The following is a 1,153,433-nucleotide window of genomic DNA, read 5'->3' on the forward strand; positions in this document are numbered from 1 at the left end:
ATAGACATACTCTGGGAGTTTTACCATGAACTTCAATGGGAGCAGAGTTTGGTCAATGATGAGCACTTCAGAAAACCCAACACTTACTGTTTAAAAAAAATGCACATTTGTCACATCTACAAAGAGAACTAAGTGTTTTTTGTGGAAAGTTTACACTTAAGGTTGTTTCCTCTCTTTGCATTGTGACAAAGCTCTGTCCTTGCCTCCGTGGGTCCCGCATTTCCTGGCAGATTTCGCTAGCCTCAGAGGCTCACTGTGACCCTCCACGTAACCCTTCTTTCTCTAGAGACAAGGGTCACAGTCTACTGAGCAATTTTCATCATAAGCCAGCGAGGGAGGTGAGGAGAAGTTATCCTTCCTTCCACAGTCTCTGTTGTCTCTCAGTCTCAGTGATTAAACAGGGGGCAAAGGTGGGGGGGGGGGAACCCGGGCCCACCCTCTACTCCGGGCTCCAGCCCCCAGCCCAGGGACCCTAATAGTATCAGCTATGGTAGCTGACCTTCTAGAAACATGACATGTACAATTCCTTGGGCTACTTCCCCCACAGCAGCCCTCACTTCCTCAAGCTCCACTTCACCCTTACCTCAGCGCCTCCTTCCTTGTGCCTGATGTGGTGTGTACTACTCAACCTCTCCAACCGCGCAACTTCTTCCCACAGCTCCTGACACACACTCCCACCTGACTGACTGGAAGGCTTTTAACTAGTTTCAGCCAGCCCCTGATTGGCTTCAGGTGTCCCAATCAACCTAGCCTTCTCCCTGCCTTCTGGAAAGTTCTTAATTGGGCCCAGGTGTCTTAAACGACCTGGAGCAGCTTCCATTTCACTTAACCTGGTACCAGGGATTTGTTTAGCCTGGAGCTAATATAGCTATCTTCCACTACTTTTCTATAGCCATCTGGCCTTGCCTCGTCACATATCCCCCCCAGCTCAACACCATAGAGTTGGGCAACTTGGGATGCCAGGCAGTATGCTCGTGACAGACCATCAGCGTTGCTATGGTGGCATCCAGCCCTGTGCTGTATGCGGAACTGGAATGGTTGGAGGGATAAGAACCATCTGGTGACCCTTGCATTCTTTTCCTTATTCCTCTGCATCCACTGGAGGGGTGCATGGTCCGTCACAAGAGTAAATCGCCGGCCTAAGAGGTAATAACGCAGTGTCTCCATAGCCCATTTAACAGCAAGGCATTCTCTCTCGACTACTGCATATTTCTGTTCTCTTGGGAGAAGCTTTCTGCTTAGGTAGAGAATGGGGTGTTCCTCTTCTCCCACCTGTTGCGACAGAACCACTCCCAACCCCACCTCGGAAGCATCTGTTTGTAAAATAAATTCCCTGTTAAAGTCTGGGGCTATGAGTATGGGGTCATTACAGAGGGCCGTCTGAAGGTCTGTAAATGCCCCCTCTGCTGTGTCGGTCCACTTTACCATGTCTGGACCTGGGGCCTTCACCAGGTCTGTTACGGGACTTGCCCTAGTGGCGAAGTGGGGAATAAACCGTCGGTAGTAGCTTACCACACCTAGGAACGCACGGACCTGCTTCTTTCGGGTCGGCTGGGGCCAGTTTTGAATTGCCTCTAGCTTATTCGTTTGGGGCTTCACTATGCCCCTTCCCACAATATATCCCAGGTACCTAGCCTCTGCTAGCCCTATGGCGCATTTAGCGGTATTAGCAGTGAGGCCAGCCCGCCTTAAGGTGCGCAGTACTGCCTCAACTTTCTTCAAGTGGGTTCCCCAGTCTGGCATATGGATGATGACATCATCTAGGTATGCAGCTGCATAACTAGTACGGGGACACAGCAGCTTATCCATGAGGCACTGGAATGTGGCTGGGGCCATATGTAGCCCAAAAGGGAGGACGGTGTATTGGAATAGCCCATCCAGAGTGGAGAATGTTGTCTTTTCTTTAGCTTCTTTAGTCAGAGGAATCTGCCAGTACCCTTTTGTCAGATCCAGTGTAGTCAAGAATCGGGCACTACCCAGTCGGTCAACCAGTTTGTCGATGTGTGGTATGGGGTATGCATCAAACTGGGATATTTCATTCAATCAGCGAAAGTCATTACAGAATCTCATGGTACCATCAGGTTTAGGCACTAGAACAATTGGACTTGATCATTGACTGTAAGATTCTTCAGTAACCCCTAATTCTAACATTTTCTTTACTTTGGCCTTGATTTCCTCTCTTTTGGCTGCTGGGATTCAGTAGGGTCTCAGTGTTACGTTGGCACTGGGGATCGTGGGATATGGTGATAGGACTCAGTCGTCCGCCCTGGTTTTGTAGAGAACACATCTCTGTTGCGATTAATCATGTCGGCTGCCTCGATCTTTTGGATCGGCATCAAGTCAGATGATATCCTCACTTGCTCGTGTAAGTTATCCTCCTGGGGAAGGGTCTCCTGCATGACTAAGCATGTCTCTTGTCTCATGTCTCTTGCCAAGGTTTTAGAAGATTGATGTGGTAAATTTGCTCCGATTTCCGGCGGCCTGGTTGCCGCATCTTATAGTTCACCTCTCCCACGGCTTCGATTAGTTCGTAGGGTCCCTGCCACTGGGCCAACAGTTTATTTCTGCTGTGGGCACCAGTACCATCACCTGATCCCCTGGTTGGAATCATCAAAGCTTTTCTTGGTGGTTATAATGGGTTCATTGGGTCTCCTGTGCTCTCTCCAAGTGTTCCTGTACAATGGGCGTAACTCGGGCTATCCGAGCTCTCATCTGCAGTACATGCTCAACTATGTTCCTTCAGGGATTTGGCTCCTCTTCCCAGGCTTCTCTGGCTATATCCAATATGCCCCAAGGGTGGTGCCCATATAGTAGTTCAAATGGAGAGAAACCCGTGGAGTCTTGCGGAACCTCCTGGATGGTGAACATGAGGTAAGGCAATAGGATATCCCAATCTTTCCCATCCCGGCTCACCACTTTCCTGATCATGGCCTTGAGGGTCCTATTGAACCTTTCCACAAAGCCATTTGTTTGCGGGTGGTATACAGAGGTCCGTAGGGCTTGTACATGGAGCAATGAACATCAGCTTGGACATGAAGGGTGTCCCTTGATCAGTCAATATCTCCTTGGGTAGCCCAACCCGGGCAAATATCTGTACTAGCTCCTTAGCTATTGTCTTGGAAGCTGTGTTACGCAGAGGAACAGCTTCTGGGTACCGGGTTGCATAGTCCAGTACAACAAGCACATGTTGGTGGCCCTGAGCTGTCTTCTCTAGGGGCCCTACCAGATCCATGGCTATCCGTTCAAAAGGAACCTCTATTATTGGAAGAGGTATCAAAGGAGACCGCAAGTGCGGGCGAGGGCTATGTAACTGATACTCCAGACAAGAGGTGCAGTATCGCCGGACATCTTCATGTACTCCTGGCCAGAAGAACCTCCGCAGGATCCGTGCCTGGGTTTTCTCTACCCCTAGGTGTCCTCCAAACAGGTGACTGTGGGTGAGACTCAATATGGCTTTTTGATGTTTTTGTGGCACCAGAAGTTGTTGTATCTCTTGCTCCTGCATTTGCACCACGTGGTACAGGAGATCTTTCTTCACTATAAAGTAAGGTCCGGGACCCCGGACCTTCCCATCCACGGGTATCCCATCGATCTTGGCCACCTCTTTCCTGGTGTTATCATATCTGGAGTCCTCCGCCTGGTCCTGCCCAAAAGTCTCTCTCCCGGGACTAACCTGCCCAAGCTCCCAGGGGCCGGCTTCTGCTTCTTCCAATGGCTCGCTGCCATCATGGCTGGGGGCAGCTTCTGGCTCACATTCTGTGGTGGAAGTTTCTCTTTTGGCTGCTCACGTCCATCTGCCTACTAGGGAGGTCTTCTGGCCCTGGGTCAGGATCCGGGTCCCCAAGGCCTTCGCGGCCTTCCTCTCTTTTTTTGTCTTCCGGGTCTTTCAGGGGGCTGAGAACAGATCCTGAGAAATCTCAGCGAACATCGGGGGTTGACATTCCCCCGGTGACGAGTCGCTGTCCTCAGGGTCCTCACCTCCCTCCAGCCTCTCCGGGGGGAGTAAATTATCAAATCCTGGATAGTCCCTCCCAACGACTACAGGATATGGGAGTTTAGGAACTACGCCCACGGTCACCTCAATGGGGTTTCCCTGAACCTCTATCTCCACTGGGATGGTGGGGTAATGGCTCACGGCCCCATGCATGCACGTCACTGCTATGCATTTGGCTTGTAGCAGCTGACTATTTTTTACCAGCTTACCCGATATGAGGGTGATAGCACACCCAGAGTCCACAAGCGCTGTAGTCTCTGCTCCATTTATCCTCACTGGCCTGGTGTAATTATGTGGGGCTAATGCGACCCCCGCGAGGTAGATAAGGGAGCATGGACTTCCCAATCCCCCAAGTTACATTGCATAGGCTCCTCGGTGCTGGGACACTGTGCTGCTATGTGTCCCCACTCCCCACATGCATAAACATCTATAATTGCTTTTAATCACTCCCCTATCCCAGGGGTTAGGGGGTTTAGTCCCAGGGTTCCCCCCACTCAGACCAATCCCTTCATTCTGGGGTCCCCACTGGTTTTCAGCCCCCCTTCTTCCACCTAGGACTCCCCGGGGGTTCGGCTGCCCAACCTTCCAGGGTTGGGGTCGGGCGCTTGCTTCGAAAGGGGCCTTCCTTGGGTAGTCGGGTTAGTTCCCTGGCTGCCATCCCTCTTTCTACCAGTGTGATCATCTTGTCGTATGTGGACGGATCGTTCTGGCCTACCCATTTGCAGAGATCTGGCAGCAGTCCCCGCTTGTAATGGTCTATGACCAGGATCTCCAAAATCTCCTCTGGCCTGCATACCTCAGGCTGTAACCACTTCTGTGCGAGGTATATGAAGTTGAATAGCTGGGACCTCGGGGGTTTGTTCTCCTGGTATTTCCACTCAGAGAACCTCTGGGCCCTTACCGCTGCCATTATCCGGGCTCGTGCTAGGATCTCTGCCTTCAGACAGGTATAGTCAGTGGCATCCGTGGCAGGCAAGTCAAAGTAGGCCTTCTGGGCCTCTCCACACAAAAAAGGGATGAGAATGCTGGCCCACTGTTCCTGGGGCCATGCCTCACGCTGAGCAGTCCTTTCGAATGAGAGGAGATATGCCTCTACATCATCTCCTGACGTCATCTTTGGCAGACAACCAGTGGTACTCAAGGTTCGTGTCCCGTCGGACCCCCGGGCCTGGGTGGTGAGGATCTTCAGCTGGTCCACCACCTCTCTCAAGAGGGCACGATCTTGGATCGCCTGGCTCATCAATAATCGATTGGTGTCCTGCTGTAGCCGCATAGATCCTGTTGTGCCATTGCCTGAACCCGGTGGCCTCCTGCTGGGCTGCCGTGGCTTGTACCAGAGCTCTTACCACCTCCTCCATTGTGGTATAAAGCAAACAAACAAAAACAAAAACAAAAAAAAATCCAAAACCCCCAGTGCACTTTTTTTTTAAGCCTCTTTCTTCCGCCACGCTGTGAACGAAATCCCACTGCTGACACAAGTTCTGACAAAGCTCTGTCCTTGCCTCCGTGGGTCCCATGTTTCCTGGCGGATTTCACTAGCCTCAGAGGCTCACTGTGACCCTCCACGTAACCCTTCTTTCTCTAGAGACAAGGGTTACAGTCTACTGAGCCATTTTCATCATAAGCCAGCGAGGCAGGTGAGGAGAAGTTATCCTTCCTTTCACAGTCTCTGTTGTCTCCCAGTATCGGTGATTAAACAGGGGGCAAAGGTGTGGGGGGGAACCCGGGCCCACCCTCTACTCCGGGCTCCAGCCCCCAGCCCAGGGACCCTAATAGTATCAGCTATGGTAGCTGACCTTCTAGAAACATGACATGTATAATTCCCTGGGCTACTTCCCCCACAGCAGCCCTCACTTCCTCAAGCTCCACTTCACCCTTACCTCAGGGCCTCCTTCCTTGTGCCTTATATGGTGTGTACTACTCAGTCTCTCCAACAGCACAACTTCCTTCCACAGCTCCTGACATGCATTCCCACCTGACTGACTGGAAGGCTTTTAACTAGTTTCAGCCAGCCCCTGATTGGCTTCAGGTGTCCCAATCAACCTAGCCTTCTCCCTGCCTTCTGGAAAGTTTTTAGTTGGCCCCAGGTGTCTTAATTGACCTGGAGCAGCTTCCATTTCACTTAACCTGGTACCAGGGATTTGTTTAGCCTGGAGCTAATATATCTATCTTCCACTACTTTTCTATAGCCACCTGGCCTTGCCCCGTCACAGCATGTAGAACCAGCTACTTTTTTAGCTTTCAGAGAGCCAAATTGTGGCAAATACCAGCTGGTCCAAGTAGTAGGTGGTACTGAGTCTCAATACCATATGGTGAGTTGTATAAGGTCTGGTATAGTCTTTAGGATGGCGCCACTGTAGTTGGTCTATTCCATTGGCTGTTGTGCAGAAGGCCACTTCTCCACCTGCCTCTGCTCCCTTTGGGGTGCTCTTTGACCCCCATACATGCTAACAAAGTAGTCCCTGTCCTCCACAAACCATAGGGACTGCAGTTGTGACAGATCTTTGCATGGACCACACAAAAAGGTGGGAGCATTTGCAAGCTTGAGGGTGCTGCCAGTGATTAGAAAAGCCACATTAAAGGGACAAACCACAAAAAAATGAATTGCTTTCCTATTAAAATAAATCAATATTTAGGTTTTAACAGGACAGTTGTAACTGCTCGAGCCACTTTACTGAGATGATTTTGCAGCCTTAAGTACCCCCTCAATTCACAGCCAGAGGTAAGAATATGGCAGTAAAAGGTCACAGAGTTCTCACAACTTTTGTTATTTGACTGTCTCATAACTTAGTAACCTAAAAAGAGGTACCCAAAATAACTGATGGGCTACAGGAACTAGAGGCCCCACTGCCTCCTTACCAGCAGCCCTCACTCTCATGTCTCCTACTTTTCTAATGCAAGCAGATTTTCAACATTAAAAAATTGGGGGACCAGGGAGAGGTGTCCTGGGAAAGGATTTTGGTAAGGGATGAGAGAAGCTAATGGGGACAATGGAGGAAAAGAGCCCTCCTTCTTTCCACAGCTCCTCAACTCCCCACCCCTCTTTCCACACTGAAAAGTTGTGACATTTTACAGTAAGAACAGGAGTGGATGAAACAGTGTCCACTCTCCATGACTGTCAGTTTTCTTCCAATTCCAGCATCTAACTTCTCTCTCACCCACTCCAAGGTAGCTCCTATCCTACCAGCTTCCACTCACCCATGTCCCTTCAGCCATACATACCACCATTCACCCACACTCAACCCAATTGCCTCCTCCCAGCCACACAGCAACCTAATTCTTCTAGACTACCTCCCACACAACACTCACTGCTGAAAACACCTCAGCCAACCACACACCCAACGTTTAGCTCCTCCCTCATACCCTATCTTAGAATATCCACCTTTCCTTCCCAACTTTATCATAGTTCGGAACCTTCTCCCCAGCTCTTAACTTTCCCCACAGCACCATGCTTCAGGACACCTTCTCTTCCCACCCTCCCCAAGCTCACAACTCCTCACATCTCATGCTCAGAAACCCCTCTTCCCCACCCTCAGGTTCTTTATCCTTCCACTCCAACCTTCTGACTCAGAATCCTTCTTCCTCCTACTTGATACCCAGCTAATAAACCATTATAGAATCATTGAACCATAGAAGATTAGGGTTGGAAGAGACCTCAGAAGGTCATCTAGTCCAACCCCCTGCTCAAAGTAGGATCAACCCCAACTAAATCATCCCATCCAGGGCTTTGTCAAGCCAGGCCTTAAAAACCTCTACAGATGGGGATTGCACCACCTCCCTAGGTAACCCATTCCAGTGCTTCACCACCCTCCTAGGAGAAATAGTTTTTCATAATATCCAACCTAGACCTCCCCCAGTGCAACTTGAGATCATTGCTCCTTGTTCTGTCATCTGCCATCACCTTGAACAGCTTAGCTCCATCCTCTTTGGAACCCCCCTTCAGGTAGTTGAAGGCTGCTATCAAATCTCCCCTCACTCTTCTCTTCTGCAGACTAAATAAACCCAGTTCTCTCAGCCTCTCCTCGTAAGTCATGTTCCCCAGCCCCCTAATCATTTTCATTGCCCTCTCTCCATTTTGTCCACATCCTTTCTGTAGTGGGGGGCCCAAACTGGACACAATACTCCAAATGTGGCCTCACCAGTGCCAAATAGAGGGGAATAATCACTTCCCTCAATCTGCTGGCAATACTACTACTAATGCAGTCCAATATGCTGTTAGCCTTCCTGGCAACAAGGGGACGCTGCTGACTCATATCCAGCTTCTCATCCACTCTAATCCTCAGTTGCTTTTCTGCAGAACTGCCATTCTCCAGAGCAACCATTGCTGGGCTTGAAGAATCAGAGGTAGCATGTGGGGATTGTAGCTGCAGGAAGCATGTGTCCCTAGATACTGTGCAACTAATCTTAATTACCCCCACAAAGGCTTGCAATAGGGCTTTCTCTTTGCAGCCTGCAGTCAATGCACTGCAGGGACTCCAGGTAAGGTGAGACAGGTGACTGCGGCCACCAAAGCTTCCAGGGAGAGGGGAAGACCCAATTATACCAGGAATTGGGCATTGGCAGTGGATGGAACTTCAGTACTGCAGCCATACTACAAATGCTAAACAGCATGTATAATATTGCTAATAACTGGCGAGTTACTGGTATGTCTCAACCTCACCATATCCTAGCATCCAGTGGTCCTTGGTTTTGGTATTTTAAGTGGATTATAAACTGCAAATTATAAATGAAGAATAAATGTAACTATGCTTCATTTAGATTCAATGAATTTCAAAGGCACATGCCAACGGTGCTATGTACCATTTCAATAAACTTTGTTCAAATATAAAGCCAATGAAATCCAATTAAGTAATTTCTCCTGTACATCCTTTAAATTCTGAGGTATTCGTAAGCTGATTAAAATTCGTTCTTGAAAATGTTTCCATGTCCTTTGCTTAAAAACTCATGAAACCAGACAAAAACTGCATATTGGTAACTATATTTTAAACCAAAAAAATCTTCACATAATAAATACATCTTATGCACATTAACTTCAAATTTACTTCAGAAAGCTATTTACAATATAAATAATTATAAATGGGAACACTTTGCAAGATATTGTTAACATAGCTAAATTGTGTTTCCTACATTACATTCCAAAGGAAAACTTCAAATTACAGATGTTATGCTACAGTGTCACTAGAACCTATACATTGCAAGGCATGGCATTTGAAATGTTGGCAATCTTTGTCTTTTTTCATAAATATAATCCATTGGGTTTGGGGAGTTGGGGTTTGTTTGGGTTTTTTAAATATGCTGGTCAAAACAAATATGAACATGTCATTATTTCTGAAGTGCCTTTTTCTAGTTTTATGTGCTGAAATACTTACCATTGGGAAAAAATTACAGTGTTTTAAAAGAACTTTTCCCCATTGACTTTATTTATTTAGAAATGGAACTGCTGTACTGTTTTATAATGTGTTAATGAGATTATTTTGTGTGTTTCCAAACTTCCTACTTTTTTAGTGTCTAAGAGCAAAATCACATGCAGTCAAAATTTCAATAAATAAAAATGTTTAAAAATTGTATTTTAAACCCTAGAATCCTATGTTTACCATTTGAAAGGAGAGGTTAAGTAGTGGATACAACCAGCCAAAAAATCTTTGTTTCTTCCTATAATGACTATATGTTTGATCTTTCCTTTCAAGTATAGTCTCATGGCAGGAGCCATAAATTAACCTTCTTTCAGAAAGGGGTGCATTCTTACCAGTTGGAGCCAAGATTTATCCACACAACCATTGTGTGCATGCACTGAACACCATAGTTAAATTTCCTCGCATGTAATTTTTCACTGTCAGACACTCCAAGGATGCTTTTGGTAAAAGGGAGCTGCACTGTCACTCATCATTCTGCAGAAAATTCTACTTAATTTTCCTTGTCCAAAATAATAATTCCCTTTGGAGCATTGAGCAGTAAAAATATTTTGCTAACCCATGAGCTCCAGGTGCCTTATTCACAACAAACTGAACGATGTATATGGTACCAGAGTAATAGTACAGCACTGTTGGGTTTTTTTAAGTGCAGACACTCAGATTACTTAATAGCCATTTTTAATAAAACAATATATAAAATAGATGTTCTAGTTACCTGAATAGCACAGTCTGGATTACTTTGGGGCTAACCAGCATGCGGATTTGTGTGGAAATAAATTCCTCAACCCTGTTCTTACTAAAGTCAATAGCAAAACTTCCATTTCCTTCAATAGGAACAGGATACAACCCTATGCTGCTATTTGTACATTTAAGAGAATTCCATGGATAAACCTGAATTGAAATACTTTTGCTACCAGACAATAACCATAACTGCCTCCAAAATACCCATAACAGGGTCTGATCCTAGAATTGTTTTGTGAGCAGTAACCCCAATTGAAGCCAAAGAGAACTTTCATGTGGAAGGTCTGAAGACACATTCTGATAGCCATGAGTTAGTTGGACTTTGGTGCTACAATTAAAAGTTGGTGCTTCTGTAACAGACAGTCAGCTTTTCGAGTGCATTCATGTCTTTGGCAGAAATACCACACATGGCCATTTACTGAATACTTTGGGGGCTTATCAATACCTTTCAGATAAATGGTGGTTCAGGTAATCCTGAAAATTATTGAATAAGTGCTTCATGCCAGGAGAGAGATAACTGAAATTCAGATAAGAGGAGGGCTTTGTGGATTAAATAGTGTTGGATAAATAGGATTTTAAATGTACTACGCTGAGTGGTAGTACTCGTGGGAACATCATCAAAAAAGTAAGTTGGCTACTCCCCAGAAGGTGAAAGCACAGCAAAATGTCCTTGGGCTTTGGCACCCGCCAATGTTCACCGCTGCCCACATTTTTCTAAATGTATTCAAAGATGTATAGAAAAAACAAACAAACAATCTGATTAGTAGTACATGCCATTTGGGGGGCATTTCCCTTTACAGTTTTCATAGTTACATCTTCCAGGTGCACAAAAATACTAGTGTCAAATCACTAGGAGCCAGATTCCGCTAGACTAGCACCTTACTCCACAAATATATCCATTGAAATCAATAGGATTGCTTGAGGAGTAAGGTTTCTTACTCTAAGTTAAGAATTTGTATAAGCCTGTGGCCTTAAACTTGTACACTATGCCCACTGAGTGCAACTGTATAGAAATAAGAGACAGTTCCATTCTTTTGTTAACATCAAATAAAGACATAGAAGGCCTAATCCACAGCCCAATGAATTCAATGAAAAGACTCCCATTGGTTTCAACAAGCTTTTTTGATACGGGTCATAAGCAGTTTGCAGTTTTATTAGCATATTCACTTGGTGTTATGTTTGTTGACATAATGCTATTATGATATAAAATGCTAGCATACTACAGTGCAATCAGTATAGTATTAGTTGCACTTGTGGAACTGAAATATACCCTAAAATGTTTCAGATATAAAGTGATACCAATGACCTAATATGATACATTTGAAAAATATCAAAGCAAATACTGTATCTTGCATTTTCAAATTTTCCAAAATTGCTCATCTCTTTTTTTTAAACATACATTCCTTGAAGGATGTTGAGGATTTTTACATTTTATCACTGAGGTTAAATGGGGAGTTGAACTAAATATGAAGTTCATTAAAGTATGCCATACAATAAGCACTGATGTAATGAACAAGTGTAAGCTTTGTGCCCTGCAGGAAAGTACATGTTATACCACTTGTAGTAATGAATGCTACAGTTAAGGTTGCAAACTGACTTTCATTTAGTATCAAGCAGGATATAGTGTGTTGCAGGTCTCTGTGCTTACATAATAATTATACTTACAATTAATTTGTAATACTTTTTCAAAATCACATTAAAAGCTCCTTGCCAGCTTTGAAGTAAAGAGAAAATTGTTCCCTCCAAGCTGGCCCTTTAAGGGAGCAGGATGGCCAATCAGATAGCCCATAACAGGCAAGTGCCTCCAGTCAATGACAATGATGCACTAAGGAGGAGCAATAGTTGCTTCCATCTTGCATGGGGAATGTGCAAGTGTTCGTCTTGCTTGTCTTACAACATGGCTGCAGGTAAGGGCAACAGATCACTGTATTGATATTTTAAATATTATATTTATTACATTGCACCTTCCCGCATTTGCCATTTTAGTGAAATGAAACTATGGAAAATCTCAGCATAGGAGAAATTTAATTTAACAATAGTTGTTTGGAAACTTGTATTCTGTATGGGATCACAGTAAATAATAACAGAGAATCTTTATTGCATAGCTTACTTGCTTTTTTTAAAATGAAGAATATAAACAAACTGTTAGAAGTACAGTCATTTATGAAGGTGCCTTTTATACTGTAATCTAGTATAATATTCATATTTACTTAGAGTTACTTTTGTAATGTATTGGCAGTATGCCAAAGGACATATGATAGCATGTACTTCTATTCTGTTTTACTCAGCAAGTCACACTTTAATACTGTACAATGAGGCTCCAAATAAAAAGTTAATACTATTCATAGGTGTAAACTAAATAAAGATGTATCCAGAACTAGACTTATCAAAAATACCCTCTCATTCCTAACTTCTTAGGAATATATAAAATTGTTGGGCTGAAAGAAATCCATTTTGGTCCATCCACCCCTTTAAGTTAGCAGTTTTTAGCATTTTCCCCAACAGCATTAAATATTTGCCTTGTTTTTTATCTTTTTTAAAAGTTATTTATACTAGCTGCTTCTGTTTATGACCTTTATTGTTCATTCAACTTTTTAGGTTTCATTTAATATAATTCTTTCCAAATTTGTTTTGTTCTAATTTTTCCGTGGCTAATATTTAATGCCCTTTGGTTCTTATATCTGCTACTAATTCAAATAACCTTATACTGTTATCTGACCTCTCTTCCATGCAGAACTTTGTGCACATCAGTGACATTCCCTCTAAATCTTTCCTTTTCCAAAGATAACCCAGTTTATTTAAACACTTATTAGATCTTTCATTCTCTTTATCTTTCTGCTTTGTGTTCTGCTCTACCTTTTCTATTATGAGCTTTAGATAATAAAGGCCAGATTGTAACATCTTTCTCTTCTGGAAAAGTACAGTATATTTCATTATGAATGATCACACTGAAGTCAAATGGGATTGCTTGTGATGTAAGAGTATCACAATCTTCCTCAAAGTGATCAGAACCGTATACATCAGTATTCCAAATTGGCTGTGTGATTTTTTCGGTTTTCAAGTAAATCTCTACTTGGTGACCCAGATTATTATTATTTTGCTACTGATTAGCCCTGCTTTGGAGATTGATACTTTTGTAATCTATCCAAACTCTCCAAGCAACCTTCTACTTGGTGGACTGTGTTTTATGACCATTGAAAGTAAACTTCCATACATCTATCTTCTTTACATTACAAATCAAGCCATTCTGTAGTGCTCATCTCATTTTTACAACATCCTCCTCTCTTGCCCATACTCTAGGTTGGTATAATCAGGAGGGGCCTGGTCCAGCTCCCACAGAAATCATTTGAAGAAGGATTGTGCCAATGACTGTTACTATGATCTTCCCTAGCTGCTCTTTTAAGTTCAGGTGTTATATTAGCTCATCTCCAGTCCAACAGTATCTCCCTGATCATGAGGTTTTAAAATATATTTACTTACCTCATTTGACACATCTCTTAATCTAGGGCAGGTTCATGCAGGCCCAGATGCTGTAGTCAGGTGTCAGACACTGGGGTTTCTTATTCCCCATATTCTCTCAAGACCCTGATTTTTCCTGTAATATCTTTTTTCTCTTCCCCTGGTTACTATATGACTGTTCCTGACATCTCTTCCCTATTTTCCTTTGTGAACAAGACAAGAATATATGCTTTTTTTCAGTATCACACCCATCACTTCAGTCAACAGGTTACCTCTTCCAACTTTGAGTCCTTATAATCTCCTTCACTTTCTTAATGTGCCCAAAGATTTTCTCCGAATTTATCACAGTCACCCTGCAGTCTTCACTTTGTCTGTCTTTGTCTCTTATATGATTCCATTAATATAGTTGTGTTTTATAGTCCTAACAGCCAAATTTCCAGTAATTTTATGCAATTCATCCTATGGTTCTAACTCACTCTTGATTAGCTCAGCCACTTGGAACTCACAGCATATTTACTGTTACATGGTATACATCACTATGAGATTAAACTAATTCATCTTGGACCACTCTCTGTTTCAGCTCCTTTTCCCCCCTTTCCTTTCACTAATTTGCTTCCCTTTCACTTTACCAGACATCTCATGCACTCATCCAGAATGTGATTACAGTTCAAAGTATCTTCCTGTTACAATCATATATTCTCAAAACCAGGCTGAGAAATTCCCCCTTTCCGATTCCTTCTTTTAAATATTGCATGAGCAAGCAGTCCAGTAGCCAGTCATAACTATGTTGCTCAATTTATGCCTTTCAAGTCAAGCAAGGGTGTAACTATGCGTGTGGCTATTCAAGAAAGTAATAATTCTGAAGATCTCTCTTTTTTCCTTTTGGCTAGTCCTGGATACTTTACACCACTGAGCAACATAATATGGCTAGAATTTAGTGAATAAACAAATCAGTTAACATACCCATTTTATGTGTATTTTGAAAAGATATATGATCCACATTTTTGCATGTAAAGAATGCATAGCTGTTTTGGTGACTAAGACCTGTGGGGCACATGCAATTCAGAGAGTCGGCCCTTGGCAGTATTTTCATCAACTGACTCCAACACAATATGCATGAATTGCTCAGCTGGCCTGCCACAATGTGCTCCCAAGTAAGACCTCCTCTATCTTCTTTTCTATATAATGTGGCAGCAACTTTTACTTTAGCTCCATTCACTATAACCCTGAATGCCAATTCCTTTTTTTTTTTTTTTAAACAGTAACATGTCAACTCACTCATCCCCAGTACCTTAGGTTATTCTCTCTAGTGCAGCATGGTATATCAAATGCTGGTAACAACAAGGGCATTAAAATTTATATATCTTCCAATTATATTTCAAAGAATTTTTTAGAGCATAAAATATTTTACAAAAAACATCAGCTTCCATTGGTTATTATAACGGATGTCCCCTTGTGTCCTTGTGCTGGATCTTGCTGCATCCTTAAGTGAGAAGTCACATCAAAGTGTGATCCATTACAGCCCAAGGAATAGTTTCTAATGGTTTCACTGTCATATAGATGCTCCAGAGCATATCCAGTTAACGTATAAGCATGCTTGTCAAAGTACTGCCTGTGTGAAGTGTAATAGTTTGGAGAAGCTGCTGGATGGTCCCCTGTGGCTTGATGAGGGGACATGTCTGAATGCAGGTAGTCTTTAGCTAGTATCAAACTAGATTTAGAAATGCGGTCAGAATTTGGGCTGCTTATCCTAGACAATGTTGTGGGGCTGTTGTCGTAGTCATTTTCATGTGGGCTCATAAGCTTTCCATCTCGTTGCTGGATGTGTTCACAAGGAGAGGTGTTGGCAACTGTAGGAACACGGCAGACATCCCCTGTCAACTGTTGTGGCTGGTAGTTTGCAAAACAAATAGAGTGCTTTTTCCCTGCTCCGTTAATGGAGACCAGCTGATCAGGGGTTGTTTTCTGTAGCTGAAGCCTGTTTTCTTCCTCTTTAATCATTTGTTGGGTAGCCCTTATTAGCGTTTCAATTTTGCTGGGCTCATGTGGACTACTTTGATACTGCTCAGTACGGTATCGGTCTCCTGATTCACTAGCAGAACCAGGATCTGGGGAGCTAACAACACTTTCCTCATCCCAGTGTCCTCTCCCTGCAGAACAGATAAAGAAAGGGAACAAGTCATCAGTTTTGGTTTGTATGTGGATCTCAGAAAGAAGGCAAACAATCTAAAATCCTCTTTTTAATGCAATGGTGGATTGTGTTGGTCTTTCTGGTTATTGTTTGCTTTATTGTATCACCTGGAGACCCAAACTGAGCTGAGAGCCCCATTGTGCATAAAAGACAGTCAGTCCCTGACACAAAAAGTAGACAAGAGTCAATATAAGTACTATTATCTCCATTTTTCAGATGGGGAACAGAAACAGAGGTTAAGTGGCTTCCCCGAGGTCACAAAAGAAGGCCAGAGAAGAGCCAGGAATTCAAAACAGGTCCCTGAGACCCAGTCAAGTGCTTTAACCTCAAGACCATTCTTCCTACCACGTAAGTGTTGTTGTCAAGATAGGCCAATTGAGCTAATTGACCCAAATGTTTGTGCTTGAGCTCCTAATGCAATATTTTTTCTGCAAAGGATATAAAACATCAGTTGGACACAAAACTGCAATTCAGACTTTCTGAGTTCTAGTCCTGGGTCTAACGCCACTAGTCTTGATTTAACCAATGTACATTTACCACCCTCACCTGTAATATGCAAGTAATGCTACTTCTTCAGAGGGGTGATCTGAGGAGAAAATCTGCTTGATCAGATTTTGAACCTAAAAGCCTGAATTTCAATGATGGTCTGTAATTTCGGGGTGTAATTAGCACCTCCAGTGAATGACAAGTACAGCTGGCAGCACTTGGCGGTCTAAGTACCTCTATGCATCGAGAAAATCAGAAAGTGGATCGAGGCTCATCTAAAAATCAGGTCCACAAAAGGCTATATACATTTTTATTCTTATTATTATTATTAGACTTTGCCCTTTTAACCCCTTCTGTGCTTTAAGATGTCGGTAAAGTATATTATAAATCCAGACACTGGGTTTTTGTGAGGCCTTACATAGCACTTTATACATGCTGCCTGGCAATAAAAAAGAGAAACAACAAAACAGTTGCCTTTGTGTTCACAGATATAGCAAGTTAGCGCTGTACTTAGTTTTGTAATGCAAGAATATTTGTTCTCTCAAACCTTTAGAATAGGAAATTTAACCGTGCTTACCTGAAGTTTCCCTTTCTTCAAGTAATAAGGCCCACAGATCTGTTACAGGGAACATTCAAGTTGGCATGCAGTAGAGTGGGTGGAACCAGACTCATCCATCACTGGCAGGAGGGGAGTAACCCTACCCCTAAAGAACCTAACAACTGAAAGAATTTCCACAGCCAAGGAGGACAATACCCAACTACAGAGACAATATAATAATGAACTGGTAAAACACCTGCTAATATACATGTCCATTGCAGAGCACAAGAAGGACTTCTGCAAATTACTGAATGCTATGTTTTGCCTCAGCTTATATAAACAATACTGTCTGGTTGGGAGGGCAGGATCTGTGGACCTTATTACTCAAAGAAAGAAAATTTTCAGGTAAACAAAGATACATTTTTCTATTCTTCTTTGTATTAAGGTCTACATATCTGTGCAAGGGGGATGTTATCACCAGTGTGCCTCTAGTGTGGGTGATAAAGTTAATAGCTGTGGACAAATAATATATACACACTCCACTCTCAGCTGGGGTATTGTGGTGTGGAGCACTGCTGAAGGCAACATCTGTTAGCTGTATGCCCATCACTGTAGTATCCAAGCGCCTCACAAATCTTAATTTATCCTTAATATACACTTCTGACACAGGGAATTATTATTTATCTGTGATGCAGTAGCACCCAAAGGACCCAGTCAGGATTATGACTCCATTGTGCTGGTCACTGTACAAAGAATAAAGAGAAGATAGTAATGTTAAGAACTTTGAGAAAGGACTATCCCCATTTTACAGTTGGGAACTGAAATTTAGCAAAATTATTGACCAGATTCTGAGCAGCCCCTTATCTCCCAAATGGGCCCATTGGCTTCACGTGGATGCTTATGGAGAAAGCCTTCAATGTGAGTGAAGGTATCAGAATTTGTCCCAAATGGATTATTTGTGTAAGTATTCATCCTCAAGGGTAAGTGGCTCAAAATCTAGCCCTAAGTAAACTTGCCCAAGGTCACAAAAGAAGTCTGGGAGTTTTTCTCTACCCAAGACAACAGTAGCTTTGCCTTTTCTGGTTCTTACTTGTTTAGAAAAGACTTGGTGGATATACTGTCTGTCGTGGCCAATATACGCCCATTGTTCATAGAGACAACCAGTTGCCTGAGTCCATAACAAATAGTTCTGAGCTCTCATGCTGTACATCTTCTGCCAGGGCCATGTTCCCAGGATTGTCTGTGACCCCTCAAAGAAGTGCCCTATACTTCCAGGCTGGCAGCATTGTCATAACTGTGTCTGATTTATGAAGCACTTTTCCCACTTTGACTGATGGGTGGGATAATTTGGAATATGGAAGGGACTGAAGAAAATTCTGAAGAGTTCTCAGTTTGTCTGTAGTCCACTGTAGTGTATCTATGCACAATGCTATCATGCCCAGGAGGAACATGAATGACTGTACTAGAGGCACTGTAGTACCACCGACTTCCTGTATGAGTGTTTACAGTTTGTCTTGCCACTCCTCCAAGAATATCACCCTCTGCTTATTTGGAATCCAAATCTTACACTGAGCATCTAGTATCATTTTAGATCTGGATGGGACCCTGAGGAAGGGATAAATATGGTTCCCTTCTTGTTTGAGAGCTATTATTAGGACCATTAGTGTCTTTGCACACTATCCAAAAGGTAAGGACTTGTGTTGGAAGTGATGTTATCCTTTGGCATAGCATGATAACTTTCTGTGGGATGGTAATGGTAGAATATGGACTTATGTCTCATTTCGGCTACAAGCAACAGAAAATTATTGCTGATTATTGCTAGGATAAATTTCAGAGTCTCCATCTTGAATTTCCATTTTTTTAAAATGTGTTCAAATATTTAAAATCCAGCACTTCGCTGCTTCTGCCCAATCTCTTTATGACTCTTTTTGAACAGGATGGAGTATAGGTCTTTGCCCTCCTCGTTAGAGGAGACTGATTCTATAGCCCCTTATCTATAGGGAGAAGGTGTAAATAGCTTTTTCCTCTCCCATTTCTTTCCTGGAAAGGTTGAGTTAGAGTAGAAAATGAATCTGTGTCTGGGTCTCTTATGAAAATCTAATGAGTATCTCTTCTGGAGAGGTCCAGGACATGTTTATCCAATATGAACAGTGGCCATTGTTCTGCACACTGGAAAGGATATGATATTAAGGTGGCTGGATATTGTCTGGTAAACTACAACCTCCTCCAGTCTGTTCTTTCTCTCTCTACTGTAGTGGTTTTCCCTCTAGTTGTACAAAGAAAGGCTTTTTAATATTTGAAATGTGGCTTTTTCTCTCTTCTTTACTGCCTGCCAAAGGCTAATGTTCTTTTGTCTTCTCCAAATACTCTACCCCCCCCCCCCCCGGGAGTTTGTCAGTTCTCCAAAATGCATTCTGAGAGAGTATTTTGAAACCCATTAGAGATGTTCTCTTGCACTTGTGCTTTCTACAAGGGAAACCAGAAGCAGAACATTGTATTGTAACCTATTTTGTTCTTGCTGAGAAATGTAGTGCATCAAGGGATGCATCTAAAACCAATTCTGTCACCAAGAAGATTTTTCAGACAAAGGGCCCTAGACCACAAGTTTCGTTGGTCTTAAGGAGAATGAGATGCTAAAACATATCTGTCCATGAAAAGGTAGAGCAGGCAAAATATTTGGAGGCAGCTGAAGCCCTCAAGGTTGGCCAAACTGGCCTCATAATTTCTTCTAAGGCATGAATCAACTGTCCAGTCCATAGAACCCTTGGAAGAAAATCCCACTTTGTGGGGATCGCTATGTCCTTTACAAGAAAGAAAAGAGCTGAGTTCATTTGGGGGAGAAACACCATGTTTTATGTAGACAAAGGTACTTTTTAGAACCTTTTGTCTTGTTTGTTTAACCTTTCTTGGCTTTGGAAGAGACTCCCATTTCTCCTTAGTGACATCCTCCAGGGCTTCATGAAGAGGGATGTATGGTTCCATTTAGATCCAGATGAGAAATATTGTGTGGTCTTTTCTGAGGAGATACAAGAGATTGATTCCAGTAGTTTGGAAGTACCTTTCCTTGACTCCTTCAGTGCTCTGATCTTCTGATGCTGATTTTTGTGGGGAGTAGATGCGGAGTTCCACTTGCTATTTCTCCAGCATGGCCTGCCCTGGCACAAGAGGCCTAGGTGACTGCTGTCTGGAATGAACCATTATTGAGGGGCCTGCCCACAAAAAGAGGGGAGAAGTGTAGAAGGCACATTAATTTTGCTTTCCCCTTCTTGGCTTTGATCACCATTATTAGCCTGTTCATGGGTGACAATGCACTATCACCACTCAACTACACCTCAGAAAGAGAGAAGAGAAAAATCACATTCTTACCCAAAGCAGCAGCTCTGGAAGCAAAGTTCAAATGTTTTAAGTCCAGTCAGTTCAAAGGGGGGTTGTTTGGGGAAAGACTGATTCTCTGTAGTAGTGTGGTTTGGAACTGCCTGTCTGCAACTGTGGAGGCAGAATGAAACTGGTAGGTTCTTCAGAACATGGGGGGGCATTCCCTTCCTGATAGTGACAGAGAGGTCTGGTTCTGCCCCCAAAGCTACATGCAGACTGAAGATCCACTGTAATAGATCTGTGGAGCTTCATACAATGAGGAATTATCTGAAGCATCTGGAATAAAAGTTAAACTAACAAACAAATCAAAACCAAGTTCTATTTTCAGCTTTCTTTGATTGTCTGTGGTAAAAAAGTAATAAATATATTTTTATCATATCTGAAAGAACTACACTATATCCATAAATAATATGTTTACATTACACCATTAGCATGATCACCAACAATTATAACATGAGAAATATATATATCTCAAAGTGTATGTCTGTAGCTACTGTGAAATCAACTCATACGTCTCAGTTCTCATATTGGGAAGAAAAAGCTAGGTGAACTCATGAATATCAGCACTAGGGAGCAGAATACAAGAAAGTGCAATAGCTTATCACAAAGAGAAAGCCACAGAACAGTACTAACCAAAGCAAATTAGAGGCCTCTATTCTTCCTTCTCTTTCTTTCAGGCTGTATTTCCTTGAATCTGCTATTTCATTTTCTCTCTCAGCATAATTTTTTCTTATTGGAATGAAACAGTACCTATTCTTTCTGAACTTATAATGCCAGATGCTAAAAGTCAATGGAGCTAGGCCAATTTACAATAGTTGAGGATTTGGCCCTATATAAAGTGCTGTCATGGGTTCTTTTGGTAATACCTAGTGCTGCAATCCAGTTCTTTTTTCAATATGCACAATTACTGCTACAATGGACTGCCACAAATAGTCTATAATTATCTCTCTCATGGCTTTTTTTTTTTGCTAATTTGTATATGAAACATCTGCAGTACAAGATAGGTTGTGATGGATAACCCTCAAAAAGTTTGGAAGTACAATTTGGTTTGGATAAGCACCTGGTATTCTGAGTGTTTATGTGAATTTTATCTAAACCTCTTGACTCTATCAAATCAAGATCAGTGTTTCTTTTGAAGTTTCCAATACTCCTTGCCTTTGCTCTGGATGGAATTACTTGGAAGAAACTCTTCCTTGAATTTTTTATCCAGCATATTTACTTCTAGTCCAAGACAGGACCAGTGGAAGGGATCAAAACTTTAAAAAGTAAAAAAGAGGGGAAAAAAGACCTCCAATCTCCAATCTTTTTCAAACTACAAAATATATTAAATTTATGTTTGGTTCTGGATAAAAGTTTGGGTTAATTCTTATTCTATCCAAACTTGCACAGCCTTCACTCAAGGTAATAAAATATGTATGCTAAGTGCACCTCTTCACATGTTTGCTAAGATTTCACTTATTATGTGTTCGTAACTAAATTTCACAGTTAAAAAAATATGAAAAACGAATTGAATATTTTATTATTTAGGATAGATCATCAAAACCCAGACTTGCACCTTTACAACTCCCCGTTCATACACATGAACCCTGACTTGAGCACACACATCAGGAGTCACATGTATACAAGTTGGGCATGTTTAAGTCAGTCCTTTGAAATTCTGCCTCTATACTGCTATACCGTCATTTCAGCAATTATCTCTTACCATGTATCCTGTGAACTGAAGTGATGTGGGGCATGCTGTTTTCATATGCTTCTCTGCTTTCAGGGGAAGTTTTTGTCAGGGGCAATGCTGAACGAGAACCCCACCAAGTATCCCTTCCAGGCTGCGGTGTGCCCAGGAAATATCTACCAGCCTCACACCTGCCTCCTTCACAGGCCTGAGTATGGAAATGTCTATCATCAGTCAACCTGGAATGGTCAAGTGCAAAACCATAGCAGAGAGAGCTGCGGTCTGAGTACTGTCTATAGGCACAGGAGACATCATGGTGTTGAGAGCTTGGCCTTTCAGCAGGTTCCATTAATTGTGGAGAGGCAGTATCAGTTAGTGGACTTCCACCCCATTGGCTCTCATGGTCAGATTCAGATCTTTCTGTGTGAAATCCAGAATACTGTAACACAAAAGGAAAGGCAGAGGCATAACTAAACCAGAACAAGACAACATAAGCAACTAGACTGGGAGAAAGGTTGCTCTTCTTCTGATGGGGACACATCTCACAGTCTTTCCCTGTACAGCATTCTGTGATGAGCCCATACCCAACAAGGCAGACATTAGAAAAGTCTGAAAACATCCCCCTCTCCCCTTTAAAAGCCCTCTTATGACATGTAAAGTCTAGCTCACCAAATTCAAACACTGATGTTCAATAGTTCAATACTTCAGCTCCCTTCTTCCATTCAAAAGCAGTTTTAAAATGGATTGAAATAACCTTTCACCCTGGACACGCGCTCATCTCCAAACCAAAATTGAACCTGTTTTGAAATTCCTATTTCATGATCCCTGTCCCTTCCACATATCTCACTTTCTTACCTGTAGTGGCAGGTCTTCTCAGAGTTTCCTTTCTCACCCTCTGCTGATGGAAAGAAAGGTTCCGGGGCACTCAGGGATTTCAAAATACTGTGGAGAAAAGCTCCAGAGTGCTCCTAAATTTTAAAGCAGTGGATCAGCAGGACCCCAAAGGGTTACACTGCCCTCCTGCATAAAAGCAAGGAAACAAACTACTGGAGACTATTCACCAGAAGAGGAGACCATTTACCAGAGCAGGGGAAGAGGGTTATCTGGTCACCCCCACCTGACAATAGTACTGAATGGTGGGGGAGGAGAGCACAACAGGCAGACAGAATCAGGACCTATCAAGGAGGAGGAAGATATATAGGGCCAGTTGGAGCAAGGCTTGTGCTTAGAGGGAGTTAAAGGTAATGCTACATTTAGGATAAGCATATGAATTTCTGGATGATTTTCTGAATAAGTAATGCTTATTACAGCTTATGTATATTTCTATTAATTTGTGCCATCAAAATATATGGATCTTTTTCTTACATCAGCTATATCCAAGATCATGGAGTTGGATTGGACCAAACATGCAACTTGCATCTCTCTAGTTCTGCATATCAATGCCACAAATTGTAAGTTTAAAAAGCAAAAAAGAGGGAAAAAAAGATCTCCATTTTTTTTCAAACTACAAAACATATTAAATTTAGGTTTGGTTCTGGATAAAAGTTTGGGTTAGTTCTTATTCAATATGCTTAAAAGAACCTGTAATTCTCAACTCCTCTCACTCCCCCTGTAAATACTCAGTAACCTTTTCTTTTGGTACAAATCAAATCTCTTTCCTAAAAACATAAGCTACCATCTCTTTCATTAAACTGAGTTGCTATGAAACTCTTCATTATCAAACAGAATCAAGGTCAATGCACTTACCAATCAAAACTACTGACCATATGTTTGACTTCAGGAAAGTTAAACCATCTGTGTAACTCCAGCAGTGGAACTATTTGGGTAGGAAGGGGGGCAGGGTTGTGTGTATGTTTTGAATTGCTTATTTCTGCAGCATTTTGAGTTATGAACTCTGTTTGCTGACAAAAAGGCTAATAAGAGTCAAACCAAGAAATGGTAGCAGCTTTGCATAATCCAATCATTTTTTGTTATTTGTTCACAAAAGAAAATTCAATGCAAAATACCTACATACAGACTTATGGGCAGAAGATATGCAAGGTAGAGTAAAGACTAACAGTCCAGTACAACCCTATTTATCTCTCAGTTTTAGGGGACACCAGACCCTTTCAGATATATAGGGTTTTAGATGAAGGTGAGGGAACAAGAGGCAACAAATTAGTCTCTTTAAAACCAGTCTGGAAAACCATCCAACATTCTGAGCCTGGGATATAGGCTTCTCGGCCTTTGTTGGCTACCCTTAGCTAGGATATAATATCATGATATTATATCTTACACTAGCTTAGATCACATAAATGGACTTCAGTTAGCTGTGAATTTTTGTTAATTGGTATAGCATTGTTAATTGCCAAACTAGTAAATAAACTCTTCTCTGCTCTTCCAAGCACAAACATCTTCAAACTTTTCTGTGACAAGGATATAGAGTTTGTTTTGAAATTTTTTCATAAAAAATTAATTGGCAAAAATACGGGTTTTCAACTAAAACAAAATTTTTAAACACAAAAATTTATTTTGGTCACTTTTTTTAAAATTTTTTCCACACAAAAATGGAAACCAATAAAATGAAAATGCTCCAGTAAAAATTTTCACTAAAAATAAAAAATGCTTTTTGGTTCAGTTTTTAGATTGCAGTTTTCAAAAACTGAAATTTTTTACCAAAAATTGAATGGTTTCAGTGTTTTATTTTAAAAAAAGATACCTTTTTGAAAAAAAAACATGATTTCATGTGAAAAATAATTGGCATTAAACTGGTTGGGAATTTTTTGTCAAAATGAATTTCCAATGGAAAACTGAAATTTTCCATAGGAAGGGGCAGTGGGGGCATCAGGTTTCCAAACCACTACTCCCATGAGGCAATGCTCCACAATAGGAAAATGCAGTTTAATGATGTACTGACTAGAAATGAAGTGTTTTGACATTCCCAGATCAGAATGTTTCATTTCAATCAAAAATGTCAAAATGTTACATTTCAATATTTCCGAATAGCAATTTTTCAGAATTCCTGTTCTAAAAAAGTTTTTGAAATTTCAACTTTTCATTCCAATTTGGGATAACAACAAAATGTTGAAATGTTAGAATTTCTCACAGGAAAATTCCAAATTTTGCTGAGCTTTCATGGGCATTTTTTTCTCCTGGCTCTATTATGCAGCTATATTGCTACCAACATGGAAAGAGTTTTTGTCACTAATGATATATTTAGGTTGCAGTGACAATTTGTTTGACTTCTGTGGGGATCTTCTTCACATAGGTAAAAATAAGAGTGAATTCAACAGGTCTCACACACTTATCTCACAGAGCAGGGAACATTCCAAAGGGCACATATCCAATGTGTCAGAAATGCACCAGGTAATGGTGATATAACCATGTAACCAAAAACAGCAAGACTTTGTACTTGATGTAAAAGGTGGTTATCTGAGATCTGATCTGGTGCAGCTGCTAGGCCCTGGGCCAAATTAAATTAACACAATGAGTTGTTTGTGGCCCACATGGTCTAGAAAGCCTGCCTGTATATGACAGCATATCCTCGGTCCACAGCACAGGCAGACATAACCTAAAACATTTTCTTTTAAAGCTTCTCCACTAGGCGTTGTCAAGCTGTCTCTACTGCTGTCTTCCCACCCTTATGTCTTCTGGGAACATGATGTTCACAGGTGGGGATCACTTATGTGGGTAAATGTGACTTTCCTCAGTGGTAGTTGGAGTAGGGTTGAAAAGCAGCAGCTCCAAGCTCTGCTGAAACAGAAATGAAAATGGCACCTCTCAAATTAGAATTAGGCTCAATTAGCCCAAGTGATGAAAGGGCACAGAAAACTGAATTTGGTTTCAATAGCAATCTGGCCAATCAGAAGCAGTGAAACCATTGTTTTCTGTAAAGAAACTGCTCCTGCATAATTGAAAGTGTTCTGCTTTGTTCATTTTTCTCCGTGTCTGCTCTCAGGCAGTACTTTTTAGACATGTGGCTTGTCTAATCAAATTAGGAGATAAAGGTTGGGACAAGATGAAGGACTTCTTTGGCCTGAGGCAACACCTGAAATCAATCACACCTTCCAAAGCTAAAAATATAGTTGGCAGAAAAGGAACAACTATGAATTCAAATGATCTATTTCAGACCATTTCCAGTCCTCCAATGGCTTCCTGCTGGGCTGCCAACTCCTGACAGACTGACCTGGCACTTCCAGACACTGGAGCTGTCTTCCAAAGTAGTAGTTCAGTGTGCCAGCCTGATGAGAAGTGATCAGAGGATTAGCATCGACCCAGCAAGGGATCATTTGGACTCACTGGTGCTCCTTTTATCCCAGGAGAATTTTCGGGAGGGTTTTATTTTGGGGGGTAGAAAGAGGAAGAAATCAATCCTCCCATGGCTATCTAAAGCTTAGTTTAAGAGAGGCCATAAAAATGTATTAGGCTACAATATTTTTGTCACTTTCCCCCACCAGACACACACCTGACCTCTCATTCCATAATACTGAATACAAGTGTCTCGCTGGCCTCAGCCCCCATCCTTCCATAGATAGCAACAGCAGCCAGCTTCACACACAATGCCAGATGTTCATGTGATGGATGTTACAGTTACCTAATTTCCTGGCAGCCTGCTCAGGTTTTTATCATTATAAACTGTTAAATATATAGTGAAATCCTCTCAGAGTGGAGTCCTCTTTTCCATGAAAAACTTTCACTAGATGCGGTGTTAGCAGCTTTTCCTCTTGATTTGTGTCTTAGCCATGAGAAAAAACATCACAGATGCGGGCTGCATTGTACTAAGAACATATGCATGCTTTTAAATCACTTTTATCTTACTTTTTACTAATGTAACCCTGAAATGTAAAATATGTTCTTTTTGTATTCACTATTATAGGCAGAACAGATGGTGAAAGGCTTAGATTAAAGTAATACAGCATGTCCATTAAAATAACCCCCACTGCTGGTGATTCTTCACCAGATCAGGAGTTATGTTTACTATAAAAAAGGGTTTTGCTTTGCTGTTTGGAATACATTGGTAGTTGCCAAAGCTTTAGGCTACAGCAAGAAACAGTAAACAAATAAGAGATTGTCTAGCAGGGGCCCAATCCTAATGTCCTTACATAGCCCTTTAAAACAGTGGGTGATTTGGCTGAGTGAGAATGAGTAAGGGCTGCAGAACAAATCCTGACCATTCCTTTTAGTGTACGTAGAGCAAAATTGGCATCAACATCAATTGCATTGCAACTTAACTACTTATAGGGTAGTGTTATTGCTACAGTAAAAAAAGTATATGGTCCAATAATTACTAAAAACCCAACAGCTATTGAATATAGTCTTCGCCAAAGAGAACTAAGGAAGAGGTTTAGATGAAGCAATAAAGGCTGATCAAAATCTGACCATAAAATGTTTCCATCAGAGGCTGAGAACTTTCAACTTTTCCTTTAAATGATCATTACTAATGGAAGATTAAACTCCAAAGCAATTGTTCAGACGATCACAATTAAAATGTTTTGCCAATCTTGTTGCTATTTCCTGTGTACAGAATAAATGAGGCCCAGGGCTAGCTCTTTGGGATATAGAATAAATGAGGTCCAGAGCTAGATTTTGGGAGAACCCAAATAGATTTATAGTAATGGGGCAGAAGAGGAGGAAAGGGACATCCTTTAGCCAACTCAGTCATTCCTTTCTGTAACAACCCCATCAGTTTCTTATCCCTTCTCCTGTATTTAATCAGGCTTCACAAGCAGAGGACTGATCAATGCATTCAGACAGCAGCAACCCCACAATCACATAATGAATATTGGTCTGCCCTTCTCCCATCCTGAGGCAGGCTTTGCAGGTCCCTGTTCTGCTATAGTCAATTTGAATTAAACAAATTCTGACAAGAATTGCAATTTGACAAAGTCACTTTTAGTGAAAGAGATTCTAGTAGAAGGATTCTGCTCTGCAAATACCCTAGTCCACCTTATTCAGCAGTAATATGAGGTTTGAGAAAAAAGTTAACACTGTGTTAAGCGAGCTGAGCTCCTCTCCTCCTGCCCAAGTAATGACCATGCAACTGAGATTTATTAAAATCTGTTTTTCTTACAGTCCACTTCTCACGTAGCTGCCCTAGTGGTACACAGCTGACAAAGGAGTAGATTCTCAGGCATCGCTCAGTAAAGCATATTTTTCCCAGTTTTTCTTCTAAGAGCAAGGAAACAAGGCAAAAAAAAAGAAAAGTACACACATTTAAAAACCATCAGAATACCCACTGACAGCTGGGTAACCCCAAGGGATCTCCATGTCCAATGGCACTAATTTTAGTAAGAATCCCCCCCCCCAAAAAAAACAGGCTCTGTATGTGAGCCAAAACCCTTACTGTCATTTTATAACCATGCTTTTGAATCACTCTCCAATTCTCCATAACTGAGTGACAGATTATGTGGGCTGGAAACTGATGGGCACAGGCAATACCACCTGCTGCAAGCTCTTTACAACAGCTTAGGTTGGTCTTTCAACAGTTTATTCAGTGACTGGAAGTGATGAGGTACAGACAAGCTGCCACCATTGCTTGTGGTGGGGTGCTATAATATACAGTACGACTGTTTTTCAATAAATTGACAACAAGCACTGTTGCCGCTTTATGTATGACAAAACCTCTGGTTTTACTACCATTTTAACTGGTGATAAGGATGTAAATTGAATTGGAGACTAGCCATTCAGGCGATAACCACTACTAAATTAAGGCCCAAATGCATGAGGGTTGCTAAAGGTGCTAGCAAACGAAAAATTTTCAAAACTGGCTTCACAAAGTTAGGAGTCTGAGTTCATCCTGAGGTGCCCAAATAAGTATCCCCATTATCAAAAGTGCTTGATACCCAGCAGCTCTCACTGCAGTAAGTTAAAACTGCTGGGTCCTTTTGAACTTTTGAAAAACAGGCCACTTATTTAAGCACCATAGTATGAACTCGGGATCCTCACTTTAAGAACCCAGTTTTGCAAATATTGGTCTTACAGGGGAATCATATCAAGAGGTAACACTATGAGCCAAGTATCCAACTGGATTCCTTACAGGCATCCACAGCTATCTGACTGTGAACGCTTACTCATGCAAGTATCTCCACTTGGGGCACTTGAGTAAGGCCCACAGGACTGGGCTCAATGTTTGGTAGCCACAATAGTTTGTATGCTCAACAAACCATACATTCCTGATCAAATATGGGGTTCTGTGCAGCCAAAGAGTTGTATGGACAAATTTTTGCAAACCCGTCTTTGGAGAGCCATTGGAAAATTGACCCCACACAATAGTCAGGAGATTTTTTTAAAATGTAAGCCTGAATATGAAAAAAAGGGAATTAAAGTCTATTGAAACCTAACACCATGTGCCTGTGTTTTCTTTTTCCATTCACAACTTTGAGCCTGAAGGAACATTCTTCCTCCAGTTCACCAAGCCACATCATCCTAACCCTTCCCAGAAACTCATTTCTTTTAGCAAACATTTCACCACTAGTCTCCACTCATGTGCTTCCTACTGCCTTTCCTTCTCCTGATAATTATAGGGCTAGAAAAATAGTTTAAGAAAAAATAGGATCATACCATAACTGGATTATTCAAACGGGCACAACTCAAAGTCCCCAGATACCAAACAACAAAAATGCTACACCAAGAGCTTTTTCAACTCTCCAGTTGTCACTCCCCTATGAAATCCCCACCATATATTATAGATGATGATTTATTGATGCTGCACCATACTGTACATGGTATTTTACAGACATTTAACAACACATCCCTGCCCTCAAGATCTTATGGTCTAAGGACCCCATTCTGCCACCCTTTACTCATATTGAGGAGTACTTTCCTCAGCCCATTCTAATTTCTTGCTTGAAAGTCAGCTAAAATCAAGTTATGCAGTAAAGAAATACATAAAATATGTTGTTCAAAGACAGCTACCTGTGGATATGGTGATGTCCTTGATTTTGACTTTGTGCTTGAGAGCCGTGATTTGCTTCCCTTTCTATTGTCCGTTATGGTTGGAGTTGAATTTGCGTATGAGAATGATGGCTTGGTTGCTGTCACTTGATCCAGGGAGAGCTGTAGCCCTTTATATTCGGTATCCCTATTAAAGGCAGAAATAGAAGACATGAACTCACTCCATATCTTAATCAGACCCGTTTTCCTGTCTGATGGGGGATGGAAACAATTAGCATCTCGGGTGGGGACATCCAGGACAACTGTATAGCTTTAGTTTTTCTCTACAATCTGTACAATTAGAAAAGCCTAAAAATGAAACTAATGTCTCATTCTATTATACAGAGAAATAGTGGACTCAGAAGTAGAGCTGGTCAGAGAAACTTTGACAGAACCATATTCCATTGGAATATATGGTTCCTTTGAAATCAAAATGCTTAATAAGATTGGTTGGTTGGTTCCAGAATTTCATTTTGGAAGGAAAACAGGATAAAAGTTCTGCCAGTGTCAAAACAGACTGTTTTGACATTTTTGAAACAAAATATTTCAATCACCCCAAAATGAATTTTTTTTCTGGAATTTTCCTTCACAGAGCATTTCAAAAATTTCAGGTTTCACTCAGATTCAGAGCCAAAAAAATCTTCACAAAACGGAACTCCTGTCTTTCGCACACATTACTCAAAAGATGTGCAGATAAGTAACAAACGCTGTGCTATGCAGTTATCAGAGAACAAAATTGACAGAAGGGGCCAGATTCTCCAAAATTGAATGGTCACACATACACCCTGTCAAAGCTGTTCCTTTGCTCAAAGTGAATGTTAAAATACACTTGTTTAATGTTTCATGATAAAATCATTCAGAACACTATGTTATTGGGAAGGAGGGAAGGGGAATCCTCCACTCCAAAAAATATGCATATTTCTCTGTCTACCTAGAAGCTGGCAGTAGCTATGGTGGCACACATTTAAAAAACGACTTTCCTATGACTATTTCATGACTCTAAAAAAAATGTCTACACAAAAGTGTCCCTGTTTTTTTATTTTGAAAATATGGTTACCTTATACACCTCATTCTCCCCATCTTGGGGCTCCACTTTCTTCAGTAATACAAAGCAGTGATGATGGGGACTTTTGAAAATATTACAAGGCAGTGAGTTTGTAGCTATGCAGCTAAAGGGGTGTGGATGGTGGGTTTTTTTTTTAAACTGATACATATACAACTACCAGTGACAGAACAGTAAATCAAGGGATTTGTAAATATTATTTTGGCAATCTCTGAATTTAGACTTCTGTGATTTGTGAGATCATATCATTCATTATTCCCAAGTATTCAGGCAATTGATGAATATTTGTGAACATGTTTGCAAATCTTGAAACTTTCACAAAATATCCATCCAAAAATTTACTATTTATTATTCCCCTGTTTAAAGATCTTCAGTAATCCAATCAGGGAGAATTTAAAAAAAAATACCATAAAATTTAAATGACCAGTTCACAAAGTCAGAAGGTTATGCACTCAAACTTTTTAGCCAATAGTGTATACAAATACATTCTAAGAAAATCAGCAATAGTTCATACTGATTTGCTCACCAAAATGGGATAAATTCTTAGGATAGAATTATGTCCTTGATCTATGTGACTCTGTGAGGAGAATAGGAAGTGAGCAGCCCCCATCTCTCTGCATGATCGCATAGAACCTACTCTGATCATGTCTTGTGGAGAAGGAAGAAAGTAAGAAGCTGCATTCCTCATCCTGCCTCCCACAAACCAGCAGGGAAGTGGGAGGAGCCATGGCTCATCCTCTCCTTTGTGCCAGTCAACCGAGCAAGAGGACGACAGGGGAGGAATTGTGACTCACAATTCTTTTCTGGGGCAATGCCGTTGCACATTACTTCATACTCAGGACTGAATCTAAAGGTTCAGTCTAGCCCTTAATGAAAACTATTATTAACAAATCATTCAACAATCTCTACCTACCGTATCCTGAACCATAATCATACATACATTGATGTAAGCCATGCCAGTTAAAAATATACATGAACTATGCCCCAGCCTCTGCATCTCTCTGCTTAGTACAATGAAACTCTTTCAAATAAATACCATGGCTGCAGGGACAAACCTGATAAACGACTGAAAGCTTCCAGATATTCAAATGATTAAATATAATGAATCTCTGAATAGCTACACAAATAAACCTGTTGAACAGACAAATTAATTTATGGTCAATACATCTGTTTCCAAACTAAAACTTGTTTGTACCAGGTAATCAACAAACCTGTTAGTAGAACAGATTTCCTATTGAAGGCCTCGTCTCTCTGACAAGAAACATACCGTACAGTATAAATAAGCCACTGTAATTAGAGCAGTAGCTGGGTACAGTATCTCCCGTTTACAACAGACAAATGTTTCCACAGTGTATAATTAATGTTTTGTAATGCTTAGCTATTTCTTTGAGGAATTCATTTCTCCAAACATTGGCTGTAATAGAGATGGGCCTGTGCCATATTTGGATCTGTGTTTCAAATACCCCAAATATTGAGAATGGTTGGATCCAGGATTTTGGTTTGGCTTATTAGAGAAGTAAAGCCCAGCAACAAAATTTGGAGCTCTGTTTTTATCCTCATTAATTTTCGGAGTGTTTGGATTCAGGGTTGTGGTGCAAGCCTATCTCTACGCACAAGGCATCTGTTTCTGCACAGTTGAGTGCTACCAATTTTCTCTTCAATTGTATGAAAGGTCAAATGCAATATTAAAGTGAAGGATGCTAACATTCTGTAGCTAGTCTTTACGTTTAATTATTAAAACATCCCAATGTATTGTCAATGGTCTTCAAAAAATGTTCATAACTTCCAACTCTGACCCAACATCTTTCCAGTAGCAACAAGACAACAGGGAAAATTAATATTAGGACAAAACTAAGGAGACAAGATGTTCACAACTTTACTGATAAGCACCAGGGTTGTTTTCTTAGTGTCTCTGTCTCCTGCTCCCCCAGTATCTATATGATTTAAATGGCTAATACAACTTCTTTGGCTATCCACTCCTCCTACTACAACCTAGCCCTCTTAGCTCCATGTCCACTCTGGAACAGAAGCCTTCACAGGAATGCAATGTACCCCTTCATTATAACAAAGAAGAAGATAAAAGGAGATGGGACGAAATGGCCCCCCGCCACTACTTGCATCACAATCCACTACTCCAATACCATCCTTTGTCAGCTGCACCTGTTTAAGGACCAACATTTAAATCTTCTAAGCTACAGTGCAGGACAACATTGCCAGGCCCTCAGGATCTGGGGAATTGTAACACCAGCACCTTCAAATGACCTTGAATTGCAATACCCTACCCCTTCCCTAATCTCCACTATCACTGGGTTGAGAAGATGTCCCACAAGAACACCATACACTAGGATAAATCCTAAAGCTAACTGCTCAGTAAGTAACCTCAGTAAACAGAGGCGAAGAAGAAAATAAGAGCCTGAAGCTCCTGCAGCTGAATGCAAAGTCAGTGGTCACCATCTATCATCTCATTTTGGATGGAGCACATGGCCCTGCTTACATCATTAAGACGTGGTTCAATGCCACCTGCAACCCTACCCTGGCACCACTAATCCACACAGGATACTCTACATCACAACTCAAGACAGATTTCAGAATGCAACAGAAAAAAGACAAGACATTGAGTAGCAGTTCTGCTCCTCTCCAACCTCGGATGCAAAAGACATTTCATCTCAGACACAACAACATTTGATTGAATCCATATGATCTGTGAGGCAAACGATAAGAGGAACATCAGACTGCTAGTAAGGTACGTAACGGCAGCTGAAAACTCTGTCACCTTCATGGAGGAATGTACATAGCTGCTGTCCTCCATGGCATTGGAATCCCCCAGATGTCTTGTCTTCAATTACCTCAACCTTCAGATAGACTGTCTCAGTGATACAGTAGCACTTGATCTCATGGCCCACATGAAAACCATAGAATTCTCCCAGTCAGTCTCCAACCTACACATGCAGCCAGACATTCTGTTAGATCTTATCTCCAGTATCCAGTGCTAGGCTGAAGATATCACCAACATACCACTGTCCTGGTCTGGTCACCATCTATCCGGGCAGAGGTCAGAGCTTTCCCTCCCTCCCACTAGGCTAGTGAGCAACCAAAGCGGGTCTGCTCCTGAAAAACTCCAGAACTTCCTCAATTTCCAACTCACCCTATTTGAACAAGCCGCCCAAATACAAGGCCAATGCACCAATGAGTTAGTACAATATACAGTCACTGTTCTCCACTACTATTGATGCCTTGGCCACAAGCTAGCCACTCACCCACAGTGACCAAGAAGATCACAGTGATTCACAGATGAACTACAGCAGATTAAGCACACAGGCACAAAGTTAGAATGGTAGTGGTACAAAAATACATTCAGACTCCCTCCACCTGCAGCACAAACACCCACAGGACAACTCACTACCATAACAGAGGCACAACCAGCCTTCTACCCCTCCCCAATTAGCATTGCAGAATCATGGCCAGCCAAGTTATTTTGTATAGTGAACTGGCTAGTCAGCCCAGACTGCATAGCCCCGACACCAGACCAAGCATTGACTGTTGTGAAGAGCTGTCTCCACTGATAAGATCAACCAAATATATATTGAGCTAACTGGGAAAAACTCCATCCCTGACCAGGGTGTATTATTCATCCCATTACCCCAACTAATTTTGGTCCCATCACACATGCCAAAGCTCAGGAAGCTCTGATAAATACCAGAGCTACAGATGAAAATGCTCCATGCCCATGTGAAAAAGATACATGCTCTTCCTGGCTGGTAAAAGGCAGTGAAGAACTATACCTGCAATTAACAGAAGTAGTCAATGTCTTCTTTCAAGAAGCACAACTGCCAAACTCCTTGTAAAATGCAATAGTTATCCCAGTCCTCAAGAAGCCAACATCCTGAAGATCTCTCCAGGTTTGTCCTGTCTCCAACCTCCCATTTCTGGGCAAAATAAGTGAGAATGTAGTAATCACCAAACACTAACATGTGACATCAGCCAACATCCTGGATACCTCACAATCAGGGGCCAGACCAGGGCACAGCACAGAAATGGCTCTGGTAACAGGTAATGAGGGAACTGCAAAAAGTTCAGAGGTTCTTTTCAGTTCAGGTAAGCACTGTAAAGTTTGGATACTTATTCAAATTAAACAAACCCCTTGAGTATCCAAAACTAAAGTCCGCTTTTAATCTCATTGATTTTTGCCACTGGCGTAAATGGGTCCAGGACTGAGCCTTTAGCTTGGAAATCTTACAAGAGCTGAGCTTCTTGCAAAATGTTTGATACTTCCTGATTCTGGTTAGGTGAGAAATGCCAGAGAGCAGCCTTTCTCATTATATATTGGTACTTCTGCTTCTGGCACCAAAAGACAATCTCCTCCTGGCCCTGGACACAAGTTAGATCTTCATGGTCATGCTGTTGGACCTCTTTGCAGCCTTTAACAGAGTGGACCACAAGGTGCTTATAATCCCCTGTGATGGGGTTCACCGACCCCAAACTAAGGCTAAAGATGGTAGAACTATACTGGGCCACAAAGGCCCTGTCACTGAGCAGTTGTCAGGCATGCTCCCTATGGAGGACTTGCTTAAAAGGGAGCTCTAGCAGCCAAACAGGGGGAGAGTGAAGGAGAGACTGGCTGCAAGAAGGCAGACAGACGATAGCGGCTGAAGCAGAGTGATCTACAGGGGAAGGACCAAAGCTGTGAGTAAGACTAGGCTGGGTTTTGACCCTGCTCCTTTTCCCCCTTCTCCCTGGACCAGAGGGAGCAACTGGACTCTGAGAGTGAGACAGGAAGTCTCCTTACTCCCCAGCTGAGGCTCTGAATTACTGAGCCTGTGCAAGGAAAAAGGCTGGAGCTGGGGATTACACACACCACGGGGAAGTAAGAGACCAGGGCATGGTAGATAGGCAGTGCGCTACAACCTGCAGTGACATAAGAGAAGGGAGATTCATGCAGAAAAATTATTGCCTATGAAATAAAAGAGTTCAGTGGATCCCCCAAACCCAGCCTTTTGCTGGACTCTTTCATGATTGGCCCTCCTTTTGCCTCATTTGAATGTGCTTCACCATGGTGATGAAAGCATTTCTGGGGACCATCAGTGCTCTGTCAAAAACAGAATATAGCCTAATAATTTATGCAGAAGACATATGAAAGTATTGGGACAAACTCTTGCTCACAAAAGTTAAAAAGGTTCTAACTCATCAACTCTTAAACCCAGATACACATCTGTATCGATACATTATAATCCTATGCCATATAGCATGGGAGTCTAACTTAACAGCAGTAACACCACACTGATGATATGAGCAAATTGTCATATCAATACTTGCCAATCTGTGGCAATGGCTTTCCTCTCTATTGTGGTAGTGTGGCTGCTGGCTCAGTTTCCTTCACTGGGTAATTTATCCATCCTACTCAACCCATACTCCACCCATTCTGTAATACAACAGCAAATCTTCTCACCTTTGCCACAGAGAACTGGAGGAAGAACTTTCTTCATTTTCTGCTACAAGTTCTGGCATTGAGTCCCTGAAGGTGGGCACCAGGGTGACCAGGCCCAAATTCTATGCCCTCTACATCTCTTTACTACTTCCAGGGCCCTTACTAGAAAGGACCAGAACTTTTCTCCTTCTACAGCCTCTTCTTGCTCTTCCGGAAAGGTAGATGTGTATATCATCTAGCACTTCCTCCCAGCACTCCTTGCTGTAACAGCTTCTAATTCCCATTAGTCTTGGGAACTACAACTCCCAGAATTTCTCTATCCTAAGACGAAGCAAGAAAAGAGCCTGTAGTTTATCTTAAAGGGCCAGTATGCCCTTTTACACAATCATATTCTAAGAGCAATGCCTTGAATTAGCGTTAATCCACTAACACACATTGACTCAGTACAATGTGACTTTGGTATTATCTGAACATAAATGTGAGTGTAAGGGGCTATTTATACAATAGGGTTATGCACTGTAAATGTGATTATGTAATGTTACTGAGGAGACATAGCAAGCATCTGTCCCCACCGCAGAAAGCGTGTTGTAGTTTTAATTGTTCAAGCTATTGAGCTATGGGTTGGATCCACTAATTAAATATAGTCATCATTCCCTGTGCTTATACACAGGTATTGTATTGTTGTTTTAAAAACAACATATTTCTGCAATTGGCATTTATGTTGGTTAGTGGCACTAAAGAGCTATTTCTGCCAGTCTGACAGAAAATGGATTAGAAATGGGAACGTTAAACTGAAATAATAAAGGAAACCCATACTGCTGGAAGTTTACTGTAATCCATATTCAGTCTGTTTCACTGAGTTCCTGCCATTTAGTTTAATTACCCCAGGATCAAGAAAAAAAATCTGTAACTTTTCTTTGTCTCCAAGCACAGTTCTATAATAAATCATTTTTCTACTTTTGAAAAAATGTCCACTTGTATCACTGCTGCTTTCTACCCCGTCTCAGTGTTGACAAAGCCTCATTCAGCTGATGAATAAAAGAAAAACAGATTCTTGCTCTTTGTTGTCTCCATTACTTTCTGAAGCAGCAGGTGGCACAACAGACTGGACAATTTTCTCATCTGTTATGTCCTATGCTCTTTGTACAGAGTATATCAGCAATGCTGAAAAAAGCCACAGTCTGCTTACGAGATATGTAAGGAGGGGGATTCATGTAACCTTCCTTAATGCTGTTAGTAGTGATTGGTGAACCACTGGAGATAAAATAAACATTTCTCCACTCTCTACTCCCTTCATTTTAAATGTAAAGCAAACTCTTTTTGAAATTCAAAAAGATTTTGTGACGTTTCCTACCCACCTTCCCTTTAGTTTTCAGTTTAATACACCTCTGAACTTCCAAGTTCAAGTCAGGACCAGAAGCAGAAGTACCAATATACAATGAGAAAGGCTGCTCTCTGGCATTTCTCACCTAACCAGAATCAGGAAGTATCAAACATTTTGCAAGAAGCTCAGCTCTTGTAAGATTTCCAAGCTAAGGGTTCAGTCCTAAACCCATTTATGCCAATGGCAAAAATCAGTGAGATTAAGAGCGGACTTTAGTTTTGTATACTCAAGGGGTTTGTTTAATTTGAATAAGTATCCAAACTTTACAGTGCTTACCTGAACTGAAAAGAACCTCTGAACTTTTTGCAGTTCCCTCATCACCTGTTACCAGACTTCATTGGTGTTCTGTTGTGTGACCTTGGGCTAATCACTTCACCTCTCTGTGCCTCAGTTTCCCCATCTGTAAATTGGGATAATGATACTTACCCTCCTTTTTAAAACACTTTTAGATGAAAAGCACCACACAGGCCTGATCCAAAGTCCATTTAAATCAATGAAAAGGTTCCCGCTGACTGAGTGGGCTTTGGATCATTAGGCCCTTCAAGAGATTACTTATTATTATTGTTAATTAGAAGACTAGTTTGGCCAGCTATAGTTCTGAGTTCCAGACATTTCTTTCCTCACAAGTGGCATTCATAAGTTTGCATTGGTAGCATACAGCTTGTGGAGTCACAGACATATCTTTTCCCATCATGAGAGTCCCACACTGCAAATCACATCAAACCTTCAAACACTGAACAATCTGCAAACTAAGGGCTTGTCTACATGGTGCAGTAGCGTGCATTAGAAGGGTGTGAATTCTAGTGCACACCAATGTATCATACACTAGCTGGCCCATGTGGACCCTGCTATTGAACAATAAAAACTCTTTACTGTGCGTTGATGTAGTACTGTTTGAAACAGGTCAGCAGGGTCTACCTGGGCCAGCTAGTGTGCAACACATTGGTGTGCATTAGAATTCCTCCACACACACACCGATGCATACTGCCACACCCCATTAACAAGCCCAAAGGGGCTGAATCAAATAAATGGTATTTTCAGGAAAACTCAAGCATGATGTTTCATATAAAGGAACATTTAGATGCCTGCAGATGTTTTCAAAAAGCTACTGCTGGGCAAGTTTTGTATTTTCCAGCTTGGTGTCTTCTCCCAGATTGTTAGTCACTCCTGCTGTCAAATTGGTCTGACAGTTAAATAAAAGAGAGTTCTGGCCTCTAGATCATCATGTTACAGCTGTATTTCCAACAATTAGGAGATGCAGCTTGTCATTCCCAGCTACATGTATACACAGAAGCAGTATGATTGTCAGCCAAACAGCAACACTTTGTATGCTTGAATTCACAAGGTTTTGCCCAAATGAAAATATGTGTCAAAGATCTGTAATTGTTTTATAAATAAAATGCTTATAATAGTTTAGGATACAAAGATCATTTGCATCTGTACTCACATGTGACTTGGAAAAAATGTAGAATGCATAAAATAAATGTAACAAAATATGATGACACTAATTTCATTCTGTGATGGGAGTGTATAAAAAGTATATCTTTCAAATGTAAGGTGTCTCAAAACACAGTGGGCCAAAATCACATCTGGTATATATCCAGTGATTGTGTAAGTAAATGGAGCAATATGTATTTGTGTATAGCTCTCAAAGGCTTTTGGATGCTAGAACATACTTGATAATGATAAAGTTGGCTAAGGGAAAGGCTGTCTGCTATACTTTTTGAAAAGTGCCATGAGAACTCTAACATTTACTTGGACAGTCACCAAATACATAAAGAAAGGAGCTTAGTTCCACATTTCATTTGACAGCAACTCTAACAGTGAAGAACCTCACAGCACATGCCTACAAAGTCAGCACTGGATATGTTGTTGGATTGATTGACTTTTTTAACATTGTTTTCCATTACTTTAAATTCATAATTTTTTTTAAAGCACATTCTAGAATGAACTAAAACCCTGCTAAATGAGGGGTAAAATGGAATTTTTTTCTCTTTAAAAAATGCTTCCTTTGGAAATTGATCTTTGGCTATATTCTCACTTCAGTGTGTCAAGATTTATGCATGCTCAGTAATTCCTATTAGTATTAATGGCACACTGGCACACAGATATAAATTCTCACACATCAGTATGAGAATATTCCCATTACTACAGGCATTTTACTGTTGCACAGGCTACACTTCTCATCTCAATCATTATCAATGACATTTTTATATGCTGAAATTATTTTATTTTAGTACCACTGACACTTTTAAGACACTGGACTGGGACCCTTAAAATCTGGGTTCAAGCCCCAGCTCTCCCATAGAATCCCTGTGTGACCTTTACCAAGTCTCGAAGTATGAGATTTTTCAAAAGCACCCAGCATGGGCCTAACTCTTCCCCCATTGAAGTCAATGGGAGTTTTACCGATTAGTTCAATGGGAACAAAGTTAAGAGCATTGGGAGCTCTGGAACATCCCACCTGTAATCTTTTTGTCTCAGCTCCCCATCTGTGAAAATGGGGATAATATTTCCTCTCTCTAATCCTCTGTCTCTCTTGTCTATTTAAAATGTGAGCTCTGCAGGGCAGAGGTTGTCTCTTTCTATCAGCATGAATAACATATAGCAAAATAGAGCCCTGATCTCATTTGTGGCCTCTATTTGCTGCTGTAGCACAAATAATAAGTCTTATGGGGCAGGGACTATCTTTTTGTTCTGTCTTTGTACAGTCTTTAGCACAATGGGGTCCTGGTCCAGAACCCAGGGCTCCTTGGTGCTATAGTAATGCAAATTATTGTATTATTATTATTATACAGTGTATTTACAGAAAACAGTACCAAAGCCACTATTGATGCCAAGTGTTCCTTATTATTTGAGCATCTCCATATATTTAACCTAAATGTTTTTGACTCTGTCCTATACCGTTTATCCTTGATTAAACCTTTTCTAGATAGTTAATCATTAATGATTTCTTTACAATTGCTGTGCAAACAGTTCATTCACACCTATGACATATCAAATTTCAGAGACATGTTCTTTAATTGGATTCATTTATTTCTAATCTGCTTAAGCCCTCACTACTGTAATGCTTGACTAAATATACATTAAACTCTCCTATTTAAACTGCTAAAATAAATTTGAGATGTATTCTATGAATAAAAGTACTTGACTGAACACATGTATTACCACTGTTATTATGTACCTACCTGAGCAGAAATTATTAGAAATAATTCAATAGATAAGCACTTGCGATGCTTATGCAAAAAAAGGCTTCAGAGTGGTTGCTTTAGACTTTTTGGTAAAGATTCCCAGAAATAGGAAGCTAAATTTATGCTCTTAAGTCCACAGCTAGGAACTTAAATAAATTGGACTGATTTTCAAAAGTGCTGAGCAAACAGAAGCTTCTGTTTGCTTCAATAGGAGATGTTGCATGCTCAATGCTTTCTATTTTAAAATCAACCCAATTATTTAGAGGTGAGATACTCAACCCCAACTCTGGCTCCTTTACCCCTGCGCAGAAGCAGAGTAAAAAGTGCTAAAAGCCCCAGTTCTGGCTGCAGGAGGATTTACCTACCGCAGGTAGTGCCTTCCCAGAACGTCTTGGAAAGCCCTGGATAAGGATGAGGTTGGGGATGGGAGGGGCACGCCAGGGGCAGGGCCACATCGCTGCAGAAGATCCTCAGAGCACTGTAGCTCACATGGCAGCCTGAGGAGGCTGCTGTAATTTTAACAGTCCCCCAGAGCTATTTAAGTTACTCCAGGGGCTTCTTCAGCACCAGAAGCAGCCAAAGATTGGGAGGGCACCAGAATGGCTTAAAGCCATGCTAGCCCCCCACCATTGGGCTGTGAGTTTTGTGCTGCATTTCTTACAGGACAGCACAGACTCTCATCCTATGCACTTAAATATGGACTGAAGAGTCTAACTTCAGGCTCCTATTTTGAAACTCTTGACCTTTGGCCCATATCCAAGAGAGAAATGCTATAGTTTATAGTTTCTGCATTCACCACAGACCACTCTCCAGAAATTAAGAACCACCACATGGCATTGAGGTCACTGATAATAAATTCTGGGCCTGGTATAAGCGGATGCAGCTCCCACAGAAGTCTACTAATCAAATTCAGATGTGGCATAAACCATGTTGTAGGTTACACAGGATATGCAGATTGGTCAGGTGTAAGTGGTAAAATCATGTAACTTGCGCTGATTTTTTTTGGACCTTCAATGGTTGTGCAAAATGAGTGTAACATACATGCTGAGGGAACAGAAGAGAGATGTGGCAAAAAATGTAATATAGGCTGTGAAATAAAGCAGGGTCTCCTGTTTTATTTACATCCTCCTACTAATTGCTGTTCCTGCTATACACCTTTTCTGTCTCCTCAGAACTGGATACTTAGAGCTGGTTGGGAATCTTCTAACTAAATATGTTTTCATCTGAAAAGTTTCTCTGGGCCAGAATGCAATTTCTGGTCAATCCCTGAGAGAGATACCCTGATCCCAGAATAGTCAACAGCTCAGTAGTTAGGGCACTCATGCAGGATGTGAAAGACCGATGTCAAGTCCCCACTCTCTCTGATTCAGTCTCTCTCATTCAAGGTTTTGGTTTTGTTCTGCATTGGAACAGAAATAAATGTTGAAACCCCAGCAATTTTTGCTAAATGGAATTCTTGTTTTTAAACCAGCCATACTCGAACTATAAATTACATTATTTTTGCACACCCATTGAATGTCAAAATTGGTGCAAGATACTTGGCTTTATTATTTGCACCCACTCACTTTTATGACCCACAGTGTAACTTTCACCACTGAATATATCACCACTGAAGCGGGCTCTTTATGCCTACAGCCAAACACAGAAAAACACAATTTTTTGTCAACAATGGTTATTTTACAATTCACCTAATAAAATTAGTATTAAAAATAATAACAAGAATTTATATAGCTTCACCAACATACACAGCACTTAAAACTTATGTTGAGACACTGAAAGTAAGTCTTCTGGAAGCTGAACAGGTGAAAAGGTACAGATACTGGGTAATAAAAAGTTTACAAGATTATAGGTATAGGGGCTATCCAGTGCACTTTTCCAAGCAAATAAATACAATTTAAAAAATCATGATAATGTCAAGCTACATTTTGTCCTTTTCAGTTCAGTTCCAGTTTTCTAGTTAGCATGCTAAAGGCCCAATATTACAAGGGAGTCGAGAGTGCTAAACACCTGGCAGGGTCAAGTCCTTATTGAACACCACTTCATAGTTTGCAACTTTTTCTTTAACTCCTCTAACCTGATTTAATATCAACAGAATAATACTGAGAATATTATAACCCAAGTTGGATGAACAGTCTTTGAAGAGTCTGATTGACACATGCAATACAAATTGTAGCTCTAGGATTCAGAAGTGTATTTATCAGGCTGCACGGTGGAATGTTCTATTACTGCAACTCTATGATCTAGCCCTCTACGAGCATTATTTCAAACTTTATTAGTAGCTGGTATTATTTCAAATGCAGAGACTCAGTCCTGAGGTCTTACCCAGCTCCTGATCCTGCATGCTTTACTCAGGCAAAAGGTCTCACTGATTTTAATGGCACTTTTCCCTGAATAAGGAGAGCTGGATCAACTTATTAGTCCTTACTCGCTCAAAACATCTGAGAACTACCCAAGGAAGGACTGAATAAGGACTATATTATTTTGTTCTGTATATACAACAGTAATTGGAAATAGACTACAACACTGTTTGTGCAAAGCTTTTGGCTGGATTTTGGATAAACAGGGCTCTAGATCAGGGGTTCTCAAACTGGGGGTGTGATCCCTCAGGGAGTCACGAAGTTATTACATGGAGCATCTCAAGCTGTCAGCCTCCACCCCAAACCCCACTTCACCTCCAGCATTTATAATAGTGCTAACTGTAAAAAAAAGTGTTTTTAATTTATGGGAGGGGGGTCACACTCAGGCTTGTTGTGAAAAAGGGGTCACCAGTACAAAAGTTTGAGAACCACTGCTCTAGATGGAGGAAAGAACCAGCCTGAGAGTTTTGAAATAGAAGCACTGCAGGCGTCCAACCCCAGAGCACAGTAAAGAGAAGGTAGAAAGTCCCCTATCAGAAGCCAGTTGTGAAAGGGCTGCAACTCTGGGCACAGCACAGATACAAAAATGATGGGTGGCTTTAAAGAACTTCACTCTAGGTTAACTCAAAGTGTCCACATAAGGCTAAGGAATATAGCTGAACATTGATTAACTAGACACTTCAATTACCAGAGCTGTACTGAAACTTCAGCAATACAATGGCAGTTAATTTCAATATTGCTGATAAAGTTGCCCCAAAGATTTACACACAGTGGGCTGAAGATAAAAACTATGGCTGTTCTTTGTTAGGCTTGTAACAAAGCAATTGTAACAAAGCAATACCATTCTTAAATTCACCCCTATTCAGCAACACTCCTAAGAATGTGCTTAACTTTAAGTCTCATTGACTGCAAAATTGACATCATTGGAATTTAAGCACATGCTTAAATTAAAGTTAAGCTTAAATATGTTAAGAGCTGATTATATGCTCAAGTGCTTTGCCAGATTGAGGCCTGAACACTATATACTGTGTTATTTTATCCATGTTACTTAATTGTACTAAATGGCTGATATCAAAGGATACCAAGACCAATTAATTAGGCATTTAACCATTTTTAAAATCATGTGATTGACATCTGACTATAGTCACCACAAAAGTTTTCAGAAAAGCCAGACGCTGTATCCTTGTTCACACCGCTTCCACATAAGAACATAAGAATGGTCATACTGGGTCAGACCAAAGGTCCATCCAGCCCAGTATCCTGTCTACCAACAGTGGCCAATGCCAGGTACCCCAGAGGGAGTAAACCTAACAGGTAATGATCTAGTGATCTCTCTCCTGCCATCCATCTCCAACTTCTGACAAACAGAGGCTAGGGACACCATCCCTTACCCATCCTGGCTAATAGCCATTAATGGACTTAACCTCCATGAATGTATCCAGTTCTCTTTTAAACCCTGTTATAGTCCTAGCCTTCACAACCTCCTCAGGCAAGGAGTTCCACAGGTTGACTGTGTGCTGAGTGAAGAAGAACTTCCTTTTATTTCTTTTAAACCTGCTACCCATTAATTTCATTTGGTGGCCCCTAGTTCTCATATTATGGGAACAAGTAAATAACTTTTCCTTATTCACTTGTTCCACAGCACTCATGATTTTATATACCTCTATCATATCCCCACTTAGTCTCCTCTTTTCCAAACTGAAAAGTCCTAGCCTCTTTAATCTCTCCTCATATGGAACCCATTCCAAATCCTTAATAATTTTAGTTGCCCTTTTCTGAACCTTTTCTAATGCCAGTATATCTTTTTTGAGATGAGGGGACCACATCTGCACACAGTATTCAAGATGTGGGCGTACCATGGATTTATATAAGGGCAATAAGATATTTTCTGTCTTATTCTCTATCCCTTTTTTAATGATTCCTAACATCCCGTTTTCTTTTTTGACTGCTGCTGCACATTGCTTGGATGTCTTCAGAGAACTATCCACGATGACTTCAAGATCTTTCTCCTGATTAGCTGTAGCTAAATTAGCCCCCATCATATTGTATGTGTAGTTGGGGTTATTTTTTCCAATGTACATTACTTTACATTTATCCACATTAAATTTCATTTGCCATTTTATTGCCCAGTCACTTAGTTTTGTGAGATCTTTTTGAAGTTCTTCACAGTCTGCTTTGGTCTTAACTGTCTTAAGCAGTTTACTACCCTGAAGTGAATGAGACTACTTCTGGAGTAGTTTATTCAGTGTAAGTCCTGGTTCCAGAATCTGGTTCATGCTGAAAAGTTAAAACAGATCGTATTTGAAGCACGTACTTGCCATAGGTGAAAGGAGAAAAGAGATTAGTTACTTAGCACTTAATTTAGGGCATGTTTGTCAGGAAGCAGGGCCTGCAGCAGAGCCAATCTCCAAGCAATTTAATGTGTGCAGCTGGCCTGTAAGGGTACATCTGTACAGCAAAGAAAAACCCATGGCTGACCCATGCCAGCCGGCTCAGGCTCGTGGGGCTCGAGCTGTGGGGCTGTTTCATTGCTGTGTAGACTTCTGGGCTTGGCTGGAGCCCGGTTTCTAACCCTGTGAAGTGGAATTCTACATTGCAGTGAAACAGCCCTGTAACCAGAGCCCTGCAAGCCTGAGCTGGTTGGCACAGGCCAGAGTTTTCTTTGCTTTGTAAACATAGCCTAATAAGCTGCCTGATTTTGGGGAAGAGTTAGTAGACTGGCTCTTAAGCCCAGCAGCAGCAGTTTGATGGCTGCTTATACGATGATTTACCCATGGCTGTGTGAGTGCCTGCCTTGCCTTTCTCCATCTCAAGGTAACCCAATCCTGACCCTTGGTTTCAATACCTGACTTCTGACCCTTGGCTCTGGGCCTGGCTTCTGAATCTGACCCTGGGCTCCAATTCCTGACTACTGACTCCTGCTCCAACCACGAGGCACAACCGCCCATATCTCAGTCACTGACTAATGTTTTATATTATATATATTACACAGAGAGACAGTGCGTGCCCTGAGGGAGACAGAAGAGCTGAGGCCTGAAATCAGAAGCAGAATAATAGTTTGTCTTTGAAAAAAAATAAGCCACTAGTTTTGAGTACTCAAAAAGTGACCCATGGAAATGACAATGAAACTACATACAAAACAAAGAAGTGGGAAACCTACTGAACCAAGATACACAGCAGAGTGAAGCATGAAGGAGACTAAGGAAACGGGAGAACCCAAACTAGTAAAATTGCTTAAGGAATACAGTGTTGCAGGTATCCATGAAGGAGCTATGGGCCAATTGCCTTCCTCCTGCCACTTCCTCACAAACCCCAACAAACCTTGCACAAGAGATCAAGAAGGGGTTGTTCTGGAAGGAGTCTTCCAGCACTCAACTCAAATCAATTGGCATAAAGATGCTGCACAGCCACTAATGCAAGCCATAGAATGTAGCAGCAGTTGGAGCCCAGCATGTGGTGGGGAAGAGCTATGTATATGGATAGTGGCAAATCTACTGGCTGCTCCTCCACCTGGCCTGCTGCCACCGTCAAGCCCTTGCTGCACTGCCACAGAGAGAGGCTCCATTACACATAGCTCTGAGACATTCAGAGTTTGTACATTATGTCCTTTCCTGTTCCACCCAGGCAGCAGGACCACTGACATACTCTTTAGGGTTTTCTATTCCTACCTGCCTGCAGAGGCATGGGGGGATTATACCATTTGGCCCAGAAAGAGGAGTAATAAGGTGTAAGGATCTGAATGGAAGAGTAACAAGTAAGAAACCTTGCCTGACATGGCAGCACAATCCAAAGCAGTTGCAGCCTTCTCCAGATAAAATTTGAACCTTCCATCCAAGTTATCATCTGATGAAATACAAGCTAACAAACTGCACTCTGAGGACAAGGCTTATACTGTACATGGAAGCATGAAGGAGAAATTCCAAAAGAACACCACTCTGGTCCCTTATTATACAGCTGGTGGAAGTACTATCATGAAGCATGACTGAATCTTTTCTGAACCTCTTGGCAATCTGTGTTTCCGTGATGGTAGAATCGACAGTGAAGTGCATTAGGGGATATTATTATTAGCATCAAAAAAAGATTCCCTTGAGAAGGAAGCATGGGAGTGGATTTATTTTGCATATGACAATGATCAAAAGCTCACAAAAAAATGAAAGAAAGAGAAAAAATCCTCTGAAGTAAATGGCAGATTTGTATGAGTAAGAGTTTCAGGACTTAGCCCATAGTGTTTAGTGTCTTGACCATTAATGTCACCTGGTTAAAGCCCAAGAAGTAATTTGGAGAGAATTAAAGAAAACAGTAGCTAAGAAAACCTGCATGCACAAAGAACTGAAGTAGCATGTTGTGGACATCGGGAAGCTAATGGTGGACAAACAAAATACTGAAGAGAGAAGCTCAACAGTACTCTTATTAGATTTAATATTTTTATTTTTTTCTCCACAGTATGTACCTGTAAACTGCTGTGGTTGAGTAAAGACCAGTATCCAGTTACGTGATTTCTTTACACTTCTAATCAAATCATCAGTTGAATGATGATGGGGTCTTTTTACATCTATCAAATAATACGAGTAAATAAAATGGGCAGGGAATGTGAGAATAGCAAAACTTCCAATTACTTTATTGGAGAACAGGTTTTGGCCGTTCCTACTAAGGAATAGTAAGGTAAAGCAACAGTTTTTACGCTCAGCTTACTGTTTGTACATATTTGGGGGGGGAAATACAGTGGCCACAGTTAAATTTATGTAACTGTGAGCCTACTCTGCAAACACTTACTCACATCAGCAATTCCATAACTCAGTGGTATTATTAATAAATAAAGTAGTTCATATGTGTAAGTGAAGGAGTTAAGCCTGTTATCTTGAAAGTAATTAACATTACTATTGTGTTCCTAAGGCCCTCCATTTTAGCTTTTACTTATTTTTTTACCTGAAAATACTGAAGATATACATACATATGTATGTGTGTGCGTGAGTGTGTGTACATACAGTTAATACACAATTAATGAAATAAACTACAGCATTAAATTGATTTTACTTTCAATCTCTTACTTTTCATTATCTGTTTTTTTCCTGTCCTCCCATTCCCAAGTGTTAACTCCTCTATTTACCTAAACTGTGAATTTTTTGCACAGATTCTCATTGTTTTTTGTTTTTGTAATAAACACTGAAATTCCCAGAAAATTTTAAACAGTATTTTAAAAGTCATTGTATACTCCCTTTGCCATATACTCTTTCACATGGACACTTGATTGATATAGGGAGTACACCGTGTTATAGGGAGTATATGTGTATGGTGGGGACATTGCACCAGCTCCTAATACTCTAGTAGAGATAGGAACATTGAAGCAGGATGGTGAGCAACCACTGGGCCTGTGGTTAATGTAAATCCAACTGATGGGAAATCCCAAATAGGAAGAGGCTAAAGTAAAGGCCATGGGGAGCTGTCTGCCCCCAAAGTTGTAGAAATGGATTTGTCACCCACTAACACTTAAAGCCCACTTATTCTGGCTTTTTATGGATTTCATTAATTTCACTGATCACGCAAAGTGATAACATATTTGATTATGTAATTAATTTTTTAAAATCTGATAAGACACACGACTATAAAATGTACTAAGCACTAAAGTTAAAAGGCATATTTTACAGATGCAATTAACAGTTAATTTATCCTAAACTTCATTTAATCTATCATGTTATTTTTGAAATGATCTTTTATACAAATTGCATACTTCAATTTGTACTTCTAATCAGCCTGTTACATAATACAAGATAATTTGAAGATGGCAAGTGGGACTTTTATGTACTTTATTATCATAACAGAGATTATGTGCAATTAAGCGTCTAATCCAATTTATCTGTATATGTTAGTGTTACAGCTGCTTTTTTAAATGATAAAGAAAAAAATAAACATATACAGTAAAAGCTCTCCAACATTCTCTAGGGATAAATTATTATATTTGCTGCTCAAAAAGCTAAAAGATCTGCACTTTAAATTACCCATTTGTTTAAAAAGGGATTGTTTAAATTTAAATAGAAACTAAAACTTCAGCAGTTGCAGTCTATATTAATTGAAACATACTTGAATTGTCTTTAAGCTAAACATGCACAGCTGATAATAATAGGAAAACTACATACACAAAACAAATAAGAAAAGAAACAAGTATGTCTACATTAGATCTTACTATGTCAATTGAAATACAAAAGAACAGTAAATCTGTATATTTTAAAATAAATCTCAAGTGCCCTATTTTTATTTTTGATAGTCATTAAAAAAAATCTTGTTTAAATGGTCCTGATTGTAGTATCCTTTGTAAATAGTTCTGTATTTACACTTATTAAAAGTAATTGTTCTTAATCCTAGAATGTACTTTTTCAAAGCTAGACATTTATGGACCATAGCAATTTTGGATTTTTTTTAAATGGAGCAAACTGTTTTTTATCATCTCCATCAGTGGTTCTCAAACTGTGGGTCAGTACCCCAAAGTGGGTCGCAACCCCCTTTGAACGGGGTCGCCAGGGCTGGCTTACACTTGCTGGGGCCCAGGGCTGAAGCCCGAGCCCCATTGCCCAGGGATGAAGCCAAAGCCTGAGGGCTTCAGCTCTGGGCAGCAGGGCTCAGGTGGCAAGTTCCCTGCCCTGTGCTGAAGCCCTTGGAGCTTCAGCTTTGCCCACCCCCCATCCAGAGTAGTGGGGTTCAGGCTTTGCTCCCACCCCCACCTGGGGCAGTGGGGTTTGGGCAGAGTCAGGCTTCAGTCCCCTGTCCTGGGGTCGTGAAGTAATTTTTGTTGTCAAAAGGGGGTTGCAGTGCAATGAAGTTTGAGAACCCCTGATCTCCATGATCCCTACCTCTACCTTTCTTCTTCTCTCATTTTTACACCACTTTAGGTATTCAGCCACAGCAAATACTGGTTAGCGAAGCAAATTGTCTATATTTGTTGGGCCTTTTATTACACTGCTTGATTTTGACACTGCTTTGGTTTTCACAAGGATAACACTTGTGCAGGTCAATGACCCTTAGCCTAAAAACAGTAGGCCCAGACTGTGATACTCGTGCTCAATAGTAATATCTTACTCACTCAACATTCCAATTGAAACCAGTTGCTCCATTGCAGGCATAAAGTATTATTCGAAGTATAAGGACAAAATAGTCCAAATCAGCTTTCTATAAAGCTGTGATCCCTCTTTGGATTACTTTTTATCAAAATGTAGTGAGAAAGAGCAGCTAAAGTATTTCCAAAGTAACCTCTACACTTGAAATTAACAGATCACTCTGTAGTCCTAACCATACTGTGTTATTATTTCGAGCCACAAAATCAATTGGTTTGCATTTCTCATTATATTTTTGAGTTAAATGTACACCAATTTATTTGCAACGAACAAGTCAAGAAACATTCCTATTTCGCCTCTAAGCACATCTCTCCTAACTGATTTTATACCATTATTCAACTGTATCTTGTGTGCGGTATGTCTCTGCCAAGAACTGCATCTGTACAAGTGATTTTCCATATACCAAATGCTATATAACAAAAGCATGAAAGGAACCCACACCATACACACATACCTCACAGCTGTTCTTGGTTTAGTGGAATAATCCAGTGTCATCCTTAAGGAACTTTAGTAGCTACAGAATTTATATTAGAATAAATAATATGAAAAAATCCATACTTTGAGAGCAATGGAAGAACCTTTATTCTGATTTCCTGAAAACAAGATCTATAATATGGATCAGATCCAAAGTCCATTGAAGTCAACGGAAGTCTGGTTCTCTTTCCCCCTATATTTTCAGTCCCTGTGTTCCACATTTGAGTGATAAAAGGCTGACAGGCAGGAGTAACTATGAATAGCTAATAGAGACAATTAACTGAACCCTACATAAGGTGAGTTCAGCATACCCCCCCCTTCTAAATGTGAACTTTCTTCTACAATAGCTTTCATCCACTTCTGTCTGATAGTCACAGTGTTATCTACTGTTTCTGAGGTTGGCTACATCTCATTTCTAAAAAGCCATCCACTTATCTACCTGCAAAGTACTATGAAACAGAATATTGTCTGTTCTTATCACTTAGCTTCCAAACTGCAGGCTATCATAGACTAAAAAGGGCAATAAACGATGCCTGTGTCTTGGGAATCTGTTGTGGTTATTATTATTGTGGTAACTTAACTGCAGAAAAATATTACATGATCTCTTGTTCGACAGAGCACTAATGAAGAGGTGATCAGACTTGACTGAACCTCAGGGACCTAGACATACCAAAACAAGGTTTTAATGTAGTCAGAGTATCTTTGCATTGTGAATTTCAGCTTTCTACAGCACATGGCAGTTGTAGAAGCTAGTAATAGACATCACAGCATTTACCATCTGCCTTTGACATAAGCTGGTTTTTCTTTCTATTTCTGCACTTGAGACAATTAATTAAAGAGCATGGGGAGAGTCTTAAATAGCTCGATACATCGTAAAGTTGTTACATAATCCATTGTTTTAGGGGAAACATCTGAGGGATTTTTAATAAATAATTTTCCAATAAATGGCAGCCTGGCTAAAAATATATCAAAATAGAAATGTACTTAAAATGTATATTGAGTGAAAGGGAAGACACCGCCTCATTAAGAATACCGAAACATTAATTGAAGCTAAAGAAATGGTATCGCTATTTTCATAACACACACACACGCACGCACAGCGTACTCAGGGGGCCCGATCTACTTCTATTGAAGACAACTGAAGTTTTTCCATTGATTTCAAAAGGAGCAAGATCGGCCCCCTAGTGTTCTCCAACAGTCTGACAGTTTGGGAATATTTTAAGCCTCTGCTTCGAGGTCTGCTTGAACCACCGCTGGGTGTTCTCCCTTTGTGCCGCTGTATTTAAAGGTGTGTATTTGAACAGAACTCACTTATCACTCCATCACTTTAAAGAACGAAGGAGTCCACAGAACACATCTATGCTCAGATTCGCTGCTACCATGAAGAATCAATACAAATCTACTTAATTGGCTAAAGCAATGTAAATCAGCTCTTTGCAACCAGATGTAGGATGTCCACAGCAAACAAACTGCAACCTGTTCATTGTGAAAAACAGACCCTGAACCACTCTATGGTATATTACCCACCGCCTTAGGCACATTGTTAGCGATCGAAGCATTTGTATACGGCTAAAGATACTGGAATTGCATATGGATTTAACAGTAAGTCCAATCTTGCTGTTCTTACGCAGCGGGCAATTATGCCCATTAAATCACTGGGAATTTTGCCTGAGAAAGGACTGCAAGATCGGTCCCAATGTGATTTACACCATATTTGAACCCTCTTTTTCCCTATCTTCCCCGGTAAAGCAAGTAACTATTCTGGTGATTAAATGCTTTCCTGCACAATCGCTGTCCTGTTTCCATTACACACTGGAATAATTGTTACGCAGAGCGAACAAGTGACAATCAATAGGAAAAGGCTATCCAGTTATTCCCAAGCAAACAAAACAGACTTTTTCAAAATGACCAAAAGCAGAAATTAAATTATCCAGTGGGAGGTTTCATTTCAATGCAGGTCATTTAAGGTAGGGCTATGCTCTGGTTTTGGATAAAATATGACTGCTAACCATTGGCCCCCCCTCAGGAAAACAAGCCTAGTACTTGTGAAGCCTCTGACATACAAAGCACCTTATTATGGTATTTTCTTTTTCTTTGAAAAATGGTTACAATACACAGACACATTTCTTCGCTGCTCAACATTCATGTTTTACGAGTGTTTTAATCTGCGACATACATTTGGGCCTCTCACTTTGTGTTTAGTTGAAAAGTCTAAGATTTGCGAAATACAGGCATTGGTGGGACTTAGGCTTTGGGAGTGTAGAGATGGAAATGTATGGAAAGGCTATAATGCGTGTGATGAATCAACCTCCTCCTTCTCCAGTCTTGCCGCTGCTGGGTAAGAGTGTTTACCCCTACTTTGCTTTGTTGTTGTTGTTGTTGTTTTAAGGCGAATCAAGAAAATTTTCCTAACTACCAGCTGTGAGTGTAGTGTTTCCATCTACGAAGGAAAACAAGGGTTTTCCCTATACACAGGAAAGCTCACCCAAACCGAATTCATAATTATTCCTCCATGAGCACGGAACTCTCCATATTGAATCAAGCAGAGAATACATACTTTTATTGTCGAGTACAATTGCTAATGACCAGAGCTTCAACTCTGCAATACTGGCCCTCTTATTTATAAAGGAGCCTCCCCCATCCAATTAAGTGCACGCTCCTTAGAAAAGTACCATTTGGAAGACCATAGTCACTGTTTCCAAATAAACAACTTCATTTTTATATGTGCCTTAAAACGCTAACTGCCAAAACGGTAAGTTACCTGTGTGTACATTAAGCCCCCCAAAATAAGATAATTTTGCTTTAAGGCTGAAAATCTCTGCAGAATGTTCATCCATTTGGGGGGGAAGGAAGATTTAGCTTATCCATTTTCAATAGTTACATTTGAGAGAAGAATGAAAAAATCAGCGTTGGACTACAAGTATGTACATGTGCAGGTATACTGTACTTACAGTAACCATGAATGTTTTCTTCCCTACCAAAACAAACACAACAGGCCACGGATTCGAATGACATATCACTTCTGCCAGCAGCAATCACTATTTCAATGAAAATAGTATTAATATTATCATAATAAATAAGTCCAGCCAACCTGCCGGAGGTAATTATAACTCATTCATTGGACCTAGGTATTGCAGTTTATGCAGCAGGTACCATACAGGTCTGATACTCCTGTAATACCCAAGTACAATGGGATGAATTAAGAAGTACAGCCAAGGTTTTCCGCATTAACTCTGAACCTTTTTGCCTTGGGGGAGGGGTAATGGGGGTAGGTTAAACCGAGAAGCTTCTGGTCACTTTGTGGTTCAATGTAAGGCTCACTCTCTCAGAACAAAAAAGAAATCTCTGAGCTTTGATAGAGACTCTGGATGAGATTAAGAACTTCAAACCCCAGATTTTTGAAAAGAAAAACAGATGTCCTGTTTGTTAAGTATAAATAACTCCGTACATTGAACCCCCCCTCCCCTTTTTTTTCTGACGCTGCATTAAATTTGATGTAAAGCTGGGTACATTTAAACTGTAAAAAGAGAGCGAGAGGGAGCCGAATATGTGGGTGACAAACCTCTAAATCTTTTCCCTAGCGAAGGGGGGGGGGGGAGAGAGAAAAGTCAGACGGGAACCTTTCAGCGAGATGAAAGTGCTCCCTGGGTTTCCTAGCCAGCCCGGTGTGGCGCCCTGGTCAGTTGCAGCCCTGGGCGGATTTAGCAGACCCAGACCAGGAGGCAGGGGGAGACCGTGGAGCTTGGTCTGTTCCAAGCAACGAGCTTCCCCGTGGCTTTTATCCGCGCGTTTCCACAAGGCCTTTCCCCTCCGTGGCGCCTAGCTCTGCACACTTTAGAGCAGCCCCTGGGCTCACTTACGTGAGGACGTAGTTGACGCTGACTATGCAGTGCGGCCGCGAGGACCTGCTGTTGTGCACGATGGTGGCATAGCTCTGCACCCACACCCAGCCGCCGTGCTTGGCCAGGAAGCGGTAGTATTTGGTGGTCACCTGCCCTTTCACCAGCACTGCGGAAAATACAAAAGAAGGAAAGGGAGGGAAAGGACCTCAGTGGAGTACTGCTGCTCCTTGCAATCCGCCTCTCCCCCCTCCAGAAGGGTTACCCACTCACTGAAAAAGCCCCCGTTGCTTTTGTTAGCCAGAGCTTAGATAAAGGGCTACCGCTACTTCTCAAGGAGGCTGGCTCAGGGCAAACGGGTGCTTTAGTAAAGGCAAAAATAAAGATCTGAACTGTGTGTGTGTGTGTGTGTGTGTGTGCGTGTGAGAGAGAGAATGATCCTGCGCCCACTGAAGCTAAGGAGGCATCAAAGGTGCAGGCTTAGTGCAGATAAATTCATGTCAGGAAATTTCCAAATAAGTGATCCCATCACTTATGTGTCTTCGGCCTAATCAATTCATGTCAGCACAGTTACAAAAACACAACGTTCACGGAGTCTAAAGGAAACTACCTGCCACTCACTGTTTCACAATAATAAATAATAATGCACTGGGGGGGGGGTGGAATATTTTTTTTCTGATCTCTCTGTCATCAAGATTTTTAAAAAAATATTTAAAATGGGTTTTGCCTCTACCTGTGCCCGTTACATTTTCTGTAAATTGGAAAAAGAAAAGGAGGACTTGTGGCACCTTAGAGACTAACCAATTTATTTGAGCATAAGCTTTCGTGAGCTACAGCTCACTTCATCGGATGCATTTGGTGGAAAATACAGTGGGGAGATTTTCCACCGAATGCATCCGATGAAGTGAGCTGTAGCTCACGAAAGCTTAGGCTCAAATAAATTGGTTAGTCTCTAAGGTGCCACAAGTCCTCCTTTTCTTTTTGCGAATACAGACTAACACGGCTGCTACTCTGAAACCTGTAAATTGGAAGAAATCTTACAGGAATCTAATCTCTTTTCCATTCATTTCCCCCCGTGTATTCATGTCAGCGTGATATTGAAATAAAAATCGGATCTACGAATCGGAATACCACAGTTCCAAAGAAATGTGTACGTAGGAGTCGTGTGACAGTGTGGGGCCGGAGAAAGGGAGTCTGGATTTTACTGGCACGCCGTTTTGGAGCTGAAAAAAGATTCCCGACTGAAATATCTGAGATCTGATCGGTTTCAGAGCAGCAGCCGTTTTAGTCTGTATCCGCAAAAAGAAAAGAGTTGATCGTTTTAGTTCTTTCCTCATAATGGGTTGCTGGGGGGAAGCAACGGTGAGTTAGAGACCCCCTGAAACTGCTCCTTGTGTATTACACTCCCCGCCGCCTCCCAGCCCTCATTCAGCCCCGATTTCGTCCTAGGTGTAAATCAAGTAAGTCCCGGTCTGGAGGGAGGAGGCGGCTAACGTCGGGCCTCGGAGCACCTGTCGCGGCGGGGGGAGGAGGGTTACTCCCTTGTGCTTCAGCAACCGGGACTCCTTGCGCAAAGGGAAAGGAGTACTTGTGGCCCCGGCTACTCTGAAACCTGTCCTTACGCAAATGGTGAGCGCAGCGCAAGTGGAAGGTGTCGCAGCCGTGGACGTGGTGGTAAAGGGTCTTCTCTATCAGGTCCTGCGGCTCGTAACCTGTCAGCTCAGCCACCCTGTGGAAGAGAGAGCCAGAGGCAGGCGCCGGTAAGCGAGCGGGCCGGGAAGCGCGGGGCCGGAGCCTGAGTTTCAAAAGCAAACCGGCTACCTGGAGTCTAAGAAGATGAGCTTCATGTCCAGGCTGGCCCGGAACATGAACATGTTGCTGTGCAGCTTGATTTCCGTCACCGCGCTGGGAGGCAGCGAGTGGCCCACAGCGACCAAGCCGACGTTCTGGTAGCAGCCGTCGAAGGGGGACATGTCCAGGCTGTACTGGCGGATCTTCAGGTAGCCGCTGCAATGAATGACCTGCCAGACACAGGACAGGGGCACGTCACGCCCTGCGCGCACCAGGGCAATAGCTCGCGTTGGAAAACACCCATAGGACACAGGGGAGCGGGTGGGCACCTTAAAGGCAGCCGGCACCCGAAATATACCGCCCACCGGAGCGCCGCGCTGGCTCCCGGCAATTTGCCCGTTCCCCTGGCCCTGGTGGAGGAAGTGGACAGAGCCATTCTTTTCTCTACAGAACAATTCAGCGTTCAAGACCTGGTTCAAAGCCCCTCGAAGCCGGGGAGGGGGAGAGGGGTGTTCCAGGGATTTAAATGGGACGGGGATCAAGGCCTCGCTAGGCTTTTATTGTTCCTCTAAACATTGCAACAGTCAGAAAGAGGGAGAAGCGTCAGGTTGTTCACAACTGATGCTGGTAATTTTGCACACACAAGATGTATGTGAGTGTAGACTAGGTGCGTGTAGATAGGTGTATAAATATGTGTAAGGCGTTCATTACATAGATGTGTATTAGACGGCATATATGTCATGTATATGTAGGTGGATATAGATTTACACACATATTCATAGTACCTATATTTTGATGTTATAATCATACTTTTTTCTGCAGGAACTCAAAGCGATGTATGTGTATTAATGAATTTAGTCTCACAATCGTTATGCTTCCCCATTTTGCGGCCGAGAGGGCTGACGCAAAGAGAGACGCTGGGAGGCAAACATCACATAAGATGTCTGTGAGACACAGAACCCAGGAGTCCTGAGCAGAGGTATATAAAACTAAGACTAGGAGGAGCTATGTAACAGGGCCTTAGACTAGGAGAACTTCACCTAATTTGAAGAGTCTTTACAAACTTTTTTAAAAGTCCAGCCAAGTTCGCCCCAAGGTTTGCAATGGGTCATCTTACCGTTTCCACAGAAACTGCCGTGGTTTTTGCTTGGTTTCTACGACAAACTCTGGCAAAACTTGGGGGGACTCGGCTGAGTTTGGCTTTGTGGCCTGTGTTCATTTATCTGCAACCCGAAGAGAAATTTCTGGGCCTGAACACGAAACCCACACTTCAAAAACGTCTTGCCAGCGGAAACCGCTCAAATGGGCTGAGGTCTCATTTTGACTGCTGGTCCCCTGCTTTCACACCGCAAGACCCAGCAGCCTTGCCAAGCACAGACACATCCACAGAGTCAGGGATTCTCTAGCGTGCACTTCCCGTCCCTCTGAGCAGGAACCGCTGGTGACTCCTGTCCATGGCCACGCACCTTGTAGCCCCCGCAGGTCAGCCCCGCATTCCTTTTAGCCAAGACGCACTTCATCCTTAGGAAGAAGGAGCGCTCGATCTCGTATTCTAAGGGGAAAGGCAGAGGCACCGGTGAGAAAAGGGCAGCGGGGCCCGGTGGCACCCGATGGCTTCGCTTCCCCTGCAGAGCCCGCACCCGCACAAGCGCGGAGGCCGAGCCGGGAGAGGGAATGTACTTTACCCTGCACGAAGTGAGAGTGGTAGGGCTGGTGAGCTGTAAGCACCGCGGTCATCTCATCGTGGTCAGCAGGGTGGATGTATTCGTAAATGCTATTTCCGGTCAGCTCTACCTGTGAAGGAAGAGGAGGGTTTCAACTTCCTCGCCATGGACATAGCGTGCGTGTGTAGCTGGCGCTGGATGTGGGGCCATCTGCTGCCGTGGTGCGGCTCTATAAACACACAGACAATGACAGTGTCCTGGCTTTGTCTGGGTTCACACCAGCTCCGGTTTAGGCAAATAGCTTAGAGGCAGCTGTACATCTCCTAGGGAAAATACTGGGATATAGATAGGGGAATTATGGCCTGTCACACGCACGCATAAGCCGTTAGTGGGTAACCTGTCCACTTACCTGTGATAAACCCAGATGAACGGAGGCCGTCTCTGAAATGTACATGATCTTGCCGTCTGGAGCCACAACAAATATGAAACCATCCAAGGTCTATAGGGGAAAGAAGACACCAGATATCTGTGAACTACGTGTGCCTGGGATTGATTTAGCAGATCGGGGATTCCAGCCTGGCTTTCATTACTAAAAGAGTTGGAGGGTGGGAGGAAGCTGGAACATCCTTTCAATAGATCTGCTTAAAAGGGGCAGGATATGAACATAACGCACCTCAAAACAGGGAATCTGTTTGAAATGGCTCTGTAATGAAATGTGACAATGAATCAACCTAAGACTCCAAAGCAGCAAGAATAGAAGCTCCCAGCATCGAGGGCTCCCAGCCTCGGCTTTGCTGACCATTCCCACTGGAGAAATGCTGAACACTTCCATCCCCCCATCCCCCATCTACGATTTCAGTAGAGATTTTAACTCTTACATATTTGATTAAGAGACTTCAGCGAGCAAGGGGCGATCTAAAACTCTCCACAATGTAAATAACGTTTGAAACGGACAGAACTATTTAAAAGGCCTGTTAAGATTAGATAGATAGATAGATAGATAGATAGATAGATAGATAGATAGATAGATAGATAGATAGATGTTAATAGGTGTTATTTGTATGCACTGATAGAAGAACAGGCCTCTGTTTATTAGAGGCGGGTATAAAATGCTACAAGACCCCACAGTACCACATGCCTGAATAGCTAAGATTATAAACACTAATATTCCTTTGTTAATCCTTTAGGCAATAGCGAGTTTTCAATTGTGTCTTAGCTGAATTAAGGTTTTCCGTGTCTTTAATTAATCACTGTTTATTCTAACTACCATGGGATCAAGACTTTCTAAACGTTTGCTGCACCTTTTATATGTGCTCCTCAAAATAGCCCCCTGAATCCCCTCTACGGTTTCTCCCACTTTTCTTTTCACCTTGTACCACTTTAAAGACGCGACTTTGCGCTCACCAGATTGCTCAGAACAAGAAAACTACATTCACAAATCTTGTCAACCTGCTGACTGACAAGGCTGTTGAGATTAGGGACCAAATCAACCTACCACTTTCTACTTCGGACACGTAGAATGGCCACCAGCAAGTTGAGCTGCAACGCAACCCACTGTACCGTGTTAGAAGCAAAGGATCGTGACAGATAAATTCCGCCACAGTTCTGGACTCTCCTTTTGTGAAGCACGTGACCAGTTAAAGATTAGACAAGGGAATAATTAAAAGCTCAGAATATGGTACGATCTCTTTAATCATTAATACCAAATGGCTCGCGTTTCCAGGCCAGTACCTGCAAAAGATGGGATCCCAGTTCCCGTCCAACATTATCCAAAGGGCTGGTTCGACTAGTATGGCCCCAGGCTTCGCCAAGTCCTGTTTATTTAAGACACACAAAAATTAAGGTGAGACGACAAGATACAAATTCTCATTGGCCTGTCAGGGATGGTTTATTTGATTTTCTTTGTTTTAGTTTCAAACACTTTAAAACGTTTTCTAATAGCTGAATAAGCGGAAATAATTCCCTTGTTGATTGTTTTAAAATGTATTTCCTGTTTGGGGGGATATCTACGATGGAATTACCAGTAAAGTTCATTAATAAGAACTGAGTGATTTCAACTAAGCCAGGAACCTCTCCAGATAAAACGTTATTCGACCTGGACAATGGCTTCTAGAAAGTTGCTTCCTGGAAGAAAGGGTAGTACAATATCTTTGCTTCTGACCTCACTGAAAAATTACAGAACAACACTGTGAAGTATCAAAATGAGACCAAAAAAGAAATATTTAATTTCAACAGAATGATGCGATTAACAGGACGTGAATACAGTTCAGAATGATTTAAATGTTATAAAGCCAATGAAATACAACATTCATGTTATTCAGTATTATTCCATTAGACAAAAGGATAACTCAGGTCTGTGAATACTTTATTTAGTGTGTTTGCCGACTCTCCCAGAAACGAATGCTTTGTATTGTTTGTGCACAACCTCCCAAGAAATTAACAAACTAAATATGTAGACCAGGCAATATATTGAGATGGCTTTAAAATGTAACCCTGGCCATCAAGATCACTTTCTGATTTGATCAGCGATCTGGTGTAAATCCCGAAGAAGGCCCCGATCCTTCATTCCTCACCTATCTATCGACTTCAATAGGAGCTTTTGGGTGCGCCGGGAATGCAATATCGGACCCCTGCAGTGCATTTTATTAAAAAGTATTTCCACTTTAGCATATGCCAAGCCCACGAAAAGTAATCTACCTTTCCCGACGTCTTTCCGTAGCTGCAGTGTCACGACAGCACTAAGACGCCAGGCAGTGCATAAATGTACTTCCGAAGCGGTTGGAGTTACTCACTAACCAAGGTACCAACTCCTCTCTTCCCAATCAAACCCTCTTCCCCACAACATACAAGGCCCTCTCTCTCCCATTGAAGGAATGACCTCTCTTCAGCGTGAATGATCTGCTTCCAAATACTCTAGTTGGATTCGACAAGGAGTCTCCCCGGACGTGGCTAATGTTGCAATTTGTGCTGGTTTTCCTGTATGCAAAGGGCCGGATGGAACGGACTGTGCCGGAGTTAAAAGGCATTACCCCTACACGGCTTAACAATTCTGTTGCTGAAATAATTTCAACTTGGTGATTAAAACCTTTTATGCTTACACCATTAAACAAGGCTTAGCGTGACCCCCCCCCCCCAAAAAAACCGTGATTGATGGCAACGCAGAGCAAATCGCCACGAGGCAAACACGGGGTCCAAGCAGGGACAGCCTCCCGCAAAATTGGCCCTTTACAAACTCCTCGTGGCTTGTTTTTCGTTTATTCAGATGCAAACAAACAAACAAGCAATGAGAACGGAGATAACTCCCCCTCGGTATTGACCGGGCTCACATGGGTGTTTACACGTCTAAATAAAGCTAACGATTTCTCCACCGCTATTCAAACACTGAAGCGCCCACTCTAAGGCCCTGCATTCTCTCTCTCTCTCTCTCTCTCTCTCTCTCTCTCTCTCTCTCTCTCCAGCCATCCCTTCCTCCATTTCTCCTCTCCATCCCTCCTTCAACGGGCCAGAGCTATTAGCAGCCCCAGCCCCTCCTCGCTCACCATCTCTCTCCTACCCCCTTCTCAGTTCTCCACAAGAGTCTCTCTCCTTAAATTCCCCCTTCTTCCTCTTCTGTTTACATCCCTCCCCTCTTCAGCATGCCAGCATCTCTCTTCTCCTTCCTGCCTCTACGTTATTCTCTCCTCCTCTGAAAACGGGGTACTACCCCTCCTTTCCTCAATTCTCCCTCGGCCAGGGGCCTCAATAGACTGCCTTCCCCCCCGCCCCCCAATACGTATACCTCTGTCCCTATCCCTTGATCCTTCACCTCGCCAAATGCCGGCCGGCAGCAGAGTCCCTGGGATTAGTTCCTCCTGCTCAATAGCAGGTACCCAGTGACTTTCCAGAGCCCCGGGGCAAAGGGTTATGGGAGAAGTCCGCACCTTGAGCGCTTCTATAATAACTGACAATTGTGCTGCCCCCGAAAGCAAGCATCCCCTCTCCCCGTTAGACAGCAAGCGAGCCACAGACACACTGACTTCTAACCCTTGTTACTACCCAAGTGCCGTAGTAAACGATTTCATTCATGAGACGGTGGCGGGGAAGATACCGTTTGAGAGCATACAAACTGTGGAAAGCGTGTGATCAAATTAACAGGCACCACATTCCCTCTTGAAATTAGCAAACACTAACATCATCCTGCAAAGGCTGCATCGCTTCCAGAGAGAGACCGAAAATTCCTCTATGAAATTTTGATTAAGTACATGTTTAGGAGGTTTGGTTTGGTTGTGCTTAACAATAAAGCCCATTAAAGTGAGACAAAAGCACCACTCCGCATAAAATGTCCTACCCGGAGAACCAGGAAGACGGATTTCTGTATTTAATACAGCGGCTGAACTCCTTGCCTAAATTCTAAGTTGTTTATTAAGCCGAGTTAACGGATCTAATTATTCTGGTCCTAAAAGGGAAAATATCCCTACCGTTGCGGGTTAATGAATAGCCCATCTACATTACAGGTTAACTTTTTTTCAGGACACTTTTTTTTTTTTCCACGGAGCATTGCACTCCTTTTTTTATGTGTCAGGTGGAAACCTTTCGCTGTTCAGCTGTGTCTAAGTTAATGTTTTATAATTAAATGTTTTCACTTGTCTACCTGAACCGGCTTTTCGAAACCCTACCACATGAGACAGCTCTTTGTATTTTCCAGATGTTTCAGTACTTTCAAGTTAGAGACTATTTTTATTCATTGACAAATCCTTTCCGTCAGCCCTCCCCCCATCGCTATCCTGATGCCCTTTAAAATTCTGTTTCTAAAAGGGTTGCGCAGAAAAAATTCTTCATTGATGTAACTTTTTTTTAAAAATCTGTCTCTCTATTCGTTTTAACACCCAATTTCCTTTTAGCGAGGGGGGTAAACTGTGATTTCTTGCACTTGACCTACCGCAGAAAATTCTACAAATCCTTTGATTGTCTATTTAAAACAAAACAAGGAAATCAGTTTCCCTTTTGCTTCAGGATTACACTGGAAACAAGATCTAAAGATTCTCTTGTAATCTGGAGAGGCGAACAGAATAATAGGTTTGGAATAGAAACAAGCAGCTTTGTGAGGGGACGGATAACTAAAGCGTTTTTAGGCAAAGGATTTTCCCAGCTAAAGTGGCCGAAGACAAAGCAAAACATAATCTATTCTGGACGATTTCCAAGATATGCCACATTAACCTTAGTAGATAAAATTTGCTTTCCTACTCGAGCCTCCCACCTTTGTCAAAGTCTGGTTTATCATATTTACATAAGTAGCCTTAGAAGGGATGTATCTATTATGGATCTAAGGCGCTAGCTGGCTCACATTTCATTTGAAATATCTAGGCGAAGTTTTACTGTTGCTTTATACCTGATGCATTGTATTAAAATACCCCCTGACCCTTGGATTACCTCAATGGACTGGCTGCATGGGCTTTGTAATTTCCTGAAAATGAGATTTCGATTTATAAAACAAGAAACCAATTAGTAACCAAATGAGGCAAAGTAGATCCACTAAAATTGACCTAATCCCACAGGCACCATTTAAGCCAGTTCTTGGCGAATGAATGATGAGCCACAGTCTAGCGTGGGCTCAAGGCATCATCCAGCTGTGTTATTGCAAGCAGCAAAAATAAATTGATCGAGCTTTTCCTTCGGAATGAATTTTCTACTCTTGACAAAATATAGATTATAGCCCCTACATAACAGCCTCCTCCACTCGAGGTTATTTCTTATAAGAAGATAAACAATTTAGGCTACAAGGAAGTGCCCATCTTTAGGAGAGAGCAGAAGGCATTCTAGCCAACCTGGAATGTTGCTTCGGCTATTAAACCAGTGTCAGCGCTTTGCAGGAATATATCATAGGACGCTACCATGTTTGGGACTGAGCACGCTTACTCATTCTTTATTTTAATAACTTCTCTGTGGAAATGCATTTAACTTTCACACATTAAAGGCCACAGAAAACGTTTCTCTGCCTTTCCTGGTGTCAGTGTATTAGCCTCATCAGCTGAATCATAAGGGACCTTTCTGGGCTTTAAAAGGTTTCATTCCCATCCCCCAGGCCACTGGAGTTCACACGGACACCTCCTTCCTCAACGCTTTAAGAAACAACAGCTTTGATCTAACTATATTCATCCCCGCCATTCGATTGATTCAGTCCTTAATGCTAGCAACCAGGGGCAAAACTGGGCTGACACATAGTTTCTGCCCAATAGCATTTTGGCTGCCACACACGAGCGCTTATTTGCCATCCAAGGGCGAAGCCGCCAGGCAACGGTGGCAAAGGAATGGAAGAAGATATCCCTTCCAATTGTTTCTAATTTGATCTAGGAAAAAATAAAATCAACTAATTAAACGGGGAGAGGGGAAGGAAGAATGAGATTCCAAAAGGCACATCCATCTCTTTAGCACCGGATGATCTGCTAGGCCGGGAAGCTCTGTGAGCATCTGCAGCTCTGAAGCACCCACTACCTTATTCCCCTTCCTTTGTTTGGGAGTAGTGACGAGGGGGTGGCTGGAGATGCAAGCCCTTATCTGCTTTGTTTTCACTTGCTGGCGTTTGAAATGATTATTTCCCCAATAAACTCTGGGCCAGACAATCCGTATTCAGCGGAGAGAAAACAAACAACAACAAACTTCGCGCTCCAGTTCGGAAATCACTCTCAGAAGAGCAGTAAAAACAATGGTTAAGATAAAAAGAAAAGGAGGACTTGTGGCACCTTAGAGACTAACAAATTTATTTGAGCCTAAGCTTTCGTGAGCTACAGCTCACTTCATCGGATGCATTTTCTGAAGTGAGCTGTAGCTCACGAAAGCTTAGGCTCAAATAAATTGGTTAGTCTCTAAGGTGCCACAAGTCCTCCTTTTCTTTTTGTGAATACAGACTAACAAGGCTGCTACTCTGAAACCAATGGTTAAGATGTTAAGACTAGGGGTTGTGAATGCTTCAGTTTCGAAGGTTCCCATTCTCAGACACCTGAAAGGAGTTTTGTTTTCAGAGGAGTGGTGCTGGTCACTGCCGGAAAAATTAGGCACCTTTTTGCTATGCACTTTATCCTCATTTACACTAAACTTTGTAAGAGTGTTTGGCCTTTGGTGGGGAATGCATTTCTAGGCTGGCCTCTATAAGTCTATAAAGTTGAATACAAAATTAAGCAATGCCAGCACAACCGTCCTCATAAAAAAAAAAGTGTACTAAATATATGTTTAGTGAGGTGTGGGGGCCTACAGCCAGATAAATAAAGCAGCGATATGTTAAACCTATTTAAAATACGACCAAAATTACAATTCGAATAGAAATAACATGAGATTATTTTATAGCATTGGGCCCCGATTCTGCTATCTTTAGTTAGGCAAAACTTTTCTTGAAATCAGCAGGCGCTTTTGCCTCAGTCATGTCTTGATTCTGATGTTCTGCACCATCTACCCCTTCAACCCTGGACCAGATCTTGCACCAGATCTACTCGGCAAACGTCTCATGGAGTTAAATAGGGAGTTTTGCCTAAGTAAAGGCTACAGAATAGGACCCATCTATCCTGTGGTCCTTACTCCGGTAAAATACATAAAATCAATGGACTCGCCACTGACCTCAAAAGGATTGCTTTTTTCATAGAAGTATAGGACTGGAAGGGACCTCAATAGGTCATTTTTGCCTGGGGAAGGACTGCAAATCAGGCCCAACAAAGCGATATGATGTAATGAAATGAACATTTTAATAGGGAGGAGAGCATAGCACACCTGAATTCGATTTGTGCTGTTCTCTTTGGACACCTAATGTTCTCGCTTCGGATTTGTTTCCCTCTGCAAACCTGACGGGCACACGCACTCACATACCCAGAGGAATGAAATGATACAGGCAGCCATTACAAGTGAAGCTGTAGCTCGAGGGTATTCCCAGTTGTCTGCTGTTTGGCATCCGGAGTCTCAGCGTCTTTGCAGTGGAACCCTACAAATGGGTGCGAAAGCCTGTATGCGAAGAGGCACCAGGGAGGAGGAAGAAGGCTGCGCTAGGGGCTCAGAAGCCCAGGGACGGAGCAAAGTGCGTGGCCCATCCCTGTAAGCAGCAGCACCTGCCTTTCCCCATGTGTTGCCTCCATGCAGCCGGCCAGGTGAAGCCCCTCATAAAGCTGTATGAGTGCACAGGCATCTCACCCCATAGTCCGTATGCAGCTCGTAAAGCAGCACCTTTCCTCCTTCCTGATCGCCCCGCCCGCAGGAGGCTACTTTCTTCTCTCTCTCTTACTGCAGTTTCTTGGGGGGAAGACCAGCTAGCCAAAGGGCCATTTCTTCCCCTCTCAAAGATAAAACCCCACCCGCCCTAGTCACTGCGAAACAAAAAAGGCACAGGGTGTTGAAGGCGGGAATCAACCCGAGTCTATTAACCGTTTAATTGGTTTACTATCCGTGGCCTGTTTTGCTACCTCCTAGCACACCGCCCTGCCATGGATGATTTCTTAGTTAATCCTACAGGCACTAATCAACGGTAACTAAAATCCCAGACATTTGAGACTGCGAGGAAACATCAATTCCTCCTTGGAGGGTCCAGATTAAATGAAATAAAGTATTTTAAAAAAATTGCTGCTCATTTCAGAGTGTCTGCGGATGCTATTACCAAAGATTTCTAAAAATTTATTAGCCCGGTAAACCATATGCGTTCATTTGAAACAAAGATTTAGTTAAAAGAAAAGGAGGACTTGTGGCACCGTAGAAACTAACGAATTTATTTGAGCATAAGCTTTCGTGGGCTAAAACCCACTTCATCAGATGCATCCGATGAAGTGAGCTGTAGCTCACAAAAGCTTATGTTCAAATAAATTTGTTAGTCTCTAAGGTGCCACAAGTCCTCCTTTTCTTTTTGTGGATACAGACTAACACGGCTGCTACTCTGAAAGATTTAGTTAATATCTATGTTTATTCCCTAAAGAAATATTGCCTACATACGCATCACTGCTAGTGGAACTACAGGGAAATGCTGCCGGCGCTGCTTCACCATACAACAAAATACCAGCATTTTGCTTCTAACACACACAAGGCAACGTAATGACACTTTACAATGTAAGCCAGGCTCTGCAATGCCAAACTAAAACGGCAGCCACAATTTTCGAATTTCATGAAGATCGGCATTATAAAATAATCCAAATCAAAGTTATTTTTTCCACGGGTAACTATCCTGACCACGATTGTACCAAGTCACTATTTCACATATGAATACTGAAAAACATCCGCCAAGTTTTATTTCAAACCAATTTTTATTAGCAAAAGAGAGGGGCTGTTGCTGAAGAAAATATGATTTCACCATTGATCTTCTATGCGCTTTCTGGCACATAAATCTGCTTTTGCAACTGTTATGCAAGAAGTTTAGTTCTGCACCTCACATTTTAAGTCCACATCAAAACTAGAATTAAAACACAGAGAGGCAGCGTGGAGAGTAAACTGCAGCTTAAAGGCTTTTAAATGAGAAAAACTTCTGTAAGAAAATAAACATTGAAACCTAATGCTCAATCATTTGCCCTAGCAGCAAGAAAAACAGCATTAAATCACCTATCCACGTGGGAAACGGATTTTTTTTCGGTTAGTCTTTTAGCCCCTAAAATAAAACAAGAGTAAGGATTTCAGTATTGAAATATTAGCCATTATTATTCTGCAAAGCTTGATTTAAACAGTGCCCTTTGCTTGAGTCTGGGCATTTAAGCGCCTTTCCGTATAGACTACCTACAAATGTATAGCAATTTTCGTGATCGTTTTCCTAAACTATTTTCGCAACGAGACATTAGCATGGGCTTATCAAAATATATTAAACTACTAGTTCTCTTTCTATGCAATATTTATGTGGCTACATATACCTGAAAGAAAATTCAAGGACATTTTTGGAGTTATTTGCTATACGGGGGGTGTTTGCTCTTTACAGTTTTCTGAAGCTGTATTAGACTCGGCGTTTCACCTCTTTAATGGTAAATCGCGATTTCAGGGCCATATTTTGTCGTCGGTTTGTTTTTAAAAGCAGAACTCCCTACTGAATTCAACATGGAGTTATGCTCAAAAATTGATGGCACGGTACGGCCCCTTAGTGATTTACCAGAAGTGCAGGCCTTCCAAAAGTTAGCTGGCCACTGAAAGCTCCTGTTTGTCTTCTCCATGGAGGTTTAACTCCCTGGACCAAAAGGATGCAAGTTGACCAAGCCGATGTTTTCAACTATAATAGAGTTTTCCCTTGAGAGGTTTAATTTACAGCAGACTTGTGAAGGGGAAAACGGGAAATGTTAAGTAATTTAACCAAGCTTTTTTTCATTGGGTATTGAAGAATTCAATTGTATCTTAAACATGAACCAAGGAGGATAATTATACAATTCATCTAAAATCTTTGCTTACTGAGATTGAACGTTCGCCTTCTTTCTTACATTAGGGATGCATTCAATATACAATTATTTCTATTTTTTGAATATTTTAAATAAAATATTTATTTAATATTAAATTTAATATTTTTCAAAACAGCACCAGGATAACTCTATACTTATCCATCCACGCACTCCCTTTATTTTAGTAGTAAAGCAATTTCCTTCTTAAAATAATGAATCCAAAATGTCTCTGCATTCTGATTATATAAAAGCTGCTTAAAAGGAATTATACCCAGAAAGATGTTCACACATTATTTGTCTGTCTATGCACAGCTCTGTGCCTGCGCAGATAGTATCTATATCTTTTTCCATATAACCACTTTAATCCGTTCACATATTATCACGGCCCAGATAGATTTGAATTCATTATTTTAAGAGGGAAATTGTTTTAGTAGTTGCACAAGAGCTGTTAGTTAGATACAGGTAAAGTTATTCCAACCAGACATTTAAATAATAGGTTTGTGACGTAGAAACCCTTGAAATGACACGTTATTTCGCTATTTTCATGAGCCTCTTATTCGTAGGCTTTAGTCAGTAACCTGTCTCGCTCCCAAAGGTTTGTATGCTTTCCCTTCCCGGGGAAAATATAACGAGAAGGTTCCCACCTTTAAAATACCCTCTCTCTGTACCCTTCCACCTCCTTCAGTAACTCCTTTGCTTCTTTCAGAGTAGCAGCCGTGTTAGTCTGTATTCACAAAAAGAAAAGGAGTACTTGTGGCACCTTAGAGACTAACAAATTTATTAGAGCATAAGCTTTCGTGAGCTACAGCTCACTTCATCGGATGCATTTGGTGGAAATTCCACCAAATGCATCCGATGAAGTGAGCTGTAGCTCACGAAAGCTTATGCTCTAATAAATTTGTTAGTCTCTAAGGTGCCACAAGTACTCCTTTTCCTTTGCTTCTGATACATAATTTATTTGCCTCCCTCTACCCACATCCCATCGGTAATTTCACACTCTTGTCTTTGCTGGCGAGGCCGACCCCTAGATTTCCCCCTAAACATAGAAAATGTCCTAAAATAGTCCCTCAGCTCCGATCCGAATTTAGACGGATCCTTTCAGCCTGGGAAGGGTGGACCCAGCACTCCTCACTGATGGCCTGGCAGAACTCACCAGTGGCTTCGCTCTGCTCAAGGGCCGGTGAGTTTCGAGGTCATCAATACATTGGGAAACAAACGATGTACCCGGAGTCAGGGCCCCGCTTCTACACCTGCATGAACGCACGTAGAGACGCGTAGAGTTGGAGGTAGGAACAGACGCGATTCCGGATTCAGCTCGCCAGAAACCAGCAGCGTTCAGTGCCACCGTGCGTGGGTGCGACTGCTTGGCTGCCTTTCTCACTCACTCGCACAGAATCAGGAGAAAATACGCAGGAAGGACAATATATCCTGCGTGGCTCTGGCTGCAGAAACAAGCCCCGCTACTACAACGCGCGCGTTTGTGCTGCTGTTTCGGTGGCTTTGTGTCTGCCCCACGCAGACGGAGGGGAAAATAGAGAGGAGCGGCGGGGGGGGGGGGGGGGGGGGGGAGATATATGCCTTGTGGCTCTGTCTACAAAAATCGTGTGCTCGTTTCTGTCTCTCTCCCACACAATATCCGCGCTCTTCGAGAACTACACTGGAAAGAACTTCGGTCCCTGCTTCCTTATTATAATTTTAACTTGCAGTTTGCCTTTAATTAGGCTCTGAGGGGTTTGCTACCTTAAAAACCTCATTTAGCCTCCTCCCTGGTCTCTCTGCACAAATTGGCATATGTTTTGGACAGCAGCAGCTCTGGCTATGGTGCACTTTGCCACACAATTCCCTAGTGCATTCAAACATTCGGCTTTGGCACTGAGGGACTGGGATCAGCTATTCTTCTCTTCCCATGATTACTCACAGCCTACAAGAAACACCATATGCTTCTTCTGATCAAACAACCAGCTACAGAGGCACCAATAATTGACGAGACCTGCTCGAAATCACGCAGAAAGGTAGCCTACTGAGACTGCAGGAGTTGACAAATCATTGCTAATAATCCTTTTAGGAACATCACGACCAACAGAGTTTGCAATAGCTTTATTTTTATAAAGTACGCGTTGACAGTATAAAGGACAACTCGATCACTTTTTAAACGGAAGGCAGCCTGGTCTAATGATATTCAAGCCGGCAAATCACAGCCACAATAGGAATGTGCAGTTTCATTTATTTTGTTACCTTTCAGGTGCTACAGCTTTGATTCATCTCCTCGCTTGGTTTCAAGTTATTAGGAGATGGATTTTATTGTTTAAGGAAATTACTTCAAGATGCAATAGATTAGAAGTTACTGTCAAGGTTGTTTCCCCCCCTCCCCCGCCCCCTTCCCCTTTTAAAAAAAGCAGTTATAAACAATCTGACAGAAAGAAAAAAACTTTTAAAATCTTCCCGTATCCAAATATAAATATCACCCCTCACGTATTTATACTAAAAGTGTAATTTAATAACTCACTACTTCAATCAGACTTTTAAAAATGCAAAGACTAATCTATTGCCCTACCTTTCCTATCTCCTGACAGAAACATAGACTCGATCAAATAGCCAGTCTTCCTTTGTAAAACACAACATCCTGGGAGCTGTTCAAGCTGTATATGTGATTCATGTTATTTATTCAATTGGAAGAATTTCCCGTTTCATAGTTTTCTCTTCCACATACAGGATACTCCATTCAGGGGACTTCACTTAAATATTCTTACAGGCTTTTGCACTTATTTTTCTCTCATATTAAAAGAAATAGATTCAAGATACAAGGGAACTTTGTACAGTCCCTCTTTACCGATGAATAGTTCCTCTTAACTTTCCCTGGTGTTTGTTTTGCTTGGCAGCGGATCTTGACATTTTAAACATTAACTTTAAATCCTAGATTTGGTTAACGACAAGACTTTTAAAAGTATATAAGAATTCCGAACCCTGTTTTTACTAGACAGACTAGACCGATCCTTCTTCCATTGATATCAACGTAAAGTTTGCCATTGACTTCAATGGGAATAGGATCAGGCCCAAACTTGGACCCTATTTTCATAGTGTTACAGGGATTTTCAATTCTGCTGAGGGTAGAACTTCTATTAAATATTTCGGAGACCATTTAACCTCACGAAATCGTCCTAATGACTTTCAGACCAGGAGACACTACATTCATAATGCAATCAAGGTTTGTTTGGTTTTGTTATTTATTTGTATAGCGTTGTACCTGTAAACTGTGGTTCAGTTCTTGAACTAAGGCTTTAGGACTTAGCATAGACTTGTGTAAATATTTACCCATATATTAACTCCCCTTCATATAGCTATAAAATATGGGTGGATTGCCCTTTTTTGTTATACACGTGCTTCGCAAGGGATGCAGATCTTACACAGTAGAAAAGAAAAAGTCATGTTTGTTTTAGTAGAATACGCAGCTGAGCTCAGTATCTTGAAGTGTTGACAAAACCACTGTTGGTCCCCAACCAAACATGTCCCATATGTACTGAAGTGAAGTGAAAGTATTTACGGCAGAAAAAAGGAACAACACAGGACACTTTCCTTCAGGAATTATACACTACCAGATGCAATTAACATAAGAATAAACGATCATCTGGACTGGAATTAGAATGGAGGCAAATATTCATTTTCAGTAAAGTCACCTACCTTCAGGAAAAACCACCCTCATTTTTAAATAGCTGGTGGTGAGTCTGATTATTGAGGCTTTATCCAGCTGAGAGGTGATAGCTGAGGGCAAAGGCAGTAATTTAGCCAGTTCATAAAATTCACTGTTTTCTTTCTCCCGTCTAGTCCGGGCAGCATTTTTGGACTTCTCTTTCATTGTGTTTTTTCCCCCCTTCTTTCTTACAATTTAAGCTCCCCAGATTCATCCAAAGAGGAGGAAAACTTTCAATTACAATTCATCTTCCAGAAGCATCAAACATTGTTTTTGAATGCAGCGGGTTATTCTTCTAAATCTTAAAATGGTATAAAACAGATTCAAGACCAGGAGTGATAAATTTTAAAAAAATATTCACTTAAAAATGACATTAACAATGAAAATGGCTAGAAAAAGGTCCAGTGCAGCTCAGAGAATCCCAGTAACTGCGGAGAGAACTAAATGCCTGCACCACACAGCAACCAAATCAAGGTATTCTGTCCTTTTCTTCTACTCAATGCTGCAAACATAGCTTCTCGAAAAAGAGACATAATCCTCTCTTTTTTTCCCTGCTGTCAATCCGATGCCCGAAACGATTGGCCTTCGGCTCCTTCAGTGGGTAACAGGTACCGGTTACTTCCCTCGTGCCACTGTGAAGACAACAGCATTCCTGGGATGAGAGATCTGTTACACAATGCCACACGTAACCATGTTATTACACCTTAATAATCATCAAGAAACAGCCTCTTACGAGTTGCACCATTTTCTCAACTGGGCTCACAACGGAAAGTGTATTTTTGCATCTCTGGGTGAGTGGCGGCTGAGAATGAGTAGAAAAAATAAATGTTCGTATATTCTCCACCCATATTTCGGCTGCACAGACAAACATTTTATGACCAAAATTCAGGTACAGGTTTTTATTTAAAGAATAGGGAAATTCTGCTCTCTTTTCATTGCAAACTAAACTAGATTGTTTCCTTCTTCCTCTTTAAATGTTAGTGCCCGGACTGCGGAACAGAAGCCCTTAATACATTACTACGTCCATTGAAACGTGCAAACAGTTCAAATCCCAACGCATTTGTACTTTTCCCATGTGTTCTCTCAATTCATCCTTGTGTGAGCCGGAGTCTGATTTCTAAATCAACCCTGTAACCCGTGAATTAAAGTTACATTTTTAGATTTTCTGGACGCCTGCTATCTCCCTGTCCTGCCTAGGAATTGAGGTAACAACAGCATATTAAACAAAGAGCGACACAGTGTCCCACTAGACCCGGCGCACAGTCAGAACTAGCCAAAAAGCAATCACACAAGGGGGAAGCAAAGCAAAATTTGCTTTGCAGAGCCGAATGATTTCTCCCTTGCACAGGTAACATTGCCACCGGTCTGTGAGGCTGATCTTCTTTTACCTACCTTCAGTCCCTGCACCCGGCAGCCTGCGGAAAGCTCTCTCAGGGTGAGGAGCCCAACTCTTTAGTGGAAATCGTTAATGTCAGCAGAGGGAAAGTTGGCTTCTCTCACAGCTTCTCACGCCGATGGGTGGACAGATACTGCTTCCTTCCCATCCCCTTTATGTGGTTTCAGACTCCCCCTTTCCAGTCATGGCTATGAAGCTGATATTAATGAAGAAGCCCTAATTTGAGGCTGGGAAAATGCCTAATAACTTCTTTATAGCTAAAAGGCTTTTAGCACAACTTCATTTCTCTCCCTGCCTCAGCCTAGCCCTCCCTGGGTGCCACTCATAGGCCCACCTCGCCTCCTATTGGTCCCAGTCTCCCAAAGGTCGGTCTCCCACTGGCTGAGAGGCAGGGTGACGCCGCCGCGTTCCGGACACCCCCTGGTGCCGGGCTGGCTCTGCCGCGTCCGCCCTCTGACCTCCGGGCTCCTGGCGCCCCGAAGGAGGGGTGCTGGGGAAGGCGGGTTGCCGCGGCTGAGACACCGGCCGGCGGCGGGGACTGCGGCGGCGGGAGCAGCGCAGTGTCTGCCCTGGGGCCGGGCCTTGGGGACGGGAAAGGATGTTTCGCTGCGGCTCCCAGCCTGTGCGGTCCGGCCCCCCACCTGGGGCGAGGCGATGCTCCAGTGCTAGGGCTGGAGCAGTCACCGCCGACCACCTCGGCTGCAAGATGCAAGGTCTCCCCGCTGAGCTCTCTCAGCGACAGCCCGTAGGAAAGGAGCACTCCGGCTCCAGGGGCTTGGTTCCTATCGGGTACGATGCCGATCGGTGTTTCAAACCACTTTTCTTCTCGCGAGCAGCCGTGTTTGGTGGGAGAGGGAGATAAGTGCAGCGGGCATGTTACCTTTCCACCGCCCAAACTGGGACCCAGCAGAGCCCAGAGCTGTCAGGCTCGGTGGCACCATGAACTGAGGCTGGGGGGGGAAACACCGATGAGGGAGGGCTCCTCGATACACACCCTGCAGAATCCCTCATCACGAGGATGAGACACTGTAAAACTACCTTAGAGACTAACCAATTTATTAGAGCGTAAGCTTTCGTGAGCTACAGCCCACTTCATCGGATGCATTCGGTGGAAATCTCCCCACTGTATTTTCCACCGAATGCATCCGATGAAGTGAGCTGTAGCTCACGAAAGCTTATGCTCTAATAAATTGGTTAGTCTCCAAGGTGCCACAAGTCCTCCTTTTCTTTTTGCGAATACAGACTAACACGGCTGCTACTATGAACCCTGTAAAACTACCTGAAAGTGAATTCAAATCATGGGGGCTTCCCCTCCTAGTGAGATGAAACCTGGGAGATCTTGATAACTTCTTTGAAAAAGCCAGACAGCTCTCCCTCTTCATTACTGGGGGAAGGGAGAGTCATTGGGGATTTGGAAATAGTTGGTTCAAACCACACGCATGTGAAAACTCTTTAAAAAAAAATAAACGCTAAAGATCAGTCGAGGAATTTAATGAAGAAAATTATTTCTTTTAAATTAAATTACAGCGAACAATTTGCTGTCTACGCAAAACGTTGCCAAAAAGAAACGATTATGTTTTCGAACGAACGAAAGTGTTTGCAAAATATCCCCCACAATACATAAACCACTTCAAGTCTCCACAGTGCCTTTTCGTCTTCTAGGTGCTGACTACTGTTCGCTGCTTAACGCATTAAACCGCCCTTTGACGAAAAGCTTTCCCTCTATTCATTTTGGTAAATAAAGTGGACATAATAGTTGAAAGAAAAAGAACAGGCACTCATTTGAGTAGCTAGACGTTTTCTTCCATCAAACAAATGTACCCTTATAGTTTCCATTTTTCTTTTAAAAAAATGAGGGGGGGGGGCTATTGCAGCAACACATTGCTAAACGAGCACAAACTCAATACATCCAGTGCAGGTAGGGATTTGACAAACAGACGCACATTTTAAAGGGCTCGCTGCTGGGGGAACGGGGGGGAGGGAGAGAAAATGCCAGATTTTAAACATTTACCTCCCCTGTGGCTATGACCTAGCGTTCAAATGTTTGTTAAAAAACACTGACATCTGCCTCCAGGTTTCCATTTGAGGGCAATAAACTTGCAGAATGACAATGACATTTCTTGGAGGCTATTTAGACATCTGGGCAACAACTGGATTAGCATTGCCAGGTATCCGGTGCGTTATGGCAGCTTGAACCGCATAAAGCTCCTTTCATGCCACCTCTGGTTCTGAAAAAGATTCTGTTGGTCACAATTTTGCAGATTTAAAAGGGGAAATCATGGGCATCCATGCTAGATAATTGCATATAGCATCAGCGTTTACAGTAACGTACACATACATTAGTTTACCAAAGTACACGGGACCCAGTATCTTATTTACAATGGCTGTCGATGGGGAGGGGAAGGGGGGCAGGATTTCGATAAAAGCCCAAGTACTGAGAGCAGATGAGTCCTAAACATGCTCATTCTTTTTTCTTTTTAAATTTTTTTTTAAAAAATAAATGCTATGGTAGATAAAGTATAAGTTAGAAAAAGGAGCAGCATATAAAGGATATTTATTCAGCTGTCAGAGTACAGTAACAGGAACCGCAGTAGACAAGAACAACATTTCTAATCATTTTTGCTAACGGATTTCAGAGTCAGTTACCTAATTATTTGAAAATCAGGAAATTTGGGATATCTTTACATAAATATTTTGATTAAAAATGAGCTGTGCCCTAAGTGACTTTTTTCTGTTGACATCAGTGCCTGTAGGGTTGGTATACAGAGAAATCCAATACTTCTACAATTACAAAATTAGCATGTAGGTCTGCAAATCAATCGAAAGACCGATGTCATGGTGGGCTAAGCAAGGCTGTTCTAGTGTCCCAGTGCAGCTGATTTGTCCAAGAAGGGAGCGGGTTACTTTGTTTAATAAACAGCGTGAATGCATCACTGTACCATAGTAAATCCTCAGCATGCAACTCCTTGGGACACAGTTTGCAAAAGGGAGAGGGCATGAACACTTGAAGACACACCTGTGAGCCTCTGTTTCGAAGCCCGAGAAAAGGGAAAGAGACGGGTTATTAAACACATCCAGCTCTCTTTCCGGTTCACCGCCACGCGCCCTGTGTACTGCCCTGGGAGGACAGTCGCGCCGTGCATTGGCAGCAAGGGTGGGCATGGTCAGTGTAAAAGCGGGGCTCCAGTCCAGCGTGCTCTTGCCGCCAGTTCCTGCGCAGACACCAAGGGGTAAAAAGATTGCTGGCCAAACTCCACAGCGGAGCCTGCACTGGGAAATTAGCCAGCGAGGGGAAAGTTGAACGAGCAGGCTGTGGGTCCCAGTTTGCGGGTCAATGCGGCGGTCACTGGGAAAGGGAACATTTTAAGCAGGGCTTGCGGGAAACGAACAGGCTCGTTTCACAATCAGGCTTTTACGCGTGTGCAGGCAAAAACTTGTGCACCCAGGCATCACAACGCGCGGCGTAGCCTGCACCCCTGTAGATGCAATGCCACAGACATCAGAGCGGGACGCGACCCTGGAGGGCAGGACTGATCCATAACCAGCGGGTTCTCTAGTGCTAGGATTGGTTTGTGAATTAGGGAACCGTGTTGCAGCGCCAAAAGGACCAAGAGGGCACTTTTTGATGCAAAGAAAAAGTCTTTTAAACGTCCTGAAACGGCTGGTATGTTTTGCTTGATTCTGGCGACTCACAGGCATAAGGATTTTGAGGGAACCGCTCTGGCCAGTCCCAGGGTTGCGTAACGAAGTTCATGTGGCCGAATTTTGAGCTCCCAAAACACTGGCCAAGGAATGCGGAACCCGCCCTTGTCTGGTCCGAGAGCATTAAAGACATTGCCCTGAATCTACTCTGTTTTTAATGAGATAAGGACACGTTTCCTTTCTCTGAGCGGCATCACCTCAGGGACCCTTGTATAAGTGCGCTTGTGTGAAAACCTCGGCACATATGGCGATGGAAAGTCCAGTTTTATAAGAGCCATAATTTACAGACGCTGCATGCACCAGAACTAACAGCTACCCTTAGGAACGCCTTATATTATGTGTGTTTTCATACGTGTCTCATTCAAGACTGTACTGAAATAAATATACCTAGTGAATGCACTTTGATCCGCTCAGAAGCAATTAACGTATTTAACTGATCTGGGCTTTTTTCCCCTTGTGGTCTAGGTACTTATCCCTCCTTTTCAGCTGGTGGTAGCTTGTCCAGCCAAGTAGGAAAGTGAGAAAGCGGCTTCTCTTTAACAACACAGGTAACCGTTGATAGACACTAGAAAGCTAGCCTGTAGCTTTAGGTGATTCTGTAAGTATCACTTAAAATAATTACAGGACTATTGTGAAATTAGGTTAACTACTATAAAGATGCTCCGGCATTTTTGTCACCTTATTAATTAACATTTAGGCCATATACGCCCTTCAAAAAAGCAATCAACCAAACAAAAAATCCCACTACGCCGCTATGGGGTATTTCTCTTAACCGTGTATGCCCCTGGCTTTTGTTTCTTCTTTAGCATGAACGTAACAAGATTGTTTACATTCATGTTTCCCCCGAGTCAATTATTCTTAGCGCTAATCTGTTTAATCCACTATTGGTAACCAAATTCTATACATTTGATTGTTGTACTGAGTAAGGGCGGTAACAGAAAATCTATTTTATGTTAGTACAAATTACACACCCACGCACTTTCATCTCTCTGTGTTTACACTTACATCTCTGTCTGTTTGACTCTAAGACCAAGGCAGAAGCTGACACACTCCTAGTAGAGAGTACTTGAATAAAGTTACTGCTACAAACCTTCTAGACAGTATCCCCTTCCCCTCTCTGTCTCACACTCCAGACATTTTGTTGCATTACATGCACTTCTGCGTTTTGTATCAATCTGTGGACATTCTCTCTCTCTCTCTGTTGAACAGATGCCCAAACTAGAAGGCGACGACATTTAAAGCAATGTTTCACTGCCTAATATTGCAGTCACATTCTTGTATGTGCACTCAGAGAAAGTCTGTATCCGGAGGTGATTGTTTGGTCCCGAGAGTTCTTGTCTTCCTTACACAGAGTGAGATTCTTCAGTTAAATACTAGATAATTCTTGCTTGGGTGGATTTTAGGAATTAAACCAAGTTATATGTATAGAGACACACACGTGAGAAATCCACCTCTCTTCAGTGTACATTCCCTTTATTTAGATTACCAATGACCTCTCCCCCTTAGCCCTTCCTGGCGCTATGTAGCTCTCCTTGTAGAGGTGTTTATTTCCGGATGGCCAATGGCTTGTGTCCTTCTTTGCCATTTATGTCCCTCTTCCTAAAAATGAACTAGCCCGGGATGCTGAGCAACGGGTCTGATGACCATTTCGCTCTCTCTCCTTAAAAATTCAAACAAACAAACAAAAACTGCCTTGCGATTATTCTTCATGAACATTTCGAGATCCTGTTCCAGAGCCTTCCGATGAGCATGATTCCGAATTCCTGTATCATGTGCTGTCTGCACAGTGTACTCTACATGTAAACAAAACACGGTTCCCCAAAGCTTCTATAGAGAACAGTTGACGGATCCCCTGAAGTATTTAGAGGGAGTCGGTGGGAGAAGCGAAATTTAAAGACACGTGCAGAAATCCAGGGGCTGTATACTTTTTCTGAGCATGCAAAATTTCCCAAAGTTAGTATCGGCCGAGCCACGTGCATACCCTTATTTTTACATTGTAAACACATATATACGATGTATATGACAGGTTTCAGAGTAGCAGCCGTGTTAGTCTGTATTCGCAAAAAGGAAAGGAGGACTTGTGGCACCTTAGAGACTAACAAATTTATTAGAGCATAAGCTTTCGTGAGCTACAGCTCATCGGATGCATGAAGTGAGCTGTAGCCCACGAAAGCTTATGCTCTAATAAATTTGTTAGTCTCTAAGGTGCCACAAGTACTCCTTTTCTTTTTACGATGTATATGATTTCCCTGCACTGTGTTCCCTCCAAGGTTTGAACGTCTGAAGCGCAGAGCAGATAAAGGACACACAAGTGCCTTTTGTGCCGCGAGCTTCTCTCCAACCGTGACAGCGATCCCTCCCTGCACACATACAAACGCGTCACTTTCAGAAACTCCGGGTTGCGGTCCCAATTAATGCTCCTCTCACCTGGAGAACGGCTGGGAGGACGCTAATGCGGTGGGAAGAGTGGCCGGCACTGCTTTCACTTTTGGTAAAATGGGATTTTGGTGCTAATTAGCAGGCAGCCCAGGGAGGACCAGGAGAAATCAGATCTGCTGGGGGGAGCAGCGCTTGCCGGAAGACTGGACTCCACATTTCCACGAAGAGAGAGAGTCAATTAAATGGAGAAAGGGGAACAAAATTAACGCGGAGTAAATACGATAATTACTCCTCTGGCGGCGCCTGACTGATGTTAATAGCGTGTAATTTTGAGCTACGTGGAAGCAAAATATTTTAATCACATGCGAAAGGGTCAAAGCTCAGGGAAGCTGCCGCGTGACAAGTGCCCCCCTAAACCCAGCTGTGGCTGCTGTTTTCTTGGGGAGCAGATAGAATCAATTTGTGATCGGGGACAGGTACTGATAGGGCGCTTATAATGATACTACTGGCAAGGAGGGTGGGATTGGGTTTTTGGGGAGTTGAGGGGGATATATAGCCAGAAAAGGGATATCCCTGCGAATAACAGGACCTTTTCCCCTTCCTTGCCACGGGACTCTGTCTAGAGCAGAAGTGGCCAACCTGTGTCTCTTCAGAGGTTAATATGTGGCTCCTTGCATAGGTGATGACTCTGGGACTGGAGCTATAGACACCAACTTTCCAGTGTGCCAGGGGGTACTCACTGCTCAAGCCCTGGCTCTGCAACAGGCCCTGCCCCCACTCCACCCCATCCCCCAAAGCCCCCACCCCTTCCCTGAACGTCCTGTGCCCTCCCTCCTCCTCACACAAAACAGCTGATCATAGCAGGCTGGAGGCATGGGGGGGCAGAGAGGGGAGGTGCTCAGGGCTGGAGGGGGGGCAGCTGATGTATTACTGTGGCTCTTTGGCAATGTACATTGGTAAATTCTGGCTCCTTCTCAGGCTCAGGTTGGCCACCCCTGGGCTAGAGGCTCCATTTCCATATACAATCCCTGCCGCCAGTCTTTCCTTGTAGCTGTCTTCTCTCAGTTCTCTTGGGAAGGCCCCTACTTTCATCCCAAGCTGAATTCTACTGGAGGCCTCATTTGGCTGCCTGCAAGGTGGCCATTGGGCCATGCTGGTAGGAGAGAGGGTGCTGGCCTTTAGGTAGGGCAGTGCAGCTGTTTGTGGCTGTCCTCTCAAGAAGAGGAGGTGATCTGGAGCACATGACCACTTTGGGGCTTGGCCTTGTTGTTTGGCACATGCCCAAACTGAAGGAAAACAGCTGCTGGCTTCAGAGACCTGACACATCTCACTTATTGCCCATGAACATTACAGAGAGAAGTCACTTTGCTGGGAAAAGTATTTCCCTCCAGGCCTTGGTTCCTTACCAAGCTCTGATCCAGATCCAATTGCCCTCTAGAGCAAGCTCCTTTCATTCATATGTATCAGTACAACTGAGGCCATACATCAGCTTTGCTCCTGGGCCTGGCCTTTCCCTATCACTGAAATCTCCTTTCCCAGGGCCTGACTCTCATTAGCAAATAAATGATTACTTTAGCTGGGGACTCTGGGGGGAGGGAATCTGTCAGCAGAAGTGTGTGTAAATTTCAGCACCCCAAAGAGTAATGTGCAAAAGCAGGAACAGCTCCAGGGGCAGTTCTTGTGATCAAGCCGATAATTACAGTTCACCAGTAGTCACGTCATACTGGAGTATTTCCGTATTCCAATGAATAAGAGCAGCCTACATGGAATGAGGGCAAGTATAAACACATGCCATTTTAGATTGTCAGTAACACCAAGTACATCTTCTCCCCCACCCTGCCGCAGAAAATCCCTTCTTCCAAAATCACCACCTCAGAAAAACCCTGGGGAAATAAATAGCCCCTCTAGTAGACTCAATCTCCCTCAGACCAGGTGGGGCAGGAAGGAGTGAAATGTAGGTTATAGAACATCCTAGGAGATAGAACATATAACAATCCTAGGGCAAGGACATATTGTGGTTGGTATGTTTTATCACACATACAATTTTTTACAGTTTGCCATCATTCAGCTGTAAGGCAAGCAATGAAAGATTGCTTTACTATCTGCACAGGGTTTTGGGAGAAGTTTCAGACTTGCACCTCATATTAGATGGGAAGCTGGTAGCAACCCCTGTTGTTAGATTGCCTAACACTTTCCCATTATAAAAGATTCTTGGGACCTTTCATGAGAAGTTGAATCACCTACTGCTTGCAGCAGGCCTTTGAAATTGATCAAGGAGAAAGCCCCAGGGCCAGAGTCCCCCTCCCCTGAAATTTCATTGAGATTTGATGGTTGCATCAGCATTACCATTTCCCTGCTGTGATTTGCGGTGTGAATGTTAAATTTTGGCACCATGCCATAAACCTGGAACATTCTAGGGTGAGGGCCTCACCGCTGCAGCAGTGTACCTTGAATGCTAGAGTAGCTGCAATGTGGGGAGCGGCAAGGGGAAGGAGGAGGATGAAACAGACTGGCTTTCCCCCAACCCAGCACAGGGCCTCCGCGACCTCTCTCCTCAGCCCTACTCCAGGGCAAGCATTTTACCATCCCTCTGGGGATGGGGAGGAGAAGGATGTGTCATATTCCCCTCCAGCTGGAACCCAGCACATTGTCCCAACACCTGCCTCTCTGAGGGTACCACTTGGTACAGAACTCACCCCTCCCCCCATTCTAAAACCCACAGAGCAGACACAAATACTAATACTTGGGAATCAGGAAAGGCTCGGTTTGAGATTCAGCTCTGCTGCTGACTGATGTTAATCAGTCTTTATCCTTCACAACTCTGATTATGAAGCAGTGGCTCCCACCACTCTGAAGGCTTACCTAACCAGGGACTAGAATCCAGTTCTTGAATGTGAGAACCCCAAATTCCATTCACTTAGTGACACTGCCTCTTGGCAAGAATAAGCTGTATAATTTTAACATTTTTCCAATGATGGTGCCCACACGCCCAGTGACGGTATCTGATTAAAATATGACCATGTAGATCATTGTTTCAACTACTGTTGTATATATGCAACAAATCTTGTACAAAAGGTTGTCAAGGGAGGTGTCTATGAAAAGGTTATGATTTGCTGGTTATGATTATGCTATCTGTATGCAAGTATCATTTTTGTATTCGAAGTTATGAATATTGATGATTCTATTACTCTATACCTGGATTTCAAATGTTTGCTCCTGGGGTAACGCCCATGAAGTAGTTAGCCAGCATATCTTGGAGGGACTGTTCAAACTCAGTGGCCCATTAAAAGAGCATTAAACTCACAATGGACCATGGGAGATGCCCAGGTACACTTAATGGAATTTCCTTCTGTGACTGAGTGAAATTGACCATGAACATGTGACTTGCCTATGTGATTCCAAACACTATCTGGTCACCTGTGATTCTCCACTAGCTGTGTTGAGGTTTTTGTTTGAAACAGTCGGTTTCCCTCCACATGGCAGAGGATATAAAAGGTCCTGGAAACCCCTCCATTTTGCCTCTATCCTGTTCCAGCCTTTTTTTTGCCCAAGCCTCTAGACTATGAACTTATACTAATGGGAGCATTCTAACCAAGGAAGTAATAGAATCATAGAAGATTAGGGTTGGAAGAGACCTCAGGAGGTCATCTAGTCCAACGTCCTGCTCAAAGTAGGATCAACACCAACTAAATCATCCCAGCCAGGGCTTTGTCAAGGTGGGCCTTAAAAACCTCGAAGGATGGAGATTACACCACCTCCCTAGATAACCCATTCCAGTGCTTCCCCACCCTCCTAGTAAAATAGTATTTCCTATTGAGGATCTTCTAATGATTTAGAAGCAACCAGAGACTAATCAAGCCAGCAGTTTATTCCATCACTGCCTCAAACCTGAACCAAGAACTTTTCAATTACTGTATGTATTTTATTCCTTTACCATTTTTAACTCTCATCTCTTTCTTTCTTTCTTTCTATGAATAAACCTTTAGATTTTAGACACTAAAGGACTGGCATCAGTGTGATTTTTGGATAAGATCTAAGTTGTATATTGACCTGGGTGTGTGGTTAGTCCTTTGGGATCAGAAGAACCTTTTATTTGATGAGATTGGTTGTAAAAAAATACTCACTTAAATCCAGTGCTTTCAGAAAGGACTGGAATGCCCACGGAAACTGCTTTTATGACTTCTTCTTGTTAGGCAGTGTGGTAAAACAGACATTTACTTTTGTTGCTGGTTTGGTATATCTTAAGGAAGAATAACCACCAGTTTTGGGTTTTGTTTGCCTTCTTTCTCAGCAGTTTGTCCTGAGTTTGGCATTCTCAGTTGTGACCCACTGAGGCACAGTTACAAGCCCTAATTAGGATCAGAGTCCCATGTGCTAAGTACGATATAGAGCAGCCACTTTGTCTTTAGCTGTGCTGTTTGTGACTGAGTAGCCCCGTTTTATAGGTAGCCCACTGTTTCAATGCATCATGCCTTTGCTTCTAAAGTCTGGTTCACAGGGGCAACAGCTGACTCTACAAACAGCTAATGTAGTTAGTCCAGTAGCTCAAGTGATAGCACATGGTGCTGAGGGTTCAGGATTCAGACCCTGTTGATGATACATTATTAGGGTAGAGGGGTATGTTACGGTTGCACAGAATATAATTGATCTTTCCTTTAACCCCCCCCCCCACACACACACATTAAAATAATGTTATTTGGGTCGCACAGCCAAATAAGGAAATATCCAGTATTAAGTTTGTTCATGCAATTATGCAGTAGGCTACAGCGTGTAATTACTTGATAACATACTACTTTTTTTGCCCCCCACAGGACCGCTGCCTCATTCAGTGCCCAGAATGGCCAGTGCTCAGGCAATGAGGCAGCTGTTCAATACTTCCGTTCATCCGCATCATTCAGTGCATGGCTTTATGCCTTATTTAGTGGAGTGACTGCTGCTGAGAGCTGCACGAGGGCCAGTCACTTGTGGGAAGGTTACTGTAGGAGACCTGCTGCCGGGGGCTGAAGAGCACCAGAGCAACAAGGAGAGGAAATGTCTACCCAAGATGGCTGCAGCTTTCATAGGAACTTTGTGGTCCCTTCTCCTTGAATCTGAGGATTTTATAGGAAACTGGGTTCATGTGGGCAGACAAGGGAACTCTGCTCAAGTACAGATGTCTACCTACACAGATCCATTTACAGGAATGGTGCATTGGAGTTCTGTGAAAGATGTGTAATCACATTGTGTAATACACTGCTGGAAGGTGCTCAGATACTACAGTGTTCAGTGCAGTATAGAAAACAACACAGAATAGAATCTCATTGAGTCAGGGACTCTGTCTACCTCTATACAGTACTTGGCATGATGGGACTCTGGTCCTGATTAGGGCTTCTTGGCACTATCATAGTAAACATGTTAAATAATAAACAATAATGTAAACAAATAATGTTAGCACCCCAGACAACACTACAGTAAAATCAGCAATTACTTTCCGATATTTTCTCTTGTCTCATCATGATTAATTTTGTTGACATTATTTTCTCCAAGTAAACTGAAACCTAGCGATCATCATATTGGGAGTTTACAGAGGTGACCACACCTATTTCTAAAATCCACCAGTCAAAACACTGAATCTTAACTAACAACATGAGGGCCTTAGTCTAACCAATCATAGTTTGGCAAGAACATAAACATCCCACCCACCATGAGATCAAGAAAAGAGGACATATGGTAAGTAGGCTACTGTTGCACATAATTAGTTTTAAAATACTTTACTTCAGATGTCTTTTCGTCAGTGACAATAAATGTCATATCAGATACCTGCCTATTAGGTACCTTTCTCCTGTACATTTTTATTTTTGCTTAAGTAAGTATTTTAATACTAAGTTATTTATTACTTAAAATACTATAAGTAAATAAATTACTATAATACTAATTATGTGCAACAGTAGCCTAATACTTAAGTATTTTAATACTAAGTTAAGCAAAAATAAAAATGTACAGGAGAAAGGTACCTAATAGGCAGGCATCTGATATGACATTTATTGTCACTGATGAAAAGACATCTGAAAACACATTTGTGAAGATAAATGTTGTATCAGACCTAAGTCATCAGTTATTCTCTCTGTATTAGCAGGTGTTTCTGAAAAGACTCCTTGACCACAAGTTCATTCTTCTGATCACTCTAAACCAGAGCTGAAACATAGTTTTATATTTAGATTTTAATTTCCTGTCTGAGGAAACTGTCTGAGCATAGCAAGTTTCCCCCTAAGTAACATGTCTTGTGCAGACAGCTCCTTTTGTGCTACAGAAAGAAATAATAATGAGAAAGTATTCCAGCAGGAGGAGCTGGTTTAGAAACAAATGGATTCCATGGCAACTCCTGACTCTTCATGACACCTAATAACTAGCATTTATGTTAGAGATTGTCTGTGTTATCTTCAGTTCTTTATATGGGGTTTTCCTCATTTTAAATCACAGAAATTGAACTTTTATCTATAGTATAGATTCATGATTATGCACAAATGAAGGGGTGTGTGTGTGTACACTTTAAACATGTGCCCAGGCAAGCTATTTTCAGTTGGGTCTGGTTCATATTTTTGGATCCATCTCAAAGATGAAATATTTACCGAGAAATGTACTGACTTGTCTGGAGAAGTACTGCATAGGATCAAAACCCCGGTATTGTATATAGGCATGGTAGAAGACAGAAAAGAGGCAAAGGTTCCGACTGATTTACACAGTTACCTTCAGCTCTATTTGATGCATTTACAATACAGGAATAACCATATCAAATCAGACCAGTGTCATGACTCCAACAGTTGCAAATACATCAGAGATACCTTGGAATGATCAATAATAAACCAATTTGCCCATCGGGGAGTTGTATCCTAACCCCCATCAAGCATGACCTGCAGCATGAAGGTATATTCTTATATATTTTTATCCTACCTAGTGTGACTGTGGACTTCCTCCTTAGCCATCTAATTGTCTAATCCCTTTGTGATTCCATACAGATCAACCTGAGCTAGCCACCACTGTATTTCAAGGGGGGAATATGTGCTCTAGTTTATAAACAAGTAAAAAGGCAATCGTATCACCCTACGTTACATAGGTATGAGCTGAGCAATCTTTGCACTCAATTTCTGCAGTACTGTTTTAACTTTGGACAAAAAGATATCGTTGAAATTAAGCCTATACAACAGCAGAGGTTTCATGAAAAGACTTCCTGCAGTCATGTCATTGCACCCTTGCTATTTCCCCTCTGAAGCTGTTTGACATTATCCCATTTCTTCTTCCTCCCCTGAGAAATATTGACAGTGTTTATATTTCTATACCACATTATTCCCAACCATATAGGAATACACAGTCCTTGGCTTGGATAGTTCATATGCTATCAGAAGGCATGATGCAACACACAGGAGCCACAACCTTTTGTTGGGAAAACGGAAGCATGGACAGATGGGATTTACAAGCTAAAGGTCACATAATCTTGTTACAAAAACATTCTCCCTTATTTACAAAATCCTCCTCTAGTCCCACTAACACACTAAAATTCCCTTGCAGGGCTAAGTGCCCACTTATCCAGAAGATGGTAGGAAGGGGGCTCCTGCTTCATGTCATGCCAGTTGGGTCCACTTGGTCTTTCTGCTTTCTGGCTGCATGAGGAGGTCATTACAGGTGACCAGGAATAAAACTATAAGGTGCCAAGTTCTAGCAGTGTGATAGAACCTGGAGGCTGTAAAGGTCTGGTTCTCTCAAGATCAAACCTTTCTTCTTCTGCCTCTATCAGAGAGTCTCTAAGCTGAAGGTCAGTCCAGACTCCTGGGTTCAGCCTAGCGCTAAAGATCACACTTCCTTCCTCACATATGGGGCTCTGGTTTCTCAATGAGAAAAGTTCTTTTACATGCTATGCTAATGATATATGGCACTAACCTGATTTACTATCGCTCCTGTTGGAGCAAAATTCAGTTATATCCTCTAGGAATTGCCCAGTCTTCTCAGCATTTCCCAGCCCAAAAGGGCAGCGAAGGTAGTGCTGGTCAACATTACTGATTGCTGTCTTTAAATAGGCTGCACTAATTGCAGTGCAGAACCTTTGAACCCACTATTCACTGCAGAGTGGGGTTGTCTCCTCAACAGGTATGCGTGGGGCTGTGGTGATGTATTAATGTAGATGAAATAAATGGGCCCAAAGTGCTAAAGGTATTAACAAAACCAAGTCCTTGTTCAACATTAAACAGTATTAAACAGGATCCGGGGCTTGGTGTACAGAGACTTCAGCCTGCTTAGTTCCATGGTGAACCCCATTTAAAATCCTTATAACCTTTAATTAAAAGAAAGAAAAACAGTTACCGTATAATGTTTTCATTGCAACAACAACCCTTGTTCTCTTTCTCTTCAGCTGGAGAGAGTTTTTAAAAGTAATAAACTCCTTTACAGTCATGTAGAATGTATTAAAGATGGAAATAACTGTCCTTTTTGGGAAAAGATAAGTTAGTTAAGATGAACTGTACCTATTACTGATGCTGCTGCTAAGTCTGATGCCATTTTTTAGAAGACAAAAAAAACAAAAAAAAAAACCCCACACACATGAAAGGAAAGAGGAAAGAACAGCAAAGATAGGAAATGTAGCTGCTAATTCTGGTTTGACTCACTTGCAACCTCACTGTTTGAAAAAAAAAATCAGGCACTGAACATGGTCTTATAAGTCGCTCTGAGACCTGGCAAACTCATACCAGCACTGAGCTGTTTAGGGCCCTGCTTTTAACTGTCTCTCTAATCACAGGCTCACAGTGGTGTTGAAAAGTATACCATCTTGGCTGGCTAACCCAGATTCTTATCAGACAGAAGGAAAAAGGAGAGAGAGAGGAAAGAGAAGAAATAAGGTGGGAAGAAAAAGGACTCATGTGGGGTACAGAGACACAATATCTCACATCCCCAGTGGTATTCAGGATTCAGCTGGAGCCAGTGGTGTCATCTAGGTCCCTCTCTCTGGCCTGGTCTGGCCAGGGCATCTCTTAGGATTAAGACAAGGAAGGTCAGGGTGCCAGGAAATGGTGGATGTGGCAACAATTGGCGCAGCTCGCTCCTTCTCCTTTCAGTCAACCAGCATCTCGGAAACCAGCTTCCCCCCCCCCCCCCGCCAGCATCTCTTTCAGAGGATCCCAAGAGGGGAGTGATGGGCGGAGTAGCCAATCCTCATCATTTTGTCCACCAATTAGACCTAGTTTCCGACACACCGATTTTGGTTCTCTGATTTCCAGTTCCACAGTTGTCAAGCTTGATCTTAATAGAGTCTTTGAATTATATCAGTCAGACTTTTAGTTCAGACAAATTCAGACTGCCTCATTTTTGCACCTTTTCCCATCAACTTTTGTTGTGATAGGTTATTGCGACCCTTTATAAATATTCATTCACTTTTTATAGCTGAACTCCCAGTTAGGGTAAATTTGTAAATATCACAACAGTGGCTAGCTCTTCCTGGTGCAGGTGGAATGGGGACCCAGCCTTTTCAAAGCCTTCCAGCTGGCTGCCCTCTTTTAACTAAATCTTAGTAACCTTCAGTCACTCAGAATGATCCCCTATGTGTTTCAGTGACCCAGCAAGCAATGAGTCAGCATCTCTTGGGACTTTTTGCTCTATTCATTGAATCCAGTGCTCCAGGTAAAGAACCTCTCAGTCCATCTTCTGTGCCTAGACTTCTTTCTCAGCAGAAGCCAGAATTTTGATTTTCTCATCTTCCAGACCGGAGTACCGTGAATGCCCCCCAGATTAACATTACCTTAAAAAAAACACCACCAAAGTTGGCTGCCATCCATTTCTGTTATGCTGGTCCAAGCACAATATTTTCCTGAAGTTGTCACTCCCCCCAGGGTTGCAAGAAAGGAAGGATGGTCTGATGGTTAAGGCAGTGGACTGGCACTCAGGAGACCAGATTCAATGCTTGTCTCTGCTAGTGGCTTCCTGTGTGACCTTGGACAAGTCACTTGTTCTCCCTGTATGTTAGCACCTCAAGTGTAAAAAGGAGGTAATAATACTTCCTTTCTTCTACTCTCAGCCTGTTTTGTCTATGCATTGGTAAGAACTGTCCCCTGCTTTGTACAATAGGGCCCTAAGTTAATTGATGGCCTCTAGGTGTCTCCATTTACTAATCAATAATAAAATAATACAATAAATAATAATATTCAGGATTCCTAAGAATCAGGAGCAGCCACTTGTGATGATTAAAATGGGTCCAACCCCAAAACAACTGTTAAGATCATCATCCCTGCTGCAATGAAAGCAGCCAGCGCTCCTTTTAAAGGGGCCATTGTTTTATAGCATTCTTGGGGTGAATCCAAACTTCGACCCTTGTGGTGCTTGTTCTATTGTTAACAGAGGGGTTTTTTTTCATCCACTTGGTTTATAAACTTATTTTTGTAAAGCAGTTTTTTCTTGGCCTGACTTTCCTGGTGGCAATTTTCCTTTAATGGCAATGTCTGTCAGGTATGAAATAATTTTAAAACATTAGCAAGCTGTCTAATTTAAGAAAATCTTATTGATCATAAATAAGACATATTAGAAAATAAATCTGCAGTTTTTAATCTGAGTGGTTGGTCTGAGCGAGGAATGAGATGTTTAGATTAATGCTGTTGTCTATTAGCCAAATCCTTTGAAAGTGATATTAGAAACTGAATTTGATCTACCAACAACATATGTTGAGAATGCATTTCATCTTCTGGCCCCTCAAGTTTTAGCAAAGGGTAATGCATCAACAGAAAATGAGCTTTGCCATATTCTTTAAATCATTTTTCGGTAGGTGGTGATGGAGAGAAAATTTTAGAGCCAGATCCTGCAAACTGCTTTGTATACGTGGACCCATACTTCTAGATGGAGCCCCATTGACTCACTCACTAAGTTACTGCAGCTGTCCCTTAAGACTTTCCCATACATGGCTTGGTACTGTACTGTTTTTTTTTAATTAAAAAACAAAGTATTTGGATTGCCCCTTAGTGTCTGCTCGGCAAGTGAGCTCTCTTTTCATTTGTTCAACTGTACTGAACTGATTTCTGAAGTACCCCATTTGGACCCTTCCATTATTTCTTGGGAAGACTGAAACAAACTCCTTTTTCTTTAAAATTTAACATGGCAGGAAAATGGAAGAATTGCCACAAGAATTTTCCAAGTAGCTCATCCCCTTTGTTGGTGTGGAAACACTTCAATATGAAATATTTGGAGCAGCTCTATCCCATCCTGGGATGCTGAGGGTCTCCTCTGAGCCGCTGCGGCTTTTTACACCTCCCAGGATTTGGTGCATAGGACCTGATCCAAAGCCCAGTGATGCTAATGTGTGAATCTTTCCATTGACACCAATAGGCTTTGGCTCAGACCATTGGAGAGTAAATCTCCTGCTAAAGAACTTAACAAACATGTTAAAAAAGATTAGTCATAGGCAGAGCTGGGGGGGAGGGGGGGAGTTGGTCTGGTTTCTTATTTAATTAGTTATTTTGGAATGAAGGGCAAAAAAAAAAAAAAAGAAAACACCTTATACAAAGTGAAACTCCTCCCCCCCCCCTTTTTAGAATTAAACTGTTCAGGATTTGATGTAGAGGATTTTTGCCCAGATCTTCTAATATTGTACAGCCACTTTGCTGTCACACTGCCTGTGGTCTGTCATCTCAAACCCAGCAATACACAGTCAGAATGGTCAAGGCTTTCAACATCCATCCATCCTATTTGTGAGTCACAGGCATAGTTCCTCATTAAAGCTGGTCTTGGAGCTTTTTTCAGACAACCAGCAAAAGTTGCCTGGTGGCAACACCAGCTTGTTGTGAAGGAAACCAATAGGCAATGTACTTACAACAAGAACAGGATGCTCCTGAATACAAATACCTTCCCCCACACCCTTTAAAGTAAAATTTTGGAAATCGAAGACTAATGACTAAGGTCCTGCTCCTGCATACATTTATGCACATGCTTAACTTTACTAACGTGTGCGGTCCCACTGAAATCACTGGGACTGCTCACAATAGCAAAGTTAAACATGTGCACAAGTGTTCCCAGGATCAGGGCTTAAGTATCAATCCTTGGGAAATTTTGCTTCTCCATTAGCTTCACTGGGCTTTGGAGCAGGGCCTAGGAGTGGAATGCTGGTGTAAAAGAGCCATTTACATTGTTCAGTACTAATAATTAATAAAAGGATGAGCTATTCTTGGAAAGTTTGTGTGACAATTCTCCCATTTTTCAACCAGCTCTGTCTTAATGCCAAGGATATCATGGAAGGATCTGCTGTTTCCATCACAAACTGAATATATGTAAAGACAATTTTCTACACATAAGAATTAATTTGAGTTTGCTAATGATTTTCTAAAGTGATGTTACAGTCACATTGCATTCAGCTTGCATAACCACAAATATTTTCTCTTACTACTGTAAGCACTTTTGAATACAATTGTTTTATATCGCATTTCTTTATTGAATGGACAAACCTAATCCCAAGAAATCGTAACATTTCTTGCCTCTGTGGGGCTGGATTAAGGGAATTCTTGATTTATTGTAGTTCACTAATATTTCAGGTCCTTTCTCAAACAAAAATTCTTTCAATCACCATTTACTTTTTTAAAATGACTCACTAGAGCTTTCTTTCTCTTACCTGAACCATGGGTTTTAAATAAGGATAATAAATTCATATATTCATTTGGCATACCATGAGATGGATGGTTTATAGTGCAGATTGGTTAATTCTAGAGATGCTTAGAACAGGAAAGTCAAGGAATTTCATCCAGATGGCTGGAAGATGCCACTCTAACCCAGTCAACTTTCCCTAAAGTACATGCAATGTTCATCCTACACAAGCCTTTGTTCAATTTAAACATTTGTCTCAGCATACAACCTAGAATATATTTTTCTTCCTTTTCTTCAACTTTAAACTGCCAGCGTCATTCCCTCTCTCTTTTCCTCTGTGGGGTAGCTGCTGTAAAATGATACCCACTGGAAAATTAAGTGCTCTGCAAATTGGATCTCTAAGTCAAGTCTTCAGGGTTCCTCTGATATTTCTTCTTTTACCTCCTGCTTCCCCCTCACAGAGACAGTGTGACAGGACCAGAAAATGCATTGTAAAATCAAACTCTTATCAATTTTCAGAGGTCCTTGGATTATAGTATGAGAATGCAGTAATCAGCTAATGAATACAGCTGAGAGAGCCTAGAAAAACCCACCTGTTGAGCAAGCTCTCTCATTTTTCCTTCAAGTTTTAAGTTCATGACCAGTGTAGCAATAAGCCTCAATGGGGTGAATGTTAGAAAGCTATTACTGCATGTATCAGGTACATCAGGCAGTGTGATGCCAAAGCCAGAGCGCCTACAACCACCTCAGATGTGCAACAATCATGTGTGAATGCAGCCTCAGGTGTAAGTTATTGCTATTAGAGTGCGGCTCAATTTAAAGAAAAAAAACATTATGAAAGATGAGTGATTCATGAGCGAGCGGGAGGGTGTGCAGCGGAGTAGGGTTAAGCAAAGTATCATTCCATTCTGAAAAATAATCCTTAATAGAAGGCTAACACAGTAAGCAAACCATTCTGTACACCCTCACCCAAGTATAATTTATTTTTAAATATTGGATAACATTTCAGAATATAGCCCTCTATAGACTGTAATGTGCCTTGCAAAAATAATACATGAGGGCACTACAAACCCTCTGCTAATAAACTTTTGAGAAGAGGGGAGAGACTGACTTTTTTGGTACAAATTGTATAGTGTGCAGATTAATGAGGTTCTGCTTTGTGTAGGTGGTTGTGTTGTCTCCATTTCTGCAGGGAAGAGAGCTGTGTTCTGAAAGAGGAGGTTTATACATGAATCAGGTAGAAATGCATGAGCCACAATTACTGTGGGTGCGGCTTTGGTGAGACCGAATCTGTGCTCCATTTAACCCTGGTCTACACTACAGGGTTAGGTCGAATTTAGCCACATTAGGTCTATTTTAAAATGAATGCATCTACACAACCAACCCCGTTCTGTTGACTTAAAGGGCTCTTAAAATCAACTTCTGTACTCCTCCCCTGGAAAGAGAGCAGTGCTAAAATCGACCTTGCTAGGTCAAGTTTGGGGTAGTGCAGACGCAATTCAATGGTACTGGCCTCCGGAAACTATCCCAGAGTGTTCCATTGTGACCACTCTGGACAGCACTTTGAACTCCGATGCACTAGCCAGGTACACAGTAAAAGCCCCGGGAAATTTTGAATTTCATTTCCTGTTTGGTCAGCGTGGTGAGCTCAGCAGCACAGGTGACCATGCATTCCCCCCCTGAATCTCAACGAGCTCCAGCATGGAGCAAACGGGAGACACTGGATCTGATTGCTGAATGGGGAGAAGAATCTGTGCAGGCCGAACTCCAATCAAAAAGAAGAAATGCTTATATGTATGCCAAAATGGCACAGGGCATTGGGAGAGCAGCTACAACAGGGACACACAGCAGTGCCGGGTGAAAGTTAAGAAGCTGAGGCAAGCCTACCAAAAGACAAAGAAGGCAAACGGTTGCTCTGGGTCAGAGCCCCATACATGCCGCTTCTAAGTTCAGCTGCATGGCATTCTGGGGGGGACCCTACCTTTACCCCACCACTGTCCATTGACACCTGCAAGGGGGGAGTCTCATGCAACAGGGAGGAGGATTTTGTGGATGAGGAAGAGAAGGAGGAGAGTGCGTAGCAGGCAAGCGGCGCATCCGTTCTCCCCAGCAGCCAGGACCTTTTCTTCACCCTGGAGCCAATACTCTCCCAAGGCGGGATCCCTAACCCTGAAGCCGGAGAAGGCAGCTCTGGTGACTGCACATTTGTAACTACAGTACAGGGTTTAAAAGCAATAGTGTTTAATGTTTGATTTGCCCTGAAGAATTGGGATGCATTCACGGCCAGTACAGCTACTGGAAAAGTCTGTTAACGTGTCTGGGGATGGAGCAGGAATCCTCCAGGGACATCTCCATGAAGCTCTCCTGGAGGTACTCAAAGTCTTTGCAGAAGGTTTCTGGGAAGGGCTGCCTTATTTCATCCTCCACTGTAGGGCACTTTACCATGCCAAGCCAGTAGCAAGTAGTCTGGAATCATTGCAGCACAAAGCATGGCAGTGAATGGTCCTGGGTTTTGGTTGCATTCAAGCAACATTCAGTCTTTATCTTTCTGTGTTAGCCTCAGGAGAGTGATATCATTCATGGTCACCTGGTTGAAATAGGGGAATTTTTGTAAGGAAACAGTAAAAGGACCCTGTTCATGCTGCGTTGTTTGCGCTTAGCCTAAAGGGATCATCCCGGAGAGTAGCTGCGTGGTGTGGGGAGGGGCAAGGGGTCATCCCAGAGAATAGCCATGCAGTGGTGTGGGGGGAGGTGTGTGCTGCACATCCACCCAAAAACCGCAGCTCCTCCTTTTAAATGCGAAACCCAACTGGCATTGCTTGCTATGGGAAAGGATGGCGCTGCAGTTTGAAACTATTCTCACATGTTATGAAGGTGGAAGAAGCCAACCCTGCATACCAAAAGGCTTACCATGGCTGCCTGGAAACCAAATTCTGTTGCCCAGCCATGTGTTGTGTGTCACCATACTGGCAGGCACTCAATATAAAAGGCAAAATGCGACCTTGTACCTAAAGCACATGTGTTGTCTGCTGTGAATTGCTTGATTCACTGTGAAAGAAAGAGTCTCCCTTTTGTTCTCAGAAATGTATCATCTTAAATTTTACTCTCCCTTTTTATCTCCCCCCAGGTGCAAATGTTTCTATGCTCCCCCTATCATCTCCATCCCTGAGGTTATCGCAGATTAGAAGGCGAAAAAGGCACTGGTGATGACATGTTTTCCGAGCTCATGCAGTCCTCCTGCACTGATAGGGCACAGCTGAATGCATGGAGGCATTCAGTGTTAGAGGCTAGGAAAGCATTAAGTGAGGTTTTTAAGGTCAGGCTTGACAAAGCCCTAGCTGGGATGATTTAACTGGGACTTGGTCCTGCTTTGAGCAGGGGGTTGGACTAGATGACCTTCTGGGGTCCCTTCCAACCCTGATATTCTATGATTCTATGATTCTATGAGTGCAAAGAGCGGAGGCAGGACGTGATGCTGAGGCTAATGGGGGAGCAAACAGACATAATGAAGCATCTGTTGGAGCTGCAGGAAAGCCAACAATAGCACAGACCCCCGCTGCATCCATTGTATGACCACCTGCCCTCCTCCCCAAGTTCCAAGAATGCAGGCGTGGGGGGGGGAGGAGGTGAGGCAAGGTTCTGGGCAGCCAGCGACTCCACTCCAGAGGATGGCCAAGCAACAGAAGGCTGTCATTCAAACAGTTTTGATTTGTAGTGTGGCTTCAATAAGCAGTGTGGCCTTGTCCTTCCCTCCTCCCACACCCCACCCCACCCGGGCTACCTTGTCAGTTATCTCACTTTTATTTTTAATTAATACAGAAAGAATGCATGGTTTCAAAACAGTAGTCACTTTATTTCCTTTGCCAGCTGTGATAGAAGCGGGGAGGGTGGTTGGTTTACAGGGAATTAAAATCAACAAAGGGGGCGGGTTTGCATCAAGGAGAAATGCACACAACTGTCACAGCGTAGCCTGGTCAGTCATGAAACTGGTTTTCAAAGCCTCTCTGATGCACAGCATGCCTAGCTGTGCTCTTCTAATTGCCCTCGTATCTGGCTGCTCAAAATCGGATGCCAGGCGATTTGTCTCAACCTCCCACCCTGCCATAAACGTCTCCCCCTTACTCACAGCTATTATGGAGCACAGCAAGCAGCAATAACAATGTGAATGTTGGTTGCACTGAGGTCTAACCTAGTCAGCAAACAGCGCCAGCGAGCTTTTAAATGTCCAAAGGCACATTCTACCACCATTCTGCACTTTCTCAGCCTATAGTTAAACTGCTCCTTACTACTGTCCAGGCTGCCTGTGTATGGGTTCATGAGCCATGGGAGCAAGGGGTAGGCTGGGTCCCCAAGGATAACTATTGGCATTTCAACATCCCCAATGGTAATTTTCTGGTCTGGGAAGTAAGTCCCTTCTTGCAACTGCTTGAACAGCCCGGAGTTCCTAAAGATGCGAGCGTCATGCACCTTTCCCGGCCATTCCATGTTGATGTCGGTGAAACATCCTTGTGATCCACCAGTGCGTGCAGCACCATTGAGAAGTACCCCTTGAGGTTTATATACTGGTTGGCAAGGTGGTCCAGTGCCAAGACAGGGATATGTGGCCCGTCTATCACCCCACCACAGTTAGGAAACCCCATTGCAGCAAAGCCATCCACTGTGACCTGCACATTTCCCAGAGTCACTACCCTTGATAGCAGAATGTCAGTGATTGCATTAGCTACTTGGATCACAGCAATCCCCACAGTAGACTTGTCCACTCCAAATTGATTCCTGACGGACTGGTAGCTGTCTTGCGTTGCAAGCTTCCACAGGGCTATCACCACTCGCTTCTCAACTGTCAGGGCAGCTCTCATCTTGGTATTCCTGCACTTCAGGGTGGGGGAAAGCAACTCACAGAGTTCCAGGAAAGTGGCCTTATGCATGCAAAAGTTTCGCAGCCACTGTGAATCATTCCATACCTGTAACATTATGTGGTCACACCAGTTTGTGCTTGTTTGCCAGGCCCAGAATCGGTGTTCCACTGTATCAACCAGCACCATTGCCACCATGATGTCCCAATTGCCACAGCCCGTGCTTTCAGGAATGTCTGTGTCCATGTCCTCATTACAGTCATCATCATGCTGGCGTCTCTAAGCCCGGTTCTGCACATACTCCAGGATAATGTGCAAGGTGTTTACAATGCTCACAACAGCAGCAGCGAGCTGAGCAGGCTCCATGCTTGCCGTGGTACACGTCTGCATGGGTAACCCAGGAAAAATAGCATGAAACGATTGTCTGTCATTGCTTTCATGGAGGAGGGGCGACTGATGACATGTACCCAAAACTACCCTCGACAATGTTTTTGCCCCATCAGGCATTGGGAGTTTAACCCAGAATTCCAATGGGCAGTGGATACTGCAGAAACTGTGGGATAGCTACCCACAGTGCACCATTCCGTAAGTTGATGCTAGCCACGGTATTGAGGACACACTCCGCCAACTTAATGTGCTTAGTGAGCACATACACAATCGACTGTATAAAATCAATTTCTAAAAATTGACTTCCATAAAATTGACCTAATTTCATAGTATAGATATACCATTAGTGTTAATCCACCACTGGCTGCAGTTTTAATACATTGTTCAATTCTGAAGGTGTGTAACTAAATCATCCCAGCCAGGGTTTTGTCAAGCCTGACCTTAAAAACTTCTAAGGAAGGAGATTCCACCACCTCCCTAGGTAACGCATTCCAGTGTTTCACCACCCTCCTAGTGAAAAAGTTTTTCCTAATATCCAACCTAGACCTCCCCCACTGCAACTTGAGACCATTACTCCTCGTTCTGTCATCTGCTACCACTGAGAACAGTCTAGATCCATCCTCTTTGGAACCCTCTTTCAGGTAGTTGAAAGCAGCTATCAAATCCCCCCTCATTCTTCTCTTCCACAGATTAAACAATCCCAGTTCCCTCAGCCTCTCCTCACAAGTCATGTGTTCCAGTCCCCTAATCATTTTTGTTGCCCTCCGCTGAACTCTTTCCAATTTTTCCACATCCTTCTTGTAGTGTGGGGCCCAAAACTGGACAAAACTGGACTCGCCTCACCAATGTCTAATAGAGGGGAACGATCATGTCCTTCGATATGCTGGCAATGCCCCTACTTATACATCCCAAAATGCCATTCACCTTCTAGGCAACAAGGGCACACTGTTGACTCATATCCAGCTTCTCATCCACTGTAACCCCTAGGACCTTTTCTGCAGAACTGATGCCAAGCCATTCGGTCCCTAGTCTGTAGAGGTGCATGGGATTCTTCCATCCTAAGTGAAGAACTCTGCACTTGTCCTTGTTGAACCTCATCAGATTTCTTTTGGCCCAGTCCTCTAATTTGTCTAGGTCCCTCTGTATCCTATCCCTATCCTACAGCATATCTACCACTCCTCCCAGTTTAGTGTCATCTGCAAACTTGCTAAGGGTGCAGTCCACGCCATCCTCCAGATCATTAATGAAGGTACTGATCAAAACAGGCCCTTGGACTGACCCTTGAGGCACTCCACTTGATATTGGCTGCCAACTAGACATGGAGTCATTGATCACTACGCGTTGATCCCAACAATATAGCCAGCTTTCTATCCACCTTATAGTCCATTCATCCAGCCCATACTTCTTTAACTTGCTGGCAAGAATACTGTGGGAGACCGTATCAAAAGCTTTGCTAAAGTAAAGGAATAACACGTCCACTGCTTTCCCCTCATCTACAGAGGCAGTTATCTCGTCATAGAAGGCAATTAGATTAGTCAGGCATGACTTGCCCTTGGTGAATCCATGCTGACTATTCCTGATCACTTTCCTCTCCTCTAAGTGCTTCAGAATTGATTCCTTGAGGACCTGCTCCATGATTTTTCCAGGGACTGAGGTGAGGCTGACTGGTCTGTAGTTCCCAGGATCCTCCTCCTCCCCTTTTTTAAAGATGGGCACTACATTAGCCTTTTTCCAGTCGTCCGGGACTTCTCCCGATCACCATGAGTTTCAAAGATAATGGCCAATGGCTCTACAATCACATCCGCCAACTCCTTTAGCACTCTCGGGTGCAGCGCATCCAGTCCCATGGACTTGTGCTCGTTCAGCTTTTCTACATAGTCCCGAACCATTTCTTTCTCCACAGAGGGCTGGTCACCTCCTCCCCGTGCTGTGTTGCCCAGTGCAGCAGTCTGGTAGCTGACCTTGTTACTCTTAACATCTCTTGCTAGCTGCAACTCCAGGTATGACTTGGCCTTCCTGATTTCACTCCTGCAGGTCAAAAACAGCCCTGCCCCTAGTTGGTTCCTCCAGCATTTGCACCAGGAAATTGTCCCCTACACTTTCCAAAAACTTCTTGGATTGTCTGTGCACTGCTGTATTGCTCTCCCAGCAGATATGATGATTGAAGTCTCCCATGAGAACCAGGGCCTGTGATCTAGTAACTTCCATGAGTTGCCGGAAGAAAGTCTCATCCCCCTGGTCTGGTGGTCTATAGCAGACTCCCACCACGACATCACCCTTGTTACTCACACTTCTAAACTTAATCCAGAGACTCTCAGGTTTTTCTGCAGTTTCATACTTGAGCTCTGAGCAGTCATACTGCTCCCTTACATATAATGCAACTCCCCCACCTTTTCTGCCCTGCCTGTCCTTCCTGAACTGTTTATATCCATCCATGACAGTACTCCAGTCATGCGAGTTATCCCACCAAGTCTCTGTTATTCCAATCACATCATAATTCCTTGACTGTTCCAGGACTTCCAGTTCTCCCTGCTTGTTTCCTAGGCTCCTTGCATTTGTGTATAGGCACTTGAGATAACTCACTGATCATCCCTCTTTCTCAGTATGAGGCAGGAGCCCTGCCCTCTTGCATGCTCCTGCTCATGCTTCCTCCAGGTATCCCACTTACCTCAGGGTTTTGGTCTCCTTCCCCCGGTGAACCTAGTTTAAAGCCCTCCTCGTTAGGTTAGCCAGCCTGCTTGCGAAGATGCTCTTCCCTCTCTTTGTTAGGTGGAGCCCGTCTCTGCCTAGCACTCCTCCTTCTTGGAACACCATCCTATGGTGAAAGAATCCAAAGCCTTCTCTCTGACACCACCAGCATAGCCATTCGTTGACTTCCACGATTCGACGGTCTCTGCCCCGGCCTTTTCCTTCCACAGGGAGGATGGACGAGAACACAACATGCACCTCAAACTCCTTTATCCTTCTTCCCAGAGCCACGTAGTCTGCAGTGATCTGCTCAAGGTCATTCTTGGCAGTATCATTGGTGCCCAGATGAAGAAGCAGGAAGGGGTAGCGATCTGAGGGCTTGATGAGTCTCGGCAGTCTCTCCGTCACATTGTGAATCCTAGCTTCTGGCAAGCAGCAGACTTCTTGGTTTTCCCGGTCAGGGCGGCAGATAGATGACTCAGTCCCCCTGAGGAGAGAGTCCCCGACCACCACCACCCGCCTCCTTCTCTTGGGAGCAGTGGTTGTGGAACCCCCAACCCTAGGACAGTGCATCTCATGCCTTCCAATCGGCAGAGTCTCCTTCTGTTCCCTTGCCTCAGATGTGTCATCTAGTCCACTCTCTCGCATTAGTATCTGTGGAAAGAACATGAAAACGGTTACTTACCTGTATCTGCGTTGCTGGTACATGGACACTCCCCTTTCTTCTTCTGGAGGTCACATGCTGCCAAATTTCTTCACCGTCCTCCTGTCCCCGCAATGCAGCCTGCTCTGAATCTTCAGAACGTTGTGTCTGTAGAAGCATATCCTGATGCCTCTCCAGGAAATCTTCAGTTTCTCTTATGCAATGCAGGGTCGATACCTGTTGCTCCAGACCTTGAACCTTCTCTTCCAATATGGAGACCAGCTTGCACTTTGTACAGACAAAGACACTTCTGTCCTGTGGAAGAAAGACAAACATGGCACATCCAGTGCAGGTCACAACAGCTGAACACTCCCCATCCATATTACCTTCCTTCTATGAGCTTTCTCAGGAGTTCTAGTAACTACTCAGAGAAGCCGGCAAGATGTAAGCCTCAGTGGGCTCTCCCCGGGCAAACTCCCTCTGTTAGCCTCTCTGCTGTTCGCTGCTCATCTAATTCGCAGCTGACTGGGGATGTACAGTGTAGGATGTACAGTGTAGCTCGGCTAAGCAACGACTCAAGGCCTGATCCAAAGTCCATTGAACTAATGGGGGGTTATCCATTGAGTTCAGTGCGCTTTGGAGCAGGGCCTGTACAGTGTGCATGTTTGGGGGAATGATAAGCCTCTACAAACACTTGAAGAGGGTAAACATCAGGGTGAAAAGCAGTATTTCAGGTGGTGAAAGGGGTATATCTAGAAGTAATGGGATCAAATTACAATTACTATTTGGAAAAACTGCGTGATGGTAAGCTCTTTTAGACTGTCAAAGTCTCCAATGGTTGGGGTGGAAACCTATGGCACAGGGCACTTTACAATTGATAAGACAAAGCATTACAAAAGGTACATTAGGAAAATATCCTGCCTTTGGCTTGATGAATACAAAAGTCTTTTCTTTCTCTAGATGTCAGGGTCCTCTCACTGTTCTCCAAGCTCCTACTTCAAAATCATTTACGAAAATAAAATAAGGCTTAATTGCAGAATCCTCACAATGACAAAGATGAACATTTATCGGAGTTTGATGTTGCTGCAATATTACATATAGTTAGGCCCTAATGAGCTGGATTTGCTGTCAGATAAACTGAATTGTGTGAAGGGAACTTGCCATGTGTTATTGGCATCAGAAACAAGTTGAATCCATGAACTGAGGGAAAGCATCTCTGGGAACTAAATGAGAAAGCACACAATCTCCCCACATTAGCAAGATATGCCAGCTAACGAGTTATTTCTCCGGACTCTCTCCTCCGGGGGACTGAGTCATCTATCTGCCGCCCTGACCGGGAAAACCGAGAAGTCTGCTGCTTGCCAGGGGCTAAGATTCGTGATGTGACGGAGAGACTGCCGAGACTCATCAAGCCCTCGGATCGCTACCCCTTCCTGCTTCTCCACGTGGGCACCAATGATACTGCCAAGAATGACCTTGAGCGGATCACTGCGGACTACGTGGCTCTGGGAAGAAGGATAAAGGAGTTGGAGGCGCAAGTGGTGTTCTCGTCCATCCTCCCCGTGGAAGGAAAAGGCCTGGGTAGGGACCGTCGAATCGTGGAGGTCAACGAATGGCTACGCAGGTGGTGTCGGAGAGAAGGCTTTGGATTCTTTGACCATGGGATGGTGTTCCATGAAGGAGGAGTGCTGGGCAGAGACGGGCTCCATCTTACGAAGAGAGGGAAGAACATCTTTGCCAGCAGGCTGGCTAACCTAGTGAGGAGGGCTTTAAACTAGGTTCACCGGGGGAAGGAGACCAAAGCCCTGAGGTAAGTGGGAAAGCGGGATACCGGGAGGAAGCACAGGCAGGAATGTCTGTGAGGGGAGGGCTCCTGCCTCATACTGGGAATGAGGGGCGATCAACAGGTTATCTCAAGTGCTTATATACAAATGCACAAAGCCTTGGAAACAAGCAGGGAGAACTGGAGGTCCTGGTGATGTCAAGGAATTATGACGTGATTGGAATAACAGAGACTTGGTGGGATAACTCACATGACTGGAGTACAGTCATGGATGGTTATAAACTGTTCAGGAAGGACAGGCAGGGCAGAAAAGGTGGGGGAGTAGCACTGTATGTAAGGGAGCAGTATGACTGCTCAGAGCTCCGGTACGAAACTGTGGAAAAACCTGAGTGTCTCTGGATTAAGTTTAGAAGTGTGTGCAACAAGAGTGATGTCATGGTGGGAGTCTGCTATAGACCACCGGACCAGGGGGATGAGGTGGATGAGGCTTTCTTCCGGCAACTCACGGAAGCTACTAGATCGCATGCCCTGATTCTCATGGGTGACTTTAATTTTCCTGATATCTGCTGGGAGAGCAATACAGCGGTGCATAGACAATCCAGGAAGTTTTTGGAAAGCGTAGGGGACAATTTCCTGGTGCAAGTGCTAGGGGAGCCAACTAGGGGGAGCGCTTTTCTTGACCTGCTGCTCACAAACCGGGTAGAATTAGTGGGGGAAGCAAAAGTGGATGGGAATCTGGGAGGCAGTGACCATGAGTTGGTTGAGTTCAGGATCCTGACGCAGGGAAGAAAGGTAAGCAGCAGGATACGGACCCTGGACTTCAGGAAAGCAGACTTTGACTCCCTCAGGGAACAGATGGCCAGGATCCCCTGGGGGACTAACATGAAAGGGAAGGGAGTCCAGGAGAGCTGGCTGTATTTCAAGGAATCCCTGTTGAGGTTACAGGGACAAACCATCCCGATGAGTCGAAAGAATAGTAAATATGGCAGGCGACCAGCTTGGCTTAATGATGAAATATTAGCGGATCTTAAACATAAAAAAGAAGCTTACAAGAAGTGGAAGGTTGGACATATGACCAGGGAAGAGTATAAAAATATTGCTCGGGCATGTAGGAAAGATATCAGGAGGGCCAAATCGCACCTGGAGCTGCAGCTAGCAAGAGATGTCAAGAGTAACAAGAAGGGTTTCTTCAGGTATGTTGGCAACAAGAAGAAAGCCAAGGAAAGTGTGGGCCCCTTACTGAATGAGGGAGGCAAGCTAGTGACAGAGGATGTGGAAAAAGCTAATGTACTCAATGCTTTTTTTGCCTCTGATTTCACTAACAAGGTCAGCTCCCAGACTGCTGTGCTGGGCATCACAAAATGGGGAAGAGATGGCCAGCCCTCTGTAGAGATAGAGGTGGTTAGGGACTATTTAGAAAAGCTGGACGTGCACAAGTCCATGGGGCCGGACGAATTGCATCCGAGAGTGCTGAGGGAATTGGCGGCTGTGATTGCAGAGCCCTTGGCCATTATCTTTGAAAACTCGTGGCGAACGGGGGAAGTCCCGGATGACTGGAAAAAGGCTAATGTAGTGCCCATCTTTAAAAAAGGGAAGGAGGAGGATCCTGGGAACTACAGGCCGGTCAGCCTCACCTCAGTCCCTGGAAAAATCATGGAGCAGGTCCTCAAAGAATCAATCCTGAAGCACTTAGAGGAGAGGAAAGTGATCAGGAACAGTCAGCATGGATTCACCAAGGGAAGGTCATGCCTGACTAATCTAATCGCCTTTTATGATGAGATTACTGGCTCTGTGGATGAAGGGAAAGCAGTGGATGTACTGTTTCTTGACTTTAGCAAAGCTTTTGACACGGTCTCCCACAGCATTCTTGTCAGCAAGTTAAGGAAGTATGGGCTGGATGAATGCACTATAAGGTGGGTAGAAAGCTGGCTAGATTGTCGGGCTCAACGGGTAGTGATCAATGGCTCCATGTCTAGTTGGCAGCCGGTGTCAAGTGGAGTGCCCCAGGGGTCGGTCCTGGGGCCCGTTTTGTTCAATATCTTCATAAATGATCTGGAGGATGGTGTGGATTGCACTCTCAGCAAATTTGCGGATGATACTAAACTGGGAGGAGTGGTAGATACGCTGGAGGGGAGGGATAGGATACAGAAGGACCTAGACAAATTGGAAGATTGGGCCAAAAGAAATCTAATGAGGTTCAATAAGGATAAGTGCAGGGTCCTGCACTTAGGATGGAAGAATCCAATGCACCGCTACAGACTAGGGACCGAATGGCTCGGCAGCAGTTCTGCGGAAAAGGACCTAGGGGTGACAGTGGACGAGAAGCTGGATATGAGTCAGCAGTGTGCCCTTGTTGCCAAGAAGGCCAATGGCATTTTGGGATGTATAAGTAGGGGCATAGCGAGCAGATCGAGGGACGTGATCGTTCCCCTCTATTCGACACTGGTGAGGCCTCATCTGGAGTACTGTGTCCAGTTTTGGGCCCCACACTACAAGAAGGATGTGGATAAATTGGAAAGAGTACAGCGAAGGGCAACAAAAATGATTAGGGGTCTAGAGCACATGATTTATGAGGAGAGGCTGAGGGAGCTGGGATTGTTTAGTCTGCAGAAGAGAAGAATGAGGGGGGATTGATAGCTGCTTTCAACTACCTGAAAGGGGGTTTCAAAGAGGATGGCTCTAGACTGTTCTCAATGGTAGCAGATGACAGAACGAGGAGTAATGGTCTCAAGTTGCAATGGGGGAGGTTTAGATTGGATATTAGGAAAAACTTTTTCACTAAGAGGGTGGTGAAACACTGGAATGCGTTACCTAGGGAGGTGGTAGAATCTCCTTCCTTAGAGGTTTTTAAGGTCAGGCTTGACAAAGCCCTGGCTAGGATGATTTAACTGGGACTTGGTCCTGCTTTGAGCAGGGGGTTGGACTAGATGACCTTCTGGGGTCCCTTCCAACCCTGATATTCTATGATTCTATGATTCTATGATTTCAATTCCAAGGTGCTAAAATGCTAGTGGGTAAAGAATGTTGTTTAAAACTATGGCTTAAAATGTGGTTAGGAAAAAAAATTCAGTGCTTCATGTTACCCTGTTGAAAACCCACCTCTCTACTGTGCCACCTACAAGTAACTATAATGGCATGGCTGTAAGATAACTTAGGATCAGAGTCTCTCTCTCCATACATATATATATATATATATATATATATAGAGAGAGAGAGAGAGAGAGAGAGAGAGAGAGAGAGAGAGAGAGAGAGAGCGCGCGCGCATGGGATTTTCAAAAGAGCTCCGTATCAGCCTAACTGTGTTGCTATTACAGTCAATGGGAGTTTTGCCATTACTTCAGTGGAAGCAGCTAGGACATTGCTGAGTGCTTTTGAAAATCCCACCATAAAATGTACAAACAACAAACCCAAAACTTTGACCACATTCTGAGAAAACAGAGATAAGTCACTCCCTGACCAATGCACTTCTTTGCTGTTCCCCTCCCTCTTGCCCTTCAGCTCTCTTTTTGCAGAACATAAACTCTTCAGGGCAGGGACTGAATTTTCTTTAGTAGTTTCACAGTGCTGAGTATATCATGAGCACCATTAAAAACAAAGGGTAGGTACGTACACTGCTGATTTGTAGCAATAATATCAACCAGGTTTTCTGTATGAGGCCTCATTGGCTTTGGGCTTGTCTGCACACAGCTTTTCTACCAATATGGAGTTTCTGAAAAAATGACACTGATATAAGCACTTTATATTGGTATAACTATGTCCGCGCAGATGGTTATGCCCGTTTCTAATATATAAACCAATATAGTTACATTGACACAAAAACTGGGGGTTGCCCAGCACTTGGGGTTTATTGAAGAATCTGGCGGCTTTGGAGAGGGGCTATTTGGAAAAGTGGCTTCAATGGCAAAAAAAATGTCACTTGTGGGGATGCTCCCTTTGACAATGTTGTGCATACAGTGCACAATATACCTGTGCATCACGCAGATTCTTCAAAAAGAATCTTACAGGTTCAGACAGCTCTGTCCAGTTCCCATGTCAGGTTTTAGCCAGCAATTGGCAGAAAGCATCAGACCACCACTGAGTTTAAAAGGATTTGTTGTTATTGACACTTCCCAAATTACCAGAGTCAGTAGGAGAGGGCTTGGTGGGTCACCCGCCCAAAGGGGGGCAGCTGTGTAGGGGGACCTAGGTCCTTCCTGCTGTACCAGGTCTCAGTCCAAGGCTCTGGTAGTGGTGAATGGGTTCACCACTAAGTCGGTGGGGAATTTGCCCGAAACATGCTGACTGCTGCTGGGACTAGTCCCTCCCTGGGCTACTTTCTACTGTGACTCCTACAGCTGAAGTCTGGGCATCCTCCGAGTCTCCAGGCCCCTTGGGCAGCACTGCTTCCGGCAATTGCAATCTCCCTGGTGGGGGGGGGGGGGTCTGCAGGTACCTGGGTTTCAGCATCTTCCACTCCAGTTCCATCGCCTGGGATTCTGGCTGGTCCTCAGCTAGAGCTGGACAGGTGTGTCCTTCCTCCTTGGTGATCAGCCCAGACTGAGCTGTGCCACTCCCTTTTATACTGCAGTAGTTATACTGCCAGCAGGGGTGAAGGGACATGCTTTGGTTGCCAAGAGTGCTAGCTTAATCCCTTCCTCTTCAGTGCAGGGCACATACACCCATTCACAACTTGCTCTTCTTTTTTGTACTCCTTTCTCTCGGTTTGTCTTAGAGGGACTGATCCTCCGTGGGGCTGAGCACTTTCCTCCTTTCACTGGCTTCATCTCATAGAATCTGAGCCCTGACCTGAGCATTTATACTTGAAAGAAGTCTGGTAGGGCTGGCCTACAGTATTGCTTAAGTCAACGTAACTTACATTGCTCAGGGGTGTGAAAACGACAACCCCCTGAGCACTGTAAGTTACATCGACTTAAAGCACTGTCCACACGGTGCTATGTCAGTGAGAGATGCTCTCCCATCAGCATAGTGCGTCTTGACCAGACATGCTACAGCACTGCAGCTGCATTGGTACAGCAGCACCAATGTAGCACAGTAGTGTAGACGTGCCCATAGAAGTTCACATGCTTAAACATGCTGTTATAGAGTGGCCTTGACCCTTCCATCCATACCCATCTGCTTTCTCTCATAACTCCTAACCTGCCAAACACAAAATGTCTGAAGATGACCCCAAAGACTAACACACGTGGAAAGCACATACCCGGAACTCAAGCAAATTTCATTTCTTTAATACATTCCATCGTCTCACTTTCATGATTCAGCATTTCAATAATATAACAAATGAACAGCAAGAACAAGTCTGAGCTGGAAAGAAATCAACCTGAGTGTGAAAATGGAAGCTGTACATTGTAATCAACTACAATGAAGAGTTAGGCTTCTCCCCTTCCTGGCCTTATACGCCTTCCAGAGTCAGACAGCTTGAATATTTTAATGAAGCTGTGGTAGTGACTCAGCAAAATACCACCTGCACAGGTTTTTCAACTAAATGTGGCCATCCTTTGGCTGAAGTGGCCTATCAGGTGTTGGGGAGTAATAAGAGAATCCACACAGTGATGGCCCAGTTGAGACAGCGATGATTTCCATTCCCCACCAAAGCCCAGCTTCCTGTATCCAAAACCTTCACTTGCACACATTCTGCATTCCTCCCCATCCAGCTCTCCCACTGTGCAGTGGAACCTCACCAGTTCTGCAGCCTAAGGAGCTTCCATCACACTGAAAGCAGGGATGGATGTGGCCCTAACCGAGGGAAGAAGTGGGCCTTACATTTTATTCAGTATTTTATATTCCAAATCTTTCCATAGAACAAGCTTGGAGCTAAGGAGAGACAAGAAATTGTGAGGGTATAAAAATATCAGAGTAGTGAAGTCTGCTGCATACTCTCAATTAGGGTTTAAACGCCATCAATGTATTCTGGGTTTATTAAGAGAAATTTTATTTAGCTCTTCTTTCTGAGTGCATAACAGAGTAGAATCTTGATAAAATAATTTATTCAGACTTCTGGTCTATATTTAGTATGTGGGTGGGAGATAATTTTATTTCTTAAATAGAAAAATGATTAGACAACATATGATTGTAGGAAAAGGGTTGATCTCAGTTTTAAAACAGCTAGAGCAGGGAAGATTGTGGTTTTCCAGGTCTATAAAATCAGAAGGGAGGGTTTATTAGGAGAACTCATTAACTTTGAAAGTACTGGATTCAAATTACATTGAGGAACTATGGAACTCATTATGAGATTTGAGGGCAAGACTCTTGTAAACATATTTAATTGCTGTGAGATATAATCACTATGGAGAATCCTTCCTCTATAGAGATTGTTGCTCCTCTCTAGATTGAATCCTCTATAGGAAATATTTACACAGAGATTTAACTGATAGAAAACACTACAGTTTCTTCCAAAAGTTGTTCTTGGAATAAAAGTTCAAAGACACAGATTTTAACTTCACACTGCCACCAGTATGTGACATTAATAATAATAATGCATCTTTCATCCCCAAATGTCCCAAAGTACTTCACAAAACTGTGTGGCCAAAGTCTCTGTGCAACTTTACTGATGTCAAAGGAATTATTACAGCAGTAGAGAATTTGGTGCTATATCTGTGCAGCACCCATGCAATCCAGTAGTCTCTGGGCTAAGGACTATGAGTAAGATCAGATCTTTAAAAAAAGATATATTAACTTATTAAATCTGAATATTAGACAGACAGGAGCAGAGCCATAGGTAGCTGACAGACTGGACATTAGTGTGCAGGAGTGGAAGATGAATGTCATGAGGGTTATTCTCAGTAAAGGTGCTGCTTAGCCTACTACTGCAGCACAAAAAGCACTTCTGTGCAACCTATAGGCATTCAAACCAATTTATCTTTCCCCTCCATTACATTAGTTTATCATCTTGCTTTGTCATCCACCATTCAACAGGAGAGATATTTTGCCCAATCTACCACAAATTATCCAATCACTTACCTAGTCGTAAGCTTTCTTTCCTCCCCCCATCCCCTTGCAAATTCTTACTTAATAGCTATTGGCTGGAATAGTCAGCTGCTGCCCCTCTGCTGGGACTCTATTCTATCTAGATTATTATACCACACTCATCATTGTAATATCTGAATGGCCTTCCAGTAGTACGTAACACAATATGACTACTGAGCTGTCACATGTTGCTTGTTCTCTCCTCCTCTCACCAGAGGGAGAAGCATGTGTGGTGTCTTGTTTTGGTAGTAGCTTTGCTGTTATATAAATATACCTGTTGCTCTGTGTTTATCTTAGCGAAAGCAAGATCAAAGAAATGTGCTTTGCACTTGGAGCAGAAAGTGGAGAGGTTTATGGACATCCTTAGTTCTTGGAGGAGTTCATTCCATCCTCTTGGACTGCCCTGGAGAAGGTTCTGTCTCCCACGCAGACAAGTTGTGCTACTATTATTGGGAGTTCTATTGTGCCAGAGGAGCATAGTTGTCAATCATGGTCTTTGTCTTGGAGCTTTGGATGGTCTTTCAGATACCCTGTGTGACAGCTATGTCAATATCCTAGATAAACCTTGTTGAATTAAGTTTATGTATTTTAGGAGTTTTCATTGTAATAAAAATGCAAATGCTTATGTACAATTGAGGGATTGTTTATATTTCCATGGTGGAGGGGGACCGCAGCCTTCCAGGAACAAAGAACAGTAGGGTGTATTTAGGCAAATTCACTCAGGTTGTAACATCTTTAGAGAGCTACCACCACTCGGAGACAGGTTAAATATACACTGGTTCAAACTAGATTTTCCAGGCACCAATAGACAAAAAAGATTTTTGGTTAAATAGCTTGCATTGAAACTGATTCAGGGCCTTCTTTCTGATCCAGCAAACAGACAGGGCCTCTAGTCCAAAGGAGGTCCCAATACTTAGGGAAGGGCTGGAAGGTTTTTGGTCCACTGAGGCCCCGTAAGATTTGAGGACTAGTTCTGAACAACAGATGTTCTGAACTGCTGACACCAAGAAAAACCTTTGTGTGGGGTATGAAGGACTAATCACCCAACAGACCACTTGGAGTTAGGGGGTGATTTCTGGTAAGCTTATTAATATGCATAGGTACTTTTATTGTTTTTAATATGTATACTTCATAATGCTTTCACCCTAGGTATAAATGGGCTTGCTTAGAAAGAGCTGAATTGTTACTGTGACTGCTGGCAACTATAGCTGCTCATAACCTCCGGAGAAAAAGCAAAGTGCAGATGCTGGCTAGTCTGGCTGGCTGGGAATATCAGTATAGTCAGGGAACTGTAAAGTCTGGAAAAAACCCTGTCCGGAGGGAAAGAGATATGTAACTCCATTCAAGATAGGTGACAGCTGAGGAGTGTAGAGTGGGTGCCCTTGCTGGACCGTAAAGGGGAAATATAGGTGCATTATCCTGAATTGACACACCCTGGGCCCCTGCCATGAAGGATTTGAACATAAGGACTAAGGCTTTGACTTTGTTTCAAAATTCTATGGGAAACCAGTGCAGAGAGAAAAGGACAGACGTGTTGTGCTTGTGGTAGTCTGTGTTGCTGAAGGCTTCATGTCCAGATATATTGCATTGCTGTAATCCAGTTGAGAGATGACAAAAGCATGCATAAGATCTTTGTCTGATAGGCTGGGATGGAGACTCCTAGCCAAACAGAGATGGTATAAACTGTTACTAGCGGATGCTGCTATGTGAGAACTCAACATCAGCAAGAAATCCAAGCACAGTTGACTATGGACTGAACTGATCAATTGTGGGAGTGTATCTTCAACCAATGGAGACTGCATGGGGGCTGCAGGCTTTTCAGCATACTTTCCTCTGCCCACCAGCATAGCCTCTTTCTTGTTTGGGTTCATCCAAGAACTGATCTCATCCAAGCACTGGACTAATTTGGTGGTAGTGGTGCGGTTGTACATGGAGAAGGATAGGTAGAGCTGTGTATCAGCTGCACATTGCTGGCACCTGAGTCCATGTCATCTGACCAGTTCACCTCATGGCTGCATGGAGATGTTGAAAAGGACTGGAAAGAGAATTGATCCTTCTGGAACTACACAAGTGAAGGGTCTAGTGGTAGAGGTGCAGTTTCTCATCACTCCATATGGGAGTTTTAGCCCACTTGATTCACGTAGGTGCATATTCCCTGGCTCCATCTCCAAATCGCCCCTGCTCACTGGTATATTCAGAGCTGGCACAGGATTCCCTTCTACAGCAGGGAGGAGGTGCTGAAGCTCTTGTGAAGCCCCAGTGCAGGGTTTAAGTGATGCAGTGGGCCATATACCACCCATCCACCTCAGAGTGAATTTCTTCCAATCAGAGTTCATATTTTGAAGGCTTCCTCTCCACTGCAGAGTGCTGATAATTTTTTTGGAAAGCTTTATAATATACATCCTCTTCAATTTTGGTTTAATCTGGCAGTAAAATGCCAGTTATGTATAAAATGATGATTCCCCCAATGAAACCAAGTTTGAAGTTTTAGGTAAGCTTTTTATATAAGTTATCATTCCTAGGAATTTCTAAAGAATGGATGGAAATTAATTTGCCTTCTTTCTAAACTGCATTTAAATGACCGTACTTTAAAATAATGACACTTGGCAGTACCCTGGGATTTCCTGTTTAATAAAGAATGTATCATTTCTCTCTTTGCTTCTATCCTTGTGGAGTCTTGGCTCTATGTCATCCGCAATGGATAGGTTGTCATTTTTAGGAACTTCTGACCTTCCAACCTAATTACCATCCTTGGTGTCATTTGCATGTGCTCTTAATCCTCATCTTCTATCCCAAGACATCCAAGCTTTGTTTTAGACAAACTCTCCTTCCCCATCATTTTATAAAAATAGATACAATTATAACTGACATTATCTTCCCTTTGTCTCTATGTCCCTCACTTTTTTTCTTAGTGGGAATAAACCTTTTATCCCTTATCTACTCTGGCTGCACAGTTTGTGGATTATTACTATTACTGCAGCTCTTTGGGGTGTTCTCAGAGTCCCCCTTTCCTTTTTAGCTTGTCAATTATTTTATTAAAATGATGTAGTTTTTAAACTACCTGTCCAATTTTCTTACACAACCTCATTAAGTGCGATAGGTGGTTACCAATATGCATGAATGGGTAAGTTCTCTTCAGGTCAGTTAGGCAGCCAGGTTGGATGCAGGATTGTCATACCAAGTTCTTCCTCCTTGCAGCCTGCTTTCAAGTTTCCCCCCACCAAGACTTTCCAAAGCTGGAGACAAATTGTGTTTGCTTACACTACCCTGGATGCTTTGCCTGAGTCCAGTGACCCACTGGGCATCCTTGAACAGTGGCTGCACTGGTTTTGCCATATCATGGAAAACAATTAGTGAGGTAAAGATTTGTTTTATTTTTCTGTGATGTGGCTGTCACCAGTATGATGAATGTGTCTAACTAGCAGTGACAATACCCAGGCCGGGACAGAGTAACTGTGGGGAACCTAAGGGGAGCTCAGCTAAAGTGACAGTAGGGAAGAAACTGGGGAAAGGCGATGTCTGAGCCTGTAGCAGCAAGTGGATCTCTTCTCAAGCAGTAGCTTCCCATGAGTGAATTCAGCCAGCAGTTTTGTCATGGTAGAAACTGAGCACCAATTAGCAGTGTAGCACAGCTTGTCCACTAAGACTTTCCCACACTTGGGTATTGTGGTCACTGGTTGGGTAAAGTGTCTTTGAAATTTCTCTTGGTATGGGGAGGCCTATAAGGGTATGAGAGTGCAGGATTTAGCCACAGATGCAGCAGGAAGAGATGTACTTGGATACATTCTCCTTTTTGTGAGGCTGTAATAGGATCCTTGATGGGCTGCGAGGCCTAGCTCCACTCAGTTGTGGAGCAGCTGTAGGGGAGACCGGGCCTGCCGACTCCACCAGCTCGGACCCAGGGCCCTAGAAGGGTCGGCAACACTTGACCTCTGGGGAGGACCCTCTGAGTTACCGTCCTTAGGTCACTTTCTCCCATTGCTTCCGGTCCCAGATAAGGAAAAAGGAAAAGGAAACCCAAACCATCAGCCCCAATTGGGCTTAGCAAACAGTCCTGGTACTTCAAGAAGGTCTCTCTAGCCCCTTTTGGCAGGAGCCTTCAGGGTAGGTCTCTACTCTTCTCCAGCCTTCTGAGCTGAGTTGCTCCCTTTTAAATCCTGTCTCCAGTTGGAGCATGCTCTGCAGGGTTGGAGGGGCATGGCTAGCTGGGCTGAGTACTGTCCTTTAACCTCTTCCATCTCAGTGTGGGGTTTGTATACTCCATCACACAGGCCCTTCAGACAGTACAGAAACCTGGAATTGTAGAAAGATTCATTTCAGGGAAGGAAGACCCATGGCATCTGATGCACATCCAGGGACCTCAAGTCTGGCCTTGGGATTGGGACAGAAGTTATGGAGCAAGATCTCCTGATTAAGATGAAAGGGCAGAGACCATCTCTGTGAGAAAACTAAGGTACATTCAGAACTATTTTATGGAAAATGAGGTACAGGGGATTGCAAATCAGGGGTGCAAGTGTTTCAATTCTCTTGGCAGAGGTGGTGGCCCTGAAAAGACAACATTCAATGCAGGAAAAGACTGGAACAGCAAAGGTCATCTCAAAGCAGACTGCATTTATAACCAGGCACAGGTTCCAAGTTGGAACAAGAGATTTACTAAAGAACCTAAGCCCTGGTCTACACTAGGTGTTGAGGTCGAATTTAGCAGCGTTAAATTGATTTAACCCTGCACCTATCCACATGACAAAGCCCTTTTTTCCGACTTAAAGGGCTCTTAAAATTGATTTCCTTACTCCACCCCCGACAAGGGGATTGGCGCTGAAATCGGTTTTGCTGGGTCGAATTTGGGGTACTGTGGATGCAATTAGACAGAATTGGCCTCCGGGAGCTATCCGAGAGTGCTCCATTGTGACCGCTCTGGAAGCACTCTCAACTCAGATGCACTGACCAGGTAGACAGGAAAAGGCCCGTGAACTTTTGAATTTCAATTTCCTGTTTGGCCAGTGTGGCAAGTTGCAGGTGACCATGCAGAGCTCATCAGCAGAGGTGACTTTGCAGGAGTCCCAGAATCGCAAAAGAGCTCCTGCATGGACCGAACGGGAGGTACGGGATCTGATTGCAGTATGGGGAGAGGAATCCGTGCTATCAGAACTACGTTCGAGTTTTCGAAATGCCAAAACATTTGTGCAAATCTCCCAGGGCATGAAGGACGGAGGCCTTAACAGGGACCCGAAGCAGTGCCGCGTGAAACTTAAGGAGCTGAGGCAAGCCTACCAGAAAACCAGAGAGGCCAACGGCTGCTCTGGGTCAGAGCCCCAAACATGCCGCTTCTATGATGAGCTGCATGCCATTTTAGGGGGTTCAGCCACCACTACCCTAGCCGTGTTGTTTGACTCCTTCAATGGAGATGGGGGCAACATGGAAGCAGGTTTTGGGGATGAGGAAGACGATGAGGAGGTTGTAGATAGCTCACAGCAAACAAGCAGAGAAACCGGTTTTCCCGACAGCCAGGAACTGTTTCTCACCCTGGACCTGGAGCCAGTACCCCCCGAACCCACCCAAGGCTGCTTTCCGGACCCGCCAGAGGAAGAAGGGACCTCTGGTGAGTGTACCTTTTAAAATACTATACAAGATTTAAAAGCCAGCATGTTTAATGATTAATTTGCCCTGGCATTCGTGGCTTTCCTGGATATACTCCCAAAGCCTTTGCAAAAGGTTTCTGGGGAGAGCACCCTAATTACATCCACCATGGTAGGACACACTACCACTCCAGGCCAGTAGCACGTCCTCGGAAATCATTGTAGAACAAAGCATTGCAGTGTATGTTTGCTGGCATTCAAACAACATCCGTTCTTTCTCTCTCCGTGTTATCCTCAGGAGAGTGATATAATTCATGGTCACCTGGTTGAAATAGGGTGCTTTTCTTAAGGGGACATTCAGAAGTGCCCGTTTCTGCTGGGCTGTTTGCCTATGGCTGAACAGAAATGTTCCCCACTGTTAGCCACGCGGTGGGGGGAGGCAAAATGCGACCTTGTAACGAAAGCACATGTGCTATGTATGTAATGTTAACAGCAAGGTTTACCATGAAAGAGTGTACCCATTGTTCTATAAAATGTGTCTTTTTAAATACCACTGTCCCTTTTTTCTCTCCACCAGTTGCATGTGTCTCAAGGATCACAGGATCTTCTCCTTCCCAGAGGTTAGCGAAGATTAGAAGGCGAAAAAAAATGCACTTGTGATGAATTGTTCTCTGAGCTCATGCTGTCCTCCCACACTGACAGAGCACAGACGAATGCGTGGAGGCAGACAATGTCAGAGTGCAGGAAAGCACAAAATGACCGGGAGGAGAGGTTTCCGGCAGAAGAGAGTAAGTGGCAGGCTGAAGAGAGGGCTGAAGCTGAAAGGTGGCAGCAGCGTGATGAAAGGAGGCAGGACTCAATGCTGAGGCTGCTGGAGGATCAAACTAATAGGCTCCAGCATATGGTTGAGCTGCAGGAAATGCAGCAGGAGCACAGACCGCCGCTACAGCCCCTGTGTAACCAACCGCCCTCCTTCCCAAGTTCCATAGCCTCCTCACCCAGATACACAAGAACACGGTGGGGGGGCCTCCAGCCACCCAGCCACTCAACCCCAGAGGATTGCCCAAGTAACAAAGCTGGCATTCAAGAAGTTTTAAAGTTTTAAACTTTTAAAGTGCCGTGTGGCCTTATCCTTCCCTCCTCCACCACCCCTTCTGGGCTACCGTGGTAATTATCCCCCTATTTGTGTGATGAATTAATAAAGAATGCATGAATGTGAAGCAACAATGATTTTATTGCCTCTGCAAGCAGTGATCGAAGGGAGGTGGGGAGGGTGGTTAGCTTACAGGGAAGCAGAGTGAACCAAGGGGCGGGGGGTTTCATCAAGGAGAAACAAACAGAACTTTCACACCGTCGGCTGGCCAGTCATGAAACTGGTTTTCAAAGCTTCTCTGATGCGCACCGCACCCTCCTATGCTCTTCTAACTACCCTGGTGTCTGGCTGTGCGTAACCAGCAGCAGGGGATTTGCCTCAACCTCCCACCCCGCCATAAATGTCTCCCCCTTACTCTCACAGATATTGTGGAGAGCACAGCAAGCAATAACAACAGTGGGAATATTGGTTTTGCTGAGGTCTAACCGAGTCAGTAAACTGCACCAGTGCGCTTTTAAACGCCCACATGCACATTCTACCACCATTCTGCACTTGCTCAGCCTGTAGTTGAACAGCTCCTGACTACTCTCCAGGCTGCCTCTGTATGGCTTCATGAGCCATGGCATTAAGGGGTAGGCTGGGTCCCCAAGGATAACTATAGGCATTTCAACATTCAACACCCAATGGTTATTTTCTGGTCTGGGAAGAAAGTCACTTCCTGCAGCTTTTGAAACAGACCAGAGTTCCTGAAGATATGAGCGTCATATACATTTCCCGGCCGTCCCACGTTGATGTTGGTGAAACGTCCCTTGTGATCCACCAGTGCTTGCAGCACTATTGAAAAGTACCCCTTGTGGTTTATGTACTCACTGGCTTGGTGTTCTGGTGCCAAGATAGGGATATGGGTTCTGTCTATGGTCCCACCACAGTTAGGGAATCCCATTGCAGCAAAGCCATCCACTATGACCTGCACATTTCCCAGGGTCACTACCCTTGATATCAGAAGATCTTTGATTGCGTTGGCTACTTGCATCACAGCAGCCCCCACAGTAGATTTGCCCACTCCAAATTGATTCCCGACTGACTGGTAGCTGTCTGGCACTGCAAGCTTCCACCGGGCTATTGCCACTTGCTTCTCAACTGTGAGGGCTGCTCTCATCTTGGTATTCTTGCACCTCAGGGCAGGGGAAAGCAAGTCACAAAGTTCCATGAAAGTGCCCTTACGCATGTAAAAGTTTTGCAGCCACTGTGAATCATCCCAGACCTGCAACACTATGCGGTTCCACCTGTCGGTGCTTGTTTCCCGGGCCCAGAATTGGCGTTCCACCGCATGAGCCTGCCCCGTTAGCACCATGATGCCCACATTGCCAGGGCACGTGCTTTGAGAGAAGTCTGTGTCCATGTCCTCATCACTCTCGTAACCGCGCTGACATCACCTACTTGCCTGGTTTCGCTTTGCCAGGTTCTGGTGCTGCATATACTGCTGGATAATGTGTGTGGTGTTTAATATGCTCCTAATTGACAAAGTGATCTGAGCAGGCTCCATGCTTGCCGTGGTATGGCGTCTGCACAGAAAAAAGGCACGGAACGATTGTTTGCTGTTGCCCTGATGGAGGGAGGGGTGACTGATGACATGGCTTACAGGGTTGGCTTACAGGGAATTAAAATCAACAACGGGGGTGGCTTTGCGAGAAACTGAATGGCCACCTCAAGGATAGAACTCAAAACTGGGTTTAGCAGGCTGTTGATTTCACAGAGGGAGGAGAAAATGAATACATAACAAATCTGGTCTATTTCTTGCTTTTAGCCACTTCATCTATCTTTATCTACATCTTGCTGGCAGCAGACTGTGCAGTACGACTGCTAGCCATCGTCATCTCCTGGGTGCTCGGCAGAAGACGGTGCAGTATGATTGCTGGCCATCATCTTCTGCTGGCTGCAGATTAAAAGACAGTGCACTGCTGGTAGGACTCAATCGTCATGAGATGAAACAAGGGAAATGACCTGGCTGAGTCACTCCCATGTTTGCCCAGGTGCCCGGTTAAAAGAGCACCCAGGACTACGTCGATGACAGCTACCAGTCATACCTACTGCACTGTCTGCTGCCAAAAGGCAATAAACTGCTGCTGTGTAGCAATGCAGTACCACGTCTGCCAACACCCAGGAGACATATGGTGACGGTTAGCTGAGCGGGCTCCATGCTTGCCGTGGTATGGTGTCTGCACAGGTAACTCAAGAAAAAAGGCGCAAAACGATTGTCTGCCCTTGCTTTTACGGAGGGAGGGAGGGAACGGGGGCCAGACTATATGTACCCACGACAATGTTTTAGCCCCATCAGGCACTGGGATTTCTACCCAGAATTGAAATGGGCGATGGAGACTGTGGGAACTGTGGGATAGCTACCCACAGTGCAAAACTCTGGAAGTCGATGGTTGCCTCAGTACTGTGGACACACTCCGCCGACTACATGCACTTACAGCATTTGTGTGGGGACACACACACTCGACTGTATAAAAACGCTTTCTACAAAACTGACTTTTATAAATTTGACCTAATTTCGTAGTGTAGACATACCCGAAGATATGAGACTGCCTTAAGGAAACTGGTTAAGAAGAGATGGGACCTCCTGTAGGACCTCTGAAGGCACTCAGGGTACGTCTATACAGCAAAGAAAAACCTATGCTGGTCCGTGCCAGCCAACTTAAGCTCACAGGGCCTGAGCTATTTCATTGTTGTGTAGACTTCTGGGCTCAGGCTGGAGCCTGAGCTCTGGGACCCTCCCACCCCACTGGGTTCTAGAACCCAGGTTCCAGCCCAAACCTGAAAGTCTACACAGCAATGATACAACCATGCAGCCAGAGCCCTGCAAGCCCGAGTCAAAGGCCAGCAGTTGGCTTTTCTTCGCTGTGGAGACATACCCTCTGAGGCTGCTGAAGCAGAGTTGGTTCAGAGCCTCTCCTATCCCTACGCAGGCCTGGTTACAATGGTGCCACACAAGGCTACAGCAGAGCAAGATGGGAAGGACTGACCCAATTGGTGGTAATTTTTGGTGGTTGTTCCCTGGCTTTTTCTGGGAGGAAATTCTCTTTGTCCTTTTCCGTCCTATGTCATTCTGCGGCCTGGAAGAAAGATGGAACTATGCAGCTATTTTCAGAAGAGAACAACAACTGGGAAGCCTGCCTACAAATTGGAACAAGAAACTGGGCATTAAAATCTTGCATCTGGATTGGTGATCACCTGCCTGCCTAGGACAATTCACAGTAGTGGCAGCCACATCACAGAACAGTATAGGTAATCTGTATTTGTTTTCTGTTCCTTTTTGTCTGATTTTCACATTCTTGTTAAAACAAGTCACTGCTGCTCTCACTTTTCACTCTTAGATATCATTGGCTTGAATATATTGATTGTTCCTTCTGAGCAGCTGTTTTAAATACTGCATAATTTCCCCTACTAGATTTTTTAGATAAAAGCTGATTCCAATCAATTTGCTTCAGTTCAGATTGCATTACTTCAGACTCTTGTCCTTACAAATCCAATATTTTTCCAATGAATTCTCAAGAGTTTCAAATATAGTATTTAGAGACAGACTGAACTATCCATAAACAAACAGAGTAGGCAATCACAACTAAAGGATGAAACTGAAATCCAAATTGTACAACTGAATTCCAGCATGAAAAACTCCAATCAGTTCAGACAGAAGATTGAAGATCTTATGAAAAAGACGTATAACACCGGTGCAGAACACACTTTTGTGACATGCAGTTTACAAAGTTGGCAAGAGCCAAGATCATCACCATGGTACATTATGTGATTATGGCAGAGCTGTACTTCTAATTAACTAGAACTGTTGACGGAAAATGTTGTTTGTTGTAATCCAAGGATTTCGTTTAAGAACTGTGTCTCAGTTCCTCTGAAAGTCATGTGCAGAGTAATGTGGTTTTCATGGAAATACATTTTTCTAAAGTATTTGGTGAATGAGTGAAGCTTTGCCTAAGTATTTTATTTTCCCAAAATTACATGTGATGTAGTCTTACCTTAAAGGTGAAGCAGGCTAGAACTGATGCTAATAAACTCCTCATTGCATTACTGGATTTCCTGTCAAAGTGATGTCGCCATCACTCTGATTGAGGTCTTATGCAATAAAGTTGCATTGGATTAGTGAAACATATAATTACATTTCATTTAACATTATACCTAAAAATACTCAAACGGAAATAGTCATGCTTTCTTGAACAATTTAAATTTAATGTTTTGTTGTAACCTGAATATAGGAGAGGCCCATTTATCTGAAGGTCTTTGAACCACTGGATAAGAATCTTTTTTCCACCCCCACGCCGTTAGATTTTAGAGGATGCCATTTGGATTTGCAAGAACAGCTGGCTTTCTCTTTAGTGCACTGCAGGCACAGTCTCATGCCTAAAGCACAGCCTGCATCATTTTCTTCAGGAAGCTGGCAGGCAGCAGCTTTTCACTGCATTGCATTCCCTGCATTTTGGGCACATGAAATACAATGAAAGTGACAGCAAATCCACAGGGGATACCACTTACTTTTAGCTAAAAGTGAGGGCTGACATTTTCAAACTTGAGTGCCTAAAGTTAGGCTCCCCCATCTATATTCAGGCACCTAAACAGAAGTGGTGTGATGTTTTAAAGGTGTTGACTCCAAGTGTGGATAGCTCAATATCTTTGAAAATCAGGCTACTTCTAATAAATATGGGATTTAGAACCCTAACTTCAGGGACACAGGTTTGAAAATTTTGGCCACGAGGTTTAGTTAAACGGATTGTGCTAGAACACACACAAAACATTAGAAAAAGAAGAGGCACTACAGCTCCAAAATATTTATAAAACCAGTGCGGCAAAGTTCATAATGAAGAGTGAAACAGCAAAACTCTTCATTCAAGGTGACAAGCAAACCAAAAGAGAAACAAGGAAGGATTATATATCAGTTGTATTGCAGCACCCTCCAATATGCAAGGTGTAATACAAACACATAGGACAGTCTCTGGTCCAAAAAACTTACAATCTAAATACAAGACAAAGTACTATTCAGACAATGTCTAAGCAAAACATCAAAGGTAGGTATATTGTGTGAGTGTTCAGATATTCACGTGCACGTGTTTTTAAAGGGATACAATTTTTGTAACAAAAGACTAATATTGTCTTTTGTGTGTTAGCTAGGCTTTCTTGAGCCACTCTCAATCTTAACGCTTTTTAATAAGGTATTTTGTTTAGAAACCTATATGAGATTCTATTCACTTTTGGGGGTATTGTGTCCATAATTTATTTTTGTGAGCTGCATTGACTGCTTTACACTAGATTGGCAAAATAAAGTAACTAATGAGCAGCTCAGCGGCTCATTCTTCATTCAGAAAAACATTAACATTCAGGAAATTGGTATATTAATGTGAAAAGAGAAATTTGTATCTATAAGCACTGTATTTGTATATTTGTTCATTTTGAAATCAACAGCTTGATTATTTGGCATGATTTTACAACCAGATTTATTAAATGTACAATGAACATAAGTTTTTGAAAATGTTCATCACCTTCAAAACACAGGGTATGCTTAAGAGTTGAGTTTTATCACTATATATTCCAGGGGTCGACAATCTTTGACACATGGCCCATCAGGGTAATCCACTGACGGGCTGCAAGGCATTTTGTTTATGTTAACAATACACAGGTCTGGCCCCCTCAGCTCCCAGTGGCTGGGGTTCACCGTTCCTGGCCAATGGGTGCTAAGGGAAGTGGCGTGGGCTGCAGGGATGTGCTGGTCACTGCTTCCTGCAGCTCCCATTGGCCAGGAACAGCAAACCGCAGCCACTGGGAGCTGTGGCGGGCCATGCCTGTGGACAGTCAAAATAAACAAAATGTGTCACGGCCCACCAGTGGATTACCCTGATGTGCCATGTGCCAAAGATTGCTGACCCCCTGATATATCCTATACATTTTACATTGAAAAGTCTAGTGTAGCAAATTGCGTACAGATATGTCTTATTATACACTATTATATATCAGCAATGTTTTCTCTCTGTTCTGAGCTCATGTTTTGAATTCTCCTCATAAATTAAGAAAAAAAGGCCATTTAAACAATACCAAAAGAGTGGCTACAGATTAATCATTTTCAAATGAAGACTATAGCACTAAATGTATACAAATTAAAATAGCTATTACTTTCTTATTTTGATCTGCCAACATACAGTTATGGCATTTACATTAATAATACAACAGATCCATTTTACATTTCAAGAATCGTACAAAGCTGAAACAATAAAAGGTAGCACTTTGTAAAAGACTAAGGCCACTGTGGCTAACTCTGTGTTAGTAGAGTCAATACAGCAGTCACTTTCAATTTCCTACATGTCTTGAGGTTAGAAGTTGATTCGACTAAGGCAAACATAATTTCTCTCTTGTCCAGAATGACTGAACATCCAGGTTTCAAGACCACTTCCTTCAAATGGATTGCTCGGGTAACGTTACTTCAGAGTCAAGTGACTCACAGCTTCAGAGACCTCAGTGCTGATCTGTGCCGAGATGCTGGGTGGTTTGATATTCAGATAAATGTCATACTGTTGGTCCATGCCAAGATAACTGTCACTCATGAGATACAATGTGTAGATATACCTAAAACATAATAGCAGCAGCATCAGTTTCTTTTTCAAAGACATCAACATTTAATTTTAAACATCTGGATAATTTTAAGTCAAAGCTCATCTTACTTTCCAGGAGTTTCCGGAGTATAAAAAGCAACTGAGACAGCATTTCGATATCTGACATATCCAACTCTTTTCAGGGCAATGAGTTCTTTTTTATCCACTTCCCCCAATATCAAAAACCACCCTTCATCTTTGGCTTTGGGGAATCGAGGAGCAACTGCTTTACTATCTTGCCTTCCCTGTTAGGCAGAAAATACAAGTTAATGCAACTGGGAATCTCCCACCCAAACCATCATTTGTCTTTGTGGGGTAACCACATCATAAAGGACAGGATGATAAATTTTTATAGAAAACTAGAACTGGCACATTTTTATCATTTTTCTAGAGAAAGCCTTTTGAAAAAAATGTGAGCCAGAATAGAAAACAATATATTATTCCAAACATTGTTGCATAGGTAGCTCTCTATTTTCTAAGCAAATCAAATTATGAATGAAAAATCTGCTCCTTTTGATAATTTAATCTAAAACACAGTGAACGCTATTTTCTCAAAAATGGCTAATTGTATTCCTAGTATCTTTAAATAATATTAATGAACATTGTCCCAGATTAATATAAAGACAATGGCAATACTTGAAGTCTTTATTTTAGGTTGATGTAGCAAAATGGAAGATTATTGCAGTGATTCTTTAAAACAGTGACTTTATTGCTGAAAGTTGCATGTACTAATAAGGAGGCACACTCAATCAGAATTCATTTAGTGTACTGCAGATGGAAAGGTTTTACTAAAGATCCACAGGAAAAAAAAAGCACTAACAGAGCAATGAAGCTTCATGCAGAGTCTGATCATGTTGCCATTGCAGTCAGGATTATTGTTTGGAAAAGAAAAGTATTTTTCAGATGTCATTCTTGCATGAATGAAAGTTAACTTCTAATTCTATTATAAGCCCAAGCCTGATGTTAAAATATACGCCTTTGTTATTCTTGTTTTACACTTAAGGTTACAAGAATAAAGATGTCTCAAATTTTCCCAAAGGAGAAATTAAGGACTATTTTGCTCATGCACTGTGAACAATAATTTTGCTGATAATTTTAACTTACAATGGCATTATTTTCCCAAAAAAATAATTAGCAAAAGAAAACTAGAGTGAAATTCTGGCCCCATTTAAGTCAACGGGAATTTTGCCATCAACTTCAATGGTGCTAGGATTTTGCCCCTGGTGTCCAACTATTTGGCATTTACTTAAGAAATTCCTTGAGAGTCTGAAGGTTCAGGCTCTGCTAGATGTTGAACTCACTGATTGTACATGGATGAATGCAGATATTCTACAACTGAGAGTAAATCATGATGAAAGGGCTACAGCACCACTTAATCTGCTGCTGTGCTTTTAGGTATGAGATCTAAAGCCAAAAGAAAATGGCTTGTATTTTCAAAAGTGATGAATGATTTTGGTACCTCAATTTCTATGTGTTAAACTTTAGAGTAGTTAAAAGGACCTGATTTTCAAAGAGTGCAGAACACTTTAGTAAATGTAGAATGTATGAATAAGAGAGTAAAAACGAAGGGGAAAAGCCTAATGAAGTTTAATGACATCATTGTATGTTTGTTATGGACAGAGGAAGATCACAAGGAGAATCCAAGATAGGGACTAAAATGGAAAGAAAGTTAAATTTTTATTGAGCACATTACAGAAAAACAGTGAAGTATTTAGCAGAGGATCATAATGCTTTAAAAACAAAACTAAATACTGTTATTATGACCCTAGGAAATCAAGTTACTAATCCAAATGTCAGAAAAAAGTAGAAAATACTGATTCATTTAGGATTTTCAACCAATTAGCAAGGCAAAAACAAACAAATGAAATATTCAAGCTATTATCCTACAGTACTGGAAAAATTACAGCCTCACTACTAGCATTTCCTGTCTTTGAGCCAGGCTGCCAAAGAAACTACCACAGAACTAATGATTTATATGAAAGCATGAATAGTCCAACAGAAACTTACTGTATGGTACACTACACTTCCAGTAACTCAGTGACTGAGTATCAGAATCTGGTGTACTACTGAATGAAAATTATGAATACCCTACCTTGTGATGCCTCATCTGTACTCTCTGCAAATTTATCTGGAGGACATATTCGTGATCAGCATGTAACTTGATCCACTTTTTGTCATCCCGCATATCTGTTGCCAAAGTAGGGATAAGAAGTTCATTCTGCTCCTGAGATGAGTCATCCCATGATCCTTTAATGCTCAAACTAACATCTATAACTGGCAAATGGGACAAGAAATTCCAAGCCTGTGGAAGAAGAGATCATGTACAAAATGACAAAGTTCAGTTTCAGCTACAACACAAACCTCTAAAATGCATTCTGCTGTCATAAACGTAAAAATGTCGTGATTTATTCTACACATTCATGTACATTTTGAACTTACTATTATTATTATGTTATTAACAAGTCTGATGTATTTACATGATATAACTCAAGATCATTCCTAGAAAATGCTTTCGCCCTCAAGTGTACTATAAATGCTCCACCAAGATTATGGTATTCCTGAACAAAAGGAAAAATTGTTACTACTCCTGATTAAAGTATTTTTTTCTATAAGCCACCAAAAACTAGTATTAAGGACTGAATTAAACTTCAACATAATCCATAACGAGTGAGTCAGTGCAGTGCTAATTAGTGACAGGCAAACCTCGGAGAGTTCAGAGGATCAGTTCAGATAATTATTCAAAAGTTCAAATGCCTGTCCAAAGTTAGCCATACTTAAGGTTTTCTTGCATCCATCCCCATGAAGCTTCCTTGTCCTTACAATCATCCTAAAGACACTCAAGTCTTCCTCTTATCACTTCATGAATCTGCAACAGTCTCTCAGTTTTCTCTCCCCCAGCATCCCACTACCTTGAACTGATACTAGGGACATGCAAATTGTGTGGGTGAAGTGCTCCTTCAGCCCCACACGTGATGGCTTTCTGCTTTATTTTTTATTTGTAGAAACATTTTATACCTACTGAGCTAGATCCTCAGCTGGGGTAAATCAGCATAGCTCCATTGTCTTCAGTGAAGATATGCTGACATATACTAACTGAACATCTGACCATTTAATTACACATGAAGTCTCATTTACATGTTAAAACTACTGTGTCCAAGGACCTCATTACAATATAGTTAAAAAAAGGTTTCCAGCTCAATCCAAGTGATTCTGTAGAAACCTTGTTTTAACTGTGTTACTGCCTGAAACTTTGCAGAGCTGTATTATGGTTCAAGAACATAGGTTGATCCTGCATATATTGTGTGACCTGATCATGTTTTTGATTGTGTCAGAGGCTACTGTATGGTAATCTAGTTCCACAGTATGGTAGGTTTTTACTGTGCAGACAGGAGCATAGTGTAACAAAGCAGCACTGAGTGAAAAATTGAACTAACCCTACAATGCAGATTTAGTACAATCAATCCCCAGGCCTAAAGACCGATTTTGCTTTCTGAAGTTTTGACCTGCAGTATGGTTTTTAAAATTCTATCTTCTAGACAAAATTAGCAACTAGATCTTGAGATAACAACTGTGGCATGCCATCTGTTTCAGTCATGTGATGTGGAGAGATTCAAATAATGTTCTTCATTAAATAATGCTCAAGAAAAATATCAAGTGGTGGTTGCTAAAACGTGGGGACAGGGCCATAATGAAATAAATTCCAGAGTGAAAGTAGTTAATACTAGGTTGTGGAGCAAATACTTTTGATATGAATTGAGAAATCACTTGCTTTTCTCTCTCTTTCATATGGTGTTAATATGGTAACTCTTTTGTCTGGTGGAGTATCATTTTTCATTACAAAAATATTTTTGGCATTAGCTAACATTCAGACTTATTCTGTACAGCTAATAGGTCCCATTTTCAAAAGTGTCTAAGTGAAACATAAGTCCCATTTTCAAAAGAGATTTAGGCACTTAGGTCTTTCAGTGAGACTCAGGATCTTAAGGGCGTAAATCACTTTTCAAAATGGAACTTAGGCTCTTAAGTTACTCATATGCTTTTGAAAATTGTACTCTGTCTTTTGCTATACAAAATTACACACACTTTTACACATATATTATATATACATATGAAGAACTTGTATATTTGTGTGGGTATATATATATGTACAATACCTGCACCCACTAACACATGGACTTACCCCATATACGATAGTGATAACCACATAAAAAATTGAACAACAATTTTTCATGAATCTTTGATGTCTCATTGGCACTTTTACTAATTATCCTTATCTCCAGGATTTATTCTAGCATTTCAAATCCAGCTTCAAGAGCTGCCATTTAAAAACGATCAATCTTTTCCCCAGATGTAGGGTTTTCTTCCTCTTCCCTCCCCCCAAAATTTCACTAATCTAAGCTCAGGCTGGTCACTATCTGGTTCTGTATTAATGGCAGGTTTAAGTGCTATTATGAACTCACAATCCATCATGGCTAGAAGCAAGAGCTTTGTACCATTGGAAAGGGAATATTCTAGGCTTTCCCATGGGACACTTATCACTTGCTTTGAACCCTGGATGGTTCCAAGATATCAGCCTTTAAATTTGTCATATTTTTATGTACAGCAAACAATTTTTTGGTCTTTTTAAGAAGTGTTGTATATTTAATATTTTTTCTTTTCCTTTGACCCCGTGCATAACTAAGACACCTGACTTTACAGATGGAGTGCCAAAAATAATCCCAATAGAATTAAGAAACCCCCAAAATCTCTAAACCATTTCTGAAATAGTTGCTTTGTGAAAGATGTGTTGTATGTACAGAATATATAATGATATGATAGAAAGGTTTTATCAGCGAATATTTAAGATGGTCTGCATGATTCGTTCACACTTTTGTCATACATGAGTCATGTGGCCTCCCAAACTCAGGTGATTGAAACTTTTCCTTTACACTGTAACACATCATATATATCCTCTCTCTCTATATATCTACATTTACATCGCCTTCCCCACACACTCGGTGCGTATACATCACATACATACACGCTATTTTTGAAGAAACTGCTAAGACATTTCAATACCAGCCAAACATATTTATCTGAGGATTAATCTTCATCTATTGAATCAGATGAGAACACTGCCATGCATACAATTATTTAATTAGCAGCCAAATCCTCTGCCAGTCAGCAGCCGTTCCAGGCATACTGATGGGGCAGTAGATGCAAATCTCACAGTAGTACTGCTTTTTCTCATTACTACTGCAATTAGCACTTAAATTGATGCTTTAAACATACTAATTTCTGGAATAATTCAGGATTTGTATGTTACCTGGGATCGCCTCACTGCAGAGATGACACCAGATTGCTACACAAATTGAAGCACTTTTGAGCCAAATAACCATCATCATATCAGACAGAGCCAATTTGCATTTGCTTTTAAAGATAACAGAATGGCAATTTATGCAAATAAATTAAGTAAGTTTACTTCTGAGTTCTCCCTGAACTAATTATGACAATGTTCTAATTTTTCATCAAATCTAAAACTTGGATTGAAATCAATGTGTATTATGTTAGAAATCTGTTGTTGTTAAAAGAGGCCTTGTTTTGATTTAAATAACTTTCCTTTATTCAAAATTTTGATGGTAATTTAGTTAGAAATGCAGATGTCTGTTATGGATATTTAAATACTTTCCTTTTTGTTTGCATGCCAGTGTTAGATTTAACAAAATCTGAACAGTCAAGTTCAGTATTTCACTTTCAATTATGAAGAATTTTTTAAAAAATCCACAAAACACATTTTTGATGTTTTCTTCCTTTCTATGTGTATTTGCAATCATACACTCATGTGATGAATACTATGGTATACTGCTATGCTTTAGACTGGAAACAGCTTAAAAAGACTATAGTCAAATAAAAGGCAATAATATCTTAAATACTTTGAGACTATAGTTTTTTTTCTCTGAGAAGAGGGGAAAACTGATGTGCTTTTTCTCTTCCAAACAAACTGAATATTGGATCTTCTACCAACTATATTCCCAAAAAATATTCTGTTTGAAAGAATATTTCAGGAACCAGCTACAATGATATTTGTAATGCATGTATTCTTAGTGCATAGCTGACTACAAAAAGGTGGATAACTATCAGATTGAATATTCTAGGCAAATACCTCAAACAGGCTAAGGAGCAGCATTAACATCAGCTATGAACCTTATTGGTGTTGCTGGATAATAGGGAAGGGGGGAAAATAACTAGAAAAGAAAGGCGGGGGGGAAGAAACCCTTGTAAAAGTAGGTCTTTCTTTGAACTAGAGTAACAATGTGTTACAGTTTTTACATATTTTCTGCAGAAAATAACGTGATATTTGCTGAAAGGATATAGAAAGACTTTCTCCCTTCTACTTTTCCTTCCCAATCACATTTACAATGAACTCTGAAATCACTATAGAAAGCATTACCTGTGTAATGTGTACAGCTTGCCAGTCACGGTCTACAATGGAAGCAAAAATGTTTTCTTTTCCTTCAGAGACAGCAATCAATTCAGGAAGACACTCAATAGGGCCTTGGTAACCTCCACACAAGCTCTTCCTTTTTCCTGGGTTCCACTTCCTGATAAAGACAACAAAACATATTTCCAGTGAGGAGTTAAAAGATTATTATACAGAGAGAGGTTTGCAAAGGGTGGTAAGAAGAAGGAAAGAGAGAAAGAGAAGGTAGAAATTACATAAAAGTGCTTGACCCCCTTTGCTCAGATTATTGTCTTGAAAGTTTCCATGATGAGAATGAAGCATCTTTCTTCTTAATTAGTTATAAATACTAGAATCTGAAAGTCTGATTAAGACTGTTGGAGCTGCCGCTGGACACAGTATTTAAAAATAGCATGAATTGTGACACTAATTGTGTGGTAGTTTAGGTCAAAGATCACTAAACAGTTGCCATTCTTCTTTAAAACCAGTTTAATAATCAGAAAAGAGATATTCTCCATTCAATAAAATCTTTAACGTTAATAATTTCAGTTTACAATTTACACTTTACATATAGGAAATCCCCAATCTGAGTAAAACAGGAGCAGCAGTCTTATCAGTATGATAAGCAGCCTCAACTGATACAGAAGACTCAAATTCTCATTCTTATAGTTATTTAGAAATGATTTTCTACAAAGGATATTCTCTGGAGATACTGAATATTTGTTTTCCGTATTTTGATATTAAGACTCAACACTGACCTCTGATACTAAATACTAGTAATTTCTTTTTTCATTGTGTTAATTATTACATTACCTGTGCAGTACATCAGTTTGATATACAGTGCTGCCTGGCCACGTTGAGATAGGCCAATGTATGGGTATAATTTTATGGTGGACCAAAGTAAAGATGCAATATCTAAACAGATTTCAGAGACAGAGTTAGATTTGGTGGAATTAGGAATCTTTCCAGAAATTCATCCCTTCTTCCACTGTCTTAAATCACATCCCTTTAAAATACCATCCAGGGTTGCCTGAAATATTTAATGAACTCTGCAGAGGTGGGTGAACTTAGAAATAATTAAAACAAACAAACAAGTTGTTGGGAGAGAAATAGCAAAAGTGGGATGGGCTTAGTTTCTGCTATATTAACAACATTCCAGGACACAATGACAATCAATATGAGAAAATGAAGAGTGGGAAAGAACTATAAACATTTTGAATAATTACATACCTAAAAAGGTGAAGATGGTGTTGTTCTACATTGGGCAAAGTAAGCAGGGAAGAGTCGTGTTTCCACCGGCCTTGGATAACCATCTGCACCATACTGGTTATATTCAGAGCAGTCACTAACCAACCCTGGTTTGCTGCAACATCCAGCATTGCCTAAACAAACAAGACATTAAATACAGGAATACAGTTGCAACTACCTCTCCTTTTGTGGTCCAGATACAAACTAACAACATTTCTTTAATGTTAAATCTACAGGGACTTACTGCACATAAAATGGGAGTTTGACTGTGGGTCTAACTAAGCTCCTATTGAAGTCAATTGAAGTCTTTCTACTGACCTTAATGAGAGTTGGATTAGGTCCTAAATCATCACTAAAACGTATCCCAAAATGTAACAGCAGTGGTCCATTTCAGAATTTGCCTTTAAAAACAAATCACTGGTTTGGGGCACTACAGCACCATAGAATGTGACTTAGAGTACAGTCCAAGCACTGCCTGTAAGGTGCACATCTAAGGATTTGCTTTAAAGGGATTAAAAATTACAGCTAAATTCAAAATTGTTTTTGAAGGTTTCTGTATAAGAAAGAGTTTGCATACTTTCAGAATTATTGAAAACACTTCCAATTCAAATAAATTAAATGAATATTAAAAGTTTGTCCCCAAAATGAATATTTAATGATAGTTCATCGCATTAGCTACTAGTATTAGTTCCATTTTATGGATGACAAAACTGAAGGCCAGAGGTAAAATGACTTGCTAAGGCAAACAGAGCAAGACAGTATCAGAACTGGGATTTAAGCTCAGAAGGTTCCTGACTCCTAACCTCCTCTTCATTCAGACAACATTGACTCTCAATACTATAAATGGGCTATTACTAATTTTCAAGCTAATTTCTATTTTTTATTCAGTTAATTTTTTTTAATAGAAACTGGAAATCAAAATAGAATGTATGCTAAGTAGCATGACTGAGGACCAATTTGGCAAAGATGGGTACTTGTGCTTAACTTTATGCACAGTGAGCAGCCCCACTCACTTCAATGAAACTGCTCACAACATGTAAATTAAGTGTATGCGTAAGTCTTTGTAACAGTGTGCCTAAGTTTTTTCTTGTTGAACCAAAAGAGAATCTGAGAACTTTTCAAAAGGACACACAGTCAAAACAGGAATGTTTAGTTTCAATATAACACTTTTATAGTGAATACAAATATTTAAATATATAATGCAGGTTTCACATGTTGCAAAGTACATTACAACAATTATTAGAATTTACTGGGACATTTCAGTTGGTAAGGGATTCTGCTAAAATACATTTATTGGTTTGCAAACTGCAGAAACACTTAAAACAACAATAAAATCAGATTCTTTGTACTAATTTCATGTAAAGATGTATTTTCAAAAGCAATAATTAGGTAAGAAATTTGAAATTTCCTTAAAATTTTGGAAAATTGTTAAAAAAAAAAAAAAAAGAAGCAAGAGTAGGAATGTTCAGTATCATTTCAGTCTGGAATGTTTGGGAGTACTGGACAGTCTCCAGACATTTTTTTAATTTAGGTTCTTAGTTTTGATACTAGAATCCTGTAGTTTCCTTTTAAAGAACATGCTTAAGACGTATTTGTGTTTTTTCAAGACAAGAGACATTGTTTGATGCTTCCTCAAGAATGCACAAACTTACAATACTTCTAGCTCATTTTACAGCCCACTAGTGGAATAATGAGGAGCTGTGTATATTAGCCTGTACATTTAATCAAATGTTTTACAGACAAACAAAAGGCAGCATTTACTTAAGGCAAACTAAACAGTGAAATCTTCTTTAAACAAAGGAGTTGTTTACACATGCTGAGCTATTTCAATTAAATTACGCTGATTCCGGAGAAATGCTGACTTTAAAAACACACAAGTTGGTTTCAGTCATGGTCAGACACACATCTTACATTAGTAGATTACATTGCAATTTCAACAGGTTTTGTTCCAGACCAGCATGATAGAATCACCGACATAAAAAAAATATTTAAAATGTTGTCCTGAATTGCATAGGTTTTGCCCCATTTCTCATGAAAGATGTGGGAGAGTGTCCTGCAGTTAATAATATTCTGCATGCAAGGAATCCTTATGGGGAGTAAATCTGAAATGTTTCCATTTGCCCTATAAATATACCTGTAAAAGCAAAACTATCAATGTTGACACTGTTATGATCTTCTCATAAGAACCTCCTAGCTGCTTTGCATTTTTTTTTTTTTTTTTTTTTTTTTTTTTTTTTTTTTTTTTTTTTTTTTTGCTATAGAAGGTCTGATGATGCTGGAAACCAAATTTGAAAGGAGCAACCAGACAGCCTACAAGCTTGCGTGTTTGTTCACACACAGATTTCTAGACATATGAAAGGAGGAGATACCCTCAGTATTTATCAAGGAGAAGACTGCCATTTCAAAAATCAACTTACTGGTAAATTAATTATTTTTCTGCTTGTAGATTGTACAAGGTATGTCTTAGCCCGTAAATCTCACTTACCAAAGAGTAGCTACATCAAACGCTCTCCCTATACAGTCATACCTCTAATGGCCACTTCTCTTTTCCCACTCTTCTTCCTTCCTTCCCTTCTCTCCTTTCTTCTTGTTGCTACTTTTACTTAATCTTTACCTATGCACTTGCCACATCCCCCAATTTGTAATAACTAATATGCATGGGCAACAATGTGATACCTAATTACCTTGTCTATTGGGTCAACAGACCCCAACGGCGGAACAGGTGTATTCGAGGACCTGTCAATTCTCTGCAGCTGTGAAGGTGAATGAGGGCTGCAGCAGGACGGAGACCTCTGGTTTCACAGACTTCCTTTCTATCGGGTCCACACCTCCTTCCTGCTAAGTTTCATAAGGCAGCCGCGGGTGCACCAGCTCACTCACGTTAAAAGATTTCATATGCAGGCCTCTGCCAAGGGTGTTAACATCTTACATTAAAAGTCCTGTGGTGATGGGGACAGGAGTAGTAATCTCTGGGAGTCCCTAGTCACAAATCTGCATGGAGGTGGAGGCTATATGTTGGTCGTCTTGCACTTGGACTTGTGAGACAGATGCACAATTTGGCAGCTCTTTAGCACGCGGCGTATTCATTTTAAAAGTAGGATCATCAGGACTGTTATTACCAATCGAGTATGCTGATGACTGTGCCACCCTCACGCACATGGAGACTGACTTGCAATCCACCCTAGATCTTTTCTCAGGTGCCTATCATTCTCTTAACATTGGGAAGACTAAGGTGCTTCACCAGCCTGCCCCAGCACAAGCTGCACCCCTTTACCCCCAAATTGTCATTGGTGGTGAACCCCTGAAAAATGTTGAGTATTTCCCTTAACTTGGTAACCACCTCTCTCAGACAGCCAATCTTGCTGTGGAGATCGAACATAGGATCCATTGTGCCAGTGCATCCTTTGGAAAATTGCTTCATCATGACTTTATTGACAGAGATCTGCGGATGGAAACGAAGATGCTAGTCTTCAATGCAGTAATCATCCCCATTCTTCTTTATGGGTGCGAGACATGGGTGACATAGCAAAGTCATCTTAATTGTCTGGAGTGATACTAACAGCGCTGCCTTATGAAGATTCTCCATATCAGATGGGAAGATTGTCACACCAATGCCAGCGTTCTCTTTGTAGCTAACACCACCACTGTTCAGGCAAAGATTATGAAATATCAGCTTCGCTGGGCTAGCCATTGTGTGCAGATGGCTGATGCTCATTTTTTGAAGCAAGTTATCTTTTCTTAGTCATGGTAAGAGGACCTGTGGGGGACAGAGGAAACACTAAAAGGACACAATGACAATATATTTTAAGAAGGGAGGCATTGACCTCATGAATTGGGAGGAGCTGGCTGGCAATAGACTGCAGTGGCGTTGCATCATACATCAAGCCTTAGCCTGTTTTGAAGAGAATCGCCTTGCTCAAGATACTGAGAAATGGCAGAGAAAAAAGGAAAGAGTACAGCATCCTGGCCATCAGTTGTGCTCTCTCTAAGCAACCATCTGTCACACATGTGGAAAATCTTGTTGAGCAAAGATTGGACTCCTCAGCCATCTTAAGTCTCATCAATAACTTTTCCCCATGGCAGACATCATGCTTGTATCAAAGGATAGCCACCAACTGTGTGAATAGAAGTCATTCTTCTCTTATATGAGCATGACTTTCTTTATGCTTCCAGTATGTTGAGTTGGTTTTCTTTTTGTAATCTACTTTTGTTGACAATTGTAAACATTTGTTTTTACCTAAAATAAACTAGATTTTTGTTGAGGGTTGGGGGGGAGGGGAAGATGGGTAAAGAGAGAAAGTTCACAGAATGAATGGAAGGATCCTTTTTATAGAATATCTCATAGAAATGGACAGAGGCCAACTTACAGATATCCCTTATGGGGTACCAAAAACCTGTGTGTGGGGGACTGTGTGTTCCAGATTATTATTAGGAACCCACATAGCAAGTCCTCTTTTCCTCTTTAATATTTTGCTCCTTCACCCATATAATTTATTCACAGCATCTCGGTCTTGATGTGAAATACAAGACAGTGGACATTGTGAAGGAGTAGGGACAATGGTAAAGTTTGCTTGTTTCATTTGCTATCTTGGAAATCTACACACATTTTCATTTTTAGCTAAGTGCAAAACATACCCATGCTTGATACTCAATGGAAATTGTAATTCCTGTAAATACTCAAGATAACAAATTGAGTCATTCAGTTTCCTCCAAATTGGCCATATATAAAACCTAGTAGCTAAACATTAGAAAAAAATTCAACAGATTTATTTCCAAGTATAATAATTATTACTACTATTTATTATTTGTGTAATTGATCTCCTGTATTGTATGAATAAGGTTTATTCCTTCTCTTGTTTCCCACAATTTTCTCTTTCCCTTTCACCTAACTCAACACCAACTCATTACGAGTTATTAATATTTGGCAGTGTTAAATGGTTGTTTATGTGCTCCAGAAAACAATTCTTCTCATGGACCTGGTCTTTTGTCCCATAAGTCATTCAAAATATTGTAACAGCCTGCCGAAATACATGGTACATTATAATTTTAATTCTTGTTTGCCAAACCTTTAAATAAGTAACTTTATAAATATCTTACAGCTGATAACAGGTTAGGCTAGTTTAAGAATGTTGCTCCAGAGTGAAAAATTGCACATGGATAAATCTGTTTGCTGGAGCATCTCATTTGAACTTCACAAAGATTTCATGATGAAGCTGGATATGTTAATTAAATTTATGAGATTTAAAAAAAGATTAGCATGAGATGAAAGTGACACAGATCATGCAAGAAATTTTCTTGTAGTAGAGTAAAACAAAAGGTTTATAGTAAATTAATAAGTACATGAAAGCATCTTTTGTTTTTTGGTATTTTTTTTATATGGAAGAGAAGATGGGCTGAATGGAGGGACCTGGGAGCATAGAGAATATGTATTATTCTTGATTTTGTTATAAAAAATGACAGGGAAATAAAGGAAGAAAGTAGAAAATGTGCATAATCATATATTGGCCCCAATCCTACACTATTTCGGCCCCAATCCGACACTGATATAGGCACTCACATGGCTCTTAATGCAGGATTAAGGCCTTAGCTTGTAAGCCTTTTAAGTGATTCTTGTCTTAAAGTGCCATGTGCTTCAATGATGTTATATAAATAATCACAGTAACAATTAAGGAGGTGTACTAAAGCACTATTTTGGCCTTCATGTCAAACAGCTTGACTAAAAAACATCAAAGGGACTGAAAGTTCATTTGCTATAAAGGTCAACTGTAGGCGTTCAATAAATGGGAATTCTGGCTCACTCTGTAATGAAGCAGGTGCAGAGTAAGATAGTATCAGTCATTAGGGATGAGAAAATATTTGTATTAGGTTGATATTCAGATTTCACAGTCCAAATGTTTGAGTGATAATTTGATTCTGATATTGATTTTGACTATTTCGCTTTTCCCCAGGAACGCCTCCTGTCTGAGAGCCTCAGGGCCCACTTCAGGTGACTCTGCCCCCGCCAAGGAATTTTCAAGGGGCACTGGGTGGCTGCTTCTCAGTCAGTGGTTCGCGGGGGGGGGGAGGGGAGAGGAGCCATATATAGATTCTGTCTTCTAATCCCGATTTTTTTTTTGATAGGGTCCACTCTGTTGTCATCACTGGGGGTCTTCATTTTCCTTCCCTCCTCAAGTTCCTCTTTTTCTCTCTGACCAAGTGCGGCTTCCTCCCTTTGTCTCATATGTATCTTTATTTTGTGGTGCCTCCTATGTCCCAGAAGCCCCCTTCTCCAGCTTGTCCTACTGATGCTGAAGGCAGATGGTGCAAGGCAACAGGGAGTTGCCTCTTCTCTTCCTGTCTCTCTGCTAACCCTTTCAGCTGCTCCTCCTCACTATGCTACATCAGAGACCAGTGATGTCCTGTGTTTCCCACAGGGCTCCTCTGGCTCCTCTATGCTTAATGGTAGTAAAGATAGATAGAAATCTTTTGTAGAGTGTAGTCTATGTAGGTGACAGGGACTCTTGTCTCTCACATTGAAAGTTAAGCTAATTATCAGTCTCAAACATCAGAAGAATTTGACAAGCTAGCTGTCACTTCCAGCAAAATTTGAAGGGCAAGGAAGTGAGAATCTAAATAGAATCTTCCATCACAGAGGTTTAGGTCAATCATCAAGAGGACACAAAAAGCTGCCTGATTGTGCCTTCAAAGTCTGCTGGGTCCTGATGTGAATGGATATATTTGTTTCTCTCAGCCGCTCATACTAGGGATTCTGAACTCTAGGGCCAACTGGCTGATTCACAGTCAGTTCTAATCTGGGGGATGGGAACTGAAAGTGTCAGCTTCTCTTCTTACGACAGGTTTCAGAGTAGCAGCCGTGTTAGTCTGTATTCGCAAAAAGAAAAGGAGTACTTGTGGCACCTTAGAGACTAACAAATTTATTTGAGCATAAGCTTTCGTGAGCATCCGATGAAGTGAGCTGTAGCTCACGAAAGCTTATGCTCAAATAAATTTGCTTCTCTTCTTATGTGTCACTAATAGTGGTTTCCTCAAATTGACTGATGGCTTCCTGCTCAAATAGGAAACAGGAATTGTTCCACAGGGTCTGGCACCTTTTAGTGGTCAAAGTGGATGTTATTGTCGTCTACCCCTGGGAATTTGGTCTAAAATATATAGTCTTCTTTCCTTAGTAGCTTTTATAGAGAGAGATATAGAACTCCTCCTGGCACTATTTTAATACATATGTTCAAAAGAGGAAGTAACATGACATGGGAAGAAATGGAAGTGGCAGAAGCTTCTACCCATGCGCTTTCGAGACAGTTTTAGTACACATGTTCAAATAAAGTATATCGTTTACATACTGAAAAGATACACACACTTGTAAAACTGATCCAGTCATAGGAGCTATTACGATTACATTGAAATCTGTCATTTTAGAAATATTCTGGAGAGCTTCACATTTTTTTGTGGTACTAGCTTTCATATCTTGCCACTTCTAATTCAAGTCCAACTGTACAGGCTTAGGTGGAAGACAAACTGCATAATTAATACAAGCTTAGGAGCTCTAAAATGACTTAAATGTTTTTACATGTGCCATTGAAGTGTTAGACTCTTGGACCTTAGAGGGCAAGGCCTACTTCTCACATGAATTTTGGGAATCTCTTATTTTCACTATGGTTAAACTTTATAATACTGTGACTGTGAGGAACTGGTTGTGACTCCATAATTAAGGTTGAGTTCTGTTTTGCACTTAAAGCAGAGATTCAACCTCTTAGCTTAGTAGGAAGAATACAGTGTATCTGCTGAAAAAGTACAGCACTTACAAACAAGTAAATCAGTTAATTACTTTATGAGTGAACTGCAAAGGGCACAAGATTCGTCAAGGTACGAAGGCACCAGGCCAAGTTTATTGTCAGCGAAGCACGGTATTAGTATCCTGCAGATTTTTCCAGACCACTAATACATGTTTGCCCGTAACAATGGACCAGCTCAGTGAACGGTGGTTCCTCTCTGTTCCTTTTTAGGCTAGACAAAGACAATTCCTTTGAGATACATTTTTATATCCGGATACAAACAAGTTATGTACTACCCCCTGACATGGCTGGTTATCACCTATCACCTTGTACATTTTGAGTAAAACATTTTTATTACGTACTGTTATTCTGACCTTATCTTTTAGGAGGGGTCAGTATGTTTCTGTTATTCTTGGGGAATGTTTTTGTACTATTTTTGATATTGGGATGTTTTGGTACTACTTGATATTGGGATGTGTCTGTGTGAGTACTCTGTGCCTAGCACTTCTTAGGAATGTGTTTTTTTTGCAATATTAGCTCTGTTTTTGCCAGATTTTGTGAGCAGGTCCTGCCTTTTGCTCACAGCTAGTCTTTGCTTTATATTAGAAAAGCTCTGACTACCACTTTAGCCCAGGCCTCAGACCAGGCCTCTGATACAATGGCTTATGTTTCAGATTCTCTTCCAACTTATTCCCCCAATTTTTGTCTTTTTATGGGAAGGATGTTTACCCATTGTCCCGGAAAAGCATAATGCATAGACTGAAGATGGCCCAGTGGACTAAACACTGTTATGTAGCCACCTTACTTTTTTACTACACATTTATGCCCCATTTGGTTCCTTAGTTTACACATTCCCTCATATGACTGATGGACAGATTTTATTTTTTAATTGTTTTTAGTTTTTTATAGTGAACCTGGGAATGTTAGGCCTGGGACCATGACTGAGGTGTGAGGTGTAGAGTTGTGCTTTGATAACCTGTGGGTGACATACACAGGTCTTTATGCTTAGTTGGTGGTTGATGAGATGGGCTTTGGTTAGGATTATAAGTGTATTGTGCTTAAACCTTACAAAATATTATGGGTATATATACTAATATATATATGAGGGATTACATGATTTGTTTGAATAATTAAATACTAGCTATATTTTTATAGAACTTGTGATAAATGATAATATACGGGTAATATTGGTAGTTGGTATGCATAAATATACGTAAATGCTTATATAATAATATGCATATGTATATATGTTTGTACCTTAAACATTTTTTATCAGACACATTTGGTTTAACACACCTCACTAAGTATTTAAGAATACAGATGTTTAACAGCCCTTACAAACTGTATAAGTACAAACATTTGCTTTTAAAACATTAATAAGAATTTGATTATTTTTAATAATGATTATTTATTACTACATCAGTGTTAGAACATAAGAACAGCCATACTGGGTCAGACCAAAGGTCCATCTAGCCCTGTATCCTGTCTTCCAACAGTGGCCAATGCCAGGTACCCCAGAGGAATGAACAGAACGGGTATGCTCTGTGGCCCATTCCCAGCTTCTGGCAAACAGAGGCTAGGGACACTATCCGTACCAATCCTGGCTAATAGCCATTGATGGACCTATCCTCCAAGAATTTATCTACTTCTTTTTTGAACCCTGTTATAATCTTGGCCTTCACAACATCCTCTGGCAAAGAGTTCCATAGGTTGACTGTGGGTTGTGTGAAGAAATACTTTCTTTTCTTTGTTTTAAACCTGCTGCCTATTAATTTCATTTGGTGACCCCTTGTGTTATGAGAAGGAGTAAATAACACTTATTTACTTTCTCAGCACCAGTCATGATTTCATAGACCTTGATCACATGCCCCCTTAATAGTCTCTTTTCTGTGAATAAATTGAACAAATATTTTGTTAAGCTTGAACGGAATCAAAGTATTGCAAATGTTAGGCCTTAAACTTTCATATACTTCAAAATGCAAGACTTGCAAAAATAAAGCTTAAGCTTGTGATGAGGATGCACTGCAACCAAACAACATTTTATGCTGACTCCTATGTACCTATCAACCGCAAAATTAACGACATTCAAGATCCAATTGGCTACAAAAAAAAGGCCTAAATTATACAAACAACTAACAGCTGGACATAAAAATTAAATACGCATCAATTATACAAGTAGGGCAACCACATAAACAATGTGGCCCACCCTAATTGATTGGTCTGTTCTAAAACACGGCCGTCAAATCAGATAAAAAGGACGAAGGTATGTGTGTCTGTGTTTTGGTCATAAAAAAAAACCTAACCCACACCCCCTAAACCGAAGAAATGTGCACTTCTCAACAGTCTGTATCTGGACAGTGCGAAAAGTGGCCAACTAAAGGGTAATGTATTTTTGGACGAATGCAGGATAAGTCTACAAAGTAAAGAAGTCTGGTTGCTCAAGCCAAATTGATCATAGTTGTATCAATACTGTAGCATAAAATTAATAGTAGGTGGCTGATGCATAATAGCTTTGCATGTATTTATGTTTGTCTTTCAAGTAGGCCGAGAGAATGCATGTAATGCTGTCGTTCATTAGCTCCTTATACGTATAGTTGTGTTTGCCTTAAAATATTTTGTCACCAGAAATATAAAACTGGTAAATAAAAGCTTTACTTATGCTTGTCTTCAGGGCTTTTATTATGACCTGCCAGAACCAGCATATGTAAAATCACTGTTCAGAAACTCGCAAATGGTCCATAATATTACATGTACTTGCGCTTGTCTTCAATATAATCTGCCTTTTGTATTAATTCTTATTCAGTGCTGGTCTTTGGTCTTCCTTTTTTTGTTTTGTTTATGCTGTTGTTATAGTCAAAAATCAATAAAAGACTTTCTTAAAAATAATGTGTAGTTCTTACTTATTTTATACAAACACCACTTAACCTCATTACATCTGTGTTGGGTGGTGGGAAGTAGCAAACACCCCAGGGTAAATTAGGGCTCCGAGGCATGCCTCCTTCTTCCTTTATCTCTGCATTTCCAAGCTGAAAATTCCTAGTCTTATTACTCTTTCCTCATATGGAAGCTGTTGCATGCCCCTAATTTTTCTGAAAAGGCCCTTTTCTGAACCTTTTCTAATTCCAATATATCTTTTTTGAGATGAGGTGACCACATTCACATATTTGACTAAACTTTTATTGAAACAGCACTAAGGCATACAGCCACCGCCTCATCTGCTAACTCTGGGATATGGAGAGAGCACTGAGATGCGCTACTTTCCTGCATTCATCATCCCCAGTCTGGGAGATGGGCAATGATTCCCTGGCTTCTGGAGCTGGTAGGGAGGCAGAGTGGTGGGCTTTCTTTCTCTCCAGCAGCTGGGCTGGAAGGCTTTGAGCAAGAGCCTTCCTTGGAAACTAAAAAATTCTGTTTCCATTTTCCTGAAATGGAATTTTTCCTGTGAAAATTTTCATAGTTTTTGATGTTTTGCCCTGTTTCAGGACAAAACTTTCAAGCGTGAAAATTTTCACGGAAAGGGATTCTCTTTTTTCGGCCAGCTCTACTTCAGAGAACTGGGCCTAAGAAGATAACTTTTGAGAAAAAATGTAATTACTTTTGCTCTGCAAAAGTTAAATACATTTTTTTTTCAAATGCAGTTTTGGAATTGTATAGCTGTATAGCTATAGCCTCAGAGGAAAAGATGGCTTACCTTATTTGCAGTTAATAGGAATGCAGCCAGTAGGGCAGATGGCACTCCTCTTACATTATTCTCTGTAACCCATTACCTTCACACATTTTCGCCTCCCTCCTCTACCTGCTTTGTCACTCATTACTTCACACACTCTTTTCCACCTCCTTGAAAGTCTCTCTGATACATGCAAACTAAGACCTTCCCAGATGCTTTATAAGATCCTCTCTCTTGCTACTTCAGTCTCTAAAGTAATATTATCAATGTGATCTGAACTATGGAAAGCATTGATCATCTATTGCAGTGGTTCCCAAACTTGTTCCACTGCTTGTGCAGGGAAAGTTCCTCGGCCTGTACCGCTTCCAGCAGCTCCCATTGGCCTGGAGCAGCGAACTGCAGCCACTGGGAACCGTGATCGGCCGAACCTGCGGATGCGGCCGGTAAACAAACCGGCCTGGCCCACTAGGGGCTTCCCCTGCACAAGCAGCGGAACAAGTTTGGGAACCACGGATCTATTGTATATATTTGGTTGAGCACAACACTCAGTTTCCTACTGGTTTTGCTTTAAACAGTTTTACAGAGATAGATACAGCCATGGATTGTGATACTGGCAACATGAACATTACTGTATTTTATCCATCTGGTCAAAAATTTGTTAAGTTCCAGAAATCCAATTTATTCTTAAATTGTTATTAATTTATAAATTGATATACTGTACTATGCTGATCATCCCAACAGCACAATAGAGTACTTTTGAGAAATTTCCATGGCAATGAAAACCCACTCTCACCAATATAAACAAGCTCCAAGTTCTTAAAGATACCATTATATCCAATTTCAGAGCTTACACCAGCATTCTGAATGCAGCAAAAAGCTACAGTCATTTTCTCAAGATAAATATGCCCTTTTTAAAGGTTAAGGTCAATTTCCAAGTAATAGTACAATATTTTGTCAATAATTAAAATATTTTAAGTGCATTTATAAGAATTTTTTTTTCAACAGCAGCAGTTGTTCACAGTAACTTTCGCCTGAACTTTTGGCCCCATAAGGTTAGCATTCAGGAAGCTCAGCTGCTGTCTAACAAACTTAATTAATCAAAAAGTCATTTCCGAGCAGTAACTATGAGTAAAAGTGCTTCAAGTGTGCTAGCAAGCCTACAAGTTAATCAAAATGCTAATGCAGTACAAATTAAAGTTGTGATTAACATTTCACAGTAGCTGCTTAAGTGAATTGATCACACAAATGGGTTAAGCATTAGTCATTTCCTCCAGTCCCAACTGGGAAAAGGTTTGTCATGGGTGGGGGAGGGATTGTACATAAGCAGCACCATATCATCATTAAACTGTCACCAAGTGCTGCCATACAACAGTTTACAAGTTTATCTATGCTGTGCTCCCCTCCCTCCCCAAACCAAAAACAAAAAAAACAGAATATCATAGACCTACAAAAAAAAAATATCATAGACCTAGAAAATAAATTACCTCTCTAAAGAAAGCTGGCATGTAAGTTCCCCTGAACATCTAGTATCCAGAGATACTCCCTCTACAGCACTACACATGTGTGTTTATTATCCATAAATGAACACGATCAGTGCAGCACACATCCTAGGTGAAGGGTTTTGATTACTGTTGCTTCTGCCCTTCTGAGCTAATGTGGAAGCAGCTACTATCACAATGATGACTGAATTCGGCTACCACCATCGGTGTGCTACACACATTCATACACAGTATATGTACTGGCTAAATGAATGTGTTTCAGAAGTTTTGTCTATATTTTAAAGTTTATTTAATTTTTCTCCTCCCTTCCCTCCTTCAAAGGCCCTGTTTATTTTTACTAATACACACATCCATTAAAATGGAGCGACTATCCCTTGCTCCAGGCACTTCTCAACAATTCTTAAATACACAAACATAAAATAGACTGCTCCTGTAGCTGCCTCTCTTCATCCATTAATCACATTATCTACAGCAACCAGCAATAACACAGCAGCTATAAACATACTTAAGATCTTTAAGATCTCCCATCAGAGCCTTCCCACTTCTCCACAGCTAAGGAAAACAAATGGACTTTGGAACATGCTCTAAAATTAGGGCTCTTAACGACAAGGTGATGGGGGAAGCAAGCTCTAAAGTGGAGGGGCAAAGTCTCTGTCTTATATGTGCAGGACTATAGTTCAGGCACCTCTGCTGTTCACAAATATGCTGGTATGACAGCAACCTATCTTCCAGCTGAGGAGTGCTAGACATAGCTCCCTCTAAAGCACGTCACTGAATCCAGTGAGTCACAAGATACTTGTGTGTACAAATGTAGTGTATATGTTAAATTTAGTTAAATAGGGCAGAATACTTGTTTCTGTCATATTTTTAAGGTGCTTTCTGAGACAGCTAATGCAAAAGATCCAAGACAATTACCATAAGCTTATTATTATTCATTATTACTGCTCATACAGGCCATAGAATTAAGGTCCCTGCCCTGAAGATCTTACACTCTAAGTTTGGACACGAGATAGCAAAGGGATAACAAAACAGTGATAAACAGTTCGGGTTACGGTACTACAATCCCATGGTTACTCAGTTAAGGGATGTGCATATTTCTCACTGCAAACTGTACTTCTGTCTACAATTCCAAATCTGACTTCTCTTCTGTCTTCTCTCAATGTACAGGTATCCTACTGAGATGTGCTTAACACATCCATAGGCAAACACTCTTCAAAGGTTAAGGCTGAGCTCCATGGCAGTCCTACTCCCTGGAAATACTAAAATGTTTTATCAACGATTATACTACAAGTGGAGGCTTGTAGCCAATCCAAATGCAAAGCCAGCTGCTGTCATATTATTTCTCAGTGAAAGTGACTGCCCTCCTGAATATGAGATGGATTGTATTACTATCTCAATTATCCATTTCAATTAATACAAATATAGTAGGTAGTTCCAGAACAGGAGAGTAAGAGCTGATCACCGAATACACAGCCAGAAAGTATAGGGCTTGATAAGAGAATCAAAAAGGAGATTAGATTTATTCTATTTCACATATTATTAAATCAGGGATAGGAACAAAGATGGGGCATTGTTTTTAAAATAATAAGCAGTACTCCTACACTATCAAAATATTAGATGAATCATTTAGTTAGAATAAACACAAATTTTGTCTTCTACTATAATGGTCTTCATCACAAGACTGAAGAAATATCATCCTTTGTTGTAGGCTGAGTAGTTGCAGTCATGTTGGTGTCCCAGGATATTAGTGACAAGGTGGATGAGGTAATATAGTGGACCAACTTCTGTTGGTGAGAAAGACAAGCTTATGAGTTTACACAGAGCTCTTCTTCAGGACCTGGCAGGCACAGAACCTGAAGAAGAGCTTGGTGTAAGCTCGAAAGCTTGTCTCTCTCATCAAGAGAAGTTGGTCCAATAGAAGATATTACCCTCACCCTTGTCTTTCTGAAGAAATATCAAGTTGTCATGCAACAGTTGGCATGTTCAGCACTATTCCACAGAGCCATATGTCCTCTGTTAGTGAAGCAAGATGAGAGTGGAGTATGGGATATATGAAGACCATGCAGAGATAATTTTAAAAACAATTATGTGTGTTATGGTAATGTCCAGAGACTTAGCTGAAATTAATTACTATTGTACTAGGTGCTGTACATTACACTTAGCAAAAGACTGAGTTCTTTGGGTCAGGAGCAATCTAAATAGGAACAATGGAGTAATATCCTCTTTTTACAGCTGGGACACTGAGGCAGAGAGAGATGAAGTGATTTACTCAAGATCAAACAAGACATCTGTAGCAGTGCTGGAAACTGAACCCAGATCTCCCAGGCCGCAGTCCTATGCCTTAAGCCTAAATCCATCCTTCCTCTCACTGGAAGTGCCTTCATTAGTCCTCGTCTCTTACTTTTCAATGTGGGACACAGCCTTTCATACAGAAAATTCCTGAAGTCCCGTCAATGACCCCAAAGCCATTAACTGCCAAAGCTGTCATTCAGCTGCCAGGAAGACCACACAACAACATTCCCGGGATTTGTGCAGCAATAGGAAAGGAGACCACATGCCCCTCCCCCAGTCCCAGGTAAGTATATGACAAATTTCACTGTAACAAACACCTTGTTACAATGAACTAAACCCATGTCTAAAGGATATTAATCATAGCAAGGCTATAGTGAAACATGTTTGTCCCCCTTTCTATGGCAACAATTGTATTTCTTTATTGGGACAGCAGTGAGACTGCTGGAACCAGATTATTTTTGGTGGCAGAATAAGCTCTTTAACTGACATTTGAGTTTATGAATTTGTTTTCCATCTTGAGCATATTTCAACATAGAGCTGTAATATAAAAAACAAAACGTTTAAAGGGGCAGAAGAAATCTCTGTTTCAAGAAAAGCAATTTTATGATAAAGGCTGCAAGCACTTTGGATTGGGAGAGTGAAGGGTTTTAGACTGTACCCAAATGAAAATAAGCTTGTTTGAACATATTTACTGTTGCTTACTCTGAAAGAGGCTTTTGTAACTGAAATTAAACTTTAAAAGAGATCAGGGGACATTCAGCCTTAAAAGAAATTATTCCAAGATGGACGTGAACATTTGTTGGTCCCTGAAGGATACAGGAAAACAGCAGACTCATGGGAATTGCAATATATATTTTGGGGGAAGTTCCATTGCCTGTGGTATACAGAAGGTCAGACTAGGCGATCACAGTGGTTCCTTCTGGCTTTAGAATCTATGGATCTATATAATGACCACTAAAATAATTACCTTTGTTTAAAGACACCTGTCTTGAAAGAGGAGAAGGAAAACTTAGCCACGGTCTATACTAGCGGGGGGGTCAACCTCAGATACGCAACTTCAGCTATGCGAATAGCATAGCTGAAATCAGTGTATTTTAGGTCGATTTACCTGGCAATGAGTCGACTGCTGCCACTCTCCGTCGACTCTGCTTCCACCTCTTCCGAGCTGGAGCTCCGGAGTCGACGGGGAGCACGTTCGGGGATCGATTTATCGCATCTAGATGAGACGCGATAAATCGATCCCTGATAGATCGATCACTACCTGCCGATCCGGCGGGTAGTGAAGACCTGCCCTTAGGAGGATTTCAGCATTGGAAGCCGCAAGAAATAAACTTAGTGATTTAAATAGATTTATGTAATTAGCCTATGAACAGTTCCTGTTCATCAGATTATGCTGCATTTATGTTTACAAAAGTTTCAGGACTTCAGGTGTACACATAGGAAAGTAATATGAATTTTAGATGACAGTATTTGATGACTATTTTCCTTTTTACAAAGCATGGTATTTGTATAACAAGCATGCACAATGTGTGTGAGGGGCATTTGTGTGTGTACATGTGTGTATGGATGTGTGTTATGCTAGTAATTCACCAGTAAATGTGTTAAGATTTGAACTTCAGTCAGGATTAATTCTCCCCGCCCCCGTCCCCATTTTATGCTTTAATTAAGTGAAATTAATTTGGTGAAATTAGTCTCCAAATTTGGTTCAATAAATTTTCAGAGGACAACTTGATTTTTTAAGTAAAAGGTCAATTCATGATTACAGAAGGAACATTTAAAAACCTAATGGAATTTTGCAAAGATTAGCTGATAGAACTGCTCAGATCTGTCAACTATTGCTGTTATTTGACTCTGCTAGCATGCTTTCCTGATTCATCACTAGTTCTGCTCAGCAGAGAGACACTTGTCTTCAGTACCGAGCTAAATCGATTTAGTGCATTTGGTGAAGACACGCTACGTTGATGGAAGCATGCTCTCCAGTCGACGTAATTAATCCACCTCAATGAGAGATGGAAGCTATGCTGGCGAGATTGTCTCCCACTTCCAAAGTGCGGTATAGACACTGTGTTAAGTTGATGTAAGTTACGTCACTCGGGGGGTGGTTTTTTCACACCCCTGAGCAACGTAACTTACATCGACTTAAGCAGTAGTGTAGACAAGACCTAAGAACCAAGGGGCAGGCTCAGAGGCAGAAGGAATGGAGTGGGTGAGAAACATGTGGGAGACTTGAGGTTAAAGAGGCTTGTATGTGGGGGTGGAAAGTAGGGATCTTCCATTCTGCAGTGGCATGAGATGGGGTGGGAGTTCAGGGCCTCTCTGCTGAGACATAAGCATTTGAAATTCTCCTCCAGTGGTGCTTCCTTGGCTCCCTGGAGCACCAAGGCAGCACTGCTGTGGGGAGCCCACCATAGCCCAGTGGTTTGAGCACTGACCTGCTAAACCCAAGGTTGTGAGTTCAATCCTTGAGGAGGCCATTTAGTGATCTGGGGCAAAAAATGAGGATTGGTCCTGCTTTGAGCAGGGGGTTGGACTAGATGACCTCCTGAGGTCCCTTCCAACCGTGATAGACTATGATTCTATGATGTGCCCACTGGCAGGCTTCACTGCACCAGTTTACATTTTGTTCACATCTTTAAGGTTATCTGCACAAACTTAACAGCTGGAGACTTTTTAAAAATAAGTGAATAAATAAAAGCTTAGCATCTTGAACACAAGAAGAAAGACTCTAGAAAAAAATAATGGCTCACTGAGCTGTCACAATCTGACCAGCTTGACTCTTGATGTCGCCTCTGCCCCTCCCCACAATGTTTTACACACACACACACACACACACACACACACACACACACACACAGAGTGAGTGAGTGAGTGAGTGAGTGAGTGAGTGAGAAAGAAAGAAAGAAAGAACTATATACACACAAACACACAAATTATCAACTGATCCTTCTCCGATCAGTTCCTTTCTCACAACTAAGATCTTTTTTCTCCACCCCTGTTGACCCAGAGTTCATCAACAGGTCAGTGCTAGGGAAAAAGGTAACAACCAGTACAGAAAGTGTAACTCTGTCTATTGTTTAAGCTTTAGGAACTTTAACCTTCGTTTGGAAACCATGACTAATAAGATGAAGCAAATATTCTCCCAAGAGAGGTAAACCATGTGACAGTTTCAAAACACAAAAATGTTTCTCTTCCTTTTTTTCCCTCTTTCTTTCTTTCCTGCCTCATATGGCTGTGTATATATCAATATCTACTGGTAGAGGACAAAGGCACAAACAGGTTCTGTTATAGTAAGATATTGTTCAGGAACTTTTTTTTCTGCTGAATGTAACACCCAAATACTTCATTTTTAAAAAGTGACAACAGTTTTTAAAAATCCCTATCCTGTGATAGGGATTAGCACATTAGTACAAATATTTGTACTAAAATTATCTAAAAAGATCTTTAGTTCACTTTTTTTCCAAACTATTTCTATGTAGTAAAAACCCACGGATACGACAAAATATTATTTAAATTAATTATGTGCTTTATATGAAATTGAAGTGAAATTTCTGACCTAACTAATGATGTCTATCATGTGGACTCCATTCATAATCAAAGTTTTTAAAAAAAGAATTTCTCTTTAAAATAAATCTTCATCACCTTTGTTTTAGTAATTAGAAATATAGGGAGTGGGGTTCCTTTCAAAACCTGTTTGCCAAGTTTCTGGCTACAGAAATAAAAATATCTGTGATATGATTTGCTTATTACTCTTATCAGACAATGGAACACCTTCTTTGGGAGGAGCGTTGCCATGGGACCTCTCTCATGAACTGGTTTTACAGACTGGCAGCTTGGCACAGCTGATAAAATGACTCTTATTATTTATTTGTATTAGAACAGTGCCTAAAGGCACAATGAAGATCTGGACCTACTTATGCTAGATCAGTGGTGGGCAACCTGCAGCCCATCAGTATAATCTGATTATGGGCCGCGAGACATTTTGCTGACATTGACCATCCACAGGCATGGCCTCCCCGCAGCTCGCAGTGGCTGCGGTTCGCTGTTCCTGGCCAATGGGAGCATCGGTCAACGTTAGCAAAATGTCTCATGGCCTGCAATCAGATTACCCTGCTGGGGCGCATGCGGCCCGCAGGTTGCCCACCAATGTGCTATATGCTGTACATACAAATAGTAAGACCACCCTCAGGATCTTATAATCTAAGTAGACAAGACAAGAGAAATATTGTTTCACAGATGGGGAACTGAGGCAGAGACAGATTAAGAGGTTTGCCCAAGGTCACACAAGAACTGAATGCCAATCTCCTGAGTCCGAATCCTGTACTTTAATCACAATACTATTCTTCCTCTCTAGAAGTAGCAGGTAGAAGCTGGCCTATTTCTGCTTCAAACTACATCTGCACTTTACCTGCCCCACAGAACTGTATAAATATTCCTTTTAGCAGTTACAGTAATTCTATTCCAGATTTATACTGCTGCTCTAAAATGTCCTTGATGGGGACAGTTGTGCATGTGGTTGTGTGTTATGGGTTGTCTTTATGGTCAAATTAGAATGCCTGGGGGTATGGGCTTTTTGTAGAACTCCAAAAGTCACAAACCTGGAGACTGGTTTAAAATCAGTTTGGATAGTGGCAGCCTGCTCTTCTAGCCCTGTGGTAGTTGACAACTGGAGAATATAGCAACTGAAAATCTCATCTAAAATTAGATTGTTAACACCCACACTCAGCACCTATGTACTCGGCATCAACAGTACTGAAAGTTAGTGTTGATGGAAGTAGTGAAACCAGTGGCAGCAACTGTCTCTCAAACCAGTACCAATATCTATTGCCATTCAGTTTTATCCTTATTGACATTCAGTTCTGTGATGTTGTTGGCATTTGGTCACTTTCTAAATAAATTTGTGTCTGTCTGAGGTGGTTCCAGTCCTCAACAAAATCATATTGCAATACATCTCCAGAAAACAATGTGGATTTTTCCTGGATGAAAAAAATATTCTAACACATTAATGCCAAAGAGTAAAGCATCAGATAAAGTATGAAATGGATTACTGTACCTGACATATTCTTATAGATTGGTCCAGCACTGTCTTGGTATCAGTAGCATAGTCTGGGCAAGGCAGCATGGCACGACTAAAATGGGCTTGCAGCAGAAGATGTGTTTTTGTGTGGGAACTGTCAAATGAATGAGGATTGACTTCAATGGGGAGATGTTTTGCCAACTCACTGTTCATCTGATCTTCATTGTGTCTCACTGGAAGATCTGCATACTCTTCAGCATCCTTAAAAAAAATTAAAAAGGAGGAAAATAGGCTTTTTAGTACATAAAATGCAATAAAGCAATTGCAATTAAGTAGAATTTTTTTGTACTGTGCTTCTTTTAGGACATTTAAAACAAACTACATGGAAATCAAAGTATGTAATAAATAAAGTGGTGGGGTAGCTCCCTTTGATGGACATCCAGCCAGCCAGTTAGCTATAAAATCCTTCTTGATATCTTTTCTCTGCTTGCTTTACCTGTAAAGGGTTAAAAAAGTCCCCCAGGTAAAGAAAAGGAAGTGGGCACCTGACCAAAAGAGCCAAATGAGAAAGTAGAACTTTTTAAAATTGTGGAAGAAACTTTCCCTTTGTCTGTTGTTCTCTGGGCTGCAGGGACATGGAGCAGCAATGCTATAAGCAAAAATGCTGTGTAAGGTTTGAACCAGGTATGAAAAAGTATCTTCCATACCTAAAAGAAATAATTTGGATAGGGAATGTTTAGTTAGATGCTATCAGGTTTATTTCTTATTTTGGCTTGTGGATCTCCTCTGTGCTAACCCCAGATGCTTTTGTTTTGCTTGTAACCTTTAAGCTGAACCTCAAGAGAGCTGTCTTGATGCTTAATTTTTGTAATTGTTTCTTTTAAGATCTAGCAAAAAGCCTAAATTCAAAATGTATTTCCTTTCTTTTTGTTTTTAATAAATTTTCCTTTTTAAAGAACAGGATTGAATTTGTGTGTCCCTAAGAGGTTTGTGTATATGTTATTTGATTAGCTGGTAGCCACAGCTAATTTCTTTTGTTTTCTTTCTCAGTGGGGGTGCGGGGTGGGGTGAAAGGGCTCGAGGGTACCTGACAGGGAAAAATTCCCAAGTGCTCTTTTCTGGGTGGTGGCAGCATTTACCACGCCAACATCAGAGAGAAGCTGTAATCTTTGGAGTTTAATACAAGCCTGGAGTAGCAAGTTTAATTTTTAGAATCCTTGCGGGCCCCCACCTTCTGCACTCAAAGTGACAGAGTGGGGATTCAGCCTTGACAGAGTATGTAGCTGAGATTTTGCTAAAAACAACCATTTTGGCTAGTGATGTTTAAACATCCTTTTGCTTATTCCTTTATATATACAAAAAAAGACGCTAGTAAGAAAAGCAGTTTGTTAAAATATTCAGGAACCATTAAAATGTTTGAAATGCTCTTTATACATCTGACTTTTATGTTAGAGCAGAATAGTGCAGATTTCATAGTAAGTACTGAAATATGCTCATTAGTCAAATACAGTATTTGAGCTCTACTACATGAGCTAATAGAGGTCTTCTATCACCCTAAATGGCCCATAAAATGATGTAATGAAGCCCATCTTAGACTTAAAGCAAACAGTCAGTAATGTACATTTTCATTTTTCAGAGAATATCCAAATGTTTCTGCTTTTCTTTACACATTCAAGACACACAGTGGGTTTGAAATCAGCCTAACAACTCTAGTCTGTTTATTTTAAATATTACAAATATTTAATGTCCAAGCAATAGATGATCAACGTCTAAAAGATTCTTAAAACTGCAAACTAATTACTAGGGGTTAAACAGTACCTCTCTTCTGTGCCTTGTAGAAGGGCACACATGCTGGCTATACTTTGCAACTGATGTGCGTGCAAGGGCTTTCTGGAACTTGCACAGGGGGCCTGAGTAACAACCGGAGTTCCCTGTGTGTCTGCATGCAAGCTTTTGGAGATGAGCTAGGGACAGGCTGGGCTAGTAGCAAGGGCAGAGCTGGTGAATCTTGTAGTGTACTAATCAACTGCCCCAAGTGGACTGGGAATCCAGCAGCAGGAATACTGAATCCTCTAAATCGTAGCTTTGGCCACTGAGTGGCTCTGTTGTAGTTCTAGGACTTAGAATTGGGGAGGATTCCTTTTCTTCACTGTTCATATGCACCAAGCGTGTCTACTCTGGCTTGGTGTGGGAAGGATTTCATAATTTCCTAAAAGTATGAAATTTTGCAAATCAAATCAATATGTGATGTCTTTTGTGTCTGTAATTAAAGCAAACAGATTCCTTTTAGCAACTGGGTCAATGAACATTTTGGTAGCCTGAAAGACAATGCTGTAATAAAAGGAGAATGCCTTCATAACTGTGGATTCAGCAAAGAGACTGAAATTGAAGATAAAATATTCAGGGTTTTGCATCTATCTTGCACTACAGATTTGATACTATGGGCTTTAGTCTCCAATCAGACTTCCTGCAAATCCATATTAATTAAATGTTCACAACGATAAATAATTCAGAGAGAGATATAGGGAAAAATGCTCTTTTTAGTATACCTTGGTGAACTACCATAATTCACAGTAGCTTAACACCTGATTTATATCCCAGTTTATAGGACACCTTTGAAACTTCTTTGATAAACATTCTACTGTTAGTCTGTCTAATAATAAACACCACTAACATTATTTTCAAGTTACATTTATGGCGCACTGAAATTACACTTACATACTGTAACGTAAATGTGAAAGACTGACTGAGTCTAGAAAGTTTAAGAATAATTAGAAATAAAAGCAGTGTCATTAATTTATTTCATACTTTGAGAGCAGATTAAAAGTGAAGACTGACTAAAGACAACTGCTGCTTAATCCTTGATGTCTCTGCCAGATCTCTTGTGAAAACTGCGGTCATTTGTTCTCTAAACCTAAGGTCACAATCTTTTTAAGCCCTATAGAATGTTGCATGTTTGCTCGGCTCTTTTATTTAGCTCACATCCCCTTCAAAGATATTTTAAAGAATATTTACCAAGGAGATTTTTTACTTAGTTTTGCCTTGCAGTTTCAAGCAGCAGCAGGAGACAGGATCAGCTGGGCGATTCCAGACGGACTGGTATTCCTAAAAATACATTCTCACTGTTTTTTCCCCAGTACGATGTGTTTTATTTACTTCCAAAACAGTCATCTTATTTCAAACAACTTGCCCACTTAATTTCCTGTGTGTGATTGCTGACTGTAAGTAAGTGAGGTTCATTTTCTTATCTGCATCATGTAGGTAATTAAAGGAAATTGAGAATGGGTAGCGAAGCTGTTATGCAACTGGGAATAAAGCTGAATGGAGGGCACTAAGGTCAGCAGAGTCCATTATATTTTTATGTGAGAGGCCGGTATGTCTGCCCTGTCCTTGTTTGTTTAGTGTAGGCTGGACAGACTACTAACTGCAAATCTGTTTCTCTGATTTGCCCAGCTGTCCTTGAATAAAGACATCTTCCATTGCAAATGTTAAATGACAGTGATTGACAACCCTATGATGAACTCTGCTTGTAACCCTCTGCTACTGTTTTCAGATAGCACAAAAAAAGGACAGAATAAAGAAACATCCTTCATAATCACCTCAAATGTGTCCTGCTGTTCACTCAGTATTTTCCATTTTCGTTTCCCTTTTCATTACAAACCTCAATCTGTTCTGCAAATGCTATAGACTCAACTATGCCAAGCAATGTACAAAAATATATATATTTACTACATTTTATTTGAATACTGTACATAATTCAAGGTCTGATGAAATGGATTAAGTTGCATAACAATTTAATGTTATGACACTTCTTAGTACAAACTTTATAATTAGACCAAAAAGCATTGCCATACATTTTCTTCCTTTCCTTGTTTTTCTCTGATGTTGCGTTAAATCAGTACTATTGTAGTTTACAGCTCACATGCTATATAATCTCTATCTATATGAATACCTGTTGTAAAGCATAACCTGCTTGGATGATAACCAGCAGTTGACTACAGATTTTAATTGTGTACATTACAATCATGCATTTGTAGCTCTGTTGCATCTCCCACAGCCCTGATGGAATGTTATTGGATTCACCCACAATATCTTCCTCTGGCCCCGGAGACTACCATGGCAAAGAGTTTCAAGCAGCCAAGCTGCCTCCCTCTCTTCCTCTGCTCTTACTGGTCCCCTTGCGGAACCCACACAAGGTATCAGCCAGGAGGTTAAGGCGGCAGCTGCAGCCCACAATCAAAAGGAGGGGATATTGGGGAGATGGGAAGGTGGCAGGAACAGATGGGTTAGAGAGCAAGGGGTGGGAGGGGCTGAAGGGACAGCATGGGGAGGGCAGTTTAGATCAGGGCCCGAAAAGGCAACACAGAAGGCATGGAATAATTTCAAAGGGGCAAAGAAGAGGGAAGGCTGCTCCAAGATCCCTTACCCAGGATGGCCCAAGATCGTCTAACTGCTCCCTGAACCCATAAACCCCAGGCTCATATCAGAAACACCCCCAACATCATTACCAACTTCAGGCTACTTCAACCCTTCCTCTAGCTTCCCAACCCCTGCCTGGGACTCTCCTAAACCCCTCCTCCACATCACCTCTATGGACCAATGGTCCTGGTTCCTGCAACTCCATGCTTGCTTCTGAGGGATTACAAACAGTGGCTTGTTCTCACCAGTGGGAAATGTCACATCTGAAACTGCACAAAACTTTACAGCTATGTTATACCCATAGACTATAAGCCAAAAGGCACCATTGTGATAATCTAATTTGACCTCCTGCATAACATGGCCTATAGGACTTCCTTGAATTAATTCCTCTTTGAGCCAGAGCATGTCCTTTAGAAAAAACATCTAATCTTTATAAAAAAATTTCCAGTGATTAAGAATCCACCAAAGCCCTTAGTAAATTGTTCCAATGGTTAATTACCCTTACTGTTAAAAATGTGCCCCTTATTTCCAGTCTAAATGTGTCTAGCTTTAACTTTCAGCCATTCACTCGTTATACCTTTTTCTGCTACATGGAAGAGCCCTCTCAACAAATTTCTCTTCCCCATGTAGGGGCTTACAGACTATAATCAAATCGCTCCTTAACCTTCTCTTTGATTCAAGACTGAGCTCCTTGAATTTCCCACTCTAAGGCATGTTTTCCAAACCTTTAATCTTTCTTGTGGATCTTCTCTGAATCCTCTGCACAGCTTAGGAAGAATGTTGAAAAACTCAACACCAGAATTGAATACTCTTGAATATTCTATTCAGGAATATGGTATTCCTGTCATAGTTTAACCAGTGCCAAAATACAGAGATAATATAACCTCCCTACTTCAGATTCTCCTGTTTATACATCCAAACATCCCATTAGCCTTTTTGGCCACAGTATTACATTGGGAGCTCATGATCAGCTGATTAGCAACCAAGACTCCCCATTCTTTTTCACAGTCACTGCTTCTCAGGATGGAGTCACTAATCCTGTAAGTATTGTCTACATTTTGTTCCCCTAGTTGTATGACCTGACATTTGGCAATAGTGAAAGCATATTGCTTGCTTTCGCCCAGTTTACCTCGTGATCCGTATCACTCTGTACTAGTGATCTGTACTCTTCATTAATCATCACTCCCCCAATCTTTGTGCCATCTGCAAACTTGATTGGTAATGATTTTATGTTTTATTCCAAGTCATTGATAAACATGTTAAATAGCATATTGCCAAGAACTAAGCACTGGGGAACCCCATTAGAAACACATTCACTCAATGATGATTCCCAATTTTCAACGACTTTTTGAGACCCGTTAGCCAGATTTTAATCCACTTGATGTGTGCCATGTTGATTTTGTTTCAATCTAGTTTCTTAATCAAAATTTCACATGGTACCAAACAAATGCCTTACAAATCTCTAAGTATATTATGTCAACACAATTATCTTCATCAATGAAACTCATCAAAAAAGATATTAAAAAAAGATATTAAGTTAGTTTGATCAACTCTGTTTTCCATAAACCCATGTTGATTGGCATTAGTTATATCACCCTCTTTAATTCTTTATTAATCAAGTCCCCTATCAACCACTCTATTATTTTGCCCAAGATCAATATCAGGCTGACAGATCTATAATTACCTGGGTCATGCTGTTTACTCTTTTTAAATATTACAACATCATTAGTTTTCTTTCAGTCCTCTGAAACTTCCCCAGCATTCCAAGAAGTATTGAAAATCAACATTAACGGACCAGAGAGTTTCTCAGCCAGTTTATCCTTTTGATAGTTGAATAATTATTAAAGGCCAGACCTAAGGCCCATTTAAAGTCTCAGCCAATTCCCAACTTAGGGTCTGATCCTGCAAGCATTTACTACTGAGATAGACCCTGATCCTACAAACACACATCATCATCTATAGGCTCTTGAGTGGCCCCGTTAAGCTTTATGGTAGCTACTCAAGATAAGAAGTATCAAACTTAGTAGTGTTTGTAGGACTGGGCCCTTATTTATTTTTTCAGATTCTTCTTCAACCCACAAGAATTACTAACATATTTTGCTTAAATCATAGAATATCAGGGTTGGAAGGGACCTCAGGAGGTCATCTAGTCCAACGCCCTACTCAAAGCAGGATCAATCCCCAACTAAATCATCTCAGCCAGGGCTTTGTCAAGCCTGACCTTGAAAACCTCTAAGGAAGGAGATTCCACCACCTTCCTAGGTAACCCATTCCAGGGCTTCACCATCCTCCTAGTGAAAAAGGTTTTCCTAATATCCAACCTAAACCTCCTCCACTGCAACTTGAGACCATTACTCCTTGTTCTGTCATCTGGTACCACTGAGAACAGTCTAGATCCATCTTCTTTGGACCCCCTTTCACGTAGTTGAAAGCAGCTATCAAATCCCCCCTCATTCTTCTCTTCTGCAGACTAAACAATCCCAGTTCCCTCAGCCTCTCCTCATAGGTCATGTGTTCCAGACCCCTAATCATTTTTGTTGCCCTCTGTTGGACTCTCTCCAATTTTTCCACATCCTTCTTGTTGTGTGGGGCCCAAAACTGGACACAGTACTCCAGATGAGACCTCACCAATGTCGAATAGAGGGGAACGATCATGTCCCTCGATCTGCTGGCAATGCCCCTACTTATACAGTCCAAAATGCCGTTAGCCTTCTTGGCAAGAAGGGCACACTGTTGACTCATATCCAGCTTCTTGTCCACTGTAACCCCTAGGTCCCCTCTGCAGAACTGCTGCCTAGCCATTTGGTCCCTAGTCTGTAGCAGTGCATGGAATTCTTCCATCCTAAGTGCAGAACTCTGCACTTGTTCTTGTTGAAGCTCCTCAAATTTCTTTTGGCCCAGTCCTCTAATTTGTCTAGGTCCCTCTGTATCCTATCCCTATCCTACAGCATATCTACCACTCCTCCCAGTTTAGTGTCATCTGCAAACTTGCTAAGGGTGCAGTCCATGCCATCCTCCAGATCATTAATGAAGGTACTGATCAAAACAGGCCCTTGGACTGACCCTTGAGGCACTCCGCTTGATATTGGCTGCCAACTAGACATGGAGTCATTGATCACTACGCATTGAGCCCAACAATATAGCCAGCTTTTTATCCACCTTATAGTCCATTCATCCAGCCCATACTTCTTTAACTTGCTGGCAAGAATACTGTGGGAGACCGTATCAAAAGCTTTGCTAAAGTAAAGGAATAACACTTCCACTGCTTTCCCCTCATCCACAGAGCCAATTATCTTGTCATAGAAGGCAATTAGATTAGTCAGGCATGACTTGCCTTTGGTAAATCCATGCTGACTGGTCCTGATCACTTTCCTCTCCTCTAAGTGCTTCAGAATTGATTCCTTGAGGACCTGCTCCATGATTTTTCCAGGGACTGAGGTGAGGATGACTGGCCTGTAGTTCCCTGGATCCTCCTTCTACCCTTTTTTAAAGATTGGCACTACATTAGCCTTTCACCAGTCATCCGGTTCCTCCTCTGATCACCATGAGTTTTCAAAGATAATGGCCAGTGGCTCTGCAATCACATCTGTCAATTCCTTTAGCACTCTTGGATGCAGTGCATCCGGCCCCATGGACTTGTGCTCGTCCAGCTTTTCTACATAGTCCCAAACCACTTCTTTCTCCACAGAGGGCTGGTCACCTCCTCCCCATGCTGTGCTGCCCAGTGCAGTAATCTGGGAGCTGACCTTGTTTGTGAAGACAGAGGCAAAAAAAGCATCGAGTACATTAGCTTTTTCCACATCCTCTGTCACTAGGTTGCCTCCCTTTCTTGTTACTCTTAACATCTTTTGCTAGCTGCTACTCCAAGCATGATTTGGCCTTCCTGATTTCTCTCCTGCATGCCTGAGCAATATTTTTATACTCCTCTCTGGTCATTTGTCCAATCTTCCACTTCTTATAAGCTTCTTTTTTGTGTTTAAGATCAGCAAGGATTTCACTGTTAAGCCAAGTTGGTCGCCTGCCATATTTACTATTCTTTCTACACATCAGGATGGTTTGTTCCTGTAACCTCAATAAGGATTCTTTAAAATACAACCAGCTCTCCTGGACTCCTTTCCCCCTCATGTTATTCTCCCACAGGATCCTGCCCATCAGTTTCCTGAGGGAGTCAAAGTCTGCTTTTCTGAAGTCCAGGGTCCGTATTCTGCTGCTCTCCTTTCTTCCCTGTGTCAGGATTATGAACTTGACCATCTCATGGTCACTGCCTCCCAGGTTCCCAACCACTTTTGCTTTCCCTACTAATTCTTCCTGGTTTGTGAGCAGCAGGTCAAAAACAGCCCTGCCCTTAGTTGGTTCCTCCAGCACTTGCACCAGAAAATTGTCCCCTATGCTTTCCAAAAACTTCTTGGATTGTCTGTGCACTGCTGTATTGCTCTCCCAGCAGATATCAGGGTGATTGAAGTCTCCCATGAGAACCAGGGCTTGAGATCTAGTAACTTCCGTTCGCTGCCAGAAGAAAGCCTCGTCCACCTCATCCCCCTGGTCTGGTGGTCTATAGCAGACTCCCACCATGACATCACACTTGTTGTTCACACTTCTAAGATTAATCCAGAGACATTCAGGTTTTTCTGCAGTTTCATACTGGAGCTCTGAGCAGTCATACTGCTCTCTTGCATACAATGCAATTCCCCCACCTTTTCTGCCCTGCCTCTCCTTCCCGAATAGTTTATATCCATCCATGACAGTACTTCAGTCACGTGAGTTATCCCACCAAGTCTCTGTTATTTCAATCACATCATATAAAATGAATGATGAAATGTGGATTTACACTGCTAGTAAATCTTCCGTAAAATTCAAGTTTTTTATTTTTAAGCAGCTAGCACACGCTGCCAACTACATTTAACTACGACACAAGAGGATGCTTGTGCAGTGTAGACAATTACAGGATCAATAGGAACAAAAAAAGAAGCTTTATGTTTTAATTTAAATTTAGTCATGGGAACAATAAAACTTAAAAAGTTAATGAGTTCTAGACTTTAAGTAGCAGTTGATTAATTTGTAACAGTGAGGATCTAAAAGAAACCAAAATTAGTTTCTCACATTCCAGGACCGAAGTTGTAGATTTTATTTATTTATTTTTAAGCAATAGTATATTGGTAAACACCATGGAATTGACTAACTGAATTTGTGTTTATTTTCTTTGGGTTGATTAAGTGAACCCAAATATTACATATCTTTAATATTTTTTAAAAATATCCTGACACATTTGTTGTGTCTAAGCAAGCCAATGTTAAAGAAAAAAAATCTGCTACCTATACCTATTTATTAATTGCCATGAATTATCCAATATTAAAATTTTAAAGCAAACTAATAAAGGAGTAACTGTTATGACGAGAAAAAAGATGGGGAAAGTTTTTAATGTCACATGTCAATCAAGCTATCTTAATTAACTAATTAAGTGTTAAATAATACTGGGCCAGACAAATGGTCTATGTAGCTCAGTATTCTGTTTTCCGACAGCGGCCGGTGCCAGATGCTTCAGAGGGAATGAACAGAAGAGGGCAATTTTCAAGTGATTCATTCTCTGTCATCCAGTCCCAACTTCTGGAAGTCAGAAGTTTATGGACATCATGAGCACAGGGTTGCAACCCTGACCATTTTGGCTAATAGCCATTGATGGACCTATCCTCCATGAACTCATCTAATTCTTTTTAGAACCCAATTATAGTTTTTGCCTTCACAGCTTCCCCTGGCAATGAGTTCCACAAGTTGACTGAACATTGTGTGACACAGTACTTCCTTTTGCTTGTTTTAATCCTGCTGCCTATTAATTTCATTGGGTGACCCCTGGTTCTTGTGTTATGTGAAGGGGTGAATAACACTTCCTTATCTGCTTTCTCCACACCATTCATGATTTTTTAGACCTCTTATAATATCACCCCTTAGTCCCAGTCTTCTTAGTCTCTCCTCATATGCAAGCTGTTCTATACTCCTAATCACCTTTGTTGTCCTCATCTGTACTTTTCCAATTCTAATATATCTTTTTTGAGATGGTGTGACCAGAACTGCATGCAGTATTCAAGGTGTGGGAGCACCATGCATTTATATAATGGCATTGTGATATTTCCTGTCTTATTATCTACCCCTTTCCTAATGGTTCCTAATGTTCTGTTAGCTTTTCTGGCTGCTGCTGCACAGTGAGCAGGCGTTTTTCACTAACTATCCACAATGACTCCAAGATCTCTTTCTTGAATGGTAACAGCCAATTTAGACTCCATCACTTTGTATGTATAGTTGGGATTATGTGCAGTACTTTGAACTTATCAACAATGAATTTCATCTACCATTTTGTTGCCCAGTGACTCAATTTTGTAGCATCCCTTTGCAACTCAAGCTGTGAACTTAACTGTCTTGAATAATTTAATTGTCCTCAAACTTTGATACCTCACTGCTCAATCCCTTTTCCAGATCATTTATGAGTATGTTGAACACCCTTTGTTTCCTATCTTTTAACCAGTTACTGAGCGATGAGAGGACCTTCTCTCTTATCTCAGGAATGTTAGCTTTGCTTAAGAGCCTTTGGTGAGGGACCTTATCAAAGGCTTTCTGAAAGTCCAAGTACACTACATCACCCTTGTCCACATGCTTTTTCACACCCTCAAACAATTCTAATATATTGGTGAGGCATGATTTCCCTTAACAAAAAACAACATATTGTATTCATCTGTCTGTCTGATAATTCTGTACTTTACTATAGTTTCAACCAATTTGACTGTTACTGAAGCTAGGTTTACCAGCCTGTAATTGCCAGGATCTCCTCTGGAGCCTTTAAAAAAAAATCAGAGTTATATTAGCTATCGTCCAGTTATCTGGCACCAAGGCTGATTTAAGCGGTGGGTTACATACCCTAGTTAGTAGTTCTGTAGTTTCATATTGGAGCTCCAGCAGAACTCTCGGGTGGATAGCATCTGGTCCTGGTGACTTATTACTGTTCAACATATCAATTTGTTGCAAAGCCTCCTTTATTGAGACACCTCAATTTGGGACAGTTCCTCAGATTTGTCCCCTAAAAAGAGAGTCGTTCAGATGTGCCAATTTCCCTCAGATCATTTGCAGTGAAGACTGATGCAAAGGATTTAGTTTCTCCACAACTGCATTGTCTTCTTTGAGTGCTCTTCTAGCACCTTGATTGTCCAATGGCTCTGCTGATTGTTTGGCAGGCTTTCTGCTTCTGATGTACTTAGAATTTTTTTTTTTTGCTGATAGTTTTTTTAGTCTTTTGCTAGTTGCTCTTCAAATTCTTTTTTGGCCTGACTAATTAAACTTTTGCACTCAACTTGCCAGAGTTTATGCTCCTTTCTATTTTCATGGATAGAATGAGATTTCCATTTTTTAAAGGATGTCTCTTTGCCTCTAACTGCCTCTTTTATTCTGTTTAGTCATAATAGCATTTTTTTGATTCTCTTAATTTCCTTTTTGATTGGGGATATACATTTAATTCTTCTTCTTCAATGCTTAGCCAACAGTCAGCCATAGAGATAATTTGACATTTGGTCCATTCCTGTGGGGCTGCAAGGGCTTGACAGGCCCAGAGTACAATGTCCGAACAGACTTGATGCACCCATGTAATAGAGGGTCTGCCGTTGGGCTACCTACACCCTTCAGGTGGCGGAATTTTATCCCAGATGTTACAAGCCACCTGGAGAATGGTGTTTGCCAGAACATCTTGTGGCGTACTGGCGACATGTCCAAAAAGCGTAAGATGCTATTTGTGGACAATGGCCCCAGCAGTCTGTAGACTGGAGCGACTGTTCAAGTCTGCATTACGAATGAAGTTGTGACACTTTATGCCCAATATAGGACGTTGACATTTTGTGTAGAAAGCCTCCACCTTTGCCCAGTCTGAGCAGCATAGCATACAAGTTTTGCAGCCATACAGCAGTACGGAGAGGATATGGCTTGAATAGATTCTGAATTTTTAGTACGAGCCTCTATTATTATTTTTGAATAGTTTCCAGGTAGCTTGCAGGCATTTCACTCTTATGACTATTCCTTTAAATTTCCATTTAACTAACTTCTTCATTTTTGTGTAGTTTCCCTTTTTGAAGTTAAAGTATACTGTGATGGATTTCTTTGGTATTTCCCCGCCTAGAAGGACGTTACAGTTAAGTACATTATGTTCGCTATTATGTAAAATTAAAAAGATACAGGAGTTTTTACATTATTTTACATAATCCATTAGTTGGCCCAATAAAGGTATTCATTTCTAATTAATTGCACAAATTATACAAATCTGCATGGAATCAGAAAAATAAAACTTGCTACAACTTTAACCAATTTTTTCATAGGGATTGTCATGTATTGTACAATATTCTGAAATCATCACTTATATACACTACATTATACATTTGTTTCCATGTAACTTAAGGTTCAAAGATAAGCCAATATTGAATTTCAGGAATAATTTTCCAGGTGAAAATACCTAAGTGTTTTAGTTTCAATTTTTATCTACAAATCAATTCCTGTACATTTTAGAAATGGGGGTAACAAATTAACATTCATTGTGGTACTATTATTATTTATATTGTAACACCACCTGGAGGCCCCAGTCAAGACTGGGGTTCGATTATGCAAAGACTGCTCCTACCCCAAAGACTTTCAGTATAAGGCCCTGTCCTATCAGTGGGGCTCCATGTGGATGCTGCAGTCTGCCTGTGTAAGTAAATTGAGGATCGTGGTCTTCAAACACATAGGCTATGTCTGTTCTTACAGCAGCATATAGAGAACATACACCCCTCCCCACCCAGCACGGGTATAAATAGCAGTATAGATGGTGAGGCATTGCTTAGGCAAGTAAAGACACGCTTGAACCTTACGGTATGTACTCTACATGCCCAGGCAGTGCCTCCCTGGTCTATGCTGCTATTTTTAGCAGTGTAGCGTCCTGCTGACGGAGCATTTCCCCGCTGCAGAGAAAGGCTCCAGCAGTGGGGAAAGACTCCAGAAGCTCACTTGGCAGCGAGGACCAAGCCTGCTTTTCCTTGAGGCATGTAGTTACACGCACCCTATGTGCCATAGCCAGTGTAGACAAGGCCTTAAGCATTTGTGTGTAACTTATCTCATGTGAGTAGTCCCTAGGGCTCCACAAAGGCACAGAGCTCCACTCACACAGATTCAGCTGCAGGATCAGGGGCCCAATTTAAAACAAGATGGAACAAGAAGGTTTACCCAGCAACAGGGGAGGAAAGGGAAAAGAAAGAACAAAAGTAATAGCGATAATATGAAATTACATAGGAAGTTGGAGCACACACGTTGATTTCCTAATCAGTTACAAGAGATTATTATTATTGTTAAACCTATGTCTATTTCTGACAATTAGTTTTAATAAATTATACTAGTTTACAGCATGTTTTTGTTTGTTTTTAAACCTCTGCTTTTTTCTGTTTTATTTATTCTTCTGCTAATTTCCAATGTTTAGAATGTATTATTTCTCTGCACATTTCCTGTTTGTTTATACCTCTGTTTAGCTTACCAATGGGTATATACATAAGTTGATTTCAAAGCAGTTTTGGGGAGTTTAGACACATATTTCCCATTATTTTGCTTTAAAAATCTCAAACATATGTTTTTTAATCCTCTACCGTTGCCTAAATTATAATTAAAACAATACAAAATAATACAAAGTAACACAAACACCATAAGTTCCTTGGCCACGCTTTCTTTCACTGTCCAGGCTCTTCCCAAAGTCCAGGCCATTGTTACATGCAGACAGTTAAAACATTTCACACCTTGGGTCTAATTTATGAAAAATATATCCATATGACCAATACTAGTATATTTTATCTTCATATTTTTGTTTTGTTACAAGTGTAAAACAGATTTATAAGGGAAAACATCAAACTTACACAGATGTGCAAGCAGCTGGAATTCAGTCAAGCAGATTTATGTGCAGAAATCTAATATACGCATGAAAAAACGCCTCTTTTTTACCCGTGCCAAAACTGACCACATGGTTAACAGCTGGATTTCAGGAGTATCCTTAAAATTAGATTACATCAAAAAATTAGATTAGAGAAGTACCCGCTAGCATCGCTGTAGCTAAAATTATATCAGCATTAGTGATTCCATTATAAATTCCATTTTAAGGAGTTTATTGCTGGCCCATAAAAGTTTGTTCTTTGGTTTCAGTTTCACAAGATGTAATTTATGTTTTTAAAGTTTTAAAAAATCCATTTAGATGTTTCTTCATTCTTACAGATATAAAGGCTCTAGGACAGTATCCCAATTAAAAGGAGTAATAAATGGGCATTATTAATTCTGAGCTGTTTTCAGGGACAAATATCATGCACGTTTTCCAGCTTCCCATTCTAGGCAAAAGAAAAGAGATTTCTGTCAGACTGCTGAAGTCCCTGAACTACAGATTTGTATTTAGAATGGAAACTCTTAATTAGACTAACCCTTTGGGATAGAGACCTTCTTCACTCTGTTATAGTCATTCAACCTCAATATAACTGCATTGACTTCAACAGGTAATTTCTGAGGGGTAAAGCTCTAAATTTGTGGGGAAGTATTAAATAGTAGCTTGGTGCACACTTTTGTGGGGAAGTTATTAAATAGTAGCTTGGTGCAGACTTGGAATGTAAGATTAACTACCAAAGGAAATAGACTGGTAGGTAGGCAAGTTTAGGAAAGGTGCAAGATACATTTATCACATGGATATCACCTCCGTATATGTAGAATGTATGATTGTTCACACGCACAGCATACATGCTTTATTCACCTATTATAGCTTTGTGCTACTAAGGCCACAGGATCACTAGAGTCAGGAAGGTCATCCTTGAAATCACTGCAGAATTTCTTTTTGTGGAAGAAGGTGGAGAAGAGGTGTGTTTGGGGCAGGGATTTGGGGAAGGGGTTGGAATAGGGAAAGGGAGGGGGCCGAGTTGGGGGAGGGACTTTGGGGAAGGGGTTGGAATGGGGGCAGGGAGGGGATGTGAAGAGGCAGGACAAGGGCAAGGCCTCACGGAAGGGGCGAAGTGGGGGCGGGGCCGGGCCAGGGGCAGAGGGAGGGGCTTTTGTGTCAGTAATGCGGCCCTCAGGCCAATGTACTAGTCCTCATGTGGCCCTCGTGGTGATTTGAGTTTGAGATCCCTGCCTTAGATAATACATACAAAGGGAGTGATCAAGGAGGAAGGATTGGATGGAGCGAGACAGAGAAGGAAATGAGTGCAGACTCACTGACTGTAGGCATAAAAAGCATGAACTAGATCTGAAAAGTGAGGAGAAGTTAGTGAAGGGATTCCAGCAGAGGACTGACATGGTCTGACCAGTAGGTCAGGAAGATGGTTTTAGCTGCAGCATTTGAATGGAGATGAGGGATGGAAGCAGGGACGCTGCAAAGGAAGCAGTTGAAGGAATCAAGCTGAGAGATGACAAAAGAATGGACAACAGCTTTAGAGTTAGAGATGCAGAGGAAGGGATATATTTTAGTGGCGTTTTAAAGGGGAAAGAGTGAAGAGTTGCTTTGCTATAATTGAAAATATTTGGTTTGAAATAAAGTTAACTGATTGCTGTGTCTTACAGCGATGTGCAAACACACAGGGCCGTCCCTAGACATTTTCGTGCCCTAAGCAGCCCCCCCATGGGGGGGGGACGACTGGTCCCAAGCCTCCGTGCAGGAGCAAGCTTGGGGGGCAGTGGGAAAACCGCACCCCAGCACGAGCCGGCGGAGCGGGTTGCTCCACTTCCTGCTGCCTGGTAAGTGCAGGGCACGCCCGACTCCTGCTGCAGTCCTCCAGGATGTAGCTCAGGGGAACGGGTGGAGCGGGGAAGGGGAGGGGGGAGCAGAGGTGGGAAGAGGTGGGGCAGATCAGGGGCAGGGGCTTTGGGGAAGAGGCGGAGGCAGCTTTCCTGGCCAGCTCAGCTGACCGGGGGATCGGGCTGGCTGCTGGAACAGCATGCAGCTGTGTAGGGCACCAGGAAATTTGGGGCAATTTGGTGTCCCACATTTCTTGGTGCCCTACGCAGCTGCGTAGTATGCATATGGGTAAGAATGGCTCTGCATACACAGTACTGTAAAGGTTCTTTACAGCTTTAAACACGTATCTAAGTTTAATGCCCTCAGAGTAAGCACAATGGGTGTCTAATTTTTCTCAGGTGTTCTGGTGTCCCCAGGGATAGCAATGAGGGCTGAGGAGGGTCCTTCAGACATGCTACCGGCAACACAGCTAATTGTATTAATCTTCTCATGTGTTTGGACCTTTAACAGAGGAACAAGCACAGCTCAATGCCATTCCTGTGAAACAAATGTTCTCCTGTATCTTTTCTATTTGCCATCTGAGTAGTGGTTTATACATTTTTATAGCTAAAAAATAAAATGATAGAAACATATCCTGTGGGGGCTGCTTAGGGCACGAAAATGTCTAGGGACGGCCCTGTGTGTATGCACATCGCTGTAAGACACAGTGATCAGTTAACTTTATTTCAAACCAAATATTTTCAATTATAGCAAAATACATCACAATTTAAAAAGCAGTAGCAGAGTGTCTGAACAAAGGGGCCAGGGGACAGCTTTTGGAGGGGAATGTTCTGTGCCCCCTGCCACAGTCCAGGAGGAGCGCGCTGTCCCCGCTGTGGCAGTGGAGGAGCTGTCAGCTACCACTGCCATGGCCCCGGAGCCAGAGGAGCTCACTCTCCCTGCCGCAGTGCCAGGGCAGTTTTGTGTCCCCACCGATTATTAGTGGGGCTGTGCCCCCGCTTGCTTCCCCTTGTGCATGTCCCTGAGTGAGGCCATGCTGGTTTGAATATTTTTCATCTGACCTGATTTTAAAAACTGAACAGGGATAGGATGGGAGACCTCTAAGAAACACCTTGAAGCTATGGAACACACCTATCTTTTGTAAGTCATGCAAATCTTTGCCTTAATTTGTTTTCTAAAAAGAAATTTAAAGTTTAATTTGTAACTAAGTGTTGGGATCTAAAGCATCACAAATTTCAGCAGTGGGCTCTTTACTTTGTTGAGAACACAACAAATATCAATGGCCAGGAGAAATAGTCTATATTTGAATTCCAAGGCTTCTTACTTAAATGAATTACAGTGAAGAAAGAAGAGCACACAGCACAGTTTGATTTTTTTTTAAATGGCTGCATCTGATAAACACCATTCATTGTACAATTACAAATGCCATAAAAATAATAAGGGAAATCTCATGTGAAGCACAAGCTGGAACAGTGAAACAGTTCAGTGATTGCTTAAAACTGCATGAAGGGTTTAGATTTCACAAGTTCACCTCTTACTTAAATGTTCAAGCTACAAACTACTAATGGCATTTCTAACGACCAGAGGTCAGGAGTCTAAAAGACCTTTGCCACTGTGCACAGAGCAATAGAAGGTCAGCTATCTGAGCTACCAGTATTGGGGAATGACTCAACAGCTTGGAATACATCTAAAGTGTAAAGTTAAATTACAGACAATTGCTTCAGCATGGAGATGCTAGGAGAAAAAGTGCTAAGACAGTGGAAAGAAATTGACATCCAAAACAATGATCTGATATCTGAAAAAAAGATACGTGTGTCAGCACATACTAGTGACATCTGCAATAAGAAATTGAATTTATTTAGTGCATTTTTAAAGCCCTCAAAGCACATTACAAACACTAAGTTTCACAGCACCAGTGAAATACAGTAAGTATTGTAATTATTGTACTTGTTTTACAGCTGGGTAAATAGAATACTCATTAAAATTACTTGCATTTTAAAAAGATTTTCTTACTGTAAAATGCACACACTGATAAAACATATTAAAAAAGAAGAATGAACTATTGATAGCTTAATGACTTTTGGTTGTCACAGTCTATAATGTTTCTCATGGAAATTTGGGAATGATCACCATGAAAAGTGAGGGGAAAAAGACAGTTCAATGCTGCTTCTTTAGGAGATCCTGGTAAATTTTTAGGAATTTTTTTTCCTAAAATGTATTCTCTAATATCAGCTGAAAATTAGTAAAATAAATTTCTCACATAAGTAAACTGAATCTTTAAATAAAATAGATCCCAGAAGAGGCCTTTGGGTGCATAAGAGGAGGTTACTTAGGTGTATCTGGAGGTTATTCAAAATGTGGGGTTCATATTTATATTCCAAATGCAGGGGGTGTGCATGTGTGCTATGTGCTGCAGTGTTTCAGCAGCAGTGTCCATTGAGCTGCTTGTGTATCTTATGTTGCCATATGCTCCAGGCGAGGTTTCAAGAGGCTGTGAGGAACAACACGGTCACCCTCAAAGTCTGCAGCAGAAGGGATGGTAGATGGGTATTGGAATACAAATAGGGACCACACACCTCAAAGAACTTCCAGTTATAGGTAAGTAACTTCTCTTCTTCTTGAGTGATGGTCGCTATATGAATTCCAAACATGGGTGAGTATGGAGCAGTGATCAGCTTGGGTACGAGAATACGATAGAAAATGCCTGTTGCAGGATGGCATGCCCCACAGTCAAGTCTGCAGCCACCCACTGGTCAATAGCGTAGTGCACTGTGAAGGTGTGGATGGAGCACGAGATCGCCACGTGGCAGATCTCATACCAGGGGACATCCGTCAAGGAAGCAGAGGTGGTTGCATGCACTTTTGCGGAGTGGACCATGATCCTGCTGGGTGGTGCGGCGTGGAACCGGACAAGAGGCAGGAACATGTGGCAAGTCAGATAGACTGTGTGCAACTCCAAGATGTTGATGTGCATGTGCTTCTTGGGGTGTCCACATCCCTTGCGTGGCATGCCCATCTAGGTGTGTGCCCCTTCTTGCTAGGGAGGTGTCCATGGCAAGGGTGGCCATAGGGACAGGAATGGTGAACGGGATGCAGTGGTGCACTTTGGTGGGATTGATCCACCAGGTGAGGGAGGCACGGACCCAACTTGGAACACTCAAGGGCGAGTCCAGGTGCCTGATGTGAGGCCTGCAGACTGAGAGGAGCCACAACTGTAGACAGCGCATGTGGAAGTGAGCATGCAGTATCACATGGGTACAGGTTGCCCTGAGTTCTAGGAGGCAGAGACAGCAGCATATCGCTGTGCACAGATTGCAGCGCAGGGCTAACACAAGAGCCATGAGGGCGGCAAAGTGGTCTGTTCCAGGAAAGGCTTGCGCTGCTACAGAATCCAGCCATGATCCAATTAAATGGATCGTCTGCATCAGGAGAAGAATGAATTTCTCCTCATTGACATAGATACCCAGTGAGGTGAGGAGTGAGCAGAGAGCAGCGACAGAAGCCGCTGTCTCAGTGCGGGTTAATTGCACCCTTCGTTAGGAGGGTGTCCGCCTTGTGTTGGAGGAGGGTGTAATGGGTGAGACTCCCTGGAGGCATTGAGGGGGGCCCTCTGGTGGGAGGAGAAGGTGAGAAATTCAGAGTAGCGGTGTCATACAATCTCCAGGACCCAATGGTCCATGATGATCTTGCCTCAGTGGCGGGCGAACAGCGTAAGATGGCCCCCGAAGGTGGTAAGGGGGGGCTGAGGCGATGATGCAGGGAGTTTGTAGCTCTCAACTGATGTGCCCAAATTAGGTCTTCATGTGGTGCTGGGGCATGGCTGGAATCTGAGCGCCGTCGGGACCTGGGTGTAGGTGGGCAGGTATGGGGGGGTAGAGGCTCGGGCAGAATGGTAGATTAGGTTGTTGGTGATGGGGGGCCAGACTGTAGATCCACTGAGACTGGAGGGTCGCCCTTGAGTCCTTCAGTGTCCTGGCAGAGAACAGTTTGTCCTCTTCGAATGGGAGATCCTAGATGGTGGACTGGACCACCCTAGGAAAGCTTGAGGATTGTAGCCAGGCCTCTCAGCATATAACCATAACTATGCCCATGGCCAGGGAACGGGAGGGTGTCAACCACATCCACTGCTGCCTGTGGGCAGACTTTGGCCATCAGGCAGCCTTCCTCCACCAGGGCCTGGAACCCGTGCTGCTTGTCCTGGGGGAGGTCCTCCAAGAACACTGCCAGCTTGGCATAATTATTAAAATCGTACTTTTACCAGCAGAGCCTGGTAGTTTGAAATGTGGAATGGCAGGGCTGCGGAGGAGTAGAGTTTATGGCCGAGCAGGTCCAGGCATTTCACCACTTTATCCAGCAGAGTGGAGTTGGAGGAGTGCTGTCTTGCTCTTTCTGTTGCCACATGCACCACCAGTGAGGCTGGGGCAGGGTGGGAGAAAAGAAAGTCAGCTCCCTTCGATTGCACAAAATAATGGCATTCTGCCCTGTTAGGGATTGGGGCACAGGATGCCAGCATGTGCCAGACGTCCCATGGAGGGTGGAGATGGCCTCGTTAATGAGCAGAGACATGTGTGCTGGCCCCACAAGGCTGGAGAATGTCCAGTAGCTGATGGGGTTGGTCCTGGATTCCTCCAAGAGAATACTAAGATCAAGGGCCACCCCCTGCAGCAGATCCTGGTACTGGCGGCCACCATCAGGAGGCAAGAAGGTTCGGGGGTGGGAGGGGAAATCTGAGTTTTGCCTGGAGAGGAGGATGCTGCTGTTGGGACCAGGGCATGCTCTGGTCCTCCTCTTAACTGTTCTGGTGGAGGGGGATGGATGGAATGGTGTGAGGCTGGCGGAGACGGGTACAGACAGTGGTATGTATCCCACGTGGCCAATGTGGCCATGCGGTAGGGTCCAGTGGATACTGCAGACCACAGGAACAAGGGTACTACTGAGGCAGGACTGTGGGGTAGCCCGTCTGGTACAGCAGATGCACCTGGGTCCAAGCTGCTCCACTGAAAAGTCTTCTGAGTCTGAAGAGGCCCCCAGCAGCAGCGAGGCCACTGATGCAGGCAATCCAGTGATGGCTGGGTGAAGATCTTGGCCTAAGAGAAGTGGTGCATCTTCTGGTGTAGGTGGTCATGGAGTCAAGAGAAGTAGGAAGATGGGTAGGGCAGATAGAGGTGTGCCATCAATGGTTCAAGCCCATCTGGATGTCCAGGGTACATCACAGTACCTGCCAAAGCAGGAGGGAGAGTATACGGAGCAGAGCCTGGGGACTCCCACTGAGATGGAGAAGCATGCCTCAGAGGGCTGCCACATTGCACGGCTGGTGTGGGAGTCAATGGTGCTGGAGCCTCCTTCTTTCGCTTGGCCTTGCCCATGTGTGGCGTTCAGGGGAGTGGTGAGGTGAGTTCTGCACATGACATCTCACTCAACCGGGTACAACTCAGGGAGGAAATGCTGTACATTGCAGCAGTCCTTGACGGGGATCTGTGGCGATGTCCATGGAAGCGCTTGTGGCTCTCCTTCTTGCCTTCACTGTGTTTCGGCGGTGCCGCCGGATTTGGGCAGGAGGTAGAGAGTGGGGTGCTCACTGCTGGTGAAGGGCATTGTACTGCTGGTTCCGCCGGTCCAGGATTCGATGCAGCAGAGGATCAGAGCACTTCCTCCATGAGGAATTTGCAGAGGCACAAGAGATGAGCCTCACCGGTCCATAGTGGAAAAGACCTGCAGGTGTCACAACAGTCTGTTGGATGTGCTTCCCCCAGGAAGTAGAGGGAGTGGCTGTGCTCGTCGCTGAGAATAAGCGAGGGCATGAAGCACAGTTCTTAAATCCCGGGACATAGTCCCTGACAAAGTTGGGGTGAGCCCCAAAAGGGGCAACTCTCTATACTAACTACAGTGTATGATGAAGACGACAACTAACTATATAAAATGGATGGGTCTCTTGTAGAAGCTACGAGCGTGAGGAGAGAAGATTCTGACTCTGACCATGTAGTGGTAAGAGGGAACTGAGTGTGCGTCACCCCACACGGCCTCTTATAACTTTGCCTGGAGCACATGGCAACATAAGACGCCCATGCAGGTCATTGGACAGTGCTGCTGAAAACTTCCAGCTCTGGCATACAGTATGCATGGGCACCCCCCACATTTGGAATACATATAGGGACCATCACTCAAAGAAGAACTAGAATATTATGGTGGTGTTGTGACCTTAACATTCCCTTTCTGTTCCCTGTACATTGCCCCTTTCAGGAATGCCAGTCACAGGACTGAGATGGTATGCCTTTGTTAAAGATAAGCTGTAATTCAACTTAAAAACGTGAAGTTGCATTATTGTGAATCAGTAAGTTTATGAGCAAGTATCTGTAATGGTTTAAATTTAAAAAATTAAGACAAAATCATGAAAGCAAACATCAGAATGATACAGCATGTATGTATGCTCTTAATTAGTTACACTTATTCAAATTGTGGAAAATAAATATGATCACAGTTACTGTGGACAATACAACTTGATAGCCAACTTTGATAAAGTGACTCCTCTCCAAAATCAGCCAGGAAACATTTATATAGTTGTGAATGTATATATTTGTGGCACTTCAAAAATGCTGATGTAAGAAGAGAACTTTCTATTGCAAGGCATTACATTTGTCATTGCAAATTTAGGATGAAAATTGCAAAGTTGCTTAAGGGATCTGGCCACTAATTCCCATGACTTCAATGGAAAATGAACATCAAAATCTTTTCCATGGTTTCTCAACTTTGGTGTGGTAAATAAAACCAGGGATGTTGTACCCACCCTTCCCTTTTTATGGTCAGCTAGGATGGGGACCTGAAACTCTCTCCTCTTGTAACATGAGGTCTTGCAACATGAAAAAGACTGAGAAGTTCAAGTAGCTTTGAAATATCAGCCTTAATATTCAAAAGTATTTCAGTGCATGGCATTGACAATGTGATAATACACAATTAAGAAAATCTGTGAGTATGCATTGAAATATGATTGCCATGAGTAAATTTCTCTAGTTCCATTGAGATTTGTTCACATTTTGAAGATGAATTTGGCTGAATTGACTGTGTTGGCTCAGGTTTAGCTAAGCTGCTGACTGAGATGATGCAAGTCATAATAGCAGAACTGCAAAAGAGACCATTCCTAGCAGCTGTCTCCAAAAAAGAGATCAATCATTTTCTGTTTTAGGCTTTGATTCTGCACTGGGATCTTTCACCGCAGATCCCTGAGCCAGTGGAACTCTGCTTAGAGGTAGGGATCTGCATTAGATCTTGATGCAGGATTGGGGCCTTACACCCTCTATACACTAATGTTAATCAGTAAAAGCTCTATGTGTTGAAAAATAGATTTCAGAATTGCTGACCTGTGGCAGCTTCCAGATTAGGGAGCCACAGATTCACATTGGTGCATTTTTCTACAAGATTAAACTCTCTGGATCAAGACAACTACGTGATCAGAGAAGAAAGGGAATAAAAGCATGAATACCTGTCATCATGTGGTTGTTCAAAAGAGGCTCATGCCTGGAATAACAGAAGAACAATGTAAATTGGGAGAAATATATGGAAAACTTGGAAGGTACTTACTTGCACAATGTCTGATTAGCAAGTCAGTGTTACTGCTCTCACTTGCAGGCGCACAAAATTTACGCAAAAATAGTTAAAAAAAAAACACACAGTAAGAAGAAACACACCAAAAGCTGTAAGAGGAAGTGACAGCTGCTGCAACTAAATTTATTAGGCCAGAACCTTAGCTGGTTAAAACTGGCATATCTCTTCAATGGAACTATGTAAATTTGCACCAGCTGAGGATCTGGCCCAATGTTTTGAAGAACTCATGAGATGCAATGCTGAGGCAGGAGAGACTGAAGTTGGCAGTGGGGTAACTGTCAGGGGAAGACTGTTCTATCTTGTCTTTCTCTCAGCCTGTAAATATATGAAGAAACAGAGTTAAATTGTAAGGGTATCATCTGCCAAAACTGACAAGGAAAGATAACTAAGAATTAAAAGAGTTACAAATACATTGGCACTGGTGTAAAGTTTCAAGAACTTCTATTAAAAGAGAAAGAAAATAGAGATTTTCCATACCAGATGTCTGGGAAGATCCCATTTGGATTTGAGCTACTTAAATTTGCAATCATGTATTTATACATCTAACAGAGCTTCTGTTTCCCCTAGAATCTGAAAATTAACTAGCTTTGTAGCATCTTCCTTGATCTGCCACCCGTGCCCTGAGGATTAGAGACTCCACCTGAGCTTGTTTTACAAGCATAACAGAAAAAATTAATCTCTGCTGGCAGCAATCCCACTGGGATACTGATGAATAATGATATCCCTCTCTTGCTGCCCTCTCAGTCCACTAGAAAAGCCACTCTAACCCAGCAACGTGGAAACTGCTGAAACCATTCCAGCTGTGGATTAGTAGACAGTCAAGCATCCATCTGCTCTGTGTGAATCAAGAGAAAGCAAACATGCATTCTTACAGCTAAAGTAGCATTCACCATTAACATCTTATAGCACCATGAATAGTAAATATTAAGATAATCATATACAAGAGAATAAATTAATCCACTACCTACACCTAAATTTGTTTACATTTTCTGTAGTATTTTTAACAATGATAAGCATAGCTTGAATGTCATGTTAGTAACCTATATAGCGTATCATAAATTAAGAGATTTAAGACATAAAATGAAATGTCTCAAGACATTGTATTTCAGTTATACCTGCAAATGTATGTGTGCTCCCACTGCGTGTACTCACATACACACCCACAAACTAAATAAATACATGCAAGTACAAATGCCTCGCCTCAACAGGAAAAGGGCTGGGTAAGACCTGCTGTGGGAGGGAATTTAGCTATTCCTCCACCCTTCTGGTGGGGAGGGGAAGAGGGGCAGGAGAGGGGGGAGAGAGAGAGAGAGAGAGAGAGAGAAAGAGAGGGGCTTGATGGGATATTTTCTTCCCCCTGAAGGTTGGCAAATTTGAAGATTGTCTCTCTCCATTGGCTCCCCACCTTTTCCTACTGGGGCAAGAAGGCATTTTACTCCTAAGCTCTTGTTTATAACCCTTTGTGATGTTGCAAGCAGCAAATACAAGATGGAGTTGGCCAGAGCCATAGCAACTGGCTCAGGCGATTCCCTGGCACATCCCACGCTGGCGAACCTGGTAGGGCTCTGGCTCAGTCTAGTGGTGTCCTGCAGGCGGCCTTTTGAGGAGTGACTGGCCTCAGATGGTAGCAGGATTCATGCTGGTGCAGGCAGAGGTATCCACAGTGGTGGGAGGTAGAGAATCCTTCCAGATTCTTGCCTTGTTTCCAGTCCTGCTCCCCTGAGAGGAAGCAAGAGAAGGGCAGCCACAATGAATCCATATCCAGTAGGGCCTGTTGGATCTGCTTCTTTGACAGCTGGTGTCTCTCTGCCAGGTGGAGTGGGTGGTAATCTGCTCCCATTCCAAGAAATATGCTCAAAAATACCCATTTGCAGGCAAAATTATCTAGCTGTATGCACAAGTTACCTGGTTTCATATCAAAGAAATATTTAGACACTAAGAAGTGAAAATCAGGCCCACAGTTTGTTTTTTTTTTGGAAGGGGCCTAAGGCATCAAAGTCTTGTCTCTTCCAAGCCTGCGTAACTTTGTTGGGTACATGCCAAATGGTTTTCAATTCCTCAGCAAATGGACTTGTACTTAAATTGGGTCAATCTGAGCAATGACCTTGGTTTTTTTTCCATACTCCTTTCTACTAAGACACGATTTTTTCCAAATAGTAATTCCTCCTTCTTTGTGTTTACTGTACTCACAGAATACTCAGTCTATGGGATAACCAGTCTTTCTTCTCTGTATTTGTTCAAGTCACCACTGCTTCAAGAAGTGAGGTGGTTACAACCCAAACCAGGGTCCCTAATATGAGAATGCACTGCCAGCATTTATTTGCCTGTCTGTTAACAGATGATGGCACCTGTCTAATAAAGATTTTTCTAATTTATTTTCATAATCTGTTTGATCAGTAAGATGAAATGACTGCACAGGAGATTTGGGTACCCATATCTACTCATCCAAATCAATTCTTCTAGCTGGGAGTGCCAGATTTATCCACAGTACCAATGTCTGTTAGGGTCTTAAAGATGCATCAAATTATGAAATAATAATGCACTTCTTTTAAAAAATTACTTTGACAGACATAAAAGACAAACATTTCAGGTGGGTGGAAAGGCTGCTGAGGTGAAGCAAAATCTGGATCTGTTTGTTCATTAAAAGCACATTTACTATAATGTGCTTCTCACAGGTACATACACAAACTCTATATTATTTTTTTTACAACCTTAAGCACAATTTTTGCTTTTTGGTTGCAGGAAATGGTCTATATTTTATTTTAACATTATGCATGGTGAAAAGTGTTGTAATAATTAGGAATTCTGGGGAACTAAGGGAATTTCCCAGTACCAGGCCCGATGCGAATCAAAGACTGCTTTCTCAAAATTTTGTCTCTGATACTAAACAACCCAGCAGCCAGAAAGGCTGAATAAGAAAAGAACGAGAGTGAGAAGTATGAATGTTAAAAAAAGACAATATTAGCGTCATTTTCATTAAGGGCCAATCAACATTTCTTATAAAATCCTTCTTTTCTGGATACCTTTTAAACTATTGATCTACATCATGACATACAGGATATCAGTTTTGTATAAATGTTAGTTGTAATTATTTGAGCAAAATTAGTTTAGCTTCTTTGTCGCCAAAACTGAGGTTCTGCTCTGAAAAGTGACTGTAAAAATGGCACCTTCTTTCTTGTATGTATTCAGACTAATAGCTGCTTACTTCACAAGGAAAAAATATATTTTTCTTTTCACTCCTGTCAGCAATGCAGAGTTCCCACAACTAACACTAAGTGACCTGGATTCCATTTTTAATAATTAGATCAAAATGCTTTGACAAGAGACCGTTGTACCTTCACTGATACCTTAATTATGACTAACTGCCATGCCAAGTGCCAGACTGTAACCGAAGACATACACAATACAAACACAAACCTGCACAGGGTCAAATTGTCTCCAATTTTAAGTAGACAGTTGAATCAAATCAACCAAAACCAAACCAGTCCTTGCTGAACTTGCCTCAAGAACATTTGCGTTGATGATCTGTCCCTGCAATGATCTGTCATGGCTGGCAGCTACTGGTAAAGTCTAAAGTGAAGTAAATAAATGAAAGAAGGTTCACGTCTAAAGTAATACACTGGCTATCTGTGGCCAGGCAATGGCAGAGTTTGGTAAGCTGAGCCTTCATGAGTATTTGTACAGATATACTCTTCCAATCTGTTGCAAATGGTGTGGCCCCCTGCAAATGCTGGTACATACAAATCCACTGAGCATATGCTACTTGCGATGGTGAGTCATTTGATTCAGCGGCTCTTCTGGATCATGTTTCCTCAACAAGGACAATCTGCCTGGGCATAAAAGAGCTCATACACAACAGCATGAAAACAGTGATGCAAGTATAAAGGTACAGTGTGTCTCTGGAACTCCCTCAGGAAAATGAAAACTTGTTCATGAGGCAAACGATCCAAAATCTGCCAAATGAGGATAGCAGACAGTGAGAAATTCCTTCCTGACCTCAGAGATGGCTGGAAGCTAATACCAGGTATGGTTGAGGGAAACACAACACAAAGAAAATGAGCCAGGGAGGGAGAGCAAAGTTCCTTTTTTTAAAAACCACCAAAATTACCCACCTGTGAGCACACACAACCATGAAGGAAAACACAACAGATGTGAGAACAAGTGTAGGAAAAACTCCCAGGTGACGAGAGCAGGAAAGAAGTTTTTTTAATCCAGTAAAGTCCCTTTCAGTAGTTCTGCAAGGGAAATCCCTGCCCATTTAAACTAGCCCACCGGCTGGCTTCCAGACTGACAGCTGCCACTCACAAAGGACTAACTCTCATCTCAGCTTAATTCTCCCTCCATTTAAGAGCATTGCTACAGGCCTAGCCACTGAAATGGGAAGAAATACCTTCCCTGAAACCGAATAGATAGCTGCAAGACAAGTGTAGCATGCTCAGGATTATGGGATCACTTTCAGAAAGAGAGCCAGGAAAACAGCAATGGCTGCCCCATCAAGTCTGACCACTGCCTGATTTGTGCACACAGGTGCACAACATTAAAATACTTGATTTGAAAGAAAGACAGAAAGAAAATACTTCATTATCACAAGCTACTGAAATAAAATGATTGACCTGGGAACCTGGAAGATTAACCCTCAGAGCCATACAATAAAACATACTGTATGTTACGTCCACTAAGATTGTATGTATATTACTGTTTTACTGAACAAATTGAAATTTAACAGTGATTTGCACATATCAACAATAAGACTGTAGAGTAATTTAACAAAGTGATGTGATATTCTCTTTCATAAGATTTTTTCCCTTAAACATTAGAATACAATAAAAATAAAAAAAATTAATTAAATTATACTATAGTAATGGGGAGCATTTATCCATTTTACAGCCTTCTATCTAGGCATTAGGAAGCATATAGTACAAACCTTTCACTATAAACAAATAATTTAATTGATTCTGTAGATTTAATTTTAACTTTTAATAAAAACTTTCTAGTTTTTTTAAACTGACAAGGAGAAACAGATATGGAATTACATAATTGTAACAGAAGAAAAAAAGTTTGTTTGTCATAGGTGAAAGACTGAATGTCTATAGGAGTAATGGGGCTCACATTTTATTTCACAAATGTCAGATTTCTTCCTCTGCTTTTTAACTTATAGCACAAGGAGGGAAGAGCTAAGAAAAAATACAATATGCCACAGTCAGCCAGCCATGAGTGGTGGGCATTGTCATTTTGATTTACCTACTGATTGTGCTTTGCTGGGAAGGCAAGAAGCACCAGGTGTTTTTAGTTTAAAGTTAGCTCCAGAACTAAAAAATCAAACAATGATGGTATTACTTATGTCTGGGAGACACTCAGAATTGAGGTCATCAGACTAGAATGCCTGCAGTGAAAAATTCACTATGCCATCTTGTTTGGAAAAATGACTATGTTCAAGTACTACAGAATGAGCTGTGTTCCAAGCTGCTCCATCTACTGGGACTAGAAAAAAACAAGATAATTCTCATTTATGAATTAACTCCCTGTTTTCTGTTAAAAAGTATATGTTACTAGGGCTGAGCTAGAGATCGCCAATGAGAGATGAAAATCATGAAATATAGAAATTGTAGTATTTTGTTTTCCTTTCATGAGAATGATTAAATTTATTTCCACTTGAGAATAGGACATTTATTTTTTAGTGAAAATGGACTCATTAAGTAATTAATATAGATATAATTGGGGTAGTGACCTATAGACTCCAACCAGGGATCAGGTCTCCACTACACTAGGCACTGCACAATTGAGTAAAACAAAGACCAGCCTCAGAGAGCTCACTGTCTAGGACGATGACAATATGCAACAGATGGAAAGGCAGACAAACAATGGACAAGATAATAGTGAAGACAGGTACTTTTGCATAAGTAAGCAGTTCTAATGGTCAAAATAGTCACAGATGGCCAAACTACATTAAAAATGGTCCTATTTATGAATAAACACCTGGATTTTTAAAACAATTTTGTACTGCAAAATTTCATTTTGAAGAACATCACATTTTACACTGGAACATGCAATATAACATACTATATGATTCAATGCAAAAAGCAGTCATTTCTTTTCAATATTGCACAAGAAAATTTTTTTCTTGTTCAAATGGCCTCCATCAAAATTGTAAAGATTTTTGTGAATTTTTGTGGAAATATACAGCTTGTCTGCATATCATTGTCTGTTACTAATATTGAAAATTTATTATTTGCTAGTTCCAATGTTTAACATTTTTAACTTCTAGTCATCTGAATTCTATTATGTTTTATTATTATAGTACAGGAAATGAAAGAAGTGCATAAAGTTTGGCATAAAACAAGTCAATATTGTTGCAAAGATTCTTACATATAACAATTCCATGTCTATTTTAAGCTATCCCTTCCCATAAATCCCTTATTTGGATTATCTCCCCCATTTGCAACATATTATTATTAGGCCTTTGATTTTGTCACAGAAATTTTAAATAAATTTTACAGCAGAGGTGTGGGAAAACAACAAACTTGTAATGGAAAGGGGGAGCAGGGAGCCCATAGGTTTTGGTGGGAGAGGAGGTTTGGAAAGCAAGCCCACACCATGCTCACCCTACAATGGGGGTTTCTGTCCTGTGGAGCTGGGCCCAGTTTCCCAATCCAGGCATTGTGACCTAGGAAAGGGGTTTGCAGCGTCACTCAGGTTTGGTATTTCCTCCCCTCTGTAGGTGGAGATGGAAGGCCAGAGGGCCAGATTTGAGTGGCATTGCAACCCCATGCACTAGCTCACAACACCACGCAATTTGGGGCCATTTCATGGACTTTATTCAAATTCATGGTTTCTGTGACAGGGTATGCATACCTTGCTCTAGGCAGGAAAGAGTTAATCCCACACTTCGGGTGGAGGAAGTCCTGCCCCTCAGACTACACTGGGCATGCTCCAACTGCTGTGCTAGTATAAAAGAGAACAGCCCAGCTCAATCTGGACTGACCACCAAGGAGGAAGGAAGCTCAGTGAAGGCTCCAGCCCAGGAGCCATTACAGTCATGGGCGCTGGAGATACTGAGACACAGACTGGAGACCTCCTGCCTACAGCTGACTGCCAAGAGTCAGAGTCTAAGGGAATTACCTGCACCGAGGAGCCTGGAGACCCAGATGTTATATGGACTGCAGCTTCAGGAAACCCAAGAGGAAGTGACCCAGGGGAGTGAGTGGTATCTCCCACCCGTGTAAGGTCAGCATGTTGCGATTGGATTCTCAGCTGACCCAATGGCAGACCACTCCGCCACTGTTAGGGCCCTGGGTCAGGAACCGGTAGAGTTGGGTGGGCCTGGGTTCCCTTACCCCGGCTGCCATCCACTTTGGTGATGGCCCTCAGATGTGGCTATTAGGCCTGTGCTATCCTGCACTCAAGGACTGCTGTATTGATTCTGGCCACTAGGCCACACTGCCCTGTGCTCGTTGGTGGCCATATTGTCTCAGGCCAGGCCAGAACCCAAGGGCTGCTGCTTTGACTCTGGCCTTTGGGCTGTAATGTTGGGAGGCCCAAGACAGTCTGGTAGGCTGTAACCACGGTGTCAGCACATCCACAATCCACCCTGAAGAAGGATAGGGTGTGCATACACCACCACAGATGTCCATGACAAAACTGCAGCCTTAATTATTAATCATTTATTGTCATGCTCTTTGGAAAAAATTATGATTACAAATTAAAGCTCTGAGCCTACAAATGGATCTGCATATGTGAACATCTAATGAAAGTTTATGGAGAGAAATGATGTATACAAATTAAGGCCCTGATCCTGCAAAAGCTTATGCATGTGCTTAATTTTATGTGCTGTGAGTAGTTCATTGGAGTCATTAGAATTAACTCCCAGTATATGAAATCAAGCATATGCATAAACCTTTACAGGACTAGGGACTGATTGCTCTTTCATGTGAAATGAAGTGTGAGTGGTAAAATATATGTAATCAACAGTTCCCTACACCGAAATCCATTCCTAAAAAGAACAACATGCTGGAAACAGTCAGTTTTAGATGCATGTCCATAAGAAATTCACATTAGTACCTTTATCTCTTTTGAAAATGATCAATACATTAATAAGCATCTCTTAGAATCTGACTTGTTTTGTGGAAGTGATCTGATTTTTCATGAATAGATTCAGAGAACAAAAGCAAAAATGATTTAATAAAATTATGACTTATTGCCTTAAATCCTTAATGCTGCATGCATTTTTACTTGCTAACAACAGGGCAGGACCAGTAATGTTTCTATGGCATCTTGTGGAGAAAGTAAAAAGCAAAACTGTCCACTTTTTTGTAGAAAATTATTTCACAAATCATTAATTTCTTTCCTCCCAACTAAGTGAAACCAGCCTCAAAAGGTTCTTGCCTAAAAACAAGACATGGGCAGTAATAACTTACATATTGATTCACAGTAAGGTTCCAGTTTTACAGTGAAAACTTACTCTGTTCTAAACAGTCCTGCAAACACTCACAAATGCTTAATTATGACTAGAATAAGATTGCCAAGGACATGCACTAATGATGACATACAGAATATAAAGAATGGCGGTAAAAAACCAGTGAAATAAACCCTGAAAACAGAAAGTAATAGCAGTTGTTGAAACAGGGGGAGGTGATCATAGACCTTTCCTGTTTTAACTGACTTCCCACCTATTATTGGTACTTACATACCAGGAAGTACAATAGCTGTCTCACTAGCTCACCCAATCTAGTATCACAGCCAGTGCCAAGTTTTCTGCCTAATTCCAAGAGGTGTAATCCAGTACAAGATACTGCAACAGCATATTGCCAACTTCAGGCAGAGAGATAGTTGTTGGATATGTGGGCACTTGGAGGATGAATTGATGCTTAAATCACAGGAAGAAGGGCTATAACTCCACATTAACAGCAGAATTCCTACTCATTGCTGTGGTCTTTTAGGATTATAAACCTCCAGGTATAAAGTAGAAGAAAAAAAAGCCTTCCCTGCACAAAATTTGCATTTGTTTGGTAGAATTTTGATATTTTTTATAATTTTGACAAATATCAATATTTATTTTTAAGCTTTTTTATCTATTTAAATTTTCACAATTGCAGGAAATTATGGGGGAGGCAGACAGTTGGGGGAGGCTAGACAATTTAATGATAGTTGATGTCGAGATTCAAAAAGTTAAAATGTTGTAACTGTTAAAACAAAAATTGTCAACATCAGATGCCAAAATATACGAAGTAAATATCCTTAAATCAAACTCTAATAAGTTATCAATTGGCATTTTTCTTACTTTGCCTATCTATAAATTTTGATTACCACCAATGGATTTTTTTTTTCGGTTTGTGTGTGCATCCTGAAATTGACATTCACTAACACTTACCAATAAAAATCGAATCCTTCCATGCCTATATTTAAGGTATAGGAATAAGCACAGGTGAGCTCCCTCTTGTGGGGAAAACACAGAAAAACAGAAATGAAAGAGCAAAACGACAGGCAGCTAAGCAAAGGAGCTAGAAGATGGCAAGAAAAAAATAAAATGTAGTGTAAACTGATCTGACGTCTTTACAAAAAGGTGAAACCTGTGTCCATTTGCCTGGCCACATAATCACATTAAGTCAGATAACTAAGCACCATCCTGCAGCTGTTGGAACTATTACGTAAGTCAGAGATTCCCAAACTTTTTATTTTAGATGCGCCCTCTTTTGGAGATTCATGTCCCCGGAGCACCTTCCTCAGCACACGGGAAAGAGGGGAACCCTTCATGGTGCTGAGTTTGAAGTCCATGCTAGGGGCTGGGATGGGGGTGGGAAAGAAGAGAGAAATTCCCATGTGACAAGAGAGCTTCAGGGCTCCTCTCCTGCAGAGGAGGGGAGCTGCTAGAGCAGAGGGGCCTTTGGGAATATGTGCATGGATCCCATAGGTTCGGCTCTGGCCAAGGGGTCTTTAGGGCAGGGGCAGCTCCTCAGCCTCACAGCTCTGTGGAAGTCCAGGGTGACTGGATGAGGCAAATCCAGCATCTGGGCCCTTCAGTGGGCAGCCAGATCCAACCCCAGGGACCGCCCCCTGCCTTGCCCCCTCCCCCAGCACAACGTCCAGTCTGGATCCTCTTAGCAGCTGCACAACTTCCTTGCCTCCCCTTTGGCCTCCATCTCTCCCTGAGAGAACTACCACCTGCCACAGGCTCTGCTGTCCTATGGCAGCTCCCCAGGGATGGCCTGTTTCCACCCAGCACAGCCTCCATCTCCACTATGCCCAGATCCCTACCCTCCAAGAAGATTATAAGGTGGATAGAAAGCTGGCTAGATCGTCGGGATCACCAGGTAGTGATCAATGGCTTGATGCCTAGTTGGCAGCCGGTATCAGTGGACTGTCCCAGGGGTCAGTCCTGTGGCTTGTTTTGTTCAACATCTTCATTTGGATGATGGGATGGATTGCACCCTCAGCAAGTTTGCGGATGACACTAAGCTGGGTGGGGAGAGGTAGATACACTGAAGGGATAGGATCAGAGTTATCTAGACAAATTGGAGGATTGGGCTAAAAGAAATCTGGTTGAGGTTCAACAAGGACAAATGCAGAGTCCTGCATGTAGGACGGAAGAATCCCAGGCACTGCTACAGGCTGGGGACGACTGGCTAAGTGGCAGTTCTGCAGAAAAGGACCTGGGGATTGCAGTGGACAAGAAGCTAGATATGAGTCAACAGTGTGCCCCTGTTGCCAAGAAGGCTAACGGCATATTGGGCTGCATTAGTAGGAGCCAGGGGTGGCAAGTTTTATGGGTTCGTGGTGCCTGTGCTCCACCAATATGAAAGCACAGGGGCTCGGCTGCACCAAAGTTCGGAGCTGAGTCTTTCCCCTGGCCTCGCCAACTGCCCCTGCGCACCTCCCCCGGAGCGTCACCCTTGGCCCTCCCTGCTGCCCTGGGCAATTTAAAAGGGCCAGGGGTCCCCGCCGCCACCACCGGCGGCGCAACAGGGCTAAAGTGGCTACCTGCCCGCTTGCTTGCTTGCTCTGCTTCCTGAAGCGGCCAGCATGTTCCTGCAGCCCCTGGGGATGAGGCACATGTCCGCACACTGTCCCCGCCTTGAGCTTCAGCCAATGGGATCTGCGGGGGCAGCAGTGCATGGAGATCCCTCTGGCCCCCCACCGAGGAGCTGTTGCCAGAGGGAGGTGCGGGTCACTTTCGGGAGCCGCCTGAGGTAAGTGCTGCACCACTCATCCTCTCCCGCACCCCAACCACCTGCCCCAGCCCAGACCCCGCACCCAAACTCCCTCCCAGAGCTCATCCCCCGCACCCTATCTGCTTACCTCAGCAGAGAGCTCACACCCAAACTCCCTCCCAGCCTTAGACAGGGTTGGGGGGCAGGACTTGGACCCATTCTGGGCACCACCAAAAATTATACAAACCTGCCGTCCCTGGTAGGAGCATTGCCAGCAGATCGAGGAAAGTGATTATTCCCCTCTCTTCAGCATTGATGAGACCACATCTGGAATACTGCACCCAGTTTTGGGCCCTCCACTACAGAAAGGATGTGGACAAATTGGAGAGAGTCCAGCAGAGGGCAACAAAAATGATTAGGGGACTGGGGCACATGGCTTACGAGGAGAGGCTGAGGGAACTGGGCTTATTTAGTCCGCAGAAGAGAAGAATGAGGTGGCATTTGATAGCACCTGAAGGGGGGGGGGTCCAAAGAGGATGGAGCAAGGCTGTTCGCAGTGGTGGCATATGACAGAACAAGGAGCAATGGTCTCAAGTTGCAGTGCGGGAGGTCTAGGTTGGATATTAGGAAACACTATTTCACTAAAAGGGCGGTGAAGAACTGGAATGGGTTACCTAGGGAGGTGGTGGAATCTCCATCCTTAGCGGTGTTTAAGGCCCGGCTTGACAAAGCTGGGATGATTTAGTTGGGGTTGGACTAGATGACCTCCTGAGGCCTCTTCTATCCCTAATCTTCTATGATTCTAAGAGCCCTCCTTTTGCTGACCACCCCCCATTCCTGGCTCTGCAGTGCATGGCCTCAAAGCTGCGGGTGCCCAGTATGCCCTGGAAGATGGGGGGCACCAGCCCCACAGGAAGCACGGCAGTCAGATCTCAGCCAGGGAGATGTCTGGTGAGAGCACCTGGTGCAAGCAGTGCACAGCGAGCAGGAGGGGCGCAGCACGATGGCAGCGCAGCACAGCACTGGTTGTGCTGGGTAATGGTAACAGGTGCCCGGGCTGGGGGACAGACATGGGACCAGACTCTTCCCATCCATCCTGCCCCAGGTCACACAAACCCTCTGATAAGCTCATTGTGACTGGGGGGCATGCCCCATTGTTTGAAAACCTATGATGTAAGTAAAGGCTGCAGGATCAGGCCCATATTTAACTAATCTTAATAGTTACCATGCAGCACTCTTAAGTACCAGTGGTTAATCACTTATTTTACTAACGCTAGTGGCCACAAAGACTCTAATCACTGGGTCCTGATTTCTCTGTCATAAATCTGCCTCTGAAGCCAGGAATCAGCCAGACAGACATTTTCCCATGCGAAGAATCAGGCCCATATACAGAGAAGACACATATCCGCTCTTGAGCACTGGATCCAGCAAAAGCAACAAAAATGATTTAATAGAATTATAGCTCAATGCCTTAAATCCAAACTTAGATCTCTGTTACACCCTCTCCACCTTTGTTGGGGAATAAAAGGAGACAATCTTCAAACACCACTACAGAGGACTCCAGTCATTCAGTCATAATTCATTAATGTTTTCCCATCAATAAACAATGTAGCAAGCACCATAACACAGCAATGTTCACAACTGAGCTAACTTGGATTGACACCATCTAAAATGTGACCACAGGAAAGTGAGGGGAGGAACCCTGCAGGACAACTTCCTTCTCATTCCCAATCGTGGCCAGAAAAACTCTACATATGCCAATAAAGGTCAATTATGCAAGGACAAGAATCTGAGTTTCACCTCCCAGCCCAAGTTAGATTACAGGTCTCCTGGAAACAAAACCAACTCAATTTCAGCTGAAATCTATTAAATTCAATGTTGATAAATGCAAAGTAATCCACATTGGAAAACATAATCTCAACTATACTTACAAAATGATGGGAGTTTAAATCAGCTGCTACTACTGAAGAAAGATTTTCAGATCATTGTGGATAGTTCTCGGAAAACATCTGCTCAATGTGCAGCAGTAGTCAAAAAAGCTAACAGATTGTTAGGCACTATTAGGAAAGGGATAGATAATAAGACAGAAAATAGCATAATGCCACTATGTAAGTCCATGGTGCACCCACACCTTGAATACTGCATGCAGTTTTGGTTGCTCCATTTCAAAAAAAGTTACATTGGAATTGGAAAAGGTTCAGAGAAGGGGAAAAAAAGGATTAGGGATATGGAACAGCTTCCATAAAAGGAGAGATTAAAAAGACTGGGACTCCGCATCTTAGAAAAGAGACAATAAGGGGCAAATATGATAGAGGTCAAAATATTCATGAACGGTGTGGAGAAAGGAAATAGGGAAGCGGTACTCATCTCTTCACATAGTGCAAGAACGGGGGTCACCCAATGAAATTAATAGGTCGCAGGTTTAAAACAAACATAAGGAAATACTTCATAGAATCATAGAATATCAGGGTTGGAAGGGACCTCAGGAGGTCATCTAGTCCAACCTCCTGCTCAAAGCAGGGTCAATCCTCAACTAAATCATCCCAGCCAGGGCTTTGTCAAGCCTGACCTTAAAAACCTCTAAGGAAGGAGATTCCACCACCTCCCTAGGTAACCCATTCCAGTGCTTCATCATCCTCCTAGTGAAAATGTTTTCCCTAATATCCAACTGAAACCTCCTCCACTGCAACTTGAAACCATTACTCCTTGTTCTGTCATCTGCTACCACTGAGAACAGTCTAGATCCATCCTCTTTGGAACCCCACTTCAGGTAGTTGAAAGCAGTTATCAAATCCTTCTCTTCCGCAGACTAAACAATCCCACATCCCTCAGCCTCTCTTCATAAGTCATGTGCTCCAGCCCCCTAAGCATTTTTGTTGCCCTCTGCTGGACTCTCTTCAATTTTTCCACATCCTTCTTGTTGTGTGGGGCCCAAAACTGGACACAGTACTCCAGATGAGGCCTCACCAATGTCGAATAGAGGGAACGATCACGTCCCTCGATCTGCTGGTAATGCCCCTACTTATACAGCCCAAAGTGCCATTGGCCTTCTTGGCAACAAGGGCACACTGTTGACTCATATCCAGCTTCTCGTCCACTGTAAACCCTAGGTCCTTTTCTGCAGAACTGCTGCCTAGCCATTCGGTCCCTAGTCTGTAGCGGTGCATGGGATTCTTCCATCCTAAGTTCAGGACTCTTCACTTGTCCCTGTTGAACATCATCAGATTTCTTTTGGCCCAATCCTCTAATTTGTCTAGGTCCCTCTGTATCCTATCCCTACCCTCCAGCGTATCTACCACTCCTCTCAGTTTAGTGTCATCTGCATACTTGCTGAGGGTGCAGTCCACGCCATCCTCCAGATCATTAATGAAGATATTGAACAAAACAGGCCCCAGGACCGACCCTTGAGGCACTCCGCTTGATACCGGCTGCCAACTAGACTTGGAGCCATTGATCACTACGCGTTGAGCCCGACGATCTAGCCAGCTTTCTATTCACCTTATAGTCCATTCATCTAGCCCATACTTCTTTAACTTGCTGGGAAGAATACTGTGGGAGACCGTATCAAAAGCTTTGCTAAAGTAAAGGAATAACACGTCCACTGCTTTCCCCTCATCCACAGAGCCAGTTATCTCATCATAAATTATCTCATCACACAACACACAGTTAATCTGTGGAACTCACTGTCTTGGGATGTTGTGAAGGCCAAAAGCATAACTGGTTTAAAAAAAAAAGAATTAGAACAGTTCATGGAGGATAGGTCCATCAACAGCTATTAGCCAAGATGGTCAGTGCCACAACCTCATGCTCCGGATGTCCCTATATCTCTGGCAACCAGAAGCTGGGACTGGATGACAGGGAATGGATCGCTCAATAATTGCTATTCTGTTCATTCCCTCTGAAGCATGCCCAGTAGCCACTGTTGGATGACAGGATACTGGGACAGATGGATCACTGGTTTGACCCAATATGGCCATTCTTATGAAACCCAAGCAGATGACAAAAAACAGGTTATGAGAGTGGGATGCAGGGCTTACAGGAAAGCAACCGTCTTGGTCACTGGGAAGCAAGTTGAAGAAAATCTTGCTTTTTCCAATGACTTTTCATTTTGAGAGAAGGGACACTGTCAGTACTATGGATTGAGTGAATACGAACCAATTTACCACGAGATAAATTGCAGGTTCCCAGTGGTAGCTATCTGGTGCATAATTCGGAATTATCATTTGTATGCAATATTGGATTGAGGGAAAATATGCCCCTGGAACTCTTAAATACAATTGGTGGAATTCACAGATTTTAAGGCCAGAAGGGACCAATATGGTCACCGAGTTTGACCTCCTGAATAAAGCAGACCAAAGCACCTCACCCACTAATTTCTGTATTCAGGTGACAAGAGGCTGTGTAAATTACATGTTGGTAATTTGTCATGAATCCGTGTAACTTCCATTCGAAACCCTCATGTTGATTACTTTCCCTCTTACAATCTCACACTTCTGCTTTCACAGCCTGCAAATTACAGCAATGCTGCTTGATGTCTACATTGCACCACCACATATGTCACTGCTGAATTTCGCTCAATAGAATTAATTTTTGTAAAGTTTGTAGTTCTGAAAGACAATGAATAAAAAAAAAGACACCTATAATTCAATGCTACAGACTTTTGCAGACACATTTTAGAAGAGTTTAAGGAAGTTATTTTTAATTAATGTATTCAAAGGAAGTCAAAACTTTAAAAGTAAGTCACATCAGCAGAACGATTAAAATTATAATCATGTTTTGCAATGTTGACATGCCTTTTCTATTGTAGGCTACAGCTTTTAGTGCCAGCATCATTAAGAGATTTTTCAAATTACTTTTTAAATATCCTTTTCTCCTAGGATTTTCACTTACATCTAATTAGACTACTTACCCCATGCCATGCAATTCCCTGTTGCCAAAACTGCTAAATGTTTCAATAAATAGGAAGAGGGCATCAATGGAGCAAGACAGATGTGATGTTATTGGTTAACAATAGTGGTGTGAAGCAACTGCCTTAATTATAGAGCTCATTAATTCAGTGTTGAGAAAAAACTTGGCGATAATTCTGTTAAAATGCCTAATCTTTTCAAGACAGCATCCGATTGTGAAAAACTCATTTTACACCTTTAATAAAGAAAGATGGAATAATAATTTAAGTCGCAATTATGAAAACCAACATCTGCATAAAAATAAGAAACTGTAGGCTATAGAAGTTATTCACCATCAACATAATAAGGATTCCATACTTCCCTTGCTCTGTTTTACCTTTTCAAGTTTACATATCAAAGAATTTGGATCTTAATTGATTTTATTTTGTCTAATTAGTTTTAAGAATGTAAACAAACATTTTATAAGTTGCAGCAGTCTCTTGGATTTTTAGCAAAAATTTTATGTAGGAATGGGCCTCAGGCACAAAATTTGGGTCTGAAATTCCCCAGAGTTTGAAGGTGTTTGAAATTGGATCCGTCACTAACTACCTGGGGTTAGGAAGAAACTTCCCTTATTACCAGCACCTTGGCAAATAAGGATATGTAGTGGGACCAGCATTATTTAACATATTAAATGAAATTCAATATAGGTAAGTACTAGGTGATGCACAGAGAAGGAGAAATTTAAATACTCATTGATCTCTACATCCGTGGTTCCCAAACTAGGGGCACTGCTTGTTCAGGGAAAGCCCCTGGTGGGCCGGGCCGGATTGTTTACTTGCCGCGTCCGCAGGTTTGGCTGATCGCGGCTCCCACTGGCTGCGGTTCACCACTCGCTTTGCTTCCCACAGCCCCCATTGGCCGAGAATGGCGAACCATAGCCACTGGGAGCTGTGATTGGCTGAACCTGCGGACGCGGCAAGTAAACAAACCGGCCGTACCTGTCAAGGGCTTTCTCTGAGCAAGGGGCACCCCTAATTTGGAAACCACTGCTCTACATTAATTGTAATCACTCGGGAAAAACACATGGGAAACACTATAGACAGCTCTGTGCCCAACAGTGGAAAAAAACAAACAAAAGGTCAGCCTGCATTAATAAAGGGATAGAGACTAATAATAATAAATATTATAATGCTGTTAGGTAAATCTATGATATGCCCTCATCTGGAACACTTGTTCTCCTAATAAATACAGTCTATCTCTCAGAAATAAAAGGCCCACAGAAGGACAATTGAATGATTAGAGACATGAAAAGTCTTCCACATGAAGAGAGTCTTTAAAAGTTTATCTCGTTGAGAGAAGAGCTAACTAAAGGCACATATACTGCACACCTCACTAGCACAAGTATAAACAGCACTGTAGACAGTGAGGCACGGCTGAGGTGAGTAAAGACATGCCTGAACCCTACATGGTTCTCAACACGCTCAAGCAATGTCTTCCCTGTCTATACTGCTAAAAATAGCAGTATAATGTCCTGCTGCCTCCTTGCCGCCAGAGCTCTTCCTTGCTGCAGGGAAAGGAGAAGGAGAAATTTCTCCTTCTCTGGCTGGAGGGAAAGGGTCTGTCAAGGGAAGGCAGAAGAGAAAAGCTCCAGCAGCTCCCTGCTGCCTTCCCCCTGCCAGAGCCTTTCACTGAAGTGTGTAAATATATGCTGCAGTGTAGACATAGGCTGCTTTTCGCAGCAGTGTGTAGCTACACATACCCTACATGCCACTGCCAGTGGTGTGCAGTGTAAACATAGCCGCCGGGGGTAGACAGTAAAGGCATAGTAAATACTGAAGAGGAGGTCAGTCAGGCTTTTTTTTTTTTTTTAAACTCTCCCTCATTGCACAAGAACAAGGGAACATTCCAATAAAATTAAAAGATAATATACATAAAACTGATAAAAATACTCCCCCCCCACCCAAGTGGCAAAGAGCATAGCATCCCATAAAAGATTAGACGTTTACAATACATGGGCTATATCATCATCATCCTCGGTTACAATAGCCAAAATAATACTTATATACATATTTATATAATGACTATCAAACCACATTTTTCGTTAAACAAGAGATTCACTAACTTTCTCACATTATGGGGAAAATTCTCCCTTGGATTATTGTTCATTATGAGGATTTCACATCTTTTTCTAAAATAGAGACAACTGATCATATCTAATGTGACAATGTCTATGTTTCTGTATGGAAGAGTCATTCATGGATATTTTCCCCTTTCTGAGTAAGGAGGAGGGAGCACCTCTATTAATAAAGCTCATGTCTCACTTGGAGGAGCCCAGAAATCCTCAGACTGTTCAACCCTTGAATGACTGGATTTTGCTGTTCACAATCTACACCAGTAAAATCTTAGAGAGACAAAACGACAATTCAGAAGGCACCTACACATATGGGAATACATGATGTCTCCAATATACTCCTAGTCTGGGACCCTGTCTTTATCATCGATAAGATAGACATCCAGCTTGCCTTGCATATTTTTGTCTGACATTCAACTAACAAGGTAGGTGACAGAGTTCAACATGAGGTAATGGAAAACTACCAAACTTTGGAGACAATGTAGGTCATTAACTACTTCAAGGACAGGGTAGAAATGCTATTTAATCATGTTTGTGTATGTGCATGCACATGTACAGATTCACTAAGTTATTTGTGCCTTTTAAAATTAAGAGCTATATATATTAAGATGAAGAAAAAGTTATCACTTACTGATAGAACTGAGAGCAATTCTTCAATACTGCATTCAGGTTTCAACCGATCCTTGAACATCCTAACAGTTTGATGCTTCAAATAGTAGTAAGAAGCAATGCGGCCGTATGTTAGAGGTTCAACGCTACGATTATCCTGTTAGAAGGGAAGAAAATATACCATGAAATGTATAAACACACATGAAAAGCTTTTAAGATTGTAATTTAAAATAGACAGCGATGAAAATGAGATTGCAAAATGGTTCAACAGCCTCACACTAGTCCAGTTGCCGAACTGATTGGAAAAACCCAGTTTTCATCATTGATAATCTTGTGAGAGGCTCTATTTCTGAAGTCAGACATGAAATTTCAAGATCTAAGAGCAGGAATTGGGGATTCCCATTGTCTCCTTATTGCAGAAGTTTTGGGTTAATGCAGGGCAAATCTATTCAATTGTGTGATAATTAGAGCAACACAAGAACAAACAAAACTTTGCTGAAAAAAATAACAGATTGACATTAAAGATTACCTCTACTGTATTTTTACTCACTGATTCTTAAGCAAGCATAAATTATTCTTACCTCCCCGATTTCAATACAGTAGGAACATTCCAGGTCAATGAGGGATTTCTCAACAAGGTTTGAAAGGAACTTGTTCATGGTGTCATGGCTCACATCATCTAAATTATAGTAACTAGATAAATTACATAAGCACACTGTCAATATTTAACAACAAAGACATCTTCTCGAAAGACTATGAATGTAACTAGACTACCATTCTACAAACATGCACAAGCAGCATGGATGAAGCAAGAATCCACACCGGTTATGCAAATAAACATAGAATTTTTCCCCTTTTGAGTCTAAAGAGAAATCCATGTTTCTTTTTGCCGACTCTTAAATGGACTCTGGGACTACCCAAAACAGTACTAGCATCTATACATGAAAAGATAACATTTTAAGTATTAAACAGCTGAGGATAAATCAAACAATATAAAACATTTTATTCTGTAAACTGTAGTGTTTTCCAGCTTGCGTGGCTCCAAGCTTAAATAAGCAATATTATCTCAGGTAAGGCTATATTTCCTTTAACCAGCGAAGTGACGGAGAAAGAAATGTTTCGGTATTTTGGAAGTGACAATAATAAAGCTAGCTGTATTGATACATTCTGAAAACATATAGAACACCCAAGTTTTGATTTATTAAACACTAATATTTTTCAGCCTAACTTTTCACAAAACTGAAATTAATCAAAAAAGGCATTTTACATTAGGAGTATTTAGTACACACTGTAGTGTATAGTCTCCTGGTTCTTCTATTTATGTACATTTATCACACTGTACAGTAATAATATTTCTTTGCTATCTGAACTAAAGAAAGATATTTCTAAATGAGCGAGAACATTTGACTATAGCTATGCATAATAATAAAAGACTCACTGACGTTTTGGACCACTCCTGCACTCCTTATTAGCAGAACTGAAGCCAGTGGGCCAAAACCTCAGGTTCTTATTCAGACAAAATTAATATGATTTCAATGGGAATTTTGCCTGAATAAAACTGGAGTAAGGACATATGAGTTTGGCCTCATATGACCACTCAAGAAAAAAGTGAGGAATTGGCTCTACAATTGGTAAAGGAAATGAGTATATTCTTAAATTTTAGTTTCAAACCTTGAAAAATAAATTCTAAAATAAAGCAGTGCAATTAAAACACTATTTTAAAGTATAATTCAAACATTTTTAATATAGAAAAGGTCAACAATTCAAAAGCACAATTAAAAAAAAAGAGGACACTGAGCTGCTGTGAACTTATGCCTCTTAAATCTGTAAATAGTTGATTTTTTTATGTCATTCAAAAATAGCACATTGAAATGGATCCTACAGTTAAATATGAAATGCTTATACGAGATGCTCTTTCATTCACACTTTTGCTCCAGTTATATTAGAGCTCTTCCTAAAATATCCCAGCATTGCTGCCACCCATTCAGCTCCACCACTGGTAACAATGGAAAGTTCTAGAGTAGTCCAGCTGCTGCTGCTACCAGTGTTTTGAACATCTCTTCTGATAACACCTAGAATGCCAGTAGCAGACTAGAGCCCTGTTTCCACTACTGCTCTGACTATTGCTGATGCACTGGTGTTAGAATAGGTGGGAAAATTTACAAGGAAAAATAAGTCTCATTCCACACACTCTTTAGTTAATTGCTACAGGTTTTCTTTAATCTAGTATTAGCAACAGAGACTGTACAAGTTCAACTGATTTTTTAAAATATCATTTTCTGTAACACTGAATTTTTAGCAGCCTCTTTATCTGATTACATGTTTTTACTTCAAACAGCTTACCTGAGAGAAACAGCGTGTTAAATAACTACACAAGCATCTTCTAATTTCTTTTCTAGTAATCATACACAGACACAAAATAGGGGCATGATTCTCTGCTGCCTTGCATATTTAATTACTCCTGGGCAAAGTGGGTATAAAAGTGAGTGAAAAATTCTGATTTGGTAGCATATTACAACTAATTTTGCACAGTGTAAATGACTACAAGACCCTAATGTTTTCGGTATACTCATTTTACATTGTGTTCAAAGCAAGTATTCATCATATACATTTAAAGCAAGAGTGCTGCCCAAATAAAAAACAAACAAACCACCTTTAATGTGTTTAGATAAAAACTTGTGTGTCATAGGTGATAATGCATTCAGAGCAACTGACCTGTACAAAGAAAAGCTAATTTGCAAGAAAGTTATTCCTGTATTCCTTTCAGCAACACATCATTAACTTATCTCAGTGAATCTTCAGAATTTTCCAAACAACATTATATTGATAAAAATGGAAAGCAGCTTACTTATCTTTATCTTTTATTTTCATTGTCATGACTTTTTAAAAATTCCTCTTACAGATTGCACACAGCAATACTAAAATGATGTCAGTTTAGGGCCTCATCCTGCTAATGGTCATTTCTGGATGCAGAGTAGTATGTAGTGTTCGAAAGCTCAGACCAAAAACTAGAATATTTTTAGTACTGCTGTGTGCAGTCCTCTTGAAGTGACAATTTAGTAATGCTGTTATTTTAAAAATGAGATACGTAAGCTCTAAGTAGTGAATTTTTCAGGATCAGGACCTGTATTAGTAATTTAATCTTACCAAACTCTTGAAAATAGCTTTGTCACTATTGTTGTATTACATGTTCTTTGCCTAATTTACCATTCTTTACAGCTTAACAAGAAATCATGATAGGCAAATTTCTTCTTAGAACCCTACAAAACATAATATTTTTGCAGACCTTTTCAGGTGCTTTCTAAAATTGCTGATATCTACACTTTTGGCAATTTTGTAGGGAAAAATCTTCCAAGTTCCCAATGCAAATCTGACTATGAAAAGGAGAATTTTACAGTTATTTGTGATGTTGAGTGAAGTACTGTCAGCGTATATTAACTAGCATCTGTAATAGGGTAAATATAATATTAACCACACCCAAGGGAGCTTCTCAGTCATTCAGTGTACTTTTGTCCCAATAAATGGTGTAGCCATTCAACTGAAAAGACTATATTACTTTGTTTTCAATAATGATTTTATGAATGAGATTATATAGTATTTTGATAAATGCAGATCTGTTTGCATGCTAGTATGTTCAAAGTATACAAACTGTACTTTACATCAGTTCTGCTATGAAGCTATATTACCTAACTATTTAATTACAGATAAAGAATAAAAACAATGCGGTTTCATGCTCACTGCATTGAACCATCTAGTCATTATTTTCCCTTTGCTATAAACAGTCAGCCTATCTTTTTATCAGCACACCATTTCATTTATTTCACTGTGAAACCCAGTTTCACAATAATTGACTTGTCAGAAGCTCTAATTTATGAGGCTGGGCTCTGTAAGCCTTTTCCTATATTGGGCTCAACCTGCACACAAGCAGGGTTGAATATTTACAATGCTGTTAACAGGTGCTGAGTTGTTTAATGATTCTAATAGCCAGAAGCGTACTGAGAAAGCCAGCAGGATCACAATTACAGGCTGTTTGAACACAACAATTACTCGTCCCCTGAGAGGTCTGAAAGTCAAAGGCAGTTTTATACTAACACCATCTAGCACATGGACTAGACAGGCTAACTTCCATTAGTAGTCCACTGGGAAACAGCAATAACAAACCCCTTAGTAACATAAAAATGTACAAAGTACATAAAATTTAAACGATCAAAAACTGAAGGAACTAACTTTTTATTGTCCTTTAAAATAGTATATTTAACCCCCTTCCCCTCCCCGCAAACCTAGTAGAGTTTAGCAAGAATAATAAACCATGAAACATGAACTTATTTATCTAATCTAAGCAAGTGTGGAATTTCATCAGTTGAGAATGATAGAGAGATGTGTAGCAACATAAAATGTAGATGAAGTTACACAAAACATTTTGGATTTAATGTGGATAGTGGCAATTGTTTCCTGTTTAGTTTATGTAAACTTGACCTGAGATCTCTCTGGGAAATTTTTCATCAGGCTTGAAATGGTCCTGCTATAACTGTCAATGCTGTGAAGTCATTTGTTACAGCCCCATGTTTTTTGTGTTCGGGTTATACGGTAGTAATAATGACACACATAATGTAAGTGGGTTGCAAAGACAACTGAAAATATTACACAAATTATCTTGCTACTGTGAAGGTTTTCTTTTCTTTTCTTTTATTAAGCAAAATCAACTAAATTCAATACCAACCTCAACGTATGCTTCTTGAGACTTACAACTCTGAAAACACAATATCCTTTATGTACAAGCTTTAATATGGGATACACATTCAAAGTCCTCTTCATATGTTCTTTCCCTTGGCTTGTGGCCCTAGGCAGCCAGAGGAATTCATTGGAAGTGGCATCTTCTGATCACATCCCTGGCAGTGAGATGTCTGTGGTGAATCCATGTTATTGAGCACATCACTGTCAGGGGAAGCACAGTATGCAAGTCCCAGCAGTGTCTGTGGGTGTACATTGTGTTGGGGACATCCTCTTGAAGTGGCTGAGATTGAACATGTTTGATTGGGAAGGAAATTGCCCAGCCTGTTACCATAGAGCTGATGTGTTACCATTGCATGTGTAGGTTATAATCTTTATGAATGCATTTGTCTACTTATTACTGTCTCATATTTGCTTATTTGTTCTATGACTGAAAACTAATAAAAATTACTTTTGGCAGGTTATATATTTATTTTATTGTATTCCTTTATATAGCACCATGGTAGCAAGATCTCTGCTACGTCTCACTTTCTTGATTTGGATTATGTTCATCAGAGGACTCCAAGACATCAGATCCCACTTTCTTGGTGGTCAGAAAGGAATTTGCCAGTGGGTTTATTGCCTTAATTTAGATCTTAACAAGTAGTTTTGCTACAACAAGTGAGTTTTTAACTACAAACTCAGAAATATCGGGCACCTGTAAATTTGAGGCACAGCTTGCATGTTGCTTAGATTCTTACTTTTCCTGTTGTATGCCCAGATTCATAGTCTATTTGGACAAAGCATGATCCAAAAGAGCAGCTGGATGACATAATTTGGCTTCTCAATGTGCAAATTGTGGGGTCTAACAACATTCTCAGAAGAATATTTTTTTCCCGTACGGGTGGGGTGGGAAACGTTCTTGTAATGTCACAATCATCATTACAGGTTAGAGCAACCATCTCATGCGAATGGGATGCAACTTGTGCATGCTAAAGGACTGTAACTCAATTAGCTGACAATTAAATCCAAAACACAGTACTCTTTGTACATGTTTGGAATGGGATGGAATTGTAGCCGTCTGGAATTATTTATGGATACTGCATGTTTACCTTGCTGTTGGGATGTTTACTGTATGAATATATTGGTTTAGTTTAATAGCGGGCAGTAAGGAAACCCAAGCAGACATGGAAATAATGGCTCAAGATAAGCAATCCCTGAAGCAAACACTTGAGGATTGTTAAGAGACAATGCCCAAATGTTAAGGTTTGAAGATTTTACTTTCTCTGGAGCCAAACTGCAAAACTAGTTTTGGTTGGAAGGGGTAAAGTCCAGGAATGCAGCAGAAGAAAAGAATGTTGACAGTTTAAAAAGGATCTCTCCCTCTCTTAAGCAAGGGAGGAGTTGTTTGGGGTAGCCAGCCAGAAACACAGGCACCTGGTTCCGGGGCCTGAAGAACTCACCATTCACAATAGATTAGGGAAGAGAAGTAAGGTCATGCTTGTGCAAATGCCCAGCTCGCCAAGATTTATGAGCAACAGACAAGGCTGTACTGCAGAAATTCCTCATCATCTAGGTTTCTTACTAACCCTATCAACTCCATGACCCTTCACTACCCACTGAACTGAAACTAATGTTTTGTGAAACTGATATACAGTATAATTTTTATTTGGTAATGAAATGAACCAACTTCATAATCTCAAAACATGCTGTTAATCTGTCAATAAAAAGTACTACATTTACATACACAATCCAAGATAAGTATGAGTCGCATCATATTTCTGTGCTTCCCAAGGTAATTGGGAAGAAAAAATTCTTGTTATGCTACTTAAATAGTAACATAAGTGTGCTTCATATTTATGACGTAAAAACCAATATCCTGAACTAAAACTCAGAGGCCAAAAGCCCCAAGGAGATAAATAGGTGTTTATCAGCATGGTCTATTAGTCCTGGTTAGGGGTATTAATAAATTATCATGCTGCAATGTAGTCCCATCCTCTTACCCCTGGATTTTGATTAATATAAATCCCTCTATTCTGGTTGGTTACTGCCTCTAAACTTCCCCATTCATAACAAACTTTTGAGTCTTCTTCCCTTCTGTTCTTCTCATTTCACCTAACCTTCTGATACACACCTCTTTTTCCTTTGAAGAAGGCTTAGCTCCTCTTCAACTATGAAGAGCAATTCCTTTTTAAAGTAAAATGAGAAAGAAAGGTGGAAAAGTCTAGGGGCTTGTCTACTCTGGAAATTTTTGTACTACTGCAACCCTCTATAGATATAGATTCACTATATGGGTGTAAAAAAATGACTTTTGCCAGCATGGCTTAACCCCATATTGACACCAGCATAAATCATCCTGGTGAAAGTCACCTATCTTTTTGAAATACACCAATATTAGGGAGTTGCACTAGTGCAGCTACATCAGTGGAAAAATCCCAAGTGTAGACAAGCCCTAATACTACATGGTTTAGAGAAGAGATGAATAAGAGGAGCCATGAAAGAGCTGCATAAAGCAATGAATGGTATAGAGAAGGCTATTCTGGTCCTCCATTACCTTTTCTCTTAATACAAAGTAACATCCAATGAAATTAAAAGGCAACACATTTAAAAACATGGAAGGAAATGTTTAGTCACACAAATAAAAATTATCCAGTGGAACTCATGACCACAAGATATTATTGAGGGTAAGAGTTTAGCAGGATTTTAAAAATATCAGAAAGTTATGTGAATAGTAAGAAAATTCACAGTTACACTACATTTGTAAGGAAAACAAACCTTCCTATTTAAAAAAATACATGCCAATAATTAAATGGTGGTGAAGAAAATTTCTATGTATGGGTCATTTAATAATTGTCCATTATGAGATTTCTTACACCTTTCTCCAAGGAATCTGTTTTTGGCCAACGTCATAAATCACTGGACTACATGTATCATAAATGTGAGTATTATATTCCCATTGTATTTAATTTCTAGAGTTACCTGCAGCGCCAGGATTGATAGGAGTGTCAGAAATTTACGTGCCCTTGCAACTTGTGGGCAAATAGATAGGTAGCATGAAGGCATTAGTCATTGAAAGCTGAGGGTTTTGCATAATTGCTATTTGGTCATTGAGAAATAACTATGGATTGATTATGCAAATTATGCTACTTTGAATGGTTAATAATAGCCCTCAGTCTAGTAATAGAATCTGCACTTTGAAGGAGAAATAACCATAATATGCAAATTAGACGCACTTAGCCAATCAATGTGCAAGAAACTGCATATGTGAGATACAATGTAAAACTGTGTGATAATAACATCTAATTGACTGAGACAATTCCATTTTACTATAATTTATGCTATACTGTTCTTTCACTGTGGTAAATTCTCCAAGGTTGTCACAAAATGGAAAATCTTTTAAGGACAATCTTTGAATGAATCAACAATAAAATCTGTCATTACTGAACATTCAATTTACATTAAGAGAAGTGATTTAAATTCCTCACTTCAATTTGTAACTATACTGAGAGAAAGTTTATCATCATATTAATATTCCAACTGCAAAGTTGATTCTGTTTAAGTCCACATATGTATTAGGCTTCTATCCCTTTTTTTCTGATTAAGTGTATAGCATAAAATATTGGAGCTTGATTTTCAAAAATGTTTCAAATGGGTGTATTCCTTGTGAAGAAAAAATTGGACTAATGAAGTCTATCCTTTCACAAGGTTAATAGAATAGACAGAGTCCATTAATTTCACCCAAAGCCAAGGATCTCTTTTCCTTGCTGATGAGATGTGGTCTTTATCTAGGTCTCCTACCTGCCAGCTGTGATAGGCTAATCTCACATTATTATTTTTTCACAGAACAGAACTCTTGGCCAATCTCTCTGGCCACAGCCCTATAAATAAAGATTGACGTGGAAGCACCTCGTGGCATGGTACAGTACCTGCTTGCAATCAACACAAAAGCTTTAACTCAAAACACAAATTTCAAATCCCTAGAATATTTAGAAATGACTGGCTCTTACTAAAACAAACAATGGACTGGCATGTTGTGATATATTCATTTGGACTGCCCCCCTCATTTGTATGTCAAGGCCTATTCATGATCTATTTAACAAAGTGGCTACTATTCAGCATTCCCTGAACAATACCAGCTGCCAACATCCCCACCCTCCTAATCATGGGCTCAATTATGCTTTTTATCAATAAAGTTAGGAACGCATCTTACAGATAACAGGAGAGATAGATTCAACAATTCAACAGACCATGGAAAATAAAATAATTCAGCAAAAGTAAATAATGTAATATTTACATATTTTCAACGCTATAACAAACATATTACTATATCAAGTATGACAGATTATTTAAAATTTGTTGCAGAAACATTTTCTTAATATCTATTTTATGCATGCTAAAGTATTGAGATGTTAAAGTCTGATATGGTGCCCCAAAAAATTAGAAGAATGAGAAGTTCTTAGTTCATTTTTGGGGATTTATTTCAACATTTTGAATATTGTGACAAACTTTTTATTGCTATTCAGCAATGGAAAAAGAGAGGTTAAACTATATCAGATACCTGGATACTTAAAATGAAAATGTGTTTTGATCTTAATTTTTCTCTCTGAAAAGGTAAAAATCAAATTAATATGGTTTAAATAGTCATGAGTTTTCAATAAGACTAATGACGATTTATTATTGGACTTCGCAGGTGTAGTTTGATGGATTCTAAATTTGTTTACACAGCAGTAGCACATAATAGGCAATAAAATAAATGAGAATTTAAGTCTATTACATACGATCTAAGCCTGTTCATTTGGAAACATGACATCACTGTGCATTTATAGAATGCCTTTCATCCCAAAGAATCCCAAAGCACTCTACAAATCACGCATGCAGGAATTACTTCACTCATCACCATGCAAACACCTGTTGGATGAAAAGCATTAGCTGTTTCACAGTGGAGAGGAAGGCTACAAAACAGCTTAGGGCCAGAAATGAAGAAGAAGATCGCCAACTGAAACTGCAGGGGGAATTCAGATCCTCTGGACAAACTGTAAGCATCAAAACTGGAGTATAGCCAGAACATTTCTACTAGTGTGAAAAGTGACATGAGATCCTTAAAGACCACAAGTGCTTAGGACCTTGGTTTTATGTCATTCAAAAAATGAAGCTTCTCTCTGGCACAGTACTCTCCATTACTATACTGTGAATTAGCTTAGAAGGAAAAGCGTGGTTTTGAATGAATCTGGAGTCCTCCTCCTGAAGCACCTGAGTTTTCCTTAGGTGCTTCTCAAAGAAATACTGACCAGGCCTGACTAGGGCTGCTAACTTTCTAATTGCACAAAATCAAACACCCTAGCCCTGCCCTGCCACTGCTTTGAGGCCTCTCTGAATCTAGAAAGAACACTGTGTGCATAAATGCAGGTGGAGGAGGGAGGAAATAAGAGCAGGCTGTGGAGAGCTTCAACTTGCATCTGTAGTGTTCCATGTGTAGCACTATCACAAACTGATGCAGGACTCCTGTTTCATAATTGCCTTTCAGTCTAGTCTGCTGTTCCCTCATCCACATTAGTAATGCCTACCAGATTCCACTCTGAAGTGGCCCCCACCAGCTCAGTGAATCTACCCTGTTAAGACTCTGGACTATCTGCCTCACATCTCCACATCATTCTGTGTTCCCAATACAATCTGATCCTAATCTCCCACACAAAGCCATTCTGTAAGTATCCCTATCCCTTCCACTTCTGCATCCACTTGACTGTCCCCCACCCACACCACCACTATGCACAGAGAACTCCAAGTCAGATTTGGCCCTTCTCCCTCAGCACCTGTTGAGAATACTCTGCATTCCATTTATCACATGTGCTACTCTCCTGGCCAAGATTATTCAGGGATTCTGGCTCAAAGCAGCAATTTGTCCTTAAAAATTAAAGTTGAGTTATAACGTGAAATGTAAGTTTTCATATTATGTCCCATCATTAGAGAAATGCTTCAGAAGTAAGGCGTATCAGTAACTGTTGACCTCAGGTAAGGAATGTTTTGTATAATCTAGACAGTTTACACATTAGTCAAATAATAACTGTATTATATCTATATCTACCTATGTAATCTATTTTGTATCCAAGAAACCTCTCTATAAAGGAGACTTATGTTGGAGCTTGATACTGCTGGATAGAAAACTTGCCAAATTAGATCCACTAATTAAATCATTTAAACATCAAAATCCAGTATTAGAATTCATTTCTTTATAAAGTTCTCCTATGATTACTCACTACACCGAATTAGCATTTGTGAGTGCAAATCCACAACCTGGTTTATCTCAGTAACCTTAATAAGTACAAAAACAAACTCATACGAGAAAAGACTTTCTGTATTTTCCATTTTCAAAATTCACTTGCGAAGGTTGCTTAAGAAAGATTCAGGGTGAAGGCCTAGATGGAGAATATAGAACTAATAAAGAACTAAACTTGGAGGTAAGGCAACTTGTTATTTGACTATTTCTACTTTGAACATAGCAGTCCCAACTGCTTATAAGGAACTCAAATTAAAAATGCTGCCAAGTGCTATGGAGTTTGTTATGTGGTTCCACGAGTATTATGATCCCTCGTATGTCAGATGGTATTTATGAAATGGCAATAGTATAAGAACTAATCCTTTGTTCTCTACAATATTTTGGTTGGTGAACATATTATACTCAAAACAGTGTTGAAGCAAAGGTGGAGATACATGTTAGAACAACTCACAATAGATTGCATATCAGCTAGAGCAAGGAAAGATGACAATAATGGTCAATTACATCTTTCCCAATCTCCTCTAAAGAAGGTAAACATCACATAGAAACAGTGATAGCTATTCCATCAATGACTAAGAAAATCAGCTGGTGATAGATTGCCTATAGGAATCTGTGCATAACATGTCACTGAGATCACTAAAAAACAATATTAAAACACTAAAGAGAAATATATAAAGCAATTTGACCATCTGGGCTTTTAATTTAGGGACACTGAGTTAGCAATTTTGATTAGGCCCTCTTAATAATATGACTTTTTAATTGTTAATGAAACGTAAAGTCTAAGTTATCTACCAACAGATGTTTTCATATTTAGAGAAATGTTGTGAACCATTTGCATGTGCTTTTCCTTCCTAGGACTGAGTCTGTATTAGCCTGATTGTCAGACATGCCGAGTATTCTGGACTCTAATTATAAACAATGGGAACCCAGTTACATTACTTTTTCATTTTACACTCACCTAGGGTTCATGATAAGACGACGGAAGAAGTAAGTCCAGGTGATGTAATCCATCGCATCCTGCTTGGAAGTAATAGTTCCAGCAGCAATTTCAGCATTCAAGTGATCAGAGAGCACTTCCAACAAACTAAAAGACATAATGGAAAAAGTTAACTTTACAAAAATTCTATTTTGTGGAGTTGTACATAACCAACACACACAGCCCTTATCTATAAAAAGCAAAAATACCTTTTTAAAAAGAGTTTAACATTTTTAATCTAAAAATATTTTTTTCCCATGGGGTGGGTGGGAAATGTTCTTGTAATGTCACAATCATCATTACAGGTTAGAGCAACCATCTCATGTGAATGGGATGCAACTTGTTCATGCTTAAGGGTTGTAACTCAATTAGTTGACAATTAAATCCAAAACACAGTACTCTTTGGACATGTTTGGAATGGGATGGAATTGTAGCCATCTGGAATAATTTAGGGATACTGCATGTTTACCTTGTTGTTGGGATGTTTACTGTATGAATATATTGGTTTAGTTTAATAGTGGGCAGTAAGAAAACCCAAGCATGCATGGAAATAATGGCTCAAGATAAGCAATCCCTGAAGCAAACACTTGAGGATTGTTAAGAGACAATGCCCAAATTTTATGGTTTGAAGATTTTACTTTCTCTGGAGCCAAACTGCAAAACTAGTTTTGGCTGGAAGGGGTAAAGCCCAGGAATGCAGCAGAAGAAAAGAATGTTGACAGTTTAAAAAGGATCTCTCTCTCTCTTAAGCGAGGGAGGAGTTGTTTGGGGTAGCCAGCCAGAAACACAGGCACCTGGTTCCGGGGTCTGAAGAAGTTAGGCCTGCCTAGATTACCATCGGGGGATAATAAACCTCTAGGTGAGATAGATGTTTGTAATCTGTTTATTGCTTTAAAATTCTTTTCCTCTAAATATTTTGTTCCTACTCTTAAAATAAACAATACTTTGGTTTTATAAAGGCTGTTTTGTAACTGTACATCACTGACTATAGACTCCCAAAAGAAGAACCACAGATGTCTGAACTCAGTTGGACCTGCTGGATAAACATGGTTGAAACACTGGGTATGTTTACACTGCACACTAAGCCCGAGCTCTCACTCCGGTTGAGCCCAAGTCCCCCTTCTGTACACACACAAAGATCAGTCTGAATTAGGTCAGCAGGAACTCAGGACCAGATCCTAGAACTCTGCTAAGGAGATGGATCAGAGCCAGAGTCCTGCTGCCACTTGGGCTTAAGCCCTGTTATTTTGCATGTGGATGCAAGTCAAGCTGCAGCCCCAAGTCAGAAGGTCTGCATAGTGCTATATGGACATGTTAGCACAACTGTGAAACCCAGGTCCAGGCAACTGTAAATTCAAGTGTACAGTGCCGTACGGATACTCAATCATGGGCTTGGGAACACCAAGTCCACACTCTGGAATTCAACAGACCCAGGTTTACAATGCAGCGTAGACTCCTATGGAGTATTGAAGGAAAAGGCCCGATCTAAGATAGGGAAAGCTGGCTTGCAATTCCACCTTGGGAGAGGTAAAGACATGAGGCCTGACACCTGAGGAGGAGTGCTCAGAGAGACCAGACAGGGGACAGAAGTGCAGCTATTCCTGTAATCGTGACATGGAAATATCAATTTATTTTTAAAATGTTTATTGAAAATGAAACAGTAAATGCAACCAAAAGGGAACAACATATAAGGTTAATAAATCTGGTTTTTGGTATAGAGAAGGAGGGAAGGAGTTCCAAAGCTAAGGAAGCTTCAGGAAAAAAACAATACCATGCCAATGGCAACCTCTCTTTTAAACCAGAGAGCCTCCTACTCAAAAGCCTTTGATGATCATAACCAGTGACCAAGATGTGTCTCAACTAATCAGAGATTTATAAGATTAAGGTCAACATCTAAGTCTCTGTCTGGAAATTTATCAGCATATTATCTGTTTATATTAAATAGCATCACAAAGAACATTTATAATATTTCAATGAAAAAATTAGGATCATCATTTGTGTATTTGATTAAGAGAATGTTTCTATTTTTAGAGATACTACTTAGGAATCACACAGAAAGGCTTCCTCATTTATTGCCAAAATCATATGGTCTCGGTAAGAAATTTGCATTTTAATACCCTGTTTTTTGTCTAGAATTACATCATACTGAAGATTTTCTTCCATTTCTTTTTGTTTCTACTGATATACTTTTCTATGCATTTTTTCTAGGGTACCAAACACTGAGCATAAGTATTTGAAACAAAGCACATCTTAGGGTAATATTTGATTGATTAAAGGTTTATAAACCCTAGCTGTTCCTTAAGAAAAAAGGGTACATGATTGTCTATGATAGAGGGGATTATCATAGCTACCATTATATTTACTTACATTGAATTGAATAACAAATGATAGATCATGGATTAACTAGTGAGTTTTGGAGAGAATCCGAAATATTGCTGTGTTTTCCTATTTTTCAAAAATCTTGCAGCTCCCACTTTGAAATAAGTATTAGCAATTGTTTACAAGATACCTTTCCCTTTGACCTTGATGTCTCTATCTTTTAACAGGTCTAGAATGGTAAGAAAATGCCATGGTAAAAGTATTAAGCTTTATCTGATTTTTTTTCTTCCTACTAAACACTTTTGTGACCATATTTTCCATTGGAGTTGTCGAGAGCATAAATTATTATTCTATATTCTCTTTCAAACAGCCTCTCCCTCATCTGAGAAAGCACCCAGAAGCAGAGTAACGTTGATCGAGGGATGCACTAAACACTTTGAAGGATTACTGTCTTTAGAGGTCCCAACATTTTGATGCATCTATGTCTCATTTCACTTTCATCTACTTCACATTTGCTGTATGCACTTTTATCTGTTTTTTTTCCCTGTCAAACTTCACCTTGATTCTACTGGAAAAGGTTCATAAAGAAACTTTTTGTAGAAGTCTTTCTTAATATCATGGACTAAAATAACAGCTTTGCCTTGGTCATCAAACTGTGGTCTACCAGCACGTCCCATCATCTGAAGTACATCTACAAAACAGATAATAAATGCATTTATTTCAATATAATTTACAGTATAGGATATATTGTTTCTCTATAATCTCATTTACCCACCCTTGTTTGTTACTCCAACTGGCTAAATCTTGTTTAAATCATATTGAAAATTCTTTGTGGCAGGGACTATGTTCCTAAGTGTTAGCACTGCACCAACCACAATGGGGCCTCAAATACAAATAATAATTACACATGAAAATCTATGGTAAAGAATGTTATTTGGGTTGCAAAGACAAGCACTTCAAAGTTAGAAAATGCAAATTTACGGTGCCTGTGCAATAGTAATTTGGCCTGCTTGTGTATCCAACCTGTGCATTGACTGAGGTAGGGGTCCTGGGGGAAAAATATGCGTTTATGTAATTAAAGACCATAATGAATTTGCACAAGAGGGCTCAATTAAGGACTCACAGGCATCCATAGATTTAGCAGCTCCTAATTTTCCAGTGTTTGACTTTGCAAATGATCCCACAGTATTCTTGCCAGCAAGTTAAAAATGTATGGGCTGGATGAATGGACTATAAGATGGATAGAAACCTGGCTACATTGTTGGGCTCAACGCGCAGTGATCAATGGCACCATGTTTAGCTGGCAGCTGGTATCAAGCGGAGTGCCCAAGGGTCGGTCCTGGGGCCAGTTTTGTTCAATATCTTCATTAATGATCTGGAGGATGGCATGGATTGCACCCTCAGCAAGTTTGCAGAGGACACCAAACTGGGAGGAGTGGTATATATGCTGTAGGATAGGGATAGGATACAGAGGGACCTAGACAAATTAGAGGACTGGGCCAAAAGAAATCTGAGGAGGTTCAACAAGCACAAGTGCAGAGTCCTGCATTTAGGATGGAAGAATCCCATGCACCGCTGCAGACTAGGGACCGAGCGGGTAGGCAGCAGTTCTGCAGAAAAGGACCTAGGGTTTACAGTGGACGAGAAGTTGGATACGAGTCAACAGTGTGCCCTTGTTGCCAAGATGGCTAATGGCATTTTGGACTGTATAAGTAGGGGCATTGCCAGCAGATCGAGGGACGTGATCGTTCCCCTCTATTCGACATTGGTGAGGCCTCATCTGGAGTACTGTGTCCAGTTTTGGGTCCCACGTGACAAGAAGGATGTGGAAAAATTGGAAAGAGTCCAGTGGAGGGCAACAAAAATGATTAGGGGGTTGGAGCACATGACTTATGAGGAGAGGCTCAGGGAACTGGGATTAATTGGTCTGCAGAAGAGAAGAATGAGGGGGGGATTTGATAGCTGCTTTGCTTTCAACTACCTGAAGGGGGGTTCCAGAGAGGATGGATCTAGAATGTTCTCAGTGGTACCAGATGACAGAACAAGGAGTAATAGTCTCAAGTTGCAGTGGAGGAGGTTTAGATTGGGTATTAGGAAAAACTTTTTCACTAGGAGGATGGTGAAGCACTGGAATGGGTTACCTAGGGAGGTGGTGGATTCTCCTTCCTTAGAGGTTTTTAAGGTCAGGCTTGACAAAGCCCTGGCTGGGAGGATTTAGTTATGGGATTGACCCTACTTTGAGCAGGGGGTTGGACTAGATGACCTCCTGAGGTCCCTTCCAACCCTGATATTCTATGAAATCGATGTTAACATTTTTTAATGTAATTTCCCAGAGTTGTGGGAACAACTACAGACTTCTATCATTTGAGCTTCAGAACTAGCTACATTAGCATGCCAGAATAGGGGAATGGTGCCACATACTGGTCTAAAGGGTGCTCAGAGGAGCCTCCCACACATAGTGAAGAAGGATGGTCAGTGGCTAGGGTGCTAGCCTGGGCCTTGGGACATAGAATCATAGAATCATAGAATATCAGGGTTGGAAGGGACCCCAGAAGGTCATCTAGTCCAACCCCCTGCTCAAAGCAGGACCAAGTCCCAGTTAAATCATCCTAGCCAGGGCTTTGTCAAGCCTGACCTTAAAAACCTCTAAGGAAGGAGATTCTACCACCTCCCTAGGTAACGCATTCCAGTGTTTCACCACCCTCTTAGTGAAAAAGTTTTTCCTAATATCCAATCTAAACCTCCCCCATTGCAACTTGAGACCATTACTCCTCGTTCTGTCATCTGCTACCATTGAGAACAGTCTAGAGCCATCCTCTTTGAAACCCCCTTTCAGGTAGTTGAAAGCAGCTATCAAATCCCCCCTCATTCTTCTCTTCTGCAGACTAAACAATCCCAGCTCCCTCAGCCTCTCCTCATAAGTCATGTGCTCTAGACCCCTAATCATTTTTGTTGCCCTTCGCTGTACTCTTTCCAATTTATCCACATCCTTCGTGTAGTGTGGGGCCCAAAACTGGACACAGTACTCCAGATGAGGCCTCACCAGTGTCGAATAGAGGGGAACGATCACGTCCCTCGATCTGCTCGCTATGCCCCTACTTATACATCCCAAAATGCCATTGGCCTTCTTGGCAACAAGGGCACACTGCTGACTCATATCCAGCTTCTCGTCCACTGTCACCCCTAGGTCCTTTTCCGCAGAACTGCTGCCGAGCCATTCGGTCCCTAGTCTGTAGCGGTGCATTGGATTCTTCCATCCTAAGTGGACATCTAGGTTTAATTCCCTGCTCTGCTGCAGACTCTCTCTGATACCTGGGCCAAGTCACTTAGCTTCTCTGTGCCTCAGTTACCCATCTGTAAGACAGAGATAAAAGCACTTCACAACCTCACAGGGGTGTTGTGACAGATTTATGTTACCAATCTGCCTGGGGCGTCGGGTGATTTGGTTGAGGCTGCAGGATTTTTAGGGAGGAGATGATGGAGCACACCATGTAACTGAGTTTTAAAGCTTTATTGATAAAATAATAAAACAACAGAATGCTGGGTGGCGGAAGAGTGCTGGGCGGGTGGAAGGGTGTCAGTTAGAGGAAGGAAAAAAGCGTTAGTGGCCCAAATCCTAACCCACTTTCATACTCACACCCGCACTATCCAAGGCTGGTCAAGCCTGGGTGTAACATAATAAGAAGAGGGGGAGGGGTGGACAGGAGCTTTTGTCCTGTGCACACAGGATGTTTAGGGTCCGCTGTTGATTTACAACTTGTTGTGGTTCTCGGGAGGGTTTTTAAGTTCTGGGTTCTCTCAGGGGTGTTCTTGTTTGGTGGCTTCTGTTTTTGGTGCTCTTTGTACCAGTCCAAAACCGGCTCATTGTGGCCTCCTCGGCTTTCCCAAAACACACCAGCTCCAGAGACTTTGTTTTCCCTCCCATTGGCCTTTGTCGTTTTATTTATTTTTACTGTAATTTTTACAGTCCTGCTCCGCTTAGTTCTACTCTTTTTACGGCTGGCGGGGGGGTTGGGTAAGATGTGAATGTAGCTGCTGACTTCTTGTCAAGTCCATGACCTTGGACCGGGGCCAGCGTCTTATCTTCAGATGGCGCTAGCTGAGGTGTCGAGTTAACCTGTTCTTTGCTTTCTTTCCCTCCCTCTTCGGCCTTTTACAACCTGCAAAGGAACTTTTCACCCACACTCACACCTTTAACCCTTCCCAGAATACTTTGCAATGCCTACAACAGCGTTAGCAACATACAGGGCTGATTTGCCTTTCCAGGGAACCCCCTGAGGTGGGGCCATAGGGGTGTGACAGTGTTGTATGGATAAACACATTAAAGATTGTGAAGCTCTATGATAATATGATAACGTATAGAGTCAGATAAGTACTTGGGTAGAGCTGTGTCTTCCCTGCCAGGAGGTGGTAGCTCCTGCCTCTTGTGGGGTCCCAACAGAATAGATGGGGTGCTGGGGCAAAATCCTAGGCATGGTGGGGGACATTATGGAAGAGAGTCTGATTTTGTTCTCTCTGTTGCTTCCCCCATCTCCCCAGGAGTGGAGGGTGCTCTTGCTCCACGTCCAAAGGTGTGTGTGTGGGGGGGGCACTGTGACAGTGGATCCCTGGGTCTTACAGGGGAGCCCAGTTCAATGCTCACTCTCTCTGTGTCCTCATCCTGGAAGTTGGAGGAATATCTGACCCCATGCCGGGAAATAGAACACTGGGGGCATATGCTAGGTTGGGGCTAGGTAGTGAGAGAAGGGACATTGTGATTTTTAACACTTTAGAACTCAGCTAGATCTGAATGATGACAGGTTTCAGAGTAGCAGCCGTGTTAGTCTGTATTCGCAAAAAGAGAAGTGAGCTGTAGCTCACGAAAGCTTATGCTCTAATAAATTTGTTAGTCTCTAAGGTGCCACAATTACTCCTTTTCTTTTTTCTAGATCTGAATGGAATTTCACAAGAGAAGAAAAGGCATCTTCTATCATCTGAGGCGTTTCTCCCTGTGGACTATCAAAGAACTGAAAACAATAGGGATGTTGCTGTTTCTTAAAGAAAAGGTCACAAGAATCCTTCATACTGGAAAGTATTAGACAACCTAACTATAGGGGTCACAACTAGCTCCCCCTATGATAAGAATTCAAGCAGGTAAAGTAACATTCAAATGAAAAGACTCAAATCCGTCCTTAAAATCCACTTCTATTGCGATGTCTATAAAACACATTGATGGATACAGGTTGGGCTGGTGACCAGTTGTGACTGCTACGAGCACTAAGGTTACCAAATTATACAAACACACCTGTCTTTATTGTTACCTTGTCCCCTACCCCATCCCATTCTGTATGTTTGTTTATCCATTTGTTTGCGTCTCTGTACTAGCTAAGATTGTGAGTTCTCAAGAGCAAGCACTGATTTTATTTTATTGAGTTGTATTACATCACATCCAATAGAGCCCTGAGCTTTGTTTGGGGCCTCTAGCTTTTATCTCAATATGAGTAATATAAATGAAACCAGAAAATAATTTTGAAACATGAATTACTGTTTACCTTTTTTATATTTTCTGTTCTGTAGTCTTTATGAGCTATATAAACAACAACAACAATCTTTATGCAGTTTGTTCATTGTTAAATTAAGACTGATGTTCAACTATAAAAATAAATGGATCCCCAAATGGTATTTATGAATAGATGCCTACAAGGGAGAATGATGAAATATTTCCTGCTATTTGATAGTGCATTAAAATAGTGTACGATAATGCACATGAAATTTACCAAAAGGCGTCAGGAAATGATTTTTGCCAATATCCACTGGAGAGCTAGCCAAACCCAACATTTTCTTTACTGACTATACACTGCCTGGACTGTTCTTAACTACTGGATTAAACTATTGAAATGTCAAAAGCAATCCAACTGGCTGAGTGAACGTCTTGTATCAGAGATTGCCCACCTCAAAACCTCTGATTTGTACTCTTTCCAACCATGCTTAAATTCAGATGTGAATTTAGGCACTGCTATTATTTTCAAACTATGGGCCTATGAGTAAGTAAAACTGAGGGACCTCATTCTGAATTGTACACTAGGCAACAAATTAAGTCCTAGAACAGGCAGGTAACTTTAATGGAGATGAATCAGTTTATACCACATCTGAATTTGTGCCATGCTCCTATGAGATTTTAAACAGAAGTTAAACAGGCAATCCTAAGGGCAGAACTGAAAGTGAGACGGGGGTTGGTCTACATTACAAAGTTTTGCTGGCGTAACTATAGCAGCTGGCTAGGAGTGTGGACTCAGCTGACATAGCTGCTGGTGTAGATGCAACTATGCAGACATAAGAGTGCTTTTGTCAGCATAACTAATGTCACTGATGGACGTGGTGTTGCTATGCTGGTAGAAAAAACCTCCTTCTGATAGAATATGCTCCATCTCTTTAGGGGGCTCTGCTGGCAAAGCTATGCCAGCAAAGGCTCTGTGGATATGTCTACAATGAAAAGAAAAAACCCACTGCGCCAAGTCTCAAAGCAAAGAACAATCAACTTGGGCTCACAGGGCTAAAAATAGTAGTGCAGACGTTGAGGCTTGGGTGGGAGCCCATGCTCTGAAACCCAGCAAGGGAGGAGGTTCTTAGACTCCAGGCTCCAATCCGATCCCAAACATCTACACTGTTATTTTTAGCCCTGCAGCCCAAGTCCCGTGAGCCCGAGTCAATTAACCTGGGCTCTGAGACTTGGTGATGCAGGCTCTTCTTTGCAGTGTAGACAAACCCTCTATTGCAGACAAGACCAGGGACATATGATAATTTGTGTTAAGTGCAAAAAGAACACACTGCTCATCAAACTGCTCATCAATCCCTTTTCCCCACAACTCTCAAATATCCTGAACACTATTTTACAGAAAGTTAAAACAGCAACAAAAAATACCTTTTCAAACCAGACCATGTGAAAGCATTATTAGATCTTTTTAAAACTAGCCTTTTCCCATACCATAATTTTCTGTGAAATTACAGACAGGAAAATTAAATCTACAAAAAAAGGGGGAAAATGCTACTGGTACAGAATGTGGCATTTCCCTTGAAAGCTCATTCAAGAATCAAAATACCCAAAGCCTATTCGAGAATCCACTCACAATAAACTTAAGTGTGCAGCTATACTGTGAAAGGCAAGTCTATAAAAAAAAGCATAATGGGGCTCTGTGTTTATTGTGTCTCACTGATTCCATAATGATTTTGTTCAATTTATTTATTTACTGTAAAAAAAAAGGGTTTTCTAACTTCCAGTCCTTCAGACTCAGCTAGGGAGCTGAAAGACAAATTGGGTTCTTTCTTGCTCATTCTTCACAACTAGTATTAAAGAGAGGTATCACTATTCTTACAGCTGAGGAGGGTTAGATATGTCCTTATCCGGAGACTGTTAGTACTTTTGTTAGAGCAGCCAAAGAATGATACAAAGGACTCTCAAAAATGTTAAGCATGCTGCTATAGCTATACTCCCAGGTCATGCCAGAACTCAGAAGCAAGAGACTTGGCCTGGAAATTGATCCAAAGTTTCCTGCATAAGAGTGTAGAGCATTAACACTAAATTAAGCTCTACAATGGACTAGTTGGATGGGCATCCTCTATAATGTATTGAGTTCCAACTGTCTTCTATCAAAGGGGACACTGCTTGATTAAAAGAACTCAATCTCTACCTATTTCAGAGTAGCAGCCGTGTTAGTCTGTATTCGCAAAAAGAAAAGGAGTACTTGTGGCACCTTAGAGACTAACAAATTTATTAGAGCATAAGCTTTCGTGAGCTACAGCTCACTTCATCGGATGCATTTGGTGGAAAAAACAGAGGAGAGATTTATATACACACACACAGAGAACATGAAACAATGGGTTTATCATACACACTGTAAGGAGAGTGATCACTTAAGATAAGCCATCACCAACAGCAGGGGGGGGAAGGAGGAAAACCTTTCATGGTGACAAGCAGGTAGGCTAATTCCAGCAGTTAACAAGAATATCAGAGGAACAGTGGGGGGTGGGGTGGGAGGGAGAAATACCATGGGGAAATAGTTTTACTTTGTGTAATGACTCATCCATTCCCAGTCTCTATTCAAGCCTAAGTTAATTGTATCCAGTTTGCAAATTAATTCCAATTCAGCAGTCTCTCGTTGGAGTCTGTTTTTGAAGCTTTTTTGTTGAAGTATAGCCACTCTTAGGTCTGTGATCGAGTGACCAGAGAGATTGAAGTGTTCTCCAACTGGTTTTTGAATGTTATAATTCTTGACGTCTGATTTGTGTCCATTCATTCTTTTACGTAGAGACTGTCCAGTTTGGCCAATGTACATGGCAGAGGGGCATTGCTGGCACATGATGGCATATATCACATTGGTAGATGCGCAGGTGAAGGAGCCTCTGATAGTGTGGCTGATGTGATTAGGCCCTATGATGGTGTTCCCTGAATAGATATGTGGACACAGTTGGCAATGGGCTTTGTTGCAAGGTTCCTGGGTTAGTGGTTCTGTTGTGTGGTGTGTGGTTGCTGGTGAGTATTTGCTTCAGATTGGGGGGCTGTCTGTAAGCAAGGACTGGTCTGTCTCCCAAGATCTGAGAGAGCGATGGCTCGTCCTTCAGGATAGGTTGTAGATACCTGATGATGCATTGGAGGGGTTTTAGTTGGGGGCTGAAGGTGATGGCTAGTGGCGTTCTGTTGTTTTCTTTGTTGGGCCTGTCCTGTAGTAGGTGACTTCTGGGTACTCTTCTGGCTCTGTCAATCTGTTTCTTCACTTCAGCAGGTGGGTACTGTAGTTGTAGGAATGCATGATAGAGATCTTGTAGGTGTTTGTCTCTGTCTGAGGGGTTGGAGCAAATGCGGTTATATCGTAGCGCTTGGCTGTAGACAATGGATCGAGTGGTATGATCTGGATGAAAGCTAGAGGCATGTAGGTAGGAATAGCGGTCAGTAGGTTTCCGATATAGGGTGGTGTTTATGTGACCATCGCTTATTAGCACCGTAGTGTCCAGGAAGTGGATCTCTTGTGTGGACTGGTCCAGGCTGAGGTTGATGGTGGGATGGAAATTGTTGAAATCATGGTGGAATTCCTCAAGAGCTTCTTTTCCATGGGTCCAGATGATGAAGATGTCATCAATGTAGCGCAAGTAGAGTAGGGGCATTAGGGAACGAGAGCTGAGGAAGCGTTGTTCTAAGTCAGCCATAAAAATGTTGGCATACTGTGAGGCCATGCGGGTACCCATCGCAGTGCCGCTGATTTGAAGGTATACATTGTCACCAAATGTGAAATAGTTATGGGTCAGGACAAAGTCACAAAGTTCTGCCACCAGGTTAGCCGTGACAGTATCGGGGATACTGTTCCTGACGGCTTGTAGTCCATCTTTGTGTGGAATGTTGGTGTAGAGGGCTTCTACATCCATAGTGGCTAGGATGGTGTTTTTAGGAAGATCACCAATGGACTGTAGTTTCCTCAGGAAATCGGTGGTGTCTCGAAGATAGCTGGGAGTGCTGGTAACGAAGGGCCTGAGGAGGGAGTCTACATAGCCAGACAATCCTGCTGTCAGGGTGCCAATGCCTGAGATGATGGGGCGTCCAGGATTTCCAGGTTTATGGATCTTGGGTAGCAGATAGAATACCCCAGGTCCTGGCTCCAGGGGTGTGTCTGTGCGGATTTGTTCTTGTGCTTTTTCAGGGAGTTTCTTGAGCAAATGCTGTAGTTTCTTTTGGTAACTCTCAGTGGGATCAGAGGGTAATGGCTTGTAGAAAGTGGTGTTGGAGAGCTGCCTAGTAGCCTCTTGTTCATACTCTGACCTATTCATGATGACGACAGCACCTCCTTTGTCAGCCTTTTTGATTATGATGTCAGAGTTGTTTCTGAGGCTGTGGATGGCACTGTGTTCTGCATGGCTGAGGTTATGGGGTAAGCGATGCTGCTTTTCCACAATTTCAGCTCGTGCACGTCGGCGGAAGCAGTCTATGTAGAAATCCAGGCTGCTGTTTCGACCTTCAGGAGGAGTCCACCTAGAATCCTTCTTTTTGTAGTGTTGGCAGGAAGGTCTCTGTGGGTTAATATGTTGGTCAGAGGCTACTAGGCAGCTCTCCAACACCACTTTCTACAAGCCATTACCCTCTGATCCCACTGAGAGTTACCAAAAGAAACTACAGCATTTGCTCAAGAAACTCCCTGAAAAAGCACAAGAACAAATCCGCACAGATACACCCTTGGAGCCAGGACCTGGGGTATTCTATCTGCTACCCAAGATCCATAAACCTGGAAATCCTGGACGCCCCATCATCTCAGGCATTGGCACCCTGACAGCAGGATTGTCTGGCTATGTAGACTCCCTCCTCAGGCCCTTCGTTACCAGCACTCCCAGCTATCTTCGAGACACCACCGATTTCCTGAGGAAACTACAGTCCATTGGTGATCTTCCTAAAAACACCATCCTAGCCACTATGGATGTAGAAGCCCTCTACACCAACATTCCACACAAAGATGGACTACAAGCCGTCAGGAACAGTATCCCCGATACTGTCATGGCTAACCTGGTGGCAGAACTTTGTGACTTTGTCCTGACCCATAACTATTTCACATTTGGTGACAATGTATACCTTCAAATCAGCGGCACTGCGATGGGTACCCGCATGGCCCCACAGTATGCCAACATTTTTATGGCTGACTTAGAACAACGCTTCCTCAGCTCTCGTTCCCTAATGCCCCTACTCTACTTGCGCTACATTGATGACATCTTCATCATCTGGACCCATGGAAAAGAAGCTCTTGAGGAATTCCACCATGATTTCAACAATTTCCATCCCACCATCAACCTCAGCCTGGACCAGTCCACACAAGAGATCCACTTCCTGGACACTACGGTGCTAATAAGCGATGGTCACATAAACACCACCCTATATCGGAAACCTACTGACCGCTATTCCTACCTACATGCCTCTAGCTTTCATCCAGATCATACCACTCGATCCATTGTCTACAGCCAAGCGCTACGATATAACCGCATTTGCTCCAACCCCTCAGACAGAGACAAACACCTACAAGATCTCTATCATGCATTCCTACAACTACAGTACCCACCTGCTGAAGTGAAGAAACAGATTGACAGAGCCAGAAGAGTACCCAGAAGTCACCTACTACAGGACAGGCCCAACAAAGAAAACAACAGAACGCCACTAGCCATCACCTTCAGCCCCCAACTAAAACCCCTCCAACGCATCATCAAGTATCTACAACCTATCCTGAAGGACGAGCCATCGCTCTCTCAGATCTTGGGAGACAGACCAGTCCTTGCTTACAGACAGCCCCCCAATCTGAAGCAAATACTCACCAGCAACCACACACCACACAACAGAACCACTAACCCAGGAACCTATCCTTGCAACAAAGCCCGTTGCCAACTCTGTCCACATATCTATTCAGGGGATACCATCATAGGGCCTAATCACATCAGCCACACTATCAGAGGCTCGTTCACCTGCGCATCTACCAATGTGATATATGCCATCATGTGCCAGCAATGCCCCTCTGCCATGTACATTGGCCAAACTGGACAGTCTCTACGTAAAAGAATGAATGGACACAAATCAGACGTCAAGAATTATAACATTCAAAAACCAGTTGGAGAACACTTCAATCTCTCTGGTCACTCGATCACAGACCTAAGAGTGGCTATACTTCAACAAAAAAGCTTCAAAAACAGACTCCAACGAGAGACTGCTGAATTGGAATTAATTTGCAAACTGGATACAAATAACTTAGGCTTGAATAGAGACTGGGAATGGATGAGTCATTACACAAAGTAAAACTATTTCCCCATGGTATTTCTCCCTCCCACCCCACCCCCCACTGTTCCTCTGATATTCTTGTTAACTGCTGGAATTAGCCTACCTGCTTGTCACCATGAAAGGTTTTCCTCCTTCCCCCCCCTGCTGTTGGTGATGGCTTATCTTAAGTGATCACTCTCCTTACAGTGTGTATGATAAACCCATTGTTTCATGTTCTCTGTGTGTGTGTATATAAATCTCCCCTCTGTTTTTTCCACCAAATGCATCCGATGAAGTGAGCTGTAGCTCACGAAAGCTTATGCTCTAATAAATTTGTTAGTCTCTAAGGTGCCACAAGTACTCCTTTTCTTTTTGCGAATCTCTACCCATGTTACAAATAACATTTAGATTATTCCTAGGAATACATTTTTCAGGTCAAGCTTCAGATAGTTTAAAATCTTTTTTTAGTATAACAGATCAAAAGGACTAGGAAACCTGTAATAATTTTAGCTAGTCCTGGCTCTCCAAGCTTAGCACCATTCAAATTAATATTCTCCCTTGTCTGAACTTTTCAAAGTTGTTCCTGTCTTACTTCTCTGGAGTTTTCTAAAATGGTTGCAATACAGTTTATTTAGCTTTCACTTTTTATGCCTTTGTTTACTTTTTAGCTTCACTGAGTTTGGCCAATAAAATTATATTAGTTTGTTTATAGTCAAGATTAGTCAATTGGAATTTCAGATTCTCATGCATTAAGAGTGCTGCAATGTTTTGACTGCAAACACTGCAGAGGAATGCATAGTTGTTTAAAAACCTTTCCCAAGTGGATATTAACAAAATAAACTCATGGAAGCAATTTACTTTTCACACTTTTTTTTATAAAAACGTATTTTATATAATTTATTTGCAGGCCAAATTTGATTTTACAGTGTTCCTTTAAAATGTACTGTACGTGTTAAAACTGTCATTTGCTTTTAGGTTTTTTTTTTTGTTTTGTTTTGTTTTTTCAAATGGCCTTTTAGGATGATACCAACTCAGTAGTTTTGTAAGAGAAAGGTTTCCACAAAAGGAAAAATGAATAAAACCTTTAACAAGTTCTCTCATGAGTCACATTTATACAACAAAAACACAACGAATAATCTATCCCAACATGTGTCTATTATAGATTTTTAAAGGTTCAGTTCCTAAAACTATAAATTATTCAAGTTCACATTTGCATATGCTTGAAATGCATTTCAGCAACTAAGAATCTGTAAGATTAACGTGAATACCTGTAATGGGATAATCCACATAACGCCTTGTTTTTCCATCGTAAAATTCTGTTCCCTTAACAATTACTAAATGAGCTGGAAAATTTACACCCCAGGCTAATGTGCTTGTGGCAATAAGAACCTAAAACAGAAAGAAAGATTAATGTAACAAAGAGACAACTTTTAAAATTGCATATAAATCTCATTTTTGTATTATTAAAACACAAATTTACCTGGATTTTGCAATTCACAAATAGTTCTTCCACAGTTTTTCTGTCTCTTTCATGTAGGCCAGCATGGTGCATGCCTATTCCAAATGCAAGAGTCAGCTTCAGATTAGAATCTCTTACAGTCACTATAACATCATTCATCTGAAACACAGAGGATGGTTACATGATTTAGAATAGTACTAAATATTCTTCTGAGAAGTTTTTAACATTTTAGCTTTCTTGTTATTAATAAATTACCTGTTTTCTATCAGCAACCACAATTTGCTATGCATTGTCTATATTCACAGAGAGAATGCTGAAAGAATCCTGGTCTGTCTGGTATGTGCCCTGTCTGACTGGCACAGTTTTCAATTTTAAGTGCCAGTATCAGAAAGACAACTGTTCAAGCCCTATACTAAGGGGTGCTGCTTACTTCCTCTTTCAGAGCATTAATTATGATGAAAAAAAATTGGGTCTAACTCAGATCCTAAGTAACCCACTTAAACATGTTCTCTCAACTCAATAAATTGTTATTTACACAATTTATTTAGCTATATTAGCCATTTTCAATTGTCAGTTTCCAGTTCGTATGTTCCTATCCAATCCAATTCAACTAATACTTCAAATGAGATTTTGTAATTTATAGCATCAAATCCTACAGTAAATCCAAGCACACTGCAACTACTACTATTCTTTTATTCAACGATTTTGCAATTTTAGCCAAAAAAAAAAAAGCGATCAGGTTTCTCTGGACAGATTTATTGTATATAAATTCATACTGCTTACCTCTCATGATTCCATTAACCTCTAGGGCTAGATTGTGAACCCCTTACCTGATTAATTAAATACATGAATGATCCTACTTACTTCACTAGGATTACTCCTATGAGTAACAGCTCATCAATATAAGCAAAGGCTTCACATTCTGGTCCAAAATGCTTATTGATTTGTCCCTAATATTTGTTCCATTATTTTATTGCTAATGCTATTTATTGTTTCGTGTTGTTTTAATACAATTACAGCCAGTGGCTTTTAAACCTAGTCACGAATCAATGATTTCTTGATGCCACCGTGAGTACCATCAACAATATTATACTACAAATTATTGTAACATTGTTAATTGTAAACACTAAATGACACAGCCAGTTAGTGTCTATCTCTACAAATAAATAAAACAAAACAAAGGACCAGCAAAACAATACAATACAATACAAGATCTGGTGAATATATACATCATATTGAGAAAATTAATAAAAGAATCTACATCATTTAAAATACTGAGGTGAAGTTTTGACAATAGCAGCCGTCCATTAGTTATATTAATAATCACTGCTGCAAAGCCTTTCAAATGTTCTGTTTCTGATGCTCAGAACATTAATTTTTTTGAAAACTGTTTTCTGGGATTTAATCTTTATTATATTGTTAAGGCGAATAAAACGATGTGGATATCTAACAAACACATACAATGTAGTTCCACAGACTCCTCCTAATGTGATAGCAAATACATCACTTTTAAAAAATAAGTTCTACAAAGGTTTGAGAATAAAAATACACTTTATAGAATATTGATATAGTTGACCTATTTAGACAATCTAGTTTGGCCAGCAGAGCAATGCATTTCAAATAATTTTAAAGGAGTTTTAGTTGAACTGTTAGTTACTTTAAAAATGATGGAAGTAATAGAGATTCCAAAATTTCCTAAAATATCATTAAAGTTTTGGCTTCTAGTGCAATTATCTCATGACAACTATGTGCTTTGGACTGATTTATTTTCTTTTATTAATCGAATGACATTTATTTCTTAGTTAATATGAACATTATATTATGATACCAGGTTGATACAGAATCTGGGCATCTTTTTCTTCCATGAAGAACAGGGATTAAATTGGCTGATTATAATGTCTATACCAGGGGTCTCAAACACGTGGCCCGCAGGGTTCTTTCGTGCGGCCCACCAAGCTCCCCATGCCCCCCCACCCCGCGTGCCCCTCTGCCTACCCCGTGGTGGCTAGAACCTTGCCCCTGCATCCCCGGGGGCGGGGTGGGGGGTGGGGGAAGACGGCTCCATGCATTACTCTTGCTTCCAGGCACTGCCCCCAGCAGCTCCCATTGGCCGGAAACGGGGAACCGTGGCCAATGACAGCTTCGGGGGAGGTACCTGGAGGAGCAGCACAAGCTGCACCCGGAGCTGTGTGCTCCCCTTAACCCCCAGGGTTGTGGTTCCGGTTGCTTCCTGGAGCGGAGTAGAGCAGCGCGGGGCCAGGGAGTGAGTCTGCCCTGGCCCTGGCGCGTGCCACTGCCACCCCGGAGCAGCTCTAGGTAAGTGGTGCCGGGCCGGAGCCCGCACCCCGAACTCCTCCTGCATCCCATACCCCAACTCCCTACCCACCCCCTGCCACACCCCACACCCCTCCTACCCCAACTCCCTGCCCAGAGCCCCCGCCACACCCTGCACGCCTCACCCTTCCTGCACCCCACACCCCAATTCCGTGCCTTGAGCCCCCTGCTGCACTCTGCACACCTCCTGCATTCCCTGCCCTGAGCCCCCTGCCGCACCCTGACCCCCTCCTTCACCTCACACCCTCTGCCGTTCCCTGAACACCTCCTGCACCTCAATTCCCAGCCCTGAGCCCCCACCACACCTCACACCCCTCCTGCTCCCCCTGGGGGCAGGGAGGGGGCAGTGTTGGGTGGGGACTTTGGGGAAGGGGTGGGAAGAGGCGGGGCAGGGGCAGGACCTCATGGAAGGGGTGAGGGTGGGGCCGGGGGCAGCAAGGGTGGGGTGTCAGTGATGCAACCCTCAGGATCATTTGAGTTTGAGACCCCTGGTCTACATCCAATCAGAATATTTCTTCAGCAATAACAGTTTTACAATGTAGTTATTTTCAGCTGAGAACCTGTATTATTCCTTTTGGTCATGTACTTCCCAGCATAAAATATCCCGAATTCACACTGTCGGGAATTTATTCAGAGTTGTTCTTGCTTTTTGCAATCTGCGGTGGTTACTTTTTTCTTCTCCTGACTTGTATTACAGGAGCGTCCTGTGGTGGAGTTAGTCATACCTGCAAAGCAGTGTAATTTACCACAGAAAAACTAAAGAACCCTTATAGGAGAGCTGGCACATGCACTACTATCCTGTCATTCTAGCAGCAGAGAATCCTAGTCACTGCTAGCTGACCCCCTTACTTTTACATAAATCAATACAATAAACAAAACTATTTCTACCAATAGGCACAATTCAGGGCTTAAAATTCTGACAAGTTATTTTAAAGCAGAACTCCTTTCCCTATGCCTATTTATTGCATAAGTATTAAATACCTCTACATAATAAGATAATTACATTTAATATTTTTTATTCAGAAAAAATACACTAACACCAACATGACATACTGTAAGACGCATTGAAGTTTCTACATCATTCTACATTTTACTATATATTTTAATATATTTGAACATAAATGTAATCATCCTCCTTAAAGTTTAAAAAAGTAATACATATCTTCTTAAACTCCAATAAAGAAAAAGGAACATTCTAAATACAGAAACATGGCTATAAGGAAATGTAAATTTCATTGAAATTGGGGTATGTGTATATGTACACACATTAACATATGTTAATATTAAACTAATTTAGGGCTCAAACCTGCCCCAATTGAAGTCAAGGGGAATTTTTATCTGGATTCCAATGAGAGCAGAATTGGGCTCATGCTGGGTAACCTAGGCTAACTTGCATAGATTTTTGAAATATGAACAAAACCCCTCCCATTCTTCCCCATAATATCGCTTGATTAAGAAGCTAGCTGTTAACAAACACCTCTGAAATCTGAACTGGAGTCTGTAATCATTGCAAAATATTAATTACCAAAAAAAAAAAAGAATAAAAGGGAAGATTATAAATGGCAGAAATAAACTTTTCTTGAGACATGCTAGATTTTTTTGAAACTAGTAAGTAGTCATTTTCTGTTCCTGCACATATGTAAACTGTTGAACCATTTACTTTAAGTTAATAGAACTGTTTTTTATATTTTAAAATTTATTATACTTAAAAAGCTTTTGTAGAAAGATAGGATTCCATTTAAGTAGATACATTACTCTGTGCCTGAAATACGTTCCAGTCAGAGTATAATTCAGCAAGTTGATGACAATGCTGGCTCCAAAAGAAAGGAGGAGACCAGATTGGACAAGAATGAGCTAACAGATTGTGCAGTCCAATTCTGTCCCTTTGAGTGTGATATATTGTTTCAAGATGCTAAAACCCCATACTTTCTCAAAGCATATCTGTTGAGCTGGTTTTCCCATTTTCACAGAATCCTCATTATTAGTACTCTGTACACTTTTCAAAGCACGTCAGACTCAGACCATATGCCACTGAATAATGCTTATCAATTGTCTAAAATGCCCAATAAAAGAAAGATGTGCCAAACAAAAGAATCATGAAAGTTATAAAGTCTTTTACAAAAATAATTACATATTTCACATCTGCTACAGATGTTAAATGAAATAAAAAACATCTCCTTGTTATACCTAAACGTTAATTTTTTATGACACACTTTTGTGTCATAAAAACAACATCTTGTAGAAGGAAGTTAAACTTCAATAACGAAAGAAACATTAAGAGATCATTCTTGATAATTGCTAAAGACATATAATCAAGTTCCCTTATTATTATTTTGGACCAGGTATTCATATGTGATAGTATTCCAAAACAAAAATACCCCCCCCCCCCCAAAAAAATCAAAATTCCACCTCCCTCCCAAAAAAACCCCTCAGACAAGATTAACCAGGGAAAGTGCTTTCAAATGTATGCATTTACCACAATTGAGATACATTAATAAAGTTACACATTTAGCATTAAAATATTTAAAAGGCAGCAATATGCTTGTCTAAGATTTCTCTACCCCTGTTTTATAGCATAACATTACTTCAAAACAATAACTCAGGAGGTTTTTTGTCATCCTCTGCAGCATGAGGCATGGGTCACTTGCAGGTTTAAATTGGTGTAAATGGTGGATTCTCTGTAACTTGGGAGTCCTTAAATCATGATTTGAGGGCTTCAATAACTCAGCCAGAGTTTAGGGGTCTGTCACAGGAGTGGGTGGATGAAGTTCTGGGGCCTGCAATGTGCAGGAGGTCAGACTAGATAATTATGATGGTCCCTTCTGACCTTAAAATCTATGAGGAGGCAATGGTTTTTTTGATTTAAGGGTGAGAAGTAGAAAAGCCAAATGTCCTTTTAGGTCTCCTAATTCTTTTTTCATATATATGTATACATATTGCCGCCGCGCCGCCCTCCCCCAATATAATTTTCTCATACAGACGCCATATACATAACCATACAATTATCTCTCTCACACACAGTTTCTCTCTTTCTGAATTCAGAGGTCATTGTGGGTCTGATCAAATTCCCATTGAAATCAATAGGAGGAGTCTTTCTACTGACCTAAGTGGGAGTTGATGTGGCCCTGTATGAATATTATGAAAGATCATAATTTACAGAAGGTATGTGTGTGTTTGTGTTAGTTCAAATGGTGTACATTGGTAGTTGATTTGTTCCCCCGTTACGTTTAAATATGAGAAGAAATTCAAAAGTCTGGCAAGGGAGGGCAGGATTAAATTCTAAAAAATATTAAATTAACTTTCTTTTGCTAGGTAAACTATCTAATTATATTGTAGCTCAATAATAATATGTACCACTTTCTTAATTAGTTTTAATTTTCTATTTTGTCCTTAAGACAAAAAGCAAGACAAACATGACAGCAAAGGAAAAGAAAAGAAGAGCTAACAAAATTAAGGGATACAAATTGGTTCTAATAATTTTTGCAGTATGGAAACAGCAGCACTGCTCCACTCCACAGTAACACATCCACAGAGGTGAGTACAATTTGGAGGAGGGGGAAAGGGTTGGTTCCTTCCCCATGCCTTCCCTCCATCCCCCAAGCAGTTGCCTAAGCCCACCTCCTCCTTGGGTCACAATCCATGGTGCTACCTAGTCCAACAGCTGTATATGGTAAATTGGGACCTTGAGGTGGCAGCATCTCTTTCAAAATCTCAAAGGTGGGGTTGCCTCTTATGAAGTTAAAAGGAGTGAATGGGCCATCAGCTTGAATAATTCACTCCTGGCTGACAGGTACAAACCAGAGCTGTTAGCTAGGAAGTGTATCACCTCATGGCTATCCAAGGAGGGCAGAGTGAGAAAGAGGCTTTGATCTCCCAGTGGCCCATTCTGGACGCCCTCTCATCACCAGGAATTAACATACCTAGCTCTTACACAGCGTGTTGCAGCCATAAATCCAGAAAACAAATCTGTATTTTTCTCTGCCTCACAAAGATGATGAACCCCCACCCCTGCACCTTCTCCATTCAAAAGAAGCTATGCCAGAGTGAATGCAGCGAATTTCTGTGGACCCATTGTTAGGTAAACAGAGGGGCATCAGCTGGTAATGGAAGTGAGGCTCTCACTACTTCCTGTCTATGGAACAGGCACGGATTCTCACTGTCTCCCTTGCATTCCAGGCAAGAGAGCCCTGCAATTGGTCAGACTGGTGGGGAGCCCGTTTAAGCAGTCTTATGGGGTTTATTGACTGGCAAATGGAACCAGTATTTAGCTCTGATGTAGCAGCACCAATGACATCAGTAAACAAAACTAATCCAGGAGTTTTCTGAGAGTGCTCTTGTATTTTTTAAAGTAAATATTATACAAATAAGATTTTCTATCCAGCAGAATACAAAAGAAAACCACAAAAGTCTAGGGTAAAGCTTGAAGATGTCAATTGTTTACATAAATGGGTAGTTTATATTTCTCCCACTTAATACTCTCCTGTTAAATCTCATAAGATACTTCACTTGTACCAACTGCAAATTAATTGAAAATAAAGCTATTAGATGGCAAGCAGCTACTACAGAAACAACAGTTTGACAATGCATAAATAGGCTTGGCAGAATTCAATTAAAAAAAAATTGGCAGAGAATATCAAGGTTTATTTTAAAGCATTTTCTCTATTTCTATCAATTTAAATTTTCACAGTTGTGCAAAATGATGAATCTAAAGCATTATTTATTTTATCAGTTTAAGTTTTCACAGTTGTAAATTAGGGCAGATTATACAATAATTACTTAATGACAACAGACAGATTCAAAAAGTTAAAGCTTTACAGTCATGAAAAGACAAACTGTCAATATCACGTGTCAAAATATATAAAGTAAATATTCTTGAATCAAACTGTAATAAGTTTTCATGCAGCATTTTTCTTACTTTGCCTATCTATAAATTTTGATTATTATTGATGAAAACTTTTTTTGGCAGTTTGTGGGCGTGAAGTGAAATTGATATTTACCAACCATTACCAAAAACCCCTCTAATCCTTCCAAGTCTATGTATAAACACAAAAAATTGAGTCTTTCAGCCAGTGGACAACAATTTCTTTTTTTATGTAGTCTGTTCTTATAGATGGAATTATGAAAAACATCTGATGAAGGCTTAGTGTTTGCCAGTTCATTTGCCAGTTCTAGCTTTGTTTAATACTCAGAAAAAAGTTATGGCACTTTGGATAGCATTTTGCCTAATTCCACTAATCTGGGTTTGATTTCAGTCTAAATTTGAAGTTGTTAGAATTCTCAAGTAAAAAACCAAAATCCACAAAAATGCTACAAGATGGATTTGTTTTGCTCTAAGCATTAGTTTTAGACTAACCCAGCATGTCTTTATACCAGACCAAAACTACAGATTAATCTTGCTCAATTTCAAAAAAATCTGTTGATCCAAATTTATAAAAAAATAAATCATAACAGAGCTTGTTTGCATTTTTGCTCTCATTTAAGACCACCACCAATCTCAAGACACTTTGCAAAACCTTCTTTGTAACATATAACACACAACTCTTGCCTTCTGTGTTCTGGTGGTTAGATGTAAAAATATAGGGCAAGACCACAGTCACTGACAATATTTATTTACTTAACTTAAAAACAAAACATAGATAAATGACTATTCTGTGCTCCAAGCACCCACTGCATACACTAAAATGCAAATAAATGTCCAACAGTGAATAGGAGGATAATAAGCTAGACCCAAACTCTGTCAATCTTCCATCCACCTCTTATTTAAAAGCCAAGGAGATGGGTTCAGAGCATGCAGAGAAATTTTGGCCCTGATAGGCCAACGGGTCTGGAGCAAGTTTCAAAGTCAAAGATACTTAGATAATCTTCCAACTTCGTCCCTCTTGTTTATGAAAGATGTTTTAATTCAAGTGCCTTCAGTGACTCCAACTGCTCTCAGAGGGAGTATATCAAGGTAATCAAATACAAACCATTTAAGGCCAATAACACGTTCATTCTACTTGTGAGTGAATTTCTTCTTTGTTCTTCTTTCTCTTGTGTAAACTGCAGGTAATCTCACTGCTTCCTCAAAGAGCAGGAAGCTGGCACAAATAGTGCAGGACCACTGAGCTAAGCCTTTTGTGTTGCTGTCTTGCTTACTGTCTTCCAGTGAAATGGAATTGTTATGCTGGTCTAAACTAAAGTTAAGGTTGTAATACAAACCATACAAAAGTTGCAGTTCAGTAAGTTAGTCATCAGCTGCAGAAAAGCAGTATCAAATGTAGATGTGTTTTAGATATTACTTTATTAGGAGGCAGTTAAAATTCCCATTTCCCATTATAACCAAGGAGTGAAATGTAGATGGCACCCCCATCTCATAATTTCTGCTCAGTAGAGGCAGAACCAAATTATTCCCACATGCAGGAAATGACATTTTTCTATCCAAATTACATTTTGAGCAACTGGTCAAGATTGGCAGAACTTGATTCCAGGGATTATGGTGTGAACTTTTATCTGAAGGGGCGCTCTCATTAGTCATTTAAATTTACTGGATTAGCAAACCTGACCTTTTGGTAATTTTTGAAGTTGTTTTAGCCTAAACACAAAATAATAAGAAATAGATATTGTCTAAGTTATTAGTATTTGCCTGTGATTTATGTCTAGTTGGTTGCAAAGAATAGACGCAGATACAATAGGGATTTGTAGATAACTGTTTTGGATGGAAATTTCCCAGCATCCAGGACAAATGGTAATTCAGGTAATTACAATGGCCATATTGCTCCTTTCCAAAGGAAAAAAAAATACAGTAAGAGCAGCCAGAGAACTAGGAAATCTTCTCATTGTTGAGTCTCCTACTTAGTGCTCCTTTAAGGGCTAGAAGTTTGAGGTTGTCCAGAGCTTCTGGATGGTGTGATCTCCTAACCCCATGAATCTCCAAGAACCATGAGAGTACCACCCTATTGGTTTGTGGTGGCAGAAGCCATCCCACAAGAATGTCTGCCTCATTTATTCCCTCTATCCCTGTGCTGCCACAGGCTGAGTTCTGCTGTAGCTGATCAGTGGTAACCACGGAGGTCTCAGGGTGAGTTAAATACTGTTTTAAACAGCATGAATACCCATTTGGATGCCTGCTTGGATATTTATGAGATCAGGAGGGATGGTATTATGGAGAATGGTCAGTCGCCTGCTCTAACCTCTTCAGCTGTGCAGAGCTTCAACAACACAGATTTAGTACCACTGAAATGAGCAAGAAAGAGCAAATGAGCTCTTTATTCCTCCTGGACAACAGGTACTGTGTGGGAAGTGCCAGTCCACAAGGTTCCCTAGCAAATAGCTGAATTAAATGGGTTTCAGAGTGAATACAGAGGGATCACCTGCATTCACAATTCTTGGCCTCACTGCAAAGACTATTTTACATGGATGAAAATGCCAATTGTGGTAGCTTTTCTGACGTGGAGACAATTTTGTACAGAGCTGCTACCAGATACTAATAACTCTTTGTCACCATTAACATGGGCTGGATTTGAGTTGGTGACCTAGACGTATAATGCTTCAGGTTTTGTTATCAATCCCTTAAGGTAAGTCAATTTCTCAACTGTTAAATCAGTATTAAATTATGATGGGTGAGGCTGATAGAACATTCTATAAAGGTTGTCCAACACTTACCAATATAAGACCCCATGTTCAGTTGCTTATAACTTTGCCAAATATTAAAAATATGGACTAAAATTTTCCATGTCAGGTGTTTGCCACAGGCTGAAAATTTTTGGAATGTTTCAGCCAACAAAGTTCAGCCATCTCAAAGAATAATGTTATTAAAATATACATTTTTTCCCATGTTAAAAAATTCTGGAGCCATTTTCCTCGAGAAGCTCTAGCACTCCTGCAGTTTGGGCAGTGACTTGCAATTTGAAAGGGAGGGAGGGGCCTTTGTGTCAGGGTGGTGCCTTTCGCTGTTCCAGTGAAAATCTGCCCAGATGTGGATGTTATAAGCCTTTGAAAAAAAAAATCTCAGTTTACATGTGCTCAGTAGACTGTGAGTAAGTCTGCACCACAAAAGCTGCACATGGGCTACTCCAGCTAGCTTGAATCCAGCTAGGGCAACAGCAATGAAGACAGAGAAGTGCAGGCAGTACAAGACTGGCATAGACCCTAGGAACCTATTTGGCTTGCTAGCCCACTCTGAAGTCTGTGTTGCACTGTCTTCACTGCTGCTGCTATCCACGCTAGCTAGATTCAGACTAGCTTGGGTAGTCTAGCCCATGCACAGCTTTTGCTGAATAGACACATGCTTTCAGTTCAGCAGGTATAATCTCCAAAGATTTTGTCTTCACTGAGATTCCTCCGCCCCTTCACAGCTCCTCGTGCTAAACAGACTGTGCATCTGTCATCACCACAGAGAAACTAACCATGTTCCCAGCTACACCGGGCCAGGACGGACTCTGGCACTGGAACCGAGAGGAGGGAGCCCGTCCTGTGCTATTAGTGACCTCCGTGGTGGCACCCAAGCAGCGTGGAGGAAGAAGCCACCTGAGTCTGATACAAAGAGGACTAGAGGCAGACTGGGGAAAGGTAAAGTAGCAGCCTGGGACAAGAAGCCTTGATGGAAGGGAGTGGACCCATGGAAAAGAAGCCCTTGAGGAATTCCACCAAGATTTCAACAATTTCCATCCCACCATCAACCTCAGCCTGGACCAGTCCACACAAGAGATCCACTTCCTGGACACTACTGTGCTAATAAGCGATGGTCACATAAACACTACCCTATACCGGAAACCTACTGACTGCTATTCCTACCTACATGCCTCCAGCTTTAACCCAGATCAAACCACATAATCCATTGTCTATAGCCAAGCTCTACAATACAACCACATTTGCTCCATCCACTCAGACAGAGACAAACAACTACAAGATCTCTATCAAGCATTCTTACAACTACAATACTCAGCTGCTGAAGTGAAGAAACAGATTGACAGAGCCAGAAAAGTATCCAGAAGTCACCTATTACAGGACAAGCCCAAAAAAGAAAATAACAAAAAGAAAAGGAGTACTTGTGGCACCTTAGAGGCTAATAAATTTATTAGATGCATCCGATGAAGTGAGCTGTAGCTCACAAAAGCTTATGCTCTAATAAATTTGTTAGTCTCTAAGGTGCCACAAGTACTCCTTTTCTTTTTGCAAATACAGACTAACACGGCTGCTACTCTGAAAGAAAACAACAGAACGCCACTAGCCATCACCTTCAGCCCCCAACTAAAACCTCTCCAATGCATCACCAAGGATCTACAACCTATCCTGAAGGATGACCCATCACTCTCACAGATCTTGGGAGACAGGCCAGTCCTTGCTTACAGACAGCCCCCCAACCTGAAGCAAATACTCACCAGCAACCACACACCACACAACAGAAACACTAACCAAGGAGCCTATCCTTGCAACAAAGCCCATTGCCAACTCTATCCACATATCTATTCAGGGGACATCATCATAGGGCCTAATCACATCAGCCACACTATCAGAGGCTCATTCACCTGCGCATCTACCAATGTGATATATGCCTTCCTGTGCCAGCAATGCCCTTCTGCCATGTACATTGGTCAAACTGGACAGTTTCTGTGTAAAAGAATGAATGGACACAAATCAGACGTCAAGAATTATAACATTCAAAAACCAGTTGGAGAACACTTCAATCTCTCCTGTCACTCGATTACAGACCTGAGTGTGGCTATTCTTCAAGAAAAAAAACTTCAAAAACAGACTCCAACGAGAGACTGCTGAATTGGAATTAATTTGCAAACTGGATATAATTAATTTAGGCTTGAATAGAGACTGGGAATGGATGGGTCATTACACAAAGTAAAACTATTTCCCCATGTTATTCCTGTCTCCCCCCACTGTTCCTCAGACGTTCTTGTCAACTGCTGGAAATGGCCCACCTTGATTATCACCACAAAAGGTTTTCTTCCTCCCCCCCCCGCCCCTTCCTGCTGGTAATAGCTCATCTTAAGTAATCATTCTCCTTACAGTGTGTATGATAAAACTCATTGTTTCATGTTCTGTGTGTGTATATAAATCTCCCCACTGTATTTTCCACTGAATGCATCCGATAAAGTGAGCTGTAGCTCACGAAAGCTTATGCTCAAATAAATTTGTTAGTCTCTAAGGTGCCACAAGTACTCCTTTTCTTTTTGCGAATACAGACTAACACGGCTGCTACTCTGAAATATGTGATAATAGGTAAGTGACTTAAATAAAATTTTTCACAAGTGGCACAACTAATTGTATGTTCCTCATTTTCTGGGTGCCCACATTGAGACCCTGGGTCTGATTTGCAGAAATGCTGAGCACTCACAGATATAACTGAAGCCAATGGGCACTGTGCTTTGAATATAAAAAATACTATATAATGCTAAGTACTCTGAAAAATCAGGTCCTAGGCTCTCAAATTGGGCACTCAAAATCAATTTCTCTCTGCCTCAGTTCCTATTTGTAAAATGGGGATAATACCACTCCCTTGTTTCACACGTGTGTTGTGAAGATAAATTAAATTAAAGTTTGCTTGTGAAGCACTTGGATACTATAGTGAGAAAAGCCCACGAGGAAATTAATAATTCTGTTTTCAGAACTGGATTTGAATAATGTGTAGTAATTAAGGTGTGGGGCCATTCACTGAACAATGAGAATAAAACAAAATATTGAATGGCTACTCATTAACTGATCATCATCCATCCTGTGCACTGAATGAGGTAGAGGTCCGGTGGAACATGTAACTAAGGATAATTAAAATTAAAGATAATAATTAAGGCATTATGTAAATCATTATTTATTTTATTTATTTTAGAAAATTCACAACAGTGTAAATGGCAAAGTATTGAATTTCACAGAGTTTGCTTTGAATGAATTTCACGAGCAAACTCAATTTCAAGAATAGAATTAAATTCATTTTTATATACAATGCCTAGCACGATGTGGTCCTGATCTCAACTGTACTACTGCTACTACTAACATAAAATAAATAAAAATAAAAGAGCTTACAAGATAAGCCCCTGATCCTGCAAAGATTTATGCATGTGCTTAACGCTGAAGTCAGTGGGATGCTCACATGCTTAAAATTAAGCATATGTGTAACTGTTTTCAAGATTGGGCCCTACCAAAAAAAAAAAAAAAAAAAAAAAAAAAAAGTTAAGGAAAACTACTGTGTTTTAGGTTTACTTTCTTTTCAAATTGACATTGAAAAATGAAATAAAAACACACAACTAAAACACATTATATTTATGTACCTCTCTTTCATCCATTTTCAGCCATTGCTTTGGATCATCCTCAGTAGCCAGGAAAGCAATCAACTCTAGGGCAGTGAGTCTAGTCTGACGTCTGGATGAAACAAACACAAGAACAGGCTTGGCTGGAGAATGGCTCCTAATAGCTGTTAGGAAAGAAAAAATTCAGAGCGAATCCATCCCTGCCGGATACCAGAATTTCTCAATTCAGCATATAGTGCTAGCAATGGATGCATTGCAACTAAACATGTTGAGGATTTAAAGCCATCCTTCACTTACATTTCGTGCCTATGCATTGACAAGAATTCTAAATCAGGAAGTGACCTTTGCATAGTTGCTACAAAGCCTAGCCACATTGGGGTAAAAGAGCAGTAGTTCTGAACTTGAATAACTAGTTGGAATTACTTAAACCAACCATGTTTTTTTTCCCTTTTTTTTAAAAAGCATTATTTACACTTGAAAATTTTCAGATTACAGTAAATTTTTATGACCTCAGAAATGGGGATAATAATGGAAATGCCGATACACCCATGACACTACTCTGTTAAGTTGGAAAAGCAAATCCTCAATAAATCAAATTGTGATAGGTCTTCTAATAACATGAGCTGCTAGAAGTAAACTAACAGCTTATATATATATATATATATATATATATATATATATATATATATAACTTCAGATACTATCTCTATGTTGTTATACATATGTTTGAGATGTTTATGCTTCAGTCTACCAATTAGTACTACACATTCATCCCTAATATATGAAAAACAAATGCGCTATACTATCCACCATAACATATTGTCTCTCAGTTTGCTGGTAATACTCTGTGTGTGTGTATGTGTATGAATCGACAGAAATCTATGTATATCCTTGTAAAATTATATAAATACATAGTATAACTTGTATGTCTTACAATTATAGATGCCGATATACCTATCTTTTTTTTTTTTTTTTTTAAAAGCTTGACATCTAATGGATTTTTGTTGCTTCAGGAACAGGTGTGGCTGAAAAGCCCAAGACAGATTTATTGTTCATTAGTGTTTTTGTACAATACTCCTGTGGAGGTGTAAATAATACGAATGCCAAAATTGGTCTCTAGTCCACAATCAATACTTTGCTTTTGTCATAAGGCTAATTAGAGCAGTTAAAAAGTCACCTCACAACTGTCACCTCACAATCAACAGCAGTTCACATTACAAAATTTATTTTGCAGGTTATTTTTAATTGATAATAAATATTCTTTATGTAACCAAAACAAAACGTTTCAATAAAATATGAGAGTTTTTCTTAAATCTGTCCTGCCTGCCACCTTTGTTAAGAATAAAAAATTGAAAACAGAAGCAAATCTAGACGAATGGAAAGTTCTGAATTTTATGGTTATTGCCTTGAAATTACAAGTATGTGAGGTTAGCTTGACTTGTAACTTCTGTTCATAATTTTTTTAAAATAAAAACATAAGAACATAAGAATGGCCATACTGGGTCAGACCAAAGGTCCATCCAGCCCAGTATCCTGTCTACTGACAGTGGCCAATGCCAGGTGCCCCAGAGGGAGTGAACCTAACAGGTAATGATCAAGTGATCTCTCTCCTGCCATCCATCTCCACCCTCTGACAAACAGAGGCTAGGGATACTATTCCTTACCCATCCTGGCTAATAGCCATTAATGGACTTAACCTCCATGAATGTATCCAGTTCTCTTTTAAACCCTGTTGTAGTCCTAGCCTTCACAACCTCCTCAGGCAAGGAGTTCCACAGGTTGACTGTGCGCTGAGTGAAGAAGAACTTCCTTTTATTTCTTTTAAACCTACTACCCATCTATTTCATTTGGTAGCCCCTAGTTCTTATATTATGGGAACAAGTAAATAACTTTTCCTTATTCACTTGCTCCACACCACTCATGATTTATATACCTCTATCATATCCTCCCTTAGTCTCCTCTTTTCCAAGCTGAAAAGTCCTAGCCTCTAATCTCTCCTCATATGGGACCTGTTCCAAACCCCTAATCATTTTAGTTGCCCTTCTCTGAACCTTTTCTAATGCCAGTATATCTTTTTTGAGATGAGAAGACCACATCTGTATGCAGTATTCAAGATGTGGGCGTACCATGGATTTATATAAGGCAATAAAATATTCTCTGTCTTATTCTCTATCCCTTTTTAAATGATTCCTAACATCCTGTTTGCTTTTTTGACTGCTGCTGCACACTGCATGGATGTCTTCAGAGAACTATCCACGATGACTCCAAGATTTGTCTTCTGATTAGTTGTAGCTAAATTAGCCCCCATCATATTGTATGTATAGTTGGGCTTATTTTTTCCAATGTGCACTACTTTACATTTATCCACATTAAATTTCATATGCCATTTTGTTGCCAATAACTTAGTTTTGTGAGACCTTTTTGAAGTTCTTCACAGTCTGCTTTGGTTTTAACTATCTTGAGCAGTTTAGTATCATCTGCAAACTTTGCCACCTCACTGTTTACCCCTTTCTCCAGATCATTTATGAATCGGTTGAATAGGATTAGTCCTAGGACTGAACCTTGGGAAACCCCACTAGTTACCCCTCTCCATTCTGAAAATTTACCATTTATTGCTACCCTTTGTTCCCCATCTTTTAACCAGTTCTCAATCCATGAAAGGATCTTCCCTCTTATCCCATGACAACTTAATTTACATAAGAGCCTTTGGTAAGGGACCTTATCAAAGGCTTTCTGGAAATCTAAATACATTTTGTCCACTGGGTCCCCCTTGTCCACGTTTGTTGACCCCCTCAAAGAACTCTAATAGATTAGACATGAGCTCCCTTTACAGAAACTTTGTTGACTTTTGCGCAACAATTTATGTTCTTATATGGGTCTGACAATTTTATTCTTTACTATTGTTTCAATTAATTTGCCCGGTACTGATGTTAGACTTACTGGTCTGTAATTGCCAGGATCACCTTTAGAGCCCTTCTTAAATATTGGCGTTACATTAGCTATCTTCCAGTCATTGGGTACAGTAGCTGATTAAAGGACAAGTTACAAACCATAGTTAATAGTTCCGCAATTTCACACTTGAGTTCTTTCAGAACTCTTGGATGAATGCCATCTGGTCCCGGTGACTTGTTACTGTTATGTTTCTCAATTAATTCTAAAACCTCTTCTAGTGATGCTTCAATTTGTGACAATTCCTCAGATCTGTAACCTTGAAAAAGATGGCTCAGGTTTGGGAATTTCCCTAACATCCTCAGCTGTGAAGACTGAAGCAAAGACTTCATTTAGTTTCTCTGTGATGACTTTATCTTCAAGTGCTCCTTTTGTATCTCGATCATCCAGGGGCCCCACTGGTTGTTTAGCAGGCTTCCTGCTTCTGATGTACTTAAACATTTTGTTATTACCTTTTGAGTTTTTGGCTAGCTGTTCTTCAAATTCCTTTTTGGCTTTTCTTGTTACATTTTTACATTTAATTTGGCAGTCTTTATGCTCCTTTCTGTTTACCTCACTAGGATTTGACTTCCACTTTAATCTCTCACTGCTTCTTTTACATGATTGTTAAGCCATGGTGGCTCTTTTTTAGTTCTTTTACTGTGTTTTTTAATTTGGGGTATACATTTAAGTTGAGCCTCTATTATGGTGTCTTTAAAAAGTGTCCATGCAGCTTGCAGGGATTTCACTGTACCTTTTAATTTCTGTTTAACTAACCTCCTCATTTTTGCATAGTTCCCCTTTCTGAAATTAAATGCCACATACAGTAAATCTTATCTACAGTGACCTGTAAGAAAATACCTAATCAGATAAATACTGTGAATGGTTTTATTACTTTCTAAATCTCAAATACTTTTACAAAAAAGTGTTTTTACAGTGCTGAACCCTACGAAAATACATTTTCATTTTAAAACATCTCTCTTCATAATCACAACGTTTACTGATTCTGGTCCAAATATGTTTCAATTCCTCTGATGTATGCTACATTAACACCGTACCTGATGTTTGAAATAAATAATTTTTGGGTCATCAAGAGAAACAGATCTCCCCTAAACACCCCAAGAAAACATACAGTAGCACATGTTGTAAATGTGCCTCAATGGCCTATGCAAAATGGCTAAAATCCCCCCTCCGACCCCCACCCCCCCCCCTTTTTTTTTTTTTTTTAACTGAATGTATGAAATGTCCTGGTTTTGGCAGCTTACCCTGAAATGCAGGTTTATTCATACTAGCCATGCGAGGACAGTAATGCTGGCCAGGGAAGCCCTGAATGTGTACTTCCAATGGAACTGGACGCACAGATGGTCGGAAGTTGAACAGACCCATCTAAATTGAAAATATAAACAATTTCAGGTGAAGCTTAAATTATTTTGGAAATATTACTATGCACAGCACAGATATGTACAAATGTCTTCAGAAATTTTCCACATACCTGATTAATATTTAGCCAGTCAGCAAGATCTCTGGCATTCGCTAATGCTGTGGATAAACCAACTACTCTTACAGGCTTTTCTGTGTGAGATGAGATGAAGTTAGTTCGAGACACAATAACTTCCAGTACTGGGCCTCTCTCATCCCCTGGAAATTAGAGAAATGTGCATTAAAATTTAATAAATCCAAATGTTTAGAATTCCATACAAGTCTATTGTAAGAACACACTTTCAAATTCAGCAACAATTGTGATAAGACACGATGCTCACCTAGCAGATGGATCTCATCTATGATGAGAATGGCAACTTTCTGAACATAGCTCCTGTTTTGCCAACTTCTACTGACCCCATCCCACTTCTCTGGTGTAGTCACAATAAGGTCAGCTTGGGCAATAGCTCTCATATCAGGCGTCACATCCCCTGTCAATTCTACTATCCTGTAATGAGTGAAACGGTCATTGTGACTGGATAAAACTCTATTTTTAAACCAATGAAGCTTTCTAACCTCTTGGGTTAGGTGTGTCCAAATATTAACCCTTAAACAAAATAAAAAATAAAACTGGTGTTCCTGGCTGAATGGCCCTGGCAAACAAAAACAAAATTAAAAAATTCTAAGGAAATATGTCTTTAAACTTCTTCACTTTCAAATTATTTTACTTTTCTTAGCAATATCATAGAGAAAGAAAAGTTTATTTGGATGTCAAAACTATTCATAACTTTGTAAGGTAGAGACTGATGTAAAAAAGATAAATGAATATTACTATGGATATTAATTGCAAGTCAAAACAGCCTTTTATAACCTGTATATTAAGCCCTTCCTATATATCTTCTAGTGGCTGTATATTGCCCTGTACAACCTACCTCGCAGTGATGACTATCTGTGAGAGGTTAGGTAGTAGCACCTCTGCTCTCTAGGTTCTATGAAAACTCTGCAGCAGGGACAGTCAAGGTAGTCCCAACAGTCCTTGGCTCTTAAACTCATTCTTTTTTGATGGCTACCATTGAAAATGCCATTTATTTATTACTCTATTCCTAACCAAGTTTTCGTCCCCTCCTCTTCTTTCTGAAATCTGCCACTCCTTTTCTTTTTCTGCATTTTTGGCACTAGCTTGGAGTTAATTCTTGCTGTTGGGGGCTAGCTTGTCATTTCATTGGTTTGACACTTATCCCATTTCTTCTATGCCAGCTTACTGACTTAGGTCAGGCTAACTTTGAGATACTTGGTTCTTTTAGACTGAATGTTATCCTTTTATTTTGACATTTTATGGCAATTTCTTTGCCAGTTCTACTGCCTAATTTCACACTTCCTAAAAATTCCTTGTAGTAAAATTTATCTCCCCAAATCAATGTTTACATCACCAGCTATGGGGCTAATTTTACAAAGAAAATCATTCCTGGAGATTAAAAAAAAGCTTTCGAAATCATCAGGACAATTAATTTATTCACATACCCCATTAAAACAAACCATAGAAAATATAATGAAATAACTGCCTTTTAGTAAAGGCCAGATTCTGACATATTTACACACGGAGTGGTACCTTCTCCTAGGAGTAGTTCTATTTAAATCCATTAAACTACTTGAGGAGTAAATTATTAATCAGCATAAGTAAGGATTGCAAAATCTGGCCATAAATAATCCACACTTGGAAGTTGTTGATAATTATGGATAATTTTAGAAAGGACTAAAACTACTCTTATACCCTTTGTGTCAGATGGCAATCCTGCACTTCTTGAGTATACCAAACTCCTGATGAAGCCAATGGTAAAAATGCAAGAATGGAGGAATGCAAGAATGGAAGATCATACATGGACACTGCTGTAGACAGGTTACACAACTTACAAGAGATCTTGTAAATAAATCTTTGAAGGAAGGGTAATTCTGAACTGCAACTTCAAAAAAGAAAGATAATAGAAAGAGAAATTGAACTTGTGAGCTTGTCCAGCTAGAGAAAACAAGGAAAATTGGCAACGTATTCAACTACCTTCCATCTTTGTATCACTTATTTTTTTTTCTATGTAGTGTGTGTTTGCTCTGATACATTCAGACTTTTTATGGGGAGCTCTGGTAAAATTTGAAAGATAAAACATATTTGACTAAATAGAAAGATACTAAAAAATATTCAACAGAGTTTCTCCACTTTTGCAGGACTGTTCTGGGAGAAACATACTTTTTACCAAGTTTTTCTTCAATCCTGACTTTCCAATCTTCAATTCTCTCTCGTACCAGTGCTTTTAAGGGAGCAATGTATACTGCCTGTGAACACACACACAAAAGCAGAATTAAACAAGAAAAAGCTGTGTAAAATTTTAATTTACAAAGCATTATTTTCTTTTATGCCTCAAAGGACTTGAATTAACTTATTAAGTATAAATGTTTAAGGCATACTTCTTAAAATTACATTTAATAACTTACAACAGGATTCTAATTAAGATAGACTTAATACTTTCAAAAATTCTTTTGTTCCTTGAGCCAATAACATTCATATATATTAATAAAATAATAACTTATAAAACTGTAACATTATCATTACACCTTTAAAAAGCAAACAAATGTGTCATTATAAAATGACCTAGAGAAAGTATTACCATTTATTGATGAGTACATAAAACCTGAAAACTGAGATTCTGAAATTAATGCACCAAATCCAGACAAAAATAACCAGAATTCCTAGTATAATATCATCTTACATGATTTCCATCTCTTTAGTTTTATCGCTAAAATCATTTAAAATTAATTTTAAAATTTTCTACTTTTAAAGAAACCTCACAAGACTTCCCCAGAGAAGTACTTTCTGTGTGCTGAAGTACACTGGCATAGTTTTTACAAAAAGAAAAGGAGTACTTGTGGCACCTTAGAGACTAAAAAATTTATTAGAGCATAAGCTTTCATGAGCTACAGCTCACTTCATCGGATGCATTTGGTGGAAAAAACAGAGGAGAGATTTATATACACACACACAGAGAACATGAAACAATGGGTTTATCATACACACTGTAAGGAGAGTGATCACTTAAGATAAGCCATCACCAGCAGCAGGGGGGAGAAGGAGGAAAACCTTTCATGGTGACAAGCAAGGTAGGCTAATTCCAGCAGTTAACAAGAATATCAGAGGAACAGTGGGGGGTGGGGTGGGAGGGAGAAATACCATGGGGAAATAGTTTTACTTTGTGTAATGACTCATCCATTCCCAGTCTCTATTCAAGCCTAAGTTAATTGTATCCAGTTTGCAAATTAATTCCAATTCAGCAGTCTCTCGTTGGAGTCTGGTTTTGAAGCTTTTTTGTTGAAGTATAGCCACTCTTAGGTCTGTGATCGAGTGACCAGAGAGATTGAAGTGTTCTCCAACTGGTTTTTGAATGTTATAATTCTTGACGTCTGATTTGTGTCCATTCATTCTTTTACACAGAGACTGTCCAGTTTGACCAATGTACATGGCAGAGGGGCATTGCTGGCACATGATGGCATATATCACATTGGTAGATGCGCAGGTGAAGGAGCCTCTGATAGTGTGGCTGATGTGATTAGGCCCTATGATGGTATCCCCTGAATAGATATGTGGACAGAGTTGGCAACGGGCTTTGTTGCAAGGATAGGTTCCTGGGTTAGTGGTTCTGTTGTGTGGTGTGTGGTTGCTGGTGAGTATTTGCTTCAGATTGGGGGGCTGTCTGTAAGCAAGGACTGGTCTGTCTCCCAAGATCTGTGAGAGTGATGGCTCGTCCTTCAGGATAGGTTGTAGATCCTTGATGATGCGTTGGAGAGATTTTAGTTGGGGGCTGAAGGTGATGGCTAGTGGCGTTCTGTTGTTTTCTTTGTTGGGCCTGTCCTGTAGTAGGTGACTTCTGGGTACTCTTCTGGCTCTGTCAATCTGTTTCTTCACTTCAGCAGGTGGGTATTGTAGTTGTAGGAATGCATGATAGAGATCTTGTAGGTGTTTGTCTCTGTCTGAGGGGTTGGAGCAAATGCGGTTATATCGTAGCGCTTGGCTGTAGACACTGGATCGAGTGGTATGATCTGGATGAAAGCTAGAGGCATGTAGGTAGGAATAGCGGTCAGTAGGTTTCCGATATAGGGTGGTGTTTATGTGACCATCGCTCATTAGCACCGTAGTGTCCAGGAAGTGGATCTCTTGTGTGGACTGGTCCATTGTTTCATGTTCTCTGTGTGTGTGTGTATATAAATCTCTCCTCTGTTTTTTCCACCAAATGCATCCGATGAAGTGAGCTGTAGCTCACGAAAGCTTATGCTCTAATAAATTTGTTAGTCTCTAAGGTGCCACAAGTACTCCTTTTCTTTTTGCGAATACAGACTAACACGGCTGCTACTCTGAAACCTATAGTTTTTACAGTATTCATAGATATTAAGATTAGAAGGGACCATTATGGTCATCTACTCCGACCTCCTGCACAACACAGGCCACAGAATCTCACCCACCCACTCTGCGAAAAACCTCTCATCTATTCATTTAAAGGTTTAGGGTCAGGTTTTCTAAAGCATGAGTGTACGTTTGAACATGCGAAAACTGATACACATGTACTGAGTATGTGAAAAGTTCAGATGCACTTTTGATAATTCGGCCTATACATTTTGAAGACTGATTTATTAAGCAAGATTTCTTATTATTCCTTTAATAGCAGCTTATTGTGGTATAAAGGTCCAATATGAAAAACTATGGATGCACTCAAATCTTATCTTTTATCAGTATTTTACAATTCTCTCTTGGTCCACCTCAACTATTACTAACAAGTTTACACGTACAGATTGAGATTTCCAAAGCAAATTTCAGTGGGAGTTTTGTGGCTAATTATCTAATTGACTTTCATAGAATCAGAGGACTAGAAGGAACCTCAACAAGTCTTCTAGTCCAGTCCCCTGAACTCAAGGCAGCACTAAGTATTATCTAGTAGGCCATCCCTGACAGGTGTTTGTCTAACCTGCTCTTAAAAACCTCCAGTGATGGAGATTCCACAACCTCCCTAGGCAATTTATTCCAGTGTTTAACCACTCTGACAGGAAGTTTTTCCTAATATCCAACCTAAATCGCCCTTGCTGCAATTTAAGCCCATTGCTCCTATTCTCAGAGGTTAACAAAAACAATTTTTCTCCCTCCTCCTTGTAACAACCTTTTATGCACTTGAAAACTGTTACATCCCCCCTTGGTTGTCTCTTATCTAAACTAAACAAACCAATTTTTTTTTTCAATCTTTCCTCATAGGTCATGTTTTCTAGACCTTTAATTTTTGTTGCTCTTCTCTGGACTTTCTCCAATCTTTCCACCTCTTTCCTGAATGTGGCATCAAGAACTGGACACAACACTCCAGTTGAGGCCCAATCAGTGCAGAGTAGAGTGGAACAATTATTTCTCCTATCTTGCTTACAATACGCCTGCTAATACATCCCAGAAAGATGTTCGCTTTTTTTGCAACAGTGTTATGCTGTTCACTCATATTTAGCTTGTGATCCACTATGGCCCCCAGATCCCTTTTCTGCAGTACGCCTTACTATGCAGTCATTTCCCATTTTGTATGTGTGCAACTGATTGGTTCCATCTTAAGTGGAGTACTTTGCATTTCCTCTTATTGAATTTAATCCTATTTACTTCAGATCATTTCTCCAGTTTGTACAGATCATTTTAAATATTAATCTTATCCTCCAAAGCACTTGTAACCCCTCCCTACCTGGTATTGTCCACAAACTTTATAAGTGTACTCTCTATGCAATTATCTAAATCACTGATGCAGATATTGAACAAAACCATACAAAGAAATTCACCATGGATGCAGAGGACTCTCCGGAAAAAGAATCTCAAAATGCATTTAAAGCATGGTAGAATATACTTGTTTATATAGCATAGTAATACTCCTAATTTTTGTGAAGTTTTGGATTGCTGAAAGAAGTATACAGACATTGCATATTTCTAGTAAACATTTCACAAACCTTAGATGTGGGATACTTGTTGAAAATTCTGAAGATCGCTAACTCAGCTGCAACAGTCTTTCCAGAACCTGTGGGGGCTCCAAGAAGAACATTACAGTCTGTATGATAGAGCGTATGAAATATCTGCGTCTGGATAGGGTTGAAATGGGTGAATTTGTAGAGGGTTTCATACTCTCGACATCCCAAAGCTGTTGTAGGCAAAGGCTGAAGATCCAGTAATTCTAAAATTATGAAGTAATCATTAGTACATGTCAAACTATGCAGCCTTGTAAAATATTGAAAGACTAAAGTAATCAGATGTTGGTTAGGTATGAACTTGTGCTTTGATGGGAAACAACTTATTTTTGAACTCTTTATAGGTAATTTCTTATACTATATGATAGAGAGATAAATAAGGAGATACAAATACACATACAAAACCCAAACATCCCTTCATTATATGATTCTTGATGTATCTTGACAGGTTTCAGAGTAGCAGCCGTGTTAGTCTGTATTCGCAAAAAGAAAAGGAGTACTTGTGGCACCTTAGAGACTAACAAATTTATTAGAGTATAAGCTTTCGTGCATCCGATGAAGTGAGCTGTAGCTCACGAAAGCTTATGCTCTAATAAATTTGTTAGTCTCTAAGGTGCCACAAGTACTCCTTTTCTTTTTGATGTATCTTGGGAGATATCCGCTACCCAAACAATTAGAGACTGTGGAATTTGGAAGCTGATACATATAACCAGATTAGATTTAGATTCCTACCAAATTAAAGAGACTTGCAATGATTCTGTTATGCAGATGCTTTCTTTGAAGTTTTTTTTTGTGGTTGGAGATCTCATTGTCTTTTCAGGGTGCCCCACATTAAGGTATGCCACAGGAGTAATAAAATCTGCTGAGGTTGTGATGTCTAATATTCTTCACATGCTTTTCACTGATACCTTATGTCTGTTTTATCATTCCCACTAAATCTGTGATTTCTTGGGGTCTGTTGAGAGGAGAGAAGGTTCCCCCCCTCAACAGGGCCTCTAAGTACTTCACTGCTGAGTGGGAACCAGATGGGAATTGAAATCAATTACCATAAATCCTAAGGGCTCCATAACCGGTGATGTGTAAATATCTTACTATTTTTTCTGAATAGTAGTCAATGGTCAATTAGGTAAAAAGGTTACACATGCCTTTCCAGACAGTACAGGTACCGCATAACAATAGCTGAACACTTCACAAACACATGTGAGTTTATGTATGCCAAAAGAAAACACTATACTGGAAGTGAATATTTCTGAATGCTCCCACTTAACAGACTTCTAAATGAGCCAAATATGATTACAGTGGAAGGGCTTTACAATGACATCAGGCACACTGAATGTATAAAGCATTTTAAGTATCCAGAAAAAACAAACATATGCTTCTGTGCCAAAAAACATGACTCAATCACTAATGCTGAGGTTGAAATTGGATGCATGATGTTGTATGAGATCTCTCTGCTATAATATATGCACTTTTAGTAGAGCTGGTCAAAACGTTTCCAATTTTCAACAAGATATTTTTCAAAGAAAAAAAATCAATTTCATTTATTTGGTTTTTGGAGGTTTTTTGGTTAAAAAAATAGTTTTACAACTAGGTTAAATTTCCAGCTGTGAAAGACTAAATGCTAAAAATATTTTAAGTCCCAAAGGTATTCTCTGAAAAACACGATCAAGCCTACATGCCCTCAATTTGTTTACACCTATGTTTTGCTTATGGGAATTAGGTTTTGATGAAGCTGAGGACCGAAAACGTAGTTTCCAAGGCATATTCCCATGCTTTCTATGCTCAGGAATAAATGCCTCGAAACTGACTGGACCTCTGTTGTAAACAACTAAACTTCTTTGATCAAGGTAACAAGCAAATAAATCATTTCATTCATATGTAAATCTCCCCCTAAAGGTCTCCTCAGAAATAAAGAATCTCATAAGTCAGAGTTAGAAAAGACATAAAAGGTTGCCCTTTTCATAGCAACACAGGATTGCTGCTCATTTAGCGATATTTTGTCAAATCTAATTTTCATGTTCCGAGCAATGGGATTTCCACTGCTTCCCTAAGGTCACCATTTCACCACCTGACAACTCTTGTGAGTACATTTTTCCTGTTTGTCATCTTCAATTTTCTGTTTCTTAATTTCATTTAATTATTCATAGCTAAATCTTTTTGTATAGCATCTCTCTAAATAATCCTTTACTTCTTTGGTTTCTAAACTTCTCATCAGAAGGTAAAATATTATCTTGCCCCCCTGTAAGCACTTCCTTGCCATATTTAACTTTCTTAGAGCCACATTCTGACTCTTATTCACACCCAGTAGCACTTTACTTTGTGAATACTTCCATATCTCTAGACAACTCACAAGGAAGGTACTATTCAATATGTCAGTGCAATTTTGGAATGTATGAGGCAAGATTAAGAGATAGATTCTTATTCCTATCAAGTAATACCTTATTTGATGAGTATTCCCATCTTTTCCAATGGGAACTGATAAGGTATTACTGATGTAATGGAGAGACCTCAGTATTGATGCAAAATTGTATTAATAAAACTATTTTCTTTTGATACTAGGTAATTACAAACTTGTCTGTATCTCTACTGAATATAAGATATAACGAGAAGTATGTTATAGACAGAATGCTTGAAAACATAACAATACACATTATGTTTAGCTGATTATGTGACAAATATTCAAGTTAATCAAAGAAATTCTAGGAGGCTTCTATGACCCAAGGATAAGACAATGTAAAGAAGATAATCCCTCCTTAGCCATAAAACCATGTTTAGTACACCAAAGAGTTTTTTAAAAAGCTGCATTTTAAACTTTACTTTGCTTTAACTTTATATTATTTTCTTTTGTGACATGTTTAAAAGATGCACTGGTTATTGAAATTTGTGCTTTTGTAGAAAATATTTAATAGAAGTTTAACTGCTATAACACACAGATTGTAACTCTAAGGAGACTGGTCAACAGACAAACCCCTAAGAGTGTCTTATCTAGACTAGGACTTCTCCTTTTGTATAAGATACCATTTTGGTACAAATGTAATCCTATCTCAAGAAAACAAACCATGTAAAACATTCATGTTTTAGGATAACACCCAGTTGTGAAAAAGGAATGTAGGGTTGTGTTATCAAAGCAATAAATCTAGAGGTAAGCATGGGATTTTTCATCTTTCCAAGAAAATGTCTAAGTAAACCCAGATAAAGAAGTCTAGAAATATCCTTGTTAAAATGAAATTTATAATTCTCTTAAAAACTTAATTCAGAAAAGCCTGTAGGAAAAAAGTGCAGCTGGAAATATTTTAAACCTTTTGTTTATTTTGTAAGTGTTAAAATGGCAAACATCTTATGAAATGCATGCTTGCAAATATGTTAGCTAAACGCAAAGCTCCTAATATCATTGCTATATAAATGATAAAATGCTTTATGCAGCAATACGGAATTTAGTGTCTTTGCTAAAGTAATTACTAAAATAAGAAGTTATTTAAGTATAAAATATTTATATTTGTGGGAAACGAATTAATTACTGGCAGTGCTCCAGAAATTCCCACAACCCAACTCTGGAAAACAATCAGATTCATCTTTCCTAAAATTGTCATGTAGAACCAATAACTTCTTTAATAATTCTTTAAGCTAAAGAGTCTCTTTAAAAATGGCTTAATGTTAAAAGACTTAAAAAAGTGAAAGCTTGTATGTAAGGAATAGGAGTATTTAGACTTTTTTAAAACAGAATTTCATGTCCTGTTGAACTCTAATAAAATTGAAGGAATATTTCAGAAAAGGAATTGAATAAAAAGAAGAAGTTAAACTAACTTTTAAGAGCTTATTTGGGATTTTCACCATCAGTAACACAAAGGCAATTAGAAATGTTGTATATTCATAACAGACTGTATTCAGAAGCTGAATGTGTCATTTAAGCCAATCTTCAACAGCATGTAAAAAAAAAGAATGACAGCAAATAACTGTGTTCTGACATTTGTGTTGTGTTAATGTTTATTTTTTCCTTCTTTACTAATAAAATAGCCATGGTTAATAATTGTGATTTTGCTTTATTTCAATCATGGTGTCACCCCGAGTGTGCAACAGAATCCCTCTAGCTAAAACAGTAGGAATCACACTCCTTCGTTGGAAGTAAGAGAAACGATTAGTAAGAGTTGGCCTACCATTTGCTTCTCTAAATAAAATATTTTAAGTATTTTTTAACATAAAATTACTTGACACCCAATAATTTCTGATTATTCCTTTCTACCCCACACTGAGCTTGAGTAAGGTTGGCAGAATCTCGTTCTTCAAATTCTTCTAGTCTCCTGATCTTTTTTGTTATTTTTCTCTCTCCTCACTCCAAATTGAGGAGGCTAGAACTGAACATAAAATATGACCACAACAGAGACACACAGATGTGATGTCTTTGGTTATGCAGCCTAAAATTGCAGTGTCCTCCTTTGTTGCAATATCACAGTACAAGTTCATGTCTAATTTACTGCCCACTCTTGCTACTCAGGGTATTTCTACACAGCAATGTAAGCCTGAGCTCAAACCTACCCCCCCTCCCTTGCGTCCACATACCAACTGCGTTAATGCAAGGCTCGAATCTTGGGTCCCTGCTGGGCTGGAGGGTCCGAGTCTGTGTTAAAACAGGACCTAGGGACTGAACCCTATTATTTTCCTGTGCACACATGGTCCCAACATGACTAGAGTCCCAGAAGTCTTGTGGATGTATCCCAGAATTCCTTGGGGTAACTTTCTTAGTTCTCTCTATACTGACAATCTGTGGGGCAGTCAATTGCACTCTATTCCAAACGGAAGCCACATCTCCCTTTGCAGACAGCAGCAGCTGTGGTCAGCATTAACTCCTTGCCTACTGCACACTGGTCTGGCAAGCACATTATCAGAGAGCCTGGAGGGTTCTCAATAGAGACCAAATAGAAGCAGCTTTTAGCAAAGAGAACTGACTGGGGTGGCACACGCAGCCCTAGGGAGGGCGGGGTGGAGGGATCAGAAGCGATGGCTAAAGAGCGGAGTATGGACTAAGCAGCTACCCTGCAAGAAGGGGGAGTGGCAGAGCTCCTGGCTCAACATGGCTGGGAGAGGATAACCCTCAATACCCCAGCCGCTCCCCCTCCCTGCCGGGCAGCCGCTTGATACTGCTCTGCTCTCTGTCCCTTGCTCCCGGTTGCCCCCCCTCCTTGGGGCTGGTGGGTAGAAGTGCCCGCGCAACACGCATTATGTAGGCAGTGAGTGGGCACCAGTCCCAAAACTTCCCCACAGCCTCCTGGGGATTCCCGGGAGGTGCTAGAACCTGGGGATGCACTTCACCACTTCACAGATGGCAGCAGCCAGGTTGGGGTATGTGCGTTTTTCTATATTTTATGTCAAACTTCAAAATAGACAGACAAAAATAAACCAAAAAACCCAAACCACCTTTATTAAATAACCCATTTCAAAAATTAAGAAATGCAATGTTTCATTTTACTGGTTTGACAGCCCTAGAGACTGATGTCCTAATTAGCTCAGAACAGGTCCACCTGGGCATTTTCCTGCCAGGGTGACTCATCGGAGAGGTGGAGAGCCTGATTCACAGATAAGATGGTAGTTCAGTTTAAAGCCTTCTCAAACTGCTGTCATTCTACTGAGACAGCCATCAAAGAAGTCTCTACGTAAAAGAATAAATGGACACAAATTAGACGTCAAGAATTATAACATTCAAAAACGAGTCGGAGAACACTTCAATCTCTCTGGTCACTCGATTACAGACCTGAGAGTGGCTATCCTTCAACAAAAAAAACTTCAAAAACAGACTCCAGTGAGAGACTGCTGAATTGGAATTAATTTGCAAACTGGATACAATTAACTTAGGCTTGAACAGAGACTGGAAGTTGAGATGAGATGAGTCATTACACAAAGTAAAACTATTTCCCCGTGTTATTTCTCCCCTCCACCCCCCACTGTTCCTCAGACATTCTTGTTAACTGCTGGAAATGGCCGACCTTGCTTGTCACCATGAAAGGTTTTCCTCCTTTCCCACCCTCCTGCTGGTGATGGTTCATCTTAAGTGATCACTCTCCTTACAGTGTGTATGATAAAACCCATTCTTTCATGTTCTCTGTGTGTGTATATAAATTTCCCCACTGTATTTTCCACCAAATGCATCCGATGAAGTGAGCTGTAGCTCACGAAAGCTTATGCTCAAATAAATTTGTTAGTCTCTAAGTTGCCACAAGTACTCCTTTTCTTTCCATCAAAGAAGCTAATTATGCAGTTTATGTATCATGTGCTCCTTAGGGTACCCAAGTCCCACCAATTGCACTGTCACAGTTAGGAAACAAGGTGGCCAGTAGAGTTTTCCCACAGTGCAACACATTCAGAGGGCTACAATGTCAACATGGGAGTGGAGTGCTATGCACTCTGAGATAGGGTTACTTTGACTCAGGTCAGTGCACTGTAGTGTGGATGCCAGAGCCCTAGGTTCAATTATGGGTCAGAAAATCCTTAACCTAGGGTTAAAATGCAGCGTAGATGCTGAAGCCCAGAATTTCCTGACATGGGTCAGCTGACTCGAGTTGCACTAACCCGAAGCTTACATTGCTGTATAGACATATCCTAAGTTTCTTTCATTAATATTGTTTTTCATCTTACTCTTCCACATTGTGTTTTAAATTAATTTCCCTTGGAGATATTAACCTTTCATTTTTCCAAAATAAGTCATATTGTATATAGTACTTATGCTTATATTCAGGTCCCTGTCCTCTCTGGAGTTTGTAATTACATCCACTTTAGTATGAATCATTCACTAAGGCGCTATGTACTTCCTCTTCCAGATAATTGGTTATACGCTTTGTCTATGCTTGTGGCTGCGTGTAGGGTATGCGTAGCTACTTGCTGCAATGAAAAGTAGGCTGGCATCTACACTGCGGTGTGTAGCTACATGCAGTGTGAAAGGTTCTGGCAGTGGTGAGGCAGTAGGGAAAAGCTGCGGCAACTCCCTGCGGCAAGGAAAGATAGGCAGTGAGGACCTTCCTCCTGCTAGAGCCTTTTCCCACTGCTGAAGCCTTTCCCTGCAGTGGGAAAGACTCTGGCAGCAGGAAGGCAGTGGGACACTACACTGCTAAAAATAGTACAGTAGATGTGAAAAGTACTGCTTGGGCATGTAGACAGCCGTGTAGGATATATACCCTAAGGTTCAGGCATGTATTTTCTTTACTCACTAAAGCAGTGCCTCACTATGTACACTTCTATTTATACCCATGCTAGGGTGTGCAGTGTCTGTACTTCTATGTGTCGCCATAAATGTAGACGTAGCCATGGAGTGAACATAGAATATATGACGGACTGATTGGTGTGACTATATAATATGTCTGATGAAACCATGTTATCTGAAAATATGCATCAATATAATAATGATAATCTTTTGACAATGCTAAAATATTTCAGAGATCTACTGTACTAAATGAGCACAAGAAAAATTGAAAAATAAATAACCGAATACTTTACAAAATGTTTGTTAAGCCTTGTAAGAAAGTTTGAGCTACCATTTAAAACCATTATCTATGATGTGAAATAAAATGGAAAAGCTGACAAGCTAATATCTAAAGCAACAGATAGTTCAGCTCCACAGAGAGTCAAGGAAAAAAGGAACTGTTGGCTGAGTGGGCCTATAAATAAACCTTGAGACATACATAGTATGTCTAATGAAATTAATTTATAAAGAAGTTCAGTATAAACTGCTCTCCTCTGCCAAATGTTAGAGGAATGGGGGATCCATAATTTTAGAGAAACATTAAGACACAAGATTATGGTTTTGCAGTCACATATGGAAAATATTCTTAATTTAAGAAAAATGAGAAAGCATAATTTGGCTTATTTTATATGATACAATACTTCTCCTGCTCTTGATGTTGAGCATGGAGTCACTAAAAAGCAGGAATATGTTAAGAAGAATTAAGCTTTTTGGAAGTGAAGACAAGCATATTTAAAGTTAGTGATAGGGTGGTTGTTAGCCTCAAAAATACAAACAAATGCATGACAAAAAATGAACCCCTTCCTACACACACTTTTTTCAGTAAAACTAAAAGTTGGATTTCCACTATTGCATAGAAATAATGAAAATTTGTATTAGCAAGACTAGTTCAAACAAATCTTTAAGGAAACAAACTAATAAGGTTTCTAGTTATAACTTTACCTGTGTGAGGTGGATGTCTCTCTGGTAGAATCAGATGCTGAAAATTTATGATACAAACAGCCTCTGCTCCTAACCATCTATCAGATACAGCTCGTATGTAATATTGGGAAGGCAAAGGTTCAAAAATAGGGATTGTGAACACCAGCTGCTGAGCTTCTTTAGGAATGACCTGATGTAAACAAAGAATAGATGATAACTTTTTAACAGTGTGACAAAGTTCCTCCTCTACCTTGGTGGGTCTTGCGCTTATTGGCGGATTTGCTCGCCTTGGAGATTCATGGCAGCCCTCAGCTTGGCCATTTTTCTGAACCCACAGTCCAGGTCAACGACTCCTGTGTCTGACCAGAAGTTGGGATGATTTGGGGGGAACACGGGCCTGCCCTCTACTCCGGGTTCCAGCCCAAGGCCGTGTGGAATGCAGCTGTCTAGAGTGCCTCCTGGAACAGCTGTGCAACAGATACAACTCCCTGGGCTACTTCCCCATGGCCTCCTCCCAACACCTTCTTTATCATCACCATATGACCTTCCTCCTGGTGTCTGATAATGCTTTTACACCTCAGTCCTCTAACAGTCTGCGTTCTCACTCTCAGCTCCTAGTGTCTCTTGCTCCCAGCTCCTCACACACACACCACAAACTGAAGTGAGCTCCTTTTTAAAACCCAGGTGCCCTGATTAGCCTGCCTTAATTGATTCTAGCAGCTTCTTGATTGGCTACAGGTGTTCTAATCAGCCTGTCTGTCTTAATTGTCTCCAGAAGATTCCTGATTGTTCTGGAACCTTCTCTGTTACCTTACCCAGGGAAAAGGAACCTGCTTAGCCTGGGGCTAATATATCTGCCTTCTATTACTCTCCTGTAGCCATCTGGCCCGACCCTGTCACGACAGCTAAAACAGTTTGTCATACTTTCACAAGCACAAGCACCACAAGGAAATAAAGTACATGCACAACATGAAGTACACTATGTTCATGCATGTGTGTAGAAAGTATAGATAACAGGTAAATGATCCCTCCCTTTCAACTTCAGGAGAAGATTCTACTTCCATTGGCTTCAAAAGGGGCAGGCTCTTGGCCATTAAGTTATTTTATGTATTTGTTGGGATGGAACAGCAATGAGTAATGTGTATTTACAATCTTAATAAAAAAACATTACAGATTTGATTTTTCATCTGCAAATACTTGTCCATCTGAGAAGCCAGAGAAAGAGGCAAATCCTTTAATGGATTTTATTTTTGTAACAATATTAGTGAACACCCATGCCAAACACCAATTTTAGCAGATGCATCAAGAACTGAAAGGCAGACAACAGATTTTGAAAATTTGGCAATGTTATTGTATAAATGTCGGGTTTGGGACAACACAGAGGTTTATAATAATTATTCCCAAACTACCTGCAAACCTTTTTTTTCCTTACATGCTTTGAAATTCAGCATAAGGACACAGTTACCTGCTTTTTTTGAATGACAAAATACTCTGAATGATAAATGTGATCATTAGTGGGGTCTTCCACCCAGATCCACCAGGGCTCTCCAACTGTGCCATGAACCTAAAAGAAGAGAAAAGGTTCCCTGGTTACAAGTACCCCATTGACCTCTCAGAATACACTGGATATTTGGGGATATATTTCAGTAAGATGTGGGTTTATTTTTACATAGAAAATATGACAAAATCAGGGGAGCAATGTAAAACTTTTGATGAAACCCTTCCATCTGGAATTAGTCATCTATAATTGTACCAGTTTGATACATTATATAAGCAGGAGTGAATGTTCTGTCGCTGTGGGTTTTTCAAATACTGGGTAATAACATAAGAAAACTTCATGTTTCTGAAAACTAACTTGTCTTTTTATTAAGAGAACTATTTTCAGGTGCTGCTACTGCAGCTAGCATTCAAACCATGTGCACACAGACAGACTTTTCCAAAAACTCTTTCCTCCAGCAACTTGTGATCCTCCTTCCAAAGTTCCCTACAGGCTGCTACAGTGGAAATTGTTTTTATTGGACCCCTCTAATCTTTCAGGCAAGAACATCTATGACTACCATCCTCTTTGGGCCTTGCATTAGATGGTGTGTTGTCTTACACACTCTCATCCAGTGCAGAAAACGTACAGTTGATGGGTTCATAAGCCATCAGTGACTGGTTCTGAATTGGGTGGGAGGAAAGAGTATTAACAGGGCTTGGTACCTGGCCAGGGACAATTTCCATGTTTTGGCATTGGGGAGCAATTCCTCCCATCTGGCTTGTAGTATGCTTCCGGTCTTGTTACTTTATCGTGTTGAGAGTTATGGCTTTGGGAGTCTTCACAGCTATATATTAAGTCTATCCAACTGCCATATTTTGGGTCAGGAAGGAATTTTCCCTTCCCTAGGCAAGGTATTGCCATCTTACTTCTGTGCTACTTTCAGAACTGGGAGACCGGAGAGTGGCAGCTGTTGGCTGGGCACCCAGCTTTGAAGGCAGCACTTTGCCAGCAGCAGCGCAGAAGTAAGGGTGGCAATACCATATCATGCCATCCTTACTTCTGCACTGCTGCCTTCAGAGCTGGGCGGTCAGAGAGTGATGGCTGCTAACTGAGGGCTCAGATCTGCAGGCAGCAGGACAGAAGTATGGGTGGCAATACCCTACCATGCAATCCTTACTTCTGCACTGATGCCGACAGTGGCTCTGCCTTCAAGCTGGCATCCTGGCCAGCAGTCGCCATTCTCCAGCTGCCCAGCCATAGTGTAAGAGGGGCAGAGATGACTCAAGGGTGCTTTAACTAGTGCTGACAGTAACAACCCCTAGAGACCATTGGGGATTGCTAGAGTGTAACAGTGCTCTCGGCACACCCTACTCCACCACCATATCCTGTGGCACACTACTTAAGCCAGCGCTACAACACCAGGGATTCCCATACTCCTTATGTGGCTTTGCATCATCCTTCCATTCCTTCACAATGGAGGAATGCTTACCTGCCCTATTAGGACAGCTTTTCATGGTCCCTTGCTCCGCTGGAGTAGGGTAAAGGGAAAATTTCATAGCTAAGGATCTGGCTCATAGACTTTAGCTGAACTAAAGGGCTCTTAACTTTGGAAATTGCTGTAATTAAAGATAAGAATGAACTCATATCTCATAACTCATATCTTTTCTAGCACACAATGTAAAACACTTCCTTTGCACAGGCTTTCCCCCAATAAAGGAAAGTACAAAATAAACAGCAAGATTATTTCTTCACCTATCTCTAGAACAATCCCAGAAATACGATCAAACTAAGTCAATTCCAGTTTTGTATTACTTTGTTTTATTTGGCACCTAGATGCGTCATGGTGCATGCACTAGAAATGTTTAGCTAGGCTATGCATTTCAATTAAGTACTTGGATATTTACAATTCTGATTTTGCTGGTGCATTTTTAGTTTTATTACGGGTGGGCTTCCCTTGAAGTCAGTTTTTGTGCTGATGACAGCTGCCACTGTCGTCTTCTGGGCAGCTTACCAGCATAGTAGTAGTATGCTGATGGGAAAGCAATTCTTTAATAGTTTGTCAACTGTTAAATTTAAAATATTAATGATTAATTTTTAATGATAATTAATTTAAATCATTGTAGTTATTTACTATAATAAAGTTTCTTTCATAATTAATGATAAGCTCACTGGATACAGTCACAGCAAAGCAAAAAAGGCAGTAACATTTTCAGGATTTGATTAATAGAAATATATGTATTTACATTTTAAGAGCTCCATAGTACAAACTGACAATGTCTGTAATGTTTCCAAAGCAACCATTAAGAGATATTGTGTCAAAGGTCACAGCAATAAGCTTGGACAAAAATCTATTTTCCCTAATGCTTCCTCTTTCCAAATACAGACCTCTTTGGTATACTTTATGGTTTGCCTTGGGAAGAAACTGCTGTAAATGGATTCAAGTTAAAGAACAGGTTTCAGAGTAGCAGCCGTGTTAGTCTGTATTCGCAAAAAGAAAAGGAGTACGTGTGGCACCTAGGTGCCACACGTACTCCTTTTCTTTTTAAGTTAAAGAACAAGTGTTAAACTGTTTTGTCCTTAATGATATATTGGCTCATCGGTACTGAACTTTGTATTGGTAATACTGATGCAAGATAGAGACTCAACTAAACGTTTCAAATTGTCTCCTTTTGTAATATAAAACAGTACATGTACAAAATTAAGTCACCAAAATTAGTTGGTGCAAGATTAGGTTAGGAATTCATTCAAAGATATTTTTGTAATCATTCAAGGAAGTGAATAGAAAGAATCTGCATGTTATTTTGATCACCACTCCTTCTATTCACAATCTAAGACAGAAAAGCTTTCCAAAAGAAAAAGTAAAAGCCCTTATGACCAGGGAAAACAATTTTTAAAAAAGGGTGTAAATCTATTTTTAGAACAAAAAAGTCTACTATATTCACTTTGTGGTCAAGATCAATTTGATACATGCACTTTTTTGCTTAACAAAAGGGGTAGGCTTTGAAAATGGAGTTCTAGAACCTGAACCTTAATCCAAGAACAGGTATTTAGTTGCTAGTTTTCAGAAGTACAACCTCTCCAATTTCATAAAGGTGGAAGAGAACGAGATATATGTGCCTAACGGAGAATAAAAGCCTGTTTGTGCCCAAGGCCTTATCTTCATGGAAGACTTTTACCTTATGCCCATATAACAGTTCCATGTGGGCACTATTATTCCATTATAAAACAGTCTTTTCTGGTTTAGCTTAAACTCCTTCCCAAGTCACATAAACTAAACAGAATAAAAGTGTCCACTTGGGGGGCGATGGTGGTGAATGGGGGAATCATACAGGTATAACAATATTAGTTTAAATTCTCACCTTGTTATATTGCCTGTGAATATAAGCTCCAGCTTATATCCATATAATTTTCCTATGTAGACAAATCCTTACACATTGGAGCAGTTTACAAATGTAAACGTAAAATTTTCCCACTATTAACATCTGTTCTTTAAACAATTTTTTATGAAGTTACAAAAGAGTGTAGTATTATTTAAGTTAACTTGAATGAAAAAAAGGATACTTTCTTTAGATATATTCTTCCATAACCATCTCAAAATTAATTCATCTCTGTAGATCACGTTATCTTTATAAATAGTTAAAATGACTTTTTTACATTATCCAAATAGCTAAATTCTCACTATAAACTTCACCTTAATTACTGAAAGCTGGAAGAGTGCTTTTCCCCACTCCCTTCTTAATTTTTACCTGATCGTTCCACTTGAAGTCAGGAGTGATGTTCAGCCTAACACGGAGTACAGTACGTGTAATTGGCTGAATAGCTGCTTCCATTGTAATGGAGGGAATTTGATGGACACATTGTTTGACCTTTAACCCAATATGCACATGACGCAGCATGTGACCTGCAAAGAAAACACCAGGTGAAACAAATGTGGATTTACAGGAAAAATAATACAAATCAGACTTTTTAATAGGGTTTTAGAGAGGGATGTTATTGCTTGCTTGTTTTGTGTGTAAATGATTCTCTTGACCTGGTATGTTGGAATATTTTTTAATACTTAATTTGAATTAGCAATTTACAGCTCAGAAAAAGACATTATTAACTCCCCTGCTGGCTTTTACCAATGAGTCAAAATAACTATTAAGAATTCATGCTGAATAATCTGCTATTTCAAGATAGTTTCCTTTTTCTTCTATGACTTTTTGACCTGCTTGTTAGAAAAACATATAGTCTCTTCTATACACATAAATACTAACCCATGAGCGGATATGATTTTGTTTAAGTTGATTCTTGACTACTTAAGTTGCATCAATATGAGGCACTTAAACTGATAGCTATGCCTGGGGGTTGCACTGATGTAACTAAATCGATATGTAAATGGATTTAGTTAAAACTGTATAACGTTATCACGTAGACTAGGCCTTACTCAAATTAAAATTGATCTAGTTAAAGCAAGGCAAACTCCTCATGTAGACACAAGCAGGTTTAACCCTTGCTTATATCAGTTAGCTCACATCTGTAAATTAAGCGCATCTACATTAAGAGTGTGCACCATTTTAACTAGATTGATTTTAAATCAATTTCATTAAATGGGTGCAACTTTTCCAGTCCCAAAATGCCCTTATTCTACTTATGTCTTTTTTTTTTTTTTAAACAGGCAAAAGCAAAACTTCCGAAGGCATATAAAATATTGATGTTCCTACAGTTCAGTTAGCTCAATAAGACAATACAGGCAGATCAGTTCTACAATGTGATGCATGTCAGTGAACCCTTGAGTCTGTGTGACGACCCTTTGTGGGTCTATACAGTGATCTGCCTGCACACATCATTGCAGAATTAGGGCCCATCTGCTGTGGTAATGGTGGTGTTGTTATTTTAGAGTTACAGCAAGAGAATGACAGGTTTCAGAGTAGCAGCCCTGTTAGTCTGTATTCGCAAAAAGAAAAGGAGTGGTAGGGTAGGTTAATTGTATCCAAACTGGATACAATTAATTTAGGCTTGAATAGAGACTGGGAATGGATGAGTCATTACACAAAGTAAAACTATTTCCCCATGTTTCAGAGTAGCAGCCGTGTTAGTCTGTATTCGCAAAAAGAAAAGGAGTACTTGTGGCACCTTAGAGACTAACAAATTTATTAGAGCAAATGCATCCGATGAAGTGAGCTGTAGCTCACGAAAGCTTATGCTCTAATAAATTTGTTAGTCTCTAAGGTGCCACAAGTACTCCTTTTCTATTTCCCCATGGTACTTCTCCCTCCCACCCCACCCCCCACTGTTCCTCTGATATTCTTGTTAACTGCTGGAATTAGCCTACCTTGCTTGTCACCATGAAAGGTTTTCCTCCTTTCCCCCCCCTGCTGCTGGTGATGGCTTATCTTAAGTGATCACTCTCCTTACAGTGTGTATGATAAACCCATTGTTTCATGTTCTCTCTGTGTGTGTATATAAATCTCTCCTCTGTTTTTTCCACCAAATGCATCCGATGAAGTGAGCTGTAGCTCACGAAAGCTTATGCTCTAATAAATTTGTTAGTCTCTAAGGTGCCACAAGTACTCCTTTTCTTTTTGCGAATACAGACTAACACGGCTGCTACTCTGAAACCTGTCCTCTTTGTAATATTTCTTAACATATTTGAAGACTTATCAGGTCCCCAATTAATTTTCTTTTCTTTTCTTAAGACTAAATATGGGCAGTTTTTTTTAACCTTTCCTCATAGGTTAGGTTTTCTAATTTTTTTTTAAAATCATTTTTATTGCTCTTCTCTGGATTCTCTCCAAATTTACCACAGCTTTCCTGAAATGCGGCACCCAGAACTGGACATAGTACTCCAGCTGAGGCTTTACCAGGGTTAAACAGAGAATCATAGAATATCAGGGTTGGAAGGAACCTCAGTAGGTCATCTAGTCCAACCCACTGCTCAAAGCAGGACCAATCCCCAACTAAATCATCTCAGCCAGGGCTTTGTCAAGCCTGACCTTAAAAACTTCTAAGGAAGGAGATTCCACCACCTCCCTAGGTAATGCATTCCAGTGTTTCACAACCCTTCTAGTGAAAAAGATTTTCCTAAAATCCAACCTAAACCTCCTCCACTGCAACTTGAGACCATTACTCCTTGTTGTGTCATCTGCTACCACTGAGCAATCTAGATTCATCCTCTTTGGAACCCCCTTTCAGGTAGTTGAAAGCAGCTATCAAATCCCCCCTCATTCTTCTCTTCTGCAGACTAAACAATCCCAGTTCCCTCAGCCTCTCCTCATAAGTCGCGTTCCAGTCCCCTAATCATTTTTGTTGCCCTCCGCTGGACTCTTTCCAGTTTTTCCACATCTTTCTTGTCATGTGGGGCCCAAAACTGGACACAGTACTCCAGATGAGGCTTCACCAATGTTGAATAGAGGAGAACGATCACGTCCCTCGATCTGTTGGCAATGCCCCTACTTATACAGTCCAAAATGCCGTTGGCTTTCTTGGCAAAAAGGGCACACTGTTGACTCATATCCAGCTTCTCGTCCACTGTAAACCCTAGGTCCTTTTCTGCAGAACTGCTGCCTAGCCATTCGGTACCTAATCTGTAGCGGTGCATGGGATTCTTCCGTCCTAAATGCAGGACTCTGCACTTGTCCTTGCTGAACCTCATCAGATTTCTTTTGGCCCAATCCTCTAATTTGTCTAGGTCCCTCTGTATCCTATACCTACCCTCCAGCGTATCTACCTCTCCTCCCAGTTTAGTGTCATCTGCAAACTTGCTGAGGGTGCAGTCCATGCCATCCTCCAGATCATTAATCAAGATATTGAACAAAACAGGCCCCATGACCGACCCTTGAGGCACTCCGCTTGATACCGGCTGCCAACTAGACATGGAGCCATTGATCACTACCTGTTGAGCCTGACAATCTAGCCAGCTTTCTATCTACCTTATAGTCCATTCACCCAGCCCATACTTCTTTAACTTGCTGGCAAGAATACTATGGGAGACTGTGTCAAAAGCTTTACTCAAGTCAAGGAACAACACGTCCATTGCTTTCCCCTCATCCACAGAGCCAGTTATCTCATCATAGAAGGCAATTTGATTAGTCAGGCATGACTTGTTGAATCCATGCTGACTGTTCCTGATCACTTTCCTCTCCTCTAAGTGCTTCAGAATTGACTCGAGGACCTGCTCCATGATTTTTCCAGAGACTGAGGTGAGGCTGACTGGCCTGTAGTTCCCAGGATGTCCTCATTACTGATATATATCAAATCCTTTACTAAACTCTTGGCTGGAATGATAATCTTGTGGCAATGAACTCCTCAGGTTAAATGAAAATGAATGTGATCATTCAGAAGCAGGCATGAACCACTTATTGGTAGTGTCCTTTGTTATAATTCCCCACTTTCATTCTTTTTCACATAAACAGTATTCAAGTTGTAAGTAATGAAGGACCTGGTTTGTCAACTGTCAGAAATCAATTGGATTAATAGCAAGTTCTTACTCAATGTAAAGAGGAGAACATAGAGTCCAATGTTTAAACAGAACATTGCTTATTATGTTTTTTTACCTATTTCATCTTTCCTCATGTCCTTCATCTTATCTACAGAGAGATTCTTTTCCTCCAGCTTTGCGAGGACTGACGGTGGCAATACTGAGAACTGTCGCAAAGGGTTGGCCCAGCCCCACAGCCGCTTGTCGATGACTTTGCTGAGGTTCAGTAGCCGGTACGTCATTGCAGGCCATCGTTTCCTAAGAGCAACCTCAAAAAGGGCTCGAACAATCCGAGCTGCATTCTACAGAGTGAAACATCGAGATGAAGTATTAGATTCAGATCATACATTTCTCATTGGATACAGCATCTATACTATGTTTTTTTCCTATCAGACTCCCAAAATAACATTTTTATTGTTAAGTTTTAAAATAGTCTTGAAAAATTTATTTTTCAGTTTCTACCTAATGATTAATTACATCTCTTAAAACTGCTTCATCATTACTTAATGGGATGATGACAGTAAATACATACAATTAAACAATTAAAGTTATACTGTTATAGTAAACAGGAACAACTGTTGATAGTAATACTTTTTCTCGTTACAATAACCCTGACCGTGCTCAAAATTTAAAATTGGATATTCATGCTGAGGGGGAACATGGTCTTGTGGTTAAAGCCCAAGTCTGGTAATCAGAAGAAGTAGGTTCAATTGCTAGGTCTGCCGCAGGCTTCCTGTCCTTGGCTTTGATCATAGTTACACCAGCACTCAGGGGTTTTGCTCACTGTGTCTCAATGACTTCTCAATCATATTTACTTAGTTTATAAAAATGTTTGCTTTCTTCTTTTATTTGCATTCCCTGCAAATTTAACTTAGAATCTCAACATCAAGATTAATTCTTCATAGATTGTGTATAAAAATAATCTATCCATCCCATACTCATCTAATATGGCAATGACAAATATTCTGCTGGCCCATTTCTGCCCAATTACACACCCATGCAAGCCCATTGTTTTCAGTGGGATTGCCTAGGTGTAACTGGGGGAAGAATCTGACTTTATAGTGAGAAATGAGCTAGTAGTTCTGTGGATGACTCGCTGAGCAGAATAGCATTCACTCTGTGCTGGCTTTGCAGTGCTAACAGGAGTTAAAAAAAAAAAAAAGGTACTAAAATATTTTGTCACTAAAGCACGCAGTTACTACTCTTCTACTGAGGTAGAAGGAACAATTTTTTAAAATACAGTAACTCCCCACTTAATGTCCTCTTGCTTAACATTGTTTTGATCTTATTTCCCTGCTCCATTACAGAATTTGCTTGTTTAAAGTTGTGCAATGCTCCGCTATAATGTTGTTTGGCTGCCTGCTTTGTTCCACCAGCAGACCCCGCAGATCAGCGCCTTCCCCCTGCTCCCCACGCCTCCTGTCCATGGCAATCAGCTGGTTTGCGGCATTCAGGAGGCAGGAGGGAGGAGTGAAGACTCGGCGCACAGCCTCCCCCTCCCTCCCCACCTCCTGAATGCCACAAACCAGCTGATTGCCATGGGCAGGAGGCAGGGGAGGGAGGCGGGAGAAGCAAGGATGTGGCCTGCAGAGTAAAGGGGGAGGAGGTGGGGGGGAGAGGGTGGGGAGGTAAAGGGAGAAGAGGCAGGTTAAGGCTGGGGGTTTGGGGGAAGAGGTGGAGTGGGCGGGCTGAGAGTTGAGCCCCCCGCCCCTGGTGCTTGCACAATAGGGGAAACTGCTGCTGCTGCTGCACAACGTGCTTCTTCTAGCCTAGGGCACCTTCAGACTCCTCACCTGCCTCATTGTCTACAGTGCCAGCGGGCAGTGCCTGTGCCTGCACATCCCATTGCTTCATTCTCAGCAATGATGACTGTAGTATTAAATTGTTTCTTTAAAATTGTTTAAAACTTGTACCTGTATTCAAGTGCTTGTTTAAAATGTATATAATGTCTTTTGTCTGGCAAAAAAAATTTCCCTGGAAACTAACACCCCACTATTTACATTAATTCTTATAGGGAAATTGGATTCGCTGAACACCGTTTCGCTTAAAGTCACATTTTTCAGGAACATGACTACAACGTTAAGTGAGAGTTCCTGTCGTCACTGTTTGGCGTAGAACTGCAATTTAAAAATTGTGATTCTAAGCACTACCACTCATGTCTTCACGTAAATTATTACACACATTTATAAATTGAGCACCTGCGTACGGGACAACACCACCTGCTTTAAAATGCTACAGTTGAGTAGAGACAAATAAAAGCTATAAACTGAAATTGAGAGACCTCTCTTAAAATGATTTTGTTGTGCGTGTATCACAATCTTTATGATGTGTATAATGATCTCAGCAAGCCCACGTGTGCTATAAAACCTGAACACGAGGAAACGAGTGAAGATGGCATGATGATCTTAACTCAGAATATTTATGCTTTTAAATGTTTAACTCTCATCCTTAATATAATTTAAATACAATTTTTATTATTTCTTCTTAAAATGGTTTGGCAAGATCTGACAGCACAATGTCAGAACATACTACGCTGCTGCTGCTTAATGAAGAGACAGAAATACTCCTAATTGTCCCAAAAGCCACAACTTTATAATCCACTACATACATTTAATATTGGTTGACATATGGAATTGTTTACGAGCCATGTCATTTGCCTCTTTTAGGGTCCTCAAGCCAGTTAACCGATGCCCTTTTAAGAGGAATTTCAAGTGGCCCCCTCACTTCCTGGGATGGATCCTAGACTTGTGAAGAAGTAGCAATATTCCATAGATTTCTAGTGCTGTTGTATCCTTGTGATGACCAAACAACCCATCAATTTGATGACTACTTGGGGTGTTAAACAGAGCCATCAATCAAGAGCATGAACTGGTCTCCTATTACTGTGTGGGTGTCAACCTAGTGTAGTCCCCCAACTGTGGAGAGGTTTTCCATAATGTTTGGTATCCCCTTTCAGGTTTTTTAAATTTCAAGTCTAAACACTACCAGTCACAATGCACAATCAGCTTGAAGTTTTGTTTTCCACTCTGCAAGATCATTCAGGCTAGTCCCTTTCAAATAAGTGTATGTTCAAATTAAGCAAATGCCAATCTGTATATGACTGGTGAACTTCTAGGGTCAATCTAGCTGTTTAATGGTATGCGGAGTGAACTTAAAGCCAATTCTGATGAGTGTATATGTAACCTACTTAAGATTTGTAGACCAATATTAATAGAACATATTCTGGTGTAAACCAATTTTATAAACCTTCGCAAAACAAACGTATAAAATTAGAATGCAAGAAAGTTAAATGGATTTACACTTTTTCGTAAATTTAGGAAACACTGAGGTTTAAGGCTAACATCTTGTATGCAATTGCAATTTAAACTATGAAAGATAACAAACAACAGTTAATGGCTACTATACTGGAAAACTAATTCAAACTCAACTAAAAAAGTACAACCTGGCCTCCTAAATTAGGACTTAGCAATTATTTTCCACTAAATCAAAAATATTCTGTGTTGAAATCTCAAAAGCTAGTGCTCAGATTTTCAAATCACATGTGCATATATGTTTGAAAATCTGGGCCCACATAGCTATCCATATATCTGGGTAAATGAAAGATGTGAAGACAGACAAATGAATAGATTTTATTATTATTATTATTATTACTACTATTTTTTTTTTTTTTTACCTGTGCAACATATGCAGAGTCTGAAATAAGGGAGAAACTATCAATCTCTCCTCGGCTAATATATGTTTGAAGGAGGATATTTATCTTTCCATAACTGTTCTCTACACCTCCGGGAGCAGAAAGTTCACAGAAATTGTTCAGTAAGGCATCCAGTTCCTCTATTTCTTCTTCTCTTACCTAAAACACAATAAATACGTTTGAAGAGTTTGAAGTAACTTGGTAAAAACTTTCACACTAAATTAAATTTCCATTATCTCTTAGAAACATTATTTTAAACAGAGTCTAGTTTTACATACAACCCCCACCCAAAAAAACAAGTCTTCCAGACTGTAGCTAATAGAACTTAATTGAAACTATCTTAATAATGACACAATTACATTTTATTATTCATCACCATCAATTAAGGTTGCCATTGACACACAAAAATTTGATATGCCACAAAAATTGAATCTTCTGACCCTACCATCCTCCATCTGATGAGATTTCATTTTTTATTTGACCAGAGTAAAACCTCTGTCCATCTGGATTAGGGCAAATTTGAATTAACATTAAATGCATTCATTATAGTCATATAATGTGCATGTGGCATAATATGTTCTTAGCTCAAAACTGTAAAGTACAATGATTCATGATATTACAGTTTTCACTGTTAATAAGATTAAGTCTTAACACAAGTAAAGAAATATTCATATCTACAGTTTGAATAATGCATAGCATTTTACATTCTCACTGATGAGAATGCAAAACACACCATAAATCTACTGAGACTGACAGTCTCAGTCTAAAATTTATTTAAAGACGGCAAATGTTTGGCCCCTATAGGGAACCAGTTGGGGGCCATTTCCATCAGGCCCTGACTACCTGACATCCAGAGGACTCAGAGAGTAGGGTTAAAAGCCGCACTCATTCTCCAACCACTAGTCATGCATTTTATGGACCTGATACTATGGATTAGGGTCTACTTCCATTAAAAGTGTCCTTCTGGATGAAGTGATGCAATCTTACCTTGATCTGTTCAAATTCTTCTGCCTTAGATACTATAGCAAGAATATCACCTTCTGTTTTGTGAGCATCAAAATGTTCATTGAAAGTCTATCAAAAATAAAATAATTTCGTTTACTGTTAAAAATAAAAATGCAAAAACAATGATTTTGACCTACCGACTTAAAATTAAAGACAATTCTGCTCTCAGTAATAACTCAAAGAAGAGAGTCTCTAAGATTTTTAAAAGTAAGTAGGTGCCTCGGTTATTGGATACCCAGCTTCAGACTACTTAAAGAGGACCAAATGTTCAGAGGGCCTTCTCTGCACTTTCTAAAAAAACAGCTGCTTTTAAGTTGTCTCGAGTTGGAGACCCAAAAATGAGGCAACCAAAATCCATAGTCACTTTTGAAAATCTTGTCCACACTATGTTCGAATGTGTATGATAAATGCCTAATTAAAGAATGATGCAATAGATTTTCAACTCCCAGGCTCCAATGGAGCAGGAAGAGTTTTGGGCATATATGCACATCTACACACGCTTCAGTGCACTAACACTTGCCTGTATGGCACTGATAAATTCTATCACATGAATGACAAGGTGATAGCATTTTCACCCACAGAAACATTTCTGTTAGTGGCCTCTGTGCATGCAAATCCTATTTCCTGCAAATGGACATACAGGTGATAAGATATCTAAATCTTAGGAAGGGGCAAAGAATGTAGAAATCATCATCCAAAAGCAAATCTGACCAAATCAATGCTGCTGAGCTTTCACTATTGCCATATGCTTAGACAGTTTCTTTTGTAACCATGATTTGAAAAAGGTATCAGTGTTAAATTGGCTTCATGTCTGATAAAATCTTCTCATGACCATTTTATATAAAGGGTTAAAAAGAGAGAAGTATACCAGAAGTAGAACAAGTTGTTGTACCTCAATAGTATTATACTTAATATAATAGTGGCTGGCAATTCTGCCTAAATCTGTTGAAGAAAAAAATCCAGTTCTCTCTTCAAAACGAATCATGCGGGCTTTGTCTAGCTTTCTGCCAACTTCAATCACCAGTTGTTCTCTGTGCTTCTCTAGCCCTGGATCCATCTAGAGACCATGAACAAAATACAAAAGTGACAAATGAGACATTTCACTGAGATAATTCAGCTTTTCTAAAAGTAAGAAACAAAATACTGTTGCAAAACAAATAAAATAAGGCCATGATTATCACACCAAGAATTAGTTCAGTCCTTATTAATACCAGTTATACTGACACTAAGTTCACAAAAAGGTGCTACACATACCAAACATGAATAAAAATGAGAAAATGCAGCCGATGTACTGGTCCATCCTCAAAATTATACAATATTTCAACAAAAAAAAATAACAGGGAAGTTACTTGACCCTGGATAGTTATAGCACTGAAAGACTAATGATGGTGTTGCTGTATTTATTACTAAAATATAGTTCTGGATGACTTGCTAGCGCATAGCTGGGTGTCCAGCACTGGTTGCCCATTCCTGCTGTGTCTCTGTAGTTAGAGTCCTCATGGCTGCATCTCTATAATTAGGAATCCTGAAGGACTTCGACAATAGAGATCTTGCCTAGAATGGCCCTTACCAAATGAGACAATTTCAGCTCCCAGGCACCTGCAACTTCAACAGCAGCTCAGATGCCGCTAAAAACAGTATCCTCCTGGCCACTACAAGAGACTGAACAGGTCTGGACTATTCATGTGCATAAAGTTAAGCATGTTTCAGAGTAGCAGCTGTGTTAGTCTGTATTCGCAAAAAGAAAAGGAGTACTTGTGGCACCTTAGAGACTAACAAATTTATTAGAGCATAAGCTTTCGTGAGCTACAGCTCACTTCAAGCTGTAACTCACGAAAGCTTATGCTCTAATAAAAAAGTTAAGCATGTGTCTGCAGGATCAATGCCCTAATCAGAAGAAATCTCACTTTTTCTTATGTTGATATTTTTAATGAAATATTCAAAACTGAAATGAAAGAGAAAAAAATCACAAAGTCCAAATATGGGCTGTCGACAAACTGTTGAAAAGGACGTTATTTTAGAAACTCTTTAATCCGTTATATAATTCATCCTCTTCTTTATTTCCCCATATTCCTAAAAAGCAAGGCCTTTCCTTCAGAATAACTGATATACATTTTTATTTACAGTTGTCCTAAGCTGACTCGAAAGGAAAGAGACAGGGATTCTCCAAAATTTAGAAGAATCATAGACTTTAAGGTCAGAAGGGACCATTATGATCATCTAGTCTGACCTTCTGCACAACGCAGGCCAAGGAATCTCACCCACCCACTGCTGTAACAACCCCCTGACCTATGTCTGAGCTACTGAAGTCCTCAAATCGTGGTTTGAAGACTTCAAGATGCAGAGAATCCTCCAGCAAGTGACCCATGCCCCAACCTGCAGAGGAAGGTGAAAAATCCCCAGGGCCTCTGCCAATCTGCCCTGGAGGAAAATTCCTTCCCAACCCCAAATATGGCTATCATAAACCCCTGAGCATGTGGGCAAAACTCACCAGCCACACCCCCAGGCAAAAATTCTCTGTAGTAACTGAGATCCCACCCCATCTAGCATCCCATCACAGGCCACTGGGCATATTTACAGTGAATAGTCAAAGATCAATTCATTGCCAAAATTAGGCTATCCCATCATACCATCTCCTCCATAAACTTATCAAGCTTAGTCTTGAAGCAAGATACGTCTTTTGCCCTCACTGCTCCCCTTGGAAGGCTACTCCAGAACCTCACTCCTCTGATGGTTAGAAACCTTTGTCTAACTTCAAAGCTAAACTTCCTGATGGCCAGTTTATATCCATTTTTTCTTGTGTCCACATTTGTACTGAGCTTAAATAATTCCTCTCCCTCCCAGGTATTTATCCCTCTGATATATTTATAGAGAGCAATCATATTTCCCCTCAACCTTCTTTCGGTTAGGCTAAACAAGCCAAGCTCCTTGAGTCTCTTTTCATAAGACACGTTTTCCATTCCTCGGATCAGCCTAGTAGCCCTTCTCTGTACCTGTTCCAGTTTGAATTCATCCTTCCTGAACATGGGAGATCAGAACTGCACACAATATTCCAGGTGAGGTCTCACCAGTGCCTTGTATAACGGTACTAACACCTCATTATCTCTACTGGAAATACCTTGCCTGATGCATCCCAAGACCGCATTAGCTTTTTTCACGACCATATCACATTGGCGGCTCATAGTCTTCCTATGATCAACCAATACTCCAAGGTCCTAGAGCTGCTACACCCCTTTGGGGAGCAAAGCATGCTTCTTGGGGTGGTGGGGCGGTGTGCAGCCTGGCCTTGCCTTTCCTCGCCTCGCTTCACCCCCTTCCTGCAACTTTTGTGGTAATGAGAGACCTCATGGGAGCAGGGACTGCAATACTATGTAGCTCTTACACAGGACATAAAGGGCAGGGGAGAAGAGAGAAGGTTCATAACACACTCCCACTAAACATCTGGGGACAATGTGACCTAAAGTGATTATGCAAATCAATGCACTTTGAATAGCTAGACTGGCTAATAATGATGGGCCAATATGGATATATAAACTGGCAAATCACAAGATTATCAAGATTAAGAAATAACTTTATACCGATTATGAAAATTAAACAGCCACAACTGGATAGGGAGGAAAAGGAATTGCACAACTCGTAAAAATATAGTTATGCTGCACCTGAAACTGCACAACTGCCCTGAACTCTGTATAACATAACACGGCAATATAAAAACATTATTCAGATGCTTCCAAGAAAGAAGAGAATATCTAGGTCTGAAGGCCTACTTGCTCTCTGCTATTCAAATAAACACCACCTCTAATAGGTATATTCTGTTTCTATCTTAACACAAGATAGCAAAGGCCACGTCAGTACACGACGTGGCAGCGAAGGAGACAGCTGCAGGAATGGAAGAGCACTGGTGGACCTTCAGGATTGGAACTTGCTTGTTTGGCTGAAGAATGTCACAAACATATTTTTTGTCAGTTTTATTTTAAAAATTATTCCTCTTAATTGTGTTTTAATGTTATCATTTGGTGTTACCAAACAGATTTACGTTAATTATCCAATATGCTTAAATCAATTAATAATTTGTCACAGAACTCAGTACTGCTTGCCTGAGACATGAGTGTGAAGGAATTCTACAGAGCTAGGATATGTCAAAACTCCCACTGTTGAGCCCCAGCTAGATATAGTATTTGATAACACCTTAGATTATACTTTTCATTTTCCTGGCTATGTGAGTTTGGCTAACCATATACAAATACATTATAATGTAGTATAAGAGTTTTATTAATATGCATTTGGGATAACTGCTCTCAGAAAGCCATTCTAAATGAATGCCCATAAAATATTTAAATTACACCTCACTATAATGTATTGAGTACTATGGAATTCTTACCCACTTTCCCTATTGTTTAAATCCCACTTCCAGTCCCAAAGGACAAAGATATTGGACCTGAAACATGACACTGGCATACTGCTATGAATGTTGTACATACTCAAAACCAGAGTGTTGATAATCATTTGAAAAACTATGCAGCCATGCAACAAATTGTGGAGATGTGAAATAAATTACATTTATCATGAACCTTTGACCATCTCATCTGCACTCTCATCACTAAACTACATCCCACAGGACTACTCCTACCTGCAAAACCTCTAAGCAGCTTCAAACAGTTGCCATTAATAAATAAATAAATAAATAACTAAATCTTCCAGAGAGATAATTCCTTCGTTTTTTCCTCCTACCAGTTTATGTTCTTCTCCTACCTATCAAATTACTATTGTTAAAGGCTCTAGTACAGAATATACAGCAGTGTTAAAGAAACATAGTTCTTTAAAGAAACATTTCCTGTAAACTATGAAACACACCAAAAAGTAAAAATAAGGAATTCCACTATGAAAAAAAAAATCTGTGTTCTGATTTATTCCAATACACAAAATAATCTAAAAACAATATAAAACAAAGGAGTAAAAACTCTTTAAATTACTGGATCCCAAGAAGAAAAAGACTTCAAATATGATTGAATGATTGATTTTATTAACCTGTTAAATTAACAAATATTCTATCTAATAATTTATGATACTGCAAGTGGTGAGATCTTCTAAAACAAATACTTGACAGAGAAAAAACTGTGTGTAGAGCAGAGCTATGGCTTCAAGAAGACTTGACTGTATAATTCATACCTGACTTTCACTACTGAAATGCTGACAGTGACTAAAGCAGGATAGCTGTTTTGATAAGAATGAGTGCTACGTGTTGATGGCTAATTTGGCCATTGAAAACGTATTTTGTATGATAGTGGGGAAAAGTGTTTGACAGGACAACTCAGAAGGGACATTTTAACTTACTATTTTTTTAAAAAATAACTCTCTGCTATAGAAAATATCTTGTCCCTTTCAAACACTTAAAGAATTGCTGATGTCAGGTAAAGCAGAAATAGCAAATATTTATCCTCACATCAGGAAAGGATTACAGAACCAGAAAGCAGGTTAGATTTTTTTTAAATGCATTTTCTACCTGATAAGCCTTGTGACTGATGCCATATACTAATGGATTTGCTCTCATCCGTACATAAAGATAAGTGTAACTTATCCACTTTACTGCTTCCTCCACATTAGTTACTGTTCCAAGAGCAACCTGTAAGTAGGAAGAGAGACACAAATTGAACTTACATATTAGAGGAAAACACAAGCATTAAGTTCATAATATACTGAATTCAGACCATTAGCACTAGATTAGAGAAAGTGTCTGTAGCTTTCCATTTAAAATATATTAAAAATAATAATCATATAACAATCTCTTCTGAGCCACCTATATATCTGCATTTCTAAAGCATGAATCACCATGGTACCTTTTTCACAGTAGATTTCAGATATTTGAGCACCTAAATGATCTTTTAATGTAAAAATTATAAACAGTAGAAAAGATCACGCAATACAGGCTTCTACTACAAGGAATTTGTAATTCTTCTATGAACAAGACTCATGTGAAATTCATATTTTAAACTTTTTAAGCCATGTAAACTTACTTTCTTGTCTGAGTTTAAGTGAGATGTTTGCAACCTGACTAAAATTGATAATGTTTCAATTATATCCTTATATGTGTTTAAGAAGCCATATTATAAGGGAAAATGTCCTGAAATTGTGGAAATAAGATGAATATAAATATTTTTCAAATCAAACAACATTGGCACATCAGGCTTTTTACCATGTCTGCATATATTGTCATCACTTTAAAAATACGTTTCACCTGCCTTTTATCTTTGAAGATTCACATACACATGGCCGCTAGCCAGAGCAAGGCACTCACCATGGGGTGGCAACTTCCGGGGGTGCCATCCCGCCGGGTGTTTTGTTTTGCTTTGCTATGACCGGACAGCCTTTTTTTTTTTTTAATTATTGTTATTTTTTGCTCCGCTGATTGGCCATCTTATTTATTTATTTATTTGGCTCGGTCACCAGTGTGGAGGGAAGAGGGATTGCAAAAATGTTTTTCATCCCAGCCAGCAAAATGGCTAGGGCTGCTCCTGACTTTAGCACACAGCTGTGGTATCAGAATGTAACTGAAAGTTGAGTGGGTGATTTTATATACTTCTGTAGACTATTAACGCAACCATATTGAAACAATATTTCACTCAGGAATCTTTTTGTAAGTTAGCGGTATTTCATCATCAAATTGATTGACACATTACATATTCACATTTTTAAAAAGGCGACTTCAGTACTATTCTCTATCAGTTCTAGTCACAAAAGGCAACAATTATTTTTGTTTTTATTCTAACTTTGCTGTGAGAATTCAAGATTTCCATTATACTACTCAAACAAAATATACTCTTTTGCTTTGTTTCTCTCCATATTGTTTGGCAAACTCCTTATCAATGACTAATGTTAAAACATCAATTTGCTTTTACAGTCTGTCTCTCACATAAATCCATTCAATTACTTGAAAAAAAGCACACACTGGTAAGTAATGTCAAATTCTCAGATCTACAGATCTATATGTTAATAATAGGGAAATTCATTATTATGAAATTGGAAACAAACAAGAACCCCAACCTTACACTAAAAATATTACTGAAATCCCAATCTACTGTTAGTTAAACCAGTTTAAATCTCTTTTTGATTTCAATAATGAATCTTCATACTTAAATCTCAGCTAGGGCTATGCTTCATAAGATTGGATTGTTTCCCAATAGGCTAGAAATGGACACCAAATAAGTAATATTTTGATAAGTGCATATATTCATGGGACACTGAATAGGTTAAGAATGCACACTTATGTTTAAAGCTACTTTAACTCAATTGAAAGGGAGGGAAGACATTTATCTAGTGCATAAGTTTATTCTCAATTTGCTACCCAAACTTATTTGTGCATTTGATTTCTCCCCATGACTCAATAAACCCATTTCTGGTACATACCCTGAAGTAGCATAATGGACATCTTTCAATATTACAAAACCCCTCCTGAAAATATCTAATTTCGAATCAAGGTATAAAGCTCCTATCCTGAAAGACAGAAAAGTCTGACACGAGTCAAAAACAAACCACTGTTTCTGCCTCATTCATTTTAATTACTCATTTTGCATTTAGATTTGCTCAAAATTAAATATTTCCATAGTTAAAATCAAAGCTAAGGAGGAAGAGAGTAAGAATGTGTAGTGTAGATGGGTTGCAGATGAAATCTGTAAATGTTTGTAAGGCTTCAAAACCTATTAATGCTCATCGTTCTTTTAAGGACTGTACTCACTAAATGCCATATGGAGAAAACAATGAAAGCTACTTCTGAATATTTGCTGCCATCTAGTGACCATGTAAAGTTCTTGTGGATTGTTGGATAAGGTCAATAAAGGCTAACAACAAAGTATTTTCTACTGCAAACTTAAGAGTAATTATGAAACAAATGGTCTATAAAATGAGAAGGCAGCTTCTGATAGGTTTGGAAATTTAGGACTGGTAAGTGGAGTGAAAAGACTAATAAAGGTGTTTTCATCTTTAACAAAGTCAGAAACAAAATTCTAAAAATTGTTGTATTTAACACAATCTTAGTACAGCAGTTTTAATTTTTTAACTCCTTAAACAGTTACTTGGCTGTTATAAGAAGAAACACTGGGCCTTACAAAATACATATGTTGAAACTGAATTGCCTGATTGCACCTTTATATCTGATGGATAGACAACTATTAATTACATTGCTCACATAAATAACTGTGACTGCAAACTGTGCCTGAAAAATGAAAGGCTGAGTTTTAAAAATTCAGCTCACAATGTGTATTAGAGTGAAAATGGAGGTTATTTAAGTAGTCAGTGTAAGAATTTTTCAACTAATCAGTCAAGGGCTTATGCCAATACAACTGTGACTCTGAAAAAAAATTATAACAGCAATAATAAATAGTTTTAATTTTAAAAAGCCCTATGCAAAGAGCTTAGCGAGGTGAGCAGCAATTCAGAATACAGTTTAATTTTCCAGATTTAGTTTAAACTAGGCAATATTCTTAACAGTACATCGTCTGTAAAAATGTTTTTACATAATTATGTAAATTTTCATTTAATTATGTAAAAACATTTTTACAGAAGTGATCTTTCACAGGACTCAGCAGATTGGCCCTAAGGCTGATTTCTCTTTATAAATATGGCATAATCAGAAATACTCTGAGATTTGAAAGGAGAAACTGTCCTACCCAATAAAGAAAAGGAAGCTGTATCATTCTTCAATAAAGGTAAAGAACTTGAGTAAAAGGCAAAGACACACAGAAGAGGGCTAATTTGACTGAATAAATCTGAACTATAGAAGCATTATATTTAAGTTCAGGAATATAGTAGATTTTTATTTTGTAAATATGGTAAGAACTATTTTTCTTATCATTTCTTTGAATCCCCTGTACAAAGATCAAATAAAGTCAACCTATCAATTTGCTATCTTTTAAACAAACATAGTCTCTTTGCCAGAGCTAAAAAACGAAAGCTCAATAAATCCTATCAATCAAATTCTCTTTAATTCTTCACTTTTCCATGCTAAATAATCTTAGGCTTGGTCATTTCCCCTGAAATGTAAGATCCACTACTGCTGAACTTTTCTGGACCTATTCTATCTCAGTTAGATTCTTCCTAAATAGCTTGTGTATACTCATCTCATTGTCCCTAAAAAAAATTGTGAATCTTGCTAGCACTGGTGCAGCTTTATAGAGTTAGCAATCGGGCGGAGGGAGGGAGGGAGTGACTCTTGTATAGAAAAGGTGCTGGTGGCCATCAGCACTTCAAGCCACCATATCTTCTAGATTCGCTTTAAAAGGAATTAGACAACTGGTGGTAACATGTTGGTGACCGCTCTACAAAACCACTCCCATTGTTTCTGCCACAGTCAATAGCTGGGTGATTCTGGGGGAAAAAGCCAGTGTAGATACAGCCTATTTGAGGTGATCAAAACTGAACACACTACCTCAGATGATGGTGTGCCACCGTTCAGTGTAATGGTATCCCATTTGCATTTTATTTTATTTTTTCCTCCGAAGTGTTTTGGCCTATTGGAGACATCTTCTGCTACTTATGATGATTCCTACAACTCTGCAAGCTTATATCTAATCAGTATATATGCAAAGAGCTAATCAGTATAAGACTATTGCTGAACTCAAAGAGATAAATGATCAGGTTGCCATCTAGAAAAACAATAGATTAGTGTAACTGGTTGACTTATTATTGATTTTCTGTAATCAAGTGAACACCAACCTTACCTGCCTTGTCATTATAGTAGGATAAATCATGTCCTGCATATCAGAGGCCATAAAAAATATGGTTGTTTCATGATCTTGTCAATGCCTTACTTTGGCTTTTCAGCATTTTCAGTTAACCTACATTGTATTGCTACCTCCACTAAAATGTTCATAAACCATCATTAGCATACTTCTGAAGAGATTCCCAGCTGGTTTAGCAGCAATGAAGCCAGGAGAATTTCATTAACATGCACCAGCTGGGGATCTGGTCCTTAAAATACAATATTACAATTACATTACAATACACTTGGTCTTTTTTAAAAAAAATCAGACTTTAAAAATTTTAGAATTTGATTCTACTCCTTTGCTTATGTATGTGGTGGACCGATAATTAAGAGATTCTCTAATTTAGTGTTGCAGCATATCACAATTTCTTAGTTTTTTTTTTAACCGTTTAAGTCACATAATATTTATTATTCATTATTATTTTTATTATTGTAGCATCCAAAAACCTCCACCTTGGACCAGGATCCCATTGTACTGGGTGTTCTACAAACGCAGAACAAAAAGATAGTCATGCATGTTTATTATTTTGGGAATTTCGCATACAAAATATTCCTTTCTCCCCTCTCACTCCCAGTTTTTAAATTACTGCAATAAAAATTAGTATATTTCAGCATATTCTCTAAATTTTTTTTATGATATGGTCAGTCTTACTGACTACTAAAGTATATGTATTATGTGATTCAGATGTATTATGTGATCCTGCTCGTGTTGTTAACTTCTCTGACTTTATAATGCATTGCTTTACTTTTCATACTGAAGGTAACTTTGTGATCTACGATGTTGTCTTTGCAATGGATAAAAAAGCTGTAGCATTTTTACAGAATACCATTTGAGTATTCAGTTACTGTTAAGGATCATTTCAATTTCCATTGAGTCCACCTTTGGGCCAAGGATGCATTTCATTCATGTTTGATGACATTAAATTATGTTATTGAAGACTTGTGAAATACATGCCTATTTAGTAAAATATTATCATATTCCTCTGTGTTATAGATCTGCAGCCACAATATTATAGATTACTTACAATTCTTCATAAACAGATTAACTTTGTTATGGATGTTAGTTTTACTAGGAAAATGGAATATTTGCACTCCATTTTTTAAAATTTAAGTATTTTGGTGCCTAGCAGTTACTCCAGATGAGTACTATTCCAACATTACAGAGCACTTTCTCCCTCATCTGTCTTGCTTTTAAATACTCCTTTTCCTTATATTCTTCTACATGAGGATTAAGTGCCCATTTGGATACATACCAGCTCAGCTGGTACTATGGAATGATATTTACCTTTCCAAGTCTTCTGTAATTAGTTTTGTTTGATGGTGTCTAAGCTAATGAAGTGTAGACAATTTATTATTAAATGGAAGAAAAACAAATAATAATGCTACATTAAAGCATCACAGTTAAAATCACAAAGCCAGAAAATGCAAAAGTTAGGGTTCCAAAAATAATGCTAACGGCACATTTGTTTGATAACAGACAGCTGCAGCAAGTCTGGGTTAGCAGAAGCTTGGTACATTGATTTGTTATGTGTTTGTATAATGCCTAGCACAATGAAGTCCTGATTTAACTAGAGCCTGTGGGTGTTACACTAGAATATAATAAATCATAATAAATGATAGGTACTAGCTTCGTCTTTGCAATGAACGAAACAAACATTTAAAATGGAAACTGTGAATTTTCAGAATATTCTAGAATGCAGCAAAACAGCAAACAAAAATGAGAATGTCCCTAAAATGATGTTTACCTATCTTTGATATGAAGCTAGATGTTTACCTAGGTCTGATTTTAAAAGTGAAAATTAATTAAAAAAAATTGGACTTTTGCCCTTCTTTTCTTTATCCTATAAAGGAGGCCTGCAAAAATTAATCCTCCTCTCCCTCAAAAAGAGGTACGTTTTCTGCTTGTTCTGACAATGTCAGGTATGGTTTGTCTTTTTGCTGAAAAAGCAAAAGTATCTTGTGATATTATACCTTAATTGAAGAGGTAAAGTGTTGATTCTCTAATAAAACTCCCCTTCTCCAAAATATTAGTCAGTCACTGGAATTAAATAGACATTAAGAAAAAAACAAAACCCAGAATTTTAGACATTCTAACTAAAGACATTCCCGTTCCTCCTGAATTATTCTAAATGCTTGTGATGCTATCATTTCACTAGTTCACCACTTGTCCTAGGACAGAGAAAACCTGAATTTATAATGTAAAAATAAAGTGGAAAAATAAATACTTTTTGGGAAGGGGGAAAAAATAGTAAAAAAAAATACCACCACCCTTTCAGGCCTTCTTCTTACAACATAAGAATCAAATAAAAGGCATAAACCCAATATTTCCCGATGAAATCTTTCAGGATTTTGCTGTATGTTTTTCCAATGAAAATACATATACTATCCCTAACACAAATTGTCCTAGCTCAGTTGTGAGCATCATCTCCTATGTTAATCCAAGCTCTCTGAGCAGCCCAAGAACATGGAGAAGTCACAACAGGGCTAGGGCTCTTCTAAAAATCTTAGTAGATGGCAAACAGTGATGCTCAGAAGTGATTGTTTTCACAATTAAAAAAATTATAGTTAAAAAAAAGTTTTCCCATGCCAAGCAAAATCACTAATCCCCAGTGAACACTATGTTGAAGCAAAGTTTCAAACTTAGAGACAATTGGTGCCACTAAAGCTCTCTATACACCATTTGATGATCTGGCCCACACTGTTTCTTCATTAGCTTTATTTACTAGAGTACAGCTAGATTTTTTAAAATTAAACATGTATTATTTAACTCATCCATGGGTGAATTTAAAAGGAAAATCAATTGCAGCAAAAACTAAACATGTACAATTTTATCGAAAAAACCCCAATAGTTAGGAAGTTATGAATGTGAAAACAGCGTTATAAAAGAGATCATTTTGCAACTTCTACTGTTGTAGGCACTAGCAGGCACCAGTTAATATGTTATTGTTCTGATTTATTAAGCTCACCTTCCTGTGAATCAAGATCTTTCTTTATATAGTTTTACATAAATTCATCACATGTTTTCAGGATATTATGGATTTTCATTGGATCAGAACTGGGGTTCTCAAACTTCGTGACCCCCTTCTTACAGCAAAAATTACTACATAATCCCAGGTGGGGAGCTAAGCCCGAGCCCTGCTGCCCCAGGCTGAAGCCCTTCAGCTTCAGCCCTTGGCAGTGGGGGTCGGGCTTTGGCTTTGGCCTTGGCCCCAGCAAGTTTAACACCAGCCCTGGCAACCCAATTAAAATGGGGTCACGACCCACTTTGGGGTCCTGACCCACAGTTTGAGAACCGCTGGATCAGAACCATTGACCAGCCTAAGAATTATTTTAGTTACCATGTCTGGATATGTTTTTATTTCACATTGGAGGTGGCTGCATGCATTCCAAAATCTTTATTATCATCCAGAGCCCTAATTTGTATGTTTTGATAAATAAATATATAATGTGCGTGTGTGGAGTCCGGGTAGGAGGGCACTCATTCATTTTGCAACAGTCCCAATTGCCAGCATGTATCTAAGATTTTAAAGTTCAGCTGGACAAGTTCTGCCTGCTTTATATTTAAAAAAATAATAAATCATCATCATTTAATTTAATAGGGAAAAAAACTAACTATAATTAACATTGCTCTGTTCCATAAGTGGTAATTAAAAATAGTGTGTTATGTATTTAAATAAAAATTACTATATAATCTTATAAAATTATATCAACTAAAAATAGTATCTCTAGAAAATAAGATAGGGAGAGACTTACATGGTGTTATCATTTACCTTCATTAGATTCCATCAAAAGGGTCCTCCTACATCCATCACAGTTAAAGATTTATATCATAGCTGTACAATACATTAATTAGTGATTGTCCTGGAAGAATTGTGCATCTGTCATGTGATTTACAATCTTCTACCTTCTTCCTCACCTCCACCAGTAATTACTATCTCTACTAGAATATACGAGTCATGACATCAGTCACATTAACACTGGCATTAGCAGCTAACGGGCATATCCTATATGTTGTGCTACTCCAAGTAACAGTATTGTGAACTTCTTCAGGGGCAAAAGAACTCACAAATCACTTCTCATATAGGCTTTTGAAAACACCAATTCCACACCTAAGTTTTCCAGAGGTGCTCATTGCAACTGAAAGTCTTGTCTGGCAAGGAGGAAGAAAAAAGTTTGGGGCTTCTTTAAGCATCTCTTCTAAATTAGGGTTACATGGGACTTACCTGAGTGGAACCAAAGGCAGGACAGGAAGTTGCCGGATCAGGTGGAGGCACTGAGCCACCACGTGCACTGGTCAAGAGGAGAGCATTTATATCCTTGCACTCTGGAAGGAACCCTCTCTCTCATTAATCATAGATCAGCAACACCCACCCTCCAACCATGGGATCAGTGTAAGACTGCGTTTTTATGATCTGCTGTGGGCATTGCACTAGTCATCATTTTTCTTTCAGGGCTGGGAAAGAATTTTTCCCTCACTGCCAAATTGGCTGAAATGGGGTGAGCTTTTCGCCTTGCCCACAGGTCACGGATCCATTAACTTATTCCCAGATAAGTTAAATGAGGAGAGTTGAGGCCTAATTAAACTACATCCATTGCTGGTTGTGCAAAAAAGGCAAAGCTTCATTAATGAAGTCTTTGCATAATGCTTCAAGACAGGAAAAATACATTAACATAGCTCCCCATACATTAAAAAGGCAGATTCTAGAAAGACAGATGCACAACCAGCTACACTTTTATGGCAAGTTCATACCAGAAAACTTGCTCAAAAACACGCAATATAATTGTCTGTTTCTTTAAAATCACAAAGGTAGAAATCTATTACTATCTCTTACATTAGAAAACTTGATGTGGTTTTGGCAATAACTTGTGACAATAACCATTATGCCCCAATGTTGGTGTTAAAACAGCTCTATAAAGACGGACACTTCTCTGCTTTTAGGCCATTCAAGATTAAAAATTGCAGTAACTCTGATTTTGTAATTTACCACAATTTCTAGGAAAACAGAGCACTTAGGGGGAACCCATCACTCTTCTAGAAATCAGAAGACTCTTGGCCAAAAAGTTTTGTCAGAAATTTCTCCAAGTTCTCTTTCCAACCTCTCAATCATATATAATTTACATTTTGTTATTTTAATATTATCTCTACCCCAGAAAAGACCGTAGGTAGCCTAATTAATTATTAAAAATAATTTTTATAGTTAAATAGATGAATAAATGCTTAACAGATATAAAAATCTTGGCTAAAATCCTAGTTTTTCAGTCATAGGATTATCCATACCTATTCAATTGAACTTTTTATTGGCATGTAGTATTCAGATATTATAAGATAAGACAGCTAATTGATAGGATTTCTTCAACTCAAAAAGGAGTTACCTCCCCTTTTGTTCAAAGGACAGTAGTCAGACACAATAGCTGGTTATGAGAGTTGGAAACTTTCGAGCCCTTTATTAGTTGCATCAATCTTCTGTTACATACTACAGCTATTTAATTTTGCACTGTTTTCCTTCTGACAGAGACACAAAATAGTGTTGTCTCCTTTCATGGATTTTTTGCCTTTTCTGCCCAACTACCAATTAGCTTGATCACTGAAACCTTAGTGTGCTGTGGAATACTCAAATACCCTTAACTTATGGATATGAAGTGTTCCATATCTCTAAATTGTCTAAATTAAATCAAAGATTAAGGTATAGGTTTAGATTGTGGTTTTCAAAGCCAAGTGAGGATATATTTTAATGGAAATTGTGTATCAAAATGCACAGAGCTATAAGAATTACCATACTGGGTAAGACGTATGGTCCATTTAGTTCACTATCATGTCTCTGACACTGGATAGTACCAGATGCTTCACAGGAAGGCACAAGAAACTGTAGAAGAAGCAGATATGTGGTAACCTGCCATTGATGAAGATCTCATTCTGATCCAATTGTTAGAGATTGGTTTAAACCCTGAAACATGAGATTTTATCATCCTTTCATTGTTCTTTTCATTAGCATTAACAGCAAGTTTGTTATTCATACATATGTCCAATTCATCATTGAAGCTTTATAAGTTCTTGGCCTCAATGACATCATACAACAATGAATTCCACAGTCTAAATACAAGTTCTGTGTAAAAGTATTTCCTTTATAAGTTTTTAATTTGCCATCTTTTAATTTCATTGAATAACTCCTTTTTCTTGCATTATGAAACAGGAGAACATCTGATATATATTTTTATCATGTTTCCTCTTATTCATCTCCTTTCTAAGGTAAACAATCCCAATCTTTCCAGCCATCACATGAGAGTTTTTCCCCACTTAATCATATTCCTTCCCTTCTCTGAACCCCACTTTATTTCTGCAATATCCTTTTTGAGATGGGGTGATCAGTATTGTGCACAATATTCCATATGAGTCTGCATCTTTGATATATTTTTATAATGCTATACTACACTATACTTTTTTTCTATGTTGTTCTCCATTTTTTTCTGTATTGCATCCTGGATATTCTTTTTAACCAAACCTGCACACCGAGTTTAGGTATTAACTGAGTGGATCACAGTGATGCCCAGATGTCTTTCCTGTATTAGTACAGTTAATTTAGAACCCTGTAAGATTTATGATTACTACAAAATTTCCCCTCCACTTTGCAATACGTTGTATTTATCAACATTGGATTTCATCTGCCATCATATAGACCGTTCTGCTACCTTATTAAGTCCTTCTGAAGTTCCTCATAGTATTTTCTGGACTTGACTATCTTAATAACTTTGTTATGGCCTAGTTGACTTTGAAAATTTCAACATTAGCTAAATCACTTTATGGTATACACCCTATCACTCTAGTAACTGCAATTTTAAAGTGGAGCCTAGTAGCTTCACTTATGTGAAATTTTTACCCCAGAATACAAAAGAAAGAGAAAATCTATTCACTCAGAACTCAAATTGTTAGGTACTGTTTCCTCAACTCACGAACTGGTGTCAAGAAAAAACTCCACTTCAACTTGTGCTGAGGTGACAGATTTCCAGTAAATCCTGAATAGACAAGATCTCCATTCACATTAAGTTTTGGAATTTTTGCTTCACTGTGTACAGGTCCCTCCAGACATGCATACAGGATGTGTTCAAGACAACAAACCTAGTTATGCCAAATATATACAAATGTGGGAATAACACAATGTGACATATGTTAGAAATTATCAAGGGGCTATTTCTGGTTCAAAGTGCTTGACAAAATGGCTCAGTTTACTTCAAGTCTGCTATCTGCAGTTACAGTATTTCTTGAATTTTTTATTTTGGATATTATGTTGCCTGCCCAATTTATTGGAATGTATTTAGCTGAGGCACAAATTACTCTGTTAGACATATTGTTTAAATTCTTTTGCATGGACAGAGTATTGACCTACTCTTTAAGCCTGGGTTAGAAAGAATCAATAAAAATGCTTGATCTACCTATGCAGCAGAAAGACTTGATGGATTCTACAGTATGTTCTTTTCAGAGTTTCATTTCTATTTTACCACAGCTATTAGATTTATAGCTTCACTTCCACCTTTTCTTTCCCTGACCCTCAATTTTTATTAACGTATATTAATGACTAACCTTGGTCTTTCGAGTGAGAGAGCGAGAGAAAGCACTGGAATGGGTTACATAGGGAAGTGGTGGAATCTCCATCCTTAGAGGCTTTTAAGGCCCGACTTGACAAAGCCCTGCTGGGATGATTTAATTGGGATCGGTCCTGCCTTGAGCAGGGAGTTGGACTAGATGACCTCCTGAGGTCTCTTCTTACCCAAATCTTCTATGTTTGTATCAAATCTTGGTCGGGGGAAAATGGTGGGAGATTCACAGGCCCCATCTCCTCTTCTTCCCACAAGCAGATCAAAGGTATATTAGTAGAGGAGCACAGCAGGACTGCTGTCAGCTCTGTAGCAGCAGATGCATGGAACTCAGTACTCAGGACAGTAGCTGATCCACCAAGCTCCCTCCAGTGCTGTTCTCCCTTTGCACTACCTCATTTTGGGGAAAGAGGGATAGCAATTGGTCACAGGTGCTTCCTTTTCTAACCCTCATGTCTCTCTCTCCTATTCTGAGGTGTGTGGCAGGAGGGGGTTCTCTCTCCCTTTGCCCCCCAGCTTGCACCAGGTTCCTTGAGGGGCAGCCTTAAAAAGGTGCTCCTCTCCAGAACCCTTTCTACACTCCAAAACTTCCAGATATTTTTAACTGTATGGTGGTGTGGGAGAGGGATGGGAAGCACATGTGAACATTTCCACCCTTCCATAGTATTTTATGGCTAATGTTCTTTGAAGTAGCTGAAACCTTTTCAGGCAGGTGCTGCAGCCCCAACTATATCCTGGGCTGTACTGATGTATAAATCTACTTGGGCAGGGATTCTTCCTGCAAACAGGGATTGAAAAGAGTCTCAATCAAGAGATCCAAACCCATCAAGAACTGAGAGAGACCAAATCTGGCCATTTGTTCACACTGACCGTCACACTTCTGTGAAAAGTGATACCAAGGACTAGACCTGCACTTTTCAGAAACCATTACATCTGTTTTAGCTTTATGTTTGGTTTTTAAGTATTACTCATTTTTTTTTTCCTATTTAATATAACTTGGCCCTCCAATCACAAAACAACAATTACCCCCCCCCCCAAAAAAGACTAACGTAATGACAAACAATAAAGCAAAGAGATACATGGATAAAAGAGTGAAACGTATCTTAAATACCCAAACATCAAGATATAATGTGATCCATTAACAAAGTCATTAAGGGTTTCAGGGTTTCAATAAGTTACTGAAGGGCATTTAAGTTAAATATAACTGTGAATTTAGTTACTTTTATTGGGAAAAAAAGTCTAACAAGTGCTTTTGAAAAGTGATTTACTTTTCTTGATTTGGAATACATACTTAGATTTCTGAATGTCCCAGAAAAATTATTTTTTAATTGGTTACTACAATGACTAGCCTTGAAAAGTTATATTTTAATATGATTAAAGCAAAATGCAGTCTGCAAATAACTGACATTTTCAAAAGAAAATATATTTTCATTTGAGATTTTAATTTAAGCAAACTGATGACTTGCTATTTGTAATAAAACTGTTTCAATTACTACTGTAAAACTAATATCAAAGAGAAAGAACAGGTCAAACCAGAATGTGTGTTACACTTCCTAGTTCCGGTTCAATAAATTAAATATTAGAGTTTTCACAAATAAAGGATGACTTTTATAAAAAATTATTTTTTAGAAAATTTATTATTTTGTTTTCTGTGTGTGCATGTGTGTATTTGATTTTACTTTATTTTTCCTTAATTAATACACTTTATACAGAGCATTGGAACAACCCAGTTATGCTAATTAAATTCAGATTCTCCTAAAATAATTCTGTGTAAAAATATAAAAAAAGATTATAGATTCTTCTGTAGCTGGGGCTTATATCTGCTATGTTGACTCTCTATATTTTGACTTGTAATATCTATAATTACTTTCTTCTGTGCTTGTAGTGCCTCGTGATACTTACCACGCCTGTGCAAAGTGTTACTTATTGTTAATTTCTCTTAAATCAAAATATACACCTGTAAAATCCCTTTATTGGGTGCAGTTTCTATTACTTTATAGATATTTTGAATATATGAATATTGCATTTTTTGTGATTAAAATTTGTCATCTTAAGATAGTTTCTTTTAACAACTTATCAAATGTTACCTCTGCATTTAAGTTGTCAGCAAGGCTTTCAAGAAACTGGCTCTCAATTGGGTTCTGCTGAGTAAGCAGAGTCAGGTAATGGCTGAGTTTATCATGTGTTGTAATAATGATGCCTTCTCCAAATTTGTCAAACTGAGGCCGTCCAGCTCGACCAAATATCTGCATGACATCTAAAATTCCAAGGTCAACAAACGAGCCTCTTTTTGCAGCATATATTTGTGTTCCCTGGTTGAAGAACAGAGAATAAAAATTACCATAAACACACACGAATATAATCCTGATGAGTTGAATACTGAAATTAGGCAAATATAGCATGATCTCAGAAGTGTACCTTAACTAATCCTTTTATAATCTGTGATATATTTAAATCTGTACTATACAAACTGGATTCTGACTGGAGAGAATCAGTTTAATGAGATATAAATAACATTTCAAGTCAATCAGACCCCCCACAACCCACAACAAAGAACTTGCTATACATGCATGTTACAGGTTTGTTTTAAGACACATTCACTTGCAGAGCAGATAAGCTCTTACCTTAATAATAACAGCATGAGCAGGAAGATTGACACCCCAGGCTAATGTGGCTGTACAAATGAGGACTTTGATATGTCCATGAGAAAACAAGTTCTCAACCAAACTTCTGTCTTGCCGCAGCATTCCTGCATGATGAATACTAAATCCATCTGGAAACAATTCACGTAACTGCTTGTTTCTGGACCTTTGTACCTACAACGGGCAAAGGAAACACATTAATTCACTTAGAACTACAGTACAGGAAGCACCGTACTTAAAAAGGATTCGAATTATCACCATTTCAAGAAGAAGAAAAAAAAAAAGACTACTCAGTACTATTATGAACCATATAAAAACGAACCCTTTCCACTAATGGGGAAATTTAAGTACATACAAACACCTGTTTATATACTATAAGTGAATCAAATTGCTTCCCATAATTACTTTCAAAAGAATTTACTTACTTGGGACCCAAAGAAGCCAGATGAGCATTATATTACACTGGCTTCATTTAAGCAGATGGCTCAGATTTACCGATTCACAGTATGAAAAACTATTTGAAATCCTGAATTTCTCTTTCCTTTTTAACAAACTCTTTCTATTGGCAAGAATGATTGTTATTTTCCTGCTATTATAAGCATCTTATTACACTTCATTACCAACTGAGAATCTTTATATTTATGTGTGGATTTCTAGAGCATCCAACACTACAGTTTTTTCAGCACTATATACTGTATTATAACTAATTTATTTTATGTGCAGTTGTGGCAAATGTCAATTACTGCTTTATCATTAGATATATTAGTCCCAATTCTGCTGTCTTGCACACATCATATATCCACCAAGAGCTCATAGATTTGCACAGTGGGTAAAGCAGAGCAGAATTTGGATCATTACATTGGCATGTTGCCAAACACACACAATAACTCTCTGCATGCACAGAAATAAATAGGGAGATGGGAAGGAGTGCAATTATGAAGGGGGGAGAGGAAAACGAATACTTAAAGAAAGCAATTCAGATCATCTACTTTTTCAGAGTTAATAATTCTGGGTTCTGAGAACTTGTGGATAAAAATACATTGGGGCTAATGAGAGACTGAAGGGGTGACAAAGCTTCTCAATACCTGAGCTATACTGTCTCAATAGGTTTTTATTTATTCATTTGAAGGGAACCAAACTAAGCTTCAAAATGGTGAAGTGTTCATGAGGATTTTTATGCAAGTCAGTAGAAAAATCACATTATGTTATTTAACTTAACTGCTGCATTGCTTAAGAATGTATAAATATGAAACTGAGAATGAATAAATATGAAGCAATGCATTTCATGGGAACTATTCTTTGAAAGTTAGAAAAGGAAAGCAAAATATTTTATAAAATACACAAATGCTCAAAAGGCCATTGTATGTAGCAAATCAATCTTCCCAAAAGAAAATCTCTTCATCTGCCTGTTGTCTTAATGTAGGCAAACTGTGAATTTGCGTTACTGTCAAAGTTGAGAATACTAGAACCAAGGAACTTCCAGTCTCTAGTCAAAACTTGAGACACTGTTGTAACCATACAAGGTATAGTGAACAAGAGCAGCTGTTGATATTAAAACAGTTGCCCAACAAGTTTCAGAAAAATCATTGTCCAGCTATATCGAAAGAAGGACAGGAGTCTCTTGATATGGATTTAATCAGTCCGGAACTTTATTATTAGATGTTTGGGACTACCCAGCAGATAAAAATGTATAATGCAAGTAAATCCATGTACATTCAAATAACTATTCGGGGCTTCCACCCGCCCCCTCCCCCTTCATTTTCCATCCAGCTCCCACAGCCAGCCCATGGCTGGGACCTTACCATCCACCCCCTTCTTCCCCATAGGAGGGGTAAGATGGGCTATAAGTAACGGGGAGGGGGGGTGGCTCCCTACCATACCAATCATAGGACTCCCCCACTCGATTCCTTTAATGAGCACCTCCTTTTTAAGTCCTTTTTATCAGGCCATTTATCCAGTCATTGGATGCCTTCTCTATGCAGTACCTGCACTGAATATCCACCCAACACTTACAAAATGAGTTGCGACATAATAACTAACCCCTTTTCCTCCTCACCATAGTAAGCCCTCCCTAAAACCAGCTGTAGGGAAGGTGAAAACCCCCACTCCACCTAAATGAATATGGTGGTGAGGGAAAATACCTTCCTAACCGCTATAGAAAAGGAGTGACTAGAGCAAAGCCCACAGCAGGTCCTAGCCAATCCGATATTCGCCATCTTGAGGGGAGGGAGGATGGGTGCTGCCTGCTAACTGCATGGAGAAAGGGCTTTTAATGCCCAAACCTGCCCCTTTTAAAGTCTTTTGCACTTATGTTCCCAGTGGATGAGTCAGTGTTGCCCACACTGATCCCCAGCTTCTGACCTCCTGCCTCCCCTCACCCATAAAGCAGCAGCAGCTTCTGACCTCCTGCCTCCCCTCACCTGGAAAGCTACCCTTCCTCTGGCAAGCCTGGACATCTCCCCCACTCCAGGTGCGATGCAGTCAAACTAATATTGGGAAAACAATCTATTAATAAGACCGACCAGAGGCTGACATGCAGTTCTTTTAGATTAGATTAAGAGAAGAGGGAGGCTCTTCATGGAGACCAAAGGAGGAGCATGGGAAGTGTGTTTGTGAGGAAAAACAAAAATTAAGAGAAAAGGTTTAATCTTTCCAGTATTCCAAATAGCTGAGCATTCTTGAGTATTTTATAATATATTTAAATATTTATTTGCACCCAAAATATACCAAATGCCTTAAAATAAAGTTCTTGAAGAATTTAGTTGTTCTCAGTTTTATTTATCAGATTTACAATGCTGGCTATCTTAGTGCAACATTAAACAATATTTTTTTAACAGGTACTTAAGAGATTAAGTGTATTTTACTGCAAGATTATCAATAGTATGCTACAGAGTTCACAATACACATTTGATATTGTGAAAAACAATAATGATGACTAGACTCAGACTGTCTACGGCACTGAAAAAATTAAATGATATGTAAAGCACTGGGGGTTTGGAACTACCAATGCAAAGAGTTCTGTTGTACATAAAATAATCAACTCAAACAAGTGGTGTTAAAAACAACAATTGCGAATAGGCATCAAAGAGAAAAAACATGCAATATACAAAAATATTCAGCGGCTGTAACCTATGCAAAATCTCTGTTTGAGGGATTGCACATGGCTTTATCAAGGCCAAAGAGATTCTTAAATATAAACAGCTAAAAGAAAAAAGCAGAGCCAAACAGAAAGAAAATGTGCCAATCATTAAATGAGTGATACAACTGAATTATCACTTTTGTTTCTGGGACGTGAATGATTGATATTAGCTTTTACAAAATAAAACCACCATTAAAACAAACAACAAAATAAAACCAACCAAACAAGAAAACACGCTGGGGACACTGACTGATCTGAACTTCCAACTTGTTGAGGTCCTGATAATTAACACAGTCATAGTAAAAATAATATGAAATTCACCAGAATAAAGACAAATTTTCTGACCCTTAGCGATAGCCAGCTTTTATAAAAAAAATATGCAGAGAATTTTTTTTAAATGTTGGCAAGTATGGTTGAAGTTGAACATGCTCAGCACATCCCAAGACTCATTCAGAAGCTTAGAGGATTAATATTAGGCTTTGCAGAGTTCTACAGAAAGGTTCTAACATGATTTGAAAACTGTATCAATCGGAACATATTACTAATACATACACTGTAAATGAAATCACGCTCCAGTTCATGGGGGCCTTCTTTTGATTTTAGTTTGCAATCTGAATTTCACTTTTCCATAATATTCAAACTTCATTTAAAGGTAACTGCTCTAGTCACTTTAGCTTCTGGTTTTTGATTACTATTGAACTATTACACATAGAAGTTCAATATTTCCCCATTATAAGGTCATGATCACTTTTAATTTAAAAAAAATAATGGTTTCTGTAAAGAGAAATTATGTCTTACTAATCTATTAGAGTTCTTTGAAGGGGTCAGCAAACATATGGATAAGGGGGATCCAGTGGATATAGTGTACTTTGATTTCCAGAAAGCCTTTGACAACGTCCCTCACCAAAGGCTCTTACGTAAATTAAGTTGTCATGGGATAAGAGGGAAGATCCTTTCATGAATTGAGAACTAGTTAAAAAACAGGGAACAAAGTGTAGGAATAAATGGTAAATTTTCAGAATAGAGAAGGGTAACTAGTGGTGCTCCCCAAGGGTCTGTCCTAGGACCAATCCTATTCAATTTATTCATAAATGGTCTGGAGAAAGGGATAATCAGTGAGGTGGCAAAGTTTGTAGATGGTACCAAACTGCTCAAGATAGTTAAGACCAAAGCAGACTGTGAAGAACTTCAAAAAGGTCTCACAAAACTAAGTGACTGGGCAACAAAATGGCAAATTGAATTTAATATGGATAAATGTAAAGTAATGCACATTGGAAAAAACAACCCCAAATATACATACAATATGATGGGGGCTAATTTAGCTACAACTAATCAGGAGAAAGATTTGGAGTCATCACGGATAATTCTCTGAAGACAACCACGCAGTGTGCACCGGCAGTTAAAAAAAGCAGGATGTTAGGAATCATTAAAAAAGGGATAGGGAATAAGACAGAGAATATCTTATTGCCCTTATATAAATCCATAGTATGCCCACATCTTGAATACTGCGTACAGATGTGGTCCCCTCATCTCAAAAAAGATATACTGGCATTAGAAAAGGTTCAGAGAAGAGCAACTAAAATGATTAGGGGTTTGGAACGGGTCCCATATGAGGAGAGATTAAAGAGGCTAGCACTTTTCAGGTTGGAAAAGAGAAGACTAAGGGGGGATATGATAGAGGTATATAAAATCATGAGTGGTGTGGAGCAAGTGAATAAGGAAAAGTTATTTACTTGTTCCCATAATATAAGAACTAGGGGCCACCAAATGAAATTAATGGGCAGCAGGTTTAAAAAAAATAAAAGGAAGTAGTTCTTCACAGAGTGCATAGTCAACCTGTGGAACTGCTTGCCTGAGGAGGTTGTGAAGGCTAGGATATAACAGGGTTTAAAAAAAAACTGGATACATTCATGGAGGATAAGTCCATTAATGGCTATTAGCCAGGATGGGTAAGGAATGGTGTCCCTAGCTTCTGTCTGTTCTGTCAGAGGGTGGAGATGGATGGCAGGAAAGAGATCACTTGATCATTACCTGTTAGGTTCACTCCTTCTGGGGCACCTGGCATTCACCACTGTTGGTAGACAGGATACTGGGCTGGATGGACCTTTGGTCTGATCCAGTATGGCCATTCTTATGTTCTTATGTTAAAATACTACAGATCAAGTGAACAGCTGAATTCTACATTTAATCCTTATGAACTACACACTTTAGAGTAATATCATGCATTTCTCAAGTTGTCCTCATTTTCAAAGAGAAACAAAGTGGGTAAATTCCTAAATCATCCTATGGACGATTATTTTGTCAGAAGTTGGGAACATGTGATAGGGAATGGATCACTTGATGATTACCTATTCTGTTCATTCCCTCTAGGTACCTGACATGGGTCACTGCGGAAGAGGTGGGCTAGATAGACCTTTGGTCTGACTTGGTATGGCCATTCTTATGTTCTTAGCCAGGGTGTAGTCTTTAAAAACAGCACCTTTGCAGACAAACCTAAGCACCATCTCCATTAATTACAGCACTGTTCTATTAAACCCTGATTTACATTATTCCAGAAGCAACAAAACCAGTCATTAATATATAAGAAAAGTGAAGCTGTAAAACATGAAATGATGTGTTACCTTCATTATGTTTTTTATCACAGTTTTAAAGAGTTTATGTTACAATTTATCCGAAATGTTAAATGTTTCAAGGTGGATGGTGAAGTACCTTATCAAAAAGTATTTCCAGTGTCCTAATTACAATTGATTTTTCACCCCCATTGCTCAACTAGCTGCAAATTTATGACCTTTTGCTTCATGTGTGTCTGCATCAATAAGAGTATGTATTAAATAAATATTTGATAGAACATATTTAATAAACTTCACAGCTAAGATAGCCATGACAATGTCTATTTTTCTCCTTTCAGAGTCCTGAATTTCACGATGCTCTCTATAAGGGTGCATTAAAAATGGCAGTGTTACAAACACTACAGTGAGTTGTCTACAGTGACTCAGAGAAAAATGTGCCACTTAATTTTTAATGAGAAGTGAGGCATACAAAATGAAAAAAGATTTAATTATGCATTGGTGTCTTTCAACTACAGAGATAAAAAAACATAACATGACACTCTTCCCTACCTTCTCCTTTCATCTCATAGTACAGAGATATCATCATTCATGAAAGAATACAAACTACCTGCTTTTTGTTTCAACAAAACAGGCTTATGGTTATATTTGTCTTACTTTAGCACCTTTTTCACTTGGATGTTCAGATAGAGAAATGTCAATTTCACAATAAACACACAAACTGATGACAAATATTTCCACTGACAATAAACAATTTACATATAGGCAAAGAAAGAAAAAAAATCCTTGAATTTGATTTAATGTTGCTTGAAAACTTATTAGTGTTTGACTTAAGGCTATTAACGTTGTATATTTAGATATAGGATATTGACAATTTTGTTTTAATGGTTCTAAAGCTAACTTTTTAAATCTCAATGTCTACTGTCATTAAATAATTATTATCTGACCCCCTTAATTTCCCACAACTGTAAAAACTGAAGCTTAAACCCCATGATTTTGTGCAACTGTTAAAATTTAAATTGATAGAAATAGAAAAAAAAACCCAAACATCGGTATTACCCATCAAAATTATAAAACACAAATCAATTTCTGCCAAGACTATTTATATTCAATTTACAGTTGCTGTTTTAAAGGGGCAGCTAGAGAGCATTGAGTTAATTGAAACCTCTGTTCCACTGAAGTATTGGAGAACAAGTAGAACAAAGACACTAAAATCACAGCAATTGGTACGTGCAGTTTCTACTCAATGTATTATGATGTTTCATGTAAAAAATATTTACTCAACATGCATAGTCATTTTTATCTAACAAAAATTTAAGAAACCTCATGATGTCGAAAAAGTTGTCTAATAGTGTCCTCAGCTATGACACTATACATCACTTATGAATGCTAGTGAAAACACAGAAAAATAGGGTAATATTAAGAGATAAAGGGATAAAACCAAGAAAGCAACGTTTCTGAGCTGGCTATACGCTAGAACCCTTCCTACATGGATTAATGCCAATCCCTGTATTCCTCCTTACTTGCACAATGAGTAAATTTCCCAAGCAATTGTTCCTAGGACAAGGATGAACTGGGAGTGTCATATGATGGAAACAAAATGAAGAGAACAGTGAACTAGGAAAAGGAACATTTAGGATGGGAGGAAAAGGTTTTATTAGATTTCCTGGAAGCTGTCCTAAAGATTACTTTAAGACACCAAACCACTACTAACCCTTTTGTGGAATAGCATGAAGAAGTGAAGAAAAGTACTTACTTTTAACTTTGTAAACCTCTAATATGTGAGACTGTTTATTTCAGTAAGGTATGTTTTGTAATGGATACCATTACATCTAATATGCTGGAGAGACAAACATGTGTAAGAGTTTGTCTAGCCAAAAACAAAGCAGTGCCATCTACCAGATGATGCAGTTTCTCTCTTTCAGGATGCTTGTTTAGTGAAACTTATAAAGGCCCCATTTATCATTAGAAATTACAGCTCTCCCACTTTACTGAGGTTATAACCAGTAGGAAGGTTATTTTCCAAAATAGATATTAAGTCCATAGATTTCAAAAACTCAGAAGAAAGGTTCCTCTGTTAGTGACCTCAGTACAAGCCAAACCGTAAGATGAAGTACTATATTCAATTTACAGCCTGATTTAAATTTCTTAATTCCTTTTAAGACAGCTTGTGCAGTACGATTGCATGGTAAGCTAGGACTTGAAGCAGAAAATGATAAATGAAGATCAGTCTAAAGGTACTGCTTTCTCAGGAGTTGCTTTAAAGAGTATAAAATTGGAGAGAGTGTTCATTCAACTAGACATAGAAAATTCTGATCTTTGACTAATTTGGAATAACAGATAAATATAGAAATACAATGATGGAAAACCTCAATGAAAATGTGTTTGCAAAAAGAAAAGGAGTACTTGTGGCACTTTAGAGACTAACAAATTTATTTGGAATAGCTCGTAGGTAAAAGAGGCTAAGTCACATTTTATAGCTTGGATATTTCTCCTTAGTATTGCTAGTGTCTTTGTAATATGTAATGTTTTAACTTAATTATCATCTACAATCTTTGGGGTGCCTGTGCGCATGTGTGAGCTGAGGGCCTTTCACCTTGACTCTCCTAGTCCTTGGGGGGGAGGCTAGCAGTGTTCCTAGCATGGAGTGGGGACTCTGCTCTCTACTTACATTGCGGCTGGACCCTGTGGTGAGTTAAAAGATGAAGAACTATTTTTAACAGAGATGACCTAGCAGGTCATTTTTAATGGAGGTAGGCTTGCCAATGTGCTCTTTTTGAAAGAGTCTGCATGGTCATTATCTAAATCTTCATCACTACTTCTATAGTGTCGGTAGCCATTCTATATTAACTTTTTAACTGCAGTAAAATCCAACACAAGTTCTTTTACTTGGTTATCATTAAAAGATGTATTTGTAGTATTTCTAGCACACAAATATGAGTCAATTTGCATTTCTTCTACAAGAGCATCAATAATCCCAATGTCTCTCACAGCTGGCATAAGGTTCTCTACACTAGAGTTAGAATGTCTTGAAACTGATGAACCATCATCCCTATCAATTTACTGAAATCATGTCAGTAAATTTCACAGAGTGGTCTAAAAAATTCTCTAAAGGAGGAAAGCAAATGTATTATTTTGAATTAAAAGTGTTCCTCAATTTAAAAAGATATTTTCCGCACATTGTATAAACAATGAAATGGGTCTTTCCAGTGTTTCATAGAAGATCTAACAGCAATATAATTTTTAAAAATTTTTTTTGCATTGTTTCAGTAAGATGGAAATCCAGACATGCACACCAAACAGAAAAGTATGGATCAAGCCTTAATAAAGGCCTCAAGCCTTAACGAAAACAGTCATTATATTCATTTTAGTTAAGCCATGAAAATGTACATTACTCAAGACCGAGGAATTACCATCATAACATTGTGTTTTTATAAAGGATTTGCATAAATTTATATGTAAAAATCACATAGAACCTACATATTCTCTTCTCAAGTTGGAATGAAAAGATTCCTACATTAGGAAGATATATAGAAGGCTAATTATCCATGTTCATCCCCTTCTGTGAAAAGAAATTTGGTCATTAGCTTTGTTAAAACAATTTACAACATATGGAGTCTCTGCTTTCGAGGAAAAGTCAAGAATCCTTTCTCATTCACCCTGCTCACTGTGGCTATTAGTGATGTTTTAAGTATGAATGTGAAAGTAGGGCAACTACTCCATGAAAAGGAAGAAATAGCCACATAGATGATGTGGCTCAATGATACATGAGGGCAGTATGAACCAATAGAAGCAGCACTGGACTAAGAGCAAGGGACAGCTGTATTCTGATCTCAGTTCTGCAGGTTGTTTCTGACAATAAAATGTACATTTAAATTCACCAAAATACTTTTGGGGTTCAGAAACTTTTCTAATTGTTGGCAACTATGCACAGACTTCAGCACTAGAGCTAGGAAACCATTTCTGTTGCAACTGAAGACTGGTGTTTGCATGAATATACCCTTTTTCATTTGCATAAATACGTAAGTTATATGTGAGAATCATTTCCTTCACTTCCAAAATATCCTAAAACTATCACTTTGCTTAGTTGTGTGAATATGGTTGATAGCTGTGGTTTAAGTTTGGAGTGAGGAAGGCAAACATTGTTTTGCAGTTCTGCCCAATAATGTTAAAGCTGGCTCTTGGTGTGCCATAGTGTTTTTTTAGTGCAAAGGCAAAGCAGATATGTTCTACTCCAGGGGGAATTCTACACCACTGTTCAACACAGAATTTTGCAGAAATTAATGTTGTGCGTACAGAATTCCTTCCCCCCCCAGAATTGGGCTGCAGTCTCCTGGCCACCAGTAGGGGCCGCTAGACCCAACAGAGCCCAGCTTGCACATGGAAGACACTGATGGGGAGAGGCGAAGTGAGCTAGAGGGTTCCCAGCAACTGCAGTTCCCCACATCCTCTGAAGGAAGGAGAGGGCAGTGTGCACACAGGAAACTCCATGCAAGCCTGGGACTTTGAGCCTCAGGCTGTTTCTCCCTCTGGATTCCTGGGCTCTGAGGGGCAGAAGGGTGGTTGTCTGGGCTGCAGGGAAACCTGCAGCTGGGCTCTGGGGGGGGGGAGGGGGAGGAAGGAGATGGGTGTCTGCTAGGGGTGGCCCATGGATGAGGTCTGGAGAAGAGGGGCTGCAGTATCTGGCTGGGGCGGAGGGGGAGGGGGAAGCATGGCTATGCTCTGAAGGGGGGAGGGGGTTTGGGTGTATTGATTGAGGGGGTGGGCTGTGGCTGGGCTCTGTGGGTGTCAGGCCCTAAAGGCTGGACTCTGGAGGTGGGGAGGGGGCAGAGAAACAGGAACTAGATTGTCATAGGAGTTTCTTTAACACTCTACTCCTGGGAGATTTTTGTGCATGTCTGTATTGTTACAGGTATACTTGCTGACAGGTATTTTGAAATAAATTATCAAAATAATTGAAACTGGATTATGTAATGTTAGTTTGACAAATAAAATTTGGAATTTTAAAATACTGTGTGCAGAATTTTTATTTTTTTGGTGCATACTTTTAATTTTTTTGGCACAGAATTCCCCCAGGATTACTGACTGACACACAAACATCATTCATCCTGCATGAGAAAAACAGCCATGCATGGTTACTTTATCACTGAAGATAATTGCATGGTATATAAATCAACAGGCTTTAGGCCTTGTATAGTTTTAGATTGGCATAACTATGTATGATCAGGAAAAGACAGGTTTCAGAGTAGCAGCCGTGTTAGTCTGTATTCGCAAAAAGAAAAGGAGTACTTGTGGCACCTTAGAGACTAACCAATTTATTAGAGCATAAGCTTTCGTGAGCTACAGCTCACTTCATCGGATGCATTTGGTGGAAAATACAGAGGGGAGATTGATATACACACACACAGAATACGAAACAATGGGTTTTATCATACACACTGTAAGGAGAGTGATCGCTTAAGATAAGCCATCACCAGCAGCGGGGGGGGGGGGGGGGGGAGGAGGAAAACCTTTCATGGTGACAAGCAAGGTAGGCTATTTCCAGCAGTTAACAAGAATATCTGAGGAACAGTGGGGGGTGGGTTGGGGGGGAGAAATAACATGGGGAAATAGTTTTACTTTGTGTAATGACTCATCCATTCCCAGTCTCTATTCAAGCCTAAGTTAATTGTATCCAGTTTGCAAATTAATTCCAATTCAGCAGTCTCTCTTTGGAGTCTGTTTTTGAAGCTTTTTTGTTGAAGTATAGCCACTCTTAGGTCTGTGATCGAGTGACTAGAGAGATTGAAGTGTTCTCCAACTGGTTTTTGAATGTTATAATTCTTGACGTCTGATTTGTGTCCGTTCATTCTTTTACGTAGAGACTGTCCAGTTTGGCCAATGTACATGGCAGAGGGGCATTGCTGGCACATGATGGCATATATCACATTGGTAGATGCGCAGGTGAATGAGCCTCTGATAGTGTGGCTGATGTGATTAGGCCCTATGATGGTGTCCCCTGAATATATATGTGGACAGAGTTGGCAATGGGCTTTGTTGCAAGGATAGGTTCCTGGGTTAGTGGTTCTGTTGTGTGGTGACTATTTGCTTCAGACTGGGGGACTGTCTGTAAGCAAGGACTGGCCTGTCTCCCAAGATCTGTGAGAGTGATGGGTTGTCCTTCAGGATAGGTTGTAGATCCTTGATGATGCGTTGGAGAGGTTTTAGTTGGGGGATGAAGGTGATGGCTAGTGGCGTTCTGTTATTTTCTTTGTTGGGCCTGTCCTGTAGTAGGTGACTTCTGGGTACTCTTCTGGCTTTGTCAATCTGTTTCAGAGTCAGAAGAGTATGAAAGTAACAGCTGTAGCTCACGAAAGCTTATGCTCAAATACATTTGTTAGTCTCTAAGGTGCCACAAGTCCTCCTTTTCTTTTTGTGAATACAGACTAACACGGCTGCTACTCTGAAACCTGTCATTATTTATAGGAACAGACTCCTGAAACTCTTACCAGTCCACAAAAGTGGTCCAGAGTCCCACAAATAGTCCCATAGTCTTCAATGGAATTGATCAAATGATTAAGGGTTTACAGGATTAGGTTCCAACTTTGTAAATTGTTCTGGATGAAACTGACAATGCCTGAGCTGTCAGATCAGAAGGAGCTTCATTCAAATAAAGGTGGGCAGATGTGTGATAAATCTTAGCTCCATTGCTAAGATGAGTAACATATTTTCAGCAAAGTTCTTGGCAGATTCCTGAGGCAGCTGGTTTAAGACCATCAGTGTCTGGCATTATAATCTTCACTTATAGTTCTCTCACCCACGACACTGGAAAACGAGGCATTTGTTTTCTTAGTTTTGCTGCTCCAGTTCCAGTTAACAAAATGCATGTTAGACTAGTTTGGCTGCAAAGAAGAATTCTATGTACACTGGTGACAACACCTGATTCCTGTCAGGATGAAGAACTGGGCTGACATCAGAATCCAAACATCCTCTGGTCAGTGCAAGCAGAGATATTCCTCTAGTGATTTGGACTTGATGTGATGCAGTATGAATGTAATGGATAATTCAGACCAATGGAGAGAAACAATCAAAAACACTGTTTAAACATCTTCCGTCGCCCCCCATCCTCCCCTCTTGAGGATTCCCGACCAAGGTAACAGCACAATACATATGTTAACGAACTTAAACGAAACCTTTGTTTAAGTTTAACAGCACAATACATACGCTAACAAAGCCATATAAAGAATGAATCCCCTCCATAGCCGCATTCTGTTCCTTTAAGGAGCAGAGCACAGCCCCACCCCACCCCCCTCTGGAAGGGGGCGGGGCTAGCCCCAAGTCATTCTGGTACCCCATACCTGCTAAAAATCTCTTGCTGGTGCTGTGTACTAGTGTGTATCCGCCACTTGCACTCCTGTCTAAAACCAGAATCTGGGCTTCTATAATATCGTGTCTGTTCAAAGGATTGTTGGGGGCACAGGGTGGCAAAAACTAAACACTTAAAGTAATCAAAATTTCCCTTAAAATGACTAAAACAGTATAATAGAAGGCTTAGGGTCAATCATTTTAAGTTTTTGAAACCTCAGCTGATGTTTTGAATTTTTTTTGGATTGCTTCAATTTAAATTCTATAAAAAAATGGAAATAATTAACCAAACAGAACTTTAAAAAAAATACACAGAAATCACAAATTAAAAAAAAAAAGATTTTTTTTTTCAATTTTAGGGGCAGAAAATCCATATCTTCTTTACTTGAGTTGCATAAAAAAGTCTATTATTATTATTATTATTATGGCTGTCAATTAATCGCAGTTAACTCGCGTGATTAACTCTAAAAAAAATTAATCACGATTAGTCACACTGTTAAACAATAGAATACCAACTGAAATTTATTAATTTGGATGTTTTTCTACATTTTCAAATATATTGATTTCAATTACAACACAGAATACCAAGTGTGTAGTACTCACTTTATATCATTTTTATTACAAATATTTGCACTGTACAAATGATAAATGAAAGAAATAGTATTTTTCAATTCACCTCATACAAGTACTCTAGTGCAATCTCTTTATTGTGACAGTGCAACTTACAAATGTAGATTTTTTTTTTTGTTACATAACCACTCAAAAACAAAACAACCTAAAACTTTAGAGCCTACAAAACCACGCAGTCCTACTTCTTGTCCAGCCAATCACTGAGACGAACAAGTTAATTTACATTTACAGGAGATAATGCTGTCAGTTTCTTATTTACAATGTCACCAGAAAGTGAGAACAGACGTTCCCACGCCACTATTGGATAACAGCATGATTAATCACGATTAATTTTTTTAATTACTTGACAGCCCTAATTATTATGTAGCAGCATCAAACAAAATGTATTCAATATCTTTCAAACACAAGAGAATACTTGACCCAAAGGCTTAGATAGGTACCACAATTCAATTTCTAATACTAATATCATGGCCAGAAGCACAATGGTTGGCCATCAAGATAACAGAACTAAGTACTACCATCATGAACAAATTTGACCGTAATACATGGTATTACCAGGATGCCAGCAGTCAATTCCACTACAGTGGTAATTCTAGGGTTATAAACCACTGTCAGAATGAAAAAGGGGACTGGTAACATTTCAGGTTCTTTCAGGTCTAATGTGAGATTCACTGTAATACGACTCTTCAGATATCTTATGGAATGAGTGTTCATAAACACTGTCACAGATCATATGCCATACATCAGGGGTTCTCAAACTGGGGGTCGTGATCCCTCAGGGGGTCGCAAGCTGTCAGCCTCCACCCCAAACTCCGCTTCACCACCATCATTTATAATAGTGTTAAATATAAAAAAGTTTTTAATTTATATGGGGGGGGTAACAATCGGAGGCTTGCTGTGTGAAAGGGGTCACCAGTACAAAAGTTTGAGAACCACTGCCATACATTATGTATTAAATCCGTAATTCTACTCAGATTTCTTAGGCACACATGTAGGAAGCAATCAAATACTGAAAGATCTAGTAAAGAAAAGCCTGTTAATAAAGAAAATGCTGTATGTAGTAAAAAAGTGGGTACCCTTATAACTTGGCTAAATCAGAAAATGTATTTTCACTAAAGTACATCTGCAATCCAAACAAAGACTGATAGATTGCATCACTGCCCAATTTCAAATTTTCTCACCCAAACCACTGAATTCACTCACACAAGTTATTAAACATTTTTTCTAATAGCAAAACTCCTTTTTCTTGCCATTATTTGCATATTCAAAAATGACTCCATATTTTTACTCAAACTTATTTAAAAACTACTTTAGAGCTGAGAATAAGTATGAAACACTCAAGCATATCCATGCAAAAGTTAAAAGTTTGACAAAGCTTTAATCATGTTAAGAATATCCTTTTAGACTGGAAAAAACACAGGTATCTTTAGCTTCAGCATGTGTGTTCCTTCATGTTTTGTCTGTAGAGACCACAGATAATTTATTATAGGAACAGCCATGGAAGGCAATCAAGTCCACTGAGCTCACTTTGGCTTTTCTATGATTAAAGCACAAAAACCAGGGAAATACATTTATTCCCTCATAGTTCGCAATTAATACTTTGATTAATGGAAGTAGACTGTTGGTTTCTTTTATATACCCTTGCCCAGGTCTTTCAGTTGCACGGCAGCAATCATGAAAAATCTCCTAGTCCTCTGTATGAAACCGTCTCAACCTTTTTCTAAAGAGAGACACCAGAGGTGAGTGGGTAGTTCTGTCACTATTGCTAATTTAACCCTTGGCGTGGTTTGCAAAAACTGAAAACAAGGGTGCCAGCTATGCCAGTTTGATTCATAAATTCTAAGGCCAGAAAGGACCACTGTGATGATCTAGTCTGACCTCCTATATAACACAGGCCATAGAACTACTCAAAAATAATTCCTAGAGCATGTATTCTAGAAAAACATCCAATCCTGATTTAAAAATTGTCAGTGATGGGAGCATCCACCATAACCCTTGGTAAATTATTCCAATGGTTAATAATTTACACCTTAAACCGTTTAATGTTTACACCATTACACCGTTTACACTTTATTTCCAGTCTGAATTTGTCTAGCTTCAACTTCTAGCCAAAGGATCTTGTTATATCTTTCTCTGATGGACTGAAGAGTCCATTACTAAATATTTGTTTGCTGTTTAGGTACTTATAAGACTGTAATCAAGTCACCCTTTAACCTTCTAGCTACATAGATCAAGCGTGTTGACTCTCTCACTAGAAGGTATGTTTTCTAATCCTTTAATAATTACTGTGGCTTTTCTCCGAACCCTCTCCAATTTCTCAACATCCTTCTTGGATTGTGGACACCAGAAATGGACACAGTATTCCAGCAGTGGTCACACCAGTGCCAATTACAGAGGTAAAATAATTTCTCTGCTCCTCCTTGAGATTGCTCTGATTTTACTTCCGAGGATTGCATTAGCTCTTTTGGTCACAAAGTCTCACTGAGAGCTCATGCTCAGCTGATTATCCACCATGACTCCTAAATCTCTCTCAGAGTCACTGCTTCCTAGGATAGAGTTCCCCATCCTGTAAATCTGGCCTACCCAGTCTTTATTCCTAGAAGTATAAATTTACATTTAGCTGCCTTAAAACCCATATTGTTTGCTTGCACTCTGTTTACCAACCAGTAACCTGATCTCTTCATTATTTACCAGTCCTCCAATTTTTTTTGTTATCTGCAAATTTTATCAGTAAAGCTTTTATGTTTTCTTCCAGGTCATTGATAAAAAATAGAAACTAGCATAAGGCCAAAAGTAATCCCTGCAGGACACCAATTGAAACACAATTGCTTGATGATGATTCTCCATTTACAGCTACATTTTGAGACCTATCAGTTAGCCATTTTTTAATCTATTTAATGTGTGCCTTGTTAATTTTATATCATTCTAGTTTTTTCATCAAAATGTCATGTGGTACCAAGAGAAACACCTTATAGACGTTTAGATATACTACATCAACACTATTACTTTTATCAATCAAACTTGTAATCTCTTTAAAAAAAAGATATCAAGTTAGTTTCATAAGTTCTATTTTCCATAAATCCATGTTGATTTGCATTAATTACATAACCCTCCTTTTGTTCTTTATTAATTGAATCCCATATCAGCTGCTTTGTTCTCTTTCCTGTGATTGATGTCAGGTTGTTCGGGTCAACCTATCTATCCTTTTTAAAAATTGACACAAAAGACAGTTATCTTTTCCATAACCGGTGTTCTTCAAGATGTGTTGCTCATGTCTATTCCACAATAGGTGTGAGTGCTCGCTATGTGCACAGGTGCCGGAAGTTTTTCCTCTAGTACCCGTAGGGGGGAGCACCCCCCACAATCCCTGGAGTGGCACCTGCCTGGCGCGGTATAAGGGGAGCTGCACATTCCCCCCACCCTCAGCTCCTTCTTGCCAGACAACTCTGAGAGAGGGAAAGGAGGTCAGGATGTGGAATACACAAGAGCAACACATCTCAAAGAACACCAGTTACAGAAAAGATGACTGTCTTTTCTTCGAGTGATTGCTCATGTGTATTCCACAATAGGTAATTCCGAGCTATATCTGTTGGAGGTGGGTAGGAGTTCACAAATTCCCAGAATGGAGGATAGCCCTGCCAAACCCTGGTTTGGGGGATGATCACATAGTGCGAGGTGAACGTGTGAACTGAAGACCACGTGACGGCCCTACAAATGTCCTAAATGGGGACGTGGGCCACGAAGGCAGCTGACTAGGCCTGTGCCCAAGTCGAGTGTGCCCTCACAATGTGTGGCAGGGGAACACCCACCAGCTCATAACAGGAACGGATGCATGAAATGATCCAATTGGAAAGCCACTGAGTGGAAATCGGCTGGCCCCTGGCACGCTCAGCCGAGGAGATGAACAGTTGCGAGGACTTTCTGAATGGCTTGGTCCACTCAAGGTAGAAAACCAGAGCCCGCCGCACATTAAGCGTGTGGAGACAGCGCTCCTCACTGGATGCGTGAGGCTTGGGGCAGAGGAGTGGTAGAAAAGTGTCCTGACTCATGTGGTAGGTGGAGACCACCTTCGAGAGGAACGTGGAGTGTGGGCAGAGCTGGAGCTTGTCCTTATAGAAGACCGTGTATGGTGGCTAGGAGGTCAGGGCTCTGAGCTCCAAAACTTGCCTGGCCAACGTGATTGCAACCAGGAAGGCCACCTTCCGTGAGATGTGAGACCAGGAGCACATGGCCAGTGGTTCAAATGGGGGCCTCGTGAGACGAGCCAACATCAGGTTTAGGTCCCACTGCGGGACCGGGGGTCTAGAGTACGAAAAAAGATGGTCCAAACCCTTAAGGAACCGGCCAGTCATAGCATGGGAAAATACCATGTGCCCTTGCACTGGCGGATGGAAGGCTGATATGGCTGCCAGGTGCACCTTGACTGATGAGGGGACCAGGCCCTGGGCTCTCAGATGGAGGAGGGAGACACCCTGGTCCGCCGCCCACCTAGAAAACTGGAACTACTTCGCCAAATAAGCAGGGCGAGTGGAGGGCCGTCTACTTTTGAGGAGGACACACTGAACCTGTTCTGAGCACGTCCTTTCCTCTCCACCTTACCGCTGAGCAGCCACACTGTGAGGTGAAGAGCCGCTAGGTTGGGATGGAGGTGGCGGCCCTGGTCCCGAGACAGCGGGTCTGGGCAGAACGGCAACGGCGGAGCTCCAGGCCCATGAGGGTCCCGTACCAATGCTGTCTGGGCCACACCAGGGCAATCAGGAGGACCTGGGCCTTGTCCGTCTTTATCTTCTCCAGGACCCTGCTGATTAGAGGGAATGGGGGAAAGGTGTAGAGAAGCCAATCTGATCAGGACAGGATAAAGGCATCAAAGATAGCACTCCTCCCCAGGTTTGACCTGGAGCAGAACCGGGGACATCACCGGTTCTGCCAAGTCACAAATAGGTCCAGCTGGGGAGTTCCCCATCTTCAGAAGAGCCGGTGTGCCACTTCCGGGTGGAGGGACCACTCGTGTTGCAAGGAAAAGTCCCTGCTCAAGCAATCCGCCCTCTCGTTCCAGGCGCCCGGTATGTGGAAGACCTTCAGGTGGATGTTGTGGGCTATATAGAAGTCCCACAGCCTGAGGGCTCTGTGGCAGAGGGAAGAGGATCAGGCCCTGCCTTGCCTGTTGATATAGAACGTTGAGGCCATGTTGTTCGTGAGGACCCTGACTACCTTGCCCTCCAGGTGTGAGCGGAAGGCCATACGTGCCAGCTGCACAGCCCTGAGCTCCTGGACGTAGGGTCAGGTCTTGAGCCAACCACAGGCATTGGGGCTGAAAGTTCCCCACATGGACTCTCCAACCCATGTCCGACGCATCAGAAACTAGCTTCAACGACGGGGCCCTGTCCCTGAACGGGACCCCTTGGAGCATGTTGTTTGGGTCAGACCATCATTGTAGGGGGGTGATCACAGAGTTCGGCATGGTGAGGACCTTGTCCACCCTGTCCATGGCCTGAGAAAACTTCAAGGCCAACCAGAGCTGTAGGGGCCTCATCCTGAGTCTGGCATGACGGACCACGTACATGTACACCGACATGTGACCCAAGAGCTGTAGGCAAACCCTGACTGTTGTCACCGGGAATCTTGTGACAGAGTTGATGAGACCTTTCAGGGTCTCGAATCTGTTTGGTGGGAGAGAGGCCCTGGCCGACGCTGCATCCAGGAGCGCCCCGATAAACTCTATGCATTGGACTGGGACTAACATGGACTTGGTGTTGTTTACCAACAAGCCCAAGGCAGTGCACGTGGACAAGAGTGCAACGTGATCCCTCACCTGCGACCGGGAGGTGCCCTAAGACAAGCCAATTGTCCAGATAGGGAAAATATCTGGACTCCCCACCATCTGAGGTAGGCTGCTACTACCGACATGCATTTTGTAAACACCCTGGGGGGCAGTGGATAGACCAAATGGGAGGACCGTGAATTGGTAGTGAATCTGTCCCACCACGAAATGGAGGAAGCGCCTGTGCCCCTTGAATATGTGGATGTGGACATACGCGTCCTGTACATTGAGGGCAGCGTACCAGTACCCGGGATCCAGGGAGGGGATGATGGAGGCCAGGGAAACCATGTGGAACTTGAGTTTCATCATGTACTGGTTCAGACCTCGCAGGTCCAGGATGGGCCTGAGCTCCCCTTTGGCCTTTGGGATAAGGAAATAATGGGAGTAATACCCCTTCCCCATGAACTCCTCGGGCACCGCCTCTATCGCTCCTAGTCCTAGGAGCCGCCCCACCTCCTGCTTGAGCAGAGCTTCGTGCGAGGGGTCCCCCAAGAGGGAAGGAGAAGGGAGTGGTTGGGCGGGGAGGAAGTAACCCCGGGAGATGGTGCTGAGGACCCATCGGTCCAAGGTTAGCCACAACCATTCCAGGAGGAAGACACACAACCGGTTGGAGAAGGGGAGCTTTACTGGGGGTGTATTCCCGATGAGGACTGGCGGGGTACCCCCGAGCATCCCATCAAAAGTGCCTTTTCCTCGCCTCCTTGGCCTTGGAGGACCCAGGCTGGGGGGCAGGCTAAGATTGCCTCTGAGGGCATCTCTTCTAGTCCCACTGCTTCTTATTGGTGGCCTCATACTTCGGGAGGGTGGCTTGGGAGGGAGTCTGCTGGGGCTTGAACTTAGGTTTTGCCAGAGCTGGGACATAGAGGCCCAGAGTCTGTAGGGTTGTGGGGGAGTCCTTCATGCCATGCAGCCTTGTATCTGTTTCTGCCGCAAACAGAGCTTTCCTGTCAAAGGGGAGATCCTGCGTGGAAGACTGCGTCCCCCTAGACAGCCCAGAGAGCAGGAGCCATGACGCCAGTCTCATGGATACCACGGAGGCCATGGATCATGCGGCCTTGTCCGCAGCATCTGAGGCTGCCTGCAGGGACACCCTAGTGGCTGCTGCCCCTTCCTTCACTAGCTCCTTGAACTCTTACCTATCGTGCTCCTGGAGGGAGTCCTCAAACTTGGGCAGGGAGCCCCACAGATTGAATTCGTACCGGCCCAGGAGAGCCTGATTGTTTGCCACACATAACTGGAAGATCAAAGACGAATAAATTTTCCTTCCAAAATAGTCCATTCTCCGAAAGTCTTTGTTCTTTGGGGTTGGGGCTGGCTGATCTTGCTGTTTCCTATGGTAGACCGACTTGACCATCGGGGAGTTGGGTGCCGGGTGGGTATACAAGTACTCATGCCCCTTAGTGGTACAAAGTACTTGCATTCCACCTTCTTAGAAATGGGGGCCAACAAGGCTGGTGTTTGCCACAGGGCATTTGAAACCTTAGTCACCCCTTCATGGAGAGACAAGGCCACCCTACCCAGTGCCGACAGGGACAGCACGTTGAACAGGGAGTCTGAGGGCTCCTCCATCTCTTCTACCTGGAGGTGGAGGCTTACTGCCACCCTCTTTAAGAGTTCTTGATGGGCCCTGAAGTCCCCCCTGCGGGGTGGAGACGGGCAGGGCTGCAATCTCCTCCTCCGGGTGGGGCGAGGAAGCCGGTGGGGTGCTCTGGGTATCAGCCTGCACCGGGGGGGTCCACCACCTGGTCAGACTCTGGGCATGGTGCCCAGGACGTATGTCCCACCGACTCCTTTCTTGGGGGTCTGGAGAGGGAGGCCGACGGTGCTTCCGAAGCTCCGGCCACCGAGTGAGCTCCCACCAGGGCAGGGCCGACTGTTCGGGTTGGCTGGCCTGGCCCATCGAATGACGGCTATGAATGGAGGCCGGGATGGCGTAAGATCTGCTGCTGTCTCTGGACCAGGAGGAGTGGCGGTACCAGGATCTACGTTGGCCACGGAACTGTGATCTCGACGTGGAGGACCGGTACCGACGATAACAGCTCCTCTGCAAATGGCCCCGATGTCTTGGTGGAGACTTGGAGTGGGAATGGCATCGACTGACTGTGGTACCCCCTTCGAGATGAGGACCGTTGGCGACGCCTGCCATGATCCCATCAATATTCGCTCCTTGAGGATGAGCAGTGCCGAGAGTCCCAGCCGGACAGAACCCAGCCAGACAGTCTGGTCAGCATTGAGGGCAATCCACGTGGATTCTGCCCCGAACAGTCACTGGGCAGTGAACGGTATCGGAACTTTCCCTCGACTGAGACCAGTGCCGGGCTGGAGGCGACTGCGGAGATCTCAGTGGCAGCTTGCCTCTGGAGCGTGGGGCCGACATCGGCGGTGCTCTGGGCACTGGCATGGACATGATATCCTGGGCCGCCTGAAGGGCTTCAGGTGTGGACAGCATCCGGACAGGCTTGTTCCGAAGGGGCCGGGCTACTCCGCTCAACATGAGTCTGAGGCCTGGGGCCCGGTGGGGATCAAGGACTGCCCGACATGGGCCGAACCTCTGTCCCAGACTTCCCTTGGTGCCACTGTGAAGAGGGAATCTTCCTGGCCCTCTTGGCATACCCCGTGGATGGGGAGCAGTGCCGACCGGTCAATGGCACCGGAGGGTCGATGTGTACCGATACCATGGTGCTGGCTACCGATTTGGAATGGTGTGCCGGAGTTGGGGTCAGTGCTGACTCCATCAGGATGGCTTGGAGACTAACGTCCCTTTCTCTTTTGGTCCGAGGCTTAAACGACATGCAAATCTTGCACCTTTCGCTGATATGGGTTTCTCCCAAACTGCGCAAACAGTCTGCGTGCGGGTCACTTCTTGGTACAGAACGCCTACAAGATCCGCATGACAAACCCTGGAGCGCGGGGCAAGCCCCGGCCTGGGCTCACTGACTGACTAAATTAACTCAACAGCTAACTGTCATAAATATAAAGGGAAGGCTAACCACCTTTAAATCTCTCCTGGCCAGAGGGAAAAAAAACCCTTTCACCTGTAAAGGGTTAAGAAGCTAAAGATAACCTCGCTGGCACCTGACCAAAATGACCAATGAGGAGAAAAGATACTTTCAAAGCGGGGGGGAGGGGAGGGAGACAAAGGATTCTCTCTGTCTGTGTGTTGCTTTTGCCAGGACCATGGCAGGAATGCAGGTCCGAACTCCTGTAAAGAGTTAATAAGTAATCTAGTTAGATATGCATTAGATTCTGTTTTTTTTTAAATGGCTGATAAAATAAGCTGTGCTGAATGGAATGTATATTCCTGTTTTTGTGTCTTTTTTGTAACTTAAGGTTTTGCCTAGAGGGATTCTTTATGTTCTCAATCTGATTACCCTGTAAGGTATTTACCATCCTGATTTTACAGAGTTGATTCTTTTACTTTTTCTTCAATTAAAGTTCTTCTTTTAAGAACCTGATTGCTTTTCCTTGTTCTTAAGATCCAAGGGTTTGGGTCTGTGTTCACTTATGCAAATTGGTGAGGATTTTCATCAAGCCTTCCCCAGGAAAGGGGGTGTAGGGGTTGGGGGGATTTTGGGGGGGGAAAGACATTTCCAAATGGGCTCTTTCCCAGTTATATTTTGTTAGGCGTTTGGTGGTGGCAGCAATAAAGTCCAGGGACAAAAATTAAAATAGTTTGTATCTTGGGGAAGTTTTAACCTAAGCTGGTAAAAATAAGCTAAGGGGGTTTTTCATGCATGTCCCCTCATCTGTACCCTAGAGTTCAGAGTGGAAAAGGAACCTTTACACTAACTAACTACAGTTACTAACACTGAACGAATGAACAGTTCTGGGGACGAGCTACAGCAAAGCTGGAGCAGAGTAGTTCTGACACACCTTCACTGGCAGCAATAAGGAACTGGGGGGAGAGCGCACAGCTCCTCTTATACCACACCAGGCAGGCGCCATTCCCCGGGTCACGGGGGGCGCTACCCCCCTACGGGTACTGCTAGGGGAAAAACTTCTGGCACCTGTGCACGTGGCGAGCACGCACACCTATTGTGGAATAGACATGAGCAATCACTCGAAGAATATTAACTTTCTTCCTGTCTTCTGGAACCTCCCAGTAGTCTAAGACTTATTAAAAATCAACATTAACACTCCAAGGAGCTCCTTGGCCAGCTCTTAAAATTCTTGGATGCAAGTTATCTGGACTGGCCAATTTAAAAAAGTCTAATTTAGCAGCTTCTTTTTAACATCCTCCAGAGATATTAGAGAAATTGAAAGTGTGTTATAACCATATGAGGAAACTATATCATCTGTTTTTGCCCCTTCCCAAATACAGAGCAGAAATATTTATTGAAAGCTGCTGCCTTTTCTGTATTATTGATAATTCTACCATTTCTATCTAATAGTGGACAAATACCAGTAAGAATCCTTTTTCCCCCCTAATATAGTTTAAAAAAAAACCTGCTGGAGTGCTTTCTGTGATGTCAACACATGTCAACTTGGATCTAAGATAATCAACTCACAATTTCAGATAGGTCAAACAGCTATCAGATAGCAATAAACTGGTCAGGGCTAACATGCTCCTGATTCAGACCAGTGACCTAGAGGTGAAAGGTTCCATTACCTTAGTAGTAATACTGACCTGCATGAAGCATTTAAAAAAAAAGTTAGTTTTGACTCTAGAAATTGTTAGTGCTCTACAAGTTTCCATTATGGCTCGCTCAGATGGCTTGGTTTCAGTACAGCCAACCTATTATTACTTTATCATCACTCATTTTTCAGGTCATCAGTTTGAACACATATGGATTTACAGTATACTATTCTATACTGCTCTATGTTCATCAACAGTTATTTCCATATCTTCAATCTTTCTCTCTGCAATTATTAATCTTGACAGTAAGTCTTCCAATTTCTTAACCACAAAGGTGAAGAGAGCTCTGCTTTCATAGTTTATTAACAATATCAATTGGTAGCTCGGTTCTCTTATAGTCATAAAAACCAACTGTGGGTAAGTTCAATTCATTCAAGTAGGAGATAATAAAGATCCCCAGTGAAAAAATTCTCCTCCCCCCATGGCCCTGTGTGAGCAATCTCCTTCTGAGGAGGGTTTGATGGTTGTTCCTTTGAAGATATAAATACCACCTCAGTGATGTAAACAGCACTTCCAAAACAATGTGCAGATTGGGGATGAGAAGAGCAGCTGGATAACAACACTGATATTTTGCACTAGAATGCAGGTTTAAAACTAACATAAGGAAGCACTTCTTCACAAAATTCACAGTCAATCTGTGGAACTTGTTGCCAGGGGACATTGTGATGGCCAAAAATAAACTGGGTTCAAAAAAGAATTAGATAAGTTAATGGAGGATAGGTTCATCAATGACTATTAGCCAAGATGGTCAGGGATGCAACCCCATATTCTGAGTGTCCGTAAAACTTTGACAGCCAGAAGTTGGGAGTGGACAACAGGGGATCGATCATTTGATAATTGCCCTGTTCTGTTCATTCCCTCTGAAACATCTGGCACTGGCCACTGTCAGATAACAGGATGTTGGGCTAGATGGATCATTGGTATGACCCAGTATGCCATTCTTATGTTCTTAACATTAGCCTTCATACTGATCCCTACTTATTTTGATGCTTCTGGAGCATTTAATACCTCCCATCATGCAGAAACTGAACAAACAAATGAAAAGCTAAACATACTGTACGTTTTACTCCGAACACATTTTAAAAATCTGGAAGGGCTTTTTGTAGTCAAATCCAACACTGAGATACTCTCTCATCTTGAGTCAATTGCAGAGAGCCAGTGAAGAGACAGTGATTTTATTTATTGAATATTGAGGATTTTCTGAATTCTCCCACCATTGCTTTACCTCCAGAATAGTTCCAAGAAGAAAAGTGTAAATTCTCCATCTTTATTTTTACCAGCATGTTATCTAGATCTGCTTTGTGCAGGGTTAGAACTCTGGCAGACAGCCTACAATGCTAGTGCCTGTGGAGCTAAAGTGGTAAAAGCTGCTCAAAAAAATCAGAAAAACAGACTGTACCAACAGCAAAGAGATGTAAACAGTTTCCCATTTACTTGAGTAGAATGTTAATTTTGAAGCCAAATTATGAATTTTAAGTGCCAGCACTAACAATTTTACTAATGATGCTTTTACTTTAAATATCTAGCTGAGAGATTCCTCTAATGAGGAAGGACATACCTGTTGATTCAAACACCGCAGAACACAAGAACTGAATTTGCTCAGTGCAGTGGTCCATCTAGGCTAGTATCCTGTCTTCCGAAAGTGGCCAATGACAGGTGCTTTAGAGGGAATGGACAGAACAGGCAATCACCGAGTGATCCCATCCCCTGATGTCCACTCCCAGCTTCTGGCAGACAGAGACATGGGTCACTCGGAGCATGGGGTTGCATCCCTGACCATCTTGGCTAATAGACATTGATTGATCTATCCTCTATGAAAGAGCTCCATGAAGACAGAATCAAATAACACCCATGAATTAGAGAAAAGTGGCAGAAGTCCTAACCTTGATTAATTAGCAAAATGGTTTAATCCACATAATATTCAGAACGTTAATACCTGCAGTTTTCACTTTACACCTTTAAACCTCATTCATACTCACACAACAGGTTCTCAGGCTAAAATAATACGAAGTCTTCTCACATGAACTGTATCTTGTCACCGGTAAGTAGCTTTTGCCAGCTAGCTGACAAACTCTAATGTGTGAAACCCTTAGTTATTTCCAGTGGTTGAAGTCCAAACATAACCTTCAAGGAACCGAATGTTTAATCCTAAATGCTATCATCTAGGGGTATGTCTACACTTCAGTTAGAAACCCGTGGCTGATCCGTGCCAGCTGACTCAGGCTCATGGGGCTCGAGCTAAGGGGCTGTTTAACTGTGATGTAGATGTTCCGGCTTGGGCTGGAGCTTGGGGTCTAGGACCTTGAAAATGGGAGGATCCCAGAGCTCCGGACGAAGCCTAACCCCGAATGTCTACACTGCCATTAAACAGCTTCTTAGCCTGAGTCAGCTGGCAATGGGCAATTAAATTGCAGTGCAGACACACCCTGTGTGTTTTAGGTATTACATGACACCGCTACTGTAGCATCTTCGTACCTCACAATCATTAATATATTTATTCCCACAACACCTACTGTGATGTAGGGAAATACTATCATCACTATTTTACAGATGGAGAGCTGAAGCACTGAGAGACTAAGTGTATGTGTACAGAGCAAATAGGATCCTGGACAGTGTGTGTAAGAGCCCCAGTTTTCAGACTCAGGCTTGAGGGGCTCATTCTATGGCAGAAAAACAGCTGTCAGGCCTGAGATGAAGCTCAAACTCCGAAGCCTAGAGAGGGGACTGAGCTCTGGCTCAAGACCAAACATCTACAAAGCTATTTTTAGTGCTGTAGAGCAAGCCTGATTTTGTAGACCCTGGCTTGGAGACTTGCTGCCATGGGATCCTGCTTCCTGTGTAGACCCAAGACCACACAGGAAGTCTGTCACAGAGCAGCAGACATGACACAATTGTTTATAGTAGGGGAGCACAAATTAAAGGTTCAGGTGGGGGGGGCGGGGGATGTGACTGCCCTCCGCATTGCCTCTGGGTGCAGGAACCCCACCTCCCTGGGCCTAGGGCAACCAATCCCACTAGCTCCTGGGGATCCGGGGCCATAGGAATGGGCAATACATGCTGCTGGGTCAGCCCTGGCCCCATGTGGAGAACTCACAGCAACCAAGTTTTCCCTCAGAGTTCCTACACCCTCATGGACACTTTAGCAGGGGAGGTGTGAGGGCAATGCCCCTAACTCAGGCTGGGCACATGGAACCTGTGCCTGGCGCTTTCCCCGGTGACCTCCTGCCCTGTACCTGGCTCACTGCCACCGTACTCTGCCCATCCTGCCAGGGTTACTCGCCGCTTGGGCTACCGCCTCCAGCGGGGTTCTAGCAGGCAGCTACTGTGCTGCACAGAGGCAGCGACCTGAAGTGGCTCACCTCAGCTGGTAAGAGAATCAGCTCCGCCCTGTCCCCTCCACCCGGGCCCAGCTGCTGGGAAGAGGGGTTAAGCGAATCAGAAATGTGACAGGGAGGAAAGCAGCATGAGGATAGCTCCTCCCCCCCGCCCCCGCCCACGGCAGGCCAACCGGAGCAAGCCCAGGAGCACCCGCTGAGTTGTGGTGAAGGGCCAGAAGCTGGCAAGGAGTGCCTGGCCATTGTAGGGCCCTGGAATCAGTTTGCTCTGAGCCCTGCAAGGGCAGCTTGGCGCTTCCAGAAATCTGGGGACAGGCATGTGAGCTGATGTGCTCCTGCCACATCAGCTCTGCAAAGCAGGGTATTTAACCCAAGTATCAAGTTATAGACTATTGGCCTTACCACTGGCTTATGTTTCTTACTCAAGGTCTGTTTTTGGGTCACATTTAAACCTTGATAGGTATTTTTCCCAGACAAGTAGCTACTACACAAGGCCAGGTGGTATTCCCATCCCTCCAACTTCCTCTGGTCGGATGGCTGAAGCTCATTTAATTCAGAGCAAAAAAACTGAGTTTGAAATATGAAATCAGTCAACTATTCTAAGTAAAGTTCTCTTTTATTCAGATAATCAGAACATTTTTTCCTGGGATTATGTTAAAACCGATTATTTAAACTGTTAGCTAAAAACTGATACGCTCTCGTGCTGTACTTTGTTAGACACTGAGAAGCTGCATATAACTTGTTTCAGTAGCCCATTTTAATATACAAAACATATATATAATCCTTGTATTTTACAGTTCTATTTGCTATTCACACGTAAGAGCAGGTGACAAATATTGTGAAACTTCTGTTATGAGTCTTCTTTTTCTCTTCTATCTCAGAGAACCCTGTCCCCATTTCCCAGCAGATTTTCATAGACTTCAGGAATAAAATCCCTGCAGATATTGCTAAAATCCTGCAAGGATTTCCATTTTCCCTGTCTCTTTTCATTATATTTCAATATAGTACCATATGAGTACACCAAAAACAGTACTGTAACTTGCTGAACAGTGAGAACAACTTCTGAAAACACAAGTACTTATGCTCTAATTGCAAAACATCTCAAGACCACCTTGAGGTTACCCACACTTTTGTGAACATTTAAGCTACAAACATAAGATCACAGTATCTGTGCAATAATGAGAGATCCACAAGGTGGCTCTCAATGCTCAACATTGAAAAATACAGTTTATCAGTTTGAAGCTGAATAAAAAATAATATTCTAATCTGAATTTTATTTTCAGTATTTAAAATTTCTATTAACAACTGAACTTTAAAAAATGTTGTAATAAGTTGAGACACCTTAAAAGCATTTCTCAATTATTTTTGGAAGCTTCCCCTCTCATTCCCATGAAAAATGTTAGAAAAAAATTTCTAACATTCCTTATGTTAGAAAAATGCTTTACAAAATCATGTAACAAAATAAATTAAAAATATTATCAAACCTTTTTGTAAAAGATGTAGATGGAGCCTTTGCAGATTGCATCTTAGCTGTATCACCATCTTCATAAAAGAAAACTGCACAAAAGAATGCTAACACTCTTACTGTTAGTTGGACATTATATGTACAAAATAGGAGAAAAGTCAATTATTCTGTTGAATTTACAACTACTTACGAGAGTTAGTTCTATATCATAATTCAACATCGTGAAACATTCACATCAAACCATATACTTTGAAGAAAAGAAGGGGCAGCTTGGAACTCTTCCTAACTCACACATCCTGCCTTTTTCCATTATGCTCAAACTATATTCCTTACCTTTGTCATCTGTTTTTCTTGTGTGTGTGTGTGTGTGTGTGTCTGTCTTTTGATGGGTCACTAGGCCCCTTTCTAATACCCCAAATTTTTATGAGGCACTGGCTAGCCACCTTCTTATCTTCCTTATTAGATGGGTATAAAAGCAAGTGTCTGCCACTAGTGTCCTCCCAAATTTTCTTGTGTGACACTTCTGAAGCTAAATGTGTCTAATTTCAAGTTTTCCATAGTGTTACTAAATATTGTAGGGTTTTTTTTTTCCTAGAGTCTTGTGGTATTTGATGATTTCCTTCAGACCCCAGTTTCTAGAGTCATTTATATGAGGATCTCTGCTTTCATTTAAAGTATCTAACTCTCAAATAAGCTTGAACACATCAATCTTACAGGCTCAAAAACTAGACAGCAAATATAAAAAACCCCGTAAACTATTATTTTTAAAATCTAATGATTTTTAAGCCAATCTCATTATTTTTCTGAGCATGACTCATGACTTTTGAATGATTGGAGTTGGGAATGTTGTTTGGCTCACTCCAGTGCTGCCTTTCAAGTAGATTCTGATCTTGGGGAAAGAAAATATGGTGGTGGGCAAAAATGGGAGTAAGTCTGGCTGAGTCCTCTAAAAAATGGAGGGTGGAGGAAACTAGCAGTATGTCCCCTGAATATATCCTAATGATATAGACAAGAGGACAGACAATTAAAAGTAAGGAGGAGTCTGGGTCTACTGAGGGATCTATTTCATGAGTGACAAACTACTGAATTTTGTTAGTTATAACTTCTAAATAGAAATACAAATAGCACCTGTTTAACTCATTAGACAGAGAATATTTCAAGCAACAAAAAGAACGTTCTCTTTGTTAACTATGTGATATAGCAAATGACCCTTAGTGAGATTTTCAACTTCCACCTAATTAAAAAAAAGGAAGAATCCCTAACAGGTACAAAGCTACTCTGTTATTATACTAATATATAAAGCAAAACAGTGTGTTCAATAGGCAGGAGATGAGTTTTCCCTACTAATGACAGTAAGATCCACCTCACACAAACAATGAAGACTACATACACTAGCCACCACTTTGGCATTATGCCATTAACCTGATCACTAAAAATAACAAAAATCCATATTTTGAGAGAGAGACAGACTGTAAACAGCATCCATGAAAAGTTCTAAAAAAACCTCTGTGAGACCAAAGAAACCTACCACAACCCCATCTTGTATTTGTTCCTCAGATGAGTAATCCTGTGGCCACTTTTTAAAGAACTCAATCAATCTGAGAACCAACTCCAATAACTGTGTGCGACTCCTTAGAAACTGCACCTGATAGAACCAGAAATCCTCACAGTTTTAGATTTCACTGCAGAAATGTAATTTGTATTTTCATAGATTCATAGATACTAGATATTTTGCACCATAACCTTTTTTCCCTCAACTGTCTCTTTCCCTGATTACTCCTGACCCAGGCCACACCTACTCTACAGACGTTGGTCGATGCAAGTTATGTTGTTGTACAGCCCAGTGCATACTTGGCTGCTTGCGTTGGCACTGTGTGTACTCACCAGGGTGCTTGCATCTCTGAAGCTTCAAATTTCAAAGAGTTTAACAAGATTTAAACCATGAAGAAAATCCTAATCCATGCACTTTTACATGGCGATGATCTCATCCCCAAATTTTTAAAAGTGATTAAAGATATAATGGAAAATATTATTCCATTTATACAGAAATTCTTGACTCCCAAAGGTTGGAACAGCCTCCAAATCAACATTTTCCAATTGCCCTTCCTTCACCTTCTACAAAAATCCCTTGAAAATCCACCTATTCTGGGAACTATTCAAACTCCACACTGTGTTTTCTCTACCATACGCTAATTTGTACTGCACCAAGCTGTAACGTTAGGGCCAGAGCCAAAGCCTACCAAGGTCAATGGAAGTCTTTCCCATGGATTTCAATGTGTTTTTCAATTAGATCCTTCAGCTGTAAGCTCTGGCAGAGGCTCACTCATTTATACAAAATCTTTACACTTCAAACAAAGCCATGTACATTTATGGAACTATATTAGTAATAATAATGGCTCCACCCCAGTCAGACTTCAGTTTTTGATCACTCCCCATGGTAAAACTGTGTAAAATAATAAATGTATTAAAGTTAAAAAGTTGGAAGTTTTACCATCTATGGAGGAATTTGGGGTTCAATATACATTAATAAATTTAGTAATCACACATGTAATGCTACTGGAAATCTCCTGCAGATTCCAGAGCTAATTACTTTTCAAGTATGATTATAAAGGACAAAGAAAGCAAGCCTTTTTTTCAAACTATTGACATTCTAAAACCTAGGGTCTTATGGGTTTCCCATCCACTAACAGGTTTTTAGAATTATGTCAGCAGTTCTCTAATATTTTAGAAATCCCAAATTAATCATCTATAGCCTAGCTGTCTTCCTACATTTTTTTTTTGCCTATATTGCATCTTTCTCTGATCACACTTTAACACCTTCAGAAGGGTAATGAACCTAGCTGTCCTTGTGGTTGTAGAATACATCCAGCAACATGTTCTTTAGGACCTTGTCCAATGTGTCTCCTCTACGTCACCATTCAAATAACTTCTAAGATGGCTAATATTTCTCTCTTTTTTTTTTGGAAAAAATCTGTTTAAAAATCCATCTTTAGGCAGAAGTGTTCTATCACTCTATAAAAATATGTACACAACAGTTAGTATAAAAATTTAGAGATTTTCTATTTATCGACAAAGATACTAGAGAAGTCTGCTGTACTATAACTTCTATATCATCTTACTGATGGTCAGCTACTCCAGAAATTATCAGTTCAGTTTTAGGCCAAACCATAATACACACACTGCTTTTATCAGGATTTGTAATGATTTACTCCTGCATGGAATAAATTTCAGTTCACTGCCTTGATCCTATTAGATATATTGGCCTCAAAAAATTCCATAATCACAGAATGCCATTTGACTACTTTGAGCATTTTGCAAGACTTTCATATTCTGTGTTGATTTGGTTCATCTCTCTCTTTTTCCTAAGATTTACAGGAGAATATGTAACGATACTCCTGGACTTGATATGACTCACAGCCATCTTGTGTATGGACTTAGCATAACCCACAGCTATCTTGTATGCACAGCCACCACAAGTTGGAAACAAAACTATAGAGTCAGAAGAATTAGGCCTTGAAGTAGGCATACAGATAGAAAAGTATCAGTGGCAGCATTACTAACAGGGATAGATATATATTCACAAAGTCATGAGAATGGTGAGCAAATGGACAAGCTAATCATGAGTTTCTGCAGCTTCTTCCTGACAATAAGTAGTATGAGATTTTGCTGTTGCAAGTATATCCCCCCTAACGAAGCATAAAGGTAAGTAGACCTTGAGAAGTTTTACTAACTTTGAAAAATGCAAAAGCTAATGAGTAGGCAGCCGTAGGCATGTGAACCCCTGTATAGTAAAAATGATTGGTTAGTGTTTTTAGCATAGCTAGATTTTAAGTAAAATAATTGGCTAAGGCACAGATAAGAGAAATCCTCATTTTGACTATATAATGAGGGTCAGAAAATAAGCTCATTAGAACTTAACTCTGGGGTACAGATCAAACCAAAGCTGCTAGGATTTTTAACCCCTGAATGACTAGACTGTGTAGAAGCCGGAGCCCTGGACAAGATCAGATCCTGACTGGCCATCGGGAGAAGTCTTTCTGCTTTATCGGGAGTGGTAAGCATTAGATGCTTGGAGTGTGTATTCTATTGATTAATTATTATTTGCTAATAAATACACACATATGTTTAAGGATATTCACTATGTGAAGACTTTTTCACTGGGAAAAGGCCTCACAGACCCGTAAATCCCCGAGTCCACCGGGAATGGGTGTTTGCCCTGAGCCCATGGAGGGGTAGAGTCCTGAGCCCATGAGGGGTACAATTGGGTTTCTTACACCCTGAGTATCCACAAGGACAGGTAGGGGTGAGAGCCCTATATTACACCCTGAGTACCCAGGAGAGAGGATAAGGGTGCAGCATGTGGGTAACAGATACATTACAGATAGATAGCCTTTTCTAACTCTGGAGGTCCTTACTTGGTCAACTAGCTGTGGTTCCTTCATGAGGCCCTTCAGGGGATTGAGAGGGTTAGACATCACCTGCACAGTTGGGAGTGGTTAGGACAACACGGGTCCTTTGATCTCTGTTGCAGTGAGTAGTACAAGGCTAACGAGGGAAACTATGCTTTCTGAGGCTTGTGCCAGATTGGTGGCATGGAGTAAATGCCACAATTCTAATCTGTTTCAGAGTAGCAGCCGTGTTAGTCTGTATTCACAAAAAGAAAAGAAGTACTTTGGCACCTTAGAGACTAACACTTATTTGAGCATAAGCTTTCGTGAGCTACAGCTCACTTCATCGGATGCATACTGAATCTCTACTCTACTGTTCTTCAATACATACTTCTTGAGTTCAAAATCAGTAACATATGTTTTCATAGAATCATAGAATATCAGGGTTGGAAGGGACCCCAGAAGGTCATCTAGTCCAACCCCCTGCTCAAAGCAGGACCAAGTCCCAGTTAAATCATCCCAGCCAGGGCTTTGTCAAGCCTGACCTTAAAAACCTCTAAGGAAGGAGATTCTACCACCTCCCTAGGTAACGCATTCCAGTGTTTCACCACCCTCTTAGTGAAAAAGTTTTTCCTAATATCCAATCTAAACCTCCCCCATTGCAACTTGAGACCATTACTCCTCGTTCTGTCATCTGCTACCATTGAGAACAGTCTAGAGCCATCCTCTTTGAAACCCCCTTTCAGGTAGTTGAAAGCAGCTATCAAATCCCCCCTCATTCTTCTCTTCTGCAGACTAAACAATCCCAGCTCCCTCAGCCTCTCCTCATAAGTCATGTGCTCTAGACCCCTAATCATTTTTGTTGCCCTTCGTTGTACTCTTTCCAATTTATTCACATCCTTCCTGTAGTGTGGGGCCCAAAACTGGACACAGTACTCCAGATGAGGCCTCACCAGTGTCGAATAGAGGGGAACGATCACGTCCCTCGATCTGCTCGCTATGCCCCTACTTATACATCCCAAAATGCCATTGGCCTTCTTGGCAACAAGGGCACACTGCTGACTCATATCCAGCTTCTCGTCCACTGTCACCCCTAGGTCCTTTTCCGCAGAACTGCTGCCGAGCCATTCGGTCCCTAGTCTGTAGCGGTGCATTGGATTCTTCCATCCTAAGTGCAGGACCCTGCACTTATCCTTATTGAACCTCATTAGATTTCTTTTGGCCCAATCCTCCAATTTGTCTAGGTCCTTCTGTATCCTATCCCTCCCCTCCAGCGTATCTACCACTCCTCCCAGTTTAGTATCATCCGCAAATTTGCTGAGAGTGCAATCCACACCATCCTCCAGATCATTTATGAAGATATTGAACAAAACGGGCCCCAGGACCGACCCCTGGGGCACTCCACTTGACACCGGCTGCCAACTAGACATGGAGCCATTGATCACTACCCGTTGAGCCCGACAATCTAGCCAGCTTTCTACCCACCTTATAGTGCATTCATCCAGCCCATACTTCCTTAACTTGCCGACAAGAATGCTGTGGGAGACCGTGTCAAAAGCTTTGCTAAAGTCAAGAAACAATACATCCACTGCTTTCCCTTCATCCACAGAACCAGTAATCTCATCATAAAAGGCGATTAGATTAGTCAGGCATGACCTTCCCTTGGTGAATCCATGCTGACTGTTCCTGATCACTTTCCTCTCCTCTAAGTGCTTCAGGATTGATTCTTTGAGGACCTGCTCCATGATTTTTCCAGGGACTGAGGTGAGGCTGACCGGCCTGTAGTTCCCAGGATCCTCCTTCTTCCCTTTTTTAAAGATGGGCACTACATTAGCCTTTTTCCAGTCATCCGGGACTTCCCCCGTTCGCCACGAGTTTTCAAAGATAATGGCCAAGGGCTCTGCAATCACAGCCGCCAATTCCTTCAGCACTCTCGGATGCAATTCATCCGGCCCCATGGACTTGTGCACGTCCAGCTTTTCTAAATAGTCCCTAACCACCTCTATCTCTACAGAGGGCTGGCCATCTCTTCCCCATTTTGTGTTGCCCAGCACAGCAGTCTGGGAGCTGACCTTGTTAGTGAAAACAGAGGCAAAAAAAGCATTGAGTACATTAGCTTTTTCCACATCCTCTGTCACTAGCTTGCCTCCCTCATTCAGTAAGGGGCCCACACTTTCCTTGGCTTTCTTCTTGTTGCCAACATACCTGAAGAAACCCTTCTTGTTACTCTTGACATCTCTTGCTAATGATTAAGTTTTATTAAATGATTAATCAACAGACCAATGGATTGTTTATAGCAGTGGTTTATAAACACCTATAACACCTTTAATGCTTATAACCATCTATAATAGATGGTACTCATGTCTATAATTTCACATCTATAAACCATTTATAAATAGAACCTTTTATACAAAAAAATGGCTATAATATATATTTTTAAACCCACTGAGTTCTGAGGACAATGTGCTTAAAACAAGGGAGTACTTTAAAATTGAAGTTTCTACAATCAGATTAAAAATGTCACTTTCAAACATGGCAGATTTATATGCAAAAAATTCTTCACTGAGGTTTTCTAACTCTTGTAAAGTAGCAAAGGACTTAAGTACTTTTTGATAATATTAGTATGAGGCCAAAAGGTCATCTTATAGGCATAATCTTCTGTTAGAATGGTATTCTAAAATGAATCATAGCGTGACATGTGCATTTTGAGATTAAAGTACTTTCACATTAAGTGTTGCATAAAATTCTTGGAAAAAACTTCCAAGCCATTTGCAGATCATCTTCTATTACTATGTCAAAAATAAATAATTTTTGCTTTCATAATATTGTTTTTCTAATTTAGTTTACAGGTTGACAGAGATATTAGCTGACAAAAGACTGAAAACTTCTGTATTTGAGAACCTCTGTTGGGACTTGAGGATTCCAATTGCTTCCTTTGTCTCCAAATGTTCTTCTAGGCTTATCACCTTTGTTCTTAGCATCTACCTCATGTTCTGAGTGCATTAGAACTCTCCTTTACATCCAAACTGAATGGTTTCCCCATCAACAATTAGGCTTAGTAGAACTGGATTTTTTAAAATATAATCTTGATAGATAATATCAATGTTTTGTTTAATTTTTGTTGTAGATTATCTATTTCAATTTTTACAGTTGTGCAACATTATGGTTTTAAAGCATTTTAAAATAATTATCTATTTAAATTTTCACAATTGTAGGAAATTATGTGTTGGGGGTGTCGGACAATTATTTGACGACAGCAGATATTGAGAGTCAAAAAGTTAAAGTTTTATAACCCTTAAAATACAAATTGTCAAAATCACAAGTCAAAATATACGAAACAAATATCCTTAAATAAAACTCTAATAAGTTCTCAAACAGCATTTTCCATACTTTGCCACCTGCGAATTTCAGTTATCAATGGAAATATTTTTTCCTCAGTCTATGTGCAAGTGAAATTGATGTTTACTTACATTTACCAATAAAAATCTAATGCTTCCACGTCTATCTATAGTACATGGCACAGTCTTAGGAACTGTGTTAAAGAACTTAGGCTCTCTCTTTCATTTCCTGGAACTATGCAGTGTTCCTGCTGACATGTATCAATACAGCTTGGAAGACTAACAAATAGTTTCTTACAAGGGTTGGTGTAAGGACAGACATATCAGCATCCCAGGAAAGACAATACACAGACATCACTATTTCTGTACAAGCATACATAGTCTCAGTTAATGCAGGTATTACATACATGATTGCAGAAATCAAACCAGACTTCAGGATAAGGAAAACCAAAAATGAATAACAAATGCACATCCTGAGTGATACTGAGCATGTGCTGATTCATCAGAAACTAAGCTGGATATCATGTTAATTCACCAGCACTCAGTAATCTTGTTTCCAAATGCTTATATTGTTTACATTTACATATTCTGAGGGGTAGCATCATCTAATGGCCTAAGTACAGGTCCAGGAGCCAGGAATTGCTGATTTCTAATCTGGACTCTCACTGATTTCTACATCTTTGCAAAATGGGTATAATACTTACTTCACAGAAGAATTGTGAAAATTAATATACATATAGCACTTTTGAAAAGTAAAGTGTTAAATAAATATTTTAAATTATTTTCCTGATTACCCTCTCTTTGATAACTTTCTGGCTGATTAACTGGATTTTTTTTTTAAACTTTTGTTCCCTGCAGTTATCCACAAAGAAAGTAAATGCCCTGCAAAAAACAATGTATGTATGAACTGAATGATATAATTTCCAGTGATCTCAGCAAGATCGTATATCTCATGTTGGGGCTATATTTCAGATGTTCATCATCTTCCTTTTGTATGCGTTCTTGAATCCAAAACTGCAAAACTTCTTAATCTTCCATTTTCTCATTGCCTTTACCATTATCTGTCATGTTATACCCCATATTTTTTATAAAAATATGTTTATGACATGACTATGGCATAAGATATATTTTATGGAAGATGGGTCTTGTAAGGTATCATAGGAAAGGTTATAATTTACTGAATGTGATTATCCAATTTGTATGCATGTATAACTTCCATATCTAAAGTTAGGAATATTGATTATATAACAATTATAACTGTGTGTGTATTTGGGAGATACCCAACCAGACAACAGACCATCAGCTTTGATGGGCCATTAGGAAGAAACAATAAGACTTTAAAAGATATGAATCTCTTTTCTTCCTGAGAGGTGTACTGGGACATATCTGTGACACTACTAGTTGAGGTGGTTCGATCACCTGGTACTAAATACTATCTTGGACTTCTAGTAATTTTCTTCTAAAAGGAGGGGGAGATCAAGACTGGGAAACAAAAGATTCCCGCCTTATGTAAATCTTATTTAAGGCTGGGGAATAAGGCAAACAGGACTCTTCTCCATTGCCTTCCTGCTCAAGACGAAAGACTGCTGAAATTCCCCTAAAGAAAAAGGAACAGAGGGGAGGAAAGGCAAGAGCTGAGTCCAGACTGAGACTGAGAAGTCTAGTCTAGTAAAAGAGAAATAACGAACTCTGAGCTACAGAAACTCTGCATCCTGCCTAATTCAACATTTAGGGTAAGAAATTACATTTTGTAACTTATCTCTTTAGTGAATCAAGCTTAGTTTGTGTGTTTTATTTCCTTAGTAATCTGGTTTGTTCTGCTTGCTATCACTTAAAATTTACCTTTTATAGCTAATAAGCTTATTTCTTGTTTATAACATAACCCAGTTTGTGCAATTTATAACTAGGGAAGGGGCAAGAAGTTGTGCACGTCTCTCTTCACTTTGTGGGAGACGGCAAATTTTTATAAGCTTCCGCTGTGCAGTTCTTTCTATACAGCACAAGACATTATCATCTAGTGTTGGGCAACTTCCTAGCTGAATCTTCCCATAGAGAGCTGTTTACAGCCTCTGTGTGATTCTACAGCTGGTGTTCCCTACCTGTATGTGTGTGCTGCCAGAGGCCGGAAAATCTGATTCAACAAAACAGGGAAAGGGAGCCCAGGCTAGCGGAACAGGCTGCCTTAGTGAAATCCCAGGACATACACATGGCATCCCAGAAAAGAGAGGGTGTGGGGGGGTGTCACCTGCCACACTATCAATTTGAGATTTTTTTTTTTTTTTTTTTTTTAACAAATCTGACGTTCTTTGAACATAATTGTTCATTGGCTTATGTTTGTGACCAATATGTGACTTCTGAAATATTCAAATTGTTAAAATTAAGTGTTGAAGCACTCAATGCACTTACTTGATCACACAGATCACAGATGTCACTAGGTAGTCCAGTGGAACAATCTCAACAGTCCACTAAATTTTCTGATCCACTTCTTTTATCCCATTAAGACTAAACAATATGATATATACAATTTTGTTAAGATCTCTATCAACTACAAAAGATATTGTGATTCTATTTCATGTTTATTAAGTAAAATGGTCCATGTAAAACTCTCTTCCCTCCCCCACGTAGTTCAGATCTGTTTTATGTATTTGTAAGTCAATAAATTTGGTCTGGCTTTCTAAAATGTATTTAATATTATTGTTTGAAAAGTTTTGAAGTGCCAAAAGTTTGAGCAGGTAAATAAAAAGGAATAAAAATAACATTTGCTTGTGCTTAAGCTACAAGAGGAAACTTTTTTCAAAGCACTTTGATGCCCAAGAAGCAGAGATTCTACTCAAGTTGAGCTCCTCTTCTATCTTTGTGCAGTTTGGCCTATATGGATAGTAAGATGAATTAAGCACAAACAGAAAAGAACACCGAAAGTCGCAAACACCAAAACACCTTCCAAAGCTTATGCATCACCACCATAGGAAAAAAGTTTTCTTTTCCCACCTTACTTATGGCAAAAATATAAAATCCCTGTTAAATACCAAAATTACAGTCCTACCTATCCTTCACCCCCCAAATTGCTAAAATCAGTTTAAAAATCCAGGAAATTATTGGTAATTAATTGGTAAAAATCAGTAAATTGTTTTTTAAAGGGATGATATAGTAAGAGCACATCATCTCTCTTCCCTCCCCCTCTTTTTTGATGGGGTTTAGCCTCATTTTTTTCCCCCAAAAGACAATACTGGCACTCAGCACACACTATTTATAGAATATGGGGCAAATCCAGCTCCCCCACTTTCGTAAGTAAGCTGAGCAGGACTCGGTTCTTTATGTAAAACATTCATTTTACCCATATTTGCAGTATATTCATTTTAACCAGATGCCAAGATCCATACCAATAAGCATTGAATGGATGGTATGATTTACTCTGAATATTGTGCAGATAAACTAAACAAAGTAACAATAAAAAAAATAAATTAAAAAACCACTCAGCTTTGCTTAAATCACTGCTTTTCTGGGAGGTAAGGAGGAGATGGAAAGACAATTAAAATTGAAGTCACTGAATACAAACAGTTAAACAATTCTGTCAAACCATTAAGAGCAGGTTAGATAAGTACCTGTCAGGGATGGTCTAGATCAGTGCTACTCAAAGTGCTGGTCCGCGGACCAGTGCTGGTCTGCATGCACATTGGGAAAAAAAACTGCCGGTCCCCTGCATCAGATAGCTTGAGAAGCACTGGTCTAGATAATACTTAGTCCTGCCATGAATGCAGGGGACTAGACTAGATGACCTCTCGAGGTCCCTTCCAGTCCTACGATTCTGTGATTCTATGATTATCCAATTACATTATATTTTGAGAAGATTTTTGATCTTAAGAACAAAAGGTATCTGAAATTTAGTGTTTTTATTTCAACTGTTATGGAAACTATATATTCTAAACAAAAAATGAATCAGAGTATTCTGGAAAAAAATCAAATGTATTACACAGTCTGTGCTAAGCAGGGGGATAAAATACTTTGTTCTGTTATCGGCCTAATATATATTTCATGTCACAGTGTGCATTCGTTTATTGTATTTACTTTAATAATGCCTTTAAATAGAAAAGAACATTAAATACAACAAAGGAAGCTCACCATCAAGTTGGATATCTATGAAAATGCACCATTTGAATTAATCAGTGGTAGAATATTTCACTTCCACAGGAGCTAACAGCCTATAAGAATATGTCAGGTTTCAGAGTAGCAGCCGTGTTAGTCTGTATTCGCAAAAAGAAAAGGAGTACTTGTGGCACCTTAGAGACTAACAAATTTATTAGAGCATAAGCTTTCGTGAGCTACAGCTCACTTCAAGCTGTAACTCACGAAAGCTTATGCTCTAATAAATTTGTTAGTCTCTAAGGTGCCACAAGTACTCCTTTTCTTTTTATAAGAATATGTGTATTCCTTTTACTTAAGCACACACAGTGAAACCTGTCTCAAGTGACGCATGCAAGGGACTAAGGAAAAATAGTCACTGAATGTAGGTGGTCTCCTGAGAAAAAGATTAAACAGAACCGTACTCACTACATTTGGGTGTACAAGGGTGCCTAAACAGTGTGGTACAGGTTTCATTATGAATTTAATTTTTAACATAATTGAAGACAGTCTTGTGATTCTGATGTCCAGGTAATTTGAAATTACCAATATACAGTAAATTTCATCTGTGGAACAAAATTATGAAGAAATTGCATTGCATATCATGGCACCTGCTTAAGGAATGCGCAATGAGGCTTGGTGAAATGTGCTGAGAAAATAAGATGACTAAAAATAGAATAAAATGAAAGCACCTACAAAGTGTCAGTGTTTAGTAAAATTTCAGCTTTCAGATTCTTCCCTAGGATGTTTCTAGCACTCTAGTTCTCACCAGTACCATTTAAAAAACAGATGATGAAAATAAAAGATAAAAAGAATTGAAATGACGAGTAGTGGATTATCCAATGGGCTGATGGTGCCTGTGCCAAGACCAACTGGGGGCCCCTGGAAAAATGGGCACCCCAACTCCAGCAGAAAGCCACTGTGGGCAGCAGAAGCCCTGGCAGAAGCGCCAGGCGGGTGGGGTGGGGGAATCCCCTGCACCCCAATCCCCAGCTGAAGCAAGTATTATTCTGTGGTAACTTGCATCACTGAATTGATGGCCTGCACCCCCCAATCAATCTTAAAATGTATAATCTACTTAATTATACAGCCCAACTCAGTAATCTTACCAGACTTGACACTTCTGCACTGCTTCCTCATCAATCAAACAGTAAGCTGAATAAAACTCAAATCTTGTGTGACTCAGCAGGTCCCAAAAGAGTATTACCTGCAGCTGGTCACCAAGAACAAACTTGAGAAAGGTAACTGAATTGCTAATAGATTATGCCAAACAATCAGTGTGCAGTAGCAAGTCTGGATGTGAGCAATATAATCATCCATGAGATTCGAAATCCAGCTGATCATTAACAGATCAGTGAATCAATTATACACTAAGGGCTGTCATATGCACAAAGTAAGCAAACCGGAAAAACAGAAGAAAAAAAACATTTTTCCTGATAGATTATAACTGAACGAACTTATTACTTTAAATTATGGTAGCTACATTTTCAGACAAATGTGAATTTCAAGTAGATGGTGCCCCTTTAAATTATGAATTTCAACTTTAAACTCAGTTTGCAGACAACAAGAGGCATTTGTCACAAAAAGAAAGGTCTGAGTATTTGGTTACAATCTGATTGTGAAACATATAACACCACAATCTCTGCAGCAGCCAAGATGTCCTTGGCACAGCATGGGGCATGTGTGTATTTATAAGACCCGGAGGCCATAAATGAGCCAATTATGATTCTCTGAACCTGTCTGTCTCTGCCCCAGATCTGACTCTGGTTAGAGGTCCCTCAGGGCTGCTGTAAACCTACAACAGCTGTCAACAGTTCCAAAGGGACAGTCAGCACCAGTTGATAACAGCCAGAGAACAGCTGAGCTTGAGCCTGCTCCCAAAACAACCTCTTTGCTGGGGCTTGGAAGGGGCAAGTGCAGGAAATGGCTACACTGCCTTTATATCAGCCAAGAACTCCACCACCCGAGTGGATTCTCAACTGCCAGATATCGCTAGATTTTGAAGCCCTGTCACCTCCAGATAGTGCAAAGGGGAAAGAATCTTGTCCATTTTTCTCTGAAGATTTTCTTATGCATTGTGATGAACTGGCTAGTATACATACACACATCACTACCATTAACTGGATTGCATAAGAACGGATAAACTAATTAGTGCTAACAACTAATGGAGGCTAACAGTCTATACTTTTTCAGTAGGAGGATTATACTATACACCTGCATTGAGAATGTCCAGGTGGCTATATCACAGAATAAACTCATCAGCTATGAAGTTATTAGACAGTCAAGGATTAAAGCTTTTTTGTTTTTCCAAACAATGTTTAAGAATGTATTCACTGCTAAATGAACTTAGTTTTACTAATAATATATTTAACAAGCAATTATCAGGAAAACAGTATTTTTGGTTTCAAATGAAGATTTTTATAAGAAAATGTCAACAGGATGTTGCACTATTATACAGTACGACTCATTAGCAATTCTTGAAAGCAGCAACACACTTTTTTTCACTGCTTGGTTTAAATGCTCTAACAGACCATATGTTCTGAAGGATAACTGCAGGGAAGTTTCACAGTGAAGGGTCAAAAAGACAAGATGTTCTGGCTTGCATAAAAATGAGGTTAACCTAGACAAAACCAAGTAACTTACCAATTCAGATTGTCAGGCATGTCTGAGAATGCACACACAAAAAAGTACTGGTTAAATACACAAGGTATTAAAATAAGTTAAAGGGTCTTCAATAAGTAATACAGCTTTAGAATTAATGTAAAATTTTTAATGGAGCCAATGTAAATTAAAATTGCAAATACGCAGAGACAGCCATCTGCATCTGTATATGCAAGCCTTTGCATCCTAGAAACGATGCATCTAGGAACTCATGAAAATAGTTTCAGTAACTAATAAAAATCTCACCAACACTTAATTCCTCTTGATTAGAATTGCAATACTTTGTAGATTTTACAGTAATAAGTAATTTGATTTTAACACAAATATGTCTCATCACAGAAAACCCCTCTTTTTTTGCAGCTGACTAGCATGGTACAGACATGGTAATACATCAGTCATTGACCAGTCCAGACCAGAGAGAAATTGCATGAATGTGAGGGAGGGAGAAAGTGAAGTTTAGTATAGTTTTAAAAGAGATTTACTGTTTATAAATTTGGAGGCTAATCACATTCTATTAAAAACAACATATCGTTGGATTTCAACATCTGTACTTCCAATCACACTAAATAAAGTACATAATTTAGTAACATGTTTACTACAAAATGTGCAATCACAGAAAGACTGGTCAACACAATATCATTTAGATATCCTGAGGGGGTTGTGTTAGGTACAATTTAAGGAAAGAAGCTTAATCAAATCATAAAGATGACAACTGATTCTAACAATTTTACAAAGCTCCATAGCCTATTCTGTGTTTAGGATTTAATGAGAATTTTTGTGAATAATGAAAGGGGATGCTATAAGCAACAAATTATCGTATACTTGAACAGAATATTTCTGTTGAGGATTTATAAGAAAAGACTGTAAAATCATCCTGATGTCCAATCGTAGTGTAGAGAATTGATACTGATTTTAGCCTGAACAACATCTTGCTGAAAAATTGCACACAAAAGCATAAACCAGTTTTCTGGTTTGTTCCCTGAACTCAAACATCAGTACCAGTATCAAACAGATGTAGTTGTAGTCTGGAAAAGCATTCTAAAAACAGATTTGCAATCCCACAGTTTTTAGAATTAGAACAGATATTCATGGGACAGGTTCCCACCAATGAATGTGTGCATGGCAATCTACAGTAGCTTGTGATAAGTAAAATTGAATATATGATCAGGCCCATGGATTATAAACAGGGATCCTAGTTTTCCATAATTAAAAAGAAATCAGATTTAAAAAAGCCACGATTAAAATGAAATGCTGAACTTTAGTTTCCCTAGCCACAATATATATATAGGTATCAGTTGAACACCATGTATTATGAATATATTTACAATTTTTAAGCTTACCAAGCTTAGCAATTATTATAATAAAATAAAATGAATAGAATTTCAATTTGTAATCTATAGCCTTGTTGCATACAATACAGTACGTTACCATCAACATGAAATTTGTCCTCGCCAAACTCAATGACACAGTCTTTAGGGGGTGATTTTTTACAGTTTTTGGCATCTTTTCATAACTTTAATTACTCATGTCTGGCGGCTGAAGTGAAATTTGAGATGCATTAACACACAAACCTCTGTACGCCAGAAGCAGTTTATTGTAGTATGTTTAGCTACGTACATTTAAAGAACATTCAAAAATCAACCACAAGAGAGGGAGGTTGCACACACTGAGTAAGTGACACTGGTGCTTTCCGTAAATCTATATTAACTAATGTTTTTCTTTTTTCATAAAATGTAAAAACTAAAGATTCTCTGTAAAAATGCAAATTTTGTGTTTTTCCATGGCAAATAGATTTCTAGGATACCTGACTATGACAAAACAATTCCTCCATTCTAACTTTCAAACCATATTGTAGAAAAGATATCCACTATGCCATAGTGCTGTGGAAGTCAGAGCTCCCAGACATCCCTGTGGCCCAGACACACTTGGGCAACAATTTTTAATTTTTATTTAATTAAGAATTAAATAAATGGCCTGATTTTCAGAGATGCTAAGCATCTGCAGTTGACAACAGAGTTCAGTATGTATACTATCCGCTCTTATCCTTGTCAACTCATTACCAAAACATTGGGGGGAGGAGAGATTTTTATAAAGAAACAACATATTTTAAAAAAATATTTATGTCTTCATGTCTGTTAAAAGGATGCTGACAGTAAGAACTATTTGGAATCACCCTCTTTACTACATATATCGTATCATTTTGATGCACTGAGTAGACAGAAGATTTTTAGGAACTGTTATACAATCTGCCCCTTTTGTCTCTGAATCTGGGGGTTTTCTAATCCCCATATTCAAGAATTCAAATTTTGAAATACGATTTCTACAAGATTTAAGAAGCAACTTAATTAATTGAACATATCTCCTAGGAGTAGATTATTGACTAGCAGTTGCAGTAGTATATACTCTGTCCATTTAAAAAGGATGGTGAATAATTAGGAAGGGTTCAGCCAAGAGCCGCAAGAACTATTTGAGTTCTGGAAAATGTGCCTTACATGAGAGACTTAAGCATCTCAATTAATATAGCAAAGAGAAGGTTAAAAAAGAGATCACATATCTGGGGACAAGATTTCTGAAAATAGAATGCTCTTTAAAGTATCAGAAAAAGGCATAAAAAGAGCCAATGGCTGAAAATTAAAGCAGTTAAATTCAAACTGGATGTTAGATACAATTTTTTTTTTTAAAAACAGTGATGTTAATTACTCATTGAAACAATTCACCAAGGGAAGCGGTGGATTCTCCATTACTTGAAGTCTTTAAATCAAGTCAGGATGTCTTCCTAACAAATGTGGTCTAGTTCAACCAGTAATTTTTGAGCTTGATACAGAATTACTGGATGGAATTCTATACTCAGTAGTATGTCGGCACGTAGATGATCATAACAGAATCCATATTTGTTTGACTTCTGTAGACTATTAAAACTGGATACAATAACATCTTAATATTAATGAATGAAGAAAACAAGACAGACTAGCATAAGATATACATCTATTATTTTATCTACATTTTTAATTACCCAATTAGTCAATTGTATATATTTAAGAAATTTTTATTTCCCTAATTGCAAAATCCTGAGCATAGGAAAAAGATTCAGGGAAAAACATATATGTGTTTCCCTGAATATATATACACACACACATATATTTATGTGCCATATGTTGTGAGCTAAGACTACTAAGGTCTAACTTTGGTGCTTAAATTAGGCACCTAAATCATCATGCACACAACTAAATGGGTAGCCTGATTAGCAAAGACGTTGAGCATCATAATTCTCACTGTAATCAATCAGTTGTGGATGCTCGGAAACTCTAAAAACCAAGCTACTTATTTGGGCAGCTCCTTGCTGTCTCTTAATTTATAGAGCAATAATATAATATGTTAAAAAGAACAATGGATTTGTTCTGAATTTTCCAAACTGTTTGTATGTGATTCTTAGAACATACATGTTTTGGATGATTTCCCTGAAAATGTATATAGTATTTATATACTAAAATATTACACAAAATATAAATTTAGGACATTAAAACTCAGGGCAATTTACATTTAAAACACTGTATTTTCGCTTTATAAATTGATTTGAATGTAGCTGGAAAAGCAGTTCCCCAAAAAGCCACTTTGAAATTGGCATACTTGAGTTTTGAATGAGATTTTTAAAACAGGCATGCTTTGTTATTTTAATGTGATGAAGAAACACATTGCTTAGCAGGATAGGACAGCTTATAAGATCACACATGCAGATGTAAAGGATAAGGAGCTTTTGTGTACCTCTCTCTTCGGAAAAGGAAAACCATGGTGTGGAAAACATACCCTTAGTTTCAACTAAAAAACAAATAAATGGTAGCTGTAATGTTTTGTCTATACAGAATTGTTTAATTCCTATATGTAACAGACTGCATTTAAGATGACAAATGTTTCTCATAAATATGTGATTATTCCTTTATTAAAAAGCTAAGCATATCCTTTATTTATTTTAAACGTATATGGTTTTATGCTCAAAGGACTTTAATAAGCACACATTACATGCCCTAAAAAGTGCAAATGTGCACCCTAATTATTCATAGTCACTGAGGACCTTGGACAAGCAGAGAAAATACTAGTTCATAAGAGGCACAACTATAAAAAAAAGTTGGTTATACTGCAGGGTGACCACAACACATCCCCAGTCCCAGATTTCCCCTGAGAAGTGTGTGTCCTGTGCTGCTTTTGCTCTCTCCTGTATAATACAAGCTTATATAAAGTCCATCATTTAATTAATAGAAATGATATTCACATAACTTGCCACCCCAAATGGAGCATCTCAAACGCTTCATTTCAAACACACTGGATCAGATAAAACAAGTTTATATTAGATTAGAAAAGAATAGATTTTAAGTGAATAGAAGTCATGAGGCATAAATATCAGAAATGATTACAAGAAAAATAAAGATAAAATGCAACTAATGCCTAGCTCAAATAGAAAGGAGCATAAACACTGGCAAACAAAGTGTAAAATATAATCAGGAAGGCCAAAAATGAATTTGAAGAACAGGTATCCAAAGACTCAAAAAGTAAATCGCAATTTTTTTTTTTTAAAGTACATCAGAAGCAGGAAGCCTGCTAAACAACCAGTGGGGCCACTGGACGATTGAGATGCTAAAGGAGCACTCAAGGACAATAAGGCCATTGCGGAAAAACTAAATTAATTCTTTGCATCGGTCTTCTCGGCTGAGGATGTGAGGAAGATTCCCAAACCTGAATTATTCTTTTTAGGTGACAAATATGAGAAACTGTCCCAGATTGAGGTGCCATTTGAGGAGGTTTTGGAACAAATTGATAAATTAAACAGTAATAACTCACCGAAACCAAGATGGTATTCACCCAAGAGTTCTGAAAGAACTCAAATGTGAAATTGCAGAACTACTAACTGTGTGGTTTGTAACCTATCATTTAAATCAGCTTCTGTACCAAATGACTGGAGGATAGCTAATTTGATGCTTTTTTTTTTAATTAAAAAAAGACGTTGGGAATGTGTGACAGGGAATGGATCACTTGATGATTACCTGTTCTGTTCATTCGCTCTGGGACACCTGGCATTGGCCATTGTTGGAAGACAGGATGCTAGGCTAGATGGACCATTGGTCTGACCCAGTATGGCTGTTCTTATCTTCTTTTACACTGCATGCCTCTTCCAGCAGCATGTAGATATACACAGAGGTAGCTCTCCTAGCATGGGTTTAAATAGCAGCATACATTCACGTGGTATAACTTAGGATGGCAAAGACATGCCTGAAGTATGTGGTTATGTACCAGAATACATGCCCTACATGGCTCTTAACTCAGCCATGCAGTGAGTCCCTGTCTATACTGCTATTTTTAGCAGTGTAGTATCCCGCTGCCTCCCTGTGGCTGGAGCCCTTCCTGCTGCAGGGAAAAACTTCAGCAATGAGGAAAGGCTCCACCAACTCCCTGTTGCTGGAAACTTTCCTTGCATCAGGGAAAACTTGATAGTGGGGAGCTGCTGAAGCATTTCACTGACATGTAGCTACACACCACAGTATGGACGCAGCTTGTTTTTCATCGTGGTGTGTTGCTACACATACCCTACATGCTGACACCAGTGGTTTATACTGTATTCTATGGCTACGCCTACATCCAAGTTATATTTACTGAAAAACAAATATGACAAGGAAGTAAAACGTGTTGTCTGGGTTCTATACCTAAAAACACCTATACCTAAAAAATTGCATAAGATTTACATTTTAGTTTCTAAAATTAGATTAAAAATGTATACTATTCTTGTTTGTCTACTAATAAAAACTAATATCCATTAGCAGAGAAAAGAGCTATTACGGAAGTGGACTTGAATATAGGACAGCATAAAACGTGTTCACTAATTTCATTATTAGCTACAGACATTATAAAGTTTGTGAATATTTTATTAAACTATTTATCTACTTACAGTATGCTTTCTTAAGTAAATAAATGAACAAGTTTTTCTTTATGTTTTACAGTAAATGCCAACCACAAAAATATGGCAAAAGTGATGCATTGCATTTTTCAGATATTGTTTACAATATTCATAATCTGGAAACATACCAACCCCAGCCCACATCCACATTAAGTACCTGGTCTTATTCACATTAATTCAATGGAAACTCATATGTGAGAAAGGATTACTTACATGAGTAATGGTTGCAGAATGGGCCTTGATATATTCATACAGTTGAAAGAGCAACTGTATATTTGTATGAATTCACAAATTAATTCCTTCATGTATTTTAAATTTAACAGTGCTGTTTATCATACAATAATAAACCTAATAGTAAAACCTAGATATTTCAAATATGCTACTCATCTTTTATAGTAGGTAATACTATCTAAAATAAAGAATCACCTGATATTGTTAGACCATTTATATTATTCTACATGTTTAGACACTTCCTGTCTCAATCTGTATTCATCACACAGCTTTAAAATGAAATACTGTATGCAAATATTCAAACACATTTCCAAGAATGATTAATAATATTTTTCATATGATTGTCGCTGTGTGACAGATTTTTACAGACTTCCAAGAATTTCCAGCCCTGTCCATTGAAATGTATTGAGCACCAGAATAAAATAGTTGAATTTTGATAAAATTCAACTTTCTTATTTTGGTATTTGTTTTATTAATTTACCTTCTCAAAAAGCTGACGTAGTAAAATGAAACCCAGAGAGTCTTGTTAAACTACAGTATGTAAAATTAATCTTCATATGACTCATTTTCCCAATTACTTTTCATATTGTACAGTTCCTATAAGCCTTCAGAGAAAAGACAAGAGTAAGAAATATTTTCCCTACTACAATAATGCTACCTTAGAGTCTATTAAATAAGAGGGTCATATGAAACATCACAGAAGGACTTCCCAGATTTTTAATCACTATGAAGAACATTTTTTTTTGCTTTATTACAAAAATTAACAAAGGTATATACAAGGACTTTCACATAAATCTTTTAAAACAAAATCAGCTTATCTACAATCTTTTTGCACAGATAAACATTTGGGGCTGCAATCCTCAAACAATTCAAATTTTGATTTAAAACAGATGTTTGGATTCAGTCCAAACAAATGGATATTGAACATCTAAACGGTGAAACAGCAGGAGGACTTGCTATCACAAATTATTTCAGTGTCTTCTGTATTTAAGTATGATGGATAAATACACTAAGAGAACTGTTTCAGACACTACATCAACCACCTAACCCTAATCAGCATTCACAAATGTTTTGATCTAAATCTACCACTGTTAATTTATATCAGAGGGGTCACCTTAACAGTCTGCACAAACTCAACTGACTCCCTCTGCATTACTATATATTCCAAATAATAATAAAAAAACTGTATAGTCTCTAACTTTCCTATACTAATCACTGAAAAAAGAAGCAGGTTATACAATGAAGAGTTAGAGGGAGGTTTAATATAGCACAATGATTTTCACTGAAAAAATTGTGACAGAATTGGGTACACAAGTGAGCAGTTTCAGCCAAATGAATCACATAGAGCATGCCTCAACCTGGCAAATCATCTTCCAACTTCCATTCACTATAAAGTTGCATGTCTTGAACTATACAAGCTATACTCTATTGTACAAGGGGAAAATATGTTTTGTATATATTAAAAAAAATTCTGGTGACCTTTTGTCTGAACAACTTTAGCACCTCCATGCTTTGGAGCAGGGACCAGAAATTTGGCAGAGTGTAATTTGGCTTTTGTGTAAGGCATGTGCCTGTTGTTGTCCCTGTGAAAACCTGCCAAAATTTGGCCCAGTTATAAGCCTTTGAAATAATCACAGTTTGCATATTCTCAGTAGAGACTTCAATATTAGCTAAGATTTCTGATGATTCTGTCCTCACTGAGCATGCTCGTACCTCTTGTAATTCCTAGTGCTGCTCAGACTGTGCATACACCATCCCCAGAGACCAAATGAGTGTGTAACCACTGGTGTGCATGTGCTGATCCACCCAGGATACGAGTTGTTACAGCCCCAAGCTACAAAATCTTGTCTCGTTAGCTCAAGTTGTAGCAACTCATCCGTTTGGCTCTGGAAGTCCCTCGTTCAAACCTTAGTGTGTTGGCCAAGAGGATCGGCATCACACAGGCTTCAGCTCCTCTAAGTCCCTAGTGCAGACCAAATTGCATACGTGCCATCCCAACAGAGCAACCGAAAGTGATCCCTCTGGCGAAGGCCTACAGGGGAGAAAAGCTGGACTTTGGAGGTTGCTCCAAACTGGGCTGGGACTGGAACTGAGAGAAGGGACCTGTCTCTCCAGTGCTTTCAGTGACCCTCCTGCTCATGTCCCAGGCAGTGTGGAGGAGGGGGAAGAAGCCATCTGATCCGAATGCAGAGGGGGCAAAAGCCAGACTGGATGGGGGTGGGGAGAAGTAAATTGGGATAAGGAATCTGGTGAGTAGAGTTCCCAACCTTTTTAATTGCAGAAAATCGAACACCCTTGCCCTACCCTTCCCTGAGACCTCCGCTTCTGCGAGGCCCTCACCCCTCGCTCACTCCATCCCCCCTCCCTTCGTCACTCACTCGCTCATTTTCACCAGGTTGGGACAGGGGATTGGGGTGAGAGAGAGAATAAGGGCTCTGGCTCGTGGTGCAAGCTCTGGGATGGGGCAAGAAATGAGGGGTTCGGGGTGTAGGAGGGGACTCTGGGCTGGGGCAAGGGTTTGGGGTGTGGGAGTGGGTGAGGGCCCTGGGAAGGAGTTTGAGTGCGGGGGGGGTTCTGAGCTGGGGCAGGGGATTGGGGCGCAGGAGTGGGTTTGGGGTATTGGCTCTTGGTGGTGCTGCTGACCTCAGGCAGCTCCCGGAAAGTGATTGCCATGTCCCTCTGGCTCCTAGGTGGAGGGGCAACCAGGTGCCTCTGTGCACTGCCCCTGCCTGCAGGAGCCACTCCCACAGCTCCCATTGGCTGCAGTTCCTGGCCAATGGGAGATGCAGAGCTGGTGCTCAGGGTGGCAGGGACAGCACGCAAAGCCACCCTGGCCATGCATCTGCCTAGGAGCCAGATGGACATGCTGCCACTTTTGGGAGCCCTGCAGAGCCGGTCATAGGACCCTGCCTGCCTCGCTGAGGCCAATCAGAGTTTTAGGGACACAGTCAGCTGTGCTGACCGGAGCCACCAGGGTCCCTTTTCGACCAGGCATTCCAGTTGAAAACCAAACGCCTGACAATCCTACTAGTGGTGACCAAGGGCTGTGGGAAGCCTGGACGGGGAGAGAAACTGGAGAACAGTGGGTTGAAGAGACTGGAACTGAGACCTAAAGTGGGAAGGGGAGGCTGGAACTGTTTGGGCAAGGAGAATGGGACTAGGGCTTAGTCTGGGGAGAGGGAAGAGAGATCTGACAAGGAGATAAGACGTGATGAGGAAAAGCAGGGAGTCCTGTGGAAACAATAGAATGTGATTATGTAATTAAAGACACTATCAAAATACAGATGCACAAGGGGGAAAACCAAGGTTGCACAGGCAAGCTTATGCCTTAATTTTGGAATTTCCTAACTTCTAAGTGCATGCTTGACTTTGCAACCTTAATAATGTTCTTTTAATGTATTGTTTGCAATATATCTATATAGATATAGATAACACTATACATTATAATTTTAATCTGTTGCCTGTCCAGTTTGATAAACTCCATTTTCAAATGCTGTCAATCTTTCATGACCAAATAATCTATTAAATGTATTTTAAAAATTTATCATAAAAAAACCCATTCTAGTTATCCCCTCATATTTCCTAAAAGACTTTTGCTGTATAAATCTAACCACAGAAAGCACAAGATTAGTTTTGGATGTTACAGAGAAAACCTGTCACAGATAGGAAATTATGAAAGTATAAATCTGTCTATTAATATAAATTTCTAGCAATATGTACATTATAAATATATTTTTGGCTTAAGGAATTTCAAGTGAACAATTTTCTAGTTTAAATAGTTCAGGAAACAAATTAGCTGTTCAAAGTTGGGACTAATTTCTAAACTTCTGTTAGCAAACCATTAGGAATAGAAATTTAATTTTGCAGTGTGTTACCAAGTGAAATATGTTCAGCATGTTCAGCGATAAGCATGTCTGTTTATAATGCTGTCAACTTTTATGGATAGAATAGTTCTCGCTTACAAATCTGGATGTAAAAAACATACTAAAAAATATCCAGTACATATTCTCTGTAAAGATATTCTTGGCAGTTCAGAAATATGAATTGAACACCCACAAAACCTTAGTACCATTAAAAATTTCTGGGTTGGTATAAAACTCTCCATATATCCTTCAACACAATATAAAGTAATTTTCAAAGGACACTTCAAAGACAACATATTTATTTAAATGGAGCTATGGCATAGAGCCTAAAACACAAAATTCCTACTCCACAGGTGGGCTATGAATATCCTCAATGGCAGAAGTTAACTTGTATGTATAACAAACATGTAAAATGATAATTAATGAACATGTCCCTCATTTTCAGATATTTAACTTTGGGTGGCAGAGGGAAGTTAATCCTAAGGGAAAACTCACACAACTTAAATATTATTCTAACTAGATTAAAAATATATCACCAAAATATAAGTGTCATATACATAATACAATAAATTAACAATCATTTAGGATAACACTGTCTTGACATACATACAAGGACATTATCTAAATGCATGAGAAAGTTTACAAAAACTTTTAAAGTCTTTTACCTAAGTTTTATTTCTTATATTTTAGGAAACGTTTTGCCTTTTTTCAAAAACTACTTTGGGATTGAGATACAAGCACCAATCACTAGTATAGAGATATTGAGTTACTGTCAGTTTTTAACATACTGTATATAGTTAGTCAATGTTCAACTACTGTTGAAAGTACTATTGTCCTGTAAGCCACATGCATACTTCTGAAACCTGAACAGTGTTCATCTATAGTCTTATGGTACAGCTAAAATCAAGCATGGTTGGGAGACAGACTGCTTTTGTAGGATTCAAATTGTTTTCCCATCCCAGACTCTCAAGTCAGTCATTGTTTGGCGGCTCACCAACAGGTGACCTAGAGGGAAAGTCATGCAGGCTGAATGGGTGCAGATGTGCAGGCTGGAGAAGTTTTACATTTTGAGTGGCTGTGAGGAACCTTCACAGTTTTGGAAGTTAAGATGAATGAATAAGATGCACATCTAAATCTTTGATGTCTAGACAAGATGAACCAAACTCCCGGCCATTTCAAATTTATTAATTGTTACTATGAATTCATTTCTCCTCCAAAAGTTTTGCTGTAATAGTCGTGTCCACTGCCTGTTATCTACGAATGTAATGGTCACAAAGAAAGTGTGATGGACAAGTTTCAACTCATACAAACAGAATGGGCTTGTCTATACTAAGGGGGCTACAGGGGCATAGCTGTGACAACCTTAGTGTAGATGTGTCACATAGTGCTGGAATAAATTTTTCCATTACTATAGGAACCACACCTCCCTGAGTAGCAGTCGCTACAGCTATGTCTACACTACCAAGGCCATTGCGGCACAATGTAGATGTGTAGTATAGATGCTATGTTGCTGGAAAGAGTTTTTCTGTCAACATAGTTTATCCAGTTCTCTCAGAGGTGGTAGCAAGATGGATGGAAAAATTCTTTCATTGACCTACCTGCATCTACACTGGAGGGTAGATAATTAACTAAGGCGCTCAGAGCACAATTTTTTCCTCAGCCCTGTGTGACATAGGTTGATCTAATTTTTAAGTGTAGCCCAGACCTAAGCAAGCAGAAGCATTCTTCCATCGACCAAGCCAGGGGTTGGGTTGGCATAGCCAATGTTCTCAGAGGTGTGAATTTTTCACACCCCTGAGTGACATAGCTATGTCTATCTAAATGTTTAAAGTAGACTTGGCCAATACCTTTTGAGTGTATTATGGTCTGGACAATGCCCTACAAGTACTTAGTGAATAGCCATATTCTAGGTTTAAAGATTGCCAGATCTGTGCAATGTTTTTAATTAATGGGTAAAAAGAAAAGGAGTACTTGTGGCACCTTAGAGACTAAAATTTATTTGAGCATTTGTACAAGTACTCCTTTTCTTTTTGCGAATACAGACTAACACGGCTGCTACTCTGAAACCTGTAATTAAAGGGTGAAGAATATTGCATACATCTTTCCCTGGCCTTGCCTGCTTCTTGGTTCTTTAATCCATTCACTGGTCTCCTTTTAACTGCATTGGTCAACAATAGTGGTGTTGGTGAAGTTTGAAGTTAACTGGTGTTTGTAATATATATCAAATTCCAAAAGGATATGCCTTCATTAGGAAACAGTTCAATATAAAAATAGGCCACAAGGGTTTCAATATCACTCTACTGATGCCAGATTGTATGAGACATTTATACTAAATAAACGTTTATTGTGGAAGTATTACCTAGCATTGTCGTCCTAATTTTTATTAAAAGTAAACCTTAAATGGCAGCCTATCTGAAGCCAAAAAATATTAATGAGCTAATCATTTCAACTTCACATATTCAAAAAGATAAGCATTCAGGAAATGTAAAAACGATCTCTTTAAAAACAATCTGAAATACTGTTTTAACAACAACCTGGATTAAACTGAGGTTATGCCAGCACTGACAAAAGTGATTATGCATTTGCCATATTTAGAGAAGTGCAATTAACACAGAATAAATAACCGCAGAATAATATAACACATATGCCACTGTTGAACTCTTCAAATGCAACTTTACTTAAGAAAAACATGTCAAATGATGACAATATAAATCTGTAAAATGGGCTTTCTTGAAAATCTCACCTATGCTACAGAAAACAAGCATCTGTTAGCTCAAGCTGTCTCAAACTTGAAACTGAAAATTTTATAATTATGTACATTCTTATATTAAAATCACATACTATCATGAGAAAATATATTCCACATATATGGTATATGAACACACAGACCTCAATAGACCTGGCATCCAAACAAACAAAATGTAAAAAGGATGCAAATACAACAGTACTCAAAATAGAGAGCACTGAAGTCACAGCTAACTCTGTAAACCATTATGTCAGGAAACACCAAAATAGCATTCTATGATAAATTATTACACCTTACATTTCACTCTGATGGCAGACATAGTTGGGCTCTGGCGAACTGCAAATGGAGCAATATCCTTCGATACTGAAAGCCTGCTGTGCTAGACTACTGAAACTAAATCTATCTAAGTTTATAGATAGAAAAATCCAAGTCTGTCTGAACTGTTGGGTTAGAGAAACAGTCTCTCAGGTTGCTGAGTCCCAAGGCATGTCTACATTATGCGCTGGATTGACGGGCAGCGATCGATCCAGTGGGGGTGTGTGTGTCAATTTATCACATCAAGTTTAGACGTGATAAATTGACTGCCAAGCGCTCTCCTGTTGACTCTGGTACTCCACTGGAGCAAGAAGCATAGGCAGAGTTGATGGGGGAGCGTCAGCCATCAACTTACCACAGTGAAGACACCACGGTAAGTAGATCTAAGTACATCGACTTCAGCTACATTATTCACATAGCTGAAGTTGTGTAACTTAGATAGATCCACCCCCACTCTCCTCCCCCACAGCGTAGACCAGGCCCCAGACAATCAGGGTTTTAAAGATTATCAACCATAAATTAAGGCATCACTTACTTGTTTTTCAGCTTGTCCATAATCAGGTCCTTGGGTTGGCAAAAAGTAGCAAATATGACCATTGTTTTTTGCTTTCTCTCGAAGAGCCATGGCAGTTCGTACAGTGGCATTTCTAGCATGAACAAACACCATCACCTTAAGATACAAGGAAAGAGTTGTTGATAAATAAAACGCTTAAAATAACGAAACTCTCCATGTGGTAACGGAGTTATTTCTGCTGAAATAACTGCATCTCTTTTTTATTGAGTAATACAAAAAGATTAGAAATGCTTACCCCATACTTCTGCAAAAGCATTTAAATTTATACTAACACTTCTTTATTAGGCTGCAAAAATACCAAAACAATTTCAAACAGCAACAAAGTGCAATGTTTACCTATTTTAAGCAGCATACCTAAAAACAGAGAGGAAGCGTTTCTCTAAAAGTTTAAGAGGGAGATGAGAGTTTAGATCTCAACTCCCATTGACTTCCAGTGTCAATTGGGTGCTTAACCGTCCTTTATACTTTTGAAAACCTCCTCCGCAACTGTTACATGTAGCAAAAAATAAAATACAATAAAATAAAATAAAAAAAATCCTCATTTCTGGAGCAAATCCTGATCTCTACAAAAGGCTGCTTTGCATTGCACAAAACAGCCTTACATGTAGCCTTAACTCACTAACTGAGAATAGCTTTGGAGTAGAGGAATCCCAAGTGAGAAGAGAAGCTTTAAACATCCCTCAACGTAGGAAGAGCTCTTGTGAGGACATCAGGTAGCCAAAATTCTGCCTGCACTCTGGGTCAACTGCTGCCAAAACAGTCCTTTAGAAGCTGTTGCTGCAGTGCCATCACAATTTAGAATATCTTTCAGACTCTAGATCTGTGAAATGCACTATCTGCATATTTTGTATTAAATTACTAAATAAACTGGTAAATTAATGGCAATTTCTTTACCATAATTTCAGGAGACAGATACACAAACATCTACATTCACATAATAGCAAATCTGAAATTTTAAGCATGCTATCAGGAAATTCTAAATTAAGAGGACTATAGAAACATAATTGGTGTACACATTTCACCATCATGCACTAAGGAAAATGACTTCAATAGGCAGGGAAGAACATATACAGCATTATTACAAAAGAACTTCATTATCTTCTATAACCTTAAATATAGGCATGTAGGATTTTGTACTACCATACGTATGTTGTGTGTTCATGTACTGAAAGATTACATTGCTAAAAGGGTGAAGACATCAACATATATATCTTTACAAAAACAACTCAGGTAATATATACAAAAGAGACATTAGGTAGAAAGGGGGCATTTTAAAATGAAGCAAAATTAGTGAGAGAATATATAATGGTACAATACAGTTGAGTAACCTTACTTATCGGTATGCAAATTCCAAACTTGCAACAACAACTAGAAAGACGTATGTTTCATAGTTTCACAGAGTTTAAGGTGAGAAGGGACTATTCGTTCATCTAGTCTGATCTCCTGTATATCAGAGACCACTGAACTCTATACTGAGTTTATACCTTTGAAATCCTCCCCCTCAACTCAGCCCCTAATGCCCCTACTCTACTTGTGCTACATTGATGACATCTTAATCATCTGGACCCATGAAAAAGAAGCCCTTGAGGAATTCCACCATGATTTCAACAATTTCCATCCCACCATCAACCTCAGCCTGGACCAGTCCACACAAGAGATCCACTTCCTGGACACTACGGTGCTAATACGCGATGGTCACATAAACACCACCCTATATCTGAAACCTACTGACTGCTATTCCTACCTACATGCCTCTAGCTTTCATCCAGATCATACCACACGATCCATTGTCTACAGCCAAGCTCTATGATATAACCGCATTTGCTCCAACCCCTCAGACAGAGAAACACCTACAAGATCTCTATCATGCATTCTTACAACTACAATACCCACCTGCTGAAGTGAAGAAACAGATTGACAGAGCCAGAAGAGTACCCAGAAGTCACCTACTACAGGACAGGCCCAACAAAGAAAATAACAGAACACCACTAGCCATCACCTTCAGCCCCCAACTAAAACCTCTCCAACGCATCATCAAGGATCTACAACCTATCCTGAAGGATGACCCATCACTCTCACAGATCTTAGGAGACAGGCTAGTCCTTGCTTACAGACAGCCCCCCAACCTGAAGCAAATACTTACCAGCAACCACACACCATACAACAGAACCACTAACCCAGGAACCTATCCTTGCAACAAAGCCCGTTGCCAACTCTGTCCACATATCTATTCAGGGGACATCATCATAGGGCTTAATCACATCAGCCACACTATCAGAGGCTTGTTCACCCACGCATCTACCAATGTGATATATGCCATCATGTGCCAGCAATGCCCCTCTGCCATGTACATTGGTCAAACTGGACAGTCTCTACGTAAAAGAATAAATGGACACAAATCAGACGTCAAGAATTATAACATTCAAAAACCAGTCGGAGAACACTTCAATCTCTCCGGACACTCGATTACAGACCTGAGGGTGGCTATATTTCAACAAAAAAGCTTCAAAAACAGACGCCAACGAGAGACTGCTGAATTGGAATTAATTTGCAAACTGGATACAATTAACTTAGGCTTGAATAGAGACTGGGAATGGATGAGTCATTACACAAAGTAAAACTATTTCCCCATGGTATTTCTCCCTCCCACCCCACCCCCCACTGTTCCTCTGATATTCTTGTTAACTGCTGGAATTAGCCTACCTTGCTTGTCACCATGAAAGGTTTTCCTCCTTTCCCCCCCCCGCTGCTGGTGATGGCTTATCTTAAGTGATCACTCTCCTTACAGTGTGTATGATAAACCCATTGTTTCATGTTCTCTGTGTGTGTGTGTGTATATAAATCTCTCCTCTGTTTTTTCCACCAAATGCATCCGATGAAGTGAGCTGTAGCTCACGAAAGCTTATCCTCTTTCCATTATTTTATTAGTCAGTTTATATTCATGATTAAATAAAATAAAGAGGTAAGACTTTGAAGACTGGTATAATCTTTCCTGTAGCACATCTGTTTAAAGAAAATACTTTGAAAAATTATACTCTCTAGCCTCAAGTGAAAGTACAATTATTGATTAGGTCAGAGTAGATTGCCCAGTTATAAGCAGGCTTAGTTTTATAAGGAAACCTAAGCATAAAAATTAACCTGACGCCGAAAAGAGTTAAAATAGGAATGAAAGTCACATGACCTCAGTATGTGTTTTAGCTCCATCTACTCTAATTGTACTAAAGTGGAAGTCCCATCCACCCTTAAACGTAAGCGGTGGGTGTAGTGTAAGACGATAGATGATAAAGTAAGAGTAGACAAAAGCTGATCATACAGCCTAATTGATCGAAAATTGTAAATTAGCAAGTGTCAAATTATCACTCATCAGCACCCCCAACATGTGCGAGATCATTTGTAATAAAACATAGCAGCTGACAGCATTCACATTAAAAAAAACCAAAACATTGCACCATGACCTGAGGTGCAAACAGTTGTCTATTACTAATCTATGCATAAGGTATGAGAGGAAGCTGGAAAAAACACAGCAATATATATGCCACAAGGAGAAAACTCTTTTATCCACAAACATTACAATTGGCTTACTCCTTTGTGTGAAAACTGGGACCATCAGTCCAAAACACTGAACATATCTTGACCTGGTTTATACCTGGGTAGCCTGAGACTTGAGGATGAAGAGTCCAGATGTGGACCCCACACCTCAATTACTTTGATAAAGGGAAGAGGGTAGAGGAAAACAGGCTGTTAAGTAAGGATTCCTATTTACTGTTTGTCAAGATTCCTTCTCCACTCTGAACTCTAGGGTACAGATGCGGGGACCTGCATGAAAAACCCCCTGAGCTTATTTTTACCAGCTTAGGTTAAAACTTCCCTAAGGTACAAACTATTTTACCTTTTGTCCCTGGACTTTATTGCTGCCACCACCAAGCAAATATAACTGGGAAAGAACCCACTTGGAAACATCTTTCCTCCCAAAAAATCCCCCCAAGCCCTACAGCCCCTTTCCTCGAGAAGGCTTGATAAAAATCCTCACCAATTTGCATAGGTGAACAAAGACCCAAACCCTTGGATCTTAAGAAGAATGAAAAATCAGGTTCTTAAAAGAAGAATTTTAATTGAAGAAAAAGTAAAAGAATCAGCTCTGTAAAATCAGGATGGTAAATACCTTACAGGGTAATCAGATTGAGAATATAAAGAATCCCTCTAGGCAAAACCTTAAATTACAAAAAGACACAAAAACAGGAATATACATTCCATTCAGCACAACTTATTTTATCAGCCATTTAAACAATCTAATGCATATCTAATTAGATTGTTTACTGACTTTTTACAGGAGTTCTGATCTGCATTCTTGCTTTGATCCCAGCAAAAACAACACACAGACTGAGAGAACTCTTTGTTTCCCCCCCTCCAGCTTTGAAAGTATCTTGACTCCTCATTGGTCATTTTGGTTAGATGCCAGTGAGGTTCTCTTAGCTTCTTAACCCTTTACAGGTGAAAGGGTTTTTCCTCTGGCCAGGAGGGATTTAAAGGTGTTTACCCTTCCCTTTATATCTATGACACTGTTATTTATATAGAACAATAAATGCAGATGGCACTTAACAGGCACTTAAATATACACACCTCAATTCATAGAATACACGCAAATTAAAACCACCCTTTTTTTTTTTTATGGACACTAGAACCATTGACTGTTATACAGTTTGTTGGGTACCAAGGTAAGAGGAACTTTAAAAATACCATAAATAAATCAAATAGAGTACACAAAATTAGAAGTGACAGATTAAAAAAAGTTCTGACTCAAAGACCTTTTAAACCAAGGCCCTGATTCCCCACTATATGATTCTAATTTTAAAGCAGCATGACTCCATTTACTTCAAAAGATTTATGATCAAATCTAGACTCTAATCCTCTCCCAGTGATTACTACCTTAATTTTCTGTGCATACAGAAATAATACCGAAGCCAATCCTGGATTCCCACCAGGTTTAAAGTCTTCCAATTCCTGCCAATGACATTCAGTCTCCAGCACTTCTGGCATCAGGGCACTCACCAGACTGGCCCAGATGTCATTATTCCCATGAAGTGAGGGGAGGAATTACCCTTGTCTGCCCAACTGTTTTCCTGGCACCATTCTGCCATGCACAAAATGCATAGTCCCAATGCAAGGAAGGAAGCTCCACTTCTCTTAACAAGCATTTTAAACAATTTCTTTGTGGTTTTCAATTTTATAACAATTATACTACTGCTTTATCAGTATATCCTTTTGGATACTAAGTACAGTCATTGTGCAATTCATATTTCATTGGGCATCAATTCCCTGCCCAACACATCAGACTATATATCTTTATTTCACCAATTAGACTCTTTTGCAAGGACCTTTGGCAACCCTATCAAAGTTTATGTCTAACTAGGAAATTTCAATTTAACTTCTTTAGTGGTCTTATTTGCTGTACTGCTCTAGTTATTTCTGGCTCTCTTTATGGACAATACAGTACTTTAATACCTATGCTTCATGGGCTCAGGTGTATGTAATCCAGAATCTCAGATGGGTTATTATGGAAATTCACAATTCGGCAAAACAATCCCATAAAAGTAAAAAACTTGTATATTGTGACATTGGCTTTTGTTCTTCACTTTTCCCTGATATTAATTCCTCTTCCACATTTCAAACAAATTCTAAGCAGCTTGCAATCAAGAAATGACTCTGAACATTTCTTGCTTATGTTTTCATTTTAAGGTTAACTCAAATGATAAAGAGTTTAACAGTATGTAAATTGGAAGGAAAATACTGACTACTAACAAGGAAATATTACAAATGTACACCCCATGGTCATATTGGGAAGATGCAGAAGCCAGGATCCATGTGTTCCTTACTCTTGTAGTAGCATACAATATTCTCATGGCCTTTTATTTATTTATTTTTACTTTTTCCATATAGCAATTCTGATTATTAAAGTTGCAAATGTTTTAATCTTTACACTAAAATACATTCATGGTATTTCATAGCTATGGTTAGTAAAATTAATTTACGCTTTTGGAGTTTAACCCTTATTACAGGTGGAATTGATAGTACAGTATATTTTTAAAGGTACCTGCTACTTCCATTATATGATCCTGTTTTCAGTCGCTTATAACCTCACCAAACTTTAATCACTTGGGCTGAAATTTTCCATGCTGGGTGTCTGCCACAGGCTTAATTTTTTTCAGAACTACAGCCAAAACTGTTTAGCCATTTCCAAAAATGAAGCTAGGGAAAAATCTGTTGCTTTGCCTATGCTAAAAAAAAACCCCCACATTTTGGGTGGCATTTTCTCTGTGAAGCTCTCGTGCTACCATTCTTTGGAGCAGTGAACTGAAATTTGGCAGGGTGTGGGCTTTTGCCATCACCATGAAAATCTATCCAGATTTGGCCAAGTAATAAAACTAGAAAAAGTGTGGTGTACACCACAGTAGAGACTTGCTAGAGCAGTGGTTTTCTACTTTCTTCATTTGTGGACCTCTAACCAATTTCAAATGGAGGTGCGGACCCCTTTGGAAATCTTAGACATAGTCTGCGGATCTCCAGGGGTCCACAGACCACAGATTGAGAACCACTGTGCTAGAGCTTCACAGCTAAACACCGGAAGATTCCATCTGTACTTGGCATGATCCAGTCTGGAGCTTAGCAGGATCTCTAGCATGCTACAGGATGGGCACTGGAACCGACTGCAGCAATCCCATCTCTCCTCGACTCTCGGATGATATCCCACCTTCCCCCATTCGCTGGGCCCAGGCAGCATGGAAGAAGAGGCTGCTTGATTTGAACATAGGGAAGAAAAGCTGGACTGAGGTGAAATGGAGGGGAAGAGGCGTGGAGTAAGATTGGGAAAAGGAACTTGTGGGGGGAGACTGGAACTTGAGGCTGACAGGGTGGAGAAAAGGAAACTGGGTTGGGAGCTGAAGTGCATGACTGAGACTGTCTGAGCAATTAGAGAGGCAGACTAAGGATGACAAGAAGGTAGTAGGAGGGAATGGGAGACATCTGATGAGAAGCCAAGCTGTGGAGGGAGAATTAGGACTGGCTGGACAAAAACTAAGACAAGAAGCGGAAGGCATACCTCCTGAGATGGGACAAAGGGCTGGGGAGAGGAGGGTGGGCGAGAATAAGGAGACTGGGGACAAGAAACCGGATGTATGCAGGACTGGGACTATGAGTAAATGGGATAGGCTTGGATAGAGGGACCAGAGAGGCGACAGTAGGATTTACTGGGCAAGGAGACTGGGATGAGGAACCAAGGTTGGAAAAGAGACAGGACTGGGACAAAAACAGGTTAGAGGGGATGGGGCAGTAGGGGTCAAGGTTGGGGTCTGACAACTAGAGTACACGTCTCTCCAGAACCTGGAATGGAAGACCAGATGAATCAGGGTTATGAAGTTAAGTATTTTCCATAGGAATTCCACCTCATTTGTTGAGGAACAAGGCAGGGGATTGCAAAGAGAGAAAGTTAAGGCAGTTAAATGGGGCCCTGGAGAACTGGATTCCCACTGGATTAAACCAAACTTTTCACAAGTAATCACTAATTGTGAGTTCCTCATTTTGTGGGTGCCTGACCTGAGACTCTGGTGTCTGATTTGCAGAAGTGCTGAGTATTCAAAGCTGCAACTGAAGTCAATGGGAGCTGTACTTTAACCAGTTATATAATGTTGGGAATTCTCCAACTAGGGTATACAAAATTTGTGGAAACTTTTGACCCTAATCTCTCTGTTTCAGGTTCCCCATCTATAAAATGCTGCCAGTAATGCTCTATCATTTCACAGGATGTTGTGAAAATAAATTAATGTATATTTGTGAAGCACTGAGGTAGTCTCCTGATGAGCATCCTAGAAAAGCCCATGAGGAAATTAGTAATTCTGTCTTCAGATCAAGGTTTGAATAGCGTGGAGTAAATAATGTAGTGGGCCATACATTGAATGAGGCAAAAACAAAAGATTCAATAGCTAACATAAGAATGGCTCTACTGGGTCAGACCAAAGGTTCATCTAGCCCAGTATCCTGTCTTTCGACAGTGGCCAGTGCCAGGTGCCCCAGAGGGAATGAACAGAAAAGGTAATCATGAAGTGATCCATCCGCTGTCGCTCATTCTCAGCTTCTGACAAACAGAGGCTAGGGACACCATTCCTGCCCATCCTGGCTACTAGTCATTGATGGACCAATCCTCCATGAATTTATCTAGTTCTTTTTTGATTCCTGTTATGGTCTTGGCCTTCACAACATCCTCTAGCAAGGAGTGCCACAGGTTGTCTGTGTGTTGTGTGAAGAAATACTTCCTTTAATTTGTTTCATTATGTGAGCACTGTCCATCTTATGCACTGAATGAGGCAGTGGCCCTGTGGAAAACATACTACATTCATTATTTTGGAAACACATTTGAAACTATTTTTATATAGCTGTTGTACAGTTTCTATTAGAAGCAACATTATATGAGATATCATATTATAGCAAATGTTCACTCAAGAGACCTTGCTGGGTCAAACTATAATAAAAGGAAAGTATGTGCAGAATTACCCTTTGTTTGGAAATCTTTCTACAATACTTATGTATTTAACTTTTAAGAATCACCTTTTCTATATGAAATTGACCTCCCATGCAAGCTCACCAAATAATTCATATTTGAATTTTATGATAGCCTAGTCTACGACCAGACTCTTAAGCAATTTAAAATGCTGGTGCAATTGAAGTGAACATAAGATCTCCACATTATTTTTCTGTAGAATGGGCATCAAATTTGAGCAATAAAAATAGGACAGCTTTATTAGCTAACTACAGGCTCACAGTACTATGATTAATGCTAGAACTGACAACTGATTACTTTTAATCCTTGTACATTATCAAATGTGATTGTAAAAATCAGCTTTGATTAACAGTCACTATACAAAGTCCTCACAAAATATGTTTATTTCTTCAACAAACAGGGTAAGCATTTGCCAGCTATTTTGTAGAAATAGCAACATAGTCCTAGCTATGTCAGAGAATGTTATATTTCATTGGCTAACCTCTGTGCATTAAATTATGCAGATAAGTTAGGGAAAGTAATTTAGAATAGAGAAGTGGTTCCACAGCTGCAAGCTGTGTAATTAGATCTGTACTCTGCAGTACAAAGCTAGCTCTGGTGTCTAGTGCTGAGAGTCCATGTAGCTCTTCACATGAAAGCTAGGCTTTTAATGACAAAATACGCCAAGTAAGCACAAAGCTAATGTCCCTAGGTTATACTGCAAAATTTTATACTGAGTATGTGAAAAAAAAACACTTTTATTGAAGATTGTTTAAGCTTCACAATTGTGCATGTTTAAGCCTCAAAAACCTTATATTGTACATGTTGTAGTTTCCCTATAACAAGTAGCAGTACTTTACCAAAGTACTGAAAAGTGTATTTGTCAGGGTTCCCTCCCCACTCTGAACCCTAGGATACAGATGTGGGGACCCGCATGAGAGACCCCCTAAGCTTATTTCTACCATCTTAGGTTAAAAACTCCTCAAGACACAAATTCTCCCTTGTACCTTGGATTAGGTAACGCTGCCACCACCAAGTGATTTAGACAAACTCAGGGAAAGGACCACTTGGAGTTCCTACTGCCCCCTAATATCCCCCTAAGCTCCTGCACTCCCTTTCCTGGGGAGGCTTGAAAATAAACAAGATGAGCACAGATCAACCTTGGGTTTTTTTAGGACACACACACACACACAAACCCCAATCAGGTTAAAAAAGAAACAGAACTTTATTAGAAAGAAAAAGGGTAAAAGAAGCACCTCTGTAAAATTAGAATGGAACATAATCTTATAGGGCAATCAGATTCAAAAACACAGAGGATTTCCCTCTGGGCCAAAATTTAAAGTTACATAAAGAAAAACCAGGAATACACCTTCCTCTCAGCACAGAGAAAATCACAAGTCAAAACAAAAATAAGCTAAGTCATTCCCTTGCTAGTACTTACTAATTCTAATGGAGTTGGATTGCTTGCTTCCTTGATCTGTGTCCAGCAAGCACACAGAACAGACAGACCAAAACCTTTCCACCCACCCCAGATTTGAAAGTATCTTGTCCCCTTATTGGTCCTTTTGGTCAGGTGCCAGGCAGGTTACCTGAACTTCTTAACTCTTTACAGGTAAAAGGATTTTGTGCCTCTGGCCAGGAGGGATTTTATAGTACTGTATACAGGAAGGTTGTTACCCTTCCCTTTATATTTATGACAGTATTATTCACAGTATGTGAGAAATAACACAGTGAACATCATTACCACTAAGCGTGGAACTACTCACACAAGCAAGTTTTCACGACTGGTTACTATATTTCAGTCATTAAACTAAAAATTATAAGAATAATAAATGCATTTTATAAATCTTTCAAACTATATAGTTTAACTGATGCCTGTTAATAGTAATGACAGAAACAAAGATGATTGGAGAGAGTTTCCATAAAATGCTAAAATCTTATATTATATATATTCACATACTTTATCCAATAAGAAACTTTATTTTCAGCCTTCTATTGTTGGGCATAACTAGCTGAGCTGAAAAAGATGGGACAGAGCTGCAAGTACAGTATACATTCCCACTTCCCTAACCCACAAGTTGATCATGTTTTCAAAGTGAAAAACTGGGAAATGTGCGTGGGGCTGTAACAGGGTAGGTTTTGATGAAGGATAAGGAAAGTTGGTGGGAAAGTGGAAAGAAAATGGGGCTTCCTCTTTCCTCTCTTACCCTTACTAAAATTTAGTAACTTATGAAGATCTGATTAAAACTGAAAGATTTATTAAAGGAATAGAAACAAATCACACTCTCATTCCGTCTGTAATGTGTGCTGCAGCTTTCTCCTTTTGAATTTATTTCTTAATCCTCATTTTCTATTTGACTCTCAGTGTTTTACTTATAGAACTCAATGTCAAGTCTTAACCCTTTAAACACAGAAGAATATGGAGGTAGGGGGAAGCGAAGTAGACTCTATAAGTTACCTAAGCAACAAGAAAATTCCAAAATCCAAATGTATTTTCCAACCATTTTATTAACAATTAAACTACCTCAGATTTCAGGGAATATTTCTTGTAAACTAAATTTGAATTAAGCTCCTATTTTAAAAAGACATCTAGAAAATTGATGAATTGCTAAACGAGCATACAAGCTAGAGCTAATGGCATATATTCTATACAACTTTTTTGGTCTTTAGAGCATAAAATCTTGGCAAGTTAAAAAGCAGGCTACACTTACTCTTCCTGTCCAATTAAAAGATGGAAATCTTCCTTCAAATGGTCTTACTGACTTAAGTTTTTTAGTTTGCTGATCACTCAACAGCTTTCTTTACATACATATGTAAATTAAATAAAAAACTGTCTCCAAGATTTGCTGAAATAGAACAGAGGTACGCAACAGCAGTCATATTTTAAAGGAAAAGATTAGTCATCAATAATAGTGAAGTAATCTACAATGCCCCAACAGAAACGTTATAATCCATTTTTAATTCTTATATATCACCATTCACTAGCGTCTCCTGCAAATGTTGACTCAATAGTTTTAAAAAAAAATCCACTGCTGATCATTCCTACTTAAACAAAATGAACTGAGATTTCTGTGTGCGCGCCCATCCACGGGGGAACCTACTGAACACACTTCATCGTTAGCATAATGCATATTTATTTAATCCTATTTCTGTTGATATTTGATACATTTTAAATTTTTCTTTCATTTATAATTCCTCATCAGTTAAAACAGCCTTTAGAAAGAGTAGCAACATATCCATTGGGTAGGACATTTCTAGTTAATATATACGTACGATTAGGGAAGAGGTAAAGTTATTGTGCATTACAGCATATAGAATTTTAATCATCCAAAGGAAAAATAAATTAAAAAATCTGTTAACATCAGCAACTGAAGTATTAACAAAAAGTTTGAGATACAGTAAGTAGTGGTTTCAGAGTAGCAGCTGTGTTAGTCTGTATTCGCAAAAAGAAAAGGAGTACTTGTGGCACCGGAATTCATTTATTTTTATAGTTACTAATCCAAAGAGAGCTTTTACATTGTCCTGATGTAATTTATTTGTACACCCTTGAGTTTGAAAACAGCATGCATTATGATTAACTATTTGTATTACTGTAATTCATAAAGACCTCTTTCAGGAGTAGAATTTCATTGTGTTAAGCACTGTACAAAAAACACTTATGAAAAGCCTGCCCCTGCTCCCAAAGAACTTATGATCCATTTAACTACAGAACACAAACCCTGAACAAAAAAAAAGGAGGAAGGATGAGGAAACAGTAGAAAAAGCATGTATTAATATATTAGCATTAGTCATGACTTGCTATTTGACTAATACACAGGTTAGCTTTGCCCCAGTGAACAGACTGGAAAATTTATTTCTTAAATACAATAAAATAATGTGGACTCAAATCCAATATCCAAAAAAACATACTAGAATTGCTACCACCCTAGGCAGCCCTGTATTCACATTCTACACACTACTGCAATCATTTTTATACAAAATATGCCTCACGAGGTATCATTTGAAGACTATTAACACAGTGATCAATAATTTAAAATACATGTATCAATGCTGCATGCCAAATTATGGATACTAACTAATTTCATGCTTTAAAATCTGTGACTAAAAGACATTTAAACCAGGTGTCTCAGGGGAGTTGATAAACAGGGTTTCTCCAGACAAAAAAGGGAGGTTGACACCTCAAACCAGGCATGGCCCAAATTCAATGGACTATTAATTTGTATAGGAGATTACAGCAGGGAGAGAGAATTTGCACAGTAGAAACCACCAGTAAGGAGGGAACAACAAGGGACCCTTATCTTCCAGACTTCATGGCTCCTTTTACTCATCATGAACTAATGAACTTTATCTGGGGGTACCCTTTAAAAGAATACATTTCAAATGTTCACTGGACTATAAAAGAGAAGGGGCAAAGAACCCCAAGTTATCTTTCACTTAAGATGACAGAGGAACCAAACACTTTGGACTTTGCGGGAGGTCAGCCACCTTGCTGCAAGGAGATGTGGTAAGAAACTTACCTTGAACCAAGACTGTAGTTTTGTTAAGTGTTAGTCACTAGAAAGCGCTGTTCACTTTTTTTTTGCTTGTAACCATTTCTGACTTTACACCTTACACTTGAACTCATTTAAAATCCTCTCCCTTTTTGTTAATAAGCTTGTTTTACCTTTAATCTAAACCAACCCAGTGCTCTATTTGAAGTCATTGTTAACTCCAGTTAAAGCAACAAAACTGCTGTGTTTTTATCCCTTTAAAAGAGCAACCAACCTTATGTTCCAGGATACGGCTGGACATTTCAGGACAGATGGTTTTGGGGAAATTTAGGACTGGAGGTGCATTGTGGCCACCTGGCTAGTAGTAACCAAGGCTGATGGAAACCAAAGTGGCCATGGTGTACCGAGCAGCATGCTGGAGTAAAAAGTTGCTGAATTAGGTCTGTTTATCCATACAGACACTCAGTGCATGCTTGGATGCTGGCTGGCAGAATCCATTCAGGGATCTACACTACAGAGCATTTTAAGGCATACAGGGTGACAGAACAAGTGGTGTCAATCTCTCACTGGTCTGGGTTGCACCGCAAAACATGCCAATTGTCTAGTTCATTTTTTAATCTGGAAAAGTGTTAATATAAATGCAGACTTAGAAGACCTTATTAGAGAGGAACCATATTGTACAGTGATGCTGAATCATGGTCTTTCAAAAACTTAGAAGAAAATTGTAACTTACCCTGTGCTCAGGAATCTAAATGTAAACAGATACCTAACTCTCTTACCCTCATGCTCCATTTACCAACTCAAAGCTTCAAGGTGGTAAATTTCATAATGAATTCTGAAACAATCAAATCTAGTTTCAAAACTATACACAGATCTACCAAAAAGTAAATTACTCTTTGGAAGCAATTCTAAAGCTTAAGAGGAAAAAAGGAAACACTCGGAGTACAAATTTAATCTATAACATTGGTCAAGATTTAAAACTGCCCAAATGCTTTTAGTCAAATGAGATAAAAATATAATACAGTTTAAATATTTCGTAAGATGTGCTGGACTCTTCTGCAATGTAATAGGCCCAGAATATGATGGTCCAGTACTGATTAGAGGAGTATGAGAACAGTGGGGTTTGTATCATGTATATTCTTTGATCATGCCACATGCACCAAAGCTAACTGATGCTATTGACAAGAAGTAAGACTCCCTGTCAATGACAAGCATCTCAATATTATATGATTTATATCCTTGACACCTCCTCCTGCCGTACATTTTGAAATGGCTGTTGGTTAGAAAATATGGCTGAAATTGCCTGTAACAAACAATTTACATGTCAAATAGAAGCTTGCCCCAATTCACAACTATATGATATGCTATAACCAATATTTTTTAAAAAAATCTATAACAGTTTCTCAACCAGGGGTGTGAGTATCCAGGGGGTACATAGGGGTTTTCCAGGGTGGTACATCAATTCATTTAGATATTTGCCTAGTTTTATAACAGCTACATAAAAAACACTTACGAAGTCAGTACACACTAAAATTTCATACACACAATCACTTGTTTATACTGCTCTATATACTATACACAGATATGCAAGTACAATATTTATATTCCAATTTATTTTTTGTGGTTATATGGTAAAAATGATGAAGTAAGCAATTCAGTAACCGTGTGCTATGATACTTTTTTAATGTTTGATTTTGTAAGCAAGTAATTTTTAAGTGAGGTGTAACTTGGGGATATGCAAGACAAATCAGACTCCTGAAAGTGGTAGAATAGTCCGGAAAGGTTCAGTGCCACTTATCTAGAACACTTCACTTTCCTCTCCCAGATGTGCAGATGAGAGATATCAGACTGTCCCCACTTCAATAATGCAAATACATCTTTGCGAAAAGATCTTATTTGGCTTGGCAACTGAGGTGCTGCAACTGTTGCTTATCAAGCTCTCCTTGATTGTCTCATTGTTACCTTGTGTTCCCCCCATCTGTTTCTTGTATCCAGCTGTTGTGTTTCACTTTATACATAGATTGTAAATTCTTTGGAACAGGGACTGTCTTTTGTTAAGCATCTGTACAGTGCTTTGCACACTACTGGAGCCTTTATCATGGCTCCTAGGTGCAACTGTAATACAAAGAATTTATTGGGAAGAATTAGCCAATGGGTTCTTAGAGAGACAAGGTGGGTGAGGTAATTTCTTTCATTAGACCAATTTCTGTTGGTGAAAGAGAGAAACTTTTAAGCTATACAGAGCTCTTCTTCCGGGTTCTGCAAGAGCTGGTTTACTATGCTGAGTTACCTAGGGAGCTGAGGTTATTCTCGGAGTCCTACACTTTGGGGAAACTCGGCAGCAGCAATTCCAAGTCCAGGAACAAGCTAAGCAGAACTTTGTGACCTGGGCTACCCATGGAGAGACCCCTGGTTGAACAGCTGTATTGCAGAGCTCCTGCTTCCACTAGCCCCTTCTTAGGGGTAGAAAGTAATGTGATCCCTTTTCTTCTCAAGGCCAGATGGTCTCTTGGTCAGAGCTGATGTCCATTCCTTGCCCTGGGGATTGAAGTGACTTAAGAGTTTCCTGAAGTGGTGGGTCTGACATTTCCAGGGTAGCAGTCACAGGCCTGGGTATCTCACCTGAATGCAGCTATTTTTGGCTCTTTCCCCTTTGGCTGCCACATCCTCAAGGCAACCTGGCCAGATAGCAGGCTTCCTCTTTCAGAGCCTGCTCTCCCAGTCTTCTAAGGCAGTGGTTCTCAGACTTTTTTTTTTTTACTGGTGATCCCTTTCACATAGCAAGCCTCTGAGTATGACCCCCCCTTATAAATTAAATACAAGTTTTAATATATTTAATGCCATTATAAATGCTGGAGGCAAAGTGGAGTTTGGGGTGGAGGCTGACAGCTCACCACCCCCTATGTAATAGCCTCATGACTCCCTGAGGGGTCCTGACCCGCAGTTTGAGAGCCCCTGTGCCTTTTACCTCCTGAGCTTCCTTCTTTGGAAAATGAGATTTGGCTTTCCCTAGCACATCCTCCAAGGACACTCTAGGGGTATGAGAGGCATAGAGGACGGATGCTAGCATAGCAAAATCTTTGGTCGAATACCTGATAAACAGCAGGAAGGGGGGTGAGGGGAAGCAAAAACAAAAAGAGAAAACAAACTTTAATAATGTGTGTGGGGAAATTACTCCACCCAACTGTGGTGGAAACTTTTGAATTTAATTCCTTTGTGCCTCAGTTCCCCATCTGTGAAACAGGGTAATACTTCCTCACATCACAGGGGTGTTGTGAAGGTAAATTCAATAATATCTGCAAAGTCACTCAGATACTACAGTGATGAGTACCACAAAAAAGCCCCTGAGAAAATTAGTAAGTTGTCTTCAGAGCTGAATAGTGTATAATAAAGGCATTTCAGCACTTCTGATAATTAGGTTCTTATATAAAAAGTACAATAGCTGAAATGTATGTTTTATTTACCACAGTTTCATGCTTTGGACAATAATCTCTCCACAAACAAAGCTTTTTTATTTTGACAAGTTTTAAATTCCTCTTTCTTCTTTGCTCATGTCATGTGATTTCATCTGACATTTTACTTCTTTTAGAGACAAACAGCTCTTACACATTTTGCAAGCAAAGCCAGTCAAAGCAACAGTTCTATTGTACCAAGCAACTAACCCAATTTCTGCTCATTTAAATTCTCATATTCTCTGTCAAGAGAAAATCAAATATTTAACAGTAATAACGCATATTTAAACATACTGGGCTTGATTCGGTCTCATGGAAGCAGTTGCACTCCCGATTCCTAGTGAGGACTCACCCATAGCAGGCTGAGTAGATGGCAGTTCTGCCACCATCTTCTGACAGAGGAGGGCAGCTTTCAACTCAGATCTGCAGGCTGCCCAGGTTGGGTTGTAAATCAGTACATTAACTGACAGCCCAGTCCCTGTCCCTTCCCTGCCCTCTTTGCAGTCTGGGCTGGCTGGCGCATGGTCGCTACCTAGAGCAAGGTTAGTGATCAACTTATGCCCTATTCCAGTCAGACCATCTACCACAAGGCACTCGCCGTCTGTGCTTCACTGGTGAAAGCCAGACTGAAACCTGCCTTCTACATCAAAGGCAATTAAAATAACTATTATTATTATACAGCAACAAAACAAGCCACAGCCCTTGATGGAACGAACAGAAAGACAAGCCTTGGGCAAGATTTTAAAAAGCGGCTAGTAATTTTGAGTGCCTCAATTTCAGAGTGCTCAACTTGACACAACTTAAAGATGTCCGATTTCCAGAATGTGCTGAGCATGCACTCTCTGAAAACTAGGCCCCATTAAATTGTGTCAAGTAAAACACCAATACAAATGAAGCACTGAAAAAACAGTAGTCACTTTTGAAAATATTTGCCAAACCCCTTGCCCTAAAAATCTTGTCTTGTTTTAGACATTACATGCTGAGCAGGGGTAAAACATTAAAGAGGAGACGAAGTAAAGAACATCAAATAAGAATTCACAATTTGGTTTGGTATATGAATTACTAGAAGATACCATCAAGATTTTTAAAAATAATTATTTGTGATATTTATTATGAATTGTTACAAAGAAAGTGAATGTACCCTGTAGATCAACCAATTTGAACTATTTCAGACTAAACTGGTGATGGGAAAAACAGAGAGGAAATGAATTTCAAAGAAATTCAGGGAATTCCTTCCCTGAAAATACTCTCATCAGCCTTCCCCAAACCAAAATGGTTCCCATTCAGATTCCTTCACTGATTACAAGTGCAGAAGTATGGCAAGTATGGCATGGAGCGGCAGCGAACCAGCGGAGCAGCGGGGACAGCAGAGCAGCTCACAGCAGGAGTTTGCCTGGGACTGGTAAGTATCCGAGTGTGTGTGTTTGCTTGCTGAGGAAGTATCCGAGCGTGTGTTTGCTGGGAGGGCAGGGAGAGAGCCTGAGTGAGTGTCTGATTGGCTGCTAGCCTGCAGGGGGCGGGCATTAGGGTGTCTGTGTGTTTGCGTCAGGGAAGCCTGGCTGTTTAAAAATAGCCAGAGCCTCGCGAACCAGCTGAGCGGCAGCGGAGCAGCGGGGACAGCAGAGCAGCTCACAGCAGGAGTTTGCCTGGGAGTTCGCCTGGAGTGAGCCCAGTGAGGCTTACATCTTGCCAACGTCTCTGAGGAAGCTCATAGTAGGTAGGTGATATGGAAGGGGGGGGTTCAGCTGTTGTGACCTGCACTGGATGTGCCATGTTTGTCTTTCTTCCACAGGACAGAAGCGACTTTGTCTGTACAAAGTGCAAGCTGGTCTCCATATTGGAAGAGAAGATTGAAGGTCTGGAGCAACAGGTAACGACCCTGCGTTGTATACGAGAGACTGAGGATTTTCTGGACCAAACTCAGGATAGCCTTCTAGGGGCACAAAGCTCTAAAGATATAGAGCAGGTTGCACAGAGGAGCCAAGAGGCCAGTGAAGAAGCTTGGCAACATGTGACCTCCAGAAGAGGTAAGCGGAATGTCCGGGTTCCAGTAACACAGACAAAGGTAACTAACCGCTTTCATGTTCTCTCCACAGGTACCAATGCGGAGAGTGGACCAGATGATATGTCTGGGGGGAGAAAGCAGAAGGAGACTCCGCTGGTTGGGAGGCATGAGATGCGATGTCCTGAGGTTGGGGGTTCCACGACCACCACTCCCAAGAGGAGAAGGCGGGTGGTGGTGGTCGGGGACTCTCTCCTCCGGGGGACTGAGTCATCTATCTGCCGCCCTGACCGGGAAAACCGAGAAGTCTGCTGCTTGCCAGGGGCTAAGATTCGTGATGTGACGGAGAGACTGCCGAGACTCATCAAGCCCTCGGATCGCTACCCCTTCCTGCTTCTCCACGTGGGCACCAATGATACTGCCAAGAATGACCTTGAGCGGATCACTGCGGACTACGTGGCTCTGGGAAGAAGGATAAAGGAGTTGGAGGCGCAAGTGGTGTTCTCGTCCATCCTCCCCGTGGAAGGAAAAGGCCTGGGTAGGGACCGTCGAATCGTGGAGGTCAACGAATGGCTACGCAGGTGGTGTCGGAGAGAAGGCTTTGGATTCTTTGACCATGGGATGGTGTTCCATGAAGGAGGAGTGCTGGGCAGAGACGGGCTCCATCTTACGAAGAGAGGGAAGAACATCTTTGCCAGCAGGCTGGCTAACCTAGTGAGAAGGGCTTTAAACTAGGTTCACCGGGGGAAGGAGACCAAAGCCCTGAGGTAAGTGGGAAAGCGGGATACCGGGAGGAAGCACAGGCAGGAATGTCTGTGAGGGGAGGGCTCCTGCCTCATACTGGGAATGAGGGGCGATCAACAGGTTATCTCAAGTGCTTATATACAAATGCACAAAGCCTTGGAAACAAGCAGGGAGAACTGGAGGTCCTGGTGATGTCAAGGAATTATGACGTGATTGGAATAACAGAGACTTGGTGGGATAACTCACATGACTGGAGTACAGTCATGGATGGTTATAAACTGTTCAGGAAGGACAGGCAGGGCAGAAAAGGTGGGGGAGTAGCACTGTATGTAAGGGAGCAGTATGACTGCTCAGAGCTCCGGTACGAAACTGTGGAAAAACCTGAGTGTCTCTGGATTAAGTTTAGAAGTGTGTGCAACAAGAGTGATGTCATGGTGGGAGTCTGCTATAGACCACCGGACCAGGGGGATGAGGTGGATGAGGCTTTCTTCCGGCAACTCACGGAAGCTACTAGATCGCATGCCCTGATTCTCATGGGTGACTAATTTTCCTGAAATCTGCTGGGAGAGCAATACAGCGGTGCATAGACAATCCAGGAAGTTTTTGGAAAGCGTAGGGGACAATTTCCTGGTGCAAGTGCTAGGGGAGCCAACTAGGGGGAGCGCTTTTCTTGACCTGCTGCTCACAAACCGGGTAGAATTAGTGGGGGAAGCAAAAGTGGATGGGAATCTGGGAGGCAGTGACCATGAGTTGGTTGAGTTCAGGATCCTGACGCAGGGAAGAAAGGTAAGCAGCAGGATACGGACCCTGGACTTCAGGAAAGCAGACTTTGACTCCCTCAGGGAACAGATGGCCAGGATCCCCTGGGGGACTAACATGAAAGGGAAGGGAGTCCAGGAGAGCTGGCTGTATTTCAAGGAATCCCTGTTGAGGTTACAGGGACAAACCATCCCGATGAGTCGAAAGAATAGTAAATATGGCAGGCGACCAGCTTGGCTTAATGGTGAAATCCTAGCGGATCTTAAACATAAAAAAGAAGCTTACAAGAAGTGGAAGGTTGGACATATGACCAGGGAAGAGTATAAAAATATTGCTCGGGCATGTAGGAAAGATATCAGGAGGGCCAAATCGCACCTGGAGCTGCAGCTAGCAAGAGATGTCAAGAGTAACAAGAAGGGTTTCTTCAGGTATGTTGGCAACAAGAAGAAAGCCAAGGAAAGTGTGGGCCCCTTACTGAATGAGGGAGGCAAGCTAGTGACAGAGGATGTGGAAAAAGCTAATGTACTCAATGCTTTTTTTGCCTCTGTTTTCACTAACAAGGTCAGCTCCCAGACTGCTGTGCTGGGCATCACAAAATGGGGAAGAGATGGCCAGCCCTCTGTAGAGATAGAGGTGGTTAGGGACTATTTAGAAAAGCTGGACGTGCACAAGTCCATGGGGCCGGACGAATTGCATCCGAGAGTGCTGAGGGAATTGGCGGCTGTGATTGCAGAGCCCTTGGCCATTATCTTTGAAAACTCGTGGCGAACGGGGGAAGTCCCAGATGACTGGAAAAAGGCTAATGTAGTGCCCATCTTTAAAAAAGGGAAGAAGGAGGATCCTGGGAACTACAGGCCGGTCAGCCTCACCTCAGTCCCTGGAAAAATCATGGAGCAGGTCCTCAAAGAATCAATCCTGAAGCACTTAGAGGAGAGGAAAGTGATCAGGAACAGTCAGCATGGATTCACCAAGGGAAGGTCATGCCTGACTAATCTAATCGCCTTTTATGATGAGATTACTGGCTCTGTGGATGAAGGGAAAGCAGTGGATGTACTGTTTCTTGACTTTAGCAAAGCTTTTGACACGGTCTCCCACAGCATTCTTGTCAGCAAGTTAAGGAAGTATGGGCTGGATGAATGCACTATAAGGTGGGTAGAAAGCTGGCTAGATTGTCGGGCTCAACGGGTAGTGATCAATGGCTCCATGTCTAGTTGGCAGCCGGTGTCAAGTGGAGTGCCCCAGGGGTCGGTCCTGGGGCCCGTTTTGTTCAATATCTTCATAAATGATCTGGAGGATGGTGTGGATTGCACTCTCAGCAAATTTGCGGATGATACTAAACTGGGAGGAGTGGTAGACACGCTGGAGGGGAGGGATAGGATACAGAAGGACCTAGACAAATTGGAAGATTGGGCCAAAAGAAATCTAATGAGGTTCAATAAGGATAAGTGCAGGGTCCTGCACTTAGGATGGAAGAATCCAATGCACCGCTACAGACTAGGGACCGAATGGCTCAGCAGCAGTTCTGCGGAAAAGGACCTAGGGGTGACAGTGGACGAGAAGCTGGATATGAGTCAGCAGTGTGCCCTTGTTGCCAAGAAGGCCAATGGCATTTTGGGATGTATAAGTAGGGGCATAGCGAGCAGATCGAGGGACGTGATCGTTCCCCTCTATTCGACACTGGTGAGGCCTCATCTGGAGTACTGTGTCCAGTTTTGGGCCCCACACTACAAGAAGGATGTGGATAAATTGGAAAGAGTACAGCGAAGGGCAACAAAAATGATTAGGGGTCTAGAGCACATGACTTATGAGGAGAGGCTGAGGGAGCTGGGATTGTTTAGTCTGCAGAAGAGAAGAATGAGGGGGGATTTGATAGCTGCTTTCAACTACCTGAAAGGGGGTTTCAAAGAGGATGGCTCTAGACTGTTCTCAATGGTAGCAGATGACAGAACGAGGAGTAATGGTCTCAAGTTGCAATGGGGGAGGTTTAGATTGGATATTAGGAAAAACTTTTTCACTAAGAGGGTGGTGAAACACTGGAATGCGTTACCTAGGGAGGTGGTAGAATCTCCTTCCTTAGAGGTTTTTAAGGTCAGGCTTGACAAAGCCCTGGCTAGGATGATTTAACTGGGACTTGGTCCTGCTTTGAGCAGGGGGTTGGACTAGATGACCTTCTGGGGTCCCTTCCAACCCTGATATTCTATGATTCTATGATTCTATATGAAGAGGTGATATTCACAAAGACAGGTTTCACATAATTTATGTCGTCACAGGTTAAAACCAACACCACAAATTCCATGAGAAAACCAAAAGGAAGCTAATGCAGACTATTTAACTCTGGTATAATATTCTCTTGACATACATAACATGGTCAATATTCAGGTTTCAGAGTAGCAGCCGTGTTAGTCTGTATCTGCAAAAAGAAAAAGTACTTGTGGCACCTTAGAGACTAACACATTCATTTAAATTTATATAAATTTATACAAATGTGTTAGTCTCTACAGTGCCACAAGTACTCCTTTTCTTTTTATGGTAAATATGTGAAAGAAAAAGCTTCACTCAGTCTTCCAACCAGACACAAAGGGAAAATGTCCTGGTCACCACTGTTAACTAATCGTCTATAAGCAATTGTGCATCTAATAAAACAGATTATGGATTTCAGTGAAAAATGAGAGTCACATTCCCAGACTCAAGTAGTGGATATAATTTGTGCCATATCTTCATGCTCTTTCCTCTAACCTAACAGCACCACCTTGTCAGTCCTATCTGTAGGGCCCTACCAAAATCACAGTCCATCCTGGTCAATTTCACAGAGGTTTTTAAAATTGGTCATTTCAGGATGTTGTAACTGTTGGGGTCCTGAACCAAAATGGGATGGGGGGGGGTTGCAAACGTGTTGCAGGGGGGATCCCAAGATATCCACCTCCACCAACCTCCTCTAACTGCAAGAAGCTCGGAGTGAGGGTGGCAAAGATCTCCTCCATGCTGCTGCTGGGGGCTCTTAGCTGCTATTCCAGGCCAGTGACAGATTAAGGAAAGGCCCCTCAGCCAAACTTGGGGCCCCAGCCCCAGAAGCCACCCCAGGATGGAAGCCCCGAATGGGTCAACCGAGCTCCGACAGGAGCCTTGGGGGAAGAAGCCCCGAGCCTGGACTTCCCCAAGGCCCAGCTTGGGGGCAAGCCCTAAGCCCAGGCTGTCCCGGCTGGGTAGACGGAAGCCCCAAACCAGGACTGCCCTGAACCCAGCTGAAGCAGCGGGGGTCTGAAGCCGTGATCCTGGGCTGCCCCAAGTCCCAGCTGGAGTGGAGGGAGGGGCGGAAGCCCCGAGCCCCAGCAGGAGCCACCGTGGGAGGATGCCTCGAGCTTGGTGCCTGGAGCTGTGGCAGGAGCCACAAAGTCGGGGGTTGAAGCCCAGAGCCTGGGAAAGATCAGATTTCACGGGGAAAGATATTTTTCATGGACTGTGAAATTGGTAGGGCTCTACCTATCTGTATTGAGCCTCAGCTAACTGATTCACACCCATCACTCTGTCTCTACTATACATCAGGTCAACCTGTACACCAAAACTAATTCTGTTTTAACCCCTCCACCTCCCACATACAAGATGTACAAACTCAGATTTTGTTTGGGATCAGGAAGTATCTTACGCTTGAAATGAGGTGCAAAGAGCATAGCTTTGCTGTAAGTTTATTTTCTTACTTCTCTTTTCTTACAGTACTTCCTGTGGAGGAAGTGAGCCATAAGGAAGGATCTGCATACAATGTCATATTCTGGTAAACTTTAAAATGTGACCAGAACAGGCTTTTACTCTCTGTCATTTTTGTCAGTGTCTTATTTATCTTAATGTCCATTCTCAAAAAAAGAAAAGAAAAGAAAAAAAAGCATGTTTTAAGAACTACAGAAATATTACTTTTGCAGCTACTGTCTTCATAAATAAACAAAACAGTATTACAGGCATATTGCATTCACTGTATGTGAAAAATTACATAAGTACATGGAATAAAGAAAAATACATTTTTAGAACTCAGGGAGCTTGTGGTTAAATCCTGGCCCATTAAAGTCAGTAACAAAAGTCCCTTTGAGTTCAATGGAACCAAGATTTCTCCCACAATCGCTATGAAGTGGTGACCACCTTCAACTGTGAGGGTATACCACAGCTTCCAAAAAGTGCCCAGTCCCTCTCAGGACTGGGCCCCAAGAGAGCATTTGAGGATGTATCTACACTGTAATTAGACACTCACAGCTGGCCTGCATCAGGCTAAGGGGCTCAGGCTAAGGAGCTGTTTAATTGTGGTGTAGACATTTGGGCTTGGGCTGGAGCCCTCATAGGGTCCCAGAGTTCAGGCTCCAGCCCGAGCATCTACACCACAATTAAACAGCCCCTTAGCCCCAGTGAGCTGACACAGGCCAGCTGTGGGTGTCTAATTACAGTGTAGACATACTCTAAATTTCTACAGATAAAACAATTTTTGCCTGTAAGAATGCAGAACTACTATTATACAACTTAGCCTACAAACCCTTACTCACGCGTGTAGCCCATACCCACACAGGTAGCTGCAATAAAATCAATGGGAGATCTCAAACAACTAATTATTATTTATGTATGTAAAATCTGGAATGATTAGCCCCATGACTTCTCCTTTTTATTGTCTAATAGAAATACTTAACATACTGTTTATTAATCATTTGTTGACTGGCTTACGTGATAATATTTATGCCATCTAATTCTAATTGGTATTAAAATAATTCATGTTTACAATCATTTATGCCTATTTTCTTGTTTTATTATAATTTAAATAACCCCAACAGGGAAGCTGGATGAATTGTAAAATAAACTAATGCATGAGTGTGGGCTATGGTTATTGTAAGTATCTATGGCCTAGAATCTGGGTCTGCAGAGCCTTATGTTCCTACAGTGCCACCAGGAGGCCATGAGAGCCACAACCAGGGAACACTGTGGAGAGTAGGTGCTGCAGGAAGTACCACCCAAGGGGGCCAGAGTGACAGGACCCTGCAGCCCTCTGATTGACCAAGCATCCTATTTTACCCTGGAGGTTGCCCTGGGCAGGTTGTCTGGGCAACCACATAGACTTTGGCCTGCTGCCACTCAAGACTTTGCCTTGTCTCCTGATCACCAGTCTCCAATCCCAGCCTGATTCTGACCCTGACTCTTGCCTCCAGACTCCACCCTGGTACTATTCTCCAATCTCCGACCCTGGCCTGACTGACTTTGGCTCTTTGCGATACCTCCAACTCCGATTCAGTGGCTACTATCCCTAACGTACAGACCCCAGCCCAGCTGTGACTGGTAGGCCAGACTGCCTACCCCCCAAGTCCCTAATAGTTATTCCTCTGTGCACCTGTAACTATAATGGAGTTATTTCTTAAGTAAAGCGTAAGCAGATATGTGCTAGCTATTTTCAATTTGAAGCATTAGTAAGCCGCATTTAAATTGTAAACAAATAAATATAAAATTCAAATACTATTTCCATGCTGAGTTATAGTTTTTGACTTCTTGTTGTAACTTTATTAGATGTACATGATCATTAATTTTACGCCCTAAAAAAAGACATAAGCAGAACATGAGATGATATATATATTCCTGATGAAACTCGGTAAGAGGGAAAGGTCAGAGCATTCATTGTAGATTAAGAAAACTACACAAGGAAAAAAAAAACTCAAAAGAACCCACCAAAGGTGGTTATTACAAGGTACTAATCTAAAATAATAAGAAGCACTGTCCTTATTGAACTGAAAGGTAGTATAAACAGAATGAAGATCAACAAGGAAGAGAGCTTCCTTACTAGAATGAACACAAATACTTAATACTTGACTGACTCCTAGAGGTAGTAGAAATTACTCTGAATTGTTATTGACAGCACAGAAATAATGGTGTCTGTTCTTGTACAGAAAATTACACAAGAGCAGATACCCTATTACTATGCAAATATAAGTCATTAAACAACTAACAATTGCATCTCTGCAGATGCCAATGGACTTGAAGGACAGTTATTATTCAACATTATATGAAGCTGTGGACTGAATCTAATTGCTGAAAAACAAGAACATGCAAGAATTTTTTTCAAGTTTCTTTTCTTCTGACATTAGCCGTTCTGACTAAATACAGTAAAATCACCATGCATTTCTATGTTTTCATAAATTATGTATTTGACAATCTTCATTCTAGAGTGAGGATTCTAAAAATGGGATCTGCAGCCCCATGCTGTGGTCCCCAAAGTTCCCTTGCTCAGCTCTAGGGAACCTGTAAACATAGGTACTGGTTTACTGTGCCATATAGGGAGAGAGGCTGGCCCCAAATACACTACCACCTTCACCTAATTGGAAAGGGAAAGGAAAGAGGTAGGACTGGGAGCCATCCTGATACCATTTTCCTCCTCTGCCCTTTACCTTACAATAAGCAAAAAAAGGCATCACAGCTGTGGGGCCAGCCCCTCTTCACTGAGCACAGAGAGTCAGTCTTTTAAGTTACTCTACAGCTAATTAGTAAAAGATCAGTTTTTGGTGTATTTCTTGTCTCATCTTTACTACATTTTCCATTAAAAAATACCCTGACAAACTTGAGACTCCACCAGGTATACAAGACTCTGTTCCTTTAACTCCGGTCTATCTTCCCAAGCTGGAAAGTTGCAAACATGTATGCATTCTATGGAAGTCATAACACCACACTGGACTATACAAAATGATTATATAGTGAGGCACATGGCCACTGAAAGTGATGAACATTAGGAAGATTTCAGCAGCTGATAATCAGCAATCAATAGCTTGTCCTAGTTACTGAGAGGACTGTTAGAAATTGTGAGAAATTTGTGGGAGGGAGGTTTTCTCAACTAGAAGTGGAGGAAGTCTGAATTTTATAGGATGAAAGCATGCCCCATATCCCATCTGAGCAGTGAACAACTCACCCTGTAATCACAGAAAAGGGGATAAATAGGGGATGACTGCCTCCTACAATACCCACTCCAGGAAAGAAGCTGTCTTCCTATCCTACATGCATGTTCATGGTAAAATGCACATATCCTAATACACACACAAAGCTGGACCTGCCTCTAATGGACACAGAGTATGGTCTGCTTCTAAACAAATAGATGCTTAGACTGCCTGCACATACATAGGCACAGTTCAGTTCAGTGTTCTCTAGCCATGCAAAAGAATGTGCTAAGGCACTCTTGACACATTCTTGCATCCCAAAAAGAAACCCTTCTTCCCCAGCCTCACTGGCTTCTCCAGACAGACTCTGCTGTTTTCACAAAAGTCTGTCAAGTTGTATAGTTTTCAATTCAAAACCATCATCGTATCTGGATCATTTGATTATACTTATTTGAGAATAGGATTTTGGAAGACACCACCATCTGTTCCTTCAAAATGGAAGATTGACTATTTTTAAAAGTTTGCATGAGGTTTGATAATGGCCCTACACACTTACCTGCTGATACACATTCACCAATATCTAAATGAACAATTTCAATTTTTTCCCTGGCTACAGGAGCTTTGGAACATGGTCTAGAGCATAGGTTCTTAATCTGGAGGTTGCAAAATCTCAAAGGTCAGGAAGGAAGACTGGGGCCATGCTATCCTTCCCCTACCCTCTGGCTAAATGTGAGGAAGTCCTGGAAAAATGGGAGGGCTGTTTTGGGGGGAGATGTAAAGGTACCCCCTTATGGAAAAGGTTGAGAACCACAGGTCTAGAGCCATAAATTTGAAAATTTAAACATGTCTAGAGGTGGCCTATCAGCCCGCCACAGAGCAAATATTTCTGATATTTCACAAATGTGCACATAGAGGAAGATGACAGTGACTGTTAATTCTGAACCTAATTAAATTAATGAGGAGGATTTAAAAAGATTTCTGTATGGCATGCATAACAGCAGAACAGTTCCTACTGTGTGAAACTACTCTTTCAAGCACTAACATTTCCAACGAAGAATAAAGAAATTATTGCATACCTAAATAAGACCATAGGAATACCATCCCAATAAATTATTTTAATGTTTAAAATGGATAGTCCTGGTATTTATTAAGTTAAGAATGAATTTTTCCACCAACATGCTACAACTTTGTATTAAGAAAACAAAACCACATCTCAGATCGTAATAACTCTCAGCAGAGACAATATGCTGGGTCACATGCCCCCACAGCCCCAGATTTGCTGCTTGACTTGTACTGAGCATACTCAATAACACTGCTGAAGCAGGCTGCCCTCATTCTGCCTGCCCGCGATGAGCAGGCATGAATCATCCCTGACTCAAGCAGCATGAACGTATACTAGATTTGAACAAGAGAGTTAGTGAAAAATAGTATTTGTATATCATTACCCCTCCCCTGTAGCTTCTTTGAATTATTAATACATATTAAATATAGTTTCTGAATGATATTGACTACACAGTTGATATATTGCTATGGATTTTTTTAAAAATTACAATAAATATTTCTTCTAAGGCAGATATAAACCTTGGGTTATTTTAGACAGAAAATTCTGTTACCTACCATAACTATATTTAAAATTGTATCAAGGATCTATTATGGATAATTAGGAGCCCTATATCATAATTAGATAATATTATCTAGAGTATGGTGAGAATACCATGCTTAAAAATTGAAATAAAAATGTGTCTGAAACTGACTATTTAATTTCTCTAAAAATTATTGAAAATAGCAAAACTTATCAATAGCAGTTCATAGTAAGAACAGCTGTAATTAGCCAGCAGGCACTGCAATGCTATTCTGGGGGAGCGGCCTACCCTCCACTATAACCTAGTGCTGGCTACAAGCTGCTTTTACTCAGTTTTGTATTTTTACTTCTAAACTGCAAAAATACTATGATCCTAAGAGCACCCCAAGGCCAGGTGGACCACTGATGTCATTATATTTACCCAAAAGGTGGCATGTAATCTATCACTGGAAAACAGTAACTCACTGATTATTAATATTCTTGTGCAACGTACGTACAGTTAACCCACAAAGAATTTTACATATGTGCTGGAAATATGTGACAAATGTGTTTAAAGCAGGCATGGAAGGGGGAGTTGATCTACTGGTTTTCTCCAGACAAAGAAAAGAAGCCGACACCTCAAACCAGGTGGGGTGAAATTTAATGGGCTATTCATTTGTATCAGAGGTTACAGGAAGAGATAATTTACATTGAAAAGAATCACCAGCTGAGAGGAACCAGCATGGAGTCTATACCAGACAGCATGGTGTCCCACCCAGCAGGGGAAAGGAACTTTATCTGGGGATACACTTTCAAAGGATCACTGGACTATAAAGAGAGGGAGAGCAAACCCCCAAGTCAGGGATTGGCAACCCTTGGCCCACGGCCCCTCCCATAGTCGTCTCTTTTCTAAGCTGAACAGTCCCAGCCTTTTTAACCTCTCCTTGTATGGAAACCCTTAATCATTTTGGTTACCCTTCTTCGTACCTTTTCCAATTCTAATACTTTTTTTTTTAGGTGGGGAGACCAGAATTGCACCGAGTATACAATGTGCTGGAGTACCATGGATTTATGTCTGGCATTCTGATATTTTCTGTCTTTTTAATCTAGCCTTTTCCTAATGGTTCCTAGCATTGTTAACCTTTTTGACTGACACTACACATTGAAGAGATGTTTTCAGAGAACTATCCAGAATGACTTAAAGATCTCTGTCTTGAGTGGTAACAGCTAATTTAGACCCCTTCATTTTGTATATATAGCTGGGGTTATTTTTTCCAACATGAACTGCTTTGTACTTAATGAATTTCATCTGTCATTTTGTTGCCCAGTTATCCAGTTTTGCGAAATACCCTTGTAACTCTTCGCAGTCAGCTTTGGACTTAACTATCCTGAGTAATTTAGTCTTGTCTTCAAATTTTACCACCCCTTTTTCAAACTCTTTTTGAATATGTTGAACAGCATAGGTCTCAGTACAGATCCTTAGGTTGTTACAAGAAAACTGGACTTGACATAACCTCAGTGATTTGTGTACTCAGCCACCATTAGCTGAAAGCGAGAACACCACGTCTTTACTTTGCAAAACAGCTACATATTGCTACTAAAAAGAAACAACATAGCATATTAATAAAAATCAAAGAAAATGTGGAAATCTGGGTGTCTATGACCATGAGCTTTTTGGTTGGGAGTTGTTTTGCTAATAAGTAAAATTATTTCCTATCTTTTAACCAGTTACTTATCCATTAAAGGACCTTCCCACTTATCCCATGACTGTGTACTTTCCTTTAGACCCTTTGATGTGGGACAATGTCAAAGGATTCCTGAAAGCCCAAGTAAACTATATCAACTGGATCACCCTTGTCCACATGCTTGTTGACACTCTCCGAGAATTCTAATAGATTGGTGAGGCATGATATCCCTTTACAAAAGCCAGGTTGACTGTTCCCCAACATATCGTGTTCATCTGATCTCATAATTCTGTTATTTACTTCAGTTTCAAACAATTTGCCTAGTACTGAAGTTAGGCTTACCAGGATCACCTCTGAAGCCATTTTTTTTTAAATCACCGTTACATTAGCTACCCTTCAGAATCTGATACAAAGGCTGATATAAGCAATGGGTTACATACCATGATTAGTAGTTCTGCAATTTCATTTTTGAGTTCCTTCAAAACTCTTGGGTGAATACTATCTGGTCCTGGTGACTCACTGCTGTTTAGTTTATCGATTTGTTCCAAACTCCTCTTCTATTAACACTTCTATCTAGGACAGTTCCTCAGTTCCTCCTTTTGTCACCAAAAAATAATGGCTCATGTATGGGAATCTCACTCACATCATTTGCAGTGAAGACTGATGCAAAGAATTCATTTACCAGCTCTGCAACTGCCTTATCTTCCTTGAGTGCTCCTTAAGTGCCTCAATCATCCTGTGGCCCCACTCTAGTTTGTTAAGTTAGATTGAAGCATATTCTTACTTGTTTGTTTATAACTCTTTCTATCTTTATTTCCTTATAGTTGATATAATTTAAACCTATGTCCTTTTATTAATAAAATTATTTTACTTTTACTAGAAGCCAGTTCAGTGCTTTGATTGAAATAGAGTGTTTGTTAACTCCAGTTAAGGTAATAAGCTGCTGTGTGCTGTCTCTAGGAGCAAAGGGATTTCAACTGATTGTATCTGTTAGGCAAGGTGGAACTAGTAGAGTCCTGAAGAGATTGCTGGCAAGGCAGACAAGCTGGTGTGTCAGGGAGCTAACACATAGCTTAGCAGCACTTCTCACTTATTGATGCTGACAGGGATAATACAGTAACCCAATTCTGGTAACCCCAGCAGAGTGTCACAAATTATTTGCAAAATAACCTGAAGCTGAAGCAATGTAGAAGTAATTAAGAGGACAAGAAAGCAAAAAGAGGGACAGATTGATACGAGCCCTCTAGCTATGGTTATAGAATTAGAGACTTGATAAAAACTCCTGAACAGAAAATATAAATTTGAATACTCAGATAAACTTTCAGTATTATTAAGTAGTCACAAGTGTGAGTATAATGTAGAGTAGTCTTCCCTGAAAGAAGTCTTAAATAAGTTTAATCCTCAAGGCACCAAATTCTAGAGAGACCTCCAAGGAAAATATTGTTTATTAAATCTTATCTAATAACACAGCTACGTAAATGTTGTCAACAGTTGCTTGTGGTAACTAAGCTTATTAAACTTCTATCTTCCCATGGCTTCTGTGCCCAAATAACAGCTGGAAACCAAATAAAGAAATTCAATCCATCATTCTTACAGATGAAATTAATAGCTGTAAAATTCACTTCTGACAATTTAATATAATGGGTTTAAAATAGCTGCTTAGATTTCTTTTTCTGGTCTAAGGTAGCTGTTGTAAGAAAAACAAGACGTAATTTCTAAGTACTGCCAAATTCAAGTTAATTATCGTAAACAAGAAACTATTATAGATACTAAGTTAATCCAAGATGTACAGTATATGTAACACAAACAGCAGCTCTGTATATTTGAATTAAAAATATAACCTTTTATGATAAGTAGGCCTGGTCCATGACACTGATAACCTGAGGATTGAGGACAGAATAAAGGACTAAAATCAGTGCCAGGTGATAATTTAAATAAATCCTCAGCCTCATCTAATGCATTATGCCTCATCTAATGCAGCATGTAGCTATCCAGACCCTACACACTAACCTCAGTCATGTGCAGTGTAGATGTTGCCAAAGGCTAAGCCCATTGGAGACCACAAAGTATTACTTTTCTTTTGTTCCTGTTCAAATAAATTAGTACTTTAAAATATTTGACAATTTTTATTATTATTTGATAATATTTGACTGGTCAACTGACCAATTATTTTTGGACCGGTCAAATACCCCACAATCTAGCAATATTGATTGGCGAGTCCTCTTCTCAATGGATATCACTCTTGAAAGAAAAGAGCCCTACACAAAGTGCACTAAGGGGTAGAAAATATGGTCTTGATACTGTAATGATGAAGCTTAAAGTTGTATTTGCTGCCATTTGCACCAGGCACACTAATACGCACAAATTAAAAACGATTAGATAAATACAGGAATGTGCCTTTTTGTCTGGGCATCTTTTTAAAGCTCTTCTACATCAAACTTTAGAACAAATCTTAACTCTACAATTAACTCTTGTTTATACATTTGAAACTTTCAAAGTGCACCTTCATGCATTTATTTACTGTTTCCTTTTATGTTAACTCTGCTTACATTTTTTTTTGTTTATTATAGTTGTGTTCGTGCAGCAATATATGTATTTTTAGCAGCATCTCTGCTGTTACTTTAGGGGGTCACTGGTGTCAATTTGTTTTAAATGATTTAAAATAATGCCTCATTTCTTCCAGCTAATCTCATTTCAAGATCTTGCACAGTTTTGCTTGAGATTCAGTGATGACTGCAGATACCACAGTGACCCATCAGGTCACAACACCATGAGCCAATATAGTAATTGGAATAATTGGCTCTGCAGTTAAAAGTGTTCATAATGCTACACTCACTCTGATAGGGAAAGGTTTGTCCTGCATGGATTCCCAAGATATTTAGACCCAAGAATGTTGAGTTTCATATTGTATGTGAAAGATTGACACAAAACATTATTAACTAGCTACCAACGGCAGAAAAGAGGATATTCCATTGCTGTTAGATATGTACGGAAAGATTTTAAAAGGTATTTAGACACATTAAAACATAGATAAGTGTGTAGTGGGATTTACATAAGAACCAAAGTCCCATTGACATCTACTTTCCCAAGAGATCTAACCTCTGAAATCTGTAAAGTTAGGTTTCAATGCTCTAGCCTACAGCTCTGCTATAAAAATCTCAACGTTTTTTTTTATTAAGTAACCCAAATATGGATTACTTTTATAAAAGCAATAATGTAGAAACAATGTCAGATTCAAATTGCAATGCCTACATATTAAATAAAAATAAGTTTGTAAGCATCTCCTAGTATTGTGAAATGCAGGGTGAGCTATACATACATTTTTATCACTAGAAGAGAAAAATCGTGAAAAATGAAGTAATTTATTTCTGATTAACTCTTCAGTGGTTGCAGCTCTTTACTGTTGATAAGAGTTTTCAGACTCCTTATTCTGCAGACACTCACAGTAAAAATGGGATACAAGAAGGTGCCTAAAACAATCTACTGCAAAAGGAGATTCTTAATCCATTTACTGATCCCCTCTCTTGTGCCCTATCTCACTTTTAGATCATTCTCATCTCTTTGAATGATGACTAATCAGCAATATGAAATAGAAGGTAGAAATATTACCCCATAAATTGTTACTAATAAAGACGAAAGACAATCATGGAAGTTCTGTTTTTGCTAAGTGTCATTATTTCTGTACCCTTCAAAATTAATGTCAATGTAATGTTTAACAAGCAGGAGACCACATGCATAGCAGTGAAAAAGAAGTTAAAGCTAAACTGTAAATGAAAAGCTTTGTTAGATATTTAATTGTACACTCAGTTTCACGCCCAACCCACAAATATACTTATTTTCTAATATTAGTGTTCTCATGATACCTGCATCCAAACAAAAACGTGAGTAACATGTATAGATAACCAATCTCTCCTTCAATTCCATGTGCAAGAACCCAACTATTCATCCTTATCTTCTGCACTTGAAATTCCAAATAAATAATTTTAAAAGGCTATGCTTGCCAGTCTTCAGTCATTTCAAAACCTGTTTCCTCTATCCCCTTCCAGTTATTCAATTGCACTTGACCCTGCCCACAGTATTATCAGTCACAAATAAATAAAAACTTTGCCAAAATCTTTTCCAACTATCAACCTGCTCAGTTCAATCTTCATCCTCAGCAGATATATAATCTTACAATGATCCCCATGTTCAAGTCACTATAATCACCAAAGTTCACAGATTCCCAGAAGGAAGGGAAGAAATGCAGGTGCCAAATCCAGCTGGACCTGCTGAGTAAGCCCTGTAGATACACGAGGAGCTATAGACGAGGATCCAATCAAAAAGTGGGATAAGTGTGGAATTCCATCGCAGGAGAGGTTAAGGCAGGATCATGATCTCAGATTTCTTGGGTGAAGAGGGTGAATTCTGGTACTGAAGGTAAGGAATTATTTTAATAATTTACTGGAAATGTTTGAAAGACTCTGTACAGAACCAGTGGGAGGGGAAGAAAATGCTGAAAAAGTACAGTGGAACAGGAAAAAGATAGTGAAGATTACTACACCAACAGTTGATAATTAGAGAAACAGCCTATGAACGGCCCTAAGAAAGCAAAATGGAAGGCTCAAACAACAGTACAGAGGACATGATTGCAACTGCCAGGATGAGAGAATTTACGAAGCACCAGAGGGCACTATAGATAGCATATTTCCCAGTAGACACACATGTTGAGGTGGGCACTTGCTAACACACAGAAGGCTATTAAAAACATGCAAACAAGTCATCTGGTTTATTTCAATTGAAAAGCATACTTAAGCCTTCAGATGTGCTGAGCAGGAAATGCTTTGAGGCTCCTTCTCATATCATCACAAGTTTTTCAGCCTGCACAGATGAGTCATAAAAGCAATAGGACCACTGGGTGAAGGTGAAAGAGGAGGGGGTGTGAAAGTCCACGCTCTTGCTAATTTTAGCTGGGTTGCTCCGAATATGCAGTGCTAGCATCAGGTGGCTGTTTAGTGGTGTATTAAAGTGGTGCATAAAAATATTCTTTTGGGGTTTTCTTTGGAAAAATCTAAAGCCTGAAGATTGCACGCACTGGATCTTAGAAATGCACATATATGAAATTACCTAAACTGTAGCAGCAGAAAAGTAAAAAGTTATCAGTAGTAGAGGAGACGTTGCACAGAACTGCAATGCCATCTATTTTTGTCTGCAGTAAACTCAGTGTGCAGAGTGATCCCTTGCTGGATGTGGCAATGGTGAGCTTTCTCCTGAACATGTACAATTGCTTGAGCACTACTGCAAGCCCTGTAGGATGTACAACCTATCCTGGAAAACGATCCCTCACTCTCACAGACCTTGGGAGGCAGGCCAGTCCTCGCTTACAGACAGCCCCCCAAACTGAAGCAAATACTCACCAGCAACTACACTCCGCAGAAACACTAACCCAGGACCAATCTTTGTAACAAACCCCATTGCCTACTCTGTCCCCATATCTACTCTAGCGAGACCATCAAAGGAGCCAACGACATCAGCCACACCATTGGGGCTCATGCATCTGCACATCTGCTAATGTGACATGTGCCAGCAATGCCCCTCTGCCATGTACATTGGCCAAACTGGACAGTCTCTATGTAAAAGAATAAATGGACACAAATCAGACATCAAGAATGGTAACCTACAAAAGCCAGTAAGAGAACGCTTCAATCTCCCTGGACATTCAACAACAGATTTAAAAGTAGCCACCTTCAACAAAAAACCCTTCAAAAACAGACTTCAAAGAGAAACTGCAGAACTACAATTCATTAGCAAATTTAACAGCATTAATTTGGGCTTGAATAGGGACTGGGAATGGCTGCTAACTAGAAAAAGCAATTTTCCCTCTGTTGGTATTGACACCTCCTCATCAATTATTGGGAGTGGACCAAATCCAGCCTGATTGAACTGGCCTTGTCAACACTGGTTCTCCACTTGCAAGGTAACTCCCTTCTCTTCATGTGCCAGTATATTTATGCCTGCATCTGTAATTTTCACTCCATACATCTGAAGAAGTGGGGTTTTTTACCCACAAAAGCTTATGCCCAAATAGATCTGTTAGTCTTTATGGTGCCATCGGACTCCTCGTAATTTATGCAGTTCACATTTAAAACAAATGTTGTTACAGCACCTCTCCAACTAGGAATTGACACTCCTTTTTGCGGGCCTATCCTGTGACCTGTGGGATGGGTACCCATAATATACCAGTATTGTAACCTTGACAATGGGTGCTATGTGTAGATATCCTGTGTAATTTTATAGTAGCCAAAGTTAGCGAGGAGAAACTGCACTATCAGAAATTATAGCACTTCAGTAGAATCGTAAGTGCAATTCTATATTGTAGGAAAGGCCAATGGTGCCCATGGGTAGCAGAGCTTGGGGGAGAAAAGCTGTAATACAAAACAGCAGCAGACGCAGCAGCTTCAGAGCTGCATGAAAAACATTCTCAAGGTCGTGGGCAGGAATTGGGACAGGATGTTGCTTAAAAGTTTATCAAAAGAGGGGAAGAACTTGAGAAGAGAACACCTAAGGCAGAATTACCCAGGTTAGGAGCTAAGAAACAGTCAAAATGGCAATGGATTAAACAGTGGTGGGTAAGGAACAGAGAAGTCAGCAACAGAATCCCTATGGTTGGGAAGCAATAGAAAACATTACAAAGTTCAGTAAGAGTCAGAAAACAATAGAGGGGGTATAAAAGTACAATGCAGAGAAGTAGATATCAGAGGCCTGTTGAAACAGCATAGGAGGCCTGGAGAACAGAGGACTTGTTTTGAAGGCTTAAGTAACATAAGAAAAAGTCACCTGGGCAACAAAAAAGAGGGGGCCTTCAAGCTGTCAGGGGAACTTCAGAAAAAAGCCAGAAATGGTTACAGGTGCAGCTTGGGGAAAGCATTATTTTCTCAAAAGGCCTTGATAAAAACCATTAATGATGCCATTATTTCATATTTTACAAACTATTTATAGCTAATGTTTTGATGCAGGAAACTTAAATGTCTGTTAGTTTTTTGTATACTATCTTTACAAAGGAAGCCCTGTCAGCCACAAAACAACTATGTATTTAAGTGACAATAAGACTCAAATTCTCAGCAGCAAGCCTTTTCAGAACTGATGGGGATAATCTGAGAGAAGCTCAAGACCTGAATGAGATCAGATCTTTCTCAGTACAGAGACAAGGAAATAAAATAGCAAGAGGCCAACAATGGCATGAGACAGAAAAGAAGACCACACAAAAAATAAATGGGATCTGAGTGGAAAGGAGTTTGGGACTAAGTTACTTAGACATCTGAACCTGATCATAGTGCAAGAACACATTTTTCCAGGCAAAAGAACTTAAATTGGTGTTATGGTTGCAAATATGTACTAATTGCCTAAAGGAAAGAGTCTTTAATAAACCATGTTATCTTTAAAAACCAAATCAATAAAACCCTGCAAGCTAAGCAATTCATTACGTTTACAAAAATAAATAAAAATACAGAAATGTAAAGTTAATCAGCATCATTTATGCCATGGTATCTTCACACTACCCTGGAAATCGACAACTCCTAATGCATGGGCAAATGTTTTCACAGTGTAGTCCACAATTTAATCCAGAGATTGTTTCATGTCCCACCTGCCCTCCCATTCGTCATTCACTTCCCTCCCCCTGCTTACAGTTGCTTACAAAGAAAAAATAATAATAGATAAGTATTTAGTGGACATTACTTTATCTTTAAATGCAATTTGGCCAATATAGGTTTCAGAGTAGCAGCCGTGTTAGTCTGTATTCGCAAAAAGAAAAGGAGTACTTGTGGCACCTTAGAGACTAAAATTTATTAGAGCATAAGCTTTCGTGAGCTGCATCCGATGAAGTGAGCTGTAGCTCACGAAAGTTTATGCTCAAATAAATTTGTTAGTCTCTAAGGTGCCACAAGTACTCCTTTTCTTTTGGCCAATATAGTAAGACCAGCCAGCGCTCCACAGACCGTAAGTGTCCACATATTCCATACCCAGTTATGCCACACATTCTCACATTGTCATCCAGTGCAACACAGAGACAGAACTGATCAGAAAGTGTTGGTTTTTTTGGCAAAAACTTTCAAGTTTTCATTGAAAAGCTGAAAACTGTTCCCCCCCGTTTTGACAAATGAAAAATGACAACAGGAAAAAAAAATCAAAGATTCTTTAGGAAAGCAAACACTTTTCACAAAAGGTTTTGTTTAGTTGAATACCCAATCTTCTGTCTAAAAGAAATTTTTTGACCTACTTTAATAGATAGGCTTAAGAGAACTGCACTTTGTTGTGCCACCTACAGGAGAGAGGATAGCAAAAAGCAGAAAGTAAAGCATCTGGCAGAAGACCAAGTTACCCTTGAAGCAGGAGAATCAGGCCAGAGATGGGGAGCATATGTAACTGGGATTATTGCAGGCAAATTATGTACAACTACTTGTACATTGCCTTTTCTGCAACTTAGTTTAATTCTTTACTGAAACAGAGACACGAAAGAAAGCATTATACAGAATCAAACCAAAGGCTACTGTATTTAAAACCCTGAATTTAGCTCTTAAGACCTCTCAGTCATATTCAGAGGGGGGAAAAAATCACACAATTGCTTAGTATGAAAATATGTATATTTAATACAAACAACAGTATTTGAAATATTCTGAAAGATCTTTAAGACGGGTCAGTAACTAGCAGCACTCGCTCCGCTGTTGTTAATTTACTTTCTCTCCTTAGTTTGGGTCAGAAACTATCTTTGCATCCAAAATGTTAACGGTTTTAAGACATTAGCATACAAAATAATCCATCCCTCCAATTCTTATAAGGCTCTCACTTAACATACTGCCCTTCCCAATAAACTCAACAATGTCAGATAAAGGATTTACAACCCCTCATCTCATTCAGCTCTGCCTCTTCTTTACCTTACTAATCAGGACAGCATTCCTATTTAAAGTAGCAAGCCAATAGGCAAATATGGCTTCCACAACCTCATGAAGTGACAAAAATTTCCCTTACAGTGCTCCTTCTACATCTACATCTACTTCTACTAAAGTGCTCCTTAAAGCACAGTGCAGACCATGCATTATTTTAATTAAGCACTTTGTTGCAAATAAAGACTGGAATAACATTCACCTCTAGACAATATGTTACAGATTTTGAGAACCATCGCTGACAGCAACAATATATTCTGGCCTTGTATTGTCATTCTTCAGCTGAGTTCACTGGGAGCTTCCAGTATCTTTTATATATGCACATATGCACACCTATAAACATTTTTAATACCATTTCTTTAACTCATGACAAAACTGAGTTGTTCCAAAAGTTGATTTAAACCTAATTTTTCTTTTTCTAATCTTTCACAAATGGTTTACCTTGTTTAATTCGAATTTGACCAAGAAGTCTCCTCTGATCCGCATGTATAACATTTGAAGCAGAAATGACCATTTCCTGAGTATTTAGAGGGAGGAAAATATCAGGACTATAAAGGAGAACTGGTTATAGCCTTATCTATAGATTGACTACAAACTCTCTATAATACGTTTTTGAGCGTGTTACATATTTTTTTTGTACGTATGTCAGTATGTGAGAGAAAGAACACTTATACCTGTAGTAAAATGTGTGTGTAAGATTCAAATTGACAAAAATTAGATAAGCAAAGAATTGAAGAGTTAAGGTGCCCCAAACAACTTTAATTCTGCAACTGTGTTGCATTATTAACCTGAAAAAAGAAAAGGAGTACTTGTGGCACCTTAGAGACTAACAAATTTATTAGAGCATAAGCTTTCGTGAGCTACAGCTCACTTCATCGGATGCATTTCGCTGTAGCTCACGAAAGCTTATGCTCTAATAAATTTGTTAGTCTCTAAGGTGCCACAAGTACTCCTTTTCTTTTTGCGAATACAGACTAACACGGCTGCTACTCGGAAACCTGTCATTATTAACCTGTGCATTGTCCATGCTCTATGACAGTGGCTCATGAGCAGCACATAGCTCTTTTACAATTAAAGTGTGGGTCGCAGAGCCTTTCCCTGTCTCCGCCCCCACTCTCCACCTAGCAGATTCGGGGTAGAGGGGAAGCTTGGGGCTTCCACCGTGTGGCGGGGTGGTGGGGCTAAGGCCTTTTGCCAGAGACAACTGGTACCTACTGAGACAGGGAGCACAATTTAAAGGTTTGCTGTCCCCCAACAGCTTGAGTCACACTCCCTTGGCAAAAAGAAAAGGAGTACTTGTAGCACCTTAGAGACTAACAAATTTATTAGAGCATAAGCTTTCGTGAAAGCTTATGCTCAAATAAATTTGTTAGTCTCTAAGGTGCCACAAGTACTCCTTTTCTTTTTGTGAATACAGACTAACACGGCGGCTACTCTGAAACTCCCTTGGCATGCCCCCTTTACCCCACAGCTCATAGGTGTTAGCTCCCTGGGGAGAGGCAGCAGCAAAAGCAGCAGCTCTCCCTGCAGCTCCCAGATGTTTGCCACTGCTTCTCCCCATGCGCTGGCTCCAGCAGCTGCCATGCAGAGAGGGGGACCTGCGGCACCATGCAACTGAGCAGAGCCAGAAAACCTTGGAAAAAATCTGAGGCAGAGGCACGCGAGTCCCGAACCCTAGGAGGTGCCTCCCAGTTCCCGAACCTCTGAACATTGTTGTATGTGGCTTGGCTACCTCTGCTCTATGAGGATTCTTTATGTGAAAGGAGAGAGAGAGAATAAAATCCTTATTAAACAATCTAATGAAGCGTGTTAGACTGAGCATGTCTACAGATGTGTTTCTTTCTACAGATGTGTTTGTCACAGTTTCAGGGTGACTGCACCTGTATATCCCCTCTGTGGTCCACTCCGAGAATGCCCAGTCAGGTCTCCAACATTATCTGTCTCTGGACAGTGATCCTTGTCCCATTCCTTTCTGACCAGGGGTTTTAAGATTTCACAACTCCCTGCCTTACACTGAGATACCCGCTAAACACTGAGGATGGAGTGGAGGTTAAAGATAATCTAGGCATGGCCCAATATCTAAACAAATACTTTGCCTCAGTCTTTAATAAGGCTAAAGAGGATCTTAGGGCTAATGGTAGCATGACAAATGGGAACGAAGATATGGAGGTAGATATTACCATATCTGAGGTAGAAGCGAAACTCAAACAGCTTAATGGGACTAAAATCGGGGGGCCCAGATAATCTTCATCCAAGAATATTAAAGGAATTGGCACCTGAAATTGCAAGCCCATTAGCAAGAATTTTTAATGAATCTGTAAACTCAGGAGTAGTACCGAATGATTGGAGAATTGCTAATATAGTTCCTATTTTTAAGAAAGGAAAAAAAAGTGATCCAAGTAACTACAGGCCAGTTAGTTTGACATCTATAGTATGCAAGGTCCTGGAAAAATTTTTGAAGGAGTAATTAGTTAAGGACATTGAAATCAATGGTAAATGGGATAAAACACAACATGGTTTTACAAAAGGTAGATCGTGCCAAACCAACCTGATCTCCTTCTTTGAGAAAGTAACAGATTTTTTAGACAAAGGAAACGCAGTGGATCTAATTTACCTAGATTTCAGTAAGGCGTTTGATACCGTGCCACATGCGGAATTAGTTAAATTGGAGAAGATCGGGATCAATATGAACATCAAAAGGTGGATAAGGAATTGGTTAAAGGGGAGACTACAACGGGTCCTACTGAAAGGCGAACTGTCAGGCTGGAGGGAGATTACCAGTGGAGTTCCTCAGGGATCAGTTTTGGGACCAATCTTATTTAATCTTTTTATTATTGACCTTGGCACAAAAAGTGGGCGTGTGCTAATAAAGTTTGCAGATGATACAAAGCTGAGAGGTATTGCCAATTCAGAGAAGGATCGGGATATTATACAGGAGGATCTGGATGACCTTGTAAACTGGAGTAATAGTAATAGGATGAAATTTAATAGTGGGAAGTGTAAGGTTATACATTTAGGGATTAATAACAAGAATTTTAGTTATAAGATGGGGACGCATCAATTAGAAGTAACGGAAGAGGAGAAGGACCTTGGAGTATTGGTTGATCATAGGATGACTATGAGTTGCCAATGTGATATGGCTGTGAAAAAAGCTAATGCGGTTTTGGGATGCATCAGGAGAGGTATTTCCAGTAGGGATAAGGAGGTTTTAGTACCGTTATACAAGGCACTAGTGAGACCTCACCTGGAATACTGTGTGCAGTTCTGGTCTCCCATGTTTAAAAAGGATGAATTCAAACTGGAGCAGGTACGGAGAAGGGCTACTAGGACAATCCGAGGAATGGAAAACTTGTCTTATGAAAGGAGAATTAAGGAGCTTGGCTTGTTTAGCCTAACTAAAAGAAGGTTGAGGGGAGATATGATTGCTCTCTATAAATATATCAGAGGGATAAATACAGGAGAGGGAGAGGAATTATTTCAGCTCAGCACCAATGTGGACACAAGAACAAATGGGTATAAACTGACCACCAGGAAGTTTAGACTTGAAATTAGACGAAAGTTTCTAACCATCAGAGGAGTGAAGTTTTGGAATAGCCTTCCAAGGGAAGCAATGGGGGCAAAAGATCTATCTGGCTTTAAGATTCTACTTGATAAGTTTACGGAGAAGATGGTATGATGGGATAATGTGATTTTGGTAATTAATTGATCTTTAAATATTCAGGGTAAATAGGCCTAATCCCCCGAGATGGGATATTAGATGGATGGGATCTGAGTTACCCAGGAAAGAATTTTCTGTAGTATCTGGCTGGTGAATCTTGCCCATACGCTCAGGGTTTAGCTCATCGCCATATTTGGGGTCGGGAAGGAATTTTCCTCCAGGGCAGATTGGAAGACGCCCTGGAGGTTTTTCGCCTTCCTCTGTAGCATGGGGCACGGGTCACTTGAGGGAGGATTCTCTGCTCCTTGAAGTCTTTAAACTACGATTTTAGGACTTCAGTAGCTCAGACATAGGTTAGGCTTTTCGTAAGAGTGGGTGAGTGAGATTCTGTGGCCTGCGTTGTGCAGGAGGTCGGACTAGATGATCAGAATGGTCCCTTCTGACGTTAGTATCTATGACTCTAATCTATGAATACTCCCAGCAAGCCAGTCTACCTGAAGGCCAGCACCTGCAGTTTTCTTTCTCTCCAAGAGCTATGAACAGTATATTGCATTGCCACCAATTACAAGTTACCATTCAGCTCTTTCTAAGCAAGCACTTTTATTCTTAGGGTAAAAGCATTATAGAAAACATATATCAAAAAAATAAGCATTCCTACATACATGTTAAAAGCTTACCAGAGGTCTCCCATCAACCTTATGGGGCCCTAGTAGACCAAAGTCTTTCTGACCCATTCAGAAGGATTGGTGCCTCCCTTGGACATACAGTCCTGTCCATTGGCTTTATCAGAAAGAAGGCTCTCACTCTGTTTAAATCCAGCCATTTTATGCGAAAAGCCTTTCTTTTTCAATCGTCTCTGGAAAACTCACTTTGAACCAGTATATTCAAGCCTTCCAAGAGGTGCTCTCTCTCTGGAGGTAGCTACAACCTGAGTGATCCACCTTAATCACCCCCTAGTCTCATTGTTTTTAGTTTCTAGAGGAGCTGTGGCAACCCTCCCCCCTGGAGTTGCATATTAATAAAAATTAATACAGTATGTTCTCCCAAAGATACTGCAGAGAGTTGCAACATCTGTCACAGTCTTAAGGATGTCATGCAGCCTGATATGACACTCAGCCTGTTTTCATATCTCCAGTGTAACTTCACAAAATCTGTCCTGTTCATTACATCTTGTAAATATACCATGGTAGAAACAAACTTCAAATTTGTCTTCCACCCAAATGTTGAATTGTCACTGCATAAAACTGTTAAACTTTTTGAAAACCGCAATTCAAAGACTTCTTAAAAATGCCAGTATTTCCAAAAAAACAGACTATCCCTCATCCCCAGCCACCCCCCAAATCTTTTCACAGACATATGCAGATGAAGAAATTGATTCAGAAAGATCATTTGTAGGAGAATGGAGATGTAGCAGAATACCTTCATTACAACAAAATCCATGTAATAATGACAGAGACTGACATCTGTCCAAAATATGTACAAAATTTAAGGATATGGTGCAACAAGTCCTCCTAGTTAGTTATTTGGTTCTGTTTAGTATGCAACCATGCACTGCTTCTGGAGTTATGAAACAGAAAATGTAGTTCATGGTGAAAAATTGTGACTACAAAGAGAATAAAGAAAAAAGAAATGTGAAAGCAACCTTCTTGTCCATTCAACTGGTAATACATTACAAAGTCTAACAGCAGCATTGAAATGGCTTCCTATGCCATCAAGCGGGGACTTCAGAAATGATCAGCACTTGGGCACAGGAAGGGCAAAGGGAAGGAGGGAAGGTATGGTAAAACACCAGTTTGATTGCTCAAGCAGCTGAGAGATTTCTGCAAAGGCAGATGATTGATAGTGTGTGGGACTGATAGTGTGTACAGCAGACATAAGTAATGGCATGTGTAAAGTAACTAGAAGCTTCCGGATGAAACACTGAGAAACATAAAACTTGTTTTTCAAAAAGAAAGATTTGCTAAGTTGCAAAGATAAGAAAAGCAGAGTTTGTGTTTAGAAGTAAACTAGAAAAAACAAATGTACGTGGTTTCTCACTTCAGTTACAACACATATTGAGACTGTAACATCCCTGTACTTTTATTCAATTACTTCATCCAATTTTAGGATTGTTTGTGCCTGGTTTACATTTTGGGAACAAAGCAACTGCATGCCATTCTATGAAATGCCACCAACAGTCGCTGAGAAGGTAATCCTGTTAGTAGGACTGCCGTTTCCCTCTCTGCTGCTACAGCCTCTTCTCTATCACTGTGTAACTATCAAATGTTTTTCTTAAAAGAATAAACCATTTATTAAAAACAAAGAAAATCAGTCAGGAAGATCTAACCAACAGGTGGGTATGGGAAAAACAATACAAAAATGAGAACACAGTAAGTTTGGTGTGTGAATGGGGATCAAAGATACAACAGCTGATGCTAAGCACATATCAAAGTTTTCAGAAAATCTTTATCATCTTTCAATTTTAATGGCTTCAAGAGTTGTCACTTGAAGTCTTACGGGAGTATTTTGATAAAAAAAACTTGTGATGGAAATCTACATCTTTAGTCTACAGTACAGAAAGAGCAATTTAAATTAAAAAGCACATGGAAACCTTTGAGCCATTTTCTAATCTCTGTTTTCTTAGTACTGTAGCTGTAAGAAAGTTTACACAACAGAAACAAAAACACAGTAGGGCTAAGTCATCCATTATTATCCTTTTCCACAAGTTACATGGGTGGTGAGGGGGAGGGGATTCACTCAGAGGAATTATATAGCTCCACTTGCATTTGGTAATTCAAAGTGAAACACACAAATGAGACGTCTCATTAGTTTGAGCAGATGGATCAAAATTAAAGGCTGAATCACCAACTTTTAATTTCCCAGTAGCCAGGAAGAGTTTGAAGTCTTGCAGTGTATGACTTAAAAAAATCAACATGAAAAGGTTTTCTCCATCTGTCATAACACATGCCTATGTAGAATACAACTACCTCCTACTGTCCTTACTCTTTAAAAATGAAAATGCACATTACATCCATTAAACACAGGAACATACAACTTCAGCTGAATATCTCACTGCAATCTGTAGTATAATAATGTGATACGGACAAACCAACGTGACTTCAGTCTGAGTAAATTAGGTCTCCTGTCAACACAGCACAGTGTAGACACCACAGTAAGTGGATCTAACTACATCGACTTCAGTTACGTTATTCACGTAACTGAAGCTGCATAAGTTAGATCAATTTACCCCAGTAGAGTGTATCAGCCCTAAGACTTTCCAACTAGCAACATTTCTGGTAACAACCAATACACTAACCCAGGAACCTATCCTTGCAACAAAGCCTGTTGCCAACTGTGTCCACATATCTATTCAGGGGACACCATCATAGGGCCTAATCACATCAGCCACACTATCAGAGGCTCTTTCACCTGCGCATCTACCAATGCAATATAAGCCATCATGTGCCAGCAACGCCCCTCTGCCATATACATTGGCCAAACTGACAGTCTCTACGTAAAAGAATAAATGGACACAAATCAGACGTCAAGAATTATAACATTCAAAAACCAGTCGGAGAACACTTCAATTTCTCCGGTCACTCAATTACAGACCTAAAAGTGGCAATTCTTCAACAAAAAAACCCTTCAGAAACAGACTCCAATGAGAGACTGCTGAATTGGTATTAATTTGCAAACTGGAAACAATTAACTTAGGCTTGAATAAAGACTGGGAGTGGGTTGGTCATTACACAAAGTAAAATTATTTCCCCTTATTTATTTCCCCTCCTACTGTTCTTGTAAAGTGCTAGAAATGGCCCACCGTGATCACTACAAAAGGTGAAAAGAAGCAGATTTACAAGTAAAGGAGAGGAAACGATTTGCAGATACCATGTACACACAATTCATACTCTCAGGAAGTAAGTAGCTTGAGGAATATATAAAAATATAGAATGGCAAAACATAATAGGGAATATTAAAGAAACACGCTCATGCCCAACCTGGATGAAAAAAAGTTTATTTGTAAAACAAGGACTAAGTGTCACACAATGATAGTTCTAGAAAAACAAATGCTACTCTCAAAGGATTCAAAAATTCCTTCCAGGGATGATATCTGTCCTCCCACCTGGGGAGAGGATAGAGGATCCAGAGACACATTAGTATCTACATTTTTACTACACATTTTGATATAATGTTTGATAGCAAGAGTGACTATAGAAGCTATCTTGGTAGCAGGAAAAAAAGCAACCCATTTGCCCAACATGGTTCATATTAATCTACAACACTCACTGCTGCATAGTAGTATGACGGCAAATGGATTAGTGGGAATTAAAAAAAGACCACATATTCAGAGAATAAACTCTGCAGTTAAAATAGCTAGGATAAAAAGAAAGAAACACCAATCACCAGCTAGAGTTATTAAAAAAATTCCTTCATCTTCAAGCTATAATACTCTATTGCAACGTCATGTGGATTATGGGCAGATTTTATGCTTCTTTTGACGCATTCTGCATTGTCAGGGGCAGGATGCCAGACTACACAGACAATCAGCCCGTTCCAGGATGGTAAATCCTATGTTTCTTTAGTACTTAACATAGAAACACGCATATTTTAAAACTTCAAATTAAAAAGAAAAATGTTGGTAATTTCAATATGCATTTTACCATTTTCTGTAAGATTGTTTTCTCAATTACATTTTTTTTTAAAGATATCCCTCAAGCTACTTACATCTGATACACTGTGGGCATCATTGAATTAAAATACAATAAACAGACTTGTTGTAATTTTACGTGCATGCAGTATTTAAATTTCTCTTCCGGATATTCAACGTACTGACAAGAAAACACATCTGCAAATGTTTTGAGGTAGAAAATGTCAAGCAACCATATTTATCCTGAAATTTTAAGGTCAATAAGCTAAACAACCCTGTGCACTAAACAGCATTTTTGTCACTCACTAGTTAAAACCATTATATAACATCCATACATTAAACTTTTAAACAAGGAAGTGCTCAAACGTATAGTGTCTTTAAAAAGTTACTAACAGCAGCAATCTGGATCTCTCAACGTGGAACCAAATTGAGATTTAAATAGCAAAGAAAACAATAATTCTACTGAGAATGAAAATGTACTGTTTATTGAGCTGTTAGTTTGAAATATAAATATTCAAAAATTGAGTTCAGTGATTGTGTCAGCTATTGAAATTGTTACATTAAGACAACTAACTTAATTTGACCTGTCAGCCATAGTATAGACCTCAAAGTAAAATGCAAATCCACAGTCATATTGTTATTCGTACTGAACCTCAAAATGATTTTCAAGTAAAGCTATACAAACAAAAAAATTTCTCCCAAGGAGATTACACTGCTTACAAAGTTTTATTTTTAATTTCCTGTATAATAATAAGGTTATTGTAGTTTGTAGCGCAATGAAATCAAGAAAGCAATTTGTCCTTTAGCCAAGAAGACTGTTCCACTCAAATCTCCTAATGGTTGGAGGTATTACTGAGATGAAATGCTGAGTGGACACTATCACAAATTTTATTCATGTGAAACCACACTGTTTCTGAAGAGGCACTAAATGGGATCCCCAGACTCCAGATTATCAAAGAGCTTAATTTATAACCATCTATAAGTGATCTTGAAAATGTGATCACCTCCCTAGCATTAGAAAGCCCAAAGGAAAAGACGGAATTCCAGCTAAAGTACTGAAAGAAGGAGGACAGATTGTGCTTGCTTGTTGGAGGGAAGGAGCGATATCATAAGACATAAAGGATAACAACATAATGTTGTATAAAAATAAAGGATATCAGAGTGATTACAACAACTACAGAGGAATCACTCTATAGTGTTGCTGGAAGAGCATTTTCCTGGGTCAATTTCAACACATTGAAAGTTCTTGCTGACCATCAAGAGCATCAATCTGGCTTCTGTGTCAGTAGATCAGTCTACAAGTTACAGTTCCATATGACGGTGATCAGTATGAGAGCTTTGAAATTAGTAGTGGTCTGAAACAAAGATGTGATCTGGTAGCAACATTCATCAATGTATTTTTCTCTTTAGAGGTTCATCATGCTTTCCCATCTCGCACCAAGGGTATACAACTTTATACAATATCAGTTGGAAAATTCTTCAACATTGCACACATGAGAACAAAACAAAATTAAAGATACGTTGATGAAAGAACTTCTTTTCACCAATGATGCAGTGTTCATCAGAGACAGTGAATAGGAACTCAAGAAATTTTACAATTGCTTTGTGTTAGCTTGTGATTAGTTTGGACTAATCATCAGTCTAAAGAAGATAATGATTATGGCACAAGATGTATTGATAGCACAAGAAGTTTTAATAGTGAACATTATGCTAGAAGTTATGCACAAGCCATGTCTGGATCAACTACCTTGGATAGTCTATTTTTGGATTATAGACTTAATTCTCATATCTGAAAGGCAACCATCACATTCAGCCAACTGACTGAATGCATGTGGGGTAACAGGAAGCTGACATTAAGCCAGACACGTGTTTTGAGTATTCAGACATGAGAGAAAGCTAAACACCTTGCACACCCATTGACTTAAATATTAAGTCAGAAACCAAAGTTCCCAATACTGAAATACTTGAAAATAGAAAATTACCAAACAATCACTATTCTTAAACACAAATGTCTTTGTTGGCTCAGTCATCAGCTGGCTGATGGACACATTCCAAATGACCACTTTATGAACAACTTGTGGATTCTCCATGGCCACTAGGCTGACCTATGCTCAGGGTCAAGAATGATCGCAAGCAGGATTTGAAAATTTTCAATACTGAAAGCTGGGAAAAGGCAGCTAGTGATAGGCTACATTGGAGGGCTGTGCAGCACTAGGGAGTCAAAGAAGCCTAAGAGAGGTTGTTGAGAACAAGAGAGCAAAGAGGAAAACACAGCAGGCCTCAAGTGCCAATAGTGTGCCATTTCATCTTCTGGCCCTGTGCCTTACACTTGCACTATCTGTGGCAAGGACTGCCACTTGAGAAGTGGACTTCTTAACCACTTGTGATGCTGTATGACTGAACTGAACTGCTTTGGCGCTTACTCCATTGTCTTTGGAGATGGATTATTGCCATCTATTATAGTCTATTATAATCACAAAATAGAGATTTTTTTTTAAAATTATGTTGTAAATATATATATTTTTCTGTGGCAATACCAGAAATTGTACATATTTAAATCTTACGGATTTAAAGAGACTGCTACCATTAGGTCTATGCATAGCCAGAGACAATACTAGCAAACCCAGGAGAGAAGCGAAAGATGATAAATAAAACTCACCTAATTGCTAGGGTACTTAGTGAACATGCTTGTTCTTTTATTTACGAATGGTACTGTAAGAAGAATCAGCTAAATCCACCTTGCATGTAACAACAAAATGGGCTACCCCTCCTTTACTTTAACTTTGATGAGATCAGAGATTCTGTGTCCATTATTTGTGACAAAGTCATTTCTCTAGTGCTTAGGCCCGATGGACTGTGGTGCCATTTCTTAACACATCATCAGAAGGAGGAGAATAAGAGGTTGACACTGACTAAGGGGACCTTGAAGACTGAGGACCTTTGAAGTAATTTCTCTCAATTTCAACATCCACTTCCTCTAGTCCTGACCAAATATTTCTTCTGAGAAAGAGAACATATTTTGAAATCCCACCCGAAGTGTTTATTCTTAGATGTTTTTGGGAAGGGAACTGAAATCTCTTTTACCTCTAGATCTTTTACTGGAGTTACTATGCATGGATTGAGCACGTGTTAGCATTTGTTGCTGCACTGGCCATGCACCATAAGGACCATGCCCATTTGTCTTAGCTGGTGATCCAGAAGCAGGAAATAAAAGAGTGAAAAGCTATTCAGACATGTGGATAATAACCACCCCACCCCCCGCCAAACTGCTTCTTGATTGGACATCAGTCTGAAACCTAAAAACGCACTTTAGAAACCTCCATTGCAGACTGAAGTGGAGGACTAACTGTGATTTTTATTTGGGACACTTCAAAGAGCAAGAGATAGGAGATGCTCTGCTAAGCATTTAAAAAACAATGGAATTCTTTGCCTGTGATGTACATATTAATCTTGGATAGTACACCTTTTAAAACATAGGTGAGATTAGGAAGTAGGCCAGAGGCTGAAAGAAATTCTGATCACTAAAGTTACATTTAGCTACATTTAAAACTATACTTTAGAATTGTCATTCAGGAAAGAGAGAAACTATTTACAGCAAACTTTGAACAGAATCAAACAAGAGATGAATGGTTTAATGACCTCTTATGTAAGTGGAAAGGAAGAAATGAAATCTGTTAAAGAGATGGACTTCTCAGTAATGAACTGTATTACCATCATTATAAGAGGAAATATATTTACACATCCCCCAATTGTCTATAGTTGATTTATTGATGCATCAAACCCTAATAAAAGCAGGTTGTTCAGCTGGTATGGGGAATCTCTTCAGAAGCACTTTCAGTGGAGAGGAGGGATAGCTCAGTGGTTTGAGCATCGGCCTGTTAAACCCAGGGTTGTGAGTTCAATCCTTGAGGGGGCTGTTTGGGATGTAGGGCAAAAATTGGGAATTCGTCTTGCTTTGAGCAGGGGGTTGGACTAGATGACCTCCTGAGGTCCCCTCTAACCCTGATATTCTATGAATTCTTTTTAAACTAAAAAGGGACATTATGCAAGCACTGAAGCAATTCTAACTGAAGGAAAATAGGGTGGTAAAGGTTTTTTGAGGTTTTTTTTTGGCAAGCAAATAGTGTTTCAATTAGCTATCATTACATCAAAATACAAAATGGGAAATTTACCATGCATCCTCTTAGATAATGTGTTAGAATGTATTTGTTCATCAATGCAACTTAAGTTGATGATAGTTTTACCTCTGCCAGACATACATTTAGATTAAGATTTTCAAAAGGGAGCCTCAAGTAAAGCTCCTAAATCAACACTTGCGCCCCACATTTAGTGGCTTGATTTTCAAAGATACTGGGGCTATGTCTACACTACCATGGTAAGTCGACCTATACGATGCAATTCCAGCTACATGAATAACGTAGCTGGAGTCAATGTACCTTAAAAGAAAAGGAGTATTTGTGGCACATTAGAGACTAACAAATTTATTTGAGCATAAGCTTTTGTGAGCTATAGCTCACTTCATCAGATGCATTCAATGGAAAATACAGTGGGGACTTGTGGCACCTTAGGTCGAGTTACTGTGGGGTCCACACCATGGGGGGTTGACGGGAGAAAATCTCCCGTCAACTTAGCTTACTCTTCTCATTGGGGGTAGAGTACAGGGGTCGACTGTAGAGCAATCTGCTGTCGATCTGGTGGGTCTTCACTAGACCCGCTAAATCAACTGCCAGTGGATCGATTTCAGAGTGTCGATCCCGGCTGTAGTATAGACCCGCCCTAAGACCCAGCAGCTTCCACTGGAGTCAATAGCAAAATGCCCATCAACTTCAGTGGCAGCAATATTAGGACTTCATATTGCAAAACAGGAGGAAATTGCAGACTGGGCGAAGTTCCTCCTATTCTCCAATCATCTCTTGCCATTTTTGATTTCCAACCACACCTTTGTACAGCATCTGTGGAAGTTCCGTCTTGTATGGTATTTCACATAGTGGCAGAAAGTAAAAAAGAGAAATAATTGAAGTAGTTCACTTATTTATGCAATTGGGAAACCCCCAGATATGTGCCCATATGATGGATAGAGTTTTCCAAAGACATAAAGGGCAGTTAGGCACCCAGTTCCCAGGGAAAGAAAACAGGAGTACAAACACCATTCCTCTTTCTCAAGGATGTATCCCATATTACAAACTTTCAAGGGTTAAGAATTTGTTACAATGTAAAAAGTACCCTAACCATGTAACACTGACTTAGAAAAGCTTCAGCCTATTGCCCTATTTTTTTTTCTGAGCATAGAATGTATGGGGGACAGATAGCTCCACGATTTAGGGGGGAGGGATAGCTCAGTGGTCTGAGCATTGGCCGGCTAAACCCAAGGTTGTGAGTTTAATCCTTGAGGGGATCTGGGGCAAAAAATGGGGATTGGTCCTGCTTTGAGCAGGGGGTTGGACTAGATGACCTCCTGAAGTCCCTTCCAATCCTGGGATTCTATGATGTAGTTCTATATATAACATATATTTTATTTTTATTATAAAATGTAATAAGTCTAAAATCCAGACCTACCATGCATTATGATTCAAAACTAATTATAATCACTTGATAGAGTAATATAAGTTGTTTTAAAGCACTATACGAAAATACTAGGTATTTTCAGCCTTATGCTTCTAAGTTAAAAGTTAACATTTAGTCTAAGTTTTCGTACATGAAAATATTTCTTATTAAAATACTTTTACTGCTCAGAAGAACTCAGAAATTAAGTCTCCGAGTTAATTGTCTTAGAACATAGAAGAGGAAAATAAAGCATTTATTTAAAATACAGACTAGAAATTCTTGTTCAGATTTTTTTCAAGAAACAGATTCCAAGTTAAAAAAACAATAAAAAATAAATATACCTGGTGTCCAGCTGTTATTTGCTTCAAAACATTTTCATAACATACTTCGTCCATATTATTCATCTGCTGCACCTGGATAGTAAGTGACACATTACCAAATGAAAGTAAAAGGCAATCTTTCATTCTAGTTGAAAGATACTTTATATTAAATCAATTAAAAGGAATCCACCCAAATACTTATTAGAAACAAACATTAACGTCTAATAAAAAATACAATATAAAAACACTTTTTTCCCTGTCATACTAAAGTCCTACTAGCATATGCACATAGCATAGTAGGTTTATCAAAATCAAACACAAGTGTTTGAATATCAACCACATCTAAGAATTGATTAATAAAGCAAAATGTATTTGCTATCCATATAGTAACATCCACAGATATAAGATCAGCTTTCCAAGTCATTGTTCATTTCCCCCACATAAATTCAGATAATTTCAGCTAATATTAAAAGGATTCTCTATACATGTATGTAGTGTCATGGGAAGTGGAAACAATTTTTGCAGAGTAGCAGACCCTTTTTACACAGAGTTCTATGAATCCATCACATTATTAATCAGTAATTCTGTACCAAGAACTTACTATCAACATTTTTGACATGATGCAAGTGAGGAAGAGTGCTGTGCAAGGATGTAAAGAGTAACATTAAAATAAGATTATCTAGTGACTCACAAATAATCACTAAATGTGGCTTTAGTTAAAAACATTTAAGGTATTATGCCAATAACTTTGTCCATATCTTATTAAGCTCTCGTAGGAAGGTATTACAATCTATTGGGGATGAGTAGTTCATTTGAATATAACCACTGAAAACTTAAGAACTATGCAGATAAACATTCACATATTTGTGTGACTCTTTCAATATCGCTGCTCAGATTCAAACAAAGTTTATATAACATTAAGGTTGGGACAAAATGAAACAAGGAAATTCAAAGTCAGAGCTGACACTCAGTCTATAGCTCATTTTGTTCATTTAATGGGGGGAAAAAAGACATTTGATAAATGAGTTGAATATTCCAGTAGAAAAACATGCAATATTCAGAAAATAGAAATGTAACCTCTCTCTGGTATATTCAGAATGGTTGAAAGAATTGTTAAACTGGATTTAATGTAAAAAGATAACTTTACATGGGTGAAATAAATATATCCAGATATGGTGTCACATGAATGCCATGAGAATAAGAATGCAACGTGTGTCTTTCAAACATGGCATTACCACCTAGAGTAACATTTTATAGATTACATTTCATATCCTATAGACTAATTTCAGGATACATTGTTAGGTCTTTCCTGTCTGAAAGAAAACTTTCTAAAAGATAAAGTAAGTTAAAAGCATAAAGCACAGTATGGCATTCAAATCCTCTATAAGCAGAACATCACACATTTACCTGGCCCACCCTCCTCTTTTCCATTCAAATTGTCATAGCTAATGAGAAGTTCCACTGTACTATCCCAATTTAGACACACGACTTAATAAAAAGGAAAAGAAAAAACTTTTTGAGGAGGCTGATACTAAGATGATACTAAGAAAGGAAAGGAAAGAAAAGTGAAATGAACAAATTGTGAGAAGTAGATCAAAAAGATAAAATAAGAAAGGATAAGTGAATGCTAATAGCAATGCTGAGCTTAAATAATGATGACCTATTTAGGATTAGAAGAAATTATTTACTTTTCTTATAGTTTCATCAACATACATGGACGCTTTATAAAACATACATGAAAATATGGTCACTCTGGTAGGTAGTAGCTGAATTTCGGTGAAATGAAAAGGAAGAACCCCATTTGTCTGTCTGAGCTGAAGGATAGTGCATGTAAAAGGTTCCATTCTCATCATCGACAGAACAGACTCTGTTTAAGTTATACACTCCTGGGGATAAGGACCACCCCTTGGTTCATGTTTTAAGCACACTGTTGCTGTTTAGCATCACTACTTAGAAAGGGAAGTGCTTACTATCAGAAAAACAAGAACAGAAATACAAATAAAAGAAAAAACTTTTTTGTCTGGCAATGCTGGAAGAAAGGCAGGAGGCCATGGATGTGCTTTAATTAGGCCACAACTTTATTCACTTAAAATATCTGGAAGTACCCAGCAACAAATTATACAGTACAGAGTCAGCATCGTTTCATTATTTATGTCCACATAATCCCCAGCCTGGTCCCAGCCATCCCAGACCTGGGATCCTGCCACCCTCCCCTCATATGAGGTGAAAGGGGATCATAAAAGTGTGTGTGTGGGGGTGGGGGGGGAGATCAGCTCCCCACTGTTACAGAAATAGGAATCCCCAACCCCCTTCCTCAGATCCCTTAAGGGAATTGCCTCTCTCCTTGTGGGTTCCAGGACTAGCTGTTCCAAGAAGCAGTCATTTATGGTGACAAGAAACTCTCTGCATCCTGTCCTGAGGTGACATGTTCCCAGTCAATATGGGGACAGATGAAATCCCCCATTATTGTTGAGTTTTCTATTTTTATAGCCTCCCTAATCTCCCAGAACGTTTCACCATCACCATCCTGCTCAGGTGGTTGATAGTATATTACTACTGCTATATTTTTATTATTCAAGTACGGAATTTCTATCTATAGAGATTCTATGGTATTCTTTGATTCATTTATGATTTTTCCTTTCTTTGACTCTATGCTTTCTTTCACATATGGTGCCACTCTCCCACTAGCACAGCCTACTCTGTCATTCCTATATACAGTAGAACCTCACAGTTATGAATACCAGAGTTACAAACTGACTGGTCAAGCACACACCACATTTGGAACCAGAAGTACGCTATCAGGCAGCAGCAGGGACAAAAAAAAAGCAAATAGAGTAGAGTAATGTGTTAAACTACAAAAAAAAAAGGGAAGTTTAAAAAAGATTTGACATGGTAAGGAAACGGTTTCTGTGCTTGTCTCATTTAAATTAAGATGGAAAATAGCAGCATTTTTCATTTGCATAGTAAAGTTTAAAAGATGCATTAAGTCAAGGTTCAGTTGTAAACTTTTGAAAAAATAATATTTTATTCAGTTACGAACAGCCGCCATTCCTGAGGTGTTCTTAAGTCTGGGGGTCTACTCTATTTTGTACTCTAGTATTACCATGTCCCATTAATTATTGTTTTTTCCACCAAGTTTCTGTGGTGCCTATTATATCAATATACTCATTTAATACCAAGCATTCAAGTTCACCCATCTTAGTATTTAGATTTCTAGCGTTTGTATACAAGCATTAATAAAGTTTGTCACTTTTTAGCTGTTTGCCATCATGTGATATAACTGAACAGGACTCTTTAGCTAGTGAGCTCAAACCATACGGTAAATTCACAGCATTCAATCGATCTTATTATTTTTACCTCAGAAATTTGTTGAAAAGTCATTTGTTCATATAAACTGATTTTATTATGGGGGTCTCAATCCTTCTTTAACCATATACTACATTTAAAGTCCTATCAAGCAAAATTGTGCTTCAGAACATGTTAGGAGATCGAAAGAATCTCTGACTGGAATTTTTGCCTAATTAATGTTTAACGCTGGTATGGAATCAAACTTTTGTACAAACAACAGTAAGTTTTGAAACTCTGTGTTCTGTTTTCACTTAAAACAGAAGAGCATCATTTGGAGAGAGAATTATTTTGTACTTTCTTTGGTCAGTTTTAATTTTGTGCAGGCCAGGTTGTACTGTACAAAAACTGTAGCCAATTGTTTTTTAACCATATCAAATAAAATAGAGGGAAAAAAGCACTGTCATTGTCTAGTGTCTGGACTTAACAACAACAAAGAAACAAATATGCATTAACTTATGTACCTAAGAGTTTTATCCACCTTCTACACTAGGGACCCAAAACCAGTTTGTTTTTCAATCCAACTGTTAGGTATTTTTCCAATCTGGGCTGAGATGTATCTGCCCTTTTGACCAGAACAATAGCCAGAAAGGGACAAATGCAAAGGTCTTTTCTGTTTAAGTTTTGGCATTTGTTACTCACTGAGGTAGGAAAGGTGTTTGGAAAACATCAGACTAATGCCTTAGACCAGAGGTGGCCAACCTGTGGCTCCGGAGCCACATGCGGCTCCTTGTATAGGCACTGGCTCCTGGGCTGGAGCTACAGGCGCCAACTTTCCAATGTGCCAGCGGGTATTCACTGCTCAACCCCGGCTCTGCCACAGGCCCTGCCCCGACTACACCCCCTCCCCTGAGCCTGCCATGCCCTCGCTCCTCCCCGCCCCCCCCCCCGAGCCTCTTGCATGCCACAACACAGCTGATCAGGAAGTGCAGGCAGGGATGGGGAGGCGCTGATCGGCGGGGCAGGGAGCTGATGTGGTGCTGCTGATGTATTACTGTGGCTCTTTAGTAATGTACATTGATAAATTCTGGCTCCTCCTCAGGCTCAGGTTGGCCACCACTGCCTTAGACCCATGTGCCTCCTAGCTGCTGAAAGTATGTGGGGAAAATGAGAGGGTTCGTTATTATGGCTGCTTCTACTAAAGTGAGGAGGATGCTGTCTGTTTTGAAGGGGCCTTGTGAGCAGTCTATACACACAATCTGGAAACAGATTGCTAATTGGCCAATCTTCACTTTTTCAGATAAGGTTACTAAGAAGGTTGTGGAAGGCAACTCTCATAGTATCTAGCTGCCTCATAGCTCCTTGATATTTGCCAGACCAGTTACAAACACTGCATCTATTGTGTTGGCTGATGATCTCCTCCTAACAAGGGATAACTATTAAGAGTCCATGCTAATATTATTAGACCGAACAGCTGCTTTAGTGGATTGTGTCAAGAGTTGCTTGTTGGCCCCTCAAATATGTTTGTGCTGTCTCCTTGGTAATGGGAGGGTTGGGAGAGTGTAGACAGAGACCTGGTTCTGCAAGGTCTCACACTCTGTTTGGGTAGGTTCAGTTCCTATATTGTCCTGGGAGAAATCTTCTGACATGGAGATTCAATACTCTGCATTCCTCATTGAAGATGCCAGCTCCTGTAAGGCACATTCAGTTGACTCCACAATGTTTTTTCTACCTCAAATGTCTGATGACATTCTTCTGAGCAATACAAGGACTTTTTCTTGGCCTGTGATATTAATGGAAACATCATATCTGTCTACCTTTTTTTGTCCACCTGAGGAGGGGTCATTCATTGATAATTTCACTCCCTTGTTACCTTTTTTTTGCAGGGAAAGGGGAACTAGTTATTTCATGGTAATTTCAACAATACTTTGTGAAGTACTTGACATAGTTGTCTCCTTTCATTTTAAAGCTATAAAGCTTATTCCAAAGTTGCTATTAGGACACTATATCTTTGCCTTTTTCTAATGATACAGTATGAATAAACTAAACATTCAAATGAAGTATTAAAAAATGATTAAAGAAAGGCAACAGCAAATATTATTGAAAGTGCTTGAAACAATTAATGAAGGTTAAAATATGCACATCATAATAAGTACCATATGGTAAACTTATCCTTGTGTGCACATACGTGAAATGGCTCCCCTATGGTTTTAAGGCACCTTTCTTTTTGGCATTGCGGATGGAGTGAATTATTTAAAGAACCTAACGAGACAGTCATTTTTCACACTTTTAAAAACCTACCATATTATCAATGGACCTCTGACACTAACTTTTGGTTGAAAACGTAATTTAAAAAAAATAGGCAACCTACAGTCTAGTAGGATATTCTAAGGTTGGCCTACAAAATAATATGATTTATCATCTTACTTTGCTTTAGCAATCAGAGAGTAAAACATAGGGAAATTATTTCCCAGCCAAATCACGAAAAGATGAATATTTAACTTGTATTTAACTGCAGAATTAGTATTTTTGTTTTAAGCGTCAAGTACATTTATCTCAGATTGATTTAATATGCAGTAATGAATTCTAATACAAATATAGTTATCTTTACACGATCTGTATACCTTGGTTATATTTTCTCTCCATTTCTCATTTTGGAAAAGAATATAAAAGACTGGGTTAAAGACTACTTTCATGAGTCTCTCACTATCAAAACTGCATGCATCAAAGCAGATAGCTTTTCCTATGACCGGTTTTGATCATAAATTACTCATATGGCATTTAGTACATCAAATCATATTTTTAACGTTTATGTCCAAACTACTTGAGTACTTTCCACTGAGTTGAGTGCTGTCACTTCTTATGTATCCTAACAGCAAAACAAACCAAATTCCATAATTTCCACCAAAGACACGGACTGAAATGAGAGAACTGGACAGAACAATCTGCTTTGAAAACACACTTCACATCAAGACTTTGGTAAGGAAACTCACCAATTGATGATAACTGCTGTTTAATCAGGATAGAGCTTTGTTATCAAACACTCTGCTTAATAGGGAGAGTACAAAGGAAATAAATGGTGCTTAACCACAGTGAAAATTCTAAGTTCCAGTCTAAGTTATGCAAGATGGTACTATTTTGAAAATTTGGAAGCAACTTCTGAGCCCGGGTGTTTGTGAAGCGATCTACTTACAATGCATGAGGCTCCTGCACTAAAGAATAATATAATCTGTAGTATTCAACCACTACCCAGATAGATAGGAAGGCATTTATAAGCACACATGCTGGAATCCATAATTCTGTATAAATGTCCAAAAACCAATTTTCCAGATTTTCCATAGTCATTTACCTTATTTGTTGTCTTAATTCCTATAAAGGTCTGCCCAAGTGGTACAGGTCGAAAACGGCCATCAAAATAGAATAGTCCGATGTAGGGATTAACATGTAGAAATGTGGCAACATCGAGGTAATTGGGTAATGTAGCTGAAAGGCCCAAAATCCTGATCATGCTTTGTGTAGATTCAACCTATCAAAAAATTAAACAAACGACTTAGATATGAGTAAATAATCTGAGTTTTATAAATCAGATACAGAAAAGGATTAAAACATACCTTATAAAATAAGTGAGTCACACTATTTTTCTTGCAAACAGCTAATAGTTTAAACAAAGGAGGAAAACAGAACACAGGCTGGTGGTTCCTGTCTATTCTATACACCTCATCTCCATTAAAACATTCTAATACTTCTTCTCATTAAAACATTTTACTTCATCCAATAAAATTAATAGTTTTGTACTGCCATAAAAAAGTTGTATCTGTAATAACAGCCACATTTAAAAGGTCAATTACAAGGTCTAGTTAAGGAAAAGATAATTAGACTCCCCCACTCTAATTCAAACCACAAATGTGAGGTTTATGAACCTGAAGACAATACCAAGATAGCTGTTTAAATGGTATACTTAGGTTAATTCATTCTAACATTGCTGTCTGCCCTCTGTACTGATATACAGTCTCTATTGGAAAAAAATGTCTACTTCTAACTATATAACAACTTTTTTAATTTAATGACATTATGTATGAAATGTCTTGATCGGATACACTCACATAAGCTTTTGTTGCATGAGATATTTCTTTTCACATAAGAGTTTATATGTTACCTGTACTTGTAGAGAGAAACCATTTTCAAATATAATTTTTCTTACTATTCTAGTTTAGTTTAGTTTGCATAAACCTCAAAGCAATCTTTAAAGTAACAACCATCGTAAAATAATCACTTTTTAATTGTGCAATTTATATCATCTCCTTTGCATTATGATTTCTTTTTGATACATAAATTTATTTTCTTCCCTGTAAACAGTGCAGATTTTATGATTTTTGTAAGAATAGTAAAATTGATGCAGAAAAATACAATTACATGCATTATTCTGTTGAGGAAATCCAAGCTAAGGAGAAATCTCTGATTCTACCTTCCATGGCAAATTGAGACAAATTTGCTGGAGATTCAATGCAGCAGACACATGACGACTTCCATTTTTCAAAGACAAGGCATGATAAAGTTCCTCTTATGACCGAGTGCATTTAAGAAAACAAAGCCTCTGAGAAACCACAGTGGGAGAAAATTTTCAGCATTCTCCATCATCTTCCTCTCCTCATCCCTCCTACCTCCTCACCTTTCCTCTTCATCTGTTCACATTCATGCTGTCACATTCCAGCTATTCTCCTTTATACTCCAGTTTCTCCATAATAAAAAAAGATATTTAAGGAATTAATCTGAATTTTTAAAAATAGTATACTAATAAACAGAAAGAAGATATCTAAGACTGGAACATGATAAAAGTGTATAAAATAAAGAATGGAGATAGAAAAGGTTGACAGGCAGAATGGAAGTTCCCAGTTTTTTAAACATAAGAATAAAGGAACATTACTCTGAAATTAAAAGCTGGGAAATTCAAAACCAATAAAAAGAAATATTTTTTCATACAACACGTGATTAAAATGCAGACCTTGTTGCCATAGGAAGGCATTGAAGACGAGAACTTAACAGAATTCAAATAGGAATTGGATATTTATATGGATATCAAGAATATCCAGGAGTTATAATTCATGACAAAAATTCTGTGTTTCAGGGCATAGGTCAATCTCTAACTACTAGAGTCTAGAATGAGAACTATGTAGGCGGCAGGTTATCCCATGTCTCCCTACTGCTAGGTTTTTACACCTTCCTCTGAAGTATCTGGTTCTGGAACTATCAGAAACAGAATATATTGGTACAAATGGACATTACGTCTGTTTAAGTATGGTAATTCCTGTGTTCCTAAATATAGATATGCACTTGGCAAACGTAATGCTAATATCATTGGCATCTTCCCATTCCAACTTGTTTGCTATCAATCATGTTGTAATTAAACATAACACAAACTCTTCAAAACATGTCACTTGTCATTTGCATGTCTCTAAAGCACATAGCACACTTCTGGAGAGTTAAATACCTCTCCACATCCAATCTTTCATCTGAACGTACCCCCCGTCATCTATTTTTGGATGTCCAGTCTCCATTTGAAACTCTCACTCCTCAAAACTGAACTTCACACCATTCCTTTTCTATCTCTTTTGTCAACTCTGCTATTCATTCTGACAGAATCTGATCCTTTCCACACTATCGGACGTCACTTAGGACATGAAAAAGGCTTTGTCATACCGGTCTATCTTGGGACACTCTTTGCATGTCCTCGGTGTTGTAAGTCTCAAAACCTTTCCCCGTCTTTGGACTGGTCTACACCTAAAAATTAGATTGACCGAGCTACATGGATCAGGGTGGGGAAAAATTTCACACCCTGTGCAACCTAGTTAGGTTGACCTAACACCACTTTAGACCAAGGTCAACAGAATAATTCTTCCATTGACCTAGCTACTGCTTCTTGGAGATGTGGACTAAATACATTGATGGAAAAAAACCCTTCAATCGATATAGGACACACCAACATTATGGCACGACAGTGGCACAGCGGCAGCCATAGCCGTGCTGCTGTATCCACTATAGTGTACACATACCCCAAGTATCACTCCATGGAAAGATTCTTTCAGTCGGTATCTTTTAGGTCTTCTTCCAGCTGCCCAATGGCACATTTGCCATGGCAGACGTTAGGTAAGTCTATGCAGCAAAAGAAGACCTGCAGGGTTAAAAATAACAGTGTAGATGTTCAGGCTTGGGCTGGAAGCCAGGCTCTGAAACCTGGTGAGGAGGGAGGGTCTCAGAGCCCAGACTCCAGGCCGAGCATATGCAGTGCTACTTTTAGCCCTGGACTGTGAGCCCAAATCACTTAACCTGGCCTCTGAGACTTGCCGCCATAGTTATTTGGTTTCTTGTACTTTTATTTTCATTCTAAACTTAGCCTGCTCTTCCCTTAGCTTTGCTACAACTGCTTCCTTTATTCTACAAAAGATGATACTGCAGAAGACTGTCTATCACTGAAAGGAATGCAATACCTTTCCATTTAATATAATTACTTAGATCACCTTTCTCTTGGTATTTTAATCACAGTGCCATTTTTCTGGAGGCTTTTCTTGCTCCCATACTTTATTGAAAAGTTCAATACTTTTAATCAGTGGTCTCATCATCACAAGCTTTCAACTTGTGACTGTCTTCATCTGCACCCATCCAAGGTTTTAACTTAAACTCTGCTCCGACTCTCAGAACCACAATTTGTTAAACTAGCAGATGCTCTATCCAGCGCTTTGCCAAGTTTTCATTTTGTCCTTTACCATTTTTACTACCTACAACGTAGCTCAGGCTGCACTCAGAGTTTTGCATTATAGTATGCAGGAGATTAATTTGTTGGATGTAGCATGTTTCCCTATTTGTTGGAGGAAAAAGAAAGTACTTTGTGAAAATGTGTGGAGTCTGTCACTGACAGTGAAAATATACGTCAGCATTAAGAGTCAATGAAGAGATGTCCCATAACTTGGTATTTCCTTGCTTTTTAGAGTTTGCATGGGTGAGATGTCACACACACAACCTTAAATCCTTTTGAATAAAGTTGTTTATGGAAAATCTATACACACAAATACACACATATACACACACACGTGCATAAAGTGTGTACAGACACAGATTGCGTATATATATGTGTGCGCGCACACACAAATTTCCCATAAACAACATTAGACATGTGTATATACACATGTGCATCTATACACACACAATATGCATGTATATGTACACACACACACATACATAAAATGATTGTTTATGGAAAATTCCACACACACAGGACCTGTCCCCTAAGGAATCTAGATCCCTTATACTTCAGGGCATAATCCAATCACTAAAATGGGGTTAAGAAGAAAATTTCTTATATCCAGATTGTTCATTCATTGTCCTTAATAGGATTTCCTTCACACACCCCTCCCCCCAAAGCTCCTGGACATTAGCCATTGTCAAGGACATCACACTGTAAGTGATGGACCCCTGGGGCTTATCTCAAATTCCCATGTTCCAAACTACTTGGGGCACCTTATATGAAAACTAGACTTTTGTCTCTAACGAGCTAACTTGGTCCTGTTGCTTACGCCTTAAATGGGATCACACCTGTTCATTAAATCAAATGCATTGATGTAGAGATGATGACAGTGTCAGAAAACAGGATTGTACATCCAGGCAGGAATTAATTAGTAGAAACAGATGAAATGACAAGAACCACAGTCTGGTTTCTAGTAAAAAAAAACAAGAGTACTAAACAAGAAATAATATACAGGCCAGACTGCCTTTAAGCAAGACATTTTTTCCAGTTTCCCAGGAAATGAGTCCTTTTTTATTAACCCAATCACCATGCAAATGTATGGAAGCACAATTTGTTAAAAATAATATGAAAAGTATGATAAAAGCAAATAACGAACAAAACATATTAAAAACAATTATTTTTGTACAATAAGATGCTTTCATTGCACTTTAATTTATTTCTCCAAAACGGCCTCTATTGCCCATATGGTCCAGTTTAAGTGGCTTATTTTGTATGTTTACAGAATGTATACAGTATATTTGGATAATTCATTTTGTGTGCATTTAAGTCAAAGAAAAAACAACATTACTCTTGCAGTATATTGTTTTCACTCATTAGTCATTTTTATTTCTCAAACAAATTTGTTTCTTGAAGTCTGTACTATGCCAAATGTGATATCTTAAACAAACTGTTTTTTTAAGTTATCTGACCACCTTATAACCTGCAGAAGAAGTTTTGTTTTGGTCCTACCTGCCCACCAACTGAAAAACACTCTCTACTGCATAATAACTCACTAGGTTTCCTTCAAATTTCCAGAACACACACACACACACCCCAGTACTTGGGACCTGGAAATATGAGAGAGATTTCATCACAAAAATCTGAGATTTCACATCCCATTTTAAAAAGTTGTAAACCACTGATAAAAGAATTATTGTGGTCTGAACCATAACTGCTTTGCTAGTGTGGCTTCAATTCCAAATAACTGACATAGATTTAATCTAAAGATATTGGTGCAGTAGAGTGGAAGTTTCACACTAGATACCTAATTAGTCTCTCTGAAATGCATGAAGGATGAACAAAGCGCCTGATTTTCTGCCTGATTATGTCCTATTCAAAGAAGCATCAAATATGTCTTGAATATCAGGACAGCAAAGGACTCAATAGTAGGGTGTTTTACATAAAGACAAAGCAAAGAAAGTGTGATGTCTTGATTAATGTGGAAGGATTAAATATTCTTGAGAAAAAAAAGAGGACAAGCTTCTCAGGGGACATGAAGAAGAAAGATTCCTGATGCACAGAGAACCCAAGCTTGAAAACCTGTGTACAGAGACCATTACAACAAGCACAAGCACAGTAATTGATCATCAAAAATACAAACATGCATAAGGAGAAATAGCTGTCAAGTGGTCAAAGCGTACTTATAAAGTGGTGTGGTAATGTGAGTGCAGTGATCACAACTTGGATGATTAGGCAGTGGATGTGATCCACTCAATAGCATAGAATACAGTAAAATTAGCTAACTGATTGGTTCTCATAGAACACAATAAAGCACGAAGAACAGATGTGCACAGGGAGAACTCACACTTAGTCCTTTATTAGAGGTCACACAAAAAAACTCCAGAATAAGCAGTGGTTCAGACCTATAGCAGCATCACCCACCCACTGCCTCAGGTTCACGTTCTTAGGCACCTCAATAACTTTGACATAGACTTTCATGTGTTGAGTAACACCTCTCCTTGGGGGGGTCTAGGTCTATTAAAGTTTAAAAGACAACACAAGAACTCCCACCCAGCCTTTCAAGCTGATTCACAACCCTGTATGCAGGGTTCTTAGTCCCATCCCCGCTGCTTTCCTCTAGCAGATTTACTCTTCACGCTACAGTCTTCCTAGCTGGCTCCTGCTCTGTGCAGACTTGCATCCCCAGCCCTCTGTTTAAGAGCCAGGAAGAATCACTCTGTAGAATTATTTCATTCAGTCCTCCTGCTCCCTGGAATCTCTCAACTTCCAGGACTTTGTACCCAGAGATTCCCTCTCTCCCCTTTGACTGTATGGGCATCTCTCTTATCTACACTCCATACCTCATTTAGACACACACCTGCCTGTCATGTGACACTGTTTATTTTCTGCACCTGGGGAGTAGAGCTAATTGTGTCACACCTGAGGCTGGACCCATTTCCTCCTCAAGGGCCAGTCGCCTTGTGAAAAGGGAGATTTTACATTCAAAAGTCTTGCACCAAGAGAGGCCTGGGAGAAGAGACCCTGAACAAGCAGGATAAAGACTGCATAGGAGGAGATGTTATCCTCAATAGAGCCCTCGTCCCATCCTTTCTGCAGGAAGAGGTATGTGAAAGGGTGAACCAGACCCTTTAAGGCCCCATGCTAGAGGCCCCATGACTCTACTGCAGCGAATGTGGGTCTTCCATGCCTTTCTAGAAAGGCTTCATATGAAGTAGACAATAAAAGCCAGCAGTCTCAATTAAAAGAGCTGCAGGGGCATAAGTAGTTCAATTCCTGGCTGGGACTGGAGCAGTAAGGAAGGATGCTCCACTCTGGCCACAGAAGCTCAAGAGAACCAGAAATTGAGTTCTGGTTACATTTTGCTTTCTGCAAGGATAGAGTGGATCCGAGAACTGTAACTCCAAGGGAATGGGTGACAGGGCAGAGATCTGGTGGGAGGAAGACCAGGAAAAATAGTACCAGCTAATGGAGGGAGTTAAAGGGAACTGTATATGACCACTGTTCATGGAGTCCCTGAGTAGGGACCTCAAGTAGTGAACAGGTCCAGTTTCACCCACTGGCAACTGGGAAGTGGCCTCAGCCCTGAGAAGAGGACAAGAAAGGGCTGGAATTTAAAGGACTCAGGGAGAGACTGAAGACCCTGGTAACAGCAGCTAGACAGTCTGGTGAACTCTTGGTGACTCCTCTCTCCTGGAAGGGGACTGAGCTTGAGAGAGGACCTAGCTGGACAGCTGGGCAGTGAGAACCAGTGAAGACAAGAGTCTCCAGGGAGAAAGCCCTAGGGGCAGTGCTCTATAGCAGGGCAGTGAAGGACCTAAAGTTAGCCCAGAAGAGGCTGAGAACTAAGCCCAGAGACAGGAATGAAGACACTAACAAGGGCACAATGATAGTCCTTGTTGGATCTTTTTTACCCAGGAAGGGGTTCATTCATGCATATTAACTGTGCGTAACTTGGCTGGACAGCTGAGCCACTGAAAACCTGCCTAGTGAGATCAGCAGCCTACAGGAGATGTCAGACCCAAGAAAGATTGCAGCATTGCACCTAGCCGACAGAAGGCGCTCAGGAGAGGTGAGTGACCCATCACAGGGAACAAATTATAGTTTAAAAACTTGCGCTTGATATGCCTGATACTAAACTCTTCAGAAGCATAAAATGTGAACTGATTTCAAATCAATTCCATTTTTCTCTATTTAAACAACTCTTTTGGTCTTGAAACTGTAAGACCAGGAGGCATTTGCTGATATACTAGTTCTGCTGCTTGTTCACAGGCACCAGCAAGATGACATGTTAATCTGGAAGTCTACTTGCATTCTTCACTTCTAATCCATAAAGAAACTGAGATCTAGACAAGTTAATACTATCTATTAATTTTCCTAAGGCCCTTAAAGTAAGAAAATATTAGCTTCAAAATGCACTGTGGGTTCCTTTAATTCAACACACAGTAAAACTACATCAAGCATTTAACAAAAACACTTCATGTTAACTCTGGAACAATGTACTGTCTTGCACATCAAATATAACTCTGTGCTATATAGACCATGGTTTCTGAGCAAACCAATAAACCCATGTCTTGAAACTACGCCATTTTAGCTTGAAAATACCAGTTGTAATTTGCAAGGCTTCACTGGTTACACCATTGTAAATTTAATATTTCAGTTAAAATTTATTCATCTGGCAAATGAGTTAGTTTGATCTCTAATTAGAAGATAGGAAAAAATCTGTCCTGCATTCTAACTCCATATGAAACTCAAATGGGAGGGTTAACATCGATGCAAGCATAACTCAAAGTATCAAACATCATTAATGAAATTTCCTTTTCTACATAAAAGAATGCTTAAAATATCTGAAAGTTAAAGTTTTTAGCGTGATGATTTTTCTGTTTCATGTACATTAACCCATAAAAATATTGGAAAGTTCTGAAATAAATCCACAGGTAAATTTTGGGGGTTTATTTTGTTTAAATATGAAGATATAAACAAAATATTCATTGAAATACTGTTAATCTAGTTTAAAGCCACAAGTGACAGAATATTCAACATTAAATCTAATGCTTTTTAAAATCATCCCTCCGTATGTCAGTGTTCTCCAATACATGCATCACAGTATGTTCAATCAGATTTCTCTGATTTTTCTGTATTGTCAACAGTATTTAAAGTAGACACATTAGAGTAGGAGTCTCGACTAGGAATTTCATTGGCTTCATGAAGTTTGTTAGGTTATCAAGATTATTTTTCAGGGCTGGGGTGGGTCAGTTCACATCTTTGTTATTGACAATGATGTGGTGCATTGTATGGACTGTTACATTAAAGTTAATCACTATTGGGCATCCCCAAGAGCAAGTAACCTAAATCCGGATCTAAAAGAAGGAAAACAGATAAGAGAGAACCATTTAAGCACTGAATAAAAAACAAAACAAAACAAAAAACACACACCACACCAGACTTCTCCCCCAAAAGTGTTCTCAGTACTCAAAGTTAGGACCAGAACTAGAACTGCTTTTAAAAATAAAAGGGAAGCAGGAGGTTGGGGTGGGGTACAAAACACATCTCAAAACAAAAAACTTGGCAGATCATCAAATTTACACAAAACATTCCCATGTGCAAAGAGGTCTTCATGTGAGCTCTTCAACAGAAACGAATCCTTCCTCTACCGAAATAAATGTAGAGTTTATCAACATAAGGCTTATTAATTAAAAATACCTTAATTATGGAACCAGTTGCTCTACAGTATAGTAAAAGTAATTAGAAAAGTCAATATTTGTCAGCCTTAGGAATCTCAGAAAATGTGTGGCAACTGATGGAAAATTTTGACTTTTTAACAGCCACTGTTCCAAAACTTTCATATAAAAATCAGCAATACAATAAAATATGACTCATTGTTTCCTTTCATTGTGCCTTTCCCTGTGCCTTGGAATCCCTCTTTGATCATGTACCGAGATTCTTTGCTCACCTCCAACTCTTTCCTAAAAACTCACTTTGATCCACTTGCCTTCCACCATTAGCTCTCCACCACTCTGCCCTTCTATTCGTACAAAATACTACAAACTTTTTTTAAAAATAAGTAAAGAACCAGGGAGCAACAAGAAATTGCTCAACCTAAACAAGCCAAATTGCTTGACAGTTATCACTCTCCTTGCTCAACTACTCTGTGCTTGTATATGTAATCTGAATTGAAGGCTATTTGCGTCATAAGCTATCGGTAAAGTATCATGCATACTTATAGTTCTTTATAAATACAATACACTACTATTACCCAGGAGATACAGCGTGGCCAAGCTAATGCTGTAGCGGTAATTGTAAAAGGCCAGAGAAAAAAAGTTAACTGTATGTTCTTTTCTCCTCCTCCTCTTTCTGCTGTAATTATAGCTTTATCCTTTCAGTGATTTTTATCCAGACGTGAACTTTATTTTTTTCTAATGATTTAAAGATTTTTTTTTAGAATGTGGGAATCAAAACTGATCGTATATTTTGTGTACTGTGTCTTCATTTGTAATCTCTGAACGTGTTTATATTTGCCCGTGTATGTTTTTAAAAGTCTGTCTTAATGTCCATTTGCATAATTTATATAAATACACTGCATAAAAATTCATATTTTGGTGTTTCTGTGTCATTCATCATTTTTATTACGATGTGCCTAGAAAGTCTGACCCCATTGTACTAAGCACCGTGCACACCTGTACTACTGAAATTGCTTGAGTGTCCCAAATCTAACATTTCTAAAATAACAAAACAGTTATTTTTAGAAATGTAATTTAGAATCTAAACCAGTTGACTTTGGTATTCACTTTAAGTGTGTTCTTCATTCTACTGAAACATGTCCTTGAAGAATTTAGTCTTAGGGTTTAGATGGAGGATGTCTTCAATAATCTTGAGCTAAAGATCTCACATAAGAAAAATCTGCAATAAAACCTCAACAGTTACAAGATTTCCTTTTGAGGAATAAATAGCAATCTTGTTTGTGTGTCCAGTTCTTTAAAGGATTCACTGTGCCTTATTAGTTTGATAAACAGGCTGTTATAACACTTCAGAAACAGGATTAGATCAAGGAATAAAGCTGTTTTATATATGTATCTAATTCAAAGGAAACTACAATTCTGTTGGGGAAAGTGACAGCACATCTTCTCTTTGTTAGTCAATACTGTCATAGAATCATAGAATTGCAGAAATGGAAGGTACCTCAAGAGGTCATCTATTCCAGTCCCCTGCACTCATGGCAGGACTAAGTATTATTTAGACCATCCTTGACAGGTGTTTGTTTAACCTGCCCTTAAAAATCTCCAGTGATGGAGATTCCACAACCTCCCTATGCAATTTATTCCAGTGCTTAACTAACCTGACACTTGAGAATTTTTTCCAAATGTGCAACCTAAACCATCCTGTGACACTCTGCACTTTGAGGGAACACTCGGCACCCCCATGTTCATCCTTATAATATGATTATGTGGTATCCAATGCAAAGTTTGTCGTATCGGTTGTCTTTGAAGGCTCATGATGCAAGAAGCATTGTTGTTATAGTAATGTTATAGGTTGCAATTTCATGTATGTAGTTATGAGGCTGAAAATGTGTCCTCATGGCTTAAAATAAGCCCAGGCAAAACCCTCTAGGAGCAGAGGTGCAGTTCACACCTCATCAGGGCATGTATGGGACAATCCTAGCCCAACCTCACAGGAACAAAGGACACTGGCCTAGGCAGCAACTAAGGATCTGTTGGACTCTTGAGTGAGTCACCCCCCGTTCCCTTGGTCAGTTTAGGACTACGATAAGGCAATGCTCACCTGACTCTGAAAGGAGGGGCAAAGCCAAGATGGAAGAACATGATAAAAGGGAGAGATATTTGCCATGCTCTTGCTCTTCCACCTCCAACTACAGACACCACCACCAAGCGACTGAAGAGCTGATCAAAGGGGAGAGCCTGGCTAAATGGCAACCAGCCAGCCTGTGGTGAGAAGCATCTAAGTTTGTAAGGGCACTGAAAATGTTAAAATCAGCTTAGACTGCGTTTTGCTTTTATTTCATTTGACCAAATCTGACTTCTTGTGCTTTGACTTATAATCACTTAAAATCTATCTTTCTAGTTAATAAATTTGTTTGTTTATTCTACCTGAAGCAGTATGTTTGGTTTGAAGCATGTCAGAGACTCCCCTTGGGATAACAAGCCTGGTACATATAAATGTCTTTGTTAAACTGATGAACTAATATAAGCTGGCAGCGTCCAGTAGGCATAACTGGATACTGCAAGATGGAGATTCCTATGGTTGTGTCTGGGACCAGATATATTGGCTAGAGTCATTCAGATGCACAATCCAAGCAGCAGCTGGCCAAAAGTGCTCACTCATGTAGCTGGGAGCAACTTGCATGCTAGAGGCTGTGTGTGAATAGCCCAGGAGTGGGGGTTCTCACAGCAGAGCAGGATAAGACTGGCTCCCAGAGTCAAGGATTGCAGTGACCTAGCAGATCACCAGTCAAGATAACACCAGGGGAACATCACACACCGTTTGCTGCAATTTAAGCAAACTGCTTCTTGTCCTATCCTCAGAGATTAAGGAGAACAATTTTTCTCCCTCCTCCTTGTAAAAACCATTTATGCACTTGAAAACTGTTATCAGGTCCCCTCTGAGTCTTCTCTTCTCCAGACTAAACAAAAAGATTTTTTTTTTCGATTTTCCCTCACAGGTAATGTTTTATAGACTTAATTTTTTTTGTTGCTCGTCTCTGGACTTTCTCCAATTTGTCCATATCTTTTCTGAAATATGGCTCCCAGAATAGGACACAATACTCCAGTTGCGGCCCGATCAGTGCGGAGTAGAACAGAAGAATTACTTCTCGTTTCTTGCTTAAAACACTCCTTTTAATATATCTCAGAATGTTTGCTTTTGTTGCAAGTATTACACTGTTTACTCACTGTAAACCCCAGATCCCCTTCTGCAGTACTCCTTTCTATTTCCCATTTTGTATGTGTGCAACTGATTGTTTCTTCTTAAGTGGAGTACTTTGCATTTGTCTTTATTGAATTTCATCTTATTTTCTTCAGACCATTTCTCCAGTTTGTCCAGATAATTTTGAATTTTAATCCTAACCTGCAAAAAGCACTTGCAACCCCTCCCAACTTGGTATTGTCCTCAAAGTTTATAAGTGTATGCTGTATGCCATTATCTAAATCATTGAAGAAGATGTTAAACAGAACTGGACCCAGAACTGATCCCTGCAGGATCCCATTCTGTGTGCCCTTCCAGCTTGACTGTTAACCACTAATAACTACTCTCTGGGCATGGTTTTCCAACCAGTTATGCACACACTTTATAGTAACTCCATCTAGGTTATATTTCCTTTGTTTGTTTACGAGAAGGTCATGCGAGACAGTTTCAAAAGCTAAAATATGCCAAATGTACTGCTTCCCGACTATCCACAAAATTTATTATCCTGTCAAAGAAAGCTATTATGTTGATTTGACATATTTTGTTCTTGACAAAGCCATGCCGTTACTTATCACCTTATTATCTTCTAGGTATTTGCAAACTGATTGCTTGATTATTTGTTCCATTATCTTTCCTGGTACTGAAGTTAAGCTGACTGGTCTGTAATTCCCTGGGTTGTCCTTATTCCCCTTTTCATAGATCGGCACTATATTTTCCTTATTCCAGTCCTCTGAAATCTCTTCCATGAGCTTTCGAAGATAGTAATAACTCAGATACCTCCTCAGTCAGCTCCTTGAGTATTCTAGAATGTATTTCATCAGGCCCTGCTGACGTGAAAACATCTAACTTGCCTAAGTAATTTTTAACTTGTTCCATCCCTATTTTCATTTTCACTGGCATTCTCTGAGTTAGATATCCAATTGCTACTAACATTTTTGGTGAAAAAAAAAAAGCCATTTAACACTTTTGCCATTTCCACATTTTCTATTATTGTTTCCCCCACCTCATAGAGTAAGGGCCTACTGTGTCCTTGGTCTTACTCTTGCTTCTAATATATTTACAGATGTTTTCTTGTTACCGTTTATATCTCTAGCTAGTTTAATCTCATTTTGTGCCTTGGCCTTTTTTAATTTTGTCCTTATATATTTGTGGGGGTCTTTTTATATTCATCCTTTGTAATTTGATTGAGTTTCCACTTCCTGTAAGACTCTTTTTTGAGTTTCAGATCATTGAAGATCTCCTGGTTAAGTCAGAGTGGTCTCTTGCCATACTTCATATATTTCTTATGCAGTGGGATATCTTGCTCTTATGCCCTTAATTATGTCTCTGAAAAACTGTCAACTCTCTCAAACTGTTTTATTCCCCTTAGACTTGCTTCCCATTGGATCTTATCTACCAACTCCTTGAGTTTGCTAAAGTCTGCCTTCTTGAAATCCATGATTTTTATTGTGCTATTTTCCCTTCTACCATTCCTTAGAATAATGAACTCTACCATTTCTTGATCACTTTCACCCAAATTGCCTTCCACTTTCAAATTCTCAACCAGTTCCTTCCTATTTGTCAAAATCAAGTCTAGAACAGCATCTCCCCTAGTATCTTTTTCCACCTACTGAACTAAAAAAAATGTCTCCAATACATTTCAAGAACTTTTTAGATAATCTGTGCCCTGCTGTATTATTTTCCCAACAGATGTCTGAGTAGTTGGAGTCCCCCCGCATCACCACCAAGTCCTGTGCTTTGGATGATATTATTAGTTGTTTAAAAAAAAGCCTCATCCACCTATTCTTCCTGGTTGGTGGTCTGTAGTAGACCCCTACTGTGACATCACCCTTGGGTTTTTTTTACCCCTTTTGTCCTTACCCAGACACTTTCAACAAGTCTGTCTCTTATTTCCATCTTAATCTTGTTCCAAGTACATACATTTTTAATACAAGGCAACACCTCCTCCATTTTTTCCCTACCTGTCCTTTCTGACCAAGCTGTACCTGTCTATACACATATTCCAATTCCATGTTTATGTCCCACCAAGTTCTGTTTGCCAACTATGTCATAGTTATGTTTTTTAATTGGCATTTCAAGTTCCTCCTGTTTATTCCCTACACTTCTTGCATTGATATACAGACATCTAAGATACTGATTTGATTCCCCACCCCCCCGCTCTCTATTCGCTCTTGTCCCTCCTTTATCCCAGTTATAATGGTCAATGCTCCCCCCAGATTCCGACACCATATCTTTTTATAAGTGTATGACACACAATACTTATATAAAAAGAGATGTAAATATTAGCCACCCATTGCTGAGCACCCTTCTCCAGCACTATCTGCTCTTATGCTCACATTTGATCCTTTATAACTGATATGTACTTTATATTGTAGATTGCTCAGAGTAGATGTGTCTTTCTTATTGTGTTGTTAAATCAACATCACATTATATTATTATTTGTATTCCTATAGTGCTTAAGAGTTCTATTCATGGACCAGAACTCCACTGTGCTAGGCACTATACAAACACAGAATAAAAAGAAGGTCCCTGAACATAAGAACGGCCAGACTGGGTCTGACAAAAGGTCCATCTAGCCCAGTATCCTGTCTTCTGACAGTGGCCAATGCCACGTGCCCCAGAGGGAATGAAGAAGAACAGGTAATCATCAAGTGATTCATCCCCTGTCACCCATTCCCAGCTTCTGGCAAACAGAGGCTGGGGACACCATTCCTGCCCATCCTGGCTAATAGCCATTGATAGACCTATCCTCCATGAACTTATCTAGTTCTTTTTTGAACCCTTAAGCAGCTTACAATTTAAGCTTGCCCCAAGAAGCTTACAATTTAAGTAGACAAACAACATCCTGTGAGACTATGAAAAGGCTAAGGGAAGACTCATTTTATCTGCCTTCCAAACTTCTCACTAGATTTCATATTCTTAGCAAGTTTCCAGTTTTCACCTATTAAGACACTGTATTCCTAGAATCAAAATTGATAAAAACAGAATGCACCTCTCATGGATCATTTAATTTTGTCATTGAATTAAAGACAGACATCGCTACACTTTCTACAAATTAATCTTTGAAGTATGGTTAGGATGTTAGCCTGGGATTTAGGAGAGCTGGGTTCATCTCCCTTTGCTACCACTTCCTTAGTTCCTCTGTACCTCAGTTCCGTCTGTAAAATGGGAATGGTACTTTCCTACCAGGGGAGCTGTGAGAATTAAAATGTATGAGCTGCTCAGACACTACAGTAATTGAGACTTGCTAGACACACCTAATCTGGATTTAAATGCCTCTGACTTTGTCATTCCTCATACAGGTTTCTGTCCTGGGCAGCTCAGTTATGCATCTATAAAGCATTACCTTACCATGCAAATTGAAGATATTAATGAAGACCCAAGATACAAAGTGCACAGGGGGAAAATCTTTAGTTTGACTGATACCTGAAAGGAGTCCCAGAGGTATTAATGCTGTAACCAAAACACACTCTTGTTTGTTCCAGCTCGTGTTTATGGCACTCTGACAATGCAGTAATATGGTCCATAGAAATGCCTAAATTAGATATAGGGCTTGTCTACATGGGACAGTTTTACCAGTTATATTGATATCGTTATACAGGTATAATTCCCCCTATCTTATTCAAGTATAAGTGTGTCTTTTTTTGGTGTAGTTTAAACCTCTTCCCAAGCAGCATAAAAAGGAAAAGGAAAAAGGAAAAAAACAACAACCTGTCACTGTCTGCTGCTGTGGAGACAAAGAATCTGCTGGCAAACAGGAGCAGAGGGGACCATGGATGCCAAAACACTGTTCCACATCCATGAGCTGCAGAGAGGAGAGCAGCCCAGATATCCAGAACCATAGGAGACGCCGGACTACAGAAAGCCAAGAGGCGGCAGATCCTAAGCCTACCCTAAACCATGTTAGCAAGAAGTGCAGGTGGAGGTGGAGGATGGGGCTTGCTTGCTCACTCTGGCCCAGTGTTGAGCGGTTGCACTGTGGATAAATAATAAAAGAATCATTAGGCCAGAAGGCAAACATTAGAATTACTCTGTTGCCTGATGGTTAGAGCACTCAACAGGAAGGTGGAAGGCCCAGAATCAAGCCCCGCTATTCCAGTTACTTTTAAAAGTAATTTATCCACCATGGAATAGCTTCAACAGGAGAGACTGAAGGAGCCCTACATCAGAATATCCTATTGCCAAGTGGTTAGGGCACTCACCCGAGGGGTGGCAGATCCCAGTTCAAATCCCTTCCCTCCCTCAGGTAGAGGTAGGGATTTGAACTGGGGGTCTCCCACATCCCAGGTGAGTACCCTAACTATTTGGCTAAAAGTTATGGAGGAAGTTCTGGTACCCCCCATTATATTTCTAGCATTTCACGTAAGCTTCTGTATATGGGCTCGATCCAGCAGGTGAGGTCTGAACATCCTTACTGGATCAGGCCTCACAGGCAAGTTAAGCGAAGGATTGCCTATCTTCCTTTTGTTTGTGCATTGAACTGAGGCTTAGGAGTCTAGCTGCCTGACATGGGGCTGCAGTGCACAGGTTTAGAGGTAGAAAGAGGCACTTAGGGAACTTTTGCTGCAAAAATTTAGGCATTGGGCAGGTTTAGGCACCTCCGGGTTTGGGGGTCAATGAACAGCAGTTTTCTGAATCCCAGTGTGGGATTCTGAATCCCAGTGGGATGTAGGCAGCTAAGTCCTTTTGTGAATCTAGCCCATCTAATCATCACTGGTTTAATGATTCCTTGATTATCTTTCTGATTTAAATTCTTTTGGGCAGGATTTTGATTTAAAGTTTATTTCTCTAGCATAAAAATTACCTTTGCAGATATGATTTTACTCATGAGTTGTTTTCTCCAGACATGTTTTAAGTTATAGATATTCTGACACTGTGCTTCAGTTTTACCATAGTGCACATTGCAACAGTACTTTTAACCATTATAGGCCAAATGCAAATTTTTATTAGAAGCAAATTTAAAACTAAAATTTTGCAGAGTTCAGTTTTTGATTCTACAGGTTAAAGAAAAGGGCAGAAAATGTAGGTTTAATACATGTGACACCAGTTGGCTTGACCTACTACACTACAGTATATTGAGCAGTGATCATCTTTATCAATGTCTGAATAAATGAATCCCCATCTCGTGAGAGGCTCGTTGGCATATCAGTAAATTCCAAATGTAGCAGAAGTATGGAGAAATTACTGACCTGTTATCATTCTGATGGGACTCACAGTCCCAGATGTCAGCTTCCTAGCATGAAAACAGTGAGAACACCACATGCTTTTGAAAACGTATACCCCAAAACGTGGCAGCAGCAGAATGGAATGCAAGCCTGACCCTCCCCCTATTACCAATCATATGCGATCTGCTCAAATTAACTGCTGGACTTCCAGTTAAATATGGATTGCACAAAAGGCAATGATTCCAAAAGTAGTAAGTAATTTAAATTATTTAAAATATGCCAAAAAAATTCATGTGCCAAAAATCAAACATCACAAAAAGTAACATCCAGACACTGAAAGGAGGTGTGGATGAGTGTCTTAAGTTCTTCAGAGCAACAGAATTTCAAACCATTCAGTCATGTGCACTGTCACCTTAAAGCCAGTGGCTGATGTGAAAGTCCACTTAAGAAGAGGACTGCCTCCCTTTGTGGAAAGGGTCCAATTGATGACACACTGGCCCAGGAGAACTCAGCATGGACTTAGCCTTTCGCAATGGAGCCTTCACCTGCTTCCCAAACAAGATGTTCTTGTGTAAGGAAGCTCTTTAAGCTCTCTCTGGATCAGACAGCAGAATAAGGAAAGCTGAAACCAAGCAGACCTATGGGAGCCTAATCCCAAGGCACTAGCTTTTGCTGCTGTATCATCTGCATCAAAACCTATCTACATCTGATACCAGACTAGACCTACACCTTTGTCCACCAAGTTTCTAAGTTCCTGGCATTTTTTGTTGGGTGGAGATTTGACCAAGTTAGGTCTTCTTTAAAATCATTTAATCCATTTGGCCATGAAAGCCTAATTATCTATTATTAAAGGTGGCTGTTGCAGATTGGTAACACAATGCACAAAAGAAACCTAACACTACAGATCATTACCATGTGATGAACAGCAACTGTTCCTTCGAGCCATTGTTGCCTTTACCACCACTATCTAGATGTGAGCGCTAGTTTCTGTGCAAAAAAACCCTCCAACCACACCTCATTCAGAGTTAGATGAATGCTTCAAATTTAGCACTGACAACTTAATGCAGGGGTGAGCAAACTACAGCATGGGAGCTGCATCTGGCCCTCCAGACATTTTAATCCTACCTTCGAGCTCCATGCAATTCCTGAAAGCAGAAGCATGTCCCCCCTCCAACTCCTACATGTAGGGGCAGCCAGGGGGCTCTGCACACTGCTCCCACCCCAAGCGATGGGGCAGCATGCACTGCCTGGCCGTGCCTCCGCGTAGGAGCCAGAGGGGGAACATGCTGCTGGTTCTGGGAGCTGCTTGAGGTAAGCGCTGCTTGGAGCCTGCATCCCGACCCCCTGCCCCAGGCCTGATCCCCCTCCTGCCCTCCAAACCCCTCGGTACCAGCCCAGAGCAACCTCCTGCACCCCCAACCCCTTATCCCTAGCCCTAGCCCACAGCCCACACCCACAGGCAGAACCCTCACCCACTCCTGTACCCCAACCGCCAATTTTGTGAGCATTCATTACCCGCCACACAATTTCCATACCCAGATATGGTCCTCGGGCCAAAAAGTTTTCCCACCCCAGCTTAATGGAAGCCTCAGAGAGGACACACTGTGATGAGCAGGTCACCCAGTATAGACTCAAATCACTGTCTTTATCTCTGCCACAAAAACATGAACACAGAAGGGATAAATGCTGGCTGGGAACTGTGACAATGAGTTGCTGGCTCTCTTTCAATGGCTCAACACCTTCTGCAGAGATTCTGTTTCATCAGATAAGCCAGCATTCAGTACAACAGATTTGAAGCACTGGGATCCCAAGTGTGTCAAGGAGTAGACACTTGACACAGCCCTTCATTGTAAAGGTAGCAGAGTAGGAGATGAGTTTGTGCCAACAGAAGTGGAAACAACACTGCCTCAGAGTTCATTCTCCTCAGCTCACACATGCTTCTGCTTCAAGGGTTTATCCTTACAAACACTACAGGCCACCCTCACATCTGAGCAGAAGAGTCTCTCTGGGATGCCTGAAGGATGACTTGAGAGCCATTCCCAATGTTTTCTTAGAGTCCTGAGTGACATCTGCAAGTAACTTTAGCCTCCCTTGAGTTTTCAGCCAACTCCAAGGCAAATGATGCAACAGAGATGGTTGTCTGCCACCAACATAAACCAGCCACAAGGACATGGTTTGTAAGCTACAGAACAGTTCTCCATCCTTCTTAGGTGTTGATCAGTTTGGCATCCTATAAACACACAGTGCTGAGGTGAATCATCAGAACTGCTGCAGACACAGACCTCAAGATTCAAGCAGGGGTCCCAGATGCCAAAAAAAGGGGGAGGGGGGGAGAATAATCCAGCTGGTTTTGGGAGTACCAGAAACACTGACAGGCCCAATGAAACCCTAACTGAATGCAAAGAAACACAGGAACCAAACCAGGCGATAAAGTACTAACATCAGCGTTCTCTCTGCAGCCATCAGCAGCAATGCAGAAGCACAGGTCATGAAAAACCAGCTCCGCTGAGTTGGTCACTGTGATGGGCAGTATTTCTGTACTTCATTATACAGTGACTGCATTAAATATGTTTCTCCTTTCCCATGCCTTACTGCTTATTGGCTATTTACACTGGTTTATACCGTTCACATGGTAATAGACATGAACAGAAAAGAGAGTAACAACATTAGTGCTCTCTCGGTCAGTCCTTATCGTTTTATCTTGATCACCAGGTAACAGCATCAATCCCAATTCATGAACTCTCACACTTACTTTTTACTGGAGGGGATTAAAAAAAAAAAGGAAAATTTCTAAGGAGTTTAGAAACTTCACAGATCAAGTTTGTAATTCTACAAGGCCTACCTAGATGTATTTCTACTCCTCAAAGACTTATCAATAGTTATTCACTATGAAATTCAAAACTCACAAATTAATCACCGTAACTTGAAAAAAATATTTTTAATTATTTCTCACTGAAAAACATTTTTGGAGTTTTTAAGACTAAACTGCTCCCTGCCCTCCTCCCCCGAGATATTACAGAAAAGGGTGGGAATTTCTCAAAAAATAAATTTAACTTTTTCTCCTAATTCTTGTCTCAAAGCATATCATCTAATTAACATCAAATCTCGTATAAAAAACAATTCCCTTGAAACCTAGCTAAGAATAGTTATTAATTTTTGTTGTTGTTGCTTTGGTTTTGTTTGTTTTTAAAGATGGGTTGGGAGGAGATCAACAGTAGGTTTATAATGGAAACTTTTTAAAAAACCTTATCTGTTGAGTCATGAAAATCTTTTAGGAATGATTTTTAACAAAACACCCCAAGCCATACATTAAAGGAGTTAAGAGTTTCAGTACAAAGCTTCCATTTTGTTAGCAACAGTTTCCTTTTCACTATTACTAAACAATAGGAAATACTACGGTTCCATTAAAGGTTAGTAACATTACAATGAATGAATATAATTTCTTGTCTTTAATAAAAAAATGGTAAATGGGAGAGCAAAAAGAAAACGTTACAACTGCAAAATCAAAAAGCATACTACTACAAAAACCTTAAAAAAAAAGATAAGTCTTATATAGGATTCAGTTTAAAAATCTATGCCCCTTAAGTATTCAGAACAGAATGCATTTGTTACTAGGCAACCACCTGGTTGAGTAATTTTATAAATGAGTTGAATTCTGCCACTACTAACTCCAAGGGCTTAAAATACTCTGATCTCACCATTCTCCACTTACAGCACTTCTACAAAAATCAAGAAGTATGCTGAAAAAAAAAAAATGAAGAACAATGTTTTCATACTATCCTGCCATGGCTTAGGAGCCATAATAATTTTCCCTCAGCCAGCATGCTAAGTATGTGTTATGTTACCTCTCAAAGGCTTAAATCTTGAAAGTTAATTAGAGAAGTATCACAGTCCTGTGCAACCCCAGGTTAATACTCGTGAATGACAAAGTTGCAAAACATATGGTAAGTCTATTGTTGTTCCTTAATATTTAACATGTTTGTTATGGACATGCCTATAGGCCGACCAAACGTGAGGGCCCCATTATGCTAGGCATTGTTCACATACCTACCCCAAAGATATTACAATCTAAATAGACATGACAAACACAAGATGGGGAAGAGGTACCACACACACACACACACACACACACACACACACAGAGTGAACAATATGATGGGGCAGCAAATGTCACGTTAGTTCCACATTGTTTTGGTTTTTGGATGGGTTTACTTAGGAGGGATCAGTTAATGGAAAGAAAAGGGAAGGGTATTGGGGGGAGGGAGTGGAAGAGAGAGTCAGGTGTGGAGTGAAGTTAAGCTGAAGAGACTGTGGGCTTGTCTACACAAACACTTAGTTCGTGGCAAGCTAGGGTGTAAATCTACCCAGCACTAACCTACCATGCATTTGGACCATGCTGACTACACTAACAGTTTCCTAGTACAGCGGTTCTCAAACTGTGGGACGAGCCTCCCAAGGGAGGCACGGGAAAGTATCAAGGAAGACATGAGCTGTGTGTTTTCTTAAAAAAAGCTCAGGTGGCTGGGGCTCATGCAGAAGGGCCATGCACATCCAAGAGGCAGGGAAAAAAAGGAGAAAACTGGAGCCTCACCGAACTGGAAGTGACAGCTGGAGCAGCGCCATCTGGGTTCTCCTCCTCCTACCCCAATCCCTCACCAGAAGGCAGCCCAGACTCAGACTCTTCTCCCACATCCAATCCCTCACCAGAAGGCAGCCTGGCCTTGGACTCTCCTTCCCCCACCCCCGTCCTGCATCTGGAGGCGGCAGGGCTCCAGCAGTTAGCCATAGAGTGGCAGCAGCAGCAGCCGAGAAGGAAGGGTGGCAATGAGGTGCTAAATCTCACTTTTCATACTGCCACCCTTACTTCTGTGCTACTGGTGGCACAGTGTTGCCTTCAGAGCTGGGTGGTGGTATATGCACTTGGGAAGGCGGGATTAAATGACCACAGGCACAAAGGGGGGGGCAGATTAAATACATTTGAGAACTCCCATCCTAGTGCATTTAGATTAACTCCGGTTTTCGAAGTGGGGTAGATCAAAGCACATTACGGAACTGTTGAGGTGCGCATCAGCAGGATCCATACGGACACTCAATGTGCAACAGGCTAGTGAGGGGTAGATTTAAACCCCAGCTTGCCACAAACTAAATGTTCATGTAAAGAAGCCCGGTCAGGGAGAGGGAGCAGGAGGTTTGGACCCCTCAGCAGGAGCAGAGGACAGAGAATGTCTAGTCAAACCGGAAAATTCTCTAACTTTCCAAAAATAATTTCCTTTGCTGCTTTTGCCCCTACTGGCTGCAGTTTCTGGGCTTGTCTTCACAGTGAGGTAATATGCTCTTAGGGGTGTGATTTCTGAAGTGCACTTACAGGCTGTACATGAATTAATCTGTGTAGACCTTGCTGGTGCACATTAAAGGGTTCCCTAGCATGCTTTAACATAGCTCAGACCAATTAATGTGCAGCATATTAATGCTCTTAGAAATCACAACCCCATAGAGAGCATTAGACCACCATGTAGGTAAGAACTCTGTCTGATTGCTCTATGGCTACCAACTGATCTTAGTACCCCGAGCGTTGACGGTATCTCTTCTGCAAAATTCTGGGTCTGAGTGGTGCTGGAAAGTAGTGGGGGGGTGGTTGGCCTGGCTGGATCCTGCCCACTACAGCAGTTCCTGTTTTAGTTGCTTCTTCCCCTACCAGAAGGAGTATGTTCCTTAACTTGTGAACAAAAAGGAAAGATGGACTTTGTGATGCAATGCAACCCCTGGATGTCTCTGACTCATTTTTGTAAGTAGCAAAATACTGTCTAATGTATTGGTCTTCTCAAAAAGCACATAACCTAATCAGGATCTGGATTTTAATTTTTAATTCATCTTAGATTCAGAGGAATGAAGGGCTGAAAGAGACCTTGAAAGGTCAAAGTCCAGCCCCCTGCACTGAGCAGAACCGAGTACACCTAGACAATCTTTGACAGGTGTTTTTCTAACCTGTTCTTAAAAGCTTCCAAGAACAGGGATTCCACAACCTCCCCTGGAAGCCTGTTCCAGTGTTTAACTTTCCTTACAGTTGGAAAGATTTTCCTGGTCACCTGCCTTGCTGCAGATTAAACCCATTACTTTTTGTCCCACTGTCAGTGGACTTGGAGAAGAGTTGATCACTTTATAACATCCTTTAACATATCTGAAGACTATAAACAGGTCCCCACTCAGTCTTCTTTTCTCAAGACTACACATGTTGTGGGTTTTTTTAACTACATCTTTCTTAAAACGTGGCATCCAGAACTGGACACAGTACTCCAGCTGAAGCCCCCCAATACCAACTAGAGTGGGACAATTACTTCCAGTGACTTACTAAGAGTAAGTGACTTACTTACTTAAAAGTGATATTAGCCTTTTTTTTGCAAGTGCATCATATTGTTGGGAAATATTCAATTTGTGATCCACTAAGTATAGTACTTCTCACTTGTCTTTATTGAATTTCATCTTATTTCAGACCAATTTCTCCAATTCTCAAGGTCATTTTGAATTCTAATCCTGTCCTTCAAATCCAGCCAGCAATCCCACCCACCTTGGTAGTCATCCACATATTTTATAAGCATGCTTTCCTACACCATTATTCAAGTCATTAATGAAAATATTGACTACTAACAGACCCAGGACAGACTCCCACAGGACCCCATTAGATACATCTTTCCAGTTTGACAGCAAACTAGTTATAATTATTCTGAGTATGTTTTTTCATCCAGTAGTGGACCCACATTACAGTAATTTCATCTAGGCCACATTTCCCTTGTTTGCTTTATGAGAATGTCACATGGGACTTTGTCAACAGCCTTACTAAAATAAATATATATCACATCTATAGATTGTCGCCTTCCACTAAGTTTGTACCTTGTGAAAGAAAGAAATTAGGTTGGTTTTGCATGATTTGTTCTTGACAAATCCATGTTAGCTATTCCTTAATACCATATTATCCTCTGGGTGCTTACAAACTGACTGTTTAATCTTTTGTTCCAGTATTTTTCCTGGTATCTAAGTTGGACTGGTCCATAATTCCCCGAGTCCTCTTTGTTCCCCTTTTTAAAGGCAGGTGTCATGCTTGCCCTTCTTCATTCCTCTACAACTTCACTTGTCCTCCATGAGTTCTCAAAGATAATTGCTAATGGTTTCATGATTGCTTCAGCTAGCTCCTTAAGTACCCTATGGTGAATGTCATTATGCCCTGCTGACTTGAATACCTCTAATTTATCTAAACATTTTTAAATCTGTTCTTTCCCTATTCTAGCTTGTGTTTCTTCTTTCCTTAGAATAGCAGGAATATTCCAGAAGACTGGAAGATTGCTAATGGGCCAATATTCAAAAAGGGAAAGGAGGATTACCCATGCTGGGTGGCCTTATATTAATTGTAGGCAAAGCAACTGGGTTTGGGATAAAATAATGCCATGGGGAGAAGGGGTAACTGGGATAAGGTGAGCTAGTGGTGGAGGAGAGAGACTGGGGCAAGGACAGGTTGGAGAGGATGGGACAGAATGGGTTAAACCTTTGGGATACAGACAGAAAGGTCTGTGACCACTACAACACACTCCCCTCCAGAACCAGAGATTGCTATGTATCACTGTTCTTCTACTCTCAGCAAATATTTATGAAACCCATAGGCAATGTGTCTCATCCCACTCGAACGATGGTCCACACAAACATAACTTACTACTGCTATCAGAAAAGGAGTACATGTGGCAGCTTAGAGACTAACACATTTATTTGAGCACAAGCTTTCGTAAACTGTTCTTTTTGCAGATACAGACCAACATGGCTGCTGCTCTGAATACTGCTATCAGTTACTTCATTAACTCAAACAGCAGTGTTCTGAGTGGTGAATATCAAGGTTCCAGCCGTGCTAATAGCCCATGTGGGTGTAAATATGATGCCACATAATGGAATTTTGGTGGGAGGGTTCAGTTGGCTTTATTAGAAACCTAGGGAATTTATGTTTTAAGGATATGCGCATTCTGGAGGATTTGAGAATGCTTATTTCCCTTTTTTTTCTGTGGGGAAAAAACATAGCAAGTACTGCCTAACATCTAAAAATCACAGGTGCTCCTGAGAGTCAAGGGAGTCAAATAGGGAGCCTGCCTGCCTGTTATAAGTGAACTCCTAATAAATGTTAGAAAATAATTTTTCTAAATGTTATGAATACAATACAGACATGACATCAGGGGTAGAATGTTCACCCAAAAGCATCATCTTTGACATTTTCCTTTACTCCAACTAAAATCATAAACACTGTCTATTCCAGTTGTCTCAACCAATGATTATGACCTAATTTAACTGTTCCAAGTGTAGATAACAAGAAGTTGATCTAGCATAATTATGCTGAGGATATGTTTGGATGAAAGAAATATCAAAAGAAGTGCTTAATGTTGCAGGAACACAGACGGATTTATTAATTTTAATTTATTAATTATTATTATTATTATTATTAAAGAGATATACATTAGAGATTTTTAGTACAAACCAGTTTTTTAAAACTCACACTCAAAGGATTTAGGAGGCACTAAACAGAAAATTATTCTGAGCAATTGATATTATGAATGACTACCTAAACATCTTGAATCATATTACAGGTCTCAAGTCTCAGGTTTCACCAACAACTATGTTCTCCCTCATTTTTAAACTTACCTCAAAGCTCATTTTATTGATTTTGCTCCTTTGGTCAAAAGACATGTATTAAGAGGAGGATGTACATATTAGGATTTTTACATACAAGGTACATATTAGGATTATTTTTTGCAAGCCTTGCAATATTGTGTATTATATTAACTAGGATTATAATTAATTCTACAATTTCAATGTGATAGAGTAAACTGCCTAAAGAGATTTGTATTTGTCTTTAGTTGTATAGAAGCTGGCTGAAAAAATTCTAAACTTTTTTTTTTTTTGGGTCAAAAATGAGGACAAGTTTGTTTCACCAAAATGTTTTGACCAATTCTAGGTACTCTGTGTTCAGTTTTATTCAATTATTGACAAAATTTTATAATTTATTTTAATTTTAGTTGTTTAATCTGTGATTCATTTGGGAAGGAGGGAGAATCACAAAAACTCGAATGCTATTCCCACTGTTCAGCTCAGAATTTGTGTAATATCCAGTTTGTCTTTTGTGAGGGAGCTACCTCCTTAAGTAGCAAAAGTGTCAAGAAGCCATCAACATCTCTGGATAATGACTACCAGATTCTTCAAAATATGCATCACCAATTCAGAAAACAGTTCAACTGGTCTTTTAAACCAATACGCTAAATAGATATTACAGAGCTATAGAAATTTTGATTAAAAAGGTTTAAACATTTTGATTTTACATCTGTGTTATGCTCAAGACTACATAACTTTAAACATCAAAGCTACAAAATAGTTTCAAAGAAATCTTTTGATGTTATATCCACAGTATATCAGCAGAGCTCAAAGCAATTTTTTCCACTAAAAAAAAGTTTAGTAAAGTCAATTTAAATCACTTGCAAAAACATTCTTCAAAAATTGAAAAGTGCAAATGAAAAATGCATTAATGACCTGTTCATTCTACTAGAGCTAAGATTATGTCAGCAATTCTATTATACATATCTTTTTTCAGGTGTTTCAATGTCACAGGTTTGGTACCCAGAACAACTGGTAAGGAGGGGCCCCGAAACATAGCCACAAGCCTCTTCTACACCTTCTCTAGCCTTAGGTGCAACTTGGGGCACAGCTCCTACTCTCCAGTGTACCCCACCTGGGGATTCCCCCACACCAACACCATCATTGGGTAGCCTGCCAAGTCAGCTTTGCAGATGTTCTACGCTGGTAGACTGGCACAAAGTAGCTGTAGCAGAGAAAGGGATTTGGCCAAATGCATACCACTTCAAAAGAAAAATCCATTATCTATTTCTAAATTACAATTAACATCCTTCCCGTCCTCTTTCTCCATCTACACACATTAGAGTCTAAATTTTCAAGTGCCCTCTAATTTTGTCCACACTTCAGTTCTCAATTCCTGGGTACCCAACTTCAGACAATAAGTACTTAATCACTTACATTTCCAAGTTAAGTCAATGGAAGCTGTCTCTGAACCTTAGATCCAAGTTATCTCGTTTGGCAACAAAATCAGTGAACACTTTTGACAACTTCTTCCTTGATGCCTACGTACTGAGAATGTCTTGCTGTCTCCCGTGCACTCCTCCCCCAAAGTTTCCTTTGAAACTTGGTTAAAGATACAAAAGTAGTATGTAAAATAGGTAATATGTATGACAGTATGACTAGGCAGGAAATTCTGGAATACACATTTTCTCCCTTCAGACCTCAGTGTAAAATCACTAACAAGAAAAATATATATAACAATATTATTAAATATTTTAAAACAGGAATTGGTAAATAGTAAGCAGTAATTGAATTGGTAAATAGTAATTCTGGGCTATTTATCTGCAAGAGTTTCCTTATTTTCTAGGAAGCAATATGTGATTTGTTCCATGGGTAGTTATTGTTCAACAATATGGATAGCAGATTTTTTTATCTTCATGTGTAAAATGAATGTATTTTAATAACAGTGTTGAACTTTCCATTCTTATCTTGTGTGTAGCACTGCTATTAATCCCTCAAAACACTGGTGCATGATTAGATACGATTATGAATGATATGTTTTGTAGAGATTACATTGTTTGAACAGTCTAAGATGAAACGAAATATCCATTCCACAATTAGTTTGAGAAGGGTTGGAATGGAACTCGATCTTTATACGTTGGGGGATCCCTAAATACATTACTCCAATTAAAACATTTTAAGGTATCTTTCAATTCCTTGGAGTTAGCCGATGAAGAGATGGTCTGTCTGCCCATTTAGTTAATAATTAAACTCACCAGCAGCCATCATATTGCTATGCTTCATAGTGCTTTTGATACACATTAAGGGCTTAAATGTTAGCTATTATTAAGTAATACACCCTAGTTTTTATTTTATCACAAGCCATCTAACCAATATGTTTTATCAAATATGCAGTCTAAAAATTTATGTATCCTATATATTCATTTTAGTCTACCATCTTTATTCATGTTGAGCAGCATCTTACTCAATGAGACAACATGACATAAAGGGCCAGATTCTGCCACCTTTAAATTAGTATATGATAATGGACAAACGCATTCCATCCAGTTATTTTATAATGTAGCTTCTTTATAAAGATAATTGCCAAAATGTCTTTTTTTTAAAGAAGCATAATCTTAAAAAAAAAAAAAAAAAAAAAAAAAAAAAAAAAAAACCAAAAAAACCCACTTCGATATATCAAGTGAACAACCTTAAGTCCCAAAAAGAGGTTTTTGTCGGTAACTTTTGTAGAAGAAACGTTGGTCCTTCCCACATATGGTCTATCCTAGAATCTCAAGTAGTCAATTTATGATAGGCATAATTAAGTTTGACATCAGCAACTGCAGGTAGACAAGCAGACATTTATTTTTGCACAAGGGAGGTGCTTTCCTTGATCCAGGCTTCAGGGTTTTAGTTCATGTGTTACTGTAAGACTGGTCATGTTCAAAAGGCCTTACAGTAGATTCCAGAATACCAGTCACTATTCAAATTTGTAGTAGTGGCAGCAAAGCAGTTCTGCTTAAGGCAGAACTGCTGGTGATCTACTGCCCCTTATAGCCTCAGTTTGGAGCACAAGGCAAGCAACTGCGTAGGCATGGAACAACAGACACTACTTGATAGAAATATCCAATCTTAGGCGCATGGTGCCCATGCATACCCACATGTGGAACACACATGGGAACCAGCACTCAAAGAAGAATCAGTCACTATTTAGATTTGTAGGAGTGACAGCAAGGCTCTCTTCTTTAAAGGCATTATTCCCAGTTGTCTTCTGGGGAGATTTTAGGGTAGGGCCTCTTGTTCTTAATTAAAGAACAACGAGTCAGACAGGGTACTAGCAAGGAGAGATTTTCATTTGAAGCAAGGAAGAAGTCAGCTCAACTTCACATCACTCAAAACCAGGTCAGCTTGGTTGAGATATCAAGATTGTGCTGAATGAGAGTAGCGAAGTAGATGTTTGCCCTGTGCAGACATTAAAAGCATTCATCACAATTCAGCCTTTGGGTCCAGGACCTCTCTTCATACACGAAGATGAGATTTTTTTTTAAAACATGTTTCAGTTCACAGCAGTGTTGAAGAAAAGTCAAGTTTCTAAGTTTGCATTCAAAAAGACTGACTCCTGTTCATTTAGAACTCGGTCAGCTACATTCTCTGCAATGTTATGACAGGCAGCAGATGAGATACATAATATTGGACACTTGCAATCACAAGTCTTTAGGTCTTACATTCAGCCTCCTCAAAGTAATAATATTTGAACTGGAACTTTCACAGCTGAACATGCTATTGTTTGTTCTTCTTCAGGATCCAGCAGTAAAGCCTGACCTATAGCTATCTGTATATGTGGACTAATTATTATTCATTGGGTTCACAAAAAAGGGCATTTCACCTCCAGCTAGGTTTCCTCAATTTGGCTTTCTGAGAGGACAGAGAAGGAGGGACACTGTGGGAAAAGTAAGTGAACCTTCATTAACTCTATGGCAGGCTGTTCTCACCTCACAGAATATCAGAGTTGGAAAGGACCTCAGGAGGTCATCTAGTACAACCCACTGCTCAAAGCAGGACCAATCCCCAACTAAATCATCCCAGCCAGGGCTTTGTCAAGCCTGACCTTAAAAACCTCTAAGGAAGGAGATTCTACCACCTCCCAAGGTAACACATTCCAGTGCTTCACCACCCTCCGAGTGAAAACGTTTTTCCTAATATCCAACCTAACCTCCCCCACTGCAACTTGAGATCATTACTCCTTGTTCTGTCATCTGCTACCAGGGAGAACAGTCTAGATCCATCCTCTTTGGAACCCTCTTTCAGGTAGCTGAAAGCAGCTATCAAATCCCCCCTCATTCTTCGCTTCTGCAGACTAAATAATTCCAGTTCCCTCAGCCTCTCCTCATAAGTCATGTGTTTCAGCCCCCTAATCATTTTTGTTGCCCTCCGCTGGACTCTTTCCAATTTTTCCACATCCCTCTTGTTGTGTGGGGCCCAAAACTGGACACAGTACTCCAGATGAGGCCTTACCAATGCCGAATAGAGGGGAACGATCATGTCCCTCGATCTTCTGGCAATGCCCTTACTTACATGGCCCAAAATGCCGTTAGCCTTCTTGGCAACAAGGGCACACTATTGACTCATATCCAGCTTCTCATCCACTGTAAACCCTCAGTCCTTTTCTGCAGAACTGCTGCCTAGCCATTCGGTCCCTAGTCTGTAGTGGTGCATGGGATTTTTCTGTCCTAAGTGCAGGACTCTGCACTTGTCTTTGTTGAACCTCCTCAGATTTCTTTTGGCCCAATCCTCTAATTTGTCTAGGTCCCTTTGTTTCCTATTCCTACCATCCAGCATATCTATCACTCCTCTCAGTTTAGTGTCATCTGCAAATTTGCTGAGGGTGCAGTTCGCGCCATACTCCAGATCATTAATGAAGTTATTGAACAAAACAGGCCCCAGGACCATCCCTTGGGGCACTCTGCTTGATACCAGCTGCCAACTAGACATGGAGCCATTGATCACTACCTGTTGAGCCTGACAATCTAGCCAGCTTTCTATCTACCTTATAGTCCATTCACCCAGCCCATACTACTTTAACTTGCTGGCAAGAATACTGTGGGAGACCGTATCAAAAGCTTTGCTAAAGTCAAGGAATAACACGTTCGCTGCTTTCCCCTCATCCACAGAGCCAGTTATCTCATCATAGAAGACAATTAGATTAGTCAGGCATGACTTGCCTTTGGTGAATCCATGCCAACTGCTCCTAATCACTTTCCTCTCCTCTAAGTGCTTCAGAATTGATTCCTTGAGGACCTGCTCCATGATTTTTCCAGGGACTGAGGTGAGGTTGACTGGCCTGTAGTTCCCCAAATCCTCCTCCTTCCCTTTTTAAAGATGGGCACAACATTAGCCTTTTTCCAGTCGTCCAGGACCTCCCCCAATCGCCATGAGTTTTCAAAGATAATAGCCAATGGCTCTGCAATCACATCCGCCAACACCTTTAGCACTCTCGAATGCAGTGCATCTGGCCCCATGGACTTGTGCTTGTCCAGCTTTTCTACATAGTCCCGAACCACTTTTTTCTCCACAGAGGGCTGGTCATCTCCTCCCCATGCTGGGCTGCCCAGTGCAGTAGTCTGGGAGCTAACCATGTTCGTGAAGACAGAGGCAAAGAAAGTATTGAGTACATTAGCTTTTTCCACATCCTCTGTCACTAGGTTGCCTCCCTCATTCAGTAAGTGGCCCACAAATCAAAAGATAAGAGCTTTCAATTACAGAAGAAAGATGACCATATGATACATTAGGACAAAAACTGACAGTATTTTAAAGACCCTGAAAGGTAAGAATGAGAGACAGTGAGACAACATCAAAGAACTATATGGTGGTGATAGCCCTGAAAAATCCTCTACCAGAGATTAATAAAGTAAGCCTTCCAATAATGGATGAAGTCATGGCAGCAATAAAAAAAGACTTCTGAATGAAAAAGCACTAGGTTGCATTGGAATACCAGCTGAACTGTTAAAAACCATAGGGGATGAAGGTTTGAAAGGCCCATCAGAGGTAACAAAGATTACGTCTGAGACAAGCAAATCACCAGACAACTTTACAACTTCACTGGGTATCTACATTCTTCCAAAAAAACCAATGCTATGGATTGTAACAACTACAGAACACTCAGCCTAGTGTCATATGCCTCTAAGGTACTTTTGCGAGTTGTTCAAGACCAAATACAAGGAAAGTTTGATAAGGAAATATGCGAACAATATGGTTTCAAATGTGGAAAGTCAAGATAAACGCTATTATAAACTCCCAATAATAACACAGTTATACTGGAATCAGAAGGCAATTATAAAAGAGATGGAAATGAAAATCTAACAGAGATCAAGAGAAGAGTGAGACAAGGTTGTATATTGCCACCAACTTTATTCAACTTTTATAGTTTGATTAAATTATTTGAAGAAACAGAAGAAGATATTAAGATAAATGGAAAACAGGTTAACATTCACTATGCAGATGACAGTGTGGTTGGCTGATTCAGAAGATGATCTAATGAAGTTAGTGGAAAATTATACATGAATGTGACAAAGCATATGGTCTAGAGTTGAATGTGGACAAGACAAATTATGATGGTATGCAAGATTCCAGTGAGTGACACAGCCATACATCAAGTGACAAACTACTGCTTCTCAGGAAGCATCATTAGAAGATGGAAGATCAGATACTGAAGTCTGCACCAGAATAGAAAGAGCTGAAGAGACACTCCGAAAAAAATAAATATCTGATGAGAAGAGATGTAAATCTGAAGAATAAAGTCCAGCTCTTAAAAACTTACATTTGGTCTGTGTTAAACGATGGCTGTGAAACAAGGACATTCAAACAATCAATAAATTACAATCCTTCAAATTATGGTGATAAAGAGGAGTTCTGAAAGTATCATGGATAGGTCATACTCCTAATGAAAAAGTATTAGAAATGACTGGAACTCTTCAAACACTAGTCAAAGATTTTATTAAATGAAAGATTCTATTTATAGGATACAATTTAAGAGGTTCAGCAGGCAACCCCTAAACACAAGCACTAGAAGGGAAAACTGACGGAAGAACATGAGGCAGAAAAAGAAAATCATGGATGGATGATGTGGTATCCTAGGTGGATCAAAAGGACAAATCACTCTCAGAGATTAGCAGAGGCTAGTATAGAATGGTTTGCCATGCTTGCAAACCTTGAGTGATGAAGATGAACTGTTTTGACAGGATGGAGTACAGCTATCCAACATGGAGTGAGGTTTTTTTTTTTAAAAAAAGGACCTCAGGCAGCAGGTGGATGCCTTTCTAGCTGCTGGGCAGGATTCAGGTAGATGTGTAAACTGATTACTGTCTCCTCTGTGGCAGGTTTCAGTGCAGTTGCGAGGTCAAAAAGGAACCAATTGGAGGGCCCTGTAACCATACAAATGTAGGACTGGAAGGAACCTCAGTAGGTTATCTAGCCCAGTTCCCTGCTCTGAGGTGAGACTAAATATTATCTAGGAGATCCTGACTGGTGTTTGTCTAACCTGTTCTTTTAAACCTCCACTGATGGAGATTCCACAACCTCCCTAGGTAATTTGTTCCTGTGTTTAATTACCCTTACATTTAGGATTTTTTTCTAACCTAAATCTCCCTTGCTGCAATTAAATTCCATTACTTCTTGTCCTGTCCCCATTGGTTAAAGAGAACAATTTATCACCCTTTTCTTTATAACAAACTTTTATGTATTTGAAGACTTATGTCCCACCTTAGTTTTCTCTTCTCCAGATTAAACAAACCCAGTTTTTTTCAATCTTTCCTCTTAGGTCATGTTTGCTAGATCTTTAATCATTTTTTATTACTCTCTTCTGAACTTTCTCCAATTTGTCCATATCTTTCCCAAAGTGTACTACCCGGAACTGGACCCAATACTCCAGTGGTGAGTAGAGTGGAGGAATTACTTCTTGTGTATTGCTAATACCTCCCAGAATGATGTTTGCGTTCTTCCCCCAAACAGTATTATACTGTTGACCTATATTTAGTTTGTAATCCATTATAACCCCGAGGTCCTTTTCTGCAGTACTCCTTCCTAGGCAGTCATTTCCCATTTTGTATTTGTTCAACTGATTATTTCTTCCTAAGTGTAGTGCTTAGGATTTGTCAGACCATTTGTCTGTTTTGTCAAGATCATTTTAAATTTTAATCCTGTAAACACTTGAAATCCCTCTCATCTTGGTATCATCTGCAAACTTCATAAGCGTATTCTCTATCTCATAATCCATGAGATATCAAATAGAACTGGACCCAAGACAGATCTCGGAAGGACCCCACTTGATGTGCCCTTCCCACTCAATTGTGAGCCACAAGTTCAATAACAAAAGAAGATAGGATTTTAAGCGAATTCAAGTATCAGAATTAAAGTCAGAACTGATTACATGAGAAAAAAAGATAAAATGCTTTCTAGTAGCTAAAACTTAAGATAGATTTGGTTCAAGGTAAAATCCTTATCACATGTACCCAGCAACATGGCTGACCAAATTCTCAGGTCAGGATCTCCCGCTGAAGTCAAAGGGCTGGTTCCTTTGTCTTCTTACATCAAAGAGAGAGCATGAGTTTGGGATTTTCTGCCTTTTTCTTTTATAGTCCAGTTAATTTGGAAGTGGATTCTTCAGAGAATTACAACTCAAAGCAAAGTTTATTCCAACAGTAAAGAAGGTGAAATGGAGTCTGGTAGAGAAAGAGGCTCCATGTTCATTTTCTTTGTCTCCTGCCATCTCCACTCCCTGCTGTCTCGAGGACCCTGTTTACCGCTTACAGTTTGTCTAGACTATATTTCTCCAATATGCTGTGTGGGCATGGGTCCAGAGCATGACATCACATGGTGAGGAGGCATGTATCCATATGTCACACAGCACATGGCTCCTGTCATCTCATCTCTCTTACTTCCTGAGTGAAGGAAAGTAGGGTTGGTACTCTGGGTCCCAGGTCTGAAGGTGTAGAGAAGGCAGTGCCTTCATATCATCCTCAAGTTTGTAGAGCCCTGCACTGGAATGGCCCTGCTGGTAATTTGAGAGAGACAGCGACAGAGTGCGTGTGTTTGTCCATGTGTTGTGGGGAGGAGAAAAGTCCCTGTTAGTTAATAAAGTTGCACGTTCCATATTGGCATTCTTGTCTCATTGGTTTTCAAGTCCACATCAGTCTCTCTGTCTTAAAAGGCCAGACTTTTTATGTTTGTTTGAAATAAAACAGAGTTTTGGCATAAGATATAAGATTGTATTGAGAGAACTATTCTACATTTTTTAGGGTGAAATCCTGTCCAAAAGGAAGTCAATGGCAGTAACCTGCTTTAATCTGTCTAAAGCAAAATATAAATGAAAACAAGAGGCATTTCTTCCTTTCTAACGCCTCATGCAGCAATGAATTCTTTAATTTTATAAAAAGCAGATTGCAAACTCCCAAATTTTTGCTTCCATTTTAACAATATTAGGCAGCTGTTGTTCAAAATAGATGCAGCTTGTTTGTCCTTCACCTCTAGAGGGCTCATTATTCTAAAACGTTTTGATCTTTTTTTGTTTCTACCACTTACCTTCCAATCTTTTACAAAAAGTTCTGTTTACACAGTTTTGTTTTCTCTGTTTATTAGCCTTCTCTTCTAGAATGTGTGTCTATCATAGTGAAGTTTTCTTCTATCTCAATATTTTTATATTCGTTTCTCTTCCCTTCCCCCCAATTTTGCAAATTCTGTTATGAAGATATGTAGTACTCTCCATTTCTTCTTCTTCTTGCCATTATGAAAGCAACTGGTGATTCATGAGGGCTCAATTTCTGATGCTACAATTTCTGATTAACTATGATTGTTGGTGGTGTGTTTTTCTGTTTGTTTTTGGTTTAAGATTTTTCCTGTTTGTTTTCTGAGCGAGGGAGGCGTTATTTAATTACATATTTACTGGACACAAAATTAGCTGAAGTCCAACAGCGATTCAAGAGTTCAGTTTTGATTGTCTTAAAATTCCAGTGATATCAATTTGAAACAAAATATATTTGTGCTATGAAAAAATGATGCTGCAAGTCTCATAGGAACAAAAGAGTATATAGATGCTGCTCCTCTACATTAAAAATAGAGAAAACAACACTAGAATACCAGGCCTTTTTTATAAGACATCTGGGATAACAAACAATACCTCCCACAAAAGAAAAAAAAACACTACACAAAATTGCACAGAACTCATCAAAAATCCACTGATCTGGAAGGTTTAAAGCTGTATTCTAAGACAAAGGGTCTTAGCACTAAGTAGCGTTTTCCAACATTTTGTAGCAACAGTAGCAATGGTAATAATTATCACCTATATTGCACTTACACAGAGACATCAGTATTACCATAGTAGATCTAACCAGTGTTTTTGTTCAGTATTCTGTCATGCAAGCAACCTTCAGTTGGCTCTTATGGAATAGCCTGCCTATAAGGAAGTTTATTTTTAGCCCCTGTTTGTTAATGGTTGGCTTCATCCACAAAGCATGAGAGTTTATAAGTCCTTCTAAAACAGTTGTCCTATACAGTGTACTTGTGGGTGCACTAATTGTTCAAAGAAATGTCTAACCCTTTTTTGACCCCACAGATCAATGTGTTGAGCACAACAATATTTCCTTTTATCTATTTCACTTCTTTTGCCAGTTAATTTCATTGTAGGTACCCTTGTTCTTATATTATAAAAAAGATAAATAGGAACTCCATTTTATCTTCTTTATATCATTCATTACTTTATCATATTCCTTCGTATTCACTTCCTCTCTAAATTGAACAGTCCTAAATTTCAAATCTCTCTTCATATGAAAGCCTGCACCATGGCTCTAATCATATTCATTGTCAATCTCTGAACTACTTCTATTTGTACTGGATCACGAGAATCTGGTATTTTTTTATGCTCTCTATTCCCTCTTTCCCGCCTCTGCTACACACCCCTCTGGTATTTAGAAAATACCAGTCAGATATCACGTAACAAGATTATGCTTCTACTCCTTTACATAATACTTTTCCAGCAGCCCTATAAATCTTCCTTAGTTTCAATCTACTACTCTGCATTCATGCTTTGTCAAACAGTATCATATCAGCAGATTTCACTTCGTATTGAAAAATCCTAGTAAAATATAAGTTCCCATTCATAGTTCTGGCTAAACTAAGACACTAATAATTCATTAATGAAGCATTAATCCTAAAAAATTTATTCACATATAATATTCATTTAACGATGAAAAACACTTTGATTTTCCCCTTAGGCTGGTAGCCAAAAGTAGCACAAACAAAATTTACATGACATAATTTTTGACATCCCTTCCCAGTCATTTAATATGATACGATAAGGGAAGTCCGATTGCTAGACAAAAATGAAATATACACCTCCTTCCTTTTTATTGTAGCATTTATTACAACTAAAAGAATTACATGCTGCCAAAGTACCATGAGGTAATATTTTAAAATACTTGATTTCTTACCTCTAAATTCTGTTTATTCTTGAATTATTTCTGAAAGACAATGTGAAGATTTTTACTCTTACCTGACGTAAGGTGCGTGCCACTAAACTCTCTAGCACTGGTCCTCTGTCTTCATGCAACAGATGCACTTCATCAAGAATCAGGAGTTTTACAAGTTGAGAGAGTGCTACATCCCCAACACTCTTTCTTGTCACTACATCCCATTTCTCTGGAGTGGTCACGAGCATCTATCAAACAGGAAAAAGAATCCTAAGCATCCAAAAAGGAAAATTCATGCCAACTACATCAAAAAACAACAATTCTATCAATCTAACACTACGGGTGAAATTTTCAAAAGCATTTAACTGACTTAGGAGACTAAGAGTACGTGTACACTGCAATTAAGAACCCGGGGCTGGCCTGTGCCAGCTGACTTAGGTTTGTGGGGCTTGGGCAAATGGGCTGTTTAATTGGGGTGCAAATGTTCAGGCTTGGGCTGAAGCCCGAGCTCTAAGACCCTCCCCTTTCACAGGGTCCCAGAGCCCAGGCTCCAGTCCCAGCCCAAATACGTATACTGCAATTAACCAGCCCTTTCGCCTGAGCCACACAAGCCCAAGTCAGCTGGCACGGGCATCTAACTGCACTGTAAACATACACTAAGTCTCACTGAATGATACCAGTGATAAATAAAATAGCATGCTTCCAATTTTCACCACCTGTCAGTTACAGGGCACTTCAGACCCCTTTGCAGCCCCTCTTGAGGGTACTCCTCAGGTGACAGTATTTTCTTCCTTTACTTCTCTCCAAAGTAGAACCCCACTGTTCAACCACTCAGACTGGATCTCTGGGTTGCAGCTCCCCTATTCACCAACTGTGGCTTCTCTAGCAGATCCAGTTGATCTTGGCCCCTGCAGGAGATTTTCCTTCAGGAGCTGTGATCAGTGGCTAAAGACAGTTTTTTTCCAAAACCAGCTTATTGTTTATTCATACAAAGGCATATAACAAGAAAAAAAAACCCCGAGTTAAAATAATGAAAGTGTAGTATGTGTGCATCTCTCTCTCCACACATATCCTCCCCCCTCTCCTCCATCTTACCTAAACCTCATCCTTTCCTTCCAAGTTTTGGTGATTTCTACTTAGCCTAGAGACCTCAATCTTTGGGATGGGAGAGAGACAACCCTGCAGCATTCTCAGCCTCTTGCTGTGTGTCTGCCAATGTCCTGTTTCTCTTTCCATCCCCACCTCCTGAAGAGCTGCTGACTCACCCACCCTATCTTTTGCCAAGGGTATACTTTTAATTGTTTATGGCTCTTTTGATCTCTAAGCTCTGGCCAAGGATGAGTAACTTTGCTGGTGCCTGGAAACAGCATCTTCCCAATTAATGGCCCAGCTATTGTTATCTTCACCGTCTTGAAGTTTTTTACCCCGGGTGTCTTACATCTACCATTGATTCTTTTACTGCTTGCTCTTCCTAACTGCCCCTTTTAATTCACTCTGTGTAGCCAGACAGAATATCATCAAGGAGATAAGCTGATGTATATATAACATGCATAAAAAGCAGTATGGATATCTTCCCCCGCTCTGTATACCATCTGAGAACCCTGTCAGACACCACGGGTTACAGCTTTATGCTATAAGAAGCAACATCTTTAATTTGCAATTGCAGATACAGTGGCCACCATTAAAGATATTTTCCAACAATATTATAGCTATACTCTGCAAATGGATGTCTCATATACCCCTCAACACTTAACACTGGCAAACAATGGTAACTTTTTGGGTGTTTACTGCCAGGCATTTATGGCTGAGAGTTAGGATTGCTGCTTTCTAACCACACAAAATTCAACACCCTAGCCCCGCCCTTTGTCTGAGTCCCTGTTCCTGCTCAGTACATTCCCCCTCGCTCAGTGCCTCACTCTCCCCCACCCTCACTCACTTTCACTGGGCTGTGGTAGGGGTGAGGACTCTGGGGTGGGGCTGGAGAGGAGGGGTTTAGGGTGCAGGAGAGGGCTCCAGGCTGGAGCTGTCGGATTCGGAATGTGGGAGGGGGCTGTGGGTTGAGGTAGGGGTGCACAGAGGGGTAAGGACTCTGGGGTGGGACTGGGGATGAGGGGGGTTCAAGGTGTGGGAGGCGGCTCTGGGTTGGGGATGCAGGAGGAGGCTCCAGGTTGGGGGGGGGGGTCAGGACAGGGGGTTGGGGCATGGGCTTACCTTGGGCGGTTCATGCTCAGCGGCACAGCAGGGGGGCTAACGCAGGCTCCCTGCCTGTCCTGGGGCACCGCGCACTTCAGCTGGTCTGAGTCCTAGGCGGGTGGACCGGGAAGTGCCGTGAGGTGTTCTTGCCCGCAAGCACTGCCCCCCTAGCTCCCATTGGCCAGTTCCCTGCCAATGGGAGTGCGGAGCTGGTACACGGGGCAGGGGCAGCACGTGGAGCTTTCAGGCTCCCGCACCTAGTACCCGGATCTGCTGGTCACTTCTGCGGCACAGCACGGTGCCTCAAGACAGGTAGGCACTAGCCTGCCTTAGCTGAGCAGCACCGCCAACCAGACTTTTAACGGCCTGGTAAGCAGTGCTGACTGGATCCACCAGGGTCCCTTTTCAACCAGGTGTTGCGGTTGAAAACCAGACACCTGGTCACCCTACTGTGAGTTAAGGACAGTCATTTGTTGTTTATTTACGTCCTTATAAATGATGTGATAAATCAGTGCCTGAATACTCAAATCTCAGACTTCGAGGACATGTAGAAACCTTACCTGCCTCTCTTTCTTTAGGTTCAGTAAAAAAGCAACTTTTAACTATTGAAATAAAGCTTACAGTAATACCATTATATCTGAAAAGCAACTTGTAAACTAAAGAGAATAATTACAGTTCAGGCCTGGATATTTCATTGAGACTGTATTACAAGAGTTAAGAAACCAGAATATTCTTATGATTTATAGAGCAAAATTAACACTGTTCTTCTTGTATTAATGAACAATGGGGCATAAGGATTCTTTGATTAACTTGATAGTGTTAACACAGGCTAAAGATTTTTTTTTATTAGTGAATGTATTGCTATTTCATAATAGAAAATGGATAGAAATGACCATTTTTCCATATTGCCCTTGACCAGGAAGGATTCTCTCAAACAGAGGATAATTCATTCTGCAGTACATTTGAAAATTTGTTCCCTTTGCTATGACTGTTCGTAAGATTGTCAATTTGTGATGAGGTTTTAGTAATGTATACACTTGCCATCTAAGAATTGGACTGACGCCACTAATTCATTTTATATATGCCATTGAGTAGTCGGGGATTACTTTCGCTTACTACTGATGTGGTCCAGATTTCAGCCAGTGATCTAGAAGTTAAGATTCATACCCCTTTGCTATTCTCAAACTACCCAGAATTTGCAAAATAGTTTGCCATAAAAATGGGTATCCTATATTATGAATACATCATATGTTTGTGAAACATTTATCTGCAAGTTATGAAAATCAATCTATGATTCAAGCTGAATCCTCTTTGAATACATGGTTTTCTCAAAGGTATGTTTGGAGAATGGATACCGAGTCATTCTAGTTTGAGTGTTGATATTAAATGTAGCTATATTAAAAACAGAAGATGAACTTTTAAGGAGACTTTCATTTATTTATATTTAAATGAAAAAAAATATGAATTTTTTTTTCGGTACATATAGCAAAACAATCCTTCTCAACTTTGCACTGGGGAAAAAAAGCCACATTCACTTTAATATTTCATGTTTAAACAATCAGTGCTTCACAACAAAAATCAGAATTAACCTTAAGGTCTTGCAAGAAAAAACATTCTGCAATTTCCTTACAGGTTCTTGTAAACTTTAAAAAAAAAAAATCTACTTTCAAAATTGGATGCAGTTTTGAACCTCAACTTTTCAGAAGCTCAGAACTGAAACATCATGAAGAGTAAACTGACAATCATCTCTGCAGATGCCAGTGTCTGCAGAGTGAATGTACGAATAGCAAGTCTCTAGAAAAGCTCACACAGCAGGTACTTGCATCCTATACACTTTTGCTGTAATCTAAGAAAAGTTTTTACAGTAAGACTCCAAGTAATCCATTTCTGCAAGATATTTCCTAAATTCTGTCACAGAATGCTAGGTTGAGTCTTATCCACACTTTTATAATCATTGAAATACTCTACAGTAATGGAAGAAATAGCCTGCTTGCTATTATTAAAAATTAGTACTCCACTTCCTAGATACAAACAAGGAAGATGTACCAAATATTCTCATTACTCGCTAATGTTTTTTCAGCAAGCCCAGTAAGGATAGATTAAGATTAAATTGGGCTGGGATCCACAATAATTTTGCTCCCTCTTCCCAAAATGTTGGGGTCTGCTTCAGAGATTGTTCCTCCCTATTTCCCCTCACCTCTTTCTTCCACAGCTTCTTGAATATCTTTCCCCAGCTCCCATAATAAGTTCTTCCTTTCAGCCGCTCTACTCAGCTGGGAAAGCTACAAAAAATATTGATTTTTCACCAATTCACTCTTCTCAGATCACTAGACTCAGATTCCAAAGATCCTGCCTTAAAACATCTTCACAAACCACAAAACATCTTCAGAATAATTGGCACAGGAACTTTAGTTAGATCAATAATATTGCTGGAAGAACATGCAATTACAGGAAATGGGGTTAGCTTTGTTAAAGAGACTGGTCTTTGTTTAAATGAGTTCTAATAAAAAGTCAGCTTCCAACAGTTAACAGGCAATGGTAACTGGGATACTGTGTTATTTCCCTAAATTTAGAATGTGAAAAGTCAATCCTCTTGAAAAGTCATTCCTCTCATTTACTCGTCTGGGTTTTAAGTGATCATCCCCTGAATTCTAAAGCATATACAGTATTCTTATTTGGTGTGTATTGTATTTTCCTTCACAATAACACAATAAAAACTCAACTTTTATCAACAGTATCAAATCACAGTATCTGGGACACTATTTCTGCAGAGCCAGTCAACCTGAAAGTTCACTTCTCTCTGAATGTGAGCCATGATGCTGGGCAAATGTACCTTGCAAACGATGTGGAGCTTCTCCCTGAAGTAGAGAGCTCTCAGTGATAACCTAAAAGTATATGCAGCTTCAGTTCCCTTGACATATTCTGTCTGAATTGGTGTAACAGATATGACAGATTCATAGCTTTTAAGACTAGAAGGGAGCATTATAATCATCTAGCTTGACCTCCAGTATAATCACAGGCCATTCTCAACCGTTGCACATCCTACCTGAGGCGCTGACAGCTAGCCAGCTCAGATCACAACCTCAAGGAAATGTTAAATGTACTAATTCATTTGTGCCAGGTAATCACATTTGCTTTAAATGCGTGAAAGCTAGTGACATACGGTTATTGTCTTCACCTGTTTCCTGTGATTACTCTCTTTCTACTTTGACCCTAGGTCAAAGGATGTTTAGGGTTTAGATGTGAATTTATTTGATGTATAAACTGCATATTAGCTAATGAAGTATTGTTCCTGGCTGTCACATTGTTCTTGAAAACTAATTGTCTTGATGCCTATAACTAAATGTATTATGTACATCTCTAATTGGATGGCCCATCAGGACTGAAGCCTTAGAACTTCAGATGAGAAGGTTAACTTCAAAGCATGGGTTATTGTGTAGGACTATGGGAGATCCATAAACTGCGTAAACAAAGCAAGAACCCATGGTGTCCTAGGAATGCATTTATATTATTAATTTCATCCCACTTCTATTTTTCCAGTCCTCAAGGTCATCCAGTTCTTCCTGGTTATACTCCAAATCTTCTTTGTATTGATGATGCCTCCCAACTTTAAGTCATTAGTATATTTCATTAGCACACACCTTTTTTGTGCCAAGATTGTTAATGAAAATATTAAATAATATCAGTCCCAAGGTTGATCACTAAGGAAGACCATTAGTACCTCCCTCCAACCCAATAGTTTTCCTTTCAGCACAGCCCATTGATTTCACATTATTCAGTTCCTTATCCACTTTACAATTCCTGTACTAATCCCCATCTTCTCCAGTTTACCTAATAATTTCCTACACAGTACTATATCAAATGCTTTATTAAAGTTCAGATACAATAGATCTACTCCATGTCCTTTGGATAAAAAAAAACCTCACAGAAAGACATCAAGTTAGTTTTGCACAATCTGTTTTTGGGAAACCTATGTTGTATTTTATCCCATTTTCCAATTACCTCCATGCCCTTAATTATTCTTTCCTTCAGAATTGTTCTAAAGTTTTGCATACTATTGAGGTCATACTAATGGGTCTGTAGTTGCCTGGATCCTTTCCCCTCACCTTTATTAAATATAAGTATTAGGTTTGCTATTCCCCAATCATACAGTACCATCCACAATTTGATAAAATATATTAAAAATCCCTTCTACCATATTTGCAATTTTATGTACCAGTTCTTTCAATATTCTGGGATGGAGATTATCGGGTACCCCCAATTTGAGCACATTAAACTCTGAGTTGTATTTCCACTTCATTTCCATTTTTATACACTCATTCTCATATGCTCTCCTATTTTTACCCCCTATGTTTGACACTAGCTGTCAAACATAGGGGGGTAAAAAACTGACAAAAACTTAGGGAAATTTTTACTTTCTCAACCATACTCAGATTATCCTAAATCTCTACCCCATCCTTGCTGCTTAGCATCCTCACTTCTGTTCATTTTTTTTTTTTAAATATCCTTTGTAAGATGCAACTTAGCTTGACTTTTGGCAATTCTCACTTTATCCCAAGAATTTCTGGTCTCCAAGATATAGCTTTCCTTTGCAGATAAATACCTTCTTCCATTTTTTGTAGGCCCTCTGCTTACTCCTAATATCCTTTTTGAAGTGGTTATTCTTCTAGTTTGAAGGCGCCCTTCCCTAAATGTTTTTCCCCCACTTCCTTGGGATGCAAAATATGGATAGTCCTTGCATCTCTAACTTAAAAGAAATTCCAAGCCTCCTTTACATTTAAGTCAATCCAATTGATCTCACTGCCCAGTTCCCTAAAATTTTCACTCTGCTCTTCTGAAAACCTTGGTTACTGACCTGTTTTTGATTATCCCTCCATTAAATTTAATTTGAATCAACAAAACATCTAGAAGATAATAAGGTGGTAAGTAATAGTCAGCATGGGTTTGTCAAAAACAAATCATGGCAAACCAATTTGATAGCTTTCTTTAACAGAGTAACAAGCCTTGTGGATGGGAGGAAGTGGTAGACGTGGTATATCTTGACTTTAATAAAGCTTTTAATACTGTCTCGTATGACCTTCTCATAAACGAACTAGGAAAATACAACCTAGATGGAGCTACTTCAAGCTGGGTGCATAACTGGTTGGAAAACCATTCCCAGAGAGTACTTATCAGTGGTTCACTATCATACTAGAAGGGCATAAGGAGTGGGGTCCTGCAAGGATCAGTTCTGGGTCTGGTTCTGTTCCATATCTTCATCAATTATTTAGATAATGGCATAGAGAGTACAGTTATAAAGTTTGCAGACGATACCAAGCAGGGAGGGATTGCAAATGCTTTGGAGGATAGGATTAAAATTCGTAATGTTCTGGACAAGCTGGAGAAATGGTCTAAAGTAAATAGGATGAAATTTAATAAGGACAAATGCAAAAGTTCTCCACTTAGGAAGAAATAATCAGCTGCACATACACAAAATGGAAAATGACTGCCAAGGCAGGAGTACTGCAGAAAGGGATCTGGGGGTCGTAGCAGACCACAAGCTAAATATGAGTTAACAGTATAACGCTGCTGCAAAAAAATCAAACATCCTTCTGGGATGTATTAGCAGGAGTGTTGTAAGAAAGACACGAGAAGTAATTCTTCCACACTGATTAGGCCTCAGTTGGACTATTGTGTCCTATTCTGGGAGCCAGATTTTAGGAAGGATGTGGACAAATTGGAGAGAGTCCAGAGAAGAGAAACAAAAATGATTAAAGGTCTAGAAAACATGAGCTCCGAGGCAAGATTGAAAAAAATTGGGTTTGTTTAATCTGTAGAAGAGAAGACTGAGAGGGACATGACAACAGTTTTCAAATACATGAAAGGTTGTTACAAGGAGGAGGGAGAACAATTGTTGTTCTTAATCTCTGAGAATAGGAAGAGAAGCAATGGGCTTAAATTGAAGCAACAGTGGTTTAGGTTGGACTTTAGGAAAAACTTCCTAACTGTCAGAGTGGTTAAGCACTGGAATAAATTGCCTAGGGAGGTTGTGGAATCTCCATCATTGGGGATTTTTAAGAGCAGGTTTGACAAACACCTGTCAGGGATGGTCTAGATGATACTTAGTCCTGCCTTCAGTGCAGGGGACTGGACTAGATGACCTTTCAAGGTCCCTTCCAGTTCTATGATTCTATGATAAACTGAGGCACCAAAAATCATTAGTTTTTGCAAATTGATAGCTTAATTATTTGTTCCATTATCTTTCCAGATACAGAAGTTAAGCCGACTGGTCTGTGATTCCCCGGGTTGTCTTTATTTCCCTTTTTATAGATGGGCACTGTATTTGCCCTTTTCCAGTCTTCTGGAATGTCTCCCATCTTCCATGACTTTTCAAAGATAATTGCTAATGGCTCAGATATCTCCTCAGTCAGCTCCTTGAGTATCCTAGGATGCATTTCATCAGGCCCTGGTGATTTGAAGACATCTAACTTTTCCACTGAATGCATCCGATGAAGTGAGCTTCACAAAAGCTTATGCTCAAATAAATTTGTTAGTCTCTAAGGTGCCACAAGTATTCCTTTTCTTTTAACTTTTCTAAGTAATTTTTGACTTGTTCTTTCCCTATTTTAGACTCTGCTCCTACCTCATTTTCACTGGCATTCACTAAATTAGACGTCCAATCGCCACCAACCTTCTTGGTGAAAACCGAAACAAAGAAGTCATTAACCACCTCTGCCATGACTGCTTAACCTGATCCATTTTAAAGTTGCTTGGGTTTCAACAGGGCAAGGACTCAACATCTCTGAAAATCAGGCCCCTTTAAGATTTCTCAAATTAGACACCCCAAAATTGAGGCACCCAAAATCACTAGCCGCTTTTGAAAATCTTCACTCCTCCCCTCCCTCTTTCCTGATACTACTTAGTCATGTTTTCCAGAGACAGTTATCCCTAGAGCACCTCCAGATATTGTTCCAGTGCAGTGTTATTTGCCTTTGGAATACACTAGGTTTTATCAATTGCCAGTAATTCTAAAACTGCTTCTGAAGAGTCATGACACAAGAAAGTCTGTGCTATCCCAACATTTACCATGCAATAATATCTAAACAGATATTATGTTAGAATTATTTATTTATTATTCAGATACTACTTTGTGCTAGCAGTTGGTAAATGTGGACTTTAAGGACCTCCACGGTAATTCAAGGTGGAGAAACGTACCACTATAATTTATTAATTAAATTGTGACACTACTACAGATGCAGCTGTTATCACTTTGAAATAAGCCATGTCAACCACAAAAATTAGCAGCTCTATTTACACAGAACAATTAGCAAACTGTGATGAAATATTTAGCAATGCATATTAAGAATTTAAAGGTGTGAAATACTACAAATGCAAGCTACTTTAACTAATTTGCTAAAGCTAAATTGGTACTGTTGAGATCACACTAATTTTTAAGCCATAGTCTTGCTATCAGAAATTTTAATTATAAACAGATGTATATTCTTTCTTTTCCTGTTTTTGAAATATGTCTAAACATTCACCATGCACTACAATGCTCTTTTATGTCTTTGAATCTTATTTTAAAATAATGGCTCAAGATGCTCTAAATAATGACCCAAATAAAAAACTACATAAGATATAGTCATACTTAAGGAAGCTGGAGACCTCTGGCAAATATCTTGATTATTTCTTAATCAAGAAAGTAGCAAGCAGAGTTATGAAAAAAATTCCTCTGGAAAAACAAACTTTCTGTGGCCTGTTTCTGAAACAATAAGTCTACTAAACTTTAAATTAAATTCAAAAATATTAAACGCTAATTAAAAATACAAGTGGAAATAAAAACGTCAACTAGCAAATGTTAAACTACAGATTACTCTTTTCAATTAAAATAATAAACAAGCTAAACTATTCACCTCATAATTAGTTTTAAATGCTGCACCGGCATTTCTCTCATAATTAGCTTTCAGGGACAATGACATGTTTCATCCATTAAACTATAAACTCTAAATTTTGAGTCATCAGAAAGTTGCGCTGCTTATCCTTTGCAAAAAATTACAACTGAAGCTTAAAATGTCTTTCTTGAGCATACTCTGATATCCTTTGACTTCAGTTATCAGCACGGTGAGAAGTGCATTCATTTATATCACTATTTCACCACTTCATTTCTCTCAGCACTGAAATGGCGAGAAAATAAAGTGTCACATTTGCTCAATGAATTGGAACTCATGCAAGAAATTTCAATCTGGCTTTCGTATTAGGGCATGGCTGAATAGAAATGGGTTAACTGTCAATATTTTTACTGTCAACTTACATTTCTCTTTGCCCATGTAATTTTTTTTCCCCAACAGCATTCCAATTATTATTAGGAACTGTTCCAGATTTAACTTGCCCATTGGGAAACTTACAGAGCAAATACACATGGATATCAGAATTATTCAAAAGGTCTTGCTGATCAAGTTTAGGAGTGTGTGGCAATTTCATTTTAATACCAATGATCATAAAATGGAAATGTTTTAAAACTTTCAGTTAAATTTAGTTCAGGAGCAAAGCTGAAATATGAAATACTCAGAGCCCAAATAAGCCTTTTGTCTCTGGATAAACATGATGATGGAGCTCAGCGTTCATAGATATAACATGCTCATGCTCCAAGACAGCAACAACTGCTCAGAACAGTCATATCCTGATAGTCAATCCACAAACTGTAGCCTCTTGGCAGGCATCTATCTTTCATCTGCTGTCCTAACCAAAGAAACCACCTCAGAATTTTGGCAGACTTGGTCTAATAAAACTCATGGATGAAAAAATAGTTGCAGACTTCAAGGTGTGAAAATACTTAGGACCCCAGTGGTCCTAGATTCTAGTTGTGCCAAAGATTATAAGAAAAAGCACCACACAGACAACTGTCATTTTGGACAAAATCATCTTTTGTGCCAGGGCTGCCTATCTGTTCCAAACACCTGGGTTTGAAACTTGATCAGGACATGCAAAACAATGAAACACAGACAAGGGGATAGATATCTAAGTGGAAGACCACAACTTAATGATCTTTTAAATTTAACGGGGGTGAAGGACTAACACCCCACTTCCCTCCATCTCCCTGCCAAAAATCAGGCATTTATTTTTATTTTGGTTCAGTCTAGTGTTAGATGGCCTCCATACCAAATAGTCTGACCCTCTTCAGACTAATCCCTAACATTCTGCCCACCTCTGAATCCTCTCACCCTTCCCTTATGACAGAGAATGAGAAATATGAAAGGTACTTCAGTTTGCAAAAACGTAGGGACTCTCCTTCCTCCTCCAGGCTACTAGGATCAATCAGTTATCCTTCTGAGTTTCATGTCTGCCTATGGGAGCTGGCCCCTTTGACACCAGTCAAACAGGGTGTTGGTAAACAGGTTGGTCACAACCTCCACCTCAGGAGCTAATTTCCGCCTCCCATCAATCCCATCTCTAAGGTCTCCCAACCACATATCAGTTCCCATGTCTGACAAATGTGCCCATCTTTCATGTAAATCTCAGGATCAACCTCCCAGATTTTCCAGTATGTGATCACCACACTGCCAGTGTCTAAGATGACTCTGGTGACATTTTAGTTCACAACCTTCCAGGCCTGATCCACACAATCAAGACCTTATAATCATTTTAGACCAAAGCACATTTGGTACCCAGCCATAACTGTAATCTAACATACATTCCTGCTAAATTCCGACTCTCAAATTCACTCCAGCACAAATTCTAAAATTGCTCTCCCCTAAAAGAATAACATACAGGTATCAGAGTAGCAGCTGTGTTAGTCTATATCCGCAAAAAGAAAAGGAGTACTTGTGGCACCTTAGAGACTAACAAATTTATTTGAGCATAAGCTTTCGCACGAAAGCTTATGCTCAAATAAATTTGTTGGTCTCTAAGGTGCCACAAGTACTCCTTTTCTTTTTACATACAGGTATGTGATTCACCCATCAGGTGGCACAGAAATAGCCTGAACTGGTCCCACAAGATGCTCTCCTCCCAAACCACTGAGGATGGACAACTTCAGAACCGAAGCAGAGTGGCGACCTACTTGCTGTTCTCCCACCCTTTTGAGGGATTGGTAGACTCTAATGCCTATAAACCCAGATATCCACATTGTTTCTGAGATTTCTGGAAAACTGTAAGCACAAAAGATTTAGCTCATATTCTTCCCCTGCCCTGCTCATCCACATTACAGGGTAGGCATAAACAACAACATTTCTATAGCCAGAGCCCCGAAGCTTGAACCCCTCTGAGAATCAAATGTCTCCAAAGCTGCAATGTAACCACACCAACACACCTGAATTGATTTAGTTGGTGTTGGCCCTGCTTTGAGCAGGGGTTTGGACTAGATGACCTCGTGAGGTCTCTTCCAACCCTAATATTCTATGATACTGTGTAACACCACTTGCTGGACTGCACTCCAGGCAGGATGACATGTTCCTCAATACTGCAGGAAATGTATACCTGCTCAGGTAACTACCATCCCAAAAGTATAATAAAAAGCCTGGCTCTTGAAAGTACTGATAAATACAACAGTGCATTTTTATATACAAAATTATTCACCACACAGCGATGTATTTCCTTGTTGGGGGCAGGAGGCAAAGCTTCCAGTTTTAAGCTTGCATGGAAAATGCACACAGAAAGATTGTTCAATACTGTTGACTATAAGTTTATAGTCTCAGGTTTGCCACCACGTAAACACACCTCTAAAATCCAAACAAAGGGAGCCATTTTGGTTTAAAATAAAATACCGTCTTTCCAGCAACAACAACAAAAAAAGAAGCAAGTATTCCTTTTTGTAGGTTGTGAATCATTAGGACAGTAGGAAAACAATGATCATCCTGAAAAATGAAATTTCAAACTATAATCTACTTGAATTTAGAAGGTGGACTAATCACTCTCCTCACATTCAGCTAAGGCTTTTCTGGAACAATGGGTATGTAAGCTAATTAGCCAAAACATATAACTAATTCACATGACGTGGGGGACAAAGCACGACAAGGATGTACTCAGTTTACAAGCAAAAAATGTTTTCACCCTTTTTTCTGACAGCCCTGAAAACAGCCTGGGTTCTGGGAGTTCAGCTGGGTTCTTTCCATCATCCCCAGTTTAGAAGTTCTGCAGGCCAAATTATGCTCTCAGTGACAGCTGTGTAACCTATTGGGATTGCACCGGCATCACTGATTGGAACTTAGTAACAGTGTTGTTGATGATGTATAAAATAGAATAAAATTCACTCCATTTCTTGTTAGAGATATTCCAAATGTTTTATTTAAATGTAATAGAATTCAATTAAAACTGGCATGACTGAAAAGTAAATGCTTATTTATTAAATTTGCTAAGAGGGTAAGACTTCAGCTATTGCCTTGTGGAGGCAAATACCACCTTCTTTACCCCATAATAGCCACAGCGTAGAATTTCAAAACATTTCTATGCCACAATCAGTCCAATTCAGAGAGCAATTCCTGCCACCATTGCTCTAACCTCCATCATAGGCATTCAATCTGAAAATTAAAATTACCTGAGCACTACTATGAGCAGAGGATATTAGAGAGCCACTGATTCAATGTCAAAGCAGCTATGAGATCATAAGTCCACCCAGAAGAGCTACAATTCCCACATGCAGACTGAAGATGCCCAAGAAAATAAGTCTAGATGATTACACTGAGGGCCTGGATAAAAGCTCTGGCTAGAAGAGGAACAGTTTAGCAAGGCAGTATGTACACCACAAGTATTGAAAATTCCAAAGGATTGAAACAAGATGAAAATTCAGAGGAACCCATTTGGGAGAGCCTTCTCCACCTGAACATAAACAAATCGCATAGCTACTTATCGTCTGTTCATGTTGATGCCAATGCTCATCTCCAATGTTTTTTCTGCAACTGTGAACTCTCAATACAAGATATAAAAGTAGTTATTTACATTACATTTTTCCCAGCCTCTTGGTAACCTGCGAATATTTGGCAACAAGTCTTCTTAATGAATCAGTTGCAAAATTCATAGTTTGCATCTTTTATTTATTGGGGTCAAAGGCATTGCATTCCTTCTGTTCTTTTTTCAAGGAAATTATAGTGTAAGTGGCTCAGATATGGTCACTCTAAAGTGAATTATAAGAGCCTTGAGAGTTGTATATTAACTTAATAAAGGAATATGAACAGTATTCCCCAAGACATTTTTGATTGATTCTGCAGAAAATAAAATTACCAACTTGCACTCTTCAGTACAAGTCAAGGTTCTGAAGTTCTATCTCTTCAGGCAAATATAGATTTTAGCCCTGCCAATGCATTATTCTTCTAAGGATATTGGTAAATTTGGGCAGCATTTTGCTACTAAAACAATGTCATTGCTGACTTACTCCTCAGAGTGTGAGGAACACATTGGTGATACATCAGCCCCAAACATCTTTCCTAGTAGCTTCATATAGATGTTGAATAGAATTTGAGACAGATGGAAGCTTGTGTGATTATGTACAATCCCTCATGAAGGGTAAGCCAAAACACTGCTGTCTGGGATCTCTCACAAAGGAAGAAAAAAAACCCAAACAGAAGGATCACTGTATCAGCCTCTAGCGTTGGGTTGGTAATCTTTTATAAATCAAAAGGTATAAAAAAATAAAAAAATAATTAATAAAATCAACATCAACATCTTATCCTGCTCCACTACCTGAAGGAAATCACTATTAATAGTAACTGACTTAGTCCATACCCGGGTATCAAACCAGATGAAGGAGGACTCTAGAAATATATAGCCTCCAAGTTTTGATAGAACAACCTTACCACACCTTTCCTGACAAACTCCCCTAAAAAGGGTAAATTTAAAACAAATCAGTAACCTGAAAGACTGTTAACATCCTGTTTTATTGTCCTGAGCTGCATATAGGTTTTACATCACACTCATCATTATAGTATCTGAGCACCTTCCAACAGTGCATTAAGCAACATAACTAATACTGGTCATGTGTTTGGTTTTCTCATTCTTTTCCCAAGGGCAGGTATGTGTGCAGTAGAATGTTTTGGGGTTTTTTGGTTATAAAATAATACTAATACATACTTTTCCATATGTTTATATTAGAAAACGCAAGGTTGAAGAAATGTGCCTTAAACTTGGAATGGAAAGTGTTTTTTTCCCCGAGTATCAAGTCCAACTACCACCTGTTGATGGCAGCTGGCATTTTGTGAGGGAGAAATTTAACAATCCCTATCAAAGGGCAGCCCAAATGTCTCTGTTAACCTTAACTAATTGTAGAACATATTGTTCCATCTCCAAGCTCTTAAAGAGTGTGTGCACCTGACTTGCATATTTGGGTGCATTTACACAACTGATGTGAATGTACAAACATATCTTAAATTTGGGGTGCATGCAAGAACACGTATGAACTTTTGAACATTAAGGCCTAATTATTGTATTTACACCACCAAAAGACTTCAGTTATTTGCGGTAGAGCTAGTGGGGAAACTAGAATAAGGGTGGATTAACTTCAATGGGGGCAGAATTAGGCCAACAATGAGCATTTATGAAAATCCTACTACAGTAGTCCAGCACAACTTTAGTGTCTACAACATAAAAATATGCATCTTGTAGTTCCACTACTTTATTCTGCTTTTACAATGATAAGGCAAACTGTACCTATTTAAGCAGACAGAACCAGAATAAATAAAATGTCAGGGAAAATAGGGCCATGTCTTATTTAGGCAACTAGTTTCACACTGCACTATTTCAACAGTAGCCCTCCACCAAATGGACCAAGCAATCTAATGAAGTCTACTAATAAGCAAGAGGTAAACAGGCTGGCCATGACTCTGACCATTACATGCCACACCAGGCACTGCTAAAAAGATATTGTCCTTGTGGGATCTCTCTAGATGCAATTTTCACTCCAGAACTAGAGGTTCTGACCCATGACTGACCGCCATGAACACCCTCCGGGTCATAAGTCTTATCTACAATGTGGGCTGGGATCCTGAATATAATATCTATACATAAGGTATATGAAAAATCTTGTATCCTACTCATTATGGAATAATTTGAATACCTGATAACAAAACATTTATAATTTTTATACATAAAGCTCACATTATTACTAATAATTTTGCAAAACCACATGTACTAAATCAACAGATATTTTCCACAGCATGTTATTCCTTTTCTTTCCCTTTGTTTCCTTCAACTATCTTAATTACTATTGTTTTTTCCATTCTGTATCACTACTTGTTTGTTCCTTTCTCTTTTCCATTATTTAACCGCCTTCACTGTCTCGTCTTCCTTGAGAATGCAGAGAATTTGTGTTTTAAACAATTTTAGAGGCACCTCATGTTTAATACTGTATATGTGCTCACGTGCTCTCCTGCTGCCTGTGCCCTTTAAAAATGCTAACCCAGTGTGCTCCTCCTGTGCAATGATTGATGATGCTGGGGCTGTTCATATTGCTGATGAAGGAAAAAAGTTGTGACTGAACATACTGAAGCTGGAACTAAATATGTATTCGTTTTGGGAATAATGCCAACAGCTGAAACATAGGCCAGAAACAAATAAAATCCAGTTGGCCTAGTGCAAAATACACAACATATTTTAGAAAGTAGACATTTAAACATAAAATCTTGGTCAGATAAGATAATTGGAAACTATTTCATCAGTTGGTGAAAATGAATATTAAATAAGTTTTACTTTAATGAAACTATCCGGAATACTGTAAAATAACCTATAGATATCAAAATTACAGGGCAAAATGTTTGAGTGCCAAAGGGATTAAGGAGCTTATCTCCCTTTGACTTTCAGCGAGACTTAGGGCTGGTGTACACTACACAGTTAGGTCAATGCAAGGCAGCTTACTTCAATCTAGTTTTGCACATGTTTACACCTCAACTGGTCTCCCACCTTTCTAAGCACTTCCTTACGCCAACACAAAGTAACCACCAACTCCCTGAGTGGCATAGAGAAACAGTCAATGTACTTAGGTTAACGCAGTGCAAGTGTAGATACTGCATCAGTTATGCTTAAAGATAGGATTTAGTCAATGATATCATAGAAGTCACAGAATCTGTGACTTTACTGTGACTTCTTCAGCTTTAGCTGACAGCAGCTGCGGCCGGGATTGTGTCTCCCCCAATCCCCTTGTGACTGTGGTGCTCCAGCTGTCAGTCTCTCTCCCCGCCCCCCCCCCCCCCACACACCACTCAGCCCTCCCTCCGATTATTTTTACTCACAGACAGGTCATGGGCTCCCATGAGTTTTTTTTATTATTGTCTGTGACCTGTCCACGGCTTTTATTAAAAATAACCATGACGGAATCTTAATCTTAGTTATGTTGACCTTACCTATCCTCCAGCAGTTGTTCCCTAATGCCCCATACTCATCGCTATTGTGAACTCCACTGCCCAGCGGTCATGGAGACTGGAAGCCACCATGGTCCTTTAAAGCCCCACAAATTTTTAAAATCTCTTTTCCTGATTACCCAGCTTGAGAGCACACCAAGTTGCTCTCCATTGTTGAGTGCACCTGCCCATGCTCACAAACACGCTCCAGACGCACATCTGCCAGGATTGGACATCAGATATTGGATCTCCTGGGCTGGTAGTAAGAAGAAGCTGTGCAGGCACAGCTCCAAACCAACCATAAAAACATCGACATACGAGCAGATTGCTCAGGGGAAAAGGTATTACAGGGACCAGCAGCAGAACCATATGAAAGCAAACAAGCGGCAGCAGGCATACCAGAAGAATAGAGAAGCCCACAAGTGATCCTGTGCAAACCAGCAGAACTGTTGCTTTTACAAAAAGCTGCATGCCATCCTCAACAGAGACCCCACAACCACCCCCAAGAGCATCCTGGATACCACCGAGGAGCCCAAGTAACAAGCGTCGAAAATGAACAGCAAGGATGGTAGATGAGGAAGGAGGAGGAGAAGTACAGCGGACAGGTGACTGAGGGATCCGGTTGCGCAGAGAGGCAGGACCTGTTTTTGACTCCACCACAGTCCAGCTAGTTGAGCACGGATGCAGGGGAAGCAACCGGGGTAAATGTTGCTTAGATAAATGTAGATAAATTTTGAATTACGGAGATGCCCCCTCCCACAAAGTAGCAGGACACAATCTTTTGACTTCTCATTCATTTACTTGTATTAGAAGAGGTAGTGGTGCAAGCATAAGAGGTATAGTATCTATCTGCTTTTCATTGCCCTTTAAAGTTGGCACATGAATATCTTGACTTTAGTGAGGCTTTTGATACTGTCTCGCATGACCTTCTCATAATCAAACTAGGGAAATGCAACCTAGATGGAGCTACTGCAAGGTGGGTGCATAACTGGTTGGAAAATCATTCCCAGAGAGTAATCTTCAGTGGTTCAATCATGCTGGGAAGGCATAATGAATGGGGGATTGGTTCTGGGTCCTGTTCTGTTCATCATCTTCATCAATGATTTAGATAATGGCATACAGAGTACACTTAAAGTTTGCAGATGATACCAAGCTGGGAGGGGTTGCAAGTGCTTTGGAGGATAGGATTAAAATTCAAAATGATCTGGACAAACTGGAGAAATGGTCTAAAGTAAATAGGAGGAAATTCAATAAGGACAAATGCAAAGAACTCCACTTAGGAAGGATCAATCACTTGCACACATATAAAATGGGAAATGACTGCCTAGAAAGGAGTACTGCGAAAAGGGATCTGGTGGTCATAGTGGATCACAAGCTAAATATGAGTCATTGTTGCAAAAAAAGCAAACATCATTCTGGGATGCATTAGCAGGAGTATTGTAAGGAAGACATGAGAAGTTTCAGAGTAGCAGCCATGTTAGTCTGTATCCACAAAAAGAAAAGGAGTACTTGTGGCACCTTAGAGAACAACAAATTTATTTCAACATAAGCTTTTGTGAGCTACAGCTCACTTCATCAGATGCATGCAGTGGAAAATTCAATAGGGAATTTTATATACACACTGAGAACATGAAACAATGGGTGTTACCATACACACTGTAACGAGAGTGATCAGGTAAGGTGAGCTATTACCAGCAGGGGGGTGGGAACCAAACAAAAAAAAACCTTTTGTAGTGATAATCAAGGTGGGCCATTTCCAGCAGTTGACAAGAACGTGTGAGGAACAGTGGGGAGGGGGGGGGGGGAAATAGCTTTACTTTGTGTAATGACACATCCACTCCCAGTCTTTATTCAAACCTAATTTAATGGTCTCCAGTTTGCAAATTAGGCTTGAATAAAGACTAGGAGTGGATGTGTCATTGCACAAAGTGAAGCTATTTCCCCATGTTTATTCCCACCCCGCCTCCCCGCCCCACACACACTGTTCCTCACACGTTCTTGTCAACTGCTGGAAATGGCCCACCTTGATTATCACTACAAAAGGTTTTTTGTTATTGTTTTTTTTCTTCCCCCCACCCACCGCTGGTAAGTTAAGCTCACCTTACCTGATCACTCTCCTTATAGTGTGTATGGTAACACCCATTGTTTCATGTTCTCGGAGTGTACATAAAATCTCCCCACTGTATTTTCCACTGCATACATCCGATGAAGCAAGCTGTAGCTCACGAAAGCTTATGTTCAAATAATTTTCTTAGTCTCTAAGGTGCCACAAGTACTCCTTTTCTTTTTGAAGACACAAGTAGTAATTCTTCCACTACTCCATGCTGATTAGGCCTTGACTGGATTATTGTATCTTATTCTGGGTGCCACATTTCAGGAAAGATGTGGACAAACTGGAGAAAGTCCAGAAAAAGCAACTAAAATGATTAAAGATCTAGAAAACATGACCTATGAGGGAAGATTGAAAACATTGGGTTTGTTTAGTATGGAGAAGAGAAGACTGACAGGGACATGATAACAGTTTTCAAGTAAATAAAAGGTTGTTACAAGGAGGAGGGAGAAAAATTATTGTTCTTAACCTCTGAGGATAGGACAAGAAGAAATGGTCTTAAATTGTAGCAAGGGCAGCTTAGGTTGGACATTAGGAAAAACTTCTTAAATGTCAGAGTGGTTAAACACTGGAATAAATTGCCTAGGGTGATTGTGGAATCTCCATCCTTCGAAATTTTTAAGAGCAGGTTAGACAAACAGCTATCAGGATAGTCTAGATAATACTTAGTCCTGCCTAAATGGAACTACAAGATGCCACATATCATCTCTGTGAGATTATCTCCCATTCTAATTTCACAGAGGCGCTTCCTTTATCTTTTTCCTTTCTAATAAAGTTCAGGGTTTTTTTTTAGAATCCGATTGGTTTTTTTTTTTTAGTGTTCTAAAAAAAACCAAGGCTGGTCTGTGCTCATCTTGTTTATTCTCAAGCCTCCCGAGGAATGGGGGGGGGGGGTGTGTAGGGCTTGGGGGATATTTTGAGGGAACAGGACTCCAAGTGGTCCTTTCCCTGATTCTTTGTTAAATCACGTGGTGGCAGCATTTACCTAATCCAAGGTACAAGGGAGAACTTGTGCCTTGGGGAAGTTTTAACCTAAACTGGTAGAAATAAGCTTAGGGGGTCTTTCATGCAGGTCCCCCACATCTGTACCCTAAAGTTCGAGGGGGGAGGGAACCTTAACAAACAGAGATGGATATTACTATACCATGGGAATCTACTAATAACCCATTCAATCTGCCAGCCATAATCAGTAGCAGAGCTAATGATGAACCGCATTATCCAGGAAGTTAGTCCAGCAAACTAGTGACAGTCACCAGACACTTAGAAGCAGCATTTGTTGAGGTGGTAAACAAATGTTTTGCTTAATTGGCTTCAGCTTTATATTTATTTGGTCTACACCATTTATTCAGAGAAACCAACTGGTAGTAGAGACAAAGCAAGGAAGATAAACTCTCTCTTCTAAGTAACGAATGAAAATCAAAAAACAAGTGAAGTTTTCTTGTTCTTGAAAACCTCATGCTCTCATTGGCTATGCTGCCTCCTCCACTACAGTTGAAAAGTTGCCAAATTATAAAAATGGTGTTGCTCCATTACACAAGGAGACATAACTTGGGAATCCTGGACTGTTGATCTACAGCCCAATAGATATAGGGATCTCATGTACCCAGTTCCAGATGGATTAGACACGTGACTGTAGATCTATTAACATGCAGATGCACCAATCAGTCCACTCTGTGTAGAGGAAAACACATGTACTAAACACATGAAGCTGTAATAGCAGCTGTAGAGCAGTTCCGCTAGTGCTGCAGAGTTGGGAGTGGAAGAACCAAACCTCTCCACTAAACCTTGCTAGTGCAGTTTGGCACAGAGCGTAGAATTTCCTAGTAACATGAATGTATAGAGAAGTTGTTTGATACCAGAAAAAACTCTATAGCCCTGGCTATAAAATTATTCTCTCTTTTTGACTGAAATAGATTGCAGTTCTGTACAGGCCATGTGTAAAGAATTCCATGATGTCTAGATGACAGATTATAACATGATCAATTCAAAACTCTGAATCAACAGATTTTTTTAATGTAGATAATTTATGTTTTATGTCAATTGTATGTTTAACATTTCAGATAGTCATACATTAAAAACAACCAAGGTATGACTTACAAAGTACAGCACAATCCTACACAGGAGGATTCACAATTTCATACTGATAAGAGACAGATAAAATGGATTACAAAATTCCCCTAGAAATTCTAGGTATTCCATTTAAAACTTGATATAGTGGACTGTAACAATCATAATAAACTGGAATTAAATCAAATGCAGACAATCAGGTGGATAATTCCTTTTCTCACATGCAGTGAAAGCATTAAAGCTGTGCTTCTTAACAGAAGAACATAATATTGTATATACAACCTAGTTACATGAACTCTAAGGAGAAACTATGCAGAACAATAGGCACTAGAGTCATATTTACTGTTGTGAAAAGTAATATCATAAGCACACCTGCTCCATATATTTTTCTGGGGTAAAAACAGTCTGTTTGGAGTCAGTACAAATCACATGTTAACAGCCAGGGCACAGATGAAAGAACAGCTTGCATGCTTCATTAAGTTCAGCTCTTATATTGTAAAATATATAATTAGTTACACAACCTGTAAATTTAAATAAAGATTTAAATGTTTTAAACAGGAGCTTGAATTCCAAATGTTACCTTACTTTTTTTTTCTTTTTGCTGTCAATTGCTTCACTAATTATGGTTATACTAAGCTCAGATATACCACTGTCAGCTCTGATTGATGCCAATACCCCTTTAATCAGATCTGACAACTTTCAGCTAGTGTCCGTCTCTTGGGGCACAACCAACCAACCTGTTCACTTTAATGTCTTCCCTATGCTCCTTTTTTCTCCCTTTTGCTGCCCCCTCTTCTACAGAATAAATGTATATTACAATAGCAATAACATTCAAATATATAAATTATTAATGTACATAATTATGCACTTTGAAGGATGTTCATGATTGTATTTGGGTCAAGAATGACAACTTCCATTTACTGGATAAGAATTTACTATTAACAGTAAAGATTTCAAATACAAGGATATTTGCTGGGAAATCTACCGGCATTTGTGCAAAACTTCCAATATGATCATTTGCCCTTTATCTCAGACCATGTTAAAAACAAGTTGTTTCAGACGTGACAAAGTTCCTCCTCTACCTTGGTGGGTCTTACGCTTATTGGTGGATTTGCTCCCCTTGGAGATTCACAGAAGCCCTAAGTATTTTCATGAACCCACAGTCAGGTCAACTTCTCCTGTGTCTGACCATGAATTGGGAGGTTTGGGGGAACCCGGGCCTGCCCTCTACTCCGGGTTCCAGCCCAGGGCCCTGTGGAATCCAGCTGTCTAGAGTACCTCCTGGAAGAGCTACAACTCCCTGGCCACCATGGCCATCTCCCAACACCTTCTTTATCCTCACCATAGGACCTTCCTCCTGGTGTCTGATAATGCTTCTACTCCTCAGTCCTCCAATAGTATGCGTTCTCACTCTCAGCTCCTAGCTCCTCACATGTGCACCACAAACTGAAGTGAGCTCCTTTTTAAACCCAGCTGCCCTGATTAGCCTGCCTTAATTGATTTAGCAGCTTCTTGATTGGCTGCAGGTGTTCTAATTAGCTTGTCTGTCTTAATTGTTTCCAGAAGGTTCCTGATTGTTCTGGAACCTTCCCTGTTACCTTACCCAAGGAAAAGGGACCTACTTAACCTGGGGCTAATATATCTGCCTTCTATCACTCTCCTGTAGCCATCTGGCCCAACCCTGGTGTCACAGAGTAATTTTTCCTTTCCTATAATTATCTTTCCTATACATTCAATAATAAGGGACTTTTAATTAGCAATAATGCAAAAGAGAAAAAGCACTATGAAAATGCTTTTTCCCTTAATCAAATATAAGTGGAATGACAATTTTTGTACCTTTAGAGACAATAGGGATGTCTCAAAAGATACAAAATGGCCAACAATGACTTCTAATAGTTATTCAACTGTTTAATTTAAAATACAAACAAAAGTCCCACTAGAAGATTATGTAGTTTGCTACGTAATTTTAAATATTTGTTTACGGGCATCTCTCCAGGACTCTCACAATAGCATCTGGGAGTATGTCTACACTGCATCTGGGAGCGACCCTCTCATCCCAGGTATACAGAGTCAGGCTAGCAGGGCTTGAGCTAGCGCATTAAGAGTACTAGTGTGGATGCTGCAGAGACCGGGGCTAGCCACCTGATCTGAGACCCAGGAGGCTGCGTGGGCTTGAGAGTTTGAGCTTCAACGTCCACACTGCTATTTTTAGTATGTTAGCTCGAGTCCAGCTAGTGTGAGTCTGTCTACTTAGGCTGGGAGACTCATTCCCAGCTGAAGTATAGATACGCTGTGTTCCTGAGTATCTATAATTAGCCATTAATGTTAAGTCCATGCATCTTTAATTAGTTACCATTTTTTTTAATTTATGCCAGAAAAATGTGGGTTCAGTCAGAGCAAGTTGGTACTAAAACAAGCTTAAAATCTCTCTCAAATTCCTTCAGGACATCACTACACTGCAATGCCACCCCAAAATATAGTGGGATCCCATTCTCTGGAATACAAGTATCCAACTTTTTCCTCAGTTATCCAGGAACTCCTCTTAGAACACAGGGCTGTTGTTGGCTAGCTGTTCCTCGTGTCCTGCCCTGCAAACCGTACTCCTGGGATAGAGTCCTGCAACATTGTTTTTTCTAAGTTAGTTTCACAATACGATTACTTTGGAATGTCACATTGTAATTATAACTAAGGAGGGCTGCTGTTATCCCATAGGTTGAACAGGGGTGGAGTGAAGGGGAAGAACAAACATTACATTAAGAGCCCTAATCATTCTACTTATTCACAAAACCACAATACAAGCTATATATTAATCTGCACTCTAGAGAAAGTTATATATTCAAGTCATCTTGCTAATGGGAAAATAGTGAACCTACAGTACAGTACAACTCATAACTGGGAGACTATAAGCCTAAATGTTACTAAAAAATCTTGAGACCAACATGGCTATACCACCACTGCATACAAGAAAATTAGTAATTTGCATTCCTGCAGGATTTGCTACCTGACCATAGCAAACATTTATTATGCAACCTTAAATTGCAATTTAATTGCCGTATTCACAATTAAGACCACCAATTAATTAAACATTTACTCGATGAGTGCTCACAAATTATTGTTTGGTTGGGTTAAAATCTCTCTGAAAATAAGGTACTATTTCTAATAACCTCTCAAATGTAAATTCTAAGCACGCTTATTTCAGTCAAACATGAAATAAATTAACATTAATGCATGATTATATTTTTACATAGATATAATTACTGAACTAGCCTGTAAATATTGTGATTTCTATAAATGATTCTTAAGGACTTTCACTGTGATGCAGCTGTGGAATCAGAATACACTTTATATCTATCATCTACAAAATAAATTGGAATTATGTACAGACATTTATCTGTAGTCTTATTTAAGGTAAAGTTATTCTTTTTCCATAAATAATCATATTAAATGCTAAAGAAAAAAATACACTAATTGTGGAAAAAAGCAAACTAACTTAGAGAATGTAACCTATAAACTACTTTAATATTATTTCTTAATTTAAGTCTATGAGAGATGACCACACACAACAGGTCAGAAAATGTTAAATAAATCTGGTGAAGAGCCAGAAAAAGCAAATACTAACAGAACATGTTTCCTCTCCACTCCCTCTCCACTCCATTCAAGTAAGCCATCTTTCTTCAGAGGAATATTCACTCAGCAGGCACAGATGTTATTCTGCAATTTTTACAGCTAAATCAAGGGTAATTGGACTTGTGAGTACCTTTAAATTGTACTCTGGGAAAAGGGTCTAGCTTAATGCATAATTTGCATTAACTATAAAGACTGCTTTTTTTATCCTTTAAAATTTATAGTGCTTTTTTTGTATGTGAGGAAGTACAAAACAGTTATACAGTAGTTTTATAGACATATGTGGACTTCTTTGCACAGAACATTTTAAGTTATTTTATGAGAGACCATTAAATCTTGCAAAAGTAAAAAAATAATCAGTAACCCACACCAGGGAATCTACAGTGCTACAACTATTTTTTAACTAAGCTATCAATAAAAGAAATGAGACATTCTTCAAAAGGGGACTCTCATTAGTTTTCTTAATAGTATGCCTTCTATGCAGACAAACAGCTTTCTTTGGCATCAAAATATTTGTGTTATATTTGGTGCTTTAAATAAGTTGCTTGATCTCATTAACTATATGCCTATGAGCAACATCATTTCATAAGACTAGTTATTCAAGCCTCAGTCTATTACCATTTTATACAAGAATTCTAAATCTTTTTAGATCATCTTCTTTTGAGAAATTCAGGAACTACTTATTAACTTCTCCTACTGTAGCTTTGTATTTAATATTTAAAAAAGCTAACATTTCCAGCCTTGATCTTAAATTAGAAAATATAAAAATCACAGCTGTATTTTCCCCCACACCCTCTCCACTATCACTGGTGTTGGCTAGAATTTTTAATATATTTCATAAAGTTTCTTCTGCAAACACAAAACAGACCCAAAATTAAGGAACTTCTCCACATGCAGGATGGTGTCTAAATTAATTTGTATTGTTCATCATTTATTGCTACACAGTAGTCAACACCATATGCAATTTAACTAGAGAAGACAAAAATCTAAAACTGGAAAGACAAGTATAAATACCAATGTTGAACAACATGATTAACAATAGTTGACAGAATTGTTGAGTTTTCTTGAAACCCAAAAGCTTTAGTGTTTTCCATCTAGATTTAAAATAAATATAATACTGAAGCGACTTATTAAACTGTAATTGAATTGATTAGCATTACATCATCCTTCACTGATTTATGAAGCAATATGGACAGCACTGTAGTGAGGTGCATAACTTTATTTTATTCTAGTTGCCCTAAGTAATGCATGCCTGAATCACAAATCTGACCGCGCAGATTTTCACAAAATGCAGAAATGTAAAATATATCCTTCCATATGCATATATTTCTTGTGTCATTCTTTAGAATACAATTGGTTTAAAATAATGTGCAACTTGTTTAATTTCCAATGACAGAGAGAACTACTGGCCACTAAATTGCAGATTATTTCACATGAAAGCTATAGACATACATTTATAAAGCATAAATGTCATTTCCTGAAACAAAGCAAGTGGCAAGTAAGGCATTCCCAATGTCTGAGCAAAATAGTTTAGTATGGGCTATTCTTTTAACAATCACTCTATATACATAAAAGGAATATATTAAGGAAGCTACCAGCAGAAACTTTTAAATATATACTGTAGTATTACAGGTGTAATATTGGGATGATGGTATTTATGTTTAGGTATATGGTTAAGGGTAATTTTTCTATTATTTCCTAGTAAACAAAGTAATGAAAGTCGCTGAGACAGACCTAATGCTAAAAACTCAACAGCCATTTACTGAAAATACTAAAAAGCAATAAGGTTATAAAAATTTTAATATTATACTAGAAACCATAACATGATAAAGATTTCTTTTTTAAATGTTCTTCCCTTGAGACAGTTCAACCCATTTTTTTGGTGTGGATGTTTTTTTATATATGTATGTTTGTTTGCATTTCCCAATTATATTCACCTTGGGCAACATAGCTAGGAAATATATGTAAAGAAGTGTAAAGAAAACAACAACAATAGATTGCCCAGGGCATGTTTCACATAGGAATACTTGATCAAGAAAGTAGCAAGAGCAGCAAAGCAGTGATGCATTTATCATCAGTACAGCTTCAATATAAAGCAGGGGTGGCCAGACTCAGAAGGAACCAGAATTTACCAATGTACATTACCAAAGAGCCACAGTAATAAGTCAGCAGCCCCTCATCAATCCCCCACCCGCTACTCCCACCCACCAGCAGCCCTGCCCGATCAGCGCCTCCCTCTCCCTCCCCCACCTCCTGGTCAGCTGTTTTGCAGTTTTTGTGACATAAGTAAAATCTGAAAATAGGGAAGGAAAGTCCTTTCAGGATTGAGAGAATCTCCAAAGATAACCAAAAATATAATTCTAACCCTAGCATTAAGGATTTGAAGTATAAGCCATTATGCAATCATAGAACACCATGTCATATTCAAATTGCAGATTTACTAAGCTAATACCAATATATTTTTACTTTCTTAGAATTAAAAAAGTCCTTCATTACATACTATAATTTTTTCAAACGAAATGCACCCCACTGTAGTTTGGTCAAACTAGGTTTCTTCCTAAAAATCATACAATGAATATTAGTTTTCATTCAAATGCAAGCTGTCCCAGTTTTTATTGAAAGAAATCTTTTCTAAGTATTTTTTTTCCTTAAGTAAAGTTGATTCTCCAAGATATTTCTACAGTTGGCAGAATACTAAAAAAAAAGTTGTGTGAATATTAATTTGAATTTCAACACAAATTCAACACTCTTTCATGGTGTGCATTCCATTTTTATTTGCTTTCTGCAAATATCCTAACATGAATTTATTAACAGGAGTATTCACTAAAAATGAATTTTAAAGAAATATTGCAGAATATGAATAGAAAAATGCCTATATTCTCACCAGACACTGGATTCTAACAGTTAAGTTCATTAAATATTCAAAATAAACTCTTTGCAAGCAAGTTAAATATAATAAATTGTTTCAAGAAATTTTGCAGGTTTTTTTTTTTATAGAAAATGAATTTGAGAAAATTACAATCTGTTTACATTTGTCACTAAGAATAGAAGGCAAGAATCATTAAAACATGCATTATAAAATTATTCACTGATTTTCAATAAATACCTTATCTTGTACATCTTGGATTTCCCATTTGAAGGATTAAGAAAGCTCTTTGTTTCACCTGCAGGTGACACTGTTGGGCTTATCCACACAACCAAAAAGCCACAAGCAGTAAATATTTCCTCTCAATATATTCAACTGCAGTCTGGATCGATCATGTATCCCAAACACAATTATTTTCTTTATATTTGTACATTAGTTCTTTAAAGTTCTACGGTAATATCCAGCCTCCGCAGAGACAGTGACTAATATAAAGGCTTCAAGTTTAGATGTATTAAAAACTGAATTTATTCAGATAAATTTTAAAATAAATGAAAAAAGGTGCCCACTGTAGAAAAATATATATTTCAGAGCAACAGTTATTCACCCAAACTGAACTTATGCATAGTTTGATTTTAGTGTTGAAATAAAATACATGACAGAGATTATAGACATTTATTAATAAAAATTAGATTGAGAATTCATTTTCAGAAAGGTTTAGAAAAACTTTCAGGAAACTAGAATAGTCAGGTGTGAACAAATTTACTTCCAATAAACAAGAATGCACAACAAAGTATGCAATTAAAAATAATCCTATATAATTTAACTATAGAAATTGAATGGAAGAAGTTTGTTGCTGTACAAAATTACTATAATTTTACTTGGCATCATTTCAACTGAATTTTTCTTCAGAAATGAAGCAATAAATTAACTCTCTAGTCCCCTTCCTGGGCAAATTGAGAAAATCCAGACAAAGATTTGAATAGCTCAAACACAGAATGTTAAATACCAATTTTAATAGTGTATTTTCTCAGACTATGGATATCTATTATTAAAGCAAAGTAGATAACTTGTGTACTGTATATGAATGTTCCATGAAGTCTTAGGCAAAACAGCACATACTGTAATATTAATAAACCATGACCTCACTGTTTGAAAGAGAAATCAATTCACATATGAAATTCAAACATATGTTTAGTAGCAGTTATCATACAAGGGAGCTACTTGTACTGGATTTGATTCATGCTTTTATAAGATTAGAGATTAATACAGGCCACAAAAAGTATCCCCAATTCCTAGTGTGGGGACTAATGCTTCTGATTCAAATTATTGCCTTTTGACCTCGCATCAGTACAGTAAAAGCTGTTTTATTCAGCACTTCACCAACCGGAAAGCTCTATAAACTGGCATTTCTGATCTTCACTGAAATTCTGGTTTAGAGTCTGGTTGGCGTAGAGCCAGCAGGGGGTTGGGGCGTGGAAGGGGGTGCAGGGCTGGGGCTCAAGCTCAGGGAAGGAGTTTGGTTGTGGGAGGGGACTCAGGGAAGCAGGCTGGGGCATGGCAGGGGGGCCGGATCTGGGGGGTGCTCACCTCGCTTGGCTCCCTCTAGGCAGCAACCTGTCCCAGCTGCTCCTAGGCGGAGGTGCAGCAGGCTCCTAATATCTGATCTCAAGAGCGACCAAGCGGTTGTCTTATCTTTTTATAGAAAAGATGCTTTAATAAGTAAGGTGGCAAAGGAATTTGATACAGAGTCTGTAGATTTTTAAGTCTTACCTGTCTCAAAAGATAGTCTAGATGGGGTGCTTTTCTAATGCATAGTTCTGCCCTAAAGGCAGAATGAAGAATGAACAGGGAAATAAGTTTTTGTTCTGTGGAGTGTAAATCCACCTGATACAAAGCAAAATCCATAAGAAAATGACACAGCATGAGATGGGGAAGACTTAAGGCAACAGAAACGATATGGTATAAAGAGATTTTGATCTTCCTAAAGACAGCTATACATTTTAGAAAGTATCTCACAGCTGTGACCACCACATCAATCTTTTGAAACATTGTGTCTCATATGAAAGAAAAGTTTTTAGTACTTCATTTAAAGGGAGGAAAAAAATCTGGTTTTAAATAGATCATATCTTTTAACATTCAGAATAAAGGAAGTTTTCTTTCAGCATGATTATGCCACGAAGAAATGTTGTGGGAGAAGAAAAAATTTCTTACTACTTTTATTAGCATTAGACTGTGATACCCTTTGGTAAAGTCACATCTCCCAGTCCAAATGTTGATCAAAAGAGGATATTCTGCTTATGGAACTCTGTGGCTGTGCAGTGCATTCACGTTAGTCACGATGGAAGAAATATTAGAAGTGTTACCTGGCTTTAACTCTTCTTTTCAAATGCAAAGCTGTGGAAGGGTAGCCATTGTGTGGTTCTCATCTGTGCCCCAAGAACCATTTTCTGGTAGTCTGCAGAGACCTGGTGCAACAGCTCATGATTGTCTTCCTAGCTTCAGCTGCTTCTACAGATGCCTAAAGTTTTCCTTGTAGAGAGCCCAGTAATTGTAAAGCATGGGAAATAAGGAAGAGGAGCCTGTCTAAATGTCTCCTTTAGAGGATGCTGTAACATAAGGAGGAAACAAGGGGAAAAGGGAGTCACTCTGAGGGTATGTCTACACTGTAATTAAATGCCCATGGCTAACCTGTGTCAGCTGACTCAAGCTCATGGGGTTTGGGCTGTGGCACTGTAAAAATGTGTCAGACGCTAGGGAGTGAGGATGGGACTTCTACACCGTAATTTTACAGCCCCGCTGCCCAAGCTTGAGTCAATTCACAAAGGCCAGAAGCAGCTGTTGAATTGAAGGATAGACATACCCTTAGAGTCTGGTGTCAGCAGCAAGTCTAGTGCTTTCAACAAACTCAGACTTACCAGCTGAAAGATAAAGGAGTCACCATCAAGAAATGAATGTCCACTGGAGAAGGGGAACACCAGACTCAGACACTACAGAGATGAGGGCTAAATAAATACCTATCAGGCAGCAAAAGTAGGGAAGAAATGGATTAGTCAGCAATGGAGCATACAGAGAACGGAAGTGTACAACCCAACGTATTAAAGAGCCAACAGAACAACAAAAGACATCTTACCTAATATATTTTCAATGTATACAACTGCTGTAGTTGCCAAAAGGATAGGGTACAAAGCTTCCACCAACCATGATAGTCAGTGAGAGAACCTGGACAACACAGATCCTGAATACAATTTGATAAATACATTATTTTGATTCTCTCCTTTCTATTCCTAACAAAGAAACCCTGAGAAAAGAATTGTGTATCAAGTATTCTCATACATAGAATCATATCAGAAATGGAAATTCATTAGCAAGGAAATGACTGATCTAAAGTTTTTTTAAAAATCTGAGTTCTATAATATGGATGTTTCCCTACTGGCCAACAGGAAGCGGAATTTCAGACTCACTGACCTCACCTAGGACACCAACTAAACGGGGCTACTTAATACTGTGGTAATACAGCAACTCTGAAAACCTGTGCACTCCTCCTCATTGTTGCTGCTTGATTCCTGCAAAGGAAACCTCCGCATGCTTCATGCTATTACCAAAGCTCTGAGATGATCTACAAAAGGATGGAGCTGATCTACAAAAGGCAAGCAAACCTTTTCTCAGAATAAAAGCATCTTTCTCCAAACTATTATTTTTGTACTGTATCTAAATTAGTATATATTGGAAGCAGTGCACTATACAAGCCCTCCACCCTGCCCCCAAATAATCCACATCACTTGCATAATTCTTCTAGAATAATCATACATTTTGAGTACCGTAGCTTAGTACATCTTTCTGACATTAAGGAAAATAATGTATTACTAATGCACACTATTGTTTTCAAACCTCTAGAAGTTACTTAAAAACAAGTTAGTCAAGCAAGCAGAGACACTAGTCCTCAATCCAAACTGTTTAAGTAGTTACAGAGTTGAGCAGGTCCAGAAGTAGATCAATAATGGGTATCCATGTGTTGAATAGCTTAGTAACAATTCTGTCATTAATTTTTGCCACCTCGGAAGTTTAATAATTTTTTTTAAAAGCTATACTTCAAATTCAAATAATTCCTGAAGTCTGGATATTTTTTTAAATTTATTTATTTATTTTTTAAAAGAAACCCATTATTTGTGGGTTGAAACTAAGCATGAAGAATCTGAATGCAATGGTTAATGTTTTTAGAAATTTATATGAAAAAAATAATCAAAGTGCAATTTCCATTTCAACTACTATAGAGTCACTACCTCATCAATATACCACACACACACAAACTTTTAGTAGTAAGTCCATTCATGTAGTTAGTAGCATGGGTGTTCAACACAGTACACTGCCATCATAACTCATTGCAGAAACAAATGTGCTGTCTCCATTTTCCATCTCCTACACAGAGAAAAATACAATAGGTTTCAAATTTACACTAAACCTGTTTTATTAAGATCATGAGAATTGTACGTAATATGTAAAACACTGCAGATCTCAGACAAAAGAGACTGACACTACAGACTTATAGCTCTCTCTGTTACTTCAAGTAGTTTTGGAGCTGATTAATTTTATGTAGCAGGTGAGAAATTAAGAAAAAGGCATTATTCCATTGTATTAGAATCAGATTTCAAAGGGGAATAAAGCCTTCATGACTCAATATTAGAGTCCATCAGCTGACAAAACCCATCAGGGTAATCATCCATATTTCTCAAAGATCCTGATGCCATTTGCCATCCTCAATACCACTCACCCTATCAGCTCTGACGCTCTTATAGTCTCTGCTTCACTTCTCACTTCTGCTTTGTCATCACAAGTACAATTAATCAACTAATCTTTAAGATGTCACTCTATTCAGTCCTCTAAGCTATTTTCTCTCCTCAAGAAAAATCATCTCTGCACCAATAACCAGACAATTACCTTTGCCCCTAAAAACCAAAACTTGCATAAATTCTGTTTTGATTTTTCAAAAGTGGCATTTTGAAAAACAAATTGTTTATTTCAGTATTGTATTACCTATGCTCTTCCGAGGAGGCGATCAATGTTCTTCTCTTTTCTAATTTTCAAGAAGAATCTCCCTTCCATTTCAAACTACACAATATTGACCTTTGTGGCATACATTGACAGTCACAATTGTTCTCATATATAGTTTTAAATGGCAATTATCCAAGTCATTTGTGTGTGTTTTGGCTATTTTACAGTTGCACAACAAAAAATATTTCTTTCCATAAAAACTTTAAAATAAAAGTGCTAGACCAAAAATGTCTTAAAAACTAACCTCAACATAAACCTAATATTTACCTACTCATCATTTCTACTATTTTGAGAAAAATAAAGCGGTATACACTGTACGTAAGCATTGCAATGACACAGCTGCATCTGTTCTGAGGATAGTACATTTCAGTTTACACCAGTCAGAGGAAAAAAAAGAAAACGCTTTTCTTTAAAATGATATGTATTGAGATTTTCAAGCTCCACACTGCTCAAAGTTAAACAAATTTTGTTTACAAAAATTCATATAGCCAAGATGGCAAACTGTATGCTGCAGTTTCAAACTACCGAAGTCAAAGTTTCAGTGAAAGTGATAACTTTAACTAACCAGTGCTGTTATAGCATCCATATTATAATTGCTCTGGAGCACAGCACATAAAAAAAAGATTCTTGAATGACGTAATGTAAGTCCTTGACACTTTACCTTACTGTTTCAGAGTAGCAACCGTGTTAGTCTGTATTCGCAAAAAGAAAAGGAGTACCGGTGGCACCTTAGAGACTAACACATTTATTAGAGCATAAGCTTTCGTGAGCTACAGCTCACTTCATCGGATGCATTTGGTGGAAAAAACAGAGGAGAGATTTATATACACACACACAGAGAACATGAAACAATTACAGTGTGTATGATAAACCCATTGTTTCATGTTCTCTGTGTGTGTGTATATATAAATCTCTCCTCTGTTTTTTCCACCAAATGCATCCGATGAAGTGAGCTGTAGCTCACGAAAGCTTATGCTCTAATAAATTTGTTAGTCTCTAAGGTGCCACCGGTACTCCTTTTCTTTTTACCTTACTGTGTTAGTCACAAGGAAAGCTTCTTACACACAGGGCTACAAAAAATGGTTTGGCAGAGTATGCTCAGAAACTACATGACTTTTATATTGTAGAATGCTTGGGGGGTTGGTTTGTTTGTTTTATTTTATAACAGCCAGTTGCAAAGCAGAAAAAGTTTTAAAATCCTTTAATGTGTCCTACCCTTGCATTTCCTGATGATCAGCTCTGTTCAAGCAATAAAACCACTGAGGATAATATCCCCACAAAGGAAAATTTACAATATAACTCTAGGAAATTTAAGAAATCAGCTCAAAGTATCATCATCATTTAGTTTTGGCAAGCAAGCAGAGAACAAACATGATAGTCAGTTGTCTGTGTGCTAGTCAACAATGAAAATGATTAAAATTACATCTTTTTCAGCAGGCTGCACTGAAACAAAATATGCAGGAGCATAAAACCAAAGAATTTCCCTATAACACAGGCTGCTGCAAAACAAAAAAACATTTAAGTTGATTGTATTGAAATTTCTTGGGGGAATTTTTCAGAGTAAGGGATCCTTAAAATGATTTGTATATCAAGCATGAAAATATTTATGACATTCAATGTTGCCCTGTTAAATTTGCCAATACACTCCATAAAAAAAGGCATTTTTATATTGGGGGGGAGGGAAGAGAGGGAATGATGTCGTTGCTGTTCTACTCCTGGGATGGGACAGCACAAGGAAAGAACTGACTCCCAGGCAAGAATTAATCTGCTATTGGATCCATGCCAATAGTGAATTATTGCCACCTCTATGCCAGCAAGGCTCTGATGGTTAGCACATTGGGAGGTTTACCCACTCACCACTCTGTCCCTTCACTGTCTACCCATGCAAGAAGAGCCTATCAGTCACTATGGAGGCTGTGATCTGCAGCCCCCCCCCCCCCCATCGGGTATGTGACAATTCTCTCCTTAAGCAATTAGTCCTACAATGAAACACATAAAGCTGTTAGTTTTTAAGTACTGAGACGTTACAAGTGTTGGACACTAAAGAGAACTGTAAAACAGATCATTTAAAATAAAAAAATCTTGTCTTTTGATCAACAAAAGAAGCTTATAAGAGGCAATAAAAACATCATACATTAAAAACATTAAAAAAATTAAGGTTGCAAAGTCAAGCACTCAAAGTTAGAAAATGGAAGAATTATGCAACATAAATTTGTCCCCCTTGTGTATATGCGTTATGATATTCATAAATTCCAAGGCCAGAAGGAACCCTTGTGATCATTTAGTCAGATCTCCTGTATATAACATAGGCCACCAACTCGTACCCCACATTGTGCTTTATCTGCTAGGATGCTGATCCATAAATATTCAAGATCATTTTCTTCTGAATTATAATTGACTTGGAAATTGGTAATACCTTTTTCTTTTGACAGAGTGCCACTTCCCCTTCCTAAATAGGTTATAACCATTGATTTTAATATTCCAAATATGATAATCAACCCACCAGGTTTCAATAATACCAACTAAATTGAATTTATGTGAGCAATTTAAGTGAGCAATTCCAATTCTTCTTGTTGGTTACCCACTCTCCTAGCATTGGTGTACAGGAAATAAAAGAATTTCTTGTGCTCATGTCCTTTGGTTCCTTGATTAATTTTGTCTCAGCATCTTGATTTTGTGCTGAGTGCTCATATCTTCCCTCTTTTTACCCTCCCTTTCTGCTATTAGTTTAACACCTTCCTAATAATATGTGATCATGGAATTAAAGAATCCCTCCCCCCCACCACAGGAACACAGCATGTGCAAACTGACATTTTATAAAGGTACAGCAAAAGGCTCATTCCTGACAAAAGGGCAACCCACACTGACAAACTGAGTCCCTGCTTCAAAGTATGCTCAATGAAACAGAGGTCAGATTTTTTTTTTTAATCAACAAAAATATATTTTTCCATAATTAGTCCTAGAAAATGGCTGAACTACTTTTGCTGAAACTAAACTAAAACTAAACTAGATTAAGACAAGCCTTCTGTATTGCATAAAAAACGTTACCCCTAACTGTTAACGTTTGCAAAAAGAAAAGTAGGACTTGTGGCACCTTAGAGACTAACAAATTTATTTGAGCATAAGCTTTCGTGAGCTACAGCTCACTTCATCGGATGCATTCAGTGGAAAATACAGTGGGGAGATTTATCTCCACAGAGAACACGAAACAATGGGTTTACCATACACACTGTAAGGGGAGTGATCAGGTAAGGTGACATTCTGGTCAACTGCTGGAAATGGCCCACCTTGATCATCACTACAAAAGGTCCTCCCCCCCTCCCCTGCTGGTAATAGCTTACCTTACCTGATCACTCTCCTTACAGAGTGTATGGTAACACCCATTGTTTCATGTTCTCTGTATATATAAATCTCCCCATTGTATTTTCCACTGAATGCATCCGATGAAGTGAGCTGTAGCTCAGGAAAGCTTATGCTCAAATAAATTTGTTAGTCTCTAAGATGCCACAAGTCCTCCTTTTCTTTTTTGCCGATACAGACTAACAAGGCTGCTACTCTGAAACCTGTTACTGTTTGGTACACTTATAAGCAACTGAAACACTGCTTGCTCAGTGACATCAAGGTATTTAAATTCCCTCTTTTCTGACCATTTTCACATCACTTGCACACTTTTAAAGGAAAGATTACTGACATTTATAGATGTAGAAGGGTGAAGTGGAAGGTCAAGGTAAATATCATTCCAAATTCCCACACCACAGAACAGGGGATCGGCAACTTTTGGCACACGGCCCGTCAGGGAAAGCAGCTGGCAGGCCAGGATGGTTTGTTTACCTGCCATGTCCGCAGGTTCAGCCGATCACAGCTCCCACTGGCCGTGGTTCACCGCTCCAGGCCAATGAGGGCTGTGGGAAGTGGTAGCCAGCACACTCCTCGGCCCGCGCCACTTCCTGTATCCCTCATTGGCCAGGGACAGCGAACCGCAGCCAGTGGGAGCTGCGATCAGCAGAACCTGTGGACACAGCAGGTAAACAAACCATCCTGGCCCACCAACAGCTTTCCCTGACAGGCTGCATGCCAAAGGATGATGATCCCTGCCATAGAATTAAAAAAAACACCACAAAGAAACATTGGTGATTTAGGTCCTTGGAAAATATGAAATCTCCAGGAGCCATGATTTCCCACCAGTAGCAACAACACAAATCCAACTGCACCAGTATCTTATCCTTTTGAGGAGGTGAAACCCCATTTCTTGGGATTAAAATGAAATTGGGAAACATGGGTATGAGAACTCTATGATTTAAAGCACAGAAGTCCATATGCGGAGCTAACACACACTTTTTACAGGTCTTAATGAAATTTAAGAGTGTTCTAATTTCTCAGATTAAATGTGAATAAAAAGTAATGGCATACAAGAGGCTAAGTAGCCAAACAGCTCCTTAGTTTTGAGAGACCTTGCTATCTTATCTCATCTAAGACAATATTTTGGGGAAACTCTCCTATAAATCCAGGCCACAGATGGACATTGGTCAATCACCATCAGATTGGTTAAATCCTAAACTAGGATGCAAGGTTTAAGATTTCTGCTGTCACTTTATCCCCGCTTTCTCTCCTTCCTATCCTTATCGTCTTCTGTCTAAACGATTTCAAGCTTGGCCAGATTCTGTATTAGTTGAACTGCATGATCTTACCAACATAAACACAGGCAACCTTCCCCCAGCATGAAGCAGTACCTGTGCTGGAAGGACACTAGACAATACCCACCAGATTTCAACCTAGAAAGTGCAAGCACCATGGGTTCAAGCAGCTGAATTGAATCTGTGCTAGTCTGAACTATGTGTCTCATATCATGCCTACAGCACTTGAATGAAGCAAGAATGAGCCATGCAGAAGCTTTCCTCTCCTTTTATTATTTCATTCTCCCTCTTGTATATGTTTCAGAGTAGCAGCCGTGTTAGTCTGTATTCGCACAAAAGAAAAGGAGGACTTGTGGCACCTTAGAGACTAAAATTTATTTGAGCATAAGCTTTCGTGAGCTACAGCTAACTTCACTGGATGCATTCAGTGGAAAATACAGTGGGGAGATTTATATACATAGAGAACATGAAACAATGGATGTTACCATACACATTGTAACCAGAGTGATCACTTAAGGTGAGCTATTACCAGCAGGAGAGCGGGGGGAGGAAGGGGACCTTTTGTAGTGATAATCGAGGTGGGCCATTTCCAGCAGTTAACAAGAATATCAGAGGAACAGTGGGGGGTGGGGTGGGAGGGAGAAATACCATGGGGAAATAGTTTTACTTTGTGTAATGACCCATCCACTCCCAGTCTCTATTCAAGCTTAAGTTAATTGTATCCAGTTTGCAAATTAATTCCAGTTCAGCAGTCTCTCATTGGAGTCCGTTTTTGAAGTTTTTTTGTTGAAGTATTGCCACTTTTAGGTAATCGAGTGACCAGAGAGATTGAAGTGTTCAGACTCCAATGAGAGACTGCTGAACTGGAATTAATTTGCGTGTCTAAGGAGGAAGAAATGTCTTAACAATAACGAAGTTGAAATCCAATAGCAAAATGACTTCTTCCAAGGGAAACTTTTGCTACTAGTAAAAGACATTCTAAACAAAAAGTGGAAATTTCTCAAAATTATTTCATTCTACTTTTGAGCCCCAAATGTTTTACTTTTCTGTTTTGTTTTTGTTGTGTTTAAAATAAATTCTATTAAGTATAGCTGTGATAACCAAGCAAAAGTTCCTTTCCTCACAACTCTCAAACTACAATTAACACTTTAATTCAGCGCCATAAAAAGATGACACCAACAACTCAGACTGATAAACCATTCTCTAACAAGCCTTTTTCTGCAACCACCACCACCACCACCACCACCACCACCACATCTATCAGCATACATAAATACAAGGCAAAGACAGCAGAGGCATGTGCATTTTTGTGAATACACTAGTTGCACCTACCTTGGCAAATGTGGCCTTCACTCTCAAAATAGCAAAATGACTTGTTGGTTCTTGAAAAGTAAAGAAATTCCATGTTTCTAGTGTGTGAACATGAAGTCATCTTAAATGTGTTTTCCTGTTATTACAATGTCATAGATCTCCCTACTTATCTTTAAACAGTCAGCTCCTTTGCATATACAGCAATAAAACATCCGTAATAAAAGCACAATTCAGCATAAATGCAATTAAAGTGGAACCCACACATGTATCAAATCATATTATTCAATGCTATCTCCCTCTAGGCATGAATATGCTTGGGGGCCAGAAAGCTATTTCTGTGGTTCTCTAAAGGTTACAGCTGTCTACCACAGGCTAAGACATCATGCTAACAGAGCCATCTGTTTATAATACAAAATGCCAGCATACGCCAGCGTCACAAAAACATGTTATATCTCCTAGCCTAGTGATTTACAAACAAATCTGTACTAGTTCAAACCCATTTGTGTTCTCCATGGTCCAGGGGCTTTCAAAGATATTTGTAATTGTTTACTGTAAGACATTGGGCAGAACTATAAAAGGACAGTTCTCTTTGGGGGTTTTTCATAAACCGTGTTCAAAGCTGTAGCATACCTTCTTGTCGATTACATAAAACAAAAGCATTTTGAGGCTACTGTAAAGCCCAAATGAACAGCACCCCATGATAGCTTATATCCCAATACCATCATTACGTATATATTCTGTAATATAAACATTAAGCAGCATGTACACGTTAAAAAAATCCTACTACACTGCCATTTCCCCCTGGAGAGAGGATGAGGAAATAACAAATCACATGTAGCAGATGTTAGTTATGTCACTTAATGCACTACTGGTAAGCACTCAGATACTATGTGATAAAGAAACCTGTAAAGAATAGAATAGACTCAAAGCCACACTCAGTCAACTGTACACAAGAAAGGAACTTGTACTCCATAGCAATCTGGACTTACATTCTGTAGCAAGGTCCCTAAATTCTGCACTCTGGAGAAGCAAAATGGAAAAACTGCAAAGCTCTATTTCAACTAAAACCCCTGATTTTTAAAATTGAAATAATTACAAAAATGAGGAATAGAAACAGCACAGTAGTTTGTTATTATTTATTTTTCAGTCATCATAGTCAGTTTCCAATGTGGCAAAGATTTCTGCATTGACAATACACAACTGCATTGTAGAAGTTATACTGGGGAGCAGGAAGACCAGAAGTTTTGCAGGTGGATTGGAGCCAGCTGAAGTTTTGGGGGAATAAGGATAAAGTCCCTGAATGCAAAGACTTTGTACCAAGTTCCTTTAGGAATCTTTACATTAAGTGTAAGGAAAGGGCATCTGTAGAAACTTTAGGATGTTCAGACTCCCAGAATTCTTGAACTTGATACTTTCTTTGTAACCTTTCCATTGTTTGGAGAACACTAGTGAGGTGGATCTTTTGCTAGAAGCAAACAGAATTTGGATCATCCCTGAAAATAGACTGCTTCAATTATTAACTCCCTTACAAGATCCAAGCAGCATAGTTGTAGCCGTGTTAGTCCCAAGATCCGAGAGTGAGAAGGTGGGGGAGGCAATATCCTTTATTGAACCAACTTCTGTTTGTGAGAGAGACAAGCTTTCAAGCCACACAGAGCTCTTCTTCAGGTCAGGGAAAGAAACTCCCAGTGTCACAGCAAAATGCAAGGTGGAACAGATGGTTTAGCAGAAGTACTTAGCACATATTATAAAGGACTACTCAAGGAAGAGTGGCCTGTTAACACCTCTGCAGTCATAGGACAAAAAAGGAGAATTAGTGGGTTATAGTTTGTAGTAAAACTATAAATCCTGGTTTCACCCACATTTATTGGGTCAGACAATCACTCTGTTCTCAAATGAGTTCACACAGGGAAACGATAAAAGACAAAGACACCCTATCACCTGTGTGTGAATTGCCCCAACCGTTATGGAGGAGATGGTATGATGGGATAATGTGATTTTGGCAATTAATCCATCTTTAAATATTCATGGTAAATAGGCTTAATCCCCTGAGATGGGATATTAGATGGGTGGGATCTGATTTACCCAGGAAAGAATTTTCTGTAGTATCTGGCCGGTGAATCTTGCCCATATGCTCAGGGTTTAGCTCATCGCCATATTTGGGGTCGGAAAGGAATTTTCCTCCAGGGCAGATTGGAAGAGGCCCTGGAAGTTTTTCGCCTTCCTCTGTAGCATGGGGCACAGATCACTTGAGGGAGGATTCTCTGCTCCTTGAAGTCTTTAAACCATGATTTGAGGACTTCAATAGCTCAGACATAGATGAGGTTTTTCATAGGAGTAGGTGGGTGAGATTCTGTGGCCTGCATTGTGGAGGAGGTCAGACTAGATGACCTTCCTAGAATGGTTCCTTCTGACCTTAGTATCTATGAATCTAACACCTATGTGGGTAGCGAAACCAGGATTTATGTCTTATTACAACAGACTAACTCACTAACCCCCTCTTTTTTTCCTGTGACTGCAAGGTGTTAGCAGACCATTCTACCTTGAATGGTCCCTTATAATACATGCTAACTACTTATGCTAAACAATCTGTTCCACTTTGCATTTTGCTGTGACACTGGCAGTTCCATTCCCAGATGGGAAAAAGAGCTCTGTGTGGCTTGAAAGCTTCTCTCTTCCACCAATAGAAGTTCATCTAATAAGAGATATTACCTCACCCACCTTGTCTGTCTAAGGGCATGTCTTCACTGGCAACATTAAAGCGCTGCCACGGTAGCACTTTAATGTGGCTTGTGTAGCCACGGCACAGCACAGGGAGAGAGCTGTTCCAGAGCTCTAAAAAAACCCCACCTCCACAAGGGGCGCGGCTCCCAGCTCTAGTGCACTGTCTATACTGGCATGTTACAGCGCTGAAACTTGCAGCACTTGGGGGGGGGGGAAATCACACCCCCGAGCAAGAAAGTTGCAGCACTGTAAAGTGCCAGTGTAAACAAGCAATTAGATCCAAGCAGTCAGATTCAGATGTGTGTGACTGGTTTGGTCACAGAGACCTGCTTGGGACTGACACCTGATGTGCTGAAATTACCTCTGAGCCTGTTTTCCCTGCCAGCTTGGGACTCCAGATCCCTGTCTTGTTGAGCCAGACACGCTAGCCTGCTGCAACACAGGCCCAGGGTCTGGTCCACGCCCCCAAAACTGCAGACTTAACTGAAAACAGCTCAACAGGTTGCCTGGCTCCAGCACCCAGACACCCAGTTTTCAACGGGATCCAAACCCCCCAAAAAATCTGTTTTACTCAGTATAAAGCTTATACAGGGTAAACTCAAATTGTCCACCCTCTATAACACTGACAGAAAGATATGCACAGCTGTTTGCTCCCTCAGGTATTAATCACATACTCTGGTGTGTGAGCATATTAATAAACAAAAGTGATTTTATTACGTATAAAAAGTAGTATTTAAGTGGTTTCAACTAACAACAGACAGACCAAAGCAAGTCACCAAGCAAAATAAAACAAACACACACAAGTCGAAGCCTAATAAATTAAGAAACTGATTACAGGTAATCTCTCACCCTCAGAGATGTTCCAATAAACTTCTTTCACAGATTAGACTCCTTCCTAGTCTGGGCCCAATCCTTTCCCCGGTTCAGTCCTTGTTAGTTCCAGCAGACATCTTAGGTGGTAAGCAGGGGTTTTCTCATGACTGGAACCCCTTTGTCCTACTCAACTCCCTTTTATAGCTTTGGTACAAGGCGGGAATCTTTTGTCTCTCTGGGTCACCACCCCTCCTTCTGAACGGAAAAGTACCAGATTTAAAATGAATTTCATCAGGTGACATGGTCACATGTCCCTGTGAGACCTCATTCTTCATTCCCAATGGGCTGGCCCACACATAAATAAGAAGGCTTGCAGGTAAACAGATCATTTACAACCAACTGTCCGAGTCAATGGGAGCCATCAAGATTCTAAACCATCATTAATGGCCCACACTTTGCATAGTTATAATAGGACCTCAGAGTTATACTTCATATTTCTAGCTTCAGATACAAGGATGATACATGCATACAAATAGGATGAATACACTCAGTAGATTATAAGCTTTGTAATGATACTTTACAAGTGACCTTTTGCATAAAGCATATTCCAGTTACATCATATTCATAAGCATACTTTCATAAAGCATATGGAGTGCACAATATGCTGATTTTGCATATAGAACTAGACCATGAAATAGGGCATCTGGCCTGTGAAGTAGAGGCAGGTTTGGACTGCAGACATCTCTAATTGCTCTGAACAACATGGTTTTATTAGTAAATTTAGGATATTTAGGATTACTTTGTGCTTTCTGATTTTATCCTTCAGAGTACTTTGGAGACTGAGGATTCAGATGGAATGTATACAGAGAGGATTGTGGCTAGTGGTGAGAAAAGGCATCCTTTTTCACCATTTTTTCTCCTCGGAAAAATAGCTGAATGCTTTTGTATGGTTTGGGTTTGTATGGTTTTTGTATGGTTGTACGATTGGGCAACCAAGCCTCGTGTTGAATTCTAAATGTTTATATTGTATATTACTTGGAAATTGGATGCTTTAGACAATAGCTCGATTGGACCATTCTCTACCTATCTAACCAGTCTTCATTTTCATTGTTCTTTTAATGAAGAGATTAAATGGATCCTAAGCCAATCTCTGCACAAAAAGAACAAATATGTCTCAAGTGAAGTTTGTTCCTCTTTGCCCATTTATATACATCACTAGCAGATTTTTGTTATCTCTTGATCTCTTCCACAAAAACTGAATAGCAAACTTTGTATGAGAAAGGATGTTATTGGAGCAACAAGGGACCAAGAAGAATCAAAGTTTTATTGCATATATTTTATGTTAATAAATTGCTCTAAATGAGCACTTTGAACATTACTTCTCAGTTGTTCACTACTATTAAAAAGACACTTGACTTTCAGTTCTGTAAACCCTTTAAATGAAGCTGAATTAGATGTCTTTCACTGACCATTTTTCCCCCTTTCCATCTGGTAAGCATTGATTCCCCCCACCTCCATTTTTAATGAAGCTTAAAATTAATAAGACTTTTTGTTTACTTCCTTGCTTGATATTCACACTGCTCTAGAAATAAGATGAGTTTGTAAATTGATGCTTCACAGCCAACAGCGGGAGACCACCGCTTTTTAAAATTCAAGTTCTTCAGAACTGTCCCTATACTTTGGGCATGCACGTGTTTTATTTTGCCACAGTGACTTTAGTTTTTCAGGTTTCAGAGTAGCAGCCATGTTAGTCTGTATTCGCAAAAAGAAAAGGAGTACTTGTGGCACCTTAGAGACTAACAAATTTATTAGAGCATAAGCTTTCGTGAGCTACAGCTCACTTCATCGGATGCATGCAGTGGAAAATACAGTGGGGAGATTTATATACACAGAGAACATGAAACAATGGGTGTTACCATACACATTGTAACGAGAGTGATCAGTAAGGTGAGCTATTCCCAGCAGGAGAGAAAAAACCCTTTTGTAGTGATAATCAAGGTGGGCCATTTCTAGCAGTTGACAAGAATGTGTGAGGAACAGTGTGGGGAGGGGAAAACAAACATGGGGAAATGGTTTTACTTTGTGTAAGGATACATCCACTCCCAGTCTTTATTCAAACCTAATGTAATGGTGTCCAGTTTGCAAATTAAATCCAATTCAGCAGTCTCTCGTTGGAGTCTGTTTTTGAAGGTTTTTTTTGTTGAAGAATTGCAACTTTTAGGTCTGTAATCGAGTGACCAGAGAGACTGAAGTGTTCTCCGACTGGTTTTTGAATGTTATAATTCTTGACGTCTGATTTGTGTCCATTTATTCTTTTACATAGAGACTGTCCGGTTTGGCCAATGTACACATCCATATCATCCAAATCAGAGGAGTCAGAGACCTCCCCAAATGGTGGTGCTGCTGGAGCCACGAGAATGGGAGGTGGTAGGAACATAGTGGGAGGAAGGATCCCTGTGACCAGATCAGGGCTTATGATGACAGCAGCCCTTCAAATGCAAACAACTCATGGAGACCCAGAGCACTTCAGAGTCTCCTAGCGGTCAATGGTAGTTGCTCCACTGGAGGGACCAGTACCGGTAACTGCATCTGTCTGGTGACCTGTGGTTCCCAGGGGCTGGTGGAGTCACAGGATCCATGGTCGGTACCAACGGATCCAGTGATTGGTGCAGGCTTTGTTGCTCTGAGTCTTGGAAAGCGTGGTTCCTCCATGGCCAGATCTCGTGAATGGTGCCAAATCCTTCTCAGGTGTGGAGAGAAACTTATTGCCATGCTTATGTGCATGCTCCCTTGCCTCATGGCTAGGCCCCGGAGCAGGGTCCTTAGTGCTGGTACCAGCGGAACCCAATGGAGGCTCTTCAGTAGGGGGAGCGCTCTTCGCCTACTCAGGCTGATATAAGGGGAGGTTCCCTGGCCAGGATCCGATGCTGGTCCCATGGCAGCCTCCATGAGGTGCTTCTTGAGGCAGAGAACCTGGTTTTCTAATGCATGGGCAGGGAAGAAGAGGCAGATACTGCACCTTATCACAATATGGGATTCCCCCAAGCAGTACAAACCGTGCTGGTGCTCGTCACTGATGGAAAACAAGCGGGGGCAGGAAGCACAGATTTTCAACTTCAGCATAATCCAGTACCTAAATCTGGGTACTGGGCAGGAATATGCACCAGTGAGAAAGAACTGGAGACACCAGCAGCCCGCTGCACTCTATCGCCTTGGGCAAAACCATGAGGCAATATAATTAATGCCAGTCAACATGGGTTTATGGAAAACAGATCTTGTCGTACGAACTTGATTTTTTTTTAAACAATACAGGTTTGGTTGATAAAGGTAATAGCATTTATGTAATATACTTAGACACTTCTATACAACACTTCATTTGGTACCACAAAATATTTTGATTAAGAAACTAGAATGACAAAATCAACATGGTCCATATTAAATGGATTAAATGCTGGCTAACCAATAGCTCTCAAAATGTAATTGTAAATAAGGAATCATCATCAAGCTGGTGTATTTGTAAAGGGATCTGGTGGGGATTGGCCTATGCTATTTAACATTTTTGTCAATAACTTGGAAGAAAACAAAAATTACTTATCAAGCTTGCAGATGACAAAGATTGAGCTGTAGTAAATAATTAATAGGACAGTATATTGATATAGAGCTAGCTGGATCACTTAGTAAGCTGGACGCAAGCAAACATATTTCAATACAGTCAATGTAAAGTCATATCTAAGAATCACATATGTGGTCCATACATACAGCATGGTGGGGCTCTAAGCTGAGAAGCAATGATTCTGAAAAGACTTTGTGACCATTGTTGATAACCAGCTGAACATGAGCTCCCAATGTGATGTTATGGCCAAAAAGGTTAATGCAATCTCTGGATGTATAAAACAGGGAATACCTAGGGGGTCCAGATAAGTTATATTATCTCTGTACATGGCAATAGTGTGACCGCTACTGGAATATTGTGTCAAGTTCTGGTGTCCACAATTCAAGAAGGATGCTGAAAATTTGAAGAGGGTTCAGAAAAAAAGAGCCACAAGAATGAACAAAGGATTGGAATACATGCCATATAGTTAGGGCTACGATTTAGTCATGGGTATTTTTTAGTAAAAAAATGGACAGGTCATGGCCAAACAAACAAAAATTCACGGCCCATGACCTGTCCATGTTTTATACTATAAATACCCCTGAACTTATACTATAAATACCCCCCCTCTTGGGGGGGGGCGGGTGTGCCATGAAGGACCGCTGCTGCAGGAGAAAGCCAGGGGTCCACTGCAGGGGGGCATGGCGGGCCAGCAGCAGCAGCTGCTCCAGCTACCCCAGGACCGCTGCCCGGGGCCGCCTGAGCAGCAGCTGGTATAGTTGGCCCAGGGGCCACTTCAGCAGCAGCCAGTGCAGCTGGCTGTGGGTCCGCCCAAGAAGCCAGATGCAGGGCCACTCCAGCAGCGGCCAGAGTGGCTGTCCCCAGGGCCACCTGAGCAGCTGGCCCTAGAGCCAGCTGCTTGGGAGCCGTGGATTCAGCCACACTGACTGCTGCAGAAGTCACGGAGGTTGTAGAAAGTCACGGAATCCGTGACTTTCCGTGACCTACGTAACGGACACCGAGCCCTACATACAGTGAAAGACTCTAAGAGCTCAATCTGTTTAGAATAACAAAGAAAAGATTAAGGGGTGACTTAATCACAGTCTGCACTGAAAATGGGGAATAAAAGTTTGATGAGAAGGCTCTTCAGTCCAGCAAAGGTATAACAAGAGCTTATTGCTGGAGCTTGAAGCTTGACAAACTAAGTAAGGTAGTTTGGTATATATTTTTAACAGTGACAGTAATTAATCATTGGAAGACATACCTGGGCCGCGGTGGAACCTCCATCATGAGAAATTTTCAAATCAAGACTGGATTTTTTTTAAAAAAAACATCTCGTTCAAACAGGAATTAATTCAGGGAAATCCCGTGGTCTGTATTGTATAGGAGGTCAGGCTAGATTATCACAATCATCGCCTCTGGATTTATAATCCATAAATCTATATTTTCTTTTTAACATAGGAAAAGAACTTCAATCTAATAATGGAGATTTAAAGCATATCAAAGCTAAAAAGAAAAAAGTATATCTCAATTGAATCAATGTTAATTACTACAGGATTAATGACACAAGTGTTCATAATACATAATCAATACAGCCAAAGCTTATTCGGATTCATGAAATTGGGAGTCAAAAGGGCAACAACAAGGAGTTTAAGCATAAAAATACAAATGCTTGTTTGTATTGCAGAAAAAAGTATTACATGACTGGCTGAAAGACTGCTTGCCCAAAACGTACACCTGATAAAAGCCTCTTTTCTAAACAAATAAGGCAATATGGGAATAGTCGTATCTGCTAACGAAAAATTTGCATGCTGCACAACCCTGCACATGAAGTCATGTATGCAAATTCAGTTATTAAAATGTCTAGAATTTCTCAAGAGGCAAGAAGAACTTCATTAATGATGCCTGATATTTTTCATCACTTAAACGCTCTTTATCCGAGGAAATATACTGCGATTACTCATCAGCAGAATCTTCAACTTTATTAACCCTTTAAAAAGATGATTAACAAAGTGGGTGAGGTAATATCTTTTATTGAACCAACTTCAAATAAGAGACATGACCTCTCCAACTTGACATGACTTCCCCAACTTGTCTTTCTAATATCCTGTGGCCAACACAGTTACAGCACCACTGTATACTTTAAAAAGACATCTGACAAAATATTCAATTACACAACAATATTGTAGTAATATTTCAAACTTGTTTTCCATTTTCCATCTAAGGACCTGATCCTACTTGACTTTTGGGTGTATGTGGGGGGGAGGGTTGTTTTTTCTTGTTTTTCTAAATGGAATACCTAGTACCACAATCCCTGACAATCATTCAAAGGTAGGAATAATCCATTAAGAGGCTGGAATCCAGAAGTAAGGCACCTGGTTCTACTAATGGTTATAAGCAATGAAGAGACCATGGATCTATCCAGGGACCTAATAAAACCGGGAAGGTTGTGGGTGTATTATAGGGTTGTAGATGGAACCTCAAATTTCAGTGAAAAAATAGATCATTTTAGGTTTGTGTTTCAGATCTATTTGAAAGTTTTCTCCATTGTGAATGTGTTCCAAACTCTGGTCACATTTTAAACATACGCAGTATAATTAATAGCATGTTACATTCCAACTACTACAACATTTGACAACCAAGTTTTTTAACAAATGAAAGTGTGCACACATGCGTGTACACAAGCACTATTCATCTGAACCAAAACATACCTGTGTTCGCAGAATTTCACTTTTCGACAACTGCATATCACCGGTCAACTCTTTCACAGTGATGCTTAGTGGCTCCAGACGCTTGCTGAAGTAATTTGTCATTTCAGCTGCCAAAGCCTTCATAGGAGCAACATACACAATCTGCACCAAAAGAACACTAGCTTGATAAATGAGCAAACTGCACAATGTCATTTGTTTCATGGCAACCAACACATCACGATTTATTGTGAAATATGATTGTAGGCACTTACAGTGAAAAATCTTAATAGCGATATATGAAAAGTAGTTATCTTTGTTAAATAAGTGTGCCACTGTTTAGAGGACAATTGATTTTGTTTATACAGCCTCATTACTTTGAGAATTGGTTCTGCATCATAGTTAAATGTATTTTCATAGCTTTTCAGAACACAAATAGGAATTGGTTTAATAGTAATGAAGTAAATCACCAGCATTTTCTATGAGAGTTGGAGATGTATAATACCCTTGAAAATTTCTTGATTTCATATAATGGGTAGAACTGTATAATGGGTTTTATGAGTTAAAAAGTTGGTTTTGGTTCATTGAATTCCTACCTTAAACTCATCCTTTTTGATAACTCCTTGCTGAACATGCTGGCGAATTTCATGCAGGACAGTTAGCATGGCAATATTAGTTTTCCCAGCTCCGGTGGGTGCACAGATCAGCATGTTCTCATTTGTACTGTAGGCAGTCTCAAAAACTATTGATTGGATTCGGTTTAGTCTTTTCATGCCTTTAAAAACAAGTTGCCCAATCTGAAAGAAAACAAAGTATTGCAATGAAAATACAAGGACAGCAAAATTAAAGGAATAATTTTTGGATCCTCTTAGAAATTAGTCACAAGCCTTTAATCCCAAAAGGTTAAATCTACCATGCTGGAAAACTTCAAATTTCTTTTCTTATGTATTCCAAGTAGGATAACTTTTAAAACATTAACATAATAAATTAATCTCAACTACACCACTGTTACGTTTTTCACTTTTACCAAAAACACACTGACCAAACTTCATTAAGAGTTGATGAATATTAGCATAAAAACAGTATTAATAGAATATATGATTGTTCTGTATTTTAAATATAATTACATAATTATTATTAGTGGAAAAAATGTAGACCTTTATAGCACTTTATAAATTAGGAAAGATGTAGTAAGTTGACATCCTAAAGCCATTTTAAGGCATAACGAGGAAACAATATCCTCCTCCTCTCTGATTGGGAGGGACACCTTTAGAGCATTGTCAGGCCACCACCCATATAGATTGCAGAGCTAAACGAAAAGTCTACAATATAAACTAGCCTATTACATAAAAAAAACAATATTAAGAGAATATTAAAATTACAGTCAATCACACAAAAATTAGGAAATGCCAGAACTAAGGTTGCTTTTCTGCCTTATGTTGGCCTCCTTTAGCATATGCAATATGATTAGGGCCCTTCATTTTCTGTTTTTATTGTATTTAATTTTTCCCAGGAATGTAAAGGTGTTTATTACTACAACAACAAAAGCAGGTGAAAATCGGTGGAAATTTACTTTTTCTGGGTAAATAATCAGGGTTTATTTTGTTGGACGGAAGGACAAAGGAAAAAAGTATTCATAAATTAATGCTTTGATGAATGGAATTCTGTGTGGTTTGCTGCAGAACTAAAAACAAAATGCCACTCTGAGTTTAAGAAAACAATACATCTCTAGTCCCCAAATAAAACTTTTAATTTGAATAAAAACAGTTTACTGTTTTGACTTAGAACTATTAGCCTATAAATATTTACATTTAATAACTGGGCCACACCATTTGCAGCGCATAGATTCAACTTCATCCTTTTATCCCGTTTCGTTTTTTAAAAAACTTTCGAATATATCCTTGCGTTCTGAAAAGTATTCTGATAGATGTTTGTTTTTTTCCATTGTGTCAGACATTTAAACCATTCTCTGCTAACAGCTTGAAATATGTACGTGGTGGGAGTGAGATTCATCAGTACATTAAGATTCGCATGGACTTCAGAGCTTGAGTGGGACCCTGTTTATTGTGTGCATCTTCTAGACCAGTGCTTCTCAAGCTAACTGATGTGGGGGACCGGCAATCTTTTTTTTTCCAATGTGCATGCAGACCAGCAGCCGATGGCTCGCGGACCGGCAGCAGTCCACAGACCACCACTTTGAGTAGCACTGTTCTAGACTAATACATAGCCTACTTCAACAGACAACTTTGCTTATACACCCACACTAATGTATTATCACAGTACATATCTCATGAAATATCTCCTACTTTCCGAATAAAACAAATTATTTTCATATATTTGAATGATACAAAAGTAGGGTGAAAATTGGAAAAAAAACAAATACAAGCTTTTTATAAAACCTGGGTGTTTGGGTTTTGTTTTTTTTTTGTAAAAATCAGACAGTACTACTACTTTTCCCACAGGACCTTTGTGTTATTCAGTGCACAGCAGTCAGGGTTATGCAGTGGAGACGGTTATTTGTGGTTATATATACACTGCACACTAAACCCAGACTCTGACTCAGGTTCAAGCCCAAGACCCCTTTCTGTTGACATACAAATCAGTTTGACTTGAGCAAGTTCAGGTCCTAGGACCCTGCTGTGACTCTGGTCCAAGCCCTGTCATTTTGCAGCGCGGTTGCAGCTCAAGCCACAGATCTGAGTCAAAAAGTCTGTGTAGTGCACTATGGACATGTAAGCACGGCTATGAGAGACAGATCCAGCAACTGCAAGCCCAGGTTTATGATGCAGTGTGGATGGTTAAGCACTGATTTGGAAATACCAAGTCCACAAGCCCAGATCCCTACAAATGCAGGTTTAAAGTGCAATGTAGATATACTCTGTAGGACCCCTGCTTCGTATATGGCAGAAGTTGGAGGGTGCCTCGTCAATGAGGCAGAGGAGTGCAGGAAGAGAAAGGATGATCTCCTAAGAATGGTCATACTGGGTCAAACCAATGATCCATTTAGCCCAGTATCCTGTCTTCTAACAGTAGGCAATGCCAGGTGCTTAAGAGGAAATGAACAGAACAAGTAATCGACTGATCCATCCCCCGTTGCCCATTGCCAGCTTCTGGCAAACAGAGGCTAGGGACACTTCTGAGAATGGTTTTGCATCTCTGTCCATCCTGGCTAATAGCCATTAAGGGACCTATCCTCCATGAATTTATCTGGTTCTTTTTTGAACCCTGTTATAGTCTTGGACTTCACAACATCCTCTGGCAAGAGTTCCACAGATTGACTGTGTGTTGCGTGAAGAAATACTTCCTTTTGTTTGTTTTAAACCTGCTGCCTATTAATTTCATTTGGTGACCGCTAGTTCTTGTGTTATGAGACGGAGCAAACAACACTTCCTTATTTACTTTCCCCACACCAGTCATGATTTTTAAGACTTCTAACTTGTCCCCCTTTAGCTGTCTTTTCCAAGCTGAAAAGTCCCAACCTTATTAATCTCTCCTCATAGTGAAGCTGTTCAATACCGCTAATCATTTTTGTTGTCCTTTTCTGTACCTTTTCCAATTGCTGTACATCTTTTTTGAGATGGGACAACCAGATCTGAATTCAGTATTCAAGATGTGGGCATCCTGGATTTATATAGAGGCAATATGATATTTTCCCTCTTATTATCTATCCCTTTCTTAATGATACCGAACATTCTGTTAACTGACTGCCGCTGCACATTAAGTGGATGTTTTCAGAGAACTATCTACAATAACTCAAATATCTCTTTCTTGAGCAACAATAGCTAATTTTATATGTATAGTTATATACCATCATTTTATACGTATAGCTGTGATTATGTTTTCTAATGTGCATTAATTTGCTTTTATCAAAATTTAATTTCATCTGCCATTTTGTTGTCCAAGTCATCCAGTTTTGTGATATCCCTTTGTAACTCTTCGCAGCCTGCTTTGGATTTACTGGTCCTAGTACAGACCTAAGTTCCCTCTAAGATGCATGGTATCAAGGGCCACGCAATCAAGGAGAGGCGCCTCTCCCCTGGTCCCAGCCTCAGAGCTGTTGCAGCAGGAGAGGGCTGGAGGGAGTCCTCTATCCCCACCACAGCCCAGGGGCAGCCTGCACCCCAAACTCCTCATCTCCAGCCAGAGCTCTCACCTCCGCATACCCCAACCCTTTGACCCAGCCCTGAGCCCCGTCCTGCACTCCAAACCCCTCATCCCTGGCCTCACCCCAGAGCCCTCACCCCCCAACCCCCCGCAGTGCAACCCTCTGCCCCAGCCCTAAGCTCCCTCCCACACTCTGAATCCCTCACTCTCCCCTGCCCCAGACACACATCACTTCCATATTGGTGCACATATCAAAATTAATTCCATACCTGGGTGTAAAAAATTAGCGGGAACATTGGTACAGACCCCTTGGCGACACCATTATTTACATTTCTCCATTCTAAAAACTGACCATTTATTCTTACCCTTTGTTTCCTATCTTTTAACCAGTTATCAATCCATGAGAGGACTTTCCCTCTTATCCCATGACAGCTTACTTTACTTAAGAGCCTTTGGTGAGAGACTTCATCAAAGGCTTTCTGAAAATCTAAGTACAGTCTATCCACTGGATCACCCTTGTCCATATGCTTGTCAACCTCCTCAAAGAATTCTAGATTTGTGAGGCATGATTGCCCTTTACAAAAGCCATGCTGACTCTTCCCCAACAAATCATGTTCATCTGCGTGTCTGATAATTCTGTTCTTTACAGTAGTTTCAACCAGTTTGCCTGGCACTGAAGTAAGGTTTACAGACCAGTAATTGCTGGGATCCCCTCTGGAACCTTTTTCTAAAAATTGGTGTCACGTTCGGTATCCTCCAGTCATCTGGTACAGAAGCTGATTTAAATTATATGTTTCATACCACAGTTGTTAGTTCTGCAATTTCACATTTGAGTTCCTTCAAAATTCTTGGGTGAATACCATCTTTTTCTGGTGACTTATTACTGTTTAGATTATCAATTTGTTCTAAAACCACCAGATTGTCACCTCAAAAGAATGGCTCAAGTTTGGAAATCTTCCTCAGATCCTCAGCCATAAACACGGATGCAAAGAATTAATTTACTTTCATGAGTATTCCTCTGGCATCTCAATCGTCCAGTGTTCCCCCTGATTGTTTAGCAAATTTCCTGCTTCTAATATACTTAAAAAAAAATTGCCATTACTTTTTGAGTCTTCAGCCAGTTGTTCTTCAAATTCTTTTTTGGCCTTCCTAATTATATTTTTACACTTCATTTGCCAGAGTTTATGTTCCTTTCTATTTTCCTCACTAGGATTTATCTTCCACTTTTTAAAAAGATGCCTTTTTGTGTCTCACTGCTTCTTCTACTTTGTTGTTTAGCCACAGTAACACTTTTTTGGTTCTCTATGTTTTTTTAATTTGGGGTATACATTTAAGTTCAGCCTCTATTACGGTGTTTTTAAAAAGCTTGCAGGGATTTCACTTTTGGGATTGAACTTTTTCATTTCTGTTTAACTAACTTCCTTTTTTTTGTGTGTAGTACCCCTTTCTGAAATTAAATGCTACCATAGTGGGCTACCATGGTGTCTCCCCTCCCCATCCCAGGGATGTTAAATTTAATTATATTATGGACACTATCACTAAGTGGTTCAGCTATATTCACCTCTTGGACCAGATCCTGGGCTCCACTTAGAACTAAATAAAGAATTGCCTCTCCTCTGGTGGGTTCCGGGACGAGCTGCTCCAAGAAGCAGTCATTTAAGGTGTCAAGAAACTTTGGGCATGGCTACACTTGCAGATGTAGAGCGCTGTAAGTTAAACCAGCCCTCGGAGAGTGCAGTAGGGAAAGCACTGCAGTGCGTCCACACTGTCAAATTCAAGCACACTGGTGTGACCACATTAGCAGCTCTTGCAACGGCCACAGAGACCACTGCATTGTGGCTGCAACATGCTTTTCAAATGGAGTGGGGTGGGATAGTGTGTGACAGGGAATGTGTTGTGTATATGTGGGGGTAGAGAGGGTTGGGGGGTGCTGAGAGCACTTCAGCATGCTGTCTTGTAAGTTCAGACAACAGCAGACCCCTCCTCCCCCGCCTCTCAAGCAATCAATGTTCAACACTAATGGTTTCTTCATCCCAGAGCAGATAAGCATGCCAGCTGTCAGAAACGGAGCTTTCAAAGGGCATATCCACATTTCTGCAGCCGATTCCAAACAAGACAAGAGTGGCCACTTGACTTAAGGGGATTATGGGATGTTTCCAGAGGCCAATCAGAGCACAGTAATTCAACACCTTGTTCACACTGACCCTGGGGCGTTTCAGTTGAGACACACCAAGCATTATGCATCTCGCGGAGGTGGATTACCAGGAGCACTCCAGTTGCAGAGACCAGGCACTCTAAGGGTGGGGCTGCTTTAATGCACTCTAACTTGCAAGCATAGCCATGCCCTTTATCTCTGCATCCCATCCTGAGGTAAAATGTACCCAGTCAATATAGGGATAATTGAAATCCCCCATTATTACTGAGCTTTTTATTTTTGTAGCCTCTCTAATCTCCCTGAGCATTTCAGAGTCACTATCATCATCCTGGTCAATTGGTAGGTAATATATCCCTACTCCGATATTCCTATCAATCAAGCATGGAATTACTAACCATAGAGATTCTGTGGTACAGTTTGGTTCATTTAAGATTTTTACTTCATTTGACTCTATGCTTCCTTTCACATATAGTGCCACGCCATCTGTTCTGTCCTTCCAACATATTTTGTACCCAGGTATTACTGTATCCCATGGAATATCCTCAATCCACCAATTTTTTGTAATGATTATTATATCAATATCCTCATTTAATACGAGGCACTCAAGTTTCACCCATTATTTAGACTTCTAACATTTGTACATAAGTACTTTAAGAAATTGTCACTTTTTAACTGTCTTCCATTATGTGATGTAATTGAATGGGACTCTTTTTCATTTGACTGTTTCTCATCAGAGCCTACCCATATTTTATCATCATCTTCCAGCCTCTCCTCCTTATTAGGACATAGAGAATCTCCATTAATAGATCCTCTCTTAAAGGATGTCTCTGTCCAAACCATGTGCTCCTCCACACCTGTCGGCCTTCCCTCAACCCTTTTGTAAAAAAAAATGTGTTTGTCAACGGGAATTTGTCTTTTTTTTTTTTTTTTTTTTTGAGTGTGTGTTCATTTGAGAAGGTAGTGATTATCTGGTTTCACCTACATAGTTATTGGGGCATTTGATGAATTGGACAAGGTACACCAATGCTGCATGTGTAAGATCCAGGAATCTCGAAAGGCGTGTTGTGGGGGGTATAGGTCATTGTAGTTGTGTGGATATATCTGCAGGTTTTCCATCTGTTATCATAGGGTACAGCGCTATTTTGAGTTGGTGTGTCCTGGTCTGTGGGCAGCTTGCATCTGATGATGAGCGTGGAGAAGTTGGGGGCGAAGGCAGGAGTTTGAAAGGCAGACACAAGGGGGTTTGGGAAAGATTTCTTTCAGGATGTGAAATATAGGTTATAATTGTTTGATGATACCCCACTGGGTTCCCGTGTGGGGCGGTAGATGACTCGTAGGGGTGTAAAGTCAGTGGATTCCCCCCCATATTGAAGCTGGTTCTCTCAGGGTATTTAGGTTGCCCATTCCATGATGCAATCTACTTCTTTGGTGAAGTGTCCTTGTTTGGTGAAGGCAGTTTAAATGTTTTAAGATGTATACCCCGGATTTTCTCCTTAGAATATATTCTTTGTTATCGGAGTGCCTGATTAATCAAAAGGGCAAACTGGCCTTTTCATCACAATAAACCCTAAATATTTAAGCAATGATACTATTGTAAATGAAAATCATATGGTACAAAAACTTAATATAAAATATGTTTTTATAAATGTACTGATATGGGACAAGAACACAAATTAAATAGCAAAGAATTTGTGTATGAAAATTCTTAGTTTTCCCTTGTGCACAATAGTAGCAGTGCTACTCAAACTCAGTCTGTACTTTTGTTTACAGCATTTGAATTCATGCTTCTATACATATCCCAAGTGTTATAGTTCACTGAATCTTGTGATTCAGAAAAATGTTTATTTCTGCCTTGATCTATTTTAAAGTATTTCCAGAATTTTTCAGGAAGTCTCCTTATATCTTTAAGTTGTGTTTCAACACTGCAGCAATCTTCACTAGTAATATCCTTTTATAGGTTATTCCATTTGCAAAACTGTAGCTGGAATTTGTTGCCATTTGTTTCCCATCTACTGCCATATGTACGTTGACTTGATGTCTCTTCATTTTCATCAATGGGGCTAGAATAAAGTGTTAATGAGCTTCCTACAGAGGCAATGATTGAACAGCCATATCAGGGTTCGATCAATGTATTTTATAGTCTTTTTATATGTCTTGAGTTTCCCGTTTATGCATTGTTTAATTTTAGGAATTCTTAAAACACCTTTGAAAATGGTTGCATTTTTTCTTTGTTTCTTAAAGTTCCATTTAATTAGTTTTTTTTATACTGTGCAAACTGTTTGCAAGTCATATTGAAGGAATTACTGGAGAACAACATATACATAGGTAATGAATAAATAATAAAGCTGAATAAAATATTCAAGTAACTTACGGGATTTTACCAGAATGTCTTTTTAAAAAGGTATAAGTAATGTAACAGTTCAGCTGGAGATAGCCTTTAGTATGGTGAAAAAAGGTATATGGCCTCGATTAAGCAAAGAAATTAAATATGTATTTAAGTGCATTAGTACACCTGTTATTAGTAGGACTATTCACATGCTTACGTTAAGTATGTGCTTACTATTTTGCTGAATCAGGGCCTGTAAGAGTATATTAAGTCTGAATCTGTTAACCATTCAGGACACAACGAAAGGTTCATCTTTTTCCCCCTGGCATTCAGGAAGGGATTTTTATATCTTCTATGGAAGGTGTATACTCATTTGCCTTTACTTAACAGGGTAAGCACGCCAGTTCTTTGTATTCATGTATTTTATTGTGAAATATATAAGGGTTCCCCAATGGCATGCAGTTGGTGCTTATTTACGTGTTTATAAATCCAAATAAACAAAAATAATATATATTAATATATCATGTGTGGTTCATTTAAATAGGTATATGACCATCGTCACTGCTGTATGGAAATACAAAAACACCTTTAATAGGAATTTGCTAGCACACACAAGTGAAAGTAACTTTAGACACCTATATGAAAAATTAGGTTTATATTTAACAACCTTGAAAGGTATATGGGAAAAAAATAGACTGGTTTTAAATAGGTTGGACATGAGGATGTTTAGAAGGTAAACTATTGACAAATGAGTCTAACAGAACGCTAGTCATTTGGGCGCATGTGTGACCCAGCATATCTATTAGGGGTTTTATAAATGTGTCATAAATATAAAGGGAAGGGTACCAACCTTCCTGTATACAGTACTATAAAATCCTTCCTGGACAGACACACAATATCCTTTTACCTGTAAAGGGTTAAGAAGCTCAGGTAACTTGGCTGGAACCTGACCAAAAGGACCAATAGGGGGACAAGATACTTTAAAATCTGGGGGGAGAAGGCTTTTCTCTGTCTGTTCTGTGTGCTTGCTGGAGAGAGATCAAGAAAGCAAGCAATCCAACTCCATTAGAATTAGTAAGTACTAGCAAGGAAATGCATTAGCTTATTTTTGATTTGGCTTGTGATTTTTTCTGTGCTTAGAGGAAGGTGTATTCCTGGTATTCTTTTTGTAACTTTAAAGTTTTTGCCCAGAGGGAAATCCTGTGTTTTAATTTAGATAGCCCTGTGAGATTAGCTTCCCTCCTAATTTTACAGAGGTGCTTCTTTTACCTTCTTTGTTTCTAATAAAGTTCTGTTTCTTTTAAGAGCCTGACTGATTTTTCTATTGTCCGAAGACCCAGGGGTTTGGGTCTGTGATCACTTTGTAACCAATTGGTTAGGATATTATTCTCAAGCCTCCCCAGGAAAGGGAGTGTAAGGACTTGGGGGGATATTTTGGGGGAATAGGAACTCCAAGTGGTCCTTGCCCTAATTCTTTGTTAAATCACTTCATGGTGGCAGCGTACACTCCAAGGGCAAAAAGTTTCTGCCTTGGGGAAGTTTTATCCTAAGCTGGTAGAAATAAGCTTAGGGGGTCTTTCGTGTGGGTCCCCACATATGTACCTAGAGTTCAGAGTGGGACGGGAACCCTGGCACCTTGTAAGACTGGCAGCTGTAGACCCAGGGCACATGACTCGAAGCAGGCATGTGACAGGAAACAAGATGCAAAGCTTCCTGTTTCAGACGCTGGGACCAGCAGAAAAAGAGATCTTGGACTAGGAGCGAGCTTTTGCGCATCTCTCCACAGATAACTGCAGAAGGATGACTCTCTCTGAAAGAACAGAAGCTAAGGGTTCAGAACGCAACCAGTGGAGCAAGCACAGAGGGAGCTGGGGCACAAGCCCAGAAGCAAGATTAGCAGAAGTCCTTGTTAAACAGAGCAGTCAAAGTCTTACACCAGGATGACTGGGGAAGATCAAATAGGAGCCAGATATAGAGGAAAAAGGAGGCATACTTTTTATTTAATGATATTAATAAACCAGATACTAGACTTTAGTTTGAAACACTATTTGTGTTGTGAGAGAGAACTGGAAGAGTACAGTAGGAAGGAGTGGAGGGGGAAACTGAGGGAGTAGAGTAGCTGATGAAGGTCTGGGAAGGCAACTCGGTTACAGCATCCACTAAGGAATACTTAATCACAAAATTATACTGAACACCCAGGATACAATAGTACTTTTTACTGTAGATCACAGTGTCTTCAAATTGACTAAATTTAAAAAATTACGCTTGAACAAAATGTAGGAGAATTGCATAGAAATAAACTTGATTTTTTTTAAACTACAAGAATGAGCATGAATATTGGAAAAATGTTAATGTGGTTTGGCTCTGATAAGTGACTAAAATAGTATTATGGAGTTCCAAGCTTACTGTCAATGATTTCTATATAAAATTGGCCCAGTTTATTAGATTTTAATTGCCAGCTGTCATAAATATAAAGGGAAGGGTAAACACCTTTAAATCCCTCCTGGCCAGAGGAAAAACCCTTTCACCTGTAAAGGGTTAAGAAGCTAAGACAACCTCGCTGGCACCTGACCAAAATGACCAATGAGGAGACAAGATAGATACTTTCAAAGCTGAAGGGGGGGGAGGGAGAACAAAGGGTTCTCTCTTTCTGTGTGTGTCTTTTGCCGGGACCAAAGCAGGAATGCAGGTCAGAACTCCTGTAAAGGGTTAATAAGCAATCTAGTTAGATATGCATTAGATTCTGTTTTGTTTAAATGGCTGATAAAATAAGTTGTGCTGAATGGAATGTAGATTCCTGTTTTTGTGTCTTTTTTGTAACTTAAGGTTTTGCCTACAGGGATTCTCTATGTTTTGAATCCGATTACCCTGTAAGGTATTTACCATGCTGATTTTACAGAGGTGATTCTTTTACTTTTTCCTTAATTAAAATTCTTCTTTTAAGGACCTGATTGCTTTTTTATTGTTCTTAAGAGCCAAGGGTTTGAGTCTGTGTTCACCTATGCAAATTGCTGAGGATTTTTTAATCAAGCCTTCCCCAGGAAAGGGGGTGTAGGGCTTGGGGGGATTTGGGGCAGGAAGAAGTTTTCAAGTGGGCTCTTTCCCCGTTATATTTGTTAGACGCTTGGTGGTGGCAGCAATAAAGTCCAGGGACAAAAGGTAAAATAGTTTGTTCCTTGGGGAAGTTTTAACCTAAGCTGGTAAAAATAAGCTTAGAGGGTTTTTCATGCAGTATCCTAGAGTTCAGAGTGGGGAAGAAACCTTGACACCAGCCCTGCAAACCTACACTGGTTTAAAAATCAAACAGGGTGCTTCTCTTATGGCAAATCATCCGCAGAAAAAAATCTGCAAGTCAAAAATTCTGTTATCAGCTACACCTAGGCAACCCATTTGTGCTCAATGGGATTGCAAAGACATATGCGGACAAAATTTGGCTTTTGACTGAAGGTGCATGAGAAGTAACTGGGTCCAATTGTGTTGTCTCTGCAATAGATACAGGGTGGTAAAAAAAAGTATTGTTGCCACTGTATCCAACAATTTACTCTCAATGCATACAGGGAGCAGAGCTTTGCTGTAAGAAGGGACCATTTTTACATAGTCATTATCCATAGTATTAAAGACCACTGTGACTTCTACTTTCTCTCCACAGCCAAGAGACAGCCATCTTCAAGACGGGCTTGAAATCAGTTAGCTAGAGGGTCCCACTCTCTATTTCCCACTTCAATTTTGAATCCAGTGTGTCCCAAATGCTGTAGGACATTTAGGAATTTTGTGTGTCCAGTCAATAGATCTGACCGGACATTGTCAGGCACACTCTACTTTAGGCATAAAGCAGGAGCTCCTCATAACATGAGGTCTGAGGTTCTAGTATTCAGAGTTTAAGGCCAGAAGGGTTCATTAGATCATCTAGTCTAACCTCCTGTATATCCAAGGCCCTGAACTTTTACCCCGTTATCCCTGTATTCAGCCCAATAATTTGTGTTTAACTAAAGCACAACTGTCTGGCTAAAGCATCTGGTCTTGACTTGAAGATGCCAAGAAATGGGAAATACATCACTTCCCTTGACAGTCTATCATCTTCATTTTTTTTTTTTTTTTTAAAAAAGGTTCCTAATTTCTAATTTGAGTTTGTCTGGCTTCCACTTCCAGCCATTGGTCTTTGTTACGCCTTTTTCTCTGTTACATTAGAGTCCTTTAATACCCAATATTCTCTCCCCACGAAGGTACTCGTACACTGTAATAAAAATCACCTCTCAATCTTCTTTCTGATAAGCTAAACAGACGGAGATCCTTAAGCCTATCACTGTAAGGCATTTTCTCCAGACTTGAAATCATTTTTATGGCTTTTTTCTGCATCCTCTTGAATTTTTCAGTATCTGTTTTAAAATGGGGGCACCAGAACTTGATGAAGTATTCCAAGATCATTCTCATTAATGCCATATAAAAGGTAAAAACACCTTCCTGTTTATACATCCAAGGAACACATTTTTGCCACAATGTCGTACTGGAAGTTTAAATTGAGTTGCTTGTCCACTATGACCCCTACATCCTTTTATGAATCACTGCTTTCCAGGTTACAGATTAGGTAAAGATAGTCAGGATAGTCAATTCACTACAAAAGATGTTCACTTTGGTGCTTTGATGCTAATTTATAAACAACAAACCAGAAATGCTAAGTGTGAAAATCTTATTCAAGTCAATAATCTAAGGTGAAATTCATAGACATGCACAACCACCTGAACAACAACTGGGCTCCATAGGGGAAAAGTCTACAGTGATTTGGAGAAATTCACCCTCCAGTGAATGGTCAAGTTACAGGGTGGAAAAATATCTATACCACTAGTCAGTATTTACTGCCTATGGATTGCAATAAAAGCCACAGCTCCTCAGCACCTGCCACGCAGGTGATTTCAAGGCACTGGATCCATAAGCTTCCTGTGCCTGCCTTCTCCCAGGGCTACTGGATCCACAATATAGTTCCAATAGGCCCGCACAGCTTCTTTTATGCGGGCCTCTTAGGTCTGTGCATAGACCCCTTCCTGCCCAGAGCAGAACACCATTGCTACAATCATTAGCAGCAGAGGGCCTTGTGTGCATTCTCCATGTTTGTTAAATTCCACATGTAGTGCATAAATACCACAGTTAGCAGAAACCATTTGTCAGAGACAGTCAACTCTAATATCACAAAATTTCACTAGATGGTTCAGTATGCTTCTAAGTCTGCTTAAAGCTATTATGCTAGGACTTTAGCAGCAGCTCACAGTTTTAATGCTTCCATGCACAGAGTTAAGATAGCACTTCTTCACACAGCCATCTGAAGCAACAATGGCAAATCAAATTTCTTCACTTTCTCCCTTGCTTTACTACTCTCCCCTAGAGCCAATGATTTGAGTATTACTTTTCTGAAATGTGTGAGTACTTTGATTTATTCGTAGCACATGCTCAACAGCTCTAATTTAAAAATAGGTATTTGACATTCAATTTCATTTCTCTGGACAGATTTCACCCAATACTAGACTCAGATTATTTCTTATTTTAAATGAAAAATTTAGTCCTTGTGTCTTAATTGTACAGCATACAATAATCTAATTAAGATAAATGTCCTACAGTGCTAACATCTGTTATTTTAATATAACAAATTAAAGAGTTTATTACTCATTCATCATAATAGAGTTGCCAACCTGGTAATATTTAAAAACCGTACACTTTAGCAGGAGTGCCGAAACCTCCCCTGCCTTGCCTCTATCCCCCAAAGCCCCAACCCTGCCCCACCTCTTCCCCCAAGGCCCACCTCCATCCACTCCTCTGCCCCTCTCCCACCCTTTGTTCACTGCTTCTGCCCTCCCTCCCACCCCCCGCCCGGGTCCAGAGGGACTGGCCTGCAGAGCCGGGGCTGGGAGCTGCAGCTGCCTGATGAAGGAAGGATGCAGCGCTGGCTGAGTAGGGGCTGGCACATATGATGACCCAGTGCCTCCCCCGCTTGCAGTAACCAGACTTTAGGTGTCCACTCAGTAGATCTGACTGGACATTGTCAGGTCCCCTTTTTAAGCAGACTTTCCTGTCAAAAAACAGGCACCTAGCCACCTGACTTAGAACAACGCTTCCTCAGCTCTCGTCCCCTAATGCTCCTACTCTACTTGCGCTACATTGATGACATCTTCATCATCTGGACCCATGGAAAAGAAGCTCTTGAGGAATTCCACCATGATTTCAACAATTTCCATCCCACCATCAACCTCAGCCTGGACCAGTCCACAAAAGAGATCCACTACCTGGACACTACGGTGCTAATAAGCGATGATCACATAAACACCACCCCATATCGGAAACCTACTGACCGCTATTCCTACCTACATGCCTCTAGCTTTCATCCAGATCATACCACTCGATCCATTGTCTACAGCCAAGCGCTACGATATAACCGCATTTGCTCCAATCCCTCAGACAGAGACAAACACCTACAAGATCTCTATCATGCATTCCTACAACTACAATACCCACCTGCTGAAGTGAAGAAACAGATTGACAGAGCCAGAAGAGTACCCAGAAGTCACCTACTACAGGACAGGCCCAACAAAGAAAACAGAACGCCACTAGCCATCACCTTCAGCCCCCAACTAAAACCTCTCCAACGCATCATCAAGGATCTACAACCTATCCTGAAGGACGACCCATCACTCTCACAGATCTTGGGAGACAGACCAGTCCTTGCTTACAGACAGCCCCCCAATCTGAAGCAAATACTCACCAGCAACCACACACCACACAACAGAACCACTAACCCAGGAACCTATCCTTGCAACAAAGCCCGTTGCCAACTCTGTCCACATATCTATTCAGGGGATACCATCATAGGGCCTAATCACATCAGCCACACTATCAGAGGCTCCTTCACCTGCGCATCTACCAATGTGATATATGCCATCATGTGCCAGCAATGCCCCTCTGCCATGTACATTGGCCAAACTGGACAGTCTCTACGTAAAAGAATGAATGGACACAAATCAGACGTCAAGAATTATAACATTCAAAAACCAGTTGGAGAACACTTCAATCTCTCTGGTCACTCGATCACAGACCTAAGAGTGGCTATCCTTCAACAAAAAAGCTTCAAAAACAGACTCCAACGAGAGACTGCTGAATTGGAATTAATTTGCAAACTGGATACAATTGACTTAGGCTTGAATAGAGACTGGGAATGGATGAGTCATTACACAAAGTAAAACTATTTCCCCATGGTATTTCTCCCTCCCACCCCACCCCCCACTGTTCCTCTGATATTCTTGTTAACTGCTGGAATTAGCCTACCTTGCTTGTCACCATGAAAGGTTTTCCTCCTTTCCCCCCCCTGCTGCTGGTGATGGCTTATCTTAAGTGATCACTCTCCTTACAGTGTGTATGATAAACCCATTGTTTCATGTTCTGTGTGTGTGTGTGTGTGTGTGTGTGTGTGTGTGTGTGTGTGTGTATAAATCTCTCCTGTTTTTTCCACCAAATGCATCCAATGAAGTGAGCTGTAGCTCACGAAAGCTTATGCTCTAATAAATTTGTTAGTCTCTAAGGTGCCACAAGTACTCCTTTTCTTTTTACATCTTAAATGTTATACATGTAGCTCAGATCACAAATTTAAATATGCAGCTTTTGCTAATTGGTTTGATTTGAATAAATGCCATAATCAATGGACCTTTTACATGTTACAAGCCCCATCCTGTATTCACTTGTCTTACCGTACTTTGAGGTAGGAGATAATTAATCTCACCAATATAGCATGACTTAGCTATGAACCTCAGCAAGATCTAGATACTCCTCAGCCATGTAATTAAGTAATCTCTATGCTATGATGTCCTCCTCCCCCATGTTAGTTTATCCACAAAAGTAAACTAGGTTAATAGGAATTTTCAGTCAGTGCTCTACCTGGACTCCACTTTTGCACATACAAAATTGGCATGTACCTGAGACTCATACATGCTCTGCGCAAGTGCTCGTACTTGCTAAAAAAAAATCTAATACTTGAACAGTCACAGGTTTTAGATTACTCTAAGAGTGCAAACAAGCATTAACGCAGAGGTGTTACACCTACCTAGGGCACAGGCATGAAGGGGCTCACACATTATTCAGCATACGCAAGTAGACATGAGTGTTGAAAAAAAATCTATCCTGTGATGTTTTATCAGAAATGGTAATACACACACATATGTCTGATAAAGCATTGTGTGTGAATGTGCGCATGTGTTAAGAGTTGCCAGCCCTTCCGGAATCAGGATCTATCTCCTGGGGACTACTGAGGCCAAACAGATTTTAGGTCGATAAGAGTCCAACGGTGCAGCTTTCAGAGTAGCAGCCGTGTTAGTCTGTATTCGCAAAAAAGAAAAGGAGTACTTGTGGCACCTTAGAGACTAAGGCTACAGCTCACGAAAGCTTATGCTCAAATAAATTTGTTAGTCTCTAAGGTGCCACAACGGCGCAGCGGGGCTAAGGGATTTTCCCTACCTGCCCTGGCTCTGCACTGCTCCCAGGAGCAGCCGATATGTCCCTGCAACCCCCTGGGGAGTGAAAGGGGGGTCTCCGCGCACTGCCTCCCCCCCAGCTCCAAATCTGCAGCTCCCATTGGCCGGGAACTGCAGCCAAAGGGAGCTGCAGGGGCAGTGCCTGCAGGCACAGGCAGAGCACAGAACCCCTTATCCCCTCCCTCCAGAGACCGCATGGACATGCCAGTCACCCAAGGTAAGTGTCTCCTGGCCAGAGCCTGCACCTCTCACCCCCTCCACATGCCCCAGCCCTGAACGTTTTCCCGCACCCATACTCCTTCCCAGAGCCTGCACTCCACACCCCCTCCTGCACCCCAACCCCCTATCTCAGCCCGGATCCCCCTTCAGCACCCAAACTCCTTCCCAGAGCTTGCACCATGCATCCACTGCTACATCCCAACCCTCTGCCCCAGGCTCAGCCCAAAGCCCCCTCCAACACTGCGAACCCCTCAGTCCCAGCCCAGAGCCCACAGCCCCCCCCTCTGCCCCAGCCTAGTGAGTGATGGGGGGGAGAGCAAGCAACAGAGGTAGGAAGGATGGAGTGAGCAGGGTGGGGCCTCAGAGAAGGGGCACAGCCGGGGCAGAGACTTGGGGTTAAGGGGCAGGATAGGGCAAGGGTTTTGAGGTTTGTGTGATTAGACAGTTGGCAATACTAGTGAGTGTGAGTGTGAGTGAAAGAAAATCCCAGATCACAATGATTTCCAGGGGAAATACCCACACTCCTTCAGAATTGGGATATTTTTAAAGCCACTTGCGTCAGTTCCTAGACCAAACAGCAATTATACACTAATTAGTTCTGAACACAAGCATTAGGTTATGCAATATATGTTGTACACAGTTTATTTTTGTTATTTGATTTTTTTACCATTATGAATCCTTAGCAACTTTAGCATACTGGGAAGAGTTCAAATAAAAAGTGTAAGAAAAAAGCCAGGCTGCACAGAAGATTCACTAAAGTCAATCATTTCTCAATACAAACTGCCAATCAAATCAGGTTGCTGGTTATTCCTGCCTCTCCATCTTCCTATCTGATGTCCTAGCCATCTCCAAAGTTTCTCATCCTGTTAGAGTCTTGATTGAACAAAGCTCTGGACCAGCTCGGTATGCACTCAGGATAACCTGACCTGGAAGTGGCATGTCTGGGGCTCTGACCCTGAGCAGCTGTTTTCCTCTGTTTTTTTAGTAGGCTTGCCTGAGCTCCTTAAGTTTCATGTGGCACTGCTACAGGTCCCTGTTATAGCCTCTGTCCTTCATGTCATTGGAGATTTTTTCAAATGTTTGGGCATTTTGTCTTTTGGAACAGAGTTGTGATAGCACAGATTCGTCTCCCCATACAGCGATCAGACCCCGTACCTCCCGTTCGGTCCACGCTGGAGCTCTTTTGGGATTCTGGGACTCCATCTTGGTCACCTCTGCTGATGAGATCTGCGCTCACCTGCAGCTTGCCACGCTGGCCAAACAGGAAATGAAATTCAAAAGTTTGCGGGCCTTTTCCTGTCTACCTGGCCAGTGCATCTGAATTGAGAGTGCTGTCCAGATCGGTCACAAAGGAGCACTCTGAGATAGTTCCCGGAGGCCAATACCGTCTAATTGCGACCACATTACCCCAAATTCGACCCAGCAAGGTCGATTTCAGTACTAATTCTCTCTCGGGGGAGGAGTACAGAAATTGATTTTTAAGAGCCCTTTAAGTCGAAGTAAATGGCTTCGTCATGTGGACAGGTGCAGGGTTAAATCAATCTAATGCTGCTAAATTCGACCTAAATTTGTAGTGTAGACCAGGGCTCAGACTCTCCAGTCTATCTTGCCATCCAAGCATACTGGATTTTGTGCTAATAGTCATTTAAACCAAAAATCACACCATATCAGGTTACTCCCAGTAGCAAAAGACTGGTCACTTCCTCCAGATCAATTGTTATTCCAGATCTTATACCAAAGACAATGCTGGCAGCCGATTCTACAGTAAACTAACAAAAGGTTTACTAACTAAGAAAAGGAAATGAGAGTTATTGAGAGATTAAAGCAGGTAAAATATGTACAGGTGAATCACAGTTTGTAACTTCAAATGATGGCAGTGATGTAGTAAACTGCCAGTTTCCCGAAAGTATTTTCAGAGTGCCCAAATTGTCTGTCTGTTTGGGGATTTCTGCTTTTCATCTGGTACACTTCCCTATAAGAATCCAAACAGTCCAGATATGAAGGATCTTTCTTTGAATCCTTTTTTATAGCTTCTTCTCACAGAAAACAAGCTGACAGTCTCTACCAATGTGGGCTTTTGCTTTGAAGACTATGAGTGAGGAAGCACTTTGAGTCTTTGACCTCTAGTCATCACACACATGGCCATGTTCTTTGGAATTAACACTTTCTGATAAAGTCCTTCATTAGCATTTCACAAGGCTTCTTTGATGTCTGTTGAGTTATTTAGTTATAGGGATATTTACAATGTTACTGTTTGCTACTGCTCAAAACAGGATATACATAAGAGAAAACAATGCACATGACATCCCATTAGTTTTATGAAGTTTTAACACCCACTACACTTAAACATTTAACAACCGGTTTGATCTATAGTAAAACACAAGTGAATTGATCTGAATACACTCTAGCATGACCTCGTCTGCCAGTGTCATGTCATTCTTAAATTTTAATTAACATCCATTGTTATAAATTCTATATTGGTATGTATCCAGACAGTCCTCACAAACCTAGTCCCTTAAAGTCTATCAGAAACTCACTGATGGGACTGTAATACCAGAAGTAACAGATCCAGCCATCCATCAGTTCAGTTATTTTGGATATTGTAATCTATTGCTTAAAATGCCTATAAAAGTTTTAAAATCAAATTTTTTAAGGTGAAGTTTGCGGTATATACATCTGTAGAAAATGCAATTCAAATAATATATTCACTCAACCAAAACAAGATAAATGTATTGTGCAGTAATTTTACCTTTGTTTGTACAGTTGTAATTTTTGTCCCCACTATGCTGGTGGTTTTCCTTAAAACAGTATAATCAGGCAAGTAGTTGTCATTTAAGTGCTTTATTCTTTTCCATATTTTGGTTGTAATTTTAGGATTCATGTTGGGTTACTCTTGTTCAGAGGATCAACTGAAATGATACAATTCTTGAGAGAATGATCTGTTGTGGGACTCTGAAGGAATTAGATTTGCATGATTATAGACAAATATAAGATGGAGTAATGGACTTCAGTATGGCTAAAGATTATAAAGGTTATCCAAGATTATAGCTTGGATAATATAAAGAAACTTTTTTAAATGGTACAGGGGACTCTTTGCCTCAGGATCCCTTGCTTCTTTGAAAATTGAAATTTTAATGCCAGCTTTATTATGGAAATAATATTTAATCATGAACAGAAATTTTTTAAGACCTCATTGCAGTTGCAAAACTTCTATCTCTCATGCAAGTTCTGACAGATGGCTCTCGCTCTCTCTCTCTCTCTCATACATACACACCTCCTTTCCAACGATTTCACTTTACTTCTCAACTCCTTTTCCTGTTTACACTGGGTTAGAGGTGGCCACATTTCTTTGTCACTCCTTCCAGCTCATAGGTCCGAGTTCCAGTCCTTTGCAAACTTCTGACAGACTTTTTCCATTGTATCTTCAGTCTTCCACATGACTTCTTGCTGTCTTCTTCCTTCCACATTTTCTTTGCTGGCTGTTCTTCCATTCTTATCACATGTCCAATTCACAACAAATGTGAATTCTCCAGCCTGTCTACCGCTGAGTCCTAAGTTCATTTTCCCTTTACTTTCTTCCATGCACGCTCCGTCTGCCATTCTCCTCAGTATATTATTTTCTACTACTAGTATCTTCTTTTCTTTTTTCTCTCGTAAGACCCACCATTTCTAAGCTTTAGAGCAGTTGGGAAAACACACGGAGTATACACTGTTCCTTCCTAAGGATTTCTTTATAAATATACCATTGTTTCCTACTGTTACTTCTATAACATTTTCATTTGAATATCACGTATATAATATTCTCTATCTTTGTTTTATACTGTTAGCTTTAAAATTGTATCCTAATAATTTGACTTAGTGTGGTAGTATCCAAAATGTGCTAGTATCATAAAAATAAAGGGAAGGGTACCCACCTTTCTGTATACAGTGCTATAAAATCCCTCCTGGCCAGAGGCAAAACCCTTTCACCTGTAAAGGGTTAAGAAGCTAAGATAACCTCGCTGGCATTTGACCAAAATGACCAATGAGGAGAGAAGATACTTTCAAAGCTGGAGGTGGGGGGGAGGGGGTACAACCACCACTAACCCACCCCTGTGCTTTGACTCAGTCAATGGATTATCGTACAACAGGGATGCACATTTTGGGGACGAGGAGGAGGAGGAGGTTGAAGATAGTGCACATTAAGCAAGCGGAGAAATAGTTTTCCCCAAGAGCCAGGAACTGTTTCTCACCCTGGACCTGGAGCCAGTACCCCCCGAACCCACCCAAGGTGGGCTCCTGGACCCGCCAGGCGGAGAAGGGACCTCTGATGAGTGTACCTTTGTAAATATAATACATGGTTTAAAAGCAAGTATGATTAATGATTAATTTGCAGCCAGTACAGCTACTGGAAAAGTCTGTTAACATGTCTGGTGATGGAGCGGAAATCCTCCAGGGCCATCTCCATAAAGCTCTCCTGGATGTACTCCCAAAGCCTTTGCAAAAGGTTTTTGGGGAGGGCAGCCTTATTCCATCTTCAATGGTAGGACACTTTACCACGCCAGGCCAGCAGCACGTAGTCTGGAGTCATTGCATAACAAGGCATGGCAGCATATGGTCCCGGTGTTTGCTGGCATTCAAGCAACATCTGTTCTTTATCTCTCTGTGTTATCCTCAGGAGAGTGATATCATTCATGGTTGAAGTTGGGGAATTTTATTAAGGGGACATTTAGAGTGGCTGTTCCTGCTGGGCTGTTTGCCTGTGGCTGAACAGAAATCTTCCCCGCTGTTAGCCACATGGTGGGGGGGGAGGGGTGAAGCGATCATCCCAGAGAATTGTGTGTGGCGGGGGGCAGAGGGGGTTAGTTGGGTTTGTGCAGCATGTTAACCTGAAAACTGCAGCCCCTCCTTTTAAATTGCCAACCCATTTTAAATGGCCAACGCCACGGCTGTTTGGTATGGGAAATGAGGGCGCTGCTGTTTGAAACCATTCCCACATGTTATGAAGGTTAAAAATCCAAAAGACAGTGGCTTACCATGTCTGCCTGCAAGCCGAATTCTGTTGCCTGCCAGCCCTGTGTGTGTGTGATCTCTCACACCAAACCGGCAGACCCTCAATATAAGAGGCAAAATACAACCTTGTACCGAACGCACATGTGCTATGTAATGTTAATAGCAAGGTTCACCCTGAAAGAGTCTACCCACTGTTCTTTAAAAGGTGTCTACTACTCTCTTTTTTTTTCCTCCCACAGCCGCAAATGTTTCAACATTCACACTATCATCTCCTTCCCAGAGGCTAGCGAAGATTAGAAGGTAAAAAAAATGCACTCGCGATTAAACGTTCTCTGAGCTCATGCAGTCCTCCCAAACTGAAAGAGCCCAGCAGAATGCATAGAGGCAGACAATGTTAGAGTCCAGGAAAGCACAACATGAACGCGAGGACAGGTGGCAGGTTGAAGATGATAGGTGGCGTCACCTTACTGACAGAAGGCAGGAGTCAATGCTGAGGCTACTGGAGAATCAAAGTGATATGCTCCGGCATATGGTTGAGATGCAGGAAAGGCAGCATGAGCACAGACCCCTGCTACAGCCCCTGTGTAACCAACCGCCCTCCTCTCCAAGTTCCTTAGCCTCCGCACCCAGGCACCCAGAACACAGCCTCCGAGAACCCAACCACTCCACCCCAGAGAACTGCCCAAGCAACAGAAAGCTGGCATTCAATAAGTTTTAAAGTGCAGTGTGGCCTTGTCCTTCCCTCCTCCCCTACCCCTCCCGGGCTACCTTGACAGTTTATCCCCCTATTTGTTTGATGAATTAATAAAGAATGCATGAGTTTGAAGCAACAATGACTTTATTGCCTCTGCAAGTGGTGATTGAAGTGGGGAGGGGAGGGTAGTTAGCTTACAGGGAAGTGGTGTGAACCAAGGTGCAGGGGTTTTCATCAAGGAAAAACAAACAGAACTTTCATACCATAGCCTGGCCAGTCATGAAACTGGTTTTCAAAGATTCTCTGATACGCACCATGCCCTCCTGTACTCTAACCGCCCTGGTGTCTGGCTGCACGTAATCAGCGGCCAGGCAATTTGCCTCAAACTCTCATCCCTCCATAAAAGTCTCCCCCTTACTCTCAAAGATATCATGGAGCGCACAGTAAGCAGCAATAACAATGGGAATATTGGTTTTGCTGAGCTCTAACCGAGTCAGTAAACTGCACCAGCACGCTTTTAAACGCCCACATGCACATTCTACCACCATTCTGCACTTGCTCAGCCTATAGTTGAACAGCTCCTGACTACTGCCCAGGCTGCCTCTGTATGGCTTCATGAGCCATGGCATTAAGGGGAAGGCTGGGTCCCCAAGGATAACTATAGGCATTTCAACATCCCCAACAGTTATTTTCAGGTCTGGGAAGTAAGTCCCTTGCTGCAGCCGTTTCCACAGACCAGAGTTCCTAAAGATGCGAGCGTCATCTACCTTTCCCGGCCATCCCATGTTGATGTTGGTGAAATGTCCCTTGTGATCCACCAGTGCTTGCAGCACCATTGAAAAGTAACCCTTGTGGTTTATGTACTCGCTGCCTTGGTGCTCTGGTGCCAAGATAGGATATGGGTTCCGTCTATCACCCTACCACAGTTAGGGAGTCCCATTGCAGCAAAGCCATCCACTATGACCTGCACATTTCCCAGAGTCACTATCCTTGGTAGCAGCATCTCAGTGATTCCGTTGGCTACTTAGATCACAGCAGCCCCCACACTAGATTTGCCCACTCCAAATTGATTCCCGACTGACTGGTAGCTGTCTGGCGTTGCAAGCTTCCAGAGGGCTATCGCCACTTGCTTTTGAACTGTGAGGGCTGCTTTGACCTTGGTATTCTGGCATTTCAGGGCAGGGGAAAGCAAGTCAAAAAGTTCCATGAAAGTGCCCTTACGCATGCATTGGGAATCATCTCAGACCTGCAACACTATGCGGTCCCACTAGTCTGTGCTTGGTTCCCAGGCCCAGAATCGGCGTTCCACAGCATGAACCTGCCCCATTACCACCATGAAGTCCAGGTTGCCGGGGCCTGTACTTGGAGAGAAATCTGTATCCATGTCCTCATCACTCTCCTCACCGCGCTGCCATGGCCCACTCGCCTGCTTTTGCAGGTTCTGTTTCTGGTTCTTTATATATTGCTGGATAATGTGCATGATGTTTAGAACGGTCATAACTGCTGCGGTGATCTGAGCGGGCTCCATGCTTGCCGTGGTATGGCATCTGCAGGAGAGCAGAGTGGTAGTGGAAGCGGTGGGTGGATGACGATGCTGACAGAAATATGGCACCAGGACAGAAAAAGGCACGAAACAATTGTCAGCCGTTGCTTTCACCGAGGGAGGGAGGGGGGAGCAAGGGGTAGGCTGGCAGCAGATGGTGCAGTATGACTGCTAGCTGTCATTGTCTCCTGGGTGCTCGCGGTGCTCCTCAAGGATGAACCTCCTCAAGGATTGAACTCACAACCCTGGGTTTAGCAGGCCAATGCTCAAACCACTGCCAATATTCCAGGCAGGACTGAATCTCCATTAGACAAAACTTAAAGAAGAGAATGACGTGAGTCACTCCCATTTATGTCCAGGCACCCCTGACAGACCTCACCGAGGTCTGCCAGGAGCACCCATGTCTGCCCAGGCCTCACTGAGGCTGGCCAAGAGCACCCAGGAAACGTGAGCTGAGCGGGCACCATGCTTGACATGGTATGGCGTCTGCACTGGTAACCCAGGAAAAAGGCATGAAACAATTGTCTGCCATTGCTTTTACCGGGGGGGGGCGCCTGATGACATGTACCCAGAACCACCTGCGACAATGTTTTTTGCCCCATCTGGCATTGGGATCTCAACCCAAAATTCCAATGGGCAGTGGCTATTGCCGGAACTGTGGGATAGCTACCCACAGTGCAACGCTCCGGAAGTAGATGCTAGCCTCGGTACTGTCGACGCACTCCACTGACTTAATGGTCTTAAGTGGGGAAACACAATCGACTATATAAAATCGATTTCTAAAAAATCGACTTCTATAATTCGATCTAATTTCGTAGTACAGACATAACTGAGGGAACTGTCTGTAAATCTATGGTAAGACTGGCATAGTGATTCAGGAGTTCCCATTTGTTACTGGCTTGGTGAAATCTAATTATAGAACACATCACCAGTTTGCTGTGTCTGCCCTGTTTTCTGACAGTCTGCTGAGGTAGGCAATCACAGTTGTGAGCTACTCCAGACAGAATGACAACTGTTTTGTGAGGACTGGCAGGATACGTACAGATATAGAAATTATAAGGATGGATATTAATTAAAATTTAGACTCAGCATTGCAGTTGCTCCACAAATTATGTCCCACCCTGGTTGGCGGGGTTGGAGGGGGCGCATCTGGAAGAATTACTGGCTGCAAAGTGACTCTTCAATATAAAAAGGCAGCTAAGTAACAATAACAGGAAGGAACAAAAGTCCAAAAACTTGCTTTGAGAGCAAAATTAGCTGCCTGGGCTGAGGCCAGAATAGTTGACTTTGCAAATGAGCACCATTTAAGCTGATCCTGGAATAGGATACTAATTGTAGTGTACCCATTACAAACTCAGGAATATTCCTTACTTCCAGGTAATATTTTACAGCCATTAACATCAAAACATGCACTGTATACTTCATTTAGAGTTTGATGGGATAGTTACAAGAAAAAAGTCTACAAAGAGCATTTTACCAGAAATTGTGGTCTTTACAGATGAAAAGATGAGTGTCCTTACAGTAGATTGGCATATTGAAGAATAGTCTATGTTCCCATCAGAAAACAAAAAAAAAGTTAACAGAAATCACTATAATCAACCTGCCCTTCAAGAAGGAGCCAAGGTTTTACTTCATTTTGGACCACTGCTTTTACATACTGATTAACAATGTCCTCACCAGTTTCTCACTACTCATGATTGTCAAAATTCTAAAGTACTCAGTTTGCTAAGCAATTAAGCAGTTCTCAGAGCAGTGAAAAATCCTGAGTAGCTCATATAATGTGTGTTTTTCCACAAAGAGGAACTTTATACTACAATAGAGCCATTCATAGATACTAAGGTCAGAAAGGACCATTCTGATCATCTAGTCTGACCTCCTGCACAACGCAGGCCACAGAATCTCACCCACCCACTCCTGTGAAAAACCTCACCTATGTCTGAGCTATTGAAGTTCTCAAATAGTGGTTTAATGACTTCAAGGAGCAGAGAATCCTTCATCAAGTGACCCGTACCACATGCTACAGAGGAAGGCGAAAAACCTCCAGGGCCTCTTCTAATCTGCCCTGGAGGAAAATTCCTTCCCAACCCCATATATGAGGGAATGCAAAGAAGTCTAATTAAAGAATAAATTACAACAAAATGTACTTGTATATTGCACCTCTTTTCCCTACCCTTTGTCTGTTTTTTTTTTCCACACAACAAGCTTTTCCAGACAGGGACCATGCCTTCTTTTGGGTTTGTATAGAGTATAGCACTTTGTTTCTAATAGTCCCCACAGAGGAAGAGGATCAAAAGTAATAAATCAAAATAAGAGACAAAAGAATGTTAGGGCTGATGTTTTCTCCCCAAAAAGGGGTAGGAAGAAAGTTCATTGGGCAGCAAGGGCTGTTAGCAAGTATTCAGGAGAGTTCTCAGAGTAGCAGCCGTGTTAGTCTGTATCCGCAAAAAGAAAAGGAGGACTTGTGGCACCTTAGAGACCAACAAATTTATTTGAGCGTAAGCTTTCGTGAGCTACAGCTCACTTCAACAGGAGAGTTCTGTCATCCAGTGAGATGCATATTGGCACATGATCTGCAAATGATATTGGACAAAAACTTGGCCCTATTGAAGTCAGTGAAAGTTTTAATATTGACTTCAATGAGCCCAAGATTTCATCCCTCATATTTAAATGTTTATTTAAAGCTAAATATATTTATATGTATATATTTCAGTTTCTTGCTTTTGTTATGATTTAGACATTCTAACAGTAACACATCTACTACTGTTAACTTCTATAATTCTCTTTCTGAACTGTTCTACCTTTTATCTGCTTTTTATAATATTGAAGAATTAAACAATGTTCTCTAGTTTAATATATAATATCCAAAAAGTGATGCATGGCCATAATTTTGATGGGAAATATGTGATGGGAGCTGAGAGACTCTCATCCCCTGAATGAATAAAAGGGCATATTGTTAATTCAAGGACAGTGGGCTCGGCACTCCTGATACTAGCTACACTGAGGCAGCAGATTTCAGACAGAATGAAATGGTGGATTTGTCACTGTCTCCCAGTAATTTGATTTGTAGTAATAGGATAACAAAGCATTTCAAAAGAGTATTTTAAAATAAATCAATTGTTTCTACAATGTGCCACTGCATCACATAGGCTTAGGCATATAATTTGACATACTAGGCAAGGTTCTGATCTCAGTGGCATCAATGTGGATCTAGAATAACTCCACTGATGTCAGTGGAATTACTTCAGGTGCACATCAGTGCAATTGAGATCAGCATATTGCCTGTTATTATGGCTCCTTGTACACTATGGCATAGCCCCCTAATTTATGCAACAAAATTACACTGAATTACATACCTATCAAGTTTGTGAGGAGGAAAAGCATGGCAGTTGAAGCAGCTCCTAACAGTTAACTTCAAAAGTCAGAATTTAATCAAGATGCATAGGGCTTAAATAAAGAAGTTTACATTTCATTCAAGTCACACCATTGGGAGGAGAAAGTACAGACTTTGTGAATTCCTATTTGTAAATAATTTTATGCACAGCTAGGAAAGTGGCGGAGAGAGGTGACTGCTTCTGGGAAGGAAAAATAAAGCAGAAGGTTGAGATACGGGTTTTGCACTTCCCAGGCAAGGCAGCAAAACAACAAAAGACTAGGTAGGAAGGGAAAATGCTGGCCCTTATGTAATTACTTGTTTGCTAAGAAGTGGAAAAATATCACACTACTTGATCCACTGAAAAACAACGGAAGAGGACAGACAAAAATCTGTGGTGGTGGAATTTGAAAATGTAACTTGAAAGATACTGTATAGAAATGTCAAGTACTTTATGTTCTGTGGTATCTATTTTATAGAATAGACTATACATAAAAGTTGCTTTATTTTTGCTTTGGTGGGTTGGGGAAAGGTTTATAGATTTTCCATTCTAGTTTAATTCAAAATATGTTTTGGATGAAAGGATAGATAAATCCTGTAATACTCATGAAACTCACTGATCAATCATTTTAATCATCAAATGAATATAGACAGATCATTTTTGATTATTAGTTTAGCAAGGTTTCAGAATATAGAAGAATCAAAATTACTGATATCAACATGCCATTCTCTTTCAGCCTATGTACTACATGCTTTTCTGTGACTTTGTAAAATCTATAGCTATTCATCTTCTAGAATTTAGACCTTCTACTGTTCACAGTTACCATGTGATTTGGGGGTGAATGAAAACCATAAATCTCATGTGGATAGCAATTCCTTTTTGCCAGTCAAATCTCTTTAGTTTCTTTATCTCAAATAATTTTTAAAAAATTTAAAACAGCCTGACTACTTCTAAATTAATCCCTTGGCTCTGGCAACGAAAACAAGCCCCATTTCTATCACTGGAATGAACAAGAAATCTCAGCGTCACAAAAGGAAAGTTCAGTTTCCAAAATAATGCACTTAAACTGTATTAGTTAAGGACAATCCCTTAAGTTATGATTAATGTTAAATAAGGTTTGCTAATAAGATTTAGGCTTTTAAAGGCAGTAGTGTGCAAGACTTAATGTATGCTCTGCCCTCATCTAAAATCTCTCACCTGCATGGACATTAAACTCAACAAAAATAAAAATTGTACTTGGTCAAACTATTTTATATCCTTGAGTAGAATTTTATTTATAATTTAAAATATCAATCTACATTTCTAGTTAAATTGAAGACCAACACTCCGATGGACGAAATTCTCCTTTCAAATGATTGTGCAGGGTTGTCATTGAAGTCAACCTGGCATGCCCTGCAGCATTTGGAGGTTTTCTTCATTCCACAATTGGTACTAGCAGCTACGGAACCTCACATTTTCACTGTGAAACCTTGACTGGCTGCACTTCTGGATCATGACAGGACGAAACAGAAGTGATTTAGCAACTCTCCATCTATTCTGTTGCCCAAAGCTAAGATGTCAGTTTCTGTTATTCTGGCTGACAGCAGTTAAGATTTATGTTACAAATCAATCTTGGTCTCTAATGCCACTAGTTTTACTTCATTGATTTTTAGGAATCAGGATGTGTAGAGAGCATGCACAGGTTCTCTTCACACTGTTCATATCACTGCCATATTAATGATCAAAACGGGGACACTGTTTTAAGTTTTATAATGATGTCCTGATTAAAGCATCATGAAACTTACTAGTTTCAGAGTAGCAGCCATGTTAGTCTATATTCGCAAAAAGAAAAGGAGTACTTGTGGCACCTTAGAGACTAACAAATTTATTTGAGCATAAGCTTTCGTGAGCTACAGCTCACTTCATCGGATGCATTTGGTGGAAAATACAGAGGGGAGATTGATATACACACACAGAGAACATGAAACAATGGGTTTATCAGATACATTGTAAGGAGAGTGATCACTTAAGGTAAGCCATCACCACCAGCAGGGGGGGGAAGGAGGAAAACCTTTCATGGTGACAAGCAAGATAGGCTATTTCCAGCAGTTAACAAGAATATCTGAGGAACAGTGGGGGGTGAGGTGGGGTGGAGTGGGGTGGGGGAGAGAAATAACATGGGGAAATAGTTTTACTTTGTGTAATGACTCATCCATTCCCAGTCTTCATGCATCCGATGAAGTGAGCTGTAACTCACGAAAGCTTATGCTCTAATAAATTTGTTAGTCTCTAAGGTGCCACAAGTACTCCTTTTCTTTTTTCAGATATTCTTGTTAACTACTGGAAATAGCCTACCTTGCTTGTCACCATGAAAGGTTTTCCTCCTTTCCCCCCCCTGCTGCTGGTGATGGCTTATCTTAAGTGATCACTCTCCTTACAGTGTGTATGATAAACCCATTGTTTCATGTTCTGTGTGTGTGTGTGTGTGTGTGTGTGTATATCAATCTCCCCTCTGTATTTTCCACCAAATGCATCCGATGAAGTGAGCTGTAGCTCACGAAAGCTTATGCTCAAATAAATTTGTTAGTCTCTAAGGTGCCACAAGTACTCCTTTTCTTTTTATGAAACTTACTAGTTTCCAGGATGCCTAAAATTATGGTAGCTGTTTCCTCCACACACACAAGGCATTACAGACCCTTATATGTGGCATATGCTAGAAGAGCAACTCTGCGTTTAGGTAACATGAAACAAACTTTCTAAAAGCATACAAAATAAGGCTTCCAGAAGAGCATCTCATCTTCAAAAATATTTTACTTACAATTTTCCTTTTATCAATACCAACAACCAACAGCTTCAAACAAAGTCACCTAGTTATTAGTTATTGCTAGATTCATTTAGGATGCCTGTTAAAATATCAGAATGAATAAGGCTGTGTAAAAAAAAAAAAACCACAGGGTGCTGTAAACTGGAGGCTGGAGCCCCCTAGGCCAGAAATGTGTACATTTCAGTGGCAGAATACACATATCTGAAGCTCTTTGGGATCTTTCTTGGTGAAAAGTTTTGTTACACATTTATGTGAAATATAATTAACTGTTACTATCAAGCCAACATAGATTTCCCCTGATATGTTCATATAGCGACAATTGCAGCAGTGCTCTTTTTCTAAATTTACATTGAATCACTATGGTGACTCTCAGTACTGCCGGCCTGAAACATTTTCATTTTTTTTCTTTAAAAGACAACTTTGAATTAAACTGGTGCTCTTTTTTTTAAGTTGTAATAGGGCTAAACTTTCGGTTAATTCTGTGAGTTGTTTTAATGCTATATTTAAATATCCACAACCTTTTAACTTCTATTTGTTTCAAAAAACTTTGAGAATCCAATCCTGTCTTATGGACACCAGCTAATGGCATGAATTCTAACTGCTCATGTACAAGTCATGGTTAAAGCGATCTTCAACAATCTTATCTATCTCTAAAGAATGATAATTTTCAATATATGTATTTAAATTTTATCCCATGATATGATATAAACCACCTCTTCAAGCTTGGTGTTACATATCTATTTAACAAAAAGGGGGAAGAACAAACAGACTACTTTAAAGTTAATAGCTGACAGTAGTAATAACGTTAACCCATCAAGTAAAAATGAGACATCTGCAAATGGAAAGAAAATTGCTAAAGGAATAAACACTGATGTCGTGATCTTCTGAAATTTGACTCAATTTACTTTCTTCTCTTTTATTTCATTTCACGTTGCTGCTAACCAGAATGAAAGTGATTTTTGAAGGTAGATATAAAATGCATTTAACCATATTTTACTTAAAAAAAAAGAGCAAGCATGATCAATCCATATGTCTAAGAGAAAATGCATAATTTTATGTTCAACTAGATAAACCTAAATCCCCAGACCACAACTACATTGCTTCTTCTTTTAATCAGCTTTACAGTATGGACACTAATCAAGACTTCTAAAATATCTTCTACTATTCACAAGTATTTTTCCCTCAAGACTTTAAATAGTATTCTTTCCCTCCTAAGCATATTCCTCAGTTATAATTTATACATGAGGTATGGAGTGCTTTCAAGGTCAAATGTGCAATGACATTGGAACTGTTACATACTGGTAAATGAAGCTTTTTACTGGCTGTCTCCAGCTTACCAGTACAAAATATAGACCACAAAATCCACAGGTTTTTTTTTTAAAAAGCAACAAGACACTGCTAAATCTTATCTATGCCTGTGTAAGTGTGGAAAGAGCAAAATGGGGCGTTAACAGCTACAAGACTGCTGCAGAAGCAGTGTATGCTTTAGGATTACCCACAAAATACCTGTCACAGTGCACAGTAAGGCATTAAAACTAGAAGATTACTCCTGGGGGAATTCTGCACCACTGCACACATGCAGAATTCATGTTCATGTATCCAACAGGTTTTTTTTCCTCCACAGAAAACATTCTGCTGGAGAGGCTCTGCAGTTATGCCTTTTGCTCACTATGGGCAGCTGTGGTGCCAGAACAGAGGCAATTGGCTTACCAGCCATAGCAGTCAGCAGACACTGCATTCTTCACAGCATCCGGCCTGTGGGGCCAGGTGAGGAGGCACAGGATGGGCGGGGGGGGCAGTCAAAGACTGGAGTTCAGAAGGGCTAGTGGGGGGCAGACTGAAGTAGAGGCACAGAGACACATGGGAACAGAGATGGCTGAGTGGAGGTACAGGGACACATGGGGACAGGGAGTTGAAGAGACATGGGGATGAGGCTGGGAGTGGCTGAGTGGGGGTGCAGGAACACATGGGGATAAGAGAAGGGACTGAGTGGGACTGCAGGGACACATGGGGACAGGGCGCTGTGTGGGGATGCAAAGACACATGGGGACGTGGGTAGGGAGTGGCTGCATGGGGATGCAGGGACACATTGGGTCAGGGCAGATGTGCATGACTAAATTGAAGAGGCTAGGGGTCAGCCTGGGTCTGCATGGGGGAGGCTCCTCAACTCCCTAATAATCCCTCTCCCCACCCCTGAAAAAAAAAGTTCCATACTTGTCCCACCCAACAATCCTACAGGTTCACTCCCACGCTCCTTCCAAGCAAATATTTCTCTCTCCCTCAGCTCCTCCGTTACCTCTGACTCCCCCAAGCCTTTGCATTGCTTCTGAGGGGTGCAAGAAATGTTTCTGTATTGAAGTTTAAATGAATTACTCAAATTTATACATTAATATGCCTAGGAAGGAATCTATTTGTCAAAAAAGATTTCCTGAATCTTTTTTGTTGTGTCTATTGTTACAGACATATTGTTCACAGGCATTTTGAAATAAACGACCAAAATAAGTGAAACTGGCATTATTATGCAGTGTTATTTTAACAAATAAAATATGCGGAATTCTAAAATATTGTGAGCTGAATTTTTAATTTTTGGCACAAGATTCCCCCAGGAGCGCCGTGACTTCTGCAGTGGTTGGCTATGGAGGCAGGGGGTTAGAGTGGGGGCTGGTGCTTACCCCAGAGAGAGGCTCCCTGCTCCTGACACTGACATGTCCCTGCAGCTCCTAGGCAGAAGTGCCAAGGGGCTCTGCACACTGCCGTACCCGGAGGCACCGGCCCCACAGCGCCCATTGGCTGTGATTTCTGGCACTTGTGTCAGGAGCAGGGCGAGAGCCCCCCAGCTGCCTCTCCCCCTAGGAGCTGCAGGGACATGCCGGTCAGAGCCGGGAGGGAGTCTGCCAGCCCCACCAACACTCCCCCGCACCCAAGAGCCAGCAGAGTCCTGAGCTGCATGCCACCGCCCCTCTCCCCCGGACCTACGAGAGTCCCAGGTCATGCGGCACCACCACCACCCAGTACAGGTCCTGGGTTGCATGCCGCCCGCCCTCCCTCCTGCACAAGTGCAGGGCCCAGGCTGCCCGCTGCCACCCGCCTCCTCCCAACACCAGCAGCAGGCCCAAGCCACCACCCCTCCAGCACCCGCAGGGCCCCCAGATCACCCTGCCAGAACACCCGCTGGCCCCCGGCCCAAGTTTTAGTTAGTGGTATATAAATATAAAAGTCATGGACAGGTCACTGGCTGTGAAATTTTGTTTACTGCCTGTGACCTGTCCATGACTTTTACTAAAAATACCCGTGACTAAAAAATAGCCTTAATCATGAGTTAAATCAGTTTAAAACTAACCAGAAGGATAAACAAATAGATCTGCAACAATGGTTCTTGATTTCCAAAGAGCTAACTTTAATAAATTAAGGGAATTAGTTACAGTGGACTGGACTGAAGACCTCAAGGATCTGAATGTGGAGGAGGCTTGGAATGTCTAAGTCAAAGTTGCAGAAGCTATCTAAAGCCTACATCCCAAGCAAGGGGAAAAATTTCATAGGGAAGGGTTGCAGACTAAGCTGGAGGAGCAAGCATCTCAAATAGGTGATTAAGAGAAAACAAAGGCCATGAATGCAAGATGGTAGGGATCAGCAAGGAAAGCTACCACTTAGAGGTCAGAAAGGGTAGGAGATAAAGTGAGACCTGCCAAACGCCAAGCAGAGTTGGACCTTCCAAAAGGGAATTAAAACCAAGAGTAAAAGGTTCTATAGCCCTATAAATAAGAAAAAAAAAAAAAAAAGGAAAGAAGTGGGACCATTAAGCACCAAGGAGGGAAATTAAAGATTATCTAAGCATGGTCCAACACCTAAATAAATACTTTGCCTCAGTTTTTAATCGAGTCTAATGAAGAGCTAAGTGGTAGTGGAAAGGTGGCTAATGGCAATGAGGATATGGAGGTAGAAATTTCCACATCCGAGGTGGAAGTCAAACTCAAACAATGAGACTAAATCAGGGGGCCCGGATAATCTCCATCCAAGAATAATAAAGGAACTGGCACATGAAATTGCAAGCCCAGAACCAATGATTTTTAATGAATCTGTAAACTCAGGGATTGTACCCTATGACTGTTGAATTGCTAATATAGTTCCTATTTTTCAGAAAAGGAAAAAAGGTGATCCAGGAACAAGAAGTCTGTTAGTTTGACCTCAATTGCATGCAAGGCATTGGATCAAATTTTGAAAGAGCAAGTAGCTAAGGACAGAGTGAATGGTAATTGGGAAATACACAACATGGTTTCAAAAAAGGTAGATTGTGCCAGACCAACATGATCTCTGAGAAGATAACTGATTTTTTAGACAAAGGAATGCAGTAGATCTAATCTACCTGAATTTCAGTAAAGCATTTGATATAGTTCCACATAGAAAATTAGTTAAATTGGAGAAGATGGGGATTAGTATGAGAATTACAAGATAGACAAGGAACTGATTAAAGGGGTGACTACAACGGGTCAGACCGAAAAGCGAATTGTCACGCTGGATGCAGGTTACTAGTGGAGTTCCTCAGGGATCGGTCTTGGGACCGATTTTATTTATTATTTTTAGTACTGACCTTGGCACAAAAAGTGAGAGTGTATTAATAAAATTTGCAGATGACACAAAGTTGGGAGGTATAGCCAATACGGAGGAGGATTGGACTATCACACAAGATTATCTGAATGACCTTGTAAACTGGAATAATAGAAATGCTCAAATAAATTTGTTAGTCTCTAGGTGCTACAAGTACTCTTTTTTTGTGAATACAGACTAACATGGCTGTTACTCTGAAACCTGTCAGAAATGGGATGGAATTTAATAGTGAAAAGTGCAAGGTCATGCATTTAGGAACTAGCAACAAGAATTTTTGTTATAAGCTGGGGATTTATCAGTTGAAAGTGACAAGGGAGGAGAAAAACCTGAGTGTATTGGTTGATCATAGGATGAACCATCATCCTGATGTATCCATGAAAAAGGCTAATGCAGTCCTAGGATGCATCCGGTGAGGTATTTCCAGTAGAGGCAGAGAAGTGTTAGTACCATTATACAAGGCACTGGTGAGACCTCATGAAGAATACTGAATATTGTGTGCAATTCTGGTCTCCGTGTTTAACAAAGATTAATTCAAATTGGAACAGGTTCAGAGAAGGGCTACTTGGATGATCAGAGGAATGGAAAACGTACCTTATAAGAAGAGACTCAATGAGCTTGGTTTGTTTATCCAAAACAAATGAAGGCTGAGAGGAGATACGATTGCTTTCTATAAATACATCAGATGGGAGGAGACAAGTTAAGTTAAGGGCCAATGTGGACACAAGAACAAATAGCTATAAACTGTCCATCAACGAGTTTAGGATTGAAATTAGATGACAGTTTCTAACTATCAGAGGAGTGAAGTTCTGGAACAGCCTTCAAAGGGGAGCACTGGGGGCAAAAACCTAACTGGTTTCAAGACCAGAGTGGTCTGAAGGGACTGGAACGATGGCATGTGGCCCATTGGCAACTGCCAGTAGCAAAAATCCCGAACTGCTGGGATGGGACACTAGATGAGGAGGGCTCTTAATTTTTTCCCAGGTATCTGCCTGGTCTTACCCACATGATGAGGATCTAACTGGATTGTCATATTTGGAGTCTGGAAGAAGTTTTTCCCCCAGGTCAAACTGGCAAAACCCTAGGGGTTTTTCGCCTTCCTCTGCAGCATGGGGCTACTTGCAGGTTTAAACTAGTGTAAATGGTGAATTCTCTGTAACTTGAAGTCTTTAAACCATGATTTGAGGACTTCAGTAACTCAGCCAGAGGTCACGGGTCTATTTCAGGAGTGGATGAAGTTCTGTGGCCTTCAATGTACAGAAGGTCAGACTACACTATCATGATGGTCCTTTCTGACCTTGAAGTCTATGAGCAAATGGAAACCAGCTCCACTAGCAATGAGCACATTACTCCTGCAGAAAGAAACAGTAAGAAACATCTCTCAACAAACAGAACCAACCAGTTATGGGATATCCTGCCATTAGAACAGCAGGATTTATTGCATACTTGCTGTGTCTTGCAGTTTCTCAGTATAGGTCTTCCCATAATGCACTTGAGGCTTTTGAGCGCCCTCTCTAGATTTATCTAGTCCTAAACATTGTTGTTTTTATTACAGGATTAATATTCAGTTTGTTGTGGTCACCAAGGCTTTTGCCATCACAACTTCTTAAGGCTTATAAAAATACTCCAAAGGTATGCTGAGCTATTTTGAATCTTATCACTTGAATATATTGCCATTTTGCACAAAATATTTTTTTATTCAGTATTTAATACCCCTTATTCTGTTTTACAAGCATGTGAGCCGTCAAGGAACCAAAATCCTTTTGGCAGGTAAAAATAGGTACTTGGTTAAATTATTTCTAGCTACAGGCAGATGCATCTCCTCCCACAGTGGCTCAGCAGGTTTATTTCAGCAGCTGGTGCCCTTTGCTGGTTTGCTGTTTGTAAGTGTTCCCATCAGACTGTCAACCATTTCACAAGCATAGCACAACACAGCAGACAGACACACTTAGTAGCTGTTCAGAAAAAGAGAAGCACAGCTAATATTTTCCATCAAGTGAGATGTATGTAATTTTAATGTTAAAGCTAGGTAAAAGTTTTGTTCTTTCATTTTCATAATTAACTTTTTGCATTACAAGGCCAGTAGTTACCAACAAGCTCCCAAACAGTAAAAACATGTGAATCTCATGTTGCGACTTGCACTGAAAAAGGTTTTCTAGAAATCTGTGAAACATGTAATTCTCAGCCACACAATACACATACTTTCAATGAGTCTAAATATATATATATATAAATATATATATATATATATATATATATATATATATATATATATATATATATAGAATATAGAATATAGAATATATAGAATGCAAGATGCATATTTGTTACTGTTTTTACATGAATTATTCAATGGTCATCTCTCTAGAGCATATAGTTTTCTAATGGCATGACGAAATGTTGGCAATGTATTAAAATATTTCCCCAGTACTACAATAGTTATTCTTTTCTCTACATGTTCACTATCTGTGCCATAAGTAAGGGATAAAAACAGTCCCACAAACCTGAATTAATAATAATGTTCGGTAACTTTCAATTAATAGCAAAGCTGTAGCAAATGTTATTTAAAAATATATTTAAGTATAATACATCCTTTTCTTTGAATTTGGAGTTTTTTCTATTACTATAACTACACTGCTCAGCACTACACAACAAATGTTTTGATTAATATGAACACTTGTTTTAATATACTTGAGGAAACATACAGTGCTGATACAACAAAGAACATAGCTATTAATTTTGCAGAGACACTCCACCTCCCAAGATCTCCAGGGTCTTAAATCCAGCTCATGCATACATTATATCCCTCAGACAGCTGTATAGGGAGCTCAGAGTATGCAAACATATTAGCCTATGCTGAAAACCCACGTGGTTACCCTATACAACCAAATATGCTCTTCTCAGAATGTTCAAAGGCTGGTGCCTGTAAAAAAGTCAAAGGGCTTAGATGTGTTCATGCATCCATAGAATTCTTGTTAGCATTTTAATTAACTCACTTATGGAGCACTTCAATGCCATACTATACAGAACACAAACTCAAAAGCACAGCCAAAGAGAACCACAGAAAACCCAAGGAACCACAAAGCAAAACATCTCAGAAACAAAGAGACTCAAATTCTACACTTATACAAACAGGTAATATTTGAGTAGGAGTTGGGTTTAAAAGAAGGAAAAGTGATTTCAAACCACAAAACGAAACAGATGAAATCTGTAGTATTTCCATAAGAAGAGCTAGCAAAGAACTGTGGCACAATTCTCTCAGAATATCCACAACAAATGGATCTTTACCAAAAGAATGTACCCTCCAGCTGTTTCTAAGAGAACCTAACAAAACAGCGCAATTCCCTCTATGTCTAGTTTCAAAGCAAACATACAATCCTGTTCTTAAACCCCTTAAAAGATGGATCTATGATGGTGGTTTTGACAAAATCCTTAATAGCAGGGGGAATAAGAGTAATTGTTAAAGTCATTTAGAAAGTCCTTTGACAGGGACTATGACATGTCCATTTGTGACCTTAGAATATGGACACTACTGGGCTGCTTGCACGCTTCATCAGTATTCCCTGTAACCCTAAATTAACTCCAAAATGGCAATTTTGTGTTGTATCCTACCCTTCACCCAAAAAAGGATATGTTCTTCAGCCAGCCTTCTCAAGTAGGAGTTTGAGATTTACCAGTATTTGGCTTCCTGTCGGAGCAGTTTATTTTCAAGCAAGTCTGCATCATAACTCAGTTTTCAAAATCATTCTGACAATAAAGGCTGTATCTTTGCAGTATACACACACACACAGGTATGTTTGATCAAACAACTGACAACATCTAAGCTGTTAAAATCTTTGGATTTAACAGGCTGCCAGGATATAATCAATTTGTATACATCTTTTAAGGAATGGAGTAAGTAGTACAAATTCTGCAACCTGTTTATAACTTGCACTAAACCTTTTCCAGATCCATATCTATCACTGATTGTTCTACTCTTGCAGTTGGACTTACCTTGCTGCTTGAACAGCCAACTGGTGAAAGGAGTTTTACTTTACTATTAGGAGCAGTTAACAATCCTTGTCATCCATTTCCACTTTAACTACAAAAATTTCTCCAAAAGAAATTAATTTTCTTTAATAATGGTTTGAAACAATTCTCCCTCACCATTGCTAGGAGAATATAAGGGACCTTCAACTTAGAAATCATACTCCGAGTGACATGGCTTACTTTACCACTTTAGTTGTAAATCTAATAAGAACCATATTTCTGCTGTTTGAGTAGATCTTTCGTACAGCAACACTAGAGAAAAAAAACTATTTCAAAAGTTGGGAAAATGCAACTCTAAAACCTCAAAAAAAGGACAGCGACTTCAAGGACAAGGAGTACCTGAATCTACTTTTAAATTCCTTTTTATTTTAAAATGGACTTTGCTTCAAATTGATAGTGCCCCTTTTAAATGAGATATAGAGGCCTCATGAATGTTAGGAACCCCCCAAAGGGATGGATAGATAAGCCAGAAAATACCATAATGCCACTATATAAGTCCATAGTATGCCCACACCTTGAATACTACATGCAGTTCTGGTTGCCCTAGCTCAAAAAAAAGATGTATTAGAATTGGAAAAGGTACAGAGAAAGGTAACAAAACTTATTAGGGGTATTGAACAGCTTCCATCTGAGTAAAGTTTAAGAAGACTGGGACTTTTCAGCTTGGAAAAGAGGATCAAGGGGCAGATATCAAAGTTCTATAAAATCATGAATGGTGAGGAGAAAATGAATAAGGAAGTATTATTGTCTCCTTCACATAACACAAGGACTAGGCATCACCCAATAAAATTAACAGGCAATAGGTTTAAAACAAAAGGAAATACTACTTCACACAAATGTAGTCAACCTGTGGACTCATTGCCCGGGATGTTGTGAAGGCCTAAACTATAACTTGGCTCAAAAAGGCATTAGAAAACTTCCTTTAGGATAGGTCCATCAATGTCTATTAGCCAGAATGGACAAGGATGCAACACCATGTTTTGGGTGTCCCTAGCTTCTGACTACCAGAAGCTAGAAGTAGAAGGGGCTGCATCACTCAACAATTGCCTGTTCCGTTTATTTCCTCTAAAGCACCTGGAATTGGCTGCTGTCAGAGGACAGGATACTGGGTTGGATGGATTATTGGTCTGACCCAGTATGGCCGTTCTTATGTTTCCTGTAATTAAATTAGCATTAGCCCCATCTTCTCACTCCATGACAAAGACAGTAGTCTTCAAAGTCCATGTTTGTGCCACAGTCCTTACTACTGGCTGCCCCAGCATTACAAAGCTATTTAAAAATGGACTGAACAAAGCACTCACACTGGAGGAAATAATCGTGCATTGGCAAAGGGATGAACAGTATGAAAAAGACACTGTCATATCCAGTTTCTATGATCCTGCACATACATGGAATCTGAACGCAGAAAAAAAAATACAGTTTTACCTAAAAGACTAAAACAAAATGTGGGTACCAGTAAATTTGGTATATTGGGTAAGAGGTTAAACGAGAATAGATATCTCAAAACACTAAAAAAAAATCACATTTTTTGAACAGAAAGCAGCAGCTACAAGCCACATCTCAACTTAAATAAATGTCTGATACTTGTTCAGCAAAGAAAACCCTACCTCCACTGTGTACAATCTGTTCAGTCCCATTTTTTCCCCTCACATTTTTTGTCCGTCTCCTTAAATATATCAAGGCTTTTCCAAGCCAAAAAAGCTAGAAAGTTTGGAATAATCTCCATTGCCAATTTTACCTTTTCCTCTTCATTTCTTTGCCTATATCAACATCTCTAGGATGCATAACACTTTCCTTCCCTAGGAGTCACTCAACTACCCCTTTTGAATCTCACATGAAAATCTTCATTGCTTCATCTCTTGATTAATTCCCACAAATACTTTCCTTACCCCATTCACAAAATCTTTCCTTCTCTCTTTAATGTATTTTGTATTTAATTTACAAGCTTTCTGCTCCAGTCTACACTGTACTGCTTTTGCTGTATTTTTAATGAGTCCTTGTATCTACCTTTTTTCCTTATTCTAAATTATTTAAATATATTTTCTATTAAAAACACTACAGAGATAACTTGAATTAATATCTGTTTCTCAGTTTGGGGAAACTACAAAATGAATAGCCATAGAACAGTGTTGCACAAAAGGCCTCTAACTTCCCCAAAATGGAGAACATTTATAGGAGAAAATTCTTATATGCAAAAAAGCACACTGGCATTTCATCTAGAAAAAGGTTGTTGTGAATTGTAAATATACTGTATGATATTTAAATTATAGGCTCCATTGTTTCTTTCAATGATGAAAAATACTTTCAGTTTGTGAGAAAAAATTAAGGTTTTTTTTTAGTGGTTTGGTTCATAAGTGAAAGTAGCACAAAATTATTGCTACTCAATGATAAGTATTTTTTACTTGATTGTTTGAGAAGAACATTTACTCATATTGAGGATACCATTATTAGTGGTGTGCTGAGAATTTAGAAGGAACACAGATAGGTGAAGTGCATGTTTATAAAAATAGGTCACTGCTCAATGAACGGGTAACTATAATATCTTATCTGCAAAAGGAAACAACTGCAAACACAATGAGAGAACAAATGTAACTTGTGTTGTATTATGCACTGGTAATGAAGTGATGTAAACCCCGGAGACTCTGATGTAGTATTTCCTAAGGAAACAGTTATGGACCATGTGCCCGGGGTTAAGGGCCTTGGGATGACCAGTCTTCTAACATGACAGTGAACAGAAGATTACCAGCCACCCCCTAAAATAAAATAATAATTAGCTGAGATTATATTGTACCATAATATCTTTGTTTAACAATAAGCCACAACCTGTATTTGAATTTACCTTCTCTAATGCTGTGTGAAGGTCGTAACTTTACCATGACCAAAGCACTGAAGGAGTCTTTTTTGCATATATCACGACAAACCCAGGATTTTAACAATTAGTTTAGCAGCTGGCACAAAAGTTATAGTTCATGAAAATAGTACGTAAAATAGGCTGAAGGTAGTAAGATTATCAAAATTGTCCTCAGACAATTTAAAAAAAAAAAAAAACTTGACAGGAATACCCAGAAATCTCTAGCATACTTCCAGTCTCTGACAGAAAATTTTTTCTGTCCTCTAAAAATTAAAGAGCAATAAGCCTACTCCAATTATGAATTGGCAGCTGGTGCCTTCTGTAATATTGCTGACTGTATGAATTCGGCAATCATGATCCAGTAATACACATTCCCATTTCTCCCACTTCGAAGTATAGATAGTTTAATGACCTGCATTCTGCATTCACAGGTTTTATAGAACAGCAACAGATCTATTTGGTATGACATTTGTAGAGGCATTTTCATGAAAATTTTGTAGCTAATGCAGAAAACACTAACAATTTTACACTAAAAATCCTGTTTTGAGATAAAATACATCACTTTATATCTACAGTATGTGTTTGCATGCAAATCCTCATCAGTACAGACTCTTATCCTGTGTGCAAAATCCAAATGCACAAAATTGAACGACAATATTTGCATAGGATTTGATCTTTCAGAAAAAAGAAGTTTTAAATATTGCATTAGTATTAAATGAGTAAAAACAAAATACTCTTCCGATCACATATATTACAAAGCAATTGAAGTAAACAGAAATGGCCTGGTTATATGAAAGTAGTAGTTGATAATACAAACAAGCAATTACTCAATCCTAAATTTAGTGGTTACTAACAACTAATGGGATGGCCACAGAGGTTGAATTAGCAGATATGCCTACTAAAACAAACATGATTGCAAAGGTACATAAAAAATTTAATGTTTCAGCTATATGGCCTAAGTGTGTCTATTCACCCAATTATATTGCGGTTTTAAAACAAAGACAAATTACAATATTTCATCAGAATACATCAGTGAAAAGAAAGTCTATTAAATCTACATTTCATAAAACATAGATACAAAAAACATTCTATATAAATCACAATTTTAATATTCCCACAGTGGACATCAATAAACATGAAAAATACATATGCATAAATGCATTCTATTTTCAGAAAGAAAAAAAGATTAGAATGTTGTTGCTATCACACATTTTTCAAAGTCCAGAAATTAGAAGGATGCCTTGTAGATCAAAAACACAAATGCTAGAAAACATACAGTTAGGGTTCTCACTCCATTTTAAATTTTGCTGTCTCACCCTGATTGTCCTCGAGTTATTGGTAGAATGCAACTACCAACCTCTCTCATAGGAATTTTAATATTGCTTATTGAGTTATAGTAGAAAAGTATGGTTATGCAGAGTCTAACTCATCAGGAAACAGCCATGTGCTTTTGTGTTTGTACAATTTCTAGTACATGCTAGGTGCTATCAGAAACATGAAATTAATATTTATTAACTATAATGAACTCAGTATGGTATTATACTGTATGCTAATATAATCTATGTGAAGTACAGGAAGGAAGCACATTCCATATTGCAAAACGGGGGATATCTGTGACCTACATGGTCAGGATCTACACAGGAAAAGTTCATAACTAACTTGCATATGGAGTCTCCAGAAAGTATCAGGAGGGGAAATGGATAGCGAGATAGATCTGAATATCCAGTCCATAGTGATGTGGTACAGGATAATGTGTGTTTGTATGGAGGGGGGGAAGGGGATGGGGAGCACTATGGTATGAATAACAAACCTCTCTCACTGGAAAGGTGGAGGGTTTGGACATGAGCCTCTAATTAGTGAGTAGCTCTATAGTTTGCATGCCACGATGTAGGTGTGTGCCTGGAATAGCAGATTTCAGAGTAGCAGCCGTGTTAGTCTGTATTCGCAGAAAGAAAAGGAGTACTTGTGGCACCTTAGAGATTAACAAATTTATTTGAGCATAAGCTTTCGTGAGCTACAGCTCACTTCATCGGATGCAGAGGTACTGTTACTTATGAAATTTAGGCTATGATCCTGCAAACTTGTAGGTACATGTTTAGGACTACACAAGTATTTACTGGAGTTACGCATGTGTAGGTTTAGTTAGAAATAATCGTAGGGAGTAAAATGTACTTTTAAGCTGGAAACCAGACAGAGTATTTCCACATTTGTTGATGTTTTGGGTTTCTGAGCTTCAATTTTCAAGGTTTCCTAACTGTCAAAGGTATTTCCATTATGAATTTCTTGACTTTCAAATTGCTTTTGTTATAACTACAATATTCCATAATGCTCTTAACTTTGATATCCATTTACCAACTTAACTTTTGTTTATTTTGTAATATGGCATTGCATTGATGTAATAGACCAGTGGTCCATCTAGCCTAGTATCCCGTCTTCCAACAGGCTGGTATCAGATGCTTCAGAGGGAGTGAACAGAACAGGGAAATTATTGAGTGATAAATCATCTGTCCCCCAGTCCCAGTTTCTAGCAATCAGAAACATGTTTAAGGACACCTGAAGCATGGGGTTGCATTCCTCACCATCCTGGCTAATAGCCATTGATGGACCTATCCTCCATGATTGGCACATAAAATGTAAGAGTGAATTGCAATTACTGGTAGAAGAGTCTAAGCTGCTGGTAATGCATCTCAAGTCCAACATATTTTTCCAATTTTAGACTGTTTTAATAATTTTGTACTTGGTAAACTTTTTAAAGAAGTTTGTACTATATTTTTTACTGACTAGATGATGGTAAGATCTCCAAACATAAAAATAATTAAAAAACTAATCAATGCAGCCCAACTGTCAAATATTAGTTGAAAAAGTACAAATGAAATATACCACCATATCAACAGTGGAATAAATAGCTAAACATTTTTAAGGATAATGTGAGAAGTATAAATTATACTCTACCTTCAACCACCTTGCTTACTTGGTAAAATTATAAAAACAATAGAGCATTACAGCAAGAAAAGGGGAGTACTGATTTTGTAATAATTCCTAAGCATTATGCAACAACTACAAAAAACTATTTTTTATTTGGACCAGTAAGTACTGTAAGTAAAAGGAAATGGAAATAGCATGAAACAAATAAATAAATCCTATCCCGAGCATCTACTTTAGGTGAAAAGCTAGAGCCATTTATCAGCAATAGTGATTTGTTAGATAGAACCACTTTTTCCTCCATCTTGACAGAGACCTTCTTTTTACATAATTTTCATTACCTTAAAGATACATTTGTTAAAGAGTTGCCAAAAAAGGGGGGGAAGGGGAAGCAACATTTTTACTATAAATATACAACTATATTTAAGTAATGTTCAGGATGTATATCAAGCAAACAAATCCAAACTCATGCCTCATTTTAACCTATCCTCTTAGAAGGGTGTTCTACACCTAGCTAATGTGCCATATATGCTAAGTTTGCAGTGTTGCTGTATCCGTATGGGTTCCAGGATATTAGAGAGACAAGCGGGTGACGCAATACCTTTTACGGAAGCAAATTCTGTTAGTGAAAGAGGAAAAAAAAAAAAAACCTCTTTCACCAACAGAAGTTGGTCTAATGAAAGATACTACCTGACCTACCTTGTCTCTGATATATGGAAAGTAACATTATCTAACCTCAGTCTAAGGAATGCAGTTTACAATGAGAGAACTTAGGGAGGCTACTGGCAGCCAGTAAAGGACAGAGTTCTTCTTGGGCTCTCAGTTAGTATCGCCCCAACCAGGCCGCAGGTTACGCGACACTGGAAAGTCTCCCTAAAGCACGTGAGGTTAACCATAGGGTTATGCTTCCCAGGGAAAGACTGGCTGAATAGGCAAAGGTTAGGCCAAAAGGGGAAAGAAAAAAAAGGGGGTTCCATGGTCGGTATTAGTCCTACTTAAAGCACAACACAACACAAAATGGTGCCAAAACTAGCTGAATCCTACTTCCAAAAAGAAGAGAAAACAGAGGGAGCAGGGAGAGTAATGTAAGCAATGTGCTTGTGTAAAGAGAGGAGGGTCTGTCCTCAACCCAAACAGGCTGCACATTGCCAACACAAAACTGGGAGAAGAAAGAGGTATGGGTCTAAGAATGTCTGTGGGGCCAAAGAAAAGCTACAGTTTAGTGACAAGCAGGCGGGACGGAGAAAAGTAAACTCCATTAAAAGACAGCCGAGATCCCAGGGCAACAGAAACGGAAGAAGGGGCCAACACAACCAGAGCCGCGAGATTAAAAAAGTACAAGCTGCCTTAAGTGTACAGACACAACAGGAATAAAATTATTTTTAAGAACAAGTAATTTTTCAATAAAAATGGACTTAATATTTCCTGTGTTCCCTGCTAGAAGCTTTATCTTTTCATAAATCAGCAGAGCCAAAATGGATAGGCTACTTCAAGCAGTTTCCTATTTTGGGGGGGGGGGGGTGGAGTACAGTCACCTTTGAAGCAGCCCCTAGTGTCCAGGCATAATGTCGACAGGACCCTTGGCTCCAGTGCCTACTGCTGGCAATCTCCTATGGCTCAGCCCTCCAGTCAAGTCACAAAGTTCAAACCTCTTCTGGACTATCATGAACCAGTCCAAATGAATCTGCATAATTTTCCTAAAAAGAAAAGGAGTACTTGTGGCACCTTAGAGACTAACAAATTTATTAGAGCATAAGCTTTCGTGAGCTACAGCTCACTTCGTCGGATGCATTTGGTGGAAAAAACAGAGGGGAGATTGATATACACACACAGAGAACATGAAACAATGGGTTTATCATATACACTGTAAGGAGAGTGATCACTTAAGATAAGCCATCACCAGCAGCGGGGGGGCAAAGGAGGAAAACCTTTCATGGTACCTGCACATCTACCAATGTGATATATGCCATCATGTGCCAGCAATGCCCCTCTGCCATGTACATTGGTCAAACTGGACAGTCTCTACGTAAAAGAATGAATGGACACAAATCAGACGTCAAGAATTATAACATTCAAAAACCAGTCGGAGAACACTTCAATCTCTCTGGTCACTCGATTACAGACCTAAGAGTGGCTACCCTTCAACAGAAAAGCTTCAAAAACAGACTCCAACGAGAGACTGCTGAATTGGAATTAATTTGCAAACTGGATACAATTAACTTAGGCTTGAATAGAGACTGGGAATGGATGAGTCATTACACAAAGTAAAACTATTTCCCCGTGTTATTTCTCCCCCCCACCCCACCCCCACTGTTCCTCAGACATTCTTGTTAACTGCTGGAAATAGCCTACCTTGCTTGTCACATGAAAGGTTTTCCTCCTTTGCCCCCCTGCTGCTGGTGATGGCTTATCTTAAGTGATCACTCTCCTTACAGTTTATATGATAAACCCATTGTTTCATGTTCTCTGTTTGTGTATATCAATCTCCCCTCCGTTTTTTCCACCAAATGCATCCAATGAAGTGAGCTGTAGCTCACGAAAGCTTATGCTCTAATAAATTCGTTAGTCTCTAAGGTGCCACAAGTACTCCTTTTCTTTTTGCGAATACAGACTAACACAGCTGCTACTCTGAAACCCGTCATAATTTTCCTGTTTCCTTGGGCTCCTGAAGTCTTCTCCTTGTAAAATCTTGTCTCGGGGCTTCCCTGGCAGGAATCTGTTATAACTGTCTGTTATTCTAACTCTGGGCTTCTCTCAGCCAAAGAGACCTGTCTCCTCTGCAGTCTCTCCAACAACTTAGCACCTCCAGTCTACATATTATGGCTTAGATCTGCCCCTCTCCCCAGGAGCCAATTAGCTACTCACCTCCCAGGTGCAGAGCATTCACTAGCCTTGCAGATTGGGTTAAACCTGTTCATAAGGTTGCATCATGGATAGTCAGTAAGAATGAGTATCACAAATGTGTGTATCATGGGAGATGGCCTTCCTGTGTGACCTTAGTCACCCAATGTCTTTGTGCCTCAATTCCTTACCTGTAAAATGGGAATGATAGCACTTCACAACACCTCTGTGAGGCAGGGAAGATAAATACATTGAAGATTGTAAGGTGTTCAGAGAACAGAATAATGGGGAACCTAACAGACAGATGAGGCAGGTGACATATTGATGACATCTGGTTACATTTCATATCAAAAGAATGCATATGAAACAGTGACGTAACTACACTACAGAACCTGAGCAACCCCCCAAAATATGACAGGGAGCAATGCAAATTTCAATGCAATGAAGCTGAACCTTCTGCTATGTGGCCTTGAATCAGAGATCAGTGGTTAGTGAAGTGAGCTGTAGCTATGAAAGGCTTATGCTCAAATAAATTTTGTTAGTCTCTAAGGTTCCACAAGTACTATCCTTTTCTTTTTTGAATCAGAGAGGAGCCAGACAGAAAAAACAGTCTGTAGGGCAGAAGCAGCCAGAGCAAGGACCTTCAATCATTCAGAGAACTTTCTACAGTTTTGGCTGGACTTCTCTGCTCTGTGCCGATTAGCCATTTGCTCTAACCCTCTCCCTCCCTCTCCTCAGCCCAGTTTCACTCCACTCCTCCCCTTTTTCTTTTTGTTTAGTTTTATCCTATAGTCAAAATGAACAATCAAATAAAACTGTGGAACTAACAATGTTTGCCTGCCAGCACACTGTACTTCTGCTGTTGTCTGTCTTATCTATTTGTAAGACAGACACAGCCTCTTTGTAACCTCTTCGGGCCCTAAACCAAAAATCCTATCAACAGATTTCTTCTTTAGCATGCCATACCAGGTCACCAAATTCAGGCAATTCCAGTCTAAGGGTTCAGAAAGCACATTCCAGAGTCCCAGAGAACTCTCAGAGAACACTCTGCCTGCCTGCAGCCACCCATTATTTTACAAGGAGATCCAGCTCCAGCTCAGCTCTAGTAGTGCAGCATAGGGACGTGGTGATGCCTCGGGCAGACCAGTCCCAGCCCATTTATACTTTATAGGTTATCCCCAACATCTTAAACTCCATCCAGCAAGCCACCATGTCTGGTTGCAGCAGTGCTGGATCATCAAGTTCCACTCCTCTGTCGCTGCCATTGTAGGAAGGAGTCGCTTACAGAAAATTATAAACTGAAGCTCAGTAGTAAATCAACTACAAATTTCCCACATCAGCACATAAATTTCAGTCTTTTCACACCAGGCAAGCACACCAAATCAATAACTCAAAGATCATGGAACTTGGGACAAACAAGGTTTGTTCATTGACTGGATTGGAATTGGCGTCTCCCAGCCAAGATATGGGTAACATTCTGGGTTTTGTAGATCTTTGTAGATCACTGGTAATTAAGTCCGGAAAAAATTACCTTTATTCCCACAGACCTAGGGCCCTAGCTAGTAGATTTAAAAGGTGGTTAGAGACAGATACGTGGTGCCCAGAGGTAACTGTCCCGAAAGGAGGGTAAAAGCTCTAACTTCCCCGGCCCTGAGCCAAAAAACAGAGATTTTGTCAGGACCTTTCCTGACTGGCCATGCAACTGCCAAAGCTCAATTTTCTTACATGCTGGATTTCAGGGAAAATTGAGAAATATAAAGGCTGTAAAAACCATACTTAACTGAATGATCTCTTTGGCATTTGGGCATAATGTTTCTAGTATTACAGTATGATACTGCCTATGTCTGTGTGTTCTTCTAGCCAACTTCTTCCTGTCTTGTCCCTTTAACCAGAGATAATCTCCCCTTAAAACTATAGCTAATTCAGAGGTAAAAAATAACAGAAGTAAATTTGAATATTCTGATGGTTGCTAGGAGAATATGGAAAAAAGTGAAAACATTTTTCCCCCCCTGCAGAAAGGTGTTTTAGTTTGGTTTTGTTATTTAAAATTTGATTTTTATTTATTTAAGGAAAAACTCTATTAAGATCACTACCATTTGTCACAGTAGTAAAGAAGAGTTCTGGATTTAGTTTATTACTACTGTGACAAATGGTAGTGAGCTTAATAGAGAGTTTTTCCGTAAATAAAAATCAAATTTTAAACAAAATCAAACCACACACACACACACACAGACACTAATCCTGTACTACTGAGATAAATGGAGTTTTGCTATTCGCTTCAATAGGAGCAGTACTCATTCACCATAATGAGTGAGAAGCACACATACACTTGAAGATAGCAAGTTTTGGATTATTTTTGGTTTTCCTCCAATGTATACCATGGAAAGATTGTACAGTTATCTTCTAAAGCAGAGTGGGCAAACGTTTTGGCCCAAGGGCCACATTGGGATGCGAAACTGTATGGAGGGCCAAGTAGGGAAGGCTGTGCCTCCCCGAACAGCCTGGCCCCGGCCCCTATCTGAACACCTCCCACTTCCCGCCCCCAACTGCCCCCACTCGGAATCCCCCACCCCATACAACCCCCCCTGCTCCTTGTCCCCTGACTGCCCCCTCCAGGACCCCCACCCCTACTGCCCCCCAGGACCCCATCCCCTATGTACCCCGCCATTCCCTGTCCCCTGCCCCCCCACCAGAACCTCTGCCCTATCCAACCATCCCGTTCCCCATCCCTGACCGCCCCACCCCAAACCTCACCCCCATCCAACCACCCCCGCTCCCTGTCCCTTGACTGCCCCCCCTAAACCCCGACCCATATCCAACCCCTCGGCCCCCGCCCCCTTACCATGCCAGTTAGAGCCTCATGTCTGGCAGCTGCGCCGCCCGGCTGGAGCCAGACATGCTGCCCGCTCTGCCCTGCATAGCGCACAGCCCCGTTGTCACCCAGAGCACTGGCGGTGTGGCTGCGGGGGAGGAGGGAGAGACAGCTGGGGATGGGGCTGGGGACTAGCCTCCCTGCCCAGGAGCTGGGGCAGGATGGTCCCGTGGGCCAAATGTGACCCATGAGCTGCAGTTTGCTCACCTCTGTTCTGAGGGTTAAGAGGAGAAGAGAATTAATCTAGTGCTCTTACTCAGAAGATTTCAGGAATATCAAACTCTCGCATGCATACACACTACCTCTTTAAAAGAGAAGCCAGCTAAAATTAGAATCTCACCATATTATTTGTAAATCTTGGCTGATAATACCTACTGCCGTATTTTTCAAGTGTCTGACAGCATAAATGGGAGAGAAAAACTGAGGCTAACTGCAGCCATAAAATGTGACATTTTTAATATCAGTATTCAGCATAAAACTTTCTCCAGTGAAAAATCTTATCCAAGCACAAAGCTAAACCCTTTCTGCAAATCTATAATCCTCCAATACAAGCTCTAAAATTCTGAGAGAAGTTCATATATTTCAGATAATGAGCTCAATCTAATGAAAACTGTTTTCCGGATTTCAAAACATATAAACACATTTAAAATAAATGAGCCCTGAAATTATTCAATTATGCAAATATTTCAGAGCATTTAATTTTTCCTTTTAATAGGTGCGTATCTTTAGGGAACTTGTATTTTCAAGTATACATTAAAATTCTACCTTATATATATAAAAAAGGAACTAATTTAAGTTTTCACGTACATGCTCTCTCATTTATTCCAAAATATATCAAACAAAGCTTTTTAACTACAACCAGTTTTATAATAGGTTTTAAAAAAAAAAGTCCTCTAAGGTCCAACTTCAAAAGCATTCAAATAATTTGTGAACAGTCATCCCCATTTATCAAACTTTCATTGCATTGCTTGCCAACTTTCAGCAGATTTTTCATGACCCTTCATCTAGTTAAATAGCACCTTACTCTGTGAGAAGCCCCATATTCTACTCAGTAAGGGTGTGAGTATTTGCCCCTTTATACCATTTTGAACATACACTTTTAGTCCTAAAGTAAGATTGGTTAAAGAATTTTTTCTCAAGCTAAAGGGCTTGTGCCTCAAAAATACCAGTCAAGAATTCCTCATCTAGGTTATCATCTATTATTGTAATACCTAGCAGGCTTACTAGGACAGGGATCTACCCACTGTACACATATATATTAAGCGATTACAGTCTAAAAAGACAAGCTATAACAGTGGAGTGAGAGGAGGGAAGATGGAGTTAACAATAACTGGATGTTTTAGCAGAGATAGGTGCATGCACAATACATAAAGAGCAAACTAATAGCTCACCACCTCTCCATCCATTATCAGATGGCAGTGTTCTGTATGCATTGTGGCAGATTTAAATGCTACATATTTAACGAATTTGATTTGAAATATCCTTTAAGATAGATCATGGAATAGGTAAGCGTATTTACAAAACATTAAAAGTACAACCTAGAACAACAAAAAAAACAGAAAAAACAAAAGGCCACAATATCCCACTTTTCCAATATATACTTTGACGTGTTTGTCCATTGAGAGGGATGATGCACTCTCTTTTTGGGGGGGGGGGGAGGAAGGGGGTTCCCACATCTATTACACTGGGGTGTGCCCTGAAACAATTTCTTTTCTGCCAAGAGACAAATCGGACTGTTTCTAAACTTGCACTCAAGATCATTTTCTCTCCCTTTGCCTCAGGTTTATGAGATTTATCAGTACTAGGATTCAGAGAAGTAGATATACTTGGTTTACTTATGCGTTTCTCCTTGTTACCTTTCTTTTTACAGCCAGAAATTACCCACAATGACTCCAAGATATTTTTCTTGAATGGTAACAGTGAATTTAGAATCCATCATTTTTTATGTATAGTTGGGAATTACATTTTACAATGTGCATTACTTTGCACTCAACCACTGTGAATTTCATCTGCCATTTTGTTGGCCAGTCACCCAGTTTTGAGAGATCTCTTGGTGACTCTTCACAATCCGCCTTGGACTTAACTATCTTGAGTAGTTTTGTATCATCTGCTAATTTTGCCACCTCACTGTTCACCCCTTTTTCCAGATCATTTATGAATATGTTGAACAGCACTGGTCCCAGTACAGACCCTTGGGGAACATCACTATTTACCTCTCTCCATTCTGAAAACTGACCATTTAATTCCGACCCCTTTGTTTCCTGTCTTTTAACTTGTTCCTGATCCATCAGAGGACCTTCCCTCTTATTGCATGACTGCTTACATTGCTTAGGAGCCTTTGGTGAGGGATCTTGTCAAAAGCTTTCTGAAAGTACAAGTACACTATAGCCACTGGATCACTCTTGTCCACATACTTGTTGACCCGCTCAAAGAATTCTAATAGGCTGGTGAGGCAAGATTTTCCTTTACAAAAGCCATGCGACTCTTCCTCAATAAATCATGTTCATCTCGGTTTCTGAGAATTCTGTTCTTTACTATAGTTTCAACCAATTTGCCTGGTTCTGAAGTTATGCTTACCAACCTGTAATTGCCCTGATCACCTCTGGAGCCTTCTTAAAAGTTGGGGACACATTAGCTATCATCCAGTCACGTGGTATAGAAGCTGATTTAAGTGACAATTTACATATCACACTCAGTAGTTCGGCAATTTCATAACTGAGTTCCTTCCAAATTCTTATATGAATACCATCTGGTATAGCCTCTACAGTTAAGACTGATGCAGAGAATTCATTTAGCTTCTCTGCAATGGCCTTATCTTCCTTGAGTGCTCCTTCAGCACCTCAATCATTCAGTGGCCCAACTGATTGTTTGGCAGGCTTCCTGCTTCTGATGTACTTAAAAAAAAACTGTGGTTATTTTGAGTCTTTAGCTAGTTTCTCTTCAAATTCTTTTTTGGCCTGTCTAATTATACTTTTACACTTGACTTTCTAGAGTTTATGATTCTTTCTATTTTCCTCGATAGGATTTAAGGATGCCTTTTTGCCTCTAATCACCTCTTTTACTTTGTTGTTTAGCCATGGTGGCATTTTTTTGGTTCTCTTACTATGTTTAACATAATTCACCATTCCCTCAGCTAGCAGTGGTCATAATGCTGCATGTTCCATTAACTCAATTTTGTTATCCTTTTCACAACTGTAGTACTTTATTTCCAAAGGATATACATAATATGCCACTTCAGTAACTTTTCCCAATAATATTTCCAATAGTGTATATACTCTACCAATTGATAATACAGAAAGGTCAACTTTCTGGCATCCTCTTAACAAAGAAGATTTTTTAGTTATATTTTCACATCATCAACGATCTACAACTTATCCCAGAAAATGATCTTCCACTCTAACAGACCTTGGGAGGCAGACTAGTCCTCGCTTACAGACAGCCCCCGAACCTGAAGCAAATACTCACCAGCAACTACACACCACAACACTGAAACACTAACCCAGGAACCATTCCCTGTAGCAAACCTCGTTGCCTATTCTGTCCCCATATCTACTCTAGCACCACCACCAGAGGACCCAACCACATCAACCACACCATCAGGGGCTCATTCACCTGCATGTCTACTAATGTTATATATGCCATTATGTGCCAGCAATGCCCCTCTGCCATGTACATTGGACAAACTGGACAGTCCCTACGTAAAAGAATAAATGGACAGAAATTGGACATACAAAAGCCAGAAGGAGAACACTTCAATCTTCCTGGACATTCTATAACAGATTTAACAGTAGCTATACTTGAACAAAAAAACTTCAGAAACAGACCAAGAAACAGCAGAACTAAAATTCATTCATTTCAAATTTAACACCATTAATTTGGGCTTGAATAGGGACTGAAAGTGGCTGACTCACTACAAAAGCAGCTTTGCCTCTCCTGGAATTGACACCACCTCCTCAATTATTGGGAATGGACTACATCCACGCTGAACAAATTGGCCCTGTCAACACTGGTTCTCCACTTATGAGGCAACTCCCTTCTCTTCCTGTGTCGGTATACAACGCCTGCATCTGTAATTTTCACTCCATGCATCTGAAGAAGTGGTTTTTTACCTACGAAAGCTTATGCCCAAATAAATCTGTTGGTCATTAAAGTGCCACCGGAATTCTTGTTGTTTTCATAGTTATTTTGAATTCTGAAGGTACTGTCACTGAGATTTCAGAGCAGTCTTCCACTGTTTATGAGTAACATCTCAACACCCTTGTGATTCAACTAAATATTTTTTTAAACTAACATGGATCTTCATGCAAAGAGAAGCTAAGTGATTTGCTCACAGTCACATAGAACTGTGAGTAGACATTTCAATAGGACTTTAATCCAATCAGGAGCATTGTTAATGTTACCATTGACACTACAAGAGACAGCTACATTTTAATTGAGTCAGTAAGCAACTATATTGTACTCCTGACTCAGTAGTTTTGTTGCTTTTTTTTTAGCATGGAATGACAGTTCTAAATTACTGACTGAGTCCTGTGCTTTCACCAGTAGTACTTACAAGTAATTATAAAAAATAAGAAAACTATCATTTAGTTACCTTTTCAAGTGGTTTACTCACCTCATCTAAATCTTTGATATAAACTATTTTTTCCTCAATGCCAACAGGCATTGGTTCACTATGGGGGATCTTTACTTCTTCATACATTTTGTTGTTTTCTCTCTGGATCGCCTCCGGTAGAAGCATCTGTAACAATTTGAAAAAGAAGTTACTGGAAGAAAGAAAAAATGGCATTAAAATATGCTAGAAATAATGAATTGAGTGACCAATGATTTATCTCTTGTCCCCACATATACATAGTTAACAACTAATGTGACTGAACTTGAAGTAAAATAAATCCCTATATGTTTATTAATTGTACAGGTGGCAATAGAATCAAAAAATGGGGGGGGGGGGGAGAAAAACACAGGCATTTTACTATCCAGAGGTTGGTTCATAAAACTGAGATGAATTAGACAATACCTGTTTCCTATTAAAAATGATAGGTCTAATTAAATTTGAGAGAAAATTATTAAAAGCCTGGATTTTCAGGAAGTGTACATTTTGTTATAATCAATTCAACAGCTTCTGAAAAACAACTGAGGAAGAAAAAAAAATATGTAAAGACAGTCTCCATGGAAGTGAAAACCAACCCATCAGGAGAAAGATTGTCTAAGTAAAAATAAAGTATTTGAAAATACTCAACCATTTGCAGAAGCAAAATTTGGTACAGTGCTTCAATTAGCAGTAAAACCTCTGAGGGAACAAAAGAAACCCAGCTGCATATTATTTACTAGGATAAATGCATTGTTGAGAAAAGCTCATATAGCAAAGGTGTACCTTTGCACCCCCAATGAATGCTGATGTTCTCATAGCTTCAGCCTGGGAATCATAAACATGTGGATAATGAATTTTTTCAAAGTCCATCTCTCTCTGCCTACTTAGGACCGGCACACTTCGAGCATTCAGAAGTGATTGTTCTCTGTAAAGAGAAAAATAACTGAAGTAATTCTTCCAATCACAGGCCTACATTGCCAAAAACAAAACAAATAAATACAGTATGTTAATATCATAGTAACAGAATGTTCTTATTGATGTTTTTGTTTTTCTTACTCCCAGGTACATAATGTATATCAAATTTATGGTTTTCCATATTTAAAATTCCAACTGCTGTTTTCTCAATACCAAAGGCAATGCCTTATTTGCTTGCCTTCCCTCCCTCCGACTCCACTTTTACATAACATGGGAAAACAATACCCATTAATCTGGGGAGTGGGGAAGAAGGAGTTTTGATACATTTGGTACAGACTTCATAAATCTTAAACTAGTAGTGTGTGCACAGCACTCAAGGAAGATGGTTTATCTCCCTAATCTACATCTCTAACCCATGTGGATGAGACCAAGAAGATTCTAATTAAGCAGATGACTGCTTTCTTATCCCAGAAAATTAGGTTTTCATACAAAAAAAATTCTAGACTTGTAATAAAACGTGACTTGAAGTGAGAATCATCTAATCGCCAAAGGTGAACTAAAAGAAAATAAATGATTATGATACTTTAAAGTTGCAATTACAGCACAAGCATTTTTCAACTTTTGGCGTTTATCACCTTTGCATCCGCAGCTCCTTGGGATCAAAGCACATTAGTCCTTCTCCAAAACTTTCTCCATCTTCCCCAGCTCGTTTTTCTCGTCTGGCAATTCGTTTTTCTTCCCGACGATATTGTTTCATTAACAGCTTTTCTTGTTCAGACTGAATTGTGACTTGACAACCATAATTGGGTTTAGTGTTGTCACCTACAAGCTTTTTACACTGTTCTGCAACATGGAAACAGATATGGCTCTCTGTGAACATTAGAGACTGACTTATTTTTCTAAATGATTTTAAAAATTTGTTTATTTTTTCAAAATAGAAAACAAGTTGTGACATATTACTAATGCTTAAAATTGTTCAACGTTGTTTAGATTGCAAATGTGCTAGGTTCTTTCAAAACACAATAAAAAAAAGACAGCCCATGCCCCAGAGAGAAAACAATTTAAATGTTATCATTAGGAAAATATTATGCTTCACTTCATGTCTTCAACTACATAATTCTTCATTCAACATCACCTAGGGCCATATTGTGAAACACCTAGCACGATGGTGAACGGGTGTACAGGGTTGAAAATTACTCTCGTTACCTTAAGACATATATCCATGCCATCAGAGTAAGCAAGATCCACAAAATTTCTACTAAGAAAAGGAGTACTTGTGGCACCTTAGAGACTAACAAATTTATTAGAGAATAAGCTTTCGTGAGCTACAGCTCACTTCATCGGATGCATTTGGTGGAAAAAACAGAGGGGAGATTGATATACACACACAGAGAACATGAAACAATGGGTTTATCATATACACTGTAAGGAGAGTGATCACTTAAGATAAGCCATCACCAGCAGCAGGGGGGGAAAGGAGGAAAACCTTTCATGGTGACAAGCAAGGTAGGCTAATTCCAGCAGTTAACAAGAATATCAGAGGAACAGTGGGGGGGGGGGGGAGGGAGAAATACCAGGGGAAATAGTTTTACTTTGTGTAATGACTCATCCATTCCCAGTCTCTATTCAAGCCTAAGTTAATTGTATCCAGTTTGCAAATTAATTCCAATTCAGCAGTCTCTCGTTGGAGTCTGGTTTTGAAGCTTTTTTGTTGAAGTATAGCCACTCTTAGGTCTGTGATCGAGTGACCAGAGAGATTGAAGTGTTCTCCAACTGGTTTTTGAATGTTATAATTCTTGACGTCTGATTTGTGTCCATTCATTCTTTTACGTAGAGACTGTCCAGTTTGGCCAATGTACATGGCAGAGGGGCATTGCTGGCACATGATGGCATATATCACATTGGTAGATGCGCAGGTGAACGAGCCTCTGATAGTGTGGCTGATGTGATTAGGCCCTATGATGGTATCCCCTGAATAGATATGTGGACAGAGTTGGCAACGGGCTTTGTTGCAAGGATAGGTTCCTGGGTTAGTGGTTCTGTTGTGTGGTGTGTGGTTGCTGGTGAGTATTTGCTTCAGATTGGGGGGCTGTCTGTAAGCAAGGACTGGTCTGTCTCCCAAGATCTGTGAGAGTGATGGGTCATCCTTCAGGATAGGTTGTAGATCCTTGATGATGCGTTGGAGAGGTTTTAGTTGGGGGCTGAAGGTGATGGCTAGTGGCGTTCTGTTTTTTTCTTTGTTGGGCCTGTCCTGTAGTAGGTGACTTCCGGGTACTCTTCTGGCTCTGTCAATCTGTTTCTTCACTTCAGCAGGTCGGTATTGTAGTTGTAGGAATGCATGATAGAGATCTTGTAGGTGTTTGTCTCTGTCTGAGGGGTTGGAGCAAATGCGGTTATATCGTAGCGCTTGGCTGTAGACAATGGATCGAGTGGTATGATCTGGATGAAAGCTAGAGGCATGTAGGTAGGAATAGCGGTCAGTAGGTTTCCGATATAGGGTGGTGTTTATGTGACCATCGCTTATTATAATATATATATATACACATATACATATATATACACACACACACATATACATATACATACACATATACATATACATATATATATACTTCAACAAAAAAGCTTCAAAAACAGACTCCAACGAGAGACTGCTGAATTGGAATTAATTTGCAAACTGGATACCATTAACTTAGGCTTGAATAGAGACTGGGAATGGATGAGTCATTACACAAAGTAAAACTATTTCCCCCTGGTATTTCTCCCTCCCACCCCACCCCCCACTGTTCCTCTGATATTCTTGTTAACTGCTGGAATTAGCCTACCTTGCTTGTCACCATGAAAGGTTTTCCTCCTTCTCCCCCCCCCCCCCCCCCGCTGCTGGTGATGGCTTATCTTAAGTGATCACTCTCCTTACAGTGTGTATGATAAACCCATTGTTTCATGTTCTCTGTGTGTGTGTGTATATAAATCTCTCCTCTGTTTTTTCCACCAAATGCATCCGATGAAGTGAGCTGTAGCTCACGAAAGCTTATGCTCAAATAAATTTGTTAGTCTCTAAGGTGCCACAAGTACTCCTTTTCTTTTTGCGAATACAGACTAACACGGCTGCTACTCTGAAACCTGTCAAAAATTTTTACTAACTCCTCCCCCACAACCCAATGCCTGAAGTGGGCAGATCAGAGTGGAAACTGGTTGGCGCCTTTGTCTGCCCCTTCCCAATGTACCAGTCAATGTAGCTGCACTGGATAATGCATGTTCTACTGGTTACAGACCCAACACAATGTATTACTTCCCTAAGCAGTCTGTGTCTGCGAGCATGGGGGTTGGGTAATTCTGGCTCTGCAGAAGATTATTCAGTTTCAACAACTAAACCCAGGAGTTAAATTCTGATGTGGTAAAAGTTTTGCAGCACATACCTTCCACCTACACTGACATCCAAAAGACTAAGCCCCCACTTCTCTCAATATCTATATTAGATAAGGTCTGATGTTATGATTCATTAAAGAGAAACTGTCAAGATGCACACATTATATTAATCACTTCTCAAACTCTTACTGTTGTAATCCTCATCCTTCCTGTATCTATTGCCATCCCTAACTGTATTAAGTTTAATTCAGACTGAGCTCCTCAGGGCAGAGCCTGTTACTTGACTTATCTATAAAGCACCATGTACATGGTGGTGGTGTGCAAATAAATTATATCAGATATTTTACTCTAAAACATGCTCAAATACTCCACTTACATCACATTAGAAAGGAGGCAGCTAGCTGTGTACAGTCAAAGGGAGGGATACTTAAAATAGTCTTACATAGTTCACATACATACACTAAGGAAAATGGTGATTCTTCCAACATAGCTATTAGGTTACATAGATCAGCGATAGGTAGAAAACTAGTGATGTTCCTAGCATAGAAGTCTGGAACTTATTTTATGATACAAGCAGGCCAGAGTTTTCAAATCTAGGTGCCTACAGTTAGACTTCTGAATAAATACTTAGGCATGTGGGCTATTATTTTCAAAGTGAGAGCCTACAATTCAGGTTCCCAGCTCTACATTTAAGCCCCTAAATAAATGATCTGATTTCAAAGACTGAAGAATAAATAGATTAATAGCTCTCTTTCAAGAGAACAGAGGCTGTTAAGCAGTCATTGACTTTTGAAAAATCAACCTACCTATTTAAACTCCTAGATATGGCCTTGGGTTCCTAATTGTAGGCCCTCACTTTTGAAAATGTTGGCCATGCTGTCAATGGAAGCTGCCAAAACACCTGCAGTTTACATTGACTTCAGTAAGATTTGCAAGTGCTCTCCACTTCTGAAAAACATTCAGACCATTTTATTTAGATGCGTAAATATCAGTTTAAGAGCTTAACTTAGGCACCCAGGTTTGAAAATGTTGGCCACAATCTATAAAAACCACCTCACTCTCAACGTACTTTATAAATTAAGTCAGTATTATTATCCCCATTTAACAAATAGGGAAACTGATGCACAGAAAGGTACCGTGACGTGCCCAAAGTCAAGCAGCTGGTCAGTGGCAGAGCCAGGAATAGAACCCAGGTCTCCTAGTTCAGTGTTTCCCAACCAGTGTGCCATCAGACCTGAACAGGCGTGTTGCAGAATATTTTGAAAAACTACATGTGAGAATGAGAACAAAAAAACCTTTGCCTTGTATTTGAATTAGTTTCGGCGCCAGATTGCATTCTGTACTTTTGCTATTCCGGGACAAGGCCTCTTTCAAATATTATGCATGAGGCCCTGGAGCCACCACTCTCACACAGCCTGGAAGGGAAGTGGGTATCCCGCTGCAGCCCCCCAGGGTTGGGAGAGGGGAAGAACCCCAGGGAGGAGTAGTAGAGGTTGGGGGTGGGGCTGAACTAGGAAGGTGAGGGCTGGATGTCACTTTCTCCACTGAGTATAAGAACTCTGGACAAAAACAGGCTTAGTTTTAATGTTTGTTAGTTTCCACTGTTGAAAAAGTTAATTCTGGCACAAAAGACAGATTGTGATCTAACATTAGCCACTATGGTTGTTTTGATTTTAAATCTGCTAGCCTTGTTCTGGATTGGCTTGTGAATATTCATGAGTTCATTTGGAGACAATATGGTGTTGTGCCTCAAAAACCACTGTTCTAGGTCATACTCTCTCCATCAACTATGCCACTCTGACAGAAAAATCAGATACGTACAGTTAAAATATAGACTCATCTTGATTTAACAGTTATTCTTCTATAAAGAAATGTTTTGGCAGCAACAGACTTAAACAGTAAGTATTAGGTATGCCTGGACTGGAAAAATCTATCCATGTTAGGTGTTTAGTGATCTACAGATTGGATTTTGTTTTTCTTTGATGGTTGCTTTTTTTAATACAGCGGTATACATTTTTTTGTCAACGTTCTGCTAGAGTTGTTTTCATTTAAAATGCAACTTTCAAAAGGAAAATGATTTTAGGTAAATTAGGTCTGAAATTATTGAATACAATTACAATTCCTCATATCTCATATTTGCTTTCAACAATTTTTCCAACTTACAACCGACTCCTCACATTTTAAATTCTGCAAATATAAAACTATGGCCAACCTTTGAAAAACGCATTTTGGTAAAGTGAGGGCGGGACTAGGAATTCATCTGAGACAAATTCCCAGGATGCATTTGCAAAACCAAGAACAGCCCACTCTTGACTGTCACGTTCCATTGCCATACACTGTATTCATACTACACCTAGCTGTGTTTCAGTAGCCGATAAAGGAATTCTAACGTATACTACAGACAGAAAAAAATTTGTTTCCAAACATGTTTGTGATGCCATATTTATCCAGAGTGGCTCTCTACACCAAACAATGTTTAAAATTTTGTTATTTAATATTAACATTGAAAACTGTAGACCACCCTTATGGGCCCTTCTCACATGATCCACCTATTGCCATTCTTTTTTCTGGGAAGATCTAGACAGTCCAGTCTGCAGATGCCTTCTCCCAGCTCAGGTTGACAGAGACTCAGGCTCCCAGGGCTTGCGCCACCATGCTAAAAATAGCAGTGTAGACAGCATATTGAAGTTAATGTTCAGGCTGGATCTTGGGCTCAGAACCCACTCACCTCCCTAAGCTTCAGAGCCTGCTCTCCAGCCTGAGCTGCAAAATCTACACAGCTATTTTTAGTGCAACAGGGCAAGTCCCGCAAGCCCGAGTCACTCAACCCAGACTGAGAGGCTTGCTGCCGCAGGCTGTGCATACGTACCCTATGTGCTGCCCACCCTATTGCCAAAAAATTCCTTCATATTTGCAATTAGTGTATTGGGAGACAGTTAAATTAATTGGCACAGAAATATTTTCTACACACTCAGACTCTAATCTAACTCGCAACCTAAAGATTGAACACTGAAGAAAAATACAGTATCCCCTGAACATTTGAGAGTCCACATGGATTACCAACTCCACAAGGCTGGCATACATTGTGACATAAATCCACTCTTCTCTAACTACTACCGCTCTGCAGTCTACTATTGTCAGCCATAAGTTTTACAGGCTAGCAAAACTTTATTTAGGATTTGTAAAACAAACCACAAGCAATTTACTGCTGGATAAGTTAATTGTAATGATCCTATTCATGGGTTTCCCATTCCAAAAAGAGGAGTGAAAACACCTTCTCCAACTGGTCATCTTGCCAAATCCTTCAATTTAAATTTCTTGGCAACTCCTGCATACCTCGATCTCTGGATGGACACTTTGGGCACATATTTGTTAATATAATATGCAGTACAGTCAAACAAGTACTGCTTCCTACTGTTGTAACCGACTCAGTAACAAGTGAACTGATATAGGTAGTGTGCAAGAAGCCCAGGCATGAGCAGCTTCTCTCTCACCAATCTAACCATCAGCTTCTCCTGATGGCCTGACTGAGCTGCTTCATGTAGCTTCTACAGGACAGTTAGTAGTGTCTCCACTGTTTGTGCAGTTTATAATGCCTACAGGGAATTGGAAAAACCACTGATGTCTTGGCAGATCGCTCTACTTTTTTTTCAGCTGAGATATCTTTTCCTGCTCCCAAGTCTTTAACCAGCAGATCACTAGGTGGGTTCTCAACTGAGCAGCAGAGTCATTAACTTTATATTGCCGTGGGACCTGAAGGCCTCAAGCAGGTTAGGCCTCCATTCTGCTATATACCGTGTGGGCATATACAAAATGAATGTTTCCATTCCATATAGTTTCCAATTTAAAAAAAGATGACATGAGGAGGAGAAACAAGTGGGAAGATGGGGGAAAACAGGGTAACAAAAACAATAGGATGTTTTAGGACAGCATAGCACTGTGCACAGTTCTTAGCCAATTAGTAGCCGCAATCAAAGCATGTCACCTGCTTAGCCTTTACCAGATAGCAATTTTCTGTACTCCTTGCAACAGAGATTAAAGGTGAGGAAGGATCTGAAGGAAGATAAATAAGGTGGCAGCTTGGAACCTCCATACAGTTGGGGAACTTCTACAGGAGCCGGCGGGCTCAGTCTCTTGCTTTTCTGTCATTTCTACCATAATTGTCCCATGAAAGTTTGGGTGGAGTCAGCGTCATAGCCTGGATTATTGCCTTTCCTGAGTGCTCAGACATTTTTTTTTCCTTTTTTTTTTTAAGTTTATAACACTGATTTAAAAAATTAATTTATAAATGCAAGGCAATGTACTTTATAAAAACAAATCCCTGTATGCCACCTTGACCTTTCTTCATACCTCATTCTTCTGAAAGGTGGCTATAATGCAAAGGTGCTACTCTTCTGTGACTTGTATTTGAGCAATAGGAGCATGTGGTGAAAGCAACACAAAGAATAACCAAACATCGACTCAGCTGCATGACAATCTGGTGAAGAAGGCGCAACACAATGTCTATGGTAAAAAAAATGAGGATTGGAGAGTAGAACGAAAAAGAAAATTACTATTTTTTAATTCAGTCTTAGAGGCAAGCAAAGCATGCTCCCTTCTTCAATATATGCATATAGTGAAAACTTTTTAGTGGGACAAAGAAAACTTGTTTGATTTATCAAATCAGGCAGTTTAAAACTCAAAATCTCTAACTTCTATCGATTTTGAAAAAATTTCAACAGTTGCTTACCTTGTAGAGACTGAAGCTTGTAATCATTTGGCCAGGACAGAGATCTCTCCACAATCATAGACCTATTCTGTAGGAGTTTCTCTATGAGTTCAAAGCCCTCAGGGCCTAACAGCTCAAATAACTAAGGAAAAATAGAAAACAAAAAGATCATGCTCCTAAAACATTTTTCCACAAATTAGAAAAAGTTTATAAACTAAGAGTCTATAATAATTTTGCCCTGGGTAACACTGTATTTGCTGGAGATTTAAACAAAAGTACTTCTGTCCAAAATAGATCACACCTCGTATTCATCCAGTGCCTTCACTACTTCTATCAATTTTACAACAGAAAGCACCCACATTTTATGATGAGTGGCAATATAAATCCAAGGAGGGGGAAGAGAGGATTAGGAATTGTCCTGGACACAAAATTGCCCTACATCTCCAGGGGAAAAATAGAGCTAATTTAAATTCACAGGGGAAAGAGGACACCTGATCCAAGAAACACTAAGGGCTAGACCCTGCCACACTTGCATCAAGAAGTATTTTACACCACAGTTTGTCCAATTTTCTTCAATGGGACAATGTGGAGTACTGTATTACTCTATGTGAGATAGGGTGGCAGATCTCGCCCTAATAGTAAGTCATGAATTATGTATTCTCTTTTCTGCACAGCAAGTTCTACCTGGTGTTGACTTTTCTAATGTAACAAAAGCCCTATGTTTCTCCTCAATATCTCTGTTTTGGTCACTGTGTCTTATATGCAATGTCTTAGATTTTTTGCCGTCTGCCGTATTGCCTTATGAGTCTGATCCAAATGCCACTGAAGTAAATGAAAAGAATCTAACTTCAGTGGGCTTTCGATCAGACCCAAGGAAAGTATCCAAGTTTTTCCATATTGCATTAAAAGATATCACTGAGATCAACATGCCCAATAGCAGATTAAGAATTATTAAAAATCACTTCCTTTCTTGGTCCGACTACCCCTTTCTTTCAGTGGAGACTGGATACTCCCTGTTTCCAGATAGGAGCAACCTGCCATCATGATCTTTTTGGGAGTGTAAAGAGGAAAACGAGTCATAAGTCCAGTCAGCAGTATCTCCCGTAAACGTAAACAAACTTGTTTGTCTTAGCAATTGGTTGAACAAGAAGTAGGACTGAGTGGAATTGTAGAAGCTAAATTTTACATTTTTTTGTTTTTGAGTGCACTTATGTAACAAAAAAAATCTGCATTTGTAAGGGAACCTGAGAGACAGTGACCGTGAGATGGTTGAGTTCAGGATCCTGACACAAGGAAGGAAGGAGAGCAGTAGAATATGGACCCTGGACTTAGAAAAGCAGACTTTGACTCCCTCAGGGAACTGATGCGCAGAATCCCCTGGGAGAACAACATGAGGGGGAAAAGGAGTCCAGGAGAGCTGTCTGTATTTTAAAGAACCCTTATTGAGGTTACAGGGACAAACCATCCTGATGTGTCGAAAGAATAGTAAATATGGCAGGCGACCAGCTTGGCTTAACAGTGAAATCCTTGCTCATCTTAAACACAAAAAAGAAGCTTATAAGAAGTGGAAGATTAGACAAATGACCAGGGAAGAGTAGAAAAATATTTCTCAAGTATGCAGGAGTGAAATCAGGAAGGTCAAATCACATTTCAAGTTGCAGCTAGCAAGAGAGGTTATAAGAAACAAGAAGGGTTTCTTCAGGTATGTTAGCAACAAGAAGAAAGTCGAGGAAAGTGTGGGCCCCTTACTGAATGAGGGAGGCAACCTAGTGACAGAGGATGTGGATAAAGCTAATGTACTCAATACTTTTTTGCTTCACGAACAAGGTCAGCTCCTAGACTAATGCACTGGCCAGCACAGCATGGGGAGGAGGTGACCAGCCATCTGTGGAGAAAGAAGTAGTTCGAGACTATTTAGAAAAGTCCTGCATTTAGGACGGAAGAATCCCATGCACCTCTACAGACTAGGGACAGAATGGCTCAGCAGCAGTTCTGCAGAAAAGGACCTAGGGGTTACAGTGGATGAGAAGCTGGTCAAGTCAACAGTGTGCCCTTCTTGCCAAGAAGGCCAATGGCATTTCGGGATGTATAAATAGGGGCACTGCCAGCAGATCGAGGGACATCATCATTCCCCTCTATTCGACATTGGTGAGGCCTCATCTGGAGTACTGTGTCCAGTTTTGGGCCCCACACTACAAGAAGGATGTGGAAAAATTGGAAAACGTCCAGTGGAGGGCAACAAAAATTATTAGGGGACTGGAACACGACTTATGAGGAGTGGCTGAGGGAACTGGGATTGTTTAGTCTGCAGAAGAGAAGAATGAGGGCGGATTTGATAGCTGCTTTCAATTACCTGAAAGGGGTTCCAAAGAGGATGTATCTAGACTGTTCTCCCAGGTAGCAGATGACAGAACAAGGAGCGATTGTCTCAAATTGCAGTGGGGGAGGTTTAGTTTGGATATTAGGAAAAGCTTTTTCACTAGGAAGATGGTGAAGCACTGGAATGCGTTACCTAAAGAGGTGGTGGAATCTCCTTCCTTAGAAGTTTTTAAGGTCAGGCTTGACAAAGCTCTGGCTGCGATGGTTTCGTTGGGCATTGGTCCTGCTTTGAGCTGGGGGTTAGACTAGATGACCTCCTGAGGTCCCTTCCAACTCTGATTTTTTTTATGATTTTATAATTCTAAGTTACAGTTTCATGATAAAGAGATTGCACTACAGTACTTGTATGAGGTGAATTGAAAAATACTATTTCTTTTGTTTATTATTTTTACGGTGCAAATATTTGTGATAAAAGTGATATTAAGTGAACATTGTACACTTTTTATTCTGTGTTGTAATAGAAATCAACATATTTGAAAATGTAGAAAAACATCCAAAAATTTAATAAATTTCAATTGGTATTCTATTGTTTAAAAGTGCAATTAATCGCGATTAATTTTTTAAATCAAAGTTAATTTTTTTTGAGTTAATCGTGTGAGTTAACTGCCATTAATCGAAAGCCCTACTTACTCCTATGTCTGGAAAGTGACTATAACCTGGAACTAGTCTAAATTTGGGTTTGATGAGGTGTAAAAGAACACTACCTGGTTAAAAAACAAATATCAGAATAAAGAAATGAACAAAAAAATATGTTGGTATCTCTACCAGAGCTTGATTATGAAAATTTTAACAACTGACTGCAATGTCTTTTACCCAGCCTATTAAGAACCCCTTTCTCTTTTTTAATATTACCCCTTCAGCCCACGGGCTTTTGCCCCTAGGTTGGTCTGTATTTCCATATCCATAGGTAATTATGTAATTTATAAAGCACTAAATGCCTTCCCCCCAAAAAATACAAGTTATTTAAAGGTTTCAGAGTAGCAGCCATGTTAGTCTGTATCCACAAAAAGAAAAGGAGTACTTGTGGCACCTTAGAGACTAGGAAATTTATTTGAGCATAAGCTTTCATGAGCTACAGCTCACTCACGAAAGCTTATGCTCAAATAAATTTGTTAGTCTCTAAGGTGCCACAAGTACTCCTTTTCTTTTTGAAGTTATTTAAAGTAGAGGGAAGGGTATACTCCTGTAACAAATAACTTACTCCTATCACACGTAGTACTGTATCTCAAATACAGAATTTAAATAAAAAAACTTAAGGAACATTTTGCAATTTAATGGATGATAAACTTGATAAAAGTATAGTGATAACATTTCTTAGATGATTTAGATAAAGCTGCATTCTGTAGACTTCCTTGCATAGGAAACTTTCCCTACATTGATGTAAGTTTAACTGAAACCACCATAAATTAATCAGTTACAGAAAAACTGGATACGACTGTTTTGACTTACAAGACTTTTATATGAGAGACTATCCAATATAAATAGAAAGAAGTAATAAATTCTATTTCCCAATACCTTTTGCTCTTGATAAATACCCTTTTTTCAGTGTCCTTCTGACAGTCATCCAATGGAATAATGTGTCTCAGAACAATTTAAAAAGATTTGTTTCAAAGGTGTCTCCAGCTTCTTCAACAAATCCACATGAAAATATCTTGCTGTATTTGACAATAAGATGCTAACAGATCCATGAAAGTCTACAGAAAGTTCTAATACTTAGAATTCCTGTTGAAGATAAGCAAAGGGAGGCGTTCTTCTAACATTATCTACTAACCAATAAAACAAATTAGAAATCTGAATCACTCCTGGAGGAATTCTGCATCACTGTGCGTACGCAGAGTTCATGTTGTCCGCAGATTTCTTTGCTTCCCTGCAGAAAAATTATTTCTGAAAGAAAAGCAAAGGGAAGCTGTAAGAGTGATCATGTGACCCTCACCGGAAGCACAGGCAGGGTGGCTTGGGTGCCCGGAGCAGCTGGTAGAGAGGTAAGTCACCACGGGGGGGGGGGGGGAAGGGGGGGGAATGATGGGCAGTCATGCAAGTGAGAGAGACAGACAGACACTGTCCTCCTTGCTTGCTATTGCAACATGCTCAACATAGAGGGGCAGGGCTTCAGGATGTTTCTGAGGAGGTAAAAAGAAAAGGAGTACTTGTGGCACCTTAGAGACTAACAAATTTGAGCATAAGCTTTCGTGAGCTCACGAAAGCTTATGCTCAAATAAATGTGTTAGTCTCTAAGGTGCCACAAGTACTCCTTTTCTTTTTGTGAATACAGACTAACAAGGCTGCTACTCTGAAATCTGAGGAGGTAGGCATGGAATAGGCTCTATCCCCTCAGGCAGAGTAGAATGTAGCAACCTGCCTGCTTAGTGAATTGTTCCCATTGTTTCTGTGAATTCCTCCAGGAGTATAAAACAGGTGCTAAAGTTTTCAAGCTCCTTCACATTGCCAGAGGGGTGTAAAGGGCAGTATGGCCTTACAAATGCTTATGGTGCTTTTGTGATTAGATCTGGTCTAAATTTTTTGTCCGGAAAATTTTACGTCAAAATGTGCTCCATGAACTGTTTGCTACTGACCTTTCTGGAGATGGTCAGTAGCCAATATAAACTGTGAGTTTGATTCCCCAGCCATCACTTGCTCTTTAGTTGCCTGTGATGTAACGCTGAGCATATGGCTGCATATATTTGTTTACTAATAACTAGAAATAAAGGATCAAACCTAGCTACATTACTATAAGACAAGGGGGTTTGGGGATTTCCTTCAATGCTCCCCACTCCCATTCTCCATCCATTGTACTGTAGTTTAAATAAATTACCGAAATAATTGAAACCAGAGTGATTATATTGTGTTATTTTGACAAATAAAATATGCAGAATTTTAAAATATTGTGCGCAGAATTTTTAAATTTTTGGTAAAGAATTCCCCCAGGAGTACTAAATATATGTGTACTAGAAATAATATAGGCACAAGATTAACCCAACAGCATGTTGAGCCTATAGACCATCGGAATTAGAAATCTCTCTAACTCAGATGAAAAAGCAGAGTGCCAAAGTTTAAATGACCTTTTTAAAAAGAAAGCCCTAAAGACCTACTTAAACTAGAGGAAAAGTTGTTCTGTTATCAGTAATGTGACTCGTTCTACAAGGAAGTATCCCCAGCACTATCCAAGGGATCAGCGGATTATAAACATTGAAAAACCTCTAAAGTTAGCGTGCCATTGCACTTGCCATTTTTCCCAGCATTGAGAGCAGGTTCCTACATAAGCTGCCGGCTATTTTGGCACTACTGAGTGATTATTTGTAAAGGTACTGCACAGATGCCTGAATAAGTACTATGCAATACAAATTCCAGATCTCCACAAAGAAAAAAAAAAATGGAGATACCAAAAAACTCTGTTACTAGGAGACGAATGCCAATTTCATTTTGTGGCAGGGACAAATATTTAGTTAGATATAAAAGCAAGCAAGCGACTGTTCTTGTAAAACATCCATTAAAAGGTGAAAGTAATTTTTTGACTGTGGTCAGAATCAAATCATCCATAATAACTGTTAGTATCCTGGGATAAATAAATTTATAAACAGCTACAGTAGGCATAGCAACAATTTTTCCAGAAAGACACAAATGCAGATGTTCACCTTGACAAGAAAAAGCATTACAAAACTAACAGCACTGGAAACTATGGAATGATACAAAACTATTCAAGATAGTTAAGTCCCAGGCAGACTGCGAAGACCTCCAAAAGGATCTCACAAAACTGGGTGACTGGGCAACAAAATGGCAGATGAAATTTAATGTTGATAAATGCAAAGTAATGCACATTGGAAAACATAATCCTAACTATACATACATGATAGGGTCTAAATTAGCTGTTACCACTCAAGAAAAATATCTTGGAATCATTGTGGATAGTTCTCTGAAATCATCCACTCAAGGTGCAGCGGCAGTCAAAAAAGCGAACAGAATGTTGGGAATCATCAAGAAAGGGATAGATAATAAGACAGAAAAATCTTATTGCCTCTATATAAATCCATGGTACGTCCTCACCTTGAATACTGCATGCAGATGTGGTTGCCCCATCTCAAAAAAATATACTGGAATTGGAAAAGGTTCAGAAAAGAGCAACAAAAATTATTAGGGGTATAGAACGGTTTCCATATGAGGAGAGATTAATAAGATTGGGACTTTTCAGGTTGAGAAAAAGGCGACTAATGGGAGATATGATAGAGGTCTATAAAATCATGAGTGGTATAGAGAAAGTAAATAAGGAAGTGTTATTTACTCCTCATAATACAAGAACAAAGGGCCACCAAATGAAATTAGTAGCAGGTTTAAAACAAACAAGGAAGTATTTTATCACGCAACGCACTGTCAACCTGTGGAACTCCTTGCCAGACGGTGTTGTGAAGGCCAGTACTATAACGGGGTTCAAAAGGGAGCTAGATAGATTCATGGAAGATAGGTCCATCAATGGCTATTAGCCAGGATGGGCAGGAATGGTGTCCCTAGCCTCTGTTTGCCAGAAGCTGGGATTGGGTGACAGGGCATGGATCACTTGATAACCATCTCTTCATTCCCTTTGGGGCATCTGCCATTGGCCACTGTCAGAGGACAGGATACTGGGCTTGATGGACCTTTGGTCTGACCCAGTATGACCGTTCTTATGTACTAAATACAACTTTAACGGACAGATTTAGCTGACTAGAGCTGAACACTTATTTTAGTTGTTCCATGGTGAAATGAAAGTGCCTAGAAAAACCATTTAAATAGGTGATTCACATGGCTTATTAGAGCTGACTGAGGAAAGGTCATTGCATTTTGCTGCAATATTTTGACGTTTGGTTTTGTTCTGATTAGGAACACAAATTTCATAAAAGAAGGAGTACTTGTGGCACCTCAGAGACTAAAGTTTATTTGAGCATAAGCTTTCGTGAGCTACAGCTCACTTCATCGGATGCATTCAGTTTTTCCACTGAATGCATCCGATGAAGTGAGCTGTAGCTCACGAAAGCTTATGCTCAAATAAATGTGTTAGTCTCTGAGGTGCCACAAGTACTCCTTTTCTTTTTGCAAATACAGACTAACATGGCTGCTACTCAAACAAATTTCAAAATTCTCTCTTCAAGGGAATTGAATCTCATCAATGGGGTAATCTGCATGGTGGGTTGTTCCCGAGCTACAACCCCTGGAAGCCCTGGGTTCCCCAACTCCAAGGCTGCTCCAGAGATGCAGACCTCTAGAAGCCCTGGAGTCCCTTGGCCTCAGGGTAGTCCATAGACCTAGGAAAGATGAGCTGGCAGGAAATCAAGCAGAGTTCCACTGGAAACCTGCCTGGATTCCACTGGAGCTTTGGTAAAATCAAACAGTCTCTGCAAAACATCTTGATTTTGCCAAATCAGCACATTACAATTAAAACTATATTTTGTTAGCGTTTTTCAAATCAGCTCTCTTGTGGACATTAAACTAGCTGGAGAATCAAATTCTGGTATAGTTAAATTGTCTCTGCATAAATCAAATTTACTTTAATCAGATCCTCTCCTTCCCTCCCCTTCCTCCCAATCTTACACAACTTTCAGTTTTAAAACTAACTCGTTTCACCTTCCTCTGCAGCACAGTGCACTTGCAGGTTTAAACAAGTGTAAATGGTGAATTCTCTTAACTTAGTCTTTAACCATGATTTGAAGACTTCAGTAACTCAGCCAGAAGTTCGGGAGCAGATTACAGGAGCGGGTGAGGTTCTGTGGCCTGCAACGTGCAGGAGGTCGGACTAGATCAGTGGCTCTCAAACTTTTGTACAGGTGACCCATTTCAAAGAGCGAGCCTCCAAGTGAGAGTCCCCTTTTTACTTAAAAACACTTTTTCATATATTTAACACCATTATAAATGCTGGCTGCAAAGAGGGGTTTGGGATGGAGGCTGACAGCTCGCGACCCCCCATGTAATAACCTTGCGACCCCCGATGGGTCCTGACTCCCAGTTTGAGAACCACTGGACTAGATGATCATGATGGTCCCTTCTGACCTTGAAGTCTGAGTCGAGCAAAAGCAATGCAGTTTATACACCTCTACCCTGATATAATGTGACCCCAATATAACACTGGTTCGCATACAACACAGTAAAGCAGGCCCTCCCTCCCCTGGGTCTGGGAGGCAGGAGCTGTGGAGGGCTACTTTTGGGGCAGGCCACAGGCCCAGAGTGGCCCAGGTGATTGGCGGGGGACTGGGAGCAGCCCACTCCGCTTCCCTCACCCCAGCCATGTCGCTCGGTGGAGCGGGCTTGGGGGAAAAGGGATTCCCCGCTCACCCCACACTCACCAGCAGCAGCAGAAGTGGAGCAGCCCGGCCCCAGCCCACTCCACTCCGCCAGCTCCCAGCCACGGCGCTCCGCTTCCCGTCACCGGTGAGTGTGCAGGGCGTCCTTTCCCCAACCTCCCTGCACTCACCAGCGGCAGGAAGTGGAGCACTGCTGCTGGGAGCTGGTGGATTGGAGCAGGCCGGGGCCGGGCTGCTCCGCTTCCGCCGCTGCCGGTGAGTGCCTGTCAGAGGGCAGTCAGGGGACGGGGTTGGGGTCTCTGGAGAGGGCGGTCAGAGGACAAGGAGCAAGGGGGCCAAAGCAAGTTCGTTATAACGTGGTTTCACATATAACATGATAAGATTTTTTTTGGCTCCTGCGGACCGTGTTATATCGGGGTAGAGGTGTATAGTAAAAAAAAAAAAAAAAACATCGGTCTCTCTAAACCAGGAGAGTTTATTTAACAGCTTAAAAATTTTTAATTGCTTTATTTGCTATAGCAAATATAAACACGGTTAAGACAAAAAAATAGGACATAAGACACTTCATAAAAGACACTTATCATTAGAAAAATATTCTGTAAATTATATTTTAAAAGAAGACATCAGTAACAGCAAACTGAGCCATGGCTCCTCTGTAGAATTTTATTGTCAATACAGTGATTAGGCCTTTGCTGAACTACGCCTCACAATATGGCACATATATTCCTTTGGCATTAATTTTGAACTGTGAATTTGGCACAGGGATCCATTGCATGGAATAAGTTGTAGGATTGTGGTCTTAATTTTTAAGACAGACAGTTCTGTTAGTTACATTATAAACATTTGGAATGTCTGACAAGTTATAAGCTGCAATTATAGCAAGTTCTAATCTTGATTCTGCAAAGAAAGCTCTAAAAAACACCACATTTACATGGCCCTAATTCTACTTTTGGAAATTCCTGAGTTGTGTATTTAAACGTTCAACCTTACTGTTACTTTAGCAAACTTTGGAGGCTTCCCCTCCCCCCTCATTTAATTGCTTTTGTTTTTCCAGGTTTTTCGATTGAACCAACAATGTTCCTTTTCCTCTCTGCAAAAAACAAGGAGTTATGGATTGTGCATACACAAATATTTGTTTTACTTAAGTTTAGCATGGGAAATAGTATTCACAGAGGCTTGGTCATATTCCACATCTGAAGTTTTCACTTCTCTTTCAGTTACTTAGGCACAAAGGTAATTTTCTTTAAAAAAAGATTTTCTCCACTCAACTCAAAAACAACTTTTGTTTTTCTCAAACAGTTACACATATAAAAATCGCCACTGATATAAGAATATCTATATTGTTAGGATTTCAGCCAAAAAGCTTAAATTCTCAGAAGGCTACAAACTATATTTAAAGGTTTTGAATGGAAAACCCTTCCCTACTGAAAACAGAGATGACTTGATAACAGCGTACAAATACCTTCACAGGGAGAAAACAACAGGTACTAAAGGGCTTTTTAATCTAGCAGAAAAAAGGCATAACAAGAATCAATGGCTGGAAACTAAAACTAGACAAATTCAAATCAGAAGTTAGGCACATATTAACAGTGAGGGCAGGGGTGAAAGTGGGCCCGTAGCTGCCGCAGCGCTTTAACATCATTGCCCCTTTTGCCCTTCCCACCCCCAGGCCTCCGACTGGGAGCAGGTGGGCAAAAAGGGCAGCTGCCTCAGAGCCAGCGATTTAAAAGGGCCTGGGGCTCCAGTCACTGCCATGGTAGCTGCAGCCTGGAGCCCCGGGCCCTTTTAAATCACCATCGTAAACCCAGGAAGCCAGCATGACTGGGCCGGCTCGGGGAGGCTGACCCCCCCCAGCCCAGCCCCGCCCCTTCCTCCTGAGGCCCTGCCCCTTCCAGGGGCCCGCTCTGCATCCCCGTACTAGTAAGAATTTTATATTACTTTCATTTCTGAGTGAGGGTGATAGCCCATTGGAACAAATTACTAAGAGAAGTGGTGGTTTCTCCATCTCCTCAAGTCTTCAGATCAAGACTGGATGCCTTTCTGGGAGATATGCTTTTGTCAAAACACAAATTACACTTTCGTCAAACAAGCTATTGGGCTCAATAGAAGGGTAACTGGGTGAAATATAATGGACTGCAATATACAGACAGATTATGATCTAATTGTTCCTTTTTGCCTTAAATGCTACAAAATTATTCACTATGTAGCATTTGCTATTTTGAACATTTCAAGTACCAATGAAATGTTATTCTAAAACGAAGAAAAAAAAGAGAGTCCCTGTATTTTACAGTAATATGTTACTAGCTAACCAAGAATAAGTGTTCCTGACTTACAATAAACTATGTGGCACCTTGAAAAGAGCCCAATGTGTACCACTCTGAACACTACTCGGAAATGAAAATTACATTGCCTCCAATTTTTTCTATTCAGTTCTAGTCACTCTTTTTGCCATTATTGTAGCTTCTTGATATTAGGTTACACTTTGATATCTATCTGCAGAGAAAAGGACTACAGATTTCCATTTTGGATTTTTTTTTTATTTGAGGGTTTTATTTGTTTTGTTTACCTGGAAACTCTGCACTCAAGGAGTTCCCTAATAAGCACACCTAAAATAGACAGAGAAGATATTCTCTTGCTTTTTCTCAAAAAAGCAAATGTAATAACTTTTCATAAACTAGGTTTCAGAGTAGCAGCCGTGTTAGTCTGTATTTGCAAAAAGAAAAGGAGTACTTGTGGCACCTTAGAGACTAACAAATTTATTTGAGCATAAGCTTTTGTGAGCTACAGTTCACTAGGATCCAAGGCAGTAAGCTGAAAACTTGGCACCTAGTGAAGTCAATGGAAAAACTTCCATTATATACCTCGCTTTCAGGCTAAATTTAATAAATACGAAGTGCTAAATAAGGATTAATCATCAAATTGTATTCACCCAATATATTTGGGAAGTTCCTAGTTCAACAACCTCTTGCCCAAATCACTTCAAATTTTGTAGACATGTTCTACACCTCCACCTGCAGCCTGACAATTTTGAGACTGATTTTATGTAACTTTATGGATTTTAGCAGAAGGGGACAAATCAGGGTTAAAATGGGACTTCAGTTATGGATAGACTGCATTTTTAAATCATGGAATAAGATGGAGTAGAGTTTTTTTAGTCCAATTAGTTGTTTTTACAGCAATTTACTTGAATCTTGCTGCTAGAAGGTATCACAAGATTGAAGTATGTGTAGGAGCAGGATTTTATATTTGTACTATAAGAATTAATGTATGTCTTAATTTCATTTTATCAGCCACTCCATTGGAATAGCAGAAAGGAATAACCCTCTGGGACATTGGTAGAAATGCAACTGACAGACTGCCAGTGTCCATAGTGATATTAAGGCAGGGACAGACCAGAACAATCCTTATGACTGATTATGGCCACTCTTTTGTTTTAGGATAAATTATAAAGAAGTAACCATAATGAAAGAAGGGCAGATCGACAACCCTGAGGTGAAGGCTGGCATCCCTAAAGACAGGACAATTGATTAAATGGGAACTAGGACAGGATGACCCTCTTGGAGGTGTATTGGAATGTTTACATCAAAAGACACACCAATTAAGAAGTAACCGGTCACAAATCAACAGAGGGAAAAAAAAAAGACTACAAGAACAGGGTGCTTGTCCATGGGACTTTGGGTTCCTCTTGCCACACTCCAGAAACATCAGATAGCCACCGACAGACTCCCTCCTCAGGACCTACGCTACTAGCACTCCCAGCTATCTTCAAGACACCACTGATTTCCTGAGGAAACTACAATCCATCGGTGATCTTCCTGAAAACACCATCCTGGCCACTATGGATGTAGAAGTCCTCTACACCAACATTCCACACAAAGATGGACTACAAGCCATCAGGAACAGTATCCCCGATACTGTCATGGCTAACCTGGTGGCTGAACTTTGTGACTTTGTCCTCACCCATAACTATTTCACATTTGGGAACAATGTATACCTTCAAATTAGCTGCATTGCGATGGGTATCCACATGGCCCCAAAGTATGCCAACATTTTCATGGCTGACTTAGAACAACGCTTCCTCAACTCTCGTCCCCTAATGCCCCTACTCTACTTGCGCTACATTGATGACATCATCATCATCTGGACCCATGGAAAAGAAGCCCTTGAGGAATTCCACCATGATTTCAACAATTTCCATCCCACCATCAACCTCAGCCTGGACCAGTCCACACAAGAGATCCACTTCCTGGACACTATGGTGCTAATAAGCGATGGTCACATAAACACCACCCTATATCGGAAACCTACTGACCGCTATTCCTACCTACGTGCCTCCAGCTTTCACCCAGATCACACCACATGATAATTGTCTATGGCCAAGCTCTACGATACAATCACATTTGCTCCAACCCCTCAGACAGAGACAAACACCTACAAGATCTCTATCAAGCATTCTTACAACTACAATGCTCACCTGCTGAAGTGAAGAAACAGATGGACAGAGCCAGAAGAGTACCCAGAAATCACCTACTACAGGACAGGCCCAACAAAGAAAACAACAGAACGCCACTTCAGCCCCCAACTAAAACCTCTCCAACGCATCATCAAGGATCTACAACCTATCCTGAAGGACGACCCATCACTCTCACTGATCTTGGGAGACAGGCCAGTCTTTGCTTACAGACAGCCCCCCAATTTGAAGCAAATACTCACCAGCAACCACACACCACACAACAGAACCACTAACCCAGGAACCTATCCTTGCAACAATGCCCGTTGCCAACTCTGTCCACATATCTATTCAGGGCCTAATCACATCAGCCACACTATCAGAGGCTTGTTCACCTGCGCATCTACCAATGTGATATATGCCATCATGTGCCAGCAATGCCCCTCTGCCATGTACATTGGTCAAACTGGACAGTCTCTACGTAAAAGAATAAATGGACACAAATAGATCAAGAATTATAACATTCAAAAACCAGTTGGAAAACACTTCAATCTCTTTGGTCGCTCGATTACAGACCTGAGAGTGGCTATCCTTCAACAAAAAAACTTCAGAAACAGACTCCAACGAGAGACTGCTGAATTGGAATTAATTTGCAAACTGGATACAATTAACTTAGGCTTGAATAGAGACTGGGAGTGGATGGGTCATTACACAAAGTAAAACTATTTCCCGCCCCCAACCCACCACTGTTCCTCAGACATTCTTTTCAACTGCTGGAAATGGCCCACCTTGATTATCACTACAAAAGGTTTTCTTCCTCTTCCTCTCCCCCGCCCCACTGCTGGTAATAGCTCATCTTAAGTGATCACTCTCCGTACAGTGTGTATAATAACACCCATTGTATGATGTTCTGTGTATATAAAGTCATCTCCCCACTGTATTTTCCACTGAATGCATCCGATGAAGTGAGCTGTAGCTCACGAAAGCTTATGCTCAAATTTGTTAGTCTCTAAGGTGCCACAAGTACTCCTTTTCTTTTTGCGGATACAGACTAACACGGCTGCTACTCTGAAAATCTTATTGGAGAGATTTTATAAAAAGCTTTTTGAAAGTCTAACTAAGCAATACCAACAAGCTTAACTACCATTTTGAAGTATGGGTCTCACTTTTTGGCTCTAGAATGCATATTTATATTATCAGACATCTGTAAATAGTAAACCTGAATTTTTTTTTAAAAGAAAATTAACTTGTTTAATTTTATGTAATTTTTTCTCTTTTCCTGCTTCTGTCTTCATATTTGAAGACATGGGCTGCGTGTGTTGTTTTGAAGATTTACGAGGAAGGGCTAATGCTAGGCAACTGACTGGCAGAATCATGCCATTAAGCAGATAGTTTGCTTTGCAAGTGCCAAGAGGGTCCTTCCATCCCTCCTCCTAAGAAACCAAATTAAGTAGCGTTTGAGTGCAAAGTATTGAGGGCAGAACTCGAGGAGTGAGGAAGCCACAGTGAGAGCAGAGAAAATCTGTTAACCTAAGAGCTCTTGGGCTGGTGGTGAGAGCAGGTTCCTTTTATTTCCAGTAGCTTTCTCTTCTTCCCACATGACAGAATCATTTTAATATTGTATTTCAGAAAGGAGAGAGCTTATTTTCAGTTACAACCGTTGTAACAGTTTGACCCCTTCAGGATATACTTAACAAAATTTTGTACTAGTTTGTATTTACTCTCAATCAGTTTTTCCTAGAATGAGTTGAGACACGCTAGACAGTAATTGATATTTCGCTGGGCTTTTTTTTCCCTGGACTCCTTTTTTGAGCATGAACAATTGTTTCCAAACCTGACTGGGGACAAAACAAACAAACAGATACATATAAGAAGCACACAGGATCTTCATAGGGGAGAGGGCAGCATGCCGTATTTATTGAGAATACAACAGTTAGCATATGCTTTTCAATCTCTCTCTCTCACACACTCGCACCCCATGCACACAGTCCTGCCAGTTGATGTTTATAGGTTTCAGCGTAGTAGCCGTGTTAGTCTGTATTCTCAAAAAGAAAAGGAGTACTTGTGGCACCTTAGAAACTAACAAATTTATTTGAGCATAAGCTTTTGTGAGCTACAGCTTACTTCATCAGATGCATTCAGTGTATTAAGAGTATTGAAGAAAACAGCCATGACGAGATGCAAAGGTCTGGCATGAATTAAAAATAGGGTAAGCAACAGGAAATAGTCTCAAAATGAAAGGAAAAGTACAAGGGATGTCAATCCTGGACACAATATTTAAAATATTAACTAGTCATTAGACTGCTTCACAAATGTACCAGTGATGTAGAGAAATGTTCCAAGTACTGTTGTATATGGTATAGCAAATAGGTAACTTTGAAGTACTAATATTCCACTGGGAATCAGCGCTTGAAAACATTTGTTGTGAGAAGATTAATGAGTTAACACAGGAAGTGGGTTGTGAGCTGACAAAATTGTGAAAGACAGGAATTTGAGAAACACAAATGAAATTAAAATATTAGGGTTGCAGACAAAATTTAACTTGAACCAACACAGTAAGAGACATGCAAAATAATCTAAATTTTTCAAGCCCTAAAGTGGCTCCGTTTATCAAGATCCTTTAAGAGAAAAGATTTGTGCATTATGTGAATACGAATGTCAACTCAGTGCCCAGAAGTAATTTTTAAAAAGTATAAATGAGCATTAAAACAATAGAAAAAACAGAAAACATTAGGACTCTGTTGAATAATGATGTAACTGTCTCTGGAATTCTTTGCCAATTTTATTCACTAGAAAGGTCTCTGAAGATTAGTAATGGTGGGATTTTTGGAAGAGATTACAAAGAAAGATAGTTTATCCTGAAAAGAAGGCATTGGAAGGAATTTAAGGAATTTAATTTTAATGTTTTAAAATGATGAATATGAGCAATCCCTCCTCCTTACCATGTCTCAGCTACAAGAACAAGTGAACTCTTAAAAATATTAAAAATACATTTTCATGTATTTTTTTTTAAAAGAAACACTGTGTAGAGCTGAAGCATGGAATTCACTGACATAGTTGGTCATTGAGACAAATACTGAATGTAGACTTCATAAAGGGCTGGATAATTTTACATCCACTAAAATTTGTAGCTATGAAAGCTGAGATTAAAAGTGTGATCAAATGTTCTGTTTCAGCAAAAGAGTTTGTCATCTTCAGGGGGTCAGAAATGTATTGTTCTTTCCTCTCCCCCAACCATATACAACTCTAAGTGCAGTTTTTAATATCTTTTTTCCTGATTCATCAGGCATTAGACACTACTAGAAGAAAGATGTTAAATTAAATGACCCAATGGCAAATCTCGCTCCCTTCAGCCAGAACCAGAACATCTCAAAAGAAAATCCTTGGCAGTATATTAATATATTGCACAGAGATGCAGAAGCCATACTAATACAAAATGTGTCAATTTCCACTTCTGGAGAACACTGGAAACCTCTTCAAACATGCATTGTATAAAAGTAGTTTGACTTGACTGGCTCCAGTAGTGATACTCCACCTATGATTCCCAATGTCTCTTTTGAGCTCTGTGAGTTCACATGTCTGAGAATAGCCATTAGGCAAGTAGAATATCATTCTGAAATTGTTTTGCAATATGTTCATAATGATGTTGTATGACTATAATGCTTCTCAGGCATGTTTACAATCAATGTTAGCACTAATGCAATAAGCTTTCCAGCTCTTCAAGGCTGAAGACCACTTGTTTAGGTCATAACAAGCACATTTCCACATAGTGAAGATCTTTCAGACCAATTGAACTATGTATTAGGGTTCTGGGAAGTGAAGTTTCACATATTACCATTAACTTTAGTAATTAATAACTCAGTTATTGCAAGGCTATGATATAACTGGAAAACCATTGCCTAGAATCTGAAAGATGTTCACAATGTTTTCTTGGCTAACAAAAATTGCCAATATTTACAAAACGTTTATATTACACTGTATTTTTATTTTCCCCTCTATTAGTGTGCCTTTTTTTCAAAGTTGTATTCTGTTGGTGTGTCACTCCCACATTAAGTATGCCACACACTGCTTATTATTTTGTACTACAGATACTCTACATCTGGACAGACTAGCACTTTGATGCATTATTTCAATTTTTCTGCCCTTCATTTCACATTCTATCCCTATTACATTCTATTCCCTATACAGCAAAGCCCTAGCAAACCTTTTAGCAATTTTTAAAGCTCACTCTACCATTATGAATGGCTAAGGTGGAGTTAAAATATTCCTTTTATTAATGGCTTGGCTATACTAGACAGCCTGTGTCAAAAGGTTCTTCACATCTGATGGAACACCAACGTAATTTTGTAAGCATAATCATTGCTAAAAGTATTCATTGGCATATGGTTTTAATAATCTAATTACTCGTCACTACTTTATGCCACTATTTATAGATGGATATGTTGATATAAAGAGTGTTGATTTAACTTTGGATTGCTTCCAGCCTAGATGAAGTTGCTGAATTTTTAAGAAAAAACTATCTGAATGACTGTGTACATGTCCATTTTTAAATGCTTTCCAGCAACATTTCGTCAACCTTTAAAGTACAATATTTTGTCTAGCATCCCGGAATATTATGTTTTCATTTTGAAAATGGTTATGTGTTAGCACATCATATAGCATGTTTATGTGCTGCAGCTTCTTAAGGTTCACCCTTAGAAAATGGCAGGACAGTAAGTGAGCTTCCTTTTATCTCAAACTCAACTTTTAAATTCCCTGGGGAATACCACTTGACTCGGGTACCTTCAATTCTTATCTTTAAAAAAGTCTCTTAATATTAAGAAAAAAAAAATAGGATATTTATGCAACACAAGTGTATCTCATATTCTTTTTATCATTCTTACTTTGAGGTTCCACATAGCTAATCCCAATAACCAACTAAGGGCCTCTCTCATTAAATATATATCTGTGACACTCCCAGATACAATCTAGACTAATGAACAGCTGTGCTACCCTTGCCCTGCAATCTTGGTGCTTTACGATGCCTTGCTGAAGGAGTTCCCACCTGTGCTGTCAAAAACAGTTTTCCAGCATGTAAGCCACACCCTTAATGTTTGTGCAACATGCCAGCCACACCTTCATTACACTCTGGATCTCACCAGCCTTGGTTATACTCCAACACACTCCAGTCTTAAATTTCCCCCCAGAAATGTATGTCCTGCACTGCCAAGCCCTCTTCTTGACAATACAAGTTTATATAAAGTCCGTTATTTCTTTAATGGAAATAAGCGCACAACTTGCCACCCTGAATGGCATTTCCCAAACACTTCCATTTAAATACACTGATTAGATGAAATAATAAAACAAGTTTATTAACTATAAAGAGATTTTAACAGGTTTCAGAGTAGCAGCCGTGTTAGTCTGTATTCGCAAAAAGAAAAGGAGGACTTGTGGCACCTTAGAGAGAGAAATTTGTTAGTCTCTAAGGTGCCACAAGTACTCCTTTTCTTTTTTTTAAAGAGATTTTAAGTGAGTTCAACAGGGTCAGAAATGGTTAAAAGAAAATTACAGCTAAAACACAACTGGTGCCCAAGGCTATGTCTACACTGACAGTTTTGTTGGTGACAGAAAAGCGCTAAAAGAAAAGTGCTCGTTTGTGTTCACATTGTTTTCCACATGCATCAGTGTGTATTTACATATGCAGCACTTGCATCGCAGTTGAGAGGAGCGCACTGTGATAGCTATCCCACTATGCACTGCTCCGGGACACAAAGCAAATCATTACTGTGGCAGGGGTGGATGTGTGTGTATGACAGCCACCAGAAGCAACCAATCCTGAGATGGGGGGGGGAGACCCCACCTCAACCTCCCTCCCTGACTCTGCTCAGCACATTCTGTCGCATTGTTGGAGGCAGCAGGAGCATTCCACAATAATGATTTGTTGTGTGTCCCGGAGCAGTGACAGCACCAGCTGTCAGAACAGAGCTAAGGGGAAGGGTGCACACCTGTAGGCAGGACTGCTGAGTTTCAAAGAGCGGCCACTCCTGCTATGCATTGGGGACGGCTCTGGAGGACAATTAGACTGGTAAAAGCAATCAAGAGTCTTCACTGGCACATCAGTGCAAAAGCATCAGCGCAAAAAGCAAAAATACTCTCGTTGTGGTGGTTTTATTTTTGCACTGAAACTGCTGAGTTTCAGCGCAAAATGGGGATTCCCAGTGAAGACGCTAGCACGGTTTTTGGTTCGGCAAGTGTAGACAAAGTCTAATTTAAATTATGTTACAATCAAGGCAGTTTTCTCACCACAAGCTTTTAGCTGTCTCACTGACTAAACTTCTTAGGTCGGGACCTCTTCCCCCACAATCCAAGAAATGCTCCCTTTGTTACTTCAGGTGCCATGAATGTGATAGGCCATCTGATGGGGTCAACTTTGAAAGAGGGCTTCCTTTGGGTGTTGGTCCCTCCTTTTTATAGAGTCAGTCCTCCTCCTGAAAAATATTCCCAGCTGGGTATCAGGAGACAAAAAGTCTATGGGGAAAGATGTTTCTTGCTGCTTTTTCGTCACCTATTTGAGCTTCCTTTGTTTCCCTACTTGCTTAATGACTCCATTTACTGTTTCAATGCAAATTGAGTAGAACACACATTCCTTTGTTTGAGAAAGATCTGTTTGTCAACCTCAGTTTGGAATACGTGTTAAACAACACCATACAGTGGAATCTTATAATGTCTATTATAATGGTGCCACACACACTGTATCAGGACAATAATGATAAGCAAATTATGAATTTTCAAATGATACCTCAAGGCATACTTTGTATAAAGATTATTACAATAGTGTGCAAAGGGTGAATACAAGGGTACAGTCTGTCATAGTATTATATCCAGATAATAAAGTAAAATTGTCGAGATAAGGATTGGTCTTTATTTGTTCTGTAAATCAGCCTGCACATCTATGGCACTATATTAAGATATTATTAAAAATAAGTGTATAGGCCTACATATACATATGCAGAATACCTGTCAGTAAGTTTTGAATCAAATAAGAAGCCTTTTCTTTTTTGCACTGAGCTTAGCTTCATTCAAATCAGAAAGTTGCTTCATAGTCCCCTCACTCTCATTCGATCAATAATTGTGGTACTGAATATTAGTACCTGTTAACAACTCAGGGCAGGAACACAACTTTCCCACCTGGAGAAAGCTTTTTAAGTATTCATAGCTTTTATCAAGGAAACAAGCAGAACGCAACCTAACTCAGTTTTCCACCTTAAAAACAAAGTTAGGAAAATAGCCAAAACATGATTCCCCTGCACTAGTCAAAACTAACATTTAATTTGTCTGTTAAATATTTAATGCATCAGTTACTAGAGCTGTTTACATCAGCTATTTGAAGTCTACCTTATTAACACTGTAAATTTGGCTGGATTAAATAAAGGCTGATTAGCTAATGAGACTTCTGATCCAGGTGGTATATAGGTATTTCCATGGCTGAGATTTCATAAAAATATAGGAATAATGCAACTTTCTTTAAAAACTATTTTATAATAAGAATCACCTTGCACATTGATCTTGTATTAGTGTTAGTTATTTGGGTGGATCTTCAGAGTTTGAGTTCATCCAACTGGACAGCTAATCCTTATTTGCTGAACCGGTTACATGGTCACTGTCAAATTACTCATTTTATTTTATACATAAAGGAATGAAAAACCAGGCCCCATTGAAATCACTGGCAAAACTCCCATTGATATCAACGGGGCCAGGATTTCACCCAAGTCGTCTTTACCTATTGTACTTAATTTTAAAATCCAACTTAGACAAATTCAAAAAGTAATCTGAATACAAAGCAAAAATTTTCTCTAGACAATAAGACTAGTCAGTTTTACTACGGTTTATGTTTTCTAGTCAATTTGCTAATTCTCATACATTAATATTATGCTTTAAAGTTTCAGGTGGTTTTATTTCTTAAACTTTTCTACAAACTTTTTCAAAAAATTATGGAAACAGTATTTATTGGCCTCAAATTCTGCAAAACATGATATTGGTCATCAAGTATGTAACAAATTGTTGTCCTTAACCACTGAAGACAGGACAAGAAGTAGTGGGCTTAAAATGCAGCAAGGGAGATTTAGCTTAGACATTAGGAAAAGATTTCTAACTGCAAAGGTAATTAAACACTGTTACAAATTACCTAGGGAGGCTGTGGAATCTCTCTCACTGAAAGTTTTTAAAAACAGGTTAGACAAACTGGTTTAACCAGGAGACCTTCAGTGACCTGAAACGCAAAAAAAGTCCTACAAAAAAATGGAAACTAAATGAATGACAAAGGATGAATATAAAACACCACAAGAACATAGGTACAAAATTAGAAAAGTCAAGGCACAAAATGAGATTAAACTAGCTAGAGTTATAAAGAGTAACAAGAATAGAATACATTCTACAAATATATTAGAAGCAAGAGGAAGACCAAGGACAGGGTAAGCCCATTACTCAATGAGGGAGGAAAAGACAACAGAAAATGTGGAAATGGCAGATGTGCTAAATGACTTTGTTTCAGTTGACACCAGAAAGGTTAGTAATATTGGATGTCTAACATAGCGACCACTTGTGAAAATGAGGTAGTATCTGAAGCTAAAATAGGGAAAGAACAAGTTAAAAATTACTTAGACAAGTTGTGTGTCTTCAAGTTGCCAGAGCCTTATGAAATATATCCTCAAATACTCAGGAAGCTAACTGGGGATATGTGAGCCATTAGCAATTATCTTCGAAAACCCATGGAAGACTGGAGAGATTCCAGAGCACTGGAAGAGGGCAAATACAGTATCAATCTATAAAACAGGAGATGATAACCTGGAGATTTACAGACCAGTCAGCTTAATTTCAGTACCCAGAAACCAAATGGAGCCAATAATCCCTTTGCAAAGACCTAGAAGATAATAAGGTGATAAGTAACAGTCAGCATGGATTTGTCAAGAACAAATAGTATCAAATCAACCGAATTGCTTTCTTTGAAAAGGTAACAAGCCTTGTGGAAAGAGGAAGCAGTAGATGTGGTATAGCTTGACATTACTAAGGCTTTGATAATGTCTCGTATGACCTTCTCATAAACGAGTTAGGGAAATACAAACTAGATGGAGCTACCATAAGGCAGGTGCATAAGTGGCTGGAAAACCATTCCCAGAGCATAATCATCAGTGGTTCACAGTCAAGCTAGAAGGGCACATTGAGTGGGGTTCTTCAGGAATCGCTTCTGAGTCCTGTTCTGTTCAATAATCTTCATGAATTATTTAGATAATGGCATAGAGAGTACACTTACAAAGTCTGCAAACAATATCAAGCAGGGAGGGGTTGCAAATGCTTTGGAGGATAGAATTAAAATTCAAAATGATCTGGACAAACCGGAGAATGGTCTGAAATAAATAGGATGAAATTCAATAAGAATAAATTAAAGCACTCCACTTAGGAAGGAACAAATCAGTTGCACACACACAAAATGGGAAAGGACTGCCTAGGAAGGAGTACTGCAGAAAGGAATCTGTGGGTCATAGGGGATCACAAGCTAAATATGAGTGAATTGTGTAACACTGTTGGAAAAAAGCAAATATTCTGGGATGTACTCGGTGGAGTATTGTACACAAGACAGAGAAGTAAATCTTCCGCTCTACTCTGTGCTGTTAAGGCCTCAACTGCAGTATTGTGTCCAGTTCTGGGTGCCACATTTCAGGAAAGATGTGGACAAATTGGAGAAAGTGCAGAGTAGAGCAACAAAAATGATTAAAGTCAAGTACATAAAAAGTTGCTACAAGAAGGAGGGAAGTAAATTGTTCTCAACCTCTGAGGATAGGATAAAAAGCAGTGGACATAAACTACAGCAGGGGAGGTTTAGTTTGGACATTAGGATAAACTTTCTGTCAGGGTAGTTAAGCCCTGGAATAAGTTGCATAGGGAGGTTGTGGAATCTCCATCATTTGAGGTTTTTAAGTCAACGTTAGACTTGTCAGGAATGATCTAGTTATTACTTAGTCTTGCGTTGAGTGGATGGGACTGGACTAGATGACCTATCAAGGTCCCTTCCAGTTCTACATTTCTATGACACTATGATAAAAATCTAGGGCTTACAAAGCCTACTTTTGGGGCAAATTTTAATCTGACATTTCTTTCACTTAATGGCTTGATTGATTAGAATGGATGAGCAGCTTTATGCAGGACAGGGAGGAAAGCAGCTGTGAACACGGACCTCTGAGAGCACCTTTGGTTCTGTTTCAAACAGGGAAAAAGCAGCAGCTGGAAAGCATCTAGGCATCTTGGATGTGGATTCTACTATGGAAAGAGCAGCAGCTTATATTGAGAAACTAAGCCCTGGATTCAGCTAGAGAGCAGCATGCCAGCTGAGAGGATGAAGGCGTGAGGGACTCTGACGCATCTGGTTAGTGATGAGTAAAACTGATTTTCTAGCTAGTGTAAATGACAGCACATGCTATTTTCCACAACTCTCATTTGGGAAACTTATTTTGTCCATTATATTACTGCCGCCAGCATCCAGTACTAGTGGAACAGATTGCACTAATAAAAGCTATCAAAAACAAAAAACATTACAAAATACCATATTCTTAAATCCTCAATCTTCAAAATTCAAACTAAATATCCCACAAAGCAGTGAAGTGTTGGTGTCTTGTATGATGTTTTATCTAAAGTAAAAGAAAAAAAAAACACCACTCATTTCTGCACATGGCATTTCTCCTATGGAAAAGGCCAGACTATAACTTAGGTGAGCCTTTGCTTAAGTCACACTTCAGTCAGCATGACACACAAATTATATTGCAGATTTTTATTTATTCTTAGCACCACCCATGTTCTTCTCAAATTCAGGTTAGTTCCCCCTGTACTAATCTTATAGCACAGTAGCTCCAAAGCATGGTCTATAATCACTTGTGATCTGCAGAAAGCTAGTTAATCATATGGTTCTTCCTTGTTTCATTCTGCTAAATCACATAAGACATCAGAAAAGACATTAAATATTTTCCCAACATTAAATTTGCCACATTAGCAGTTGCTACAGTTGCCACACAGATGTCATACTGTCACAAATGCACAGTCCGCTTTTCCTCACATTCATCAATGGAAGGAGAGATAATCTGCAATACAGTCTCTCTATAAGGTCCATATTATGAAAAAGTCTCAGAGACGAATAGCATTTGGAGTACCCAAACAGATTTACAAGCTAGAAGCTGAGACACACCTAGTTAGAAACCTAAAGGAATCTCACATAACTTCAAAGTGTATCTTATCCATCAAGTACAAACTCTAGCAAAGACTTCCCTAAATAGATACAAAATTCAGAATCAGGATATCAGAAACAGAGTTTTCATCATTTAACTAGTGTTAAAAACACAATAGTGAGGGCAAAGTATTACACTGACTTTGTCCTGTATGTAAATACTATTTAACAGGAAAGAATTGTTTTGTCTGTATGCGCAAAATCAATCTTCAGTTAGATGAGATCTCTCTATAAATTATGGGACATTACATTCAAGAAGAGAGACTAGAAGTAACAAGAAGCATTGCAAGTATAAAAGTCTGCTTTATAAAGCCCAGCAGAGCAGCGAACAAGGGAAAAACATAAGGTAGCTTTGAAGATCTATTCTGTTCAAAATGTATTCCCTTCATAGAACAGACCTGGATTCCTTTGTGACATGACAGACTCTGAACATTACATACTTCAGAGATACACAACCTGACCACTTAGATAACACACACAGTTTCAATGCAGGTTTCAGAGTAGCAGCCGTGTTAGTCTGTATTCGCAAAAAAAAAAAAAGGAGTACTTGTGGCACCTTAGAGACTAACAAATTTATTAGAGCATAAGCTTTCATGAGCTACAGCTCACTTCATCGGATGCATCCGATGAAGTGAGCTGTAGCTCACGAAAGCTTATGCTCTAATAAATTTGTTAGTCTCTAAGGTGCCACAAGTACTCCTTTTCTAGTTTCAATGCAGTTTCTTCCCATACTTGGATCTGTAAAATATTAATACAATAGATGATTCTCAGGAATTCAACTCTGCCTCTTTAAAAGAAGAGCTTCATGGCCCTGAGAGCTATCGAACAGAAATGTATCTCAGCCTATATGGAGGGAGAAAGAGTCTGATTCAGATATAAACTTATAGGGAACTTGAGAACTAAGGATGTTCAATATCGTTCATACGAAAAACTAAAACATATTAGGCTTCCATACCAGCACAAAGAAAAAAGTGCACTAAGAATGAATTTTTAAAGAAAACAGGTAACCTAAATCAAACCTCCAAAAACAAGGAAGACCTAAGTGAAATTACAAACAGAATAATAATAATACATTTTTAATAGTTTGAGCCACTTCTTTAAAAGTAATTTTGACAAAAACTGTACTGAATATAAGGCATCAGTCTTTCTAAAGTAACCTTATCAGAAAAAGTATGGCTAGATTTTTAAAAATATATATATTAAAACATAGGGAAAATGTTTTACCCTGTCTTTGCCTAATTCAAAAGCAGCTAGAAGGATTTTGCTCAAGCTTTTAAAAAAAAAAATCCACCCTTGGATAGAGATAAAGCATGACAAATGTCATTTGAAAAACAATGTTCCATGAATGTACTAGTGTTGAAAATTAATAGCTATAGCTATTCTTTGGTGGCAAACACTAATACTATGGCCCAGAAGAGCTTTATATATTATAATGCAATGGCACAGGAGAGACTTAACACAAATGGAACATTCAGACTGTCCATGATAATCCTTAGTTAAGGCCAACAAAGTGCTAAACTGAACACTTAAATCAGTGAAAATTAAGAACACTGAGAACTTCTCAGGAAGTGCTCATCAACTTCTAAAAATCAGATCCTAAATGCAAGGGCAGGATAATTAAATATATTACCTGTGAATCTACATAGTTGCATACAGTGTAGTTATAGCCATGTCCGTCCCAGGGTATTAGAGAGAAAAGGTGGGTGAGGTAATATCTTTTATTGGACCAACTTCTGTTGGTGAGAGAGACAAACTCTCGAGCCACACAGAGCTCTTCTTCAAGTCTGGGAAAAGCACTTGCAGCTTCACAGACAAATGCAAGATGGAATAGATAGCTTATACTGTAAGGGACCACGTGATGGGATGGACTAGGCCCAGAGGCCCACACCTGTCCCAAGAAAGGAGCTGTGACGCTAAGTTCTCCAAGAAGCCTAGAAAGGCTTCAAAGGTCTAGCCAATCAGAGCCTAGGAGCCATATAAAATAGAATGGCATAGCCAAAGACTGGCTTCAGGAAGGAACTGCCTGAGGAGTGCAGGTGGTACTCCTGACTGGCCAAAGGAACCTGCAGCACCACGGACAGCTTAGTGCTGGCAGGGACACAGGGAGTGAAAAAGAGCTCCTGACTGGCTGCTGGGCCTGACCACAGAAGAGCCCTGAGCTAAAGGTGAAGCATCGGTGAAGGCCATGGGGAAGTAGCACAGGGAATTGAGGACAGTTTCATTAAAGGGATGCAGCAGCACATGTCTGCTATTCTTAGGGTCTCTGGGTTGGGACCCAGAGTAGTGGGCGGGCCCAGGTTCCCCAACCCCCCATATAGGTCACTGGAGAAGTGGCTTACAATTGGACAGCAATAAAACCTTCAGAAGAGGATCTGAACTACTCAGTGGTCCAGCTGGAGAGCTCGGGCCAGAAGGGCAGAGAGGAAAAAAAAACCTCTGCCTCCAGGGAAAAAAGCTCTGGGGGTACAGCTCGATACCAGGGCCAGGCGCGTTTAAAGACTGTAGACACACCTGGTCAGAAAGGGGTGCTCATGGGAGATGGGTGCCATGTCATTACAGACCATTCAAGAGTGGTCACTCTACCACAATAATATTGTGGCTACTACATGAATCAAATAGTTTAATTGGCAGAAAAGCTACATGTTAGGGTGAGAAGAGAGAGTCTGCAGATTACAGTAATGACAAGAAATTAGTAAAAATCTACATATACTTTCTCCCACTTTATTTTGAAGGAAAAATGCTGCTTTATGCAATAAATTTGCATTTGTGCAGCATTATCTGAAACAGACAAGATGCGCATAGAGTGTACAGAGTGTTCAAATATTAAAATTGGTTTTAACCATTGACTTGCGAATATAAATTCAAAACCCTCTCTCATAGAATAGGATTTTATTGTAATTTCATAAACTAGAGTGTCACTCAGACAGCACTTCTCATATTAGCCTTAATTTTGCTTGCCAGACTGAATAATTTTGAATATTCACACTTATAAAATTAATTTCTTAAATAGCTTTAACAATTTGGCCATGTAAAATAAGACTGCACTTATTTTCTCTTAAAAAATGTGTCCAAGCCAGATTCCTGTTTATTGCAGCAAACTAAATTAATGACTTCTCTGAATAATGAATGCCCATTATTTACACATACTTAATTTAGGTGGACCAATTTACAAAACTGAAAGCAAGGTCACTTTACAACTTAATTAAGATGACTTGAAATGTGAGGACTATTTATTTTCTGCATACTATAATTAATTAGATGTGTTGTAAGTAAGGTTAAATCTAGGTACTTCAGTGTATTTAAAACCCAACTCTACATTTTCTTTACTGTGTGACCTTACTAACTGAAACGTTTCCTGTTCTTAAAGAACATAAGCTGATTTTGATTTTGTGTCAATCAGAGGGACATTTAATTTGTATGCAGTGTTGCTATAGAGATATTGGTCTCAAGATATTAAGAGACAAGGCAGGTGAGGTAATATCCTTTAATTTGTAATCATTTTAATGCAGCATATGTATCTACAAAACAAACTTGTTTTTATACAGAATGTCTTGCACTAAGTGAAGGAAAGTCGAGATTACTGAACCTTTTTTCAAGTTATTTTCATTTTTTTTAATCTAAACTTTCCCATACTTGTCTCATTTCCCTAGATTGATTTTGTATATCACCTAAAACTGGAGGGAGGAGAGCGCGGGGGGAGAATCAATAAGCTGGAAATTTACTTTCAACTATCCTCATCCTCAATAGTTCTAGATCTTTGTCTTCAATACGCTTTTTATAGCTTTTAAGATTAGCACCCGATCGATCACTTACTTCATGAAATCCTAAAAAACTAATAATATTTATTTTTGGCAGGATTACCTTTTCATCTTTTTCTATGGTAACCTACCAAAAAGCTTAGCTGGCCAACTTTGGATAAGTTCTGGGTCATGTCCATTATGACAAAGCAACAAAGTGTGTTCTTAATGTCATTAACAATACTTTCTGTAATGTGTCCTGAAAGCAACTGTATGACATCATTTTCAATTACTGGACTTGGTTGTCGAGTCTTTTGGCTTCCGTACAAGTTCAAGAACAAGATCATATTCGGCCAATAGTGCAATAGAAAAAAAATGACCACTGTTTCCTTCACCAATAATCTCTATGACCTCTAAATACAAGATCAGATATAGCCCAAGTGAATATGCTGTTAACACCACAATGAGGATCTGCCTGTAGTAACTGTCCTCTTTTCCTTATTTTCAATTTGAGATTTTTAATACTATGCAAATGCCACTGATCACATATTAAGCAAGCTCCAAGATGAATCAGCTGTTTCGTGTATTGCTATATTTTGAGAAAAACAATCAAGTTAGTTTAAATTTGAGCCTGACTTTCGACACTGTTTCATAATAAGATGCCAAAGAGCATTGATTTGTCTTCAAGTACTGTGGGACTAGTCCCTCAGTTTGACCAGGGCCGTGTTTTACTTAAAATAAAATATTTCTGTTCTGAACTTAAAACTTCAATATTAAATTTTTACTTTTTACTGTGATTTTCTCTAACCAACTCAGTTTGAACGTCACTGGAATCAGTCAGTAAGGTATTACTGGTTCTTGCAGAGGTATTCATATTTCCATTCTGAACAGAGTCTGCTCTTTGAACATTGTCTCGTTTGAATATTTTCGGGTTACCAGGATTGAAACATTTTCAACATACACTGCCAATTTTCTGAGATTTTGTCAGTGGTTGCTGAAGAGATTCTGGGTGTATCTGATGTAGTGAGAGTGTTAAGAAAAAAATCATTTTTTGGAAACTTCACAATTTGCTCACTAGTCTCCTTTTGTTTCTTGTGCTTAGCAGGTCCATTCAATTGTTTTGATATTTTTAAAACAACTCAGCATTTATATTCCAAACTTTAAACTAAATAGTAACACACATCCAAAGCACACATGTAATAAGTCAAAAAGCCCAATGGACGGAATCACCAGTTTCAACCTGGGGTCCGCAGACTACGTTTAAGAGGTCCACGAAAGGTTGTCATTACCACAGAATGATGGTTTTCAACCTGTGGTCCACGGACCCCTGGGAACCCCTCTGCAGACTGTGTCTAAGATTTCCAAAGGGGTCTGCAAATGAGAAAAGGTTGAAAATCACTGCTCTACTGGAACTGAATTAAATGAGTTAGTGCCATAAAAGGGGAGTACTGTAACAGGGAAATCAAACCACAAATCTTTATTTCTCAACCCACAATTTTGCTCATAGAAAAGCTTGCAATTGATCACAAATAGTATTTGCTTTGGATTCACCAATCATGTGGCTGAATACCAAATGCAAACAAGTATTGACAGTCACAAATATATCACAGAAACCAAATACAGGGATACATACTGCCATGCAATTAAACTATTAAAACAATTACATCCTCAGCACTTTTCAAAGATCACGATACTTAGTCCATTTCACATTACTATTTAAGTCAGGCACTTATGGTAGGTCTGCTTCCATATAATAGAAATGTTACCCGACTAGATAAAATGCCATCCTGCACCAAGATCTGTAATATTTAATTATCTTTAACATACACACTATTCAGATAGGATTAGATCCTACCACACATTGGGCAAGAGTCTCCAGCTATTTGGGCCACTCCATAAACCCAATTTAACTGCCTGATTAGACCAGCTTTATAATGGTTTTCCATTGTCAAAATGTTAAATAGGAGCTACACTGCCCCACTGAAACTAGCCTAGTTACGAGAGAAACACTAACAGAGCAAAAAGGGATTAATTTTGATCAGGGGCCATTCCCCATCTGGCCCCTGCAATCCTCACCTGGTCTCCTCCTCCACTCTCCCAGGGCCAGAGACCCACTCCCCATGTGCCCCCTCATCCCCAGCCTCCTTATATCAGCAGACACTGGATGAACCTTTGGACCAATACATTAGATTATAACACTATATCATGCTTCCAGTCATCTCTTGCAACGTCCAACCAGTGGTAAGGGGCGTGGGCCGAATGAGCGAGGGATGTACTGCTAGGTAGCTTAACTTTTTGTGTTCTTGCTTGTGTGTCAGGTATACTGGCTGCTTCACAGCTTGTGTGCTTCACTCCAAAGTTTTGGGTTTTTTTTGTATATTAGTTTCCTAGGTTGATTTAAATTTTTTTAAAAAAATATTTAAAAAAGCATGAGATATTGCACCAACATGAAAAGCCTCACAATCTCTGCTTCACTTCATCGTTCTGTTCCCCCATTCTCAAAATGGCTGACAGCAGACTCTGAGCTTCCCCTGTGATAAACCTTAGAACGTTTGTCAGACCCAGCTCAATAATGGAGCCTGGAATTCCACTTGTCTAGAGTTTCTGCTCATCAGTTTCCCTCTGCTCCTACCTCTGTAGAGTTTAGGGGCTAGGATACAAAAAAAAAAAAAAGAAAGAAAATCGGGATTGTGGTAAGAGGAATACAGGAATCCAACAGAAGCACTACTGCCAAATTGAAGCATTCAAAAATCATCAACTGACTTAAAAATCATAAGCTTTTTTTTAGGAATAAAAAAACCAGACTTTAATCAGATTTTCAACCACATGCGGGTTGTGTCTGAATGCTATGTGGCAAGAGGGCTGTCAGGAAGCCAGTTGCTACACAGAAAATTCAAAAGGACATTAAAACTAATACTATTTGAAATATACACAAAGACCAACTACAGGAAGAGAAAATGGTAATTTAGACCCCTTTTTATGCCTATTTGAGAATACAACTTTAAACTACCAAGTTGCAACCAGTAGCTCCTAGAATTAATACTTAAAGCTATTCAGAAAGCGCAGCTGGTGCTGAATTCTGCAGCCTGCTTCTTAAGTTGTGTTTCTTTTTGTGAGCATAATTAACCTTCACGTTGAAGTTAATGGATGATAGGTCCATTCTAAACCTGTGCTCTACAACAGACACTGGCTGCCTGGTGGTTTCCATTTTGATTTTGAGCAGTTTTGACTTCAAGCCCTAACTGACTTGGGACCTACCTGCCTCTCCCCATGACACACCTCAGTATAAATTGTCAGTGAAAGTATCTTACCTGAAGCCCCAGTCAGTATAAGATGGGGGGAAACAGAAAGGGAGGCGGCCATTCTTCATCAGGACCATGGGCTTTTGAAATTCATTTCCTCCACAGGCCCACAGTAGTCCAAGTTTGAATATACTACAAGACTCCCCCAGGGATGGGGAAGAGGTTTTGTGGGACTTTATTGGGGATTGAATGGGGAACGGATTAAGTTTTGGTTATAAAATGTTTTGTCAGTGGTTTATTTCATTTGAACTGGGGTAACTGCTGGGTCTGTTTGTTTATCAGAGTACTGTTTTTGTTTGTTTTTTTTAAAAATAAACACTGTCCAGAGCCTTGTTGACAGTCAGGGACCAAAAAACAGTGTGTGGAAGAATGGGAAACAAGGGTAATGTAGGCTGGGGTGGAGCTCAGGTGGGGGGGAAGAAATAAAACAAAGAGGAGCTCACATTTCCCCCTACACCAGACCCAGGTAAACTTGCTCCATGAAAGTCTTCTGTACTCTATGAGAAAATACACTTAATATAAATGTTAAAGGGAAAGGAAAAAACACAAGTTACTTTAAAAAGCATTTGCTAATAGCTCATAAATCAGTCCTCAGTCTTCTGTGGCAAACAAAGTAGTGCAATCTTGAAAAGTTATTTTTAAAAAACAAAACAAAAACACGTCTTGTGTATATCCTCTAACCTTCTTTTGATCTTGTTAGAAAACCATAAACTTCAAAGGCAATATATCAAGGTACCTTGGGTTTGTTTATCTACTGATTAATGATATATAACATCAGAATAAGTTTCTCTTATAAGTCTTTCATTCTTCTGACATTTCATTTTTTTCAATTTATCTTTTCAATTGTCTAATTCTGAAAAACTGGCCCAATCAGTCTATTCATGACAGATATGCCTGTTGCAAATTAGATAAATATAGTTTTTGGATTCTAAGTCTCTGTGCTTGTAAATATGTATCTACCTTTTTATACATACACATACAATCAAAAATTAGTAGACTGGCAAAAGTGTAAGAATTTCATATGTTTATCTAGATACAAACGAACATCATGCATTGTGAATGAGTGGTGATAATATACTTTTGTATTATAGATATTTTCATATAATCAATGAATTCCCTTCTACTCATATTTTATAACAACGTTTAACATTTTGTCTAGATATACACATGACGTGCTGAATAGTCTGCTGTCATACTGAATGACACTCCAGCTTCTTAGTTTTAGTTGTTCAGACGTTTCCTTTTTCATGCTACAACGTGGAAAACAGAATTCAATAAACGTTTACAATGAACGTTCATGTAAGCTACTGCTTCACATTTTTCTCCTGAAATTCAGGGTCCACTTTAATTTCTCTCTGTACCTGTATTTAACATGTAAGCAGTTGCAGGAAGTGTAATGGTTGTCTTTTTATTTTAAGATTATTTTGTAATGGTCCCTGAGCTATTGATGTTACAATAGAAGTGACTATTTACAAAAAAAAAAATCTCAAAAGCATCAGTATTTTACTTATAACTTCTAAGTATTAATTGGAGAAAGATTCTCTCTGAGGGAATAACATTCAGTAAGTCATGAGCGGATGCAGTAATTTTGCAAGATTTCTGTTTTAAAATCTAACTGGAGCAAAGCATTCTCCAGTTATCCTAAGAAAATTAGGTTTGTTAAAACACTCCTATTATTTAATTAATTGTTTTGAAAGAGCCATTATGGTAGCTGCTGTGTGTGTGAATGGGATATTAAGAATAATATACCATACACTAAATCTTGAGAAAAATCATTGACACAGCTATCATGGCTCAACTCCATATGTACCATGTCAACAACAATGGCTCTATTCTCATATATAGGTAATTGGCTTCTTACATGTCACTAGCAGTTATGTCATTATCAAATTTATCAATCTGAAATATTTTAAAACCATTTATCTGCAATGTAATGTATAATCTAATTTGACTACACTTGTTCATAGTGGAAAATAACTGCAGCATGTATTCGAAGAGTAAGAGTGAGGCAATACCTAATGAAAGCAGATTTCTTACAGTTATGATCTGAGAGAAACCTTGTTATGGGTTTCAGAGTAGCAGCCGTGTAGTCTGTATTCGCAAAAAGAAAAGGAGTACCCGTGGCACCTTAGAGACTAACAAATTTATTAGAGCATAAGCTTTCGTGAGCTACAGCTCACTTCATCGGATGCATGAAGTGAGCTGTAGCTCACGAAAGCTTATGCTCTAATAAATTTGTTAGTCTCTAAGGTGCCACGGGTACTCCTTTTCTTTTTGTTATGGGTTGAAACCGATATGTAAACATGCCCTTCGTTTGATATATTGTAAGTGACTGTTAAGGGACTACACCTAAAACAGGACATATTAGAATTTAGCCAGAAAGTAGCACCATTTTATTTCACAGAATTATAGAAATGTAGGGCTGGAAGGGATCTCAGAAGGCCACCTTGTCCAGCCCCGTGCATTGAGGCAGGATTAAGTACACTTAGGCCATCCCTGACAGATGTTTGTCTAACCTGTTCTTAGGTGGGGGATTCCAGACTATTCATACAAATACTCCTTGTTTCCCAGCATATAAACGATGAGAGAATTTTACAAAGCACAGCAACTTCAGCAGACAAATATCAACCCACTCAATGCAAGATCCTCAGAGCATGCACATGGAAACAGCCACTTGTCACACCATCTCAATAATGCTAGTTACAAGTCTATTGCACACTTTGTTCTAGAAAAGGACTATTTTAAGTTAGAGACTCATTTGCATGAAGGCACTAGATTATGCCAGTAGCAAACAAACATCAAAACACAACCAACTACAATGAAAAAACTGCATGGAAGTACAACCCAAAACTAGCAATGAATTTCAAAGCATTATTGCCCTAATGGAGGATATAACACCAAAGCCAGCCAGCTTTTCGCAAAATCTGCTGAATTACAAAGTGTCTCAATGGCCCCACATAAACACAACAAAATGGGCAATGAATTAATGGGACTGTTGTGATGAAAGGTGACATGCCAACGACCTAATATTTGCATTAAGCAGGGAAGGGTTTTGTGGGAGTGAATGGGGAGGAAATGAACAGAACAAGGAGAGAAGTTAAAAATAGTTAAGAAATACATTAAGGCAGGTGATTAAACATTTTAAAAGCTTCCTTGAGATTACTGCTTGCAATCCATGAAAGGAAATGCCATGTTTTTTCCCCTGAGGACAGTCCCAAAATGCTACTCTAAAGGAAGATACTCTTTCCTGCTCAACCACCTTCATGAAGGAAACAGGGGGTGGAGGGGCAGTCTTTTTTCTTATCAAAATTCAAGTTTAACCACAATGACAAAGAACATTTCCAGAAAAAGAAATTTAACATTTTTTCCTGCAAAACAAGTTAGAGGATGGCATTTTCATACAGATCAGCAGCATGCTTTTGGTTTGTATACTTGATTTACAAGACTTCTTTATTATCATTAAGATTTATTATGGAAGATGGTTATTCTTCTCAATCCCCTTTCACTGTAACTAGTTTTAAGGGAATTTTTAAACCTGTTACTTAAATAACCTAAGCATTAAACATGGATAAATTAGGTAACATTCTGTGGCACCACTTCAGTATTTCTACCCTTTCAGAAAAGCTACAGGGGGATCTTTAAGTAGTTTGAAATGTTGATTTTCTAAAAAAAGTTAAAAAGTTCAGTTGAACGAAGTACTGAAGAATTATGCTGGAAAAGGGAAGGAAGAGGTAGTTTTCAAAATTCACTCTGTACTCCACACCAGTGTTCTCTGATGGGTAAGCCACGTTCACCAGTTGAATGCGTCTGCTCTCTCTTGCTCAGCAGACTCCTCCTCAGGTCCAGGACTCCCCAACCCAACATTGTCCTATTACAGGACACATTTCCACTCTCCATCTCTACTCATCTTTCTTCTGACATTACTAGTCCCCTGTCCCACTCCTTCCTCTTCCAGGTTAGTAGCCACTACTCACATTCAAAGAGTAATAATTGGGAGGACGGTCAGCTCAGTGGTTTGAGCACTGGCCTGCTAAACCCAGGGTTGTGAGTTCAATCCTTGAGGGGGCCATTTAGGGATCTAGGGCAAAAATTGGGGGAATTGATCTTGCTTTGAGCAGATGACCTCCCGAGGTCCCTTCCAACCTTGATATTCTATGATTCTATGAAAGAAGTCTGCTGTTGGTCAGGAGCTGAGTATCGTAAATGAAAGGCCAAGAAGGAAAAGGACCAAGCAAAACAGCAGGGATCCTTGCTGAAATCTCCTCTTTAATCCAAATAAAGATGGAAGCAGTTCACAGCATTCAGATGAAGGAATTTTACTTGGAGAGGAGGTTAGCTTACATCCACATGGAAGTGGTTTGGAACATCAAGATGAAGGTATATTACTTCGACATGGGTAGTTCACATCCACAGAAAAGCAGTTTGGAAACTCAAGATGTTGGAAACTTCCTTTTAGATGAAGGCAGCTCTCAGCATCAGACTGATATGGAAGCGGAGAAAAATTATTCACCTTTAGAGACACGTGAAGAAATTGAAGTAAATGAAGTAGAAGGAAGAAAGGATGAGGACGTTACAAACAAGTTACAGTATGGGGACCCAGCTTTATGGCCCAGATGTGATGACAGTGTGCGGCAAATTCTCGTGGAACATGGACCCGAACAAGTTCATAATTTCCCTTCCCTAAGGATGGAAATAAAAGAAACATTCTCTGCTCAATAATATTGGACTGTACACTAGATGTGAATCATGTTGAACAAATGACGATGATAATTCGTTTTGTGGATATGGAAAAGTCTGCATATGAAGATAATATTGAAGTGCTCATAAAGGAACATTTTTGGGGTTTCATACTACTGAAGGAGACGACTGGAGCATTTATGACTGAAACTATTCTACAGGAGCTTGAAACAATGTCATCATCTGTTGAAAACTTACGTGGTCAAGGCTATGATAATGGGAGTAATACGAAGGGTAAAGACAATGGTGTGCAAAGGAGAATAATGGAAATCAACCCTAGGGCCTCTTTCGTTCCTTGTAGTGCACATTCTCTGAATTTGGTTGTCCATGATGCCGCTAGATGCTGTTTGGAGGCAAGCAGCTTCTTTGACCTGGTGCAACATTTTTCTCAGGCTCAACACGTCATTGGGAGATTCTGACTTGCCACGTGAATTCTCTGTGAAACCACTTAGACAAGATGGGAGAATCGCACTGATGCTTTGAAGCCTCTTCGCTATGAATGGAAACATTTATGATGCCCTAATTGAAGTTTCTGATACGATACTACCTTTACTGGATCATCTGGCAATATGGCACGTTCAGATGCAGAAGCTCTTGCAAATGGCCTCTCCAAGTTCAAATTGTGACTTCACTCATTTTGTGGTAGAATATCCTTTCAAGATTAACCTCACTAGTAAGCAGCTTCAGGAAAGAACTTGGACATACATTCTGCTATTCAAAAAATTCAGCAAACTAAAAATATTCTGGAGGAATTCAGAAGTGATGAAGGGTTCGAAAGAACACTGGTAGATTTTCTCAAGCTTGCTGAAGAAATAGACTTTCCAACAGAATTTGAACCAGGGCCAGTTTGTATTCAGCAAAAGAAACAGCACTTTTCATATAAAGGACAGACACAACCATTCAGAACCCAAAACAAAGGTTCAATGTGAATTTCTACTTTGCAGTCGTTGATACTGCTATTCACTCAATTGACGAAAGAATTCAACAAATGCAGCAGCTAGAGTCAGTATTTGGCTTTCTATAGGATATCCACAGCTTGCAAAGAAAACAGCAAAACAGATAAGAGAATTTTGTATAAAACTGGAGTCGGCATTGACTCATGAAAAGTCATGAAAAGACTCAATCAAAAGACATTGATGCTACAGATTTGTGTAGTGAGCTTCAGGCTTTTTCGAGACTACTTAAACATTCCACTCCTGAAGAAGTACTCAAGTTTGTTCGTGAAAATAAATTGACAGTTTTCCAAATATTTTTATAGCTCTACACATTCTTTTAACTTTGTCAGTTTCCATAGCTAGTGGGAAACGTAGCTTCTTAAAGTTAAATAGAAAAACATATCTACGTTCAACAGTGGTGCAAGAGAGACTTGTTGGACTTGCCACAGTGTCAACAGAGCATGAAATAGCTGGAAAACTGGAGCTAAAAGAACTAGTGACTGAATTTTCAAAACTTCAAGCAAGAAAAGTTATGTTTTAAGAGCACAGAATGTTTTTTATTCTGAATTTTTATAAATACAGGTTAAATTTCACTGAAGAGTTTTCTTATTTCTTTCTATATATGGGATGTGGTGGTAATGGCAGTTAAAGCAGGCTAGTGTAATGGAAGATTTGGGATTTGTAATAATAAAAATTAAACATTTTTAATGCATTTTTATTTGAAATCTGATGATACATCATCTAGCTCTTGTGTACAAATCTATTCTGAAAATTTCATGTCAGCCTAGATCTGCTCTTGGAGTTTGGGGGTGGGGCCACCAATTGCATGGTTCGCCTAGGGCGCCAGTTGCTGGTAGTTCGCCTAGTGCCGCCCCTGGTCCCCTGTCCTTCTTCTGAAGGAGTCACTCCTTCAGCCTACTAGCTTCCACCAGTTCCTGGACTACTTTCTAAAGGCGGAAATAGGAAGTGTGACCACTAATGTAGAAAAATAATTAAAAAGGTAATTTTTTCCACATTTAAAAATGCCAAATTTTTTTAAGTGTAGCTAGAAAGTACAACTGCACCTTAAAATTAAAGAAAATTTGGAAGTTAAACAAGATCTTTAAAGATAATAAAAATTCAACCTCTCATCTAAAACAGTTGCTTCCTAACAAGACTGTGTAAGTAGACACGTCAGCCATGGGAAACAGTATGGCATCCGCCATAAAAAAAAATAGGGTGAGTGATATAACAGGGCCTACAGATTTGCCCTAATCATAAGTTCAACTGTAAAAAGTAAGTGCAAGTTCATAAAATGTCACAATAACCTACAACAAATGTAAAGAGAATAGGTGCAAAAAAGCCAGACAAAAACTTTACATTAATCCAAACAAAAAAAAAAAAAGCCTGTTAATATAACTCAAAGTTAAAATCATGCTTTGTAAACAAAAAATGTGGGTCCAAAAATTAATGAACCAAAATTGGTTTGTTGAATATTAGGTCTAATTGCTGGATATGACAAAATGGGCTATTCCACCCATCACTCCTCTTTGGGTCCTTAAAGAAAGATGGTTGGGAAAAATAAAAACAAACAGACATAGGCTAGTGAAGAAAGCTTCACCATTACATCCCCACTGTCTCTTGGGACTCCAGGCCTACATCATCCTAATCCTGAGATGTCCTGACCAGGACTGGGCCAAAAAGAGGGCCCTGGTAACATTGCTACCAGCTCCAGCTAAATCTCAGCCACCACATGGGATCTGACTTTAACACAGCTACAAGAAACAGCTCCAGCCCATTCTTAACGAGGTTCTTTTTTTCTTCCCAAAAATGGACAGTTATTGCCATATTTTAGTACCATTTAAGAGACTGAGACAAGGGGGTTTTCCTTCTAAAAATTTTCTCCAGCTAAAGGGAAAGGAACAAGGGATGTTTATAAGAATTAATAACGCTTTTATTTTAAACATTTGAAATGTTTTACGTTTTTTTTCCTTTTTTTTAATCTTTAATAAAAGTTAAAAGGATGTTTTAGTGATGTGTGTGCCATGATACTAAGCAGTCTGAGGTCTCTGTACACCAAATCACAGGACCTGAATACGGTTTTAACATGGGACATTGTGTTATGTAATGCCATTTGCCCATTATTTTCATCTAAGTCAATACAACAGTGACCAAAAAAACCTGTCTCCCTATATAAACAGAAAAAACATTTATACAGTGCTTTCCTCTGCCCCAGTGCACTGCATATCTTAAACCATTATACAGACTCATGTATAGTGATTTATGATATTGTGATTTCATTTTATTAACACAAAGACAAAAACATTGATATCCACTCAACTCAGCTTTTTCGCCATGACAGCTGCAACTATAGCTTTAGCAATATGCCAAATCTTAAAAGCTACCAGAATAGTCACTGCCTTTTACCTTCAAGAAGAAACTTGTCTCTAGCCTGTTAATGCCAAGTGGACATCTTTTTTTGTATGTGGAAAACTTGAAATAACGAGTAAAAAAGGAAAGTTTGATATCTGTCACATTTAAATAATTCTATTACAGTATTATGAATATATCTACTGTACCTCATTCTGAAGTTCGTCACCACTTTTACTAGATGCAAGCAGCTCATACAAGTGCAGCAGAGATCATCTGTTGTTGGTTCTCCAGGGGTTCCTTTTAGTGATTCATTTAAAAACTTCCCAACCTCACACCACAGAAAGAATCATCCACTTTTCCAATGGACTTGAGATCAGAGTTAGCGCCGTAGCAATTCTGGAAGTGTTCCAAATGGTTATTCAGAAATTTGTTGTAATCTAAGCTTATAGTTTTCTGTTCAAGCAGCCTCACCATTTATTGGCAGTTCTTCAGAGTGATCCAGGTCATGCATGTCAAATGAAAATACTATATTTTTACCAAAGAATACTTTGTTATCACCATTTTGCTCTTCGGCAATCTGTATACGTGCAGTAAGCTGCTCTTCAGTGAAGAAAGAAGCAATCGGCATGTGGCACTACAAGCGGCAGTAGCAGACGACGATGGAAAGGGCCCAAACATCTGCTTGATTGCCTTTGTTTCTTCATGACCAACGCATTCCTTCATGTGAAACGTCTTAAAGAGAAAAGCAGCTCCACTTTCAATTGCCTCTTGTCCATTTTCAGTTCCTACTGTGCACAAAACAAAAGAAACTTCACTACCTACATTCTAACAACTACAATAATTCTCTTTTACTGTCTATCACATAACTATATTCAATTGTTGCTCCAAATAATGCCACATGAGCAATCAGAGTGACATGAATCTTTAATCTAAGAATAAAACAATAAGAATAAGTTGTTGCAGGATTTTACAGGTACAAAGGTGTTGTAATAATAAAGCATCTAGCTTTTACTCTTTTAGTTGTACTTTTATTTATTAAGGATTTCTATCACTTTGTTACCCTATATCAGTGGTTCTCAAACTAGGGCCGTTGCTTGTTCAGGAAAAGCCCTCATTGGCCTGCGGCAGCAAACAGTGGCCAGTGGGAGCCGCTATCGGCCGAACTTGTGGACGCGGCAGGTAAACTAAACCGATCCAGCCCACCATGGGCTTTCCCTTAAAAAGCGGCGGCCCTAATTTGAGAACCACTGTCTTATATGAACTTAAAAAAATAAACTTATTTCACACCATCAATATTTTGTACAAACCAACATTTTTTAAAAATTGGAGAAAGTGTTGAAAATGTAAATCAAGTAACCTGACTGAATGTTCTAATTTACTTTACAACACAAGACAAAGACAAGCTCTTCTCTGCTACCCTAGCTCGATTCAACCATTAGGAATATAGTGCATACTGTACAATACATACATACATACATACATTCTAATTTTAGAACTAATGCAACAACATGTTTATCTGCATCAGTTAATGCTGGATACAGATATTTTTTCTATGGACAGAAACAGAAATGTACAGTGTGCTCAAATCAACAAAAGCATAAAGAATATTAATTTTACTATTATATTTATAAATCAGAGTCAAGAAGAGCTTCTTGGGAACCAAATACCAAGAGAACCTTTAACTTAGTTGTTGCTGGTTCTGATGATGATGATTTCATTTGTCTGTTCTTGATTTGTCTCTTTTTACAAGTACTACATAAATATACTCATTTATAGTGAAATTATGAATTTGTAATTTTGACAGACACTGTATACCCCTAAGTTTTGTTTATTTGCTTACAGCTGTTCTGGGATAAAAACAAAAATAAAGAGAAACCCAAAAAATCTTTTTTGTACTAAATTAGCTTTAATATCAGGCGCTTTGGGAAGCAAAAGGGCAAACAATGAATTTAATGACATAGTTTCTAATGTAGCTGCTCCCTGGTTACTTTATCCTTTTTAAAGTATTTCATTACTAGACACAGATATCCTAGGAATCCAATGACAAAAAAAATCCATCCACAAACACCACCTCAAATATTCATGCTTAAGTACAAATCATATTCCTTAAAGTCACCAAGAATATGATGCTACTCTACATCTTTGAAAAGTTTCAGGTGTTTTTAGTTCATAGGCTATAGAGCAATTACTTCTTTGTATCCCAATAGAAACAAATAATGCTTTCAGTCACAGTGCGAGTTAGTTCTGACTAAATATTTCTAAGACAACTCTGAATTGCTGATATTGGCTAACTAAAAGTGATAGCACCTGTGCCTGACTGAAGACACTGGTGTTGAGTTTAAAGCACAGTCGCAGGCCAGCCTGAACTTCTCTCTATATCTAGGATAGAATAAGCTAGATCTCTCCTTGCTCTCTAAGCCATGGAAGCTGAGCTAATTTAGTCAGCACCAAAATATTGAAAAAATATCCTTAGGAATTCCAACAGATTTCAATCATATACTTCTGAGATCTGAGTATATCAATTTTAACTTCACTTCCTCCTCAGAAAAGCACTGGACATGAAGACAAAAAACCTCAAGAACTGGGATGATGAAGACTAGGTAACTAGTTCCGTGATGTCACCACCTGTTCACACAAAGAAATTGTTATAGTGTACATAGAGCTGAATAGCCAGGATTTAAAATATTCTTCATCATATATAAACGAAGAAAGTAATTACAAATAAATTTATTTTCTGCACAAGGATTTAATGGAGTAGTTTTAGAAGATGCTAAGAAACCTTGAAGTCAATGCTACTCAGCGCCTTTGGAAAATCAGGCCACAACTGAGTAATGAATATTCAAAACAAGCAAGATGACTAATGTTCAAAGTAATTTCAAAGTAATTTAAAAAGTTATTTAAATCATTCTTGTTGTTTAATAAGGTAAATTTAATTCAGTAAGATGGCTAGATTAACAAGTTCCAGTACTCATTATTTATGTTGAAAAAATTGGGGAACATGTTTCTGATTTATTTAATCTAAGGCCTGGTCTACACTGTGGGGTTAGGTCAAATTTAGCTGCGTTAGGTCGATTTAAAAAATGACAGCGTCCACACAACCAACCCATTCCAATCGACCAAAATGGCTCTTAAAATCGACTTCTGTACTCCTCCCCAAATAGGGGAGTAGTGCTAAAATCGACCTTGTGGGTCAAATTTGGGGTAGTATAAATCAACAGTATTGGCCTCCAGGAGCTATCCCAGAGTGCTCCATTGTGACCACTCTGGACAGTACTTAGAACTCTGATGCACTAGCCGGGTACACAGGAAAAGCCCCAGGAACTTTTGAATTTCTTTTCCTGTTTGGTCAGCGTGGTGAACTCAGCAGCACAGGTGACCATGCAGTCCCCCAGAATTGTAGAGCAGAGAATGTTTTTACGCTCCCCCATCATCTCCGTCCCTGAGGTTATCACAGATTAGAAGGCAAAAAAAAAATTGCATTCACGATGACATGTTTTCCGAGCTCATGCAGTCCCTCCCGCACTGACAGGGCACAGCTTAATGCATTTAGACATTAACTGGCAGAGGCTAGGAAAGAATTAAGTGAGCGTGAAGAGTGGAGGCAGGCCACGATGCTGAGGCTAATGGGAGCAAGTGGACATGATGAAGCGTCTGTTAGGGGAGCAACTGGACATGATGAGCATCTGTTGGAGCTGCAGGGAAAGCCAGGAAGAGCACAGAACCCCACTGCATCCACAGAAACGTGGGGGGGAGGAAGTGGGGGAGGTGAGGAGGCTCCAGGCACCCAGCCACTCCATGCCAGAGGATGGCCCAAGCAACAGAAGGCTGTCATTCAGAAAGTTTGATTTTTTAATGTGGCTACAATAAGCAATGTGGCTTTGTCCTTCCCTCCTCCCCCATCCCACCCGGACTACCTTGTCATTATATATATATTTTTTTAATTAATACAGAAAAATGCATGGTTTCAAAACAATAGTTACTTTATTTCGAAGCGGGGAGGGTGGTGGCTTACAGGGAATTAAAATCAACAAAGAGGGTGGGTTTGCATCAAGGAGAGACACACACAACTGTCACACCGAAGCCTTGCCAGTCATGAAACTGGTTTTCAAAGCCTCTCTGATGCACAGCGCACCTTGCTGTGCTCGTCAAACCGCCCTGGTGTCTGGCTGCTCAAAATTGGATGCCAGGCGATTTGCCTCAACCTCCCACCCTGCCATAAACATCTCCCCCTACTCTCACAGATGTTATGGAGCACACAGCAAACAGCAATAACAATGGGAATGTTGGTTGCGCTGAGGTCTGACCTAGTCAGCAAACAGCGCCAGCAAGCTTTTAAATATCCAAAGGCACATTCTACACCATTCTGCACTTGCTCAGCTTATAGTTGAAATGCTCCTTACTACTGTCCAGGCTTCATGAGCCATGGGAGCAAGGGGTAGTCGCGACCACACGGTGCTCCCAGCTGGAGAGCAGCCTGAGGCAGAAGCCTCCAGCTCGCATGATATTCCCGGCAGGACTGAATCTCAGTGAGACGAAACTTAGAGAAGAGAATGACCTCTGGCTCCCATTCGGTGCTCTAAGAGGAAGATAGCCATGTCTGTCCAGGCGCTCCGATCGACCTCACCGAGGTCTGCCAGGAGCACCCAGGAGAAGTACGACAGCTATCAGTCCTATTGCACCGTCTGCCGTGAAAGCAAGGAGCTGCTGCTGTGTAGCAATGCAGTGCCGCGTCTGCCAGCAGCACCCAGGAGACATATGGTGACTGTGAGCTGAGCAGGCTCCATGCTTGCCCTGGTATGGCATCCGCACGGGTAACCCAGGAAAAAAGGCGCGAAACGATTGTCCCTCGTCGCTTTCATGGACCAGGGAGGGGTCCGATGACATGTACCCAAAACCACCCGCAACAATATTTTTTGCCCCATCAGGCATTGGGAGCTTAACCCGAATTTCAATGGGCAGCAGAGCCTGCAGGAACCGTGGGATAGCTACCTACCCGTGCATCGCTCCGTAAGTCAATGCTAGCACGGGAACAAGGACGCACTCTGCTGACTTAATGCACTTAGCGTGGACATATACAATTGACTGTATAAAATCGGTTTCTAAAAATCTACTTCTATAAAATCAACCTAATTCGTAGCGTAGACAAGGCCTAACTTAGTGTTGCTAAGCCACTGATTCCTCGTTTGTCTAGAGCAGGGATTGGCAACCTTTGGCACGCAGCCCATCAGGGAAATCTGCTGGCAGGCTGGGATGATTTGTTTACCTGCAGCGTCTGCAGGTTTGCCTGATTGCAGCTCCCACTGGCCGCGGTCACCATTACAGGCCAATGGGAGCTGTGGGAAGCAGCGGCCAGCACATCCCTTGACCCGCGCCACTTTCCACAGCCCCCACTGGCCTGGAACAGCGAACCACAGCCAATGGGAGCTGAGATCAGATGAACCTGCAGACCCTGCAGAATAAATAAGCCGTCCCAGCCCACCAGCGGATTTCCCTGATGGGCCGCGTACCAAAGGTTGCCGATCCCTGGTAGAGAACAAACCTTGTGGGGCCTGGCTAAAAGATAAATGGTGAAGGGGTATCATTTTGCTCTGCTATGTTAGGCTTCCTTGACCCATATAAGAACGTAATGAAGGGTTTTGCAAGGACATTATGGATGAGCACTAGGCCATCTCTCTAGTCATTCTACCTATGCTAATGAGAGCACATCAGGGGAAACAAAATTCTAGGCTCAGCTCACTTACAGGTCATCTCACTCCCTTCTCCTAAATGAAATTTGGATTCAGAAGGATGTTTAGCCAACATTTTCTCATCAAGAGCAGCCAGTTAATGGTTATTAGAGGACGCGGGAGGCACCGTTCTGAGCCTAGTCTAATCAAGAAAAGGGAGCTATTTCAACCAACTGATCCACCATAACTGATTTTATTGCATGAGAATGGGAAACAAAAGCTATGAGTTTTCATTGGTGCTTAAAAAGGCTATTGCCTTTACAGGTTTGAGTCTGTAGTTTGCATTTCTTCAGTCTGGGAGGCTGTCCACAGAAGCAGGTGAGATGGACAGAGTTCAGATGAAATCAGTCCACTGGAAATGGGAATCCGACTGTTTCAAGTCACACATCAGGGCATTTAAGTATCCAAGTTTCTAAGAAAAGCTTTTTTTGGTTATAAAGCTGCTTAGCCACAAAGCTAAAATGAAAACAGACTAAGGACCAATTGTCTATGTTAAATCCCCTCTCCCACTGTGATGCCGAAGCAAAGTGTGTGTGTGTGGTGGGGGGGGAGAGGGGATTATAACTGGACCTACAAATTTACTCTAATTGTGAGTTTAACTGAAAAAGTAAGTAAGTTTATAAATTATTGTACCATTTTACAACAAACAGTAATTTGATAAAAGATAAGAAACAAAGAGTAGGAATAAATAGTCAATATTTACAATGAAAAGTGGTAAATAGTGGGATCCCCCATGGATCAGTACTGGGATCAGTGCTGATGAACATATTCATAAATTATCTGGAAAAGGGGTAAACAATTAGATAGAAAAGTTTGCAGATGATACCAAATTACTCGAGATAGTTAAGTCTAAAGCGGACCATGAAGAGTTAGAAAGGGATCTCACAAAACTAGGCTGACTGGGCAACAAAATGACAGATGAAATTCAATGTTAATAAGTGCAAAGGAATGCACAGTGGACAACAAATCTCAACTGTTTATACAAACTGATGGGGTCTAAATGAGCTGTTACCTTACAATAAGAGATCCTGGAGTCGTCATGAACAATTCTCTGAAAATTAGGCCTAACTGGTAGACAAAATAATGCAAGAATGCACTATTCCACCCACCATTTCCTTTTGGGTCCTTAAAGAAAGATTTTTGGTGGCAAAATATGGAAAAACAGATGGAGGCCAGTGGAGCAAGCTTCATCATCATAGCTGCCAACCCAGTCCCTCATTGTCCTGATCCTGAAAGGTGTCCTGACCAGAGTGCCAGAGAAACTGACTCAATTGATATAGTCACCTCTTTTGGCTACTGATGAATCCCAACCACCACCTGGGACAAAATGGAATCAGACTAACAGTTCAAACCCTATCTCAACTGTCTTCTCTTTTCCCCTCCAATGGGACAGGTATTACCATCTTTGATACCATCTAAAACCTGTCAAACAAGGGACTTTTTCCCCTCAAAAAAAAAAAAAAAAAAAAAAAAAAAAAAAAAAAAAAAACACCCTCTCCTCAACTAGAGGTTAAGGGAACAAGGGATGTTGTTAAAATGAACACCTTACTTCATACTATACATTTCAAATGCTTTACCTTTTCTTTCTTTATCTTTAACAAAAGATTAAAATGACTTTTAATGATGTGTTTGCAATAGTACTAAGCAAACCCCACACGTTGTTTAATTTTGTTTAATGTTGAACGGTGACTGGGGCCACATCTATACATACAGCAGCACAGTTGTACTGGTACAGCTGCATCATTGCAAAGCATCTGGTGAAGACACTATGCTGACAGGAGAAAGCTCTCCTTTCGGCATTAAAAAAACATTTCCACCAGCAGCATAAGCTAGGTCAGCAGGAGAAACTCTCCCGCCAACATAGGTCTGGGCACATGAGCACTTATGTCACTCAGGAAGGTGAAATATTAGTACTAGGGGAAAAAGTCTACATGGACCCCCAAAACCAGTGAAGAAACTGCAAGTATTTTACGAAGCGGAGAGCAAAGTGCCATTTAGCTCTCCAATTCATTTTCGGTTGGGAACAAAACAGGGAATAGAACAATTTGGCCTAATGAACCTAGAGAGAGATGGGGTGTGCGTACAGGCGTGTGTGCGTAAAAGACAGAATGGCCCAACTGGCCAAAAGAAATATTAGAGATTACACAAAAGCATAAGGAAATTTGGGCTACTAACAAAACAAATATTGAAAAATTGAGGCAGACGGTCTGATTACTGGACCTAATCCCCTATTCCAAAAAGGGATAGATACCCCCCAAAAAAGCTAAGCTGACAAAAACTATTTGGGGAGTTAGAATAGAGCAGCAAAGTAACCACTAGAACACCACCAGGTTTTATAATACCCCAGCTATTTCCCACGTGCATGTAATCCAAATGAAAAATGCTGAGAAAAGAGGGGATGTTGTGGAACCACCTTTGTGATTGCAGTAGCAAAATTAGAAGGGGAAATGGTTGAACAAAAGGGATTAGTATCCCTATTAAAAAAAAAAAAAAAGTAAGGGATCTCGGAATAAAAGGACTTGTAACAAAAGGGGAATATCAAGAATAAGAGCTGTAGATGCATTATACCCCAGTTCTAAAAGAAATATGGGGAGTAAATGGTCTCAAAAGTACCATTCCCATAAGTTTGCCCATAACCATAAAAATAGGAGTAAAGAAATTGAAGCAGATATAGTTTAAAAAATGAATATGCAAAAAAGCGGTTATGCGATTATTGGAACAAACACAATAATTCTATTGACATAGCAGATAAATCCTGTGAAACATGCCTTAAACAATAATTTTTAGCAAGTGTATATAAGTTGATTAGTGTTCATATATTAAAAGAAAAGGAAAATACTATTGTTCCTATTAAGTCTTAATAAAAAGTTGTTATAAAAATACTCCCTAGGAAGGAAAAGGTTTCTTCTGTATTTGTTTATGGAAAGAGCCAAGATCAACGCTTTTGGCTTTAGCGCTTGCTGGATCCTGGTATGGTGGAGTGAATCCAAAGCTCCAGCATCAATAAGGAGTATCCAAGTGAAGGAAGTGAAAAACATCATCACAATGTCATGCAAGTGGTCCACAGGGATGATGAGTGGAGTGTAGTCAATCAGTCTGAACTGCCAAATATCAGGGGTAACAAAAAACATTAAATACCCAATGGGTAATCTTTCCCAACCCATGGGATGAAGGGGAGAGCATCAAAATCTCTAATCTTAAATGGATAAAAATGTCAACGGTCTGGACAAGAAACAGAAATGTGGGCACAACTAGCCAACATAACAAAGCAGCAGAACATAACGATTATAAATAGCTGCCCAGGAAAAGATAAACTTACGTTATGGTCTGAAGGAGGAAGGGCCTATATCTGGAAGTAAAGACAGTTAAGTAATTGTATGCACGTTTTGAGGGAGAATCCCTCATGTGCTGTTATAGCATGGTATGCCCCCAAGTGGACAAAAGAAGAAAGAGACCATATTGTTAAAATGGGCCCATATTTGTCAATATAAGCAATGCCTTATTGAATATTATTGATCCACGAGGCGGATACAATAGGGTAGCAGTTCATTGTGTGCCTCAACAAAAGAGTATACCAAGGATTCAGTTAAATGTGCAACAACCTCAGTAGACAGCTGGTAGAGCAAAACAATGGTGTACGGGAAATAATATAAGCCACGTTTTGTTTTCCGATTGGTCAGAAAGTAGCAGAAATACAACAGAAAACATGGAAATGTGATATGGAGGATTGTTGGACTCAACAATTTTAGTAAAATCTTTGCCATATTATGGGTATCCAAGCTTTAGCAAGTTAAAATTGGTCATTATATATAGTACCCTACCAAATTCACAGTCCATTTTAATAAATTTCAGTTATAGCATTTTAAAAATCTTGAACTTCATGGTTTCAGATAGTTAAATCTTAAACTTCATGGTGTTGTAACAAAACATGAATATGTATTTAAAATGGCAAAATATAAACAAATGAAGCCCTTAAGACACAGCATTTTGCAAATTGGGGGTCCCATCCCAAAAAGGCATTGCAAGGCTATTGTAGGAGGGTCATGTATTAACGCCATAGGCGCCGACTCCGTGAGTGCTCTGGGGTTGGAGCACCATGGGGAAAAATTGGTGGGTGTTCTGCACCAACCGGCAGCCAAGCTCCCCGCCTCTGCTCACCTCACCTCTGCCTCCTCCCCCGAGCGCACCATGTTCCCACTTCTCCTCCCAGCACTAGCCACCATGAAACAGCTGTTTCGAAGCATAACAAGCTCTGGGAGGGAGGGGGGAGGAGCAGGAACGTGGCATGCTCAGGGGAGGAGGCGGGGCCAGGGTAGGGATTTGGGGAAGGAGTCCAATAGAGGCAGGAAGCAGGTGACTCAGGGGTGGAGTCAGGGAGGGCTGAGCACCCACCAGCACCAGGAGAAGTTGGCATTTATGATTGCCGCCCTTACTTCTGTGCTGCCTTTAGAGTTGGGCAGCCGGAAAGCAGCTGCTGCTGGCCAGGTGCTCAGCTCTGAAGGCAGTGCTGCCACCAGCAGCACCACAGAAGGATAATCCTAGATAAAACGACAATGTTGTCACAACATCCAAGATGTGAAGTCTCATTGTACACAGGATGGAATGCAGTTTAGAGAATAATACCAGGAGATAAATCAACTAACCGATGTGGAAGTCAGAAACCATCTTTGGCAGAAACTTCAGGTTGAGGCCCAACAGTGACTCTGCCCATGTGAAAGGCCATGTAAGGAGGGCATAAGATGAGAACCTGGATGAGGGCCTAGCGGATGAGATTGCCTCTCTCGTGGCTGTCTTCATTGATAGATAGTAAATACAACAAGTAGTCAGTGGCTCAAAAGGGAGAGACCCATCAGTCCAAATGACACTAAGTTAAGGTCCCAGAAAGGGAAGTTCCTGGGTCAGGAGGAAAACCATGTGAGAGCCCTTTGAAGAATCTCACCATCATGCTGGGGCAAGGAAACAGCGTAGGCTTTGTACAGGAGCATGATTCTCTGAAGCAATCAAGTCTGTCCCTTAGCTTAATACAAGTATACCTGCAGCCCACTCACTTAGCTTTCAGACCCACCCCGCAGCCCCAGCTCTGCTCCGGCCCCGCTCCTCTGACCCAGTGCTCCAGTTGGGGAGCGGGGTCGTGGCGGGGGGCTTGCCCCGCTCCAGTGCTCCAGCCACGGAGCGGGGCATGGGGGCTTGCTTTGCTCCCACTGCCTGCCAAGCGCTCCTATCAGAGAGCAGGGGCTTGCAAGGCCCCACCCCCCACTCTCCCACTGGTGCACCAGGCAGGCGGAGCAGGGCAAGCCCCATTACCCAGCGGGAGCACCAGGCAAGTGAAGCAGAGCAAGCCCTAAGCACCAGGCTGGGGGGCAGAGTGGGTGGAGGCACAGGGAGCACATTTTTACAGGTCCCCCCAGTTTCCTGGGGGCCCTGCCCAGAGTGTCATTCCTCCCCCCACAGGGCCGGCTGGAGGAGGGAAAGGTGGCCCTGATCAGTCCTATCCCCACCATAGCCTGACCACCCCAAGTCGGGGCCGACCCGTGTGTCCCATCCTCGCTATGCCACTGACACCTGGCATCAATTTCTGATAAAGTAAATAGCCCAGTATAGTTGGACTCAGAGAGGATACTGGCAAAAACCGACACTGCTTCCCAGACAGAAAAGTCACTTTGTATGTCAGCCTGGCCAAGAGTTTTTTTCTTTGGAGCAAAATGTCTCAAACCACAGAAAAGCAGTTTCTTTCTGCAGATGTCATACAGGCAGTGACGTGCAAGGATGTATGTCTTGGACCCCATAGGACTACCAAGGTGATGGGCTGCCATATTTACACATAACAGATTTACGTAGCTTAATCCTCACCAGTCATATTTACCCTGTGGCTGCTGTTTGAGATTTCTGAAACAGTAACCAGGAAAGAATACACGAAAATTTAAGCTTACCCCCATCAAACGCAGGGAGATAATCCTTAGCCATGCATCAACTATGAATGAAGACACCCCCTACCTACAAAACATCTCCTTGACCCTTGTGCTGACAAGTTGTGACTAGGAGCTAAGGGGGCTCAACCCCACTAATAATGCTAATTGAAATTTGTCAACAAAAAGATTTTTTTAAAAAAATAGGTTTTGTTGAAAACAAATTTTCCCCACATATTTTGTTTCACAAAGTTTTGTTTATTGAAAAATATTCAAAATTTTTGAAACATTTTCATTTTGACAGACTGGGAAATTCCTCTCCCACCCCAAACCCTTTTTAAAAAAACAACAAAAACAACAGTAACTCCATTCCGTCCCCTATACCGGTAAAAGGGTTGGAGAGGCTAGAGGCTTCTTCTCTGCCTCTTGTTTCCTAAGTGCCTAGTTTCAGAATGAAAGTTTTTAAAAAATCCATTCTCTAATATTACAGCTATTTCTGCACTGAAGTAGATACCAGACTTGTTCTCTTCTCCACTTGTTGATATGCCAAAAGTAACTGTAGCAACTTTTAATTATTGGAGGTTGATTAAAGAGAAGTAAGAGATAGCACTCTAACAATATGAGAAGCAACGATTCCAGAAAACAGAAAATTAAATCAAATTTAAAAGACATCCTGAGGCCCAAATTCCAACCTTAGATAAGCATGTGTAACTGAGATTGGCTTTAGTTTCCAGGGTTTATCTGAGGGAAGAACTAAAGAGTACAATACATGTATCAATTTAAAATTTGGTTTTCAGGCTGATATTAGATTACTAACAAATTAAGACTTACCTATTTGTTTTGCAGCCTGTAATATAGTTCTTAAATCTCCAGATACAGACAGCTGTTCTTTCTTGTCCAAACTGTCTTCAACAAATTTTACTATCTTCTTCCATGTAAGCTCAGAGCTCATTAACTGTTTATGTAATTTTGACCTTTTATTCTGAAAGAATAGATTAATCAGAGAAAATAAATGTTAGAAATGTGCATTTTGTTTAGAATTAACATGCAGTTCATAAAAACAAAAGCTAATTGGAGCTGCGGAGCCCGTCCATTTTTTAAACTGTTTCCCTACAAGAATTATACTTTTATTTTTGAAGATGTACTTACTGGAGTATGGGATGCTTCACATATTAAGCAGTCACACTGATGCACCATATTTTTTTAAAAAGAACAGACAAAAGGGGAATAGTAAGATGTTCCCAAAAAGCCCCAAGCTTTTTAAGAGGATGATAGGCATAAGAACACGCACACCTAACCAGACCGCTGTTCATCTATTGTATTTCTAACATAACCAAAGCCGAATGCTTCAGGAGGGCATGAAATAATTCCCATGACCCCATGCAATTTCATACCGTAAAGGGAAATTCCTTACTGACCCCAGCAATTTATACCTTGAAGCAGAAGGATCAACGGCCATATTGTTACCGCAGTTTTTAGACTTCTTCATACCAGTAGAGTGTTCTAAGCTTTAAAATCTTAACATTATTTGTCTCAAATATCCAAGTTCAGTCAATTCCAAAGATTAATTATATGTTGTATACAAAGGTTTTATCTGACATTTTAAGAGATGAGATGGGATTCTGAATATAAATACTAGCTGTTCTTCCTATATTCTTATAACTATTTTTCCAGTTAGTGCGGATGCAATTCTTTACTGCATATATGAAGCAACCTAATGTATCCACTTTCCCCGTGGTACATATTCCCATTGAAATGGCCCAAAGCTGTAAATATTAGTGATCAGTTCAGTCCTTTCCCTTCCTGTGATACTTACCTGTTCTAAACCCAAACAGCCTCATGTCAGAAACTGGCTGTGTTGTTCCTACTATCCAGCCACCAACACTGGGTCTGAACCCGCTCCCTCACACACACACAATGAGAAAATGAAGAGCAACACCATATTAGCCTCTCTACATCATTCACTAATATTTTGTATTAAAAAGCTATGTTAAGAGAACATTACGGTTGCAAAGTCAAGCATTCATAAAGTTTGGAAGTCCCAAACTAAGATTGCTTGTGCAACCTTAATTTGGCCTCCTTGTGCACATATATTGTGATAGTATGTGATCATGTAATTAAAGACTATTTATTTCCCACAGGAACTTTCCTCATTCAGTGCCCAGGATGGATGGTGCTCACCTAATGAGCTGCCTTTTTTTTTTTTTTGCTTTTTATTTTTAATTCTCTTTATTCAATATGTGGTGCCAAAACCTTATTTAATGCACATTATTCAAACTCTGCTCAGAAGACAGATAAGCTCTTCTATAGTGCTCATCACTATAGTATGTGAGTTCTTCACAGTATTATTGAATTTATTTTCTCAGTATCCTTGTGATGAGAAGGACTATTACTATCCCCATTTTACAGATGGGTGACTGAGGCACAGTCAGATTAAGGTCTAAAGTTTCTACTAGTTTTGTGTCTCCAATTTGAGATGCCTGGAACCTGATTTTTCTGAGTACTTAGCATAATAAAGCATTTTATATAATCAAATCACAGCTGCTTTTGACTTCAGTTGCACCTGTAAGTGCTCTACACTTCCACAAATCAGATCCTTGGAATCTCACATTTGGCAACCAGAAAGTGAAGAAAACACACAGTGACCACTTGTGAAAAGTTTGACTTAAGTGACTTGCCTAGCTTCATATAAGAATTCAGTAAGAGGTAGGGATGGATTCTAATTTTCCAGGGAAGCATTCAATTGTCTTAACCATGAGACCATCCCTTCTCTTCCTGCAATTCCCTGCCTCATTTGCTACACATCTTCCAACTTCTGCAACCAATGACGCAGGGTCCTACAACTGCCTCTTTCATTACAACCCTGATTCACCCCCAGAGCAGACCCATCCTGTGCATTAAATGAGGCAAGGGTCTTGGGAGGGCAGGGGGAGGATTATGTGACCATAGAAGTAAAGACTAGATCATAATACACAAATGGGCTTGTTACAAGATTCACTGCCTGGAACACCCTCTCGCAGCGAGACCTGGTGTTGCAGTGCTCTGCCTCAGTTTTCCCCCTCTTCTGAATCTTGAATAGGGACTTCACAAAGTCTGTTTCAGTAACACCTTTGTTTGAGCTCATTAACACACAAAATATTCCAAGTCCAAAGATAAACTCCTCAGAGTTCAAGCTGTCAATGTCCAGCAGACTCAGAAATGTACGCTCTCTGCCAACACCAAGGCTCCTCTACCATGCTGACCTTCAATAATGTTCAGAGCAAGTTCTTACTAAACACAGAAAACAAATTTGCCCCCCTTTCTGGGCACCTCTTCTGCACATTCTTTGCCAATACTCCCAGGCTCTGCAGAGTCCTTACTTGATGTTTTAACCAAGCACGACCTTCCAGGGCTTTCTCCCTAGAGCCTCTTTTGGCCAGCAGGTTCCCATTGCCTCCCCTCCTAGGGGACTCTGGAAGCCTCTCCCAAAAACCATTCCATTGCCCCTGCTTCCTGTTCACCTCTCCTTAATGAGGACAGGTTCTTTATAAAAGGAACACTTATTCACTTCTTATAGCATTCAATTAAGGGCCAGAGGCTTGGGGCCAGCCAGCCCTGTTCATAAAGGGGCAAGCTACCCTGTTACAGGACCAAAATAAGGCTTCTTGTCTGATCATCTTCCCACTGCACCCTCATCCATCTTCCAGACATCAGCCTCTACCCCTGTCCCCACACATATATACACCACAAGCTCTCCTCCCAGTCCCATTCTCCACACTAAGTTCATTGTCACATCTCCACAACAAGCTCCTTATCCAGTCAGTCAAGTCCACTCCACAAGCTGGTTCCTCTCCCAGTCCGTCTTCTCCTTACCCCATCCAGTCCCAGTCCCCCAACCCCAGGCTCCTCAGCTGACCTCATTCCTTCGCCAACCACTTGCTCCTTGCACCCAGTCCCCTACTTCTCTCACACACCCAGCTTCTCATCCAAACTGTCTTGCCTCTACCCTCTAGTCCCTTTGATTAGCCCCACAACAGCCCAGAGAAGCAATTCCAAGGAAAGCCTTGCTCAGCTCCCACAGCCCCACCCTAGAACATGCTCAGTGCAGATGTAATCTTTGAGAATATAGTTGCTGAACTCTACAGCATGTGCAAATCAAGATTTTTTTGAAGGCCCATAACTTGGACAAATGTGGACAAATTTCACAAGAACAGTAGAAAGGCAAATCCCTGACACCATAACCATCCCTTCCAAACATCAAGTGCCTGCTCCAAAGCCTGGAGGTGTTAGAGGCTTTTCAAAATAATTTCGAACCAGGTCATTATTATGAGCAAATCAATGTCTTTCTTTAGTCCCAATTTTCCCAACAACACTTCCTTACTTACTTTCTCACACACCAGTCATGATTTTATAGAGCTCTATCATATCCGTGCTTAGTCATCTCTTTCCAAGCTGAAAAGTTTATTAATCTCCCTTATACGGTAGCTTGTTCCATACTCATCATTTTCTTATCCTTTTCTGAAACTTTTCAAATTTCAATACATCTTTTTTGAGATGTGGCGACCACATCTGCACATAGTATTCAAGATGTGGGCGTATCATGGATTTATGTAGAGGGAAAATGATATTTCTGGCTTATTATCTACCCCTTCTTAATGATTTCCAACATTGTTAACTTTGACTGCTACTGCACATTGAGTGTATGTTTCCACGAGAAACTATCCACAATGACTCCAAGATCTCTCTCGAGTGGTACAGCTAATTTAGGACTCCCCATTATATATGTATAGTTGGGATTATGTTTTCCAATGTGCATTACTTTGCATTTGTCAACATTGAATTTCATCTGCCCATTTGTTGCCTAGTCACCCAGTTTTGTGAGATCCCTTTGTAGCTCTTTGCCGTCTGCTTGTGGACTAACTATCTTGAGTAGTTCTGTATCTGCAAATTTTGCCACCATCCCTGTTTACCCCTTTTTCCAGATCATTTATGATATGGGAATAGGACTGAGCTCCCCAGTTCAGACCACTGGGAGAAACCACTATTTAACTTCTCTCCATTCTGAAAACTGATCCTTTATTCCTATGCTTGGTTTCCTATCTTTAAACCAGTTATCAATCCATGACAGACCTTCCCTCGTATCCCTTGACACTTACTTTGTTTAAGAGCCTTTGGTGAGGGAACTTGTTAAAGGCTTTCCTAAAATCTAAGTACACCATATCCCCTGTATCCCTCTTGTCGACCTCCTCAAAGAATTCTAGTAGACTGGTGAGGCATGATTTCCCTTTACAAAAACCATGTTCACTCTTCCCCAACAAATTATGTTCATCTAAGTGTCTGACAATTCTGTTCTTTACTATAGTTTTCAACCAGTTTGTCCGGTACCAGAAGTCAGGTTTACCGGCCTGTAATTGACAGGATCACCTCTGGAGCAAAAATGGGTGTCACGTTAGCTATCCTCCAGTCATTTGGTACAGAAGCAGATTTAAATGATAGGTTACAAACTACAGTTAGTAGTTCTGCAATTTCACATTTGAGTTCCTTCAGAACTCTTAGGTCAATACTACTATGGCCCTGGGACTTATTACTGTTTAATTTATCAATTTGTTCCAAAACCTCCTCTAATGACACCTCAATCTGGGACAGTCCCTCAGATTTGTCACCTAAGAAAAATGGCTCAGTTTTGGGAATCTCCCTCATCCTCAGTCCTGAAGACCAATGCAAAGAGTGCATTTAGTTTCTCCAAAAGAAAAGGAGTACCCGTGGCACCTTAGAGGACTAACAAATTTATTAGAGCATAAGCTTTCGTGAGCTACAGCTCACTTCATCGGATGCATTTGGTGGAAAAGCAGAGGAGAGATTTATATATATACACACACACACACACACACACACACACAGAGAACATGAAAACAATGGGTTTATCATACACACTGTAAGGAGACGTGATCACTTAAGATAAGCCATCACCAGCAGCAGGGGGGGAAAGGAGGAAAACCTTTCATGTGACAAGCAAGGTAGGCTAACTCCAGCAAGTTAACAAGAATATCAGTAGGAACAGTGGGGGGGGGGGGGGGCGGGAGAAATACCATGGGGAAACAACAGGTTTTAGAGTAGCAGCCGTGTTAGTCTGTATTCGCAAAAAGAAAAGGAGTATTTGTGGCACCTTAGAGACTAACAAATTTATTAGAGCATAAGCTTTCGTGAGCTACAGCTCACTTCATCGGATGCAAGTTTATGCTCTAATAAATTGTTAGTCTCTAAGGTGCCACAAGTACTCCTTTTCTTCATGGGGAAATAGTTTTACTGTGTGTAATGACTCATCCATTCCCAGTCTCTATTCAAGCCTAAGTTAATTGTATCCCGTTTGCAAATTAATTCCAATTCAGCAGTCTCTCGTTGGAGTCTGTTTTGAAGCTTTTTTGTTGTAGTATAGCCACTCTTAGGTCTGTGATCGAGTGACCAGAGAGATTGAAGTGTTCTCCAACTGGTTTTGAATGTTATAATTCTTGACGTCTGATTTGTGTCCATTCATTCTTTTACGTAGAGACTGTCCAGTTTGGCCAATGTACATGGCAGAGGGGCATTGCTGGCACATGATGGCATACATCACATTGGTAGATGCGCAGGTGAACGAGCCTCTGATAGTGTGGCTGACATGATTAGGCCCTATGATGGTATCCCCTGAATAGATATGTGGACAGAGTTGGCAACGGGCTTTGTGCAAGGATAGGTTCCTGGGGTAGTGGTTCTGTTGTGTGGTGTGTGGTTGCTGGTGAGTATTTGCTTCAGATTGGGGGGCTGTCTGTAAGCAAGGACTGGTCTGTCGCCCAAGATCTGTGAGAGTGATGGCTCGTCCTTCAGGATAGGTTGTAGATCCTTGATGATGCGTTGGAGAGGTCATCAGCCACACTATCAGAGGCTCATTCACCTGCGCATCTACCAATGTGATATATGCCCATCATGTGCCAGCAATGCCCCTCTGCCATGTACATTGGCCAAAACTGGACAGTCTCTACGTAAAAGATGAATGGACACAAATCAGACGTCAAGAATTATAACATTCAAAAACCAGTTGGAGAAACACTTCAATCTCTCTCGTCACTTGATCACAGACCTAAGAGTGGCTATACTTCAACAAAAAAGCTTCAAAAACAGACTCCAACGAGAGACTGCTGAATTGGAATTAATTTGCAAACTGGATACAATTAACTTAGGCTTGAATAGAGACTGGGAATGGATGAGTCATTACACAAAGTAAAACTATTTCCCCATGGTATTTCTCCCTCCCACCCACCCCCCACTGTTCCTCTGATATTCTTGTTAACTGCTGGAATTAGCCTACCTTGCTTGTCACCATGAAAGGTTTTCCTCCTTTCCCCCCCTGCTGCTGGTGATGGCTTATCTTAAGTGATCACTCTCCTTACAGTGTGTATGATAAACCCATGGTTTCATGTTCTCTCTCTTCTCTGTGTGTGTATATAAATCTCTCCTCTGCTTTTTCCACCAAATGCATCCGATGAAGTGAGCTGTAGCTCACGAAAGCTTATGCTCTAATAAATTTGTTAGTCTCTAAGGTGCCACGGGTACTCCTTTTCTTTTGCGAATACAGACTAACACGGCTGCTACTCTGAAACCTTTAGTTTCTCCGCAACTGGTAGTTGAACAGGCTTCCTGCTTCTGCTGTACTAAGCAAATTTGCTATTACTTTTGAGTCTTCGGCTAGCTTTTCTTCAAATTCTTTTTTGGCCTTCCTAATTAGATTTTTACACTTCATTTGCCAGAGTTTGTGCTCCTTTCTATTTTCCTCGCTAGGATTTAATTTCTACTTTTTCAAGGATGCCTTTTTGCCTCTCACTGCGTCTCTTACTTGGTTGTTTAACCACAGTGGCACTTGTTTGGTTCTCTTACCATTTTTTTAATTTGGGGTATACATTTCAGTTGAGCCTCTGTCACAGTGTCTTTAAAAAGTTTCCATGTAGCTTGCAGGGATTTCACTTTTGACACCGTACCTTTTAATTTCTGTTTATCTAACTTCCTCATTTTTGTGAAGTGCCCCTTTCTGAAATTAAATGCTACAGCATTGGGCTGCTGTGGTGTTTTCCCACCACAGGGATATGAAATTTAATTATACTATGGTCACCTTTACCAAGCGGTCCAGCTATAGTCACCTCTTGGACCAGATCCTGTGCTCCACTTAGGACTAAATTAACAATGGCCTCGCCTCTGGTGGGTTCCAGGACTAGCTGCACCAAGAAGTAGTCATTTAAGATGCCAAGAAACTTTATCTCTGCAGCCATCCTGAGGTGGGAATGGGAATGGACACGTACCCATGAGGTGACATGTACCCATTCAATATAGGGATAACTGAAATCCCCCCATTATTAATTAGTTTTTTTTTTATAGCCTCTCTAATCTCCCTGAGCATTTCACAGTCACTATCACCATCCTGGTCAGGTGGTCAGTAGTATATCCCTATAGCTATATTTTTATTACTCGAGCATGGAATTACTATCCATAGAGATTCTATGGTACAGTTTGGTTCATTTAAGATTTTTACTTCGATTCTATGCTTTCTTTCACATATAGTGTCACTCCCCCACCAGCACGACCTGTTCTGTCGTTCAGATATATGTTGTATCCTGCTATTACTGTGTCCCATTGCTTATCCTCATTCCAACCAAGTTTCTGTGATGCCTATTATATAAATATCCTCATTTAATATGAGGCACTCTAGTTCACCCATCTTAGTATTTAGACTCCTAGCATTTGTATATAAGCACTTCAAAAACTTCTCATTTTTTAGCTGTCTGCCATTACAGGATATAACTGAATGGGACTCTTTTTCATCAGATCCCACCCATATTTTATCATCTTCTATCCTCTCCTCCTTACTGGGAGATAGACAATTTCCCTTAATAGATCCTCTCCTAAGGGATGTCACTGTCCAAACCATGTAGTTTTTCCCCCAACCTCCTCTGCACCTGCCAGCTTTCCCCCAGTCCTTTGTTTAAAAACTTCTCTACAACCTTCTTGATTTTAAGTGCCAGCAATCTGGTTCTATTTTGGTTTAGGTGGAGCCCATCCTTCCTGTACAGGCTCCCCCTTTCCCAAAGGTTTCCCCAGTTCCTAATAAATCTAAATCCCTCCTCCCTACACTATCGCCACACTTTGAGACTCTGCAGTTCTGCATGTCTAATTGACTGTCAGATCAGGGATGAGACGTTTTACTATGTCCCAGAAAGTCTCCTCTATGTACCTCTCTGTCTCCCTTAGCTCCTCCAGTTCAGTCACCCTCGTCTCCAAAGGGTGTACACTGTCTCTGAGGGCCAGGAGTTCCTTGCACCAAATACACACATCTGCCACCTGCCCATAGCCCTCACTCTGTTGGACTTCTGCCTGCAGAACAGTTGCCAGCTTTCAAGCAGTAAATAAGTACCCAACTTTCACAATAAGCCAAAAATCAAGCTAATCCCATTTCAGAACAAGGCCAAAACAAGCCAGTCCCTATGAACCCCAACATGCTATGTGACTAGATCCCCCGGCTAAAGTCTGGACTGTGGTGGACCCGCTGTGCACCCAACTCTCTCCCCCCTCTTGCCCCTGCTTGCCAGGAGCCGATCAAAAAAAGAAGCAACAAGCTACAACAAGCTACAAGCCAAACAAGCAACAAGCAACTCAAGTCAAAAACAAGCTCAATTTCTGTGTTTTTTCCATGGATTTGGCATGTCTGGCTTGCAGTCTCTTATTACTCCTGCATGAAGTTGCAAAGCCCTTCTATGCAGCCAAGCTGCCCCACACGGGTAACCATTAGTGCAAAGCAGAAGATAGGGCCTTGCACAAACCCTCTAAGCCAAGGTAAATTCAGTCTTGTATGAACATAATGGGATAAGCAGGAAATGCACAAGGAATCTATACTTAAATAGTCTTCCTGATCTTGCCATTAATAAAATAGCAATTTACCTTAAGGAAACAGAATAAATAGATTCTTACAATATACATTAGAATTTAAAACAAAAAAAAACCTAAAAAGATAAAAACTTAGTATCTTTACCATTAAGTCACCCAATTCTTCACTATAATCATCTTGTTAGTGACATTTGAAAAGGAGCGTAAAGCTCCCGTAAGACGAGGTAAGGCCATCTGTTACTCATTCAGTGATTCATACGATGAGAAATCAAGTCACATTCCACTTGTAAGAAACCTAAAAGAGAACAAAAGAACAAATGAAACTTTGCTAACACTTTAAAACATAGAATCATAGAATCATAGAATATCAGGGTGGAAGGGACCCCAGAAGGTCATCTAGTCCACCCCCTGCTCAAGCAGGGACCAAGTCCCAGTTTAAATCATCCTAGCCAGGGCTTTGTCAAGCCTGACCTTAAAAACCTCTAAGGAAGGAGATTCTACCACCTCCCTAGGTAACGTCATTCCAGTGTTTCACCACCCTCTTAGTGAAAAAGTTTTCCTAATATCCAATCTAAACCTCCCCATTGCAACTTGAGACCATTACTCCTCGTCTGTCATCTGCTACCATTGAGAACAGTCATAGCATATTAACATAAGCCTACCTTCATACAGGTAGATACAGACATTCATTATTTTTGAGCAGGGGTTTCTCAAACTTCATTGTACCATGACCCCCCCATCTGATAACAAAATTACTACACAGCCCCACGAGAGGAGACTGAAGACAAGCCTGAGCCCCGCCATCCCGGGCAGGGGGAGCCAAAGCCCAAGGGCGTCAGTCCCAGGTGGGGCCTGTAACCTGAGCCCTGCCACCAAAGATTGAAGCCCTTGGGCTTCGGCACCAGGTAGTGGGGCTCTGACTTTGGCCCCGGGCCCCAGCAAGTTTAACGCCAGCCCTGGCGACTGTGGATCTGACCCACAGTTTGAGAACCGCTGTTTTTGAGTATGAGAACTATGCTAGGGACTTCATGCAAGCAAGCAAAACAGGGTCCTTTCCTTGACATACACAAACAGGCAAAAATAAGTAGTATGGAGAAGGAAAATAGTAAAGGGATGGGAACTACAAGGGCCATAATAAAATAAGATGATGGGGTTACTCTGGATGGCTTCCCCCCCACCGGCCATACATAAACTAAAGTTACCAGTAATGGATAAGAGCATAAATTATTTCTTTATCACTAACAACACAAAAGGTATTACAGCAAATCTATGTGAGTAACATAGTGACAAACAATTACTATCTATTTGGGAATTCATTTTCAATCAGGAAGTTTTGGGCAGATTTCAGTTCATTCAACTGTTTCCAGCAATGTAAAAGAGCTTCACCATTGCACTGTTGCTCTCTTCTATCTTCTCCCTTGGAAATGACTCCACAATTTTTAAACAGACAATCAAGGGATCGCACAAAGTAATTAAAAAAAAATGGTCATTTTTACTCAAACTGAGGTTTACAATATTCACCCTTCCCAAACTCTCACGAAAGAAAAAGGAAAAGCAAATGTTACTGCACAACTAGAAAGACAATGCCTCAGGTTACATTCACTTACACACATGAAAACACACTTCTGTTTTTCTGCAGCGAATACAGACTAACACGGCTGCTACCCCTGAAACCTGTCACTGTCTCCACAGTAAGAAAAGGAGTACTTGTGGCACCTTAGAGACTAAACAAATTTATTAGAGCATAAGCTTTCGTGAGCTACAGCTCACTTCATCGGATACATTCATCGGATGCAAGTGAGCTGTAGCTCACGAAAGCTTATGCTCTAATAAATTTGTTAGTCTCTAAGGTGCACAAGTACTCCTTTTCTTTTTGCGAATACAGACTAACACGGCTGCTCTACTCTGAAACCTGTCTCCACAGTGTCTCGGTAACACCATTTTTTATATTGTGTATATTCTTATTTACAATGTGATGTGTGGACTCATATCTATACATTTAAATTCCCCCATTTTATAATCCTAACTTCAAGATCCTTCAATCCAATGCCTGAAACCATAATTACTCGTCATAAGAGATGGATATTGGTTTAGATTTGCTTTTAAAACTCTATTAATGTTACCACTGATCTAATAGTCTGCACACAACAATCCTTCCCAACATGTTTAAAGAGCCATTCAGATTTTTTTTAAACATTATTTAGTGGGATCTAGTCTAGAAACAGAGCAGCAAGAGTGATAAAGTGAATTGCATTATTTTTATTAGTTGGTATTATCTTGAAAAATAAATAGTACTTTTCTTTTGCTACTGGTAGTTTTCCAAGTCTCCTTAACATTCATCAATGTTTTATAGCTATATCTACATTTTTGTCATCAGTCTTACAGTTCAGTCTGAAAGTAAATCCAAGTGTAATGTTCAAAAATTATCACATTACAGACAAAAGGAGAAATGCCATCAATTGACTATAGGTCTCTCCTCCCTCGGCCAACTAGTATTTCAGGCAACAAATAAGTTTGATGAAAAACACTATTTTGGGATGTGCCCTAATTCATCAACTTTGCACAAATGCCAAGTATGAAATTAGTTAAGAGCAATGAAAGCATAAGATACTGGAAATGAGGAAGAGCCTTTCACCTCTAATTCAAACCCTGGCCGAGGCCACCAAAAGATACAATCTTTTAGATGTTTAGTGACGTACATAAATTAGTCATCTCAGCATAGCTCCAAGTGAAAGGTATTCTCATCACTAAACCCATCATTACAAATACCATACATTAGCTAACAACCAGTGTTTCCCAAACTTTTGAAAAAAAAACTGAGTGCCCACTTCAGGGAAATAAACCCATTGTATCCCTCGGCCTCCCACGCCACCCCATCTTCACTATGTGTTAGTGTGATACTGGCAGACCAGGTGCCAAACTCATGCCAAGATCCCCATGTCTCCACTGAACACTGACAAATACCTAGCTGGTCAGCCAGTCTGACTCACCTTGTATTAGTATTATTAAAATAGGTATTAGAGGAATAAAAATGTGCTTAGTGTTTAGACTTTATTGAATGCTTTTAAGTTCTTGCATGCATTAATCTCACATATAACTCTGTGTCCATACTGTACTGTAATATTAAACCATTTGTATTGTAAGCCTTATAACTGTGTAAGCCACCAGAAGGAGAGAATGAGCAATGTGAAATATTAGTCTCCAACAGAAGTTGTTACAATAGTGTCTGACAAGGAAGGCCCAACCATGCCAGATGGGACTAGGGTGAAACATTAAAAGGGACACAATACTTTGTTGTTTACTCTCCCCATCTCCAGGAGATGAGATGAGACTTACCCATCAAAAGAGTTTGCAACTTGAAGTGGAAGGGGAAAAGGAAACAACAGAAGGAACTGGATCTTTATGTTGTGTGGACTTTATGGGACAAGGATCACTAGGCATAAGCAAAAGATGTCCAGTGCTTAGCCCAGGTTAGCCCTAAAGGACACAGAGAGCTTGCTTATTATAAAAGTTTCTATTACTTTTCGAAATTTAAGACTAGAACTCATTTGTGTATGTGTACCTCTGTGAACTTTGTAAATGACTCTTTCCTTTTCATATATAATCACTCTCTAAATAGTTTATTAAAGGATTGGCTATAGGATTGGCTTTGGTGAAGATCTAAAGTGCTACTTACCTGTGGAAGTGACTGTTCCTTTGGGACTGGGAGTAACCTGAATATTACTATGATACTTGGTATAAGGGACCACCTACCACAAACATAAGCTTACCTTGGTGGCAAGACAGATTACCCAAGGGTACTCCTTATTTAGGCTGTTACAGTGCCTGAGGTGTTTACACTTGATAATTGGTTAATGAAATCTAAGTATAGAGCTCTCAGCCAATTTGGGGTTTGTGCCATGGTTCTTGAAAGTCTGCCCTTTGGGTGGTACTCCTGCTCTGAGCCACTGCAGGACAGCTTGACAGTGGGTGATCCCATCTTAACGATTTTCACGTTCCACACACAAACCCTAACTAGTCCTTCACACTACTTCCGCAGTTTGGAAAATGGAGTTGTCCATCTTTGCAATATGATGCTTTCTCTCCTTTCTGATTCTTACATTTATAATGAACAGTTAAAGGTCAACATTAACAATTTTAAATATCACAAACCTCTGCATCTGAGGTAGCACCCATTGAAATAAATGTGGCAGCTCACACCTTAGAGCTATCTTTTCAGGTTCGCTGAAAACTCAGGCAAGCTTTGATGCATTGGTTACACTACCCTCACATTTTGAAGATTTATACAACCTGCCATAAATATAAAGGGAAGGGTAACAACCTTTACATATGCAATAGTAGAAAATCCCTCCTGGCCAGATGTACTGAGGCTCAAATTACTGGTTGGCACATGACCAAAAGGACTGATAAGGAAAGAAGATACTTTCAAATCTGGGGGTTGGGAGGGAGGTTTTGTTTGTGCTCTCTTTGTTTGTTCGCTCTCTGGATGGAGAGAGAGACCAGGCAGGTAAAACATCTCCTGAAAACATACCTGAAATGATACATCTAAAATTACAGAAATTGTAAGTAAGGGCACGGAAATGCGTTAGCTTATCTTTTGTTTTAGCTTATGAATTTTCCCTATGCTAAGAGGGAGTTTATTCCTGTTTTTTATAATTTTGAAGCTGAGCCTAGAGGCTGAGCCTCTGTGTTTAAATCTTTTTATTACCCTGTAAAGTTACCTTCCATCCTGATTTTGCAGATGTGATTCTTTTACTTTTTCTTTAAATAAGTTCTTCCTTAAGAACCTGTTTGATTTTTCAGTGTCCTAGAGACAAAGGGTCTGGTCGGTACTAGCATTATTCTCAAGCCTCCCCAGGAAAGGGGGTGAAGGGACTTGGGGGAATATTTTGGGGAACAGGGACTCCAAGTGACCCTTTTCCTGAATTTTGTGTGTAAATCACTTGGTGGTGGCAACAATACTGTCCAAGGACAAGGAAAGGAATTGTACCTTAGGGAAGTTTTAACCTAAGCTGGTAGAATATAAGCTTAGGGGGTCTTTCATGAGGGTCCCCACATCTGTACCCAGAGTGGTACAGTTATGGTACCATAATAGCTTTCTTAAAAAAAAAAAAAATAAGTACAAGCTGAGATTCTGCAGAACAACTGATAGATGCATCAGCAGTCATTCCCCTCCCAAGGACATTGGGAAACACTGTCTTAATTTTATGGTCTCTCTGACACCATCTAACATATAGACTTATAAGGATAGTAAGTGTTCCCTCCTGACAGCCTCGAAAACAAGTCAAAGCTTATTGACAAGTAGTCACCGGTCAGGTGTTGTGCAGGTATCAGTAATTCAACTTATTCTAGAGGACTCACTTATAAGATGCAAGAGTAAAATTCGCATTTTTTAAATTTAAGCTCTTCAGACGTTACGGTCTTATTTTATGTTTGTACAGTGACAAGCACGGAGGGCCCAATCCTGAATGAGGCTTCTGGGTGCTACTGTAACAAATAATATTAAGTGAAGAAACAACTGGTTTCAATTACTTTGTTTTAAAAGTCATCATTTGACATGAAGTTGATACATATTATGTTAAACATTTTAAATCTTAATGTTGCTGGAGGCAGCATGCTTTATGACAAGGAACTGAACTTGTTCCTTGATTTGTTATGTTATCATAAAAAGCACCTACCTACTCGACACTTGATTTCTATATCTGTAAAAAAAGGGATTCAGAGAGCTTTGGTAAAGCTCTGTGAAATCTACAGATGAAGTCTGAGTACTTTAAATTTTATTATACTTATTTTAAAATACATGTGATTTTCCTTTGAAAATTTTTGAGATGGGGGGAAGCCACAACAGAAGATTACAATCTTAACTACGATCAGCACCAGGCAGGAGACTTTTCAGGCTTTGCTGGTTTAAAGATAAGCCTTAATGGTAAGCCTGGACCATAATTTTAGCAGGCTATTATCCTTAAAGAATAATGAATTCAGGTAGATTTCATTATAGTGGATGAAATTTTCATCTTTATATTCCAGCTGGCTATTTAATTTCTCCCCCACGTCTGCCTTTCCTCAAATAGCTCACCTACTTTCCTCCTTTGCCCCTACTCATGTGTCTCAGTCTATGGACAACTGTATTTTTGACTCGTGTATTTCTGAACCATAGAAGGCAAACTATTTGACCAGTATAGACAATTAATACAGTGTAAATTGAAACAATTTCCTTAAACATTAAAAAATGCATATTTACGTTTCAGTGTGAGGAAAACTTGCAGGTAAATTATGGTAAATTCAAGTCTTTCTTTACTCGCTAATGATGAGCCACTCCTAAATGTTAAGATTACAACACAAATAGATGAAATTAAGTGTAAAGTAAGGCAATTCACAGGTACAGTTTAGACTACTTCAACTCAGTCCCATTGTCCTAGCTATTGCAAAACATGGCATGACGCACCCTAAAGTGATTTTGAGTTAAGAACAGAAAATTAAGGATTATGCTACAAATCAAGCCTTTTGTTTATATTATTTGTGATAATTCTAAACATATTTAATTTCAAATTTTACAGTATAGGTCTGTAGTGTAGACCTAGCCTAATGGTGAAAACCTGGCTCCAGTGAAGTTAAGGAAGGGGAGCTTTAACACAGATTTCAATGGGGCCAGGATTTAACCCTAAATAAGCTTCTATTTCCATGTTTTCTGTTGTCTTCCCCCCCCCCCCCATTGAGTAACGAGCCTACCTGCCTTGGTCTTCCTCTTGCATCTAATGTATTTGTAGAATATTTTCTTGTTACCCTTTATGTCTCTAGCTAATCTAATTTTGTGCCTGGCCTTTCTAATTTTGTCCCTACATACTTGGTCAAATTACAGAGGATGAATATAACAAATAACATGAGTTTCCACTTTTGTAGGACTCTTTTTTGATTTTAGATCATAGAAGATCTCCTGGTAAGCCAGGGTGGTCTCTTGCCATACTTCCTATCTTTCCTACACAGTAGGATAGTTTGCTCTTCTGCCCTTAATAATGTCTCTTTGAAAAACTGCCAGCTGTCTTCAATTGTTTTTCCCCTTAGACTTGCTTCCCATGGAATCTTACCCAACAACTCCCTGAGTTTGCTAAAGTCTGCATTCTTGAAATCCATTGTCTTTATTTTGCTGTTCTCTTTCCTACCATTCCTTAGAATCACGATCATTTCATGATCACTTTCACCCAAACTGCCTTCCACTTTCAAATTCTCAACCAGTTCCTCCCTATTAGTCAAAATCAAATCTAGTACAGCCTTTCCCCACCTTCTGAAATAAAACAACTGTCTCCAATACATTTCAAGAACTTGTTGGATATTCTGTGCCCTGCCATGTTATTTTCCCAATCAATGTCTGAATAGTTGAAGTCCCTCATCACCATCAAGTCCTGTGCTCTGGATGCTTTTGTTAGTTGTTTTTAAAAAGTCTCAGCCACCTCTTCTTCCTGGTTAGGTGATCCGTAGTAGACCCCTGTCATGACATCACCCTTGTTTTTCACCCTTTTATCCTTACCCAGAGACTTTCAACAAGTCAGTCTCCTATTTCCATCTCAACCTCAGTCCAAGTGTATACATTTTTAATATATAAGGCAACACCTCCTCTGTTTTTCCCTGCCTGTCCTTCCTGAGCAAGCTGTACCCTTCTGTACCAATATTCCAGTCATGCATATTATCCCAAGTAACCAAGTTCTGTGATGACAACTATGTCATAGTTGTGTTATTTACTGGCATTTCAAATTCTTCCTGCTTATTCCCCATACTTCTTGCATTAGTATACAGACATCTAAGATACTGATTTGATTCCCCCCATTAGTTCTGTCTTGTCTCTTCCTTATCCCTGCTGTAACAGCCCATGTTCCCTCAAATTCTGACCCTTCTCCCAGGTCTCCATGTTTTGACTTATCTGTGGGCTTTGGTCACCTGCCCCCTTCGAACCTAGTTTTAAAGCCCTCCTCACTAGATTAGCCAGTCCGTACCCAAATACTTTCTTCTCCTTCCTTGATAAGTGGACCCCATCTCTGCTTAGCAGTCCTTCTTCTTGGAACAGCAATCCGTGGTCAAGGAAGCCAAACCTCTCCTGGCAACGCCATCCACGCAGCCAGGCATTCACCTCCAGGATACATCTGTCTCTGCCTGGACCCCTACCCTGGACTGGAAGGATTGAAGAGACCGCCACCTGGACTCCCATCTCCTTCACCCTTACTCCCAGAGCCCTGTAGTCACTTCTGATCTGCTGAGGACCAGACCTTGCAGTATCATTAGTGCTCAAATGGATGAGTATTATTGGGTAGTACTCAGAGGGCCAGATGATCCTCAACAACCTCTCCGTAATGTTTCGGATACAGACCCCTGGCAGGAAACGTACCTCCCGGATACCATATCAGCCAACAGATGGGTACCTCCGTCCCACTCAGAAGAGAGTCACCAAACACCACTACCCTACATTTCCTCCTGGGAGTGGTGGCTGCGATCCTCCCAGCCGTGCGGGTACATGGCTTCTCCTCCTCACTTTTCTGGGTGATTCCTCATCGCTCACTGCCAGGGCAGCACATCTGTTTTCCATCACCATGGTAGGTGGGATGGGAGTAGGGGTGGAGCTCTGCTTGCTGCAAGAAGTAACCAGAAGCCAGTGTCCCCTTTGAGACAGAGCCATATCCTCCTCCCCTGGTGGTGTGACAACAGTCCTCTGTAGCTGGATAGCTTCCTCGGCCTTGAATGTTTCCACGTGACTGCTCTTGGGGAATTCCTTATGGGCACAGATGCTCCTCAGCCTAGCCACCTCCTCCTGTAGCTCTCCCACCTGCTTTCTGAGAGATTCCACCAGAAGGCATCTTTCACACTGGATGGTCCCCCGCAGCCTGGCTTTCTGAGAGTGGGAAACACATCCTAACTACCATGGGGTTTTTTAGATTAGGCCAGTCATAAGCTTGTTTAAATGATAGGCACTCAAAACATTTCACATAAACTAGCAAACACCTGCTTTATGGGGCAATGTCTGGTCATTTCCCATAAGTCAGACTAAAACCTGTAACCATGAAGTGAAAAATTACTTTGCATCTCCCCTCCCCCCCCCGTACCCTGAGCTATTCAATCCTCTTGCTGTCCTTTATATTTCTTAAAATTATACTTCTCACACTATTAAAAGGTTATGCAAATATGTATATTCTGAAACAGAACTTGACACACTGTCCAAAACTATGCATTACAGCCAGTGACTACTATTGGACTACTATACATGGAACGAAGGCAGTTCAGAAAACAACCTGAAATAATTGTGATAGGCTGAACAAAGCAACCAGATGAAATGGCAAAAACAGTTTACCACTTGAGTTCAGTCTTGGGTCCACTTCTTCTGAGTGATGATCTTCAGGGGTGCCCATGGCATGGAATAGGCACAATTTTATTTGTGGATATATATCAAAACAGGTTATTCTAAAGTCTCAAGCACTTTTTAAAGAGAACACTGGTTTTCTCAGTCTACTTCAGTAAACAGTTCATATAATGAAAAAAACCACCACCAAAAACACACCTTTCTGACAGTGCCATGGGAATAGCCAAGAATTAATTAAAACTTTTGGAGAGCATCACAGATTTTAAAAACGCAATCACAGCTCTGAATATCACAAACATATTACTATAATAAGCTACAGCAATATTTCCAGCTCTGCACTGAAAAGGAGGGGGGAAAGTACATGCTCATTACCTAGCCTGTATCTATTCTATGACCGACAATACTCCCACTATTTGTGCGCTCCTTTTCAAAACGAGCACAACACGAACACAAAACTCACTACTCCTTTCCATTTTTTTTTCATTTTTTAAACAGTCTTATCCTCATGCAGGCCTGTAAACCATACATAAAGAGATAATCGCTTAAATTTAAAAGAAAGCTTTTTTCCAGAATATGAATTTTTAAGTAGCGCTGAATAACTTAAAGTGACTCAAATATGTGTCCTTTGAGCACTGTGACAGGATTCCAAGGAAGAACTGATAAATTTGTGAGGTCCCAGAACAGAACTACATTTCTAAGAAATCTCTCACTAAGTCTTGCCACTTTGCAGGGGGAAAACCCATGGCTGAATTCAAGATAAAGGAGTTATAGCCTTTTCTTAGGATTCTCTTTACACATGGAAGACAAATTGATGCGCCACACTGATAGTCATAAGCCTTCAGGACTAAAAAGAGAAAGATCTGAAAATATATAGGATCTTTGTTTTCATAATCCAATATTCCAAAACAATCCCATCTAAAAACATTAAACTCCCGTGACAAACACACACAACCCCGTTTATTTTCAAGTGAAATAGTTAAGCTTTTTTATTAATTATATTATTATTATATTATTAAAGGAAGAATAAATTACTTCCTCTTTTCATGGAATTCTAGTGCTGCAACATCAAAGTGGGTGAATGAGAAGTAACTACACTGATCTGAGTTCCAGGACTTGCTCTAGCCAATTCTGGAGCAGTGTCAAAAGCACTTAGAGTATGTCTACACTGCAGCTGGGAGCACAGCTCCCAAGCCTGGGTAGACAGACTCACCACTAGCATACAAAAAACAGTTTGTGTGGATGCTGTGGCTCCAACAGAGATTCAGGCTTACTACCTGAGCTCAAGCCCACTCAACACCTTATGCTTGAGGTTGGGTAGCTCAGCTAAATAAACTTTATTTAGCTTCCAAAGCTGCACTTCTTTTAAATTTTATTATCAAACTGAATTTTTATTCACTCCTTTAATTTTAACGACTATGTTCACATTGTACCTATCTTGGGTACTTTTATAGCCTTTGGCATTGTAGTATCTAAGCACCTCACATTATATATCCTCACAACACCCTGTGCAGTAGGGAAGTACTATTAACCCAATTCTTACAGATGAGGAAATGGGCATGCAAAAGGATAAGGCCTGTTCTACGCCTAAAATTTAGGTCGACCTAGCTACTTCACTCAGGGGTACGAAAAAATGCAACCCTCTGAAAGATGTAGTTAAGCCAACCTAAGCCCCAGAGGACACTGCCAGGTCGACAAAAGAATTCTTCCGTTGACTTAGCTACCACTGTCACGGAGATGGATTTACTAAGCAATGAAAAAACCCCTTCTTTCACTGCAGAAAGTGTCTACACTGCAGTGGCATCGCTGCAGCAGGCCACTGTAGTGCTTAGTGCAGACACAGCCCAAGTGTTTTGCTCAAAATCACACACGGAGTTTGAGGTAGAACAGAGATCTCCAAAGTCTTAGGCTAATACCATATCCACTGGCCATCCTTCCTCTCTAGGCATTTGTGTCTTCAAGGGCACTTTTTCTCCAGTGCTGTGGTTGGTCTTTGCAATCAGATCTGTAATCCTCTCCAAAAGCAACAAGGAGTCCTTGTGGCATCTTGAGACCAACAAATTTAGTCTCATATGCTCAAATAAATCTGTTAGTCTCTAAAGTGCCACAAGGACTCACTGTTTTTCCTGATACAGATTAACATGGCTACCCCTCTGAAACCTCTCCAAAAGGAAACTGCATGGTTTTGGGGGGGGGGGGAAAGAGGGTCTACTGCTCCGCCCCAAACCTTTTGAAAGACAGGAAACAAAAGTCTTGAGCTAGCCAGATCTTATTCTGGCATCTTAAAAATCAATCACCAGATTCACAAGTATCCCCACTGAAGTATGGTAAAGACTAAAGTCCAAGGCCAGATCTGGAGCTCTGTTCACAGCAGCCCTCTCAGTCCACTGGGTATAAAATCTCTGCTTCTCAGTACAGTAGTTTATAGAAATTGTTTCTGTACCAGCAAGTTGCCTGGCCTTAAAAGCACATCCTGATTGCTCTCTTACTTTCTCCTGACCCAGACCCAGCAATTCCAAAATGATTTTTCAAAGGCTCTCATAACAAGAGCAGCTAGAGCTAAAACAACAATGATGTAACTGTCGCTTGTTAAGCATTTCATACACTTAAGTTTTTGAATAGCATATGACAGTAATCTCACAGTAATCTCAGTTCATGATATGCCAGCTGCTACAGTAATGTAAGAATTGAAATAGGGAAAGCAGCAAAGCATGTTAGGAAAGGAGTATTTTTTTAAAAGGTGTGATGTTTTATAAACTGCTATGACCAGAAATACCTCAATAGCATATTACAAATGCTTTCAGGACCAGGAAACGTTTTTGAGCATTAACCCATGACCAGTGAGAAGACAAAATGTCAACAATGAAAAACATACATCCCTCCTCTTAATGATTTATTTAATAGGAGTATAAACAAAATCACTATTCTTCTGAGTATTTCAACTAGTCGTCTTAAATTAGCAAAAAAAAAAAACAACATTTGTGTTTTACTAAAATAGTTGTAATGCTTAAAAGTGAGAAAATGGAAATGGGAAGTAATCATCCAACATTAAAAGCAGAATAGCAGCACAGGTGCATCTTTGAAAACTAAGCTGATCAGTTTCTATACCAGACGCTTTTTTCTGTGACTTTGCATGGAGTTGCTTTTCTCAGAAAGAACGAAATCTCATTTTAGCTTTCTTACTAACTGTATTTGCAATGCTAGATAGAGACGATTCCAATACCCTAAATATCAAGACAAATGCTGAACTAAGCGTAACTCCTCCCATTGATTTCACTGAAAGTTAAATCAAACCCTCAAAGAACACATCAAGACATCAAGGTCACATGGTATTCAAGAGAATTTGTTGCAAATCTAGGGGAATTTACCTTCCCAGTTAAATATAGCATGATTTTCAGCTCCCTTTAGCTGAAGTTGTTAAGCCATTCAGAATTAGCACACTGTAACAAACCTTCATACAATTTTCAAGATGTTAAAAAACACCATTTCATCTGGTGTGGGAGGTGAAATCGTAGTCCACACAGTAATACATTTTTCCAGTTTCCGTTTCGGGGCTCTAACAGATTCAAATAAATGCAACTGAACACAGTCTTGCCAACCCACAGGGACTCGTTTTCACTCTTATATCCAGGACTGCATCATCCCTAGAGCCTTTATTCCAGAGCTTCATAGCCTTCCCCAGGCTGCTCCAGGAAGGTATACCTATCAGGCAAAAGGCCTGAGAACGTTAAAGAGATCCATTCACTGACCTGCGTCTCTCCTGTATCACCCACTGTTCAGGAAACAGGAAGCCTTATATCTAGGGCCCTACCAATTTCACAGCCGTGAAAAACGTATCACGGAACGTAAAATAAGCTCTTGAAATCTTATCTCCCGCAAGTTCCTGGGAGTTACATGTCCTTCCCCTGCATGGCCACTCTGAGTGGCGGAAGGGGTGGGAGGATCAGACCCACCTCCGGGTTCCTCCCCCTGCTGCAGGAATATCCGGTGCTTGGCAGCAGCCCCAGAAGTTCCTGCAGCCGGAGGAGGCTTGTGATCCAATCTTTCCCTTGCTGCTGGGAGTGCCCCAGACGGGGGCTCCTAGCTGCTAGTCCCAGCTAGGCTAGGGAGGGACAGGACTTGTTCTTCTCTTGCATGGCTGCTCTCGGGGAGGAGATCAGTCTCTGAGCTTCCCGCAGCACGAATAAGTACATGGAGGTGGGTCTGATCTCCCACCCGAGAGCAGCCATACAGGGGAAAGACAAGTCCGGTCTCTTGCCAGCCCAGCATCTAGGATTCCCTGACTGGGGCACTCCCAGCAGCAAAGGGGAGATCAGACCCATCTCCACCTCCGGGAACCTCCTGCAGCTACAGGAAACTTTGAAGGCAGCACAGAAGTATGGGAGGCAATCCCATGACCCCCCCCACAATAGGTTTGCAACCCCATCTCCCCCCAACAACCCCCTTTTGGGTCAGGACCACCAGAGTTACAACACACTGAAATTTCAGATTTAAACATCTGAAACGTGAAATTTTCAAATTTTATGGCCATGAAATTGATCAGAATGGACCCTGAATTTGGTAGGGCCCTACTTATATGCAACTGCCTGCAGACACGACATCTCCCAGTGTTAGAGAGCCCAAGGGCTGTAACAAGTGCATGTTCCCTAAGACCCAGAGATTCTAATATCTCTCAACATTGTTATTTTACTGTTACATACTACCAAGAAATCCATTCTGACAGTTTATGACAAAGGAACCACTAGCAATGCTGCTTAACAGATGGACATGCAACAGGCTGAAAACCAAAAGCGATTTTTTACCAGAAGCAATTGTTAATCTGAAATAGGTTTAAACAATATTTGCAAGCATGCTGTATAGATGCTGATTTCCAAAATTATAAACAGACTAAGTTAGAGTCCCCTTGTCTCCTCGTTTTATGGCACTGACAGGCTGAGCACCTTCATCACATAACATGCCAGCTGACTGGCAAAATGGCAACTTCCTATTTCATTATTTGTATTATTTAAGACAACTTAAAATTAGCACTGATTTACTGTTCTTTGTATTGAAAGGAAGTGCAGATTTCTTTTAAACATTGCAATGTGTGCTAACTGGAAACAAATCCACCAGCTGTTGCCCACTCCTCCTGGGCAGTTTGTCTGCATCACTGGCAATATGCTCATGAGAACACTTTAAAGATACCTGTATAATTTCTCATATAAAAAGGTTTCACTATATTTTAATCACAGTTGCTAAATGTAGGAAATAAAGTCATTCCAGGAAAAGGGTAATGTCTAGATTTACTATGAATGACTGAGACACTTACGGAGAAATGGCCCCTTGGGATCTCACAGTCAGATCAATAATTTTCAGTTGTAAAATGTTTGAAGCCCATGTTAGACATTTATTGATGCCCCTTTGGAATGCATGTACAACTTTCAAGGACGATGGCTATTTCTATATGTGTCAAAGTGTATTTTGCATTGACTGATGTATGCTCATTCCTTAACACTTACCTATTTCAAAATTAGAAAGCTTCCAACAAGAATTTAATACTACTCTCCATACAAGATATAATAATTTTCAGAAAGGTAAGGGAATATTTTTATGAGTGCACCACAGTACAAGGAAATATCTATCTTCTGTACTTATTCAGCCCCCATTACTGTAGTATGAGACCACCACAAAATCTTGTGTGTATTTATCTTCACAACACCCCAGTGAGGCAGGGAAGTAATATCCCCACGTTACAGTTGCAGAACTGACGCACAGAAAGACTAAAGGCTTGTCTACACCAGTGATTCTCAACCAGGGGTGTGTGCGCCCCTTGGGGTACTCAGAGGTCTTCCGGGGATACTCAAAATCAGTGTTTCTCAACCTGGGGGTTGCAGCTCCAAGGGGGGGGGCATAGGACAGGTTTAGGAGAGTCGCCACTCCTAATGTCAGCCCTGCACTTGCAAGCAGGACAGCTGCTCAGGGTGCCCTGCAAAGCTAAGTTACATGTTTCAGCCCAGCGGCCTGGAACTCAGGCTTCAGACAAAGCTCACAGTAAAAAAAAAAAAAAAAGACTCAAGTATCACATTGAAATGCAAGTATAATATTTATATAATTATATGGTAAAATTGAGAATAATCAATTTTTCAGCTATATAGTGTGTTGTGACACTTTTGTATTTTTATGCCTGATTTTGTGAGGTGAAACTTGGGGTACTCAAGACAAAGCAGACTCCTGAAAGGGGTACAGTAGTCTGGAAAGGATGAGAACTATTAGTCTACACTATAGAGCCTTGGCCAACATAACTATGCTGGCAGAGCCCCCTAGTGTTGACAACATAAGCCAGCAGAAGTTCCTCTGCCTGCATAGCTACATCATCTCCCTTAACATCATTAGCAATGCCAATAGAAACCTCTTTGTTGGCATGTGTGTATCTACAATAGGGGTTCTGCCAGCTGAGCTACATCATCTAAGGGGGCAATTTTCTTCACACTCCTAGCCAACAGCGTATGCCAGCTAAACTTCATAGCTTAGACCAGGCCCAAGTCACTTGCCCAAGGTCACATCGGAAGTCTGTGGAAGAGCAGGAAACCGAACCTCCCACATCTCCAACTAACACCCAACCACCACCCATCCTTCCTCTACTCTGTACACCTAAGGGGCATTATACCTCTGAAAACCAAGCAGGAATATCAACTCTAAAAGACAGAATTGCAGGTTTCACATACTGCACCACAGAACATGAAAGACTATGCCAGGGGCTAGCAGAAAGGCAACCAGACTGGATGGCTCCAGTGGCAGTTGCTACAAGGAGGTTTGGCCTGCAAGACTGTAATAAATGACTGAATCAAACTGACACGTATCTGTTCAAAGAGGACTGATCAGACTACACAAATAGCTCATTTCAAACCAGCTTGTACTGTACGTTAATAGGTGTTATCTTAAATTGCTTTGTAATAGGATACACATCTCTGAAGTGGAGTGTTGTTTTTTTTCCTTTGCCTGACTTAAAAGGCCATTTTGGTGTTCAATGAAAACATGCTGGTTAAAAAGTGTTTACCAGAAAGCTCAAATATTGCTACCAAAAGCAATTTACCAGGAGAATGTCTTTGCTATTATTTGGCGTAATGAAGTTTTCCAGCAATTTAAAAAAAATGTCCATTTTCTACTCAAATTATATTAGGAAGTACAATTAATCAAGTAATTAACTGTACTCAAAAGAACAGCAGTCCCTCAATATTACAAATGCAATTTAAGATTTTCTTAAATTTGAGTACTGTGTATTTTTGTTGCGTTACATGAAACGGATTGTATGCATTCCAAAATCTAAAATGCATTTTGATGCATGTCATGTAAACTTTAGTTCTATGGAGCTTACTAGCCAAAAAAGCTTATTAAGAAGTACATTTATCAGTTAATACTTTGGTATTCAGTGATATTAATTCCAATTTCCAGTTACAACATTCTTTCTGGTATTATTTCTGGCAATCTGCCAAACAAGAAGTGGTTATAATATTTTTAGGATTTTCCATGTGTTAGTCCAAACCATTTTTTTCATATTGTATAGCTACACAGGAATTTGTTAGTCTCTAAGTTGCCATAAGGACTCCTCATTGTTTTTACATTAAATTGTGTTCAATACTTCTCTAACAATATGTCACTACTACTTCAGAAACTTTCTACACATCCATACATTTGGGGCACATTGCTTGGTAAATGTAGTCCCAATTGGTGAAATAAAATAAGCTGTTCTCAGCAATTTGGTATGGTAATCAACCAATGTATTCTTTAAATAAGAACACATGTACTGAAGTCAAAATGTAATGCTACTCAGCCCTTCTCTCTGCAGAGTGCATTAGCATCAACAATGAAGTTAATATTTCTCTGAAATAATGTGCATTATCTTATGCAAGTTTACACTGCAACTATTCAGCAGACAATATCGTATGAAGAACAAAAGAAGTGGTTCTTATTTTAACATTCAAGAGTACAAATGTGTAGGAAAAACAGTAGACAAGTTTAACCTCAGAAGGTTAAAAAAAATGTTAAATGAAAACTTAAAATCTGCATTTGTTGGTACTCATCCAGGAAAAATCTCCAATTTGTTCTGTGCAAGTGGATTTTTTTAGCTGTTTATAAGTGCTCTTTATTCTTTGTCATTCCTTTTAGCTAATTCAGATATTTTACTAATTACATAGAATTTAATTAAATATCAATAAATGTACTATTTCAAATGTTCACCTGCTCGTAAAAAGCACTTCTCTGGCAGCAATTTATGATGTAACAATGGGCCTTAAGGAGTTAGAGCACTTAAAGCAAATTAGAAAGGGGTTCAATGTACAATGGAATCTGGCATCTACATTCCAAGAACTCCTTAGAATTTATAAGAGGCTGACGTAAATGGTGATTGTTCTGAAACCACTGATGAGATCTTCAGAATTGCCCTGCACGTTGTTTCCCGTTACCTCTACAATGTTGGTTGTGAAAAAGTCCATTCCCCTTTTCTGCACTTAAGTCAGAGATATTTTAAAACACAAATAGGCAGCATCATTTGTTGTTTGCCTTGAAAGAAAATTCCATGATATTTATTATTACTAGAACATGATGTGCAGTTGACAATATTCAATTGATTCAGACAGAAGGCAGTAACCCATATATTCTTTCCAAAAAAATGCAAGTACAGTAAAACCTCAGAGTTATAGACACTTCGGGAATGGAGACTGTTCATAACTCTGAAATGTTCTTTAACTTGGAACAAGATATTACGGACTTCAGCCACGTAGGGAGTTGGGGCTGCAGCCACAAAGTGTGTGGGTGTCAAGGCTCCGAGTGGGTGGGTGGGGTTTCAGGGTGCCACAGCTCCAGGTGGGGGCCTCTGGGTGTCTTCCCCGGGGGGGAGCACCAGGGCTCTGGGGTTTAGACCTGGGGGGGAGCACTGGAGCTTGAGGCTTCAGCCTCATGGCTCCACTCCCAGTTTCAGCCTCGCGCAGAGGCTCAGGGCTTCAGCCCCACAGCTCTGTTGCTAGCTTCTGCTCCACAGCTTGGGCCAGGACTCAGGGCTTTCCAGGGCTCCGCTCCCGGTTTCAGCCAGGGGAGGGCACCAGAGATCAAGCAGGGAACAGAGCCGGGGGGCTGAAGCCCCGAGTCCTGGCACTTGTCCTGGTCTAAAGCCCTGATCCCCCACTGCTCCTAAGGGTCAGAAATCCCAATCCCTCCCTCCAACCCCATGGCTGCAGCCCCAACCCCCAATGGCTGAAGCCCTGAACCCCAGGACTAAAGCCCCAATGCAGCACAGTATTTGCTGTTTTGTTTTGCTTTTTTCGGTCTCCCCAGCTGCTTGATTACTTCCAGTTCCACAGGGTGTCCAGTTGACTGGTAAGTCCATAACTCTGGTGTTCATATCTTTGAGGGTCTCCTGTACCCTGCTTTAATGTCTTCAAGAGGTCCCTCCATCTCCTCCTGAAAACTGTTTGGCTTGGTCTCCTAACATGTTTAGTTGTCTTATATTCTCTACAGTTGAAGTCCCATGTTACAGACTCACTCCTGCTATCGATTGAGAACTGGATGAGGTTCCTCCAGAATGTCATCACAGCTTCTTTAATCAAAGAACATAGATAGGAAGAGAGCATCTAATATTGCTTTAAGAGAAGTGATATTTCCATTACAATTTAATCTGCTAGTGACTACAAACTCACCTCTATACCATACAAAGCAATTAGGAACACGTGCTAAGAGCCCTAATATTAAACTTAATGTTTTGTTTTACCTTCTTAAGCAATGGTAACAAGTATAGGGTCCCTCATATTCAAAAGGTAATAAACATGTATACATTAATAGCTTAACTTAAATGGCCCAACTCCAGAAGTTTTAACTTCCGCCACATGTTGTGATAGTCACATGTAGAATCAATGAGTCTTGAAAGATTATAGGATACACCAGTTCAAAGCAGCACAAGACCCAGCCATGCAAAAGCTGCACACTTATCTCCACTGGTGCAATAATCAACACCTTCCCCCACCATCTTTCAAGGGTCCTACAACATGCCTATCACAACACATGGAATACCTCATCCAGTGCAGCAAGTGCCCCAACAACAACTATGTGGGTGAACCAAACAATAGATTCTTAAATTAATTCACACAGAACAATGACACAAGGCAAAATACACCATATCACCTGTAGATGAACACTTTTAATAGAATGATCACTCCATATTTGACCTCTCAGTCCTCAGCCTCAAAAGAAATGTGCACAGCACCTTCCAAAAGCTTTGCTGGATACTAAACATCACAGACTCAATAGACACTGGTTTTATGTGTCATTACAACTTGGTCTTGAACAGTCTCTTACAACATGTGTTAACTTTTTATGCTTAAAAATCTGTTCCACCTTGTGCTCAGTGTCACAACCAAATACCTTTCCCATACCTGAAGAAGAGCTCTGAGTAAATTTGTCCCTTCCATAAACATCAAACTCACTTTCTCTTTTTCATATCCTGGGACAATCAGGACTTCAGCACCATTACACACAAATTTTATTTATAATTTTTTGTAAAACCTGACCAAGTTTTAAAGTTTTTAAATCTTTATTTTGTTTTAAATTCCACCCGCATACTCCCCAGCAGCGTTTGAAATCCAAGCGTGAGAACACTAAGAACTCCAAAGCGTGACAGTTTCGAAAGTGAAACTGACTTAATTGATTTATCATGGCCAAGAGAAAGGAAACTCGAACAGTAAGAGCCGTAGCGTAAACTGGATTTGTAAAATGTTTAATGGCTCATAGTCCATACTTGTTAACAATTTTAATAAGGACATGGACATCAAATGACTGTCCGTGGACAATGTCCCTATAATACCCCCTATCCCCACAAATGTGCCGGCTGGGGAAGCAAACAAGCACGCAAGGAATCTAGAAGCCAGGTGCACTGAAAGCGCGCAGAAAACAGCCAGTCGAGACATCCGTGGCTACACACAGAGCAAAGGCCCCAGCACAGGCTACATGAAACTGACAGCCCGGTGCCGGCGGCTGGGCACGCAGCAGCCGGGAGGGGCCCAGCACACCAGACACAGGGGGACAACTGCGGCCGGGCTCCGCGGAGCGACAGAGCCGATGCCCCCAAGCTCCGGGGCGCGTCACCAAAGAGCGCCCCGGACCCTGCCTGCGCACCGGCCGGGCAAACTCATCCCCGCTGCCCCCGCGGTGGGGGGAGGGGAGGAAGACAGCGCCGTTAAGGAAACTGAGGCACGGGGAAGGGCGATGACGCCGAATATATTCAGCCCTGCGGAGTGGGCGCGCCCCACCAGCCAGCCAGCCAGCCAGGCGGCCACGGGGCAGGGCGAGCTCCGGGAAAGGCTGCGTCCCCCGCGCCGCCCCGTGGGCAGGAGAATAAAGCCCCCACCCGCGGGGAGAACAGGGCACCCGGCCCCGGAGCGTCCCCGCCTCCGAGCTGAGGAGACCATGCGGGGGGGCCCCCTCCCACGAGATCCCGACCACTCACCTGCCTTCCGGCTGCCGCGAAGCGCTCAGCGCCAGCGTGACACGGCCGTAAAGCGAGGGCGAGCGGGAGGGGCCCGCTGAGGGAGAGCGGTGGGTTATCCGAACGGACGCCCCGCCCCCCGCGGCCTGGCTCATCCCTTCGCACTGTTACGTTAATCCCGTATTGACCCCGCCCCACGCGCAGCGCCTGCTTGCTGATCCCGACTCGCCCACACAGGCCTGCCTGCTCCGTGCCGCGTCCTGCAACGCGCTCTGCCCCGCTGGCCCCTGGCGTCCCCTCCCCCGCTGCCACGCCTGGCCCCGTCCCCGTCCTCACCCACTGCCACATGATCCCCTCCCCCGCTATCCTCTGTTCCCACTGCCACACCTAGCCCCTCCCCCTGCTATCCCCTGTCCCCACTGCACACCTGTCCCCTGCCCCCGGCTATAGCCCATCCCCTCTGCCACACCTGCCTCGACCGCCCCCTAGCCCCTGTCCCCCACTGCCAACACCTGTCCCTGCCCCCGGCTAGCCCTGTCCCCACTGCCACCCTGCCCCTACCCCCGCTAGCCCCTGTCCCCACTGCCACACCTGCCCCCTACCCGCTAGCCCTGTCCCACTGCACACTGTCCCTTCCCCACCACGCCATCTACCGCCGCACCTGTCTCCTGCCCCTCGCTATCCTCTGTTCCCACTGCCACACCTAGCCCTCCGCTATCCCCTGTCCCCACTGCTACACCTGTCCCTGCCCCGGCTAGCCCATCCCCTCTGCCACACCTGCTCCCCTACCCCCCCTAGCCCCTGTCCCCACTGCCACACCTGTCCCCTACCCCGCTAGCCCTGTCCCCACTGCCACACCTGCCCCCTACCCCCACTAGCCATCCCTACCACCGCACCTGTCTCTGCCCCTCGCTATCCTCTGTTCCCACGCCCCACCTGTCCCTTTCCCCCGCTAGCCCGTCCCCACTGCCACACCTGCCCCTACCCCGCTAGCCCTGTCCCCACTGCCACACCTGTCCCCTTCCCCACTAGCCCATCCCTATACCGCCGCACCTGTCTCCTGCCCCTCGCTATCTCTGTTCCCACTGCCACACCTAGCCCCTCCCCCTGCTATCCCTGTCCCCACTGCTACACCTGTCCCCTGCACGGTAGCCCATACTCTGCCACACCTGCCTCTACCCCCCCCTAGCCCCTGTCCCCACTGCCACACCTGCCCCTACCCCCGCTAGCCCCTGTCCCCACTGCCACACTGCCCCCTACCCCCACTAGCCCATCCTACCACCCCTGTCTGCCCTCGTATCCTCTGTTCCACTGCCACCTGTCCCTTTCCCCGCTAGCCCCTGTCCCCACTGCCACACCTGTCCCCTACCCCCGCTAGCCCCTGTCCCCACTGCCACACCTGTCCCTTCCCCCACTAGCCCATCCCTACCACGCACCTGTCTCCTGCCCTCGCTATCCTCTGTTCCCACTGCCCCACCTGTCCCTTTCCCCGCTAGCCCCTGTCCCCACTGCCACACCTGCCCCCCTACCCCCCGCTAGCCCCTGTCCCCCACTGCCACACCTGTCCCCTTCCCCCACTAGCCCATCCCTACCGCCGTACCTGTCTCCTGCCCCTCGCTATCCTCTGTTCCCACTGCCCCACCTGTCCCTTTCCCCCGCTAGCCCTGTCCCCACTGCCACACCTGTCCCCTACCCTGCTGCCCTCACCCCTACTGCCATGTGTGTACCCTACCACCAGGCATCTGCTACTACCCACTGCCACTCTGTGCTAATCTAGACCCTCTGTACCTCTACCCTACCTCCTGCTATGCCCTACCTCTACTGCCACACATGTACCCTTTCCGTCATGCTATCCCCCACTGTCACACATGTGTATCTCACCCGATGCTATTCCTCTACCCCGCATAGACAGACCTCACCATGCATATTGCTCCTATGGACTGCTCTCTGCATCCCACCCACATGTATACTACCCCACATACTGCTATGATATACCATTCTCTGTTTCCAGCCACATACGTCCCACCCCTCAGGCTGCTCCCTCCCGAGCTCCATTCCCACTCCTATACAGTTCTCATCCACATATTTTACATAGCATTTATTGCCTCTTATTCCTACCCTAGTCCCCACTACACCCTGTTCTTCCTAGCCCCACCCATATTGTCCCTTTCTTCCATATACTGCTCCCTACTCTGACTTCCCCTACATACTGCTCCCCCTACTCCACTTAAATCTACATACATCCAAGCCAACCTCAGGCCTCAGTTATTCACTCATACACCCAGTACAACTTCCCTGCCCCTTTTTATACCCCTTCACATGCTTGTGAAAATTGGAATGTGGGTGGACTCAGAAACTATTTCAAGTCATATATGGAATTGTTAGGAGGATGTGGGGAACTGTAGAGAAGAAAATATATAAGGATGTTGAGCACAGGAGACATCTGATTTAGAAGCGGCAAAGAGTCCTGTGGCATCTTATTGACTAACAGACGTATTGGAGCATAAGCTTTCGTGGGTGAATACTCACTTCGTCAGATGCATGTAGTGGAAATTTCCAGAGGCAGGTATAAATGTGCAAGCAAGAATCAGGCTAGGGATAACGAGGTTAGTTCAATCAGGGAGGATGAGGCCTTCTTCTAGCAGTTGAGGTGTGAATACCAAGGGAGGAGAAACTGCTTTTGTAGTTGGCTAGCCATTCACAGTCTTTGTTTAATCCTGAGCGATGGTGTCAAATTTGCAAATGAACTGAAGCTCAGCAGTTTCTCTTTGAAGTCTGGTCCTGAAGTTTTTTTGCTGCAGGATGGCTACCTTTAAATCTGCTATTGTGTGTCCAGGGAGGTTGAAGTGTTCTCTTACAGGTTTTTGTATATTGCCATTCCTAATATCTGATTTGTGTCCATTTATCCTTTTTCGTAGGGACTGTCCAGTTTGGCTGATGTACATAGCAGAGGGGCATTGCTGGCACATGATGGTGTATATTACATTGGTGGACGTGCAGGTGAATGAACCGGTGATGGCGTGGCTGATCTGGTTAGATCCTGTGATGGTGTCGCTGGTGTAGATATGTAGGCAGAATTGACATTCAGGTTTGCTGCACGGATTGGTTCCTGAGTTAGAGTTACTATGGTGCGGTGTGTAGTTGCTGGGGAGAATATGATGATGCCACAGCACAACTGTTGCTGAGCTCTGTGACTTCATACTCACACACACAATTATTTCAAATATGGTGACAATATATACCTCCAGAACAATGGCACCCTTATGGGCACCCACATGGCCCCTCAATATGCCAACGTTTTTATGGCTGACCTGGAACAACGCTTCCTCAGTTCTCGTCCACTCACATCCCTTCTCTACCTACGCTACTTTGATGACTTCTTAATCATCTGGACCCATGAGAAGGAAACCCTGGAAGAATTCCACCATGATTTCAATAGCTTCACCTCACCATCAACCTCTGCCTGGACCAATCTACACAGGAGGTCCACTTCCTAGACACCACGGTGCAAATAAGTGATGGTCACGTTAACACCACCCTATACTGAAAACCCATTGACCGCTATGCCTACCTTCATGCCTCCAGCTTCCATCCCGGACACACCACACGATCCATTCTCCACAGCCAAATGCTGTGGTACAACTGCATTTGCTCCAACCCCTCAGACAGAGACCAACACCTACAAGATCTTCACCAAGCATTCTCAAAACTATAATACCCACATGAGGAAATAAGGAAACAGATCAACAGAGCCAGACGTGTACCCAGAAGTCTCCTGCTGCAAGACAAGCCCAAGAAAGAAACCACCAGAACTCCACTGGCCATAACATACAGTCCTCAGCTAAAACCTTTCCAACGCATCATCAGTGATCTACAACCCATCCTGAACAACGATCCCCCACTTTCACAGGCTTTGGGAGGCAGGCCAGTCCTCGTCCACAGACAACCTGCCAACCGGAAGCATATTCTCCCCAGCAACTACACACTGCACCATAGTAACTCTAACTCAGGAACCAGTCCATGCAACAAATCTCAATGTCAACTCTGCCTACATATCTACACCAGCAACACCATCACAGGACCTAACCAGATCAGCCACGCCATCACTTGTTCATTCACCTGCACGTCCACCAATGTAATATACTCCATCATGTGCCAGCAATGCCCCTCTGCTATGTACATCAGCCAAACTGGACAGTCCCTACATAAAAGGATAAATGGACACAAATCAGATATTAGGAATGGCAATATACAAAAACCTGTAAGAGAACACTTCAACCTCCCTGGACACACAATAGCAGATTTAAAGGTAGCCATCCTGCAGCAAAAAAACTTCAGGACCAGACTTCAAAGAGAAACTGCTGAGCTTCAGTTCATTAGCAAATTTAACACCATCAGCTCAGGATTAAACAAAGACTGTGAATGGCTAGCCAACTACAAAAGCAGTTTCTCCTCCCTTGGTGTTCACATCTCAACTGCTAGAAGAGGACCTCCCCGATTGAACTAACCTCATTATCCCTAGCCTGATTCTTGCTTGCATATTTATACCTGCCTCTGGAAATTTCCACTACATGCATCCGACGAAATCGGTATTCACCCACGAAAGCTTATGCTCCAATATGTCTTAGTCTATAAGGTGCCACAGGACTCTTTGCTGCTTTTACAGATCCAGACTAACACAACTACCTCTCTGATACTGATTTAGAAGTTAGGATGGAGGTATTTGGTAGGTCAGGGTTATAGAGATTACATGGGGAGGAAAAGAAAGGCTGAGAATATGAAGAAAAGTCCAGATACATTTACAAGGATGGTCAGTCATCATTCTTTAGGGAAAAACCTAGCTAGGGTAAAGAAGAAATATCTTCCCTGCCCCCCCATAATAATGTTCTATTAGATGGATTATGGTGGAGGAAGTGAACCCTGGATACACACATGAAAACTCGTATTACTATAAGAAGCACCTAGCTGTATAAATATTAACACTCAGAGTTAGACTAGTTACTTCTGTCTTCAGTTTTACCATCCTCTGAAGCATTTAGCATTGCCCTTGTCAGATAGAGGATAGTGGACAAGATGCATCTTCTGTTTGTTTTGTTATGACAGTTACTGTGTTCTTGAAATGCAGATGTATTATATGTATATGCTTGTATAGACATGAGAGATATAGAAAGACCATCCAAGCACACAGCTAAAGGACTAGACTCTTCTACAAACCATCAGCACAAGGGGCTTGTGACGGGCTATGCAAAGTAGACAAGAGGGATTCTTCTTGAAAAGCAGCATTAAAGGACTATGTCCAAGTTTGTCATCGACTCTGTGGCTTCCACTGATATAAAATGAACCAAGACCATCTCTCCAAAGAAAGAACTTAGAAGGCAGTGGTTCACTAGACGTTTCATGAATTGGATGCTTTCTCCACATTCACATATTGGGCTGTCTTTCATTTTCCATTTGTATAGTCAGATAATTGTAATACCTGTGTGAGGTTTTTATGCAGTTCACCATCATCCATATCTTAAGTGGCATGCTGTGGCCTGGTGGCTGGTCTTCAGGATCTGTGTTCCGGTGTTGATTCTTGATCCCACTATGTTCTCACAGCCTCCACCACTTTTGTCTTTTGGTGACAGGCCTGAGGTTTTGAGAGCTTTGGCCACTAAGCAGAAGGAGTTCCTGGATTTAAGGAGGCGTCTTTGGGTTTGGTGGGGCCGGGAGGCTCGGGTTGGAGATCTTCATAGATGGGCAAGTTTGGGTTCACTATCATGCAGTTATATTTTTGTATTATTGCTGCATCTCTTTGAAGGAATGGTGATAAAATATGTGTGAGGACAGGCAGACAGACTGTCAGAGTTAACTTCAGCACTCGTGTGACAAATCTCATAGCAGTGTTCAATTGCATGAAAACAAGTTTCATATGTATGCTACTTGCCCATACTAACACACAGTATTCAATTGCTGAGAAGACAAGGGCCAAGGTGGCTGTCTTCAAGTTGTGAGCATCTACTCCCCAACTGGCCCCAGCTAATTTTGTGGATTGTATTGTTCCTCTTCTTTTTATTTTGGGAAAGGAAGATGGCAATCTTCATGTGGTTCTCCCTGGTAAGTGCTTGAGCAAGACCAGTGCCATCAACATGGTCACTGAACCCTGATCAACAGTCTTGAAGTCTAAAAAGCAGTGCCAGCAATCAAAAGGTTAAAGAACAGCTCTGGGGTCAGGTGGCCTCAACCCCACCACACTGGGGGTTGGAGGAGGAGCTTTAAAGGGAGCCCCAACTCAGAGGGTCCTAGGGAGGTGGACAGACTTATCATTCTCAGTTCCCAGAGAGGAGCACAGCAGACAGCCTAGGTGTTTGTGAACACAGAGCAGTAGGACAGATAACTCAAGGATCCTGATAGGACAGAAGGACGGGTGCTGCTTTTCATTTCTATTATTTTTGTTTTCCATTGCTATGTGGGAACTGGGACCAGGGCCTTAACCTCAGAGCCGACCTCTTCTGAGGAGATGAGCCCCTGGGAAAGAATCAAGAGGTCTGGGAAGATAGACCTTAACTGCTTGCTATGAGGGTCCCTGGGCTGGAACCCAGGGCAGAGGGAGTGATGGACTAGGTTCTTCTCCAGCTCCACTGTTCAGACCAGCTTGAACACCCCAGACAAAAATGGTTGGGAGGCCTACTGGGTGTGGACCTAGGCTGCTGACCTGATGTAAGGTCCTAGGACTATTGAGTTAAAACCCTGGCTTACTCCAAAAGGAATGAGACTAAATGTGACTGGCTGGAGGGCGGAGTCACAAGGTGACTTGGCCACCAGTGGACCTGACCAGAGTTCAGAGAGAAAAAACCCTGTGACACCACTGAGACCCAGTGTGCCTCACTGAAAATGCCAAGGTCAGGGCAGGCTGCTAAAAGGGGAGCAGATATTCCCAAAACTGGTGGTTACCACTGAAGTTAAACTCACCAAGCAGTCACAAACTGTGCTTCTGATCCTCCACACTGGTTATCAAGAAACTAAAAAAAGAAATCACACAGCCCCCTTTATTGCATTCCAGTTCTCCAGTCAACACCTAAATCCAGCATAGTGAGAAGTTATTTAAAAACTCTGCTCACTATACACAATGCTCTTCTGACCCCAAAGGGTCAGCCACGTTACCAGGTCAATATTAGTTTGGATCTTACCCAACATACCAAGCTGCCAAACAATCCTTTAGTGTCTAAAACTAAAGGTTTATTATAAAGAAAAAAGAACAAGAAGAGAGTGGAGTGGTTAAATGGTAAAGCAATCAGATACATACGGAAGTCCATATATCAGGTTCTTAGCAGAGTTGGTGAGTTGCTGGCTTGAAAGTCCCTCTAGAACATCTCCAAAGCTTGGATGGGTCATTCAGTCCTTTGTTCAGAGCTTCGTTTGTAGAAAAGTTACTCCAGAGGTAAGAAGCAGGAATGAAGACAAAATGGAGATGATGCAGCTGCCCTTCACATTTCTTTTGCCATGTGACTTGTACTTCCTGTGTCCCAAACGCAAGCTTCACAGTGTTGCTGGTACAAAAGCCCGAGGCAGGCAACAGCTGGATTCGTTGCCCGGTGTGCGTCTCCCAATAATCACAACGGGGTGGAGAAGTAGAAAAGTTTATTTGAAGCTTCAAGCAGTACAGGGAGACAACAATCTCGAATCCTGCACACCAGTGCAAGCAGTTACACATATTTTATACATCCATTCTTTAGCATACTTGTCCAATAGCAAGCTGCCCTGAGTATCCATATAGCCAATCCGTATACCAGCCAGTTCCCCCTTCTTCCTCTTATCATCTATTCCCCCATATATGGAGTTGTTTGTTCAGCATTATCTAACATTCCTGTCCTGCTTGATCTAATCTTGCTCCAGCCAGTCTGCGCCTGCAATACACTGTTGCAAACTTCTCAGAGTGACCGCTGTGAGTGTCTCTGAGCAGAAAAGGGAAGGGGGGCCATCTGGGCCTAGAGCGAGGGGGCTTCATCGACACTCATGTTCTTCCATTCCCTTGAGTTCTTCCATTCCATGCCCGGTGTCCCCAACAACTCCCTCCTTTGAGAATAGTCAACAGCCTTGTCTCTGAGTTTTCTCACTTGGGCTCTTATCTTTTTATAAGGGGACTTTGCATAAGCACTTTGTGGTAGCCTTGAAGGGAATGCATTACCATGTTTTTTACAAGGGCTCTGACACATGATATTGCACAACATAACACCATCAGTATGATTAAGACAGGAAGAAAACTTTTCAACAACAGACTAAATAAACCACCAAGCCAAGACGACAAACCCCAGCCTGAAAACAAGGTTTGCCCCCCAATCACTCTTGGGGGCAGTGTAGGCAGCCTGTGCTCCGGCTCAGGCTTGGTCCTCAGCCTCTACTACCCTATCACAAATCTCATAACTGCTGTCATTTACATATACACAACATCGGGACCTGACAAGGGCACATACACCCCCTTGGGATGCCAAAAGGTAATCCAAGGCCAGCCTGTTTTAGAGGGAATATGTTCTGAGCTGCTGTACCTCCTTATTTAATGTTACTACTGCTGATCCTAGATCACGAATCGAGTCCTCTAATTCTAAGGCGACTTTTTCAAGCACCATTTGAAGCCTTACAATATAGCGGCCTATGCATGCTATGGCTGGCCCGGTAATCAGTGGCACAATTCCCAGTATGGAGCACCCTGTAAGCTTTTCAGTTGTGAGGGGGTTCTTAGCATTGCTCTCCAAGGCCGCATTGAGTCGCCGCAGGGTCTCTTCTCGTGACTCAACAGAGGTATCTCGGGTATTCCTAATCTTTCCTTTGGGCAGTGGTGGTTATTGAAAAATGAGGAACTCCATAAGCTATATAACAGCTACCTGTCCAATTGGCTGGCAATACCTTGTAAGCCTTTCGGCCACATACAAAATAGTGACCCTGTAGGGCCCAGTAAGGATTGTTTCTTAGAGGGATTCCTGGGATATTTAAGGCCGCTTTTCCAAACAATTCATATGCCCCCAGGGGGGCTTCCCATCCTCCCGAGTGGGTACAAGGGGAGGTATTCCTAATTGTGCCATTCAAATTGCACTCACCATAAGGACCGCTGCAAACCCACCATTGGCCTGCTATAGTGGAAATATTAACTGAATGGCAATTTATATTTCCTGACCCTCCTGTTGTGGAAGGATCATTCGTAAGAGTTTCCCTAAAAGGGGAGGAACCATTACATCCACACTGTTGATCTCCCCTCTCGGTTTTTATCCAATATCCATCGGACTACTGTGTAATAACACAGGAGCTCCTTCCCACAGGATGCCTACAGTGATCAGATTGGTTTCGGGTAAAACAAAACACTCCCTCAGTGAGCACTGCAACTGAATATTCCTGATCCTGGTAGGTAGCTTGCTGCAAAGAGATCTTATCCCAGAACGGTGAGTCCATTCGATTTCTACTTTCCTGCTCTTTGGTGGCAGCTAATTCTGCTAGGGTTAAGGGCAGCATGACAAGGGGCACTCCTGTTCTGGGGAAAAGTGGAGTCGGAGCACACACCCAGCAATCAATTTGGTTTGTTAAAGTAGCAACATGGTGCGCAAGTAAAACAAAGGAATTATGTTCCCGATATGCACAGTTTAGAAATAACAGCATAGAAAATAACAGGGTTATCCGATTAATTATTACCAGGGTCCTCCCGGTCCAGGGTTTCCAGTTTTTGAGTGGGCCCATTTTGGCGCTAAGGTGCCTGCTGTTTGTGTCTCTTAAACAGTAACTTTAGCCTGAGATCGTCGTTAGATGAGGAGTCAACGGGGTGGATGGTCCACTGCTCTGCTGATGAAGAGGTGGTACTGCCTTCAGACGCGAGTGATGGATCCAGTTCTTGTGTCCCTCGACCTTCACCGCCATATGGGAGATCAGCAGGACAATGTAGGGTCCTTTCCACTTTTCCTGGAGAGGCTCGCCTTTCCAGGTGCGAACAAGCACAGAGTCGCCAGGCTGTAAGGAGTGCACGGGAGAGTCCAAGGGAAGAGGCTGGGAGTCTTTAGTATACCTGTGAAGAGACAAGAGAACAGCAGACAGGGAACACATATACTGAGACAAAAAAACATTACCCAGATCCCACTCCCCTGACACAACCGGTGTGCCATTCATAGGCCATACCCTCCCAAACATAATTTCAAAGGGACTAAGCCCTAATCTACCCTTTGGGAGAGCGTGGATGTGGAGCAGGACGAGGGGTAAGGCATCAGGCCATCGCAGGGAGGTTTCTTGGCACACTTTTGAAAGATGTCGTTTAAGGGTCTGATTGGTATGCTCTACTACGCCGCTGGCTTGTGGTCTCCAGGGCGTATGGAGTTTCCAGGGGATCTGCAAGGCATTCGAGATGCCTTGGACGATCTTTGATGTGAAGTGTGTCCCGTTGTCAGATTCCATCCACTGGGGAAGTCCAAAGCGAGGAATGACCTCCTTAACAAACTTATGGGCCACCGTCCTGGCAGTGCAATTGCAGCATGGGAAGGTTTCTGGCCATCCACTGAATCGATCCACTAAGACAAGGAGATATTTGTACCCTTGGGTCCGAGGAAACTCAGTAAAATCTATTTGCCACACCCGTCCGGGGCCCGGAGTGGGTTCCAGAGCAGCGGGTGGCCCTGGATGTCCTGGTCAGGGGTTATTCTTTTGGCAGACTAAGCAGTCCGCCTGTACCTGGGTAGCCAGGGGTCGGAGTCCAGAAGTTATAAAGTATTTTCCCATCAGTTAGATAAGTGCTTCCCTGCCAGCATGAGTGGTTTGATGTAATTTCTGTAACACTGGCTGGATCAGGCCCTTCGGTAGAAGGACCTTTCCTTCTGGGGAATGGAGCCATCCCTCCTTTTCCTGGAGACCGAGTTTGTCAGTTAGCTGTCTCTCCTCTCCAGAGTACTGGGGGGTTGGAAGCTCTCCCACGGATGGGATAAGGGCATGCATATGGGCATTCTCAGTCTGAGGGGATATCAGGGTGACAGCATGCTTAGCCTCTCTATCTACCCGGGCATTACCCCTGGCCACATCTTGATCTTACCTTTGATGGGCTTTACAGTGTACCACCGCCACTTCCGAGGGGAGTTGTACGGCTTCTAGGAGCCGGAGGATTTGGGGCCCGTACTTGACTGGGGAGTCTTGAGCTGTCAGCATTCCCCTTTGCTTCCATAAGCCAGCATGAGCATGTAGCACTCCAAAGGCATATTTTGAATCGGTAAAAACATTGATCTGCTTTCCTTTTGACAGTTCAAGCGCACGGGTGAGGGCGACTAGTTCAGCCAGCTGGGCAGAGGTCCCAGTGGGCAAACCCTTGGCTTCCACAGTGTCATGGAGGGTTACGACAGCATAGCCCGCCCTCCTTTGCCCATTTATCACAGTGCTGCTACCATCAGTATGCCACTCATGATCTGCATTTAGGAGGGGTATATCTTTTAAGTCTGGACGGCTAGAGTATTGGGCATCTATGATCTCTAAACAATCATGTTCCTGTTCCTCAGTCTCTGGTAAGAGGGTGACGGGGTTAAGGGAGGGGCAAGACTGTAAGGTGACTTCAGAGTTCTCTAGAAGTTTAGCCTGGTACTTAGCCATCCGAGCCTGGGTGAGCCAAAGGCCTCCCTTTGCATCCAATAAGGCTCGGACCATATGAGGGGTATATATCTGTATTGTCCCTCCCAAAGTTAGTTTCTTAGCTTCAGCCAGTGTCAGGGCTGTGGCTGCAACTGCCCGCAGGCACGCTGGCCAACCCTTTGCCACTTGGTCCAGCTGCTTAGAGAAATAGGCCATGGGATGTTTCCATGCTCCCAACAACTGTGTGAGCACTCCTAGGGACACCCCCTTTTGTTCATGTACATACAACTGAAACGGCTTAGTGAGATCCAGGAGGCCCAGAGCCGGAGCTTCCATCAGCTTCCTTTTCAAGATTGTAAATGCCCTGTTGCCTCTGGGGTCCAATAGAAGGGGTCATGACCTGCTCCTTTTACACAATCATACAGAGGTCTAGCCCACAGTCCAAATTCCGGGATCCATATCCGACAGAACCCCGCCATGCCCAGGAAGGCTCTGAGGCATTTACAATTAATGGGAACGGGAACCTGGCAGACAGCCTCCTTCCTCTCATTGGAAAGCTGACGCTCCCCCTGCCTTATGTGGAACCCCAGGAATTGTACCATTGGGAGGGCAATTTGAGCCTTGCTTCTCGATACCCGATATCCTCGGAGGCCAATAAAATTCCGGAGACCCACAGTGGCTTTGAGGCATGGGGTTAGGCCCACTGTAGCAATTAACAAATCATCTACATATTGAAGAAGAAGTTATCCTCGTTGTTCCACTCTTCCAGATCCCTGGCCAAAGCCTGGCCAAAAAGGGTGGGGGGATTTTTAAATCCCTGGGCCAATACTATCCAGCATAGTTGCTTTTTAACCCTTTTTGTGTCCTCCCACTCGAAAGAAAAGATTTCTTGGGACGAGGTATCTACGGGAATAGCGAAGAACGCATCTTTCAAATCAAGGACCGAAAAATGGGTATACTGGCCTCCTACAGAAGCCAGTAAGGTATATGGATTCGGAACCAGGGGGTGCAGTTTTAACCCGTTCATTAACCGCCCTCAGATCCTATACCAAGTGATACGTGCCATCAGGTTTTCATATGGGCAGGATGGGAGTGTTCCAGGCTGACTGGCATTCCCGGAGGAGTCCATATGTTAGGAACTGATATATAGTGTCCTGTAAACCTTCTCTGGCTTCCCTCACAACTGGATACTGTTTAACTCACACCGGGCCTTTTCCTGGCAGGAGCTGAACCTTAACAGGGGCTTGATGGGTAGCTTTTCCTGGGACCCCCGCCGCCCACACTAGAGGGTACACCCTGTCTTCCCACAGGCTCCATTCTGGGGCTTGCATAGCTGAGGGCTCAACTGTAAGGGTCATGATCCATGCATTCTCGGGGGATAGGGTAAGGGTTATTTCATCTTGAGTAAACTGCAAGGTGGCGCCTAGGCGACAAAGCAGATCCCGTCCCAGCAGAGGCGTCGGGCACTCGGGGAGATAGACCAGCTTGTGAGATATAGTCCTGTTTCCCAAAGTGCATTCCGCTGGGGCATACACTGGGCACTTGGTGCCTCTGCCTGTGGTGCCCACCACGGTAAGGGAGTCTGCTACCGGCAACTGAAGGGGTCGATTCACGGCAGTTCGTGCTGCTCCAGAGTCCACTAAAAAGTCTATTTCCGAACTTCCCACCTGCATCTTTACTCGGGGTTCCGGGGGCAGGGCGGTCCATCCCCCTGACACCCCTATTCCTGTTCCTCCATTGCCATCATAGGGGTGCCCCCTTTCCATTCCTCTCTGGGCACTCATTTTTCCAGTGTCCCTCTTGTTTACACAAGGCACACTGGTTGCGACCCAGTCGTCTCTCCTGCGGGCCTGGACGTCCGCATCCACGGCCCCTTCCTCCCCGGCCACTTCCCGTAGTGCCGGCCTGTACCGCCGCTACCATCATTCTAACTTGCTTTTTCTCCTTTTCTTCCTCCCTTAGACTATAAGCTCGATTTGCAGTCTCTAAGATTTGTGCCATGGTCATGCCCATTAGATCCTCCTTTTTCTGTAGCTTTCTCTTAATATCAGGGGCTGCTCTGCTCATGAAAATTTCCTTAATGATTGCCTCGGTTTCCTGATCATCGGGGTCTGCATTGGTGTTCTGTCGAATAGCGTCCCGAATACGCTGTAGGAAGGCCCCTAGGCTTTCCTTTAGATCCTGCATTACCTCATACTGTTTTGCCCAATTATTATGTCAGACAGCCGAGTGACGGAGTCCATGCAAAAGCAACTGCTTATAGGTGGTAAGCCAGGTCATACCCGCAGGATCATTTGGGTTCCACCTGGGATCTACTCGGGGGACCTGCTCATCTGGGTCAGGGACATTATTACGATCCTGGTCGTACTGTCTCTGTGCCTCCTCCCTTGCCTTGGACACAACCTGTTGTCGTTCGACCTCAGACAATAAGATGCGCAGGAGGATGTTGCAATCATCCCAATTCGGCTCTTAGCTGCTAAGGCAGCCCTCAAAAACTGAAATAAACCTATTCGGGTTGGTGGAAAACTCCCCTGCCTGTACTTTGAAAGCAGCCAAATCCAGAGGGTTAAAGGATACATGGGTATAGACCTGCATAGTCATGGCTGGACACTCACCCGTGCCAGTACGAGAGATCTTAGTTTCAGTAAGTAAAGGATATAAGCCTACTGTAGGGGCCCTATCAGGTGGGGGCACGGGGGCCGATGGGGACACCGGCCCTGCCATCACAGTTGGGGTGGGGGTCTGGGGACTAACATTAGCCACTACCGAACCAGCCGGAGTCAAATTACATCGCTGTAAGACATCTGATCGATTACACAAAGCCAAAAACCAGTGCGCATACAGATGTTCATTCCATTTCCCCGTTCGCTGACAGAACAAAAGTAACTGGAGGATCGTATTGTAATTAATTGACCCTCCTGGTGGCCACCGCTCCTGGTCCTCTAGTTGATATTGAGGCCAGTCAACTGTACAGTATCGTTTTAATTTATTCTTAGTCATCGGATCCGATCCAAATACCTTCCAATTTGCTAGGATACACTCTAGGGGCATACAATGTGCCCTCCCTCCCGAGCTCTGTCCCTGTCCCATGCCTACAGGGTAACTCTGGGCGTCCCCAGGTTCAAAACAGAGCAGAGAATCCGGATTTCAAAAGGTTCCTACCTTATCCGAAGGACCGGTTCCCCACTGTCGCCCGCGGCACTTCTCCACTTATCAGGCATGTTGCACCGTTGTGCCCTATGGGGCCGGTTGGGCTATGCCCCTCCAAGGCCCCCGGGAATCACACTGGTGCGCACTGGGCGTCGGTTGGAGTCCTCACCCACTGGTCCCCACAAGGGATCCGGGCAAGGCTTGTGTTGTAGCCTCTAGCTCCACGTTGGGCGCCAAAAACTGTTGCTGGCACAAAAGCCTGAGGCAGGCAACAGCTGGATTCGTTGCCCGGTGTGCGTCACCCGATAATCACAACGGGATGGAGAAGTAGAAAAGTTTATTTGATGCTTCAAGCGGTACAGGGAGACAACAATCTCAAATCCTGCACACCAGTGCAAGCAGTTACACATATTTTATACATTCATTCTTTAGCATACTTGTCCAATAGCAAGCTGCCCTGAGTATCCATATAGCCAATCCGGTATACCAGCCAGTTCCCCCTTCTTCCTCTTATCATCTATTCCCCCATATATGGAGTTGTTTGTTCAGCATTATCTAACATTCCTGTCCTGCTTGACCTAATCTTGCTCCAGCCAGTCTGCGCCTGCAATACACTGTTGCAAACTTCTCAGCGTGACCGCTGTGAGTGTCTCTGAGCAGAAAAGGGAAGGGGGGGCCATCTGGGCCTAGAGCGAGGGGGCTTCATCGGCACTCGTGGTCTTCCATCCCCTTGAGTTACCTAGTGGCCATGCCCAGTGTCCCCAACAACTGCACATGGCATGGAAAAGTCTTGGAGTTCCCTGTCCACAGGGATGCCCCTACAAGCCCTGCTGACTCCTAAGATATAGCCCCTGGCTTCTTTCAATGGGTTCTTTGTACAGCTGAGGACTCTTGATGGGCCATTGAACAAGTTAGGTAGTGCTGATGCCAATCTGTCTGGGGGCATCATGCAGATGCACAGCACAAGTTTTGAAATACAGATACATCATACATATCTATAACTCACAATACAAAGGTGATACAAACATATAAACAAGATTATCATACATGGCAAATCATAACATTTTCACAGATATTTTACATGGCATAACTGGTCAGATTCTTTGCAATTTTATAATATTGGTATTAACAATATCATAAAGTGTCTCCCATATTTCATACAGCATTACAACCACACCTAGTCAAAGCGCCAAAGCATCCAAATCTCTAACTGGAGATTCCCTAGTATCATAGATAGGGCCCTACCAAATTCAGGGTCCATTTTGGTTAATTTCACAGTCATAGGATTTAAAAAATCTTAAATTTCATGATTTCAGCTATTTAAATCTGAAATTTCACAGTATTGTAATTGTAGGGGTCTTGACCCAAAAAGGATTTGCTGTGGGGTCACAAGATTATTGTGTGTGGGGGGGGGGGGGCTTGCAGTACTGCTACCCTTACTTCTGAGCTGCTTCTATTGGCAGTGCTGCTTCAGAACTGAGCAGCTGGAGAATGGTGGCTGCTAGCCAGGAGCCCAGCTCTGAAGACAGAGCCACTGCCAGCAGCAGTGCAGTATAAGGATGGCATGGAATGGTATTGCCACCCTTACTTCTGCACTGTTGCTGGCAGAGTTAGGCCCTCAGTCAGCAGCTGCCACTCTCTGGATGACCAGTAAGGGAGGCATGGTATGATATTGCTGTCCTGACTTCTGCACTGCTGCAAGTGGGGCGCTGCCTTCAAAGCTGGGCAAGGGTGGCAATACCATGATCCCACTAAAATAACCTGTGACACCCTCCCCCTGCAACTCCCTTTTGGGTCAGAACCCCCAATTTGAGAAACATTGGTCTCTCCCATGAAATCTGTAAAATGTAGGGTAAAAGCATACAAAGACCAGATTTCATTGATGGATACCAGATTTCACGGTCCACAACGCATTTTTCATGGCCGTGAATTTGGTAGGGCCCTAATCATAGAGCTTGCTATACTGATTCTGGTCTACACATCCTGTAGCCCTGGCTACCAATCACTAGAAATCCGCAATTTGTGTATGGTCCCTTGGAGCCTATATCCAACCATCATACTGTAAAATTTTTAGGTTTAAAGTATGCCAAGTATGCACAGAATGAGCCTCAAAATCAGTGATCCATAACAATTTGATGGACATAGCTGGCTCTTCACTTTTTATCATGTAACTTCATAACAAGCAAATGATCAAGACAGAAAAGTATGTTCTAAAAATGGAATAATTTTTATATCAATAGTATGGTGTGAATAAACCACAAATAAAATGTCATCCCTAACAGCTGGAAAATAAGGCATATTCACTGTCCTCCTATGAGCTATTCTGTTTCTACAGCACAGTGGATGCTATAAATATTGACATGATCACTTTTTAATTTATACGACAGGATATGATTTTTTGATTGAATGTAAAATGAGTTTAATCTGTCAAATAATAGATTTTCCTTTCATTGTGACTTCTGATGCATGTTTTACTGGGGATTGCACTAGCCCTAAAAAAGGCAAAGAAATGATACAGTTGTAAAAATAATAAAACTGTACAAGAAAAAGAATGAGCATCTAGGGATAGGTAGGTAAATATTAAAATACAATCACAGTTTATACAATCTCTTAAAAATGTACTTATGAAGAAAATTATATTGCTTATTCCAAAACCAATTTTAACTCTGTCCCTGTATTTCCCACCCAGCCTCATCCTATAGACCTGAAATTCTTACCCCTCATTCATCCTAAATCATATTTTCAATATGGGCTACAAACTATTATACACAATCCATACACCCAACCACAGTCCATCCTTTAGTTTACTCACTCATTTTTAGAAACACCAACATCTTGCTTATTTCCATCTTTATATTTATCATAGACTTGATTACATTGTATTCTCCATGCAAAGCCCAGAGGCAAGCTCTTATATCCCCTGTATCCACTATGGTTAATTTTTTTCTTCATTTATATTGTGATAGCATCCAAGGACCTAATCAGGACTGAGGCCTTATGGTAGCCTTTTGTACAAACTCACAAGAAACATGGTTCCTGTCATGAATAGCTTATAAATCAGAAAAACCAAACCACCTCATTTATCCTTCTTAACTAGATTGGAAATTCCATTACACATTCGCATGTCATCCTTCCCTTATGAATCAGAGACCTCCCTACAGATACCATATGTCTACTTTCATCCAATCTATTCTGCGCATACAAGTCACTGGCCTCAGTAAGTCACTCATCAAACCTTATTATGGCCAGTATTGCCATAAATGAGGCTTATTTATCATAGAGAAAAGAATGAAGTACATACGTCTACAGAACGTATTCTACTTTTGTAGTCAATAATACAAAAATGTTCTAAAGTTGTGGTTATGTTATCATATAATGCTCTTCTTGTTAGAGGGATAGTAAACAGCTATACAGGGACAGAGTTAAGGTTATTTTTGGAATATTCAATAATAAATGACTCATTACATGTGTATATATGTATATGTAAAAGATTTAGGAGCCGTGCAAAGTTCCTTGTTCCCCTTGAGCTCACACTGCTTTCTGGATGTCATGAGTTCACAGAGACACTATTTCATCCTGCTTCTTATCCTGCTGTGCTTTGAAGCTCTGTATTTTCTCTGTCTTCAGTTTCCCCTGCCTTGCATTGCTTAGCAGAACTTAGAAGCGTGCCACTGATCTCTCATTTCTCCCTGTCATTCAAAGATCTAAAGTGAACTGTAGGTCACACATACTTTATGAAGCATTGACTCTACCAAATTGTAAGCCCATTTTTGTAACTGATTTTTTATTAATTAGCCCACACCCTAAATTGTATTATTATCACTCATATGTATGTATAATTTCTAGTTTTACAATAAAGCTGTTTTTCAGCTGGACTCCAGGTAGAACCAAAAACACTAGACACTGAGTAAAATTTCAAGAATGTCATATTTATGTATCCCTAATTTAGGAATGGTTTGATCAATTACCTTCTTGCTTTCCAAAAAAAAATTGTAGTGTACCCTGAAACATGTACCCTGAAAATACTTTTGCTGAAGCTGCTTCTCAGTGACTCTGTATTATAGGTAAATTTTATGATCTGTACTTCAGAAATAGCAATAATTTTCTTCATATGTTCTTGAATAAGCAGATGAGAGCCATGTTATACTGAATTTGTTGCTTCAAACAGCATGATTGTTAAATTAAGTACAGAAACGTGCAAATTGAAAACTAAAGATTCCTAAAAGAACACTGGGTCATTTAAGAAGTGGTTAATTTATTTATAAAACCTTTTCAGTTTTTATTTTTTAAAGTTTGAATGTGTTTGGGTAAAGTAGTTATGGACAAGTAGCAGCAGGAGAAAGGGGACTCTGTATTAAAGGAAACTGCAGTGATAAGCTAAAACAGCCAAATAATGTACATTCAGAGATAAGCCTATGAGGATCTTGTTCCTCAGGAAAATTTCCTTCATTTTTTTCTGATGAAGTTGATCCTTAATCCCATTCCCTCTTTATTGCCTTTTGTGTGATCTCATTAGCTGTAGATCAGTAATCTTCCTTATCTAAAACTACTGATCTCATTAGCTGTATATCAATAATCTTCCTTATCTAAAACATCATGTCTTGTCCTGTGTGTGTTTGTTGTGTTTTATTTAGAGCCTGTTCCGGAGAGGTGCTGAGGACAAAATCAAAAGGAATTGTAAGTTCTCATCTCATCTCTGGATGCTCTTACAGCCTGAGCCTACAAGACTACTGGTGCCAGGCATAACCATACTAAGCAATTGCTTAGGGCCCAGAGCAACTCAAGGAATCCCCTTTTTTGCTTTTTTAGTATGTGTTGTGTGTGGGGAGACCACCCCCTCAAATACTCCTGCTTACGGTCCCCAATGGGCTGGTACTGCCTCTGGTCTACAAACCCTTAGTCAGGTGAGAAGTCCTCACTTATGCATATGAGTAAGGGAAAAGAAAAACAGGTCCTTAGATTGGAAACTCATTGGGGCAAGAAACATGTTTGCAATATGCCATGTAGATTTATCCAAGTAATAATCACATTAAGGAAAAGTATACAAGTGAGTTGATTTTTACAGTTCTCATGTGAAAAGCATCATGAAAGTTAGGGAACAATAGGTCCCTAATAGTGCTGCTGTCTAGTTCCAGCCACTGTGACCAGTGCTAGCTGGTGACAGTTGTACCATGACAGTAAAACAGGGTAATAAATGGACTCTTTGGTTTCTCTTTCAAAACTATAAACAAAAAAAGTAAGTTTAACACACGAATCATACATTTTACAGTTAACTAAAGTGTACTTCAGATCCAGAAAAGTGAAAGACTACTAATTAGAATATTTCTCTTTATTTTGATAGCAGCAAACTTATTAAATCACAGCAAACTTATTTATTAAATCACTATAGTCAAGAAGACTCAATTTCATCCTCAGCTGCAGTTATAGGCTAAACATGACAGACGTACTTGACTCATTGTTGATCTCTGTTGTGAGAGTATCAAGCGACGGAAACAAAACTCCTCTCTGCAGATGCCACTGTTACAGAAATTGTGAGAAGAATCCCAAATCAATGTTATTATGTGGAGATAATACGACTTCCTCAGAAAACATCCAACATCTATTGCCCATGATTATGAAGCAATCATGCTGATCATGGCAACAACTGCAATGCTTGCAAAAGCTCCTGTGTCTAACTGAGTTGCTGTCATTCAGATCAGCTGTAATTCTTTAGTGTTCTTGTTCCCATGGCTTTTAATACTTTATTTAAAAGTCACAGAGAGATTGTAAGAGGCTGTCAGGCCTTGAAACTTAATATCTTCTTGTGAGATATAGTATATTGTGTATCCACCACTGCATAACAAGTCACAATTCTAATTTTTTATTAGGGACTTGATTCTTTTTCATCCTTATACTGGATACAATAAACATAATATATCATCTCAATTATTAATTCTCTAGATTGATCTCTAGTTTCAATCTATTAATATTGTCTTCCACTGAATATAACTATATTTAGATTTACCTTTAACTGTTCTTCACTCACTCTCTTTAACTCTTAGAATACACCTTCATAGCAATTATATATCTTGTCAAAGGATCTAAAAATTAATCATCACAGTACTCCTGTGAAGTGGGTAAATATCATTGTTACTAGAGTAGAGTGAATAACTCATAACAAATAATATATCTGATTATTTTATTGTCCATTTATGATTGTGCAATATCCTTGACTTTCCTTAAATTTTTTCAAAAGTGCCAGTGTGCTAGGTGCCTACGACAGAAATAATATAAACAATGTTAGACAAATCTTTGTCATTTTCTTTAATTCAGGACTAAAACTGAAGTTTTCTGTGATTATTTGCTATACTGTTATTTTTATGGAAAAAAAAATCTCATTTGAGTATTTTTCCTTATGTAATGATCACATCAATAGTTACCCTATTCTCTTTCCTCTTCTCTGTCACAGAACCATGACATTTTAACTGGTCCCCTAAAAACAAAAACAACCCACCCAACACCCTCTGATGGGAACTTAGACGTTATATCCAACAGGAGACCAGGCTAAGTGAATACTAGAAAATGTTTTAAGGCATTTCTCCAATGTTGGCTTCCACTCTGAATTCTTAACAGCTTTCCTTGATCCGTAGTGCTTATGTATCTCAGTCATGTTTCTCGCTTGAACTATGCTTGCATATTTTCAAGATGAGTGCACTGTCATGTTTCTTGACTTTGCAATGACATGTTTTGCCAGTTTCTGTATCAGAGGGGAATGAAAAAGGAAAGCAAAACAAATGGGACATCATCTCATTTTGAAAACAAAAAATAATTTTCTTTTAAGAAAATCACTATTTGCAACTTGTATGGTTAATAATGGATAGTAAACAACTTTGTAATAAGCTGTCAGTATTTGCCTGAAATGCTGCCCCTTGTTAGCAGAAGTGAATCTTTCTGGGGAATGTTAAGAGGGGTCTGGTGATCCACTGAGGTAGGTGTCTCTTTACCCTATCTGAATATACAGTTGCTGTACAAGGAGCACTCTATGGCAAGAGGATCTAAGATATAGGCTGAAGAGTTCTTGAGCAGGAACTGAACCAGGGAAGAAGATTTGAACTAGAGTGTTGTGCTGTTAATTTCTGTGGTTGAACTATGCATAGTGCATGGACTGTGTTTAAGAATAGGTTGAGAATGGCATCAGCTCACAAACATAAATTGGAAAGTAGTGATCATGACCAACATATACTTTTCTGTGGACATCTCATTTTTTCTATCACTCTCTCTAATTTTGGAACAATTGGCAGGACTGCTCAATGAATAACAATCTGGCCTTACTTATATTCAACACTGTGTTTGAGGAGGATTGAGTTGAGATACATAAAAAAATCTTGGACCCAGAAATCTAGCCATTTGATTCATTGTTGTCACTATGGTGAAGTTAGTATCCTTGTGGAGTGAACAATATAGATTGCTGATGTTGTACTTCCAGATTTGCAACCTGCAGGGTAGACCTCACCTATCACTTCATGTTCTTTCTGTTTCTTTCCTCTCTTTTTGTATGTCTTCTAGAATTACGTTTTTAATCTCTGGTCTGTTATTGCCAAAATTCATACAGTACAGTTAGTAATTTTCCTTTAAGTTTATCAAAGTAATGCAAACTGTACAGAAACAGTGTGACAGGTAGCTTGGATGGCCAGGCCACCTAGTGGTTAGAGCTTCTGGCTCTCAGTCCACTGCTTGGTCGAGGAGCCTCAGTCTTTAAGGTCAGGTGGGCTCGGGGGACCCAGGCTCTCCTTCTCACTGAGTCCCAGCCGAGGGCTCTGTGTACATCAATCCCTGAATGGGGGAAGCCCTCCTAGCAGTGAGTAAAAATCCACTGCCCTGGACTTCTTCCTGCCACTCTGTTTAGTTTGGGGCATGGCCCCTCTAGTCCAATTTGCTGGGTTGCTTGCTTCCCGTAGAGTCCTCCCTTGGGTAGCACCTTGCCACAGTCCCCAGCTCCTTTGAGCAAGGCAGCCACAAGTTGGTGAGGGCAAGCCCCACAATGTCTCTGGGATTCACACTCTGTTACCTCCAGTGCTGGAAACTCCTAGGTCCACTTCACAGTCTCCCTTGGTTGGGGAGCCAGTGCTTGCTTCCTGTTGACTGCCTTGGCTGGCAGGCTAATGCTCTTTTCCCTTCAGGCATGGAGACAGCTAGCTCCTGCCTCATTGCAGTCAAACAAAGCCAGGCTCTCTTCTTTTCTCCCCCTTCCAGGCCTGGCACTGGGTACAGGTATAGCGGGCTGGTGCTAGCTGGTCCCCAAGGCTGTTTAATCCCTGTGGTGCTGGCTGGCAATTTTTCTGCTTTATCACAAACAGGTATCACTATCTCATCTTCAGAGACCAGGCATGATGTTGCCAGAAAAAATTCAGTTTTGACTTACACATCATAACTTTTTTTTGAAAAGCAAGGTGGTCTGCCATATTAGGTCAGTGTCAATGCAGTTACTCATAGTACAGTACTATACAAAGTTCAGTGCTGCAGTGAGCTATAGGTGGGTGATCCCCTCTCATATCCCCAGTAACTTCAGGGGGCTGAAAACAAGCACAGGTGTCCACCACTGGGAGCTCACTGGAGAAACAGGGCCATAGTCCTTAGCACTGCCCATCTCAGTGTATTGGTGTTATACGTTCCCTGTGTGATGCCTTCCTGGGTGGCTGTATTTTGTATTTACTTAAGGGGTCTTCATGTAGAGCACATAAGGTTAGCCTACCTTAGTCCTATAGTGGCAAAAACACAGATGATGGTAGCAAGGTATGTACCACAAAGAAAAGGTCATACTCTTCTAGTCAGACGCAGATGGCAAAATTTCTTTTTTGCCTACAGCTGCTGTTGGGTCTTTCTAAAGCAGCCCTTGATTGAGCTAAAAAATTCTCCAAGATTTTGAGGGCTTGTCTTCACATACAGTAGTACAGTGGTGCAGCTGCACCAGTGCAGCTGTGCCACTGGAGTGCTTTAGTGAAAACGCTGCTACGCTGACAGGAGAGCTTCTCTCATTGGCATAGTTAATCCACCTCCCAGGAGCTGTTGATGGGGGAAGCTCTCCCTTCAGTGTAGTACTATCTACACAGGGGGTTAGGTCAGTATAACTACCTTACTCAGAGGTGTGGATTTTTCACATCCCTAAGCGATGCAGTTATACTGAAATATGTCTGTAGTGGAAACGGCCTGAATGTGAGTCCCAAATATGAATGTGGGTCCCAAATATGCCCTTCCTCAAACACTGTTGCAGATATCAGCTTGAAAACAATAATTGTGTAGTTTTAGAAACTAACACCAGCCAAACATTTTTTATAAGAATATTTTAGTGCAAAAATATAAATCTTGTCCGTTTCTAAGACTGTTTCTTGGTGTCCCATAAAGGACTCAACAATTGTTCAGATGTTTCTTACTACACAAAATAAGCATGTTTATAATTTTAGTATGATCATCATGATTCTTCCATCATTTGAAGCCTGTGTAGTGAACCAGTTAGTAGCCTAAAGAAAAGGACTATTACCATGTGAACTGAATAATAAAGATGCTTTGGTAAAATGTTCCTATTTAAGATTGTGCATATTACTATCTTATTTTTATTTGATTGGTGAACATAAAATTAAAGTATACTCTTGTACCATGTGGTTTTCTTATGTTTCTTGCTACATTTCTCTTGAAAATAGCAATGAACTTAATAACATCAAGTGTTTTCAAATCTGATGAAGTGAGCTGTAGCTCACGAAAGCTTATGCTCAAATAAATTTGTTAGTCTCTAAGGTACCACAAGTACTCCTTTTCTTTTTTTGAAATCATTATCAGATACTCAGGAAGTTAACTACAAAGAATATGTCTCTGGAGGAATGGAACACAAAGCTACAGTGGACATATCTGGTGGTGGTTCTTGTGGTGTTAAGCAAGCAGTTAGCAAGAGAGGTTCTTCAACCATCTTCAGAAGGCAAGCAGTCATCATCAGCAACTCCATATTAAGGAGAATGGACAGAGAATTCAGCAAAGGATTCAGGACGGGGGTGCTGTCCGCCTGGTGTGAACATACTGCTCTGCTCTGATTACTAGGCTGGGTTGTCCACATCCTGGTTCATAGCACACCATTACCTGTTTTAGAATTATGAATATGTCCTAACCACTGGATGCATGTGGACCAATATGCTAACTAACAAAGTCTAGGAGACTGGTGGGGGGTCTATTATAAACCACTTAATTAAACCAGAAGCATGGTGAGTTCCTCCTTAAGTGCCTGACTTATATGTGGAAAGAAGAATTGTGGTGTTATAAGGGATTTCAGTTTGGGAGACACATGCTGGAGGTGTCATGCAGCCAGTAGTAAAACATCATCAGAGTTTCTAAAAATGATCTATAATTTTAATATAAAAGGTATTGTACCCGGATGAGGTAACTCTATTTTGGACCTCATTAATTCATCTTGATCTATTATAATCACTGGACTGGAAGTTGGTGGTTCCCTAATCATGACCTGATTACAGGCAAACAGAGAACAGTCTCAAGCAGTAGTATACATTTGGTGCTCCAGAATGGCTCATTTCCCAAAGCTGAGGAAAATTATGAGCAAAACTGGGAAGACAAATTTAGATAGAAAAATATGAATGAAAATTGGGAAGTCTTTAAGAAGAGTTTTATTAGATATCCAAAAAGCCACAATTCCACAATCAAGAATGTGGAAAACTTTGGCTAACAGCCTATCCTGGTTTGCTAGTGTAGTGAAGGCAGCAGTATGTAACAAATGGAAAAATGGGGGAAATAAATAGCCATCAAGATAAACTAGAAGTTATGAAAGGCAGAAAATTGAGAAGAGAAGCTATAAACATCAGGGGAAAAGCTATGGCTGACAGGACTAAGCATATTTAGGAACAAAAGAGAACCTAGCAATGAAAGAAGCTTATTACTAGATGGACGTGGAAAAATTGTTTATAATGATACAGAAAATATAAGTATTCAATAAATATTCCTTTTTGGTATTTGGAAAAAGCAAGATGGTGTCCTGGTATCATATGAAGATGCTGAAGTACTTTCCATTCCATTAATAATGAAGGAAGAGATAAATCAACATCTACTAGGTATAAACATTTTTATATCAGTAGTTCAAGATAGCTTCCACTCAAGAGTCCTAAAAGAGCTGTCTGAGGAGTTCTCTGATCTGCTAATTTTTAATTTTTAATAAATATTGGTATACCAGAGAAGTTCCAGAAGACTAGAAGTATGCTAATGTTGTGCCAATATTTAGAAAGGGCAAACAGAAAGACCTGGGTAACTGTAGGATGGTAAAATAATGAAAATGCTGTTTGGGGATTCAACCGATAAAGAATGAAAGGATAGGAATATAATTAATGCCAGCCAACAAGGCTTAATACCATACAATATTCTAATTTAAAAATTAGCACTATGAAATATCAAAGCAATGTCAAAAAGTAGTAATCAATGAAAGGGGATGTTTCTAGTGGGTTCTGCAAGGATGGGCACTAGGCCTGGTGCTATTCAACATTTTCATCAATGATCTGGACATAAACATATTGCTAATAAAATCTGTGGCTGACACAGACTGGCAAAATGGTGAATGATGATGAAGACAGGGCAGCATGATCTAGGTCACTTGGTAAGCTGGGCTCATTCAAACAAAACGCATTTTGATACAGTCAAATGCAAAGTTGTACACATAGGATCAAGGAACTCAGACCATACCAACAGAATGTGGACTCTATACTGGAAAGCCGTGAATCTAAAAAGGATTTAAGGGTCATAGTGGACAAGAAACCCAGCATGAGTTCCCAATGCAATACTGTAGCAAATGCAATCTTTAGATATATTTACAGTGCTATCTTTAGATATATATAGAGAGCTAATGCAATGCTTAGATATATATACAAGGGAGTAGCATGAAAAAGTAGGGAGCTGCGTTTTACCTCTGTATACAGCATTGGTGAGACTGACAATACCATTCTGAGTCCAGTTCTAATGTCAACACTTTAAAAGGATGTTGAAAAATTGGAGAAGGGGCAGGAAAGAGCCATAAAAAGGATTTGAGGGCTGGAGAAAATGCCTTGCAGTGCCATAAAGTGTACAATAATTTTATTTAATCAAAAATAAGATTGAGAAATTACTTGATTAGTGTATAAGCAGCTTCATGGGGAGACTGGATACCAAAAATATCTTTAAAAGGCATAATAAAAACCAATGGCTGGAAACTGAAGCCAGACAAATTCAAATGAGAAATTATGCACAACTTTTTAACAGTGAAGGGGATTATCTATTGAAACAAACTACCAAAAAAATTATGAAAATATGAAAAGAAGGAGAATGCAGATCAAGACTGGGTGCCTTTCTGGAAGTAATGTTTTCTTCACTGGGTTCAATACAGGTGTAGCTGGGTGAAATTTAATGGCCTGTGAGATTCAGAAGATCTGGCAAGATGAGCAAATTGTTCTTTCTAGCCTTAAATAATCCTGAAACTATAGTTTAATAGAGTTTTCTTCATCAGAGAGAAATATTTTTTTCTTAAATGCAGAGAATTTGGGGAAGGTAAAGATAATTAAGTTTTGAAACTAGCGATCTATTTAAAAATGAGCAATCTGATATTTTTTTCTCATAAAAACAGCATAGCCACAGTTTTCTATATACTGTCTTTTCAAAATGTGGTAGTAACTTTATTCACTAAGTTATACAGTCTTTTTCATTAAAATTGGAGGAATTTATTTTACAACAGAAAAATACAATATTTGAAATTTCAAGGAGGCAAATTAATTTCAATTCAATATTAGGGCTGATGTTCAAATAATTTCCTTAAGTTCTATCCAGATCTATGTGAATAAGTCTAATTACGTATTATTCCAGTGAATTAAGTAACAATCCAATGAATATAGAAGTACTTTCATAAACTAGTCACTTCACATTAGCCAGAAAAATTTATTTTTTGTATCCATTGTATTGGACTGATTGGTTTTGCAAATAAGTAAGTATGCAAATAAATAAGCAATCAACAAAACACAACAAAAAAACCAAAGCCCAAAACAACAACAAAACCCCATAAAATGACTGGAATTCAGTGGCTGGTATTGCCAAAGCCACACCGCAAATTCCCCATCAGAATTAGACTTTATTGGGACTTTTCAGCTTGGAAAAGAGACTACTAAGGGAGGATATGATAGAGGTCTATAAAATCATGACTGGTGTGGAGAAAGTAAATAAGGAGAAAATAAATACACTCTCTCATAACACAAAAACTAAGGGTCACCAAATGAAATTAATACGCAGCAGGTTTAAAACAAACAAAAGGAAGTATTTCTCCACACAACGCACAGTCGCCCTGTGGAACTCTTTCCCAGAGGATGTTGTGAAGGCCAAGACTATAACAGGGTTAAAAACAAAACCAGATAAATTCATGGAGGATCGGTCCACCAATAGCTATTAGCCAGGATGGACAGGGATGGTGTCTCTTGCCTCTCTTTGCCGGAAGCTAGGAACGGATGACGGGATAGATCACTTGATGATGACCTTTTCTGTTCATTCCCTCTGAAGCACCTTTCATTGGCTACTATATGAAGACAGGATACTGGGCTGGATGGACCATTGGTCTGACCCATTATGGCCATTCTTATGTTCTTATGATTTATAGTGGTAGAAACAATAGTGCTGTATTCTAATAACTTGTCTCAAATTATCATCAGGATTTTTAATCACCTAAACAGACTATTTCTGTGAACTGTCTTTGAGTCAGCGAGCTACAATTATTTGGATATTCCAGAAGTAACATAGACCCAGACATCAACTGATTGTAACAAAATATGTCTCTGTGATCACTGAGTTTGATTTTAGTTGTAACTTGAGGTGTTTTTGACCTTTTAAAGCTCCAATTTGTTTGGGACCTTAACCTCAGCAATCACCGCCTTTCTTTTGTGCAGTAGTGTTGCTCTAGGGTAGGAAACAGCACCCCAGATTTAAACACGAGAGACTGATGGCAGAACATCTTTAGTGAAGGGTCCTTGACTCTGGAATAATTTCCCCGTTTGTCTGAGGGATCCTGAATTTGTTGAATATTAAGATATGTCTTTGTCAAGTGGGGTATGCTGGGTTGCGTTTGGTGGCTCTCAAATCCTAGACTATATGCCTAGGACAAATCCCCCTTGTCCTTGACTAAGAACCAGCCTCCCCTCTCCCCATGGAAAGGCAGAAGTTGGCCCCAGTAATGGACTCTGCTCTCCCCAGTAAAGCAATATTTATCTGAATAGTAAGCTCTCAGTGAGTATCAGGGATGACTGCAATAATACAACATGCCCAGTCCTCAGAGCCTAAATATACAAATTGATGCTCTCTCAACTGATTGAGCCCCAACATCCACTGCCCAGCCTGTTCTGTCCCATACATAGTACAAACCAACCCTTTGCTGTTGTCACTGTATGCTAGAGTGCAATAAGAACTCAGAGTCCTGAGTTCTGATTTCTGCTGCCAGGACTGTCTCCATCATTGCTGGGCTGGACTTCCCAGGTAGCTCTAGCTGCTCCCTGGGTTAAATTACTCTGCCACATATTCTGTTTTCATTCTCTGCTCTAGTACAGTGGTTCCCGAACTGGGCTTCGTGAACCCATGGGGGTTCACAAAATGTTACAGGGGGTTCTTGGGGAAATATTCCCTAATGGCAGACAGAGCTGTCCCTAGGGACGCCGGGCAGCATGGGGCCAGCAGTCCGAAGCCCCTAGACTTCCAAGAGCTAAGCAGATCAAAGCAAGCATATCTATCACACTGAGGAGATTTAAACTTATAAGACTCCTTATAAGAAATGGAAAGGGAGGTGGATATTTTTTGCTGTTTTTAAAATTAAATAGGCCGTTAGTATTGTTTTTAAAATTATTATGAAGAACAAGTTTAAGCTTTGTTGTAATGTGCATTGTTTGCCTGGACTACTCAAGACCTGAATGCTCGTGTAGGAGGAATGATTTGAGTTGGCTTCTTAAATACCTTCATGCTGTTTCACATCTGATACTCCTTGATGAAACATAGGAGTCTTGTCTTATAACAAGCTTATTCAAAGTGATACAAGCTATGAAAGTGAGATCTTGGAAGAGTGTAGCCATTTTCATAATGTAATAAAAATACTGTAATGATAAATAATAATTAATAATAAATAGTGTGTAATAAGCTTGTCATAAAACATATTTTATATTTCCACGATCACTGCTTTTATAATTTATACTCAGGTAAAGGAGAAAATCCCTGGAAATATTCATTTTTAGGAAGGGGTTTGCGAGACTTGACATTTTGGTGAAAGGGGTTCATAGGTTGTGAAAGTTTGGGAACCAGGGTCTAGTACAAACCAAAACTACAGCAAGTCGCAGGAGCATTCTTGCCAGTTCCACTTCTGTGTCTGGTGATTGGCCCAGAGCCAACCAGGTGGCCTACTGCCAATTCCCTGTCCTTGTCCTGGAGTGACATTCCTCCTCTCTCATGGGAATTAGGCAGTTTGTAGCCAATCTCCTGCTGCTACTCTACCCTCACAATGAGAGGTGAGCCAGCATCAGGAAACTAGGAGATGAATGACTACCTCATCTTTAACCAATCAGAGTTTTTCTGTGGAGGAAAGGCTCTACACAGCTCTCCAATTGCAAAGCCTGTCCACCTTCCTAAGCTTTTAGTGGGTGGGTAGAAGGTCTCAGTTTTAAAGGGTGGGGAGGATTGTAATTAAAATCAGTTTAATTTGAATCTCTATGTATTTTTTTTTAAAAAACCCTAATTTGTTCATGTACCTAAAGCATGAGATAGTCATATTTTATCAAATGTGTCTATGACTGTGATAAATAAATATTATCAGGAGTTCTAGTCAGGAAACGGTCATTGATATACATCATTTTTGGCAAGTTCACTAATATAGCTATTTGGTAATGAAGAAATAAAGCTTGCCTCTCCTTGTTATTAGGTATGTATCCAGATTCTATTCACTGTGAGTTTTTATTACTACTGCTGTAAGTAATTCCTTCCTTTTTTACCACAGATGTGATAGGTATGGCCAATGAGAACTGAACTGGCTCAAATGCATGTTTCCCTTACTTACTTATTCAGACTCATTTACTGTGCAGGAAAATACTTAAGTTCAGGACAAATGCTGAGAACTACCATTCTTTTAAAGTCTGAATATTTTTCCACTAAGCCGGCCCTGACTAGTGAATTTAAACAAATCCCCTTTAATTTGATAAATTGGACACTGTTTTCCCCGAATCAGAAATATTTCCCCAGTGTCTGTGTTAAGCAGTGTTGTTGCTGCTTTATTTTTACTTGTGAGATGCTCTTGTTTACTCATAATTGCCTCATTAACAGTGTCTGAGAGACACCAGTATCCAGTCATCTGTACCTCTTGCAGTAATCATCCAAGACATGATTAATCGCCTCTGTGTGCTTTTGTTTATAAGGTCATTCATGTGTCATAGGCATTATCAGATTCCCAGACCTAAGTTAGAACATCTTGATTTTTGGGGAGGAGGGTTAAGCTTTGGCTACTTCTACCATTGCAGCTGTTGTTGTTGATTTCTCTCTCTCTCTTCATTCCTACAAGCAGTTTTTATTTTTTTTTTTTGGTAAAAGAACTAAAGTCAACTGAAATCTTTAAAATGCTACAACTCAGTGACTCCCTCTGCAATGGTAACATCCAATCAATATACTTCACTCCTGTGGGCTACTGCATTTCCCTCATAGGCACTGGAGATGGTGCCATTTCCTTTACCTCACATGCATCACTTGTTGCTGACTCCACAGACCAAACAATCTCAAATGCTTTTGTAAAATCCTGTGTAGACTCTGAAACCAGCTTGCTTTGATTGTTGTTCTCATCAGTACCTCATACTATACCAGAAAATCTCGCAGCAATTCATTTAGTGAAATAAAATAACTACAATGTTTAGCCAAGCTGCCAAGTTTGGCCATGAACCTAGAAACAGCAGGCATATTCACTATTGACATAAGCAGGCACAACTCCATTAATTTAACTTGGATGAAGTTATCCCTATTTGTGCCAGCAATGCATTTGACCTCATTTTCCCAGTGTTCTGAATACAAACTGCATAACTTCATGTACTCCACTATGGCTCTGGATTGTATTTGTAATGAACTTTGGTGATTTAATCAACTTATCAGAAGTTTTATTTCAAGTTTTTCAAGAGCCCCAAAATTAATAAGTGGAACCTACCATCCTTCACAGGATGGAATGCCTCTTTCCAACACATCCATTTTCCAAAACACTGTCACGGATGTTTTCTCTATAGCAGTGTTTCCCAAACTTGGGACGCCGCTTGTTCAGGGAAAGCCCCTGGCGGGCCGGGCTGGTTTGTTTACCGGCCATGTCTGCAGGTTTGGCCAATCGCAGCTCCCTCTGTCTGGAAATCATAATGAGTAAATATCTACCCTAAGATACACCTTATGCAATTTGCAGTCCAAGATCCACAAACATAGCTATTAAGTGTCAGTGGAACAGCTTTAACAAGAGAGATTGAGGGAGTCCCTACATTACAGTATCCCAGAGATCAATGGTTAGAACACTTGCTGAGGCAGTTGGAGATCTCTTCAGATCATTTTGCTTCCTCAGGTGGAGGAAGGAATTGAACCCAGGCCTTTCACACCCTGAGGGAGTGATCTAACCACTGGACTAAAAGTTACAAGGAAAAGTATATCACCACCACCACTTCCTCTAGCTGGATTTTGAATTGGCCCTAGTACCATAGGCAAGAGAGACTTTCCCTTGGTTTGAGGATTATGTTGGTGCTTAGGCATCCAGATGTGTAGAGTGAAGCAACAGTGCGCATGCCCAGAAACAGAAACTTAGGCACACAGGGAACTTATACAGTGAAAATTTTGGTGCCAAGTAACTTTAGGTACCTACAGGGCTAGGCAGCAACCAAGCAGGGATTTTGTGGATCTCAGTGGTGCCTAAAACAGGGACTTATGTGCCCAAATCTAGGGTTTAGAGTACCTTTGTGGATTTAGGCCTAAAATGCTCAGAATTCTTTTGTTCACTCTTTATTGCAATCTGATCTCCTGACATGACCTGCCTACCAGCTTACTGTTTTCCAATCTCTGAGATATATCATGACCTGGGAGCAGCGGGAAGAAGGTCACACTGAGAAAACTGGTTTGGTGAGGAAGGCTTTACTGGTAGCAGAAGGTAGTGTGGGTGCACTACCTGGTCCATCCTCCCAGAAGCCTGGATCTGTTTCTCTTCCCAGACATAAGGCTGCCTCTTAACTCAAATATCCCAGGTGACACACATTTGGAATTGGCATGTTTTCTGCTGGTTAGCTATCCAGCACACTATTTACCCTATTTAAGTCATTAAACTCTATTGTGAATAAATTTTTATCAGATGCTTCAAACAAACAAAAAACAACTAAATGTATTGAGGGCACTGAACACTTCTTATCTCTCAAAGCAGTAATACTTCAACAAGCTCCAGGTGTTAGGTAAGTACTGCTTGAACCCATCCATGCCAGCTACTATGAGGAAATTAAATGATACAATATATATACAAGAATATATACCTTCTGACTTAACACCATTTTGAGAGAAAACAGGCAACATTAACAAGAAATCTGGTATCTACAGCCAGGCACTCAGATACCACAGAATAAGCTCTGAGGAGAAAATCTGGCATACACATCTCAACACATTAAAACTGCCTTCACAAAACAAAGACACTCAACCAGAGGAGCAGATCACATCATGGAACAGGCCACCCAAATATCCTGCTTCAATATAGAAAAACAAAAACCCTGTGAGCTCACGTCCCTCGTTGTCTCCTACCACTCCACTCTGGAATCCCTATGGGTTATCATTACACAATTACAACCTGTACTCATCCTGAAGTAAATCTTTCCCAAACCCCCTCTTCTGGCCAGCAATCACCCTCCGAACCTGCCAATGTCATTGTTAGAAGCTGGTCCCCACAGACCAGGACCCACAAACTTTTGTAAATGATTGAGTGTTTAATGGAAACAAAATCCAGCCTATGTGTTGCCTTCAAATTGTGTTCATCATATAAAGTCACTATTCATTATAAGCGCTGTGTGAGTCATCATCTTAATTATATAGTGCATTCTCAAAAAGAAAAGGAGTACTTGTGGCACCTTAGAGACTAACAAATTTATTTGAGCAAAAGCTTTCGTGAGCTACAGCTCACTTCATCGGATGCATTTGCTGGAAAATACAGTGGGGAGATTTATATACACACACAGAGAACATGAAACAATGGGTTTTATCATACACACTGTAAGGAGAGTGATCACTTAAGATGATTTAAACTACTACATGCCACAAGGGGCCACAACAGTGGTTCCCGTAACCCACCCAGCAATATTGTTAATCTATCCAACTATACTCTTAACCCAGCAGAAGAATCTGTCCTATCTCGGGGCCTCTCCTTTTGCTCCTCCACCCCCACGAACATGATACAGTTCTGTGGTGACCTAGAATCCTATTTTCGACGTCTCCGACTCAAGGAATATTTCCAACACACCTCTGACCAACATATTAACCCACAGAGACCTTCCTACCAACACTACAAAAAGAAGGATTCTGGGTGGACTCCTCCTGAAGGTCGAAACAGCAGACTGGACTTCTACATAGAGTGCTTCCGCTGACGTGCACGGGCTGAAATTGTGGAAAAGCAGCATCATTTGCCCCATAACCTCAGCCGTGCAGAACACAATGCCATCCACAGCCTCAGAAACAACTCTGACATCATAATCAAAAAGGCTGACAAAGGAGGTGCTGTCGTCATCATGAATAGGTTGGAATATGAACAAGAGGCTACTAGGCAGCTTTCCAACACCACTTTCTACAAGCCATTACCCTCTGATCCCACTGAGAGTTACCAAAAAAAACTACAGCATTTGCTCAAGAAACTCCCTGAAAAAGCACAAGAACAAATCCGCACAGACACACCCCTAGAACCCCGACCTGGGGTATTCTATCTGCTATCCAAGATCTATAAACCTGGAAATCCTGGACACCGCATCATCTCAGGCATTGGCACCCTGACAGCAGGATTGTCTGGCTATGTAGACTCCCTCCTCAGGCCCTACATTACCAGCACTCCCAGCTATCTTCGAGACACCACTGACTTCCTGAGGAAACTACAATCCATTGGTGATCTTCCTAAAAACACCATCCTAGCCACTATGGATGCAGAAGCCCTCTACACCAACATTCCACACAAAGATGGACTACAAGCCGTCAGGAACAGTATCCCCGATAATGTCACGGCTAACCTGGTGGCTGAACTTTGTGACTTTGTCCTCACCCATAACTATTTCACATTTGGGGACAATGTATACCTTCAAATCAGCGGCACTGAGATGGGTACCCGCATGGCCCCACAGTATGCCAACATTTTTATGGCTGACTTAGAACAACGCTTCCTCAGCTCTCGTCCCCTAATGCCCCTACTCTACTTGCGCTACATTGATGACATCTTCATCATCTGGACCCATGGAAAAGAAGCCCTTGAGGAATTCCACCATGATTTCAACAATTTCCATTCCACCATCAACCTCAGCCTGGACCAGTCCACACAAGAGATCCACTTCCTGGACACTACGGTGATAATAAGCGATGGTCACATAAACACCACCCTATATCGGAAACCTACTGATCGCTATTCCTACCTACATGCCTCTAGCTTTCATCCAGAACATACCACTCGATCCATTGTCTACAGCCAAGCTCTACGATATAACCGCATTTGCTCCAACCCCTCAGACAGAGACAAACACCTACAAGATCTCTATCATGCATTCCTACAACTACAATACCCACTTGCTGAAGTGAAGAAACAGATGGACAGAGCCAGAAGAGTACCCAGAAGTCACCTACTACAGGACAGGCCCAACAAAGAAAATAACAGAACGCCACTAGCCATCACCTTCAGCCCCCAACTAAAACCTCTCCAACTTATCATCAAGGATCTACAACCTATCCTGAAGGACGACCCCTCACTCTCACAGATCTTGGGAGACAGGCCAGTCCTTGCTTACAGACAGCCCCCCAATCTGAAGCAAATACTCACCAGCAACCACACACCACACAACAGAACCACTAACCCAGGAACCAACTCTATCCACATATCTATTCAGGGGACACCATCATAAGGCCTAATCACATCAGCCACACTATCAGAGGCTTGTTCACCTGCACATCTACCAATGTGATATATGCCATCATGTGCCAGCAATGCCCCTCTGCCATGTACATTGGTCCAACTGGACAGTCTCTACGTAAAAGAATAAATGGACACAAATCAGACGTCAAGAATTATAACATTCAAAAACCAGTCGGAGAACACTTCAATCTCTCCGGTCACTCGATTACAGACCTGAGGGTGGCTATCCTTTGACAAAAAAACTTCAAAAACAGACTCCAACGAGAGACTGCTGAATTGGAATTAATTTGCAAACTGGATACAATTAACTTAGGCTTGAATAGAGACTGGGAATGGATGAGTCATTACACAAAGTAAAACTATTTCCCCATGTTATTTCTCCCCGCTACCCCACCCCCCCACTGTTCCTCAGATGTTCTTGTTAACTGCTGGAAATGGCCTACCTTGCTTGTCACCATGAAAGGTTTTCCTCCTTCTCCCCCCCCCCCCCCGCCCGCTGCTGGTGATGGCTCATCTTAAGTGATCACTCTCCTTACAGTGTGTATGATAAAACCCATTGTTTCATGTTCTCTGTGTGTGTATACAAATCTCCCCACTGTATTTTCCAGCAAATGCATCTGATGAAGTGAGCGTGTAGCTCACGAAACTTATGCTCAAATAAATTTGTTAGTCTCTAAGGTGCCACAAGTACTCCTTTTCTTTTTGCAAATACAGACTAACACGGCTGCTACTCTGAAACCTGTTATAGTGCATTCTGTGGCTAGATTATGTAACTGTACTAAAGTAGCAGAGTTTGCAATATGGATGAGGCTTTGTGCTGTGTCTCTTGGAGAAAACTGAAATGTCACCCAGCTGCTTAAGTTACTGCAGCCCAAATTAATTTGCTTCTGTGTTACAGTACCACCCAAAATCACCATAGCAGTGTTCACTATAACCCTGCCCTCAGCACACCCCTGTGCCAGGCCTTGCAGAGGAGGCCCCATAGGCCTTCTGTGGCTGTCTTACTCAATTCCTCTGCCAGATAAGTTGTTCCCTGGGTGGATACAGGGCTTTCATAGCCCCTTAGGCTACCACAGCAGTATAAAGAGGATAGACATTGAGGGAGAACCTCTCTGGACTACAAAACCATTTAAGTATTTATATTCAGTGGAACAGTCTTTAGAGAGAGACTTAGAACTGCACTGGTTATAGCATCCATCTGGAAGACCCTGGGTCCAATCCCCTTGCTCCCATTAGTCTTTATTTATCCACAGTGGAGGTACTTCAATGGGACACCCCATATCAGAATATTTTATATAGTTTAGTGGTTTGTGCATGCTCCTGTGAGGGGAAAAAAACCCTCTACAAATTATTTTTCCCTCTACAGCAGAGAGGGGGATTGAATCTGGGTCTTCCACATCCTGAATAAGTGCTCAAATCACAGGGCTACAAATTATAGGGTATACAGTGCCATCACTACTGCCTCCTCCATGTGGAGTGAAGCAAGTGTCAAACATGCCCATAACAAGCATTTTAGGTGCTTAAGCCACTCTCTATTCATTGTATAGGGAACCAGGTTCAATTACCCCCTTTGTGTGCTAAAGTGGAGTGTATAACCCCATCTGAACTAACAAGCTGTTGTATGGACTGGATCTTTGGAGGCAAGAAACTTTGTGTTACCTGTGTGTGCCCAATAAGAAGGACTGGACACTGCAGGGGCGATGGTTTTGGGGAGACTTGGGACCAAAAGGGTTGTTGGTGTCACCCTGTAAGGAATAACTGGGCTGAAGCCAGGGTGAAATCATTGTGCTGTGAGCATGCTGCTGGTATCTGGGAGCACAGAGATTCCCAGTATTGCAAGGCAGGTGGTAACAGAACCAGTCTGGGTCATTTTACCAGTCTGGGTCAATCCCCAAAGTGTCACAGCCTGTTTCTGCAGTCCTTGTTAAAGTAAATTGCCCTCTGTTTTAGACAGTTTTTGCTGAGTGTGAAGGGAGGGATAAGGCCTAGACATGTAGAGTGATATCTTTTTCACAATCAGTAACAGATTATAGACACAAAGAAAGCTCCTTGCATTCCATGGCAATTATGACCTACATTCTTCGGCAAGAACATGGCATTCCATGACACTTCTGATGCTGTGGCAACTTCCGGAAAAAAATTAAAATGAAGGTTTTTATTGAATTAAATATAAATAATAAGTCATTACATTATGCTTTCGACTATTTAATTTCATAATAAATTTAGTTTACCTTAGGTACCATCCAGCCTGCTGCTGGCATCCAACTGCTTGCATTTTTAATACTAGCAATTTGTTTACTTTGGTTTATATCATTTTACAATTTTTCTTTGCAAGGAACAGGACTAGAAATGTGTTAGAGAGCTATGATTCTCTTTACATTTGTAGCTTCCCTAAAACAGAGTTGCGGGACTGTGGTCACAGGCTTCATGAATTTAAAGGCCAGTTCTGTAAATGGCACTGAATTTCTTATCCCTCCACCAGTCTCCCTTTGTTGCTGTGCATCTAACCAGGCAGTCTTGTGAGGGAGTGAAGAATTATTGGCAATATGTTTTAAAATTATAGAAAATATCTTTAAAAATATTCTAAAACAGTTAACTAATAATATCACAATTTTAAGGTCTAATCTTATGGAATCCTCAAAAACGAGAGCGAAGTGGTTAGTGTGTCAATAGAATATGGGAGATCATACTTTTCCAATGGGATAAAACTTGTAGGCCCTATGAGATATAAGCTTGTAAGGCTTCAAGCCTGTCATTAGGATACAGTTAAATATTGCCCAGCCTTGGCCGTGGGACATTGTAATTTAGGGAGAAGAATTTTACATGTAGGAAAAAGGCAGGATATATGTCTATGGCATTTAAAATATGGTGGTTTGAAGGTGCTTAATAATATGATTTATTATTTGTATTACCATAGTGCCTTATAAGCTTGTAATGTTAGAAGTAGTTCGGCTATAGATGAATTGGTGGGTAGAGTGCAAATGAGAAATTCATATAGCTTGATATATGCAATTTATCTTATAGGGGTCACCAACACATCTGTGGTTTAAATATTTAGCACTTGCCTGCATTAGTAAATATCCATTTTCCTGCAAAATTTGATAATCAGTGTTCACTTTGGATTATGATGCTCAGAAATTCTTTCCACACTGCTGATGCATACCACATGTGCCATAGTCCAATGTCACAATAAGGAAAAAGTGCAGAATGTACTCTCTTTCCTCATAGAGTTATCTACTCATTTCAAGAATTTTCTCTTATTTAATCCTGATTCAAATTTCTATTTGCAATTCATTCAGTAGATGGTCCTGATGTTTACAGTTTCTGTTTTCACTGCATAAGTACTAAGTATTTATAATTAAGTTTCTGTTGAATTCTTTTGTTTGCAAACTTTTGAGTAGGAAGTTTCTGTTTGTTGGTCCTTTTCTCAGACATATAGCCAAGTGGTCTCTCACAACCTATAAACTAAAAAGAATGTCTTTTCTTATGTTTCCTCATAACAGTTTCATGGTGGAAGCCCCATCCCATGAAATATTTTAAAGTTTAACTGGAAAAAAACTAAAGTAGTATGTTGATTTTAGTAAGTGTCAAATCAAGATTGACAGATCAGATAAGCTATGCTTGTTCTCATGATGTCAGTCCCATAAATCTATTCCCTTCTGACACCTGGCCTACCTTTGGCATTGCCATTCTGTCCCTGGATTTCAATCACCACACTTGAGCCCACTTCTTTTGATCCCATGAACAGTTATGCCACCTTTGGCTTCTTCCTAATCACCATAACTTTTAATACCAGTCCAAGCCCCAACTTTCTCCCATCTTGGGCCTTGCCATACCATGTCTGGCCTCTGCTTACACGCCCATGACCAGCTGAAAAGCTCTTCCTACCTAGGAGGAAAACCTGTTGCATTTGGTGTATGGTCAGGAAACCCTAAATCAATGGCTGATAATTAGTACCACCCTTAGAAACTATAAAGGACCACAAGAAATGATAAAATGTAAAAAGAGAGAGGTGTTTAAAATATTTGCAATGTTTATCTTTTAAGTAAATAGGTAAATAAAGTTAGGTCTGAGAGGAAGGATCCACACCATTTCAAGGAATCTGCATTCTGCCTTCTTGGAAGTGGGATCAGGATTACTTCAAGATCAATGGCATTGGATGCTGTTGAGAGTCCCAGGGATTCAAGCTCTGCAACAAGCCCATGCCAACAGGCGACCCCTACGACACTTGTTTAAAGTGTCTGGGGGAAGCACGCCAAGTGGACAAATGCAGGATTTGTAAAGGGTTTTGCCCCAGAAAAAAAAAGGAGCACGACTTTCACCTCAAGCAGCTCCTTATGGAGGCGGCACTTAGACCGCAACCTACATTGGCACGGCAGGACACGACACTGAGCTCATCAGTGTGCAGCATCCCGGCAACAGTGGTAGAAGTGGCACTGAGTAAGAACTCTGGGAGAAACCTGCGATACTGCAGCTCCCTGGCGCCGAAACCAGCTGGATCAACCCAGCACCAGTCCCATTCCCTGACACAGAAGCGGCACCAGAAGCAAGGCAGGAGTGGATCTCTGACTCAGAGACCCACCCTTTTGGAGCCGGCCAACGGGGCACGTCCCAGAGAGGAGCACCCAGGGCCTAAGACTTTGGAGCTAGTATCATTGACTTCAGCCCCGCAAGGGGGATTGTTGAGTCTGGTGCTGTTGGACTCCCCGAGCCAAGTCACTGGGGAGGTGGAATTGCCATCCGCCCCAGACACCTTTGAAGCTGTAAGGGACCTCATTGCCATGACAGCACCACGGTCCCCAGTCCTTTGAGCCAAGCCTCCAGTACCACAACGTGTGGCACAATCTCGCGGCAAACTGGTTATGCGCCGTCCCTCAGCACTGCCTGTGGAATCACGGCGCCGCTTGCAGTCCCGGTGCCACTCGGAGTCCAGGTGCTGCTCGTAATCGCAGCACCAGTCGGACTTGAGCCAGTGCTCCTGATTGCGATGCTGATCCTCATGCCGATCCCAGTCATGCAGCAAGTCCCGCTCTCAACACCAGTCATCTCGGCACTGGTCAGTGTCCCCGCACAGATCCCGATCTCGGTACTGCTTCAGATCGTGGCACCTCTCCCAGCCTTACAGCACCACTCCCCAGCATCGTGACACCATTCCTCACAGTGCCACTCCCCAGTCCAGCTGCATTTAGCTCCACCCTAGCCATCACGGTCCCTGTCTTCAGTGGCTTGGACCAGTGCAGTGGCTATTTTGGACTCCATGGGTGTATCACCAGGCCCAGGGAACCCAATTCAAAGGTTCCCATTTGGCGACCTCTGAACCATGGGTGCCAGAGGCATCAGCCAGTCACCCCACCCCTAGGGTTGCTCTACATCCCCTGGAATCAGTTCCTGATCCAGGTGTGGTTGGCTTCAACAGAGAGGGAGGACAGGAGGCCCCTCCAGACCAACAGGGTCAGGAGGACCCTGTTCCCCCGTTAGCCTCCTCATCATCCTCCCCAGACAAGGTGGTTGCAGGTACCTCCGTCTCTGGACTCCATAGACAGCCATGCCCACTAGGACCTCCTTTGCAGTGTGGCGCGAAATATGGGCCTGCAGGCCGAGAAGGTGGTGGAGTCGGGAGGACCCATTGGTCGACATCCTGACCCTGGAAGGCCTGTCGAGGGTGGCTCTACCCCTCATTAAGACTATACAGGCCAATGCTAAGACGATTTCACAGACCCCCTCCTCCTTCCCTCCCACTACAAAGGGTGCAGAGAGGAAGTAGTTCATCCCATCTAAGGGGTACGAATACCTCTTCACACACCCGCAGCCTTGCTCATTGGTGGTGGCTGCAGTAAATGAAAGGAGAGGCAGGGACAACAAGCCCCAACGCTTAAGTCCAAGGATGCCAAGGGCCTAGATTTATTTGGGGACAAAGTATATTCTACGGGGTATGTGTGGGGAGGTTGCAACGCAGGATTGCCAACCAGCAGGAAATTCTGAGTAGATACAGCTTCAACCCCTGGAACTTGATGCTCAAGGTTAAGGAGTTGGTGCCAACAGAGTTCAGGGAGGAGTTTGGAACGATAGTGGAGGAGGACAAGGCAGTGGCATGGACCTCTTTACAGGTCTCACTGGATGCTGCGGACTCAGTGGTGTGCACCTTGTCCTCTGGTATTACCATGAGGCATAGCTCATGGCTGCAGGTCTCAGGACTCCCACCCAAGATTCAACAGACCCAGCAGGACTTGCCTTTTGATGGGGCAGGTCTGTTTGCAGAACAGACTGACTTTAGGCTGCATAGCCTAAAGGACTCCAGGGCTACCATGAAATCCTTGGGTATGCCCACCCCAGCAACCCAATGTAAACATTCAAGCCCTAGCAGCAGCAGCAGTGTTCCTATCCTCCTCAGCCAAGGCAGGACTTTTATAGGAGAAGGGGCAGGAATGGCAGTCGAAAGCCTTCAACCCCCCCCCGCCCAAAACCATCATTGGGTTCAAAGCAGGCCTTTTGAAGGTGCACCCGAGGATGGCACACCAGTCTCAATTCCAGCTCCTTTCCCATCTTTCTTGAATCGTCTGTCCCACTTCTACCACTGGGTTCTCCATATGGTGGAAGTTAGATATTCTCTCCAATTCTGCTTGTACTCTCCCTCAAACCCCCCCTTCCCTATCCCTCTCATGAGAAACTCCTCATCCAGGAGGTGTGAGCGCTTCTCGCTATGGGAGCAGTGGAGGAAGTTCCTCAGGAGCTCAGGGGCAAGGGATTCTATTCCCAATACTTCCCAATCCCCAAAGCCAAGGGGTGTCTCAGACCTATTCTGGATCTGTAAGGTCTCAACAAATTCACAGTAAAGTTGAGCTTATGCATGGTCTCCCTGGGCACCGTTATTCCCTCTCTGGATCCGGGAGACTGGTGTGCCGTGCTTGACATGAAGGATGCGTACTTCCATATAGCTATTTGGCCTGTACAAAGGCGATTCTTAAGCTTCATGGTTGACCACAAACATTATCAATTCATGGCCCTTTCATTCAGCCTCTCAACAGCCCCGAATGTCACCAAATGCATGTCGGTCGTGGAGGCTTTTCTCTGTTGGAGGCAGGTGCAGGTATACCTTAACCTCGACGACTGGCTGCTCAGGGGCTGCACCAGGGGGCAGTTGGAGTCTCAAGTACGATTGGTTAGATCCACATTCAAGAGACTGGGTCTCCTCCTCATCTTGAACAAGTCAACCTTGGCACTGACCTAAAGAATAGAATTCATTGGGGCAGTGTTAGACTTGGTTCAAGCAAGAGCACTTTTGCCAGAGTCCCGATTCCAAGCCATGATGGACATCATTCAAGGCCTCAGGCAGTACCTGACCACTACGACAAGGGGATGCCTGAGTCTCCTCAGCCACATGGCAGCCTGCACTTACGTGACCCAGCTTGCCAGACTGAGGCTCAGGCCTCTACAGACGTGGCTCGCTTCAGCCTATCACCCGGGATGCAACAGCCTGAATTCAGTGGTCATGGTGCCAGGGCAGGTGCCTGAGTCCCTTCAATGGTGGCTCGACTCTCGCACAATGTGCGAAGGAGTCCCCTTCAACAGCCCTCAGCCCTCCTTGTCCCTTGTAATGGACATGTCAGCTCTGGGGTGAAGTGCGCATTTGGGAGACCCCCAAATGCAGGGCCTCTGGTCGCAGGACGAGCTCTACCTCCATATCAATATCAAGGAGCGGAGGGCAATATGACTAGCATGCCAGAACTTTCAGGCCCGACTATAAGGTCAGTGCATAGCAGTTCAGATGGACAACACCACTGCCACAGTTTAACAAGCAGGGTGGAGCCTGGTTTTTTCCCCTATGTCGGGAAGCCATCCGGCTGTGGGAGTTCTGCATAGCCCACTCCATTCACCTGGAATCATCCGATCTACCAGGAGTTCAGAACACGCTGGCGGGTGTTTGGGTATGCAGGTCCTTTTGCAATCATGAGTGGTCTATCTGGCCAGATGTCATACATTCCATCTTCCAGAGGTGTGGGTTTCCCCGATCTCTTCACCACCCGGAGCAACAGAAAATGCCCAATGTTCTGCTCCTTCCAGAGATACAGTCCAGGCTTGATCACAGATGCATTCCTGCTTCCCAGGGGAGGCCACCTGCTCTGTGCCTTTTCCCCGTTCCTTCCCATGCACCAGGCCCTACTCAAGGTCCGTAGGGATGGGACAGAGACAATTCTGGTAGCACCAGCATGGCCTTGACAACATTGGTACACCACAATCTTGGAACTGTCAGTGGATGTCCTGGTCACGTTGCCTCTTCTCCCTGACCTGATCACTCAGGACCATGGTCGTCTTCATCACTCTGACCTGCAATCCCTTCACATCACATCTTGGAAACTTCATGGCTGAACCTCATGGAGCTTCTGTGCTCAGAACAAGTAAGGGAGGTCCTACTCGGCAGCAGGAAGCCCTCCACTAGAGCCACATATATGGCAAAGTGGAGAAGATTTATTTGTTGGTGTGACAAGCGCCATACACCCCTTCTCCAGGCACCTGTACCTCTCATCTTAGAGTACCTTCTGCACCTGAAACAGGAAGGCCTGGCAACATCCTCCATAAAGGTAGACCTCACTGCTATCTTGGCTTTCCACCCAGGAGCATCTGGATGCTCCATCTTCACCAACCCTATGATTGGTTGGTTACTCAAGGGTCTGGAATGCGTACATTCCCAGCTCAGACTGCCTGTCTCTACGTGGAACCTTAATGGGTCCTCTCCAGGCTAATGGGGCCCCCATTTGAACTGCTGGCGACTCGCTCCCTTCTCTATCTGTTGTGAAAGGTAGCCTTTCTGGTCGCCATTACATCAGCAAGGAGGGTGTCTGAGTTAAAGGCCCTCACCTCTGACCCACTTTACATGGTTTTCCACAGGAATAAGGAGCAACTCATACCTCACCTGGCCTTTCTTCCTAAAGTCATGTCACACTTCCACACTAGTCAGGACATTTTGCTGCCCGTTTTTTATCCTAAGCCTCATGCCCGTAGCCAAGAGCAGAGGCTGCACTCCCTGGATGTTCGGCGAGCACTAGCCTTTTACTTAGAGTGCACTAAGTCATTCTGGAAGTTGAACCAGTTATTCATAGCAGTGGCAGACCAAATGAAAGGACTCCCAGTCTCATCTCAAAGACTATCTTCCTGGATCACTTCATGCATCTGCACATGCTATGAGCTGGCCAAAATACCAGCCCTGGCTCTTACGGCACACTCCACGAGGGCTCAGGCTTCATCAGAGGCTTTCCTGGTCCAGGTCCCGATACAAGAAATCTGCAGGGTAGCAACTTGGTCCTCGGTACATACCTTCACTTCTAATTACACCATCATCCAGCATGCCAGAGATGATGCAGCTTTCGGCAGAGCGGTTCTCCAATCAGCAATTCCATAACTCTGACTCCACTGCCTGGGTAAGCCTTGGGAGTCACCTAACTGGAATCAATATGAGTAATCACTTGAAGAAGAAAAAACGGTTACTCACCTTCTCGTAAGTGTTGTTCTTTGAGATATTTTGCTCATATCCATTCCAAACCTACCCACCTTCCCCTCTGTCAGAGTAACCGGCAAGAAGGAACTGAGGAGGCATTGGGTCAGCTGAGTCATACATTGAGTGCCATGAATGCACCACTCCAGGGGGCTCCACAGCCGACCCTACAGGTGCTCCTAGGGGAAAAACTTTCTGACGACTGTGCATGTGGCACGCACACATCTAATTGAATGGATATGAACAACACCTCTCAAAGAACAATAGTTACAAGAAGGCGAGTAACCGTTTTTTCCCCTTGTTTCTGGACAGAAGTAGGGCATCTACCAGAGCAAAAAGTGCTGCTTCTGTATTGTGACCTGGTCTGAAGTCTGGCTAATAGTGATCCAGAATCCTGGCAGTTGACAAGTGGCACTGACTGCTTTCTAGTAGTTTCTTGATTAGCTTGCTTTCAGAAGATTAGACACTGGCAGTGGCTCATGAAATCTCTAGTGTCAAGAGAAAATGTATTTAGTACTAATCAGACAATTGCACGTTTTAGAATACATGATCAATTTCGTTAGTCAAAGGAGGTGTGGCAGGGCGGGACTCATCCCTGTGGCACCTCCTGCTGGTCGTCCAGGGAATTAGCATTTCCAGCCTTCGGAGCTCCCTCTGCATGCCGGTGTCCCACTTGCTGGTGGGCCCCAAGTCCCTCCCGGACCCCGGTGCCCCTTTCATGATGGGGTGCTGCCACCTGGCAGTACCCCCACAGATCTGGGTCTCCCCCCTCCCCCGGGGGACCCCCACCCTCTATCCCCACCTCGCCTCAGTCTTTGACTACTGCCATTCGCTATCTAGCCTCTGCTCCCTGGGGTGGACTGCAGTATAATTGCCACTCATCATCGGCAAGGAGGGTCTGGACCTGCTGCTTCTGCCTACCATTGGGCTGCCCTCTGCAACCCCAGTACCCTTTTCCAGACCTTTATCAAGGCCTGCAGCATGGGGGTTTCTCAGGCTGGAGCTCCCCAGCTCGTCTGGCCTTCCCCCAGCCCTGCTCCATTGATAGGTACCCTGTTCAGCTCCCAGCAGTCAGGCCCTTCCCTCTCAACATCGAGAGATAGATCGAGATAGAGAGAGAGAGAGAGAGACTGTGTCCTCCTGGCCCACTGCCCTTTTATAAAGGCCAGCTGGGCCCTGACTGGGGTGTGGCTGCAGCTGTGGCTGTTTCTCCAATAAGCTGAGGCTTGCTGCTTTCCCTAGCAGCAGCCCTCTCACAACCTCAGCCCTCTCCAAGGGCTGATTTCGAGCCCTTAAGGGCAGGAGCAGGTGACCACCCCGCTACAGGAGGTATTGATAATTCAGTTTTTTAGGAGTCTTAGATGTTCTCTATTCTCATTCTGGAAGTGCAGGGATAATCAGAGACACAAAAGAATCCTTCTTACTGTTGGTGTTTTCATGACTCTTAATGTGAATGGGCTGAATTACTGGAAGGAAGGTACAGTTTCTCATCATGTGCTCAGCTTGCTGTTCCTGCTGGTTCATGTGGTCACTCTAGATGTGGGATGCACTATTAATTTGGATCTTTTAATCTATGAGTGAGATTTATCAGTGATGTGACCATTCATAATTTAAAAATGCCTATATTTTCCCTCAGTTCTGTTCACATTTGCAGTCTTTATTGGTTTTAGATATAGAGAATAGCTAGCCATATTTTTGACATTTTTAGAAAGGGATAAAATAAATAATCCCCATAACTGGTGTAATAACATAGTGAAAATATGTTGATAACATGTTACCATTAAAGTGTCCAGTGAGGGTGCAGTTTTGCTGTTTTTCCATTAGTACAACCCCTCTATTGCTTAAGGCTTAGCTGAACCCTTGTTACTCCTGGGGGAATTCTGACTACTGTGCATGCGCAGAATTTATGTTCCCTGCAGATTTCCTTGCATCCCCACAGAAAAATGACTTTCTGACGGGGGAGCAAAGGGAAGCCACAAAAGCGGTCATGTAACTCTCCCCAGCAGTATGTTTCAGGTGCCGAGGGCAGCCAGCAGAGAGGCAAATCACTGCAGGGCAGGGGGCGGGACAGGGGAAGACCTGGCTGGTGGCTCCTACCCTGTGCCAGGCTCAGTTGTTAGTTCCGGCTGGGGAGGATGGGTTTTCCTCTTCTCCTGCACGGCATCCAGGGCTAGGTCAGATCCACCCCTAGGTTTCTCCCCTAGCTACAGGAAGCTCTGCAAACTCCCCCACCTGCGCTTCCTGCACCAATCGCTCCTCAGCTGCAATGGGAGGGATCCCTGTACATTACATGCTCCCCCAACCCTCATGCATCCAGACTCCCTCATATCCAGACCCTCCCACCAAGCCTCACCTCCCTGCACTTAGAACCTCCCCCCCGAAAAGCCTCACTCTCCCTGCACCTGGACCACCCGGACAAGCCACCTGCACCTGGATCCCCACCCTACTGAGCCCCAACTAGCTCTACCTGGATCCCCACCCAACTGCACACCACTCCTCCAGCATCTGGACCCCCCACTGAGCCCCCCCACACTCAGACCCCTTCCCAATCACCTTCACCTGGACCTCCCTGCAGAATCCCATTACTGTTGCAGCCAGAACACCCCCTCCTCCCCCGCCCAACAAACCCCTGTACATGCAGATCCCCCAGCACCTGGATCCTCTACTGAGCTGCCCGCACCCAGATTGCCCCACACAGAACCCTCTCAATCCACACCTGGATCCCCCCACACAAAGCCCCTCCACACTTGGATCCTGCCTTGCTGAGCTTGCCTGCTCACATCTTGTGCACCTGGCACAGAGGAGCAGAGCCCTGGGGTGTTTCTGGGGCAGGCCCAGTCTGCTGTGTCAGGGTTGGGTGCAGCTTCACTGCTGAGTCCATGTTTGTGTCCTGGGGTGGAGGAACATCACAGTGATCTCCCACCTCTCTGCAGCCAGTGGCTTGTGCTCCCCATTGCCGTGTGGAGACTCCGCATTGATTTGACAAATAAAATTTGCAGAATCTTAAAATATTGTGTGCAGAATTTTTTTTTTTTGGTGCAGAATACCCTCAGCCTTTTTCTGAATGTCATATGCCAGTGTTTTGCTGGAAAGCTGATTTGTATCATGGTAATATTATACAGCTTGACTGGTAATGGTTACTGATCCCAAATTATGACTGGTACTAACAAGGAATTTATCTACACAATTTGTAGTTACTATGTAACTTCCATAAGCAGTACAAATAATTGCTTTACCAATTTGTTGTTTCCTTGCCTTCTTACTGTTTGCTCCAATTAGTTGGTTAATTTTTACTTGTGTTTGGTTAAACAGTTTAGCAATGTCATGCACATTATAAATGGTGTACTGTTACTTCAGTAGCTGGCCCTTAACACCATGAATTACAGGTTCAGAGATAGTTTCGGCTGCCTGGTGGTCAAAATAGTTAATGTTTTGTTTATATATATAATTTTTCATATTACTCTCATTCCAAATAGGTCTGTGGGAAGCGGCGGCCAGCACATCCCTCAGCCTGTGCTGCTTCCCACAGCCCCCATTGGCCTGGAGTGGCAAACCGTGGCCAGTGGGAGCAGCAATCAGCTGAACCTGCAGATGCAGCAGGTAAACAAACCAGCTTGGCCCGCCAGGGGGCTTACCCTGGTGGGTCGCGTGCTAAAGTTGCTGATCCCTGCTCTATAGAGTTAATTAATTTTAAAGTACAGGCAGCAGCAGCAAGTTTAGCAAACTGAGAGAGGATGTAAAGGAAAACTTAACTAGTATATAAAAATATTTGACAAAGGTTATATTATTAGCTCGGATCAAGGAGTGGGGCTCCGTGGGTTAAAACGGTTGGGAACCCATACTCCTGGTTTTTATCCTGGCTCTGAAAGGAGAGTGGGGGTTGTTACCTGCTCTTGCTAAACCTGAATTTGTTCCCCCAGTGTCTGTTGCTTTTCTCTGCATGCCAAATGGATTGCAGGAGTACCCTTGCCCGCTGCAGTTAACTGGTTCTGGGCAACTCCATATGTTATTGCATCAATTCCAGGTGTTAACCCACTCACTCTAAATTTTTAACTTTGAAATTCTTTTTATCCACTCCCCTGCAATCAAGTCACAGCTCCTTTTTCTTAATGTAGTCTGTGAACTGTTCCATTTTTAACTTCATTTGATTTACCAATCCAGTGAAAGTATTGTTTGCTACTTCTCCATCCTTTGCACTGATTTCTCCTGAACTGACAATCCAGGTCTCGGTTTAGGTTTTACCAGAACCTGATTCTTATCATACACTGGTGGTTGCAAGACAGTCGCCCTTGCCCCTGGATGTTAGATAGCTCGTCTGAGTCATTCCACGTGTCCGCATTGCAACACCCATTCCAATCATCCAAAGTTCTATTTTTTAATTTTGTTAGGGCCACATTTTTCCATTTCTGTCCCCATTCTTCAGGCACTATATAAGTACTTGAAGTCTGTTGTTGCCCAACTAGATTTATAATGGAGGACAGCACTTCTCTTGTTTGCAGATTCTCTACCACTGTTTCCAATTTTCTATTCTGTTCCTGTGCTTTCTAGTACTTTGTTGCTTCCGTTGTTTCTTCTGACATTTTCTTTGTTTCTGTTACTTGCCCCACCAATTTTGTGACGTGTTGTCTTAACCATTTAACAGTCATAGCCAAAGTTTGTAATATTGTACATTTATTACCCTTATTATTTTTCAAGGCTACAGGCTCTACTCTAGCCACACAAATTCCATTCCATATTTCTTCCCCACTTTGTTTTTAAAACTCATATAGACTGCTTTTTTTCATTACTCAGTGCATCCAAATGTTATTAAACTCTGGGGATTTGAAGGGAGGGGATAAGGGGGTTCCCTAGCTTGGAGTTTTCTGCCATGTTAGATCATGATTCCTACAGTGGATAGTTCACCACTTACCAAATCAGTGGTTGGGATCACCAGCGTTGTCCGTTGGTGTGCATGTGGGACATCTCCATGTGCCGTCCCAGCTCTGTGCAGATAGCTGGCTCATCAGATCTCGATATTATTACTTAGAAAGACTATAGACTCAGTTTGGTGGGGAAGGCACTCCAAAAGGTTTATAGTCTTCAAGACATAGTCTAGCTTTTCAGATCAATGTTCTACAGGTACACTAATACATAAGTGTCCAGTGGCAAGCACTCAGTTCAGTCAGCAGCAGGACATTCTGCTGCCCCTTAGGCTGAACAGAGACCCCTATATCCTATACCAGCTCTTTTATACAGTGATATAAATAAGTTACATATTACATCCTGGCATTGATAGTAACCAATCCTACACCTTGTACCTGCTTACTCGAACAAAACATCTCCATCCTTCAGCCTTGTTCCAGGCCCCATGCTTCAATTTTTTGCTTCTTGCTACAGTGACCATTAGCAGAAACATCTCTCTGGCATACATTGCCAGATCTCCTCCTCGGAACTAGAAAGCCATCTCTCTTTTCCCTCTCTGGTACCTTGAAAACCATTATGATCTCAAATGATGGATAGCCTTTAAAGAAGAAATTGAAAACTGGTAGCATAGCCCCCAGAAAGAACTAACCCCCCAAGACACTATGAACACAATTTTTTTAAAAACATTACTACATGTATCTTACTGTAGTGAGGGGGAGTGGCCTCCACCCAGACTTGAGAGCAAGGGACTACTACTTTTCTACTAAACCTGCTCCACCCCCTTCGCTCGAAAGTACCGGGGTGGGGCAGGAAGTATAAAGGGAGGGCCCTGGAGCTCATTTGAAACTGCACCAAAGAGTCAAGCCTGTTGAAGGACTGTGGACCACCAACCGAGCAGACCTACAGAGCAAAGAGACAGAAGACTCTGAGTAGTGGCTGAAGTGGCCAATGTCTGACTGCGAGGCAGTGAGACAGACCCCAGCTTGATGGCAACACCAACTAAATGGGGTGGGAAATAGCCCAGGGGAACCAGACTTTGGTCTGGCTGTGGTGCTGGGAAGCAAGGCAGTGTATAATAGGGCCCTGGGCTGGGACCCAGTGGAGTATGGTGGGCCTGGTTCCCTCGACCCTCTTTGCTGCTACCCTGCACCTGGGGATTGGCGGTACACTCACCCTCAGCCTGAAGGCCTGTCCCTTGATTGTTGGTTGCCCCAGCCAGGAGGCTGTGGGCTTTAAACTGTTGATTGAGGTCTGCTCCAGCCAGGAGGCTGCAAGCTATAGATTGCTTGTTGTTTGGCCCCAGCCAGTGATGTCCAAGCCCAACTACTGCAGCAGTGAGGAAGAGTGACCTCCCTCCTCACTTGAGACTGAGGGACCACTACACTTACCATTATTAGCCTGGACTCCTTTTCTGGGGGCTGCAAAAGCTGTCTAAGAAGCAAGGATAATCTAACAGTCACATTCCTGAAATCATAGAATCATAGAATATCAGGGTTGGAAGGGAACTCAGGAGGTCATCTAGTCCAACCCCCTGCTCAAAGCAGGACCAATCCCCAACTAAATCATCCCAGCCAGGGCTTTGTCAAGCCTGACCTTAAAAACCTCTAAGGAAGGAGATTCCACTACCATCCTAGGTAACCAATTCCGGTGCTTCACTACCCTCCGAGTGAAAAAGTTTTTCCTAATATCCAACCTAAACCTCCCCCACTGCAACTTGAGATCATTACTCCTTGTTCGGTCATCTGGTACCACTGAGAACAGTCTAGATCCATCCTCTTTGGAACTCCCTTTCAGATAGTTGAAAGCAACTATCAAATCCCCCCTCATTCTTCTCTTCTGCAGACTAAATAATTCCGGTTCCCTCAGCCTCTCCCCATAAATCATGTGCTCCAGCTCCCTAATCATTTTTGTTGCCCTCCGTTGGATGTTTTCCAATTTTTCCACATTCTTCTTGTAGTGTGGGGCCCAAAATTGGACACAGTACTCCAGATGAGGCCTCACCAATGTTGAATAGAGGGGAACGATCATGTCCCTTGATCTTCTGGTAATGCTCCTGCTTATACAGCCCAAAATGCCATTAACCTTCTTGGCAAGAAGGGCACACTATTGACTCATATCCAGCTTCTCATCCACTGTAACCCCTAGGTCTTTTTCTGTAGAACTGCTGCCTAGCCACTCAGTCCCTAGTCTGTAGCGGTAGAGTCCTGCATGGGATTATTCCATCCTAAATGCAGGACTCTGCACTTGTCCTTGTTGAACCTCATCAGATTTCTTTTGGCCCAATCCTCTAATTTGTCTAGGGCCCTCTGTATCTTATCCCTACCCTCCAGCATATGTACCACTCCTTCCAGTTTAGTGTCATCTGCAAACTTGCTGAGGGTGCAATCCATGCCATCCTCCAGATCATTAATGAAGATATTGAACAAAACCAGCCCCAGGACTGACCCTTGGGGCACTCCGCTTGATACCGGCTGCCACCTAGACATGGATCATTGATCACTACGCATTGAGCACGACGATCTAGCCAGCTTTTTATCCACCTTATAGTTCATTCATCCAGCTCATACTTCTTTAACTTGCTGTCAAGAATACGATGGGAGACCATATCAAAAGCTTTTCTATGGCAGGGAATAACATGTCCACTGCTTTCCCCGCATCCACAGAGCCAGTTATCTTGTCATAGAAGGCAATTAGGTTAGTCAGGCATGACTTGCCCTTGGTGAATCCATGCTGACTGTTCCTGATCACTTTCCTCTCCTCTAAGTGCTTCAGAATTGATTCCTTGAAGACCTGCTCCATGATTTTTCCAGGGACTGAGATGAGGCTGACTGGCCTGTAGTTCCCCAAATCCTCCTTCTTTCCTAAAAAGTATCAATATTGTTGCCTTCTACAGCAAATTATGTTTTGTGTGGGGATTTCTTAGTTTCTTCCAAAGGAAAAAAAAATAATGCTACCCTTGTCTTTGAATTGGCAGGACCGTCAGCTCCTGAGAGGTGAACCATTCTGTTGGGAGGGCAGGAGCATCACCACAGCAGAGGTAGATGGAGAGAGACTCTGGAAGACCTGCTCATTGGCATGGATAGGAGGAACCAGAAACGATTGCAGTTCCTCAAGCATGAGAGGATTGGGCTCTTCAACAGGAAGAAGCACTGATGAATCAGTTTCTAGAGCAGGATACATGCCACAAGGAATGGGAGCTTGCCCAAAGGCCATGGGAGCGTGACCGAATAGAGTGATTCAATTGGTGGCTGAATGAGTTCAGGGCCTGCCTGCTACTGTGGCCACTGTTCCTCTCCCGAAGTGGCACCACCTCCTCCTCTGGCTGCCACCCAGGATGTTGCTGAGGCTGAGGACCCAATCCCTCTGCTCCACTAAGTGACTGGGAGGAGCTGGCAGGACTCCTGGGATAATACTCTCCAGTGGGACCCCCTGAGCATATAGGAGGGGAACAATGAACCTAGGGCAGTCTCTGAAGCCCAACAAATGTGTGGCCTCTAAACCCCATTCAGGACAAGTCTCGGGTTGTCCCCAAACAATTTTCTGCCGTCGTTCCTGCCCCCACTTTTTCAGGCAGAATGGAAGGGCAATGTGATGAGTTCAGAGATGTTAGCATTTGGGTGTTCTTTGTGGACATAGATCTGTTGTCTTTCATTTACAGTTCCTTATAAAAAAAGGTTCAAGTTTATGTTCCATGTACCACTTTTAATAAATGTTATTGGTTCCTTGACTTGTGTGTGGATTCTTCTTGAGTATGATGAACATGAAATATTTTCCAGTTTGGGATTGGGCCCAATGATTCAAAGCACATGTCTTTGAATAGTATAACACTCTGGTGCCAGCATATTGCAAATATTTTTCCTCCTACATCCATTTCTCCCCCTGCCTCCCTTAGGTCCATAAATATCCATATTCCAAAAAATACACCAGAGGGATGGTGAAAGTATATTGTTATGTGCTTAGAAAGAACTGGTAGCTTTAAAAGCAGCAGAAGTCTCAATACAGAAAATGGGTACATAAACATCTTTATGGCTTGGTTCATGTACGGAACAAGGCAACACAATTAAAGTAACATCAGAAACATCTGCCACTGAAAAATGATTAAATGGTCCCTCCTCCCCCACCTCCAGCCAACCTTGACCATTTTCAGCCTTGGGTGTCTGATGCATAACATCTGCAAAGTCCACTTATGACCCCGATAGTGAGTGGTGAAAAGAAAGAATATATGAACCTGATCTCTTCAGCACTCAGTTATGAACCTTTCTAGTATTTCCAACATTGGTATTTATGAATCTGATTCTGTGCTTCATTGAATCTTACAGAACAAGGAAGTAATCTTTTCAGTTCACAGACTCACTTTCCCCTTTTGGTGAGCAAAGTATTGGGATGTGGGTGCCATCAATGACCTCTGCACAGTTCAGAAACCCCGTCCTCTCACATCCAGCTATTATTTCTGGAACTTTGCTTATGGTAACCATCCATGGGTAGATCACCGTATTAATTGCCTTGCAAACCTGAGCCCAGCAGTGGACTTTCCAACCCCAAAAAGGCTTGCAACTGGTAAACAGCTCCAGTGTTGCCAGTTTTCACAGGGTAATAGCTACTTGCTTCTGCACTGTTATGAATTGAGTGTTGTGATGCTGGATGGTTGGTGTGAGCTGCTCTCACAACTCCATGAAGGTCTATTTCCTCATTCAGAAGTTCTGAAGCCACTGCTTGTCATCCCAGGTTTCCAAAATGATATGATCCTACAACACCATCTGCTAGAGCAGAAGTGATGGTCCACCCATGGACATACCATGGCAATACTGGCAGTCACTGTATCTGTTCCATGGGATCAAAATGGCTTGTCATCACTCTCATGGTCAGCCATCTTCCATGTCAGTAAGTTCTGCCTCAGTTCCATCCAGTGTCTTGCCAATCACCTACTGCACCCCATAAACATTTGTCCCTCAATAAGGAGCATGAGCAGAATCACATCATCATTCACTTGCTCCATGTCTTCCACACAGTTTGACAGGAGGGAGATGTGAGCAGGAACTACCTTCAGCAAATGTGGACAATACCAACACCTCCCAGCAAAGTAGTTCCTAAGAGCGTGTCCTGTGATACCACTCCTGAAATGGTAGTGCTGACAATGTGTAACAAATGCAGCAGTGTGGACATGAGCATTCAAGTGTACACAGCACAACACTGTATGGGGAACATGCGCGAATATATATATTATCAATTAGCTGAATATATATGCAAGTGTAGACATAGCCTTAAAAGCACTTTCCACTACATTGGAAAAATGTATTAACCTTCTGTCAAATTACCACAGAAATGACACATACCTGAGTCTGACCTTGAGGTGCTGAATGTCTCTTGTGGGAGATATTTATGGAGTGGGAAATAAGGGTGCTCAGCACCTTATAGGATCTGACCCCTATTACCTTAATTTTCAGATACTGTTAGTAGTGGAGGTGCAGAGGATGAATGTGTTTCCTTTTATCTCACATGCACTGAGAAACCTAATAGGAGCATACAAACATATTGTAGAAACGTATCACACCTCACGGATTCCACCCCTCCCCCCCTCACCAACATGCTAGGAGCTTGGCCTTGCTTCAAAGTGAAGTCTGGAGGAGAATGATTTTACCTTTTTTTTTTAAACTGGTGGGAGAATATGCTTGAGTAGCTATTCAACCTACCCAAACTCTGTGCATTAATGATTAACTCATGGGACTGAATTTTTTTCACAAATGTATATACCTTCTTTAAAACCAAAGTTTACATATAAACAAATTCTAGTAAATACATGGCCTATATGAGGTAGGGGTGGAGGGGAAATCTGTCTCTTTAGTTGAGGGATAGGGTATGGAACACTTGTGCAGCCCCTATGTGTTTGCTATTGCAATTATGGAATTGTAGCAACGACTGTGGCCCATTCTGTGGCTGTTTTTCAAGTGTTTGGGTCTTTGGATCCATGCAGTCAGACAGTATCTGACTTCTGAAAGTACATTCAGCATCAGGAACAATAATTTTTGGAGGAAAAAGTGACACTGTTATATTCTCAGCTGAAGAGTTAGTTAGGTCACCAGTAATAAGTCACTTTTCCATGTCTCTATGTAATTTTCATTTTTATATACTAAAAACACACACTCATGCGCGCGCACACAAACACAGTCAGGAGCATGACATACCTCATAATTTAGCTATGTGAGTGAATATAATTTGGTAGCATTGTAGCCACCCTTCCTTGAATCTATTGAAGTTTTTAGCACGCTGTCTGTTCTTCTTGTCTAAGGCTCCTGTTTTACTTTGGGTTCCCTACCTGGAGTTTCTGTGCCTCTTTGTGGAATGAATCTGTAGGGCTAGTCCAGCAGCAGCTGGGCCAAGCTTACTTTGTAATGAGGCCCAACTGAATCAGAGCCAGATCAGAGTTCAGCCTTCACAGTTGCCTGGCACACGTGGCCAAAGGACCAGGTAACTGAACACTGGAGCAGGACCTGGCAGAGCAGTTCATTCTGGACTGGAGGAGACTGATACCACTTAATTACTATTGAGTTGATCTGGTTCTGCGATGGGGTCTTATATGGGGTCTGTGGTGGGGCTAAGAATTCTGGATCTCAATAAGCCAGACAATTATCTGAAACTATGGAGTTGACCAAACGCCTGAATACACTGATTTGGGTTGCTCATTTTCCTGTATGTAAATATATACTAGGTTTTCATGTCTTTTGATAGTTTTTCCATTTCCCCAAATAAAAAGATACTTGTGATTCCATATTCCCAAAGCTGAGTGCTTGTGAGTGGGGAAGAACCTCCTGCAAAAATAGCGAGGGAGGTTTTAATTTAATTTCTCACAACCAAAAATAAGAGTTCAGCTCTAGGAAGGTCATAGTTTTATTTATTTCAGAAAATACAAATTGAACCTAGCCCTTGTTATTGCCATTGGCTCTTGGGTTAGGCTAAATGTCAATGGAAACTAGTTCACTTGCTAATGTCCGTTTAGATAAAAGAGAATTCTTAACCCGTGCAATTCCTCTGATATAGTTGCTCTAGCCAGCTTTCACTATGTCCTTTGGACTAGACCCTTTATACTGAACCCTATTTAGTGGAGTGTTTCATGTTGTATATCGGCAATGATTATTCACAGCATACAATTCATTAACAGCTTTGTATATGGGAGTCACTACAGGCTTGGTTGCTGGGAATTGGAGATATCCACTAGTTTCCGAAGAGCCTAGGTCAAAATTATTACTCAAATCCTACATCTGGATCTCTAATGCCTATAGGTGACTTGATTGATTTTTCTCTAAGATGGAATGAAATATACAACTTTGTTCCTCCTGCTCTTTCTGCAGTGAGCTGATACTGAGCTAAAGCATTAAGATTTGCAAGGCTTGCACAGCAGGAGGCTCTGATTTGAAAGCAAATGTGGGCTCTACTAACTTTATTCCTGTGTGGCATATGCCTACAGTAGTATTACCGCCCTGAGGCAATTCTAGTATAAGATAAATGCAGAGGCTGGAGGTACTGATAACACTGGACTTCAAACCAGAGAAATCTTGCAAATGCAAACTTCAGTCTCTCCCCAGCTAATCAGTGGGAATTATTCTGAGTTTGTATTTCTCATGTTCAAGAGTGAGGAGTAGACATAGCAGGAATAAAAGTCACACCCCAAGTCACCTTTGGAATCAGTCAATGTTATTTTGATCCATTTGAATACTTCAATGATTTTTAAATAACATTTGGTTGTTTTAAATTTGTTGTATATATATTATACTTTTTAATATTAATTTTATTTTAGATCAAAGGATCTCAAGACGATTTGCTTTATGGCTACTTTAAGTATTCCAACTGTGATGGGACACACCCTCATTCTGCCAGAGAGGAGACTAACTAGCTCTTCTGGGCCTCTTGAACACCAAAGAGGTGCACCTACAAGGCTTGTTTTATCTGGAGGATGGGGGAGCTTAAAAGGGAAAACCTGCCAAAAGAAGAAGGCTGCCTTGCCTCAGACAATAGAGACTGGCCTACTGAGAGGGAGACAGCAACAGGTCCTCACGACTCCCCAAGCTGCAAGACCCAGCCTCAGAGCAGTATGCCCCAAGAGGAGGGGCTGGAGGTAGACCCCATTTCAGATTAAGTCTAAAGGGCTGATCTATGAAGACTGCCTGAGATTCAGGTCACCCTTGCCTCTCTTTGTTTTCCTGTAGACTCCCCTCTGGGAAGGAAGAAAATCATTGTTTGCTTGAAGACCCCTCCCCTCCCCTGCTCTGTGTGAGGTGGTGCAGGGAGGAAGATATTCTACAGGAGTGGAAGCAGAGTCTAGAGGGGACTTGAGGGATCCCCTGCCCCGCTCATAGCTACCAAACATATTTTAACTAAACACATACAGAGATACAAAGACACAAACACTATTTATCTGAATATGATTGGGTCAGTTGAACCTGTACTTGTATACAGAGAAAGCCTTGGCTTCTTCCTTCTGGTCATTTAAGTGATGTTTAAATTTCTCCCCCAACCCCTTTTTTGGTGGTGATTAGAGCTGGCTAGGAAAGGGGTTTCCTGTACCAGGATAACTTTCAAGTGTTTGAAACATGTTCTGTTCTGAATTGGTCTAAACCAGAGAGAGGCACTACCCCTGGTGTTTTGGAAACTCACCTGGGATATGGAAGACTCATGTTCATGTCCCTGCTCCAAATCAGGCAGGCTAGGCTATATAGTCTGTCTCTCTTATTGTTGCTGTTTCACTTCATAGAATTAAATATTGCTTGAAGCCATGAGAGACAGTGACTATACAGTGCCATGGTTCGGGCATTCAGGACGTGGGAGACTCAGAGCAGGAACTTGACCCTTGGTCTTGCATAACACAGGGGAGTGTACCAAACACCAGGTTATCTGTTGTTCTGGGGTGGGTCTCTGTCTCTCTCTGGTATTGACCAGAAATTTCATCCTGGACCATAGAAATCTTCCTGAGTAACTGGAACAAGGCAGGGCTTTTCTCCAGCTTGCTAAGGGCTCACTGCCATACCCACAGTTGCCTTTATGCAATTTTATTATCCAAAGTTAAGTCAAATCAACAAAAACACAGTTCCTCAACTTGCCCTGGACTACAGCTCCCCAAAATTCCTCACTTTAGATTCCTTCTACCTCCCCTCTGAGGGTACACTAGCAGTCCTGCTTTCCTGCCTCCTTTTCCAGGGGACTTGGCTTAGCTCTAGTGCTTAATTTGTAATGAAAGAGGTTCTGGGACTCAAAATTTTTTTATACTTTCATAACTGAGGTGACAAGCCCAGAGGTGCCAGGGCTAGAAACTGTTAAGCCTAGAAGTTCCAGGGATCAGCCTTAAGCAATGCCTAGCTCTCCAAGCACCCTATTATCAGACAGCAAACTGACAGCCCCATGCCCACTCTCTCCATCCCTTTCCTGACTGGCATATAGCCTGACTCCCCCTCAGCTGGTCATTCATTCTCTCTCTTTCTTTCTAAATCAAGCTGTCTCTGTTAAAGCTCAATTGGAATCAGCTGCCTAGTCACAGGCGCACTGGGTCTGCTCCCTCTTAAAGGGCCAGTGACACTCTGTGACACCAATGTTCATAGAAAACGACCCATTCATGTGAAAAGTTTTGGTTTTGACAAATCAACATTTTCCATTTAAAAAATACTTTGAAAAATTTCAGACCAGCTTTAATTGTGATGTGTGTGAATGTCTATCATTGGGGAAATCTTAGCACTATTTCACTAGCAAAGATGCTCCACCTTGATAATGGAGCCTCCTCAATTAATTTCCTGAAAGACTTCAATACCCATGTGGCTTATGGACTCAGGGTGGTCTTGCCTAGCTTGTGATTCTTCCAAGTTGTCTCTAGACTTGCACACAATGCTGACCCACTGCATCTAATCTTTGGCCTCAATGTGTGTCTCTGTATGGTATGGGAGAGTGGAGTAAGTCTTTACCCTGAACCAACTATTTCCTTTCCCTGATGGGTACATAACATAAGAACAGGGGGTCAGACCAAAGGTCCACCTTGCCCAGTATCCTGTTTTCCAACAGTGGCCAATGTCAGGTGCCCCAGAGGAAATGAACAGAACAGGTAATCATCAAGTGATCCATCCCCTGTCGCCCATTCCCAGCTTCTGGCAAACAGAGGCTAGGGACACCATCCCTGCCCATCCTGGCTAATAGCCATTGATGGACCTATCCTCCATGAATTCATCTACTTCTTTTTTGAACCCTGTTATACTCTTGGTCTTCTCAACATCCTCTGGCAAAGAGTTCCACATGTTGACTGTGCATTGTGTGGGAAAAAATACTTCCTTTTGTTTGTTTTAAACCTGCTGCCTATTAATTTCATTTGGTAACCCCTAGTTCTTGTGTTATGAGAAGGAATAAATAACACTTCCTTATGATTTTATAGACGTCTATCATATCTCCCTTAGTCGTCTCTTTTCCAAGCTGAAAAGTCCCAGTCTTATTAATCCCTCCTCAGATGGAAGCTGTTTCATACCCCTAATCATTTTTGTTGCCCTTTTCTGAATCTTTTCCAATTCCAATATATCTTTTTTGAGATGGGGTGACCACATGTGCATGTAGTATTCAAGATGTGGGTGTACCATGGATTTATATAGAGACAATATGATATTTTCTGGCTTGTTATCTATCCCTTTCTTAAGGATGCCCAACATTCTGCTAGCTTTTTTGACTGCTGTTGCACATTGAGTGGATGTTTTCAGAGAACTATTGACAATGACTCCAAGATCTTCTTGAGTGGTAACAGCTAATTTAGACCCCATCATTTTATATGTGTAGTATTTATGGGTAGTGAAACAGAATGTGTTGGTCTATCCATGAAGATTCATGGATTCAGTGAGTCTACAGCACAAAGCTGTCTCACCATGGGATCAGTATATTCATATACCTGTTAGGTACTATAATCACTTGTAATATACAGCTGCTGGTATGGTAGCCCTGAAGTATCCCCACCTTCTGCATGGACCCTACAGATTTCCTTGGGTTACTGTTGATGAACATTAGATAATGTACAAATGCAGGGGATTAGAGTGGTGGTGTATTTAATGTGTTCTGAAACCAATCAGCTACAGCCAAACTAATTAATGCAATCCAGTTCAATGGCTGTGAGAGAGTCTATGATAGCCTTTTCTGCTATAGCTTATGTGTCTTGATCCATAGAACTGCTCTGAATAGTGATCTGTCTAATCAACTCTGACTGCCTTCACCTAACCTTCACACACAAGTTATGAGGAATTCCCAATCTAGTGTGTGGAAAAGCTCAATTGTATCTGAACTTGTGTTCTCTCTTGGGTCCAATAAATTTGAGTCAGAGGAATGCATAGCAAACTAAAAATTTCCCTGAATTTGGTACATTTGGGTAACAGAAATTTAAAAAGCACAGAGCAATGTCTATGCTATTGTATGAGAACACCATACGCTATTGTATGAGAAGTCCCTCATGGGTGCTGAAAATCACAGAATGGAATCTGGATTATTGGTTAACAAAGATAATTAATATCTCCTTCAGAGAGGGTAGCTGACCAGCTACAATGAAATGACAAATGATCTCCCTAACTGCTGTTCTATTTCTATCCTCCATTTCTTGGGTAAGATAATAGACAATCTGGTGGCAAAATAACTCCAGCAGTACCTAATCTCTGCTAATATCCTTGGCTGATCACAGTCAGGCTTCAGAAGAGGAAACTTTACTAAAACAGTACTAGGGAATGATGTCCTCTTAGCCATGGACAGATGCAATGTATTTATGTAAAGTTATCACATTACAGAGTAGTCAAGGAGCAGGGTGGATTTGTATATGGCACCTGGAATATTGTGTTCAGTTCCAGGCACCACATTACTAGAAAGTTATTGACAAACTTGAGGAAGGAATTCAAACATAGAGCAATAAAAATGATGCGGAAGCTAGAGGAATTGACATAAGAAAATATTACAAAGAGTTAAATTTTTATCACTTGTCTAAGCAATCGCTCTAGAGTATAAGTTATCTGAGGCAGAGTCTATCATTTACTGTGTTTGAATGGTGCCTAACAATGGATCCCCAAACTAGCTGGCCTCTAGGTGCTATCACTAGACAAATGTCAAATAAATTATGCCCATACTATTAATAATATTTCAAACAAATACAGAATCTAATATCCTCTCCCTCTTGAGTATTTAGTGTGGTATATGGGGAATAACTAGGAGTAATGAGATGCAATAAAGGGAAGGAAATTTCTGGTTGAATAATATAAATTTCTTCCGACCAATGCAAAGCTTTCCATTATGGAATAGTCTCCCAAAGCAATTGTGGGAAGTCCCATCATCTGAGACAATTCCAAGTGGATCAGAATAAAACGTGCTGCAGAGACAGTCTCACATTTGGTGAGGAGATGACCTCGGTGATGGATCATCTCTCACTCCTATGAACTAATAATTGAAGTGCTAGTCTAACGTAGCATACCGTCCGTCTCTAACCACGTTACAGACACATTATTCTCTGCCACTATTTCCAGTTCTCAAATAAATATGGTAGATTTTCCTCTTAAATTGTAATCTTATTACTTCCTACTTCCCATGAAAGCCCTTAGAACCTATTGTGATAATGACCTGGACTCACTGTAGGCTAAAATTTTAAAAGCAGAGTAATGAATATGGATACCTCAGTTTTTGGATCCCCAACTTGTGACGCTTTAGAGGGACTTGATTTTAAGAGAGTGGCTGCTCAATGCTCTGAAATTCCTTTGAAGTGCTTCAAATTTGGCACCCGAAATCACCACTCTCTTGAAAATCTGGGTTTGTAGTGTCTGATCCTGGAAGCTGTCTGTGTACAGAACTGCCCTTGAACTTAATGGAAGTTACATGTACAGAGAGTTTCCAGATCTAGGCCCAAAATTTAGCCACTTATTTGTGTTGTATTTATTGTAGTATACCTGTCATATGGAAACAAATCTGTTCAGATGCTGAGCAGATAGGATAAAAAAGTGCCCTGTAGTTTCACTACAACCGATGTATTCTGCCTGTACCGGCATCAGATACAAAACAGAGATATTACAGCACTTGAATCATGTGTATTTCATATGCTTTCAGTGCTTGTTTTATGCTTGAAATGAGAGCTGTTTCAATAAGGAGAGAATATTTTTCTTTGCACTAAATGAGAGCTGTGTGTTTGGAATACAGTCTGAGACTAAGATAAACACTGATGCTATTTGTTTCAGTGAACAAGAAAAAAGCTCAGTTTCTATTTCTTACACACACACACACACACACGTTTCTATAGGCAGAATGTCTGACCACTGTAGTGAAGATTTCATGAATTTTCATTCTAAAGTGCTTTTTTGTTTGCTTATTTCTTGCTAAGTTTAATGTTTTGGTCAGAAATTTTGCAGGCCAGGTCTCTGCCCAAGATAACATTTTTTTTTTTTTTTTTAGGAAAAGTCTGAGCAAAAATGAAGACTATAAATAAATATACTTTTGTCATTTTAAAATTATGTATTTCACTATTTCTGAACAGTTCTAATGCCTCAAAAGTATGTGCCTTTTTGTATTCCAGTGAAAATCTGCTTTGATTTGACTAGGTCAGAAGGTTTAAAGAACAGACTTTGCACAAGCGCATTCATGTTTTACTAACTACATGCGTTTTGTTTTCATTAATGATTTCCCAGTATTCTGATAACACTGCGCATGGGTGCATGTGTAACTGGAATGGGATTTTCAGTCACTGAGGTGAATATGGCATTTTGTTTCTACAGCGTTTAATGGTGCATTCGTAGGTGTGTACAGACTGGGGGATCATTCCAAAGGACTCATTCCATCTGATGCTTGAAGGTCCAGTTGTCTCCCTGAGTGATCATCTTCTGTAGGGCACAGCACTTCATGTGATAGAATTTCTTGGGTTTATCATTTTTCTTTTAAAAGGAAATGCCATATAAACAACTATCAATAAACATACAGATTAGGGCCGTCAAGCGATTAAAAAAATTAATCATGATTAATCACACAATTAAAAAATTAATTGCGATAACATCGCTCTGCTAATAAAATACCATTTATTTAAATATTTTTGGATGTTTTCTACTTTTTCAAATATATTGATTTCAATTATATCTCAGAATACAAAGTATACAATGCTCACTTTATATTTATTTTTATTACAAATATTAGCACTGTAAAAAAGAAACAAAAGAAATAGTATTTTTCAATTCACCTAAAACAAATACTGTAGTGCGATCTCTTTATCATGAAAGTTGAACTTACAAATGTAAAGTTATATATATAAAAAAACCCTGCATTCAAAAATAAAATAACATAAAACTTTAGAGCCTACAAGTCCACTCAGTCCTACTTCTTGTTCAGCCAATCACTCAAACAAACAAGTTTATTTACATTTGCAAAGATAATGCTACCCGCTTCTTATTTACCATCTCACCTGAAAGTGAGAAGAGCTGTTTGCATGGCACTGTTGTAGCTGGCGTCACAAGATATTTGTGCCAGATGTGCTAAAGATTCATATGTTCCTTCATGCTTCGCCTGCCATTCCAGAGGACGTTTGTCTGTGCTGATGATGGGTTCTGCTCGATAACTATTCAAAGCAGTGCAGACTGACACATGTTCATTTTCATCATCTGAGTCAGATGCCACCAACAAAAGGTTGATTTTTTGGGGGGGGGGTGGTTCAGGTTCTGTAGTTTCTGCATCAGTGTGTTCCTCTTTTAAGACTTCTGAAAACATGCTGCACACCTTGAACCTCTCAGATTTTGGAAGGCACTTCAGATTCTTAAAGCTTGGGTCCAGTGCTGTAGCTATCTTTAGAAATCTCACATTGGTACCTTCTTTGCATTTTGTCAAATCTGCAGTGAAAGTGTTCTTAAAATGAACAACATGTGCTGGGTAATCATCTGAGACTGCTATAACATGAAATACATGGCAAAATGCAGGTAAAACAGAGCAGGAGACATACAATTCTCCCCCAAGGAGTTCAGTCACAAATGTAATTAATGCATTATTTTTTAAATGAGAGTATCAGCATGGAAGCGTGTCCTCTGGAATGGTGGCTGAAGCATGAAGGGGCATACAAACATTTAGCATACCTGGCATGTTAATACCTAGCAATGTCGGCTACAACAGTGCCATGTGAACACCTGTTCTCATTTTCAAGTGACATTGTAAATAAGAATTGGGCAGCATTATCTCCTGCAAATGTAAACAAACTTGTTTGTCTTAGCAATTGCCTGAACTGAGTGAACTTGTAGGCTGTAAAGGTTTACATTGTTTCGGTTTTTGAGTGCAGTTATGTAACAAAAAAAATCTACATTTGTAAGTTGCACTTTCATGATAAAGAGATTGCACTACAGTACTTGTATGTAATGAACTGAAAAATACGATTTCTTTTATCATTTTTACAGTGCAAATATTTGTAATAAAAATATAAAGTGAGCACTGTACACTTTGTATTCTGTGTTGTAAATTGAAATAAAATATTTGAAACTATAGCAAAACATTAAACGTATTTAATAAATTTATATTGATATTCTATTGTTTAATAGTGTGATTAAAACTGCAATGAATCATGATTAGTTTTTTAATCAAGATTAATTTTTTGAGTTAAGTGTGAGTTAACTGCGATTAATCAATAGCCCTAATACAGATGCAAAATGAGGAACTTCAAAGTTAGAAAACACCAAAGTTAGCTCTGCCTTCTTGTGTATATGCCTGACAGCAATGTTTCATAAAATGATTTTATGCTATTTTTTTCTCCTCAAGACTCCTGTCTCATTCATTTCATAGATTGAATGAGGCAGGGTTACAGAGTGAATGACACAGTGATCCTGCAGAATTGGGATGAAATTCTGTTTGCAATACCATAATGTAAATGTACAGAAAATACTGATTTGCACCAGTGTTTTCGATTGCATATTTATGTCCTGTCTGGACTGGATGGATAGTGTATAGCGATTGAGCCAAAGATTCATGGCATAATGAGGATAAAAATATTGAATATTGCCTCATTCTCTACATGCTGCCCAATTTATGCTGCCTTTGAGGCAAAGGATCCATGGGACAAAACTTATAGGGTCATGCACTTAAAGATTGCACCGTAATGCAAATACACAAAAGACATAATTATGAATTCACAGGCAACCTTAACTTTGACCTTTTTTTCCTTTGCACCTTTAAAGTTCTGTTCATATGATTTGTTTTTCCATCTTATGAAAGAATTTACATAGGCTAGAATAAAAATACTAGAATTCTAGTATCATAAAAATATTGTGCTCTGCACTTTTAGAATAAGTTCTTCATTCTTCTGTATAACCTTACTTGCTGTTTGCCTGTACCACTATATTATCTTCTACTCTTACTATTGAGGAAAACTAATTCAGGAGCAGCAAAATTTTACCATCTATATAGTATCTATGTAAAAATTTGGATTTAGGGTATGTTTTATCACTCATATTGGGCTAAGTCCTGCTTACCTTACTCATGAGGAAATCCATTAGCTATGTAATTGGGTGTATGTATACTTCATGACAGGTGCTCCACGTTTTTCAAATGTGGCCACTGTGGCAGCATGTGGTAACCAGGGGTGTTTTTTGTGGCCACAGCCTCCTGGCAGTGATTGGGGTGGGGAGTTAAAGAAGCGGTCCGTCTCTGGGGACTGCCAGCACAGGGTGGTCCCTGCCCCATTCTGGAGCCACAAACACTGTAGGAGCAGGTGGCCAGTGTGAGTTCTCCACGTTCCCAGGGGCAGTGGGGCTTGGCTTCGGACTTCAGTCCTGGGGGGGTGGGCCGTAGGCTCTGGCTATGAGACGGCAGGTTCCATCCCCCAGCCACAGGGCTTCAGGCTCTGGCCCTGGGCTCACCCGCAACTCCCCCTCTCTCCGAACACCGCTACCTCCTTCAGCCCCTCATTTATCACCCCTAACCCCCCCGACCTCCTTATCCACTTCCCCATCCAGGGCTTAATTTGTCCCCCATCTTGCCAGGGCTGAGTAAGTCTGCTGTGATATTTGTATGTTTGTTAATATCACTTTTCACATCCTCCAGATAGTTAGTAAGTCTGCTGTGAAAAGTGATTAACAAATACGCAAATATCACTTTTCACAGTAGCAGACTTACTAGCTATCAAGTCTATCCTCCTCCACCCCCCCCGAAAAAGCAACTGAAAAAGCAAAACATGCAAAGCACCTTATTTGTGTTTCTGTTCTGTTTAAGTCCTGTAAAGAATAGAGACAACTGTACATTATTTTTATTGAGACTACAAAAACAAAACAAAACCCTACATAAATAAATTACAATATTTTGCACATGTCTATGTGCATATTTATTTCTTTTTCCTAAAGTTAATTAAGTATTTTAGGAAAAATTGTCAGAGCAGCCACCAGCAAGAGTTGGTGGCCACACTCTGAGGCCACCAAAAATTTTGTTGTGAGAACCCACAACTGTTATAGGAAGATACAAATTCAACCCCAGGAAGGATTCCTCTGGTATCCCTGCTGTCTCTCCCTTGTGTTTCTCTCACTGATGTACTTAATCATAACATTTCATGATTGCTTACTCCACACCAGGTAGCACCATTCAGAATGGGTTCTGTACTGGCTGGTTGTGAGTCCCCCAGCAGAGGGGAGTTTGTGATTACCATACTCCACTCTAGCCCTCTGAACCACTAGCGCAAACCCAGGAGTGAATTGGCGTTGGACTTTAGCCTATCAGTCCTATACGTAATATACATTACGTTTAAAAGAAATACTAATTAATTGAATACTTACCTTGTACGTTAGAATATCTTAATGCTATTTCATTGCTAAATATCATATATGATTTAAGACAATATCTATGATTTTATATAATACATACACACACGTATATAAAAGTGTATATGTCATAGGGACATCTTCCCTTTGTGGACCAAAAATAGCTTTGAGTGATCTCTTTCATTTGAGTAGCAGCTGCTTTTAAAAATTGCTGAAGTATATATTTACAGGTTCCAGAGGAGCCATTCTGGTGTATTGGGTAAGTGACTGAGGAGCATTTTACAGCCTTCCACAAGAAATGTGTTTTTTAAATAAGCTACAAAAAGAAATGCACCCAAAAAAATCAAAAAGAAAAGGAGTACTTGTGGCACCTTAGAGACTAACAAATTTATTAGAGCATAAGCTTTCATGAGCTACAGCTCACTTCATCGGATGCATTTGGTGGAAAAAAACAGAGGAGAGATTTATATACACACACACAGAGAACATGAAACAATGGGTTTATCATACACACTGTAAGGAGAGTGATCACTTAAGATAAGCCATCACCAACAGCAGGGGGGGGGGGAAGGAGGAAAACCTTTCATGGTGACAAGCAGGTAGGCTAATTCCAGCAGTTAACAAGAATATCAGAGGAACAGTGGGGGGTGGGGTGGGAGGGAGAAATACCATGGGGAAATAGTTTTACTTTGTGTAATGACTCATCCATTCCCAGTCTCTATTCAAGCCTAAGTTAATTGTATCCAGTTTGCAAATTAATTCCAATTCAGCAGTCTCTCATTGGAGTCTGTTTTTGAAGCTTTTTTGTTGAAGTATAGCCACTCTTAGGTCTGTGATCGAGTGACCAGAGAGATTGAAGTGTTCTCCAACTGGTTTTTGAATGTTATAATTCTTGACGTCTGATTTGTGTCCATTCATTCTTTTACGTAGAGACTGTCCAGTTTGGCCAATGTACATGGCAGAGGGGCATTGCTGGCACATGATGGCATATATCACATTGGTAGATGCGCAGGTGAACGAGCCTCTGATGGTGTGGCTGATGTGATTAGGCCCTATGATGGTATCCCCTGAATAGATATGTGGACAGAGTTGGCAACGGGCTTTGTTGCAAGGATAGGTTCCTGGGTTAGTGGTTCTGTTGTGTGGTGTGTGGTTGCTGGTGAGTATTTGCTTCAGATTGGGGGGCTGTCTGTAAGCAAGGACTGGTCTGTCTCCCAAGATCAGAGAGAGCGATGGCTCGTCCTTCAGGATAGGTTGTAGATCCTTGATGATGCGTTGGAGGGGTTTTAGTTGGGGGCTGAAGGTGATGGCTAGTGGCGTTCTGTTGTTTTCTTTGTTGGGCCTGTCCTGTAGTAGGTGACTTCTGGGTACTCTTCTGGCTCTGTCAATCTGTTTCTTCACTTCAGCAGGTGGGTACTGTAGTTGTAGGAATGCATGATAGAGATCTTGTAGGTGTTTGTCTCTGTCTGAGGGGTTGGAGCAAATGCGGTTATATCGTAGCGCTTGGCTGTAGACAATGGATCAAGTGGTATGATCTGGATGAAAGCTAGAGGCATGTAGGTAGGAATAGCGGTCAGTAGGTTTCCGATATAGGGTGGTGTTTATGTGACCATCGCTTATTAGCACCGTAGTGTCCAGGAAGTGGATCTCTTGTGTGGACTGGTCCAGGCTGAGGTTGATGGTGGGATGGAAATTGTTGAAATCATGGTGGAATTCCTCAAGAGCTTCTTTTCCATGGGTCCAGATGATGAAGATGTCATCAATGTAGCGCAAGTAGAGTAGGGGCATTAGGGAACGAGAGCTGAGGAAGCATTGTTCTAAGTCAGCCATAAAAATGTTGGCATACACAGTGCCATCCACAGCCTCAGAAACAACTCTGACATCATAATCAAAAAGGCTGACAAAGGAGGTGCTGTCGTCATCATGAATAGGTCAGAGTATGAACAAGAGGCTACTAGGCAGCTCTCCAACACCACTTTCTACAAGCCATTACCCTCTGATCCCACTGAGAGTTTCCAAAAGAAACTACAGCATTTGCTCAAGAAACTCCCTGAAAAAGCACAAGAACAAATCCGCACAGACACACCCCTGGAGCCAGGACCTGGGGTATTCTATCTGCTACCCAAGATCCATAAACCTGGAAATCCTGGACGCCCCATCATCTCAGGCATTGGCACCCTGACAGCAGGATTGTCTGGCTATGTAGACTCCCTCCTCAGGCCCTTCGTTACCAGCACTCCCAGCTATCTTCGAGACACCACCGATTTCCTGAGGAAACTACAGTCCATTGGTGATCTTCCTAAAAACACCATCCTAGCCACTATGGATGTAGAAGCCCTCTACACCAACATTCCACACAAAGATGGACTACAAGCCGTCAGGAACAGTATCCCCGATACTGTCACGGCTAACCTGGTGGCAGAACTTTGTGACTTTGTCCTGACCCATAACTATTTCACATTTGGTGACAATGTATACCTTCAAATCAGCGGCACTGCGATGGGTACCCGCATGGCCCCACAGTATGCCAACATTTTTATGGCTGACTTAGAACAACGCTTCCTCAGCTCTCGTTCCCTAATGCCCCTACTCTACTTGCGCTACATTGATGACATCTTCATCATCTGGACCCATGGAAAAGAAGCTCTTGAGGAATTCCACCATGATTTCAACAATTTCCATCCCACCATCAACCTCAGCCTGGACCAGTCCACACAAGAGATCCACTTCCTGGACACTACGGTGCTAATAAGCGATGGTCACATAAACACCACCCTATATCGGAAACCTACTGACCGCTATTCCTACCTACATGCCTCTAGCTTTCATCCAGATCATACCACTCGATCCATTGTCTACAGCCAAGCGCTACGATATAACCGCATTTGCTCCTACCCCTCAGACAGAGACAAACACCTACAAGATCTCTATCATGCATTCCTACAACTACAGTACCCACCTGCTGAAGTGAAGAAACAGATTGACAGAGCCAGAAGAGTACCCAGAAGTCACCTACTACAGGACAGGCCCAACAAAGAAAACAACAGAACGCCACTAGCCATCACCTTCAGCCCCCAACTAAAACCCCTCCAATGCATCATCAAGGATCTACAACCTATCCTGAAGGACGAGCCATCGCTCTCTCAGATCTTGGGAGACAGACCAGTCCTTGCTTACAGACAGCCCCCCAATCTGAAGCAAATACTCACCAGCAACCACACACCACACAACAGAACCACTAACCCAGGAACCTATCCTTGCAACAAAGCCCGTTGCCAACTCTGTCCACATATCTATTCAGGGGATACCATCATAGGGCCTAATCACATCAGCCACACCATCAGAGGCTCGTTCACCTGCGCATCTACCAATGTGATATATGCCATCATGTGCCAGCAATGCCCCTCTGCCATGTACATTGGCCAAACTGGACAGTCTCTACGTAAAAGAATGAATGGACACAAATCAGACGTCAAGAATTATAACATTCAAAAACCAGTTGGAGAACACTTCAATCTCTCTGGTCACTCGATCACAGACCTAAGAGTGGCTATACTTCAACAAAAAAGCTTCAAAAACAGACTCCAACGAGAGACTGCTGAATTGGAATTAATTTGCAAACTGGATACAATTAACTTAGGCTTGAATAGAGACTGGGAATGGATGAGTCATTACACAAAGTAAAACTATTTCCCCATGGTATTTCTCCCTCCCACCCCACCCCCCACTGTTCCTCTGATATTCTTGTTAACTGCTGGAATTAGCCTACCTGCTTGTCACCATGAAAGGTTTTCCTCCTTCCCCCCCCTGCTGTTGGTGATGGCTTATCTTAAGTGATCACTCTCCTTACAGTGTGTATGATAAACCCATTGTTTCATGTTCTCTGTGTGTGTGTATATAAATCTCTCCTCTGTTTTTTCCACCAAATGCATCCGATGAAGTGAGCTGTAGCTCACGAAAGCTTATGCTCTAATAAATTTGTTAGTCTCTAAGGTGCCACAAGTACTCCTTTTCTTTTTGCGAATACAGACTAACACGGCTGCTACTCTGAAACCAAAAAAATCAAGTTTGTGATATAACCTGACAATCTAATCCCCTTGCATTTATGGCTGGCAGATTTTTATTCTGGACTGCTTATGTGAGAACACAAGAAATGTCAGCTTTATCTTTTAATAGTCTGCCATGTGATAGTTTTGTGTTATGAATTTACCGTATCTAGTAAGCTTATTAGAGGTAATTATCATTTGAGTATAGGAAAAGAGTGCTTTGATTTTCTTCCAGTTAGAGCTATTTGTACCATGTAAATCTGAGCATTCCTTTCTATCTTTGCATTTTACTTTGGGGAGATTTTTTTTAAAAAAAGCAATAAGAGTATTTTCATAAGCTAGTCGTATCCTGAATATGGGAAGCAGACAACAGAATTAAGACTGTACTACTATTTTCAACAAATACAATTATATTTTTTTCATTAATTCATAGTAAAATGAAGCTCACTGTTGATAGAGGGGAAAGATCCATCATGCAATGGAAAGAACCAAGAGAGATGAACTTGTGCTCTCTGTTTCTGGAGAGCGTGTTGGGAGTTCAGGTAGGGGCAGTGTAAAGGGAGTCTCAGTAAAATGGAGTAGAGTATCTTAGGGGAGTTGTCTGTGCCTCCATGAGACAGTCAGAAATTTACTTGGCACAAGGATATTCTTGTAGGGAATATCTAAAATGAGAAGTGGGAACAATGCACAGGATCTTTGCTGGAGAGAATGCAACAAGGTGACAGGTCAGCTCATGGAGGACTATGTTATAGGAGCACGACACAGGGAACTTTAGAGGTTCTGGGGGAATGTGATGGGGCATAAGAATATTTCAGTGATGTGGCAGTTCCATCTCCACATGACCATCAGTGCCATTCAGACTGCATCCCTACTATGCTGTAGAGAAAGTTAAATGAAAGGATCTCCAAGTGTTGTTCATTTGTCCACCCCCATCTCTCCGAAGCCCACAAGAGGGAGAGCAGGTGGGCAAAGTGGTAGGAAATGTCAACAGAGATGATGACAAAGGGAGCAGTGGGGAATAAAGAAACTTCTACACTCTTGCCTCTACTGTTGTTAACTATTGGAACAGCAGAGTAAGGGATGTAGGGATCCTCTAAGACAAAGATCTTAAATCAAGAATGCATACTCCAATTCAACCACAAGTTATTGGTTCAATGCTGGAATTATTGGGTGAAGTTCTAGGTCATGCACAGAATGTCAGACAAGATGACTAATGTTCCCTTCTGGCTTAAAAGCTGTGAATCTATGGATAGTGTTTGCTAGGTGGGGATGAAGCTGGGAAGCGAGCAGATAATAGTTCCAGCTTTTCTTCATGATCCCATGGTGTTTGGTCAGACAAGTTGGGAGACTGCCTGGAGTGCCTCTTTCCTGCTTCTGCAGGAGCATACCGACAGGAGCAGGTTCTCCCAGCTTGCATTGCTCTGGTGTGTGAGCAGAGTGTCTGTCAGTGAAGGAGAAAGAGAAAAACATAAAAGCAAAACCAGGAGAGAAAGTGAAAGACAACGTCACATCTAGATGAAGTAAATATTTATTTATTTGGATTTGGACAATAGGTAACCACTGGGCCAAATGCGATCTGATTCTGGGCTTGTTTCTCCACTCCATAACACTGGCTTCACATCCACTTCAAGTCCACTTGAAATCAATGCATTTACACCAGCATAAAGCTGAAGTGAAGAATTTGAGGCTGGGATCGCTAACTGGCACTGGTTCTGTTGCTGTGGCACAGAATAACACTCTGGGCTAGTGTGTGCAATTTACATACTGCCTTGCATCGGGAACAGTATGGCGCGTCAATGCTCTGGTGCGTCTATGCTCTGAGGGAGTGTTGGGAGGGATGGTGTGTTAGGGAGGCATAATCCCTTCAGAACTCCAGGGAATTCAAGGAGAAGGTACACTGTGATGGAAACTGATTCCATCACCAGATTCTATCTCCTCCTGGCAATGATGGTGCTCAGATTCTCTTGGCTGCACTTTGTCAATAGATTTTGGTTTGAGATTGTTCTGGGCCAAAAGATACAGAGGATTTTTCTGAGGCAGATTGTATGGAGATGGTTTGGACATGTCATACTTTCTCATTCCCCAGCATTCTGCACTATAAAGTAATGTTGAAAGTACACAGCTCTGATAAATCTTGTTTGGTTTTGGTGTTGTATTTTGATGATTTCCAGACTGTATTTAAGCTCCTGAAAGTGTTCCTGGCTTTATTGATTTTGTTCTGGATGTCCTGGCTTGTTCCACCATCCTGGCTGATGGTGCTGCCCAAGTAAGTGAATGTTTCTACATTGGTGAGAACATAATCCTAACCCTACTGGTGATGGTGAGGCAATATTAAAGGTCACGATATCCATCTTATTGCGATTGATTTTTCAATCCAATTTGCTGGCTGAATGCATTGAGTTGAGTTATTTTTTCTTGTATATGGTGTTGGGTATGTGATAGGAGAGCGACATCGTCTGCAAAGTCCAGGTCTTCAAAGGATGAGAAGAGTGTCCATTTAATGCCTTGTGGCATATCTTCTGTTGTACACTGTATTACCCAGTTGATGGCAATGTTGAAGAGGATTGCTGACATGACACACCTCTGACGTACTCCTGTTTTGACTTGAAAACTGAGCTCACTGTGATCAGCACTGCATGTAAAGTTGAAATAGAATCTTTTGATGACGTTGATTTATATGGAAAGGAATTCCATATGCCCGCAGAATGCTCCATGGGCTGGTCCTGTGAATGCTATCAAAAGCTTCAAAGTCTGAAATTTATGTAGAGTTGCCATTGCCATTCTAAGCACTGTTCTATTATGTTTCGTAGAATGAAGATCTGGTCTGTGCATCCACGCCCTTTCCAAAACCCAGCTTGCTCTTTTCTGAGAACACTATCAACTGCCTCTGATATATGCTGGACTATGATCTTACACAATACTTCGCTTGGCACAGATAAAAGTGTGATACCACACCAGTTATTACAATCACGGAGAGTTCCTTTCTTTGGTATCTTCACTATAACCCCATAGGTCTGCTCAGCTGGCACATTTTCCCTTTCCCAGACTGATGTAAATAGAGGGCCAGGATAGATGCTGCTAGTTTAGGATTTATCTTGAACAATTCTACATTCAAGTTATCCTTGCCAGGAGCTTTCCCATTTTTTAAGGATTTGATGGCTTGAATGATCTCTTCCTTTGTTGGGGTGTCTGTATTGATATCAAGATCTTCTTCTGCCTCCTGGATGTTTGCTTCCTCTATAGGTGGCTCCCTGTTCAGCAATTCTTTGAAACGCTCTGTCCAGTGCATTTCTTGTTCTTTTTCAGTTGTTAGTAGGTGTCTTTGCTTGTTGCTGATGAGAGTATTTATTGGTGTCTGCCATTTACCACTGATAAACTGCGTCATTTTGTAGAGGAGGGTATTTGCCTTTAAAAGCTGAATTTCCCAGACAGTCTGGGCAGGGCACTGTGCACTTGTTATGCACAGTCACTTGGGACCAGACACAAGAATAAAGCAACATGAAACAATTTTTTTCCGACTTTTTGATTCACCTAAAGTTCTGAAAAAATTTGTTTGGGTTTTTTAAAAATTTTATTTTCCAGCACTGCCAGTGAACCAAAAAAATCAGTTATGTGCACAGTTCTACAGGATAATCCTTATTGTTTGGAAAAAGAAACATCTATGGCATTTTAAAAGAAACTTTTTATTTTGTTACAGCATGTCTTTTCATAAAGGGCCAACATTTCTTTCTAGTGTTGTCTGGTAGCTGGATGTATCCAATTATAAACACAACTTCTTGGGAAAACAGTCTGGGTCTTTATCAGCCCCTAATAATGGAATAGAATTGGGCATAGTAATTTAATTCATTTAGAAGAATAAAATTACTATAGTATCAGCAGTACATAACGGGAGAGCCCCAAAAGAATTACTTAACTTCTGCAACTTTTGGACTCTCATGAAGTTTGTACGATTTACTGATTTCATTTGCAGGTCTACTCTTAAAAAGTCATTGATGGAAAAAGTGTAATGTTAATGCAATAACAAAGGTCTGTCATTTTTCTGGCAGAGGCTCTCTGACAATAGCAATTTGTATCATCTAGTTGCAACTGTAAGTCTAGTCAATACAATGTCCTCATAAAATCTCATCAACATGAATGCAGCTTGTATTTTTTTTTTTTTTTGCAGACACCATTTAAAAAATTTTAGCTCCTGCTGAGGTTTGTGTGAGTTGATATCCACTCTTCCATGTAGGGGGGCTCAGCATCTTCCACACTACCATCTCCACCAACCACTGTGGATCTAGCAATTTGTATTTGAGAGGGACCAGGAAGACAGTCAGCTCATGGTCACCAGTAGTATATCATAGAGATCCCTCCACTCTGGGGAAGCCCTAAACCCTTGAGGCAGTTTTTCTAGGGGCATCCACTAGTGGGGAAGGCCTGAAAACATTGGTTCTGTTGTAAAAGGTACAGAAGACCACAGAGCTGGCATAGAGACACCAGGATATTTTTATAGAGAACGGGCCTCCAGTGGATCTCTGGTTCTGAGTAAATAATGACCTGGTCACTCCATGGGTGGTGTCACACCCCAATGGCCCCCTCCCTCAGGGAGTCTCCGGGGAAGGCAGATCAGCACTGTATGTGGCTAACACTGTTGCAAGCATCGCAAAGCATTTTGGGAAGGGTCAAAGGTGTGTGAGTGGAGAATGGAAGTTTCCGTTGCAGAACACGAGAGGCTGCGGGGGGCGGGGGGGGGGGGGGAGAAGGGAGAGAAAGAAGAAGAACAGAGAACGGGTTAACTCAACATTTCAGCTAGCTCTGTGTGAAGATAAGACGCTGGCCCCGGCCCAAGGTCATGGGTTTGACGAGAGATCAGCAGTTGCCCAGCCATGAGAAGAGGAGAACAAAGTTGAGCAGAGCTGCAGAGATAACGGAGAACAAATGAGATGGCAACAGCAAAGACCAGTAGAAGGGAAAACAAAGTCTCCGGAGCCGGGATGTTTTGGGAAACTGAGACGGCCTCAGCAAGCCAGTTTGGACTGGCACAAAGAGCACCGGAAGCAGAGGTCCCGAGTGGAATCCCCCCCCAAAAAGCTCAGGACTTAAAACCCTCCTGAGAGCTGGAGCAACTGGGAGATCAACAGATCCTTAGATGACCTGGGCCCAGGACACCACTCCCCCCCCACCTCTTCTTCTGACATTACATCGAGGCCTGGCCAGTCTTGGGTAGTGCATGTGTGAGTATGAAAGTGGGTTAGGGTTTGGGACGTTAACTCACTTCCCCTGAGTGATGTGGGAGCGATCCCAGCACACTCTGCTGTTATTTTATCAATAAAGCTTTAAAACTTAGACACTTGGTGTGTTACATCATCTCCCCGCAAAAGATCCTGCGGCATCAGCCTGATCAACTGACGCCCCAGACAGATTGGTAACAAAAATCTGTCAGAGTGGGGTGTACCATAGTGTACAACCAATTGCTCATAGAATGAGAAATAAGATTTATATCTAGTCAATTTGTTGAGGGAGGTACATGCATGTCTATTATATGCATACATTCAACAGTCCAACTCATATTTATGGCTATTACTTAGGGCAGTATGGACAGCTTAAGGTTACTCTGAGAACATTCATTTCTCATTCCCTGCTTGCTTTGAAATTTGTAACCCTCATTGCATTAGCAATTTTTTTTGGTAACATTTAATTTCTAAATCTGTGCTGAATGGCCAGAAGACTGTGACTTTAAAAAATAAATATTAGGTGTAAAATAGGTGCCTGAATAAAAAAAGAAACAGCTTTAGGGTCAGGCAATTGTTTCCTGCAAAATGAACTTGGACCTAACATAATTACTTTTTAGTCAGTTTTTCCTAGAAAATTATAAAATGATTTGAAATAATTATAGCAACATGAATGGTAAACCAGTGGCATTTTAAGGTTATGAAATTGCTTTTAAGGTGTACACACAGTGTAGTACCTTTATTTCTGCAGGCTATAAGCAGTGAGCTGAAACTAATAACAATAAATTACTCAGTGCTTTATCTGACAAACCATGATTTATTTAACAACTTACTGAAACTGAAATATTTACAGAGAAACTAGCTAGTTTAATCCTTCCAATATTTTACATGTTAAGTCTTGGGTATTCAGAGACACTTTCAATGCAATCACCAATGATCTTCTCAGACTGGGAGGCAGCGTGACCCAAGGACAAGATACTGGTAGGCAGGAGATCTGGATTGTATGCCTGGCTCTGCTACTGTTTTGGGTAAGTCACTTCAACTCCCTGTGCCTCAGTTTCTCCATCTGTAAAAAGTGAATGTTGACCTTTGGAAAGCACTTTGAGATCAATGACTGGTATATAACAGATAAGTATTGACTTTTTTATTAATTATTTTAAAATACTCATCCATTTTGTGACCATGTACAACATATAAAAACTCCATACACCCTGACAAATTGAATAATTTCAGTTAAGCCAGAAATAGCATAGGGGTCACCCCAGTAAAGGATCAGTGACATTGTGCTGGGTACTGAACAAACACATAACAGAAAAATGGCCCCTGTATTTGATCCTTATCACATGAGGTATTAATCTATCCAATTATTTTATCTATTAGATTTAGATTAGATCAGATTAGATTCTTGTAAATCAGCATTTCTTACAGAAGATTTTAAATGTGTATCTATACAGTGGATGCCCTTAAAACTTGCACTTATGGATTTTCACAAGCCTTAGTAGAGCCACCAAAGAAATTAGGGGAAAGTAAGGCTACCAAACCCCTTGCATCGCTGCATTTGGGCTCCCCTAGATCATAGCTCTGGGTCCCCATGAAACGCAGCCGTTTAGAAACAGGTGTGGGCCGTGGGTCTTTACAGCATATCCTGCCCTTGAATAATCAGCATATAAATAACCTGGTTTCCTTTAAGTGACTAAAAATTTACCTTTAAATATCAGCTGACCCAAAACTAAAATCACAAAATAGCATGTCTCTTCAAAAGGGACAGCTGATGACACTACCATCCCTGCTGGCTGTGATTTCAATAGAGATGGCTGCTGATGTTCAGGAGGTGAGTTTCCTGGAGAGCTTCCTGAAGATCTTTTCCTAACTTCCCATTACAGCGATCCCTGGGGGTGTGTGACTCTGGGTGTCAGTCTATCACATTCTGGGGTGCAATCCAGACCAGTGCAGGGTTGTGTCACCACTTGCCCTGTAACTCTGGGTTCCTTAACGGCTCTGCTGCTGAGGCTCACAGCCCAGATGCCAGCAGATAAGCATGCAATATCCTGAGTGTCTGTGTGCTGTGCAACCCTGGTTCAATGCTCTGACCTGAGCAGCCTGCCTACAACACCACAGCCCCAGTCTGGTTTCCACTAGCTTTGGATGCACCTGGCAAGATGACACCAACACCCTCCAGTCACTAATTTTCCAAAATAGTGTGCTCTGCAATGTCCAGTCCTTTCATGGTCCCTTCAAAGGAATAAGGTTTGTTTGCTCCTTTAAAGAGATAATACCCAGCAGCTTGCCACAGTAATTGGAGTTAACAATCACTTCCATTCAAACACAGGACGCCGTTGGTTTAGTCTAAAAGTAAAACAAGTTTATTAACAAAAGGATATAGGTTAAGGGATGCCAAGTAAAAGAAAGGATTACAAACAAATAAAAGTAAAAATACACTTTCTAATGTTGTGTTAGGGAATATTGAAGGTGAACCCAATTCTTCTAGAGAAGTCCTTTCAGAGACTCTACTAGGTAGGATCTGAGAGTTTCTGCTAAGTTCCCAATATCTGTGAGCCAAATGTTTTGAGCCAAAGATAGGTCTCTGGTAACACTTCTTTTCTGTGCTGAACATTGAAGTTTTGTTGCTGCAAAATTTTTATTTCAGCGTCCCATTTTTGAAATTCCTTCAAGGTGGGCCACTTTGATTTAAGCAGTATCTGCAGGCGTAACAGGTAGAGGCATCCTTAGTCGTGTTTTCATCAGAAGTTCTTCTGGCAACAGTCCAGATGGAAGCTGTGTTGACCAATATGACAGAGTGCTTTATACAGGTCCTCTGATTTTTTGCAGACATACTTTTAAAGTCTGCAGTACCCTCTCCATCTCTCTATTGTTCTGTGGGTAATGTGGACTACTAGTACATCCTGTGCAAATGCTAGGAATGTTTTGGAGGTAAATTGAGGCCTATTATCTAATATGAAGTCTTCAGTAATTCCATGCCTTGGAAATATTGACTTTAGTTTCTGGATGACCAGTGCCAATGAGGTCTGTGTAAGTATAGCCAAGTCAATATAACAGAAGTAAATAACTACAATAATATTTGGATCCTTTCCAGAAACAGCAAATCTGTTGCTACCCACTTTCAAGCTCTGCCAGGCAGCTTTGCAGAGAGTAATGGCTCTGGTAATTGATTTTTTTTTTTTTGTTACATACCTTGCAGCCCTCTGCTAAGGTTTGAATTTGTGGTACTTCCTACTTTTATTGGACATAGAATCATAGAGAATCACAGAATATCAGGGTTGGAAGGGACCTCAGGAGGTCATCTAGTCCAACTCCCTGCTCAAAGCAGGACCAATCCCCAACTAAATCATCCCAGCCAGGGTTTTGTCAAGCCTGACCTTAAAAACTTCTAAGGAAGAAGATTCCACCACCTCCCTAGGTAACGCATTCCAGTGTTTTACCACCCTCCTAGTGAAAAAGTTTTTCCTAATATCCAACCTAAACCTCCCCCACAGCAACTTGAGACCATTACTCCTTGTTCTGTCACCTGCTACCACTGAGAACAGTCTAGATCCATCTTCTTTGGAATTCCTTTTCAGGTATTCAGTTTTCAGTTGAAAGCAGCTATCAAATCCCCCCTCATTCTTCTTTTCCACAGACTAAACAATCCCAGTTCCCTCAGCCTCTCCTCATAAGTCATGTGTTCCAGTCCCCTAATCATTTTTGTTGCCCTCTGCTGGACTCTTTCCAATTTTTCCACATCCTTCTTGTAGGGGCCCAAAACTGTACACAGTACTCCAGATGAAGCCTCGTCAATGTCGAATAGAGGGGAACGATCACGTCCTTCGATATGCTGGCAATGCCCCTACTTATACATCCCAAAATGCCATTCACCTTCTAGGCAACAAGGGCACACTGTTGACTCATATCCAGCTTCTCATCCACTGTAACCCCTAGGACCTTTTCTGCAGAACTGATGCCAAGCCATTCGGTCCCTAGTCTGTAGAGGTGCATGGGATTCTTCCGTCCTAAGTTCAGGACTCTGCACTTGTCTTTGTTGAATCTCATCAGATTTCTTTTGGCCCAATCCTCTAATTTGTCTAGGGCCCTCTGTATCCTATCCCTACCCTCCAGCGTATCTACCTCTCCTTCCAGTTTAGTGTCATCTGCAAACTTGCTGAGGGTGCAATCCACACCATCCTCCAGATCATTTATGAAGATATTATTATCTTCATATTATTATTAATAATTGTTGCTAGCTGTGGCTTGGTGTCTTTCCACATCTTCTACAGCCTTGTCTGCACTACAGGCACTACAGTGGTAAAGCTACTATGTCATATAGAACTGTAGTATAAACGTTTCCTACAGCGATAGATGAGAATTTTCTGTTACTGCATGTAACCCACATCCACAAGTGACGGTAGCTAGTTTGATGGAAACATACTTTAATCAACCTACTGAATTTCATACACCACTGAGTGCCCGTAGCTATGGCAAGCTAAGTGTAGACCTGGTATACAGCTTTTCCAATCTTTCCCCCCTATTAAGGTGATTTGGTCTCATTGTGTTCCTTTTGTTTCTTCCATTCTCACTTTTGCTACCGCTTTTGCTAATGTGAGATCTGGGTGTAACTGAAGCTGTGATAAGTTGCATCCGATAAAGTGAGCTGTAGCTCACGAAAGCTTATGCTCTGATAAATTTGTTAGTCTCTAAGGTGCCACAAGTACTGCTTTTCTTTTTGTGATAAGTTGGTGTCTTTTCTGCCACCAAACATCAGTGGCGGGTATAATAGGCCAGGGGAGGCTCTGCCTCCCCTAGCCCAGCTGTTGCTGCAGGCCCCCAGTTGCGGATTTGGTGGGAGAAATGTTTGCTTTTTATTATGCCCCATGCAGCTTCTGGGGCGGCTGAGGAGGCAGTATGTGCTATTCAGCTTCCTAGGTTCATCAGTGATGGCTGTGGACTCCAGGGAGATTCCTGATGAACCCAGGATGCTGAGTAATACATACCTCCTCCTCAGCCGCCCCAGAACCTGCATGGGTCATAGGAAAAGCTCAGGTTCTACTTCCGGAAGAGAGAACAAGAGAAGAGCTTTTGAATTTTGGTGGGGTGGCTTGGGGTCTAGAGAGGAAAAGCACAGCTGCAGGGCCTTCTGCCAGCCCAGGGCTCTTCCAAGCAGGTTGAGGTGGGGCTCAGGGCTCCAGCTGGCCTGGGGCTGCTTGGGGGAGGGGGACGGGGTCTCGGGGCTCCGGCCACAGAGGTGGGAGGGGGGCTCAGGCTATGGAGGGGGGAAGAGGGTCTTAGGGCTCTGGCTGTGGAGGGGTCTCAGGGCTCTGGCTGCAGAGTGGGGCCGGGGTCTTGGGGTTTGGGCCATGGGGGGGGCAGGGTGGCTCAGGGATTGGGCCACAGGGTTGGGGGGGTAGGGTAGCTCAGGCTGCGGGGTGGGGGGGGACACGGGATAGAAGGGGTGAAGCCGGGGGCTAGCCTCCCCGAAGTGGGGCTCCAGCCACTGCCCATGCCACCAAATATCCTGTCTCTTATTAATTCTTCTTCTAGCATTCCATATTTGCAATGTTCAACAAGACTATAAACTGCAGTGATGAAAGCCTCAGCTGTTTCCCCTTGTTCCTGGCATCTCCTATTAAATTTGACCCTCTTGTATAAGATATTCTGTCTGTCTGTGAAATGGGCATAAAAGCCTCTTTCACTCTGTATTTTTTCTTTTCCTCATCAGGGTAAGGTACAGAGGATATCGTCATCATCATCACCCATGGCAAATATCAAACCATTTACCTGGTTGGTGTTCTTGTGTTTCTCTATTAACCAGAAGCCTTCTGGACTCACCCCAAATTCCAGATTCAGAAAGGCCAGCTGCCTAAGTGTCCACAATCAAATTTCTCTAGCTCAACCATTTGCACTATGGATTCTGTTGCTGTACGGAGACAGGGCACTGCATCCATCCTTCTACAGCTTTCATAGGTCTCTTCCCTGATTTCCCACTTTCCCCACTCTCCACACTAGCAGTCTGTGAGTTTCCCTTCTTTCCTGTACTCCTTCTTTAAAGAAAGGGGTCACTCACTTATCACACAATGTAGTGTGAGGACACACAAAACGAGCTATGTCTTAAGCAGGACACATAAAGAGCTATGTCTTAGAAACCTCCCTGAGTGTGAAGTCCCTCTGTTTATTAAGCTCCCCTGGCAACACGTCCAGGTCCTCTCTGGTAAACGTAGAGGACCTGGAACTATATAATCACTCCATAGTGGGTAAATGAACTGGAGGGTTCTAATGGTAAGGACCAATGTGCAGTTTAGGAAAAGGGAGCTGGAGAGGCAAAGGAGCTCCTGCTGGTAAAAGCTGATGCCTTCTCTTAAAGTGTCATAGAACTTTAGGCTAGAAGGGACCAGGAGATCATCCAGTCTGACTTCCTGTATAACACTGGCCATTCATTTTTACTCAAATACTTTAGTGAGACTAAAACATTTCCATAATCAGGAAAGTAAACTGTGCCACAGGGAGAGAATAGGAGAAACCAAGGCACCACCAAAGCCTGAGGTCCCTACTGTGGCAGGGAATTGATTTAGGTGAGATATACCCAGTTGATCACAGCAGGCAAACCATGCCCTATCCTGTGGAGGAAGCCAACCCCACTTGCCCCACACTTGCTCCCCCAAGGTCCCAGCCAATCTAACCTTGGGGAAAATTCTTTCTTGATGCCAACTCTGACAATCAGTTTGACCCAGGGTATGTGAACAAGACATCTCAGGCAGGTATCTAGAAAGAAGTTTCTCTGTACCACCTCAGAACACCTGTCCACCTTGTCCCGTGTCTTGTCCCCACTGTGGTCAATCTGACGCTTCAGAGGAATGTGAACTTCCCCATCCTTCGCTCCGCACCTGACTACATCTAGCCACTTGTACATTGGAGGAAAAAAATCTTTCTGACCTCTGTAGATGACTGGTTGAAGCCATGAAGCATGAGATTTGATTATAATCACTATCTTACTGCAGAGCTTTAAGTGTTCTGAGAATGATGAGAATCCTTCTGTTTGCACTCCATCTGATAGACCCCGGAACTCCCACTGCAGACTCTACCTCTTACTTCCAATGCCTTCAGGATTCTCAAATGCATCTCCCTGCCTTCAGGAATACTTGCTCACCCATGCCTGTGCCTCCTTCCCATTGCTCCTCTCAGTTACATCTCTCTCCTGTTGGAGAACCTCTCCCTCTCTCCAAAGCCTCTGCAGATGATTTTGCTTCCTTCTTACTGTCCTGCTAAACTGCTTATTCAAGAAGGGGCAGAATAAGTGGGGTAGCAAGGTAGAAGAAATCTTCCAGGTCACTTCTGGCCTCTTTTGTGCCACATGTATCAGCAGAGTGGAAAAAGTTTGGGATTATGGTACCAGCCTCCTGTTTTGTTCCCAGGGAATGAGAGTGCTAGAGTGAGGAGTAACGTTTTAGACCACCAGCAGAAAGAGAACTATGAAGGCAATTGTCTGCAGCTGCTCATCTGCTGCTCTGCCACCTAGCCTCTTTGTGGATGGAGTAGGAGCTACTTGCTCAATGCGAGAGAAGGATATGCAGAGCTGGTGAGCTGTTCCCTAGCTGCTTCTGCTTTTGAAAGTGTTGCAAAGGGACAAACATTTTGTTTACATTAGGACACAAAGGGCCCCTTGCTGATTGTCCAATCTCTTGGGTATGTCTACGCAGCATTTTGGAGTGAGCCTCCCAGCCTGGGTGGACTGACTTGGGTTAGTGGGATTCATGCCAGGGCTCTAAACCTAGCTGTGTAGACAGCACTTTGAAATTTGAAAGCTGGAGCTCTTCAGAACCCCAGTCGCAATTTCACAGTGCTGTCTACATAGTGGTAGTGTGAGCACCACTAGCCCAAGTCTGTCCACCCAGGTTGGGAGACTCGCTCCAAAATGCTGCGTAGGGTTCCCCTTCACCTCAAACCAGTCTCATTAAAGGTGGAGACCCTCTGGCTCTCCAGGGGGCTCAAATTATCAGCACGGAGATCTGACTCAGCTTGTACCCTACTTCTTGGCACACCAACATTTCAGTGTCTTTGAATTGGTGGGGGCCCCCATATGTCTGCAGCATGCTCTGAACATATGCTTTGGCAGCAAGCTTTGAACAGGACCTGAGGAGAACCAAACACAAAGGGTGTATTTACACAGCAGTCAGAGGTGTGAATGCAGCATGTTTAGGCATACCTTTGCTAGCTTTAATCTAGTTAGTGCAGCTAAAAATAGCAGTGAAAACATGGCAGTGCAGGCTTCAGCTCTGGCTGTACGAGCCTACCCAGAACCCACTGTGCTGTCACTACTACACTATTTTTAGCTGTGCAGGCTAAGTTAAAGCTAGCATATATATGCCTACATGAGCTGCAATCTCATTTCTGATTGCACCCTAGATACAGTCTCACAACCAACAGTGGGGAGAAAGAGAGAGATGAGAAGGCTCCCTGTGCTCTCTTTACATCCCTTTATTAATAGAGTTGCCAACTCTCATTATTTGTGCAAGTGTCTTAATATTTGGTGCTTTTCTTAGATCTCCAGTTCCTGAATTTGTGTGACTACATGAGGCGCTAGCCCTCATGTCTAGCCCTGATGGTACGGAAAAAAGCATGAAAATATGAACTCTAAAGGCTCTGACACCATATATAAATAAAAAGAACCCCAAAGATGTTTTAAGTAAATGTTATGAGGAGGGTAGTCAGACTCATGATTTTTTGAATGTTTGAGGTTGGCAATACTGCATTAAATGTAAGACCCCAGAAGTTGTCCCTATATATGCAGATCCACTAATGTGTGTGCTGTGACCAAGATAAACTGACCAAGTGTCTGCTGCTAAAGTCCTGCTGATCCTTTCAAATGTAGGGATGATGGATTAAGACTTCAAAGTGATGCACAGCTGGTAGCATGGTGGTAGTAGGAGTTGTACAATTCTTTGTAATCTGACCAATAATAAAAGGTGAAAAGGATGAAGAGGAGGTTGCCAGGAACTAATGAAATGTCCTTTGATCCACAGGATAGAATGAATTGCATTTGAAGGTACTACCCCTTTGTTAGTCTCTAAGGTGCCACAAGTACTCCTTTTCTTTTTGCGGATACAGACTAACACGGCTGCTGTTCTGAAACCTACCCTTGCTATGGATAGCTGTGAAATTCCACATTACTAAGGTGAAAAGATAAGACTAAACCAGGGGTTTTAAAGTAAAAAAAAAATCACATATGTTCTAGACTTGAACTCTTGCAGGTTTTAACCTTTTATTATTAAATCTTAAAAATATTTTGCAGTAAATTCAAAATTTCATCAGTGTTTGAACATACTTGCTTTGACAAAAGAACTCACAGTCCTTTAGATGATTAGCAAAAGATGCCTCACAAGTCACATAAGGAGGTACTAAGCTACAGGATTGTTATGTTATTGTCACCTCTGACAAGAATGCAGTGTTTCTGGGGAAAATAATATTAATGCCCCTCCCCCATGGCAGAACTGACTAAAGTTCTGCTGGAAAATGTTAATGAATGGCTGCCATCCTGCAGGTTCTTGATTTATAGGCTATTAAAGACCTGGTAAAGCTGGTGGGTGTGCTAAGCGTCGCTCTTTCAGGCTAAATGGAAGGCAAAATTAAGCTTCTTTATTAAGTGAGATAGCTGGAACAGTAGAAGCCACTGTCCAAAGCACTGGGCTGCATGGCTAGGCCTGATCAGAACCTAAGCTGTGGGGTTCTGAGTGGGCTAGGGAATTGTTTGGCAATCTCAATGTGTGTGTTGGGTGGAGAAAGTGAGCAGACAGCAAGATAAGTAGCTACAAATGTGTCCCTGAGATGGAACAGCTAAGACGGGGGCGGGGGGGGGGCTGCAGACTTGGAAACTGTGAGCAAAGAAACTTCCTCCGTTTGTTTTTAATGTGCTCAGGGAAACAGGACTTTGTTTACATTCTTTTTAAACAAACAAGATTGCACCAAATATACCTGCCTTGTATAATCAATTTCTCCTCCTAACGGAAACAAGCCAGCAGGGTCCCCTCATAAATCTCATTGTCCCAGAATGCCGCTTCATGACATAGTGGGGCATTACAGCCGCTCTGCCTCAGCTTACCCTCAGTGACTTGGCCCTCCAGCCAAGCCATTAATAAAAGCCAACCCCTTCTGATGTATCCACATTCAAAACAAACAAAACTCAAAGTCTTTGTCCCGGTCTCAAACTGGGCCGAGCCCCTCCGTCCCAAGGAGGTCTGTCTCCTTTCCTCTGATCCAAGCACTCTTCTGACCACCCTCCAGCCTCAGCTTTCACCCTTCCCAGGCTTCTTTTTGTCTCTCCCTTCAGACCATTCTGGGCTTCTTCCGGCAGCTAATGCCAGGCTTTTCTGCCTGGTGTCTTCCACAGACCCACCTACCTTGGGCTTTCCTCTGCTTTCTCAGAACCTTCTCTTCTCCTCTCCAACCAGCCTTCACTGTTGTGCTTCCTTCCTCTTAAGTCCAACCTTGCACAACTGTAACAGGACAGGGCTTAATTGAACAGGGCTGACTGGCTTATCACCTCTTGACCCTTAAAGGAGCAGACCACCCAGTTACAGCCCCAAATGTTGGCTAACCGCTCCGGTCAAATACAGACTAACACGGCTGCTACTCTGAAACGTTAATATGAGCAGCAAAGTATACCTCAGATATCTCGTGTCCCCAAATAACTCTATTAGAGCATAAGCTTTCGTGAGCTACAGCTCACTTCATCAGATGCAACTCACTTATGCTCTAATAAATTTGTTAGTCTCTAAGGTGCCACAAGTACTCCTTTTCTTTTTGCGAATACAGACTAACCCGGCTGCTACTCTGAAACCAAATAACTCTGTGCTTGAAGATAGAAACCAGGTCAGGGAAATTTGGGTATCAACAGCCATGGCAACACCATATATTAGAGAGAATTACACTCTACAGAAAACAATGATATGGGCTCACTATCTATCCTGCTTAGCTTGACATGCCAAGACACTTAAAAACTGTCAACAGAGAGAGAGAGAGAGAGCAGTGAAAATAACTAATAAAGCTGATAGCCATTCTTTGTGGTGGACGTGTTGACTAAAGACAATCATCTTGGATTAGCACACATCAGTGAAGCATGTGCTATTGAACTGCCTGTCACAATTATAGGCACTGATATGTGTGAAATTACTCAAAATGGTTCAACGCCCTGTGAATGAATATGATGTGGCAGAGGATATTGGAAGTTGTGCGCCTGTTATGTGCAGCTTCATGCAAAAGCCAAAAATATGAAAGACAATTGGAGAGGTTGCTAGCAGGCATCATCCTGTTTAGCACTAATGCAGATTGACTCATCCTTACGTTACGGATATTAGGGCTAAGCCAAGTATTTCCTATTCTTTTTAAACACACACTATTTTATTTATCTTGGGGGAATAAATGGAAGACAGTGACTGAACTAATGCCAGATAGAGATGTTAACATGCAAAAAGTGAATTTCTTGGGTATTCATTGGCCAATAGAGATTCAGACCATATTTCATTGCATTGTATAATTTTTCTTTGTAATTTTAGTCAGATATTCTCTTATTTTTTAAAAAAAGGACCAGCAGAAATGCCTTGGTCCAGTTCAAAGAAAATGCTATCATTGCTAAGTGTCCTCTAAAGAAATCATATTGACTGGATTTCCACTGTTTTTTATCAGCTGTGTAGTTGCGAGATGGAAGTTGTCTAGTTCTCAGATTTTTGGCCAAATGAGGCATCATTCATTCAGCACTATCCTGAGATCAACTGCCAGTGTATCAGAGCTTCCCCCATTCTGACTGAGCTCTCTGAGGATAACAACATGGAGTTGTGGCTGTCACATCTGCTTCCAGTCATTGCTTGCCTCCTTGGATTTTTATGTAGGTTTAGATGCCATTTCTAAATCCTCTTGATTTTTCCTGCTGTTCTTTATTTTCCTGGGGCTCTGGAGTGGCTCTTCACAATTCTGATTGTCTGTCTTTTTTTTATTTTTATATATATATATATATATATATATAACTTTTAACTGAGTAGCTGAAGTTGTTGTGTTGTCAGTGCCTCTCCTAAGAAAGGGAGGACTTTTCAGCTGCTACGGTTGATATGCTTCGATATGCTTGGCACATTGTGGGTCACTGGCCTTTTTTTCCTTCGTTGTTGATATTCCTTCTTTGCACAGCATTTCAGTAGCCTCAGTGCTCTGCTGATGATCAGTGGTCTGGCCACATCCCTTGACATACTGAATTCCCTAGCTAAGTAATTACTTCTGACTCATTTTCTTACTGTCTGGAGATGTATTGGGTGAGATGAAGAGCCCTTAGGGATTACTTTGGGGTATCACTCTGTCATGGAGGCATCACTTCAAGCTCCCTGGGCAGAGAGGTGCATGCCCTGAGGTCTCCAAAAGAGAGACTAATAAGTCTGAGCCATTCTGGGTCTGGAGTGCTTGGAAGGTATCTGCCTCAGAGCAGGTTGTGGACCCAGTATCCAAATGACAGCCTTTCATCTCTCTACAGTAGGGAAGATTTGATGGTGGAAGGCCTAATGATATGGATTAGTGGCATAGAACTGCTCTTCAAAACTGCTCTCTAAAGCCTGTCACAAAGGCAGCCCTTCACCTCAGCTCTTGGAGTTTAAGGTAAGTAGTTTCAGTGCAGAGCCACACTATGAAGCCCGAGCACTTCTGAGCTTCAGTTTTCATGTTATAGTCTTGATGCAGTTAAAGGTATGATTGAGAGTAGATTGACTGCTTCTGAGGTTGAGACAGGTAGCATCAGAGCAAAGTGGTACCGCATTGCTGAAATGCACGAATCAGTGCAGCACTATTCTGGTGAAGATATTAATACTATTGGAAGTGCAAGGTCACTATGGGCTGGTCAACCCAGCTGTCAACCACTCTGTAGAAGACACCACATAGTGCGTAGTGGGAGTGCTAAACTCTAGGGTTCAGTACAATCTGAAGCCACTGGGGGACTCTTTTGGGATTGAAGCTAGTCCAGTTCCATCATCAGTCCCTGGATAATAACCAGAGCTGATTATGTGCTAATGTAAGGGAATAGGGGTAAAATTCTGATGCCATTAAATCAATGGGAATTTTGCTATAGACTTCAAAAAGCCCAGGAGTTCCATGTCTGCCTTGCGGTACAGATCTTATGTTGTCCACATCTTGAGGAACATATGACCGGCCCTATGGCTATTTGCCACCTGCTCAATGTTTCACTTAACTCTCTCTCACCTCTTACTGTAGACATAGGGAATGGGACCTTTCCATAATTCTCCTCATGCAATTTCTTTGTGCATTCATGACTGGAGAATTTATGGGTTTGTGGAAAATCCCCACAAGCCATTGAGTTTCCTGTGAGGAGAACAGCATATATGGAAATACAGACCTTATATAACAATTACATTTTATATTTCAAATGGGTTTAATCTTGAGCTGTAATATCATTTTTCTCTATCACAATTTAGATTGCAGAAGAAAAGCTGTCTGACCTATAATCCAGTTCCAAAATAGAAAGATTACTGTAATTCTTGTTTGCAACAAGAATAAGAATGTTGATTGGAGATGACTAAATGTATCTTAAGTATGAATTTATTTTAATTTTGCTGATGGATGAATGTTGAGTGAGTGCTTTTGTTGTGCTCGGTTTTTCCTAATAGCTATTTTTAGAAAGATTTTTATGCTGAATTTTCCATAAATTGCTGACCTAATGTCATTTTAAGACATTTCACCCAGATAAGACCATGCCAGCTTCCTCAAAAGTGGTCTCATGTAGATTTTTGATAATTTTTGGGGGAGGTAGAGAAGTGTCCAGACAGTCCTACAGACTTACCAAACTTTGTGGTATGCACAACACTGGATATTTTTCACATTTCTGGGTTAAATGGGACTTTTCCAAATTGACCTGCCAATGAGGATTGTTCAAACCTGACTGGACTAAGTTGCATAATTCCAAGAAAGACTTCATACCTGATTTGTCCAAAGACCTTGGAGGGAGGTGCTGTAAGGCAGAGCAAGTGAAATTCCTAAACCATGAGGATCAAGGATAAGGCTGAGAAGTCTCGGCTTTCAGGTCAACAAGCCATCTGAGGGAAGACTCATTTTCCAGAATATACAAGACTGATCACCATAGGGAGAGAAAGTCATGACATCAACCATCAGGGTCAAGCTCCTCAAAGGTATTTTGGCACCCAACACCCATTGATTTCAATGAAAGTTAGAAGTCTAAATACGTTTGAGGATTTGGATCCAGGCCACTCCAGTCTTTGACCAGTCTTTTCCAGCAGCACCTGAAGGAGGTCCCCCAGCAAGAAGCTGTGTGGCAGCAGAACATCACTAAGTGGCTCTTTGACTGAAGTTCCAGCTCTGATTCTGAGAGTTCAGAAAACTACAAGAGGTGAGGAGTTTGCCACACTTTGGGTATCGTAAGTATCTTATTTCCCCCTAGTTTATTTTTTGTCTTTTTGTTTTTTATTAACTGGGAGATATCCCAGATACTTTTCAGATGTGAAAGTGCAGCTTTGTGCATGCATATATATGTGAGCACACTCAAACTCCATGTTAGGAAGGCACCTGAAGAAGTTCCCCAGCTTTGAACAGTTTTAAATATTGTCTCATAAAGATACTCATGTTCTATGTCAAAAGGTCCTAAGAAGCTTGTAATTATCTGCAATTTCTGGTAAATAAGAGGTGTTAAACTTATCAGAAGATTTCTGAAAAACTCTGTATTATAGTATCTCTGTGCAGGGTTGGATGTGGAGTGGGAGGGAAGGATTAGCTACCATACAAGAATCTAATAGGGAAGTTTTATAATTGGCTCTGAGGTTATGGTCCAGACATTAGATAATAATTTGGTTTCAATATTAAGATATTTAACCATTCAAACTATAGATCTGATTGACTGGTAAAATTTTGGGATTTAAAGATCAGTCAGCCATTTCTAGAATGCATAAGGATTCATTATTTGTGGGTATAAATTTGGTGATTTAACTAATTTGATTTAATTTCAATTCAATATTGAGACTAATTTGTTTTTATTTTGATTGGCTATTTGAATGTTGTATTGCTTTGTTCTTTGTTTAGTTAATTAATAATAACTAAGATAGGAGATAGGTTTTCTTGTTTTTTTTGTAAGTATTTTAATAAAATTTATAAATTTGATATTAAGTCACATTTCTTTCAATAAGAAACACGGGTCCAGAATCTTTGGTGTAGTTGAGACTCAAGGGAGGAACTTCTTTGTGTTGAATTTGAAACTGAAATGTATATAACAAGATGTTTTACTGCACACATATTTAATTGTTTCTTTGTTATAGTTGAAGCTAATTAAGTTACTTTGTTAATGGGATTGCATTTGTGTATCAAACTTGGAAGATGTGTACATCAGAAAACAAGGCAATAAGAATAGAAATGAAGTTCATTTTCCCCCAGTCTCCTTCCTTTAATCTAATTTAAAAAGTCTAGCTTTGTTCTGCCTTTCTTTATTATAGTCATGGAGATAATGAGACTTTGCTGAGAATAATAGACACTTGTAGGTGATGACACTTGTAGGTGATGTGGTATGGTATCTGATTGGAATGTATTAATGTCTAAGGAACTGAGCAAGGACTTGGGTGATTTTCAAAAGTCACTGGACAGATAAGCCCTGGCTACACCAAAGAATTGCTATATTTCAACTGGCACTGCTATGATGAACACAGCCAAGATTCCAATGTAATGGCCCAAGCTATCCATCTTGTGTGGGGTGCATCCAATGCACTGTATTCACACACTCTTTCCTGAAAGCTTTGCAGACTCTGTAGGTTGTTGCATATATCCCAAAATTTTCAGTAGAGTTTCCTGCAGCAGTATATGACATCTACAATATACAATATTTGTTATATCGGCAGACCGTCTTAGTCTAGGCTAGGACACTGGACTGGGAATTAATAGGTCTGGATTCTGTTCTTGGCTCTGATACTAGCCTCTCTATGATCTTGAGTGTGTTTCTTTACCTCTCTGTTCCTACAGTTTTTTCCATTGGTAGGAAAGGAATAGTGACACCTCCCTCCCTTTGTATAGGGCTTTGAGATCTAAGGATGAAAAGATTGCATAAGAACTAATTATTTTTTGCATTAGTTCACACTTCTGCTTTGTTCTGATGGATGCTGTGAATGTCTCTGTCCTGTACAAGGAACAGAGAGGTAATTTCAAGTTAAAATTGCAAGTGCTATGGTGGAGCGTCACCCACTTCACCCCAAGCTTCTGCCACACGGAATCTGTGCCTGGAAGCCCAGAGTCTATTGCAATGAGGAAAGCTATCTTTGGGTGGCAGTGCCTGAAGAGGTCAGGAGATTGAGGGTTTGTTACTATTACTCTATTTTCTTTAAAATTTAATATTTTATTGGGTTCCTGTTTTTCTTTTTTGAGTTCGCCTGTCATTTTTATGGTGGTTTTGTAGACTTCATAGGTTTAATTTTGTCTCCCTTTTAATGCTGAGAAAGAAGGGGACCAGATCCTGTTCCAGAGGGAGGAGATCTAGCTAGGCCTCACTATGAAGCCCATCTAGCTCCCATTTCCTCTGCCCCATCTCATGCAGTGGGGACCTAGGTACCTGTGTGCTCATGAGTATTAGAATTGCCACCCAAAACACATTGGGGTCTGTGACAGGATGTCAGGTTTTAGAACCTTCCACAGAGGTGCAGGTCTTTTCTGTTTGTTTGGCAGCCAGATCAGGTGAGTCTCATTAGCTCTAACTCAGGATGATAAAAGCTGGAGAGTACAAGACAAGAGAGAGGGTAAGAGGTGAGAGAGCAGGGTTTGTAAAGAATAACCCTAGAAGTATCCAGCTTATGAGGAAGCTCAGGCTAAAATGTGTTACTTGCTCAAGTAAGAGTAAAGGAAAAACCCAGGTGGAGACCAAGCTTGTGTGTGTGCTTTGGACATTAATACAGCATGTGTGGTACTGGGGGTAGGGTAGAGACTCAGGGTTGGGTTGGGTAGGGTTGACCATTCACAACCTATGCAGATGTTAGGACATCCCTGGGCCATGAAGATATTAACTATTTAAAATTCTTGATGAGGTGATACATACCCAGGTGATATCTGGGTGTTTGTATCTGTAAAGTGAGGGTGCAGGTACACAGAGCATAGTGTAAATATAATATATGGAGCTATTTTAAAAAATGGAAATTAAAAAAACAAATACCTCATACAATTTTTCCTGGGGTGGGGACAGGTATAGAAGGTAAGAAAGAATGAACCACACTTCTCAGATGGTAGTCATGTTGTTCAATACGCTCCTGGGAGGTGCTCAGATACTACGGTGGTGACAGTGGTATAAGAATCTGAACAGAAGAGTCTATACTGTTTTCTGCTGGTAAAGCACTATCAAAATAAATGATTAAATGCTGAGCTTCACAGAAATAGGCTGAGGGGCATGCTGATATCTTAATTTTTATAATGCATACTTCCATAATTCTACACAGTTCAGGAAGGGTTTGAGACTTGTTTGATTTTCTTTGTCATAAGGTTTTAATAGGTCTTGGTTCATAATCCATGAGTCTAACTCATCCACAAAAAATAGAGCATTTAATCTTCATTTTTCCAAGCTTGATGAGTTCACTGATATCTTTGATTCTCCTAATAGAAAACCTGCTAAAATTGTGCAAGAGTATTTCATCAAATGTTGCATTTTAAGGACTTTATAACTAATGAAAAATGTGTGTATCCTACCACAAGAATTACAAATAAGAAAAACAACCCCAAATTACTGAAATCCAATACATGCTGTATTGTGTATGCAATTAGTGGAATGTTTTATTTTTTCTTTGCAATATAGTCAATCACCTAAATGTTGTTAGTTGTCTGTGATTATTTCTGTTAATGATCATGTAAATTCATGAGATATAATCAGTTATCAAGTAATTTTGATAACACCACTCTTAATGTATTTGTTTTATTTTTTTAAAGGACACATAATTTCAAAAACAAGTATTTTAAACATTCTGGACAAAATCCATCCCAGGTGTAGCTCCTGTGACATCAGAGGAGTTATCTAGTGGTGAGTGAATTTATCCCTCTGTGACGTGCAATCTAGTTAGTCTTTCCTGAGTATGCTACTCATGGAAATCACTACATGTGTGATCCTATGAGCAACATGGGATATACTTGTTTAATTATTTCCCATTCTGGTTATGATACAGTGTAGATCATTAATCTCAAGAACAAAATAGTGATTTTTTTTTGGTGGGAGAAATGGGGGGAAAGATAAGCCTTATGTTGTACATATTGACTATCATCACATGTCTAAGTCCCCAGAGGCTGTGCATCTGTTATGCATGTTTGTTCTGCAGTGCTTATTACAGTACATTTATTTCAGAGTTCATGGATCTGTTATTAATAGGTATATTGCTAGTACCTTCAGGATAAGGTTGAGGCAGATGTTGTTGGCTTCACAGAGACCTTGGTAAATGAATGATTTGATATATGATAGGTTATTCCATCGGTCAGAGAAAATGGAATGTGGCTGATGAAATAATTAACACATTTCTCTTCTTCCAAGAGAAGATTGGCATATGTATTTGGCTGATACTGGAGGACCAAAACCAGAGCTTTGTGGTGGCTTTGGTGACACGATTTGTTTCCTTTCTCCATTACAGTTTACTTGGTGGCATTTCACCCTCTTGTATAAATGCTTCAGGGCAGGGAACATGTCTTACTCTGTAAAACACCATGTCAGTCTAATTCATAAATAAATAACAATTACTGTTCACTTACTGTATTTTCCACTGAATACATCTGATGAAGTGAGCTGTAGCTCACGAAAGCTTATGCTCAAATAAATTTGTTAGTCTCTATGGTGCCACAAATACTCCTGTTCTTTTTGCGAATACAGATTAACACGGCTGCTATTCTGAAACCTGTCTTATCCAGTGAGAAGCTTTGTTACTCACTGAATGGAAGAAGGCAGGCATGAGGAGTAATTCTGGACTACAGGTAACGCCTAGCTTCAAGTGAGTTCTGTTCCATTTTACCTTTTAGTGTGACTTTCTCTTGTTTTGGTGGGGAGTATGGGGTGGAGAGCAGAACATGACAATTTCAGGTAAGAGTTTGGGCAGATTTAAGAAATGCATCAGATTTTTGTGTGTGGAGAACCACTTTATATGCTTTTAAAACTAACCCCAGGGAAAAGCAGTAAAATCACTGATCTGCCAGGTCTGAGCACTCAGGGGCTACTTAACTGTTTGACCAAGTGCCAGGACAGGGATGTTTTGGCACATCAATGATATGTCCACTCATTCAGTAGCAGTTTCAGTTTTCTGGAAAGAATTGTTTTTTCTATAGCTACCATCTGACCAGTCTGGGGTTTGGGCCTCATGTCCAAAATGTATTCATGATTTTGGGCTTGGGTTATCCTGAAATTAGAGAGGTGATGTTCAGTATTTTTCTGGTTATAGGTAAGGATGCCTGGAGCTAGTCCTACCTGCTGAAAGATGTTAATTTGTTTTGTTTGCTCACTCACTAACATCTCACAGTCCCTCTTTCCGCAGTTAGTGACAACTACTAATCCAGATTGGTTGTCATAACATTTTACGTTGAGAGTGGATGTAGCCAGCTAGGAGAGAACAACTGGCTTTCTTGCTGAATACAAGTCCCACCTTTTGGAAAGGTGAGATGAGGGGCCAACTCATTGTCTCACCAATAGACTGATAGCACCCGAGTTGTGTAGCAACACTGTTTTCCATTTTACAATGAAGGAACCCAGAAATATATCCACATTAATTATTGTTAATGTAACCTTTCTGTCAGATGGTGTTGGCAGCAGTAAGGGCTGGGTTCAATGTCGAGGGGTTTCTCTTAAAATTACAAAAGATACCCTGCTCTAGCCCCAACCCTGCAAAAACTAAATACATCCCCCTGAGCACCTCTAATAGGCAGTATGTCCCTGCTAGTAGGCACTGAGTCTGTGCATAACAAAAAGAAAACTTTTATTAAGGAGAAAGGGAGCACAACATTAATTTGGGAAAACAGAAACAATAATGCAAAAGTATGCAAACAATAAATAGCCCCACCTCGTTCTCTCCCCCACAGTGTCCTTTGCCTCGGTTTTCCATCTGGCAGTATGAAAGTCCAACAGACAGATGTCTCTTCAGTACATCTTGCCCCCTTTCTCTCTGCTGATTATCACTAATGGTTTGTTGTTGGAGGTCAGACAAGTCCCAGAGTCCAGGGGAACATCAGATGGGTTCATCTTCAGCTTCTGAGGGAAGTGAAACCTGTGCCACTATTACCTCTGCTGCTTTGCCAGCCGCTACCATCCAACCCTACCCACCAGATATAAACATTTGTCTCCCACCTCCTTTGGCTTTCACTTGGATTTGGATCACTGCCCCATGCTTAGCAAGTTAGACTAATGTTATGGTGACCACTCAATTAAGACATAAGTACAGTTCTGTTGCCCTTTAGTCATACAGTAAGGATAACAACATTTTATGACGCCTGTATCCAAGACTTAAGTGAATTTTAACCCAAAACAGTCAGAATTGGTCTCCTTGGCAAAGCATATATGTCAAGACAAATATGTTCTGTTCATGAGGTCTTTTCTTTCAGTTCCTCAATAGATGGCAGCAAAGTGTTCGTACTCCTTTTCTTTTTGCGAATACAGACTAACACGGCTGCTACTCTGAAACCTGTCTTCATTCAGACCATATGCTTACTTCAATTATTTTTATTACATTACTGCCCAGAAGTCCTGCCTGAAATCAGAACCCCATTGTATTAGATATTGTACATACACACAATAAAAGAGAGTCCTCACACCAGAGTTCATAATAAATCAACAAGATTGCTGAATAGATTTTTCTCGCCCACCCAGTGGTTTGCTAGTTGAGGTCACTGCGCAAAACCAGCCATGGGAAGAAGAGGCATAAACTGCAAGTGAAAAGTCTCTTTTTTTAAAAAAAAATCTACTTCCTTTGCAAGCCTGCCCTATGGAACATCTCTACTGTGACTCCCCACTACACTCAATCCTATTGTAATACTTTTACTGTACTATGTGGACTGTTTGGTTATGGCAAATTGAGAATGAGTGAAACTGAGGAAAACCTTTTCTTGGGGCTTGAGTGGGATAATATGATCATTTGCCAAGATGAGTACAGGGACATCTATCCATTCTTTTGCAGTCAAAAGATGTAAGAAATTAGTACTGTATGTAGAATAAAGTAAATTGTCATTGGGAGGATTTTTTTTTTATTTATTGGGTTCTAATCTGTGGCCTGTGGAGCATGTGCTCAATGTTAAGGTTGCAATTTAGTCACGGAGGTCACTGAATCCATGACTTCAGCCAGCACTGGCTGGGAGCTACAGGGTCCTCTGCTGCCTGCAGAGGCAGGGCATTGTGGGGTACCCCCGCAGCTCCAGGCCAGCTGTGGGCAGCAGGTGGATTGCCCACAGCTCCTGGCCACCACAGGTGGCTTGGTGACCCGCGCTGAGCAGAGTCGCCAGTGGAGGGAGACCCTGGAGCTTCTAGTCCCCACGGGCGATGGGGGGCCCCTGGAACTCCCAGCCCACTGGCAGATGCCCAGGCTCCCCACTTTGTGATGATATTTTTAATAAAAGTCAGGGATAGTCATGGACTTCCATGAATTTTTCATTATTGGCCATGACCTGTCTGACTTTTTTATTAAAAAATATCCAGGACAAAATCTTAGCCTTACTCATTGTCAACAAAGAGTTGGCAAGGCACGTGGTTCTGGCTCTACTTGCTTTTTGCTGTAAGATTACACCATGCGAGGAGGTGGGGGTAGGGCAGGACAGAACAACAAATTAACTCCCTGCCATCCTCCGTATACATATTACATCAATTTAAAAATTTATTTACACTGATTAATTGATGTGTATCTTACATTACCTCTGAACTTGGCCCAGTGATATTCCAGGATATAGCAATATTTCATAACATTGTAACCTAAGATAGCCTCTATTTTATATTGTGTTTGCATAGGGTTGTGAATGGGTACTGAGTATATACTGAGGCTATGCTAGATCTTTTCATATACTTCATGTGGTTATAATATCAGCAATCCCTTATTAAAATTTACTGTTTCATTTTCTAGATTAAACTTTTAATAATATAATTCAGGCAATTTTGTAAATTTTGTATATTTGACATTTATTACTTTGTAATAATAGATAATCTATTACTTTAAAAATACCATCTGACATACTGTAATTAAATTTACTTTATAATTTAAATATGAATGCATAAATGTTTACATAATCATCTCAGCTGAACATTGTGAGTAGAAGGTGCCATATACTGTCATATATTTTTGCAACAGGTCTAGTTAATGATTAGAACATTCCAAAAATAACACTTTAAAGCAGTACTTGTGGCACCTTAGAGACTAACAAATTTGTTAGAGCATAAGCTTTCGTGAGCTACAGCTCACTTCATCCGATGAAGTGAGCTGTAGCTCACGAAAGCTTATGCTCTAACAAATTTGTTAGTCTCTAAGGTGCCACAAGTCCTCCTTTTCTTTTTGCGAATACAGACTAACATGGCTGCTACTCTGAAACTTTAAAGCAGTGTAATTCTTGTTGAAGTCCAGTTTAAAAGAAGGCTGAGCAATGTGAATATTATAATACACTGCAAACACACTATGAATGAATGAGTTCCATGAAAAATGGTTTTGAACTACATAGTGATAGTGGGGTATGACAGAATGTAGTTAAATTGAAGTCAATATGTTTTCCATCTAAGGACTACATTTATATTTGTATTTAGTGAATAGCTAGGAAAAATGAAGTACTAACAACTTAAAATAATTACTTTTCATATGTAATACTACTTGTATTCACCTTGCTACATTGAATAATACAAATTCTAAGCTGTGTTGTATGTTGACTGTTATGTTTGATTTCCAGTACTGATATCAACACATACTGGAACTCAATACATGCTAATTCATCTTCCAAAACTTTACCTTGTGTTCAGGAAAAGCTCCTGTACCCTGAGAATATTTCATAGTAAATGAATGGTGGCAGTAAGTGCAGGTCATTGGCAACATATTACCTCAACATGCTACTTCTGCTATTAACAAAATGGTATAACATCTACTGGTTGGTACAAAATGGTTGGCTGTGCAACTACTACATAACTAATTATATTCTCTATAATAATTAGCACTTTTACAGTGTCACATCTTCAAAGTGCTGCACAAACAACTGATTGATCAGTAGTCACTACTCCTCTTTCATTCTCCAGTCTCTTTGATATTTTCAATTAAGAAGTTTTCTGTTTTAATTTTTTAGTAAACTATTATCAGTTTATTACTGAACAAGATAGGTAGTAAGGAATGAATGACATGACTGTTCATTAAAACAAGAAAGTATGTTATAGTTTCCTCATTTATTTTTACAAATAAGTAATCGATTAGTAGCAGTTTTCCCTCTTGCTCTATATTTCATATTAAATAATATTGCTGAACTATTCCAAGGCCTTGTCTGCACAAGCTCTAAGATGCACCAGTACAAACTGCATTGCACTGGTGTAAACTACATCTGTGCTAGGGGTTTGCACCAGGACAACTAAACTAGTAGTTTAAAAAAATCCAGATCTTGACTCTCACTGACACCAAGGCCTCTTTACATCACACTGGCATGTAATTTATATCCACTTCAATGTCCCTTTATGTTGCCAGATGGTGTGATGAGGCCTTAGTGTAAATGAGAATCAGTCCATAAGTGTAGGTTAGGCCTAAACTGCATCAGTTTCAATGAGCTTTATATACTTGTTATTGTGGTTTCAGGAAGTCTAATTATTTCAGACTGACTAAACCATCCCTATATGATACATACAGACTTGAGGGATTCAGACAAAAGCAACAAATATATATCTAGGAATATCTGTCTGAGCTGTCTGAGAAACAACATTACCTTGCCTGCCTTCTGATGCCTAACTCTTGGTTTGCCCTCTGGCCTGCCTCGGACTCTGACCTCCAGGGCATCTGACCCTTCCTGACTCCCAACTCCTGTTCCGACTGCTAGGTCAGACCACCAACATCCTGGTTGTGACACAGTGGAAATGTTAGGCACTTGCAACACAAGCAGTCCCAAGGGGCAGTGAGAGGGACTCCTGAAATGCAGATTTGACCTGTGAAGGACTTCTGTTTGGCCTGCTCCCTGCTAGGAGCTCCACTGTAAGGACGCCTGTGTTATCCAGCTCCACCCTGAGTTCTCGGCAGCTCTGGAAACTTCCCTGACCAGACCCAGCTGCAGTATTTCCAGCCTGACCTGCCTCTGAGTGCCTCTCTCCGCCCTCGCTGGCTCAGATGATGCTCTGTGGCTGGGAGGGAAAGGGGATGCCTGACAACTAGGGAGCTCAAAGACCTGAGCTGCTAGGTGCCAGCTCGAGTTGGGTAGTGGGGCTGCATTTACAGCAGACCTGTTGCGGGGCCAGTAACTCCTCCCCCATCACCCTGGGGGAGGGGTAAGGGTGATGTACCACTGCGGTTAAGTAAATATGGTTGCACTTAGCCACAGGGCTGTGTAGTCCAATGGCCAGAATCAATAGAATTCCCCTTGTCTGCAGGGAAGCACAGTCCAATGGCCAGGGTCAATAGAAGGTGGATTTGGTGGGTCACCCCCCAAAAAAGGGGGGGCCACTAGGTGGGGTTCACCACGAAGCCAGCGGGGAATTCACCCGCAACATGCTGACTGCTGCCAGGACACTGGCTAGTCCCTCTCTGGGTTGCTTCCTACTGTGCCTTGGGGGTGCCTCAGGTGGCAACTGTAATCTCTCTAGGGCATCTGTGGGTGCCTGTCAGGGCCCCATCATCTCCTACTCCCTCGGTTCAGATACCTGGCTGCTCCTCAGCTAGCAAGTTGCATCCTTCCCTCCTTGGCAGTCAGCCCAGACTGAGCTAGGCTGCTCCATGCCCAACAGGGTTGAGGAGGCATGGCTTCTGCTGCTAAGAGCGCTGACTTAACCCTTCTGCTCAAGTGCGGGGCCAGCACACCCTGTCACAGGACCCCTCAGCAGGGAGCAGGAAGGAACAGCTGAAGCCCCAGAGGGCAAAATGGAAGGTCCTTGCAGTAGCTTCATAGCCTCTGGCTCATGTGCTCTCCTGCCAAGTGGGCCCATTTTCTCTCCTGCAGAGCAAACTCCAAGCTGACAGGTGCTGGGCCTGGGTTGGGGGGTGGGTGGGAAGGTGATCAGAGGCAGGTCATCTCCAGGACACTGCAGCCTTGGACTGGTCTGGAGATGGAGCTGGAGTTGAGTAGTGGGGTCATCTGTATAGTGGAGCCCTTGGCTGGGAGCAGGAGCTGGGCACAGCCGGGGACAGGATGGGCTCTTTGGTGAGCAATCCCCTGCTTCCCTGGGACTTGCCACTCAGAAGTGTTTCAAATACAGTGGCAACACTGGTAAGGTCTCTGGAATTGTGGAGCGGGGGGGGGCGGGGCCTGCACAGGACGAACACTGCCACTGACTGGGTGTCTGGTATTGGGTCATAGATGTTAATGAAATTGATGATCAGCCCCTCCACCTGGACCAAACAGTTCAGCTGGCAATTTGTCATGACCTTGGCAACCTCCAGCACCTCGGTCCATAGGTTTAGGGGGAACACTGAGTCATTGGATAGGGTGATGATCATGATGTGGCTGAAATACACCTTAGCCCCACCCTACTCAAGCCACCACCTGCCTTCTGCAGCCAGATCAGAGTTAGTCTCCTGCAGGAAGATTATGGAGTATTATCCTGCCCAAAGGTAGTAGTGTACCTGCCGCCTGTAGAGGTTCATTTTATAGCCCTTGATGTTAATAATTAAAATGGTGGGAGGCTTCATTGGGAGGCTTAGGATTGTCTGTTTTTGAAGCTTTTTTGTTGAACGCATCATCAAGGATCTACAACCTATCCTGAAGGACGAGCCATCGCTCTCTCAGATCTTGGGAGACAGACCAGTCCTTGCTTACAGACAGCCCCCCAATCTGAAGCAAATACTCACCAGCAACCACACACCACACAACAGAACCACTAACCCAGGAACCTATCCTTGCAACAAAGCCCGTTGCCAACTCTGTCCACATATCTATTCAGGGGATACCATCATAGGGCCTAATCACATCAGCCACACTATCAGAGGCTCCTTCACCTGCACATCTACCAATGTGATATATGCCATCATGTGCCAGCAATGCCCCTCTGCCATGTACATTGGCCAAACTGGACAGTCTCTACGTAAAAGAATGAATGGACACAAATCAGACGTCAAGAATTATAACATTCAAAAACCAGTTGGAGAACACTTCAATCTCTCTGGTCACTCGATCACAGACCTTTTTTTTTCAACAAAAAAGCTTCAAAACAGACTCCAAGGAGAGACTGCTGAATTGGAATTAATTTGCAAACTGGATACAATTAACTTAGGCTTGAATAGAGACTGGGAATGGATGAGTCATTACACAAAGTAAAACTATTTCCCCATGAAGAAAAGGAGTACTTGTGGCACCTTAGAGACTAACAAATTTATTTGAGCATAAGCTTTCGTGAGCTACAGCTCACTTCATCGGATGCATTTGGTGGAAAAAACAGAGGAGAGATTTATATACACACACACAGAGAACATGAAACAATGGGTTTATTATACACACTGTAAGGAGAGTGATCACTTAAGATAAGCCATCACCAACAGCAGGGGGGGAAGGAGGAAAACCTTTCATGGTGACAAGCAGGTAGGCTAATTCCAGCAGTTAACAAGAATATCAGAGGAACAGTGGGGGGTGGGGTGGGAGGGAGAAATACCATGGGGAAATAGTTTTACTTTGTGTAATGACTCATCCATTCCCAGTCTCTATTCAAGCCTAAGTTAATTGTATCCAGTTTGCAAATTAATTCCAATTCAGCAGTCTCTCGTTGGAGTCTGTTTTTGAAGCTTTTTTGTTGAAGTATAGCCACTCTTAGGTCTGTGATCGAGTGACCAGAGAGATTGAAGTGTTCTCCAACTGGTTTTTGAATGTTATAATTCTTGACGTCTGATTTGTGTCCATTCATTCTTTTACGTAGAGACTGTCCAGTTTGGCCAATGTACATGGCAGAGGGGCATTGCTGGCACATGATGGCATATATCACATTGGTAGATGTGCAGGTGAAGGAGCCTCTGATAGTGTGGCTGATGTGATTAGGCCCTATGATGGTATCCCCTGAATAGATATGTGGACAGAGTTGGCAACGGGCTTTGTTGCAAGGATAGGTTCCTGGGTTAGTGGTTCTGTTGTGTGGTGTGTGGTTGCTGGTGAGTATTTGCTTCAGATTGGGGGGCTGTCTGTAAGCAAGGACTGGTCTGTCTCCCAAGATCTGAGAGAGCGATGGCTCGTCCTTCAGGATAGGTTGTAGATCCTTGATGATGCGTTGGAGAGGTTTTAGTTGGGGGCTGAAGGTGATGGCTAGTGGCGTTCTGTTGTTTTCTTTGTTGGGCCTGTCCTGTAGTAGGTGACTTCTGGGTACTCTTCTGGCTCTGTCAATCTGTTTCTTCACTTCAGCAGGTGGGTATTGTAGTTGTAGGAATGCATGATAGAGATCTTGTAGGTGTTTGTCTCTGTCTGAGGGGTTGGAGCAAATGCGGTTATATCGTAGCGCTTGGCTGTAGACAATGGATCGAGTGGTATGATCTGGATGAAAGCTAGAGGCATGTAGGTAGGAATAGCGGTCAGTAGGTTTCCGATATAGGGTGGTGTTTATGTGACGTCAAGAATTATAACATTCAAAAACCAGTTGGAGAACACTTCAATCTCTCTGGTCACTCGATCACAGACCTAAGAGTGGCTATACTTCAACAAAAAAGCTTCAAAAACAGACTCCAACGAGAGACTGCTGAATTGGAATTAATTTGCAAACTGGATACAATTAACTTAGGCTTGAATAGAGACTGGGAATGGATGAGTCATTACACAAAGTAAAACTATTTCCCCATGGTATTTCTCCCTCCCACCCCACCCCCCACTGTTCCTCTGATATTCTTGTTAACTGCTGGAATTAGCCTACCTGCTTGTCACCATGAAAGGTTTTCCTCCTTCCCCCCCCTGCTGTTGGTGATGGCTTATCTTAAGTGATCACTCTCCTTACAGTGTGTATGATAAACCCATTGTTTCATGTTCTCTGTGTGTGTGTATATAAATCTCTCCTCTGTTTTTTCCACCAAATGCATCCGATGAAGTGAGCTGTAGCTCACGAAAGCTTATGCTCTAATAAATTTGTTAGTCTCTAAGGTGCCACAAGTACTCCTTTTCTTTTTGCGAATACAGACTAACACGGCTGCTACTCTGAAACCTGTGATTATGCAAGGCACTGAATTAAGCCGTATAGAGTGGAAATCTGTCAACTTCATGAAAAAGTCGCACAGATACAGACAGACATCATCTTCCTCTCCAAATGCAAACAGATGGACATCATACCGAAAGGACTGAAGGTAAAAAATCCATTACAATCTACATACCCCACAGACTATGCTGACAGCTTGTGCCACACACCCTCAAGGAAACTGCGGAACCACCTGATCAACATCCTCTACAGCAAACAGGGAAAGATTAAGAATGAGCTCTCAAAACTGGATACTCTCATAAAGAACCAACCTTCCACACAAACTTCCTCGTGGCTGGACTTTACAAAAACTAGACAAGCCATTTACAAAACACACTTTGATTCTCTACAAAAGAAAAAGGACACTAAGCTATCTAAACTACTATATGCCACAAGGGGCCACAACAATGGTTCCCGTAACCCACCCAGCAATATTGTTAATCTATCCAACTATACTCTTAGCCCAGCGGAAGAATCTGTCCAATCTCGGGGCCTCTCCTTTTGCCCCTCCACCCCCACGAACATGATACAGTTCTGTGGTGACCTAGAATCCTATTTTCGACGTCTCAGACTCAAGGAATATTTCCAACACACCTCTGACCAACATATTAACCCACAGAGACCTTCCTGCCAACACTACAAAAAGAAGGATTCTGGGTCGACTCCTCCTGAAGGTCGAAACAGCAGCCTGGATTTCTACATAGACTGCTTCCGCCGACGTGCACGAGCTGAAATTGTGGAAAAGCAGCATCGCTTACCCCATAACCTCAGCCATGCAGAACACAGTGCCATCCACAGCCTCAGAAACAACTCTGACATCATAATCAAAAAGGCTGACAAAGGAGGTGCTGTCGTCATCATGAATAGGTCGGAGTATGAACAAGAGGCTACTAGGCAGCTCTCCAACACCACTTTCTACAAGCCATTACCCTCTGATCCCACTGAGAGTTACCAAAAGAAACTACAGCATTTGCTCAAGAAACTCCCTGAAAAAGCACAAGAACAAATCTGCACAGACACACCCCTGGAGCCCCGACCTGGGGTATTCTATCTGCTACCCAAGATCCATAAACCTGGAAATCCTGGACGCCCCATCATCTCAGGCATTGGCACCCTGACAGCAGGATTGTCTGGCTATGTAGACTCCCTCCTCAGGCCCTTCGTTACCAGCACTCCCAGCTATCTTCGAGACACCACCGATTTCCTGAGGAAACTACAGTCCATTGGTGATCTTCCTAAAAACACCATCCTAGCCACTATGGATGTAGAAGCCCTCTACACCAACATTCCACACAAAGATGGACTACAAGCCGTCAGGAACAGTATCCCCGATACTGTCACGGCTAACCTGGTGGCAGAACTTTGTGACTTTGTCCTGACCCATAACTATTTCACATTTGGTGACAATGTATACCTACAAATCAGCGGCACTGCGATGGGTACCCGCATGGCCCCACAGTATGCCAACATTTTTATGGCTGACTTAGAACAACGCTTCCTCAGCTCTCGTTCCCTAATGCCCCTACTCTACTTGCGCTACATTGATGACATCTTCATCATCTGGACCCATGGAAAAGAAGCTCTTGAGGAATTCCACCATGATTTCAACAATTTCCATCCCACCATCAACCTCAGCCTGGACCAGTCCACACAAGAGATCCACTTCCTGGACACTACGGTGCTAATAAGCGATGGTCACATAAACACCACCCTTTATCGGAAACCTACTGACCGCTATTCCTACCTACATGCCTCTAGCTTTCATCCAGATCATACCACTTGATCCATTGTCTACAGCCAAGCGCTACGATATAACCGCATTTGCTCCTACCCCTCAGACAGAGACAAACACCTACAAGATCTCTATCATGCATTCCTACAACTACAATACCCACCTGCTGAAGTGAAGAAACAGATGGACAGAGCCAGAAGAGTACCCAGAAGTCACCTACTACAGGACAGGCCCAACAAAGAAAACAACAGAACGCCACTAGCCATCACCTTCAGCCCCCAACTAAAACCCCTCCAATGCATCATCAAGGATCTACAACCTATCCTGAAGGACGAGCCATCGCTCTCTCAGATCTTGGGAGACAGACCAGTCCTTGCTTACAGACAGCCCCCCAATCTGAAGCAAATACTCACCAGCAACCACACACCACACAACAGAACCACTAACCCAGGAACCTATCCTTGCAACAAAGCCCGTTGCCAACTCTGTCCACATATCTATTCAGGGGATACCATCATAGGGCCTAATCACATCAGCCACACCATCAGAGGCTCGTTCACCTGCGCATCTACCAATGTGATATATGCCATCATGTGCCAGCAATGCCCCTCTGCCATGTACATTGGCCAAACTGGACAGTCTCTACGTAAAAGAATGAATGGACACAAATCAGACGTCAAGAATTATAACATTCAAAAACCAGTTGGAGAACACTTCAATCTCTCTGGTCACTCGATCACAGACCTAAGAGTGGCTATACTTCAACAAAAAAGCTTCAAAAACAGACTCCAACGAGAGACTGCTGAATTGGAATTAATTTGCAAACTGGATACAATTAACTTAGGCTTGAATAGAGACTGGGAATGGATGAGTCATTACACAAAGTAAAACTATTTCCCCATGGTATTTCTCCCTCCCACCCCACCCCCCACTGTTCCTCTGATATTCTTGTTAACTGCTGGAATTAGCCTACCTGCTTGTCACCATGAAAGGTTTTCCTCCTTCCCCCCCTGCTGTTGGTGATGGCTTATCTTAAGTGATCACTCTCCTTACAGTGTGTATGATAAACCCATTGTTTCATGTTCTCTGTGTGTGTGTATATAAATCTCTCCTCTGTTTTTTCCACCAAATGCATCCGATGAAGTGAGCTGTAGCTCACGAAAGCTTATGCTCAAATAAATTTGTTAGTCTCTAAGGTGCCACAAGTACTCCTTTTCTTTTTTCTATTTTAAAATACAATTGACAGTGCTATTGGACTTCTGTAAATAATTAGGTAAAAGTCCAACCATTCTGTATTGAATTTTGTACTTATCATGATGGACAGAATTCTGATAGACCCTCATCATCTAAGTTACCCTATATTAAAAATCTAGGTTTCTATTGATATGGTTCATGTCTAAATGGTACTTCCTGAATAATTACTGCATGACTTAAAGTGACATTTCAGGGAACATATAAAACCAATTAGTTTTAGTCATGTATTGAATATGCCAGAAGGTTTTTATTCAACAGGCTATGGAGCACTTTGGGCCTGCTATTTCAGGTACTATTTACAGGGTGGAATAAAATCTTGAGATTACTGCTGCTGCATTGTTTGATGATTTAGTTGGGGATTGGTCCTGCTTTGAGCAGGGGTTTGGACTAGATGACCCCTTGAGGTCCCTTCCAACCCTTATATTCTATGATTGTATGATTGTGAAGGTTGTCAATGACAACAATCTCCACTATCAAACATAATTTTGTGAGGGAATCTAGCGAGCTTGAAGTCTTGACAGTGAATCAAATTGAAAAAGCAGATTGGTTTACACATACCTAACTGCACAAGACTTCCTTCAAGGAGATCAAGGATCTAATTCTGTGAGGAACTGAGCACTAGTTTCATGGACTTTGAGTTTTGTAGTTGTTTGGGCAATAGTTTTACTATCTAAGTATTAGTATAGTGGACACTAATAACAGCATAAGTATCCAGTGTCTCAGTCATTAAAAAAAAAAAGGGGGAAAACCCTTAAACAGTACAAAGGCCTAGGTTAGTTTAGAATTTCTGGAAATGATTACCATGGTTTATATAATTAAGATGTTGGGTTCTGTTTTTAATAAATCCTCATTTGAATCTGCTGTCTCTCCAGTACACTCTCCCTCCTCTGTTTTCTTTTCCATTGCTTCCCCCTGATCAATTGTATTTTTCTCACTTTTCGCTCTCCCACTTTAGTGTAATCTGTCCCTTTTCTTATGACTGTTGTTTCCTTGGTTCGCCCATTTGTTTTCTCCTTGGGTTTCTCCGGGTTTTATCTTCCTTATATTTGCCCCCATTTGTTTCCTTCTCCTCATTTTCACCCTTCTGTTTTTTTTTCGCTTTCCCATTTGTTCTTTTCCTCCTTCCTGTTCTATTAGTTTTCTTTCATCTTTTCACACACTTGTTTCTTCTCTCTGTCTCTCTCTCTTTCTCTGACCCACAAACTTCTTCTTTTCCCCAACATTCTTTGGTCTCTCCTCCTGCTCAGATGGTTCTCCACCTGTTCGTTTGATTTGCATAATCCTCAATCAGCATTTCTTCAGCTTGGTGACATATCCTTATGGCAGTGGGTCTGATTGGTCTACTGTTTATCTTGGTGATCTTTTGGCTGAAGATGCTAGCTCAATACCTCTACTTCTACTGACTTTGTTCTAAATTGGACTCTTCAAACACTTACAAGATAGGATCAAATTTGGTTGCCAGAGGGCAGGTAATACTAATTGTCATTTTTTTTTAAACAGGAGGAGCAACTGCCCAACTTCTTTATTTATTGTTGTTTGCAGTGTTGTAGTCCTTTTGGTCCCAGGATATGAGAGAGACAAGGTGAATGAGATAATCTTTTATTGGACCAACATTTACTGGTGAAAGAGACAAGCTTTCAAGATCCACAGAGTTCATCTTCAGGACCTGGATAAGGAATCTAGTGAGTTTGGAGGAGCTCAAAAGCTTGTCTCTTTCACGAACAGAAATTAGTCCAATAAAAGTTATTACCTCACCCAGCTAGTTTTTAATTTATTCGTGTTTGGCATGATGCATATCAATTTAGTATTGTTTATGGAAATAGGAATTTTGTGCATAAAGTCCCTATGTAACCTCAGAATTTACCCCTATAAACAAAGAAAGCCTTCCACAATTCTTGCTTCAATGCACAGATAATCATAGCCATTTTTTTGTAATTTTTCCCCCAGGCATTTGGCTCTAAGTACAACTATGGATCAGTGAGAGAGCCTGCTGCATATGAGGATGCAAATGTTCTACCAACAGTTCCATTTACTTCTACAATACCTCATATCCAGTACCCTGCTAGCAAACAGCTTTTTCCATTGACAGAACTACGTTTGCCTATTCTTACCTTTTTATTTCATTTATCTCTGATCAGCTTACTGAGAGCAGTTGTCATATATTTCCTTAAACTGAACCATCATAAAACTTTTATGCATTCCCACCTGCAATGCTTTAATTTTTCATGGGCTCAGTGTAATCAGTTTCCATGTTTTTCTTTATTGAACCTATTCAAAAGCCAACATGGTTTCACTCTGGAATGTTAAATTTTTATTTTTTATTTTTTTATTTATTTGCATTTTATTGTTCTGTTTTAGCAGTGGGTCAAGACCATATATAAATATATTTGTATGTATTTATGTTCAAGTAACCCTACCATCGTGAAATATCCTGCATAAATATTCTTAGTCCTGTAAAAGTGATATAAAATTTGTGGGGTAGAATTTTAATGGAAATGTTTTAAATATATGGGTTTCATTTCTCTTGAAAAGTGAATAGATTGGAAAGAATTCAAAAAGTGACTTTTTTGCAAAGTTTTATTTTCCTTAAATACATTTTTATATTATTCCAGCTAATGAGGAGGTGAAAGCAAAAACTGGGCTTTTAAAGGAGAGTAAAAAGGTATCATTCAAAATACAAACAAATAAAATCAATAGTGGAATATGGTACAGAAACCACAACAGCACAAAGCAGTACAGAAACTACAACAGATATTCACACACACACCTGCTTAGACCAGTCAACCATTAATTTTGCCTTAGTAGAGCTAGCATGGTGACTTCATATAGTAAGAGTTGATTCACAAACCATTTAGACACCATTTACACTCAGAATCCACCCATTGTATGTGATATTTGAATACACTTACATTCCCTAAGGAGCCCTTCACTCTTTATGTGCAACTGTTTCAATCTCATTTCTGTGGTTTGGAAGAATGATATGTTTAGAAGGGGTGGCATTAGCTAAAAACGAGGCTGGCTTTGCTGAAAGAAGGGAATTATTATGCAACTATTACATTAAAAGTACATTTAAAGAAAATTAGGTTAATGTTATGGGGCATGCTAAGCTTTGGATCTGTAATAAAAAAGCTTTTCAGTGGTAAGAGAAAGGAAATAATATGTTACTGAAAATACAATTGCATATTAACGTTATCTTTGACAGACTTCTCAAGGGTGACCATGTTGGCCGTTCAAATTCCTTCACCCAGGCATGATTGATTACTATTTTGTCTGACTAACGCTATTGACTCATGGAATATTTCATCCGAAGCACACCCACAAATTTACATTCAACACAATGACATTCTTGAACTGAACAGCTCCAAAGATCTAATGCATACAATGGGTCAAATTCAACCCAGGTGTAAAAGGATCCAAACTGCCATCCATTTCAGTTTGCCTATTTACACCAGGTCTGAATTTGGTTCAGTGTCTAGCAAACAATTAAAGAATTGAGCCCAGTTACACAGTCTTATTTCACATGCCTTGTACAGCTGCCTGTACTGTGAATATAGCTGTTTTCCTCTTTCCCTCCCTCTAACCCCAGCAATTGATGGAATGTGTCTGGAAAAACAATTTTAAAAATACATTTGCTAAATAACACTTTGTATGTCATTCAAGACACATTTTTGAAACTCTTTAGAACCTCTTTGTTTAGATTCAGAAGACTATATAATTCAGTCCAGTGGAAAACCACTACTATTTCACTCTATTACAGCTGCTTGGGGCTGGAGAAGAGTGTCTTGTCCTCTCCTTCTGGAGATGGGGAGGATATCTCTCTGATGGATGGCTTTAGAGAAACAAAAAGAAAGGATAGATGGATACTTTGGAAGTCATTCAGCCCCACTTTGAAAATTACTATAGAACTCTTTGTATGGCCACACAGAGTAGAATTGTTTAAGCTCCATTACATCATGCTGTGTTGCATTGTGAAACGAAGTGACTGTGATGTGATTGGAGCAGCTGATGTATATCAAATCATTTGACAAAAGGGGAAGTGTAGTGGAAAATCAAATGGATGTGTATGGACAGTAGAAGTGAACAGAACAAATAGTGAACATGACTGTGTTTGCTCAGTATCATTTTTTTTTTATTTTAAATTGCCTTATAGTAGCCCCAACCATGATGAAGATATGGGGCTTGGTCTTGTCCTTTCAACCCTGTCAGACATCTGCTAATGAATAATAGTTTGACACTCAGATGCCATGGTGATGGGTGTGGTGTCAGAACCTGAATAGAATGATTCTTCTCATGGGAAAGTGAGGTTCTCTTTACTATTCCTGCTCATTCAACCTGTTGTTCCTGTTTCTAACCAACTGGGACAGATGCAGCAGGGTTCAATATCAGACTCCACATATAGGGTCCTAGAATCTTCCACCCTGATTCCTTTGGGCCAGCTTCAGAAGCACTTTATACCCTACAACATCTTGGATCACTTCCAGTCTGACTTTATGCCTGGAAGTGGCATGGAAAGTATGGCTGTCATTCTGATGGACGATCTTCTCATTGGTATGGATGGAGGTCAAATGCCCATGCTAGCATTGTTGGATGTACCAACAGTCTTTGAAACCATTCAGTGTGAGGTACTGCTGGCCTGCCTGTATGATTTAGCATGAGTGTCCAGGTGTGATGCTGTATACAAGCCCTGCACTGCAGTGGAAGGGATTAAAGAAGAGTACTGGGCCCACGTAGCCCCACCTCTCCAATGCTGCAGAGCATGTACTAAGTGGAGACAGGGTTGAAAAGGGAAAAACCTAGCTCAGAAGGCAGAGGCTGGGGAGGAGGACAGACCTACCCTGAAGGCTGCTGACAAAATGGGCTGGGGAAGCCTCCCTGAGGGAACAGGACTGTCTGTTGATTCTGACTGGGGCTGACACTTTGGTTTCTTTTTCATTTTCATTTTTTTACTTATCTGGGACTGGATGCTGAGAGAGGAAGGCAGTGGTAGGAGGTGTCCCCAGGAGGGTAGGTCAGAGGGCCCCCTTGGAGACCAAACACTGCTGAGCTTCCTAGGGCCCTGGTTTGGAGCCTGGTGGAGTGGGTGGTCCTTGGCTCCCCTACCACTTCCCCCACAACTGGATGGGTGTTAACCCCAAGGATATCCAGTCCGCCATAGACCCTATTACATCAGGATTGTATTAGATGGGTCCACTTATTCTTATCCAGCAGGGGTATAATTTCAGAAAAATTTGGGGGGAGGAAAGGGAAAATTGTCTGAGCATATCAAATATTATATGTGATTATATTATATCCTGCTCTAATATAAGCACATATAATGTTTGAAATGCTCACACAACCTGGCTTACATGGAATACCCCAGAAGTCTGTAAATATGGCGGATATTGCATGTCTTGAATGCTCATGCGGGTGTTCAACATCATCTGGGAGCAGGAGATGGATGCCATCAGTTATCCATATATACAATTGCAAAGGTGACCAAATAGTCTCCAGCAACCATTGTGGTATCTCTCTTTCCATTACCGAGAAGATTTTGGCATGTCTTGCTTAATAGATTCTCCAACATCACTGATAGCAACATCTCAGAGAGCCAGTGTGGCTTTCACATGGGACACAGAACAGTGGATATGATTATTGCTGCTCGCCAAATATAGGAAAAGTGTTAGGAACAAAACCATGACCTCTACATAGTGTTTGCAGACCTGACTTCAACGCTAGTAGTTATGAGGGTCTCCGGCAGATCTTGTACAAAGTTGGGTGACCACACAAATTCATCATTGTGTGCTCATTTCATGATGTCATGCTGGCTAGAGAAAATTGTGCTGCTTCATTCTCTGTCACAAATAGTGTTAAGCAGGGCAGTGTGCTTGCACTGACACTATTTACCATTCTCTTTGGTGCTATGGTGTTAGATTCCTTCGAAGACTGTAACTGGGGTATTTACATGCAATTCTGCACAGATGGCAGCATCTTCAGTCTCCAGCATCTTCATATTTGCACTCAAGTAATCAACTTGCTCATCAGGCAATTCTTCTTTTTTGATGTGCACTTGGGGCACATACTGTCTAAGATATGCAGCATCTAATTGACTGCTTTTCTAGATTTGCAAAGTAATTTGAACTATCAACCTCAAGAAAACCAAGATGGTTTACCACCTTCTCCAGGAAAAGTGAATTCTGCCCCTGAAATCACAGTTGATGACATACTGCTTAATGCAGTAGAAAAATTTTGCTATCTTGAGAGCACTTTATCTAATAATACCATGTTTGATGATGAAATCATGCAGTACATTTCTAAAGCTAGATCTGCCCATTGTCTACTCCGTCACCGCTTGTGGAATGTGAGAGTCATTTTGCTTCCTACCAAGATTAGTGTCTATTGTTCAGTTGTGTTAAGCACTCTTGATTACAGCTGTGAAACATGGACACTGTATAGCAGGCACTTAGAGCAACTGGAGCATTTTCACATGCACTATCTGCATCTCATCTGAAACATCAAATGGTCAGACAGGATATCCCACACTGAAGTCCTGAACCAGTGCTGTATGACTAGCATTGAATCCCTAATCATACAGATGCAACTTTGCTGGGCAGGTCACCTTGTATGTATGGATATGTGACTCCCAAAGCTATATTTTATGGACAGTTGAAAACGGGAGCACATATGCAGGGAGGCCAATGAAAATGATATAAACACTCTTAAAGTTCACCTAAATGCTTGCCGAGTTGACCTGAACACAAGGGAAGCTGCTGCTGCTGACAGATCAGGTTTTTGCAGACCTGTTTGTCTGCAGTTAAAATCACCAACAATAGCAGAACAGAAATAGCCAACAAGAAGCATGAGCGAAGAAACCAGGCTGTGGCAAAAACATGCAGCCACATCTGCTGACATGTGGATGCATCTGCAGATCCCTCATCAGTTTACATTCACACAAGAAGATGCATTGAAACAAACTGACTCTCATACATCGACCACAATGGGAGATTCCAACAATTATATCCTGCTAAGTCTGGGGTAAGGAACAAAAAAGTGGAAGACATAATGGAGCATATGGACCGATGAAAAGTTGGCCATGGTGAACTGCCCCCTAGCAAATGACACCCGTTATACAGCGAAGCTTTAAGTGTTAAGATAAGCAGCTACTCATTCTCATCACTAAGGCTAAACCCATGTCACCTTTCCTAGACAGCATGTATGTGAGACCACTGGGGGAGCTTGTGTCATCTTGAATAATCAGAGACTAAAGAAGAACTGTATGAGATTAAAATAAACAGAAAAATTTATGATGGGAGACTGCATTTGGTAGATCATAGTTACAAAAAGTTCAATTTTTCTCATCTGTTCTTTTAACCACTGACACTAAGTACTGTGGGATGAATGATCTGAACAAGAAGAAACAGATGCAAAATGGCACATCACTTGGAATGGTGTAATAATCACTTCCTCCTCCTTATTAATCAGATTTTAATACAGCAAAATGCTTTATTGACACTGATCCCCAGCTGGCCTACGGTCATCAAAGAGAGAATAGAGCTGAGCCAAATTTCAGATGATGATGATGATGATTTTGGGTTCTGATTAAACAAGCATTTGTAAACTTGAAATAAATATTCTCTAATCTAGCTGTACAACAAATATTGGTGTGTCCATTAGACAGACAGTTCAGATAGCATCTAACCAATAATCATGAAATACATCTGTGGTCGTGCTGAAGTCATTGGGCCTGGGACTTCCCAGAGGATATGCTATACTCGTGCAGTATAAACCTAGGGTATCATGACAGGCCCAGGGTTCTTGGAAAGTGATCAAACATTAGTGCATGAGAGCTTAGTCACAAGTAAGCTACTTATGCAACAGAACTTGTGCGTTGTGTGCCTGAGGATTCGCAAATATATTTCAGCTTTAATCTTCATTGCAAATAAGGGGTCAGATGGAACAGTTGTGGCAGGGGGTATTTTCTTCTGACCCCTGGCCTCGTGTCTTGGGCTGCAGTTGGCAACATTTTCAATATATTCAACATTTGGATACGTAATAAAATTCATATATGAAAACACTGATGAAATGAAAAATTGTAAAACTCTTTCTTAGAATCAAATATTTGTCCCTGGTGATATGCAGATAGTAAGTATGGGAAATGTCATCAGGTAAATTTTTCGGTACATTGCCACATAGCATATAGTTAAAAGGGAAACAAGCGCTTCTGGAATATTTTTGGTGAGGTATTGTCCTGTAGATATTTATTTCTTTCCTGTGGTATCAGTATCTTCAGTCATACAGATGACCTCTCTTTCTGGAAGCAAATGGTTGCTGATTGTTCTGACTGTAGCAGAAGCAGTCACCTTTAAGCACTGTCCAGATGAGTCCCCATGTAGTCTTTGGACCAGCTGCAAGAGCTGTGCATTTAACATACATTTAGCAAGTTAGAGAGATACAGCACTCGATAAATGCTTATTTATATTCTTCATTCTTGTCTTTACAACATAGCTCTTACCAGCTTCTGTGTTCTGACAGCTTTCTACTTCCTCTCACTTGCTTTGTTTCACTCAAGCCAACTATCTCTTTGTTTCCTTCTCCCATTTCCAGCCCTGTGCCTTCTTGTAGCTGACCTGTTGTGCTTAAAACCCTCTGCCTGACCCAGTCCCTCCCTGTCTTCACTTTCTTCCTGCTTTAATCTCTCATTAAAACACATGTTTTCCATGAAACCTGTAAGTCCTAGTCTTACCTCAGTAAAAAAGCATTAACCCATTACGGAATTCCCAAGATGCCTGCATTACTAATAGAAGCAGCCTCATGATCCTATTGCTGTATCCCTCATACACTCTTCCTCGAACCTGAAATCTAGTGTGTGGAACCTTATTTCCATGTGGACTTGTACTGAAGTTAATGGGTTTCCACAGAGAGGCAGGGTTCATTTACATTCATCGGGTTATGGGCCTGGGGTCATTGGTTGTAAACTATTCAGGATGGAGACTGTGTCTTATATTTGACAGTAAAGGGGCATATACCTTTATGACACTGTATAAGTAATGATTATAGGGCACTATTATACTATCATTATATAGACAAGGTAAGTTTTATAGATCTGGAGTTCGATGGATTTGCTCTAGGAACACAGCTAAATATGCAAGTCTGCACTGGTACTATCAGAAAATACAAAATAACTGTGCAGGAGCATCCACTTTCTCTTTTCAGGCAGTCACTAGTGTTTTCCCTTTCTTTGTCTGTCTCTCTTATATGCCATATATTCATCAGTCCTCTTTTCTTTAGGTACTCTGCTCTGCATACCAACAATGAGATTGTATAAATATTCTGTCCTGTAAATCATACACGCTACATTATACACAATGGTAACAAGTACAGTGGCACAGGATCCTTAAAAATACAAATGGAATTTGTAAAAGGGTCATATCATCAATAGCAGTAAATTGAACACAGTTAACAAAAAATATAATCCTGATTCCAGTTGTGCCCTGAATATTATATCTTATTGCAGGAAAATTTCTATTGTTAGTGCTATCAGTTTCAGTCTTATCAAGGATTCAAAATGACTGTGGTGGCTTTGCATATCCATATCATGATTTTACCTTGCTTCAGGGTGACATCTTGGCATGATTATTCCAGTGCATTATGCTGATAGAGCAGGATTTGGGAAGCAGTAGGTAGAGAGATCCTTCTAGTCTATAATGAATGTATGGTATTATTCCTGCACATAGATTGATGAGATGACACCTAAAAATCAAAAGAAAATGTTTATTTGTGGAAGACAATAAAAGTAAAGAAAGGAAAATAGTAACTGTGATAACAACATATAACTTTATTTAAAATGCATATCTTAAAAATTTTTTCAGTTGAATTAAATTGTAGCAATATAACAATTTTGCTGCAATATTCTCTGAAAGCACATATAGCTTTCTGGAAATCCATGCCCTTTGACTATTACTATTTTACATCAAACAACTGCTGTGCAAACGTTAAAGGAACTTTATTTATGCAAATTACAGAACCTCAGCACCAACAATCAAAACCTCAAGTACCATAGCAAGCAAATATAAAATAATGCCAGCTTTCAAACCAAAGGCACTCTTTCCCTTGCTTAATAACTCTCCTACATCAGGAGTGACACATTTTAGGCATGCATGGATGCATGCTGTGCTGTCTCTGCCACAAGTATGCTTTTCTCCAGGTTTGTGTGGAGAAAAGGGTGGTGGTTGGTCCAGCCCAGCTTAAGTAATAAAGAGGAAGAGGAGAGAAAGAATGGTCCTGGGATTAGAACATTAATCTTGGAATCAGTAGATGTAGGTTCAGTTGTCTGTTCTGCCACAGACTTCCTGGGTCACCTCTTGCAAGTCACTTATATGCCTAAACCCTGGCCGGAATTACTGAAATCCACAATGCTCTCCCCCTCCCCCCCACACACTCAGCTGGTGCCCAACTTTTTACTGAAGAAGGTCCCTTGGCACCTAAATTTCTGCCTCTGGGCATGTACATTGCTGTCTCAGGCAGACATCCAGATGCTTATCTCACACCTAAGCCCCAGCGTGATCCTCAAACCAGCTGGAAATAGGTGTTGCCATACCTATCTAGCCTACAGGTCTGATCCAATAGGTGTGGTCAGAGCATGCCGAGCCACACCAAACAGCCAAGGGAGGGAGTGGCGGCAACCTCCCCCTTATAACTTTTAGTTCAGGGGTTAGGGTACTTACCTAGGATGTGGGAGACCCCAGCTCAATTCCTCCCTCTGTCTGATGAGGAGATGAGATTTGAACAGGGATCTCCCAACTCTCAGGAGAGTTCTCTAACCTGTGGGTTGAAGAATCAGTTTCACTCTGTCTCTGGTCCAATAAATATTTAATTATTTAATACAAAGTAGAATGACTTCAACAGGAGAGATTGAGGGAGGCCCCATCAGAATATCCTGTAGTCCAGTGATTAGGGCACTCACCCGGGAGATGATCCTAGGAGGGATGTTGTGAGGAAAAATACTCAAAAAGATTATGTGCTCTGATAGGTGCTCTATAGGAATCTTAGCTAGTAGGGATAGATTGGTATCCTTGGAGGGGGCAGCATCCATGTACAAGCAGGAGTGAGGAGCCAGAGATGGAAGTGATAACCAGTGTGGGAGGATGGGAGCCAGGGAGGAAAAAGCAGGATGGAAAGATTGTGTGGAGAAGATAATTGAGGATGAGTGGACAGATTACATGTGACGGAGTGAATGCAGAAGGAGGGGTTCAATACAAAGTAAATGTGAGATCCTGTAAATGTGCAGAGTCCTTTGCACGAGGGAGATCAAAGGGCCTACATTTCAGCCATAGAACTGAAAAAGACTTTCTCTATACTGGAGAGTTTGGATTTGGCTTTCTACTTTGCCTCCCACTCCCAGTCCTGCCCAGATCTCCCTTTCCTCACCCTGACAATGCTATGGGAGAGCCATTTACTGCCTTCCCTTTCCTTCCCCAGTCCCTTTCCTCATAAGCATTTACCACTCCGTCTGGAACAGATGGTCGGAACTGAGAGCTAAATAGCTGTGTGTGTGTGTGTTAGGCAGAGCTCTTCCTTGCTGAGGGCTTGGCTCCTTGCTCTGGCCATATGTTTCAGGCAAAGCAGAGTACTGAGGGTAGAAGTGAATGAACATAAGAACATAAGCATGGTTATGCTGGGTCAGACCAAAGGTCCATCTAGCTCAGTATCCTATCTTCCAATAGTGGCCAATGCCAGGTGCCCCAGAGGGAATGAACAGAACAGGGAATCATCAAGTGATCCATCCCCTGTCGTCCATTCCCAGCTTCTGGCAAACAGAGGCTAGGGACACCATCTCTGCCCATCCTGGCTAATAGCCATTGATGGATTTATCCTCCATGAACTGATCTAGTTCTTTTTTGAGCTCTGTTATAGTCTTGGTCTTCACAATATCCTCTGGCAAGGAGTTCCACAGGTTGACTGTGCGTTGTGTGAAAAAATACTTCCTTTTGTTTGTTTTAAACCTGCTGCCTATTAATTTCATTTGGTGAGTCTTAGCTTTTGTGTTATGAGAAGGAGTAAATAACACTTCCTTATTTAAAAAGAAAAGGAGTACTTGGGGCACCTTAGAGATTAACAAATTTATTTGAGCATAAGCTTTTGTGAGCTACAGCTCACTTCATCGGATGCATGCAGTGGAAAATCCAGTGGGGAGATTTTATATACACAGAGAACATGAAACAATGGTTGTTACCATATACACTGTAACAAGAGTGATCAAGTAAGGTGAGCTATTACCAGCAGGAGAGAAAAAAAACCTTTTGTAGTGATAATCAAGGTGGGCCATTTCTAGCAGTTTACAATCATGATTTTATAACACCAGTCATGGTTTTATCATGAAGAACTAGGGCATTCCTGAAGTGCTGGAAAGATGAGAGAAGGTTGAAGGTAACTAGCCCCTCCATTGCCTCTCCTTTTTGACTTCTTTCCCACTTTGAATCTGCCTGTGTTCCTCACTGCTGTACTCTTTACACAACAGATTTTCAAAATGAAACTAATCACTAATATCTCACTATCCCTTGGAGCCAGAGTTCAGGGAAAACCAGCTACTCTTTGCTCTTCTCCAGAGCTACAGCACAAGGGGAGAGTGAAATTATGAAGTTTTATTGTGCAGAGGTATCAGCAGGCCGGAGAGGGGAGAGGAGTAGTGGGGAGCTGAGAGAAGGTCCTAAATCCAAGGCCACTTCAACTTCAGGTGATTGGCTTGAAAGGTATGGGAATAACTCATATCTGAATGCCGAGATTGCCTTGGTGGATTTAGATCATGGTGACAAGGGGCTGTGCGGGAGAGGGTATAAATATGGGACTGGGTGATGGGCAAATCTTGTAATAAAAACAAACAAAAGAAAGAAGACTGGGTGGCCCTCAAGGTTCATCCTGGCATCTTAACAGCAAATATATAAAACAAGGAGCAAAGATCAAATCATTTACAGGAAAATAAAGATTAGTCTTTCTGCAAAGTATCTACCCCTTTATGACCAATTGTGACACATTTTCGTCACCACATTTGACAAAACACTAGCTGTAACTCTGGACGTAATTCTAATAGGAAATTATTTGAAAAGTCTTTTCTGTAGCTTCATATGTAGCAAAAGTGGGTGTAGGTGGAGAAGAGGACGGGGGTTAAGCTTAGCTGCCAGATCAAAATAGTGCCTAGGAAAAAAGAGACTTGCACAATTGAACTGGACCTGACCTATATTGTGAGACACTCATATACAGTAAACACTTTAGGCAGGAAGTGAGACGACTTGTTTTAGCTATTGAATGATGTGTCTATCTGTGTGGGGCACAATGTGATAAACTATTATCTGCACATATTTTAATCCAGTGAAAACAACCTCATTTCACTATAAGTTGTCATCCAAATATTCAAAATTTAAAATGACCCTTTTCTCATGGCTTCATCTAGGTGGTATGGCTTCATCTAGGCTCCATTCTTGTGCTTATTAAAGTCAACAGCCAAAGTCTCAATAACTTTAATGGGAGCAGAACTGGACTCATATTGAACATTGTTGCCCGTGCGGTCAGTGAGATTCTGAGTTCTACCATCATTCCTCCCTGTGTCATGTGCTTCAAGGTATAAATGAGCTTGCACACAACACATGCTTCAGGAAATTTATACATCTGGTTTTATTGGCAGCCAAAAGAAATGTTACGAAATACTGGAAATTTGACAAACTGATCAGCTTTCAAAACTTGGATTACTTCATGTTCTCAATGTAGTCTCATTAGAAAAAGAATATCATTAAGGAGAAGGCCTGGCACAAGATTTTTTCATGACCCTTTATCTGTATAAGAAACCATAACAATACAATAGATTCTGGTTAATAGCAATCCTGATTATAACAACTTAGAAACATTTTGCTGGGAACCAATCCTGTCTATTGATTTAAATGTTAATGGGATAACAGCATGCCACTGTAAGGATCCACAGGTTTAGAATGCAGGGTTGTGGCATCTTGGGTGATTGATGCCTTCATAACACCAGTGAACCTGGCAAAGCAACATCCAACAATTGCTGGAGAGTTAGGCACTGTAGGAAGTACTGTCTGAACAGATCAGAACGACAGAACCCTCCACACCAAATATTTAAACCAGGGAGTTACCTCACAAAGCTGTCTGAGCAACAATGTAGACTCTGGCTTGCTACTACTTGACCTCATCTTTTGCCCTATCTTGCATCTGATTCCTGCTTTCGACCCCAGCCTGGTTTGACCTTGGTACCTGTCTCCTGACTCACCTTAGTAACTAGTCATAGATTCATAAATACTAAGGTCAGAAGGGACCATTCTGATCATCTAGTCTGACCTCCTGCACAGTGCAGGCCACAGAATCTCACCCACCCACTCCTATGAAAAACCTCACCCATGTCTGAGCTATCGAAGTCCTTAAACCATGGTTTAAAGACTTCAAGGAGCAGAGAAGCCTCCCTCAAGTCAACCATGCCCCATGCTACAGAGGAAGGCGAAAAACCTCCAGGGCCTCTCCAATCTGCCCTGGAGGAAAATTCCTTCCCAACCCCAAAAATGGCAATCAGCTAAACCCTGAGCATATGGGCAAGATTCACCAGCCAGATACTACAGAAAATTCTTTCCTGGGTAACTCAGATCCCATCCATCTAATATCCCATCTCAGGGGATTTGGCCTATTTACCCTGAATATTTAAAGATGGATTAATTACCAAAATCACATTATCCCATCATACCATCTCCTCCATAAACTTATCTAGTAGAATCTTAAAACCAGATAGATCTTTTGCCGCCACTGCTTCCCTTAGAAGGCTATTCCAAAACTTCACTCCTCTGATGGTTAAAAATCTTCGTCTGATTTCAAGTCTAAACTTCCTGGTGGCCAGTTTATACCCATTTGTTCTTGTGTCCACATTGGTGCTGAGCTGAAATAATTCCTCTCCCTCTCCTGTATTTATCCCTCTGATATATTTATAGAGAGCAATCATATCTCCCCATAACCTTCTTTTAGTTAGGCTAAACAAGCCAAGCTCCTTAAGTCTCCTTTCATAAGACAAGTTTTCCATTCCTCGGATCATCCTAGTAGCCCTTCTCTGTAACTGCTCCAGCTTGAATTCATCCTTTTTAAAAATGGGAGACCAGAACTGCACACAGTATTCTCGGTGAGGTCTCACCAGTGCCTTGTATAATGGTACTAAAACCTCCTTATCCCTACTGGAAATGCCTCTCCTGATGCATCCCAAAACCGCATTAGCTTTTTTCACAGCCATATCACATTGGCAGCTCATAGTCATCCTCTGATCAACCAATACTCCAAGGTCCTTCTCCTCTTCCATTACTTCTAATTGATGCGTCACCAATTTATAACTAAAATTCTTGTTATTAATCCCTAAATGCATAACCTTACACTTCTCACTATTAAATTTCATCCTATTACTATTACTCCAGTTTACAAGGTCATCCAGATCCTCCTGTATAATATCCCGATCCTTCTCCGAATTGGCAATACCTCCCAGCTTTGTATCGTCTGCAAACTTTATTAGCACACTCCCACTTTTTGTGCCAAGGTCAGTAATAAAAAGATTAAATAAGATTGGTCCCAAAACCGATCCCTGAGGAACTCCACTGGTAACCTCCCTCCAACCTGACAGTTCGCCTTTCAGTAGGACCTGTTGCAGTCTCCCCTTTAACCAATTCTTTATCCACCTTTTGATGTTCATATTGATCCCCATCTTCTCCAATTTAACTAGTAATTCCCCATGTGGCACGGTATCAAATGCCTTACTGAAATCTAGGTAAATTAGATCCACTGCATTTCCTTTATCTAAAAAATCTGTTACCTTTTCAAAAAAGGAGATTAGGTTGGTTTGGCCCGATCTACCTTTTGTAAAACCATGTTGTATTTTGTCCCATTTACCATTGACTTCAATGTCCTTAACTAATTTCTCCTTCAACATTTTTTCCAGGACCTTGCATACTACAGATGTCAAACTAACTGGCCTGTAGTTACCCGGATCACTTTTTTTTCCTTTCTTAAAAATACTTGACTCCTGCCTTTAACCCCAGCCCAGTGGACACTATTGGCCTGGCTGCCTACACCCCAGCCATTACAGTTGCTAATTGAGAACACTTGAAAGTTTCTCTTCCACTTTATGATCACTCCCTAATGAAACTGATATATGTCACCATTATGTTGTCTTTGCTACTCTTTTGAACCTGTACTTTTTTACTTGATTCCTGTGTTTTGTATGCAGACATCATCATGCTGTGTCCTTTATTCTTTGCATAATGTGCAGTAGATGTCTGTTCTATTTTCACTGCTGAACAAATCAATATTTTCTTTAAATGAGAGGGAGCACAAAAGGTCATCCTAGCTGTTGTAGACAAACTGGATTTGTCTAGCCTTGAAATCAAAACCAGCCCTTTTTGAGTTACGAGTGATCAGAAAAGGTTAACTTTTTGCAGAAAGACAGAAATGTTACATTTTCATTACTTTATGCCTCACAAATGGCTGAGCCAATTTTCTTCAAACAGTCCAGAGTAATTCTCTTCTGTACCTTGACCAAGAATATGAAGTTTTCAGATTAAAGTAATTTCATTATGCAGTATGATTAATATTAATGGAGGTGCTATAAACTTACTGTATATGGTGCTTTACAAAGTGTCATGCATGATCCTTGGCCATAAACACTTCACAATCTTATAGTCCAATTCTACAAGATGCTGAATGGCTTCCTGTAAGGTGCTGAATTCTTTTAGCTTCCTTTGCAGTAAATGATTTTTAGTTATATGCACTTGAGAACACTCAGCAGCTCACAGGATACCTTTCAGTTTATGGTATGAAACTTTTCCAGCACTTTTAGTATTTCAGAGAGCACAGTTGGCTGAAATAAAAATAGAGACAACCTAGCATTTGTCCTCATATATCATTGTTTTGCTTTCCTGGTAGCAGACAGTTTGAGTCAAATCCACGTGATTTTTCCCCTCTGAAAATGATCAATTTCCTCACAATAGGAGGAGCTAATCAGCCACAGAATGGATACAGCCATTAATTATTATTTAGTATTTGTACTATTGTAGCACCAACAGTTCCCAATGGGACATCTGGCTTCATTGTGCTATCTATTGTACAAAATTTTAGTAAGAGATGGTTCCTGCCCCAAAGAGCTTATAATCATGATAGACAAGGCATATGAAATGCACAAGGGGAAACGGAGGCCTGAAAGGAGAAGTGACTTGCCCAAGATCTCACAGCAGACCAGTGTCAGGGCCAAATACAGAACCCCGGTCTCCTATCCTGAGTCCTGATCCAGTGCATTATCAACTGAACAACACTGCTCACAGTATGAACAAAGCTAGCCATGACACAAAACAAATCTTTTGTTCAAGATTTTGTTGATGCTATGATAGAATCAAAGATTGGTATTTTTTGTGTCTCCCACATGGGTATATCATAAGAATTACACACTTATTTTAGAGTATAGTTGATCAGCTTCACCCCAAAATTTCCACTACCTGAGCTCTAGTCTGTTTCCCTGTTTCAGTGTAATTCACATGTATCATAATGTGTGTGGATATCACACAATGTACATATATTCAATATTTTAATAATTAAACACCCTCCCCCCAAAAAAAATTTCCCCTGGAGAGGGAAATAGAGAAAAAAAACCCACACATGATAGGTACTAGGCATCTTGCTTTGATTCACTTCTGGTACAGTGCTGAGATATATCAGTGGTACGGCTGCGAAGAACCTGAATACTATAGTTAGAGATCCCATTCCCTCAAAGCAATTTATGTTATTTTCAAGAAAGAAGGGGGAATCAGAGTCCTATAACTGTATATATACAACAGTACTTTTCCTTAAGCATTCATTGAAGAATATTTGTTAATACATATTCTATTCCACCATAGCATTTTAAAATGTATTTGTAGACTGTACCTGTAAAAGCAGGAAGCTTAAAAAGAAAATTATGGATTGGTGTCATAAAATAGCATATCTGAATACTGGTGATATGAGCACTCAGGAATGAAGTAGAAAAATCTAAGAAATGGTTTTACAGCCAACTAATGGTATTAAAGAAAGTAGGTATTCATTTTTGTTTTCATGGTTGTTGTGTGTGTCCTCCTGGTATATTGCATTTCTGATTGGCATCTCATAGAAGCTCATAATCAAGTTTTAAATAAAGCATTCAACTTAGCAACAAAAACAGTGTGAAATTTTACAGCCACAGCCAATTGCATTTAACTTTGGGGAAATGGGCTGAAGCACTTGAGTGATACTAATAAGGAATCAGAGTAGCAGCCATGTTAGTCTGTATTCGCAAAAAGAAAAGGAATACTTGTGGCACCTTAGAGACTAACAAATTTATTTGAGCATAAGCTTTCGTGAGCTACAGCTCACTTCATCGCTCACGAAAGCTTATGCTCAAATAAATTTGTTAGTATCTAAGGTGCCACAAGTACTCCTTTTCTTTTTACTAATCAGGAATTTACTCTAAATGTGCTTAAGTGCAACATCATGTGTTGGGGGTGCTACAGCTGGCAGTGCTCCAAAAGGGTGTATGGGTGACTCCCAATATGAGGCTGGTTTGTTCAAAAAGCTGGTGCAGAATGGGGTAGCCTACTTGGTAAGCAGTATATCTCTCCAGGAGTACATAGAATCATAGAATCATAGAATATCAGGGTTGGAAGGGACCCCAGAAGGTCATCTAGTCCAACCCCCTGCTCAAAGCAGGACCAAGTCCCAGTTAAATCATCCTAGCCAGGGCTTTGTCAAGCCTGACCTTAAAAACCTCTAAGGAAGGAGATTCTACCACCTCCCTAGGTAACGCATTCCAGTGTTTCACCACCCTCTTAGTGAAAAAGTTTTTCCTAATATCCAATCTAAACCTCCCCCATTGCAACTTGAGACCATTACTCCTCGTTCTGTCATCTGCTACCATTGAGAACAGTCTAGAGCCATCCTCTTTGAAACCCCCTTTCAGGTAGTTGAAAGCAGCTATCAAATCCCCCCTCATTCTTCTCTTCTGCAGACTAAACAATCCCAGCTCCCGCAGCCTCTCCTCATAAGTCATGTGCTCTAGACCCCTAATCATTTTTGTTGCCCTTCGCTGTACTCTTTCCAATTTATCCACATCCTTCTTGTAGTGTGGGGCCCAAAACTGGACACAGTACTCCAGATGAGGCCTCACCAGTGTCGAATAGAGGGGAACGATCACGTCCCTCGATCTGCTCGCTATGCCCCTACTTATACATCCCAAAATGCCATTGGCCTTCTTGGCAACAAGGGCACACTGCTGACTCATATCCAGCTTCTCGTCCACTGTCACCCCTAGGTCCTTTTCCGCAGAACTGCTGCCGAGCCATTCGGTCCCTAGTCTGTAGCGGTGCATTGGATTCTTCCATCCTAAGTGCAGGACCCTGCACTTATCCTTATTGAACCTCATTAGATTTCTTTTGGCCCAATCTTCCAATTTGTCTAGGTCCTTCTGTATCCTATCCCTCCCCTCCAGCGTATCTACCACTCCTCCCAGTTTAGTATCATCCGCAAATTTGCTGAGAGTGCAATCCACACCATCCTCCAGATCATTTATGAAGATATTGAACAAAACGGGCCCCAGGACCGACCCCTGGGGCACTCCACTTGACACCGGCTGCCAACTAGACATGGAGCCATTGATCACTACCCGTTGAGCCCGACAATCTAGCCAGCTTTCTACCCACCTTATAGTGCATTCATCCAGCCCATACTTCCTTAACTTGCTGACAAGAATGCTGTGGGAGACCGTGTCAAAAGCTTTGCTAAAGTCAAGGAACAATACATCCACTGCTTTCCCTTCATCCACAGAACCAGTAATCTCATCATAAAAGGCGATTAGATTAGTCAGGCATGACCTTCCCTTGGTGAATCCATGCTGACTGTTCCTGATCACTTTCCTCTCCTCTAAGTGCTTCAGGATTGATTCTTTGAGGACCTGCTCCATGATTTTTCCAGGGACTGAGGTGAGGCTGACCGGCCTGTAGTTCCCAGGATCCTCCTTCTTCCCTTTTTTAAAGATGGGCACTACATTAGCCTTTTTCCAGTCATCCGGGACTTCCCCCGTTCGCCACGAGTTTTCAAAGATAATGGCCAAGGGCTCTGCAATCACAGCCGCCAATTCCCTCAGCACTCTCAGATGCAATTCGTCCGGCCCCATGGACTTGTGCACGTCCAGCTTTTCTAAATAGTCCCTAACCACCTCTATCTCTACAGAGGGCTGGCCATCTCTTCCCCATTTTGTGATGCCCAGCACAGCAGTCTGGGAGCTGACCTTGTTAGTGAAAACAGAGGCAAAAAAAGCATTGAGTACATTAGCTTTTTCCACATCCTCTGTCACTAGCTTGCCTCCCTCATTCAGTAAGGGGCCCACACTTTCCTTGGCTTTCTTCTTGTTGCCAACATACCTGAAGAAACCCTTCTTGTTACTCTTGACATCTCTTGCTAGCTGCAGCTCCAGGTGCGATTTGGCCCTCCTGATATCTTTCCTACATGCCCGAGCAATATTTTTATACTCTTCCCTGGTCATATGTCCAACCTTCCACTTCTTGTAAGCTTCTTTTTTATGTTTAAGATCCGCTAAGATTTCACCATTAAGCCAAGCTGGTCGCCTGCCATATTTACTATTCTTTCGACTCATCGGGATGGTTTGTCCCTGTAACCTCAACAGGGATTCCTTGAAATACAGCCAGCTTTCCTGGACTCCCTTCCCTTTCATGTTAGTCCCCCAGTCATGTCACCAGTGCTCTGATCTTGGGCCATATTTATAAAGTCGAAGACAGTGGAGTCACTTGAATTGGACCCTCCTTGATGTAAGATAGTGTGATCCTCTTGGACCTTCAACTTCTCAAATTCACTCCCCTTTCTTGTTCCAAAATAACCAAGATCTGTTGAGCTTCAGGGTACACCATAAGACCTTTTTTTTATGCAAGCTTTTGGGGAAGAAGAGGCATACTAACTGGGTAGGGTATTGTTGGAATATTGCTTGATTTGAGATCTGTTTGGTATATGTCTGGTTTTAAGGAAGCAGCTGGTGTTCTGTATTTATTTTTTATGATCTTGCATTTTTCAAAATGAGCTCAAAGGCACCTAGCATCCAGCATAGGTGCTTTCCCCTCTTTGTTATAAATTTAATTAAATAATAAAATGTTGCTCCTTTTCTATTAGTCCAACATAGTGATATACATGACAGAGCAGGACAAGTTTATAACCATATCAAAACATTCTTGTAATTTGAAAAAAAACAACCCCAACCCTGCATTAAATATGAATGTGTGTGTGGCCAACTTTTTCAAACTCTGGCCTCTAAATCCACTCTTAGGTACTTGGATAAAAGTGGATTGATTTTTTTCCCCTCTGACTTCAGTGGGAGTTCTGGGGGCTCAGCACTTCTGAAAATCAGGCCACTTGGATTTAGGCATTTAAATGTGGATGTAGGTACACAAATTTAAAAATGTAGACTGAATCTTTCATTTTGAGAATCCCCCTTCATTGAGAAGCCATGCACAATAATAAAATAACTATGTAACCCATTCTATGACAAAATATCCTTAATTTTGGCCACAGATATTGTTTGCATTCTGCCAATGTGCAGAAGGTTGTAGTTCTTCAAGATCTACCCACAGTCCAACCCAGATATTGGAAATATGTGCTGGTTATACAAATAATTTAGTAAAAGATAAACAGCTCTGAAAAACTTGTGGGCATGTCTACACTGGAGCTGGGAATGAGCCTTCGAGTCTGAGTAAATAGTTGGAGCTAGCGTGCTAAAAATAGCAGTGTGTTGAGCCCCTCCAGTCCTTGATGCCTGGCTCAGGGATATGGCTGAACTTGCAGTTAACAAAAAACTGGCATTCCACAGAAGGGGAACATCCAAAAACTTTAGAGCAATTTGGGTTGACTTTTTAGACAGCTGTGATTAATGTAGATCCTGAAAATAACTATGTTGCTTCCTCTCCCTTCCCTTTATCCTAATTCAGTTTTCTTTACTTTGTGTATTATGATGAATCTCGTATTTTGCTATATATGTTGTATTTTGAAAAATTAATAAAAAAATATAAATATATATAAAATAGCACTGTGGACATTGTAGATCAGGTGGCTGCACTGGTTTCAACTCCACCCAATCTTTTGGATCTGAGCTTGGGTGGGTAGCCTGCGCCTTCACCAGAGCCTTAACATTCACACTGCTATTTTTAGCGTGCTAGCTCAACCTAGCACAAGTCTGTTTACTTGTGCAGGATGCACGGTCCCAGCTGCAGTGCAGACATATCCTGGGAGATCATGGAGACATGATTTATCTACAAGGAACTGTGACTGTAAGTTTTCATGAGTTTATTAAAATTTACACTAATATTTGTATTGTATGGTATCCTGGGAGGTATGCTGTCTGACAGGGGCCCGTATTTGAGACCTTACATAGGGATCATCGAGGATCATCTGGCCCTCTGACTACTACTCCATGCTACTCATCCATGTGGGCACCAATGGGTGTGACCCTGAGCAGATCAGAAGTGACTACAGGGCTCTGGGAGTAAGGGTGAAGGAGTTGTGGGTGAAAGTGGTGTTCTCTTGGATCCTTCCGGTCAAGGGTAGGGGCCTAGGTAGAGACAGATGCAACCTGGAGATGAATGTCTGGCTGCAAGGATGGTGTTGCCAGGACAGCTTCGGTTTCCTTGATCATGGGATGCTGTTCTGAGAAGAAGGACAGCTAAGCAGAGATGGGGTTCACCTACTGAGGAAAGGGAAGAGTTGGATACAGATTGGCTAACCTAGTGAGGATGGTTTTAAACTAGGTTCGACAGGGCAGATGACAAAAGCCCACAGGTAAGTCCAAAACATGGAGACCTGGGAGAAGGATTGAACTCTGTGGGGGACATAAGGGAAAATCAAATCAGAATCTTAGATGTCTGTAAACTAATGCGAGACGTATGGGGAATAAGCAAGAAGAACTTGAAATGCTAGTTAATAAACACAACTATGACATTGTTGGCATCACAGACTTGGTGGGATAATATGCATGAGTGGAATATTGATATAGAAGGGTACAGCTTACTCAGGAAGGACAGGCAGGGGAAAAAAGGGAGGTGGTGTTGTCTTGTATATTAGAAATGTATGCATTTGGACCAAGGTTAAGATGGAAATAGGAGACCGACTTGTTTAAAGTCTCTGGGTAAGGAAAAAAGGGGTAAAAAACAAGGGCGATGTCATGGTAGAGGTCTACTACAAACTACCTAGCCAGGAAGAAGAGGTGGATGAGGCTTTTTTTAAAACAACTAACAAAACCATCCAAAGCACAGGACTTGGTGGTGATGGGGGACTTCAACTACCCAGACATCTGTTGGGAAAATAATACAGAAGGACGCAGATTAACCAAAAAGTTTTCGGAATGTATTGGAGACAATTTTTTATTTCTTCAGAAGGTGGAGAAACTCAATGGAAACTTCTGCTGACAGTTTCAGATTGCACAGTGCATCACTTCATTAGCTGCTGGTGCTGTTCTGTCTTCAAGTCCTCTGAGCATTCTAAGGCAGCATGGAATAGCTATCCGGACTTCCCCAGCCATGGTTAGGCAGCATGGTAGTATTCACAGCATGACTGTGTTGTGAAAAAGCTGGCATATGCACACAAGTCATCTATGTTTGTTGTAACTGGGTCAGAAAAGAGTATCATAATCTGGCTGGAGAAATATGGGTATACTTGTAGTGTAGATGAAAACTTAATGGCAACCTAAGAATCTCTCCAAGCTCTTTACAGACATTAATATATAATGAACCACCAAAATCTCACAAACAACCAAAGAATAGAACTGAAGAGTTATCCCCTGTGGACAACTTCAGGCCTGGAGTGAACTTCCTTATTTCAATACTTAAATCCTTAAGTACTGTGTCAAGGGATATGATGTATGTTACATTCTGATGTTCCCCAAAACAGCAATCCCAAAACACAAGGAAATTGAAGCAAGATATGCAGATATGTGGTCAAACAAAACAGGTAATAATCATGAACCAGTTAAGTCAGCAACAAAACATAATAGCAATCCAAATGGCAGATATGTTGCAGCAGGCCCTGAGTAACTGCATACTCCGAATGCCATTTGTGGACCTGGAACACTGAGTTCAGGGATCAGAAACTAGGAGACAAATAGGCATAAGAATAGGGAACAATAAGCAGGAAGCATGTATGCGCGTGCACGCACACTTTTTAAAGAAGCCATTTCAAGTCTTTGGTTGAGGAAGAGGATCAAAGGCTTCAGTATCTGTTGTTATCAGCCCATCACCTTTAAAAATTTCTTTTGTCCTTGCCAATTATTCCAACTCCATGCCAAGTTAGATTCATCTATAGTGTTTATTAACTCCATTTATGGGCTATGGTTTTATCTAAAACACAAGTGATAGCAATAAATCTGTGTTTCATTTGGTATTTTTACCACTTTTATTACTCTTTAATTTTTGCTAATTATTTTATTGTTCTGATTTATGCATCTCACCCAAATTTGTTCTGAGCTGCCTTTTTTAAGATCTCTTTCCATCATGCAGCCTGTGACATTCCTTGAAGATGAATTAAATACCAACTCAAGTATTGTTGGCTTTCATTTTTGTGCAAAATGATCATAATACTTTTTTCTCTTAACTTGAAACAGACCCCACCTGCTGCATAAGAGATGTCAGGACACTATGAAGTGATTGGCTAATATTCTGCCTTTGCCATCAGGACTGATGCGGGAGATCAGAAAATAAGGAACAGAACTTTCCATTTAAAAAAAGTGAATATCATTTTGCTGAAATTAAAAAGAAAAGAAATTTAGATAGATACCCTACCAAAAAAAGCCAACAAGGGTGGTGTCCTTAAACAGCCACTTCCATAACCACTGCCTGCAATATTAATTTTATTGCACCTGAACCGATACACTTTTAACATTACTTCAAAAAGACTGCTACTGAAAACTGACCATATTTCCAGAGAAAATCAGTTCCTAAATGTTCTCCCTATTGGTACTGAATAAATCTAACAATTTTTGACCAGGGAGAGAAACCTCCATAGAATTTACTTGATAGGATTGTTTTTCCGGGAGATCAAAACAAATGTTGAATAGTTTCTGAGCAGCTAAAGGACTCTGCAACAAAAAACCTCTCCGTCAGTTTAAGTGAAATCTAGCAGGTTTCTTCAATCAGGAGGGAAGTTGTCCATAATTGAAGGGAATGGTGTGTGTGTATCTCTATCTTCCCAAAAGAAAAATGATTTTTCGTTTTCATTAACAAAAACGATCAGTCTTATCCCTTAAAGAAGAGGTTATCTGGGGGACCACCTGCAGCCAGTTATTTGATGTTCCTCAAAAACCATTCTGCCAAGATGAAACATTCCTTGAGTGGGCGCAGGCAGAATTGAAATGCAGCAGGCAAGTTTCATAAGTGTTGGTTTTTTTCCCCATGTAGGGGCTTGATAGCTTTTAAAGCTTCACTGTTTGAGCACTAATGATAATGTCTCTGTTGGTAAATGCAGAAAGCATAACTGTGTGCACAAAGTGAAAAATCTTTTCTGAAATCTTTTCTGTAAAGGGCTGTAAAGGGCTGGGAGCAGAATAGTACATATAACAGGCCAAAAGGGGGCGGGGGGAGAGAAAGGCCATTAAAATGAAATCAAGACATAGCTCTAGCCTCTCTGAAAAATGTCAGAAAATAATTTTGCTGTTTAAAAAGCAAAGCAGATTAAACACCTACATGAACACAAAGCTGGAAACTGGGAAATCCAAAATGTGAGGTTTCCACTTAAAACCAAAATCCCCACCAAACACTGGAGAGTTTGGAGATGCACATTTAAGCTTACCCCCAAACCCTTAACATTTCTCCAGTACCACCACTGACCTGAAAACATACCTAGCACTTTTTCAGATATCATATTTTTTGTTGAAAGATTTTGTCTGACCATTTTTATTAAAGATGTTTTCTTTTTTCATAAAGGCTCCAAGAATTCTGCAGCAATAACTTGTGGGTCTCTTACATCTGAAAGAGCCATTGTATTTGTACTGTTTTCATATGGAGTATAGTAAATGTTATACAGTATACTGAGTTTATATATGTCTGTCTTTGATACTCAGGCCTTTATCATCTTGAGACTTAAAGTATTTGAGTAGTCCAAATTAAAGTCAAAATTATGTGTGACACATAAGTCTTTTCAGGCTGGGGCCTAAATGTGTTCCTGGCCCACCTCACTCTCTTTACTCTTACCATGCAAATGTCATTATTTGCTCAAGTTTTAGGAAGTTTAAATTAGATGTGGAATTGACCCCTGACAGACTGTCCAGGACCAGGGCAGAGAGCAGTGAGATAAGGGTGGCAAGGTGAGAAGCTGCAATACAAAACCAACTGAAAAAGAGAGACAGAAGTCTCCTTTCTGAGCAAATCACTTGTATGAACTGTGGCCTTGTAAAGGTAAGATAAGGGAGTTCAGTAAAATGTTTGTTTGTTTTGGAGTCTGGATTAAGTGAACCTATGTGTCCCACCTGGGCCAGATTGTCTAATTTTTTGGTTGCTCTCACGTGAGATGGGTGCCAAATTACAGATTTTTGCTGATAACTATACATTCCAATGACAGGTTTCAGAGTAGCAGCCGTGTTAGTCTGTATCCGCAAAAAGAAAAGGAGGACTTGTGGCACCTTAGAGACTAACAAATTTATTTGAGCATAAGCTTTTGTGAGCTACAGCTCGCTTCATCGGATGCATTCAGTGGAAAATACAGTAGGGAGATTTATATCCACAGAGAACATGAAATAATGGGTGTTACCATACACACTGCAATGAGAGCGAGCAGGTAAGGTGAGCTATTACCAGCAGGAGAGAGGGGGTGGGGGGAACCTTTTGTAGTGATAATCAATGTGGGCCATTTCCAGCAGTTGACAAGAACGTCTGAGGAACAGTGGGCGGGGGGAGAATAAACATGGGGAAATTGTTTTACTTTGTGTAATGAACCATCCACTCCCAGTCTTTATTCAAGCCTAAGTTAATTGTATCCAGTTTGCAAATTAATTCCAATTCAGCAGTCTCTCATTGGAGTCTGTTTTTGAAGTTTTTTTGTTGAAGAATTGCCACTTTTAGGTCTGTAATCGAGCGACCAAAGAGATTGAAGTGTTTTCTAACTGATTTTTGAATGTTATAATTCTTGACGTCTGATTTGTGTCCATTCATTCTTTTACGTAGAGACTGTCCAGTTAGACCAATGTACATGGCAGAGGGGCATTGCTGGCACATGATGGCATATATCACATTGGTAGATGTGCAGGTGAACGAGCCTCTGATAGTGTGGCTGATGTGATTAGGCCCTATGATGGTGTCCTCTGAATAGATATGTGGACAGAGTTGGCAACGGGCTTTGTTGCAAGGATAGGTTCCTGGGTTAGTGGTTCTGTTGTGTGGTGTGTGGTTGCTGGTGAGTATTTGCTTCAGGTTGGGGGGCTGTCTGTAAGCAAGGACTGGCCTGTCTCCCAAGATCTGTGAGAGTGATGGGTCATCCTTCAGGATAGGTTGTAGATCCTTGATGATGCGTTGGAGAGGTTTTAGTTGGGGGTTTAAGGTGATGGCTAGTGGCGTTCTGTTATTTTCTTTGTTGGGCCTGTCCTGTAGTAGGTAACTTCTGGGTACTCTTCTGGCTCTGTCAATCTGTTTCTTCACTTCAGCAGGTGGGTATTGTAGTTGTAAGAATGCTTGATAGAGATCTTGTAGGTGTTTGTCTCTGTCTGAGGGGTTGGAGCAAATGCGGTTGTATCATAGAGCTTGGCTGTAGACAATGGATCGTGTTCTGTGGTCTGGTTGAAAGCTGGAAGCATGTAGGTAGGCATAGCAATCAGTAGGTTTCCAGTATAGACATTCCAATGTCTTCCACTTTCACATTTTTAAGTGGAGACTGAGCTTTGGATTTCCAGGATTTTTAAAGTAACTTTTTTAAAAATTATAATATTCTTTTAAGGCATTTTATTAAAAGATTAGTATTATCTTTGTTCAATTTCATCTCTGCTATAACGTTTTTTTTCATGGAGAATTTTCTTAGGTTTTTTAAAGGAATGTTTAAGAACTATTCCCTATAGAGGATGCCAGCTGCATGGGGACAGGCTGTCCCCACATGTAGCCCTTCTCTCTGTCTCCACATGTAGCTCTCTTCTTACTGTTACACAGTCTGGTCTCTCTACCTTCTGCTCCCACAAAAGTGGACCCATTCATATCTCTTAGGGATTGAAAGCACTCAGCAACCTGGAGAATAAGTGTCAGGGACGGTGGGTCTTGAATGCTGGTCCACAGGGCTCTTAGGAGCTAAGCAGTTCCAACCTGTCACCCAGTGGATAGAAACTGAACTCTGATAGAGAACTCTAACCTGGGATCTGATAGGTGGAATGCTGGCAATCCTGATTGGTTACCAGCTCTTATTTAATCCAAGCACAGAAACAGGAAGTGTTCATGCAACTGAATTCCTCCTGCTTGGGACTGCCTCCCCTGCACTATTTGCTCCTTCTGCCTGAGTCTGATCTCCTGGTAACCAGACCCAGGCCAACTCCTACTCTGATCGCTAGGTCAGAACACCCATATACTGTTGTGAAAATAAGACTCTTTTCTTTGTTCAGAGCTGCTGTCAAGGTTTCTTCCCCACTCTGAACTCTAGAGTACAGATGTGGGGACCTGCATGAAAGACCCTCTAAGCTTATTCTTACCAGCTTAGGTTAAAAATTCCTCAAGGTACAAACTTTGACTTATCCTTGAACCCTATGCTGCCACCACCAAGCGTGTTAAACAAAGAACAGGCAAAGAGCCCATTTGGAGACGTCTTCCCCCCCAAAATATCCCCCCAAGCCCTATACCCCCTTTCGTGGGGAAGGCTTGATAAAAATCCTCACTAGTTTGTACAGGTGAACACAGACCCAAACCCTTGGATCTTAAGAACAATGAAAAAGCAATCAGGATCTTAAAAGAAGAATTTTAATTAAAGAAAAAATAAAAGAATCACCTCTGTAAAATCAGGATGGTAAATACCTTACAGGGTAATCAGATTCAAAACATAGAGAATCCCTCTAGGCAAAACCTTAAGTTACAAAAAAAAACGCAAAAACAGGAATATACATTCCACTCAGCACAGCCTATTTTACCAGCCATTTAAACAAAAGGAAATCTAACTCATTTCTAGCTAGATTACTTACTAACAAGCTCTAATACTCCATTCCTGTTCTGTTCCTGGCAAAAGCATCATACAGACAGACAGACCCTTTATTTTCCCCCCTCCAGCTTTGAAAGGATCTTGTCTCCTCATTGGTCATTTTGGTCAGGTGCCAGAGAGATGATCTTAGCTTCTTAAGGCTTTACAGGTGAACGGGTTTTGCTGCTGGCCAGGAGGGATTTTATAGTTCTGAATACAGAAAGGTGGTTACCTTTCCCTTTATATTTATGACAGCTGCATATAAAGAGTTGCAACAAGAAGCCAGTTACAGTGAAAATCAAGAATTTTTCTGTTTCTATGAAGCCAATGAAAAGTGCTACGTGTTCTTGCACACCATAGAGAGTACACTTATAAAGTTTGCAGACAATACCAAGCTGGGAGGGGTTGCAAGTGCTTTGGAGGATAGGATTAAAATTCAAAATGCTCTGGACAATCTGGAGAAATGGTCTAAAGTAAATAGGATGAAATTCAATAAGGACAAATGCAAAAGTTCTCCACTTAGGAAGGAACAATCAGTTGCACCTACACAAAATGGGAAATTACTGCCAAGGCAGGAGTACTGTGGAAAGGGATCTGGGGGGTCATAGAGGACCACAAGCTAAATATGAGTTAACAGTATAACGCTGCTGCAAAAAAACCAAACATCCTTCTGGGATATATTAGCAGGAATGTTGTAAGAAAGACACGAGAAGTAATTCTTCCGCTCTACTCCTCGCTGATTAGGCCTCAACTGGACTATTGTGTCCTATTTTGGGAGACACATTTCAGAAAGATGTGGACAAATTGGAGACAGTCCACAGAAGAGCAACAAAAATGATTAAAGGTCTAGAAACCATGACCTATGAGGGAAGATTGAAAAAACTGGGTTTGTTTAGTCTGGAGAAGACTTAGAGAGGACATGATAACAATTTTCAAGTACATAAAAGGTTGTTACAAGGAGGAGGGAGAAAAATTGTTTTTCTTAACCTCTGAGGATAGGACAAGAAGCAATGGGCTTAAAGTGCAGCAAGGGTGGTTTAGGTTGGACATGGGATGCCTTACAGATCCAAATTTAGTCAAAATGTAATTATTTAAAATATGCAACCATCAAATGGAAGAAGAAAAGAAAAAAGTGTATTCATGAAAAAAGCCAATGATATAAAAAGACTTTTTAGGTCCCATCTGGGCCATTGTCCCAGGGATCAATGCAGGATTGTTTCTATTATATTTTCTAGTGTTTTCCCCAGTGTAGTTTTGAAGATATAAGTGCAGGAACTCCAGTCTGTACTTTCCCAATTATTCAAATATGGTCAGGCAGTCACCAGTACTCTTCAACCCCTATTCCACCAATTGTGAGTGTGCCCTTGACAAGGGGATGGGAAGCTGGATTAGTGGAAATGGTGTGTTCAGGTTTCAGGTGCATAGGTTTCAGTAACACATAGATTAGTTTAGCTGGAGAAGAAAGGACTGTGTGCCTGGGTGGAAGAGCAGCAGGACCACGGCAGCTAAGACTGCTGGCAGGGACTGGGGGAGTGAGAGGTTCCTGGCTGCTTTCTAGGAATGAGCCAAAGACAGTCGGCTTGCAAGGAACAGGGGGAGCAATGAAGAAGCACCTGGTTGGCTGCAGGGATTGAGCAGGGGCTGAGTCCTGGGAGGGCCATAGGAAGATCGCTTCTCCAGGGAGGAAGTCCTGGGGATACAACCCCATACCAGGGTTGGACTGGTTTAAAGACACGCCCAACCAAAGGGGACACTTGTGAGAGGTGGGTGCTAACCACATTACAGTTAGTATTTCTGAAACACTTTTTCTTTAGGATTTCCAATTTATGGGAAATTTTGGGAAAAAAGTGGATTTTTTCTGATCCATAACAATCCCAAACTTCAAAAAAGGCAACATATCCCATCAACCACAAATCTTGTGTTTCAGCCAGCTCTACTGGCATCTTATCAAAGTGACAAACTATGGGCAGACATACTGAGATCTGTCTTTTACAGAGCACAGCCTACCCCATTTGTTTTCTTCTTCTGAAGCATTGTATATTGATCACTGATGTTTGCAGGATTCCAGATTTTTGACAGCACAATTATCTAATCTAGTATTCTAAATTCTCTGTTAATGTTAAAATAAAATGTGTATTTCATCAATTTCTACTGGAGATATAATACTGAACTATAGCTATGATTAGAAAAGTGACCATGTATAAAGATGACTCCCCTTTACTCAGCAATTTGGCCACAGTGGCCTGAAAAGGCATGTTTGTTCACATTAGTTAACAGACCTATAGATGAATGAGCTGGATTCTATTGTGCCTCACATATATATCATCAGCTAAATGCTAATTGGAACATCATTATTGCTGGAAATGATGTTGTAACTGGCAGAAAGAACAGGGTGACTTTTTTCAGATGCTAGGTTATTTCTATACTGTCAATTTAAAAGACAAAAACCTTTCACATGTTAACTAAACAAATTTGATATAGAAATCATTGTGAGAAATAAATAAGTAGTCCTAAAATGTCATTTACATGAAGTCACTTTTCTGAGCACTTTATGACATAGAGTTTACTTTGACTTAAAATTTGTGTTTTGGACTATAAACCGTTTCTATACAAATAGCAGCTGAATGCACTGTGTAGAATGCCATAACATTTATTTCTACAATTTGGGGTGTAAACCAATATTTATATTAGTTATAGAAGCAAAGTATGAGCTGAATGAATTTCATACCTACCAAGTCAGAGACATACAATGAATTTATGATATAAGTAAAGATAGCAAATGATGATTTTGTATGTGTTGTGTGGCTAAATTCTATTTTTGCTTACACTTCTTGGCTAATAAAATACTACTACGACCATATTTGCAATACTTCTGGACCATTCTGATCATTGAAAGGATACAGGAGAAACTGAAAAAGTACAATAGGTGGAAGCCAAAATGATTCTTGATTTTACAATTACAATGCAAGTTTTGTGTGCAAAGGAAAATTTGAAGAGATTTGCCAGCATTCCCTTCCATTTACAGCCTAACTTTTGCAAAATTATTTCAGGTTTTCTGCAGCAGTTAGCACTTTGGTATTAGTATGTCCCATTACAAGTAAAGGTATTTGTGCCAGGAACTTGTGTCTCCTGGAATCAAAGAACTCAAACAATGCTTCTTTACACAACTTGTAGCTGAAACAGGGAAATGGCTGGCAAATGCAGAAGGGAAAAAAAGGAGAAGCAGAAGCAGTGGAATACAAGAAATATAAGAACAGCTACAAGCCAACTGACCCAACTTGTGGTGTGTGTGTGTTTATCTTGTCTACAATTGGGTTTTCAGACACTTTGGAGGAAGCTTCACCAGTAAATCATAGTTTACTCTGGCATACTGCATGCACACTATGCATATGGACGGGGAGACGTTGGCAAACCAGTAAAGTGCCTGAAACCACTATGACTTATTGCTAAAAGCAGCCAAGTCAGCTGTAAATTGGCCATTCAACAGTCTCAGTTTAACCAAGGAAGGAGGGGAGGGGTTTTTTTGGGTGCCACAGAGAGGGCAGCTTGACCTCGTGTCCTTCCTGATAAGAATTGTGTTGAAGTTGCTGATACATGCATCTTAGAAGAACAGGATGTGCCCTCAGGAATGTCTATTGGGGCCTCAAGGCTGCAAACTCTGGAAAAACCCACACCTGGTTAATCGATAATCAGAAGGAGCCTCTTACTTGCCCAGGGGAACTGCTTGCTTAAAAAGTTTTCTTTAAGGGACATGTCATTCTATTACTAATGTATAAATAAGGGGGAAAAGTTTGAGGTGGTGGGACTCTTCAGGCCTGGACTCTCCCTCTGGATGCATCTTGTGTTCCCCACTGGCAGACGGGCTGCTGCTGTGCCACTCGAGAGCCACACTCAGCTTTGGTAATTATCAAGGGGTATTTTACTAACCTGTTGCAGACATGTGTATAAGTGCTTCAGACCAAGTAAAGTTTAGCTTTAAGTGAAAGCACTCTTGTGTTGTCCTGTATGTGCCAGCCATCTATCGGTCAGACTGCCGTTTCTCCCCTGATTTATTTCCTGACACCACCTCTCACAGAGTAAAAGTTACCAAGAGCTTTGGGTTGAAAAAACCCTGGGTAACAGAATTTGGAGGCCCCAGCAAGGATTGGTAGAGAGGAAGGAGACAAATGGTACAAACAGTTTGTAGTTTGTCCATTGCAATAGGAGGTAAAAGATGGCGGGGTGGGGTTGCTCCCTACAAGTTCCTGTGTCACAGTTCGCGAGTTCATTTATGGATACATTCCATTACTGGGACTTAGAACTCAGGCTGATTGCCTGCTCGAATGGAGAAATTATGTCCAGAGACAGAGAATCAACTCCAGGACACAGCCCCAAAGATCAGAGCTGCCAGACCTTAACACTCTGCTAATGACACCCTGGAGAAACTGGAGTCCCCCAGATGGACCTGATTCTGTCTGGCCATCAGGAAAAGTCCATCTGTCTTATTGGGAGTGGTGAGCGCTGTATGTGTGTGCATTCCATTTAGGGATTGTTAAGAAATAGAGGTTATATAGTATATTATTGTGTAAACCTCTTTCACTGGTAAAAGACGCCATAAACCCACAGAAGATTAAGCCCTGAGTCCACAGGGAAAGGGAGTTTGCTCAGAGACCACAGGGAATGGATACTTGCCCTTAGCCCATGGAGGATTAGAACCCAGAGCCCATGGAGGGGTAAAGTTAGGTGCTTTTTGCCTGGAGCTCTAGGTACTGGGGAAAAGGTAGGTCCCCTTGAATGTGTGAGTAACAGAGAATTTCGTGCAGCTAATTAATTTGGTAGAGAGAATGCAGGTAGTCTAAGGACTGAACTGATAGAGTCTAACTCTGTAAACAATAGCAAAGTACCTGTGCCTTCTGTCAGACAGGGTCACTATCTATCTGGCAGAATGGCCACCCCAGAGCAACAAGAGAAAAAGGGAACAAAGAAAAGGGACCAGGAGGCGTGGGGGCTAGTTGAGGAGCCCATCCTCCTTGCTAAATGGTTAATGGGACAAAGCCTGGGCCAAGGGAAGGGGTGGTTCAGGGAGGAAAGGCGGTTCAGGATCCAGGCAGTTCAGGATCCGGCCCAGACAAGCAGGCAGGAAACAGATAAAGAGAATGAGAAATTAACTCTACAGAGGCTGGAGGGAATTAAGCAGTTGAACCTTATACAAATGTTAACAGAAAAAGTGTTATAGAAAAAGAATTCTTGGTTTCTTTGCAGCCATTGTGAAGGAAAAATGGACCCTTTTCCAAAGGAATGTTTGTAAATAAGCCAGGCAAAAAGACAATCTGCTTTGAATCATTTGACTGAACAATTTAGTCAAATTTGCCGAAAGAACATAAAGGGGTTTCTATTGGAACTTACCTGACCCCAAATATATACCAATGTAATCTACGTACAGCTGTGTAAAAATTAAAGCAGTGTAAGGGATGTGAAGCAGAAGAGCATGCTTGTATCTCTCTCTGTGTGTGTATAGATATATTGTGTAAGTGTGTGGAGTGTTTGGGACCAAGGCCGGCGCTCCTAGCTTGTGAAACTCTGTTTTGTGTGTTTAAGATAAATTGTTTTTTGGTTTGGTTTGGTTTGGGTTTAAATAACACCACTAAAAAGCCATCGGAATCTTTCATTCAAAGTTGCAAAACTGAGAAACTCTTGTTTGCAGACAAAGGTGACTAGTGTTGTTTGGCTTTGGTATTTAGCATTTAACCCTTAAGATGCCTCAATGCTTTATACAGTTCAATATTTCTTTTAAAGACCAAAGTCCTGGCTGCAGCAGGGCAGTCAAACCCAGAAGAATGGGGAGAAATTCTGGATCCTTTTTTTTTTTGCTAACAAAATAGCAGATAAGACAGATAAGAAGTTAAAAAAAAGACACTGGCCCTCTGGAGCAACAGCAGGGGTGAGGTGCAGAAAAAAGAAGAAGCAACAATAGAAACACTGAGCCTTAAGGTGGCTCTGAGTAATCAAACTGTCACTTTGATACAGGTACATGAAAATCCTGTGTGAGCACAAAAAAACATGTTACACCTTATGTAAAAATTGATATGGCTAATATAATGTTATAGAAGTTAAACTATGAAAGGAATGTGCATTTTACCCTAGACATATGCAGTGTATATTGTAGAAGGGGTAAAAGAAATGCAAAAAAACCATGCTACTTAACTAAAATCCTATTAGGGCTCTAAAGGGAGCTAGAGTAGGTTGTATTTTCTTTTTCAGATCACTGTGTCTTTTGGAAGCAGAAGTTGAAAATGAGAAGAAATCAAAACTCAGGTAGAAGTTGATTGTGTCCCCTTTTAAGAGAGGGTCTCTGACCTGCTGATGGCTTTGGATCCAAAAGCAAGCCAGAAAGCATCTTTGAAAATTCAAATTACCTTACTGATCGAGGATGGTGGAAAAAGAAGTCAAACCTAAAAATAAGAGAGGGACAGGTTAACCCTAAGTAGGAAAAATATTCTTTTTGTGTGTGTATGCAGTGCAGAAATCTGAAGTTTTCAATAGATTTGATGTTAATATTAAACATTAGGATAAATTTAATGTTAATAAATACCCCTGTAACAATGGATAGTGTGTATGATTCTTGAAAAAACCTTAAAGGTCATATGGTAATGATACTTCTCAGCTACTACCTGTGAATACACTTAAAGCTTAGCACAGCTTCTTTAACACTTAAAGAATATTACAAACCTGGTCTGCTGTATAAGAAGAAAAACTGAGGTACACCAACTCATGAATTTAATAACTGAGCAGTGGGATAATTTCCCCTAAACCCTTAAAAGATAGGAGCCATTGAAACCTAGCCTGCCTATAGAACAAAAACACAGGAAAGTATGAGGTAATTCCTCTATTTTGCCTGCAATACGGTCTTGGGATGCATCAGGCTTGGGATGCATCAGGCGAGGTATTTCCAGTAGGGATAAGGAGGTGTTAGTACCATTACACAAGGCACTGGTGAAACCTCATCTGGAATATTGTGTGCAGTTCTGGTCTCCCATGTTTAAGAAGGATGAATTCAAACTGGAACAGGTACAGAGAAGGGATACTAGGATGATCCGAGGAATGGAAAACCTGTCTTATGAAAGGATACTCAAATAGCTTTGGGTTGAAAGAACCCCGGGTAACATATACAGTGGCAAAAATCCACAGTGTATACAAGGCCTTAATATCACCATTCTCCTCTATCATTATACCCCTTCAATCCCTTTCTTCTCCAGAAACTAGGTGTTTCTTAAAGTCTCGTTTTTTTTTCTTCAATGACTTTCCCCTGGGACTAATTCTTTACATGTAGTACCTTTTAACATCAACTTGTTCTGTCTACTTTTTCCTATGTGCTTTCAGGTTCCTAGTTTTTAGATTGTTCTGTAATAATGGGTTCAGGTAAGATTATTAATAATCAATGAGACATCAGCTACCCGAGCTCTATTGGGTTTATTAAATCAGATTGCTCTAACTAAAAATAGAACTGCAGGATGCAGAAAGTTGATAGTCACCAATCTAGGGTCCAGGCCCGTCAGCTCATATTGGTCTGGAGTGGTTTACAAGTATGCAGTTTTTATAGACTGCTTGTCTACCTCTTTCTACAGCTTGCAGTTATTTGCATAATTGGCACCACCCAATCACCATCAAATGTTACCCTTGTGTTTAATGATCTGGACAACATAGGATTCAAGCTTCTAACTTAACATACTTACAAGAGCTCATAACATTTTGGCCTGCTAAACAATAAAGACAATATGATGGTTAGCTGTGTAACACTTTTTTTGTTTTTAAACCAATGATTTTGTTTTGCTCTTTGCAGTCAGAATAGCCTATGCATCTGCAAAACATATTCATTTCTTGTGGTTTCAGTTATCTCTTAATTTGTAATTGGCTCCGATGACTGAAATAACAAGCACAAAAACAACCTTAAGCAGCTATTTTTTATATTTTTATAGGTCATGCCCTAGACATATTTCCATTTCTTTTAGGGCACCTCCTACATAAGTTTAATATGCTCAAAGCCAAATATACTGCTTGGCTCCCTGACATAATTGTGAGGGATCCTGGAAGCTCATAGGCCTATAGGGCTCAAAGGCCCTAGTTTATTAATTTCTTTGGTGGTGTAAAAATGTACTTCTCACCTCCCCATCTCTGTCAATCCTTTATTGAATTTTGAAAACAAGTATTAGCCTCAAAGTCCTTATTTCTTCACTAAGAACAAAAACAATTCCCTTCCTGCATATTTTTCCTGACCTGATGTAATTGTTGTTGTCTTAAGCATGAACTCCTACAAGGTACTGATATCCTTCTTCTACTACAATGACAATGTACAGAACTCCAGAAGGACACTGGCAAGTACCTTATACAGCAACAACATAAGAACTGTAATGTTGTATTCTATTCCACTGGTAATAAAATCTGCAGTGGTGGTAGCATTATCTTGTTTGCTTTTCTCCACCTCACCCACATCTATTTATATTTTAAATTACTTTTGCCTTGTTAACTTTTCCCAATGAGTGTGCTGCATGATTTAGAATATTCTCATGTTGCTTTCTGATTCCTTTTTAAATTATTGAGCTTTTTTCTCAATTGAACTTCATTTGCTTATCTGCTACTCTGGTCCAACTCTTTCAAAGCTTGGTGAATTTTTTCTTATTATTTGTTTTGTTTCTGCCTTTAATATCCTCTAGAACCTTGGCAGTTAGGGTACTGTAAACCACATGAAAATTGTGTAGTTCTAAATTTACGCACACACTCCTAAAACTGACTCATCGCAAATCCCTTTCCAACTTGAAAAAATTTCCATCTATAGCTCTACTTTAAACTTTAGTCTAAAACCAGTTTTTTTATCCAGTATCCCATTTTACCCCTTATTCCATGGCTCTTTACCTTACCCATTAATCCCTGGTGTGCAACCTTGTCAAATACTTTTAAAAATCTGCATATATTATGTCCACTAAATTCCCCTTATCTCTTAGCAGTAACATGGTCAAAGAATCCAACAGGCTAGAAAAGCATGACAATCACCGCAGAATCCATTTTTGCAATCCATAATCTGTAGTTCTCCAGGTGTTCTCCTGCAAAGTTCCTTATGAAATAGTTTTGAAGATTTTTCTCATGTTAAATTAATATCTAGAGTTTCCTGTTTTAGTTACTTCTGATCACATAAATATATTTCTGAAAGTTTCTAATTTGAGAATTTCTTTTCACTATAAGAAATGTTTTAAAATGTCAGAATTTCACTGATTCCCCCCCCCCAACCCCACTCACATTTTTATCATTCCTTGGAGCAGGTTATTACAGTCTGGTGTGTGTTGCCTAAGCAGACCCTGTACTGAGAGTTGTGGTAGTGATTTAAGCCAAATTTGCAAAGTAAATCTGTTGTCTGTTATCTATGTTTGATCAAACTTGATAGGAAGTTCTGGAATTACCAGGCATTAAAACTTGGTTCTTTTTAGTACAGCTTTTTTATGCCAAAGTCGCATACAAAAATCAATTTAATAGGTGCTCTTTTTTGGGAAACATTTATAATTAAAATGTCAGCTAATTCTTCTTTATCTTCTCACACTGTTGCAGAAGATGCAGAGTGCAAAGGGCCAAACCCCAATTCTGTTACATGTTATCCCATTATTTCCACACATGCCTTATACAAGATTATCAATAAATTCTATGAGTCTGTCCCAGCCAATCATGAAGAATTCATTTCCTTCCCCCTTGGCCTCCTCTCTTCCCACCCCCTTTCTTAAATAATTATTGTAGACACTTATGCACATGCATTTCCCATGAGACATATTTATAAGATGCAAGATTCTAGAAGTAGTGATTCTGAATAAGATATGGGGTCACAGAGGATAAACAGCTGAACCTTAGTTTTCAGTGTTAGGCTGTAACCAAAAGGGCTAATGCAAGCCTTGGATGAATAAAGAGGGAAATCTCAAGTAAGAATGGAGCAATTGCTTTCCCTTGGTATTTGCCACTGGTGTGACTGCTGCTGGAATATGTGTCCAGTTTTGGTGTTGACAATTCAAGAAGCTTATTGATAATTGGAGAGGAGTCAGAGAAGAGCCATGAGGATGATTAAAGGACGAGAAAACATGGTGATTGAACTCCTTGAGCCTATCTATTTAGCTTTACAAAGGGAAAGTTAAAGGGTGACTTGATTACAATCTATATTTGGGGAACAAATATTTAATAATGGGCTATTCAATCTAGCAGACAAAGGTATAACAGTGCAATGGCTGGAAGCTGAAACTTGATAAATTCAGACTGGAAATAAAATGTAAATGTTTAGCAGTGAGGGTAATTAACTATTGCAACAATTTACCAAAGTTTGTGGTGGATTGTCCATCACTGGCTATTTTTAAATTGAGGTTGGATACCTATGGTCCCTTTTAGCCTTGCAATCTATGTATGTATGACATATTTCTAATGGCAGGGACAGTTTTGTGTTTGGGATCATTTTATCTTCTGTATATATGAGGATGCAACAAAACACACAAAAATAATCTTTTTTGTGTATGTGTGTGTGTCTCTTCTACAGTGGGTACTTTGTCTTATTTGTGGGGTGGGTATGGTACCTCAAAAGTTGTGATCTTTGTCTTCCTATGCCTGGGTATTAGAGTCAACTCCCTACCACCCAAGCAGAGGATAATCACATATCAAGTCTATGTTGTTTATACAACAGATCAGAAATCTCACAAGCTCTTCTAGGCAAAGCATGTCCAGATAGTTGAGCTGTGTACAGAATGCCTTAGGAAGCACAAATCCTTCCCCAAGCAGCCCAGGGAAGTTTTCTCAATGTTGAGGGAAAATCCCAGGCTGTGATAGGCAACTGAGAAAAGCTCTAGGGTGGATTGCAAGTCAGCCTCGGTGTGCATGAGGGTGGCACAGTCATCAGCATAATTGACCTTAGTTTTAGAATGAAGACACCGCAGGTTGAAGAGCTAGCCATCCGCATGATACTCAATCTCAATTCCAAAAAAAAGACTGTCATGAATAATAATCAAGATCACAGCAAGATAGATGGCAAAAAGGGTTGGGCAGTAACAAAGCCTGCTTAACACCAGTATGGATGGTGATCAGGTCCATCTCCAACTCATTACAGAGGACAGTTGTGGCCATCCCATCATGAAGTAGACTGAGAAAGCGAACGGATTTCAATGGATGACTGAACCTAGACAGAACATTTCATAATGCTTCAGAATTGATGGAACCAAAGGCCTCAGTTAGGTCAATATATGCCATAAACAAGGCTGGTGTTCTTTTCTATACTTCTCTTGGATATGTTGTGCAACAAAAATCATGTCAGTGGTGCCTCGAGATGGTCTGAAACCACATAGGGATTCCAGAAGGAGGTCTTCAGCAAGAGAAGATGGATGGATGGCCATGTCCAGCAGGATCACTTTACCCATGGTCAGAACATATGAAGCAAAGTGCAAACATTCCAAGTGGCAGACTTCATTAATCTGTCCTGAAAGAAGAAGTGCAGTAATAGCTAGAGAACTTGCAAGATATGACATTGATATTGCTGCCCTAAATGAGATCCATCAGGCAGATGAAGGCCAACTGAGAGAAGATGGAGGTGACTATACCTTCTTCTGGAAAGGAAAGTAATCTGAAAAGAGGTGTATTCATGGGATTGGTTTTGCCATTAAGAACAAGATAGCTAGCCATCTTTTAGAATTCCCTATGGGTATTAACGAACATCTCATGATTCTGTGTCTTAAGCTTAGTAACAACCAGTAAGCCATCAGTGCGTATGCTCCCACACTTGACGATGATGAAGATAACAAGGAACAGTTTTACTGTGCTCTTGGTCCAGTCCTAACTGCTACAGCCAAGGAAGACAAGCTTAACCTCATGGATGACTTCAATGCAAGAATTGGGTGACTCATAGAACTCTGCAGAGGCACTATTGGGAAAGAAGGGGTGGGGAAAGTCAACTCTAATGGCATTCTCCTTCTCAGCAAATGTGTGGAGCATGATTTGCTTATCACAAATATCATCTTTAGACAGAGGGACAAACATAAGACCACTTTGAAACACCCACATTCTGGACACTGACTTCTTCTTTTATTATGTTCCTGCCTCATTCCACTCATATAGCACATGTTTTAAAAGGCATATCACAAATACTCTTGGGGTTGGAAATTGGTGGGGGGCACAATTTATACTTGCACTTCTTGATGGGCATGCAAGGTGTCAAGGTTCCTTCCCCACTCTGAACTCTAGGGTGCAGATGTGGGGACCTGCATGAAAGATCCCCTAAGCTTATTCTTACCAGCTTAGGTTAAAACTTCCTGAAGGTACAAACTTTGCCTTGTCCTTGAACCCTATGCTGCCACCACCAAGCATGTTAAACAAAGAACAGGCAAAGAGCCCACTTGGAAACGTCTTCCCCCCAAAATATCCCCCCAAGCCCTACATCCCCTTTCCTGGGGAAGGCTTGATAAAAATTCACACCAATTTGTACAGGTGAACACAGACCCAAATCCTTGCATCTTAAGAACAATGAAAAAGCAATCAGGTTCTTAAAAGAAGAATTTTAATTAAAGAAAAAGTAAAAGAATTACCACTGTAAAATCACGATGATAAATACCTTAGAGGGTAATCAGATTCAAAACATAGAGAATCCCTCTAGGCAAAACCTTAAGTTACAAAAAAAACGCAAAAACAGGAATATACATTCCACTCAGCACAGCCTATTTTACCAGCCATTAAACAAAAGGAAATCTAATGCATTTCTAGCTAGATTACTTACTAACTTTTTACAGGAGTTCTGAGCTGCATTCCTGATCTGTTCCCAACAAAAGCATCACACAGACAGACAGACCCTTTGCTCTCCCCCCGCCTCCAGCTTTGAAAGTATCTTGTCTCCTCATTGGTCATTTTGGTCAGGTACCAGTAAGGTTATCTTAGCTTCTTAACCCTTTACAGGTAAAAGGGTTTTGCCTCTGGCCAGGAGGGATTTAAAGGTGGTTACACTTCCCTTTGTATTTATGACACAAGGCCCTGACGTAGTGACAATATTGCTCTGAAAATGTAACCTTTGAATCCTATGACAAAGTTATGGCAAATATTCAAGAAAAATGTTCAATCCATATTTTGATGAGGCTTTAGGGATTGGATATTCTCTTTAAATGCCATGGCCAGATGATAGTTTGGGTAAAATGATCAGAAAAGGGCAGTGATAGTTTGGAGAATATGTCTGTGTCAAATTATGAATTCCATTTTGTCTTGTGAATGCCATTTATAATTGTAACCTTCATTGTGGATAGTGCATCCATTTTTATAGTAGTGGCTTGACACCTTGTGCACAGACTATGTCTGAGATGCTGTGACAAAGAAATTAAGGGCCATCAACATTGTTCCAGTATAGAAGAGTGATTCAACGTTCCATCAGCAGAGCTCTAGATTTTGAATGTCTTTCTGTTCAGAAGGCTGGCTGGGGAAAGGGTCTGCAGTTCCTCAGCAACAGCACATAGGCAGAAATGGGACAGAGATGGGCTTAAAAGGCGGCTGCTTCTCTAAGCAGGAGGCTAGTCCAACACCATTTGCAGAAGACCAGGTCAAGCAGGCAGGAAGAGCTGCCCAGTCTGAGGACTTGAACCAAACCCAGGACTCCCAGGGATGGTGAGGACACACTGAAGGAGATTGCGCTGAGTACAGGAATTTTTTGTTTTCCATAGACCTGTAAATCGACTGCTTGTTTAAGAGTAAAATTGTTTGTGGTTAAGACATTTCTTTGCTAGGCCTGTGTTTTCCTTGTTTTACTGTCACATTGTCCCTGAAAGCAGTAACTAGGAAACCAGACCTCCTTCAGCCAAATGGACTTTGGGGGAGAACATGTCCAAGTAACTTGGGGTTGGGAGGTGGGAGCAGATATGGCACTGGTGGCTGGACAACAGGATTCCACTGACCAAGGATGGCGTCAGACATAATGTCGACACCTTGGGAGAGATCCAAAGTTAGGAAGAGTGACCAAACTCAGAGGGCTTAGAGGAACATGGGATTTGGTGAATGTATCAAAGCACAGCACACTGATGTCTGTTCAGAGAGGGGGACTGGGCCAGGTTGTGATGAGCTATATATGTAAACCAGCTATACAGGAGAAAATACTCTTACGTTCCTCTAAAATGAGAACAACATTTAACTGAGGTAAGATGAGCCATTGGTGATGCATGCCATCAAAATATTTTTAGAGTAGTTCCAGTGAAGAAAAATGATTCTATAGAAAATGGCTTCTTGGGGTTAAAATTATTAATCAGACCAAAAATTGAGCCTCAGCCATTTTCAAATACTTCCTAGTATCAAGAGCGCAAAGCAGGTAAACTAATAGTTCTCTGGAACAGAGGGTTGCACCCAGAAGTTTAATCATTAAAATCTGCAATTATATATGCAAATATATATATAAAATCTGGATCCAAAATCCAGGGCTTTCAGATCTTGGAATTTAGTTCACCCCATTGCAGAACAGGGCAGCCAACTGTAAAGTTTAGGTTTAACAGCTTTTCTCTTTCCTTATTTTTCCTCTACAGTGCCATGGTCTCATAAGTGGCCCGGTGATTTCTTTAATCCTTTGATGTGAAAGTCAAGTCAGTCCAAAAGGGAGTTGGAAAAGATTGTGGGATTAGAATATTTTCCTGAAGCTAAAGTTAATAGCAATTGTATGAGGATAGGAAAACTATATTATTTAAGTTGTAAAGAAATTCTCTCCCTAGTGTCGAGCCCAAGTAGCTGGGCTGGACACTAGAGATCAATGGCAGGGGAGGGCATGTATTTGTGTCTAAGGAGTATGACTCCTCCTTCCAACCCCTGAGATCAGCTGTTTTGCATTCTTAGTGTCCCTCCCCTAGGGAGTGGTGGGTCCTGTGGCCCGTCCCCTTTCAGAGTCCTTCATACTGCCACACCAGGAGCTCACATGGAGGTGGGATCTGTGCCTTATTAGGATTTTTAAATATATGGAATTCATAAAGCTGAATACTTGCATGGATTATATTACAATTACACTTGTAAAAGTACATGGAAAATATGGTCACCTTCTAATTTGGAAATGCTGTAGAATAGGAGTGATTTTTTTCACCCTACATCCAAACATATATGGTTGAATTCGGTGGTCATTTCTGACCATCTTGTATTTGTTTCTGATGTCCATGTCACACTGGGTCCTCAATATCTCTTACCCTTTGTAATGCTGATTGGAGTTGTGCTCTTTGATCACCTGGTAGAGTCATAATGCATCCTTATGTATCAGGAGAATAAGTTAAACCTTTTTTCAGGGAGCCATCCAGATACACTGTGCACATATCTAGGATTGGTGCAATTTTTCTTTCTTTCATGTAGCACTTGTCATCAATCTTTTGCAAGCAGAAAGTGAAAATGGAACCTGTCATCCATACCTTAGCATTTGCTGTAGCACCTACAGACAGCAAATTTCAGCTCATTTCTCTTAAGCACTAGGGCTTTTTACTTCACTTTTTGATAACCAAAAGCTTTGCTTTATCTCTACCTGTCATACAGTCCAGCATACAGATTTGTTCATTAGATTTTCCTTCCATCACTTTAAGGAACCAAACTTATTATTAAGAGTTAGTTTTAAAGAATACCTTTATCTAATCCCAGCTGTGTACGGAATCTTCTAGGCATAGTGATTGTCAGAAAACAGTAGCTGTACAGCAATCTGAAAAAATTGCAGTCAGGAAACAGAAAGGATCTGCCCTAATGCAAATCACAAAACAAAGAAACATAGGCAAGGCTAAAAATGCAGGCCAATTCTCTAGGCTTGATTCCACAATCCTACAGTCGATGGGAGTTTTGCCTAAGTAAGAAATGCAAGATCAGGCTTTCTCGCCTTATTGCCTGAGATGAGTGCATGATTCAGTATCTGGGGACAATGAGGTGCATTAAGGTCAGTGTCACCCTTGACTCTTGCTGCCTTAGCTCCAAATTTCCTTATTTCCTCCAAGTTTCCACCAAACCACTAGCATTATATTTATGTACCTGACTGTCTATTTGAGCTAGAGAGACAAGATGGGTGAGGTAATATCATTTTTGGAACCAACTTCTGTTGGTGAGCTTTTTCAAAAACTTGTCTCTCTCACCAACAGAAGTTGGTCCCGTAAAATATATTACCTTACCCCCCTTGTCTCTCTAATATTCTGAGACCATCTCTGCTTTAACAACATTGCATACAACAATATTTGAGCTAGAATAATATTCAAAAAAGAATACTTTATATGACTTTATTTTTGAAAACTATGCCTGGTTATATTTACTTCACATACTGATTCCTCCAAATTACCAAGTGAATACACGATTACCTTCATGGGTAACAACGGCAATTTCAGGGTTTTTTTTAAATGTTACATGTGTGTTAGAAAAAAACCTCAGATTCTTCTCATAGGTTATAACAACTCCAGTGGAGTCAAGATCTGATTAAATCATAACAGCTCTCTTTAGCCAGCACAGTCTCTTGTGTCATGACCTACTTAGAAACTTTAAGTTCATATAGTGACTTGATAAACAGCAATGGCTTCTCTGGGGCTGTTAAAGCATATTCGGTCAGTATAGGTCTCTCAAATGTATAGCTCTTGCTAAATATTTATTAGTTTAAAAATATAAATTAAATATATTTGTAATAATAAGAGAAATAGAAGGTTAGGAAGAGAAATGAAGTAAGTTCCTAGTACAGGCGTAATAAGAATATTTATATTATACAAAATTTATAATATTGAAGAACATAGAAATTATCATTTGGGATCACACCAGCAACTTATCTAGTCCAATGTTCCATCTCTGATAGTGTCCAATGACAGATGCTTCAGAGGTAGGTGCAAGGAAACCTGAAGTGGATAATAATCAAAAAGTTGTCCATAGGGTAATGAAATGTATATAATATTCCACATAAGGCTGTGCCATTGATAACTGAGTCCATTTGATTGTGGGAGCTCTGGTTTGCTATTTACACACTTCAGGGACAATGTGGCAGTAAAGTAAGAATAACACTAGCATAATGTTTTTAGAATTTTCAATTGCTTCTGCTGCCTAATATTGTGTTTGGTTTTCAGAGTGCTTTTGTTCACTATCCTGAGGTTTTAACTGAGCTGTCAAAGTTGACACTTTCAAAAGCACATAAAGGCCAGATTTTCAAAGGTATTCAGGAACTTAAAGATGGAGATAGAAGCTTTGTACAGGCACCTAACCTTCTTAACCATACTTGAAAATCCTACTAGGTCCCTACCTGCATATTTAGATAGCTAAATACCTTTGAAAACCTGGACCTAAGTGATTTAGGAGCCTAAATTATGTAGACTTTCAGTGACACAGGACCAGACTTTTAAAGGTATTCATGTGCTTAAAAATGCAGATGGGCACCTACTGAGATTTTCAAATGAAATAAATGGGCATTATCAAATATGGTAAAATAGTTTATAAACTATCTGGTTAGATCATAGATAATATCCCAGTGTTTAAGGTTGTCTGTTTACAGACTCATGAGAACTGTATTATGGAGATAAATAATATTAATTTTATGTATTTGCATTGTAGTATTACCTGGAAACTATAATCTTGATTGGGGCTGCCATTATGCTTGGTTTTGAAAAACAAAATCTCAACTAACAATTTTTTGCAAAATGTTTTGACTACAAGGGATAAACCCAGAACTAATTATCTGAAACCCCAGTCTACATGGGTCAATGCAGCTTTGCAAAACCAAATCCCACATCATCACCATTTTTGCTTATCTCTACAGCCCATCCATATAAACATTTATCCATTACCAAAGTTAAATGTAATTTGTCCTCTTGCTGCTCAATCCTCATGGTGTTGAAAGTCATCAGGATTTTCTCAGATTTTCTTCATATGTTCACTAAAATAAGTTTGTCACCTGCAAATCTTCCTATCCACTTCCTTCTTTTAGACATTAATAAATAACAGAGGTCCTGTTGATCACCGTTCTTCATATAATACACACTATTGTTTAGTCATGTTCCTAAACACTATAGTAACACTCTAGTAAGCAATAATGAACTTACCCATTCATCTCAGTACTGTGCTAACTCTGAAACTTGATATCAATTTAGATATTGTCAGTACAAAAATCTGTGGCATATTGAAAACTGAGAATGTGCCACAGCTGACAATAAATTGAATTTAATATTTAAATAACACAGGAGCTACTTTATTGACTGTAGTTTCTGTTTTCATGTTTAATTAAAAGAAGCCTTAGTTTTGAAAATTTATTTGCAACTGAGGCAGAATTTTTGCTAGAGCAATGCAGAATCCTGGGACCTTGCTGTGAATTTATGTCTAGCTTGCCAGAGAGTACATGGGGGTCATGGTAACAATGTTTTCAACTATGAATGTAGCATTTTTGTAAGTGATGAGACTAAAGCTGATTGAAAAATGTTAATGACATTATTTTGGTCAGAAATGGCCTCTTTTTGAAAATAGAAAAAAAAATTCAGAAATCTTAATTTTTAAGATATTTTGCACTTTTGATGAAACTCAAAATTTTCAGTTTTTCCTTTTACCCCTTTGGTTTTTTTCTCATTTTTTCACAGACAAAATGGGGAAAAAATGATGAAAAGTAAGATAAATTAGGAGAAAAAGAACAGTGTGCCTTCTCAAAAACCTATGGAATTAAAGCTATTTCAAAATTGTTGATATTTTTGTCAAAATGATTTTCTCTTTGTTGACCACCTCTACATGAAATATGTCACTATTTACTACTTTTCACCATGAGGAGCTATTGTGATTGTCTTTCTTACTGCTAAAACCTTATTAAATACTTATGGCTGCCTACTGGAAATACTCCTAATTACATTTATAATGCTATATTATTTGTACGGATCAAAACTAAGTGCATAAGATAGGGTGGGATTTGGTTAGTAAATCACAATAAATTCTTTTCAAGTTAGGAGTGTATATTAGATCTTACTGTACCTTTCAGAGGTCCATGAAACAGCTGTATGTAGAAAATTGCCAAATTATCTGAGCCCACAGAAGGAAACTATGGGGTTTCTCCCCACAGGGATCCAAAATAAAGGTCCTTGCTAGGAATTCCTGTTCAGAATGGCCAGCAAGTACTGCTACTCACAATTCAAGCTTAATTTTTACAAAGGTAAATTTCAAGGCACATCTTAGCAAATATTTTAGCTTGTTCACTAATACTGAACTTTCTCCTTTTTCTGTTTCACAATGAAATACAAGCAGAAGGGCTTCTTTTTCCCCTCACACTTCTAACCTCTTCTCTTCCTCTTCTCTTCCTCCCTCCCTCCCAACACACTCTTCTCTTCCTCCCTCCCTCCCAACACACTCTCATAACAGCATCCTTACTGACACTCATGTAGAATTTTGGCCTTGGCCTTCGCAATTGTACAGATGTTTCAAGTAGCAGCTACATAATATTGCTTTGTGGCATAATTATTCAAGCTTTTAAAGATCTTCAGTTTCTGTGATAGTATCATTATAGTTCTGTTCATCTTTCAGGCTGTTATTTCAATTGAGTTCCAAAGCAACAATACAGTGGTTGCAACTGTGTACACAATAAATATCTGAAGTGAACTGATCAGAGCTTGAAATTCCTGCCTTTCATTCATTTATATATATATATAATATGTATATATATATATATAACTATTGCTTCTAAAACCACAATAACAGTCAATGCTGATGAATGGTTAGTAAATAGCTTTGATGATGTACGTGATAACTGCCCACATTACTTTACAAAATGGACAATAGCCTCATTAACAAGTGATTTACTTAAGCTGGCAGTGTTTAATCATATTTACAACACAATAGCACTCTGCTTCTCTTTAAATGACAATGTTCACTTCAATGCAATGAATTGGTATTTTTTCATGCTTTAAATTTATATTTTTGTAGTGGCCCACTCATGTCTTGTTTGTGAAATCCTTAACAAACATCACATCCACCACAATCCCTCCACTGCTGAGAAGACAGCTGTACAGTCTCTGAAATCCAACCACCAGGTAGTGATCAAACCAGCAGACAAACAGGGAACCACTGTAGTCCTCAACTGTGACGACAACATTAGTGAGTCCAACCAACAATTCTCCAACACCACTTACCATAAAGAGCTCAAAGACAATCCCATATCACAATGCACCCAGGAATTTAAGGATATCATCAAATCCTTCTCCGAACAACCCCAAGGGAAACTCAACAACTTTGTACCTCACAAACCCACCCCAGGGACCTTCTACATGCTTCCCAAAATACACAAATGAGGGAACCCAGACAGACCCATCATATCTGGCCATAGCACTCTTACTGAAGGAAAACTAGTGTCAAGCTGCCTGGAGTGACTCACGAACATGGGTACTAACCTTAGGGTAGACTACCACAAACCAGGACACAACCCCCAAATTGGTTGTGTGTTCTATACTTAGATTTTACCCGTGGTGAGCTGGAGCTGGTTTGCACCAGTTCACTAGAACCGGTTGTTAAATTTAGAAGTCCTTTTAGAATTGGTTGTCCCACAAGGGACAACTGGTTCTAAAAGGGCTTCTAAATTTAGCAACTGGCCAAAAGTGGTGCCTTAGGTGCAGACTCCGTTGGTGCTCTGGGGCTGGAGCACCCATGGGGAAAATTTGATGAGTGCAGAGCACCCAACGGCAGCTCCTCGCCCTGCCCTGAGCCCGGCCCCATCTCACCTCCGCTCTGCCTCTACCTCCTCCCCTGAACATGCCACCCCGCTCTGCTTTTCCGCCCCGCCCCCCTCTCCGCTTCCCGCGAATCAGCTGTTTGTGCGGGAAGCCTGGGAGGGCTGAGAAGCAGGTGGTGGCTTCCCACTCAGACCCAGGATGGCAGAGGAGGAGCGGAGGTGAGCGGGGGCGGGGTTGGGGCACGAGGAGGGCCGCCTGTGCCGCAGCAGGTAACCTGGGGTGGGGTGTGTGTTAGGGGGCTTATTCCTTCACCCACTTACTTCCCTGGTCCTTCTCACGTGAACAGAGAGCAACAATACCCGAAGTCCAAAGGTGCAAACAATGCAATGTTTATTGGGGTGAACTTCCAGCAAGCATGATTCCAGTTTCCTTCCTTAGTGTCCCACTTCCCAGCTCTGACACCACAGAGCCTTACCTGTGTCCCTGTTCCCATTTCCCCCTTTAGCAAAACATGATTCCAATTTCCCCACCCGCATTCCCTGTTCCCATTTCCCTCCCACACCCATCCACTTCCTGATTGACTGCAGACTATATAGTAAAACTTGAGTTCTCCTTAGCTATATCTTAACCAATCATTTTACTGAAATTTAACTAACCAATCCTAACATGATTATTTAACCAATTATATCCCACCACCTTAATTAGTTTATACCCAGCAAAATTAATTATACAGCAGACAGAAACAATCACAGAACCAGACAGCGACCATGCAAATAAACAATAGCAAAGTGGGAACTATAATGACAAAACAATACAGAAGTGAGGATTTCACATCCCAGCTATTGATAAGTGAGTTCTTGCCAGACAGGATGCTATAAACTAAGTTTCCTTTTACATTTTCTAGACACTTCCCTTTCTCTGGAAGCGATAGGCATTATCAGGACAGGATTGTATTCCTAACAGCCCAATAGCACCTTCTTTCAGTGTGACTAGTTTGGAATGTGAGGAGGTGACCGGTCGCTTCCCAGCTTATGGCTGCCTCTGCTGCCTTGCCAAAGGCCTTAGCTTAAGCACAGGGCCTCAGACTGTCACAGTGAGAAAAGGCCTTATACAGTCAGACAGTGATTTTGATTCTCTCTTTTATACCTTTAGAACTAGCTAAGTGATAAGAATACACCTAAATTCTTAGAGTATAGGCCTTTACAGACAGGCCTGAATATCTACATCCTAACAGGGGGGCGCAGGGGAACCCTTCCCGCCTCTGCCTCGCTGGGCCTGAGCGCGAAGCCGCCACTTGCTTCTCAGGCCTCCCAGGCTTCCCACGTGAACAGCTGATTCGCGGGAAGCGGGGGGGGGGGAGGCACGGAGAAGCAGAGCAGGGCGGTGTGTTCAACGGAGGAGGTGGAGCGGAGGTGAGGTGAGCTGGGGCTGGGCGCGGGGCAGGGAGCTGCCGGTGGGGGCTCTGCACCCACCAAATTTTCCCTGTGTGTGCTCCAGCCCCGGAGCACCCATGGAGTAGGTGCCTCAGGCGCCACTTTTGATGTGATCAGTGGGGGGAGCGGCTGCTCCCCCCCAACTATGCTCCCCCACCCCAGGAGCCAGAGGGACCTGCCAGATGCTTCCTGGGAGCTGCCCCAGGTAAGCACCGCCGGGACTCCCCACCTCACCCCCCGGCAGGTCCCTCTGGCTCTTAGGGGTGGGGTGGGCACCCACTACGGTGGCCCACGAGACCCTTCTGCCCAATTCTGGGAGAAGTCAGAGGACAGGGGAGGGGGGTGGATGCGGCACAGGTCCGGTGGGGCGGCGTCAAGGAACGCAGGGGGTTGGATGGTGCAGGAGTCCCCGGGGGGCAGGGGTGGGCCATGACCCCCTCGTGGGGTGAGGAGAGAACCGGTTGTTAAGATTTTGGCAGCTCATCACTGGATTTCACCAACCAAGTATTGTGTGTAAACTCCTTAAGCACTATACCAGTCTTAATATGGAGTCACAGACAATCCCCTTGGGTACTCTGGGATATTTTGCCATCCAGGGAAGCTTGCCTTTGTGATAGATAGTCCCTTACACCAACAATCCCGTCAATTTTCAACTTACTTTCAATCCCAAAGGACAGTCACTTACCCGAGGTCAATTGCACTTTAGATCTCACACCAAAGACAATGCTAGTAGCCAATCCTATAATAAACTAACTAAAGGATTATTAATTAGGAAAAATAAATGAGTCATTTCTCAAGGTTACAGCAAATAAACATACACACACACACAAGATACAGTTTTAGGTTCCTAAAGATGATAGTGGCTGTTATCAAGCTTTAAATGTCCTTTAGGGCTTATCCAAGCTAAGCAGCTGTGGACTTCTTGCTTATACTTAGAAATCTCCCCTCAGAGTTCAAACTGCATAGGGATAACAATTTCTCCTAAACAGGCACTTTTATTCCTTTTCCCCAGCATTCAAGCTCTGATGGGACAAAGACATATGCAGGGGCATGGGGAAATCAACAAAGTCTTTTCTCCACGATGTTCCACAATGGCTTGCTGGTGTCTATGGGCCTTCTTTTGTGGGTGACAAGATACATCTCTTGTGGTAAACTATTATTTCACACTTGGTAATGCTTCTTCCCTGATGGTAGGGGGTTACAGTCATAGGCCATGTCTACAAATACAGTGCTTCAGTGGTGCAGCTGTACTGATACAACTGTGCCACTGCAGCGTGTCTGGTGAAGACACTCTATGCCAACAAGAGAGAGCTCTCCCATCAGCATAAAAACACCAACCCTGCGAGTGGCATAAGCTATGTTGGCAGGAGAAGCTCTCCTGCCGACATAGTGCTGTGCACTGTAACTATGTTCCTTGGGGGGTAGAATATTTACAGGTGGTAGTGTCAACATTTTTATAGTTGCAGAGCAAACACTTGTGTCTCTAAATTCGATTGGTTTCAAGCCTCATTAGGTATCTATATGTATATTTAGATGCATAGCTACCTTAAAACTGGCCCTTAGGGCCAGATACTCAGCTGGTGTAAATCAGTATAGCTCTATTGAAATGAGTCAGATGAGATCATACCATTTACACCAGCTAAAGATCTATCCCGTGTGTGTCTGCATTTATCCATCTGTAAAATGGGGCTATTTCTACACTACTGCACCAGGTAAGTCAACCTACGCTACACAACTCCAGCTACATGAATAACCTAGCTGGAGTCAATGTACCTTAGGTCGAGTTACCACAGGGTCTACACCATGGGGGGTCGACTGGAGAAACTCTCCTGTTGACTTACCTTACTGTTTTCATTGTGGGTAGAGTACAGGGGTCAACTGGAGAATGATCTGCTATTGATTTGCCGGATCTTCACTAGACCTGCTAAATCAACTGCCGGTTGATCGATCTCATAGGGTTCATCCTGGCTGTAGTGTAGACATAGCCTGGGTTTAATAATGCTAAATTACCTTACAAGTATATTGTGAAATTTACTTATAGAATCAGTGGTGATTCCATTGTTTCAACTATTTTCCATTAAAAACATGATTTTGATTTCCTTAAAAACAAAAAATCCATTCTCACTAAAATTTATATGGAATATTCCCTGTGATAAGAGACTTTTCAAGCAAAGTTTCAGTGTAATTGAATAATGCTTTTTTGAAATATCATACTTTGAAAAATGAGGTGTTTGTCAATTTTCAAAGGGGGAAAATAAGAAACTGTTTAGGCTAGAAACTTCAAATTGGTTTATTCCCAGAATAGTCTCAAATAAGATCTAATGCAGAGAACTATGTTTGCTAAATTTTGGTGCAAAATTTTGTACTTGCTACTGTTTTTTCTATGCTTAGCTGCTCCATCAGGTCCCAACAGAGTTTATAAATGCTTTCAAAGGTCTGAGGACTACGCCTTCATTTGAAAAAAGAAAAAAAAAAAGCCCCCCCCCTTTTTTTTTGCAAAGGTGCTGTACACAATGTAAACTGAATACCAGGATTTTTATTCCTTCCAAGAGTGTCAGAAAAATATCTCCGACCACTGTTTTTGTCCCAATCATTGGTAACCAGACCTACTAACCTGAATTCTTGCTCTTATTGATGAGAATCATAGTTCCTGTCTCGTCTAGAATTTTCAGTTGTTTTGTAACTCAAGTTAATTGATTAAAAAAAATTAACTTGAATCAATTAACGTAATTGTAAGTGTTAATGTAGATGCTCCACAAATATTTGTTCCACAACACAAATGTTTGTTCTTGGTTATGGCTCACCATAAGGCTCTAGATATGCCATAGTTGTGGCTCTTCACTATGACCAGGAACAAATATTTGTGTCCTAGCACACACGTTTATGGACTCACTACACTAGCATTTACAATTGCGTTAGTTACAATCTTGTTAACTGGAAGTTAATTTGAGTTACAACCCTTTGTCTTCAGCCTTCAGACCTGAAACTTCACTCTAGTCCGTGACTAATGCTCCTCCCCTATTAGTCATGCACCAAGGAGACAGGTGGAGAAACCTTCTGAAGTGAGCTGTAGCTCACGAAAGCTTATGCTCTAATAAATTTGTTAGTCTCTAAGGTGCCACAAGTACTCCTTTTCTTCACCTTCTGTGCACTTTTGTTTAGATACACAGGGAAAATTGTTAGAATCACAGCAGTAACTAAAGCCTTGTCTATACTAGCATTATAGCCTCTGATCCATCGATTTAGCTGCATTAGTGCAAAGCCCTAGAGTGAAATCATGCCTCCAGTGAAGTCAATGAAATCACTGATTTCAAGAGGATCAGAGTTCACCCCAGTGTACACATGTTGCACTAGTGCATTTTAAAACAGATTACACCCAAATAGCTGGTTGTCAAACCCCAATGTAGAAAGGGTCTGAGACATTTCATCTTGCTTCTACTCCTTTCAAACCCTCAGTACGAAAGGATCAGGAAGACAGAACCTGAGAGATGACTTTGGGAAACATGCCGCAACCTAGAAAAGAGCTGAGAAAGCTGCTCTTCCCATCCTCAGTTCTAAGTCTCAAATATTTTACTGCTTATAGAATCAGAGCTTTATGGAATCTTAACTCCAAATTTCCTGGCTTTCAAATACCTGTTTGTTTGCTAACAAAGCTTTTCTAAAGGGGTTATTCTGGTTTAAGAAACATGCAAACTTTGCTCTATCTTAGAGTTTTGATTTGGAATTATTTAGTATTTTTAAATCACTTTGTGATTGTTGGGAGGAAAAAGCTAATGTATTATCTTGTATAGCACTAATGCAAAACAAGATTATAACAAAGACCAAAAAGCATTTGACACATATATTGTACCTGGAAGCAGAATCAACATGCCTGGGACAGTATTAATGTCAGAATCTCAGAATATGCCCTTTTGTGGATATAAAAGCTTATTTGTTTATATATCAAAGGAGGGTAAGTGAAACTGAAGAAATATAGCAGATGGGGTAGCTGACATCCTACAGTAAAGATTGAATCAGCCATTAGAGAGCCCAGCACCAGTTTGGAGAATTAGTATAGGTCAACACCACATGTGATGCATCCAGTAGACCACTAGAATCTTCATAAAGGGCTGTGTACAATAGCAGCTCAATAGTTGTACTGTATTTACTTCACTGTTTACTTTCATCTGAGAACTACACTTTCTGCAAGATCAACTTAGCCTGAATCATCCATTTGGTTGCCTTAGCATCTCTCATGCCACAGCCTGGAAAATTCTAAGTGACAAAGCATCTTAAGTCAGCATGCCCCTTTACTGTGTATTGTGACAAACTTATGTTTCTGTGGATATCTCACCTGCTACTGCTGTACAAACTGCAATCCCTTTGTGTTGAATCTGAGTCTGGAGTGGAATGAGATTTAGAAAGAATTACTGTTGTGTTGCTGACAGTTCGATACAGCTTTAGTGTAAAAATAAATTCATCTCAATCTCAGCCTTGGAAGGAGAATATGTATGTATTTTTCTTCTCTCATCCATGTGAAGAGGTTTTGTGTAAAACCCTCTTGGAAGATGCTTGTTTTCTTAAGTGCATGTATACAACATGTCTTTGTGCTGGTTAAGAATGGAAAGTATATCCTGATTCCAACAACCTGGAGAAATTGAGTTAATGTAGGCTTTTCATTCAGGAGCTCTTTTATGTTAGACACATCTCACTCAAGATGTAGTGCTATGTACATGTATAAAAATAAATGATAGTTTTAGACTTGGATGGAGTACAGAGAGCTGGATATGATACAGACACAACACAAGTTTCATTGGTTGATGATTTCTCCTGGAAAGGAAAAAGACAAGACGAGGGCCAACTGTATTACTGATGCAAACCCACTACAGTCAAATGAGATACATTAAGGATGAATTTGGCTCCAGGTTATCCAGGCTGGTTTTTTAGGTCTGCCAGATTCCTTTGGTACTATTGACCACTCATTTTTTGTTGACATGGATCCAAACCCTGATAGAGATTGAGTAATTTCCATTTGTTTTGCATTGGGGGAACCTAGAGGCCATATTGGGTAACCACTCATCGCTCCTGAGGGTTCTCTTAGACTTCTGCTTGGTCAAATGGGTGAGGGGCTGGCAGACCCTACATTCCTAGTTGTTCCCTGTACAGTGAGGGTGTTCTCACACTTGCAGCAGCACTTTTTGAGTCTGTCTATCCTCCCAAGAGATGATTGGTGGGGCTGGAGACCCATGTGGTAGTGATGAGGCATCCATGACAGCCTAGTATTCTAAACTGACACCTGAAATGATCTGTGGTGCTCAAAGCTAATTGTTCCCAAATTTATATGTTTGGGTACAGAAGTAAAGGCATTCTTGATGAGGGGCTCTCATTTCTAGAACTTAATTCCCCTGTTGGCCTAACAGGATTTGAATCTTGAATCTGATGGCTGTGATGGAAGGAAGGGAGTGGCCCAGCCCATGCTGCTCCCCACAGCTCCCATTGGCTGGGAACGGCAAACCGTGGACACTGGGAACTGCAAGCAGCCATACCTGGGGACTCTTGGGTAAACAAAGCATCTCGCGGCCCACCAGGGGCTTATCCTGAACAAGCCATGAACCAAGTTTGGGAACCCCTGACCTGGAATAATTAGTTTCCTTCATCTTGTCCAATCTATTTAACATATTCATTTTTCTACCAGGCAAAATCATTCTGTGTTAATGATTTTTTTGATGGAATGTATGAGATGTAACTTGGTCCTTTTTGGCAAATGGCTTATTCAGTGCACGCTGAGGGTTAATTATACACAGATTCATAAAATCTTTTAGAATTACTAAGCTGTATATGGACAGATTTCCCAAACTGTCATATCGTACTCACTTCTTAATTTAAAATAACTATGCTTTAGAGTAAAGATTTCTGTCATTCTACAGTTGATTGGTTTGTTTGGTGGACAGAAAATATTGTATTCTATGTCAAATTCTGCTGGATTTACTCATGTGAATATTGCCATTGGGGCCAAGTGGTTAACCCTCCACAGGACTGAAGATTTCTCTGAGGACAGTACATCATATGACTAAAATTTGAGGCAATTCGTAAGTAAGGTCAGCAGGAACTGGCTTTGTATTTTAAAATGAATTACAGAGTACTGATAAGAGAATATACATTGAAGATGTAAAAAGGGGCTAATTATCTTACTAGCAAGTTTAATATCCTATTTTTTATCAGTGAAATTATGTTTAAAGAATTTTAAAAAAAATTTCCCTTATCACTCTGTATAGAAAATTCATAGGATGAGAAGTAAAAGCATGCAAGCCAGTTTGATCAGGAAATTGGCCTTTAAATTTCTCAAGATCAGGTGTTCTCACAAGACTTTTCAATCTTCAAAGGTTTTGATATGGCCCAAGCCAGAAATACCTGAAGAGCAGTCTTTCAGTATATCCACTTCCATTCCAAAATAAACTGGACTGAACTTCAGGTTTCAGAAACTCCTCTGGTTATGTTTATAGGTTCTTATTGTATCAGACTGGTTCACATGTTGCTACTTAGAGCATGAATTAGTCATGCTTGCTTTAGCCTTTAAGTGATGTTCAGGTTTTTTGGTCAATATCATTTTCAATTTTGCCATTGTGTACATATTGTTGCTTTAGGATATATATTTTAACAGGACATACTCCTGTTTCAGTTGACTTTCATGGCAAAGTTTCAATGGGAGGAGGATTGGGTCTATCCCGTACAATGGTTATAGCAGAGGTATAAGTGTGTAATTTCAGAAATTCTACTAGGCAGATTACTAATTATGCAAAGAATTTGTTAAATTGTAGCTAGACGAAATCCAAATTAACTAAAATTTCAGAAAATAAATTGATAATGCTGGAAGTAGGATTTTTCCTTTTATAATAATGCAGCCATTTAGAAAGAACTCGCAGCTAGGAACATCAAAGCAGGTTCATAACCTTGAACTTTAATTGTAAATCTTTAGAGTAATTAAAGTGTTCTGACTTTTTATAACAGTGATAACCCTGCTAGCTTAAGACTACAGAGGAGATCCACATGCATAGCACATAAATTCAAAGGTTCATATAAAGTATGAAAAGTATTTTAGTTGGTCCCTTGTAATTCATCATGATTTTGTTAGTCAGTGTTGAATAATAATTCAAATGGTAGCAGTCTACATTTATATCTTTAGGTATATTAGGAAAATCCCTGACACTTTTATATCAGTCTCTTTTAAGAATCTCTTCTGCTTCACATAATTTCTTACCTTTTTGAAAATGATATGGGTCACTAATCAGTGTAACAAATGTTCACCTTCTATTTTGTGCATGTTTCTGATTTTTACATGTGTGTGGATGTGTAATACATATAATATTTTGGATGATGATATCCTTATCTGAAATGTTTTTTTTTCTCCCAAATATATAGATGACATAATAGCATAGTTCAAAACTAGCTTGTTATTTTGATTCTGGCAAGGGATTCTGAAATCATAAACCATGCCCCTGTTGCATTACTCTCTTTAAATTATTGCTAGTTCCAAAGCACTACCATCTAAGCAGCTTGGTCCTGAAGTGCCATTGGAACAAGTCTTCTCACTAGTGGAATCTGCTTTCATAAATTATTTTATTTTATGTTCCGGATACTAGCTTGCTTTGTAATTTGTAACAGCTTCACAAAAAACTCCTCCTACTATTGCTTTAAAGTTTGTGCCCTATCACCGAAATTGTCCTTTGATTCTTTTTCTGAAATAACTAAATGAAGCTTGCTTGACCATATTAACTGTCCACTCTTTGATAAGAACATAAGATAGGGCAAATTTCCACAGATAATTTGTGCTTTAATATTTCAGATCTGTAGGCTGTGTAACTTAAATGATTGTTCAAACATATAGTTTAACACAATTTTTGGAGCTAGATTGAATGGTTCAGTGGACAAGCACCGGAAATGTATTCTACCAGACATTCTTTTTACATAGAGACACAATCAATCTAATATTACATTTCAACAATTATCCTCTTCACTTTAGTATTTTTCAGGACTGTACTTAGAAAATATTTTATATATTTACTGGCTTGGAAGACTTTGTTAGTAATAGTGAGACTGAACTCAGCACACTTGGAGATAAGCAGCTAGCCATTTGAGTTTGACCTTCCAATGCTGTGATAGCTTAGTACCCTCTTCCACGTGTCAGAGTTAGCTCCTACATGAGCATTAAAATCTCCAAGGACAATGACTTTGTCCTGGTGGGGCATCCCTGTGATAACCCTGCTGATATCTTCATAAAGTGCCTGCTTGATCTCTTCTGTATAAATCATTGTTGGTTTGTAGGCGCTGATAATGGTGGCACACTGGTCTCTGGACAAGTTTATGCGGAGCACTATAAGTCTGTCATTTACTCTCTTGGGGAGCAAGTCAAGCTTGCAGGCAATGTCAGATCATGTGGTGAACCTGAGCCCCAACTGTCTTAACTCATCCTTAGCCTTGCCAATCCTGTAATAGGTGTAGGCTGTTCCTAGATGCTCAAAGTGGGACTTATCAGCCAGTCTGGTTTCACTGAGAGCAGCAATGTTTACGTTATACTTCTTCAATGTTTTGGCAATAAGGGCTCCCCTTTGTTCTGGTCTTTGGTTATTGTCAAGAATGCTGATGTTCCATGACCTAAACGACAGTCCGTGAATCTTTGTTTTATTTTGGCCACTGAGTTGATGACCAGCCAGGAGTGGTAGCCCAACCGGTATGTAAAAGTCAAGCTGTGTTCTTTTTCAGTCCCCTTTCCCTGGATTGGGAGAGCAGTGCTATGCCTAAAAAAGCTGTATGCGTCACCTCAGGAGATATGAACTCCAAATCTGCCCTGATGTATGGAGAACGACCATCACTCTGAAGCTGCGTGTATGCAGAGTTGTTACTAAAGACTGTCAGCAGCATTCTCTGACTGTCCTCATTGCCACTTCCTCATCACAATAGGACTTTGGTCAGTTGATTGGTTATATAAATTCAGTGAATTAGCTGAACAACCTGCATTATGAATGGATTTTAGTTAGAGAGAGGTTTGTGCAGAGCCTTTCCCACTCTCTCGCGGGAGCAGCTGTTTCCAAGCTGGTGCAATAGATGCTAGAGCAGCTGACCTGGGTGCAGGATTTATATTCAGAGTTGTGCTTCTCCTAGATGATTTGCCAACTTGAGCTAAAGCATTTAATCTGCCCATGGGTGTAGTGATTTGCCAGTGTCTGCATACATAATGAGGGTTGCCCTTATGTGCTATCATAAGACCTATACTTCATCGCTCTTCTCTCTGCATTATCTGCCGATGCAGACTTTGCCATGACTCTGGTAGAGAAGTTTAGGGGTTACTCACACTTATTCAAGATGGGACCCTGTGGTGGAGCGGTGCCCCACCCCCAGGCAAGATTGGGCGACAATAGGCTAGAGTGGCTGCGCGGAATGGCAGCCAATCAGAGAGGACCTGTGGGGGAGCCAATAAGTACCGAGCAGAGGGCAGCCAATCAGGGCCAGGCTAGGCCCTATATAAAGGCTGTCCAGGAGAGAAGCTGCCAGTCTCTCCCAGGCTTTCAGTGGGGGAAGTCTGTCTCCTGAGCCAAGGAGACCAGCACCTCGGACAGCACAGTGCTGGGAAGATTTGGAGGAGCAGAGCAGAGCAGAGCAGAGCTCCAGCCCGATACCTGTCAGACTGCGGACCCTGACTAGAAGGGCCTAGAGGGTGCACGGGGTCAGAGGGGAAGTGACCCAGGGAGGATGGACAGATGAGGGGAGAGAAGGAGGGCAGAGAGTCTGCCGCTAGAGGGTCCCTGGTTCGGGACCCAGAGTAGCAGGTGGGCCTGGATCCCCCACTCCTTCCTTATAAAAAGAAAAGGAGTACTTGTGGCACCTTAGAGACTAACAAATTTATTTGAGCATCCGATGAAGTGAGCTGTAGCTCATGAAACCTTATGCTCAAATAAATTTGTTAGTTTCTAAGGTGCCACAAGTACTCCTTTTCTTTTTGTGAATACAGAATAACATGGCTGCTACTCTAAAACTTCCCCCTTGTACTACACCTGGCTAAGGAGGAGCGTGGCCTGACACAGGCTTTGGCTGGCCCCTGCGACAAAGTGGCTAGACTTTGAGGCTGCAGTCGGCCACTAGGGCAGGTGTAGAGTGAAGACTGCTGATAACACCAAACCCCTGGAAGGAGTTGAGACCGGAGCAGTGGACACTGCCGAAGGGCAGTGTCCTGAAGAGGACGCCATCTACCGGGGAGCAACGTGGGTCCCCAAAGCAACAGAGCAGACGAAGGGCAAGACACCATGCACAAAAGGTGCTCCATGACTGGACAGAGCTAATTCCTGGAGCAGCCAGCAGAAGGTGCCAGCAGTGGTGAGTCTTGACCTCATCACAGACCCCATTTGCCAGGCTCACTCACTGGAGGGAGCATGGAGTCTGCCTCAGAACCAAGATAAAAATCTGCTACACTGTTGTACTCACCTCACTCATCTATGGCTGTGGGACATGGATGCTCTAATAATGCCACATTAAATAGTTGGAGAGCTTCCACCTTCGCTGCCTAAGATCTATCTGCAACTTCAAGGGGAAGAACAAGATCCCCATCGCTGAAGGCCATGAGAAGAGACAAATCCCTGGCATTGAGAGTATGCTCATCAGGGCTCAAGCTGGGTGAGTCGGACACATTGTCCACATGGAGGTTTCTTGTATACCAAAAGCATTGTTCTACGGCCAGCTGAGCACAGGAACCTGCTCTGAAGGTCAGCCCACCCTCCAATACAAAGACACCTTGAAGGACAACCTCAGAGCATGCAAAATAGACATCAAAACCTGGGAACTTGTTGTACTGGACAGTTCCAGACGGAGACTGTGCCATGAGGAGTGGCATTCTTAGCAAGAGAAAAGAGCACTTAAGGCTAATGCCTCAAACCCTCTCCTCAACAACAATTACATTTGCAAGACATGCAACCGCATTTGCAAATTCAGGATTGGACTTGTTCCATGTGAGAAGCCATAAAAACAAATAAACCCAGAACTTAAGTCAATACTAGCTGAACACTCATCTGTTGATGTGACAGGAGAATCCATCACTACTTAGAAAATAAAATTGCCAGTCTTAAAGTCAACCTTTTCTTTGCTTCATGGAGGAAGATGGGTGCCCAAATCCTTTTGTGGATCTAGAGTCCTAACTGCCACTCTTTAAGCACCTTCATCCAAAATTTAGATCCTCAAACCCCCTGCTCATCTACCACCTAACCCTGTAGCTGCCTAAATTTCTAGTGGCAGGCATTCACAACGCTTCTTAAGTCCTGAAACCACTGAGCAGCTAGCCACCTAAGCCCCAGTGAGATTCTCAGACTAGGTGCTCCCCTGCCTACTTTGCTTGGGGGCCCCTATCTGCTCAGAGTATGCCTTTCACTGATGTGTAGCAACGCACTGTAGTGTGGACACAGCTTTCTTTTTCATGGTGGCATGTAGATACATATACCCCACATGCTGCCAACGCTGGTGGGTAGTGTAGACATAGCCTGAGAGGGGGCTGTTGACATACCCCTCTGTTCAGCATTTCCTACTGGCTAGGTTATGTGGCTCCCCGATCAGCTTGCTGGCTTTTTGTGAATCTCTTCTTAGCTGCCTAACTTTCTTCATATATTGCCTAGGGAGCACGTATGCCTGACTCGGGCCATGGATTCCACTAGGCGGCAGGGCACCTAAACATTAGGTGCTGGAATGCTAAGTCTAAATTCCCTTTGTGGATGTAGCCCATAATATTCAAATTAAAAATATGATACACTCATCTGCCATTTCATCATTTTCCCTTTTTGTTTGGGACAGGCTACTTTCTTGTCTCTAGAAAATGCCACCTCTCTGGAGAGGAATCCTGTTTGAGTAAATTTTATGAAATGTCACAATCTAAATTTGTATTGCATTTGTACATTTTGAGACTTGCGTTGGTGGCAATAAATTGTATCATCTTTTAATTACATCTTTGACTGTTTCTTTATGGTTTATGTTTCTTTGACTGCTTCACTGTGGGACATAGATGCTCTAACAATGCCACATTAAATAGCTGGAGAGCTTCCACCTTCGCTGCCTAAGATCTATCTGCAACATCAAGGGGAAGAACATGATCCCCATCACTGAAGGCCATGAGAAGAGACAAATCTCTGGCATTGAGAGTATGCTCATCAGGGCTCAAGTTGGGTGAGTCGGACACATTGTCCACATGGAGGTTTCTTGTATACCTGCTAGTAATATTTTTACTTACTGTTCCTTCATTTTTAATTAATTGATGGTCTAAAATTTCATAATCAATTTCACACAAAGTAAGATGCACTCTGGCAGAATTATGGGCAACGCACTGTAAAGTAATAAGAACAGCCAATGGGGTCTCCGTGGAGCTTCATATGTAGTGATAAGATAATAAAATAGATTGTATCGAGTATCATATGCAGCAGGACAGAAAACAACTCCCCCTCAATCTTCAGTTGTTTCTATGTCATGTTGTATTAAGGGAGGGACTGCTTTCTAATGGTTTAGAGCAGAGTCTGAAAGTCAGGACTACAGGCTGGAGAGGAAGGAATTCATCCCTATGCTATGGCCACTTTGTGCCTTGGATGGCTGTGCAATGTGGTCACAAAGAGGTGATATGAGACTCCCTTGATGCAGAGTTGCTTGAGCAGGGGTCATGCCAGGGGGCTGGCAGGGGATGTGTCAGTCATGTGGCCACAGTCTTTCCATTACCTGCTTGTGGTAAGGCACATAGGAGCCATAGCAACTGGGGTGCATATTGGGGCAGCCCTCAGCTCTGGCAGTGCTTAGGTTTAAGGAGCAGGGCACCATCTGCTCTCTACTCACATCCATCTGTTATGGACCCTACACCATACAGAGATGAATTCAGCCTCTGACTTCTAATTCTGACCTCATTACTGTATGCCTACCCCCTTTTTTCTTTTTTCCTTTTTTTCCTTTTCCATTTTCCTTCCTATTTGCCTGCCACCTCTCCTGAGCCCTTCTCCTTAGGTCCTGCCCCTTGCCCTCTGGACAGCCACATCCACATGAGGATCCAGTCTTCATAGGTGGTTCAGGGTTGCATATCAAGACTCTGCACATGTGGGGTGGGGAAACCAAGACCATAATAAGGCTTATTATGGAGGCACAGCAGTGACCAGGAAAATGAACCTGGAGAGTTTTACAAAGAGAATCCAACTGCCTTTAACTCATTTTCTCCAAAGTTAAAAACCTAATCTACCTAAAGTGTAGATAGTCATGCTGGGGAGAAAGATTACTTACTATACAGTATGAAGTTATATATACCCATAGTAATTAATCAAAGGGAGCTGAAACTAGGGCCTTCCATCCCTTTTTGTGAGGATTTTGCTGATTCTTATTGAATCAGACAATTAGACACCAAAATGGGGAAGCTTGAACTTGTAAACTTTTTCATTCATGACTAATAATATTTTTAAATTTAGGATGAACAGAGCAATGGGTTTCAACAGGCATTATATCTTACAGGTATTATAGACTCTACTGGGAAATCTATATCATAATAGTGCCTGTTACTGTTTGTTATTGACGTATTTTATGACTGGCCATTTGCTCTTTAGTCTAGCCTATACCAGGAAATTTTACCCCAATCCTTTAAAAAACAAAACAAAAAAACCCTCCATGCTTAATAGTACTGGTGAGAGCCCTAGGCTAAACAAGGTTCCTGTGACCAGACCCAGTTTGACCATATATCACTACTAAAACTACTAGAAGCCACTGGTGCCTTGTCTCTCAAACTGGTTCAAACTGGTGGAAATGTTTTAATTTTTTTAAAAATCTCTAGTGTATCCACAATCTCTCTGATCATGATCAATCCTCTCCTCCCAAGCTTTCTTTTTAGCAGGATTTTGTTTAATTTTGAAGGTCATAGGCTTCAACTGATTGAAAAACCATACTCAGGAGTAGTTAATTGTTCACTGTCAAACTAGGAGGTTGTATCTAGTGGGGTCTCACAGGGGTCTGTCCTGAGTCCAGAACTATTCAATATTTTTATTAATGACTTGGATTATGGAATGGACTGTATGCTCATAAAATTTGCAGATGACACCAAGCTGGGAGGAGTTGCAAAACCTTTGGAGAACAGGATTAGAATTTAACATGACTTGGATAAATTAGAGAATTAATCTGAAAATGACAAGATGAAATTCAATAAAGACAAATTTAGAATACTCTATGTAAGAAGGAAAAATGAAATGCACAAATACAAAATGGGACTACCTGGCTAGGTCCTAAGACTGCAGAAAAGGATCTAGGGCAGTGGTTCAAGGGGTGTCGCTTATTCAGGGAAAGCCCCTGGTGGGCCGAGCTGGTTTATTTACCTGCTGCATCCACAGGTTCATCCAATCGTGGATCCCACTGGCTGCGATTCACCACTCCAGGCCAATGGGGGCTGCAGGAAGGGCAGCCAGCATGTCCTTTGGCCCGCGCCACTTCCTGCAGCTCCCATTGGCCGAGAACAGTGAACTGTGGCCAATGGGAGCCGCAATCAGACAAACCTGCAGACGTGGCAGGTAAACAAATTGTCCTGGCCTGCCAGGGGGCTTTCCCTGAACAAGCAGTGCTTCTAGTTTGGGAATCACTGATCTAGGGGTTATAGTGAATCACAAATTGAATATGCACCAACTATATGATGTTGTTGAAAACAAGGCTAATATAATTCTGGGGTGTATTAACAGAAATGTTGTATGTAAGACACAGAAGGTAATTGTTCTGCTCTGCTCAGCACTGATAAGGTTTACAGCTAGAGTACGGTGTCTAGTTTTAAAGCTGCACTTTTAAAAGGATATGTGGACAAATTTGGAGAGTGCCCAGAAGAGAAAAACAAAAAGAGAAAAAGTTTAGAAAACCGGACCTACGAAGAAAGGTAAAAAACCTGGGCATGTTTAGCTTTGACAAAAGAAGACTTTGACAGGAATCTGAAATCAATCTTTGAATCTGTTACGGGCCATTATGAAGAGATTGGTGATCAATTGTTATCCATGTCCAATGAAAGTAGGACAAGAAGTAATGGGCTTAATCTGAAGCAAAAGAGATTTAGGTTAGATATTAGGAATAACTTGATAACTAAGGATAGATCAGTAATGGAACAGGCTACCAAGGGAGATTGTGGAGTCATTGTCACTGGAGGTTTTTAAGAACAGGTTAGATAAACAGCTGTCAGGTATAGTCGATGCATAGTTGGTCACAACTCCTACTTTGGGAATGGGGGAGCATGGACTAGATGACCTCTCAAGGTCCCTTCAAGACATACATTTCTATTATTCTATTCTTTTTAATTGATTCCTTTGATTTTGTGTGTGTGAAAGAGTTTTTTTCAGCTTCAATATTATTACAAAGTATCTCTAATGGTCTTGAAACCTAGGTAGAGAGAGAGGAAAGTTTTGTTTGAGAAATCCTTCCTTTACCTAAGAACACAAATCCCTGCTTCAGTGTGCTTCACTTACAATCACTGTCATCACAGTGGCAAGTTGTCAGCCCCCTCTTTGTAGTAAATATTTGTAAAGCACTTTAAGGTTCTAGGATTCAAGGTGCTTTAAAATGTTGAAGTATTATATATTATTATTATTGTTGTTACATAAACATGTTTTTATTTTCAGTGGAATGAAGTAACAGTAAGATTATTTTTATGAAACACTAAGACCCATTGCCTACCCCAAATACAGCTTCTCCTAAGAGAGGGAAATAAACACAATGAAATGTGTTGGGAAAACACTGTTTTTTCCATTTTGGATGAGTAGTTTTCAAGGGTTACTTAAGTTCCAGTTACAAAATTACAAAATGGTAAAGAACTTGATGTAAAGAGCTACCCAAAGGAAGCCATTTGCAGTGTACAACAAGTTTCATGGGTCTTCCAAAGGAAGCCATTTGCAGTGTACAACAAGTTTCATGGGTCCTACAAAGTCCAGGAATCATGCTACCTATTCTTGAATGACATTTTCTGGTATCTTATTAGTTAACTATGTACACTCAGATATAAAATAGAGCTGGTCAAAACTGCTTACCAACAGAAAGTTGGGTTAATTGATAAAATGACAAATGGGCTATATTTTCCATGATGTACCATAGCCAGGGACTCCCATGATGCACCACTTCTCTCCAAAAGGGAGATTATACTGCAGCACGGGATACCTAGTCCAACCAGGGAGCCAGGCCTGTGGAGGAAAATGTGAGGCACTTGAATTACAACTGCCATGAGGCACTGCAACATCACTTTCAAATCAAAATATTTCTGTTTTAGGCCAAAAAAAATATTGGTATTTGAATTTCCACTGAAGAGTCAAAATTCTCCATGGCTCTAAAGGTAAAATCATGTATGCCAACCTCCAACCCCAAGAAAACACATTGACTACAAAGCTGAATTATTAGGGCTACTTTGGAAAGATTCATGCGAGGGAACCAACAGTGACACACAATGCATGTGCTGGGTCATCAGGTGGAGCCTCTGCACCATAGCTAGCAGGAGAGAGAAGTGGGAGAGAAAGGGATTAATGTCTTGCTATTCATCCATTGATGGTGCCAGAAGCTCAGGAGAGTTGAAGAACTCATTGCTTGCAACTTTCATGACACCATTTTGTGTATTTGCTTGGAAAGGTAGTGAATTTAAAACAGAAGATATCTTTTTCTCTGTACTCTGCACATTGTGCATACCCCATATTAGAAGGGTGTGAGTAAAAAAGGGCCTGATTATGTAACTTGCTGAGTCTTTGATAGTGGCCTCTGTTCCTTACAGGGGTTTGTGAGGCTTCAGTCATTCCTTATTTCTAAAGCACTTAGAGATCATCATCTAAAATGTTTTTATTTGGTAGCAGAGTACTCAGCGCCTCAGCAAGGAGTGCTTTATAATTAACATTGGTACTATTAAATTTTGATTTAAAAAGTGTGCTCAAAGATCACAAGCCCTTTGACTATTTAACGTATTAAAAATATCACTGTGGGTCACATCCTGGTACCCTTACTTATAGTAACTGCTCTTTTAGACTATGATCCTGGAAACGCTTATGCACATGTGCAACCATCGAAGTCAAAGGAACGACTCACATGCATAATCATAAGCATGGGCATAGAGTGAGTTCATTTCAGTGGGAGTACTCATGAAGTTCTATGTCTTGTATTATACAGACTAAATGATTACAATTCTCCTTCTGGACTTGGAATCAATGGGAGTAAGGGTAGCAGAATCTAGTCCTATGTATTTTGGATTATATTGGTTCTGAAATAATGGTAATATCTTGATTTAAACTTTAAAAATTTGACTAGTAACACCCTCCTCAGAAGTTTCTTTGGAAAATATTGTATTTATCTTTCTTCCCATGCTTGTAGTTTTGGGCTTCATCTTAAACCTCATCTCTTACATGCAATATTATTCAGTAGCATTCTCTGATTTCTTGTTTTTGAGTCTTTTGTGGATAATCTCTCTCTCTCTCTCTCTCTCTCTGTAGCCTGCATACCCACAGTACCAATATCTGGGAGTGTAAGACTCATGGTTCCAGGTCTTTTTCAAACCTCTGCTTCTTTAGTATTTGTAAAACCACTGTACTGCCATTATACTTTCACTCTGTGTTGTCCATATACCGCATGCCTGTTGTTTTAGTCTTTTTTAAATGGATGTCATAATTTGACATATGTCTAACTAAAACAGTATGCAAAGTACGTCCTTTACTGAGTAACAGAAAGCAACATTTTCAAGTTATATGTTGCAAAAATGTGCACTTCCTTCTTCATGTGTACTTAAAAACAATACATGTATTACAGAATAATTTTTTATTTCACATTCCATACATTACTGTAATTTTGAATCATGTTACAAATAAAACCAAATATTTTATTGTACGTGCAAACACTAAGTAATTCTATTTCTGGTATTTCATACAGCAAGATCCTATCTCTCATTAATTATCACGGTCCATAATTACATTTCATTGTGTAAGTATAAGATGTGTTACTAGGTCACCACATTCTGCCATTTGAATGGTAATTTATTGTAGGCTAAAAAAATCAAAGATCTCATCAATTATGTCATCCTCGCTGTCTGACTCTATTGTAAACAATAAATCATTGGAGAGAACACATTAGCATTCATGAAGAAATATCATTTGGAATTGGATTGTCCATGTGGATCCACCTGGATCTCCATACTCAAATCATATAATGAAATGAGCCCTTGTTATCTTGCCCATTACATTAGGTCTACAAAAGCTTTCCTTAATCACCTTCATCAATCTTTCACCTGCCACACAATGTTTCTTTACCTTTCCTTTGGTTAAGTTGTCTGTCAAAATTACTTAAACCTTCCACAACTGTAGAGCTTCTATTTTCCTTAAGAATGAAGCAGTGATTACTGAAAACTTCCTGTGTCTCAGACACAAATGAAAAAGCAATAACTTTCAAAACCCTGTGGACAGGAAGCAAAGTCAGTATGCAGATTTTTCATAGAGAGAGCAAGGTCAGATTGGAAATACCTACTACCTGAAGTTACTGTTACTATATCCTTGGATAACTGGTTAACAAGATCAGCAAGTAATCAAAATTGTGTGGATCAAGTGTTTAGTAACTGGACTTCTTCACTGCAGCTGTAAAATAAGGCTTGGTCCTTCTCTGATTGAAGTCAATGGCAAAACCCTTGTTGCCTTCAACATAGCAGGATTCAATGCTAACTGATAGGTGTTTTTACATTTTGAATAAATTTTCCATTTCTGTTACATTGGTCATCAAATTTATCCATGCTGAAATAGTCTCACCACTCTACTTATGTCACCCAACAGTTGTTAAGGGCACAATATGCAAATTTTATTTAGACAAAACTCCCATCAACTTCAAAATGAATTTTGCCTAAACAAAGAGTGAAGGATTGGGCTCTATGTTCTACATAGCAATAACCTCCCTGAAGCTCTGCAGAAGGAATAGAAGAATACAAACTCATTGTGTTTTAACAGTTCAGTGCTTCCCTCTAATTCTTCCCATTTCTGTGTGTTGGATGGGGTTGTGGCAGTGGCAGAAGATTTGGCCCACTCAAACCTTCAGATCATAGAGTATCTTGTAGAGGCAAGGGGCTTTCACACTGAAGTCTATCCATATGTGGCTTTGGACAGCATAGTTGCTATGAACAACCCCAGTCATGGTGCCCCAGGAACATATCTCAGAAGAGTGTGGAGTTTGTCTGTTTGAGAGGATTGTGTTTGGCTTCCAGCATTTTGTTTCCTTCTTGCCCACAGAAGACTTCTATGAGACTTGAGGAAGAAAGGAGCATATTCTTGAAGCAAAAAGAAAAGGAGTACTTGTGGCACCTTAGAGACTAACAAATTTATTTGAGCATAAGCTTTCGTGAGCTACAGCTCTCTTCATCAGAATGCATCCGATGAAGTGAGCTGTAGCTCACGAAAGCTTATGGTCAAATAAATTTGTTAGTCTTTAAGATGCCACAAGTACTCCTTTTCTTTCTGCGAATACAGACTAACATGGCTGCTACTCTGAAACCTATTCTTGAAGCGGCACCCTCAGCAAGCAGATGCAGATATGAGTTCCATTTTGGCCACAAAAGCAGAAGACAGAACGGATAACATAATTTTTACAGGTTTCAGAGTAGCAGCCATGTTAGTCTCTATCCGCAAAAAGAACAGGAGTACTTGTGGCACCTTAGAGACTAACAAATTTATTTGAGCATAAGCTTTCATGGGCTACATCTGATGCATCTGATGAAGTGGGCTGTAGCCCATGAAAGCTTATGCTCAAATAAACTTGTTAGTCTCTAAGGTGCCACAAGTACTCCTGTTCTTTTTGCCAATAGTTTTTACTCTTTCACTGGGATTCATAGTGCCAGAATTATGTCATTCAAATGACATACTTTCAAATTCTAACAGTACAGCAGCCATGCAATCTACTGGCTTCATGGGAACATAGAAAACTCTTGCTCTGTAAGAATCTAACTACTAAACTCTAGCTAATGCCCTTTATTTTTTCAGACCTTCATGCCAACCATCTGTTAAAACATCTCTACAGAGCTAGCCATCTGTTAAATACTTAATCTTGTCTCATGCTGTTGTGTATGCATTTTTTTTCAAGAACATTTACATTTTCTGTTTCAGCTGGTATTTTACCAACAAACATGAGGAAGCTACATCTTGAGGACATGTTATTCCTACCAAGACAACTCTTGAAGTATACATACTGCAGATGTAATACTCTGAGAACAACAGTCACCATTCATAAGCAAATGTTCAATAAGATATCATATGTGAGATCTCAAAAATTGATGTTCTACCATCACCTGCATAATTCAAATATTTTTATCCTGTGATTTTCTATAATAAAATGAACAAAAAATATTTTCTTTTGCCTGTATGCTATATTCAGTTCACATTACCAATGTTAGAGACTATTTACTAAGCTTTAGTTCATTTGCATATATAAAGCATAGAAAACCGGGAAATTGTACAGTAAAATTGACTTATAAATCAAACCTGAGCAAGTTATTTTTTTCTGGTTTATAAAGAATGCTATGTAATCTCATTTATGTCTTTGTAAAATATAGTATATTGTCTATACTGAATTTGATAACGGATTTGAAATTGGCTGGTACTATAAGGAAATTACTTTGTTGGCATGCTAGCAGAAGAATTGCATGGTTATTTGTTGTTGATTTATGAGCTTCAAGTTTTTATGGTAACTTCAAATATAATTAATATTTGTAATTACCAAGAACAATAATCATAATTATTTTGTCCTCTAAAATTACAAATTATATATGTAATTGGTTTAATCACATTAGCATTTTATTAAATTGCACCATAATAACACTATATTGTAAAATAGATTTTCCATAACTAGAAATACTGAATGAAAATAAATTTAACTCAAAAAGAGGCTATTGCGAGTAAAGTAGCTTTTGACATAATAAACAGAACTCAAAATGAAAATCTTTAAAACTTCTTAATTTTACTTTTTCAAGTTGTGCAGCAATACTGTAATAAGCATTTGTTTTGTTTGCTGAAAAATTATTATTTCTACTGTGTTCTCTTCAAATGATACACAGTAAACGTGCATTTTTCAAAGTTTCTAGTGAGTAGCTCTCAGAGAAACAGAATGATACAAATCTCATAAGCCATGCGTAAAGCTGAAGTCCCTCACCAGAGCCCTGATCTAACATAGTGATAAAGCAAATGCTTTGATATAGTATATTGAGTTGAATTATTTGTCCTCTTTGCTCCTTAAGATCACTTGCAGCTTGTGCTGGTGTCTGCTTTGATGTGTCCATGGAATTTTCTAGAGTAGTGACATGTGGGCTTAGATACTCAAAGGTATTTAGGTGCCTAATTGATTTGAATGGCTGTTAGGTGCCTAAATACATTTGAGGAAATAAGTCTAAGAGCTGTCTTTGGGAGTTTTTGGCCACCTGAATAGGTTATGATGATTTTGTGCCAATACTAAATTCTGCTAGCAAATATTGGACGTTATCACCAGACACTGTTTGAGGAGTGCTGGGGTATGCAGGCCTCTGCATCAATTATGAAAAATAGTCCCTACCCTCCAGGCTGCTGATTTCTAGAGAAGTTTTGCATTGATGGATTTTTTATTTTTAGACATTGTTAGTTGCAGTTTTGATCAAAAATTGCAATTTCCAAAAAGGTGTTTTTAGGAGTTGAAGGCTAAGGAAGCAAAAGCTTTTCACCCACAAACCCACCTTGCTCCACCCTCTTCCACAAGATAGTTAAATATTCTTTTAGTCTTAAGATGAGCACCATAATATTGTGCTGTCAGAATTCACAGCAACAGTCACCAGAAGTCTGTTTTTCTTTAATCTGTAACCCCTTGGTGTGTGTGCACACAGAATTTGTCATTTATCCTTGTCTTTATTATGCGACTACCCAGAAACTTTTGTCTTATAAAAATACACGCTAAAATTGTATTTAAATCCTAGTAGGGGAAGGATGTATGGGTGGTATCTCTGACCTTCTACACTAAGCCCATGCTGAGGATTTAATGAACCATTATTTATGTGGTCTTACAAAAGTCAGATAAATTACTTCTCCAGTTCCCCACAGTCCAGACTCCATCACACTGCATAATGGATCTCTGTATATTGAAACTGCTTGATGAAAAGTAGACAAACACCCTCTCAGTTCTCCAGCACAAACTTTGTGTGGTGTGTACTCATTGCCAAGACAAAAGGAAGCAGTTTACATGTCACACACATGCCGATAGCACTCCATCAACTACTGGGAGTCTGGCTCTTTAGAAAAGTTTGTTCAGAGTGTCTGGCCCAGAGATGACAGAAACAACTCTTCCTCACCAAACATCCTACTGAGTAAAGAATGAAACTCAGCAATACACATTTCTATTTGACAACTCAGAAACTTAGAAAAGGGGAGAAAATAGATAGTAGCTAACTTCAGATATGATAACCAAACTTAAACAATCCATTATCTCCATAAACTAATATATAGTCCTTAGACCATTATAATACATATTATTTTATTACTCCCTAGAGCGTGACTAAAATGTGATTTTGATGGGTTTGGGGCTTGATTGCATTAGTTTTACATGAGCCTACCTACATTGACTTTAATTGAGTTGCTCCTGATTTACAGCAATTTAGGTGAGAGAAAAATCAGGCCCAGAGTGTGCTAGGTAGCACAACTGTTGGAGAACCTAAGAAACAGATTTACCAATATGATCCAGGTGCTTTCCACTTCTCCAGTGATGCACAGAATGTGTAAACTCCACTTACTAGGAGAGTTGAACCAGGTATATGGCTGCTTTGTGTTTCTGGAATGGTGCAGAGTAGCTACAGCAGGCTCGTGAACCTAGTCCTACTTCTGTAAACAGCTATTATACTTAAATATGACAACCAATATTGTAGCTAGAGATTTTCACAGCACGTCAGAAATAAAGTTATTAGCTCTGTAAACCTGAAATGTCACTTCTTCTCTGTAAGAAAAGGGTTATAGCTTTCTCATACTGCTGCAATTGGATTTCACAATCTCTCTCACTAGTCAAGCTCTTCTCCTCTCTCTGTATCTCCCTCCCACCTTGGATCATCTCTCCTGCTCATCATCTGCCTGACCTAAATCTTCTCCTTCTCTACTGATCTGCATCTCCTATTTCTTCCTGATGGTGGCCTCATCTCCTGATTCCTGATGAGGCTTCAGTTCTTCCCTGAAGCTCCAGGTCAAGGCAGCCTCTTTTCTGTTGCCCACAGCTGGACCTGCTTCTTCAACTCCTCTAACCCATGTCTACACATCTCAGGAAACTTCACTGCCTTCCTGATTACCCCTCATTTCCACTCCCTGAAAATTAAACAAACAAAAACTAATAGCGGTGAAGGATTTAGTCACCCTTTTTTAATTTTGCTTTTCTCTCCCAGTTATCATTTTATGGTAAGTATATTATGAACAGGAGTTTATGGAAGGTCTTCAGTGGAGGGAGGAAGAATAGAAATAACTCATTAGTTTATAAATGTCAGCACAATCAAAGGAAATAGAGAGATAAAGCCCCAAGTGTCCCTTTTCATATTAATATTGCTATCTATGGTTCAGATCAGTTTTAATCTGCATTATATATTTAATCTATTAAATATGGATAGCAGTAATGAAGAAAAAATGGATAGCATGGGTTGGAGTCAGGCACAATATACAATTCCCATAGGCCATTGGTTAGCTGCTCTGGGTTTGAACCAATGACAAAGACAGGAAAAACTCAGCATCCTATTTTCAATCCAATGGCCAACCAGTCCTAAGTACCAAACACTTCATTTCTTTTCATGCCCCAGGGCAAGCTTGAACCCAGAAGTAAGTTCTGGCAATATTAATTCTGTAGCACAAAAAGTGCTGTAGTGGAACCAGGAAGTCCATCCCATCTGATAGCCTGTTTCTGACATAGTATATACCATTCAGATGCTTCAGAGGAAAGTAAAAATTCCCAGAGTACAACTGTCCCTCTGTGAAATTTCTGTCAGTGGAGGCAGTGAAGAAGTTATGCCTTGAATCATACAGATTGAAAGCCTTCATTATTATTTTTACCATATTCTGAATGGTAATCCCCTCATTTCACCAATCATTTTGTTCCATTTCTCTTGACCTTTAATGTTTGCTGTGTTCCCTTTTGACAGAAGGTAATAAAAAAAAACCATGAAATTCAAGAGAAGAGTATGCAATTGATTTGTATAAAGGCACCAATATATTTATATTATGGTCCGTCTCCATAATGCTTTGTTTAAATTTTGACCCCAGTGCATATTTAACAGTTGTATAGTAATGACTCCTACATCTTTTGTTACATTTACATTCAGGATATGTCTCTATGTACAAGTATAATGAAATGGGTTCTAGCCCATGAAAGCTTATGCCCAGATAAATTTGTTAGTCTCTAAGGTGCCACAAGGACTCCTCATTGTTTTTGCTCGTATGTTAAATTCACTTTTGTCTATCATTGTGTTGCTTGCTTTCCTTGCCTTGTTACATTATTTCTAGAGTTCCTTGGACTCATCACAGGTCATGACTAACCTCATTGTCAATTCAATATCCTCCAGCCCATCAAATAAATGTATTTGTCATATAAACAGCCTTCCAATTTCTCCCTAATCTATAATCTTCACAGAAGTATCCCAAGAGAATATTTCAGATGAGATGGCTGGGATTTTATTGCATCCTCTCCTAATCTGTGCAGGGCTTTGTGACCATTAGCCTATATCAGGTTTCAGAGTAGCAGCCGTGTTAGTCTGTATTCGCAAAAAAGAAAAGGAGTACTTGTGGCACCTTAGAGACTAACAAATTTATTAGAGCATAAGCTTTCGTGAGCTACAGCTCACGTCGTCGGATGCATTTATGTTTCCCTTCAGATATTACAATAATTCACAAAGTCAAACAATTGTACAGTGCAAAGAAATACTTCGCACAATTAAAAACCTTGTTAACGTAAACTCAGTTAACATGAGAATCTGTCACATGAGGTATATTACTTCTCTTCTCAATTTAGTTCACTCAGTCTCTTGGAGCAGGCATCTGCACTGTCCCTCTTAGATCAATCTCAAGAGAGGAATGCTCCTTTTTTCTTTACACAAGAGAGGTATTTAGAAGGCAGTCTTGTTGGAGATACATTCATCTGCTATTTAACCTCTTCATACATGAGCAATAAAATCTTCTTGTGATCCAATAACCCAAAACCTTGGGAATTCTTTACAAAGTAATGTATTGGATTTCTTCTTGCATATCCCTCAAAATGCATTGGTCTCCTCTAGACAAGATGGAATTGAACGATGCTGGTCTAATTATACATCCTCTAGCAGATCCCACTATTAACTTCTTCCCACAATGCAAATTGGCCATTATTCCTAATCTTGGTGTCCTGTCTCATAGGCAGTCTATGATCCTTGAACAGTCTTTGCTTTTCACTGAGCATTTATCAAGCTTCCTTAATGAGCAAATGTAAGGTGCTTCATCAAAAGCCTTTAACAAAAGCTTCAATAATTAGTGAATGTTAATGGAGCTCTTTGAAGATGAAAAGCACTGTTTGAATTGTAAGTAATGTTAATATAAAATCTCCTTTATCTGCTACTTTGTTACCTCTTTCTTTTTGTAAAATATTTATTTTTGTTTTGCATTTTTGGATAAAATATCAACAGTCAATATTTCAGTACTATATTCCTTCTCTATAAGACAGAAAGCAAACCAAGAAATCAATAATAGACTACAACTAAAACAATGTTTTAAAATGCAGAGAATTTCTTCTTTAGTCCTTTCTGGGGTGGAAGCCCCTGTGCATCTCATTTTCTTCCTCTTTTCCCCAGTTTTTGGTCCCAGACAAAAAATATTGGTCTATGCAAATAGGTAAGAATAATGATCAATCAAAAAGATTGAAGTATGGTCTGTATTTTAGATCATTTAGTTTATTTTCCAAACCAATAATTATCTTTTATTATGTGAATATTACTATCATGGGTTTGAAGTTGAATCTTCTTTCAGTGTTAGGTCTAAAACATTTTTCTATTGTTTTAATATATTTTTTGCCATCTGTGAACAGGCTGTCTCCCTTTCCTTAACATAGCACACAGACCTTGAATTCATATCCAAACTCATCTCCTTCCTGAGGTTTTGCTTTCTCAGCGACTCAAAAGCAATAACACATCATGAACCTCAGTCTAAGCTTTCTCCCTAAACCTGGCTCTTCCTAGGTCTTCTTCGCAGGAGTTTTTTTGAATAATGGAGAAATTCCAATCCCTTTTATTTTTGTTTGGAACGATCCACCTTTCAGCATGCTTCTTCAGTAATTACCCTGAATCTTAATGCAGGATTTAAGCAGCTTGGATAAGCCAACAGATAGAGTCTTACAATCTCCCATCCTATTATGCTACCTTTAATTTAACACCAACTGGTGCTTATAAGATTGGTTTTTTAAAATATTTTGAGTAATCATCTAACTTAGTGCATGAATAATGTAAAAACATCTTTAATAATATTCAGTCATGTAATGACCATAAATGATTAGTGTTTGCATAATTGTCCTATGACATATATATTTTATTATTCAAATTACCATAGGATAAATTGTTGTCATTTAAATCTAATTTGTATAACTGCATAGGGGATGTCATTTAAACAGAGGCGAGGCAAAACAGAAGCTTTCGACTTGAGATACATGAAGGCAAAAGGTCTGCTGTAGCCAGAGTCCAGTAAATAAAGTTAAATGGGCTTCTCACAGCAAGCATCTCCCCTTATCCCAAAGTGAGTCTAGAACTCAGCTCAAGACATACAGCGAGAGCGAGAGATGCCTAAGAGGTCCATTCAAAGACTTGGGCACATGTTTAATTTTATGCATGTCTTGATTCATGTGTACAAAGTCAAGCACTTCTTTAGTCTTTGCAAGATTGGGGCCTTAGGCTATGACTACATTAGGTCAGTTTTTTTAGTAAAAAATTTCTACTGATGCAATTTCATGGGGGCACAATCATACAAGTGAGTTGATGAAAAGCTCTTTACCAGTTTTCCCACATTTTCACCTTACTTGTGGAATATAAACCTTTTAGTATTTTTAACAAGTTAGTTTCTGGGTAATTTGGCATTAGCCACAATATTGTTAAATTCGTGGGTGGAACTGGGTTTTCATCTGGCTAACATAATGACTTTGTTTGTTTTTTACTAAAGTCTGTTTGGTAGAGTTTCAGCATAGGTGAGTATAAGCCACCATTACTCATAGAACCATCTCATCGGAAATAAGGACAAGCCAGGAAATTACAGACCTGGCAGCTTAACTTCTGTACCTGGAAAGATAATGGAGCAAATAATTAAGAAATCAATTTGCAAACATCTAGAAGATAATAAGGTGATAAGTAACAGTCAGCATAGATATATCAAAAACAAATTGTGTCAAACCAACTTGATAGCTTTCTTTGATAGTGTAACAAGGCTTATGGATGGGGAGAAGCAGTAGATGGGGTATATCTTGACTTTAGTAAAGCTTTTGATACTGTCTCGCATGACTTTCTCATAAACAAACTAGGGAAATGCAACCCAGATGGAGCTACTATAAGGTGGGTGCAAAACTGGTTGGAAAACAGTTCCCAGAGAGTAGTTATCAGTGGTTCACAGTGAGGCTGGAAGAGCATAATGAGTGGGGTCCTGCAGGAATCAGTTCTGGTTCTGATTCTGTTCAATATCTTCATCAATGATTTAGATAATGGCATACAGAGTACACTTATAAAGTTTGCGGATGATACCAAGCTAGGAGGGGTTGCAAGTGCTTTGGAGGACAGGATTAAAATTCAAAATGATCTGGACAAACTGGAGAAATGGTCTGAAGAAATGAAAAGGATGAAATTCAAAAAGGACAAATGCAAAGTATTCCACTTAGGAAGGAACAATCAGTTGCACACATACAAAATGGGAAATGACTGCCTAGGAAGGAGTACTACGTAAAGGAATCTGGGAATCATAGTAGACCACAAGCTAAATATGAGTCAACAGTGTAACGCTATTGCAAAAAAAGCGAACATCCTTCTGTGATGTATTAGCAGGAGTGTTGTAAACAAGACATGAGAAGTAATTCTTCTGCTCTACTCCGCTCTGTTTAGGCCTCAACTGGAGTATTGTGTCCAGTTCTGGGCGCCACATTTCAGGAAGGATGTGAACAACCTAGAGACAGTCCAGAAAAAGCATAAAAATGATTAAAGGTCTAGAAAAGATGACCTATGAAAAAATGGGTTTGTCTAGTCTGGAAAAGAGAAGACTGAGAGGGGACATGATAACAGTTTTCAAGTATGTAAAAGGTTGTTAGAAGAAGGAGGAAGAAAAATTGTTCTTCTTAACCTCTGAGGATAGGACAAGAAGCAATGGACTTAAATTGCAGCAGGGGAGGTTTAGGTTGGACATTAAGAAAAACTTCCTAACTGTCAGGGTGGTTAAGCACTGGAATAAATTGCCTAGGGAGGCTGTGGAATCTCCATCATTGGAGATTTTTAAGAGCGGGTTAGACAAACACCTGTCAGGGATGGTCTAGATCAGTGGTTCCCAAACTTGTTCCGCCGCTTGTGCAGGGGAAGCCCCTGGCAGATCAGACCAGTTTGTTTACCTGCCGCGTCCGGAGGTTTGGCCTATCGCTGCTCCCAGTGGCCGGGGTTCACTGCTCCAGGTCAATGGGAGCCATGATTGGCCAAACCTGCAGACACGGCAGGTAAACAAACTGGCCCACCCTGCCAAGGGCTTTCCCTGCACAAGCGGCGGAACAAGTTTGGGAACCACTGGTCTAGATAATTAGTCCTGCCATGAGTGCTGAGGACTGGACTAGATGCCCTCCTGAGGTCCCTTCCAGTTCTATGATTCTATCGTTCTCTTCACTGAAATTTAAGTGTTATGATGCTGACTATTGCAGCTTTCAAGTGACTTGAAAATCACTGGTTTCAGAGTAGCAGCCGTGTTAGTCTGTATTCGCAAAAAGAAAAGGAGTACTTGTGGCACCTTAGAGACTAACAAATTTATTAGAGCATAAGCTTTCGTGAGCTTCACGAAAGCTTATGCTCTAATAAATTTGTTAGTCTCTAAGGTGCCACAAGTACTCCTTTTCTTTTTGAAAATCACTGGACTCCACAAAGCCCAGGCTCCTTGTAGAATACATGAGAGGTATCTGGATGTCTGTTTGAGACAGCAGTTCTCATGCTCAGAAGCAGAAACATGGGGAGCTGGCATCATCATGCTATATTGAGAGGATGATGGCAAGATGGTTTCTATGATTTAGCTGGGTTGTTGATCCAAGATTCTAACTTTATAAAATAAAACATTGTTGGGGAGATTATTATTTGAATATTTATTTTATGACTGTTTTGGGACTTTCCAAAGTCTTTTTTGTAAGCATTTCTTCAGTTCATCTACTCTGTTTAGAATAAAAAATAAATCATTTATCTACTTCTGTGAGTAAAAGCAATAGCTGGTCTTGTAAATTTAGCATCCTTGTACTTGACATAAAAATGCTCTAGGGCTGAGATATCTACTTTTTAAAAGTGTTTGGCCTTGATCCTGCTCTCATTAATCAATAACATAGGTGCCACTGACTCAGTGGTTAAAGAGCTAGGATGAAGCTATTGCTTATTTTGGACAGCTCTCAATGTTACATGGTGATGATGTGTAATTGCATCTTCCTGTTGTGCTAGACTGAGAGACTACAGAAAAAGCTATGTGGCCAAAAGGAGTTCATGTCCCCAAGCAGATCTATAGTCAACCAAGCAAAAGTGTCTATATATGTGCAGTGTGGACTTGCAATGTGCAGTTCTGAGCAAGGGCCCAGTCCTATTGTGTGCAACCATAATTTTGACTAGGATAGAGAATTTCTTTTAGGATAGAAGAAATCTGATGAAGTGAGTATTCACCCATGAAAGCTTATACTCTGATATGTTGGTTAGTCTATAAGGTGCCACAGGACTCTTTGCCGCTTTTACAGATCCAGACTAACATGGCTACCCCTCCAATTTTAAGATAGATATCTATTTAGATATCTAGATCTATATAGGGAGACCAGGGACTTCTTCCTTGAAAGATTCTAAAATACATGGTGCAATTTCCAGCCTTTTATAAGTTTTAAAGGAATTTTAAGAGAGAAATTGTGTGCAGTATCTGTGTATGATGTATTATCTGTTTCCCCTGAGGTGAAGAGGAGCTACAGTGGAGTATGTCTGTTATACCAATAAAATAAAAACCAGCAGGATCTTATGAAAGGGGAAAAGGCAAAATGCCACATTTATTGTGAATACAGAAAGAATCATAGTAAGCAGTTAATTATAGCTATAACATTCCATTCAATTTCATATTTATTCACACATTCATTCATACACACACACACACACACACAGAGGTTCTGCAAGGTTGTTATCATAGTTACCAGCCTTAGAGTTGCTCATGCCAAGCCATTGGCCAGGTGGCCTGGACATGAGGAGGGAGCAGGGATTGTCAGACGCTCATCTGATGCTCCTGGAAGTTGGTTTGCAGAATCAGACCCCAAAGTTCTCACTTTCTAGAGTCCATTTTTATAGGAATTCCTTCCTATGCCAGTCTTTGGGAATTGCTTCATCATGCTGTTGATGAATCAATCAGCAGATAGCACATTCCTGATGGCTCTGTGCTGCCAGATGTTATCTTGTTCTTTGGTTCTCCCATACTTGAGGCTGTTGGGTGGATTCCAGTCTGCCCTCCGAGGGTCCTCTGGTTATTTCCACTTGATGCCTTCTTCAGCCGATGGACACTGGATTCTTAGGCTGGCACCTCCCTGATCATTCAGTTATTATCCACACCAAGCATCCATCCACATACATCCTCTATCTCTATTTTAATCACAATTGTTAACAAAGCGAGATGAATACAACAAAAGGGCAGGGAGTCTCTGGGTGCTGTTTCTGTTGTTACAGAGTATTGCTTTGAGTCCCTCTGTGTGTGAGTAGTTGTTGTTACAAAGAATTGCTTTGAGAACAGACTCTGTCTTAGAATGTACTAACACAATTAGCAGCTTGCAAGTTTCACACATAGAGGGAGAGAAATAGTACCAAAAACCAAGAGACCTCTTAATTAGTAATACACTGGAATTTAAACTAGGGGAATCAAACTCATTTGTGATTTTAATACATAACTTCTTTAATATGATCCAACATGTCCTTCCCTTTCCCCATTGAAGGGAATGGTTAGTCATCTGTGGTTCTCCTTGATCCCCTCTTCCCAGGGAGGGAAGTGACACCCAATGCATTGGACAGATCCTGCTTTTAAGGACAGGATCTCTTAGCCAGGCCACCTCCTTTCTCCCTGTTAGATGCTGTTGCTGCTTCATCCACTGGCAAGAAAGGTGGGAGCCCCACAAACTCTTCAGCCAGACACCAGCTTCTTGTGCAGCTCCTACTTCAAAATCGGTGGCCTGGGAGGAAGGGAGCTCTGAAGGAGTTAAACTCATTCTCTGCTTTGAGAAGAAGTGTGTGTGTGTGCGGGGGAAGAGTTGCACCACTCTTAATTTAACCCCAACATTAATTTCATTGGGCTAGGATTATCTGTCCCTTAAAAAAATTACCTAGCAAGAACTAATTTATGTCTGCACTACATGAGTATGCTAGAATGGGGAGAGGATGCAGTTATGCCCACCTTCCCCATCCTCCCCATTGCACTCACCCAGAAGGCAACTATGGGTTGGCTGCGAAGCACTTAAGAGTGCAAGGGGTGAATTGATTATGAGCTATAAATTCCAAAAATGGGGGAAAAATTCTATTAATCTAGAAGACAAAGACATAATAAGATCCAGTGGCTGGAAACTGAAGTTAGATAAATTAGAATTAGAAATAAGGCATATTTTTCTTTATAGTGAGAGTAATTAACTATTGGAACAAATTACCTAGGGATGAAGTGGATTCTCTATCTCTTGATGGAACTTAAAATCAAGATTGGACGTCCTAAGAACATAAGAACGGCCATACTGGATTAGACCAAAGGTCCATCTAGCTAAGTATCCTGTCTTCCAACTCTGGCCAATGCCAGGTGCCTCAAAGAGAATGAACAGAACAGGTAATCATCAAGGGATTCAAAAGAGATGCTGTAGCCCCAACAAAAGTTATGGATTTGATGCAAGAATCATTTGATGAAATTCTATGTTCAGGAGGTCTGACTAGATCGTCACAGAGATTCTTCCTGGCCTTATAATCTGTGAATCTATGGAAAGACATAATGTCTCCACAGGCCCTTATGTGAATGGTGCCATTCCACCACCCCTCCCTGTGCAGTTCAGAATTAAAGACTCCTAACAGTGCCTAATATTTTGTTACCCCTTTTGACTCAAGGGGCTAGCCAGTGTTCAGGGTCTTGCAGGCTTTTTCTGTTAAGAGAAATTGATGATGGAGACAGGTATTTCTTTGATGCAATCCTCTTTATTTACAATGAATGTACATAAAGTGCTTTTTCTCTGATCACAATAGGAGTAAAACAGCAGGAGGCAGTTTCTTTACTCACAGTTCCAAGCCTCTTTCAGTCAGCACTGACCCAAAAAGGTCTCTCTCTAGGGCCATGATCCCAGTGACTGGTCTGGCTCTCTCCTTTCTGCTGCTTCTCTGTCAGCGTCTGTGGTGTTTTTAGCTAATTCTTCTTCATCTACACACCTAACTCCATGAAAACAATATCCAGAACTTCTGTATTTGCATTTAGATCACAGGGAAACCCCTCCATTCTCGTAGCTTGGGTTTTTGACTGGTGCTGGATATGGCCTGTGTTTTGGGCAGTGGCTCCCACTGTTGCAGCTATCTCATTCCATAAAGGAGCTTAATTGTTTCTTACATTTATCATGAAGTGAACATAAGAATGGCCATACTGGATCAGTCAAAAGATCAATCTAGCCCACTATCCTGTCTTCCGACAATGGCCAATGTCATGTGCTTCAGAGGGAATGAACAGAACAGGTAACCATCAAATGACCCATCCCCAGCTGCCCATTCCCAGCTTCTGGCAAAACAGTCTAATAGCCATTGATGGACCTATCCTCCATGAATTTATCTAGTTCTTTTTTGAACTCTGTTATAGTCTTGGCTTTCACTACATCCTCTGGCAAAGAGTTCTACAGGTTGACTGCACATTGTGTGAAGAAATACTTCCTTTTGTTTGTTTTAAACCTACTGCCTATTAATTTCATTTGGTGACCCCTAGTTCTTGTGTTATGAGAAGGGGTAAATAACACTTTCTTTTTAACTTTCTCCACACCAGTCATGATTTTATAGACCTCTATCATATCCCACCTTAGTCATCTCTTTTCCAAGATGAAAAGTGCCAGTCTGATTAATCACTCCTCATATGGAAGCTGTTTCATATCCCTAATCATTTTTGTTGCCCTTTTCTGAACATTTCCCAATTCCAATATATCTTTTTTTTTTGAGATGGGGCAACCACATCTGCATGCAGTATTCAAGATGTGAGCGTACCATGGATTTATATAGAGGCAATATGATATCTTCTGTCTTATTATATATCCCTTTCTTAATGATTCCTAACATTCCTTTCACTTTTTTTTTGACTGCCACTGCACACTGAGTTGATGTTTTCAGAGAATTATCCACAATGACTCCAAGATCTCTCTCTTGAGTGGTAACAGTTAATTTAGACCCCGTCATTTTATATGTATCATTGGGATTATGTTTTCCAGTGTGCACTACTTTGCCTTTATCAACATTGAATTTCATCTGCCATTTTGTTGCCCAGTCACCCAGTTTTGTGAGATCCCTTTGTAGCTCTTCACAATCTGCCTGGGACTTAACTATCTTGAGTAGTTTTGTATCATCTGCAAATTTTGCCACCTCACTGTTTACCCCCTTTTCCAGATCATTACTATGTTGAATAATACTGGTCCCAGTACACTGGAGGACACCACTATTTACCTCTCTGCATTCTGAAAACTGACCATAAACTTCAAGATTTTTTCCAGTCCCCAGCATAACAAATTACTTTTGTCTCTTGGATAATTCTTGAACTATTCACTTTAACATGAGGAATGATATTATATATTTGATTGCAACTTTTTATGACTCATTGCAGTTTAGTAGTAACAAACAAATGATATCTTTGGTTACAAATCAAGTCAGAAAAACTAAGTGGCCAACGGTGCTACCTTTGTATGGAGGACTAGATATGTTCAAATGTCAAGGGACATATAAACGTTTTCTCTGTCTCTGCATACCACACAGTACATATGGATAAAAATAACTCATGTAATGGAAAATGGGGTCAGAAGAGACCACTTGGGTCATCAATTTTAATCCCCAGCATTTTGCAGGACCATAGCCTGCATTATATTTAAGCTGTTCTTGAATCCCTGTACTGATAGTGCTTCCACCATCTCCCTTGGGACTCTGTTTTATAACCTTTTTGATCTTAATATTCTATCCTATTCTGCATAGATTCAGGTACTACCCTCATCACTGAGGTTCATTCTAGTAGGGCATTAAATAATGTGACTAACATCTGTGATGTATGGTTTATTCTCTCTCTCAGGCAAAGAATGTCTCGACTATTTAGCTTTAAATTCTTCTTTACTTAGCTTCAGGCCATTTCTCCTTTTCCAGTTTTCTAAGGAAGCATATTTTTCTTTCTCATATATACAGTTACTTTGAAATTATTAATATACTGATCATCTCCTCTAATTCACTTCTTTTACCTAGATGACTATATGCTATAAATGTAGTTCTTCACACTCTCCTCACGGTTCAGATCCTCAGATCCTCATTCCAATTTTGTTGTCATAGTTGGTATTCTCCCATTTGCCTCCCTTCTTCCTTAACACTGTGTCCGAGATGCACACACTCATCATCCAATGTAATAACTGTAACATAAGTGTTAATTTCTCACATTTTTATTTATTGGCTCTGACTTACTTACTATTTTCTTTGGATATGTAACTTGATAATATCTGAGTTCATACTTATAGATTCAAAGTAGTTTGCCATGACGTGATTGAAGAGATTTATTACAGACTGCTCACTATTTGCCCCGTCATGTACTCACTGAAGTCAATGTGAATTTTGCCGTTTAATCCAGCAGAAGTAGATTAGGTCGTATATTATGTTTACTTGATTGGTATTGATCCTTTGCATTTTGTTTGATTGGCTGAAGCTTACTTACTATTCATAGAGTCATGGAAGTAATGACAGAGCTAACATGGTGCTCACTGGCTTGTTCTGATTTTGTGAGTAAGATTCTTTATACTATTTTAGAGTGCCCCACTGCAAGGGAGAAAGATAGAAACAAATCCAATCAAACAGGGAATCTTGGTAACATAAAGTCAGAGTTTTTAACTGTATAACCATCCACTTGCCTCCTGCTCTGACACTGGAGATTCATGTTAATTATTCTCTTTCATCTGAATCAGCCATAGGGGAGGCTCTCTAAAGATCTTAAAGCAGCCTCTAGCTTCAGAAGGCACTCCTTTTATTCCTTCACGGACTTTGTATTAGCCTATGTTTACATTGCAATTAGACACCTGTGGCTAGCCCTTGCCAGGTAACTCGGACTCATGAGGCTCTTTAATTGCTGTGTAGACTTTCAGCTTCAGGCTGCATCCCAAGCTCTGGGACCCCCGACCTTATAGAATCATAGAATCATGGAATTGTAGGACTGGAAGGGACCTTGAGAAGTCATCTAGTCCAGTCGCTTGCACTCATGGCAGGACTAAGTATTATCTAAACCGTCCTTGACAGGTGTTTGTCTAACCTGCTCTTAAAAATCTCAAAAAATTGAGATTCCACAACATTCCTGGGCAATTTATTCCAATGTTTAACCATCCTGACAATTAGAAAGTTTTTCCTAAGGTCCAACTTAAATCTCCCTAGCTGTAATTTAAGCCCATTGCTTCTTGTCCTAGTCTCAGAGGTTAAGGAGAACAATTTTTCTCCCTCCTCCTTTGAAAAACCTTTTATATACTTGAAACTGTTATCATGTCCCCGCTCAGTCTTCTCCAGACTAAACAAACCCATATTTTTCAATCTTCCCTCATAGGTCATGGTTTCTAGACCTTTAATAATTTTTGTTGCTCTTTCTGGACTTTCTCCAATATGTCAACATCTTTCCTAAAATGTGGTGCCAAGAACCGAACACTATATTCTAGTTGAAGCTTCATCAGCATGGAGTAGAGAGGAAGAATTACTTCTCGTGTCTTGGTAACAACACTCCTGCTAATACATCCCAGAATTATGTTTGCTTTTTTTGCAATATCATTACACTTTTGACTCAAATTTAGCTTGTGATCCATTATGGCCCCCAGATCCTTTTCTGCAGTACTCCTTCCTAGGCAGTCATTTCCCATTTTGTATGTGTGCAACTGATTGTTCCTTCTTAACTGGAGTACTTTGCATTTCTCTTCATTGAATGTCATCATATTTTCTTCAGACCATTTCTCCAGTTTGTCCATTATCCGCAAACTTTATAAGTGTACTCTCTCTGACATTATCTAAATCATTAATGAAGATATTGAATGGAACTGGACTCAGAATTGATCCCTGTGGGACCCCACTCGATATGTCCTTCCAGCTTGACTGTGTACCACTGATAACTACTCTCTGGGAATGGTTTTCCAACTAGTTTTGCACCTACATTATAGTAACTCCATCTACGTAGTATTTCCCTAGTTTGTTTATGAGAAGGTCATGTGAGAATTAAAAGCTTTACTAAAGTCGAGATATATGAAAACTATCACTTCCCCCCTATTCACAGGGCTTGTTACCCTGTCAAAGAAAGCCATTAGCTTGGTTTGACATGATTTGTTGTTGACAAATCCATGCTGTTACTTATCACATTATCATTTTGTAGGTCCTAGAGCCCAGGCTCCAGCCCAAGCCTGAACATCTATACAGCAATTAAACAGCCCGTTAGTCCAAGCCCTGTGAGCCCGAGTCAGCTGGCATAGGCCAGCTGTAGGTATCTATTTGCAGTATAGATATACATTTAGTTACTTAACTTGGCTCTACTTGAGAAGCCAACACATTAATACCTACACTTTCAGATGAGTAAACTGAATAAGATTCACAGAATATATGCATACATTTTTTAAAAATCACCCATATGCTAATGGGACTGAATCTGCAGACCTAAGGTCTGCAATTTTAGATTTATAAATACATTACAAACAAAATATAAAAGGACTATGTTAAAAGAACCTTAAATTCAAGCACTCGAAAGTTAAGAAATGCCAATATTAAGATTGCCTGTGCAGCCTTAATTTGTTCCTCTTGTACATATAGATGCATTATGATACAGTCTTTATTTACATGATCACATACTATTTTTTCCACAAGTCCCCTGCTACATTCAGTGCACATAATGGATTGTGGTAAGACATTTTTTAACATGGCAGTACAATATTTTCCCCTACTCTTGTTATGAAAATGGCTTATGCTGAAACTTAAAATAATAATAATGATCCTAAAGCAGACATTCACCAGGGAAAATTTCAGCCCAAACAGTTAGAGTTTGGCTAAGTTTATAAGCAACTGAAAACAGGGTCTTATAATGCGAAGTCTTATGCAACCTGAACTACCAGCATCACCACCTTTTCCTCCTATATTTGTGGTATGGAATTTAGTAAAAGTTAAGCAATCCTATAACCGTTTAGAGATTTGTTATAAAATAGGGACTTGAGTAAGATCTCTTTGACTGTAGGTTTGAACCTTTATTGTACAAAAGTCCAAAAAGCCCTCCTCTGCTCAATAAAACTTAAATAAACTGTAGGGAATTATATTTGGAGAAACACTACAATGAGTAGTCAGCTAACTTCAACAAAAGCAACCTTATATGTAGCTGCAAGGCAGGGTATAGTATCTGCTTATGACTCACAGTAGAAGTGTGATGATAAACCAAGTAGATAAAGCAGCAAGCTTGGATGAAGAATTAGTGTGTGAATTCACTTCAGAAAAATGTGTCTGCTGGCTAGCTGGCAAATACAAAATCAAACATAGAGATGCCAGATGTCATGTGTTGTTTAAGGATTCCAACATGCTATCAGGCCATATACCACTTGCTTTTCATTGGGATGCCGTAGGAGAAAGTCCACAGTGCAATAAAGGAAAAGCTATTTTCTCCACCACCTTTTACGATTCTCCTTTTACTCCCCTCCTCTTCCCTTTAACTGTAATATACTTTCCAATATCATTGTGTTTCACTGATTAAAAACTACAATTTTATTTTAATTACATAGTTTCTTACTTCTTCACACTACTGAAACTAAGGAGAACAGTGGTTTCTTATGTGCCATCATTTCAGATAATACCCACTTGGTAAATCATATCAATATATAAGTATCTTATGATTATTTCCAGTTTACAAGATACATTAAGCTAAACACGTTCTTGGGGTATAAACTGAGCTACACTTAACAGAGCCTCTTCAAATTGTCATAATTATAATATTTAAATTCTTTATTTCTGTCCCCATCTCCCTGAGCATTGATTGTCTGCTATCATTCCCTCTGTTCTGACTGACTACTATTTTTACAGTGACCCATGCAAATGCCTACTGCAAACACAAATGCTTCAACTTCTGACCCTCTTTCCTCACCTTCCATCCTTTTCAATATTTCAATCCCTACTCTTCCTTGTTTCTAGAATAAGGCTTTCTGCTCTTCTCCCTCCCCATGAGAAAGTAATTATAATTTTTTTATAATTAAAGTGCATTTCATAGGGGTCAGCTGCTGCGATAGAGTAGGGGTGGCAGAGCTGAGGTGACCATTTTTATTGTGGGCAGGTGGATGGGGAGTTCTGAGGGCAGTAGCCAATCAAGAAGGAGGATCTGTACAATGATAGTGGGTTATTGGTTAAGAATAGCCCCCACAAATTTTCTGATTAGATACCTTTGCATCCTCTTTGGTTATTAGTTAATAATCATGCAGTCATTCTACAAATCAGATCCCTTAGCTAGTCAGTATAGGGGATTGCATGACTAAGAAATCAGTGTATAGTTATCAGTCAGTAGTTTCACAGTGTTCCTGTGCTGTGAGTAGCTGGCAATTTCATTTCAGAAAAATACAAATTGTGCTACATACATACAAACAATTCATTTTTAATTTTGATGGCTGTGGTAAAACTATAGTTAACAACACAGAAAATATTTTAAATCATGCTGTATTTTAATGCTTCAAAGTAATGACTAAAAGGTACCATGTAGCAGTATTTTGGGTTTTTTACTTATAAAAACTATGGAAAAATAGTACTTTAAATGTATTATATCTTGCTCTAATTAGGTTGTTTGCTTCTTTGTTTACCCATGGTAATCTAAATAACTTTTGTTGCCTGTTTGCTTTCTAGACAATTTACTGATTGTTTTAAATGAAATTGATGTAACTCATATCATAGTGATATTTTTGATGAAGACAATGGTCCCTGTCCTGGGGCCTGGCCCAGTTTTACTCAGCTGTACATCAGCTTTGTGATCTCCTGATTCCGAGGACTACCAGGGCCAAATGTCCCCTAGTATAATTTAGAGCAGTCTCAAGGTTGCTCTAACTTTCTCTGGTGTACATCAGACCCCAAGGACCATTTTGGCAGGCAAGGATTATCAGCAGTCAGCACACTATATCCTCTTCCCCTTGACATGCCATTGGCCCTTTCCTCTTGGTGAAGCTCAATTTGTAGTTAGGGCAACTTAAAGGTTGCTTTATGTAAAGCAGAGACCAGTACCTGTTTCTAGGCATTATCTTTCATAACCACCAGCCCCCCGCTCTGCCCTAGTTTTTATATAGCCTTGCCTTGAGTCTGCTCCCGACTCTCAATTACACCACTGTGAATTAGGAGTAATCTCACTGAAGTCAATATCCATATAGTGGAATAAAGATAGTGTTAGAGGAGAATCCAACTGACTGAGCTTTTCCTCTTTATTTTATTTTTTCTCATGTGGAGTGTGAAGTTGTCTTGAGTGGCTCACAAGTGTGAGTGCCAACCTCAGGGTAGATTGTCAAGAAACAGGGCACAAACCCCAGACTTCTTGTATGTTCTGTAATTAGATTTTACCAACCAAGTAACAAGTGTGACCTCCTATAGCACTATAACAGCCTTAACAGGGAGTCACAGACAGTCCCTTTGGAACTCTGGTCTATCTTGCTATTCAGGCAAACCTGTCTTTGCGATAGATGGTCCCTTACACCAAACATGACAAAAATATTCAGGTTACTCTCAGCCCCAAAGGACCAGTCACTTACCCCCGGTCAAGTGTACTTCAGATCTCAAACTAAACACAATGCCTGTAACAAAACCTACAGTACTAACTGAAGATTTATTAACTAAGAAAAAGCAATAAGAGTTATTCATAAGGTTAAAGCAGGTAAATATACACACAGAAATGAGATACAGTCTTAGGTTCCTAAAGATGATAGTAGCTGCTATAATATGCAAGCTCTATGTGTCATTTAGGGCTAACCCAAGCTAAACAGCTGGAGACCCTTTCCCTATGCTTAGAAATCTTCAAGCAACATAGGGATAACAATTTCTCCTTAATGGGCATTTTTATTCCTATCTCCCAGCATTCAAGCTATGATGGGATAAGGACTTGTGCAGGAGTGTGGGGGAAGCAATCAGTATGTCTACACTATGAAATTAGGTCAATATTATAGAAGTCAGTTTTTAGAAATCGATTTTATACAGTCAGTTGCGTATGTCCACACTAAGCGCATTAAGTCAGCGGAGTGCATCCTCACTAAGATGGCTAGCATTGACTTTTGGAGCGGTGCACTGTGGGTAGCTATCCCACAGTTCCTGCAGTCTCCGCCACCCATTGGAATTCTGGGTTAAGCTCCCAATGCCTGATGGGGCAAAAACATTGTCACGGGTGGTTTTGGGTACATGTTGTCAGTCGCCCCTCCCTCCATGAAAGCAATGGCAAACAATCGTTTTGCACCTTTTTTCCAGGCGGACGCCATACTGCTTTCAGCAGACGATGCAGTAGGATTGCTAACCATCATCATCCACCGTTTCCACTGCAACTCTGCTCTGCTGCTATTGTCTCAATAGCGAATTTCTCCATATTGTCTGTCATGGGCTCCTGGGTACGTGTGTTCTTCCTTGAGAAATGTGCGCGGTGCTAACCGGCATCCTCCACTGCTTCCACTGCAACTCTGCTTTCCTGCTCTCATGAATCCACCTCACAGGTCCTCTCGTTGTTCTCTGTGAATATCTATTCTCGTGGCATCTGTCATCAGCCACTGCTTCATCTGGAAATCTGCTCTCCTGCAGTCGTCATACCACGGCAAGTACGGAGCCTGCTCAGATCACCATGTAAGTTATGAGCATTGTAAATACCTTGTGCATTATCCTGCAGTATGTGCAGGACCAGAACCTGCAAAAGCAGGCGAGGAGGCGATGGCAGCGTGGTGACAAGAGTGATGAGTACATGGACACAGTCTTCTCTCAAAATACGAGCCCCGGCAATTTGGACATCCTGGTGGCAATGGGGCAGGCTCATGCTGTGCAACGCTGATTCTGGACCCAGCAAACAAGCACAGACTGGTGGGACCATGTAGTGTTGCAGGTCTGGGATGATTCCCAGTGGCTGCAAAACTTTTGCATGTGTAAGGGCACTTTCATGGAACGTTGTGACTTGCTTTCCTGTGCCCTGAAGCGCAAGAATACCAAGATGAGAGCATCCCTCACAGTTCACAAGTGAGTGGCAAAAGCCCTCCGGAAGCTTGCAACGCCAGACAGCTACCGGTGAGTTGGGAATCAATTTGGAGTGGGCAAATCTAGTGTCAGGGCTGCTGTAATCCAAGTAGCCAATCCAATTCAATCACTGAGCTGCTGCTGTCAAGGGTAGTGACTCTGGGAAACGTGCAGCTCATAGTAGATGTCTTTGCTGCAATGGGATTCCCTAACTGTGGTGGGGTGATAGACAGAACGCATATCCCTATCTTGGGACCTTGGCAGCCAGTATGTAAACTGCAAGGAGTACTTTTCAATGGTGCTGCAAGCACTGGTGGATCACAATGGACATTTCACTGACATCAATGTGGGATGGCTGGGAAAGATACATGATGCTTGCATCTTCAGGAACTCTGGTCTGTTTGAACAGCTGCAGGAAGGGACTTACTTCCCAGACCTGAAAATAACAGTTGGGAATGTTGAAATGCCTATAGTTATCCTTGGGGACCCAGCCTACCCCTTAATGTCATGGCTTCTGAAGCCATACACAGGCAGCCTGGACAGTAGTCAGGAGCTGTTCAACTATAGGCTGAGCAAGTGCAGAATGATGGTAGAATGTGCATTTGGATATTTAAAAGCGAGCTGGCGCAGTTTACTAACTCGGTTAGACCACAGTGAAACCAATATTCCCATTGTTATTGCTGCTTGCTGTGTGTTCCACAATATCTGTGAGAGTAAGAGGGAGATGTTTATGGTGGGGTGGGAGGTTAAGGCAAATTGCCTGGCTGCTGATTACGCGCAGCCAGACACCAGGGCAGTTAGAAGAGCACAGCAGGGTGGGCTGCGCATCAAAGAAGCTTTGAAAACCAGTTTCGTGACTGGCCAGGCTACGGTGTGACAGTTCTCTTTGTTTCTCCTTGATGAAAACCTGCCTCCTTGGTTCACTCTACTTCCCGGTAAGCTAACCACCCTCTCCCCTTCGATCACTGCTTGGAGAGGCAATAAAGTCATTGTTGTTTCAAAATCATGCATTCTTTATTAATTCATCACACAAATAGGGGGATAACTGTCAAGGTAGCCCAGGAGGGGTAGGAGAGGAGGGAAACACCAGGTGGGGTGGTGGATGAGGGGAGGAGGGAAGGACAAGGCCACACTGCACTTCAAAACTTATTAAATGCCAGCCTTCTGTTGCTTGGGCAGTCCTCTGGGGTGGAGTGGTTGGGTGCCCAGAGCCTCCCCCTGCCCACGTTCTTGGGCCTCTGGGTGAGGAGGCTATGGAACGTGGGGAGGAGGGGGGGCGGTTACACAGGGGCTGCAGCAGCGGTCTGTGCTAGTATCAGGGAAGATTCCTGCCAGCCAAACACGAACAGCTCAGCGTGAACAGCCTCCCCCACCCCCGCCACTGCATGGCTAAAAGCGGGGATGATTTCTTTTCAGCCACAGGCAAACAGCCCAGCAGGAACGGCCACCTCTGAATGTCCCCTTAATAATGTTCCTGGAGGATTTCTGCTCCATCCCCAGACACATTAACAGACTTTTCCAGTAGCTGTACTGGCCGCGAATGCATCCTAAGTCTTCAGGGCAAATTAATCATTAAACACGCTTGCTTTTAAAACATGTATTATATTTACAAAGGTATACTCACCAGAGGTGCCTTCTCCAGCTTCATGGTCCGGGAGCCTGCCTTGGGAGGGTTGGGAGGGTATTGGCTCTAGGGTGATAAACAGTTCCTGGCTGTCAGGGAGAATGGTTTCTCCGCTTGCCTGTTCTTGCTATCCTCCTCTTCCTCATCATCTTCCTCATACCCAAAATCCTCATTCCTGTTGTGTGAGACTCCCCCCTTGCAGGTGTCCATGGACGGGGGAGGGGGGCTAGTGGTAGGGGCACCCCCTAGAATTTTATGCAGCTCATCATAAAAGTGGCATGTCTGAGGCTGTGACCCGGAGTGGCCGTTTGCCTCTTTGGTTTTTTGGTAGGCTTGCCTGAGCTCCTTAATTTTCAAGCGGCACCGCTGTGGGTCACTGTTATAGCCTCTGTCCATTATGCCCTTGGAAATTTTTTCAAATATATTGGCATTTCATCTTTTGGAACAGAGTTCTGATAGCACGGATTTGTCTCCCAATACAGCGATCAGATCCATTACCTCCCATTCGGTCCATGCTGGAGCTCTTTTGCAATTCTGGTACTGCATGGTCACCTGTGCTGATGAGCTCTGCATGGTCATCTCTGCTGATGAGCTCGCCATGCTGGACAAACAGGAAATGAAATTCAAAAGTTCCTGGTGTTTTAGCTGTTGTTCTTGGCCAAGGTGTCTTTGTCAATTGTCTTTAGTAAGGAATAGTGCTAAACGAGGGTCAGGTCTGTGCAGACGCCTATGAAACAGGTCTCCATCACGGCACCCACGGCATACGTACGCGGTAAGCAAAACGACATCGCATTAACAGCACTTTGGGCTAACACCAACCAGGTATTCACAGAGGAGGTGGTAGCTCTTGCAGCGGTGATTCTCATAAGGAGCGCCGCGACAAATGGGAGAGCGAGACCCTGCGGGGATACTCTTCCCCTTCCGGGGGTATGTATGCCCATCCTTCCCTGGTGGTGAGGAGTACGGCGGCCTGCAATTCCCTCTGTGGTACCGTCCACCACATGTTAGCCAATACATGCCACTCGGGGCGCTGGTTTCTAGACCTACGGGAGGTAAAGGGAACAGATTACACAGGGCCTCCCCTCGCTCCCATTGCATTGGCCGCGTGTGTGGCATTCCAGTGGGCATCAGAGGTTTTAGCCTTTGTGTGGGCATCTACATGTCGCATGGCCAGAGGGGCTCGTCGGTCATAGTGCAGGAGTTGCTGCCACAGCACCGCTCCCCACAGGGGCCAGCCTGCAAGTTCCCAATCCTTTGCCTCCCATGCAGTTATCCGGTCCGGAGGCCCTTGTAAATACCCAGCTGTCCGTATCTATCAACGCCAACATGTGTTGGACTCCTCCCCTTGGCCAGCTAATCGCTAGGGGTACATAGGGGCGTCGGTCCCCCACCTCCCTCCGCGACACATGGAATGGAGGACCTGCCATGCCCTCAATATGGGAGCAGCAGTTTACACTCAGCTGGCAGAGCAGAGGGCTCCACTGGCTTGTTTCGCTCCACACTCCTCTGCCCTTTTCTTCCGGCACTACGTTTGGTAGGGGGCAGCTGCATCCACTGCTTATATAAATCCGCCGTTGGCTTTCCATTGATTTCCTTGCAAGAGACACCATCCTGCAAGAGATCTAGCCACAAGGTCTTCCGGGCACCCGTAACTCCCCTTTCTCCTGTCCCTTGCCTTGCTGCCCCTTCGCAGCCCATATGGCTCTTGGCCTAGCACCCGCCAAGGCGGCCTCCAATTGCATAAGGGTGGCTGCCAAGTCTACCACATGCCCATTCCCTGCCATGACGACTGCGAGGAGGGAAGGTTTTAACTCATCAGGGGCCAGCTGTAACACTGTGGCTTTAATTGATTTTGTCACGGTACATCGTCCGGCCCCATCTCCCCGCCCGTGGAGACAGCCCAGCCCATTCCCAATTGACGGAGAGCTTGCACCCCTTCAGGAACAGTCTTCCAGGGGCACACCTGCGCTTCCAATTCCCCCACCGAGGGGTAGGCTGCCTCCACTGCAGCCGCCAGCCAGCGGTACAACCAGGGGCTTTCAATTTCTTGTCCCCTGGCCTGTGGCCGCGGCGCCTTTGCCAATTGTGTACGTACCTGAGAGTCTTGCAATAGGACCCCAACTGTTGAAATTCATAAGAAAGCAACAAAACCGTGTTGCCTGCATTGTCCCAGACCTTCACGAGCCACCGCAGGACGCTCTCCCGGGCTCCTGTCGGAACATCTTCACAATTTCCTGCAACTCACTTGTTTTAAACATGTAGACAACTTCTGGTTGTAGGGCACCTTCTTGCACCTGCAACTCCCGGACCAGGCGCGCCAGAGCCATGGCAGGGGACTCCTCCTCCCCCTCGTCCGAAGATGAGGAGTCCCAAATGTTGCCATCTCAAGTCTCGGGGTCCCAGGAGGGGGCAGCGGTCACCGCACGCACCTGGGCGGTGGTGACCAGCTGCCGCCCGTGCCTGAGGCACCTTTTATTCGCTACCCGGGCAACCAACACTTCACAGCATCGTGTCAGCTCCTGGGTGCGCTACGCCTGAGAGGTGACAATTTCTTGAGACATGGCACGGGCCTCCACCTGTGCCGTGCATTCCTGAGTCTTCCCTTCCAGTGCTCACTGTAAGTGGAGCACCTCCTCATCCTGGGCCCAGACGGCGGTCAGCAGGAGGCACCCTAGCTCCCCCATTGCCCGCCTCTCTATCCCAGAGAGCCGATTCACTCATAACCATTGTAACCCCTCTACCAGTTGCAGGGGCGTAACCTCCCGCAGCCTGTTGAAACTCTGGCCAGTCCGCCGGGGCAGCCTACCCGGCATAACCCATGCTACCGGCCCCCAGCACTCTGTTGAGGGCCATCCTGGTATGCGCTGTAGGGACAGCGACGGCTTCCCCACTTCCCTTACCTTCGGCCAAAGCGGCATCGCTTCTCAGAGTACCCTGCTCACTGCGCCAAATGTTCTGGACCAAGGTGCTTGAAGCACCACAGGCCTGGCAGGAGTACTCTGAGAAAAACGAGGCTTACACACAGCTGTGAGTTATTGGCTTTATTGAAGGTTAGTGACCCACCCGCAACGGGGACTCCAAGTGTTGCAGTCACGGAGGCGGGAAACCCAGCACACTGGAGCTTTGCCTGGCATGGAGTCCAACAGAGGGGCAGACAGTCAGCGTTAATAAGCATTACACAAAAACAGCTCATGAATATAAAATTAGGTGCTTCTTAAAGGGGGGCTTTCTATTACTTGGTGAAGGGCCATGCAAAGCAGCTATGTCCTTCAAAAACTATCTATATCCTGCAATAACACAGCAGCTGTGTCCTTCAAGAACTATCTCCTACAATAACAAAGCAGCTATCTATGTCCCACAGTAGCCTCTCAGCTCGAGAAAGCAAAAGTTCCCTAGCTAGGCAGTAACAAAGTCTTCCGCAGTCCCTTACACCTGTGTAATTGGCTAGTGCATCTGAGTTGAAAGTTTTGTCCAGAGCGGTCACAATGGAACACTCTGGGATAGCTCCCAGAGGCCAATACTGTCAAATAGTGTCCACACTACCCCAAATTTGACCAGGCAATGTAGATTTTAGTGCTAATCCCCTTGTTGGGGAGGAGTGCAGAAATCGATTTTAAGAGCCCTTTAAATTGACAAAAATGGCTTCGTTGTGTGGACGGGTGCAGGGTTAAATGGATGTAATGCTGCTAAATTCGACTTAAATGCATAGTGTAGACCCGGGAAAAGTCTTTTGTCTACTGATGTTCCACAGTGGCTTGTCTGGTGTCTCTAGGCCTTCATTTGTTTAGGAGGAGATAACATTTATTGTGGTAAACTAGTATTTCACACTTGGTAATGCTTCTTCCCTGACTATGGGGGTTTAAAGTGTTAGCAAACATTTTTATGGTTACAGAAAAAACACTAAAACTTTACCTTATAACATGGAATGCAAAGATTAAAAGTGAGATTAATACATGCAGCATCCTACAAGTATTCCATAAAGTCTAAATACTAAACACATTCTTATAACTCTGATATCTATTTTAACAATATTAACAGAGTAACAGTCAGATGGGTTTCCAGCTATGCATTTGGAAGTGTTGAATGAGTCCCAGTGGCCTTGGCATGAGCTGGCACTTGCTCTGTCAGCATTACAGGAGGCTTCAAGAGTAGAATAGATATACATTCTGATACTCTTAAAATTTATTTTAAGTCAGAGTTTCTGCTGCTTTTCCTGCTTCTGTTTTTATTTTTTTAAACCATTCATATTGAAGTAAATTACAGGAGTAGCACATTTGATAATCTCTGGAAAAGTTTCACCTAAACTAGGAATTTCACAACACTGTATTATTATTTATTTATTATTTTTTATTATTTTATTTTAGTTTCAAATGGAAGGTATTTCATTTCCTTTGGGCCTCTTGCTTGTAACAGAATGTATTTTCTGGAAGAACATTTTTTTTCTTCTTCTATTGTCAGAATCATTAAAAATATCTCAAGAAACAGTGAAACTAAGGAGATTTGAAAAGATCAGGACCTCAAAATGTTAAATATTTGACTGTCTGGCCCATGCATCTGTTATAAATGAAAGATACATTGGGTTACCTATGAATGAAGCTCCATAATCCTCTGATTTACAAGACAAGAACTTTCACAACAATTATTTCTGCAGTTCACAGCTCACTGTATCAGGGTATCAGATCTTTTAACTTTCTGTGGTGTTGTCTACACTACAGGGGAAGTTCGAGTACAGGAGTTGACAGGAGAGTGATCTGCGTTGATTTAGCAGGTCCTCACTAGACCTGCTAAATTGACCACTGATGCATCGATCGCCGCATGTTGATCCCACAGTAAGTGTAGACAAGCCCTATAATTCTGATCTAGGTGTAAGACAAGGGTGCATATCATCCAAAAGCAGAAACTAAGTAGGGGCCAGAGGCTTCATTCTAGCCTGTTTGTTTTGTTTTTTGTTCTTTTTTTCTCCCTCAATAATACCCTGTTCTTCATCTTGAGAAGATCCACATGAACACAAAAATGAACACAACTAGTAAAGCCTCTCCTACGATAGTGCTTGGGATGTGCTATAGACCTCTGGGATCTAATTTGGATATGGATAGAGCCCTTTTTAATGTTTTTAATAAAGTAAATACTAATGGAAACTGCGTGATCATGGGAGACTTTAACTTCCCAGATATAGACTGGAGGACTAGTGCTAGTAATAATAATAGGGCTCAGATTTTCCTAGATGCGATAGCTGATGGATTCCTTCATCAAGTAGTTGCTGAACCGACTAGAGGGGATGCCATTTTAGATTTAATTTTGGTGAGTAGCGAGGACCTCATAGAAGAAATGGTTGTAGGGGACAATCTTGGCTCAAGTGATCATGAGCTAATTCAGTTCAAACTAAATGGAAGGATTAACAAAAATAAATCTGCAACTAGAGTTTTTGATTTCAAAAGGGCTGACTTTCAAAAATTAAGGAAATTAGTTAGGGAAGTGGATTGGACTGAAGAATTTATGGATCTATAGGTAGAGGAGGCCTGGGATTACTTTAAATCAAAGCTGCAGAAGCTATTGGAAGCCTGTATCCCAAGAAAGGGGAAAAAATTCATAGGAAGGAGTTGTAGACCAAGCTGGATGAGCAAGCATCTTAGAGAGGTGATTAAGAAGAAGCAGAAAGCATACAGGGAGTGGAAGATGGGAGGGATCAGCAAGGAAAGCTACCTAATTGAGGTCAGAACATGTAGGGATAAAGTGAGACAGGCTAAAAGTCGAGTTGAGTTGGACCTTGCAAAGGGAATTAAAACCAATAGTAAAAGGTTCTATAGCCATATAAATAAGAAGAAAACTAAGAAAGAAGAAGTGGGGCCGCTAAACACTGAGGATGGAGTGGAGGTTAAGGATAATCTAGGCATGGCCCAATATCTAAACAAACACTTTGCCTCAGTCTTTAATAAGGCTAAAGAGGATCTTAGGGATAATGGTAGCATGACAAATGGGAATGAGGATATGGAGGTAGATATTACCATATCTGAGGTAGAAGCAAAACTGAAACAGCTTAATGGGACTAAATCGGGGGGCCCATCTTCATCCAAGAATATTAAAGGAATTGGCACCTGAAATTGCTAGCCCATTAGCAAGAATTTTTAATGAATCTGTAAACTCAGGAGTAGTACCTAATGATTGGAGAATTGCTAATATAGTTCCTATTTTTAAGAAAGGGAAAAAAAGTGATCCGGGTAACTACAGGCCAGTTAGTTTGACATCTGTAGTATGCAAGGTCCTGGAAAAAATGTTGAAGGAGAAATTAGTTAAGGACATTGAAGTCAATGGTAAATGGGACAAAATACAACATGGTTTTACAAAAGGTAGATCGTGCCAAACCAACCTAATCTCCTTTTTTGAAAAAGTAACAGATTTTTTAGATAAAGGAAATGCAGTGGATCTAATTTATCTAGATTTCAGTAAGGCGTTTGATACCGTGCCACATGGGGAATTATTAGTTAAATTGGAGAAGATGGGGATCAATATGAACATCAAAAGGTGGATAAGGAATTGGTTAAAGGGGAGACTGCAACGGGTCCTACTGAAGGGAGAACTGTCAGGTTTGAGGGAGGTTACCAGTGGAGTTCCTCAGGGATCGGTTTTGGGACCAATCTTATTTAATCTTTTTATTACTGACCTTGGCACAAAAAGTGGGAGTGTGCTAATAAAGTTTGCAGATGATACAAAGCTGGGAGGTATTGCCAATGCAGAGAAGGATCGGGATATTATACAGGAGGATCTGGATGACCTTGTAAACTGGAGTAATAGTAATAGGATGAAATTTAATAGTGAGAAGTGTAAGGTTATGCATTTAGGGATTAATAACAAGAATTTTATTTATAAGCTGGGGACGCATCAATTAGAAGTAACAGAAGAGGAGAAGGACCTTGGAGTATTGGTTGATCAGAGGATGACTATGAGCTGCCAATGTGATATGGCTGTGAAAAAAGCTAATGCAGTTTTGGGATGCATCAGGAGAGGCATTTCCAGTAGGGATAAGGAGGTTTTAGTACCATTATACAAGGCACTGGTGAGACCTCACCTAGAATACTGTGTGCAGTTCTGGTCTCCCATGTTTAAAAAGGATGAATTCAAACTGGAGCCGGTGCAGAGAAGGGCTACTAGGATGATCCGAGGAATGGAAAACTTGTCTTATGAAAGGAGACTTAAGGAGCTTGGCTTGTTTAGCCTAACTAAAAGAAGGTTGAGGGGAGATATGATTGCCCTCTATAAATATATCAGAGGGATAAATACAGTAGAGGGAGAGGAATTATTTCAGCTCAGCACCAATTTGGACACAAGAACAAATGGGTATAAACTGGCCACCAGGAAGTTTAGACTTGAAATTAGACGAAGGTTTCTAACCATCAGAGGAGTGAAGTTTTGGAATAGCCTTCCAAGGGTGGGGGCAAAAGATCTATCTGGTTTTAAGATTCTACTCGATAAGTTTATGGAGGAGATGGTATGATGGGATAATGGGATTTTGGTAAGTAATTGATCTTTAAATATTCAGGGTAAATAGGACTAATCCCCTGAGATGGGATATTAGATGGATGGGATCTGAGTTACCCAGGAAAGAATTTTCTGTAATATCTGGCTGGTGAATCTTGCCCATATGCTCAGGGTTTAGCTGATTGCCATATTTGGGGTCGGGAAGGAATTTTCCTCCAGGGCAGATTGGAGAGGCCCTGGAGGTTTTTCGCCTTCCTCTGTAGCATGGGGCATGGGTGACTTGAGGGAGGCTTCTCTGCTCCATGAAGTCTTTAAACCATGATTTAAGGACTTCAATAGCTCAGACATAGGTGAGGTTTTTCGTAGGAGTGGGTGGGTGAGATTCTGTGGCCTGCGCTGTGCAGGAGGTCAGACTAGATGATCAGAATTTTCCCTTCTGACCTTAGTATCTATGAATCTATCAATCTATGAAAATTCATTTTGTGGCTGGGAGGAGTGAACAACCAGGCATCAGGTGTCCAATGAGGTAATATCATCTTCCATCCCTTAACTTAAATTCTCTCTCCCTTGTCAGATTTTCCTCTGTGTGTGTGTGTTTGTTTTGTTGACCTCTATCTATTCAGCTTCAGGTTTAGTTGGATTTTATGAGCTAACTCCTGCATAGTATTGAGTACCTCCTGATGGGTACTGAGCAATCTCATCTCCCAGTGGATTCAAATTTTCTTTAAAGTATTGTTTTTACTGTGCATTGTGATCAGTTCACTCTGAATATCTAGTATTAATGTTCAATTTGAGTTGTGCTGGTTAGTTATGATTGATCACACAAGAAGTCAGAGCTGTGGATTTTGGAATCACTTGTTCAGCAAGGGAAAAGAGGACAGAGACTCCTTTATATCTGAAAAACAATATAGTTTTACTACTGCACATTAGTTCAGGTAACAATTACTGGTTCCAAGGACCAAGTCTGGTTGAGAGCTCTGGCCCAAATGCCTTTACATAGCCGATGGATAGTAGCTCTTACTAAATCTCCACCTCCTTTTGGTTTTTGCCAGCCTACCCTCTCTACCTTTTCCATTCAGTTTCCCATGCCTCACTTCCCTAATAGTGCCTGTTTTTTTCATATTTGTGTGCATGTGATTGTTTGGTTTTAGCCAAATTAAGCTAATCTCCACTATCCAACATGAGTTAATACCAGCCATTCAAAGACAGAAAAATAAAACCAGACATGAGCCAATGTTTTGCATTTTTCCCACTCAACTGCATAGGAAGCTGCAATACTGCATTTCTGCCACCTTGTGGGCTGTAGGAGTCTATAAACCAGCAAGATTCCTAGGCCCACAGGTGATTCCAGGATGGCGTCTTTCAGCAATGGTTGGTGACTTCTTCTGGACTCCTGGATCAAGAGAAGGCCGAGTTTGTACTCTCCTAAGGTAAAGATGCCCACATTTTGACAGTAACTTCAATGGAAGCAGAATAGAAAAAATTCGTTCTAAAGTGAAGTGTGATTCTAGTTCTAAAGTGAACAGTTCACCTCCCGCAGTGTTTTCTAGCTGTTGTATGGGGCTTCATATAAGATAATTGGGAAGGCAATTGTGATAGGTTGTGCATTCTACTGGGCTAACCTTTCAATGGTGGCTTTCCCAGGATTAATCTTCCAGAGGCAGATTTGTCTATCACACCTTGATTGGATGAGAGTAATTTACAATCAGGAGAAGGCCTTAATGAAAATACTGGAGCTTTGAATTTCTTGGGGAGAGGCAGCTGCTTAGGGAGATGTAGCTGATAATCAGTGTTAGTGAATTTTAGAACATTTTTTCCTTGCTGGTTTAGTCAGGCATTGTCTGAGGCATTATTCCTAGGAAAACTAAACCAGTGTAAGATTTATTGCCTGGATGCAAAAGTTAAAATTCAGTTTAAATTAATTTATATTGAATCTTAGTTGTGAAGTATCCAGTCAGATCTTTCTCAGACTCTGTCTCAGGTAGAGTGGATTGAGAACAATGTCCTCAAGCTTTGTTAAACACTATCTCAAACATCCTATATAGAGTAACATGCCAAGTTGATTGAATGTGCTGTTAGTAATTTTCTGTCTTCATGAAAGTCATGGGCACAAAAAAGTTGCATGTGCATACACAGTCCTACAGCTAAAGGTATTAGATCCTTGTCTGTTTAATTTCCTCTGCAGCATAGCTCTCATTGGTGCTTTGGGGAATCTTGCTGTGTTAAGCGTTGTCCTATACCACATAACACAAATCGCTTTTGGTGCAAATATTTGAATGAGCAAGCTTTGCATTAGCTCTTTATGGGACTGATCCAACTCCTATAAAGTAAATGGCAATTACATCACGTCCTGTAAGTATTTATGCAAGTGAAACCCAATTGTTTGAATATTTGCACAGAATGAACATAAATGTGGGGCAAGTTTGGCAGCAGTGAGTTAAGCTTTGAATCTGAACTAATGCACAAAGAAATAAATGCTGTGGCAGTCGCTCAGATATGGTGGTGGTAATAACTGAGATTAAGGTTACCCTCAAACAAGAATAAAGTATACTTTATTTAAGGAACAGTTTCTGCTGCAGCATAGCTTTGGAGGCTACCATAATAAGCTAGTATTACAGGAGCCATGGGCATATTTCTGCTTAACCTAAAGCTTTCTGATAATTTAATACATTTTGGCAGTCATCATTTGCTATACGTCACTGAATTTCTCTACTGACTGTGCATCAAATGCCTCAAACAGAGCCCTTTAAAGTCAGTGGGAAAACACTCATTGACCTCAATAGGCCTTGCATCAGGCCTCAAGCCTGCAGTATGCTCAATGGAATAGAGTTGTATTGGAGATGGTTGTGGACTGCATGGACACTTCAAGCTAGATGGTTCTAATTCACTATGCTGGAAGGGAAACTAATAAATGCTGCTGGATTCTGATTTCTTATTTGATATATTCAGTATTATTCTGTAGGCTCTTCTGTGAGAGATTGCTCCTATCCAGCACTTAAAAACACTTTCAGAATGAGTGAAAGAGAAATCAACTTGTCATATTTTAAAACACAATGTATGTTCTTTTTTACAAGCCAGCATTTTAGTGTAAATCACAGTGTAGCTTGGTATGACTCACAATTCCCAGGATGCATTTCTTAAATCCATTTGTGTATTTTTAAAGTGTATCATAATTTCTGAAATGCTTATTGCTTTATTAACTTCATACTATTGAAATAAAAGATGGGACTTAAGCAATTCAAAATGAAGAGAGAGGCTGCATATAGAAAGAGAAGCTAAAAGTCAACACCTACCTATGGACCAAATCCTGTAATTCTTACTTGGGTAAGATGCCCAATGTGAGTTTAGCCTAAGTAAAACCCTCAGGATTTGGCTCTGAATAATCACCAACATAAATAACCAATCCTGATGGGTTAGGTTTACTTCTGAACTTTTCCAAAATATCTTGGCACTATTTGGTTTCTGATTTTATTTCTACTTTTGCTTTCTTTTATTTCCTTAGGTTTCAGAGTAGCAGCCGTGTTAGTCTGTATTCGCAAAAAGAAAAGGAGTACTTGTGGCACCTTAGAGATTAACAAATTTATTAGACCCTAAGCTCACGAAAGCTTATGCTCTAATAAATTTGTTAGTCTCTAAGGTGCCACAAGTACTCCTTTTCTTTTATTTCCTTACTAGTTAGAAACATCAGTGGCCCAAAGCTGCATTCCTTGCATGCCTCAAACACCATTGACTTCAATGACTTCAATGGTCACATGGTCTGCCGCCCTGACCGGGAAAACCGAGAAGTCTGCTGCTTGCCAGGGGCTAAGATTCGTGATGTGACGGAGAGACTGCCGAGACTCATCAAGCCCTCGGATCGCTACCCCTTCCTGCTTCTCCACGTGGGCACCAATGATACTGCCAAGAATGACCTTGAGCGGATCACTGCGGACTACGTGGCTCTGGGAAGAAGGATAAAGGAGTTGGAGGCGCAAGTGGTGTTCTCGTCCATCCTCCCCGTGGAAGGAAAAGGCCTGGGTAGGGACCGTCGAATCGTGGAGGTCAACGAATGGCTACGCAGGTGGTGTCGGAGAGAAGGCTTTGGATTCTTTGACCATGGGATGGTGTTCCATGAAGGAGGAGTGCTGGGCAGAGACGGGCTCCATCTTACGAAGAGAGGGAAGAACATCTTTGCCAGCAGGCTGGCTAACCTAGTGAGGAGGGCTTTAAACTAGGTTCACCGGGGGAAGGAGACCAAAGCCCTGAGGTAAGTGGGAAAGCGGGATACCGGGAGGAAGCACAGGCAGGAATGTCTGTGAGGGGAGGGCTCCTGCCTCATACTGGGAATGAGGGGCGATCAACAGGTTATCTCAAGTGCTTATATACAAATGCACAAAGCCTTGGAAACAAGCAGGGAGAACTGGAGGTCCTGGTGATGTCAAGGAATTATGACGTGATTGGAATAACAGAGACTTGGTGGGATAACTCACATGACTGGAGTACAGTCATGGATGGTTATAAACTGTTCAGGAAGGACAGGCAGGGCAGAAAAGGTGGGGGAGTAGCACTGTATGTAAGGGAGCAGTATGACTGCTCAGAGCTCCGGTACGAAACTGTGGAAAAACCTGAGTGTCTCTGGATTAAGTTTAGAAGTGTGTGCAACAAGAGTGATGTCATGGTGGGAGTCTGCTATAGACCACCGGACCAGGGGGATGAGGTGGATGAGGCTTTCTTCCGGCAACTCACGGAAGCTACTAGATCGCATGCCCTGATTCTCATGGGTGACTTTAATTTTCCTGATATCTGCTGGGAGAGCAATACAGCGGTGCATAGACAATCCAGGAAGTTTTTGGAAAGCGTAGGGGACAATTTCCTGGTGCAAGTGCTAGGGGAGCCAACTAGGGGGAGCGCTTTTCTTGACCTGCTGCTCACAAACCGGGTAGAATTAGTGGGGGAAGCAAAAGTGGATGGGAATCTGGGAGGCAGTGACCATGAGTTGGTTGAGTTCAGGATCCTGACGCAGGGAAGAAAGGTAAGCAGCAGGATACGGACCCTGGACTTCAGGAAAGCAGACTTTGACTCCCTCAGGGAACAGATGGCCAGGATCCCCTGGGGGACTAACATGAAAGGGAAGGGAGTCCAGGAGAGCTGGCTGTATTTCAAGGAATCCCTGTTGAGGTTACAGGGACAAACCATCCCGATGAGTCGAAAGAATAGTAAATATGGCAGGCGACCAGCTTGGCTTAATGGTGAAATCCTAGCGGATCTTAAACATAAAAAAGAAGCTTACAAGAAGTGGAAGGTTGGACATATGACCAGGGAAGAGTATAAAAATATTGCTCGGGCATGTAGGAAAGATATCAGGAGGGCCAAATCGCACCTGGAGCTGCAGCTAGCAAGAGATGTCAAGAGTAACAAGAAGGGTTTCTTCAGGTATGTTGGCAACAAGAAGAAAGCCAAGGAAAGTGTGGGCCCCTTACTGAATGAGGGAGGCAAGCTAGTGACAGAGGATGTGGAAAAAGCTAATGTACTCAATGCTTTTTTTGCCTCTGTTTTCACTAACAAGGTCAGCTCCCAGACTGCTGTGCTGGGCAACACAAAATGGGGAAGAGATGGCCAGCCCTCTGTAGAGATAGAGGTGGTTAGGGACTATTTAGAAAAGCTGGACGTGCACAAGTCCATGGGGCCGGACGAATTGCATCCGAGAGTGCTGAAGGAATTGGCGGCTGTGATTGCAGAGCCCTTGGCCATTATCTTTGAAAACTCGTGGCGAACGGGGGAAGTCCCGGATGACTGGAAAAAGGCTAATGTAGTGCCCATCTTTAAAAAAGGGAAGAAGGAGGATCCTGGGAACTACAGGCCGGTCAGCCTCACCTCAGTCCCTGGAAAAATCATGGAGCAGGTCCTCAAAGAATCAATCCTGAAGCACTTAGAGGAGAGGAAAGTGATCAGGAACAGTCAGCATGGATTCACCAAGGGAAGGTCATGCCTGACTAATCTAATCGCCTTTTATGATGAGATTACTGGTTCTGTGGATGAAGGGAAAGCAGTGGATGTATTGTTTCTTGACTTTAGCAAAGTTTTTGACACGGTCTCCCACAGCATTCTTGTCAGCAAGTTAAGGAAGTACGGGCTGGATGAATGCACTATAAGGTGGGTAGAAAGCTGGCTAGATTGTCGGGCTCAACGGGTAGTGATCAATGGCTCCATGTCTAGTTGGCAGCCGGTGTCAAGTGGAGTGCCCCAGGGGTCGGTCCTGGGGCCCGTTTTGTTCAATATCTTCATAAATGATCTGGAGGATGGTGTGGATTGCACTCTCAGCAAATTTGCGGATGATACTAAACTGGGAGGAGTGGTAGATACGCTGGAGGGGAGGGATAGGATACAGAAGGACCTAGACAAATTGGAGGATTGGGCCAAAAGAAATCTAATGAGGTTCAATAAGGATAAGTGCAGGGTCCTGCACTTAGGATGGAAGAATCCAATGCACCGCTACAGACTAGGGACCGAATGGCTCGGCAGCAGTTCTGCGGAAAAGGACCTAGGGGTGACAGTGGACGAGAAGCTGGATATGAGTCAGCAGTGTGCCCTTGTTGCCAAGAAGGCCAATGGCATTTTGGGATGTATAAGTAGGGGCATAGCGAGCAGATCGAGGGACGTGATCGTTCCCCTCTATTCGACACTGGTGAGGCCTCATCTGGAGTACTGTGTCCAGTTTTGGGCCCCACACTACAGGAAGGATGTGGATAAATTGGAAAGAGTACAACGAAGGGCAACAAAAATGATTAGGGGTCTAGAGCACATGACTTATGAGGAGAGGCTGAGGGAGCTGGGATTGTTTAGTCTGCAGAAGAGAAGAATGAGGGGGGATTTGATAGCTGCTTTCAACTACCTGAAAGGGGGTTTCAAAGAGGATGGCTCTAGACTGTTCTCAATGGTAGCAGATGACAGAACGAGGAGTAATGGTCTCAAGTTGCAATGGGGGAGGTTTAGATTGGATATTAGGAAAAACTTTTTCACTAAGAGGGTGGTGAAACACTGGAATGCGTTACCTAGGGAGGTGGTAGAATCTCCTTCCTTAGAGGTTTTTAAGGTCAGGCTTGACAAAGCCCTGGCTGGGATGATTTAACTGGGACTTGGTCCTGCTTTGAGCAGGGGGTTGGACTAGATGACCTTCTGGGGTCCCTTCCAACCCTGATATTCTATGATTCTATGATTCTAGGAGCAGGCCCCCACTGGGGATCTTTGGTGTTCAAAGAATGCAGGGTAAGGCTTCCAGTGGTTTCCCATAGTTTGAAGTCTGCACCTAAGTCTGAACTGCAGCTGTTTGCTGGATCACACTCCTCTTCCACATTTTTGAGGAAATCTGTTAAGTAGGTGGAATCAGTGGAGGAAACAGCCCTGAAGAATTCACTAGGCTTTTGTGCATACCCAGAGTGAAATCTTGGATCCCTTGAAGTTAATGGGAGTTTTGCCATTGAATTCAATGAGGCCAAAGTATTTGATTCTGTGATAGGTACAGCCATGGGACTGTGATGTGTTTTTTTTTTTTTCTGTATACTGCACCTTTACATTCTGGAGAACACTTTCTGCTTGCAGAAACAGCAAGTGGATTTTGTTCATTATGAGTGTAGCCTAGTAGTGTGGTAGCCCACACACTCATCTCTCATAGGGACATTATTTTTGTCCTTTTATTATTGAAGTTTGTCTTAATCTAACAGAACATTTAGACTAATATATAATTTCTCTTGATGTGTGGAAACACACAATTACAGTGTTGTTTGCTTAATATTATAATAGCTAACATTCATGAGAGTGGGTGGTCCATACAGCTGTACTACGTTAGCTATTACTAATCTATCTAAATAAAAACGTGGCAATACTGTTGTGTTAAACTTTGAAGATCAAGATAGAAGAGAGCTAATTTTATTAATATAACTTGGGTATTCTGAGCACATGAAATCTTAATTTCCTAGCAGAACCACTTTGGTATGTAAACTGTTGTATATGCCTGTATTTTGAACAAGATAAACATCTTGCCAATCACTAATTAAAGATCTGGCTGAAAATACATTTTCATTATTTTGCATCCACATTTCTATTGAAGGCTAATGAACTGTTAAACTAATTTACTCTAATTGTAACTTCATTGTGTTAGAAGTTAAAACTAACCATTTAGCTTTAGCTGGGGTGTTTTAAATTATATTTTCACCACTGTCGAGTAAGAGTCTAATGAAAAGCTTTTAGCCTCTTATTTTGTGCAGGCTGCTAAGTGATATTCTTTAGTCCATGGGGATTCAATTATTACTCCATGTTAAAATATACACTTCTTGGAGTTTTGTTTCTTTGGCTTGAAGCAGATTGTGTCCCAAAAGTTAATTTGATAAGATTATTTTTCAGAGGTTTCATTTAATAGAAACGCAATTACATCAATGGTTTTGTGATTTTAAAAAGGAAATGAAAAAAGAACAATAATCATAGACGTGCACAGTGAAGTATTATATAGGAACTCCTTATCCCATAAACAGCCATCATCTATGGATTGGAAAGGGGCATAGGGCCAGATTTCTTGCTGTGTTTTGTATGTGTGTGTTTTGCGGAAATGGATGATTCAGTTCATTGTAACTGTGTCTGAAACATTTGGTAAATGACAATGCTGTACACAAATACCTGTTTGTTCTTTTCTCGGTTTGTGGTGTCTTGTTGTGGCTTACCTGCCAGTTTCATACTTGAAACATTGTGGGGATTTTGGGGAGCTAAAAAGGAATCAGCATGAGAATTTAGTGTTGGAAATACTCCCGCTTGTAGGAGCAAAACATATTCTCGGAGAAAATGCTTGGTAATAGGCAACTAAGAGAAATGACAGCATGTTTTCTAAAGCTAAGCTAACCACTACGTCAAGCTGGATGGTTCTCTCTGGTCCATATGAAATATTACATTTATTATCTGTCCTCCACATGGCCTGATTTGCAAAAGAGCACAGCTCACAGTTAGGCACAAAAGTAGGTGGTGAGGTTTGTGGAAGAGCTCAGCATGATGAGTGCACTTGGAGTGCTGAGCTCTTTTGAAAATCTGGGCCCATATTTCTGTAGATATCAATATATTCATAGTAGTCAAAAGATATTGAATACATATTTAATAATAAAATGCTATTACAATACTGAGAGGCTGTACAATATTAGTACTACAGTTTCCCCATCTATAAAATGGAGATAATGATCTCCTTCATAAAGCTTTTTGAGATCTGTTGATGAAAAGGATTTTGTAGTAGGTAGGTGGTATGATTTCTAAGTCAATAGCACAAGAAAGCTCACTTCACTCTCGTGATGAGTATAAATACATCACTGGTAATAATTAAAGAAGCAAATAGTTGAATCAAAGCAATTAAATCTAGTTGTATGCCATAAAAATGTTTTAAAGTTTTACTTTAAAAGATTTTATATCCCGTTTTTACCTCCTCTTCCTCATTTGTTAGCTTGACTATCATATGCATAAGCATGTGCTATTCTTGGCTATGCCTGGTATGGGAGAGCACACACCTGAGTTGTAATCTGTATAATTCTTTATGTCCTCGGATACTGGGTTTGGTCCTTAGCTGGTGTAAATCAGTTTTGCTTATTGGCTTCAATGAACCACATTGATATATACCCTCTGACGATCTAACCCCATGGCTCTATGTATTTGGGTATGCAATAGGGAAAATCAGAGGTCACCCTACAGTGTGCTTCATATGTAGTTGGGCCCCCAAGAATCATGGTATTGTTGCTGGCACAAAATGCCCGAGGCAGGCAACAGCTGGATTCGTTGCCCGGTGTGCGTCGCCCAATAATCACAACGGGGTGGAGAAGTAGAAAAGTTTATTTGAAGCTTCAAGCGGTACAGGGAGACAACAATCTCAAATCCTGCACACCAGTGCAAGCAGTTACACATATTTTATACATTCATTCTTTAGCATGCTTATCCAATAGCAAGCTGTCCTAAGTATCCATATAGCCAATCCGGTATACCGGCCAGTTCCCCTTTTTCCTCTTATCATCTATTCCCCCATATATGGAGTTGTTTGTTCAGCACTATCTAACATTCCTGTCCTGCTTGACCTAATCTTGCTCCAGCCTTGCTGTGCCTGCAATACACTGTTGCAAATTTCTCAGCCTGAAGGCTGTGAGTGTCTCTGAGCAGAAAAGGGAAGGAGGGGGGCCATCTGGGCCTAGAGCGAGGGGGCTTCATCGACACTCGTGGTCTTCCATCCCCTTGAGTTACCGAGTGGCCATGCCCGGTGTCCCCAACTGTATTTACATAAAAAATCATGAGATTAAAAAACATTTTGGGTTGATTTTACTTTCCTTCTGATTCATATGCGGAATAAATTTTGTTATGTAAACCAATATTGAGGTAATTTGTGGATGTGCACCACCAGCAGAAACAAAAACCATAGATATAATATATATCAGGGATCAGCAACCTTTGGGCCACTGCCTGCCAGGGTAAGCTCCCTGGCAGGCCGGGCCAGTTTGTTTACCTGCCTCGTCCGCAGGTTCGGCCGATTGCAGCTCCCACTGGCCACAGTTCACCGCTCCAGGCCAATGGGGGCTGCGGGAAGTGGTGTGGGCTGAGGGATGTGCTGGCCACCACTTCCCACTGCCCCCATTGGCCAGGAACGGCGAACTGCAGCCAGTGGGAGCTGCAATCGGCCGAACCTGCAGACGCGGCAGGTAAACAAACCAGCCTGGCCCGCCAGGGAGCTTATCCTGGTGGGCCATGTGCCAAAGGTTGCTGATCCCTGATATATATTTTTAAAAAGTTGCCATAGGGATAATTATTCCAGCCAGGACAGGTTAGGCATTTTAGAAGTCACTACTCAAAAAAATAAATTTAAGCATAAGAGAGAAATAAAATTATGAAATGTATAGACCAGTTAAAAAACTACAATAACAGCATGTTGAAATAAAATTACAGAGAATATATATGCATTGCAGGAAGTACCAAGAAGTAACAAGAACAACAATAATAGAAGTATGTGTTGGGAAGTGAATGTGAAAGAGACTGTGTGTGTGTGTGTGTGTGAGAGAGAGAGAGAGAGAGTGAAAGAGTGTGTGTGCGCTAGGGAAGTGTATGAGAGAATGTGCCTTGTTACTTTAAGCAGAGCAGCACTCACCAGTCGGAAAGCTTGTTCAGACATTGCAGCAGCCACCAGCAGCCCCATCTCACTCCCGAGCTCTGTCCCCTCTCCCCCCGCCACCACTCTGCAGAGAAAGATACATGGGTACATGGGGAGAGGGGGACACCCTGACATCAGCGCCCCCCGTCCTACCCGCTCTGCACAGCAAGCAGGAGGCTCCCAGGACCAGCTGGCCAGGGGCTCCAAGGCAGAGGGCAGGAGCAGTGCAGCAGCAGAGCATCAAGGGGAGGGGCACCTGAACACAAGTCACCATCGCTGAGGATATGCACGACTGTAATAATCAAGTGCGCGGCACTTGACGGATTGTTGTGTGGTCTCACAGGTGTGCATCTTAGAGGGAACACTGCCTAGCACCTTAACTCCACCAGTTACTTCTTTAAAGTCCACACAATTTAAATTTAAAAATGAGGTTGAAGGGTTTTTCCTAACTTTCCCACCTGTTCTTCCTCAAACTATTTCCCATACATATACATACATTAAATGAATATTTATTCTTAATAAGAACTTAATCATGGGCCCAGATTAAAATTAAGATGGAAATCTCCTGGGAGCAATTAACAGTTAATATTAATTCCTTTGATTACCACAGTAAACTAATGAATTGTTAAAATAAACCAATTTTAAGTGTCATTTAAATCCTAATGTAATGGGTATCTCATGGCAACAAGAAGAGGATGGGGAAGAAAAGACTCCTTACACTGGAGTCATTAAAACTCTTTTTAGTTAGTGATCAGCTGTCAGTTAAAAAATATAAATTCCCAAATCCCTCTTCATATGTCTCTCTTTCAGATTTTTTTTTTTTAGTTTTTTCTTTAAGATTCTACCTCACAATGTCTGTCTCTTTAAAATGTGTTTGTACTCTGAAAGGAGACTGATTAAAAATAATCTCATTGTAGGGGTCCATGTTTTTTTATTTTTTCCAAGTGGAGTTCCATGATTGGTAGAGGTACCTGAATTTAAAATGCTTTATTTGTAGCAAATGTTAACAGATGCTTCCTATATAGAAGCTTGTACTATCTGGCAACCAAACTTCATAGTCACAGCATTAAATCCCCATGAATCAAGGTTTGTCTGTGTGTGTGTGTTGTATATACACTCTCTTTCTCTCTAACTTTGGTTCATGGGGATTGAATGCAGTCAATGGCAGGTGTGGCTGGGTATTGGAGGGCTAAAATGAGCTCAGATTTATAGTGAGTCTATCCTAGCTTCTTCCATCATATGCACCTTTTGTGCTGCAGCAATCTTCTCCACTCCCCACTGAGCATGCTGTTATTGGGAACCTCCACTGACACACAGGGTTCAGCACAGAAGAGGGCACAATTTTGTGTTAAGCGTCTTTTAACTATTTACTTAACAAAAGTTGAACAGCTTTAAATATATTGGTGTAGTTTAAGCAGTACAACCCTCCCAGTGTGGATGCAGTTATACGGGTGTCAAAGTGCTTATACCAGAGTAGCTTATTCCCATATGGGAAGGGGAGTAAGCTATATTGCTATAAGGTACTTTTATAATTTATCCATACTATGAGTTGCATCAGTATAACTACTTCAGTTGAGGGTGTGATTTTTTTTGCCAGGACAAAATTTGTATGTAGGTTAGGCCTTGTATATACATGACTCCCATTACTATAGTATGAAAGTGGGTCACAATCTTGAATGTATTTCTTATTGAAATATCGTGTCAGGGGTAAAGTGAAGTATTTGGGACTAAGGGGAAAAAGTCTGTCCATATGGAATTCTGAGCCAGTGTAAGCAGATGTAACTGGAGTTAGATGGGGATGGTGAGTGAGGGTGGAATGCAGAAATAGGATACAGGGAGGTGGCTTAAATAAAGGCTTCATGTCAGGGGGAGGGTCCAAATGACAATGATTCGGTGCTTCTATAAACTGACACAGTGTTTACCACTCGGCTGCTCCTTTGCCATAAATCAGGTAGAGATTATACGCCAAATGCTGCAAAGCTCCTGTATGCCCATATCCACTCCATCAGACACAGAGTGTCCAAGAGTGATAAACCTCAGAGAGGTAAAATGTGCAGAAATGGTCTTCAAAATATGAATTTTTTTAGCCTTGTTGTCACCTTGAGGCAGTGGTTGGCTGGTGCACCAGAGTCAGGCAGTCACAGCACATCCAGTAGCCTCTGTCCAGCAATTTTGCAAACAGTTGAGAAATGAATTTCTAACACAGACATGTTAGGTTGAGATTCCTGATGGCTGGTCTCAACAAAGCAATAACAGCTGGATAGTAGAGATCAGAGAGTCAGGGTTAGAGTTATGTGCACACTGCCACCTCGGTCTATGACCCCCACAACAGATTTCTCAGGGAATTACGCTTTGGCAGATGCCCACCAAATCTTGATGGAGGGAAAATACTGGTTTCTAAAGAGCTCTTTAACCTAGTGGAGGAAGGCATAAACAAGAACCAGTGGCTGGAAGCTGAAGCTAGACAAATTCAAATTAGAAGTTAGACACACATTTTTAACAAACCCAGTGAGGATGCTTATCCATTGGAACAAAGTACCTAGGGAAGTGATGGATTCTCCATCTGTTGATGTCTTCAAATCAAGACTGGATGCCTTTATGCTTTAGCCAAACAGAAATTATGCTTTAGTTAAACACAAGTTATTGGTATGTTGAACCTCCACTTCCCACCCTTCAGAGGTGGGTTTGGACTGGACTGAAAGGTGAGACCTAAGTAGGTTTTAATCAGGAGCTGCTGTTTTAAGGGAGTTAGGCACTAACCAGTTGGCCAAGTAGTTTGTTGGTGGGCTTACTTGTGTACTCTAAATAACATCTGATTGCTCTCTCAAGTTAATGAAACTCCAACAGTGCCCATGAAATGGGAAGATAACTACCACTAAAGGTGATAGGAAGTTAAAATTTAAAGATCCTAAAACCTGAGACTAGATAAGGTTTTAGATGGGGACTTGAGCCAACCATTTTATTTACTTTAAATTAATAAATTTAGCATTTAAAATAAATTGCATTTTTTTAACCTGGCCCTTAGTACTGCTAATGACCCCTGGCTCAAGGGTTATGCCTCTAAACGAGGTGTATTGGAATCACAAACACAAATGTGAGTACTCAGAAAAATGCATCCCGGAAATTGGTCCAGTTCTGAAAACACTGACGTGCAGGTCAGAATGCCCATTGATCAAAATCTTGCCTGTGAACACCCTTCTCCCCCATTTCAGCAACTGGGTTATACTCTTTGTTTTGCTAGACTATCCATATCTTGGTTTATCCACAGTACTGAATTGTACATTATCCTTAGATATGTGGTGGGATGAAGCCTATCCTGCAGGACAGGGTTCAGTTGTTATCCCAGGGCCCAATGCTCCTGACAGCAGAAAGTTCACCTGGATGGGTTTGTGGTGATACAAGGAACCCACAACCTGTGTTTCTCTAAAGAGGTGGGGGAAGGCCCACAACTAATCAGCTGTGCCCCAAAGTGGGTGATGGTTTTTTTGAATGGGGGATAGCTAGGTTGGCTGGGGTATGTGTTGATTAGTGCCCACTTGGGACAGCCTCTGTAGGCAAGGCTGTATGAAGCCCTAGCAGCAAGTTAAGGCTGCCCTCCACTGGTCAATTCAGCCGCGATATTTTAGGCAGCTCTGACTACAGTTAAAAGCTGCTCTCAATTGACTGAATCGCCAGAGAAGAAGGCAGTGCAAGCAATTTCCTCCCAACTTGGCTATGAATCACCTGAGGAGGGCGGGGCACAGCAGCCTTTCCTGGTGTGTGGCGGTGCATGTCCCTTTGCCAGCAGTGGTGAAACAAAACTCAGAGGAATAATTTATGCTGCCATGTATAATGATTCCTGAATTTGGCTTCATGACTGTTACTTCTGTAAAACAGCAATGTGAATGCCTTTGACTTTTGATTTTATTACTGATGAGCTCATCCAACAAGTAATTTCTATTCAACTATCAAGGCAAATAAAGGGACAAACAAATATTATGGTTGTATAGGTTTACTTTTTCAGTGTAATGTGTAAATATATATGCATATTAGAAACTTTGTCACAAAGTTCTTTCATCGCAAAGGTGAAGTTTGGCCTTAGTAGGTAAGGTTTACAAACACACTGTGCCTGACATTTCCTGCCACCTGTTTGTGAAATTGCATGGTGGGTGTTAATTACATCCAGGTAATACTTTGCATTTTGGTTCACTGGAAAGATCAAAGGTGCATTTTCCTCCTCAGATGGCCGATAATTAGAAAGATAAACAGAATACCTCTGTACATCACCCTTCCACCTCTGTTAAATATTCTGTCACTTCTTAACCCTCTGCCATTGAAACAGGATTTCCAAGCACTAAGCCCGAATGCTAAATGCCTTCATGCAAAGCTATTCACAGATGAGCCAGAACAATTGGTGCCAAAAGATTAAAGTGAAGGTGAAAACCTTATATCAGATCAATTCCACTAATGTCCCTTGATAATAGCATCTAATGGCCAAAGACTTGGGCATTCTAAATAACAAATGATAAATAATTGTGCACCCCTTACTGAAATTTTAATCTGGATATTCTCCTTATTATATAACTTTGGAAAGCAATATCCAAGAATATAATAACCATATATATTTAATCTTTGTTTTATACATTGATAAAATATGAAACTAAACTATAAAGACATTAAAAATTAGCATATTTACTGCAGTTTTTATGAGACATGCTGCTGCAAAACACATAAAATCCTCTAGGATAAATCTACATCTGGTGCTGTCTCAATAACAGTTAAATTTACAATAGTGTAATATTTATAAAGGGTTCTTCTTTTAAAGAAATAGCTGAAGTGTACAGTTCCTTTGTTTGATATGTACTCTGTCATTAGCTGCTGGAAGCTACTGGTACATTCCGTCAGTGTGAAAGTGAGATATGCATATAACTCCAAGACTGTTAATTTTGAGAAATGAAATACCCAGTTCCTACAGTTAATTTTCTATTTGATCTAATTTTTTGTCAGTCCAAATAGACAGTGTACTGAATATATTTGTAATTGGTCTTAAGCATCACACATTTGGCTGCCCATATACTGTGTTAGCCACACTTTGAAACTTTCCATTTTTTTCACCCATAGATTTATCACTGGATTAAACAAACCTGCTCTGCTTTTTTTTTTCTGGCTAGGAATGTAATTATTCCTCAAAATTCAGAATGTTTTATTCTAGTCAGGGATTTAAACCCTGCTGCTGTTTGCTGAGGTTGCCATGGAGAAGTCAGTATTTGCCAGAAGTTAGTACACAGTGCTACAGGAGTGCTCCCTCTTTTGTATGCTAAAATAACTACTGCTATAAATGTGATAACTACTGGCAAATATACATTAGGTGCATGCTGTCCTGAAAATGACAGGCCAGACCATAAGCTAGTGTAAATTGGCATAGTACCTTTAAAGTGATTTAAATTAAACTGATTGACACCACTGAGGATATGGCCCAAAATGTGAATTCCTAGAACAAAACTTTGCTCTACGCTCCACACTCTAGATCCTGACGGCAATATCCCGCTATATATTTGCATGAAATTCCTACTTACAGCAATAGGAGAGCTGAGCTCTCTACATACTCATGATACTGGAACAGAGAGATAATATATAGATCATAGAGCTGAAGCTGACTCTTACTTGTCTCAGCTTGTGAAAAGTAGAGGAGAGATAGGGATAGTTAGGAAGGTGGAAATTAAACCTATGTTGATGAGGGCAATGGAGGGAGGAAGTTGGGTCCCTCTGAGGACTGTAAGAGATGGAAGGACAGGTTTCCTGAAACAGTAGTCATTTGAGTCAGTAGCTCCTTCTACGTGAGAGAAATCCTTTTGTAACTCAGGCCCATCCCCTTTGAGTGGGGCTGGGAAGTAATGAGCAATCACTTACCATTACCTCTATATCACATTGTTTTTACTATGGGTTCTCAAAGTGTTTGGACAAATTCAGGAGGCACATTGGAGTGAACTTCCAAACCTTTGAGGTTTGCCAATAACTAATCCAGATAAACCTATTATAAGGAGAAGAATTCTACCAGATTTGTTTACACAGTTCTTTGATGTGCTGTTCTTTGAATTTAATTATAAGATCTGAATTAATACCCTGCCACTGTATATATGGCTCTACCACACTCTTATTTTCTTTGGTTTGATAAACTCAGCATGATTCTTAAAAGCTATTCATCTCTTAGTTAGTCCACAGTATAAATAACTTCCTTTTCTTCTTTTTAATTCCTTGACTATTTGATTGACCTAATTATCACTCCTTCCTAATACTGAGTGGCACATTTTCCTTCCTCTCTGGCCATCCAGATCTATTTTGAGTGCTATAAGCACAGTGTCTCTTTGAGAAGGTCTCTGTATCTGCAAAAGTTGCCTGTGTATCACACAAAGGAATTCTGCTTGACTGATGTGTTCAAGTAAGAGCTGGGTGAATAATTGAATTTTCGGTTGACCCAAAAGAATGACTATTCTTTTTTTCTTGGCAAAATGAAAAGTCATTTTTAATTAAATTAAATGGGTTAAATGAAATGTTACATTTGACCCAGAATGAACTATTTTCAGATTGGAGGGATGGTCTTTTTTTTGGTGAGTTTTTTTAAGCATCACTTAAATTTCAAAATGAAATATCATTTCACAACCAAAAGTCAGTATGTTTCATTTTGAAAATATTGAACTGAAAAAGTTGCAGCATTTCAGAGTCTATTTTCCTCCATTTTTATTCAGCTGAACTGACTGGCTGAATTCAACCTGAGTTTGTAAATAGTTTTGTCTGACCAAAAAATGCATTTTTTGACAAATAAATTTAGCTGAAAAAATGTCATCCAATTCTCCTGCTACCTTCTTTTAAAACTATAACTTGAACATTGTGTATGGGGGCCCAGACAGTCAGGTTTTCTATTGTGGATCTTTTGTACATTTATTAGCAGGGGACACTCTGAGCAGCAAACCAATACTGACCTACTCATGCTGTTGTTCTTAAACCAACTGCCTCCCTTCTCAGCTTGGGTAGAATCACTCCTGGATCATGTTAGGAAAATTGCACTGAATGTACATTCCATTTCTGTATAAAATGATTGTGTCACTCAACATAAATCCTGCATCCGAGAAGTTTAATCAGCTGTTTGAATCTCATCAGCATGAAATCTCTCAACTGAACTTTTTTTTGTTTTAGATTAATTTTATTCTGTGTTGTTTTCAGTTTAGAAATGTACCAAGCCCACAGAAACCCCATAAGCACTAACTAGATGAATGTTGACAATTCCTTTGAGGGTAAATCCTGGAACCATCACGCTGCCCAAGAATATGGGCCATGCACAAAGTGCTACTCAAAGGGTTTCAGGGAAAGAATCCTCCCCCAGGTCAGCCTCCCAGCAGAGATGCCTTGTATTGCAGCCTCACCTGGGGTCTGCTCCAAAGCCCATTGAAGTCAAAAGACTATTTCTGTTGACTACAAGGGGATTTGGATCAGGCACTTAGTACTTGTACCTCTTGTCCCCTTACCTCTATTCCATTGCAGTGAAAAGGGATCTGTGATAATTCAATGTAATGTCAGTATATTTGGATTAGGAGTAGCATTATTGAGGCATAATCAGCCTGTAGAACTTTGCCTCTAGGACACTATAACAGTGTAAAATTATGCTCAAACAGAGGAAGAATATTTAGTCCTTGATTTTGCATGCATCAAGTTTGAACAGCATCTCCTGGGCTGGGAACATATCCATGTGGACACAGACCAAAAATTTCTGGAATCCATCTTCAAAAAGTCTTTGTTATCAGCTCCAAAACATTTCCAATTAATTGTAATCAAAAATATTGCTTGGATGTATAGTACAAAAGAGTCTCTGATGTTTATTGCAGATATTTTGTCCAGAGCAGTAGTGCCCAAATAAATAAAAATGACTGCTGAGGTCCTGGATTATGAAATCCTCAACATATGCCAAAGGGGAAGAAGCTTCATCACAAAGTTGAACACATCAACCAAGCAGAATTCCTTTTTGTGACACATAGGTGGCTTTTGCAGATACAGAGACCTACCCAAACAGACATTTTGCTTCTAGAACTCAAAACAGTTGTTATGACTGGATGGCCAGAGAGGAAGGAAAAGGTGCCACTTAGTATACAGGAGTACTGGATATAAAGAGAAACAGCTGACAGTACAAAATGGTGGTCTTTATAAAGACAATGGGGTCATGTTACCCAAAGACATGCTAGCCTGCATTGGCTAGAGTCATTGGTACTGAAACATGACTATGCAAGGCCAGAAGTGTCCTATGCTGGCCAAACATGAACAGAGAGGTCAAAGATTTTATAAGGCACTGCAGTACTTGCAATGAATTCCTAACAAATCAACTCATGAGGCACAAAATATCTGGTCAGCTGTGGAAGAAGGGTGGGCATGGATTTATACATAGTGAGAAATCAAGTATATCTTCTTATGGTTGATGATAATTCAGGTTATTGGAAAAGAGTTTCCTTACATACATCAACAGAACCTCTGTTATTGATTGTTGCAAAATGCTCTGTTTGCCCTGCAATGAATTCCAGAGACTTATTACCGAAAATGGACCTCAATTTGCGTGTCCGGATTCTTTCTTCCTATCATATTATTACATAGAAACTGTGTAATAAGAGTGTTCTGTCTATATATTTTTAGTTAGTTAGTAGATAATGCTCCAGTAGATGGCACTCAATAATATGCAGCATTATTCATAGTTTTTGTCAGATCGATAAAAGTTATTGTGCATTGCAAATGTCTTTCAATGTGTAGCTCTTTACATTGACTCTTAATCTGCTGTGCATTTGGAGGAGCGTTGAGGCCAGAACTAGTTCCTAAATTCTTAATCTGAACTAGTTAATTTTGATGATCTCCATAACTTTTACTAAAAAATTACTCTTCCATATTATCTTTAGTACCTTTCACATTGATACTGTTTTGGCAGTTATCACTAGATAGAGCTGTGACATATAGTCTTACAAGTTCTTTTTGTTAGCATGTCAGCATTGTTCATTCTTCAAAGAAATGCTTGTCGTCTTGTTCACTGTATAATATAATTTATTTTGGGGTGTGCTGTGGCAAGAAGCAAGGGAGTTTGCTTTCTGCTTAATCTCTTGAACTAGAGTCAATTCTTGAGGCAGTTTCTCCTGGGGTACTGGGCATTGATATTTTGGCTGAGACCCCTGAAAGAGAGGATTGCCTGCTTGCTATTTGTGACCACCTCTGTTCAAAAACTAGCAAATACAATGTAAAATGAAAAATTTGCACTAAGAATATACTATCATCTATGTTACTGGTTTCTCCTCAAATGGGAAACCAACCTGCAGGTCCTTGACATTTTCTACTGCTTAGCAGAGGGGCACATACAGTGCAAAATGCCAGTGGTTCCAGCACAGTTCTTTGCATAATATCCTTTATATATTAATGGTTTCAAGCCAGGTTTTGTAGCTAATGGAAATTAGGTAGTAAAATTCCAGCCAAAGATTTTAGAGCTATTTAAATGCAATGAGTTATTGCAACTGTTCTTTCCATAACGTATCAGATGTGCATTTATAAAAAAAAGTACAATAGACACCAATTCTGCATTTACAGAGAGATGGTCTACTCTAGATGATGATATTTGGTCCCTTCCATCTCTATTATTTGATTCTGTGAACTGATGACAGAAAGTACATTTTTGGTTAAGTTTGCTGTTGTAAACTTAACAAAACCCATTGTATTGCAGAAGTCTCAGAACAGTCTATACTTTCCCATATGGTACCATGTGTTCTTCAATTCCAGTTCATAGTGTGATGAGCTAATAATATTGGAATGCTCTGAATGCTGGATGTTCTTCCTTTTGTTGGTTTAAGTCAGACATTTTAAATATGGTGGGGGGGGTTGGGGGAGGGTTTTTTAATTTTTTTGGTAATTGATTAGTACATATATTACTAGTATTAAAAAATTCAGCATGTATGCTGATTTCTATGTGTGACATTGTACCATACTATATTTAACATAATACTGTTAGGACTGAAAGATCTCATCTTGAAATCTGTTTTTGATGCTCCTTCTGGATTATTACAGAAATATAAGGTGTCATCTGACATGTTTGGACAAAAATGGGATCACAGATCATGATAATATTATAGCAAAAAAGGAAATTGCATTAAGCTCAGATAAAAACATAAATAAAGAAAATAAGGATTACTTTGAGGGCCATCCGTCAGTCCTTTAGCTGATGTTAGTTCAGTGTAGTTCCACCAGTTTGATTAGTGTAGTTGCACCATCTAGGGATCTGGTCCCATGATTTTAACACTAATAAAATAAGAAAATACCAGCATCTGAATGCAAGATACGATGAGTTTATTTACATCAGGTGTCTGGGAGTTTTTAACTTAGGGAGAAACTAGATGGATGTGGCTTCTGAGGTTCATAGACTGAAACAAGAAATGAGAGTGTATAATGGAGAGACCAGCTACCTCTGAAATTAAGGAAAGTTACAGTGATTACCAGGTACTTCCACTTCAAAACCCTATCCACGCTATTGTGTCCTAATTTTTCTGCACTTACCAATGTGTGTCTGGAGGCATATCCCATGTTTTTTTTTTTGTGCTCAGCCATCTAGGATTCTTTCCCTATCAAATGTGGGAGAACTTATCTGTCTTTGGTGGGAATTGTGGGATGGTCTTGGAGGACTATTAGTACTTGAGTGATTTAGCCTGCATCCTTACTACAAAGTGGTGGGTTCCATTGCAAGTTAAAGTGGAATGTAGGCTGTAACCCATATACCTACCAGGCTAGGCCAATCTGCAAACCTGGGTGACAGGTGGTTTTTGTGTGGACAATAGAGGGTTTAAGGCTAAAATCCATGTAAGCTCCTGCATCAACCATGCAGTGTAGATATACCTCTTGAGGTCAGACTACACAGAGCAATACTTTAGGCTATGGTTTTGTCTACACTACATAGACTATGGGCTTATCTGCACTTCTCCACAGTTTGGAATCCAGGGTATGTGAATATCAGTTTATAGCAAAGTGCTGCACTGTAACTTCCATGTGCGGATGCTGTGGGCATGAAGTAAAAAGTTCTTAGTTTGAATTAATGTAGCCCTCTTTGAAGAGTTAGTCTAGCTCATGTGACAGCGGCCACACTGCAAAATAACATTGGAACTGCACAGAGTGATCATGGGACCAGCTGATGAGTTGCACTAACTTGAGGGTAGCCTGTTTCCCAAAGGGCCAACCAACTCTAGTTAAAAGCACCTTAAATTAAGGGTTTTTATGTGTGGATGAGACTTGAATTAGGGGCAACACTTGAGTTATAGCCTGAGTTAACTGGCAGTGAAGGCAAACCATTGGGGAGTTTTAGAAAATTTAAGCTCATACAAAATGTGGCTGCCTGTTTGTGAAAAGTCCCAAAATGAGCATGTTTCACAAGTGTGCCATAGCTTACCCCTGGTTCCATTAGGTTTCTGGAAGAATTTAAGGTATTGGTTTTGACCTTTTAAAAAGCCTAAGTGGCTTGGGACTTACCACATTTCACTGCCTATGTGGTATCACACAATTATCTTCAGTGGAGGTGCTCAAACTCACTCCAGAAGTTTAAGAAAGAGGGGGGTGATGGCAAGGCATCCTCTCGCTGGTGTCCTTATTTCTGCAACTCACTTTCTTTCCCTGGTCTGACAGACCCTGGATTTGGTGACATTTGGGACATGCTAGAAAGCTAGTCTATTTTCTCAGACATTTTCTGTTGAGGTGTGGTATTGGGTTTGGGGAGGTTATTTTATGATGATTGAATTTCATGGATCTTTTCTTGGAAAAATGGGGATGGTTTGGGAAAAGATGGGTAAATTTGTGTACTATGCTATTGATTTTAGTGTTATATAATTTTTTTGTTTTTCAAGCGCTTAGAGCTTTGGAAAAGGTCTATTAAAATAAATCTAAGGGATTTAGTAAATTACAGAGAGATGAGGCCTGTTCTCCTCTCACATTGAATTTATATCAGTGTAAAACTTCACTGGTTGCCTTGGAGTTACTCCTGATTACACTAGTATAAATGAGACGAGAATAAAGCCTATGTAACCTCAATCTGGTATTTTGGTTTGGAGCCTTCTCTGCTATTTATGCACATACGAGTAAAACGGAGGCAGGTGCAGTGCAAGACTCCTCAGACCGCTTTTTCAGTGTGCCTTACTCCTGATGTAGAGGAACTGCTTCTGGGAGTAAAAGATAGGAGAGTACCATTGCCTCAGCAATATTTGGCCTCTCTGTGGAGACTGCCAACAAATTGTATGTGGAGCAGGAGAGAGCTGTGTAGTATTTTTACTCAGGTTACCTATGTGACATTATCCTACCTGAATGCAGAGTTAAATCAAAGAAGGCTATAAGGGAGAAACCAACAGGAAACTAAACAGTGACAAAGATAAGGCAGTATGATAGGAGTCTTGTATACATATTTCCCTTTACCTACATCTTAATCTTTCCTTGAAAGCGTTTGTAAATTCCTCTCAGTCCAGCTAACCACCATCATAGGCAGCCTTCCTTGCTCATGGCATGATCTCTCTGGCCTGTGTTTCAGTCAATCTGAGTGTCAACCTCTGTCTGACAACCCAATTCCCCTGCCCCCTGAGGAATTTACAGATGCTTTCAAGGAAAGATTTAGAGCTATGTAAGGAGAAACATGTCTATGGGACTTTGTTGTGTTAGCCCTTTGCTCTGCATGCTATGCACCTTTGGGTTAAAGAATAAATAATGCTTTGTTCTGAAGAAGCTGTTTTTGAGTCACTAGTCAGCCACTGTCACAGGCTTCCAGAGGTAAAGAGCTTACAGGTGCCACACACCAGTGGGTCTGTTGAGTTTCCATGGTTGGGAACCAGGAGGCTGAAGCCCAGAGAAACAGTCTAAGACTTGTTAGACCATGTGGTTCCACCCAGAGGTGAGGTTCAGGAAGCCAGGCCCGTCACCTGAAGGGTGCACTAAAGATCAACTAAAAGGTGTCTAAGGTACAACTCTCCCACTGTGCTCTTGTGAAGTGGACACATCTCCAATAGAAACAGTACTGAAAGCCTGCGGCTCTGCAATACATTTTATCTTGATTTTCCCTATGAAAAGCACAGGAACTCATGGAAGATTTTACAAGCAACCCTTTAAAAACTAAATACCCCATAGAAGCTATAGTTAACATGACTGATGGGAGCAAAAGATCTATCTGGTTTTAAGATTCTACTTGATAAGTTTATGGAGGAGATGGTATGATGGGATAATGTGATTTTGGTAAGTAATTGATCTTTAAATATTCAGGGTAAATAGGACTAATCCCCTGAGATGGGATATTAGATGGATGTGATCTGAGTTACCCAGGAAAGAATTTTCTGTAATATCTGGCTGGTGAATCTTGCCCATATGCTCAGGATTTAGCTGATCGCCATATTTGGGGTCGGGAAGGAATTTTCCTTCAGGGCAGATTGGAGAGGCCCTGGAGGTTTTTCGCCTTCCTCTGTAGCATGGGGCACGGGTCACTTGAGGGAGGCTTCTCTGCTCCTTGAAGTCTTTAAACCATGATTTGAGGACTTCAATAGCTCAGACATAGGTGAGGTTTTTCGTAGGAGTGGGTGGGTGAGATTCTGTGGCCTGCGCTGTGCAGGAGGTCGGACTAGATGATCAGAATGGTCCCTTCTGACCTTAGTATCTATGAATCTATGATGGGCTTGCTAATATAAAACCTAATCCTGGAAGCCCTCCCAGAGGCAGGTCAGCATAAGCTGAAAATAGAACACACTGTGCTTATGTTATAAAATGTTGTGATTATTTTCTTGAGTGTTATTTTCTGAAAATGTGTAGAGCACTTCAGTGTGAAGATACAGTGACTTTCCATATCTGATGTTGCAGTCTGCAAACAACTCATCTGGTAACAGTCAAATAACTACTAATGAGCCAAACTACCTGGTGGTCAAACTAATTCATCTATATCTTATTCTGACCTAGCATTGGAGCACGTTCATGATTTTTTTTTGTATTGTTCTAATTACTACCCCATCACATGGATTATAGGTAGTCATAATAGCTGCCGTTGCAGAAAGAATGCACATTATGAGTACCACAGTATTACATTTTCAATAGTTCACTATTATAAGGCAGAGGTTTAAATGGACACAAAGCATCAATTTTCTAAAACTTTCAGCAGTCTTATTTGGGTCATTTTTTTCCCCATTCAGTTGTATTAATACAGTACTGTAGCACTGGGCACTTAAGATTTTTTTGTTTTGGAGTTACTATACTATGTGATGGTACCTCAAATTGCAAAATTATTGCAAGTAAAGGCGTGAGGATACTTTTAATTTAGAGGGATTTTTACATTATTATGATTTTTAAAGCACTTCTCTAATTATAAACCAGTTTTTAGTGATATTTTTGAATAAATTGAGTCTTGCAGAATTTATCTCAAAAGCTGTCACAGCACTGGTACCCTGATAAATTTCACTGCAATAAAATGTCATTAGCAATTTAACTACACTGAAAACAAATACAGTACAACAAAAACACACCAAGCAGACATGCTGATAATAGAAAAATGGAATATAAACAGATTAAATGTGGTACAGAATTAACTATACTGGAACGTTCATATAAAAACTGACATCACCAACATTCTGTTTTAATGTACAATTTGACATAAACCTGTAACAAGATATTACACTGTACTTTTAAAATAAGGACTATAAATAATACAAGCAAAGAGGTTCCTAGTGCAGGATGCCTTGATTTACTTACTTAGGTGAAGGCATTGCAAGGATCTCAGAATAGTAGGTTTTCTTGCTGTATAGGCTGTGTATACAACACAATGCAATGATCAACCACAAAACTAGAGAGAAAACTTCTTCCATTCCATCATTTAAAGACTCCTAGTGTGTAGGGCACCCTAGGTCCTAGCGCCTCTTCCTATCCTGTTCTGATCCTTCCTGCAGGCTCCCACCCTGGCTGACTGCTGCAGCCTGGTGAGCCTTCCCCCGGAGGGGACCTAGTACTTAAAAGTGAAAGTAGCCTGACAGACCTATTAGCTCTACACTAAAAGAAAAGGAGTACTTGTGGCACCTTAGAGACTAACACATTTATTTGAGCATAAGCTTTCATGAGCTACAGCTCACGAAAGCTTATGCTCAGATAAATTTGTTAGTCTCTAAGGTGCCACAAGTACTCCTTTTCTTTTTGCGAATACAGACTAACACTGCTGCTACTCTGAAACCTGCAACACTGAAACTGTTAAAGAGCCATTCAAGTGGTAATGAAGTCATTTAACAGGCATTTGCCAACCCCCAGGTATATACTGTCGGTTTCTGAATTTACTGAAAAAAACAGTTGGGCATTACTGTAATATTTACTCACAACATGTTAGTCTACAGGACCTTAGTTTAAAATTTGCTTTAAAAATATGTCATTGGTATGTTGCTGAAGATTATAAAAATCACATCCCTAAAGAATGCTTGCACAGATTTTTAGGTGCACGAGCTGAGTATTCATCTTTAGCCTTAAATGCTTGGATCTTCAGACATATAGTTTTTTAAATAAATCCTTCAAAAGACCACCTTTATCTAAAATAAACATGCGAGCTCAGGATGCTATTGGGGCACCAGTTTAATAATACTGCATAGGGCGGTGCGCTCCATAAATCATAAAGACGGCCCTGCCCCAAGGTATCAAGTTGGGCACCTAGAAAATGAGGAGGACAGAGAAGCCACCTGTGAAAAGTCTGGTTAAATGACTTGCCCAGCATCACATAAGAACTCTGGGGCAGGGGTAGAATCCAGTTCTTCAGGGTCGCATTCAACTGGATTAACAATGAGACCATCCCTTCTCTCCTGGCAAACCCCTGCCTCATTTGTGACACACTTTCACTCATGCTTCCAACTTCAGCAGCAAATGAGGTAGAGTCCTACAGACCACAGCCTCTTTTACTACACAGACGTAATTCATCCCTGAAGCAGTCCATCCTGTGCTCTGAACGAGGGAGGCATCCTGGAAGGGGAAAAAAATGTGATCATGTAATTAAAGACTATCATAATTCATAAGCATCAAAGATGTGTTGCATTTCCTAACTTTTGAGTACTTGACTTTGTAACTTTAAAAATGTTCTTTTAACATAGTTTTTAGTGTGTAATATGTAATTCCCCCCACCCCCAAGATTACCTGTCCAAAACCTACACATTTTCATGATGATTATATTCTTCTCTTAGGCCTTGGCTACACAGGGAATTCAGAAAAATTAATCCAAATTAACTAAAGGTGTGAATTTAAAGTACATCAATTAAACTGCATTAAATTCCTGTGTAGACACACTTATTCAGAATTAAAGTGGCCTTAATTTGGTTTTGTTTAATTCACTTTAAATTCACACCTTTAGTTAATTTGGATTAATTTTTCTAAATTGTCCATGTTTCGTGCTGCATCCCCACTGTCAGAGCCTTTCACTGTGGTGTGTAGCTACATGTGCAGTGCCTGTAAGGGACAGGCCACTGAAAGTGCAGATGTAGTCAAAGCCAGAGATTTGCTTCTTTGAGCTAAAATTGGTTTCAGTTTCACAGCCATTTTGAATAACTCATTTCTAACTGAGGAGCAGAACGGTGAGGTAGAAAGAGGCTTCCCTACCTTGGAGGATTTGTGTGGGTGAGTCTAAGCCCTGTGGAATCAGGGAACATAATCAAGAACATCTGGAGGAGAGACTTCAGCTCTGCCTCTCAGCCCTTGTGCTGCCTCAGCTGCAAGACCTGTATGCCACAAGAGGCTTCGAAATGCTCATAGCCCATTGCTCCTTCTTTTCTAGTCATGTTAATCTGACATCTGGAACAGTTTAGAATGGAGGCAGAGAGAGCAATGAGAATATGTTCAGACATTTTTCTTTTGATGATAGAATTAGGGAAAATGCCATTTCATGCTTTATGGGCTGCCTACAGCTTTCTGAAGCCATTTGAATGTCAACTAAAAAAAATCCCTCATCACCCAACCACCACCACTTTTTTGGAAAGATTTTGCTGAAGTGCAAAATTTTAGTCTTGGTGTTAAAGCAAATGATAATATCTTTAACACTTTATTTAAAATGTTCTGTCCATTTAACAATCATAATTCTATAGGGCTACAGATCAAGCTGATCAATGTATTCATCTCAGCAGATCAACAACATTTTTATGAGAAAACCGGAGGGAGATGGATTGCTTTCACTGAAGATGTGGCAATTTTTTCAGCTGTTCAGTCCAGATATTTTAAGTCCCACAACCATTTATGGTAGAGGAGATGGATTACCAGTATCCATGTTATATAAAATATTGAGTATCATGTTCATATCAAAATCGTCAATATGGGACCTTCTTCTTAGTTCAACTTTCTGGCATATATTTCTCCAAAAAACTTACAAAATGTTCTGAGAATATATTGAGTGTGAGGACTTCTCCAGAAAAGAAGTTGGGGATAGATGTCTCTTTAAAATGGTAACAATAAGGATATTTTATGTTTTCCATTTCAGCTATGGCTGGAGTGAATAAATAAGAGCATTAATTGATACAAGCAGCTGAATCTCCTTAAAATAACAAGTTTAGTAAAGGATTGTATTTTCAAGAACACCCAGATGACATTACAATATAAAGCTTCACTATATTTCAAGAGTCTAATTACTGAAATCAAGGCAGCTATGTTGGTTTACACTTGATGAGGATCTGGCCTCAATTTTTTTTAAAATTATGATTTTTTTACTAGTTCACATAATAAGAGAAAAACTTCCTTTAAGCTAAATGTGCTTGTGGGCTAAAATAGTCATTCACCTACTGAGATTTAGGGACAAAGCTGGACCAGGAGACAAGCAAAATGAGTTAAATGTTGACATATCTGTATTTCCCTATGAATATTTATTCACACACACAGCTAACATCCTTAGTCAAGGACTGTGGTTTTACAAGTCCAATGTACATTTTCAAGCAAAGATGTTAAATGTGTTTATGATGATCCTAATGTGAAGTGCATGTCTGGGCACTGGACTCTATTGTTGGGAGGGTGCAGAAATGCGTTGGAAGTATGTACAAAGGCTGAATGATTTTGAAACAACACAAGTGCTTTGATTGATTGGTAAGGATGGGTGTATTGTGCCTGAAATTGGAATAAATTTCATGTCTTTGTGACAAACTGAAGTCTGTCAGTAGTGAGGTTAATGTTGGTTAAAATCGGTTGTCAGTAAAAGCTGGACTGTAATTCATAGGCAAAAGGACAAAACAAGAAGAAATTCTTCTAGGAATTTAATTATTAAACATCTGATAAAAAGCTGTTTCCTTTGATTACTAAGAGATAAAAAGTATATTAAAGACTCTGGGCCACAGAAGAACTTCAGTGATTTACACCAGAAGAGGCTCTGGTCTTCTATTCTGATATTTTGTACTTTAACTCAGGTGAGTGGAAAGAATCCTACTATATCTTCCCTATAGTTTTGCTGGCTGGTAACTGCATGGGGTACCATTTTAAATTACAGTATTGCAAGCTACCCACTCGATTCACAATCAGTGGTGAGCTGGAGCCAGTTCGTATCGGTTCACGCGAACCGGTTGTTAAATTTTGAAGCTGGTTTAGAACCAGTTATTAAAGGGGTGGACAAACTCTGGTTCTTCAGCTTTTGGCAGCTCATCACTACTGACAAATACAATGTTGACAGCAACTGAGGCTTCCTTACTTCATGGAAAGTGGAAAATGACAGGGAGGGGTACAGCGGGAGGGTTAAGGAATGCACTAGTCTTCAGCATCTAACAACCTAGCCCTGTTCTCTGTCGCCCAACCATTAATTCCTCCTGCAGGATGAAAGATGAAGAAGTTATGACCTTTATCCTTCCACCCATCCTTTTAATGATCACACCCATAACATGACACAGAGTTTTGAATTGTGTGTAAACAACTGACATTATGTAACTTTCTGGTATGTTTAGGTAATTGCAGTTTCCAAATATATTTCAGGTTTTACATGAACCAGAATCATGACAAAAATATAGCAACTTTCTTGTTCTTCAGATACACGAATAAGTTCACAAATCTGTATTTATCATCCAAATATGAGGAAGGACAGTCTAGTGGTTTCTGTGGAAGCCTGGCACTCAGGAAACCCGTTTCAGTTCCCTGCTCTGTCACTGACTTCCAATGTGACCATAGGCAAGTCACTTAATCTCTCTGTGCTTCAGTTCCCCATCTAGAAATAGGAATAATAATAGTTTCTTATCTCATTGGAATTTTGAGAGATTAAATACATTAAAAATTGTGAGATTCTCAGATACTACAATAATGGGGCTATATAAGGTCCTTCGATAGATTAGATTAGATTTGATAGATGGCCTAATTTTCAGAAGTACTGGGGATTCCTAATCCTACTGAAGTCATTGAGAGTTTTAAATGCTCATCACCACTGAAAATCAGACCACTTTTATTTAGGTATCTAAGTGTGGATTCAGGAATCTAACTTTAGGCACCCAAATTTAACAAATGTGGCCTATGTAGTTAAATCCCTGACTTCACTTTTGTCAAGGCTGAATCCCCACTCTGGCACTTGGAATGCAGAAGGTGGAGGCCCGCAAGGATTTTAAAAACTAATACTTGCCACTCCAGGCTTGTATTACACTCCCAAGGTTATAGCTTTTCTCTGACCTTGCCTTGGTAAATGCTGCCACCACCCAAATGTGCAAAAAACCCTTTCAACCCAAGAAGGAGCACTTGGGAATTCCTCCCTGTGGGGTACCCTCAAGCCCTTTGATTCCTCTCTGGGGAAGAGCTGAGACAGGAAACAAAGGAAATTAGCTGTTGCTACCAGCTAATCAAACAACATTCACAAACCTCTTAGGACACCAAAAATCCAATCCTGTTCTTAAGAAAGGCAAATTTTATTAGAAATAAAAAGGAAGAAAATACATCTGGAACTTAGGCTTTTGCTAGATTTTTAAGACCAATTCCAAAAATCAGGTACCAAGAATAGCTTTCTTGGGGTCCATCTTAAAAGTTACAAGCAAACAAAAGCATCTGGGGCTAGCACAGAGGAATTCCACAAGCCAAAATAAAGAAATTAACCTGATCGCATCTGTTTAAAAATTCCCTGTCCAATGATTTCTTCTAGGTATGGAAGATGAATTTTCATACCTGGTTCAAGCCTTACACAGCATTCCTACTTTTAGCATTTCTGCTCCTTGTCTCCTTCTCTGGAGAACAATAGACAAAGGGGAAGTTCCCCCCCCCCCATTTTAAAAAGTTCTAGCCTTCCCATTAGCTCTTTTGGTCAGGTGCCCACTCCTTTTCTTTTACCTGTGTGCTAGTTAACCCTTTACAGGTAAAGCAAGCAGGGAACAGACATCAAGAGGGATTTTACAGCTAACTGGCTGGCTGGGTGTCTATAAAAGGGAGCTACCCCACCTTCATTTATCACAACTTTAAATGTAGAAAATTACCTCAACCTGTTATACTAAACATGCTAACTGAAAGCAGCCTAAGAGAGCATTTACATTGAGTAAATTTTCACAGATAAAGAACTTGAATGTAGAATCTTGATGGCCAGTAAAAGAGTATCTGAGAAATACAAAGAGCTGCCCAGAGAATGACAATCTTTTTATGTGGAAACTTTTGATGTTTTGAAAATTGTTTTCATTCTGCATTGGAATAAAACCAAAACCTTTCGGATGTTTTCACAAAATGGAATGTGTCAAAATGTCCACTTTAAGATTGAAAAGCTGAGCTTTTTGATTCAGGTATCTTATATTCTCTCTGCTCAGAAATGACCCAGAGAATCCTGGACCCAAAACATCTTCCTGACAAAAACTCAGTCGAAAACAACACATCTCTGCAAAACATGAAAAAGTACACTTCAGCAAAATTTAATTTAGCCAAAAAGGTTCCAAACAGCTCTAAAAATAACTGAACACATGAAGTTACAAAAGTATACATCCTTCAAGAAGCGTACAAAGTCTAGGAGGTGAAAATGAGATCAAGAAGCAACTTTGCACAGCAGCAGATGAAATGACATAGATACACGCACTAAATTTTTCACACTTTCTTAGCCATATCACACTTTGTCACATATCCTTATTTGTTCATTTAAATAGTCACATACACATTTTTATAGGATAATGGTGTGATAAGGAATAATCAGCATGAATTTGTTAAGAACAAATATTGCCAAACCAACCTAATTTCTGTCTTTGAAGGAGTGCTGGCTTAGTGGATAGGGAGAAGCAGTAGACCTGATAGATCCTGATTTTAGTAAGGCATTTGATGCAGTCCCACATGATAATCTCATAAGCAAACTAGGGAAATGCAGTCTTAATGAAATTACTATAAGGTGGGTGAACAACTATTGAAAGACTGCATTCAAAGAGTAGTGATCAATGGTCTTCTGTAAAACTCTCTCTCTCTCTCTTGCACTTATGGCAGTTGTCAAACTGAGAAGGCATATCTAGTGGGGACCCACAGGAGTCAGTTCTGGGTCAGGTACTATTCAATATTTTCATTAAAGTACTTGGATAATGGAGTGGAGAGTATACTTATAAAATTTGCAGATGACACCAATGAAGATAGGAGGAGTTGCTAGCACTTTGGAAGTCAGGATTAGAATTCAGAATGACCTTGGAAATTGGAGAATTGGTCTGAATTCACCAAGGTGAAATTCAATAAAGATAAGTGTAAAGTACTTCACTGAGGAAGGAAAAATCAAATGCCCAACCACAAAATGGGTTCTCACTGGCTAGGTGGTAGTACGCTGAAAAGAATCTGGGTATTGTAATGGATCACAAATTGAATACGAGTCAACAATATGATGCATTTCCAAAAAGGATAATATCATTCTGGGGTATATTAACAGAAGTGTTGTATACAAGAACTGGATGATAATTGCCCTGCTCTACTTGGCACTGATAATACCTCACCTGGAGTAGTGTGTTCAATTGTGGGCACCACACTTTAGGAAAGATGTGGACAAATTAGAGAGAGTCAAGAGGAGAGAAACAAAAATGACAATGACCTACGAGGTTATGTTAAACACCTGGGCATATTTAGACTTGAGAAAAGATGACTGAGGGGACCTGATAAAAGTCTTCAAATAGATTAAGGGCTGTTATAAAAAGGACAGTAATCCATGTCCACTAAAGGTAGGACAAGAAGTAATGGACTTAATCTGAAGCAAGGGAGATTTAGGTTAGATATTAGGAAAAACTTTCTAACTATAATGGTGGTTAAGCTCTGAAACAGGTTTCCAAGGGAGATTGTGGAATCCCTGTCATTGACTTTTTTAAAGAACAGGTTGTATAAACACCTGTTAAGGATGGGCTTGGTTACTTGGTCCTGCCTCAGTGTAGGTGGCTGGACCTGATAACTTCTTGAGATCTCTTCCGGATCTACATTTCTATGATTTTATGATCATAGGTTGGATCCATGGGACTTATGCTCCCAGGTCAATCAGGTACTTTTGAAACTACCAGCCACTTACATGTAATAAGAGGCTTCCATATTTGTGGACACACACAATTGGAAAATTTCAACTGATAGTTGCCTGAAGTGCAAGATTATAAATACTTTGTCTTTGCAAATATTCACTGCAGTTTACTTGCTTTGCAAGGGCTGTATAGAAGGGTGGGGGAGTGGCAATTGATCTCATTTTTGCATACCAGGTTTTTCTACTGAAAAAAACTTGATGTCATTAACTTCAGCAGATGCTTCTCTCAGTTTCATATCCATACCATATAGGTGATATATTCCCCACCTGTTCCAGTCTTCTGTTTATTATGGATCAGCCATTTTAAGACAGTATAAGGCAATGGCTCCTCTGGCTTTCCCCTGCCATAAGTAAATCTACATGAAGCTATTATCTCCATTGTTATATATGCAAGACCTGGGGGACAGCCGACTTCTTAAAAACCTGAACCTTCTCTAACCATCTGACTCACAGTGTTATCTATTGTAAAATGCAGGGAGTTACATGAAAGTTTGTGATTATTTATGGAAATTTGCAGATTTCCAAATGAAAATAAATGAGCGATTAAAAAGTTAGGACAAACATTCAAAAGAGCCCCTGATACTTTTTAACTGATTGCCATGCTTATGTATGGTGATCACTGAGAAATTATTGCAGATATAAGCCATTTTTTCATGCCACTTTGTTTCTGCATTGGCTTGATTCTCTCTCAAATAATATCTCAGTACATCCTCTTTCCTCTTTTTTCTCCATTTTGATCTACTTTAATTATAAGAGATCTGAAGAGTGGAACATCATAATTTCTCTTCTTCCCACTTGGATGTGTGTCTTGATCAGGAAGAAAGAATGGACAGAATTGAAAGTGTCCAACTTTTAAGTAGTAGTCTGGATATGATGTGCTGGCTCCTCCCCTATACCTATTATAAATACATGCTGTCAGGTTTGTTTCTACACATGTCTGAATTGCATGTTCTTATCAAAGGACTTAAGAGAATGTTGAGTCCGGAGCAGGAGATGCAGCCATTTGGTACTAAGACAAAGCAAGTGGATATTGGAAGAAAGGATGGATGTGAGAGGGGCCATGCTCTGTTGCTTCTGGTAAATCTGGGAAGCATGTCTCTAGACTGAATGTTGTTTCTCATAAAGAATTACTTTGTTTCTGGGGGTTGTCCTCCGATTCCAGGGGGTTGGTTTTCCTTTGTCTTGCACTTCGCGTAGTCATTTAGAGCCGGGCAAAGTGGGTACAAAATGCTAGTAAATCACAACAGCATTTTATCCTCGCACTTTGTATTGATATAAATTACTATACATACAGTGTAGTGCAATGGTGGATCAGGACATAGGCATCCCAGGGTCATCTTGTTAAATTCTTTTTCTATTTAAGAGTAAGCCCTATCAATCTCCCCCTCAACCCCTGCCCAACCCTAACCAAACCAAACCAAAACCATAAAATTCAGTTTGACGCAAACAGTGATACTTGAAAAGCAAAGAAACATTCAGTTAACCTTTTTAAAGTTACACGGTTTTTCTCCAAGTATACATTTCATGTTGCTAGTTAATTGCTGTTTTAACATATATGTTGTCAAGGTTCCTTCCCCACTCTGAACTCTAGGTTTCAGAGTAGCAGCCGTGTTAGTCTGTATTTGCAAAAAGAAAAGGAGACAGAACCACTAACCCAGGAACCTATCCTTGCAACAAAGCCCGTTGCCAACTCTGTCCACATATCTATTCAGGGGATACCATCATAGGGCCTAATCACATCAGCCACACTATCAGAGGCTCGTTCACCTGCACATCTACCAATGTGATATATGCCATCATGTGCCAGCAATGCCCCTCTGCCATGTACATTGGCCAAACTGGACAGTCTCTACGTAAAAGAATGAATGGACACAAATCAGACGTCAAGAATTATAACATTCAAAAACCAGTTGGAGAACACTTCAATCTCTCTGGTCACTCGATCACAGACCTAAGAGTGGCTATACTTCAACAAAAAAGCTTCAAAAACGGACTCCAACGAGAGACTGCTGAATTGGAATTAATTTGCAAACTGGATACAATTAACTTAGGCTTGAATAGAGACTGGGAATGGATGAGTCATTACACAAAGTAAAACTATTTCCCCATGGTATTTCTCCCTCCCACCCCACCCCCCACTGTTCCTCTGATATTCTTGTTAACTGCTGGAATTAGCCTACCTGCTTGTCACCATGAAAGGTTTTCCTCCTTCCCCCCCCTGCTGTTGGTGATGGCTTATCTTAAGTGATCACTCTCCTTACAGTGTGTATGATAAACCCATTGTTTCATGTTCTCTGTGTGTGTGTATATAAATCTCTCCTCTGTTTTTTCCACCAAATGCATCCGATGAAGTGAGCTGTAGCTCACGAAAGCTTATGCTCTAATAAATTTGTTAGTCTCTAAGGTGCCACAAGTACTCCTGAACTCTAGGGTACAGATGTGGGGACCTGCATGAAAACCCCCTAAGCTTATTTTTATCAGCTTAGGTTAAAATTTCCCCATGGTACAAACTATTTACCTTTTGCCCTTGTATTTTATCGCTGCCACTACCAAGCGTCTAACAGATATATAATCGGGAAAGAGCCCGCTTGGAAATGTCTTTCCCCCCAAAATCCTCCCCAGCCCCTGCACCGCCTTTCCTGGGGAAGGCTTGATAAAAATCCTCACCAATTTGCATAAGTAAACACAGACCCAAACCCTGGGATCTCAGGAACAATGAAAAAAGCAATCAGGTTCTTAAAAGAAGAGTTTTAATAGAAGTAAAAGTAAAAATCACCTCTGTAAAATCAGGATGGTAAATACCTTACAGGTAATCAGATTCAAAACATAGAGAATCCCTCTAGGCAAAACCTTAAGTTACAAAAAGACACAAAAACAGGAATATACATTCCATTCAGCACAGCTTATTTTCTCAGCCATTTAAACAAACAGAATCTAACGCATATCTAGCTAGATTACTTACTAAATTCTAAGACTCCATTCCTGTTCTGTTCCCGGCAAAAGCATCAAACAGACAGACAGACCCTTTGTTTCTCCCCCCCTCCAGCTTTGAAAGTATCTTGTCTCCTCATTGGTCATTTTGGTCAGGTGCCAGGGAGGTTATCCTAACTTCTTAACCCTTTACAGGTGAAAGGGTTTTTCCTCTGGCCAGGCGGGATTTTAAAGGTGTTTACCCTTCCCTTTATATTTATGACATATGTGAAGCCTGCAGAATTGCTCTCTGTTTACTGCAGAGCACATACAAAGGAAAGGGCTATGTAAAATACTTTGGGAAAATTAAGATTGTGCAAAGGGCTGATTAATGTCCTTTACTTATCTTCACCCCAGATGATAGGTGGGTAACTTTGTAGCAAGGATTATGTATGTGATGTGGCCTGTGGGACACCAGAAATAATTAATAATAATTAACAATATAACAGTTTGTGCTTATAGCATGCTTGTCATGAAGTGTATATACCTCATGATGGCCCAGTAACCAAGGGCTTAATGCAAGTCCGGATGGCCATTGCTGATTAACAGTGTCACAGCAGCTGGGAGAATAAAAGAGCTAGGAACCAGACAGTTGGGCAGCTGCTAGAGGAGTGAGCATGCTGGAGAAGGGAACTCCTGTCAGCAAGCTGCTGAAAAACCACTCAGAGATAGCACCCTAAGAAGGGATGACCGGATCAAGAGGCTGAAAACCCTACAGAAACCAGGGGAGGTAGGAAGGAGTTCAGAGCATAGCTGGAGTCGTTGAATCCTGATTCTGCCTGGCTAGCTCAAGGACTGTGAGCTGGAACCCAGTAGAGTGGACAGGCCTTGGGTTGCGCTACCAACCCCTGAGAGACTTAAGAACAGAGGGGTTTTTTTTAGACCCCCGGACACCAGGAACTGACTGACAGACCTGCCAGGTTGAGTGAACTCAGGTGCAACACTCTATGTGTCCAGAAGGGGCACTGTTGCACCAACACACCAGCTCACATGTGGTACCAGAAGTGGGAATCTTGCTGTGCCCTTGCTCCTACAGAACCATAGCACAGATATGCAAGGTTTTAGATGGAGGAAGCACTCCAATTGCTAGCTCAAAAGCAGGCTGCTGCCTTAGACTAGCAAGCAGCGGCACAGGAGCAGCAACCACAGATGAGACCTTGACACTACAGTTGTTACAGACATGGCAATGGCAAAACAAGCTGCAGGTAGCAACAGCAAGAGGCCTAGGCCACGGCTCAACAATACAGCCAGCGGATGTTGGACATAACAGGCACCCAGCAACAGCAGCTAGACATACTGATTTGGTCACCCACCTAGATGACTCCATCCCCCATATCCCTGCCTGGAGCTAGGGTGGACTGGACAAGTTGGCCCAGAAGCCCTGTGTTGTCCATGATGGGACCAAATGATAACCTAGAGGCTTTTCTGGAGACTTTCAAATGTCTTGCCACCTGTGCCTGCTGGGACCTGAAGACATGGACCATCTGCTCAGCAACTCTTTTGGCCGGAGAACCACAAGCTGCTAACAGGGCCCAGAGGCTGCCTTTTACTATCCAATGATGAAGGTGGTGATATTTGATCAGCTGCAATTAAGTGAAGAGATTTGACATTGCTGTTTCAAAGGGCAACTATTTGGCCTCAAGCTCTGGCGCAGAATCTCAAGGATGTTGGCTGGAAGTGGATGAGGCCTGAGGCCAGGATGAGCAGGTAGATAGGTGATATCATTGTCTTTGATCAGTTCCTCTGGGCTCTCCACACTCTTTTGTGTGAATGGGTACAGAGAAACCAAACAGAGGCTCTGGAAGAAGCAGTGAGATTAGTCGAAAATTATTTTGAGGCTGATGCTCTACCAACCCAGCCTGGGAGGACAGAGTTTGCCTCTCCTAAGTCAATGAGGGCTAACCAAAGGGAGAATGGCTGTTCCGAGGCCACAGGATGGAGACCAGCCTCACCTCTGACAGATGAGTCCTAATGCTGAAGACTGGTCTTAGCTTACTCCCCGCCTCATTCTCTGAAGGCCAGAACTTGGGGGCCATGCCGGGCTGAAGCCCTGAGCATCCCACCATTTGAGGGTTCATTAGGGAGGGTGATCTGTTTTAAATGGGGCCAAGAAGGGCACATCAGAAAAAGATTGCCCAACCATGGAGTGTAATTATGGAGCCAGATAGGCCTTCCCTGGCCTTGACCAAACACCAGGCAGCCTGAAATTAACCACTGTAGGTGCACAACAACAACCTAGAGGCACAAGCCTGGGTGGATTCAGCTTATGAGAGAAGACCTGCTGGGGAGGCTGAGGTTCATTCAGAAGGCACAATGTCACTGACATGCCTCCACAAGGACATGTGGGATTACTCCTGTATTAGTCTGTTTAATGGCAGGTGGACAAACAAGCCATCCCATGGTAGGTCTACCATGTAAACTGACATACCCAGTTCTGTTGGGATGAGACTGGCCCCATTCTCAGACACTGCTACAAACCATGTTGAGGAGCTGAACATAGATGACTAAAGAAGCTGAACATTCCCTTCAAGGATGAAGACCTTTTTCTATCCCAGATGAAGGCACATTGGACCAGACAAGAAACGTGCCATTGGACATGAGGGGTGGGATTTACATAAATGAGGCTGAAGTTGTTGCCTAGGTGAATCAGATAACTCTACTGGAATAAGCACACCTAGTGATTTGAACCCTGAACAAGACCCAGTAGATGTGGGGAGGCTGTTGGGATCATCCAGCTTGCGGGTCAAACAGCAAAGGGAGGATTCTTTCTGGAGCGTTTTATGAAGAAGGCACATCACTCAGAGATGAGGAAGTGGTGAGGCTCATTTTGAGCCATGAGGAGACCTACTCTATCGCCAGGTTCCCCCTTGAGGGGGGAACAATATACACATCTCCTTGTACCCCACATATTCAGACAGGAAATACTCAAGCTAGGCCATTAGATACCGATGGCAGGCTACCTGGGTTGGAAGAAAACCCTTGGCTGTCTGATACCCTTCTTCTTTTGGCCAGGAATTCACAAAGAAGTGAAAGACTATTGTGCTTCCTACCCTGACTGCTAGTGGGTAGTCTCTAAATGGGTTAAAAAAGCCCCACTAGTTCCCCTTCCACTAGTGGAAGTTCTATTTGAGCAGATAGGAGTAGCCCTTATAAGATCCACAGATAAGAGCTCTGCCAGCTACCTGTACATACTGGTTGTCATTGACTATGCAATCCACTACCCTGGAGTGGTTCCCCTACAAACCACTATGGCCCCAGTGTTAGCAACGGAATTTTTAAAAATATTTACAAGGGTAGTACTACCCGAGGAAATCCTGATGGACCATGGTGCAAAATTCATATCCAGGCTGATGAAGGAGGTATGGAGTTTGCTATAAATCAAGAACTTGCCCACCTCCTTATATTATCCACAGACAGACAGCTTGGTTCCCTGAAGAGTTTGCTGAAATGATTCATGAAGACTGACCTCTGGCACTGGGAGGCACTCCTCCCCCGATTCTATCCGCAGTATGAGAAGCCACACAAACCTTGACAGGTTTCTCAAGTTTCGAACTCCTGTATGAATGGCAACCAAGGGGAATACTCAGCCCAGTTGAGGAGGGCTGCGAAGAACAAGCCAATACAACGTCAACATGGTGCAGTGTGTTCTACAGCTAGGGGACTGCCTGGAGGCTCTGTGAGAATTCACAAAACAAAACCTACAAAGGTTCCAAGCAGCCCAGGAGTGGAACTACAATAAAGGGACCAGACTAAAAGAGTTTGGACCGGGCGACTGCATTTTAATATTATTACCCACTACATGGTCAAATGGCAGGTCCCATACAAATCCATCAATCAGACCAGAAAAAAGGAAAAACAGAACTATGATGTCAACTTTTTAAAACCTTGGAAGCCTAAGAAGGACTTCTAATAGCACCATACCCCTATGAACCAGACTTAGGATCATAGATAGGATTGTGAGTTGTTGATTCAAAAGTACTGCTGGGGGAACACTCGACCCACCAGGCAAAAGAGATGGGCCAATTTCCTGATCCATGAGTTCAAGGATGTCCTCTTGGAAGTGCCAGGCCAAAGTGCCACCACATCAAATTGATATTCCACCACATCAAAACTGAGCCAGGGAAGGTGGTGAGAGAGACTATATGGCCCATACTGAAGAAGATGAAAGCGATAGTCAAAGAGGAGTTAGAGAAGATGTGGAAGCTAGTGGTCATTCTAGAGTCTCAAAGTGCACGGGATAGTCCAATAGTCTTGGTTCCCAAATCCGATAGCTCAGTCAGGTTTCGCATAGGTTTGTGCAAGGTCAACGGAATCTCAAGGTTTGATGCCTACCCAGTGCCTTGAGTAGATGACCTCCTTGAATGTCTGGGACAGTGCAGTAGATCACAACCTTAGATCTGACCAATGGGTACTGGCAGATGCCCCCCTAACAAGAGCATCTTAGGAAAAGGTCACTTTCTCTGCACTGTGGGGACTCTTTGAGTTCGGAGCCATGCTCTTTGGTTTACAGGGTGCAATGGCCGTCTTTCAGTACCTTATGGGAAAGATCCTGTGGCTGCATAATGATTATGCGGATGCTTATTTAGATGACATGGTGATTTTCAGTCATGACTGGGAGATGCATGTACAGAAGGTGATTGTTATTCTACATTCCTTAAAGGCTGCTGGGTTAACAGCAAGCCCTGCCAAGTTTGAGATCAAAGAGAAAGGAGACATGATACCGAGGGTACCTGCTGCGGGGCTGTAAAGGTTCCTTCCCCACTCTGAACTCTAGGGTACAGATGTGGGGACTTGCATGAAAAACCTCCTAAGCTTATTTTTACCAGCTTATGTTAAAACTTCCCCAAGGTACAAACTATTTTACCTTTTGCCCCTGGACTTTATTGCTGCCACCACCAAGTGTCTAACAAATATATAACAGGGAAAGAGCCCACTTGGAGAAGTCTTCCCCACCAAAATATCCCCCCCAAGCCCTACACCCCCTTTCCTGGGGAAGGCTTGATAAAAATCCTCACCAATTTGCATAAGTGAACACAGACCCAAACCCTTGGATCTTAAGAACAATGAAAAAGCAATCAGGTTCTTAAAAGAAGAATTTTAATTGAAGAAAAAGTAAAAGAATCACCTCTGTAAAATCAGGATGGTAAATACCTTACAGGGTAATCAGATTCAAAATATAGAGAATCCCTCTAGGCAAAACCTTAAGTTACAAAAAGACACAAAAACAGGAATCTGCATTCCATTCAGCACAACTTATTTTATCAGTCATTTAAACAATCTAATGCATATCTAATTAGATTGTTTACTGACTTTTTACAGGAGTTCTGATCTGCATTCTTGCTTTGATCCCGGCAAAAACAACACACAGACTGAGAGAACCCTTTGTTTCCCCCCCTCCAGCTTTGAAAGTATCTTGTCTCCTCATTGGTCATTTTGGTTAGATGCCAGCGAGGTTCTCTTAGCTTCTTAACCCTTTACAGGTGAAAGGGTTTTTCCTCTGGCCAGGAGGGATTTAAAGGTTTTTACCCTTCCCTTTATATTTATGACAAGGGCAGAATAATCAAAGCCCTAGTTGACAAAGTACAAGCTTTGAGGGACTGTCTGACCCCTGACACCAAAAAATAAGTCTGGTCCTTTTTTGGCCTAGTCTACTATTACAGAAAATCTGAGGCTATGTTCACAAGGCTTGGAAAGTTAAATGGACTTCCAAAAGTCAGAACGCCTTCCAAAGGATTAAAGAGTATTTGTGTGGCCAACCAGTACTATGAACCCCTCCCTTTGAGAGGCCCTTCAGACTCCAGACAGATGCCTGTGAAGTCACCATAGACACAGTACAATCCCAAGAACATGATAGTGAAGAACATGTGGTATTATACTTAAGCTGTAAATTATTCCCCCTCCAGAAAACATATGTAATAATTGAAAAGGAGTGCCTTGTGGCGAACTGCTCTACCAGGACACTAAGCTATTATCTACTAGGCAACCACTTTATTGTTGGTGACCGACTATGCTCCACTAAAATGGCTGTACAAATGCATGGACAATGAGGTGATACATCAGTCTACAACTGTACTCCTTCTCAGTAGAACACTGTCCCAGCCCCCCCCAAAATGCAGATTTCTTATACAGAAAAGGGGGATCACTGCTTCTGCACAGAATGTTCCCACTTCTTTCCAAAGGCTGGGAGGTCTGTCATGGGGTGTATATACCCCTGCTCACCCAGCAACTAACGGGTAAATGTAAGTACTGCCAGTCAATGCTGATTGGCAGCCTCACAGCAGCGGGGAGGGTAAAAGAGCTGGAAAGCAGACGGGTGGGCAGGTGGTAGAGAAGGAAACAGGCTGGAGAAGGGAACTCCTGCCGGCAAGCTGCTGAAAAGCCACTCAGTATTAAGTGTGTGTGTGTGTGTGTGTGTTTAAACAATGAAACAGGTTTTGTCAAAGATTAAAACTTCAAGTTCAGCAGTATTTACATTACTATTGACCCATTAAAAATTTCTTCCTTGGCCCTTCTCCCATGCTGCTGCTTTAGAAAATTATCCTGAAAAATGAAACCTTTCACAATATGAGGACATAAATAATCAAGATAACTAGGTCATTTTCAAGCCTGGCCAAAACTGGTACATAAGCGGACAACTATTGTCTTTGAAATGTGGTCCACACATCCAGCCTCTGTTAGAGCATTGAAATACTCTTCATATAAAAAGGTCCATACATTGCCTTAAGATGAAATTCATGTAAATACATGCTTAACTTTAAGCATATAGTTGTCTAATTAACTTCAATGGTGTAGATATTTCCCCTGAAGCTCAGACATTTGGGGTTTTCTTTTCTATTGGAGCACCAAAAAATCCAAATAAAATAAAATCCTCTATTCCAACCAGCAAATAAGTTAGACATTAGAGCAATGAAGGAAGCCAAGGAGCACTTAAAAATGCTTAAGAAAATGTGAAACATATTGGATAAATAAGAGCTTGCATGACCTAATTAAAATGTTTTATTTTTCCATATTACTTGTGCATCACTTACTAAGAAAAACGTAATTATTTTTTAAAATGCAATGTCAAGTTATATGATTTTCTGTATAAACAAAAAAACATTTTGAGGAGGAACATGGATTTATAAATATTTTCTCATACTAGAAATAACTTTACATAACTGATAAACTGCTTAGGTTCAATTAGTTGTGCAATTTCCTTGCCCTACTGAAATGAACCAAATTTACTTTGTATAGCCTCAGTAAAATAATTATCAAAGTAGATTAGAAATGTATGCTCACTTGGGTGGAATTCATTCCTGGCAAAGATTCAACACAAGGTCTATGCACCACTTGAATTTCACTTCAGTCTAGATTAAAAATCTTTAATGAGACTTAAATGGTACATAGACCTTGCGCCAGCTCTCTGCACAGGGTGAATTTCACCTTTTGACTTTGAGAACTAAAAGTCGGTTGAAAGGTCCTGTTCTTGACAGTTGTGCTTTGTGAGTAGCTAATACCTAGTGCTTGACTTTGAACACTGTAACTACTATGTGATGTGTGATGCCATATATTTGGATCCTGATAACTGCACCTTGGTGATTTCTAAGTCCAAGGGAGAGAGGAGGGATGAATGGTAATTGATTTGAAAATATAACAAATGGCTTACTTGAGAAGGCTGGATATTGAAGATGTCACAATGTGGGCATAGACTGCCATTCTTACCACTACATTAAACACAAACATATCAACTATCAATCATGCTCATATTATTACTTCAAGTTTAGACATCTGGAACAATATATAACATAAATTGTCTCTCTAATGTCTTTTCCCCCTGAAAATAATGTCTATAAATTCTCAGAGCATAAATTACTTCCATCTACTTAAAAAAACCCTTTACACATTGTAAATGTGGTCAACAAACCCACAGTCCCCAAAATCTGGAGAGATTATGTTAAATATACAACTAATTTAATCTGATCAATTATATAAATAATTGGTGCAGTTCACTGATGCTTTATTAATCTTTTAGTACTGGTATTCTGAGTGATGGGCAAAAGTTGATCAGTGATCCAAGAAACCTGTTACAATTGTACATTAATTATTATTAGAGTTTGAATTTTTTTGGAACACTATGCCAATGACAAATTAAACCCAAAATTCTGTATTTTGGACAGTTCATTATTAAAAATGCATTCTAATATTTTGGATCCAGATTTCCTCCTCTGTTTGTCATCATCTTACTTTGGAGATAATTTTTAATCTACATACTGTCAATTTATTAAATTAAATTCCAAGAAAAACCTTAGACTTGATAAATAATTTTCTCCCAGTTGCAGTTTTATGTTTTACTACGTATTGTTAAATTTTGTCAAGTGTCCTGTAAAAGGACAGTTTTCCTGTTTTTTGTCTGATGTCCAGAATCTCTGTTCTCATTAGTCATTATATTATTGATTGTAAGTGTTGTGTTTTTAAGACTTATTTATTTCATTTTTAAAAACATTTTTAAACATCTGTCCATCATGGTTGTCTCTGGGGCTAGGTATAAATTTAGGCCCTGATCCTGGCACTGATTCACTGCTCCATTCACTTCAGTGGGCCTTTATGTGGCCATTCATAAAGGATTGGTTGTAGGATTGGGGCATTACAGACGATGACAGGAAGTTGTTGCCTTCCTTAACCTTTGCCAGTTGCCAAGTTATGTTAATACACATCCTTTAAATCTGTAGAGAGCCATATTCCCAAGTATCTGATTTTCTTCACTGTCTTTCAAAAAGAATAATTTCTGGGAAGGGAGCCTCATTGGAACCACGGTATTAAACATAGTCATGATTCAATAACTAAAATGTAGGCTCCTCGGAAAATAAATTATAGGGTAGGCTCCTCACAAAATAGATTATAGGGTACTTAAGTGTGGGTCTGAACAAGATCCTGCCCTGACCCTCCTCAATTTCTTGTCATCACCTGTCGACTGGAGTAGGAGCTCATTCATTCTCTTAGCCTAGCTCCTTGTACATAGATAATAGTTTAGTTAGCTAGTATTAGTTTTTTAAAAAGTTATATAGTGCTCTCTGGTGATGCCTTCACTGGGGTTCAATCATTGCCCTTTGTGTGGAGTGGCAATTCCCAACAGTGACCCCCACATGTGGTGCTTACTGTATCTTGACGAAACCCACCTTAAGAGCACTGTTTGATTTGCAGATTGTTCAAGAAGAGGACTCAGGTGGCAGGGGACCTTTGCCTCAAGCAGCTCCTGCTTGAATAGGCCACGTGGCCTGACCTGGTACCAAGGCCTTCCCCAAGCCACAGATTGTGCTCAGGCTCAGAAAGTGCTGCTGCCTCTCATTCTGGAGCAGGGACCTCTTCAGAGAGGCACAGGAGCCATTCTCCATTGTTGGCACCAAAGAAGAGGTCTCACAAGAAAAATTGTGAGTGCTCCAGGTCCTGGGGTGACTGTTCTGCCTCCCCTAAGAAGAATGCCGACTGACATGGGACTGGTTTGGGCATATGGGATGGTGAGGGTACCTCTGACTTTCCCTTGGTACAGGGTAGAGAGGTCAAAAATTCCATACCATTGATTCCAGTTTGGGCATCTGTTGAGTCTAGTATCAACTGGAGCAATGCCGGTACTGATGAAGTCTGTGACATCTGTATATCAGGCTGCAGTGGACCTAATCTGCCTTTTGGTTACATCTTGACCGCTGATCCAAGACTTTGCATGGCTGGCATCCGCAGTGGCCCCCAATTGGAGCACACCACCCAAATTTCAGGCCCTTCCATACCGCAACAGGAAGCACCCTTCCTGGTAATTGACATGGACACAGCACTGGAGCCAATACAGGGGATCTTTGGTACCAGGCCCTTCCTTGGCATTGGCACAATTGATGCTGCAGATGCTTTCATGGCAGTTGTCACCACCCTCAATGTCAAGGCATTCAGGTGCTTTGGAACCACTTTTTGCACAGGGACTGACCCTCCCTGTGGCACGAACATATTGAGCACCAGTGGCTCTGACTACATTGGGAATGCTGATTCCAACCTTGTTCTGGAACACAGGGGAGTCGGATCGTCTGCTGGCCCCATCTAGGGTTGCCCTCTCCTCCCCATGTCTCTGAGGTCACGGTACTACTCTTTTTCAGAGTTGGGATCCTTGTCTTCCTGCTCCACTTCTCCAGAGGAGGTCCAAAGACCACTGGCAAACCACTATGGCTACCAAGGTAAGCACGTTCCCTGAGGCCGAGACAGAGGCCCTTGGCCTGGCACCTTCTTGCCACTAATGCCTTACTCATACCAGTGGCCCCCTTGGGCTCAATGGGAAACTGCTCGCTCCCAGAGGTCTCACTCATCATCCAAGTCAAAGGCAAGATCATCTGCTCATGCAGCATTGGCAGCTATGGCTTGGCTGCAAGCCCTGGCACTCACGGTTCTCCTTCCTGTGAAGTTGCGGGAGTTTCCTTGTCTGGAGATGCCACTGCAGGAGCAGGACCCATCTATGTTTCAGCCAATAGCCTTGTCCCAGTCCCCAGATGATGCAGTGCTGTCTGAGTCATCCTCCCTTTCCATCCCAGAGGACTTCAATGTGTACCAGGACCTTTTACTTTGGGTGGCCACATCCCTCAGTTTTCAAGCAGAGTTTCTCCAGGAGAATACCAATAAACTTGTAACCATTCTCCAGCCCTCTGTCCCAGGGAGAATGGTCCTCCCAATTAATGAACCTTGAACCTTCTGGAGAGCCTTTTGGAATGTGCTGGCCTCAGTAATGCCAGTGGCCAAACACTTGGGAAAGCACTATTTTGTGCTTGTATAGGTATACAAGGGGTTCTATTCCCATCTGGTCCCGAACTTGCTGGTGGTCATGGAAGTGAATGACAGAACCCTTAATCACTTTTTAATCACTACAGATGAGGATTGTGACCCAGCAAACTTTGCTGTCCAAATAAGACTTTCTCAATTGGTTGGCTATGGCCAAATTTGAGGAGCAGTTGCCCTAGGCCTATCAAGATGAGTTTCAGGTATTTGGCTGCTTGGTGGCCAAGACGTCTTTGCAATATGCTTTTGATGTTGAGGACACCTCGGCCAGTATGGTGGCCTTGGCAATTACTATGAAGGGGGCTTCCTGGCTCCAAAACTCAGGGATCATGCTGGTTGTCCAGCAAGTGATTGAGGACTTGCCTTTTGATGGCTGAATGTTATTTTCAGACAAGACTGATAAAACCTTGCATTCCTTTAAGGATTCGAGGGCTAACTTAAGGTCTTGGTGGGCATATACTCTGCCCACATGGATGTACCACTACGGGGCTCTGCAACAACAGCTATACAGGCCACAGCATCCTTTTGTGCAACCCTTTCCCTTGAGACAAGAACACTTCCCCTGGAAGAGGGACAGGTCTCACAAGAGGAAGCATTTGAGCTCGGGGCCTAGCTCATCTGTTTGCCCTCCTTTGGCACCTGCTAAGTACCCATTTTGATTTGTTGGTCCAGAGCACTGTTCCAGTTGTTCTTCTTCCTGGTTGTCCCCTTCCACTGCAGCTGGCAGTTGATTTGCCTGTATGCCTTCCCTCCTATCCCAGTTGTTCCCCAGATCATCACCAAACTCAAGGTGGATTGAGCCAAGCTCATCCTGATCACTCCAGAATGGCCGAGACAGTGCTGTTTCTGGGACCTCCTTGTTCTGTTGGTTCAGCCTTCGATGCCACTTCTTCTCCTTCTCAGCCTCCTCACACAGGACTGCAACCACACCCTGCATCTGGTGATCAGCTCCCTGCACTTGTACGGGGAGATTCTGGCAAACTAATAAAGTGCTTGAAACCACTATGGCTTATTGTTAAAAGCAGCCAAGTCAGCAGGCCGTAAAGTGTCCATGTAGCAGCCTCAGTGTGAACAAGGCAGGAGGGGAGTGGGTGCCAGAAATGGCAGCTTGACCCCACATCCTTCCTGATAAGAATTGTGTTGAAGTTGCTGATATATGCATCTTAGAAGAGCAGGATGTGCCCTCAGGAATGTGTCTGACAGGGTCTCAAGGCTGCAAACTCTGGGAAAAACCCAAACCTGGTTAATGAATAATCAGAAGGAAGCCTCTTGCTTGACCATTGGAACTGCTTGCTTAACAAGTTTTCTTTAAGGGACATGTCATTCTATTATTAATGTATAAATAAGGGGGGAAAGTTTGAGGTAGTTGGAGTCTTCTGGACTTTCCCTCTGGATACATCTTGCAGTCCCCAGCAACAGACGGGCTGCCACTGTGCCACTCGAGAGCCACACTCAGCTTCGGTAATTATCGAGGGTTGGGGGTGTTTTACTAACCTGTTGTGGATGTGTGTAAGTGCTTGAGACTAAGTAAAGTTTAGCTTTAAGTGAAAGCACTCTTGTGTTGTCCTGTTTGTGCCAGCCATCTATCAGTCGGATGGCCGTGTCTCCCCTAATTTATTTCCTGATACCACCTTGCACAGAGTAAAAGTTACCAAGAGCTTTGGGTTGAACGCACACACCTTATGGGGTGGCTGCTCCATGGCTGAATGAGGAGGAAGACCGTTGCTTGGAGGCTGTCCAACAGGTCCTACTCAACAGCAGGAAACCTTCTTGGCAAAGTGGAAGAGATTTTTGGTGTGGTCCTTGGCCCCTGGGGCCCATCTGGTGTGGACTTCCATCCAGGACACCTTGAAGTACCTGCTTCAACTTCAGGAACTGAGCGTGGTGCTTAGTTTGCTGAAAGTGCACTTGGCAGCAATATTGGCATTTCATCCCTGTATCAAAGGGAAACTGTTTTTTTCCAGTGCCATGCTGTTGAGATTTCTAAAAGGACTTCTCTGCCTGCATTCTCTGGTCTGAGAGCTCATCCCTCTGTGGGAACTGAACACGGTTTTAGCAGCTATTATGGGGCCTCCATTCAACACCTTGCTTCCTGTCTGCTGCCTTTCCTGTCTCATAAAATTGCATTCTTGATAGCCATGACTTATGCCAGAAGGTTGCAGGACCTGATGGCAGGGCCTCCTTACATGCAGTTCTCCAAGGACAAGGTAACACTCTGGACACACCTGAAGTTCGTTTCCAAAGTGGTTTCTGAACCAGGCGATGTATTAGCCTGTATTTTCCCCCAAACTGCATTCCTCCCCAGAGGAGTAACACCTCCATCTGTTAGATACTGTCTAGCCTTTTATCTAAACAGGGGTAAATGGTTTTGTGCTTCATCTCACCTGTTCATATCATATGTGGACCCCATGAAGGGACAAGCAGTCTCCGCACTGACCATCTCTAGATGGATAACATCTTGTATCAAGACTGCGTATGAGATAGTGTCAATTAAGCCTCCTCAGCAGATACGGTCTCATTTGATGAAAGCACAGGCAATGTCAGTAGGCTTCCTCAATATTCCCATATTGGACATTTGTAAGCTGGCCACATGGTCGTTTATGGACCATTATGCAGTTGCTGCTTCTTCCAGAGCAGATGCTAATGTCGGAAGATTGGTTCTGCAATCCTTATTCAGGTAGACTCCTAGCTCTGCTTCTGGTGGGGGTACTGCTTGTGAGTCACCTACTTGGAATACACATCTGCATCTACTTGAAGAAGAAGAAATGGTTACTTATTGTAACTGTGGTTCTTCTAAATGTGATGCAGATATGTATTCCAGGGCCCGTCCTTTGTCCCCTCTGCATTAGAGTCTTCCCTTGGTCATTCAGTGCGAAGGAACTGAAGGGGGATGGGGTGGCACTGTCTTCTATAGCCGGGGAGGGGCTACAGGAACGAGGAGTGAGTGCCGTCCCTCTATGGGTACTGCTAGGTAAGAGTCTCCAACTTTGGCATGCGGGGTCTGCCCATACCTATTTCAAATACACGTCTGCATCACATCTAGAAGAACCACAGTTATGGTAAATAAGCATTTCTTTTTCTAGAGTTACGGACCCTCTGCTGGAAAGGTCCTGCCTCAGACATTCAGATATAGGAAATTTAGTGTAAGCTTGTCTGATGAACTTATCTGCCTTGACAGTGCAAAGGAAGAAAAGCATGTTCCCAGACAGCCAGTACCTAAATCATATAATGACCCAAACACATGAATTACCAAGAGAACTGCCATCTCTTGTGGACATGGTAAATATATTACTGCTTTACTAAAACTCTTTTGATGCCATCTCTCACAATTAAGCTATAGCAATAAATGAAGCAAGATATCAGACGGTCAGGCAGATTTTTTTTTAAAATTAACAGTACTCTGTAACACATGTACATAAACAAAATCAATGACAAATTCAATTCTGCGTTACTACCCTCCTGGTGTAACCCATGCTAATACAATGTGGCTTATTGGCCCCTTCTAGTGGCTAGCTCATGTATGAGACTGCTATTGCATCTAAGCTAAATGACGTGTTTTGTTAGCTGAAGCTGTATAGACACATGTTTTGTACCAAGGCCCAGAGATTAGTCCTTGTATACACCTGACCAGGAGTGCCATTTCAAGTATTACAAGTAGTGGTTCATACAAGGACTCGAACAATTGTAGGTCTCTGACGCTTGGGAGGAATTTCTGTGTTGAGATGGAGTGTGTAGCCACACTAACACAGTGTGTCTGTTCTCTCTAGTAGCTAGACCAAGTATGGAGATTTGAGTCTGCTATTGGTCCTGAGCTAATGGACTTGCTCCGTTAGCTCAAGTAGAGGCCTATACTGTTACATCCAGAAGTCCTGAATGTAATCCCTGCATTTGATTCAGCAATCATTACACTGGACCTATAATCCTCCCCACCCCGTCAGCCCTCTGAGATCAGTCAGAACTCCTCCAAAATGGCTGTTCTTGTCAGTCTCTTGTGACTCTTCCCCTGACTAGGTTAAACTCTGCCCACAAACTTCCAAGAAAACCTATTTGAGGGATCATGAACCTTTCAAGGTTTACAGTGGCATTAAAGGAGAAAGAAGGAAAATGATATTAGTGTGTTGAATATTCAACCAAGCAAGACTCTTGACATTGGCTTCCAATGCACCCTTCAAACTCTAAATGAAGTTGGTGGGAATTGTAATATTTTAAAAATGTATATTGCAGATAAAAAGGTACACAATACATTGTTTCCTGTATGATGAGTAACTACAGTACTTTTCTATAGGTTTCAGAGTAGCAGCCATGTTAGTCTATATCTGCAAAAAGAAAAGGAGTACTTGTGGCATCTTAGAGACTAACAAATTTATTTGAGCATAAGCTTTCGTGAGCTACAGCTCACTTCATCGGATGCATTCAGTGGAAAATACAGTGGGGAGATTTATATACACAGAGAACATGAAACAATGGGTGTTACCATACACACTATAAAGAGAGTGATCAGGTAAGGTGAGCTATTACCAGCAGGAGGGAGGGGAGGGGGGAAACCTTTTGTAGTGATGATCAAGGTGGGTCATTTCCAGCAGTTGACAAGAACGTCTGAGGAACAGCAGGAATAAACATGGGGAAATAGTTTTATTTTGTGTAATGACCCATCCACTCCCAGTCTTTATTCAAGCCTAAGTTAATTGTATCCAGTTTGCAAATTAATTCCAATTCAGCAGTTTCTCATTGGAGTCTGTTTTTGAAGTTTTTTTGTTGAAGAATTTCCACTTTTAGGTCTGTAACGGAGTGACCAAAGAGTACTTTTCTATGTGAGGGGAGTAGTCCTATTTTATCATTAATGCAATATGACATAGCTATGTGGGAGTCCATGTAATTCCATTCGAAGTTCTTAACAGCAGAACTGGACAACCAATAGAAAACATTTTTATGAAAATATTTGCCAAATAATCATCCATTTTGTTTAAATCTGTAATTTTAGTCAAAACTTCAAAAACTCAATTTTGACTACTTTGTAGCAAGTAAAAAAAAATCAGATTTTAGTGTGTGAAAAAGTCATCCTGTTTTTTTGGAAGGACGGGGGGTAGGGGATCTGGTGTCAGAATTTGAAATTCTGAAGTCAAATTCTGAAAAGTTTCAATGAGCTCTGCTTAATGAATTGTTGCCCATGATTCTATATGCTCTGATTTATGCCATTATCTAGGTTTCTTTGATAACTTTGAGCTACAGTTTCCTGATGACCCTTCCGAGTCTCTCCATATTGCCAGTGCCCATTGTTTCCCTAATACAACTACTACATCAGTAGGAGTTTTAACTAGATGGAAAGGTATGCCACTTCGGAGTATGCGAAGACTTGAAACTAAGGAGACCTCGGTTCTCTTCCCAGTCTGCCGCTGACTTGATGTGTGACTTTGTACAGGTCACTTAACTTTCCCCATTTGGAAAATGCTGATAATGAAATCTTTGTAAAGTACTTTAAGATCTCTGGATGATAAGTGCTAAAAATATTACCTAGGCTTTTGGGAATCTGGTATTTCATGTCTCATGGGGGGACAGATTTAGGGAAAGGTATTGCTGGGCTTTAAAAAGGGCAGGAGATAGATCTCTTGGGCATATTAATTCATCCTAGGCAATAAAGGTAGATGTGAAGTAACCAATCTCTCCCCAAAGAAACAATAGAAGTGAAACTGATCTGTATACCACCCATTGTCAACTTGGAATAGCAATGTCCTTTTAAGGACTCAGAGTAGCAGCCGTGTTAGTCTGTATTCGCAAAAAGAAAAGGAGTACTTGTGGCACCTTAGAGACTAACAAATTTATTAGAGCATAAGCTTTCGTGAGCTACAGCTCACTTCTAGCTGTAGCTCACGAAAGCTTATGCTCTAATAAATTTGTTAGTCTCTAAGGTGCCACAAGTACTCCTTTTCTTTTTGCTTTTAAGGACTGAAATGAAACATTAGTTTTCTCCCTCTCCCTTTTTCTCCTCCCAAAAAACATATACCAGAGTCACATCTATATATGCCAATATTTTGAGATAAGATTCTGGATCATAATTATAATTAATCATAAATAATAAACCAAAGTAGGTTGAACCATCAAGTCATTTGAGATCAAAATATTAATTTTTCTATTGATTTAACAGGGCACCCTCCCGTCGTTGATTCGAAGGGTTGACCCCCCCGGCATTTCTGCTGCAGTTTGCATTGTCGTGGAGATCTTTTAATTGACCTAGCCAGTGTCCCCGGGATTCCTTTCTCTTGACCTCAGGGTTCCAATGGGTTCAGCTTCTCCGCTAACCACCCCACAAGGGAGCTCTGCCAAACCTGATCTCCCCGCTTCTGTTCACCCCTCATCCCCAACCTCTTTTAACCTCGTACGGTTAATACGAGTGTTCTCCTATGCGAGTGTATTTGGTCTGTGCACAAGTTATCGCCATTACAGCCTCGGGCAAATTAAGCGGCTAATGAATTTTCTGTCGGCCACGGAAGTAATCAAGCTATTTACTGTGGGGCCGATTAAGCTGCAAGTCACAGCAACCCGAGCCCAATCGCAGCGAGTCAGTCGCGCGTCTGTACTGCCGGCTTTTTGCTGCACAATGGAATCATTGACTATTTATTTACTCTGCACAAGAAGTCTGCTGTTTACTTAATTACAGGAGCTTTTCAGCTCCCCCCCCCCAAAAAAACCTAACTCTTTGAGGTCCCTGCGCCCCGCAGCCCCCTGGAAATCAGCTCATTGAATGCAGCTGGAGATTGTTTCTGTAATTTTTAAGCAGCTCTTTGGGGGGAGGTGTAAACAGCACTTCGTGAGGGGCAACATCTGTAATGCTGCAGGTCGCACCCCAGGTAGGAAGAAGAACCCAGGGGAAGATAGGAGAGCCGGGGAATTCCTCTAAAGCTACCAGGCATAGCTGAGCTGGAAATCTAAGAACGCAGGGGGAAGCTACAGCTAGGAAAGCCGGAGAATTCCTGTAATGTTTCCACGCAGGTCTCAAGTGGGAGGCAGAAAACAGAGGGAGAATGGGAAACGGTTGTAATGCTGCACAGGGACCTGAACAGGGGAGAGCAGAATGCATGGAATTCCTGCAGCGCTGCTTTAAAGCAGGGCAGGGCTGGGCTCGGGCTTGCTGGCTGGGCAAGTGGGAAAGGCTCCTTTGCTTCTACAGTTGATTTCTCAGCTTTAGACCGATCAGAAGCGAACTCCGGTAATGTTGCGGATCAGGTCGCGTTAGGGAGCAAGTCAGAGCGGGAGATGGTAGATGTTTGATCAGACCTTCCCATTAGCTGTTCTTTTTCTTCCTTCCTTCCCAGTACTATGGCCTTTAACATCTCAGTTCACGCTTCTAGCCTCTGCATCTTTGTTCCCCACCCCACCCCCGAGAAATTCGCCTCCACCCGTGACATTCTCACAGTGCTGGGACTCCACTCCCGCCTGGGGAGGGCGGGGGAAGTGCCAGAACTCGGCTCCTTGCCACTTTTAGAACTGTGTATTCAAGCAGGGCGGGCAAGAGGAATCCCTCATGTGGAAGCAATAGGGATGTAGCCAAAGGGAACTAGATGTGTACGTGTTAATACCTTCCTAAACCCCAAGACAGCTGCTCTTGAAGAATAAATGCAGACCCTGTTCCCACAGCCGGCTATAGGGAACTCAGCTTCCTTGATGGTATTTTGCACATAAGGACAGCTTGAGTTCCTTAGCTCTTCAACCCCCTGATTCTGCCCACCTTCTCCCCCCCCCCCTTTAAAAAATAATACTCAGGGTTGCTATACGATTGGCAGCGGCTCAAATCTTCGAGGTTCCAAGCCCGACGTGTGCCCTAGGCTCCCTCGGGGTCGGCATTATGGTTCTGCGGTGCCCCCCCCCAAGCCAAAATGTGGCGTCCGGCTCGCGGCTGCCTTTGGCCCCAGGGGCGAGAGCAGAGCTCAGTGCCAGGAGGTGCCTGCCGCAGAGCTTGCCCACGCCTGTGGGGTGGGACTGGGCCAAAAGAGCAGGGTCACAAACAGCCACCCGCCTGGCTCGTGCTTGAGGCAGGCTGGGCTGGGGGGCGTGAGCGGGGTGTGTGGGGGCGGGGAGGGGGCGCTTCGGAGGCCCGGCGGCGGTGGAGCAGGAAAAGGGGCTCTGTGCCTTTAAAGGGCGCTGTGCGGAGCTCCCGGCAGGAGGCGTGTCTCTTTCGCTCGCCCGCCGCGCGCCGCCCGCGCCTCGCCCCCACAGCCCCGCCCCCACAGCCCCGCCAGCGGCTGCGCTACTTTGTGGGCAGCCTCCGTCCCGGGCTCTGCCTGCCCCGCGCACACGGCCAGCCCCGCCGAGCACCTGTCCGCCGCGCAAGGTAAGAACCGCCCTCCGGGGCAGGGCCCCGGCCGCTCGACGGGCTCGCTGCCTCTTTGAGAGCCGGGCTTGGGTCTGTGTCCTGCTCTCTTTGGATTTGGAAGGGGGGCGCGCGGGAAAGGGCGGGAGAGCTGGCACCCGGGAGCCGCCGGGCTGGTGATTGCCCCGGGCGTGGTCTGTTGGAAGTGGCATTGTCGGGGTTTCTTTGAACAAATCCAGACCGGCTTGTAGCTGGCTGAGCTGGGCAGTGCGCTGCCTACCAGATTCCTGCGGACTGCCTAGATATCAGTCATCCCGCTGGCAAGCCCAGTCCCCCAGGCTAGAGCAACAAAAGCAACACCAGCTTCCCCCCACAGTATCCCGGAGATATCTGTTGCTTTGGTTCTCCGGCGCTATATCGTCACAATGTGCCAGGGCAAAATCCGAGTTAGCCTCAAAAGCTTGAGGGGTGTAATCTCCCCTTTTGACCCTGCTTACTTCCTTCTCCGGTCACGATTTTGTCTTAAAAATGCATCAAGTCGCCTTCCTTAGAAGACTAGCCATACGAGGAGAAAGGATGAGACGTGCTCTAACTTGGTGGACAATAGTCTGTACTTCATCTGATGTCTCAGCCCCCTTCTCTCCTCCCTTCCACCGTCCAGTCATTTACTACATTATACAACCAGCCGTCTACTCTGTGATAGACAGTCCTGTCGTTATTGATGAAAGATGAAATTCCACGTTCTTTGAGAAGCCATCCATTGTTAACCTGGCTAGTGTCTGAGACTCTCTGTATTCAAGGGGAAACATTCCTTTCTGTTCCGTGTAGTCGTGACGGCTAATACAGCGTGTGTAGTGAAAATGAAGGAATGCGTTCAAATGAAACGCTCCCTTCATTTTTTCTTAAAAACTTGTTGGTGGAATAAAAAAAAAATCTTTCCCCCCACCTTTCCCAGATACTGGTGTGTGTGTTGGGGGGGGGGGGGGGGGAGGAAAGCTGATGTATGGGGAAAGCCATAAATGTTTGCTTTTGCTGCTTAAAAATATGCTAAGAGTGCATTGCTGTGAAGTCCAAAAGTGCCTGAACAAGTAAATCTATCACATGCTCAGTTCGTAATTAGGATGCACGTCTCTCCAGCAGCTAAAAAATTAATTACCATCTTAAAATGTCATTAATCATCGGTGCAGCAGAAACTTGGTTATAAATCTGGACTAAGCTAATAACAGACAAGGGGGATCTACCGTTTTTATAGCTTGTGGGAGTGGAGTGCAAGTGGGCCGCAATGTGTTTTTTAACTGATAACATCAACATTCATTTTAGTACTTTGGCAAACGTTTAAAGGGGTGGACAGGATTACTGATTTGTCAGCAAATCTGCAATACTTCTGTGTACCGATCAGATGGAGTTGGTCAGGTGTTGCAGGAGGCTACTGCTTTCCTCTCACCAGATTGCAACAGCAGGACTCTGGTGGCCGACAAGTCTGAGGCGTTTGCAACGATTCACCGAAAAATGTCCAAGGAACAAAGTGTCAGGGACCATATGTCACATGCCGATTCTACATTTCTCTCTGTTATCCTTGTGAGGGAAGCAATCAGGAAGTTAAGTGATGTAAGGCCCATGATATACAAGCTCTGTAGTCAGTTCTTAGTTATGTAGCTGATAATGGAAAGAATTGTCTTAAATTGTTGTGGTAAAAATGTATATCCCAGTAGGTGGCAGCTAAATGGAACTAGATTTAGATTAACTTTTAGTATAAGAAAAGGACATAAATATATGCTCTGAAGAAGAAAGACCTTGGTAATCAGGTAAAAGGGTAATCATTTAAATGTAATCGCTTAAATTAATCTTTTAAATACACAATTTAAACGAATCCCCCTTTTCCTAAGGAAACATTATTTACACAAGATCATTGTATACACAGGGCACACACATACACACACAATTAGTAGGATTTGAATACCCAGCATAGTTTTTAATTAACTTATGCAATATCTACTTAGGTATTTTTGTAGCTGAAACATGTATTTTCATATCTGCTTCCTGTGCGCTGGCCCTGGACACTAAAAACATGTAGCTACCAGGCTCCGTATGGTGAAGTTGAAGAACAAATCAAGACATAACAAGAAACTGAATATTTCAACCCTATTGTGGCGGATTATTGGTATGTGGAGGATAGGATCCCAGTGGATACCAGCTTCAGTTAGCCCTATATTCGAAAAGAATTGAGTAGCGGGGTTGACAAGCATTGAAAAGACCAGCTCCCTCAGTAAAATACTGTAAAATTAGCCGTGTTAATCCTTTTAGATGTGTACAGTACTGGGAATGAAAATGCAATGAGCGGTGCTATGGCGCTTTTCAGTTTTCATATTAAAAATAGTTTAAAAGAGAAAAAAGGGTTTTTAAAAGGTGTCTAATAATGGGGAAATGAAACTGAAATCCTCTTAACAGATGGGAATCTGGAGGTGGTGGAGTTTGAGGCTTTAGCTAATTATATATTTTATAAATGGGTTTTAGCCACCAAATGTAGGCAAATGTTTTTTTCATTGAGTTCTAAATATTTGGTGGCTTGCAAGACATTCCTTACCAAAAAGTAAGGACGCCATGTAAGAATTCTGAGTTAACCACAATCTTCCTTGAGAAAAAGATATTTTCATAAGATACTAGAGAAATGTATGGTAGGACATAGGAGATATTCAAGGCAACCCCGTGAAATACCAATAAAAACCACAGTCCAGCCAACATAGTAAAAAATAGAATGTATCTTTAAAAGTGTGGATAAAATACATTAATTCCCTTTCTGTATTGGGAAACCATTGGAGGGGGAAAATGTATTTTGACACCTAAAATCACACACGGCTTAGGTAATATAAACTCAACAGCAATAATGCTTAAGGAGTGGTGCTCTCCGTGGTGCTGAAAAAGGAATGCAGCCCTCCTATGGCCACCGTATTTCAGCTGGACAGGTCCAGTCGCTGTCCATGGTGGTGAGTCCCGTCAGGTTAGTGTTGGACGGTTATTGAGCGTGAAAAGTTAATTTGAGTGTCATGCGTGTGCACAGGTTTTGGAATGTAGAATACTGAACATTTAATTTTAAAATCCATTTATAATGGATGGTTTTGAAGTTTCAGTGATTGTTTAAGAGCCTTGGCAAGCTGGGAATTTTGTTATTTTTTTTTATTACAGGTAGCTGCCTATTTGTGCAGGTAGTTTAGAAAATAAGTTTGGATAACAGATAGTTAAAATTGTTTATTTTCATTTCTTGATTAGTGCGCTACATTTACAAAAGAAGACAATGAATCTTATAATTTCCCATGCTTTTTTAAAGTTCACTCTATAAATAGTGCTACATTCTGATAATTCGCAACACAATGAGAATTTGAAGATGCCTAACCTCCGCTAATTCATCACTGTAGCAAAATTAAGAATGCTCAGTTACCACCCAGGTCAGTTTTATTCCTCCTTGGACCAAGGTAAGATATGAACAAGTAGATCAGAGTAAATGAAACAGCAAATACATGAAAGAATACCTCAAACTGTACATTTTCCTGACAGTTATTCTAAATGGGAACTGAAGGAGTCGCTAGATATCCTTGCTTTTAGCACTAGGTGTTCTTTTTAGAGTACTCCAATAGTCAAATCATTTGACTGAGTTCCTTGCTAGACTGCAGAACTAGCCATTCATGATACTTATTTTTGACACTGCAGTTATGCCTCCATTTTAAAGACAAGAAATCAGTAATGTTTAATAATCCCCTCGCAGAATATACATTTATTTTATCAGCATTTTTACAACATCTGAAGAAGATATGGGCAGATAAAATCAGTAACCCATAAGGGTAGAAAGTTATTGTGAATTGTTAACACTTTCTAGAGCATAGGTAATTTCATTTTAATATCACTTATTCTGCATGTCTAAAGTATGCGTAGAATTATTAAGAATTAACCATAACTCACGTCTGTGTTGCTACACTCCTGATAGATCCAAGAATATGTTTCTTCAGTCTGACGTTCTGTAAAACCAAATCTATGGTGTATTCATCTGTGATAAAAATCTCTCTTATTGAGATTTACTTCGGCACTAAAGAGAGGGCAGAGCCCAGGCAGACTACAGTTTAATCTGCGTTCATTTTCCTTGTGGGATACTAGGAATGGTCTCTTAATATCTATAATAAAAATCTCAAATAGCTTCAGTGAAAGCTTCACTTTCAGATTTTTTTTAATCGCTGTCCATTCTCGACCAATGTGTTTTAATGAATGCACATAGGAGGGAATACACAATTCAAAGTATCTTAATTGTATTTCCAAGGAAAATCTGAAATGTTGCCGAGAATGAGTGCACCTTTATTGGAATACAGTACGAAAAGAAAAGAAAAAAGTCCAGAGCTGTTTTAGGATGCAAACTAAATGTCCCAGAAGCAAACTAGCAAGCACTGTTATACTTATTAAGGATAGTGGAATATTATGTGTATTTAGACTACACTCTCATTTTAACCATAGGTCTCGCTATGCAAGTATAAACAGTAGAACCTCAATAAAAGCACAGTGAAAGAGAGTTTAGTGCCAAAGATAGAGAGGCATTCTAGACTGTAGCATATGAAACATGTAAATCCACACATCCTCTCTTTCAAATAGCATTGTCGTTTCAAGCAAACTGAGCGAAATGAATATGTAGGACTTTCAATTCAGAATTAGATTTATTTATTTTTTTAACACTGCAAAATTGTTCTGTACTTAGCTAAAGCTTGGATGTTCGGTGATCAGAGTCCGCTACAAGCTGCCAAAAGACAGTCAGTATACAAGTCATGGCGTTTACATTAATAGCATTAAATGTGCGTAAGTATTAAAAAGTGAATTAAACTTTTGGGACCTTTTTAGCCTAAGTCTTAACCTGATACCCTTCATGACATACGGTCGCCCCTTGTAAAACCTCCTCTTGCAGAACTCCGAGGCTAAGTGATTTCCACCCGGCCAGTCAGCTGTTAAAATTCATGAACTGATTTTTATAGAACCGCGCGCGCACGTACACCATAGCTGCCCCTTTGCAAGAAAATAGCTATTGTTGAAAATAAACAAAAATAATAATTGTACGCACGCCAGTAAAACGGAGCTGATTTTTCAACAACGCGAGGCGATCAGGTCCGTTGCATGGCAGAAATTGGGAAGGCTGTCTGGCAGGCAGCCGTAAGCAGCGAAGAGCTATCTCAAATTTTTTCACTTAATCTTGGCTTCACGTCAGAAGCTGTGCAGCAGTGCAGTAGAATGGGAGCACAGCAAAAGCTTCGCCACTAAAACGCCTGGAGCTCGTTGACTCTCGCTATGTGGCGATAGCTCAGCGATTTCTCAAGCTGGATTACTTATTGATTTCCCTCCTTTCTTGCCTCCCAGGTTGACCCGGCTGGACATTGTATGTGTTTGGATTTCGCGAGGATTCTCCCCTGACTAACATGGATGTCCCACCATTCCTTGCAGTTGAAGGTTGCTCCTTGGCGCAGTGAATGAAGAACATGCAGGGATTGCTAATGGGTTTGGGAAGCGTAGACTCTCTCCTCTCTCTGTGACCATGCCGTGATCGTGTCTGAGGGCTAACAGTCTACGTATCCTCATTCTTACCCTACCGGGGAACCTGACGCTTAGAAGGGGGAAGTAAGGCAGCGCGTGTGTGCGTAGAAACACCATGAAGATTATTTCCCCGATTCTAACTAATCCAGTCTTCAGATGCACCATTAGACTCCTTCTTTGTTTATTGTGGATTGGATATTCGCAAGGAACGACACATGTGTTAAGATTTGGTAAGATTTTCCCCGCACTTTACATTGTGTATTTCAAGCTGAATAGTTACATGCATGATTATGTCAATAGATGGGGAGCAGGGAGAGATAGGAGGCTCCGGGGGATGCTTTTGGAGTCAGTTACCGAAGACCCTCTTTATTTTGTGTCCGCATGGCTAAATTAATGTTTGTTTTTTGTGTCGCCGATTATGATAAATAATAATAGGGGAAAAAATGACTGGCAAACGTGCTTCCCGGAAGCTCTGCGGGGTAATCAGAGCTTGTGTGGCTTCCGCGTGCTCTGCCTTTTTTGTTTCCATAGCAGTAGAAAACGCGGCTAAAATAGCTGTTGATTAGTTAACAATCTGACAACTAGTTGGTAAGTTTCGACCTCCAGCTTTTCCATGGCCCTCTCTGAGTCAGAGCGTCAGGGCAGATTTAGTATTAATGTGACACTGGAAGAGACCTTCAGTTATGTTCTTTTAGTTTACTTTAGTGGGGGTTCCGGTGTAGTAGAACAGATTCTTTATCAACAATTAGTGAGATACCAAAGAGGCATTGATGCAGGGCTATGACACATTTCAGAAAAATTCCTCTCATCAGGGAAAGTGACTTGGTCATTATTTCCCCTGTAAGACAAAGAGACTGGGAGATGTCATAGGCAGATCATAGAAAGCAAGCATAGCGGTGTCCCAGATCAAAGAAACCCTCAGCGTCTCGTGGAAACTAGTATTAGAAACCGGGTGTGACATTTCTGATAGAAAGCCTCCGACATATAGGGTTGGTTCAGGGGAGCAGAAGCAAGAGGAATGTTCAAAAACACCTCGAACCTCATGTTGTTTCTTGCCATTGGGGCAGACCTGGGCATGAAAAGTTCTGCAAAGTAAGTAAGAGTTAAGGTGGTGAGAATTGCGAAGAGCACGGATCCATTCAACAATCGCCAGCCTAAGTGGTACTAGCTTAGTGTTTGTGTGTGACTTACTCTCTCAGATTGTACACGCGTTGGAAAAGTTGCCGTGCCAAACAAGCGGCATCCTGTGTGCCAGCTTGTTATGTCTGCAAAATAAAATACTGCTTTTCCTTTTCTGTATCTGGATTGTTTACACTGTAGCAACTGCAGGAGCCATTAACAGCTCTCGTTTACTTGGGAAAGGTAGGATGTCTTGCATTTCTTTTTAAAAAATCATTTTCGTGTTGAATGGAAGGCTGGTAATGATTAAGAAGGCGACGGGTTGTTATTGATCTCGTGTGCTGAATTCCTAGTGTACTTTCTTTTGCCTTCATCTGGTCTAAAGGTGGTGCTTAAGACACGTTGCTCTTAGCAACCATCTTCAGGAATGCTTGTTTCTTTGGACACGGCTAAACAGGTCCATATATCATCGCGGGGTTTATTTTGCATTGAATCGGCTCCGGTGGCATTGCAGTGCAATCGTGCGAGGGCTGAACGTCGCCTGGCGCTGCCCAGTTATCCGTCTGTACCCGAAACAGGTTCACAATTGTTGCTGAGCGTTGGTATCTGTGCGTTTGAATTACTTGCAGAGGTAGCTATGAAAACAAGCACCCTTCCATCCCCACCATCACAAACGCTGATTTGTGGGTTAATTGAAGCTGTCCTCGTCAGTAGCCGCATCCTTGTTGAATTATGAGGCTGGACACTTACTAGAATATCATTGATCAACCTGTGTTTTTTATGTTAGAAAAATAACAATCTTAAGGTCACAGCGGGGTTTTATAGGGTGCCTTTTCCAAAGGGCTGCCTCTTGGCAGCATATAGTGTGTTTTTTCTAGACTAACTTCCTTTCCCAGTCTGTCTCCCGGACATACATCTCGGTTTTGGGGTTAGACTCCGATGGTTGGCGTTCACACTGGTTTGTTGCAACAAACTAGAAAGACACTTTGGAACCATTTGGTGCCTTTCCGTGCTTAAAAAGTCGCCTTTTCTCTCGGTCTCTGCGGGTTGGGGGAGGGGCGGCCAAGTTATTTTGTTTGTTTCTCCTGTGGAGTCCTGGGAGTGAGGGAAAGGGCTTCTTTTTGCTTGTCAGCGTGGCCCGTTGCATGCCTGTCGTTGTGATCGAGTTTAGCTTTTCATTTCGTCCGGGAGTAAAACTGCCCTTATTCCCCGTGTAAGAGAAGGGCTGTGCGTTCCCAGGAGGCTCAGAGCATTTGGCTGGGGGAGGCTGGAAATAACAACTGTGTAATGAAAATCTTGAATTATTGGAAGGGGTAATCATATCGCGCCCCCCTCTCCCCGCCTTCTGCCTCCCCGGCCCCAGTTCCCAGCGTGCTGCATGCCCCTCCGAAATGCCCTTGCTACGGAACAGACGGGTGGTCTGCTGTTGCCCCTCGGAGCTCTTCGTGGGTCTAGGCAGGAGCGCAGAAGATTCCCTTTAAAAGGCAGCCTGCCAGCCCCCGCTTTTCCTTCTTGGCTAGCAGCGCTATGGCAACAGGGGAAATCTTGTAGCTTGCCAGAGCTCCAGCCCCCTCATTCCTCCTGTGCAAATGAACCCACCATAAAGTCGCGTTGTCCTTCCCACGGCTGTGCCATTGTTGGGACTAGCCGGCGTGTCCTGATAGCCCCCCCTCCCTTCAAGTTACTTTTCAGCAACAGTACAGGAAAGCCGAACCCCCGGGTTATCCAGACTCCTTTTTATCCACGCGCTTTGGATCGAAACCAGGAGGCCAGGAAAGGCTGATGTGCTACCATAACTAACTCTCTAGTAGCCTTAAGTCACCCTACCCTTTACCCATGCAGTCCAGTTGCAGGAAAAATGTCCGCGTGGATTTCTGACTCCTGTTGCTGGAGCAGGACCAGCTAATATTTTGGCACCGCAATAAAGCGATCCCTTATAGATGGCGTACAGCCAAATCTCTCCTTGGAGTTCCTGAATACTTTCCTATACACCAGCCCAGAAAACAATAGGCATCGAGGCTTGCACCCATGATAGTCACGAATTTGAAAGAGCATTAAGGCAAGGCACTGAAAATAGTATTGTGATTATAGCACCAGGTTCTAAATTTAGAATAAAAGGAAAGGCCAGGATGGTGTCTTATCATTTGCATCACTGTTGTCTCCCCTGTGTTAAGTCCAACTCTGGCAAAAATCCATACTTTTGCTCTTGGAGTTACACAAAAGCAGAAATGCACAGGTAAGTCCCTCCCTGGATCACTTTTTAAATTTACTGTTGATTTATTAGAAAAGCAGGCCCTATAACCTGAAATCCATAATCCATAAATCAGTCTGCCCTCACCGCCAATCATGATGGTCTTTCCATCACTATATTTTTGTTTGCCCACAGCAGCCTACTTACATGCAAAAGTGGGGTTACTGTGTTAGTGAGAGCTCCAGACCAAAGCATTTCAGGACCAAGATAAGCAACTTTGGCTAGTGCTGAGTTTAGATGCACCTACTACTGATTCTTGGATTTTTTTTTTTTAAATGTCCACGATATTTTCCTAGAGCATAATCACCTCCCCAGGACTCCTCTTCAAAGCACCACAAGCTGATCAGAAGCAAGCAGTGTTTAAGAACTGGAGTCCTTTGGCTCTAACAAAACAAAACTGGACCAAGGAGCTAGGAGGTAGCAGGAATCCTGGTGTAAAAGCAGCGCCCAGCAAGTACTATTAGTGCTAAGAGGTTAATCATGACAACTACATACAGTTGGTAACAGTAACAATTCATCACTCTCCAGTGTGGTACGGGACAATGGAGCATTTAAAAACATTTAGCTGTTTCAAGTAACCTATTTTAGATGTTTTGAGCATTTTAAAATGCCTCATCTTATTTAAATCACACCTTTCAGGATTTCTAATTCATGCTAGGCCCTTCCTATATTTAACAGCAGGAACCTGAGGCCAGACAGATCCCGTTCTCTTTGTCCTGGTCATGCATGGACATCATCAGCGTGACAACTGGCTAGAATCAGGAGAACAGAATTGGGTCACTAGGGATTAATTTACATTTCCTCTAATTACAAGTGTTGTCCGTGAATGTATATTGAAGACACAGTGCTCTGAACCGTGACTGGTTCCTTGACCTTATGTGTCTCCCTCTTCTCTTTATTTTTAATATCACTGTAAAAACAATCCTACAAGGAAATGAAATCACAAAATGCCACTTCTACATACACAAAAGAAAGGAAGGCTGAGAATCAGGACTCCAACTCCCTAGAAAGTGACCTTTTGTTGCTCAGATATTGTGGATGTCTCCAATAAAAGCCGATTTCAAGCCGATGGGGGGAGGCAGCTGAATACTGTGAGTTAGTTACTCTTCTAAACTTAATTGCACAGATTCTTTCCCCTGATGGTGCAATAGCAAAGGGGAAATGCGGTGGAATTGTCAGAACTGCAAGAACTTCAGGTTGAGCTCTGAAAAGCAACTAAACTGAGACCATCTCAAGGAAAGCATAGGGAATATTGATCCGTTCCCTTATCAGCTCCTTCAAGTGTTACATTTGCCTGTTTGCCCTTCATCAAATTGGGGAAAATATGTTCAGAAAACAACTGAAAAGTGGTTTTATTGACTTAAAAATAAAAAGGAAAACTCACCTTATTTTTGGTCTCTTTTCTAATGGCACCCTAATTTCTAGTGACGGGAATGACTGTATAGTAGGGGCTTCTTCAATGAAGATTTGGCATTTGGGCTTCATCGCTGTTGTTGCTTTGTTGTGTTCATCCCACTGAGCCAAATGAGTCTCTTTTCATAGAAACTTTTACCACATGCCTGAATAAGTAAGATACTACATGGCCAGCAGCTGGAATTCGCTCCTAATGCCATTGCGGATGGCCAGCTATGTATTACTGACCGTTTTGCCAGACCATCATTAAAACTAGCATACAGGGAAAGCTGGCTTTCTGGACACTGAGATCATTTAGTTTGCAGGCTCCCCAGACATATATTTATACCTCTTGGGCAATAGTGTTTTACTACTTTGTACTCTGTGTTAGGCATCTCAAGTGTGGAGTTTCTTTCCATTTGGTTCCTCTTCCACCGACATGACTGTACATTGCCATTGCAATCCCTAAACTGGGAAGGTAAAGTCTGACTGAGTTTAAGTGGAAGGATCTAGTCTATTTACCCATCTTTCTATATGTACTTAATCTATGTGCACGTGTGGGGGGTGAGGGGGAGGGAAAAGAGAGGGGATATCTGCCTTCAGATCAGGGAAACGGTGAAATCTGGAAAAGAGCTGTTGGGTTCAGCAGCCCTTAAAGATTCAGGACTGCTGTATTTCTTTGCTTATTGGGAGCTAGTGAAAATTTTACTTGCCAAGGGCAAGGAGCCTTCAATGTGTATTAAAGTCCTCAGAGCGAGGTATTCAAAATCTGTTTTAAACGCAGCAGCAGCAGCAATCTTTGGAGACAGAGTAAGGTTAAGAGCCCCGGGAAGAAAGGAAGGAGGTGAGAAGCATTGTTATTGACTGGTCCAGATTAAACAGCACAGAGGAAGATTTCAATTTGATAACGTCACAGCCCTTCCTGTTTGTCTTTGCTGCTTCTGCTGACAATTTTGTAAGGTAATTAAACTGGCTGATTGAAGTCACAGTGGTCACAGGGCGATATAGACCATTTGGATTTAATGGAATTTAAAAACAACAGTGCATTGCACACAACTCTTACAGAACAAGAATTTTAATGACCCATTCAGGGTGCTGACTAAATAGAACGTCCTGAACAAGTTTAATTGAAAGGGCAAACAAGATTAGCTGTACACAGTCTTTATTGCTGTAGATAGGGGAATTAAAATTATCCTTTTAAAGGACTCATTATTACATTATCAAGATTGAATGAAGGTGAAGTAAGCTCTCTTCAATGTTGAGCTTTTCAGATATCCCTGATCCCTTTACCCCACTGTTTAGAACCAAGCACACTTGTACAAGAATTTGCACACAACCGTGCCATGAATCAAGTGATCAGAAGTATAACTTACTTTTTTATTGACTGTTACTGATCTTTGGAAGTCACGGAAAGTTCAAGTAATGCTTTCAATGTAAATGTGCTTGATGAGTGAAATGGTTTCTGTTACTGGAGATAAGAAACCAGAGAGAAAAAGATTTACTTGTCTTTTCTAAATGTGAATACTAAGGATTTTCTTTTTAAAAAGGAGAAAACTCACTCCCATCAGAAACTAACAAATGTTTTGCAATCAATGCAAACAACTGCAAGTCTTATGTCTCATATTTAGATTTACATACCTTGTTTTTCATAGTTTTAATCTTTCCTTCCCTTAATATCTTCTACTGAACCTATTAATATATGTTCAATTAGAAAGTACCTTATTTTCATACTCTCCAATCTGCAAGGCAAATTAATGTTGGCTGAATAATCTTATTATACATGTGCTGTAATGCATGTTAGAAGATTAGATTAAACAATGCACAACATAACATTATTAGGTCACATTTGAACTGAAACTTGGGGAATCAGAGGCCAGTGTGATAAAGTGCTTGCAAATTCCCATTATTGTTTTGTACTTAATTATTTTTTTGACTATTTAGATATTTTGGATCCTTTGTGATATGTTGTATAGTAATAATAATGCTAATAATAGTGTTTTATGTTTGTAAAACAAATTTAATTTCAAAAGATTCAAAGCATTTTGCAATCGTATTTAAAAATTATATTGTATGTAGTGATCACTTTGTCGGTCACTGGAGTGCAGCCACCTCTGCGTTGACTGAGGTGATAGTTTAACAGCATACAATAATGCTAAAGCAGTTCAGGGCAGTAAATGAAGACTATCTTATTCACTTGAATTAATGGGGAGATTTTATGTATGCCGGAATTGGAATACACGTATTTCAACATGACAAAGATATAGGCCTGCCATGCAATGTGTTCCATGGATCTTAAAGTTGCCAAAAGGCACTTTTACATCTCATCCCAAAAGTCACACTTGGATCAGAATCTGCAAGTAAATAGTAAGGTAGTTTTGCATCCAAGGATTACCTAAGAATTCTTCACTCTTCTGTAGAGATTTTTGGGAATCCATTCTGATCCATGTGTTCCAAGTGAATCTCATAGGCTTAGAGGAGAGAAATTTCCAGATGCTTCAAAAGTTGCAGAGCTTTTTCTTCCTGGTTAGTTTTGTTTAAATGAATACACAGTACCTGCATTTCCCACTGCATAATGTCAGACCCATAACTGGATGTCTGTAGTAAGCTGAGGGGTAGTTCTATACTGTGATCTTTGTAGAGAACACCATGTCAGCATCCACACAACAGAAGCTCATTTCATTTATTGGGTCAACAACATTGCAAATTTTTATAAGCAGCAGCTGTCTAGTTTGGTTATCCACATTCTGCCCATGACAATTTGCCTTCAGTTTGCTACATTTGATATTCTTTGCGTTCATTCCCAAACTCTGTTAAACTTGTTACATTTCACCACAGAGGTGATTGCATTTAAAAGGTAGGTGAAGCAAATCCTACATACTTGTTAATTTTTTTGGGATGAAAACCCCTGCTTAAAGGAAGATTTTATTACTTATTATGGTTACTAAAACAACTTAGGGACACATGCACTTTACATCGAGGGCATAGCACATTTTCCAAATATATGTTTTTGTCATTTATTTTATAATATAAATATGAAATATGCCATGTCCCCCCTCCCCCACCTTTTTGCTGCTATGGAAACAATTTATTAGGCCCATTCTGCAATCATTTATTACACAAATAATACAACTAACTTCAACGTATGTGAATAAAGATTACAGGATAAGATGACTGATTTGTACTTTTACACAGATTATAGCAGTAAGCAGCAGTATGTCTTACATGGTCACAAAATAATCTTAAAGATGAACTGCAAAGGAAAGAAAAATGGGATTGTCTTTTTTTCCCTATCCTTTGTTTACAAAAAAATTAAATATTTTTTACTTCTTTTTTGCAAGATCTTGGACTTCCTAACTTTGATGGGAAACTCCATGGATGACTGGAAAACTAATCAGTTTGACATCAGATATATGGAGAAAGTGAAATCGGAATGAGAGAATGTGATTTTTTTTTTTAATCAGACTATTTAAAGCTATTTGTTTTTGTTACACCTACTTACCACACACTCCCTAAGGGGGAAAATATTTTAAAGAAAAATTTTTTTCAACATTCAACAGCCTTGTCTTTAAATTAAAGGCTTGAAAAAATTGGAGCTGAGACCTTTAACTAGCAAAAATACCAATAGGACTACTAATGGCAGTAAGCACTACACCTGGTAGTAAGTGATTGCAGGATCAGGCCCTGGATTTATAAACTTGCTCTTCCCTACTCCCCAGTGATGAAATAAATATTTATTACTTTCAGCATAACAATACATTTGAATGTGACATGAAAATTAGAACCTGCCATTTACTGGACTAATTTTGAGATTACTGGGTGAGGACCTGATTCTTAAGCCCAGAGAGAGAGAGAGAGAGAGAGAGAGAGAGAGAGAGAGATTCCCCCTGAAGTCAGTAGGACTATGCAGCTGAGTAAGGGCTGTCAAACTCGGCCTATAAAACACAGTCCTGTTTTGGTTAAGGCCCCAAATCTGCAAGCTGTCCCTAATAAGCAAAGCACTTAAGTATATGCCTAACTTTAAATGCATAATTAAATCTCACTGATTTCAATGGGATGTATGTATGTGGTTAAAGCTAAACACATACATAAGGGCCGAATAAGAATAGTCTTAAGCATATATTTAAGTGCCTTGATGAACTAGGGCCTAACTCTATGGCAAAGTGCCAATTGAAGTCAATGATTAAGTTCAAACGGAGAAAATGATGTTTGGACAGCATGTAATCTTGATTTTCAAAGAAAATATTATCCTGTGTTTTATACAAAAACAATGCTTTCTTTAAATCTGTCTTTATAATAAACTGACTGCTGGTGAATTCAAAATTCTGTTGTTAAAGTATTCATTCATGTGTATATACACTCTAATAGGGAAAAATTCAAGTAAATTTATTAAGGATATACTTATAATTGAAGTTGCCATCCATTTGGGCTTTTATGGTTCTGCTATGGTTTATAACTGATATGTCTATATTTATGCTGTTAGTTTAAAGTAACACAATTATGGTATGGCTATAGAACATAACATAATAAAAAATAATCAAGTAGCCACATTATTTTAACAAGAAATGTGTGAGGTCCACAGTCCACTGTGTTCATATTTATTAAGGCTTTCATCTTTTTTTTTTTTTTTTTTTTTGCAAGTCATCAACCGTACTGTTAAGATGATTCTAACTTCTACCTGAACTATTCAGATTTGAATAACTAATCTAGTTATTTTAATTGATGGGGGATACAGTACTGATTTATATTCATAATTAACTTTGCATCATCCATCAGCAACAAGCACCTTGTCTAGATTATTATAGAAATACATTTTCTTTAGCTGTTGTGAGATAGCGCAGTGCTGCTGGGGTCACTTTAGTGTGTCTTACACTTATGGCTATCACATGAAAATAACTATCAATTGCGTGCACCTTTTAATTTATCCATTATTCACAATTACATTTTATGGACCAAATTTAGCAGTAACTTAATTTGCAGTGTAAATTACAGGTAGGCTCTGATTTTGATTTTACTTTCACTGTTTTTACATGAGTAACTGCATTTAGTTTTGTGTGGTTACTCCTGATTTACATCAGAGTAAATGAAATTAGAATCAGACCTGCAAATTAGTTTTAAAATGAGTGTAAATTACACTGCTATGGCACTTCATGATTGTGAGAAACCACATTAGTACCATGAGACCAAAGTCGATGAAAATTGCACCTGTTCACTCCAGGTCTCAACTTTGCCTGGAAATGTTCGGGATAGTGTATAGGCATAAGTATAAATTGATTGATGTAGTTCCTTTGAAGTCAATGAAGCTATGCTTGTTTACACCAGCTGAGGATCGGACTCTGTATGTGTTTGGAGCAGGAAGTATGTTGCTCTATTTTATATTCTCCTGTCAGTTGTTTATCTTGCTGCATACTCCTTCTGCATCCTTTGTGCATGTTTTACACAGTCACTAAATGCTAAGTCAGTGTAAATTATGCTTCTTTGCCACTACCCCCACTATAACTGTTTTATGACCAATTTATTCCTGATACGTGATTTACACCACTGACTACATTACTACTGAATTTGGCCCACAGACTTCCATGGACTTAGCATCCACTCAGCAGCTGTGTTTATTGAATTTGTTCCTGTACATTTATATTGTATCTTTTTATTACATGTGTAGTATACGCACATGCACGCACGCACACACACATCCAAATTTTAAAGGTAGGCATGTACAACCAAATGTATATAGTTGCATGGCCAAAGTTTTGAACACAAATATCTGGTTTGCATGTAAATAATGTGTGTGCGCCTTCCTCCGCTCCATGACCAGTTAGGCATATAAATGGTCATGTGTGCACAGAAGCACTTCATTTGTAAGTACACATCAGTTACTTATATACATAATTAGTCATGTTTAACAGTATGCATGCACTTCTGTGTGCTTGCATTTGCAACTCAGTGTCCGTGTTCAGAATTTCCAACATCTGTAATGTAATAATATGTAGAACTTTTTATCTTGAAAGAATTATACAAACTTATTATTACTTATCTAATTAATCAACAGTTTGAGTGTGATTTCTGCATTTTTTGCAAAGGCATAACTCACATTAATTTCACTGAGTGTTTTGCCGGAGTGAAAAAGGAGTCAGATTGGGCCTTGTGCAAGAAGTATATATCTCCTGAAGAAAAAGGTTTGCTGTATCATAGTTTAATTCCTAAAAATACCCTTGTACTTTTTATTTTTGGCATTTTTTTTATTGAATTCCATATTGTGATATCCTATTCCTTTTCCAGAATTAAGGTCTGTGTGATATCAGTCTGTCCTTCCAGTTCAGCTGTATTTTCTGCCCTACCTTTTACTGGATACAGAGATTGAAACTTTGGTATCCTTAACGACCCAAGCAGAATAATGTCTTTGTCCAACCTGATTGATCTTTGGCATGTGTGGGCTTTCCCCCAGCTCCCATTTCAAATAATAATACCCCCAAATGTGGTCAATTTCCTCTGTCATCAGTCTGGCAATTTCCTCTGGTCATTTTCCTTTGCCAGCTATCTTTTTAAGGTACATTCTTTCCTATCAGGAAACAGTATTACAACAGGGACTATTTCACTGAAGATTGTAGGAGGTATGGACATGAATTTTGATCCCTTTTAATTAGTCTCTTTCTCATCTTATCTCTGTCTTACTGATTTAACAAAATATTTGTTCAGACTTGGGAATCCTTAGGAGTCATGGGATTTATACCAGTGTAGCTGAGATTAAAATTTGCTAATTAACTCTGCCAGTTATCTTTGTTATCTTCTTCATTGGCTATATGGACTATGGACCTGATTCTGGTCTCATACTAGCATAGATCAGGGGTTTCCCTTTGGATCAGATGGAATTTTAAAGTAGTGTGAGACCTTATACTGGTAAAATTTAATTTTATATATTTGTGAGGCTAAAGGGATGTGGTTTTTTGTTTGTTTATTTGTAATATCATGAGATCTGAATGTGGGTCCTATTTATATACGAGGAAACAAAAACGCAAAAGATTGGATTGTGCTTTCATGTTTTCTGTAAGGCTATCTAAGCAGTATATAGTTCATTTGTGCACTAAAGTGTGTGAAACAAAAGTAAATGGCATACAGTGAGCATTAACCAAAAGAGATACTTAGCCAAAAAAAATTCAGTGTTTCTGTTTGAATAAATGACAATTTATTAATAGTTTTATAGATTTTTTTTTAAGGCCATAGAGACCATTAAATCATCTAGTGTGACCTGTATAACACAGGCCATAAAATTTCATACAGTTACCCCTGTATTGAGCCCAATAGCTTGTGTTTGACTAAAGCATCTCTTCCAAAAAGGCATCCAGTCTGGATCTTAAGATTTTGGGGGATGGGGAATCCATCACTTCCCTTGGTAGTTTATACCATTGGTTAATCATCCTCTTTTTTTTTTTTTAAAAAAAGGAAGTACCTGATTTCTAATTTGAATTTGTCTGGCTTTAATTTCCAGCCATTGGTATTGTTAACTAATACACCATAAAAAAGAATATTTAAAGTCATGGAGCGAGACCTTAAAATATTGGGTGGGAAAGATTCAGAGAATGCTTGGTAATTGTTTGGTTCTTAGTGATCACATCTTTATTACATTAACTAGAATTGAATTAGAATTGGTCTCTCAGTAGTAGTAAATGCCACTGGTTTTACTGACAATAATTCGTATGCAATCAGACACTTCCTATAGTATGTAAAATGAAAGTGACTAATATAGTCATGGAGCCTTAAGATTCCATATTGTCTGGAGCAAGAGAGTGTCTTTTAAGCAAGAACTTTGTGTTATTAAATGACATTTATTCTACAGGGCAGGAAATCTCTACATGAAATGTTACAGCTCCAGAATTCCACACAGTCTGTAACTCAAGGAGAAAAGCAAAAACCATATGTGAGAATGTTAAGAAATATGTTTTTTTTTTAGAATATAAGCATCTATTTACCTAAAATCAGCAAGATTATTTGTTCTTTAAAAGTAATTAACATTTTTATATCTGTTACATTTAGGCTTTGCATTTCTTAATGGCAATACACATACTCAATTGGCTATCAGATACATTCTGCTCATCTAAGCAATAGAAAGATAATCATATTCTTCTCCTGGAGTCTTTAAGAAATTTGTAGAATAAGTTAAGTGTTATATAAATAATTCATTCTTTTTGCTGCACATTACAGCACTTAACGAGGACCAATATCAGGACTCAGCATCTTAGGGAAGCTAATTTGTAGCATTATTACTTCTCTCATTTTTATCTGTTTTACATTGTTTAGAGTTTTCATAACCTAGTATCTTCACAAAAGTCCTCCTTTCTCTGTGATGCCTGAAAAAAACCCTTCCCCTCCACACATATCACTTTTGGTGGCACGCCAAGGAGAACCCATAAACACTTTTTATTTGTCTTTCTGTCAAGAAGTACATAAAAATGTAAGCATTCCTGTTTAATACAAAAGCTAGTCAGTTACTGTCACCTTGTCACTGTCACTCAAACAAATCAAACTAAACTTCAAATACTTTGTATCACATCTCCTGAAATTGGCACCTGAAAAATTACTGTATATTACAAGTTGAATTAAGCCATGTACAGCCAAATTCTGTTCTTAGTTTATATCACCATGTAAGCAAAGTAATTCCATCTACTTCAATAAAATTGTTTGATTTACACTGGTGTAACTGAGATTAGAATTTGGCTGGTAGATTATGTGGGGAACCTCTTTGGTACAAATAAAAAATGGTAACTATTTAAAAAGTGACCTGATTTTGGACACCTCAGTTATATGTTGCATAATTTGAGACACTTTTTGGTGCCTGATTTTCCACTGAGATCCTTAAATGTGCCTGAAAATGGCCACTGATTACCCCACTCTGGTCACAAAGTTTTCAAAAAATTCTGAAATCTATTTGATGATGATCTGAGAGCATTGCTGTATAACCGAATATAGATCAGTTTTTAGACCTTAATGATGATGATCACTTATAAAAACGTTGATGACAATGATTAATGATGATAAAAAAAATCTTTTATGAAGAGAGATTCTAAAGATAGGGAACACTTTATTTCAGAATGAAAATTAATAAGAGGAGACATAAGTACACAATAGTGAATGGTATAGAGAAGGTAAATGGGGAACATTCAGTGAAACTGAAGACTGGCAAATTTAAAACAGATAAAAAGGAAATGCTTTTAATACACAATTAATGCACACTAGACTGTGGAACTCATTGACACAAGATATCATTGAGACCAGGGGTTTACCAGGATTCAAACTAGATTTAATATTTCTATTTCTATCCAGAGTTGTTCTTTTAAAGATTAAAACATGGAGAGCTTTGGAGTTGATATAAATGATTGTGCTATTCAGCCTAGGCCAAGCTTTGGGAGTTAAGAGGAATCTTTCCGACTGGTCAGGTTTTTCCATAACTGCCTTTTGCAGGTTTGAACATAATTTTACATAGTACTGCTAATTAGGGCCATATGCAGTCTTTCTCACCCTTGTTCACGTAAGGGACAGGCATTATTGCATTTCCTGAATGGAAGGAGCCAGGACTGGTGTACAGGAGAGTATATTGCACTTCACAAAGGGACACAGCACTGTACGTGCTACCCCTGTGTGCTGGGGAACTCTGGGAGATGCATGTGGCCAGATTTCAATGATATACATATAGTTTATATATTACTTTGGGATCCTTGAGGTTGAAAAGCACTACAAAAATGTAAAATATTACTCTTAATAAAGTTTGTTTTCAGATCCTGGCAATGTCTGTCATTCATTGCAGTAAACTTCAGTCTGCCCATTCAAATTTAGTATGAGGTCTGTGCTATGGATTAGAAAAAAATAATTCAACAGAACTGCATTAAAAAGACATTAAAAGGTCTGTTTTAAACCTACCAAAGCAAGGAAAATCTCATTTAAGGATCAAACCAACATTATCTAGTCACAACAGGACATCATCTCCAGCATCATCCAGTTGTGACCTCTTGTGTCTAGATGCTGGAGATCTGATGCTTAGTTATGAATGTCTAGGTTTTTGTGACCTTCAGGCAGACCTTTACGGTTAGTTAAATGTTGTTTTTATTGGAGATTAAGATAAAAAATATACTGTGTTTTCATGTTAAGTACTGTAGATCACTTCACTTCACTGTGTCTCCTTCATTCTGTATACACTTCATTGCTTTACTATAGCCAGCAAGAACCAGCCATAACAACAAGGAATTAAAAGCTACTTAGACCATCTGAATCATAGATATTGCCAGTTCTGACCATCCGCTCAGCCTGGTGTAAAAATACCATAGACCTAAAGAACAAAATGTACACTTATAAACATGAATAAAATGCTGGATTTATTTATTCCAAAAAACTACAGGTATCTACCACTTGAGATAAAGGAGACACTCCGTTAACAGTTTGTGTTAGCTTTAGTTGGGCTTTTTATTTTAAATGTTGCCTGCAGGCAACCACTACAGAGCAACATAGCACAGGGATGGGTAAACTACAGCCCGGGGCCCGCATCCAGACCTTCAGATGTTTTAATCCGGTGCTTGAGTCCCTGCCAGGTAGCAGGGTCTGGGGCTTGCCCTGCTCCGGTTCTCCTGCTCAGGAGCAGGGTCGGGAGCTTACCCCACTCTGCGTGTGCTGTGGCTCCGTGCAGCTCCTGGAAGCAGCAGCATGTCCCCCCTCTGGGGTTTACGTGGAGGGGCAGCCAGGGGCTACACATGCTGCCTCTGCCCCAAGTACCACCCCCGCAGCTCCCATTGGCTGGCAACCGCAGCCAATGGGAGTACAGGGGCAGCACCTGCGGACAGGGAAGCTTGCAGAGCTGCCTGCTCATGCCTCTGTGTAGGAGCCAGAGGCGGGACATGCCACTACTTCCAGGAGCTGCTTGAGGTAAGGACCCCCTGGAGCTTGCCCCCCTACCCCTCTCCTGTGCCCCAACCCCTGTCCCAGCCCTGATTTCTGTCCTGCCCTCCGAACCCCTCAGTCCCAGCCTGAAGCACCCTCCTGCACCCCAGAGCCCGCATCACCCAGCCAGAACCTGCACCCCCACTCCAGCACCCTGAACTCCTCATTTCTGGCTCCACTCCAGAGCTCGCACCCCCAGATGGAGCCTTCACCCCCTCCCACACCTTAACCCCAAATTTCATGAGCATTTCCATATCTAGATGTGGCCCTCAGGCCAAAAAGTTTGCCCACCCCGATATAGCATCTCTATTACCTGAGGATAGGTACTAGTTGGCAATAGTCATATATGCTCATACCTATGTGCACATACAGGAACATATTTGTGTGTGATCCTGCAACCTTTATGCAGGAAAAAAAGAACTCCCCTTTGTCTGAGTATTCTTTAAAATACAAGTTGGAAGAAAAGGAAGAACTGCCCAACTTTGAGTCTTTATGAAAGGACTCATGGGCTATACATCTGTTTCATGACAACTGGTGTGAAAATGGGATAACAAAATTGTGAAGGTAGCAGAAACTGTTCTGCTACAGAATGGTGAGGACTTCATCAATATTTTCAGACTTGGTGGAAATAAAGAACCGTTCAGGGTCATATGGAAGACGGTATGAAAGTCGGCAGAAACCAAGTGAGGGAATGCAAATTACACACAAAGAAAGGAGAACAGTTTTAAATCAAATGCTGTCAGAAAGAAAAGCTAATTATAGTTTTACTGTGTATAAGAGGCACACAAACACATATAAAAACTATTAAGAAATGTTTAGGAGATGGAGCTTGTCAAAAACACACCAGGACTAGAGGAGAGATGAATCAAGGGCCAAAGCCCACTTTAAAAAAATCGTTCAAATCTTGAGGATCAACAGTGTTGGGGAAGAGTTAGGAGACGGAGATTTGAGACTGAGCTACACTATACAAGATCAAATTCTCAAGTTTGCCAATTTTACTTCGCATGTGTGGCACAAGGTGAATCCAAAGCAATCAGATATCACTATTGAGGCCTACCCCTTCCCTAGGCATAAAGCCTCTGCCACTTTAACTTTAACTTGTCCTGGAGCTGGGCAGCTCAGAATCAGGGAATTGCAACTGACTCCCAGACCTCCGCTTCTCCCTCCACTGCACTTTGTTCACTGGAGAATCAAGCCCACAATTCTTTATTGAGAAATGAAGGTAGGTCCTGACAAAGTAGAGGAGTCTGATTATATCCTTATTGTGTTAGACCAAAACTCTACAACTTCTTACTCTTGAGCAACTTTATAGACATGATTCATAGGTTCAAGGCCATACAGGACCACCATTCAATTTATGTAATCACACGTTTTAAGCATTTGCAGAATCAGCGCAATAGTTTTCAAGCATAAGAACTGAGGAATGTGCCTACACAATTTAGCTGGTTAGGTGATGCATTAGAGACCATTCAGTTTTGAAGAAAAATCCATCCTGAGAAACTTTTGAAAGAAGCCAAATTAAACCCTGCAACAACAGTTCTTGGTGCCAGTCTAAAAGAAGCTGAACTTTTTTTGCTAAAAGAAAAGGAGTACTTGTGGCACCTTAGAGACTAACATTTATTTGAGCATAAGCTTTCCAAATGCATCCGATGAAGTGAGCTGTAGCTCACGAAAGCTTATGCTCAAATAAATTTGTTAGTCTCTAAGGTGCCACAAGTACTCCTTTTCTTCTTGCGAATACAGACTAACACGGCTGTTACTCTGAAACCTTTTATTGCTAAGAAATTTGTTAGAAAAATAAAAAAAGCTGTTAAGCCTAGTCACTGCATTAACTAATTCTGTTGGAGTTGAGCATCAAACGAAATTCACTAGAAGTGCAGTTCTTGTATTGTGCTAGTGAACATGTGGATTCTCTACCAGAACTGTCTGAAGACAGTGACAGATTATTACATGCATTTCCAGATGTCTCAGAAGAGCTCTAAGATGTCTTAGCTCAATATCAATATATATATGCTCTGCTTGCTGTGAACTAGAAACTGAAGAGAAAAGTAAATAAACCTTTATTATTTAGTAGCTCTTGCATAAACTTTGAAATTAAAAAATGCCTGTCCAACAAACCCTCCAAAAGAGAAAATATTCTATGATATAAGATGGACAGAAAATTCAAAGTGGAATAAAGAAGTGTCCATCATTAATGACAAAGTTACATTTTAAGGCAAATTATGATGTTCCTGCAAGAGTTAGTTGAACTCCTCCCTTCACCTCCAAAAAATCTGCATTCCTTGAAAATTAGATGCCTGTCACCTTTTGAGATATTTGAAAGTTAATTTAGTGTCACTACCACAACAGGTAAGAAAAGTATCTGAAATTAGAGAGTATTTCACAGCCAGGGAAAGATGACTAAAATTGGATTAAGGAAGAAAACTCACAGTAACCAAGCTTCCATTTCTTTTAAAGTGTGATTCTACTCTAAAAATGGCACAAGTGGTACCACCTTACTTCATTGAGCTGTTCCTTATTTGTATTCAGAATCGTATCTGATCACTTTAATAATAAAAATAAGGTTTTACTGCTCCTTATTCTTGCTAGCACTATAGTGACTACAGGTAGACGTGAGTGAACTAGAGGGTAAAATTGTCAAAGGTACCTACATCTCATTTTCAAAAGCAATTTAGGCACTTAAACAACTAGTAGGATTTTCAAAAGCTGCTGGGCACTGCATTACTACTGAAATCAATGGGAGTTAGGTACCCAAATACATTTGCAGATCAGGCTAGTAGTCTCCTAAGTGTTTAAGCCACTTTTGAAAATGAGACTTAGGCATTGCAATGCTGAGCAGAAGAAATGCCTTTTAAAATCTGGATCTTGGGCATAGACAAAATAGGACTTAGGGTCCTAAGGCATGGATCCACAAAAAGGGACTTACATTTTGCAATTTTAGGTGCCTGGAGAATCAGTGGAATCCACAAATCCTGGGTTAGGTGCAATGAATGGAGAGAGACAGGTATCTAAGAATGGGTTCTAGGTAAGCCAACATGCTAGCCTCGTGGTTAGGCTACTCACATGGCATGTAATAGACCCCAGAACAATTCCACCTTTTGCTTGATGAGAAGGAATTTGAACAGGGGTTCTCCTACGGCTCAGGTGTGCTTTAGCCACTGGACTATGGGATATTTCAATGTGGGTCTCTTTTGTTGAAGGCATTCCTCTTAATTAAATACTCAGGCCAGAGAAAGTGAGAGACTCACTCTATAGTCTATATATACGCACACGCAAGAACTGGGATATCCTTTTGCCTTATTAGGCAGAGGGGGAATTAAAGTGGGGTCTCTCACATCCCAAGTGGGTATCTACCCACTGGGCTAAACTTTATAAGAGAAGACACTTCATTCTCTGGTCACTTCATATAGAATTAGTTGGCCTATGTGCATGCGTCCGATTGGGCCCCACAGGCCAGATAGGTGCTTCTCCACCTATCTTCCCCTGGTTTGCACTGGGGCTTAGTTGTCTGTGCACCTAGAGTGAGTGCACATGCTCAGAGGCAGAAACATAGTCACCTAGGGAACTTAACTTTTACACAGAAAATGTAGGCGCCTAATGAATTTAACAAAAAGAAAAGGAGTACTTGTGGCACCTTAGAGACTAACAAATTTATTAGAGCATAAGCTTTCGTGAGCTGAAAGCTTATGCTCTAATAAATTTGTTAGTCTCTAAGGTGCCACAAGTACTTCTTTTCTTTTTGCGAATACAGACTAACACGGCTGCTACTCTGAAACCTAATGAATTTAGGTACCTCCAGGTTAGGTGGCAGCAGAGCAGGGTTTTTGTGGATCACAGTAATGCCTAAAACTGGGATTTAGGCACCTAAACCTGTGTTTTAGTCATCTAAATCAGTGCTACTCAAAGTGGTGGTCCGTGGACCGGTGCTGGTCCGCGAGCCATCGGCTGCCGGTCTGCGTGCACATTGGAAAAAAAAATGCCAGTCCCCCTCATCAGATAGCTTGAGAAGCACTGATCTAAATCACTTTATGGATCTGTCCCAAAGTGCTGAAATCAAGTAAGCCAGTTTTGAGACACTTGTTTTGAACAGATTCAACTTTAGATGTAGCCCCAACTTGCATAATAAGAAATGGTAAATACAATATGAGGGGTGAAATATCAAAAAGATTATAAAATAGAAGTTATGCTGTGTGAGACTGTTCTGGACACAGGTTCAAACATCACCTTTATTCAGCAAAGTATGTAGAAGAGAATACCAGTGAATGCAGAAACATGGGTCAGGCATGGGCAGCGAGTGAACTGGCAGTTGCGGGAGTCTAGCCCCCTCCCCTTCTGCCGCAGGCCTCTCCCCTCCCATTTGAAGCCCTTCTCCTCCCCACTGAGGCCCCGCTCTTCCTCCCCTTCTTCCCCCTCCCCTGCTGGGCCCCAGAGTAGAAGAGCCCCACTGCAGCCACTGGCTCCTCTGCCTCAGGCCAGAGCCCCCATCCCCAACAGAGGGCGGTTGGCGTGGCCACAGTGCCCTCAACCCCAACCCAGGTGGGTGGCACTGCTGCAGCATTCCTTAGCCCCAGAGTGCCGGGTGAGCGGCGTTGCTGTAGCATCCCTGACTGGCGTGCCAGGCGGGCACCAGCACTGGCCTCCCCAAGTCCCGGTGGCAGTATGTCCAGCCCCAGCCCCAGCCTGGGCCAGAAAGAGCAGGAACTCACAGGCACGCGTGGGGCTGGAGCATGGATGGGGCTGTTTGAGGAGGCTCGGCCTCCTCCAGCCTATGATACCCAGCACCAATGGGTCAGGAAACTACTATGCTTTTACTAGGGACTTATGAAAGCAGGCAAAGTACATGTAATGTTATCCTTGTGTATAATCTGTGACATATTTGGGGATCCTTTGGGATGAAAGATGCTATATAAAAAGAGAATTTAAAAGTCAAATGCCAGAGACAGTGCATGCAATTAGTTAATGCAAGAAACAAATGAATGGTGAATAGGCTCCACTATAAGCAAAAATAAATGCTGGCATGTCAGAAAGCACTCGGAGGTTTTGGTTGCCAACATCACAGTTGAATGCACTTGGGATCTTGATTATACAATGGAAGATGTAGAAAATAACAAGCTAAGAATAGGATAGGAAGAAATTCCCTTGCACCAGATTCTTAGATCTGGAACAGGGACAAGATACCAGAGTTAATCTGCCTAATTTTGAAAAGATTGACATGAGATCTTCAGTGACCACAGTGGTCAACATAACAGCTCTGTTTTAAATGTCATCCACGAGCCCCTAGGAACACGGTGAACCCATAATGTCTTGCTAGCACATTATTTCAATGTCCTTGCAAAAGGGAGAGTGTTGCCTAATAAATCTGGGTGTTTTGATGGAGGTTTCCAATTAAAATACTTAATAGGCCTGATCAATTTCACTTGATAAATCATCTGAGATTAAAGCTCATGATGGTGCATTTACCAGTCTAAAGGATTTGCATGGATTGGGGCAAAAATATTTCTAATATTACAAGTTGTTCCATAATTTCGCAAATAGTGTCAATTTCTTCCAACAGTTTTCTGAAAAGGGGCATCTATTTAACTATATTGAAGAATGTGAAAAGGGCTTCCAGCAGCTGGAAGTGACACTACTAATAGGACTAATTTTAGCTTACCCATCCTAAAAAGACAGCTTTCCTTCTGGACACTAATGCTAGTGATTTAGGAATGGGAAAAGTACTATTTTAGGAGCACAGAAACTAGAGAGAGAGAGTAGTTTTATATTATAATTAAACTCTTTCTGCTGCTGAGAAACATTATTGTGTCACAAGAAAAGAACTACTGGCCATTGTAAGATCAATAGATCACTTCCATCATTACCTCTATAGGAGAAAGTTTATTACTCAAAATGATCACACAGCTCTACCGCAGCTATTGAAACCCCAAAGCCCTGAAGGACAATTGGCTCACTGGTTGCACAAAGTAAAACAGTATGATTTCATCATTTAGCATCTTCACAGGGGAATTCATGGGGATGCCGGTGCCTTATTATGCACAGTGTATTTAGACACTGATTGTAAACACTGCATTAGCAAGAAAGATAAATAATTTTTATCGGAATATCAAAATTCTTCATGTGCCAATTCTGGAAATATTTCTCTCCAAACCTAATAAAGACGACTGTATAGCTGCTTGTGAACTGAATGATGCAACTCTACAAAGATTAATTACAGGTGAATTTCAAGAAGTCTAGTAAAAATATCCTGTGGCATTAGCTATTATCAGATTGAAATTTCTTGGAGATGGAACTTCTTGGAGCATGGAACCACAATTAAAACCTACCCGACATGGTGGAAGCCTCTAGAAATGTAACAAGAATTGTTAAAATGGTTGATAGAGAAATTGAAGCTAATGTGATTCAAAATATCAGGTTTAGAGGACCAACATATTTATGCAAGTTCTTTATCTAAATCACAGTCATAAGAATATTGACCCCTAGGAATCTACAAATGATATGAGAATTTCTCTTGTTGAGGATGTCAAAAATGTGTTGAGAAATGGTACAAGAAATGCGAAAGGTATGTAAAGAAAGGGCTACAACAGGAAGTTTGTGCACCTTTACAACAGTCCATTGTTGGATCACTACTGGAAAGATTTCTGCATCAGAACCAGAAGTCACTACTTTGGATTATTTTAGTAACCAGTCTGAGGCCTGCCTTGGCACTGACCCATAAGGTAACAATGTTTAATTTTCAGAAATTTAGTCATTTTTTATGTTCAGGAATGCACTTTGCTGAAGATTATTATCACATTTTAACCCTTGAAAGTCTAATGATGTCACATGTAATGAGCTAAGAGAGCAAGACCTTTATTTAGAAAAGAGAAAATCTTAGCAGTGTGCTCCACTATCATCTATTGTTTTCTGTCAATCATTTGTAGTGCGGAAGATTGGTAGTTCTTTTATATATACCCAAACCCAAATTAATGCTGGAACAGTATTCTAATTTTTGTGTAGATACACCCTCCTAGATCTTGCCAAGAGAGCAAATCAGAGAATGTTTTATTCTCATGAAGCACTCACACATTTGGTGGGTATAATGCTGATGCAAGATCACTTTGTAGGTTTGACTGATTCCTCTATTATATTTCGCGTCTTAAGATTTGCGTCTGGAAAGATCAGTATCTTTATCCTTGATGTTTATTGTCTCTTTTTATTTTAGATGTGTCCAAAATCTTCTCTTCATCTTGCAGCCATTATAAAGCCATAATACTTTCATTGTTGGATGCGGTTCCCAGGAATTGGCTTTGGGTGGGTTTCTGTAACATCAAGCCACTTTTTAATAAAATCCACAGTCTTTTTCTTCAGTACCTGCAAGAATGTAATAAATTATTCCATTCCTACTTCTTCCCTGGTAATTCTGTGTTTTAATCAAACCATGAAGCACACCAGAGTTAAATGGTATTTAATCAGACTGTAGAAATCCAGCTAGCAACCTTCATTTGGGGAACTCTGAATTTGTGATTATCATGTTCCACCATAGCTTTCTACATCTCTAAGTATCTAAGGGTCTGAGTCCGACACTAAGGGCTAGGTAGATTTAATTGTTTATTTAAACATGTGTGTCACAATTTTTAAAAGTAAAAATCAAGAAGGAAAGAAACTTCCTGACCTAAGGCTAATTCTGTAGAATTGTAATAAAAACAGTTATATTTTGTGATGTTATGTATCAGTTAAAGGTGTGCCATTAACTGCACAAGAGTCAGAGAATAGAGAGATGTCTATCAGACCAGTGATTAGAGTGACTATTTTAAATAACCTATCCTGCTATTAAGATTGCATAACATGATGGGAATATATATATCTAGTCTAATCATTTGTTGCTCAGAATTTCAAAATAATATGATTAGTTAAAAATATAATAAGAAGGCAGTAGTTCTTAGCAGAATTGTTCTTTTTTATTTGAATAGTTTAAACAGATTTCTTTGTACTTCATAATAGGATAATATGGGTTATCTTTTGCATGCAGTTATTTCAATATTTGAAGAGGAAAATATAGCTACTCATAAACTGGCATATTGCTTCTAGGTCTTAAGGTTCAACTATTTTTTTCTTTTGAAGAAGGTCATGAAGTATTTCTCCCCCTTTGCTTTGCTTCCTCTTCCCAATTAACAATTTATAACACAATGAAAGATTACACTAAAGGAAAGAGGGACAGCCATTTTACTGAGATTCTCTGAATGTAGCAAAATGGAAAATATTAATAATTTATTATTGATGAATCACAATACATTTTAGCTTTTTACCACACAATCAAGCCATTTGGATAACAAGTGAAGTCTACATTTGCTTTGCAAATTCAAGGAACATTTGCCTACTTCCTGCTCAAATGACCAAGGCATCTTCTGAGATCTTGAAATTTTATTTCTGAATCACACATGTAATTTCTGCTTCACTGTATACATTATGAAAACATGTTTACTGCCTTCATACATCCATTTTAAAGGAAATGGCTGCCATTCCTTATTTTCATTATTCAACAATAGTCATTTGTTTCAGAAACTGACACATTGAATTTGTGTTTTTATTCTTTTCACCTTATAAATTAATTATATTCTATTTACCTTGTAATAACTAGGTGCCTTGTATAACTCTGTTAACCTTTAACCAGGATGGAAAGTTAAAATAATACTTTGCCATTTCAGGAGGGAAGTGGGGCTGTTGTATTTTGACTTTAAAGATTTTTTCCCCTCCAAACTTCATGGCTGAAATAAATATATATTTCCCATAAATCAGATAAGAGCATGTAGCATGAACATTTTGTGTGTAATGCACCGACTTTGATTCTGCAAAATAATTAATCACATGCCTAACTCTGAGCATGAGTAGTCACATTAATAATAATATCTAACTCTCGCTGATGAAAAGCACTATGTAAAAATAGGTATTAATATTATATAGCATATTTCACCAGTAGATCTCAAAGCACTTTAACAAAAAAGATCATTATCTCCATTGTACAGATAGGGAAACTGTGGCGTAGGGAGGTGAAGTGACTTAGCCAAGGTTATCCAGAAGGCCAATGGCAAAACCAGGAATAGTGCCCAGGTCTCCACACTCCATTCCAGTGCTCATATTGACTTCAATAAGACTATGCACATGCTTGGTTAGGCATAGGCTTAAGTACCTGGCTCAACTGGGGCTCAACCCTCTGCAGTACTGAGCACCTTCGTTTCCTTTTGAAGTCTATAGAAATTGAGGGTGCTCAGCATCTTGCAGGATTGAGGCTTTGGAGCGTAAACAATAAAGTGATACTGAGGGCTCTATATAGCGCAATGCATCGGGACCTAGAAAACCTGCATTCTATTCCTGGCTCTGCTGCTGCTTTGCTGGGTGACCCTGGGTAAGTCACTTACATCACTGTGCCTCCATTTCATGTCTGTAAAATGGTGATACTGACCTCTTCCTAAAGTGCTTTGGGCTTTATGGATAATAAGAGCTAGCTGTTACTACTGCATTGTAGTAAAGGTGGTAATATTGTTATACCTGTCTTTTTTGGTCTAGAGAAACTAAATGCAATGTGTTAATTTCTCTCTCTTGCAGCCATGTGTGCCATGTGGGGAAAGGAAAGTACAGAGATAGGGCCTGATTCTGAGTAAACTCAGTGGCTTTACACCAGTGTTACGCCACTGATTTAAAATGAGCTACCTGATTTTCATTGGTTTGTGCTGAGATCAGAATTATCACCATTATGACTGAGTGCTGGCACCTTGCAGAATCTGCCTTAACAGAACAAATCCAGGTAGAATGTCACAGGCAGCCTCATACCCGTCTTCTACTGCTTCTGCTTTTAAGAGGAGCAATGAATGCTGCCTCAGCCCATGATGCTCTATTCCAGCTGGAACAATGTGGGTAGCTCCTACCTCGAAGGCCATAGTTCTCCATGACCATTGGCTGGCCAAATATCCTAAGCGCTCAAGGGAACACTGAGTCTATTGTGTGTCTCCCTCCTGTGAGCATGTGTTTGGAGGCTCTTTGAGGCATCTTCCTGCCCTCTAGTACTCCTGCCCAGGCAGAGCCATAATTTAGACCAACTTGCTGTTGTCTTAGAGTAGTCTGAAAAAGTTATTGGAGTGACTGTTACGAATACAGTAAAAGCTGTGTTATCTGGCACTTTACCAGCCAGAAAGCTCTAGAAAACAGCATTTCTGATATCCATTAAAAGTCCAGTTGGCCCAGGGCTGGCAGGTTACCTACCTGGCAGCGCGTGGCTCTCCGGAAGTAGCGATATGTCACTGCTGCTTCTAGGTGGAGGACCGGCCATGGGGGCTCCATGCGCTGCCCTCACCCCACCCTGAGCACTGACTCCACAACTCCCATTGGCTGGGAATTACAGCCAATGGGAACTGCAGGGGTGGTGCCTGCAGGAGGAGACAGTGCACAAAGCACTGTGGCCACTCCTCCACGTAGGAGCAGCAGGAACATGTTGCTGCTTTCAGGGAGCTGCCCAAGGTGAGCACCACTCGGATCCGGCACCTCAAATCTCCTCCTGCACCCAAACTCCCTCTCAGAGCCCATGCCCCACACTCCCATGCCCCAACCCACAGCCCCGTCCCGCACCCAAACTTCCTCCCTCTTAGTTAACTGAGTTAATTTAGTTAACTTACCCCTCATTCCACCAACATGCCAGAAACAAAGTTATTACTGTGATACTTTCTTTTTATATGATAGGATATCTTTGAATGGCAGTAGACCAGGTTTCTATCACACTTCTGAGTATATTTTTGCTGGAATTACCTCAAAGGCAGGCAGTCTTCTCTCAGGGGATTTTATAACTGAGTAAATAGAGCTAAACAGAAAGGTTAACACACAGCACACATCTTCTCCGATAGTCAATGCCTGGAGAATTTTAATTTAATTGTGCAACAATTATATCTTTTAAGTAATGTACCGAAGTGCTTAGGGATTAATTCTTCACCTTGTATTACAGAGTCAGGAAAAGTAATGACATGCATTACTTGGATGTCATGGATTTACTTAACTGGGTAATTTGAAATCCCTTCCATTATTTATTCTTGTGATTCTTTTTGATCTGTAAATATTAGTTTGTTCTAAATATTTTAAGGGAATTTAACAAAAATTAGTTTTAAACAGGAATAAGCAATCAGCCTATGTTTGTGCCGTGAATAATCTTTTGGCAAATCAAAATGTTAAAGTAGCTGAGATTATCTACATTAGCACACTAAATATCTAATTCTAAAAATACAAGTGCAGAATTCTGCCACTGGAATGCTTGTCTGTATGATGAGCTGCATTATATGTACACAGGGAGAGAAATGCACATCAGCCAAAAGGTGCAAGGATAAAATCAGAACTGGACAAATTCAGATCTGATGTATATGTATTTATTTCTATTAATTTAATTAAAGTTACTCCCTTTTATCATAGAAATGAATTTGGCCAATAGGCATAATAAGCCCTTCTGAGACAGTTATATTTGTTCTATTCTCCCTCAAAATGACTGTTTTATGAAAACTGGAGCATAAATTAGACTTATTCCTCTCACTTTAAAGTCACTGGACACAGTGGGCCAAATTAATCCTTTGTATAGCTCAAGTGAAGTCAATGGGGTGCATAAGGTTTGAATCTTGCACAACAAGAGAAAGAATTGTGTTACGGGAGACAAGAGGTATGAGAATCAGGGGCCAGATATCCTTAGGGAAGAACAGGGGGTCTGAACCCCAAAGTATAAATTGTATACAGTTGAATCAACTGATTGTATACAGTATTAATGTATTATAAAATGTATTGAGTAATGTCTTTTATGAAAGCTGGTGATACATTGGTGATTAATATCATTGGGAATTATGGATACTCAGTGATAGGCTTTTAAAGTCTGTGACCAAAGGGGGATGCAGGTTTTCTCTCAGATAGGAAAGAAGGTAATTTCCAATGTAAATTAAGCATTTATTTATCTTCAGGGGGATCGGAAATCACAGGAAGCAAAGAATAGCAGGTAGCCATCCTGATTCTGGGAACAAAACAGTGAGTTTTGGGAAGTATAAGTGGAAGCAAAAAGCCATTTTGGCATCTATCACCTGAGGGACACAGAAGGTCAGAGCTCTTGAAATTTGAGAAAGGTGGATCCTTCAAAAAAGGGGGTTGAGATCTCTGGGCACTGACTGTAGGTGAGAAACCTGCTTAGACAGAGATTATAACTTGCTGAACTTAAGTTTTAGTAACTAGAAAGTGTGGGGTTTTTTTATTTGTAACCTTTCATTTCTCTTTTACTCTTATTCAAAATCACTTAAACCTCTGTTCTTTGCTGATAAACTTATTCTTGTTTTGTTACAAAAACATCTCAGTGCTGTTATATTAAAATGAAATGTGAGTCTTCAGATAACACAGGTTGGTGTGTGATCTGTCTCTTTGGAGGCAGCAAACTTAATAATTTCTGTGAATGTCCAGTGAAAGGGACTGGACACTGAAGGGAGATGACTCTGGGGAACTTGGGAATTGGGATTTACTGATTGTTACCTGGAAGACAGAGTCCTGAAGAGTTTGCTGGCCAGGCAACAACGCTGGTGAGACAGGGAGATGACACAGAGCTGAGCAGCAGCAATGCTTGCTCTTGCTGAGGCAGAGTGGTAACACAATGTCTCACAGTGCTGAGCGACCTAAGTAAGATGTCACAGGAAGTAATAGGACTTAAGTAGGTGATTAAGTGTTTTGCTGAATTGTGTGCCTTTGGCCTGATTTTCAAGGGTGCTAAGTCTCTGTAGTGCCCAAGTTGTTACCTGAGGTTTTCTGAACCCAAAGCTTTTGTTAACTTTACTCTTTGTGAAGCAGTGTCAGGAAATAAATCAATGGAGACACAGCACGTCCGTCTGATAGATGGTTGACACAAACAAAAGTGCTTTCACTTAAGGCCTTTACTTTATTAGTCTCCAGCACCACCACAGGAGTGCTTTTACTTAAAGCTTCTACTTTATTCATCTTGAGCAGATACAAATGCAGTAATTATTGATCTCCCCAAATCAATAGTTACCCCAAAGGTCTGGAGTGGTCTCGAGTGGCCAATGACATATTTTCAGTGGTGAGCCTTCCGGCTGCTGGTGGAGACCTTAAGATGGGTTCACAGCAGAGTTCACATGACCCACCACCCCTTTTCCCTTTTATCCTTACAATTGTTATGTAGCTTACCAATCAAAACCAACCATTGAACAAGAAGCAGGTGTTACAAAAAACCTCATGTCACCTAATAAAAAAGTTAGGCAAGCAATTTTGAGCCATTATTCTTGCAGCTGCATTTCCCCATAACAACAGTCCTAAAGATAAAGCCAGACTTTGTTTTTCAAAGACACATATCCTGGAAATTTCAAAAGCGAGCTTATCAGGAAAGACGCAGTGTCATGTTCACTTCTCACAGTTGCTCTGTGACCCACCCATGCCCTCTGGCTTTTTCTTAATTATGCTAAAGGCCTACTGGCTAGCTTAGCTGCTTTTAGCAATGAGCAAATTAATTGACATTCCAGTTACTAGTAGTGGCATAAAAATGTTAGGCATTCTGCTGGTTGTCAAACTTATGCCCTTACAAAGGAAGTCAGTGGGAGTTGCAGTACCTTCTCCCTTACTTAGGTTTTTGTTGCACAGAGGGACAATCTAATCCTAAATGCATAGGTTTGATGGCATTTAAATACACTGTAATTAATATTTTCATTGGCTTTTAGTGACTATAATTATCTAATTCTGTGCTTTTACAGCCCCAATGATAGCTGTTTTCCCTGAGGATTAGCCTTAATTTTGGAGTCTCTCTTTAATATCTGCAAAAAGAAAAGGAGTACCGGTGGCACCTTAGAGACTAACAAATTTATTAGAGCATAAGCTTTCGTGAGCTACAGCTCACTTCATCAGATGCAAGCTTATGCTCTAATAAATTTGTTAGTCTCTAAGGTGCCACCGGTACTCCTTTTCTTTTTGCGAATACAGACTAACACGGCTGCTACTCTGAAACCTTTAATATCTGGATAGACTTGATATGATGGAACTAGTCTATGTTTGCTGTCCTGGAATTGTGGCAGCTGGGATGATAACCATAAACCTGCTGCTTTTTATTCCAAACCTCTCTCAGGAGAATATTCGGCTCCTCTAACATAAGCATTCCCTGGTCCATTCCTACAATCATGAGACCAGACATGAGCCTTCCTTCGGGTGCATCATATCACATCATTAAATGGATAGAAAGTGTTCCTGTTGCAAAGCACGCCATTGTGAGAACTGCAAGCGCTATGTTCCCAATGCTCAGCCACACAACCCAAAAAGGAATACAGATAGTGAGGCTTAAACAGATTCTCGGCACTGCAATATTATGCTGGACACCTGAACTTACTCCACTGCTGTAAATCAAATTGTGATGCAAGGCTCATATATCCCTGCTTAAATCCAGACAGCTAGCAAGCTATGTAAGTATTTATATGGCTCTTATCTCCATAGTATCTGAGAGCCTAGAGCAGGGATCGGCAACCTTTGGCACGCAGCCAGTCAGGGAAATCTGCTGGTGGGCCGGGATGGTTTGTTTATCTGCAGTGTCTACAGGTTTGGCCAATTGCAACTCTCATTGGCTGCGGTTTGCCGGTCCAGGCCAATGGGGGCTACGAGAAGCAGTGTGGGCCGAGGGATGTGCTGACCACCACTTCCTGCAGCCTGCATTGGCCTGGAACAGCGAACCACGGTCAGTGGGAGCTGTGATTGGCCAAACCTGCAGATGTTACAAGTAAACAAACCATCCTGGCCCGCTAGCGGATTTCCCTGACGAGCCGCATGCCAAAGGTTGCCGATCCCTGGCCTATAGCATATGAGAGATGGCTTCAGTTAACAAAATGTCTTTGTAGTTTTTGACAATTTTGCTTTACATTTGAATTCTATAATAATGGATTAAAAGTATTTCACCACTTTCAGAAAGGGAAAAGAGTTTACAATTTTGAAACAATGTATTTTATAAAAAAAATGATATAAAGAAATCCCTGCTAACTAAAATAGATAATGTGTAGACTTTTGTTTCCTACAAAATGAATATTTATGCTAAAAATAAATGTTATCTTGAAGCATATACATCAAATCAAAGCATATAGATGTTGAAGCAAAATATATAGTTCTCCTTATGTTAAAATACTTCAGAATGAAAAAAAAAACACTGTGTAACTGACAGTGAAGTATAACATGCTCTGGTAGAAAAATTAAAGGTTATTGACTTTCAGTAATACTTACTGTTACTTAAAAATAAAAGGTTACTTTCAAAACATGTTTCAGAGTAGCAGCCGTGTTAGTCTGTATTCGCAAAAAGAAAAGGAGTACTTGTGGCACCTTAGAGACTAACAAATTTATTAGAGCATAAGCTTTCGTGAGCTACAGCTCACTTCATCGGATGCATTTGGTGGAAAAAACAGAGGAGAGATTTATATACACACACACAGAGAACATGAAACAATGGGTTTATCATAGACACTGTAAGGAGAGTGATCACTTAAGATAAGCCATCACCAGCAGCAGGGGGGGGAAGGAGGAAAACCTTTCATGGTGACAAGCAGGTAGGCTAATTCCAGCAGTTAACAAGAATATCAGAGGAACAGTGGGGGGTGGGGTGGGAGGGAGAAATACCATGGGGAAATAGTTTTACTTTGTGTAATGACTCATCCATTCCCAGTCTCTATTCAAGCCTAAGTTAATTGTATCCAGTTTGCAAATTAATTCCAATTCAGCAGTCTCTCGTTGGAGTCTGTTTTTGAAGCTTTTTTGTTGAAGTATAGCCACTCTTAGGTCTGTGATCGAGTGACCAGAGAGATTGAAGTGTTCTCCAACTGGTTTTTGAATGTTATAATTCTTGACGTCTGATTTGTGTCCATTCATTCTTTTACGTAGAGACTGTCCAGTTTGGCCAATGTACATGGCAGAGGGGCATTGCTGGCACATGATGGCATATATCACATTGGTAGATGCACAGGTGAACGAGCCTCTGATGGTGTGGCTGATGTGATTAGGCCCTATGATGGTATCCCCTGAATAGATATGTGGACAGAGTTGGCAACGGGCTTTGTTGCAACATGAGATCAATAAACATTGTAAAGTTACTACCCTGTCTGGTTCCCTTCGTTTGACCCTCTAACCACACTCCTGTCCCTGTTGTTATTTCATTAGTTGTCCCCATACTCATTTGGCTTCCAGGTCCTGTGGATCCCCCTCTTAGGCTGGGGGGGGGGAGGAGGGATCCTTTACCAGTGGGCTTCGCCCACCCACTTCCTGGATCCCAATAGGATAAAAAAAATCCACCAAATAGTACTTTTTCATAACATCTCCAGTGGAAGTATGGTGAGTATAACATAAAAGGTACTTGTTTTTTCAACTCTTATGCTGAGTGAATTCTAGGCATCAAAAATTGAAATACCTTCCAGCAATAACTGAATAATGCAAACCACTTGTTTTCATTGCAAAGTGTGTTAGTATTCTGCAACCCATTTTGGCTGTTTCACTGTTATCCCATCTTGGAACACCTAAGTGCCAACATCTCAATGTACACAAAATACAGCAGCCTGCATAATTGATTTAACAATGAATTGGATTAAACTGCTTTGTATGAGGGGAAGCTGGGGAAGAAATAATTTATCATACTGGGTATTTACAGTAAATATAACACTTACTCTGAATCATTACATGTTTACTGTATTTCTTTCTTTTTTTTTAAAGAGGAAGTGAAGGTTTTCAGTTTAGCATATTGCTTTTTAGAATATGGTATTGACATATCTACAAGTTTCCATGAGAGTTGTTTCCTTTCAGTCTTGGGGTGACCTTAAATAGATGAGTATTACTATGCAACTCGTTAGTAACAGCTGAGTAATAAATAATAGCTGTTAGAATTCCTTATTCCTTTTTATTGTTGTTCTTGTTTTTATTCCCTTCCCGTTAATTTCTTTCTTCATCAATCCCCCAGCTTTATCCAGCCTTTGCAATTTCAAGCTAAAGAAAACAAATTAAGAAAAAAAATAAGTTAATTGACTTTATTTGCTTTAATGCTGCCAGTCCATATTATCTGCTTTCTTAAATTGAGTCTGGGATTGCCAGCTTTGAGGGTATTACACTGCATTTTGGGTTTCTGCCAGCATATCCTGAGCAAATATATTTAAATCAAAGCTAAGCTGCTTAAAATATTCATGTGATGCTCTTAGTATGGTTTAGAGAAATGTGAAACCATTTATGACTTGCAAACCTGTTATGTGGCCAGAAAATATATTTGAACTGTCAGGCATATAGCCTAAATTGATAGTCACTATTAACTTAGTCTAATAGCAAATGGTTTCATTGTCTTGTTAGCAATGATACATTTCAAATGTCTAATTCATTTGAAATTTGCTACATAGTGGCCTACTATAAACACTGTGATGCAGCTGGAGAGTGATATAGGAGAGAGATGTAAGTCCCAGGATAAGGAGAAGCCTTATTCTCTGTAGAGGGAAGAAAGGTTTCTATAGATTGCTTAAAAGCACCTGAAGCCAATTAGAGTACCTGAAGCTAGTCACCTGATAAAAACCACCTGCTTCAATCAGCTAGGGGAAGGAGTTGAAGTAGAGGAGAGTTTGGAGAAGTGCTGTGGCTAGCTAGAAGACCAAGACCCTAGGTAAAAAGACACCCGGCTTGTGCAGAGAGAAAGAGACAGAGGGCAGAAATCCCCACAAGCTGAAGAACAGGAGAGGGAAGTACCCCAAGGGAAGGAAGCACTAGTTCAAGTGGTTTATCACTATCCCTAGGGCCCCTGGGCTGGGATCCAGAGTAGAGGGTGGGCCCAAGTCCCTCCCTCTCCACTACCCTTCTCTGGGTTACTAGTGGGATGGTGGATACCCTAGTTCAGGGACAGGAAACTGTACCCTGAATCCCCACCCCCCCTCCAAGAAGAGGAAGCACGGGACCCATTATAATCCTACTGGCAATTTGCCACAACGCATTATTTACATTGGTACAGTTAAACATTTTGATTGAAAATAGTGCATGGAAAAGGCATATTTTTATATTTTGAACAGATATAATTATGGATAAAGGGGAAATACATCTGTTTTATGCATTACAATTGTTGTATGGAGCTTTGAATTTCATAATCAGCAATACGTTTAGCGAAAAATCAATCTACTTACAAATATCTCAAGTAGCCATAGCTAAATATTTAGGGGATTTGGGGAAGGGTCACTTAGTATAATGGAAACCAAAAACAGGCATTTAAAGACTCTTTGTGAGGAAACCCTGAAGCATCTGCCTTAAAACATTTATCTCTAAAACAAAATATTTAAGGCTGCTACATTATTTGCCATCAATAAAAGGATATGTATTGCCTACAAAATGGTTCATGATGGACCTGTAGAAAGTTAGATTCTTATTCCAGCCCCTCTCTTGCAGTTACATGTATGTGAGTAACTGTTCCCCAATGTGTAACTGCTACAATTAAAGTCAATTTGACTTGGCAGAAGATTAACCAGTGCATATGTAACTATTGCTAAGATCAGAGCCTCAGTTTTTACCCAGTCCTTGTATAGATAATCTCCTATTGAAATCAATAGGAATTTGCCTAGATAAGAGTAGAATTAGTAATGAATATAAATAAAAAACTACAAAATGTAGAAAATTGGTAAGGGAAGCAAGGGGACATAAGGAGAAATCTATGGCCAGTGGAGTTAAGGACAATACTAAAGAGTTTTTAAAATATATTCAAAACAAAAAGAATTCTAAGAATGGTATTGGTCCATTACTAGATAGAAATGGCAGAATTGTCAATAATAATCCAGAAAAGGCAGAAGTGTTCAATAAATATTTGTATTCTGTACTCGGGAGAAAGCAGATGATGTAGCAATATCACATGCTGACTATAATACTATTTCAATTCCAGTAGTATCTCAGGAGGATGTTAAACAGCAGCTACTAAAAGTTAGACATTTTAAAGTCAGCATCCAAGAGTTAAAAAGAGCTGACTGAGGTGCTTATTGGATCATTAATGTTGATTTTTAATAATTGATACACCAGGGAGTTCCAGAAGATTGGAAGACAGATAACGTTGTGCCAATATTAGTAAGGGTAAACGGGATGACTCAGATAATTATAGGCCTGTTAGTCTGACATCAATCATGGGCAAGATAATGGAATGACTGATACAGGACTCCTTTAATTTTTTATTAATTGAGGTTAATATCATTAATGACAATCAGCATGGGTTTATGAAAAATAGACAAGATTACAAGTTTGGTTTATAAAGGTAATAGTGTTGAAGTAATATATTTGGACTTGTGTAAGGCATTTGACTTGGTACCACACAGCATTTTGATTAATTTTCTATTGTTCTAAATTTTTAACATGGCACACTTTAAATGGATTACAAGATGGCTCACTGATGAGTTGCAAAATATAATTGTAAATGGGGAATCATCATTGAGTGGGTATGTTTCTAATGAGTTTCCGCACGGATCACTTCTTGGTCATACCTTATTTAACATTTTTGATCAATGACCTGGAAGATAACAAAAAATCATTACTGATAAAGTTTCCAGATGGCATAAAAATTGGGGGAGTGGTAAATAATTAAGAGAAGAGGTCACTGATACAGAGTGATCTGGTGTGCAAGCAAATAATGTGTTTTCATATGCCTAAATGTGAATCTAGGAACAATGAATGTAGGCTGTACTTACAGGATGGGGGACTCTATCCTAGGAAGGAGTGAATCTGAAAAAAAAAATGGGGGCTGGGGTGCGTAATCAACTGAATGTGAGGTTTCCAGTGTACCACCGTAGCCAAAAGGGCTAATGTGATCCTTGGATGCTTAAACAGGAAAATCTCAAGTAGGAGTATAGAGGGTTTTTTACTTTGGTATTTGTCACTAGTGTGACTGCTGCTGGAATACTTTGTCCAGTTTTAGTATGTACAATTTAAGAAAGAAGGTGTTAAATTGGAGAGAGCTCAGAGAAGAGCCACAAGAATGGTGATTAAAGGATAAGAAAACTGGCCTTATAGTGGCAGACTCCGGAGTTCAAGGTATTTAGATTAAAGAAGATAAAGTCTATGGGTGACTTGATTATAGTCTGTAAATATCTACATAGGGAATGAATACTTGATAATGGGCTCTTCAATCTAGAAGAGAAAGGTATAATGCGATCTAATAGCTGGAAGTTTGAAGCTAGACAAATTCAGACTGGAAATAAGATATACATTACACTGCTGCTACTCTGAAACCTGACATTTTTAATAGTGAGAGTAATTAACCACTGGAACAATTTAACAAGTGCTGTGGTGGATTCTACATCATGGGCAATTTTAAAATCAAGATTGGATGTTTTTCTAAAATATACATTCTAGGAATTATTTTGGGGAAGTTCTATGGCTGGTATTATACAGGAGATCAGATTAGATGATCACAATGACCTTTGAATTTATGAATCTATGACCAAAATAAATAAAGGCTCCAGGATTTGACTTAGAGTGAGTATTCTCTTGGGAGAACAAGGTTTTACTTAAATTTCTGAGATGTCATATCATGTTACAGTATAAAATAACACCAATTTATGTACTGTGAATTAAACAACAAAACAAAAGAACAAGAGAAGGCCTCTTAACAAAGTTTATATGGATTCAAAAGATGATAAAATGTATGGTAGTGTGATTGAGTTACAGCTCACACTCCTTTCCTCTATTGCGGGATAATCCATCTTTGTGTAATCAAATCAGATTAATTAAAGATGGACCCAAATTTGGAAGGGTTTGAATTCTGGACCTCAATCCAAATCCAAATGTTCATAATGGGTCAAACTGTAATCCAAATACCAGGTATTCCTGAAATATGGGTCCAAATTCTATCGCTGGAGTTGATCTGCAGTATTTTAAAAATACAAACTCTGCCTTAAAAAATTTGATTACATGCCTTGAGAGGAGGCAATATGTAATTGTTATGCCTGAGTAATAGGCAAAATATACTGTGCGTGTTACTAGTTACAGCAGAACTAACTATGGGACACATTCTACTGACAATTACACTGGTTTATATATTCAGTATTCCACTGAAGTTATTAGTCTGGATTTGTACTGGTGTAGAAAGGAATATAATATTAATCCTGGAAATGTCTTTGACTTTTTGTTTATTCTAGAGTCTTAAAATCCTTTCATTTTAGATTTTATATAAATTTCCATTATTTTGTATCTAAATTTCAGTCTATCTATAGATTCAGAGGCATACATAACTACATATTATGATCCTGATCTAATGCCCACTGAAGTCAATGGAAAGACTCATATTGACTTCAGTGAGCTTTGGATCAAGCCCTATGTCCTACAGATATGGCAAGTACTGGACTAAAATAAATGCATCCGGAGAGAGTAAAATTTAATTTGAGTGCTAAGAATGCACCTCTGCAAATTAGAGTTTAGAATAGCAAGTCTACAGCATGTTAAAATAAGATGCATTATTGCAAACATGTATCTTATTTTCTAAAATAAAATCAGGCATTTTATTGTATACAATCAAAACAGCAAAATAAGTTTATCGAAGTAGCTGTTAATTGCAATAAAAAGTGATCTGAAGTGTTTATTATAAAAGGTGTGTGTCCCTTGTAATTCCTAACCTATGACATGAATTTATACGTTCTTGATCTTACCACATTGATAGTATGAATATCTTTAAAAAATATCCCAATTCTGATAGTTGTTGGACACCATTTCACTACTTATAATGCACAAGGAAGTCTAGCATAAGATTTGAAATCTTATAAATAATACACTAACCTTAATGTAGTCAGTATTTAGAATTAGACATCAATGTTTCCCTTTTTAAAAAGATTCTGTCTTCTAAGGTCAGAGGGCCAAATTCTGTCTTAATTTACGCTAATAGATAAAGTCCCTGCCAATGGTACTGCATGGCTGTAAATGAGATAATATGATCCAATGAGTTTTAGTTAGAATCCTTAAGTCAAATATTGAATTTAATGCATAAAAGCTTTGGAACATGAGCACATATTCTGAATCAATATTATAAACATTGTTACTACATTGATAAAAGAAATGAAAAATACTTTACACCATTGATGAATATCTTTTAGGAAAACAGGCCTGGAAATGACTTGGTTATAATTACCTCTTTGAAATGAAACTAGGTAGAACCAAAGAACATAGACTGAAAGCTAAGGTAATTTTTGTTGTAGAGTTCTAAAATCAACATGGTTTGTTTCATTTTCAGTTAAACCAATATTTGTGTACGTTCTGTGGTGGAGGGAAAGCAGATTACCAGTGACATATACTGCTGACTGGATGAACACATCTCATACATACCCTACACATTCATAGTGCAGAGGGTCTCTAGTCCATTAAAAGTAGTACTGGCTGCAGATGAGCTAACTGCAATTTTTTTTTTGCCCCATTCCAAGCCACCAAAGTGGGGAGGGTGGATCTTTTCCACACTGACCACACTATGTCTAAGTAAATTGTAACACCGGATTAGAAAATTACAATTTACCAGTAAATAAGGAAAAGTATTAACAGTCTTTTCTATATTCAGAAATGAATGCATATGTTCAGTCAGTCAAATTTCTGTCTTCATTTATGCTGATGCCATCTCACTGAAGACATGGCAATAGCACCACTGGAAATGAGGGCAGAATTGGCCCAGCATCTTTTAATGGAACTTTTGAGCTATTCATATTATGTTTCCCTTTAACTACTCTTTGGAGACAAATCACTTATTTCCTTTTTCTGCAACTACATATCAAGGGTTTTATGCCATCAAGCCTGGTTGAAGTAGTGTGCACTATTACTGTCTCAGTACTGAACGACTGGTTGCACTGGGACCTAGAGTAGGGGCTATTTCTTTTATGCTAAATTCTGCCCTCTTTTTCTTGCTATGCTAAGCCCAAGTAAATACTGAAGATCTAAAGAGGACTAATGTGGAAAAAAAATCCATGCTCCCTCACTCTGATGGTTTGGAGTGGATCAGATGAGCAGCTAGCTCTGCAGCCACTACTACTTTAATAGGCTAAAGCAGCCCTAATGTGTGAGGAATCTGTTAGGTCTGTGAATCCATGCAGTGGTGTATGTCACTGGTAATCCCTTTTGCCTCCACTATGCCTACAACACTTGTTTCCCCATGCTGCCACTGAAAGAGGCACTCCAGAGCAGGGCTCTGTGGAACACAGGATATAAAATCCCCCTGCGCATCCATATTCTGTCTCCCCCTGTGGCGCACAGTTGTGGTGGGTCTATTGCAGTTCACAGAGCCCTCTGTACCTGCCAGTTAGAGCGGGTCAGAGAAAGTGAGTTTTGCAGCAGATCCATCAAAAAGAAATGAACTTAAACTACTTTTCTTTACAATTAAAATATTTATGCAGCTATATTGATTTTGAAATAAGACAAATGTTTTTAACAGCAGCCAACACAGCTCCCAGCAAGGCTCCCATTTCTGCCTTGACAGGTGAATGCATCACTTCTAGTGATGTCAGTGGAAGTTCCCTGGCTGCAAGTCTCCCTGATCTATTTTGGGAGATCCTTGCTCCCAGCACAGATCAGAAAGCTGCTTTTACAAACTCAACTTCCCGCCCTTCTGTTAATGTTTAATCCTGCCATTCTTACTTAATCAGAACATCCCTAACCTGCTGATATCAACCTCAGGATGTGTCCCTATGGACCTGATTTTCAAAACATCAGATATGCAAGATATGAATGTCCACAGACAAATGGTCAAATTTGTATGTAACTGTCCATTTGTATTTGAAAATTCCTGATTTACGTCTACTCACAATAATTGTATGCTCAAATAAAACTTGTAGCTGCACTCGCACGTTTGCATATGCCCTTGGGCTTCTTGTGTTCTGATAATCAGTCCCTGAGTGTTCAGCTTGCATCTCAAACTCTGTGATTATGACTCCTCCTCAAAAACATGAAAATTCACATTATTTCAGGATACTGAGCTGAGCCAACTGGCAGGATTCCCCATGCTGAGCCTCAGAACCAACTTATCTACAGATGCTTTGCAACAGAAACTTAAGCCACCTGAGAGTTAAGGCTGTATCTATTCCATTTAAAAGCAAACTTTCCCTTTAAAGACAATGGTACTTCTAAATTCTTAAATACCTGCTTCAAGCCTTCCTCATTCCTGAATAGCTCTGTAATATATTTCTAGCCTCGTAGAAGATGCATTCCTCATTTTGTATTAAAAATACTTTATAAGTGTATATTTTGTATCTGTGCCACTTTTGATGCATGAGGCTAATGGTGGGAAATGAGGGTGTTCTACTTTGGGAATATATCCATTTAGTTGGGTACCTAGACATTCTTCACAGAATGTGTTTGGAAGCTGAAGAAATAAAATCCAGGGCATGGTTTTTGTTTTAAACTGAAAGAACAATTAAAAAAAAGTTACAGCATAAATAGAATGTAAATAAAGGATGTTCTTCTATAATTTCTTTGTTTAAAGGCAGTGTTTTGGCAATTTCTTCAAGCTACTTTATAAAATTAACATGCAAACTGAAGTTAGTGGAGGAGACATAAAATGTTTAGTATTTAAAGGTGGATTGTAATATTTGTAAAATACTTCTCTAGCCTCCCATGGAACATATCTCATAGGTTGGTGCTAAAAATTGAAACTTAAAAGGTCACCCAGAGGAAATAAAACATTACATTTATTAGATCCAGGGTGTGTTAGTTGATTGAACAGTACATGCATGCATGCTGTTAGTGTCATGTCTGTATTTCTGTTAGATGTTTTGACCTGTTCATTTGTGTTCCATACAGGTTGTCTCTGAAATTTCATCTGATTGCCAAGTTCAAGGTTCTGTTCTTTTTGCATTGCTGATCAATGGTTGAGTCCCTGTCAGGCGTGAAGAGTTACACTTGTGGTGTTCCTGTAAGGAATGCCAGAATATTGGCAGCAATTCAATATGACTGGTGTCTGTTAACAAGTATGGTATAGTCACTGGTTTTACTACCTTTTTTTTTTTTTTTTTAAAGAAATTCCTGTTGGGTTATGTATGTGTGGTATGATTTGTTTGTCTCCTTCTCGTCTCATTAGCTTGTTTCTTGAAGATGAATGTTTGCAACTGCAGTCACATTTTCCTCTACTTCTCACCCCATACAATAGGTACACAAAGTAAAAAAGAGATTAATCAGAATCATGCTGTCTTAAAAATGATGAAATCCTTGACAAAACCCATATATTAGACTGTCATTGTGCATGTTCATTCTTTCTGTTTCTTTCAATATTAAACAGCAGAATTTTGATCAAATACCTATAGCTAAAATTACAGTATAGTGGGCAAGATTCACGCCAGTGAGCGTGGGAATGTGCAAGTTGAATTCTTTCTTTTACTATGGGCCAGCTGCATTGGAGATGTAATTCATTCCCAGAGGAGCGTAGTCAGTGGAGCTGCCACTCCACTATACTGGGGGTTCCAATAGGGGAAGCATATTTAAGTTCTGGCTATGGGAGAGACTCCATGTGAGATGCACAGAATCAGAGATGCACTGAGCTGGCTTACCCCAGATTGCCCATTCTTTGAGTGACTGGTGTGAGGAATGTCTGGCTTCCATGGGGAACTTTCAGCAACTGAGCTGAATCTGACCTACATAAAAACACCTTATAAAATTATGCAACACAAAATCCAAAGAAAAGAAGTCTAGGAACCAAAACGGGAAGCAACAAGTATAATCACCTCTAGTGTAAAACTTACTTATAAACACATGAGCAAGAAGGTGGGAGAAGTGATATCTTTTATTGGGTCAACTTCTATCAGTGAGAGACACAAGCTTACACAGAGCTCTTCTTCAGGTCAGCATATAAATGTATGAGGGAGTTAAAGAAAAATTATGTTGTAGCTCATATTTGGGTTCAGAAAAATTTTAAAGATTTCCACCTAGCATAAAATCTCTGACCCTATTATTTAAGGGATTTGTTACACTAAACATTGACAATATACTGATCAATTTCATGCCATGTTCGGAGACAGAATTTCCAATTTTAGATTATAGGGATGAGTAAAATCTGCCACGCCAGGATGTTAGATTGGAAACATTCTGGAGAGAGGAATGGATATTTGTTATAATCCCTAACCAGCCCCTTGTTATGACCCCACAATTTGCTCGCCCAGTTTTGCCTGCCCCATCGCCAATGGTCCCTGTTGAACAAGTTCCGGTCTGGGCAAGGCCTCTGTACAGCCAACCAGTATCGCTGAGGCCTTTGTGACAGCCCTTTGTGCAGCTGTGGTGCAACACAGACAATGACGCACATTGTCGATGAATGCCTGCTGACTAGGTTCACTCCACTGAAGATGCCATCAATTGGCTAGATGACTATGCACACACTAAATAAATAGTAAAATATACATCAGCTCCTCAGATGCACTGTATTGTATTCTTAGATAAAACTATAGATAAAATTATTACATTCCCTTTGCTTTTGCCATTTTGAAAGCTGTTTTGGTTTTGTTTGCACTTCATTCTAGATATGTACTAACATATAAAATTGAACCTACGGACGATAAGGTTCTGTGTTGCACATCCTGTAATTATAAAAGAAATAAAATTTCCAGCATCCTTCTGATGCCCAGTCCAGACCAGATTATATGCATTTATTTAACAATAAAAGCTTCCTCCCAGCATCCATGAAGTTTTTACTGCTCTCCACAAGATTATTCTATACAAATGAATAGCTATAGTGTTTGCAATGTACATATTTAAGGCTGACAATAATCCAGAATGACATAAAGGTCTATGTGATCTTTGAAACAGAAATAAAATTCCCGATCTGCAAGTACTAGAAAACAAATATTTATCAAGTTCAGATTCAAATTTTAGTTTCTTAGAGGACTTGAAAATGTCCTCTATTATTCTTCTGAAACAATTAAACTGATTGCATGAAAACTTTTAAATTTCTCAGTACCAGTTAAGAACTAACATCTTTTTTCAAAGATCTTAGATCAGTCATCAGAGTGACTGTGAAATAATAAACATTTTATAAGGTGGGATTAAATATTTAAATATATTTTGCAACATTACTTTCTTTATATTTTATTTTGAGTGATTTATTTCTAAAGTTTTACCACTGAAATGTTTGTATTGGACATTTTGGGCTGCTGCTTAGTATTAGCATTTCTCCACCCTAATTTCCTGCCCACCTTAACCACTTACGCAACATCCATTACAAGTTGTTCAGAGAGAAGAGATTTTTTTTTTCTTTTTGGAAGGGATCTGAGAAGTGATCTTCTGAACTAACCAAAATTAGAAGTTGTATATTATAGTATTTGGATTTTTTCACAGATGTGAACCAGGAGTGACTTTGTTGAAGTCAATGGAGTTACATCAATGTTAAAGGAAAATTACGCCTATCTGGTTGTTTGTTTAAAAAACATAAATAAAATTTTAAAATGAAAATGTCATTGGAAACAAGACATGAAAATACCAAATGCTGATCTTGCAGCAAAGGGAAAAATCTCACTTTCTTTGTGCAAATTTGAGAGTGATAAAATGTAAAAGTAATAAGATTTAAATGCAGACTGTTTTTTTGTGAGTAGCTTTTCCTTCTTTAGCCATTTCTAAATTGGGACTTTTTTGTGTTGTTAGTTTGTCAAAAAGGTTTTTACATGCAAATGAGGTAAGAGGCAATTTGAGTTTTCTGTTTAATGGCCCCTGACCTGAGTTATGAGCATGGTTTGAAGCCAGATGTCACAACACAAATGTCTACCACTTAAATCAAAGGAGTAATTGTATTATCTGTTAGTAACAGAAGTCTGTTATCCTCAGTGGAGCAGCCTTTATAAGGGGAAGTGATGCACACTTTGCCCGTGGCTTATATACTAAACTCTCTTGGAGGACGCTCATCCTGAGCCTCTGCCAGCATTCAAATACCTGTTCAGGTACCACTTTCTGTAATAACTACGCAGCTTGGGTTATCAATAGGATTTGTACTCAGGACATTCAAGGATGAGCCTATACCACTGGCATTAAAATAGTAATTCCTCTAGCTGGCCACTGAAGTAATCTCTTATTCTTTTAGGTGGACTAATCAATAGTGGGAGACAAAGACACACACTGGTTTTCATAAATGTGAAGAACAATCCTGACTAAAAAAAAAATCCAAACCTCCCCACCACCAACCATATTTTTGTTGTCAGCGAACAAGATGGCTACTCTGATACCCAAAAGTACTATAAAACCTACCTAAAGTATGGAGAAGATAGTTTGCATGATGTTTTAGTTTCTATTTGCGTTGTATTGCTCCAAAGAACTGTGTTCTTATCAAATCTTATGAACAAAGCGGGGTCAGGACTACTCAACACTTAAATGGGAGACAGTGATGGGGTGTACAAACCCTGGACTGAAAAGGAAGGGGTTAAAGAACTACTTTGTGTCCAGGCAGCTCCCTTCCTGCTGCACCCTCAAAGCATGTAGGAGGAGCCAGTCAACAGAGGTGAATTCTTAGCTCACTGGAGGGAGCATTGTGTGAGGTCCAGGTGGCTGGACTTCTGGTTAGTAGGACTCTACCAGATCTGCTTAGGAGAAAAGGTCTGTGATTTATCTTTGATTTATTTTGGTTTAATGCCTTTTTACTCTCCTTTGATAGAAGGAGACTGGTAAGCAATTCAGGGAAGCAGTGATACCACAGCTTTGGCTTTAGACCTTCTCTGCTTACCACAGGGCATTTTGGATTGGAAACTGGTGGAGAGTGTGAGTCCAGATTCTCCTATCGATGCCTAGGTGAGACAGAAGAGGAAAGCCTAACACTGACATAAGGAATCTAGGCAAGAGAAGATCTGCAGCCAGAAGGGTCAAGACCCTGAGACCTTGGCTCAAGAGAGGCCTGGAGCCCTTCACATGACTTTAGGACTATCCTTTGCCAGACAATTTTATATATCTTGAAAGGGATGGACATAAAAACATGACCTAGCTGAGGGACTGAGTCATGAGAAGACCATCGTGGGTCCAGAGTGGCTGTCAGCAGGGGATGCCTACTATGCTCACATCTAGCCACAAGGGGACACCTGTGGTGAATGAACTCTTTTTCACAAAGACCTTCCAAGAAAACATAGGGTAGAAGTGATGTTAGTGATTGAGTAATTGATGCTCTTTGTTACTCGCTTTTCAGCCAGTGCCCTGGCATGGTGCAGTGTGCAGTTATAATTGCCATTTATTACTGTGTACTTTGGTATGTTTGTGTTTTGATCTGAATACCTTGAGAGAGGCTGAAATTTATATCCCAATTTTGCTGACTTTAAAGATTTAGGGAATTTAGAGAAGGATCCAAACCAAAGAGAAGTTTAAGAAGTTTTCAGGATTCACCTGTCATTAGTTAGTCAAGATTTATTATCCATTAATTGCAGAGTACTGTTTTCCTATAGTTGATGTGCTATCTGGAAGTAAATATATAATTTCAGGCTCAGTGAGGAGACATGAAGTATTAGACATGACTTTACCATTAGGTTTGACTTTCTGTTTTGCTCATTTCTCTTGTCCTTGGCTTGTTTTATGTGGGTATAAAGAGAGAAATATGTGTGATCTACTTTTTTAAGGTGACTAGTGATTGAGTGTCCAACTTGAGACATCTTAAAGGGGGACTGTTTACGAGAAAGTGCTGAGTTTTTGGCTACTGAAAATCAGGCCTCTTTAAAGGCACACAATCACATCAGTCTTGCTGATTTAGGCTAGCTTGATATATCACTGCTAAAGTGAGAAAAGACACCCCTGCGGTTTAATTGTCACTTTCTAGTAGATGTGCTAAACATTTCTTGGGTTTGGAATATGAAATGTAGGCACAGACCTTCTAGCTAATTTGGCAATTGCCCAATTAATATATATGTGATATTTTTACACAGCTATAAAATAAATGTCTTCCTCCTCCCCTTTTTATCACAAAAGCATTAATGTGGGAAGGTGTGCTATCCATCAAACAGTAGCAGAAGTAAGCTAAAAACAAAGTGCATGTTAGTAGAAAATGTTTCACTATTACTTTAGATGAATCATGATCACTATAAAAGATATCATACACTCCACGGTTAAGAGGATAAAATAAGACCCTCTTATTTCATCCAAACCTTCATTACATCTTTGTTCCCAACTAAACATTTAATGTCCAATTAACTTTTGTGTGATTACTCTACATTTTCATACTCCTCTGTGCTTCTAAATTATGGATGGGGACGAATGGTGAAAGTGTTGCTTGATTGTGAGGAAGGCTGTTCCATTTTCTGTTCACCTGAAAGAAAGACGTAATGCAAAATCTTTTCCTTCTGAATTTTTCCTATCACTGGACTACTTGGCTAAAACTCTAGGCCATATTGTGATAGTCTACTTATATTTATTGGTTTCTTATTTTACAAGTAATGAAATCCAATGGGACTATTCAAAGGTTTTAGGGGTATCTCATTTTGACTCCTGATGATTCATTCCATGTAAGAAGTAAAGTACAAAGCATACATTTCTATGTTTTTTGATGTGGTAAAAACCATTTATTTCATTATTAAGAGTTAAATACATTTTCCAGTGACTTTGCAGAGGGCGGGGGAATTATTTTGGTCTTTTCCAAGTCACTGTTCCAACTATAATTGGGAATGCATTGGAGTGTATATATCGACATTTCCAGCATTGAAACAAGTTTCGGGTGGGAACTGGGTGGGAGATGTTTTTACACCTTCACAGGTAGGACATATTTTCCACTTTGAGCTTACTCTGGTTTGGATACAGGGTGTTGTAAATCCCAGGATTTCGAATTTCTTGCTGAATGTATACTGCCTGAAGTAAAGCCTCTGTATTTAGTAATATATGGACTTGTCAAAAAGCCTGTGGCTAGGTTAAACCTGGATTTTTTTTTGTTATGGATTAATAATATAATTAATTACACATTTATATGGCACCTAAATAGTTAAAAATCAAAATAAGAATTAACTAAAAAGGAATCCAATTACACTTTATTATTTATTTGTATTTTTTTTTTTATGAATTGAATGTACTCTTAGAGAAAGTTACTTTAGTGATAGCCCTGAAGACTGAAGGCCTCAGTTATTCCATATATCAGGCCTACCAGAGGCAGTCGACATACAAGTTTCTGTTCACTGAATGTTCCTCAACCCTGACCTGGCACTTTGAAAATAATATGGAAATACTTTCCAGTTCAGCAGCATAAAGATATACACCTGATTTAGCATGCAAATGTTAAATCACCTGTCTTTTGTGAGTGTGTATATATGTTGAATCAGTTGCTTTGATTTTGTGCCATATCATTAGTACTTCAAAATAGTAAACCAAAACATTTGCAAAGAGATCTGTCAATCTATGATCTTTACAATATCAGGGAATGTCAGGTTGTGAACTTGAAAATAATTTTATTATACTTAAAGTTCAATTAATTTACTTTGTATGTATTGGTTTACATGGACTTGGTTTCAGTTGGACGTCAAACTATCAAACTACTGTACTGAAGAAATACTTATGGTAACACATTAACATGTAAGTTACAACTTTGCTATAATCCATATTTTGAAGTATTTTTTTCTTCAACAACAACCAAAAAAACTCTGTATCTCGACTATTCGGCTCAGAGCATGAGCATAAGTTTAGGTTTTGATGATGCTTTGGCACCAGAGAACTCTTAGCTGTGTAAAGAACAGGTGCTGCTACTCACTAAGTTGGTCTATTCTTCTTCTGATATACATGCACAATTCCCATTAGTGTCAAAGGCAGTTATACATCTTATTCATGGGAGAATAAACTCCATACTGAGTCTGTTGTATACCATGTTGATACTATATAGATTTTGTGTGTGTGTGTGACATATTACACATAGCAATATGTAACTTTAACACTTGTGGGTAGTGTTGCAAATAAACAGAATGAACTTTTGATTTGACATTCTGTCCCTGCTACTGGATGAACACATCATGTTTTGTGATGATAATATATTGAGAGATAAGGTGACCTCCTACTGTTTGAATCTGCATGCAGTCTATGAACAGCAGGTATTATTCACCTGTAGTGAATCTTCATTTTTCACTGTTCATGGCTTAATTTCCTTAAATCATCTATAGGAACTAATAATGGACTCTCCAACAAGAAATACATTTGTCTTGTTGAAATCTCAGGGCAAGCAAGATGACATCCAAATTATACAGTGTTCCATGACTCTGTTGAAGAAAGTTTATATTCATTACATACCTTAAAGAGCTCAACAACTGTGTTTGTGGTACGATAGTATCTCCTGTCTTAAGGATAGGAAGACACAATGGTTATTGCAAGTATCAAGGATAGAGAAAGTTGAATTCTTTATGGCATTCACTGTAGATTCCTAATTCATTTTTTTAATTTGTAATTTAATTTGTGTCAGTGATTAACTTTCATCTTGTTGAACATTAAGATAGTTTGTGTTGAGAAAAATCCTGTGTGGTGGAGAGGGGATGAGACATTATGAAACGATAGACCATATTTCCTTTTTTCATCTGAAATGTGACAAGCATTATAGACAATTATTGCCCAGATTCCTCCAAATAATAGTCCTTAGAATTGCCTATTGGACCTCCTTTATTTGTTGGAAAAGGCTTTTATCTATAAATGTATCCAGATTCTTCAGTTAAGTTTTTATCATCCACTGAACAACAGTACATCTATGTGAAGGAAAATAATGTATCGAATATCTTAATATAGGAACAAGAACATATTAATATAATGTCATACTGAAATAATCTGCTTCACATCTGCTATAGTGTGACATACCCATGGTACAATCCACACTAATGAATAGCTGTGTCACCCCTATCCTCTAAACTGGGGTGCCCTTTACAATGGTTTGTTGCTGTAACCTCCAGTCTGGACTGCCTACAAAGAGCCCCAGCATGGAAGTCACTCCCAGCTATGTCTCTGTGTGTGCTGCACCTTGGCTCTTAACAGCCTGAGTTTTTTTCTTGACAAAGAATGGCCACTTAGCAGGGAATGGCCCATTGGCCTAGTTTATATTTGGCTGAGTCATCAGCTTCCCCTTGGTTACTGAGGAACTGGTTTGACCACTCCCCAGCTTGGAACTTGTATTAGTAACACCATACAGTGGAATCTTATAACTTTACAGAATGTGGCCACACGTATAGTACCAGGATAATGACTAGCAAATTATGAGTTTTCAAAGTATACCTTCTGAGGTACCATATGTACAACGATTATTACAATAGTGGACACAGGTATATTCTGTCACATGTAGTAAGGTAAGAAAGGTGACTGATTTAAGTGCCTCACTTATATCACCTGCAATGAAATTTCCTGTTGGCATATCTAGTGGACATCTGTTGAGATAAGAGAAATATACATTTCACAGCTTAAAGGATTCAGTCCTCCACTCTTTACTCAAGCAAAACTTCCATTTTCCTGAATAGTGAGAGTAGGATAGGGCCCAATCACAGCTGTTACAAAACAGCAAATAAAGGTAATGAGTGAATAGGGCCTGGTCGTGTTTGAGTAGTCCCTTTTAATTCAATGGGACCACTCTCGTGCAGAGAGTTAAGCAAGAGCAGAAGTGTTTTCAGGCTCTGGGCTTAATTCTGTAGAATCTCCTTTAATAAAAGTGCAGGAAATACATTGAGAGGCACTGATTACAAAAAATTACACCTTTCTCTTGCCTAATGGAATTCATAGATTGCAAGGCCAGAAGGACCTTGTGATCATCTACTCTGATCTCCTGAATAAATGAGTAGGATTGTTAGATAGTTGACTGTGAAATGTTACTATGTTCAGATGCAATTTTTTACTTACAATATACGTAATTATGGTAATATAGAATCACCAATTGCAATGATATAATATGATGCTGTAGAAGAATACCATCTCAACTGAGAATACTTGAAAAGATAGCTTTGGTTGGCAAAGTCATTGTTGATTTTGATACGAGTTAGGTTTCAGTTGGTTAAACAATGACTTAGTCCTATTGGAACCACTTAGTTTATGAAAAATAAATCACAGGGCAGAGGATGAAGGTGCAGGGAAAATCCTATTATTCCAGTTCAGCAGGAGTTAGGAGAATACTATAATCCACATTCCTGCCCTTAGCAGGAGAATTTGAATGCCAGTAATTGCAGGTTGCGAAATTGAAAAAAATTCTAAGGTTCTCTCTACTTCTTGGAACAGCTATAGACATTACTATCTCTTTGGAACAGTATTGTTTATTTCTGTCAAATAGTTTTTGACTCCAAAATTGGGGGACCACACGTGAAGTCTGAGGAACTGGGAATGGTTATTAATAAAGGAGGAACGGGGTAGTTGTTCACCAGTTACATTTTTTACATATGTGAACATGGTGTATTTTTGCAATTTAGAACTTAATCAAGTTTGGGTAGTAAAGCACCATAAAAGAGAAATCTCAAACGTGTAAATTGAGTGTGTATGAAAGAAGAGAGAGTCTTTGTATTGTAATATATTTTCCTGTTTTATATTCAGTAAGGTTGCAGTGTGTGGGTGAAAGTAATTTTAAATGAAGTTCTATTCACTTGTCATCTTCAAAACACTCATGGAAATGAGGTTCTTTCATCACACAGATATTTTACTTAAGTACCACTAACACTTCAGCTTATTGCTTCAGAATATGTAACATGTAACAAGTAACATGCATCCGATGAAGTAAGCTGTAGCTCACGAAAGCTTATGCTCAAATAAATTTGTTGGTCTCTAAGGTGCCATGAGTACTCCTTTTCTTTTTGAAGATAACCTTTGTTAAACCTACTCACTCCTTTTGGAATCGCATGCTGATAATTTTACTGAAAGCCTCCATCCCTTGAGTTGTGACATAAAAGAGTTAACTGTTAGATGTCTAAACAACTCACATCAAATCAGTACTTTACACTGATCTTTTTCTAATAACAGTAACTGATCCTTAGTAACGTAGTTTTGGAAGCATCATCCATTTTAAATTTTATGTAAATTACGTATATGTTTAAAAATAATTGTTACTGTACCAGCAAAAAAGAGAATGTGAAGGAAAACAGTGCATAAATAATTGAAGTTTGTACAAGAGGAAAAGCCAGGAAAACACTTGCTTTTTTTTAGTACAGCCAAACTTAATTTTTTATTTATGAAAGGCTTTAAGAATATATTTTAGTCATGCCTGTACACCTGCCAGAAGCTGAAGTAAACTAGATAGGCAAATAATGATGTGCATGTCCCAAACATAAGTAGACATCTTGCTGAAGAAACACAGAATTTAAGAAATGGATCAGAGAGGAAAATGTTTTCAATGATATAACCTGGTTAAATGCATAATGAACTGCAGCGGAGTTGAGCAAACTGGGACTACCCATGCTTGCCTGAGGCTTTCCAAGATAGAGGGCAAACCTGCCAAATCTAAGCTGCTCCTTGTGCTATCCTAATAACTCATTGTTCTGTGTAGACAATTAAAGGAGAGAAGAAAAGTTTTTAGTGTCTTTGGAAAGATTTTTTTTTAACTGCAATAAATGAATAATTTTTTTCTTTCAGGGCTCCTAGTTCCTTTGAGGCTTAATCCATAGTAATGTGTAATGAAATCATATGGCTGTGGTATATTGGTATTTTACGTATTTGGATCTCGTGGATCTAAGCTGGAAAGCTTAGAGAACTTGGTAAGAAAGTGCTCATTTAAAAAAAAATCAGTAACAGAACTACCATGGAACTCTGTACAGTGGTAACTCTTAAAAAAAATATAGCATTTAACATAGTGATAATCTGTGAGGCTTTTTTTACTTCCTGTCCTAGGTAAAGGGAAATATCTCAGATACTATAGAGTGATAAATAGTAAATAAATAACAATAATGATGATGATTTTGTTTTTTAATTGTGACAGCTGTAATATACTAGTGTTAGGCAAACCAAAGGATAAGCAGTCTGAAGTCCAGATGCTATGTAAACTCTGGGCCTGACATTGTGAGATGCCTCTTGCAGGATCCTGATTGTCCCCAACTCCCATTTGCTTCAGTAGAAGTGGAAGGCACTCAGAGTCTTACAGGATCATGCCCTATATACTGAACCTCTTCTACAAAGTGAGAACAGGGCCTTGTTTTTTGCTGTTGTTATATTTCTGGAAACTGATACTTCTGATTAAACTTGGCACACAAAGGGAACAGCCTTTGTTGAGATGATTGAACAGTTGCATTTCTTGATCTGGCTGAAAAGAGAGATTGTGGGGGGACACACACATGGCATGATCTATCTTTCGTAAAACCATGTTGTATTTTATCCCAACTACTGTTTACCTCTCTGTCCTTAACTACTTTCACTTCCAAAATTTGATCCAAGACCTTGCATACAATTGAGGTCCAACTAATGGGCCGGTAGTTTTCTGGATCACCTTTTCCACCTTTCTTAAAAATAGGTACAATATTAGCAATTCTCCTATTATAGGATATGAACCCTGAGTTTATGGATTCGCTAAAAATCTTTGTGATTGGGTTTGGAATTTCATGTGCCAATTCCTGTAATATTCTTGGATGGAGATTATGTGGGCTGCCTGATTTGGTCCCATTAAGCCATTTGCATTTGTCTTCCACCTCAGATGTGGTAATTTCTACTTCCATATCTTCATTTCCATTAGCCACCCTGCCACTATCCCAGAGCTCCTCATTATGCTTATTAAAAACTGAGAGAAAGTATTCATTTAGGTATTGAGCTATGCCTACGTTATCCGAGTTGAGCAATGAGGGTTAGTTGGAGAGTGAGAGATTTCCTGCCATCATTAAAAAATTCCTTTTGTCTATCCCTTCCGCACCCCTTCTCCAGTAATGATTTTGGCTTGATGGTCAATCTTGCAGGCCATCCAAAAAAAAAAAAGTTTTAAGCTACCACAAAAAATCTCTTTTGGGGCCAGATCACCCTTTAAAAATCTTCCCAGGCTGATTTCATTCACAAGTGCCTGATTACTACATGGCAATCTAGCTAAGTGGAATTGTAGGTGTGCCATTTACCTCCTGAGCAACTGCTATCATCTGGGTTTTGTGCAGCAATCTTTTCTTCCCTGCTTTTGGTGCCCCCTGTGTGTTGCTGACCTCATTAGGTGGATCTTTAGTGGCTCAGCTCACTGGCCAGGTCACACTGTCCAAAAAATTAACCTCTTCCAGGGTAGCTAACAGTTTAACAAACTGTCTGCCCTCACCATGATCTTCGTCCCTGTCTCTGGGCCATTTGAATCCAGCCATTCACTCAGGCATAATGAGGTCGGCAACACACGGGGCACCAAATGCAGGGAAGAAAAGATTGCTGCACAAAACTCAGATGATAGGAGTTGCTCAGGAGGTGAATGGCACAATCACATATCCTTTATGGCACATATCCTCCCCTCAGTTATCATTGCCTGTGTGTTACCGACATTCACTCTAAGCCCAGATTGCTCAAACTATGTTGCTACTGTTCAAAGTTTGCTTGCAAGGTGTCTCAATCTTCTGCATATATCACCAAGTCATCAGCAAACAGACTATATTAAGGCTGCTCCCTTCATATATTCTCATTTATCACATTCATGACCAAAGCCAACAAAAAGAAGCTCAACCCTGACTCCTGATGTGGGCCAGTATTTACTGGAAATTGTCTTCTCTAGCCCCATTTAGTTTTGAGTAGTTACTCCATTATCCAGATCCTGGATAAAATGGACAGGTATGCCAGAAGAATTTGTCCATTGCAAATTCCACCAAACTAGTTTTCTTGCTTATATGATCCTGTGCCTTCTCCAGGTCCACCAAGATCATATCCAGTTACCTTCTCTTTTCTTTGAACTTTGCCATAAAGATTCATAGCACAAATATGACATCAATTGTATTCCTTCCTGGCATGAATCCATACTGACCCTTCCAAATGTAAGATTCTTTTTAAGATTCTTTTCAGTAGTCTTCTCCCATGTTTTAACTTGGCTTAATGTTAGCAGCCATTTCCCAGTACCACAGTTAGGCAGGGCTGTTGTACATCATGTCTGGGAACACCCTAGCTTTGATGTGGACATGAGTTCACATGAGCATATCTTCTGTACAAACTATACAGGTTAGCTGTCCACAGCTGACACATTTGGTTTGAAGTCAGAGTTTTCCTTCTCCTACGTGAACTACCTGCCAAGGCTTCCAAACCCCATCTGCCCCAGCACAACTTGTTTTAGGTGGTCTTTATTCACCCTGCATCCTTGTCATAGGGCCTCCGTGGCTTTTAACAGAGGTAACCGTGCCACCACCTATCCCACCACACTCAGCTGAGAGATGCTGCTTATTGGTCCGCAACTGCTTACTGAATATTCTCAGCTGCCCTGCTTCTGCAACTGGGTACATGCCTGGTGGGTTGGTCACTCTTACACAGCTCTACACATTTGGGTCCTTATAGGATAATAATTTGAAAAATAGAAGGGATTCATCATTCATTCATCTTGTTCATTTATAGTGCTTGTAACTTTAAAAACAAACAAGCAAATCCTCCTGCAAACAAATTTTGATGTGGCTAAAAAATAACCCTGTTTATATTTAACTTATGGTAGTGAGCTGTTGGGATAAAGAATTTCTCTTGCATTGAACAAGACACTTCAAGAGGGGTCCTTCTTGATTCATTAAGACAGCTACAATACTTTCCCTTAAATTATTCAGTAATCAAGTGAAAGCTGTTACAAGGTTCAGTCATCCTGGCCTAGCTCCTATACATATAAGACTTGAAATTAGGATGGAGCAGTAGGTATGCACAATGGCTTTTGGGATGTTGTAGGTTCTATTTAGACAGCTGAGTGAATTCTATAAATAGTGTAAATTAAGTAGCTGCTCTTTTTAAGTTAATAATTTCTCTTCTGTTAGAAAACTTGCATATTTAAATCGACTATAACAGAGATCTGAGACGCTGATTGCTCAGTTGATTATCACTCACTATGCTCTTCATTTATGTAAAATCATCATGCTCAAGGGGTTTTTGTAGCTATACCTTCTGTACTTGCATCTCTCTCTATGGTCCTTTGTGCTTCCTCTGCTTTGTTTGTTTTCAGTATCCTAATTCTGTTGTGCTATATAGGACAGTCTGTATCCTTCTGTTCATTTCAACAATTCCTCATTCTTTTTTGAAACACAGGTCAAATTCCATCTTTTCTGTGTTGCTTTCCAACTATGAGCTATTAATATTTTCTCTATACTACTGCTTGCAAGTGCTATCCTCCCTTTTGTACTTCTTAGTCTACTGTCTCAACATACCTGAATCCAAATGTCATCAGATTTAGATGATAATTCTTTCATTCAAACATACAACTACAACTTTGTTTCCAAATCAGATCCATAACTGAAAAGTACCTATGCTACAGTTCTGGTTTGGGTGATGCAAAAATCTCACATGATCATCCAAAAATTGCAAGATTTAATTTTAAGATAATGGGAATCTCATGTGATTAACTGCTCTCAAAAGATTTGTGCCATCCAAGGCCTTTGAGTGCTACCACAATACAAACAAATAGTTGGGGCTGAAATTTCATGAGAACAACTTGCAGGATTTGATTTTGAGTCTGAATCCTGAACCCTAGTCCACATTCAGATCAAAACAGTGTCTTCGGCCCATCTCTCTAGTAATACGCTGTTTCATGCAATATCTTATTCGATCTTTCAGGCTAGGTTTTTAATCCCTTTAATTTTTCGGGAGGAACAGTTTATTCCCAAATGTCCAATCTAAAGCATATTAATTTACATTGTGGTCTTCTAAATCACCCAATAGAGCATCATAATACAGCAAATTATTTTTAAAAAGATTTTTTTGTGGATTCAGAGTGATTTACTCCCATTTCATAGAACATTCACTATGCAACTTGACACTAGATGAAAATTCATGGTGCCATATTCAGCCATCAGTTACATTCAATGTAATCCCCTTTACACTCAGTGATGTAATGGAGGGCAGAATTTTAGTCACTGTTATTAACACATTCAGGTTCTTTTTTTGTGCTGAGTTCTTTTCTTCACTGCTGCTTTCTATATGAAATGCTGATCTTTGTAGCCTCAGGTCACATATGTGTCTAGTCTGTCATACTTTCATCAGGATCACCTTAGAGGCCTAAATCCTCACAACTTTTAAATTGCCTGTATTAATGTTTTAGTGCACTGCTAAAACCAATCTGTTTGATTGATGCTGTAATCACTAAAATGTGGTTGTGTTATAGGTTTGAACTCCTTCCCATAAACTAGTTGAAAGCGGTTGTCTCAGCACTTACATAACCACAATGAAATTAAATATATGGGTTCTAAATAACTGAAGATATACTTAACTAGTAAAGGGACCAGTTCTTCTTCAATTGAAATAAGGGAGAATTTTGTCATTGACTTCCATAGGAACAGAATCAGACCATAAGTAATTGAGGTCACTATTCTTTTACATTGAAGTCAAAGCAAGTTTACCTTCGCAGTTAATAACAGCAAGATCAGGTCCTAACTAATTCAGGTGTGGAAAAAACAGACTCACATGTAAGCTTGTGTTTCTCATGCACAATGTAGACTGAACGCTTATGGAAATTAAAGTGAATTTCTGATATGTATGTATTTTCCTACCCAATTTAAATTGCAATAAATTATAATGTTATGCAGCATTATTGTATGCTCAGATTTATATAATATGGCATTATATAGCATCACCAACCTCACTTGGCAGATTTAAAAATAATGCACAATTTATTTCAAAAATGTTCTTTCTAATGCCTGTAAGCTGCAAACTAAACTCCTTAAATATGCGCATTCAGTGGGTCACATGAAGTTCAGAGCAATACGTAGTGTAGCCCTAAGACAGATCTTTAATACACACTGTACAAGAGGTTATGGGATAAAATTATGGTACTAGTCTTTGTAATAGTAATTGTACTCTGTACCTCCCTAGGAATATTCATTCTGTTACCAGGACATTGATTATGTCAGTTCTATTAGTTATGACAATAAATCTTAACTGACAGTTTGAAATGTTTGACTTCTATGGTTTAAACCTAAAGGGTATAGATCACTGACTAGCTTTTCCTTTTTTCCCTGACATTACAATACATTTATTCAGTTTTTTATTTTATCTGATTCCTGGTACTTAAAATACATTTTATATACTATTTTTTCCTCTTGAGGCCTCTTGTTACTTTTCTATTGATTGCTATCATTGTGCAGATGTTCCAAAATACTCTAGTATACCCGCTAAGCCGGCTGCCTTCCTTATCAGGCTGTACTTTCAAGTTATACTGCAGGCTGGACAGGACTGAAATATCTTTTGGGAACTGTCTTCTCCTCTCCCCCTCCCCCTGCAGTGTGAGGTATTTGAATTTTGCACTGTTCCAAAAAATTCTGATCCAGATTTTGGCATTAGGATTGAAATCTACAATCAGAGTCTGATTCAATGAAGATTACTGTGCTCAGTTTTGTGGCAATAAAAATGGTGGCATAAATTACTATACATGAATGCAAATTAGTCAGAAAATGGGTGGACGTGCCAGCACATCAATGTGAATTAGTGAGAATTTGACTATAAGTAAAACACCCAATTTGGAACAACTGGTTTCATCAATTTGAAATTCTGTAGTTGTCAGAAGAAGTGTAACTCTACTTACAACCATGAATCGGAAGAGTGCTTGCCGTAAAAAAATGAGGGTATGGCTAATTAAAAGGAGGACAAGCTAAGCATATACCACCAGGAACATATATTTATTTCTTCTGACAATTGTATCTGCAAAAGAAGCCCATATATCTCCATAAATCAGGGGTCTCAAACACAGGGCCTGCAGGGTTATTTTCTGCAGCCTTCCAGCTCCCCACGGCACCCCCGTATTTACGTAGAGCAGCTCCGGCCCGGAGCTCATGGGGTGGGGGCACAGAGATCTCTGTGTTGCTATGGCTGCTCCTCCAGGTACCTCCCCCGAAGCTCCCTTTGGCCGGGAACGGGGAACCGTGCCAATGGGAGCTTTGGGGGAGGTACCTGGAGGAGCGGCCAGGGAAACACAGACTCTTGTCCCTCCCCAGGTCCTAGCCGCTTCCTGCAGCGGCACGGGGGCAGGGCAAGCAGGCAGGGAGCCTACCCTGCCTCCTGTGCATGCTGGGCCAGACCCACCCCGAAACCCCTCCTGCAGATGAGCCCCCTGCCGCACCCCAACCCCATGCCCTGAGCTGCCTGCCACACCCTGACCCCCTTCCCTGAGCCCCTGACGCACCCTGCACCCCCTGGGGAGTGGGGGGTGGAGTTGGGGTGGGGATTTCAGGGAAGGGGTTGGAATGGGGGTTGGGAAGAGGTGGGGTGGGGTGGAGCCTCACAGAAGGGGTGGAGTGGGGGCGGGGCTGGGGCAGCAGGGGGTGGTGGTCAGTGGTCCGGCCCTTGGGCCAATGTACTAGTCCTCATGTGGCCCTCATGGTCATTTAAGTTTGAGACCCCTGCCCTAAATGAACCCTATGAGTGTAATTTGTTTTCAATGGGATAAATCCAAGTTGGGATTCTGAAGTGCAGAAGCATTTAAGGTCTCTAGTCCAGTGATCGTATCTGTCAAATAGCTATAAAGATACTTGCTTTCATTTGTAAAATACCTTGGGATCTATGGATTAAAATATTTCACCATTATAGTATTAAATAAGACAGGTGTAAATCCCAGACATATTAAGTGATTGAGCTACAGTAATGTGATGGAGAGGCTAAGAGTATTACAATATCCTACTGTAGACTCAAAGCTACTAACTGAGGGCCTGATACAGTTAGGTGCCGACCGACCTCTTACTCTGAGGTGATGCTTAGCACCTTGTACATTAGGGGCTGCAGTGAACAGCTTTTCAACTGACCTATGTAAGCAGTGGCGTAGTACTCTTTGGCTGCTTGTATCCATGTTGTTTTCAGATTGTCTCCCCATTATACCTTTGATCTATACCAGCCTTAGACCCTGATCCTGTAAACACAGATGTTCATAAGTACACTCATTGAATTGAGTGGAGCTAGTAATAGCTGTAATGGTTTCAGGATCAGAGCCTTATTTTTCATGTTCTGCCCTGCAGAATCCCATTTTGGACTTAGGCCCTTGAACATAAGTAACTTGGCATAATTTAGGGCCCAGTGCTTTATTTCTTGAACACTCAAACTGTCATTGACTTCAGCTATGGAACAAAAGATGTGCATCAGTGCCATCTTTTTTTTTTTTTTATGAGCAGTGTCCTCAAAACGTGGAGAAGAATATTTTGTGTAGCACTGTTGATTCAACCACCTTAAAACTTTAAAGAGATTCATAGATTCTAAGGCCAGAAAAAAAATTGTGATCATCTGATCTGAACTCATGTATAACACAGGCCATAGAACTCCCTTGAAATAATTCCTGTTTTAACTACAGCATTATCTTTTAGAAAAACATCTAATATTGATTTTAAAATGTTCATTAATGCAGAATCCACCACAACCCTTGGTAAGTTGTTTCAATGGTTAATTACCCACCCTGTTAAAAATGTATTTCCAGTCTGAATTTGTCTAGCTTCAACTTCCAGCCATTGGTTCTTGTTATACCTTTCTCTGCTAGATGGAAGAGCCCATTGTCAAATAGAGAAATGGAAACCAACTGAGCAAGCAGTTTAAGATACTGGCTTTGCTTATTTTATCCTGTGTTATAGAAGCATATGCTTTTCTGTGGGTGCACCTGATAGTCATTATTATATGAAAAGTTAATGACCGGAATGCTTAAGTTCTATTTAAGCATGTATCAAATAGGGAACCATAAAACACCTTCCAGCAAGAGAATAGGGACAGCAAACCTCACAAACTGTATACTCGGATAGTATACTTGTATACTTATGTTTAAAATATCCAATAGAAATCTCATGTATCACTAATGACAGGAGAATCAATATTTCCTGATAACATTCTCTCTAAAATCATTATTGAGTCTTTCATACCTGTATATGTCCAACCAGTTGCAGGAATTTTAGTTTATTCTCTTAAGAGCATTTTGTTTTACAAAATGACAATTTTTAGCCTTTCTTGCTGCATGAAAATCTGGGGACATCTTGAAATGAATCATGCAAAATAATTTGTGGGGGTCTTTATTCAGTAGGCTAAGTATGTAAATTCAGGAACACTTTCAATCTTTGATATGAATAAAAGGCCAAAAAATCTTAGAACTATATTAATGTCTGTCAGCAAAAACATTCTGAAAGGGAGGTTTTGGACTGTAGTGGTAATTTTATAAATACAATAAGAGCTACATAATACATAAATACCATACATACAAGGTTAAAACACTAGATTTAGTGACCATGGGAATCAGATTACAATGTATAATTCTTTTCAAGTGAGCCAGATTTGTTCACATCTTAAAGCAACAGATGGTTTAATCTGATTTATTTTGTTATCATTACTTAGAAAGGGCCTGATGCTCCATTGTTGTGCAACTCACATCATCATTTCCATTAGTGCAAAGTGGGTGTACTTTGTATGGTGAATCAATCCCTTTGGGTCTGTTTAATGTCTGTAATATGAACATTACTAGGAGAAATATCTGTTTATTTTTCACGTCTGATGTGGCTCAAGTGCAACTACATGCACTTTTGAAAACAACACCTTCCTTATGAAACCTGTGTGAGTGTGAACTCTGAACCTGCCTAAATTCATTTGAAGTTTCTGGATGAAGCCTGAGAGAAATTTCTGGTTCACTAACTGTCGACATGGTACAAATATAGTAAATTTACCACTTCTTCGCAGGTCTGTCAGGATGCACATAAATATGAATAATGACTACCAAATTGCATGGACATCTTTCTGTTCAGACCTGTTTACAACCAAAATACCATCGTTTGGGTAAAACATATTGTTACTGCTACAAATGCAGAAATAACTGGGTATGTATATGATGGAGAAAGCCCCTGATCACTAATAGCGGTCAAGACTAGGACAGGGTGATAATGGACAGCTGAGGGTAAGGGGTTAAAAAAGACCTGATCTTATTTTGAGTTGTCACTTTTTCCATTGGTAGGATATAAGAGAAGCAGAACAGTGAGGGGGAAAGAGGGTAGTGGATGTGTATCAAAAGACCTCTGTGGGCTTGGGAGACCTGCAAATCTGGATAACCTACTTCTATTCCCTGCATGGCCATTGTTCCCAAAGAGAGGTTGAGAACTGGGAAGGAAAAATAACAAAAAAGATGACTGACCCACGTAGGTTAGGAGAGAGGAGAAGAGATCCCTTTTGAAGCACTGAATGTACTGAAGTGAACTCCTTATGCATGTTTATGCTCGTGTTTCCCCTGCCTACAGTCACTGATTGAATAAACCTGCTGGTTAAAACCTGCACTTGCCATTGATGCAGCTAACAGAAATTGGCCTTTGCATATTCTAGGATGAATTTAATATTAATTAACTTCTTATTCACAAGTATTCTTTTGAATAGTGCTCCCCATCCATTAATTTCCAAATGCAAGTAATGGATAGAATAAATCCCAACGTCTCACACACACATGTGAATCTAAATGTCAGGATCTATGCATATCTCTAGTCTCTTGTCTCATTGTGCTGAATGTGCACCATCCAGAGTAACTCTCCTTGTCAAGCCTTTAGAAGAAGTGCTGGCAGGAGACCAAAAAAACTGGCTGTGAAGCCTGACTCTAAACTTGTCCACTGGGGTAGTGCTCTCTTCTTCCATCTCAAAAATTCACATGTAAAGATTAGACTAGCACATGCAGTTAAATCAATAATTAAGATGTTTGTTTGTACTTCCTTGATCTGCACATTATACTAATGTTTGCAGCATAAAAACAAATCTAGTTTTTGAACCAGTCAATTTAAAATGTTACAAAATGGTGGTGGTAACATAAGAATTTTGCAGCAGAGAGAACTTGGTGGGCTCTGTGCTATGCATATTAGTCTAAATCTTCTGTCCATCACAAACAACCAGGATGGTGCAATAGGGTTTACAAACCCTTTATTGACGATAGACAAAAGGGAAAGGAGAGCCTCTCCTGTTTACAGGGAAGCATCTTGACCAGACTCCCATGCAGCTGCCAGAACAGTCAGTCATGGAGACAGGCACCCATAGCTGTGACCAATAGCAAAAACAAGACCTTCTGTAGAGAGGAGAAAACTGAGAGGGAGACAGAAGGGCCTGAGATAGCAAAGGGGCTACAGTTCCACACCATGTTGCCTCTGAGAAAGCAATCAGGAGACAGAAAAAGATTGCAAACCCTAGAATTGAAGGGCTGTTTAGCTTCCATTTAAAGTGGGGAACCATGAGCTGCTCTGATTGCAAAAAAAAACCCACCAAAAACAAAACAAAAAACTGAAGAGGGCCAATTAGGAAAGCTGAGACCCCAGAAAGACCACACCAAGAGGTGATGACAGATGGGCACTGGGGAATTCTTCCAGTGGGTTCCTTTCTCCCTCTCCCCATGCAGTGGAGTGGCAGCAGAATTGCACTGTAGCCATTATTGCAGCCTATTGGCTTGAGTAGTCTCTGTTGCCCTTTTGCCTCCCCCTCCACCTACATGGGGAAAAGACCAGAGACTGCACATAGTAGTGGATTTGCCAGCACATATCCAGCCTATTTTCCACCTACCTCCAAAGAGTCACTGTACACATCTGTAGTTCAAGCTGGCCTCCTTTGTACAGAGTTAGTCAAGCCTGTAGCAGGTTTATCAACCCCCCTTGTGGCCTAGCCACCACTAGAGGTGGGATAATGGAGAGTACTTAGTTAAGTAGATGTGTGTTATATATACACCTATTCCTTGGGCTTACACAATCCATTCCTGCTCTCCCTTTCATACCAGAATTGTGCAGCAAGAGGGCATTTCTTCCCATATGTCCGTATATATTGAAGATTCTCCTTTTCAAACTTCTCCAGATTTTATTACCTAACTAGCTGAATAAACACTTGTGATTTGATTTTATGATTTGGGGAATGGGGAAGGTTTGGAGCAAAGAGAATACAATGCTTCTTGTATTCCTTAAAATTACTCTCTGAAACAAAAGCTGGACAATACAGAAAGACATTAAGTGTTTTTCTAAACTATGTTTGAAGAACCTCTAGAGCAGAGGTTCCTAAATTGTGGGCTGTGGACACTTGCTGGTGGCCCATTCAGAGCTAATTGGTAACATGACACTGGTTCTTTTCCTGGTCTCCGTCTGAGAGAAACAGAGCAGACAGGAGAAGGATAAGAAATGAAAAGCAAAAGTCAACAGTGTGATTAATTTTTCTCTCAAAAAGATCAAAATACTTGGGAGAGGTAATGGGCCATGCAATTGCCGATGAGATGGGAAGTAAACCAGGAGACAATCTTTCTCTTAAAACATGGTTCTCTCTTATTTGAGAATCCCTGTTTTATGAAGAACTTTAGTCTACATGATAGATTACTAATAGATCGTGTTAAGAGTTGGCTGTTCTTCTATCACAAATTAATTTATTTTAATTAGTTGCACAGTACTAGTTTCTTTGATTTAACACCTTTGGGAATCTTTTTGAAAATTCATCAGGAATAGATTCTAATACCTCTTTTATGAGACAACTTCCAGAGGAAGGCGTGACTCTGTGTAAACAAGGATGTCAGAAATGGCCCAATAATATGTTGGCAATTAAAAGCAGCAGCACTGCAATTGCTAATTGGCTTATTATTTGGCAGAGGATACCAATTTTGAGCAGATGAGCAGCAAGGACCTGCTTCATTGGATTTTTTTTCCCCCTTGGGATACCCAGGAGGAGTTCAGTGGCATCCTTTTACAATTTATTCTAAAATTTAGTTGTTCCTTCTGCCTTGACTTTATAACCTCCCGAGAATTCATGTTTCAGAAGAAATAACCCTCTTCCATTTAGGTTGGGGTATTTTAAACAGGCTCTGAAACTTCATTAGTGTTTTGGGTTATTTTCTACCAGATGATTTTGCATGTGTTTTTTTTTTTACTACTTGAGAACATCTATGTGGAACTGGTTTCCTTGGAGATTGTCTCTTCATCAGGAAAGTTTATCCTGCAGAGATCCCTTGCTAAGGAGGAGACTATGTATATTTATGAATTATCTCTGATCACTTGCAGCAGGTTAAGCTTGACGATAAAAGTGGTTACTTTTTTTCTGAAACTCTTCATGTTGAGAATTTTTTTCCTTTGGAGATTTTAATACTGTTGAGGATTTGTCCTCTCAAAGGTGTCTTCTTCTTGTGTCACATTCCTGTTTGAAATGTTTTTGCCTGTGAAGAGAAACCATTGCTTTAAAACAAAAATAGCAAGGATAGGTTTTTTTTGTTGTCATTTTTCAACTCATTCTAAGCTATTTGTGTTCACTTTAATATTCAATGTACAATCCTAGGAGACATGTCTTATCTTCCCTAAGTCGAATATATGCATTTAGAGGATAGCAAGCCAAGGACTGTTTGTAGAGAGAACCATAGAAAGGTACATACAGATAGATAGAATAAAATACAGCAGATCCATTCAAAATTCATGAAATTATTGAGGGAAGAAAAAATATGTGAATGAAGAGATATTTCTATTTTGGGTTTCTTTTTAAGAGTCAGAGTATGTAAATACAACTAGCTGATTGGCAGCCCTTCATCATGGTCATTTTTAAAGCATTATACAATTTGTTCTACTGTTCCTTTTCAAAGTTCCATGATTGCTAATTTTAAAGAATGATATGCAGTTCATCTGTAGAAATGTTGTACTTTAGGGAGTTGGATAGTTACAACCCATATTGTTTTTCAGCTTAATGGTGTTCCTTGAGTAGGCTGAATGTGTGTGTATGTGGGGAAATAGCCTGACACCTGAGGTTGTGAATATATCTGTTAATGGTCCTATTTGGGCACATTTATTCAGCCTATTCCAGGCAGTTTTCATGTGTATTGAGAAATGGATTTTCCTCTCCAAAGAACACATTTTTGCAGTCTGTTGAACCTCATTTCTGTATATGAACAATATTTGGATGACTCCCTGTTACAAAGCTGAGAGCAGAAAGGAGATATTATCTGACATGTAAAAGTACAGTTAGTTTTATTTAATTGAAACAAAAGCCTGGAAATCCTGTTTCAAAGTGAGGATTGTATAATTTAGGCCATGTCTACATTAGCACTTATATCGGGAAAACTTTTGTCACTTGGGGTGTGTTTTTTTCACACTCCTGAGTGACATAAGTTTTGCTGGCATAAGCGCTCATGCGCATAGTGCTATGTCGATGAGAGACGCTTTCCCGCCAACATAGCAACCACCACTCATTGAACTAGTTTTATTATGTCGTTGGGAGAGCTCTCTTGTTGGCATAATACAGCTACAAGAGCGCTCTTAGAGTGTCACAGCTGTATCAGTACAACTGTGCCACTGTAAGCTTGTAAGTGTAGACATGGCCTGACTGCAGGCTTCAGGTTGTGCAATTGACAACAAACCTGTTTCTTCACTAAACCAATCACTTATGTAGTTTTCTTGTTCTTTTTGCGATCAGCATTTTGGATCTGAAAAATCCGTCAAATCCCCCCATCCCCCTTGATCTAATTTTCTTTCTTTTTATAACTAACATTTTTTTTGTGAGGAAGACGACCATTTTGGGAAAGTGTTTTTTCTGCTTTTAATTTTGTACAGAACTGTGGATTAATTGACAGTTACTCTATTGCTAAATAAAAAGTCATATACATTTTAGGGGCCAAATTATCTGCTGATATAAATGGGTGCAACTCCATTGACTTCATGAGAACATTGTCCATTTACAGCAGCAGACAATTTGGTTCAAGGCATTGCTCAAGTTCTGAATCCAGTTTTAGCATAATGCAGTTGCTGCACCCATGCATTTCAGAAAATGTCAGTTGCCCCCCCTCCCGCTTCTCAAGAGCTATAGGAGAAGACAAAGTGAAATATTTAAAGCATACCCATGACTAATTTTGTAATGCTTCAGCCATAATTTGTCACCTACACATGAAGTAACTTGGATTGGTTTTCTGGATTGTTTTTGGTGCCCTTGCAGAACTCAAATTAACAGCTCAAACTCTATTATTCTATTATTAGTTGCAAGTATACACTTTATTCTAGTGATATTTTCACAGAACCTTTTGTGCCCTTAGGTATGTTAGATATAATATTTATCAGCTCTGCTCTAAAGAAAAGCACTTAAAGAAAAGCACTTTGACTTCAGGAAAGGAAGTTTGGTGATCAATCACCAAATTGAAAACTAAAACCTGGTGTAATAGCTACCAAATTCTTCCATTTTGCATTATTTTACAAAAGTTAAATTAAGATCTTATATTCTAGTCCTTCAGCTATAAAGAAAATCAATTGTTTAGTCTTCAAACTCTTAAAAAAACAAAACAAAAATGAACAAAAATTGCTTGGGTGCAATGTTGGCTTGCCTTATTTTTATTTTAACATCCATCTCTGTAACTTTTTTAGAATAGTTACACTTCACTTTTGTTTACTTTCAGCAGTCTTCAGTTTGATGGAACCAGGTAAAAGTTATGCTAAGGAAAGAGATAGGACAGACAGACTTCCTAAGCTGGCTTTCCTCTGTCTAATAGCCACTTTTAAAAAATGTAACAGGGTTTGCATATTTTAGTTTCAGGGAAATCAAAGGCATTACTGAGCTGTCACTCAGTCTTCATGACATGTTCCCCTTTTTCCTTACTGTCTCTTCTCAGCAGCTAGTAGGCATTGAGGTTGTATGAATGCTCTTTCAAATGGAGAGTGGCTGCACCCCAGTTCCATCTAATAATTCTCACCCAACCTTGACAACAAGGTACAAGTACAGAGGGGCTACTTTGCTAGGTCCAGGGGTATTTGGTTTATTTGTTTTTTTTCATATACAGAGAACAAACATTTACCTTTCTATTAGGATGACCATTATTTTATAGGTTATGAGAAAAAGAGCAAGAAGACACACTTCACTTTTGTTCTATCTTCTGTAGCAGGCTACATCTGAACACAAAATGGCAGCCGTCTCTGTAGCTCCAGGAAGTTCTGTATATTTAAAGGTGGAGTACACAAATCAAATAATATGATACAAGCTACACATACACCATAGGAAGCATGTAGCAAAGCCTTTCTTTCCCACAACCCTTTCTGCCCCTTCAACTGTGTGATGGATTATTTTACTTCTCTAGACCTGTGTGTACGGACCATTGGGCTCCATATCTTTTGAATGACCACCAAACTGTTAGCCCAACTCTGCTTTTGTAAAACAGAAGAATTAGTTCCATTACTGGTGTGAAAATCTTGATGAAGTTAAAATGTAATTTTGTTTAATCTTCCTCTTTTTCATCTTCTATATCAATAGCAGTTAATAATAATGGAAAATTTAGCACAGACAAAGTCCCGTACGAACAGCTAATATGAGACTGGCTTATAGAATTCTATGGTAAATAGTCATAGCACTTAAAATATCCACTTTTAAGAAAAAAAGGAAGGCAAATTTTCCAGCACAGCGGACAAGTAGTTTTTGTTCTTGCAAACCAGCTCCTTAGAAACAGCTCCTTTTTGAGGATTAACACTCCAAGACTTGTTTAATATTCTATGAGAACAATTGTAAAAGGGCACTCAATTTCTTACTTTAAAAATTGAAATGCCAATAATCACACTTCTCTTTAAAGATTCTTAAGGCAATGTGTAGTCCTATTGTTTATACCAGCATTGTTGTTACTATTTATGACACTGGGTTGTCACCAGATTGAACATCTAACCCGATATCTTGATAAATCAATATGTTACCTCCTATACTACAGATTGCAGGGTGCCTTATTATATGGGCCATTTGTTCTTTCTAGATAACCAAAAGGAGTGACCCTGGCCTTGATCTATAATAGCAAGTTTTCTTTGTGGCATTTTAAAAAAAAGTCTGCCTGAAAGAAACCTTTGTCAGCCTTACTTGGCTACTCCTGATGACTGATAACAAAGCATCTCAAAGCTGACTCATGTTTAGGATAGCAGTATTATACTCAGGAGATGCAATGCCATTTTTAAAGGACTAGAATATTATAATCTTCATACCTAGGCAAGCTTGGGGGACTCCCTTCAGTGAGTAAGTCATATTTTAGCTTTTTTTTAAAAGGAATTCTGAATTTGCTTGGAATTTCAGCGCAAGTAGTACTTAAGTAAAGTCAGTGTAGGGATGAAAAGGCTTAAGAATTCTTTTTGGGCTATACAAAACTCCAACAGTTAAATATACAATATTCATATTTTGGCTGCAGAGTTTTTTTTTAATTAATTGTTTATTGCTCAGTATTATTTTCCTCTGTCTCTCACTTTACTTTTCCCCCCTTTACTTAAATAGCAATTAGAAGTCCTGTTTCAGGGTCAGTTCTTCTTACACTCTCCTCTTGCTCTGATTGCTTCTGTTTCTTTTATTTATTCATTTACTTTTGTTAAAAAGCGCTTAAAAGTACCATTTGAAGTATTTTCTTGCTCATTGTGCACTCTTCTCATTCACTTTATCATGCACTTCTCCCCGGACACACACCACTTGGCCTTGGGCTAGCTTGCCGCACAGATAAAAGGGAAATTGTATAATAGGCAGGCTGGTATTGCTGCCTATTATTAAGGTTGTACAACATGTCCCATTACAAGACCCTGTTTTCAGTTACTAATAACTTTGCCAAACTTTAGTTGTTTGGGCTGAAAGTTTACATGCCAGGTGTCTGTGTCAGGCTGGAAAAGTTTAGCCAAAATTGTTCAGCCATTTCCACAAATGAGAGTAGGGAAAAATAGATTGTTTTGCCAATGTTGAAAAGTTCTGGTGACCTTTACTTTTAAGCATTTTAGCGCCTCACATGCTTTGGACCAGCAACTTGAAAGGTGACAGGGGCTTGCCTTTGCGTTGGTCATGTATCTTTTGCTGTCCTTATGAAAATCCACACAAATTTGGCCAACTCATAAGCCTTTGAAAAATCACAGATCTCACATGCTCAGTAGAGACTTCAATTTCAGAAGCTAAAATCTCTGAAGAGTCCATCTTTGTTGAGTATGCTTGAGCCTCTCATAACTTTTCATGCTGATCAGACTAGATGTATTATAATAGTTTTTTTAATTTCACAGGATGGTTGCCTCATTCAGTGCACAGGATGGACCTGTTCTGGGCATGAATAAGGGACATGTAGTAAAAGAGACTGTTGTCTATAGGACTCTGCCTCATTTGTTGCTGAAGTTTGAAGGAGTGTAGTGAATGAGGAAAGGGATTGCAGGCAGAGGAGAAGAGATGGTCTCATGGTTAAGTCAGCTGAATGCCATTCTGGAGAACTGGAGTCAGTCCTGAGTGGTGATTTTGAGGGAATCTGACATGACAACTTATGAATTCTAGTTAATATTATGGAGTTGCTCTTATGAAAGCTACTGTATCATGAATACTCCCCTATATGTGTGTCCCCATGTCCTGTAAGCCTGAATGTGTGTCCTTCCCAGGCTTCAGAGTAGCAGCCGTGTTAGTCTGTATTCGCAAAAAGAAAAGGAGTACTTGTGGCACCTTAGAGACTAACAAATTTATTAGAGCATAAGCTTTCGTGAGCTACAGAAGTGAGCTGTAGCTCACGAAAGCTTATGCTCTAATAAATTTGTTAGTCTCTAAGGTGCCACAAGTACTCCTTTTCTTCTTCCCAGGCTGAGGACAGTGGACACTTAATTATTAACAACTGGTCTATAGGTATGCTGAGGGTTGCACAGACAACCGTAATTCTGGCATTTCATAACTTTTGAATGCTTGACTTTACAACCTTAACATTCTTTTTATATACTTTTTGTGTGTCTAATTATATTAGATATGGTTTAGAATTAGATTACTGGGTTAGAGTCTCATTTGGTATAAATCAATGAAACTCCATTGATGTCAACAGAGCTATGCTGATTTATATCAATTTAGGATCTCGTTAATTATATTTTAGGAATTCTTTGGGTCTTATACTAGAAGACTGAATTTTCTATTAGATTAGTGGAGCTCGTTCTGTTGTGGTGTTTTTTTTTAAAGCTTCTGGTTTTGTTGTAAGCCTATTGGGCATGATCAGGAGAAGCATGGTAAAGAGCAAGTGGAGAGTGGATGGAGAGTTGTTGGCTTGAGTCTGTGACCAAAGAAGATGCATACCATTCTTCCTTCCTATTCCCTGACCTTAGTGGAGTTTCCCACTGAAAGTTAATACAGTTCCCACTGAAATTTAAAACAGCCCCAGCTGTATTAACTTTCTGTTGGCTAATCTGCATGGTGGTGGTCCTCAAGGCATTTGATGTCTGAAGAAGCCTGAGCAATGTGGTTCCATGAGAGCTGCAGTGCTATGGAGGCGGGGGGAAGTGGGAACAAGGGACATAGAGCCAGCACATACAGCAGGAGACTTCATGTGCCTGTCTCCTAAGATCTGTGCAATTAGTTGAGGGACAAATTGCTGCAAAGAAAACTTGTGGAGATTTTCTACTCCTTCTCTCTTTCCAATGGGCGAGAGAGCAAGACAGCCAAGAGTTATTCTTGGAACACTAAGCATCCCATTGCTATTTTTTACAAGTGGGGTTTGACTTACTGCCAGTGAGTATATTCCCTTTCCCCAAGTGAAGTACACAGCTTAGCTACCATCCTCTGACCCAGATATGGCTGCATATTAATAATTTATGCATATTATTTATGAAGTGTGTCCTTTGATATCCTTTTAGAAGAAACTGAGAATGTTTGTACAACCCCCTATGTGCTGCTAGTTGTACATTTTGTTATATTATGTTTACTCTGATAATAACACTAATTGAAGAAAATGCACATCCATGCATGTCTAAGCATGGGAAGAGATAGCTGCTGTACTCACCCTGCTGCTCAAAAAGAGTTACTCCAGCAATATTGCAACTTGATGTAGTAGTGGCAAGTTTCTGGTTATAAAATTGATTACAGTAATGTATCTGTATTAAAGTACTTCCCTTTGGTTACTTTGGCAAACTACATGAGGACTCAAACTCCTAACAGGACTCAAACTCAAATCCTACAGGAGAGCTCAAACTCATTCATTAAGACATATTTGGCTTTCTTCTCCAGTCCACTTGCCCATCTCTCTCTCTCTCCTCCTTTCTTTCACCTATCAAGCTAGGTACTTATGTGGCCTCTTCCCCCCCATAGTAACTGAATGCCTACCAAAATTATAAAGTGTACACATAAAGACACTTTTTTTTTCTCTCTCTCTCTCCCTCCCACTCCAGTCATCAGGGATTGGACACTGTTTACCAAGGGTGTTTAGTTTCTGTTTTTAATCTGATGCGACTGAAGATGTAGGTTTTATAGTTTGCTCTGAAAATGCTGATGCACATGGTCTTGCTCATGCCTTCCAGGAATGAGTTTCAAATTTGTAGGTCAGTCAACAAGAGAGCTCTGTCTCTGGCATGTGGGACTTTCACTCCTGAGGATGACAGTTCCACTGTTCCAGTTTAATGTAGATGTCTTGGGAAGTCAAAATAATAATAATGACTACTCAAGGTGAAGTGGTCCCTCAGGTAATGTGGCCAGCCGCTCTTCTCTCACCTCCCTTCTACCACTGCCTCTTTCTTTCTCTTCCCTGAAGAAATTTTCATTCCATCCACACTGATGTTTTCTCAGTCTGACAATGACTTTTAGCCCCATGCTCAATCCACAAGTTCTTTCAGTGTCCTTGACTTCCTCATCAAAAAATACATGCCACAGTCACATACAAGAGGTCACTACCAGGCAGAATTTACGGCACAATTGACATCAGTATATTTTTTTTTACTTTGGCTACTCACCAGATTGCTAAATGGATGGAAGCAGCTCAGGCAGCATACTGAATTGAGATAAGAAAGGCCAAGGAGGATCTGGCTTCTTTTAGCATAGAGGTGTTTTGTTTTGTTTGTTTGTGACCCAGGTGCTTCTGACTTGAGGAGATTGAGCACCATCTTCTCCTTCCTGCTGAGGATTTAAGCTGTTCTGAAAGCCAAGGAATTGAAAACATTATGCATAATTCATCTTCAGCATTATCTTTCCAACAAATATCTTTGTACCACATTTAATTACACTTGGTATCAGTAATAAAACTCAGATCACTCTTCTTTTCAGGAAAAGGGCTCATATTACAGTCATCACTTCATTACTTTTAGGGTCATTGAAATTGCCATGCATCTAACCTATAGTAATCATGCTTCATTTAAGTTTCCTTCACATAAATATTGTAAGACTTGGAATAAGTTCTATAAATGTCTCGATGGGGAAGAATCATTTACCTGCTTCAGAGCAGGGAGGATTTTCAAAACATAAACAGTTGTCCCCAAACTCCATTCTTTTTTTGAAGTAGTTAGTTGGAGGACCAATTAGATTGAGTCAGGAGCCTACAGTGAGTCTGTTCTCTGATGGAGAGCATATGATGCTTTCACCCTTGCGGTGAATGCCCGGAAGATGCAAGACTGTAGTGATGCCTGTCAGCATGTACGCTATCACTTCTAGTAATTTTGTGTGGTTATCGCATATGTGCTTTTATGACAGTATGTGCTTTTAGATTGTCAGAGCAGAATGACAGTACTCCCAAACTAGCTGAGGAGGAGTGGTTGGTTCAAGGAGTAATTGTGTCTAATAGTTTTCCTGGTGAAAATTAGCTGTTTGCACCACACTGGACATCTTATATCATCAAGTCACCAGAACCCATGTATGCTTTCCTTTCTCTCTTTTTTGATTAGCCTGTTTAGTGTTCAGAACCAGAACTAACCACAAATGACCCTCAGCAACCCTTAGAAGCATTTCTTAAAATGAATTGGGCCTCTAGCTTTGTGACTAATGATAAAATGCAAATTCAGATAAAATCCTTAGAAGCTGCTTATTGTGTCTAGGAGTCTAGTGTCTTGGCACAATTTACACTTTTTCATATGATGAGGCAGGACTTATATACACTCATTCAGATTCTGTTGCTGTAAGAAATTAGTACTGTTCACACTTGTTTAGGCTTAATAAAATCATTTTAGCTAAACTGCAGGGATAAGGTCATGTCTGCCACATAGAAATGCGAATTTCAAATGAGCAACAGTAAGAAGAGTGTCTTTCATTCTCAGGCACTTTCAGAAAGAACTTCAAATAGGCAAGCCCCTAATTGATTTCAGCAGCTATCAGATCATAGGAATTCATTTACATAACAGATTTTCTGTTCTGTAATTATAGCTATATTTAAGCAGCAGTTTGTTTATCCTGCCTTCATGAGTTTGCAAGGAATACACTGTGCTCTTTCCTTCCTTTAGTTACATTTAGTAACATCTGTTTATATATAGTATGCCCATATACACAAGCATTCAGAAGTACTTCCTAAAATTTTTGTGAAATTAATGGCCAACTTAATATCTTAGTTCACTGGAGCTGCACTCATACCAGGTTTGATTTGGTCCATTATTTTAAATTATCTGATCTATACAAATATGATCTGAAATGTTTGAACAAAATATCGTTTAAAATTTGCAATCTTTCTCATAACAGTTTAATTGTATCTCTCAAGTGTCAAAGTATGATATGGTATATAGTGATTTACCCCCCTTCCCCCGAATATAGTACAAAGAAATGTACACATACTCTGTGGGTTATAAAGAACACTTATGCTTATTTATTCAGAGTGCATGTACTATATGCAATACATAATTAATGACTGCAGAATGAATGATTGAGTATGACCTATTCATGACCAGAATGTTTGCACACTAATGAAGGAGATTAAAAAATACAGTTGCAGCTCAGGAACTGAAGAGCTCTCTCTCACATTTAGTAACATCTGCTTTTTCAAAATTATATTCAAGGTTGCATAGCCTTTCAAAATAAGACCTGAATCTTATGTTTGGATATCTTTTAAAAATCTTCTTTATTAGTCTACAGACATTCTGGTCATAATAAAATCATATTTAAGCATTTGTTCTGCAGTTATTAGTTGTATATGGAATTCTTGAGTTTTATTAAAACTTATAATCTTGTATTCATCAGACTTAAGCGGTACAGGGAGATGATGTCATGTATCAGCTATAGATAGAATGGGACAATCAAAGTGTGAATAGGTGAAGGCATTCAGTAGGTTGAGAAGCAATACCATTAATTGCTTCCTATTTTCACAAAGTACAAAATAAACAAAAATACAGACTCTGTTGTGCTGATGATTTGGTAGCAGAAGAAACAAGAATTTCTTGTAGTAATGACACAGATACTTGTGGATCCAAAAGTTGAGGTAGATTCATTTCACACCTATAGTTTCAAAACTCTAAATCCATGTTTATTGATATCCAGTGTCCTAACATGGATTCAACTTTTTGGCCATCTTCTAATCTTATGATCAAGGGGAATATTTAAAATGGCATCACCATTCCTGCAATTGCAGCTCTTTTTGGCCCTAGTAATATCTCACTAAATGTATATTTCAACAAAGGATATGTCTGCATTGCAAATGAAGGTGTGATTGTAGCCTAGATAAGCATATCTATGCTAGCTTTAATCTAGTTAGCATGGGTACAGTAGTATGGAGACATGACTGCATGAACTTCAGCGAGGATTCCTAGCAGGTGGCTAACTTGAATACAAGCCCTGTCACCACCACTTCACTATTGTTGTTACTTGTGATAGCTACATTAAAACTAGTACGGCTGTGCCTCCCCATGCTACAATCATGCCTTCATTTACACTGTAGACATACCCAATGTCTTACTCCCTTGTCTTTATCAGGACTAACCCCTTACAGATTTCCTAAAAGAATTACCATAGCTGCTGGATGGGTTGAAGACCTTGAATTTGTTTAACTCTTTGCCTTGATGTTTGATTTGATTTGTCAGAATGGGTGTTTGTGACATATCAGGTACTCTTTATCTCAAATGTCAGTAGCTGGGTTTTGTTTTTTGTCCAGTTTGACGGCCCAAGTCTTGCAGAAGTTGTAATTCTAACTTGATTTACTACAGATTTACATTCAGTGGAAGTTCCAAATTACCTGACCATTTACCTGATTGGTACTTTTCCTTTAAGAGGAAAAAGCTGGCTGTTTTGATATGAGCCCAAAGTAAGGAATCCTCTAACAAAGAGCTTTACTCCAGCCCCGCTTTATTTAAGCGGTCATCAGTGCCTGAGCCAGTAAGCTTTAAGCCAGTCTCTCTGGCCTGCTCAGGCACTAATTATATAGCCTCTTTCCAAGGCTTGCATTGTAATAGTTACAATCCCAGCTAGCTGTTCCAGACAGGGTTTCTTCCTCCTTGATCTCCAGAGAATCTCTCCCCTTCAGCCTTCTCCAGAAGAACCTCTCTGTCCTTCTAAGGGGCATGCTTTTATAATTGCTATAATTAATTCCGGTTTAAATCCTTTTGTGTGCATAGAGTCATTTTAATTCCTTTCCTCATCAGTAATATGATATAACCCCCGTTACAAGACAATAGAAAAAGGCATAGTAATTACACCTTAAATATTTGAGTAAACCTTCTCAACAGTATACAAATGGCTCAACCAAAATAGACATTTAATAGCTCATTGGTTTTGTGATTACTACTGCAAAACTTTGCCCTGGAATACAAGTTTAAAAAACTAAAATTAAAAAACACAATTATGTCATAACAAATTAATTCAGCAAATAATGAAGTGGGCAGGTCTAGAAGACACGATGGTTAAAAAGCTGGAGCCACCATTACATAACCATATACATTATCACAATCACTGAGTTGCACCTTTGGTAGCTGTGCTGGGAGTTTAGGTGGAAATAGGCTTTTGTGAACAGGATTTCAGTTTAGTCACTGAGGCTCTTTGCTCTCTTTTCCAGAGGCAGTAGCCCAGGGAAGCCAGAGTTTTAAAGGTGTTGTGCCCAGTCCCTGATCCAGCAAAGTGATTAAGCTGTAGTATCACTGGAGTCAGTGGCAGGGTCCAGGCTTTCTCCCAAAAGTGTGCAGTCCCTCCTATAACTTTTTAATGCCAAAATGGTTTCATGTTTTGGCATCATATAATGCTTTTTGTTTGATTTCATGCACCTAAGAGTCATTCTTAGAATGATTCAGGCAGAATGGACTTTGAAAAGAAGTGCATCATTGCTAACAATCAGAATTTCTCTCAAGCTAGTTACTTGCATACGTAGTTGAACAGAACTAACAAGACTATCTGCAATAGCACCATCTGGTGACTCACAATGTCACAATTACATAATTCAAATTCTTGTTTGTGGAGCTGCAAAAGAGTTCATGTTTATAAACCTACAATATTTGCTAAAGGCTAAATATTTTCCTGTCCTGAGCTGGTGCACAATGGGTAGGATATAAGTGTGAAAAGGGCTTAGGCAATCTATCCCCCTTGAGTAGGCACAGCTCTCAAGAAAGAGTTGGAAGGGAAGATTGGCTAACAGAGAGGCCCAATCACTGTGGCCTGAGGAAAGCATGATAATCTAATCCCACATCTGGCCAGCATGTATACTATAGTCATCTACAAGCACTAACCTGGGGTGCACTGAGCTGCTGCTCACAGGAATAACATAGCCTGCCTTACAATGCAGTGACATCCTGCTCTGATTAGCAGCATTCCTGTAACAGACAGCACACACAGTTTAGGCTCTGCTCCCACTCGCAGTACGAGTCAAGCCAAGGATTTATGTCTCGAGAGACATAAAATTTGTACAGAGCCTAATGTGACTCTGCTATGAAAAGTGACTCTCAAAATGGTATGGTTCTGTGTTTATTATACTGTAATGAGTTTCATGTCAAATATACTTAGTTTATAAATTAAAAAATGTTTTTATTAGCTCTCAGGCTCAGTTGGCAGTTGAGAAGCTGTGTTTTACTCTTGTATTATCACAAGTAGAAAAGCTACTGCAGGCTACATTTATACTTTGAGTTCCATCTCCATTATCCTCAGTGACACCTATCCAGTCCTAATGTCAGCAGTTGATTTATACAAGTGTAACTGATGGGAACAGAATAAGCAATTTAGTTAATGATACCCAAGAAGGAGTAGAGTCCAGCTCACTCTTTTAACTGTCTTGCATCTATAGGGCGATAAAGGTTTGGACTCCCCCCTGCGGCACCTCCTGCTGGTCGTTCTTGGGAATTAGCTTGATTTCCAGCCCAGAGCATCCTCTGCAGGCCGATGATCCACCTTACCACTGGCCCCCGTGTCCCTCCTGGACCTGGTGCCCTTGGCTTGGGTGCTGCCCCCTGGCAGTATCCCCACTTCCTGGGTCTCCCCACTCCAGGGAACCCTCACCCACTATCCCCACATCACCTCAGTTGTGGCTACTGCCAGTCACCGTCTAACCCCTGTGCCCTAGGGCAGACTGCAGTGTAAAAGCCAATCATGACAGGCAACAAGGGGTTTGGATTAGCTGCCTTTACCCACCCTCAGGCTGCCCGTCTGCAACCCCAATACCTATATGGGCCTCAGGAGTTGCTGGCTTAGGGCTTCTGAAGCCTTTCTCCAGCCCTGCCTTACTTTGGGGGTGTGTGGAGAGACTCTGCCTAAGCTTCATCCGATGAAGTGAGCTGTAGCTCACGAAAGCTTATGCTCAAATAAATTTGTTAGTCTCTAAGGTGCCACAAGTACTTCTTTTCTTTTTGCCTAAGCTTCTGGCTCCCAGCCTTTAAGGGACATCTGGACCCTGATTGGGGCATGGCCCAGCTGCAGCTACTTCCCCAATCAGCCCAGCTTCTAGCCCACAGCCCTCCCCAAGGACTGGCTTTAAGTCCCGATGGGCAGGAGTGGGTGAGCACTCCCTACCAGGGCTAACAGAAGTAAGAAAAGTTTTGTTGCTCAAGTGAGCAGATGACTCTGAATACAGAAAAGGGACTACTGAATAAAACGTAGAGTCACTTTCCAGAGTGTAAATCAACACAATCAGATAGTGCTATTGTAGGTCTTTTTACTGCAGGGTTCAGAAAATCAAATATATTGCTCAGACATAGCCTCTGAGTTAAATAAAAGCTGCTGTATTCAGTTTTCTTCAAAAGAATAAACTGTTGTTGAAGAATAAAATAAATAAATGGGCAACAGTATACAACAGAGAAAATGCATGAGCGAGATCAGAGGACAGAAAATTATTATCACTGTACTTGCATGCTTCCAATTAAAATTATGCAGTAGACTGGTTCCAGATTCTTCTTCCTTTACAGCCTTTTAAAATTTCTTTTGACAATATCCTTCCATATCTTTGTGCATTTTTTTCTTCAAAAGTCATCTGAAACAATCATTCAAATCCCTTCAGTCATATTAAACGGTCAGTAGAATATTAAGAGGCAAGAGCTTCTCCTGAGGTTTACACCTATGGTATGTTCCTCTCCATTTCCTCACCCTTCCCCACCCAGTATCTGGAATGAATGCAGAAGGCTCAGATGTTTCAACCAGCCCTGTTCAAGCAAAGCCCCTGGGATTGCATTTAATGTCGCACAAGATAATGTATTTCATGCAAGTCACTGTCCATCAGTGTAGACTTTTATTTCATGAGAAAATGTTCAATAGTATATTAGTGTAATTTTACTACATTGTTTATGAAATAAACCTTGGATTTTGACATACCTGTATGAGCCATGCTAGTGAATTTCTGACAGGAAACTAGAAAACAGTACCTGTTTAAACAGATTGATTCTGAGCCTCTAAGTTGCAAGCAATATTTATAGTCCTAGAAATCTGGATATTATAGCCATTAAACGTAAAGGGAGCGCATCTTTAATTCTCTTTTTAATTAGAAACCTTTTTCTTTAACAAGAAGATGGGATGAAATCTCTTTGCTCTTGAAGTTCACATGATTATCTGTTCATCCCAAAACATAGAGTGGTTTACTGAAGTCTGTGCATACAGTGACAATATTTTTACCATCAATACACCTTTTGGGAAAATATAATACAAGTTGTAAGCTATTGGTGCTATGACTTGAGGAAGGATCTTTGAAACCTGCAGGTAAGATTTAAATCTATATGCTTCTTTTAAACATTCAGATCTGAATCTCATTAAGGAGTAGAGTCAGCTATTAAGGCGGTATTTCCATTACAAATATACCAACACATAACTCTTCCTTAATGGTTTAATTGTTATATGTTAATACCATAGTATGCATCACAAAAAATATGTGAGGTTAGATACTATGGTGATGGATACTAAAGAAAATGATAAGCCCCATATGTGTGTGTTCTCTGCATTTTTCTGCAAGTGATGTGGGAAATAAGCAAGGGTCTGCCCCACAAACACCAGAAAAAACAAGACAACGTAAACGACTGTGGAACATCTGAAAAAGATTTAAAGCAAAATGATAAAAAAAATATTTAGGGCAAGGACATTCTCTCTCTTTCTCTCTTTAGCTATGGCCTTGGTTTAGAAGACCACTGAAGCACAGTTCCCTCTAAATTGTGCGTGTGTGCCTGCGCACACAGATCCTAATCCCTGCGCACACAGCAAAACACCATGCGCACAAAAATTTGCACTGAAGCACAACAATTTGTACAGAAGAAATTTTTTGTGCACATGGCCTGTCAAAAATTAGAGGGAATATTGCACTGAGGTACGTGCTAAAGTGCTTTTCTGGAACGCAGCAGGGTCCCTATGTGATACAAACAATTAGTGATGATAATGTATTGTAATTTGTTTAATAAAATTTATTTCTAACTATTAAAAAGGACAATTACATAATCACTAGAAACAAGTAAGATCAATGGTAGGCTCATACTGAATATATGTGCATATTATCAAATAGCTTTTTGCCCCAAATGGGAATTGTACTTGAATAAGAGCCACAGAGTTTAGTATCTAGAAATCAAAGGTGAGCTATGGTTCCTAATCCTTTCACTTCAGCAGCCCAGCCAAGACTCTCAGGATCTGATTATTATTGATAAAGTCCCTTTACACTTCTATGGCTGCATAAAGGGACCTTAAAATTGGTGAAAAGAGGCCTTAGTAAGAACGAAAAATAGGCTCTAGAAGTATAATAAGATGATAAAGGCCCAATGAAGCCCAGCTAACCTGTGAAAAATGCTGTGTTGAAGTAAAGATAAATCACTTTCAATTACCTGTGATGTAGATTTGAGGTCCACCTACAGTATTTTGTTATGTTTTACACCAGGGAAATTACCAGTGTTGGCTTGTAACCTTTGTTTTAATAGAATAGTTTTATAGCTAGTTTGCAGCTAACATAGCCTTAATTTATTTCAGATATTCCTTGGGTATAGTGGTTGGAATCAGAAAGAGGAAGAGCACCAAAATGACAGTTAATTTTAGGAATATGGATTTTACTTCCAAGATATCATGCTAGATTAACATTGAATAAATTATTCACCACAATATTTAATAGCAGATGTTAAAATCTTTATAAATATCTATAGTTATTTACTTCCAAAAGGGCTAATGTACTTTTTATTTTATTATATTTTTGTAATTGAATGTAACCTGAATCCAGAGTTAAGTACAGTATTCCCTGAAGACTGACTAGTTTAGTCTGGATTTGCTCTACTTTAGAACATGCTAATCAATTAATTGTGCATTTCAGAAAACAAGTCTGTAGGGACGCTCTTAAGGGGGAGATTTTGGTATTACATTTCAAAATATCAGTCCAATGCAGCATATTGCTAACTGAATTACACAGAATACTTACTACTCTGGCATTTTTCATTGTTTCATTAATAATAGTGAGGTGTGTTAAATAAACATTTTTTTCAGTTTTCATCTGCTAATATGGAACATAGCTGATCTGGCAATGTTGAGGCACTAATCAGACAGATTTCATGAAGGAAAAATGGAAGAATGGAGGATTTTTATTGTCTTCGTTTTTTTGTGGTGGTGGCAGCTTGAGGCATCAAAACAGATTTTCTTGGGTTTACTGACCTGACCAAGGGGATAGGTATGGGTATTGTGAGACCATTTAAGTCTTTTCTTTAGTTTTAAGGCTATTTCTCTGTATTTAAATAGACCTAAGAGTAAAATAAACACCAGCTTTGAGAAAAGATTTATGAGTAATGTACAATTCATTACATTCTCAAAGGACAATAAGTGGATACAAGACATTCCCTTTTAGGATAAACACCAAAAGCTAAGATCTGCTTTAATTCATTTCTTGTGCTAGAAGTTTTCTTCTCCATGGAATGAAAGAAAACGTTTGTGTTCATTACAAGTATATGGTAATAACAAATCTATAGAATTAAATTTGAACAAGATTAGTTGAACTCATTTTAGCATTCAGGGTATGTATGTTTAAGTTTTTAGATGTGGTGATTTGTTTTAGAAAAGTAAGAAATGATTGTTTGTAACAGTCTAACAATCACAGTACAATTTTGCCAGAGATCTTGGATTCAAAGGCGGCTCATCTTTCAGATGTGTGCTGTTATGCTAGTTATTTTACATGTAAAACATGTACTCTTCACAACTAAACACAGGGTCAAATCCTTCCCTTAGTGTAAACTAGCACAGCTACATTGAAGTCAATGAAGCTATGCTGACAAAAAAAAAACAGGTGAGGTTTTAGTTCACAATGTTTATGCAGACTATATTCTACCCAGCGTACATTTTAAATGTGCAAGACAAAGCTCTGATTTTCCCATTTGTGATGTCAATTTTGTACTTACAGCAAGTTCAGTAGACTGTTCTTTCAACAGTCAAATTAACGTGGACTAGTGGCTCACTGAATACCTGATGCCATAACAGGTGACAGAAATGCTGTGGGGGTTTTGCTTAGGTTTTAATAGGATTTTGCATTAAAAACTTTTGATCAAAGTGTGGAGTCATGGTATAGAGATAAAAGAGCTTGCTAAAGAGAAAACTGGATTATCAAACCAGGAAACTAAGGGTCTGTTATAAATGTTAATTTTTCTAGCTTTAAAGTGGTGTGACAGGCTGTTTGGAGCAGAGGTAGGTCTATCAATGGACTCTGCATGTCTGGTTAGATTCATAGGTATCTGAAGTGTGGGTGATTGGAACTGAAGTTATTGCAAAACAGAGATGCCACTTAAAGGCTCAGACATAAAAGACAGAGGGCTTGTTTCATCCATAGCCCCTGAAGTAACAGAATAAAAGGCTTGCTTCAGCTGTCATGCAGGCTGAGACTGTACCCAAATCTTCCTGTAGTTTCAACCTCTTTCCCTTCATGGCTGCTGGTTTCACAGGCATGGAGGAAACCTGCTACCAATGCAGATTATCAGAATTCCTGTGCAGAGCTGCTGTAGACCCACTTCTCCCTCTTACCAACATTTTTGTTTGGATAACCGTTTTAGCTCCTTTCCAACAGTGCTTAAATGGTCTGAAAAAAGTTAAGGATCTGTCATAATCTGGGAACAGGAACTTTTGTTAAACAATGCTTAAAGTATCCCCCTCAGCAACCCAGCACTTGATTTTTTTTTTCGTCCTGTGCAGCTCCTTGTTAATTTCCATGCCCTGCCCTACCCGTCCCACCCAGCACTTTTAGCTTTGCCTCCCAGCCAGAAGATGAATAGGATCCCTTTGCTCCATCACATAGGGTTATGTGAATGTTAGCAACCAAGGTCTGGTTTGGGAATTTTACTGGAGTTGGAGAGGTATGTATATATGTTTTTGGTAAGACTATCAAATATAAAATCTCAAAATCTGTTAATATAAATTCCATGGATATGAAATAATGAAGAAAAATTTGTCTTCTTAGGAGTCTTGGTCCAGAAATAAAAGTACGTTTTAAACATAGAGCAGTGTAAGTGAATGGACCTAATTCAATTCTGCTGGAAGCAGTGCAAGTCTAGTTATGCCATACAAGTCTAGTTACGCCATATAAGTCTAAAACCAATATACATGAGAAACCATGCAAGAGTTGGGCAGAGTACTACTCCCCAGAAAAGATATTTAGGGGTTATTGTAGAAAGAGTTTGTAACCCAACCCACCAGCCCAGCATGTGGTTTCAATGAAAGAGGTGAATCGGGATACTGAAATATTCCAAAAGCATAGAATATAAAGCAAAATAAGTAAAACTGTCACTCTTCAAGGCATAGATACAATGCCATCAAGAACAGTGTTCCATTTTGGTAACCTTTTCATAAAGGATATTTTTGCACAGGGGTATGTCTCTCCAATGTAGGGGAACCAGAATTTCAACTATAGGTTTTAGAAATACGCACAATAAATGAAAGGCTGAAGAATGAGCTTTTAGTCGCTTCAGAGAGCAGAAGATTTGGAAGTGACCTAAGTGAAATACTATAATATTAATGTAGTGCAAGGACTAATTGTTCACTTTGGGAAGAGGGGGACCAAGTGATAACTTGGGAAATTTAGAGTAAATGGGGAATTTAAGACAAAAACAAACTATTGTAATTTAAAGGATAGTAACATACAATAAGCAAAAATTGCTGAGGCAAATATTATTCCCAGACAAACACTACATTAAGATGAAATTAAAGTTGGGAGTACTTTAGAGTAAAATAGTAGAATTGAGGTTGTGTAGGTGCTAACTGTGCATTTCCGTATCTTAATATATTTGGATTTTCTTTTAAGTTTATCCTTAACTTTGAATTTCCTGAGTTTATGATGTGTAATTTTGGGTAATTAAAACAATATAGTAAAGTGGTTTATCTCATTTATACTATCTACCTTAACTTCTTAATATAGTCTGGGAATTTCCTTCATTGTTGGTTTGTTTGTTTTTTAATTGTTAAAAACTTCATACATGAAAACTAAACAGTAAGCTCAAAATGAATGTTAGCATTTGATATTTCTAATGATCTGAAAATATGAAATAGGAACATTCATTTAAAAAAAAAAGTCTTCATTTTAATTTGTAGGGTCAGATTCCCCAGTATGTTCTGGGCTGCTTTATCCTATGCTAGAGCAGCACAAAGCAGCCAGATCACAGTAGTTAGTTAAGCTGGGTTTACAGTTTCTTTACACTGCCAGAACAGGACAAAGAAGCATAGCATATACCCTAGTTTCCCTGCTATCCTGCACATTACCCTGCACACACATAGCTCAAATGCCCCCTCCCTCATTCACCACTTTTACTCTACTGCACACGTACCCGGTTTTGCCCTCCCTTCTGCATTCCCCCCATATTTGCCCTTCTTCCTGCCGCCACTTTCTGGCCTTTCACATCCCTCCCTCTCTCACACACGCACACATTCAATCCTAGCTTCTCCTTCCTTCCATATCTCCCTTTTGTGTAGATCTGATACAATGAATAGTTTGACAAGAAATAATTAGTATTAATCATTTTATGCTGTCTTGCTAATTTATGAACAGAGACTGGTAACAAAACTTTCTCCTTCAGAGAGACCTATGAAGACTTTCCTTCTGTCAAAATAGCCACCATTTCCCATTCTGTGTAGGACCATGGCCAGAGGCTGACCTCAGTTAAGATGTCCTCTTTCATAATGGCCACTGTGCCAGGCAAATAATATGCCTGGCACAAGGTGCTAAATTTTGTTGAAGAATCTATTTTAAATTAAAATTTAATTCATAAGCTAGTCAGTCAACAGAGTAACTTGAAACTGTCAGAAAATTAATTCAGTATTCAGAGTAAGTGTTGTAACACGGGGAAGGATATGGTCTATTTTTGTACATAACAGGTCAAGTCTCAGTATTAAATGCAGTAATCAATTCAGACTTAGAGAGAAGAGACTTGCACTTCCAGAAACCATATTATGGGTGAGAGAACAATGAAAGATAAAGCGACAATGCAAGTAGCTGGGTCTAAAATAATGCACTGTGGACCTCAGTGCCAAACTCTGTCCTTTGGTACGCTCCTGTAATTCCTATTTTACTTCAGTGGAAATAGTGAACTTGTATCCAGATGCAATTCATTGATTTTATTGTCAAAATGGTCTTTTGTGTTGAGAAATCCTTTGTCCTCTTATTGGGAAAAAATACAGCTATTTTTCAGCTCTATAATTTATAAATGTGTGTACAAAATTGCAAACATAACCAAGAATTAAATAAAATTTAATTAGTTTAACCACTCACTTGTTGCTGAATGATCCACAAACACTTGCTTTCCTGTTTTGTGTACTAGTAGGTGTGTCCCCTGACATTCCATTGACTTCAGTGGAATGTTAATAGAAGACAGCAGCACTGGAGGTGTGGTGGAGGACCAATAGTGAAAGATTGAACAATTTGTGCCTGAGTAAAATAGAATGCTTCGTAGATTGTTACTTCTCTCTCTTTTCAGAAACTCTAGGGTGGTTTGGAATTACATGTTGTTAAGAGATGCTCTTTAATGAAGTATTCTGTCATTGTACAGATTCCTCGTAGTCATTTAGTATAGTATAGATGTCAGGATTATAGGCTGGATTCGTGTTTCTGATGGAAGCATGTAGTGTTCCGAGAGAAATACATAAGACCATGACTATAAGAAATGTATTGATGTCATGGGACGAACCAAATTCATTGCTGGTTGTGAAGGGTTAGTGTCAATGAATGAATTTGGTTCACACACTTTGCCAAAGATGGAATTGGGTGTATTCACTCTCTGTGGCTCTTCAATTTTAATGTACTTTTTACTGTGCAGGATTATTTACTGTAGAGAGCATTATATTAGAGACAGCATATACTTTTTAAATACAGGATTTTTTCTTTGTGCCCAGTCTTACAAACACATATATTCTTACTGTTCATAGAGTATTTTATTGTCATAGCAACAAAGATTCAAAGCACAGTAGCAGGTCCAGTAATCACAAAGGCATTAAAATGAATAGCCAATATATAAGCTATTTGGAAGGGAGCCTGGTCTAACGGCCAGGATTACATGGAATAATAAAAAACAAAAGTAAAAGGATGACAACGACACACTGGGGCATCACATATTAGAAGCTGAGCTATAGAGTAAATATTGTCATCCAGAGCTTTTCAGAGTCACCTATGGAAGCTAAATTTGTTCATACTTGGAAAAGTAGTTTGTAATGTGCCCTACTTACTCAGTAAAGTGTATTTATTGCTAAGGATGTCACTGAAGTGTGCTGTTCTACAGTCCAGTACAAAATGGGAAATACCTTATTAATCTCATTATTGGGGAGCTGTATAATCAAGAAACCAAATATAAAAGCACTGGTATTAAAAAAAAAAAAGTGGAGCAGCACAATACTCAATAAATGTCGCCATCAGTGTGATTGAACACCTGAAAATCCAAGGAGTTGAGGAGGTGCTAAGTAGAATTTAGCAAGCTTTAAATATCTGAGTTTTGATTAATGCACCACTAATGCCATCTGATTATCAAGACTAATCTGTCCCATGGTATTTTTATTACATTAGTACCTACAGGACACAACCAGGAGCAGAACCATGTTGTGCAAGCACTGTACAAACTTGCTGGTGGAAAGTACCCAAAGGAGGTTGAAGGATAGAAACAAAGGCTCTGTGGTACCAAATCCTTTACCCATAGTTGTCCCTTTCCCCCAAATCTATGGCAATTGTTCTGGCAGACGCAGGGGTATAGCTGGTTAAATAATGGATTAGTTGGTTCATTGGCCTTCCCAGGAAAAAAATTGTTTGGGATTGAACCAAAAATTAATTTTGAATATTTATGGCAAACCATAAAAATTAAAAAAAAATATTTTAGGTCAAACAAAATGTTTAGTTTGACCTAGAACAAAAATATTACTTCGAGTCTGATTGGTTTATATATTTAATTAAAAAAATTACTTGAAAGAAACTTTGAAACAAAACCCAAAAATCAAAATGTTTCATTTGGAAAATGGCAAAACAAAATGTTTTGATTTTTTTCTGGGGTGGAGGAGGGAAGAGAAAGGTGGGGCCCAATATGAAGAATTTGGCAAAACTAACATGAATTTGACATGTTTTGGTGTGCTGAATCTTAATTTTTTTTTTTTGGCCAGGAAAGAGTTTTGCTGAAAAATTTTGCTCTGCTCTTCTCATATTGCTCTGTGTGGCACTTATTGACTTAAAATACCTTGAAGAATTACACCTTTTTTGCTCATGATAAAACTTATAAAAAATTCTTCCACTGCTCTTTAAAGGAACAAACCTTGCAATATATTGCTAGTCATTTAGGGCTGGTATTTGTATTAAGGAAACTTGCATATTTGACACAACTGCATATCTCTTAATATTATTTATTTACCAAAAATAATTTAGATACAGAATAGGGTGGTAGCCTATTTGAATATTACAATACTGAGTTATAAATGCATGTCAAATTTGTGTGATATCTAGGGAAAAGACCTATTGTGAGTTATCAAGGAAGGATAATGTCTCTGCATAAACTAAACACCATGGCAACCATCAATAGATTTCTAGACACAATTTAATTGTATCTTGGAACAATTGCCTTGATGACTTGCTTGACATTATGAAAAGCAGTTTAGGAGAAGCAGGCTTTAGAAAATGAGAAAACAAGAATTTTTCATAATTCCTATTCCAGTATTAAATATTTTGGATAGTCTAATATGTACCTTTAAATTTCTATGGTACTATGTGTTCCTGGTGGAATTCTGAAATACCTCTATGGCTCCAGCAGCAAATGTTGCAGATTTACAAGAAAAATTTTATAATAGGATATACTGTACTATATTGGATATGAGGCCCTGTGCAAAGTAACGTCTGCTGTCTACTCTAGCACATATTCCACATGAATCCCTCTTCTCCTTACCATCAATGGTCTCCCTACAGCTTCTACCCATCATGCTCTCGTCACAGCTTGAGAATTCAGAATAGACTCTGCAAAGAGGCCATGGGGTTGCCAGAGGCCTGTGAGGGAAAAGAGAGGGGTGATCTTATTTTGTAAGTCTGTTAATAGTAGGGACCCCAAACTGTGGGATTGGGACTAGTTGTTCTTGTGACTAGGACTGGCCTTGATCAAAAGGACATGGACACAGCATGGGTATTACCCACAATTAATAGGAGACCATATACTACTGTTCTGTAACAATATTTATTTCCAAGCTATTTTTGAAATCTAATAAAGCAGGTAAACATAAAAATAATGATAATAAAAAAGGTCCATCTTCTCAGACCATAAAGAACAGCAGGTTTTATTGTTGTAGACGAAGAGCTAATTTGGGATATAACTATATCCAGGAGGAAAACTTAATCAACTTCCTGAAAATAGAATAGCAAAGATCTTTACACATACTGTCTTGTGCTATGACTTAATCAGAGCTCACAAGTTAAGTAAGCAGTACTGACACATTCAAACATTCAAAAATCATGAGTTATGCACCCCAAAATCATTAGATAAAATACATTTTGCATTCTTTTGATTCTGATTTAGAACCATTGGGTACAACTGACATTTTCAAGATTTTCGGCACTATCGTGAGAGCTAGACACTTTTAAAATTATTACTTATGAACACTGAGATTCTGACATGCCACTTAGTAAGGGAGGCTTTAAACTGTTTGATGCGGGCAGGAGACAAAAGCCACTGGTAAGTCCAAAAACGTTAAGACCTGGGTGAAGGGTTGGAATCTGAGGGGAACATGATAAATCGCAGCATGGTCGAAGGAAAGACAAGAGGGAATATAGAAGGGAAATCTAATAAACAACTCAGATGTCTATACACTCAGACAAGAAATTTGGAAAATAAACAGGAAGAACTAGAAATACTAGTGAATAATCACAAATACAATAATGGTGGCATCACAGAAACTTGGTGTGATAATCCATGACTGGAATATTCGTATAGAAAGGTACAGTTTTTTCTGGAAGAACAGGCTGAGAAAAAAGGGAAGAGGTCGGGGTGGCCTTGTATATCAAAGAGGTATGCACTTGCACTGAGGCCGAGATAGAAGTGGGAGGCAGACCAGTTGAAAGACTCTGAGTAAGGATAAAAGGGTTAAAAGAACAAGGTGATGTCATGGTAGGCCTCTACTATAGACCACCTAACCAGGAAGAAGAGGTGGATGAGGTTTTTTTTTTTTTTTTTTTTTTAAAACAACTAACAAAATCATCCAAAACACAGGACTGGGTGGTGATGGGGAACTTCTACTACTCAGACATCTGTTGGGAAAATAATACATCAGGGTACAGATTATCCCACAAGTTCTTGGAATGCATTGGAGACAACTTTTTATTACAGAAGGTAAATGAAGTGACTAGGGAAGAGGCTATTACTGATTTGATTGGACAAACAGGGAGGAGCTAGCTGGCCATCTGAAGGCTGAAGGCAGCTGGGATGAAAGTGATTGTGAAATGACAGAGTTCATGATTATAAGGAATGATAGGAGGGAAAACAGCCAAGTAAAGACTTCAAGAAGGCAGACTTTAGCAAACTCAGAGAATTGATAGGTAAGATCCCATGGGAAGCAAGTCTAAGAGAAAAAACTGTTTAGAAGAGTTGGCAGTTTTTTAAAGAGACATTATTGGGAACACAAGAGCAAACTCTCCCAATGCATAGGAAAGATAGACAGTATGGGCAAGAGGCCACACTGGTTTAGCAAGAGATCTTCAGTGACCTGAAACAAAAAAAATGCATACAAATGGAAACTAGATCAAATTACAGAGGATGAATATATAAATAAGAGAAGCAGGTAGAGACAAAATTAGAAAGGCCAAAGCACAAAATGAGATTAAACTAGCTAGGGCTATAAAGGGTAACAAGAAAGCATTTTACAAATACATGGGAAGTGAGAGGAAGACCAGGGATGGGGTAAGCTCATTACTAAAGGAAGAGGGAAAGAAAACAGAAAATGAAGCAATGGCTGAAGTGTTAAATGCCCTTTTTTGTTTCATTTTTCACCAACGATGTTTACAGTGATCTGATAATTCATATAGAGCACATCATTATAAATGGGGTAGGATCTGAGGCTAAAATGGGAAAAGAACAAGTTAAGAATTACTTGGACAAGTTATATGTCTTCAAGTTGGCAGGAATACATCCTAGAATACTTAAGGAACTGGCTGAAGAGATTTCAAAGCCATTAGCGATTATCTGTGGGATTCTATGAGAACTCTTGGAGGAAGGGGGAGATACCTGAGGACTGGGACAAGGGTAAATATAGTACCTATCTATAAAAAGTGGAATAAGGACAACCCAGGAAATTATAAACCACTCATCTTAACTTTTGCACCCGGAAAGATAATGGAGCAAATAATTAAACAATCAATTTGTAAGCACCTAGGCAAAAATAATGTAATAAGTAACACTCAACATGGATTTGTCAAGAACAAATCATATTAAACCAACCTAATATTCTTCTTGGACGGGGTAACAAAACTTGTGTATGGGGAGAAGCAGTAGGTGTCATATTCCTTGATGTTAGTAAGGCATTTGATATTGTCTCCTATGAACCATACTCAGAGAATAGTTATCATTGGCTCACAATTGAGCTGGAAAAGCATATCAAGTGGGGTCATTCAGGCATGGGCGGCTTTTGATCTTCCCATTCGGAGAGGTTAGCCCCCAGCACTGCCCCACCCCCGCCTGAGCCTCCGAACCCCTATTGCAGACACTGCCCCCCCACCTCAGCCTGCCCAAGCACCCCCAGTCCTGGAGCATCAGGCAGCGTGACCCCCAACCCTGGAATGCTGGGGTCACACTGCCCCAATGTATAGTTGGGATTATTTTTTCCAATGTGCATTACTTAGTATTTATGGATATTGAATTTCATCTGCCATTTTGTTGCCCAGTCACTCAGTTTGGTGAGATCCCTTTATAACTCTTTGCAGTAACCTTAGACTTAATGTGAATACAGTATTTTTCACCTCATGTTTTCAAATGTCATGGAGTGATTCAACGATTTATTAGAGCTACCAGATTCATCCCCAGAGTATTTTAAAAGTAGGGAAAATGATTTATACATGCATAGAAATCTATACAGATAACTATAGAGAACAATTGGAAGGAAAACTAAGTCAGTAAAACTTCATGCAGGTATGACTGTGTGGACCCAGGGCTATAATCTCGATCCCCAATCTCTCCTCACCAGCTCCTTCAAGATTGTTAGGGTCTAAACAGAATAGAATAATACTAAGGAAATCTTGCACAGAACCATGGTGTGAGAAAGTTCCTCCTCTGCCATGGTGGGTCCTGTGCTCATTTGCGGATTTGCTTGCCTTAGAGATTCCTGGCAGCCCTCAGTTTGGCCACTTTTGCTAGTGGCTCAAACATGCCGTTCACTCAGCTAACCTCATAACTGGCCAGCATGGGGAAAAGGAATGAGAACAAACTCCGCTGTCTCTGCTGATCCACCTAGTAGGTCAGGGGACAGGCCAGGGGCCTTCCCCTCTGGTGAGACCCACAATCCAGGTCAACTCCTCTTATATCCAATACAGGAGATGGGGAATGGGCCTGCACTCTACTCCGGGTTCCAGCCCAGGGCCTGTGGCTCACAGCTGTCTACTGTGTTTCTTGTAACAGCTGTGTGACAGCTACAACTCCCTGGGCTACTTTCCCATGGTCTCCTCCCAGTACCTTCTTTATCCTTACCACAGGACCTTCCTCCTGATGCCAGATAGCATTTGTACTCCTCAGTCCTCCAGCAGCATGCCCTCTCAATCTCAGCTCCCTGAACGCCCCCCACTGACTGAAGTGAGGTCCTTTTTAAACCAGGTGCCTGATTAGCCTGCCTGTCTTAATTGAGTCTAGCAGCTTCTTAATTGGCTCCAGGTGTCCTAATTAGCCTGTCTGCCTTAATTGGTTCCAGCAAGTTCCTGATTGTTCTGGAACTGCCCCTGTTACCTTACCAAGGGAAAAGGGACCTGCTTAACCTGGGGCTAATATATCTGCCTTCTTTCATTCTCCTGTAGCCACCCTGTCACAATAGCCAGATTCAAGGAAGGACTTTTTGCAAAGGGGTTAAAGGCAGTTATAAAGAGAGGGAATATCCTATGTAAATACCTTTCCCACACATGCAGTGACCCTGCAAGTTTTTCCCTGCATGACCCTCCATGTTTTTTACTTTTCTTTGCCCTTTGCCTTGTGTTGTACCCTTTGTTTGTGAAAGGCTTTAGCATCATTCACACTGAAAGGCATTATATACATGAATGATATGTATGTATGTATAAACGTATGATAACATTGAGGATAATTTATTGCTTTGGTTTTCTACCATTAAGTCTTTTTTTTCCCTTTGCACAACTGTCCCTCCAAATCTCCTTCAGAAACAGCTACAGACATCTATTATAATACATCATATGCTTTGAATTTTAAATGACATTTTAGAGGTTTTCATTAGTGAGTGGCATGGTCTAATGATCTAAGCACAGGACAGAGAGCTAGGGCCACGTCATTTCTGATTCTGGGTCTGACAAGGATGCTTTCAGTGACCCTGGACAAGTCACTGTTCTTTTCTGCTGTACATTGTTCTTTTCTAAAGTTGGGGTACTGGTTCTTATCTCAGAGGGTGTTTGAGAGGGTTAATTAGTTAATATTTATCAGTAAAAATATTATGTGGGTAAATGTGCTGTGCTGTTTGTTAAATGCCAAATAACATTATACTAATAAGTATAATAATTGGTGTAGGCAAAACATTAGAGAAATCAAATAGTGGCAGTTAAGTGTGGTGTATTTGTAGATCACCAAATAAAACCTGAATTTTCAGATTACAATAAAAGAAATGTTATGATGCAGTGATTTTATTCTTCCCTTGATACATTGTCTAAAGTGTCTCTTAATGCTTAGGAGAGTTCTGTTCTTAAAAGGTGGGAGAGGAGAAAGGGCAATGAATATTTGCAATTACTATTACAAAGCTGCCTGCATATTACCATAAATGTAAAGTACACAAATACCATATTGCAATCAAACCACCACTAAAGACTACCTGTAGTAGACAAGCCCTTGTTGTAATAATCCATTTTAAAGAATCCCTAAGGTTTTTAGTACAGCTTTGTTTGATTTTCAGTTAAATATCATCTCTGCTAGCCAACTGACATTTGACAGTCCCTTGGGTTGTTGTTTAAAGGTGGTTTTGCTGTACTTGTTTTGCTAATAAAAAGGACATGGCTCTTGCAACCTGTTTAGTTTCAGTAAGAAAGACAAAGAATTACAGTGCAGTTCCTCATTTATAAGTACAGTGCACAGTTCACTAATGGCCTATACAGTCATGAATTTAGCAGCATATTAGTTTCTATGAGACTTCATGTATTCCCTTCTTCATTCATTTATAAAAATTCCATTTACTTTTCTTTTATTTCAAGGAGGGATCCTCTGGGATTCCACATTACCTCCCATCAGCTTGTCATACAAGGACCAACACTGCAGTGGCCTTCCCTCTGGGGGGGATGCTGCTCCCTTGTGACGGCATCAAAGCCATTCCATGTGTCAGTAAGAAGTTGCCAATTTATAAAAATTTGGATGGCTCTTTCCCCAGGGGCTGGTCATGCTTCCTCCGCATCCTTCTCTGTACCTGCCAGACCAAAGCAAGACAAGATAGCTGGTCCTAAATTCAGATGTTTCTATAAGGGTGTTTGGCTGGCTCATCATTTATTTTTCCAATGCATTTTTATCATTGAAAACATCTTCAATCCCAGGAGCCTTATTTATGTTTCTGACCTTTAGAAGTTCAATTCAAAAACATCAATATATTACAATATGGTTTTAATTTCCCTAGTGTATCAGCAATCTCACATTTTAACAGCCGCGCATGATCTCTCTTAAACTGATATGACTCCATTGGTTTCAATGGTGTTTCTCTTGATTTACATAATTAAAGACAATGCGAATATTCATGTGAGTAATTCTCATATGCTTAAGTGATTGCAGGAATAGGTGAGTTGGTGTAATGAAGCCATGAAGTGCAGGTAAGAGACTGAACTTTATTTATTTGACTCAGGCACATGACAGGTTTATGAATGATCATTTCCCATCTGATTACAGGGATCAGTATCTATGGAGTCCAGAGGATTCTGTTACACAGGTGACATAACCAAGACCTTGAAGAATGTTTTGCCAAAAATTGATAGTATTTTGTCTTTCCAAAGGAAAAAATTGTTTATCTACCTGGGAACTTATACAAGTCTTTTTCACCATAGTATCTGAGTGCCAGAATAGCCGAAAGTGATTTATTAGGTAAAGGCTCAGTCCTGATCCCACTGAAATCAATGGGAGTTTTGCCAACAGCCTCAGTGGGAGCAGAAATAGGCTCTAATTTTTCAAAGAAGTGACTCAATGTTCAGTTTGTACAATCAGTTAAGACATTAAGACTCAAATGATGACACTTTTTATTATTTTTGTTTTTGTAGTGCTATCTGTTCAGTGGACCAATTTGTCTTGCCATAAAAGGAAAACTCTAAGGGCAGAAGGGGACAAGTGGGTAAATTTTCAAAGATACCACTATATAGAAACTGCAAGTCTATTTACAACTTTCAATGAATGTTGAAGCAAATTAGACTTCAGCAAAACTGAAATTGGACTGTTTTGGAAAAAAAATAGGGCTGTAGATTAATCGCAGTTAACTCATGTGATTAACTAAAAAATTAAGTGTGATTAAAATATTAATCATGATTAATCACACTGCTAAACAATAGACTACCAAGTAAAATGTATTAAATATTTTTGGATGTTTTTCTGCATTTTCAAATATATTGATTTCTATTACAACACAGAATATGAAGTGTACAGTGCTAACTTTATATTATTATTTTTATTACAAATATTTGCACTGTAAAAATGATAAACAAAAGAAATAGTATTTTTCAGTTCATCTGATACCAGTTCTGTACTGCAGTCTCTTTATTGTGAAAAAGTAACTTACAAATGTAGATTTTTTTATTACATAACTGCGCTCAAAAACAAAACAGTGTAAAACTTTAGAGCCTACAAGTCCACTCAGTCCTACTTCTTGTTCAGCCAATCACTAAGACAAACAAGTTTGTTTACATTTTACAGGAGATAATGCAGCCATCTCATTATTTACAATGTCACCGGAAAGTGAGAATAGGCGTTCACATGGCACTTTTGTAGCTGGCGTTGCAAGGTATATATGTGCCAGATATGCCAAACATTTGTATGCCCCTTCCTGCTTTGGCCACTATTCCCGAGGACATGCTTCCATACTGATGATCCTCGTTTAAAAAAAAGTATTAATTAAATTTATGACTGAACTCTTTGGGGGAGAATTTTATGTCTCCTGTTCTATTTTATCCACATTTCATTTTATAGCTATATGGATAATGACCGAGTACATGTTTGTTTTAAGAACACTTTCACAGCAGATTTGACCAAATGCAAAGAAAGTACCAATGTGAGATTTCTAAAAATAGCTACTGCCCTGGAACCAAGGTTTAAGCATCTGAAGTGCTGTCCAAAATCTGAGAGGGCTGAGGGGTGGAGCGTGCTTCCAGAAGTCTTAAAAGAGCAGCACTCCAATGCGGAAATTACAGAACCACCAAAAAAGAAAATCAACCTTCTGCTAGTGGCATCTGACTCAGATGATGAAAATGAACATGCGTCGGTTCACTCTGCTTTGGATTAAGAAAAGGAGTACCTGTGGCACCTTAGAGACTAACAAATATATTTGAGCATAAGCTTTCGTGAGCTACAGCTCACTTCATCGGATGCATTCAGTGGAAAATACAGTGGGGAGATTTATATAGACAGAGAACATGAAACAATGGGTGTTACCATACACACTGTAAAGAGAGTGATCACTTAAGATGAGCTATTACCAGCAGGAGAGCAGCGGGGTGAGGGAAGCTTTTTGTAGTGATTATCAAGGTGGGCCATTTCCAGCAGTTGACAAGAACGTCTGAGGAACTGTGGGGGGATGGGGGATAAACATTAGGAAATAGTTTTACTTTGTATAATGACCCGTCCACTCCCAGTCTCTAATCAAGCCTAAGTTAATTGTATCCAGTTTGCAAATTAATTCCAATTCAGCAATCTCTCGTTGGAGTCTGTTTCTGAAGTTTTTTTGTTGAAGGATAGCCACTCTCAGGTCTGTAATCGAGTGACCGGAGAGATTGAAGTGTTCTCTGACTGGTTTTTGAATGTTATAATTCTTGACGTCTGATTTGTGTCCATTTATTCTTTTACGTAGAGACTGTCCAGTTTGACCAATGTACATAGCAGAGGGGCATTGCTGGCACATGATGGCATATATCACATTGGTAGATGCGCAGGTGAACGAGCCTCTGATGGTGTGACTGATGTGATTAGGCCCTATGATGGTGTCCCCTGAATAGATATGTGGACAGAGTTGGCAACGGGCTTTGTTGCAAGGATAGGTTCCTGGGTTAGTGGTTCTGTTGTGTGGTGTGTGGTTGCTGGTGAGTATTTGCTTCAGATTGGGGGGCTGTCTGTAAGCAAGGACTGGCCTGTCTCCCAAGATCTGTGAGAGTGATGGGTCGTCCTTCAGGATAGGTTGTAGATCCTTGATGATGCGTTGGAGAGGTTTTAGTTGGGGGTTGAAGGTGATGGCTAGTGGTGTTCTGTCATTTTCTTTGTTGGGCCTGTCCTGTAGTAGGTGACTTCTGGGTACATTTCTGGCTCTGTCAATCTGCTTTGGATTGTTATCGAGCAGAATCCATCATCAGCATGGACATGAAGTCTGGAATGGTGGTTGAATCATGAAGGGACATGAATCTTCAGCACATCTGACACCTAAATATCCTGCGACACCAGCTACAACAGTGCCATGTGAACTCCTGTTCTCACTTTCAGGTGACCTTGTAAATAAGAAGCGGGCAGCATTATCTCCTGCAAATTGTAACCAAACTTGTTTGTCTGAGTTTGGCTGAACAAGTGGTAGGGCTGGGTGGACTTGTAGGCTCTAAAGTTTTACATAGTTTTATTTTTTGTACATAATTCACATTTGTAAGTTCAACTTTTATGATAAAGAGATTGCAGTACAGTACTTGTATTAAGTGAATTGAAAAATAGTATTTCTTTCGTTTTTTACAGTGCAAACATTTGTAATAAAAATAAATATAAAGTGAGCACTTTACACTTTGTATTCTGTGTTGTAATTAAAATCAATATATTTGAAAATGTAGACAATATCCTAAATATTTAAATAAATGGTATTCTATTATTGTTTAACAACACAATTAATCATGTGATTAATCGTGATTAATTTTTTTAATTGTGCAATTAATCACGATTAATCTTTTACTTGCTTGAAAGCCCTAGGAAAAAAAAGAATTAATGATGGGCTTTTGTGTATTTTTAATTTCACTTTCGTCTTCTGTAAGAAAAAAAATGGTCTCTCTTGACTGTAAAGTGACTGATGAATTATGAATGAATTTCAAAAGACCTAGACAGTCCTTTTTTATTTATTTATTAATTTTCCAAGGAGAAGTCAAATGTCTGTCTGCACTGTCAGTAGAAAATATGTAGCTGTGTTTGTACCTTATAGAAATAGTAATAATTCATTTAAATGTATTAAAATTACTTTTTATACCACTTCAGGGTGGTCTCATTAAATCATAGTGTTTTGATCTTTCAGTTAGAGCTAATACTTAGGGCCCTACCAAATTCACAGCCATGAAAACCACATCATAGACCGTGAAATCTGGTCTTTTGTGTGCTTTTACTCTATACTATAGAGATTTCATGGGGGGAAGCCAAGGTTTCTCAAACTGGAGTCCTGACCCAAAAGGAGTTGCAGAGGGGTCACAAGGTTATTTTAGGAGGGTCATGGTATTGCCGCCCTTACTTCTGTGTTGACTTCAGAGCTGAGCGGCCAGAGAGTAGCGGCTGTTGGCTGGGTGCCCAGCTCTGAAGGCAGTACCCTGCCAGCAGCAGTGCAGAAGGTTAGCAATACCATACTACACCATTCTTATTTCTGCGCCTGCTGCCTTTAGAGCTGTGCAGCTGGGCAGTGGTGGCTGCTGACCAAGGGCTCAGTTCTGAAGGCAGCAGCGCAGAAGTAAGGGTGGCAATACCATACCATGCCATCCTTACTTCTGCAGTGCTGCTGGTGGTGGCTTTGCCTTCAGAACTGGGCTCCTGGCCAGTAGCCATCACTCTCCAGCTGCTTAACTCTGAAGGCAGTGCTGCTGCCAGCAGCAGCGCAGAAGTAGGGGTAGCAGTTCCACAGCCCCCTCCCCAGTAACCTTGCAACCCCCCTTACTCCCTTTTGGGTCAGAACCCCTACAATTACAACACTATGAAATTTCAGATTTAAATATCTGAAATCATGAAATTTACGATTTTTAAAATCCTATGACCGTGAAATTGACCAAAATGTACCATGATTTTGGTAGGGCCCTACTAATACTCCATTAAGGTCTGGCTCATGTCTCCTAGGCCTACTGAAGGTTATAGTTGAATTCTTCATCTAACATGCTAGAATTCAGCCAGTAGGAGTTACTAAAACAAGAGAGAAGAAGAAACTACCACAACAAACCATGACAAAATATTGGATATGCATTTATTGGCCATTTAAAATTAATGTTACCATGAGAATCTATTCTGACCCAGAAGATAGGTTACTATGGGCAAAATCCATCAATCTTTACTCAATTAAAAAAACAAGGAGTACTTGTGGCACCTTAGAGACTAACACATTTATTTGGGCATAAGCTTTCATGGGCTAAAACCCACTTCATAGGATGCATGTAGTGGAAAATACAGTAGGAAGATCTATATACACAGAGAACAAGAAAAAATGGGTGTTGCCATACCAACTGTAACAAGACCAATTAATTAAGGTGGGCTATTATCAGCAGGAGGAAAAAAGCCTTTTTACTGTATTTTCCACTGCACGCATCCGATGAAGTGGGTTTTAGCCAACAAAGGCTTATGCCCAAATAAATTTGTTAGTCTCTAAGGTACCACAAGTACTCCTCTTTTTTTTTGTTTTGCTTATACGGACTAACAGAGCTACACTCTGAAACCTTTACTCAATTAGACATCCTTATTGTGGACCTTGTTACTCTAGCCAAACTTCTGTTAGTGGGAGTCAATGGAACTGAATCATACAAGTGAAAGATGATCATTCAGTCTATCTCCCTGTCTATGCAGGATTGTTCCTGCTTTACATTTCATATTATTTTATCCATTCCAGATTTAGCTGCTCCATGTGATGTGAGCTCTATCACTCCTCTTGGGAGGCTATTTTGCCATACTTCCCTAAGACATAATGCCTCCCGATACTCCCACTTGCAGGCTGCACATTATTCCTAACACAGGAATTTACCATAATGCCACAATTTAACTCTTAACTTCCACCCATAAATAACTTCCTGCAGCTACAGTCGGCATTTTTGTTGCTTCCCCCCCCCCCAACTATTTCCCATAAAATATATGAACTTTAACACTGTGCAATGCAAATTGTATTGGTCATTTTAGTTGCAATAGTGCATTGAAAACTTGCACCTAATTTGCTCTTTGCTGTTATCCATAGATCTTTCTTAGTATCACAGTTTTCTACATTTCTCCCTCCTTTGAGTATGTGTGTCTGAGACTGTTTTTCCCCCATATTAGCCTGCAGTTTTCCAACCTGAATCTCATTTTATTTTCTATCTCCATCTTTAGTCTCTCTAAATCCCTTTGTAATAGCTCTGTGCCCTGACCAGCATTTGCAATTCCTCCCAATTTAAGGCCAGTCTCTGCCCCATCAATGGTGCTACTCCAGTATAAAGGTGCCTATCACTGTGAAGAAGGATGATGGAATCTGACTTTAGTATCATCTCTTGAGTTTTGCTAACATGCTATTTACTTCCTTTTTCATGATATTAAATAAAATGAATCCTAATACCAATACTCTGTGACAGCCTACAAATTTCTCCCCAACTTAAGTTGCCATCATTCAAGTACTTTTCCCTTCACATGACAGTTATTATCCCAGTCTATTTAAATATATGTTTTCAAGTAAAATTATGCAAGACACAGTATCAAATACCTAACAAAAATACAAATAGCACATTTCTCTGTATTCCTTTCACCCACAAATTCTGGAATTCTACAACAGCAAAAAGACAGTCAAGAACACTTGCCAACATTCACTTGGTAAATAAGCACCCCAACTTTCACAATAAACCAAAAATCAAGCTTAATTCCATTTCAAAACAAGGCCAAAACAAGCCAATCCCTAAGAAACCCAATATTCTATGTGACTAGACATGCAGTCTGGGACTGTGATGGGCCCTCTGTACACCCCTGACTGTCTCCTGCCCTTGCCCTTGTTTGCCAGGAGACAATAAAAAAAAAAGAAGCAACAAGCTACAACAAGCAGCAAGCTAGAAGCCAAACATGCTACAAGTCAACAAGCAACTCACAAGCCAATTAAGCCAAAAACAAGCCCAATTTCTGCATTTTTTCCATGGGTTTGGCATATCTGCAATCAAGTACTGCACTCATGATCCCTATATATTGCATTCAGTGATCAAATATACTATAATGACTAGGTTGTGTTATGATATTTTGGGCATTTTAAAGCCTGATCCAAAGCCCTTGAATTCAGTGGAAGTCTTCTTCATATTGAATATTTCCCTGTTTACCATGTATATTATTTATGAAACCTCAGATATTTATTTAAGTGATGGATTTTGTAGCAGATATTCATAAGAATAATGTGTTTCAGAGCTGGTTCAAGCACACATAAGAACTCATGCGAACCCACTTGGATGCATCTTCCTCCCCTGTAATATTTAAACCCTTTTCCCTCTGCTTATAATTAAAATTATCTGTTTTTTAATTTATAAAAATTATGAATATAAGTCCTGTAACCTAGGAGAGACTGAAAGGGCTCAAGAAGTTGGAGGATAAGGCAGGATGGAGAACAAAGGGGGCAGAAGGACAGGGATGGTCTACCTGTGGGAGACGGTGTGCAGGGATGAGGAAAGAAAACAGCAGCCTTCAGCAGCCTCCAGTTAGGTGCAGGTTGCAGCACATAGGAGATCTGGAGGCCAGAGGAAACTCCTTCCTGGCAGTGAGAAGTAGTTGGGTAGTGGGGCCCTCAGAAGCAGCCCTAGTCAAAGTATGGTGTGGCCAAAATGGTGGAACAAAGGAAGCTCCCAGTCAGGTGCAGTATGAAATGGCTGGGATATTGAGTACTTGGAGGAAGCCTTTCTTGTTGGCAGTGGGTAACAAACTCTGCCCACTGACACCTAAAAATCATGTCTCCTGTGCCCCATATGCCTGTCTTGTATCTCAGTGAGTGGTGGTAGTAGGCCTTCTCAGTGCCAGTCTGATCTAAAGTGGAGTAGGAGAATGTCCTTGTAATTGCAAAACTGGATTGGGATTGCTGAGATCTGGGTTACATTCCTGGTTTTGCTACAGGCTTCTTGTTGTGACCTTAGGCAAATCACTTTGTGTTTCATTTCCTGAACTAAAATACTTATATTCTCCCACCACTTGTCTAGACTGTAAGCAGTTTGGGACGCATGTGTTTTATTTCTTAACGTAATCGATTCCCTCTCTTGATGGAAGCATCTGAGCTCCTATTTTACAAATCAAAACAATAAACTCTTTGCAGGGCAAACAAGCTTTAGGTGTAGGAGGACTAGTGTAAGTACTGCTCAGCTTGATTCATGCCTTTTATGATGTGTGGAAGAGGGTAAAGAGAGAGCATGCACAAATTCTTATTCTGAGATCTCCTGTGTGAGCTCACTTGCAAATCCAGATTCTTTAGCTTGACAGAACTTCCTGATATGTTTTTTGGAAAAAAAGATTTTAAAAATGTGTTCATTAAAATGCACCTTTGGTGTCTGGAGAATATATTTTAGATCTTCTGTTTAAAAAAAAAAAAAAGCCAAATTATGAATATTTAAAAAGTGCTGTTTAAAGAATTTACTATTCAAAGATACATCTGTATTTATGAACAAATTCTAAGAATTTAATTCCCTGATTTTTGGATATCTGCATGCTGCAAGGGCAGCACCATCTACACCATAGACTACACCAGGTATCGGCCTCCTTTGTCACGCGGCCTGCCAGGGTAAGCCTCTTTGTGGGCCAGCCGGTTTGTTTACCTGCTGCGTCTGCCGGTTCGGCCGATCGCAGCTTCCACTGGCCGTGGTTCGCTGTTCCAGGCCAATGTGGGCTGTGGGAAGCAGCGGCCAGCACATCCCTCGGCATGCACCGCTTCCCGCAGCCCCCATTGGCTTGGAGTGGTGAACCATGGCCAGTGGGAGCTGTGATCAGCCGAACATGTGGACGTGGCAGGTAAACAAACTGGCCTGGCCCAGCCCGCCGGGGGCTTAGCCTGCAGGTTGCATGCCAAAGGTTGCCTGATCCCTGGACTAAACTATAGAAATTTTGAGAAATAGTGTCCATATGAAACTTGGGTCTAAAAAGCTTTTCTGACATATGTATAAACCAAAAATACAGTATAGAGAATTTTAGTTTTTGTCTCCATTTCTCATATTCTATTTGTGACTGTTGTAAATCACAGTTTACATATAGCCTTGAAATACTTACATATCTCAGCAGAATGTACTTTTACTTTCTTCCTGCTTTAGGGTTGCAGCACTTTGTGACAGGTAGCATGATTCTCACTGAAGTGAAAGTGATGCATGTCAAAAATGGATTTTGTTTGTAACATGCCACCTTGGCTGTCATGTGCTTTAGTTAAATAAATAAGACTGTTTTTCACTTCATTGACGAAAATACTGCTTCATACAATTCTGCAATCACCACTTACGGTTTTGTATGAACCATTGTCATTATGTTGCATTCTCGCACGCAGTTCTGAACCATTCAAATAAAATAAAAATGTTACTTGTTCACCCTGGATCCCATGTGGGTTACTCATTAAATAAAAACAAAATGCTCAGCCATATCATATCCATCAGAGATATAAAATCTACATATGAATGGAAAATAATGACTACACTAGTTTTTATAAACCCCAAATTTCCAAGACATAAATCCATATGCTAGGTTTTGCATTTGGGTGTTTAAAAGATATGTGAAATCTCATGTAAGGAGACAGCTCCATATTGACTGCTCCGCTAAAGAGTTTTATGTGCCTATTTTACTCCAGCAAATTCAAGGCATATACTGCAGTCCAGCAACATGATTCCTGGTGTGCTGCTGTTTCACACAGGGATAAGCAAACAGCTGGTGAATGGGAATAAAACCATCCCACTTTTAATTAAATCATGCCCCTTTCTCAGAATCTCTGTGAGCTGATGTATTAAACATGCATATCTGCCCTAATAACATGCCTTTGTGGAGGAGAGCAGCAGTTCCCAGCAGTCTGGAGCAGAGGCTGCTGCTAGCTGCTATTTCACCCTTTTTTCCTTTGCCTTTGTGACTTTGAGATCACTGTAAAGCTGAATGTATGTCTACAGTGAATGGTAAAGCAGCCTTTTAATGTTCCCTTTTCTTCACATTCTTTTCATTGTTCTGTTTTCATTCCACATACTATCTTATCTATCTTATTCTGAGAAGAAATAACTTTAGTTATGCTACTCCCAGGGGTAAGGATACCCCTTAAATACTAGTTTTCAGGCTCAAGCCCTAAATCCTTCCTTAATAAAGCAACACTTGCATCTCCAACAAAATATGGTATATTGGAAATGCAAAGAACATCTTTGTTCAAATTCGAATAATTTCACATTTCCTATTTTGTTTTCCTAGAAGTTCCCTACTGGAGCCCTGAAGTGTCCTACCTTTGAATTCCCTGCCACATCCACAATTCTTTCAACTCATGGGAACTTTTTGTATGTAATCATCCCCTCTCATTTAATCAACTAGAAGAGGCCACTTCCAAATTATACAGAACACTTTTTTCCCATAGAGGCTGAATAAGTGGCATTCAAACCACTCTCAGAGGTAGTTGATCTGGGAAGCAATCGAGCAAGGCAATTAATAGTCTACTTGTTAGTTCTGAGATGTATCAACAGATCCATGGGCCAGTCCTGCTATTGTTTATAACTATAAGATAAGATAATGGATTTCTTTAAAGTGTTGGCCAGAGGTTAGGTCTGTAGTTACCAGCTAACTATAAACAGCAAACTTGTGAAGCAGTGAGATGCTTTTGAGGGCCGCTACTTCCATATCTAATTAATTCTGGCAGCACCCTTTAAATGGACAAAATGTGTGTTCTTTTGGAAATCCATAGGGGAAAACCACCTGTGTTTAAATTACCTGTCCTCTGGATGTCACTGTTACACATAAATATATCTCAAATCCTATCTATGAACATTTGGAATTTCTCTACTAATTCAAGAAAGGAATGAGAACTGTTTCCAGTACCATGAATGGAATGATTACTGGCATTAGAATGGCTGTTCATTACAGAACAAAGCTATTTGACTTGACACATGCTCACAGGCAGTTAAAAACAACAGTTGCTGATGTATGTATCATGCTGTAAATGTTAGAAGTTTTATTGGTGATGTGTATCAGGATAGCTTTTGTGATCATATGTGCAGTATAATAGTTTTGTAAATTTCCATTTCAGACTGCAGGAAGGGGGCAATTATTTCACACCAAGTATCAAAAATATTACAACATTTAACTTTTGGTAATCTGTCTATTGTACCAAAATTAGGCAGACACCAAACATATATGTGATTTTTGAAAAGAAGCCAGAATGAAAGTTTGTCAGGAAAATTTTAATTCAGGATTTGTAGTATGTCTTAAACAGAAATAAAGGGGCCTTATAACTGGTCTTGGCTGAATATTCTTCTCCTATCTCCTTACCCTGAATTTATTTACACTTGGTTGCCCCTGGGTCCAGCTTTTTTTTTTTTTTTTTTTTGGTAAGCAGATATAAAGAACAATAAAAGGTTAAGCAATTTCAGCCAGTGTGGAATATATATGACATGTTGTAGACTGAAGATGATTGTGTTTTCTCTGTCTTACCTTAACCAACCCATAGTAAGGTAATATGAAGTGTAAGGCTTAAAACTAGAATCATCTAGGAAATTCATACAAAGGTTTTAAAAATCCAGGATAAGGGAGAAGACAGTTGACCTACAAGTCCTTGACCCACCAATCCATACAAAGCAATAATAGTGTTCTTCATTATACTTTTTTTTTTGGCTTCTAGTTGCACTTTGTTGTTATAGTACAAATTTCTTTTCATTTCATAATATATACACATATGGAATATGCATGTATAAAATTAATCCTACTTGACAAATGGGTCTAAAAGTAGCTATTTCAGCATATAGCCCTTAAGAATGCTCCCTTTCTAAGAGAACAATAATGAGGGTCCTCTTTACAATTAGTCTTAAACAATCTTTGCCATGTATGATTAATAATTTACATATTAATAACATAAACCTATCTGACTGACTTTCCATTCTTAACTCCCACTGCTGTCCAGGGCTATCAACCCTAAATATTTATAAGCATTAAATTGAAGAGAAAAATGAAAATCCTTTGTGAAAGTTAAAGAAGAAGAAATCTCCCAACTGGTAAACTTCAATTTTTACACTTTGATAACTTAAAAACAACCCAACCATTTTTATAGCTAAATCAAAACCCCCTGAAGATACATTATATTGCGAGTTCATAAGTGAGAATTAATTGCTAACCCAAACCACAGTATTCTTAATAAGGATGTTATATTTTTTTCTAGATATTGAAAATAATCGATGAGAAATTCAGATATAATCTGTGACAAATGCAGATATGCAGATTCTGTGGAGTTATTTGCTTTCTGTAAGTGTAGAAGTTACACTGAGTGCTCAGTGTCATTAATCTGCAAATAGAACCTGCCAAGTGTACCCTGTATCTGCCAAATATATCCATGCATTTTGGTCCCAGGTCATTTGGAAAGTATTTAATCAGGTAGATATGGTAGGCATTACCCAGCAATATGGTTGGGAGACAAAACATTATTTCAGTTAGAGAGAGAGAGAGCAGTTGTAATGAACTCTGCCAAATGTTCAACACTTTTGTTTTGTAGGAACGAGATTTAAAATGTTCCAAATTTAATTTTGGTCTCTTTGATCATTTCACAGTAGTGGCATGGAACAACCAGTCACAGACATTTTGTTCCAGAATCATCACAATGATAAACAGCTACAAGTACAACAATATTTTCTAATTCTTCTGTTATCTGAGAAGTTCTGATCACCTTATCAAGGCCTACAGTCAGGAAACCACTTAACCACATGCTTAAGTCTATCCATGTTCAGGACAGCACTTATAATCTTAAGCATGTGATGAAAATTTAAATATATTCTTAAGTGATGTCCTGAATTAAATCTTTTCTTGAACTGGGAAATAAGAATTTCTCAAAATCCGGCTATTACTGAACTGAATTCCTTGCTGTTATGTGAATTTTTTTTGGTAAAGGAGTAAATATGTACTATTTATACATAGAGCTTGCTTGTTCCCTAAGCACTTTATATTTACATAGTGGGTAGCCCGCCACTATTAATACTGTGCAACCGGCATTTTGGTGTAGTGCCCTGAAGGTGTATGTATTTTATGTTTCTTATTAACTACTTCCATAATTAAATATAGTCTCAATGGTATCTGTTGTCCCAGATCTAATTATGTGCGTTTTATTGTCTGGGTATTCCAATAAAAAAGTTAACCTTTTTTTTTTTTAAAAAAAAATAATGACTTTGTTGAAAGGAGTACTATGAAAGCTTTTACACTCACTTTTATGCTAAGCAAGTCCTGAAACCTAACAGTTTTGCAATCTTAGTATTGAAAGATAAAATGTTTATCAGAGTGTGTCTTGTTGTAAAGACAAATATATTGGCAGTAAAGTTAAAAAGTGCTACTGCAAGTGTTTATTTAATTGTATTTGGAGAGAAAACTGTCACTGTTAATGTACTGTTACATTTAATGTCACTTCTGTGTCTTATAAAGGAAGAAAGTGCTTTCATTAGTTAAAAAGATGGAAATTGCCCAAGAACTCCATGCCTTTGTGAACATTATATCTCTATACCCTCTCAATGTTGTTTTGAGTTTTTATTAAATTTAATTTACTTGCTTGCATGTTCCTTTACAAAATGTTGACAAAACAAGTCAATAAGGAGAGAGGGGGTAAAAAGAACTGCTCACATGGTTGATTAATTAACTGTTATGACAACAATTGAAAAGCTTTAGAACAAGAATTTCTAAAGTGATGAGAAGAGATGCCTTCCCCTCACCCCACGTGGGTACAGAGACTTAGTTTAGTAAAAATGATAAGAAACACAAATTTTGATTACTCCATATTTAACCAGGGAGCTTCTGAAGGGGAGTCCTGCTACCCTTGGCATGTCGAATGCAAAGCCAAAAAAAGTATTGTGTGGATGGCAGGTGCAATTTAAAAAGTTATGTAGTTCTACCCAAGCAGAAACAGTAGATACAATCTTTGAAAACTTATTGTACTGTGCAAATGCTGAAAAAGAATATGTATTCATTCATTTATTCATCCATCCATTCACAAATCATGACAGATCTGCCATTCTGTTCATCTACCGGACAAAAAAATGTTGACACGCGGATGAGTAAGCATTTGCCTACAAACAATTGGCTTTGGCCCTAACTTGTGTCAAACAATTGGCCTAACTCCTGATTAGAAATTAATTAGATCAATATCAGCAGACCACACATGGTTTCCTTGCATAGAATTACATGCCAAATCCATTAAGAATAAACTACTTGATGATGATGATTCAAGTCTTTCATGCTTTGTCAGTTCAGCTGCATATCTCTCCAATGATAGTGGAATACACTGTGCAAGAACTTAAATGGAAAAGAGTATGTTCTAAAATATAATATTCAAGTTCATTCAAAACCACGTTCTTCTCAGATGTGTTGCTTTCACCTGCAAAGTTATAAAACTCCAACTCTAGATATGACTGCAAGAAACAAAATACAATTAAATAAGCAAGAAAGAAAATGTCGTTTTTGTTTGATTGGTTAGCTTTAATGAGAAAGAAACTCCTAAGTAGACTTCACCATTCACTGTATTGGTCTAATCAGGGAGAAATGTTTGTTCTAGATTTAATTTGTATTTCTTCTGAAAGTTTATCTCTACATCATAAGCAATTCTGTAACCATGAGATAATGTTCTGTGTAGCTCCTCAATACTTCACGTAGGCTGTTTCCCCAATTAAATATATTCTGCTCTGCAGAAAACACCAACATCTGGGCCAAATCCTGATAAATAACTGCTACTCCTACTCACTTCCATGAGAAACACTTTTCAGGATCTTTATGGTTACTTGCCCTTTTGTACATTGGAAGGCATGCTTTCATGGTTGGTTTTTACTTTTAGATTCTTCCTCTGAGCCGTTTCTGTAGCCCTTATCCAAGGGTTTCTAAAACAAAGCAAAATAAGTCTACTTAGTGGCAAAGGTTGATTTTTAGGTTTTCTTTTTTCTGGAACATGCCTTCTGGTCTACCAGTTTCCACAGTTTTACTTTATTGAAAGCGCTTTGGAATCCTTTGGGATGAAATGTGACAGGTGCTATATGAATGTAGTGTTATCAGTAGCAGGTCTAGGTCAAACCTTAGTTGGGACTGTAAAATTCACTTTAGTTCCACATCTCTTTGTTGAATAAGGGCAGCTGTGAAGTGTTCCTCAGACTTTTACTCTGGCTGCCAGGCTATTAAGTGAATGCCAGGCTGCAGTTGCTCTCATTGCTGCTCCTGTGGAGCTCCCTACTGGTGTGTGCATAGGAATTGGATGGTCTGAATAACCAGAGCAATTGTCCACATATGGACATCTCACTGAATATTTGTTTTGTTTCATAATGCAGTATAATGTATAGAACTGGGGAGAACTAGTGGTTGAAGCACAGGATGGTTAGTTAGGTTTTGTTCATGGCTCTGCTAAAGACTTCCTGTGAGACTTTTACTTCTCTGTCTCTCACTTTCTGTAAAATGGGGATGATAATAATGCTTCCATACTCTGGCAGGAGGAGTTTGCATGAATGAATGAATATTTGTGGGTTGCTCAGTTACTCAGGTGACTAAGTTACTGTGGTGAAAAGGCTAGAATGCATTTATTTCACTCTGATTTTTATTTTTTCCATTATTTATTTATGTGTGTGTTTTCCAGTAGAACCGCTGCTAATAGTATTATTACATAATTTTTTCTTTGTCCATAGCCAGCTGGTTATGAGTGTCTAGCTGATCATAGAGTACTGGAAACAAAGGTACTGCAAAGGTACCGGGTTTCCTGGATGCGTTTTTCACAAAGAAACCGAACATTTCAAGCTGAAGTGAAAACCAACCAACTACAACTAAAATTAGTAAGAGGCTACCCATGACAATATGCATCATGCCTAGGGCAACATATAGTAAGACTTTATTGATTTTAAACTTCTCTGGCATCTGTGCAAGGGGAGGTGAGAAAATTCAAAAAATAAACTCTAGTTTTACAATGCTAGGCATGTGAGCAGTGCGACTATATTCATTCAGCTATCTGTCTAAGCTCTTGTACTGCCTATACTAAAGAAGACTCTCCATTACTTTTTTGGTGTTGATCTATAGCACACAGATGTCAAGTAGTCAGTTCATGAGAATGCTAAGTTCTCTAAACGTGAAATTTCTTTAATGGTGTAACATCCGAGGTTTTATTCTTCCCTTTCCCCATTCCATTTAACTGAGCCTGTTCCATTAAAGTAAATAGGAATTTTGCCACTGAGTTCAGTTAGAAAATGATCAAGTTCTTAATTGACTCATTTCTTCATCTGTAATGGTTTCTCCTTTGTACTCATTTATTTTATTGATTTTTGGTTTTGTTTTCTTTACTCACACTCCCTTAATCCCCTATGTTCACATTTTTCCTCCTGTTTCTCAATGTCAGCCCAAGTGTGTGATCTAGATAGCATGTGACATTCAGTTGCCCTACTGTGCCTGTTTTGTACTTCAGAGTATAACTTCCTATCCACCAAGACTTTGACAACACCCTCATGCAAGTCTTAAGTCCTGCATGCCTTTCTGGGAACATTCATTTAGCCTCATGCGGTCAGGCTATGATCAGAAGGAGGCTTGGAAAGCAGATTGGGCTAAACAAGACTTAAAAAAGATCACTTTGTGCCAGATCCCATGCAGAAGGGTTCCTGGGTTTGACCCTTCACAGTCATCTTGGTCAACTCTGATCTGAATCCGAGCCAGCCATGGTAGATGCGAACATCTAATGCAGAAATGGAAAATCAAGGACTCCCCGGCATGTGAGTGATGTTCCCCATGACAGACATCGAACATATCACTACCTATTGCCCAGTTTATAAATATGAAGGAGACATTACTGCAATAAATTCTGCTACTCCTGATGTAGCCATTTGGCTTGATCAACTTCTAGTGAAATTGTAGTTGCTGCTCTGCACTAGCCATACGAAAGAAGAAGAGTATAACTAAGTTTTATTAATGCCAAAGTTCACCAAAATAAGTTAAATTGAAAAGAGACTGTTTCTCCCTAGTTTATAACATGGGGAAAAGATAAAGAGATTTCTACTAAAACATCAGCATTTGCCAACATTTACATGGTGTTATCTAAGGTATCACCATTTCCCGACTTTACCTAGAATGAGTGATATTTGTAGCAACTTGAATAGTATCTATCACAATGGTTGATCCATGAGGCATTTTTAATGATTCTGCTGTATATTTTATGTTAAATCATGTGACTTATACGTACATCGTTCATGTGTGAGTATTGCAAAATGTTTGCAATGAAATTGCTAGTTAGTCAAGACTCCCCTAGTTCCTGAACCTTGGCACAAGTTCACCAAAAGGATTGTAAAGATTTTGAGTGAACTTGGACTGAGTTTTGGTTTTCGGTTGAATCCACACAGTAGGTGCTGGTTTCTCTTGGCATTGATTGAAATCATATAAGTACCTAGACAGACATACCACTGGGGAAGTCTTAGCAGGAGTTAGTTTTGCTGGCTGGTGTCTTCAAGTCCTTTGAGTTCTGGGGTTTCTCTGACTGTGGAAAGCCCCAGATGGTGTAGAATTTTAATAGTATCATCAAAGAAAACCCAAGAGACGAAGTGCCAAGTCTCAGACTCCCTTGACATATTATCACCTAGGAACGGGGTGTGGTGGTCGTCAAGGAGAGTGACTTGGGACCTTCTGGGTGTTGGGAGTACTGAGGATCCTGTAAGGGGAAGCTTGGTCTTTTTGGGGAGTGGGTAGAAAAAATAGTTTGAATACATCTGTTTGGAGGTTGTTGAGGAATTTGGGTAGATGAGGAAATAAAACATGGGGTCAAAAAGAGAGAATAAGAGGCAAAGAAATGGGAGAGACTAAGGGAAACCTCAAGAGTCAGAACTACTGATTCTTTTGATGTTCACTCATTGCTGCCTTAAATTACATATTTATTTGAAAGCCATATATTGACCCAGCAATATACTGACCTAGCAAATAGTTCCTGTATGTCAGTATGCTATAATGAAGATCCATCTTTTTTTTAAATATTCATGGAGTCGTACTGCAGAAACAAAGGAGTGAAACTGTCATTTTGTAACAGTGAGGAAAATAGTGAAAGACTTCTGTGCATGATATTAGATGATAGATTCATGAATGCTCTTTCTGGTAATGATACAATCCTTTGTTCTAAAAATGTTTTATCTAAAGGTATCAGAAACATTAAACTCAAAACATTGAATTTACTCAAAATCAGCCTTGACTCCATGTTCATAAATCAGCACTTGAATTTTGTCACGTCTGCAAACTCTTTGTCAAAACCGAATAATGAATGTTTGCTTCAGCTGCTAGCAATGAACATTCGGAGTTTGTGGTTCAGTGACACATTTTGAGTTCAAACCCTGTTCCCCGGAAAAGGCCACATGAGGTAAGTCTTGCAGTTTCTCACCTGTTAGAATTGATTGAGAATTTTCTGATGGAATGCATTTCTGCTGGAAAATGCCAAATCGTCAAAAGAGAAACATTTTGTTTAAATTTGTTAGTTTCAACAATATTCATTTAAAGAGAAAAAATTTAAACATGAATTTTGATAAAGTCAGAATGGAACATTCTATTTCAACCTTTTCAGGACATAACATTTTGACGTGCTGTGTCAAAATGACTGTTACAATTTTTAAAATTTTGTATTATATAAAATTAAAATAAAAAGTTGAAATAGAAACAAAATGTTTGTTGACTCATAATGATTTTTTTTGAGGGGGGGTTGTTCTTCAGGAAATTTCTTACTTTTTTCTTTGGTTCTGTTTTGGAATAGAAAAAGAATTCAAACTCATGGTATTCTCCATGAAACAAAAAATCCTGTTTCTACCCTGCTCTACTTTTTATGCAATTTTAAATTTATTTTTAACATCTAGGATGCTTATCACTATAGTATATAATACCCAGTTCCCCATACTTCTGATGTGCTGAACAAACTTTATGTAGTAAAGAAGTCATCAGAAGCTATTTTACTCAGGGTGAGAGATGGATTATTTTCTTGCTGAGCTATCTGATCCAGATGGAAAAAATCAGAAAATCCCCTGAAAACATTTCATCATAGCCTCTCTAGCTGGCTGACTCTGGCAGGCAGTGGCCCTGGTGGACACATTGTCATTCTTAGTTCTGTTAGTGGAATCCGACTACATTATTATTTAGCCTCATTAACTCTCATGAATTATAATTTTGCATAATGTTCCTTACTGCAGTTCCTGACTCAATCAGTGGTGCCACATTCTGCACCATTTAAACTCAGCCCCACCCACCCACCACCCAAGACCATCCTACTGTTCCAATAACTCCATGTAATTTTTTGAAGTACTTCCCATATAGCCATGATTCCTACGTGCTTCTCCAATGACAGCTTGCTAATGACATACCGCTTGGTATAGCTTGATTCAGAATGATCCCAGGCATCAGATCACATTCTACCTTCATGACCTGCATCTCTGGATCATTTTACCCTTCCTTTTGCAGTCCCATTGCCTGCTCCTCTGCACTTTCGTTTTCCTTCTCTACAGCCCCTTATCATCATTCTTCTTCATGCTTCCTCTTCCTCCTTCACATGATGCTTGTTCAAGCTCTTCTTACTTTCCTCAACATTTGCTTTGTAAACATGTGAATATTTGTACATTTTCTCCTCACTATCTCCTAAATAAAACTCACTGATATTTTCTAGTGTGGCTACCTCTCTGACTTCTGGCATACCAGTGAACCTGCATGGACTTAAATTTTGCCGGTTCGTTTGCAATGTGATTTAAGGCTGAGAAAACGGGTTCATGTGAATGTGAATCTAATGCATTATGGATCTCTTTCTCCAAGTCCAAGGACAGTGTATCTCAGGGTTGCCATAACAGCAGCTTAGAAATAGCTCAAAGCAATGCACAAATAATCAAAACATAAACATTGATTAGAAATTCTATCCTTTCATTGACTGGGGATTGGTGGAATAGGATGTCTTATTTCATTGTGAAAGTCACTTGACAACATATGTTCCCTGAGGTGCTCAGAATTCTATTATGTCTGTGCTTGACGTTGCCTATGCAACTTGGAGCTTTGGGTGCCACTCAGAATATAACACAGGCTTTGTCTATGGAAATTCTTGCTGGTGTGTTAATTTTAAGCCCACACATTTTGACTGGATGCAAAAGTTACTCACCACCATTCCCCAACCCAGAGTAAAAAAGCCTACAATTTGTCATCCGTTCCTTTCGTATGTACTCCTGACAGCAATGCACAATTTATCTATCACACAGCATTACTGTGAAAAGCTGATTTGCTGCAGATAGGAGAAATGCTGTTGAGAAAGCGGCCTATGCTGTCTTGCAATCATTCTTCTTTTCCTGTTAGTTTCTTGGTGCTTGAGCAAAAGTCCAATCACACTGTTTGCCATTGTGCCTTTTGTTTAAACAGAAGCCAGCTGCAACTGTATAGCATAGCATAGCATTCAAAAATGATATATTAGAGCACAGCATTAATTTATTGATTTGTTGTTTTATTTTACTATATAGTGACCTGACTCATGTCATGATTCAACCTAATACTAAAACAAGTCAGTGCGATAATGAATATAGGTAGGAACATTTTTCAGTTTGTACAGTATACTCTATGTAGGGACAGTTTACTCATAATCTGGAATGAGAGGAATAAGGAAAATATGCTATCCACTAGCACTCTTAGGGAAAGCATGGATATTTCCGCTTTATTCTTGGGGGGAGGGGGGTAAGTGCAGCTACACTACAACAAAGACTTTGTTTTGAGACATATTCTTTGGGTGAAAGAAGTATAAATGGAAACCGATTGTTTTACTCCCTTTGTCATACCCACTAAATTATGCCAGTCTGAGCTTTATAGATGGCACTGATGTAAACATAAAATAAATAATGCAGTTATTATCAGTACTGTAGTAGGGCCTAAGGCCCCAAGCAGGACTAAGGCTCAATTGTGCTAGGTGCTATATAAACAGATGGGAAAAGACAGTCCCTTTCCTTAAATTCTGATATCTAATGGAGTCATTTGCAGTTAGCATGTGAGATCTGTTTACATCTTGAATGTATTTAAGTGATTATCTCTGATCTTGTGTTCATTGTTAAATATGATGCTAGGTGTTGTTGCAGTCATCTAGAGTATTTTTAACAAAAAAAAATTAATTATATCATCATTGAACTTGATATGCACTTATGGGGTACCAGAGCTAAAGATTTTCTCCAATTTTAATTACCATTTTATTTTGTTAAATGATATTCAACTCTCTTGTTCTTCTGAGGTTTTTCATCATCTTTGCCAGGTTTTCTTTCTGTCAATGCGCTTTCTTAATAAGTCAGACAAAATTCCTTCTGTGCAAATAATTGTCACATGCATACACTGGAAAAGCAAACCTTTGTATTGTTTTCTCTGGCTTTTTTAGAGGGTGTAAGTATGAAAGGAGCTTTTGGCTATATTTATTTCATGATTTTCTTTTTGGTATTGTTCTAGTGGTTGTGGCAATATATAATAATTGCTATGGTTTACTTTTCTATCATATACATGTTTTTAAGGCGCTGTCCTTAAGTCTTTAGTCTACTCATATTATAGTCTTTTGCTTTCCAGGCAAAATCCATTGGGCTTGCACAGAGGCTGTGTAATTTAGATCTATATAACTGGAGAGTAGAGGATTTGGAGCTGTGCCATCTCACTCTCCAAACTCAGGCTGGGGAGTGGAACTGCTGCACAGCTCCCCTGTTGCTACTTCTATTTCTATCTTTAGGCTCGAATAGCACCTGTAGCCCTCTGCGCTAGTTGTATTGGATATTGGTTTGCTGGTTCGACTTACACATAGATCCCATGGTTCTTTCCCTGTCCCATGCCTTTGTGGCTTTATATGCCTCCAGGGCTGACCCAAGGTGTTTTGTCACCCAGTGCGGAAAACATTCCCCACCCCATCCCCAAAACATGCAAGCAAAAAGATTTTAAAAAAGATGTGGTGCCTAGGGTGGTCCACCCTGATTGTCTGCCCCTAAGGTTGGCATTGTAAGCCATAGGCCAGTGAGGACACTCCTTACGTTATATAGAATGTAGGAAGGCATCCCTGCATATCCTTCCTGCTTGCATTTAGCCCACTCAAGTCTTATGTGAGGCTTAAATGCTCTAGAGGGCTTTGTGCTGACCCTTTGCACCAGAGTAAAATTCATTTTCATTGTGTAACAGACTTTTGTATCTTTACTCATAGTCCCATGGATGCTAATTTTAATGGAGAGACACCTTTGCTTCCAAAACAGTGGGGTCAGCTTAGCGGTATTAATTTAGAAAATAAAAGAATTGATCAAGAAAAAGCTACTATAGGCAGTGAAAGAAAACAATAATTCTTCTTCAAGTAATGTCCCTACGGGTGCTCCACCTCAGGTGCACATGTGACTCTCGAGCCCTTGATTGGAGATTTTCCATTAACAGTGTCCGTTAAGCCAGTGCACATGCTCTACACAACATTGTGCTGCTCACTGAGCGAATACAGGGCTGTGTGGGCAAACTATCCCCATTTCCTTCTCTACTGCTTGGGCTTTAGAGGGAGCTCTAGCATGTCTGGCTCGTGCATGCCTCACCATTTCACAGTCGTTCTGTAGTTAGTTTAGTTAGTATTTGCTGTTGGTGGTATAGAATTAGTTAGATAATATTTAGGTTTTTTTCCCCTTTCCCTTCCCCCCCCCCCTTTCTTTCTATGAGGCTTATTTGGCCTGGCAGGCATGCCTGGCTTACCAGGTTTCAAACACAGCCTCCCTTGTTGGGAGGCTATCTCAGTCAGCGACAGCCACATATAAATGTATCTGTTGTTTGGAAAAATCCCATATCCCTCCCCTCCCACATACATGTATTTCTGGGCAGATCCAGCACCCCTTTGACCTTGGCTAAGGTCTCCACTACAAAGGGGAAGACTTTAGAGGACACAGGGAAGACTCTGAAAAAGAGGCACTTTGTATCCCATCACAAGGAACCACTATCAAAAGGGCCCAATCTCCCAGTAAGTCTATGGTTTTGGAGGCTTCAACCTCTCAACTTGGTACCATGGAGGTGAAGGACTCTCCCTTTGATACCATTAGGGCCATGAGATCCTGGAGCACTTGGAGAAGCATGGTTCCAGCAAGCCCCCAGTACTGTTTGTGAAGGACAGGGAGGCCTAGGATATACATTCTTTGCGAATTGCACCATCTACATCAGATTTATCAATGGTGCCTTCACATTCAGCAAAATCAAAATGGCAGAGGCCTTCAGCCAGATCAAAGGTACTGTCTGCCTCAACTTGTACTTCAGTATCAACCCACTTGGTACCACCAGAATTCAGGGACTTATCAGTGTTAAACAAGTCAGAATCCTCCCTGCCTGTGGGTACCGAATGACTTTCTGTACTGCTGTGGAGATGGGACTAGTGGTAGCATCCATGGCATCTAAGGAGATTCTGGCTAATAACTGACCCTCCTTACTGATGGTCTGAAGTGATCTCTATGCTTATATGAAAGATGCTCAATAAAGGTTGCAAACTTGTTGTAATTTGTGAAGTCCTGCATGGCCATCTTTGACTGATAGTTTGTGATCTGAAGTTGGAGGGTCACAGATGAGTAGACCTTTTTTGGCTGAAAGGCATAATCGATTTTGTCCTTTATCATAAGGAGTCAACTTTGAGTAATTCTGTCTACCCCATTCAGTTATGGCATCCATCACCAGGAAATTAGGTGGGTGGTGGGAAAACAACAATGCTGAGTCCTTGGGCAGAGAGGGAGGGAGGGACATATTTTTTATCTGCTCATTCACAATGTTGGTGTGATGGTGGCAGAAGTTTGCCACAGTCATGCTGGATCCAGGAGCACTTAATTAATGGCTAGTGCAACCCTGGTGAGTGTTGCCAACTGTGGAATGTCCAGGAGCTTGTGTTCTGAGTCTTTAACCCCCTCATGTAGTATCTGGAGGGTATCAGCCACACTCTTCACAAGGTCCTAAAATTGGGAAAAACTGTTGGTGGTGGAGGCATGACTACCTTGTCTGTACGTGAAAATAAAATGAGAGCTTGGGGTGGGTTGTGGGGGGAGAATAACTGAATGTCTCCTTCATCCTCCTCAATGTCCTCCAAGGCGTGAGGTGGAAGACAGAAGAAAAGTGCAGAGAATCCTGTAGTACTGGGAAGCAATGGTAATCTGGAGACCAGGATCTCGGTTGTCATGTGCAGGGCATTAATCTCCTGCTTGATGCTCAGAAGGTCTTCTCAGGGATAAGTTCCTGCACACACTGAAGGACTCCAGGGCCACGTTGTGGCCTCTAGGTTTATACACTTTTATGAACAAGAGGAGATTTAGCAGGTCTCAAACTGCCCAGAGATCATGTCTGACCCAGTTCTCTGGATTTCTCAGACCTACCAAACCCACTAGAAAGACACAAAAATTCCAGAGGAAAAGTGCTTCTGATCCTCCTTCAGCAAGAACTCAGTTATCATTGAAACAAGAATTCTGATGATTTGGTCAAGGGTTCAGCTTCTCCCTCACTTGTAGTTTGCAAGCTGCAACTTCTTCCCCACCTTCCAGTTTTTGGAGACCACATTTCTCACTTCCAACAGGCCTCATGGTGTATAGCACAGACAAGTGGGTCATGGAGATTATAACATCAGACTACTTCATCCGCTTTACAGTCTTCCCTCCCACCTCCCTTCCCTGTCCCTCTCACAAGACTATACTGAATCAAGAGGTTACACTCTCTCCGTCATTTAAGAGTGATAGAACTAGTCCCATCTACTCCCAGGGGGAAAGGATTTAACTCAAATGATTTTCTCAGACCAAAAGATGCAGAGTGGAGATGGATCTTAGATATAAGATGACTGAAAAAATTTGTAAAGTCTCAGAAGTTCAGGATGGTGACCTGCAGCTAATCCCTTTTCCAGAAGCAGGAAATTGGTTTTTGGCTCTTCCCTTACAGGATGCCTATTTCCATATAGTGATACATCCCCCACACAGAAAAACCAGGTTTCAGAGTAGCAATCATGTTAGTCTGTATTCACAAAAAGAAAAGGAGTACTTGTGGCACCTTAGAGACTACAAATTTATTTGAGATAAGCTTTCGTGAACTACAGCTCACTTCATCGGATGCATTTGGTGAAAAATACAGTGAGGAGATTTATATACACACACAGAGAACATGAAACAATGGGTTTTATCATACAAAAAGTAAGGAGAGTGATCACTTAAGATGAGCTATTACCAGCATGAAAGGGGGGGAAGGAGGAAAACCTTTTATGGTGATAATTAAGGTGGGCCATTTCCAGCAGTTGACAAAAATGTCTGAGGAACAGTGGGGGGTGGGGGGGAGAAATAACATGGGGAAATAGTTTTACTTTGCGTAATGACCCATCCACTCCCAGTCTTTTCAAGCCTAAGTTAATTGTATCCAGTTTGCAAATTAATTCCAATTCAGCAGTCTCTCGTTGGAGTCTGTTTCTGAAGTTTTTTTGTTGAAGGATAGCCACTCTCAGGTCTGTAATCGAGTGACCGGAGAGATTGAAGTGTTCTCTCACTGGTTTTTGAATGTTATAATTCTTGATGTCTGATTTGTGTACATTTATTCTTTTACGTAGAGACTGTCCAGTTTGACCAATGTACATGGCAGAGGGTCATTGCTGGCACATGATGGCATATATCACATTGGTAGATGCGCAGGTGAACGAGCCTCTGATAGTGTGGCTGGTGTGATTAGGCCTTATGATGGTGTCTCCTGAATAGATATATGGACAGAGTTGGCAACGGGCTTTGTTGCAAGGATAGGTTCCTGGGTTAGTGGTTCTGTTGTGTGGTGTGTGGTTGCTGGTGAGTATTTGCTTCAGGTTGGGGGGCTGTCTGTAAGCAAGGACTGGCCTATCTCCCAAGATCTGTGAGAGTGATGGGTCTCCTTCAGGATAGGCTGTAGATCCTTGATGATACGTTGGAGAGGTTTTAGTTGGGGGCTGAAGGTGATGGCTAGTGGCATTCTGTTATTTTCTTTGTTGCGCCTGTCCTGTAAGTAGGTGACTTCTGGGTACTCTGAGAACACTTCAATCTCTCCGGTGCCACAAGTACTCCTTTTCTTTTTACAGAAAAACCAGTGTTTCACCCTGGGTGGCCAGGATAATTTTTAACACTGAGTACTTCCTTTTAGCCTCTCCCTCCTTGTCCCATTGTGTAGGAAAGCTGAGAAGTTGTGGAACTGGTGCATAACCCATTAGATTCACATTTCAGCCCTTTCTCATCCTGGACTCAAGAATATCACAGCTGAGCAGGCGCCTCTCCCAGGACTATGAATGGGGGTTCAATGCTCAAATACTCCCCAGGATATTTCAATGGTGGGGACTTCCCGAGGTAGACCTATTTACCACATCCAGCAAGAAGATGTGCCCATTGTTTGGCTCAAGAGGAAGCCAAAGTCACCACTCTCCAGAATACACATTTCTCCTTTCCTGGAGAAACAGTCACATAAAGAATCTGACACAACAGAAAAGGGCAGACAAATAAACAGTGACAAGTTTAAGAGCTTGTACACAAATGCTGCAGTCTAAATAATAAGACGGGTGAACTAGAGTGCCTCATGTATAAGGAGGATATAATAGGCATCACGGAAACCTGGTGGAGTGAGGACAATCAATGGGACACTATCATTCTGGCCTACAAAATATATTGGAAGAACAGAATAGGTTGTGCAGGGAGGGGAGTGGCACTATATGTGAAAGAAAAATGTAGAATCAAATGAAATAAAAATCTTAAATGAAACCACATGTTCCATAGAATCTCTATGGATAATAATTCCATGCTGTAATAAGAATATAAAAGTAGGGATCTATTATCGACCACCTGACCAAGACAGTGATAGTGATGATGAAATGCTAAGGGAGATTAGAGAGGCTGACAAAATAAAAAACTCAATAATAGTGGGGGATTTCAGTTATCCCCATATTAACTGGGTACATGTCACCTCAGGATGAAATGCAGACACAAAATTTCTTGAAACTTTAAATGACTGCTTCTTGGAGTGGCTGGTACAGGAACCCACAAGGGGAGAGGCAACTCTCTATCTATTCCTGAGTGGAGCGGAGGATCTTGTCCAAGAGGTAACTGTAACAGGACCGCTTAGAAATAGTGACCATAATATAATAACATTTAACATTCCTGTGGTGTGAAGAACACCTCAACAGCCCAACACTGTGGCATTTAATTTCAGAAAGGGGAACTATGCAAAAATGAGTAAGTTAGTTAAACAGAAATTAAAAGCTACAGTGACTAGAGTGAAATCCCTGCAAGCTGCATGGACACTTTTCAAAGCCACCTTAATAGAGGCTCAACTTACATGTATACCCCAAATTAAAAAATACAGTAAAAGAACTAAAAAAGAGCCACTGTGGCTTAACAACCATGTAAAAGAAGCAATAAGAGATAAAAAGGCATATTGTAAAAAGTGGAAGTCAAATCCTAGTGAGATAAATAGAAAGGAGCATAAACACTGCCAAATTAAATGTAAAAATGTAATAAGAAAAGCCAAAAAGGAGTTTGAAGAACAGCAAGCCAAAAACTCAGAAGGTAATAACAAAATGTTTTTTAAGTACATCAGAAGCAGAAAGCCTGCTAAATAACCAGTGGGGCCCCTGGACGATCGAGATACAAAAGGAGCACTTAAAGACGATAAAGTCATCACAGAGAAACTAAATGAATTCTTTGCTTCAGTCTTCACGGCTGAGGATGTTAGGGAGATTTCCAAACTTGAGACGTCTTTTGTAGGTGACAAATCTGAGGAATTGTCACAGATTGAAGTATCACTAGAGGAGGTTTTGGAATTAATTGAGAAACTTAACAGTAACTAGTCACCAGGACCAGATGGCATTCACCCAAGAGTTCTGAAAGAACTCAAATATGAAATTGCAGAACTATTAACTATGGTCAACTATGTCCTTTACATCAGCTACTGTACCAAATGACTGGAATATAGCTAATGTAACACCAATATTTAAGAAGGGCTCTAAAGGTGATCCTGGCAATTACAGACCAGTAAGTCTAACATCAGTACCGGGCAAATTAGTTGAAACAATAGTAAAGAATAAAATTGTCAGACACATAGAAGAACATTGTTGCGCAAAAGTCAACATGGTTTCTGTAAAGGGAGATCATGTCTTATTAGTCTATTAGAGTTCTTTAATGGGGGGTAAACAAATATGGACATAGGGGATCCAGTGGACATAGTGTACTTAGATTTCCAGAAAGCCTTTGACAAGGTCCCTCACCAAAGGCTCTTACGTAAATTAAGTTGTCATGGGATAAGAGGGAAGATCCTTTCATGGATTGAGAACTGGTTAAAAGACCGGGAACAAAGGGCAGGAATAAATGGTAAATTTTCAGAATGGAGAGGCGTAACTAGTGGTGTTCCCCAAGGGTTAGTCCTAGACCAATCCTATTCATAAATGATCTGGAGAAAGGGGTAAAGAGCGAGGTAGCAAAGTTTGCAGATGATACTAAACTTCTCAAGATAGTTAAGACTAAAGTGGACTGTGAAGATCTCATCAAACTAAGTGATTGGGCAACTAAATGGCAAATGAAATTTAATGTGGATAAATGTAAAGTAATGCACATTGGAAAAAATAACCCCAACTGTACATATAATAGTTGTAGCTAAATTAGCTCCCATTATAATCAGGAGAAAGATCTTGGAGTCATTGTGGATAGTTTTCTGAAGACACCACACAGTGTGCAGCTGCAATCCAAAAAAGGAAACAGGATGTTAGGAATCATTAAAAAAGGATAGAGAATAAGACAGAGAATATCTTATTGCCCTTATATAAATCCAAGGTATGCCCACATCTTGAATACTGCGTACAGATGTGGTCACCTCATCTCAAAAAAGATATACTGGCATTATAAAAGGTTCAGAGAAGGGCAACTAAAATGATTAGGTGTTTGGAACAGGTCCCATATGAAGAGAGATTAAAGAGGCTAGGACTTTTCAGCTTGGAAAAAGAAGAAACTAAAGGGGGATATAATAGTGGTATATAAAATCATGAATGGTGTGGAGAAAATGAATAAGGAAAAGTTATTTACTTGTTCCCATAATATAAGAACTAGGGGCTACCAAATGAAATTAATGGGTAACAGGTTTAAAATAAATAAAAGGAAGTTCACTGGCCCTGCTAGAGCTGCAAGACAGTCTGTGCAACAGCACTACTAGGCTCGGAATCCTGTTGCCACCTTACAGTGTTACAGACTACCTAGGCTTCTAGCCTGCCCTTAATCTGGTTCCTGGTCCTGACCCCAGGCTTGCCTGAGACTAGTTCTAGCCAGTGTCAGCCAAGTTCCAGCCTGCTTCAACATTGTCTGTACCCTTCCCTGAGCCTGCTTCAGCCCTGTTCATGACCTGCCCCAGACCTGCACCCGCCTCCTGACCTCCAGAGTGACTACAACTTAGTTTTGACCTTCAGCCTGCTTCCTGACTCTGACTGTGATCCTGATTTGGCTTGACCATGGACTCTGACCCTGGTTCTGACCAATAGCCGTCTACAGATCCCAGTTTCAACTCTTTCTTTGGCCTGGTCCTGGCTCTATGTCTGGCTTCCACCCTGCTCCAAACACCAAGTCTGACCACCTAGAACCCCGAGCCTGGCAAGTATCCTTGTCTGCTTCACCTATGTGTCCAACCGGCATTCAAGCTTCTGATCATCCCCACATCTCCTCTCCCATGACGCAGGCCATGTGTTTCACCCAAACCTAGACCCCAAGCATGGCTCCAAGATGAATCCTCTGACTCCAAGAATGGTTCCTAGATGATTCACAGGATTAGAATCAACCTGCTGAACAGGAGGACAATGGGTATTACTAAACAGTAGGAGGGAGTCAACTCAAATTACTTACCTTTTGAAATGGAAAAGGTTAAACCACTGGTGTCACTTTCACTGCATTGTGCTTGATTATTTTATGCTCTCAGCCATCTTGGATTACCTTCTGAATTTTAAAAAAGCAGGGTTATCAATTAGCTCCATTAAAAGTGATATCAGCATTTCATTCCCACTAGCGGGGTTTTCTATATTTGCTCTCCCTGTGTCCTCTACACTTATTAAGGGTTTGGGGAACATATATTCCTGGGTTAAGGATCCTACTCTGACTTGGGATCTCAACCTGGGACTTAGAGAGCTCATGGGACTGTCTGTTTGAACCTATTGCAACCTGCTCATTGCTTCACTTATCTATGAAGGTACCTAGCAGCTATCATGTCAGCCTGCATGGTTGGGGAGATTGGGGCCTTGATGATATTTACGGTGTTTTTCAAGGACAAGATTTCCTTATGGCCATACCAAAAATTCTTAACTAACCACTGTTGGATTTCCATCTGAGGCAGTCTATTCATTTACTGTTATTTTCCCCTAAACCACATAAATCTTAGAGTGATTTCATGCACTAGATGTGAGACAGGCATTAGCCTTTTATCTGGATAGACCCAAGCAATTTTGGAAATCACCTAGACAGTTTGTCTGCATTGCAGAAAGGTCCCTGGGATCCACAATTTCTTCATAGAGAGTTCTGAGGTGGGTTGCTGGATGTATTATTGCTTGCTATGATGATACAGCTGCTGCTTTACCAACCAAATGATAAGAGCAAACCCTACCAGATTATGGGCAACTTCCACAGCTTTACTCAAAAACATTCCAGTATCTGAAATATGCAGAGCTGCTACATGGGCCTCAGTGTGTACTTTTTCTAAATACTATGCCTTGGTCCATGCCATCAGCTCTGATGTGGCACTTGGATCTGCTGTACTGTCTTTAATATTGGACTTGACTCTGAAGCTCTGGAGAAACTGCTCAGGAGCCACCTAATTAGAGCACCCATAGGGACACTGCTTGGTGAGTAACTTCTTATTCTTATTCTACAGTAATTGTAGTTCTTTGAGATGTGTGTCCCTATGGGTGCTCCACTACCAGCCCTGTTTCTACTCTGCTTCACTGTTCTTTGTTGGATATTCAGATAGAGAAGGAACTGAGGGTGGTTTGCCTGTGTGGCCCTATACATCCTCAGTGAATGGCATGAGGTTGTATAGAGTACATGCACTGGGTGAACAGACACCACTAATGGAAAAGTTCTGATCAAGGACCTGAAGTGGAGCACCCATAGCAACACTCATCTTGAAGAACCCCAGTTACTACACAAAATGAGTAACCTCTTCTTTTATATTTGCATTAATACAGAATTAGTTTATTGAGGTCAACCCTGCAAGTTGCTGAGCACTCTAGCCCCAATCCAGGAAATCACATAAGCATGTTCTTAACTTGAAGCATGTGAGCAGTTCCATTGCATTTACCTGGAAGGATTGAGTCCATCTATTATGTAGGGACAGATCTAAAGTCCATTGAAATCAATAAAAGTGTCAATATACTTTAAATATTGGGATAAAATAATTATTTACAATAATTAGATTACAATAATTAATAATCTATCCTGAATAATTGTAAATGAAACTTAGAGCATAGTCTGAACAAATAATAATGACCTGTGCATTTATGTTTTTTTCCCTAATACAGAACACTTAACATTAACAACAATAGTACCATGACAGACATCTTTGTGGGTCTGAAATAAGCCTTGGAGGTCTCTTTCAGCAGATTTTTTGAGTGTCCCTTCAAATAAAGGGCACATGGGCTTTGGCTTTCGGGTTACACTTTTGGAGGTGAGGGAGGAAGACAGAGAGAGAAAGAATCAGACTCAAAAGACCTTGGGCAAGTCACTTCTCCCCTCTGTGCCTCAGTTTCTTTAATCTTTCTTTGTTTAATTTCATTTTTTATGAAGTGCTTTGACATCTACTGATTAAATGTACTAGGCATTATTAATTATGATTAAATCCTTGTCTTAAACTTGGCAGTCTAGATTGCTTAATTGCCATTTGTATATTTGAAAATCTCCCCAGCATGTGAAACTAGTCCAAAATCTGAGTGTATACTAAATTTCAGCTTTGAGGAGTTGAAACGATTGACTCCCTGACAACTGAATTGAGAGGTTCTAGTGTGATGGGTTGTAGATAGTTTCATATGATTCAAATAGGAAGAACAGAAAAATTAGTTCATTTTAAAGAAAACAACAAAATTACAGCTACCTGTCCATAATATTAATGATTCTACAGTGAATCTCACAGAGCCAGAGACAAATTTTAATTTGTGTTCATGCTTCCACCATCTGATTCTTCAACAGATTTATCACCTTCACAATAAAGCTTTATAATTAATTGTCTGCCTAATTACAACTCTCAAGTGCCACATGCAGCTTATCAATGGAACAACATAGCGGAAGCAGCAATGTGTAGTGATTTTGTGGAATGGCTCTGATTATACCTGGATACTATCTTTTGCAATTATATTGACTTACATTTTCTAGGCCTGATTTCTGCAGTCCTTTCTTATATAAAAATGCCACTGAAGAACTGAAAACTGAAGGATCAGTTCCACAAGTGTTTCATATGCAAATTCTCATAAATAAACTGTAGCAAAGGATTCAAGAAAATATTTTGTTATAGCCATGAAATCTGTTGTTTAAAAAAAATTGCATGTGATGTCACAGAGAAAAAAAGAAAGAACAGTTTGGCTTTATGATGGCCGAAATTTTCAAAAGTAACTAGAGATTTTGGGTGTCTCAGTTTTTGGCTGTTTAATTTGAGAGTCATGAAAAAATCCTGATTTCCAGAAGGAAAGTACTCAGTACATTCTGAAGAGTTAAACTTGGTACACAAATGGAGGCACTCAAATTCACTAGTCAATTTTGAAAATTTAGGCCACCATCACCGTTTGTGTCAATATTACTATTGGTTTCAGGAATCTCTGGAGTCTCTAACACAGTGGGTCATCCATTTCTATTTAGTAGAAAACGAAACTCAGCTAAATTAACCAAAATATCAGCCCTGGTTTGGGATTTTCAAAGGAGTCTAACTCAACTCAGTTGAAATTTAATGGGATTTCATAGGTTTCTTTGAAAATTGCAGCCACCATCTATAATGCCTTCTTATTTATTCCTCTTGCCACATTTTTAATACTAATTTAAAATAACATTTATGCCATTTTAGGAGCAATGAAAAATATTTCTTATACACAGGCAAAAAGATAGTTAACCAGTCTTATGTAATTATATGTAAAATTTCTGACAGAGACAGGATTTAGACATCTAATTTCCAAATTGTCCCTGAAATCAATTAGTTAAATGGCTAAATCTGATTATTTGCCCACATTGCTTTCCCCCTCTATAAAGGGAGACAAGGTTAAGGCCCCTTTAAAAATTAGGCTCTGACTGTTTCATTTAATAATGAAATACTATCTTAAAAAGAGGAAACAATATAACACATAAAATAACTTAATTAAATAATAATAATTAATAATTAATAAAAAGGACAGAGTCTGGATAATTATGGTCATGCACCTGTAAGGAAGTTCTCTTTTGTTGATTACAAGAGAACACAATTGCACTTCTGATAAGATGAATTATTTACTTTTTCACCAGCTACAAAAGAGTTAAATCTCTTGAATCACTTGCATTTTATAATATCTGAAATTAAAAAAAATACAGGAACAATTCCATGTAATGAATCCATCCCCACTGCTTCAGACATACCAAAACATGCCTCACAGATTATTGCAATCATAAATTTACCTTTGCTTGGTATGGAGAGACATTTTGAGAAATGATACAAATAAAAAGAATCCCCTTCTCACCCCTTCACCAAGCCAATTGTTTTATTCTCTTAGGCTTATCATTCATTAATTTGCTTTTCTAATAGCTTAATGGGGATTTGTTGATAGATATATTTGTCTTTCATTGTTTGCAATATATCTGACAATTACTAAGCACTCTGACAGGATAATTTAACAAAATAAATGATGTCCAAACAGTGGTTCAAAGACAGAATCTGATTAATTATTTTAAAAATCACTTCTAACTCTTCTAAAATTTTGGCAAGCAAACACAGAGGAAGGAAGAAATGGAGTTAATGTACTAGAATCATCAAGATAGCCATGGGTAGGACCAAAACTTGCAACCAAATCTTGCCTTCACTTAGTGCCTGATCTTGCGTCCTTTGAAGGCAATGGGAGTTTTACCATTGATTTCAATAGGTGCCGGATTAATTCCTTTCATCGGGACAACTCTATGGAATTCAGTGAGCTTGGAGAAGCATATAAATGAAAACAAATTTGCCTACTTCACTGCAGACATCAGAATCTTTTATCTTCCTCTACACCTGAGGCTTAAATACCAGGTACCCATCATTCTGTCTGAAGCCTTCTGTTACCATTTTTAAATCATCACTGTTTAAAAGCAAGAAAGATGATATGCATTCCACACTGCACAGCTTTAAACCATGTTTCAACTCTGATAGGAATTAGTCCTGAAAATAGTTTTAACAAACAAATCCCTGATCCACGTTAACTTTACTTCTGATCTATACAGGCAAGATTTAATGGAGTTCTCCATGAATGATGAGTCCACAAACCTGGCTAAAATCCATACTGTGTGTGTGCATAAAATACACAAATACAATACTATTTTCCCATCAATGTGGTGTTAATGTAATGGGCTCACTTTGACCCAGTGCTCTGCAGCACTTACTTTGCTGCCTCTATCCATTTAATGCTTTCGGTGCTGTTGTGCCTATGTGATTGTGTGTAATAACAGGGTACTGCTCATGCACAGAATGTTTCTCTGTTATTCAAAGAATATTGTCAAAATTGTAGATTCCTGCCAACCTATAAACATTACAAACATTATTTGGTTTACATTAAATATATCTATCTTAAAAAGTGTGACTGATAGAACTGTGTTGTGCAAAGCCCAGCAGTTTCCATTCATAAAGATTTATTCCATTCTTATTTGCAGTTGTAGATCACATGGGTTCAAACCCATGTAATTATTCCTTGAGTTTCAAGGCTTGAACAGATCTCCAAAGTCAAAAGGATAAGTTTGCTGAAGTGGCCAAATTTATCTGGTTTGGAGATGAACTCAACCAAGTTCCAAATAGTTTCTACTAGAAGTTATCCATTGTCCCAGGTTTGCTGGAATTAATCCCAGGTTCTTGAACACCAGAGAACTTTTTGGCAAACCTGACCAACTATCAAGTATGTAATGAAACCTGAACTTGAATGTTTCACACAGTTTTACTCATTGCATACTGCCTTCTCACTAGGACCTCTGTTCATTTAAAAATATTGTTGGATTCCTATGATATAAATCCCTATCAAAGCCATAAAAATTGACATCTCTTTCTCTAGTTCCTCTGTTTTCTTATCTAGCATCTGTGGTTTCTAATTTGTCTACCTATCAGCTGTGCATCCTCATCTGACTTGTATCTACATTTAGTGTATATGTCTGAAGCAGTAAACGTGTGCATATTTTCTATTTTCATTGGATTGCCAACATGGAACATAATATTTCAAATGAGAGTCATAAGGAAGTTTAAATTCTGTGCCAATTGGCCACATTCAAAACCATAGTAATTCTATGCAACATGTTTTCTTATGATCTTGAAATATATTTTTCTATCCAGTTGAACATATTTCTTATCACAGTTGTTTAGGATTACTAACTTGTATTACAGCAGTGCCAAGTTTCAGAGTAGCAGCCGTGTTAGTCTGTATTCACAAGTACTCCTTTTCTTTTAGCAGTGCCAAGAGATCTTAACTGAGAAACACGATATCCTGCACAGAGGCACTAGAGGGGGAGAGGCTGCCAGGGGCTTCTGTCTGCCCAGCAGAACCCTAGTGATTGGGCAGAATTCCAACCTTTGAGTGGTGGGTGGGGAGCCTACTTGAAGTCATGATATGCCTTTCCTTACACATGTATAATCTGCCAGTGGCACCAAGTGCTGGTGCAGAAGTGTACATGCTACTGCCTTTTACAGCAGTTTCTGGGAGTCCCATTTGTTTGCATTACTCCCTGGTCTCCTTGAGCCATCCTGTGCAACTCTGGCAGAATAGCTGGTAGACCTCACACTTGGGTGCTACTCCCCTTTCTGGACAGTTCAGTATCATAAGGGCAGGATTTTTCCAAGCATATTTATGTTATTAAATACCTAATCTTTGTTGAATGATGCAGGCTTACAGCTTAACATCTGCTGCTATTTCCGGAATGACTTTTAAACTGTGGGTAATGTTATTGGGAAATATACTTGCATAAAATAGAGCCACTGATCACTTTAAAATTGATTATTAATCATTACTGTCTCACCAGCCAATTGATGCTGTACATTTCCTCTAACCTTTCACAGCACTTTTAGTTTCCCAGATCTGTTTTTTCACTTGATCTTTGGTGTTCATAGAAATAGTGCATACTGAATGCAGTAGAAACCCTCTTTTTCCAAGCAAAGGCTTGGCTATCTGTTACTTATATTTGGCCCTGTGACAATGCATTGGGCTCTATGCACTGTCTGGTAAATGGGGACTTAATTCCAGCTCAGCTTTCCCCTCCTTTTTGCACAGATGTTCAGTGGAAGATCTGTAATAGTGGCTGCTTAGAAGACGCAAGGAGCCAGTTCTCAGTTGGTGTAAATCAATGTTGTTATATTGAAGTCAATTTACAGCAGCTGAGACTCTAGCCAGAGGTGTGCATGCTTTAGGGAATTCTTTAGGGAAGGTCATGTTCCATACCATGGTTCGGAGTCAGTTGAACTCTAAGGTAGGGATTTTTTTCTGTTTAGCATATGTTTATTTCAATCTGTTTTGTTTTCTTGTTTTGAACACCAGTCTCTAGTGTTCAAGAACAATGCTGAAGTGGAGTTTGTTGGCTTAAACCCGGTCTTCATTGGTAAAAAAAAAAAAAAAAAAGATGTTTCTCACCTCAGGGTGGTTAATATGCATAAGCTATCCCAGGGTAAAAACACAGTGAAGAGAACACTCTGGTTTCCAGAGAGAGAAATTAGGCAGAGTCAACACAGGTGAGGGGATACAGCTGACCTTGCTTAGTTTGCCTTGCAGTAAAACCACAGTGTATGTATTTATTGTGGGGGTTTTTACCTTGAGAAGCTCACATGCATTTGTTATCCTGAGGTAAAAAACACTTCTTTTTTTAGCAATGAAAATAATGCCTAAGACTTATATTTCCTGTTGAACGCAGCACCATCCTCTAAGTCTTTACCCTGTTTTGTCTGCATAAGGAGAATGCAATTTGGCACTTCATGGTTCAGTAGCTTAGGAAAGCGGGGAAAATAATTCAATGCACATGCAAATTCATTTTGTAAATTTTCATGTTATTGGGTAAAATTTTCAAAAGCACTGTAGCCACTTAGAACCCTGAGTGCTTAAAGCAGAGGGAGAGCTCCTACTCCTTTCCCTGACTTCAGGAGCAGGGATCCCCCACAACTCCCCCATCCCCTTGACTGGGTTAATAAACTCCCTTTTTTCTTATTTTAAACCTACTTTAACCATGGGTGGAGCCCAACTCCAGATTAGCCATATGTGGCAATTGGCATTGGATAATGATGACTCAGGTAGAGATTGAAATTATCCTGGGCGACCTTGATTTTGGTGAGGAATGACGGGGAAATGTTTTCTCTAAACTGATTGACATTCCTCCACAGAAAACCTTTAAGAGGCTGCATTCCCCTGATTGTTGGCTTCTCTCTTTTGGGAAAGAAGGTGGGTCAGTTGGCTAAAGATTCATCATCTTCTCCCTTTGCCCACCCCAAGGAATCAGGAGAGAGACCCTCAGTGACCCAACTTCTCAACCTAACATTGGGGAACAATTTTCTCCCCATTTCCTTCTCAGGAATTGAATATGGGTTATTTTAGAAAGTTTCTACACTTCCTAGTAGTCTCCTACTAAAAGTATACTATTATTTATTGTTTAGTGCCAACAGTGTGCCTGACATAGACAATTGATGACAGTCCCTACTCCAAAGGTTATAATCTAACAAGTGCATCCCCAAAAGGAGGCACAAGAAGTCAGGGTCCTCGCAGGAATGTTCAACATAGCAAGGGATAAACTGCTCATATACATAAAACCTTCGCCTGCCCTAAGCTGCTCTGTGCTACTACCAACCACAACATGGCTGCATACTCTCTTCACCTCCCTCACTGAGTGAACTGGCCCAGATCCAACTGTAGCCAGTTTGCATGACTATCTGAGGCTTTTAAGGATTTGGTCCACAGATCTTAGTGGCACATGCCATTTGTATAGTACCTTAACAAAATATTTACACGTCTTACTTCACATATACTGCCATTTAAGGGCTGCACTTATGCAAAGAATAAACCAATGCTTTCCTTAGAGTAATTTTTTTGGACATTAAAATGATATTGATTTTTTTCTCTTTGTACCTGTTTGTTCAATCAAACATACCACTGGAAAAAATACCACTAACCACCAAATTTTACTACTTGTCTTTGAGGAAATGTAAAAGTTGTAGTTTTATTGATTTTTTTTCCAAAGCCTTTGATTTACCATTGTTGCGTCATGTTGCCTGAACTAATGGCATATAAGTCTATCTTCTTGAATAGTAAAACCATTTGCCATTTGGTGGAATTGGCTGACATTTCATTTTTGCTGTGCAGATTGCAGATTATGTTGACATTATTTTGCTGGGCTCTGTGCTACATTATTAACATATTGCTCATGACTGAAGCAGAAATGGTTTCACTCTGGAAGCATAATTCTCATGCTTTCTGCAAGAAAAAAAATGGATGTAGATTTTGCTGAAAGAAAATAGGTACTGTTGCTGCACAATAAAGTAGGAATTGCATTAATGTAACAAAATGTATCCAAAAGACTGTGCGTCAAAATGGAGGGAAAAAAATAAAAGCATAACATGTTTACTGTTGGTATCTGTAAATCCGGCCTCGAAATGAGCAGCATTCATGAAATACTAGGTTTAAATTGAGATTATATCAGTGTACTAGCAATACAGAACTTGTCAAATAATAAGGAATAAAACTGCCTGGTTGCACTACCTGAAAATGAAAACTTACTTTTTAATTGAAGGCATAATTTCATTCTTGTCCACATGTGAGTATTTTTCTGAAGTAAGAGTCAGCCAGCAGCATCATAAGATGGCTTTGTTTGGGGGACCAGAAGCGACAAAATTCTGGACAGTTTTTAATTAATCTGGCAGTTGAGTACCAGTACCTTATTTCAAGACATTTGAAGACTCTACTTACATCAGTACATTTAAAAGTCATGTATTTATTTGGAATTTGTACCATTTCTTCTCATATACTGTCTATAGAAGGAAAAATGATCTCATCTGGACTGCAGTCCTGCTATGGCCTGTCTATTGTAATGTCCTGATAAAGACAGTCGTGAATTGATTGCTTTATGGGATTGAGGTTCTGTGACAGTTTCCTTGCTGTTTTTGTTTTTTGCTCGTGAATTGTTGTGTTTTACCAGACACCAAGTTCTTGAATAATGTATTATGGGCTACATGCTACCACCCTTATTCATTTTAAGTTGTACTTTCCTTTAGGAGAAGTCCTGGTGATTTAATTGGGGCTACTCACTGAGTAAAGTATTATTTCTGTATGATTGATGAGATCCTCTCAACCGCATACAGGGCACTTCCTACACAAATCATCAAACAAACCAACCAGATATGTAGCTTAAAAATTCAGGATTGGAGCAGCCATCTATGTTTGAGTTTTTCCAAGGAAGCGTCATTATTCAGTTTCTCAGTCAGGTGGGTTAACTTTGTTTAGATTATAGCTGTAGAGGATGGATCAAACTAAATGCTTTTATATTTGAGTCCAGATATGTGCCATATATCTGAATAGCCAAATATTCTATTTGTTGAATCAGTCAGTTGGCCAGTATTTAAATTTTATTTTGAAAAGATTCAGAAGGTTGCTTTCCCTAATTAGGTGACAGGGAAACACCATTTTGAGGTGTTTGTATGTGTGGGAGGAAGGTGCAGGGGGAAGGATGTAATTTGTCATGCTTTAGTAGCATTTTATCTATCCTTTTCTCACAAACATAACAGTATAATTTTCCTGTAGAGATGTTAGTTACGGTTTCTATAAAATCAGAAGTACAGCACAATGAATAGTTATCAAAATAAGCAAAGGCTATATTTTTCTCTGATTACTTTTGAATAGTAGTTGGAATGCTGGTAACTGAAATGTGAATTAGCTGCATCATTTCTTACAGCAATGAGTGAAAAGAGAAACAATAATCTTGGAGCCAGATGGAAGCTATTGGTGATGTTTCTTATCCAAAATACAAAGATAATTGAAAAAAATAGTCTATTCTTTTGATGAGTTCTAGATCTACCCAAGACAATAATAAAATAATCTGTGAATACAAAAAGCTTGATCCAGCAGTGAATCAAGAGGGCATCTTTGGGCCCACCCCATGCAAAAATACTAATACCATTAGCCCTTTCAGTAGTGATTTTTTTTCAAATTCCATGAACATGCAGGATGGCATGGAAAAGCCAAAAGAGATCATGACCAAGCTAAGAAAGGGTCTGTTTGTTGCAAAACCAACTGTGGGTGACTATGCAGGGAAAGTGCGCATGCCAGTATGTAGCAGTCCCATCTAAGACAAGTCAGCCTCTTAGCCAGTACAAATAGTGTAGCAGTAGCACTATTTTGACATATCAGAGATTGTTTGCTGTGATATTTTTGCAGGAAAATGTGTGCACCTGTATTCTATGTTTCCTTGTATGTGCTCCTGCCTAAGCTGCACATCAAGATGCTTTCTGTCTGTGCCTAGTGGGGAAATAGATTACTCTTTTTTTCACCCATGGCTCTACATTATCACTGGGAATAGGGGTGGGATAGGGGCATAAAGTGGAGGGCTCGTGACTAATCCAATTATCTATCTTTAGCTTTTGCAACAAATAATTACTGGGCTAGGCTGCAGCTTATGCATGCATCAATTCCTGGATAACTTCCTTCGGTAAATGGGCTGTCATACAAGTAGGAATATTTTACATATTCCTGGCATTCTCACCAGTCTGCCACTGAGTTACATGTTGTGCAGGTGACAGTGTGTATTGTTGCATTTCCTGATGATTTAACCTTTCTGATGATAAAATCCTAGTTATTACTTTTTTCTTTATTTCCACCTATATCAGATTAACACCCTGTTTATGCTAAGGGTGGTCTACACTACAAATTTACACAAGCATAACTATGAAAAATCCATACCCTGAGGAACATAGCTAAGCCAACCTAAGCCCTGGTATAGACAGTGCTAGGTCAGTGGAAGAATTATTCAGACGGCCTAACTACCACTTCTTGGGGAGGCGGGTTAACTGCAGTGATGGGAGAACCCCTCCTGTTGCTATACTGAGTGCCTATACTGAAATGCTACAGCAGTGCAGCTGCAGCTGTGCCACTGTAGTGTCTTTAGTGTAGACGTTCCCTACATCTGCAGAAGTTATTATTTTTTCTATGCTACTGCCTTGAAACCTCAATAAAGATTGTAGCCCCATTGTGCTAGGCACGGTAAAAACATATAGTGAGAGATTGTCCCTTCCCTGAAGATTTAGATTCTAATTAGAGAAGACAGATGAAGGGTGGAAGAAAAGATATAAGATAAAAACAGAAAATTTGGAACTGAGGCAAAGAGAGATTCAGTGACTTATCCATGTTCACATGGAAAATTTGTGACCAAGCCTCAAATTGAACTCGTGTGATCTAGGGCCTTAACCATAAGACCTTCATTTCAAAGAGCCACATTTTGCTCTGAAGAACCTTTTGAAGTCTTTGTGTTGGCAATGATCCCACCAAGGATGGAATTTCGTCCAAAATATTTAACGATTCACTGACATTTTGTTCTGATTGGATACCAGGTGGCTGGAAAACAAAATATTCATGAAATCCCACAAATATCAGGTGAACCTGTGAAGTCATTCCCCAAATAGCTGGTCTGAATGTTGCCCTCAGTCACACTAGTGCAATCATATTAACTTTATTCATTATCATTGACTACAGTGGGCTTGCATGGAAATTTTACTTCAGAGAGCAGTTGGAAAAAAAGTGGCAGTGCCCGTGGAAGGTGAGTGCTACTTATGGGATCATAATTACTGCTTTACTCAAAACACCCTTGTAATTTTTCTCAGGTGTTTGGATGGTTTTCCATTGTCAACTATGTGGTGAAATGTATTGTACTGTTATGTCAAATCATATCCCACCATTTTACCATGAGCAGCTTACTACTGAAGTCCAGAGGAATTTTGCTTGTGGATAGATGGCAGGATATTGCCCATATATTTTATTAAACAGTATTAAATAATAAATGTGGGGCTATTATGAAAACGGACCACTTTAACGTTGTAAATATTCACAAAGGATTAAATTCACTTTAAATAGTTGTACATGTCAAATTTTACAGGGAATAGAATATTCTTGGAGTGTGTGTGTGTGTGTGTGTGTGTGTGTATATATACACGCTTCAAGAATATTCTATTCTATATAGAAAATTCACATTTTATGCAGCATGTAAATTATTCATCATTGCTTTATTTTTAAGAAGGCCTCTAACTTGCAGAATAAAAAGGCATGATCAGTGTTTATAGTGTACATCTAGCAAGCACACTATTTATTTATTCCTAATAGCCCCTTTTTTTTTGTTTTTAACAGCTTTGTCAGTATATCTAAAATGTTATAAATAACCCGCCCCCGTCACTTTTAGATACTATGTGCAACAGTGATGTAGATTGATTGATTGATTCACTGATGTTGCATTACAGCCACTTATCTGCTCTACACATAGATGATTACTAGTTGCCAAGGATACAAGGAGATTTTCACAAGATGTTACACAGAACAAGCAACCATATTTTTTGTTGGTAAAACATGTTAACGTAGCTAGTTTTACTTAAAACACAAGCACATTTTTGTCTCAGCACTGCAAAACATAAAATATTTATATTTTATTTTTAACAATCAGCCTTCTATCCATGAAGCTCTTATACCATAACACCCGTTAATCTCAGATGAACAACTACATATGAAGAACACTCTGTACCGCTCTTTACTCTATCACATTACATTAGTTTTTTCAGTGCTAGTGGCTCTCCAATGCAATGAAATATTCAAGATTTTTGAAATGTTAATTGTACATGATTAAATGTGGTGTTGGACCCGAACCAAAACAATAGATCTGAATAGCCTCTAACTTTGGAGTAGTTTGGAGCAGAACATTGTGGCATGGGCTCATCTTTAGCTTAAAGACAGAAGGTTGTATCCTTGCCCTTTTTTTAGACTTCTCTCCAAGGAGTAACTGGCCTTTGCCCCCTCTGCATGTGTTTTTAGATGTTTGGAAATCTGTAAGTCATCATAGTGTGTCTATGCTGAATATGTGTTTTTAATCTGAAACATTACAACTGGTATAATAACCAACTGTTCTAATCCTGAAGGTACTTCTCTCTCCACACTGAAGAGGAAAAAAAGTTGGTTGACCTTATGCAGTGTTTCCCAAACTTGGGATGCTGCTTGTTCAGGAAAGCCCCTGGTGGGCCAGGCCAGTTTGTTTACCAGCCACGTCCGCAGGTTCGGCCGATTGTGGCTCCCACTGGCTGCGGTTCCCCACTGCAGACCAATGGGGGCTGCGGGAAGTGGCGCAGGCTGAGGGACATACCTGCCACTGCTTCCTGCAGCCCCCATTGGCCTGCAGTGGTGAACCACAGCCAATAGGAGCTGTGATTGGCTGAACCTGCAAACGCTCCAGGTAAACAAACCAGCCCAATCTGCCAGGGGCTTTCCTGCACAAGTGGCATCCTAAGTTTGGGAAACATTGACCTTAAGTAATGGATAAATTCATTCTACAGTCTTTAAAGTGAAGTGACACATGCTAGTGCCTTTGTAGTAAAGTAACGCAAGACTCTGTTTTCAGGAACAGTGGTTTCTATTCTGTTTGCCTAGCAACAGAACCTTGCAGCAACAACACGGGTAGGTATAACTGAGAAGAAATGTACTCAGAGTTCCCAGTGCCGTCTGTATAATTTTTAAAAAATAACAGCTGTGAAAAATCAGCTTTACAGATAAAATCCACAGTGGTTCATAAACTATCTAGAGTGGATTAGTCACACTGCTTACTCTCCTGGACTGTATCAGAGGAGCACAGCGCTGATGAAGTCGTAGCATTATCCCCACATTTTTCTCTTTCTAACTCTATTGTCATTATTACTAGAGTAGTCAGAGAGACACTTCTGTGGTGTTGTGATCAGTTGTCTTCTCTATGTCCTTTTTAGCCATGGACAGGGGCAGCTGCTTTCTCTTTATCAGTTTATGAAACAATGTTACTCATTCTTGGTATTAATAAAAGAGTAACTCAGAAGGAGTAAGTTATGGAAAGCTTGTCATCCTTTCTTTTACTGTTTGTGCTATCTAAGTTAAAAAATAAATTAAAATAAATCTCTAGATTCATAGAGTGTAAGGCCTAAAGGGACCATTAGATCATCTAGTCAGGGATTGGCAACCTTTGGCATGTGGCCCATCAGGGAAATCCAGTGGCAGGCTGGGATGGTTTGTTTACCTGCAGCGTCTGCAAGTTCGGCCGTTCGCAGCTCCCACTGACCGTGGTCTGCCGTTCCAGTCCAACGGAAGCTGTGGGAAGCAGCGCGGGCTGAGGGATATGCTGGCCGCCACTTCCCACAGGCCCCATTGGCCTGGAACAGTGAACCACAGCCAGCAGAAGCTACGATCGGCAGAACCTGCAGATGGTGCAGGTAAACAAACCATCCTGGCCCACCAGCGGATTTCTCTGATGGGCCGCATGCCAAAGGTTGCCGATCCCTGATCTAGTGTGACCTCTTGTGTAATACAGGACATCATTAATTCCTGTTTCAAAGGCACATACAATGATGACTTACAGTAACATAGCTGTTACTATGAGAGTATAAGACTGCAACAAATTTTATGATCATTCTCAGTAGATCTTACTCAGTAACTGAAATCACTGTATGAATGTTAATAGTGAATAAAACCTGGCATTTATATAGTCCTGTATATCTACAGTGTTTTTCACAACCATATACTAACCAGCACAGCACTCCCATATGATAGATCAGGGAGTATTATTTACCCCCATTTTACAGAGTGTTAAACAGAGACACAAGCTAAATTTTCAAAACCTTGATCATGTGCAAATACCCAGAAGCATGTACGGGGGGGGGGGCGGGGGAGCTAGCTGGAGCTGGATATGCATGGAATATTTAAGGGGAATGTCTCGGTGAGAGCAGAGCTGACATATTCATTAATTAGCAGCACATGCAGATCAGTAAGATTGTGGACATGTCCTTATAGAAACTGTCCACAGCCTTTTTCAGAATTGTGTGGGGCCCAGTTTTAGCATGCTCAAGGCAGTCATGGTTCAGGTTAGTGAAAGACAAGTAAAACTGGTTTCCCATCAGATCTCACTTGGTTGTTGATTGAGCCACTACAGTCCCAAAAAGCAGCAACTGAGAATTATTGGTGCCTAGATTACTTGTTTTATTCTGGGATGTATTAGCAGGAGTATTGTAATCAAGTCATGAGAAGTAATTCTTCCACTCTACTTCATGCTGATTAGGCCTCAACTGGAGCACTGTGTCCAGTTCTGGGTGCCATGTTTCAGGAAAGATGTGGACAAACTGGAGACAGTCCAGAAAGAGCAACAAAAATGATTAAAGGTATAGAAAACATGACCTATGATGGAAGACTGAAAAAATTGGGTTTGTTTAGGCTGGCGAAGAGAAGACTGAGGGGGAGTGGGGGATAACAGTCTTCAAGTACATAAATGGTTGTTACAAAGAGGAGGGAGAAAACTTGTTCTCCTTAACCTCCGAGGCTAGGACAAGAAGCAATGGGCTTAAATTGCAGCAGGGGTGGTTTAGGTCGGACATTAGGAAAAACTTCCTGTCAGGGTGGTTGAGCACTGGAATAAATTGCCCAGGAAGGTAGTGAAATCTCCATCACTGAAGATTTTTAAGAGCAGGTTAGACAAACACCTGTCAGGGATGGTCTACATAATACTTAGTTCTGCCACTGATGACCTCTCAAGGTCCCTTTCAGTCCTACAATTCTATGATTGTATGATACAATGGAATCAATGGGGGCTAGGCACCCATGTGCTTTTGAAAATTCCACTTGTTATCTATTTGCATCTGTAAGCACCTAAATACCTTTAAAAATCTATGTGTTTTTATTGATTTCATATTGAAATGATGAGGAGTGGAATTTTGAATGGTCTCAGTGCAAAACTATACATTGGTCCATTTTCACTGAGAACTCAGGCTTGTTCAAAATTCTAATTCTAACAGTAATATTAACAATTGTTTCTGCTGGCTTTGAAATATTAAGCACTATAGTTATGCATTTCTAATAAGCCAGTCACCATAGTGTCAAGGTGCCATATATATAACAAGAAAGCTGTACTTCTCCTTAAAAAAGATCATACTTTCCCCTCCCACTTCCCTATGCTTTGTTAAATTATTAATTTTTCTTGATATTTGTCTTTGGAGGAAATGATGAATGGCAATTCTGAAGCCATTTTTAGTGAGAGAAGTCTTTCCCCCAAAGATTTTACACTCTACTGTAAAGGCAGCAAAACTAGAGAGCATTCTGGTCGATGGTGACAGTGAATTCTACAGTGAATGTCCCCATCTCTTCCTGTCCCTCTATTCTGTACCCAGGGCCAAAAAGTTGTGCAATGGGGCCTATCAGACAGTGAGTTCCTGTTGAGCATAGTTGCTATAATGGATTGCACACGGAGTGGCAGTTCCTGAGATGGCCAGGTCCTAGCCTGTTTAGGACTTTTTTTAATAAAAAGTAGTACCAGGATTTTAAAAGATAGCATCAGGAACTACTTATCAAAATCTGAAAAGCAATTCATGCATCCCTAAGAAAAGACCTTGCAACAACAGACTCACTTTTCATGAATTTAGCAGTGTATGGATACAGTGTTTGAGCAATAGAAAGACATTTAAGGAACAATTAACTGACTTTTATTTCATGCAATTATTTGGATAAGATCATTATCACTAGCCTGGTAATGTTCAATGGTAAAAAATAATAATAAAGAGAGCTCTCTGAAGTTTAAATCTAGATTCTACAATTGTAATTAAACAGTAATGGAATTAGATCATACACTTTTTAAAAAAGTATTAATCTATGTATATATATAAATGTGAAGTTATCTTCTCTATTGCTTTCTTCATGTATTGTTGTATAAATATCTAAAGAGTGAGATGACATACACACAATTATCCATATGCTTTCCAGATATAAAAGGGCAATAGCTTGTTGAAATGCTTTTGGTGACTGATTTCTTATTACTGTTTAGCAGAATGGATTCTGTGGATTCCTGAGGGAATTCTTTGGCAAAAATTAAAAATTCCTCACCAAAAAATAAAAAATTATGCACACAATATTTTAATTTTTTAAAAAATTCTACAAATTTTATTTGTCAATAAATAAATATGGCTCCAACATGGCAGTGGGGAGCACAGGCCACTGGTTGCATTGAGGTGGGAGATCACCCTGAAAACCCTCCTCCCCAGTACAGGGATTCGGCAGTGAGGCTGTATCTGACCCTGACAAAGTGCAAGGGATGGGCCTGCCCCAGAAACATCCTGGGGTCCTTCTCTGCACAAGGTGCACTAGTAGTGGGTGGGCAGGCCCAGACCAGCAGTATTCAAGTGTGGAGGGGCTTAGTGTTGGGGGGATCCAGGTGTGATGTGAGAGGTTTCTAGGTAGGGTAATCTGGGAAGCTCAGTTAGAGATCTGGATGCATAGGGGCTCATTGGGGGGTGTCAAGGTTCCTTCCCCACTCTGAACTCTAGGGTACAGATGTGGGGACCTGCATGAAAACCTCCTAAGCTTACTTTTACCAGCTTAGGTTTAAACTTCCTCAAGGTACAAACTATTTTACCTTTTGCCCTTGGACTTCAATTGCCACCACCAAACGTCTGGGTTTATTTTTGAGAAAGCGTTGTTTGGAAACATATTTCCCCCCAAAATCCTCACCAAAACCTTGCATCCCCCTGCCTGGGGAAGGCTTGATAAAAATTCTCACCAATTTGCATAGATGACCACAGACCAAACCCTTGGATCTTAAGAACAATGAAAAAAGCATTCAATTTCTTACAAGAAGAATTTTAATATAAGAAAAGGTAAAAAGAATCACCTCTGTAAAATCAGGATGGTAAATACCTTACAGGGTACTTAGATTCAAAACATAGAGAATCTCTCTAGGCAAAACCTTAAGTTACAAGAAAGACACAAAGACAAGAATATTCATTCTATTCAGCACAGTCTAATTTCTCAGCCATTTAAAGAAATCATAATCTAATGCATATCTAGCTAGATTACTTACTAAATTCTAAGACTCCATTCCTGATCTGTCCCCAGCAAAAGCATCACACAGACAGACACTTTGTTTTTCCCTCCCTCCAGCTTTGAAAGTATCTTGTCTCCACATTGGTCATTGTAGTCAGGTGCCAGCGAGGTTATCCTAATTTCTTAACCCTTTACAGATGAAAAGAGGAATTTTAAAGGGGGGTTCCGGGTGCAGGGGCAATAGGACTCTGCAAGGGATCCAGGTGAAGGTGGTTAGGGGTCAGGGGGTGGGGAGATGGGGCTCGGTGGAGGGATCTGGGTGTGGAAGATGCAGTGCGGGGACTTGGGTGCAGGGACAGTGGAGCTTGATGGGATGTGGGTCCAGGTGCAGCTGGTTGCGGATCAGTGGCGTGGGGGTCTGGGTGTGGGCGGTTCATCAAAGGGGTCTGGGTGTAGGGGGTAGGGCTCATCATGCTGAGGATTCAATGGGCCAGCTTAATGGGGGAGCCCTAGCTGCTGCCGAGGAAGCACTGCATGCCAGGTTCCCGCTTCCCCTATCCCCTTTTATTTCCCATCCCCCTCTCCTCACTCCCACATTCCCCCCTCATTGCCTCTTCCTCCCATCCCCTCACTCCCCCTTCCCCCATTGCCCAGCCCCACGATGGGCACTCACTGTTGCACAGAAAATAGGAAGACTTCCAGCACACAGAAGGGGACTACAACTGGCACTAGGACCCAGGACGGAGCATTGAGCTGCAGAGTCAGGGGAGCCCAGACTCAGCCTCCTGCTGCTGGGCAGCTCTGTGCTTGTAGAAATGAGGGAGGGGGGCTGTGACACATAACCCTGTGTGCCCCCCATATCTCACCTCTGTTTGGAGGGGGAAATTCCCCCCACAAAAAACTCTGCCCATGGTCGTTTCCCTCCCTGCATGGCTTCCTTTTGCTTCCCTGACATTTTCTGCAGGGAAGCACAGGAATCTGCGGGGGCAGAGGGGCATTTTCTGCAGGCGGGCAGTCATGCAGAATCCCCCCAAGAGTAGCTGTTACACAAATAGCTTGAGAGCTTATGGGAACTACACTCACACACATTAATGAAGTAAAATACTAGAACATCTTTATTTGCTTGCAAACTACCCATTTGGTAAGTGATTTTGTTTATTACTAATTATATTTCTTTTCTGAAAATACTATTGTTACTGAGAACGAGAAGTAAGCTCATAATGCTGTGAGATGAAATACAAGTAGTCTCATAGAAGTCATCCAAGATATTCACAGTTTACCCCAGGAAATTCAGGCCCTATTTCAGTAACACACTTAACTGCATGTTGAATTTTAAGAAGTGAGTAATCTTATCCCTATGCAGCAAAGCACTTCATTTAAACATGTGCTTGAATTACATAGGTGGTACTTTGCTGAATATGGATGAGAGTACTCACATGTGTGAAATTAAGCACATAGCTAAGTGCTTTTCTGGCACTCTTATTTCTGGTCTATACTAGAAAATTAGGTTGAAATTTTTTGAAAATTTTTGAAATTGAAATCACCAGGTGAATTTAGGTGAAATATTAGTTGAAAAATCCATACCCCAAGCGACATAATTAAGCCGGCCTAAGTCACCATGTGGACAATGCTAGGTTGATAGCAGAATTTTTCCATCGACCCATCTACCACTTCTCAGGGAGGTGGATTACTACACTGATAGGATAACTCATCCCATCGACATAGGTAGTGTCTACACAGAAGTGCTACAGTAGTGCTGCTGTAGCGTTTCAAGAGTAGACAAGCCCAGAGTCAATAGTGAAACAATGTTCTAGCACAATCAATGGGTGAGTTGCCTCCTGTAAACCTATATGGTTTGTAAAGGATCCCTTTTAGGGATGAATGGTGAACTAAAGGAATATTATTATTTATTATTACCTTATTTTAAAGAACAAGTTTACACCTCTTCAGTGGCTGAGGAAATATTAAATTTCAACTTGTATCTATCTTTCCCTGTTTTAATTTCCCTCCCACTTAGTTTAGTCCAGATTCTGACTGGCCTTTGCTTGTATGTGGCAGGTGCAAGTAGCCTGATTTCTGAATGTTAATGTCAGTCAAATCGAAGCAACTCAAACCTTAGTCTAAGTTTTCTTCAGACCTTGGATATGCATGGGTTTTCCTCAAGACATCCTTTCCCTACTTCTTTCTGCTTCAGAGGGACATCTCAACCCTTCTTGTATTCCTAGACTGTAGTTAATAGGATCTACCACCACCTTCTTCTTCTTCTTCTTCTTCTTCTTCTTCTTCTTCTTCTTCTGTCCTTCCACCCCAATCATAGGTTTTGCCAGTGTTGAGCACATGATATGGCCTAGTCTAAATCCCTGGCAGGATCTTCCATGGTGCATGGTTCCTCCCAGGAGCAGGCAGACCAACAGATGTTCCATGATTTGTGTTTTACAGCAGTCACATGCATCTGGGTCTTTGGAATAACCTCACTCCCACATACTGACTTTTGGTCTACCAACTCTTGTTTGGAGAGGATTTAAACCTCTCCATGTTGACCAATGTTTCTCTGTACCCTCAGGAAGGTGTTTGGAAATGTCATTGTGCATTTGATGTCCTCATTGCTTATTTTGAGCTGTGTGTACCACATTTATAGTTATGTAACTGCTGGGGATTTTTTAAGTGGTTCTGTTGCAGCTAGAAAGTTTTTCTGCAATTGAAGGAGGCTAACTGCTGTGGTGTGGCCAAATAGCGGATGTCGGGTATCTTTGACCTGTCGTAAACTTTCCATTTGTGAAAAGAAAAGGAGTACTTGTGACACCTTAGAGACTAACAAATTTATTTGAGCATTTGTGATGGCTCTACCAATATCTGGTAAAGTGATTCCAGCAAGCCCATAAAGTCTGTTCATGTTTGTTTGTTTTAGACATCCTGTGATGTAGGGGCAGCCATCATTCAGCACCAGGTCCAGCTTCTTTATGTGAGACAATCTTTCCCACACCAGACATGTATATTTTGTCCCACCTTGCCTGACATCGGTGAGCAGGAAAAAAAAACAAACCAAACAAAAACCATACATATCTGCAGGAACCTAGAATGTGTGTCTCTGCTATAGGCCAGTCGCAGTCTCATAGATCTCAGGGAAGCACAAATACTGGTTTGTGTGGAGATCACTCTGGAAACAATTTACCTCAGGTTGGGGGGTCAAGAGGTATAGACATAGATCATGGCCTCTCACCCTAAAGAGTGGGCCGATCAGGGGTTCCCTGCCACCTCAAAACTCCTGACTTCATTGCACTGATGAGCTCACTAAAACAGTCTTTCGGTGAGCTTCTCCTGGGTTGAGTGGAAGCTTTGCACTGCCCCTACTTAGGTCTGGCACAATACAAATAAATAAGGAAAATGAATTTGGCTATTAATTATTTTTATTGCATTTCATCATATTAATTTTCTTCACAGCCATATTATTTCTTAAAATATATGTATTGGAACTTTGTTGCTAACAGCAAAGATCATTGCCAGTTAGCTAAAGTGGCAAAGCAACTGCCTGGAAGCCCATCCCACAACCCTGGCCTTAGAAATTAAGCTTCAAGTCTCATATCTAATGCCTTTCCTTCTCAATAAACCTTACCCGGAGTCTAAGGTGACAAGATAAATTGCATAGGAAAATGACCTATATAAATACTTCCAGATCAATAATGAACAAGTTTACAAGACTGGTTGACATAACCAGGGGATTGTTTCTACAGAGAACTTGTACAAGAGGCAATTTCTTTCCTTGAACATCTTTCTCTGTAGGGATATATACAGGCAAATATGAATTAAGAGTCCAAAAGCACTGTGCCATAAGGACCCAAACAAAGCTCTCTGTGTCACTTACCCTGTGCTGCCCCTCACAAGAGAGGGAGATCAGGGGCAGAACAAATGTGTGTGTGTGTTCATCCTTTTTTACCCAGAGAGGGGGCATCTACACCAGTACCAAAAAGGCTGGCATGGAGGATGGAGTTCGGGGTAGTCAGGAGAGGGCTGGTTAGTTATTGATAAGATATGGATTTTCATCCTAACAGTGTGAAATTTTGAACATATAGAATGTTTATAGAGAGCTTTTGGCAAAAGCAACACATTTAACTAAGCTGCACTGTGTTTTAACATTTCTGACTGACAGTGCAAATATTTTAAAACAGAACTCTTTGCAAAACTCTTTGTATAAGCTGGAATATATGAAAAAAACTAGTTCTTTTGCTACAGAGAAAGGAAAATAAAATGGTGAAGGAGCAGTGAAATGTTGATGTTCTTAATACAATGAACTCACTTCTCCTCCTGTTGGTGCCTTCATGCCGGAGAAGGGGAGGAAGTGCCACTTGGTGGCTTTTCCTCCCCCCGTCTCCAGGCTCTTAATAAAAAGGTGGAGCAGATCCCCAAAGCCCAGCTCCCCATGTGTGGAAGAGGAAGGAAGTTCCTTACCTCCCAGATCTGTTCCACTTCATGAGAAGGAGAAATAGAAGACACCTACCTCACAGTGATCCCCCTGCCCTGACTTGTGGGGAGTAACAAGAGCCCTGAGTTGCCAACTCTGGTTGGAAGTAAAGGATTGAAGGGAATCTGGAGAACACTTGTCTGTTACTTTTGTTAAAAAAAAAAGTGCATCTCACAGACCTTTTGTAGGGTAGTAAGTTCAGGGCAGACGATGGCATTAGGGCTATGTTACCTAACAGTGAAGTAAAGATGAAGTCCAAACACAAATTTGTACACTTATGATGGTGCTCAACCACTCCAGGGTGCATAAATGTGAATGACCACTTGGTATTCTGTGACTAGTCGAGGGGTAAAAGAAAACGTATAATTTTTATATATTAAGTGCTGCTGATCCAAATTTGTTCTTTGGAAAGTTTTGTTTGTTTGTCAGCTAAATACAAAATGGGTTCTTGAACCATATGGACATTTTTGTGGACTATTTCCTTGTCATTTGATTATTACTTTTTAAACATATTTTATTGTTCACAAAAAACTCCCAACAAACTTCTATTTCAATTTGAAATGTGAAAAACTTGGTTGTTTTTGTTTGTTTCCCTCTCCCTTTTTTAAAGAGGAACAAAGATTTCCGCCCCCCTTCCAAAAAAGAGAGAAAGTGAGGACCCCAGGAAATCTTTTTTTCCCTTGCATTTTGACACAAAATTTCTGTAAAAAAAAAAAAATTGAAAACAAGTTGTGGAAAATACTTCTCAGCTCTAATAGTGAGTTTAAATATAATTAAACATCAGCATACTGAGATTCGTAGCCAGAGCTGGCCCTAAGGTTGTGGGATACATATACTCAGTCATAGTGTCCCTAGGCTAATGGGACCCCATCAGATGCTGGAACTAGAAGCAGTGGCAATAAAGTAATTTCTTCTTGTTTAAATAGAAAGAAGGTGGGAAGGAAAGAGAATAACAAGAGCCTTGTGGATATGATGGTATTATAGGCTGTGCCTTTAAGAGACCTGATAATGGTTGACACCATGAGGTGCAAGGGGTAAGGTTGTGGTACATACAGTGTGATCTCTGAACAGGCTGCAAAGAGTTGTATTTTGGAAATGACTGGGTTGAAACTCTGTGTTTGTTGTCTCTCTGTCTGATACAAAACCAGTGACAGTTCTGGGATAGAGTGGCAGGAGTTTCCTGGTGGAAGCAGGTATTGTGGGAGGTTGGAGAAACCGGTGGTCTGCCTTCAGAAGTTCACACATTTCCTCTAAAAGTGTGTTGATCTTTGATCTTTGGATATTTTAGGAGCATCCCAGCTATAACAAAAGCATTGCATGGTGGGCCTCTTATGCCATGGAGCGTTTGTATTTAACAACAAAATTGGCGTGTATTTAACCATTCTATAACACAGCAATGAAAGCCTGCTGTAAACCAATCTGTTCTCTGGTTTGCCTGCAGTCTGTGCCCTGCTCCCCAAAGTGGAGTCTGACCTTTGGTTTCTGCCGCCACATCTAGCACTTTTATGTAACAGTGGCTGTTCCACATATCTGTGATCCTATAGACTTTCTTCACTGGAAAGAGGGGATCAAATTTGAGGTCTAAACTCTGAAAATATAGAAATAGAAGGAATAGAAGTAGAACTCTGTGTCCTTCCTAATACCCAAATATTTTCAGATTTAATATGAACATATTTGCCTCAATAAATATGAAGAAAACTATTTTAATTGATTCTGCATCCATTTTCACATTACATCATGTTACATTTAGATTTCCTTCTGGATTAAATTGGCAGAGCTTTCTGACTGAGTAATTCATGGAACAAAGCTCATTTCTTAATTAATGTAACAGGGCCTCTCGCAGCAACCGTGGTAGAAGGAGAAAATATTCATTATTATTTTGTTCTCTGCTGTATGTGAAATTAGACTGAGTTTATAAGGGAAATAATTTGGGTTTTAACAAAAGAGATGTTCAAATATACTCCTCAAGTAATATGCTAGATGTTCCTCAATCGGTATCTAATCCCTGGGGAGCTAGTACTTGGTACTGTGGGTGAACGTATATTCTATATACTTCTGCTGGAGATATGTCATCTAATGACTTTGCCCCTTTCAAAGTGATTTTTCAAAAAATTATCTTTAGGATCTGACTTTGTTTTCATTCAGAACAAAGTTCTTTCTTTGCAAATCTCTTGTAAAATTCCAGGAGAGTCTTCCTTATATATCAGTATTAACATGACAGCCCTTCTCTCACCACTGTCCCCCTCTCCCCCACTCTTTTTACTATAAAGCAGTGTAAAGAGAAGTCTGTGCCATCTTGTATTTTATGGAAGCTAGTACTTTATGTTATACATCTGAAGAAATATATACACCGTACACTAAGGGACATCAGAATTTCCGGAGTGCTAAGTTGCCAGTAAAAACCAAACCAAACCAAATCCCCGCATGCTTTGTCCTTTCACTACTACTTTGAGAATGGAGTGCTTAAATCTTTGCATTCATCATTTGTATTGAAATGTATTTAAATAGGATCACTGGCAGCTGTGTATTTTACCCTCTGACTTGAAAATTGTATTCACCCATGACTATTAGTCTTCAGAGGAGAAATCCATTGTCCAGTATTGTTTGTGCATTAGACTGTTTTGTCTTGCTCAACATAATAACAGTGATGTGTTGGACTCCTCAAGTACAAAAAGGAAAAAAATCATGGTACTATTTAGTTTAATTTAGGTCTTTTTTTTTGGTATGTTTAATTCATTCTATTGTTCATAGACTGGCTATTGTGGGCCCAACAGCGATGATATTTTAAACAAAACTAATGTCATTGGGCAGGTTTTTTATACTATTGTGTATTTCAGTTTAGCATCCAATCACTGCAGTTCAAATATCCTCAGGGATGCTTTGGTGCCTATAATTATACCAGCTGTCTGAGTCTACAATGTCAGACTGCTATTACAATGAGGAAATAAATAATGTTGCATTCTGAGCACTCTGTTGTAAGCTTATTTCTCTAAATGCATCAGGCATCACTGATTAAAAAGCCTCGCCAGACCTTAGAATTCTGTTTTTAATACGGCATTGCTGTTAATGTATAATCAATAGGGAAAACTCTAGAGATGCTTTATTAATAATGTGGCAATGGGCCAAAGCAATGAGATATCAGATGTACCATCTTGCACAAAGAGCTGGCCTTGCATAGTCTATTTTTGCTCCCTGTATCATGTACCCAGACACAAATGTTATGTAAACAAAGCTTAAAAACACACTGTAACAACTGATAATACATGTCAGCTGGTGTCCAGAAACTGAAGGAACTAATGAACAGATTGAGAGAGACAGAGGTTTTTGTGGTTTAGAACTGACAATTTTTTTTTCTGTGCTGCACCTTCCCATTTCGAATAACAGTGGCTGTTTGCAGAGACAGCAGCCATTTTATTTTCAGAATTGCTGCTTTGAGTACAGAGGAGAGAAACTCTCTCATGGAGACTTTACATTCGTTCTTTCTTACCGAATATTTCCTTGATACAAACTAAAAGTCAGTCAGACTGAAAGTTTTTTGGATATGAAAAAAAATCTTCAAGTTATATGGTTTATTTTTATTGGTTATTATGCAGAGAAATACCTGAAAATAAACTGTGAAAGTATTTTGCAAAACAATGATAAATGCACTGGAACATGAAATTGCCTTATGGTAAGTGTAGTGTGCAAGCTTTCACCCTATAATACAGTAATATTAGATGAGGAAAATGAGAATCTTTGGTCATTTAGTAAGGAATTATCCACTGAATGATATTCACAGGGTTGAATGTCAAGTGCACTTGCATACAATAAGAGCTAAATAAGAGTCCTGAGAATCTCTGACCTCGTTCCTAATTATTGTGTTTTCCCACTAATAGCATTTAATCTCTCTTAAAACATTTATCTGCTTGCTAGCTATTGAAGAGGGCTTCTCTAGTAGGTTCCCCCCCCATGTGCTCTCTTTGGATAGGCTCACTAATGGCCATGGCCCTGTTCTTTGAGTTGCTCAGCAATTCCTGTGTCAGCAAGAGCAGGAAGGTGCTAAACCTTGCAGGAGTTGCTAAACACCTCACAGAGTTGAGAACTGAACTTGCAGAGCATAGGTTCTTCACAAAGATCACCTTCATGATTGGAACCCTCTGATAATTGAGAACCTGATCGTACAAACCATTGTTCAGTACAACTGCTCCTGTGAATAAGGATCTGTCTATTTGTTTACAGTTTCAGAATGTTCAATTATTAAGTGGGAATGGAAAATCTACTTTTCTTCTCTCAGCTGTAGAAATGATACAATACCTCTGTATAAATGGCTGAACCATGGTGGTTTGACATGGCTAGAGTCTGTAAAGGGGCGTGGTAGAGGGTGTGCTGAGCCTATGTGATGGGGACTCAGGGAGGCATTGTCTCCTGTGGCAGTGTGTCAGGCCCTGGGACCGTGGCAGTCCTGGGAGTCGTCATACTCCAATCCTCCACCCTGCAGCTCACAGACAACAGCTGAGACTGGGGTTCATGAAGCACAACTGAGGCACAAGCCCTGCCCCATACTCTGATTGGGATAGCTCTGAGGCTCCTGAAAGGGTTCGCCTATCCCTTGGCGATTACAGCCATCAGATACTTGTAGATGGTTATTATGAGTGGATTTTTCAGAAGCTCTCAGAATTAGCCTAGCTTTGCTTCCATTAAAGTCAATGATAAAACTGTCATTAGCTGCCATGGGAGCAGAGCCAACACTGAGTGCTTCTGAAAATCCCACCCTATATCTGCTGCATGTGATATACAGATATTTTTACCTTTATCGGTCCCTCCTTCCAAGGACATAATCATTTTAGATACTTTTCTCTGAAACCTCTCCAATTTGTCAAGATTTCTTCATTTTCTATCTTTACGTGCCCAAGAGGGCAGCACACAATATTCCAGGTGGAGTCTTCCCACTGCCACGCAGAGAATGTAACTTCCATGGCCTGTGATATGGTGACTCTTCTATCATGTCACATTGCAAGCTCATCTCTGATGTGCTCTCCCCTATCCCCTGTAGGTCTTTCAGCATTATTGCTTTCCCTGCCTCACCTTCAACTCCCTAAATCAAATATCTTTGCTTGGGGATATTTTTTCCCAGATGCATTATTATCCTGCATTTTTTCTTGTTCACTCCTATTATTTTCCCATTTTCTCTACTGTTGGCAGCATCTCCTAATTGAGACTATCTGTATGTAATTAATACACTTTTACGCTTTTTTTTTCCAAATAATACAGTTGATCCTAATGGTCCTCCTGGTATTCCTCTGGACAGTTTTCCACACTGGCATTTCACGATCCATTGTTGATGGTCCTTCATCCAGTGAGAGTACTCAGATCCAAGCCAATTTGAATTAATTTTTCAAGCACAGATTTGAGACACTGTCAAATGTTTTCCTAAAAGATGCATATATGATGAGCGTTAACTTGTTCTGCTTTAAGTTATTGGCCTTGCTCACCATTGATATCAATGGGGAAAATCATGCCTGTAGTTCAGTGGTCATAGAGGTTGCCAGATACAGTAGATTCCAAATGATGGGCATGGTAGAACAACCTGCATAGAACAGAATAAATAGTCTGGCTCCTCTACATGGGGAGGTAGGAATCCATGTGAAGGAGCCTAAGGGAGGCAGTTGAGGGGCAGGCTGGGGAGATGCAATGATGGGGTTGGATCCATCAGCTGTGCACATCCAGTGGGCATCAGCCACCACTGAGAGAGTGCGTAGGCATGATGGGGGCTACTGAATCCTCTAGGCTGCAACAGTGGCCATTGTTCCATTGCAATACCCTGGCTTAGTGGGATTCTTTCTTCCACACTATGTCTGTGGAACCCTAGTGCATTTGCCTACTTGGTTTTGGTGAGAAGCCCGGATTTAGCTAAGTGTGAACAGAATTGGGCCCTCAGTATACCTGAATTCCTCTCATCTACCACACTTGCAATAATATTTAAAGGAAAAGTGGGAAACTTTGGCATGATTTTTTTTTTCTGCTACTGTTGGCTTCTTGGTGCTTACAGATTGTTTTATGGTGATCTACAGTCATTTAAGATTTCAAAACTGTAATATAGTTGACATATTGTATCCAGAGAAACTGTTCACTACTAGCATGAATGTGAGAATATCATGTAAACTTCAGGAGCAAATAGAAAGTTTAAACAAAACAATTTTTCAAATAGGCTAATAAGGATATTGAAAGATATTACCAAGCCACCGAACCAAGCAATATCAGTGAATGAGGCAAAGAGAGATAAGTAAGCTATTACAAGAAGGAGGGGATGGAGTTTCATGAAACTGGTAGAAAAAACTGAGGGAGAAAAAAAGCTCAGATATGATGCAATAATACATTTTTTTGTTCGTTAATCTCACTGTTCTTAATAACAGCAACTTATCAATAGAAACATCACCAAATGTTTTCTTTGTCTGAATTCAAAGTATTTATTAGGGAAACATCTGTTCATGTCTCATCTGAAATACAAAACACCAGAGTTTAGTATCTGAAATCACTCAGCTGTAGCCCAGTTGAGGTGGCTATATGCTATACACAGACATTCCATTTTCAAATGGATTAAATATCAGTTTTAGAAGATATTAACTAAAGTTTGATATGAGTGAAACAAGCACCTTGGAGCAGTGGGTTGCAAACAAACACACAATCTCGCTAGTCTTGGCAAATTTTAATGAGGAAAATCCATCCTTCCCTTTAGATACCTCCCATGGATCATACCCAGTGAGCACTGATGCATCACACTTCCAAAATTTTGCCTGCTTTGAAAAAGACACTGAATTTAAGCTTGGCATTTTCAGTTCTTAAAGGACAGTTATTTTATTCTCCCCCTTCCCCACTCCCTCTGGGTTTGTGATAGCACAACTGCCAGCCCAGATGTGTAGCACTTAAGGTCTGAGTCTAGCATTAAATGTATGCGGCTGCATTGTGCCATTTGCCCACAGTTGAGTGTGAAGATGCATGGTTCTTAAAGGATCTCCCGCAGGCCCTACATGCTTGCCTCATCTCTCAGTGCGGGGACTGTGTTTATTGATGGTCTATGTAGGAGGTGTACTGGGGTGGTAATAGGAAAGAGACAGGGACAGGGTCCACTGATGCTCATTTCTACATATAGCAAATTTAAATAATATGGTAATTATATGTTATTCTGCATGAATCTGAAAATTCTGGCCAATTAATGAATATCTAGTGATACAATCTCCTCTGCTATTTTTCTCTTACAAATACTTCAACTTTACTATGGATGGTGCAAATGCTGCAAATTATTATGCACTTCCTTAACTTTACTACTGTGAATAGTCCACTGACTTCTACTCCTGATAATAAAGTTAATCGTGTGCATAAGTGTTTGCATCATTAGCACTTTGAATATTAACTGGAATAAAAACTTGCTTGGACTGTGTTAACTTTCTGTGAAAATATGTCTAGTGAATGAATTGTACTTGTTAGAATATTGTGGAAACAGCTAAATTGAATTTAATATTCAAGAAAATGAATAGTGGAACTTAGTAAAAAGAATATTTACACCAGAAATCTAATTTTAGGTGATCTCATCTATTCTATTGAAATAGAAACCCAAACCATAAATTATAGTGCCCCAAATTGTATTTATTGTCTGAACTAAACTATCTGATACAGTTTGAATATCAAACACTGAGTACAAGTGAACATTTTGTAAATAGTCTATAGAGCAAGAATTATTCAAAGAAATCTGGGAAATTTGTCAATAAAAAATATATTTGAGAAAATTAAAGCTACAGACGGACAATTCATGCACAATAGAATAAATTATGTGCTATAAATTCGCTCTATGATAATATTAGACTGTGGTAAAATATTTTACAATGCATTTGTGTTAAGTTAATGTATGATTATTCACAAATTTAACAATTCACATGCATTTCTGATTAAAGGTGCTGCATGAAATCCCACAATTAGCACCCCATTCTTTATTCAAAGGAACTCTGTATACCCTTGGTTACAGAATATATACTATAAACAGATGCTAAAATAATTCCAAGAAATAATTGTTGCTTGTAAGTTTCTTAGGTTTTAACAAAACATAATTGAACTTTTAAATTACTGGTTCATTACCTTCTAACATCTATAACTAATGCCAGATATTGTTAAAAAGCAAAGAAAAAAATAAAAGCACTACTGGAAAAGTAATTCATTGACATGATTTACATAACAAGAATTACAGAGAGGAACAGATGCAGACCTGGCAACAGTACAGGAGGACAGATGCAGATTTGGCAAGCAGTGGAGATACTCTTTTTAGCACACTGATCATTCAAATAGATGCATGGGTACAAACACTTTGCTCGTATGAAGTCCCATTCTAATCATGCACTTGCAAAGATCTGGTCTGTACCAATAGTATCTCTTTCCAGGTTTGGATCCTCAAACACTATCTATTCCAACTATGCACTTACAAAGTGCTGTTATGTGCCTAAATCAACCCATTAGCAATATACCTTCATTCCAGGATTACATACTTCCTTTTGTCTGTTCCAACCCTAAAAAGCAGCCACAGGCAAGAAATGCAGGGTGAAGTTAAAGAGGGATACAGTTGATAGTCATTTTTGTGCAAAGAAAAAAATGTGATAACTTTGAAATAGATGACTGTACTGATTGATCATTTTGTAGACGGAAATTCTAATAGGAATCTTATCACCATCATCATCGATCAACTGTATGTTTCTCTACTGATCAGAATGCTATTACTACTTTCATTATTGTTCTATTCAGTTAATCTCAATTTCTGTACTTCACTTAGTAATTGCAGCTCAAATATAATATTCTATTTGTGACCACTTCACCTATCAAAACAGCCATATTTTATTTGGTTTAGCAAAATTATGACATAGGGGAAGGTCCACCCCACATTATATTTCACTAAAGGATGTTGTTAGTGAGTAAGTAGTGGTATACAAAGCTCTACTTCAGGGTATGGTTGTCCCTGCCTAGGTGAGCTTTGGGTCTGACTGGTCCTAATCAGTAATAGATGATAAAGGCTCCTGCTCAAGATAATGAGGTAAGGCCAACAGTGGACCCTGTGGACAATGGTCAAGTTCCCAATGGTGCTGAAGGTGGATAGGTCACAGCTTTAGTTGTGTAGACTGCATAGGCAGCAAGAAAACTAGGATCTTTGTAAAGGTCATGCATACCCTCAGGAACCAACAGCATCTGGCAAAAGAGCTTCTGGCGAAGGGGTGAGTATCCCACAAAATAGAACCCCTTATGTATCCCCGTCCTAAGAAGGCAGCGTGGAATGGAAGGGGCACCAGTCATGACAGACTGCAACAATAGCTCCAGGTTTAAAGCCCCTGCTGTAACCACTCCAGCTGGAGGGGTGTGATTTGGCATGTGTAAGATGGGTGTGACTCAAAACCCCACTTAAAGAAAGCACAGCTTCCTGGAAGTCCAAATCTCACCTTCATAGTTATGATCTGTGTTGCCCCATGGAACGTGCTACCAGTGAAAAGCACTGGGTACAGACTTCTCTTGCCAAAGAACTCATCTACTACCAAGATTGTCATTGGTGGCATCACAGCAAACTGTCTGCCACAAACAATCAGTTGTTAGGAAAGAGCAACCTTTCTCCACCTCCAGTGTCTAGCACCAAGCTCACACTCTGGCACGTGTTGTCATCATCATCAGTCCAAATCCTGAGTATAAAGTGGTTTGTCTTGAGCAAAAATGCCACAATCTCAACAAGACTCCAGGATCTCAAGTTGGGCACACAGAAATACAATTAGAGAAACATACAATTAGTGACCACCTCTTGCAAAAGTTTGGTTTAAATGACTTGGCCACATCACACAGGAGCTCTGTGGCAGAGGCAGGGATAGAATCCAGTTCTCGAGGTCAGCATTAATCTGCGTTAACTATGAGATTGTTCTTTCTCTTCCTACAGTCCCCTGCCTCATTCATTACACACCTTCCAACCTCTGCAACAAAGGAAGCAGGCACCCTAAAGACCACCATCTCCTTCCCTAGTCTGATTTGTAGAAGTGCGGAGCACTCATAGGTGCAATTGATGTCAGAGGGAACTGTGCTTTGAATGTATAAAATGGCACATACTATGAAAAATCAGGTCCTAGGTGTCTCAAATTGGACACCCCCAAATTAGTGGAAACCGTTTCGAACTTCTCGTGCCTCAGTTCCCCATCTATAAATTGAGGATAACTATATCCCCTTCTCAAAAGGGGATTCTGAAAACAAATTAATGTCAGTGAAGAACTCAGATGCTACAGTTGTAAGCATCATAGAAAAGCCTATGCGGAAAGCAATATTCTGCCTTCAGAGCAGGGTTTGAATAGTGTGCAGTAAATAAGGCCTAGAGCCCAAACTGAACAACAGAGAAAACAAAATATTGAATAGCTGTTCATTAAGGACTACTGTTGGGATATACAAGGGTTAAGTAGAGACCTGGGAGATCGTTGGTGTGCTAGTATGGTATTAGGGAGGTAGAGTCACAGGCAGTTACAGGTCGTTGCTTGATAGATAAGTGTCATCCCTTGCCCTCCCTTTCAACTTGTTGGACATAAATAAATGTTGCAGCTGCATAAGGAATGGATGTCTAATGGATACCTTTGTGTAAAGAAGTGTTATCTCCCCCTCCCTCCCTGAGAACTGCTCAGGGCTCCTTCCTCCCTCCGCTGAGAACTGCTGATTAAGGGAACTTGTTGCAACAATCACTGCAAAGAAATGTATTTTCAAGGTAAAAATGTGTGTATAATATGCCTAATCCTGTAATCAGTCAATGGGGGTGGGTATAATCATAGTATGGGTGTTTCTATTACTTAATAAGGGTTTTTGGGGTGTTGTAGCAGATGTAGGTGTTTACATACTAACTTAAATAAATAGAGTATGATGTAACCAATCCGGTGCTTACTCGACAATTGGGTCGAGGGGAACAAGCACCACAATAAAGAAGCCCATCTACTCAATCCACCTCTGAGTCAGCCTGCTCATTTCTCTAACAACTACCATCCATCCTGTACACTGACTGAGAGAGGGGTCCTGTGGAAAACAATAGTATGTGATCATGTAATTAAAGACTGCATAATTAAGGTTGCACAGGCAATATTTATTCACACAGTACCTAATTTTTGAGATCTTCACTTTGTAGCCTTAATTCTTTTAACACAGATTTTGTGGGTTTAAAAGATGTATAGTTTTAACTAGTTAAGGATACATCAGGTATGTGGGTTAGATTCTGGGGTCTGTTAAGGCCGCTATGTAGCTCTTGTAATAGTTAATCTCCATCAATTCTCTCTAGCACAGTGGTTCCCAAACTTGTTCCGCTGCTTGTGCAGGGAAACCCCTGGCAGGCCGGGCCAGTTTGTTTACCTGCCGCTTCCGCAGGTTCGGCTGATCGCGGCTCCCAGTGGCCACGGTTTGCTGGTCCAGGCCAATGGGAGCTGCTGGAAGTGGAGGCCAGTACGTCTCTCAGCCCGCGCTGCTTCCAGCAGCTCCTATTGGCCTGGAGCAGCAAACCGCAGCCACTGGGAGCCATGATCGGCTGAACCTGTGGACGTGGCAGGTAAACAAACCAGCTTAGCCCGCCAGGGGCTTTCCCTGCACAAGCAGCGGAACAAGTTTGGGAACCCCTGATCTAGGGTAAAGGAAGGGAGGGGGCATTCCAGTGTGGGAAGTGGAGAGGCCACTACACCCAGTCCTTCCCTAGCACCAGTCAGATGTTTACTTCTGTGCTGAGGCCAGGCTGCTCAGGGTCAGGGAGCCACTACTGCCTCCCTGCGAGTCCCATTCTGTCCAAATCCAGCTTGAACAGAGCCGAGAATTAAGGTCATGAAGATAATTCATCATGCTGTAAAAACATCTAATCTTCAAAACTCCCATCATATTCCTTGAAAAGGAAAAAAAAAGTGTTATCGTCTAAATTCCCTCTATGATGTGCAGCTGCGCAGCAGACTATCAAGGGTTGCACAGACTGGGACAGGCATCTCTCTCCCATCCCTGGCCCCGGAGCTGCCTCAGCCGGGAGAGGCACCTGTCCCCTTGGCCCCAGCCCCGGAGTTGGTGCAGCTGGAGAAAGGTGCTCTCCCCGCTACAGCCTTGGTGCAGCCTGCACCCCAAACCTCTCATCCCCGGCCCCACCCCACTCCTCAGCCCGAGCCTTCACCGTCCACACCCCAACCCTCTGGTCCTGAGCCCCCTCCCACACCCCAAACGCTTCATCACCGGCCCCACCCCAGAGACCGTGCCCCTGCCAGAGCCCTCACCACCCTTCACCCCAACCCTCTGCCCCAGACCTGAGCCCCCATCGCACTCCAAACCCCTCAGCCCCACCCTGCCACACATCACCTCCATATTAGTGCACATAACAAAATTCATTCCACACATGAATGTAAAAAATCAGAAGGAACATTGATTGGCCTCCCCCAAAAGAGGATTGGAACAAGGATATTATTCTCTTTCCCAGGATAATCTCTTTCTGTGTGAATGGACATAATGTTTGTTCCTGGATATATGACCATACATTTAGCCATACTAAAACACGTTGCTTGTACCCAGCTTATTAAGTGATGCAGATCATTCTGTATAAGTCACCTGTCCTCTTCATTATTTACCATTTCCCTAATCTTTGTGTCATCTTCAAACTTTATCAATGATGATTTTATGTATTCCTCCAACTCACTGGTAAAAATGTTATGTAGTATGGGCACACATTAGAAACACTCCGCTCAATGATGATTCCCCCGTTCAAACTTGCATTTGAGATCTATCATCTAGTTTTTAATCCTTTTAATGTGTTATATATTAATTTTGTGTCATTCTCGTTTTTCAATCAAAAAAAGGACTCTATACTCTGATATGAAAATGAGGACAATGCTAAAAGACTGCTATACCAGATTTGGGAAAAGTAGGTGAAACAAGCTTAAAATCCTCTAGGGGATGCCTTTCCCATCTTTCCTAAAAAGATGATGTGTAAGGTAACTTATCTATGGACATCACTTTGACAAACTGGCATGGACAAAAGGTGTTGGCTTAAAAGATCTGCTCACTTCATATTAGCATTTAACTTCTTCATTAGACAGGTATAGTTCTTCAAAGTTTAAATGCCTGATTGTCGCAATAATTTGTGTGTATTATCTTTGTGTGTGTGTGTGTGTGTGTGTGTGTGTGTGTGTGTATATATATACACACTCTTCTATATGATGGCAGCAATTCTAAAAGGTGTTTTATTTTTTTACTATGAGGTAAGATGATATAGTGAGCTTTTGCCTGTGCAGAACTATTTACAGATGTTGGGCCTTAATTACAAACAAAAGAGAAATATATATTCTATTTAATTGCATCCACACTAGTGTATCAGATGTCTGTTTAAGAAGAATGCTACATTTCTGTGATGTGTGTAATGTGGATATCTGTAAATATCTGTGTAGTAAAAGACACTAAAAGAATAGCTAAGGCATCCAAAAAATATTAGGAAAGTAACTACATAAATGAGAAGCATCTGCTAGAAAGGTAAGAAAAGGCAATAGTCATTTAAAAAAAATCTCCCCCCGTATCACTACCCTCCAGAAAAAACAAAACAAATGAAAGTGTCTTATGTTATTTTCCAGCAAACTTGCTGCCAGACTTAACATATGAAATGTCACTCTTCATTGTTTCCATGACATGAGCAGCATTTCAACTAACTTGTCACTGTTCATTCTGAGTAGGCCTGTCCACAGCTCTGACTCATTTCTGTTTCGAATCACATTATACAGAGACAATCAATACAAATAATAAATCAATACAAAACGTCAGAAAACCTGATTCTCTCTTAAGAGTAGTCACTAATGGTTATTGGCTAGTTATTTAAGAAGACTTTGTTTAAATCTAATTTAAATTATATAGATAACTGTAAATACCACAAAATAATCCAGATGCCCTTGCACTGGAGTGATTGCTTTCACCTGTGTCAGTTCTGAAGCAAGCATTGCTGCTAAGTAGCGCTGGAAAAGCCATAATTTGTGAGAGTGTATTTTACAAAATATTTCTTCCTTTACTGCAAGGCCAGTTCATGCCATTTCTTTTCATTTGTTATCATCATTAGTTTTAAGGAAAAACCTGTATGAGGATAAAACACATTTACATGCTGTTTTGATGTTTCTTTGAACATTTTTTTAATAGAATCAAAACGTTTTAAAGTGTAATAAATTTACCTGTTCCATACAAATAAAAACAGCATAGACTGTAATATAAAAGAAGGTGTTTACTTCTCTGTAGGAAAAGAAAAAATCATAAAAAATCCTACTGCTAAAGAAGAAGAATAAAAATAAACCTAGTGGACTGTAACTTTGAAATGAGTTACAAATATATATTGTATTCCCTGTGACAAGCAACTTTTATTGCAACTGTGTCTCTAAATTCTATTTAACTGTTCAGTTGCGTTTTTTCTTATGTGCTCTAGGTATGTGTGTTCACACATACATATACTGATACACAGTCTAGAAAATATACAGTGACATCTATACAATTCTAGGTAGGTAACTTCATGTCTTAAGAGATCATTTCAAAGTATCCCTCGGTGTAAGGGCCAGATTGTCCGTTGGTGTAAATTGATATAGCTGGAGTTGTGGTTGATGGCACTGTGCTGAGGATCTGGCCCATTGGGTACAATTCTGTCCCAGTTGTTTTAGAAGATGACTACTTTTAAACAATTGATATTGTTAGTCCCTTATGCAGTCAAAAGGTTGTCATCCATTTTGGGATGTAGCACACTGATATCTTCCCACAGCCAGGTATCTGGAGGTTGCAGCTCCACTCAGCGAGTTTTGGTTTCTCTTTTTCATTTCATGTATGCATCTTAAAAATGGTGGTTGAAGATGATCCTTGCTTTTTTGCAAAGAACACCGCAGTCATTTAGGTACCACTTCAGAAAAGCGCGTACGTATAGACATGTTCCCCTATCTCTCTCATTATAGTTGATTGATTACTCTTGTCAAAATCCTTATTTGATTAAATTGCCATTTTTCATTGAATAATTTATTTGAAGCATCCATTTTTTCTTGCTTTCAGCTAGTTTGCACTTTTTGCTCTCTCTGATATATAATTCTACAGGTATACATCAAAAAGAGTCACACCAAAAAAGTTGCACTGCTTGCAAAGTACAATTTTGCATCCTTACATCTCAGGCCTTCACTAGATATATTTACCATGCTAAAAATGTTTGTTCCCTCCCTTTTGCTCATACACACAAGTGCTACATTTCAACACCAGCCATGGCATCGATATTTTGAGGTTAATGAATGATTAAGTCTCAGTTATCCTTGCCTCGGTCATTGACTGCTGGTGTTGAGGCATCTCACTAGCACAAATGGTGGGCTGTCACCTCATTTAGTTTTCCATCTGAATGTCCCCTGACTTGCTCCATAAGCAGAGCCCTTCACAGTAATTCCATCATGGCCATGACCACCACAGTAGGTCTCTCCAGAAAAGTCCTCCTTCTCAGCTCACATTTCATTTAGGGAACCAACTTTGGTATGCCAGTTGAAAGTATAGTCTGATGAACCACAGCTGGCTTGTAAAATGAATGTTTATAACCAGTGAACCTGATCCTCAGTTCACAGTGCTTGTAGAGAAGACAGTGGGGCATTCGTGGAAGCTAAGATACATTTTTAGGGAGATAGCATTTTATGTTGCCCAAGTCTAATAATTGGCATCTACATTTACCAACAACAAAAGTTGATAACCAACTTTTGCATTAAGTCTGAGCTAGTGTTTGGGTTGGAGGGCACTGACACATCAAGTGCTGATGTTAAGAGGGCCATCTTGAATGGTGAAATCTCATGAAATCAGCTGTTTATGCAATGCATTTAAATCAGAATAGAAAAATAAGCTACTTCTTGTTTTGAATACCACTCAGAAACAAAACCTAGAGCCAAATTCAGATTGAAGTGTTTCAATTTGATTCCCTTCCTCGGCAAAATATTTGAAAGCCTTCAAATTTGAGGTTTCAGTTAATTCAAATACTATATTGGCTCATCTCTTATTCATATGAAAATTGAGAAACAGGCACTTAATTCCATAATACAACAGAAATTTTGTTAACCTAAAAATTTAAACTAAAGGAGAAAATGAAGGTCAATAACACAAGTAGTGATACATTCTCTGAGTTATGCCTTGGCACGACAATCTGACAATGTGGCTGTGTTTTTGATATCCCAGCAAATGCAAAGTATATTTTTGTCTCTGATCTTTCCATTGCTGATAAATTTTAATGACATATTTCAGTTCTATATTTTGTCACTAAGGCAATATTTATTGGGACTTCTATCTCTCAGCTAGGCTTGAAATGTTTTAAATACTGTAGATAAACTACTTTTTCTGTAAAACAAATCTATCAAACTGCTATGAACATGAAATGGAGAAGATTTGGGTAGCAATTTTGAAGATATTCTCTTGCAACAGATAAATTATGCATTAGATACAGTTTGCATTACAGGATGTTGCTTGCTGTGGAATACATTTTTATTTCACTAAGGGTGAAATTCACCCTTTGAATAGGCCTTCTGTAATGTAAAGCCTCACTGGCTAATTGCACAGTTAAGTGCTTTCTATGCATGGGATGTTTCTTCCAACTGTGCACCTTGTCACATTCCTAAATTATGAGCTGTCTGGTTGAGAGACTGTATTACTTTCTGTTTGCCTACCACAATGAAGCCTTGACCCTTGATTGGCACTACTGCAGTATAAATAAAAATGACCATAACATAACATTGCTTGTTATTCATATTTGATGCAGTTCTCTTTGATCTTATGTACCCAAATAAGCTCCATATTATAAGAATAGATGGCAAGAATATAGGCCCTGATCCTGTAAAAACTTCTACACATACTTAGCTTTATGCATTGGGAATGATCCTACTGAAGTAAAAAATCAGAATATTAAAAAAAAATAGATGGATGGTTTCAAGCCATCTCCCTCAATGAAAAGTGATTATTATAATGCTTTGAATTAAACTGATCAGGATATACAAAATCTCAATCCATGTCCTACTTTTCAAATACCGCTCAAATCCTTAAGAAAGGCCAAAATAGTCAAAACCCTCTAAACAGATTGGCCATTGGCTGAAACTTGTCAAAATGAAGAAAAATATGTAAAATAAATATGTTAACTACAATATTGAAAGTGTTGCCATCATGACATTACAAACCAATTAATTTTTTTCTTTGTAATCTGGTCAATAAAATTAACTAAAAGTGGTTCCATATTCTACACTTATTCATGAGTCCAGTTTTTGTCTTTTAAATATGTTTTATTTCCCTTTTTGCAATGTGTAAAAGTTACTCAAGCACAGAGGAAAACAGACTATAATATTGGGAAATGGTGAAATTGAATATCTAATGCCTGAAGTAAGCATTCTGAAAAATAAGAAGTGTTTTTATTATCTAACTTCTATTAGTTATTGTAATTTTGGGTCTAAACAGTAACCACAGTAGTTCAAAAATTTGCAGACAGAATTGTGATATTTAAGTTGACATTGTCCCTTTAAATATAAAACCAGTATTATGCTGACATTGTAGAAGACAACAGGCACCAGAGACAGACGCTGAGAGGTGAGAATCACAGATATATTTCAGAGGAAGTTTTCTTAAATGAGGGAAAAACAAGTTATCTGTTTCGTGACAGATAAGGCAATTTCCTGAAATATTGAAAATCTTGAAAATCTTATTGAATTAATATTAAGCAATTTTGGCATCCATTGTATTACATGCAAATGTTATCTATTGGTTCTGGATGATCAAAGGACTATACTGAACAAAGTGGCAGACAAGAATGATCTTTTGGCATAATACATGTGAAGTGGAATTCCTGGGAAATATCTAGGGGAAGATGAATGCAAATTCATCCCCTCAGTTATGAAAAAACCCAACACTTTGAAGTTACACCCTGTAGAGAGGACAATTTGGCTGATGATCACCTGTTCCCAGAATCTGAAAATCAAAGGCCCAAGCTGAATGAAAGGAAAGACTGAACTATTTGTGGTGTTCTGGTTCTGAACGAAGGATGTTATGAACTTGTAACCACAGGAATAATCCTTGTGCGATTTAAAAGGCTAACTCCTACCAAAACCCATGGCTGGAGGTGGAGGGTGGTCTTCAGTAAGCTCATTAGTGTGTGAAAGTTCTTTTATTGCTTTTATTATGTTTTCTCTGTAATGCTTTCACTTTAAGTGCCTGCTTAACAGATTTGTCTTGTAACTCATAATTGCAGACAATTACTTTCTTCATAGCCTTAGAAGAGGAAGGTTAAGTACAGACACTGGTCTGTTTAGGCAATCTGGCTTGTTGGGGATATCACAGAGTAGCAGGGAACTGTTCAGACAGGAAAAAACCTCAGTCAGAAGAGGGAGAAATGTGGTTCTTCACTCAAGATAGGTGATGGATGAGGAGCTGGGAGCATATATTGGGTGCCTTTGGTGCACCACAAGGCGAAAATACAGCTGCAGTTGCCCTGAATTGTGACATATCTCATCCTGCTAATATTTACCCCACTTATATTTTGTGTGAGCCTCACAGAAGTACGTCTCTCAGAGGACTAGAATCAGGTGAGGTACATAGCTATAGTCTCCTGCCAAAAAGAGATTTTAATTCTTTCCCTGAGAGGCAGAGTAATTAGAACCTAATTATCATATTAGTGAACATCTTATTAGAGCGTAATTATCATATTCGCTGCTAACATATTAGATTTTAGATTCAATCCAAGAAAATTACTTTAATTAATGATGAGCCTGAACCAAAACTCTGTGTCTGATCAATCCTGAATTCTGGGTGTGCTCTGCTCTCAACATGCCCCATTGGCTTTGGATGCAGGTGAGAAGAAAAATGGAAACGTCAAGGGTACAGTTTGCACATCCAATTCAGATCCTGACAAGAAAATCATTCAGCAGGGAAAATGCTGCAAATAAGAACAAAAGTGTAAAATCCTATGGTCATGACTCTTAAATATTTTACACTTTCCAACTTTCCCCTGCTTAAGTACAACACTTTCCCCCTTTAAATACTATTTCTATATTCTGTGAATTGAACCCAATTATTTTTGTCACCAAAAAAGCAAAACACCATGTCTGATATTCTGCTATAACTAAAACAGCCCCTCATGTGCCTTGTTAAATATTGTTGCTTATTTTCATTTAATGTAAATTCCCACTAGACTCTATTTACAACATGAATATTCCAATGCATTTCCAGTTCAGATTCAGAACCACTCACTTTTTTACACACATTAATGAAATGTTATGAATATTAATGTTAGAGTAATAATTGTATAGCTCTAAAATAGAAAATATTCAGAAGATATTCTGTTTGAAGTGTTGTTGTAGCTCAGGATATTAGCAAGCCAAGCTGGGTTAGGTAATATCTTTTATTGGACCAACTTCTGTTGGTGAAAGAGACAAGCTTTCAAGCCAGACAGCACTCTTCTGTTGTTTAGTCCTTTGATATTTAGAGAAAATATCTAGCAACAGCTTCCAAAAAGCTTTGAATTGTATAATTATCTTCCTTATTATTTATGGTGTTTAGTACAGGACATTTGATGCATTTCTTCAGAGAAACATGTCTTTTTTTAAAATTTCTTGGGCTTACATGTCATGTTTGCATATGTCACACTCAGCTGCATAAGCCACATCATATTACATTTCGTAATGTAACCTGCTATGTTAGTGGTGCAACTTAAGTAATGGGTGAGTGCAAGAAATCTGAATAGATGTCTTTTTCAATCTTCTTTTAATTATAAATCTGCTCACTTTGGTAACAGCAGCTGCTGCTAACATTTCTGCTGGTGAAATAGAAGAAAATTCTCTCTTTTGTGTGAATTCTTTTTTATGCAGAGTAATAACAAGCTTTTCCCCACACTCATATATCTTTACTCACCAGTGCCAGAGAATAACTAGTGGTATTTAATAATTCTGTACACTTTCTATGGGTTTCTTGGGATATAAACTGCATATACATTATATATGTATCATATATAATGCATCTCTTTAGTGTTCATGAGATGGACCATAATGACAGCCCTGACACTGCAGTCATCTAACCCAAACCACTGATACAGTGTGGTCCATGGCAGTGCAAGTCTTTCCTGTATTGTCTGACTAATATTCCTCACTCTCTACCTAGATGACCAATTTAACCTTAGTCTCCTTTGCTGTGCATGCCAAGTGGTTTTTTATGGCATAAGCCAAATATAGGCCACCAATCAGCAATTATATGATACCTCTTGCTCATTACTGATCTGGATGGGTTTGAAATTGAAAAAATGACGCAGGAGAGAGAGATGCATTACTAATCTTCTGCACAATTTAGGCCTCCTTGGGCACTGACATTGAATTATGGCAAGTGAAAATTTATGGTATGGACCTTCCCCAAGCATGTGCAGTGTCATCCATAGCAAAGAGATTAAAAGCTTTTGGGCTTAAACTGAATAAATTGTGGAGGCTGTTTCCTTTGCCTTTAACTTTGTAAAGCTAATGGTCAGAGGTAGTGTCATCCAATTTGTAGGGAACTAGACTGGGAATCAGGTGTCCTGGGTTCTCATCTAGGCTTTTCTGCTAAGTCACTGTGTGACCTTGGGCAAGTCACTTCACCTCTGTGTGCCTCTGTTTCACATCCCCAACTGTTGTCTGTTCAGATAGTAAGCTCTTCAGGCCAGGAGCTGTCTCTTATATGTGTTAATACAGTGTATTGCACAACAAGGATCTGGCCTCATTTGGGGCCTCTAAGTGCTACTGTGATATAAATAATTAATAATATCCTATTTTTATGCCATATTCACCAAGGGAAACCACTCATTAAAGATATGCACATTGTCAAATATCAGACAATTTTTTTATATAGTGTTAGCAAATGAGGATGCTCAGCTCAGCTGTAAAATCTTCAGTGAAATACAAAGCATCCAAACACCAGCATGCAGACACATTTTATATATTCAGCTGGTTAACTCCATTATACCATACGGTAGGCAAGGCTACTTTCTGACCTTACAGAGAAATGCTGTAGTTTAGAAATTAAGCTAAATCAAAGAGTTGTGCTTAATGGCCCATAGAGTTTAAATGTTACTCAATCAAAATATTTCTTTAATATATATGTTTTTACCAAGTGGAATTTCTGTAATTCACATTTGTTAAATTTTCAGATGTGCATCAAATAGATTATTTTGCTTGGACCTTTAGTATAATAGGAGTGGAGGAAACTGAATGGCACTCTACCTTTGAATGCTAGTAGGAAATGCTCTTTGAGGACTACTGCTCAAAGTAAACTGGACAGAAAAACATCTTTAGATAAGAAACCTGGATAAAGATCACCAACCTTTTTATGCAATTGCCAATTTTAAGTGTCAAAATGTGTACTCAAATATTGTGAATAGAGTGCTTTTCTACCCTCCTTTGAAATACCATCTTTGTTTGAAAAACAAAACAAAACTATTTTTGTTCTTCCCTTGAGCTGTCACTTTTTTGCTGTGTACAAACAATGTTCCATTCTCCATCTGGTCTGACTATGGAAAGAAAAAAATCACTGCCAGACATCAGAGAGATGAATCCTCGAAATAAAGAAACAATGATAGCAACTTCCTGCACACCAGGGTTGTAAAAAAACTATTTTATTAATCCAAAGAATTATGGCTCCATGGTAATATAATTTTAAATTGTTTTTTTTAATTTAGAAGGATTATTTTAATAAAAGAAAAAAAGATATTTTAAGCACAATATAGTTGTTTTTCTCCCAACCACAGAACAACACTCCTAGCCCTGTGGATCTTTTTCATTTGGCACTTCTTTTGAGATGTAAACAATACTCTTGTAATCTTATTTTCTTTTGTTTTCTTTAAAATATAAACTCTTGAGAAAACACAATTGTTTCAGGATACTTCAGTGTTTAGTTACAGCAAGCTTGTGAAAAGCTCATTTGTTACCCTTTCTAAGTGTTGCTCTCACTTACATTGTGATTCTCATCATAGAGGCATTTGCATACTGCATGAGTAAGAACCTGTGATATTTTGTTGGTGCAGTAGCTTGCAGTATATCTTCAAAGTAATCCCAGAAAGGGCCTTCCTTGGAATGCAAGGATGCAGCAGGCAAGCTTAAAGCATCTTTTAACAATTTGTGAAATTAGATAGTTAGAGAGATGTCATTGGAGGTATAAGAACTGCTTTTTAGATGTCGATGGTAGTTGCTTAACCATGTTATTCTTGGGTGAGATCTTGCAACTGGATCTATGGGGACAGACTCCTGCACAGTAATGGAGACCAATGTCTTCAGCAGGGCATGGTGCAGATACAGAGGACCAACATACATATTGAGTTATGGGATATGGATAGTTACAAGATAATGGATTTCCTGTGTGTGGAAATGGGTGCAGATGGATTACCACTGATTCTCTGCACTGAAGTGAATTTCACTCCCAAAGCTGAGCCATAGTGTAACTAAAGGTGCTTACCATAGTAAAAAGTTCATCTTAAGAATGGAATAAACTTTCCATGGTATGCATTATAGTAATTTGAGGCTGTTGTAATATAGATTATTGTTTCTGGATGAATTTTTTATTGCTACAAATTATTCACTTACAAAATAATTTTCATTACATCTCTGTAGTATAGCATAAAAAGTTACATGTAAGAATTTATTGACTTTCCATTGACTTACGTCGGAGCAGGAGTAGGCTCTATCAGGTCATCTAATTTAAAGGTGGAGTTACTTTAAATCAAGCCATCTGCTATATAGATTTACCAAGTTTCTTAGCTACAGATTGATTTCTATTTTAATGGCCTGATTCTCATTTCCACTAAGTCATCTATACCTTGTCAAAGCAATGAAAAAGGACCTTCATGTAAATGAGAATCTGGCCCCATTTCTTTAGCTTTCCTCTCTGATTCCTTTAGCACATGACTTTACATTTATGAAATTAAATTGTAAAAGCTAAATTCAAACTAACTATAACTATTATTACTTTTTTCAGAGTAGCAGCCGTGTTAGTCTGTATTCGCAAAAAGAAAAGGAGTACTTGTGGCACCTTAGAGACTAACAAATTTATTAGAGCATAAGCTTTCGTGAGCTACAGCTCACTTCATCGGATGCATCCGATGAAGTGAGCTGTAGCTCACGAAAGCTTATGCTCTAATAAATTTGTTAGTCTCTAAGGTGCCACAAGTACTCCTTTTCTTATTATTACTTTGTGAGCTAATCATTAATAATATTTCCGAATTCCATTTATTTCTAAAACAAATTATTAGCAGTGGGTATTCCATTCAGCTCCTCTTTCTACATTGTCTATGTACACAGCTTCTTCATTTTCTGTGATATTGAATCCTGGACCTGAGCTCAAACTAGCCTTTCAAAATTATATTCACCCATTTTCCTGAAAGAACAATTATTTTTGCTAAGCTAATAAAATATAATTTTAGTTTTTAATAGTAATCATGATGGGAAAACTGGGGAAGTAGATTTTTGTTCATGTTTTAGTACATTCTCATGATGATCTTGCTAAGCTGAATAAAACCATCCAGAACATATTAATTTTAAGGCATATTAGCAGGAAAGAGTATGGGAAACTTGTGCACTGTATCGGTTTTATATTGGATATTGCCTTAGTCTCTAGGGCTTTGTCTCGTACCTTCACACTAATTAAATTTACTTAAGATATTCCTCAAATAGCAATAGTGTTTTTTTTTTTCCCAGAGGTTGAGATTATTTTCCTCTCAGAGTTTCACTGTTCATTCAGCTGCATGTTTTCCAGGTGGAACCAGAGGTGCCATGGAATATGTTTTGTTGTAACATTTTAACAGCTAAAGAGATGAAAAGCAAATTTAGTTAAATCTTGTGGAACTGGGCTTTTAAGAATCTTCATTTAGTGCTTTTGTTTGCCTTTGTATACAATGGTAATGAAGGATGCTGGCATTCAGGAAAGATGGCAATTTAATTACTATAATCAAACATGCCGCTTAATAAATTGCTTAGTGTGGCAGAGATAATTATAAGTATCTTTAATGTGGGAAGGAAGCTTGTGAATAACGTATTTTACACAATATAGATGCATATGTTTAGATGTTCTTATTCCATCAGCCATCTGTGGTCATGTACTGTTGGCATCTTGACTGAAATAAACAATATATAAATTAAAGTAAAAAATTAAAATAAAAATAAAGTAAAATTAAAATCAGCATGTTATTTTGCATATATGGTATTTTTCAAACTAGTGTTGTTACAAGTTCACATTCTTTTCTTCATGGCCTTCAAACCATAGCTAGGATCCCTTTAGGTCATAAAATAAGTCGTAAGTTTTTAACAGTGAAAGTAATTAACCACTGGAACAATTTACTAAGAATCAAGTGGATTCGTCATCACTGACAATTTTTAAATCAAGATTGGATGTTTTTTGCTCTAAGAATTGTTTTGGTTCTGTGGCCTGTGTTATACAAGTGGTCAGGCTAGAATGGGATGTTCAAACTGGGGGTCGGGACCCTTCGGGGGGGCATGAGGTTAATACATCAAGGGTCATGAGCTTTCAGCCTCCACCCCGGCCCCGCTTTGCCTCCAGCATTTATAATGTTGTTAAATATATTAAAAAGTGTTTTAATTTATTGTGGGTGGGTGGGAGGCACACTCAGAGGCTTGCTATGTGAAAGAGGCCACCAGTAGAAAAGTTTGAGAACCACTCGGCTAGATGATCACAGTGCGTCCTTCTGGCTATGGAATCTAGGAATCTATAAAATTACAGCCTTAATTAGATTAGATTAGATTCTGTTGTGCCTTGTGACACATGAGGCAACCCATTGTTTCTATCTCCATCTGTCTAGTGCCATGGTTCTTGCTCCATTGTAGGTTGTTTTCATGACAGTGATGTCTTTCTCAATATTTTTCTTATGTCATTTGTTGTCCTCCTCTTTTCTGTCTTCCACCAAGTGGTATCCAGTGAAGTGCTTGTCTACGAATATGTTTTTTGACATCTGTACAACATGCCCAAACCACTTCAACCTTCTTCCTTGAATAATTGTCTCCACTGTCTTTTTTTTTTTAACTCAGTGATCCCAAAAGTGATCTCCTTCAAGATGGCTAATTGAGAGACACTCTTCTTCTATCTGGGTTGCTTCCATAACTGTATTTATTATTATTATTATTATTATTTTATTTTATTTATTATTTACCTGGGCAGATTGTCAACCTGACTTTCAACCATAAGTCCATGGCTCTTTATTCAACATATTCAGAGCAGCTCATACCCTGTATGGGCTTTCCCCATCTGCCACCTGAGGTAGCTTAGGATGTATTACAGAATATTCAGTCTGTTCAGTGCTGTGAGAAGTTTTCCATATCTGTTAAACAGATATCTTTGTGATACAGATAAGTTGTGACTTGCCCTGGGGCACAGAGGAAGTCTGTGGTAGCACTGGGTCTGGAACCCAGGGATCCTGACTCCCCACCAACTTCTCCAATGATGAGATACTGGCTATTACATTCTGAAGTAAATTATATCATATTCTGTTGCATGGCTTATGCTAAACTAAGTCACCCACATGCAGTGCAAAGATTTAACTTATTTCTCCACTCAATTTTTGGATGGTTTATATGAAGAACTTACTTTTTCATTAATAAGGGTTATCATTATAATTCTCTTACACATTGATTTAGAGATGACCAGGAATTTTCCAACAAATCCTTTTTTTGTCAGAAAATGCTGATTCATCAAAACTGAGACTGGATGAGAGAGGGTTGGTTTTGAAAAAAAATTCAACTCAAAACCTTTTTCACAGAAAAATTTCAAAAATTGTCAAAATGTTTAATTTTGACATTTTTAAAACAAATAATTCCAATAGTCAAGTTTGAAATAACTTTTATTTCTAAATTTAAGCTAATTATTGTAAAAAAAGTCAGTCAAAATAATATTTCAAAATAAGTGAAACAAAATATTTCAACTGATTCGACACAATTTCCCCCTAGATTTTCAGTTTGTGAATATTTTCAATTTTTGTCCAAATCTGGGATGTGAACAGTGTTTGGCATATCAGAGATTTCCATGGGATGGTAAAACCATTTACTGCCCAGCTCAAAATTGATTGGCCTATTTTCAAAATAATGCAAAATTTAAAATAAATAATAATAGAGTCATAGTCATAGAGTTGAAGCCCAGAAGGGACACATAGATCATCTGGTCTAATCTTCCGTCTGTTGCAGGCCAGCAGCATCACGCAGCACCTCCACACTAACCACAAAAAAATAAAATTAGGCCAAAATATTACAGCCCACTATTATGTGACTATTATGTGCCTCAGGCAGAGAATAGGAGGGACTCAAGTGCACCTACAGTGGCATGGAAATGATTAAGTGAAATATACCCAGTTAATCCTGGCAACTGAACACTGCAGAGGAAGGCAAAACCCCTCCCCACACAATCTGACATGGGGGAAAAATTCCTTCCTGGTCCCACATATGGTGATCACTTAGGCTCTGATCATGTGAGCAAGAACCAGCTGACCACGCACCTGAGGCAGAGAATGCTCAGTGTCACCTGAGAGGACTGGCCCACTCTGTTCATTGACCCATCTCCAGCCACGGACATCTTTGATAGAAAGTGTCAACATTTTTAGTTTTGACATTTCAGAATCAAAATTATATGGAACATTTCATTCTATGCATTTTTTTGATATTTTGACTTTCCAATTCAGAAAGATTTGGAAATAAAGTGACTATATACTATAGTATTGTAGTTTGGCTGCTTGTCCACATATCAATGGCAAGAGTTATGCCTTTTCCCTCTGCTTATCTGAGAGCACGTGCATGCTCTCACTTTGATTATTAATAAAGCTATCCTGAAATCAAGGCACAACAGTAGTAGAGAAGAAATGTCTGCTTGGGAGGGAATAACATAGCTGTAATAGCCTTTTGAAGCCAATATCCTTTATAATAATTGAGAGCACCTGAAAACTGGCATCAAACATTATTTTGTTTTTTGTTTTCCATTTTACAGATAATGTAGTATGATTGGTTTTATATATCTCAGGATTCAGTCAGTAGAGCCACTCTTTTCAAAATTAACTTTAATAAGTTTGTTATTTTGTATTTATTCATTGGATCGGAATAACAACAAGAAGAACAACTAAAGCCCAGATCCACAAAGATAGTTTGGTACCTAAACCCCAGACATATGTGCCTATCTCCTAGACTTAGGCACCACTATGATCTGTGAAACTCCCCTTGGCTGCTGCCTAACACTGTAAGAGCCTAAACTCACTCAGCACCTCAGCGATTAGAAAGTTGGCAACCGTCCATACTCAGAGATCACCTACCCGACTGGATCCCCTTCAAAATCTAGCAGGTGGTGGTGGTGTCCGCTTTGTAAGGTTGCTGTGCCTAAGTTCCTTTGTGGATCTGACCCCAAGTGTCTAAAACATGCCTCAAACACTTATTTACAAATGAGGACCCCAGTGCTGCAATGAGCTGTGCATGGGCAGACCACAGTGTTCACATGAAGCTCATTTAAGGATTGGAACTTTAATCTAGCACCATTTCATTCCTGAGTTCAATTTCCAGCCCAGCTCCAGCTCCAGCTCCAGCTAACTTCCTGATAACAAGTTGTTGTTTAAAAATACAAACAAACAAACAAACAAAAAACCCTGTTACGCAAAATATTCCAGATCTCAAAGGTAGAATAAGTGTAAAGTCAGCCATATCCTAAACACTCTGTATTGTTATCCCACAGTTGGAAGTTTATCAGAAACAGTTCCTTGATTTCTGGGCACCTGGTGGAAGGTGTATTGCATTTTATAAGCTCTGTAAAACCATTCAGCAATAGGTTGGGTTGAACACATGTTGTCTGAAGAAGCATGGACTGATATTTTATTTGGATGTTGATATGGTTTTGCACCGTATTTGTGGCGAACACATTTACTTCTCCCCTTGATTTGCAGCATTTTGTAGTGAACACTAACTACCTGATCATCATAGCTTTCCTAAAAATGGCTTTAAAAGATCTGATGTTGAGTGCCTCCTTGGGAAAGTTCATTGCTGCTAAGTAATACTCTAAGGTCACAGAACATGCTTTTCTTGTTTATTAACAGGAAAAAATGGAATCAGTAGTCCCAGAAAACATCAAGAGAGTCTTGTTTGACTGGGAATAAGAGCTTCTGATTTTTAAAGCCCCTTCAGTTTATGATACTATGTATTATCTTTTGTGTTTTCACTTTTGGTTTAAGTAACATTATGTTCATAGTCAAAATTATGTTGTAGCATGAGGAGAAAAGTTAAATAAGAAAGAAACATGTTTTTGCAATAAAATAGCTTTCCTCAGAGGTATGTTGTGGGGTGTAATTTATCAGTGTTTAAATATGCGTTGAGATCCTCTGATGGAAGGTATTACAGAAGTGCAAAGTACTAGTTTTATTAACAAGCAACTTCTTCTCATGACTGTCAGGTTTAACTGTGAATACATAGCATCCTCCTGCTCCCAGTGGGTCAAGGTGGGTAGATAGGATTTCTAATAACATACAGGGGGAGTCTCTTCTCTGCTAGAGCCCATTAAAACTGCTGTAGAGACATTAGAACCCTGGAAGTGGAGATGCCCCGGAGAGAATTTCCTCTGGTGCAGAATTTATGCAAGACACCTTATTTTGTCCTGCAAAGCCTCCTCTACAAACCCCTGGATAGGGGACATGTCAGGGACTGGGCAAGATAACATGTGGGGGTTGGAGGGGTAGGGCCACAAAGTGTAGTCATAACAACAATAATACTGAGCAGTTACATGGCACTATTTGTAGCTATGTGTAGATTCTAAGTGGTGCTGCCTCCCAGAGCAGGTAGGGGAGGAGCTGCCATAACTTTGGCAGTACTAAGTTTTGCTGCAGAGGGCACTCACCAGCATTGGCAGCAGCCCTGAATTCGGAGTGCATAGATGTTGCCAAAATCCATCTTAGCTCCCCCACTCCTGGGATGAGTTTTATGCTGTATCGCTAAGATATTGCATATTACGTAGACAGCAGAAGGAGAACACAGCAATAAATAAGAATGAGAAAACACTATAACAAGCCTAAGATCAACATAGATTTTTTTTAAAAAAAATTTTCCATTGTAAAAATCAGAAAAAATAAATGCCACCAGATATTATATTAGCTTTGTCTGTTGTTGATATTGAATGCACTGTCACTTTGGATACAATCTTCCATTAAATAATGCTACAGTTTGCCTGCTATCTATATATTTGAGTAACAATTTGTCCGTTATCTTAACAAAGTCTATATATTCTATTTTTATCCTGATCTTATTTAAGCAACCTCCTTTCACTTTCTTGACAGTTGGTAACGATATTTATCAATTGTACTGAGTAATCTTATGCTTTCTGTTGCAAAGGTATTTTTCATAGTCTCCTGAAATCAAAATAGAATCCTCCTACACATCACAGTCTGACTTTTAATGTGTAGATGCTGTAAGCCTCTAAACAGCATAAATACAGAGGGCTGTCTATCAAGCCACATTCTGGTAAATATAACTTCCTTACTCCCCACGATATTCGGTTGTCTCCTATCTTTAAGTTGTATTATTATTCAGGTGATCATTTTTCATGTTCCCTAATCATCTTGTATTACAATACTTTTACCTGGATATTATCCAAGTTATTCCCTTTTTTTAGTTACCGTAGTATTGTTTATCTCATTATTATTGTTTATTTTATGTAGTATTGTTTATCTCATATAGCTGCCTTTCTTGCTGTGTTAGTTTTGATCATTTCTGTACATATCTAGCTATAATTGGACCATCCGCTTCTCCCACCTATGCCTCCCTTTGAGTTTTAAATAGCTAACATTTAAGTAGCCATTTGCCATTTCTCTCCTCAATATGCAGTGCTTCTATTTTTAGGTTAATATTATTTGAGCATCTATCCCCAGGGGTCTGGTCAGGATTTTAAGGGCTCACATGCAGGGGGAAAAATTAATGCCTATTCTCCAACCTGTGGCGAGAAACAGGCTGAAAGTGGTAGGATGGTTGTAAAACTAAAAGGCTTTTAGTATTTATAATATATGGTGGAGAAAAGTGGTGAGGTGTTAGCTAACTAGCCACTTTTTTTTCTATAAGGCTGGCCTGTCTACTCTGCTCTTCAACAGTCTTGTTTATAAGTGTGTTGTAGTTAGCAATGTTCCGTCTGACTCAGCCCCTCTACATCTGCGTTCTGTCAAGGGCTTACCGCTGAAAAGCAGTGAAGTGTTGAATTGGGAAACTCTTAGATAATATTGAGCCAGGTAGCAACGTCAGTTTAGAAATGAACAGGGCACAAGCTATTACAAAAGGGGGAATTCAAAATGTCTGCAGCACTGAAATAAAACCTGACTTGTAGTTAATGATCCCAGGCAGAGTGGCCCTTGGCTGTCCTCCATGTGAACCTTAGCAGATAGCAAGTGGCTGCCCTGGAAACTGCCCCTTTTAAAAAACCTTTCAGTTATGAGCACAAGGGATTTTTTTTCAAGGTGTTGGATTTCAGATCCTCAAAGTCATCTCATACTAAGACTATCTGGTGTGTGTGTCTGGAAGTGGGAATAGACTACATCCTGTTATAAGTGTTTTGAAATTGTGCAAAGTGGATATGTAAACTCACTGGGGTGCCTTTTAGGAAGGAAGGAAGGAAGGGACAGAATGGTCCTGATTGTTGCTGGCATAGGAACAAAGGTGCATTTAAGTTGCTTTTACAGCCTCCATATTCTTGTTCTAACTAGCCCCCAGCATAAATAAGAGGCAGCTTGGGGCTGCTGTAACTTACATTCTGTCTGCAGTGGCCCCTTGCAGGCTGTCATCAGATGGCATTACCTAAACCATAGTGCTCTTTGATCATGCCTCCTCCCTCCCTTTCCTTATGCCTAAGACTACAAGTAGAGTGGCATAGAACCATTCCAGCAGCTGCCCCTCACCCAGGGAACCCTCTTACACTGGCGGTATTCTTAGGATAGCTTCTACCCTCCTCATGGGCCCTTTATTCTATCAGAGCTGTGTAAAGGGCCTATGGTACAGTGGAAAATGGGCCTCCAGGAGCTTTATATTTCTTTCTATGCAGCAGCTGATTTGTGGAGGTTGCAGGAATGATAGGGAATCCCTTCAGAAATGTCAGCAGTGGGAATATTCATGAATTCTTCCCCTCCATTTTATTTTGGTGTTGAGTATTAATTAGGTATTTTATAAATGATCTACCTTCCCCCTTCCCCCCCCCCCCACATACTCACATGGTCTCAATCGCCTAAATACAGGGATTGCAGAAAAATTAAGAAAAATTGACAATTTAAATTGTTGTGAATGTGATCATTGGAGAAATATGTGATAATATTGTGCAATTAGAGTGTGCTCCAAAGCCCACTGAGGTCATGGGCAGCTTTCCTTTCGTTTCAGTGGGCTTAGGATCAGGCCCATTGGGGCAAATACTGAGAAATTTCTATTAATTCCCATTTCTAATACTCAACTCATATCTTGAAACATTGGCTGTGTGTTGTTTTGCTGACTGGATGTTCTCTCTCTCTTTCTCTCATTACCAGGGGGTATTTTTGAATGTGTGGAATCCGGCCCAATGGGAGCAGAGGAATTGGCCTTCAGATTTGCTGTGAACACAATCAACAGAAACAGAACTCTCCTGCCAAACACCACATTAACATATGACACCCAAAAGATAAACCTCTATGACAGTTTTGAAGCATCCAAGAAAGGTGATGTTTTGCATATTTAAACTTTTATGTCAGCAGTTAAAACTCACTTGGCTCACCTACCTGAATAAATGCCTTTCAGTAAACTATTCAGAAATGATACTGTACAAGGTTAAGGCGTGCACCGCTGACATCAAAGAAAAGTTTTAAAAATTGTCCTTTAAAGGTAACAGTTTGAAAAAAAAAATTACATGTGAGCATTGCTTCCCCATCAAAAGATTATTATTTATTTATATATTTAAAATCAATTTTGAGATGAGGGTAGTTTTAGGGTATGTCTACACTGCAATTAAAAACCCACGGCTAGCCTGTGCCAGCTGACTCAGGCTATGGGGCTGTTTAATTGAAGTGTTGACTTCTGGGTTTGTACTGTAGCCTGAGTTGTGGGACCCTCCCAACTCACAGGGTCCTGGAACCCAGGTTCCTGCCTGAGCCCGGAAGTTTGCAGCGCAATTAAACATCCCCACAGCCTGAATACCATGAGCCTGAGTCAGCCGGCATGAGCCAGCCATGGGTGTCTAATAGCAGTGTAGACATACCCTCAGAGACTAGCAACCTTGGAAACTGAATAGCCTTTTTGGACCCGATCCCGCAAGGCCCTCAACTCTTGGTGAAGTCAGTGAAAGTTGAGGTTGCTTAGCACCTTGCAGGACTAGGACCTTCATGCTGTGGCCTATTGTGTCACCCTGTATCCCAGTAGCTGGTGCACCTATTTAGCAGAACATGATGCTTCAGACCTAAGCTTTCCCTGCGCACTTAAAGTGCGTGTTTTGTTGGTAGTGTTACAAACTGATTCAATTGACACCACAAATCAAAGTTCATTTGAGGCCACTACAGCCCGAATAGACAGACTCAACAGAAGTCTCAACAGCAGCACGGATGTTGCAGTATGGTGGATACTCAGACTAGCCACCTGAGCTCAGACTCACTTGGGAATTAGCTCAAGCCTCTGTTGATGCCACAGTGTCCACACTGCTGTTTTTAGCATGCTAGCATGAGCCCTGCTAACACAAGTCTGTTTACCTGGGCTGCGAGGCTTTTTCCCAGTTGTGGTGCATAACCTAGATGAATCACAATGGGGTAAACACATACTGCACTGAGATTCCAGCTGCTGCTTCCAATATCTGTTAAAATTAGAGACAGGTCTGAACCAAACCCTTTGATTTAGGCTGTTCAGAATCTAAAGTTCTGAATTTTGTAACAGTATGTCATTTGTAACTAATAACTTCTTCCTGTGCACTCTGGCTCTAATTCAATTCATGCTTAAGTCTCCTTAAAGTCAATGGTTATAAGTTAAGCCTGTGCTTAAGAATTTTGGCAAATAGGGATGGACTGCTGTATCAGGGCCTCTGAAATTTGCTTAAAAGTAAATGGATTATTTTTTAATTATAATTGATTCCCATGATTGTGAATCCTGTGTAGTTTCGAATCTTGCTGCTATACTTTCTGTACCTTTTCATTGTGATCCCTCAGACATACTGTAACACTGCAGTATGGTATCATACATAGTAATGCAAAACAGAAAAGTCCTGCAGTGTTCTGAGATCTGTCTTTGTGGTCTTCTATTCCTAAAATACACAGGTGTTTGATTCAAGCTTGTGTTAGCTCACATTCTATGCAAATGCATTTTTTTCCTACACCAGAGTGGAAATTACATAGGTTTTTGATTGTTAGCAGAATGGCAGAAAGATCACAGGTGGTCAGCTAATCAGATTTTATCAGAGGTTTCTAGTTTAATGCAATGGATGATGTGAGGAAATTAGGGCTGTCAAGTGATTAAAAAAATTAATCGCACGATTAATCACACTCTTAAACAATGATAGAATACCATTTAAATATTTTGGGATGTTTTCTACATTTTCTAATATATTTATTTCAATTACAACACAGAATATGAAGTGTACAGTGCTCACTTTATATTAATTTTTGATTACAAGTATTTGCACTGTAAAAAATCCAAAAGAAATTGTACTTTAGAATCTCCTAATACAAGTAATATAGTGCAATCTCTTTATCATAAAAGTTGAAATTACAAATGTACAGAAAAACCTGCATTCAAAAATAAAACAATGTAAAATTTTAGAGCCTGCAAGTCCATTCAGTCGTATTTCTTGTTCAGCCAATCGCTCAGACAAGCAAGTTTGTTTACATTTACAGGAGATAATGCTGCACACTTCTTATTTACAATGTCACCAGAAAGTGAGAACAGGCGTTCACATGGCTCTGTTGTAGCCAGCATTGCAAGATATTTACTTGCCAGATGTGCAAAACATTCATATGTCCCTTTGTACTTCAATCACCATTCCAGGGGACATGGTCCATCCTGATGACAGGTTTTGTTTGATAACAATCCAAAGCAATGTGGATTGACACATGTTCATTTTCATTATCTGAGTCAGATGCCACCAAATGAAGTCTGATTTTCTTTTTTGGTGGTTCGGGTTCTGTAGTTTCCGCATCAGAGTGTTGCTCTTTTAAGACTTTAGAAAGCATGCTCCACACCTCATCCCTCTAGATTTTAGAAGGCACTTCTGATTCTTAAACCCTGGGTTGAGTGCTATAGCTATCTTTAGAAATCTCACATTGGTACCTTCTTTGCATTTTGTCAAATCTGCAGTGAAAGTGTTCTTGAAATGAACAACCATGTGTGGGTCATCATTTGAGACCGCTATAACATAAAATATATGGTAGAATGCAGGTAAAACAGAGCAGGGGACATATAATTCTCCCCCAAGGAGTTCAGTCACAAATTTAATTGGCACATTATTTTTTTCATGAGCATCATCAGCATGGAAGCGTGTCCTCTGGAATGGTGGCCAAAGCATGAAGGGGCATATAAATGTTTAGCATATCTGGCACATAAATACCTTGCAATGCTGGCTACAAAAGTGCTATGCAAATGCCTGTTCTCACATTCTGGTGACGTTGTAAATAAAAAGGTGGGCAGCATTATCTCCTGTAAGTGTAAACAAACTTGCTTGTCTGAGCGATTGGCTGAACAAGAAGTAGGACTGAGTGGACTTGTAGGCTCTGAAGTTCTACATTGTTTTGGTTTTGAGTGAAGTTATGTAACAAAAAAATCTACATTTGTAAGTTACACTTTCATGACAAAGAGATTGCACTACAGTACTTGTATGAGGTGAATTGAATAATACTATTTCTTTTGTTTATCATTTTTACAGTGCAAATATTTGTAATAAAAATAATATACACTTTGATTTCACTTACAACACAGAATACAATCTATATGAAAATGTAGAAAACATCCAAAATAATTAATACATTTCAACTGGTATTCTATTAACAGTGCAATTATAATGTCGATGAATTGTGATTACATTTTTAAATCACGATCAATTTTTTTGAGTTATTGCATGAGTTAACTGCAATTAGTTGACAGCCCTAAAATAAATTGTACCAAGTGCATTTTGGTACTATACACATGTACAGAGTAGGGTAATATGCAAAATTTACATTTTATTTAACACCTCATTTAAAATATGTTATGGGTCAGAGTGTGGCCCAGCCTTACATGGCAGAGCAGGGGGAGCAAGACGATCTCTGACAGAGTCTCCCTGGACTACCACTTCAGATACTAGATTAGAGCAGGATCAGGGGCATTGCTGCTCCGTCCCCACCCTCAGAAAACAGGTGGGTGGCATGGAGTGGGTGCTCATTCACCAGCCAGTCCTATTGAACTAGCAGGTGGGTTGGGGCCTGGGAAATAACTTGCTATGGGCAAGGATCTATAGTGGAATACTCTGCCCCCTTTTTCCCCCAGGAAACAAGGAGCGAACAGGAAAGAAAATGTAATTTTCTGAGTCTTAATTATTTTCCTAGAGCAGCATAGTAATTTGTGTTCCTTACATGGGCTATGCCCAAAGACACGGTCTATCCTGTTATTCTTATGCTACAATTCACAGATTCATAGAGGTATATTTATATGTCCCTTTTGTACATCAAACTGACAGAGTACTTCTTTATTTGCAGTTAACTAGACTGTATTAAACTCTGTAAAATCTTTCAGCTCTGATAGTTCATGGCTTCATAAATCAAAAAGTACTTTCACACATTTGACAACCACTTTTGTCCTGAAAGGTTTTTTAGTCAGGAATCAAAGGCTAAAGGTTAACGTAAAATGGTGTACTTAGTATAATGGCTGCAAAGCAGGTTTTAAACAACTGGGTTTATGCATTTGACTATTTACATGGTTCATGATTATGCCCATTAGTGAGCAAGCAGACATTGCATCAAAAATACAGTCTGTTTACCTCTTAATCACACAGCCTCTTGGAGTCGACTGCAGATGAGAGATTAATGAGTTTTTAAAGGTACCATACAGAAGAATAACCCCAGGGAAGATCACAATATTCCCAAGATATTTGAATAAAGAATTATGCAAATGCAATCCAAGTCTCCCTCAATACATTAGAAAAAATGGTGTGCTTCTTATAGAAAAGTGCTGTATTAAATCACGTGCAAAGCAATCACACTCTCAAAATCTCAGAAGAAGAAAAAAAAAGCCCATTGAAAAGCCATCTGGTAGCTATCACTGTTGTTATGGATCCCATCTACTTGCATTTGCATAAAGCTTGTGGACTACACTTAGGAAGGGCAATATTAGTAGAAATTGGAGTGCAATGCTGAATTATGTTTTGAAGCAAAACGTAGTCACTTAGGCCCTAGTCCTGCACTCACAGCCATGTGGGTTGGTCCCGGTGCCTACATAAAACCTCATTGAAGTCACTGGTGCTCTTCAGGGGTTCTTGCCCAGTTCTCAGTCCACAATCAGGACATTGGTAGGATCTCCATCATGTAAACACATGAGAATGATTAATTTTAAATTAGTGAAAAGAGTGATGATATATTTATTTCTACTGCTTGCTTTATCGGCAGTCAGCAGTATTGACTTTATAACAATATTAATAATTCACATCTCATGTAAATGCCTTCATCCTGGCAGAGATCTTTTTCTGACAGTATAACTTAACTGGCCAATACTGTTTTAAAAGAACAAACCTGTTCCATTTCAGATATATATGGCCAAAATGGGAATATTTCCAAATATTCTGTCAGGATGTGTGTAACAATGTACATTGATTTAATTCTTAATGAATACCAACAATTAATCTCCTTAAAAAGAAATATTGACCCCTTGCATTCTACTAGTTAATGTATACCTTTCAAAACAATACACCCAAAAGTCCACTTCAACATAAGTCAGTATCTGCTTAATGTTACGTTTTCTTAATAGGTTGAAATCCACCGAGTAATTGGGTTCTCTGGGGAAGTAGTCTGGGTAGGTTGGGGAGGAAATTCATTTCTAAAGCTTGGGTTTAAAAATACAGCCCTCTATGGTCCTACATCTGCTGTAAGTTGCATTAGCATTTGATTTCTCCCCTCCCCCTACATTTTCTAAAAGGCTTGCCAGAGCTGAGCCTTGGCAACTTCCATTGACATTAGTGGGAGTTTTGACTAAATGTAGCTATGTGTTGTATGCATGCTAAGTATTGTTCTTCATCAAATCACAGTGAAAAGTTAAAGATGTAGTTCAACTTGGTCATTATTTAAAGGAAAAGTCTCAGTAAAAATGAAAGTGTTAAACTTGAATAGGAAGGGGGCACCCTCAGGGGAAAAAATATATATTTCACAAAGTGCCATTTAGTTAATGGGAATAGTACAATACTTTCTGGCACGTTCTCTCCTCTCAGAATTGATAGACTTCTGTTTCCTCTTCAGCCTGTGATCAGCTGTCCCTTGGGGTGGCAGCCATCTTTGGACCTTCCCATAGCTCTTCAGCTAACGCCGTGCAATCCATCTGCAATGCCCTGGGTGTTCCACATATACAGACCCGCTGGAAACATCAAGTTTCAGACAACAAGGACTCATTCTATGTCAGCCTCTACCCAGATTTCTCTTCTCTCAGTCGTGCCATCCTTGACCTTGTGCAGTTTTTCAAGTGGAAAACCGTCACTGTTGTTTATGACGACAGCACTGGTAAGGCTAACCCATGGGACTATGTGCAGATCTATTCATGTGTGTGCTTTGCTTGCTAATTATTGTATTTTTTCCTTTTAAATGATCAGTAGTACTTTTAACTGAAGCACAGGTAATTCTGTCTAAAATGATGTGTAACACGTAACAGTTTTGCATACATTTATGCTGCATGTGTATGTTTTACATGCACAACTATATTATTGCATGTGCATAGTTCATATGCACACGTATACATACACCTTTTTATTTATATATCAATCTAAAAGTAATAGGTAAATCTTATCTTGTTCAGATAAGCATCAAAATATCTGGATATTTATCCAAACCTATCACAAATATCTTTGATTAAGGAATTGGGCTGAAAATTTCATAAAACAGACTTTCTTACAGGGGTCAGATCGCCCGAAGGGGGTGTGCAGGGAAGGTGGCGGATGGGACATGGAGAGTCAGATGCCCTATTGTATTTCTTGAGTTTGGCTGATCTTTAGGAGATCTCAGATGTCCCTCAGGGCTCTGTGTGGCGTCTTGAATTGATTCCTTCTTGATTAAGGGGCCGTGAAATGAGCAAGAACTCTCCCAAGCTCAAATCCTATATTGTTCAGATAAGCATCTAAAGAGCCTGGTGGTGCCAAACTGAACAAACTCATAGTGGTTTGTGTAGATCTTAATATAATCCTTCCTCTCCTTTTTTATATGCTTTGAGTAGTGAAATAGTTAATCTTTTAAATGTTGACATTGTTATCATAGGCCATCTGAGTTAGCCCCATTGAGATAAATACGGCAGTTCATATCTCTTTGAGTTATTGTTTTAGATTCTGCTGACATCACTGCATCAGTTACACTTGCTCCATGTTTTCAAATCTGTCTCTGCAACCATAATATCTAGAGGCTGTTTTTTTAAAAAAATACAAGCTTAGGTTCTGAAGAATAGGAAGGCAGCTTGAAAAAGATGCTGCTACATGATACCAGTGAGTGCCTGCTGAAGCCCAGCCCTGCTCACTGGTTTCAGCTAGGTAGGAAACACACCATGATGACTATTTTGGTTTCAATCGTTGATAGGGCTGTGTAAAGCCTGCAGTCTAAGATTTGTAAAAGAAACCGTGCAGCCTGGCTCCTAGGACCTGAAAGCAAATAAAACTTGAAGGCTCATTTTTATAGCTAAATTCAGATTTGCTGATTCAGATTTGATAACATTGAACCTCAAACCTCCAATGGGGAATTCCCCATAGCTTGCCATGTTATAGCCCTCCACATCCTCCAGGCTGCTCTGACAGGAACCATTATCCTCAAAACAAACTATGGGAACCACTTCCTTATTTTAGGTCTTATCTAGTAAGTGAGGGTCACTACCCTACCAAGGCTTGTTGAGAGGAGGAGATAGCTGTTGGTGGTGATGGAAGGAAACCACTTCTCAAGTGGGGGTATGCTAGCTTCATGGCTAGGTAATCAATTTTGTCTCAGGTTTGCTGAATTGTTGAGACATTTTGACAATTTCAAGACTTTTTTCAAAATAGTTTTGAGAAAAAAAAATTGTCAAAACTGACTCCCAAAAAATGTTTTGGTTTCCATGAATCGGCATTTTCCACTGGAAAAAAAGTCATTGAAAGTATCTTGGCCGGTTCCAATACTCTTGTAAAGAATTTTATGTGGGTGATCATATAGTTGAGAGATATTCACACAGCTTGGACATATAAGAGAAATGAGGATGAAGATTGGGTGTCTTGCATTTGCTGTGCAATATACATACAGCATTTTGCATACAAAATGGCAATTTTAAATATCTATATGAAATGTTAATCTGAGTTCATTTAAATTTTGTTTTTTATGTGGTTAGTCTCCTTTTAAAATAACTATGAATGAGAAATCAGTATGTGTATTAAAATGATTTTTTAATCAATTTCTAAAGATCCCATAAACCTTCACAGTGTCAGCTGAGAACTTTCAGTTCCAGTACCTCTGCCTTGCAAAGGTGCTCATGCCAGATAGAAACCAGTACTTGTAAAAAAGAAAAGGAGTACTTGTGGCACCTTAGAGACTAACAAATTTATTAGAGCATAAGCTTTCGTGAGCTACAGCTGGTCAAATGCATCCGATGAAGTGAGCTGTAGCTCACGAAAGCTTATGCTCTAATAAATTTGTTAGTCTCTAAGGTGCCACAAGTACTCCTTTTCTTTTTGCGAATACAGACTAACACGGCTGCTACTCTGAAACCTGTGATACTTGTAAAAAGTAAACTTTTAATCTTTTCATGATCTTGGCTGTAAGTAAATTTTAAGCCTATGGTTTAAAAAACTGCCAGTATATCTTTGTTGGAAGCATCTCCCTCGGATACTTCAAAGACTTCAAAATCCAAGGGCATGCTGCTGGGAAGTCCACAGCATCTTCTGCTTTTGAAGTGCTTATGGGAGCAACTTTTTGCTAAAAGAAACTCTCTTAAAAACAGACTTTAAAACTTAAAGCTAGGCTGTAAACAAGTTTAAAAACCATTTGTTAAAGAAGGTAATTAATCTTGATTAAGAAGGGCTCCGTTCAATTCATAGGTACTTCTAATGTAAACATTGAATGGTGGAGGCTGGGGCTGAAACATCCAGGGACAGTTTAAACTGACACTGGAAGATTCAGTGTCGTAATGACCTCTTGATCATGAAGGATTTTGATTAATTTCAAATCCATTCAAATGAATGAAGGAAATAAAAACAAAATTAGAATTTGCGTTCTCAATCTCTCAATCTCCTAACATAGGCAGGAGACACCCAAAATTTGCGGATCAATGTGCACTCTTATTTCCCTTCTTCTGTTTCTCTGTGTTTACTCCTTCCCTTTAACCTCTTTCTGAGAGCTATTTAGGATTGATAGCCAGTCATGCCTACTCACATCCATGATAAAGTCTTCTACTAATGGATTTTCTCCTTCTGAATGGACATTTCCCAAATGGACACTTTTCATGGGAATAGCAATAATATGCTCTCGCAGGTATGCAGCATCATATTTTTCTTGCTAAAATTGAAGGTTCATTTATTATTTTTTGATAGGTTTACATTTATGTAGTCCTATTACTTCTGTATTTACACGGAAACTGCTGGAAATGAGGAGTCTGATTAAGAAAAAAACGTGGGTGCAGTTAGGGAGGAATATATGTAAAAGATTTTAAGAGTTTTTAAAGGATAAGTCTCCAAATAAAGCCAGGACTCTGGGGGTAGGAGGGTTAGGGAGAAGGGGTAGAAGTGAGAGGTTGCAAGGTTCTGGAAGGTTGTATTTGTACTCTGGGGAAATTTAGGTTACTATTTTATCTCAGTATCTTAATTTTCATGGCCTCAAATGTTATGCAATTATGAGATGGCTCTGAAAAATGTATTCCCCTGGTAGATGAAAAGGGCCAACCCACTCCCCCAAAAGCATTCCATAAATTTCATCATCTACATTCTCTACTGCATGTATTGCCTTATGAGGTTGCATTCAATATGGGAAATTTCATCATGATGGCTCGATGTTGCAAAAGTACATATAAGCTCCCAAAACTCCACTATCACAAAAATAGATGTAAAAGCACACACAACTCCAGTGTCAACCCTATAAAAATAAAGGTAAAACCAACGGTGGGAAAATCCTAAAGGTTTGAAGTGTGAGACTAATTTGTATTAGCATCTTCTTTCTTCTTCATTGTAGTTTTTTGTTTCTTAGTGCCCCAAAATGTGTTAGGTGCTTCGCTGAAACACAACAATAACAAAAATAATAAAAAAGAAAACATGACCCCAAGAGCTCGGCCTTAGTACTGCTGCAAATATCTACCTACCTAAAACACTGCTATGGTACCCATTAACATAATGTCTGAGTGCCTCAAACTTTTTAATGTATTTCTTCTCATGATGCCCTATTAGGTAGGCTATGTTGTTATCTCCATTTTAAAGGCCTGACTCCACAGAAGCTAAGTGACTGGCCCAGAGTCACACAGGAAGTCTGTGGCAGACTAGGGGCTTGAACCCCAGTGTTCAGAGGTCCAGGCTAGTGCACTGACTACTAGACTGTCCTTTTACAGAGGTTTGGGTGAAGGAAAAGTTGCAGTTTTTGTTAGGTGTGACATAGAACTAGAAAAGGAATTGCTCGGCGGATCTTCCTGATGCAGACTATCTACTGCCCAAAACAAATGGCCGTAAAGGTAGAGCAATTCCTAAGGTGAGGCTACCCCTACTTCCCTACCAGGGATCAGATCGTCCCTGCCCTTTGCTCATGTGATGGGTGTGGGCTTAATCAAGGTGTGCCTCTTTCTGCATCAAACATTGAAACAAGTCTAGCCAGTGCCCATGTCTTCCGTTGCAACTCCGCCTCACCACTGCCTCAGTTAACCTGCGTTAGACACCTGCCACACAAATATCAGTACGACAGTACCCTGTCACTAGCCCTACCTATGTTCTCTGTGGAAGGCAAAATCCAGACACCTGTAGCTACCAATTTGCAGAGTTGTAAAGAACTTCCTTAAAAGGTCTTTGGGCAAATCTCTGAGGAAAAAGGGAAATCTAGCAATAAGAAAAACAACAAAGAAACAATCCAAGGGAAGGACGGGGGAAAGGAAAGAGGGGACATGGGCATGGAGGCAAAAAAAGAAGGCGCATGAATGATGGCCAATTTCCAGGAGTAGCAAATTGCCTTCTCCTCCCCATGAATGTGAAAGGGGTGTTATGGAGCCAAAAAAATGACCGTGGCCCACAAATGGGCCAATTAGATTATGAGGGTGGGAATTAAGGTCCCTAAAGCTCTGTCCACATACAAAGCTGATGAAGTATGAAGAGAGAGTTCTGTCAGGGGGCACTGACACTCCTCCCCATGCCAGTTAGGACCCATGCTGGTCCAGATAGACCCCTCCCTTGCTTATTCACAGCAAGTGTGTTATGTAACAAGTGAGGAGGATAAGCAGTATGTTGGGATGGGAAAGAAGTATGAGGCTACAACAATACTTGGATATTCATTTCAGATATGTACACACCATAGTGGTACGGTTGAGGTGGGGGTTGAATGTACAAAAATAGAGAAGATAAAGATTGAAGATAGTGAATTATTCTTGGCTCATTTCATTATTATGAAGAGATGAATTTTCAGATAAAACCTAAGGGCTTTATCTTGCAAAGTGCTGAGTGCTCTGGCTCTGATATTAGAAAACAATTAAACATTCACTTAAGCCCCTTTAAAGTGTACTGCTGGGTCTGGGCTAGAGTGCTTTGCATCTCACAGGCATGAACTCTTAATTAGTGGAAGTTTGTAGGTGGGCAGATTATAGAAGGGAGGGTATTCCATGCATTGGGGTGGCATGGAAAAAGGCATGAAGAGGCTTGTGGAAGAAAGAGACCAATGGGGTGTCAGTGGTGGGGATGGCAGGGTCTACATGAGAAGGGGCCAGGTTAGATAAATTTCAGAGTAGCAGCCGTGTTAGTCTGTATTCGCAAAAAGAAAAGGAGTACTTGTGGCACCTTAGAGACTAACAAATTTATTAGAGCATAAGCTTTCGTGAGCTACAGCTCACTTCATCGGATGCATTTGGTGGAAAAAACAGAGGAGAGATTTATATACATACACACAGAGAACATGAAACAATGGGTTTATCATACACACTGTAAGGAGAGTGATCACTTAAGATAAGCCATCACCAGCAGCAGGGGGGGGAAAGGAGGAAAACCTTTCATGGTGACAAGCAAGGTAGGCTAATTCCAGCAGTTAACAAGAATATCAGAGGAACAGTGGGGGGTGGGGTGGGAGGAGAAATACCATGGGGAAATAGTTTTACTTTGTGTAGTGACTCATCCATTCCCAGTCTCTATTCAAGCCTAAGTTAATTGTATCCAGTTTGCAAATTAATTCCAATTCAGCAATCTCTCGTTGGAGTCTGGTTTTGAAGCTTTTTTGTTGAAGTATAGCCACTCTTAGGTCTGTGATCGAGTGACCAGAGAGATTGAAGTGTTCTCCAACTGGTTTTTGAATGTTATAATTCTTGACGTCTGATTTGTGTCCATTCATTCTTTTACGTAGAGACTGTCCAGTTTGGCCAATGTACATGGCAGAGGGGCATTGCTGGCACATGATGGCATATATCACATTGGTAGATGCGCAGGTGAAGGAGCCTTTGATAGTGTGGCTGATGTGATTAGGCCCTATGATGGTATCCCCTGAATAGATATGTGGACAGAGTTGGCAACGGGCTTTGTTGCAAGGATAGGTTCCTGGGTTAGTGGTTCTGTTGTGTGGTGTGTGGTTGCTGGTGAGTATTTGCTTCAGATTGGGGGGCTGTGTGTAAGCAAGGACTGGTCTGTCTCCCAAGATCTGTGAGAGTGATGGCTCGTCCTTCAGGATAGGTTGTAGATCCTTGATGATGCGTTGGAGAGGTTTTAGTTGGGGGCTGAAGGTGATGGCTAGTGGCGTTCTATTGTTTTCTTTGTTGGGCCTGTCCTGTAGTAGGTGACTTCTGGGTACTCTTCTGGCTCTGTCAATCTGTTTCTTCACTTCAGCAGTTGGTTATTGTAGTTGTAGGAATGCATGATAGAGATCTTGTAGGTGTTTGTCTCTGTCTGAAGGGTTGGAGCAAATGCGGTTATATCGTAGCGCTTGGCTGTAGACAATGGATCGAGTGGTATGATCTGGATGAAAGCTAGAGGCATGTAGGTAGGAATAGCGGTCAGTAGGTTTCCGATATAGGGTGGTGTTTATGTGACCATCGCTTATTAGCACCGTAGTGTCCAGGAAGTGGATCTCTTGTGTGGACTGGTCCAGGCTGAGGTTGATGGTGGGATGGAAATTGTTGAAATCATGGTGGAATTCCTCAAGAGCTTCTTTTCCATGGGTCCAGATGATGAAGATGTCATCAATGTAGCGCAAGTAGAGTAGGGGCATTAGGGGACGAGAGCTGAGGAAGCGTTGTTCTAAGTCAGCCATAAAAATGTTGGCATACTGTGGGGCCATGCGGGTACCCATCGCAGTGCCGCTGATTTGAAGGTATACATTGTCACCAAATGTGAAATAGTTATGGGTCAGGACAAAGTCACAAAGTTCAGCCACCAGGTTAGCCGTGATATTATCAGGGATACTGTTCCTGACGGCTTGTAGTCCATCTTTGTGTGGAATGTTGGTGTAGAGGGCTTCTACATCCATAGTGGCTCAAGAGGCAGGATAGAAGATTTGTCGGCTTGGACAGAAAGGCTAAAAGGCTGAGTTATATGTAATGGAGAATGGGAGCCAGTGAAAAGATTCAAAGGAGGGAACGATGTAGTCAGATTAATGGGACAAGAAGAAAATTATAGCAGCCATGTTTTGTATCAGTTGGAGAGAGATGAGGTGAATACCCGAGAGAATGACATTGCAGTAATGAGGATGCAAGATCTTGGAATGTATGGGAGATCATGGAATGGATGGGAATTTTGCTGTAGGATACAGAGAAAGGATCAGAACTTTCAAATGTTATGGAGGAAGAAATTAGATAGATAAAGATTATATGAGTGATTTCAATTATTTTAATTTTATATTAAGGCCTTCTGCTTAGGTAGAATTGTATGGATCAAGCCATGGGAATGGGAGGGAGAGAAAATACTCAGGGAAGAACAAGTTTAGGGATTGCTGTATGTTTCTGTATCTGACTGCTTGGCTGCTAGGTGGCACCTGGGCCCCTGCTTTCCTCTGTAATTCCTCAGTACAGTTTTCTTGCAGCTCCTTGATGTATCCCATCTGTTAAATTGATGAAAACTGGCACTAGAACTCTCTAGCTGTCCTGATACAGGTTAAAAAGCTTAACTGTGTCATACCATCATTCATATTTGATTCAATGAGAGCTTTGCATAAGAATTGTTGGCAGAATGTGATCCAGTGTATTTTTGGTAATTTCTGATCCTCTTATTAGTTAGATATGTATAAATTATCCATTGGTTTTAATTAAGTCCCCTTTAGGCTTATGGATTTGTTGCAGTCAGATGGCTTTAAGAAAGAAGGGAAAGAATGGCAGTCATGCACACCAGCTGGCTTTCCCCTGAGTTCTAATATCTCCATAGAGAATAAAGTGTCCCAGAGCTTTCTTCCTAGTTCTCAAAAATTCAACAACGTGAGATAACCTTCTTTAAGAAGGAGAAAACACATCACGTCAGTCCTAGAGAGAACTTCAGGGGTACAAGAGCTGTGAAGCAGGCTGACAAGCTTAACCCTTTGTGGATATCATATAAAACACTAGCTTGATTCCTGATTTGCATAAGCCATTAGTTGCTAATACCATTCAATTACATAGTGCAAATGGCTTATGCAAATCAATTTGATAAAAACAGGAGCTGAGTTTTTTTTCTTAATTAGCCTTTGTTGTGATCTTGGATGAACGGACGTGAAAGATGGAATGGAATTGTCTTCAGAAATGAACCTGTTATTGGGGGTCTTCGATATTTTATACACTGGGGCTCATTTTAGAGGTGGGAAAAAAGGAGGAAAAAAGTGTCATTTTGCTGGTATTTTTAACGAGAGTGAATTTGGTGTTTGCTAATTTTTAAACAAAGTTTGGGTTTGTTTTTGGAACTTGTGCTGGGTAGTAGTATATATCTCATATGATCTCACATCCAAAGATAACACTGTCTTGTGCATATACTTGTAATAAATTAAAGGCACTTCCCTTGCATTTGCAGCTGTTCTAACTTTTTTGGGGGGGGTAATTTAGTAATCTGGGAAAAACTGGGGGAAAGAAACAATCACCACTAAAAGATAAAAAGACAAAAAGAGTGAATGTGTTTCAGTAATTGTTAGAAGTGAAACTGAGGTTAACTCTACTTCACTCTATGTTGAAGTGAGCTGTAGCTCACGAAAGCTTATTCTCTAATAAATTTGTTAGTCTCTAAGGTGCCACAAGTACTCCTTTTCTTTTTGCGAATACAGACTAATACGGCTGCTACTCTGAAACTTCGCTCTGTTATCTCTTTAAATATGTCTTGTAAACAGTGCTTGGAGACAGGAAGTGGGGTTTAAGACTGCAAAGAACAAGTAATTCAGAGAGAGAAGGGGGTCAAAGAAGCCATGTGGCCTCAAGAGAGACAACTCAGAATTTATGTTTCCCTCAATATAAAATCAGCAAAATATCTAATCTAGCTATCCTGTGCTCATTATTTAGAAGAGACTGAGGTCAGGGTAAGTTAGTGTAGTTATAACAAAGAAAAAGCGTGAAACAGTAAATAAATTTGTTAGTCTCTAAGGTGCCACAAGTACTCCTTTTCTTTTTGCAAATACAGAATTAAAGATCAAATTTTTGACAAGTGAAACAATTACAGAATACTTCGCCAGAGTCTAGTGGGCCTGATTCTGATCTCACTTATACCTGTTTTAAATTGATGTTATTCCTTTGACTTCACTGGAGTTACTCCTGACTTAGTGCCCAGTTTAGTATTTGGGAAAGCACATGGTCACATGCTTACATAATTTGGAGTTAATATTAATAATACATAACTCTTTTGTAGTGCTTTTCTATCAGTATATCTTAAAGCACTTCACAATCTTGAGTGTATTTATCCTCACACCACCACCAGGGAGGTCCCCATTTTACACAAGAAGAGTCGAAGTGACTCACCTGAGGTCAAACTGGAAGTCTGTGGTGGAACAGGGAATTGAGCTAAGTCCTAAGTTACTGGCCTGGCCACTGGACCATCTTCATCTCTCTTAAACAGCTGCTTGAGTGGTTTCTTGAATCAAAGCCTTACCTGGTATATGTGAGATGAGGCTGTGACTATGAAAAGTCTTGTTTTAATTTACTATTTTAAAATAAAGAAACTAACTTGAGAATGAGGTGGAAAATGTGAAGATCCCTGCCCTGGGAAATAGAAATTTGTCAAAAGTTTATTGTTTAAGGTATCAACATAAATCTTTTGTGAGGCTTAGTTCAGCCCTCCTAATTTAGAATCAAATTCTCAACTCCACTGATCAGCACTCTGGCTCTTTCCACAGCTTGGCTCTCATGACATATTTCCCACTCATTCCTCCTGTGGAATCCTCACTGCAAGTTCCACAACAAGGACACACGCAGAATCTGCAACAGGGAACTTCACTGAGGGATCACGTCTAAATTAGTAGTGTTGTGCAGACTACTTAAAGAGTTGTGTTGCTTTGTATGACTTATAATAGGATGGGGGAGCTTAGCACTTTATGATAAGCTAGAAGATCCATTGTTGTTCTAGGTTTCTTGAAAGACAAAATATGGTCATTCTGACTTTTTAAATGGAATGGATGAATATCTAAAGGCATAATATTTTTGACATTATCATCTGAGGACATGGGCGTTTCCCCCCGTTCTTGATAAATATGGCTTTTTAATGAACTGTAATATTCATTATTACTAAATAATAATTTTGAACTATTTTTAGAAGGTCAGAGAATGTAGATTCAGGCTGATTATATTATGCAGTACCTTCTAAATACATAGTATTTCAAGTGCTGTGCGCAGTAATTCCAAGCGCAAATACAATTAGTAATTATGTGTTAAACCTAATTACTGTATTTTGATATAGTTGATTACATAGTTTGATATATTATGTTTCCAAGATGGTTATTGGACTAGTTGTCCAGTAAAACTTGAAAGTATTTTTCCTGATATCAAAATGAAAATACAAAAAAAAAAAAGAAAAATACCAACCAGAGAGAGTATCTTGTGTAGTCATAATTTTATTTTTGATGGTTATATAGTCTCAATATTAAGAATGATTTACCTTTTTAGATTAACAATTGAGTCCCTATAGTATGAGAGAGACTTTTGGTTATGTTTAATTTTTCTTTTGTGGTCAGTAATGCTATAAAGCTTCTTTGTGATTATTTCTTTAGAACTCAAAAGTAATGGGGCATTTGAAAAGAGCAGAAAAAATTAAACCAACTTAGGCCCATACCATACATGAGTCAAAGAACTTCTCTGATTTCAATCAGAGTCAACTTTTTGATCGTGACTTAAATTTTCTTTTCAGAAAAAGACCAGAATACAAGTATTTTTTAAAAAAACTTTATTTTTTAAAATTTAATGGGGTCAATGGAGTTTTGCCTTTGACTTCAATGAGAACAGGATGGGGGCCAATATTTCCAGAAAATATTGGATCATTAAATGAATTTACTCCAGATGACAGATCGCAGCCTTGCACATTGAATCTAATGGTCAGATTTTCGAAAGTGCTCAGCACCCACACTGTCCCCAGATTAATAGTAATGGGAACTGCTAGTGCTGCACACTTTTGAAAATCTGATCCTCAGGCTCCAAGTCAAAGTTTGGAATTAAAGATATTCAAGTATGCTTGCAATTAAGCAAAGCAAGTTTCCCATTGACACATAGAAGATTGCACATTTGTTTGGTTTAAAATCCTTTTTAAATATTAACTGGCATTTTAAGATGCATATATTTTTATCAATAAGTTAGTTAGGGCAGCCGTTAAACCTTTCAAAAACACACACACAGAGACTGGAAGTAGAGTTTTAAAGTATCTCATGGTCATCTAGCTCTGTGGCAGATTACTCACATAAAAGTTTCAGTAGCACAATAAAATATTTTTTATGTTAAACTTCCAGTTTGCAGGACTACTTGCTGTCATCGGTAACCTGTCATTTAAATCAGCGTCTGTACCAAATGACTGGAGAATAACTGATGTGACTCCAATTTGTAAAAAGGGCTCAAGAGGTGACCCCAGCAATTACAGGCCAGTCAGCCTGACTTCAATACCGGGCAAACTGGTTGAAACTATAGTAAAGAACAAAATTGTCAGACACATAAATGAACATAATTTGTATGAGGGTAGGAACATAATTTGTATAAGGGTAGGAATAAATGGTCAGTTTTCAGAATGGAGAGAGGAAAATAGTGGTGTCCCCCAGGGGTCTGTACTGTGCCCAGCCCTATTCATCATATTCATAAATGATCTGGAAAAAGGGGTAAACAGTGAGGTGGCAAAATTTGCAGATGATACAAAACTATTCATGATAGTTAAGTCCCAGGCCTACTACGAAGAGCTACAAAAGGATCTCACAAAACTGGGTGACTGGGCAACAAAATGGCAGATGAAATTCATTGTTGATAAATGCAAAGTAATGCACATTTGAAAACATAATCCCAACTATACATATCAAATGATGGGGTCTAAATTAGCTGTTACCACTCAAGAAAGAGATCTTTGAGTCATTGTGGATAGTTCTCTGAAAACATCCACTCAATGTGCAATGGCAGTCAAAAAAGCGAACAGAATGTTGGGAATCATTAAGAAAGGGATAGATAATAAGACAGAAAATATCATATTGCCTCTATATAAATCCATGGCATGCCCACATCTTGAATACTGCAAGCAGTGGTCGCCCCATCTCAAAAAAGATATATTGGACTTGGAAAAGGTTCAGAAAAGGGCAACAAAAATTTTTAGGGATATGGAACGGCTGCCGTATGAGGAGAGGGGACTGCGACTTTTCAGCGTGGAAAAGAGACGACTAAGGGGGGATATGATACCGTTGAGGCCTGTAAAATCATAACTGGTGTGGAGAAAGTAAAAAAGGAAGTGTTATTTACTCCTTCTCGTAACACAAGAACTAGAGGCCACCAAGTGAAATTAATAGGCAGCAGGTTTAAAACAAACAAAAGGAAGGATTTTTTTTTACACAACACACAGTCAACCTGTGGAACTCCTTGCCAGAGGGTGTTGTGAAGGTCAAGATCTATAACAGGGTTCTAAAAGAACAGGGTTCCAAAAAGAAATGCCAAAAAGAGAAAGTATGCTTTAAGAGGCTAGCAAAAGCCTGAAACGTGCTCACTGGTACTGGCATGGCTTGTATCCAACAGAGAGAAGTACTTGAAAGTAATAAGGATTTTGTTTGCACTCTAAAATATGGTGGCTTGGCATTGCCATTAGAAAAAAATAGTGAGACAGAAACATTTGTTAGTAGGAAACTTGGGAAGAATATATTATTAAAAAAATTAAAGGGGCAGATCATGCCTTGTGCCGAAGGATTCTGTTTGGCATATCTCTCTTCTCCTAGGGAATATTAGAATCAGCTGTCTCCTAGGCATTGTACTCATTGCTGCAATACCAGTGTATGGATCCATAAACGGGGAGGTCTGGGGTTGGGGGAGCTGGAGGATGCATGCATAGTCATCCAGGGTATTCACTCATGAGTTAACATCCTCTAAAGGTGTATTAACTCTTGAAGAGAAGTCACTCCATGGTGCGAAACTTCCATCTGAGGGAAGTCCGAGGGGCAGTGGGTTGCAGAGCAGATAGGGAGCATTTATAGGTAGCCTGGAGGCACAGGACCACTACACAGATGACTCTGGCCTCCATTAACTCCCCCAACATCTTAGTGAATCTGTAGGAATATCCAGATTCTCGGGATTGAAGCTGTGTCCCCCATCTTCTATCTCAAAGGAGCAGACCCTTCCTCTTGATTCGTTTAAGTTAGAAGAAACTCCATGAGGGGAACCCTAACTGGGTTTTTATGCCAAAGCATGATTTATCCTAAATAATTTAAATACAGCCAGTGCCATTTTTCAGAAGGAAATGAATGGATCCCAAGACCATAAAGGACCATTGTGATCATCTAGTCTAACCTCCTGTATTACACAGCCCATAGAGCTTCCCCCAAATATTTCCTAGTGCAAATCTTTTAGAAAAACATCCCAAACTGATTTAAAAATTGTCACTGATGGAAAATTCACCATGAGCCTTGGTAAATTGTTCCAATGGTTAATTACTCTAACTCAGGGATCGGCAACCTCTGTGGCCCTTCAGAGAAATCCATTGGCGGGCCGGGACAGTTTGTTTACCTGCAGCATCCACAGGTTCGGCCGATTGCAGCTCCCACTGGCCATGGTTTGCCATTACAGGCCAATGGGGGCTGCGGGAAGTGGCAGCCAGCACATCTCTCAGCCTGCGCCACTTCCCGCAGCCCCCATTGGTCTGGAATGGCAAATCCCAGCCAATGGGAGCTGCGATTGGATGAACCTGGGGATGCCGCAGGAAATCAAACTGGCCCGGCCAGGCCCGCCAGCGGATTTCCCTGATGGGCCGCGTGCCAAAGGTTGCTGATCCCTGCTCTAACTGGTAACATGAGGTATGCCTTATTTCCAGATTTAATTTGTCTAGCTTCAGCTTCCAACCATTAGATCGTGTTATACCTTTCTCTGCTAAATTGAAGAGCCTGTTATTAAATATTTGTTCCCCATGTAGGTACAATTAGGGGCTGTAATCGAGTCACAATTAATATTGTCTTTGTTAAGCGCAATGATTGGTCTCTTTCAGTTTACTACAAACACATATTTTCTAATCCTTAATCATTCTCAAGATTCTTCTCTGAACTCTCCAATTTATCAACACCCTTCTTGAATTGTGGACACAGTATTCTTACCCAAGATTCCTCTGTTTGTGCATCCAGGATTGTGTTAGTCCTTTTGGCCTCAGCGTTGCACTCGGAGGTCAAGTTCCTTTAACCAGGTTTCTGTCTTTTTAAAATAAAAATCCCAGGGACCAGATGTTTATTTACACTAAGGCCTCTTGACACCACTTAAGCAGTACAAAGGGGTATTAAAGTGGGTTTAAATATCATTTACTTTGACTTTATTTCCAGAAGGCTCTGAATGGCACTGAGTTTGCCTTGCTTTCTGTGCAATACTACCAGCAGGTGCAGATTCTCAAAAGATTGATTATTATTATTTTATTAAAGTCAGGTCTTTTGTAAATAGAGGATGTGGGGAAAATAGAGCCAACTCTGAGAGCTCACAGATAATCTGTTCCAATAGTCAAGATTTGTGAACATAAAAATATAAGAATGGCCATATTGGGTGAGACCAAATGTCCATCTATCCCAATATCCTATTTTCTGACAGAAAACGTTGCAAAAAATTGAAAATAAAGGAATTTCTCAAACAGCAAAATAATGTAATATATTTATATTTAGCCCGTTCTGAGTGTCCTGCTGCTCAGAACAGGCAAGATTGGCTTTCATCTAAATAAAGAATGTGTAACTTTCTATTATACAAAAAAGTGTTTATGTGTACAGCCCATTGCAAAGTTCATTGGTTTGATATCTTCTTGTACACCACAAAGGCAGCATTAATGGAAATGATAAATAGCTTGATGAGCTGGCCAGCTGGTATAACAATGGCTTGTAAAGCTGAGCTTGGCTTTCAGAACAAACTTGAGACTCTTGCTTCTTGGAGTTGGTTGAAGTTGACAATGCTGAGGAGGTGATGGGATTGATCTCTTTGGAGGAGGATGTCAGCTAAAGTGTTCAAAAACTGCACTTTCAGGATTCTCCATAAAACTGAATTATAGTTTCTGAAAAAGGAGACTCATGCCTATATTTTCAGTCATTCAGACATAAGGCTCATGACAGTGGCTGCCAAAATAAGTAAATAAATAAATAAATAAAAATCAAGAGTTCAAAGGGGCAGAAAAGGTCCATGATACAAGTCACTTTAGAAAATATATCCCCCCTCCGCACAATACAACAATTATTTCACTTCCACGTTGCTGTAAAGCTATTTCAAGAGCTTGTTTTCTTTTCATCATAGTAGGGTTCTGTAGTACCAATAAAATAAGTGGTCAGAATTTCATCTGCAGGGCTGTATTCTATGTGGTTTTATTGTAAGTCAGTTCTATTAAAATGCTCAAGGCTGAAATTTGGAATTAGTCAGCACAAAGATATAATTCAAAATGATAAAATAATCAATTGTTTTGTTGCTGTCCTCCAAATTCCTTCCTTTATTCCTCCCCTAATTGAAGGCCCCAAACTGGGAAATTTATTTCCTGAAAATTGCTGCATGCAACTTGCTTTGAAATGCAGGGCACTCAGTCCTGAAAATGCTTCAGATTAGACAAAATTCTCAGTTTTATAGTGTTCCCTCCCCTTTCCATTGCTGGCCTCAAAGGCAAAGGTGTGTCATTGCACCACTTACCTGCCTGCCTATTTCATTTATTTGTAAGAGATACTGTAATAAAGACTTAAATATCAGAGGGGTAGCTGTGTTAGTCTGGATCTGTAAAAGTGGCAAAGAGTCCTGTGGCACCTTATAGACTAACAGACAGTATTGGAGCATAAGCTTTCGTGGGTGAAAACCGTGCATCCGACATGGTGGGTGTTCGCCCACGAAAGCCTATGCTCCAATCAGGGGTGGCTCTACTAATTTTGCCGCCCGAATCAGTTGCCACCAAATTGCTGCCACCGCAACAGTACCGGGGCTGCCACCGAATTGCCCCCACGCCCAGAAGATTGGCGGAGATGCCACCCAAAAGCCGCCACAGTGGGAAAAGCGGTGGAGCTGCCGCCGAATTACTGCCTTGGGACATGGACTGCAGCCCCATTCTGAATGCCGGCCCAAGCACCTGCTTGGAAAGTTGGTGCCTGGAGCCGGCCCTGGCTCCAATACGTCTGTTAGTCTATAAGGTGCCACAGGACTCTTTGCCGCTGTAATAAAGACTATAAATAAAATGAAATGTGTTGGGTTTGGGATCTTCTGAGCTAGTGCAACTTTACAAAAATAACTTTCTTCCTAGTCTTGAATGCCTATATTTTATTTTTTTACTTATGACCTTTTTAGACCTGTCCCTTGTACATGTGTATGAGGTGGTGGGTGGAAAGGAGCCATCCCTAAGTATATCCATTGGATGCAATTGCAGGAACTGCCCCTTTCCTGCAGGCATAAATCAGTCCAAAGGAGGAGAGTGAGGATGAGGAAGAAGTGGATTGTAGGATACAATAGTAAATGCTGCATCATCCTCATGGATGTTAAACCAGAGGCACGTTCCTCATGCATGCCTTGGATTTCCAGAGGGATGTACACTCAGAAGCTTGTCTATACAAAAAAAAATGTGCTCTTAAGTTCTCCTGACGAGGTCTCTGTTGGACCATAGATAAAGGGAGGGAATTATAAAGATGAAAGTCTTAAAAACGACATGTGCTATCACTGGTCCTGGAAAAACAGACTCCGAGCATTGATAGCAGAGGGCACAGCAAACCACAAGATTTGTAAAAGACCATAAGGAGAGGTAACTTCTATATGAACTTTTTTAGGACTTCAAAGTTAATCAGAGGTTGGTACCCAAATCATGGGCCACAACACAAGTGTTTAACCAGAAAAGAAAACAAAAAATATTAGAAAACTGCAATGATCAGAAGATAATGTTCTCCAAAACAATCCATCCCCTTAGCCATCAACCAAGTTGTATACAGATTATCACTGGAGTGCGGGGTGGGGTGGAAGTTTTGAAAAATGCCTGGGCTTTTGCACCGCATAAGTGATATACTTTGTTCTGAGGATTCCTTTCATGCACTGTATCCCTTAGGGAAATTAAAATTATGCTACCTGGAAAGATATTCATTTGCAAGCTTTTCCTTACAGATCTATAAGCATCCCTCCACCCTCTGCTCTGTTTAATCTAAATATTGCAGCACATAAATATTAGAGCCTTATTGTAGCCTAGTAGTTGGGATCCAAAAAAAGTTAAATTAAAAAGGCTCTACTGCAGCCTGTATAATCAAACCAATTAAATTCCTAGACACAATGTGTCAGGAACGAGTTTCAGCCTTCACTTTGTATGAGCACAAGCATGCTTTCTTTCTAAGTTTGACCTAAACCTGAGAAACGTTGAACAACCTGAATTCTCATTAAAATCTTAGTGAGAGTTGATGTTGCTCAGCAGCTTGCAAATCTGGGCTGTTATGTACAAATAAAAACAATGAGTAAATGGATACTAAGTACTGTATTATCATTCTTTTGTGAAGCATTTCTTTGTTGTAGGAGCTGTAGGGTAACTGTAATGACAGCTACTTCCTCAGATTTAGCTTAAATTCTCTGTACCGTTCATTTTCCACAAACTGATGAATCCTTGAAATCCTAAGCAAGAGATAGCAGATCCTACTAGTGAAAGATTTTTGCTCTTCAAAGTCATTCCCCAGGGAGCCTTACAAGCTGAAAACTGTTGAATTAGTGCCAGCATGGATTTATTTTATGAGTCTGAACAGGGATTAACAAATATTTATTGTATCTTATGGCCCAGTGGACTACCGAAGTGAACCATTTAGTACACTGGAACATGTTTTGTGGCCTACATAATTCAGTTGAGCTTTATAAACACAACTGATGGTGCTTATTCAGAAGACAATGAAAAATTTCCTTCTGAATTCCTTTGAAAGGAAGTAGCTGTTAATGTTTTACCATTTCTGAGTGGGGTAGTTGTAATCTTTCCCTTGAACATCTTCTAATATTATATTTTACATTTATATAGCAGCTTTTTTTCCAAAAGAATCTATGAATACTTACCTTTATCTATTTATGGAAATCTCTTCCTGAACTACTGAACTGTAATCTCTTCTGGGGTGAAACTTGACAGCTGTTTAATAGCACACACTGGAACAATGTCATATGTCAATTTAGGACAGGAAGCAAAGGAGAATATTCTGGGAAAGTTCTATGTACTGTGTAATACAGGAGGTCAGAGTAGATGATCAGCCCTTGGAATTTATTACTCTAAGATTAGTATCCAACTGAAATAAATTAGAAGAAACTATCAAATGAAACTGTAAAGCTGTGTTTCCGTTCTTAACTTAAACCACTGAGAAAAAACAAACAGCCTTAACTCTAAAATGTCTGCTATTTGTTGGTTTATGTCATAGCCTTATTTTTTCTCTAAAAATGGTTAAAGTGGGATTAGTCTTGGCCTTCACAACATCCTTTGGCAAGGAGTTCCACAGATTGACTGTGTGTTACGTGAAAAAAATACTTCCTTTTGTTTGTTTTAAACCTGCTGCCTATTAATTTCATTTGGTGACCCCAGTTCTTGTTTTGAGAAATAACACTTCCTTATTTACTTTCTCCATACCAGTCATAATTTTATAGACCTCTATCATATTCCCACTGAAAAGTCCCCATCTTATTAAATTCTCATATGGAAGCCATTCCATACCCCCAATAATTTTTGTTGCCCTTTTCTGAACCTTTCCCAGGTCCAATATATTTTTTTTGAGAAGGGCAACCTCATCTGCATGCAGTATTCAAGATGTGAGCATGCCATGGATTTGTATAGAGGCAATATGATATTTTCTGTCTTATCATCTATCCCTTTCTTAATGATTCCCAACATTCTGTTTGCTTTTTTGACTGCTGCTGCACTTTGAGTGGATGTTTTCAGAGAACTATCCACAATGACTCCAAGATCTCTTTCTTGAGTGGTAACAGCTAATTTAGACCCCATCATTTTATACGTATAGTTGGGATTATGTTTTCCAATATGCATTACTTGACATTTATCAACATTGAATTTCATGTGCCTTTTTGTTGCCCAATCACCCAGTTTTGTGAGATCCTTTTGTAGCTCTTCACAGTCTGCTTGGGACTTAACTATCTTGAGTAGTTTGTAACAACTATTCAAGATAGTAAACAAAATACATAAAGTCCTGTTTTCCTGAACACAGTATGGATCAAACAGCAGGAGACAGCATACTTACAGTTCCAAATGTCTTTCAACTAGCTCTCTACCAAAAAGCTCTCTCTCTCATAGCTTTTTCTGAAGGTCATGCTACAAGAACATCTTTAGCAGTCTCTGGAGCTTCCTTGTTGCCTTAGCTGTGTGCTTCTGTGGTAATTCTGCTCCTTCTCTCACTCACTCACACACAGCTCCATCAAATATTCATCCCCCTGAATTTTCACTGAGACACTAGGGAAACTCCTTTACCACAAATAGCTCAACTCCTATTTCAGCCTTGCATGTCACCTCTGTTTTGGGTGATGGCTCCTATTGTTTGAGCTACCTATTTGATAAAGGAAGCTTACGTGCTTTTTTACGTTTGTCCTGAATGAAGGGTGGCTGTCACAGCCACCAGTGTCAACAAGGTTTCACCCAGCCTCAATATATCCACACTGCCCATCATCTCGATGGAATCTAAAATGGTGAGTTCCTGTATGATCCATCCAAAACTGAAAGAAAATAAATTAATTTTTAAAATTTTTAAATTACAAGTGATACAAGCGTAACTATTTACATGGTGTTTTTCAGCTTCATACCACCAACACAATGTAATTTCACTTCCATTCAAATCTCTTTGGACTTGTTCTCTCTCTGCCTGACTACCTTTCAATCATCTGGAATTTCAGGATCCCAAGGAATGTATATTATTTTAGTGAAACTGACGGACTTTTGTCCTAATGGAGAACACATCTCTGTCAGAACAATCCCAGCCTCAGTTGCCAAAGCTATATTCTCAGTTATTGGGCAAACATGCTAAAATCCTGTCCCCAGATATCTCTGCAGATGGTCCTGATGGATAACTCCCAACTATATCCAATACACCATTTCATTTAGTTGGATTGGTACCATATAGTGTTCTTCCGTAGGTTTTATCTAGCTTAGGGCTCCTACTCTAGTTTCTCCTAGTATTGTGGAACCAGACCAGCTCCCCTCTTTTATAAGTTTCCCTATATGACCTACGTCATGGATGCTTCATTTTGCCAAAGGCTATCCTCAGATTTTCTCTAGGGAAGGTAAGATTTTCTCTTCTTTAGTTTTGGATTAGAAGGTATCTGCATCTTCCAAATGACTCAAATCTCTTTCAGTTCCTCTTCAGGAATGCTGTACATTATGTTTGCTGGGATCCTTAGCTAATGCCCAAATATTAGGAGTGCTAAGTTACACTTTTGCTTTCTTTGACAGCTCGTCTATAAACCAAAAGGAATGGGATACAAATGTAGCCAGCTGAACCCCCAAAGGCCTATTGAATTTTAGCACCATCCCATCTGATTGAAAGTGCATGGGTGTGGAATCTCACAAACTTCCTGAAACACTTTGGATTCAAAGTTTCTCCCTTGACTTGACTTGTGTGTAACTCACCAGCATCACAAATCTGGTGAAGAATTAATTCACTAGAATCTCTCCTACTGTCATAGCCTCTTGGTGCCTTATTGGGTATATTTCAAGCCATTTTGTAAACTAGTCTATAGCTAAATATTTATTGTCAGACTCTATCTCAGGCAGACACACAAGTGTATAAACACAAATGTGCTCCACTGGTACACCCATGAGATACTGCTGCACAGGACCTTTCCCTGTAGTAGGGCGACCCTTCTTTGCAGTGAAATGCTCATATTTCCTACACCAATTTTCTACATCCTGTCTGCATTTTACTCAATAGAAATTCTGTCTTAGCTTGACTAAAGTTCTTACAGCCCCCAAATGGTCAGCAGCTTTAAAATAATGACAGGATCTCAGAATCTCTTTATTCTATGTATCTTGTACTACCAGCTGATAATATTAGTAGAGATGGTCAAAACTTAGAATTTCCGTATGAAAAGTCATTTCAAATTGAAAAACCAGAATATTTCATTTAGAAAATATCAAAACAAAACTTTTTGACCATTTCAGAACTTTTTTTCCCCCAACATTTTTTGAGTAAGAAAATTCACTGAAACCAACTGTGATTCTCAAATAGTTTTGGTTTCAATAAATTAACTGTTTTTCCTTTAAAAAATGTTTTCTCAAAAAATTCCCATCCGATTCTATCTAAGGGTATGTTTACACTGCAATAAAACACCTGTAGGTACCCTGCATAAGTTGACTCAGGCTGTGGTTCTATAAAAATGCTGTGTAGATGTTTGGGCTCAGGCTGGAGCCTGGGCTCTGAGACCCCAAATTGGAATACCTTAGATAGAGCTGGCCAGGAATAGAGCTGGGCAGCAAAGTGCAGGGGCCCAGAGCCACACCCTAAGAGACTTTTTGGTTAGGTCAGGTAAGAATGCTTGGTTAGGTTCTCCCAATCCAACAAAGACATAGGTTGTACTGCATTGGTCCAGCACAAGATTGATACTGGGGGAAGCCAGCCTGTTAAAATAGCCACCTTGCTGGTTAACAGTAGCAAAGAGAGGAGAGGCCTTACAAGCCATTGAGGAAAGCATAATTGAGGAAGGCATAATTAAACCTGCAAGCAGTTCTTGGGCCTCAACCATCATTCTGGTTAAGAAAAAAGATGGAAGCACCAGATTTTGTGTGATTTATGCAAAAATAAATAGTCACATTCAAGGATTCTTATCCATTACCACAAATAGATGATACCTTGGCTGCTGTAGCAGGTGTGTAGTGGAAATGTGTATTGGCAAGCAGAAGTGGATCCAGGCGAGGAAAAAAAACCCTTGCTTACTGCATAGGAGTTATTTATAAATTTAAATAAAAATTATGTTTTTAAACTAACTTATTCTTTTATTCAAAGTCATTAAGTAAGTGGCTATGTTACACCCACTTATGCATCAAAGAAATAATGTAATTCATTTGCTCTTGGTGTCATTACAGCGTGTCAGGTAAATAAATATTTAGCTAAGTTTTCTTTAATTTTAATTGTAGAAAGTGCTGGTTTTACAACCCTGTGGACTGACATCTGCTATTTACCTCCAAATCAGGTATAGCACAGCTATCCTTAGCCTGTGTCTTAGCCTGCAGAGTCTGAGTAGTGGTGCGAAAGTGATTCAGTCTCCATGACTGTTCTGCACATGGCATCTCCGCAGAAAGGGTGCTAATGAATGTAATGGTGTTTCTGTGAGGTGGAAGTCTGTCCACTAGGAAGTTGATTGTGATCACTAATACACTGCACAGAGGCAACTAATCAGTGGTCATATATTAATGCATTCACATAACTACTGTTTTGGATCATATTCAAGCCAGAAACCTAAACGTAAAAGGTTCTCTGTCTCATCACATGTTTCCTGAGCCATCCAGATGCCTCAGGCTATTTTCTAAAAAAGTGATTCTCAACTCTGGTCCACCACTTGTTCAGGGAAAGCCCCTGGTGGGCCGGGGTGATTTGTTTACCTGCTGTGTCCACAGGTTCGGCCGATTGCGGCTCCCACTGGCCGCGGTTCGCCGCTCCAGGCCAATGGGGGCTGCAGGAAGGGTGGCCAGCACATCCCTCGGCCCGTGCCGCTTCCCGCAGCCCACGTTGGCCTGGAATGATGAACCGTGGCCAGTGGAAGCCGCGATCAGCTGAACCTGCGGACATGGCAGGTAAACAAACTGGCCCAGCCCTCCAGGGGCTTTCCCTGAACAAGCAGTGGACCAAAGTTGAGAACCACTGTTCTAAACCAACTCAATGTAATTTATATAGCAGTGTTGATTTGAGTGTGTAAATATATATCCAAGGATGTGGAATATGATAGTTTGTAAAAAATTTCAAGAAAAGTTGTTACTGAGCACAGAAAAATAACACTTTCAATGTTTAATATTTCAGTTTGTTTACTTTCCTTTTCAAAGTAGAACAACCAATTAAATCATATTTTGGACTTGGCAAGGTGTATTTTTAAAATCAAAGATGTTTTAGAGTTACCTTAGCAGGAAAAAAATGTCTCTAATTACATGTTTTTACTTTGCTTACAAAGGAGGAAGTAAGGGGCAGTTTTGTAGAGTCCTTGTGACCCTGTATTGGTTTTGGGGTCTTGGGAGCTTATCCCAGCCTGTCATCAGTGGAGCCATGGTTCCAAGGCCTTTGCACCTGCAGCAGTTGTCCTTCTGAATCCCTTTGTAAGGATTTGTCCCAACACCAAAAGGATTAATGGAGAAGGTAGCAGCAGTACAAGGCAGTGTTTCCAATTCCACGTAATCTGTGCAGGGATGTCAGGAGAATGATGTGGCTTTACTCCTGGGCCATGGCTTGCACCATCCCCAGTGTGATTCTGCCCTCATGTAGATTTCTCTACGCTGTCCAAAAAAGAGAAAATGGTGCCACAGAGGTGAATGATTCCATCTCCTGCATGGAGAAGGTGATATTTACATGCAGACATCTGCCTCATGCATGGGTCTCTCTGGGAATACAGTTATTTATTTAGATGAAGAACAAAGAACTAGAGATCTGGGTACATATACTTAAAAAGTGCACTAAAGAATTAAGTATAGTGAAAAGAGGTATGTTTTAAGTCCTGTGGTAAAGCTTTAATTTGGTCCAGTGGTTTACTCAGAATATAATACAGTTTCATGCTAAGTTAAATTGTTTTTCAATTTTTCAAATATAATAATTGTATTTTAGAAACTAAGAGGAATAAAGTACATGGTATTTTGCCTCTGACACTGTTCTTTTAACACTTAGCTGCATGAAGTATTCAATCTATAATAATTATGGGTCATTCTATTTGATTTGTACTGTACTGTTCTGTATTGTCAGCGTCTGTGCCTCTTTAGTTTGGAATAGTCTTTTTGAGACACTATCATATTCTATTCGTTTTTTGTCACTCCTTACATGCTATAAAGTGCTTTGCACAATTACATTTATTTTATAAATTACATAGTGTCACACAAATAAAAACACACTAACTATAGGTGAGGGACAACATTTTGTAAAGTTTTCCATAGGTCAAATGAATGTAAGATAGCTTCTGCTATTGCATAATATCTATATAAAATTTTAAGGTGAATTTGCAGCTTTTTGTTCTGTGTAAAGTTACACATGATGATAATGCATGACAGCTAACATCATTTCATGAACCTTCCTCATTAATATCTCTATCTTGAAAGGAAGTAGGTAATTTCAGACATTGGAGATATCTTTTAGGGCCTGATCCTACTCCAGCTGAAGTCAAAGACAGAACTTTCATTGACTTTGGTAGGTGGAAAATTGGTCCCAAGCATCACATATGAGGTACTGATGGCATATAACAGCCATTACTGCCAGTGAGTTATGCACATCCAATTCTTCACATGACAGGGAGAAAGTTTACCCATAAGAATACATCTTTCTTGCTAACACTGAAATGAACTGTTACTTTAGGGAAGAGCTGCTCTTATGCTGTCATTTTCAATACAGTTAAACAACATGAGGTTTAGTATTGGTCACAGAGCAATGATCTGTAAACCAACTCTGCACTGTCACATTGATTTGAACTAAAAGATTTTTGAGAAATTTCCATATATGTAACTTGTCGGGGGAGGGGGCGGGAATAAGTAATTCAAAATGTTTTGTAGTATGTTAAAGAGGAATTAAGTGACATGAGCCTACTGTTTATTCTACACCCATTTTTTCTGTGCTTTTGAAGCTGCTTGTTAATTGTATAATTAAAAAAGATAAATTAACACTGTTAGTAGCCTGGTGTGGATTATGTGAAAATGTTCCATGGTACTGTAATGAACTTCAACTGTGTATATAAACCTGATAGATTAGTCATGAGAATGCTTAGTCTGATTACAAACTATTAGTCTGGGATATTGCTTTAATTGAATTATAATAATTATATATATTCTTTAGAGAAGAATATCATAGCTTCAAGAAAATGCAAAAAGGAAGATTTGTCTGCATTCCTGGAGGTAATCCTAACTCAGGCTGCTTACTGTCTATTAATATTAATGAAGAAAAATGAATTGTGACAAGAAAGCAATGGGAGCCCAGACACTTCTTTAAGCACAAATTTATACACACTGTAGTGTACTCATAAGAAGGCGGGGGGGGGGGGAAATCAGGAAATTGCAAATATTTTGTAATAAGCTATTTTCTCTTGCCAGGTCATTTCATTTTCATTTCAATAATTTTCCTTTCCTGTCTTCTTCATATTTTCTTTAAGGCCTTATTCGATTACAAGAGCTCATTAAAGCTCCATCACGGTACAACCTGAGACTAAAAATCCGTCAGTTACCAGCTGACACAAAGGATGCTAAGCCTTTACTAAAGGAGATGAAAAGAGGCAAGGAGTTCCACGTGATCTTTGACTGCAGTCATGAAATGGCAGCAGGCATTTTAAAACAGGTAATCATTACATCACTTCAGATGGCCTAGTATATTTCCTAACAAATAACAGGAACACCTAGTTTCAACTGATTTTTAAATTGTGTGTCAATTTTACTGAGCTCTTTCTACTGGAAAATCAACCAAGTCCACCTGAGCTAATGTTATATGAGATTATAATGATAGCCACTTTTCTTTTATTTGGTTGGGATGGAGCAAGAGCTTTATTTACAAGTCTCTGGAGGCAAATGTTACCTGGAACAATCTTTTACATTATCTTATAATGATCAATGTCCTGTTGGTTCTACACTCATAGACTGGCACTCTGAACAGAAAGCAAATTTAAAATGTTTGTTTAGTATTATTCTGCACAATGAACAATTTTAATTTAGACTTCTAATTTTAGTATATTCCATAATCAAATGAATAGAATTCCAATAGTGTATTTCAATAATAGAAAACTCAACCTTGCATTGATTGACAAACCCACTTGAGTATGTTTGTAAATTAAATCTTTCTTTTCCTTACCACATGAGCACACTAATATGTTCCACTGAGAAAATTACTCATACTGTCAGTTCCCCTTGCGTATTTTCTTAGGGGCCAAATTCTCTCTGCCCTCCTGCCATGATTGTGGAGGACCCTGAATATGTTTAAACTGCTGCATTTCCATTGTGTGCTGGTGGGAATGCAAGGAGCATATGGCAGAATTCTCAAGAGCTTGCCCAAATTTTCTGCACCTGTTGTATGCTACACAGTTATACTCCACTGGGATCCTCCAACTTCTTTAGGGACAGGGACAGGGAAGTGGTAGGGGTGGGTATTAGTTGTCCTCCTTCCCTGTCTAAGGTGATGCAGCACATTCAGCATGTATTGTAGCACTGAGGGTGCAGTAGTGGTCTCTGAGTAGCTCCATTGCTGCTCTATAATTTTGGTGAATGAGGATTCCCAATGCACACAGGCACTCCTTAGCTGGACCCAATGGTGAGGTTTCACCACTTAGCAAGAAAATGAGAGGTTTCAGAGTAGCAGCCGTGTTAGTCTGTATTCGCAAAAAGAAAAGGAGTACTTGTGGCACCTTAGAGACTAACAAATTTATTAGAGCATAAGCTTTCGTGAGCTACAGCTCACTTCATTGGAAAAAAAAAAGTTTTTTTTCCACCAAATGCATCCGATGAAGTGAGCTGTAGCTCACGAAAGCTTATGCTCTAATAAATTTGTTAGTCTCTAAGTTGCCACAAGTACTCCTTTTCTTTTCAAGAAAATGAGGTAATGCTTGAGTTTGAGCATTCAAATTTGTAGACTCCTAACTTTCCCCCCCTTAACAACAGTCTTGTTGCATCTTGCCTTCTCATGCAGCGTCACAAGCAGCAAAGCTTCTGGAGGACAAACTAGGATCTCACTTATATATCTGAAAAATTAATTGTTTCCAAATTGTGTTCACAGTGAGTCCTGTGTTGTCCCCTTGCCATCAGTGGGTTCGAACAGATGTAATTGATAAAAGAATGGTGTTAGTGCACAAAAAGAAACAGAATCCAAATTCTTCTTCCATAGCTATGTTATCTTTTCAGTGCTAAAAAAAAGTAACTAAAAGTTTTAGTTACTAAAATGATTGGATATAAATCTTAGTACACAAAGGGGGCTGTTCTGCAGAGTACTTTTCTGATTGGAACTGCCCTTTAAGGTAGAAGAATAATGAATTAGAATGAGGAGAGATCCCCAACCCACTTCTTTAAAACTGTATTTAAGAATACTTGCCCTTATTTTGCCAACCAAAATATATACAAAATTGAAAATACACAACTGAGCTGAAATTATTCGGTGTTGTGCTTTTAGGAAGGCAGGAAGACATACTTGTTAGTTTTCTGTACTTTTTGAATAATGGTACCGATATTTGATATGCTCCATTAATGCTAAAGAAATATGGTAAAAGTGCCCAAAGCTTGATCTGTTGATCTATTTGTTTGTCTGTCTATCAATCAACATCCCACTTATTTTGCTAATACTAGTTTTTAATTGAGTCATATTGTTAATCAAAGTAGAATTGTTTTTCTCATTAGGTTATTAGTTAGTGGAGACATTATAAATTCAATGAAGTAAAATATTCTTAGTTCAGATTTTGTGTGGCAAGTTAATGCTCCCATTAATATGTAAAACTATAAGCCTCTTTCACAATTACAGCTCTAAACATTATAATAATAATCATTTTATCAGAAGATCTGGTTCATAAATTCCTTTATTAGTCAGTAATCTGTTCTAACTATTAAGAAATGATTTGCTTGACCTAATTTTAGTATAATTCCTAACTTATAGTCTGTTCCAAATAGTGTTCCACTTTTGCTTTTTAATTTGCTGTAGAGGTGCAATTAAAAAGTATGTTAGGTGACCTCAAAATATTAATCTTTTGTTTATTTTTTTAGGCTTTAGCTATGGGAATGATGACAGAATACTATCATTATATCTTTACCACATTGGTAAGTAGCTTATAAAAACATGCCAATGACATCGAACAAAGGCCTTAGCCATCTTAATTACATTACTTGACAATGTGAAAGGAATGGGATGTTTTGTGGAACTCAGAGATGCTGGAATTGCACACAGTTTATAATTCACTTTGTCAAAGCTCTCAGACTGACCAAATGATTCCAGACTTCTCAGTTTTAATTTTGTATATTGTATTTTAATTTGGCTCATTGGTGAGAATTGCTGGTTTGAGTGACTTGAGCTTTCTATCTCATTGCATTTGTTTCTTTGCCTTTATATTCTAGAATGGACTTTTTACTAAATTTTAAAATCAGGATTTTGCTGTAATTAAATATTTCCATTTGCTTCTTGGAACACTAGTTTCTTTAGATGCCTGAAGGACCAGCCTGAATCAGTGACAGAAATGGATAATTTGGCATACACTGGGAGGTGATAGATTTTGATGCTGCAGTAGAGCTCTGTAACTTGCAACAGAGTTTCAGCTGCTTTGATTTATTAATTGCTTCTTACCTGACACAGTGAAAGCCTGTCAAATAAATTTTCCAGTCACAGCATTTAAAGCAGTCTTCAGAACTGTATTCTCCAGTGACTGATTCAGGGGCCTAATGCACTAGCTCATTAATACACCGAGTTGTTGTGTATATTTATTATACTTTTGTGTACACATGACTGTGTTTGGATTAAACAATTAGTTATGAGTTTGGGGTTTTTTTGTGCAGATGTTTGAAAGCATCTAAAATTTGAAGGGAAAGAAATTCTGTAAGAGTACAGCATTACTGCAACATAGTTCTTCTTACTTTTAGCTATTCTGCTAAAATGTACAATGTCTTTCGAATAAGGATGCAAGTATGGAAATTTGTAAATAGATGTCAAACTGCAGGCACACTCTGAATTCCTACATAGCCAGTGCTTAATTTGTGATGAAAGAGGTGCTGGGGCTCGAGGAATTAGGTGCTGAACCTCAAGCAACTTTTTTACAGTCATAACTGATGCAGCAAGCCCAACGGTGCTGGGGCTATGAACTGCCAAACTGAGAGATGATGAGGCTCAGCCAAGTTAAGCCATGGCACAAATTAAGCACTGTACATATCCTAAGAAGTCTGGTGATACTTTAAAGACTAAGAGATTTATTTGGGCATTAGCTTTCGTGGGTAAAACACCACTTCTGCATCTGAAGAAGTGTTTTTTTACCCACAAAAGATGATGCCCAAATAAATCTGTTAGTCTTTAAGGTGCCACTAAACTCCTTGTTGTTTGGATACAGACTAACACGGCTACCCCCTGATACTTGTACATATCCTGTACATTGTATATGAAAAATAATACCATAAGCTCTAATTAGAATCTGGAAAGATAACTATCTTTGAGATTAGGTTTGAGTTTTAATGTTAACAATGAGCAATTCATCATATACTGCTTTCCCTGTTATTGCTTTGCTTTCTCTTCAATGGGTAAATAAATGCATTCTGATAAATATCAGCTCTAACGTTACAATTTCACAGAAAACTAGAATATATTGAATGGGCAATTTTAAAAAAAGGAGATGAAGGACAAACACTGTAGGTTGAATTGTATGGAGGCTGCAGTGTTTATCAAAATATAATTTGGTGCAGGACTGCTAAATAAGGGTCTCTCTCACCTTCACTAGACATATTACTAAGGAAATCAGAAAAAAGAACAGTCCTGGTGTAGCCTGCTATGTAGTACTGAAGCACTTTCTGCTGGTTGAAGCTCTGCTTACTGAGTCATAAAAGTTATATTTTTCACCATCTTCATATTTAAGTTCCAATTCTGCATCAGAATTCTCTAATGAAGTTCTCTGGACTCCCCAGAGGTGCTGGGGTCTGCACTGGAGAATCACAGTGAAGGATCGGGACCTTGTTCTTGAAATCTCTTGTTCCATCCAAAATTTTTACTTATTTCTCTTTTTTTCTAACCTTATCTTCTCCCCTACACATATGCCTATTTTTTTCTTTTAGAAAAGATCTTAATTAAAATGTTGTAGTACTATAGAGAAATTAATAGATCAGATTAATTAAAGATATTTATGTGTTCCGAAGAACAGGAAAATATTGTATTCAGTGATAGATCAGTATGAAAGATGTATAAAAGCCAGAATATTTTGTTACTGGGGATATGCGTTTTTCTACAACATCCAACTGAAAATATCTAAATTTAATAATGAGCTTTTAACATTTATTCTGTTTTTGAGATAATGGAGACTAATTCTCTACAAGTTGTTCTGGAGCTCATTAAGGTAAAAATAATGTTACAGATAATAGACCAAGATAAAAACAGGAAGAGTGTATTCTGCTTAACAGAGAGAAATAGTCTGAGGAAAGTGCAGGGAATCTGTCTATTTTATTTTATTTTATTTTATTTTATCATTTAAATTCAGTATCTGAACTACAGAAAAAGGGATTGTTAAATTAGCAAATAATATTAAAGTCTGATTACATTTTATGGAGTATTTGTAACTAGCAATTTCAGCCACTGGGCGTAAGTTTTTTTCCTAATGTGCTTTCTGTATGTAAAGAGAAAGGATATGTTCTTTCCTCTTTACATATAGGGAACTCCCACTAGCATCAGTTGGAGTTATGTGTGCATAAGATGGAGGAAATAGACCTCAACCAACCTGTACATGGAACATACAGCACTTGGTAGCATGTACAATATTGTTGGTCATGGCACATTACAGTGCTTATCTCCACAGTGGTGGTTAAATGCCTGAATTAAGAAATGACATATAAAAAGCATTTATGTGACACACATCTCTTTCAGGACCTTTTTGCTCTTGATGTGGAACCTTACCGGTATAGTGGTGTTAACATGACTGGATTCAGAATCTTAAACACAGAGAACAGCCAGGTGGCCTCCATCATTGAAAAGTGGTCCATGGAACGATTGCAAGCACCTCCTAAACCTGATTCAGGTTTGCTGGATGGATTTATGACGGTATGAATACCAATTTATAGATTAGTTTGGGCATGCCTGTCTAATTACAAAACCCTTAGAATTGTAACCTGCAATCCAGTCACGCAGTTGTTCTAAAGTCATGGGACCAAATCTCATTTTAATTATCTCCTACAGATTAGTCATTAGTTGCATTCACAATTGATAGACTAAAAATGTGACTTAGTACTGGACAGCCATACTAATTTTACCTCAAACAAAATACCATATTTATATTTACTTGAAACCTAATATTTTAAAGTAACTGTCATTTTTGCTTCTTTTTGTATCTTTTGAACTATATTCTTTACTTACTTTCATTTAAAAGGGGAGATATTCTGGATTATGCTAATTCCAGAGCCATTTGCTCATAACACAGATAAATATTTGTCTGGTGTTACAATTCTTTAAAATGTAATTATGTAATTTAACATAAAAACTTCTCCTTTATAATAAAAAAATACTTTGTTTTTTTTAAGTTAAGTCAACATATCACTAAATGATAAAGTTTTTCAGCCTATTTTAGAAATCTCTTGTCTTGTAGATCTCTGATTATTGGAAATCATTGGATAAATCCAATAATAACATTCCTAGGAGATGTTAATCCTTTGCACAGGAAGCACCTTCCTCCAATGATCTCCATGTGTTTTATAAACATTATTTATTCTTCACACTCTCCTTGTGTTGTAATTATTATTATACCTATTTTAGAGATGGGCAAAGTGAGGCTGAAATTAACACTCATGTTTTCAAATGTATGAGCAGCACCCGATGCATACTGAAGAGTTACACACTCATATTTATGCAGAGCTCACAGAATATATAACATGTGGGATTGTCCAATGGGGAATGTTAAGGAGGAAGTTTGATTTCTTGTTCTAAATGGCCTTGTATATTTGCATGTGCATGGTAATATTTTAGAATATAATCATTTGTGGTTTAATAGTAGGTATCAATTGATCTGGCATGTAGGATAACATCATTTATTTTGTGAAAAAGAACTATTATGAATGATATCTTGGCCCCCATTGAAGTCCTTGGGAGTTTTGCCATTAGCTTCAGTGGGGCCTATGTGATTTTTCCTCATGTGTATAAAAATATTTCCCTATATTGTGTTCTTATCCAGAGCCACACACACTGATGGTACTCTAAAAATTAACAATAGTGGTATTTAGAGATTTTTTAAAAATATGTAATAGTTAAAGTCTCCATTAAAGTTAATTACATCATAAAAGTTTTTATACTAAGAAGTGTATTTAAACTCCATGCACTGTAATTACTCATTCAGAAGTTTTGCTAGAAGTCTGTGGAAACTATAGAACTGATTCTTATCTTACTCCAGTTTTAGACCGGTGTTACTTTTACTTGCACCTGACTTACATTGGTGTGAGTGAGGTCAGCTCAGGCTTTATAGTTACCCGTCCAAAGTGTAGAGCTTTTATGAGAGATATCTCTTCACTAATCCTCTGGGAAACATTTAACATACTGAAAAGGAGTACTTGTGGCACCTTAGAGACTAACAAATGTATTTGAGCATAAGCTTTCGTGAGCTACAGCTCACTTCATTGAATGCATTCAGTTTTTCCACTGAATGCATCCGATGAAGTGAGCTGTAGCTCACGAAAGCTTATGCTCAAATAAATTTGTTAGTCTCTAAGGTGCCACAAGTACTCCTTTTCTTTTTGCGAATACAGACTAACACAGCTGCTACTCTGAAATTTAACATACTGTGGCTTTTACCCAGCAACAGTATTGAGCAATTGTCACATCTAGGTCAAAAGGCAAAAGATGGTATCAGCCACCCCCTGGCACCATCTCCTTCTGACAGAGATATTTCAGAAGAAACTCCTCAGCTCTGAGGTTCCACAAGTTGTGAGGCAGGTCAAGGGCAGGAGCATGAATTGTTCTTTCCCAGGACATCTAGTAGGAACTTCATCAATAAGATAATACATCCCCAGGCTGTGTTACCTCTTCTGTGTCCCTCCTTCTCCAACCCTTTGCATAGTGTAATCCCCTTCATTAGAGGTTCCAGGAACAGACAATGGTAGAGGACGTCCTTGTATCATAGCTCCAGTGTGATTCCACCGAGAACTATGTTAACCATGGAACCAGTGCTCAGCACTGAGCCTGAAAGTAGATCAACACAGAGTAGAAACCAGAAGTGAAATCCTGGTCCCGCTAAAGTCAATTCACCTCCGATTTTCTGCTTATTCCCCTGTAGGGGTGAACCATAAATAGAAGATATTGCAGGAAATTACAGGGGGAATCTCACAGAGTTTTTGTTCATCTGGTTCCTGCTCCCCAAGTTTTTCTGTGAAAGAGGATGATATAACTAATTATAATTATACTTAAATTTTTAAAAAGGCCTTATTTTAAATGATAGCTAACCAAACAGATATTTTCCTCTTTAAAAAAACACACCAACCCTGTTGTCTTTCACTCTTACAACTATTGATTTTTATTATTTATTGTATTATAATAGTTTTAATGTTTCAATTTATTAGGAAAAAAAAAGTTGAAACCCCCACAATTGTCACATTGATTGGAAATTAGGAGTCCTTACTTTATGCCTTCAGTCTAATATTATACACAATTTTTGATAAAAATAGAGCTTTTATAATAACTGTGCTGACCGAACTTCACCTCTTCTGCTTTTATCAGATACTGCATTAACATTTAATTTGAAAAATATCAAATTATGTATCATTTGTTGAATATTCATATCTGGTTCTTTAAACTATATATATAGTTTTATATATATATACATACTGTGCTAAATGAGCCACACAAAACTAGGTAGTTTTTTTAACTCTTTTTTTTTATGCCAGTGGAGATTATTAATATGTATTAAGGATTTTACAGACACTGAATATTAAGCCACAATCAATGGATAATGTAAATAGTTAAACATTTTTCAAATATATCAATCTGGTCCCTCTTAAGCAGAGCTATGATGTGTTAAATATCAACATAGCTAGGATAGCTAAAGAGACAGGAAAATTACTTCCTTTCATGTACTTGCACTTTGTTTGTCATTAGTGTACCACATTTATTAATTGGAAACAGTGATTTCAAAAAAGTTTTTAATTAGATTTCATTTATTAAGTATTTTGAATGTATTGCAAATTCTTAGTATTATCATGTATGTTGGTGTCTATAAAAGTATATTGTTTGTCCATTTATATTTCTAAATGAAACTTTAGGCCTATTTCTAAAGCCACTTTAAGGAGAATTTAAGATTTAAAATCTCTTCTCACCTGTTCTGACTATACTTTTTGTCCCCTTTGAGAGAGACCAAACAAATAATGGGCTTCTGGTTACTAGACAAAGAATTATTACTGGCAATGGCACCATTCCCATTTGTCAATACATGGTACCACAGTGCTTATACATCTCATGTTCCTTCTTTTTCATGATGTTATAGAGAAATAGGAAGCTCAGCAAAGCCTCTAGTATCTGGGACAAAGACCTATTATTGCTAGTAGTAATATAGTCATTTGTCACTATATAAACCACTATATAATGAAGGAAACAAATCCAATGAGAAAATTTGTTCTGGCAACATTTCTCTCCCAGGTGAAACCAGAAAGTACAATAAATCTTGCAAGAAGTCCTGCTCATAATTGGTTTTCAGACCAAAGAGGTTTTAATAAAAACACCTAAAGGTCTGGAGGAATACCTAAACAAAACTTTTGGAGCTATATGTCTCCCAAATCAGTTTTTCTTTTACTGATCCTTCATGTGCTTTTGTTGTACAAATCTACTTCTGCCTTTCCACTCCCCAATGAATAATTATTTATTTCAGGAAAGTAACCTTTCTTGATAGCTTAAACAATATTCTCTTATCAAATATGTGCACTTTAACCATATATTATTGCAAAGGAGAACACCTCATACAGGTAAGTGTCAAGTTTCTGAACTTAGTTAAATATTTTTTTAAAAACTTGTAAGGCCATCAGACATCATATTTTGTATCATTGGTTAGAAAATAAATGATTCAGACAACTGAACTGGTGACATCTTTTACCTAATACCTGGGGTCCTGTTCACATAGCATAGACAGGTGCTAGGCAACTACTCCCCTCCCCTCCCCAATTCTGCCAATGCATCTTAGTTCTAGTCTGTGACAGTTATTCTAATACTGAAGATCTTTTGAGCAGAGACTGTCTGTCATGAAATTTCACAATGGATTTATGTGGGCACAATTGTGGCCTCAGATGAGATTATCAGATTTATTTTCACTTGTTGCCAAAGGAAAATTCTGAATTTAAAGCAGTTGCCTTTGAATATCAGCCTTTCCAACCGTTTTCACACTCTGACATCTGAGATAGCCCATTTATTTGATGTTCTATGTTGTTGTCTTGCTGTCTGGAGTGGCTCATGACCAGGAGTGCCAACCTCAGGGCAGATTGTCAAGAAGTACAAACTGATTGTATATTCTATAATTAGATTTCACCAACCCAGTAACAAATGTGTACTCCTCAATCACTGTATCAGGTTGCCTTGGGCATTCCGGTCTGTCTTGCAAGTCAGGCGAGCTGGACTTAGTGATAGTTGGTTGCAATGCACCAAATATCACAAAATGTTCACGTTGCTCTCAGACCCAAGAGACCAGTCACTTACCCCAGGTAAACTTGTACCTTAGATCTCATACTAGAGACAATCCTATAGTAAACTATCTAAGGATTTTAATACCATTATACATTCTCCAGAGTAAAAAAAAAAATACAATACATGCCCTCCACTTAGCTGCTCAGATAATTCATTTTCAAACTGAACATTTGGCAGATCCAATGGAAATGCTGAAGTTATTAGAGCTTTGTTGCTTACCAGGAAACCAGCTGTAGAATGTTGGTTTGGGGAGTGCATACCTAAGCTCCCAAGTACTCCTCTGTATCTGTGCACCCTTTGCTGTGTGTTCACTGTTTGACCATGACAAAGCCCCCACAAAAGTGGATTAATGGAATCCAGATGGTGTAGAACACTGATGGTATGGACCATTGTGGACTCTTTTTCCTCTGGATATTCCTCAATCCAAATTTGCATGGACACCAGTGCTAGGTAATAAACCCTGAAACTTTATTACATGAAGCTTCTGAATAAACAATAACTTTAGGATGAGTCTCTATGAGCAGAAAAGTGTGTTTCTCAAATGAGTTAGTTTAATATAGTTGAAAAGCCCTTATAAGATGCAGGCTAACCTGTATAAAGTCAGAGTAGCTGGCCATATCGTAACTAGTGCAGAAGCTTAGGCATCAAATGCATTAGCCTGCATCTTTACAGAGATTTTTAGTTGTATTAAACTAACTCAACTGAGCATAAAGATCTGTGGGATTAGAACCCCAATCTAGAGAGCCTGGGACAGGTGATGTTCCCACATCACTACTGGGAGGATATGCAAAGCCTTATTCAAGGAGGTCTGTGGAGATTAGGTGCTACAGGAAGTACTACCCACAGGTTTTCAGAGTGACAGCACTCGGCGGCCTGCTGATTGGCCCGTGCTCACTATTTAACCCTGGAGGTTTAGCCCAGGAAGTTGCATAAGTAGCCATGCTATTGGTTTTCTGTGACTCAAGACCTCACCTTGCTTTCTTGTCTCCAATCTCTGACCCCAGCCTGACTCTGGCCCTGACTCTTGCGTATTAATCCTGGTTCCGGTGAATACTCCAATTTTTGCCACTGACTACTGCCTCATTGCTGTCCTTGACATGTGGACACCAGCCCAGTTGTGACCCCTAGGCAAGACTGCATGTGCCCCAGTCCCTTTCACTGAGCTAATCACAATTGGAAAACATGCCCTTTCTGCCCATCAGGACAGGGCCTTATTGAGACTGGGAAAACCAGGGTCTGGGAAGCACTGGTAAAACAGCTCTTGCTGTCCGGGGGCCAATGAGAGCTGGTAGGTTTGAGCTGCAGTAGTCATCACATGGATACTCTGGGGTCTGTGGGTAAAGGGAATGGACAGCTTGGTTTCTTCTGTTGGCATGGACAAGGAAAAGAAAGACCCCACTTCCAAGAGAAGAGTAAATAAGAAAATCTCCTTAATGAAACCTTGCAGTTTCCTTTCCCTTGTTTGCATTGTGGAACATTGGATCTTAAAACATTGCAAGCAGTTCAGGCAGTGGCAGCTGTATCACTTAATGTTAAAAGTGTGAAAAACAAGAGATTTTCCAAGCTTGGGTCGATGAGTTGTACATTGCTTTCTCCCTGCCTTTATTGCATCAATCAATCCCTTTGCCATTTCTCCTCCCTACACATCTTTCTCCCATTGCCTAGCACATTGGGGTCCTTGTTCATGAGTAGGGATCCCAGGTGCTATGATAATACAAATTACTAACAATGATAGCATCCGCATTTCTGGAATTCTGATCCCCACATTAGTGCACTAATAATGCAATGTATATTTCTACATTTTGCTGTGGTAACTAGTGTAGGATTTTTTCTGACCTAAAGCATTGTTACTGTTGTCTACAAACAGGTAGAGATTCTTTCCTTACCTGAAGCTGCTGTATGGTCTCTCCATGGAATGGGGAGATTCTGTACTAACCCCAATGTTTGGGCCATTTGTTCTCATAGTGAGACCAATCTAGGTGAGACTTAGATTTTAATGAGTCCAGTGCTACCTAATTCCAGGTCATAATATTTTTGTGTGGATTTCTCTATTGATTATAATGTGTGTATATGTGTTTAAAATTAGGTTTGCATTCAGTTTGTTAATACACACAGTTACACAACTCTCCTACTATCTGTCTTGTACAATACCGTGTAAGGATCTATCCAGAGCTGGCAGAGAGAGAGTACACATTATTTAGAAATTCATTTTTTGATTGGGAAGGATATGAAACTAGAGAAAAAGATACTTAGAATGTCTGTTTTCTGAATGAGACTTTGATCTTCATATGATAATGTATATTATCTAAAAAGGAATAATTAAAACACTTACTATAGTTCAAATCCTGAAGTCCTCCTTAAGTGTTTATTCAAGACTAATTCAGTGAGAACTCAGTTTATTTAAGACTTACTCAGGCATGATAGTGGATTCAAAGAGAGTCCCATTGACTGTATGAATAATGACTGATGAAGAGCTTCATGATTTTTATTATTATTATTATTATTATTATCATTATTACTATTACTATTATAATTATGTATTTTTTTAATTGCTTCTGCATCTCTATCACCTAGAAGCCCTAGTCGAGAACCAGAAAGACAGTGGTCATCAGTTAAAATTTGGCATAGGCATTTATACTTTGGGCTTACAAGTATGAATACTTGGAAATTATTTTTGTTGAATTCTTGGCCAACACACTATTTTAGGAGTAACAGTAAATGTAGTTTCAGGGCTTGTCTACATGGGGACATCCGGGAAAGTTAATGCAAATTAACTAAAGGTGTGTATTTGAAGAGGAGTAGTTAAACCACATGAACCATTGTGGAAACAGTCTCATTCAGAATTAAAATGGCCTTAATTTGGGTTATTGTAATTCACTTCCAAAGTGACCTACTGCTGTCTACTCAGGGACTTGGGTCGGTTTAACTACTTCGCTCAGGTTGTGGATTTTTCACATGCCTAACCAATGAAGTTAAATTGCCCTAATTTCCTAGCATAGACCAGGCCTAATTCTTCTTCCACTTGTCTTGCTAAATCTATGTAGCCTTCTAATCATAGAAAATGTGTGTTTTCATATTAAAAAATTTCCTACATATAGAAGAATTGTTTCTAGTATTAAATTCTACTTAACTTTTCTGAAATCTTTTCTTTTGGTAGCAGGAGCTAAAATCAGATAAAAGAAGATTTTTTACTCCCCTTAGGATATTTTTTCTTGTAGTTGCATTCAGAACTCCCTCTTTGTCTCTCAAATTACTTTAATGGTAACCCCTTACTTAATCCCATCATCGTGCTTCCTTATGAGTACCTGGTCATTTTTCTCCACACATTGAGAATCATCTTTAACTGCATCCGATGAAGTGAGCGTAGCTCACGAAAGCTTATGCTCAAATAAATTTGTTAGGCTCTAAGGTGCTCCTTTTCTTTTTGCGGATACAGATTAACATGGCAGCTACTCTGAAACCTATCTTTAACTAAGCAGTTGGGCAGCAGCTTTTCCATAAATTGTACACGGTATATATTTTCCATTCTCACTGGAATGCTTACTTGCAGGAACATATTTGGTTTTTTTAAATATTGTTACCACATCTTCAACATGGCATTATTTTTCATCAGAATTTATTTGAGAGGTGCAATGTTGCCAGTTCCTCTGACTTTATCCTGAATATTACAAGAATTGGTGTTTTTCATAAAAGTCCATCTCCTAAAAATCTTGACTGTGGGAGAATGTCAGCTTTCATTATTTTTTTCAAGTAAATTTCCAGCTCTGATGGCTACAGGGAAAAAAATTGAATACACCACTTTTACAGGTGATGGAGGAAGGAAATAAACCTTTAATTTGCTGAAAACCTGTTGTTTTTAAGCAAACTGAATTAGTGCTATAATGAGAGTTAGTGGTTGACTGAGTGGAGTTGACTGAATCTGCAGACACTCTGCCTTTTACTGAGCTCTACCCTTTATATGCATTATTGAATAGATGTGTATATATATTTGATTGAAATGATATCTATGAAACTACAGTTTCTTACCTTTACTCTAATACCATAAAGAAATAACTTAATATCTCAGATACTATTGGTAGGTAATTTTTGCTTAAAAATGGCTTTTCTGGTGACCACTATAGGGCTGTGAGACTTGCCTGAAGAATCAGAAAGGTACCTGCTCTCAGGTTCCCTATAAGGGAGGGAGTGTTTCTATTGTTCTCTGTGGCCCTATTTCAGCAAAATATTACATTTTCTAATTTTAAGTATATTAGATGTCCCATTGAAGTCAATAGCACTACCCATGAGCTTAAAACTAAACACATGTTTAATTATCTTTTTGAATTGGGGGTTTTAGTTTAAATCCAAAAGCCATTGAAGTTAATGGGGGGAAAATCCACTGACTTCAGTGAACTTTGGAGCAGGTCTCAAACCAATAGCTCCTGGTGGGTTTTGAGGAGGATAGTTAATGATGTAGGCAGCCTTATCATTATCTGTTTGGCTGACAGGAAGTTTCTTGTTCTACTTATGGGATGTATTTAGTAAATTATACAGTTGAAAATTTGTACTTCAAAGGGAGAACTAAACAATTTCTTATTGCTGCATTACAGGCTGACTAGAAATCTCCCTTAGGCACAGTTAACTTCACAGGTTGGGAGACTACACAAGGAATCATTTTAACAGGGTGACATTAAGAGGGATGAAGCAAGTTCACCCGTGACTGGTCAGCTGACTGCCAGCTCCTAGTTGGGGACTTAAAAGAAGGCACCTGGGCCCTAGAGTGGGGAGAGACCTGGTGAGTAAGAGCTGCCTGACAGTGCAGATGGGGTCAATCAGGAAAATCGAAGGTGAGAGCTGGCTGGGAATGTGAGTTTTGGCAAGTGACATCGCTGTCTGAGCACAGGATAGAGATCAAAGGCACAGCAGAGAGCTGCCTGGGTGGAACCTGTAGAGAACAGAAAGCACTGTAGGCCTTCCTCAGGAGAAAAGGAAGGAATTGACAGGAAGCTAGCAGAGGTGTGATGAGAGATGCTGGAGCAATACCTGGGAGGTGAGTGTGGTGAAGATGCAGAGAGTCTGGGCATAGTGTAAAATTCCAGGGCTGTACATTGATGCACTTTGGGGGTTTGGTTGGTTATGATTTATATGCAAAAGGATTTGTTTTGTATACATTAACCCACAAGGGCTATTTATACTCCAAGAGTTCGACTATTTCTGGGAACTGCTGAAGGGGAGACAGAGGCAGGCAGACTGGCCATGCAGCAGCTTGATGCTGGAGGGCACCCCGGGTGAGGCTGCCTTATGACATTCATATTGTAATACATTTTTAGAAAGAGTAATTCAGTTGTTTTGAGAATGAAATGTATAATTTAATAACTGGATGCAAGAATCATATATCTCATTCTTATTGTTTAGGAGCCAAGATATGTATCAGATCTTCACAACCCTGCCCACTAAACCACTATAATATACCAAAAAATAAATGGTAGCATCTTTTGTACAATGATCAGTTATGTAGAAGTTCTTCATTTTATATATAATATGAAACCTTTGTAAGGATTTCAAAATATAATAGAATAAAATTGTTATTATATAGCTGTTTTCATTCTTGAAGTTCGCCCAAGAGAGCTTTACAAATAATGAATAAAAATGTTAGTAATGATAATTTCGGCTGTTTGCCTACTAATTATGAAGTCTGCAAAAAGCTCACATGCAGCATTGAACTAAAAGTGGTTACCCTAAGTCAGGGAACATTAGCTGGGACATACTGTTGCTCCCTACTTTTTTCAAATAATGCCCAAGGATCTTTACCTTCCAGCTGGCAACCACCAGAGACAGACTGGAGGGGACTCTTTAATAAGCTGCCTTTGAAAGTTGTCACTTTCTAACAGTCCCTCAGCTCTAGAATTGCATCCTGGAGTCAATATTGTATATGAGCCCAAGGTATGGAGAAGACCTTAAACCTGCAGGTTATAATCTATTGGTCCGACCGGGGGTTCTTCCAACTGAAGCATTCTGAAATACATGGTAAGTTGTTTGGGTAATGACCCAAACTACTTTTCCTCTTCAAATATCATTAAGTCCCATTATATCATATAACAAGTTCATGAAAATAATGAGTTTTAATTTATGATCAAAAGGTGGGATGCCAGCTGTCCTGCATTAATAGGGATATTCCACCACTCATGTAAATTGTCATAAATATAAAGGGAAGGGTTACCACCTTTCTGTATACAGTGCTATAAAGGGTTAAGAAGCACCTGTAAAGGGTTAAGAAGCTAAGATAACCTCGCTGGCACCTGACCAAAATGAGCAATGAGGAGAAAATATACTTTCAAAGCTGGAGGGGGGGTGGGGGACAAAGAGTCTATCTGTCTGTCTGTGTGATGCTTTTGCTGGGAACAGATCAGGAATGCACCTCAGAACTCCTGTAAAAAGTTAGTAAGTAATCTAGCTAGAAATGCATTAGATTTCCTTTTGTTTAATGGCTGGTAAAATAGGCTCTGCTGAATGGAATGTATATTCCTGTTTTTGTGTCTTTTTGTAACTTAAGGTTCTGCCTAGAGGGATTCTCTATGTTTTGAATCTGATTACCCTGTAAGGTATTTAAAATCCTGATTTTACAGAGGGGATTCTTTTACCTTTTCTTTAATTAAAATTCTTCTTTTAAGAACCTGATTGCTTTTTCATTGTTCTTAAGATCCAAGGGTTTGGGTCTGTGTTCACCTATGAAATTGGTGAGGATTTTTATCATGCCTTCCCCAGGAAAGGGTGTGTAGGGCTTGTGGTGATATTTTGGGGGAAGACATCTCCAAGTGGGCTCTTTGCCTGTTCTTTGTTTAACACTCTTGGTGGTGGCAGCATAGGGTTCAAGGACAAGACAAAGTTTGTACCTTGAGGAAGCTTTTAACCTAAGCTGGTAATAATAAGCTTAGGGGGTCTTTCATGCAGATCCCCACATCTGTACCCTAGAGTTCAGAGTGGGGAAGGAACCTTGACATAAATGAAAGGTGCAGTTCTTGTCCATGGATTTGTTGATCAGAATGCTGTTTTTTGGCTGATCTCATTAAGCAATTGAACTACTGCAGTGTATACACTGCAAAAGATTGAGCTGATAGCCAGATAGCACAATTTGAGATAATTTAAATGTATAAGTGCTATTGCTGTTTGTAGTAATTCACATAATTTTCACAGAAAGTATGTTGCCCCTCAATGGCATTATCTTTCACTTTCTAGAAAAGTGATAATTGAACACAAGATTACCCTTAGCAATATACTTTCATGATGGTTCAAGGAGCTGAATGGAACAGAACATCTTTAAGAATGCATTAACAAAAGAACGCCATGAAAATCAGACCAAACTGTGTATCTAGGAATGTGTTAAGTAGAAATAGGAGGCTTGCAGTTGGTTATAAGTGAGAGCTGTTATTTACCCATTTTACTATGTAGTGGAGTGACATTGTAGATGAAATCCTGGTTTTCTCAAAGTTCCCACAGACTTCAGTGGGGCCAAGATTTCCCCCTGTGTATGGTAAATATGGGGTATTCTTCTTTTTGCTGGATGACCACCTAGTTCAAAAACGGTAAGCCACAGAATTGAAAAATGGGTTTGTTTAATCCAAGGGAATTAAATAATGTTCAAATACTGTTCATTGTCACACGTTCTGTTTATACGAACAGAGGAAAAAATGTGTAAATCATCTCTTGGTCAAAATATTTTGCCTATGGTTCCTCAGGGGGTTGTTTTCCCGGGTGGACATTTTTGGGCAAGTTCTGAAACATCCACATGAACTGTGTCTGTGCCCCTGTGTTCTTTGTGTTCTGTGAAATGTCAAAGTAAATTATTGTGTTTATACTACGAAATGTGAATTTAGTCATGCAGTCCTTATTCAGGCAAAATCTCCAATCACTTTGACTTTGTCTGAGTAAGATTTACAGGATCAGTCCCTATCCTGAAGTTATAACTGTAGAAATGCAACTTGATTGATTGATGTCTGTTTGAAGTAGGAAGTACAGCTAATAATGTATATTCCAAGATAGAATTGGGCTGAGAACATATTGCCCTTGAAAACAATGCTAATGGAACAGGGTGGTTGTGGGCAAACAACAGCACCCAACACACAACATATTAAAAATTCACATAAAGTTTTTGCACCTGGATCCCTCCATTTGCAGAACAGCAACACACGCTTACACTCATCAATATTTAACCTTATACTGATATATACTTATAACCTTATATATAACCTTATACTCATCTCTATTTTCTTTCTGGGCTTCTAATTAACATTCTCCAAAGCCACACTCAGCATACTAATGGATTATCAACACACCCATCTCATGCAGGCCAGAGACTCAACCCTTATCCAGTCTATTGGAGAAAGATTTCACCATCTTGCATTTTATCTTTCCCATGCAGTCCACACAACCACAATAACCCATTAGAGGCTGGGAATGTCATTTTTCAGGTACTTTTCAGCGATACATCTTTACCCCATTCACTTTAATCAGAGGTGATGTAATATCTTGGAAATAGGCTGTTCTGTTAATGTGTATATATTAACTTTCATCTAGTCCTTTTCAGTAATCTCTGAGCAACTTTTCATTATTTTTGACCACATCTGTACTTTTGGTTTTACTTTATTTAGCTGTTGGTTAAGGCCTCTGTTTGGCAAGATACTCAGTGCATTTGATGGACAGTAAATATATAAGTAATCCTACTGAAGCCATCAGGGCTACTTAGATACCCCATATGAAAGGCATATTTTTGAGAATAATTAACGATTCAAACAATTTACCAAGTGCCATGGTGGATTCTCTATCACTGAGATTTATTTTTAAATCAAGATTGGATGTTTTTTTTCTAAAAGATGTGCCCCAGGAATTATTTTGGGGAAGTTCTATGACCTGTGTTATACAGGTGAGATTAGTTGATTCCAATGTTCCTTTCTGGTCTTGGAATCTATGAAAAAGATAGATAGATAGATAGATAGATAAAGTACGTTGTTTATTATATCTTTAAAAAGTTTATTAAAACATCTTTGCACATTCATGCACCCACATATTACATTTCAGATAAACTCACAACATTGCAACATGTCTTTAAACTATCAGTGTGAGATGCTATAGAATCACTTCATATATTTTTCAGTCTCTTAATACTAAAGGACACTGTTCACAAAATGCTGGGGTGCACCTGGTACTCTTCTGGGCATATAATTGCTGCCAATACCATTTGTAAAAACAAACATAAAAGCTTATTTGACATATTGATTTTCCACAACTGTTATGCTGGAACTGTTGTGTTCTCTTCAAAGTTTTGTTTTGTTATAACAAAAGTCTCTTTTGTTATAATAGCTAAATAGAAAATAATAAGTGTTCAGTGTTCATTTGTTACACTATTAAGTATCAAATTACACCTTAAAATCAATAGTAAATTGTAAACATTAGGATTAGACTATTTTAGCTATGTTGCTAGAATTCTGGTTGAGGATAAGCACCAATGTAATCAGAACCCAAGAGAAAATAACTGCTTACTTAAAGTGTTTCTGGCTCGAAGATTACTTTTAAAGAAACACCTTTTATTATCTCCATGCTGAAAGGTTTCTGCTCTTGAAAAAATAAGCATTACTTGTCTCAAAGGTGCATCATGCAGAGTGTCATCCATACTTCACCAATTTATGCATTGATATGAACAGATTTTCCTCTGCAGGTAGTGGTTCAGAAAGTTCCATTTATTCTAGACTACTGTGGAATTAGAATTGAAACCAGGCAGATTCTGGCTGTTACGGTAAAGACTGCTGATCCAAGTGTTTCAGGCATTTGCTGGGGTAATCTTGAAGGAGTTTTCCACATAACTTATTTGTGAACTTTCTCTTGATGGAGCATGCTGAATTCTTTGTAGGATACTTTAATAGTTGTAGATACTTTTTGCTCACGGGGATTGAGGATTGAAGATAATGAAGATAAACTGCTAAACTGTGGAGGAGGAAAGCAACTCACCAGCATACTCTCTTGTAAATTTATCAATCTCAAAGCATAATGTCCATTGATAAACTGTTAGAATATGCCTAAAATTCAAGCAAGTAGAGTGGCTACTTATTAAAAGAGCAAGTGCCAGTGACTAACTATCAAAAGAGAAAATCAACGGATTCATAGTCAATATAGAGGGGAAAAAAAGTCCATAAACTCAGACCAGACTACTTGATGGTATTCTGATTGGTTTTGCCTTTAATAAAATATGCTTCAAGAAGCACAGCTGAATGGAACATTCCTCTCTGATTTTCGGCAGTTATGTGCTGACCTGTGAATGACTTTGCCCTAGTCAGTGCCTGAGAATCATTCATGCTTAGATTCTTCCTTTTTTAAAAGAACATTCTGAGGAGAAGAGTGCCTACTGTTGATAGAGGATAAATTACTTTCTTTTCTGATATGTATATTTTATATGGAAATGTAAACATTGACATATTATGTTTTTTCAAATGTGTAAGAATACACTGGCATGCATTTAAGACATTGATCCTTTAAAGGACTCCACGCTGATGAATCTTGAATTAAAGTCAGTGCGGTTCTCTCATGGGCACAGGGATCAGCTCTCATATATCTGATTGCAAGATCTGTGGAAGCACCTAGGAAGGATTAGAGAGGTTTTGCTTTTCTTGAACAGAATCATTACAATCTTCATTTTCTTTGTATACAACAACCAAGCACTACAGTGACAGGTGTTAGTAAAAACACAGATTTGATAGAATGTCTTTTTTTTTTTTTTTTTTTGGTAACCAGAAGAAAAGCAGCAACACAACTTTTTCTTTAGAGTTAAAACCTTTCTTTTGTAAATGCATAATACCAAATATAGTATCTCCTGTTGTGAGTGATCCAGTGGAGACATTGTGGTAGGTGATAACCTCATATGTTGGATTTATCCTAAATAGAGAAAAGGAAGATCATTTAGACTTAAGACTAACAAAATTGCGTATGTTTTTACTGTCTAGTGTTTAACTTTGATTTATATTTGTTTTTTCTTGAGTTATCTTTTAGGGTTTTTTTTTTAATTTTTTACAAATCCAAACTTTTAGCAAAGATAAAAGTTCATTATTATATCCTTGGTGGGCTAAACAATTTTATCATTAGATGATTTATGAGATATACATAGATGAACCATGTCAGGAAAACTCCTTAAATAGTTAAGACAGATTAAATGTGAAGATTTTGAAGTTAGCTATAGCTCTAAATGAATGATGATAATTAATAAGGACTCAAGCAATGTTGTTTTGCTCAAAGAGTATCTTCTGTAGGGCTAGTATTCAAACGGCAGCATATAGAGCAATCTGGAACAATTTGTATACTCGGGGTGCTGAGAGCCGTTGAACCAAACTGTATACCCTGTATATGATGGCAACCACTTCAGGCCAGGGGGTGTGGCAGCACCCCCAGCACCCTTAGTTCCAGCACCTATGACATTTGTGCTGGAACCTATTTGTGTATGGAGCATTGAAAACACAGAGGGAATACACAGCCCAGTTTAGTTTAGTTGCAGTTTGTTCCTCTCAACACATTTCAGTTATTAACATACACAAAGGTATGAAAAGCAAACTTTTAAGTGAAGAAAATCATTCTGTTCCTTGACATGGATGTGGGATTCTGACTGAAATATGAGCCTATCATTATTTATATTATCTATTAGTGTTAGGAACTTTATGGATAAGTATGAAGACTAGAGGCCTGAATTTGATATCTCTTACAACAATAGAAATCAGGAGTAGTTTCAATGAAATTGGTTGGGTTACACTGATTTTACACCTGTGTGACAGTCCATTTAAGTGAATCTACTCCCAATTTACACTCGTTCAAGTGAGATCAGACTAGGACTCAAGGTTCTTGCCTCAAAGAATTTACAGAGCAGGCAATATACAAATAAAAGGAGAGAAATGGGAAACAACCAGTCAGAATGACTGGATGGAGAAGTTTAGTACATCTTGATAGTTCCATAATTTTTGTTTGACTTTTTTTTAGTTAGAGTTTTATGTATTTATTTACTTTTGCATGAAAGTTGTTGGCACTTTGAAAGAAGCGTGTTTCAAGGAGACCCTTGAAAAAGAAGATGGTAGATATGTGGGAAACCAGGTCAGGGGTAGGATTCTGGGTGTTGGGGGCTGTCAATCTGAAGGCCAAATTTCGGCCTCAGAGTAAAATTTTAAGTTTTTATATACATAGACGTTTGCCTTTCTTGTTCTAGGGATGCAATTTCATTTACACTGTCATTTTGTTTTGGCCAGAAGTGGCTCTGAATACCAATCTTGTGAATCAAAGTGTCATGCATCATCTATATGAAGTTTCTTTAATGCTGCTGGTTAGAATTTGAATGTCAGAGACCTGTATTGATTTACATGTAAGATCAAGAGAGGAAGTCAGTCAGCAGAGCAATGGGAGGTATCAGGAAGGAATCTTCTCAAGTAATCTGAACTTCAAACATCATGGTTATTAGACAGAAATACTTGTACTTAAGAACTCCTCTGGGCACACAAATCAGTAACAACTGGTTAACCAGTTCTTATAGAGATTTAGTGAAGTCATTTTTTTTTAAAGATTAGGTTATTGCTTGGGAAGATGTATGGTATTTTCATCAGTCAGAAGTAACGTTCTTGCAGCTCCTATTTTGCAAACTTGCTGGAGTGCATGCCACTTTTCCATGCTGCTGGGAAAATTAAGCTGTGTAATATTTCCCTTTCTCTGAAACCACAAAATATAGTGCCTCATTTCCTGCTTTGTATCCAGTGAAAGGCATTCATACTAAAAAAGTAGCACATATTACAAATAGATTTATAAAGATTGGACTAAGTACTGAACAATGCAATATGCAATTAACCTGTTTATATTATTTGCCCATGAAAGTTATGAAAACTATAAATATTTACTTTCATGATATTTGACTGTAAGGATTTTGTGACAGGGATTTTTTCACATGAATTATAACCAGTTTAGTGTGTGTGTTGCAATTAGTGTGTGTGGTTGCAAGTTATAATATTTTTAAATGAAGCAAACTGGTATTTTCTCCTTCCCCAAATTGTTGCTTTATTTGCAATTAATTTTAGGTGCATTTTGTTATCAGGAAACTGAGACAAAACTGAAATCATCACTATAGTTAGGTGAAGTCGCTCTCTATTTCTTTTTTTCACTGAGAGAATCCCCAATTCTTTGACACTAAAACACGTCTCTTTATGTGATGAAGTGTCCACAACTAAATAAAAATAAAATCTTGCCTAAATTAAAAAGTACCCCATTCGTTATTTTAGATAAGGTAGTGCATACCTTATATTCAGCCTATTAAAGTTTTGCCTCTGTTGTGAGAGCCAATGTAAAAAACCTCAGGACTAGATTCACTAGTACACTCCAAGTGCTTTGCACTGTTCTGGAAATAGAAGGTATCCATAAATGTGGCTTTTCCAATGCCACAGGATGCTGCTAGAAAGAATTTTCCTGCTGGAAGTGCTGTCTTTTAGAGAAAATGTAAAGCTGAGGTCCTGAACGCATGTAGTTATAAAAAAAATCACACATGTAACTTTTAATAAAAGTCCCTCTGGCTGAGTTAACTATGTTTATGGCTACTTTGCATCCCTGAAATAGCTGTGAGGAACTGGAATGTATTGTTGTATCTTGCCATTAGTTTGGATTTAAGAGCTTTAACTGTGTAGATGGTGGTGCAATGATGCAGTAAATTAACAAATTCCCATTCTGCTGAACTGAACATTCTAAATAATTTTCTCTTCAAAAATCTCATTAGTCAGAAGTTTTATCAAATGCATAAATAGGTATCTTGACAGACATCTCACAGGACTGAGTTTTTTGCACACTATGAAGTCCATGGAGTTTCTAGTATTTAAACTTGATGTTCAGGCTTATGTTATCCCTATTTTAATGACTTAACAATTGAAAAAATTATGACCCATTACTACTTGACATGGGTGCCACATTTCAGGAAAGATGTGGACAATTTGGAGAACAACAAAAATGATTAAAGATTTAGAAAAAAAGAAAAACAGAGAAACAAAGAGCAACAAAAATGATTAAAGGTTTAGAAAACATGACCTCTGAGGGAAGATTGGGGCGGGGGTGGGGAGGGGGAAGGTTTTGTTTATTCCAGAGAAGAGAAAACTGAGCGGGGACTGATAACAGTTTTCAAATACATAAAAGGTTGTTAGAAGAAGTAGGGTGAAAAGTTGTTCTTTTTAACCTCTGAGGATAGGACAAGAAGCAATGGGCTTAACTTGCAGCATGGGAGGTTTAGGTTGGACATTAGGAAAAACTTGCTAACTGTCAGGGTAGTTAATTGCCTGGAACAAAATTGCTTAGGGAGCTTGTGGAATCTCCATAGTTGGAGGTTTTTAAGAACAGGTTAGGCAAAACACCTGTCAGGAATGGTTGAATTATTATTTAGTCCTGCCTTCAGTGCAGGGGATTGGACTAGATGACCTGTTGAGGTCCATTCCAGTCTACACTTTTATGATTCTATGGAGAAATCACAGCTGGAGTGACTAAGGCTATTTTTAAATTAACTTTTAGTAACATCCTTTTCAATAATGCCTTTCATGTAGGACTCTTTGCCGCTTTTACAGATCCAGACTAACAGGCTATCCCTCTGTTTCATGTAGAAGAATCACAACACTCTATATAAACTCTATGCCCGTGTTTCCCAAACTTGTTCAGGGAAAGCCCCTGGCAGGCTAGGCCAGTTTGTTTACCTGCCACGTCCGCAGGTTCGGCCTATCGCAGCTCCCACTGGTTGCGGTTTGCCACTGCAGGCCAATGGGGGCTGCAGGAAGCAGCGTGGGCTGAGGGACATTAACTTAAAATATAACAAATGTGTGTTTGAATGAAATCCAAATAGAAACAATAAATAAAAAATGGAATTAGAAATGTTCCTTTGGACTTCAGATTAGATCATGTGTCCCTGAAAACTAGGAACATCCCAGCCTTGCCCCGTCTCCCTATCAGTTTTTTCTGAAACAATTTTTGACCCAGTTGTAAATCCCAGCAGACTGCAGCCACCTGAAGGTGCTGTTGGACAGCTGAGCCCGTGTAGCAGAGAAGGTATCCATCCCCATCAAGGCCAGCAGCATGTTACGCCTGTGCCTTCTCCCCCTCCCCATGATGCCTCATAGTGAGCATCCGCACTTCCCACATTTAATAAATAATTTTCTTAGCTGCCAAAACCTTCTTATGCACATTTCCAAGAAACGCCACTGAAACCATCCCTCCCACCCCAGTTATCCTCACTTTTCCACTTTGAAAATCAAGTCACCTTAATGATTGCGTGGTGGAGAGACCAAGAAAGAGAGAGGAAAAGTGCTTGTCTCCAATTCCCTGAAGGCAATTTTGTTCATCAGAAAAGGAGATAAAGTTGCAAGACATTTCTTTTGATAAGATCCTAATTGTGTAAAGTTCTTAGAATGTGTATGTGGTTTCCCAATTTTCTCCGATTAGCTAGCAGCTGTACTGCTGAAACTTGCAAACCAAGTCTCCACAGGCCAATTTGTTGTGATGTTATGCTTTCAACATGTCTTCTCCCAATTAACTATACAGCAGCGGGAACCTAGGATTTGTTAAAAAAAATATACTTCAGTGCTCATCAAACAATATAGAAGACCTGGAGGCCTCTGTAACCATTAAGAATATATATTTATCTATTTGTGTTTATGGCTTACACCAGTGGGATAATACCCTGTGGGACGATTAGAGAAAAAAAATCTTTCTCAGTAACTAGAAGCCATCAAGTAAGCCAAGATTAAATAATGAGGCCTTCAACAGGCTGTAATGGAATAACATTAAGCCTTTTGAGTTCAGTGGGCAGTTAGATACACTAATGGAAGCACCATGCTGGGAAAGCACACATTTTAGTTGGAATTTCTTATGAGGGGGTGATTGCACATTATGATATGAATAGCTGTGCTAAATGCATGGAAATTTTCTGCCAGAAAATGAGAAGATTAAGGCCCCTTCTACCTGATAACGGCTCACTGGAGGAATGTAATGGTGGTGAAGTAAAATCTGAAAACAGATGATTTCCCATTTAATAGTCCATTGACTTTCCTCCTAGAGTCATCACCTCCACTGTGATGGCAATACTCTTTATTTTCATTTCACAATCAAGCTCAAGCTGTTTTGATATGCCTCGGGAAGACTCTTTTTTAAGTTTTCATACATTACAATTTTATGCTTTTGCAACTCAGGTTTAGTTACTGATTTCAGTAAGGTTTTCACTAGAGTATTTTCTGAGTAGATGCTGCATAATACATTAGCTTGTTTCATTTAATTTTGCCCTCCATAAATGTCACCAGTGTCTCTAACATAAATTTAAATACCTTCTGCTATCCATTTGTGTCTGAAAATGCTTAATATTTCCTGGATAATTTTCTTTAGCCTCTATAAATTCTGTCTGCAATTAATTATTAAGCTTTTAGCAGACACAATCTATTGGCTTTATGGTTGACACCTAATAAAAAAGATTGCTGTTAAAATACAGCATCTACTGATGAACAATTTCAAGAAATTCTGGTAAAGCTTTCTTTGTTCTAGACATTTTGTTTCTCTCTCCTTTGTTCAGGCATCAGACTAGACAGTAACTAGACTCCTCAAGAATAAAGTACTGTACAAAAGGTCCTGTGGATTTTTGCCCCCATTCACAGTGGGAACCACCACCTCTCCCTTTGAAATCCTGCCTCTCCTCTCTTCCTCTCAATAAAAGTTGTTTGCAGTGGGTGAGTGAAGATATAGCTACTATCACTGCATAGACTGTGCAACCAGTAACTGTACCCCAAAGTGAGGCCTAGGTGGGTCATCATCACTCACTTTAGGAAGCCCAGATGGTTCTAAACCTCCATAACCCATGCTTCAATATAAAATCAAGGTAATCTTCATACTGTAGGGTTTCAAAGCATAATTTATTTAATGACATTTCTCCTTTCAAAATGGTGAAAGAGCCAGATGATTTGTTTCAACCACTGGAAGAAGATAAAGTAAATTGAGTTACACTATGTGTAACATGAGAATTAAAGTAGTCTGCATTCCTCAGGCTAAGAAATGCATCTTTCTACTAATAACCTGTCTATTTATATGGATAAATAAAATGGCACATTATACAGTAAAACAGAATGAAACAATATAGCTGGGGTGTACCTAGTGCAAACAGTTGAACAGTAAGGGCTCGATAGTATTTGGGGTATGTCTACACTTACCCGGGATCAACAGTGTGGTGATCATTGCACCAGGGGTCAATTTAGTGGGTGTTCACTAGACCCGCTAAATCAACTGCAGATCACTCTCCCGTCGACTCTGATACTCCACCTGAATGAGAAGTGTAAGGTAAGTTGACGGGAGTGTTTCTCCCATTGACCCAGTGTGGTGTAGACACTGCGGTAAGTCAAACTAAGCTACGTCGACTCCAGCTACGTTATTCATGTAGCTGGAGTTGTGTAACTTTGGTCGATTTACCTCTGTAGTGTAGACCAGGTCTTGGTCCTTGCTAGGATGGAAGGTGTATTCTGCCTTATTGCTCCCTGGGACAACTGCATTTAGAGAAATGCACTTGGGGAAATGAAAGGAGTACCCCCTTCTACTGTCCCCAGGGGTGAAAGCCGCTGTAAAGGGGCAAGGAACAGACAGGGTCATGGATCCAACTACCCCCCTTTGCATTAGCAAGTACATCTGGCCAGCTGAAGAGGAGAGCACACGGTATAATAAGGGAAAGCGCTGCTTGCAAGCGTTCCATGCTCTCTGAAAACTCCCTTTGGGATGGAGATGCCCATGCAAATCCCAGGCCTGATTTGTACCTCTTGGGCCTTTCAGGGGTCATACGTTTTGTTAATATCTTTTATTTTCTTCCCTTTTTTTCTCCACCCCCATTAGCTCAGTATTTAAGGATAGCATTAGTACTTTGTTAATCTTTATTGACTACTAACATTTGAAGGCTTGTAACATATTGCTGAGCGATGTCTACCCTGCTCTCTGACACCATTTATTCAGTGGGTATTGAATAGCTTTCGGCAGTATACTGTCCAGGTCCTCCCTCAAAAGGAGATTGTACAGTAGGCAAATCTCCAGAGAAAGTTTTAAATTTGTTACATTTTTGCTGAACACATGGCCACAGTGATTCATTTTGAAAATTGGTGATTTTTTAAATTGGGAGTGATTCTGATGGTGAGCATTTTGGGTGAGTGATGGGGAAGTACTATATATACAATATATATAGTATTTAGATTGTGACAGATTTAAAAAATATTCAAATAATTATAAAATGAAGTTGATTCAGAGAACACTAGTAGTATGGAACCGTGGTGTAGAGAAGACACCAAGAGATATGTTTTCAAGGTGGCTTAGCAGCATTTATCCACATCATCATAATTTACATGAACATTCACCAAGAAATGTTGTTTTCCTTTTGATCCAATGTATCTGAAGTATTCTTCTTCTGATGGGAAGATAGGTGACCTACTACACTAACGCTATTTTATGGATTATCTAGCAGGGGGACACTCATGAAGCCAGGGTCTGCCCTCTTCCGCCTACTCAGCAATCTCCCATTTTGTCACTTCTGAAAGCTTTAGCTAGCTAGCATTCCTTTGACAGTGTTATAATAATAATACACAGCACTAACCTGACCTTATACATGAAAGCAAATGGAGTGAACCTAAAAACTGTTTCACTGATGTTACAAATGTGCTATCCCCCTTGAAGAGCTAAATGTGATTCCTGGCAGGGTTTTGAGATTAAGGATTCATGCTGGTAATAATTGCCTTGACTTTTCTTTAGATTCGGATCACCTGTAAACATGAAGACATTACTACAAAAGACAGTTGTTTCTTATGAGGCCATAGAAAACATAAAGAAACACGTCTGGGGGTTATCTTTATGCTTTTTGCTCATGGATTGGCAGCTGGGAGTGACAGAATTCTGCTGTAGGCATGATTTACAGTGCTCTCATAGTCTTGGCAGCATTGGTATGTCTGTCACAGTAAATATTCCATCTGAAAAATACATCACCAGGGATGATCCTAGATTTTCACCAGAATCAACAGGTACTGCCAGTTGCTTCTAATGCATCAGTGATGCCTCTTTTCATCTTGCTGACCAAAAATTCACCCAAGAATTCAATATTTAGTTAATCAAAAATACAGTTTAATCTCTTACAAGTCTGAGAAAGGATGATAATTTTTGAAACATTAAAACACTTTCTAATTTCATCAGGATTTTTTCTTCCCCTTGAGATTTTATCTAGAGATACTTATTTGAGTATTAAAGAATATCTACGAGTGTCATAAGGGATATTTTTAATAAGTTATTTGAGGGGAAAATGACTGTTTAATTAAAAAATAAAATGAACACATCTCTACAACCCAAAAGATCCCTCCCTGCCCTGAAATTTATACATCACACAAGTCATCTATAAATAAGTTTATTGCACTCGAAGATAAATTTTGTTTTAATACCATGTTAAGTTGACATAATCCTTAGGGGAAGTTTGGACAGAGAAATGTGTCCTCCAGTACTAAAAGTGCGAATAGTGTGTGATTGAAAATTATCTATCAATCTATCTCACACTTTGATTTCTGCAGGAGTTGAACTTTCTTTACCCTACAGCAAACATTACATAGTCTGAACTATTCTATCTTCAGCTGTTTAGATTCACAAAAATAACATATCATGTTACTGTATTCTTTGTCTTAGGTAATTATGCCATTGCAAGTTGGCATCAGTTGGCACCTAAGTAACACAGATGGATGTGCCTGTTGTTGTGGATGCTTGCGCTGTGAGTGTGATTGCATAACAGAGCTTAATTCTGTTTCATCTGTGAAAGAATTGTTTCCATTTTACAGTAGTACTTGGGGTGGGTGACACACACTTTCCTCCGATCATTGACATATAATCATTTTCCTTTCTTCTATTATGAAGGGGAAGTATAGTACACTCCACTTAATAAAACAGACATGGATAATGCAGGCAGTCATTTATCAAGGACAAAAACAGAAGTCTCTAATCATATATTAAAATGAATGTTATTTTAATGACTAGAACAGAGAGGAAGTTTATTTTCTGGATATTGCTACTGCTCTAAGACATAGGAGGGGGAATTGATAAGGAGATTGGACATGTAGAAAAAAGACACTGATTATTCTTATATGGTGAAAAATATGTACTCTAAAATTGTCATTTTTCCTTCCTCTTCTTTTGTGAAACAAATCATCAGAACATCCTCCACCCCTTTATTGTCCAGGACACAATTAAAAAATTCTTTTGCTACTGAGTCCATTATTCTGCCACCCTCCACAGAATGCCAAAAATAGTCTCTTTGAGATTTTTGTTTTAAAAGAGTTCCAAATATTCTGGCAGCAAAGTTACTTTAAAAAACATTATGACACAAATGCCAGTTTTGGATCAACAGAGGCTTAGGAATAGCAAGGATGTTTCCAAAAGGAATTGAGGTGTACCCGTAGAGTTGTGTGAGACAGCTTGTACAATCTACATTGTGCCTGGCAAGACAAACTACTACTTGTCATTTGTTTTAATTTTGAATGAATGTAATGCTCATGAAAAGTCCAGCTTCTTACAAAACAAACAAACAAAAAAACACCCACAAACACCACACAGGTTAATTGGAAACTTTTTCTTTCATTTTGATTTATCTGTTAAACAAATATATACAAGTGTAACTTAATGGACCAATAAGACATAGCATCATAGAATCATAGAATTTCAGTGTAGAAGGAACCTCAGGAAGTCATGTAGTCCAACCCCCTGCTGAAAGCAGGACCCATCCCCAACTAAATCATCCCAGCCAGGACTTTGTCAAGCCTGACCTTAAAAGACAAAACTTTTGTATTCATAATACCAGTGTGGCATCAATCAAATTACTAATTTTGTATAAACTAGGAAACCTCTTATAGTGCATGATCAAAGAATGTAAAATTGAAGGAAAGAACATAAAGAGAGGCAATGCTAACACAAGAATGTAGACATTTGCAATAGATAAAATACTGGAAAAACTCTGAAGTAAGACTTACAAGTAACTTTAGCTCTGAAAAGACTGTGGGCCATCTTTCTGTGGCATAAACTGATATAGCTCCATCGATTTCAGAGGACCAGCTCACAGCTTCATAGAAATATAGACCTGGATGGAACCTTGAGAGGTCATCAAATTGAGCCACTTGCATTGAGACAGTACCAAGTAAACCTAGACCTGACACGTGTTTGTCTAGCCCTTTCTTAAAAAACCTCCAAAATTGGTGATTCCACAACTGGAATAAGCTTCTGAGTGAGAACTTAACTACCCTTATAGGTAAAAAGTTTTCCCTTGCAGCTAACCTAAATCTCCCTTGTTGCACGTTAAGCTCACTATTTCTTATCCTACCGCCAATGGACATGGAAAACCGCCATACTCTTTGTAACAGCCTTTAACATATTTGAAGACGTATCGGGTCCCCACTCAATCTTCTTTTCTCAAAACTAAATATGCCCTGTTTTTTAACCTTTCTTCATGGGTCAGGTTTTCTAAACCTTTTTTTGTTGCTCTCCTCTGGACTCTCCAGTTTATCCACATCTTTCCTAAAGCGTGATGCCCAGAATTGGACATAGTACTACAGCTGATGCCTCACCAGTGATGAGTAGCATGGGACAATTACCTCCTCTGTCTTACTTCTGTTAATACATCCCAAAATACTATTAGCCTTTTTCACAACTGCATCACTTTGTTGACTCATATTCAGTTTGTGATCCACTATAGCCATCAGATCTTTTTCAGCAGTAATACTGTCTGGCCTATTATTTCCCATTTTGTAGGTGTGCATTGTATCTTTTGTTCCTAACTGTGATACTTTGAACTTGTCTTTATTGAATTTCATCTTGATGGTTTCAGTTCAATTCTCTAATTGGTTGAGATTTTTTTCAATTCTAATCCTATCCTCCATAGTACCTGCATCGCCTCCCAGCTTCATGTCATCCACAAATTTTATACACATACTCTCCACTCCATTATTCAAGTCCCAAAATGGATGAACAAGTTCAGGACAGTTGACAGTTTTTTAAAGAGACATTATTAAGGGCACAAGACAAACTATACCAATGCATAGAAAAGATAGGAGGTATAGTAAGAAGCCACCCTAGTTTAACCAAGAGATTTTCAATAATCTGAAACTCAAAAAAGAGTCATACAAGAAGTGGACACTTGGTCAAATTACAAAGGATAAATATATAACAACAATACAAGAGGGTGGGGACAAAATTAGGAAGGCCAAGGCACAAAAAGAAATTAAATAAGCTAGAGATATAAAGGATAACAAGAATCATTTAACAAATACATGGGAATCAAGAGGAAAATGAAGATCAAGGTAAGCCCATTACTAAATCTGGAAAGACAATAACAGGCAATGGATGAAATGTTAAATTTCTTTTTTATGTTCGTTTTCGCCAAAAAAGAAATTAGCAGTGATCAGATGACTAACAAAGAAGACATCCATGAAAATGGGGTTCGATCTGAGGCTAAAATAGGAAAAAAACAAGTTAAGAATTACTTAGACAAGTTAGATATCTTAAAGTCAGCAGGGCCTGATGAAATATATCCTAGAATATTTAAGGAATTGGCTGAAGAGATCTCTGAGCCATTGGTGATTGTCTTTGAGAACTTGTGTAGGACTGGAGAGATACCCGAGGATTGGGAAAGGACAAATATAGTACCTATATATAAAAAGAGAATAAGGCCAATCCAGGGAATTATAGACCAGTCATCTTAACTTTGGCACCCAGAAAGATAATGGAGGAAGTAATCAATCAATTTGTAAGCACCTAGAAGAAAATAAGGCTATAAGTAACAGTCAACATGGATTTGTCAAGAACGAATCATGTCAAACCATCCTAATATCTTTCTTTGACAGGGTCACAAACTTTGTGGATAGGGGAGAAACAGAAGATGTCATATATTTCTGCTTTAGTAAGGTTTTTGATACTGTTTGAAATGACCTTCTCTTACACAAAATAGAGAAATATTGCCTAGCTGAATCTCCAGTAAGGTGAGTGCACACTTGGTGGAAAACCATACTCAGAGAGTAGTTATTAATGGCTCAAAATTGAGCTGGAAGGGCATTTGTCATGGATCCAGTTCTATTATAATCATAGAATCATAGAAGATTAGGGTTGGAAGAGACCTCAGGAAGTCATCTAGTCCAACCCTCTGCTCAAAGCAGGACCAACACCAGCTAAATCATCCAAGCCAGGGCTTTGTCAAGCCGGGCCTTAAAAACCGATAAGGATGGAGATTCCACCACCTCCCTAGGTAACCCATTCCAGTGCTTCATCACCCTCCAAGTGAAATAGTGTTTCCTAATATCCAACCTAGACCTCCCCCACTGCAACTTGAGACCATTGCTCCTTGTTCTGTCATCTGCCACCACTGAGAACAGTTGAGCTCCAACCTCTTTGGAACCCCACTTCAGGTAGTTGAAGGATGCTGTCAAATCCCCCCTCATTCTTCTCTTCTGCAGACTAAACAAGCACAGTTCCCTCAGCCTCTCCTCATAAGTCATGTGCCTCAGCCCCCTGATCATTTTTGTTGCCCTCCGCTGGACTCACTCCAGTTCAATATCTCCAATTCAATATCCAATATCTCCAATTCAGTATCTTCATAAATGATTTGGATAGTGCAGTGAGAGCACATTTATAAAGTGGGTGGATGATACCAAGCTGGGAGGGGTTTAATGTACTTTGGGGGACTGGATTAAAATTCAGAATGATCTTGACAAACTATAGAAATTAATGCTCTGAATTAAATAGGATGAAATTCAATTAGGCCAAATGCAAAGTACTACTCTTAGGAAAGAATAATACAAAATACAAAAGGGAAAATGATTGCCTAGAAAGGAATACTGCAGAAAAGGATCTGGGGGTTACAGTGGATCACAAACTAAATATGGATCAACAATATTGCAAAAAAAGCAAACACCGTTCTAGGATGAATTAGCAGGAGAGTTGTAAGCAAGACACAAGAAAAAATTATTCCATTCTACTGAGCAGTGATAAGGCCTCAACTGAGTATTATGTCCAGTTCTGGGCACCACCCTTCTGGGAAAATGTGGGCAAATTGGAGAAAGTCCAGAGAAGAGCAACACTAATGATTAAAGGTCTAGAAAACATGACTATGAGGAAAGATTTTAAAAAAATTGGGTTTGTTTAGTCTGAAGAAAAGACCGAAGGGGGACATGATAAGAATCTTCATGTATACAACAGGTTGTTATAAAGAGGACGGTGAAAAATTGTTCTCCTTAACCTCTGAGGGTGATCTAAATTATACTTAGTATCCTGCCATGAGTGCAGGGGACAGGACTAGATGACCTCTCATGGTCCCTTCCAGTCCTACATTTCTATGATTCTATTATTCAGATTCACTACTAGTTCCTCCCTGTTGGTCAGAATCTAGTCTAAATTATCTGTCCCCCTGGCTATTTCCTTCACTTCTAAAACAAAAAAAGTTGTCCCCAATACATTACAAGAATTTACTGGGAATTTTGTGTTTTCCCATATTACTTTTCTAATAGGTGTCTGGGTAGATAAGTCCCCCATTACTACCACAGCCTGAGTTTTGGACATTTCTCTTATTTGCCTCATTCTCCTCTTTGTCCTGATATGGTGGTGTCTAGTAGACCCTTACTATGACATCTCCCCTATTTTCCCCTTTATATCTTTATCCAGAGACTTTCAACTGGTCTACCTCTCAGCTCGTTCTGAACCCCAGAACAAATGTATATATACTTGACATATAATGAAATACTTCCTTCCTTATTTCCCTGCCTGTCCTTCCTGCACAAACTGTACTCCTCCGTACTGATATTCCAGTCATGAGAGTTATTCCACCAACTCTCTGTGATGCCAGTTAGTCATAATTTAGTTTATGTACTAAGACTTCCACTTCTTCCAATTTATTCCCCATACTTCTTGCATTTGTGTATAGACATCAAAGGTGTTAAGCAGCTCTGAATACACAGAGATTAAAGGAGACATGTATAGGAAGAAAGAGAGTATGTACCTGTCAAATTCTGCTCCTGCAGAAGTGGTCAGTCTCCTAAAGAAATAACTTATTGCATCTCTGAGTTACATAAGCTAATGTATGGGAGGAGTCAGATTTGGGAATGAACAGAGGAAGGATATCACAGACTTAGTTAGGTGAATGGCAGTCCTGAATGCACAAAAATCATGAGTCAATTTCTTACTAAGTAAGGAAATAAATAAATACATAGTGGCTTAAAAATAATGAGGGTTTTTTGAATTTTTAAAAATAAACTTGGAGAGTCTTCTGGTTTTTGAGCCTCAGAAGTTCATGTTTTCAAGCTTTTCTCCACAACCATGAGAGCCAGAAAATTTATTGTAGGGGGAAAAAAAGGAAGCTGAGATTCTCATGAAATAACATGACTCCAGGAGCTGGGGCTTCAAGAAAAAATGCCAAATACAGAAGACTCATGATAAAATCATGAGAGTTGGCAACACTGAAAAAGTGCCTCACTTGACACTTGTCTGAGTTATTGCTGGAATCAGCTTTGCATATGGGCCCAATAACTATCTTGTAGAGCACAGACTATGTTGTCAGGTGGAGTTTGCAGCCTAGGCTCCGGTTGACTTCATAGGCACATGTCCAGCTGGAGGAACCAGTGGATCATAATCCTAGATGCTCTTATTATCTTCCAGTTCTACTATTTTCTTCCAATTGTGTGCTCTTTTGGGCACATATGACACTGAAGTTAACATTAAGTTTTCAGAACTCCTTGTTCTTTCTTTGAATCTTTTTGTCACAACCCTAAATTAAAGATGATCAAAACAGCATTTTATTGTGGGGGGGAAAAGGAGTTGATGAATCATCTGGTCTCACCACAGTAGGAGTCTGTCACTGTGGTGATTCGTGTTCCTTTTAAGAACTTGCAATTCATTTTCAACTTCTAGCTAGCAGCATTGAAGTGATCATTTCAACAGGAACTCAGCCATCCAGTTACCTATGAAAATGCCTTTAGGATGATACTGCAGTGTTCAGATTGCAAACTCTGTAGGGTAACATCTAAATCCAAACACGGAGGGCTATTTTAATAGGGAAAAAAAACCCACCTTTGAACGAGTGAGGTTAATATTTGGTTACCTTTTTGTTTAAAAATTTACTGTTTGTGTTTGCAAAATCTAAATGTTGACCCTAAACTATAGTACCTGACAATATTGTTTAAATACAACTTACCTGGGTATATATGGAACTAGCCCTTCGAATGGTGCAGAATATCTCCTCTAAGGTGCTACATTCCCTATAATCCCATGGAATGTCAGCCTGACTGGCTGGCTTGCTGGCCTGCCAGCTGTCTTCAGTGATTTAGCTAGAGCTAAGGATATTAGGCTCATGTGAGTCTAAACTTTGCCCATGTATTGACAAATGGCTATATAATACAGAAGTACATTAGGGCTGTCAATCACAGTTAACTGAAGCGATTAACTCAAAACAAATTAACTCAATTAAAAAATTAGTCACGATTAATCACAGTTTTAATTGCACAGTTTTAATAATAGAATACCAATTGAAATTAATACAAATACTTTTGGATGTTTTTCTACATTTTCAAATATATTGATTACAGTTACAACACAGAACACATAGTGTATTGTGCTTACTTTATATTATTATGTTTATTACAAATATTTGCACAGTAAAAGGAAACAAAATAAAAGTATATTTCAGTTCCTCATACAGGTATTGTAGTACAATCTTTTTTTCATGAAAATCCAATTTACAAATGTAGATTTTTTTTTGTTACATACTTGC

The 1,153,433-nt window shown here is 40.3% G+C and overlaps 4 protein-coding genes and 2 long non-coding RNA genes across 14 annotated transcripts in view; 2 read left to right on the plus strand and 4 right to left on the minus strand.

Annotated features, from left to right (window-relative positions):
* Window positions 1–14,863: 14,863 nt before the first annotated feature.
* On the minus strand, window positions 14,864–73,850 carry SIM1 (SIM bHLH transcription factor 1). 4 transcript variants are annotated; one of them, XM_038396422.2, is made up of 12 exons: window positions 73,505–73,850; window positions 72,103–72,744; window positions 59,801–59,883; window positions 58,479–58,568; window positions 58,091–58,199; window positions 57,872–57,957; window positions 56,436–56,635; window positions 56,237–56,343; window positions 54,636–54,783; window positions 29,758–29,923; window positions 21,898–22,303; window positions 14,864–15,755 (listed from the first exon to the last, which is right to left on the minus strand). In XM_038396422.2, exons 2-12 carry the CDS (start codon window positions 72,275–72,277, stop codon window positions 15,025–15,027), a joined length of 2,301 nt encoding a protein of 766 aa, XP_038252350.1. In that variant the 5' UTR covers window positions 72,278–72,744; window positions 73,505–73,850; the 3' UTR covers window positions 14,864–15,024. The 4 variants fall into 4 exon arrangements, with proteins under 4 accessions (XP_038252350.1, XP_043366643.1, XP_043366642.1 ...); XM_043510708.1 differs by lacking the exons at window positions 72,103–72,744; window positions 73,505–73,850 and adding an exon at window positions 69,578–69,882; XM_043510707.1 differs by lacking the exons at window positions 72,103–72,744; window positions 73,505–73,850 and adding an exon at window positions 60,767–61,228.
* A 47,246-nt stretch (window positions 73,851–121,096) lies between these two features.
* On the minus strand, window positions 121,097–594,074 carry ASCC3 (activating signal cointegrator 1 complex subunit 3). Of its 2 annotated transcripts, XM_038393749.2 has the most exons (39): window positions 593,943–594,074; window positions 554,349–554,469; window positions 546,886–547,093; window positions 546,119–546,260; window positions 545,360–545,485; window positions 490,513–490,713; window positions 489,941–490,081; window positions 441,028–441,192; window positions 403,417–403,593; window positions 396,804–396,875; window positions 343,570–343,704; window positions 286,475–286,666; window positions 285,938–286,162; window positions 272,007–272,126; window positions 267,396–267,560; window positions 266,486–266,572; window positions 265,481–265,657; window positions 261,884–262,109; window positions 258,095–258,249; window positions 254,334–254,432; window positions 252,890–253,058; window positions 244,705–244,925; window positions 240,938–241,023; window positions 239,040–239,206; window positions 238,772–238,917; window positions 238,545–238,665; window positions 234,373–234,515; window positions 220,805–220,942; window positions 220,593–220,713; window positions 208,128–208,260; window positions 205,233–205,358; window positions 193,872–193,983; window positions 193,313–193,447; window positions 150,778–151,002; window positions 130,483–130,634; window positions 129,244–129,394; window positions 124,906–125,115; window positions 122,883–123,058; window positions 121,097–122,787 (listed from the first exon to the last, which is right to left on the minus strand). In XM_038393749.2, exons 2-39 carry the CDS (start codon window positions 554,404–554,406, stop codon window positions 122,640–122,642), a joined length of 5,751 nt encoding a protein of 1,916 aa, XP_038249677.2. In that variant the 5' UTR covers window positions 554,407–554,469; window positions 593,943–594,074; the 3' UTR covers window positions 121,097–122,639. The 2 variants fall into 2 exon arrangements, with proteins under 2 accessions (XP_038249677.2, XP_043366645.1); XM_043510710.1 differs by lacking the exon at window positions 554,349–554,469 and having other exon boundaries at window positions 593,943–594,064.
* On the minus strand, window positions 472,875–476,228 carry LOC122459300. Its single transcript, XR_006279890.1, has 2 exons — window positions 475,185–476,228; window positions 472,875–474,816 (listed from the first exon to the last, which is right to left on the minus strand). It is a non-coding gene; the product is annotated as an uncharacterized LOC122459300 (long non-coding RNA).
* Window positions 482,814–496,325, plus strand: LOC122459299. Its single transcript, XR_006279889.1, has 3 exons — window positions 482,814–482,824; window positions 495,754–495,757; window positions 496,060–496,325. It is a non-coding gene; the product is annotated as an uncharacterized LOC122459299 (long non-coding RNA).
* Window positions 593,950–615,505, minus strand: LOC122459298 (activating signal cointegrator 1 complex subunit 3-like). The gene is given in 4 exon segments (XM_043510711.1): window positions 593,950–594,524; window positions 606,200–606,350; window positions 615,402–615,439; window positions 615,442–615,505. Coding segments are annotated over 4 exon segments (501 nt in total). The 5' UTR covers window positions 615,491–615,505; the 3' UTR covers window positions 593,950–594,261.
* A 286,665-nt stretch (window positions 615,506–902,170) lies between these two features.
* The window catches only part of GRIK2 (glutamate ionotropic receptor kainate type subunit 2), a 587,425-nt gene continuing 336,162 nt past the window's right edge, over window positions 902,171–1,153,433 (plus strand). For 2 of the 5 annotated variants that reach the window (XM_038395673.2, XM_043510712.1), the window contains exons 1-7: window positions 902,171–902,329; window positions 907,694–908,097; window positions 1,084,718–1,084,885; window positions 1,090,622–1,090,879; window positions 1,116,417–1,116,598; window positions 1,118,998–1,119,051; window positions 1,121,843–1,122,016. In XM_038395673.2, coding sequence (XP_038251601.1) covers window positions 907,983–908,097; window positions 1,084,718–1,084,885; window positions 1,090,622–1,090,879; window positions 1,116,417–1,116,598; window positions 1,118,998–1,119,051; window positions 1,121,843–1,122,016 — 951 coding nt within the window. In that variant the 5' untranslated portion in view covers window positions 902,171–902,329; window positions 907,694–907,982. Of the gene's footprint in view, window positions 902,330–907,693; window positions 908,098–985,576; window positions 985,662–1,074,757; window positions 1,074,847–1,084,717; window positions 1,084,886–1,090,621; window positions 1,090,880–1,116,416; window positions 1,116,599–1,118,997; window positions 1,119,052–1,121,842; window positions 1,122,017–1,153,433 lie in introns of those variants that run through there. The other 3 variants (XM_038395676.2, XM_043510715.1, XM_043510714.1) reach the window with 3 other exon arrangements.

This window comes from Dermochelys coriacea, chromosome 3, assembly GCF_009764565.3.
Source record: "Dermochelys coriacea isolate rDerCor1 chromosome 3, rDerCor1.pri.v4, whole genome shotgun sequence".
NCBI classification, from domain to species: domain Eukaryota; kingdom Metazoa; phylum Chordata; order Testudines; family Dermochelyidae; genus Dermochelys; species Dermochelys coriacea.

Excerpts from the sequence above, each read along its gene's own strand:
- SIM1 (XM_038396422.2), bottom strand. The coding sequence starts at position 72,277 with ATGAAAGAGAAGTCCAAAAATGCTGCCCGGACTAGACGGGAGAAAGAA. Across the intron at positions 58,569-59,800 it reads TGGGATCCCATCTTTTGCAG|ACCTTGGATGGTTTCATATT; the intron begins GTACTGGCCTGG and ends TTTCCCCTATAG. Across the intron at positions 56,636-57,871 it reads TGACCTGCGGGGGCTACAAG|GTCATTCATTGCAGCGGCTA; the intron begins GTGCGTGGCCAT and ends TGTGTCTGGCAG.
- ASCC3 (XM_038393749.2), bottom strand. The coding sequence starts at position 554,406 with ATGATTGTGGAGAGATCTCTGTCCTGGCCAAATGATTACAAGCTTCAG. Across the intron at positions 241,024-244,704 it reads ACAAGTATCCCACATCTAAG|GCAGTATACATTGCTCCCTT; the intron begins GTTTGTGAAATG and ends GTGTGTTCACAG. Across the intron at positions 129,395-130,482 it reads CACCATCTTCACCTTTTTAG|GAAGTGGAACCCAGGAAAAA; the intron begins GTATGTAATTAT and ends TGTCTTTATCAG.